We start from the raw sequence: 1,090,557 nt of genomic DNA, 5'->3' as shown, positions 1-1,090,557 counted from the left end.
ATTTTATTTTTGTCGACTTTTTTTGAGTTTTTAAAGTCGGAATTTAAAAATTAGCTGCCATTTAACCAGAGACCAAATCCTTCGGCTTTCACCGTATGTCAGACATTCCTCAGCCTGCTTAGGGCCGGCTCCGACAACGGCAATGGATGGTCATTTATTTCCCAACTTACCTGTACTTACCTTTACACACACGTTTCATTTTCCTTTTCCATTTGTAGGCAATTTTTCAAACAGACAGACAGAGAGACAAAAATCCGTACGTTTCCAGACGCACAGTGGGCCCCAGTCGGCCATTTCAGTTTGCTAAATTAAAAACTTGTGCAAACAGAGACCAAAACATAATGATACGATATATTTCCCAAAATAAAAATCTGATTGTCCCCCGTTTCCATATTTGAAATCTTCGTAAAGTACTCTCAACCAGATGCGTATTCACTCAAAACATTTGCCACCTCTTTTTTGCTGAAACCCCACTGTGCGACGCAAACTCTCTCACGGCTCTCTCACTCAACGCAAAAATGAGTTCAAGGCGGCGACAGCGCTGCTTTTGCGCTGCTTCTGTCGCACGGCGAGAAATGGTCTCACAAATTTTTCGGCCGCGGACAATGAAACAACAAAGTAGTGACGAATTTTGTTCGAATTTTCGAATTCAAAACGTCCATTGATAAACAAACAGTAAAAAATAATCTAATAAATTAAAATCCACAACAAAATTGCTAATACTGTTAACCAAATTTACGGTCTAATTCAAGTTAAATATCTTATATCTGTTTCCGATGAGATGACTTAAAACTTACAAAAAATAGAGACGAATTCTATTCATGATCTGTGTTTTTGTGTCAGTTCGCCAGTTCGTGTGCAGCTAACGGTACGCTTGCTCTCTCAATCTTTCCGTTTGATCAGCATGAATAAACGTGTTGAAAAATAACGGCATCTCTGTGGCTGTGCGTGTGTGCGAAAGTGTGACCAAAACAAAAGACGGCAAAAGAAGAGCCTCAATAAAAAGCCAGCTCAGAAAGGAATGCAAAAACAAAAGTGCAACAAAGTGCAAGAAAAGTAAAAAGATAAAAGAAAAGAGAGGAACAAAAATGTAAAACTTGGACATGTGGAAACGTGTGGAAAACGCTGAGTCTGATTTACTTTTGTTGTCTTTTTCTAATGGCTTTCAATGCCACAAATGCAAGACAAGAGAATGCCACCTTTTGTGTTGTGTGGTGCTTTGGTGCAATTCCTTTTGTATTTTTCGTTTTGGGCTGCAGTTAACGCCGCTTGTATGGCTTCAAAAATAACCATAATTTGTCCTCGGGCCAACGGGCGACTATTTTTAAATTTCTGTTTTGTTTGCCCGCCAAAAGGTTTCGACCCACAGACAGACATATTCGTATAAATGTTGAATGAAAAATAATATATATTTAATTGAATTGAACAACAAATGCGAGACAGAGAGTGCGTCTCTCTGATTGACACACCTACAGAGGGGCATCCGAGGGGGTGCTGTGCCCCAGGCGCCGCAAGTGTCCTGGACTCTGATGGATGGATGGGCCCTCGTGTGATTTGTGTTTACTCTTGACATTTTCTTTGCACTCATTTTTCCCTATTTTCCTATTGTTTTTCTACAATGTGTCACAACACAATCCACAGCATGGTGGTGGCAGGCGGCAGAGCTAATTTTCAACGGAGGCAGAGCCACCCTGTCAACGTCACGACGTCACCAAAGCTGACGATCCGTTGACGGATTTGTTTTTCATTAGCGTTCCGGCGTACAATTTACAATGAAATTTCCAACGCTCTCAATAATTGATGTGGAAATTCGAAATTGTCGCTCCGACTGATTGTAATTGTTCTGTAATTTATTTATGACAGATTTGCGCAATAGGAATGATATAGAATAGCTAAAGGCAAGAGAAAAACAATTCCATTACTTTAAGGAACCTTATATATTTGGCGAATTCTAATGGCATGTATTCAAGGGAAAAGTTACTCATTTTACTTGGAAAACCACAGTCGCATGAAAATTACAATCGTTTGTTCATATTTTTGAACTGATTGATAAGTTTAATGCCTCGAAAAAAGTACAGTACATCCTGTAGGTCGTAGCAAAAAGAAAACACCCATTCAGAGACATTCGACACAAAATTCTTGGGTTGACTTAACGAACTGTTTTATTATCCCCACTAGAAAATGTGCATTAAAAATGAGAGTGGAAAAACCTCCTTTACACAAGGAAGTAATGCAAATTTATAGACATGTGTGGTTAATGTAACCACACACCTACACGCAAACCTACGCCACGATGCAAAACAAGCAGCAGTCATTACGCATACGCCATCGAAAACCCTAGAACCCGAGCCTATGTTAGGGAATCGCCTACACGGAGGGACGACACGTGCTCAATAATTTGCTCACGTATGCGGGCCCCAGCTTCGACTGTAATTAATTTATGCAATAATTTTTCATTGCTGCCATAACCTGGCACATTTTTCTACAGGAAAATGTTTTAATTTTAGAATGAGTTTTGTTTTAGTTGCCTTAACCTTTGGTGACGTTTTCTTATTGCCACTAAATTTTTGCGTAGGCCAATTGAAACGTTATACGTAGCGGCAGGAGGGAGTAAACGGCAGTCTCAAAAGTTATGATAAATGACTAAAGACAAGTAAAACATAAAAGGTAGAATCGAGATAGGGAGCTCCAAAAACGTCACGAGAGGCGCCATGGCCATGAATGCCGGTCATTAGGTTAACTGTTCGGAAGGACAGGAAGTCGCACCACTATTCCTCTACTCCTACTCCACACTCTATTCATTCTAATCCGCTTCACTTTGGTCATTGTGCTTGGCACTTTTTTTTTGGACACTTCACTTTCGATGATTGGCAGCGGCACTCGTAGCAGCACTCTTCCGACAAAAAATATCATGAGAAATAGTGGAAGGAGTAGCAGTTGAACCAGCGACAGCTGCGCTTTTCTTTATTATGGAGAGAGAGAGCGCGAAGTGGCGGGCAGGGGTCGTACTTGACAATTGCCATCAAGGACAAGGAAATGCCAAGTTCCCTTTGTATTTTTTGATGTCCAAACACGCAATGCCACACACAGGGGAGTGGAGCGCGTAATCGTTTGAGTTCTTAACCAAATTTATTGGAGCACTGGGAATACATTCTGGGCAAGCATTGATTGATTGATTGATTGAGAATCAAGTGTAACAATATAATTATAAATTCAATATTTCTATGCTCTAGTCAGGATTTGCCTTTTGCTAAGGTATAATTTTTTCGCCTTCCATTTCACCCCAAGCGCCGGCATTCGATTGCCGTCTGCTTTCAATTTTTATGAATTTTTTTGGGTACTTCGGCCGCAAAACCCCTACCACCACTGTGGCCTACTGCGCACACCCTCGCTGTGTGCCGTTTTGTTTAGGGGGCGGGGGTATCGGATGGGGACACTAAATGTCAAGTGCACGTGCTGCTACAAAGGCAGCCAGCCCATTCCGCCTGACCGTTGTGTTGTCTCTTTTTCTCCCTCACTCGCAAAACTGAATGAGGAACGTGACGTATGAGTGATACGTACTGATATTAACTGTTTTTTCCTGTAGTGGGTATGGGTGCGGGTGCGGCATCTGTCCATATATTTGTGTGTGTGTGGGGAGAGTGCTTATTAAATATTGCGCATACGCCACATGTGTCAAGTCAAGTCGAAATTTTACGAGGCATTGCAAATTGATTTCGCGATACGGCAGCTACCAGACGAACACACAAAAACAAACAAAAAAGAACTGCAATCAATCGAAATCTAAGCAAAAACCGTGTTTTACAGCCACATAGCCTCCACCTTACAGCCTCCAGCAACCAGAAGCAAAACAAGCCACAATAATTTACAAAGTCAAAGTAGCTCTACGACAGCAAAAAACGGGAGCAAAATAAATAAACGAAAAGGCACACACAGAAAAAAAGCTAATTAAATTTTGAGGCACAATTGGAGGAAAGGAAAGCCTGAGAAAAGCTGAGTAAGTAAAACCATGCCATGACCTTCCCCTACGCGTAGTTTCTCAATCCGAATCTGGCACAAAAAACCCAAAAACAGAGCATGGAAACCCAAGAAAATGCATGCATAATGAAAATTCAAGTCAAGGATAGTTTTTGGCAGTATTCAAGCAAACAGTAGGAAGGGTCTGGCGTCAGCTTGGCCCAGCACTTCTGGCCCTGTTCTAATGCACTTACAATGAGCGAGGGGTGGAGCTTATTCGAATGGGAGCCAGGAGCCAGCTGTTTGAGTTTCGGACTCTTTTGTCTGCCGAAAGTTTCATTTTGTTTCTGGCAACAAGAATATAATATTTAATTAGTTACAAATGGGGGTTACATTAGTCTTGAAATGTGATTACAAATGTTTATATTTCTAAGAGAATTTGCTTTTAAAACATCAGCTTTGAATAAAATATATTTAAGCTAAGAACTTCTATAAAAATATAACGAAAAATTTAGTACAATATATTTAACAAATTCATGAGTAATATGTAGTTTAGAATGGATCTGTAGATGATCTAAATATCAGCAGAAGTCCCAATAGCAAAGAAATAATATTCAGGGTTACCAATTAAAAAAAAAAAGGTAAACATATGCTTTATAACAAACCAAAAGATTTATTTCTCTCGTTTGTTGTTTAAAGGCACTAAAAAGCTAGAAAAATCCATTTAAATTTATAATGCAATTAACAAGTTTTCACAAAAAACAAACAATCAATATACAGCATGCTGAAAGATATTGATTCCGTAATAGAACGGAGTCGTTTGCCAAAAACTTTGAAGGTAACATTTATAATTATAATTATTTCTTTTTTTTCTACAATATTTGTAGAAATGTATGAGCTGGCAGACTAAATATTTATTCAGCGTAAAGATGGAAGTAGCTAATATTTTTCGTTCTTATTTCTAGGAAGAGTATTGCAACTTCTCTATGAGACTTGCCAAACAATTTTCACTCGCTTTACTCGTATTCTTTTCTGCGTTTGTAAAGTGTGTTTTTATTTGCTATTTGCCTTTTTGATTTGCTTTTTGCGCAGTATGCAAAATAGCAAAAAACGCAGAACTATATTTAAGGAAAACAAATTCTTGCCTTGCAATACCCTAAAAATAAAAGGGTCTGATCTACACAAAGCTGTGTTCACAGAAGTATTAGTTCTTCAGCTTGGAAACATTTAAAACTCTAAGCATTAGAAAACCGAAAATTTTTGTTAATTCTTCTCGTTTTTATGACCCAATAAATATGTTGTTTACTTACACCCCATTTGATCTTCTTGCAGAGATGAGTAAATACGCCAAAAAAAAATAGTTGGCTTTGGTTGGACACATTTATGAGACCACAGGGTATAACACAGTCGATTCTCAGCTTCATTATATCGTTTGTTTTTCTGCGGTTCAATGGCGCTTTCTGTTTATTTTTGCGCAAAGCTCCAATTAGAAATTTTGTGCATCTCTGTAAGGAATGAACCCCGCCCACCCTGACACTTAGCGTCTGCGTTCGCCATTCCATTCATTTCTCGATTCTCAAAACTAATTAGGAATAGACTGAATCGGAATCATTTTTCAAAATTAATGAATACACGTATTTTTTGCCACTGTTAATCACCTGCAAACTGAAGCTGAAAATGAAAATGAAACTGAGGCAAAAGATTCAGATGGTCCTTTTGTGCTTCTGGTTGGTGATCCTTTGAACTTTTGCACTCTTGAACAAAAGCGCAGAAAAGTTTGTGCCAACCTGCCGCCAAGTATTTTCCATTTTCCTTCAGCCATTTTCCATTATGCATGTGAGTGTGGGAGTGGGCCTCCTTTTGATTTATTGTCAGGCCTGTGCCTCGTCCTGCTGCTGGCAGAGAAACTTTTGATATTTCATTGTGATTATTTGATGATAGTTTAAGCACTGACTTTCCCAGAACCCATAACTTTTCCACACACACACACACGCCCAGACACACACACACATTTTGCAGTGAAAAATCCGTAGCTACAAAATGAAATCGGTATGCTGAATGTCTGGCAGGCTGCATGCTGAATGGAAAATGCATTGAAATTTGTAAAGCTGTCAGTACAAGAATGAGTACAGACATTCATATTACCATTCTATCTGAAGGAAAGAGCGAAAGTTGTGGAAAATGTTTTCCTTGCCCAACGAAACATACGAATATTTCCCATTGATAAATCGTTTTCCTTTGCTGTGGCATCATTCTTTTCTCTTTGTGGCAGCCCCCAAATTCCGAGAATATTATTATTTATGTGGAACAGCAAGCCAGCAATTCAATGAACTGCAGTTTCCTTACAATTTGAGTGGCCGTGGTGTTTGCAGTGTTTTCCTTCCCTCAATATTACGTATACGCAAATTTTGTGCTGATGCTGTTGATGAGATGATAATGAGAGCACGTGTTCTGCATCTCACTCGCTCTCGCACTCTGTCGCTGTCGTAATTACACATTTAAGCCATGTGTCATGCATATTGAGAGGCTCATTAAAATATAGTGGGAACGTAGGTCGGTGCGTGGGTGCTTCACAAATAATTTTGAATGAATCTATTTATATGGAAACTAATGTCTCTTTTTCCCAGTTCAAGAGTTGAACACATAACTTATAACTTTCTTTGCTTTCTTAAGAATTTCCTTGCTCTTCTCTCGTTCAGGTGATTAAATTGTTGCCCCAGGGGGGGGACATGGGCATCGTTAGGGTTTTTGTGTGAAAAACACTTGAGTCTAAGAACCAGAACGAGACAGAGAGAGAGAGAGAGAGAGAGAGAGAGAGAGATCCATAAAACAATAGGGCATGGGCCATGGCATAGCATACATTTCAGGGCATATTTCATGAGCTGTTAATTTCGTTCATGTGTGAATGCAAAACGAGGGAAAGCGCTTTTAATTGAAAATTCACACACGAGCAAAAAGCGGGGCAGCGTGGCAGCTGGGCCAGCGGTGGGAGCGGGGGGAAGGAAACTGTGGGGAATGTGCCGCTTAAATATTTTGTTTTCATTCTTCCTTCCGTTTTTGGTAAAGCGGCCAACGGTGGAGGTGCCGCTTAAGTGGGCGTAAGGACCGACAGTCAAGAAAGCAATAGAGAAAGGGAGAAAGTCAAAGGGAGTGAGAGAGAGAGAGCAAGAAAGTGAAAGCGAGAGTGAAAGCGCACAAAAGGAGGTTAACAAGTTGAAGCTGTTTGCTCTGACATCTCGAAATTCTCGTCTATTTCCTAGCTTCTCGCCTGGAAATTATGTGTGAGAAATATTTTTGCAGCAGAATGAAGAGAAGGATTACAGGGCTACGCCCTGCCAGCCCCACAAACCCACCATCAAGTAGGCCAAAGTGAGCTTAACACACGGGCCGCCGCCGCCACGCCACTCGAGCAGGCAACAAGGCAAGGCAAAATTAGACGACTCTGGGAAACGGGAAAGCCTCTCGCAGCTCGCATCTCGCACATTTGCCCACGGTAAACATATACGAGTATGTGTATCTGCCGAGTGGAAACTGTTTCCACATTCAGTGTTACACCATCTGGATCATGCCACCACATTTTGCTGCCTGCCCCATGCTGCAGGCTACTCACGTGAAAAGGCCTGCAGCCTAAATGGGCCACTTGCAATGCCTGTGCCACCAAAAGGCGCGCTCATGTTGGAGGTGTGCAGCAAGCGGGATTGAGATGGCTGAAGCCTTGAAGCTATGGGAAGTTCCAACTCAAATTTAAAATGCGTTTTGGTTGTGTAAGCAATGGGAAAACGGAAAGCTTTAAACACATAAAGGAAGCCATTAATTTCTATATACAAAATTACATATACGTACGTAATATAATATGAATAATTATATTTGTATATTTTTAGTTCTCTTGAACTCATATTATTCTCTGTTATTTATCTATTTCTCATTGAATCATTGGCCAAAAAGATGCAACTTACCCGTTTAGGGACGGGTCATTATTTGTAATGATATTATCTACTAGATTTCCAAAAATCATTCTAATAGTTTCATTATTATCATGGGAATAGAGAAAATAAGTTTTCCCAAAGGGGCTGCCCTCTCTCTCTCGCTGTCTCTCTCTCCCAGAGTGGCTTTATTCCAACCAAAAATATTTAATTTTTGATAAAAATCCACTAAGGCAAGGCACATGGTTAGGTTAGGTTTGGTTACGGCTAGACCAACTTGAATTTGTATATTCTAGTTCAAACATGTGGAAATAATCATAAGCACTTTCCCTCTAGCCATAACAATGTTTTTGTTTTCTCTAAATTGATTTTGCACTTGTTTTTTAATTACTTTTCGCACGAACGAAGCCAAATAAACGGAAATTGTAGCAATTACCATCGCAAATGAAACAATTTGATTTCGATTTCAATTTCTCATTTGATTTCAATTTATTTAATCATTTTTCGCACAGCTAATTCAATGATATCTGAAATGATTTTGGATTTAATTTAAATATTTACATATGCTCAAATGTGGCATCCAAAATATGCTCGGTTTTGCTTAATTGTTTCAAAATTTTGGAATTTAATTTTAGCAAAAAAAAAAAAAAAACTATAATATGTTGTTTCAGAAAGGGTGATTGCTATCATGAGAATTTTTAGCTTCTAACCAAATGCTAGCCAGACTTGGTAATGATTTAATTTATGAAACTTCAGTTATTTATGTTATTTTATTTTTAAGATTGTGAAATTCCAGCTAAAATGATACATATCACGCTCGCAAACACTTTTCACTAGCAACTATTTTTTTAACAGTTTTCTTTCTACATTTTCCAAATGATTTATGTGAATTTCAAGATCCATATGTTCTACAGCATAGCTCCCATAAGCAACAATACACATATCATTCTTACCTAACTACCGAATTTTCTTCATGTAGTCCTTGCTTGGAGTCAAATGTCAACGGTTTGTGGAGCATTTCTTTACGGTCTCTAGCTCCGGTGGTGCAAACACCTTGTCACTCTGCTCTGGCCCGTGTCCAAGGTCGAAGTCGATGTCGTTTACCGAGCAAGCGAGTCTTTGGTTTGGGAAGTGCCATTAATTGCCTGTCGGCCATTTTGGCTGTCAGGAGAGTATCTGTTGCCGAGCAACCGGACAACCATTGCAGGGCAGCCTCAACCCGTAGCTTTAACCCGCAGCCTGCACCGGTAGTCTCAACCCGTAACCGTATCCGTATCCGTATCTGTGGCGTCTCCAGGCCTCGTCGCTGGTTAAACAAATCAACGCTTTCATGGCCACTAATGCAATCAGGCCGCAATAATTTTAACGCTCAGCGTACTAGCAATTTGTCATTTTCTATTGCACTGCCGGCTGCTGTAGACAATAGGGGTGACTGGGAGGATGGGATGAAAAGCTTTGGCATTTTCATTTCCATTTTTATGCGCTTGTCATCGTTGTGAGATTCAATGGGGTGGCAGGGGGCAGGGGACATGGGCTCCGATGGAATGGCGATGGGATTGGAAGAAATGGTTTGGGAGATGGGGCTTAAGTGCTGCCATTTGCAGCTAGAAAGCGCCTTAGTTGCCTTAGTCTCATTTGAGATACTACGCACACAGAAACACACACATGGATATACCCATTTATGTACAGAAAGTGTGTGTGTGTGTGTGGACACACGTTGAGATGCTTTTTAGTTGATGGGATTGCTTAAGTTTTCTACTTTGCTTTGGCTCCTTCGTTGGTTGGTCTTCTGTCTTTTTTTTTGTATGCCCGGTAATTGGAGAGTATTAGCAGGGTATGCTGTAGTTGTCAAAAAGAAGGATGCGTTAGAGTATCTATTGAGAAAAGGTTCTCTTATAATCTTCTAATCTAACAAGTAATCGCGGGCGCTTACAGTGGGGGTCCGAGCCTTGTGGATCGTAAGAGCGAACGCGATCCCTCTCAGAGCGCTGTTAGAGAGCGCTAACAGAAATCTGCAAACTGGATCGACAACAGACTGTTAGCAGAGAGTGGGGTGGTAACAGTCTGTTATTCTTAGGTGTTAACAGCACTGTTGCCCCGTTAGAGCTGCTTCCCAGAATAGGGTATCATCCAGTTGTCCATATATTGACGAACGTTTTTCCTAGTTAGTTGTTTTTAGCTGTCGCAGCACTTAAATGTCACACAGAAGGTTCCACTGTCCAGCAGCAGGCAAGGAGAATATAATACATACATACATATATACTGTCAACAAAGTAAATTTTAGACAAAAATACCCTCCAACCAAAAGCAAACCCATTTGTGTACTGTCCAGTGTGATTGCACACCGCCCGATTGGATCGATTGGTTCTATTAGATTGATGCAAATGAATCACTCTTCCTCGAGAGCTGAACTTCTGCGGCGTACGCGTGTGTTTGATTTTGTGGTGGCCCAAGTCAATTGGAATACAATTATGTCCCAAGCGTAGAGGAAACACATAAAAAATCCATTTAATTTCCCCCCCCAAAAGGCAAAACCAGAGCAAAGTCAAAGTTGTTCTCACTGGAATGTTGTCCGGGTGTTCTGATTCTGCTTCTGGTTATGTGGTTAGCCAAGCGTTCAATAGATAACACACACACACACACACAGATACATATGTATATGTATTTGTGGGAAACACTCATACCATAACCACATCTATCACACACACATACGCAGACACACACTCACTTAACATCCATTAAACACTTCATAAAATGGTCATTTCTTGTTCTTGTTCTTGTTCTTTTCTTCGGTCTTCTTGATTATTCCTCCCCTCCCCTTCTTTGCATCGTTTTTCTCTGCCACTCTCTCTCTCTCTCTTGGTGTCTTTTGTTTTTGTCATTTTATTGCGGCATACTTTCGGGCTGGCTGCGGCGTTGGCGTCCTTTTTGTTTTTTTTTTTTTGGGAGTTCTGTCTGGTTTTACCCTTCTCCTGCGTCACTCATTGAGTTGGAAAATTTTTTTTGTAAGTCAATAAATCGATTTCTCTGCATTATTTATAATCACTCTGTCACGCAGGACGCAGGAGGCCTACTAGCAGCAGACAAAAAGCAAAAGTTAGTTACCAAAAAAACCCCTTTGGGAGTATTTTCCCCTGACTTTTATTTTCTCTCTCGCTGTCTCTTTTTCATTTGTATCTGTCCATCTGAACAATCAGTGATTTTTTTTTGGTTGCTTTCTTTGTGGATGTTTGTTAATTGTTTTGTGGGTTGACTGATTACATTTATTGATTTCGACGGGAAACGACCAACAAATCACAAAAAGGGAACATAAGAATTAGCGTTTATTTTGTGACTTGTGCGGATTGCCTTCATCAAAAAGCAGTTTAAATTAATGGACGATTAAAGCATGGTCCTATCTATAAAGACATTAGAATATTATGAGTGAATGTTGAATGAAAACTAAACAAAATAAAACAGAGACATAAAATATATCGTAAGGAATGGGAAGATAAAGTATGCCCAGAATTGGGCTGTTGTCTGGAACGAATTTCACTCGAAGTTTGTGCGGAACGGAAACTAAATTCTCTCTAAAATAAAGTCTGGCATAATTGTGCACATTCTCTGTCCCTTTATAAATTTCTCTATCTGTAATCAGGCATAGCAAAAGCGTAAACTCTCAACAACTTAAACTATATGCAGAGCTAAAGAGAAATTTATGAAATTATTACAAACATAATTTTAACCTGCCGCAGAGTGGGGGTACTTAGCCGAAATCACGTGGCAAACAGAGCTATTGAACTGCAGAAAAGCAAACGAAATTTGGAAACTGAGCGCCTGAAAGTAATTGAGTTATGAAGAAGAATATATTTATCAGTTACACACAGATCGCCCCCAGTCACAAAACAACAATAAGTGCTAGAACATTGCTGTGAAGAATTAGCAAAAAAGAATTGCGATAAATCTGCTTTGCATAAAAGTCTCTCATCTTGAACATTCCAACAGTCAAAAATGTATAAAAATATACTCAATCTTTAAAAATTCTTTGGCTAACATTTCCTTATGTCCAGGTTAGAATTCATTTGAATATATTTTACAAAGAAAGTTTGCCTCTTTGCTTTTTTATTTGTAACATCTGCTGCTCGAGCAATTCTATTTTATCTAAAAACATTTTCCGTCCATAGCTGCCCCCTTTTTGTTTTTCTACCATTTTGAAGCGTTTTAACTTGGCCAAAACTCAATTAGAGTTTTGTTGTGATTCCATTTGAACAGCAGACTACATACAAAAATTTTCATATAGAACATTTCAGGCTGTTTCGGTCGCTTGAACTTGGGCTTGGGTTTCGGTTTTTGGGTTTTTGGCTTTTCGATTTCAAGGCTCTTGACGCTGGCTCTTTGCGCAGCAGTACTTTGGCAGTTTTCCTTGGTAATGGGAAAAGTTTCGCTTTTCGTTTTTTGCCCACAAGTTTTTTTTGGACATGCTAGTTTCGGTTTTCAAGCGTGCTAAATTTTTGTAATTGGCTACGAGCGAATAGTAGATGGGACCTGTTGGCTAGAAGCAGCGTTTTGCGGGCAGACAATTTTGCAAAAGCATTGAAATTGCTTCTTCATCGGTTCTTCATGAGGAGGAGCCGCAGAAGTGCGGCTGAATCATACATTATGTATGACATGATTGGCGTATTTGTGGCGGCATCAAATGGGATTATGGCCTTGAACTTTTTCCACCCATCCCCCCACCCACAACCATCCGCACACTCAACGTAGGGCTGTTCTCCCCTTGTGGGGCGCCTTCCACTGGCTTTGTCATTGATTTATTGGCTTTCAGCTCTCCGTCTCTGTCCTCTAAATCATGCACAAGTGTGCGTGTGTGCGTGTGTCTGTGGTGGAAGAAAATTCATTTAAACTTGTTCTCAACATATATTACTTTTATCTAGCAGCTATTCCCCACACGGGGAACATTGTTTTAAAAGCTCAAGAAAAGTTGTCGCTTTTTCTTACCTGAAACACCTACACCGCCTACTTTTGCATAATTAAACAACCAAAAGACAGGTGCGAATGGGAATGAGAGCAAAGTTTTGGTGTGCCCGTGACACAGTTTTTTGTAGGCGCCACTAAGCGCATTTTCGGTCCTTTAATTATGCAGTTTGACAGGCAGTTTCCTGTCCCTACAAATCCTACGCTTCACCCCAATATTCTCACCCATTTAATGCCCCAACAAATTGCCAGCGATTGACATAATTTATGTCAAACACAAGTCGTGTTAGGTGTGTGTGTGTGCCCGTTGTCTCTGGCTCCCGAGGGATCAATAAAAATGCCCCCAAAAGGGATGACAACTCTCAGAGAATATAATCCCACCCACACACATACACACACACACACAGACAGAGACACTTTGGCAGGCAAAATCCTTATTCGCTTTAACAATAAAAGGACAAAAAAAAACAAATTTCTCTGTGCCCAATCATCTATGTAAAGTTGTCCCAAAAAAAATGCATGGGTCCAGAGATTGTCCTTGGGGGTTCGCTCAAAATTGATCGATTTGTTGGACAAAATACTCGCAGTAGGGAAAATGTATGGAAGAAGTATATAAATGTTTGGGTCAAGTGCCTGACAATCAATTTCTATACGATTTCCACAATTGATGCAAGTCGCTTCATCAATTTGCTTTGATTTCAAGAAAATCTACGCTGCAGATTGATGGATGTATCGAGAAGGAGCACAGATTTTTTAACAGTTTATTGGATTTTGATTTGGAAGTATAGAAATTGTGAAATGTGAATGGGAAACCTCTTCATTTAATGTAAGAAGTTGCCAGAAAGTACACTAGAGGCTGGGATGAACACACTGGCAAATATATTCTCGTTGAGTGAATAAAAAAAAACAAAGTTCACATTGAAAAATGTCTATTCATATCACTGTATTCTATTCATAAAAATATGAGCACAAGTCTACAAGTAAGCGACCAGATTATCTGCTCAAATTTATCATAAAATTCAAGTGAAAATCAATTACAAAAATGCATCGCATTACATCGAAATGTAAATGGAGCTGCATCTTCATAATTTTGATGGCTTCCATTGCCCTTTACTATGACACTGCGCTCAATGGCCATGGAATATTTGCGGAATCGGCCACAGGAAAAGTTCTGACCAACGCTGGACTACTGCCACATCTGCAGAAGGGCTGCAATGTGGCCGTGGTTGCAAGCGCTCGTGGCATCAAATGCTATGAGAAATATGTGGATCCCTATGTCGTGATATTAACTCAAATGATTGAGGATCTCTTGCGGCAGCTGATGAGCGATGCATCGAACATCTTTGAATGGGCAAACGGATACTTCAACGGCAGTTGGGCATTACAAATCGAAGTCATGGAACAGTATGCCCCAAATGTGTCGAAAAAATTGAAGGCTTTTGCTCTGGATGCCATGAAAAGCTACAACCAAACTGCAACAATAATGGAGGATAACTTGAACCAAGTGATTATCTTTGCCTGGCAGTGCAACAAGAAGTTTCACCAGAAAGTTGATGAATATGCCCAGCGGCAATTGTTCTAAGCAACAAAACATTTAAGCAACAAAACGTAATATTTCTTAAATATGATAAATTTGAACACCGATTTGGCATTGATTAGGACTTAAAAAAAATCTGTTGAAAATTGTCTATTGGTCTGCTCCCATCAACACTGAAATAGTCATACAAAAACATGTACTAAGATGACACCGAAGAAATCTTGCATTAATTTTTAGACGTTGCATATAAAATAAATATTAAATTTCCGAAATTATACATCTAATATTATCTATGTATATAATGTTTAATTTTCCACAAACAAATTGTGTTTATTGTACAATTTCCGTACTGGCCATCATTTAAGATAAACAAAAATGTCTCTTAAACGTTAACCATTAAGTTGAATGTCCGTGAACCAAAAGGTATGCTGATTAGATCTGCTGCCGCAGAACAATCCACGGTAGTTGAGAGTTCTGCAGGACAGGAGGCAGACAAGAATGAAATGAAAGCAGGCAAGGCACCGTTGGGCCGTCGACGTCATCGTCCATCACCCATCAGCATCCAACGGCATCATTCTCCTGGCCATCAAATCCCGTCACAGTCCAACCCCCTGCCTCCTGCAGCATCACCACACAATGTCCAGTATCCAGCATCCAGCATCCAACATCCGCCCCATCGCTTAAAGCAATGAACTTTAAGTAATTTGCTTTTACTGCCTGACAAGTGACGAGTAAAACAAAATGTGACGCTTACTTTTCTACTTTTTATTTCAGTTTATGCCAGGGATAGTGCAAGGGGTATGCGCTATTCCTGCGGTTGTTTGTGACATTCACATAAAAGAATTTATCCCTTCAATTTCTATGCGGAAATGCCTGGGGTATGGCTTCTAAAATTGTTAAGATAGAGCGCTTATATTTGGCAGGGCCTTAGTTACCAAACCTTAGTTCAAATCCAAAATGGTAAGTGGGTATTCCACAGTCGTAGCCATTTAGCCATAGAATTTGTATTTGCTGCAAGATTCTCCGGGCAAGCAGAATGGAGGATAGGGATGGGATGAGAGGAGCATGGTGGCATGTTATCAAAATCAATTTGCGGGAGAAGTTCCGAGAGACTGTAGCAGGGGGCAGGAAGCGCCAGAGCATCAAGCTCAGTTTGTCGCCTATTTTGGTGCTCTATTTTTGAGTTTGCAACTTGTTGTTGCCGGCGCTGCTGCTGCTGCTGCTGCCATTTTATTGTGCAATGTTCCGGAAGGCTGCTTTGTTTCAGCAAAATGCGCTATAAACAAGAGCCAGCGTATAAAAAGCCAAACACAAGTGTGTGTGTGTGTGTGTGTGTTTGTTTTTGAACCATTTACTAGATACGTATCTCAGTCAGCAAGCAGTCCTTGGGAGTACTATGTATGTACTACTACAATGTTTGTCGGATGATTGAGTTGGTCGCAGCTGCAATTTATGCCCTAGCTTCACGAGAGTCTGTGGCTGTGGCCCCTGCCTGCCACTGATTGCCTGTTGGGATATTTTTCTTACTTTTGCAGCTTTGTCGCTTGTAAGTGCGCGATTAGCCTGGGATTGGGGGTTGGGTAAATTAAGGCTTTAAACCACTGAAACATCTAACTTGTGGGATGAGAAGTATACATATATCTTTGCTCCATCAAATTTTGTCTTTAATATATTAGCTTAAAATATTTAAGGTACTTGGGACCTTCAACTGAACTACAGATGTTTCATTTTATTGTTGCCCAACGATGCCGAAAATCCTTGGAATTCCATTAACTTAAGCTAACCATGAAATTGCCAATTTATTATACATACATATGAATATGTACGAGTATGTGCATGTATGCCTATAAATATCATGCATATATTAATAGCTTCCCGTCTAATGTAGCATCTCCTTTCATATCCGCCCACTCATACGAGTATTTTCCACTTCAAGCATAATATATGTATATACAGCTGATTAAATGACCGCAAAAAATAAAAGCTCAACAAGAAAATACCTCATCACATTAACAATCCCCTCCCATCCCATCCAAAAGAAAATATAAGACCACAAGGCATTATGTTCCTTTTCCCAATTTATAACAACCGACTCGGTTGGCAGGAGGATGCCGACTTTGTATCTTAGGGATTGTGCCTTGGAGATTGTTTTTTTTGTAAGCTGCTTATTACAGCTCAAAAAATTTCACCTCGCCCGGGCCTGCAATCTTCGCAAAAGTCGACAAAAATTGTCAAATATTTTGTAGGAAAAACAAAATGAAATAGAGTTCACCTAGAGTTGTGTCCCAGAATTCTCAATGGAATGGAACACAGTGAGGGCCAGAGGTCCCACCAAAGCTGGACCGGACTCCTTGTAACATTGTTTTAAAATGGCAAATGTCTTGCCCCCTATTTGGGTCGGGGCGAAAAGCACTCAGGCGGGGGCCAACAAAATTACACAGAAATGGAGAGAGTGAGTGAGTGAGCGCAAGGAAAGGAATTCCACACATCCACACTATGATATAGGTATTGCTGTAACTGTGTGTGTGTGTTTGTGTGTTAGTCAGGTGACAGAGTAAGCGCCTTAAGCTGGTTGAGAGCGCACACCTAGACGACACCAACACCAACCCCAAACCGGACAGTGCGCCATATGGCAGCAGGGGGGGGGACAGCAACATACGGCACAGTTCCGGGTTCCACTTTCACTGGAATTTCATTGGAATTTCAACGAAGAAGGTGGTTTAGAAATCCCATAAATTTATGTGCTACTGTAAGACTCGTTCACACATAATTTAAACAAAGAGTCACGAATATGAGTCAGAGGGAATGAATAAATATTCGATTCGTTCGAACTAAATGATGTTTCATTCCATTCATAGAACTTTCGTCGTGTGCATTTCATTGATTGGACTTTATTCAAAAGCAAATCTTATACACAATATTTTTTGGACTGTTGGAACCGCTGAAAAATTATTCTAAATTAATTCTTATATATTTTTATAGAATATATATGAATATATTGATTTGTACATGTACATAGTATATACACATATTCTCTTACTCTTATAAAATATTTCTGCATTCGGAGTCTGTGGCCCCCCACACATTTATTCGTTCACTCTTGACATACTTGCCTGTATGGCTAACCTAAATTTAAAACTTTTCTCTACGTATGAGAGAGGGGCGAAAACTTTCCACTAAATTGAATTTGCTGAGGGGGCCCTGAAAGGGCGCTGGGGTTAAACTATCGCCAGCATGCTGGCCTCCTAGCATCCTAGCATCCTAGCATCTGTAGTTAATTTCCACTTCCGAGGCAGATTGTCTGGCAAATTGAGTAATTTAAATAAAGCGTTGCACAAATGCGCCTGACAGTTTTCTTCCTGCTTGGCATTTGGCTCCATGCTGCTGCCATGAGTGTGTATGGTTATGCCCCGAACAATGTTGCAGACACAGACAGATAGGAGTCGATGCTGTAACAGATAGAGACACAGATACATTCCGTAGCATCCATATGCCCGTTGCACTTGTGCTGACGTTTGGTTATTTGATACAATTTGCCAGCCCGGAGCAGCGGGAGCTCCCGGACGTTGCTCAATTTTTGAGGCAGTCAACTGTGCAACGTGTCATTGGCAAGCCGCAGAGTGAAACACAGCGAGGGATAGCGATAGAAGGGGGCGGGGCCAACAAAGTATAACCCACAGTTGTGTACGAGTACGAGTATCTGCATCTGAAAGTCTCTTTTGCGGCTGCTTTCACGCGACCAGCAATAAATTTGCATATTTCCTTTTGCTTCTCCTGCTCCTGCTCCTGCTCCTGCTGCGGAAGCAGCATGCTGATGCTGCAGGAAAATTTACAAGTGAAAAACAACGACAAAAACAAATTGTTTTAAAACGAAAATAGCTAAATAATAAAAAAAGGCCCTGAAAGCGGCACAAGTAAATTGAAGGCTCTGGGCTCTGCTCTGTTTTCTTGTGCCACTCATCAAATTTTCATGTGTTACGAAAATTGAGCCATTTGCCATTCTCCATTCACCATTCTTGAAAATGTGTATTTTTGTTTATTGCTTGGCCGTGCCGTGTCCGTTTATGCGCATAATTTATGCATAAATTTCAATTACCTTGCGCCCCAAAGTATGCCATGGCAAATTTACACACAGCTTGTGACTCGCTTTAATTCACTTACACTCGAGAGTCGTGGGAAAGAGCAAGGAAATCGTAGGGAGAGCGCAGGGGAAAGCAGCAGCAGCATCAGAATTATGTCATAGTCATGCTGGAGGCGAACCCTCTCCCCTCCAGTAGGTACTTTTGTTTGATTTATAATCTGAGGTGTTCATAGCGAATGTAACCGTAAATTGAGATCTTTCGACAGACACGAGGGGCGTAAAGGAAGAACTTTGGGCAATAGAAGATGTGGACTGGCAGAAAACCATTAAGATACAGATTTTGATTTATAATCGTTGAGAGGAAAGCAGAAATATCGAAAGAATTCAGTTTGCAATTGATACTTTGCTACGGATAAAAAATGATCGTTTAAGTGATTTAAATCGTAACAGATAAAGAAATTCTAGTACCTATATTTTCCATAAAATACTCTAAAATATTTTCTCGACTGCGTTCAATTTGGGTCATTAGTTATGAAGTTTACAAACTGCATTAAGCACTGATTAAAAATATTTTGGTAATAATAATAGCCTAAATATTCCACTCAGGGCATTTAATTGTATCAATTTTGTGCGTTCTTTTGTCTAACATTTTGCATAGCTTTTGTTGCAGTATTCAATTTACATTGTAATTAGAACGAAAATTGTTTTAGATAAACTTTCAGTGCTGCTGGCAATAATCTGATTTAAGCTACCTTTTTGGCAGCAAATACTCCTAATGCTCGTATTCATGTTATTTTACGCTCACTAATGAATTTTACATTTTAATTCTTCATCAAAGCGTTCCACTCATTTTTCATACATATATCCATGGAGAAAAAGTCAAATTCCAGCTGCATATTTGCTTGCCCTCTCCACTGACCCAGCATATTCTTTTTTGGTTTTGGTTGAAACAAACAGAAACGATGGGGAGAAATTGAATGAAATTTGAAATTCAAAGCACGCGTCGACACGCTGCCACACAAATACGAGTGGTGTACCAAGAGCTCGCAATCGCTCTCGCAATCGCTCTCGTACTCGCACTCGCTCGCATGTCTGTAATTTATATGGGCAAATATTTGCGTGCCCCCAAAGGATGGGAGGCGGAGTACAAGTCAGAGTGTTGCAGAACCCTTGACTCATTACAACTTCATTAAAATGTTGGAGGAGCCCTGCCCCCAGGACACACAAATGTGTTGCACACTCAGCAGATTTGGCCCTCCAGGGAGAGAAAGGACCGGAACCAACACGAAAACTTAATCGAATTGCAGAACCAACCAGCCATAGGATATGTACATATGTACGTGTTTGTGTGGGTGGGTGGGTGTTTGGACGACAGCAGCTGCAGCTTAACGCAGTCATTAAATTTTTATTGATGATCAGAGAGGCAGCTCCACAGAATCCCCAAAAAAAAAAGAAAACTTTACTTAATGGAAATCCAACCAAAAGGCGAATGGCCAACTGGGCAACTGGCGTGAAAAATATGCAAAGTGACAAAAGAGAAGGCCGGCCGGAATACGGCGCTAATTCTGATGGATAATTAATTTTGTCGGGCCCCGATGTCCTGCAGTCTGTCCGACCTGTCCGATGTCTGTCTGTTCGCTCGTTGTTGCCTCTCACTTTGGCATTAATGAATTTTCACAGCCCCATAATTAGATTGCTCTAAGGGGAAAATGACCAAGAAAACAGCGACAAACGAAAAAAAAGAAAGAGAAAAGCTTGCGCTAAAAATAAAATGGGCAGGCACAAATATATATACGAAAAATGCATAAAATATGGCAACGAAGATTGGCTGCTCTTTGTTCTAGAACATTAGAATTAGACATATTTTGAAGGATATATTTTACCGCTTGAAGGCCCAAGAACCTTTAATCCAATGCACTTAAACCTATTGAAACATAAGGATCAGGGCTTTGAATATATAACTATAATATTAAGGGTGAAAAATACTCTTACGTCTCTGCCTTGAAAACTTCTTAGCACACTCATAATACCCTCTCGTACTCGTACTCGTTAGGGTAGTCGAACTTTGTCTGTTCGGGCACTATGCAAACGTTGCAAAAGGCCAAGACGATTAGCAAGCAGCAAATGGAACCATGGGACTAGGATCTGATTGAGGATAAAGAGAACCTCACAGGACTCCACTCCTCCCCTTCTGGGTCTGTACTTTGAGCAGCGTTAATGAGTGTCATTACCACGCTGGCCAGACCTCAGCGGGGCGCCTAACCGCCCCCCACCCGCCTCATTAGCCATCTCAGCGCTGGTTTGGGTCCAAGTTTTGCGAGTCTTACAAGGATACATCTTGGTCCAATGCTCAGCCGAAAGTTGCTAAAGACCCATTAAGAGCAGGCATCTAAGCGACGGATTCTAAGGCCACGGCATATGTGTGTGGCAATCCATCAGTGACCACTCGAGTCACACTCCCTCAAAGGACAAGTGGGAGTAGGAGCATAACTAAATCAGGGGACACAATCACGATGCATGCTAATGACTAATGGGTGACAATCAGAGCCCAGTTGTTGGCTGAGAAGGTCTTTGAGTGCTAAGCTTATTGAGCCGTAACATAATATTTATAAGCTGGAATTTATACGGCAAAATATGCACGCAGAAGACGACACTCCAAGTCAAGAGGGGCTCCGGACCCTGACCAATGGCCAAGGAATCGGCTTAAATAGCCTCATATCCCATAACCCATATCACTTGTGTGTGTGTGTGTACAGGCTCATCACTTGAGCCAGTTCCCTCCCGAAATCCCTCTCTAAGTAGCAGCAGCAACAGTCTCAGTTTCTGTTTTTCTTCTCTGTTTGTGTTTGCGTCTAAGCTTTTAGTTTTTCCATAACTTGATATTCATGCGTGTCATGTGCCATCAATGTGGATTTCTCTGTGTTTATGTTGCATTTAAATCACTGCTCTCTCTCTCCCTCTCTCTCTCTCTCTCTCTCTCTCTGGTCACCTCCTAATCGAATTGCTATCCTTTTTATCCTTTACAGGCGACGACGACGAGCAACAACAACACAAAAAGGCGCAAAAAAAAAGGTAAGTCTTTTGGCCATTTGATGTCTATTGTAATCAGGCAAGGGTCCTGTTTTTCGGGGTCAACAAGCTCCGACACAAATAATTTGCATATTTATCATCCTTGGCAAAATGTTTCATTTGGCAACCCAAAAAGAAAAAAAAAAGAATAAAAATAAAATGCACAGAATAAATCCATTTTTCACTGTCAATCTGAATTTGGCATATGGCCATGGAGTTTGGCCTAAAAGTTGTACCCCACTTTGCGCTCTCTCTTGCTATGGCAATGCCCTGAAATTGTGTTAACTGGCAGTCATTTCAATTTATTTTAAGAATACTTTAAGTCGATTTTGGGCAGATTTGTTTAGCTTAAATTTTTTTTAAATGAGTTATCATTAATGTTGATGCGCCTAGAAAAACCTAGAAAGCTACTTTGAGAGTCATCGGAATAGCCGCAATAATCTCAGCAAATTCAACTAAAAATATGCAACACATAATTAGTTATATATTTATTTCACTTACCCATGCCACTGCTGCTTCATTAAAAGCGGCTCGTTTTAAATGCGTTAATGGAAAATCAATGCTCTCATTTCGCTGGCATAATAATTGTGATTCATGGCACCACCCGCAAGAACACACCTACATATGTATACCTCCTGATCGCATATTTCTGTGTGTGTGTTTGGGCATGTTTGCGCTTGATAATTGTATACAAAAAAAAAACATTGAGCATATTAACATTGCTGCGTGCGTGATTAATTGCCTGCTGTGTCAATATTTATTAAGCACCCCCCCCCCTACGAGCCATCAATTATGATTTATGGATAATGGCAGGTGGATCAGCCCCTTTAAAGCCGCTTTCCGCAATGCTTCGGCAAACAGGCAACGCATAATTAACAAAGATTTGGCGACTGGTCAAACAAGAGTGCAACAATGGACCCCCCTTCCAATACACCTACTCTGGCGAGTATTATTTACACAATCATTTCCTGATATCCCGGTTAAAGCTCTGCCGCCGCAAGGGCTTTAAATAATTTGCTTGTGCTTCTCTTCATTATCGGCTGTCATTATTGACAGCTTTATTGGTGTGGGTGTAATTGTGTGTGTGTGTGTGGGCATATCCTGCCAATGAATATTATTATTAATTATTATTGCAAACATTTAAGGAAGGATTTGGGGGAGCACTAAGTACCGGACAATGGCGGATTTTAATATGTATGTATATTGATGTTTTCCTGTTCGAAAACTGCTTCTATTCGAACTCCTCTTATCTCTGACTTCTGCTGCTTAACCCACTGAGCTACACTGAATCATGAATAAAGGAAAGTAATCTTCAAGTGAAGCATATTAAAGCTAATATTATCATTTTGTTTATTGCTGGAAGTTTCATTGCTTGATCCCAAATAAATCTCATAGGTGTGAAATTTTAATTTAAATTTAGCTTTAGAGAAAATTAAAATCCGTTAAATTGGCAGAGTAGGAATAGGGAATAGGAGAAGGAGCAAACATTAAAATAGAGTTTGCTAGCATCAGCAAAAGTTCTGCATTTTGCCCTCCTCCTTTTTCTTCTCCTGGTTCTGCTCTGCCCACTCGCCACAAATGATTAAAGCTGTCGCATTAAATGAAACAATTATTTGTGCATTAAAATTCCAGTGGCTTTCAGTGGGGGATTTAACGACACATTTTTCAGATTTTAAAGCTGGCATTAAAAAAGGCGAAACCCGGAAAGCAGGCGAAGGCGTGGCCATAAAACGACAGCCAAGGAGGTCGACTTGGCGTTGAGTGTCGACTTCTGGTTTTCTCGGGGGAGTAAGCGGGAAGTAATCGGGGTATCCTGCTCCTAACTCCAACTCGCAACTGCTTCTCCTTCTGTTAATTTTCCGCGGCACCAGCTAAATAAGTTATGTCATTTTGGGGCGCATTTCATTTTACTCGGTTGCCATAGAAATTTAATAAAGCAGCGTCGTGGAATTATTAGCATATTTAAGGGGGGGACGGGACCAAATGCTCCAACATAAACATTAAGCCGGCATTAAAGTGCCAAGAGCCAAGAAAGCCAAGAAGCAGGGAGCAGGCAGCAGGCAGCTATCTGATTGCAGCGCTCATGTGGTGGCTCTCCACAGCTCAAGAAGCAGTTAATAAAATGGGGCGACAGAGAATTGTCTTAAATTATGCAGAACCCGCCACACGATACGGGCAGAACAAACACACACAGAGACAGAGACAGGGAGAGAGACAGAGAGAGACATGGTTACCTGCTTGATTGCCAAGGCTTTTGACTGCTGACCAGAGAGCTCGTACCTTATGCATCCATCGGCCTCTGTTTGCCATTGGCTCTTCCATGCTGCCCTGCCATGGCATAGTGGAGCGGATTAGCAATGGAAATGTGCACAAATTGAATAGATGAATGGCAAAGTGTTTTCATTTCATTTGATGATTTTATTGTATATTTTTTGTTGGTTGCTTTCTGCCATTAAGAATTCACTTTTAAAATTATTATAATTCTCTCATATTTTCTGTATTGTTTATTACACAAAATGCACCAATGTAGCCCATAGTTTATTGCCTTGCCACTGTCGTTGTGTGCCATTTGCTTGTGCCCTTAGCTTTGCCCTGACCTGCAGGTACAATAAATACAAATACAGTTTAATTGCATCAATTGCAAAATGCTGGGAAATCTCATTTCCTTAAGCATTCCACCCACATCCTTTACTTAGCTACGAGAAGGATTCGCATGCCAAGATAAGGGGGGAGAGCTAGGGCGATTTGTAGTCATGGCTTGGCATATTGACCAAATCCGAAATCCATTAGCCAAACCGATTATTTATGAGGGCTTTGGTTTAGAAACTACGCTTCTCATTTGCTTGGCTCCAACTACTGCGCCCAGATATTGTGAAGAGTTTTCCATGTACTATTCGTATTCGTATTGTGCGTGGGCGGGGATGGGAATTGAGATACAGATTGAGTTTGGGTACAGCAGATACAGCAGATACAGCGTACAACAGATGTTAATGCCTCAGTAGGCAAAGTGCGTTTTGCTGTTGGCCTTTTGTGTGCCTCCTTCCACCCTCCCCCGCCCAATTGTTATCCTGATGATGATGTTGTTGATGGTATTGTTTGCTGGTCAGTATGCGGTTTGCCCTTGCCTACTACCCTACCTCCGCAGTTTTTATGTTCGGGTAGAAGCATGGGAATGGGAAGGGCACTGCCGCTAGGGGCATTATATCGAATTATGTTATAAATATGAAATATATTTCGGACATTCCTGGCAATACGTGTGAGCATGCTCCATGGCTCCATGGCGGCCCCATGCCATGCCATGAAAAGTGCTGTCAATGGCATTTTTGCCTGGGCTTTTATGGTATTTTATGTGAGGTTCGTGGCAGGCAAAGAGCGAATCCTTGTTGAATAATTAAGGCATTATCATTGGGCCCTATGTCATGTCCCATCCAGCGGCACGGGACAACAGCATGACACTCATTTAAGCCAGAGCATTCATGAATATTGAAAACTGGCGACTGAGCAATAAAAGAATATTTGAATGCTGTTGATAAATACGTAAATTTCGGGACTAAATGGCACAATTTATAATTGTCGTAGTAGTGGTGGCTGATACGTGTAAGCCTATCTTATATTTGTGTCACGCACTGTATCAAAGAGCATGACATTCCACCTCGTATCGTATGTTATTTCTATGCAAATTTTGGGTTCTGTTTTCCTGTGTTGCACTATGGAAATTTTTAGCTCATGACATGTGTACACTGCACATAATTTAGACTTTAAAAGTGACAAGTTTTAGCATATCAAATAACAATATTGAAGTGAATTGCTCCCGTCAGAAGGCCTGTGTTTATTTAATAGTTACGTCAGAATATCACAATATAAACATAATAGAGGCCAGCATGAACACAACCGAAAATGTATGTATATGTATGTATATGTATACTCTCAGTGGCGCTCTTCACTCAGTGGCTTCGAGCCTCTCATTCATACAAAACCCACAAGGCAGAACAGAGCTCTAGGAGCTGAAACGGGCTGCCGTATGTTAATGTTAGAAGAAGAATTTTAACATTTAAAACTGAGTGTTGTGGTGGATTAGATTAGAATTCCAACATAAGTGGAAATAAAGATGAAGAGTCGTAGATGATTTTTGTGTATATGTACATATATGTATTTATTTTGTATATTTATCATTGAACAATCGTGGCAGTTTACAGCGGCTGGCTGAACGTAATTAAAGGAACATAACATATGTAAGTGCTAGCTTACATGCTCGAGAGCCGAGTGGATCGTAAGAGCGACAGCAAGAGCGAGGCTAACAGTTCGCTGTTAACAACATCGGTACTGTTACCTAACAGCGCTGCTGCCATGAATATGGGGTTTTAATTTACTTTCAACACATTCAACAAACAGCAAACTTATCGTCTTGGGTACTTCCTGTGTCCAAAATTAAATCTAATTAATTATTTATTGCTCGGACGGTTGAGATTACCCTGCTGAACCATTAAACCTTTTTGTTTTGTGTGTAAGCCTTTGTTTTAGCCTCTCAAAATATATGGGGGCAAATCCTCTTATGCATGCAAATCAGTTATCAGGAAAATTTCCAAATAAAACTCCTCACACACCTATATAAATACGTAAATACAATTACTCCACACACACACACACACACATACACACACTACCATTGGGACACACCTCTCAACCTACTTCTAGTTCCCCAGAAAATGTTATGCAATTTGTGGTAAAATTAACTACAAACCGCAGAGTGGCCTGGCTGGGGCGGGTAGGAGCAAGGAATCCATAAAATTGCCTTGCCAATCGTTATACAACATTGCATCGTTGCATAATTTCCGCTAATTTGTGCAACCAATAACCCCAAAAACAGGGACAAATGTGGGCCAACAGAATGCAGTCAGTCACCCCACCACGCACACCCACCGATCCGACCTCCAGGATGTGGGGGTGTGGTTATGGCAAAGAGTCAATGCCACCACCGGCTGTGCGGGTCATTTGCTGGTTAGCGGTCACCCATCGGCCTGGCCCTTTACATAATGAGGGCACAATAAGTGACTCATAAATGTAATATTAATTTTGTGCGGCACAATGGATAGCCAAGGGATTGCACACAGACATTGCCCGCCCACACCCAATGCAGTGGGTGGGGAATTGTCGCATTAATCGACTCGAAGAACAACAATTACAGCAAATCAATATTTGGCTTGCAATTTATTACATGAAAATCCCAGAATACCATTTTAAGGTCCTGGCCAGCAGGGAGCGGAACGATGGAGGCATGGCCATGCGGCCATGCTGGTGCCCCGAGTCCACTCAACCGAGCCTCGAGGTTGATAAAAGAGGATACTCGAGAAACGAGGCTGTCGCAGACTCGATACCCAGCCCCCAGTCTCAGTCACCACCCAGACCCACCCCCAGTTGCAGTCCCATCCAAAGAGTCGTCTTACAGCCTCGAGAACATTTTATGCTATGCCATGCCTTTAGTTTTATTGATTTATTCCTTTTGCCTTGATTCAAATACACATTACAAGTGCCTGTTGCGGTTTATATTTTTTTCGGTTTTTTTTCTTTTGCATTTTCTATTTCTGGGAAAAACTATTTTGATGAGGTGTGGGGAAAACGAAGGCATCTCAATAGCTCTTTTCGATGGCTGGAAATTTGGGCTCTTTTGTGTATATTTATTTCATCAGCAGCAACATTTTCCAGACTTTTGTTCCCTATTGAACTGCAGCAGTCATTTAATTAAGAAATATGCCGAATTGAAATTATAATTTCAATGGTTTAATGGTTTAATGTTTTACATGTGTAAGCAATCAATCAGTAATTGCTCCCTTTCCGGGTACAATAACATTGTAGAACATTGAAGATCATTCCTCAAATCAATGGTGCTGGTCCCCAACTTTTCTCCATTTATGCTACATTCGTTCTTCATTTATTCTATTCTTTCTCCCCCTTCACTCTATTCCATTTTGTAAGTCAGAACGAAACGTTTTCCCTTAGCATGTTGCCCCCCCCATTCACAGCTGCTTTGTTCTGTTTCTAGCATTGCTGCCACTTGTTATGTTGCATGTTGTCTTTTATTTTCTTTCACTTTATTTTTGGGATGGTTGAAGCTCTGGCATGGCAATTTGTCATCCAGCACACTTTTTTTTTTGTGTTTTTTTTTGTGTGTTTTTAGTTTGTATTCTTGGTTTTTTTTTTGGCTGTTTCTGTTTTGTTTTCCACTGGCAGAGGGCTCTAATTGCTGTGGCTGTGGCTGTCGCTGTTGGGGCGCCGCCATTGTGGCACGAACAAATTATAAAAACACGAGAAGCAGGAACCAGCGGCTGTGTGCCACTACACGTAAAAGTGAGTAAAGGGCAGTGGTACAGCAACAACAGCAGCAACAATTGTGTGTCGTCCTTGCTTGACCTTGCATCCAAAAAAAAATGCTCATTATGCTGTGCTTTCGGCGGGAACTACAACACAACACAACACAACCAACCGTCAAAACCGTCAAGTTCCTCGGTGCTCTGTGCGCTCTGTGCGCTCTGTGCGCTCTGAGCTCTGAGCTTGCATTTTAATGGTTGCAATCAAAATTTCAATGCATTGTTAAGGCGAAAAAGTAGTCTCGCTATAATAATAACAGGAACCCCCCCCGCCCCCACCAAACAACACCCTCGAGTAGCGAAAGCTGAAAGCCAAAAGAAAATATATAACTCTCCAGAACTCTGAGGCCTCTGAGAGAATGGCCTATGCTGCCGCATCTACTTAACCTTCTAATTGGAAAGTTTACCGAAAATTATTGCCCCCTAAAAAACAGACACAAAAATGTTCTTGCAAGTTCTCTGCTCGCTGCTCGCTTTTATGAGAAGCAACAATGAAAAAGTTTTTCCTCAAGCTGTAATTAGACCACGCCCCAGCGCCCTTTAGCCTCCGCCTTCCTCTTGCTGGGCGTGAGACGTGTGGGGAAGGGTAGGGAGGGAAGGAAAACGATGAGACAAATGAATGAGGGAATATAATAGTAAAGGCAAATAAAAGGAAAGCAAGTCAAGAGCAAGAGCCAAGAGCCAAGATCCAAGAGCTCTAGGACGAGGCAGGGCTGGCGGCGAGAACCAATTGCTTTAGAACGAGCGACGCAGGACCAAGGACCATTCGCTAGTAGGTTCGCTGCCAGAGACCAAAAGCAGTTTAATTTCATCAGAAGATGATGCTTCTTTTGTTGGCAAAAATGATGGGGCAGCAGGAGCAGGATGTGTAAGCACATCAGCAAAATGCCTGATGATAAAATAAAATGCCAAATGTGCTCACATTATTCAAATGTCATGATAGTCTAGTGGAATATACTCACAGGAACATACAAAACAGACAGAGACAGTGCGGAAAAAAAAGAGAGAGAGAGAAAAGACAGTGCATTACCCAGAGACAGTTCCCTGCCAAGGGAAAGACAGTGCCGGTACCAAGGGAAAGACAAAAACAGTTTGACTCATACCGAAAGAGACAGGCAGAGGCACACATCAACAGCACGGCACGCACAACACAGCTTGAGTGCTGAGCGAAGTTCTGTTCTGACTTGTGCGGGTTGGGGGCGGGGACATGCGGGACACCCAGGATCTATGGCCAGACGAAACCACAATATATTTAACACAGTGGAGGGAATTTGTTTGCAGGGGATATGGGGGGGATTTGAGTTTGAGTTTGAGCGCTACAGAAATTTGAACTATTGTTTAATTTACCGTGAAATTTGCAATTTAAAACGACTTGATGACTTGAGAGAAAATTGCGCTCGTTGCTGCATAAAAATGTAATAAATGCTAGGATAAAGCAGCATAATTTATAAACATGAGCGGAAGTTTGAAAGCTACGCAGATTGAAGGCATGGCTTGGATTTCATTTTTTTTTATTAATTTCTTAAAGAAAAGAAATAGAAATTAGGTAAGTCTAGAAATATAAAGAGTAGGAGGAGTTCTTGAATTAAATTATTTATATCAAAACTATGAGAAGAAATGAATTTACTTTACCAAAAAAAAGTATGCCAAAATATGCCGCAAGATAACAGATGCTTAAAAGCTTACAAAAACCGAATTTAAGTATGTCGACTCCTGGTGTGGGCAACATGCCAAACATTTCCTTTTTTTTTTACGTTTTTTCTCAACACCTCAACACGTTGTTTAACAAGTGGTTGAATTTACAGCCTCCAGCCGCATGTGAATACATTCTGCTGGATGTTTTTGAGCCAGAAAAAGGCATCAATTAAATGATGATTAAAACTTGAAAGATGTAACTATGTTTTAAGCACATAAATAGTAACAAATTTCACACAAAATAATTCTATATAGTATATATAATTCCCAAGTTTGTGAAGCTTTCATCTCCATTATTACTGGCTTTCTTGCAGGCAATTTAATTTTCATTTTCGCTACATATGTATCCTTGACAATTTGCTTGTGCTTACACAAGTAGAGATGATGTTGATTCCGATCTAGATGCAAATGCAGACTGCATAAATATGCAAAGCCAAAGGATTTAATTGGGGCAACAAGTTCCTCCTCCTTCAAGTTTTTCAATTAGAGTTCTCTCGTTTTACGACGGATCTTCCCCCCGCCAAATGCATACATTATTTTTCTCTGACAGGATACTTAAATCCTACCCACAATAAATGTTTTTACTTGAGCTTTTTCAGCATTTTTTTTTTTTGGTGGCAGCAGTTTAAACGCGAAAAGTGCCACCCAAAGGTAGGAGCATGAGGAGGAGCAGGAGTAGGAGGATTGGGTCAAATCCTTTATGGCTGTGTGCCGTGCCGCATCCTCATGATGTCTACAAGCACTCAGCAGGATACTCGTACATTTGTTCCGTGCCGACTACGACGTGTGACAAGGCATAAATAACTAAACACCTGCAGAACGCCTTCCTCCCGCTGCTTTCTCTTTTTACAATACCCCCCAACACCCAACACCCACACTCCACTCCACTCCACAGCGGAGTGTATTTTGTATCTTCGGTCTTTTGTCTGATGTCTGCAGTGGCGTCATAAATTACACAAGACTCTGCTCTGTTCCCCCGTCAATATATATATATGTATCCTTGGGAGACAACAGCCAAAACGATGCGTTGATTTTTAACCGCCAAAATTCCATTGCCTGCGGCTCTTGTTGCTTCTTGTCTGATTTCGTGCGCCATCTGGCGTCCAGCGGCAGGAAACTTCGATGGAGAGAAAGTGGTGAAAGTATAGAGAGCGTGGGGAAAAGCTTTGGGGCCTTAAGAGAAAAATGTAGCTAGCGAGAGAGATGGACTGGACAGAGTGTCGTGTGTCCTTGCAATCAGCTGTTTGCTTGGATAAAAAATAATATCAGAATGGCAGAGAAGGTAAATCAATAGCAAAAAAACGCATTCTCAAGGTGAATGCTTGTGATAACAAAAACCCATCTGACGATTAAAAACTAAACAATATATAACAAATAAATAAATAAAAGAAAAATAAGAAAAGGAAAACCTTTATTTTTCATACATTTTTTTGGTATAATTATAGACTGATAAAAACTGATAAGCAAACAGTTCGAGTAACTCCTATGGCCTTCCCTTACTCCTCTGCTTCTTGCTCTCTTTTATCGCCTTTCTCTTTGGCTTCGTGGGCAAAGCTTACTGATTTGCTGCTCTTTGTTGGCATCAGAGCTTCCGCTCTTCATTTGCCTGCTGCTGCTGCTGCTCTTTGCATTCCGCAGGGACAGGACATGATTTGCTGGTTTCGTCAGTTGATTGGCAACACGTTTGCCGGAAGGTAATACCCCGTAGCATTGCAGCGGAACAGCAACAGGAAGCCAGCTCCGTGTCCGTGTCCCAGTCCGAGTCGCGTTCGTAGTTTCTCGTTCTCGGTAATCTCGGGTACTCGCACCCAACAATCGTGTGTATGCGTAGTTCTCTGCTACGCCAAATTCGCAAGAACTTTCCTGCCGAGTTGTGATTCGAGTGGCAATATTAATTACTTAAAATTTATCTACAAACAAAAAAAGAAAAAGAATAAACATGCAGAGATAAGAAACGTTTGCTTTGGCAAATGGAGTGGATTGGCCTTAGAGTCAACTTGTTGCTGGCAGAACCTGTTGCCCCCTTTGGGACCCAGCAAATCGCTGGCTTACTGCAAATATTTGCTTAGCAATTTGTCTGTCTGCCCTGCCACATGGCCTTGCCTCGCTTCCCTTTCACAAATTAAGAGCTTAAGGTGCGAATGGACCGAAGGACCAGAACTAGCACTAGGCGACGTAGCAATTAGGAGCTCAGAGGCAGAGGGACAACTGAATTTGCATTAAACACATTTTAAATTAACAATTATGTAACCCAGCATAACAACTCGGAGGGGCGGGCGAAAAAAAAACCTCAACAGCTCTCAGCTTCGGTGGCAGCAGCAGACACACCGCCTAACACCTGACCGTAAGGACCAGCCATCCCTGCAGAAGGACGGATCCAGCCTTTCTCCTGTTCCTTCTGGCAAGCTGTGTGCCAAACAATAACAAAAGCGGATTAACACTTAACTCAACGGCGATGATATGACCGACAAACAGACAGCCGACAACCGACTGAAACAGAGCTGCTGTCGCTCCCCCACCCTGTGGCGCCCACCCCTCCTCTCTGGCATGGCGATGACCCAACCCATGACCCTTTTGCTCAGTCAATCTAAAAGTTTGGCAGGGGGCAGGGGGGTTGGGCCGGCACCCTTTTCAGGTAGAGTTTTTGCCAGGGGTTGCTGGCCCAAATAAAAACCTCCAAAAATTACACTAAGCAACAAACAACAGGAAAGAAAAAACAGCAAAAAAGGGAAAAGCATTTTGCCTAACGCTCTTTGATCGTATTAGGGGCAAAAGAATTTTTTAAATTAATTTTCATTAGTTATTCAAAAGCTATTAAGTTTTTTGTTGCCCAGTGTTTTGAGTTTTTTGTTGTTGTGATGCTGTGGCAACATCAAGAAGTGAGCAGCGCAGCCAATTGTTGTCCTTAAGCCGCAAAAATATACCCAAAGTTTATATTTGCTGGCCCTTTATTTTTATTTATGGCCGCACATATATTTCTGGACATACGAACCGAGCAGACAAGTGGCCGTAGGATCAGAGGTTTCGAGCCCCAAAAAGCAGTTCGTGGCCATTGTTGGTCCACCTCCACTTTTCCGGGTATATCTCCTGCCCAGTTTGCTGTCGGTTTCGCTTTCAGTTTTGCAGCGCGAAATGTTTCCAACTGAGTTGATTACTCGCCATCGCGCGCGCTCAAATCAAAGGCAACAGCAGGCAGCCCCATGCCCCCATGCCCCCATGCCACATGCCCCTGGCCCCTGTTATCCGATGAGTATCCTTAAATTTTCAACATTCTCTTTGGGGTTTGGTTTTGGTTTTGGTTCATCCTACACTTCTTTTTTATGGCAGAACAAAAGGCATATGAATCTTGTGAGGATAAATGTAACAAGGGAAGAAAAGAAAATATGTTCGGTGTTTTCTCCTAGCCAAATCTTCTATGTAGACCTCAACCATCCCTGTGCTAATCCTTCTGCTATTCCTATCTAACAATCCACACAGAATAAGTAGCATTTAAGAAAAAGGATAGCCACGACAAGCCACTAAGAAAACCATTTATACCATTCAGACTTATTGCCATCAGGATTCCTCATATATTTCCTGTGAATAATTTACAAATATTTCAATTTAATCATTCCAAATATCGTGTATATCCAAAGTCGACTTTTTTATGCTTCCTTTTTGTTCGATATTTGTAGGTATATATACATATATGGCTCAGTCTTTTATCTGTTGTCGAGGCGTCCCCTTATGGCGTGACCTTGTCGGTGGGGGCTGGCTGGTATTGGGTGTGGGAACTCATGAGGGTTTTTAGGATATTTGCGACCTAAATATTTCAGAATTAATTTACCAAATTAAAGCCGGTCGTTCGTCTGCTTATCCAAGCCACTGAGCATCGCAATTTATCTGCAAACATGGACGCACACTCCACACAGATACACCCATAGATACACACACAGACACACACACAGACACATCTATTAAATGATGAGAGAACGCCCCAAAGGTATTAATTATTATGGAACAGCGAACAGCTAAAAAAAAAGAAAAATAGAAGCAAATAGAAGAACTTTGTATGTGGAACTCGTTATAAAGTAATAAAGCATAAAGCACACCCATAGATAGCACAGCGGGAAATCCATAGATCCATAAATCCATCTATCCAACAATCAGGTCTCAGATTTTGTTTCATTCAATGGAATCCTAGAGACATTGTGTCTAGCTGTTGGGCTAGGTGTAGGTGTTGGTAGGTAGGTGTTGACATGCCACACAAAAACACACAAAGACAGCCACATACTCGCAGTAGAATGCATGAGCCATGAGCCATGAGGCATGATAATAAAGCAGTGGCGGAAGACAAGAGATAGTTGTGGGGAAAGGAAGCGCAAAGTGTAGAGGGAAACCGCGGAAAGTAGTGGCAGCAAAATCAGCATAGAATAGCTGGAAAAGTTCTAAAGGTGGAACAACGGTAGATAAAAGCGTGGGAAAAGCAGCAGCAGAGAGAGAGAGAGGGGATAGAAAAAAGCAGATACTCGTAGTAGAGGTAGAAAAAATAAAAATTCTCGTAGCAGAGATAGAAAAAAAGAGAAGCTGAGCGTGAGCGAAAAATTACAATATTTCTCATATTTTTATTTACACAACAATATTTTAGCAGCAAACTGATTGAATGGCAGACACAAAAGACAGAAGCAATCGGAACACAAAAAGAAAGTTGTGTGGCGCTTGCTTGTGTGTGTGTGTGGATTATGAAATGGAATTTCCTTATGGAATATTAAACCACAATTTGTGAATGGAAATCCGTTTGAAATTTGTACGTTTAATTGTATGGCGGGGGAACTTTGGAGGTCGAGTTATCATCTGTTTTTTTCACGCCCCAAACCGCAAAAGAGAACCTTTATGCTTTATACTTTATATTTTTTTATTTTTATTGTTTGTCTCATTTGATGTGGCAATTCCCGACGCCTTTTCGCTAAGCGCTTATCGCTTGGCACAGTAGACTAGGAAAAAGAGAAACGAGTAACCCAACCAAACAAAAACTCTAATGTATACATTTGAATGCCATTATCACAATACCAGCGAACCGTCAGATGATAGGCAGCCGGAACTGGCGGCAATTTAGCCACAAAAAGCCAGCAGCCCAGCCACTCATTGTCTGTACGGTTATGCCCTGCGTATCTGTCTATCTGTGTATCTATGTGTTTTGTGGGGTGTATCTGTAGCTTTATATCTCTCGCTCTCTCTCTATCTATCTGTGCATGTGATTATTTCCAAGCAATTTACTTTAATTCGTCGCATTTTAGAGAGAGAGCGAGAGAGAGAGAGAGAGATCCCAGAAATATGCCAGCGACAGAAAGTGCCACAGACATAGGCTGCTTTTGGGGGCACAGAAGCTTCTGGTTTAACCTCTGCCACAGGGCATAAATGCTGGGTTCGGCTTTGTGTAATTCCGTTTTTATTGACTGCAATCATCATGGCACTCAGGTTTATTTCGGGGTTACAGGTTTCGAGTTACCCACACACATATGTACACCCCCTCCTATGTGTGTGTGTGTGTGTGCTTTAATTTCCCACTGAAATTCTATACTTTTTGCCTCTGTTTCGGTAGCATGCTGTAATTGCAATTTTGTAAAATATTTTGTTGGTCAAATGTAAATTGAAACTACGCTTGAATTACATGCAAAGAGGGTCGACAGATAAATTAATAAAGATAAACTGTTTGGCAAAGGGATAACCGACCTACCCACACACAGACGGGATTGTGGTGGTTTCACAACGAAAATGCTTTCGGGTATTTCAATTAACTTTGGTAAATGACATATCTGGACATTTTTATTGCTTAATTTCATGTTTCAACAGTGCAATCGAGTCTGAAATTCCCCTCTCTGTATTATGCGAATTAGCAGAGCAAAAGAAATGGAAATTTGATAAATAAAAACTAGTTTCAATTAAAGTAAATTATTTTACATTGGAAGACTTAGGCCAAAGTGGCACCCCGCCTTGAGGGATTTATTTTACGAAACCCCCTTAATATTTCAAGCAACTTCTACACTCTACTCTCGCCCCAAAGCAAATATTCAATCTCCATAGACTAATTGGAATAAATTGGCTTGGCTTTCGGCCCTGTTTTGGGTGCAGCAGGTGTCCAGTGTCCAGCAGTGTCCAGTGTTTGCAGTCGTTTTTCCACTGCCAAAATGTGTGTTATCAAGTGACTCGACCGAGTGCCAAATCTATAGAACCCCGAGGCTCTCTCACTCTCTTGTGTGCAAAATGTCAAATTTGAATCTGTCGAATGCGCCACGTCGCCTGGCTCCCGGCACGGCCACACCGGTGACCAGCAGCAGTCGAGGACCCGGCACAGCGGTGCTGACGGCACGCCTGACCTCGGCCAATACGGTGACCAGCAGTGTGGAGTCCTCCCTGGGGCAACACCATCACCGGGAGCAGGAGCCAGAACCAGAACAGCAGCAGCTGCTGCTGCCACAGCAGGAACAGCAGCCGACACAGACCCAGGAGCATCATCATCGGCCAGCGATGGCGGCCACATCCTGTCCGGACTCGCCCATACGACGTGTGTCGTCGAGTTTGAAAAATTCCGCTTTAGATTTCGCCTCACGTTTTTTCAACAAATGCAAAGCGGCCACATTTACGGTGGATGGTGCCACCTACACAATCGGTGAGTGAAACTAAAAAAAAAAGAGGGGTAGCCGGAATCGGGGATGCTTAGTGCATAGATTAGGAATATATATAGACACAGAGGAATACATATGTATATGTATGTATGTACCTACTGTGGCAGTCATTAACCCACTAATTAGTTGAATATTCGTTCGAAGAAAATAATGGAAGAATTCCGAATTTATTACTCCCCTAAATTATTGAATTTCTTTAGTTTTTCTATACCCAACTATATTGGAATATTGATGGCATTATATTCTCCACTTTCCGTACATCCCACGAAAAATCAAGATACCCTTTCTCTGTCCATGCATACCCTGTAAATGGGACGTGAGGCCAACAAGTGTCTGTGGACACAGCGGTAGAGAAACATAATAAAATGGGCAGTAAATTGTGAGCATTGAAAATTTGTTATTTTGGCATTTGCTTTTCTCTTTTGTTTTATCAGCTCTCGCTGGCCCCAACTACACGGCGTGTAGGTGTGCCCCACCCACATTTCACACGCTGTGTGGCATTGATGGGCAAGGTCATCGATTGACATTGGCCAGGTGTTTTCTTTCCCTTTCATTTTCGATTTTTGTTTTCGTTTTCGTTTCTTTATCGATTCGGTTTACCTATCCGTTCCGTGTGCAGCAACATTTTGTTGTAATTCAATGTGGTTCCACGACGACGACATGTCTACGTCACATGACAGAAATGTCCCGGTGTCCCTCTGTCCCCCTGTCCCTGTGTCGTGTGGCGTGTGTGGAACTGATGGATGAAAGATTGATTGCAATTTAATAAGCTGTTTATGTAGGCTGGCTGGCCGCAAAAGAAACGCCATGAATGGAGGCCAAGAACAAGGCAAAACGAAGTACAGAATATTAAAGCAGGGCGAAATCTATACTATATTTATTTTTAGACCATTTTTCATGTGAATATTAAACAGATGTTTTTGCTATAGAGTTCCATTTGGAACTTTTAGCTACTGAATTTTATCTTGAAACATTCTAATAATCGATTTTCTTTTGATTGATTTTGCTGCCGAAAAATAAATAAGGCAAGTTCCAGGGTAGTTGCTTTCGTTTGATTAACGTTGAATTGTGTTTTTTGCTTGCCACACTTTATGTGCCACATGCTGATTGAACAAAGCATTTTTGGCCATTTCTTATTCAATTAAATTCGAACCGAACCGCACAGAGAGACGAGACGTGCTCCGTGTGTTGGCATAGCAATTGTCGCTGAAATTGGAAACTCACATGCCATGGCGTTAAGTGTATCTCAGGTGTCCGTACTGTACTCTTTTGCTTCTTCGCATTCCCCCCGAAAACCAAATCCATATCCGAAATGCTTGCCAAAAAGATAACTTGGAATCTTGCCCGAATCTCTTACCCAGCACCCCAATGCCAATTCCAGGAGGCGTATTGGTAAACAGATTTAGCTGACTGAAGAGGATTTCTCTCTCGCTCTCTCTCTCTCTCTGTGATGTCTGTGACTGTACGAGGCGAATGTGCGTGCGTTTATGTGCCGAAAATCTGCGTGAAATCATCGCCAGGCAATATGTAAATTATTTGATATCGATGCTGTCAATGTAGATTGAAAGCAGATGCAAATTCCTTTTTAATTGCTGAATGGCACACGTTAATGATATGTATCTGTAGCTGTATCTGTAGCTGTATCTGTATCGATGGGTCAATATCTCCCAGTGATTTACCCGGCACTCTAAGGGTTCTTTTCCCGGTATACAGAGTTTTGGTTCCAACGGGCCGCCACGATTGGAGTAGGGACGCCTTAGACAGGGCTGGTGGTTGTTGATTCAACGTGACGCTGTCTCTAAGCACATTTGACGTAAGGCACCCGCGACGTTCAGCAATACTATACACCTGAGTAACCGGTTGACAGAGATGAAGGTAAGAGCGTAACCCTAATAAAACATAAATTTTTATTATTATTTAATTTCTTTACTAAAAAGAAAAAAAATAAAAAACGAAATAAAAGAAAGATAAAAGAAAGAAAAATAATAAAAAAATATATAATAATAATAAATAAAAAAAATAAATAACTATGATGAAACCTTGTGTGGTTGTAGTGTTTTTCTGGGAGTTGTTGGCGTCCGTGGTGTCTGAAGTTTTGGAGGAGCCGATAAGACTCTGGGCTAAAGAGTTATGTTTTATTAATGATATTAATTAATAAATTTATTTTGCCACCTAACGTCATAAAAACCAACGCCACCTAAATATACTGCATGACACGTGAACATTGAACACCACTTGTATCACATATGTACTTACACCACTATTAATACTTACAGGGTTTAGTCTCCTAGTTTGGATAACGACCAGTTGTTATCAGTGAGTACAGTTAGATATATCATTATTTATTGTTTTTATTTTTAGGTGGACTGCCACACAACTGCCAACTTACGTGGTAAAAAGTTTTGGCACTTAAGTTCACTTTTCACAATTTGGGCAGATAACACATTCACGCTACGCGTGATGAAATAAAAGCGAGAAAAACCGCGCGCGTCCCTTTTGTTATTTTTTTGGTCTCCCTAGGAGATTTTGACTAGTCCTATGCGAGACGCACGAAACGTCGCGACAGACGATTTTATACATGAATCTTCTTAGGCATAGAGCTGAACTCTTCTATTGAGGCATAAAGAGTTTTGATGGACGCGAGGGGGGGGATGAGTGTTTTACGAAGGCTATGCTGCTTCATGAAGCAAGAACAGTATAAAAACGCGGGCGAACGTCGAGCGTGAACCGCTTAGAGGGGCGGGACGCGGACTTGTGGAAGGTCACTAGCCTGCGGGAGGTGGAACCCTATGTTACCACTCAGGCCGACTGGGCTGTATCTGTGGAGGGCACACACACACACACACACACAGATCCTCTTAACGTACTTTTAATGATGTCAGTGGAAGTTTATTTATGGCTCTGCGCTCCCCGATGCAAACAAAGCAAAGGCAAAGGCAAAGGATGGAAAATGCTGCTAGGAAAATTGCATAGAAGAAATCCTTTACCCAAAGGAGTGCATGGCTGCTGCTGCTGCAGCTGTGCGTGTGTGTGTGTGTGTGTGTGTGTGTGTGCCATCAATTAAAAGTTGTTCAGGCAAAGGCAACAGCAGGGCAGAGCAGCGCAGCGCAGCGCACGGCAGCGTCTTCGTAATGCAATTAAAACTGCCACCAAATGGGGGAACTAAAGAAAATTCCAAGCAATTCCCAAGTCCAGTGACGAGCATGTGCGTCACTCTCTCTCCCACTCTCTCTCTCTCTCTCTCTGAGTGGTTTCCCCCTTTTTATTAATAAGCCCCACTACATGGCTGGCGGGCCAACTTTGTCTGTGGCATTTTAATCTTTAATTGTTGATTATGTATGCACAAGTGGCAGGCAGCGGAAGCTGCCACAGAACTGAGCAGCCATGCAACCAACCAACAGGAAACACGGCCCCAAGTGCAGTTGGCTGTGTCATCGCCCATCACCCAACCACTTCATACAACCCTCCCACCCATCACCCATCGCCCATCCAGCCTGTATCCTCTATTCTCTATGCGTTTTCCAGCCTTCTTCGTAGTTTCATTTCACTTCGTAGTCGTAGTCGTCTTCTTCGTGGTTCTTGTGTACTTTGCTGTTGGCGGAAATTGCATTGTCAACGCTGGCAGTGGCAATGCCAGTGTGAAACGTAGACCAAGTAGGCAGCAGGACAACCCAGGGCCCAGGCTTGTCCCGGGATTCATGTCCAGCAGTACTCGCACCTTCTGCCACAACTGATGTCATGGATGTACAAATTAAAAATAATGACAAAGCGAATTGACCAACTAAACCACCGACTTTAGCTGTGCTCTTTAATGAATAAAAGAACGATTACATTTTCGGACTAAATGCAGGACTAAGAGCCAGACTAAATGGACTGCTAAGCCACCATTCAAATCGATATTTGTGCCAAGCAAATCCTGCCGTAAAGAGTATCCCACAATCAACTGCTAGCAGTGGGTAGAAATCAACTGCCTTGAGGACACACCCGTTGCACCTTGATTGCAGCGGCAACAAATCAGAAATAGGAAAACGAGCAGGAATCCAATCCCGATCCCAGGGCGCATTCCGCAGTTCCCCATTGCCAATCCCGATACCGAACCCCACATTAATCAAGGCAGTAAACGATTGCAATGCCATTTGGGCGCGAGCCATTACCATGACAGAGTCGTTGATTTAGTTGCCGTTGCCTTTTTCCCCACTTATTCCAATCGTTCTACCTGTTGCAATCGAGAATTTATCGATTGGCCAGCAGCCAACAGGCGCGCGTTGGTGGACGCTGGCCGGGAGGTCCAAGCAACAAGCGACAGGTCGAGAACCCACATGAAAATCGATTTCACGCTCAAATTGATTTGGTTTTTATTGCTCGGGCATTTAATTTATGTGCCAGCAGCGCAGGAAGTGTCGCACGAAAGCCCGATCGCTATAAAAGAATGTACCGATGTCGATGCCAAGGGACAACAATGCCATGGCGGCAAGAGGCAAGAGGCCAGAGGCAGTAGACAGACGAACATGAACGAGGAGGAGCAACACGAAATTCTTTGTTGCGATACGCTTTGACAATATTAGCGCTTATAAATTTAAATTGCTTGTACGGTCCGGGGATTGTCCCCTGTTCTGTTCTGCTCTGCTCTGTTCTGTTCTGTTCCGACATGTTAGGAAAACAAGGAAACAACTCCGGTCTGTGTGCGGGAAAACACATTCCTTAGGCATTGGGATTGGGAGTAGGTGACATGGCCCCCGACAAGATGTCGTTGTTGCTGGGTAACATTGATTTTCTGCTTTGCCACCGAATGCCAACAGCAGACGAAACCCATGCGAAACCAACCAAACCAAACCATATCATACCCAAGCTCCCACTGCTCCTCTTGGCCATGCTCCCCACACGTAAACACACACACACACACACACACACAATCCATTATTTTGTTGGGCGGATTGCCACTAACTCGACCTACCACCTCCCTCTTTTTCGCTCTCACTCTAAATATTCAGTTGAGGTTTGCGGGCATATTTTGGCAGAAATGTTTGTGTACCGAAGTCAAAACCAAGCCCTTTAGAGGGTATATCAGAGCTTAATGGAAAAGAGAGGAGGTGCAGCAGAGAGTTTAAATATACTTTTAGTGTAATGTATACGAAATGCTCATTAATTGGGATAAGAAACATAAAATAACCCAAAATTCGATTTATTTGAAGAATAATCTACTTTCTTCGATAACCAGTCAATGATTATCATCGATAAGAGTATAATCGATAATTCATCAATTATATATTTCGCTTAATTTATTTCTCCAGTTCTAACTAACTTTAAAAAGTTTCCCTTGACTTTTTAGGGTATGCGCCGCATCCATCATTAGTATTTCCCCTAAAGCAGTGCACTACGTACGCCTGTCGCCATCCTTTACTTCCTGTCCTACCCGTCAGCCCGGCTGGCTGGCTGTTGTTGTCATTTTGAACACTCTGCCAGCGCCTTTTGCAATTTGTTTCGAATTTGGCATTAATTTTTCACACGGGACACAGGAAATTGAAATGTTGCCATAACGGTGGGTCGTTATATTGCGCTGCGAAGATAGCAGGCGGCAGGGGGCAGGTCTTCAAGACAATTTTACAGGTTTTCTAGTTTCCAGTGATGGTTCAGAAAATTCAATTAAAAGTTTATTAGTCAAGCTCCCCACACAGTATGAAGATGAAGTTAACTCTGTGGCTAAAACTGTGTTAATCGTGTTAAACTACTTAGGGGCAAAAGTTTTCGAAGCTTAAACAATATCTGACAGGACAGGACAGGAGCTCCACAGCAGCATTTCAAGGGCTCATAAAACTGTCAGCTTAGCCGAGGGGATAAACGGTTCTTGTTCTTGTTCTTTTTGCCCCAAAGAATATTCAGTGGCCGAAACGAAACAACAAGTTTCCATCTCCATCATCTTGCCTTGCCTTCTTTAATGGCGTTTGGCATTCAATTTAATTGCCATCGTTTCCGTTGCTGATTGCTCTCAATTTCCCGACCAAGGACTAGGCAATACTCGGGTAGTGGTCGGTGGGTCTTTGGCCAGGTGTTTGGCAAGTCATTTGGTAGCTTCAATCAACGGAAATTGAAACGCAAACGTTGAGAGGCCCATCAGTGCGTAGCCCACAGCCCACACACCGAAAAAACGTGCGAGTGATGAAAGTGAAAGCACTGTTTGCTCTATAGTAGAGATACACTCTATCCAGCCACATTCCAACTGTGGCAATCTTGTTGCTACTTCTGCTCGCAATCCATCCCCATCCGCTGGCATCATATTTATTTTATTGCCACCCCGCCGCATACTGAACGAAAACCAGACCAAGTCCCCACTCGCATCACATCACCCACATGAATTTTCAAGTGAGTATAACGAACATTTTTCCACAGAAAGAAGTGAAAAGTGTAATTTTAAAAATAGCAACGAACTCGATTGGCGTGTGAATCGGTAGCCGAAAAAAAAAAACAAAACAATATAAAAGAAGAGTAAATAACAATAAAATTAAATTGTTTGCATTTCGCCAGGGTCCAAAGCTAAAGCCTCACTTGCCATGTCCATGTCCACTCTCCTCTTCAGTCGTTGTGCGGATGACATTTTTTTTTGTCGCCAGAGCTTGAAAAAAAAGAAACACTATTTTAAATGCACACCGCTGGCATCTGGGATTCTATTTTTTTAGCATATAAGGGGACTTGCGAATGTTTTAATTCTGTCAGGATTTAATTAAGAGACAAAATTGTTGCATGTGAAGTGCTGTAAAGCGCTTAGTAGAAGCGCTTGAGTTGAGATTCGTTTATTATAAATTGTGTAAAAGCTGATGGCAAAATAAAGAGTTAAGCAGGGGCTTTATTGAACGTCAAATGTCCCTCATACTAGTGCTCAACTTCAATGGAAAAAATAGGAAAAAAGAACGAGGCTATGGTAATATTTTCACCTCTGCAATTCCACATTTCTAATCCCAAGATTATCCATTACCTCACAGAATTTTATTCTATACTCCCCACATCAATAAGTGAATAAAAATACCATTTATAGTGAAAGTTCATCTTGCCAGACAGGCAGGCAGGCTGGCAGAGGGGCAGGGCAGGGCCAGCAGTCCTCCAACCTAATTGAAATTGTAGTCGCATCATCAATCATATCGCACATAACGTATGCGCACTTCAGTGAGAAATATTCCACGCATCCATTCAGCGTACACATTCTCCATAGCATCCGCATCCACATCCACATCCACAACCGCAGCCTATGCCCGATATAAATTATTATGGCAATCATCGGTGACTTTCATTCAGCAGTCTGAAGGCAGCGCACGAACGAAAAATTGGGATGAAAATGTGCGCCACAACTGAAAAACAATAACACAGCAGGTGATATTTTTTATGGCCATCGCTTCTGGTGCTTTCTCTTTGGCCTTTTTTTGTTTGTTGGTTTTTTGTTTCTTTTTATGGCTTTCTTTCTTGTGGAAAGGCCTCTGAATGAAAGAATGAAACGTGCCAAAGATGTTGCTACTGTTCGGTGGGGTTCTGGGCATTCATTAGGGATACGGCAACAGCTACTGCCACAGCTCCTTCCGCTGCCCCTTACAGTGTTCCTTTTCCTGCTCTGCTTTAAATGTGTCCGCGTCAAATTTAATTTAAAGTAAAATCCCCGCCGGAAATGCACTACAGAGAAATCTTTGGGGGGTGCGCAGCTGCTGCACTGGTAAGTGGGGAGCCTGTCCATGTCCTGCTTCAAGCACTTAGCGCGCAAGTGCTTATTGAATTTGCCACCTGGACCTTCCTTCCTTCCTTCGGGGCAATACAAAACATCAGTATCGGCGACTGAATAAACGAGTTTATCCTCAGAGCTTATCACTCTGCCACGCGACCTCACGGTTTTTGCATAATTTGTAGCTGCGGGGCAACATTTGACTCCACTCCACTCCGCCGTCTCCTCAGGTGCCTCTGCTTATCAGGCTTTAGTTTAATAATGTCCCAAAGACAGATTTCCTTTTCTCTAGAAATCTATGCGCGAACTTTCAGCTCTAGGAATATTCCTCTTTTTCTTGTTTTTTTTTTTAGTTAACCAACTTGTTGTGGCTGAGCGGGAAAAAATGACTCCTGAATGGATCCTGACACTGGGCTTTCCATGGGTGTGTCGCCCCAATGGAGAACGTCATTGCCATCGTACACGCTAGAGTGTGTTGGGTTTTGTTTTTTGGTTTTTTTTTTTGTTTTTTGCAGGGGCGTGCCAGCCAAGTTAGTGTGTGTTTTTGGCCTGGGCTTTAGTTTGTTTATTGCCCTACCCGCAGTTTTGTTCAACACAGTTGTTTTTTTTCGCTGTTCTTTCTTTCTTGTGTGGCAGATAAAAATCTACTAAACTTGGCGCCGCGTAATTGAAAGGGCGAATAGTTGGAAGGAAGATGGCTGGAGCGTTTTTTTGTTTGGTTTGGCTATTGTTTTTTTTTTTTTGGTAAGTAATTTGGGTGGGATTTGGGGATTGCCTGAAAATATTTACATTGAAGAGGGAATCCATGTGATGAATGTTGTAAAGCAGAAGTCGTACATCACATACACAGTTTAGTGTAAGGAGAAATCGATTAAAATGTAAATTCAATAGTTTTTTAGAATAATTTGTACTCAAGTGAAAAAGAATTACTTTTATCCATGGGAATTTAGAAACTTTTACTTGTTTCTTCTAGCATAAAATTCAATATTCTTATAAGTCTTGAATTAATTAATTAAATAATTTTCTTGCACATCTTCACCTAAAGTTCTCATTTTCCCATAGATTTTTATACAAATTAATTACAAAGCAGAAAATGTATATAAAAGAGAACGAAAGAAAGAAAGAAGAACCATAAAAAGCTATAAAGACAGCTAAGACTTGTCTCAACTTTCACGCGCTCTCTTTCTCTCTCTCCTTTTTTTCTGCATCTCTTTCTCTCACGCTCATTCTCTCTTCAGTGTGCCCATCTTTATTTTGTTGTCACACGCTGCGTGTACGTAACATTTTTTCTCTGTTGTCTTTTATTTTTTATGGAACACAAATCAAATTTATGCGCTGGTCAACGATTTTGATGGCCCTTAGACTCAAACACCCTCCCCCCATAATTCCTCCTCTAAGCCCCAGCTCGTCTCTACTCTCACTCCCTGGCACTTGCTACGTGTTTGGAAAATTGATTTGACTGCTGTGGCTGCTGTATGTTGCTGTATGTTGCTGTGTGCTGCTGCTATTACAAGTATTATTACTATTTCTGCGATATTTGCACATATATTTGTATAGATTTATATATGACGATGGTTCCTATTCCTATTCCCATTTCCGTTAGAGCTGTGGCTCTGTTGCTGTAACTGCTGCCTGATGCACAAATTGAAATTGAATTGCGAACTTTAAAAAAGTTTATGGCCAAAACGAGACGAGGCGTGGCGAGGTGAGGTGAGGTCCTGCAGCGAAAGCTACAGCTACAGCGCACTTAACCGGATCTAAAAAGGGGAGAGACCCGACGAGACGAGACGAGACGAGCGACTGTGTGTGCGAGATTCCTGTTGAGCTACAAAGTTGTGACTGGTGCCCTGCCCTGTGCCCTGCCCTGTGCCTGTGTGAGTTCCTCCACACTCTCTGGGAAGTTTTATGTGGCTCCAGGGCACTTCTAGTTTTGGCTTTGGCCCATGTCTAACCTTCCATAGCTCTCTCCATACCTCTCCTCTTTGCTTTATATAGCACTTACAGCATCTATATTTGTTTCTGTTTCCACCGACACAAAATTTTCATTTTTATTGTTGACTGCACACTCAATTACTTATTTATTTACTTCCTCTCCTGCTACATTTTCACTATTTCCCTTAGCTCACAGCTAGACAAATGTCCGGCAATGATTCTGATTTGATTTGTTTTGTTTTGTAAACTCAAAGAAATGAGCGAAAAGGCTGGAAAGAGGCTGGAGAATGAGGGAATGGTTGGCTGATGTACGGCGATTGAGCTTCTCTAATGATATGTGGGTTATTAGGCAGATCGAAGCACTACAGACCACTGAAGCGATTAAGGGAAAACGTTGCCCCAAAAAATGCCACAGCACAGCCTTCTTCTTTGAGTTATCTGGCAGCTAAAACAGGGTGTGCCATTGGGTAGGAATTGAACTTAAATCGCCATGCAAAGATGAGCCAAAATTCGATTTTACTTTGAGTAAAATTTTCACTATTCTACTCCAGAAATACTTCCCACTGAATAGTCACCCTGTAGCACAGTAGCCCCAGCTTTTGGGTAGTAAATCATGCATGAAGAGAAAGACTCACTCACTTTTTTCCCTCTACTGCCAGTCCCCGTGGGCAAAGGCTTGCAAAGGGCCTTCCTTTGCCTTACTTCCAAGAGAAAGGATACACATTTATCCCCCCTTTCGGCAACCTTTCCTCTTTCCCTCTGTCATTGATTTGTGCTGTGTCCAAAGTGCATGGGAATTCTGTTTGCCTTTAAGCAGGCAGCAACTTGACCAAGGGAATGCCTCAACGAATCCATGATTACATCGGGGCCGCTCAGTACGGATCAGAAGCGGCCTGTCTCTGCCTGTCCCATCGATGAGCATACGCATAAATAATCAAAAGGATGCGATGAATCCGCCCCTCCTCCATGCGCATCAAGCCAATAAATGAATGCTGAAATGTTAAACAAATCAACGTATCATTTGCAATGCAAGCGAATTAAATTTCCGTTCAATAATTCAGCAGCAAAATGTATGGAACTTTGTGCAAAAATTAACTCAATAATTCCATGCAAAAAAAAGGGGCACCTCTGTTCATATTTCATATGCACAAAATATTATACGTGAAAATATGTACGAAGGTAAAATGTAAAGTTTGTCGCTTCCTGGTAAATATTTAATTTTGTTTCCAAATAACAGAAAAGGGAGAAGCTGCCGCTCTGCAGGTCGATTCTGGGGCAAGGCACTTGAGGCAAACTAATTAGAAGTAAAAGTAAACCAGAGCACTCTTCAGTTTCGTTACTGAATGAAATGCTCACCTGGTTGCTGCATCCCTTTGGTTGCTCTCTGGAATTAAGTCCAATAAAGCTTAAAGGGCAGGCCAGGTGGCAAGTCATGTGTATGTATTTTTGGGCGGGATGGGGAGTGGGGGAAGACCTTTAGCTCGTCAGGTGAATTGCTGGCAAGTGTCTGGCAGCTCTTTAACACCCACTTAACATAGGTCCCAGGCAGCACAGGCAGCCCACGCAGCACAGGCAGCCCAGGCTTCTCCTTCCTGCTGCCCAGGACTTTTAAGTGCATTAATACATAAAGTTTCCCTGTTCCTACCCTGATGTACTGCTATGTTCTACGCTCACGCCCCATAAAGTCAAGTGCGACACCCGACTGAGATTTAAAAGATGAGTGCGGGCGAGTACTCGGCATTCCTCACGTAGAAACATCAACATCAGCCTCGCCTTCGCCTTCGCCTCTGAAAGAGCTGTCACAGGATCTGAGGGTCTGCAGTGCCATGGCATGGCACTCGGATTCAGATTGGATTGCAGCTGGCAGTTTTACAGGCCATGGTCCTTAATAAAAGTTTTATATTGCATGCCAATTCAGCAACAGAGCAGTGAAAAAAGAAACAGAAAAAAAGGAGCGTGGAGCGTGGAGCGTGGAGCGTGGAAGGAACAAGAGCAGCAAAGTTCTGTTTAAGCGAAAATGAAATACTCTTTTGTTGCAAGTTGGCAAGAAGTTGGAAGAAAGCATTTCGATTAATGAAATGGGTACACTACATACATATACATACATACACATATATATGTACGTTATGTATATCCCTTCATAACTCATCTTTTAAGTGCTTTGTTTGCAAATCCCTTCTTTTTTTGACAGCGTTAAAAGTCTCGATAAAATTAATTCAAATTCTTTTCCGACAGCGAAATCGATTGAGAGAGGCAGCATGGAGGCCTCCTATTTTTTTTTGCTTGCTTCCTTTCGGCTATCAGCATATCCTCTCGCAGTAAATTCAATTTAGACCATTTCCATGTTATAGCCTCCAATGGGAGGAAGTGCAACAAAGTGGCAAAGTGTTTGGCCAATTGCCTTTAAATATTCCCCCGGCAAATATTGATTTATGCTGTCTCCAGTATTTGCCCGTGTGTCTGTCTGTCTGTACAAAATCGAAATATGAGATCCCAAATCCAGCAGAGAATCTTCTGCTCGCTCGCTCACCTTTTTGTGCCACGGCGCTTAAATCCCTTGGGGGCTTGGGTGAAGTGAAGTGAAGTGAAGTGAAGTAAGGTGAAGTGAAGGGAGCCTCGCTGGTGTGCTGCAACGGGATTAACATTTGTGATTGGAAAAGAGAAGAACAGGAAACAGTCACGGACGGCTACAGGATAACGCAGCAGTCTCAGGCTCCTCTTGCTCTCTCTGTCTCTATCTCTCTCTCTGTGTGTGTGTGTATTGTGTCCTCAACACTGACAACGAAGCCATACAATTGGCTAGCAATTGTTGCTGCTTAGATTGTCATTGTGGCGGCCATTGTTGTTGCTGCTTCTGTGCCTGTGCCTGTTGTTGCCACCAATCGAAAGTGGGCATGCCACGGGGCTATGCCATTGCCATTGCCATTGCCACTGCCACTGCCACGGACATGGACATGCGGTTTCCTGTGCCATTGGCAAGCGCTTGGCTGGCAAATGAGACTGCCATTGGGGAACACTACTGGGGCTAAAGAAGTTTGCCATTGACTTGTGGTGACAGTTTTGGTCATTTCAACTTCTCGACGGGTTCTGGGGAAATGGCATGCTTAATTGTTTGTCTGTCAGTATAGTTCGTTGAGGACAACAGGCTGCCCGAAATGTGTTATGGTTACTTAAAGCAGGTTGCTGACTTGTCCAACTGGTACTAGTAGAGTAGAGTGGAGTAGAGTAGAAAGAATAAGGTATACCTGAGGATAGTTGCATTAACTAGAGACACGACACAGTGTCCTTAATACATACATATATGTTTATGTATTTGCTCTGTCCCTCGGTAGGCAGCTGCCTCAATCACTTAACCAACGCCTCTCAATTTTTAGATGGCTTCAGAACGGACATAAACGAACACCAAATTTCGTACGTCTTTCTCGCTTACTTGATCTTTAGATAAAGGAAATAAGAGAGTAGCTATGTTAATTGCAAGGACAGTTATGAATTCTTTGCTCTCTTTCTCACCTCTTCGAGCTTGAGCGCAAGAACAACATTTGCTCCCACATGCTTGTGAGAGGAGGACAGCGGTGATTGCCAGGTGCTCAAGTAATTTACGGGCATGCTATACAGATTTACATGTAAGTTGGAGCAGCGGTTAACGGGCAGAAACAGCATCTGAACAGCAGCTGAACAGCAGCTGAACAGCAGCAGAACAGCAGAAAAGCAGAGCAGCACTAACAGACAAACAGCATAGAAGCAGTAACAGACTGTTACTAACAGCAGCAAAACAATAACATGAACAGAAGACAAACAGCCTGCCGAGATCGAGCCATGGCCGCTTAAGGAAATTATTCTTAGACTTTGGCAGTCAACTGCGATTTCAGATAGTCCATGAATATTCAATTAAATAATAACATAGTTAAATATACATATACATACACATACATACATATGGATGTATATGAACGCATACATGCATATACACAAGAAGATTTCAACCTGCCATTAGAACGTTGAGTGTTTTCTTCAGCGAATTGCAAATGAATTTGGCTGATTTTAATCTTTCTGCGTACTTCCACATATGTATATACGTATGTATGTGCTTCCAAAAGGAAAGTGTGTTCCAAAGAAATATAACAATCTGAATATGAGCTTATATTATACGTACATATGTATGCCAACAACTCGGTGCACAGTTTTCTTGTACTTTTCCTTTCACTTACGCATATCGCATGTCTGGCTGCACTATTTGTGCACTCTTTTGGCTCATGCCCATTGCCCGCCTGATTTATGCCCTTGGATTTGGATAAGCATGCAAATGACCCAACTTTGGCATAAATTGTCGCTACAATTTTTAATTATTAAACAACGTCGCGGTCTGGCAAGTTATGAGCCGCCGCCGTTGCCGCCGCCAGCCGCGCCCCTCCCAGGATGTCAACGAACTTGCTCATTACGGTGGTCGGCCTGTGCCTGTCCATAGAATGAAAGCAATCAAAACTTTTCTTTATATACATATATTTTTGGGGGTAAAAAAGTTTTACTCCGCCCCCCGTCAATTACTGGACTTTGGGCGAGGCTTAAGTTTTGCTGCTGCTGCTGCTGCTGCCCCTCCTGCTCCGGTTGTTGCTGCTTTATTTGTCAATGACTTTTACTCTTTAACTGTCGACTGCTGTCCAGCAATTCCCTGGGGCGCCGTGCCACCCGGAGACATCGCCTTAATGTGGCACGCCTTAAGCTTTGGGATCGTCCTTGACATAATTTACAATTTCAATAACATTTCTTGTACCGTGTGCGTGTCCCAGCAGCTAGGACGATGTTGGGCAATTTATTTAAGCATTATCCTTTTGGCACAACCCGAGCAACCCGTCGTAAGGCGCCATCATCATTGTGATGATGGTGTGATGGCAGGGAGGAGCTGGAAATGGAGATGGAGATGTAGATGCTTCTAAAGCAGCTGACAGACACGCGCATTTGTCATCATTAAGAATGGTTTGCCAGGCTCAAAATTAGTCCTGCCAGCGGTCCTGCAGGATACGATTTATGCGTGTGCAGTAGTTTTCTCCTCAAGAGTCACGCCCCGTCGTTTGTCCGCTCCTTATTGTTGTTGTTGTTGTTGTTGTTTGCTGGTGCTGCTGCTCCTCATTATGGCTTAAAAAATGTTGAGCACGTCGACGCTTGTTTGCATGGAAATCGTCCTCGTTCTTGTCATCTCGTCCTCGCTCCCATTCTAGTCCTCGGACAGCACTTGAAACAGGTCGCTTGGGTCCAAGCCACCATCCTAACCGAGCGCCACCACCAAAGCCACCAAGCAACAGCCACCACCACCACCACCGCCACCACCTAAGCCACTTGATAGTCAGGCGCTGACATCTCATTATGGTTGTCTACCCGTCAACAGTGCGTATGCGTGATGTCTTTTTCCTTTTGGTCTCCCAAAATCCCCTCCTCTTCAGTGTGGCTGAGGGTGGGGTGTGGGGTTGGGGTGGGGTGGGGCAGGCGTTCATGTGTAAGCAAACTGTCTACAACGCGAATTATTTTTATGTGCCATTGAGGACCAATTTCTGTGTGTGTGCCACACAAGCACACAAAACATTTACGGGATCTTGGGTGAAATTTAAATCTCTATAAATTTCTCGTCGGAGCAAGCGGAGTAGAAAGGCTTGTTCTCGCTCGGTACTTTTTGATGCTTCCTTTTATGTTAAATATTTATAAATTTATAAATGGTAGATATTTCCTTTGCCTATTGCCGGATAAAGTGCTTACTCTCAAAGTCTTTCGCATTTATTCTCCTTGTGGTAGACCATAGCATTTACTTTTTCTTAGCTCGATTCAATTGTTATGGCAAACAATTCTGCACATAATTGAATTTTCCTGTCTGCCTGTATTTATTGTGGACTTTGAAGAGGCAAAAGCAAACTACAGCCAGTTAAAACATATTTAAATTTTCGTAAACTGTCAAAATGCTGGTTAAAATTGAAATCAATTTGAATTTCTTTTGTGTTTTTTTGAAAATAAATGCCAATATTCATGAGGATATTTTGATTAAGGGTTTAGTTTACATTACATGTAAATAAATTACTCAGAAATCTGAATCCAACATTAAATACGATTTAAGAAGTTTCCGAAAGTGAAAGGAACCTGTTTCAGGTTTGGATATCGCTCGACAGTTTGGCTCCACAGTTCTCGCGAGTCAGGGTCCAATCCACCAATATTCCTGTCTGCTTAGCTCTTCTGCTGCCCCCACATGCGTTCTCTGTTTCATTTGGCTCTGAGTGCAGTGAAGTCAATCATGGCCCACTTGACCACAAAGCACTAAATCACTCTCAATGAGCTTTGAGCCTCGATTCTGGCTCTGGGGCCGAGCCCACTTATCAGATGTTTATCTTGGCAGGGAATACCAGAGAGTGAGAGAGTGAGAGGTAGTAACGTTCTCTGTCCTGCATGTTGACAGCGACATTTACATAGCAGGCAGACGATGACGAGGAGTCCTCCTGGAGATAGCATTCAAAAATCAATTGCATTGTTACCCAGCCCAAAGAGCAGCAGCAGTAGCAGCAGCAGCTGTGGAGGAGGCCACTGACAGCACATTAACCCACAGACAGACAGACAGACAGACAGACACAAAATACACAACAAAGACGCATGCATTATTTATTAGCATTTTCCGCTCCAAAGACAAAGCAAACGAAAAATGTGCTCCGAAGAAAAGAAAAGCCTCGCAACAACAATGAATCCAAGAGCTGCCGCTCTCTTGAGGAGGAGTTGCCGAAAAAGTGCTCAATCAGCAGGTCGAATGAATCGCTGACTGACTTCGTTCCTACGCACGAATTGACACTTGAGATGGATTAGCATGACGCCTGAATGGCCTGTGCTGTGTGTGTGCCTAAGACCCTAAGAGACATACTACAGACTACAGACAGAGAGAGATATACTGATAAACTGATGGAAAGAGACAGAATTAATGCGGCCCTAAATCAAAATGTACTCTCGAGACGAGCGTAAGTGAAATATAATTCCCATTTTCCAAGAAAAAACCCCTCTAAAATGTATTGTTCGTCTTAAAGTATTCCCATGAAATAAAAAAGAGACAAATCAGCTTGCAGAAGATTTGTTATTGTTTTTTTTTGTCTTAAAAATTGTATCTGCCTATAAAAATTAAAATTGTCTTGCCTGAAAATTTGCTCCTAAGCTTTTCAATAATTTAATTTAAATATGAATTATGCTGAAAAGTTTCCGCTCTTTCGCCTCTCATTAAGATGAATTAACTACAATTTGTGCTGTCCAGCCGTATCTGAAGGAGTCCTAAAAACCATTTCGCTCCTTACAATTATCTTTTTCGCGAAAAACCTTTGTTATCCTTCATTGCTCGAAAAACAAGACCAGAAAACCAGAAACCATTATATCAAAGTGCTTGAAACAATTTGTGTCTGTCTGTCTTGTGGCCGCAGTTGGGGCGTAAAATTAGAACAGCTGTTTTGCAGATGTTCCACACCGTGAAATATCTTTCGGTCGGCTCCTTGGCTTTGGCTCATTTAGGCGAGAGCTGCGGCCCTTGAAAACTAACCACTCTCGTTGTCATCCTTCTCCTTACCAGCCCCCAAATCTGGCGAGTCTCCTGCCCCCTTTTCAAGCGCTTTTCATTCGCCTTTCATTCAAGCTATTTCCCGTTTCCGGCAGTTCCGCTTTTTGCTCGCTAATATCACAGCCTCACAGCAAGAACAACAATTACGCAGCATTTTCCCCCTGCCATTATTCTGTAAATTATGAATTAGCTGGAAGAGTGGCATCCTTTCAACTGTTGTCTGTCCTTAACTCCAAGTCCCCCCAACTGCGGCCAATGCTTAATCCGAAGTGAGTTTTCCAAGTGAGCTCGTTCATAATTCATTTTCACTGTCAGCGTTGATTTTAAATTAACGAAAATCTAACCCATAAGTAGATACATATATACCTACGAGTATATGGTGTATATATCTTTTGATTTGGATTTTCTCAGCACTTGTCACTTCACAGGTTCATACTGTGTGCTTTCTCTCTCTCTCCCTGTGCGTGTGTGTGGGCCCATGTTAAATGCTTTGTCATACATCAAAATTATGTCGGCATTTATTAATGAACTGTAAATGTGATTGATGCTACGGCTGCTGATGCTGCTGCTGATGCTGCTGATGCTGCTGCTGGCGCTTGTTCATCATTTCGTGCTCGTCTTTCACTCGACATTAATATATATAGAACACTTTAAATTATATTGCATGCAATTCATTTAAGATAAAGTGAAGCAGAACGCAACGTGAAATTAACTCTGGGAACTTGCCTGCGCTTCTCCCATTTGTCTGTCTGAGTGGGCTGTCAAGGCAGCTTCCTTAAATAGGGTCTTGTTTTGGGAGTACCCTGGAAAGATTTAAGGCAATGCACTTTCATTTACCCAAGTCCCGCAGGAACATATGTATGGTTAGCTAGCACTCGGTAGTGGGTTCCTTTGATCACTTAAGCACAGCTCCTCACGCAGAATGCACAACACGAACATCAGCTGTTGTGAGAACGAGAGAGTAATGCAAAAAAAAACCGGTTTCTCTTTGTAAATAACAATCCCTTTCGCTTTCTCTTTTTTTTATTTTACATGGCCATACAGCTACACGAAGAATATTTCTCACTTGTATTTGTGTCTTTTGCTTTGTTTTAAAAGCAATTTCTTACCTTAAAATATGCACTCATGCCACAGTCTTAATATTCACTCAATTATTGACCTTAAGGTTGAATTCTCGTGAGCTAGTCGACCCTCTTTTAATAGCCAAAGGTCATGTGCATTGGAGTACAGTCCACTGATTGCGGTTTGCGACTCAGCAGTCAATTAGTCAGTCGGCAATTATTTTGTGCTTAGCGCTGGTCACCCATAAGGTGTCCCCTTTAATAATTAATTCATATTAAATGGTTGCCCATTTTGTTGAGCAATAAAGTTGTAGTAGACATCCTGCTAAAGGATTCAAAATTTCAAATATTCATCAAGTTGTACCAGCCACCTATTTGCCACCTATTCGCCACCTGTACGCTCCAGGGTAAAACAAAATTCATAATTCTCTGCAAATATAGTTCATACATATCTGCCACTCTCTGTGCTCTAACTATATTCTTTACGGCAGCTACTATTTCATTTCTTGTCTCCCATTTGCATTCCGATGGAACGAAAGCTTCGCAAAGGAATAAATACATACATCCAGTGTGCAGTGCCATAAATAAGCACAGGCAGAGCTCAGGCAACACGGACTGTAGGAGTGGAATCACAAAATCAACATAAAACCTGACACGAATTGCATTTGTGGCTTGCAACACTCTGCAGCTGAAGCTGAAGCTGCAGCTGCAACAATGTCACTGCCAATGCTCTGAACAATGCAGTTCATTTGGCTTAAAAACTTCCCCTCCTGTCTGTCTGTCTGCCTGACTGTCTGTGTGCAGGGTCTGTAATTTTTTGTGTGGCAGTGTAATTAAAGCCAATTAGGCAAATCATTAGAGCGCAAACAGAAACAACAATGAACAACAAACAAAAGGATGGTCGAGTCGGAGATCTGTCCTGTGGTGGTAGATAAAATCTGGCCAGAGAACTTTCATTAACCTGCAGCTGAGAATACGGTAGTCACCGGCTCACCGGCTGAGTCTCCTGTCTCTGGCTGAGACAGGGTTTAGGGGCAAAGGCTTTGGTTTGAATTTTTGGGGTGTGCCAGGGAAACTGCACAAGGAAAAGCTGGAAAAACAACAGACAACAAACTAAGTGGAACAGATTGCAGCTGAAGCAACTGAAGGACCTTTCCATTGCTCTCACTCACCCCAACACCCTCACCCTCTTGTGGCACACACAATTTAAATTAATTAAGTTGCCGCCAGTGAAGGGGGAAGGGGGAGAGAACAGAAAAGCGAGAGAGAGAGATATCCGCCAGAGACTAAAGACAGTTCGCCCAAGGAGACCAGACCAGGCCAGACCGACCCCGCCTGCTTTAAATGCAGTCAATGTATTCGTTAAGCATACGCACTGTGGGACGGCATTGTGTGTTTTGTCGGTAAGGGAGGAAGACGCAACGATAATGGCTGCTTTAGCACCTGACATAATTAAACAATCAGCATCCCGTACCCCACCCCGTCTGAAAGGATTGGATGTCAGCTTCATAGTGCGCGCCGCTTGACCTTCGCCAATGCGGGGGCGTGAGGTGAATCCAAGAATCCAGCAAGACGGATATATACACAGCGGGAGAATTGTGTGTTTGCAAGGACTTGGGATATACAAACACGGACACAACACTGCACTGAAAAGATAATCAATGTACACATTGTACATAGAAGGGGCGCTGGCGCTGAACAATCCGTATAATAAGTCTCTAATTAAATTATTTTTGGTGTGGAAATATTATCCATAAAAGCTGCAAGCACTAAGAAGGGTTTTCCTTACAATTAAAACTCAAAGAAGAAAGGTTAAAGTAGCCTTCAGACTAGTCACGATATTAGTAATAAACTAAGGCTATATTCTACCCAAATTAGTTGTCTTTCTTGCTGATCGTTTCTTGCAGTGTTCACACACACTCCCACACTAATGGCACACGTACAGTCAGACATGTGCATGTGTGTGCGTTCGTGGAGGGCACTAAAATGCGCTTATGAGTTTTTGTGGCTTGTGCAACAACAGCAAGAACACCAACACCAGCAACAACTTAAATATGCAAATATTTGCACAATGGCAATGCAAAGACGAGATACGAGAAACTACAACAAGGATGAGCCAGAGAGAGTGATAGAGGGGGGGGGGGGGAAGAAAGGACCCTGTGTGATGATGACACACGACCACAAACTCTCGTCGTCGTGTGGCATGTGGCTGGGACGGCACTTGGGCAGCGTCAAAAGCTCAAATCCATCCAACCGTTTATGATTTACTATATACTTATTATCCCTAAGCCGCCATTACGCACCCACTCCACCCATCACTCTAGGGTGTCCCCAGCTATCCATGGCTCTAGCCCTTCGCTCTCCATAGCTATAGCCCTTCGCTATCCATGGCTCTAACGCCTTCCTATCCCTGGCTATCTAACCCCTCATTTTGTGGCTTCATTTTGGTCAGAAGGGAAATGAAATTGAAACATTTTTATGAACATTAGAATATCAATTTGGACGGGGGAACACACACACACACACACATAATGACTGCAATTAAGACGGATTAGATGATGAGATTTTCCCCCGGGAAAGGAAGGTGGTGGTGGGGGAATGAGTCCTTATCTTATCTTCTTATCAATGCTGCCTCTTAAGAGAGTGGCTGGGAATACAAAGAGAGTGAATGCTTGAAAAGAGAGCGAACCAATGTGACGAAAAGAGAACATTGCAAGGAAAAGAGACAAAAAGGAAAAAGAGAGTGAACTTTTTTGGAACTTTTTCGAACTTTAATTTTACATTACATTTACATTTTACATGGCACATGACATGTGTTCTACAGGCTTAGCGACTTATCTTCTCACCGCTCGTTAAACATGTTAAGGCCCATACATTTTTCAATCGGAAATATAGGGGCATTAAGTTAGGCGCAGATATATGTCATTTCTTGACAATTCTCCACGAAAATATTTGCGGCATATCTGCCATCGAACTTAAGCGTTATATTTCGCCGTTCCTCTTTCTCGACATGTCGTGAATGTAAAATTTAGCAACTACATGTAAAGTAAAAATGGAAAAGAGCTTTTTGAATCTGCTGTTTGCATTAACAGCCAGCAGATGGCGCTAGTAAAGTGTACTGCAAAATTGTAATATTTTCTGTTTTTCCTTAGGGTGAAGTTGATAACATTAAAGGTTTATTTTATTCGAATATAAAATGTTTTTACTGACAAGGAAACATCTCAGTCGACGTCTCTTCACCATAGCAATCTCTAAAATCTTTAAATGGTCATTTAACCTCCGCCTACAGCCAAACACTTAGTGCTCTTAAAGCCCAGCCACTCCCGCAGCTATAAACTTCCACAGCTAAGACGGCGGCACACCTATTTGAACTGCTTTTAGCTCCCCGTTGACAATCGCAGCGATAACAAAAACCAGAATACCGCTAACCCCACTGTCAGATGGGGCTGTCAAACGTTTAGTCATGATGGCCAAATGGCGATATGGCAACGCTGCCATGCAGCAGTCAGGTCGGCGATGTCACCCCTGGGTGCTTGGGCTCTCATTAGGCAAAACATTGAAAGTTGTTAGGCGTCGATGGCGGTGTTGGTCGATCGGCACAATTTGTATCGCCCGCTGATCGGTTGGCTTATTGAATTAAATTTAATTGGCGCCCAGGTAAACAGTCACTCAGTCAGTCAGTCAGTCAGACAGTCGGTCGGGTAAGGCTTCTCCCGATCCGCAAAACACGCGTTACATTGCCTTATAGATCGGCAATTTCTGATCGAAGGCACTCCTCTCCTGCCTGCCGCTCTCTCTCTCGCTCTTTCTCACTCACTCCATTCCATTCCATTCCACCCCATGTCGATCTGCGCATGCGTGGCGCGCATATTTCATGGCAAGGCGATAATTAATGCAACCAAAAACTGAAATACAAAGTGTCTCTTGTTGTTGCTAGCTGTCCAAGCTAGCGACAAAAAAAACAAACACACACACACACGCACAAACGAAACAACAACAAAAGCACAGCATTTATTAAATTTGTACGTTTATGGATACACTACATAAAATTGATTGATGTGGCATTTCAGCAATGTGGAGGCATAAAGTTTGTAGAAATTTTCATAGCAATTTTCCATTACAAAGAAATATTTTTGCAACAATTTGAATGCAACTTTTGGGTATTTCTATTTTTAAATATTTTTGGGGGCATGCATATTTGTATAATACTCAATGTATTCGGTACTAATGCAGTTAGCTGGAAAAAACAAATTTAAATTTTATTTTATTTTCATGAATCTAAGACCATTAAACGTTGCTATTTGTCATTAGTTCACTTTACCATCAATTTTATGCATGCTTCAGTTACAAAAAGTATTCACTTTTATTCATGTTTTCAAATGATGCATCCATTTTAATCCACAAAAACTGTAGGGCAGTCCATGTATCAGGCAATTGCAACCAGAAATTGCTTTCATGTCTGTCAACAGGTTTTTTCGGTTGACGTTTTGACTCTCCAGCGGGGACTCCAACAGCCAACAGCCAACAGCTAACAGCTAACAGCCAACATCCATGCATGATGATTTATTGCCGGTGGCCCGCTTTTGGCATTTGACGCATTTGTGCAACATGCGTTTTGACATTTAAAGCTGATTTGTGTGAAATTTGAACTGAAAATCGAAACAAACAACAGGAACAACAAGAGAATTACTTTGGCACCTCGCATTTGTCGCCGCTTGTTGCTTTTCTAATTTTAATTTTAATTAGAATTTGCTATTTGTTATTGATTTAGTTGTTGATTTATTAAAAGCTTTGATTAAGTGCACAGGCTTAGACTTGAGTTTGGCGCCTGCAGCTTATTTGCCTGACACGCAATGCCAGGCCAGGCCAGGCCAGGCCAGGTCAGTCCAGTCGGGCCCCAGAACCGACAGCGCGGCGATCCAGTGTCCAGTTTTGGATAGGCCACAAACCAGCTCTAGCAGGTAATATGCAACACACGTTGAGTTGCACGCAGCTGCAGAAGTCAAGCGTCGCTTAAGCTGAGCACAAGGCTCCGCATCGTGTCTCGCATCTAACCTGAAATCTTAATAAAGTTGAACCAGAGCACGGACGACAGATCACTATCATAATTGATCAGGAAATCAGCTGAAAGTATAAATGGGACTTAAGCTCAAAGATCTTCAATTTGTAAATGTGAACAAAACAAACGGAATAATCTCAAGAATCTGAACAACATAATTAGGAGTAGGTTGGAGCTTTTTGTTCGTCAGCGGTGAGATATAATTGTGCTCCTACAAATAAGTCACAAAAATCATAAGTTGAATTTTATTTAAAAATTAAAAATTAAATTTTATTGAAATTGTGCAATAAGATCTAAACGGTTCCCTCAAGCATGCAGGCACCAGCTCAAGTGCATGTGTTGGCCTGCAACTCAGGCGAGCCTGCACGTTTATTCCTGCTGCCCGTGCAAACATAACTTTGCCTAATTAACATTGTCTTGGCATTTGGCAATTAGCATTTGGATAATTGTTCCGAAACCTGTGATGCTGCTGTGCAATGGCTGTGGTATTTCTAATTGATAATGTGCTGTAGACCACTCACTCCCTCTCTCTCTCTCTCTCTCTCCCGGGCAGCTCGTCTGCAGTGGCAAATTGGCATTCCTGCCGCTCAACGTGGCGTATGGGCAATATTTACATATCTGCAGCTGTAAATTGCATTTGTGCTCTGTGCTCTGAATACGAGCAGTATGTACATTGTACATATGTACATATGTATATTTAAAATTTAATTATCCCCAAAAGTAATAAACCTCGTGCTAGCCAAGCAGCCCAAAATATTAAATGGATGAAATCATGCACTTAAATTCAATTTTCGAATGCCATCGCACACTCGCATGGCGACGACTACAAATCTAATTTATGGCCAAAGAGATTTTGACAGCCTTTCTGGATGATGTGTGCAATTCAATTTGTCAGGCAAATGAAATGTATGGGTGTTCAGTTGCCGTAATGAAAAGGGGCACACGGGGACTGGGGCAACTTTAGTTGCATGGAAAAACTCATTAAAATAATAGTTTAAAAGGGAAAATAAAAAGAGAAAGGAAATAGCTATTAATACCAGAGAATTCTCTTCATGCGTGTCAATGGTTTAGTTTATTTGAACTATTCTCAAACGCAACTCAAGGCCAAATGCGAATTGTTTCCATTATTTTTGGTCTTTCTTGAAAAGGAGCGAACAATTTGCTGCCTGCTGACAGTATAGCCGTACACATAATTCACATAAAGTGTGTAAAAGATTTGGCATACTATAAGAATTTCGTTTGCATTTGCCGGCAACAACAAAGGCAAATAAAACTCATATATTTTCTGTGATTCGTGATGTAATTTGTAACAGCGAACGGCATGAGATTTGCTAGATTGGTGTGTATGTTGTGCTGCGATGTATATATACCAAATATGGCTTACAGGTTATTAGAGCTCTAAAGTAAATTAAAGTGCAAATAGTTTAACATTTTCTGCGAATTTATGCGTCTACATTTATTCCAAATTTATTCATACCGCATATTGACATTGTATTTCCTCTTAGATTAATGGTTTCAATGACCACAAAGGAAGCACAACGCACACTATTCGCCACATTTTCCTATTGTTTGGTTTGATATTGTTTCGTCCTGTGTCTGTGTTTCCTTTACATCTGTGCTCATCTTTAATTATATGATAGGCGCAGCCCACCTGGTTTATATCCCACACAGTAGCCTGCTCCTATCTCATGTTTGGTCCAATTAAAGCTGATGGCATGAACTCTGCTCAGTGCCTAGCAGAGCGAGAGAGAGACCAAGCAAGAGAGAGATGCCTCATCAGTTTTGTTTGACCCTAATGAGGGTGTGTTTCCCATTGCCCTGCCTTCCCCTTGCAGGGATATTCCATTACAACTCCCTGTTGCCATATAATTATTGCTTGTATTATGTGTATTATATCTGTTTTTCTTACTGATTTTCTCTTGATTCCAGGTAAGTCCCTGCTGTGATATTCGGCTCCTTTTTGCTACTTAAAATCTTCGACAAGCTGCTCTGTTTAATTTTTTTCGATGCCCCGGTAAGTCAGCCCTGGTAAGCAAATAATATGCTAAACAAAAGTGAAAAGGGAGAATAAATTGAAAGGAAGCAGGGAAGTTAGAAACACTTGTACAACTTTCGGGGAAACAAGAAATTTCGTGAATAATTTTATATTCTTTTTCTGACCCGCCCTCCCACAGAGGCGCTTTCTAAAAATCTTTTGTGTGCGCCTGTGTGTGTGTGTGTGTGTGTGGCCCTCAGGGTCGAGCTGTTGAAAATGCTTTTCATTTTGTTTTGGCTCCCGTGCAGGAAAGGCACCACCACCGCCACCACCAAACCACACTCATTGTGGCAGGGTGGCAACCTGTTGACGGTGCCTGCCGCCCCCATCCAGAGTAAACAACAAAAAAGGCAGCCAAAAATAAAGCGGGACAAGAAGCACAATACGCTCCAGAAATACGCTGAGAGAGCAAAAGCCAAGCAGAAATATTGGCAGCGGTATGAGAACAATGGGAAATCGTATAGCTGCATGAGACTTACTTAGCAAAAAGCTCGCTAGAAATTTCCCTAAACAACTGAACATTATTATTAAGACACTTAAAGCTCGATGTCTCCTTTGGATAGCATCCAAGAAGTTGCACCTTAGTTCATTTATTTTAAGTAAGTTTCATACGGCTTTTATTAACCGCTATTTCCCAAAGCTTTCGAAGCCAAACCAAAGTTTTCTTACCAGTAAAATAGCGGGAAATTCGCTCGCTTCGTATCACAAATTTTCATGCGCAGATTTCTTTCGGGGGGCCAAAAGCTTTTGGCCAACTGAATGCCGCTGTTGTTGCTGCTGCTGAGGACGGGTTAGGCATGTGTGTGTGTGTCTCTGTTTTGGATCTCGGTGTCTCTGTGTGTCTCTGGTCGGTGTCTCAGTGATTCTCGCTATCAACTCCGAAAAATCCAGTTAGTTTATCCCCAACACGCAGCATGTGCGGACGTTATTGCTGCTTCTGCCGCCGCGGTTCTTCTCCTTAGTTTTTGTCTCTCCCAACACGTACGCGTACGCGTCTCCGAGCATCTGAACCGTTAGTTGCTTATCATCGGTCTTATCGGGAGCTTAAACAATCGTTGATCGTTGCAAAATTGCGATATTAATTGCTGTTTTTATGTGAAATTTAAATCGAAATAAAATTAAAATTGTAATGAAAAAATTTCAGTGTATAAAAGCACAGAAGTGTCTTTCGAAGCAAAACAAACTTATGTTAGAAATTTGTGCATTACTTTTCGTTTATCACACTCGAACATTGTTTATGGATTCCCCCATTCCCCCCCCCCCCTATGTGGCCCCAAACAGCATTTTGTTTATCATTATCAAAAGAGTCCACACCCAGTGCCTATACATATATAATTTTTATCTCTCAGTTTTATTACGCCCCCACACCCATCGAATAGTAACCACAGAAATAGAATAATAATTCTATAAAAATATCTCCATGCAATGCACACATATATTTTGTGTTATTCTCAATATGATTTATGCGCCGTGCAATTAGTAAATGCATCAATTTGTCAGTGAGACAACAACAAATTGCCCAACATTTCTATACCAATAATAATAATGGTCTTAATATAAAAATATATATATATATTTGTACAAATGTATGTATATGCATGTATGAATAATCCTCCAAAATTAAGTGTGAAATATAACACAGCGAGAAAAAAAAATGTGATGCTAATTTGATTTGAATTTGACTTTGCCTCAAAATCTATTCGACTTAACGTTATTTTATTTGCATAAACAAATATAACAAATTCATTTCATGTCCATTAAAAAATACTTTAAAAAATCAACATAAATTGATGCGAATGATTAACGCAAATCTAAATATGCTGCTCGGCTCAGTCTCTCTCGTTTATGGTATCATAAAAAAAATCTTGTAAATCCAATAATACTCGCACTCGTATCATATACGCATTTGAGGGCTTCCACGACCACTCACAAATTTATGTTTATTTTATCGCATAATTTGTACGGGGCGGAACAGAATGGAACGGAAGCTTGACTTCCTTTCACGGGGCATCAAATAAAATCTGTGGCCAATAACCAAACATTTTGTTTATAGGGAAAAGTGATTTTCATAAAAAAATGATGTAGTTAAAATGCTATAATTCATATTTATACAATGGTAATAGTCGATTCGGTATTTATTATTGTACACACTCGAAAGTATTGTTATTAGTGCACTTAATATATTTAGTATAATTGAATCCATCTCTTGGGTACTTAATGGGTTATTTAGTTGTTTTATCTTATGGTGGCTGCAATATTTTAATCGAATTATTCAGCTGATTTTATTTTAAATAATATTCAAGCTCTAAGGAAATAATGCGTTCATAGGTACAGACGATCTGACAATCACACATATATTTAATTATACTCAAACAATCTTTTAATCATTAAATTCGAATATGGTTCATTAATCCGTAACCATTTCGATTCACATTCCCTACAAGCCTTCATTAAAAACCTTTCACATACAGCTAACACAACTTCATTACCAATTTCCCGCCTGATAGGCAGCCTGTCTATAGATATCATCAAAAATCAAATCTAAATGTTGCAAAATGCGCAAATTGTTTACACAAATCTCAAAAATTGTGGCCACATCATGTTGCCGCTTTTATATGTGTATCTACGCGTGTATGTGTGTATGTGTATTTACTTGAATGCAAACAAAGTTGAAAAACATTTTGGCCAGCACTACGCCCCCTCTGGCCTGGCCTTTCCCCTCTCCTTCGCATGTTGATCAAAGCCAACTGCGCACCGGACGCACGCGTCGACGCTGACGTCGTCGTCGTCGAATAGTTGGCCGAAAATTCACATCGTTTGCATTCAGACAAACACACACCTAACGGATGCAGCAGCAGCGGCAACAGCAGCACACAGCACACGCACGCGGCCATAAAGATACAAAGATACAAAAACTATCTAGCACGTTTTTAGCGATTTTTTTTTTCTCCTACGTCACGCTGCCCAAAACCAGACGAAATATTTAAATAAAATATATAAAAAATACGAGTGTATATAAATATATATCTGTGTATCTGTTTATCCATGTGTATTGTTAATTGCCCGCAGCAGTGGCAGCAATTGTCGCCTCCGAAAGCGGTACGGCACAGTGGTCAAGCGAAGGCTATCGATTCCACTGTGCGGCGATGATCAAATCGAATCCATGATGTAATTGAAGGAGCTACTTGAGACGATAAGTGAGATACTCTTATGGAGAGGTTTTCTTATGGAATATGTTAATGCAAATTTATAAAGTGCCTGTACACGTTTGAGACTAGAAACTGCTTAGGTTTTTTGAGGCTACAAAAGAGTATCGTATTGTTTCGAATCTGATCACAATACTCTGCAGAAATTGCCCCAAAGAAAATATAAAATATCCATTTTAGAAGAGTGTCAAAAGTCTGTCTCCAATTGAATCTTTTCAACCCCCATTAATCCACCTTTTTGCTGCCCAAAAAGTGTATCAAAATGTGTGTTGCAGCCATTGAAAATGCAAAAATTTGCAATGAGACAACGCTCTCCGCATCGAACTCTGTCACACGCGTTGCTTGGACTGCGGCCACTTGCTGTCGTTGTCTGATTTGGACTATTGTTAGACATGGCCAAGATGCCGGCCGTGTTCGACCAGACTCTGGGCTCTAGTTGGCTTTAGAAGCCTCAACTGTCGCTCTGAGTTTTCAAAGTATCTTGAAGTGGTGTGCTGCGTCGAGTGTTTGCCAGTTGACCAGCTAATTGAGCCCATGCCCAGGGGATCAATTAGAGAGCCACTACAAGGTACAACGACAACAAGGCGTAGTGCAATCAAGATTCGTCTAGGCCTAGTTTGCCTCGCAACAAAAAAAAAAAAGCAAGAGAAATAAGTTGAATATTTTTGGTATTCGAATGCAATCCGAACAACGCGTGTACATTGCCCGATTTTGGTTACCCTTTTATGCGGCGGGGCGACAGGCACGGCACTCGAGAAATGCCAAAAATGTTTGACCTACATACAACAAAAAAAAATACAGCAAAAAATTATGATATACAAAGAAAAAAGAAAAAAAAGCCAAGCAAGACAAAAATCTCATTAAATTTCATGCAGCATTCGGACGCAGATACAAAAGATGCTTACAACAAAACGTTACAAGACAGCCGAAAATATATTGAAGCGGCCCATCAATTTTCACTGCCCATCAGAGGCTCGAACTCGTTTTCGGGCTTACACGCAACGTTGCCAAAAAAAAAAATATATTACTTGGTCAGCAGCAACAGCAGCAGGAGGAGGAGGCGTCCAGACAGGCCACAGGACAGCGGGAGAGGCAATTTAATTAAAGGCATTTATGTTTTTTACTGCCTTTAATTTCTGTTTTTTTTTTTTGTTTGTGGTTTGGAAAGAGTACATCGCATGTGAGAGCATGTGCCTCTCTATCCAACTTGTTAAAAGCAATATAAATTATTCTCGATTCTCTAGAGACGATGTATTTCATTCGCTTGCGTTTATCATTAATCAATGTACCAGCCCTTTTACGGATATTTCAGATTAAAGATTAAAGCTAAAGGCTTGCTTTAATATTTCTGTTATCAAGCTACTACTTTTCATGGTGCAATCTTGCTTGAAAGGTCCGCTAAAATATACTATACCTAGATCTATAGATAGAGTATCATTCTATCTTTGATATTTCAGCAGACTCTGCATAAATCTTACTCAAAGCAATGTACTTTACATCTTCATCCTTCCTTTTTCGTACCCAAATCAAAGCGTATTCCCCTGTCGATTTGGCATGCCCTCCCATTTTCGAGTTGGCCAAACAGCACCTCGTGCTCCAATTGCTTTTTGTCATCATATCTGCATTGGCATCCACTTGGCATCTACACATTCCGCGCGATGTGTACAAGTGCAGTCAAAAAACGGGTTTCCATTGCCTCTGGTTGAGTAGGGTCTCCGGTATGAAGGTATCGACGACCCCTCGCTGTGCGCCTTTTCTGTATCTGTCTTAAATGATGTTAACGATGCCCTTTGGGTGTTAATTACGAATACGATTTAATCTGGACAATCGAGTGACAATTAAGTGTAGCGCAAATGATCCACAGATACGAGTACGAGCATGTGCTAATTAAACCACAAGACCACATAGAAATAAACGGAAAATTTATGTTTAAACACAAAGGGAAACAAGAAAACATTTTGGCTGAAGATGCGCAGCAAAAATACCCATTCATTCCATCAATTAGCCAGTCTGTCATAGTGTTTTTGTTTTTAAACCAAACAAAACAATGTTAAATACGCATTGGAGAAAATAGATTACTATACTTATATCTGAGGCAGGGTATGCATGACGTATTCGTTTAAATCTGTGGAATGGGGAAATCCATCCGAGATATTTTACCAATTCTCTGCATAAATGTAAGAGCTTGAATGTTTTTTTAAGAGTTAGAAAATACAGAAAAGTTTAAAGGGTCGGGCAAATTATTTATTTTAATTTTTTTACATATGTATTATTTCATTAAAATATGTATTAAACTATTGTTTGTTGAGTTTTGATGTGTGCCAAACTCGTGTGACAAATATTTGCATTGCATCCCAAAAATCGATCAAAAGCTGACCTCTATAGTGCTCCTCTTTACCATTTTTCTATACCGAATTCTAATCATATTTTCTCGATGTAGAAATACAGTTCCCTATGCAAATCAATGCACAAATAATAAAAGTGTTTAAAGGGTAAACTTCTGTCGTTATATTGTCTATGAATTTCACACTTGTTTGTTCTTGTTTATAGATAAATTTAGATGTCAGCGAGCGACCTCACAGAAGTTCACACACACAGAAAGTCAAAGCCAACAAAAATATTTTCTACTTTTTCGTTTCAAGAGTGCGGGGGGGCTGGGGAACTTTACTCAAAAAATGAATGCGTGGATTTTCCTTCTTGTTTTCTTTCCTTTTCTCTCGAAACTTTTTTGAAATTTTTGTTGTGTTTTGTGTTTTGCTTCACGGCGTGGAAATGCTGCCGCCTTTGCATTACTTTTGTTATTGTTTTCGCCCGCCCCATTGTTTGGCATTGTTTTTTGGCTGCTCTTCTTTTGTCGGTTTTGTCGTTTTGTTTTCTGTTGAGAAGTGAGGCGGATAACCGTCTGCAATAAAAATTAAATGCCATTTGGAGCATTTTGATTGACTGACAGAAAGTTTGGAAAGTGTCGGGCAGGTGTCAGGCGGCAAATCAGACATCAGGCGGGACATTTATTCGTCCTAAGTCGTAACCCGCCGCGCAGTGACAATCAAATTTTATTATTTCAGTGCGTGCATGTTAGGGGACAACGACCAACGGAAGGAAAGGCAGCTTTAAGAAGGGGACTTAGAGCTAAGTAAGCATTGATTGGCTTACAATTGATTGGATAGAAATACAAGTTGGTTTTATTTACTTATTCTGCTTGCCGTTTGAATTGAATCAATGAGCAAACCGACTAAACCTCACACATGCATTAGTCATTCTCCAATCATTATATTTATTCTGTCTTCATAAGTAAGAGTGCGCTCTGCATTCTACCAGTCAGTCTTCACTCACCCACGTTTAAGCACTCTGCCCTCTACAACTCCTTTGAAACCCTCTCCGTGTTGTTTCTTTTTCGCTTCATTTATGGCTAAATTGCGTATTTGTCATAAATTCATTATGCCATTAAGTGCAAGCCGTCAAACGGTCACAAAAGTGTGAGAGTGGAACTTGTGGTTGTGTGTACATACTGCGGGGGGACAAGCTGATGTCTGATGTACCGAAAAATCGTTGCATATCGTTAGGCGCAGGCACGTGTCCATCCGTCCGTCCGCCCGTCCGTGTGTGAGTGCCCCAGCGACGCCATAACCATTAAGCCAACCAACGCCTCTGTTGCGAGGACGCGGACCCAGACCCGGTATACGGGCATCCTACGCCGCGGCGGATCACATTTCAGTGCAAGACAGCGTCCCGCAAAAGTATGCTACGGCAAAATAACTTCATCAATGCCGTCGATATTCCATTATCGTTTATGCCACACGCAAAGTGTACAAGTATCTGTGTGTGTGTTCATCTGTAGCTGTGTGTGAACACATGAGTGTATCCATGAGTGTTCCGCTGTGTGTCTCCATGCTCGTTCTGCCAATGTGTGCGTGTCCATGAGTGCTGCTGATGTGCGACGCTATGTGCATTTTTTTGTGTGGCTGTGTGTAGGGTCATTGGTTGCTTATGTATGGGTGGGTGTGTATCTGTGTGCTGATTTTATTAGGCCGTCGAGTGCCGCCACCGCCGCCCGACAATTGTTTGCTTAAAAGTTTTTCACACACCGAAAGTCAACGCTGTCTGCTCTTTGGCCTTAGCTTTTGATTTTCCTCCAGAGTTTTTCATCGCCGAGCCAGAGCAAGCGTGGAGCACGTCCTTGCCCTGGCCCTAGCCCTAGACTTGGTCCTGGTCCTGGCTTTGTCCCCAAAGATTTTGCACGTTTGATATTTGGACATTTCCCTGCGATTATTGATTAGATAAAAGCACACAGAAGAAACAAAAGAAGCGTAAAGCCGTCGCCAAAAACGAAGCAAACTTTGACAGGCACTTAAGTCACTTAACATGGCCAATGGGATCGACTTTGTTGCCGGCTTTTATCTACACGCTCGGGTCGGGAATTAAACAATGTTCGAGTATACAGAGAGAGAGAGAGTGAGAGAGACTTAGTCATTCACTGTGATTAGCTGATAAGCTTTAAGAGAGTGCAAGACTCTTGTTAATATCTGAAGGAGGAGGATGAGTGCTGATTCAATGAAGCCAAAACAAATCATCATCAATATTAATTTGAACCTTGTTATATTGGAAGAATATGCTTTTTCTTTTTGGGATAGTTTGTGGCGTACTTCGGGGACTTTTCCCATCTTTAAAAGGTGTGAAGTGGGAAAAGTGCCAACACTTTTCTAACAAAAAAAAAAATACATTAAATTCCAAAGAAAACCCAAGTAAAACTAATGAAAATGAAAGACTCAGCAACCACAAATATCTAGAGACTTTTGGCAGACAAACTGCCCTGAAAACTTGCAAAGTAATTAAACTGAAATATTATTCTTTCATTAGTTGGCACACATCTCTCGTATAAATTATTTTCCATCAACTTTGATGATATATGTATGCAGGCATATTTCAAAGCCAATCTTCATTCATCTCCAATTAACCAACAGACCGGCACACATGACGTATGCTTAATTCTATGTGGAATTTGCATTTAGATGATGTATTTTGCTCGCCCACGAATTAAGTAAACTTTTGTGCTGCCTTTAGTTCGTTAGCTGCTGCCTCAAAAAGAGATATCGCAACTCTAAAATGCAAAACAAATGGCAGCTGTAAATGCGGATGTGGCGTATGCTTTTGGGGATTCGAAAAGTTTTCACTCACAAATTGAAACATTCATTGCCAATTGGGTTCCGTTGTGTTGGGGGAACACAGAAAAATGGTTTCACATTTCAGCGCGCCTAGAACTAAACCACATTGTGTGTCACTGAGTGCACAAGTGTTTGTCTGTGTGTGTGTGTGTCTGTGTGAATTGGTTGCCTGCCAGTCGCAGTACCCACAAAATACAGAACGGCATCGAAACAGAAAGGGTATCTGTGGGACACACTTAAAAATTGATTCGTTCTGCTAGTCCGTAGATGTCTCAATAAGATTGGGTATTGATTAATACAGAAATGGAATGAACAGAGAGGATTTACACAAAATTAAAGATGTTCCAACTTTTTTTGTACTCTTTAAATCTCGAAAATCGCAGCTGCCTATCGATCACATCACATACCATAGATAACCCATTTGCGGACGGAAACCGAATGATTCGTATTTGATCAATTATTGATAAATTATCTTTATAATGTCTGCATATATTTTTCTTAAAAACACCTGATATACAATGGATGTTTAAAATGATAGTCATAATATTTTCGATAATATTGAAAAAAATTTTAAGCAAATGAACAAATTTCCAGGGATTATTTAAAAAAAAAAAAAGGGTTTTTGCACAAGTAAAAACTTTCCCAAAGCTGGTTCCATTGCCAACTGTAAGATATAAGAATGCAACTTATCTAGAGCCTGCAGAAAATGTATCTCTTTAAAAAAAAGTACATCCATAGAAACAAACGAACATGGCTTTATCGAGTGTTCCTTTGATGATTTATGAAACATCTGATCAAAACCATATTACCCTCTCTTAAAGCGTATAAAAAAGAGGGACTGCGGGACCCTTTTGCTTGTCGGTTAAATATATTTAAATTTTTGTTTTGGTCTGATGGGCGCGACCCGCCTGCCAAACACACACAAAACTGATGGGCAGCGGCGCGTCCTCTGCTGCTCGTATCTCTCTCTCTCTCTTTCTCTCTGTGCTTGGCCCTGCCTCTGGTTTTTGTTTTCCGTTTCCATTGACAATTTTCGGACAGTTTTTGGCCAGCATTTTTTGTGTGTTCTGATTTTCGGTTTGCGGTTTATTGTTGGGAAGCCACTTTAATTAGGAAAACTTTTGGAAAAGCAAGCGGACCCAGCTGTCGTCCTGGGAGCGCGCGCAGGTGACTGATGCGAATGCGAATGCGAATGGAGGGGAAAAAGCGAACGCATTTGAATTGCTAATCAAGTTGTTGATTCATGAAATGTGACGCAACCTACGAGTAAAAAAGAAACCAACAGTCTTAAGAAGTTTTTAATGATGCTGCAGTGAAAGTTTCGGTTCAGCATTTTGCAGCAAAACAAAAAACAAAAAACAAAAAGCAAAAAGAAGCCAAGTGTAATTTGCTTTTAATTAATGCTGACAAAGCCGTGGAAAGTGAAGGAAGGGAAGCTTAGTAAAACTTGGCTTTGGGCAAGGACTTGGCTAATGGCCAATTGGGCCATACGGTTCGACTTGGCCAGAATGAGCGGGCGATAAACATGCCAAAGCGTCAAAAGCTGGCCCTGCAAAACTTACTCAGGAAGTTAGTCAGGGAAGTCTGGCAGCAGGGAGGAGGTGCTGCACCGAAAGGATTGCATTGCAGCTCCTTGCCTCCTGGCATTTCGTACCCACGAAAGCCAAAGCCAAAAAGCCTTGCGGAAAATGTTGCATATTTTCGCGGCCTTAGCTAAAAGTTTGTTGCACTATGCAAATAACAAGAATGTCGGAAAGTTTGTGGCAAAAGACAGTAGACGGGAACTTTGGCCAGGATATGCATAATCACAAAATGATTGCAACAACATCTTTTGGGGGGCTATGGAAAATGTACAGGTTGTGGCATGGTAATTGTTTTAACTACAATTTAACGAGCATACTCAAAATAATAATTCTGCAGCTCAGTCTTAAGTTCTATACGCAGCTCGTGCTCATTTTTCCCTGCTTTAAAACAGAGCACGCAGAATAAATGTTCTTAAGAACAGAGCAGAAGTGCTATAAGTGGTGCCTGTTTGACTTATAATCGCCACATGGCATACTCGTAATCACGAGTGGAAAGCCACTTGGACTGCCATTCAGTTTTGCGCATAAATGGCACTTGTTCGGATCCCCTTTCTGCGGAGCTTTCTCGCATTTATGTGGGGATTCGCTGGGAAGCCATAGAGATCAACAGAGTCTGTAGCGTTAACTAACAAGGTGAAGAGAATAAAAGTAGCCGTTGATTGTAACAAAGAGAAGAGCGCACCAAGCCTCAACGATCAATGCCATTTAATACGGAGCCAAAGTCTCTTTTCCTTATACATAATAATAATATTCCAAAAAAAAAAAGAATAAATATAACAATAAACCTGTCGTCCTGGATTAATGTATATCTACGGAAAAACAAATGATTAACAGAGTGACTCTGCTCCTGATGCTTATAAATTTAGCTGAAAGAGCGCTCAATTGAGAATTTTTCTCCCTACACAGCGTCTAGTATTGCATCATCCCACACCATACACCAGAGGACAGATTTATGGCGCCACCTTGAGTGTGCATTTGATGATGTCACTAATGTTCTTATTTTTTTGGGTATGGTATGGATCGGTGGAGTACATCGTGCACGTACAACCTCATAAATCGCATTTAATTGCTCGAATACCTTAATAAATGAATAGGCATTCTCATTCTCATTCGCATTCACATTTTTTGGGGCCCCCGCTAATAAACTTGATAAATGACAATGGGCCAAAGGCACAAGAACCCAGGCCCCCCCATGAAGCCATTTTGAATTTCACACCATTACAAGTGCGAACACAACGGGGGTTTCCGGGTGGAAGTGGAAGTGGAAGTGTTGGCTCCAAAAGATTTTGAGAAATGGCGCATCATTTTGAAGTGGCAGAAGGAGCAGAAGCAGCAGGCCAAGTGGTGGGTGTGTCAAGTGGAGACTTCTCCAAGTGATTTGCCAAATCATCAACACAGATGCAAGAAAGGAGTGGGAGTGTATGTGTGTCTGTGTAGGGTAGAGACTGGGCATGTTGATTCACCCAAAAAGTCACAACTTTTGTGTGTTTGCCAAATACAAATAAGCAAACATCAAAAATACGAAAATTGCACAAATACATACGATGGGATGGGATGTTATGGGCTGGCAAAAAGGACAGACACCAGGCATACGTTTGTTGATTTTCGCTGTATTTTTCGGGTATTGGCTTATTCTTTAAGGCTTATTTTCTGGTTAACTCCATCACAAGGAGAATATTTTGTGTGCTTTGGTCGGGCATAAAATTGTAGTTGCATTTCCAATTCAAGGAAAATGCATTTCTTGTGCGCAATTTTCCGCTTCAATGCAACAAACGTACGACTTGCGCACTCAAAGAAAATATAAAATACATGAATAATGATAAAAGTACCTACCAACGATAATCTTTAATCTTTCTTTTCATGCGACAGTTCAGAGGTATATTTTTTATGCGGAAAATATATTTATTTTATATATTTTTACTTCGGTTCAGCATCGAATTTTGAGCATTTTCCAACGAATTTTTAGTACGAAAAGCAATAATAAATCATGGAACATACATGGACGTACTCGTACATCCTATAACTAGGGGGTTTTGCTGCAAGTATACGATTTTTCTTCTATTTTCTAAAGAAAAGTAAAATCGCTTTCTGCTCAGTGCACACTTTTGACCAAGAAACACAATCAGACACACAAAACAGCACCAGTTTTATGGCCAAAACAGTTAACTGACTTTGTTCGGTTGGCCAGGGCCCCCCCAGGAAAAGTTGGTCTCCCATTCTGTGAGGACTTTGTACTGTGTGTCGCTGTGTGCGTGTGTGTGTGTGTGTGCCTGCCACTAATCGAAAGTTCCGTTCTTTTTGGATAGCCAAATGAAGTGTTTGCAGCCAGTCAGGCATTGTGGGTGGCACGGGGCTCTTATGCAAAACAGTTGCAAAAGCGAGAACGTGCCACACAAAAGCAGCAGCAGAAGCAGCAGCAGCAACAACAATGTTGTCGTCGCCTTGATTTGTTTGCTTCCTCCCCACTGGCATTCAATGAGTTGCACAAGAAGTTCAACTTCGAAAAGAACTTTCAGACAATCAACTGTGCCGCTTGGATTGGGGTAGGTGTAGGAACGTTGAAACGTTTGGACCTGCTGCAACAGCTGCAAGTGCAAACAGAATGAGGTCAGTGCTGGTGTTGCATGTTGCTGGGGCATTAGGGTAAACTGTTGATAGACATTGGACGACGGGCACAACTGACTAATCACCAACTGCATCGGAGAAGCGCCAGCAGCGAGGGAGATTCCTAGGGAGATAGCAAGGGGCCATGGGCCATGGGCCATATGCAAATGAAGCCGCATTAATGACTTTAAAAGCAGTGTCCCTTGGGTGTTTTTCTCCAGAACATCCTCAGGAATATTAATAAAAGCTAAAGAATATTATCTATGCAGAAGCAGGAGCTAATTTTTGCTTGTTTTCTGCACTAAATATTATTGAGAGCTATACAGATACAGAGACGTTTCAAGCTATAGATAAAATATCGAATATAATCTCACTATAGAACTTATCGATTTAGATTGATTTACCAACTCATCGATTATTCTTTTATCCCCTTTGTGCGCTGCTTGTGGGAAACACCGCCACTTGCAGGACACAGCATTTACTTATGGCTTTATCCTTCCAACTAAACTCTTTGCCTGCGGTCAACCCCCAACTATTCTCCCCTATTCCTTGGCTTTTGTGCACTGCGTATGTCATAAATAATAAATGTATAGCCATGGGCCCCACAGAATTTTCTGCATTGCGTTTTTGTGGTTCCCACTGGTGCAGGGGGAGAAATTGCTGCCCCGAGGCGCAACCGTTTCTCGACCTTTCATTTAATTGACAATTGTCTGCAGCTGAAACAGAAATACTCGCAAAACCCATAAAACATTGACAAAGTCAACAGTGTGAAAAAATAAACAAGAAACGGGACAGAATCTTTGCGAGGGATGCCTCGAGACAATAAGTTCTGCCCAACCAAAGAACCTTTCTATTTGTCGCCTGGTACACAGTACACAGAGTACATAAAGCAGGGCTAAAATGTAAGCATCCGACACTCACTCTTCCCCCTTGTCAGATTCTTCTGTCCTCGGTTTTGTACATATTTTTTGACAATTTATTTATGCGTTTAATAACGACATCATCAGCATGTAAGCGTGCACACATATTACATCCCGCATTCCCATATACTCGTACATATTCACATTTACATATATGATTTAAGGAGGGGGGTAGGGTTGACGCTGAGGTGGTGCTTCCCATCTAATGGAAGCCGCCACCTACCCACGGGGTAGCAATAAAAATGTCGCTGATTTGACAATGTGCTTTATGTTCAAGGAAGTTCAGTTCTCCCCCTAAAAGCTTTCAACACACACACCCCACATGCACACAGTACACTCAACAAATTTCCACCACCCACCCGTACACTTTTCCGACAGCGCGGGAGGGTCTCAACTCATTATGCAGTAATGTTAAATGACTTAAAGCTGTTGAAAAAAAACTTAGAAAGCAAAGGGGTAGCTGCGCTGCCTTGAAGGGCAAGGGGGCAGGGGTTTTTTCAGAGTACAGTCTTCGAAAGTTTGTTAAAATGGTTGAAATATGCTACACCGATAGAAAAAAGCCCTGAAATTTTAATATTTTCACTTAGATTTTAATATTTATGCCATTGATTTTCATCCAAGAGTGGTTGTATTAAAATTGAACATTTTTCACTTAAATTTTAATATTAATATAGAAATATTAAAATTTAATATATTCATATTTAAATTTAATATGTTTCATATTTAATGTTAATATGCTTCATATTTAAATTTAATATGTTTCATATTTAAATCTAATATGTTTCATATTCAAATTTAATATGTTTAATATTTAAATCTAATATGTTTCATATTTATATTTATATTCATTTTTAACTAATTGGTTACTATTTTGCGTACGCAAATTACATTTCAAGTCCTCATGGTGTGAATTGGCTTAAGTTTTCAACTAGAAATAATCGCAACATGAGTAGGACTACATTGGTTGTGATTATGCCCCTGTGCTAAGATAATTTTACTGTGCGGCAGCAGCTGGAACCAGTTGGGAATTCGAGGGACATAAAAAAAATATAAACATAGTTAAATAAATACAAAAAATATTTGATTTCATTTAATATGGAATATTAAAAATAAAAAGTTTTTCCTTTGATTTTAAAAGAAAATTTTGAATCAAGCATAATAATATTCAATTTAAATATGAAACATATTAAACTACAAGTTTTTTGTATTTAGATTAAATATGACCGTATTAAACATTTTTAATACATTTATATTTGAATCAAGGGATTCTATTAAATTTTACTATGCTTGTATTTAAAAATGGCATTTTAAATTCAAATATGATTGTAGTTATTTTTAATATGCCTTTTTTCTATCAGTGTATCACCTCTTCCGCCGCAGAGAAAGACATAAATAACTCTTTTGTCATGCTCAATTTTTAATATAAAAGTATCCCATAAACGATTGCAATATTATTATAGTCATAAATATCCATAAATGCAGACTCGCTTACTTTTCCACTTAAAGCTGCAAATTCAAATTTATTGAGTTGATTAATTCTTTTGATATTTTTCCTTGCATGCCTCAAAGTTTAAACACTCTTCAACATTGATGTAACCCCAAAAAAAGCCCCATGGGCGAACAACTGTTGCACGGACCAATGAACCCCTAGTCGATTGACAATCTTGAGCAATTATTTTCGCTTTTAGGAGGGTCCTTAGGGGAAGCACCGCTCCACCAATCGTTTTCGCATTGTTTATGTTGGTTGAATGGGAAAACGAGTAAACAAACATGGCTATAAATAAGCTGCTAATAAGGATAATTGCCTGCTTTACAAATTGTCGCTGGAACAAGTCAAATGCATAGACAGCACCCAATGAGGGCAGGGAAGGGACTTAATGTCTTGGGTACACAGGATACAGCATACAAAAGCAGGCACAGGCACAGACACAGGCACAGACACACACAGAGAAACCAACATATCTACAAGTCAAAATAGTAATAAATTGCTAAAGAAAATTGCGTGGTGCTGTGTTGAGAGACAAAACGAAAGGGAACCGGAGCTGGAGCCAGGGCCCCCAGTCAAGTTGAGCCGCAAAAACAGAACATATGGACAAGGCTGTGTGTAGGAGGTCCTTTGAATTTTATATGTATGTGCAAAAAGTGCTATTGGTGCTATGGGTATGGGTATAGCCAAAAGAGGGGGGGGTGTATGGGGTACGGGGTATGGGGGCCAGAGTCCAAAGACAGACATCCTTATTTATGGTCGTGCGGTGCGGCAAATTAATAATGCGACTTTTCTCATTTGTTTGCTCCGTCGTCGTCGTCGTAGTCGTCGTCGTAGTCGTCGTCGTAGCCGTCGTCGGCTGTTGGCCTTCTATGTAAATGGGTATTTGTGGTAGGAACTGCATTTAACACACAGCTGGGTGTCCTGTATATACACAAGGAAATGAGTTGAAAGCAACTTTAGATTGTATTTTGACTAAGGTATAGCGAATACTTGGATTTATTTGAAGAGAACGCTTAGCACAGCACTAAAAACAATTAAAAAACTCAACGAAATATATTAAAAGTAGAGCAACGAAAATTGGATTAACTTTCCATAGAAAATGTATATTTTTAGCTGCAATAATTAACTGATAATAATGATTTTTGGTACATATATTGTAAGCTACAAATACATAAAATATACAGAATATGGAGCACTAAAAAAGATTCATCCGCAGATTCAGACAAGTAAACAGAACTCTTTGCTGTATTCCTGTACCAATTATAATTCTACACAAAGTCATCTGAACATACATCTTCACATAGTCAATATGCCCTTAATGCTGCCCCAAATACTCTGTATCAAACAAAAAATAGAACCAACAACAATTTGCAATTGAAATGCGAAGAAGTCCTGCTCAGAATGATGATGTGGTTCCCCATAGCCGATGATCATGATGGGAAGTCACAGGCTGGCTGGCTGACGCAGACTGGCTTTCGTTGCCTTTTTTTTTGCACACATCCTGATGTTTCCTTTGGCCCAAAATGCTAATGAGCCGCGTCATGGAACATTTGCTCTCTCTCTCTGGCTCTGCCTCTGTCTCTCTGTCTCCAACTTTTTACTTGTCCTTCTGCCTGACTCTTTCTCCTCGAGGAGTGTCGCACTCGGCGGCAGTGGGCAAAATTTATAGCACTTCCTGTTGGCGAGGGTCTGGAAAGTTCTCCTTTCAATTATATGCAATTTCTTCTGCTTTTTTATTGCATCCCATCGATCCGAAGTGGAATGCAGTGTGTGATTAACGGTGTACGAGTCCTTGGCGCTGGTGTCGTGTATGCCACGTCCTCTCCTGTCATGTCCTGTGCTCTGCTGTGCTGTGCTGTTTGCTGGCTGTCCTGCGCAACATTCTTCGCACAAACTATCGCACTTTAATTCATCTTTTATTTACACAAGAGACGAGACGAGACGACAAACCCGGCAATGGCGTCACACTGGCGCCCATCAAACAACAACGCGGAAATTACAGCAACAACCGCAACAAAAACCAACCAACCAACCCAACCAACATCCATGGGGCCAAGAGGCGCATGTCAAGTGTCGGTGGCAGCAGCAGCAGCAGCAACAGCAACAGCAACAACCACGACAAAATTACAACAATTAAAATAAAGGGGGGCTATACGAGTACTCGTATTCATGTTACTGAGGGGAAACCCTAGAGGAGGCTGATGAAGATACGTATGTATGTGGGTGTGTCTGTGTGTGTGCGTAGGGAGAGAGGCAGGTCGGGAAATGCAGCTCTATTACGTAGAATACACTGTGCAAAATAGGAGGGCTATCAGTTAAGAATTTAATAGTAAATGTGCCTTTGAAACCCTTTATCGGTGGAACATTCATAAGCTTTTTGAAGAGTTTTTTAGGTACTTGTTGTACCCATTGCATCTATCCATTGTATCTATCGATTCTCTTCAAATTTAAAATATTTGTTTCCCTTGCCTAAGCTTGTCTTCGATTGCTGTCGATTACTGTCGACTCTTATTCTTTTTCTTTTTGCTCATACATCTGTCTAAATGTCTGAAGAAATTGGACAAAAGAATTCTTTTTAGTCAAAATTTATGTCTATATTTCTTATACAATTTCAGACAGTATTTAAATAGAGGTCTCTTTAAAAAATGTTCCTAATTTAGTTGAATAAACTTGGCTGTTTTTATTCATACTTAGTACTTCCAGGAAAATTACTCGAAAATTAATCAAGATGGCTTCAATAATTATTTCCTAGAAATGCATATTCCGAATTCGAAAAATTATTTCTTTTAAAAATAGAAAAATTCGCCAATTAAAATTTCTCTCAAATATTCCAAGCATAAAAAATTGCAGTCCAATTTGTTGTGTGCTATCTCGAATGTATATCACAAAATGTGCATGCAATTATTTGTACCTCCAGCTGTAATTTAAAAGCCCTGTTTCTACCCATTTTGTATGTACAGTGAAGCCTGCCTAACTAGCAGCTTAGGAGATTTCTTAAATTTTATTAGCAACTTCTTCTTAAAGTCCTTCCCTGTATTGGAATGCCGCATTAATTAAAAGAAATTCAATACATCAAATTGCTTCTGTATTTAACGTATTTCTGTGTGTGTTTTTCCTGTGCGGAATTTTACCCTCTTTCCGACGGAAAAACAAACCTCACTTGTGTGTATGCGCTTTTAATTATTGTCGTGTGATGTTGCTGTTACACTTTTATTATTCCAATGTTGTATTTGCCAAAGGTTCCAACAGCAGCTCCACTACCCATGTATGCTTCTGGGCTTAGCACTCACATTAACAGCCACATTGAGCAGAAGCAAGTGACAGCTTTTAATTAAATAATTGACTTGTGTTTGTGCCTGTGCCTGTGCCTGACTCTGACTGACTGTCTCTGTGGGCTCTGTTTTCGCTTCATCCTGCCTTTCATCTGTCAATCCAATGGGACAACAGACACAAGATACAAGACACAAGAGGCTGCCTGGATAGGAGATAAGGAGTGGGAGATGGAGTGGGAGATGGAGTGGGAGATGGAGGGATTGTTGGATCAACAGTATCTAGATAGACACGTTTAATAGATGCTGGCTAAATGTCTGTCAGACAGATTGAGTTCATTGAAACTTTGCGACTTTTCTGACTCTTGTCAGAGCAACAATCGTATTATAGAAACAAAACAACTGCGGGAAAAAAAACTATCATAAGCTGCATAATTTATGGGGGTCGCCAAACTTTCGCTTCCATAGCCAATAAGGAATGGCTATAGTTGGCTGAGTGAAATGCTAAGCTCATACAAATTTAAAAATTTCCACCATACATGGAGTTCCCTGAACTGCCGACAAGGGTTGTCCACCCTGCACAAAGATAACGTGAATTTGTTGTACGATTTATGATGCCACCACAGACAAATGTTCCTTTGTATGGCACGGAGGGGGTACGGAATTGATTCTCGGCCAAATATCTTTGCGTTAATTGAGTCATAAAGGCAGCGGTTATTGATACCTCATTAGGCAATGCCGATTAACACTGCGTATGCGCAATATTGTCTTCCAAAACGCCACTTAAAGCAGCAGCTTGAGACCCGAAAAGCGAGTGCGTGCTGTGGGATTATTTAAGTCTCTGCCAGCTGCTACTGACATGTTCTACACAATTTTTAACGCTCAACGGTAGCAGCAGCTCCAGCTCAAGTGGACAAAACGAACTACACAAAAGGCCAATGGGCAGGCAGGCGGGCCATTGGGGTGGCTATGTCGGCTGTGCTGTGTCTGATGCGGGCCTTGCAACAACAGAAAGAATTATATATACACATAAAGGGTTAATTAAAATTGTATGATTATCATCTGAAATTCATTTGGTTGGGAGCAGGAGCAGCAAAGCCAACAACAAAAGCAATTACATTTTTTTTCAACATATCATTTTATTAGCCATCATTTTTTATGTTTTAACTATAATCAGATTATTAGCAGAATGTAAATTAACATGTGGTTTTTTAATGATCCTTATTTGATTAAAGTTTGTAATTCAGATTACAAATAAAATAGGAAAAAAAGGATATATGTATAAAAGTACCTACAAAAAATATTGAATTTTAAACACTAGAAAAGTGATAGGAATATTAAATGCGTAGCTTTGGTTGCTTTTCTTTCATCCAAGAAACAAGATATATAAGCGGGCTGAAAATGTCTGCTCATATTTTACTTACTGCTTGAAGTTTTTAGTAGTTTGTGCCAAAGTTCAAATTTATTGGATTGCCATTTAAATTAAGAGAAACCTTTAAGAGCAAGCAAGAGAATAAATCATTTTTATTATTATATTCTGCATATGTGGAGAATAACAGCTCTCAAGAAGAGCTTATTTATTTGGAATCCTGCCACAAGTATTTAAAAATTGTTGTCTTTAATGTTCATAAAAACCCAAGAATTTCTCCATTTAAAAGGAAGTTTGAGGTGCGCTTCTACTTCTTGAACAACATACTCCTTTTTCATTATTAATAAAAATGCTTCTCATTTAATTGACGCCAGACAAAGTTATATAAATTTCACTAATTTCAAAGTTCTTTGCAGATCAAAACTCTTCTTGAGTTTCATGGTCTGAATATTTCAAAGCTCTCACCTAATTAAAGTTCCCAGATGTGCAGTTTGTTTGCCTCTTAATTAAGTGGCTAATGATGATTGAGGCGCCTTTTTGGCATTAAAATAATAATAGTTTTCAGCAGAAAGACGACTTGCACTATTCCCCAAAAGGCGGGCACGTAGTGCAACTGTCTTTTTAACCAAATTTCGAGTAAAGTGAAGTCTCAAAGGCATGGAGAAAGTGAAATGCTTAAGGCCATTCTGCAAAAATAAAGATAGGAGGGGTTTCTACTCGAGACACGTGACGTCTTAAAAGTGTCGCCATTTTGCTTCATTCGAGGAACGTGACAACCCAAAAGGGTTGCCAAAAAATAGATATATATAATATACTATATACTTATTTGGGCAGGCCACACATACGCGACAAAGGTTGGCCAAAATATCATACAAATTTTGCTGAAAGTGTTGCAACTTTTGGCCGGTTGAAGAGACATTTGAAAAGGGGGATAGCCATTGTGGCATTGATGGATTTGTGATAAATGGACTGCCATTATGACCAATATGCAAAAATCCATCCAAACGTCAGAACGAGTGCCGATAAAATCTGAAACAAATAAAGCCAAACTATGCCAGTCAAAACAAGTGGAAGGAACAGCAGCAGGGGGCTGTGGGGGGGTGGTACAGCAGCAGACAGGCGAAGCAAATAATTGACAACAGCATGGGACAAAAAACTGCAATTAGAGTTGGGGCTACGACAGGCAGCACTGTGTATCTACACTGCAACACCATGGAAAAAACAATATTTTCCCATACAAGAAATCTGTCAATCGCAAAAAGCCATTTATCCTTCATAAATACGAGTATGGATTGTCCCAAAACAATCAGAAGGAAGCCACAGAAATCACTGAAAAAAAATGCATTTTTTTGATGGAAACTGTCATCAGCGAAAGTACACATGTACATACATTTATTTAACATACAAATGCACGTCGGTATATCGCGGCTAGGGGGAAACTACAAAATTCGATTCGTTTAACTCAATTTTTGTTGGGTTATCAATTTCTATTAAAATATAAAAAATATATATGTATGAAGATATATGTGTTGATGGATTTCGCTACTTTTTTTTTGTATATATTTTGGAGTGTTACAACGTTGCGTATGCGTTATATTCGCATTGGTTTAGAGCCATTTGTATTCCACTTTAATTGAATTTTATTTTTCGTTCGTTTTGCAAGAAAGACACCACTAAAAAAAAGCTAAAGGAAAGTGTAATTTAAAGCTAATTTTAATTGTTCAAATATAAATTAAATTCGACGAATATTTGGCGTACATCGACAAGGCAAAAAAAAAAAAAGGTTTCCCCACGGTTCGCGTAACAATGCATTTCCTCATATAATTCGGAATATTTATCAAATATATATTAAAATGGGTGACACTATCGATGAGGCGCCCACACCGACGCGACGCGATAAGCCGCAAAGTTTGAACATTAGCCAGGAGGAGGCGGCATCCTCATCGGAGGCGGCGGCGGCGGCATCCTCCTCGACCATTCTCATTCCCGCCTCACGCAGTCCGCGCACCAAAATTCGACTCGCGGAACGCGAACAAAAACGCGATCACTCGGCGGATGGACTGGGCACCACGGCCAGCTGTCGGGAGGAATTCGTTGGGCTCGAGGCCGCGCCGCGTCGCGAGAGTCTGAACAGCTGCGAGGCGAGCAGTCCCGGCACTCTATCCACCAGTCTGGGCAAGACGAGCCGGCTGAACTCCACCAGGTACTCGTCCGGCGTTACGGGCAGCGTCAGTGGCAGCATATTGGGTGGCCTCATGGGCGGCACCGGCACCACCACCCGCAAGTGCGTCCTGACGCTGGACGGGTACTCCTACGTAATAGGTAAGTGGGGCGGAGCACGTACAAAGAAAAGATTTAACAAAGGAGATGCAGAGGGGCAGTGAAGGGAGTACAGTGGGTGTCGTAAGTGATAAATGTGGGACACCATTAGGAGTTAGCACATATTTTCCAGCCACAGCCACTGTGCAGCAGAAGTCACCTTGGCGCCGGGCTGCCCTTTGTTCGTGCAGAACTCTGCCCTGCCCTGCACAGAACACAGAACTTGTCGAACAATAAGAAAATATAAAAGCCAAAAGCAGTCTTAAGCTCAAGTTTTAATTTCATTCAACTTTTCTTAGCTCTTCGATGGGGCATTAAATAATACGTACACTTGGCTATATCTATGCACATATGTCTATAACTTACGAATATTTTTCTATCGTTTCATTGCAGGTAAGTCAACAGAAAAGAGAAACCCAAAGTAAAAGTAAAAGCAAAAGCAAAAGAATAAGAAACAGATTGAAGAGCAATATAGCTCCTGCTTTGTGGCAGGCAGACAGGTAGGTTCCTGGCTCGTTGCAGCATAAATTGAAAATGAAATTGAATTTCCAACGAGTTGGACTATTATAAAAGTTAACTCTCCAGCGCTGGCTGCCCTTAGCCCTGCTGGACCACCACCTGCCCAGATCATTCGAGCCAAACGGATGGATAACAGCAATTCATTTAGGGGCGTTTTGCCTCTGGGTTTGAAGTATACAAATTTATGAGTAACTTTTTTATGATTCTTGCATATGCCACGCAGCAGCAGCAACAACAATAGCTTAGGAAAAAAAAAATGGAAATGGAAATTCCATTCAAATAAGCAAAACGGGTAAAAGTCTCTCTCTCTCTCTCTCTCTGCTGGGGTTCGGTTTTGAGTGGCAGCCTTTGTGACCCAAGTCTGATAGCACATGATAGCCTTCTGTTTCCTTCATGTATTTATGGTTGTGGTATGTGCACAGGTATTTACCCCATGCACACACATACACACTCGTATATGTATTACCCTTTTCTGTTGCGTATACGTGCCTCACTTTTGACCATAGTTTACAGTGCTGCCGGCCACTGGCAGTCTGTGTTCTTGGCTAATAAACTGCCAGCAAACCACAATGTAGGCACACTGTGTGTCCACTCTAGATTAAAATTCATGAATTGAATTTTCGTAGGAAGTAAATTTGCCAGCACTGATGAAATCCATTAGATATTAGTCAACAAACTCATGCAATTTCGGTTGGGACTTTGAGTGCTTCCAAAGGAAGTATAACTGAGGAGAAGCGATATTAAATGACTTTCGATGCACATTTATTTAAAGTCCAACGAGATTGATTGAACTAAACATTTCAGAATGTTGTGGTGAGCAACATAATTTCCAGTTTTATTTTTAGGATGATAGTGGGGGCGGCTCGGTCGTAAAATAATATCCTCCCTTGTCCTCCAAACATGAAGCTTAATTCAGGACAGGAATCGCACATAAACACATAGTGAGAAGGTAACTTTATTGAGTCTTGTTTTTCGCAAATGCTGTGCTGAATATGACCCTTGTTCTCTTATGCTTACCCTTAAGTTCGAATATTTTATTGATTTTACTTTCAATCGCTTTACACACTTGAATGCTTTGCAGCTTTTCCTTGCTATATTCATGTTATATCTCTCATAATTAATCTCGAAAAATAATCCTAATCGTTTTCCATGTTTCAAGCCTTAACATAATTATTTCATCTGAAAATAAGATTTGCTCTTAATTTCTTTATTAATTCATTCAATCCTTTCATGCACAACAAAAACTTCAACATTTGGTAAGAATTCAATTCGATTTGGCCAATTCCTTTAAGCCAAGGTCATGTACTGTGCCCCCCGCCCAGGCTCTCGTGCTGTGGCCTGTACGGTGTACGGTGGTGGCTCGTTTACTCGGTCACGTAGCGGCCACAAATCGTGCGGCGATTTTGAGACAAAGCCAAGAGCCAAGTCGAACCGCCCAAGTCCCTAAGCCACACACCCCTCGTTTGCAATTTTTGTTGTATACCGAATACCCAATGTCGCAGATTTAAAGGGTTTATTGGAATTTTTTGTGACGATGTAACAATGAAAATTTCGCTGAATGAATGTCTCTATGAGAATAAAGTTTTTTTATTGTGAGAACTAGGCCCAGTTGCAAATCATTTACTACACATAACTCCCTAAGCTTACATTCGATTACCAGGTATCGCCCAGTCGATATAATATATCTGTGAAATATCCTTTACGCTTGTTTCTTGTTTTGCCGAGGCTGTTGTCGTCGGGGCTGTCCCCATCCTGTTGGCTTTCAATTTATGGGCGCTGCAATATTTTGCAAATATCCTTAGCATATCCTGCGGCGACAGCGCAGACAGCATTGCAATAAATAGTCAAGTGTTTGACTCGGCCACGGGGCATATCCTTTTGTGTGTGTGTGTTCTTGTAGTGCCTGTAAGTGTGGTGTCTGTGCGTGTGTGTGTGTTTGTTTCGATGGAAGTGTGTCCTTCAATTGACATATTACACTTGTTGTTGGCCTGCCGTTCGCGGCTGTTTTGTCTTTCGCCCTTTTACTGGTTATGGCGCTCGATTTGTCTTGTCCGTCATGGGGTCGGGTCCGGGTCCGGGTCCGGGATTGCCTGCTATATATGTTTGAGATACACAGCTCTGCTCTCTTGTCTGGCCTCGAGCGCCGCATGGCTGATCAAGCGTGGGACCGACAAGTTGAACGCATTGACAGGGACATGGACATGGACAGTAAAACTACCGCCCTCCCCCCCCCCCCCCTGGGCAGTTTAATTGATGTTCTGCCTGGCAGACGGCAGCTGGTGCTTCTTGCTCACCCCTCCCTCTGATTTGCTGGAAACCCAAAAGCAAACGGGTTAAGTGGCTCATTTAGTTTGTGGTTCAATGGGTTTTCGTTTTGGGCATTTGACTAATTAGATTTAGATATAATGAAAAGTCCAGAAAAGGATAAAAACATAAATCTACGAATAATAATAAGAACATACGTATGTATATTTTTGGAAAGATTTTCTTAATTTAAATCTGTGTTCGGAGCAATAAAACTCAAAACTGGTGGCTAATTTCGTTACTTTAATACATCAAAAATAAAATTCATTATAAAATAAAATCCATGTAAATTATAAAATAAAATATATAACTCATTTCGATAAATAATCGATAACCAAAATTATCAACAACCACGTAGAATCTTAAGCGATATGTTATAGACTTTTGCAGCCACCTGGAGCCAACACAGATCCAAACTGAAGTCAAATAAAATGGCAGACCAATATTCATTCCTCTAATCCAACCACCAATAATAATTTAATATTCATTAATATTAAAACTCAGACAGGAAGGAAGTTGAAGTTGGACTAGAGTTCTTCTTAACCGCTTCGCTGGAAAGCAAAAGCAATCAGAAAATGACTGAAATACATTGCATACCCTCAGGCGCGGCTGCGACCGCATTACTCACATGCCTTGACCTTACCCAGCGCTTTGTTCTTTCTGGCCAAAAGCGACAAGGAAATTTCATCAAATTTGCATAAATTCCGCTCAGACACACAGAAAACGTACAGACATTTTTTCGAATGCTAAAGTATGCGACAAAAGGCAGCAGCACACACACACACACACAGATACAGACCACGCATAAAATTTTATAGGTGTTTGGGAGAAGGGAAAAAGTTAGCAGCTTTATTGAATTTTCCAGCGAGGCCCGAACAGGACTTTAAGGGATAATATATGCAACTTTTTTTCCCGCTCTCTCTCTCTCTCTCTCTCTGTGTCGCTCTTTTATGGCAATGGCCTCTCAATTGGCTATCAATTTGGCTTAGTCTCTGCGGACCAACTTCTTCTTTCAAGTGTCAGCGACAGCCATAATAATAAAAGGAACCAAAAAAAAAAAAAGGCTTAAAATCAATTTTCGTTAAACCCTTTTGAGAGAACACACACTCACACAGACACTCGCATGGACATAAAACTGATTACCAATGGCCCGAACGTTGGGAAATTTTTTAATTAAAAACAGTTAAAACTGGCGCCATCGCTGCTGCTGCGACTGTCTGCCAAATTTATGTACCCGGCAGCACAGCGAAAGAAGAACAAAGCCAGTGAAGTAATTCGACTATGGTATACCCCTTTGAATTGATGTGTTAAAAGTGCTTCTGTCTGCCTGTTGGCCCCACAAATATACCCCAACTTTTGTTAGAGTATCCTGGGGGGGTATACAAAAAGTGGCTGCTGCCAGTAACAGAAAAACACGCGCCGCACAGACCAGAGGCACAGACACAGTGGCTGTGGCAGGCTGGCAGGTTGAAAGGCTGCCAGAAAGGATGCCCCCGCACCTACAGTGCTGCTGTTTCTGCTGCTGCTGTGGCATTAAGGTGCACAGCCTCGAGCGGTACGGCACGTCTGCCTATTCTGTCAGAGATTTTCCAACATGTTTGCTACAATTTGGCTAACTAGCCCAAAGGCTTAAACACACATTTAAGCCCACCCACCCATCTTCTTGTTTGTCTGCGCTCAGATGTCGATGTCAGTGAACAGAGGCCCAGACAGTGCGACGACAACGATGCGTCGTTGTCCTGGCAATTTCGAGAGGTGTTCTTGCCATAATTTTGCAACTCAATTTTGCCTACTTGCAGCAAAAATCTGGCAAGTTTGCTTAACGAAAATGTATCTCCCGCAGAACTTAAATGTAATTTAAACTTTTTAAGTGCTGCGAACAAAACAAAGTCATGTAAATTACCAGGAAAGCAAGATTTACTTAACATTTGGTGGAGAACTTTGCTTGGCATTTTCTGGATTCATATTTCAAAGATTTTTTCACAGCTACTTAAATTAAGATATTTCAAGTAGAGCTACAGAGTTATTTCAAACGAATATCTGAGACCCAAACTCTGTCCTTTTGGTATTCTTTTTTTCCCATGAGTACTCGTATTTTCTGCTTGTTGGTAACCCTTATTTTTTCTTCAGTGTAACTTTGCTGTCTGTTGTCTTTGACTGTTTGCGCTCGGGTTGATTTCCAAGCACTTTGCCTGTAATTTCCACTGGCATATCCGTTTGCCTTTCCTTTCCCTCTGCTGCTGCTGCTGCTGCTGCTGCTGCTCCTGATGCTGTCTGCTGTCGTTGTCCCTGGCAATACCATCAACTGGCAATCATTGGCCCAACTATTCAGACACCATTCAAGGCCTGTCGCGTCTCTCTTATGCTCAGGCATCAATGCGTTAAATTTAGACCGACAGATGGCAGACGAAACTACTCGTATTTGAATGCGGCAAACAAATTGAATGAGAACGATGATTGTTGACACTTTTTGCCCGTTTCGTAGTGAATGGGAAAATGGGCTGCCCCTCCTCCATCCTTTTGCTGCACACTCTCTCTGTGTGTGCGGGGGTATCTGCTACTTTTTGTTGCACTCTCAGCAATCCGAAGGCGCTTTCAGCACTTTCCAGCGCGCTCTCCCTCTCTCTCTCTATCTCCAGCGGAGATAATTTATCAAGTTGGTTCACGTTCAAGTGCAGTGCAGTCTGCAAAGTTGCTGACAAAGCGGTTCGGTTCAAGCACGGATTTGTAAAACGATACGGAGGAATGCGAATGCGAATGCGAATGCGAATGCGGATGCAGTCGTTGTCACAGCGGGATAATACTTACATTTATCTGCCATAACAGAGTGTCAAAACGAGGACTGCTGCTGTTTTTACACACTTGGAATAGTTGAACAGCATGTGGGGGGGGAGTCGAAACGAATAAAAACTTGGACATTTGATAGTGGAAGAGAAGGGGCATGAGGACTAGCTAAGATATAGATTGATGGTGATGGCTTAAAAATAATTTGTACATTTTTAGATTGATGATTATAGCTTCAAACTAATTTGTACAACTTATTTTTAAGACCATAATGATAAATTAAACGAATGTTTGCCATATTTCAGCATTAATAATTTAAAAAGATTCATTGATTGCTTACGTGAAGAGACTAAAAGAGATTTCCGACTATCTGCTATTAATCTATAAATTAATTCATGTTTTTACAAACTTATTAATGCAAACAATAGCTAAATAAAATTAAAGGGAAGCCCTCCGTTCCATGCCTAGCGCGGAAACTCTTGACAAAAATCATCTGTCAGCGCCCCCACATTTCCACTTGACGGATCTACTGCTGGAGGAAATTAAATTTGCAAATCCCATTGGCCACATTCAACCGTTACCAGCCCGCCAACTGTTAATGACATTTAATCTGATGTTCGTTTTATTAATTAATTAATCAATCAATCAATCAATCAGCAAACAAGCAGCCAGTCAAACACTGGGAACTGGAGAGAGCTGGAGAAATCAGTCAAAAGCGATGCTGATTGATATTCACTTTGGTCCATTTGTGACGCCACAAATTGTAGAACAGCAACGCCACTAGAATCACTTGGAACGACTTAATGAGCTGTTTAACCAAAGTGCGTCGCTGTGCGCTGCAAATATTGACAAAAAAGGATAATGGATGGAGTGGCTAAAATAAAGAGTTGTCCAAAGCAGGCAGACACAGACACATAGACAGAGACTCACCTCATTACCGTTGAGCAGCGTTCGCTTAACACAAGACCCTCGCCCGGTGGCAGATTAAGCTCGAAGGCCACCGCCAGAAGGCTGTCGCTGAATTATTCAAATAGTTTATATTTAATACTTCCACTCAATACCAGAGACCAGTGGGATATACGAGACAGATAGAGTGAGTGAAAAGCAGCGGGGGCAGACAGCAATATATCTTTTAATCCGTTGCACGCCTCAGGCTCTGGCATCCTCCTGTGCGACGTGGCGCATGGCCAATGAAATGTTTAATGCCTTAAGCCCTGTTCAATGTGCTGTGTTTTAATTGCGGAAATTATGAAAATGGAAAGTGCAAATAACTATTAAACTCCATTTAAAGCTTACAAATTTATTTTTGTATATAATTTTGCCAACTCTTGATTGTGGGCAGAAAATTAATTATTTGACTACCAAAAGGATAACTATGTCAAGCTGAAAGTTTTGCCCAGAACAGAAAAATATTAAATGGCTTCGGGGATTTTTGAGAATATTTAAAAAAACTGATAGAACATTTTATTCCATTTTTGATTGAATATAAAAGTATGATATTTAATTTAAACCAGTTTTAAATTAATTTCAAACAAAATTTTAAGCCCCTTTCGTAGTTCCTATCCTTGCTTTCAAGTGCACGATTATAATTTATTTTTTCCGCTCCTTTGCACCTTTTAAAACATCAAAAAATATATCCTTCTGAAGAGGATATAAATAGAAAACCTAAATACCTAAATATGTTCTGTCAAAAAACCTGCATAAAGTAAAGGAACTCTGTATAAAAAAAAAGATCTTAAGCTACCATCAATTTTCGAACAATTTGCAACTATTAGACAGACTCTTATCTAAACAACTTGTTGTGGAAATTTTCTAGGAGGCAATCAAAACTTTCCAACAAGCTATTGAACGTACACTCGGGATAAAAAGTTTACGATAGTTGCACCAATTCACAAACATTTAATTCAGTTATTAAGCGACATTTACAACAACAACAAAAAAAAGAAAACTTTTTGCATCCCAAAGAGAAATGGGAAGTGGGAAATGGGAAGTGAAATGTGCTACATAAATCTTTTTGCTGGCTGCCATGGCTCTGCATCTTTGTCCACATACATGAAAAATTACATTGGTCAAGCGAGCAGCAAAATTGGCAAAGTCCTGGGCAAAATGCCAGGCCACCGGCGACGATGTGTGGCCACTAGTTCCGGTTGGGGTCCCCGGCCCTTCATTAGCTTTGAATTCAATTCCTTTTTGGTACTGACCGCCCCGAATGGAAACTCGCTGTAAAGTCATTAATTGTCCACACATTTTGTATTCAATCGCGTGACATTTTGAACTGGAAATGCAATTAAAGAGGAACAGCAGCAGCAGCGGCAGCGGCGGAGTCGACTCCTAGACGAGTCGGCAGACGAGACCCTCGTGAGCAGCCAGGGACAAGGCACTTGCGGCCAGGAATTGACTGAGAAAGCGGGGAAATGCATGAGGGTAGGCATGAAGGGAATCCATCCAAAGTTGTTCATTGAACTTACCCGGGCTGATATGCGGACGCCACGCCAGCTACTTCCACAACCAGTTTCTTGGGCTGATTAAGAAACTCTGAGAGATTGACCAGCTGCTCCTTGTCACTCACATTCACAATGGTAATTATCGAATCAAAATTGGCAAACGATCTGCATGGATTATCTGCTGTTAGTATCTTGGATTTTGGGTTCAATATTTTCACATACCTCTTCGAGGCAAACACCCAGCGGGAGATGGGCTCTATGGTGAAACGTCCCAGTCGCATTATCGCTGATTTCCGCAGCTCAATGAGCGCTTTATAGACCTTGTAGTGACTCTTGGGGGCTTCTTTCTGTGCCGCCAAATTCAGTTCCAGATAATTGGGATGCACAGGCAGCCAGGTTTTGGCAGCTTCGGAGAAACCTGGTGGAAAGTTAATGAAAATAAATTTGTTCCATGTTTTCTACCACCTACCGCCATTGCTGCCGTTATTCCATTGGAATGGTGTTCGCTCTGGATCCCTGGATACGTCCTTATAGAGCTTCTCGCCCACATTTCGTGCAGGCGGATCCACAGTGTCCTCCCAGCTAATATCGCGATAGTCCTGCATGCCCAGCTCCTCGCCCTAAAATACGACCAAAAACAGATAGCCCCACAAGTGACCTTTGCGGAGTGCATCACAACTCACATTGTAGGTGACCGCAACGCCGGGCAGTGTCATCAGCAGCATGTTCATGGCATCCACCGAGGATGGGCCGAAACGGGAGGCGACACGGGGATTGTCATGGTTGCCCATGACCCAGTTGGCCGCGTGCCCACGTGGCATGTAGATCAGCCACTTCTCCACATTGTAGACAAAGTCACGCGCATCCGAGTCGCCAGTCACATCCGTGATGAAGTGAAAGTTGAAGGGCAGATGCGAGCCCCGCACCCCATGCCGGTCCTCGTAGTAGTCCGCCAGTGTCGTGAGTTCCGCATACGCCTCCGTCATCATGATCCGAGTGGGACCGTTGGGATTTTTGGAGCTAAAATCATCGAGCAGCTGGCGCCAGTGCTGCACCATGTCGAGCACCTCCGGCAGATCCTTGGTGTAGATGTGTCTGGTATAGTCATACGACTGCGAATCATTGGTCTTGCCACTGAGCGGCTCATCGTCCAGCGACTCCTTCTCGAACATATGATTGACCGCATCGATGCGGAAGCCGGCCACGCCCTTGTTCAACCAAAAGAGAATGACATCGTCCATGGCCTGGACCACAGCGGGATTGCGATAATTGAGATCCGGCTGCTCCTTGGTGAACTGATGCAGGTAGTACTGCTGCCGTTTCTCGTGCCACTCCCAGGCCGAGCCATAGAACACCGATTGCCAATTGTTTGGCGGCTGTCGCTCCCCGTTCGCGTCGATCTTTGGATCCACCCAGACATAGTAGTCCTCGTAGCCCGGCTCCTTGGCCGCCGACTTCTTGAACCACTCATGCTCATCCGAACTGTGATTGGGCACCAAGTCGAGTATTATCTTGATGCCCAGCTCATAGGCCCTGTCTATCAGCGCATCGAAGTCCTCCATGCTGCCGTATTCCGGCTGTATCTGCCTGTAGTCGGATATGTCGTAGCCAAAGTCCACCATCGGTGACTGGAAAATGGGACTCAGCCAGGTGGCTGTGATGCCCGTCTCTGCGAGATATTGCAGCTTCGATGTGATGCCCGGTAGATCGCCAATGCCATCGCCATTGCTGTCCTTGAAGGATCTCGGATAGATCTGATAGAAGACTGTGTGCTGCCACCAGTCTATAAAGTCCTCCGTATCGCTCTTTACCAGGCTGGCCATACTGCAGCTCGGAAACAGCAGCAACGCCAGCAGCAGACTGAAAAGAGGAATCCGGAGTCGGATAAGTGGAACGTACCGCATTTTGTTTTGTTCTGTGGTGCGCAGCCGCTTTCGCCGTCACTTTTAAACCGATTTCTAAACCAGTAATTAAAATAATTCTCGTATTGTTAAACTAAAATAAAAGGCACTTTTTTTTTGTGCACTGATCATAATCAATTGGCGACGCTTTAATGGAGTGCCAGTGCCAGTGGCACTGCCGCCAATCTGCTTATCAACTGAACTTCTAACAAAAACAAATTGCGAAACAAATTAAATGAGTAAACAAAATTCACGTTTCGATGCACATTTGGCCAGCGAATACTCGTATATTATTGTCGTACCGCTACTCATGCCGGGCTGAGCGGCAGAGCTTTGGCTTTTTATAGAAATTGTCATCGTATCATTCCCGACGATCTTTTCTCTTTTTGCTCACTCACTCACCTCCCTCAAAAAACACACACAAATTATATTACAATTAAGCAAGTTCTTGCGTCGAGCAGCTGCCGGCAGCGAGTCACCGAATGCTTTCAATGGATCGGATCCAATCATCTGCTCTGCTCTGCCCCGCTGTTCTGTGCTGCTCTGTCAGCTGATCGCGAGCTTTCAGTCCACAACTAGAGCAGCGCAAGGCAAAGCATGGCCAGGGGTTGGCCGATCGTTAAGGTGACGCAGACTTAAAGGTTTTACTCTGCTGTTCAGCAGTGAAGTTATTAATATTTTAGGTTTAACTTGTTACTTGTTGCACTAGAAATAAATCGATACGAAATACAATTATCTCTCAGTATTTTAACCCATCAGATATATTGTTAAACTCACAGGCAATTCGAATATTCTGATGTCACTCAGGCGTTCGCTTGTTCTGACTACCCTTCCGTTTATAGTACCTGATTAGGAGCATACAATCCACAAACAATTGACACAAGAACCACAAATATTTAAGCGAGAACCAAAACGCGTCTGCAATCACGAAAGGGGAATTTTAATTAAAATCAGCGACAATTAATCAACAGTGTATGCCGTTGACATTTATGGGTTATTCGAGCTCAAATCGTAGAGCAAAAGAGTAAATTTTCGGTGAAAGTGCTGGCAGAACGTAGCACGTAGTGCCCAAAAGGGCACAGATAAAGGTCTTGGCTCTGGCAATTGCTTTGCTTTACTCTCTCTCTCTCTGTTCCTGTCTCTAACTCAATTAAAATGGTTTCTAAAGCGTTGAAATGCAAATGCAAATTGGTTTTTGCTTTTTGTTTTTTGCTGTTGCTGTCATGGAATGGAATGGAATGGAAACTCAAATTAGATTGGCTGCTCGAGATACATTTTAAAACGAAAATAGAAAAGCTGCATTATAATTTATGTAAAATACAACAAACAAACAAAAATTGTATGCTAATTATTTTCGCTTGGCCAACTGAATGACCAGACCCTCATAGGGTGCCAGAGCGATGGCCTGCGGATTGAGCCGTTCGCCCACACGATGCTCCGAATCGACACCAGCGACAAGGACATTCAACCGATTGGGCAAATCAATAAAATCACTTATGTCCACCTGTTCCGTTTGGTTCTTCACATTGAGGATGGTCAGTAGTGTGTTTTGGCCCTTGATTTCACTGAAAAATAAATGAAAAGATTTATAGAAGAGTGTAATCTGTTGGGAGTTCTATCTCTACGTACCGCTTGAAACCGAAGACCCTGCGATTCACCACACCTGGCAGGAATGCACCATTCTTCAGTGCTGGCAGCTGTCGCAGTTTCAGCAGCGACTGATAGACCTTGTAGTGACTGCGCTGGGCCTGCTGCTGATTGCGCAGATTGAGTTCCTTATAGTTGGGATTGACGGGCAGCCAAGTGGCGTTGGCAGTGGAGAAGCCAGCATTCTCCCCATCGCTCCACTGCATGGGTGTGCGCTCGGGGTCGCGAGAGATCCACTTGTAGTTGTCAATGCCAGCCTCACAGGCAGGCTGATCCACAGTCTGCTCCCAGCTAATGTCACGGTAATCGGTCATGCCCAGTTCTTCGCCCTAAAAAAAAAAAAGAGAGTTGAATCTATCAGATAGATCCACTCAGATCGATATCCATGTACCCACATTATAAGTGACACCAATGCCAGGCAGCGTCAACATCAGCATGTTCATGGCATCCACGGTCTTGACACCGAAACGCGAGGCCACACGCGGATTATCGTGATTGCCCATCACCCAATTGGCCACATGACCACGGGGCATATAAGTCAGCCATCTCTGGATGTAAAAGACGAAATCCGCTGCCGAGGAGTTGGCATTCAGTTCGGTAATGAAATCAAAATTAAAGGGAAACTCTGGCCCCTTTATGCCCTGCGCATCCTCGTAGTAGTCCATCAGCTGCGCCAATGGGGCATAGCCCTCGGTCATCATTATCCTGAGTGGACCCGCATGGCTGCTCGAGTAGTTGTCGAGGAGCTGTCGCCAGTGCTGCAGCAGGCCGTAGCCATCCTTCTGGTTCTTCGTGTAGATGTGATCGAGATAGTCATACGAATTGGGATCGCTGGTGGTGCCGCTCAGCGGCTCATCCCTCTGCTGTATATCCTCGTAGATGTAGATGATCGCATCGATGCGGAACCCAGCGACTCCCTTGTTCAGCCAATACAGCAAAGTGTCGTCCATGGCCTGCACCACGGCCGGATTGCGATAGTTCAGATCCGGCTGGGCGTAGGTGAACTGCCGCAGATAGTACTGTCCCCTCTCCTCGTTCCACTCCCACGCCGAACCGGAGAAAACGGATCGCCAGTTGTTGGGCGGCACACGAGTGCCATTCTCCAGCAGTGTACCGTTCTCCCAGACGTAGAAATCCTCGTAGCCAGCCTCCCGGGCAATGGACTTGAGGAACCACGGATGCTTATTGGAGCTGTGATTGGGCACAAAGTCGAGTATGACCTTGATGCCCAACTGATTGGCCTTCGCTATCAGTGCATCAAAATCCTCCAGGCTGCCGTACTCCGGCTGAATGTTTGTGTAGTTGGAAATGTCGTAGCCGAAGTCCACCATGGGCGACTCAAAGATGGGACTCATCCAGACGGCCGTAATGCCCGTCTCCTTGAAGTACTGCAGCTTGGAGGTGATGCCTGGCAGATCGCCAATGCCATCGCCATCGTTGTCCTGGAAGGATCTCGGATAGATCTGATAGAAGACCTCGTGCTGCCACCAATTGTTCTTGGCATCCAGCGCCTGTTGCTCCTTCTTCGATGGCCCGGCCTCAGCCAAACCCACAACTAGGCCCACACTCACCGCTAGGGCAATTACTTTCCCAAAACCCATCATTGTCACTGGACAACTGAGTTCTCTCCCGTACCCTCGCACTTTACAGCCCTTTTATACCTTTGGCCGGCCGCTCAATTCCGGTTTTATTTATTTGCTCAAGCATGGCGATCGCCACTCAAATATTGAAACAACTGTCGGGCATTGTCAAGTATTTGTTCCGTTCGTGAAGGGAATACTCGGACGACTCCACTTACCATGTAACAAACTTGAACTTGTTTGCTAATGGAAACTTCTCTCCAAAGCACGAGAAAATGTGTCACCTTCAAAATGATTGAATAAAGGGAACGCAAATTTAAAGGAAATATTTATACTGGTATATTTATTTTATACCATTACTGGACGTAGTTTAGGTATAAAAGTTCATTTTGGGTTTCACTTAGGGGTAGAAAATAATATAATTTGAGATAGAAGTAGAGGTAGAGCATCGCCCAAGCGACACCAAACGGAAGCTTCTGAAGCGGGAATCCCAGGCAGAAGCCCATAACCACCGAGGAGCGGTGCTACATGACGCATGACGCGTTTAACCAAATTAATCACGTTGAAGTAAAATAAAAGAAAAGGTTTTGGCTCGAAATTCGGTTATAAATGGCAACATAAATATATATAATAATAAAATAAAATAAATAAATAAAATATATATAAATAATTTAATATATAAAATATATAAAAAGCGGGAAGGTGTCTCTAGGTAGAAATAGTAATCCAGATGAAGGGAAATATAATTGAAAATTGTACATATAAATACAAATTACAATTTTTAAGAGATAGAAGTTATAATTATTGTATGAAGATTTTTGTACACTGCACCTTTGTCTATTGAGAACTAGTTCAGGACATGAACACCTGCCCTAAGAAAAATTGGTAGGTAATTATGTTAATTAAAAAGAGTTCACTAACAGCCTGCTACCCCTACCCCTAGCCCTACCCCCTTGGCACACACACATTACTCGTAAATTTGCCCATAAGTTATTACCTTCGTTGCCATAATATCAAAACCGCTTTTCAGAACAAAATGCCAAAGCTTGGATTTTCACCGCAACCCAACTCCAACCTTCAGCTCATTTATCACGCTGCAATTTCGTTTTGCCAAACCGCGAACTTCCGTTGCGTGACCAGGATGTGTCCAACTGGTACCGTTTCCCCCCCCTGCATACCCCCCACCCACATATTTCGAGTGGAAGCTGAAGCCAAAGGCTGCTGCTGGCAGCTTAATTAAAACATGTTGCCAGCATCAAAAACAACACGAACAGAAATGCTTGTCTGATGGCCATTGTTAGCCATTTCACGTGCTGAAATGTTTCCCCCTAGATCCTTTTGCTGGCGCGTCTTTAGACTTTCCTTTGCTGTAATATTGGTACACGATAATGGCGCACAAATATGTGCAGAAATCTTCACATGAGCCGCGGAAAACTCTTCGCATATTTCAGCTACTTTCTACGCTCGACATGAAAAGGGTTTGACATGGGCGTGTCTCCAGTGTTTTTTATATATTGGCATTCCTTTGGCGCAGCCAAATCAAAGCCAAGAATATTTGCTATAATTTCGAGGGGCCCAACCCACACCGTCGCTGGGGAAAACTTAAAGGAAAATTGTGTTGGGTGGGGGAGAAAACACCGACTAATCCTGCTTCTGTCGACCGCCTGTCTCACAGAACTGTGCCAACTCACTCACCTGTCCCGGCACGGGCCAAAGTCATGATTCCACCTGCAGTTCTGTTTCGGGTCGTAGCTCCCTTTTTTGGGAGCTCCTGTCTGTCCCTGTCCCTGTCTCTGTCTGTCTGTCTGGGGGTTTGTCGGTCGGGACAACAGGGTTTACCTTTCATGTCGCGACTCTGATTGAATTGCTTTCGCTTTCGCGTTTCCTTCTTCAGCCTTTTGTGTCAGAATTTTTGGAATGGGGGCAAATTCTTTTCGGAGCACTTTTCAATTTGGCTTTTGGCTTCCTACCGAGCACGAATAAATAAATACACACAGCCTACATTTTTTATTATGTAAATATTTAATCATATCAAAGTTTTTCCAGGGGAGGGGGGGGCGAAGCGAACAGCCTGGCATATTAAAAGTCAGTCTCCGACTAATCCGGTAGTCCCCAGATATTTACGAATTTAACACACGCGCCTAAACATATGCTACGGGTTTTTTGAGTCCCTCCCCCTTCCCATTTCAACATTTATGTTCACCCATATTTTTACTCTTTTTTTTTGGGAGGAGGTTTCGTCTGTCCCTTGACAACCCTTGAGCTTCAACAAATTTGAATTGGGCGGCGTGTTTACTTTAGTCTGTTTTGGGGTTTTTTTTTTTTGGGGACTTGCTGTTTGATGTTGTCAATACGTTTACGCTTATCAAATACTTGTTATCACAAATCGATTACAACAACAACAAAAACAACATCAGCAGCAACAACAACAACAGCAGCAGCAGCTATGCTGTACCCGTAGAGATAATCGTTTATTACAAGTACGCAAATTTCCATATATGTATCTGTTTGAATATATAGCCTAATGTATTTGCACTGCCATTCAACCTTTACTATCGCTTTTATTATTATGTGGTTTTGGGGGCAGATCGCATAGGAAACATTATCTGCTTACTATCTGATGGGTAGGCACAAAATTCTAGTTGTACAACCAAACAAAAATGTTTTTTCGACTGCGGTTCAGATGCAAGAACAAACAGAAACTCTGCAGCAACACGCGACACACATATAGCGCCTCTTACGTCTGGCTTAAAATTGTCTGGATTTTCTGGGGATGTACCAAATAAACGCTTTGGTAAAGGGTATCAGAGATGTGGATATGCGCTGCGCCACGACATTGGGATGATCATAGTAATATGGAATAAGTCGCATCAAAACTTCGAGAGGCAGGCAGCAGCTGCAATATGAGTGACCGATGCCAGACTTCCAGCGCTTTCAACATGTTCATTAATTCTAAGGCATAGTGGAGAAAAAAAGGAATACATTCAAAAATAGAAGAGTAATCGCATGTCACTGATATTTCTGGGGTGGTTCGCACACAAATTAACGTGGACCAACAATGCACAGAAATTTCTTTGCTCTGGTTGTAAATTTTTGGCGCACATGGATTCCATGTGTTTGCAATTACATCCACACATAACAGAGTATGCGGCCTGGCCGTATTCTGAATCCTCTGGCTGCTGCTGACCATGGATGCACAATTATGAAAAAAACAAAAAAAATAATACTGATGCTAGCCTTTCGCATGCAAAAAGTTCTCAGTTTTCCAATACCTTTTGTACCTTTCTTGCTCGTTTGTCACCCTGTCGTTACTCTCCTTAAAACAATGCCCCGGCATAGACACTTTCATTAGTAAGATGACACCTCAGCTGTTTGACAAATTATGATAAAATCCCCAATTTTGGTTAATTCTCTGTGACTGCTGTCTGCTGTCTGGTGCTCTCTCTGCTGCCAGATAAGGCCCCATCCCCCCGATTTATTGTCATGATTCAACCCGTTTTTTGGCATTATCTTTTTAATAACATTCCGGCTAGCCAAATTCCGTGCAGCTGACAGCAGCTTCCCGTCATAAAGCAAACGGTAGCTTGCCTCATAAAGTTACCCTGTTATTATGTTTATTAGATTCGTTGTGGGTCTTGTTATTGTTCTTGTTTGTGGTTTGTGGCTTCCGTGTGGTTGGGTTGCAGGCGGCATTGTTTGCACCCGATTTTGGATGTTTGTGTGTGTTGGGGCACGTATTGAAATTCAATTAGTCAAGCCCCTCCGCACCACTGAGTTAATAAATCACATCACAGGCAATCAGAAAATCAGAGGCAAATGGCTGCTGGCAAACGATTAATTATGCATAAATTTGATTGATGTGCGTGCGTCGAATGCCTAAACGACAGAGCTTCAGTCAGAGAGAAGCAGTAGAGAGAGAGTCAGAGCGTTCCTGTTAGACTCTTCCTCTCGGAGTCTCAGTCAGCGAGTGTCAATGAAAACGAACTGAGGCCAGATCCGATTGATTGACTGACTGTGAGGTGATGACGCACACGTCAGAGTGGCATTTAATTAGCATTGAATGGCGTTATTTGCATATGTACTTATGTAATACATTTCAGTCGGATGTGAACCGATGATGAGAAAATCAACAAACAGAAATGAGAGCTTCAATGTGCTACGACTATGCGGGTATATGCGCTGTTAGAAATATCCGAGGCAAACAGAATCATTTTTGTTGCGATTATCATTTAATCTTGACTTAAAAAAGCTATTAAAAGTTATGGATAGATGCAGCCATAGAGTTTTAAAGGAAAGAATATTGTACAGTTGCCAAACACATTTTATTTTTTTTTTTTTTTTATTTTATATAAAAAACAGTGACTTTATTGCAAACATCAACAAAACCAAAATACATTTACTCAAGACATATTTGTCTTAATTTAGCAATAACAATAATATACATATATGTATATATATTATTTCAAGGTTCCATTATCTCACAGCACTTATTTAAATTGGGAGCTTATCTCCCTTTACATTTGAGTAAATCTCTTTTTGGATTCTCCTTTAACAAGGCCCCGAATTTCTGATATTCAAAACGCGGCCCAGCTTCTTGTAGTCGCGTTGTGTGCACTCGAATTCGCAGCGATTCTTGTAGGTGACCCCATTGGAGCCGCACACCTCCGTCTTCTCCGTCTTGAGATTGCACGGACAAAAGCTGGCCTCCGCCGGAGCCAGACACATGGAAGCCAGCACCAGTGCCAGGATTGATATCAAAGCAAAGCACTTCATCGTGTAGGTTGTCGCCTTCGTGGTTAAATGGTACAGAATTTCTGAGAAGCAGCCTGCCGTATAGCCGTGTCGAGCGTTCAACTGAGACTGACTCTCCTTGGTTTTGGGTTTTGAGTAATGCAGCAATGTTGTTGGTTTGCTTTTGTCTATCTGTACGCCCGAGTGTATGCGTAAGTTTTTGCTAATTAGTCAAACAAGCTGCTGATTATTTTGCTCACACACACAGAACCTCTTATCGTTCTGCTGCTCACACCTTGGGGTTGAGAGCAAACAGCAGTTTCTCATAGTAGGTACATCCACTGTAGCGTTGTGTCAAAGAAGAGCGATTTATGTGCGGGTTGGGTTGAGAGGTTAAACCCTTAAACTTTAGCCACTGCACACTGAGACTACAAGTGTATAAATGTAGCATATCTTAACAAATAGAATATAGCTTAAGCGGAAGTTCTAATTAGAGGAAAACACCTCATTTCACATGGTTTCGGTGCTTGTTTATGCCACCAACCATATGCACATGTGTATGTACATTTGTATGTAATTCTAAGGAAAACATTTCAAAGGAAATGGAATACAAAATGTGTTTATTCGAATGAAATCAAGCATTCGATTACACCGTATGCACACTGGGCAAAAATTGCAATATAGCGGCAGCGAAAAGGAACAAATTTAATTTTGAACTTGTTTATTTAAATTAAGTATTTTAAATTTTAATTTCTTTATTTTATTTTTAATTTTAAAGTTTATTAAAAGTTTATTAAATTATGAAAAAATAAAAAAACAATATTATTTTTTTTGTTATGACTTTTGTTACTCTATGTTTTGCCCACTGTATTTGTTGTATTATTTGCTAAATATATATATTTAGATATATGAATGTACATATGTATGTTTACAGCATTCCTATTCATTTTCAGTGTACATTTCAATTGTTTAATTAATTTTTCAGTTCAGCGATCAATCGTTGAAAAAATTTCCAAATGCATTACTTTCTTTTCTGTTTGTATTTGGGATGCTTTTCACTAGAATTTGGTCAGAAATCGATTGGTGTTTTCCTGTAGCAAGGTCCCATATGAAAGCAATAACAAGGGTTATTAGAGACAAGCAATTATTTTTTAAGTTGTGTTAATTGCGTAGTCTATGCCAATTATTTTGCACACACACATAAAAGTTCCTTTAATTTCTTATCCCCTGGGCTGAGTTTGTGTTTCATTTGCATGGGTCCTACGCGCCTCTAGCAATTTACAGGGTTGACAATTCAGGGCGCAAGCCGCCAGGACTTGCAGCAGTAACAGACCCAGAATTATACCTCTCATCGTGGCACCAAATCGACAACTATATAAGCCACCAGAGCAGCTCTTTGGGGAATTTCCCCAGGGGCGTACATTTATCGTCTCTTGGTCTCTGACTTGCAGCTACTCGTAAATTAATTGAAATTGAAATTAAATGGAAATTGAAATTCCAATTCAAAAGGCAGACGGCAGACATAAGCTTGACAATACGAGTCGAGTGTGCGTAGGAGCGTGTAAATTGCCTGACAAAAAATGTGTGGTTGTCCATTAATTAAATTAGGGGCTCCATAAAAAACGTGGAAAAATGTAGTACGACAAATATTACGAAAGGGGAATTGGGATTCCTTTAATTGCATTTTTCCACCATTCAAGGGTTAAGCTTTGATCGTTGATAAAATAGAGAGAGAGAGAAAGAAAGCTATAGAGACCAAGAGAGAAAGCTATGGAAAGAGATGTAGAGAGAGCAATAGGAAAATAGAGAGTCACAGCAAAGATAGTGGGAGGCAGAAAAAGAGAGCCACAAAGAAAGAGAGAGACCCAAAGCTATCAGAGAGCGTAAGTAAAATGCTTTTAGTGTGGTGAACAAAAGCTCCCGGCAAGCTCTTTTCGACTTACACGAAATGCGCCTTTTAGTTCTCTGATAAAACAAATAATTATATACAAAATATAAACAAACAAGAGCGCCCATAAATTATTCAACTCAATCGAAATGAATACATTAAGGCACCAAAGTACTCAGTGCTCAGTACTCAGTCTTATTTGCTCCGAGATATTCCAGAAAAAAAATGAGTTTTTCTGGCACACACCACACCACACCAATTCCAAACAAACCCAACAGAACAGAGCCGATAAGATAAGCAACAAATGGAAATCGAACCAAAGCAGAACCAGAATCAAAACGAAAACCCAAAGCTCTCGTATGAACGCATTTCCAGCAGGCAGTATCGAACGAGTGAAGCAAGTGGATTAACCTCAACGAAAGGCAACACAAATACTTACTATAATGAAATTCCTGAGCATTCTGGTGGCCCTGTGCCTCTTGCTGGCCCTGGCCATAGCACCAACTCGGGCCAACGATGACATATCCGCCGAAAAGGATGCCAAAACACTGACCAAGTTCTGTCCGTGTCCCCGGAACTATGATCCGGTGTGTGCCTCCAATATGGTCACATATGCCAATCGTTGCGAATACGATTGTGTGCGTCGTGAGGCAGAGCGTCGTGGACGCAATCTGGGATTCCTACGCACTGGCACATGCTAAGCCATGCTAAGGGGAGACCTTGTAAAATATAAAACAAAAGAAAAATAAAGGATGTTCTTACGTGTACCAAGTACCAAGTGTTTTGTGTATTAATCATCAATGTGAAATATATTACATATATAGAAATATAGAAATCAGCTTATCAGCTAGAGCATTTGGCATTGCAATTGATAAGCAGTCGTCTGGCTTTATCGCACAAATGAATCGTAAATAACAGCACACAAAAATCAGGCGGAGGGGGTGCAACCCAAACTGCGGTTCGCTTCAGAGATATTTGCGAATCATTAGTTCCGAGGATCAAGTGGATCAACGCTATAGTTAGCTATGTACTATATAGTAGATACTCGTGGCTGTTTCCTCTTCAAAACTAATCTATGGCTATGATGATTCACACAAAATATTTGATTAAATTAGATTGGTCTGGAATAAAATTGGCACTATCAACTCGTAAGATAGCGTTTGTTTTGGGTGACATTTGAAAGCGCAAAAAAGATTTGCAAAGCTTGCAAAATAAATTTAAAAAAAAAAAAGAATATTTATTTATTATGAAATGTTATATTATTTTGCTAAAATTTAAGGAAACCTGGGCAGGAAATCTTTCCAGCACAATCTCGATGAACTGCTGGATTTGTAGTCTATATTGATGGACGTAAATTACGTATGTACGTCAATTCCCCTAAGGCAGGCAGATCCAATGATTGTCGTCATTCTAGAGGTGCCTCCAAAGAGAGCTTAAACCACAACAAAATAATAGCTCAACTATTCTATTTTTATAATACAAAAAAAATATCCCTACTCCATTCTCTCTCATTATTTTCTTGCAATATACATCCCGCCATTTCAGCTGAAACAACTGTGACCCATTTTCGTCCACTTTCCTTTTCCGTTCATCAGTTTGTTTGTAGTCTGCCAACCCTGGTCTAACTTTTTAGTTACTGTTGAGACTTAGTTGTGCCAACATTTGTCCAAATAGAGGTGGAATCCAAATCCAAACACAGCAACGGTGCTAACCAATTGGGTCAACAACAGAAGTCACAAGGAAAACAGCTCTCAAACTAATACACATACGAGAGTACTCCATAGAAAGGTCACATTGGACACGTATTTATTTTCAGCATAAATCGGCTTTAGTTATTTATATTATGCTCAGCAGCGGCCCTCTTTGATGAATGTAAGGCTGCGGCCCTCTCGGGAGGCCTTTGTGGCCTGGCAGTCCAGGTCGCACTTGTTGCTGTAGGTCTTGGAGTCCGAGCCGCAGACGGGCGCCAAGTTGCGCGGACACGGGCAGAATTCCTCCTGGGCCACGGTGAGCGACAGCAGGGCGAACAGGCAGAGGGCGATCAAGGCAAAGAAACGCATGGCTGATTGAGTGATTTGTTTTGTGTTTTGTGTTTGGAACGCTTCGACTGGTTAGACAAGACTGGGGCTTTGCCCACCGATTGGCATACATTTATAGATAACCCGAAACCGAACCCCACAGAACTTCACAATATTGTATTTTCCCTTCCCTCTCTCATAGAGAGAGAGAGAGACAAAGAGAGAGATAGAGAAACCTCGTCGCTGTGCTAGTGTCAATAATTTATTCTAGGCATTCGAACCTCAGCCAAAGTCGTGAGAATTTACTCTTTGCGCATGTACTTGTTAAAGTTGTGGAGAAAAGCATCTAGTTAAATATTTTCCATGGAAAACTGATTGAACAAGCTCTGCTTTTGTTTATAAGCGGGGATTTTGTTCTGTAACACGTGGCATTTGCGTATTATGATAAATAAATATGAAAATGTATTTGTTTTTCCTCCGATTTAATTGTAGCTTGGCAGCTGTTGGCCTTGGAAAATGGCAGAAAGACAGAACAAAAAAAAAATATTCCTAGCTTGTCCTCATAAAAGCCTTTCAACGCACAAAATAGGCACCAGGAAAACAGCTCTCAAACTTTTATATATAATTACGAGCACTCCATAAAAAGGTCACATTGAACACGTATTTATTTTCAGCATAATTCGGTTTTTTTGGTTTTAGTTATTGTATTATCAGCATTTGCCTTCTTTGATGAGTATAAGGCTGCGGCACTCCAGACTGCACTTGTTGCTGTAGGTCCTGCCGTCTGAGCCGCAGACGGGTTCCCAGTTGGCCGGACAAAAGCAGCCTTTTTTCTGGGCCACGGTGAGCGACAGCACGGCGAACAGGCAGAGGGCGATCCAGGCAAAGAAACGCATGGCTGATCGGTTGGACAGAACTGGGGCTTTGCCCAACCCATTGGCAGGCATTTATAGATAACCCCTTTTCCAATCTTTCTCACAGAGAGGGAGAGAGACTTCGTCGCTGTTTTACTGTCAATAATTTATTATATGCATTAAAACCTCAATCAAAGTATATTTAATTGTTAAAGTTGTTGAGAAAAGCATCTAGTTAATTAAATGTACAGTAAATTTTCCATGGAAAACTGATTGAGCAACCTCTACTTTTCTTTATAAGCGGGGATTTTGTTCTGTAACACGTGGCGTTTGCGTATTATGATAAATAAATAAAATAAATATGAAAATGTATTTGATTTTCCGCCGATGCTATTTCAGCTTGGCAGCTGTTGGCCTTGGCAGAGGGATCCCTGAAGGAGGGATAGAAAAAAAAAGAACCCCAGCCTCAGCTTGTCCTAATAAAAACCTTTCAACGCATAAAAAGCAAAATTTAATCTAATCTTCTAGTGCGCGCACAGGCTCCATCAAAGTAGAGGATAAAACGCGTACAAGTTAAGGCATTCAAAGAGCTTTAAGGAAAAAGGAAATATATTTTGTGTTTCTTAGTTTAATTTGGGATTCTGGATGCTGTTTGCTTTGGAAGATTTTTTTTCAGAATTCAAAATAAATTATTTCCTATATTTTTATCCCCAAAAGTTTCCTTTAAAAAAGTTCCTTTCTCTCATTAATGCAAATGAAACACATAAATATCTGTATTTGTATGCGTTCTTAAATACTTTAAGGCATAAAAATTTAAATATAATTTGACTGTAATATCAACTGAATTTTATCCCTATTTTGAATGTGAATCAAGCTCAGGTTAAACCTATAATTCGGGCACTATTTATATCCAAAGAGTGTATAAAGCTACTTAGCAAAATGAATTTTTTTTTTGTTGAAGAAATTACATTATCCCAAGCGCTCGTTTTGATTCATGTACGGAAAAGGTTGTAGTTAAAGCTATTAAATATTCAATACACTTCTCTCCAAAGCCACACACGAAAATTCGCTCACCCTTTCGGCCTGCAACAACAAAACACACACAAAAATACACTTTGGCTAAGCCGAACAGCAGCAGAAAAGAAGGGATTGCCACAGCAAGTGAAACACACAACAAAGGGATTTGGTCTGGGGCTCACATGGATACATATGTATATATTTGTGATTGCTGTTCAGAGACCAGACCTGTTGTTGTTAGAGCAGACAACACATCAACAAAATCCCTCGTACTAAAGTCGTCTTTTTTTTTGCATATAATTTTACAGTTGCCAGCACGCCGGAGAGTTTGCCCAGCAAGCGAGACGAGGCCAGTAGTGCCACCGGCAGCAGCAGCAACAGCAGCGTTGGTGGTGCGGCGTCAGGTGGTGCCGTTAGTGGAGCAGCGAGCGGTGCAGCCAGTGGTGGAGCTGGAGCTGGTGCAGGTGCAGGTGCAGGAACATCAACGCCGGGCCACGAAGCTGCCGGCAGTCCCACAGTCTCCGAGCTCGTTGGAATTGGCCCAAATGCGACAATAAATGGTCAAGTGGCAAGTAAGTAGAGCTACTGGAATTTTCTATTTTTCTGTTTTGGTTGCATATTTCAGCAGGTCCGAGACTCCGGGAGGATGGTTGATCCGCTTGGTCGCATCATAATTTCTATTTCATGCAACTGGCAGGCGACCGCAGTGCTTGCATAATCCATCTTGCACCAGCTGTCGAGCTGTAGTTTGGGGCTTAGACTATGAAAATCTCAGGATTATAAATGGAATTCTTTTGGCCACAAGAGTGGCTTAGATTTTGATTATAGAATTTTGCAGAGAAACTAGAAAACTTTATAATTAAATACGGAGTCGGCAATTATTGATAAAGTGCTTGGGGCAGGGACGTTTAGGCAGCAGGAACTAAATTTCTTAGGAATAAATTTCATTAGCTACAAAATTAAATATTGAATAAAATAAAAATAAAAATTAAAATTAAAACCAATGACGCTAACACTAATTAACACTAAACTATTGGCCGATGAAGCTCGATAATCATAGCATAAATAGCTCTATGACTTATCGATGGATACCTGTTAAAATATGTTCACTGATAACTGAAGTAGCGATAGCGAAATAATATTACAATTACAACTCCGTAATTACGTTGATAAAAAGCTGAGAAATTCATGCAGCTTGTGTAGACTGATAAGTAGATAAATGATGTTGAGTCGATGACGCATAAATAGACAGCAGATCAACTGACAATAGACATAATCGTTTTGTTTGATAGCTCAATTCAGATACGGAAACATATCTATCATATCTAAACTATGACTTGATAAATTACTAAACTTTGAGATAATACTTAAGCCTCAATTGATAGTTGACGTAATGCAATAAATGATTTGATTCTCCAATTGAGATCAATCGATATTCGAATGCCAAACGTACAAGAGTGTACCCCGACAGTCGACTAAAGTGAACGAACAATTTCCAAAAGATAAGCAAACATAGAGCATCTAAATTCGCAGCACTTTAACTTAAAGATAAAAACAAAGAGCACTCTTTAAATGAAAACAAAACCACATTTTAATGGCCGACAGTTTCCATTACGCCGTTCACATGGATTAAACTTAAGCCACCTGGCGTGTGTCTGGTGTGTGTTTTCCTTTGGCCTGCGTGTAAGGTGCAGCCGCCCCAGTTATTTTGCCTCAACATTGTGCGGTAAAGTGGAGCGTTGAAACGCCATTAAAGCCGCGAAGAGTAGCCAGTAAAAGCAGCACATAAAACATTTCATCCCAAAACTTGAGTCGATAAAGAGCCAGCGGTATCTAGCAGTTAAGGAAAAGGAATCTCGGGTGTAACATAAATTTAAGTGCAGCATAAAGCGAATTTTATGGCCGTGCCCCTTCAACTCGAGGAGTCGAGCAAGCGACCTGCACTGTCAAAATAAATGGAATGCAGTTAACGTACCCCCAAAGCCAAGACACTCGCTGCCGTCTCTCGTGTAGGGTAAAGAATTGCTGGATTGCAGGAGACTAGGGACCGCCACACACAGATAGATTGCCAGAGAAGCTGGCGAATCACTCGAGCTTTGTGTGTGCTCCTCAACACTTGACAAACACACACACACAAAGAGAGAGACAGAGAGAAAGGGAGGGAGACACACATCCAGCGATAAATCCTTTGCAATTTTTCGACACACTCCTGGGTGCAGGCCCCTAAAGTTAAGGGAAAAGTAGAAGATGATGCCACTCTGAAGGCACATAGGGAAGTAGAGGAATGGGCAGAAGAAACTTCTGTTAGGGGTTTTTGTTCGCTGCTCGTTAAGCATTTTTCCTCTCACTTGGGACTTCCAAATAAATAAGCAACTGAATGCTACAATGCCCCTTAAATGATGGAAATAAATTATTGATTTCTTGTCGATTGCATGCCAATGATTTTCCGAGCCCAAAAGCAAAAAGGATTGAGGTCTGTGCATGGGCACAGTGGGAAATCAGAACCAACCCTAGTATATTTCCACTATAAAATATTCTTTTAACCACTGTGCCTATGCCTCCTGTGCCTTTCTTTGCTTGAGTCTGCTGTATGCTTCGTTAGATCAACGTAGCAGCCTGTGCCTTAATCAATGTGTCTATAGGGAGAACAAAAAAATATATAACTAAAGTAAACGGCAGGCAACTAACGTCAGTAACAACTTTTTCTTTCGTTTTTTTTGCAGGACACGGCTCATTGACCATTATTCGACGCACGAATAGCCGAAATTTCACACAGATTGACGCTGCACAGCTCACCTCGCCCTCGACAACAGCCTCCGGCAGCGTCAGCTTCGCCCAGGCACCGCTCAGTGAACCACTTGCCGAGCGTCTGAGCACCTCCAGGCACCTGTCCGGTGCCAACGGATCAGCCCGCACCGCCATTGAGCAGCAGGGCAGCAGCAGCAGCAACAGCAACAGCAACAGCAGCAGCAGTCAATTGCATTCAGTCGCCGCAGCCCACAGCAAAATGCAGCCCTCGTCGCCGAACGCGTCAAACTATTTGCCCGAGAATACGCAGATCTCGTCGGCTAATCCGTCAACAACCGATATAAATGTGGGTCGCGATTCCTTGGAATATTTCACTAATCAATCGCTTAATCCCACCGCCCATCCCTCGATGTCACGGGAAAATGACAATCCGCAGTCGCATCATTCGTTCGAGACCACTTCGAATTTATCGTTCGGTGCGATACAATGGGAAACCGAAAGCCTTCCGCCAGTCGATACGCCAGATGCCCTTAACAAAGCGGCTGGGAGGTAAGTTTAAGACGATATTTAAAGTTTATTTTTATCAATTCTAATTCGTTGTGTTCTCGTTCCCCGAAAACAGAATACGTAGTCTTCTCCGCCGCATGGATCACGAGACCGTCGCCTATGAGGACATGCAGCGCAATCTGCATTATGCGGCTCGTGTACTCGAAGCTGTCTTCATAGACGAATCAAGGTAGGTAAAATCCACCCATGCACCCACACCATGCACATCCCATAAATACCCTAAACAAATTTCTTGGCGGGCATTTTGTCATCAGGATAATTGATTCACTGAACAACCGGAACTTTTTGCTTCAGCTTCCAACAACGGCTTCCTACGGGGCTCAACAAATTGGTTTAGGCTTTGTACTGTACTTTGATTAGGTTCTAGTTTCAAAATTAACGGAATTGCACTCAAGGCAAGCTTACCTCTAGCCCTCCCCTCCCCTCCCCTCCATCCACCTGCCAAATAAGCATCCCATCCATCTATCATATATTCATTTCTAACTCAAATAAAGTTTCCCAAATTATGATTAATTTAAATTTAAATTTAAATACTAAGAGTTAATTTGTTTCTATATGCATACATATATCTGAATACTTTTTCTTTTTATATCCGTTTCCGTTTCGATAACTGTTCGATCTATATACATATGTGTGTGTGTATGTCATATACTTTATTGAGCAGAAGCCCCACAACAGGTAAAACAAAATTGGGGCAGATTGCGTCTTCATCCGTTGAGAGCGAAGAGTAAGTTTCCCCACACAAGACACAATCTTGTCGCTTTGGTTTTTTTTTTGTCGTTAACTTTGTTGATTTTTAACTCTAACATCTCTCTTCTACAAACTCGTAATAAATAATAAAAAAAAAAAGAAAAATACCCAAATCGCGTGCCACACATTAAACATCAACCAACGAGAATCAACCAGAATTCACAATATCTCTACTACTACTACTACTACTACTACTACTACTACTCACATAACTTTCTTCATTACTTTTTCCAAACTCTATTAACTCTATTTCTATGCTCATACTTTGTAGTGCTCTCTTCTGTTCATGTGTCTCGAGATGCCTTGCCTCTGCCAGTAATCAAAAACAAAAGTCTAGCCCCATTATCATCCATCATTCTTTATTCTATATCGATATTCTGTCTAATTGTCATTCCACTCTCATTCACATACGTTTTACGGAGAGAATCCTTAGCCTAGCCTTCTAGCCTTACGTAACGTTAAAACTCTGTCTGTATTTATCTGGTATGAGGATATTCCCGATCACACATATCCCCTAATGAAACGCAGCACCGTATTATTGAAGAACTACTGTCTATAGCCTCACATCCTACTGTCTGCTCTCTGAATATTCTCTCTCTCTCTCTCTCGATGTCCTTTTTATTGTGCTCGCCTTTTCAGTGTCGGTGTATCTTACATTTATTTACTCGGTTCGTTCGTTCGTTCGTTGGTTCGTTCACCAGATGGAACTCTGTGTGTGTGTTTTTTGGATCGTCTTCTTCTATTTCTGCTCTAACTTCGCCTCTCAAAAGCTTCATCTGCTGGGTGTTGTTGGATATTTTTGAAGGATGTTTTTTGATTTTTGAAGGAAGGGATTTGGCAAAGTTTCCCAATAGCTTTACCCATTCCAAAGTCTAGCCCAAAACCGCAACACATTCCCTGTACCAAGCATATACAATAAGTGCATTTTTATTATTTACCACACATTCAATTAAATCCCCCGAACCTCTACAGACCCCAAAATGTCATCTGCATATGTATGGAATACGCGAGGGTATCCATTGTATCCGGTTGATGTTCTACATGAATTATTTACATTTTTTTCACCCCGAACTCCCTACCCCTGCCACATTACACGATTCTTTGATTTACATAGCCAAGTGAGCTATGTGTGTGTTCGCCTGGGAGGAAAGTTGTGCTCCGCCCTTCAACCTCCCTTCAATTGTTGCCCCCTTTTTAAGTTTTTTTTATATTGTTTTTCGGCAACTACTAGAGATGGACATGGGCCCAGGGCATGCATACCGAAAAACACTGCTAGAGAATGAACAAACAAATTTAGTCTGTATAAATTCTTTAACTTTGAATATGTAAAACATTCGAAACTTTTCAAAATTCACGCTACTTGACGGGATTCTTCTGCTGCCCAGCACACCCGCCCCACGCACATCTCTAGTAGGAGTAACGAGAGACAAAGTTTCGACGAGTTGAAAAGTCTGATTAGCTTTATATTTTGTTATATAGTTATATAGTTCGACCTGTGGCTTCTTCTACAGCTTCTGTTTTTGGGGGAATGGGCATTAATCCAAATAATCCAAAAAAGAAAAACAAAACAAAACAAAACTAAAATCTTTACCAAAAACTCTCAACTGATGTACTATTTATATTTTTTCTTTCTATTGCCAAACATATAAAAAAAAATATATATGATCATGAAAACTAAACACATACCCACACATATCTGAAAACAAAACAAAACAAAACAAAAATTTCTATGCCAATGCAACAACAACGACAACGTGTCTCTCGTTTCTAACATTATTGTCGCCTGTACCAATTCGCTATTTACTCACTGCCAACTGCTGTGCGAAAAACACTCGACCGCCCCGCACTTGACTCGCTGTCACCCACTCGCTGAACCAGCAGCGAGTCGGCCGCCCGGCAGCGTTGCAACGGTAACTGCAAGAATCTCAACTGCAGCCAACACAGCCACAGCCACAGCCGCGACCAGACGCACACGACAGTAACCGGCGGCGGAGAGCTGCAGCAGCAGCAGCAGCAGCAGGATAACAACAATTCCAACAGCAGCTGCTGCCTGCAGAAGAGGTCAGTGGAGGAGGAGCAAGAGCAGGAGGCACAGCCGGCTGGAACAACAACTGACAATCAGGCGAGCATAGAGAGTCGCACCAAAGGCGTCTCTATGGCACCACAAACGCACAGCGGGCCAACGGGTCCGCCACCGACAGCGCCTGGCAGCGGCGCCGAAGAGGTGACAAAAACAGTGCCAGCACTCGAAACCGTGACAGAATCAGCTCTGGAAGAGCACCACTCCATGGAAACGATGACAAAGCCTGCAGCGACAGATACAAGTGCTGCTATACCTGCTCCTCCGGCTGTACCCACCAGCAGCGCGACGGCGACGGCAACGACAACCAGTGGCAGCAGCTCCACTGGAGAGGCGGTTGCGGCTGAAAGTGTTTCCAGCAGTAGCAGTTGCAGTAATAAAGCGACCGTGCACCGACAAAGACGCCTGCGTACACCGGTCTGGGCGAGATCTATGTCGACGAATAAAACGTACTTGAACAATGGTTTCTTTCTACCTAATCTAACAACAAAAATTAGCCTCTTACCGTTACAATTTTTTATGCTTTTTCCGTTTAACCGTTATGCGTTTCGTTGTCAATTTTGTTATATGATTTGACTTGCGTTAACCAACACTGCTCCAAAATGAACTTATCCTCTCTCTCTCTCTCTCTATCTCTCTCTCTACTCTGTCTCTATCTCTTTTTCTGTCTACTGACCTTTGTCGCGTCTTTCTACTATAAAACAAAAACTATAAATAAATGCTGTAATCTTCTGTCTAGCCTCTGTCCAGCCTCTGTCCCCTCCCCAAAATCTTTTGCTCGCTTCTACTCTGTAAATATGTTTATATTTTTAAACCCCAAAATCCAAAAACCCTGAACTCTCTACGTAATTGTATATGTATTCCCCATTCCCGCCGTGACTTTTCTACAAAAGTAAAAGGCTATAGATAAATTATTCTATGTACATAAATGTAAATGTTTTTTTATTCCACACATGAATTCATGGCATGTTATTGTCCGTCATGTTTGTTTACTTCTTACAATTGCTTGCGCATGTGTTATGTCATGTAAGCGTTTAAATTTTCAAATCTGCCCGCCAGTCGCGCCTATCGATTAAGGCATGGTCTATCGATACCTCGTATTATTCGTAGTTATTTTCGCGATCACCAGCTGCGGTCACATTGTTGCCGCCAAAAGTGCCCGTGCAGATCTTTTTTTGCATTTGTTTAAAAAAAAACAACATTTAAACTAAAATCAATTGTTAAGCTGAATTTGCCGGCTTGCCCGCACAACCGACAACTGTGCGTACGTGTCGTGTATACGAAAATGAGCAGTGATAAAGTGAAAAACGGCAACGAGCATGACTCCGAAGACTCGTGTGGCGTAAGTACGAAAAAAAACACACATAAAAGATTAATGGATCTTGCAAAAGTGAAAATGAGAATTAATAGTTTGTGGCTGGCAGGATGAGTCGGCCAGTTTTACCACAAATAGCACCACATCGCACAGCAAATCGCCAACGTCGAGCACGAGGAGCAAACGCCGGGGGCGACGCTCCACCAAATCAAAGCCAAAAACCGTAGCCGCCTACAAATACGAGTAAGTTAAGTGGGGGGGAGCACACGCCAAAGCAGGAATCGTTTCAAAACCATTCCAGTCTACTTGTCTACTTCAAGCACACACGCAAAGGAGAACCATGGAGCCAGCATTTTCGGCGTGGCATTCAACACGCTGCTGGGCAAAGACGAGCCCCAGGTGTTTGCCACAGCGGGCAGCAATCGGTGCACAGTGTACGAGTGCCCCAGAAAGGGCGGACTGCAGCTGCTGCACTGCTATGCGGATCCAGATGTGAGTTTTGGGCAGACAGCAGATGGATGCATTTGTATACCACTTACTGATTATTGATTCTGCAGCCCGATGAAGTATTCTACACATGCGCCTGGTCCTACGATCTAAAGAGCTCCGCTCCACTGCTGGCTGCTGCCGGCTATCGGGGCGTCGTACGCGTCATAGACATTGAGCAGAACGAGGCTGTGGGCAACTACGTTGGCCACGGCCAGGCCATCAATGAGCTGAAGTTCCATCCGCATAAGCTGCAACTGTTGCTCTCGGGCAGCAAGGATCATGCCATACGGCTGTGGAACATACAAACGCACGTCTGCATTGCCATCTTCGGTGGCGTCGAGGCGCATCGCGATGAAGTGCTCTCCATAGACTTCAATATGAAAGGCGATCGCATCGTTTCCAGTGGCATGGATCACTCCCTGAAGCTGTGGTGCCTCGACAGCAAGGACTTTCAGCACAAAGTCGAACTATCGAACACATTCAGCCAGGAGAAGTCAACGGTGCCGTTTCCGACAGTGACCAGGCATTTCCCCGACTTTTCCACGCGCGACATCCATCGAAACTACGTGGACTGTGTCCAGTGGTTCGGCAACTTTGTGCTGTCCAAGTCCTGCGAGAATGCCATCATCTGCTGGAAGCCAGGACAGCTGCATCAATCGTTTGAGCAGGTCAAGCCCAACGATTCATCGTGCACCCTCATCGCCACGTTCAGCTATGACGAGTGTGAGATTTGGTTTGTGCGCTTCGGCTTCAATCCCTGGCACAAAGTCATCGCCCTGGGCAATCAGCATGGAAAGGTTTATGTCTGGGAACTGGATCCCAGCGATCCGGAAGGCGCACACATGACGACGCTGCACAATCAGCGAAGCGTGTCCACGGTGCGGCAGATAGCCTTCTCCAGAGACGCCAGCATCCTGGTCTATGTGTGCGATGATGCCACTGTGTGGCGCTGGAATCGACCTCAGGCTGCTGCCATTTGATTAAAATTAAACCAACAACCAACAAAAAAAAAAAAAAACAACAACCACAACAACCAAATCTCACGTGGCCAAAACTCACTTACAACATTTCCTCTTGTCTAGTTCCTAGATTGTTACAATTAAATCAAATCGTATGTAAAGGCCGCCTCTCTTGCATTTTCCCTGAATATTCAAGCATCTTTAAGTACAACCCGCCGTTCAAGTGATGAGTCCCCAGTTGGCCATTTCTAATTGTGGCTGCAAAGCAAAGCAAAGCAAAGCTCCTCCGCAAAACAAATCGCTTTCAATTTCTACGTCATTTATATGCATTGCTGCAGCAGGAGGAGCGCCTGGCCATGCCTTGCCATGCCATGCCATGGTTGAAATAAATGCGACGAAATTGAAACTGCCAACGGGAGTGAGTGTGCAGGGCAACGTATCCCAGCATCCCAACATGAGCCAGCAATCCCAGCAGCCATAACAGCTCCCAGCAGACTGATTAAGCGAACAAAGTCCCCCCACGATTTTGTATACACTTGCAAAAAGGATACTTTGACTTTGGATTGGAGTGTAGTACGAAGCAGATGGATAATAATACTTGTATAAGAGCTCTGGTAGCTCCAACTTAATATAAATGTTTATATATATAGTGCCCAAGAGAAAAGTGAGAAAATTCTCGCCTAAATATCAGTTTTCTCTTCTCCTGCAGAGCTGCCTGCTGTAATAATTTCTAATAATACCAAAATCTCACACAAATATCCATTCCAAATGAGGGGCATTTTTTTGCAAGGGTATACGACGCTTCGTTTAGTGAAATATTTTCCACTATTCGTAACCAATGTGCCTGGCTGATTGGGTTGTGCATCTTCTTTGTTCGACGTTCGTTGACCGCACCGCACCGCACCGCCGCGCTCTCTTGCTGACAACTCCGTTCTGTTCCACTCCATTTGCCTGTGCTATGAGTAATTAGCTAAAGTTGGCTTGGGGCTTGCCAGGGGCATTAAGTTGTCAATAGAAGATTCCGAGAACTGCAGGCAACAGCCGTCTTGGATGGATGGCTGTGTGGGGGTTGACACGCAAAGTCGAACGACTGTCACCGAGCACCGGGCTCCAGGCCAATCCGAAAGCCGTTCTTACTACTTGGACGAATGTTTTCCTTTTAAGTTTTTCGGTTGCCATGTCTCAATGCTTGTCCTTGGCCATAAATTGCTGGCTTGAAATTGAAGCTGTCTGAAGAAGTACATGCCCATCCCGTATAAGTATTGTCTGCTGCTGCAACTTGTTTGTCAATTTGTTTGTTTTGCTTGCATGTACGCGTATAACAGATGCAACTCCGCCAGTACCAACAATACCAACAACACCACCAATACCACCGCATCGTCCTCCTCCACGGTCTGTCCCAGCTCCACGCATGTCCTCAGCTATGCTCGTCGCCACAGTCACATCCATGAGAATGACTACAGCGACTGCAATAAACGACGAATCATTCGCTTGCGGTTTGTCCCTTCCTTACCAAACTACCACCTAAGCATCCTAGCATCCTAGTTGTCATGTTTCACGTTTCATGTTTGTCTCGCACGGTGTCGTCTGTGGGATTGTGATTGCTTGTGTTGCTGCTCTATTATACCTGGTACTTCTGGGAGAGATATGTATCAAGGGGTATATTATTTCTGTGTAGATGTGCCGTGAGTCTATTTATTGGCTATAATGGCTATGGTGGCTATAACTACTAAAATTAACTATGCTTTAAATGCCAAAATTTTCCAATATTTTTCATAGGATACTTTCGATAATTTACTCAATTATTCAGATAAAATTCCCAGTACCGGGTAGTCCTCTAGTGGGAATATCGTCTATGCCATTTTGCACTGGTTTTGTGTTTTGTGTAGCTTTAAGCATTGTTGTAGCTGGTTCATGCTCTTGATGTTTCACTGTCAAAATACGCAATTACCCGCACCGCACCCAGGCACCACACAAAAACCTCACCACCCCACACACGGTGGGGTAGCTGATGATGATTTGCGTCTTCCACTTGTCGGTTCTGTTCTAAAAATTAATCAAACCAAAATGCTGCGGGCAAAACGGGAAAGTCTCCTCCTTCTGGATGTCACTGTAATTCGGTTTTACATGTGCCGCTGACACCGAAATTAGTTTGGCTTGTCATTTGTTGGCAAAGGCAGCTCACAAGTCAAGTTAGAGTCAGTCGAATGGGTCGCGTGGCGCTGACTAAAAGCCACCTAATCGGGGCTGCGAAAATCCTTCGACTTCGACTTTAAGCTCTTAAAAGGTTGGTGGGCGTATGGCATACGCCCACCTTCGATTTATGAAGACAAATGAAGTCAAAGCAGGCCCTGTGCCTGCTAAGATTTTTACCAAATGAAAGTCTTGGGGCTTTCCAGCAAATGACTTTTGATCCCAGAGACACTTTTTACTCGTACAATGGCGGTCTGGAAATAATGCGTGGGCGTAAAACGACAATGACTTCGGTAATAGTCGGAGGCAGATTACATTTAAATTGTATTTTACTTAAAGAAATAAATATGATAATGCTACGTACTAGAAGTAGCAAACAATTTTTAATATAAATAGAAGAATTTTTATTAAAGAATTTCATGTAATTATGTGCTTCTTTTTTGTGGGAGTATTTGTAGCTAAATAATCTCAAGCTTTAGCTTGACTAAAACTTGATTATATTAATTCTTTGAGCAGTAAATTGTATCATTAAATTGTGGATAATCTATTTCATTTAATTCACAAGAAAAATGCAGAAATAATTTAAGGTTTTATTCATTTATTAATATAATATAATTCACATAATACTTTGAAGTGATCTCTTTTAAGTATTAAAATATGTACATATCTACATATATGTATATATTCCAATTTACATATCGCACGTCATACACACTCGTCCCATAAAAATCTGTCTGCCAATACGCAAAGCTTTCTTATCATAGGACCCATCGCTGACGCAATTTTTGGCTTTGTTTAATTATGATAAAAAAACAAATAATAATAAAACTTAAAAAAAAAACAAAACGAAAGAAACGTTTCACATTTTCTGTAAAATTTCAGTTAGATATACGTATTCCACCTGCATATCTATCCATAAGGCATATATGTACATATATATGATATGAGGAGGTGTGAGTGTCGTCGTCGTAATCATGAGCCCAGATATCTTTAGTTGAAAATTTCACAAATTAAATGCCATTTGCGGCTTCATTCATGCCGATAAGGTTGAAATAAATTTAATGTGTTTCGGTTTTCAAACCCATCACACACTCCGCGCTAATGATCGGGCCGGGCCACAAGAAAATATGTGAAAAGTGCAAAAAAAAAAAAATCTAAAACAAAATACGACAAATTATTCAATAAATCACAATTACTCGTATTAAAAAAGGGAAATTCTGCAATTATGATGCAGCGGCAACGGCAGACGCGAGGCAAACCCGTGCCAGGGCTAGGCCGAGTGACAGACAAGTAATTGGCGGGGAGCGTGGGGGAGCTGTATCATTAATAGTAATTAACGCTGATTGAACAAACTGTGTGGATTGTGTCAGTTCTCATTAAGTGATGTATGTGCATTATAATTAATGGTTAAACGTGCAGGATGCCTACCTGCAGATGAACCTGCAAACCGAAAACCAATTAAAGCTGCCAACTATATTCAAATGAGTCAGACATAAAACCCCCCATCGACTGACTGTCTCTCTGACTCTACAGAAATTATGTAGGTCAACAGTACAAAATTCTACCCGAATGTCCCACACTCTGGGCGACAAGTTGAAGGTTATTATATAGAGTTAACAGTGGCCACTCATCAATCATCTTTCGCCAAGCAGCACAATGGGAGTGACCCAAAAAGCAACTGAAAGTAAATAGCCCCAGCCAAGGGCCAGGCCACTCCGCTGTACGGAATGACCCCCAATATCGACGACGTACAGCAGCTGATATTACCCAATGCGAAAATCAATAACAAATGATGTTAACTGCCAATTTTTGCCACATAGGCAACGGGCAACTGGGTCCGTGCGAGCAGGGGTGACACTTGGGTAAATGTATCCAAAATAGGCGCATCAAATGAAAGGACCTTCGGGCTGGCTGTTGTTCTGCTACTATTAGGTCTTTGCTCTGCGTATACAAAAAGAGAATACGCACTTTAATCGCACAAAGCCGTGGGCGAACATGGGCGAGGGTTGCTTCAGGTCCTTGGGTGAATTTTTAGAGATTTTTAAAGCAAGGAAATTCAGAATTTTACATGCAAAATTAGTTAGTAAAGTTTTATCTTTATTTCCGATTTTAGATACATGTTCTCTGTGCTTAGTTCTCTGATTTTTGTGTAACCCATAGCATGCCTCTACCTTCAAGCTTTGTGGTTAAGAAAACTCTTTCCTTTCTTCCTTTCCCCCTATGCTGAAAAACTCCACACTACCCGGCTTGGCTGTTGTTCAAGCATACAGATTAACTAAACATAACTTCTATTTTCATGCTGGGATTATGTGGCATTCGCTTTGCTATGTGGAAATTCCATTTACTTTTCATTAGCCGCAATTACCTCCGGCAGCCCTCGCAGAAGTGGCATTCCCACAGCACAGCATTCCCAACATTCTCGCTTTTCTCTTGGCTTTTGTGTTATATTACACGTCTGTGTCCTTGTGCCACAGTCACAGTCCTACCCTGCCAACGATCCCATAGCTTTGAACATGGGAACCGGAACGGGAGCGGTAGCTAATGGGACATTTGAGCCGATTTTGTGTGTGAGTTTTTGAAAAAGCCGCCGCCGACAACACACAAAATCATTGGCACAAAACAAAGCTGTCAATTTGCCAGCAATTTCCCGTGTGTGTGTGTCGGTGACAATGGCAGCCGACAGGGTGGCGGTGGGGGGGTAAAAATTGAACAACGACGACAAAAACGCTTTGGGGCACAAGCACAGGAAATTGCAGGCATAACTATTAAGTGGCATGCTTCCAAGGAGAGGAAATGAACAGACCAAGGGGAGTCGAGTCCTGTACAACGCATTATCATTGGCCCCTTTTTTATAGGTGGGCGATAGTGGGGATCATTTTTGACTTCTGGCCATTAAATGACCCTTAAAATCAGCCACAACACCCACAAAAAGATCAAGGAAAAACCATGTGTCATTAAAATTGCGAGATGAAAGTTTAGGGTTTAAGAAAACTTGAAATTATTTCTATAAATTTTTAAGAACGCTGATAAATGTTTCGCACAGTAAATCTTTGATAAATGAAGTACGAGAGGGCGGAAATCTATTAACTCAGATACGCGCTAAATAGTTATTACACATTTATATGGCTAGGGAAAATGTCTTATCAACGAAATGAATTTTTTCTTTAAGAACCTTTCCCTCAGAACCTCAGGCTTGAAGGTTCGCCCTTCGCTGCTGCAATAAATATAAATCTATATTAAGAAAAGCAATTCCACTTTTGTGTCCAATATTTCAACATCAATTTCTAATTTAAAAATTTACAAAGCGCTGCCCTTAAGCTGCAACCTGTTGCATCCCTTTTTAAACACTTTTTTGTCAAGATTAGAGTTCGCGTGATATCCGACTGCATATCGTGGGTTAAATGAGTGGAAAACTTCATGGAATTCGTATAGGAAAATCATGCAAATGTGCCAATAACTGATGCAATTTATTTAACAAACGCCACAACACGCAACACGCTGCACGCTCGCTCCGCCAGCGAAGAAATGAAATGAAAATTGAATGCAAAGAAAATAAAGGAGAAAACAAATGAGAATGAAATAAAAGAGGAAGAAAAATAACTAAAAAAAGAGAGCAGAAAATGATATAAATGAAAATGAAACAGAAACAGAAGAAAAACAAGAGCTCAAGTGAAATGCAATTGTTGAAGAAAATAAGGAATGGTTTCCATTGGTCTGGAATTTTCTGTTGGCTTTAGTTTTATGATAGCCACCTTAAACCCTTGCTTAAGATCTAGCGGCAAAGTTGTGTGGGTAAGGGGCATTGGCAGGGGAGCATGCAAAGTCATTAAACAAAAGGCAAACCGCCAAGGCCTCAGAAAGGAAGTCGTCTGCGGCTTACGAGCCCAGCTCCGTTCTTAGCCAAATTCGTGACGTTCTCGTGTTTATCAGGCTTCAGCAATTCCCTGTTCCCTGTTCACTGTTCTTTGTATTATTACAGTTTGTGCTCTGCTGTGCTGTGCTGTGCTGGTTCCTCTTCTTTATTTGCCTCTTTTTTTTATTCTTATGGTATTGCTGGTGATGCCTTTTAGCATTTTGTGTAATTGCTTTGTGGGAAATGGTAAAAATATATATGTATATGTATGTATATGTTCTATATGGCTGTATGGCTGTCTTTGTATGTAAGTGGGCGGGGCTCCAGCTTGGGAATACACTGCCAGAAAATATTCTGCAGCTTGTTTAAAAGAGAATTATAAAGGTTTCTTATAATAAAATGAAAACGAAATTGCCGAATGTTTGATTAAAATTTTTAGTTAATGTAGAAATCCGTTGAAACTTTGTTTTTAAAATATAGTAAAGATTACATTGCTCCATAGCATGTTTTAAAATAATTTTTTACAATTTTTACGCATCTTATCGAACTATTAGGAAGGTATCTTCTGAAGAACATTGCAAGCTTCCCACCGTGAGGGAAATATCTCACGGAAAGACAATTTCCGTACACGAATGCCTTTTAGAGATCAGCAAGCGCAAGCCAATTTTCTTGTGGGAAATGTCTAATTACACTAAGCAAAAAACTCGAATTCTTTTTATACAACAAACCAAACCGATTTTATATTTAATTTATCTCCATACATTTTTCTGTACACATTATTATCCTACTCAATAAATAACTGAAACAGGTTATGGGCCCAGGCCCAGATAACTAAAACAGTGAGAACAAAACATTGTTTGTGTTAGTGAGCGGTCGAAAAAACGACTTAACCATTGGTGTGTGGGTGTACGGTAGAGAAAGTGGACATTTAAACAGACGTCGTAGGGTTTTTGATCAGAATTCGCGAGCCGGACCGTTGCCGTGGTTAAAGTCCAAATAAAGAGTCCAACAGATCAGAACACAAAGCGAACGGGACTCTAGGGATACCGGACGGGGGACAACCGGCAGGGGGCGGGGGCGATTTCCCGTAGTGTTGGCATGCCGACTATACATAGACAGCGCACATAGGGGAGTAATAGGCGGCGAACAAGGGGGGGGCCATACATGTTGTGGCGTAGTGGGTGGGGTGGCCTAAGGCGCGCAGCTTTGCTGGATCAAGGCGTTGGCGTCAAATTACTTTGTGTTATGACCCAACTGACAGTTAAAATTGTGTATCACTTCGGCCTGGCGTTAAATGCAATTCACGACCAAGCGGACCAGCAGGGTACTGTAACAAACAGTTGTTGTCGCTAGTCGGGCTGAGTGCACGGTTGCACAATTCCAGGTGGTACATGGGTTTAGAGGGTCAGCATAAAGGTTGATGAAAAGCTTTTACTGTTGTTTTGCTAAATGGCTGCCAAATCGTATGAAGTTTTGTTGTTGCGATTGAGACGCGGGATGATTACCGGCTTAGGTGTATAATTCTGGAGCGATAGGAGGGATACGTTTACGGAAATAACAAGCAGCGCAGAAAAGTAGGGCGGCACGGTATATAGGCACACGACACGCACGTAGCCCGCACAGGTACATGCGCAGGTGTGGCGATAACATATACGGGCGGCACTTGACAATTTATATAGGTAATTTAATCAGGCGTCTTTTATAAAAATAAAAATATATTTGGCCAAGCTGCAGCCGTTGCATCAAACCTCCTAAAATTGCATATCGGTATGTTGCCGGCCCCAACTGGCAAAAGCTCCCAGGCTCTAAATTTGTCTCCCAGTGTTGGCTCTTTTGGTACATAATAGTTCTGTGGGCTTGGCATGACTCGGCGATGTCTTAGTGCTGACATAATTGATATGGGCACCTAGCACAGTTTTACCCCCAAGTTTTCCATTCTGTTGTTTCATTTTTTTTTTTTTGGTTTTGCAGTTGGCGTGCGCCCGGCCATGTACACGCAATCGAGAGCTGTGTGTGGGCTGGGCATGGGGGGAAGAACTCTCTCCGGGGAGACTCTGGGCACGCAAATGGAGGAGCTGAAATGTGGCTTCTTCTGGCAAAACCATTTTTGCTAACCATTTACTGGCGCTACGAGCAATTCAGTTTAAATTTAACTCGCAACGGGCCAAGTACACCAAAAAAACAAAACGTCGTGCGACGAACCACCGCGCGGGAAAAGAATAAAGAAAAAAAACGGAACACAAATTTTTCGGCTGAGAAAAGTGCTGCACAAATATTTGACTGTTGTCTCATCATTAAAAGCGCATTTTGCCAGCTAATTACCGGGAGGTGGCAGAAGGTGTGTGTGGGTGGATCCGACACCCAGCCAAGTGGCTCGAGTGATGTATTAATTTCAAGTGAAAAATGTTAATATTAATCAACCGGGCACGACATTGCCACAAAGTCAATTTCCGTTGGATTCCATGTTGAGGCCGGGGGCAGTGAAAGGGGCGGCCAGCAGCGGTGTTGTAACGGTGTTTTGTTGTTGTTGCTATATCTGTGGCAGATATCGAAAGGGACTGCGACGAGCCATCAAAGACGCGTCTCAGCAGGTGGCAAACCGTCATTACCATCGCGGTCGTCGTTGCCGTGCGCGCCATGAGTCGTCTGCGGCGTGAGAGTAGCCGACAAAGCGTCATCACCGTCGAGCTGATACAGTTCATAATTCAGTATCGTGCCCAGGAGACGCAGGATAAGAAGAAAAGGTTCGATCCAGCTAAATTCTAAAATCAAAAATCAAAAATTTAAGAATAAATCAAAAAGCATACAAAGAACTTTCCCATTATGTTGTCTGTCTCTGAAGCGGAGCATGCCATGCTAAATGAATGGTACACGTATTAAATACAATTTAATTCTACAATACAAAATACCGTAAATCCAAAACAATTAATCAACGGTCTCGTGTAGAGTAGAACAAAGCAAAAAAAACTCTAACGCTGTGAAATATTCAACCAACGACGAAAGTCCTGGCCCTTTGGCAGGAAATGCACACAAATAAATTCACTTGAAAAATTGTGTTGGTGTTATGCAAGAATGATGTGTTGTGTGTGGAAAATGGCTGCCAGATAGGGTTAATGGTTCAAGGAAGTTATTGGTTTAGGAAGTGCAAAAGGAAAGTGCCAAAAAAATAAAAAAAAATATTTTTTAGTTGAAATACGAGGACTGACTTTTAAATCCGTAGCTGAATAGTGATGGACCAACCAAAGAACATTGAAAATGTTTTTATTGCTCATAAAAATATTCTGAGGGAAGCTGAAACCCCATTTGGAAGAGTTTTTAATCTATTTTCGCAGTTTTTTCGGCACTCAGAACGAGCTTTTTTTAAAGCGAATGTCGAGTTATGGTATATGCACGAGGAAAATTTTGTTTGACTGCCAACGGTTTATGCCATATTAAATTATCTTAGCCCCACTGATGTCCAAAAATGCCTCTATCTCATGGTATGTCATATGGAGATATTTCAATTTAAATTTCCTCAGAGCATTCATTTTTTCTGGTACAACAACAGTTTGGGATGACCCTCACGGGACTTGTTCTGCAGCGACAGACGTACACTACTGAATTCGTTTTGCCAAATTATCGTAGTGGCAATAAATGGTGCTTCATAGCCTAAAGTTGAACTAAGTTGATCGAAGAAATCGTAGAAAATTATGACACGAAAATATTCTTTTACTAATTCCATTTTGCCCCGACCGTAGAAGAAAAAGTTCTAAGCATGATTTCGCCAAAAGAAATGACAAACTTTTTAATTGAATTGGAAATTTTGACCTGGACATACTTTAAATTTCCAAGGCTACGAACTTAAAAGGCAGCATACGTTATGTTCGCCACAATTCCTGTAACAGAATACTCCCTGAATTCGTTGCAATATAATCTTTGGAGTACCAGAAAAAAACCAAAAGAATCCCACCAAAATATTGCAAATGTATTTAATTAAAACATTAAAATGGTAAACGAAGAAGCCATATAATTATTAGACCTCTAAAAAGCCACAATATTGGCTGCGATGGCTACACTTCAAACCACTTGATGTGCCTTTGTGGTTCAACACCAAATTAATCGCTGCGGCAGTGCTAGTACTCATATAATCTCGTGTCAATGCGTAATCCTGCCAAAATCAAACAAGCTTTTAGCTGAAACAATACTCTTAGTGGCCCTAGATCCTGCCAGAACGCTAAAGTTTTATCTAATTAGCCATAATTGAATTTTTCGCTAATTTACTCAAGTCAAAAGCGCTTCAGACCGTCCGTCGACGCTACCCCCTCACTGCCATACTCGCACTGCCACTACTTGGCCCTGTTTTTCAGTTTCTATAGAGCGCTTAAGTGCTTTACAGCTCTGTGGATACGCGGATAAAAAATAACATGTAATGGAAGAGAGAAAGATGTTTTTCCAAGAATCATGCTCGTATCTACTACGCAGGCAAATTCAATGGAAATGGCTGGGAGCGAGTGAGTTCTGGACTAGAGAATGCCCTGGAATGGGTTACAGTGATTCGTTACTTAAAATTTTATGCATATTACCACGAGTATTAGAACCTAGAAAACGCTACAAAAGTTAAGCTGTAAGTTATGTTAGGATGTAATACTTATGGGCAATGAATGGGTTCAGGGAAATGGTAACTTGAGAGAGATACTTTAACTGTAGATATTATATTATAGCCGGTACGCCATAACTGCTAATGTCTGATAGACAATCTAGCAACAAAGTGACATGTCATAACTTATTTTCCAGAATACCTGTAATTCCGTACAATGCCAATTAGTGGCACTAAAAGATTTACCCTTGCACAGGCACTCATTTTTCTGCAAATGGAATTATATTTATATAAAAATATACACATAAATCCCCTAACATCCCCACGCTCTTTTCCAGGGTATAATGTAATACTTAAAAAGAAAGAAAAAAATATGTGTACACGAGTCTGAAACTTAAGAGGGAGTGGGAATACAAATCTGCTCACGGCGTTGCCATAGAAATGCATTGATTGGGGTACCAGAAGGACACTGCACCTAATGGACCAATTAGTGAAGGGATTTCACTATGCGTATGGGCGGGGGGTTGTATGTATACTTGTATGAGGGACTGTTGCCAATGCCAATTAGGATGGCTTGGGCATGGAAAATTCACAGAATAAAGTTGACGACTTTGCAAGTAGAAGTCAGTCATCGCCGTCGCCGTCGTCGTCGTCTCCTGGCACGTTTTGTTCTCAATGTTGTTGCTGTTCACGTGTCGTAGATGTTTGCACCCATACGTATGCAGAATAGTGTACTTGCCATGGCATGCAATTAAGAAAATCCTACAAGTCACCATGCCCATAAAAACCCACCGCTACACTCTGCCTGCTTTTGTCTGCTTTTTGCTAAGTAGCAAGTTTTACTGTACCACAATCCGCCTACCACTTTCCCCCACCTCTCCACCCCAACTAACTTGTTTAGCTGTTAACTAACTTTAGTATGTGTAACTGTATCTAAAACTATTTCTTTAACCCCAAAAAACAAACTTTATTTTGCGCACACTAAAATTCTCTTCTACCCCCAAAATAAAAATAAAACAAATAACTTTTCCTTTCTTCCGTACCAATTTTTAAACCACACAACAAAAAATGTACTTTAAATTAAATTTATTTTAATGTTTAATTTATTATATTGAAAACTTAGCTTTAAAGTATTTTTAATTAATGAAAGAAATTCAATAGAAATTCTTTTGTTTTATTTTTTGTACATTTCTTGGATATTGTTTCTGGTAATTTCGTTTAACAATTAATCTAGCGAAAGCATCTGTTTAATGCAGCCAAACTAATAGATTGTTTTCTCTTCCCATTCCCCGCCCCCTAACCTAATGAATCCCCCCAACTACCTGCAGGCGCCTGGCCGACGAGGATGATGAACTATCGGAGGTGCAACCGGATGCAGTGCCACCGGAGGTACGCGAGTGGTTGGCCTCCACATTTACGCGCCAGATGGCCACCAGCCGCCGCAAGAGCGACGAGAAGCCCAAGTTCCGTTCGGTGGCCCATGCCATACGGGCTGGCATATTTGTGGACCGCATTTATAGACGCGTATCCAGCTCGGCACTGATGCAATTTCCGCCCGATGTGGTCAAGCTGCTTAAGGTGAGTTGGGCTTTTATTATAATGGCGGAGATTTCTAAACAATAAGTGCAACGAGACAACAAGAGATATTTCTTAAGCTTAATTATTCTATAAACATAAGTGGCCTCAAAGAGAGCCTCTGAAAAGTGAATTTTTGCTTATTTTTCACAACAAAATAAATTAAATTATGTTTTAATGATTTAAATTAGTTAAATCTCAATAAATTTGGAAAATAATATCGACCATATATGCATATGACCATATGTATATACCTTCCGTTCTCTATTACTCTGAATATATATATTAAAATATTTAATTGTATTTTATTGGCGTTGCCAACAGAACCTAGACGACTGGACATTCGATGTATTTGCGCTGACGGAGGCGGCCAGCGGCCAGGTTGTCAAATATGTGGCCTACGACCTGTTGAATCGCTACGGAGTGATACACAAATTTAAGATAGCGCCCGGTGTGCTGGAGGCCTTTCTGCATCGCGTGGAGGAGGGCTACTGCCGCTACCGCAATCCCTATCACAACAATTTGCACGCCGTGGATGTGATGCAGACGATCCACTATTGTCTGTGCAACACGGGCCTGATGAACTGGCTGACGGATCTGGAGATATTCGCCTCGCTGCTGGCCGCCCTGCTGCACGACTACGAGCACACGGGCACCACCAACAACTTTCACGTGATGTCCGGCTCGGAGACGGCGCTGATGTACAATGACCGAGCGGTGCTGGAGAATCATCATGTGAGCGCCAGCTTCCGGCTGTTGCGGGAGGACGAGTACAACATTTTGTCGCATTTGTCGCGCGAGGAGTATCGCGAGATGCGCACCTTGGTGATTGATATGGTGCTGGGCACCGACATGACCAATCACTTCCAGCAGATGAAGACAATGCGCAATCTGCTGACGCTGCAGGAGGCGACCATTGACAAGTCGAAGGTGCTGTCCCTGGTGCTGCACTGCTGTGATATCTCCCACCCGGCCAAACAGTGGGGCGTCCATCAGCGCTGGACAATGCTGCTGCTGGAGGAATTCTTTCGCCAGGGTGATCTCGAGAAGGAGCTCGGTCTGCCCTTCAGTCCGCTCTGCGATCGCAACAATACGCTCGTCGCCGAGTCGCAAATCTGTTTCATTGACTTTATTGTGGAGCCCAGCATGGGCGTCATGTCCGATATGCTCGAGTATATACTGGCGCCGATTGCGCCCGTTCTCAAGACGAAGCCATTACCTTTGCTGGAGCAAGAGCCCAGCCTGCTGGGCTCCCGGCCCTCCGACCGTCGCAACGATGAGAAGTCCTCCGATTGCAGTGCCCCGCCCATGGCACGTAAGAGCCTGACCGGCGGCACTGTTTCCAAGTTTGTAATACCCAAGCCCTGGCTTCTATGTCTCGCCGAAAACAAAAAGATCTGGAAGGAGCAGGCCATCAAAGGTGAGTCCCAGTACCCTGTCCCTGCTTCAGCCTAATGCTTTATTAATTATCATATTAATTGGCTGCCTGGTCGCCCCCCCGCATTGGCCCTATACCTACCCTACCACTTTCTGTAGTCTGTGTTCTGTAGTCATAGTCGTACTCGTACTCGTATTAGGCTGCGTTAATTGAGTTTGAATGGCCTTCGCTTTGATCTCGGCCAGCCATTTGTTATTAATGCTAAAACCTTCTTACGCAGAGCTCTTGGATCGGCGCCAAAAGAGCGGCCATCAAGTCTAGTTTGGCATCCAGAAACAGCCCCAAGCCAAAACGAAAATCTCATTTAAAACTGTCCACAAAACAAGGCAAAATATGTGAAAGCAGCAAATGAAAAAATTCAAGGAAAAAAAAACAACAGAAGAGGGGAAAGAAAAATAAGCAGAAATGCATCATGGAAATAATTTTTGGACGTAAAAAGAAGCTCAATTAGAAATTTAGCTGTCGCCAAAAAATTAAATTAACCTTGAAAAATAAATATTTAAATAAAATACCCAAATAGATATTTAAATAAATGGCCAAAAAAAATGCCCAAACAAATTCTATATTGTTTAAGTATAGCCCCTTCAGCATACATACATATACATACATACAAATATATTAAAGAAATCACACGATTAACGATTTATGCTTTTTCTGCAGATGCCGAGAGTCGTGCTTTAGCCACCGCTGCAGAGGAAGCCGCTGCAAATGCCGCGGAAGATGGGGACAAGCCTGCAGCGGAAACGGAAGCTGGCGGCGAGGAAACAGCAACAGAGGCGGTGGCAGAGACGGCGGCGACAGCGGCAGATGGTGCTGCAGACACCTAAGCGCCACACACACATAGCACATAAGAAAAATAAATAAATAAATACAACAAAAAAAAATAAAAATTAGCAAGCACACAACAGAAAAGAAAGAAAAAAACAAAACCACAATTCCAAAAGAACAAAATAAAATGGTAAAATGTTAAATACGCTTAGAAGCAACTTAGAAAATATGATTAATACAAAACAAAACAAAACAAAAAACGCTTCAGATGCGCCTCTCTATGTGAATGTTGGTTAGAATTTAGACTTGCATCATTTACGTGTTTAGGACCCAAACAAGATAAATACTTACTTAAATATTAAACGTATAGTATATAGAATTTGTTGTTGCAAGAATTAAGAAATTATTAAGGACAGGCACAAAGCATTATATAATACGAATAAAATGTTCCAATTCGAGTAGAATGTATATAGAAGGTTAAATTTCAAGTGAAATTTGATGGAAGGGGGAAATTCGAAATTTGTTGATTCGTTTTGAGCATTTATAGTTAGACGATTTGAGTTATAGGACACACTCCTAATACAACCTGTATTTGCATTAGTTTTGTTTAGTGACATGTGGAATTTATTTGATATGATTTCTATAAGTTTCGATGTATGAATATATTTGGTTCTTATTAAAGTACATTTATTTTTGTAACCATTACCATGGATTTATTTTTTGTTATTTCATTGCGTTTCTCTCTTTTGTTTTGTTTTGGTGTCTCTTTGCATTTACGAAGCATTGGAAGTTGCTCAATTTGAAGTGTTGTTTTCTCGATGGGAACGAGCGCTGTTTAGATCTTAAGTACCTTAACCTAACCTTAACAACAACAACAAAAACTAACCGACAAAATACCTGAGTAGCTAGCTATACGACTTTGTATATACTCTACCCTTAAACCACTAACAGACTTTACTCCAAAGCAAAAAGGATTTCTAACCATTTTCCACTCTACAAATGCACATAGCTACCTATACGAAAGAATATATTACTACTATATATACATACATATATGATTAAGTATATAATAGTCACGATTTCTACAAAACAAAAAGCATATTTATTTTTATACAAGAGCGAGGGAGAGATAGACAGAGATACGAGGGAGTGAGAGAGAAGACGTGTGCGAGACGGTGAGAAGGATTTAAATCGCAAAACAGAATTTGATTTACTTTCGTTTGGGTTTTTCTTTTCTTTAACCAACTTGAAATGTTTTCAAACGTTTTTCAAAATGTCTGATAGCGGGACCATTCTTTTAAGATTTACCACTGTTCTTTACAACCAAAAGGAGGCAGCAGAAATGGGGTTCGAAAATTGAGAAGACAGAAAAAACCGTGAAGCGAAACCGGGGCAGTGCTAGTGTCAAAGAGCAGTGGTAAATGTGCTTAGCAGTAAGGTACCAAATTATCAGCTGAAATTGGGATCATAGCTTTATTAAGGTAGTCAATAAATGTACGAACAGACGTGGCAGGCCCATACATAGGAGGATGTGGAGGTGCATGCCATGTTGTCTACTGGTAGCCACAACACAACAACAAAACACAACACAATACAATACACACACACAGCAAAATAATCTACTCCTAAAACCATTAAAACAAGTAATATCTATTACATATAAATATATATATACATATATATAACAACTAAATATAGTAAATATAATTGTATATCAAACTTGAACGCTCAAAGCGATACGCATATATATACATACATATATATATATATATATAGAAACTCTCTCATAAAACTGTACAAATAAAATTCGTATATAAATTAGAACTTTAGTCGTAGAGGAAAATATGTTGTGCAAAAATTCAAGCGAACAAATGTTGTTATTAATCTCAATGTTGAAACAAACTACAGATACAAAATGTTTAACAAACTATTCAAACATACATACATACATATGTGGAGATATACATACAGTACATACATATATGAGATATGAGATTTATGATTCGATGTTATTAGCAAAATGTAGCTTAGTGGTATGTAATTCCAGCCAATGCAAAACACTTTTCTGACAAATGAAAATCCTAGCCATCTATCCTTTAGCTGGTGCAAGAATATAACATACTTACATACAAGCATACATACATACATATATAAAAACTATATAAGTTGAAAGCAATCATTACATTTAAATATGATATATAAAATAAATACAATACACAGGCAGGCAACCGGTTTTTAACCAAAACGCTTACTTTTCGTTTGTGTGTGCTCCGGTTTTCGCAAATTTGTGTCCTGTTGGGAGCACAATTAGTACTGCTCCCACGAAAAACATCTGTTATGCGTGACCAATTATTTTAGAGCCAGTTCGGAGATTGGGTTGAGAAAAACCATTATTTCTTAAAGAGGCACAAGCTGAATTGCTCCGGTAATGCATCAATAAGTCATTCAGATTTGTTTTGTTGTATAAAAAGCCGCTTTTAGTTTCGGCAAGGAAAATGTTTCCGTTTTGCGAAAACGGGAGCACCAAACCTATTTCGCTTTTCAAACGTAAATCGGAATGTTTTTGGCGAAAGTGAAAACCGGAGCTTGCCTGATAGACAATGTGTAACACTAACAAGAATAATATTTTGTGTAAATAAAAATGTGGCACAGGATGCAATATTTGATTTAGAATATTTAGCCAAGCACAGTAACTAAAATCAAAGCAAAGAACCACAAGAACGTAGTCCCAGTCCCATCCTATGCTGTCCTATCCTACAGTTTCAGCCCACATAATGCTACTATACATATATACTGTAAATAACTTTGTTTCATCTTTTTCATTTATAAGCTAACTAATGTGTACTTTCAAAGTTTTCGCAACAACAAACAAACAAAAATCAAAAAAAGATTAAACCAGAAGAAAAGCCTACTAATGAAATCTTTTTAATTTTCCTACTATGTTTAACTCAAACATTTAATAATGCATATATTCAAATGTATGTATGTTATTGTGGGCCTGGTAACCCATTTTGAGATAAATTGAATATGGCTGAGATGTATGCTTATTACGAAATACTTTCAAGTAAATTATAATAACACCATATGACTTTTAATATACTAATAAAAATTCTTATTAAACCTAATCAAACTAATTGAAGTTTATTTCAATATAATTTCCAAAATAATATCGGTAGAAAAACGGAATTTAATTTTTGCTAGAAATATGGTCATCATCAAGTGCAGACAGTAGAGCTATATATTTAGAGAAGCCTACGATATCAAGGATATATGAACCAGTTCTGCTATTTAATCCGGATCTGAAGTCATTACTGCCTTTAGTGACAAAGATTTTGAATTTCCCGCGATTTGCCGTCATTTCGATAATCAATATATCGATAGGTGGTAATACACCGAATTGATGTTTTCTTTGAAAAACAATCGATACTATCGTAATAGTATCGGGCTCAAAAAACCATTAAAAAACCATTGAAACCATTTAGGAACTTGTCCGTTGTACAAATTAGATGCCACCTGTCGATTTGCTTACAAATTTGTCTTCGTATTTTAGAGCAGCCAATCCAAACATATCAAAAGAGCAACAACTGTAGCTCGATACTATCATGACTGTCGCAAGACCGTCGATAGTAGCGGATAGCAGCAAAACATCGATACTATCGATAGTGCCCTCTTTGGTTTGACACCTCTACTAGGCTACAAAACGCAAGAAAAAAACAATTAAAAAATGTGTCAAAAGTGTTTAAATAATTAAGTGTCAATCAAGTAAGCATCACAACACTTGTTAGGGATATCATTTCGATTCGCCTGGCTGCAAAAATGAAGGGGATAAGCTGTGGGTGCTTTGTGAGTGTGAGGAGAGGCGCCCCCCGACCGCCAGTGCCGACGACGAAGCTAGCGATTCCATTCATTCATTCATGCATTTTGGGGAGCGTGATTAATATGGAGCCCACCGTTTGACTGTGTGACAAATTAATCTAAATCTGGGCCATCAGTTTTTGGTGACAATCACTCATCAGTCGGCCAAACAACACCCAAGCCACAAGCCACCCAGCCCCGCCCCAAGAAAGAAAAAACGCGAAAATCAAAAAACTGAGAGAAAAAAACCAAACCAACAAAGACCTCGCCTTGCCTCGCCAAATTAGGCAACCTGCAATCCACCTACGGACGGGTGTCGCGACTCGCGACCGGCCTGCTCTGCTCTGCTGTTTGTCGTGCCTGGGGTTAATTAATTTCATTTTTTGCACAATAATCCGGCTGGCCTTTAAGCTGGCAGCGATATTCCGCGTTTGGGCAAACAGAATCGAATCTTATCTACAAATAAAAAGAATAATAATGAGTGTAGTAGAGCCACGCTAGATAAGAGCACATGAATCCCTTTTTCTAATTGCTATCTTCTTTTGCAGTGCATATGCGGTAGATACGGGATGAGCAGCGTTCAGTAGCAGCGGCAGGGATTATTGTGGAACGATATAAACGCCAGCGCCATGCTGATAGACAACACAGCGGATCACCCAAGACGACCAAGTGCCAAAAACGAGATTCGAGCGTGAACGAAACGAGAGCAGAGAGCCCACAGCCACAGCCAGAGCCAAAGCGAGGAATAGTGACGGGAAGAGCGACAGGAAATTGCATTTAAACTGCCAATTCACTCCAAAGCACTCCAAGTCATCCATCAAGCCATCATCAATCATGGGTAACAAGAACTCGTGCTGTGCGTACTCCAGTCCGCAGTCGGATCGCAAGTCCAAGGATATGCCGCCAGTGTTTGAGGAGCGCCATCAGCTGAATCATCCGCCACACACCTCACAGCATCAGCTGGATGGACATCATGGCTCCACGGCGGCGGTGCATCATCATCATCATCATAATCACCATCAGCAGGGCAGCAGCGACAATTTTGAGAATCAACAGAATCTGCAGCACATCTCGGAACGGGAGCCAGTGGAGGGCGATGAGGACCCATCGGTGGATCCAACGGCAGCCACCATGTTTCTCGAACGCTCCAAGGTGGAGAATGGCGGCATGACGCGTAAACGCTCACAGCAGCAGATCGCGCAGCAGGCGGGCAGCATTGGCGGCGGTGGCAGCACACCCGGTGGCAATAGCTGTGGCGGCGGTGGTGGCGTTGGCGGTGGCATGAAGAAGAGCTCTTCCTGCTCCACCATCTATCTGGACGATAGCACTGTGTCGCAGCCAAATCTCAAGAACACCGTCAAGTGTGTCTCGCTGGCGATTTACTATCACATCAAGAACCGTCAGTCGGATCGCCGTCTGGACATATTCGATGAGAAGGCGCATCCACTGACGCATGACCCAGTGCCCGAAAACTATGATACCCACAATCCCGAGCACCGACAGATCTACAAGTTTGTGCGGACGCTCTTCAATGCCGCCCAACTGACGGCAGAGTGTGCAATCATCACGCTAGTCTACCTAGAGCGACTCCTCACCTATGCGGAAATGGATGTGGGCCCATCCAACTGGAAGCGCATGGTGTTGGGTAAGTAAAGTAGCGACCAAGCCATTGACAGAGGTTAATAATCGTTGCATCTTTCTCTCTGCCAGGTGCCATATTGCTCGCCTCCAAGGTGTGGGACGATCAGGCTGTGTGGAATGTGGACTACTGCCAGATACTCAAAGACATTACGGTGGAGGATATGAACGAGCTGGAGCGACAGTTCCTGGAGCTGCTGCAGTTCAACATTAATGTGCCCTCCTCTGTGTATGCCAAATACTATTTCGATTTGCGAACACTGGCCGAGGCAAATGAGCTCAATTTCCCCACAGAGCCGCTGTCCAAGGAGCGCGCCCAAAAGCTGGAGGCCATGTCCCGTGTTATGCAGGACAAAGTCACAGCCGAGGCGCTCAAGAATGGCATCAAGAAATGGTCCTCCATGGACAACATCAGTCAGGGCGGTCCGCGTCGCAGCGTGGCCATATTATCGTGATTTATATTAGCTTACTAAAAACTATAAAACGAAAACAACCAGAAGAGATCTGTATTCTGTAGAGTCTCCTCCGTAGTGTGTCCGATTGAGCAGAATTTCGTGTTCTTTTTTTTCATACTTTCATTTCGTTTGAAATAGCACCCAGCAAAAAAGAAAACAAAATATATATATGCATATATATATATATGTATACATAAACAAACGTTTTAGCCACACGTCTCGAATTAAGGACCACTTTTTATATATACATTCAGAGAGCAGTGTATATTCTTGTGTAAGCTACCGTGAAAAACAAAAAAAAAACTACCGATTGCAGTCAAGGATTTGGATGAATTTTAACAGAATAAATATATAACCGACTAGGGAAACTACAGCAAAACTTTGAGAAGCGCGTAACCAATTGCCAAAACGAAAAAAGAAATACACAGAAAACTAAACAAGAAATAGAAAATTCTTTAAAAAAACAAACAAACAAAAAAGGAAGCTTAAATATTGTAATTCAGACATCTCTCAAGATTAGGGCGCTGAGAAATTGTAAACTATATTTTTTTACTTGCATTATTTGCCTGTACATTTGTTACGAATTTAATTTGTTTTTTTCCGCATTTTGTGTGATTTTTTATTTAGATTTCCATTTAGATTTATGCGATGCGAGAATATATAGCTTCCCCCGATCAGGCTTAAGGCACAAATCGATATGTTTTTTAATGGTTTATAGCATTAGAAAACAACAGCACAGCGCAATATTAATCCAAAAAAGATTTGTGAGTAAATTTATGTACTAGACTAGACATTTAAGGATACGAATTATATGTTTATTTTACGATAAAGCTAAATAAAAGCAATCAAAGAATAGAACACATTTTGAATTCAAATCCGGCGTTTAGCGGATAACGATAGATAGCCATGCCATCGTTTCTTGGTATATTTACGGCATATTTTGAAAATGACGTTTCTGAGGTTCCAGTCACACTCGACAAAACAAATCAAGTGAAATATTTATTTTTCCATATATTAATATACTTTTGAAAATGACCGCCAAAATCATTTAGCGCACCAAAAATACTGACATTTTTCGCTCTCAATTCGTGGTTCGTGGTGGTTTTTCAAAATTTGCTCTCTTTTCCGAGGTGAAGAGAGCGTTTTCGTGGTGACTTTCCCCTCCTTTTCGCGCTGTGAGCCACATGCATCTTACGGGAACGTTCCCGTTCCCGTATCAGAACCGGGATAAATTTATTTACAGATAACAAATCGTATGCATAAATAGGTAACAAACATGTAATTCTAATACAAATTCATTATTCATGTTTCATAGCTGCTTGGAACAAAACATTTATCATCAATTAAAAGAAAAAAGGTATATAAAAGTCCATACGCATAGAAGAAACACGGTTGATCAGCAACATTGACGTCACAGTTAGGTCAACATTTACGTTTTATGCTTTGGCCGTTTTTGTTTGAACCTTTTTATGTAAACAATGCAATAAAAAGGACTTCTGAAAACTTGCAAATCTTGTAGAAAATGTATGTATCTATCGGATAAAATTATTAGTTTAGGGTTGAGAGCGCCAACTAGCTAGTAATATTAAACGGAATACCAAAATCAGGGAATATCAACGTTGAATGTTTTGAAAAAAAAACAATCGATACTATCGTAATAGTATCGGGCTCAAATAATTATTAAAAACCATTGAAATCTTTTAGGAATTTGTCCATTGTAAAAATTAGATGCCAGCTGTCGATTTGTTTACAAATTTGTCTTCGTATTTTAAGCAGCCAATCCAAACATATCAACAGCGCAACGACTGTAGCTCGATACTATCATGATAGTCTCAAAACCATCGATAGCAGAGGCTAGCAGCAAAATATCAGTACTATCGATAGTGCCCTCTTTGGTTTGACACCTCTAATAAACTAAACCGGACTTTTTTTATAATTATAAATTATATTTTATAATTTTATTAACTATAACAAATCAAACTTCTTTGCGGGTCGTGTAATAGTGCTGTTAGTGTTCAAGTTAAACGGAAGCAAAGTAATCCGCGGCTGCAATTAAGTAACTTTGTGGCAAGCGTCTGCGTGCGTCGTGGAACGGAGAAAGGTGACGAGGGACGCTGAAACAAAAAAAGGAGTGGTAGCGTGGATTCAAATTGAAGTCAAAATTAAAGCCGGGTACGTATAATCTAAAATGGAGTGGTGGCATTCAGAATTCAGATTGGATTCCTTGTTGTTCTGGCATATTTGTGTGTAATAATTTTGCCGCCTTTTTATGTTTCGGCCCCAAAAAAGCATTGGTGGGGGGCGGTAGGTAGTCAGCGAGTCGGTTAATAAGAACAACGCAATCGCATACACACACACATGCACGCATTGTATCTGTATCTCTCGTTCACCATCTCTCCCTCTTTCTCTCTCGTTGCCTCCACACCTCTTAACGGAGGTGCCCACCGCAGAATAAAAATAGCTAGATTCAAAAAAGAAAAACCATTAAAAATAAATGTTTGTAAATTAATTCATATTTTTTATTTGAATATTTTCAACTTAAAATGAATCCAAAAAGCTAAAAGCTTAAAAATTAATTTTAAAAGTAAAACCAGCTAGATTCCAATTAGTCTCGACTGTGCTAGCAACATGCTGCCAGCGACATGCACAATACGATTTGAACAAAACGAGGTAGAAAAAAAAATGTTTTATTTCGCTTGTCCTATTTATTATCATACAAATTTTATTAAAATTCAACTGAGCAGCTCATCCAAAAAAACGGGATATTGTACCGAAATAAGTTATTTTAGATTTTTGCGAACACATGTTTCCAGCAACATAAAACTAGAACCAATAGGCTATGAAAAGGTATGGAAAGCTGCCAAAAATGACCCCAGCAACATTTCCAGGCTCCCATAAACCCCACCTCACCGTCTCTGATTAACAATATGCTATGAAAATCACAGTATGTTAACTATTGGGGTGGCTTTTACCTTGCATGCGCTGAATTTTCTGTTCCGTTTCGCCTGCGGACCTTACCCGTCTTTTCCCTCAGCAACACACGTTTGTTGCCGAGCAACATTTTTAGCCACCAGCAACATCCGAAGGCGGGCGGATTTGAAAGAACGGCCCGGCCCGCCCGAAAGTATCTCAAAACCGCCGAAACCACCGCCACCGTCTCTCACCCGCGCGCGGCGTTTTTCGATTCTGATTTTTCTACACACACGCACGCATACATACAGACAGATGTATGTAGATGTGTATGTGAGAGTGCCTGCCAGCCACCACCAACACCATTGCAATCAAGTAATTTTCGTTATACTGGCGTCATAAGAACATACTTAAGAGAATATACGTGTGCATATATGTAAAAACTGCAACTAAATTTCGGATTGGCGGGCGGGGGCGTAGGTGCCGCCACAATTGTGTTTATTTGTGAAATTCGTATGCCGAAAAAAAGAATACCAAAAATTATTAATCAAATGACTTTGCGGTCGACTTTACAATGTGTGTGTGTGTGCGAGAGTGATTGCGCTAGTGTGAGATATGTGAGCAGCGCGTCTAATCGGTGTTGGTGTATGTGTGTGTGTGTGTGCACCATACATCTACAGAGTTCCCATTAACGTCATCATCGTGTCATTCTTGTTTGCCTGTAGCGGGCAGGGAGAGACGCAGGGTTGCATTTTTCAGAAATTTATTAATATTACTAGAAAGAAAGATGAGAAAAAGTGCAATGCAGAGAGTGAGTGGCCCCAGCTCTGCTCCGGTGTAAACATAATTTTTACTTCCAGATTTCTGCCCCTTTTTCAGCTGCCATATGGTTGCTTGGTGCGGCAGCCCTCTCCTATTAGAACAGTAATTTAGTCGAATTGGACTTTCCACTTCTGGTCATCTTTCCCTCTCTCTCTCGCTCTCTGATTTTTCTTATTTGTATTTTTTTAAACAATTATGAAATGCACACTAATTGGCTGTAATGAAAATGTGCCTCAGTCGAGATCTTTCCCTCCTCTCCGCCATCATTCGCTCAAAATTTGAGAATTAAAAATAAAGAAAAAGCCAGCAGCCAGCGCCAATAATTATAACTATAACTCAGTTTCGGATCTCGGGGGCTACAGCTACATAGAATGTGAGCCAAAAGGCTAAAAACTTGTATGGGACGCGTCGTGTGCCGCCTGTACTCGCTTCATTCCTCTCGCTTCTTGTGCTCTCTATCCCTGTCCGCTTCTGCCCCGTTCATCCGCTCTCTCAGCTTTCATTTTTTGTCTCGTTTCGCTTTATTTTGTACTTACGCTTTGCGATTCAATTCGTTTTTATTGGTTTTCCGCTTTAGGCGGCTGGGAATTGTACGTAGCGTCGTTCGTGCAAAACGTTGGAAAGGGAACGGTGGGGGGGGTTAACAACAGCAGGGGAGGAACACCGTCGTTGTCGTTCAATGAATAATGAGAGACAATGTAAGGCAAAAAGAGCGTGAGCGTAAGTTTCTGTGTGTGTGTGTGTGTGTTAGTGAGCGAGAGAGAGAGAGGAAAAACGAGAACAACAAAATAAAGCAAAACCCATACAAAAGTGCACGAAAAGCAGAAGGATGGTTGTAGAGTGAGAGGGGAAGAGTGGGAAAAGATACAACTTTTTTTCTCTTTCCTCTTCTGCTGGCAGCCAAAAGCGGATTGAAGAGGGAGAGCGAGAGATGAGAGGAGAGCTCCCCCATCTAGAATCTAGAAGACGGAACGATGCACGCACATACAGGCTACACAGGCCTCTTCTAGATATAGATACAATTAATTTGATTTGTTAGCACCACATCTCTGATCCGATTTGAGAGGGGGAGATGGATGTAGTATGTGCTTGAAAATGTAAAATTTTGCATGACATTCCCCCACCACTCGCGCACACCTTCCAATTGGAGTTAGAATATTTCGTCTTCTTTCCTCGTTTTGCGCTGCCTCTGCCAGCAGCATTGTGACGCAGACTCGGCGCAGCTTTCACGTGTGTGTGTGTGTGTTTGTGTGTGTGTGGCTTTTGCATATATTGGCTGCAAATAAATTTTCGCTTGATTTGCTTTCGTCCCGCGTCCGTGCCCGCATCCGCATCCATTGGTTCTATCGCCCCGTCCGTTCCCATTGGCAAAGGGGGAAAACTGTACCGCGGGCCGTTTGTACATATCGCGCAAACATAAACACCAACAACAAACTGTTGCTCCCTTTGATTGTTATTATTACGGTTATTGTTATTTCGATGTCTCCATTTCTTCTCGTTGCAGGTGGTGCCCTCAACACCGCAGAAAAAAAGGAGTATATAAATATATTTTTTAAGTCGGCTCCTGGAGAGCCACGCAATATTTTGGCCGATATTAAGGCCAACAAGAGGAACTATACGTAAATGAGCGGTAAGTGAGGCCGAGTTGGCCAATTTATTCAATCCATCATTTAAGATATACAGGGTCAACATTATATAATTTTAGTTTATTTTATTTTGGCAGTAGATGAATGCAATTTTTCACTAGGAATTTATTTCGTTTTGAACGAACGTCTTTTGATCAAGCCGGTCCAGATATTTGTATAAACGATCCCACGGGTCTCATGCAGTGCTGCCAGTTTAGCCTATTTCAGGCTAGATCTACCATATTTAAAAGTAGGCTAGCTTAGAAAATTTGCAAATAGCTTATATAAACTTATATAAGAAATATTTTAGCTTTAAAGTAAAATTACAATTTTATTGACTTTTTGTTGCATAAAAGATATCGGAACTGGTTTATTGTGCTTACCATTGAATGGTTTAAACAATGTATGGTATATTTTGAATATGAGAGTTCTGTGGGTCAGGGGGTGAATTTAGGGAGTGGTTGCGAAAAGTTACCGCAGACACAACCAAAGGCCATTGAACATTTACATTTTTTAGCTTATTTATTTTAGATTTTGGCCACTTTTAGCATATTTTTTTTTTTCGAATCTAGCTTATATTTACTCTGGCAGCACTGGTCTCATGTCCGCTATGCGGCTTTATTTTTTGTGTTTGTATAAACAATTTTTTTTTGCAATCGAGTTATTGTAGATATGTAGTATTATGTTCGTGTGGGTTCGTGGAAATAATAGCGTACACAGAACTGATTATAAAGTCGATTGAATGGATAAAAAGTATTGCTTACCATTGAAACTTTGAGCCTCTATAAAAGTGTTTTGTTTTAGCATTAGCTGGATATTACTTTGGCATGAAAACGCTCTTGGGCGGAGGTCAAGATTAAAGAAATATACAGATGTAGAATGATAGATAGTTCCTTAAATCTGAATGCGCATTGAGGGAACTAAACGAGATACGATTTGGCAAGATGACGTTAACGTTTGAGGGTACCGCGCAAAATAGTTTAGGTGCTCTGTTGGCAAAGCGAGATCTTTCCGTATTACGAGCACATTAGTACGTAGAATCTCAAATTTCTTGGAACCTGTTTAATATGTAATAAAAATAATATGAGCATCTATAGACAGTGGCGCAGAAAAGTCTACAAAAGTTCTGTAAAGTCTAAAGAAAGCGCTACGGATAAGGCGCCAAACATGTTTTTATGAAATTTATAGATTAGTGCTGTAAGCTTTTGCGCTCTTTTTTTTCTTGATATTTTCTAAATTGAGGATGGTACGTAGATTTTTGTGCGCCACTATGCAAGTATAGCAGTCAACTTATTATTTTGTTTTATAACGCAACTTGAATTGCAGTTACTTGATACGATGACACCCTGTGTCGTTACTGTTAGATTGAGCCATTTGTCTTATAGTTTTTTTTTTTTGTGTGCCTCGCTTCATCAGCACTTTACATGCCCGCCCGAACACCGCCCCCTTTTTCTCGTTTTGTTGGTGGCCCGGGAAATATCTTGCATACATGTGTAACGTTACTTATGCATGTGCATCTGTGTGTAAAATACACACACACACACATTCCTACCTCACCACAGTTAAAAGTGGCGCCCTTTTCAGTGTCCTTCTCTCCACCCAGCTCTCTCTTCCTCTCTTTTTCTGTCTCTGCAGTTCGTTCCCGCCTTTCAAGCTTAGTTCGTTCCCGCCCTCTCCCTGTTGGCTCTGAATTGTGTTTGCTGAATTATTTGCTCCAAAAAAACAATCAAACAGTGAAGGAGAGTGTGAGAGAGAGAGAGAGGAGCACAGTAATAGCTGCGGGAGGGGCAACATCTACTCTCCACTCTCTCCCGCCTGCTTAGCCCATAAACTGTAACTGTAAAGCGCTTAGCAAAAAAGGGACAACCAGGACCTATGCAAACAGCCCCCGTTCCCCGCTCATGCGCGAGCGCTCTCTCTTCTGTTTGCTAATGTCGTCCCCTTCCCCCATCCCTCACCATTCTCTCTTATTCTCTTCCTGACCATCTTTAATTCGCAGCTCACTTTTTCTTGCACACACATACAAATACACACGCACACACACACACGCACTTACACTCTGAAGCGTTGTTGTCTTTAATCGATTTGTACGTTTTGATATTTACATCACCACCCCCCTCGACTGTCCTTCACTTCTACAATCTTCCACATGACTCTCAGCCCTTTGACTTTCCTCCGCTGCACACTCTCACATGACTCGGGCACTTCGATTCCCGCCTCTCTTCTTATACCCATAAGCTGAGCCTATTGAGTCGCCTCCACTCCCTCACGGAACCACGTTCTTCACTTCACACATGATTCCCCTCCACTCCTCCACACTCCCACATTACTTTCGCAGCCCTTCGCATTCTCTCTCTCCTCGCCTATCTGTTTAAGTGTGTGTGTGTGTGTGTGTGTGTAAGTTCTCTCTCTCTCTCCAAAAATGTCTATCAAATGCTTGCATACTCTGATTGGATATCTAAATCCTGAATCCATGCCCTCAGCCCCAAAAGCTAAGGCGAGGCTTGCTCGAGTCCCAGCCCTGCTCCACTCCCTTTTTTGTGTCCCTTGTGTCATTCGGTTTTGCTGCTTTTTGCCATTTACAATTTATATAAAGTTATTTCTTCTGCTGCTGCTGCGTCCTGCCTTCATGCTGGCTCCTCTCCTGCTGCCTGCTGCCTGCTCCTGCGCCCTTCTCTTCCGCTGCTGTGGAGCAAAACATAGCGGTTTAGATCCAGCTGAGAGTGAGTATGTATGTGTGTGTGTGTGTGTGTATGAGGGGGAGTATGGGTAGTGTGTGTGTGTGTGTGTGGAGGGAGTGACAGAGTATTTGTGTAGAGGGGAGTTGAAGTGTGCGGGCTGCGGTTCGCTAATGGGCAATTTATATCACTTTTAATGCCCAGCAGCAAAATCAATAAAATGCCCAACATCTTTTTACATAAATTAGTCCTGGGCTCCAGAATACATACATACATATGTATGTATGTATGTACATATGTTTGTATGACCATTGTTTGTTTGTTTGTGTGCGTTTAAAGCTCAACTGTACTTGCATAACTCACACGAAACAGCCCCACACCCCCACCCCCACCCACCCACACACAGACAGAGAGACAGAACAAACCTATTCTACTTGTTCTCGGGATTTATATTTGTGCTGAAGTTTGTGTTACATTCAAGGGTTAATGCTCTGCTCGCTCGCTTGCCTGCCCTGCTCTTTCATGCTGCTTCTGCTGCTTCTGCTGCTGCTGCTGCTCATCTCTGCAGAAATTTTGTTTTGTCCCGTTACAACAACAATAACAGAAAAGTGTTTACTTTGCGACACTGTTACATTGATAAGAGCGCACTGTTAGGGTTCTGTTAAACTAACAGCAGCATCAGCAGCACCATTGCGGTTTGCCCGGGAATCTCCCTCTTGCCAAGGCCTTGGCCCAGGCAGTGAGTTTTCCTTGCTCCACTTTTCAGTGATCCCCAGAGATGCAGTAGACAATAGAATACTTACAGTTACAATAAGAGCTACCTTTAAAGAACTTCTCATTTAATTTGCATATATATTTCCTGCACTTTCAGGTGAACGATAATAAACCATTGAATGCGCGGCAACACCTGAAGACGATCCAGAACAGAAGGAAGGAAACCACATGGTAATTGCCCCACCAAATCCCAACAGCCAGCCAGCTCTCGGCAAAAGCAACTCGATTAAGTGACACCTCCACTTCCACTTGCCTTTTTTGTTTGTTGTAGCCACGCTCAGTGAAAGCAGTCGACAGCAGCAACAACAATATGTAGGCGGCACACAACAGCAGCACCAGCAACACCACAACAACATCAACAGAACCAATTCAAGACAGATTCAGCAACCACCAGATTCTCCCATCCACAACTATAAGAACAATCAAAAAAATCTTTAATAAAATATACACAGCAAGGAGGAGGAGCAACAACGAGGAGGAGGATTTTATACATCGGCGTTCCGGACAAGCATGCAGCACGTGAGCGCTGCGAGCTCGGTGCCATCAGTTGTAGCCCCGGTCGTGACCACTGGTGGAACCACCATCACCCTCGGCGGACCGCCGCCATTGCCTAAATCAGAGAACAAAGAGGATGGCAAACCGCCGCACGGCATAGAAATGTACAAGGTGAACATTGAGGATATCTCCCAGCTGTTTACATACCACGAGGTCTTTGGAAAGATCCATGGCGATGTGGTGAATCATCAGCTGGCGGCGGCGCATGGCGGACAATTGCCGCCACCACCACCCCTGCCACCGCAGACGCATGCCGTGAGTGCAGCGGCAGCAGCGGCTGCAGCATCCACTAATAATGCCGCTGTAGCGGCTGTAATGGCCTCAGCGAATGCTGCTGCAGCGGCAGCGGCGGCCGCATCGGCGGCGGGAGGCAACGGCCTGCCGGTGGCGACAAGCTCCGGCGGCCAGCAGGGCAGCGCAACGGTGACCACGACCAGTTCGACGGCGAGCAGTGGCAGCGGCGGCAGCGGTAGCGGGGGCACCACAACCACGGCGGGTGAGTTGCTTATGCCTAAAATGGAGGGCGGCATTCATGGCGTGGACGGGCAGTCGACCGTGGCGCTGGCCCCAGACGGGACGCCCATTGCGACGGGGACCCATGTGTGCGACATTTGTGGCAAGATGTTCCAGTTTCGGTATCAGCTGATCGTGCACCGTCGCTACCACAGCGAACGCAAGCCGTTCATGTGTCAGGTGTGCGGACAGGGTTTCACCACGTCGCAGGACCTGACACGCCATGGCAAAATCCACATCGGTGGCCCCATGTTCACCTGCATCGTGTGCTTCAATGTGTTTGCCAACAACACCAGTCTGGAGCGGCATATGAAACGTCATTCCACGGACAAGCCATTCGCCTGCACCATTTGCCAAAAGACCTTTGCCCGCAAAGAGCATCTGGACAATCACTTTCGTTCGCATACGGGCGAAACGCCCTTCCGTTGCCAGTACTGCGCCAAGACGTTTACGCGCAAGGAGCATATGGTTAACCATGTGCGCAAACACACGGGTGAGACGCCACATCGTTGCGATATTTGTAAGAAGTCCTTTACGCGCAAGGAACACTATGTTAACCACTACATGTGGCACACTGGTGAGTGTGATTGATTGGTGGGGGCGGACAATGCGAGCGGCGAGCGCCAAAACAAAAACAAGACCAAAAACAGAACCAAATACCATTAAAAACAAACCAAATACCGAATACCAAACCAAATACCGAATACCCAACAGAAATCATATACCAAATCAAATCAAATCAAATCAAATCAAATCATATCGAATTCAGATTCAAAGTCAAATCCAGTTCAAATTATATCCAATCCATATATATATGTATAAATAGAGTACAAGAATGAAAACAACAGCCATCACCACATCACACCAACCAAGAACCAATATTAATATATATCAATCAATCAATTAATCAATCGATCAACCTATCAAGCAAACAAATGTTGAAACAAGCACCGTCAAAATTCAAAAATTTTAACAATCAATCTCAATAGCTTCATCGTGCGTCCTCCGTCTGTCGTCCTACTTTGACTGTCGCTCTCTCTCTCTAATATCTCCTTTTCCCATTGCTTGTGCTTTGTCCTCCTGTTGAGCCCAGCCTCCCCAGCTTCCCACTCTAATCCTTATCACAGTCCTTCACTGTTTTGTACTCTCACTAACGCTTCAGCCTAGATGCACGAACGGTACTGTACCCTGTCCCAGGGGGGCAGGATCGTGCGTACATTATCCTGCAACCAAAAAATATATACACACATAATATATAAACCACACGCTCACTCGCTCATACCGCTCATAACATTATCCTTAAACCCCCACCAAATCATATCTGCATCACACATCCCCCAAAACACCAACAAAAAACAACCAAGAACCAAAAAAAACACCAATCACCAAACAACCCACATTCCTGTGCTCTGTTTCTCCAAACTCCAATCTCCAATCCACACACACTCCACTGATCTACATTTTATGACCGCTCTCCACTGTTTCCATTGATTATGCACTTCCACTCCTGATCTCCACTCTCTCCACTTTACATTGATCCACAATCCCGATCTCCACTCCACTCCATTGATTCACTCCTTATCTCCACTCCACTCCATTGATTCACTCCCGATCTCCACTCCATTGATTGTCCACTTTACTGATTCTCCACTTCTCCATTGAATCTCTCCACTCCTGTTCGCCTGATTGATGCTCTCTCTCTCTATCTCTCTCTGCTGTCAAACAGGGTGCCCAAAGTAAATGAATAAAAAAAAAAGAAAAAAAAAGTTCGTTGTTGCTGCTTGTCGATTGCCAACGTCTCTGTGTAGCTGCGACATTGCCATACACAAACACACACACACATGAACACAACGCTTTTATACATACAAATGACATTATAGTTCAGGCTTTTCTACTTTAAGTACCAACTCTAGCAAAGAGAAAGAACTTCACGTTCCACAACTAAAAGCATCCTGAAGATCAGCATAGAGTAGAAACAGAGTTGACAGGCACACATCCCACACATACACACATACACATCCACACCACATACCACACTCCACACACCACATACACATATTGCCATATCCACAAAAGACCACCACGCCCACGTCCATATGCCCGAATCGCCAGCAGAGCCCCAGAGCCTCCGTTCGCTTCGTTCGAACCCAACGAAAGCCACGGCGCCAGTTTCACACACCACCACACATTTAGTAGTAGCGGTGCGGGGCGGGGGGGTATATCAAAATTTTTGTTTTTTCTATGATTATTAAAAGTTGTTTTAAAAAAAAGTAAACAAAAAAAAATTATTAAGAATTGAAAACTTAAGACTAATAAATGCCACTGTTCCATTAGACACACATTCACATGCGCAGCTTCCACAGTGACGCATAATTCCAGTCCCCCACGTTCAAAAAGTGAATAACAAAATATTTCTCGTTTAGTTCAGCTGTTTTTCCTTCAATATTCCATCAAAAAATCATATTACAACTGTTACTTGTTGTATTGTATCCTATAATATTGTAATTTTTTAATCTAAAAATATTTTCGTATTTATATCGATGTAAATTTTGAATTGCTAGTCTTTCTAGCATCCCATCGCTTGTGGGTAAATTGTACAGCTTCAGAATGTGCCTAGTGGAACAGGGGTATACATACAATGTAAATTAGATGAAAAACAATATCGAGAAAAAAGAAAATGCTTGCGCTAGCCAAAAAGAGAAAAGTAAAGAAAACGAATGAAAATTGTGAAACAGCAAAGTGCTTTGCTGCTTGAACGAAAAGAAAAGAAAAAAAAAAACATAAAACCCAATGCCCTATACAATTTCTATTCTGTTACCCCCATATAACCACAGGTCAAACACCGCATCAGTGTGATGTATGCGGCAAGAAATACACGCGCAAGGAGCATCTAGCAAATCATATGCGATCGCACACCAACGAGACGCCGTTCCGTTGCGAGATCTGTGGCAAGAGCTTTAGCCGCAAGGAGCACTTCACCAATCACATACTCTGGCATACAGGTAAAGAGACAAACCAAAGAACCGAAACACACAGACCATAGACCACACCACACCACACACCCATATGCTAGATCCTAGATTCCTGATAATCCCCCATATAGCAGCTAGCTGCTAAAGGTTCAAAACTCTTTCCAATACACGCTTTGACACGCATTAAACACACACAAGTCGACGGCGCACGATTGGTGCACGAGCAGCAGCGATAACGAACTCTCCAATTAGGGATGGGGTGCAAAGAAATCGATCGAACGATTCACAAGAGTGGAAAAGCAAACACTGCCTTACACCACATACATATATCGAGCAGAATCCTTGATCATATTTACAGGATGTTTAAGAAAAAAGAGTATATTGATGTATTTGTATCTTGTCATGCCACATGCCACAACCACACATATTCCCCCCCATCGCCAAGGGTAGAGAGACGTATCCTGCATTGCACTGCACTGCACCCGTCTGTGCCAATGCCAAACCAGCCCTGAATCCGCCCTGACTTGAATGATGAATGATGAACGATGAATCGATGATGATCGATGATGATCGATGAATCGATGATCGATGATCAATGATCAATGATGAATGATTACTAATCTCTAAACATTTTCTTGATATCTCCTCACACTTTTGCCACGCAAGCAGGCGAGACGCCGCATCGGTGCGACTTCTGCTCCAAGACGTTTACGCGCAAGGAGCATTTGTTAAATCACGTGCGCCAGCATACGGGAGAATCGCCCCATCGCTGCTCCTACTGCATGAAGACGTTCACGCGCAAGGAGCATCTGGTCAATCACATACGCCAGCACACGGGTGAGACACCGTTCAAGTGCACGTACTGCACGAAAGCGTTCACGCGCAAAGATCACATGGTTAATCATGTACGGCAACATACAGGCGAATCGCCGCACAAGTGCACATACTGCACAAAGACGTTCACGCGCAAGGAGCACCTAACGAACCATGTGCGCCAGCATACGGGCGACTCACCGCACCGTTGCTCCTACTGCAAGAAGACCTTCACGCGCAAGGAGCACCTGACGAATCATGTGCGACTGCATACGGGCGACTCGCCGCACAAGTGCGAGTACTGCCAGAAGACGTTCACGCGGAAGGAGCACCTGAACAACCATATGCGCCAGCATTCTAGCGACAATCCGCATTGCTGCAACGTTTGCAACAAGCCGTTCACCCGCAAGGAGCATCTGATCAATCACATGTCGCGCTGTCACACCGGCGATCGACCCTTCACCTGCGAGACATGCGGCAAGTCGTTCCCCCTCAAGGGCAACCTGCTCTTCCATCAGCGCAGCCACACCAAGGGCCAGGAGATGGAGCGTCCGTTCTCCTGCGAGAAGTGCCCCAAGAACTTTATCTGCAAAGGTGAGTGTGGTGCGCACAACACAACGTGTGTGTGTGTGTGTGTGTGTGTGAGCACGCGAGACGTGGCGTCAGCATAGTGTCCCAGCCCTCAACCCACCCCACCCCACCCCCTCCAGCCGTACAGGCCACAGCCCTGCCCAAGTCCCGTGTCCCCCCACCTACCACATATCCCCCGTCACAAAAAAAAAAAAAGAAAACAATAAAAAAGAAACCAAACCAAGGCAGTGGCCAGTGGCCAGTGGTGGGGATCGTTTCCACAGTTCCGAAGGGTTGAGATCGAGACCGACGACGACGACGTGCATCTCCATCTCCCCCTGTTGCAGCGCTGTGGAGGCGATCCCCCGGCTGCAGTAATCATAACACAGAAAACAGTAAACCAAAAATGAAAAAAAGAAAAATGAAAAAATGAATAAAACGAGAGCCCAATAGCCGTTTTCGAAATTCATGATCCTCGCAGATCACAGATCTTCATGTCGCTTCCATTGTCCGTTTCGCAGGTCACTTGGTCTCGCACATGCGCTCCCATTCGGGCGAGAAACCGCACGCGTGCACTCTGTGCAGCAAGGCTTTCGTCGAGCGCGGCAATTTGAAGCGCCACATGAAGATGAATCACCCGGATGCTATGATGCCGCCACCACCCGTGCATCCGCATCCGCAAATACCGGCTGGTGTGCTGACGCAAGTCAAGCAGGAAGTGAAACCGATCATAAGTGAGTCGGCATACACGACTGCGCTAGCGCAAGGTCCCAATGTGCCCAACTTATTCGGTTTTCCTACCGTTTCAGTTCCCCACCACTCGGCCACCACCACGATGCACACCATCCAGCAGATAACGGCCGGTGCTGCCGGCGGAGCGGGTGCGGTCCAACTGACGCCGGGTCTGGTGCCGTTGGTCACATCGACGCTGATTTCGCATAACGCTGCCGCCCAGCAGCAATCGCAAAAGCAGCAGGCCGCTCAACAGCAAGCTGCAGCGGCAGCGGCTGCCCAACAGCAGCAGGCAGCCCAGCAGCAGGCGGCAGCGGCGGCACACCAGCAGCATCAGCAACAGGTGGCGGCACAGCATCAGCAGCAGGCGGTGGCCGCCCATCAGCAACAGCAGCAGCAGCTGCAACAGCAGCAGCAATTGCTGCAGCTATCAATTCAGCAGGCTGCCCATCACCATCAGCAGCAGGAGCAGCATCGTCAGCAGCATCAACAGCAGCAGCAGCAACACCATCAGCAGCAGCAGCAGGGACACCCGCAGGCGCCCCCACCGCCGCAACAGCAGCAACAGCCACCGCCACAGGTGCCCATCGCATTGATCAGCGATCCCAGTGCCCTGGCACGTGCTGCCATGCAGCTGCAGCATTTGCCGGCCAATGTCGAACAGCATCCGGTGGTTTACTAACAGTAGCCCCCCCTCCTGCACGGCTATGCACCCACCACAGCCCACAGTAGTACCCACAGTACCAGCAGCAGCAGCACCACCACCTCCACACTAACCACAACGTCGACGGCGGCGTGGTGAGAGCGCTGAAGCAAGCAAACACGACCCCCCACATCTCCCCCATATAAGCAGCTAGTTATACAATAGTTTTTAATAGCGCGCTGGTTACGCGTACGCGAGGATAACAGAGCAACAGGTTGCTGTACTCTGTATTCCCGCAGGCAGTCTTCCATCTCACTTCCGTCTCTAACTTTACCTCCCGAAAATCCCATTTTAAATACGTCCGTCCGTCCTCAGCTCCGTCTGCATCCGCCGCCAGCTTTAACGTGCAATACGAATCATCTCATAGTTTGTTCTCGCCACTCGGTCTCTCTCTCTCACTGTGTATCTTTAATGCTTTTGGGCGCTTAGCGTCCATTTAATTCCACGTGTTTTCAACATTTCTGAAATGTGTGCAAGGCGGCGGAATTGCTGGATATGGGGATCAGGATGGATGGTGGTATTTGGTATTGGGAGAGGGATTTCTTTCCATTTAGCTGTGCTAAATCTAACGATCGAACTTCACTTCTTTTTCCACAATTTGTGAAACCCTTTTCACCTGGAGATTGTGTGTGTGTAACCAGCGAGCAGCAGCAGGAGCGAGCGCGCGCGCGCCTCATCGTGTATTTTATATTGTGTTTCGACTAAGTTATGATTATATTCATATATAGAGAGCGACATTCATAGAAGCATCCTCATCAAACGTAACCCCCATATGGCAGATACACACACATACTATACATAGAATTATCATATGTATAAATTATAGTTTGTAAATAACACCACGACACGCAACAGAAAGAAAGAGTCCTTGGAAATCTATCGAAAAATCTACAATCACACATGTATTAGTTTTGCATTTTCCAAGGCGAACAGACAGAATCATATTATGGAAACATACATACTTTCATCGTATATATACATATATACACATACACATATATATTATTAACACACACACACACACACCCCGCAGTGGATGTGCGGTGGGTGGCCCTAAAACCCAGTTTTTAATATCATCTGCTGATAAGCTTCTGCTGATGATTTGTATGATGATGATGACGCATATTGAGCGTACGATAATACACATATATACAGAAAATATGATGGAAGAAAAGTCTAGGTATAAGTCAAAAGCAACAAAAACTAACGAGAGAATGAGAAAAGAATAAGGAAATCAACAAATTATTATATTTAATGTTAGTTGAACTACTAAAAGTAATAATTGAACGAGGAGGCGGTAGGATGAATAAATGATAAGATTGATTACGATGACAGCGCGGATGATCGGAGGATCGAAGGATCTGGAGATCGGAATAGATTTTAGTTGGGCGTGTGCCGCCCGCTATCATTATGATTAAAATTACGATTACAATTACGATTATGATATATGAATACTAAAACCTATAACAACAACAAGTTATTACCCCACTATTAAAGTTAACAAACAAAAAAAAAACCACAGCCACAAGCCCCGAAAGAAAAAAAAACCCCAAACCAACCCCCCCATACATACATATATATATATAGGTATATATGGACGACTAGGCACAACTCTAAAATTTATAATTAATTATAATCCCCCCCTATAAACTGTGCTTATGTTGAAAAACAGTTGAAAAACAACAACAAACCACACAACAAGAACAATTTGAAACGATAATGGAGAAACGCCCCAAGCGCCACAAGCAAAACAACATATCTGCTTTAAATTTTACAAAAACTAAACAAACAAAAAAAAAACAACCATATGAAAAAACTAAAAAAAAAAAATATACAAATACAAAAACTATTATTAAAGATGAGTCAACATTTTAATTATTTAAAGAAGAAACAACCGACACACACACACATTATGCTTCCTTTTAAATGCAACATTTTATACATTTAATTTTTTATAATGGATTAAATGCTTGAAATACAATTATAATATAATTTAACAAAATCTGTAATTGTACCACAAATAAACGGCAAATCTAAAACTGTTTGTTTGACGACATTTAAAGACACAAGTTCGTTTTATTTAATTCATTTATTTTATTTAATAATAATTTAAAATACCGAATATCGACAGACAGCAAAGTGAGAGTTTTTTAAATACACTAAGAATGCAGGGAACAATTGAAAATTGTAATTAACAAACAAAATTAAGAAATCATTTCATCGTATGCAAAAAATTGTTTTAAGCTAAGTTTCTAGTGCGAGACTTCTTATTTGAATTGATTTAAATTTGTCAATTTTGGAATATCATGATTTTGGCTATAGTATAAAACCACCCCACACACACAGCATACACAGCCACACAGCAACACTCGTACATACATATATTTATGTAGTCGTTTATGCGTGTTAGTTTTTGGTGTTTTTTGAATTTCTGGTGATGTGTATAGAGCGCAGTATATAGAATGCATATAGAGTATATATATATACATTAATATATATATATATATTGTACGATTATTAACTAATGATATAACGTGTAGGCATGCGAAGGCAATTTTAATTTTAACCAGAAGAAATTCGATTGTGTGGCAATATTTAAAACGAATCAAATGGAAAACATTAACATTTATTTGTAAGTTGCGTAGTGAATAAACGTGAGAATAGTAATAAACAGTATGCCTCTCTATCCCCAATCAAACGCCCAAAAACCCACACACTCACACATTAACAAACACTCGAACATATTGATTATTAACAATTAACCGAAAGAAAAGTGCTGTACTTGTTTCCTAAACGCAGCAGCGGGAGTCGTGAGACTGGGGAAGAAGATTTGAGAAGAGAGAGAAAAAGCATACGCTTGGAAATGACCCGACCCCCATAAATTAACATACAATTTAGAAGCAACAAACAAACCAGTAACAATACTAAATAGAAACAATAATGTACTATAAATCAGATACAATACAACACTATATATACCTAACAACATATGCCTATACGACAGAAATTGGATAACAAATGAAATGCATATATATTATATATAGAATATATATTGTACAAGTTACGAGTAAAATGTAATTAAAATTGATGACGTAGTAAGCACTAAACAAAAACAAATAAAAAAAGCAGCAAACAACGCGCAGCATAAGCATACAAAAAAAAAAAACGACAACAAAAGCAACAAAAAAATTATTAAAAATAAAGAAATTTAAATTTTCAGCATCCGTTTCGAGAGGAGGGCCGACAGTAGTCATGGTTGAACTGGAAGTGGCCCTTTTATGGGACAATCAGCCTACGGTGATCCAGTGCACGGGGTATTCAAATTTTGCAGTCCAATTTCTATTCCTCATCATCAACAGCAGCCGATTAATTGAGTTTTGAAAGATATACATATAAAATCTTTCAGTCAATTCAGAATATATACACGTGTAAATAGTAAATATAACTGCCATGGAAATGCATTCAATCATAGAATACAGGGTTCTCATATTTTCTTATTTACATTTACATCGCATATTGAGAAGGCAGGAAAAGGCAACTCAACTGCAAAGACCATCGACCGACCACCTGTTGTTTATTATTGCCGCAATAAAACCCTTACACGGCTTGGAATGCCTGCGATAGAAATCCTGGGTACTTAAGCAATATATTTTGGAGATTATCTTTATTTATGGTGTTCAAAGTTAATGCAACCAAACTTTACAGATTTAATGTTGCTTAAGCCAGCTGACAGCTGCCGTAGGAACAATCGGTTTGCATTTTATGGGAATATATAATCTGCAAGTGTTTCGTATCTTTATGGAAATATATTCATAGCATTAGAGTTTTTAATGTTAGCATAGAACTATTGCACTGCATAAATTCACAGAAAATTCACAGAAATCCTCCTTCGGAATTCGCTTTCTTACGGAATTCGAAACATTTAATTGAAGGAATAATATTTTTGCAGTTTGTGCTGCATTTCCATACACGTATAAAGCTTAAATGAGTCAAACCTAAATAGAAGACAGTTTCTTTTATATAAAATGCATTTTATACCATTTTTGTAGCACAGATTTCAGCGCAAGTCGAAAATTAACACCAATTTAATTACACACCCAATCCATTCAGTAGGTGCCGCAGCTGTGGCGATATTCGTGCAACTATCGCATGGGTTTGCCATCTCCCAAAAAGGCAAAAAGTAATTTATGTAGGTAGGTAGCGAATTCTCCGCCCGTTTGGTAAACCACCCCTAAACGGATTTTCGGACCGTGCCTGCTGTTTTTGGGTAGAGCAGAGCGCAGGCGATCATCTGGCCATGGCAACGTCGTAATTTCAGTTTTGAAAATGCCCTGAGCCCGTGCAGAAGAGCGCAACAATGACGACGACAACAGCAACGGAAACAGGTAAGCAACAGCAGCAGCGCAGTAGCAGCAGCAGTTGCAAAAACCAAATAAAATCAAATAACCTTGAAAGGATATAAAACAGCCATTAACCCCCACACTGCCCTCCCCCCATGTATCCCCTGCAGCAGCAACCACACCCACACCCACACCTGGCTCTGCCTCCCTGATGCAGCTGAACGATGATGTCCTGGCCCTAATCATATGGCACCTGAATGTCTACCAACAATACGAGCTGGGTAGGCTGCATCGTCGCCTGGAGAACATCGTGCAAATGCTGTGGCGGACACGAGTGAGGAATGTGGCGCTGCACGATGATATGTTCAAGCCCTCCAGCCCCAATGCGCGTCAGTTCCTGTCGTTTGTGCTGAAGCTGGCACCGCATATGCAGCGTTTGAGCTGCCAGCAGCTGGATGTGAGGCGACTTCGCCTGTTGAGCAGCCACACACTGTCCGGGGTGACCAGCCTGGAGTGGCTGGGCGATGGCCATCGCCGTGGTCGCGCCCGCTTTGTGGACGAGGATGTGCGCCTGTTGCGGCGTGTGTTCCCCTCGCTGCGAAAACTCAAACTTCGTGGATGCCAAATAACTGGAAAGTATCTGTGCGACTTGGAGCTGCTCAATGAGCTGTGCCTGGACGACTGCCAGTACCTGGAGTCGCAGCACTTTCGGGATCTCTTTCGACAGCTGAAATTACGCAAATTTGACATTATGGAGGACTGCGATGAGGTCAACTGCTGCGATCTGGTCGATCTGCAGCTGTGCCCCACGCTGGAGCACATCAAAATTGCCGACTACCACCTGTGCATGGAGTCGGACATTACGCAGCAGCTGTTGCAGCTGCCATGCCTCAACAAGCTCTCCATCTACTCCAAGAACTTTGTCTTCGATGTGCTGTCGCGCATAGCGCGTCCCAGCTATCCCACGGGCGGATCCCGGCTAATCGAGGGCTTCCGCTTCAGCGGCATACTGCACGACTACGAGCGCTTCTTCAGGGAGCTCGCCAATCTGCGCAATCTAAGGAGATTGGAGCTGCACGGCCACGGTGGAGAAGAGGAGGGCCAGCTGCAGTGCCTCGGCGACCAAATGCTGCGTCAGCTCTCCACCACACTACCAGAGCTCACAGAACTGCACCTGTGCGGCTACCAGCTGGAGAGTCCCTTGGCTCTGCTTGGATTTGTCACCCACTGTCGCCAGCTGCGTATCCTGGACATCACCCGCACGCGCTGCCATGGCGATGCGTTTGTCTGGAGCTGTCTGGCCATTGTCAGCAAACAGCGTTGGCGCGCCCAGCCCCTGGAGCTGTGGATACGCAAGAGTGATATTAAAACCGAAATTATGGAGAGTCCCCGTCTACTGGACAATGAGAAACACATCAAAATCGATTGCAAACAGCTACCAAATAGCCTGGATCACACTGCTGGGGTGCTCAAGTTCAGCTTTGCGAGATGATCCCCACCAACCCCAACCCCATCAACCCCAACCATTAGCGGCGATCATTCATTGTTGTGCCTAACCCTGTGCCCAAGGTGTGTGTGTGTGTGTGTGCGTGTGTGTGTGTTGATAAGGCGACAATTGATTCAAGACTGAAATAATTGCGAAATGTGTAACGTATGTGTTTGCCTGATACCCTGCAAGAGTCAGGTATTAGTCCCAGAGATCGATTAAGACGTTTTAAACTGAACTTTAATCATGCTTGTCTTTTGTGTTTGTCATCCATAAATATTCCATATATACAATAAATAAATAAATAAACTACTCTAACAACTACATCAGGGTTCGGCACAGCCCTATCTATTGGGTATAGGAAAAGAGGCTGCTGTGTATTATAGGCTGTTTACACTGGGGCTGCGTCATGCTTCTGTGCGTCTTGCCGGAGACGCTCTCTGATGCTTGTCTCTACAATGAGGTGTCTGAAAATAATAAATAAATATGAGAATCAATTCTCTTTCGTCCATTCACTTGTCGTCTTGCATAATTCTGTTGATTTCCCAAAATTTGTTTACTTTCCTTGTCACCCAAGCACCCAAATCAAAATTCAGGACGCACTTCTGCCAATGTGAACGCCTTTTCTGCTTCAATGCATCTATTCCTATATCGATAGGAAACGCGACCAGTGTGAAAAGCCTATTGCAGTGGTTGCCAGCAATACAATGTTCCATTTAGCCTGCAAAACATGTAAATGTGTGCGTGCCGACCGCTGAACTACAACTATGAACGATCCCCTGGGAGCTGCACAATACAATCTCCACTGAACTTGTCATAAATGTGACATTGATTTATGACTAATATATGCTTGTTATGACTTTTAATAGGTATACAATCTTCGAATGATCTTGAAACGATTGAACCGCTTTTTCCTTTATCGTCAGCACTTTCTTTGCGCTGTCAAAATTCTCAAGCTGGCAAACAGATCGCTCTCTGGTGGCCCTTTACGAATGCATTGCTACACATAACTTGTAATCGCAACGCGCCATCTACAATTGGGAGCAGAAGCGATTAGGAATTGGGGTCTGGTCAGGGCTTATCAATGGGTGAGCAACGCAACCCAAAACCCATTCAACAAACAAGTCGCCAGAAATCGAGATTGGAGATTTCGATCCCAAATCGAAGAGCGGGCTCTGGCTGGCCGCTGGCCAGGTTAGAGTTTAATTGATAATGCCACTCGGCTGGAGGCAATGTGGCTGCCAGCTCAGTGCTCAGCTCCAGTTTCGGGGAGAGGCAGAGAACGTATCGTTAAAAGATAACCTCCAGAATATGGGGCCTAATTGCGACTAAAGCTACTCACTACATGAAGTTCTAAGTTCAAACCGATTAAAAGAAGTCGTACGCAGTACACTGTGAGAAATTAATGTGAAAATTTGTATTTTAATTAGAACATTGACGTGCCCCCCATGTGACACCGCGAGCGGCGGCTGTCTAGAGTCTAGACCTTAACTAAACTATTAACTTCAGACGATCTGTGGGAAGCCTACAAGTTTGATTTCTTTCGGTGCCAGTGTTTAATGTTTTCTGTGTTTTAGGCACAGTACAAGTATCATTTATGTTTATTTTTCCCGCCGTTCCTTATGTGTATAGTACTTACATGTCTGGATTCTCGTTTTAAAATTATTTTCCAACCGCCAGACTCAGTCGTTATCAAGTCGTCGCTCGAGGCGGTTCGATTGCAACCTTTTTAAGAGCCGAAGAAAAATCATAAAACACTCCACAACATTCCAGCACTCAAGCAAAGAATTATTGGTATATATAAATACAGATCTGCAGACATATAGGAAATCAGAGTCTGCTCTGGCTACTACAATTTGCATTATCAACGCTGGATGATAACCTCCACCTCTGGAGGTGTGGACTTGGACTCGGCCTCAGCCTCAGGCAAACAGACAGTAGTAGGAAGTTGAACCCATCAGCCAGGCCAGCCCCACATCGGGAACCACAAACATCATCATTGGCTGATTCATCTGCCTGAGCATCGCTGGCATCGCTGGCACTGTAGTGCAAAGACCGCGAGTGACCGTTAAGTGAGTTTAAAAAATTATTATAAAAGAAAAGTCATATACAAAAATCAAAGGATATGAAACGTAGCCGAATAAGAGCTTGAAAATGTTGGTTTTGCTTGAGCAAATGAGTGTGTAGTAAAAACTGGAAATACAAACAAAGATCTGCAGAAATATTGATCATTTAACGATTAAATATAAATGAGTTGTTAACTTGAAGTAAATTAGAAAGAAAATTGATTTTGTTTTCAAACAATTCATTTTGTATCAAAGATTATCCACTTCTACAATTTTTTAATTTTCCTGTATGGTATATAGAGTTATAAAAAATTAACCAGAGCAAATAATTTTTTCCCGCACATAAATTATGCTTTATAGTCGTTAGGTCCTTCAATTAATATTTTAATACTACAGCTAAAATATACAATTAAAATTGTTTTAATAATGTGAAAGCAACGTGGACTATTTTCTTTAGAAATAGATAAGAAACATCTCTTGGAAATTCTTTAAAGCCAAAATGGTAGGATTGTAAATCAAAGTACGCGTATGGAAATTGGTTGTTTTCATTAAAGTATATATTTTGTTTTGTTATTAGAAAATATCTCTTATATTGAAAGCTAATCAAGTTTTTTGCTATAAATCAATAAGCAAATTAAAGGCAAATTAGAATTTTAATAACTAATAACCAAAACGCAATGTGATCACTTGGAAAAGCGTTTCGTAGGTGCAAACAGAGCCATTAGTATGCATAATCAGAGGTCGCTCGTGTGTCGATATAAACGATTGAACACGGAATAATCCACAGAGGAGGGGGAAACTAGTTAAGCGTAGCATTTGTCTTGGCTATAACTTTAATAAATCTAGAACTTGTCTAACATTTCAGAGCAATATCCGTTACGACAAGGCATCATCATCATGATCGGAAAACGGCGCGTTCTGAGAACGAGTGTCGTGGGTCTGCTGCTGTTTAGCTTCAGCCTGTTCTCGGTTCTGCATCTGGAGCGTATAGAGCGTTGGGTCTTGGAGCGGTTCATGGTCTTGAGGCCAAATGCCCTGATCACGAATCTGTGGGAGTCTCCCTCGATGGACCTCAATGTGGATCTGTATATGTTCAATTGGACCAACTCGGAGCATATCAATGATCCAAAAGTGAAGCCCCGATTCGAAGAGTTCGGCCCGTACAGGTTCAAGGAAACGATGCAAAAACTGAATGTGGTCTGGCACGAGGAGAACTCTACGGTTTCGTACATGCGACGCAGTCGCTTCGATTTCGATGAGGCGGCCAGTGCCGGACGCCTCACGGATCCCATGGTGGCTCCCAATTTGCTGATTGTTGGCATTTACCAAAAAATGCTGAGCTGGAGCCCCATGCTGCGGACAGTCATGCTGATGATGCTGAATCTGTACGGCAAGGAGACGACCATGGTGCGTCCGGCAGGTGACTGGATGTTCGATGGCTTTGACACGGCGCTGCTCAAGATGAGCAAAATGGTGCCCACCAATTTGATGCCGGAATTGAATTTTCCCTACGAGAAGATTGGCTATGCCTATCCGGTAGGATGGAATCACATTTCTTTACTGGGTTTTATATAACTTATTTCCCGCATTTCCTTGCAGCGCAATGGCAGCATGGAGATCTATGGCCATCACAATGTCCACACGGGACGCCAGGACTTTGATAAATTGGGTCAGATCGCCCGTTGGCGATACAACAATGTCACTGCCTCTAGTCCCAGATGCCGACTGAAAGGCAGTGCTGGGGAGTTCCATCCGATACCGTTAGTGAAAGGCAGAAATATCTCCTATTTCCTGCCCGACCTTTGCCGCGAACTGGAGGTGGACTACGCTGGCACCACAGTCTTCGAGGGCGTACAAGCATATGTCTACAGGGGCAGTGCCCGGAACATGGCCAATGGTAAACAAAAATAAATACTCAATCGAAATCGGAACGAATTGGCTGATTGATGCTGTTTCCAGGCACTGATAATCCTCAAAATAGTTGCTACTGCCAGGAGAACTGTCGTGAGGTGAGATCAGGCTTGTTGAACATCTCCTCCTGCTGGTACGGAGCGCCCGTCTTTGCCTCCTATCCGCATTTCTATCAGGCCGATCCGTACTATGTAGATCAAGTGGATGGCATGAAACCAGACAAGGATCGCCATGAATTGGTTGTCATTCTGGAGCCGAAGACGGGCATGACTCTGGAGATAAAGGCACGCATAATGGCCAGTCTCCTTGTAGACCCACAACCCTCAGGGTAAGTAAATGGAATTCCATTGAACTGTTGGGTGAATAACACTGATTATATTTTCAGAATCTATCGCAAATCGCGTCGTACATTTTTTCCCCTCATCTGGGCGGACTATCATGTGCGCATCACACCCGATCTGTTGAGCTACGTCAAGCTAATGCCAATCATGGAGATTGTGGGAAAGGTAGGCGGCTGCGTGGGCGTGGCACTGGGGCTGCTAATGCTATTGTGGTATCCGCGACAGATGCTCTGGAAGAAGCATCTCATGCAGAAGATCGAAATCAATACAATGGACACTCGCACCGCCCCAGAACAGATGAAGGGGTTGGAAGAGTCACCGCTGCTGATCGGTCTCCAATATGTGCCCGCCGCCATCAAGGAGGGAGCGAGGACGAGTCCAAGCTGAATGGAGGTCCTCCAACTCTATCTGTTAACACTAGGTGTACGAGTATGTCATGTGATAGGGATACGGTTTTCGGGTCTGTCTTGCCTAGTCTACAGTCTAAGTTAATAAATGTTAAAGGGTCTTCAATGAATCGATGCTTTAAAGGTATCGTATTGGATGGATTGGCCACTGCGGTGGATGGATGGATGGAGCTGTGGATTGCCAAAGTATTTGTAGCAGCAAGAAAAACGCCCGCCCTACGTACAATATCATTCCTTGTCATACTGAATCATGCAATAAAACAACAGTAAAAGCAACCAACTCATTACTGATAAAAAGTGTGGAAATGATATTTATAACACCTTCTTTTCGGCTTTAAATTTCAATTTGAACACTGAACCGGTTCATAACCGTTTCGGTACCACAAAATAGAGAGTCGCTGCATAATATCATATACATATGTATGTGTCTTCATATAAGTAGTGGTAGTATGCAGAGCATAAGTATTTATACTCTCTCTCTCTCTCGCGCGCCATTTAGAGTCAGAGAGTGAGAGCACGTTGTGTGGACACCCTACAGTGTGAGCACATTGGTTTTAGGCAATCAACAAGAGTTTCAACACGGAGTGTCTTTATTAATATAAATTGAAATTTAAAAAAAATAAAATATACCTATTGTTTCATTTCAACGTTTTGCCGACAGGTGCCGCTTCGAAACGAAATAGAGCATACAAAAGTCAGGCCAGCCGACTCGCCATAGGTTTTTAATGAAGAATAAATAATTGCTGGTTGCTTGGCGACTTTTGAACAATACTTAATTTAGTCGCAGAGCAGGCGCAGCGCCGCACAGAACACAGACAAATACACACCGGTCGAGACGTGTTCGTTCAAGATCAGAGCGTTGACTTAACGGTGCGTTGCTGATTAAATACATATGTACACATGTATGTGCAAGTGCAAGTGAGATGGCAACTAGCAAGACCAGAGAGAAATAAGAAGAAGAAAATAAATCCCAAAGACCGCGAGCAAATATAGCGTTTTTAGACAACTCGCGTCGCCTGCATATTTACACAACAATTGCAATTAGAAATTCATATCAATTAAAAAGTATTAAAACCAAAGAAAAATCTGTCATCGAAGTGAAGCAAAATAAAACAAGTGATTGGAATAAATTTGCAAATAAAGTGGAATTGTAAAAAAAAGACAGCGCAGCGCATAGGAAGAACGCCAAGTGTTAGAGGAGCAACGAAGATCTACAAACAACAGAAAATGTAAGATAAATATGAAAAATTCCCAACGCATTTTATGGAAGAGAGAGTGAGACGCAGACGCAAGAGAGTTAAACGTGCCGCGCTTTTGTTGACTGTCGTTACTCTGCTTCATTTTCAGATAAAAATTATTAAATAAACATAATTGTTGTTGTATTTTGTGGAGTTTTTGCCTTCTGGCCCAGCATTCCATTATTCTGACGCATCGCGCGGCACCGAGTGAGTTAACAGAATGTAAATTACCCAAGCAGCATACAGTTTGGGACATTTTTGGTTGTTTTTGTTTTTTTTCGCTTCTTTTTGGCACATAGCTGTGTCTATTTTTAGGCCACAAGAGCAAAGAGTGCAGCGCAAATAGGCAAAAATTGTCAACAGGTTGCGGAAGTGACGGGTATGGTTCAAGGATATTGCTAATGTTCTCAAATAATTGTGATGAGTGTAACAATTGCCCAGACCCAGACCACGACACGCCAGTGCTAATTCGTGTGATTAATGTTTGGCCAAATAAATTGGCACTATGTGAAATGAGTCGGAGCGAGAAATGTCCATAATCTCCATCGCTGGAGTTAAAAGAGCGCAAGTGCAGAGACTGTGAGGCGTGGCGTGTGTGTGTGTATGTGTGTTTTGGGAGATAACAAAAAAAACAGGGCGTAGGTGAGGGAAAACCGCGTAAACGTAAACGAGTTTCCCCCCAACGCTTTTTGTTGTTCGACAATGTTCAACCTCGCTACGTGTGCATTAATAACAAAATAATTCGTATCGTATGTACGTGCCAGGGTGTGAGTGGTTTTGCATTGAAACTGTTAAAATATTACCAATGGAAGTAATAATACATTGCTAAGGCCTAAGTCAACTCAATAGCGTGGGCTCAGTCATAACCAGGTGCAAGGTATATTAATTGAAAGGCTGGCGCAACAGCGTCAACATAATGAAGCATATACATACATATGTACATATGTACATAAATATGCATGCACGTGTGTGCTTTCACATAAAGATAATCCAGATGTTTTGGAAATCTACGTATGTATAAATCAGCATCCATACATCCGAAAGATGCAGAGTTTGGCCTGGACTGCCTCACCTTCTACATAATATACCTCGTGCTAATCGCTTCCATCGACGGTTGCCATGGACAACCAGCAGCTCCAAGAAGTGTAAACAGTTCCCCCAACCACAGACCCGACCCTTGCGCAGTAATCACGCAACATTCATTTATGGTTGTGCCAGGGTATGGAAAAGGTGACGGGCAGACAGTCGCAGTCGCGGTGGTAACTGGAGTTTTAGCAAACTCGAGAAATTTATAAAAATTGGAGTCACAAAACGGGAACTCATCAAACGGCAAAAGTTTTCAAGGCGCGCTGTATCTAATGTGTCGTCGGTATCTAGAACAACATTTACATCAGTGGCATAGTGGTACATAGCAGGGTCGTCATGTGCGCGTCTCACAATTCTAACAGACGAATGTTAACGATGAGTGATTATGCTGAGCTAATTGTCTTTGCATGTATGTAACATACGTTTAGCCATTTATATGTGTGTATGTGTGTAGCTTTAAAAATTAAGAATAGATAAGCATAAATGGCAGCAGAAAATGATATCAAGTTGATTCATGAAACGGTACACACTACTCCTGTTAATGCAGTGGTATGTACTTAACAGTGACATAGCAGGGCTCATGTTGGATAAAATACCAATGCTATGGATGAGTACTACTAGTTATATGCGGGTATATTTCTATATGTAGTCGATTAACTTTCCAAAGAATGGTTGCCTTGATAATCTGGAGTTGATTCATTTTTTTTATTTGATGAATGGGAGTCATCAAACAGGAAACAGAATAATACTAATACTTGAAAAAAAAATGGCACACCGCGGAGTCATGTTAGCAAGTCATCAATTCGAAATACCCAAAAATAGGTAAAGTTTCTGTAGTACCAGAATTTTTAGGGATGTATTTTGTTTGTGAAAATTCTAAGGCATTCTCTTTTACACTTTTCGCTTGTGCACCTCTATTGGAGTATCTACATACATATGTGCCGCGTCATGTGTTTTGACTCACTTTCAGTTGGTGTAGGTGGATCACTTGATTCATATTATGGAGTAAAGTGAGTGAGTCTTGATATTGCTATATGGGGTGCTCCATTAAAAACCAACTGACGGAACACTTCAGAGTGAAGCCTTTGAACCGGTTCCAAAACTGTAAAGCAACCCCCCTTAGACCGCAGTTTATATTTTCCCTCGTATCAGATTTCTACAAATTCATTATGTACATATGTATATATTTGTACATAAGTATGTATGTACATATGTATGTACTTTTGAGGTTTGACTTGACCACAAAAACGTACCCCAGTGCCGCCTGCCAAGTGAACATTTTATTACAATTAGACACACACAAAATGTACATAATTACGCAGCAGTACTACAAAGTTGTAGACGATCGCAGTACAGCGCGTGATTAACATTTCTTTACTGTTTGGAGTGCTCTCTCTCTCTCTCTTTCTCTGCGCCCGCTCTCTCTCCACTCCCTGCGATCGGGGGGCGAGCCTGCTGCCGCCCCTGTATGGTGCATATGGGTGTGTGTGCGTGTGCTGATAAGGCCAATAGATATAGATAAGCCCCGCATGTACTAACAAATATTCTCTTTTCATATTTTCGCCCTCTCTCTCTCTCTCTCTCTCTGTTAATTGCAACGACGGACGCCACACAGAGGAAGGGAAGGTAGGCTCCCCACTTGGACTCAGTGCCGCGTAAGAGATTGTTCGGAGCAGGCTTCGTTCGGAGTAAGAGTGGAGAACAATAATAATAATAATACACCATAACGTATCGGAATTGGAGTTGGAATTGGAGCAATAAGAACACAATATGACATCACATCTGCGTCACTGTGCCCGTCTGGGCATCATCGTGCTGGGGCTCTGTTCCATTGCCGGCGGCATTTATCTATTCCGCAATTGGATCGAGATGTTTACACGCATGCGCGGCAAGGTGAGTGTTTGCCTTCTACATATCTATCTTATCAACATCCACTGCCATTTCCATTCTCATGCCCACTCCCAATTCTCATCATTTTATTCCCTTCGAGCGAGTCAAGTTTTGCGAACTGGCAAATTGGCAAACCGCTCAAAGGTCAGGCCCCCCGTTCAACCTTGTAGAACTTTTCTTCATTTACATACAAATCGGAACGTTTCAACAGAAAGAACTTTGTCATTTGATTGAAACCAATTAAGGCCTTTGTCGAAGACAGCCCCAAAATTGATCATCAAGCAGGTGTTCTGTTCGTTCAAAAATAAAAATCAATCCGCAGATAAGATACGGCTTACACATTCGATCATTTGCAAAAACTTCGTTTGCGAACCCATTAGGTGTACATATGTATACACATGTACATATGTATATATGTACATATGCATGTAAATTTCTTATATATATTTTATATACCGATGTAGAGTATACCCATATTTGTGTATACATTTCTGATTAGCGTATGACTGCGACTGTTGAGTCATTAGCTGTGAGAGAGAGGCTCTTATATTGATCTTCCCTTCGATCACTTACAGGCTTTTGATTTATTTTAAAAAAACTTGAAAACTTCGGAGGCAGGTCTTTGTACATTCAAAGGTACTAATATTTTTTAACAGAATTAACAGAATTCAACTTTTAACAGAATTAGCGCTTAAACTGACAGATAGAATCTGTCATATTAGGTTGGATGACATTTGACATATTCAGGGAATATCACATGTGCTTTTACGTTTATGTTTTTTCTTTATTAAGGCAAATGGGAACTTTACTAAGTTAAATGAAAAGCGCGTAGTAGCCCCTTTAAGAGCATTCCAAGTAATTTTTATTTGATAAGAAACTTGAAATCCTGTAAGCTCTACACGCACCTTTGAGCATCTATTAATAAAAGCAATAAAATGGTTTAAAAAGCGCCTCATGCTGTATTTTTAGCTCTCTCGTTCTCGCCTCTCCGTTAACTTCTTTCTTCTTTTGATTTTAATATTACTCATTTTGGGAACAAACACTGACTAATAATAGTCACGGACTGATTGATTGTGGGGCCTTATCGAACTTTCTCCTGGAATCTGAAATTATGAATCACAACAATGGGGCAGCTGCGAGGTCAATAATCTATAGTTCTCCATTATGTTGCCGATCTGTGGAGCAGCCGGAAATTGTTGCCATTTGCCATGAAAATACATTCGCGGTTCTTAGTCGCGGAATTGCAATGCGAATGGGAATGGATGGTGGCGGCGGACTAGTGATATCTTATCTAGCGGGAAAAAACCAAAAAAAAATAACTCATTCAGCGATAGCCATGGGGCTATCGATTAGACAACGTTCTTCGCCCTCCCCGAAACATTCATAAACGGGGCCGGGGGGGGGGGGGGGGCTGGAGAATCGGACGGGGGGGGGGGGGGGGGGGGGCCCCGGGTATAAAAGCCTTAAACCCAGCAAAGTGCCAGACCTAAACATGTAACCCACATTGTTGGGTGGGGGAGTGTTGGTGGCCCAGCAGGTGTGCTGCCCTTAACCGAACACCTGTTTGGCGATGATAGTACCGCCACTTCGAGACACCTAGATAGATAGATAGATGTACATGGACATGTAATCTCTCTCTTTGGGGAAATAGAAACCACAATACGAATTTATTTTTTTATCAGTTAGTCATTTCCTGTAGGCCAATCCTCTCCATTTCAGCCGTCCAGTAGTTTCAGTCGCATTTCCAATTATATACTCGTAGATTATAAAGTTCTGGACATAGCTGAAAATGGCGACCGTAGCGATTTTTATGTCTGGGGGCTTACAATGATTGATGGCTGATAAGAAGAGCTGGCTGAAGCACCCATCGACCCGACCCGATGCAACCACCTGCCTTTTGTATGATCTGAGCAGTTTGCAAATTAAGCGAGATCATTCGAATGCATTCTTCGAATAATGTAGTTGATTCGTTATACAAAATGAACGAATACATTTGCTGGAAATAAAACGAGCAAAAGCGATTTTTCGTTGTAATGAAATTCGAATGAAAATGATGACAAGTTCCTATAGCGATGTAGTATGTTTGCCGGGATCATATACATATATCATCATAACTATCATAGATCTTCCCTTGATTTACAAAAGATTCCCCAAGAGTATACATATATATATATCAAGGACAAAGTCTCAGGGTTATTTATTTATTTATTTGAAGAGTTAAGCCAACAGTCTACTAATGCCTTCGACTAGCGATTAAATTATATTTAATTATTTCCTCATAATCCGTATTCATTCCACCAATCGATCGAACAAGTACTCGGGCTAGTCATAATCGCTCCGATTATTATATGAAGTGATACTAGGAAAGATGTACATAAACAAAAATGCTATCAAATCTTGAGCGGAAATATAACTAGGAATAAATGTATTGGAATTAAGAGTTTTAGGAATTTGGTTATACAGGGACTGTACGAGCACTGATTGATTCTCATTTTTTGTTATGATTTTTCTCGATGAATTACGAGTTTTCTCGATTACTTGCGATTTTTCTCGATTACCTACGAACTATTAGCTATTCTTACCGTCTAATTGTTGTTATTATCAAAGCCAAAAGACAGAGTTAATTAGTTTTGTACACCTTTCGCAGCAGCTTCATATCTTGAGTGTATAGTTATGAAACGGACTGTGCCAGAAACGACGAAACCTTTCAGTGTTTGAATGTGTGTTCCGTTCCCTTGGCAATGTTCGATGCCAATTATGGGAGGCCGTGAGAGGAGACCAATTGCCCAGATCTATGATGAACTTTGATCGAACTTTTTGAATTTCGATTGAATCAAAAATCAAACCACGAGAATTGAATGAATTGAATCTAAGATGTACATATCTCGTAATTGCAATGCCCAGTACTCAATTATAGCAAATAAATTATGTAAATCTACTATATGAATAACCAATAACCAATAACCATCGATCCCATCCCCTTGTGATCTTAAAGGAAATGGCTCTCAGTCCCACATCACGTTCTTTCGAGGGCTGGAAGATCTCACCACTGCCACTGAATTTTGATGTATACATTTTCAATTGGACAAATCCGGAGGACTTTTATGTGGGCTCTGGCAAAAAGCCGCACTTCCAGCAGCTGGGACCCTATCGGTTTCGGGAGAGCCCCGACAAAGTGAACATTGAATGGCACAATCAAAACGCTTCCGTGTCTTTCCGCAAGAAATCTGTCTTCTACTTTGATGCAGCTGGCAGCAATGGCAGCCTCACGGATGTTGTGACCCAAGTGAATTCCGTAGCCCATGTGAGTAATCCATTGAAGAATTTGAGCACCCAAACTAATGCCTAATGCCTCCTCCTCCTTCAGTCAGCAGCTAAACGAGCCGCCGACTCTATGATGGGCAGATTCAGTGTCAATATGGGCATCAAAGTGTATGACCAGCGACTCAGCATCACGCGATCCGCCGATGAGTGGCTCTTCAGGGGCTTCGAGCATCCGTTCATCCGTTTGGGCAAGATAATTCGACCGGGAGATGTGCCATATGACCGCATTGGCTATCAGTATCCAAGGAATGGCAGCTCCGAGTTCGATGGCGATATAAACATGTTCACGGGTGCCGATGACATCGCGAAGATGGGACAAATCTACACGTGGAATAGTCTAACGCATACGGGCGCATTTCCGGGCGTCTGTGGTCAGGTCAGGGGCTCAATGGGCGAGTTCTTTCCACCCAATTTGAGCACCAACGACAGCGTGTACATGTACATGCCGAAAATGTGTCGTGCCGTGCCCTTGGACTACACGGAAACGGTGACTGTGCATGGCATAACCGCCTACAAATACAGTGGCACCGAGCATGCCGTGGACAATGGCACCCTCTATCCGGACACCAGCTGCTATTGCGTCGGCGGCAAGTGCCGGCCCGTTGGCGTCATCGATATTGGACCCTGCTCCTTCAATGCCTCGGTGTTTATGTCGTTTCCACATTTCTACAAGGGCGATCCCAGCTATTTGGAAGCGGTGGAGGGCCTAAAGCCAGAGAAGGAGAAGCATGAGTTCTACATGACGCTGGAGCCGAATGCCGGTGTGCCCATGGATGTGGGCGGCGGTTTCCAGGCCAACTACTTAATGGAGCCCGTCAAGGGCATCAGGTATGAATCAATTAAAACTTATCTATGGCCGATGATTATCTCAACTAATTGCATTACATTTTGACAGTATCTACGATAATGTACCGAGCGTAATGCTGCCCATGATGTGGTGCGAGGAGAGGGTACGCGTTACGGAGGAGATTGCCGCCGATATAGCGCTGGTGCCGCTCATTGTGCTGCTCGGACAGATTGTCACTGGTATACTGCTGGCGGGCGGTCTCATCTGCACCTGCTGGTACCCCACGCGGCAGGTGACACAGTTCTGCCAGGGTGATCCCAAGGCCAAGGCGAATGTCCTGCGGCCGCTCACCACCTTTGGCGTGAATACGGGGGCAGCTACAGTGCCCGTGTCCCAGTTGTTCCGCCACAACACGAACGCGGGCGGCAACGAACGGGTCGGAGTCCGTCTGCTGGACTACAGGCGTGACTCTGGCATGCAGGAGCAACAGGATGGCAGTAGCGAGGAGCGACTGATCAGTGAAACGTCGCCCGATGTGATAGTTAGATAATACAACGATTCGGCTCGCGCATTCCCGGCGATGGCCCCGCCGCCGCCACCATTAACCATCAAGCATGATTCAAGACTCATTTTCATTATTTTATCGTAGCCTAGAAGAGTATAAAACTGATGATAAAGCCATTTTTGCCTTAGCCAAGCCCCACGTGCTGGCCCCTTCCTTCACATTGCATCACATGCGCTGCATAAACACACATACACATACACTTACACATCCCATCCGCATTAGGAGTTCCCTCAACATATCTAAACGTGCATACGGCTGGACAGCACGCGCGCGCGACAGAGAGACAGAGAGAGATTAATAAGATTATTTATTTTAGTGCCAAAAAGAAAAGAGAAAAGAGAAGAGAGAAGCAGAGAACCCAAACAAAAGTCATTAACTATTTTAGTAGGTTAAACTAAACTAAATTAAATTGTAAATAAAATGAGAGCACTAGCACCCCCCCCGCCCCATGATCATCACACATGCCCCCAAAAATTTGTTGAAGTTGAAACACTGCGCAATCCCAAAGTATTTATATATTGTATATACATATACCTACCGATAATAACGTTAATTCTTTTTTTCTAATTTTTAAAACGATATTCTAGTTTTTTATAAAACTTGAGAGATGGTGTGATATCAATGATTGATTGATGTTTGATGATCAATCAATTGCAACAGAAATACTACGAGCTTGGTAACTTTTATCACTGCACGGCGATCCCCAAGACATATTTCAATCAATTTTGATCCCTCTAGATAGAAAGTCTTTTTTTTTTAATTTTTATCTTGTACACACACACACACACACACATACACATACATATCCTAATAGCTGAAAGATTTCGGATATATCCACACCATATGTGTAAATATGTAAATCAGTGTAAAGTCGGACATAAGTTAGCCTATAGCTCAGCTGTGAAACCCCAGGAAATATTTCCAAAAAATTCCTTAAGATACATTTTTGAATTTAAAGAAAAGAATAAAACAAAAAGAAAACGCTTAAATGTAGTTTACATTTTCTATGCTACGCTTTAACGCTTGCGCCGCTTGCAACTGGTGACGCAGCTCAAGCAGACGACACTAAGCTACCAAGAATCCAATAAAAAAATATGTGTAGAAGCAGCTCAGTTCTGTGATCGCTACTCGGGCATGAGAATGCCAAAAATGGACGCAATGTGCGATGATTGCTGCTTGACTCGAGTCACGCTGATAAGGGATATTGTTAGACCAATTGAAGATATGAAGAAGTACCCTCCGTTCGCATAAAGCATATACACAAAATATTAATATTGTTTACTCCTTAGCTTCCTTTGTGGTTTTCATTTAATTGACACGTTTTATTTTATTAATTGCTTGTGACAGAAATCTAAAAATCTATATGTAATCTAATCTATTAGGCCCACTTGTTAGCCGCGATGTAACCAACTGGAAAAGGCATAAAAGCAGAGGCTGATGAAGCTGAAGCTAACCAGAGAATTGAAGGTGCCCGCACCGTTGCCAGCATTGCCCAGATCCAGCCTGGCGGCCAACTCTTCGGGCACATCCAAGTAGACACGCTCCACGCCAAAGCCGAATATCAGTTTGCGCAGCTTGGCCACATCCACGTAATCACCGTCGGAGGACCAAATGGTCAGTGTGCTGTCATTGGTCTCGTTGACAGCGCTGACCAGTTTGTGGAGTTGCTCCTCGCTGTTGGCCGCAATGCCCGCACGGACCGGAAACGTGATGCCCTGGCCCGTGGACAGCACATTGTTGAAGTTGAGCGACTCGACCATGGCGTCGCACTGATCTTGAGTGTATTCGCCCTCACGGAAGTCGGCACCCCAGTTGGTGGTCCAGCCGATGGAGAGCACTGCCTGCTTGTAGCGCATGCAGCCGGCAAAGAACCGATCCGGATCCACGGGCACGCTCTTGTTCTGGTCCACAGGGCCACTGATAATGTCAGCATTGATCCAAATGGGATAGGACATCTGCACAAGAAGAGTTCATTTGATTGCCCCTGAATATTGTTCCCTGAGCTTAGCTTACACTTGGTATGGTCGCGTCCAAAATGCCCAGGGAGCCCTCGAACACCTCTATGGACTTGAAATCCAGCTTGACTCCCTTCTCGTTGCCCACGTGCAGGTCGTTAAAGTCTTTGATCTGATTCAGGAATCCCTGCAGCGTCAAGTCGGAGACATTTGCCGGCGGATGTGCCATCACGGGCATATCGTCGCCCTCGCCATTCACCTTGCCCAGCACAATGTCCGCCTCAATGAACTCAATGTCACCTTTGGAGAGTGGCTAATGTCATGATAAAAATAAAAACACTGCCGCAGTGTGGAGTCTCACCTGCCAAGGCCTCGTCGAGCAACTGCTGGCTGTTCACCGCATGCGCCCATCGGATGGCGGTCAGATTGGCCGCCCTGATTATAGACTTGCCCCGCCCCATGTCCTGATCCTGCAGCAGCACTATGCCAGGGGAAACTTGTGTTCCCTCCAATTCCTCCGCACGGTAGTACTGATAATGGCTGGCATTCAGAGTCGCACCATTGATTTTGGACACGAGCGCTTCAGGTGTTCCATGGAAGCAAAACAACGGCAAGCGATTGGAATTAAATATTCAATAATTGCAGAACAATGGAAAAGGGGAAACGCGCCCAAAGCGGTGTACAGATAAGCATGCGTTTCCCTCGTACCTTTTATTTTCTTCGATTCAACAATCACACACGCAGACAGAGACAAGACACAAATGGCAGCGCTTCAATGGATGGGTGAATGTGTATTTGTGGGAAAATTATATTTAATTGTTTAATGGAATGTATGCAATCACTTTCGCCGATTGCTGCTGCTGTAACTGAACTGCACGACAAACAGAAATGTATTTATTTCAATCTGATTCTGATGGCAGAAGCAAAGCGCAGACGCCACAAACAATGAAAATCGACTATATGAATGGGCGGGCGAATGAGTGGAATTCAAAATGCGAATTGCATTACCAAGCAGCAGGCATAATATCGACAATGACCTCTGGTCGAGAGCCGGAGCTGTGGACTTGAATAACATTTTCGCTTTTAATCAGCTGCCGAAGAGTATGTATAATAGCACTAGCCTCGGCAATCAAAGAAGAACTAACTAACAAGGCGATTAAGTTAAAGTAATTGAGTTTGCAGCTTATCTTGGAATCACTTGATTCCATTGATTATGGAATTGTAAATTATGCCTGATAATTATTCCACAAGTGCCATAAACTAATCCACCTATTGCCATTGAAGGGGATAAACCTTTATTGTAGATAAATGAAGCGGTAAATGTTTGCATATTCTATTATTGTTATAAATATGTATTATAAATCGCCCCGATCGGTTTTAAATTATTTAATGGCTTCGCAACTCTAAATTGTAGTATTTTAGGGTTTGGTGGGTTAAGTTCGTTTTTTCCTTCGGTATATTTTGAAAATGAGATGGTATATTTCGGTATATTTCTGAGGGTCCGACCGTCAGACTCTGACGGTATATTTTGTCGATGCATCCGCGGTCACACTGCGGCATCGTTTGTTGTGCTGGGGTAAATTTTTTTTCTTAATTTTTTTAGAAGTGATATATTGCAAAATGACTTAATTCTAAGAACATATAAACATAAACCTTTTTTTTTTTTTTTTTGGCACGTGAATTAGTTTTAAGCATATACGGCAGCAGCCAAGTGAAACAACGAGCAACGGAAAATCGAATAGAAAATTTGTGTGAAAGAAAATTAGAGGATTACGCGAAACGTGAGAGCATGTGTTGTTGGAGGCAACATCAGCAAATTGCTGGGCAATTGACGGTCCATTATTAGTATTAAGGGAACAGGCAGGCAACAGGAGGAGCAGGAAACGGATGGTGGCAGGAGTCGCAGGAGAAACCTGAGCGGACGCTGGCCCAGCGGAGTCTCAGTTGGTTGCTGGTGGTGGTGGTAAACAAATATTCCCGGCGTTTGTACAGTCCCACACACACACACACACACACACTCGAACATACAGACGGATTATAAACAATGACGGCCCAAACGTCGGTAAATGTCGTTTACCAGAAGGTCGTCCGGCTGTCCCTTCGCTCGGCCTCAAATCTATCCAAGCGGCGCGTGGATGAGCTGAGCTCTGGCATCGGAGAGCTGCGCCAGCTGCTGTCGTGTGTGGTGTGCTGCCAACTGCTGGTGGATCCATACGCGCCGAAGGGCAAGCGCTGCCACCACTATGTGTGCCGGCTGTGCATCAGAGGATGCAAGCGGCTCATGTCGCGTTGCAGGCAGTGCGAGGATTGCTCTGACTTCAAGACGTACGAGGAGAATCGTCTGATGGCCATACAGTTGCTCTGCTACAAGACGCTCTGTGTGCGTCTGCTGCAGTCGTCGATGTTCACCCAGCTGGCTGGACTGTTTCCCGACTTGAGTCATGTGGAGCAGTTTCCGCGCATCCGGCTGCCGGCCATGACCACGCAGGAGTTCATCAGGGAGGGCACCAACTACGATGATATACGGGACACATTTCTGCCACAGCCAGATCTGCCCTTCCTCAAGTCTCCCCTTCCCCTGTCGCTGCCCGCAGAGACGCCGCCCACGACGGCGGCCACAACGCCCGAGCTGCCGTACGAGCAGAATCTGCCCGAGCAGCTGTCCATCACGGACATTGAGCTGGAGGCAGCGGCCACCGCAGAGCAGTCACATTTCTCACATCCGCTGCCCCTGATGCCGACAGGGTCGCGCATGGGTCTGATGGCCGCCCAGCCGGCGTTTATTCTGAACGAAGGCTCCGGCTCCCTGGGCACCGAAGCCGGCTACACGGAGCACAGCTGGAACGAGCAGGTGGATCTCTCCGATGCCGTCTCCATGTCCAGCTTCCCCAACAACACACCGGGCTATGCCATGACCTATGTCATGCAGCCCACGGCTGCATCCACACCATTTGAGGCGCATGCCGCGCAAGAGCTCCAAATTGGTCAAGTGGTGCGAATAGAAGAGTCCACACAGCCAGCTCTGTTGGCCATAACGACAGCCGAGGTGGAGCTCTACCACTCCCAAAAGCGAAAGATGGCCCAGCTGGAAATGGAGGAGCAGGAGGATGAGCTTGAGCCTCAGCCAGAGCAGGCGGCAGCCCCGGAGAGTGACTGCCAGGAGGAGCCATATCTCGAGGATGTGAGCCACGAGGAGGCATATCTGGAGAATGTGAGCCAGGAACCATTGATGGAGAATGTCAGCCAGAAGGAGGCATCGCCGGAGATTGTTGGCCAGGTGGTAAGTCAGAAGAATGCCCGCCAGGAGGAGTCATCAAACCAGGAGACTGTTAGCCAGGAGGAAAGAGAAGAGATCGTCCACCCAGAGAAATCGCAAGAGACTGTCAGCCAGGATGCATTCGAGGAGAGTGCCAGCCAGGACACATCGCGAGAGAGCGTCACCGAGGAGATATACAAAGAGATTGTCAGCGAGGAGCTGTACCAAGAGAGTTCCAGCCAGGAGGCCTCGCAGCAGGAGAGTGCCAGCCACGAGAATGCCAGCCAGGGGGATGCCCCACAAGAGAATGCCAGCCAGGAGGCGGCATATGAAGAGACGGTCTCCATCTCCTCAGAGGAAGAACAACAGAGTTGCAGCCAGGGGAATACATCCTGCAGCACCGAGGAGGACAGGGACAAAGACACGGAAGTGAATACCGCCATCATGTCATCCGTGGAGCTGGAACCGGCAAAACCCATCAAAAAGAAAGCCACTAAAGCACCGTCCCCTGCTCCCGTTGCAGTTCCAGAACCTGCTCCTGTGCCTGCTCCTCTGCCTGAACCTGTTCCCGCAACTGCCAAAGCAACCAGCAAAACGTCTGCCAAATCCTCCGCCAAGACAGGCAGCAATAGCGCGACGGGCGCATCACGTAGGAATGTGGCAAAGACGAAGGATAAGCCACCCAAGCCCATATGCCGCTGCGGCACCTCTGGTGTGTCGGTTAATCCGAAAACGACCTGTCGCAACACCCGCTGCCCCTGCTACAAGTCGGGCAACAGCTGTACAAATTGTCACTGCGTTGGCTGCCACAATCCCCATAAGATGGACTATCTCGATTCCGATGACGAATTGGAGGAGGACTTGCCGACACTCAGCAATCCTCAGAGCGAAAAGGAGCCGCCAACAGCAACAGCAACACGGGAGGTGAATGCCGAAACAGCTGCAGGCAGGTGCAACAGCAACAGCAACCGCGTCGGATGGCGCCCAGGGCGGTATAAGTTTAGTGCCCCTTAGCAATCTGCAACAGTCCCAACATCCATTGGTCTTAGTTCAGAACGAGAACGGGGAGTATCAAGGTGAGCTTATGTTCGTTTTTGGTTTGTGGATTGAGGTACGAGTGCGAACAGCTTTTAATCCTCCCATTCGCTGTGTCTTTCAGGTTTCAACATCTTTCAAGGCAGCGTACCGATCGATCCCGCCACAGTTGGCTTTTTGCGTGTCCAACTGCAGAACAATGACTCCAATAGCACGATTCCTCAGTATGCGTATGTGATGCCACCTCCAGTGCCAGTGGTGGCTGCTGCGGCTACTCCTCCACCTCCGCCAGCACCAGCGACAGCTCCAGCAACAGCGCCAGCAGCAACGGCGCCAGCAGCTGGGCCGAAGACTGCTCCCTCCCCCGTTTCCGATATGGAGGAGCAACAGCCAGCAAAGAAATTCAAGCCAGCCATCAAAAGGAGCGCGCGTCTGCGTGGCTTTCCGCCACGCAATACCATTGACGAGCTGGTCAGTGGTGGCTCCTCTGCCATTGGCAATTCTGCCGCTGGCGACAGATTGTCGGCCACTGACAATGCGCACTCACTGTTCGAGGAGATCATGTCGGGTTCTGATGATTTGTAAGAAAAAACGGGAAACGGGATTCACTTTTTTTTTTATTTTTTTGTATTTGTATGTTGCATACCCCGTTGCGAGGGGTATGCTGTGTGAAGTCTAGTTTTGATACCCCCAAAGGGGCATATTGTATGTGTATCACATGTCCTGATAGTCCTGATTATATGTCTTTTTATGTATCCTGTCCCAATCACGTTCTGTCTCACATGTCCTGATATTTTTAAAATGTTTTAAATTGCCGTCTCTTAATTATTTAATTTTACATTTTTTAATGTATTTATTCTCAGAATCGTCCCCTCAGTTTGTTTCGTGTCTGCTAAAATTTGTGAATGTTTTTCAATTGTATGCAAAGAGTAAAATAGTTGACCCTCCCCTGCCATACTATTCAAAATTGTCCTCTAACATTAAGCGATGAAAATGTACATACAAAACATAACTGTCTATGTACGCCCCTAGGGAGCTCTCATTATATCTCTCTTTGAGGCTGCCAGCTCGCAATTTGCATAATGTATGTACAGCAATCTTTTGGCAGCCGCTACCGCTGGCAAAAGCAATATCCACAAATCTAATATATCCCTTAACCCTTCGAGTGTCGATCATGAAAATGTTCTTTTTCGTTTAACGAACAACGAATGGTAAAAACATTGCAATGCTTTGGCGCCAAGTGCGGCTGCTCTTAGCCTAAAAACCAAACAAACAAAAACAATTTTTTTTCATAGCTTAAGTACATTTTTTTTCATAGTGTAAGTACATTTTTTTTTTCATAGTGTAAGTACATTTTTTTTCATAGCTTAAGACAATTTTTTTTATAGATTAAGAAACTTTTTTTGAGCATGAATTTTTTTTGAGCACGTGAAACTAACTATTTAATAAAAAATAAGCCATACAATACATACATAATATATGTACGTACATAAATATATGTATATAAAATATTTATGAAAGCAAAACTTGTGTCTTTGGCATGGAACTGGGAACAGTTTTGGAGTGAAGTGGAGTGGAGTGGAGTCCACTGCGGTACGATGAACCTCTCTGTCAGGGGCAGCAGCTGTCAAAGTGCCAGACCAGACCGTTTCCGGACGGCTCTCTGTGCTCGTTTGAGCTCACTCAGTCTCAATTCAGAGTTTAATCAGCGCCGCTCCGAGCGTGGCGTGGCCCTTAGATAAGCTAAGCGGGGATGCTGCTGCTGTCTGTCTGCCTGCCTGCCTGCCTGCTACTGGGGCTCATCATTATCTGTTGATTAACACTCAGTGCGTGTTGGTGTCGAGTCGAGTCGAGTACTGACTGCCGAGTGAACGAATGCTGGCGCGTTTCAGCTTTATTTTTTCCTGCTACTGATAAGCAAAAAGTTCAAGCAAATCAAAAAAAGATGAAGCCACTGATAGGATTTATGCTCGTGGGATTGGTGCTGATGTGCCAGCCCCAGGCCCAGGCCCAGTCGCAGTCCCAGGATGTCGATGGTGAGTGGATGGATGCGGTGTGTCCCCCATTCATCCAACAATTGTGACCTTTGTTCATGCCGTTTGCAGCTAACGTCGAGCAGGAGGCAGGCGAATCGGATGAAGAGCACAACATTGAGGCGACCCAAAATCGCATGGCTGCGCAGGTGGAGGCTGTACTCGAACACTTCAAGCAAACCGATCCGCTGGGCCTGCCCGGCGTGCCCATACCCGATCCCATAGATGTGCCCGATGTCAAGAAGAACATGGGCTTTGGCAATCTGGACATGAAGGAGGTGAAGGCCTACGGCCTGTCCAAGTTTCGCATAGACACTGTCGATGCGGACCTAAAGTCAATGAAGGTGAGTGAGCGCCAGTCGAAGGACTGCCAGTGAGGGAAATGCCTAAAACAAATGAAAACTTTTACAGCTGAAGGGTGGCGTGCAATTGGACGAGATGTTGGTCAAGGGCAAGTACAATTTGGCCAGCTGGATCTCACGCGCCCAGGGACCCTTCACGGTGATTCTCAAGAATGTGTACGCCGAGGCGACGGCCTATTTGGCGGTGGAACGCGATGGCCATCTAACCACAGATCGCATCAAAATTGACATTACCTTCAGGGACATGGCCATGGATTTCCAGAATCTCGGCTTTATGGGCTCCCTGTTCCAGGGCATGGTCAACTCGGCGCCCAATCTCGTCTTTGATGCCATGAAGCCATTCATGCTGCAGGAGGCCGACAAGCAGCTGCGCAGCGAGATCGACAAGATGATCAAAACGAGCATGGGCGATCGCCGACTGCCGAACTCCATCACGCCCCTGGACAGTGCCATTGCGGAGGGCCGTAAGGCGGTGCGCCAGATGGGCTACGATCCGTATCATTTGCCGGACATGAATCGCACCATGGGCGTGTTCAGTGTGCAGCTATCGCACACCTGGATCCACGGCATCTCCAGCTTCTATCGTGTGGGCAACATAACGGCTGCCATGGCCAACAAGACGGTGTCGCTGGTCTTCCAGGTGGGCACACAGCAGGTGACTGGCGCCGGCCAATGGGAGATGGGACTGGGCATGATGACTCGCGTCGGCCACGTGCAGTTTACGGTGCAGCATATACGCGCCACTGTGGGCGTTAGCCAGTCGCTGGACACCCGCCAGCGGCCGCAGATCGTCGATCTGCAGTTTGACATGGGCAACATTCAAGTGAGATGCGATGGCGCCGGCACCTTGGACTATGTGATGGAGTTTGCCGTGAATGTGGTGCCCAATTTGCTGCGCTATCAGATCATGGATGCCATCGAGAATCCCATTAAGCAGCGCGTCCAGGAGAAATTCAATACCATCGATGTGGAGCAGGCCGTCAAGCAGCTGACCCACAAGTACGAAACGGAAGGCAGCAATTTTACATTCGATTTTAAGTTGTAAAAAGCGAAATGGATGCAGACTTTCCTCTAGAAAATAATCAAATTAATTGAATAAAGATTTTATATCCCATTTCAACTGAACAATCGGGGGGGAATCACAAGTCTATCTACATTGAATGCTGATTGCGGAGTGCTGCGTGTAGGAATCCTGCCTCCTGCCTAGGGCTCCTTGATGCTGAAGCAAAGCAACTGCAGCCGCATATTCCGCTTTACCCGCTCGAGTATCTCGTCTGCCTTGCGCTTCTGTTCGCCATTCAGCGGCGGATTGATCGCCTCCAGGGCCTCCATAAAGTAGTTTCTGCAGCAGGTTAAAAATAAATTAAATGGCAGGTAAAAATGTGAACCAGAACCAGGGCGACTCCCACTCACTTGGCTGTCTCATTCGCATAGCCCTCGAGGGCATCCCGCAGCAGGCGTATGTCCACGTGTGCCTGTATCGCACCCGTAAAACTGAAGCGCTGCACGCAGCTCATCAGACGGGCCAACTCCTCGGATATGGTCTGAACAATGGACTCCAGAATGGGACGCAGCAGGGCTGGCGAGATGCTGTAGATCTCCGAGTAGACACCCACCAGATTATCGCAGCATTCGTGGGCGTACGGGCGCAGCTGGCCAATCTCCATCTCGTGGTCCCATTGAAAGCGACCCAGGTACATGGACGGCTCAATGGTGCCCACCAGCGGATCGCCCTTGTGCTCCACATACTCCTCCAGCAGGTTGGTGAACAGCTGATTCACCGTGTAGCGCGACGTCTCAATGGCCAGCGTGGGCAGCGGATAGCCGTAGCGCACGAAGACGTCGCCGATGTGCGGAAAGAAGCTCTTGTTGCAGTAGGCATAGTTGGCCAGGCAACAGAGCATACGCTGCTCCCAGGTGACCGCCGCACCACCACTGGCCACCGAGTCCAGCTGCTGGGAGTTGGGGAAGCCCAACAGCTGCGAGACATTGTGCGTGGGCGTCTCCTCGTCGTGCGACTGAAACGCGAGCTCCTCAATCACCGCACTGAAGGTGGAGAGGAACTCTTGCAGGCGCTGCGACACTTCCCGCTGTCCATCAGACTGCGGCTCGAGCAGATTGCCCTCCCGCGTCTCTGGCTGCATGCAAACTGTCTGCACCTCATCCAGGGTATCCACGAGCAGCGCCTCCAGGGCAGCGGGCAGAATCGTTGCGCCTGGGTAATCTTCGACACCCAATTCCCACGTCTCCTGGCTACCCAGCTTCTTGCAGCGATCGGTGGAGCGCTTGAAGATGATCGAGAAGCAGAAGAGGCGCACCTCGTCGATGAGTTTCTGAATGATATCCAGCGCATCGGAGGGCAGATCCAGGCCGATTAGGGTGGCGTACGCAATCCTCGTGTAGAGCAGACACTGAGGGATCCATGGGAGGAACTGGTGTGTGGCCGAGGCGGTGCCGATGGACCAGCTGAGGCCGCTGGACTGGCGCAATGCACGCTGATCGCCGGCTATGAGGATGGCCAGTCGCAGGTACACGCAGAATTTCTCAATTGCAGTGAGAATCATTTTCTTGAAATCTCCAGGCTTTGGATCGTGCGGACCACGCAGCTCGCCCGTGAAGTACAGCTGGCCGAGACGCCACAGATCCGGCAACTGGGAGGCGGCAATGTCGCAGAGCTCCTCGCAAAAGTTGACACGACTCGGCGCTTGGCTGGGATCTGACCGACTCTTGGACTTCTCGGGCGTGCCGACGCCGCCGCCGCCAGCATCTTTGTTGGCATGCTGCTCGAATGTCTGCCGGAAAGTGGCCTCCAGATACTTGGCCCGCGCCTCAATGGCATCCCAGGCGGGATCTATGTTACGCAGCTTATCCCCGATGGGTGTGCCACTCTGCTGCAGCTCCAGGCTGGTCAGGGCTTTGATTAACTTCTTCTGCTGGTCCACACTCTGGGGCATCTTGACCACCTTCTCGTGGAGCTGCTTTCGTATGGAAAGAATGCGTTGATCGACCTCCTCCAGCACCTTGCGGAATATGGGAATCTCCGTCTTGCCAAAGAGGTTCTTGGCGCGTGAGTAATCATTCACCACAATGTCATATTCGCCCGCTTTGGCACGCCGATCCACCGCATTGGGCAGGCAGAACAGAAACTTGTGCCTGGACAGAGCGAACAAAACGGACCGGGTGGAGTCTGCCTTCTCCTTGCGCACCAGGACATCTGTGAAGATCTTCTGCGACTCGCTAATTGAATCTGCAAGGAGAACGAATCAGAATCCAGCCGGAAGGACTTCTCTTTCCCCACTCACTCTCTATGGACGCCTCCAGAATGTTTAGCGGTTCGGTGCCATGCAGCTTGACATCCTCCTGCAGCTTATCCCGTATGTTCATCAGCGTGTCCAGCTGGTCGATGACAGAGCCCGCATTGGATTTGAGGAATGACAACTGTCCCTCCTTCTGGCTCTCCACTTTGCGCTTCAGATATGCCAGGCCCGCCTTCAGATCTTCAAAGGATGTGGCCAAGTGGTTTTCGAGCAGGAACCACGATGGCGAAAAGTGCTCCTGCGACAGATCGCCACAGGCCTCGGGAAACAAGTCGCGCAGATCTTCTGGTATCTTCTGTTCATTGCCCTCGATGGACAGCCCCAGTGGGTCCTCCTGCGTCAGCCCCGACTGTGTAAGTGTTCGTCGCCCCCAGGCAAAGTTTTGCGAGGGCGACTCTTCGATCCACACAGCAGACTCCTTCAGCGGTCCGATGGTTTCGTGATAGGCACGAAACTGAACCGTCGACGTTCCCACTCCACCGCTCAGGGTGGTCACTATGATGTCACCCTTTCCCTTGGCCGGGCCAGTGCGTGCTATAATTTTGTTGGGCGACTTCCATTCCGCAGATAGCAGGCAGTCGGAGCCGCAAATCTTGAGACCTGCAAAGTGAGACGAAAGTTACGATAAAGCCCAGCTGCTACTGCTGCCCGTCTACGCCTACCAATTAGATCTTGCACTCGGGTGCCCAGGAATTCGCCTCGAATGATGACACGAGTACCAGGAGGACCCTCTTTGGGAGACAATCCCGTTACCACCGGCTGTGGAGCCATGGCTATGCTATATGACCAGCGAAAGTGGCTAAAAATGCAACAAAAACCGCAAAGAAAATAAATTTCCCAGTAAATGTTTCAGCGCAGTGTTGACAATACCCAAAGACAGTGCTGCACAGCTACAATTTGTTTGTTTATATTTGTTTCGATGAATCATCGATGCTGAACATCGATATTTGGGAAAATAACATCGATGTTGGCAGCCAGCTGAAACAGCTGAAGGAGTCCGCCGACGAAGAAAAATGGATGACGTCGCCACAGCACAAAGCGAGAATGAGAATTTACGGAAAATTCGCAATCGCCTGATGCAATGGGAGTCCAAGACCGATCCCCTGGCGGCGCTCAGTGTCCAGCAAGAGGAGCATTTGGATGTCTTGGCAAATCTGTGGCGAGATGCCGGACCATCGGTGAGGTTCTTGTCGCTGGTGCCAACAAATTGATAAAAAACATCACTTGATATTTGTTTATAGTTGCCGGCAGTGGTGACCACACCTACGATAGCAGAGCCATCAGATGAGGCGAGCGTGGCTGCCACACAGAGTACGGGCGATATAGAACTGCCTGCTGAGGGCCTTCAGAACACCAACGATTTCCTGCTCTGGTTCGTGGACGTCAACGCTGAGATCGAGCAACGTGGCGATGCGGTCTATCACAAATATCTGCAGCAGTTGGAGCAGCGCAAAGCGGAATGCTCCCACATGCTTGGCCAAATCTCGGTGGCCATGGATCGCTTGGGCGCCCTGTCCGATGAGTACGAGTTTGTGTCGCAAAAGACGAGCGCCCTGAACACGGCCAGCGAACAGTTGATCGACGAGCAGGAGAAGCTGCAGGATCTGAGCAACGAAATCCAACGACGTTTGCATTATTTCAGCCAAGTTGAGCTGCTCAATCAGCGACTGCAAAGTCCAACGCTATCTGTGGCCAGCGAAGCGTTCCGGGAATGCCTTAATAAAATTGACGAATGCTTGAACTACATAGAGGAGAATGTAAGTCTTAAGCCCCCATCTTTAATCAGTTTATCTTTATCTTATATTGCACCCCCTTTTAGCCCAAATTTAAAGATGCTGCCACCTACAATGTCAAGTACAGACAATGCTTGGCAAAGGCCTCTGGCCTGGTGCGAAACTATGTCACCGGCGTCATCAATCAGGCCACGGAGGCTACACTGCGTCCCAAGAATAGCGCAGCTGATGCATCCCACGCACTGCAAGCCCCCGATGCTGCCTTCGCCTTGTACTATGGGAAATATCAAACGGCAGCAGCGAAAGTTAAACGCGTGGTCCAGTTAATTGAGACGCGTCTGGAGCATAGCAACGACTATGTCCAGCTAATGACCGATCTGCAGCAGCACTACTTGGCTCAGCGTGCCAGTGTGATGTCGCCGGCGGTGAACCTTTCGATACAGAATGTTAAAACGGCCCACAAAGGAGACCATTGCTCGTTGACACGAAGTGCATGCGGATTTCTGGTGCATGTGTGCCAGGACGAGCAGCGTTTGTTTTACCAGTTCTTCAGCACAGGCGCGCCACATCTTACGTGAGTATTTTTGTAAATTTAAATTGATTCTGGATTAATGATGTTGTTTTACTTGCTTGCAGCGTTTATCTGGACGGCTTGTGTACGATTCTTTATGATACATTGCGGCCCTTCATCATACACATCAATCATCTGGAAACGCTGGCCGAGATCTGCTCCATATTGCGCATTGAAATGCTTGAAGAGCATGTGCAGCAGAATCGTATGTTAATACGGAAATTATTTTTTAATATTTACTGATGTTTCAGCAATTTGATTTTTCTCATTAAGCATCCGCCCTGGAAGCCTTTGCCGCCATTGCTCATCAATTGCTGCAGGATGTGCAAGAGCGTTTGGTATTCCGAGCACATTTGTATCTGCAATCGGATATTCAGAACTTTAATCCTTCATCCGGTGACCTGGCCTATCCCGAGAAGCTGGAAATGATGGAGGTATAATATAATAATAATATATATATTATAATATATTTAATCAATTAATAAGTAAATATCAAAAATAATAATATATATATTATAATATATTTCACCATATAATAATTAAATATCTAACATCTTCAGAGCATTGCGTTATCCCTACAAGAGCCTACACCTTTGCGGCGTTCCGATTCTCGCGTCTCTGTTATCTCCAGTGCATCGAGTGTGGCCGAAAGCGTCGATACTTCCTACAGAATCAAGCAAATGAGTATGCATCACGGGAAGAGACCACAAAAGCAGCGCAAGTTAAACAAATCACAATAATTCTTACAGATTCCCCTGCGGATTTGCATGGCATGTGGTACCCGACTGTTCGCCGCACTTTAGTCTGCCTCTCCCGTTTGTATCGCTGCGTCGATCGACCCATATTCCAAGGCCTTTCCCAGGAGGCCCTCAAGCTGTGCATCCAAAGTGTCTCGTATGCGGGCGGCAAAATTGCAGCTGCCAAGACGCCCATCGATGGAGAACTCTTTGAAATCAAACATCTGCTGATCCTCAGGGAACAGATTGCGCCATTCCGTGTCGATTTCACTGTAAAGGAAACATCTTTGGACTTTAGTAAGGTCAAGACGGCTGCCTTTGGACTGCTGCAGAAGCGGAAACAGCTCTTTTCCATGGGCAGCAACAATGCGTTGCTTGAATTCCTGCTCGAGGGCACACCACAGATAAAAGAGCATTTGCTTGACTCGCGCAAGGAAGTGGACCGTCAGCTGAAGACTGTTTGCGAGAAGTACATCAGAGATGCTGTGAATATGCTGATCGGCCCCTTAATCACATTCCTGGACAAGGCACAGAGTCTGGTGGCACAAGCGGCCGCAACAACAGCCTCAGCGCCAGAGTCCACATCGCCAAAGGCCAGCTATGTTCTGCGGCAAAGCCCCTGGGCGAGTCCACAGCAGATAAGCAGCATCATTCAGGAGACGCAGCGGATGATCAAGGCCAAGCTGGCTGTGCTCCAGCGAGCGATGCAACTCTATCTAAGCAATCGTGACACGGAATTTATAATCTTTCGTCCCATACGCGTAAGTCACGACACATGGAGCACAAGAAACACATTTACTTAATATCTTATTATTCCTCAGAACAATATCATACAATCGTTTGTCAAGCTGGAGCAATTGCTGACCACAAACGGCTACTCTACAGATGATATGATCATCACGAGCTGCCCGTCTGCGGAACAGGTATCAATCTTGCTTTCCAGTGCTAGTATTTTGGCTGCAGAGGGAGTGGCTAGTTTTGCAGCGGCAGCAGCACGAAAAATCAGCACCTCGTCCTCAGTGGAAGGTGCCACAGCAGGTGGCCGAAAACTGAGCACAATGTCCAGCAGAGACGAGCTGCTGGAAGAGCCCAAGGCAGAGGAACAAGAGGCGGCTCAATCAGAATTGAAAGCAGGGCCAGTGGAGAGTGCGCCCGCAGAGATTGTATCCGCGCAGGCCAGCACCGAATAGTTTGCAATGTATCTATCCCCCTATGTAACTTATATGTATATCTATTTATCTAGCTAAGCCATGTAATATATATATATTGTATGTATGTATGTTTAGAAGCTGCCTCCTGTATCCAGTTGTGGTTTATCCTTTCCGAAAAACAAAATGTAGAATTAACATTGATTTATTTTTGCTAAAACCACGTAGAATGTGACGAAGTCGAAGTAAATTATCAAACAAACATTACAATAACAATATGCAAATAGTTTGAAATATTTTCTAATATTAGGTAATTGTGTGGGCAGCATCCTTGCTGCTGGTCAAGTGATAGATATGTCGGCGAGTTTTGTAGACGGCAGTAACTAGGAGAGCGAACATTTGTCCTTGGCATTTGATTGCTGACCGCCCACAGTCACAGCCGGTGCATTATTCTGCGCTGGTGCCTGGCGGTTACGTTCCTGTTCCGCAGCATCATCCTGCTCCATTATTGATAAGGATAGCGCACGTGCCAAAGCCTCGTCTTCAGTCTGGAATAGAAATTGGTTAGTCTGAAGACAGCCATGGTTCCATTATAATGATTAACTTACCATATTCCCCTGTATATTTTGAACTTGTGTGGCCTGCACTGGTCTTGGTCTGGGATTTGAGTTAAACAGATTGTTTGCTGGCTTATTCTGACGACGACTTTCCGCCGCTTTGGCCGCCATCGAACGCGTGTCAGTGGATGGCCTGAATATTGATTGGAAAACGCTGGACCCACTGGGCGCTGCTGGCGTGGGCTCGTTCGGCCTGCATTCGTGGTCGCTGGTATGGCGGTGACGTAGACAGAAATTCAAGTGGCACTGTGTGCACTTCACAGGAATGAGTTCCTTGCGCTTACAACCTTTGGCATGGCAGCGATTTGTATAGATTTTCTTGCTCTCCGATTTGCATTGCTTGTCAATGTGCTGGCCAACTGTTAGGTCGGGCTCCACGCCAGGCGCCGTGGGCACTGGCTCATGACACAGCGGACAGATGGGTACCTGGACATTTTTCTTGTATGCTCCGGGACAATTGTGACGATTGTAGTTGTAGTGGGAGGCGCAAAATACTTTGTCGCATGAGTCACACTTAACAGGTAGGAAATCTATAAATATATTCCCGAAATTAATTGAATTAGTATTCCGTCTGGTCTGACAATTACTTCCTGGTTAAAGGTTTGGTTGCAGCTCACCCAATCTGTTGCATGTTTGCTCGCTGCAATGCTGGCCCAAATGTGGAAACTCCATGGTGTTCTTGTGGTTCCGTTGTTGAATTGAAAATATGCCGTCTCACCGAATGCGGCTGCTTTTATTGCTCTCGCCTATCCCAGAAAACTTCCAGAAAAGTTTCGAATTTTGTCAATAATGACTAAACATAAAATATAAATTGATATATCGATATTTTAGTTTCGTTTTGTGATATATTCGTGGGTAATGTTCTTTTAAACTAATATGGATTATTCTGTGGGTTAAATCATCAACGGAACTGCATTTTCTAAATTTTTGAGTAAATTTACCATATTTTTATGTTATTCTACGACGTTCAATCAGATATTTCGACTCTTGATTATATTTATCGATGCACAGGGTAGATTTAGAAAGAAGTATCGGTACTTTTGTGCGATAAGCGGAGCGAATTTGGCGGTCATGTTTTTTTTTTTTTGAAAATTACAATACATTGTTGACATATTCTTCCGATTTTGTGAGTGAATTTTGCCCTTTAATTCAGTGTAATATCTCACAGGAGTCTAGAGCATGTTACTCTAGCTCTTATAGTCTCTGAGAACGAAATACAACTAATATTTACATCTATACATATTTACAAATTTATTTGCTTGAAATGCTCTCTTTGTCATGATACAAAATGTTTTAATAGGAATATATATATATATAAATACATAAATATACCAACAACAATTAAGGAAAAATATTTTCCTAATAATAATGGTATACATTTCAATTTGGAAATCGCCAATAAAGTCTTCTGCTTCACTTTTATCAAATTTCTGGATTCACGTTGCCTTTTGTTTTTGTTGTTGTTAAATAATACCGAATATGTGTGAATAATGAGAATACGCAGCTTAATAACTGCAATTACCATTTTGCTTTGTTATAACAATATAAAAGCATAATTACTGTGTATATAAAGAATAAAGAGATAACGTTGGTGCGAATGCATCGGTAGCTAAAGTTTAACTTTCTGAAAGGAATTGAAAACATTTGCTTGGAAATATACAAACAGCCGCGGCAGATTGCTATTGCTAGATTAATGCTGAAGGCGACATATAGCTCCAAATCTTTAGATCAAGAAAAAATTTGGTCCCGCTGAACAAAATATTCTTAGCGCGCTTTAGCTGTTGGCTCTTGGACAGCTCTTGGAAATGCATTGAGAAAAGGTTGTGAATCTAAGTTAAACGATTTCACGGGCAAAGGGGGCAAAGGCCTCCCAGTAGCTGACGATCTAGAATGCAAAAAAGAGTTCGTTTGTGCATGAACGTATAGTCAAATAATTATATGCATATTCACCTGTTGCTGATGTGCCATTTGGTCTTCTATATATTTGATAATATTTGCTTTAAAGTCTTTCACTCTGGTCAATTCGAAGCGCTCCATTTCACGCTTTATTTCCGCCGATATGTCATCAAAGTGCTGCTGACAGCGTTGTACCTTTCCCTGCCACTGAAAGACACAAAAATACAATTTCAATAACAGTGAAGAAGAAAACTTCTTTGGCAGACCCACCTCATCCACTTCTAACTGGGCCTGATCCAACTTATCCGCACGATTGGCCAGCTCGAAGCGGCCACGATTCTCCCGTCGCTTGGACAACTGCATTTGTGCATATTGCCAGTTCTGAAAAGACTTGACGCGCTCGTGAAAAATGCACTTAATGGCCCCAAACAAGCCCAAGTAATCCTTGATAAACTCGGCGAGAATAAAGAAGTCCGAGTTTGCCTGCTCAGAGCGTAGTAGTTCCATTTTCTCCTCCACATCCGCCAGATTGGACAGGGCTCGCGACAGTCCAGTGTGTTCCTCGCATGTGCTAAGCATTGCAGCGGATTTGGCCACCAAGCCCGTCAGTGCAGAAAGTTCCCGCCGTGAGGTGACCAAAGACTTCATGGCATTATGCAGTTTCTGAAGGTTCGCATCCAGATTCTCCACCTCAGTGATCTTGTCGTCAAACCAGGGATCATTCTCATCCATTTTATAGGTAATTTTGTTCACAGTTTCGCCCACTTTGTTAAACAAGCGAATCACACCGGCGCCACTCAGCGCAGAGGTGTTGACGGCACGCGGCAGCTCCTGATCGCTTTCCAGGAAATTCATGAAATCCAAATCCACACGCAATATAGGGTGCTGGGCGGTGCGATGGACAAAGCGTTCCAGCGCTGCACGTCGAATTTCCACCCATTCCTGGTTCATTGGAGTGCCCGGTTCGCTCTGCTGCGGACTAATCTTCACCTTGGTGCTGCCTATTATGTTCTTCGATGGGGCTGGGGGTATAATCCGTCCCACCCGCATGTACTTTCCGACCAGCAGATCATGTATGCCAAGAAAATCACTGAAGCGCCGCATAGTGCTGAAGTCTGTTCGCTTAAACTTGGGAATGTTGGTTTTGGTCGTCACTCTATTGGGAAGGGAAAACCGCCGATAAGTAACATAAACCAAAGTCAATAGCATGCAATTCAATTATAAGCCAGTGGGGCCGCGTGACTCACTTGTAGGCCAAATATGAGCCCATGCCATCGCCAATTTTCTGGGGGTCAGATACAACAATTTTAATGTAGAAGTCGCCATCGTCCGTCAACACTTCTTGCAGTGGCTGTAATTCAGAGAGAGAGAAGAGACGATTCAATTGATGATAAGCACCCCAATAACATGAATGATGGTTGTGTGTTGGTGGGCGGCACTAATGACGTTGTCAGCGCCAAACAAAGCAAAGCAACAGCCTCTGTTCCCTGGGTTGATAAAGCAGAGCAATCGCAGAGCGCCGCCCCACAAAGTAAACCTAATTTAATAGGCATCCTGTTGTGCGTATGCTGATTTAACTTACATGCACGTCCCCGATGCTACTGGGACTCATTGCTGATACAAATAAATCATTTTCGTTATCCAAAGTAACGCTGCCGGGCGCTGGTACTTCTTCCTCCTCATCGGATGCAGAGTCAGCACCATTATTGATGTCCACTTCAGCGAATTCTCTATTGTGTTCGGGACTTTCCACTTCCATGCTAATACGTTCAGTGCAGTGTTTTCGTGTGTTTGTTAATTGTAATTATCAGAAAACCCTCCTTTCCGTTCTTGCTTTTTCGACCTGCTAGGAAGCTTTTCTGCCTTCTGGCGTTGCCACCGTGGTCCAAAGAGAAAATCCCGCAATACTTTAATAAGTTTTCTTTTAGTATTCGGGGGCAAAAGTCGTTTTTTTTTCCAATTATGTAAGTGGTTTAAAAAAAAATTAGTAGGATTATTTAATAGTCATCCTGCTAATCAGATTAATTGCAATTGTACATTTAACCGCCGGGCCGAGGCCAAAGAGATTAAAAAATAAAATGTCAATAAAAACACATTTCCATATAACTCTGTTGCGATATTATTATCTAAATTTACCCAATTGACACATAATTTCATTAACTTTAATGCAAAAACATATAAATTAAACTATCTAAAAAAAATACGAGAAAAATGGTTCAATCTCGGCTAACCTATATATTTTTAACTGTTGTTAACATACGAATTTTTTTCACGTGCGACAGACGCTTACATATAACTTTAGAAAACTAAAAATCATATTTGCGTAAAATTATAACCATTTTCAAGAAACATCAATGCACAATATTTATCATAAATTCGCATCAATATATAGGCTCAACTTTCGCAGAAATTTAAGTTGGAATTGATCGCGGCGAAAACCACTTATATATTTTTGTCCCGTGCAAATGCCTTGGTTTTTTGCAAAAATCTCGAAAACGAATTGTTTACCTTAGCACCAGCTATAGGGCTAAAAATAGAGCTACGTTATAATGGCAAAATAATTTTGAAAATTCGTCTTATTTTTATATGTAGGACGTTCACATTCGACATCACAGAAATTACCATGTAAAGATTGCCATCAACCTCTTTATAATGGGGTCACAGATTTGAAAGGATTGATTTATAATATGTTGGAGCTCCATTAATGGAGCTATCAAATATAGATTAAATAACATAGAAGAAATGCTTTATTGCTCTGATTTTATTGATATGAAAACTCTTGCCAAGACTTTTAGCTGGGCGCCACCTGATTGGACGATATCCAGGTTATAAACGAAGAGACCTGCACATAAACGGAAGGAGAGTTGGCCTGGCCGCAGGGCAGCTTGCCCCAGGACACTATGCCAATAAGGACATTGCCTTGGACCAAAGGACCACCAGAGTCCGAGGTGCAGATGCTGACGCCGCCGGTGAGGGGACCAGTGCACAAATTCGTCGAATGAACATCGCTTCCCTTCGCGCCCAAAGCAGCTTCACACGAGCTCAAACTGATGATTGGCAGATTATTGGCTACTTGGAGGGTTGTGGGATATGTGGCCGAATTGGTTGTGCTGGTGCTTCCCCAACCATACAGGCTGGCCGTGCCCGTTGGCACCTTTCCAGATGCCGGAAGGCTAACAGGAGCCACTGCCGCCGACCACGTAAACGCTGTGGGTGTGTAAATCAAGCCAATGTCATAGGGCACCGTCCCTCCGGTATACAAATCGTTGACCACAAAGTAGGTAATGCTTCGCTTTTGGGTTGTGCTAGCCGTTCCCGCCACTGCAATGCTTCCTGCGACCAGTGTACTGCCCAGAACTTGAGCGCTATTCGTTAGGCAATGGGCAGCCGTAACCAGCCAGTTCGCATTCAGGATGCTGGCGGCACAATAGTGAGTGCCTGTGTACTGCATAGACACGGCGTAGGGAGCGCTGTTTGCGGCTGCAGCGCCTCCTCCCACAACTCGTCCGTTTGGATCAGCTGCTATCGCAGAAGTCTGGCAAAGGGCCAGGAGTAGCGAGCACGCGACAAGACAAGAGCGCGCCATTGTTTGCGGTCCGTTTGCAATCATAGTTTTCGCGGAACTGTTTACATCTACCTTTATCGTGGTCCGTTTAAATTAATTCGCGGTACGGAATTTGAGACTGCTGCCGTTGGAAAAGATAAGGCTTTCAATTAACTTTCATGTTTTGCAGATAAGCGTTTATTATAATTTAGATTAAGTGACTCCCCAAGCAGTGACACTTGTCGGAGTATACTATGCATGAATTGCATCTAGCCACTCAGCGAAACAATTGCGTTCAAGTGTATATTTGTCTCAAGACGTTTAATTTCATTCCCTTAAAAGTTTCGAAATTGGCAAACATTTGCAAAACCCTTTTTGAATTTTAATACTGCAACTAATATTGGAAAGCACTGTGGTATTTTCGGTATTTTGCTGCGGATGGTCACACAGCAACTGACTCAGAGTGGAAGAAGAAGAAGACGATTGCTGGCTATATTTTTTCCACGACGAAACGAATTAATTTATAAAGTAATCGGCCCTTGCTGCTGCCCGAAAAGCAATTAGAACGTGTGTGCAACGACCAATATTTGTTTAGTATCGACAACGCAGGGCTACGCCTGCAATAGGAGCCACTAAAACCCCTGGCCCATCCCAGTATCAACAAAAGAGGGGAGAGAGTGCGCAAGAGAGAGAGAGAGAGGTCAGCAAACTCGCAATTAAAAAAAAGTAGACACGTACGAGAGTTGCACAGGCGGCGTACGTAGGGCGAGCAACGTAGATCGAAGAAAGCAGGGCAGAGCAGAGCAGAGACGCAGACGACATCGCAAGAACCATGTCATCCGGCGACTTTGGCAATCCGCTGAGGAAATTCAAGTTGGTTTTCCTGGGCGAACAGAGTGTGGGCAAGACGTCGTTGATTACACGCTTCATGTATGACAGCTTCGACAACACCTACCAGGCGACCATCGGTATTGATTTTCTATCCAAGACCATGTACCTTGAGGATCGGACAGTGCGCCTCCAGCTGTGGGATACTGCGGGCCAGGAGCGCTTCCGTTCGCTGATACCCTCCTACATACGCGACTCCACGGTGGCTGTGGTCGTCTACGACATCACCAATACGAACTCATTCCACCAGACCTCCAAATGGATAGATGACGTTCGCACAGAGCGCGGCAGTGATGTCATCATTATGCTTGTGGGCAACAAGACGGATCTGTCCGACAAGCGGCAAGTCTCCACCGAGGAGGGGGAGCGCAAGGCGAAAGAGCTGAATGTGATGTTCATTGAGACCAGCGCCAAAGCCGGTTACAATGTGAAGCAACTGTTTAGACGCGTGGCGGCAGCGCTGCCCGGTATGGACTCCACTGAGAACAAACCCTCCGAGGACATGCAAGAGGTTGTGCTTAAGGACTCGCCCAATGAGACAAAAGATCCCGAAGGCGGTTGTGCATGCTAGAACTTAGTGTTCTAGACACCACCCCAACCCAAGTCTCATCCTCCGCTACGACAACAACAACAACAACAACAGCAGCAGCAGCACACACACACACACAGACGCTGGCAACGGGTGTGCGTGGGTAGTAGGGTGTTTGTGTGGCTGGATCAGCAGCAGTGTAGTGGACAGAGGATGCGAAACCTCCAAGTAAACATCTAAACACACACACACATACACAATTTTATGTTTAAGTTTATTTATAAAGTAAAAAATGATAGCAAAAAGCAGAAAAAATAGACTAAACCAACAAACAAAAGAAAAAGAAAAACAAAAACAATTAACGAAATCGGCTAACTAATTAATGTTAATTAAATAATGCAATGCAATATTAAGCGAGCTAATCCTGAGGCAGGCCTGAGATGCATAGGGCAAACCTACCCCCACTCCCACTCCCACTCGTTGAAATGAGAGAGATCAGTTATCAAGAGAACGAAACGAACACTTTCCATACACATTCACATCTCACCCGTTTCCCTGCAAAGACAGACAGACAGACGCACGCCTCCCCTATTCAATTAAACGACAAGCAAATGCTGAGATGCCTTAGAAGAACTTGCACGCTTTTATGTACTTAAATCAGGCCAAGCGGTAGACAAAGAAAGATCCAAACGGTTACCGATCCAACATTCCATTTGGCATCTCCATACGAAAAAGCAAAGCGCATTAGATACCACTGAGAGCCAGCCCTGTGTTCAAAATGATTCCACGGCTAAGCAAATAGTTTTTTTTTTTTTTTTCCATTTATAGCCCCCCTTCTGTTTGCGGCTTTTGTTTTGCGCGTTTTTGACTTGGTTTTTGTGTTTATAGCTCGTCGTCAACTGCAAACGAAACAAAAATAAAAAACAACTGGAAACCATTGATGGCATAGGACTTGGCCACGTGCATCTTATGAATAAATATATAAAGATATATATATAATAAATATTTATTATGTATTTTTATGACAAAAATAATGAAACAGACAGACAGATAGACAAGGCGGGCCAAGGCAGAGGGCTGAGTAAAACATTTAATAATATTATTAACGATTTTTTGCTTCGATTAGCGAGAGAAAATTTGTGCATTTTTTACGCGAAAAGCATACAAATGGCTTACAAAATTTGATAATTGAATAAAAGAAAGAAAAAAAACACAAAACATAAAAAACCTATGAATGCAATTTTTAATAAAAATCAAAATTATGAAAATGAAAAAATATACACGATATTAGTAATAAATTAAAAACAAAACAAAAACAACTTAAAACCCCTAATAAGAGTGACTCATAAAATCAGTAGGGTTCGTGCTTCGGTACGCTGCAATTTGGGGCGCCATATCTTATCGGGCGTGAATGTTGTTAACTGATTCAGGCAGGGGACTGGAAGTGGAACTGGGACATGTGGTTGGGGTGACATGAAATTCCATAAATACGAGGCATAGTACTTTCTTTTATTGTTTGTTTTTATTTCTGAATTCCGGTTTCATAAGCGTAGATTACACATTGAGAAAGAATAAAAATGCCAACTAGTTTGCTTTGCAAAATATTAAGTATACGATATATAAATAGAGTTAAAGATGTGGCTGCGGCCGCTGCATTTAGAAGTTATCCTCGTTTGTGATGAACTCATCGCGTATCTTCTGCAGCTTGGTAATCAACTCCGAGACGGAGACCTCGCCATGCACCTTGTTGTCGCGCGTGCGCACATTGACGGTGTTCGATGAGCGCTCCTTGTCGCCGACCACCAGAATAAAGTTGAACTGTGCCAATTGAGCATTTCGGATCTTCTTGTTCATCGTATCGCCGGCATCGCAGTCGGCCTCGCTCATGAAGCCAGCGGCATGCAGCTGCTCCTTGACCGTCTGTGCATATTGATCGTAGGCCGGACCCACGGGGACGACCATCACTTGACGTGGAGATATCCAGAAGGGCCATTTGCCGGCATAGTTCTCCGTGAGAATGGCAATCATACGCTCCACAGAGCCCAGGATGGCGCGATGAATGATGACGGGACGCTTCTTCTCGCCATCGTCGGCAATGTAGTTGAGATTAAAGCGAATGGGCAGCTGGAAGTCCAGCTGTATGGTGGCGCACTGATGTGCCCGCTTCAATGCATCCATAATGGTAATATCAATCTTGGGTCCGTAGAAGGCGCCATCGCCGGGATTCTCCTTCCAGGGCATGCCGAACTCATTGAGCGACTCCTCCAGGGCCTTCTCAGCATCATTCCACTGCTCCAGCTCGCCCAGATACTTCTCTGGCCGCGTGGACAACACCAGCTGGAAGGTGAACCCAAAGATGGTATAGACATGCTTCAGGAACTCCAAACAGCCCTTCATCTCGCTCTTGATCTGCTCGGGGGCACAGAAGATGTGGGCATCGTCCTGCTGGAAGCGACGCACACGCGTCAAACCAGTCAACGCGCCCGACAGCTCATTGCGATGCAGGACACCAAAGTCGGCCATGCGGAGTGGCAGCTCCCTCCAGGATCGGTTGCGAGTATCAAAGATGAGACAGTGGCCCGGGCAATTCATGGGCTTTAGGGCGAACTTCTCCTTCTCCGCCTCGAAGGAGAACATGTTCTCGGCGTAGTGCTGCCAGTGTCCGGATGTCATCCACAGCTTGGCATTATAGATGTTGGGCGAGATGACCTCCTGGAAGCCCCGCTTCCTGTATTCCGACTTGATGAAGCCCATCAGCGTGTTGTAGATGTGGGCACCGCGTGGCTGGAAGAAGCAGGAGCCGGGCGACAACTCGTGGAAGAAGAACAGCTCCTGCTCACGTCCAATCTTGCGATGATCCCGCTTGGCGGCCTCCTCCTGCAGCTTCTCCCATTCCTTGAGCTGCTTGGGATCCGGAAACGAGATGCCATAGACCCTCTGCAATGTCTCGGCATCGGCCTTGCCCTCCCAATATGTGGACGAATTCTTGGTTATCTTCAGAGCCTTCACCTTGCCTGTGTGCCGGACATGGGGACCGCGACACAGGTCGATGAGGGAGCCGCACTTGTACACAGTGGTGCGATCCGTGGTCACCTTCTCGTTCAGGATGCGCAACTTGAACTCGTTGTACTTGAACATCTCCAGCAGATCGGCCTTCTTCATCTCCAGACGCTCAAAGTTTTGCTTCTCTTTGACAATTTGCTTGACCAGCGACTCCATGGTTCCATAGTCATTGGTGGAGATCTACAGGAAGAGCTGCGTTAGTCCCAGGGAACGTTTGATGGGAACAGAAACCACTTACGCCTTCCCCATCCAGATGCATGTCGTAGTAGAAGCCACTCTCAATGGGCGGACCATAGCACAGATGTCCACCGTAGATGCGCTCCATGGCCTCACCCATTATGTGCGCGGAGCTGTGCCAAAAGACGGCCTGCGCCTCGGGATCGTCGAACTTGAGCAGCTGCAGGGAGCAGCTCTCCTCTAGCACACGATCCAAGTCCCACACCTGTCCATTCACCTTGGATATAATTGTGTTGTCGGCCAGTCCTTGGCTGATGCCACGTGCCACATCGTAGGGCGTAGTGTCCCAGGAGATGGCATCCACTTGCTTGCCATCGGGCAAGGTGACTTTGATGGTCTCGCGTGGCTTGGCAGCCAATTCAGCGAGATACTCGGCCTTGCATTTCTCCCAAAGGATATTACGTTCCTCAATGTACTGCGGCAAGGGGTTCAGTTCTAAAACGAAAGGAAAGTCTCTTGAGTGAATTCCTTTTTTTGCTGAGAAAAATAAAAATCTCGACTGCTTACCCTTGCGACTGTCTCCCGCAGCACCGGCCGGCTTCTCCTTTTTCTCCTTCTTCATTTTGCCAGCCTGCGAATTAGGAGGAAAAATCAATAAGGTAAAAATCAATCGAGTATACGCAGGCTTTTTTTTTTTTTTGGCTACGTATGCAGCCGAAAAGCAATTAGTTGAATGATTTTTCGGTGTCTGCTATCGTGACTGTTTGCTGGCACTCTGGCTTTCTGGTTATTTGAACAATTGTAAGCGAGGCAATGGCACTGACAAATATCTTTCGGCTCTTCTTGTACTGCCTAGCGGACCTATCTATCTGTGAACGTTTTTCTGCGGAACTTTAAAACTGATGCAATAGGGGAGATACGTTGAGTCAGAGGTGTAAAAGAATGGAGCTAGCCGGCTGGCAGTGATTCAACTCAAGCAACCAATGGAACACATTTGTACATAGCACATGCATACATACATAGTACAGACATACATATGTAGGAACACTTAGAACAGAACAGTTAGGACAAGGCTTAAAGACACCAACCAAAGTTGCGTAGCAGCGATAGCTTCTTGGTTTCTTTTGCTGCTGCTGTTGTAGTAGTAGATGCTGCGACTGATATTTGGACTTGGCTGTGACTGTGGCTCGCAGGCAAGTGCTGCTTATTGCTTTACAAGATCTGCCGGCCACGCCAAGGGGCACGAGTTTCAACATAACTCGATGACTGATTACTGCTCAAACACTGCAATGCAATACGTTAAGAGTTTAACATGCCTTTTGCTTGTTTAAATCCAAATTACTTAATTCCGGCACCACGTTGTCACCCATTTTGCGAAACAAAATTATCCAAAGAGAGCAAGAGAGAGAGAGAGGGAGGGAGAGACATAGCGAGTGTGACCAGAGATGCGCATAGAAAACTTAAATACCGTAATGTCAGCTGTTTTAGCTTTGGCGCCAAATCGATTTCGAACTGTGGCGGGCCGCAATGCGTGACCGTGTCCTGTTTTCGGACTAGTTATTGATTTTCTAATTGTGCTGACATAATTTCTTCGCCATCGTGTTTACTTTTGTGTGCTTCGGCTGTTTGGCACATATAAAAAGTGAAAGCTTGAATTATTGTCGCGCGCGGAGTTTAAAAAGCCAACAAAATTGCACATCTATTGGAAAATCCCCTTCATCATCAACCACCGCTCTCTGGTGGCGCTGAACGTCTTGGGGTAGATTTCGATTTCTACAACGTGGCTTCCAGCAAGATTCATCCCAGCCCGGGGGCGGCGCGGAGTGTGTGGGCGCTTCCCCTGACGGCCTCCTCGTCATGCAACATGGTTGTGGCGGAGGAGCATGCCCATGCCGAGGACATCGATATCGACCATCGACCGCACTCGCCACCACTGACGGGCCGCGGCGCTGGCCACGGTAACCATGGGCCCAGCAATGAGGATCACGACAGCGTCCTGCTGTTCGAGGGATTGGATGGGGCCACAACGGTCAATCTGGACGACATCTTTGACATCATCAAGAATGGGGAGGTCAGCGAGGTGGAGAATCTGGTGGATAAGTTTGGCATGGAGTGCCTGTCGGCCAGGGACCGCCACGGCTACACGCCGGCCCATTGGATCGCGCTGAATGGCAATGTCCAGCTGATGCGATACCTGATCGAGCGCACAGCTCCGATTGATCTGCCCTGCCTGGGGACCCAGGGACCGCGACCCATCCACTGGGCCTGTCGCAAAGGCCACGCCTCGGTGGTGCAGGTGCTGCTGCAGGCGGGTGTCGCCGTCAATGCTGCCGACTTCAAGGGCCTGACGCCGCTCCACTTGGCGTGCATGTATGGACGCACAGCGACGGCTGCTTATCTCCTGGGCATGGGTGCACTCAACAATCTGACGGATATCAACGGCGACACGGCACTCCATTGGGCGGCCTACAAGGGACACGCGGATCTGATGCGCCTCCTCATGTACTCCGGCGTGGAGCTGCAGAAGACGGATAACTTTGGATCGACGCCGCTGCATTTGGCGTGTCTATCGGGGAATATGACCTGCGTGCGTCTGCTCTGCGAGAAGTCGCAGCTGGATCTGGAGCCGCGGGATAAGAATGGCAAGACACCCATAATGCTGGCACAGGCGCATCAGCACCAGGATGTGGTGCGCCTCCTCTATGGCGAGGTGAAGAAGAAGTCACGTTGGATTCCATCCGTCTCGGAGAGCTGGGGCTGGCTCTTTGGCGGTGCCGGCGACTCCAAGGGGCCGCTCTTTCTCTTCCTATTCTCCGTGCTGCTGTGGGGCTATCCCATGTACATGATACGCGCCATACCGATCACCTGGAACATACTGCGTCGCTCGCACTACTGCTTCATCTACTGGAACGCCGTCATGTGGATTAGCTGGGCGATTGCCAATCGGCGCGATCCCGGCTACATTCCACTCAGCTCCGATGCCTACTATCGGGCCATCAAGCAGATTCCCTACTTCGATAAGCTGAAGAAGCGCAACGTGATGCTCACCCGGCTCTGCCACAGCTGCCGCTGCCTGCGTCCGCTGCGGGCCAAGCATTGCCGCGTGTGCAATCGCTGCGTCTCCTACTTTGACCACCACTGTCCGTTCATCTACAATTGTGTGGGTCTACGGAATCGCATGTGGTTCTTCCTATTTGTCTTGTCGGTGGCGGTGAATTGCTCATTTACCATTTACTTTGCCTGCTACTGTGTGATGATCGAGGGATTCACCCTGCTCTATGTGCTGGGACTCATCGAGGCGGTGGTGTTCTGCGGCTTGGGCTGGATTCTTACCTGCACTTCGGTTGGTTCAGCTTCACTCTCTTCTTTTTATACCCGTACTCGGAGAGTTAAGGGGTATATTCGATATTAGATTTGTGGTAAAAGGGATTGATCAGCATCAATAGCCTCGTCGATATAGCTATGCCTGTCTGTCCGTCCGTCTTGATGAGCGCCTAATTCTCAGAGACTATAAGAGCTAGAGTGCAGCTGCTACAAGTGTATTTCAAAATTTCGCCCCGCCCACTTCCATAAGCTCACAAATTTATATACTGACTGAGTACGGGTATAAAAGTTGAGTCGCGTCCACAGAAGCGACTCGCACGTTCCTTCTCGTTATACTTCTAATCCTTTCCTCCTAATCTTCCATAGATTCTCCATGCCTGTATGAATTTAACTACGAACGAAATGTTTAATTACAAAAGATATCCATATCTGCGGGATAAGCGTGGTCGCTATCAGAATCCATTTTCGCGCGGCCCCATACTCAATCTGCTGGAGTTTTTCGTGTGCCTGCCGGATCGAGGAGATGACACCGATCTGCTGTTGGAGGATAACATTTGATTAAGGATATAGGATCGAGCGCCGGCACGTCGCCGCAAGGTGCCCGTGCGTGGATAATGAAAAGAGACGGCAGCCCAACACAACCCAGTCGGGTAGGCTGTCTGTCTTTTGTGTGTGTGTTTGCTCCAAAAAGCTTTTGCCGCGTTTTTTTATCATCCTACAATTGCAAACTGGAAGAAGGAAAGATGGTGAGGCTACCTAGCTACCTAGCACATTGCTAGCCAGGGCCTCCATCTTCCAGCTTCGGCTTGCCGATCAACGCTTTTCCAACTCATAAACCTTTAGCCTTTGATAAAGAATACGCTTCTCTTGTTATTAATTTTTGTACAAAAATGTTTATACGGATACGTATATAAAATGTGTTATTTAATGAATCTCCTCTATATTATATAATACTAAATATAATTAATAAATGGTATGGTATGGTGTACGTGTAAAATGTTCACTAAACGGAACTGCATTTCGATATAGGTAATTGAATTGCACAAACAAACAAAAATACTACGAATAAAAAAATATCAAATCGGAGAATATTGTAATGGGGTACACTTTGGCATGTATCTTGTGGTGAAGGGAATCTAAAGTATGAATGATATTATCGTTGACTGCCTCGCTTAGCTCTCGAAACAGAAATCGTAATTCTCGGGATCCTCGGGTATCGGTGGTGGATCCTTGCTGATGTCAACACCCTCTGTATCGAGCAGACGCAGCTTTATCTCCATTGACAGCAGTGTATCAAAATCTTCGTTCTTCTGCTTGCTGACCATCGGCTGGCCGAGCAGCGCATTAATGCCATCCGTCCAATAATTAAATATGCTCTCATCGGGCGCCACAAAGTCCAGCGTCGAGTGATCCATGCTCTCAAACGTAATGGAAAAGGCCAAATTCACTGCCGACTTGCGTATGCGTGTCTCCTTCATGTGCGGACACTCCTTGCCCTCCAGCAGCTGCTTAATCTCACTGATGGGCAGCTTCTTGGGCAGCTCCTCCAGTGTCGGTATGTTCTTCTCATCGCAGTCCCCGTAATGAATGACTTTGTGGTTCGGCGAGAGGCGGGCATACCAGAACTTGTCTTTGGTTCGTGTGCCACGTAAATACTTGGAGAAGCGAGTGCCTGCCAAACCATTGGGAAGCAATTAAATATATAGAAAAAAGCCTAGAGTGAATTTCTTACCTTCTACCAAAAACGAGAGACGCTGTTGCTTAATTAGCTCCAGAATGTGCGGCGATATCTTCTCCTTCAGTTTGACAATCGCCGAGGCTGTGGAATCGCACTCCTCCTTCGATGTGCGCTCCTGCTGACGCAGAGTTGTAATCTGCTGATAGGTGAGCAGAGCAATCTTATTGCGAAAGTCCTCCAGGTTCTCTGGCCTGCATTTAAGTGTGCGCTGAATCTGCTCACGCACCACACTGAAGGTGGTGCTGAAGTCTTCCGCTGTGGCACGCATGTCCTTCCACGTGCGATTCAACGTTATGACGCAAATGCAAAAGAACTCCTCGAACGGCGAGTCGTGGGTGAAGAACATGGGCTGAAAGTCGCCGGATTGCTCGGCTGGCGGCTCACCAATGCGCAGAATGTCGCACAGAACCTTCACCAGTTCAATGGAGGTGCGTCCAAAGGGACACTCGTGCTCATCCGCACGGCACGAGTTCTCTCGCACAATCTTTGCGTATTGCTGGGTGTAGTTGCGGGCAAAGTACACCATGCAGTCGAGGGCCAGAATTCCTGAAATTAAGTTCATTATGGACTATCCTTTAATTGGCAGTTTGCAGCCCTTACCTGGTGGCGTTTCTATAAAATCCTGAGCGGGATTGATGTCACATTTGAAGCCCAACTTTTTGTAGTACTGGGAAAAGTTGATATTCCCAGCGCCCGATCCACCGCCGCGACGAATGTGATCGTCACTCTGACTCAGTGCTGTGGTGTGATCGTCAAAGGCAATGCGACGCAGCTCCTTGATTTTCTCGTGTGCATCCTGATCTTGGGCATTCATCTTCATGCGCATACGCTTCTCCAAGAGGCCCAGAGTCAGCGTTTGCAGCACATACAGCTGGTGGGTCATTTCCGTGCCGAGACCGTTGCCAATCAGGGCCAGGCGGAACTGTTTGGCGCTAATCGTGTTGGCAATCGTTCGCCTGCGCGCCTCATCCGCCTTCACGAACAGAGCATTCAGCAGAGCAATGGCATTCTGGCGCATCACCGGCGAGTTGACCTCCTGCAGCAGGCGCAGAATATCCTGCAACTTGATGTCCTCGGCCACCAGCACGTGCTTGCTGCTACACTGCACGATATTCTCCAGATTGGAGAGCGCGCTCTCGCCACAGTTTGTCGGATACTTTTGGAAATTTCGCACAATCTCAATATTTCGGGCGACAAATGAGTTCTCGGGCACCTCCCAGGACACCGTGCCGTGCTCCATCAGCTCAACGAAGCTGCCCAAGCTGTACTTCAGGATGTCTTCGTTATTCTGGCCGACATCTTCAATCATCTTGATGAGTATGTCCAGACCCTTCTCCTTGATGAACTCCAAGGCAAATGTGTGATCGGTGCTCAGCGATGTGAGATCCTGCAGTCGCTGGACCTTCTCCTGAGGGCTGCCATTGAGCAGCGTTTCCATGGCATCGCTGGCCGTCTTCGACGGCGAATACTGCAGACGGAGTACAGAGCCATTCTTGATCTCGTTTCGATTCTTTTCCGTCACATATTTCTGGTTGTTCGAATCGCAGAACTGCAGGGCGTAGTTCTGATGGTCGCTGATGGACCAACCATTGCATATATCCTGGATTTTACCTGCAAGCCAACAGACCATGAGACACAATGATAATAAACCTTACTTCCTGTCGCGGCTAATGCGGTGCATTTTAATGAGCGGCCTGCGCTGACATCACGATAAGACTGCCGCACTAGAAAGGGCGTTGGTTTAAGATTTTTAAGATCTTGCCACAAGCCACAACAAAACCACACACAGCATTTGGCTGATTCATGGGACCTTACACGTACAGGATGTGCCCTAGCCTTGGTTTTGATCCTAAAACAATAGCAATCGCTTTTAATTGTTCACTTTCATTGACATACTTGCTAGCGGATGTCTCTGATCCAGATTTATCAACTGTGCCATATGATTCTCGCGCTCCACGGCTATCTTCACTATGTGCGAGTCCTTCACCGTCGTTTTCTTCGGTATCATTTTGATTAAATTAATTTAAAAATTATTTTTAATTATTATTGTTTTTTTGGTAGGGCTGGTATCAGTGTGACCCCGGACTTGTTGATCAAATATACTCTCTGACCCTCAGAAATATACCGAAATATACCTTGCCAATATCAAAATATACGGTAAATATACCGAGGAAAACAACGAATTCAGCCCACTTAATAGTGCTATGACATTAGACTTTGCTAACTGACTAGCTGGAAAAATAGAAATAACCTGACTGCGAAAGTCCGATTGAGCTGGAAGCAGCGTGTTGCAAAATGTTGCATTTTGTCTCTCGTTCCAGGCTCATGTGATATCACACTGCTACAAGTTATTTCAAAATTTCGCCCCGCCCCCTTCCGTCAAGAAAAGGGATACCAAAAAAGTAAAAGCGTATTATCGAATAGAATGACCATATCTACAAGATGGCCGAATCTGAATCAGATTGGATTATAATTATAGCCAGAATGAAGAAATTCATTTTCAGTTGCTTCCCCCGCCACCTTCATCAAGAGACCTGGTTCTGGTTCAGCAGAAGGTCGCTGCTTTTTTTCTTGTTTCTCTTTGTACTTCGTTGCTCTCCTTTTTCGCTCTAATTTGTCTCATTTTCTGCCTCCACTTTCCACCGCTCAAATGGCATAAGACCGTTAAATTCAAATCTGAGATACCAGGCGCACAGAAATCAGCAGAAGGTCGCTGCTTTTTTTTAATTGTCTTTTTTTCTTGTTTCTCTTTGTATTTCGTTGATCTCTTTTTTCGCTCTCATTTGTCTCATTTTCTGCCTCCACTTTCCACCGCTCAAATGGCAGAAAACCGTTAAATTCAAATCTGAGATACCAGGCGCACAGAAATCAGCAGAAGGTCGCTGCTTTTTTAAAATTCTCTTTTTTTTCTTGTTTCTCTTTGTACTTCGTTGCTCTCCTTTTTCGCTCTAATTTGTCTTATTTTCTGCCTCCACTTTCCACCGCTCAAATGGCAGAAAACCGTTAAATTCAAATCTGAGATACCAGGTGCACAGAAATCAGCAGAAGGTCGCTGCTTTTTTAAAATTCTCTTTTTTTTCTTGTTTCTCTTTGTACTTCGTTGCTCTCCTTTTTCGCTCTAATTTGTCTCATTTTCTGCCTCCACTTTCCACCGCTCAAATGGCAGAAAACCGTTAAATTCAAATCTGAGATATCAGGCGCACAGAAATCAGCAGAAGGTTGCTTCTTTTTTAAAATTCTCTTTTTTCTTGTTTCTCTTTGTACTTCGTTGCTCTCCTTTTTCGCTCTAATTTTTCTCATTTTCTGCCTCCACTTTCCACCGCTCAAATGGCAGAAAACCGTTAAATTCAAATCTGAGATATCAGGCGCACAGAAATCAGCAGAAGGTCGCTGCTTTTTTAAAATTCTCTTTTTTTTCTTGTTTCTCTTTGTACTTCGTTGCTCTCCTTTTCGCTTTAATTTTTCTCTTTTTCTGTCTCCACTTTCCACCGCTCAAATGGCAGAAAACCGTTAAATTCAAATCTGAGATACCAGGCGCACAGAAATCAGCAGAAGGTCGCTGCTTTTTTTAAATTCTCTTTTTTTTTCTTGTTTCTCTTTGTATTTCGTTGATCTCTTTTTTCGCTCTCATTTTTCCCATTTTCTGCCTCCACTTTCCACCGCTCAAATGGCAGAAAACCGTTAAATTCAAATCTGAGATACCAGGCGCACAGAAATCAGCAGAAGGTCGCTGCTTTTTTTAAATTCTCTTTTTTTTCTTGTTTCTCTTTGTATTTCGTTGATCTCTTTTTTCGCTCTCATTTTTCCCATTTTCTGCCTCCACTTTCCACCGCTCAAATGGCAGAAAACCGTTAAATTCAAATCTGAGATACCAGGCGCACAGAAATCAGCAGAAGGTCGCTGCTTTTTTTAAATTCTCTTTTTTTCTTGTTTCTCTTTGTATTTCGTTGATCTCTTCTTTCGCTCTCATTTTTCCCATTTTCTGCCTCCGCTTTCCACCGCTCGAATGGCAGAAAACCGTTAAATTCAAATCTGAGATACCAGGCGCACAGAAATCAGCAGAAGGTCGCTGCTTTTTTTAAATTCTCTTTTTTTTCTTGTTTCTCTTGGTATTTCGTTGATCTCTTTTTTCGCTCTCATTTTTCCCATTTTCTGCCTCCACTTTCCACCGCTCAAATGGCAGAAAACCGTTAAATTCAAATCTGAGATACCAGGCGCACAGAAATCAGCAGAAGGTCGCTGCTTTTTTTAAATTCTCTTTTTTTCTTGTTTCTCTTTGTATTTCGTTGATCTCTTCTTTCGCTCTCATTTTTCCCATTTTCTGCCTCCGCTTTCCACCGCTCAAATGGCAGAAAACCGTTGAATTCAAATCTGAGATACCAGGCGCACAGAAATCAGCAGAAGGTCGCTGCTTTTTTTAAATTCTCTTTTTTTTTGTTTCTCTTGGTATTTCGTTGATCTCTTTTTTCGCTCTCATTTTTCCCATTTTCTGCCTCACTTTCCACCGCTCAAATGGCAGAAAACCGTTGAATTCAAATCTGAGATACCAGGCGCACAGAAATCAGCAGAAGGTCGCTGCTTTTTTTAAATTCTCTTTTTTTTCTTGTTTCTCTTTGCATTTCGTTGATTCCTTTTTTCGCTCTCATTTTTCCCATTTTCTGCCTCCGCTTTCCACCGCTCAAATGGCAGAAAACCGTTAAATTCAAATCTGAGATACCAGGCGCACAGAAATCAGCAGAAGGTCGCTGCTTTTTTTAAATTCTCTTTTTTTTCTTGTTTCTCTTTGTATTTCGTTGATCTCTTTTTTCGCTCTCATTTTTCCCATTTTCTGCCTCCGCTTTCCACCGCTCAAATGGCAGAAAACCGTTAAATTCAAATCTGAGATACCAGGCGCACAGAAATCAGCAGAAGGTCGCTGCTTTTTTTAAATTCTCTTTTTTTTCTTGTTTCTCTTTGTATTTCGTTGATCTCTTTTTTCGCTCTCATTTTTCCCATTTTCTGCCTCCGCTTTCCACCGCTCAAATGGCAGAAAACCATTAAATTCAAATCTGAGATACCAGGCGCACAGAAATCAGCAGAAGGTCGCTGCTTTTTTTAAATTCTCTTTTTTTTCTTGTTTCTCTTTGTATTTCGTTGATCTCTTTTTTCGCTCTCATTTTTCCCATTTTCTGCCTCCGCTTTCCACCGCTCAAATGGCAGAAAACCGTTAAATTCAAATCTGAGATACCAGGCGCACAGAAATCAGCAGAACGTCGCTGCTTTTTTTAAATTGTGTTTTTTTTCTTGTTTCTCTTTGTATTTCGTTGATCTCTTTTTTCGCTCTCATTTTTCCCCATTTTCTGCCTCCGCTTTCCACCGCTCAAATGGCAGAAAACCGTTAAATTCAAATCTGAGATACCAGGCGCACAGAAATCAGCAGAAGGTCGCTGCTTTTTTAAATTCTCTTTTTTTTCTTGTTTCTCTTTGTATTTCGTTGATCTCTTTTTTCGCTCTAATTTTTCCCATTTTCTGCCTCCACTTTCCACCGCTCAAATGGCAGAAAAAATTAAAATCTGAGATACCAGGCGCACAGAAATCAGCAGAAGGTCGCTGCTTTTTTTAAATTCTCTTTTTTTTCTTGTTTCTCTTTGTATTTCGTTGATCTCTTTTTTCGCTCTCATTTTTCCCATTTTCTGCCTCCGCTTTCCACCGCTCAAATGGCAGAAAACCGTTAAATTCAAATCTCAGATGCAGGCGCACAGAAATCAGCAGAAGGTCGCTGCTATTTTTAAATTCTGTTTTTTTTCTTGTTTCTCTTTGTATTTCGTTGATCTCTTTTTTCGCTCTCATTTTTCCCATTTTCTGCCTCCGCTTTCCACCGCTCAAATGGCAGAAAACCGTTAAATTCAAATCTGAGATGCCAGGCGCACAGAAATCAGCAGAAGGTCGCTGCTTTTTTTAAATTCTCTTTTTTTCTTGTTTCTCTTTGTATTTCGTTGATCTCTTTTTTCGCTCTCATTTTTCCCATTTTCTGCCACGACTTTCCACCGCCACCGCTGCCATTTGAGAAAATGGGAAAAAGAAATAAAAAGAGAAACAAGAAAAAAAAGAGATTTAGCAGCGACCTCTGTGTTTCGTGGTGGTATTCAGATTGTTACGGTTTTCGCCATTTGAGCGGTGGAAGCGGAGGCAGAAAATGGGAATGAGAGCGAAAGATATCAACGAAATACAAAGAGAAACAAGAAAAAAAGAGAATTTAAAGAAAGCAGCGACCTTCTGCTGATTTCTGTGCGCCTGTATCTCAGATTTGAATTTAACGGTTTTCTGCCATTTAGCGGTGGAAAGCGGAGGCAGAAAATGGGGAAAAATTAGAGCGAAAAAGAGACAACGAAGTACAAAGAGAAACAAGAAAAAAGAGTTTAGGGCTGGATTCTGTGCGCCTGTATTTTTGAATTTAACGGTTTTCTGCCATTTGAGCGGTGGAAAGTGGAGGCAGAAAATGGGATGAGAGCGAAAAAGAGATCAACGAAATACAGAGAAACAAGAAAAAAAGAGAATTTAAAAAAGCAGCGACCTTCTGCTGATTTCTGTGCGCCTGGTATCTCAGATTTGAATTTAACGGTTTTCTGCCATTTGAGCGGTGGAAAGCGGAGGCAGAAAATGGGAAAATGAGAGCGAAAAAAGGAATCAACGAAATGCAAAGAGAAACAAGAAAAAATAGAGAATTTAAAAAAGCAGCGACCTTCTGCTGATTTCTGTGCGCCTGGTATCTCAGATTTGAATTTAACGGTTTTCTGCCATTTGAGCGGTGGAAAGCGGAGGCAGAAAATGGGAAAATGAGAGCGAAAAAAGAGATCAACGAAATACAAAGAGAAACAAGAAAAAAAGAGAATTTAAAAAAAGCAGCGACCTTCTGCTGATTTCTGTGCGCCTGGTATCTAGATTTGAATTTAACGGTTTTCTGCCATTTGAGCGGTGGAAAGTGGAGGCAGAAAATGGGAAAAATGAGAGCGAAAAAAGAGATCAACGAAATACAAAGAGAAACAAGAAAAAAAGAGAATTTAAAAAAAGCAGCGACGTTCTGCTGATTTCTGTGCGCCTGGTATCTCAGATTTGAATTTAACGGTTTTCTGCCATTTGAGCGGTGGAAAGTGGAGGCAGAAAATGGGAAAAATGAGAGCGAAAAAAGAGATCAACGAAATACAAAGAGAAACAAGAAAAAAAGAGAATTTAAAAAAAGCAGCGACCTTCTGCTGATTTCTGTGCGCCTGGTATCTCAGATTTGAATTTAACGGTTTTCTGCCATTTGAGCGGTGGAAAGCGGAGGCAGAAAATGGGAAAAATGAGAGCGAAAAAAGAGATCAACGAAATACCAAGAGAAACAAGAAAAAAAAGAGAATTTAAAAAAAGCAGCGACCTTCTGCTGATTTCTGTGCGCCTGGTATCTTAGATTTGAATTTAACGGTTTTCTGCCATTTGAGCGGTGGAAAGCGGAGGCAGAAAATGGGAAAAATGAGAGCGAAAAAAGAGATCAACGAAATACAAAGAGAAACAAGAAAAAAAGAGAATTTAAAAAAAGCAGCGACCTTCTGCTGATTTCTGTGCGCCTGGTATCTCAGATTTGAATTTAACGGTTTTCTGCCATTTGAGCGGTGGAAAGTGGAGGCAGAAAATGGGAAAATGAGAGCGAAAAAAGAGATCAACGAAATACAAAGAGAAACAAGAAAAAAAAAGAATTTAAAAAAAGCAGCGACCTTCTGCTGATTTCTGTGCGCCTGGTATCTCAGATTTGAATTTAACGGTTTTCTGCCATTTGAGCGGTGGAAAGTGGAGGCAGAAAATGGGAAAAATGAGAGCGAAAAAAGAGATCAACGAAATACAAAGAGAAACAAGAAAAAAAGAGAATTTAAAAAAAGCAGCGACCTTCTGCTGATTTCTGTGCGCCTGGTATCTCAGATTTGAATTTAACGGTTTTCTGCCATTTGAGCGGTGGAAAGTGGAGGCAGAAAATGGGAAAAATGAGAGCGAAAAAAGAGATCAACGAAATACAAAAAGAAACAAGAAAAAAAGAGAATTTAAAAAAAGCAGCGACCTTCTGCTGATTTCTGTGCGCCTGGTATCTCAGATTTGAATTTAACGGTTTTCTGCCATTTGAGCGGTGGAAAGCGGAGGCAGAAAATGGGAAAAATGAGAGCGAAAAAAGAGATCAACGAAATACAAAGAGAAACAAGAAAAAAAGAGAATTTAAAAAAGCAGCGACCTTCTGCTGATTTCTGTGCCTGGTATCTCAGATTTGAATTTAACGGTTTTCTGCCATTTGAGCGGTGGAAAGTGGAGGCAGAAAATGGGAAAAATGAGAGCGAAAAAAGAGATCAACGAAATACAAAGAGAAACAAGAAAAAAGAGAATTTAAAAAAAGCAGCGACCTTCTGCTGATTTCTGTGCGCTGGTATCTCAGATTTGAATTTAACGGTTTTCTGCCATTTGAGCGGTGGAAAGCGGAGGCAGAAAATGGGAAAAATGAAAGCGAAAAAAGAGATCAACGAAATACATAGAGAAACAAGAAAAAAAGAGAATTTAAAAAAAGCAGCGACCTTCTGCTGATTTCTGTGCGCCTGGTATCTCAGATTTGAATTTAACGGGTTTCTGCCATTTGAGCGGTGGAAAGTGGAGGCAGAAAATGGGAAAAATGAGAGCGAAAAAAGAGATCAACGAAATACAAAGAGAAACAAGAAAAAAAGAGAATTTAAAAAAAGCAGCGACCTTCTGCTGATTTCTGTGCGCCTGGTATCTCAGATTTGAATTTAACGGTTTTCTGCCATTCGAACGGTGGCAAGCGGAGGCAGAAAATGGGAAAAATGAGAGCGAAAAAAGAGATCAACGAAATACAAAGAGAAACAAGAAAAAAAGAGAATTTAAAAAAAGCAGCGACCTTCTGCTGATTTCTGTGCGCCTGGTATCTCAGATTTGAATTTAACGGTTTTCTGCCATTCGAACGGTGGCAAGCGGAGGCAGAAAATGGGAAAATGAGAGCGAAAAAAGAGATCAACGAAATACAAAGAGAAACAAGAAAAAAAGGAATTTAAAAAAGCAGCGACCTTCTGCTGATTTCTGTGCGCCTGGTATCTCAGATTTGAATTTAACGGTTTTCTGCCATTCGAACGGTGGCAAGCGGAGGCAGAAAATGGGAAAAATGAGAGCGAAAAAAGAGATCAACGAAATACAAAGAGAAACAAGAAAAAAAAGAGAATTTAAAAAAAGCAGCTACCTTCTGCTGATTTCTGTGCGGCTGGTATCTCAGATTTGAATTTAACGGTTTTCTGCCATTTGAGCGTTGGAAGCGGAGGCAGAAAATGGGAAAATGAGAGCGAAAAAAGATTCAACGAAATACAAAGAGAACAAGAAAAAAGGTTTAAAGAAAGCAGCGACCTTCTGCTGATTTCTGTGCGCCTGGATCTCAGATTTGAATTCAACGGTTTCTGCCATTTGAGCGGCGGAAAGTGGAGGCAGAAAATGGGAAAATGAGAGCGAAAAAAGAGATCAACGAAATACAAAGAGAAACAAGAAAAAAAGTTTAAAAAAAGCAGCTACCTTCTGCTGATTTCTGTGCGGCTGGTATCTCAGATTTGAATTTAACGGTTTTCTGCCATTTGAGCGGTGGAAAGCGGAGGCAGAAAATGGGAAATGAGAGCGAAAAAAGATTCAACGAAATACAAAGAGACAAGAAAGAATTTAAGAAAGCAGCGACCTTCTGCTGATTTCTGGCGCCTGGATCTCAGATTTGATTCAACGGTTTCTGCCATTTGAGCGGCGGAAGTGGAGGCAGAAAATGGGAAAATGAGAGCGAAAAAAGAGATCAACGAAATACAAAGAGAAACAAGAAAAAAAGGAATTTAAAAAAAGCAGCTACCTTCTGCTGATTTCTGTGCGGCTGGTATCTCAGATTTGAATTTAACGGTTTTCTGCCATTTGAGCGGTGGAAAGTGGAGGCAGAAAATGGGAAAAATGAGAGCGAAAGAAGAGATCAACGAAATACAAAGAGAAACAAGAAGAAAAGAGAATTTAAAAAAAGCAGCGACTTTCTGCTGATTTCTGTGCGCCTGGTATCTCAGATTTGAATTCAACGGTTTTCTGCCATTTGAGCGGTGGAAAGTGGAGGCAGAAAATGGGAAAAATGAGAGCGAAAAAAGAGATCAACGAAATACAAAGAGAAACAAGAAAAAAAAGAAAATTTAAAAAAAGCAGCGACCTTCTGCTGATTTCTGGGCGCCTGGTATTTCAGATTTGAATTTAACGGTTTTCTGCCATTTGAGCGGTGGAAAGCGGAGGCAGAAAATGGGAAAAATGAAAGCGAAAAAAGAGATCAACGAAATACATAGAGAAACAAGAAAAAAAGAGAATTTAAAAAAAGCAGTGACCTTCTGCTGATTTCTGTGCGCCTGGTATCTCAGATTTGAATTTAACGGTTTTCTGCCATTCGAACGGTGGCAAGCGGAGGCAGAAAATGGGAAAAATGAGAGCGAAAAAAGAGATCAACGAAATACAAAGAGAAACAAGAAAAAAAGAGAATTTAAAAAAAGCAGCGACCTTCTGCTGATTTCTGTGCGCCTGGTATCTCAGATTTGAATTAAATTATTTAATTTAAAATTTTTTGCTACATCTGTTAGCAACATCTACAATGTACATATATTCTACATCTAACATATATATTCTGCATGGACAATTTAGATTATACATTTCCTCTGTTAGAGGCCGCTCGCGTACATAAGGAGGCGCGCGAGAAAGAGAATGAGTACCAGGTCTCTTGCTGAAGGAGGAAAATTAATTTAATTAATTTAAATTAATTTCTTTATTTTGGCTATAATTATAATCCGATCTGATTCAGATTCGGCAATCTGGTAGATATGGTCATTCTCTACGATAATACGCTTTTACTTTTTTGGTATATTTAATATTGTGGCTGCCACAGATTTTCATCCTTTTTGGAGACGGAAGGGGGCGCGGCGAAATTTTGAAATACACTTGTAGCAGTGTGATATCACATGAGTCAGGAAACAAAATTAGGTTGCTCTATCGTTAATAGTCTCTGAAATCTAGACGCTCATCAAGGCGGACAGACAGACATGGCTATATCGACTCGGCTATTGATGCTGATCATGAATATATATGTATACTTTATGGGGTCGGAAACGTTTCCTTATCTGCGTTACACACATCCACTTTTACCACAAATACAATATACCCCTTAACTCGTTTTGAATACGGGAATAAAAACCAATTTCGGTTCAAGCGGCAAAAAATTGTAGAACCTGGGTTCGGCAGCTCTATAGAGTGTTATAGAGTCTTTGCTCCTACGCAGCAAAATTCTCTAGCCTAATGTCATAACACTATAACCCCCTCTCAGCGAAAAAAAAAAATATCGTTACTTCCCACAGTCATCGATAGCTCAGCGAAATATTTCAGTCGAGTTTGAATTTAAATAGACATGTTTTGGTGGTTGGTGGTTTTTTTTTTTTTATCATATAATTCATGTTTATTTTGTCTGAGAAATGTCTAGTACACCAATAAAGTAAATTCTTTAGCGCTCATGACGCATTTTAGTTTTAAACAAGTATGATTATTATCGAAATTCAACTTGTTGTATGCATTTTATTGCTTTTCATGGATTTGACTTAGGAATATGTTTTATATATCTGTGTAATATTTATATGTTTGTATGTATGTATGTATATATGTATATATGTAATAATTGGGTTTTCAGCTATGAAATGCATCGTATAACAGTTTTCCTTATTGATTATGAGTATTTCTGTTATCATTTTTGTAAATTTTTTTTTTTCAGTTGAATAAGTAACTCGTTACAATTGGAGTGGAAATTGTTGGATATTTTGCTCCACAAAGAATAAAATACTGCGCTGCTGCAACACATTGATTATATAGTATATCCCTAGCATTATATAACCCATACAGACTAGGCAAACAATCAAAAATGGCCGCTACGCACTAATCAACAAATGTTCAATTGCCTTAATTGATATTTTTTTAAATTTATTTTGTTTTTTGTTTTTAAATATTTCTTAAATATTCTCAAGCACTTTGAATACAGTTTAAGGAGGCTTACGAAATAAATTTGATTTCATATTTAAATTGTGTGTTACGTTTTCAACGGAATCTCAATATTGCAAGGAAGATATTTGGCTGCGTTTACGTCGTCTCTTCTCTTTGTATTAATAGCATAAATAACTCTATAAACATTAAATGGTAGCTAAGTGGGGCATACATACATAGGCTGCTGCTGATACATACTTATATTTTTAAGTTCAACCAAAAAGAGTAACAAATAAAAAAGAAATCATAATTTTGTGTGTGTTGTTTTTGGTGTTTGTTTCGTTTTATTTTCGTTTCAGGGTATCTTAGCTAATAAATTCTGCTAGGAAATAATAAAACTAAAGTTCTTTAATGTATAAAATATCGAGATTTAAAGTTGATACGTTAAGTTTATACAAATTCTAGAAATCGTACAATCTTACGTGTCTATGAAATGAATTGACTATCAAATGATGATTTAAACAAGGTACGAGAGGCCCCAGCTGGCTGGCTGGGGGGGGTGGGAAGAAGCGCAGTAGATTGGCAAGGCCCGAAAGTCGGTCAATGAGTGTCAATGAGGATATGTTGGATATTTTTGTCCTGTGAACTTGTTGGTCCCTCCCCTCCCTTTCCCACCAGCTGAAACCTATTAAATTCACATAGAAAACTATAATTTATGTCTAGGCTAAAACAATTTTCTCTTTCTCTGATGCTAACAAAAAAAGATAATGTACATTGGATACTTAATGAAATAATTTAATTGTAAATTGATTTTTGCATCAGTGTTGGGGCACCCCCGAAATAACAACAAATTGTACAGCATTTTGGGAACGAATATATCCACGAAATTGGTTTTGTTTGTTTTTTGCACATGAATCCCTAGTAAATGATTTGCCCTGACCTGGACCCTGACCGCCCACATCTAACTGTTATACAGCGGTACTGTGCTGTAGAACAGTTTTGTAGCATACAGGGGGAGGGAGGTGTTTAGAGGTATGTATGAGTTATAAGATGATTTCGGTCGAGCTCCGCTGCAGGGGATCGCACTGGAAGGCATCTGTGACCGGCACTGGAGAGTACTTGCGCTTGGAGGAGCCACCGCCCGCCGAAATGGTGGTGTAGGTGGTCGTGCTGCACCCATTGCTGCCACAAATGCTGGTCACCAGTCCCGATGCGGATCCCTGTCCCGATCCGGAATACTTTGACTGAATTGTAATGATGCTGGGCGTCAGCGTGGCTGTGGAGCTGTCATTGCTGCCAGGGGCTATGGCTATCGCTGCCAGTGGCAGCTGCTTCCCCTGGACAGTGGCTGTGGGCGGCTTCCTTCGAACGGGCGTCTCCTGCAGCACGGCGGACTTGCGTATCGTCTGCTGTAGCAACGCATTCACATCGATGGCTGGCCAGGCGACCAGCGAAACACTTCGTCATAAATGGCTGTCCAGCGGCGAGGAGCTGCGTTTCTGGCGGCCTCGACTATGCTTTCGCGAGTGCTTGCACCCTGACGGCGGTGGCGGTGGCTGCAGCTGCGGCTGCGGCTGCGGCTCTGGTGACTCCTGCTGCACCTTCTCGTCCGCCTCCTTGGACAGACTTTGGAGTGGACCCGCATTGGAGGAAAGGGAGAAGTATTCGGCCGACTGGCTGAGCGAGGAGGCATCCGCATCTGTCTGTGTACCGGGCGCACCATCACTGCGCATCGTGTGCTCGGCCAGATCCAGCAGGGAGGATCTTTGCGTGCTCAGCGGCGTTAGGGTGCTGCTGTGCGGCTCCTCGCCATCGTGGGTGGGAGTGCTCATAATGGTGTGATCCGCAGCCGTGCAGAAGCTCTCCCTCTGGCCAGTGGTCTCGTCATCGTCGTCATCATCATCGTCATCGCCGGCATAGACCTCCTCCTCCTCCTGGGAGCAGGAGCCGCAGCAGCAGCTGGTAGTGTGGCAAGAGCAGAAGCTGCAACGCCTGCTTGCGACTACCTGCGACTGCTGGTTGCACTGATGGCACTCCACGGCGACGGTCAGCTCGTGGGCATTCATATCGTCCTCAAGACTGCTGCAGGAGCTCGACTGTCCGCGATTGCAGCTACAGCTGGAGCAGCTGCTGCAGCAATCCGCTCCAGCGTCGGGAATAAAGCGTTTCCTCTTGATTCGCACACACTCGTTGCGGGCGGGCGCCGAAACAGCAGCCGCTCTGGTGGTGCTGCTGGAGCTGGCCGTGTTTACTGCTGGCTGCATCGGTGCCTCATCTTCGGGCAGCTGCTCTTGACCTATCCTAACATCATCATCATCGTCGTCATCGTCGTCGTCATCATTCTCATCGTGGGAGAGTTCATCGGTCTCGATGGTGGTATTGGAGTTCAGAGACCCTCGACGACGGCGCGTCTGCTCTCGCAGCGGAGCCATTATAATGGGAATCACACCCTCGCTGGCTACCTTGTAGGGGAAATTAGAGGTGGCTGTGCTGCTGTTGTTCTCCTCCTCATCCTCATCGCCTTCGGTCATGGTGGCGGCATCAATCTCAATGGCAATTTCCTGATGATGCAACACCTCCTCGCTGGAGTCCAGGGAAGACTTGTTATTGTGTGGAAGCTTGGATTGATTCCCTAAGCGCGGACTGTGCTTACTGGCGGACTGTCGATGATTCTGCAGCTGCTGCTGCTGCTGCTGGTTCTGCTGGTGCTGCTGATGATGGTGACGGTGTCGTGGCTGACGGAGCAGTGCCCGTCGCTTTGATGCGTGATTGTGATGATGATGCGAGTGATGATGTGGCTGACAATGATGGCTACGATGGCTGTGGCTGTGGCTATGGCTGTTGTGATGATGATGATTCCGGTGACGATGGCTGCTGCAGTGGCAGTGGTGATGGTGCGTGGTAATGACACAACAACAGCTGCCATCCAGCTGCCCGGCCTGCGCTGTGCTGGTGGTCGTTGCTTCGGCAGTGCCGGTCGTCTGTGTGGCATTGTGACGCTTCCTGGCCGCATGGCCGTGACGACAACAGCTGCTGTGCAGACTCGGCTCGTGGCCGCCAATCACACGGACATCCTTGCCGGCATTGGGTGAATGCACAATGACCACCTCCAGTGCGGCGGCCATGCTGCTTTCGTCCTTGCTCTTGCCACTGCCGCCGGGTCGTGGCAGCAGCTTGTTGTTGTTGTGGTGATATTGGAAGGCACGATTATCGTGACACTGGCCAAAGTCGAGCACCTTGAAGTGCTCGTCATCGGCCCGGGCGGTGAGTAGGTGATCGTCACCGCTGCTACTGAGGGTGACGGGCAGGGAGAGCTGATGCTCCTCCGATTGGGATATGTGCAGGTCGTGGTGCTGTGGTTGTTCTTCGGGGGCAAACTGCTAATCGCCGCGTCGCAAGTCGCGCGGCTTGGAATTGTTGCGATAGAACCAGACCTGTGACAATATGGCTATATCCAAGCTGACCTGCAAACGATACAAAACGACCAGAGTCCAATTATAAATGGAAGTAAGTTAAAAGAAACTTCGTTTAGGATTTACCTGCAGCATGCCACAGATCCAGAATTGCGATGGTGCTTTCCTAACAATAAAATAACCAGTCTTAAACATATCACCGAGCGTCCACATGATCACCATGTGTATGCTCATTCCATATGTTGATTTATTCTTAAAGTTGCGCAGAAATTGCGGCGCTCCTACACACAAAAATCACAACAAAAATTAGTAAAAGAATTGCGGCTAAGAGAGTCTGTCTGTGAACTTACCCAACATGGCCTCTGTAAAGACGGCCACAAAGCCCATGGACTCCATAAACCAGTGCACGGAGAGCATTACAAATGTAACGAGGGCGCCCACAGCCCACACGAACAGCATAAAGTCCAGATACGATTGAAAGTCTGTCCAGTTCCAAAAGAATTTCAAATCTAAATCTGTAATTGAAAGTTTAATTTAATTAAATAGATTTCATTTTATAGATTTATTTATTAAGATAGTCTCTAGATCAATTGAAATATTTTCTCTACAAAATACTGAAACTGTTATACCGCATTAAATTTGACGGGTTAAAAAACTGTATCAATAGAAATTTTACAAAAAAAAACACGAATTAAACAAATTTATGAAACTGTTATACCAGCTGTTATACGTCTTAAAATTCTACCCGAATGTTACAGAATATGTTTTAAGACTTAAGAAAACCTTTTATATGTTTGTTATACTGTTATACCAGCTGTTATACAGCACTTAACTGTGCCTAAAAGCCACAAACAACCCTTTGATGGCTCTAAAGAACCGAAACACACACAACTCAAAACAGTTATATGTTTTTCCTTTTATACAGATTGATTTTAGATGGAAAAGGTCATGACCCAACCAGTAGTTAACAGCTCTATAAATCACTCAATGTCAAACGATGGCCAGCTGCGTTGCGTTGCGTTTGCGCTGCGCGGATGGTAACAATTACAGTTGGAAATCAATTTTCATTATCTTGGCTTGCTTTTAGGCGCTGGCACAATCAACGACAGCGTAGAACAGAAACGGAACGGAACGGAATGTACAAAACATACAACAAAGGAAGAGAAGAAGCCCAAGGCGTGCCAATATAATTAGCTCGAGTCTATAGATGCATGTAAGGGTGTGGTGTGTGGTGTGTGGGTGTGTGGGTGGATGGGTGTGTGTGGGTTTGTCCATTGATCAATTTACCCCCAGACCTCCAACAGTGCTTCCCTTTAACCCAGTTTTCTTGTGCTTATTTTTCATTTACAGATAAGAAGCAAAAAGTAATGAAGGAGAGAAAACGTAAAGTAAAAAGGCGCATAAAGATAAATTATGATAAAAATAGACACAAGGTTGGGCTTTCTCTGCAGTGTTTCTTCCTTTAGTGGTAATGGAAAAGGCATTTGCAACGCAGCCCCTGCCCAGATACTGCTCTGTGCCCCCCGGCATGATGGGACATCATCATTTAAGACAGCCGGAAATTGCCGTCAATTGTGTGAAAAACTTTTCAATCGCTGCTGCAGTTGACTCACCGTTGAAATAATGCCTGGAACGGGCTCGCTTGAGGCCGCCACCCGCACTGGTCGATGCACTGACGCTGGCATCCGCATCTGTCATCACTTTGGGCAAATGCAGTTCATCACCTGCAAAGGGGGAGGAGAGGGGATGGGGTAAAGGTTATTGCTTGGTTTTTCAATCTATGGACTGGAGGGACGGTACCCACCTCGCAGTGCATGCTCCCGGTTATTGGCACCGACTCGCTTCACCTTCACGCACAGATGGATCATTAGGAACATGGTGACATTCATGACAACGCTCTGCACCAGCAATGGAATCTCGTAGCGGCTGGAGAACCTGTAAAATAAAAATGCCAAAGGTTAATATGGTATGGCAATATAATTAAAATTGATTGCACATTAATGCATGATTGGTTGCTGGGGGGTTGCTGCTAGATTGCAACTGGAGATTGCATCTGTGGGGAGTTCAGGTTACACAAGACTTCATTGCGGGAGTCTTTTGAATAGTTTTAGGTATTCAAAGTCCTATTTTTAGCCTCTTAAAGCTCACATCCTCATTTGCAAAAACCTTTCTAGAGGTTCGACAACATTTGTCTAAGCGAAGTAAAAGATGTCCCTGCTTCCAACTGCTCCAGCTGTATTCTGTGCAAAGCCTTGTAGAAAAAAATAAAAAAAAAACCAAATACATGTCGTGTGCATGACGTCTGCTGTTCGATTCAAGTCTCGCTGCTTACGGTTTTTGCTGTTGTTAGACTCTGTCATGCCCTAAGTGCTAATTGACAGGTGCTTTAGGTGGGGAGGCATGGGGGCCAGGCCCAGCCGACCCAACAAGTGATTGATGTACCCTGAAACCAGAGCAACATAATCTACTCATGAACGAAATCGATTACAAGCTCTAAGCGAACATTAAAGTGTAGCTATATTTAACTCAGCAGAGTGGGGATTGGGGGGGGATTCCAAGGCATTTGTGTCAAGCGAGCCTGTCATAAATCGGACAGATGGCAAGCGGTCACAAAAAGGGTCCAGAGTTCGGACATAAGTGAGCCACGGCCAACCATTCTGCAACAACAAAAAAAAAAAAAACGTAGCACGTGTTGAGCATTTGGCAACGGACCAAACAAAAGCCAAACGAACACAACACAAACAAAGCCTACAGATTTGTTGGGATTTGTTTGGTTGTTGTTTGGTTGGGAAGCGTCGTTTATTGTAGGGTCCCGTGAATGACCAGAGAGAAAAAGTTATTAAAAGTAAATGCGACAATTTGTTGGATTTGTGTGCGGGGGGGTTATACGCGTTTATTGTGTTATATGGACTGAAAGCAGCCAGCCACAGCTGTCACTGTCACTGGCAATCGCATTCACCAGATAGCATACATTTCCGCGTTGCTTCCGATTGCCAGATAGCGAAAGCAAATGAAAAGGACGGACGGACAGCCCTCCATGGGGGGCGGGGGGTTCGCTCATGTTTACGCCTTTGGCATTTCGCTTGGCATGGAAATTGAATTACAAGCTGTGCCACAGACAAAGCCATTCCCCCACACATTCCATGACGCTACAACTGAATCATCATCATCATCATCATCAAAAGCACAAAATGTCTTTAAATGACATGCAAAATGATTAAATTGGCTTCACAATTGAATAAACATAAAAGCATAGCTAGAGTATCAGTAGATTAGAGCCATTTACACGCATCAGTTCTGAGTAAGGTTTATGGGATATACGCGCATATTTCCTGGCTTTCCATTCGATTAAATAAGTTATACTGCAAGCATAATCGATTTTAATCATCCTAAAAATGGTCTGACACCACAGTTAAAACAGTTTTATATGCTAATATTTATTGGTTTAATATTTATTTCTGGTTTTCAATAGATAGTCCGTCATGCCTCCACAGTTTTTAGCATTTGTAGTGCCAGTTAGCAGCTAAAGTGTAGCTAAAAATGCAATACACAGCGTTAATAATGCAGAGCTAGCTTTTTTGAGAGTAAAAACTGATTTTGCAAAGACGTTTCGTGCACATATAACAGCTTGTGAATTATATTTGACGATAACAAGTTGTAATATTACAAAAAAAAAAGCTCAAGTAACTGAAAGCAAAACATTTAACAAAGCAAAAAAAAACTTCTAAATTCCTAACATAATTGTGGAAACATTTTTCAGCATGCCCTGCATTTTTCAGCACACTCTCTCTCTCTTTTTCCCCTCTTTTGCTCCATCATGTGAAAGTATGTATTTTGTTTTGTGTTTGTATGTATAATAACTGCAATTTGCTGCAATGTTAACATTCTCTGTGCATACATTTCAATTTGTACTCGGTCGTCGGTCGGCACTTGACTTTAGCTGCAGGACCATGGTCCAAAGCATACATCACCCACAAACCCCCCATTCGGTGCTCTCCATGAAGGGGGAGGGACATGTTTGGCTTTTGCCTTTTAAATGTGCGACCGACCCTGCGTTTCCGTACCTTCGCGCTTAACATTTTGCACGCTTCAACGTGTAAAATATGTCGTAAAAAATCGATAAAATTGTATACGTGCACGAGCTGCGAGCACCATAATGCAAACAATTTTCCCACCTACTTTACTCGTACTTTTTCCAGCGCCACCTGGCTGGCATTCAGGCTCAATTTCAATGGCAATTTGTTCAAATAGCAGCAACGATTTAACTAAATAGAAAATTTGCAGGGAGGGAGGGCTTTTCCCCCAAAATGTCACTTAAGCTTGATGAAAGTTTTATTGATAGAATTAGGCTCGGGGCACAACCAATTTGTTAACTGCTGCACACATTTGTTGGCTTTATTCCGAGTACACTCCCCTCCTGAGTGTGTGTGGGTGTGTGTCTCTGTAGACATAATTAAAATTTTGTGTCGCCTTCAATGCAATGTTTAACCAAGTGTGTGGGGGGTTTTTGTCTGAGGCAGAGAATGAATCGTGTATGGGGTAGAGTACAGGTTTCTCTTGGTTAGCACATGTGTGTTGTATGCCATTCTCAGGGTTAGGAGTAAGTCCGTGTGTTTACACCATGTTGTGCTAGCCAAGGTTAACACATTTTGCGCTCAACACAAATTTCATTTTGGATTTTAACTGCCGCGCCAGGGCTCGTAAGTACACTCTACTACTCGTACACCCTTGCTGTGGACACAAGACCCTCCTCATCGCTGTTTCACTCGCTCAAGTGCTCGTACGATAAGTCCCCTGTACTCAAGTCCTCTATGTTCCGCCTATTTCGGAACTACTCGGCACAGTGTCTACATACTACTATATATGATGTATGTCTGTTTGTAGTCCTCGCATGTGGATTGTGTGCATCGAGAATTGTGCAAACAAGTCGCCTCCTGATGAGCTGCCGGCTGTAAGTAACCGTCATAAAGGAAACACACAACCATAGCATAATTTTCCATTGCCCATTGAGGAGCCAACGACGGAATGAATGAATAAATGGACTGCTATGCCCCGCTACTGATGATGGGGCGGCCGGCTTTTTTGCCCCACCATAAACTGGGTCGATCTTGATGGATTTAGTTGTTCTCGCTGTTCGCTAAGCCGCTCGAGTGGCCTTCCACAGGATAAAACGATGACGAACTGGCGCACAGTTGGGGCTGACAATCGCCAATGAACTGTGAATCGAAACTGTGTTAAGTTTTAGCACGGATTTTGCTTAAATTAGCGCTTACTTTTGTAGCTACTGTTAGAAGCAACGTTGTGGGCACACTTTTAATCGATAATACAACTTGTTATACCATTCTGAATGTTATACCCATCTGTTATAAACATATTCGTTCTGCTCCAGACAAACAACAGTTCGCCAATCCTAAGTTATCTAAAATGTTATACACTGACATACATATTTATATAAGAGTGTAATAAATCGTAATCTTATCAAGGCAAATTAACTGTGATACGCAGCTAATGCTAAAGTAATATTGACACAGCTATACAAACTGTTATACAGAATACATATTTATAAATGAAACAAAATACTTCGTGATCTATACAGTTAACATATAAAGAGAAATTTAAAACTGTTATACAAGTATGCAACTGTTATACAGTCTGTTATACATTAAATATTTCAATACATTTATCTAAATGATTGTTGAATCTGCTTTAAAAAAACTGTTATACTACAAGAAAAAGAGCCACCTCAGCATAATAATAAAATCAACATTTTATTGCATCATTTGATTTGCTCAATGAAAATTAATACGACAAGAACGGTATCCATCCATACACACCCACATGGCGCTAAGTCCATTCCATAAAAACCACAACCAAAAAGCAAACAATAGATGTGCGACCCCCACAGCCCCCGCTATAAATGCGTGGCATCGCAACAACAGACCAACACCATGAATATGTGAGTGTGTGTGAGTGTCGTGTCTGTGGAGACACTTCAATCTAGTACGCCTCCACAAAAAGAGAACCCAAAAGCCAGAAGCGATAGCGGAAGAGAGCAAACAAAGTCATATAAGAGTAGCAAAAAGAGGAAAATTAAGGGGGGCCCACAATTGTGGCACAAATACACATAGAAGGGAAGACAATACAAATTTGCATATGAGCAGGAAATTCGTTACCAACTCGATGCTAGATATGAACGTGTAATATCGGAATATTTATGCCCATGCAGATGGAAGGAATTCGGAGAGTTCAGTAAGATTAAGTTGGTCGTTTCCTGATTTGAATTTCCGCTCTGTTCCTTTTCGTTTCGCCTAGCAGACCTACCGCAATGACATACAAAGTAGGTTGCAATTTTGGGTATTCCATTTTATTCCATTCTCTCTCTTCCAATTTCAAGTCATGCCTCCTCCTTTTAAAGGCTTGCCGAAATATGTACGTAGTATGTATGTATGTATGTATGTATGTTTGTATATTGTCTGGCAATGCCGTTAGGGCGGGCACAGCTGCTGTAGCACGCGGGAGGTACTCAAGCATGATAATGCGCTTTCAACTTTTTATTGAGAGTTTTTCTTACATTGGAGGAATTGTTGGAGATTGAACGCTTTTCAAAGCCAGGTTTTTGTGTGGTGAAAAGTAATCACAGCTGTGGGTATTGAGGTGAGGGACAAGCTGTTCACAGATTCACAGTACCTATTTAAAGTATTTAAAGAGCCAGTATTTGTTGGTTCATTTCATGAATTCTTTGAACATTTTTAAAGGATAGCATTAAAGCTGAGTAAATAGATGCAAGGTTACAGTGCTTTAGAAGGCGAAAATCAAGGCGTTCTACAATAAAACAAATATTTATATGTTCAGGTACATATATTTTCTGTTATACCTGTTACATGTGTACATTCAAACAAAATGTGGTACTTAACAAAAAAAAAAGTTGATAAAATATTTTTTTTTCTGTAAAAACTAGCAAACTAGGTTAAAACGTTTATACTCAGATCATTTGTATACGTTTTTTATAAAACCAAGCACACTACTTTAAAGCTGTTATACAAACTGGCATACCTACTGTTATACTGTTATACAAAATTCTGTTTAAAATTCTGTTTTTAAACATTCTCGTTGTCAAGTTATAACTTGGTACAACAGTTTGTCCAAGTATTTAAGTATTTATTTAACATCTCAATAGCATATGACAAAATACGTGACAAGTATTTGGACATTATTTTTATAAGAAATCGTTTTCCATTTCCCCCCCACACATAGGAGTATTATGAGCTCATCCAAATCTACAGCCTACAAAACTCTCTATTTAATTGAGCCAATTATCAGTTTCCGTTTGCCTCTGGTTGTCCCGAGCGACTGATGTGTGACCCTTGGGGTTATCTTCGACATTACACAGATACTTTTTCGAGCAGCCATTATACGCGAGTATTACTTGTGGACAAGCTCTCGTTCTGTGCCATAAGCCGATTGGCATTATCTCAATCGCCTTTCATTGGAAGCCAAGCTAAGTTTTTGCTTTTAATGCGACTGATAGCCAGGGTGCGGCGGTCGGTCGTTGGAGGTCAATTTGGGGAGCACTTCTTATCTCCCACTTCTCCCAGTAATCTCTCTTTCTCACTCTTTGAAGATTTTTGCGTAATTAAAAATGAAAAAGCAGTGGGAAAAGACGCAATGGAAACCTGCCTTCACGCCATATTTCGTGCTGTGTGTGTGGGACAATCCCCTAAAATTGTGTCACAGGTGTGGAAAGGACAGCCAACAAATTAAAATCGAGAGAGAGAGAGAGAGAGAAGAGAGATGGGGCAAAAAACACTCTGCCATTTTAATCTGCCCGCTTTTGTGTGGTTCTTTATGCCCGAGACATTGTCCTAATTGAATTTTAATGCCAAACCAAATCCAGGTACCTTGGGGTAACCCCTTTCGCCATTACACCCCGTGACCCGTTGTGGCATTGCTCTTGTGTTTACCGATGTGAAGGTCTTAACAAAATTTGTAATTTGCCAGCCATTGCAGTAAGCAAGAAACAGAAACAGAAACAACGAGACTAATCGAAAAGTCTAAACAGCGCAGAGCAAAGCAAATGCCGTCAATCCATCGACACTGGGTGGGCAGTGTTTACGGCCAGGTCAGGTCTGATGGTGAATGAACCAATCACTGTGGTTGGCTGGCTGGCTGGTCTAGCTCCACTGCCATGTGGCATGTGGTGGCTTCTTTGAATGCGAAATGTGTACATTGACGTTGACTGACGCAAATGTTTGCACGAAGACAACAGACAACAGACAAAGATTTCAATTTCTCAATTAGAATAGATTTTTGTCCCACAAAGTAGTGCCGGGGACCTGGACTGAAAGATTATCATCTTTGTGTTCGTCGGCGTCGGCAAACGTAGAGAATATTAAATTTCATCTCAGAGTGAGAGCTTTATTTAAGCATCTAGCAACAATGTTTAGCAAACAGAGCAAACTCATCGATTTTTGTGCTTGGTGCTGACCTCTTGTTTTTATAAATAAATCAGGCTTAGTTTTCCTATAGTTTATCGAATAGAAATGCAACACATTTTAGCAGTATAACAGTATTGTAGAACAGTATACCAGTATAAACGTGTGTAGAGCAGTATAACAGTTTTGAGAGCAGCATTAACTGTTTTAGAACAGCATAAATATTTTAGAAACAGTAAATCTCTATTTATTTTAATTTTCGAACAATCGAATTATATTGTTGTTGCAGAAAAACAAAACGATAGAATTATAACAGTTTGTAGAAGGGCATCAGGACTGCATTTGTCTAAATGGCATAATCTATGTGTTATGTAATCTCTGATTTTATCGATTTAAAATCGTTTTACTTCCAAACAAATGCTCTCTAAATCTAACAAAATGTACAACTAAAAATCATCCATAACAAAACTATAAATCTTTCCCTGTATAAATCTTCAATCGTATAAATCTTTCCCTGTTTAAATCTTCATTCGGATAAATCTTCAACTTTAAACTTAATTCATTTTGCAAGCATTTAAACAACATTCAAACCGCTTCATCGACAAAGTCAAGTGCAATGTCGTTAAACAAGGGATAAAATATACTAAATAAATAGCGAAAACCAGAACCCCCCATCATCGACTGGAACCGGTTCCTGAAATTTCTAAAAGGCTAATTTACATGCGATGCGAAAATAAGCAACAAAAACAACAACATCATCATCATCAGAGAGACCAAAACCCGTAAACATTTATGGGCCATACACACAAGGTCGGTTGGTGGTCTGTTGGTCAGCAAAATTTTCGAGAGGAATGAAAATAGCCTGTACCGCCGACAAAAAAAATACTTAATTGGAATAAGCCTCTCCATCTCATGCATATAAACATACATACACTCCCACCCACCCCAACAGCCTTGACCTTCAACCAAAAAGAATGACAAACAAAGTTGTTAGCTTTTGGAAATGGGGTTTGGGTTTCGCTTTGGTCGGTGCCGGTAAGTGTACATTTTAATAATAAATAAATCCCGAATGAAAGTAGGCCAGAGTTTATATAAATAATTGTGAATGAATGAAATCAGGGAATTTCAGATAAGATTGAAGCCCAAAACATAACGAAATTCATTCAAAGACATTCAAAGATATTCAATCATATCATATCGTATCATACAGGGGGGGTCTATTAAAACTCTATTATATTTGCAGGCCTGTCACTGTATTACGGAGGATTCGAGACTTTTTTGTTTGTTTTGATAAGTTTTTACGTAAATAAATTAATTGACTTTGGAGTAGACATCGTCTAAGCGATACTGACTTGCCCGACTTGTGGGTTATCTTTCCCCCCAGACATACACACACACACACCTCTCAATTGTTCTATGGGGGAACTGTACAGCCGATAAGAAGAAGCTCTTCCACAAACACAAACATCATAAAATGGAATGAGAATGTGGGGCGATATCAGCAACTAGATTGCTTGGGGAGATGTCATTACACTGATATGGAGACGGGGAGTGCAAAAGACCCTACAATCATCACAGTGATGTACTTATAGAGGTACATACCTTATCATTAGAGGAAATACATACGAGTATATGTACAAAAGAATACTCCATCCATTTCCAAACAATTAATGAACAACAATCATGTGTTTCCTTTACGAAATATTTAACAGATTTGATAAGCAGCTGAGTATTGAACGAAGTGTGTGCCAAAAAGTGCGTTGTGTAATGCTTTAGGAATACTTGAGGTAAAAATTCGTCAACTCTTACATATAGGACAGGCTCTCAAACATTCTCTTTGGCATCATTCGTTTGTGCCTGTCGAGTCGAGCATCATGTGGGAGCGATGGGAGGAATGATTAATTTTAAATGAATGTGAGTGAAAGACAGAGGCATGCTTCAGAATGTTTCACACATGAGAACATAAATTCAGTTGAAAGGAGTTGCTTAAGTGAAAAGTTCTGTAATGTTTCATTATTACTTTATTACTTATAGCTGATGCACTCCTTCCGTGACTTTCCATCGCTGGCTCTCTAATAACCCATTATTTTTCACCTAAAAACTTCCTAGCCTGTTTCATTTTAAAGATTTATCCTCCTTAAAAATACATCCCACAGATGCATTAAATGTCATAAATAAGGCAAAACTTTGATAATTATAACTTGTGAAAACTTCAGCGTTTCCCACAAAACTTGAAGACTCCAGAATCCCATTAGCGGAAGCCCGGGTTGCTACTTGGCTATTACGTTTCCTACGGATGATTGCTTCAACTTTTTGTAAGCCTGAAAATATTGGGTTCAATGAACCGCCGCCGCTTTAACCCAAAGTTCTCTTCTCTGGCCTGAGCCCTTCACTTTTTCCGCAAAAGCAAAAGCGAAATGTATACTCGAAATGAAGTTGTAAAATGAAAAGTTGGCAAAATACGAAAATATTTAATATGCCTGGCGCACAACATTTTGTAACAATTTACACTTAACGAGCAGTCGTACAATTATAATTACAGTCAACGGGTGAGTGCTTTAATTTTTGTGGATAATTTGTTAAGTGTGAAGTGCCAGTGCCAGTGCCAGTACAACTCTCTCCCTTGCACTGCTGACAAATTGTGTAAATATTTGAGCAAATGTTGCAATGTAAAGTTACAAATATAGAAATGACTGACAATCCAAACAGATATGCATACGAGTATGCCTATAAATCTAGTATATATATTTCATATTCGTATGTGTAAATTATAATTCAGTTTTCTGTATTGTCTCTGTCACGCCCCAATGGCCGGACCGACCGCCCGATCCAATGCGAATTGAGTCATCCGTTTTTTGGAAACCTTTTTGGAAATTTGATTCTGCTTGTGTTGAATGTTGAATTTATATACACTATATATAGTATATACGACCCTATATGAATGGGTCAGCATTTGTGATGGTGTGACCAAAACAACCAGAAACAACGCCCTTTTTTTGCGTTGTTTTATTATTAACTCTTAATGAAAATTCTGGGCATTTGGGTTATGTGACGAAAGGTGCAAAGATCTATAAAAATATGCAAATATAGCATAAGATATTCCTTGACGCCATTACCAACACTGATTCTACCCAATTATGCAACACTGATTCCAACCATTGATAAAACCTTCACTTCACTTTTCTTGTGAATAATTCAATCAAAGTTATGAGCAGAGTTATCTTCATTTATCACTTGAGACCTTCAGGCGAGACTACTCTTCCGTTCTCCGAAGCTTATCTGAAGAGTATGCAGGAATTCACTGACATACAAATATTCCCATATTCCCTCAATATAGCACTCCGGCACTCAAAATGATTAATAAGTGTTTGTAAGTATTCAGGCAATGAGCTCATCTAGCCACCCGTTGAAATACTAGATTCCGTAGAATTATTGATGGATAAAAAATATGGGTTGTAGCTACATTAATAAACACTCGTATCAACCACAGAAATGTTCAATGTTAAATATGCAAAAAAAAAAAACAAAAAAAAGGCAAAATCTACAACAAAAGCAGAAAGAAATGACAGACTTTGGGATGTGTCATACTCTTACGATTTTCTGAGAGTTACTTTGTTCCAATCTGTATCTTTGTCTGTACATGTATCTTATTTGTGTTAAGTAATAATAACTGTCGCCCCTGTAATAACCTCGTATTTATCATACAATTGCTTTATAATTTATACATATTATTTTGCACATTTATTAATTAATTGCAATTGCTATTCGAGGCGAATAGTCAGTAGTTCTGGCAATTTGTTGTGGCTGAAAATAGTTAAAGTGTTTCGTGTTTTGTTTGTATTTTCAATAAACTGCCAGTTAAATTTTAGCAGCTAGGGGCATAATCTATCTGTCTGTCTGTGTGGGTAGAAATAATGATAATTATTTCTTGTCAGTAAGAAAACAATAGGGAAAAATGTAGGAAATGCTTAATTGCTTAAAGCACTTCCCCCATATACTCATGCGAGCAGTAATATCAACGGGTGTATCTATTTTTTTATATACTATTATTCCAGCGAGGAAAGCGAACTTTAAAAAGTTACTTGGCCCCCCCACAATATCCATCGAATCCCCTCCACCCCATAGAAACTCAAAGTAATTCATGTCGCTCTGGGCGTCTAATGCAATCGCGTGACAAAAAAAAACCACCTCCCTTCAACGTATCCCACATAAACGTATATATATATATATCCCATATAGAAACGTCTCACTCTATATATATATGTATAGTGCATAAAAACGCTGTAAATGTAGGCTATATATCGAGTATGGAAATACCCTGTAATAAGAATTGATGAGCAGCAAATGTTAAAAAAATGAATTAAAAACCAAGCAAATACTCAAGAGGTACTCCAATAATTAGTTTTAAAGCTGTGGATTTTCCTTTACCTACAGTTCTACGCATACAACATGCCCGCTCAGCGATTACAGGGTACAAATATGTACACAATAAACGTACAACAAAACATTGTTCGCTGCGCCTTGGGGGGCTTTGGTGGCATTGGTGCGTTGCAGAATGTCGAACAGCTGATCCATTTAAAGTACTTGCTGGGGGCAACAGTTTTCTAGCTTAATAATTAATTTATTGATTGCCACAAGAGGCAGACAAATTGACGTCGTCGTCGTAGTCTACGACGATGGACACCAGTTGCTTGTACAATAAAATTTTTACTTTTCTTTTTAATAATTTATAGATTGTTGTGTCGTGAGTGACGTGAGGAAGTGGCCAGAGCAGGCCTTAGACAACTACGACTACTCATAATTGATGCGGTTTTCGCAAAGGGGAGGTAGAAACAGAAGCAGCAAACAGCAACAGAAATCACAAATCAGCTAAGCAAAAGTGGTTGACCCTGGTCGTAGTCGTAGGCGAAGGCCTTAAAAAACGTGAAAACGAGTGCAGCCGCCAAGCAATAGTATAACAAGATTTAATAAAAGTTTAAGAATATATAAAATTCAATCAAAATTAAATAATTATTCGTTCACCAAAAGAGCAGTTTTTACTGGTTTCAATGGGGACCAAAAGATGTTTGGTTCATTCGAGGGGCATTGCGAAATTTGGATGCTGTTTTGCACACTTATTCAAATTGAATTAAAAATTTCTGTTATGAATTTTGATTTATTTCTTGCTTTTGTGTACCCGAGCGATGAATCAACACTTAAGCCACATAAATATGTACATTGTTGGGGTATTTCCCTTTGGTGTTTTTTTTTAGAAAATTGAAAATATTTTCTGCAATCAGAGATGATTTGGGGTAAAGGTATAGCCTATAAGAAAATTTAATATAAATATTGATTATTCATGAAGCATAAAGATGAATGTTTCATTAATGAAACATTTATGATATAAGAAAAAAAAGGCTAAGGAGCTTCTGTAATTATATTTTTACCACTCTCTAAGGACCTTTGGATTAAGTCCACAAGGGCGAATTAAATGCCAATATATTAAATCTGAAATATTATAGATATATGTACGACCGTATTTGTACTAGTTACACATCCCATTACCATCTATTCTCTGGTATTTTTAGGTTCCATTCGAAAGTATTTAAAATCATAATTCGCCTTATCTAATGCCATTCGATTTGGCTATAAATATTTTGTGACGTTAGTAGATATTATATATCTCCAAATCACAAGATTTTTCCCTACTAAATAACACACCATTCGTAATCATTTCACCCACCCATCATGATCTCGCTGGTAAATGGACAAATAATTGTAATAAAAGCAAGCCAAAATGGAGCTAATCAATATGGTATTATGCGGGAGCGGACGTATAGTATAGCTCTCGAATGTTGTATCATATCGCAGACTCAATAAAGATAAATGGTGGGAGTCCAAAAGCCTTGGACAATGTGGAAGCAATCTAATGTGCCTATGAAATCGACCAGAAATCATGACACAGCCAGATATAGTAGGGGTTTGTGAGGAGCTCTGCTCTGGTTATAAAATGTCAGTTATGGAACAAAAACCATGAAGAGCATTCCAGACGATAAGCGAAGCGTTTTATATTGCTCCTGCCCGAGATAAGACGCCACAGATATGGGGGGGGATTAGTCATACAACCTTTTGGAATACAAACATGCAAATGTAGGTGCAAATGCAAGAGAGTTTAGTTGTACTGAACAAAAGGCTATGAAGAATACTTTTATAGGGAGGATGTGAGCAGATAAAAGTAGGTCTATTCTCAGCGAAATATGCTGTACCTGCACTAAGGGTAACTCAACTCTCCATTGAGATGTTTAATGAAAGATCCGTTGATGAATTTCGTTTAATTTACACTCACCAAAATAGTATTCTCAGAGAATTGGCTATCAGCAGGGCCAGGCAGACGTACAATGAGAAGCCCTCCGCGTCCTGTGTCTTCTTGATCTCTATGTACTGCGGAACATACGGTATAACGCCGCCAATGACCATCGCTGATGCGGCAGCCCAGCCCACCACATGACCGACCGTAAGGCCCATTTCATCGTTGATTATCCAATCCATTTTTTAATTGATTTTACTTAAAATGAAGTTGGATTTCTTTCTATTTTACTTAGAATTTAGTTGTTTTTTTTTGTGTGTTTTTGACGGATATGTTTTTCTCTTTTTTGTGGTCGAGTTGTTTGGTGTTATTTTATGTTGACTAGTGTTGGTTTTTATATTTGTTGCTTAAAAGCCGGCCTTTGGAAGTAGTCGTTTTCGTTTGTAGGGATGCTGTTGTACGCATTATAATGCTTGTCGGCAGGGGATCCTCGCAGGAAGAAAAGAGTCCACACTCTATCACACTAGCAGTGTCGGCAGGCAGAGAGGATCCTCGAAGGAGGGAAAGAGAGGAAGTCAGGAGGTCCTCGAAGAAGGGACAAACAGTGAAGAGATGGAGAGGCTGCAGCCTCCTATTGTTGTAGCTTTGCTGCTGCGGTGCTCTTCTGTTGTTTCTCTCAATTTCACTTTGATCTTCTGCTCTCACACACACACGAAGACGAACATGCACGCACACACATGAACTGTTTACAGGTAAACGAAGCACAGCTGTCTTTGCTTTCTTTCGACAGATATTTCTTGGCCCTCTCTCTGTCTCTCGCTCTCTGTGTGTCACTACTTTTTCTTTATATTTTTGCAGTTTTTGTTTTTCTTTTGCTTTCCGCGTTTTTGTATTGAATTTTCCCGAAACGAACGCCTCCGCACCGCACGCTACCTCTTACGAATTTTTTTGGTTTTAGTGAATTGTCAGCAATTTTCCTGCGCACACTTTTCACTAGACAGGAAAAACGGAAGGCCTAGCAGAAATCGCTCCATTTCCATGACATCTTTGAGCTATCGCATGCCCTATAACCCAGCAGATTTATGTTGCTTTCTCTTTCCCTTTCGCTTGATTGCATTTTCCAGGTTAATTTAATCAACTTAAATCTTGTTGTGGTTGCTGCGGCTGTGGTTTGGATCCGGAAAACTATTAAAAGTTATAGTTTTGCTGCACGGTCCACGTATAATTGTTGCCTTGTCGCATTTTCGCCTTTGCCACCTCCACCGGGCCACAACTGTTTCCGCTCGATTATATGTTTTCCTTTATTTCGCCTCTTTTCTGATTTTTCTGCATTTTCTTCTGTCAACCATCCGCGAACCGAACCGAGTCGCGAGCCGAATTTTTGTTTATTTGTCGGTCGGTCTTGCAATGGACTTATCGATAAAAAAAAACTAACTTAACCCCCTATATTTAAACATATGAACATCTTTTTTAAAGGTGATATGACATTAGACTTTGCTAATAGTGTTCTGACATTAGACTTAGACCAAATTTGGTGCGTAAGGGGGGTAGCAGGAGAGACAAAATGAAAAAATTATTGTTCATAGTCGTCTCTAAACACGTCTAATGGCTTTCAGTTGAATAACTGACACAAAATGATGTTTTCCAAGCCAGCAAAATTGTATCTTCTTACAAAAGAAAAATGACCAATATGACATCACCTGAAATGCGTAAAATATGTTCAAGTTTCATAATGCCCACTGGTCGACAAGGGGTTAATCGTTCACTGTCCATGATCGGAAATCATATTTCTTGATTTTGATATTCTGTTTAATATTGCCAGCTTGTTAGGACTTTCTTCATTGAACATATAATTTTATCCGATTGATGAATCAATTTTTCAAGGGATTGGTTAATTTGAAAGACTGCTTTTTATTGGATTGATTGCAAAATAAGGTTCAAGCCAAAAAGGTGAAATCATAAAGCATAAGTGTGTCCGGAGTGTGACGTCATCGTTACTGGTCATCACGGTAAAAGCTATGAGTATCGACATTTGTATGCCCTATTACCGTTACTTGATCCTAAAATTATTTTTTAAAGCTAACTTGAAAACTTTTTAATGAATTTTCTTAGATTGATATGTTTTTAACTATTCATGCATTTGATTTGATTTCTGTATCTTTATCTCGGTCTCGACACCTATTGTTGGCACCATTAACTACAAAGTTTAGTTGAGACTAATTGTTGCATTGATTAGAGTCTAAGATTTCAAACATTTCGTCAACTCTATCATATCCTTTTCCCCAAGGGTAGCATGTTGCTCATATCATGCCCATGTTGCGAAACAATGTTGCAAGTTTCTCACTGCTCAAGACAAAAAAGCACCTTGAGATATATGTATGGTACAGAATGGTATTTTTATGGAGTTGGTGGACAGCAGATAAGTTCATACTCTAAAATTATAATTTGCGGTATATGAGTTAAGTGTATCGTTGTGTTTTCATACCATATCGGTATGGAAGTGTAGTGTAATACGACCATAACATAACCGCCGATTTCGTTCAGCCTATCGCACAACAACACCGATATCTTTTATGCTGTAGATGGTTAGGTAAAATCAAAAGTCGTGGTTGTACTGATATAATTAAACAACAAATAATTAAACAGAACTCAGAAAAATAGCATTATTCCACACAAAAATACATGTTCAAATATTATCCAGTCAAGCTAAATATCACCTACAAATATGCTATCATCGCAATATAAATCGATAGATTGTTAACATCACAACTCACATCGCTAACCTACACAAGTCGGCCTAGACTTTTCGCATAAAATTTTTCTAATACGAAACGAAAAATGTCGTCCCACAGCGGGGGAACGGATTGGAATTCCGTATTAAAAGCATTGCTTTTGAGCCGCACGGGCGCTTTGAACAAAAACGAAGTGGTTAATCTGCTAAAAGCAATAACCAGATGGTGAGTACTCAACAGTTCAAAGACACAAAAAGAACTTTTTTTTCTTGCTGAATGGCGCAGCAAAGAAAATGAGACTTCTGCAAGTGCAAAAAAAAGTGACTTGCAAAATTAAATATGGCCGCCGCCGCAAAACTTAATACAATGTAAACAGTTTAACACAATATTTTGGGTCTCTTTTTAATGCAGCGAACATGAATTCTTCGACGATGAAAGTAGCTTCGTACCATTTTACACGGCCTTTGCGGCACTGGCGGCCGACAAACTTATGCAAATCAAATCAAGTAAGTTTTGCCATTTCCCACCGCCCCTTACCCCGAATTTTAATGATTTTTCACCAAACAAAAAACAAAAGAACAACAAAACAGAATTGGAATCTTTTATTTTCGCAATGAAATGCAATTCTTTGAGGGGTGCTTACACACACACGGGCTCACACATACCAGAACACATGCATACATACGTGTATATTTTATTTATACTCTTTGAGGAATAGGGTATATCAGCATTGGGGCGAGTCCATTCGTCTGTTCGTCTGTTTTTATGCCAACTAAAAATATGTATTAAATTCGAATGAGATATAAATATGGCAAGGGGTAGACTCTTGCTTTAAAAGGGTATCAAGTCGTCTTAAGCTTACTTTATAAACATACATTTGAAAATATATCTAAAATATTTGTGTATTTTCTTTTAGTTTGCCAGACACAGATCTGCCAGCTTCACGATGCCACGGCCGTGCTCATACGCTTCATACTCTTCCGTCTGCCCAAAGTGACGGTCTATGAATCGAAATGGCTATTGGCCGCCCTCAAAATGCTCTGCGAGGGCAGGGAGAATGCTTCTACGGCTCTTGCACAATTCGATTACAGTGCCGTGGCCGGGGTGGTGAAGAGCTCGAAACATCCGGAATCATCCAATAAGACTATTATGTCAATTGGAGGTAGCACCACAGGAGCTACTGCTGCTGGCAGTAGCAACGACAAAGATTCACCCAAATTAGAGATCAAACGCTCGCGCTCGGACCTCTCATCGGTGATCCTACAGCAGCTGTTGGCGCCACTTGAGCCGGGCAAGATGACCTGGGTGCCCCTCAGCGAGGAGATCACCGATTGCACTGTACGAAATTTCTTAACTTAAATTAATTTCCATTTAAATTGTCTTTCCTTTGGTAGGAGCAACTTTTGGCTGCCAATGTGGAGGTATTCCAGGAGGCAAATGGCGTCGATACGCTGCTGGATATCTGCGTGGGTCTGCCCATACTCAGTCGCTATCGCATGAAGTACATGGAGACGATAAATGCTGGGAAACCCCTCTACCTGCCACTCACACAGGCGGAGGCCACCACAGTGAAATCATCGATGAATCACATGCTCACAGATCTGTCGATTGTGGGCCAGGCGTATGCCTTGATTGTCATGCAGCCACTGACACCGAGCCGCATCGAAAAGCTATCCATGTGCGGCATCTCGGCACTGTACAATGCGGTGCTCACCTCGATAGCCACCAGTGTCCTGAGCATGGGACAGGCAAGCAGTTCACAGAAGCAGCAGCAGCAACAACAGCAGACGGCTGCTGCTGCAGCAGCATCAACCAGTCAGGGCAGCGGCGGTGGCTTGTCCAGCGTGCAGAACAGCAAGGATCACGACGAATTTGAAGAACAGGCCAGCGGCATTGTAAACAAAGCTCTGGAAATCTATTCCAGCATTGGCGAGATGTTCAAATCTTCTGCTCGAATGTATATCTATCAGAATCATTTGTGCTATGGCAGCTGGCTGCTCATCAGCGGCATCCAGGGAGCAATGGGCGCCAGTGGCAGTGCCTCGGCAGAGACGGCAGCTAAAGCAGCAGCAGCAGCAGCCGCAGCCGCCGCCACAAAAGTGGCAGCCAAAGCAGAGTCTGTAACGGCGCCCAGCACCCCCATAGCCAGAGTCAATCTATTCAAGGTGCAACAGGGCTTTGGGGAGCTGAATGCTGCCATAGCCAATCACAGCATTAAGCTGCTGTCGGAACTGATTGAGGATCTAAAGATTGAATCCGCCTGCGGACAGAGCAGTGTCACCGATCCCGAAACGCTGCCAGAGCCAGCGCAATTTGATATCCTGCAGAACTACACATCGCTGGAGCGGATTGTGCGTGTCCTGAACACGGCCACGTTGCATCAGCTGTTCACATTTCTGGCCACCGTGGCCTACCGCAAGGCATGCACACTGAAGCGTGCCTCCACCAAAGACCGCACCGAATGCGATCCCATTAGCTACTCGGACTCAACGACCTGCCTGAATGAGTCCATGTCCTATTCGGACAACTCGGAGGAGGATGACAGCGAAAGTTATCTGGGGCATTGGTTCAAGGAGACCCTCTCGCCCGAAACGCACGACGACAATGCAAATACCTCGTCGCAGGAGCGCAGCGGGGAGCAGAAGAGCGCACTGGTGCCCAAGCTAGATGAGCCACACGAGTATCTGGAGCTATCGGCGGATATCTTTTGCTTTCTGGATCAATTTCTGGCCAATCGTCATGCCTACATGCAGCGCTATGTGAAGGCGGGTGTCAGCGATCAGCAGATGCTGCTGATGGCCAACATAATCAAGGACTTTGATCGCGATGTGATGCGCAGCGACAGCGAACAGCAGTCGCCACCAAGTACAGCAGGCGTGGCTGTGGCGGCAGGAGGTGCGGGAGGAGCATCTGGCTGCTCGGCCAAGTGGCAGGCATCGATGATACGTTTCTCGGGCGCAGCTGGCCGTTACATACACAATCTGATCTCGACGGGCCTGCTGTCCGAGCAGCTGCAATCGAATCTGTTGCAACATTTGGCCATCTCACCATGGTCCACGGACACGAATACATGGCCACTGCAGGTCTATCCCAGCACATTGTCGGTGCTCGTGCAGATCCTGCTGCTGAAGCCCATACAGGAGAAGGAGGCCGCCTGTCTCTCAGTGTGGCATCGCCTAATCAACACCCTGGTTGATGGCGTGTGCTCGTCCACCTCTGGCGGTGACTCGGACTACGAGGATATCAACATTGAGCATGCCCAACTGCTGCTCTTTCTGTTCCATTCGCTCAATCTCATGCAAAAGAAATCCATCCTACTGCTCACTGCTGGTGGGGTGATACGCTGTGCCGAGGTCTGTCGTGGCATCAGTGCGGAGCGCATTGTCCGGAATAGCCAAATGATGCTGCTGTCGCGTTTGCTCGTATTTCTGGAGTATCTGATGAAGCATCTGTACCATGCACCGCCCGAACTGTTGGATCAGGTGCGCTGGATATTGTTTAGCGTGAGCAGCATGCCCGAGACGCAAAAGGTCTCCGATTTGATTAATAGTCGCACCAAACTGAACTCCTATTGCCGTCAGGATATTGAGGAGAAGTTCCGCAAGTCTTCGGGGGAATATGGATCAAGTAAGTGATCCAACGCTAGTCGAATATGATTGTAATATCAATTTTAATATCAATTGACTGTCCCCTTTGCAGATATTCGTCCCACATTTTACAGTCTGGTGCTGAAGGAGCCCGAGAAAGCCTATTGGGTGAGCGATTTCAAATTGGATGGCCTCGCCTGGAATTTTATACTCTGCACACCGGACAAACTCAAGTATCCGCTTCTGGTGGATGCCCTTGTGGATATCCTGAACATCGCTGACATGTCCTCGTTTGCCAAAAAGGACAGCGGCGAGAGCAGCAGCATGCACAATCTGTGTGCCATGCAGTATTGCTTTACGAACACCTGGAAGCTGCTGCTGGGCCTGCCCCCCTCCACCTCACACGTGGAGGCGCTGCGCATTGAGCGGGCACCCAATCTGCATTCGCTGGTGTGGAGCACCCGCCTGCCGCTGGGCACATCCCATTATTTGATTGTCAACAGCCTGATAAAGCAGGGCATGTACACCCAATTCGCGGAGTCGCTGTACACTCAAGTGGGCGATACCACGGCCGATATACGATACAACTTGAAGCAGACCATACTCGGCGTAGAGGCCTTCAATCAGCAGATGAGCAATAAGGGTAAGTGTGGATGGGAATTAATGGCGAAAAGCCAAGAGTATAAAATACCAAGATGGGGAATAAATTCCATTTAAATTTTCGTATTACTTCGCCTCTGACCGTGGCTGCACTTCCCACTTGGCTGTGTCGGTTCGTTAATGCTCAGGGCAGCCAAGTCGGTCCGAGGAATCCGATAAGAAAATACTCAGTCTTCGCGTGGGAAGTAAGCGAAAACAAAATACATTGCTTGGGCATGACAGAGCTAATGAATGCTGGAATTCGAAATCGGGATTCTTGGACCCGATTCTCGGTCGCAGTCTCAAAGAAAATATTCCATCGTCATGCTCAAGACATATAATTTGTATTCGGGCACTCCATTTTGAACCATGCAAAGGAATCTGTTATTATTATTTCCCTTTTTCTTTTTACTAGGTATTCCACGCCTCTCGGAACTCATTCTGTTTGATGCTTTGGTGGCCCACATGCAGGCCGTGGCCTGGGCAGAAAAGGAGGGCTTCAAGCTGCTGCGCAAGGACTGTGAGGATAGCAGCGCTGGCGAGCGATCATGCAACAGTGCGGCATCCAGTAGTGGTGGCGGCGTCGGCAGCGGCAATGCCGCTGATCACGATCATCCCGAGGTCTACTCCTCCAATGAGTCGATCGATGAAGAGCAATCCAAGCAGGAGGATGAGCCGGGCCTGCCCACGGAAACAGTGGAACGCAATCAAATGATCAACGAGCTGCTGATCAAGCTAATGGACTCGTATCGCTACCTATCGGACATTGTGCGTGAGCAAATGCTCAAGCAGCTGTCGAGCACCACACCGGAGCATGTCCTCAATCTGATAGTGCCCATTGTGAGCGATAAGCCAGCCATAATGCTGGAGCTGCATGCGGCATTCCTCAAGCTGCTGCCCAATGAGGATAAGCAGCTGATTGCGAACGAATGGCCCAAGTGTTTGATGGTCAATGATGCGGCCTTTGATGGGAAACAGCATCCCGTGGAGCCGTACACCCTCAATGTGATTGATGCACACATTACAGAGCTGACCCGAGGCAGCGGCGGTGTGGCATATTCCACGCTGCATACGCTCAAACATTGCCTGAAGACGATACTCCATTTGATGGAGTTGCTGCTGCCCTACGCCTCGAATTGCTGCGAAATGGATACGCAACTGAAGCCGCTGCTAATTGCCTCCATGCTGGACATGCGCACCGACTATCTGCAGGGCCAGAGCGAACAGTGTCTGAGGGAGATCCTGAGTGGTTTGACCCTGGAGGCGCAGAAGCTGTTGCTGTATGAGCACATGATTGGCTACTGCTATCGCATGCTGATTGAATTTGCCGCAGAGCTGCGACAGCCAGCGGCCAGAGGCCCTCCCCTGGATCAGGAGCGAGCTTTGTTCAATGAATCGATGCTGTTTGCGGTGCTCAAGACATTCATCAAGATGCTGGAGAAACCCACAGCTGTGCAGGCCATGCGGCAGTTCTTCCATGATCAGCGCACGGGCAGTCTGACCACGTTGCTGCTGTCCTTTACTGGCACCACTCTACCCTTGAGTTATGCACGCAAAATGTTGCAGTTTGTGGAACGTTTGTTTGAGCAATCGACGCGGGCGGACTCGCAGTTCCAGCACGAGGATTTGGTGGATTGTTTTGGCGATTTATCCAGCGTGGATGTGGCACGCTTAAAGCTGTGGCTGGCCCACATTATCTATGGCCCAAATGTGACGGCCGGAGATGTCAGCAGCAGCGAGACAATGGATCCCACCTGCAGACTGCTCACGAGCATCATGCAGCCATCGAGCAGTTCCAGCAGCAATGCCCAGACACCCACCAACATGGCCACTGTGTCGGCTATGCCGAGCATCTCCGATCAGCTGGATGCCATGGACATAGACTATGATTGTGGGGCAGCAGCAACAGCAGCAGGAGGAGCTGCGCCCAACACGTCACAAATTCTGAGCCTGTGGCAGGCAGCGCAGCCGAATCCCTCAGAGGAATCCTCGCAAGCCTGCGATCACAGCGAAGGCGGCGAGCAACGTCAAAGCGAACGCAATGGAGGCCTGCTGCTGTCCATCGTCAAATATCTCGTACGCGATCAGAGCAAGGCGGGACCCATAGCGGCGCCTCTGTTCCAGGCGCTGCTGCAGCTCGGACAGACTTTGATCAGTCCACCCCACGATGGCTGCGACTTTGCGGATGTGCTGCAGATAATGATCACCCTGGCAGATGCCTCTCCCGCACGCGGACACGTGGCGCTGTTCAATACGACGCTGCTGTGGCTGGAACTAGCCAAGTTGCAGCTGCCCGACAAGCATCTGCGGCATGCGGAGAATGTGAGCGCTCTGCTGAGATATCTCAGCGAACTCCTGCAGAGCATTGGGTATCGTGGCAGTCGCCTGCATATGCCCCCGTGGGATGATGAACTGCAAACGGACATTGACGATCTGTACGATGAGTTGGGCGAGGAAGAGCAGGACTCGCTGCTGGATGACTCCGATGAGGATACGCTGAACAACAAGCTGTGCACATTCTCGCAGACCCAAAAGGAGTTCATGAACCAGCACTGGTATCACTGTCACACCTGCAACATGATCAATACGGTGGGTGTGTGCTCCGTGTGTGTGCGCGTGTGCCACAAGGGGCACGATGTCAGCTATGCCAAGTACGGCAACTTCTTCTGCGATTGCGGTGCCAAAGAGGATGGCTCCTGTCAGGCGTTGAGTCGCCGCTTGGGCTCCGGAGAGGCGCGTGACACGGTGGGTCCGGGCGGCAGCAGCAGCTGCAGCTATTTGCCCTCGCACATGAGTCTGCTGGCGGGCAAGAAGAGAGGCAACAATGCAGCAACAGGAGCAGCTGGCCAGCAGCAGCAGCTGGGAGGAGCGCCTGCCCGCAAGGATTCCATCAGCAGTGAGCGAATCCTGCTGCTGGGCAAACTGCTCGAACCCTACCGTGAGACATTGCAGCATCAGGAGCAATGGATGCTCGTGGTACGCTGCATACTGGAGTACTTCGATGTGCTGCTGCCATCCATAAGGGAGAACTGCACGCTCTATTCGATTGTGGGCTGCCACAGGCGTGCCACTGCCGCGCTGGAGCGACTGCATCAGCTGGAGCAGAGTTTCCAGATCACGGACCAGCTGATGTTTGCCACACTGGGCTCCCAGGAGGGTGCCTTTGAGAATGTGCGCATGAACTACTCGGGCGATCAGGGGCAGACCATCAAGCACTTGCTCACCTCTGGCACGATACGTCGCGTGGCCTTCTGTTGCCTCTCGTCGCCGCATGGACGCCGCCAGCAGCTGGCCGTGTCGCATGAGAAGGGAAAGGTCACCATATTGCAGCTATCGGCGCTGCTCAAGCAGGCCGATGCCTCCAAGCGGAAATTGACTCTGACGCAGCTCAGTTCGGCGCCCATTGCCTGCACTGTGCTCTCGCTGGCCGCCAATCCCTGCAACGAGGATTGCCTGGCTGTCTGTGGGCTCAAGGAGTGCCACGTGCTGACCTTTTCGAGCAGCGGCAGCACCAACGAGCACATTGTCATCACACCGCAGCTCGAGAATGGCAACTTCCTGAAGAAGGCCATGTGGCTGCCTGGATCACAGACACTCCTGGCCATTGTCACCACGGATTATGTGAAGATCTATGATCTGTCGGTGGATACAATCAGCCCGAAATACTACTATCTAGTGGCTGTGGGCAAGATCAAGGACTGCACCTTTATGTACCATCAGCAGGATGGCATTGGCAGCTACTTTATGCTGAGCTTCACGAGCTCTGGCTACATCTACACGCAGCAGCTGGACCAGCAGAGTCTGGCCGTGCATGGGGACTTTTATGTGACAAATACACTGGAGTTGAGCCATCAGCATATCAAGGATATCAATGGACAGGTGTGCGGCGGCGGTGTGTCCATTTACTACTCGCACACGCTGCAGCTGCTCTTCTACAGCTACACCTCTGGCCGGAGCTTCTGTTCGCCGCTGACGAACGTAAATGAGGGTGTCAAGGGCATTTATCACTTGGACATTAACAACACAGCGGCCACGGTGGCCAGCAAATCATCATCGGCCTCGAAGGTGCCGCTACAATCGCTGGTGGGTTGGACAGAGGTGGCAGGACATCCGGGACTGATATATGCCAGCATGAATACGTCCAATAATCCGGTGATACTGATGATCACACCCGAACGCATCTACATGCAGGAGATCAAGGCACAGTCCGCGAAATCGAGGATAATGGATGTGGTTGGCATACGGCATAGTGTGGCGGGCACCGAGAAGACCACCCTGCTGCTGCTCTGCGAGGACGGCAGCCTGAGAATCTTCTCGGCACAGCCAGAGCACACGAGCTTCTGGCTGTCGCCGCAGGTACAGCCATTTGGCAATCAGCTGTACAGCTCCACGCTGCTGGCAAAGAGCAACAACAGTGGCACAAGCAGCAGCAGCAGCAGCACACAGACCAGCAAAAGCAAGGCAGGCAGCTCTGCAGCGGCTGGCAAGCTGCTGCCGCACCATCGCAGCAAGTCGATGGGAGGCAGCCATCAGCAGCAGCAGAAACAACTGACAGCCGGCGGGCAGCCCATTTTCCCGATTGATTTCTTTGAGCATTGCAATCTGCTGGCCGATGTGGAGTTTGGGGGCAATGACCTGCTGCAGATCTACAACAAACAGAAGCTGAAGACGCGTCTCTTTACCACAGGGACGTTTGTGGCGAGCACCAAGCCCACCGGATTCACGCTGGAGGTGATCAACAACGATCCAAATGTGGTGATGGTTGGATTCCGTGTGATGCTTGGCACACAGGACATACAAAGGGCACCCGTATCGGTGACCATACTGGGACGCACCATACCCACAACGGTGAGGAAGTCGCGCTGGTTTGATATACCCCTGACGCGTGAGGAGATGTTCCAATCGGACAAAATGCTCAAGGTGATGTTTGCCAAGTCGCAGGACCCCGAACATGTCACTGTGCTCGACTCCATCGAGGTCTATGGCAAGTCCAAGGAACTGGTCGGCTGGCCCGACGACAGCGACGATGTGCAGGCACCCAGCTCCGGTCCCACACCGGTGACGGCCACCCAACAGAGTGCCGCGGCCAACTTTGGCGAGGGCTTCAATTGCATCACTCAGCTGGATCGCATGGTCAATCATCTGCTGGAGGTGCTCGACTGTGCCCTGCATCTGCTCGGCGGCAGCGCTGTGGCTGCCCCGCTGCGCTCGAAGGTCGTGAAGACGGCCAGTGGACTGCTGCTGCTGCCCACCCCGAATCCCGTGCAGACCCAAGCCCGCTATGTGCTGGCCACGCTCTATGGCAGTCGGGCGAGCTATCACAGCTTCAAGGATGGTGTCATCCTGCATTTCGTACACGGCGAACTGCAGGCCATGCAACCGAAGCTGCAACAGCTGGAATCCCTGCAAGAAATCGATCCGGAGGCATTCTATCGACTGATATTGCTGGTGCGCGGCGTGGCCAACTCTCGGCCGCAGTCGCTGGCCAAGATCTGCCAGGAGAACAGCTACGATTTGGTGCCAGCTTTGATGGGCATTGTCCTGGAGCTGCACAAGATCACCCCGGACCTAGATGAGCCCACAAATATTGTGCGACGCGGGCTGTGCCAGCCGGAAACGATTGTCCATTGCCTGGTGGAGATTATGTATGGCTTTGCGCTTGCGGATCCCGGCCAGGTGGGTCGCATGACCCAGTACTTTATTGATCTGCTGAAGCACGATGCCACCGTCATCAGTCACAGTGCCAAGGAGGCACTGATACTCCTCCTGAGTCCGCGCATGAAGCGACGCAAGGCAGCGGCCGTAGCCGTCATAACGCCCCCGACCTGCTCCACGCCCACGCCTCAAATGCAGGCCCTGCAGGCGGTGGCTGCATCGGCGGCCAATGACATCATCGAGGAGGCAGCAGCAGCAGGCGCAGCGGCTGCCGGTCAGGATCCAGACAATGCAGCAGCCGCGCTGCTCGAGGCAGTGGAGGGAGGCGTGGCAGGACAGCATGCGAATCAGCAGCTGCTCAATCTGGAGGCCTTCATGGGCGGCGGCTTCCCCCGGCTGCTGGGTCTGCCCGAGGATGCCGACGACGAGGCCATCATGGACATAGCCATCGCATTGAGTCTGCAACAGCATGGCGGCGCCGATGCCAATGCGCTGCAGTCGCTGCAGCAGGGATTGGCCAATATCCAGGGCATCAGACAGGCGGCAGCCAATGCGGCAGCGGCCAGTGTCTCGGTCTCTGTCTCGGCGGGCGGATCCGATGACGAGGGCTCCAATGTGGCCACCGATGGCTCCACGCTGCGCACCTCACCCGCCGAGCCGGCGGGCAGTGGCGGCTCCGAGAGCGGTGGCAGTGGTGTGGAGAGCATTGGCGGCACATCGGCGCGCAGCAGCAACTTTGGCGATCATCCGAACACAACGCCACCGCGACAGAGCTGCAGTTCCGTCAAGGATGGCGAGCAGGGGGGCGAGGAACAGCAGCAGCAGCAGCCAGGACCCAGTGGCTCCGCCTCGGGTGGAGTGCCAGGTGGCAGTGGCCTGAGTGCCATGAGCAGCACCGAAGACAACAATGAAATCAACGAAGATGAAAAGCTGCAAAAACTGCATGACCTCAGGTGAGTGGGCGACCCAAGGGAAGGGAATGAGTCTGTAATGCATCTAGTCCCTCCTGCAGGATTGCCGTGCTGGAGAGCATTATCCAGCATTTGGACACATTCGATCTGTGCAATGGGCTGCAGGCCATACCCCTCATCCAGGTGATACACATGCTGACCACAGACCTCAATGGCAACAATGAGCGCGATCAGCAGGTGCTGCAGGAGCTGCTGCAGGCGCTGGTGGAGTATGTGGAAATAGGCAAACGTGGAGCAGCCTCAAGGGTAAGAAATGGAGCGCAGCACACACACGAAAGGGGCCCTTTTGTGAGCCGCTTAATTCTGTTTTGCAGATGGAGACGAAATGCCCCTTGAATGAAGTTCGACTCGCTTTGCTCGCACTCTTTGGCGTGATGATGGGCAAGACCAAGTCCAAGCAGACGGGCACCACCTCGCCACCGCATCAGTTCAAGGATAACAGCTCCTTTGTGGCCAGCACCACAGCGAATGTGCTGAGCAAGAGCGGTGCCTTTATCTATGCCCTAGAGGCACTCAATACGCTGCTCGTGCACTGGAAAACGGTGCTGGGGGATCCCTATGCGGCCGGGCAAGCGGCAGCACCAACTGCCAGCAGCGGCGGCGGCGCCACCTCTGGCCCGGGAGTGCAGCTACTGAAGCCCATTAAACATGGCCCCAAGCCCGATATATCCATACTGATACCGCAGAATTATCTGAAGAATTATCCCGACATCTTTGAGTCGTACGATGGCCTGCTGACGGAGATTATTGTGCGGCTGCCGTATCAGATTCTGCGGCTAAGCAGCGCCCATCCGGACAATTATGACAGCAGCTTCTGTGAGGCGATGACCTTTACGCTGTGCGAGTATATGATGCTCAATCTGAATACACTGCTGCGGCGGCAAGTGCGCAAGCTGCTGATGTACATCTGTGGCAGCAAGGAGAAGTTCCGCATGTATCGGGATGGACACTCGTTGGATGCCCATTTCCGTGTGGTGAAGCGAGTGTGCAACATTGTGAGCAGCAAGGTAAGTAGAAAAGAGAGAGAGAGAGAACACTCCCACAGGCACTTCCACTCCCACTTCAACTTCTACTTTCTCCCCCACAGACTGGTGCCCCCTACAATGCCAATCCTCCGCTGCTCAGCTATGACTCGTTGGTGGATCTGACAGAGCATCTGCGCACCTGCCAGGAGATCAGTCAAATGCGCACTGGCAACTGGCAGAAGTTCTGTGTGGTGCATGAGGATGCCTTGGCCATGCTCATGGAGATTGCCTGCTACCAACTGGATGACGGTGTGTCGCCTATAATTATACAGCTGCTGCAGGCGGCCGTTTGTAATATGCCAGCCAACAAGCAGCAACCACAGCAGCCACCGCCAGCAGCCGCTGTGTCAACGTCCTCGAAGCTGCGCAGTGAGCGCGAGAAAAGCGAGGATACGGATGCCTACTACTCGAAATTCGATCCAGCACAGTGCGGCACATTTGTCCATCAGATATTCCGCTATGCCTGCGATGCATTGATCATTCGATTCGTGCGGATCTTTCTGCTGGAGAATAACATAAGTCAGCTGCGCTGGCAGGCGCACTCCTTTATGACGGGCCTCTTTGAGCATGCCAATGAGCGGCAGCGTGAGAAGCTGTTGACCATCTTTTGGAATTTGTGGCCCCTGGTGCCAACGTACGGCCGCCGGACAGCACAATTTGTGGATCTATTGGGCTACCTGACGCTGACAACGCGCAGCATAACCGACCGCCTGCCAGAGTTTGTGTCGCGTGCGGTGGAAGTGCTGCGGACACAGAACGAGCTGCTGTGCAAGCACCCGAATGCGCCCATCTACACCACCTTGGAGTCGATACTGCAGATGAACGGTTACTATCTGGAATCGGAGCCCTGTTTGGTGTGCAACAACCCAGAGGTGCCGATGGCCAACATCAAGCTGCCGTCGGTCAAGTCCGATTCGAAATATACCACCACAACGATGATCTACAAGCTGGTGCAGTGCCACACCATCTCGAAGCTGATCGTACGGATTGCGGATCTGAAGCGCACCAAGATGGTGCGCACCATCAATGTGTACTACAACAATCGCAGTGTCCAGGCGGTCGTTGAGCTGAAGAATCGGCCAGCGCTGTGGCACAAGGCGCGCTCCGTTTCGCTGCAATCGGGCCAGACAGAGCTGAAGATCGATTTCCCATTGCCCATTACGGCCTGCAATCTGATGATTGAGTTCGCCGACTTCTTTGAGACTGTCAGCGGTTCGAGCGAGAATCTGCAGTGTCCGCGCTGCAGTGCCGCTGTGCCCGCGTATCCGGGAGTGTGCGGCAACTGTGGCGAGAATGTGTTCCAGTGCCACAAGTGTCGAGCGATCAACTATGACGAAAAGGATCCGTTCCTGTGCCACTCGTGTGGCTTCTGCAAGTATGCCAAATTCGATTTCAGCATGTATGCACGCGTCTGCTGTGCCGTCGATCCCATTGAGTCCGCCGAGGATCGGGCCAAGACTGTGTCGATGATACACAGCTCATTGGAGCGTGCAGATCGCATCTACCATCAGCTGCTGGCCAACAAACAGCTGCTCGAGCTACTCATCCAAAAGGTGGCCGAACATCGGATCAACGATCGTCTGGTCGAGGACAACATGGCCAGTGTGCATAGCACGTCGCAGGTGAACAAGATCATCCAGCTGCTGGCACAGAAATACTGCGTGGAGTCACGCGCCAGCTTCGAGGAACTAAGCAAGATTGTCCAGAAAGTGAAGGCATGTCGCAGGTGAGTTCACAGAAGATATACACATATACACAAAGTGTATACCCCCCTAACGCCTACCCGCATGGATGGTTCGATTCGAGTCGATCTAATAGCCATAAGGATGTCGTTCTCGATTAGCAGCCACAGCCGATTCCATAAAGACATGTCTGTCTGTGCCTCTTGTTTAACGCGTAGTTCTTGGATACTATATAAGCTGGAGCCGCACAATTTTAAGCGGAGACTCCTGGTATCCATCAACCTGACGCAAGTTTGTTTCCCTACCCACCAAAGGATTGGCTAATTGCAGAAAACGCAGATCTATCTATGATATATTAGAGTACAGAGTTTTGATTAGATTGGATCATTATTAGCCAGTGTATCTCTCTCTCTCTCCCTACCCTGGCGGCTGGATGAGAGAAAAAGATTGAATTAGGTATTGAATTAGATTGTTAGGGGGAATGCGCATAGACCGAGTGCAAGTGCCCGAGCGCTCGCTCGCTCCATGTTTCCCCCATCTGCGTTGTATTATTTTCTCATGATAAATACTGCTCCTCGCAAGGCTTCGGCTGGTTAATAATACTTTTCCGTACAAACACAAACAGTTTGTGCGCGAATTTCTTATCGGTTTCATACGAATATTAAACCTGACTTTGTTTGCGAGTAGATTTGCGGATCTGAGTAGGCTTAAATGCATACATTAATACATCAATTCCTTGCGATTCTATTCCATTTCCCTTCCCCTGTAGCGAACTGGTGGCCTACGATCGCCAGCAACAGGATCTGCCGCCCAGCAATCTGTCGCTGGTCATGGGGGCCGAGAATCCAACAACAAACCGCTGCTATGGCTGCGCCTTGGCCTCCACCGAGCAGTGCCTCACCCTGCTGCGGGCCATGGCCTACAATTATGACTGTCGCATGGGTCTCTATAGCCAGGGACTGGTCAGCGAACTGGCGGAACACAATCTACGGCGTGGCACACCGCAGATCCAGAACGAGGTTCGCAATCTGCTGGTGGTGGTGACCAAGGACAATGCCGAGGCGTGCATGCACTTGCTGCAGCTGGTCACGTCCCGTGTGAAGAGCGCCCTGATGGGCGCCATTCCCCTGATTAGTCTGGAGGCAGCCGTGCATCAGGAGATGACGCTGCTGGAGGTGCTCCTCGGACAGGATGATTTCTGCTGGGAATACAAGCTGAAGGTGATCTTTGAGCTGTTTATCAGCAATTGCAAGTGAGTGGAAAACAGAACAAAAAAAACCCCTAAAGCTGTGCTTGAAGCTAACTCCGAGTATTTTTTCCGCCTGTTAGATTGCCGCGTGGACCTGTGGCCTCTGTGCTGCATCCCTGCCTGCGCATTCTGCAGAGTCTGATCAATCCCACGATCGCTGGCAGCGGCAGCGGCAGCGGCAGCGGTGGCAGTGGCAAGACAGTGTCTGTCATTGATTTGTGCAGCATTAAACTGCCCGAAGGCAACACCATCGACTATCGGGCGTGGCTTAACTCGGATCGCAATCACGAGTACTTGGCCTGGAGCAGTCGCATGCCCATCAGCCAACACCATCAGGAGGCAGCAGCCACAACCACTGCCGCCAAGCCAAAGAGCAGCAAACAGCAGCAGCAGCAGCAGCAATCGGCGGGCGGCACTGAGACACCACCAAAGATCAAGGAAGCCACAAGGGCGGCCTATCTGAGCGAGAAGTATGCCAAACGCTGGCGCACGAATGTGCTGGACAAGCAGCGGCTGACCAAGCCGCTGGTATTCAATGCCGAGTGGATACAGCCGCTGCTCTTCAACGAAAACTCACGCTTTGGCCGCCAATTGGCGTGCACGCTGCTGGGCGGACTGGCACGCACGCACGAGCGCAAGCAGCAGGCTCTCAATTTGCTCACCTCCTTCCTGTATCATGTGGGGGAGGCGGGTGAGGCGAGCACCGAGTATTTGGCGCTCTATCGGAGCATTGCCACAGAGTCGCCCTGGCTGCAGTATCTGGTGCTGCGGGGAGTGCTGTGCAAGATCTCCGCACTGCTGGCCACGGAGATAGCCAAAGTGCACTGCATGGAGGAGCATTCGCTGTCCTCGGACCTTACGCTGGGCTATGCCCTGCGCCGCTATGTGGAGCTGCTGTGGCTCTTCCTCGAGTGCCCCAACATACGGCGAACCTACAAGACCCGCCTGCTGGGCCCCGTGCTCGAGAGCTACTTGGCCCTGAGGAGCCTGGTGGTTCAGCGCACGCGACACATTGATGAGGCGCAGGAGAAGATGCTCGAAATGCTGGAGGAGATGACCAGCGGCACCGAGGAGGAGACGCGTGCCTTTATGGAGATACTCATCGATACGGTGGACAAGACGCGCATGAATGACATCAAGACGCCGGTGTTTATCTTTGAGCGTCTGTACTCCATCATCCACCCGGAGGAGCACGACGAGAGCGAGTTCTACATGACGCTGGAGAAGGATCCGCAGCAGGAGGACTTCCTGCAGGGTCGCATGCTCGGCAATCCCTATCCCTCCGGCGAAATGGGACTGGGTCCCCTCATGCGCGATGTGAAGAACAAAATCTGCACGGACTGTGAACTGATTGCCCTGCTGGAGGATGACAACGGCATGGAGCTGCTGGTGAACAACAAAATCATTAGCCTGGATCTGCCCGTCAAGGATGTGTACAAGAAGGTGTGGCTGGCCGAGGGCGGGGACCGCGATGCCATGCGTATTGTCTATCGCATGCGCGGACTGCTGGGCGATGCCACCGAGGAGTTTGTCGAGACGCTGAACAACAAGAGTCAGGAGGCCGTCGACACGGAGCAGCTGTACCGCATGGCCAATGTTCTAGCCGACTGCAATGGGCTGCGTGTGATGCTGGACCGGATTGGCAGTCTGCAGCGAATCTCACGACAGCGCGAGCTCATCCAGGTGCTGCTCAAACTCTTCCTGATCTGCGTGAAAGTGCGCCGCTGCCAGGAGGTGCTGTGCCAGCCCGAGATTGGGGCCATTAACACGCTGCTCAAGGTGCTGCAGATGTGTCTGCAATCGGAGAATGATTCCATACAGTCGGCAGTCACCGAGCAGCTGCTGGAGATTATGGAAACGTTGCTCTCAAAGGCGGCCAGTGATACGCTCGACTCGTTCCTGCAGTTCTCCCTGACTTTCGGCGGGCCCGAGTATGTGTCGGCACTGATCTCCTGCACGGATTGCCCGAATGTACGCAACAATCCTTCGGTGCTGCGTCATCTGATACGTGTGCTGGCTGCGCTGGTCTATGGCAATGAGGTGAAGATGGCCCTGCTCTGTGAGCATTTCAAGGTAAGTTTCAGGCAGAGAGTGAGAGATCTTTGTGGCGAACCCTTTCTTAATCGTCCTATTAATTTCCAGGACACACTGAACTTCAAACGCTTCGACAACGAACGCACACCCGAGGAGGAGTTCAAGCTGGAGCTCTTCTGTGTCCTAACCAATCAGATCGAACACAATTGCATTGGCGGCACCCTCAAGGATTATATAGTCAGTCTGGGCATTGTCGAACGCTCGCTGGCCTACATCACCGAGCATGCGCCGTGTGTGAAGCCCACACTGCTGCGCACCGACTCCGACGAGCTGAAGGAGTTCATTTCGCGCCCTAGTCTCAAGTATATACTGCGCTTCCTCACCGGTCTCTCCAATCATCATGAGGCCACACAGGTGGCCATCAGCAAGGACATTATACCGATTATACATCGCCTGGAGCAAGTGTCCAGCGATGAGCATGTCGGCAGTCTGGCCGAGAATCTGCTGGAGGCCTTGTCAACCGATGCCGCCACCGCTGCGAGAGTCCAGCAAGTGCGCGACTTTACGCGCGCCGAAAAGAAACGTCTGGCCATGGCCACGCGCGAGAAGCAACTGGATGCCTTGGGCATGCGCACAAATGAGAAGGGTCAGGTGACGGCCAAGGGCTCGATACTGCAAAAGATCGAGAAGCTGCGCGACGAGACGGGGCTGACGTGCTTCATCTGCCGCGAGGGCTATGCCTGCCAGCCCGAAAAGGTGCTGGGCATCTACACGTTCACCAAGCGCTGCAATGTGGAGGAGTTTGAGCTAAAGTCACGCAAGACCATTGGCTATACGACAGTAACACATTTCAATGTGGTCCATGTGGACTGTCACACCTCAGCGATACGTTTGACGCGCGGCCGCGATGAATGGGAGCGCGCTAGTCTGCAGAATGCCAACACCCGTTGCAATGGCCTGCTGCCGCTCTGGGGTCCCTCCGTGCTGGAAACGGCCTTCTCCGCTTCGATGACACGTCACAGCAGCTACATGCAGGAGAGCACACAGCGCTGCGACATCTCCTATACGAGCAGCATACACGATCTGAAGCTGCTGCTGGTGCGCTTCGCCTGGGAGCGTAGCTTCCACGATGATGCCGGCGGCGGTGGCCCCCAGTCCAATATGCACTTTGTGCCCTACCTCCTGTTCTACTCGATCTACATGCTGCTGTCGTCGCGCTCCGCGGCCAGAGATAGCAAGACCCTGGTCACCTATCTGACCGCACCGCCCAGCGAGAAGTGGCTCGAGTGTGGCTATGAGGTGGATGGGCCGCTGTACATGGCCACCATTGGATTGACCCTACACAGTCGCGAGCTGTGGAACAAGCATAAGGTGGCGCATCTCAAGCGTATGCTGGCCGTGGCCCAGGCCCGTCACATCTCACCATCGGTGCTGTGCAAGGCGCTGCTCGCGCCATCCGATCGCCAGGTGAAGGGCTACAGTGCGTACAAGCCGTACCTGATGATGTGGGCCCTCATCGATATGATTTACAACAGCCTGTTCAAGTCGGTGACCATGCCCAAGGAGGAGGCCTGGCCGGTTTCCCTATTCGATTACATACGCAAAAATGACGAGGGTATGCTCAAGTCAACAGACGGCATCCTACATATCCTGACTGAGGAGCTATTGCCGTGCACTTCGTTTGGCGAGTTCTGCGATGTGGCAGGTAAGTCTTGCGATGGTTGCCTGCCTGCCCCTCTGCCCCCCTCTGTTGCTCTGTTGCCTTTCTTAACCACTCTTAACCATCTCTCGTTGCAGGACTTCTCACACTGATCGAACAGCCGGACAGCTTCATTGCAGACCTGCTCGCCTCCCTGCCTTCTACCACAAGCTCTAGTTAAATAAATTCGATTCGTTAATAATATTAAACACTCACACACACACATACACACACAGAAATACAAAAGCGAAGCATTGGCTCTCGCTTACAATCTTAATATATAATACTATAACGTATCACATACAAATATATGTAACTATTTAATCAATAAAAATTATTCGTTTGCACAATTACTAAGATGAATTACGAAATGGAAACTAGTTGTAGAGATGCGACTACTGGTAGATACTGTAAAATGGAGCAGAAAACATTGGAACACATCATATCCCACCGCCAGATATCCCAGATATTACAGAACGCATCATTGAGTTTAAATTGGAAGCAATTCTAATAATGAGTAGCCTGCCAGCTGGTTCAGTCGCGTGCGGGACCATCCTTTCATATTTTTGCCATATATCACATTTCGAATACAGTTGCCAAATACATTTTGGCCTCGGCCTGTATTCGTGCTGATGATATTCGTCGAATAATGCTTGAAAGTATTTTCCTTGATCTGGCCATGGCCACTGGCGGACACTCTTTCGCATCATGCCTGCCAAATCAGAGAATATATGTACATATGTACATACATAGGGAAAATATTAAGTATTGTCCAAAATTGACTTGAATTGGCTTTTACAGTAGTCTCTGCTGTGATTTGTTAATATCAACAATATAAAATACCAATACCATTTACGGAACAGAAAATGAAATGGTCGCTCGGTTTAATTTTATTGTCGCCTAAGCCCTAGAGTCTAAACCCTATTCATAGCAAAAACCCAGAATTCTTTCAAATCTAGTTACGTTAAATATTTTACTTCGTTTATCCAATGTAATGTTAGAGTGGTAGTGGTAGAGTGGTAGTCCCCCTGTAGTTGGTAAAGGATTACAGTGCAGTACCTGATGATGTGGGCTCTGATCGATATGATATACAACAGCCTGTGCAAGTCGGTGATCCTGCCCAAGGAGGAAAGAAGGTCTAGCCGGATTTTCTATTCGAAAACATTGCAACACATCATAGTGCATCCCACTGAATCCTATGAATGCCCAGCACTATGGCAGCCCACGCAGCCCTATATTAGCTATCAAATCATAGCCTGTGGCGCTGACCAATATATTAGCTCGAAGTGAGGTCTTGTCTAATGGTTTCCAAACCTCAGAATAATTCTTACAACTACAATGTTTATTTATTGAATTTTTTATCATATTTATGTATTTCCTTTATTGGCAAAACACAATTCAAAAATAATGATTAAAAAACATATAATTATTAATAATATAAATACACATACATACTACATACATATACATACATATATATTGCAGAATGGGACGCATTTGTAGTATAATTTCTAAATGTACATCAGTTCTATAAATTTTGCTAAAACAAAACAAAAAAAAAAGGGATACCTAATGGAGGGAGAAAGGGTTTGTGTTTCTTCTTAAATTAAAGTGATATAGTGAGAGTTTTTTGTGTTTTTGTTTTTGTTTGATACAACCTTCTGGTTACTGTTACTGAGATTTCATAGTTAGGAAGAATTCAGTTTGAAATTTGTTCGTCTGCGATTTGATGTGATGTAGTTAGGCGGCTGAAAAGATTATTCATCCTTTTGTAAATTCCATGATTTGTTCGCATTTGTGTGCTGTGTGTGTGTGTGTTTTGTGTAAACATAACAAGTGTGTGTGTGTTGGTGTGTGTTGGGGGTACATAAATATAGTTGTGGGTTGTTCTTAAAATATAGTAGGTACATAGCTGCGTGACGAGTGCGCATTTTCCATAGAGATACAGAGATAGACAGAGAGAGAGAGAGCTAACAAACTAATTGAGCAGTTGCTTAGCTAAAAACCCACCAACAGAGAAGGAAATATTCTAATACTTTATACAAAATACAAATACAATTAAGGAGATATGCACTTAAATACTTAGGTACGCGTAAATCCAAATACATAAATCATATTCCATCGAGCAGGGGGACAGACACGAGACAAAACACTGGGCTTAAGACATTAACAACACATCGTTCCGACTGCCTAATGCTATGACACATTCAGTAAACTATTATATTATATCATATTTGTATATATAATACGTATTTCTTGATTTCTTTGTTTCCTTTTTTTTTTTTCGTATGGCTTTCTTGCTATCAAATTGACATGCATACACATATACATATATATCATATAGGTACAATATCAAATTCCTATTGCCTGGCGAGTTCTTTCCATTGGATTACATTTCCGTTCCGTTCCGTTTCGTTTTGCTTTTCCGTTTATGTTTGTTCTTATTCTAAACACTGGTTTAAATTCACAATTATTACCGATTATACACATACACATATTTGAGCTATTTCCCAGCCAATAGGGTTACATGGAGATTATGTTTTAATTTAAACAATACCAAAATGGAATACAGTTCTTTTTAAATCAGTCGAAATAGTTCAATTTTTTTGTTCTGTAAATGATTTTTTTTAAGGTTTTTTTTAACCGATTTACCAGTTTAGTTTTTTTTGTTTTTTTTTTGTAAAGTCGAGACCCAGTTTTGTTGGAGTATTCCTATATCCTAGTTTATCCAATATTTATCCGTTTTCCTGTATGTTTATCATTTAATATAGATATAGTATATTATTTAATAGATTATTTTAGATATTCGATTATTGTGTGCATTTTTCACAACTTGTGAGCAGCGTTTTGCATCTTTTATATCAGCGGGTGGACAGTGTCGAGACTTTCGAACATCCTACGGTATTTTGCAGCATTCCCTTGTGCGTCTTGAGTCTAGCATCATTTTGCAGCATTTATTCTCTGTATTCTTCATTCCCTTTAGCCGCATTCGCTTGTGCGTGTCGAGCATCAATGTGCACTGCCCACAGCTGTTCTATATCGTACATATTGTATGTACCGAGTATGTACATGGGATTAGTCATTCATTTCGTTATCTAAACGTTATGTACAGGTATTTTCCTAAGCTATATCCAGATATATGTACATATATCCTTCTGCACACAAGCACGCAAATATTTCACTAGGTTCGAGGCTTATACAACTATTTTGTTCATGCTAACCACAGAGATTCCAAATTGCTGTATCCAGCAGTCTATGCCGGATGGTGGGCCACATGGTGTGCCCTCTGGGCGCGCATAAATTGCCGCGCATTGAGTGGATATTGCCGCGAATAGGTGATCAGTGTGGAGCCAAGAGCAATGCTCAGCGGAGCTCTGGATCGTCCGGGCAGGCTAATAAAGACAGTGCCAACAGCAGCCTGATTATCGGACGTGGGCTCGATGGCCACCATCATGATGTCCCTGGCATGGCGGTGGCGTGTGTGTAGCCTTGGCGGTATGGGATCTCCCGTGGACGCCTGCTCCTGCAAGAGCAGGGCTTGACGTGCACGCTGGCGCATGGCTCGCGTGGAGGTGGACGCACGCGGACTCTCCGTGTCCAAGCTGTTGGAGGCCAAGAAGATTTGCGCAAAGGGCCGTTTGGCCAGATGCAGCATCTCCACCACATGCTGTCGCCTGGCACGTCGCAGGTCCGCCGTCTGCTTCACCTTCCACACAATCACACAGACGGCCAGGAAGAGGAAAAAGCAGGAGAAGAACACCGAGAAGAACACAAACAGATCGATGTGCAGCTGATCCTGGCGAAAGACCACAGATCCATAGCTGGGCTCTGGTCCGGAGTTGGCACGCAGCGCAATAAAGAAGCGCGTGGCACTCAGATTGTGTGCATGCTGTGGCAGTGTCAAGACCAATCGATTTCTCAGCCCAAACAGCCGCAGCAGCGTGTTGCAATGGTTGAGGGTGACATGTGTGCTCAGATCCTTGGCATGCTGATCCTTCACTATGAAATTGTGTCCCCCATGGCTCTTGCAGTCGTGCAGCTGCGGCACATAGTAGCTGTTGATGTTCATGCCGCCGCCACCGCCACCGCCACCATCCTTATCGCCATAGATACGCCGTTCGGGCGTAAAGAGTTTCTGGATGGTGACATTATCATGCCTGGGCAGGGCGACATTCAGGGGACGATCCCGCGGCTGCTTGGGTCCCCAATTGTAGCGATTGTCGAGGAATATCTCATGGTAGCCCGTTGTCTCGTTCGTTTCCACAATGAAGGAATCGTCCTGCGGCGACATAAACACATCCAACTCACCCTGTGTCACATCGATGATGATGCGTATGTCCACGTTCATGAACCTCGGCTGGATGACAAAGAACACCGTCTGGCCGGGCTTCAGGGCGGCGGGCTTCGATTTGCATTCCTCTGCGTAAGCGAAGCGAAGCGAAGGTTAGAAGAGCAAAGCAAAGGACATTCGATAATGGGCACTCACCTATCGGCTTGGCATCGAAGCACATGCGCGACTCCACTGTGATCTGCTTGTAGCACTGATGTCCATCGATGGGATTGCCCGCGTACGAGTCGCGGCACTTGGAGCATTGCACGCTCCAGCAGAGCTGTGCGGAATTCTTGCCGCCACCGGCGGTGCAGGTGGCGTCGCTCTCCGTGTTGTTGGCACAATTGCACTTCTCGCCCGTGACCGGGTCACAGATGCTGCCATGGCCATGGCACTGGCACGGGCGGCACTCCTTGTGCAGATCCTCGCTGCCGCGAAAGTAGCCCGTGAGGCAGCTGTCACAGCGATCGCCGGCCGTGTGATTGGCGCATCTCAGACACGTGGCATTGTGGGCCGGGCCCTCGAGCAGTATGCGATCCAAATCGGAGCGTGACATATTGAAGACAGCCGGATCCGAGTCGTAGGCCACACAGACATCGCTGTGGTCGTGACAGTACTCCAGACAGGGCTGGCAGGCATGGCCCTCGCGCGGATTGCCCACAAACAGTGGCTGGCACTTCTCGCACTGCTCCCCCATCGTGTTGTTGTGGCACTTGAGGCAGATGTCCAGCAGGCTGCTCGACTCGCAGTTCGAGTGGCCGTTGCACAGGCACTGGATGCTGCAGTTGGCACCCACATACCCAAAGTCGCACTGGCACTCGTCCGGCCGGATGCACTTGCCGCGCACACAGCCCTGGCTGCAGACGGGCAGGCAGGTGCCCTGCTCCTCGCGATAACCCAGCGCACAGACGCACTTGTAGCCCAGCGGCGTATCAAGATCGATGCACTGCTCCGAGATGGCATGGCAGTTGTGGTGCCCGTTGGTGCACTCGTTCTCCGCCGGACAGTGGATGTAGTGCCAGGAAACAACATCCGCATGGGTGAGATGGGAGTCGTTGCGCCACGTCGTGTAGATTAGATCGCAGGTGGAGCCCGATGGATGCTCCTGTTTGCTCTCCAGCGCACCCTCCGTGCAGATGCCATCGCCGTTGAGGCCCTCGCGCGCACACCAGCCACAGTGGGCATGCTCCAGACAGCTGGAGCATTGCTGGTACACATGACACGGCTCCGGGCAGCGATCCAGCTCCGCAGACTCCAGCACCAGGCCGCACACGCCGCCGGCACAGAGCAGCGGCTGTGCGCTTGGCGACAGGCACTGACCGAGCATGGTGGACCATTTGCAGTCCTTTTGATCCTGATCCGTGTTGCTCAGACAGCTGGTGCAGTTCTCATGGCTGTGACAGGGCGGCGCACAGCGATCGATGACGCGGTATTGGTTCTTCTCCACCAGCTCCTTGGATATGCACTCGACGCTGCCCAGTTCGTTCCTCGCCCACTGGCACTGCGGCTGCAGCAGGCAGGACTCACAGTTGAGCCAATAGCACTGGGGCAGCGGGCACAGACCCAGCACCGCGACACTCTGATCATTGCCACACCAGGCACTGCGCCAGCAATCCACGCCCGCGGGCACGCATCGGCCCTGAATGCCACACTGATCGCACCACTGACAGACGGGCGTCGCCTCGTGATGGGTGGGCCAGGCGGCCAGGCAGGCGTTGCAGCTGCCGAAGCTCGAGCAATTGCGGCTGGCCATCCAGGCATCCGTGCAGGCGGCTCCGTTGTTCACCACCAGCGTGCCATTGTGATTGGCGCAGGGTGTGCGGCCCTGGCTGAAGCAGTGGCTGCTGAAGCTGTACGTATTCTGGACGGTGCAGTAGCTGCAGCCCATGTAGTGGCGGCACAAATACTTGCCGCTGCTCCACAGCTGGCAAATGTCGTCGGGCAGAGCGATTCGCGTGACGTGGCTGTGCGTGGCACTGCCATCCCAGCCGCCAATCACAAAGATGACACCCGTGTCCGGATCGATGGCCATATCCTCGGCGTAGTTGGAGGCTGGCACCCGTCCTATGAGCTCCACATCCTCGGTCAGTCGCACCCACTGGTTGCACGAGTAAACGTACGCAATGAGCACATCTGTGGCATTGTAGGGTATGGTTCTGCCCCCATAGACGATCATGTAGTGTTCGGTGCTCACCGCCGAATGGAAGTAGCGTGCCCTGGGCAGATTTGTGGCCGGGGCATTCAGTTCCTTGAAGCTGGGCAGCTCTGTCCAGCTGAGTTTCAGCAGATCCAGTGCGTACAGATTGCTCTGCGGCTGCGAGCCATAGCCACCAAAGAGATATAAGCTCTGCGTCTCCGCATGGTACACAGCACTGTGGCCATATAGCACGGGCATGCGTGCGCCCAATGCCTCCAGCTTCTGCCAGCGTCCCGTGTCCAAGCTGTACTCCCAGAGCTCCAGCGGGCGCGACTTGTTGAGGGTGAGGCCGCCCACCAGCAGCAGTGATTCGTGCTCCTGAAAGCGCACATGGGTCAGGGTATGCCCGGCCAAACGAGGCGGCGGCTGCTGCTGCTGCTGCTGCTGCTGTTGCTCCTCCTTTGAGTCCAACTCCACTTTGATCTGACTCCAGCGCTGATTTTGTATCGAAAACATCCAAAAGTCATCCAGCAGTCGCGTATTCACACCGATGCCACCATAGATGTAGATGATCTGACGCTTCACATAGATCTCAGAGGCATGAAAATAGCGTCCCAGTGGCATGCTATCCTCTGGGGTAGATGACTCCACGGTGACCTGCAGCCAGGTGCCATTTTTGATGTCAAACTGTCGGAAATCGTTGAGGGGTCCGTGATTGGGCGAATAGCCGCCAAACATCCAGAGGGAGCCCCGACGATCTGCATTCACCGAGTGCCCAAAGCGGGGTATTGTCTTCCGCAAGTGCTCCTGGCTCTCGCTCAGCAACTGTGTGTTGAACAGCTCCGTCAGCACCAGATGATGGGGTTGTACGAGCGTGGAGCAGTCTGCGCCCGCATAGTTGACATTGCTGCAAATGCAGCGGCCGTATTCCGTGTCGCAGTAGCCCTGTCCACGCTTCGCATTGCAATTGCTGGGACACACCTCGATCTCGCAGCGAGCGCCCACATATCCGGCGGGGCAGACACAGCGCATCTGGGCGTCGCATATGTGCGGCGGCAGGCAGCTCCCGGCCACACAGTTCTTCACGGAATACAGCGCATTGAAGCCAAAGTGACGATGATCCCCCGCCTGTTTGTAGTGCACCGTCACATGACTGGAACGCGCCTCGATGATGCGCGCCGAACTGTAGGGGGCACAGACCACGGCCAGCAGTTGATTCTGTTGTGTGGCGCCTGTGAGATCCGGCAGACTGTCGTAGATGTACACCGCATTCTCGTCACAGTCCATGGCCAGGCTCTGCCACTGAAACTCCAGCTGAAGCAGCGACTTTTCCGCCTGCAGTGTCTTCGGCTGCAGGATCCACAGGCATTCCTTCACCTCCAGACTGGCGCCCCACGGCGAGCGATAAGCCTGATACGAACCAATGGCACTGCGGCCAATGTTCGAGAGTATTCCACGGGACTCGCATTGGTAGTAGCACTGTCCGCCGTCGCGTGGATCGCCATAGTAGCCGGGCGCACAGGCATCGCACTTGAGGCCCTGCGTGTTGTCCTTGCAGTAGCACTCGCCGTTGCTTACGTTGCAAATGCCCAGATCCTGATTGCCATGCCCGTTGCACTCGCACGGATGACAGCCCTGCGGTGCGGTGGCATTGCCGTGACTCCCCTGGCGACATCTCTCGCAGCGATCGCCCTCAGTCCAGGCCTGGCACTGGTCGCACTTGCCCAGTCGCTCCGCACACGTCGAATGGTTGTTGCAGCCACAACTCAAGCCGCAATCGCTGCCCGTCCAGCCCAGGTCACAGCGGCAGCTGTAGTCGGGCGGACCCGAGCAGAAGCCATTCTGGCAGAGCTCAAAGCAGGTGCGCACGCAACTGAAACGACCGTCGCCCACGTAGCCGCGACGGCAGTGGCAGTTGTAGCTGCCCTGGGTGTTGGTGCATTTGGCCTCCTTGTGGCAATCGTGCAGTCCCAGGCCGCACTCGTCCACGTCCGGACACTGCGCGTAGGCCCACTCGGCGTCGTGATGCGAGGAGCTGTTGAGGGCCAGCGAGCAGTTGCCAGCGCTGTAGCTAAAGTCGCCCTGCATGCAGATGCCCTCGATGGGATTGTCGCGATCGAAGCACCAGCCGCAGCTGAGAGTGCGCAGACAGGCGGAGCAATTGCGATGCTGTTCACAGGATTTGCACTGCTGCTGAAGGGCAGGCGGAGACGGAGGCTGCTGCAGCTGCTCATCTGTTGCCGCTTTGTCCTGTTGTCGTGGCACCACCTGATCCATCCACTCGCGACACATGCCAAACTGATATTCGCTGGTGTAGACCGCAAAACTGAAGCACTGGGCACTCGCCTCGCACCACACACAGCGTCCACGCTCGCCCAGGCACTCCTGACAGCCCTGCCGCTCCCTGCAGGATCGTGGACATTGCTCTACGGCACGCACGCTGCTATTGGATTTGCCTATGCGGCCGCAACGCGCATCTTCGGTCCACCATTCGCACAGACCACTGGCAGCACATGCCTCACAGCTCACGTAGTTGGTGCAATTGGAGCATTGCGTGGGCTTACTGATCAGATACGACCAGTGGCTGATGTCCGTGGGCTCTGTGCACACCGCCGACTCGTTGACAGATCTCAAATGGCATTTGGCCGTCAGCGGACACCACGAACAGGAGGCATCGGTGAGACAGTACAGGCAGTTCTCGTACTTGGTGCAGTGTCCCGAGTAGTACGGCTCCAGATACTCAAACGTAAACGCATTCAGCTGGCCCCCCATCAGATGCTGCAGCTCCATTTTGGTCTTCTGATACGTATTGTAGATGCTGTTCAAGCCGATGCGACGTCGCGCCTGAAAGTCGATGAGGAACGGCATCTCTGTGGTGGGCAGCGGCACATTGCTGCAGTACGACTGATTGGAGCTGTGCGAGGTGACGTTCACCAGCTCGTCGAGATTCAGGCCAAGGCCCAGTCGCAGCAGCGACGAGGAGTAGCTGCTGCACACCTGTATGGCCGAGTTATTCCACTGCTGTTTGGGTCGCACATATCCCACGAGGCGAGCGAGCATTTCGCCCTCCAGTTTCTGCTCAAAGTGGGTCGTGAATGGCGGCGAGGAGAAGTCCACCATGGTGGCATTCACAATGCCCACATAATCGGGCATCGTAAAGTTGATGGGATAATGGTATTTGATGTACGTGAGTCCCGGCCGGCGATCGTTGATGGTGCAGAGCGTGGGCGTGCGTATTTCTGTGCCCTGTTCGCCCCACCAGCCCGTGGATTCGCCACAGATGCCATAGTTGTCGTCACGATGATGGCACTTGGCATTCTGCACACACCACGTGCACTCGTTCAGTCCCAGCTTGCTCGTCACCGAGAAGGACTTGCCGCCGCCTGAGCTCCGCCGCTTGCCCCACTTGCTGCCATGCACCAGACACGAGTGGCAATCGCCCAGCGAGGGGCATATGCCCGGACATCGCGTCGTCTGCAGATTTGTCGTACAATTGGCGCCAATGGTGCGGCCGTAGCAGCTGCTGTCTGCCGAGCACCAGCCGCACTCTGGATTCGATAGGCAGGCCGTGTGCGAGGGATGCAAACGGCAGGAGACCTCCGGATTGTACAGCATATTCTCCACTCGCAGCACCTGCGGCAGCTCGTAGGCAAACAGATCGGCATTCACATTCCCATGATAGCCGCCGACAATCAGCAGCGTGTGATTGCGACGCAATGCCGCCGCCTGGGCAAACACACCCTGCACCTTGGGGTACAGACTATCCTCGGCGGAGACCACCTGATTGATCCATATGTGGCAGCTCAAGTGGTACCAGTACATCTGATTGTCGTAGCAGATCTCGTCCTTGTTATGGCGATGCGTGTAGCCGCCAAAGACGACCATATAGTTACCCGATATGGTGGCCGTATGGAAGGCCCTCTCTCTGGGTATATTCGTGTCACGCAGCGCCGTCCGCGGGTAGAGTATCTCCGTCCAGTGCATTTGATCCAATTGAAAGGCAAATATGCGATCCGAGAGCTTGGAGAAGCGTGCCAGGCTGGTCATGATGCCACCAAAAACAATCAGCGAATGCGTGGCCCTGTAGTAGACCGTCGTGTGTGCCGCCAGACGCACATCCAACGTTTTGCCGCCCCTCGGCTTGACCAGCTCCCACTGTGAGTCCTCCGACAGGGGCAGGGCAATGCGATAGACGCTCGAGGAGAACTCGCCCGTCTCCAGGCTGCCACCAAACAGATACAAGTGATCCCGGGCCGTGTTCAGAGTGTGCCTGGCCACGGCAGGAGGCTTCAGCTGCGACCTAATGGCCATTTGTTTCCACTTGCCGCCACTTTCCGTATTATTGTACTGCCAGAGATCGCTGTAGAAGCTGCCGTTGGCATGTTTGCCACCAAAGATGACGAAACCGCCCGGCACACGATCCGCTGCATGGCCATAGCGGCCGTGCGGCTTGTGATCGGTGACCTCCTCGAGTATATCCTCCAGATATTCGTTGAGTTCCTCGTCGGTGGAATTGGCATTGACTATGGTGAGCGGCAGGGAGGAGCGTGTGCGTCGCTGATGCAGATTCGATTCGGCCAGCGTGTACAGAATATTGCGAAAGAAACTAACATCGCTATTGAGGCCCCACAGCTTGGCCTCGTCCTCGTTCTTGTGCTGCAGCACAGCCTTCAGCAGGGTATGATCGATCTTTTGCGGATGATAAAAGTGTCGCCGACTCTGCAGGGCAATGCCCCACTCATCCTCCCACTGACTAGTGCTAAAGCGATAGATCTGAGGGTAAAGAAAATTCTAAATTTAGTTTACAATTTAAGACTTTTACCGGCCTTTGCTTTACCTGCAATGTGCTTATCACATTATTCAGATCATAGCCACCAAACACAAACAGTGCATCCTCCTCTTCTATGTAAACGGCGGTGTGTGCTGCACGCGGTGTCATGCCCTCGGCATCGGTGGCCAGCCAGCGCCAGCTATTGCCATGCGGATCATCGCTGAGATCACACAGACGGCCGCTGTAGCCGGGCGAGCAATGGCATATGCTCTTCTGGCACTTGCCACGACCCTGACTCTCGCCACACTTCTGGGGACACGCCTCATCCTCACAGTCGGGCCCCACCCACTCGCCATGGCACACACACTGATGACCAATGCATTTGCCATGATTGTGGCAGTTATTCAAGCAATTTGATATGTAATAAGAAGCGCGAAAGCCATCCAGCACATAGTTGGTATCGCTGTACATCAGTATCAACATCTAAGTGGTGGTGGGGTGAGAAATAATCAATATTTACTTATTTATGTACTCTGATCTGTGCATCACTTACACTGCCACTACGGGCCACCAGTCGCTGGGGCTGTGTACGACCGCTGAAGCTGCCCAGCAGCGTGGAATTGAAGGAGTCGCCATCGTACACATAAATATAATCGTAGGAACACTCGGTGCCCATGCTGTGGAATGTCAACGTTATATACTGACTATCGTTCTTCGCCTTGATCAGCCATTCGCAATGCGAGTCCTGGGTATAGTTGAAGCCGGATGGGCCATCGCTGATCTCGCCGTAGGGTTCGGTGAATACTTTTCGGCTACGATCGCATGGCGCTGGCGGCGGTATGTGCAGTTGTTGTGATTGTAGCGGCGATCGCAGGGTGATTATCCAGAATGTCAAGGTTGCCAACAGCGCGTACATTTTTTGCATTTTAATTGCTGCTTTCACAGCAGCAGCAGCAGCTCAGCTACACTTTTTTTTATGCAAATTTTCAACAGCAGCGCTTACTGGCAGGGAGGCCAATGGTACTATTTACATCCGGATTTTGCCAGCTTTGCTTTGCTCCTGCGTGGTCTTACATTGCATTGAACTAGGCGCCTGGGGGCCTAGGTCACTGGCGTGACCGAATTTAACAGTGAACAATTTTATTTTACTGGCAATTTTTATTTTTCGCTAAAAATTGGTCGAAAATATTCCGATTTATTTAGAGTGCGGGGGGGAAAGTGGTCGCTGGTCTTTAAATACCACAGTGTGGCCGTACACTGAGAATAAAAAATATCAAATACTAAACTTTTCGGATATTTTTTAGGTACAAATCTGTTGGTATAATAACATGGGTGGACCAATTCAATTTACGTCAATTACGTCTCCATCTGTTGCTGCTGATAGTAAGACACATTTGCTTGGCAATAAAATATTAGAGAGCCCAGGATATGCCCGGGGAAGAGCGACACCAACCGAAGAAGTGCATTTTTATTAACTTTGTTTAGTTTAAACACAACCAAACGGCTGTCTGAGCAGCAACCGAACGGAATGCAGTGCACACCTTTGGTCACACTATTGGCCGCTGCTAGAATATATGACATATTTTTGCTAGCAAACAGTTTTTGGATCTGGTACTGAGCTTAAAGAAAAGTCTTTAAAAATAAGTAATTAAGTAGGTAAGTCGAAAATTTATTCATCTATTGGGTAAAATAATTTTTTCAGGAATCACAGTCCTAACTAGCTAGTGATATTAAATCGAATATCAAAATTGAGGAAATTAAGTCGTCGCGTCCATCGGTATATATAAGGTATTTTGTATATTAGGGTATATTTTTTAGTGTCAGACGGTATATTTTGTCGTTAAATCCGCTACTGATTCCTTCTAGAGCTGTCAAACGAATGATGGTTGCGCCATCAATAGTTTTTAATGTTTTGAAAGATATCGTGATAGTATCGAGCTCAAATAATTATTAATTTTTAATTTTTTTGTAGTCGATATTTACTGGTTACTAACCTGATTAAATAGAGCGGGGCTAAGCTATTTTTTTTCTCGGTTTCCGAGGTTCCAGTCCCACTCGACAAAACAAATCAAGTGAAATATTTATTTTTCCATATATTTACATTTGAAAATGACCGCCAATCTCATTTAGCGCACAAAAATATCGATATTATTCGCTCCCAAATCGTGGTGGTTTTTAAAATTCGCTCTCAATTCGTGGTGGGTTTTTAAAATTGGCTCTCTTTTCAGTGGTGAAGAGAGCATTTTTTTTGACTTTCCCCTCATTTTCGTGGTGTGAGAAACATGTTCTTAACGGGAACGCGTATGGAATGAAGATTCATTGTTGCGTCATTCCCGTAAGATACATTTGATTTGTATGGGAAAAATTTCAGCAACATGGGGAAATGAAGTAGCAGTATTGTTGTGCAACTTTGGCACGGAATGAGCAACAAGTCTGAATACCTTGGGAAAATAGATATTATAGAATAGAGATATTGTTTGTAATTTCAGGCTCCAATTAATGCCAAAACTAGCCAGTCTCTTTTGTAAAGACATAAACGAAATTTTTTAGCTCACAGGTACCAATAATAGGTATCAGAACCGGGATAAATGTATATATATAAAACAAAACATATGCATTAATAGGTAAAAAACATGTCAATCTAGTATAAAATCATAAATAATGTTTCAAAATTAGCATCAATTAAAAGAAATAAGGTATACAAAAAGTACATACGCATAAAAGAAACTAGGTTGACCAGCAACACTGACGTCACATTTAGTCAACATTTACGTTTTATGCTTTGGCCGCTTTTGTTTGAACCTTTTTATGTAAACAATCCAATGAAACAGAGTTCTGAAAACTAGCCAATCCTAAACAAAATTCATTAAGGAATTGGATAAAATTATTTTTTTAGGGCTTTTTAGGGCTTTCAAATCACAAAATATCATGGTGTGGCAGCCTGCAGCAACTACGAATTGCACGAGTCTGGCAGCGCCACAAAACGCCGACACATTAGTTTTATGTTGTTTTTGTTTGAACCCTAATATGTAAATAATCCAATAAAAAGGACTTCTAAAAACATGCCAATCTTGTAGAAAATTTATGTATCTATCGGATAAAATTATTTGTTTAGGGCTGAGAGTCCCAGCTAGCTAGTAATATTAGACGGGATATCAAAATCGAGAAATATCAACGTTGAATGTTTTGAAAAAATAATCGATACTATCGTGATAGCTCTAATAATTATTAAAAAACCATTGAAACCTTTTAGGAACTTGTCCATTGTAAAAATTAGATGCCACCTGTCGATTTTTTTACAAATGTGTCTTCGTATCTTATAGCAGACAATCCAAACATATTAAAAGCGCAACGACTGTAGCTCGATACTATCATGATAGTCTCAAAACCATCGATAGTAGAGGCTAGCAGCAACATATCGATACTATCGATAGTGCCCTCGATGGTTTGACACCTCTAATTCCTTCTTTTGGCCTTTCGTATATGTCAAGATGGTATGTGTTTAATTTTGCTTTCAAAAATCGTGATACATCCGCGTTAATTATTGTGGAAATCATGTAGAAGTATTGAAATCTAACAAAGTGCAATGTTTATTGCTCTTTGATGATAATATTGTGTTTTATGTTGTGCGTTGAGTGCGTTCTATTTGATTTCGAAAAATATGTATTTGGTTTGCTTGCATTGCCGGAAATCTAATCTGCTATGTTCTTGTGTCCCCCCACCCCAGGTGAATGTACCAAAACAACGCCGCACTTTCTGCAAAAAGTGCAAGGTCCACAAGCTGCACAAAGTGACGCAGTACAAGAAGTCCAAGGAGCGCAAGGGTGCTCAGGGCCGAAGGCGTTACGACAGGAAACAGCAGGGTTTCGGTGGCCAGACCAAGCCCATCTTCAGGAAGAAGGTAAGAGCCACCTCGCCAATAGAAAATCGAAATTAGTTTGCACTTCCAGTAGACCTAAATCGCTGCGCTCATGGAGCATTCGGCTTTTTGGTGGGACATATGGTGCAACAGTAAAATTTGGCGGCTGCATCGAGTGCGGCCTTAAAGGCAGCGTTATGTCGTCCTCTATATGACCATAATCGCCCCACCTGCAGCTCCAGACAATCTTAATTAGCTACAACTCTGAACGTTTCCATTGCTAACGTGTTTTTATTGTTTCTCATTTGCAGGCTAAGACTACCAAGAAGATTGTGCTGCGTATGGAATGCACTGAGTGCAAGTACCGCAAGCAGACTCCTCTGAAGCGTTGCAAGCACTTCGAGTTGGGAGGTGACAAGAAGCGCAAGGGACAGATGATCCAGTTCTAGACAGCCACCCACAACGTTCTTTTATATCGAAGTGTTTTAAGTTGTTTTCTGCACCGCGCTTATGTAGCGGCAAATAAAACAAATTAAATTGTAGACGTAAGCTTTAGAAAAATGTTTAATTTACAAATGTAGCAATAATTGCTATATCACAATACCGCCTGTGTGCTGCTGGTCCTACAGTTTTTGCATCTACTCACGGACGCCATCTTCCAGGATTCGATTGGGCGTACTGCAATGGATGAAAACGATAAGGATCAATATGAGCTACCAAGGCCAATTCATACGCACTCCAGGAGCTGTGAATCCAAGCCCTCGGTATTCATTTTCTGCTTAACGGCCGGTGCTGGTACTCCAACATGGAGCATTTTGAAGAACTTCATATAGCGAACATCCTCGCATGCTCGCACCCCCACCAGCTCCGGCTCTTGCTCAGTCTCAGGTGGTTCTTCGACTGTGGGCGTTGGGGCTTCATCAATCTCTGGAGTGGCCGGCAGTGGGTTCGCTGGACTGCTTGTGACGCTATCCGTGTCGTTGTCAGTGGGTATGGATGCCAGCTTTGCTTCCAAAATGACCAAAGAAGCCTCCGTCTTTTGTAATTGCCGCTCCATTTCCACGAACTTCGTTTCACAGCCCAAAGCAAATTCATTGAGGAAAGTGCAGGTACTTATTAGGAAATGGTTGACAAAAGCCAGTATCCGCTTTTGGTTAAGAGGCGGTATCTGCAATAAATCAAGTGTTAGATGGATGCCAGCCGTCAGAATGTGTCCTGTTACCTGTGTTTTATCGACATCGCCTGTAATTGTTGCATTTGCATCCATTTTTTAGATATTTTTTTATTTTATAGACTAGAGATGGCAAGCTACCGATGAAAATATCGATAATTGTAATCGATGGTTGGAATATTTAACTGAAATCTAATTTTTATTTAATTATTTTAATTTTAATTAAATAAATTATCAGTGTGAAATAAAAATCCATCTGAGCAGCACACTATTGTGTGCATTCGACGCATCTCGAAAGCATTGCTGTTTTAAATGTTTATAATCAATTGGTTTTAAATATTTTATTTATTCGCTTTATTATATCTTAACATGAAATGTGTGAATCTGTTTATGGTATTTCATTGATTATTATGTACGTTTTTTGTTCGATTTATTATAAAAGTATTTTTATGTTATATTCCATTCCATTCCTTATTATTCTTGGTTTTCTGTTTTGTTTTTTTTTTAACTTTATATGTCTGTATAAACTTATGTGCTGGGATTATATTATTCCTTTTGGGACCTGCAAATCTACAATGAACTCTTTTATTACGACTTAGTTAGGTTTAATGCTACTCATCATGTTCTCCTCCTCGGTTTTTACCCCATCCACAGGCTCCTTAATCATTAGTCGGAATTCTTAATTTCTTTTGTTACAACTTTCTTGCGTCTCTGTCATGCAAACGAATTACAATATGTGGTGTACATAATTATAGTAGAATATCTCCCCGATCTTTATTTTAAAAATTTTTCGTTTTCTTACTCTCTGTAGAACGAAACTCATGCGTGTTGCTGGTGTTTATTTTGTTTTGTTTTTGTCTTTTTTACGGCAGTGGATTTGTAAACGGTTGTTCGAAATAAAAGAGATATATGTATATATTTGCCTTATTTGTTGTTGCACACAAATTCAAATCAAATCAATTATTTGCTGCCAGCAGCGAAGTCACTCTTTCAAACAAAAATAAAACGGCAAAAACATAGTCTTGAGTGTACGAATACGAATAATTTGGTGTTTTGTTTTTAACTTCTGTTCGGTTCTTCTAATTTTGGGTTTCTGAAATTTCAGACATTGCAAAACGAGAGCCAGCTGGTTCTACAACATTCCGATAAGGGATATTTTGGGTTGGGATCGTGGATATCAAAAGGCAAGTGCACGACTCGGCACACACGGTTTTCATTTTGTAAAACTTTATTTTAAAATAAAAATACATGGTAATAAAAAAATCAAAAATTTACAATTAAAATTAGAAATCAATAGATTTATGTATATGTAAATGTATATATCTGCTATATAACTGTGTGTGGGTGTGGTTTGTGGGTGTCATAATCATAATCGAATCATATCTCATCCCTTTGGATCGCTCTATGGATATCCAAATCGGTGCTGCTGATACGAGGGTGTGTTAGGGCGGGGGTTAGCAATTGTAGCAACTAAGGTGTAAAATTAAAAAATACATAAACTAAAGTAGTAGAGGATTTTGCTTGGTTACCATCGCATTTCGAATATCAACTTGTATTTTAGGGGGGCGTGTGTGTGTGTATATTTTGGTGTGTTGTGTGATGGAGTGATGTGAAAGGCTTCGCATGATAATAAATTGTAATACTAAAACTAATATTGAGTTGCTCGGCTTTCACGTTCATGTCACACATCATATATCATATCATATTCATCATCTCTGCATTCAAACGTAGAGTTGCTCTTGATTAAAATTACGAGTACGGTACGCATTCCATCGATAAGCGATTTCTAATTTATATTTCAACTACGAAATCAGGCGACACGATGTTGTTTTTTTTGTTTTGTTTTGTTTTGTTTGTTTGTTTACTTTAATACTAGGCATAAATTAAATAAATAGCTTAGCGTACACAGTTTATAGCTTGCCTGCAATTATTTTGTATATCAATTATATATCATCATCTTTTCCCCCATACTCAATCAAGCATTGCATCCCATCGTTTAATGACAAAACGGAAATCATATAGAATATATAAGCAGTTTTTGTTTTTTGTTTGTTTTATGTTGCACTTAGTAATTAATAAAGTTTTGTATTGTTTGTTTTCTTGCGTGGTTTTTGAAATAAATATCCGCCTCTATCCCTCATCTCTTGGTTGTCCCCTCTAATTAATGTTAATTTACAAATTTCTTTCGCTCTCCAGCTAATATGGGTTTTAAGGTTTTACGGGTGTTATAGTATGGTTTGTGGGTCATAATGCAATATGCTTATTTTAATACTACAAAATTTGATCGTCTACATTTTTTGCGTTATGTTTTTCCACTCTACAGGGGTGAGGGTGAGTTCCAGTGGCACTTGCACAGCGACCGTGCGTGGCCTATATTTAAGAAAAGGCTTAGCCATCTCAAACTATCCACTATCGAACGGTTTTTGCCATGGGCATACAATAATAAATATATAATTTATACATATATATATTTATGTATATATAAAATGTACAGGAAGTTGAAGCAGGCAGGGCCGCTCTCTCTCAATTAGCTTTCAAACAATCGCTGTGCAAGTGCCCACCAATTATACGACTAAAACTAAAACCCTAGAAAGGAAATCAATATTGCAGAGTTTATCTCAAACAGCATCAAATTCCTTTTGGCGTTTACATACGACTATTCTCTATAATGCATCATTTTGTTGTGTCTGTGTGTGTGTGTGTTATTAACAAATACATAATGTTCAATGATGTTTGTTGTTTTGTTGCACTTATACTGTCTATGGGGGGAGGGGGAAGGGTTAGGGTTATATCTATGCCAATTTGTTTGCATTGCTTTAGAATTACTTTCCTAGATTACACACAATTCATGGTCGTACTTGACTTTTGCTTTGCTCTTCTGCTACTTTGAAATGCCGTTTATTATATTGAATTTATAGCAATTTGTTTGTTTTGTTAGTTAATGTATATGCATAATTTTGTTTTTTGTTGTTGTTGTTGGTTGTTCTTTTCGTGTGGTATAATTAGATTTAAATGTATAAGTATATATATATATATAATGTATGTATAATTATTTAACTCGAACTCGTAATCGCTTTGCTTGTGGAGCTGCTTTCTGGCTGTGGATTCTGGATTCTGCATTCTCTGAGGGCGGGGCGGGGCGGGGCCGGGCCGGCTGTGTGGTCTCTTAGACAAACACCTTGGCCAGGCCATCGGCCCCGGCACTGGCTATATACGGTTTGGTGGCATGGAATGCCACATCGAATATACTCTCATCGAACTTTTTGCGATGCGCTGTAATCTCCTGTACGCACGTCTTATTGTCCAGATTCCACAGCCGTATCGAGCAATCATGCGAGCCGGATAGCAAGTACAGACCATGTGCATCCACGGCCAGCGATGTGACCGGCTCCAGATGCGCCACCATTGAGTGCACCAGAGTGCCTGAGTTGTTGTCCCAGAAGCGAATATGCCGGTCCTCGTGCGCCGTAATTGTGATGGGCAGTGTGGGATGCGAAACCACCTTGTTGATGAATTTCCCCGTATTGCCCGACATCTCCTGTGCCGCCTCCAGCTTGATCACCTGCTTGCCCGTCTCCGTGTCGTAGATGATGCAATGCGCACTGTTGTACGCCACCACAATGTGATCCACCTCATTTCGCACAAAGTCCACGGACGATGGTACACCCTCCGCCTCGGCAGCCGTGTAGGTACGCAGCATTGGATCCTTATTGAAGGGCGACCACAATTTCACAGTGCCATCGGCCGAGCACGATACAATATTATTCTGCATTGTCGTTAGCCCCCAGACGGCGTCCGTGTGACCCTCGAGGGTGCCCGAATGTACATTCGGATCGTAGCAGTCGTAGGGATCGATATTGGGCGATGGCAGCTGCCAGCACTCGATGTTGCCATCGAGGCCGCCCGAATAGCATGTCTCGCCGCTGGTTGACATGCCCAGGCACAAGACAGGACCCGTATGGGCGCGGAACGTATACAATGGCTCCACATCGAGACTAGCTGACTTTTTGGCTTGCACCGTCTTCTGTAGGTTCCACAGCTTGAGCGTGTGATCCTCGGAGGCGGTGATCAGCACTGGCTCCTCCGGATGGAAAATGAGCGAACGAACGCCATCAAAATGGGAGCGTAGCGTATACTTGGCATTCCAGGTCTTGCGGTAACCAGCACCGCCGGCACTGCCGCCAGTACCATCCTTGGCATTCGAATCGTACGCTCCATCCGATTCATTATTCACCGTCAGTTGGGCCAACTCACCCAGTCCCAATGAGCCGTCCACTTCTGTGAATAAAATATGGTTTTAATATGGGGTCAGTAATTAAACGAGTCTCTGAGTCAGTGTGTTCCATGAAAGGAATACCAAATGGTCGATGTACGGCTTGGCGACTTCATTTTGGTATACTTTTCGATGGTTTTACACTTAGCAGCGCTTGGGAGGCTAGGCAAAAGCGCTAGTTGGATGGATGTTGGATTCTTTTTTTTTTGATCTGTTGAAAAGCACCTTCGTTTATAAGATTCATATCGTTCAAGAGCTGCTCTCCCACCTCGGCCTCAAGATCTACGTGAGCGTAGAAGAATGGAGCGTCAGCCAAAGAAACAGAAGCAGAAAACAAAACAAAAATACAAATATGACAATAATGCAGCCAGACTAAGCTAGACTTTTGATTGTTTGTTTGATTGATTGGATTGATTGCTACTACAGTGGAAGGTTACACAGTGGAAGGAGTTTTGGAATCTCTAGGGGTAAACAACTATGTTATATACGAGGCGGTGGGCCCATGCAGCGGAGGTAGGGCAGCGGAACTGGGTGGCTTCTAGCAGCAGTCTGTGTGCTTCGGGGATTTGGATCAAATTCGTACCTTCAGTCAGCATTTCCTTGCCAGATTTGGCCCGTTTGGCCAGCTTCACGTCCGTGTCATCACTGTCGGTGGCCACCATTTCCAGATCATCGGATATCTCATCATCGTCGGACATCTCTGTGGGGCCAAGGAACTCAAAGTTCGCCATTACCGCCGCCTCGGTGTCAATGATGATGCCATCGGACGCTTGTTGCACTTGTTTTTTAGCGGGAGTATGACGGCCTAATGTGAGCAAATTATTCAAATCTCCAACAGGGGGTAAATGCACAATTCGCCTACCTTCCGTGTCCGAGGCCCGCTTGTTGCTCTCGTTGCCATTTATGTTGGGACTGAGATTCTCGCCGCCGGTGCCAAGACCACCGCCACTGCCATCGTGCTCCGCATTGTTGTTCAGGCCCAGGATCGAGCGTACTCTGTTTGAGCGCACATCGATGATGTTGTCTGTGTAGCCGATCTCGGCCAAATATTGGCGCAACATTTGCCTGCCCTGCCGCCACGTGGTGTTCGACACAGAGCTGTAGGGCACTTCGGAATCGGTGGCCACGTCACCGGTTAGGCCAGAATCCTCGTTTGTCGGCTTAAACTCGTTCAGTTGCGGCGGATCGGTGCCGTACTTTAATCGATAGAATTTTGCCCGTTCCTGGCGCAGGGCATACTCCAGCATCTTGATGCGCCTCGTCAGATCCGATTTGAGACTTTCCAAACATTTGCGCTCTCCCAAAAGCATTGCAATTCGTGCCTACAAAATTTAATTCAAAGATTCGATTAGATAAGCGCTTAGAGTTATCGAGGGGTAACAAAAAAAATGCCCAATAAATTTCCCAAATACATGTAAATTTCTATCATTTTTGCTTCTATATCTATATCGATTGAGTGAAATCATAAAAAACATAAATGTTTTATAGAAGTGTTTTTCTATAATTTATTAAGCGCTCCTTTAACTTTCGCACATGGTTGCTGTCCCCCTTTTTGTTATTTTTTTCTACAGTTTCTCTACGATTGCGTCGTCTCTCGTTGCAATCCAATTGCGTTTGTTTGCGTTGCGTTGTTGTTGCTGGTTGCGGCGCATAATTGACGCTCCGCTGCGTCAAGCCAACGAAAAACAATTAAATTCAATTAATTGCTATAAAAAAAAACAAACAACAATAGACAACTGGCATAATTAATTGATGTTGTGGGTAAGTGGGTAAGCGAGATATGGGAGGGGGGTATTTAAGCCTCAGAGCCAGAGCGAGTAAGTCACTGTCTGTCTGTTTGTCTGTCTGACGGGGTTCAATTAAACGAAATGCGTAAAAACTGCAATCTAGCCGTGTCCCGCTCTATCTATCATTCTGTCTCTGTCCCTCCCATCTTGTGTTCATTCAGCAACAATGTGCAGTTATGACTGCGCAATTTGCTGTACATTTTTTTTGGGTGAAGCATGAAGGGGAGCAACGGGGGTAGGACTGCACCTGACATAGTTGCTGCAAACGCCCCTTCCCCCCTTTGCTGTGCGTAAAGGAAAGAAACTTTTGCTTTTGCTGCGCTTACTGTTAGTCACAGCGACGCCCCCTAAAAACACACACACACACACAAGAGTTAGGAGGGGCAATAAGGGAGAACGCTGTTCAATGAGGTTCGGAGAGAGGAACATTGCCAGAACTAACAACAGTAACGGTTTCGTTTCTCCCTGCTAATAGTAACAGCAAAAGTGTGTGCGTTGGTGAGAGCGGAAAGAAAGAAAGAGAGACTTATGCTGCTTTTGCATGCTTTATATACCCTTCCCTTGCTGAGAGTACTACTACTACTACAGCAGAGAAAATATACGTTTCCAGATTACAGATAAGAAATATACCATAAATATATATTCTTGATTATCGGTCGAGCTAATCGGTTTTGGTTGCCCGCAGTTTATAATTAATATCAAAGGAATGTTTAATATATGCAGCTGCCATAGAAAGGGCACTAAAAGCGTCTGCAGCCGAAGCTCCAAGCCTCTCTTTCTTTCTTGCTGCTGGGCTCCGCTGTTAATGCAAACATGTTGTGCATTTAAATGAACGCTCAATGGCATTTCGCTTGGCTCTCTTTGAGCTTTGCTAATTAAAACTAACCAGCGGATGAAGATTATGATGCAGGAGAATAGGGCAGGGCAACTTAGTACCACAAACGGGGCAGGCAGGCACGAAAACGCCACCTTAGGCCACGGCCACCTGGGCTATGCACCCAGCAACACTCACTCACGCTCACAAATTGTTCGGTAACATGCAACTGGCTTTTGTTTGCGATTTACAATTAGAAATTACAGAATTCCATGACAAATGCGCATTTGGTAACGTAATTACCAAGAAGCCTCCAAGTTTCAATTGTTCCATTAATAAAGTTTTCAGACGCATTGGCAAATGTTTTCGTTAGGATATTTCATTGCATAACGCGTGGGGGAGGGATTTTACAGTGAGGTGATTCTGGTCTGCCATAAGTATTTCCTGCTTGCGTAAATAGTCCCTAAAAACAATATTTTTTATCTTTAAAATATCTCTTGAATGAAACTGCAGAGGATATGCTCTCATGGTAAGTTTCACTGTAGCCAACAAATCAAATTAATAATAAAATGAGAATTATGACAAATTCAAGAGATGTTGGTTTTCTCTAATCTATAAATGACATCGCCACACCGCACACACACACACACACACACACACACACACACACACACAACCACAAGAAAATTTGTAAAATAATTGAAAATATATTAACAGCTGCTGCTAAGGCAGCGTCGTGTCGCCATTTCTTTTATGAGTGTTTTGTGTTTGCTTGTCAGAAGTGCTTATTGAATTCGGACAGTTATAATATAAGTTAATTGACTGACAGCCGCAGTCGGAAGCACATGTATTGGGGGGTATGTGCAGATATATATACATACATACACATGCATAGATGTATGTTTGTATGTATGTATGTACAAGGACGCTGTCCCCATCATTGCACTAGACACTGACACACAAAGCTATGTGATGCAAAGGCTTTTGCCGGCCGCCGCATGGACAGAAATAGATGCGACGACAAATGCAAAAAAAAAAAATAACAACAAAAACTAAAACGAAACCAACTAAAATGGCGTCCCGTCCCCCATTTGGAAGGTGGGTGAATGTGAATGTCGCCCAACCAGCAGCGGTCAGTGTGGTTGTCTAGTTTTCTGCCTCCAGCCCACTCGAACTTCTTTTCCTTCGTTTTGGGCAATAAAAAAAAAACCACCAAACAAGGCGAACAGGTTCATACATTTTTAGCGACAAATATGCGTTGTTAACTTGTTTCAGATCCCAGAGAAGATGCAAATCCCAGTGAGAGAGATTGGGAGAGAGAGGAGGAGGAGAGATTTGAATGTCACGTTGCATTCAGAGCGTGACGGCAAATACAGCATCGCATCCGCAGGGCACGAGCGTAAAGTGTGTGATCGATATCGATAACACGCGTCTAGCTGCTTGACAGGTGAAAGCGATAAGGCGTGTGGGCGGGGAGGGGCTATTGACAGTGATTTTACGTCTCTTGTAAATCCTGCAAGTGCACATCTATGTGAATAAAGTGAATGCAAACTCTCTGGAGAAACTCTCTCGGCTGGAAATCTCCTCCATCAAATCGAATGACTAATACAGGACTCACAGTCCTGTGACTTGCAGGATCTCTCTGCTCTATTATATCCATTCAGCTTTTGCCTTTGTGTCATTGTATATGCAACTTCCTCTCTTGGTTGACGCTTATATCCCTGAAGCGGAAAAAAACTACTGGAACCGTTGTACATACAGAGTCAGGGCAGAGCCTTCCCACTGTGTGTGCGGATTCTCTTTGTGTCTGGGGGCTTGCACCATGTGTCGTGTAGCGTCGCGTCGCGGCTTGCAAATTGGGGGTTAAAGGTTTTTCGGGAATCGATAAGGCAACCGGCCCTGCCTGCCCGGCCTGCCCCTTGGGCAGATGATGTTCTAAAGGAAACAGAGCAAAAATTCGATTACGGCAATTGCTCAGCTCGATTCGCTTGCATGCGGACGAGAACCCTCTTCCAGCTTCATCTCCCTCCTCCTCCTCGTCCAATGACATGTTCATGCATTAGCGCCTCGATTCGAAAAAATCATTGAAATGGAAAGTGAGGCTCCCACGAGTATGTAAGTATGTGTATCGTAACGTCCACGTTATGCCAAAAGGACGACTCGTCTCATTCGTTTGAGAATGACTCACCTGCAGCTCGGCCCTGTCCACATCCCACTGTGAGCGCTCCAGCTCGAAGCGAGACCACTCGTGCTGTATGAAATGCAAGATGCCTGGTATTGTGTATTGGGGCGTGGTGGCCTGCTGATTATTTGGTCCACCGCCGGACATGCCGTTGCCGCCATCGTCGTTCATGTTGTTGCCACTGCCCATGCCGGTGACCAAGCTACCAACATTCGCGTTCTGTCCACCAGAGTTGAGGCCACTGATGCTTAGACCGCCACCGCCACCCAAGCTGTTGGAGAGGACGCCGCCAATTGAGGAATTGGCACCGCCGCCGACACCGCCGAGAACGCCGGCACCCGCACCGCCAACCGGCTTATTGTTGATGCCAGCGGTGGCTCCCGAATTGGTTCCCATTTGTTGACCTAACACTGTGTTTGTGTCGCTTCCTGGTTGATGATTCCTGGTCGTCTCTTGCTGCTTGCTCGTCTCCTTCTTCTTCTTCGCTTGCCAGCTGTTCGCGCCGTTTTCCGCTCGCTCTCTCCACTGGGTGGTTTGCTCTCAATTTCTTCGTTGACGTTTTATTGCTTTTTGATTGAAATTAAAATTGTTGAAATTATTTTCTGTAGCTAAAATTTTTCTCTTTTTTTTGTTTGTTTAGCTGCTGCTGCTTCTCTGATGTTGCTTAGCCTTGTTACTGTTGTTGGTCCTGGAGAAAAGCAAAGTCCTTATATGAGACAAATGAGGTCATTGAATTTTCCACAAAGCAAAAAGGAGCTGGAGAGAGCAGTAGTGGGAGGGGGCAACGGCAACGGCCGCTCACATAAGGACACTATTGTGGCTCCCATTCTATCTCTTGCTCTCTCGCACTCGCTTATGTTCTCCCTATGTATTACACTCTCTCTGACACCGGAACCGCCCCCGCCCTTGCCCCACGCGACCATTCACTATGAATTCACTCGTTTCTCTCTCTCTCTCTCGCTCTCACTCCGTTTTACGATACAACAACGTCACACGCGACCCGTACTCCAGTGATGTCCATACTTTGGTTTCCGAAAATGGCTAACATTTTAATATCATCGGATGTATTGCAATATTTTTCAGCGTAAGATCCGTTCAGATTTAATTGAATGCACTATGCTCTCATGTGAAACGGTACTTTGGAAAAACAGCTAGACATTTTGGATAACAGCACTTGACAGCACTAGCAACCATTCGCTTAGAAATTTGAATGGGAAAGAGATTACAAGACGCACACACACACACACACACACACACACACACTCACGAGAGCACGGGAACGCACGGGAAAATAGAGTATGGATTTCTGGTTTAATATTAAGTACTGCTGGAATTCAGCAGCTCGTTCAATTATTTCCTTTTGCATTGGCTTGTCATCTCCGGCTTTTCCTGGCACACACACTTTCGACGCACCGTTCGACCAATTTTTCACGTCTACTTCACAATTTTGTTTACTATTTACAGATTTTTCCTAGGAAACGTTGTTGCTACCTTTTTTTGCCCCCGTACGCATTTATGTTAAAATCAAAACGAGCGACTTAATGCGGAGAGAAGAGCGTAAATTGTAAATGGGAGACGCGAAGCAGACGACAACTTTGCTGCTGATGATGATGGGCAGGGCGCTTGCGGTCTATACGCCGCTTGCAGCTCATCTCATGCTTTTGTTCACGATTGCGCCCATTTACAATTGTGCACTAATATAATTAAATCACGAAACGAAACGAAATGTTGTGCAGCAGCAGCGCACACACAAAAAGTCGATTCAGACCCGACCCCGCACATAAGAATGTTTGGCCTGGAACTCTGAAATAACAGAGTTGCAGCGTAACAATATTTCTCTCGCTTGCACTCGCGCACCTGCAGGCCCGTCCGCATTTTTATATGGCCATCTCCCTCTACGAGTCTATATACAAAGAAAAACACACACACACTCGCGAACGAACGCATACGCAGGCCAAAGCCGAAGTATTTTCACTTTGTTAAAATTTATGCGAGTGCGGCTATTACGTTTTAGCCACATGTGGACATGTCGCACGGTTACGCTTTGCTTACTTTGCACTTTAATGCACCGCTTGGCTGTATTTAGCAATTTTTCGCTTGATTTTCATTGGTGTATTCACGCGTAATTCTTGTCTGCATCGGATATCGATAAAATATACCGAAATATACCTTCTCATTTTCATAATATACCGTGAATATACCGATATCGACTACCGATATATAATAATTTTTCGTTTTGCAACACTGAATGCGATGTTTTTTTTTTAGCATTTACGAAAAATCACTAATGCGTCAGGCGTTCCAGGACATGTTGCCGCAATATCCTCTCCCCAACTTTTTGTATCAACATGAAAGAGAAATATGTTGATTATACTTGGTTGGGGTGGGGGTATCGGCGGGGCGGTGACCCTTGGGGCAATCGAGGAAGGGGATTCACAGGGACACAACAGTTTTCCCAATGGTTGGTCCCCCCCAGAGGAACGTTCGGTGTGGGTCTCCGGCATACGCCGGACATGATCCCTACTAGGGATAAACTGGCCCACATCTAGAATATATACGTGTATATATATAAAGTTGCAGATTCCGATGTGGGCAGTCTTGTCCCACCTTTCTCTGCCATTAGTCCTGCAAGAGTTTCTGTAAATTCTAAAAAAAATTAGTTCCTAGCTGTACATACTGTACCAGCAAATCGTCAACAGACCCGACTCGGGGTCAATACATCCTTTCGACTGTACATTTATTTTGCGTTATTGCTTTAGAGATATGTTACTTACATTCTAACATCGATATGAACATGAAAAGAACAGATTCTTACTTTTTACTTATTGCGCCATATTAGATGCTGCATTTAGGAATTTTTACTGCGTAAGCATTTATTTGTTGACGTTCCCATAGATTTTCGCGCGTCCAGCAGATTCTTTTGATCGGAGCATACGTGTGTGTGTGTGCGTGTGTGTGACTGTCCCTTACAAGAACTCCTCGCACCAATCGTTGAGGCAATTGTAGCAGTCGGAGGCCTGCTTGGAACTGGCGTGGCACACGTCCTTCATCCAGTCCTTAAACAGCTCTTCATCTTTCTTCAAAACCAAGTATTGGCCCAGCACGGTGTATGCCTGCATTAAAAAGGGTTTATTATTAAAACGGAAACCTTTGTTTATTTGCGCACATGGCGTCATCAGATGTACACGCACACCAACACAAAAACATGCATCATACGCACCTTGTCGAATCCAGCTTCGGTCAAGCGGCCACCCAGCGTCTCTCCAATTCCGGCCAACTCTGTGACAGACTTGTTGCCCATGGGCTCGGCCACAAAGTTCCTGTATTTTTGCGTTGTTCCCGCCATTTCAAGTTGGTTGTTGTGTTTTTTAAAGCAGGAAAATTACAATCAACGCAAATTACAAGCAAATTTGTTCGCGGTAGAGGTGTCAAACCATCGAGAGCACTATCGAGAGTATCGATATTTTGCTGCTAGCCTCTACTATCGATGGTTTTGAGACTATTATGATAGTATCGAGCTACAGTCGTTTCGCTTTTGATATGTTTTTGGATTTGCTGCTCCAAAACACGAAGACAAATTTGTAAACAAATCGACAGATGGCATCTAATTTTTACAATGGACAAGTTCCTAAAAGGTTTCAATGGTTTTTTAATAATTATTTGAGCCCGATACTATTACGATAGTATCTATTGTTTTTTTTTAAACATTCAATGTTGATATTCCTTGATTTTGATATTCCGTTTAATATTACTAGCTAGTTGGCCCTCTCAGCCCTAAACAAATAATTTTATGCGATAGATACATAAATTTTCTACAAGATTGGCCTGTTTTCAGAAGTCCTTTTTATTGGATTATTTACATATTAAGGTTCAAACAAAAACAACAAAACGAATGTGACGTCGTTTTTGTGGCGGTGCCAGACTGGAGCAATTCGTAGTTGCTGCGGGCTGCCATACCATAGTATTTTGTGATATGAAATTCGTCAATTTTGATATTAAGTATAATATTACTAGATAGTTGGCTCTCTCAGCCCTAAAAAAAATAGTTTTATCCAACTCTTCAATCAATTTTGTTTAAGGATTGGCAAGCTTTCAGAAGTCCTTTTTATTGGATTGTTTACATAAAAAGGTTCAAGCAAAAACGGCCAAAGCATAAAACGTAAATGTTGACTAAATGTGACGTCAGTGTTGCTGGTCAACCAAGTTTCTTCTATGCGTATGTACGTTTTGTATACCTTATTTCTTTTAATTGATGTTAAATGTTTATTTTCCAAGCTCCACTGAAACATTATTTATGATTTTATCCTAGATTGAAATTTGTTTACCTATTAATGCATATGTTTTGTTATATATATATACATTTATCCCGGTTCCCATACCTATTATTGGAACCCAACATGCAAAAGTCCATAATATCCATTTACAACAGAGACTGGTAGCCCTGCAGTAATTGCGAGCCTAAATTACACAACAATGTCTGCTATTCAATAATATCCATTTTCCCAAGGTATGCAGACTGTTGCTCATTCCGTGCCAAAGTTGCACAACAATGCTGCTACTTCCTTTCCCCATGTTGCTGAAGTTTTTCCCATACAAATCGAATGTGGCTTACACCACGAAAATGAGGGGAAAGTCACCACGAAAACCTTGAAAAACCACCACGAATTGAGAGCGAAAAATGTCAGTTTTTGTTGTGCGCTAAATGAGTTTGGCGGTCATTTTCATTTTCAAAAGTATATTATTTCACTTATTTCACTTGATTTGTTTTGTCGAGTGTGACTGGAACCATATGCCGTAGATATACCGAGAAAAAAAAATAGCTTAACCCCGCTCTATTTAATTAGGCTAGTAACCAGTACATATCAACAAAAAAAAAACAATTTGAACAATCTTTGTATTATTTCGCTTAAAAAAAAGCATTTAATAGCATTTTTTAAAATATACCACAAATATATTATATCGATATTCTTGTGCGATAAGTGGCGTTTTATTTCAAAAATCGCAACAGTTAAATAAATCGGTCTCATTTAGTTGAAAGCACTGAGTTACACAAATTTAAGACGGTTGAGATGAATATCTTAATCGTAAAAACTGCCATTATAGTAGTCCGAAGGAAATTCCGTCGTCAGGCGGACAAAAAATATCAAAATTTACATAATTCGGTTTTTAGTATTAAAAACATCGATGTTACCATCGATTGGTTTCCAGCTCAGCTCTAACGACAAAATACCAATCGAGTAGCTTTCGAATGCGGACGTCCGGCCCGGCCATTTCTCCAAATTTTCTTTTTGGCTTTTACCTCTCGAGTGAAAGGTTGCTCCTGCTTTTAACCAAGGAACGTATTGGCTGCAACATTTAACGCATTCCAAGTGTGAGTTTAAACATTAAATTTGACCAAAAAATGGAAATGGAAGTGAAATTTATAGCTGCACATGTCGTGCACCAGTTTTGTGAGCAATTGGAGTATTCTTTGTGCCTGCTGGGCGTAAATTATTATATTTTTCGATTCTTGTGTGGTTTCTGCATGGTTTTCGTGTTGTTTTACGGATTTCGCACATCTTTAACGCGTCTTTAAATTGTTTTTCTCAAAAAAAAACAAAAACTACGCGTCTTTAAATTGTTTTTCTAAAAAAAAACAAGAACTTGCGACCATGACATTTTGTTTTTTGCAAGCCGCCATGTTGATTTTTTTTCGTGCCGTCACGTTTTATTGTTGTAAACTTTTCGCATGCTTATTCTTGTGGTATTTACGATGCTGCGCATCTTTTTTGATAACTAATTTGATTTCCAGAATTTGTATGTTCCCTATTAATCGCCATAAACGAAAGCTTAAAATTGCTGCATAATTTTATATATTTTTTTTTTGTTGCCAGCGCCGCCATCTTGTATTTTTCGCCGACTATCTACTGCTATCTAATCCTTTCCGATTTTGTGAATCTTTTTGTTTGATTTTCTTGCCATATTTCGGGATTTTCTAGATCTGAACGAGTATCAAATATGAACACCGTTTATGTACGCTGCCCAACAATGACCACACAGTCGCTGCACCAGCAGTCCCTGTACCAACAGACCTACGTGGATCACCATCGCAATGTGACCGACGTTTTTGTGCAGGAGCAATACTCGCAGAGGGAATTTTACACCCAACATGTGCAGCCAACAGTGTACGTGAATAATCCGTGCCCCTATGTGCCGCCCTATGTTCCGCCTGCGACACGCCCACCGATGGCATATGATCCGTACGCGAGTCAGTTTGCCTATAGGCCAACAACGGTTAGGGCACCACCCACGGCAGTTGGTTATTATTGTGTCAATTCGGGTATGTCTGCTGTACTTTGTGCCATATAAAGCTGTAATAATTTACGGATACTTCCCTGATGCAGCCACGGCAGCCTCTTCGAATGGCCGTTACATTTATCAGCCAGAGCCACGAACCTGTCCCCATCCAACGGCAAACCGGGCCTCATCCACCCCACAAGAGAGCTATGGGGCATATTCGTCCGATTCCAGTGCGTCGCTATCGCCGACATATTACATAACCAGTCAGACGCAAACGACGCCCATAAAGTGCGCAGATGCAGCCACACAGTCCAACATGGACTTGGAGGAGCTTGCAGGCGCCAAGGATCCAGAGAAGTGCGTAGAGTGGCAGGGTTCATTTCCTGTTCATTGTTGTGTATTTTCCTCCCTGTGTTTTTTTTTTTTTTTTAGTTCTGAAGCTTTCAACTTTTTGGCCATGGAACGTTGGGCCACGGACTTTTTGCGCAAACTGGCTGAGGTGCAGGGCGATCGTCGCAATTCGGAGATGAAACTACCCGAGCAGCATATGCAAGACATCATTCGATTGGCTCTACATGGCAGCGACATAGCCGAACGCGTGGCCAATACGCACTGCAATCGTCCGTGCTTCAAGAAGATCGACACATTGTGCGCCCGCCTCAAGCAGGACTTGTGCCGTGTGGATGGTGTGCTGGCCAATATTAATTCGCAGGGCATTGCCTGGGCTGTCAAGGATTTTATCTTCCTGTTCACGCGCATCATGAGCGCTTGGACCATACTGAAGAGTTACCTGTACAATCATACGGAGGGCATTAAGAAAATCATTGACTTATTGCCAGCGGGATTTATGCAGGTGTTTAATAACTGGCAGCTGGCCACCATACCCATGATTGACATGGTCATTCAGTCCATTGTCAATCTCGATGCCGGTGCGCGTCCACAGAAGACTTATGCCGGTAATGGCGGAGGCGGTGGCGGTGGCGATAATAGTCCTGGTGGAAATCGTCACAGTCATTGTCATAACTCCCCTGATGCTGGCAGCCGTCATAGCCCACCAAATGGCAATCGTAGTCCAGCTGGCAATCACTTTCGTACCATGAAGAGGCAAGAGGCAGGCAACAATCAAGACTCGCCGCCATACTATGGCAGTGCCAATAGTACGCCTCGCATGGATGAACATAAACCGTCCATGGATCAGCAGGGAGGAGCAGGAGGAGACTATCTGCAGGCAGAAGCTGCAGCAGCAGCAGAATCAATGTGCAAACCCAAAAGCTGTCAGAATCTCATTGATATGTACACGATGATCGAGAACTCCGAGGAGACACAGCGGCATGTGGATGCAAGTGGCACTTACCTGAAGACGGGCACCTACCAGCCGCTGCAGAAGGAACAAAAGTCGGAAATTATCCCAACCCGCGCAGCATTTGTGATGAGTGTGCCGCCAGGATTTACAGCATTGCCGAATCTGCATGACAAGGCCAATGAAATTGTGACACCAAAGCACAAACCCCAAGCCAAACCCAAGCCCATGCCGGATGCAGCTGCCGAATATAAATGCAAGGCAAAGCCCATGCCCGAATACGATCCTTACTTCCATGGCTGTGACTTGACGCCAATCAAGCGCCAGTCCCATGCCACAGCTGGCGCCCTACGCCGAAAATGCTGATGATCCGTCCAAGTTTATGCCAGATCTACGTTCCTATGTGCAGCCAGAGAATGCTGATGAGCCAGCCAAGCTGAGGCCGGAGCTGCGTGACAATGCCAAGCCGCCACAACCCAAGCTGGAAATCGATCCCTATGTGCCCTGCTTTGGTCTCAATCCTACGAAGACACAACCCACACCAGAACTAGAGACTTTTGCGATAGGCGACGCCATGGACGCGTACGAGACACTGTGGAAGGGAAATGCTATGCAGGAATTTTATCCCACACCGTCAGACACTATGACGCCGCCCGATATCATGACTCCGCCCGAAGAGGAAGCGACGCCACCAATGACCGATCCAGAGACCATTAAGATAAGCCTCGAAAAAGTTCAAGCTGAAATGGCAGAAGACGTCGAGCCAAAGTGCTTTGAGCAGAACACCAAAGCACACAAACAGCTGCTGGAGGATCTTGAGCCATTTGCCTCAATGCTGGGACCCTGCTACGCCTGTGTGCCGCCAATAGACAGCATGCAGAATATTAGGCAATTTATGAATCCCTACAGTCCCATCAATACCGAGGTGGCACGTGATCTAATCGAGCTTAAGGAACGTGTGCTGGAGCTGCAGAATGTGGCGCATTTCTTTCAAAAACAATTTACGCTGAATTATGTGAGTGTTTTCTTTAATAACCAAAAATGTTTAATAATATGTAAAATATTCTTTTATAGTATCCCGATTTCTTTCAACGCTGTCATCAGGATTTTATTGATCTGAGAGCCATTATACTCAAGTGCGAGAGTGGAATGTATCATCATGTCTATCAGGCTGTGCATGACCTGCGACGCATTGTCTTTGTGGCACGTTGCTATCTGAAGGTACTACTACTAATTAGCTGCCATAACCAAAGGAATACTCTGACACTTATACCACAATTGTATTTTCCATTTGAGTGTTTTTTTCTGCTGCTACTTTTGTACATTTGCTACTGGCCCCAAGGAAAACGATATACCCAGGTATCAGTATGGAGTGTGTTCGGCCTTATATATGGACTAATGTACTAATCACTGGTCTCATGCGCAGGCACTATATTCCCATATAACACACTAATCAGCCTCTGAATCTCCACCATTTCAGCCTCCACAGCACATTTTTAACATTTCATTCAATATTCAATATACCCTAACAATTCGGAAACTCTTTTGCCAAACCTTTTGCTAATAAATTCTGTATTTTTAATAGGTATATTTCAACAAAAAGCTCAGCAACTATATCGACTCGTACGAGTTTTCATTGGGCGAAATGTTGTCCAAGCCTCCGCATCAGCCGCATGAGCATGATCACATTAATGGCATACCCGGAGAGAAGGTCTTCAACTATGACATATTGTGAGTCGGTTCAAGGATAACCGCGGCCGTGACTCTTGGCGGCAGCTCAAACGTTAAACGTTAAAAGTTTTAGTCTAGTTTTGTTTATTTTTAATGTTTTTATTGGCTGACACCATTTGCCGGTTGAAATCTATGCCTTGTTCACACTTAAGTGGTTTTTCTTGTTGGACAAACAAATTTATAAAAAGCAGGAGCAGAGCCTAAAGTTAATTCAAATTAATAGTTCATTTAGTTAATTAATTCAATCATAATTTACCAGGGTTCTTTAAATTTGAATATTTTGTATTGTGTATTCAAAGTTAAAGTATTCAAAACATAAAAACAAACACTCACACAAAAGTCAAACAAATACTTGAATGACAAAACAAATCCGTACAATTTACATACGCAACAATTTACCTCATTTACAATTTTATATACATGATTTAATGCTTTACAAAAAAGAGTTAACAAAAAGTTGGTTCAAAGGAACATTTATAAAAAAAAAAGATGAATTATGCTAAAATTTTAAATTATAAATAGTTAAAAAATTATAAAATTGCGAGTAATCCCAAGACTGTTCCCATCCCTCCGTGTATCGGGATATCTTTTGCATCTTGATCCAAATTGGTTTTGCTAGAATATTTTAGAGAACTTTGAAAATTCAAATTAAATCAAAGATTTTATTCTGTGTGTTGTTTGATCGGAAACTGTTGGGTAACTCAATATAAGGGACTGATCAAACAACACAAATACAAAGTTACAAGTCCGTAACCCCTCATTCGTCACGATTGTTGTAGCCTGCCGCAGATCTTGCACAACCACATAAACATAAACTAAAACTCATAGAATACATGCTCATAGAAACCACATTTATATTTAGATATAATAATTTTTTTCAACACTTCAACTTTAACTTTGAATCTCAGAGACAATTTTCACTGTCTTTTTAGGCTATTCAGTACAAAAAAATATATTTTTCGAATTAAAATTAACATTTTTTGTTAGTGGCTTTTTGGCTTTAATAAAAGAATAAATACAACGAACACAAATATATTTATTTTTAATGGGAAATGGTTTGGGTAATGGACGCATAAGGAATACTTTACAAAAATTAAAACAAATTGCTACACTTATTTTTTGATCAAATAAATGTACAAATAAAACTAAAAACAAAATGCATTTTTTTTTATTGTTAATGGGAATTCTTTTACTAATAAAATTGACACTTCTTGTGGCTCCAAAAAAAAATATTATAAATCAAATAAAATTAATAATCGTTTTTAATTTATATTTGGCTTAAATAAATTTAAATGTAAAACTAAAAACTAATACAATTTCGTTATTTGTAAAGGGAACTTGTTGGATATAGGATTGATGAGGATTCTTTTGAGAAGACGATCATTTTTTAAAATAGTATTCAGATTAAATAAATGTAAATATAGAACTAAAACAAAAAATACAATTGTTATATTTGTAATCGGAACTCGTTGGATAGTGGGGACTCTTAAGGAGTCCCTTTCAGAACACAAAACTAAATATTAACTAAAACAATAAATAAAATTATACAATTGAAAATTGTACAACTGGTATCGACATATTTACAAGGATAAGAACATTAATTGATATCCTCAAAATCGTTTTTTTTTTTGTTTTTCGTGTGTCTCCTAATCTAGTCTAGCAAAGTCCTCGGGACTTATGTCCTGGGCCAATAGCATGCCATGGAAAATGGTCGTTGTATTCTCGGCCAGCTCCTGCGGCTTGCCCTCCTCACAGATTCGACCATCGTCTAGGACTATAATGCGATCCATGGCCTGCAGGCCACGCAACCGATGGGCTATAAACAGCAGGGTGCAGCTCTTGAAGGCGTTGCGCAGGGCCTGCTGCATGCACAGATCGGATTCATCGTCCAAGTTGGAGGTGCCCTCATCGATGCACACCACCTTGGCTTTCTTGAGCAGGGCTCGAGCGAGGCACAGCAACTGCCGCTGGCCAGCGGATAAATTATTGCCGCACTGCTCCACACGACCATCCAGACCGCCCAGCTGTTGCACCAACAGCGTGGCCGCCGCAGAGTTTTTGATGGCATGCCAGATCTCCGAGTCGTAGAAGCCATGACGAGGGTCCAGATTTTCACGCAGAGTGCCTGAAAATTCGCAGGAGTTCGCATAACAAATCAAATCAAATCAAATAAAATAAAATTTTGGCTCACCTTCAAACAGGAATGGCTCCTGGGTGATGACTCCTATCCGCTCCCTCAGCACGCTCAGCGGCAAAGTCTTCAGATTCACCTGATCCAGTCGTATCTCGCCCTGAGAGAGCGGGGCCACACGCAGAAGAGCCGCCAGAACAGAACTCTTGCCGGCACCCGTGCGGCCCACAATGCCAATGCGCTCGAAGGCCTCCGTATCGAAGCTGATGCCACGCAGAGCCGGCGTCAGATGCTCCCTGTAGCTCAGTTGAACCTCCTGGAAGCGGAGTACGCCCTGTGTGGGCCAGCCAAAGGGAGGATCGGCACTGCCCGCCGCATTCTGTTCGCCCTCCAGCTGCAGATATTGATCGACACGTTCGACGGCAACCAGTTCCTGCTCCGTTTCGGCCACGGCATGCAGCAGATCGCCCAGCTGTCCCGTTATCGAGAGCGCATAGGAGATGCACAGCCCCACCAGACCGGGATTCGTGGTATGCGAGGCTGTGATGGCGGCCAATAGACCTGCGCCACCCACCAGCAACGTGCCCAGCAACTGCATGCGCAGCGCCAGCCACTGCTGAGCCGCCGACTGTGTCAACTGCGCCTTGATGCTCTCCTCCAGCTTCACCTGGAAGTCCCGCTGAAAGCGTGGACTTGCCCGCATGCTTCGGATCGTTGTCAGACCCTGCAGCGTCTCCGTAAAGTGTGTGTACAGCGGCGACATGGCATTGCTCGACAAACGCTTGATATCCCGCGAGGCATGGCGATAGCGCTGCTGCAGATTCAGATAGATGGGCACCATGGGTATGATGACCAGACCCAGCCAGGGCATGGCATACAGACTGACACAGAGTGCGCCCACCAGCCCGGCCAACTGGGCCAACAGAATGTTGAGTATAAAAGGCAGCGAATCGTCCACAGTGTTCGTATCGGAGGAGAAGCGATTGAGGATGCGTCCCACGGAGGTGATGTCGAAAAAGTTGAACTTGGCCTGCGGCAGAAGAGCAATGGGATTACTATAAAGATTGCCAGCACATTCGATAGGAGATACTCACAAACATGACCCTCTTGAGCAGCTGTTCGTGCATGAAAATAGCCGCCTTAATGCCAGCATAGGCAAAGATGAAGGCCCGGGCCAGCGTTGCCAACGAATTGGTCACCGCAATGGCCGTAAAGATGCCCAAATAAAAGCCAGTGGTGTGACCCGTAGCCGAGTCGTTGCCCAACTGATGCGCCAGCGATGTGTCATTCGTGTGTGGATCCAGTGTCGTTGCTGTAACCCAATGCGCCAGCCAGGCATCGCTCATATTCCTGGTCATCTGCATGAGCAGCACAAAGAACAGAACGCCAAAGGCCAAGGGCGAGGTGATGGCACGCCAGTAGCAGGCAAAAACATTGCTCGAAAGATGCCCAAATTCGCGATATTCCTCGAGCAGCAGACTGTCTACGCTGCGATTGTCATCCTGATTGGATATTTCCACGGAACGGCGACGCACTGGTTGCTCCGATTCGTCTGCGTCCACATCCTCTTCGCTGAGATCAATGCTTTGGGTCATGTACTCGCTGGGTCCCAGCTGGCCATCCTTGACCTGCAGTATCTGATTGGCATGGAAGTAGAGCGGAACACTGCGCGTGACCACAATGCGGGTTTTGTGCTTCAGCAAACGGAGTATACAATGCTTGATAATATGCCTGGCCACATGGGCGTCCAGCGAGGAGAGTACATCATCCAGCAGGTAGACTAGAAACACACACAAAAATGATAAGCAAACGAAGCAGAAAACGATTCTCCTCCCACTCACCCTTCTTATCCTGATAGACAGCTCTGGCTAGAGCCACTCGCGCACGCTGGCCTCCGGACAAGGTTCGCCCATTCTCACCCACGCCAATGAGATCGCCGCCTAATATCTGCAGATCATCCTCCAGGGCGCACGCATAGATCACGCTCTTGTACCATTGCTCGTCGAAATGCGCGCCCCACACAATGTTGTCGCGTATGGTGCCACGCTGCAGCCACGGCGACTGTGGCACATAGCCAAAGCCAGTGGTTAGCTCCTGGACACAAACCTCGCCATCGGTGCACTGCAGCCCGGCCACAATGGCCGAGAGAAAGGTGCTCTTGCCGCCACCAATGGGCCCCTCGATGCAAATGAGTTGGCCCGCCTTGAAGTCCACATTGATGTCCTTGAGACGAAAGGGTGTGGCCACCTACAGAGGCAGCAGCCTCGCCGTCCTGGCTGTCGTGGCTGAATGTGGCGCCCTTCATCTGCAGCACACTGGCCTTGGGTGCATCCAGAGAACTCTCCTCCCCCGCTGAGTGGCTGCCACGCATTATGGGATTGTAGTAGCTGGAATAATCCAAATTTGGCACATCCATCAGCTGTTGCACACGGCGTATAGATACCCAAGCCTCGATCAGGCCATTGAGCACCCAGGGAAAGGCATTCAGTGGTCCAATGAGCATGTACAGCAATGCAACACTCGTGTAGGTCGTCGAGGCCACCAGCTTGTTGCCCAACAACACAGAGCCGCCAAAGGTGAGCAGGCACATCAGCACGGGTGTCGTGGCCCAGAAGTAAACGCACATGGCATCGAGATATTTACGTTTCGAAAGGAATCTCAGCTCCTCCTGCCTGAGGCCACGTATCTTTGTGATGAATATATCCTCCCAAGCATTAATCTTAATCTGTTTGGCTCCTTGCATGGCCTCCGTGGTGGCTGCAAGCCTCGCATCCTTGGCCGTCATCAGACCACTCGAATAGATGCCAATGCGTTTGGCCAGCCAACGATTGATGGGTATGAGCAGTGCGGCAAAGAGCACGCCCGCCAGGAAGGCGGCACCCAGCTGCAGATACAGCAGATACAGCGTCGTAAACAGCTTGAAGGGTATGCTCCAGAAGAAATGAAAGCTAATGCAAGAGTTGACAATCCGATCTGTGTCCGTGGACATGAGATTCAGCATATCCGGTTTGCTCTCCTTGATGCCGCGTGCCTCCAGCGCCTTGCGGTAGATGCTGTTCACCACGCCCACCCGCATCTTCATGCTCACCATGGCCATGCGCCAATCAAAGTGTGTGGAGCACAACGCAGACAGCAGCGTGCTGCCAAACAATCCCAGAGCATAGTAGTAGGCCTGCGACGAATCCGAGTCTGTGTCCTGGCCCTGACGCAGCAGTCCGCCCAGCAGCAGCGGACCCGCAAAGCCACTCAAATCGGCCACAAGTCGCAGCACTCCAATGAGGTAGAACTCCACGCCAAAGCACTTGTGCAGGGCACGCCACAGGCTCTGCGATTGCGACAGTGCCAGATGCAGGCGTTCGCTGAGTCGTGTGATATTCAGGGCATCCGGCAGATCAAACAGATCCTCGATCTTGCGCAGTTTGCCTGCCACTCCCTTGTCAATCAGCGGCTGCACCCAATAGAAGAGGAAGCGTGAGGCCCAATTGGCCTCATCCTGGGCATGACCCAAGTGGGCCTCATTCATGTCGAAACGGAAGTACGTATAGCGCGGGGAGAGCAGCGCCTCATCCTCCCTGCTGGCACCGCCACGCGTCTGACTGGCATATACGGCCGAGCCCTTGGGCAGCAGCGTAGCGCCATACAGCAGATCGCACAGCAACGTAATCAGGCTCCAGGGCCACCAGTCGTAATGCCGGCTAGTACGCAGCCAGACGCCATCTAAAACGACAATCGTCAGCCAGACGACATTCGTGAGGAGCGTGCCGCGATGACTAATCTCGCCACAGTGTCGCGCCGTCAACAGGAAACCTACAGAAGTTAAAAACAATATTGAATATAAGTAAAATCTGTTTAAAGAGAAAAACCACAGCACAGCCCCTCCTTTGTCGCACTTACCGCTGTGCACCACCCACATAATGCACTCGGCGGCCACCACCAGCATGTCGGCCGCATAGAGTGTAATGCCCTCGCGATGGAATGCAAATATCTTGGCCACGGGCAGCAGGGCCAGCACAAAGCTTATTATTGTGCGGCATGACAATAGCCGCAGTTGCGTCTTGTTGCGCACAATTTGTGCCGTCTGATTGCCGAAATTGTAGGCGGATATGGCCGCAAATATCGTATAGACGGGCAGCTGGAGCAATATCTTCTGGAAGCAGGGCAGCAGATCGTTTGTATCATTGGCAAACGGCTTCAAGCCCGTGGGACAGAATTGTGTCCAATTCCAGGAGAAACTTTTCCAATCAATATCCGACATTGTGGATCGGTTCGAACGGAGGGGGATTTCCGTTTAGTTGTTTTCCTTGGCGCCGTTGTGATAATTAGTCATCACCACCCAATTGTATTGCACATTTGTACCACTAAAACGTTTTTAAACAAAGCGCGGGGCGGACCTGATAAGGGGGTAAACCGCGGTCCCGTCTGATAATGTTCGTAGTAAAAATATTTAGCCGCTATATTCGTATTAGTGTTGCCAAATCAGCGTTTTTCCCGTCAGCTCTAGCTTTTTTAAAGCAGATGACCGAAACATATTGAAAACAGCTTGCAGCGGAATATATCTTATAATAGTGCGAATAAATAGGTGGAAAAATTTGGTGAAGTGTGGTTTGAAAGCCCGAAATTCAAAGACGGACTCTGCAAAGATGCGTGATGAATAAATCTCGCGTGTTTTGGAACTATTGCAAAAAACTTCTGAACAAGAAGTATTTATTTGCCAATTTCTTGGTCAACATACTGCTGCAGAATCTGCAGATCATTTCAGTAATATGTATGAAATTGTTGATGCTAAACATGTTTTTAAGCTGTTATACCCTGAATAGATTAGAGAGATAAGGTATTAAACATATTACAGTAAGACCAAAGCAATAAAAACATCATCAATCCGTTTTAGGTTATTTTCTAACTCTAGCCACTAACCATACAGTACTGTATGGTTAGTGCTCTAGCCACTAACCATACAGTACTGTATGGTTAGTGCTCTAGCTTTTGTTTGGATTCCAGCTTTATTTTACTCAACACTGATTCTTATGGCATGCGGGCCCAAACTCTGGCTTGCGCGTCCCTGGCAATGGAAAGAAGCAGCATTTGTTTACATTTATTTGTGCAATAAATATGACCACAGGCGATGGAGACGACGATTCGGCGGCACAGGGAGGTGGCAGTGGCGCCCAGTTAGCCCACTTGCCCACCCAATTAATGGACATATTCAAGGCACTGGCTGAAAATGACAAGATCATCTTCAAATCCCAGCAAATCGATGATCCAGAACTGCCCTTTGCCGAGAAGCAGCAAATCGCACAAGAATCCTTCGAAAAGAATCGCGAAAACTTTCTCATACGATTTGGCAGCTACTTAAATGCCAGTCAATTGAGCTGCTTCCAGTCGCTGGCCATACAGGAGCCCATCAAACCGGAGGAAAGCCTAGAGGAGATGTGCCTGCTGCTGGAAGACTTCAAGCGAAAGCTCAACACTCGCACAGTCTGTGTGAAGAATCGACGCTATCAGGCGCTGCAGCAGCTCTTGCACAAAGGGGAATACTTTAGCGAGCACGAGATGATGCAGCGGGCACCGGATCTGTATCAGGAATTGGTGGGTCAATATATGACCGAACAGGAGAAGAAGGCAAGGGACAGCTACGATGTGAGAAACACCAGCTTCTCGGGCATACTAATGCATACGCTGGAGAAGAAGCAACGCGATGAGTTGCTGGAGGGTAAACAGCAGCCACAGCAGGACGAAGAGGACTCCATGTCCGCTTGTTCCAGTCGAGCTGCACCTCAGTTATCCGCTGCTTCAGCTGCTCTGCAATCAGCCAACGAAGCCGAGGAGGAGGAAGACGGACTCCCACCTGTTGTTGCTGAGGACTTTTGAGGTGCCTGCCGCTTGCCGCCGTCAATGGGGTGAATTCGAAGAAGATGCACCCATAGCCTGTTCTACCAGTCGCCTGCTGCAGCCTCCAGCTGCGGTACAAGTCACAAAAATCTCCACTGCCGAGTACTACAATCCGGGGGAGCGTGAACTGTTGCGCAATGAATTTCTCAGCATGATGAAGGAACGTTTTCTGAGCGGTGAAGATCACGACTTTGATTACACAGCCGTAGATGATGATGCCACGTTGGATGATCTGAAACTCATCGAACAAGACGAAGAGGATGCCTATTTTGAGACCAGCGATGAGGAGGATGAGCAGCCAGAGGCAGAGCCAGAGCCAGCCGCATCCTCCAGCGAAGACGAATTGGATGTTTATATGAGGCATCTGAACAACCACCACAGTCTGCAGCAGCCTTAGTCTTTAATTTTAGTACTTAGCAAACTAGAAATACATGAAAATTTGAGTAGTAAATGTAGTCAACGATCGTTCGTTTGCTTTGCTACTATCTTGGTCTACCACGGCCACGTGGAAAACCGCGTCCACGACCCCGCAGCACCTTGCTATTCGGTGGCGGACTTTTGGGTCTTAGCAGCTCAATGCGACTGGTGCAACCGGTGGCTGGGGCCTCCGCGAAATACGTTTGATACGTTTCCGCATTAAAATTAGAGTTTGTTAGCTCCGGTCCCACCGTCAGCCAGCCCGGCCTGATGCTTGAATCGCGACCAAACACATGCAAACGTCTGCGGCCCAGACAAAAGTGTTCAATGATGTGAAAGATCTCGATGGGCTTCTCAAAGCTGCCGAATTCCTCCTCCTCGGATATAATCAAATCAATGTCAACATTCGCGTGTATAAAGTCGCCATCGGTGGAGCGTCTGACAGTGCCCTTGATGCCCATCAGGCAGTGTTCCTTGGTGCGTTGAAATACGGCCTTGGGTTCCAGTTGCTTGGAATGGCCCGGCTTGCTGATGTTTGTGCGTATCCAGCAGATGTCCTCGCAACGGCGAAAGCCCCATTTCTTTAGGCAATTACGACCCATGTCCAGACCCTCGGAAGAGCCACACCACAGAAAGACAAACGAACGATGGGCGGCAATTTCACCCACATCCAGATCTGCAAGGAAAGGAAATCATTCACTTGTGGGTTCTCCTGAGGTGTGAGGTCCTTTACTCACTGAGTATTTCATCCCAATTCCAGAAGACACGCGGTGCACCGCCCACTGTGGCCACAGCTGGCGCTGCCCGTGCATATTCCTCTAGCGGCGGCTCAATCAGAATAACATCAAATTTGGCACCCAATGTCTTGACATCCAGTGTCTTGAGATCCGCCTTCAAGTACATGGGAGCCGATGCCGTGTCCTGGATAAGCTTGTCCTTGAGTTTAATCAATTCCCTCAGCTTGGGATACTCCTCAAAACGATCGGCCAGACCCACGTCCCGTATAAAGTTCTGCGGCCTTTGGCCCGTGTCCACAAAGTGCTGGCAGTAGTCATTGTGCGGATTGGAGGATTGTGTGCCCTTTAGAAATGTCGAAGAGTCCCTGTAAATGTTTTCGCTGGGCGCATTTTTGGACGAGGAGGCGCCCCCATCCTCCTCATCACGTTGTCCGCCGGCACTGAGCTGCCGGCTGCTGTTGGTGTCCTCCGAGTTGCCCAGGACCTTCTTCAGCTCATCCACACTGCTCAAACCAAGCTGGGGTTTGGTTGGGCACATACATACAAAAAATTATAAATTTTAAGTGCACTTTTTTTCAAGTTATTTTTTTGCTTACAGTTTGGGCCAAAAGTAGCCGGCGTTTGCGGGAGCGCTCTTGGGAGCTCTTCAGTACATCGCTCATGTTTTTAAATACGATTAACTAGCTTAATATACACGGTATTTTAGACGTAAAACTTAAAAAATAAAACAAATACAAATTTTCCGACCAGTGTGACCGCGGATTTGTCAATAAAATATATCGCCTGACACTCAGAAATATACCAAAATATACCGAACAGAACCGCGACTAGTGATGGACAATGACTGATAGTTCTCATGGGGCTATCGATAAGTGCGACAGTCATCATCAGCTGCATGCCCCGCCGGAAAAAAATATTTTTATTAAAACGTTTTTTCTGTGATTTTATTGCTGTAATTAGTGCAAATTGTTAACTAATTTACTGGCAAAATGAGGCTGGTGCGCAACACGCTGCTGGGCGCGCTACTGGTGCTCGCCGTCTGCCTGATCTATGCAGCCGCACAGGCAAAACCAAAGGTTTGTTTTTGGCCACGGCCACGTCACTTTGGGCCCGCAAAGAATCCAGGAGCTGGGGGCCGGCAAAGCAATTATCCAAAAGGAAGTTAAACAATGTGGCTTCTTTCTACTTGCAGACGGGTCTCTCTTTATCGGAAAAAGTACAAAATCTGGTGGAAATGAACGCCAAGAAGCCGCTGCTGCGTTTCAATGGGCCGAAATTCCGGGAATATGTGAAAAATACACCACGCAACTATTCAATGATTGTGATGCTCACGGCGCTGGCGCCGTCACGACAATGCCAGATATGTCGTCATGCCCACGACGAGTTTGCAATTGTGGCCAACTCGTACAGGTTCTCCTCGGTCTATTCCAACAAACTGTTCTTTGCCATGGTCGACTTTGATGAAGGCTCCGAGGTGTTCCAGCTGCTGCGGCTGAATACTGCCCCCGTATTCATGCATTTCCCGGCTAAGGGCAAGCCCAAGGGCGCCGACACCATGGATATACATCGTGTGGGCTTTGCTGCTGATTCCATAGCCAAATTTGTGGCCGAACGTGTGGATGTTACCATACGAATTTTCCGTCCACCCAACTATTCGGGCACTGTGGCCATGATCACACTGGTGGCCCTGGTGGGCAGCTTCTTGTACATCAGACGCAATAATTTGGAGTTTCTGTACAACAAGAATCTGTGGGGTGCCATTGCGGTGTTCTTTTGCTTTGCCATGATATCGGGCCAAATGTGGAATCACATTCGTGGCCCTCCATTGGTGCACAAGTCACAGAATGGCGGCGTGGCCTACATACACGGCTCATCGCAGGGACAACTGGTGGTGGAGACATATATTGTCATGTTTTTGAGTGAGTTTTACAGACCCAGAGCCCCTAAAATGATGTGTGTTAATGTGTTTTAATGTTTTATTGTATTTGCAGATGCCATGATTGTCTTGGGCATGATATTGCTGATCGAATCGGGCACATCAAAGGGCCATAATAAGAACAGAATAATGGCCATGGTTGGTTTAGTGCTTGTGACAGTATTCTTTTCATTTTTACTGTCTGTGTTCCGCTCCAAGGCGCAGGGTTATCCCTATAGGTAAGTAACTCCTTGCCAGAACGATATTCCATTATTATAAGTTATATATTTTCCCCTCTTCTTCGTTGCAGTTTCTTGTTCAAATAGAATCGACTGCGCAGTGTGCCCCCCCTTACATCGTTTTGTAGTTAAAAATCTGATTAAACGAAGCACCGATTTTTTGCGTGTGTGTAAAAAAACGACTTTAATAAAATTCCACTACTAAATTATTTGTACAATAGAAAAAGCAAGTCTCGCTCTCTCTCTCACAGCAGATATGGCAGTATGGCACGACGACGCTTGGGATAGTCCTTGAAGGTCTCCTTGTACCATTGATGGCTGAGCAAGGCATTGATAGTTTGATTGCTGACCACCCACAGGAACACCAGCTTCCAGGTGCGCACTGGCGTGAACAGATCCGCCAGGCAGAAATATATAACCACCTCGAAGAACATGTGTGGCGAGGATAGCAGAGTGAACCAACCGCCCTTGGGCAGCAAATGTTGCTCCGTCTTCACGGCACCCGTTTTGGCATCCTTGCGCAGATTTACCAATATCATGTTGCTCGCGTACTGCTGATGCCAGGCAAACAGAAAGACCAGCAGGTAGATGACATGCAACTGGGAGAAACTCTTGCGCGTAACCTCCGTGGGCTGGGAGCCGCGCACAAATCCCGCCGTATTGGACAGCAGCGAGACAATGACACCAAAGTAGTGCACAAAGCCCACGGCATAGTGCGACAGATTCATTTTGCTCTGCTTCGAAAAGATTTGCACAAAGTTCGTCTCGTAGAAGCGCCGAATGCACTGCAACGTGAGCATCACTGTGCCCAGCAGAGCCGTCGTAGAGTCCACTTGCACTTTGCGATTGCTGGGACCGCCGCACACCAGATCCAGAAAGCGCAAGGCATATTCCGGCGCTGCAGTTTGGTTTGCAATGGAGGTGGCCAGCAGATACAGCGCCAGCAGGGACCAGCCAAAGGCAAAGATGTAGAAATGCTTGAACCAGGCTTTGGGCACTTCCAAGTAGCTAATTAGCGCATCGGCCTCACCCTTGTGGCTATGCTTTCCATAGCGAAACGATTGCCGTATGCTGTTCGGCAGATGGGACTCCAAAAAGGTCATCAAACTGCCAAAGAACACGATGGTTGCGATGAAGATGCAGAACGCCAGTTGTGTGAGGTTTATGTTGTAACGATCGATGAGCTCCTCCACGGAGCTGATTACGGCGAGCGCCATGACGAAATTTCAGACTGTTCTTATGCAAAAAAAATAAATTTAAATGGCTGCAAACTTTCTCCCGGTTTATCTTTTGCGGTACTTCCTAGAGGTGACACCGATGGAAACATCGATGCAGTCCCAGCAAAAGCTTTTATCAGCTAGACTTTAAACTTTTCGGAAACATCGATGTTCTATGGCGACTATCGATGTTACTAAAACAACAGAAACGCAGGAAGGTATGTGGGTAAATACCATGTTAAATTTATTATATTAAATTCTAGTACAGTGGAAGTTCGGAAATTAGAAAATTAGAATTTGTTCCTGGGGTTGTTCTAATTTCTGAAAAGTTATAATTTCTGTTAAATTTTACCATCAACGATCACCATGTTACGATAACTTTTACGAGCGAGCTTTTTTTTAAAAATCAATCATTTATTTATTGCCACTATTCAAAACTGTTCAAAACTACTTTCGATTATACATACATGCGTGTATATGCTATGCTATATGCTGTACTACAAATGTATATAAATTGATTAATACGATATGGTTCATGTGTGTGTGTGTTTTTTTTTTGTCCGGTAGGTAGTATTTGGTGTATCCATAAGATAAGTATGTTAAGCGATTGATTAGCCTGCAATATTGCTTTTGTTGTATTTTGAGGGTTTGTTTTGCTATCAGAGTATCTGTGGAATAAAGCGCTTTTCTTTTTGGTTAACAATACAGCACTCTCGGCGACATTTGTCATATGTCCACGCCATTGCGGCCCAGTGTGCCGCCAGTATAAGGCGGCGGCTTGGGACGTGGATAAATGCTAGAGGTGCCACAATCCAGCTGATAAAAGCTATTGCTGGGACTGCAAATGCAAACAAATTATTAATAATAAATAAATAGGATTTTTTGTGGATTTTTGCATACCTCTGAGAACGCATGCTGATATTGTCCAATAGATAATTGGGATCTTTAAGGCTTTTCAAGGTGTTTAGAGGCTGATCCGCACACTTGACCATCTGCACAGTGGAGGATATGGGCGATTCAAAGAAAACAGAGCTGCAAAAAAAGTCAAAGGAGTGGCTTAAATAATGGGACCAAAATGGTTTTAGTTGGGAAAAATGGAAACCAAATAAATTTGAATATCACCTTTCGGATTGATTATCCGCCTCAGAATCGCTTGGCGCTTGCGCACAAGACTCTTCGCAGATGTGAAAAATGTTTGCAAAGAAAAACTCCGAGTGCGGATCGGAACTAAAGAAACAACAAAATAATAATAATAATAATAAAAATCCAATACATTTTGTTTGATGACTCTCTGTGTGCCAACTCACAATTTTTCATGCTGAAAGCACAACACCGCCGAGAGCATGCCCATTAGGATGGCAAATATCATGCCGGGTATGGCAAAGGCAAAGGCAAACTCATCGATGTAGTTGCGCCGCGGCACATCCTCGCGTGTGATGCCCATCCAGCGATCGTTGTGCAGCTGCTCATCGCCGCTTGGCTGCTGTTCGTTCTGCTGCTTGCCGCTGTGGTAGAGTATTTCCGTGGGCGATTCCAGGCCCACCATCTTAAAGGCACACCAATCCAGCTTGAAGCCCACATTCTCAAAGATCTTTTGCACCGAAGTGCGCTTGTATGTGCAGGAGGGCAGCTTATACAGCGGACGCACTTCCTCCTGGAGCTCCTTGAGGCGTGGCGAGAACTGCGCCACGCTGCCCACATGGACAATGACGCTGGAACGAAAAAAGAAAAAATATAAATCCAATTTCTTGGCTGGATACTCTTTGAGTGCACCACTCACCCCTCACGCTGCTGTGGACGCAGCGGTAGGCGTCCGCCCATGTTGACAGCCGACTCCATAAAGACCACACTGAGATCCTCCTTGCTGCTGGGCCACAGATCCTTGCGAAAGATATTGCGCAAGTTTTCCACGCGCCCCGGATCCATCAGATGCACCCAATTGAGATTATCAATCTTCATTTGGACCACATTCGGTGTGTGAGACTTCTGGCACACAGACATGGCCAAGGCCGTGATGCGTGTCTCAAAATTCTGACGATTCAAGGCAATCACCTCGATGCTGATGGCCTTGCCCGCCTCCATCTCCGGCGGAGTGCCGTAGAGGAATCCCGCATGATATTCGTGGCTGTACTCGTAACGCATCCAAGTGGGCAGATCCGGATAGTCACGCATTGTGGGACGATAGCTGAACTGCTCGCTGATTACCTGGTGCGTCCAATTGAACAAATGCGGTTCGATTTTGTACGTAAAAAGTTCACCCACATTTGCCTGCAATGTGCCGGCTGCGCCATTGCATAGCAGCACCAATGCAACAACGATTAGGAGTAATAACTGCATTTTAGGGGCTGTCACCGATTCACATTGACATTTTAATTGACCATAAACAAAATTGCGAAAAGGCAATGAAAAATTCCCATGGTGTGTATCTGGCCGGGAGAGGCCCAGAGGAGTCTCTGCTCTCTTGGAAAAGAGAGCGCAGGCGCACTTTGTGTTTGCTGGGATGGCTACCAAACCACCTGTTGAGTTGCTGCCTCTTATAGGAATCATATAACTCTGTTCATAGTTATTTATATTGCTTTAAATTGTGGCACATTTAAATTTCAAAAACGGTTTCTGGCCTGGCAGTGTTATTCCTTTACATTTCAGTATTTCTCGTATATGTTTCTTAAGGTGCAGCCACACTTAGAGATGTGCAGTGTGAGCGATAGATGAGAATTAAATTTGATGTGGTAAAAATATAAGAAAAACAATATAAAATTAAACAAATATGAGGCGACAGAAATTAATAGTTGTTTAAGACCTTAAAGAAAGTCTCTTGAAATAAAAATAAGCAGCTTAAAAATGTTGAGCGATAGTTCTTATCTCTTATTTTCACATCTCTAAATTGTTTTATCAGCTGCAAAATTCGGCAATAAGAAATTCCCAGAAAAAATACGTGGCTTGCGCGTTTTTTTATCTCGCACAAATTGGAGAAGTAATGTCTGCCAACAGGTAGCCCAATCACACCCACAATGTGTCCCTGTTTGCTCCAGTTATTATTTTATCTGCTTGCGGCAGCAATCGCAGTGGTTTTTGTGGTATGCAAAGCGAAACAAACACACACCCCTGAGAAAAAGTCTTGTTAATTCTTTAATTTTGTACAGATTGTGACTGTGTTGCTGTATAAAACAAAACCCTATCCGAATATAGTGAGACACGCGGATGAAAAATCGTTCTTGGATCCACAGAGCATACAAACGATCGCCTTTCCCAGCATTGAGGATGCCCCAACCTTGGAGCTGAGCGTGATTGTGCCGGCATACAATGAGGAGAAGCGTTGTATGTTGCTTGTTGCCTTTTATGGAGCAGTCACCTGTGCATGAGTAATCCATCACATGATTTTTTGTACATTTTGCAGTGCCTTCCATGTTGGACGAGTGCCTGGCCTTCCTGGAGGACAAATCAAAGGGGAAATCTAATTTCAATTACGAGGTGATTGTCGTCAGTGATGGCAGTGCCGATGCCACGGTTTCCACCGCACTGCGCTACTCCAAAAAGCTCGGAGCTGAGAAGGTGCGTGTCCTGGAGCTTGTGGAGAATCGCGGCAAGGGTGGAGCCGTCCGCATGGGCGTGCTGAGTGCCCGCGGGCGTCAGTTGCTCTTTGCCGATGCGGATGGTGCCACCAAATTCGCAGACTATGACAAATTGGAGGAATCTTTGTCCAGCCTGGCGTCAGAGTGGCGACAGGATGGCATAGCCATTGGTTCGAGGGCACATCTAGAGGATGATGCTATTGCCAGTCGCAGTTTTTTCCGGTGAGCAGGGAAATAATCAGAAAACGAATTTCTTAATAAGAACTTTTTTTTCAACCAGCACCATTCTGATGCATGGCTTCCACACACTCGTCTGGCTCTTTGCCGTGCGCTCTGTACGCGACACCCAGTGCGGCTTTAAGTTGTTTACACGATCCACGGCCCGTAAACTATTCACCAGCCTTCATGTGCAACGCTGGGCCTTTGACGTGGAGCTGCTGTATCTTGCCGAGCGCCTGAAACTGCCCATGTCCGAGGTGGCTGTGCGCTGGACAGAGATTGATGGCTCCAAGCTGACACCATTCTGGTCGTGGCTGCAGATGGGCAGCGATCTGGTCATGATCTGGCTGCGGTATACGGTGGGCGCCTGGCGTATTGCTGCCATCGAGAAGAAGGAAAACTGAATTCCATTCTCCCACTAGCATTTTGAATCGAAATTTCTGCTATTTTCCGCTTTTAAATCTATTTTTGTAGGCCCCGTAAAAAAAAGAATACTAAGTATATAAGCACACAGTATTTTTGTGAAAATATAAAAAATATAACTCAAACGCATTTTGTTTGGCGCCTTCATTTCGATAGTAGTCATCGTTGCGCAGTAATGTCAGTATGTTTTGGTATATTTTATTAAAAAATACCGAATTATGGTATATCGATCAGCGGCTACAAGAATCAACCTTGCTGCAAAGGCTGCGTCGGCGCGTTTTGTACGGTTTTGATAGCGACATATGGTTTTAAATTCAAAACAGTCAAGTGGTTGCACGAAATACACTATTCGAGGATTAAGTTAATCCGCTAGAGAAGCAGCAGCTCTCATACATATATCCTCCGTCGCCGCCTGTTGCTCATTGCCTGCGTGTGTGTGTGTTTGTTTGTGATGGTGTCTGTGTGCGTGTCACAGCTGTGCCTGCGATATTGTTTATAATTTTTTTGCCTCCATGTCCCACAGGCGGTAAGTATGCAAATGCATGCTGAACAATCCGGTCGGTTGCCGTTTCCACTAGTCGTCGTAGTCGTCGTCGTCTCGCGCGTTTTGTTCGCCGCGTAAACGAAAGTGATTTGTGCCGGCTGTTCCGGGGGCCAGATCCATAAGATCGCCGCTGCCACCGTCGCGCTTTTCGGTCGGGTCATTGCTTCAAATTGCTCAATCAACGGCACTTGTGGTAAGTTGGTGTTGGCACAGTTATCACTAGTTGTTCCCGCTCCTCCATTCTCACTCTCTTTCTCCCTCTCTCTCTCTATCTCTGTTCTGTAATATCAAATTTCGTCTTTTGTTCTTTGTTTTATCAGCACAAATTGTTTTCATAGTCGGGCCAGAGCTGCGCTTTAAAATTTTCGAATACATTTGCCGATAAGCCTCTGACTCGAACATGATAATTTTCTAATCCGATTGGGTTTCCGTTTCAAGTTGGAATTTCTCCTTGCTCTTGCCCACGCCAGCTGCTGCAGATTTGTCAATTCCATATTTTAGAATAATAAACAGTATGAAAATTATTCGCAAAAAGATTCGCCACCATTTGCGTGGCGAAATTCAAAGTCACAAAAAAAAAGACAAAAACGAGTTGCCAGCCACGCCCGCTATAGCCCCAAACATGTCTGCGTATGTGTGTGTGTGTGTGCGTGTCCAGTCAGCTCGCTCTCCAGCTCTGGTCTGTTGTCTCCTGTCCCTGTCTACCTCCCCCCTCCCCGGGAAGATTTATGTACATTTTGTGCAAAGGATGCTCCACCGCTCTCTTTGCAGCGGCTCTGTCTGATTAAAGCGCTTGAGGATGAGTGTGTGTGTGTGTGTCTGGAGGGTGAGCAGATCTACAACAACAGTTGCGGGCGTCCCCTTTGTGTTTGTTGTTGTTGCTAGTGAATTTTTCGCTTTTGTTTTGTTGCATTCGCTGCTTGCAGACTTGGACGTGTCTGTTCTTGTTCTGTTGTGTGATCAGTGATTTGCCCTGGAGGCGACTCCACTCCGCCAGCTGCCTTGCTGGCTTTTTGTTGAAGTGTGATAATTCCAGAGAGTGGCGCGCATTGCTGTTCTTTCCTCTCCGTTTGTTTGCTTGCACGCTTCGTTTCCCCCACAAGGAAGAGAGACGCTTCAGGGTAATCCTTTAATCTGTTTTGTACAACTGGTTCGGCTCAAGGTCATCCACTGCGATGATCATTGTCCGCTTGGAGGCTAATTAATTGTGCATTTAATCGCTCGATTTAATGCCCGACTTGTAGAGGAAGTCTCTCTCCTCTCTTCCATACTGATTCTCCCATGTAGTTTTGTCTCTTCTTCCATTCTGATTGATGTCAGCCGTAACGCCCACGGCAATTAGTCAGCAGCGGAGGTAACTCCCAATGTTCCACGGTCAATGGCTTAGGGGGCACCGCCGCCACACACAACATTCGCACGCCCACGCCCACTTGGAACAGATTTATGGCCTTGTCCCCCTGGTGTTGTAACCAATTTTTATTTTTGTCTACTTCTAAAACTTAACAAAAATAAAACACTTTTCATTAACATGAAATTTTGGTTGTTCTTTTCCAGACCATCATCATCATCATCGTCATCGTCAGCATCATCATTGCCTGATGATGAGCACCAAGATGCAGAGGAATGCCCATAACCATGGCAGCATCAAATCTTCAGCTTCCCTCCGCTCCAGCAGCAAATCCTTTCAGGCCAAAATGGATAAAATGTCGGAGCATCTGTACGATGTTGTCAAGAGTGGTTCCATGGTGAAGCGTGCCCAGAACAAGAAGCGTTTCACACCGGTCAACTATAAGCATCGTTGGTTTGAGCTTACCAAGCGCACACTCTGCTATTTCGATGTGGAGAATGTGGAGGTAAGTGTTTTAAGGCAAACCAAGTAAGATATCGACTGAAAAATCGATCATTTTATTTATTAACTGCTCAATGAAGTGTCATTGATATTTATTTGGGTACCTATGGATATCTTTCAAAGCTTAATAGCATATAGGAATCGTTATTTATCTTAAAATTTGAGTGTTTTGATTAAATATTCGATAAGCTACAATCGTGAATCGATAATCCTAATTCATGTTTCGATCGTAGGCAGGATTATAGGCTCGTCCTTATTTTTATCGATAAATAATAATCGCAAACTAATCGCTATCATAAACCATCTCCCGATCAAAAATCGCTTCCTAATGGATGATATCAGTTATGAGTGCCACATACTTCTCCTCTTCCATACATATATCATTATAGGAAAAGTTACTCCCGTTAGCCAGTTGTCAGGCTCCCCGACAATGACACGTCTTTGTGGTCTTTGAAGGAGGCAGGAGGAGGCAGAAGGCAGAAAAGGCAAAACAGAACAAAACAGAAGAGAAATTAAAGGAGAGCCGTGTCCGTGTGCTTTCATTATTCATGTTCAAGTGTGCGTCTCATCTTGTCGTCATGGTTTCGTCATTTATTGCGTCGTTATTACGGCACCTACGCCGGCTACCAACCAATCTACGAACCATCTGGAAGGAGCGGGGCAACAGGGATGGATGTGGGTGTTAGGAAAAGAGAATGAAATGAGAGAGGAGAGAAGAGAAGAGGAGAGTGTAAAAGGTTACTCTACCACACGCAGCCGGCTGCTTTCGTTTCAAAACAAATGTCGGTATTTTTGTTGGGACACCCCCCATTCTGTACCCCTCTACCCGCTACTCTCCAACTTTCCCACACATCCTCCCTTCCAGTCTCCAGTGTACGAGTATATTGAATGGAAATGCAAAGCAACCTTTGTGGTTGGTCTACACTGTAGAGACTCTACACACACACAAAAGCAGCTGTTTCCCAACCCAAAAAAGCCGGCGAAAAACTCACCCCCAGGAAAGAGTCAGTGTCAGTCCTGTGCCAGAGTCGTATCCCTATCCCTGTCCCTGTCCCGTTTTTCGCTTCCAATTGGAAAGTAAAGTTTGGAATATCCTGGATGAACACGAACGCTTAACGTGGCTCTTGGTCGGGTGGAACGACGACAGGAGACGAATGGTTCATCGGCCTGGTGCCGGGAGTTTCTAGCGGTACTTGGTCGAGTTCGGACGTGCGTTAGATGGCACTCTCCGCGTTTTGTTTCTCTCCATTTACTCGATCTGTCTCACATTTAATTGTTAATAAATTCTTAAACAAGTAAATACATTTATTTGGAACTTTATCTGTGGTGCATCCTTTGAGACTTATTTGTGGTGCTGTTGTTTTGATGGCAAAAGGAAAAGCGTTTCCGGCTGCGCTACCCTTGAAAATTTGATTGGTTTTCAACTATTCCCCTCTGCTCTCGGGCCGCAAGCACCCACCCGAATCCACCCTTATTTCGTATATGTGTTTTTTTTATTTAGAAATTATTTTGCCGCATTTTCCATTGAAATATCGAAAATCAAACTGAAATTATGCTATAGAGTGGGTTTAATCATGAACATCCTTTTATAAGCTATAAATACTAACCGAAAGAAAGTCGTAGTTTGAAATACTTTTGCGTATATAAAAAACATACCCAAAAAACGGTGAAAAGAAAAAAACCACAAGAAAACGAGAAGAGAGAAGAGAAACCAACGCCCCACCCAAGGCACAAAGTTTTTCAAGTGTATCCTTCTGCCGCTGTATTGGTGTATCTTCGTGTGTTTGTGTGTGTGTGTGTGCGTGTTGTTGTTGCCGCACCCCGAATATCCTGTGTGCCTGTGCCTAAATTAAAAGGATTATCCACTGGACGCGTACGCCTCTGGCTGCAAAATATATCTACATAACATTGTAGCTTCTGGGGGTAAGCATTCTCTCTATGGTTTGGGATTGGCATGGCAAAGCCTTGGGGATTTTCTATAGTTTTTCCATTTATGTAGAAAGTTTTTGCATTTTCTAATTGAATTACATGATATTCTGTGTTAAGGGAGACGCCTAAAATGATGCAACAAAATTTGTTTATGGAAGGGAAATAAGAACCCTAAATGGGACATTTATTATGCGAGAATGATTAAGTTAACTCTGTTTTAGATTTTAATTAATTTTAGAAAATAATAATATGGTCTGCCTGTGTTTTATTTTAAGAAAAAAATCCATAGGCAATGGCTTACAAAAGTTTATTGATAGGAAAATGAATCGAAAACTAAAGTTAATTGTGTTTTAGATGTTATTAAATAATTCCTTAAAACTGGAAAGAGAACAGACCGAAATTTGGGACTAAAGAATGAGACTTTAAGGAGAGCAAAACAACGAAAATACAAATTAAAAATTAAGATAGACTAAAAAAGGGCAGCAAAAAATTCTCCTCCAAGATCCTCTAAAGATGGAATACCTCTCGTGACAACTACCAACGGTAGTCGCACCAGTAGCACCCCCACAACAACATGAAGTGTCAATCACTTTATTATCCTATAATATTTCCATCCATTCATTTCATTTTTTCTACCCCTGCTGCTGCTGCTGTTCGATGGGTCGGTGGGGGGGATGAGGTTCGATGAACTCATGTAGAAAATGTTTCGTTTAATTGATTGATTCACGCGGCCACCCCTTTTGTGGAACAGTGTGCAGAGGATGTGCTTCCATCTCCAGCTGCTTGCGATGGCTCTTCTTTCTTCCTTGTAATTCCATGTCCGAGCGGTCCTGTCATGTTTATTGGGGTCATAGCCTGGACATAGAGAGCGGGGCCTGATTAATGGGCCAGCCAAGTCAGCCAGCCAGTCAGCCAGTCAGCGAGTGCAACCGAGTAGCCACCAACCGGACCATCCACGTAGTCAACCTAGTCATTGCACTCCACTCCCGCCTCCTGGACTTCATCATCATCGCCGTCGTAGTCATCGTTGTTGGAGTTGGCGGAGTCGTTTGCGGACATCGTCGACGGTTGTGTCATTAACCTGTCATAAAAATCGCAGCTTGGGCTCCAATCGTAGTCCCCAGTCCCACGAGTAGAGTGTAGAATACTCCCCTCCTCCTTCTCCTTCTCCGCCCTTCCTTATTTTCTATGCCTCACCGCGGTGGTATGCTAATTGAACCTGGGACTCTTTTTGTTTGCAAACACTTTGCAGGTTCTCTACGGTCTCTCTCTACGTCTCTCCTTCTCCTCCCCTTTCGACTGGGTTCGTTCTGCTCTCTAATACATTTCGCGCAGATTAAGGCTGTAAATAACAATTTTCCTTTGAAAGGAGGCGGTTACGAATGGAGCTAATGCGTGTTAAATAGAGAAATGAAGATGGATATACTTGAAAGTGGTAGAGAGACGAAGGTGGAAATACCCTTCCTTTAGGATTATATTAAGGATTATAACTAAAATAATTTGGGATTAAAATGCATGGAAAAATATATTTTCCTGCTATATAAAAGTAGAAAAGTTTTGAGGGAAATGATAGAATTCAGAGCAGAAAAATATTAACAAAATTTTAAATATTTATGGGATCCTTAAGTGGAAATTAAAAATTGCATTTTAGTTGGAAATGTACGAATTTTATTGCTTTAAAATAACTTTGTGTAGAGTTTAATATGCTATGAACATCAGGGTTTCCTGGAAACATCAATTTATATCCAATCAAGGTGATAAATAATAAAGCGCTGCCTTTCCAAGCTCTATTTTCACTTGCCAAAAAAAGAAAATTTATAGTCGAATATTTATTTGACGATCACTCAAACGATCTCCCATATAAATTTATATTTATAGAAGAGAGATCTCTGAACTCTCTTCGTCTACAACATTCCCACATGACCCATTCGTAATTTGATCAACCTACCGTGTCGTTGTTCGATACTTGAAAGATAATTACTTTAGGTACGCATACGCATGGATGGGCAATGTTTTATGGGTTTCCCCTTGGCCGTCGTCGTCATAAAATATATATCGGCAAAAAGGGTTCGAAGAATATCTATTTCCAATGCCCAATGCCCCCATTGCCCTCTGGGCTAATGGAGGTGCCATCTGCATTTACATACTATATAACCCATTCCTCTGTTCGCTCGTAAAGTGCCTGCCCCACGACATGTGAGTGTGTGTGTGTGTGTGTGTGTGTGTCTCCTAATCCTTGCCACCACCGGTAGCCACTTTTCAAAATGAAGGCGCAAAAAGCAATATTTTTTATGACTTTTTCGGGGAGGTTTTACGACGGAACCAAAAGTGTTTCGGTGTCTGCGCTCATCAATCTGCCATAATTGTTGAGAATTTTCAATTAGACATTCAAATTTATCACCAGAAATGGACTTGGACTTGAACTAAGGGGTTCTCTCCTTCTCCTTTACCTTAAGAGGAAATAAGAGAAATTGTGTGTGTGTCCGTCTGTCTGTCTCACTGTCTCTGGGGATTATTACTCATCGTCTTGCATTTTAAAATTCTTCACGAATTGACACCTTTAGGGCCTCCATCCACCCCACCCCACCTTCTGCGCCACCGCCAGCTCCATCATCGAAATGGCTTAAAGCCGATTTCGTAGAATTACAAAAAGCCAACCCGCAGCAGCAGCTCCACCGCTGGTCACTGGTCGGATGGTTGATTCTCTTTTTTTGATTTTTTGTTGTTGTCTGACAAATTAGCAGAGTCTTTGGGCTGTCTTTGGTGTCTCGCTGTTTCGTGTGTTCAAGGTGGTCTGGTCCCGTTTCCCCAATCCACAATCCACAATCGGTTCGGTTTGTTGTCTTTATGCCTTTTATAAATCTTCTGTCTCTGCTGTGCATTTTGTTGTTGTTGCATTAAACTCGAAATTGGCGCCAAAGTCAAAATGTTTTTGATAAGCTTTAAGGGGTCCCGCCCGTCCTTCATCCTCAATGTCTCTACAGATGTCACCTCTGTCCGGGCCAGCACCACAAATGTGTGTATGGCATGTCTGCATGTCCTAAATATCATTGCCATCAGTTGCCTCCGACCACTTTCGGGGCAACCTGATGTTGCGGTTGCCCCCAGAGGAAGAAGGCCAGGAAGGCCAGGTTGCAGTTGCAACCGCAAGGCGGCTGTAAGACTTAATAAAGCCTGATTACAGTTACTTTTTTGTTCGATACCCTTTGAAAAGGAGTGGGGTATATGGGAATTGAAGTGCAATAACAAATATATTAATAGAAGAAAACATTTGACTTGATTTCAGCCGGAACTGTCTTGGAATAATAATAATAATAATAATAATAATAATAATAATAATAATAATAATAATAATAATAATAATAATAATATATATATATATATATAATTAATAATAATAATAATAATACACTTATATGACACAAAATAATCAGTAAGTGGAAAGGGCACCAGAAGAAAATTTAGAGAATTTGATTCTTAAACGAAAACTTTTATAAATATCCATAAATGGTATAGGGTATCAATTCTTCTAAACTCCTTGCCCCCCAGTCCCTATTCATGCAACATCCAAAACGTGACAGCTGTCTTATATGCTGACTAATTACCGCCACTTTTTGAGAGCATTTACATATGAATATGCATAATACGCGCATGATTATATGCCCCCAACACGAACCACCGCATATCAATTGTGCAGAGACCAAGCCAAGCCAAGCCAAGCCCTTTTTGTAAACACTTGTAAGCAATTATGAATCATAATCAAAAAGGTAACACTCGAAACAGCGCTCCAAAGCTGCGGATCGAAATGGAAATCGAAGTACATATCATGCCAGTCACAAGAGTCACAAAAATAAAAGTAAAGCCCGAAAGAAGTAACAATAAATGGAATTATATGGGAAAACCTGTTGGTCTCCTCTCACCCTCTCTTCAGTACATGATTTGCCTATTAACGTGGCCCCCCCCAAGAGATGGTGCTGATGATTCACTCAATGAACGGCAAAGGTGAATGCAGAATGGGAGTACTTATGGCTGGTACGATATATCTTTCGTGACGGGCATGCCAAATGAAGTTACATCTCCTCTAATGAGTTGAGTTAATCCCTAGGAATCGAAATGTGATATATAACCAGGGGCAGAGGAGCGGAGGCAGTCGAAGATATTCCCTGCTGAATCCTTTTGTTTGTGGCAGCCTAGACGAATGCTTTGTTCACAAGGAGACCACCCCCTCTCCTCCTCTGTCTTTCGGCATTCTGTGTTCATCGCATGGCTAAGCTTTTCATGCTTCATTATGCTGCAGCTCCCTGGAAATGAATGAATTCTGCCTCATATTTATGCTGTCTCGTCTCCGTCTTCGTCTACGGCACCTTCTTCTTTTGTCTTTTGTCGCCCACGGAACCTGGGACATTGAGTTATTACGCAGACAGGGTCGTCCGTCCCTGTCCCTTGCCGTTGCTATTAAAAACTCTACTTGGAAAACTCAACGCCCATTCCCTCCAGTCCGATTCCCATAGCAAGTGAGAGACTAAGCCTAAACACCTTTTACGCCTCATTATCATTGGGTTGGTTATACGGTTGGCAGGGGGGATGGGATGCTATCGTATAGGGGCTCCCAATAAACAAACGTTTAATTGGAATTATGTTTAAAAATAAAACGCCTTTCTATTGAAAAAAAAAATCAAAAACGAAAAGTTTGAAGCTTTTTTATTGGCATTATCGCCTCAGCTATTTCCGCTGTTAATTTGAGGCTCACGAGACAGCAACACCGATCAAACCAAAAAAATAATACCCAAAAAAAAAAGAAAAACAAAAAAAAAGCATAAACCGATTCCCAATAATTAGAAATCCAAGCCGGTTTCATATAAAGACCTGTGTGTGTGCGTGCGCGCATGGATGGGTACAGTGTATATAAAAAATATATGGCTAAAAGATCAGATATTTTGAAATCGAATTTTGATTTGCTTAAAATAATACAAATTTGAAGTAAAGTAATTTTTAATAACAATTTAATATTTGTATTTAGTATTTTTTTGTGTAATTTGAGCACCTTTTAGGTTTATTTATTTTTGTAAATTTTTAGCCCCTTATTCTTTTATTTCCATGTAATTTTGGTTGAACATTACGAATATCATTTCCATTCCATACATTTCGCCAATTCCATTATGTCCCTTAAGGGAAACGGACACAATTCGTTCATTCCCAACGATCCACTACGATCGCTTCGGATGATTTACCGAAGAAATCCCAAAGATCTTTTTCAAAATTTCGTTTCAAATATAATTGAAACGCATAGAATTTGGAACATTTTTTAAGTCTTTGTCTGCTCAATGAATATTTACATTTACATGAAAAGCTCCTACATCAATGTAACGCACTGTAATTTCTCATACGATTACGATGCCGAAACTTGTCTACTTTCGTATTCAATAGTGTTATCATGAGAGATGGCTTGAATGGTCAGATAGCGTCTTCGACTGGTGGCTTTAACCGCAAATGTTGCCTCGCGCGTCCAAGATCGTTGAGAGCTCGTTGTGGCCCCCTCCAAACCCCTCTGTGGTTTGATGATTGATCTTATCGCAAGACGCGCCGCTCCGTGAGTCATCATAAAAAACACACATCATTTTCTTCCTCCTCAGCAGCAGCAGCAGAAGCAGCCACAGCAGCAGCACCAGCAGCAGCAGCCGGCCATAAGTTGTTAGCTGTTTTGTACTTTATGGCCAAGAGGAGGAATAGAGAGAGAGGAACAGGGAACAGGGAGCGGTGTGCGGTTCGGGTTCATAACTCAATGTGGGATATGTCTTCGCGGTTCTGTTTAAGCCGCGTGCGAGATTTACTTTCCTCATTTCATGGCCCACACAAAGGCCGTTTGGTAAGAGTACTCTTCACCATGGGATGAAATCAGTTTTAAATGGCTTGAAAATACTCCTTTATGTTATGGGAAAATAAGTTTCGAATATTTGAAAGTCATTTAGCAAAGTTCTCATAAATAAATGTTATGGTAGGTTTTAATATCCTCTTTAACTATGGGGACAGCGAAAGAAAATAAAGGTTACTTTATTTCAGAAGGATAATACTGCAATATAATCCGCTGAAATGGCTACATATTCGTATACATGATATACCAATTAAATCCTCTAAGCAGTGCTCTAAAGTCTTATCGTACCTCATCATAAGATATGATTCTCATTCCCTGATTTATCTGAACTCCTAATGATTTGTATAATTTTTATTATTCTTCTTTCCAAGAACTTCTACTGTTCCACTGTTTCATTCAACCCGTTTGTTCCCGTTAAATGCGTAACTGTAAAATCATCCAGCAATTGTTTCCAAAATATAATGCGAAAAAGAAACGACACACAAATAAAATATGTCCAAAATGATAAATGACTTTCAGCCGGTATCAACTTTTGACTTCGACTAATTTCCGTTTTTTGGATGCAATTTTCGCCAAATCAAAATTCCCCTGAATGTGTCATGTAAAGATACTACCCAGCGGATACCAGATATAAATTGCAGCGACTTGTCCACACGACGGACCGTGCCGGATCGTGCCCGTATGGCCCCATCCATAGGCCTGGTCTGGCCTGGCCAATGATTCAATCTGTTTGGCATCCACCCCGTTTCCGGCTTCCATTACAGTCCCACACTCTCTTTCTCTGCATAACTCTCTTACCCCTCCCTCTGGGGGATAGTGGACTGGTCTTCTCTCTCTCTCTCCGGTCATCACTTTTCTTTTGGCAGAGGAATTATAAAGGGGTATTAGAAAGGGGTATATTGCCTTGGAAGAGATGTTGGCAAAGCAGTGGGTATAAATATGCGAGCATCACAATAACAATGGACACTCTAGGGTATCAAAGGCTACGCCACACAAAGCTATTCCTTTTTGCTGGCTTTTATTTTATGTAGTTTGGGGGCGTTACGGAGTCATCGCTCAGGAATTGGCGCAGACACTGCGCTTCTGTCATGGGAGGTGGAGGAGGAGGACCTCAGACATCAGAGAGCTTTGGGTCCCAGAGCCAATGCCCCCTTCCATACAACGCCATGCAGACAAATTGCCCAGCGGGCGTTGCTTGTGTGCTCTACTCGCTGACCGACCGCCCTCTTCCTGTCCTAATTATGTTGTTGCACCTCGCACCATATTTTCATTTTCATGAATGAAGCCCAGCCTCCAGGCTCTTTCCCACACTCTAAAAAATATGAGAAGAATGTATGGAAAAATAATTATTAAAATATTTTAAAACATAAAACAAAAATGAAAGAAAAAAGAAGAAAAAAATTGGATCGCCCGAGCAGGGACTTGAACCCTGGACCCTTGGATTAAAAGTCCAATGCTCTACCGACTGAGCTACCCGGGCACTTGCCAACGAAGGCGCCTAAGCGATACAAGAGCACACGAGCCGAAGCGAAGCAGAGCGAAGTGCAGCGAAAGCAAAGAGAGCGTAAATGATGTGAGAGTGTGTTTGTTTGCGGTAAATGCTTAGGTGTGTTTCCAATTTATGTGTGACTTTGGCAAGCAAAGCGCAGCAAAAGCTAAGAGAGTGGGTGGGCGAGTGGAAGAGGAGGGAGAGTGCGTGCTGTTTGCTGTGAGAGAGTGTTTAGCGCAAATGATGCTTGCTTTAGGTGTGTTTCCCATTTATGGGTGACTTTTCCTTGTATTGTAGTTAATTAATTGATTAATATTGGAAATTTGTAGATTCCTTGAGGAATTTCTGACTTGGTTGCATATTAATCAAAATTAACTGAGCGTATCTTTAGGGAGTTATATTTTCATTTGTGTTGTGTTTATTATTCGATGTTTTATTCTGCAGCGCACCTTAGCGTAGCCTTAGCTTTTGCGCACATGTTTATTCGCGTTTTATGTATTGTTTTACAGACAAAAGGCAGTACATATGTACATAAATATGTATGAAATATATTTATAGAATATACCATACAGTGTTAATATTTCTTTGGTATATTTTTGATTAATATTGCCACTATTACTAAAAATAAAATATCATGCATATCATTGCATTAAGAACCCAAGCGGAACTTATGTCCCAGCGCTAAACCATTTATTGATATACCAATTAGAGTTTCCATTCAATGGAGAACCGAGAACTTAACAGTGAACGACCTCCTCAACGTTTTTCTTTGGATGTGTGGTGCATGTTTTTCCCTCGATGCCTGCAGGAAAATGCATTTATCAAAACATAAAAATAAACACAAATTGCTTCAAAAATAGACAAAAGGCGGGGCCTTGAGTGAAGCAGGGGAAGAGTATTTGAACAGCTAACCAAGCAATATCCAACGAGAGATGCAGAGATCCCGAGTGTGCGTAGGGGTATTCCCTCCACCTCCTTCTGTTTCTGTTCTTTTCGTTCGTTTTTCCTTTACACATCTATCAAATGGTTGCGGTGCGAGGCGGGGGAAAAACTCTTTTGCGCTCGCATGTAATTATTTGATACTAGAGATAGATCTTTCCATATGGGATATCGGTGGGGGGATAGGAATTTCGGGATGACCTTATGACTGACAATTTCCTCTGGCACATTTATCTCTTCTCCCTCTTTTCAATTATTCCTCTTCGTTTTCTTTATTGTAGACAAGTTTTCCATATGAATGTGTGCCTGTGTGTTTGCTTAATACGTTTTAAGCGCTTTTTAAGCGTTCAAGTCACGATTTTCATATTTATGGGGCGAATGGATAGATGGTGAGAATGGAGGGGTAGGGACTCCACAGAGATACATATACTAGTATTGTGTGCTCACCTTTCTGATTGATCAGATGGTGTGCGCCTGCTTGTGCTTTGTTCGAGTGTGTGTGTGGTGTCTCTCTACAAGCTCTTCTTGATCTTTATCTGACTTCGATTTTCCTTTTAAATGCCCTACAAGAGGGTATTAGAGGGTATGTGAGAAGTTTGGTAACTCTTGAAAGTAGTTTTTAATATCATAAAAATATGGTATTCTCGTTATTGAGCTTAACGGTTTTATTTTATTATTTATTTATTTTAAATTAAGAACAGTCTTTATATACAATCTTTATATTAATCAAACCCTATGGGCTCTTCATGAATTCTGTAAGGTTGTTTAGGTATTAAAAGGTATTTTGTAGGAACTAATTTTAAAGTTAGATTTAGAAAGGATCGTAATAATCCGCGCCATTAACTCTTAAGTAATACTCTGAAATTTCAGCTCAATCGGAATATTATACCACATCCTGTAAAGAAAAATATCATGGCATTTGGTATTATTTTTGTAAAAAAAATCTTACTGGTTTCCCCTAAATATTCCCCAAACTAAAAAGAGTATCACAAAATTCATCAAAGCTTTAGTTTTCCATATCTTCTGTTTTCTTATGTGGGGGTTTGTTTTTGTCTTTTCTATAAATTTAATTATTGAGGTTTTCTTCGAAGTAAACTTTGAACTTTTGTGGGTCTGCTTATCGTTAATTACATCGCCAACGCTCGGTTCCCAAAGATTTCCTTTTGTATCTCTCTCTGTTCCTCTGTGGAGTGTCTCTATCTTTGCCAGTCTATGTGATCCATCACATACGAGTATGTAGATGGATCGGATCTGTTGTTTGTGTATGTTTTTTTTTTTTTTTTTTTTGTCTAAAGAATGAAATTCCAATGAAATCGCAGTTCATGGTTTGATGGTCTTTTCTCAGGATATATAATGCAAATTTTCATGAAAAGAGAGGAAGTCATTCTTGTACGCGTTGACAGGAAGAAGGCGGCGGCGTCGGCGGCAGGCAGATGGACATGCCACATGATTTAGCACAAAATTACAGAGCAGAAAGGGAAATTAATTACTAGAACAACTAAAAACTTGTAGGATCACCGAAGCATGTCCTTTTCTGCAAGAGGAGGAGGAGGCGGGGGCTTTGGGAACCCCTCAAAAAAAATCCAACAGAAAGAAAAGGAAGTTTTCATTTTCATTGGAAAAATGCATAAATTTGTGGAACTGGAAGATCGGTTGCTCCCTCTTTTCCTGTGTTTTTTTTATTGTCTTGGGAGTGGGAGTGGATGTGGGTTGTAAAATTGAAAACCCATTACGAAATGTTTGTTTTGTTTTGCCGCTCTTTATTACAGTTATAATTTATATGAAACGATTTTTCAATCGCACTCCACATGCGGTCGTCCGATCAATCATTGGCGATTGTCAGAAGAGGGGTCTCCGGTCCGGTCGCCGAGTCTGCCTGCCCCCTCTCTGTGATCAATCGCAACGGGAATGCGATGATTCGTTATGCAGCTCAAAATATGTGGCACTTGGAACATGCCACATGAAGACGCAACAGCAGACAGTCCGGGGGGGAGTTTTTTTTTTTTATTTTTTCATTAATCAACATTCAAAAAAAAGGTTCCACTTTGATGTTTTTTCACGGAGTGAAAGATGCACTTGAAGAGTGGGAGGATTGATTGTTGCTTCAATTGGAGAGCATTTTGATCGTTTCTCTAATCGTCATTTTGTTCTAATTGTGGGAATACCATTTACAATTAATGTTTGTATGAAGAGAGTGGGTAGAATTTCTGTCTTTTGTAGATCGAATCTTTTTGATCTTGAACGGCAACTGGCATCAAATCATTTACAAGCAGTTTTTAGCATTTTGCTATCTTAAAAGAAAGATCTTTGAATATGGATCGAAATGTTAAGTGAAATGAAACTTTGAACTCAATCAACGAATTGTAATCAGATAACATACGACTTCTTAGAGTTTGAATATCTTTCTCTGATGTTCGTATATTCGTTTAATAAAATGCGAGCATGAGCCGTCAATTCCTTTTATTATTTATCATTTAAGTTAATTTAATTTTTCACATTTTTCTTATACTTTACATTCCATTTTTCTGTGTAACACTTCTCTAGTATTTTTTGCTAGAACCTCTCTTTCTTTGTAAAACTTTTCTTTCGGAAAATTCTTTTCTCTTTTTTTTATTACTTGTAAATTTAATCAATTATTTCTTTCTAATTTGTTTCCATTTCCTTTCCCATTGCATTTTCTTCACTCATTCTTTATTCATTTCACAATAATAGTTTTCAATTTCCACGCTCTCTCTACATCTTTCTTTCTAGACCTCCTTTTCCCTTCTCTTTCTCTCTCTCTCTCTATCTCTCTGTGACCCCACTCCACTTTGACCCTCTGCGATGGCAATTTTCACGTTAATCGTTTCCCTCTTTGGCTGCTCGCTTTTCCTTCTACATTTTCCAAGAGCTCCCTTTGAGCTGCTGCTGCTGTTGCTGCTGTAGGCCCTTTTTCTTCTCTAATTTTGTGCGCCTACCTGAGAAGTGCAGTGGATTCGTCTCTGCTTTGACAGTTCTCTCAATTATGCACAGGTGATTGTCCCTGTAGTCCCATTATTAAGGGTCTCCTTCTCGGCTTTCGTCCTTGCTAACAATGGGATTAAAGAAGGATATACATGGTATGTGCACCCCCGGACACAGGTGCAACCATCGTTTCATGTTTCAACCTGTTGTCGTTCCTTCTTCTTTTTTCTTTGGGGAAATTCCATGACAACTTCACAGCTCAAGAACTTACAATAGAAGACCAATTTTCTGACTGTCAAATTATGCAAAAGAATACTTGTTCTTAGAGCAGGGAAAATTGAAGGAAAAACTTGAAGAAAAAACTGAAGAAAAACCCGTAGAAAAAGAACTGTGGCAGAAGAACCACTTTTCAATAAAACTTTCCCACTGCTGCTGTTGACAGCAGCAACATCCCATCTCCCAGGCCATCCTTCGGTTGGCCTGTCCAAACGAATTAGCCTCAAGAAATGCTCCAACCATCTTTCAACACTCGATTCTGTTCGAGTTTCAAACTAATATCATTCTCAATCGGGTGTTCAGTTCCTAACTCCATTATCGTTCTGTGGGGTTTGCCCCTCGAGGCAAAAAAAAAAAAAACCAACTGCATTTCGTTAATCAATTTGATTAATTAATGCCCGTTTCTTAATTGACTTTCACTTGGGCGGAGTCTCATTTTCTCGCTAACTGGTTTTACATTTCACTTAATGAATATCAAGGGGATATAATTATGAGAGGTATTTTGTGGAAGTAAAAGGATGTAATGCATTCGCGTAGTAGGATCTATGGCTAAGGTTTCATAGAAATGGATCAATAAAAATCAAGTAAAAATTCTTGCTAAATTTCTGTTGCCTTAGACCTATTTAAAAAAAGGTATTCCAAGTCTCTAGATTCGATTGATAGTTTTCTTTTCTTTCTATCCTTGTTTTGTTTCTTGTTTTAGTTGATGGAAAATTTCCATTCCAGTTTGTTTGCCATTGCGATCTTTGCCGTTTAATTGCCTGGCAATTTTTAGCTTCAGTTTTTCCCTCAGTAAATCAGAAGCAGCTGCAACTTCATTTCGCTTATTGATGCCACATGTCGCACTGTTATGGCATGCCCTGCCACTGCCCCAGCCCCAGCCCTAGCCCCAGTCCTGCCCCAAACATATGTTCAGCATTCCCATTCGCAAACGCGCAACCTTTGAGCTGCACAGAGAGACAGAGTTCATTGACCCACAGCCAAAGGCCCAGAAGGCACAAGTTTTGTGCAATTTTTCGTAGTTCTGATTCTACTTTTTCAATTTTTCCCTTCCCCAGCCCGTTTTCCATTTCCATTTCCATTTCAGTTGGAAACGGAGTTCCGTTTAGTTATGTTTTTTTGTTCTTTGGATTCAGAATTACCCAGCTAGTACTGCTATTCACGAGAAAGTGGCACGACATATATCTACTTCTTTCTCTGTGCCTGCCCCTCTGCCTCTCTCTGTGTGGCAGTGGCATGTTCAGGAAGCATCGTCTGGCGAACTGGGTTGGTTAGTTGCTGCCACCCCATGACAGACGCCGGATGCCATCTAGCTCTGTTGGACTATTTTTCTATACCTCCCGCTGTTGCTGTTGCTGCTGCTGCTGCTGCTGTGACTCCTCTTTTATTATTTTTCGTTCTATTGCCACTTTTGCTACTGTTTGATGCCTTCCTCCCACTTTCTCCCACTTAATTTTAGATGATGTTTTTCAATTTAGTAGCTGCTTAGCTGCTTAGTCGGGGACTGAGGCATTGGCTAATAGTAATACTAGGAATTAGCTAGGGGAATGCCAGAGGAGATGCTAGAGGGATAATTTCAGCTCATCTTATAGAATGGCTGACTGACTATTGAGCTGCTTAAAGATACATATTCTCGTTCTTGGCATTAAAATTTGATACTGTAAGTCGCGTGTTTGCGTGACAGAAAATCATCATCATCTTGGAAAAAAAAATAAAAAATAACAAAATAATAAAAAATTGTTTCAAGATGTAAAAAAGTTAAAAACTTAATTGTTATACTGTTCAAAATCAGATTAAGAATAAATTTTAATTGAATAGAATATATCGAAACTTTAAGGCAGTGTCTCTCAAAAACATTTCTATTAATTTTTAAAATTTTCATTATGATTTTTATATGATTCCGGCAAGGTGACAGAAATATAAAATTATTTTCGAAAAGCTTTCTTGTAAGAACTGCCAAAAATAATTGTCAGCAAAGCCTCCCCTTGTAGGATCTGCCACATAAATCTTTTCTTGTTCCTTCTTTTCCTACAAGCAACTGGTTGTAGCCACATCCCTTGCTTATTGCTGTTAACATACCCGTCTGGAGATTCTTAATAAACTTAAACTTAACTGCCGCCGAAAAAATGTGCGCCATTTAAATTTGTATTCCCCTTTTTTTTTTCGCCGTCGCCATCGTCCTGGCATTCCACTTGATGGCACTTGACGGAGCTCCTCAGCGTTGGCATCGTCATCCTTTTTTTGCGAGGGTAATTTTTGCACGTGTGCCGACACTTGACGGATATGCGACATGGTGGGGTAAGGAGGCATGCCTGCAGGAAGAGGGAGGTTGAGAGAGCGAAGGTTGGAGTGGCTGCAACAATCGGGAAGACCCAAAAGAGCGCGCTGTGCTGCCTTAAAGCTCAATTAAGCCAAGTTAATTGGCCTAATTGACTTTGACGGCGAACAAAGAAAGACCTGGCTGGCTGGTGGATGGCATCTAAGATGGCCCATAACTTTTCTGGATGGGAGAATGGGGATATCTTTTTAGGTTACGGCGGGAAGCGTTTGGGGAGATATCTTGAGGAACAGTTGGGGGGTTCTCTCTGCACTCTGCAGGTCTCCAGTGAAATTTTAAGACCAAAGCGATAAGCACGTTGTTTGTGTCTTGGTTTTAGCCTCTCGCAGGGAGGGCTTCCTTCTCTTCTTATTGACTTATCGCTGGAACCTATCCGAAGAAAACATCTATCCAAACAAAAGAGTGAGGCAACAGCAACATAAAAACCTCATCAACAAGAACCCAGCCCCAGCCAGCTAGCCAGCCAGCCAGCAGTTGACACAAAGACCTCAAATAAATAAGCAGCAATTTGAACAAAATAAGTAAACAAACACAAAAGCTTTACACGCAGCAATAACCTACATGTAAGAATGGGTAATTGGGATATGGTTGGGGGATATGGCGACCCATAGGATACCCTAAAGAATACTAAATACTGAATACTAAAGAATAAATTCAAACAGGAATGATCATTCAAATTTAAATACATGAACTGTGGGGAAAAATAGAAAATTAAGTTAACGGATTAAGAAAAAATCTTTATATTATTTTACTTTAAATTAAAATATTAAAACAATTTAATTTAATTTAAAAATTAAACTAAAAAAGTTAAAAAATTGAAAATTGTAATTAACAAAAATTTAAATTAAATATAGATGGAAACTGAACTATTAAAGCTTACATTTAAAGAATGACATACTAAAATAAATAAATAAAATGTAATCCGTATATAGTTTCTTTTTAGTTTCTAGTTTTCTTTCAATGTTGGCCGTAATAACGATACCCATTCGAATATGCTTTCGTTTTCTCATAGTCTTTGCCTCTTCTCGGATACAAAATACCCTCTTTGTAGCACGACAATAACAGGGTAAAAATAAATAAAAACAAAGCATCAAAACCGAAAGAGACTGTGTGGGAGGAAGGGCAGAGCCAGCGACTGGGAAAATCAAAAGGGTAGAAGGGAGTTCCTCTCGTATTTTTCATGAAAAGAAATTGAACTTCCTTTTCAATCTCTTCCGCGGCAGACTCTGACACAAAGTGAAGTTTGATAAAGCGAACAAACAAAATGTACATAAAACTTCAGCATAAAACGTCAAAAACTTATTCTGGGTTAAGCCAAAGGCTAAGTGGGGGTACAAAGCGGCATAAAGAGAGGGTTGCGGAGGCGCCTCAAGTACATGTTGAAGGCGGGAAACCATGAGGCAGCACAAAAACAAGACAGCCAAAAGAAATGAAATTCAAATTTAAAATGAAATGAAAATTGTTTCAAATGCTGTGCGGCACGGAAAAGCCAATTGAAACTTGCACTCGAGAAGGAAAAACCCCCATACCATTTCATTCCATTTCATCCGTTAAATTGGCGCTGCTAATGTGTGAGATATGGTCTTGTATGTGGGATATAATGAGATGGTATTGGGGGTATTGGGGGATGGCATGCATGCCCTCGTACGGGTTGCAGTAGATGACTTGGAAACATGATAATTGTAATGATAATGATGCTGCTAATGGAGCTAAAGATATGATGATTATGATTGAAAATGATTGAAGAAGCAAAGAGAAGAAAGGGAATACTTGTACGATGCAATGGAAAGTGTGATGCTGTAAAGTGGATGCTTCGATGGATAAGAAAAATTATGTCCCGCAGAGGGAGGGCTTTGGATGGGAAGTTAATTAATGGGAATCGTAAATTATGGATAAATCTTGTGGGAATTAATTAAAATTAAAAATAAATAAATTAATAGTTTAATTATTCTTGGAGAATCTTAAAAATTCTTCTTAGAAATGAAGGCAAAAGAGAGTACTTGTTCGAAGAAATTGAAAAAGGGCATTGAATATTAAGTAAATTAATGGATATTTTGTAGGAGAAAATCGAACCATAATTAAAGAGAATCTCATAGCTTCTCTTGTGATCAGAAATTGTACCCTTTAACGTTTGGCATCAACTTTTCTATTGCCTAAACTTTTTTTATTTATTTATAAATCGCTACCAAAACCCGTAATCATTTACCTTAATGGAAATCCCAACTAAATCCGTTTTAAACCAATTTATAAACCCCTCGAAAATTGTAAATTAGTTTTTATAAAAGTTAATTAACACTTTCTAACCTACTTTGTTTCTTTTTGGCTTTGTGCTGTATCTTTTGCAGCGGAGACGCGAACGCGGTCGAATACAGTTGAAGGGCGTACGCCTTGTGGAGGAGGCGACCGTTAACGGAGAGGGCGGCGATCCCTTTGCACCGGATGTGAGTAGCCACGAAAAGATTTTGTTGAGAAAATCCATTCATTCATTCATACCATCCATAGGGTTATCCATTCCAAGTGGGCTACTGTGAGATCTCCTCAACGCAACAGAAGCAGCAGCAGCAGCAGCAGCAGCAACAGCAGACGGAGCTGCAAGATCGATCTGGTGTCGAGGGTGGACAGCAGCAGAACGGTGGACGAGCAGTGCCACAGTACACACTCTACGTGATAGCCAACAGCGAAAAGGAGCGCAACGAGTGGATCCGTGCCATACGACAAGGTTTGGATCTCCCCAAAAAAAAAAAAAAAGAAACGACTCTCGCAGCTGCCTGATCGATCAAAGGCGATAGCCACACATCTTTATTTATTTTTTGGGTTAATCTTTTTTTACCTTGCCTTGTTTTTTTTTTTTTTTTTGCAGTTTGCGAGGACAGCAATACCCCCAAGTCATATCGATATCATCCGGGTTTGTGGTCTGGCAAAAAGTGGAGCTGCTGCAAGGGTCTCTCACGGTCAACATTCGGATGTCGAGCGGCTGCCCATTGGCGTGAGGCGAATAATAATCCAAGTAAGTGGAATAGTACTTATTGTATGGCAAGCATAGATCCTCTTTAATACAGAGAAAGTGAGTTCGTCGGACTTTTGTGTCCTTCTCGCTTTTATTTATAGTTTTTCTTTAATTTGGAATGGGGGAAAATACGCGTGCCAGATGGAAATGGGGAAAACATATGGTGGCGAATGGGCGTTGAAGTATTTAAAGGAATGCGAATGGATCGCCGGAACTACCCCCACAAAAAGAACTGAACTGCTCAGTATTTTGGGGATGAATTGTAGCGTAAAATATACGAAGAATAACTCTATTTTTCCACTTAATATACATTGTTCCTTATACAAAAATGGATGTATTGAATATTATGGATTAATATTTGCGATCAAAAGTTGTTTATTACGAAACACAAAATTTATTTCGGACTTCGATTATTTTTATAAAAAATAAAAAAATTAAAAATATTAATCATTTGAAATTAAAATAAAAATAAAATAATAATTACAAAAATTATAATATTACGAGGAAAATTTTGACATTCAGTTGAAATATTATATTATATTATTATATTATTCAAATTAAAATAATTTAAAACTATTTTGAAATATTTTCCCATTAAATGAGCTGTTCTCCCTTGTCAATCAGCTGTTATTAGTGATGGCAGCTGTAATTCGCATGCCAAATTGAGAACTTTCTAGTATTTTTTCGAAAGAATCCCAAGCAAAATCAGGGAATAATTTAATTTGATTGGGAAATAGCATAAAGTTCACAGCCTCTACTTTTAGTTGTCTAGGAATGGATTAGGCATATGTGGAAGAATCTCTTTATACATACAGGGTTTTCCATTCAAATTAAAACTCGTAAAACTTTAAGAGATATTCTGCCATTGTAGATGTGCCAGCATGCATTTCCCCATCATCTACATACGAGTTGAAGAACCTCTTGAAGGCCTAGCCTTGACTTGGACTTGAGGCCATGCCATGCCATGTTCCTGCTGCTTCCAGTGTCGTCTCGGGCGAATGTCATTGTCAATGGGGAGTGGGAGTGAGAAGTGTTCCCCGACAAATCCTCTCCTTTGTATCTCTCGTGTCTTTTCTTTTGCTCACACGCTTTTCCTTTTTCCTGTTGTCAAGCCTTATTTGACACATTGTCTGTGCAACGTGTGCAACACCCTCTTGTACCCCATTTGGTTCTTTATTTCTTTTTTTTTTTTTGTCGCCTGTGAGACATCCGTGTGCGTGTCTGAAGTGCGGCTGCCGCTGGTACCCTAAGCTGTTAATGAGCAGACGACGACTACTCGAAGGCATCCCAAAAGCACCTCAGAATTACGCAGATACTTGGCACCAGCAGCCCCAGAAGCAGCAGCAGCAGCAGCAGCAGCAGCAGCACCCTTCACCTTCTGCCTCTACGCTGCCCGCGGCTGTTTGGCCGGAACAAATAGGAATAGTACACGTAAGTAAGTACGTGGCTGTGGCTGTCGCCCTCTAATGCAACTTTCGCACCTGATGGATCTTTGGGGGGTCTGGGTCCGTCCTCTATTGACTGGGTGCGAATTCCGTATAATGGAGGAGGTATCTCTCTCTCTCTCTCTCTCTATCTGGTCAGCAAACAGTTGCTAAAAACGTTTGTCTTGCCAAAGAGAACCATCAACTATGGATGGAGACTGATAGCTAAAAGGAAAACGCTTTGGCAGTATAAAGAGCTAAAGAAAACTCCTTCTGCAGTCTGAAAATGAATGGAAATCCCAATTAAATCGTATGTTTTATGGTTCTACGAGTAAAATCCCATTCTTATCTGCCTCACGCGACTTTCTGTTTGATTGCGCAAGATATTGTATCTGGGAGATTGTGTCTGTTGAGATTCCATCCGTAAGATTCTGAATCATCAAAGTAAATGTTTGTTTTTCCGTAGAAAAAAATACACAGGAAAGGGAAAGAGTTTTTTTTAATTTATCAGAAACTTGGGGTTAATCTTTTATGGGAAAAGTGTTTTAAAACTATAAATTTACAGGCTGTAACAGGGTTTCCATCCTCGCAAACGCCTTTAATTGAATATAAGCAGTAGGACGTCATACCTCTAAGGAGTACCAAGACCAGGAGTCCACTAGTGAACGTCATTATTCGATTCCTATGAGATGATGTTGGTTGGTTGGTAGGGGGGGGGGGTCACGATACTATTTCCGCAAACCGTTGTACAATAGTACAATCAATCCAGCTACTGGGGGATTTGTTATGCAATGCTTTTAATGTGGCATGTCCGAGAAATTGATTTCCTGGAACAAAAATAAACTATAAATTCGAAAAACTTTGTTCTGTTGAGGAAGAAGCTTTGCTCAAGCTGCAGGTTTCTGTTTCTTCTGAAAGCGTAGGATACTTTATTTTCTACACCCGCCGTCACAGTTACATCCGAAAATATTGCACTTTCCATAAGCGCAACTTGGAACCTCTAACACGTGATCCATCTCTGCAAACCCCTTTGCCTTGAGGACTTCAGCAGTCGGACGTCTCACCGCCAACGAGAACTAAGCCCAGAAGTGCACTAATGAAATTCATAGCACGATTTGTGCGATTTGTGAAATTATATTATCGGGTAATAATGTAATTTCCCAAATCGCATAGATCTATGAATTTTGCTAGTGCACGATGGTTGGACTGTGGGGCTGGACTACATATAATATAAGTTTCCAAAACTGTTAATAAACCAATAAAATCAACAACTTGATGTGGTTATTATCTTAATTATTATGCTATGCTTCTAATGTGGAAATTTGATTTTTTTATTTTGGAACAAAAAAACAAAAAAGAAATTTAAAAAACTTTTTTTTTTTTAAAAAAGCTTTGCCCAAGCTGAGAGTTTATATTTTATTTGCGCTGATGATGATCGTCTGAAGATAAAAAGACAACATCTTTGGAAAGTATAGGATCCGATCCTTTATTTCCTTCACCGGCCGTCGCAGTTACATCCGAAGATACTGCACTTGCCATAAGCGCAATTAGGATCCTTTAGCACGTTATCCATCCTCCCAAACCCTTTTGCCATGGGAACGTCAGCAGTAGGATGTCTCGCCGCTAAGGAGAACTAAGACCAGGAGTGCACTAGTAAAATTCATAGCTCAATCGACATATGCGATTTGTGAAATTATGCTATCGGGTAATAATATAATTTCCCAAATCGCACAGATCATTCTATGAATTTTGCTAGTGCACGATGGTTGGTCTGTGGGGTTAGACTACATCTAATATAATTTGCCAAACTGTTTATAAACCAGTGCACTGGTTCAACTACTTGATGTGGATATTATCTAATTTGTTATGCTACGCTTCCAATTTGTTGTGTCCTTGAAACTGTACGACTCTTACACGTGCATATGCCGGGTTGGTGTTGTAGTGTTGGCAGAAAATAAACTAATTAAGCCATAAAAAAACACCTGCAGCCCAGAAATACTTTTGCATCCCGGTAACGGCATGCCCCCCTTGTCAGAGCGACCTTTCAATGCCACATATTTATAGATATATCGGGGGAAAGCGTTTGAAACCTTCCCCTTTATCACCTGTCATTTATTTATTTATTTATGACAAAATTTCCACATTAAGGAGATCTTTTAGTTAAGATTGTGAATAAAAGGAATTTCTGTTTTTACTGAAGATCAAATCAGAATGAAATGTAAACAAATACCTTCTATAGTTGCCATTATATCTCAATCTTCGCTTCCTTTGAGATCCGATTTCAAAGAGGAGAATCGATGTGTTCCATGAGAGAAAAATGTGGTCTTCCTTTATTGTAGTAGATCCCCAGAGATTGGAATGAACATAAACACCTTCTATAGTTCCCATTATATCGAAGTTCTTTTGCTTGTCAACAATTGCTCTCTTTTCCCCCTTTTAATAAACTGTCATAAATATTTTGATGTGGATGTGTCTGCCCCCGCTCTGCTCTGCTTGAACCTTGACCCTTTCGGCAGCTGTCAGTTCTATGGGAGAAGTTTTCCCATTTCGAAACGATTGTGTCAGTCAGGCCCTGGCCCAGCACAGCCCGCAGATGTCGCACGAGTAATACAAATGTCTGGCCTGATATTCTGATTGCTCATTTGTGTCATCAGATTAGATCCAAACCACCCTCCCAGGGTGCCCCAGGGTCATGTGTGTGCGTGTGACCCACACCATTCTGTGGCACGAACATTTAGGGCTCCTACAAACTTTACGCTGCTCTCCTCCCTCTCTGAAAAAAGCGTCGCCGCGACTTCCTTTGGGACATCAATTAGAGGCGTCACTTTAAATTGCCGTTAAGTCTGCCAAATTCGGCAAGTCATGCGCTGCTTCATGAAGGAGTCCCCTGGAGGAGCGGAGCGGAGCAGGAGGAGAGATACGATACCAGCAAGATCTCTGGAATGAAACGGAAATAACAATAAAAATCAGGTCGCCTTCATCTTCATTTATCAGGCGATGGAAGACAATGAAAGTGGCCTGATGCAGGCCCCCTGGATGCAGAGGCTGGTAGGATGAGGCAGGCCAGCGGCTGTGGATGAGGCACACAGATTGCGGGAGCTTGTCAGTTGCCGTTACAATAAATTAGCCTGTCAATTTTCTCTCTCGCTTTCGGCTATCATGCCACATCCCTTCTCCACCGCCACACGCCCCCGTGCTTGCACTCGCGAATGGGCCATCGAAATATTTCGGAAATTAATTATGCGCTTCTTCGGAGGAATGGAATCCTTTCCTTCTCGGCAGTTTGACTTTCGCCGCGTGCCATCGAAGCGAACAAGGCAACTTCAAAATTACTCGAAAATTACTCAGTAAACTCCGAATGACATCAAAATTATCTCAAGGTACTCCTAATTACTCCGAAGATGGAGTGGGCGATGCGTTTTAATGCCAAACAAGTTAATTAAATAATCTTTTATTGGCAAAGTCATATTTTATGGTTAATAATTCACACTCCGAATTACTCCGAAAAATATATTTACGCAGAAATTTAAACTTATGGTCAGAAACAGAAAAACATTGTTTTAAAATATTACCCTTCTTATATATGCTGCCAAAAACAATCAGAAATACTCCGAAAAATATATTTAGTCAGAAGTCGGGTTTTATGACCCACTGTTAATAGCCCCCACAAAAAATTCGAAAACAAAATGTCAACTAAAAGTATACTCCAAAATATTCCATAAAATATATTTTCTAAATCAAGAGAAATATTATCACTGGAAATGAAAGATTCTTTAAAACTGAGCTCTGTTATTATTAAAACCACAAAACATGCATCAAAAATTTGAAAGAATCAAATACATCGACTGTAATCTGTAATTCAGTCGAAATGTAGAAATAAATATAGCAATGAACCCGAACAATACACACAGAAAACTGCGCAGCGCAGCACTCGAAAAAATAATCATCCAAGACACACCACAAATAAAAAAGAAAGAAAAAGTGCTTCGAATAGCTGCAATTTAACGATGTCGTTGCTCTTTCTCTCTCCAGACTCCTCCACTCCGCCGTTGTTCTCCGCGTTTCGTTTCGTTTCGTTTCGATTCGGTTCAGTTTTAGGTTTTTGGGGTTTGTTCTACTATTCCCGAAAAAAAAAAAAAAAGATTTATGGGTCTCTCGTTTTAAGTGCTTCAAAAATAGTTTCATGTTGTGATTATTATCTGAGACTGCGAGCTGGAAATGGGTTGAAAAAAAAGTGAACTCCAAATCGAAAAAGAAATGAAATTTTCTATTAACTTTAAACTTGAGTTTGGAGTTTTTGTTTTTGGTTTTTTTTTTTGGGTTGCACTTTACACCCCCCCAATTGAAGAGTGTGGGGAGGGACAGAGACTTCCTTTTGAGCACAAAAAAAAAAACTGGTTTCGTCTCCTCCGAATGTATCCGAAAAAGAAGCCAGTTCGATATTTAAGAGCGAAAACCACCAAAGAGAAGCTGAAAACTGAAACTGGTTTTAATTTTGGCTTGCGTCTTGGGCTTGCGTTTGGGCCAATTGTTTGAAGACTAGAGAAAACTACCATAGGTAGGAGGCAGGCACAGGCACACGTGCAATGAACTTGCGCGCCTATAAAAAAAAAATAGGATGAATAGAAAGAAGTTGTTCCAGCTTCAGCTTCAGCTCCAGCTCCAGCCGCACCAAGACATTAAGGAGTCCTGTGAGTCTTTTTCTTTTGATGATTTGATTAATTTCGCTATTAGAAGTGGAATGTTTTCTTCTATATAATTAGATGGTGTGTGTGTGTGTGTCGCTACTTGCAACCAAAAATGTGCGTTCCACACACGGGTGATTGACCATGAAAACAGATACCCGATACCCAACCCGACTCCAATTTGGACACAGAGTCGCGGAGTTTGGAATCGGAGTTGGAGTCTCTGAATCTCGTTCCCGTTCTTAAAAACGAAGACCTGAAAACGCGCCTTTGTGTCCAGGTTTGTTCTTGTTTTCTGTATTTTTGTTGTTGTTGTTGTTTTTGTTATGTGTTGCCTGCATCTTCGGTGGCAACTTCTGCCGCGATTGCTGCTGTGTGGCTGCTGTGTGTTGGGATCTGCTTTTGGCGGCTGGTTTCTCTGGTTAAAAAAAAAAAAGTAAGTTTTAGGCCGCCTCGCGTTGGTTTTTGTACCCCCCGCTCGGTCAACCCCAAGCATCCATCCATCCTGCTGCTGCTGCCGCTGCCCTGTTGCCATGATTAATGATGCGTTCTGTTGTGATTCGTTCTAAACGTGGGAAATCGGAGGCAAGCAGCAGCAAGCTTTTTCGAAAGGTTTGAACCCTGTCTTCTACCTTCTACCTTCTTTCTTTTTTTTGTTTTTGTGGTTTCTTTCGTTCACTCAGAGAACCACGCAATAATTATTTTTGGCTATATATAGTTATGGGTATCCCAAAAAAAAAAAAAATTCTGTAGCCAATTAATTTTGTTTGACAAGTGTTTGAGTTTCAAATAATCGGAATAGAACAAAAAAAGTAGAAGAGTTTGTTATGTTAATCTTTGGATCTATAAAAGCAAAGGAAATTATTAAAGAATTTCTATGAATGCTGGACAGGCTTGGTTTTCTTTTGGCAATTGATTAAAGGCTTTGAAAAAGTTTTGGTAACAGGTTTTGGATCCTGTTTAATGAGTGTTGATTGATTGGGTAAAAAAAAAGATCTTTTATAATATCTTACCACAGAAAGTGCTCGTCAAAAGATCTTTTACTGTCCGAAAAAGGAACAGTTCTAACGCCTACGGATCAGATATTTTACAGCTTAATACTGCTGTATTATTATTCCTTAACTAAGAAAAAGGATAGCAAGGGAAGATCTTTTGCCTATGAATCCATCCTCTGTTTGATTTCGCCTATAATTCTTTAATTTCTGTTTAATTCTTACGGATCTATTACCATAAGAGCCCTTCTGGCAACCTGCCCACCACAGGAAGGAATACTTTTCTGTATTTGTTTTTTTTTCCTTTTTATATGGATTTACTTTTGCCTTCTTCTTTTTTGAAAATATTTTGTTTGTGTTTTGGGTTGTTTTTTTTTCTTTGTTGCTCCCAAAATGTTTTCCTAATTTGTGTCTTATAATTGATATTAGCCGTCGCTGCCTGTCGTCGTCTACGTACTCTCCAGCTCTCGATTCCTTACGCCCTCTCTCTGTCTCGCTCCCTGTCTGTTTTTGTCTGCATTGCAACTCCATTTTGGCCGGCAGCCAAAAGATGCAGCCAGCCGTCTTGCCACATCTCTGCTTGCCTCATGCCCCAATCTTTGCTCCCAGTGCTGCCGCCGCTTCATCTCCATCTCCATCACCATGCCCATCTCTTTCTTCCAACTTACACTCTCTCCTGCTAGCCATCTCCCTTGCACTCCCATGCATTCTCCCAATGTATTCTCTGTTCCCTCCTCACTCTTCTTCATCTCTTTTCATGTGTGTTGCCTTGCCTTGTCAAAAAAAAAACACAACAACAACAAAAATCTTGCTTCGCTGAGCGCACTTCCTCCTGCTTTAGGCTTTAGAACTTTATTTGACGAAATGGCAAACAGAAAAAAACTTATTAACTAGCCCGCGCTCTTTACCTCTGCCCCCTCACCCTCTTACTCATTCCACCACTCTGCTTTCCGTAACTAATTTTCAAGCGATTCTAACTGTAATTGTGCGAGAGAGGGGTGGGTAGAGGGAGAGAGGCAAAAGTGCACAAGTGCTCACTGATTTTGCTTAGGCTGCAGTCAACACAACACCAACACCACAAACATGCACTTGGTTATTCTTCTGCACTTTGCTGCTGCTCTCCTCTCTGGTGCTCTCTATGCCTCTCTTTTCTTTTTCTTGTGCTGTTTTATTACTCCACTCCCCACAGACGGCATGCAGCTGTTGTTGTTGTTGGTGGGGGCTCTCTCTCTCACTGAAGACAGACATATGCTGCCTGCTCTCTCCCCCATGTACGTCTCTCCAGCCCCTCCCCCCACAAAACGAGCTCAAGTCAACAGCAAAGGTAAATGAATAAAAGGTGAGGGGCGTAAAAAGACCACTCGGAGCATAAATGGTTTCACACAGACCCAAAGTGAGTGTGGGAGGAGTGCATTCTGAAAGGGATTTTAAATTGTTTTAGATTTTTACACTTCAATAGCTTCAATAAAATGATTAAATACACACTCATTGTATGTTTTATTGTGATTTCATTATGGGAAACACGGTATGTTTGCCTGTGGTTTATTGAGATTTTCTGAGGTTAGTATTAGTTAGTAGTATTTTTTTAACCGAATCCATAGGTGGATTATTTTCTGCTATGTTTAAGGAGAGTCATCTCTACAGTACATATCCTATAATTAGATTCCATCAAATACCATTACAGGCCGCAAAGGAGTCAAGCTTACCTTTTGTTACACAACTTGACCAGCTGCTCTCTCTCTCTCTCTCTCGACTTGTTTGTCTCTCTTCCCCGATCGTGTGCCATGCCTGCTCTTTCGCTCGCAGCAGAGCAACAACTTCTTGAGCCAGCGCTGATCGCTCGGACGCCTGCGTCGTACTCCGATATTTTAGTTTTTAGTTATGTTCAGTTTTAAGAGTTTTCAGTTGCTTCAGAGTCGTTTTCGAGTGTGCAACAAGGAACCCGGATCGGTGGGCCCATATTCCCGATACGATACGATCCGTTTTTCGATGCGATTCGATTCCATTTGTTGTTCTGTTCCGTCGTCTGTGTGTCGCGTGTGCCATCATTCAACACAAAACTCGCAAAATAATCTCCGAAATGTTTAGATGATTATTCTCTACAACGATTTGACACATGACAAAATCCTCAAGTCATTTAAGTGGAAATAATATATTTAAATAATTATCGTTAAAGCGAAAATAAGCTAAAAAAAAATAAAAATTGTGTTTATGAGCAAAACGTGCGGCGGCAACAAAATGTAAATGTTCAAAGCAAAGTGAAGTTTCAATAAGTGGCAGAAGGGCTATATAACCCCCTCCTAAAAATATCAAGTGTAAACCAACGAATAAACAAAACTAAAAATAAAAATGTAAATATATAGAAAGAGGAGGTGCATTTTATTTGCAAGCAGTTTCAAGTTGCGCTGAAGCGAGAGGAAAATATAGGAAGAAGAGCGCAGAAGCTCATCCAAAAAAGATTCATTTCTAACAGTAAAAGTTGCTTATGTCACGACTTAAAGAGCGAGACGAGACAGACACACACACAAAGAGAGAGATATGCCCACCATCCCATCCCATCCAGCCCATATATCATTTACTCGAAACGATCTGGCAACTCTCGCGTCTATCTGTCAGCCGTTAAGTAAAGTTGTTTAACTTGTTTCTTTTTTTTTCTGTTTTATTTTTTCGGCCATGCCACAGCAGTTTTTCTGCTTTTTTCTGCTGATGCTGCTGCTGCTGCTTATCTTTTGCGCATTTTCTAACAGGCAACCCTTTACGTCTCTCCTCTCAAAAAGTATTCATTATATTTCTTAGTTAATTAACTTGTCGAAACTAAAAACAAAAATTTACTTTCCATGAGAACTTTTCTATGGTGAGAGGCGACTTTCAAATGGTCTTTTGTGGTTTATGTATGATTCTCCATTGTGTTTGAAATGTTGGAATAAATCAATGGAATGAATAAATTTTGACTTTTGATGGAAACGTTGGGTTAGGCACGTGTATAGCGATTGATATCTAGACGTTATGGTTGCTTTCCTCTCATAAAAATATATACAAAAAAATGAATGTTGAAAGAATCAATGAAATGAATGAAAGTTTGGAACTTTTACTTGAAGATTTTGGGCACAGAATTAATATAAAATCAGAAGGGAACTAAGAGAAGTGATAAAAGATGTCGACAATGGTGAAATATAATATGACCGAAAATTAAATTATTTTATAAATTTTATCAAGTTATAATAGAATTTAAAATTTTGATATATCTAAAAAATATCGTGAATATTGTTTCCAGATCAGAAAGTCACTCTCTATAAGATAAATAAAAAAACTTGATCGATCAACTTGAGGAAATTAAGCAAAACTAAACATAATGGAGTACCGATTGAATTTGAATAACAGTTAAGTCAAGATCTTCCGAAGAACAATGATGAAAACTCATAGAAAACTGAGACTAAATATAGAATGAAACATGAATTGTAATTTTCGGATGGCATCATTGTATTAGGGCACGTGTATAGTAATAGATTTTCCTAGACATTATCATTGCCTTCTATCCCGCTCTAACTCTATTTGTATTTACCTTTGGCATCTTCTCGCTCACACGAAACCAATTAGCGAACCCTTGAGGGCGCCTCTCCTGCGACTCTTAACGAACCTTCAATTTCAAAGTCGTTTTATGGTCTAAGAACCAAACCAAAGGAAGGTTCTACTACGAGTATAGCAGGTAGCAGAGATCCTCAAAACGGATCTGTTTTTCGATTTCTCTCTCTCTGTTTTCGTTGTGTAATTCAATATTATTCTTCTTGTGGATAGACCGATGCGATCCTTAGAAGATATCTTTGTCTGGGTCTGCGACTGCCTCTGCATTTGGGTTTCTGTTTTATGTTTTGGGTTATTTGCTTTACGAATTTCATTTGATTACGAATTGAGTATACGAGTATGTACATATGTATTTTTCGTCGGGTTTAGGTCACTTTGCTTTAGCCAGAATTTCATTTGTCGGTTTGCTGTTTGGCTTTATGTTTGGTTTTCTTTGTCATTTGTTTCTTTGGCTCTCTGTGGAAAGGGGCAGCCAGCAGCACGTTCATGGCAAATGCTTAAGCCTGCTTATCACGTAACCCACCGACCAAACCAGCCAAACAGCTCTGAAAAACCTATGGAATAACATGCTGTTGGCAGAGGCTTATGTGGGTGTGGTAGCCATAAAGGAAGTACATATCAATCTTCATTCAGTTTTAGGTGATTTTTCACTGTTCATCGAATGAGTGAAGTGTTTCCTTTATTTTGCTGATGAATATCCATTGGTATGCATGGTTTTCTTAGTCCAAAGTTCTTTAAAAAGAACCATAAATTACAAATTTATTTAAGCTTTCATTGCTAAGAGAAAACACGTAAAAGAATGTTGCAGCATTTTTAAATTTTTTTTTTAGAGATATTTTAGAATTTTTGTTCTGTACATTTTTTGGAACATTTTTACAAATAAAGTACCCTTTCAAAATGTTATGCAGACATGTACTTTTGGTTCGCTATATCTCTGAAGTCAATTATGATCTAGACGGATTCCACAATTATAATGCCTTTATCCACTCTGTTTTTTCTATGTCGCAATATTTTTGTTGATAGAAAACAATGAGAGTGGGTTCTGTACAAGTTACAAATTTTCTAGAAGTTGCCTTCTAGTAATCGGGGGCATATGTACATACATATGTGTCACCGTCATCGCGGTCAACCCCATTTACAATATTTCTCAACATTGCACTCTACTTTTCCCCTTTCCTTCACACATTTCTCCTTCTTATCAGGCGGCCTCTTATCGCTGTCGTTTTGTGGCTTTTGTGTGGCTCCCAGGGCCATTAAAAAGTTCCGTTTCAAATTTCAATAGAAATCAATTCAAGAGCTGCTCCACTCATGTTCGCTCGACCTCTCAGGCTTGCCGTAAAGCTGTTTAAATCTTTTGTTTATATAGACACAAGCATTATTTTCTCCCGGGAGGGATCCGACCCCCATAAAAACTAATAAAAATAACAAACCAAAAACCCATTAAATGGTAGCTTGAAATTGTCATTAAAAAAAAAAAAAAAACTGAGAAATAACTGAGTAGTAACCGAAGAAGAACAAAAGAGTAAGAAATGAGCGGGAAGAGATAGAGAAAGATGGTCATAAAAATCTCACATATGGTGAGAGAGAGAGAGAGAGGAGGCACATTAAATTTGGTAATTCTGAAAAATGTACGAAGCAGTAACTACCGGCTGTGTGGAGTCATAAATGTTTTTGGATTACAAATATTTTGATGGCAGACGATTAAAGCAGTTAATTTTTTGTGTGTTGTACCCCACCAGTGTTTCATTCCTGGAATACGATTGGGATCCGTAAACTTATTAAAACTGATGTTACACTGGGAAAAACATGTAACTTAAACTGCGAGGGGCTTGAGATGTCACTGTAAGTTGGGTAATTACAGAAGAATACCTTGGGGATGAAATGTGTGTTTTAAGTTAATTTTTTATTTTAAAATTTTTATAAAAAAATTAGGATTTTTTAGTTTTAGAAAATGTTTTAAAAATAGGAAGGGTTTTACTAGGAACTTGGTTTTTAAGAAAACTATTTTTCTCAGTGCAGAAGAAAACTCCCCATAAAAAATACAACAAAAAGATCCTAACAAATGAGCAAACAGTAAAATTGTGCACAAAATGAGTACTTAAGAGAGCCAGAGGTAGGTGTGTGGCTGAATGTGTGTGTGGCAGGTACCTAAGAGCGTGTTATCCATTATCCATGTTAATTATCGGTAGAGGAGAAGGAGAACTCTCCACTACTCTGAACAGGCCAAACCACTTGTGTGGTTCGACAGAATCGATCCATAGGATCCTGTGTGCCTAACGGTTGTTAGGTTGTTGCAACCAACAAAAACGACAAAAAAGGTTGCCTCTTCGAAGGTTGCAAATTTGAAACAAGTTTTACCGATCGCTCTCTCTCTCCCTCTCTTTTTCTCTATTTCTTGTTGCTGTTTTTTTTTCAAACTGGTTGGCAGCCAGCGCACTCTTTTGCGTATTGCAAAAGTCCCTCCATTCCCATCTGCCCCCTCCCTTTGCACTTGGCTTTTCGGTACCGTTAGCAATTTGCCAAAAAGTAAATTGACTCGGGGGAAAAAAAGATTCAATTGCGGCTGCAGCGGCGGCGGTGGCGGCGGCGGCTCTCGTGTTGTTGTTCATAAAAATTGCATTTTTATGGTTGTTGTTTGGGGCACACCGCACCGCACACCGCACAGAGAGCGGGTCAAGGTCAGCTACGTGCCATTTCATTTCTCGAAAGATTTCTTAACCCAAAAAACCTAACCGAAAAGAAGAAGCAAAACATGAGAGAAAAAGAAAAAACATGACAAGCGAAAGCTCTTATCTTTCTCTTACCTTTATGCACTGCTTTCTTGCTGTTCCTTTGTTCCTTTAAGCTTAACTCTACTGCTTTGAACGATGATTTTTCTGTCACTTCTGTACCGCTGCTGCTGAAGCTTAAGCACTGCTTCACCGCGGCTGCTACTTCTCTTTCCCCCTTCACCTCTCTCCGCTCTCCGCTCTTCTTCCATTGCAGCAATTCTTCTGCTTTTGCTGCTTCTGCTGCTTGACCGCTTTAATTTATTTGGCGGATTTGCTTTGTTCACGCTTCTCCCAATTCTCCCGCTGCCGCTCCCGCTGTTGACTCTTTTGCGCTGGGCCTTACATTTACCTCTTTCGGAATCAGGTCAAAGCGGTTGCGCTTTCTTTCACTTTGCCACCGCCACGCCCTGAACGGGGCTTGACTTCTTTTTCATTTTTGTTATTTTTGGCAGCTTTCCTTTCGATCCCCTCGAGGCGATGGATCGCTCTCGCATCATCTTTCATCTCCCGTTGAAGGGTCAGGCAAGGTCATATGCAATTTATTCAGATGTTTTACGGCCCATAAAAAAACTTTAAAGACAGAATTGTTGAAGCTTTCCAGTAAAAGTTGAACTGCTTTTTTGTGGTTTGATTTTTTTGCGTTGTCGTACAAACTGCACTTTAGACTTTTAACACTTTTAAAGTATTATTAAAGTATTAAAAAATATTATAAAAATATGGAAAATACTTAAATATTAAAAGTATGTACATACTAGCAAATTTCTGAACTACTTAAAAATAATAATAATTTTCTATGAGCAACAAATACTGCAGAATACCAAGAATGGGAATTTTTCTGAAGTTCGTTTAAGACTTAGGGAAAAAATGTGGTTACATATTTGGTCATTTGGATATCGAGTGTTATACCTTTTTTGCCTAAAACTTTCATTAGAGCGAACAAATAGTTTCCCCCATCAATGAAATAAACCACAAGAAAACCCCCAACTTTAATCTTCCACAAAAATCTATTCACATTTTTCTTCCCCCGACAATTCACACCTGATCTTTCCGATATCACCGACTGTTGCTCCCAATTTGGATTGTAAATAAAAAAAATCCACATGCCACGCCTATTTTTGCGTAATTCCAAGCAATAGCCAGATTGTCGTTAATCATTTTGAAAGTTTATTAGATTTTCGTCTTTGGAATTGATGTTAATTATTGTAAGCGCTGACTGGCTCTGCCAACAGTTGCTACCAAAATGAGACGAACGCCCCTGTACAGTGGGGCGGCTCAATGAACTGCGAAGTTGCCTAGAGGTCTCTTCTCACTGCCCACGGGGGTTTGCCATAGAGATTGTTGACTGTTTGTTTGGGTTTTTTCTAAGGTGCGTTTCAAGGTTTGTACGCAGCTGGAGCTGCGGCGGAATAAATGTACTTCCACAAACTCATGAATAATCGTGCGATTCCACTTCTAATTATATTTGAAAAAGCAAATGAAAATGAATGAAAATTTTGTTCTATTTAGTTCAAAGTCTTCTCTTCATCATAAATCAATTTCTGGGCTATATCCATTGGATCCAACCCATTAGCTTCTTTGAACAATTACATTGAGCAAACAAAAAAAAGAAATCAATGAAGCTGATGATTGCAGATAATGATTGAGGGGGTTAACGTTAACCTCAACCGACTTTAGTTGCTGCTTCATCATCGATTAGCATTTTTGTTGCAACAGCAGCAGCCGCCGCTCATCAATGCTGCTGCAATCGAACCTCATTTTTGCAAGCAGTTTTTTTTTTTTTTCTATGGCAAAACTTTATTTAAAAGGGAATTATTCTGCGAATTATTCCACAAACAAGACACGTTTTTTATGCGGCAAAAAAGGCATTAATATTCTTTTGATTTATGACAGAGTAAACATCTATGCAAACAGTGCGTTTCGTTAGCATCAAAGCACTTGATATTCTCGGATCAAAACAGGAATCAAATTTTAGGTTTTTTTTTTGCGCTTGATTGATTGTTTTTTTTTTCGTGGGGGCAATTAAATCTATGATGGGCTCTTAAATAAGTTTTTAGCCTCGTGCTTCCGCAAAAGCAAATGTACTTGAGAAGAAGCAGCTCATTAAGTCTCAAAGTTAATGTATCTTACGGATACGTATCTCTCTCTCTCAGTGTGTGACTCGAATCAGTGCAAAAAAACAAACAAACATATCTAAGAAAACTACAAAAACCTCGCTACGAATGACTTCAAACTGATCTTGCAACAATCCAACAAATCACGACTCGGTCAATCACTAAACAAATTTGTTTCTTCCCTCCCCCCTCCTTCAAATTGAAGTTCGAATTGAAATAGAAAAAAGTTGAAGCCCGAAAAAAGACAGATCACTGGTCAAAAAGTAGCGTGAAAAGCGCTAGCTGTGTTTTTTCTTGTGTTCTGTTGGATACCACAAATGATTCCCTGCGTGAGTCTGGCCGAAACGAGCGTGATTGGCAACATGAAGGAGCGCGTCAAGGAAATGAAGGTGTTCGGGTGCCGCCTCAACTTTTGGAATCACATCGGTCACAGTTTGACCAGTTCCAAGGCCAAAGAAGGTAATTATCTAACAAGAAATATTATACATGGAATGCCACATGGGGGAGCCAAGTGGGTTACCCCATGGATAGTACAAAAAAAAGAGGGTATCAATGGATCATACACATAAAAGAGGGTAGTGGAATGGATTGTGCCACTAAAATGGATATTTTATAGAATCGAAAAAGTGCAAGCACAGAAACTTCCTGGGGCATTTGTTTATGCATTGCATTCCGTAAACTTTACTGAAAATAAACATAAACATTCAATGTTCCTGGGAGTGTAAATGAAAACCAAAATTCCCAGTGAAACTGGAGTGGAAAAGTGTGTCAGTACTTGTATAAACAGATTTTGAGGCGATTGCATTCCAAAAATGCCTGAACGTATGGCGCGTCATACAGCAGTGGCCCTCAGTCTTTGGGCTACGCCAGTTCTGGACTCATCAAATATCTCTGATTAATAGATTGATTCTAGCTTTCTGTAGTGCATGCTAAATGTAAGCTCATTGCGTATATAGATCTCGATAAAAGCCAAATCATCTTTAAGAAGAGGCGTCTCCGCCGATGGATGATGATGGCAGACAGACTTCGTAGCGAAGGCAGCATTTAGCGACAGTCGTCTGCAGTCTCCGCTTCGTCTCCGTCTGCTTTTCTGACAATTATCATGATTATATGGCCAGAAGAAAAGAGATGGCAGGCGGTTATTAGATGATCGTCAGGCAGGCACAGCAACAGACATACTCGTAAGAGTTGGAGCAAAAGCAAGACTATGACAGCAGACAGCAGCAGGAGGAGCATCGGACAGCAGTAGGCACTACCATCTGCTGCTGCTGCTGTTGCTGCTGGAAGCTTGAGACGATGCCAGGCACACGATAAAAGCCAGAAAACAGAAAGGAAAGACAGCAATTGCATAATTGAAATCAATTAGCAGGCGGCAGCCAAGCCCCAAAGAACAAAACAAAATGAAAAACTTGCCCCAAGAGATCCACACAGAGATGCAGCAGGCGGCGGCTTTATCCACAATAAAAACTGAAAGTGCCAGGCGAAGGCAGCAAATTATTCTCATTCTCGTTCTGGTTATCTCTCTCGTTTTCTCTTCAGGCAAATGCATCAGTGCCAATTCTGAAAAGAGGCAAAACTCCATGACAGATGGGTTTTGAATTATCGAATATTGTATGCGCTTCATGTGTTGGGATGTTTAAGAAAATTTCATGAAATAGAATTCGTAGTAAAAATATGTAAGAATATTTACTCAGGGGCAGGCAGGGTTGTACGAAAAAAATAAAAGCGTAAGCTCTTTGGGAGGTAAAACCTGGCATACAAAAGGTACTATGTGTACCTCAAATTTATTAATTAATTAATTAATAATAAATTAATGTTTTTAATAATTTAATCTACAATAATTTAATTCTATGCCATGGATCCATTTTTCTATTGTTCCTATTCCAGCCCTTGTTCTATTACTTCGAAAGTGCAAATGGAAAAGAGAATGAACAAGAATAAAAAAACAAAATACATGCCATGTGCATGATCATGTCTATAAGTTGATTGACTCGAGTCTCTTTATTCTGAAAGAGTATAAAAAAAAGAGGAAAAGTTTTCTGCATAGCAATTTCATATGCAACGAATGACAGCAAGAAAACGAAGATTGAAAGCTGCTCAATCATGCTGTATCATTCCTCACTCGTCTCTTGATCTTTTGCTCTATCTTTTTCGACCCCTCTCTCGCGCTCTCTTCACTTCACTACACTTCACTATTTTTTTTACTCTTCTTTTTCTGTCTCTATTTAGACGCCCATTTTCAAGCGTTTTGTGCGCGTTTTCAAGCGCTTGACTTTCGGTTTTACGCTGTTTTTTCTTTGGTCTGTGGCTTTGTTTTGCTTTTGGCTGATTTTGTTTTTGTTTTGTTGTGCGTTTTAGCTGATTTTGCATGCCAAAAGTTGACAACAACTTGTGGCTTTTGTTGCTGTCGTTGTTGTAGCCGTGTGCCTATTTATGGCCTTAACTTAACAATGACCACAAAAATTTGCAATTTGCATTTGCAATTTGAGCCCAAGAGGTCGCTCTATCTATGCCCATCCCTCTCACACTCATTTAGCCCCATTCACTGGCTCTCGCTGTCTCATGCGGCCCCATGCCACATGCCACTTGTTGATTGTCGGCTACGAGCGGAGCGGCTTTGTGCACATAGTTTTAAAGTTGACCAAAATCAATTGACCAGAAACATTCAATTTATTTTGTTCGGATTTTTGTATATTTTTTTGCTTTTGTTGCTGTTGAATTTTCTGTGCATGTCAAGCTGCGTTTTAAACGCTTTTACAGGGAGTGTTAAACAGATACCCTGTACATGGCTGGGAATATGTAGAGAGGTAAGGGGTTTTTTTGGGGAATTTTCGGTAATAAAAAAGTGTAGACACTCATAGGTTAGATATAAGTAGTTCCTTTAGAAAAGAGGAGAAGAATTGATTGATTACCGTCAGATCTATGAGAGTCCCATGACACTACTTAAACTCCTTCTGAAATAACAGGGTATAAACCTAGTGTAATAACCGTAATTAATTCAATAGAATTCCGTGTGTTTCGTGCATGTAGAATCGACTGAGATTGCCAGTCCAATGACGTCACAGTACCACAGATCGTGCCGCAATGCGAATTCACAGAAGCAATGGAGCGCGCGCTTGACGCAGTTGTTAATTATTATAAGTAGGAGATGGAGACGGAGCACCTGCTGGCACCAATCACCAAGAGGGGACTTAATTTGAGAGAGGGAGACTGACGTTGACTCGTTGTAAAAATGTTCCTATAAGAGATTGGCTGCATTCTTTACGAATGAGACAAACGGGGAGCAATCGACTATGGGCGCTGCAAAAAAATATCGATGTTGTTTAGAAGTTAGAACAAAAATATGACAAATGTGACATTCGTAAAAAAAACTAAATTTAAATTTAAAAAAATTAATAGTTATGAAACTTCTTCAGTATTTGCCAGGTACAAGTGAACGCGGGCTAGAAACACTTTCATTCGCACATGTGAATGTACTGTTAATGAAAATGTGCTTTAAGCTGAAATTTCATTTACAATTTGATGGGATTTTCATTTCCAATCTACTTGAAACAGCCTTCGCATTAAATTTTTAACCAAAAAAATGTCTTAAAATTGGTAGCTAAAGTCCGCAAAAGTGGGAAGGCAAAGCCAATCGCACGGCACGGCACGTTCACGTTTCTGAGTTGAGTAGCTGGTAGCTGCTGGTACGGAGGGGATTTTGTGGCAGTCAGTCGCCAAACCAGTTAAGCAGTTAAAAGCAGTTGCAAAAAGCATATTTAAATAATGTGTATGGATATTGTAAATTGTCTTTTAAAACGAAAGACAAGACCCAACGCAATCGACGGATGGTTTTCTGAGCCAGAGTCCGGATCATGGGCACTGCACTGCACCTGGGGACAGACTGTAGATCTCTTTCTTGGATCTGTTCTGTTCTGTTGTGATCTGTATCGCTTGTATCTGCATCTTATGTCAGGCGACCTAAAGATCTTTCAAATCCATCCGGTTCGAATATTTACATACGTCTTGCCATATTTAACGAGTATTTTTATTGTAAATTTGCATCGAGAGACATGAAAATTATTGACAGTCTGTTTCTGGCTTGAAAATGGGGAAACCCGAAAAAAAAGTGAACCATAAAAACAAAACAGAAAATATTCATACATCAAGGTCAACATCACATCACAGAAGAGTATCATCAGAAAAAAAAACCAAAAGTTGCTTATCAAGTTTATGATGTTATATATACAATACATGTGCATATAGGAGGGCAGTCTCGTATATATGTACATATGTATAATATAATCGTCTTTTTTTTTTAGATATTTTTATGTATATTTGTGGCTCTCATATGTGGATAGTTTTTTTGTTTTTTTGCTTATCTTTCATGCTTCTCTTTTAAATGATTTCATTATAAAGACTACTCCAAAAACAAAACAAAAATGCAAGCTGCGAGCAAAATATATATACAAAATTGATCAACCATTCCAACGCCCGCTTTATACATACTCGCATACATACGTTTTTTTAACATCATTTCTCATATGCAAATTTATTTCTAGTTTTTTGTAGTTGATTGATTTTTTCTTTTTTTCGTAGAGATCTGCCCTTTTGTTGTGTGTTTGTTTTATTTTGTGTTAATTGGGGGGACATAAAACTCCACGGGGTAGGCGTGACAATTGTTTGAAATCATCAAAAAATGCAAAGCTCAACCTAAGCTTTGTCTCTGCATTTTTTTTTTGGTGGAAGATTTAAGAGACTTCGGGGCGTTAATTTGTTGATGTTGTTGTATAATTTCTGTGGAAATTTATCTTGCAATCTTTTGAGATTTTTGGAGAGTTGCAAAATGTAGTTTTTAAATTTGTTTTTGATTTTTGATTAATTTTAGGACCAACATATTTTTTCTTAACCAAAGTAGATGGTTGCCTATGGAATTTCTTTGTGTCAGTAATATTCATAGATGTACGAGATGCCACCTTCAATCACATCACCCATTACATACTGTAAACGCACTGTACTTGAGCATGAGGTACATTTTGTTGTTGTTTGCATCAAAAATTAAGGTTAAATGTTTACATCCGAAGCTCATAAAAAAGCGTGTGAAAATTGTTAACTAATTTGCAAGTTGCATGCCGCATGCGGCGGCAACAAACACACAAACAAATTGCAAATAAATTGTTTGTTGGGGGAAAAATGTGCAGTCAAGTCAGCAGCAAGCAAACAGCAAACAATAATCAAACAGGAAACGTGGAGACAACAAAACAACAAATAATTGTAATTGTTGGTGCGAATATTTTGCTGCTGTTGTTTTTGTTATGCAAATGTAGGTTAATAACACTCGATAGAATGCTCGATGAATACACAAAATTATAGACAACTTTATTAGAAAAAGAGGAACAAAAATAATAGTTCAACAACATCAATAAATTCTCAGCAAGCGCGAAAAAAACTGTTTGGAATTCTAATTAATTTTTTCTTTTTTTTTTTTGCTGAGAGAACAAAAGTTTGTCGGAATGACGTGTACTTGCCACTTGATTGAATTGTCTCGAATATCGCCACCTCCCCATCTCCATTTCCATTTCCATCTCAAGTATCTGTGTCTAGTTAAGGTGGGTGTTCCTTTCCCCAATTAATCGTACTTTTACACGACTTGCCAGTTGATTAATTACCTGCCCCGAACGGTAATTTGCGCTCGGCCAATTTATGGCACGGAATGCAGGGAATTATGCACTCGTCGACAAGTCGTCGTCGGTTTAGCATTTTAAGCATTCGTCGTTTGGGTGCCCCTCCAGACGGAAGTGTTTGAAGTGGGAAGTGGTGGGTAGAAAATCACAAATAAGGTTATATTATATTTGATTATATTATAGATGGATGGGATGGGAACGTCAGGCAAAAGTCATCAATCAGTCGGAGAATTAGTGAAGGGAACTGACTACTGGTATTCGCAATTATAAGATTTATGAATGAATGGGAATCTTATTTGATTTGAATATTGAATTACCTGCAACAGAGTTCTCATGGCCGAAATGTTACCAGAAACGATATTTCGCCTTTATTTGAAAAGAAGAATTAGTTGCTGATGATAGTAAAAACTGAAACTAAACTATAAATATTTTACTAAAACATTCGCATGCCTTAGAGATCCCCTCCACATATATCTATAGATAAAATTCATGCAGTGGAGCTCTTTCCTTTTTTGTTCCAACCTTTCATGTTTTTCCTAGATTTGTTCCCCATTCCCCCATGCCGTGTCCCGCATAAACTTTTCATAGAAACTTTTCTCATTCTTTTCCACTCATTTGTTAAAGGCGCTAAATGGTCTTTGGGGAGAAAAAAAAACTAATGCTTAGACTTGTGGCAGCTGCTTCTCCTTTTTTTTTTTTCTGTGGCATGATCATCATCATCGTCATCTTTGTGCCGCCTCTTCTCTTGTTTCCCTCTGCACGTACCAACAATTTTCATGTTAACAAAATGCAATTGCATTGTTGGTGTTGCTGTTGGCAGATGATGGTGTTGCTGCACGCGCTGCCATGCCCCCTGCCCTGCCCTGCCCCCCGCACCTACAGTGGTTGTTGCAACAACAAAAGAGGCGCAAATTAGCAAAGCAAACGCTGGCTCTTGGCTTTTGGGGTCTTGTCTTGTGGTGTGTGGCAGCTTCAGTTCAGTTCAGTCAGCCAGCAGCTGTTGCAGCAGAAGATGCAGAAATGATGATGAGGCAAAAGGCGTCATCATCTAAAAGTGGCAACAGCAAGTCAGGGGAGTGCCAGTGCACTGCAGTGCTGCAAGAGTCGTAAGAGATGCCGAAAGAGAAAATGAAAAAACGGTAGCGGTTTTCTGTTGCCTACTTTCAGGCGGCAGATGAAAAATTTAATGGAAATAAAAGGAGTGGTTGAATGATGTCCCTGTTCGGATCATAGATACACAGTAATGATTTTTTTTGGCTATGGGAAACTTATCACCTATAGAAAATCAACCTTATTCAAAGCCCTTTAACGTCTGTTAACTTCTGTACTTCGTTTAGTTATCCTTGGGAGGCATTTTCCCTTATATATAATAATATTCTAAAATTTCCTATTGTTTTGATAGAAGTTTCATCAGAATTTACCCGAAAGGGAACAAAACTTTGAATTTCAACGTAAATTAAATTTAAAAATATTGAATGTTTTTAATTTAATTTAAATTAAATCACCATTTTATTTTAAAATTTCTCAACATTTCAATAGAAGTTTTTTTTTAAATATAAAGAAACTTAAAGCTTAAAAGAAAGCTAGGTAACAAATTAATTCTTTGGATTTAATTGATTGCTAACAAATTCCACTTAATAAAATGTGCATTATTAGCCACATGTTGCTGGCTTCATTTGTTGCCATATATTTTTACGTTACCGGCACACACATACACACACACACGCACCTCCATGGTCTTCACATCAGCTCCCTGTCTCTTTCGCTCGTTTACACACAGTTTTGCCTGTTGCTTCATCTTCGTCTTTGGCTTTGGTAACACTTACACACAGAAAAACCCAATCAAAGAAACAGAAAACAAAATAAAAGAAAAACAGCAATAAAAACCACAAGAAGCAAAGCTTAACTTTTTTCTTCGTTCATTTTTGCCTTTTTTTTGCGGCTTTTTCCATCCACTTTTCCGCGTATTATACAAGCAGGAGGAGAGCTTTTTATTTGTATTTTTCTCTTCATTTTCATTATTTAATTTTTTTTTATTCTCCCCCAAAAAGTTGATAAACTTTTGTTTCCCTTTGTTTGTGGAACTTTACCGTTCAACAGTCAACGGGAAAATTCAACAGAAAAATGCATTTTATAGTTGAGCAAAAGAGCTTGTTGTGCGTGTGGCAAGAGCACAGAGGCATGTTGCAGCTTCCACTAGTCCTCTCTGATCCAACTCCTCCTCTGCTTAATGTCGTCCTTTACCCCACTGCTTCAACTAGTTCTCTCCCCCACCGGCTCTCCTTCTCCTTTAGCTCCTTTCTGGCTGAAAGCAAAAGAAGAGGCAACACTACACTCCGAACTCTGCCCCTTGGGCGATCATTCAACACAGAGATCTCTGTCTCTGTCTTTGTATCTCTGTCCATTTGTCTGTCTCTGTCTCTCCCTGTCTGTTGCTCAAGTGTGTTGCCGTTTCGCTTGGCGGCTTCTGCTTTGTGAAGCCTGCTCTGCTCTCAATACTCTCCGCTCTCCTCTCTCCACTTTACTCTTTGCTCCACTCTACACTTCACTCCACTCCACTGCTTGCCTCTGCCCGGGTCTATGCCACTGCCTCCGCTTGTGTATGTCTTGCTACAATTAAGTTTTACTTTATAGTTATGGCCTCCTCCCTCTCCTCCTTCCTCTCTTTTGTATGTGTTGAGGTCTTTTTTTTTCTCAGCCATTTGGATACTCTTTCAAAGGTGTACTTTCTAACTTTCGCGTAAAACTTGTCTCAAATGAAATATTCCATAAGCTTTGCCTTGGTGTCGCTTGTGCCGGTGCACATGGGGAAGTGTATCCAAAGTTTCGACCTCTGTGGAGCCGCTAGTCTTTCTTTCTTGTTGCTGCTGCTGCTACTGGCTGTTCCGCTGCTCTCCACTTGCCAACAATCAACTGCTTGTCGTTGCTCACCTTCGCTGTTGCCGCTGCCGCTGCCGCTGTTGTTGCTATCCATCTACTTCGTAGCTTAAAAATTTCATTTGCCATTTCAGTCAGTTGGCTTTTAAACATTTACTGAAACAGATCGGCGTCGCGCAAAATACAAAAAAAAAAAAGTTGTTTATATTTTTAAGACAAAATAAGAATCAAAAGAAATAATATTTATTCATCAAGTTAGGCTGTTTGTTGTGGTGTTTTTTGTGCCAGGATTGTGTCTTGATTCAATGAAGCAAAATATTGTATTGTATCATTTTGTTTAATTAAAGAAAACAAGCATATAATTGTTTTCTTCAGCATGGAAAACGCTTTCAAGATGGCGTCGTCTGCGAAAATCGTAAAAGCCTAAAAAGAAGAAGTGGCAAAAAAGAGTGGAAATATTGTGAGCAAATATTGGATGATTCAATGTAATGCCAATGGAAAGAAATGGCATTTTATGATGATAATATTTAATATATATTGAAGGAAATATTACTGGAAATATAGGGAAATACTACAGAAAATATGACGACAATGTCTAATAAAATATTCATAGAAATATGTTAATTATATTTAGAATGAATTAGTATGGTAAATTGATAATATATTAAATAAAATATTACGCAAATATATACGAAAAAATGTTGAAAGAAATTAAGGAAATATTGAAAGAAATATGAGAAACCTAATTTTGAATATTCCAAGGATTAATATTATGAAAAAAGTGAAATAATAATATGATCATATATAGAAATATTCAATGAGGTATTTTAAAAATATAAAGAATTATTAAATGAAATCTTATTTTACTGATATTCTGAAATATTGTAATAAATACTGCAATATTCTAAAGAGTTATTCAAGAAACGATAATAATATATACAAATATTATGAATAAATATTGAAAACTGCTTTGCCGAAAGCGCACTGCTTTGTGGAAGCACAGGAAGCACCTCTCTCGTCTCGATACTTTTTTTGAGGGCCACTCCATTCCGCTCGAGAGCCGCTTAACGGTAAAAGCCGCCGCTTGTAGACGGACGCTTAAAGGTCAACAACAAACCGATAGCTAGCATGAAAATGCCAGTGCAACAACAACAACAACAAAAACAACAACAGCACAAACAACTGAAGCAACAATTGCGACGACTACGACAACAAATTGCAAAAAGGAAGCAACCATAAAACCAGTTATCCAACATCAGAAACAGCAACAACCTGAAACTGTAGTTGAAAGAATTGCAAATAAAATAAAACAAAAAATTAAAACAGAAAAAAAAATACTGTATAGACTGAATAAACGATTTATGTGAAAGTGAATTGACACAATTACGGAAAAGAGGAGCCGAGTCGACTGCTATATATAGATTATTCGTAGAGTTGGAGAGTGAGTGGAGTCTTCTCGAAGCCAACGCGAAGAAGTCTCTTCTCTATCAGCAGAGGAATATCGAGGAAGGCAACAACTATGATGCTTTTATCGGCATTGAAGCTGGGTAAGATGATCGTCATCATGTGGGAATGAGTTGTTCTTTAAGCTTAAAAACTAGATTTAAAATTAGCTATGAAAGGGTTTGGAGATGTTGGTGATTTTTAAATTGCTTGTAAAACTTTAGGAACACATCAAACCTAGTGTAAAGCTCACATGTTGTCTTGCCTTTTATTATAAGCCAGTAGACCAGTATCTGGGGCTTTGAATTGTGGTGGTGGCCCCTGATCTTGTCGCAGTATTACTTTTGTGGGCGTTTTCTCTCCACTTTGTCGGTTGCTTGAGTCATCGTCCAATCCATGTGGTGGATTGTGGTTTCACCTGCTCGAATACCGAATACTAATACGAAAACGAATACAAATACTCCCCCAGCAAACACGTGTTTGAAAGTCTCAATTGGAAACTGTTTGGATTTCACTGTGAGATATTCTCGAGGTCTGATGCAGCTGCAACAACAATAAAAACAAGAATTCCAATTTGCATAACAATTTGAAATGGGAGGGATGGGACGGTACGGCAGGGGAGGGGTATAGTAAAAAAAAAAACTGCATCAAAGACAATGAACAATTACACAATTAGCTATAAATACTTTTTGTACAGCGATAATGACAAAATGTTGTGTGTTGCAAGTGGCCCCGCATCTGGACAGATAGAGATATGAAAGTGGTGCATGCCACCGCATAATAGTACTCTCCTCTCTCTCCTCTAACCATTTATGAGGCAATTTATGAGAAGCATCGCGTTCATAAATGAAAAATGTACTTCCGTTGTGGCCAATTTTCAAGTGTGTGTGGAAAATTGATTAAAGAAAAATCAACCTGCTTTGCAAAATGAGGAGAAAACTGAAAATCGAGCTGAAAACTCCAAATACTCTTTAAGTTGGGGAAATAATGGGGAACTTAAAGAAATTTACTCTAAATGGTGTTGCTTAAAGATTATTTTTATTGTATTTTTTGTGTAAGCTCTTTCTTTAAAGATAATTAAAATCGTAAGAGGAATTTCTGAATATTCATTTAAATATTCCACGATATTCCTTTCTTAAGAAGACCCCCCCTCCCCAATAATATTTATTTGTTATATTTAATATTTATTTTAAATTTGTATTATTTTTTTTTTGAATTTATAAGTATGGGGCCTGGCCCACACTCTCTCAAAACGAGTCGCCAAAAACATTCATAAATCACAACAACCTCTTGTTGGATGGAAACATTGCAATTTTCCTATGATTATACAGTGTATACGAGAGAGTGAAAATGCCTCAAGTGCTTTTCATTTGCATGGTGGCTGGAAAATCGTTAAACAAAAGCCTGAAAACAACAACCGGCAAGTGTACGGAAAGTATCTGAGAGTGTGTGTACAATATCAGTATCTACGAGTGTGTGTGTGTGTGAGTGCTTGTGTTGTGTCTCTAGCTTTTGCTATGGGAAAGAAAAACTTTCTATTTTAGTTTCAATCTCTGTAGGAGTAGGCGGGGTACGAGGGTACGATACAAGTATTGTATGAATAGTTGGAGTGCTGCTGCTGCTGCTGCCTCGAAGGCTTATGGCTTTTGTTGTCATCTTTTGCCGGCGCACGTTTTGCTGCTGCCGTTGTTTGTTGAAGCTAAAAGATGGTGGGATGTGGTGGATGGTGGAGGGATTTTCACATGAAAAATGTGTGTTTGTCTGTTTGTCTCCGAGGAGGAGGTGAAGTCGAAGAAAATTGGCTTATCAATTGAAAGTTGGTGGCACAAACTGCAGGGCAATTTTAGCACTTGATTATACATACATACATATATGATTCATTATACATACATATGTATGAATGTACAACTGTATATGGTATATTGAGAAATCGCTAACTGCTTGCCACTTTCGCTTTACGATTTAACCTTCACTTTTAATTTTTTTTTGCTTCAATTTCGATCGCTCGATCGCAATTCTCGCCAGGCAGAGGCGCCACCCACTTGAGGAACACACACACAACATACTCCTCCTCCTCCTCCACCTCCTCCTCCTCCTCAAAAAATCATCCACTCCGAACGGATCGGAACGGTTTGGGTTGACTCATGATGGACTCATGGATTGGGGATTGGGGCACCACCATCGCCACCAGATTGCATAAGCGAACGCCCACTCAACGTCTCTTGACTCTGGCATTTAAGTTTCGTTTTTTATCTTTATTTGTTTTTATTTGTTTCTTGAACTGAAGCACTTTAATTGGGGTTACACTTTTGAGTTCACTTTTGACGTGCCACATTATTATTATTATTATTATAACACAAAAAATCGTTTTAGTTTTTAAGTTTTTACTTAGACCAAAGTCCACGAACGCGGAGAGCTGCAGCTCATCCAATCATCATCAGAGTTTTGTGGGCGAACGAATGCCTTGAACCATTGAAAATCGCTGTCAAATGTATTCAGTGTCGTTCGGTTAGCCCCCCAAATTAATTATTACCTTGACAAGAATTTGGCAAAAAACTACAAACAAATTTTTAAGGCGATTTGGCGATATTTTTGTCGATGGCTAATTAATTGGCTGGACAGCCCTGGGCATACACTCGTACGTTGCTCTTTTTCAAAATGAAAATGAAACAAAAGACTTGGAAAACGAACTTTGTATACGTTCGTACTGCGCACGAAATTCGGTCCACATTTGAGTGGAATATATTGCAATGAAATAGTTCTTGAATTAATTAAATATAATTATTGTAAATGCGGGAAAAAAATTAGTGTTTAAATAAATGTTTTGTATGACAGAATTCATTTCAATCGACCACTGACTAGCCTAACAATAACCGATTTATTCGGTAGATTAGAATTTCAGAGCAAAAAAAAAAACAAAAATAAATAACAACAACAAAAATACACCATTTTCAGCAAATCTGGAATCAAGCAACAATGTGCCGTGTCATGTGCACGCAATGTATGTTGTTTATGCAATTCTCGAGCGTTTTCTTGCAGCATTTGCTTGTGCATGTCGAGCATGGGAGTAGTTGGAAGCATAGTTCGGGTATTATAGACGTAGATGATGCTCTATATGATGGTTAATGCTCATTCACTATGATACCCATTCGTGGCTCTTCGTTCAAATGTTGTGCTAGTGAGCAGACAACATCAGTGGAATTTATTCTAGCCTGCACTTTAATTCCCTCATTCATTTACTTCTTGTGTGAAAACTTCTTTTATTTATTTCTTAAAATAAATTAATTTATTTCGTTCTATAATTTCTAATTTCTTGAATTTTATTATATTTTCCAGGCAACGGCAGTTCTCCAGCCCAGAATTCAACGCGCAGCATCAGTCCGAACAGTTCCACGACCAACAGTCAATTCAGTTTGCAGCACAACAGCTCCGGGAGCCTCTCGGGCGTCGGTGTGGGCAACGGCAACGGCGTCGTTGTCGGCGGAGGCATTGGCCTGGGAGTAGGCGGAGGAGGCGGCAGTTGCACGCCCACATCGCTGCAGCCACAGGTGAGTTTTTGGCGCCAGAGGGGCTGCTAATTACTCACGAAAGACAAATGTTATAACAACTTTCTTGTCTCTTAGTCCTCGCTGACAACTTTCAAGCAATCGCCAACTTTATTGAACGGCAACGGAACTCTATTGGATGCCAATATGCCTGGGGGTATACCAACGCCTGGAACTCCAAATTCCAAAGCCAAGGTAAGGATTTACCCAATTCCATAAGCTGAATATATAAACGGGAATTTTATAGCCGTGTTAGGCTATATTCTCAGGGATATAACGCTCTTAAAAGTATCTCTAATAATTGTTTTCTCGTATCGTTTCAGGACAATTCACATTTTGTCAAATTGGTGGTGGCTCTGTATCCCTTTAAGGCCATCGAAGGTGGAGATTTATCTCTAGAAAAGGTAAGCAATGAAATTAAAACCTTTCAAAATAGACACATATAAATATAATGGGATTATATTTTATCCTTTTTAGAATGCCGAATACGAGGTCATTGATGATTCACAAGAGCATTGGTGGAAGGTCAAGGATACTATAGGAAATGTCGGCTATATACCCAGCAACTATGTCAAACCCAAGGCTCTATTGGGCCTCGAACGTTACGAGTGAGTAAAGAATAAAAAACCCCTTCAACTTTAGGGTCTGTATAATCCCAATTTATGTGTATTCTTTTCTAGATGGTATGTGAGCGACATGTCACGACAACGTGCCGAATCTCTGCTAAAACAGGGCGACAAGGAGGGCTGCTTTGTGGTGCGCAAGTCATCGACCAAGGGTCTCTATACACTATCGCTGCATACCAAAGTGTAAGCTGGGAACAACTGAGAACCGTTTAGCAGAGATTCATCATTCAAATTCTTCTCTATTTGTAGTCCACAATCCCATGTTAAACACTATCACATCAAACAGAATGCCCGCTGTGAGTATTATCTGAGCGAGAAGCATTGCTGCGAGACCATACCGGATTTGATCAACTATCATCGCCACAATTCTGGTGGATTGGCCTGCCGCTTGAAGTCCTCGCCCTGCGATCGTCCTGTGCCACCAACAGCGGGCTTGTCGCACGACAAATGGGAGATCCATCCCATGGAACTGATGCTGATGGAGGAGCTGGGATCGGGCCAGTTTGGTGTAGTGCGACGTGGCAAATGGCGTGGATCGATAGACACCGCCGTCAAGATGATGAAAGAGGGCACCATGTCCGAGGATGATTTCATTGAGGAAGCCAAGGTCATGACCAAGCTGCAGCATCCGAATCTGGTGCAGCTATACGGTGTGTGCTCGAAGCATCGACCCATCTACATTGTCACCGAGTACATGAAGCATGGCTCGCTGTTGAATTACTTGCGGCGGCACGAGAAGACGCTCATTGGCAATATGGGACTGCTGCTCGACATGTGCATACAGGTCAGCAAGGGCATGACCTATCTGGAGCGTCACAACTACATCCATCGAGATTTGGCGGCCCGTAACTGTCTGGTGGGCTCTGAGAATGTTGTGAAAGTGGCAGACTTTGGCCTGGCCCGGTATGTGCTCGATGATCAGTATACCAGCTCTGGCGGCACCAAATTTCCCATCAAATGGGCACCGCCCGAGGTCCTCAACTACACGCGTTTCTCATCGAAAAGTGATGTGTGGGCTTATGGTGAGTGGCACTATCTTTGCCTCTAATAATTCTGTTAGTAATGTGCGATATTTGTAGGTGTTTTAATGTGGGAGATATTCAACTGTGGCAAGATGCCTTATGGTCGGCTAAAGAACACTGAGGTTGTGGAGCGTGTGCAACGTGGAATTATCCTAGAGAAACCAAAGTCGTGTGCCAAGGAGATCTATGATGTGAGTAAAGAATAATGCGTTCTGCTTTTAGTTGTTTCCTCTAATAATATATGTATCTCTCTGCCCTTTCAGGTCATGAAGTTGTGCTGGTCACATGGTCCCGAAGAGCGTCCCGCGTTCCGTGTGCTCATGGATCAGCTGGCACTTGTGGCCCAGACGCTAACCGACTAATCAGATCATGCACTGAACTTAAATTACAGAAAGGCATTAAGCATAAGGAAAATATATATTATACATATATAGAGATTTATATATAAGTTTTTAGTTAAGCGAAAGCCAGTTTATGATTATTATCCGCAAACACCACTGACATATATGGATTATTTGGATAAAAAAAGAGCCAACAGACAGAGAGAGACAGAGCTCTGATGAGCGAAGCGAAGCGGCGAATGATATCATTATGTTAACTGTTAGTTATAGTGGAAGACGCAAAAACGCAAATGCAAATGCAAAACTAACAGTCACATAAAGTACATATAGTAAACTGTAGTTAATAGTCCAATTTTTGATACATATTTCCACACACGAAAAACATAACGATAGAGGATGATGATTGAAACAGATTAAGATATATACGATATATATATACATACATATACCATACCATACCATAAATGATAAATGATATGTAATTGTGCTTTTTTAAAAATAGCTAGCGAGAGAGAGAGAGAGAAGCGCATCCATGTGCTAATTAAAATAATTATGAGTATCTCTTAAAAAAAGGAAAACAAAAGAAACAAGAAAACTGATTAAGCATTAAAAAAAAAACTAAAATATAAGCCTCAAGTCGAAAGCGAAATGTTTTGCACACACACACACACACAAACGAACACAACTGAATGGATGTATGATCCAGGATCCCCGAAGGATGGATGGATGGACAAGTTTTATAGTTTAGATTTTTATGTGTGCGCCTTAGCCTAAGTTTTGTGATTTATTGTTTAATTTTTTTGCATCAGATTTTTATTACATTTACGATGATGATAATTTCTCTCCCCACGCTCAAAGTATGAATCAAAAAGTACGCGACACGAGACATTTATATGCTTTATATTTTAACTGAATTCTTATGTAATTTTTTTTAAATCAAATCGCTCAAATCATGCCTACAAATGATTTATATCTTTATACATATTTTACTTGTACTTTTATGAAGAGTTTTACTTAATTAATTTTATCATTTTGTATAAGCAAAAATACACACACACACACACACATACAGAAACAAAACAGAACGAGAGAGAAAACAAAAAACAAACACAAAAAAAAATTCGAAATAAAAATGTATGATGAACATTTAATATTTTACTTTATTTTATTTATTTTTTATGCGAGAATTTTGCGACTGCATTGCACAGAATTCGGTTTCACGAACAAAAATATTTGCGAGCCAAGAATCCGAAATACCAGAGAACAGAACAGAACCAAACATGGAAATGCAACAGACACATAGACTTATGCCACAGACTATATACAATATATTTAGAGTACAACCAAAATCAAAATCAAAAACCAGCAAAACATCAAGTAAGCCAACAAAAAATAACACCAAAATAACCAAAAGAGAAAAACCAAAACATTTTCTACAACTTTTGATACAAGATTTTGATACAGAAATATATATATATGTATAAACTATGTGGTAGCCAGTAAGCATCCTTTGCATGACTATATATATATATACATATGTTTATGTATCGGCAATCGGTAACAGATAACAGTTAACGAGTATATATGTTGTCTGTATGTTGTGTAGAGCCAGATGATTCCTTATGCCATTCCGCCGTATTCTTGGAGTAGTTATCTCGCAATCTATCCAGACTAAAAAACACACCAAAAATCAACATATGCAATCTACAAATTACTCTACTATAACGATACGATAAAAATACGCTGCTTAGTTGATTTCTTCCGCCTATGCATATAGAAAACTATACATATATGTAGTATATGATATGACATACAGAATACAGTATACAAAAGCCCCTTCCCGAAGAAACAAACACCAAATCATCAACGTGATATTGCTAATAAAACAACCGAAATCAATGGTAGTAGCTGTGGTCTTTTACGATATGGTTGTTGGGGAAAGGATAAAGGATCCTTTCGGTTAATAATCCTCTACGAATGAGAATTCTGCGACACTCTTTAAAGTGGCGGTGATGTGTTGATAACAATATTCATATCACAGCCAGCTTTGAGGAGCGTTGCTGACTTTCCAAACATATGCGCCTGGATTCTACCTATGTATATAAAAGGAGATAAGGAGAAGTAAAGGAGATCTATTGGGCAATACTTGATCGATCTCTATATTTTCTTTCTTTCAAATGAATGAGATGTAACAGCGCACAACAATTTTAATAAATATACGAACCGTATTCTCAAGTCTCCCAAAGACGCCTCAAAGTATGCAATAGTTCGGTTTTGAAATTGCGAAAATACAAACATTTTTGTGTAACACATTTTTAGAGCTTTCCAAAAATATTATTTCTAAATTTTCACCGCATACTCTAAGGAATACTTTGAACGATTTTGGGTAAGCGAAATATTTATTAGATGTGAATTTATGGATATATTTCTCGTATTACAGTGCTTTCCATGGAGAACAAACAGAAGCCACATAAACCCTTTTTTATAGATTTGCAAATCTCATAGAATTCTTTCGTGTATATTGATATATTATTCCAAATTTATTGTTCATTAAAAAAAATATATATATCTGTACTTGGAAAATTTTTTCCATTACCAAGTTCTTAAAAATAAATACAAAATAATCAATAGTTGCTGTGCAAAACCGTTTTTCATGCCCCACTAGTCACGTGTGTGGGTGAAGGTTGAAACAAAATATATCTGGGAGGCAGGGGAAAGATCAGCCAGAGGCAAGATCTCGATCTCGAATTACATAACCACAATCGAGCGGCATTGTTTGTGTACCCACCGCCATAAATAGGCCTACAAACCCAAACGAATAATCGCAAATCAATGAGCCATAAAGATACAATTGAACTGTGGGCAGATGGCAAGACGGCGATGACGACGACCTTATCCCCAAGATGAGAAGTTCACAAAACAAATTAATAGTATGAACTTCAAGTCTTTAATACTTAATTTAATACTATAAACAAATTCGTCGTATTTAATTCAAAGTATAAATCAAACTGTATGAAAATACTAAAATAATAATATTTATTATTATTAGACTCCGAAATTCGCTTAAGAATAAACATTGCCGGTTAACAGGCTGCCCACTGTTAAATCGCTTACAGCTGACTGTTAAGCGCTCTCTTACTAACGCTCTCTCTCTCCCTGGTCTGTGTTTTGAGCGTGACTGTTAAAGCGACTGTTAAAAATTTGAAACGAAATGCAAACGTTGACGACAGCTGGCTCAAGTTTTTGTTCGACAGTTCGACAGTGCGGTTCAGCGCATAAATCCACCTACCAATCTATCTATAAAAATCAAGCGAATTGTAATTATAATACCTCGTAGTATTCCGACCGTCACTCCAAGCAGTCTGTCACTTGAACTCAATCAACGAAACAAACGAATCAACGAAATAATAAATCAAAAAAATAATATAAATAATAATAAATAATATAAAATATCTTCGAGTGTGTGTGTGTTGCTGTGTTATTGTCTTCCGCAACGAACAGATGGTTGCAAAATCCTAACAAATCAACGACTTATCCTCGCAAGGACTGTCTGCCACAAGAGCTGCTAGCCGCGGGCTAACGTGAAGTTTTTTATTGTGCAAAAGAAAGTTGGAAAAAGGCTACAGGAGTACGTACTCCACGGCAGTCAGACAGACAGACCGACGACTCTACTATTTTGTGGTAAGGATAATACAAAAAGTAGGCGTTAGCCAGACCCTCAGTCGCAACCTCAGCCCATAACCATTGCGTGTTGACCTGAAAGTTCAATGACTGACGCAAATGCAGGGCCAGGTTGTCTAACTATTGGCATTTCCTGGTTCAGACAGACAGACAGACCAGACAACAAGTCAGCTGTGCCTGTGCTCCTCCTCCTCCACCCTGCCATTGTTTTGTCAATGTTGGTGACCTCCCCCATATCGATGTCACTTGTTGGCATAGAATAAATGTAACCTCCTGTTCCGCAGGTTCTTTTTAGTACCCTGTAGTAGAGCTGTTCGAGCCATGACATCAGCTCTAATAACCGGTCGACGAGTCGACCCAACTCAAACTCATTTTTCAAAGTCAGTGATTATGAGAATCGCCAAACCAACAAAAAAAAATACTGTAAACAGAAATGTTGGCAAAGAAAAAGATTAAATAAAAACAAAAAACGAAATATCTCCACTGAAGCTCGCAGAAGAGTGAGAAAAGTGCAAAAAATAAATAAAATAAAGAGTAACCACAGAATAAATATTTGTAAAATGATATAACACGTATTTATTGTATGTGCTGTATGTTTCATATGCAAATTTTTAGCCGTGGTGATCTCAAGTGGATGGATGGATGGATGGATACTCCCTGCCCTGCCATATGATATCGTACTTTGCTCATAAATCATTGAAGCGGAAACAGCTGTCCCATAAACTTTACAAAATACAATAATTATTACATTACCATTTTGAGATTTAACGATTAATAGGGCTTGGCGGCTGACGGGCTTTCTAGCATCGAATTCTAGCTGAGAGTTTGCCAAAAATGTTGCCCCTCAACAATTTCCCAGCTTTCTCTTTGGGCTGGCTTGTGGTCTGATCAGTTGTTGTTGTTGTTGTTGTGTGGTGTGGCAATTGGAGAACCAAAACACGTTTGGAGGTAACTTAATTAGATTTGGAGATCACAAACTAGTTCATTCTGCCGCCACACCACAGCTGACGTCAGATTTCGTGTGTGCGCTTTTTATCAGCCATTCGGAGTTTCGGTTGTGTTTCTTCTGTTTTGGCTCTGAATCTGATTGGGTTGTTTTCCTCTCTTCTATTTGGCCTTTTGCCGGCTGTTCACTTGCTTTCTGTTGTCTGTTTTTGGCTAGGGAATTGCTCAACTTGTTGTTCGCCTTTTAATTAAACTTATATTGTTTAAGGCGAAAAAAAACAACAGCAACAACAAGAAACTGTTAACGTAATAGAGACAAAATGCGAATTATGTTCAAATGGCGGAGTCATGGAGTTGTTGGATGGATGGATGGATGGATGGATGGATGGTGTGTGGGTTGGGCTGCTGTCTGGAAACCCAATTCCGAACTGGCTTTTTTCGGACAACTCAATGTGGGCTAAAGGAAACGACAGTCACCCAGCAGCAGCAGCAGCAGCCGCCGTATTTGGGCGTAAAAGTCTCTGGGATAGACGTACGTCCGTTCGAAAATGTCTAAATTTTGGGAAATGAGCTCATGTTTAATTCGCCATTTGGAGAGCAGCGCGAAATGAAGCCCGAAATGAACATTAGTAGTAGTATATAAGAGTGATTGTTGATGATGTTGGATACCCGACAGAAGGTGGGTTTGCAAGGGTATATACGGATTGCCGATTATACGATTTGATGGACCATGAAATGGTCCATCCATTTTAATAGTAGTTTCCAGATGAAAGTCACACTTTCATGTAGAAGCAAATCGATCATTATGTGAACATATTTTTCATATTGAATAAAACTAAAGAGAATTTGTTGAAAATATATTAAGCACAGCATGTAAATCAATTCAATTCTATGAATTTCTCTTACATCTGATGAGTGTTTAAATTATTCATTAATATCTAATATTAATTAATGTAAGTGTTAATTAGCATTTCCTATAAGGAAAAAACCATAAAAGGTAACCCAGCTGTTAATTAGACTTTATCAAGAGGATAACCCTAACAGGGTGTAACCCCGATAGATAATATATTTTATATATATTTTATTAACTATTTAAGGGTATGAAAAATCATCAAATATGCCGCAAAATGCATGTACTCCCACTTTACTACCGTTACACTTAAGGTGTTTATCAGCACTGATGAAGTTCAGCTTAGCCAACACTACTTTGTTCAACACTAAAGAAATTTGAGCCAATTTTCTACACGAAGAAAATATCTGTTTCATCTTTTCAACATCCATAATATGAGAGCTTTCTATCATAAATTTGAAGATTCTTTTGCAGGTGAAAAACGGGGTATTAGAGAGTCGATTTATAGCCAAAGCTTGCGTGTCTATTCATATTTTAGATGTTGATATCATAAATTAAGGCTGACGTGTGCTAAATCTATTTGATATGATCGTTGGGTTGGTGCTTTTGTTATCGTTACGGGTCCACGGCTGGGGTCAATTTTGTGTGGAACATCAATTTAAATCAAATAAAATGTAAACGTCCAATGAAAATAAACAAAATCAGTGAAGGTCATCCACATGGCAGATAACAAAATAGGCGAGCAATTGAATGAGTACTAGGTACATATCTCGTCTGACAAGATTCGATTTGAAATAACTGTGACACAGTCTGCGACTGAGAGAGCGAGAGAGAGTCCCCCTCTCTGTGTGTCAGTGGGGGCGTCAGTGTTTCTCCTTGCCAGCCGGTTTTATTTAATATACATATGCATACAGATGACCCCCTGGCCGTAGAGCAGCGTAAATTATCGAGCATCACCATCTATAATTTGATTACTGGAAATCTGATCGCTGGCATGCAAATTTATTGCATGCGCCAAACGCTCTATTAACTTGATTAAATGCGACCCTCTTTGGCCTGGCCTGGCTTGGCTCTGGCCACGAAATTCGAGACTAACAAGCCGTAGGCAGGCAATGCAAAAATGTCTGACAGATGTCTGACTTCTGTTGGGCTCTATGTCTGGCGTCTGATTCATTCATGAGAGATTTTTCTCTGCCGTTTTTCTCGACTGATCTTGGCCCCGAAACCAGCAACAGCAATTGAATAAACAGTTTTCGTGTGTGGGTTCCACTCCATGATGTAAGAGTTCGCCTTATAAGCCATGAGCCCCGTCCGACTGATGATTGCTTTAAGAACACTGAACAATGCTTTTTGCTTTTTGTTTTTCCTCTGTGGCAGTTGCATGCACGAGGTCGGGGCCGAGAGTAACAAGTGCAGGACGTACCTTTTTCCCTTTTCTCGACAGCTCCAGTCGACGGCTTTATTGGCCCTGTTAAGAGCTACGACACGCCCCCTCTCTAACACACATAGTCTGTAATTATTTACGTAGCAAAAGAAAACACATTTCACGGTCATCCCCACTCGCGCAAGCTGCACGCTTTTCTTTGTGGGAGTTTTTGGGGCTTTAGGTTTTTAGTTTTTGTTTAGTTGCTGCCGTCCCGTCCCGTCCGTCATGCAATTGTCGGCCATAAGTCATTAAAAGTAATCGTTTTGTTGGCTTACATGCCCCACAAAATGGCCAACATTAGCACTTGGCATAGTTTTTAGCCCCAAAACGAATAGTGGAGTGGAGTGGAGGAATAGTCCCAAAACCTTGTTGACCAGAAATCACATGAATTGGTAGGTAATCCCACTGCCAAACAAAGTATCGATTACACTCCCCCACCCCACCCGATGGATGGATGGATAAACTGGAGCGGACCAGCTCCTGATACCAAGAGGCACCAAGTCGCTGGCTGGCTGGCTGGCTGGCTGGCTGTCGATTGGCAACACTTTTGGGTGCGCTGTGAAAAAGAAGGTCGTCACCCAGGGTAGCGCGGCAGCCAACGCTATGCGACGACGACGACGACGATGAGCCTACCGCACAGTTATTGCTATTGTTTGTCTTTCGCGTAGGCCAACAAATCCGTTACGTTTCGAACAACAACAGCAAAGTGACAGCCGCCACACGCCACACGCCACACACAGGCAGTGCAGGCCCTTACCCAAACGCCTTGTCATTAGCCACCAAACAGCGCCGTCTCGTACCTCGTACTCCTCCGTGGCGCTGGAATTGGCCCAGAAAATTCGAAACAAAACGAAGCCTAAAAAGGGGTATGGCCGATTGATTTTTGTGTCATCAGCTGATGGGCCTGGGGTGGGGTTGCAGCTGGCGTGGAGTGTAGGAATCTGGTTTATTAGGTTACTCGAAAATTTAGGGGTCGTATTGTACATATCACATGTGAAAGTTAGCTCCGCAACTTAAGTCAAATTTGAGTATAGTCCTTACAAAACAATTTCCACAAAACTTTGAAATTCTTTGAATTCCTAAGCAGCAGCAGCAGGCAGCAGACAGCACCATGACCAAAGAGGTTCTGCCACCCGCCCCACGAATTACAATTAAATGTGATTTAAACGATGGATTTTTGCCCTTTCTTTCCGCAGAAGGTATACTTCACCAAGAGGCAGCAGGTCGATCCGGGACCCTGTGCCCCACTGCGCAACATACGAACACTGAATATGGGCGGCAACATTGAGCAACGTCCCTGGACGCCAACGGTGCGTACGGGCAGGATTGCCGCAGAGACGGCCACACCGGGACCAGCCATTGTGCAGCTACCCACACTGATTGGTGAGTCTCAGTGTGAAGGTGGAAGTAATCCAAGGAAGATCAGCTAAAGGGGTTTACCTTTCCCCTTTGCAGGCAGCAAAGTTCCGGACTCCAAGAAGAAGGGCGCTCCCTCGTACTCATTTGGCCATAAGTTGGGCAGTAAGTACGAGACCTTTGGCCCCGGACCGGCGCAATATAATGTGACGGGCTTGCGGGCCAAAGGCAAGGATTATCCACGTGCAGCCACCCTGCAGAGTCGTCCCAAGGAGCTGTCACGCTTCTCGAATCCCGGACCCGGTGAATACAACGTACAGCCAGCTGCCAAGGCAGTGATCGATGCCACGCCCATGTACACGTTTGGCCAGAAGCCGCCCGATGCCAAATTTAGCCTGATTCCAGGTAAGTCTCGGTCTGCCTCTTCCGTGGCATATCCGCGCCATATCCGCGTGCTGGTGGTTTCGGTGTTCTCTTTGTTTTGAATGGTGTTTTTGGACATATGGATTATCGGTGTACTATAACGGGTTGTTGTTGTTGTTGCATGCGGAGAGATCATCAATCAATCAATCAATCAATCAATCAATCATGGAGCGAACTGCATTATTGTATATACTAATGAACATATTAGGAATGACTGATTTATATCAAGCAAAACTTTCATCTTCATTCAATTCAAGCAGTGCGTAAGTTGCTTTCTCTCTCTCTCTTGTCTACCTACCTACCTTCCTCCCTACCATGCTCTGCATTGCTGTCTCTTTCTAGCCACCCACTCAGTAGTTAAAGTACAGTAGTCTTAGCTGCTCTCTCTCTCTCTCTTGCGCTCTCTTGCGCTCTCTTACTCTCACTCTCTCTCTCTCTCTATTAGTACTCTCTGGTTCCGTTGATATGTAGTTGTTCTATAGCTCGTTGCTACGACACTCTCCTGTACCGTTTGTCGCATTTTCTGTTGTGTGTTTTTTTTTTATTTCCGTGTTTTTTGTTTTGTGTGTGTTTTTGTTTAATTTGATTTTAATTTGAAACGTTTTTCTCTTTCAAACGAATGATGATTGCCATCGACAAATAAACGACCACAAATACTCGTATATACCATATACCATATATATGATTTATGATATATATGTATGGTAGGTCCCAACCATTATCAAGTGGTGCCGCTTGATGTGACCAAGCGGCGTGCACCGCGCTATTCCTTTCGCATTAAGGTTAACGTTTACATTGTTAACAATCCAGGTAACCACAACTAATCGACCAACCACCCAACCACCCCATACTATCCCTTTCTCTCTCTCTGTGGTGCTGTTAACCCGCCCGTTAATTATTAACCCAACCCCCCCTTCGATCTATAATCTGTACTCACCCCTAGTGCGTAGTTACTCTCTCACCTTTAGTTACTACTAGTTTGATTTGAGTATGTTTGATTTATGTTTTATTAACACCTAACAGCTCCGAATAGTTATTGCCCTGAAAGGGTCACGCAATCAAAAAAGAATGCGCCACGCTACACATTCGGTAGACGAACTAAAATCCAACACGATCAGTCTACACCAGGTAATGCTCCCCGTCCAGCCAGCACCCAACCCTCTACCTAACCCCCCCACCCACCGGAGATTCGAATTGGAAAATGTATCAGTACTACCCCCCCGCAGTATCTAGTATACCGTTTCTCTCTTTTGGCACTCCACCCCCCTTTTTGTTAATTAGCGTAATTGTTGAATGTATGACATGTGTGTCTATCCCACCCCCACAGCTCCTGGCGCCTATTGCCCCGAAAAAGTTAATCCCAGCAGGACGCCAGAGTTTAGTTTCGGCATCAAGCACCACGAACAGAAGCCCGACTATACGCCAGGTACGCCCCCATATCCCATACACCAATTGCCCCTACACCTACAGTTAGCTTTCGAATTGCACCGATTATAGCGCCAGGCAGCTACAAGCCCGAACATTTTGGCCAAGAGCACATGCCCTCGTACAGTTTTGGCCTGAAGACCAAGCACACTCTGGTCAGTGATACACCAGGTAAGGCTTCAGGGTTTCTGGCTTTCTGTAGATATCAGAAATTTGATTTATATTGTTGAACCCAGCACCCGGTGCGTACAGTCCCGAAAAGTCAAAGCTGCACAGTACACCCGCTTACACGATCACTGGCAAGGCCACGCACGACGTAGTCGATGCCACACCCGGTGAGTAGAGCCTCGGCCCTTGAAACAGTCTACGCCCTTGCACCTTGACTGCTTTCCACAACCCGAACTCACACCAGAACTCACACGAAACCCCATTTGTTGTCTCTGTTCTTTCTTGCAGCACCCGGCGCATACGAACCCGAGAAGTGCGTGCTGAACAAGACGCCAGCCTACACCTTTGGGCATCGCGTGAATCTGGCCAAGGTCAGCGATACACCAGCACCGGGCACCTATCAGCCGGAGAAGGTGCGTCTGGATCACACGCCCTCATACACGCTGTCGGGGCGACATGAGCTCAAGTGTACGAGCGAGACCCCAGCGCCCGGTTCGTATGCACCGGAGAAATATCGCGGCGATCGTACGCCGGCCTTCACCTTCGGCGGTAAGCACGAACAGAAGCTCGACAGCTCCACGCCGGCACCAGGCGACTATTGTCCCGAAAAAGTACGGCACGATCACAATCCAGCTTACTCATTCGCCGGTCGCCACGACCCACACAAGACAAGCGACACACCCGCCCCGGGGGCCTACGAAACGGAAAAGGTTAGGCAGGATCACAATCCCTCGTTTTCTTTTGCCGGTCGCCATCATCTACATAAACCAAGTGATACACCTGCTCCTGGGGCTTACTCTCCGGAAAAAAATAGGCAAGATCACAACCCCTCCTTTTCGATGGCAGGAAAACACATTCAAAAGATTTCCAATGGTACACCAGCTCCTGGTGATTACTGTCCTGAGAAGTGTCTTACTGACAACGCTCCTTCGTATAGTTTTGGAGGCAGAAATGATCCTAAGGTAGAGAATAACACCCCTGCGCCTGGTGACTACCATCCCGAAAACTGTAGACAAGATCATAATCCTTCCTACTCCTTTTCTGGTCGTCACGATCTAAATAAAGCAAGTGATACACCTGCTCCCGGAGCTTACTCTCCGGAAAAAAATAGGCAAGATCACAACCCCTCCTTTTCGATGGCAGGAAAACACATTCAAAAGATTGCCAACGGTACACCAGCTCCTGGTGATTACTGTCCTGAGAAGTGTCTTACTGACAACGCTCCTTCGTACAGTTTTGGAAGCAGAAATGATCCCAAAGTGGAAATTAATACCCCTGCGCCTGGTGACTACCATCCCGAAAACTGTAGACAAGATCATAATCCTTCCTACTCCTTTTCTGGTCGTCACGATCTACCCAAAAAAAACCCCCAAAAAAAAAAACCCGAATAAAGCAAGGTGATCTGATACACCTGCCCCTCCCGTCGTGAGCTTAGCCTCTCCGGAAAAAAATAGGCAAGATCACAACCCCTCCTTTTCGATGGCAGGAAAACACATTCAAAAGATTGCCAACGGTACACCAGCTCCTGGTGATTACTGTCCTGAGAAGTGTCTTACTGACAACGCTCCTTCGTATAGTTTTGGAGGCAGAAATGATCCTAAGGTAGAGAATAACACCCCTGCGCCTGGTGACTACCATCCCGAAAACTGTAGACAAGATCATAATCCTTCCTACTCCTTTGCTGGTCGTCACGATCATTCCAAGCCCAGTGATACACCCGCCCCTGGAGCTTACTCTCCGGAAAAAAATAGGCAAGATCACAACCCCTCCTATTCGATGGCAGGAAAACATATCCAAAAGATCTCCAGCGACACCCCAGCTCCTGGTGACTATTGTCCTGAGAAGTGTCTTACTGACAACGCTCCTTCGTACAGTTTTGGGGGAAGGAATGATCCTAAAGTAGAGAATAACACTCCAGCCCCTGGCGACTACCATCCCGAAAACTGTAGACAAGATCATAATCCTTCCTACTCCTTTTCTGGTCGTCACGATCTAAATAAAGCAAGTGATACACCCGCCCCTGGAGCTTACTCTCCGGAAAAAAATAGGCAAGATCACAACCCCTCCTTTTCTATGGCAGGAAAACACATTCAAAAGATTGCCAACGGTACACCAGCTCCTGGTGATTACTGTCCTGAGAAGTGTCTTACTGACAACGCTCCTTCGTATAGTTTTGGAGGCAGAAATGATCCTAAGGTAGAGAATAACACCCCTGCGCCTGGTGACTACCATCCCGAAAACTGTAGACAAGATCATAATCCTTCCTACTCCTTTGCTGGTCGTCACGATCATTCCAAGCCCAGTGATACACCCGCCCCTGGAGCTTACTCTCCGGAAAAAAATAGGCAAGATCACAACCCCTCCTATTCGATGGCAGGAAAACATATCCAAAAGATCTCCAGCGACACCCCAGCTCCTGGTGACTATTGTCCTGAGAAGTGTCTTACTGACAACGCTCCTTCGTACAGTTTTGGGGGAAGGAATGATCCTAAAGTAGAGAATAACACTCCAGCCCCTGGCGACTACCATCCCGAAAACTGTAGACAAGATCACAATCCTGCCTTCTCCTTCGCTGGTCGTCACGATCTTCTGAAGGCCAGCGAAACACCCGCTCCTGGAGCCTACTATCCGGAGAGGGTGCGGCTAGATCACAATCCATCGTACACGTTTGATGGCAAACACGAGCCGCATGCCACGTCCGAGACCCCGGCTCCCGGCGACTACAGCCCTGAAAAGGTACGATTGGACCACACACCTGCTTACAGCTTTGGCGGCAAATACGACCCCAAGGCGGCGAATCATCATCCTGCGCCATGCGACTACGCCCCCGAGAGAGTACGCCTCGACCATACACCCGCCTACACAATTGCAGGTCGTCCGACCCAAGAGCATGTGACACACACGCCGGCGCCGTGCGACTACTTTCCGGAACACTGTCAGCCGTACAGCACGCCGGCCTTTACCTTTGGCATGAAGCTGACACAGGAGCGCATCAGCGATACACCAGGCAAGTGGCCCAAATCGTTCAAGTACTCTATACTCTGTTGCTCCGTTGCTCGAGCGCCAACACATAATTTATGCCCCGGCCCTTACAGCACCCTCTGCCTACGAGCCGGAGAAGCACAACACACAGCACGCACCAGCGTACACCTTTGGCTCGAGGTCCGAGACCAAGGTATCCAGCGATGCACCAGGTAAACCCCACTAGGGTGATACACCAGTAGTCCCAAGTTTCCATGTTGCATGTTTGTTGCCTGCTTTCTATTCCGCTCTCTAGCCCCGGGCACCTATCACCCCGAGCACGACCGATTCGACAGTTCGCCTTCGTATAGCTTTGGCCAGAAGACGCTGGTCATGCCATCCCTGCCAGGTAGGTGTCTCCGTTACCCGCTTTCGCTTGGATTGGTTGAGGATCCGGTACAATGCTATTTTTGTGTGTATTTTCTTCTGTTTCATGTTTTGCCTCACACACATTTCTGCGTTACTCTCGGTTCTGGCCCCATGCTCCTACTCTATCATCTGTATCCACTGCACATGTATCTCTGTATCTCTGTAAATATTCACCAAACAAACCACACACTAGAACATAGAGGCCCCTACATTGAAGATCGCATTCTGCAAAGACGCGAACGACGCTTGGCAAGTCCCGGTAAGATAAGTCTAAGGTTTAAGCCACATCCATATTCACGTCCATATATCCATATCAAACATCAAAATATGGCAAGGAATGCGTCTGATTTCACGCTCTAACCAGATCTAATGGGGCGTGCAATCCACTTGGAAATGGATTGTATTAACTCCAACAGGTCTTAGTATCGCAAGGTTTTCGCAATGAGGCTGTTGCTGCTCTGCGTAGTCCTTTGCTGGCTCTTTGCCCACACCGAACACAAAAGGAACTGTAAGAGCAATACCCCAATTTCAGTGGCAATCGTATGCTTGATACGTCTACTTAATTTATGCAGATGGTCGGAATCTTGCCTGCTTGACAAACAACAGATACAAGCACGAGAGTTCTTGTCCCGGACCACGTCGCATCTTCTATGCCTTCCATCGCATCATCTTCAATTGCACGAAAGTGTTTACGAAATGCCCAAAGATTCACAGGCACAACGAGTACCCAACCAAGAAGTTGTGCCAGGATGATTGCTACCATCACATGAAAATACCTACGACAAAGAAACCAGCCAATAGCACGGGCAATAGCACAACTACCAAAGCACCAGATGGTGACAAAAAGGGTGGTAAAGGTGACAAAGATGGTAAAACTAAATCGGGAGGTGATGATCTTGGCAGTGGTGAGCAATTTAGGCGTGCGAATCCCTACATATTTGTGGGTCGCCGAGGTGCTGGCACAAATCACAACCGACAGTCGGTACGTGCCCTAAGTAACATAACTCAAAGGCGTGGAAGGAGATCTAAACGGTTTCATTAGTTTGATGTATGAAATGAAATGTTTGCAATGGAAAAAGAAATTTAATAGAATGGAAATTCAGATGGAATTAGCTAAGGATTTCCAAGCAGCCTAGAATTAAACTAGAGACACTTTTCTTCTAGAGTTTCTACCCAAACCTAATTGCAAATAAATTTGTCGTAGCCAATCGAATTACATGCCAACTCCCAGTACCCCACGGAAAAGCCACAGTTTGCCATAGTTCATGCTCGTAGCAGCAAAGATGTGGGCCCCTCAAATTCTCGTGTGTCTGCTTCTCTTGTGGGTGAACACCGCTCCTGGGCGCTCCTCCGATCGCTGCATGAAAGCGAATCAGGGCAAGCGACTGACCTGCAAGGGTAGACCTCAACTCACCTTCTATTACGATGCGGTGGGCAAGAAGTGCGCCTCCAAGAGAAGCAAATGCCTTTCCAGCCCAGTGGCCAATATGTTTGCCACTAGGCAGTTGTGTCTGGCCGAGTGCCAGCATCATATTCTGCGAGATTGAGACGCATTCGCTGCACTAGGGACACCACCTCATTCACTTCACTAGAATTAAAGCACACGATTTGTTTGTAGAGAATTTTGGTTTTGAATTTTATTTTGTAATTATCCTCGGCACAGTGCGCAACAATGGGGAGTGCAGCAGCAACACGAACACAGGCAACACGAACACCACCAGCACCAAAACAACAACCACCACAACCACAAAGACATTTGTCAATGGGGTGGAACAGCCAGAGGTGATCACAAAGGTGAATGGACACTCAGAGCTGCTTGCACTTGCACCCAACACACTGAGCAATGGCAATCATCAGAGCAGCACAAAGGTAGTCACTACGACCACACAAAAGCAATTGGTCCATGGCCAGGCAGAGCGTGGCAATGTGAAGGTGGTGGCCAGCGGTAAGTCGGATGCCAGTGCCATGAAAGCGGCCAGCGCCAGTACCAGTACAGTGGTGCAGTCGGACGGAGCCATTGTGACCAGTGGCAGATCCTCGCGGATCAGCACAGTCAAGTACGCTGTCGAGGCGAGCAGCGTGCAGGAGAAGATCATCAGGTAAAAAACAGCCCCCAAAGCAACTTACTTACTGTTCTGTTCTGTGTGTGTGTGTGTATGTTCCTTTGCAGGCACATCATCAACTCAAGCTCATGCAACAACTAACCCCAAGCCATCCAAAAAAAAAAGAAAAAACACCAGTCAAAAAATGAGCCCAGCCATTAAACTGCGGAGTGTCCGTTACTCTGTTCTCTGTGCTCATCCCTACTCATCCCGATCTCTTATTTTGCCTCCCGACAGCTCCTAATGTCTACAAAATACCTACCATCTTGGGCAGCAGCAAGGAGGGTAAAATACGCTCCGCGCCGGCCTATACAATGGCTGGACGCGAGAAGCCGCCACTAATACCGGCGCTAGTCATGCCCGGGCCCGGCTACTACGACGGAGAGTTTACGGCCATTAAGCCCAAGCCGCCCATATATACAATGCGCGGCAAATACAAGTTTGGAGTCGACGATGCCAAGCCCGGTCCTGGTGCGCACTGTCCGGAGAAGGTATGCCAAATATAGGGCTACAATTTAATTATAATTAAGTACAAACACCGACCTGCCCACAGTACTGGGAGAAGCGTTCCACTCCAGCCATATCCTTTGGCATTATGCACTCGCCTTTTGCTGGCAAGCCGACAATGCACATGATACCCGAACGCTATATACAATGTATGCTGGCCAAAAGACCCGACAAGGGTTATCCCTAGATTGCACCTCTTAGCTTGATAAAATTTCCAATAAATACTTGATTAACTCATGATGCCATGCCCTTTCTGGTTTGGTTTTCTATATCCCATTCCGCAGATAAATCTCTCCCATGTGCCTGCCTACAGTTTTGGCATCAAACACTCGCAGTATTTGGGCCGTTTGAACGAGAAGAACACCGACTATGACTACAGCTTCTCGGGCATCTGCTAGAGCGTGCTCCAGCCTATCCTCGCTATGCTCAAGATGGTCTTCGACAACAACAGAATAGACAGAATAAACAGCTTCCCTATCATACCTAATACCTTATGCTACTCGTATCACAGACTAACAACTAAGTTTTATCATGTTACTGAAACCTAATTGTAAGTCGAAAGTGTTGTGCAATGTTACAATTGTATTTTAAGTATATAAAGGAATATTACTAATAGCTCTGCACTGCTGTTTCCACTTGTGTTTTCACGCTCCAAGTAGAGCTAATGGTGCGTGTAATTACCAAAGGTTTTTCACTATTCACAAACAGTTCAAAACTTTGTTCCGAATGGGGCGGCTTTGGCTGCTCGCTGTAATCCTCTGCTGGATCATGGCCCAAACAGAGAACAAAAAACATTGTAAGCTGTTACCATTTCCCGGTATCAATTCATATAATTGATTCAACCTCCATTCAGTTGGCTTGTATGATGGCTGTGTGAAAAAGAATCTGTACATGCACGAGAGTGTCTGCCCGGGTCCATATCGCTTCTACTTTACCTTCCATCGCGTACTCTTCGACTGCATTAGGGTGCGCACAAAGTGTCCACGTATCCACAAATACAACGAGTACGATACCCTCAAGGAGTGTCAAAGCGATTGCGCCGAGCTTATGGTTGTGCCAGAGGAAACCAAAGATAATGGCAATGAAACAACTACATAGGGAGAAGGAGGAAAATCAAAATGACAGCACCACCACATTGGCACCAACACGACGGTGATTTTGATGCAACTTTTTTTTTACTTTAATAAATACATATATGAATCTCCTCGAAGATACATACATACATGCTAATATTTTAATTATAATTAATTGTGTCCACTAATTACACTGTCCACGTTTTCCCGGCCGCTGGGGGTTAGAAAGGTTTGGTATTTTTTTTTGGTTTTTGTGGGGGGGGGCCCGGCGGGGGGGACCGCCCGGTGCTGCGGGGGGCCCGGGCCTTGGTTGGTTGTTTAGCCCGGCCGGCGTCCGGCCGCCCCGGGCGTTTTCTTTGTGCCGCACCTTCGTCCCGGTGGCACAGGTGGGCCTACGTTTATCTTCCGCGTTCACCGCGTGTCGGGTGCGGTCCCCGGCCACGGCGGTGGCCGGGGCGTGGTTATTGGCAAAAGCCAAAAGTTCGTTTGGGGCATCTAAATTACGTATACGCATCTCATTACAGAATTTGCCTTTGGTGGATTGTTGGTGACACAGGCCCCCTTAAAGTTGTGTCATCTGCATGTGCATATCAATGAAAATTAAAAATTTTAAAAACCATACAATCTAAATTATTTTTTAGTTCATTTAAACGAATTTGTCAGCGGGAGAAGTCAAATGAAGTTCTTTGCCGCAAACTACTTTTTACCTGGAAGACTCGGAACTTCGTAAAATATTATAATTATAATAATATACACGAATATACGAAACATTACACTTTTTCGCAATCGAAAACTAGAGAAACATGATGTTTGGACGCTGCTAACAGCCTGAAAAGAAGTTCGAATGTGAGTTTGGTCAGGCCAAAGGAAAGCAAAAAGGGGTACAATCATTTTTGTTACTCTGGAATGGCTTGCAACGAATCTATAGTACGAGTATAGGAACGAAAGTAAAGGAATAGAAAGGAAATTCAACCATAATGCGAGTACAATCATCGATAAGTACTATTATCTGTGTGTGTGTTTAGTGCACCTCAATACCAATTTTATTGCTTTTTTGCTTTTGTATTTAGAACTAAACAATTTGCAAGACTCATATTATAAATATAATTCCAAAGAGCTGGCGTTGGGCTCACGCTTTAGTTTTTGGTCAGCTCGATCTCAGCATGGAAGCAGGACTTGCCCTGGAAGGGAACAGAAACAAAAACAAACAATTAGCATAGAGTAATATCATCCACAACTCATTGGAAACTCACTGTGTCGTGCTTGATCTCTGAATCGATGATCAGGTGGCCACGTGCCATGCTCAGCATGGCCTTGTACTTGGACAGATCCACTGTATGCTCGTTGGCGCAGACCTTCTCCTCGGCCACGGGACAGGAGGATGGGGCACCGAACAGCTTCAGCATGTCCTTGGCCTCCGATGGGGCCTGATCCATGGCGGCGCACAGATCCATCTTGCCCTCCTTCATCACAATGCCGTCCTTCTGCACCTTAAACTTGGCCACGGCCGTGCCGAAGGGCTTGTTGATGATGCAGCCCGAGGGCACCAGTTCGCATTTCTTGTTCAGCTTGATGTTGAAATCGCTGGCCACCGTCATGATGGCATCATCGCCGGCACAGTTCTCCATCTTGACCAGCTTGGCCTTGTAGCCATTCTGCAAGGATACAAAGGAAGTCAATGACTGAATGACCTTGCCAAAATGAAGCTACTTACACAGGCCAAGGCCGCCTCAAAGGCCACGCAGCAGAGCAGAAGGAGTAGGGAAAACTTACGCAGCATTCTGGATTTGTTCGAGTTTCCAACGATTTTGGGGCAACACAGGATGGCCGTACGGGTATTTATATGCAGATTTGTGTAATTATTTGCGCATTAATCGGTGCTTGGCTATGGCGAAGCGATCGCTGATCGTTCGGCTCAATTGATCGCTGTCCGCCCACTGAGCAGCCAGACAGTCAGCCAATACAAATTAGACTGCTCTAAATACCAGTGCCATAATGGCCCCCAGCCCAGCCATTTTTAATTGCCACACGGAATGTCAGAACAGAACCCCAGCTTACCATGTAGATGGATCTCTCGATAACAGCTCAAATATGTTTGCACCCAAACTGTATTTATAAAAGACGAGTCATCATGAAGTTCATCTCTTTAATTGATAAGCCTTCCATTCACGTGTATTTTTTGGTCGCTTGTGCAGCAACCGATTTGTATGCAATTTAATTAGTTTCATAGTTAGAGATACAAATGATTTATGGCCTCCAATTTCGGAATGACAATTAACCTCTTTGATGGCATGCAATCGCCTACAACGCTAAAACTCAGTTAAAGTATTTAAATTATAAATTCAAATTTGTAACCCACCATACCTTGTGCACTCTCTACCAAGCTGATTGCTATAAAACGCCACAGTGGCGTTCTTAAGTATTAGCACAGCAAAATAATTACAGCTGACTGCTTTTCCATCGCGATTTTTATAAGAAAAATAACTTTATCACATAAATTAACCAATTTTCTATAAAATTGGGTAATTTATTTCAAAAAATTGTTGCCCAAAATAAATCCTACAACACATTTACAATGTTTATAGCCAGACCATCAAGCTCTTCAGTCTGGTTTTTTGATTGCTAAAGTCTTATATTTCACTTAGATATACTTATGTTTTGTGATGTATGTTTTTGGTATAGAAATTGGTCTAAGATAGGGGAGCAATAGTATTTATTTTCAATGAGTTACATACATATGTTCTCTATATTCGACCTTAGTTCTAGTTCCGTACAATATTCAATTTCAAAATTCCTTTAATGGTCGGCAAATCGCTCAAATTTAGAAAAATGAGAGAAACAAGTAAAACATAGTAAAATCATTCTACATTTTCTCAACGAAGGAAAACAGTTATCTGAATGTAAAATTTACACGAGGCAAATTGTAGGTAATATGCCGGGATAAGTAGATCATGTCGCTTATTTGATTTCATCTGATATCTGATAAAAGTCATCAATAACTTTTAAAAATTTTCAATTCTTTTTCTAAATTAACGAATTTATTTCCTAATTTAAAAAATTCCATTGTTATGACTACAATTTCCAGCGATATGGCAGCCCTAGTTAGAAAGCTAAAAACTCCAGCAATATAAATGTAAGCCGCACCTCACTAAAGGTACATACATATATGACATGAGTAAACATTAATGGTATATTAACATTTAAGGTGGATTTTACCTAGCATGCGCTGAATCATATTTTAAATTTTCTCCTGTTGTTCATACCTTCTTTTGGCTTGCCAGCAACATGTTTTCTAGCCACATGAGGCAGCAACATTTGGTTGCTGCCTTACCGCCCTCCCAAAGTATCTCACAAATAGCAAATGTATCGCGCAAGAAACAACAGCAAAAAAGTGCCGAATTTTTAACTGAATTCCGAAGAGTCCGTTAATAAGAAATATATAATTTTAAAATATAATTTACTAAAATTACGAAATTAAATTCTCAAGTAGATATGTAAATTAATATTGGAATTATCAATATATATATAATTATACAAAAACAAGTTGCGCCGCTGTCAAAGTCGATCGTCGGGGAATTAACGCGCGCTCTCAACGTTTTCGGTACGACATTTATATGGTGATCTGAGCCAGAACAGACTGTTCAAATTTGTCGACGACGCAGTTAACTTAATAATTATCTGTTATTGAAACTCTTCTCCCCCACGCAAGAAGGTTTTATTTAACACGAAAAATTTGAAAACGTAAGCGGTAATGGTAATATAATATAAGCAAAGTTTAAGCTAAAAAATGTGGTTGGTGCCCGCAGAGTTTTGGGCTGGCCACGGAGAAAACAAGTGATGCATCAAAAGGTGCTAAATAAATGAGCCGCCTTTCAAAAATAATAATAATAAAAAAATAAGCAAGATATCGATGCCAGTGCGAAAGAGTGAGAGCGATTGAGTGAACAGAACAGAACAGAACAGCTATACAAATGCAAAGACAAATACAAATACAAAGTCAAATACAAAACAAATACGTATCAATGTATCTACAGGTGTGTTGGGTGTGTTGAGTGTGTTGGGTGTGTGGTGGGTGACAAAGCACCAAGAGAGCAAAGCAAATGTGCTATGATATTGAAATCTGAAATTCGAGAATGCTGTTCAATCGCAAATAGTAGTATCTGAGTATCTGAGTATCTGAGTATCTGTGTTGTATCTGTGTGTGAGCCTGTTTTGTGGTTGCGTTGTTGCTCAATGCAACATTCAAAACCATCAAAAAACTTCGTTTAAATCGGTTTATGGCTATTGTTGTGTGTGCGCATTATCAGTGACTTTTTTGGGTGTGTCTGTGTGTGTATTATCAAAGCCCCAGTATTCCATTGATAAGTGAGCAGAGTTCTTGGCTGTATTGATGCGTGGCATACGTCAACGGCATTCCGTTTCTGTCGAGAGAGCAAACACGGTCACCACAACCCCAGCTCCAAAGCTCCAAAGCAGCCCCCAGGTATCCCCCCTCTATATTCATACGCCTCTGCCACGGCTCTTCGATTATGATTCATCGCTTGGCCGTGACTACCGGTGAATACTCGTGGTGTGGTGGTTGTTGCTATTGCTGTGTCTGTGTCTGTTGCTGTTGCTGTGGTTAACTGTAGACTGCGTAAGATTGTGAATATCTTCTACAATTTATTACACTATTAATCATCAGCCGGATATTTGGATAACTTCTTCTAGCATCTTCCGCAACTCTCCAATGTGTGTGTTTCCTGTTGGAGTTTTGCAACCAACAAAAGTTCACATTTCTTTTGTTTTCTTCAGGCCAAACACTTGTGATACCCTATAAAGTGGGGTATGATGGTTTCTTAGCAGATATTGGAGCAAAGATCAGCAGCATGATCCTCTTTTTTCATGCCAAATGCCAATTAGTCCATAAGTCTTTAATTTATTCGGCTGCAACTTTGAACAGATCTTTGTTTTTGGTGGATTTAGTGATCACACAATATCGTAATAGTATTTTATATAGCTGTCATAGTGCAAATCAGTCAAAAAACAAGTCCTAATGAAAAAAACTTCTTTCGTTTTAAAGATAATTCAACATTAAGGGTTCCTTAATATTCCAATCAAAAATGTTTAAAAATAGAATATCTATATATTACATAGTTGTACTACTATATTTAGTAGCTGCCATTCAAAATATTAGATCCCCCCGCCCCCACACAGAGAGTATCAAATGCTTCGTTAATCAAAAGCCCGCCCTCCTTCTCCTTTCTTGTTTCGGCTGAAACAACTTTCTTAAACCGGTTCTTCTTCAGTTTCTTGACCAACAAAATGTTGTGTGATAAACAACAAAGCAAAACAAAGCCCAAAAAAATGTATATGTATATGCTGGCTGCAAGAATCGAGCAGAGCAAATTAATTTCCATTACAAAACGTGACTCAGGATTGCCTCTCTCCATCTGCATTTCCATTTGTGTCTCTGGCCAACAAAAGTTCTGATCTGATGTGATCGAATCAGAGGCACATAACTCTTTTGCTCTCCAATTTGGGTCACCGCTGCAATTGCTGGCTGGGACCCAATTTGTTTATTGAATACAGAACAGACCTCCTACAGCCGTGCCCCCACAACACGCCACCCCACCCCATCCCATCACAATCCATTCCGCTGCAGTTCAATCTGCAGACACTTGAGATCGGTTGCTCCATTTGGACTTCAAACGGCTGGCGGGCTGCTAATTGTAGCTGCTGCTGCTGCTGCCGTCAATCACTGCTGGAAAATGCGAAAAAGTGAGTGGAAAATTGAGAATGGCAGGAGTCATATCAAGTCATAAAGTTGCCTCTCAAATGGGCGGGGGGAAAGCGTCCAGGAAGTGCATTTCATTTCTGGCCAATGGGCTGCATAAACATTTACTGGGAACTCCAATTCCCCCCACCCCACCAATTCGCCATGCAAAAAACATTCCATTCCGAACAACTGTTGTGTTGTGATAGCGCAAGGAAAATCAATAGGAAAAGCCAACGATTCTTGGAAATTTTGCCCCGTTGCCCATTGGACAACTCTTTTTCACACCTTTCCCATTTTGCACAACATGGCACATTAATCAGGCACGGTTTATGGCTCGACCATCCATGGATACGACGGCACTGCACTTGCAACATGGTCATGCCAGGGACTGCAACAGAACACCGGACTCCAGCTACGTGTCAAATTTAAGCCAGAGCTGAGCAGGAGTTGGGGGAGTACTCGTAGCTGCAGCTCCATTACGAATAAATTACCTTGTCTACTAGGATGACTAAAAAGACTTTAGATACGAGCTTAGCACGAGATCCAGCCTTGTGCCCTGGATGTGCTCTGACTGCTGCATAAAGTGGATAAACGCAGGGCCATAAATTTGATATCCACAAGATATCATCTACACGGGAGAAAAGATACTAAAAGGGCTTCAAATTATGAGCATATTTATTTTGGGGAAAATTTCTCATAATTTCCACTATTTATTTACCTTATGTAGCATTTATAATGAAGCACGATCTCCAGCTTGCTGGTACATTTTTTTTGCAGTGCACATAATTGAATTTAGCAATTACCTTTAGCCATACATAATTCAGATCTACCCCAACGAAAATCTTCACGAGTCTAGTCTGGCTTTAAGTTCCAAACGTTGCCATTGTGTTTGTTTGTTTGTTTGCTTGTTTGTTGTTGCGGTCGGCGACGGAACATTCTATGAATGGATGGACACGAGTGTGGGGGCTGGTCTGGGGTCTCTATATCCGCTGGTGCTGTCTGCTGCTGTCAGTGCTGTGCAGTGTCCCTGTCCCCCACACCGAAACAACATAAATAATAAATGGACAACGACAACAAATATTTTTGGCCAGGCCATTGGAGCTGGCTGTCTGGAATGGGGCGTAAGCGTTTAACCATTCACCGGGCCATAAATCTTAACAAAAGGCAGAACAAGCACTCCAGCTTTCACCTGATGCCTGATGCCTGGGGAGAGAGAGAGAGAACCCTAGAAGAGGAGCCTCATTTGCAGCAATCCATTCATTATACTATGCATAATGTTTTTGTTTGTTTCCTAGTTGGGGGGAAAGTCAGTTAACCGGATTTGCAGAAAGTTTTGCCGGCCGTTATAAAGTACTTTCAAGTCCAATAAGAAGCAAAGTGCAGTGCAGTTCTGAGACTCGCATCAAAATGAGCAATGAAACAATTTAATCTCGCTTCCGTTGGGAATAAAGCAAGATTGGGGGGGGCTGTGGCAGCCTCTCTACACGTCCATATCGATTCAGCCAATTCCAGCGAATAATTCCACAAGAAAGGCAGCAAACATAATATTGAGTAATACTCGTACTCGTATTTATTTTGCCCATCCATTGAGTGCACTGGAATTTTTGGGTCAAGGCAACGCTTTCGCATCGAATTGAGTTATTTATTTATTAATCAGTCGAAAACACAAACAAAACAAACAAATTAAACACTTGTCGGCTATTAAATCTATATCACATTTTCCACTATATTTCAATAAGTTTGCGTTTAGTGGCAGCTGCCGCTGCCCCCCAAAACAACTTGTTGTCGTTGCGGTGGGCAGGGTGCCAACAATTCAATTTCCCTGCCCAACAAGCGTGTGTTTTCATTGGATTTGCTTGGCAAAAGCGAGACAAATACTACACATGGATAACAAGGCAGGGAAAACTTTTATCATACTCGTATATATTTATTTGAAAGAAAGTAAACTAATAAATATGCATAGCTTTAAGTGGGCGCAGGGTTGTATGTAGAAGATATAATTAAAGAGAGGGAACTATAAATATAAAATGGTACCAATAAAAACATATTTATATGATATATATATAATATCTATATAGTATTCCCTTATGGATCAGAATTATTTACATCTGCTTAAACTCGGGTAATATTATTACTGCTTGGAATATTTATTTATCTTCAAAATCATAATTTAAAGTAATTCGACACAACTTCTATGTCCCTAGTCACTTATAGTCTAGTATTTTATTGTTGCATTCGTAGGACCGACCTTGACTTAGAGCAATGCAAGTAGATAGATGCAAAAGTTGGAAATGTAATGGCTCACTCACTGCCTTTTCCACGGAGCTGAAAATACTAGCTTTCCCTGCAATATTTCTGCTTTAAAGCAGGAAAAGCAATTGCTTAAATATGTAAAAAAAAATTAGACTATCATGAAATATAGAAACAAAGCTCAGGCTAATCCAGAAAGTAGCCTTAACGCTTCAGCTGTCTAACATTTCGTATACCTAGTATTAGCAGTATTATATTTCAGCCAAGGTTTCGCTTTACACTTTGGGTTTTCTTAGAGGCTGACTTACACAACCTCCGCCGACACTATAAAACTATCAAAGTTTCCCAAATGACTCATCCAAAAGATACATTTCCGTTAAGCGTTTTGTCTTGGACGTTATTATTGCTGCTGCTGATGCTGCTGAAGCATTTACTCTCGTAATTTCACTTTTATTTCCCCTGAAATTGGCGACTTTCTTTGCGGGTTACGTAAATGCCAACGCTGCCAGAAAGAAACACACATTTTAATTATAATTTGTACCGCTTCTGCTGGGGATTTGTATTCAGTGTTACCTTAGGTTGATATCTATTTCCTAGCCAATGGGGTTTAAGCCGCTGTGAAGATAAGAAATTGCAAAACACATGGCTAAACAGCCTGATAAGGTGGCTGCCTGGTTGCCTGGTGACTGCTGGCTGCTGCCTGTATGTATCTTTTAGATACAGATACCCGCATTTGAACAACATCTTGCATACGATTATATGGGCGGCCTTTATCTTACAACGTCTTGGGGATTTCTCTCTGTGGCAGCCACAGCCACAGCCGCCCTCCCTGCTGCGTTTTCGTTGCCAATTTATCAGCGAGTCAAAAGTTTATTTGTCTTTTAGCTGTTGCTTGTGCATCTGTCTTTCCAGATTAGAGCTGCCCCCGTCTCATGCCTCCGTCATGCCTCGTGCCTCATGGCCCATGCTAACATTTCAAAAATGCATTAGACCCGTATTCGAATCCAGCTGGGGAATGGGGCATGGCATGGGGCATGGGGCATGGCAGGGAACATGGTACGCGCTACATGGGCGTGGATGTTAGCGTGGGCGAAGGCGTGGCGGTACGACAGTAAAAAGAATCAACACATAAATTGCACAACTTGCCATGGCACAACTACTAGTGGGAGGTGTCCACAGCAGGAGCTGCACTTGCCCCAAAAAAAAAATTGTCAATTTATCCCCTAAGCACACGGAGGGACAGAGGGAATAGTGGAGCTGAGAGGGGGAGCTAGAACTAGGGAAGTGGCCATACCACGGACCATTAATCAATTAATTAGAACTCGACAGAGAGCCACATAAAACAAGATGTTGGTGAAATGTACCCGCTGATACGAGCAGGAATATCCCCCAACCCCTCCGAACGCCTGACCCCGAAATGTCTGCTTAATTAATTAAATCCCCCCGATCTGTTGGAGAGCCACTATAAATTTCACTGGCAATAGATAATACGAGTACATAATAAATTGTCCATTGGAAGTGTCATCGAAAAGTTATGGTCTTTAATAGAAGTGCTTGGAGAGCATAAAAGACAGAGGTCGCATTTAATCATTAATATTTGTTGTTTAAACACTTCAATAAAATACCACAGCACTCGCTTCTTGAATCGACATTATGTGACTTAGATCATTTTCGTAGGTTTATTCTTCAGAATAAATATTTTCGTTTTTCTTAGATCTTTAAAACTGAAATCTGTGAACTAGAAGAATTGGTTGGAAAGAGCATTTCATATAATGTTTCAGTTTCCATTAATTTGACAAAACGGGAAAGAAACGAGAAGGAACAAATTTAATTACTCTTCCGTTTAGTGATGCCTGCATAATAAATGTACAAATTCCCATATAAACAATAGACAGAGACAATAAACAATATAAGGAGTGTCTGCACGAGCACAGTCTTACAGATTAGCTTTCCTATGAAGAGACAAAAAAACAGAAAATGGGCAGTAGAACTTGGCAGATTTAATTGATTTAACTGCAAACTTCAATGAACATATTAAACTGTTTTCAACCCTGCTTTAAGATTTAATAAGAAATACAAAGACAGAAACACAAAGCTAGTTTTTTCCGATTTGGTCGATGAAGCTACAAGTTGCAGTTGCAGTGCCCCAATATAGTTTATTTATGACATTGGAAAAATTAAATAATGTAAAATACAGCTTCCCATCCATATATCTACCCGAGTATAACTAAGCAATTGGTATTCATACATTTAATCAAACGGACAGAAAAACAAAGCTTTTTATGTTGATATTTGTTTTGATAATTTATTTTGTTCCTCAGAAACCTCCGATCAAAGTTTAAATACCTTCTGTAAGCGTTCAATAACATCAACTGACAACTGAGAAAAACAAACATTTTGTGGCAGCGATGAAATGATATGAAAGATCGCATTTAAATTGATAATAAGCTTACAAAAAATTCCATAAATTAAAAACAGAACAAATGCGTGCATGGAATATGAAGAAAACAAATTGAATTGGAGGTGTGATGAAAATATAAGATAGATGCCATACCTCATTGCTCGTGAACACGGAATCAAAGAAATAAATTTCAAGTAAACGAAATATTTGTTTCGGCAAAATTAATTATAATTCATTTCATTTCATTGTTCATTTATTCTTGAAAATTCCAAAATACTCTACCATTTGCTAATAAGTACGAAAATTTCAACGAAAACTACATTATGTTTCCGCCTACTTATGACAATTTTGCTGGCCAGCAGCTGCCTCCAAGGAAGGGCCTGCGCCTGCACATGCCACTTGGTTAATGAAATTAGTTGGCTCTTACCTTGCCCCTTCTTACCTAATGAAACATTACCATGTCACCTACTCCTTCATCATGAGGTGGCACGCAACTCGCGTCATGGCCCAAAACGATGATTAGATGTTTGATTAGGCCCAGAGAAAAACATAAAAAAAGAGACCGAGAGAGTTGGCCAACATTTTGAGCGGGTCTTGAAAGCCCACACGCAATTTTTGGTGGCTTGGGTGTCCCGCCCATGGGCCATTCCTTCATGGATTGGGGGCTACTTATACGAGTGTGGGGCCTCCATGGATTGGATTGGGCCAATACCTCCACAGATTTGGCTTAAGATTTCGATACTGTTGTTTGCCGATTGCCGTTTTTTTTTAATGATTTATGTGAATTGTCAAGCACTGAAGGCAGCAGCAAATCTTTGCTTGCCCCAAATTGCAACCAACAAAATTTCCATTTTCCGTGCATTGCGTGGCGCTTTTTGAATTTGTAATGAACCGATTGCTGGTGCTGCACCACCCCCCGTGGAGCGGCCGCCCCTCCTTCCTGCCAGCGGCTGATCACTCCAGGCATTTGCAGAGATGCATAAAAATATTTCCAGATATTATTTCGGTTTGTTTTTCGGTCTGGCTTCCACTCATTATTTTGGCCAAGAGCCAGCCGCATGTTTTTGTGCAAATTTCTGCTGCGGGGCGCGGCATTTGTGTAAACTTTCCTTTAAATTTGTTGCTGGGGCCAACAATTATAATTACAATGCACAAAGAAAATAAAGAAGAAGGAAAAACTGCTGCCACTTGAGCTGCACACGCACACGCACACACAGGCCAAAGGTCAAACGGGGAAAAAAAAATCAAATCAAGGCAAAGTCCCAGCAAAAGAGTCGTAAATTGTGCTAGGTGGAAAAGACACTTTCCCCTTGGCTTTCGCTTGTACTCGGTAATTGCAGAAATAAACTGTGAAATGTGGCTCAATATAAAATTCATTTCGAAGGCCAGCAGGAGACTCAAATTAGAATGTACAGCAAGCAGCAGGGAAAAACTCAGGGAAATTTTCCGCACTGACAAGGCGAGGGTTTTGGTTCAGGTCGTTCGGTCAGTAAATGAATGCCAGGCACGTAGCCTGGAAAAGTGGCGGAGGGGGGGCTGCAACACGTGACAGAAACCACAAAAAAAAAAAACCAACAACAGGCACACGGAAACAGAAAGAGAGGCAACCACGAAAAACTGAATCTGAATCTGAATCTGTTGCACATGCAGAGCAACTGCATAAAATGCCACGGTATGAGGCAACTTTTTCATTTATTGCCCATAAAAAGTTGTAAAAACATGTTGAAAAGATTCTCGCGTCGCGTCCAGCGTTAAACTGTCAAAAGTTTTTTTGGGTCGTAAATAAAAGAAAGGAGAAGAGTTTTTCCTGGAGAAAATCCAGGCGAACTATAAAGAAAAGTTTGTTTGGTGATGGTGACGGGTGCAAAGTCTTTTCTTTATGGGTCTGACCGGAGGTGTTTGGTAGACAATAAAAGTATCAATAGATCATGTACTGATTCAGCTGCAGAGGATGCAGCAATGGATGCATAAAAGAAAGTCTTAGAAGATCTACTTTCTATCTTAAGAACTTATGAAATTATGTTTTTTTTTTCTGGCTGCGTTTATAGCTGAAAATATATGTCTATAATAATTATTGACCATCAAGAAATCAATTAAAATTAATTTTAATTAATTTGTACATTCATGACGTATGGATCCATAATGAATCGAACCAGATATGGTATTGTTCTCTAGCACTGATATCAATTATTAAGTGTAAACTTTGAATCTACTGACTCACGGGCTTCTTTCTGGTTTTATTCGCATTTATATCCAGCAAGAAACCTTAAAAGATTTATTTTAATACATATTCAACTTCTTGAATCATGAATCACCTTTAAATCCACCAAAATATGGAATCATTCTCGAGCTCTGATTGGAAGATTTAGGTTTTGAGCTACTCATAGCTTAAGTCGTAACTTAATTGTAGAAAATGAGGAATTCTGGGTAAATATTGACACTGAGACTGTCAACAACAATGTACGTCATTCTAGATCAGTGATCGACACGGCCCTATCTCTGCCCTGCCCTTCCCTGCCGATACTGCTGTAAATCTCTAGATTTAATTGCAAATCCCCTCAAAATGGGCCAATAAATGCATTCCTTTTCAGAGTATTCTCTGAGCCCCAAAGCAGCACTTTGTTCCTTTTATAGCAGCTTTCCTTAAGCGTCAAAATATCTTTTCTTTAGTATAAAGAACAGCTGTACTTGATCGAACCCATAGACAGTTGCTCAAAGGCCCCTACCCTCACCTTCAACCGCACATATCGCCCCTTACTAAAATGCATTCATTAAAACAGTTTGAATACTAAGTACATATTCGATTACATATATGTACATACATGCTCTCTCGCTTATAGTATTTATATGTACATATATATGCACGATTATATCTCAATTTTATTTGCCGCTTGAGTGCGGCGCGTCGCCGTTTAATTAATACGCAAATATTGTCACTTATGTGAACAGATTTACATGGGGAGTAATGCAAACGTGAGTGAATACGTCATACATGAGTGGAAGTAGGAGGTGGAGCAGGAGCTGGGTGGGTTGGACATTGGCGAGCGAGTGAGGGAGTGAGGGAATGAATGAATTCAGGCCGCAGGCACTCGACCATGGAATGACGTCATTCCGCTCATGCCATACTTTATACGATTCGACACGATGGGGCCATAAACAATTCTGTGATAAACATATGTTAAATATCGATATATGTCGAGACCATGGATCGACCTAAATAGTACTCTCTCTCCTCTCTCTCGTTCCGAGTTGGTAGATACTTGAAGAAATGATTCTACATCACTCTGTGAAAGACTTGGATAAATTACCTCAATCGGTTATCGGCTAAACATCTAAGAAACCAAACCCAGAGGCCCAGAGAGAGTGTGAAAGTCCCACTTTCCCACTTTTCGTGGCAGAAAAGTTAAGTGGAATCTTCTGGCGCTTATTCAAACATGTGGACGAAAGATAGCTCTAGAAATTCTTTATAATTTTTTGTGCATTCAATAAACAAACGAAAGCGTTGACTCAGAATATTTTGAGTGGTAAATCGCCGCTGACTAAGTGCAGAAATATGTTCTTAAAGATAGCTCAACAACCCACAGCACTGTTTCTCATTAAGAGTCCCGTCCCCGGGATGATTGCACGACCCAGTAGGTAAAAAACAATCAGAAATAATATCTGCGCTGAAAGGGGCCTGGGGGCAGGCAGCAGCTGGGCCTGCAATTAGGGGTCTCCTGTAATTTGCGTCACGCGGGGCACGTGAGAGAGAGAGAGAGATAGGGGGAGAAAGAGAAGAGGAGCTGCAACCAAGCCACAAAAGCAAACTGTTGCAAAGATATAAATAGCCTACAATCGCAGGAGCAACGAAAAGAAAGAAAAAACTGAGCTATGCGATTCGCCCTTGAGAGGAGGCACTGTGGGCGTGTCGCCATGACAACAAACATTCGTGCGACAACAGAAACTCGAAGGCAAGAGTGACGTGACGGTCCCAGCTCCAGCTCCAGCTCTCCCCCCACCTCTTGGGATTGGGGGTTGGGGCCTGTCTGGTTTGTGCAACATGTTGCCAGACACATTTGATCGGTTGTCCGCTACTGGGCATTGGAGTGAGTGGGGGGCTCCGATGTGAAGCTGGGTAATGGTAATGGAAGCAAGCAAACTTTACGAGCATTTATGTGCCTTCGATGCATACTCTATGATGTCTGTCTGGGGGAACATTTTCATCAAAAGCTTTTACCCAATTGAACTTTAAAATACATAAAAACTGTTTGGTATGTGAGTTGAAGAGATTAGAATCTGTGATAGTGACCAAAGGGAACGGCAGGTATCGGCTATGATATCTCGGGGATTGCACGATGGAAACATTTCAGCGAAAGCTTTTATCCAAATGAATTTCAAACATGCCAAAGCTCTTAGCGATTCGACTATAATTGAAAAGAATTTACTAACTGATTAAGTCGATCAAATACGTGTACATAAATTAATAACTAAACTAGGAATTTCCATAAATAAGAGCAACAATTAACATTGATACGAGACAGTGGCCGGGCTGCAGTGAATTTTTCACAAAAAAGGGAACTTTCAAACGCCGCCCTGAAAAATTTGGCTATTCATCTTACTATTTATATTTCCATTAGGAAAGTTATATTCCAAAAGCTAGTATACATTTCCTCAACAATATGATTTAGGCGGCCATTTTAGTACCCTTAGAAACCATAAAATAAATATTTTAAAGATTCTTTATTGATTTTCCCCAAGATATATATATCAACCAGTGGCTGTCATAATAATAGTTCTAGAAATAATAAATAAAAAAGAAAGAAATAAATCAAGTATACGTACTTAGAGCTCTCAAACTAAGCTATCATCTCCTCTGAAAGTGTATCCCATCAACGTGTATCCCATTGTGCCACAGTTAAAGTTTCTCCCCATCCAACAGAATTTTTGTCTGCCTTTTCATCGTGTGTTTATTGCAGCTCTCCTCAGGTGATTAGTGGCTCCAACCTTCCTCCCTGCCAGGCCTGTCAATATTTGCCAGCTGATTGGCTTCTTCGAGAGCGTCGATGCCTAAGCCCCAGTGCCCAAGGATTAGACATGGGCTGGGGGGACGCGGACAGGCGAAACCAAAGTAATTTCAATTAGCCGATAAACGCCTCAACGACCAGAGAAAGACGTTGTTGTGCCTGGGATGGACTCGTGTTTGTTGCACTGACCCCCAGTCCAGTCAACGACAGCAGATCCATGCCAGTGGCTACTGCGAGTATGACTGACAAAGATAAATGTTTTTATTTGCTGGCCAAATGGCAATTAGCCACAATATGCCTCGTCTGTATGTTTGGCCACTGTCAGTGGGTGTTAGCTAGGCTTGAATGTCATCAAGATGGTAAGATGGGGGAGGTGTTCGGGTTGGCACTTTTGAGGTGCGCCCTGAAATTAAATTCCTGTTTATTGATGTCAAAAGTCCAGATGGGGACTAAGGACACTTGTTGTCTTGCTGCGCTGCGCAGTGCTGTGTTGTGTTGTGGCAGTAGGAGGATTATATTTTAACGACATGGCCACAGGAAGTTGCCCATCAGCAGAGAGACGACACAGGCGACACAGCAGTCCAGTTCAATCCAGTCCAGCCAGCCATGGGGCATGCTCTAATTGCGGGGCAAACGATGGCTGGCGACGGTTAGTCAACTTGTTTAATTGTGCATGTCTCGCTGTCATTTAGTTGCTCCGAGTAGCTACCCCCTGCCACCATGTGTGGCCACTTTTGACACTGAGCTATGGCCTGAGCTATGGCCTGACCTGTTGCCAGAGGACCAGCTCCCAGCTCTCTTATAGGTGTGGCTTTTGCCTCCCCCCAACTTTGCTCCGGATGCTCGGTGCTCGATGCTCTTCCCCAATGCGGAAGTGACACAGAAATATTGTATTTCGAGTGGAAGATCTCCCCAACCGTTTCCCAATCCAACTTCTTGCCACACTCTTCGTATGCGTAATATCCAATGCGAAGCGAAGCGAAGCTCTTCTCCAGCCCAGAGCCCAGATCTCGAGCTCTTGCTCTTGTCTCTCCCGATCTCTGTTTTTGTTTATGCGCTTAAGTACTCGCATGTATGTATTTTTCTTCTCTTGATAGCCCCAGCTACGAATTTGATAACTGGCGACCGATGCTTCTGCTTGGCAGATTACGCGTACTCCCGCCGAGTAACCGACCGGGTTCAGTTCCAGCAATGGGCATTTTCTTTGGCTGCTCGTACCGAGAATCGTTTTGTTTTGTTTTTGTTTTCTCTTCATTCTGATTTCTGTGCTTTTTGTTTTTGTTTTTCTGGATGGTCTTTATCAAGCATTTCACACTGTAACGGACATCTGAATGAATGCAAAGGCATAAACAAGCACAGAAACAGCGTGCAAGGGAGGGGACAGGGCGCGTCTTATCGAGCTCGAGACTCCGTTCGGGATATGGATCGACCGTCCAGCGCCAAGTTTCAGTCCGTTCTGGTTGATTATGCAGTTGGTGTGTGCCTAAAAAGCGGATAAATCCAAGCGGAAAGACTGTTTTCATGTAGAAAAATTAATTAATTCATTTGAAGGAAAAAAGCAAGAAAAAAATGAAAACATGAAAATGAAATCGGAAAAAAAATGTACAGAAATGCTATTACAAATTTCAATTTGGTTAAGAATACTGATTGTTTGATTAAAAAGTAATTAAAATAAATAAAAATGAATAAGAAATAAATCATTTGGAATGAAAACTAAAACAAATGGATCTCTATTACTAATTAATAAATAATAATAAATTATATATAAATCAATCAATTTAAAATGAGAACTATAACAAATCTCAACCAACTTTCTCTTTTTAATCCTCTCCTAGTGCGTGTCTAAAATCTAAAACGTAAAAGAAACTCTCAAAATTAAATCCTTAAAGTGACAAAATTTCGGGCAAAGAAACTCAATATTTAATTTACATAACCTTTTCATTTAGATATATAATATTATAGCGTGAAAAGAACCACAAAAATGTTTAATTAAAAATATTCTTATATTTTTGTTATCCAACTCTAAGAAAATGTCATCCACCGTTTGATTTCTTTCAGTGCATCGCTAAGTGAGCAAAGTGACCGAACACCAGGCGTGACCATGGCATTACTGGGCCAAATGTGTTAACGTATATCTCGTATATATACTAAATATAGTCGTATCAAATTAGCTTAATATTTAAAAACACAAAAACCCCAAATAACAAACAAATTAAGCAAAAAGTGCAAATATGCGATTGGCCCACAATTTGGTGGTCTGCTGCTGGCTTCCCTTACTCATTTGGATATCGTGGAGTGATGCATGTAAGTACGATTTGCATTTACATACGGGTGGGGGGCTTATCCCCCTCCATTCAAGAAATTCCCAGATTATCGCAGCAACATTTCACTGGAATTGATAAGTGAAAGGGTCGTTAAAATATTAAAAAACAAAATAAAAACAGTGTACGCTAACGATTTCAATTTGCACAATTAAAAGTATTATACATTCGTGTGGGATTACGAGTATATACGTAAACATTCGTATACATATCAAGTGACTATATGTACAAGTGTCGGCACACGATTCGCTTCCTGTCAAATGGCCAGACATTCTGTATAATTTATGTGGACTGTGCGGCTCTCTCTCCAATCTCTCCATCGCTCTGGCAGACAGAAGCCGCAGGCTCCACATCTGAAATACTAGACACAATTGTGAACCTTGAACCCGCGCTTGATAAAGAACCAAATTTCATTTGAAAGACACTCATAAAAGTGTCACAAATAAGTCCAGAAATATATTAGATACTATTAAATGATCATATGATCTACTCCCCCTTCCCCATTTATACATAGTATATGTTTGTGTACCCTCCACTCGAATTACAATTGTCGTCGTCTTGAGGCTGAGAACGTACATACATACTCGTACATACATATGTACATATGCATGTACATAATTCCAGCCAGTATCAGAGGCAGCAAAAGGGAAGGCAAAGGCAAGGCAAGGCTCAATTGTTATCGCCAGTAAACAAATAATTGATTCTGGAGCAAAAAACAAAACAAAAATGAAAATGAAAAAGAAATAAAGCAGTAGCAGGCAGCTATAGCGGGAAACAGGGGTGTAGCCAAAGGGATTTAGTTTACAAAATGAGAGAAAACCCATATATTTGCTATTATATTTTTTTGTAAGTTTATTCGATCGTGAGGAGTTACATAAATTAAGTCTAATAAATTTGGGATATTTAAAGATCAGAAATAACATGTCATACCACATAAAAGTACTAGAATTCTCCCCTTACAAATGATGGGTAAAGGAACACTCTTCTACGTAGATACATATGTACATAGGCATATGTATGTATATGTAGGTATATAGTATAGTATATTTTCATTATTTATTGCTCTAAGAAATTTGAGATATTAAAAGATAAGAGAATAAAATAGAAGGTTCTTAAAAGAAGGGATTTTCTTCTAAAAATAGGCAAATAAAAAATAAATAAATATCGTCTATCTATAATAGATATATAATCAATTAATCAATTCTGAGATATTTAAAGACCCCAACTGAATCCCCTTTAAAAGTCTTCAATGCAAACCCGAACCCCTCTTCCACGCCCCTGCTCTCTCTCACGCTCTTTCTGCATACAGATGCAGCTCAAGAGCGTCGCCGCTCAATCGCAAATCACTTAAGTTCATTACAATAGCGCCACTGGGCAGAGGAAGGGAGCCATGGAGGGGGAGCGGACGGGAAGAATGTACCCGGCAAACGATAAAGAAAATACGAAAAAAACATTTGAACAATGTTTTTGTTACGATGCAGAGAGATCTTTACAGTTAGTTGTACAAGAAATCGTCTAATGTGACTCTCTTTTTTTGTGTGTTCTAGTGCCTCGCCCGCAATACGAGCTGGAGGATAACGAGGTATCCACCAATTGTGGAGGTGATAATGGCGCTCCACTGATAACGCCCTGCAAGGAATCCATCAAGCTGGAATACAGTACCAACTACACGCTGCGCTGTGAGGGCAGTGAGCCGATCATTTGGTGGGCGAGTCACGAAAGGCCGCTGGTCAGTAGCTTCGACAATACGGAGGAGGATCCCCAGCGTCCGTATGGCCTGCAGTTGCACCTGATCGAGGTGTCGGCGGAAAATGTGGGTGCATATTATTGCATCAAGGAGTCGGAGGCGGGGCGCCTCAAAAGCAGCACCGACGAGAAGCTGGGCGAGATGCTCGGCGAAATGGTGAACGACGATCTTGGCAGCACCATATATGTGTTTGTCAACGATCCCAATACCCTGCTGGTGCCAACGGGACCCATTGTACATGCCCGCCAGTACACGGATGTGGTGATACCCTGCAAGCCCTCGATGCCCGAAACGGAAGTGCTGCTGACATTCAATGGAGATGTGAGTGTGGGAGTTTCCCCTTTTCATGCAGCACCCCCTCCCATCCACAAAAGTAGTGGCTTAGAGAGCAGTCCTCTGGACCTTTGCCTTGCCTTTGGACCAACACTGATCTTTCCTTACTCTTTCTCTCTGATGCACACAGAATAATACGAAGGAGCAGATCAGCTCACTACGTCCCGCTCTGTTGGGGTTGCCAAGCTTCTATCATAATTCAAGTTATGATGCCCGTTGGGGCTTCACATTGCATATCATTGCGAAGCCACCGCCGAGCATCTACTGTCACGGCGATATGTTCGACATACACTACTCAAGTATGTGCCACACACACACAGTCTGTTCTACTCCGTAGTTTTGCCAACAATTGTATATACAAAATACATACTATATATATATATATCCAACAGTATCTTAAATATATTACATAATAATCCAAGTATTAGAGTCCAAAAAACACCGCGAAACATTAGAAGGGGGGGAAGATATACAGACCAAGTTGTTGCTTCTTGAGTTCTCTCTCTCTTTTGAGTTAAATCTAATATTCTGACGCATTTTTGAAAATCCCTGTGTAGATATTTTACAGCAAGACCTCTGGTCGTTACGATCCCAAGCGTGGCTTCACCATCGAAATACGCAGCATCATCGATGGTGGGGAGTATTATTGTGAGCCGGAGCACCCTGCCGCTGAGAATGAAGAGGAGAACACGGTCATAGTTGTGCGCTTTATCGGTAACGGTCACATTGATAGTGAGTTTTTGCACCCCAAAGTTTCGTGATTTGTGATTTCTGTCTCCCCTATATACGTATATACTACATGTCGTAAATATTGCTTTCAATCTATTGCCTCTTTATTTTTTTTTTACTTTTTTGATTTGATAATTATCGATTATACCTTTGGAAAGGTGGTTTCGGTTAACGATTATCGGTTATTGGTGGTTTTACCTGTGGCTATATGGTTCAAGGACGTCATCTAATGGCGAAACCATTCAAAATTATATCCATATCAATGCACTATCACAATATCATAGAAACAAACACAAACACACACGCACACAAGTCACTGTATCTTTTGCCATAGTTCCATTAGCAGGACATTCGCGGAGTGACTGCAAAGACTATAAAATAACCACAACATGTTGCATGTGGCACCAAAATTCTATGTTCTATGGCGATTCTAGGGAGTCGATGGCTAAGCCCAAGAGAGCATTGAAGCACCTTCCAGGAAACTTGGAATAAAATTTTAAATGGAATTTCTGCCCGCTGCAATTAATTGGTATTTTATAGTCCTTGTTATGGGCCAATCACTTCACTGGTGGATGCTTTTCAATCACAACAAATGTGTCCTTTTGCTTATGTAAACTTTGAGCAGCACTGCCATGAATGCTGCCCGTGTGGAACTCTGGTACAGTTGAGACAAAACACACACATGAACACCGAAACACTGCATCTACGATTGCATTTCTTTGTGCTAACAAAATGGTCTTTCTTTCTCTACTATTCTCTCACTATATCTTTCTCTTTTGATTATTTCCCCCCCCCAAAAACTTTCCCCACTGTGTGTCATTTAATCTGCTAACTCCTCCCAAGCATCTGGATTGGATACCACCATTCTGCCGCCTAACACAGAGTACGTTGTCGATGAGTACAACGTTGTTGCGACGGAGGTTACTGCAGATAATGATATTGTAGAGAATGATGATGATTTCCTCACTACACTAACTAACACAACACAAATGGGTAATGTGGCTCTAAACTCTGGTGCTGGGCTTGGTCGTAATCAATCTGAGACTGAAACTCAATCCGATGATCGCTCAAAATTAAATGCATTGCGTCATAAGCGTAGTCCAGTGCGTCTGCTGGCATCGATGAGTCCATCGCCCTCGCCAAATCTAGGGCGTAAGTGTTGCTATGCTTTGTTGGATGTCCTTGCTGTTGTACGATCCCTTTGCACTTTATGTTCCGAGGAATTGCTCGTTGTTGGTTTATGGACTGTATTATTTGTTGACTAAACCAACCAGCTAATTTATACCTATAAGCCATGTACAGAGTAACACAAACTAACTGCTTGACGATGTTTCTAATCCCAATCCTAATGTAGTTTTGTGTGTCCATGTCTATAACTAATCCCATTCCATAAATGCATGAATATCGCGCTGTAGAAATGCTTGCAAGACCCCCAAAGAGTAACCCAAGTGCCATGTAATAACATAAAACTCTCTACTATATGATGATACAGAAGCGAATGATCGCTTGAATAAGCCCTCGATCAGCTCCACTGCACGGAATCATGTCTATGCGAATGGCACATTCACCCTGGTCTGTGAGCTGTCTGCGCCGCAGGGCGTGAACTATGACATGACCTGGAGCACGCCCAACAACAGGGAGAAGTGGACACTGCACGAGGATTCCTACCATCTGGATGCTGCCGGTCGGATTACCTATACAAAGCCGCGCTTCGACAACACCATGAAGAACAACACCCATGTGGTGGGGAGCAGCAAGTTGACGGTGACCCAAGTCCAACGAACCGATGAGGGTCCCTACAAATGCATTGTCACCGATAGCTTTGATCGGCCCCAGTTCATCACCTACAAGATCAAAGTTATGCGTAAGTTGGGCGCCATTTTTTAGTAGCAGCTTAAATTAAATTCAATTTTTGATTTACAGAACCGAACTCAAGCTATTTGGATGTGCGAGAGCCCGCTGGCCACTACAATGTGAATGAGTTTGCCAATCGTACGATCACAATGACCGCGGAATTCGGTGGCTATCCCCAGCCCAGCTTCAAGTGGTACAAGCCCGATGGCAGTGAAATTTGGGAGGCGGAGCACAACTTCAACATTGTATCGGAGGAGTCGAGCACCACGCTGCGGCTGCACAACGCCCAGCTAAAGGACAGCGGCACGTATGTCCTCAAGGGCACCAATGGCAATGTCACCCGGTCGCTGGAGTACAATGTGAGCGTGATGTCCTCGCCAGAGCTCAGCATGGAGGATGTCTATGTACAGGCGGGCAATGAGGCGCATTTGGATTGCCTTGTGCGATCCTTTCCCCCAGCGGTGGTTACCTTTCTCTTCAGGCCCTGCACTCTCGTGCCGCGTTGGCCCACCTGTGCCACACTCAATCAGAATTTCAGTGTAAGTATCTGAGATCTGGTGGGCGGAGTACCTTTGGTGTTTTGCTTCGAATATTAACTGTCACATTTGTGTGTGTGTTGTCTTGTGTCGTTGTCTCTCATGCATGTAGTCACCCGATGTCCAAAAGGCATTTAAGGTATACAATTAATGCCACCTAACGCTGCTTAGTATGGTTCTTAAACTCCTTCTGCTTATCCACAGTTCAATGTGCAGCCACGGCCGGGCAAACTCACTGTGGAACGCATCTATGCCGTGTCCTTTACACCCACAGAGCCGGGCATACTCTCCTGCGTGGCGCAGAATCTGGTGGACGGTGTGCCGCGCATGGCCATTACCAAGTCCCATGTGCTGATGGGTAACATAGCGGAGAACATGACCATCTACGGCCTGGATGAGCATCGAAAAATTGCCAAAGGGGATGAGGAGAGTTTCACTTGCGAGGCCTTGGCCTACCATTTCGATGGCAATCTGCAGTGGTATCACAATGGAGAGGAGGTGGAGCCATCAGAGGGTATGCCGGCACTCATTCTTAACTCTCAGCCAATGCCTGATCTCTTCTGGTTTGTTCACAGCTCTTCTGATACAAACGAGCCACAGTAATTACTCCTACAAGAGCACGTTGAAGTTCCCATCGATGGGCGACGGAGATCGTGGCACCTACGAGTGCCGCGCCCATCACATACTCCACCCCAGAGAGTACGACAGTCGGGAGATTGATGTCTATGTTCACGATCCCAAGGCACCGCAGTGGGTGCACACCAATCTGAATGCCAATTCGAAGATGGAAAAGAAACTGGGTGAATCTTTGGCCTTGGAGTGCCGCTCCATGGCCGTGCCGCAGGCGAATGTGCGCTGGTTCAAGGATGGCAAGGAGCTGCGGGAAACAAATCTCACGCACATCATTGACGACCAGGAGAAGCTGCTCATCACCCATTTGTATCCCTATGACGATGGCATCTACAGGTGTCTGGTGGAGAATCGTTTGGGCAGCATTGAGAACTCCATCACGGTGGTCATTGCTGGTGGGTGTTTCCCCTCTTTTCCTTACTCTTGTGAATGATTCTCACTCCCTAATTGATTCTCACAGATATGCCTGGAATTAACAAAGCCTGGATTTGGTTTGGTGTCCTGCTCTTCCTCATCCTCATCAGCTTGTGCGCCTTTCTGGCGGTGCGCTACCACAAGGAACACAAACGACACTTGGCCTTGAAGTTGGCCGGTTTGGCCAACTTCGAGGAGGGTGCTGTGGATCACATAAATCCCGCCCTCTCGCTCGACGAGCAGGCGGATCTGTTGCCCTACAATCGCGAATTTGAGTTCCCGCGCGACAGCTTGAAGCTGGGCAAACAGCTGGGCGCCGGCGCCTTTGGTGTGGTGCTCAAGGGCGAGGCCAAGGGCATACGCGCCGATGAACCCACCTCTACGGTGGCCGTCAAAATGGTCAAACGCACCGCCGACAATGAGGTGGTGCGTGCCCTGGTCTCCGAGCTAAAGATCATGGTGCATTTGGGCCAGCACTTGAATGTGGTTAATCTGCTGGGTGCAGTGACCAAAAATATAGCAAAGCGTGAGTGCACCAGAAAGAAGCCTCAACCATCCTCCCCACTTCAATTATATTTCTACTTTGAGCAGGTGAACTGATGGTCATTGTGGAATATTGTCGCTTTGGCAATGTGCAAAACTTTTTGCTTCGTAATCGCAAGTGTTTTATCAATCAAATAAGTCTCGTGAACGATAGAATCGATCCGGCAATTATGATTCAACGGGTGTCGGAAAACTTTGAGCTAAATCGGTGAGTTATATTTATATTTTGATTACAACTAAACTAGAACTATGTTTATGTGGAATGATTAACACCCCAGTACTATGTTGTACTTATATGAGATGCTTACTAACGGCTGCTCTCTGTTCTCTTTCTCTCTCTCTCTCTGTTTTGTTTCTAATAACATACCAAACAACAACAAAATTCCAAACTAACCAACAAATAATTGTACACCGAAACACAATCTAATACAACATTTTACCCCCCACACACACACACACTCCCTACACACCCTGATTGTGCCTGTTCTTGTGATCATCCTCCCTGGTTGTGGCATCCTAACTCACTGCTCCATGGCTCCATGTCTCCATGGCTCTATGCTCTTTATGTGTCTCACTCTGTGTGTGTGTGTCTCTCTGTTGTGGATGCATAATTAAATAGCGATATAAATGGTGGCGGTGGCGGTGGTGCTGGTGGCTTGAAATATGCTAACGTCGGTTTCCCCAACCATCCGTATACCAATCACATGAACTCCGTAAACAACAATTATACGCAAAATCATCGCAGAAATTCGGACAACGATCCACGTTCGGGCACGCGTGCGGGTCGGCCGGGCTCCGCTGGTTACAGCTACGATCGTCAGACGGACACCTGTGCCACAGAAGCCACTGTGATGACAACAGTGCCAGAGGGTAAGAGCCACACCTCACACCTCACACAGCAAAAAGAACCAACCTTGAGTGATCTATGATTTATTTCGCAGATGAACATGTAATGTCCAACAATTCGATACAGCCCGCCTGGCGTTCCAATTACAAGACAGACTCCACGGAGGCCATGACGGTGACAACAACGGATCTCGTTAGCTGGGCCTTTCAGGTGGCACGTGGCATGGACTATTTGTCCTCCAAGAAGGTGCTGCATGGCGATCTGGCAGCACGCAACATACTCCTGTGCGAGGATAATGTGGTGAAGATCTGTGACTTTGGTCTGGCACGTTCCATGTATCGCGGCGATAACTACAAGAAATCAGGTGGGTGGCAACTATTTCGATATACCTGGCAGTTATTTAATCTATATAAATTTTGTTTACAGAGAGCGGCAAGCTGCCCATCAAATGGCTAGCGCTGGAATCTCTCAGTGATCATGTGTTCAGTACTTACAGCGATGTGTGGTCCTTTGGCATTGTGCTGTGGGAGCTGTTCTCGCTGGCCAAGGTGCCATATCCGGGCATAGATCCCAATCAGGAGCTGTTCAACAAGCTCAATGATGGCTATCGCATGGAAAAGCCGCCATATGCCAATCAAGAGCTCTACGAGATCATGCTCGAGTGCTGGCGGAAGAAGTAAGCGCCGAAAGCAAACCCCAAATGGGGCATACTGTATTCATATTTATTTGTGCTTGCAGTCCTGAGAGCAGACCCCTGTTCGCTGAGCTGGAGAAGCGTTTTGCCACCATGCTGGGCGAGGATGTGGCCAATGTAGGCAACGAAAAATAAACCCAAACTAAATACAAGAAATTCTAATAAGAAATCTCTCTCTTTGCAGCACTATTTGGACCTTAACAATCCGTATATGCAAACGAACATGGAGTACATGAAGAATCAGTCCACAGACTACTTGGCCCTCATGGGCTCCCCCGATGAACTGGCGCCGGCGGCACCGCGTTACGTGAATGGCCATATAGTGCCCGATATACGTGAGTATTGATGCCTGGCTGGGGGCTGGGGGCTGGGGGCTGGGGGTGTAGCTGACTAACCTCCATTTGCACACGATACACACACTCATTTTGCGCACACACTAAACACTGAACTAACCCCGCACAGGAATCGAGGAGCTGCCCGATGACTATCAGGCGATGAGCAGCAGCAGCCCACCCGATACCAGCACCGCCATCTATTCACCCACACGCCTCGATGGCGATGATATGGCACCAACAGCCAATTTCACAGAGTTTGCTGACTTCTCACCGCTACAAACAACCGACACCTCTTTCACCTTCTCAGATGCCACACCAGCCCAAGGACAACGCCCCGGACAGGTCGGCCAGGTGGGACAGCACTCGCCGACGCTTAGCAACAATATGAACAGCAGTCTACACAAGCCGCTGCGCAAGAAGAACGGCCTGCCGACGGTGGATGCCGCCGATCAGGCGCCCGAGGAGATACCCATGCTCCATCGCACATCAACATCGGATGGGGAGCCGAGTCCGGAGCAGGGGCGACGCTTCAATCAGGCGCTAAAGCAGCAATATGTGACGCCCAAGCCATCGCCACGGCACCACGTGGAGACGAAACTTAATGGCGATGCCGAGAACTATGTGAATGTGAAGCCGCCGCGTAAAAATCTCGTCAGTAAGCCCACAACTGGCGGTGGTGGGGGCAGCAGCAGCAGCAGCAGCAACACAGAAGCGTTCTCCAATCCCAGCTATCAGCCGCTTTCCGCATTGAATGAGAAGGAGGAGGAGCGACGATATTAGACGGGCGAGAGATGCAGAACGGAGCAGCCAGATTAGCTTAAGTTAGACAAAACAATACTACTTAGTGGCATTGTGATCCATCTGATATAGCCTTAAGACGACACTCACTCCATGTTATATATACCTGCATATATGTATACTTGATTAATGCCATTTCATGTTTAATTTTAGCTGTTACTTTTAAGTCGAATTATCGTTTATGTTTATGTATGTCTCCAAATGTGTATGCATGTACCTACCTACCTTTAATTACTCAAATAGAATGGGTATCAAATTAACATATCGATATCTGATCTTTATTTGCCTTGGAGTTGTTTTTCCAAGCTTTGATACTTCCCTCGAAATTTAAACGAATGCCCAATGTAACCCTACAAATCTTACCCTAAAAGTATGCAGAGAGCATACAGTATATTCCATCATGGAAGGCTGAGGCTCCGGCTCCAATTACACTACTCGACAAAATTGAACTTTTGATTTAGGCTGTGAACCAAAATGACTTTGTCTGATAGATTTCGGGATTTACAAATTTTTGTAGTACTTTATTTTTTTTTTTATGGTGCTCTTTTTTTAAAGAATTTTTAAAATCTGGTATTTTTTTTCTTGGTTTTTTCAGAGGTAGTGCTTCTATTTTTCACATAACTTTAGTATCTTATATCTTGTTGCATAGAACTTTGCAGCTCTGAAAAGCTGACAAACGCAGCTATAAATCCGACCTAGACTTTTCGTATCTGCAGCTTAACGCCTGGAAGATATTCAGCTTTCAAATTCAAATTTCATAATTTTTTTGCGGTATTTTTCCCAAAATTTTTACTTTAAAAACTCGAGAAAAGTCGAAAGAAAAATAATTCTTGGCATGCATTTTTAGTTTTAGAGCCGAGGTGAGCCCGTAGGCAAGTGAATATCCGGCCCTAGACCTCTTCCCTTTGTCAGACTTCATATTTTGTTGTCGCTCGACTCGACCGAGGTGACGAAGCCGAAACCAAACGATAAATAATGATTTTCTATCGCACACGGACTAAAAAGTGAGTACAAACTGGTCATGTCATGAGGGGGACAGATACATACATATACATACATATGTCGCTTTTGTTCCCTAAAGGCTTTTATCCGAGTCCGTTTACGAACATTTAGCAACAAAAAAGTAGCGAAATCTCGCTAACCCATCTGTTCGGTCTCCCAGCCGAGCATTATTCAGTATTTTTAGTCAGTGGTGCAGCTTTAAAGTAAATCCTGTTATTTTTTCGTTATTTGCGCTGCCCACTGTACCTTATTGTAATCGACATGTATCTACACCCGCCCCCTCACTTTAATAGCCGTTTCAACCGTTCTTTCGTCTCTTCGTCTTGCACCTTCTTTCTATCGCCCTTCGAAATCACTCTCTCGATCTATCAGCTCTCTCGTTCTCTCGAACACTCCCTCGCTCTCATTTCGTAGCATCGCGTAGGGCACGGGCAATTCGGTCCGTCTGCCCTAACATGCCTTCGCAATGGTCATGATCTGCTCTAGCACTTGCATGCCTTTGCAATCTCTCGCACTTTTCTTTCCTCGCATATATAAACACGAATCGCGGTTTATATATGCATCTAGCTCAGCGATGCCCAAAGCAAGCTGACGGCTGGGCACTCACCAATACTCCCAAACAAAAACACAAATACCAATAAGGGAACAGTGCAAACTCGAAGAAAAGACAACAACAAAAACACATTGAAATCGTGTGCGGCAAAAAAAATTACCGTAATTTTTGCTTGCGAGCGAATCAGAGAAGAGACAAAACCGGTTTTTGCTGGACGGATCGCATACACACAGTGATGTTTGCTTGTGTTGGGCTTTCGGTATGTTGGTACACAGCACAAACTGTGTATGCATAAAAGAATTGTTTGCCTATGCTGAGGGCAATTACAAAAACAAATGGGCTCCGTGGGCAATGGGCCTGGGCCTGGGCATCGCTGATCTAGCTTTCGTCTTTCTTTCGTCTTCGCTATCGCTCTCTTCATCTATCTTTCTCTCGCTTGCATTAGGGCACGGGCAATTCGGTCCGCCTGCCCTTACGAGAGTCTTGACGTAGCACTCGCACCTGACACATCGTCGCCTAATCGATCGGGCATATTAGCAATAAAAAAACATATATGTACATTGATCTGTTCGTGACGTTTCATTGTAAATAAAGGTGATACATTTGGTATCCAGTGAACAAAGACTTCATAAGCGATATCGCTAATGAGAGCTACGGAACACTCAAGCATGTAAAACTATTGTTTTAAGATCCAAAACGATCAAAATAAATCACTGATCGCTTAGTTTGTGTCAGTAAAATTATTTTCGATAGTTCGAAAACGAATCGTTTGGTGGCCTTTTATGATATCATTTGCGAGACGATTTAAATGTCATTAAAGGCCATAAGTAATAAAGTACGAAATTACAAATTTTTGTTTATCTTGGGGTTGAAATAGCGACGAACCGAACTGAGAATCTAAGAAATCAGAGCGTTGAAAAATAAGAAATACATCCTAATATGATTAAACGATAGACAACGACTAGCCCACCCCTAGCAATAAGTGCCATCACCAAAATGTGGTAACGCTCACACGCAAGGCAGCCATTTGCAAAACGAAGCCGATTCAGCGGCTATAAAAGGAAGCACCCCACAACCGATTGATCATTTGTCCTCCACCATTTGAACATTGAACATCGAATTCTGTATGTCTTGTTTGCTTTTTTACATTTTATTTACATTTATATTTTATTCTCCGGTCACGGCAAAACTCTCCACTCTGCCTCTGCATCCAAGTAGTTGGCAAAATATTATAAATATTAGTTCCCCGCTTTGGCCCCCGAGGCCTGCCGTCCGCTGTATGAAATCGCCGCGGGAAGCCCCCGGAGGAGGTGCCAGTGGGGGTTGTGGGGATTATTATTATTATTCTGTGCGTGTCTTTGTAAAGTGCAGTCAGGACAGTATCGACATGCTGTTTCGGGGCCTTTGCTTTCGCAAAATGCGTAATGTCCCATACAAACGGATATTTCTGTAAACCATAATTCACCGCCTTTCCATTTGCAGGGCATCCATCGGCAACACAGCTGTATCACAGCCGATCTTCTGCCAAAGCAGGTTATTACGCGCCTAGCTTCTGAATATATAATTTCAATCCCCAACCACTTTAAAGTGGATCGTCTTGTACTTCTTCCCGTCAACCGATTGTGCCGCAAACACTAGAAATTTCCAGTTTGCGAAAAAACATTCGGCCGGGGCGTACTCAGAGCTGTACCACTCGTCCATTAAAATATAGAACGGTCCGAACTCCTCCAATCCTGAGAAGTCCTCTATAAATTGGTCTCTGCTTATGTGCCTATGTTCGCTATTCACGAATGTGATCGCATCTGCTATTTCAGCAGTATGGCGCACATAACGAGAATTCAAGCGGAAAAAATTTTCTATGGCATCCATTTTCGGTATGTTTACTGTTAATATTCACTATTCACTATGCGAACTATTTTTCAATTGCGATCACGCTCACACAACACACACTTGCTGCAAGTACACACCTGCTTTAGCAATATGACATTGGGCTTTGGCACTTTTCTAGCACTAGAGACAACATTATACTTCTCTATTAGGAGTTGGTTGCGAAAGCATATATTATATTATATACATACAATAGTTTTTCTACATACGATCATCAGCACTGCGACGAAAAAGTAAGTACATCGCAAAACTATTTAAATATTTCTCCCTGCGGAAGGGTACATGCCGGGGGAATTGAGGCTCAGGCAATCTCGAATTTGTCCCTTTCAGACTGCCTTAGAGGTGAGCGGCCGGGCGAGGGATATCGTATGAGTAGAATCCTACGCACTGAGAACACTGGGCCAAGTGAAGGAAGAAGTTAAGTAAATGAATTTGCTGGGGAAATTAGAGCAAAAAGCATGCATCAAGTATCAGTATCATCCCGAATTTTTCCACCCGCTATTTTTCGGAGAATTAAGCAAATCAGTGCCGGAATATTAAGTGCAATATTCACACGCTCATATTGAAATTTGCAATCGCAAAGTTACATCTTCCACTCGTTGCCATTCTGCATACGAATAGAAGAAGAAATAGTCAATTTTTAGCGTTTAAACTGAAAATAACAACCACCACCACGACTACCAGGGAGCTGGTAGTGCCGGGACTACGCGCTGGAGCACGCGCTGATGCGCATACTTTTGAGCTCAGCCAACTTTGGAAGTGGACGTGGACATGGTGGACGTGGACGCGTCTCTGCCGCTCCTATCGTCCATGCCGCTCCTGTCGTCCATGCCGCTCCTGCCGATGATGAGCCAGTGGTGTCTCATGAGCGTTGGGCTGTTCAGGTGGCCCGCGCTGAGGCCGAGGAGTAATCATTAAAAATCATTAATTATCATTAATGATCAATAACGAATACAAAAAAATAGGTATATCAATTTTTTAGTTCATTTATTTCCATTAATACTACCTAACTACTAACTAATACTACCTAACTACCTTCCAGCTTCATATACGCTCCTACAAATTTAGCAAGAAATATTGGAGCTGTCTCTCCGTTCTTAAGCTCCGGTACGTGCCCGGCTGCTAACAAGCTGATCTCGCCCTGCAGTCATGTCTGGAACACCTCCAACTCATCAGTGTTAACATTGTGCAAGCTGATTTGGTCAGACGAGCACAGTCCGAAAAACTTTTCTAGTACCAATCGTAAGTTGGCAAGCTGCCTCTCCTTGTACTCCCGGTGAGGAGGCAGCGCTGCAGCTGTATCTGCCTGCTCCAACACCGATTGCCAAGTATCCTTTTTCAAAATGCTCCTCATGTATACCCTTCGCAATACTCGGTCTTTGTAGAGGTACCGCTCTGCCAAATTATTTTCAAATGTATGTAGTCCCGCAGCACCGGCAAATGCGCGTAGTGGTAGCAATACAATTCCGCTTTTCCATTTGCATTGCAAAACCCCAAAATTTTTTTTAAAAAAAAAATTTTTTTTTTTCTTCCCCCCTTGGGGGGGGCCCCAAAAAGGGGGAAGGGGGCTTTTTTTTTTCCCCGCCCATGGTGATGTCTTCTGTGACTGCCTGTTAAATACAAATATTTTCATATACTCTTTCAGATATGATATTGCTTTGACTTACCACCGCAATGTGGAGTACTGCAAGTCGGCTGTCCAGCTCAGCAGTATAGGCCACAATTACCAGCATTTTTATTCTGGATGGAATGCCATGCTATTTTGGATAACAAATATTGAGCAAATTGCAACAGCCATGCTTAAATAACATCATACTTACACCTGTTTCAAACTGTCTCACGTGCAGTTCGTCGTAAGTGATGAAGAACAGTGAGAACGTACGCAATATCTCTACGCTTTCCACAAAAAAAACGGCGTATGTGCCCGTTATTCTCTTCAGCATTAACAAATTGTATTGAGGATTCTATATCAGCAGGACGGTGCCGAAAATTTTCACTATTTAGGAAATAATCTCTGATTGTATCCATTGATTTGATTTTTGATGATTTGCTTTGATTGCGAATAGATCCAAATCACTGTTCTATTCTAATATTTGATCTTTTTGAAAGTATCTGACAACTTCATGTATTTTTATACCCGTACTCAAAAAAGAGTTAAAGGGTATATTAGATTTGTGGTAAAAGTGGAGAGAGAGAACGAAACTCTTCCGACCCCATAAAGTATCAATAGCCGAGTCGATATAGCCATGTCTGTCTGTCTGTCCGTCTTGATGAGCGCCTAGATCTCAGAGACTAGAAGAGCTAGAGAAACCAAATCTGGTTTCCAGACTCATGTGATATCACACTGCTACAAGTGTATTTCAAAATTTCGACCCGCCCCCACAAAAGACGAAAATCTGTGGCAGGCACAATTTTAAAGATACAATAAAACTGAAAACGCTGTATCGTAGATACAGATTCTAAAAAATCATAAGCTCAAAAATGTATATACTGACTGTGAACGGGTATAAGTAGAGTCGCGTCCCCAGAGCTTTAGCAAATCTAATTTTCACTCTGCCCATTCCTCATTTATGTTGCGGCAGGTCAGCTCTTGGCGAAGTCACAGTTTTTTTTACATAGGTTAAGCCACTAACCATACAGTATATAGATGTGCCAGTTCATACAACAAAAGGGGCACAAGCTGAGTGTTCTGTCCCGGCTCCCAGCGCTTCGGCTCTGTGAGGCTGAGACACTCTGGTCGGGAGCCAGGCCATTCGGGTCGGGAGCTGGGACGTTCGGGTCGGGAGCTGGGCCGTTCGGCATGTATGACTCATGTCGGGAAGCGAAAGCAAGCTGAGAATTGCAAATGTATGTGTGTAAACAGACACGACAAAATTTTGTATCAATTCTTATTTTCCGAAACCGTTTTGAGTTTGTTTTGAGTTTCGTTTCCAGGTTACGTAAATGTGTGTGTGCCATGTATTCACACATACTGTGCTTGTGTGTGGGCTCTACAATTGTTGGCCGCTTGAATTGGTTTTTCGTTTTGTTTTGAGGGCTGATGTGATGTAGCGACCTATTCAGGGCCGGATCAACCCTCAACCGGGCCCTGGGCAACCATCAATCTGGGGCCCTCCTTTATTTTGTATTTTTCTCAGTGGCTATTATATTTTGTATTCATTATTTGGAGTTTTGTTTTTTCAACAAAATTTTTCTGCTATTTCTAGGAGGGCCCTAGGCAACTGCTAATCCGGTCCTGGACCTATTCCCGTCGTAAGACTTCATATTTTCTTGGTGTGTTCTGTCGCTCGACTCGACTCGACTCGACGCGGGTCTAGGCATTGACGAAGCAGGCGAATATTTGAATTTTATCGACCATCCGGTCGTTTAAATTCATGAATTGAATTCAAGAATTTTTACATTTTATCGACCATCCCGGTCGTTTAAATTCATGAATTTCTTCAAGAATTTTTACATATTGATATTTTTAAAACTATTCAGTCTTGTCCAAACAGCCTATCCATTTCCATTTCAATCTCAAGATCTTCTTGAGAAGTTTCGGGAGGCTCTGGTGGTTCTTCGGGAGGCTCTGGTGGTTCCACCTCAAAAGGTGCTTCCTCACCCTCCGGTGGTGGTTCATCGAGCATTTGCATTTGCTCTATAATGCATGCCAATTGAAATGGGACTATTTCAATTAGTCCCATCGGATTGCCATCTAGGAACTGCATTTTTCTTTGACGCATCAAAGCCTTATTGCACTTGTGATGTCTCCTGAATTGTCCACAATAGCCACATTGCAGGCAAATGTATTTTTTCGGAGTGACAATGCACACTTTAATGAGCTGTTTTCGCATCTCCGTGGAAACCTTGTGGCTTACTCCACAAATAATACATGCATGCCGTAAGCTCTGCGCCATTTTAAATCCTGGAGGTGCCCAACAGCCTCTGGGCACTCTCCACCAGGGGATGCCGTCTATCGCATTCCCCCGGCATACGATTATCGGGCTGCAGGGGTGGACTATTGTGGTCGAAATAGCGCATTGGTGGGTAACAAATTTGCTCGTACCTTTTAGGTCGCGATTGCTTCAACTTTAATGGGGGAAGCCCCGGAAGTGAACTGGAGTTCACTTCGAATGAGAAATTAATCTCGTGCTTCCCTTTCATGGGTTTAAATGTGGTTTTAACCCGGGGAGTTTTCACTGCACCCGGCTTAAACTGAACAGTGAGCAGAGTGGAGTTGGAACATGGAGCTAAAAACTCAACGCCCTCGCCCACTCCCCGTTCCAGCCCAGAACGTATTCCAGTGCTGGTGCTGGGAATATCGTCGCTGGGAATTTCAGCAGCGCATTTTTGTTGGTATTCGTACCTAGTCTCAGCTGAGGCACTTGTGCTACACTCGAACGGCGTGCCTCCTGATCCATCAAAATGGACAGGTGGAGGCTCGCTTCGTCGCGAACGACTAAAAGAGCTGCGAGCTCTTCGTCGGGTGCTCCACGTACAGTAGCGGCCACCAGCTGTTGGTGCGCACGTGAGCGAGCTACGCGAGCTTGAGCCACCGGAATTGATTCCGTTGGCTCGAACATATTTTGAGTTTTCTTCATACTTACTCAGTATATTTTACGTCTATCGACGTAATTTCACATTTGTCTGGCAGACAACACGTACACTTGTACACACACGTACACTTGTACAATTCTGCACTTGAAAATATACTGAAAAATGAAGAACACAGAATACGGGAAATATTATTATTATACAATTATTATTATTATTATTCAATTATTATTAATTCATTTCTAGCAATTTCATAAAAACTCCTGCAAATTGCAACAAAAATCTTGGAGCTCTTGTTATGTTATTCAGTTCCGGTACGTGGCCGGCTGCTAATGAAACAATTTCGCTCTGGAGGCATCGAAGGAACGTCTCCAGGTCATCATTGTTTGTATTGTGCAGACTGAGATCGTCTGACGGGCATAAATCGAAAAATTTCCCTAACATTAATCTTAAATTCCTAAGCTCCCGCTCCTTATACTCCCAATGGGGCGACAACGCTGCAGCTGCATCTGCAGCGTCCATCTCCGACTGCCACGAACTTTTCTTGTATATTGTTTGCCTGTATACCCTACGTAATATTTTGTTCGCGCACTTGTAATTGGTCGACAACGTTATATCCAAGTGCGTGTAATCGGTAAGTACAGGAATGTGGGCGTAATGGTATGCGTACTGAACCGCCACTTCATTAGCTGGACAGCCGTCGCATATTACCGCCAATATTTTTTTTTGGATACTCTCTCCATTCACTCGTATGCCACCAATGCGGATCAGCACACGTTGAACATGATCCTTAATTTTATTGCTGCCCATGATGACTTCTTCTGTGACTGCCTGTTAATTAAAAATATTCTTTTTAAAGGAGCTATTATCACTTTTTATTATTTATCACTTACCACCGCAATGTGAAGCACCGCAAACCTGCTGTTCAGCTCAGCAGTTTGGGCCGCAATCACCAACATTTTTATTTTTGAAGATATTCCGTCCTGTTTTGAGTTAACAAATTCTCAGAAATTTATTTTAAATAATTTAAATAAATACTTACATTTGGTGCGAACTGTCTGAGGTGCATTTCGTTAAATGTGAGGAAGAATGGTGTGAAAGACCGTAATACATCTACGCTTTCCACAAATAAACGTTCATTAATATGCCCCTGCTCGGAATTGGCAAAGTTAATGGCAGAATCTATATTTTGCAGCTCGAACCGTTCACTGGCTTTAAAATAATTCCGGATAGTTTCCATGCTTGTTGCGTTTCGTTTTCAATGTTTACTTTTGAGCAAGTAACTAACTGTGAATTTGTCTTTTTTTTTTAAATCTGGCAATACCAATAATGCAGTATATACAACATAAAGTATTTACCATACCGAATTTTCGGTATATTTTCCGAAATCTACCAGGGACCGGGAAGGGCATCGAGGGATCGGCGTGCCTTCAATCGGGCCCTGCAGGCCGTCGTCCGAGGCACGTCTGCGAACGCGTCGCAGTCGGAATACAACCGAATTCAGCAATTGAACATGCTGAACGTATTAGCGAACTTCGGCCATGGTGGACGTCGACATGGTGGACGTGGACGTGACCGCGTCCATGCCGCTCCTGTCGTCCCTGCCGCTCCTGTCGTCCATGCCGCTCCTGTCGTCCATGCCGCTCTTATCGTCCATGCCGCTCCTGCCGATGATGCCGCTCCTATCGTCCATGCCGATGATGCCGCTCCTGCCGATGATGAGCCAGTGGTGTCTCATGAGCGTTGGGCTGTGCAGGTGGCCCACGCTGAGGCCGAGGAGTAATCATTAAAAATCATTAATAACACTACTCGACAAAATCGAACTTTTTTTTTCCTCAAGGATCCAAACCGACTTTTTCTGATAGATATGGGGCTTTACAATTTTTTAAAGAATTATGGTTTTTTTTCTATGGCAGAACTTTTTTTTGAAGAATTTTTGAAGTCTGGTATTTTTTTTTTAAGCTTTTTTCAGAGGTAGCGCTTGTTTTTTTCATATAACTCTAGTATCTTACGTCTGGTTGTAAAGAACTTTGCTATTTTGAAAAGATAATTGAAACAGCTAGAAGTTGAGCCCAAACACTTTGTGATTACAGCTTACCGTCTGGGAAATATAAAGCATTGAAATGCAAAAATGATGATTTTTGTGCGGTATTTTTTACGAAATTTTGACTTTGAAAACTCAGGAAAAGTCGAAAAAAAAAGAGAGGCGTGCGAGCGCCGGGGCGCGACCACAACCCGACCAGTCAGTATATACATTTGGCTATAATTTTTATTTATTTACATTTACATTTTTTTGCTACATAGGCACACACAAACAGTATACTACACTACAGTAGATTGTACATGTTCATTTAGATTCTAATCCCCCGCAGGCGTTGCCGCGCACCAACGCGGCAGGGGGAGCGAGATGGAATGAGTTGAGTTGTCGATGGGTGGGGGGGGGGGGAAAGCAACAGAATTAATTCTCATTCTGGCTATAATTATGATCCGACTGATTCAGATTGGCCTGGAGTAGGGCCACGAACTGGTTGTTTACGACTTTAGGCCGCCACGTCGCCTGTGGGGGGGGGGCGGGGGTGTCACGACGGTGATACACATGAGCTGGCAAATTTGGTTACCCTACCTATAGCTGAGATCAGGCGCTCACAAGACGGACGGGACGGACGGACGGACGGACAGACAGACATGGCTATACGACCGGCTATGATGCGACAGAATATATATACTTATGGGGTCGGAATTTCCCTCTGCGTTACACACACCACTTTACCACAACAATAACCCTACTTTTTGAGCGGGTATAATTATATCTTGTGTCCTCTATTTTTTTGTGTATAGGTGCGTTAATTTGGCGTCGTTTAAGGTATCGCTCATTAAAATCTATGGAGAGACTTTGGAGCTAAAATTCGTTAACCAAACCTAAAATATGGAAAAAAAGAACAAAAAATACCTTTTGGAAGGTTGCGGGCCAAACTGCCCATTGGGAACAAAGGAGCGCGATCAGGTACCAAATGTACAACCCTTGTTCGTTTGCTTTGTTCCCAATTGGCAGTTGGGCCCGCCGCCTTCAAAAAGGTATTTTTTGTTCGACTTTTCCTGAGTTTTCAAAGTCAAAATTTCGTAAAAAATACCGCACAAAAATCATCATTTTTGCATTTCAATGCTTTATATTTCCCAGACGGTAAGCTGTAATCACAAAGTGTTTGGGCTCAACTTCTAGCTGTTTTAATTATCTTTTAAAAATAGCAAAGTTCTTTACAACCAGACGTAAGATACTAGAGTTATGTGAAAAAAACAAGCGCTACCTCTGAAAAAAGCTTAAAAAAAAAATACCAGTTTTCAAAAATTCTATAAAAAAAAGTTCTGCCATAGAAAAAAAAAAAATATCATCAAACCATTTCTAAGCCCCAAATCTTTCGTTTTGTTCCTTGAGGAAAAATCGTGTTGACTAGTGTAATCAATAACTAATAAAAAAACTTATGTATATCTATTTTTGAGTTCATTTATTTGTATGAGATACTACCTAACGTCTTCCAGCTTCATGAACACTCCTGCAAATTTTGCTAAAAATATTGGAGTTTCCTCTTCGTTGTTTAGCTCCGGTACGTGCCCGGCTGCTAACAAACTGATCTCGCTCTGCAGACATGTCTGGATCTCCAGGTCGTCAGTATTGAGATTGGGTAGACTTATTTCGTCAGACGGGCACAGTCCGAAAAACTTTTCCAACAGCAGTCTCAAGCTCCTAAGTATGCGTGCTCCCCTGCATTTCCATTTGCTGCATTGCCGTCGCCTATCACGGCCAATACGTTTTTGGACAAACCTTTTCCGTGCACCATGAACTAAAATGTTTTTTTTTTTAGTGGCCTTTCTGGTTTTTCAAAGAAATCAGTCATTTTAGATTGTTTAGTGGCTTTTAAAGCTTCTTTGTAACGCTCTTTATGAGGTAAAAGTATTTTTTCCAACTCCCTTAAATCGTCTTTTGATGAGCGGATCAGAATTTTTAAAGCACTAAAACTATTCGGTAAAACCAAAATTACAATTCCCTTTCGTTTGTATTTGCATTTATATATTTTTTGGCCTAGTGCTACAAGTAAAACTTATTTTTAATGCACTAGTCACAGAAGAGTTATAGTTACAATTACAATATTTAATCTTATTTATCTTATCCTTTTCTTATTTGTAAGGCCCCAAATCTGTTAGAACAATTTTTGTTTTATTCACTGCGTACAAAAACACACTAAGGCATAATTGACAAAAAAAATGAACTTCGATATTTTGCAATCGTGTAAGAAAGAGGTCTTGAGCGTGCTAAAAAGGAAAAGGCAGCAAATTTATAGCCGTGTAAGACCGAGTTGTATTAAAAGAGTTCGTGTTAAGCGAGGGCCAGGACCTTCCTTCGAAAATAACTTCCGACATTGTGTTCTGGTAATAACAGTCATCATGCAATATTGTCATACCATTATGACAAAAAAAATGTTTGACGATATGTTTGATATATCGTAAGAAATATCGGAAAATATCGCTTTAAATTTTTATATCATTATCAACTTAAGTATCGCATTCCAGTATCGATATACTATAAATATTAGCATATCGATATCGATACTGCCGAGTAATTTATAAAAATAATTATTGTTTTTAGCCCCAATTAAATTGTTATAATTCACATTTACAAAATGATGGTAAGCTGCTGCCCCAGTAAGATATTCATCCTTGTGTTAATCCAAAAAAAAGCGATAAAAAGTGCTGAGAATGCATTCTGAACTAAATTCAAATGACGCCTCACACGCACACAAAGAAAATGCTTATCAACAAAAATATGGGCGTATGTAATTGGAATTTGTGTGTATTTGTTGTTTATTGCACTTGTAGGACGGCACGGATGAGTCAAATATACTAAACAGTCCCTCCTCGACCAACAATGGGGCAACCCTGGAGATAGCCTCGCCCACAAATCCACTGGCAGGACCCCCGCCGCCAGCAACAGGAACAGCAACAAATGGCAGCGGCTCGGCCACATCGCCGGACAGCTCGGCCTCCTCGGCCCCAGTGACACCCGCCGCGCTGGGTGAGAATGCCCTGCATGTGGAGATCTCTGATGCGCTGAGCGAGAAGGAGAAAGTAAAGTTCACGGTGCATACGCGTACAACGCTGCCAGGATTCACGAAAAAGGACAACAATGTGGTGCGGCAGCACGAGGAATTTGTGTGGCTGCACGATCGCATCGAGGAGAACGAAGACTATGCGGGCTACATTGTGAGTTCACTTATAGAAAACGAGAGACGCTGAACAAAACACTAATTGATGGCATTTTAGATTCCCCCCTGTCCACCACGTCCGGACTTTGATGCCTCGCGTGAGAAACTACAGCGGCTGGGCGAGGGTGAGGGCAATATGACCAAAGAGGAGTTTAAGAAAATGAAATCCGAACTGGAGGCGTAAGTGTAATCAACATTTTCCTATTAAAACTAAACTCATTCCTGTTGTTTATTTTGTCTACAGCGAGTACTTGGCCACCTTTAAGAAGACGGTGGCCATGCACGAGGTGTTTCTGCGTCGCCTGGCCAGTCATCCCGTCTTTCGTGTGGATCAGCATTTGAAAGTCTTTCTCGAATACGATCAGGATCTGTGTGCCAAGCCGCGCAAGAAGATGGCCATCTTTGGTGGCTTTGTCAAGTCTCTGGGCAAGACCACAGATGAAATTCTGTTAAGCGCCACAGTGCGCGATGTGAATGACTTTTTTGAGAATGAATTGCAGTTCCTCACCGAATACCATGGGCATTTGCGTGAGGCTGCGCTACGCACCGAGAAGATGACACAGCGCCACAAGGATGTGGGCGATTCGCATCAGAAAATCTCGAATGCTCTCACCCAATTGTCCACCACAGAGAAGGGAAACGTGGAGACATTTGTGGCCAAGACAGCAGAGATATTTGAACGCGTCAAGGTAATTGTCTATTATCTCTAAATCCTTTTATTTCCCATTTAAACCCTACCTTTATTTTAGAATCTGGAAACCCGTGTGGCCAGTGATCAGGACCTGAAGCTGGGCGACACTTTGCGCTACTATCAACGGGACAGTGATGCGGCCAAGGCACTGCTTATACGACGCCTGCGGTGCCTGGCCGCCTACGAGACGGCCAATCGCAATCTGGAGAAGGCACGCTCCAAGAACAAGGATGTTCATGCGGTAAGCATTTTGGGGAGGGTAGTGGCATAATCTCTCTATACACTTACAAGTGCAATTGTTTTGCCCTAACAAAAAGTTTTGCAGCGGGTCAAATAATTCACACGCTTCACTAATTATATAAAACAAAAAAACAAATTGTATTTTCCCTTTCACAAAAATATTACACATTCTGCTCTGACTCTCCGCCTCTCTGCCTCTGCTGTCTTCCCTCCTCCTCTGTCACTCTTTGTGCGTGTGTTTATTGTGGTTCATTGTGTCGTTCTGCAGCCTTTGGAGGTGCAAGAGGTATTTGGCATTTAACGTTTTTATATCGTGTACTCTTCAACCAATTAGTAGATGTGTATGCCGACCCCCACTTAAACGCTGCATGTCCTTACACCTTTATGGCACCCTATAGCATGTCTTGTTGTGGCGCAAACTTGCCTTTGATTAGAAATCCCATTAATTCTTTTAATTTGCTTAACATTTAGGCTGAAACTGCTCAGGCGGAGGCTTGTGAGAAATTTGAATCGATGTCTGCCTGCGGCAAGGAAGAGTTGATTGGCTTTCGCAATCGTCGTGTGGCAGCCATCAAAAAGAGGTAACTACATTATAGTTTTCCGTAAAGTTTCCTTATGACAATTCACTCTTATTTGCAGTCTCGTGGAGCTCTCTGAACTGGAGATCAAGCATGCCAAAACCCAATATGAATATCTGCGTCAATCGCTTATCTCCATCAAGGAGATTGCCTGAGGCACTGGCTAAGAGTCATTCGCACATTGTTTTTCACATTGCCACGCAACCGCTCCCCCCCCCCCACCCTTACATGAAGATGAAGTAAATCAATTGTTTAATTGCTAAGCAAACAGTTTATTATTACACGGGCAGCAGTAACGGTATAGCTGTCGAGCGCCCTTTTATTTGTATTTTGTATTAACGAATATTCAATTTGTTTTGTGAAACAGAGCGCTTTTATATTTGTCTACCGAGCATTCCTCTCCATAAACTACAACACACATAAATCTACGGTATAATCTCTATTGTATTTTAAAACTGAATTATATAAAACGTGAATTATTATTGTACAGAAAAACGCAACCAGCTGTTTGTTAGCTGTCAATAGGTTGTATTTATTTTATATTGCTTGGAACCGGTAGCCCCTGGCAACACAGCAGAAAAGAAACGTTCCAAAATTTAGCTTAACAAGAAGAACACTCCAAATTGTTTTCCACGCTTTATTCAGTTTAGTTTTTTTTCGGTTAGGCATATCCTCTTTAGCCATGGATGATTTTGGTTGTTACGATTATAAGCAGCCGGCCAGCACCAATGTGGCGGATATGCGCACCTCCACTTATCGCGGCCATCGCCTTATCACAGATCTACGCATGGGCAACAAACTGAATGCCAAGATCTGTAGCCACAGCAATTATGTGCGGGATCCGCTGATGCATGACAAGCAGTATACCGAATATGGAGCCAACTATGAGTGGCAGGTAAGTTTCAGGTGACCAGAAGCTTATTTTCCATAGTTAATGAACCCCCCCCACCCCTCCTTAATTCTCTTTTTAGTATGGCGATCCAAATATTTTGCGCAATCCATCGCTCAACATGAAATCACAGTACATGAAACCGTTCGAGCAGGGACATTTGCGTTTTATTAAACGCAAAATAAAACCCATTAGCAGCGTTACTCAGGACACCTTTGTGGAGAAAACATTGCCAGTGGATGTGGTTCCCATACGCAATGCCATGCCAACGCCTGTGGAGGCCACCAAACTGATTATCGATCGCTCCAAGATTGGGTTTAGCAAGTACACAGATCCCTCGGCCACCACCTACAATCTGTCGTACGTTCGATATCCACCCAATGAGCTAATGGGTGGCATAGCTGCCAACGATAATGTGACATTCTGGAACTGGTCGGAAAAGTTTACGCCCGCGAAGAAGGTCGCCCGCTATCCGGATGCCACAATGTGCGATGACTTCCCGGCCAAGGACTGTCCCAAGCGTCGCTGCGAGTTCCAGAATACAACCAAATCGGTGCCACATACGGGCATGAGCACAGAAGTGCGCGAAAACTACACCGATCCTCAGTTCCGCGCCATGAAATTCAATGTGGAAGTGAAGCCCCTGATGGTGTACGAGGCCATTACACCGTTTGCCAAGAAGAGCGAGTATGCCATCTACGGTTCGGGCGAACCCGTGGTGAAATATGTTTAAGGCTCGAGACACTTAAATTTATGTTGACGATTAAAGTTATTGCTTTATTCGAATGTACTGAAGCTGTAGGGCAACAGGCGATACACAGAGGTGACCAGCACCTCATCTTCGTCCTCAATGGCTGGAATGGCATCGGCCCTCTCCGGTCCCGGCGCCTTGGCTATGTAGATGGGGAAATCTTTGCAGGCAAACTCGCGTATAAACTGACGGCACACGCCGCATGGCATGGTGAAACCCTTGGGATGATAGGCCACCACTGCACCCGCTGTGTACGTCATTTGACCCTCGCTCACACCTTTGGCCAGGGCCGTGCGTTCGGCACAGCAGCCCGGCGTAAAGGCCACATTCTCAATGTTACAGCCGGAATAGACGTAGCCGCACTTGGAACGAAAGGAGGCGCCCACCGGAAACTTGCTATATGGCACATAGGCATCCTTGCGCGCGGCCAGAGCAGACTCTAGCAGCTCTCTGGCATCTTCAGCTGTGTTAATGCGAGACATTATTTTTTCTATAGAGGGTTCACTGCTCTCCTCTTTACTCACTTAAACGACAGAATGGTATGGTGTATTCCTCCAGAATCTTTTGATGTGGCAGATTCGTCGAATCACACACCCGTCCACGTTTTCCCATCTCAGCTTGTTTGCCCTCTCGTCGGCTTATCTCGCATTCCAATTCATTCAGAGTCTTCATGTGGGTCTTGAGAGTCTTCTTTAGCTGTCGCCGCTTCAGCTCGTTCTTCATCTCGTCCAGACATTTCATGTATTTCTTCAGCAATTTGCGTTTATCAGACATGATTTAAAATTTTAAAATTTAACTTTTGTTTTTTTCTATAAAGCCTAAAAGGGAATACTGGAATTTGTGGAGAAAGTAAAAAATGATAGACAAGGGAAAGAGCAAGCAGATTGCTATGATTAGAAAGCCTTCGAAAACGGTTATTCCCCTAGATTTAGCTTCGTTTTTTTTTATAAATATTTCTGTGCACCTTTAGGATTCATTTAATACGGCTATTACATATTTATTTTAACGGGCATTCCCGTAGTTTCAGCTTAGTGTTTTTTCTAAGAATTCTTTTGTTTTGCTTTGTTTTTATCTAGGAATTTTGATGCACTTTTTGGATCGATTTATGGCGGGTCTTATATACATATATTTTTTAACGGGTATTCCCCTAGATTAAGCTTTGTTTTTATCTGGTTATTTCTATGCACTTTTTGGATTGATTTATTACGAGTATAACATTTTTTTTGGGAAGGTTTTGTTATCAGTTTAATCAACAAATATATGGCCCATTCAAAGTATTATCTTCAATCTGTTATTCCAGTCCACACTCATGTTGAATAGTGTAATTTTCTTTATTTCAAATGATTAGATTGTAAAGATATAGATTAATTTTGATTATGGGGGGGCAGCTTCGAAGCTCTTCGCTTGTACCACGGGTTCTCCTCTCTCCGACGACTAACGACTACTTTCTATACGTGCGAAAACTGCTCGGCAACAGATTAAAAATTGATGTGCACAGCACGGGATCATCACTGCGCATGGGTTCCTCTTTATTTGCAATCCTCTCATCAATGGCCTGGGCTATGTAGATGGGTATATCGCTGGTGGCAAACTCCCGTATAAACTGCCGACACACGCCGCAGGGTGTGGTAAATACATCCTGTTCATAAGCCAAGACAGCACCCATCGAGAACTCGGTGGCACCCTCGCTCACGGCCTTTGTGAGGGCTGTGCGTTCGGCGCAGGAACACGGCGTAAATGCAGCATTCTCCACATTGCAGCCGGTGAAGATTTGATTGCTGACGGTGGCCCGAAATGCTGCACCCACCTTGAACCCACTGTATGGAGCATAGGCACGCTGACGCACTGCAGAGGCGGCCAGCAGTAGCTCTTGTACGGCGGAATCTGCAAGCCAAAATTTCACTGAAAATACACCACAGTTTTGCGGGAAGGAAGGGAATTCTTACCAAGACTGCCATATGTAACCACCTCTTCGGTTTTTTCGGGGCGGGCAAAGTTCTCCAACAGATGCGACATGATTATTATTTAATATTTTTTTTGGAGGAGTCTGGCTGGTCGTCAAAATGATATTAATAGCAAAATTGGCTGCGCGCGGTTCCGTGTTTCTCCTTCGAATGTCCGCTGGCAAATGGACGGTTTGTGGTGACGCTGCCGCCCAACGTTAACAATGGTTATGGCTGATTATTCTGTGCGTTTTGTTTTTATGGTGGTGGCAAAAATAAACACTTTGCCAGCATAGAGGGAGAGTCTCCGAGAGAGGGAGAGCGCTTCTTGATAAGAGCCGCAAGAGCGCCACACCAAAACGATCGATCGATCGATCGCTGGGAAAAGTGAAAACAACAAACAGATGCGATGCCACTCTTTTCAGCAGTAGTTCAATCAACAAGAGGGTAGGGGGGTGGATTTACACATAACAAAGTGGGAATTACACATAAAAGTATTGCACTTAAAACCGATGATGCCTCTGGCTTTCAGTTCATCCCCGTTGCCTGTCCATTATTTGCCATTGAGAAAGCGGAAACCGTTGGGCAGCAATTGGAGCACACTGGTGCAGAGGACACGCAACGGCAAATTGGTTGGCTGCGCAGCGTACAATGGGATGTCCTTGCCATTGACAAACTCCGACAAAAATTGGCGGCAAACGCCGCAGGGCGTGGTAAAGCCATTGTCCTGTTGGGCCACCACAGCACAGGCCACAAAGTCGCGCTTGCCCTCGCTGCAAAGATTCGAGAAATAACATATATGTACTTGTTGTTCCATTGCTCCATTGACATAAATATAATCACCTAATGGCCTTGACGGCAGCTGTGCGTTCGGCACAAATGCTAGCTGCGTAGGCGCCGTTTTCTATGTTGCAGCCCGTGTAGATGGAGCCATCACTGGTGCGTAGAGCAGCACCCACAGCAAAGTTGCTATACGGACAATATGCCTGTTTCCTGGCCTCCGCTGCGGCACGAATTAGCTCCTGCACCGATGGATCTGCAAAAGGAAACCATTTAGTGCGTGCCCTGCTACGTTTGTCGCAATCTTACCTAAGCTATCATGCTCTTGCACATTGAGCTCGTCTCTTGCGCCATTTATGAACACCTGTGTCATTGCTAAGACCTTTCAATTTCAATTACAAGTTGTCCAACCAGAAACGAAACCTCCTCCCCACGGCCACAGTATCAACAACAGCTGTTCGCTGTATAGCATTTTCCAACACTGTCAAAGTAAATATCAATGTGTGTGTTTTGTTTGTACATCAATTAACACACGCACACTCCTCGCAAGCGTATGTGTGTTAGCGCTTGTACTGCTTTATTTTCATCTTATCATAAAAGTTTACTCACAATCGGGAAATTTCGATCAATAAGTAGCATTCCGGCCTCAAATTAATTAGTGAGCGTGAGTGACTGTAGTTGGTGGTTTGTTGTTCATACTTTAGTTTAAATAATGCCGTCGCCGTCAGAGTCCAGCCCCACAAATCACGAGCACCAGAGACAGACGTCGGAGGACATCACGGTGACCATGGGTGGAGTAGCAGAACGATTGCCGCCCGTCAACAAGGATGATAATCGCTATCCCTACTGCATTGTGTGGACCCCCATTCCAGTGTTGACATGGATCCTTCCCATGATCGGTCACATGGGCATTTGCACCTCCAACGGTGTGATACGCGACTTTGCTGGAGCCTATTTTGTTTCCGAGGACCAGATGGCCTTTGGAAATCCAACGCGCTACTTGCGCCTGCATCCGAAATACGCCCAGGGCGGCACCAATGCCTGGGACGAAGCCGTGTCCAAAGCCTCCGTTTTGTACGGCACGAGGATACACAACATTTTCTGCGACAACTGCCACTCGCATGTGGCAACGGCTCTCAACAATATGCGCTACAAAAACAGCAGCAGCTGGAACATGATCATTCTCAGTATGTGGCTCTTTGTCTGCGGGCGTTACACTAGCATCTGGGGCATACTCAAGACGTGGCTGCCGTTTGCCATCCTCGTCACCATTATTGTTCTGCTGGCGGTTTACTTTTAGTGTGAGTGCTGCGGGCGGAATGGGGCGTCTTTCCAATGGTTATTCTAATTGTTATTGCTATGTCTAAGATATCTTTTATTTGTATTTCTTCGTAGTTACAAAATAAATGTATGTACTTTAACGTTAGTTAAACAAAACTCTATCTGCTATGACTCAGCGCTATCATTTTTTCGGGTACGCGCACGCACGTACGGTATATTAGTTTTCGACAGCTTTTGTGATTTCGTCGGCGTGCTCAAGCAGTTTTTTCCACTGCAGTATCGACAGGCAGATGCCTTTCTTGCCCGGCAACGTTTCACCGTTCTTCTCGTAGAACTCACGGATGTCGACCATTTTGCGGCCACGGAACTCGTTGATGCGTACCTGACGCATTCTCTCCAGCGTCCAGGTGGTGGTCTCCCCATCTCCGCCACCACCAGAGACAGGCTTTTTGGCCGCGGCTGCGGGTGCTGCAGATTCCTTGGCTTTCTTGCTTGCCGGCTGGTTGCGCTGTGTGGCAAACAAGTGTTTAGAAGAATATTTATGAATAGATTAATGGTTAACATACGTCTTCGGGGCCGCTGTCACTGCCGGACGACGAGGATTGTTGCTTCTTCTTTATTTTCGGCATTATTAGTTGATTTTATTCAGAGATTTGCAATAAAATGAAAAATTCGCGCTAATTTGACAGTAAGTGTTGCGAAGCACCGCTGGGTGCAGTAGTGGTGTGGTAGTAGTAACGAAAACAGCAGTATTGCCAAATCTGATTTTTTCCAGCCGGATCTAGCTGTTTTTAAAGCAATATTAAATCAGTGAAATCGTCGATATGCGTGGAAGAACAGGACTTCTGACTATTTCGTACATCCAGACGAATTTAGTATAGCCCTAAGCTTTTCGAATACCGTATATTACAATACAAATTTGTTTAATATGTTATATTTTAGCCTTTTTTAATCTAGCCATTTTACTAAAAAGTGTTGGCCACACTGGAAATCAGTTCTGTTAAACGCATCGCAGGACCGGCGTCACTTCAGAAGGCGCATTTTTGTGGGACATTTTTTTCATTCTGCAATATTTCGGCGAGGACGTTATAACCAGTATACCAAGCTGCTGCTTCTTCCTGTTTATTTAACCCAGCCAAGTGGTGAGTGTAGAAATCACTGGAATCCAAACAATTCGCCGCTAAAAGAGTTTTTTCCCCCCTTTTTTTTTGCGCCCGCATTTTTGCACTGGCGTGCCTGTGCGTGTATGTGTGTGCGTGCTCTCACATTTTCTTTTTCCATTAAACAAAAGTTCGCTTAATATACAAAAAAAAATGGGCAAAAAGACTGAAAATCCCGAAAATGCCGATGGCACACAGTCCGACGAGGAGGAGGAGGAGGAGTATGCCGTCGAGAAGATTTTGGATCGTCGTGTGCGCAAGGGAAAGGTGAGTTGCCGCCTCCGATAGTCCCCGTCTACCATGCTGCCCAGCCCCCTTAGACGCTGTGCTGCTGTTGTCTTCAACGGAGTTGTTTCAATTCGTTTTCCAAAGGTTGAATACTATCTGAAGTGGAAGGGCTATGCCGAGACCGAGAACACATGGGAGCCGGAAAGCAATCTCGATTGTCAAGATCTTATTCAGCAGTACGAGCTGAGTCGCAAGGATGAGGTATGTATGCGTGGCCTGGCGGGGTACAGTTGCTTTCGCAGACTCTAAAGTGGAATTCGTTTCTTGTTCGTTTTCGTTTCATCAGGAGAAGGCGGGTGGCGGCAAGAAGGATCGTCCCGGCAGCAGTGCCAAAGTGAAGGAAACGGGACGCAGCTCCACTGGCACCGGTGTGCCAGCCAGCAAACGCAAATCAGAGGAGCCGTCGGCAGGTGAGTGACCCCCCCAACCACAGAAATCCAAATTGGATTTTTCATGTAATTGTTGTTTTTTTTTCTAGCAGCACCAAATGGCAAATCAAAACGCTCAGAGCCTGACCAGGATAGCAGCGACTCGAATGGTTCGACCACAACAGGCTTTGATCGCGGCCAGGAGGCCGAAAAAATACTGGGGGCCTCCGACAACAATGGCCGCCTCACATTCCTGATTCAGTTCAAAGGTGTGGACCAAGCCGAGATGGTGCCATCGTCAATAGCCAATCTAAAGATACCACAAATGGTGATTGCCTTCTACGAGGAGCGCCTCTCCTGGTACTCCGATAACGAGGACTAGCATCTCCCTCCTCGGTTGCCCCAAGCGTGTGACCCATGAGTAGAAGTTTTTCCCCAGAAAAGCCCCGAGTACATAATATTAAACCCATATATAATTAGTTACCTAGTTTAATCTCAAGGACACACCCTTTTAATTTGAGATATATCCCGAACCGCGAGACATGCGCTTCGATCACAACAAAAGCACCCTAACTATATATTTTTTACGTCTCTTCATCTCCAACCCCAACAACAATTAACATGTATTTCCATGCAATTTAAAATGAATAAAATGGGAACTTGAGTTCTAAAAGATCAGGAAAAAGTACATAACATAGTATCTGTGTGTGCATCAGGGTTTGGTTTTTGCCATGTGATAACCATATGGAAGGCTGACTTTCTACCTGATATATTTATTTCTTCTACCATGTAGAGTGAGCGATGAAAAAAACCGAAATTTTCGGATTTAACGTAGTAAAAATGTCTGATACCTGCTGCGTTTCATTCCGTTTAGGGGAGTGACTTTTGATGGAATGCGAAAACTGAGACGCTGATTCTCACTGACCATACAATGCCAATTCCGAAGCGACTGCGTTGCATGTACATGCAGGACGCTAATAAATATTGCATATATTTTTATATATTTAAAACTTTGTTTTTTTATGCCCGTACTTGAAGAGTTAGGTGGTATACTAAATTTGTTAAAAAAGTGGATGTGTGCAACACAGAGAAGGAAACTTTGAAAATTTTGTTTCCAGACTCATGTGATATCACACTGCTACAAGTGTGTTTCAAAATTTCGCCCCACCCCCTTCCTTCCCCACAAAGGACGATAATCTGTGGCAGCCACAATTTTGAAGATACGATACAACTAAAAACGCAGTATCGTAGATAATATCCATATATACCAGGTTGCCGAATCTGAATCAGATCGGATCATAATTATAGCCAGAATGAAGTAATTAATTGAGTTGCTTCCCCCCCTTCTACAGCAATAATCCCGATATTCATTCTCTTTCTGACTCGCACACTCTGCCTCGTTAGGTACGCGAGCGCCCTCTAGCGGAGGAGATGTAGAATCTAAATGGTACATGTAGAATCTGCATGTTAGATGTATAATATACATTGTGTATGTAGATAAAAGATGTAGCAAAAAAAATGTAAAATGTTTTAAAATTCTACATAGATCATAACCTCACAAATTTATATACTGACCGAGTACGGGTATAAAAGTAGAGTCGCGTCCACAGAAGCGACTCACACGTTCCTTCTCGTTTTTTTTTATATTTTAAAAATTTTGCTAATCAAATCAGAAATGAAGCTTATTTATACCCAAGATTGATATCTATTTGGTATCCCAAGCCACGTGGCCCAGTGGAACAGGCTAAGCATTCAGCAACTTGTTGGCCACATTACATTCCGAGTTCTCTAGGACATTGCCACAACAGGACCAGTGACGACGTCCCGGATGCCCCGCATGACCATGCCCACAGCCACTGTAGCCCGGCATACGTCCCTCGCAGCTGCACTTGACACTCCGGCTGCCCTTGCCGGAACAGAAGGAACAGCAGTGATAAATGCCCGTGTGTGGACGAACTTGCCTGGCCTGGAACGTGAAGGGGCTGCTCTTGATGGGCCGCTCATTGATGGTGATCGTGAGGATCAGTGTGCCCTGAGAGTCGGGCGTGAAGGAGATGTTATAGCTGCCATCACGATTGTCCGCCACATCGATGGGCAGAAACTTTGAAGTGGAGTCCTTGTACTTGATCATGCAGTTGATATGCAGCCCACCATGACAGAGGGAAACGCCATCCGCATCGCGCGAGTGCAGCAGTAGATCGGCCTTCTTGTGGAGTCGCAGCTGGGAGAAGCCCTCCCACTCGAGAGTGCACAGCGATGGCTCCACCACCTGCATGGTAATGATGCCATACAGCGGTATATCCCGCTGATCCTTGGTGGCCGGTGCCCGTATCTTGGGCAGAAAGTGCAGCGAATCGGAGATCTTGGGATCCACTGGCGGCTTGAATTGCTGGCAAAACTCAAAACGTTTGAGAAGAATGCCCACAAAACTGAGTATCTCTGCATCGGCACCAATTTCGCACAGCTCCTGGCTAAAGCGTATAGCATCCATGGCCTCCTGAGTGCGTTTTTCTAAAGGATAAACTTGGTTAGAGCTACTAGAATAATTATTTTGAAGATAGTTCCTACCCAAATCCAACTGCTGCTTGAGTATAATCTCCACTTTGGACTCCCTAGCGCGACTTATCTGCTGCAGCAGCGTCCTTCGATGCACTTCGACTGCCTCGAAGTAACCCTGCATATGGCGCTCCACCTGGCTGTGTATATCATCGCATCTGGCATTGATGCCCCTGGCTATCTCGTTCAGCCTTTCGATCGAATGCTCGGCATATTGGCACAGCGGACGCGTCTGATCGGTGGCTTCTCTGAGGAGTTTTCCCTGCTGTCCAATGGCCCGGGCTATGTTCTCGTGCCGATGTCCCTTGTGCAGCAGCACCAGGCAATCCGTGCAGGCCAACTGTCGACACACCACACAAAAGGCCTTCAGCTCAAAGTTCGTGTGGAGGCCACACTTTAGCACCAGCTTGCTGCTATCTCCGAGTCCCAGCTGCTGCTGCTTTTGCTTGCGTGCGCGCCTGAGCTCCAGTATGCCTCTCATGCGATGATTGGCTGTCGAACGCTGCCGCTCGTGCGCCTCTTTGCACAGGGAGCACAGATTGAGGGTGCAGCTGATGCAGTGATAGGTGGCCTGGAAAAGCAGAAAGTCAAGACAGGCTCCTCCCAGGGAAGAACTCCTTTTGCTTACACTAATCTCATCGCTGCAGAGCGAACACCACACCCTCGAAATGACATCTTCGCCTGCCTGTAGGCGCAGCACTTCAATGCGCCTCACCAGCAAGTAGTTTTGTGGCAGCAGACGCACACCACCCAGTGGCACATCCGTTGGATACTGGCAGACATGGCAGCGTATGCAGCGTGGGGCAATGTCGCTGACAAAGCTGCCCGTGAAGCGAGTGCTAAAGGAACTAGTGGAGCGCTTGCCATCGCTCTTTGACTAAGTAAAAGAGAGCAGTCAAATTAGAGTAGAGCAAGTAGCAGTGCTGTCAATGACGTACCCTAACCACCAGTCGATCCATGGACTTCTTGCGCCTCAAACTGAAGCTGGCACCACGCTGCCTGGCTGGGGAAACCGTCGCCAGCTCTGCACTCGAACCGCCCATCTCTGAGCGCAGGCTGTAGTTGGAGGGCACCTCGCTCTGTGACTGATCCTGATCCCATGTGGCGCAGGCCTCCTCCTTGAAATTCTCATTGACCAGACACTGCAGGCAAAACGAGTGCAGGCAGTGCAGGGTGCGCGGATCCGTGTACACATCCATGCAGATGGCGCACTTGAGATCATCTGTGAAGGTGACCAAAGATGTCTCCGGTGGGGTGCTGGGTCTCAGCGTGATGCTGGGTGAGGGCGAGGGCGTGATGGCTGGCGAATTGGAGCGACTTCGGATCTGGGGACTGTGTGCATTGTAGATCTCCAGTGTGGGTGGCCGCTCCACGGAATGTAGGAGCAATCGCGGCAGCAACTCCTGCCTGGGCTGTGCGGTGTCCGGCGTGGGTGGCGACACCCTCAGCTCTGGGGAGGCCTTCAGACTCAGCAATCGCTTGGGATGCAGCTGCTCGGCCTTGGCTCTGATCTGTGGCTGAGCCACCGTCACATTGCTGGCCTGGCTGCTGCTGCTGCTGCTCTGCACGGACACCGACGAGGCACCGCTCAAGATGTTGTCCAGCAGCGACTCCGGGGAGGTGGAACTGCCACCCCCTCCAGCCAGGCTGCTGCTGGGCTCGCTGCCGCTGTCCTGGACTTGGGCTTCCTCCAGGGGTATCTCCGTCAGAGTGGGTTGGATGGGCCCAGGCAATCCCAGTGTCCGCGAGCGTCGGATGATGCAGTTGCTCAGCTCCAGTTTGGGCACGGTGGGCGTGTCCGCGGAGCTGCCCTCCACTTTCGGTGAAATGGTGAAGGTGAACAGCTGTGGCGCCGACTTGCGACGCACTGCCTCGGCAATGGGCAGGGTCTGTAGCTGCTGTCGCTGTTCCTGGGGCGGATTCTTACGCAGTGAAATCTTTGAGGAGGTCAGCTTGAGCAGCAGCTTGCCATGTCCTCCAGTGGGTGGTGCTGGCGCAGCTGCTGGAAGCATAGCCTTGGCTCCATTCTCCCCCTCCATGCGCTCATAGTCAATGATTAAGGGGCTGCTTGCGCTGGCGCTGGGGTTCTTCGTGGAGGCGCTCGTCCTTCGCTTGAAGATGGGTTTTATGTGGCGCTCGCTCATGGCTGTGGTTTATATGTAATCCTATTCTTGGTGGCATTTCCAGCTCTAGTTGTGGATCCGCCATGCCATCAGGCCTGCTGCGTGTTCCCCTTGTGACTGCTGCTGGCTGGGCCCCTGGGTCTTGGCCGGGCGGCGTGAGGTTTTTTTCCCTAATCCAATTAGATTTGGCCCGCAACGCAATGCAAATGGTAAATACGTTGGCCAATGGTGGAAATGGGAAAAACATTGCCACTGACAATTGTGCAATCGTTTGTTGTGGTTGCTCCCCGTTCGAAATACTCGTAGTACTTGTCGCAATTTATTCATGCCCTCAACTAGCGCTATCGATTGGAGTTTTTCAATACATATTTTAATACGGAAAACGACAAACAAAAAAAAAATTTTTTTTAAATTAATAAAATAAATTAAATAAAAAATAAAATATCTGAAAATGAATAAATAAAATAAGCACTGAATTGATTAGATTAATAAATATCAAATATGGTTTAGTTTTAAGTTGAAAAAAGCATTCCAGAATATATGTTACATATGGTTACTCTTGACTGACTTGTTGGGGCCCCTTTCTTGTGGAGGCCTCGGGGCAGAAGCCCCAAATCCAGCACTGACTTTAAATCATATTTATTGAGCTTTAAGTATCAAAGATAGGATGCTCGACAGACAGCAGACAGACCAAAAAGAACTTTCAAGAATGTCATTTGAAAGCTTTTACAGCAACTAGGAAATGGCAGGCAAAATCCCTTTACAACCCGAACTAAACCGATACGTTACGCAGCTTTAAATAACTCAAAATATATCTTAAAGCAAAGCTCACATGCAGCAGAGATGTTGGTTGTAAATGAAACAAAGGAAAGTTTATGATTACACAGTACCATATCATCCCATATCCGTTCAATCCCCGCCTAACAGCCCCCTTGAGCATAATATTACTGTTATCATACGCTGATCATACAGACTTGCAGGGCCATTAATAGAGAGCAAGAGAGAGGAGAGTGGATAGAGAGCTGATTAAAAACCCACAAGAAGCTTTCTCTCAGCCCACTCACACACTCTCTCTCTCTCTCTCTCTCTCTGGGTGTTGGGTGGGAGAGAGGTAGAGCTTTGGTGTGTATATTTGCTGTTGTATTTAACAGCTAGCCCCACCAGCCATCGGGTGCAGTTTCGATTCGGTTTGTGGGGTTTTGGTTGTCGTTGGCTTGGCGCTTCTCTGTTTTGCTCGTTCTCAATGTGTGTGGAATATTTCATTTATTTTTGGCCTGGCTTCCAAAGAAACGTATAGAATGTGTGCCGCATGAACTTTCATTTTCACTTTCAATTTCCTCGTCGTGTGTTCCATTTCTGTATGATTTATTATTACGTTCAAAGTGCTGTGCTGTGCTGTAATGAGTGTTTTCGAAACGCTGCCAAAATAGAGACATTCCGAACGACCCTTTTTTTTCTGCGTGTGTTGGTGTTTTAGCGTGTATTGCTTTTGTTGTTGACATTCGTGAGCAACGCACAATTCTGTTGCTGCTGTAGCGGCGTTTCTTTGCTCCAGTTCCAGTGCACAAGCAATCACTTACCGTTACCGGTACGAGCATGAGCGCCATGGAAGCGGTACGTACCTATCTCCCTAGCTCACACCACAAACACCTTTAATCAAAGCCCGCAATACGAAATATGGAATAAATTTGGAAATATGCAAAACAAAATCCGTGTGTGTTGTTTTTGCCTGTCTGTCCGTTGTGTATCAGTCAAAAAGGGAGAGAGAGAGACGGAGACGAGTGAAACGGAGTCGGGGGCATCTGTTACAAAGTCCAGAAGCGATAATGCTGTGCGGAGGCATTGCGTAAAAGGTTAAAGTCTCTGAGATTGGGCTCCAACCGTGTGTGGGCCATTACAGCCGTGATACGGAATGGTATTGTTAGGATTTAAAGAGTAAAGATCTTAACTCTGAGTATCTTGGCAGTGGAATGAATGACACAAATATAGCCCAGGATCTGTGATAAGGTTTAATTTGGGGTAATATTGCATGGGTTAACGAACCCAAATAGAGATTTTGGGAATGCAGAAGAAGGGTTTTTAAATTTATTGATTTATGGGACATCTCCTTTGACTTAGAAAAGCCGTAATTATCCCCCATAGGAAAATATGAATTATTTTTCATAGTATTATATATAGGTCTGTAAATGATCGTATTTATCCATAAAATATATAATAAATATCTACATAGTACTATTGTGCATATCTAAAGATATGTTTTATCTTCTCAGCGACATTGAAATTATGTTGAAATTGGGAATTATTCCATAATAAAGTAAGGCAAGTCTATGAACAATTTATCATATTATAAGAGTAGAAAATAACACCTTTCGTGCGTAATGCAGCAGCACCTCTCGGTCCGTAGTCAGTGTTTCTGGAAGGAATAAGCTTCAGCTGGCTAATAATAATCGCATTCTCCCCTACGTATAGAAGAACATCCTCTAAATTCGAAATTTTTACATTATGTCGGACATATAGACAGGGTATTACTTATTCTGCCAGTCCCACAACAACTCTCTAGATAGCCCCCCGTAAGGCTATAGCAACATAAGCCATAGGGCACTCAGTTAGCGTATAATCGTTTGTCTGGAAAGTTTTATCTGCATTTCGCGCACTTGTACACACAGAAGAAATAAAGCAAAGATTTCGAATCTCAGATTAGCAGTTGTAATTGCACCCCCATATCAAATATCAAATAACAAATAACAATACTTTTATTTCAGGTGGAGATTAACAATGAAAATACCTACAGATTTGGCACCATTGACTATATAGTATTTCTGGGCATGATTGTGCTCTCGACAACCACTGGCATATATTTTGGATGCATGAAGTGAGTAATGGGCCCATAGATTTTCGTAAATTGGTTAACCGGAATGACTCGTTATAGAAAGAGTAAGCCAAAGCTGGCGGAGACGGAACCCACATTGCCTACAACAACGCCAGTGGAGCGAAGGAAACATGATTTTGGTTCGGAAAAGATGAGTGAATATCTGCTGGGATCCAGAAATCTCAAAGTATTCCCCGTTGCCATGAGTCTAATAGCCAGGTGAGACGAGACACCTACCTTAATGATTATTTCCCTACATCTATTATCTATCTAATCACTGCGAATTTATTTCCAGCTATATATCTGGGGTTACGATACTTGGCACCACGTCGGAAATCTACAATTATGGCACACAATACTGGTTTATTGCCATCGCAATTGTTCTGCAGGGTATTGCTGTGTCCTATATCTATATACCGGTATTTTGTGCTCTACAAGTTGGCTCTTCCTATGAGGTACAATATCCATAAATAATTTGATTTACGGTCACAGATTTAAGCGCTGACAAGCAAGAGAGAATACTTATTATTTGTGTGTCATAGGTTTTTCGTACTCTGTGTGCTGTTTCCCATATGTTTTTTTTTTTCCTACAATCAATGGGAGAAACGGAATTTTCATTAATTGTTGCAGGCTTCTTTTTGGACTTTGGTCTCGGCCACTTGTTGCGTTCGTATAGCGTCCGGTCGTCTCAATGGGTCTACGATATGATTAATTACAAACTTGCTTTTGCAGCCACTTGACAACTGTCCGAAACACTATTGTTTATTTGTTTATTTGTGTCCCTTGCCTGTGCAGTCACAGAGCAATTATTTCCTTAAGAACAGTAAACAACAAAACCTCATGTGTGGAGAATGTTCACTGTTCTTTGGGAGGTAATTGCTCTGTGACTGGGCTTGCATGTCAGTCAATAGAACTGAACTGAATACTGAACTCTAAACACTGGCTTATGGTTGGCTTTGATTGCCAGCCTTTCAGACTTAACTATTTCGCTGCGCCCATTGTAATATATCTAATGATACTCGTATACATATAATACTCTCTGATGTGAAAGTTTGTATAATTCATTTGATTAAAACTCGCAAAATGTATTCCATTTTTGTAAAAAAATTTATATTATATTTTCTTCATATAAATTCCCACGATTTCTTTATGCGAGTATGGCGTTCATAACTTCTTAAATAACTATAATAATATCTTGTATTTCTCACAAAATATTTAAAATTAAAATAAAACTGCTTAGTCTTCCGGGAAATTTGTTAGAGTCTGGTATATAATTTTCTTCCTAAGAATTCCCACAATTTCCTTGCAAGTGTACGTTTTTTATAACTTATAAAATAACTATAATATTCTGCTCCATTTTTTCCCACAAAATTCTCACAAAATATTAAATTTCTTAGCCTACTGGGAAATTATTTTAATCGATGTATATAATTTATATACAATTTTCTTTATTAAAATTCTGACAACTTCTTTAAATTTGTTATAATCTGTTGCATTTTCTACACTGAAACTCTCTTTCCCTCTTAATTAAATCATAAATTTCTCTCTTCAATTTGCAGTACCTGGAGATGCGTTTCCATTCGGTTATACGAAGCATAGCATCTTTTATGTTCATTCTGGATGAGGTACGTACATGCTGATTCCTTCAATTATATTTTAATTAATATTTAAACCACTTCAGATACTATTTTTGCCTTTTATTGTCTATGTGCCAGCGTTGGCTCTAAATCAGGGTAAGATATATCTGTAAAATCTTCGGAAATACTTACCTCTCTAATCTTTAATTACTCTTACCTTTACAGTCTCTGGCATCAATCTGCATGTTATAGCAGTGGTCATCGTAGTTGTTTGCGTTTTCTATACGTTTGTGGTAAGAAATCTTGTTTTATTTTATTTTTGATTTTATTTTTTAATACTTTAAATTCTTATTCCCAGGGCGGCATCAAGGCTGTCGTCCATACAGATGCCTGGCAGGTGCTGGTCATGTTCCTCTCCGTTCTGGCTGTGGCTGTTTTGGCCACCTATTATGCCAATGGTTGGGATGCCCTGTTCGATGATGCCTCAAAGGGCGGACGTCTGATCTTTACCAACACGGATCCCTCGCCCTATGTGCGTCACACTGTCTGGAGCGTGCTCATCGGGGGCTTCTCCTATTGGACCTCCTTCAATGCGGTGAATCAGACAATGGTGCAGCGCTACATGTCATTGCCATCGCTGAAAAAGGCTCGTGCTTCAATGGCCATTTTTACCATTGGAGTGGCTGCCTTTGTCTCTGTATGCTGCTATGTGGGTCTGCTGATCTTTGAGCGGTACAAGGATTGCGATCCATTGAGTTCTGGTTTGATAACGGTAAGGGATTCGATTCAATCGGGAAAGGTTATAAATTCTATGCTTATCTGACTCTGACTCTCTTCTCCCTTAGCACGACGATCAACTGTTGCCCCTCTTTGTCGTCCAAAGTGTGGGTCATATCTATGGTATGCCAGGACTCTTTATTGCTGGCATTTTTGGCGCTGCTTTGAGCTCGCTTTCGGTGGTGCTTAACTCCACTTCGCTGGTCATCCTGGAGGACATTGTGCGAGGCTGCTTCAAGATGAAGCCCAGCGAAAGAGCCTCCACCATACTGGTCAAATCCACCATCATAGTCCTGGGATTTGTGGCACTTTCCCTGGTGTTTGTCCTCGAACAACTGAGTGGAATTCTCAGCATTTGCACCTCGATGACGGCCATTGCAGCGGGCACAACCTTTGGTCTGTTTACACTGGGAATGCTCGTGCCCTGGGCCAACACAGTGGGCACTGCTGTTGGTGGTGTCGCCAGTGCGCTGCTCGCTGGCTGGATATCCTTTGGCACACAGTTTACCATTGCAGCGGGTGGACTCAATTCTCAGAAGCTGCCCATTTCCGTGGATGGGTGTGTGGGCAATGTCACCCAGCCAGAGAACATTTGGGTGGATGAGGAGCAAGTGTTTCCCCTGTATCGATTGTCCTACCACTGGATAAATCCCATTGGTGTGGCCACAGCGATACTGGTGGGTGCACTCGTCTCGCTGGTGACCAAACCAACGGACATAAAGAGTCTAGATCCAGATGTCATATCGCCAGTGATTCATAGGTAGCTATAATGAAAAAGGGACAATATTTAATGGGATTAAATGTTTTTTCTTTTTATTTTCCATTGCCAGATTCCTGCCAAAAGAATGCTTTGAGGGACGCAATCTCCATGCGCAGGCGCACAAGAACCTCCTGAATAGCAGCACATGAGTGCCAAAAACCACTAGTTGGAAATCCTGAAACCCTTTTTGGCAGCATTGTATTCCAAAACAATCTAGTTTGTAGCTTATACCTTTAGTAAATAGTCTAGTACAAACCGAAGTACAGGAACCAATGAATCTGCATGGAATCGGAGGGCGTATCGCCCACTAGATAACAACATTCTAAATGCATAATCGTTTAGTGTAATTATTATTTGTATTATTAATTTAGCTTTATTGAAATGGTTCTTTTTTTTGTCTGTTTATTCCAGTTTCCAGTTTTTGTTAAGCATTATTTTTATTTTTGGCATATTTTTTTTTCTATTTGATTGAGCTGCAGCAGACCTGTGTCCTCATATGTATTCCGTGTGACTTTACAAGCATATAATGTCTGTGATAAAAATTCAATAAATACAATCACCACAATACACACGATTTTATAAGCAGCAGCTGGATGGGGGGAGAGGGGGAAGAATAAGATATGAAAATTATCTTCTTTGTCTGTTAATTTCCAACAAAAATTTCTAATTACTAAAAACTAAGCCCCAATTAGGCATTAAATCACAAAAGAGACAATTGACTCTTGTACTTTGCTCCGAAATACATTCAATTTATATAATTACTAATACAACTAGTTATGCTTTGGATGATGCTGCTGATCTGTGGCCAGATCGAGTTTGCTGCTGCGCAATGATTTCATAAGCTGCCAGGCAATGACCATAAGGCAGATTAAGCCGGCACACAAGTAACTATTATAGACAAATTGCTGTGGCAGCATTTTGCATTTGGAAACCACATAGTCATCGGGTGTTAAAGTGGCCTGAAAGAGCAGAATAAAATATTATCAGATTGCACATTTAAGGTGTATATGAGTGTTTACGCACCAGCATAAAGCTAGGATTTATCTTATTCCGCCAGCTAAACGAAGCCACGGTGTACTCATCAATGCCCAGCCGATTGACGCTGTGACAAAAGTGATGCGAATGCCCCGCAAAGGCCAGGCGTGGCTTCAGCAGCTCACCCAGCATATCTGTGGACTCCTTGGAAATCACATGAAAGCGCTCGCGATAGGCCTCAATGAAGGGGGCATCGTGCTCCTGGCACATTGTGTCCGAGATGCGGTATGTAGGAAAATGCTGCAGCAATATGGGCTGACTATACGGATGGCGACGTGTGCGGGCACACTCTGCCTCCTCGGGATACTTCATGCAGTGCAGGATGCGTGAAATATTCTTGAGAGCAGACTCGGCCTCGTTGCAGAACATACAGCCATCGGCCTCCATGGCCATGGAGTTGATAATCACAAAGTGAATCTGTTTAATGGTATACAAATGCACCAGCGAATAGTTTAGATCATTCTGAAAGCGCGACATGAAAAATGGATGCATTCTACAAGATAGAAACATGGCAATTAGTGCATAATACATATGTGCTAAATAATAGATTTATAACCTACTTGTAGTGGAAGCCCACGTCATGGTTGCCCACAATACTAATTAGCGGTATGCCAGGCGGTAAGCGAAACATTTGCAAATACCTCCAAACGTATTCTTTAAATTGCTTATCACTGACCATATCGCCCTCATCGAACAGATCGCCCAACACAAACACAACGTCCGGCTGGAAGAGACGTGAGGCCGCCTGGAAGGCTCGCGTCATGTGCCATTCCCTGTAGAACTGGTCCAGCCAGTGGCCGCGATGTGGACCCAGCAAATGGGGATCGGCTATGATCATGGCACGCAGAGGATCATCCACATACTTCTTGCGCTTTATCTCTGGCCATTGACACTTTTGCAGGACCACGAAATCGGCCACATATTCGCAGAATATGAGGGCACACAGTATAATGACGAAGCAGGCATAAAGCCAGCGCATTTTAGTTGCTTAAGACACTAAATTTAGCATAAACTACCGGCGAATTTAACAAAAATAAATAAATGTGACCGCGGACCGTGTGACCATAAGATATACCGAAATATACTTTGTCATTATCAAAATATACCGTAAATATACTAAACGACAGGACAATATGTGCGTTGATTTTGATATTCGGTTTAATATTACTAGCAAGCTAAGATTCTCAGCGCTGAAAAAATATTTTTCTACGATTAATTAATCAATTTCCTTAAAGATTTGCCAATCCAAAGTACTCATTTCTTGTTGGATATAGAATTGGGACCACTCCTGGAGAGTGCCAATCATAGATTATGCTAAAAACATAACATCAAGTATAACGAATTATCTGATAAAACTGTATTATCCTTTGTGATTTATTTCTAATTTCGACGTAATAAAACGTTTTTGAATGTTTCAGGCCTTGAACTTGAGCTTTCAGTTGCGCCGCAAGGAAAAGGTATAAGGTATAACGTCACAAAATTCAAAGCTTTCAAGGATAAAACCACCCCCCACCACCACATACCTTACCAAGGGGGGCCGCCAAATTTGAAAACAATCAAACCTATTTAGAGTTTCAAGCTAATATAGCAAAGATTTTATTTGGAATGGCATTGCATTTTTTAAATGCTTGCAATATGCTATTGATATTCTAAAAGAGATCGTAAAAGTAATTAAGTCCCTGTCCCAGCTCCCAAATGGATATCCCTGTGCCCAACTCCTGTGCCAACTTCACCCGCTCATTGATGGAATATAGAGTAGGATAAAACACAATGTGACGACCATTTTCGTTTCTAAAAGTAATCAAATTACAAGATGTTCCTCAAAGGTTAATTACTCACTTGATTTCGAAGAAATTTTCCACATCTCGCTCGTCGTAGGTTAAGTGTTTTTTCACATTTTTCACCAAATCCAAATACTGCGAAAAGGTAATGGGTCCACCGCCATCGGGTGTATAGTCATTGCCGTACATATTCAGACCCAAAAGAATCTTGGAACGCTTGGCCTCCATATCAGGACAGCCCTTGGGGGCGATTGTCTCCACAGCCTGACGCACAAAATACAGCGGAGCATTGGCGCCCGGTCGCTGTACACTGGAAAAGTCATATGTCATGAGGGAGAAGGCGTAGATGTGTTTGTACAGCGTATCCATGTGCTTCTCCCCAAACAGAATTCCCGTGTCCTTGCGATAGGGAGGAATGACCAGGATAAGACGCAGCTGCTGCTTTTGCAGTTCCTTGGCTGAAGAAAGACATGAACTTAGTTCAATTCCAAAGAAATATGTGCGAAAAACCAACCCATTTGCAGCACCAAGCTGAAGAGAATCTTATCGTCTATGCGTCCTGCCAGCTGTGACCATACCTCCAGCACCAGACCATCGAAATGATTGTCCTTGCAGCATTTAATCAGAACCTCATTGACTTTGGTGCGCTCCTTGGCATTGCTGAGGAGCAATTTGATGTCACGATCGGTGAAATGATCAAATATAAATCGAGGAAAGACTGAAGAATCATTAGTAAAGGCAGGAAACGGAGATTCTTCACAGAACTACCTTTGACGGTACGCTGAAGCTGCTGCTGTTGCACCTTTCCCTTGCGGCGGACATCGCTCACCCATCCTGCATCGATGTCGTGCATTCCCGCCACCGCATAGGCATCTCCTTGCTTAACAATTTGCAACCAAACGGGCGAGATGATGTCGAACTTCTTTGCAAATATCTTTGCCACATCATAGCCATGAGAATTCCACTGAAACGAGAACGAGAATGCATAAGCAGAGACATAACCATTTCCTCTTCCCCCACTTACGGGTGTCACATATCCAAGGGTGGTGCCATTGAACCGTCTCGCTGCCGTCTCCTTGTGGTAGGCTCTGTGATGTGCTAGAATGTCCTTGGCCAGGGGCTCTGGCGACACCAAACCAAGACCGAAGACATCTTCGTCTTGCGGACCACGCAGCACTTCTTTCTGTTGTTTGCTTTTCGGCTTGTCGTTGGGCGACAGCGTGCCCTGGACGCTGGACACCAGGCCGCTCAGCAGGACAGGTAGGAGCAACACGAGCGCATCGGACGGACGCATTTTTGTGAGCAAAAAAATGTCAACAATCCGGCGATCAAACGACACTTAACCCTCTTAACCCCCTTCTATTTAATAAGTTGAGCACCCTTTGTTAAACCGCGGAGAATAATACTGTTTGTTAAGGCTCCTTGTAGCTCCATCCTCCTCTATAATTACAAAACAAAAATGACCACCGACATCTTTCATATGTAATGCGTAAAATATGTTAAAGTTACATAAATTTCCAGGAAATATTAAATACCCCCTTGGTCGACAATGGGATAACGTTATATTTTATTGATTGAAATCGTATTCCATAATTTTGATATTCAGTTTAATATTAATAGCTAGTTGGCCCTCTCAGCCCTAAAAAAATAATTTTTATCCGATAGATACATCAATTTTCTACAAGATTGGCTAGTTTTAAGAGGTCCTTTTCTTGCATTGTTTACATAAAATGGTAAAAAAAAAAACAACATAAAACGAATGTGACGTCGTTGCTTGTGGCGCTGCCAGATTCTGCAATTCGTAGTTGCTGCGGGCTGCCACACCATGATATTTTGTGACCCGTTTCATTAACAATTCGCTTTGAACTGATCTGGCAGCACTAAAAACAAAAATCCGCAAAAAAGAAAAGGAAACATTTTCCGCAAATAGGAAGAAGAAAAACCTCTGGTGAAAATTTTTCAGCAGTATTTTTTGTGCTGCACTTTCCAACACTACGATGAGGGCGCTTGATTTGAAACATAGGGCATGCTCTTGTATTTTTATAAAGTTACAGGCGTTATACATAATTTACTTAGTTTTAATTTGCTTAGCCACGAAAAGTATTTAAATAAATCTTAAAGCATAGTTCTAAACAGAGTACTACATACAATCATATAATATATAAACTAAATGGTAACTAATTATCACTTTTAAAAAATGAAATTGAATTGATTTAAAAAATTGTGTAAAAATAACTTAGGGTTTTGTTTTGTTTTAGAAGAGGAGGGTGGCGGGGCGCTGCACATAATTGTATAAACATAGATACGTACATATATGTAGATATATATATACATATATCATATTTATATGTATATATTTCTCAGACAAAAACACGCATCAGATCGCTGCTGCTTGGCGTGGAGCCCCCACCGGGCGTTGAGCTTTGGCTCTTCCAAGGATTACTATTGGCATTAGGAGTGCTGCTGCTGCTGTTGCTGTTGCCGCTGTTGTTGGCAATGGCCAGTATATTGCTGCTGCTGTCGGACAGCGTGCGCAGCAATTGCTTCTTAAGCAGCGGCTGCGAATTCTGTCCAACATTTGAGTTGTTTTGTAGTGGAAGAGAAAAGTTTGGTGAACGTTGCCGCAGCACTTGCTCTTGTTGCTGCTGCTGCTGCTGTTGCTGGAGGTATTGTGGCTGCTGCTGCTGTTGCTGCTGTGGCTGACGTTTGGGAGACTGCTGTTGCTGCTGACTTTTGGCCAGTAGCTTTCGTCGCTTCTCATAGAAACTGTGTGTAAGCTTGTGGTCCGGCTGTTGCTGTTGCTGCTGCTGCTCCAATTCCTCCTTTTGCGGCTGCTGCTGCTCTGGCTCTTCGTTGTCCATTAGCTTTTCCTTTTTCACAGCCTTGCCCAACAGCAATTCATTCAAACGCTTGGCTGTCATCAAACCATTTCCATTACCCTTGCCCGCCTCCAGACGCGGCGGCACCAACGCCCGCTTGTTGCATCTCAGTCGATCCTGCGCTATAACACTCGACTTCTGTGCATAGATGGTCTTGCCAGCGGCAGCGGCTGCATTTTTCACCAATATACCCCCCGTGCCATTGCTGAGCGCCGTGTAGTTATTTGCCTGCGGTGCGGGCGGTGGTGGGCGAGCGAGCTGACCGACAACGCCCAAAGTGCCGCCATTCAGCGACAGCAAACTGTTGTTCGCCTTGCGTGTGGTCAGCAGATTCTTGCGCAATGTGGCGCCCAGACCGTTGGGCAGCTTCACCAAACCGAAAGTGTTCATGGCCAGGGGTCGGGGCTGGCCCGAATAGTGCATCACATTGAAATAGCTCTCCTCGTGGCATTTGGCATGGATCAAAGATGGTTGCTTAATGTGAATGTTAGTGGTGGTGGCGGAGGATTGTGTCTGGCTGTTGGTGGCTTCCAGTTTAACAGTCTTTGTTGTTGTTGTTGTTGTTGTGTCGCTAACAGTCTCCAGTTTTGTGAAATCAAAATCATTTAAGTCATCATTGAATTGACTGACATCCATTGTGGTGGTGCCTGCTGCTGTTGCGCCGCCCGTGGCTGCTTGCAGCACATTCACATCGACATTCTCATAGCCCGCTTGTGTGAGGAACTCTGCTATAACCTTTTGTTGCTCCAGCACCGACACTGGATTCGTGTCTGTAATCTCATATATAATACTTGGCAGTATCATATGCTCATCGAGCTGTTGCTGCTGCACCTGCACCTGCTGCTGCTGCTGCTGCTGCTCCTGTTGCTGCTGCTGCTGTTGCACCTCCGCATCGTCAGTCAGCGACTGCACATTGTACACACTGAACTGTTGTTGCTGTTGCTGCTGCTGCTGTCCATTTGCATTTGCCTGCAGCTCCTCAGGCAAATCCTGCTTGTGCTGCTGTTGTTGTTCTGCCTGCTCGAGCATTTGCTGCTGCTGATAAATGAGCTGCTGCAGCTGCATGGCATCGATGGTGGTCAATTGACTCTGGTTATCCTCGCCATAGACCTGTTGCTGCTGCTGGTTCGCCTGCTGCTGCTGCTGCGTCTGCTGCTGGTAGATGTATTCCTCACCCATTTCGCCAGCCACATCGTCATAGCGCAGTCTTTTTGTGGCTTGTGGCGCATGCTGAGTCGTGCCATTTGGCTGTTGTTGCTGCTGCTGCTGCTGCTGCTGCTGTTGCTGTTGCTGCTGGGCGGTGTCCAGCGCACTTTCATCAAAGTTTTTCAGAATCTCATTAATCAATTTGCTGTCCAGCATTTCGTCCAGTGTGAGCGAAATGGAATTCTCATCGGTTGTGCTAGGCAGCGGCAGTTCTTCCTCTTCGGTTGGCGGCGCCTCCTGTGAAGCCACCTGGCCGGTTATGGAGGACACAGCCTGATCGAGTTCACTCATCAATCCCACCTGCTGCTGCTGCTGCTGTTGTTCGTACTGGCTGCCGATCTGCACGACTGGCTTATCCTTGGACGCTTTTGTTCGATGATCGCTGGATACCTTCGGCTAAAACACGAATTTGATTAGAAAACGTTTGTCTTGGCCAAGCACACAGACGGAGCACACTACCTTCTTCTTTGGCTGGATTTCAGGCTGCTTCTCATCCACCACAGCAACACCCTGTTGATGATTGGCAGGAGAGTAATTCACGCTTAGACCCACGCCCACACCCACACCCACACCCACACCACCCACCAGCTCGCTCGGTGGCAGGGAGCAGGATGAATTCGAGGATGAGGAGAACACGGTTATGGGCGCCGGTACAAACTCTTCTTTAATGCTGCCAGCCATCGCTACTGCTGCTGCTGTTGCTGCTGGGGGCGCGGCTATGGCACTGCTGCTGCTGCTGCTACTCTTTTTGGAGGAGCCGCCACCGCCACACGTCTTGTCCTTCAACTCTGGCGCAGGTGCTGGCGATGAATGGTGGCGATTTTTCGATGATTTTGAACGGGAGCGACTGCTGGTCCCACTGCTGCCCTTGGAGGAGGAACTGCTACTCTTGCTGCTGCTGCTGCTGCTTTTGTGACGCGACGACGAGGAGGACGAGGAGCTGCTCGTTGCATTGGCCGCGGTGTGCTGGGATGCTGAGCTGCTCGAACCATTCGAGCAGCTGGACAGTGTGGAGGCGGACAGAGTTTCCGTGGGCGAGCCCCCAGCCAGATTGTCGCCCCCTGCTGCTGCTGCTGTCTCTTGTTGGCTGCTGCTGGTGGTGGTGTCGCCTGTGGCAGTGAGCGGATTAACTTTGTTCGATGTGGCCTCCCAAATGGCCGGATGCTGCAGCGCTATGTGGTTTTGGAATCCCGCCTTGGTGTAGCTACCGTTGCAGGTGTTGCACACGACCAGATCCCGGGTGGCCAGCTTTGGCACGATGTCGTAGTACGCCATGTCGGCAGCATTCAGACGCTGGACATGGAGCTTGGCCTGGTCACTGCCCGTGGCCTTGCTACCGCCGCCGCCGCCTCCCCTAAGATATGCCTTCTCCGCTGTGCGCAGTTGTTTGATCATCTTATCCATATCAAAGACCTGCGTCCATTTCTGGCCATGCAGGCTGGCCAGGGATACCCCACTGCCGCCAATAAGTGCTCCGCCGCTGCCGCCGCCGCCACCACTGCCACTGCCACCACCTCCTCCTCCTGTCATCAGATCTGCTTTGGATGAGTTGGTCATGGTTTTGTGCTTGGTGCCGTTCTCTGCATAGATTATGCCCGCCGCTCCAGTGGCCGCCAGTGCATCATTCAGGGGCATGGTGTGGAGTACAAAACTCAAGCTGCGGCTCCTGCTGCTGCTGCTCGTTGATGAGAGAGAGAGACAGAGGGTGGGTAGGTAGTAGACAAGCGAGAGAGTTGCCTTAGTGAGGCGCCTCGAGCGCAACTGCAAAAAGAAAACCAAGGGATATTTTTGTTAGGGAAAAGCTTACAGGTGAGTGTTGACCCCCCACCCCACCCCGCCACAAACAACCTCCTACGCACACCCACACATACGCACCCACACACATGCGCCCCCCTCCCCTATCACACACGCACACGAGAAACTCTTTGGACAATCGATCAGCTGTTTTTGACAACCGCTTCTAGTTTATTGCTATCTCATTCGCGCTCACACATGCGCACGCACTCACGGACGCACATCTGCACACACAACACTTACACTTTCCCACACAAACGCACGGCATACAAACAAAGCACAATTGAAAGAAAAAAAAATCGCACCAAATATCGAAAGAGATTTTACTGGTTTTGAATGATGACTGATTTCTACTTACATTCGCGTTAACACACTTCCATTTTGTTAGGGTGGCTTGTTTTGTTTTTGTTCAGGCTTTTTATCAAAATAAATTTTTCCTCTCGCGTAGAGGTGTCAAACCATCGATGGCACTATCGATAGTATCGATATTTTACTGCTAGCCTCTACTATCGACGGTTTTGCAACTATCATGATAGTATCGAGCTACAGTCGTTGCGCTTTTGATATGTTTGGATTGGCTGCTATAAAATACGAAGGCACATTTGTAAACAAATCGACAGGTGGCATCTAATTTTTATAAGGGAGAAGTTCCTGAAAGGTTTCAATGGTTTTTTAATAATTATTTGAGCCCGATACTATTACGATAGGATCGATTGTTTTTTTCAAAACATTCAACGTTGATATTCCTCGAATTTGATATTCCGTTTAATATTACTAGCTAGTTTGCCCTCTCAGCCCTAAAAAAATGATTTTTTCCGATAGATACCTTAATTTTCTACAAGATTGGCAAGCTTTCAGAAGTCCTTTTTATTGCATTGTTTACATAAAAAGGTTCAAACAAAAACGGCCAAAGCATAAAACGTAAATGTTGACAAAATGTGACGTCGGTGTTGCTGGTCAACCAAGTTTCTTCTATGCGTATGTACTTTTGTATACCTTATTTCTTTTAATTGATGTTAAATGTTTTGTTCCAAGCTCCATTGAAACATTATTTATGATTTTATCCTAGATTGACATGTTTTTTTACCTATAGATGCACATATTTGTGTTTTATAAATACATTTATCCCGATTCTGATACGTATTATTGGAACCCGTGAGCTGCAAAATTTCGTTAATATCTTTCAAAACAGAGACTGAGTAGTTTCTGGAGCCTGAAATTACAAACAGTATCTCAAGTCCATAATATCCATTTTCCCTAGGTATGATGATTGTTGCTCATCCCGTGCCAAAGTTGCACAACAATGCTGCCTTTTCATTTCCACATGTTGCTGAATTTTTTTCCCATACAAATTAAATGAATCTTACGGCGTTCCCGTTAAGAACATGTGGCTCACAACACGAAAACGCTCTCTTCACCTCTTAAAAAAAAGCAAATTTTGAAAAATCACCACGAATTGAGAGCGAAAAATGTCAGTATTTTTTGTGCGGTAAATGAGTTTGGCGGTCATTTTCAAATGTATATATATGGAAAAATAAATAGTTCACTTGATTTGTTTTGTCGAGTGTGACTGTCAGAAACCGAGAAAAAAATAGCTTAAGCCCGCTCTTTTTAATCAGATTAGTAACCAGTAAATATCAACAAAAAAAAATTTAATAATTAATAATTATTTGAGCCCGATACTATCACGATTGTATCGATAGTTTTTTCAAAACATTCAAAACTATCGATGGCACAACTATCAATCGCTTGACAGCTCTACTCTCGCGTACAGTGTGACGACCGCGGATCTATCGGTAAAATATACCGTCTGCCTTTCGGAAATATACCGTAATATACCAAACAATTTCTAACATATACTATACCATAGATCATGAACTAGTGAACGAACTTAACCGCCCTCAATTTAAGCAGGTGAACAACTTGAGGTAAGCCGCGGAAAAACATGGTGTTTGTAAATATATCCTTATCCTGTGTACTTGCAACAAAAAATGACCATATTGACTTTATTGGATTGTTTATAAAATAAGTTTGAAACATTGAAGGTCAACAAAAATGTTCCTTATTTTACATGCTAATTACAACACGGTAACTACACATTTGCTACATATCAAGAAGCCAGACGAATTTGGCGGATTGACTTTGAAAATCTTTAATATTGCGAATACCCAAAGGGGGGTTATTTCTTATAGCCTATTCCTCCTCATCACTGAAATCCTCTTCTTCCCTGCGTTTCCTTGTCTTCCGTTCGATTTCGCGGGCATGCAGGTCCTTGAAGGCCTCGTATTCGGGCAGTGTGACATGGCAGATCTTTGTGGCGAACGTCTTCTCGGATGTGTCCGTAATCTGGTACAATCTGTGGTTGGTGGTGGGCTCATCGGGATCTGCTTTCGGAGCACGCGGCTTAAACAAGCCCAAGCGCACGAGGAACTCGTGCCGGCAGCGCAGCTCCTCAAAGGCCATCGACAGCCCGGCGGACTTGACCAATTCTGGCACTTCTATGCGCATTACATCCATGATGTAGTCTAGTTTCTCCGCTATAGTTTTCTCTGGTTGTGCCAGCAAGTCGGGGCTGTTCATCAGCAGTTTCCACACATTTTTGTTGGTCGAGACGCGACTCTTCAGGAAGCCCACGTGCGAGAGCAACTGATGGGAATCGCTGACATCCAACAGCTCTGGATATTTGGTCAGTAGTAGGTGCAGCAGAGTCTCCCCAAACTGGCAGGCGCGCCAGATCTCCAGACTGCCGATGATGCGCTCTGGCGTGCGTCTCAGCACAGCCGGATTGGCGGTAACAATGCGCAGAAAGTTCACAGTTTCCAGGCCATGATTTACGAATGTTTCATGGGCTCGCCGCCACACCTCGGGCGTGTAGATGGATAGTGTGGGCTCCAATTTAATGGCCTCCTCGATGTGCACCGGCTGCAGTTCCAATATTTTTGGGGCAGCGGCTTTCATGGCCAGGTAGCGCGTGCATTGTAACTGAAATATTCAATTTTTAAACTGTGCTTTTGTTGATCTGCTGTATATTTACCTTTTGCTGTTGCCTTAATGCAATTTGCGTGTTTAATAATAGTTTTCTCAGCATTCTGCGAACAAATAAATGTGCGGGCGATGTAACAACAAAATCAAAACAAGAAACAGCTGATGCGGCCGCTATTCTTCTTTGAAGTAACAGCTGTTTCAGCTTTTATACATTTCTATGTAAACTTAAATGTAAACTTTAATTTTACTTACTACTACATTTCAAATTCCATAATTTCAAGCTCGATCTCAGAGAACAAAATTCGGTGGGTGCCATCCATATTATGCCGAAAAACTAGCCGAAGTTTTTAGCTATTAACGGAACAGAACAATCTCTGAAATTTTGTATAATTTCTTACAGGGCTGCACCACTAACCAAACAGTATATGGTATAAAGTATATACACAAATAGTGCTTCCAGTATCAACAGTGAAGTCTTTTAAAGTCGGACACCTCAGCCGTAGATTGTGTATAAATAGAACTGAATTCAGTGGAAAGTTTTATCATAGTTCTGCTTCAAGTTCAGGGTAAGAGCGCAATTTAATTAGGTTTGTGGGTGGTTGGATAGGAGTGTAATTATAAAAAAGAACATTTGCCGGTTGACATGTGTTCAAGGTTGTGCCGCATTTAATTATGCAAAGCGCTTTGTGATATATGTATGTATATATATATAAATATATATATATATTATATATTCATCGAACAAAACATTTTTTTAAATCGTTCAAACACCTGTTGCCAAAGCCAATCCAAGCAAATACGTTTCCAGGGAAACTGTAAAGGGGCGGCTTAAATATTAGAAGAGTATGTGAAGTGAGCCATCTTAAAAATCTTCCACACTTGGGGAAAAATGATGAAGCTATCATATTATCTGTGGGACAGTTTCGTCCAGAAAAACTGCAACTACAAGCTACGTATGAGCTTCGAACTCTGTTGGAACAGGAGGCAATCCTCTGGAACAAAATACGACTCGTCATACGTGGGCTCCTGCCGAAATAAAGATGACTACGAAAGGCTGAAAAACATGGAAGATTTGTGAAAGCAATTGCCTGTGGAAAACTGTGTTCAATTTTATGTGAATGTAAGGACGCTATCCATAAAATACCCCCACTGTTGCCAGAAGCCAAAAAGAAACTTGACTGTCAGAGCGGCTTGGAAATTGAGCCAATTTCGTACATTGGCATCTGGTATATTAGAACCGACCATTTGTTGATCACTAATCACGAAACACAAAACCAAACAGAACTCAGTTATTCCAGGTAATAGTGTTCCCAGTTTTCAGGTTTCCGAAACACTGGCATCTGATTAGAACCCCTTCCGAACGTCGCTGTGTTCGAATGAATAGCGCAATAAATTGCTTTCAGAGGGCTCGTTCATCGTCACTTGATGACAATCGCACACCTCAAAAATATGTCAAGTAATGGTTGGGCGTACACCCCCCGGCAAGGTCAAACTCAATAACATTGTGAAATAGGCGCGAGCTCCTTCTGTAAATTAAGATTCAAAACAATTGCCAGCCAAAAGATAAACCACACAAGTGTTTCAGGAGAGGATCTCTCTCTCTCTCTCTTAACTGATAAGAGCACACCGCACACACTCACATATTTTTTTCGCTATTTAATAAACGCCGCACACTGCCGGCCACAACACTCCTCATTCACAGATCACTCGACAGACATGGCACAAATCATACGTTGGGGCATCGCTTCGGCTGGAAAGATCAGCGAGGATTTTGTCATCGCACTGAGCACACTGCCCGCCAGCGAGCACAAGGTGCAGGCAATTGCTGCCCGCGCGCTGGATCGTGCCCAGGAGTTTGCCAAGAAACACGAGATTCCTACCGCATACGGCAGCTACGATGAGCTGGCCAAGAGCAAAGATGTGGGTGAGTACCGGGTGGCATTCATAACCCCTCCAAGAGCAGTATTAATGTGTCGCCTATTTCCCATAGATGTCGTCTATATTGGCGTCCTGAATCCCCAGCACTATGAGGTCTCCCTGCTAATGTTGAACAATGGCAAGCATGTGCTCTGCGAAAAGCCTCTGGCCATGAACAAGAAGCAAGTGGAGGGTATCCTTAGCGCCGCCAAGGCAAACAAACGCTTTTTCATGGAGGCTGTGTGGTCGCGCTTCTTGCCCGCCTACCAGCGTGTCCGTGAGCTGACCGCCGGCGGACAATTGGGCGAGATCAAAGAGGTGGTGGTCAACTTTGGTTTCCCCCTGGCCAATGTGGATCGCTTGCAGTGAGTCGGAGACGAAACCCTCCTTTAACCCTGATAGTTCCCATGTAAAAACTATTCTCTGTTATGCTTTAAAGGAAACGCGAGCTGGGTGGAGGTGTGGTCTACGATTTGGGCGTGTACACCATTCAGGTGTCGCAGTGGGCCTTCCAGGAGAAGCCACAGAAAATCGAATCGACTGGCACCACCAATGCCGAGGGCATTGACGATGATGTGAGTGCCACATTGACCTACAGCGGTGGACGCACGGCACGCATGCGTTTCTCCTCGAAGGAAAAGCTGGACAATACCGCAGTCATAAAGGGCTCCAAGGGACAAGTGACGGTAGGCATTTGAGGCGCCTTCGATTGTTGGAGTATAGTTTTTAATGTGAATTGTTCCAATTCACAGCTGATTGACTTTTGGACACCCAACAAACTGATTGACATTGATGGCAAGGAGAAGGAGTGGGTGCCGCCCAAGGGCAAATATGCCACAAATTATGGCAACTCCGAGGCCATGCGCTACGAGGCGGAGGCAGTGCGTCAATCCATAGTAGCCGGCGATGTTGAGAACAAAACTGTCAGCTATGCGGACAGTCTGCTCTTTGCCGAAATTCAGGATACCATCCGCAAACAGATCGGTGTGCTGAACAAATACGATGAGGAATAAATTTATAGATTGTATTAGCCCCACACCCAACCCATTAAATATATTAAATATTGTCTTATACACTTAAACACTGTGGCAGCCTCTTGGCCATGTTGGCACTTGCTCATTTCGATTGAACAAACACTGCGATAAGATGCGCGGCATATTGATTGTTAAATGACATTCATTCCCCTAGGTCGAAGTTCTCCCTATCTTTTGGATTGGAATAACATGATTGAGCACAAAATTTCCACTTATATACATATGTATGTGTGCTATAGATCACGTTTTCAATGCGTGCCGGAATTTATTCTTCGTGTACAAATGAGGGGGGGCAGTGGCTGGGGTTCCTCTTATCTTACGGTCTGGCGGGGTGTGCTATATCTTATCATGGTTAGGCGTCTGTTCGAGCTAGAAGTTCTGCAATGGCGGACTTCTTAGGGGGGAAAATATTAAAGGTTATACAAAAAACCCATCATAAATCAATTTTACACCCTAAAGTTCTATTAATTCTTTTAATTTTAAACTTCTTCCACATTTATTTGACACATTTCTGGGGGCTATCAAACCTTTTACACAACTGTACTTTTTGCCATTGACGTGTTGACGTTGGTGGCTTATCTTTTGATAGTCAGGAATGGAAAAAGGGGCTCGTCCTCTGAGTGATAAGCAGCAATTACGCCAATGCCCCATTGTTTCGTTTGCGTAGAACACTTGAAAGCTATAGAGTGTGCCCCTACAGAGATCCGTAACAGACCTTGAGATGCCTTCGAGAATTGAGAAATGATTGCGGAAATGGAAAATATTTACAGAGAATTGTTTCAGGTGAGTCTCTAAATGGTTTCAGTTTGATTTAACTATGAATAGAGGTTAAAGAAAAGAGAACGGAATGGGAGAATATTTAAGGAAACCTACAGGGAATCTTTCGGCATCTTTTTTGATACTTTTAGCTCTAAGAAAAGGATAAAGAGAAGAAAATATAATGAGAATTGGTTCCTAAAACTCTTTAGAGCTGTTTATCTTTCCAAAGAACCTTTTGGAATACATTCTAACGCTTAAAGTATAATAAAATTTAAATAGTTTTCCCATTCGCTTTAGCATCATCGGCATTTAGAGGCTTGGTGCTTGTGGGGCTGCTCTCCATGCTGAATGTCTCGTTATCAGTCGGAATGCAATGCAAAAGTGCAATGAATGCAGATGCCGTGGACTGATAGTACTCGGGACTCTACTCGGCACTACGTATCATTATCATATGGCGTCAGTAGCAGCCCGGACACGAGCCAGAGAGACAGAAGACGCCAAAGCCGCGGAACAATGCAGAGTCAAGCAACCACTTTGAACTGGGGCATAGCAGCCGCTGGTAGGATTACCCAGGACTTTGTCACGGCTCTCGGCACCATTGAGAAGTCCCGTCATGTGGTGGTGGCTGTGGCCGATGTAGATGGCCCGAGGGCGCAGGAGTTTGCCCAAAGAAATCAAATACCACGACACTATAATGGTTTCGATGACTTGGCTTTGGATCGAGAGGTGGATGTGGTGTATGTGGGCACGCTGAATCCCTTTCACTATGCTGTCGTGCATCTGCTTGTGTCCAGGGGCAAGCATGTGCTCTGCGAGACACCCATGTGTCTGGGTGTGGATCAGGCCAAGGAGCTGTATGCGTTGGCAGAGCAGCGTGGCGTTTTCCTGATGGAAGGTGAGACTGGGTGAAGAGAGATTTAAGTCATATTTTAATGGAGATTTCTTCTGCTCGCTTTAGGCATGTGGTCACGCTTCTTTCCCAGCTACGAACGTCTCCGGGAACTGCTACAGAGCGATGCCATTGGCGAGGTGACCCTCGTGAAGGTGCAGCATGGCTTTCGCTTGGCGCATGTCGAACGTGTCAGCAATCGAGAGCTAGGTGGTTCCATTATCCTAGATCTGGGCGTTTATGCTTTGCAACTAGGACAATTTGTGTTTGGTAGCTCGCCCGTCAAGATCCTTCCAAGTGGCACGCAGCTGAATAAAGATCGCGTGGATGTTCAAACCGAATTCATACTCGACTATGGCGATGGGCGTCGATTGGTGGCTTTGGTCACTGGCCTGGAGAATCTGGAGAACGATGCTGTTATTGTGGGCACCAAAGGCGAGATTAAGGTGAGGCATTATCTCTCTCTCTGACCTACAGATCAATGGGATTATCAGTGACAACATTGCATACTTTTTCTTTGTTTTTTCTTCCTTCTTTTGACAGCTCTCCAACTATTGGTGCTGCACACAGCTGGCCCGCTCCAATGGTCCACCCGAATTGTGGCCTTTGCCCAAAGCTAAATTTGATTTTCATTATACAAACACCTGTGGGCTGCGCTACGAGGCGGAGGAGGTGCGTCGCTGCATCGAAAAGCGGCTGCTGGAGAGTCCAAAGTTTCCACATGCCGCCAGTCTGGAGATTATAGCCATTAGCGAGCAGATGAGGCGACAAATTGGTGTTACTTTTGATGAGTTTTAGGTGTAGGAATATATAGAACATCTTGGGTGTACTTATGGATAAGTATTTTCACTCAATTAAACTTTAGCAAAATATTCATTGGAATTTGAGTGGACTTTACAATGAATTTGTTAGAGTCCCGTCCCCCAAAGTTTAGTCTATTAAAATCTGATACAAAATCTATTGAAAATCTTTTTAAATTTTGTGAAAATTAAATTCAAAACAAAATTTACATTATCGCAATTAAAATCGAATAGAACTTGCCTTAATTTTCCAGCTTAAGCTAATAGCAAATAAAATTAAGAACAAGTTTTTTTTAATACAAATCCTGCATCAAAGAATCTAAATTTGTGGCAATATTTCTTGCAATCTAATTCTATTTTATATCAAAAGAATTTTTCCTGAGATTTGACAATAGGAGGGGCTGCATGCCACAGAGCCTGTAAGAATAAAGAAAACATTTAAATAAGTATATGGAGTTTAAAATAGGAAATTTCAAATAATTTTAGAGATTTCAGATTAGTGGATCAACTTGCAGGAGACACAACAAAGATGTTCTATGCAGGGATTTCTCCTAATGCCGTGGAGATAGAAACTTAAATTATCTTCGTCTTATTGTCAGTGCCCCAGAATTTAATCATTAAATACACTTTCACATATAGCACGTTTTTTTAAAGATGTTCAGAGTGAACTCGTTCATTGTGATGGTCTTGAGGACAGCCCTTGTTAGCGTCTATGTATTCTGTTGGTACGTCACTATGACCGACAGACCATTCTTTCTTTTTCCCCCAAGGGTTTGGAACTGTAAGAATACAAATATTTTGCTTATTTTCAAACTAATAATTTGTAAAGAACATTAGGCAAAATTTTGATATGTAGAAAACCTTTTACCCTGAATCGGTTCCTAAATTCTTGTAGTATTCATTGAACTCTGGTTCTATTATTTTTGTATTTAATATTGTGATTCAAATAATTTGCAATGATTTTTTTCCTTTCTTTATTTTTATTTTTATTATTTTGTTCACTTTCATGTTGCATTCGTATCGTTTTTTCTGCTCTCTGTTTATAATCAATATACTTTATCGAGCATATACAATATTAATAAATCAATGCTCTAATGGTTATTGTTGCTGCCATTTGTGGTTTTTTGTGTTTAATTAGGAATAAAATATTTAATTAAAGGTCGGAAATTAGTGGAACTTAACAACTAAATGAATACTTAAACGCAGCTTAAAACCAGAGGAAAATTAGAACAAAATTCATTAATTAGTTTTGTGTTTTGTAACTAAATGCAAGAATACAAAAAAATAGAATATATATTAATATTATATTAGAAATTATTAAATGTTAATTTGCAATTGTTAAATCATATTTAGCGACACTATTAGTTTTTTTTGTTTTTTTTTGGAAATTCGTTGGAACTAAAAATAAATAAGATAAGGAATTTTAAACATTTCTTGCCTTAGATTTTTAGTTAACACAAAAAAAAATTAATTGAGAAACCATTTTCTTAAGTGGCTAACAAAACATTATACATTATATAATGGTAGAAAAACGTATTCATTTTCGCCGGAAGCAACGAAAAAAAACTTAAGCAAATTTTGCAAATTTTTTTAAATTACATTTTTCGCACTTACGAGACTAACTAGAATTTTGTTTTTTAACAATAAAAAGATGATTTTTACAAGGGTGTGAGTGTGTATGTGTGTGTGTGTGTGTGTGTGGAAGGCTTGCCACTGCCACTGCCACTGCCATGTCGCTGTCGCCGTTGCCATTGCCTTAAACGTAATGAAGTCTTTTGCTGTGTACAATTGCTATAAAAACTATTCCCAGCTCTCTCTCTCTCTCTCTGTCTCTTGGTTGTTCCCATACGTCTGTTTTATGCGTTTTCTGTCAGGGATTGCACATCGAGCGGCTGGCGTGGCTGTGGCGCTAAGGGCGGCGTTGGTTGCACGCCCGCTATCGTTGGCATTTTGCTCTCCACCACTGCCACAATGGGCGTGGGATTGACAAGTGGCGGCGGCAACGCCTCAAAGGTCATGCAGCTGCGCTGCGCATCCTCAACAATGGGCGGCGTATCAATGGAGTCGATCGTAGATGATGAAGAGCTGGTTCTGACGCCGCCACTGTAACCCTCGGAGACGGCCACCAAGGCGGCGGTGGTATTACGATTGTGCTGCAGCAGATCATTGATCTGGGAGAGGCGCGAGGAACTGGCTAGCGGTGAGTTTAGGCTAATGAAATCATTGGTCGTGGCGGAGGCGGCAGCGGCAGCGGCGGCGGTGGAGGCGGTGGTGGTACCACTGAGACGATTGCAACTGCTAATGCTGCTGCTGCTGCCACTGATCGATGAGGCAGCAGTCATGGAGGCGGCGGTGGTTTGATATTGGGCATTGCTCGACGCTGTCGTTGTGGCATTACCGAAGGGCGGCGCCGATGGCACCGAACAGGAGCTAAAACCGCCACTGGGTGCCACGGCAACGGGCGATGCGGAGAGCGGCTGATAGGCGGACTGGTAGGAAGTGAGCTGCAAAAAAAAAAAAAAGGTTTACAATCAAGGCACAATCCTTTAGTCTGGATTCTGGTAGCCACTAACCTGGGCACTGCCGTAGCTCAGCGATTGATAGAGTTCCCCGTAGGAAGGTGTGGCATTGCTTCCCGTGGCGAACAGACCCGAATCCAGGCCATCCAACTGGGCATAGGCCGTCGCATAGCTGCTCTGTGTCTGCTGCTGGACAGTGGTCGGTATGGGAGGAGACACCACCACCACAGATTGCTGCTGCTGCTGCTGGTAGTAGCTGACACTGCTCTCGGGCGTGTACGCGGGCGAAGCATAGCCCGAGCTATAGTTCGATTGCGTTTGCATGAAGTAACAGTGAGAGGCGGCGGCCGTGGGGGAAGCCACAGCGCCACTGGGCACACCTGCGCCCACGGAAGAGTACGTCAGGGAGCTGCTCTGCGGAGGCTGTTGCTGTATGTGGCCCTGGGCGCCCTGCCGCTGCTCCAGATCCAGCCGCATCACCGTATGAATGTAGTGGGTGCGCACACGCGTTGGATTGAACTCGACGCGGCCGACGGTGTTGCCGCAGGCCTCACGCGAGCAACCGCAGGGGAACATGGAGCGATCCACCTGGCATTTGATGCCCGCCTGGCTGCAGGCGCAGGTCTCCGGGTCGCAGAACTCGCGGCACGAACAGCCGCACACTTCGCGCGAGTTCCGGATGTCGCGGCATTCGATCTTCTCGCTGGCATCGATCTTGCGCACGCCCGCCGCCTTGAGCAGCGCACGACGCTGCTTGGGCGACATTGTCGTGAGGAAACCATTGGAGCCATCGTCCGCATCCGAGCCGCTGCCCTCGCTGAGGAAATCCTCCTCCGATTCCTCGGTATCGTCGCTGCTCGAGCCACGCGGCTGCACATCCTGATTCTGGCTGCGATGCGCACGCCTCAGCTCCGCTGCATGCTCCGCCAGGGTCATCGTCTTGAAGGCAATGTGGCGCGCACCCATACCAAGCGTACAGCCGCCGAGGGTGGGCACACAGCTGAATCCCTGCTGCCGGGGGAAATAGTAGATTTTGACATTGTCAAAGTTGATGCTGCGCTTCGGTCGCTTCTGTGCGGCCACGGTGCTGGTTGTCGAGAGTGCAGCGCCGGACATATCGGGCACCAGATCGATGGCATCGCTCTCGTTATCCTCCAGCCGGCGCTTCAGATTCGAACGCTTTGGCTCGGGCACAGCTGATGACTGCTGCTTGAGCGTAATTCTGGTCGTTTCGCTGCCCAAACCCGAGTCGGAGCCACCGTCACGCATCTCATCTTCTTTGGTCTTGGCCGCCTGCTGCTGCTGTTTCGCCTGGGGCACCACGACGCTGCTGCTGCTGCCACCACCTGAGCTCCCATTAAGCGGCTCCGATTCCGTGTTGAGCTTCAGCCAAAGCAAATCACCGCTGGTGTCCACCTCCTCGTTGGTGGTCACCGAAGACGAGTCCAGAATATTGTCTATGGCCAGGGGGTCCTCGGAAATGTTGTCCGCGGCCAGGGAAGTGTTGAGCAGATCTGTGCCGCCCAGGACGATAATTTCATTGTTGGGAAAATTATCCAGTTCCAGGAACTGTTCGTCGAGTTCGCCATCGTTGGGCGTCACCGGTTCGTTGGCAAAGTCTGCCAGCTCATCATCCATTTGAAGATTGGTCGGCAGCGGCAGCGTCATAGCCATGGCCTTGGCCTTGGCAGCATGCACTTTAGTGGCATCGATTATGGATGTCTTGATTTGACGCTCAATGTCATCCTCCATAATGAACTCCTCCTCCTCCTCGTCCTCCTCCAGCAAGAGCCCACTGTCCTGTGCCTCCTCCTCATACTCGATGCGTCGCCGCGTGGCAGCGCCATCCTCATGGGCATTCAATGGTGCCACTGCCACTGTTGCTTCTGCTGCTGCTGTGGCTGTGGGTGTCGTTGTTGGGCTGAACATGTTGGAGCTGCTGGCATTTTTTTGTATGTACGTGAAGATCTTCTTAAACATGCTCCTCGTGTGTCAGGCCCCCCGAAAACGGGTGGTGGGGAGGGGGGGGAGGCCTAGAAAACTGGGTTTCACTGTCGCAGGGCCCGCAACATCTGTGGAGGAAAAAACGTCTGGAATTAGCAAATAAAAAATAAAAAACTTTCCTATGGTTTATATAATGAAAATCAGAAGGGGAAGGCGGATATACGCAAATCCCAAATAGGCAGGCAAGGCACCGACCGAACCCCTCCGATCGGGTGTGTATATATAAACGTTATTTGAGACTTCCTGCGACTGGGTGGGCCACCGCCCCGAGGCCATGAGGCCAGGTGGGCACCCATCCGATCGCAGGCTTAGAACTTTGTTTTACTTGGAATTTGTTGTTTTCTTCTGCAAAATTTCCACTCGAACAAAAACCTAAAATCAATAATGTTTAGGTGCAGCGTGGGGGGCGAAGAGGGGAAGGAGCTTCTAAGGAAGGACTTACACACCTTTGCAAGCAGTATGCTGTGATTTCACGCAACGCAAGGATTCTGTGATTTGTTGGTTTTTTTGTGGCTCCTTTCTGGAATTTGCGACGTTGCGACGATGTGAGAGACAGAGAGAGAGAGATGACGAAAGGCGCAACTGTGTGTCTGTGTGTGTGCGTGGAAGGAGGCGCAGCAGCGATTGGCAATCGTACGAGTTGTGTGTTGGTGTGTGTGAGAGTGCGATCTCAGATTTTTATAGGACGCGGCAGTGTTTATAATTTATAATTTCACATTGTAACTAACTTTTTTCACTTTTTATGTTTTATGCGAGCAGAAAGATGTTCTGCTCTTGCAGTTTTTCTCACTTTTTTCTTACGTTTTCACTTGTTATTGCTGCGAACCAGTGTTACCGCGCATTTATCGGTCAAATATACCGTCGAAAATATACCGAAATGTACCTTCTTATTTTCATGATATACCGTAAATATACCAATGAAGATCATATTCCTTAACTTTGATATTCGGGTATCCGGTTTAATATTTAAAGGAGTTTCACCATAGAACAAATAATTTTATCCGATTGATAAATCAATTCTCTACAACCAACCCTATTTTAAGGACTACCATTGAATGAATTGTTCATAAAATAAGGCTTAATAAAAAAAGCTCAACAAAAATGTGTCTCTTTGTACATGCTAACTAACTACACATTTGTTACATATCAACTACTTTTCTGTGGAGTATGACACTGTATAGTAAAATTCCTTAAATTAATGTTAAATTTAGGGATTACGTTATATATATATATCTTGCTTCTGATTCATATTCTTGATACATTCTGTTCTAAAATCACGGTATTGGCACATCTCTAAAATCAAAATCCATATGTTATGTCGCCCGATATTTCACATCATCGATAGTTGTCCGTCAGTGTTGTCCGATGTTCATGGATAAAAAGTTGTATGGAAAAAATGTTTACAACATTAATCCAACACTTGCAACATTTCCCGCAACAATTTGGACTAATAAAATACCCTTGGGAAAATGGACATAATAGAGTTGAGGAGATGTTTGTCATCCCAGGCTCCAAAAATGCGGAAACAACTCAGTCTCTGTTTTGAAGTTATCTTAACCACAATTTTTCAGATTACAGGTACGGAGAATATGTATCGAGAATATATACAGAAAACATATGTATAATAGAAACATGTCAATCTAAGAAATGTCATTATAAATGCTTAAAAGCAGCTTGGAAAACTGAATTTTAACATTAATTAAATGAAATAGGGTATACAAATGTCCGTACTACCGGTTGACATGCAACAAGTGTTCAAGTGACGTAACGGTTTTTTCCTACTTGCGTTTCATTTCTATGCTATATATATTTAATCTCTTCTGTTTAATCCTTATTTTCTAAAAAATCAAATAAAAAAGGGGATTCCTTAAAATAGATCAATCTTGCATACAATTTATTTATCAATCGGAAAAAACTATATATTTAGCGCTAAGGGCCAAAGCTAAATAGTAATGTTAAATCTAATTTCAAAATCAAGGAATATGATTTCGAAAGGACCGTTGGCCCATAGTCGACCCATGAGGTCTCCAGAAAATTATGAAACTTGAACATTTTTACCGCATTCCAGGTGGTGGTAAAATCGTGTTAATTTTGTGTGCACGTAAAGAGGAAGAATGGATCTAAAAGAAGAATTTAAAAACAGCTTTATTTTCCGCGGTTATACACAAGTCGTTCACCTTTTTTAATAGAGGGGGGATTCAGTGGGCTTAGTTCGTTTCCTTAGTATATTTACGGCATATTTTGAAAATTACGTTTCTGAGGTTCCTGTCACTCTCGACAAAACAAATCAAGTGAAATATTTATTTATCCATATATTTACTTTTCAAAATGACCGCCAAACTCATTTCAAAATTTGCTCTCTTTTTCGTGGTGTGAGCCACATGTTCTTAACGGGAACGCCGTAAGATACATTTGATTTGTATGGGAAAATTTTCAGCAACATTGGGAAATGAAGTAGCAGCATTGTTGTGCGACAATCTGCATACCTTGGGAAAATTGATGTTATAGAATAGAGATATTGTTTGTAATTTCAGGCTCCAATTAATGCAGAAACTACTCAGACTCTGTTTTAAAGATATAAACGAAATTTTGCAGCTCACGGGTACCAATAATAGGTATCAGAACCGGGATATATGTATTTATAAAACACAAATATGTGCATCTATAGGTAAAAAAACATGTCAATCTAGGATAAAATCATAAATAATGTTTCAATGGAGCTTGGAACAAAACATTTAACATCAATTAAAAGAAATAAGGTATACAAAAGTACATACGCATAGAAGAAACTTGGTTGACCAGCAACACCGACGTCACATTTTGTCAACATTTACGTTTTATGCTTTGGCCGTTTTTGTTTGAACCTTTTTATGTAAACAATGCAATAAAAAGGACTTCTGAAAGCTTGCCAATCTTGTAGAAAATTAAGGTATCTATCGGAAAAAATCATTTTTTTAGGGCTGAGAGGGCAAACTAGCTAGTAATATTAAACGGAATATCAAATTCGAGGAATATCAACGTTGAATGTTTTGAAAAAAACAATCGATCCTATCGTAATAGTATCGGGCTCAAATAATTATTAAAAAACCATTGAAACCTTTCAGGAACTTCTCCCTTATAAAAATTAGATGCCACCTGTCGATTTGTTTACAAATGTGCCTTCCGTATTTTATAGCAGCCAATCCAAACATATCAAAAGCGCAACGACTGTAGCTCGATACTATCATGATAGTTGCAAAACCGTCGATAGTAGAGGCTAGCAGTAAAATATCGATACTATCGATAGTGCCCTCTTTGGTTTGATACCTCTATGTTCGATGTTCGTGGATAAAAAATAGATAGAAAGTTGTAAGTTTTAGCAATAACCTGGGCCAACTAATTGCAAACACAGTGAAAAACGCAACGAAAACCACAAGCTGCACTTGGGATACACGAAAAGTGCAAGTAACGCTGGACATTCGTGACGTCGCCTGCGAAATTGTCAAAAACAAGAACTCAAAAGTCAATCGTTTTCCGTCTCTGTCTGCGTGTGTTTGTTGGGGACTGGGTGGAGAAAGAGAGGATTTCGTTTCGGAGAAACGCAAATTATCTGTCTAAAAACAAAGTGGCTGCTGAAAAGAGCAGGAATAAGTGTGCAAAAATCGATTCTCGCAAAATCAATGTGCGTAACAATATGAGAATCAAGTGTTGGAGCCCAATATTGCGTTGTTGTTTTGCCATTAATTAAGAAAGTTGTGTAAAAATTTTTTCCACCATTATTATCGTCATCGATAGCATAGCCGAGCTGAGAGACTGTGTCCGCTGAAAGCAATGAGAGCGAGCGAGGGAGATAGATGGCCATGAATTTTTGGGTGCGTTTTATTCGAGCGTGTGTGGCGAAGCGAGATGGCACTATAGGCGGCTGCTGCTCCAACTGCAGCGTGCACAGTGGTTGACAATAGCGCAATAAATCAGGTTTCCTATTTTCGCAACATTAAAGCCAGTGCAGCCCAGGTGCAGGAGACGCATTAAGCTGAACCGGGGTCTCATTATCTATCGAATAATATGTACTCTTTCCCTCTCCAGGCAATGAAAATTGCTTGTTGCTTGTTCTTTGTTCAGCTTGGTTTTGCGTCTTAATTACGGTGCATGTGTGTGTGTGCTTGTGTGTATTTATCTGCAATCCGTTTCTTATCGTGCCAGTCACCGACCCCCCCCCCCACTCGTTCCCTGAGGCTGGATGGCTTTCTTCACACAATATTTTCCTTGGAGCCGAAATGTAAACAAAATCGCATCCACATTTTTTCTCAATTTCTATTTTGTTTATATTTGTGTCTTATTTCGCTTAATTAGCATTTTGTGTAATTGAGAATGCTGCCGGGGGACAAAGAGAGAATTGATTTATCATACTCTCCCCATCACCTACAGTGTATACATATATACCGTATGTTTGTTGTGTGTTGGCTGCCAAGTGTATTCCTATTCTCCTTTTCATGGAGGTCCGTTATGCTTACTGTGAGAAAATTGCACTTGTTGACTTTAAACTGAGACAATCCAACAGCCAAGGGCACACAATTAGGTCTCTGATTTTAATCAATTTTCCAGAAAATTTCCAAACCAATAATTTAGTTTTATTTGCTGACATACAATTCTGTGTGTGAGTATAGAATATGTTATTTGACCAATCATTTTAGTAAACCAACAGAATCATTAATAAATGATAAAGTACTACACTGAATTCGGATAATCATATTGGTGGTACGTGCTGACCTAAGATTAGGCATATGAATTCTTCTTGGCAACTCGTGACTCTGATCCTAGTTAATTGACCATGGCTGTGTTGCAAGTGCGTGTTTATGGCGCTCTCTACACTTTACCTCTGTTTCTTTCGCTCTTCTGGGTCCCATGTGGATGATTGTGTGGGTACTTGTCTGAATGACGCATCGTCAGCTGTTTCAAGACCAAAGCAGCGCCAGCGGCAGCAGTGTGGGTACCGTAATTTCCTGAAACCAAGCTGGAACGTTGTTTTATATTTTATTGAATTTTCCGCGGACGGGTCGAAGGCCGACGTTTAGTTTTAAAGTTCTATACATATTTAATATTTGCTAGCAATTTCCGTATGTGGGTGAGTTTTGCCGCCTTGCCAGCTGCTGTTGCTGCTATTGCGTTTGAACTCTTCGATATGGAAGTTTTCGCTTTGAAACAGCCCAAGCGAATTTGTCTATAATTTAATTTATAGCTTCTAAATTGTTTCGAAAAGTGTCTTTCTTGTGTGGTACTGTTATAAAATTGTCATAAAATGCTAAAATACGTCATTCACGAACAAACAAAAAAGCAATTGTCAGTGAAATTTATCGCAATTGAAAGAGTGAGAGAGTGAGAGCTAGGTAGACAAAAGAGTAAATTAGCCGCATACCAAGTGCTGGAGTGAGAGAGAGTGAGAGTGTGGCTTGACAACCTAACTGTGCACTTTGCTCCGTAAGTCTCTCTACAAAAACAATGGAAGCGAAAAAAAAGAGGTCTTCTGTCTCTCTCTTCCCCTTGCTTAACTTAATAATGCTCAGCAACAAATATGCCATGCTTTTACTTTCTCTCTACCCGCTTCTGCTGGTGTTGCTTATAATTCCAGCCAGCAACAGCCGCCCTCTGCCGCCCCTCACGCTGACTGTTTAATTTATTTTGCATTGATTTTTATCAGAGAATCTTGACAGCATCCGCCAGCGCAACGCCCCCACTTTCAGCTGCCTGCCCTTACATTCCCACTCTCCATTCATTTACACTCTTCTCTGCTCACTGTACGCCCTGTTCCACTCTTTCCCACTTGCACTCTCCGCTATGCGCTCGATTTCTCTACAAATAAGAATCCCGCATGATTTGTATACCCTTTTGTCGGAAGGTATAATGATTAACAACAAATGCTTGCAACGCAGAGATGCAATGATAGTCGAACATATGAACCATACATGCATTAATATGTATTATAAATCAACATCAATAGAAGAAAAGATTTAGTCAGTTTTAAAGCAAAACATTTTCTAACCATCACAGCAGCGATGGATCTGCTAGGGTATCAAACACTCGACTACCGGAGCTAGACATCATTGTTTTCTATACAACGATCCCGCATGATATTTGTAGAGTCTGATCCCTTGCTTGTGTAGATTTCTCTGTACTTTTTAGCATTAATGTGATAATTAATTTGTGGAGATTGAAATTGACGAGGACGTAAGGTAACACTCCTACTTGAGAGGAAATTTTTGTTTTAGATTCGATAACAGAAGGCAAATGGTGGCGATATGATTCACAAAAGTGCCACTGATAACAGATAGTGAGAGTCGCACAAACATACATATTTGCCAGCCGTGAATAATACGAGGCGTCCCCTTTTATATTCGTATGTATGTACATATGTATTATTAATGTCTGTTGTATTACGTACCGCCCTCGAAATAAATTATCAGGAAAATCCTTATGTACGAGTATTATCAACGTAGCAAAGTAGCTGACATTTGGTAGAGTAACAGAGAGATAACAGAACCCTAGACAGATAGGAATTCATTTTTATTTCTTTTAGGCCTTTATATTTGTGTTTAAAGACAAAACGCGCACAAGAAACAAAAAAAAAACAATAATTGCGCTTAAACAACATTTTTAAGGTTTCCCGGCAAGTATTTTTAGTTGTTTGCTAATTGTTTGTTTATCCGTTTTTGTCGTTTTGCTTCGGTTTGTTGCAATAATCTGAAACAGCGACACGCAAACAATCTTTAAACACATTCTTGACAGTGAACATTTTCTTTTTTGTCGTTTTATCTTTGCTGGTTCTTGGGATTTTTAGATTATCTTAACACGGGGTGGGTTATCATGTGAGATGATAGGGCAGTAATAATACTAATGATAATGCTGGGAAAATTCTATATAAAGAGATTTATGCTAATTTAAGCACGTTTTAAGACTGTATTAGCACTTGAATATGCCGACAGAATTTGGATATCGTGATTTAAATAAATTTATTATATTAGATTATTTTATTATTATTTTATAGCAATCTATTGGTCAGCTCGTGTCATTAGATACTTAATTGAGTGTCATACAGGCTTAATGATGATAATTGAATTCAATTTGTGCTTTCAATGCAACCTTAAGGGCGTTTCGCTTTCTATTTCCATGAGATTTATTGATTGCTATGCGCTCTCTCATTCTCTCTGTACGTTCTCTGTCACTGCCTGCTGATGCATATGGTATGGGGGAACATACATATCGAATTAAATTTGTGTTTAGTCTTGTCCGGTCATTAAGTAAACGAAAGGCGCCACTCTGCTTACATGACTATTCATATTTCCACGACACAAATAATCCATAATGTGGCCTGCTCTCTTTTCAGATAACATACACCACATAGCAACACACACACTCTGAGAGGGAGTACGTCATACCACACAGAATACAGGAACCGTCCGATAAAACCGATACACCCCGCATCAACAGTTTTGCATTGCATCCCAAAACAACACAAAAAAGAGGAGCCCGACAAGCGACACGGATTGATCATGGCCACAACACCACGCAGCGGCGGTGCCGGCTCTGGAACGGCACAGCGACCGAATGGAACCTCTCAGAACAAAAGTTGCCAATTTAAGCTGGTGCTTCTGGGCGAATCAGCTGTCGGCAAATCGTCGCTTGTGCTGCGCTTTGTCAAGGGACAATTCCATGAATATCAGGAGAGTACGATAGGTGCGGCTTTTCTAACACAAACCATTTGCATAGAGGATACTGTGGTGAAGTTTGAAATTTGGGATACAGCCGGCCAGGAGCGGTAACTATTAAATAAATATCAAATTATATTTATTTCAATTAAATCCTAATGCCTTACCTCTTTCTGTCTGCAGATATCACAGCTTAGCTCCCATGTATTATAGAGGTGCGCAGGCCGCCATTGTTGTCTATGATATACAGAATCAGGATAGTTTTCAGCGTGCAAAGACCTGGGTCAAGGAACTGCATAAACAAGTGAGTGTGCCAGGAATCGAGAGAGTGTCTCTGTGGGCAAGGTCAATGCAATCTCGTGCAAAAGAATGTTTTATATACATATGTTTATTTACGAGAATTATTGCCATTTATGATTGTTAATTCTCTTTGTCGTTGTGAATTGCGGCCCCCAGTTGGAAGGGGCATTGAACTTATTTTGTGGCATCCGTGCATTCATTCACGCCTCATTGCTTTCATACACTTGACTGGGGTTTCATTTTGGGGAGTGAGAAGGTTCTTTTTTTGTGAAGGTAGAAGTCGCGTAAACCTTGGACCATAATAACTAAAAGAAACTAAATTTTCATGGATATTTGAAAACCGCATTCTCGAACCGCATAGAAAAAGGCTAATCTACTAGAACCGTATACAAAAAGACAGAATGGAAATAATCTTAATTTTCGAAGACCTTAAACGATTAATGAATATAAGGAGCGATACCACACCTAATATTAAAAGAAATACTTATAAAATACTAACGTTTTCCCATGTTTCGTTGCTTAGGCCTCACCAAACATTGTCATTGCGCTGGCCGGCAATAAGGCGGATCTGTCAAACATTCGCGTCGTGGAGTTTGATGAAGCGAAGCAATATGCCGAGGAGAATGGTTTGCTGTTCATGGAAACGTCTGCGAAGACGGGCATGAATGTCAACGATATCTTTTTGGCCATTGGTAAGCCATTAAAACTGCTGAATAATCTCAACTTAATGACTAATTTAATTATAATATTTATAGCCAAGAAACTACCTAAGAACGATGGCGCCAACAATCAGGGAAGCAGCATAAGGCCGAACGGGAACGAAACAAATCGACCGACGAACAACTGCTGCAAGTGATGTCCCTTTGTAGGTGAGTGTCTAAAAGATCTATAGGATGGATGGATAGTTTCATAAGCAGTACATTCGCGGATACATATGAATTTCAAGAAGTGCGGTATACTTCTTCTAATGTCTCCTATAATATTGGAAATTACTATCTATATTTATCTGAAACGCAAAAATGTGTTCAAAATCAAGCAAATGTCTATGAAATCGGTCGATATCTTTATCGTATTTAGTTATAGAAAGTATCCAATTGCTCGTAGAGAATTTTCTTATTTCGGGTCATTCGTATCAAATGTTTCCGTTCGCTTACTAGAACTTTGTATTAAATTTGTGATGCCACGAATGTGCTCTAGTTTTAAGGGGCTATTAACTACTGATAATGCAACTAATTATTATCCTTTTTATCCTTCCAGAAAATGAAATTTCCAACGAGAGATTTGAAAAGTTTATGCTGATAATTATAAATAAAAAAATTATTTAAAAATTTAACAAAAAAAAAAAAACAGAAAAGAGAACACACATACCTAAAAAAAAAGAACCTGCTCTCATAGGGGCACGAAAATAAATTTTCATAATTGATAATTGATTGGTGATGAGATAAGAACCGAAAGAAAGATTATAATAAAAAACAAAACCATATAATATTAATTATAAATTAAATATAAAACAGAAAAAAAGGAACAAGCCTCCCCAAGCTCCGCTTCACTATCCATTCATTTAGAAACGAAGCGAAAGCGATTTCCATATCTGACACGCTTAGAGAGCCCCCACAACAGACCCCCCCAGAAAATGTGCTAATCAGAATTCCACACACAAACACACCATAAAACATTTCAAATAATAATAATTATAATACAAAAAAAAAAACAATACGAAATTCAATTTGATGGAAAAAACAGCGCGGAAAGGTTTTTGCATAGTTTGCATAGTAAAGTTTAAAAATGTATTGTATAAAAAAAGATACCGAAAACAACAAAAGAATATTTGTAAAATTTACATTTTCGTGTAAGTTTCTCAAGTAAAAAAAAGAAATTCCAGTTGCAGTTGTTTTCAGCAGCGTTCCAAAAAATAAGAGAAAAAAAATGTTCAGATCCAGCGGCCGATGAAGACGAAGATCCTCTTGCGCTCGTCCGCAACGGATCTGTGGCAATGTGTGTGTCTGTCCGGCTCTGGAGTGCGGAGAATCGCCTCCCGCCCCGCCTCCCAGCTGCGACGGACACGTGTGATAGTTGCAATTTATATAAATTATATATACACATATGAAACAAAAAAAACGAAACCAACAAAAACAAATTATTTCATAATTTTTAACTTTTTTTAAATGTATTTTCTTTTTGCATTGAGTTTAATTTTTTTCCACATTCTAGCAACAATCGAAGATTTAATGCTATTTATCTTTAAACAAAAACAAACAAAACTATCGTAAAACCATAAAAAATAAAATATAAAAAAAAACTTACATCTAGTATGAAATTAAGCGAATGATGGAAAACGGGAGAAAACGTGTAAAGTGAAGTCTTTAAAAATAAACCTTGAAATACTTTACCTAAATAAAAACAAAACGAACCACACTCAATATACCACAACAAAAATTCTTGTTTGAATCATCGTGCCACCCAATAATCTATTCTGTTAATTTTCTATCCATAATTATTTTGTAATTTGCAATCACAAACCAATCGGGTAAATGTCCAACAGAACAGCCAGCCCAGCCCACTCGTATTGGTTTCAAATCTATAATTTCTATGTTGTCTGTATGTATTTAAATTTAACATTTATAATAAAACGAATGCATCGTATATACTCATATATATATACATCTATATATGTATAATAAGTCATTCGATTTGAATCGAGAATGAAACGACATAGTACGAGTACACTTAATCTTTTGTGGTTTTCTCGCTCTGTGGCAGCATCTCTTCTCATCGGAAATTTTAGACCAAAGTTTTTCTTAGAACTCAGATGATCCTTTTGCTTTTTATAGAATCTGTTTGTATATGTTTTTTACTTTTGAAGATAGGAATTGGTTTGAGTATGTAGAATATAGTGGGAGTACATAAACAATTAGACTCTGTTTAAGCAAACTATAGAAGTTCTAACAAGATTAAAGGAGCATTGTAGCATAGGTATCCATTTGAGTTCATATCATTTAACATCATTTTGGATTGAGTTTTCTCAAAATCAGCGGTGGCAATGTGCTTCGTCATGCACACGAGCTTATGACTTTATAGAATTAAAAAAAAAAAAAAATTTTACATTTTACATTTTTTTGCTACACGAATCTCACTACATATACGCTACACACTAACAGTAGATTGTACAGTTCCCATATCACCCCCGCGGGGCCCTGAACGCGGCGGGGGGGGGGGGGGGGGGGGGGGGGGGGGCTGGCAAATAGACCGACGATTCAGGGCCTGGGGCCCGCGGTTTTCGACTTTAACGGCCGCCCGCGGGGGGGGGGGGGGCGATTTGAAATACACTTGTAGCAGTGTGATATCACATGAGTCTGGAAACCAAATTTGGTTTCTAGCCCTACCGGCCGACGGCAGCGGCGCGGCGGCGGGCGCGCGGCGCGGCAGGGCATCGGGGCGCGTTCCCCGCGACCCACTACCACAAAACCCAGCGGGATAACAAGAAATTTGGAATACAATACAATCCAATCGTATAATGACTGTCTCTAATGGTGGAAGATCGACCGAGTAGTGGAATTTAGTATAAAAATTGTTTAGGGGTATCTAGAGCATTGGGACTCCCCTGGAATAAGCAGACAAAAAGTAGACCTTCCTCGATAGCAACAAGTGCTCTGCCTATATATATTTTGCGCTCTGGAGAGAACATATTAAATTATTCTGTGGTGCTCACACTACTGCTCCACTAGTTAATCATTAAAGGATGTGATTCACTGCCGCAAACCTTTAACAGTGAGAAATCAAAGATCTCACTGGAGGTCTTTATTAGTCAGTGTAATGAGTACAGAACTGAACCTCTCAGAAGCGCAATGCAGCCGACAGACTACGAAGTTGTCCTCTTGGGTGCCTCCAATGTGGGCAAGACTGCCCTGATTTCGCGCTACGTAAAGGACGAAACGCCAGAGCGTGGACAGCCCACAGAGGGAGCTGAGTTTCTGGTAAAGACTATCTGGGAGCCCCATCTAAATGCGAAGCTAAAAATCTGGGATACAGCAGGTCAAAATCGGTGAGTGGGTAACCAATAGGCATCCAGATCGTCTTAAATTTTAACAGATTGATTTAGTTTCAAGGACATTTTACTAAGACATCATACAAACGTTCAAGGCGCTTTGCTTGTGTACGACATACACAATCGAAAGAGCTATGAGGCTGCGAAAGAGTGGGCTGTCGAACTCAAAGCAAAGGTAAAATACAATCCTAACTCTAAAGATGAATAATTCTCTAAATAATGAGAACTTTCAGCACTGTAAGCCCAGAATAGTCATAGCTTTAGTAGGACATAAAGCTGACATTACGGATCAGCGAGTTGTAACCACCATTGAATCTTTTGGGAGACTTCATCTGTTACAAATCTGAACATAAGCAAATGTTTTCTAGACGTGGGTTAGTTTTTATCGGTATATATCATTCGGGATTACACATAATACTAATATTTTGATCCCTCTAATGTTTTGCTGTTCAGCTTTGGATATGAAAAAAGCAGAAATCTGTAGCTGTTTCGAAGGGATAAACCGATCTTCTTGGTATTTGTAACAGAAAAATCTTGGAAAATAAAGCTGAAATATTTATAAGAATTTTTTTAATTATTTATAATTTTATTTTATTTTATTAATATTTAGTATATTATTTGATCTTAGGTATTAGTTTAGTTTTTCTTTTTTATTTAGAGAAATCCCACCAATAAAAAAATGTTCTCAAATCTTTTTGTGGTTTATTAACTTTTTCTATTTCCGTTTTTCTTGTTTTTATTTTTAATTTAAAATTATAACTGGTTAAGTTGTCTCTCGAAATAAATACATACTTAATGTACTGCGTTTTTTGGTTACAATTTACCAATATATTTTTTCATGTATTGTATATCGTATTGTATATATTTATATATGTATAAGGGTTTTTTTTGGTTTCTTGCTACTTGGTTTTTCCATATATAAGAATAATTATATTGTATGACTTTTCATAACTATAGACTTAGCCGTTATGGGCTTCTTTTTTTTTGTTTGTTTTGAGTTAGTTCTTTACGATAAATCATAGTTTATAGAGAGACAGAGATTATACACTAACTTACTACAAGGCAACTAAATGGCTTCAATCGGGAGAGAGCTTTATGCTATATAACGTATACAGATAACAGGGAAAACAATAATATTGTATTAATATTAGATAAAATTCATTTTAAAATTGAACAAATGAAAAATGGTAGAAAAATAGGGCAGTTTTCGTAGATAGTGTTTTGAGTGTATCGAATGGAAAGAAGAACACATAATCTGGATAGTCTATATATATATAGAATTTATAGTTACAACAGCATAACACAAATCCTCAATCAACAAACAAAAACGAATATGCATTCAGTTAAATAAATATTATATTGGTTTTTTTGGGTGTTTTTTTTATCCATTATTCCATTTGAAATATCACTTACGTAAGAGAAGTTCTATATCTGTATCTGGTAATCGGTATTCACTAGAGTTAGTTTTTAGTTCCTAAACTGTATAATTTTGTCTCGAGAGTTAAGTGTTTTTTGTTTTCTTTCCTTTCAATTATTTTTCAATTTTCATGATTTTTTTAAGTCTAAACTTTTTGTCTTTTTTTCAGTTTTTTCAGTTTTTATTTCTATAAAATTTACAAAATTACGTTCCTTTGCTTGTCTTTTTTATTAATCGATCTTTAATCGATTATTGCCCCAAAAACTGATGCCGGGAAATATGTCGTCGCCATTATCGTCCATTTCCTATTTATTCTTGCCTTAAATCTTAACTTAAAAGTAGTTATCTTCTCTTCATTCATAATTCGTCTTCAGTTTTGCTCATTTCCCCCTATTTTGGAATCTTCTTTGTTTTTTGATTATTTTGTTACTCGTTTTTTTTTTTTATACAACAATCGGCTCATCACCGTGAAGATCACAAGAGCCAATATTCTCGCCCTGATACGCCGAGAAATCGCTAATAATGGCCTGTGGTTCGGATCCAAACTGTATATCCTGCAGGCAGCCCTTGAAGGGCTCAAAGTAGCGGCCCAGCGTGCGTTTGCTCACCGAATCCAGATTGGGAAATCCGCCTGTAACGGAAAATATAAGATACATTTAGCATATGTTTTTAATTTGAATTTAGCGGTTAGCAGTTAACATAATTCATAGTGGGACTAACATCACTCTGTTAACGATTACAGCCACCTGTTGCGCCCAAGTTGGCAGCTTGGTATTTTTCGACTTGTTCGTGGTGGTTTTTCAAAAGTCACATTTCGTTTTTGTTTGAACCTTATTATGTAAACAATCCAAAAAAAAAAGAGTTCTGAAAACTAGCCAATCCTGAACAAAATTTATTGAGGAATTGGATAAAATTATTTGTTTAGGGCTGAGAGGGCCAACTAGCTAGTAATATTGAACGGAATATCAAAATCGAGGAATATCAACGTTGAATGTTTCGAAGAAAACAATCGATACTATCGTAATAGTATCGGGCTCAAATAATTATTAAAAAACCATTGAAACCTTTCAGGAACTTGCCCCTTGTACAAATTAGATGCCATCTGTCGTTTACAAATTTGTCTTCGTATTTTATAGCAGCCAATCCAAACATATCAAAAGCGCAACGATTGTAGCTCGATACTATCATGATAGTCTCAAAACCGTCGATAGTAGAGGCTAGTCGGTTTGTTTATGTTTTTCGCTGTGATATAAAGCAGAGCTAACAAACAATCAGTTGCCGAGTGTATGGAGCCTCAAGCACGCTCAAAAATACAAAACAACAACTCAACAAGTGGATTTAAGCCATTCGTCGGTTTTTAATGCGTTTGTTTGTGTTTTTCGGTGTGAACTAAGTCAAAGCTAACGAGCAAACAATTGCCAAGTGCATCAAGTGCCGGTGAGTGTTAAATTCTATTCAAATTATGGTTTCCAATGGCTGGAACTTACCCAAATAAAAGACATCCTCATAGCTAATGGTCGGCTCTTTGCCCGCTGCTCTCCGCCTGCTGGACAAAGCTGTGGCCTGCGTTGTTGTTGAATCATCTCGCCGGTTGGGGCCCTCCGGCAAACGTTCCGTAAAGATCACCTCTCCATCCAGCTGCAGCTCCAGTCGAGTGCGATCCAAGAGCACACTCGTCCAGTGCCAGGCGCCATCGGCTATGAAGCCACTGGCTGGGGCCTGGACCGTGTCATTGTTGCTGCCTAAGAGATTGCTGGCCAGCTTTAGGTGGCCGTTCTCCAGGCCCAGGCCCAAGAATTTGCGGCGATCGTGTTCGCTCCAGAGCAGCAGACCGTCCGGCTCGATGGTGGAGAAATTGAGGCTGATTTGAATGGCTTCGCGGGGGCGCACATAGAGCGAGGGTCCGCGTCGCTTGTCTTTCATGGGTATGCGGGGTGGCGGCAAGATCAGGTAACTGTTGCCACGGAAGCTTGGTGTTGTTGGTTTACTCATGGCTGAGAGAGGAAGACAGGAGGGGGTGGGGGGGAAATTGCATTAAACATATTGCATGCGATACATAATTAAATTACAGCATCAGTTGCAGTCTCTCAGTATCTGTAATAGACTCCGACTCCGACTGCGGATTCAATTTTCAGTCTTTGCTTTAGTCGAGAGTCTTTGCTGCAGCCTCGCCTCAGCTTTAGCTTCAACTGCATTGTTTAATCTACACCATCTTCGTCTTCATCCACATCTTCATCTCCCATCCCTATAGCCATCTTTTGTTTCTCATAATGAGTTAGCTCTTTACGAGACCTCGTAGACCATGATCTCGTTTGTTTCTAATTTTACCATCGCCATCTTCTACACAAAAAAAAACTGCAAAATCTTTTAGATACAAATCTTCGAAATATGTCATGTTTTTATAAAGTTTAAGAAACACCAGATTACTTATTTTTATATCAATATTACCCAAATATTGTAAATGTTTTCTTAAAGTCATATTAATAATAATATTAAAGGGCTTCAAGAAATGCGACTCGTAGGATCTAGTGTACCCCCTTCTAAGAAAAGAGATCTCTCGCCAGATCAATTTCTGGCAGAAAGTCAAGAATTTTTAATGGGTTGTCTTGTCCCCAAAATGGAGAGTGCCTTGATCTGTATTTATCTCTCCTAATGCAACAAGAATTTCCTTAAATCTCGACAAGAGTATGATTATGTGCCTAGCAATTGTCATTCAAAATAATATTAACATATTAGTGGCACAAAAAGGCTGTCTTTTGGTTGCAATGTCTTCCAGTAAAGTAAATCGTAAAACAATTAAAAAGTACCTACAAGGTTAATGATTTTCTTCACTTTTTCGTTCCATTTTTTTATGCTATTTTGTATAATTGCAAAATCATTTTTCTAAGATCTTCAACTATCCCTCAGATTTCCTCAGTGTACCGAAGACTTGCCTAATCTTTTGGTCTCATCTTGTCTAGAGTTCTGATTTTCCACTTCGCTTTCTGCCACACCGCTTCAACGGCTCTGCCCCTCTCGTACTTTCTTCTGTAGTACTTGTTCGTTTTGTTTTATATTATTTTCCTCAACTTCAACTTCAATTTCAACTTGTTTCTCTGTGGCATGTTAATTCACAATTTGCTAATAAGTGAAAGGCCGACCGACAGCCAACAGACAGCTGTGTGGAATATCTACACTGGAAATGGAGATGCAGACAGGCAGCCGTATGGGATTTCCCATCGTCAAAAAAGCTGGATTCGTAGATTGTTTGATTGATGTTTTGCTTGGGAATGATTATGATTTTCAGAGATCATCAAAAAGGTTGAATTATTGAGAGGTTTGGTAGGGGGAAAACAGGTGGAGCTACTGATTGGAAAATTTCAGCTGTGACATGTACTTGATTGATATTGGACTGGAAAGTGTGCGAGAAATTCATTAAAAACTCTGTTGATGATTTGTGTGGAATTTTAAGGAAGGAAATTCAGGGAAAAGTCATGGAGAATATTTTGTTTGTCTATCAAAGTTATTAAAAAGCTTTGTAAATCAAATGTAGAATTAGGATTTAGGCAAACCTACTATATATGGATGGATCTTTCAAAGTAATTATATACTGTTATATCAGTATACCTGCCGAATATTATTACTTTTTTTGTAGCAATCAAGAGAATGTAGTTTTGAATAATGTTTTATGGATATCGCCCTACTATGGATATGCTAATCTACCCAAATCAAATTCGAGGAGCATTCAACTTTGAGTCATGACTCATGACTGATTTTTAATTATTTTCCAACTCTATTATCATACGAAATTGTAGTGTTATTTTTTGTTGTTTGACTGCGAATCAGATTGCTAATTTCTGTGCCACTTCCTGACCCCGCTGTGCACTGAACCATCCCCAGACATCAAACCAAATGCTGCTGCTGTTAATGGTTATATTCTGTTGTTGTAGATCTCTAATTATAATAATAATATTGTTCTACTCTCGCTGCGGCTGAGTCCAAAAAAAACTTGTTTCCTCTCATAAAAAACTCCAAAAACAAAAAAAGAGATCAACAAATGAAATAAAATCGTTTTTTGTTTTCGGCTTCTGTACTTTTACTCGTGACACATTTACGAGAATTTTAAAGATTTATGAAACTTGTTTGCGTTTCCCCTGATTTAATGATGATTTATTGCTATTAATGTCACGGTTATTGAGCTGTAACTAAAATATATATATGTGTACCCCCGTCTCAATTGATTATGAATCATTAATATGTAAACCCAGAGAAAAAATATTCAAAATATTTTCATATATAAATTAAATAACTTCATATTTAAAAGAAAGTTGTTCAGTATGTAGATTAAATATTTTCATATTTAAAATAAAAATATTAAACATTAAAATGAAATATTTCTCATACTAAAAATATATATTTAATTTCCTATCTAAATTAAATATTTTTCATATTTCGATCAAATATATTTCATATATAAATTGACTAATTTTTATTAATATTTTTCATTTATAAAAGAAAAACATTTCGAATTTATTTTGAATATTTTCATATTTTAATTAAATAAATTTTGCAGTTTTTTTTCTAGATTTTTTCTCTGAGTGTACTCAATGATCATGTTTCGTGTGTAATATTTGGGGTTTCAATGACCCGCCATTGGAAAGTACTTACCAATTTCACAGTAGAAACCGCCCCAACCATTGGGACACGAACAGCGACCACTGCGCAGGCAACGTCCATTGTTTTTGCAGGGTATCAGCTTGCAGGATTCGGAATATTCACAACGATCGCCCTTGGCATACTCTGGACAAATGCAATGGGGCTGTAGTTTCTCATCCAGCCAGCAGTGTCCACCAGATTCGCAGGAATCACCGCCACAAGCAGTGCCATCGCAGTCACGAATATTACGAGATTCTGTAGGAGCACAAAATAAAGAAATTATGGATCGAAACAAAAGGGCGGGGAGGGCCGAGGGCCCCTGCCAATACTCACCCACAATATTGGTTTCATTCAGAACAATTCTTGTGCCGCTGACAACCAAACCGCGAACACAGCCACGGAAGGGTATGGGGAAGCCCGAGATGGCATTATGCGGCAGCTTGGACACATCCTTGAGGCCACCTACATACAGGAGGGAATCAGGTTCGACCAGAACCTCTGCGGATGGAGCCAATGCCGAGGAGGCACTGCCCTCCACCCAGAGTGTGAGCCAGCGACCCCTTTGGGCCATTTTGATCTTGTGCCACTCGCCAATGGCCAACATGCGGACACTGCGCACCACTGTCACATGAGTGCTGGGTCCCGAAATGCGGAATTCCACCACCCCGCCCTGCAGTGAGAGCGAAACGAAGCCAATTTTCTTGTCCTGGTTGTTGTTTAGTGTACCAAAATACAAGAGCAATCCGCGCTCCGAAAGCGGACGCAGCTGGAACTCAATGAAGAAGAACTGCACGCGATGAATCTCCTCGAAGGTCTTGGAACCCATCAGGGGCACGGGCGAGAAGCTGCGCTGCTTCTCCACTTCGTTGAGCAGCTTCATCACAAAGTGTGTGCTGGGCGTCGAGATGGGTTTGGGGGGCATCAATTTCTTGGTGAAATTTCGATAGCTAACCATTTGGGAACGCTTGGCGCCCAGTTTGTCGCCGCCATCGTACAGATAGGGCCAGCGAACGGCCAAGTAAGAGCGTCTGCCGGTGAGTGAGACATCGCTGAGGGAGCGTATAACTGAGAGGAAGAAATGGGATTATATACCGATACCGATTGTTGCATTGTGTAAAGACTCCCTTTCCTTACCCTCTTCACAATTCTTGCCCGTGCGACCCACAGGACAATCGCATTCGTAGCCATTCACCAGAGGCACACAAGTGGCATCCTCGTAGCATTTATTGTTGAACGAATCACAGGGATTCGTGGGCTGTGCACACAATGGACCATACCAGCCCTCCTGGCAGATGCAACTACAAAAAAATAAAATTGGCGATTCAAGCTCCATTTGGGGTACAATTCTTGCCGCGTTAAACTCACGTAAAGGTTGCTCCATGCTGCAAACAGGCGCCATCATGCTGGCAGGCATGTCGATGGCACTCCCTGGTGCCACATTGTCCGACTCCACGACCACGAACGCCACGTGTCTCCTGCAGGGGCACTGTCACAGCGCCAGCCTTCAGCTGGACATCGTAGATGCAGCCCTGGAAGCCCGAATGCAGCGGCAGATCGTGTGGCAGGGTATTAAAGTTGGCAATTTCATGACCACCCAAATAGAGTATGGGCAGCACCTCCATGCGACTAACGCTGCCCGGTGAACGTCCTGTAATGTTGAACTTTCCATCGACCGAAAGCCACGCCTGCCGCCCAATGCGACCCACTTTTATTTCGTAGGGCACTCGCGGAGCATCCAGCCGAAAATCGATGGGTTTCTGGGTGAAAATGCGACGTGGTCCGGCGCCCAGATTCCAGGTCAACATAATGTAACCCTGTATGAAGCTCACGGCCAGATGATCGCTCTTCTCATCGTGATAGCCCGATTGGCCGAGGAATGCCAGCAGCGAGATCTGTGACATGGTCTGGGGCAAAATCTTGAAGCTCAGCTCTAGGGAATACTCCAAGGGAATGGGCACGGTGTAGGCCACAAAAGAGGACAAACCATTAACGCTGCCAGAGAATGAGGGTAGCGCCACTTCGAGATCTGCAAACACGAGGAGCAAGCGTGGGATTAAGGGTATTTCTAGGCAGGAAGAAAGGCAACCGCGTTTTACTTACTATGCTCGCAGTAGTGTCCATGTTTGCCCAAAGGACACAGACACAGATACCCACTGCCCGGAAACTGTACACACGTGCCACCATATTGGCAGGGATTATCCTCGCACACGGATATCTCACAGGTGGGTCCCATATAGCCTGTCGGACATTTACATTTCCATTTCTCTGCCTTCTCGCCATTCTCGTCCAGATCATTCGTTTCGATCTTAATGCAGGCGGCACCATTGCGACAGGGACTCGATAGGCAGGCCAAAGAGCCGCATTCCGTAATGCCAAAGCCATCAAGGGCATCGCTATTGAGAGTGGGACAAAAAAGAAACAAAAAAAATGCTTTTACAGGTGTCGTGCGCTAATTTCATCAAGTCTAATTCGATGTGTCAATATTATGGGACGCGTCGTGTGTCGTCGTCCTTGTTGGTGCCAATTGACAAACAGCCCCACAGCTGTCAGCACATTGAACAAGGACACTATGACACTAGCAGAAAGTGTGACCCCCCCCATTTGGGGTGCCCATCTGTTTGCATTCGCGCTTTTATGAACGTTGAATGCTGACGAATGGCTTCCGCATTCGTCCCCCCCCTACTCGCTGCAGCTCTCAGCGCCTGTCCTTTTCATCAAGTTTTTGCTGCATTTTCATTTTCACTGACAGGCACAACTCTTTTCAGTGCAAAACTTGCCAAAGGAGTACGAGTACATAATGTATAAGCTTTTAGCATTGGCCATTTCGTTGGTGATTCAGGAATTTCTTTAAGAAAAAAGTTGAACCATGAAATAAATGGGACAATTAAGAGATGTTAGGAGAGGCTAACTTGATGTTGCGACTTTAATAGTTTGATAATTTGAAGTGATAAAGATTTAGGGACTTTTTCATTGAATCAATTTAACATATGATACGTATTTATACTCATTCATTTACATAGATCTTTGAATGTTCATTTCTTTGGGTCTTATTTAATGCAAGAGTTTATTCTTAGACTTATCAAAGATCAAAAGCATTATCTACAGTACAATTTTGCAGAGAAGGCCCTCTGTGTATTTTGTTTTTGCATTCTCGGACACTTTGCTCTTGTGCACCTTGAATTACTACTAAAAAATTCTACATAAATAAATTACATTCCTTCTACTCTGAAACATATCCTAATGCATACATATAAGTCTTTTGCTCAAGCTCTCTTCCCCGCAACCATATCAACTTTATTAATGCCTATCGCATATATGACTCGTGCTACCATTCTCAGCTTTATCCCTTCACGCAAGTCGAGCTAATTTTTTCATGGATATAGTACCACACAAAAAAGTTCTTTGCGTTCAGTGGCCATATAATCTGGGTCTTTTACTGCAACGCTACCATGAAAGCAACGGCTTTCAGCACCTGGCAACTTTGTATGTGTGTGTGTTTTTGGCCATCAAATGGTTTCATTTTATTCCCAACAGCTCTGCTTTTTCATACTGCCTTCAGGCACTGGCACGGGGGTACGGCCAGTGTAAGCGGCATAAACATTTAAGAGAGATGCCTCACAGCCTCACATCAGTGCCGCCCGTATCGGCCATCCGCCACAGAAAAGTCGTAACTTTTTTGGGCAGAGATGTTCATTAGCCGTAGTCCAGCATTCAAAGTGCCCAAAGGGCAATACACAAACCAAGCACAGAGAATATCGTGATTAATGGTTCAGACTATGGAATACCTGGCAATGGGGCTATATTTTGTTTTGTCAATGAGTGGCAAAATTGTTGAAATTTTGTCTAAAAATTCTGAAATTATCTAATCAACGTTCTCCAATTAATAGGAAAAGTGTTAGCAATGTCGCTGAAGAGAATTTAATTTATGACAATAAAATATATCATACATATTTTCGTGTCTTTGGCTGTTAGAGTTACACGATCGTAATGATTTTGTGTATATAGCTAGATAATAGCTTCATATACAACTCTGTGAAAAATAAACTCTCCAACTTAGAAATTGTGGAAACCACAACTAATTTCTTTTTCATTTTATTGAGAAAAAAATTCGAACCTCAAGAAGAAAAGTCTTAAATTGAATGCTGAAATCAAAGAATTTAGAAGGAAAAGGAAATTTGTTCACCTGCAACATATCTCCACACAAAATCAATACACCCTCGCTTACACTCCTCTGCTTAACAGGGTATGGCAAAAAGCGGCAGCTAAAGCGATATGTATCGATGGAGTACGAGTACTTACCCGAATATTTCGCGCCCTTGTCCGTTAATGCGCAACGTGTGGAGACACCCGGTGAAGCCGGTGCCGCTTTGTGCTGGCGGCAACTCGATAATCAGGCCAATCGGCGCTTGGGGTGCCCCGCCCAAGTGCAGCCATGTGTTCAGTATCGCCTCCGGTGTATGCAGTCGCTGGGGCAGTAGTTTCAGCCACGTCGGCTGATCCCCGGACATGGCCAATGTGTCGTTCACCAGCAGCGAGGCATTGCAGTGTGTGTAATTCCGGCTAAAGTCCAATCTGTAAAGAGGTATTCGGAAAAGTTCTTTTTAGTTCTTTTAGTTCTCATTTTCTTTTTTTGTTTTTTTTTTTGTGTGCCCCTTGGTGTTGCATCAAATATTTAATATGCCGCACGGTACGCCCTCATTCTCTCTGTGTGTGACTTTTCTCTGGATTCTGGATTCTCTGTGGCTGTGTGTGAGAGAGTGTGGGTGGGTTTGGCTTTTCACTGGATTCTGTTTGAGGATGGAACGGTAGACTTTTAAAGCAAAATTCCCAACATGCCGATGCGTGCAAATATTTATGACACCACAATATCCCAGGACCCCCACACCCAACCCAACCCATGGCTAAAAGGGTTCCATTCCCCGCTTTCAGTTATCCACCCGGCTGTTGTTTGGTTACCTTTTGCCTGTTGACCTTTCGCGCTGGAAACTTCATCGAAGGTACTACAGTGGTTTAAGATTTGGCAGGAAATTGTGTCAGTAAGAGGGGCGTAAGGTGCAAGGTGCAAGGTGGCTCCCTTTGTGGCTGGTTCTTTAACTATTTCAATAATGTCACATGCATATTTTGGTAAATATTTTTTACATTTTTTTGGTTGGTTTCAGGTAGTTTTTATAAAGGTTTTGTGATCATTTCAGACCGTTTTATTTTTCTACGAATTTTACTTAAATTATTTTGAGTCGCTTTATTTTAAAGTTAAAAATGTGAATAAGTTGAAGGTTTTTATTCTTAAGGAGAACCAAGGGGAGACGAATTTTTCCGAACAAAATGTATTCCAATAGAACTATTAGCTATGCATTAAGTCTGGATAAAAATTATCTAAGCCTGTAGGAACGTTTTAACACTTGTTAAATTAATTTAAATTTATTAAATTAAATTTTGTTTTACTGAGAAATCAAATAATTATCCATACATACACACATATCTTCCAATTCCTAGCTGGACTTTTTTTTTATAATTTTCCATCAGCCCCATTGTACTGTCCCTTGTCCAATAACAATTCCCTATAATGTCAATCGACTGTCAAATTTAACCAGCGCCTTCTTGTATTTTTTTTTGGTACGGCATTTTTTGTCCCTCAAACCTTTGATGTGACATCGAGGTGGAATACCAGAGGGTCCCTTGGTTTTTATTGCACCTCATGGCCGAGTGTCACCTGCTTTTATTTGAATGTCCTTTATTGTGAGGACATACATACGCCTTTATCAAAGTGTGTCTGATTTTTTTTGTTGTCAGGCGGATTTTTTTAAATCTTTTTTTTTTTTTGGGGATGTTTGGTTTGGAGATGGACGAACTGGGATCCATATCTTGGCGTTTATTGCATTTGAATGAAGATATTTTAACACAGCAAAAAGCCAGTGCAATAAATGCGTGAAAAAAGGACACCGATTTTTATTGTTATTTTATAGCAGGCGGACAAATGCTGTAAAAAAGTTACCATACGTGCATGAAAAAAGTTTTCCCTGATTGCATTTAGTTTTTATAACATATTGGATTGTTTGGAGTACTCTCCGTACTCGTACTCGTGCTCGTATGTTTTGTTGATTTCTTTTACCTTTTCCAACGAAATAATCGGATGGAATGATATTGTTTCTGGGAAATTTGTTGAAATTTGTTTGTTTTCGTTTTGATAGACGGGCACCGGATTGGGTTTGTTTTAAAGATTGGAAAAGTTCGGTTTCGAATTCAGTTTTATACTGATTAAAGTATCACTTGATGTGTATTCTGCAATGACACTTTTTTTACTCAGTTGTATAAATAATATAGTATGCGTAATATTTTGAGAAGAACACTTTCCATTGGTGTGATTTGTTTTATATAAAATATGTAAAATAAATAGATTCTTGTCATGCACTGAATGATGTCTGGCTTAATAATTGTATTACACTTTAAATTTAATTCTGAATGTGAAATTTATAATGAAACATTTTTTTGTCACGTTTAGATCGTTGCTTAAAGGCGTAATGTTTTAATGGAATTAGTCTGAATATACCATGCCTAATGCATATCCAAAAAACATCAATAATTTAATGCACTTCCATAACCCAGTTTGAAATCCATTTAAAATGCCTCATCCATTAAATCATTGATTTATGCAAAGTAATTAGCAATTTGCTGCACTCATTTTATAGTTTCGTTAACGATCCGAATGAACAAAACCCAAACAGCCGAACTTCCTTCACAATGTTATTTAAAGTTCAATTAGCTGCATTTGACTGAGCAACAAATTAAATTAGCATTGTTTACAAATTTCGGAGAGCCATTCCCACTCTTCGCCCGCTTGGAGTCCTTGGACATAAATAATTGACACGCTCAATTGAATGTTGTGGGATAAAGTTTTTAGTTGTTAAACTTCTCCAAAAAGAAAACACAAATCATTTTCGTTAATGAACTTAACTTTCGGGAATTGAATTAGGCAAATTTGTAATAATTAAAAGGAAATTCCTGTTTCTTCAAAAGCTCATGGGGATGGGAATGGATGGTGAATGGGGTGGGGTGGGGGCATCCTGAGCCGCAATTAGGCTCGACGAACGGTAATTGTTATTGCTTTCTAATTACACTAATTGTGCGCAACACCAGTTCGATGAAGGGCCTTAAGTAAAAATGTCAATTGTATAGGGCATTAGCCTCATTAGAGGCCTAGAGTGGGCATGGACCAGCAGGCGCCTCCCAAAGGATACATCCACAGAGCAGAGAGAGAGCGCGCAAGAACTATGGTTCATCGATGGCCACACAAAGCTTCCATTCCATTGCCTTGTCCGCCAAAACCATCACCATCACCATCACATCGTCATCATCATCATCATCGAGTGGCCCAGGGCGACTCAGGGAGTCCCTTGTGCTGCTACCCGATGCTCGGGCGATTAAGCACGCAAGGCAAATAAAAATAGGCAACGTACATAAATTTGTTGCTCGTAAATTCACTTGCCCAGACCCAAAAAAAAAAAAAAACAGAACACCAAAACAAGAGCCGAAAACAGGCAAGAAAGTTGAGATTTAGGAGTCGAAATACGTGATACTCTTAAGAATATATAGTTCTTATCAGAGCTCCGCAGGAATTAAAATTAAGCGAATCGTTTAAGCGAAATTCAATCAAAATCCGCTGAATATTCAGTAAAGTATTTAATTTTGAATCCATTTTTAAACACTTACGGGAAAAGAATTCATTTGATAAATTAAATATACAAGTTTCATTTATTATTATCAAATCCGAACAAAGACGACTTGTCTTATGCCACAAACTGAACGTCATACGAATCATATTTCTATGTTTTTTATCCGTTCTCTAGAGAACGTTATCTAGAGAATATGGTTTGAGGATATTACTAGTTTACCCAGGAATAGCTTAGCGAGCCACTGAATCAAGAGGATGATACAAAATATAAAAAAGGTACATTGTAGGGTGTACAATTCTCCAATTTCTCCACATTTCATTCATTTACCTTAAGTTAGAATACCCTTCTCCTACGGTATTAAACGTAAGGAATGAAATATATATGCCTACAACATGTACATATATATATATAGTATATGCATGTATATATATACGAAGCTCGCACCATTGGACATTGGATAGCCCCGAGCTGGGGACCAAGTGCTAAAAAGTAAATTTGTGGTCGATTCGATAGTCGTAAAACTGTGAACGGCAATGGAATACCGCTTGCTCTTTTCCCTCTTTTCTCTTTTGGTAAATTATTTATATTGGTTTCTCTTTCACTCTGTCTACCACTCTCCCACTCTCTTTCTACTGTTTTGTCCTACATTTTGATATATTTGATGCCCTTAATGTCCTGTTTATGCCAATGTTTTTCGACTATACTTGATTCGTTGTGGGATTTCATTTGCCTGATTCGCTTCGGTTGGCTTCATTTCTGTTTTCCATTGGGGCCGGGCCCTCTGTTCAATTTTATTTGTCTAAAACGATTATTTGGTCATTTTCCATATGCGTTTGTCCATCGTTGTGATGGCCATTCCATTTTTAAGTAATTGCCACACAGTTGAATTGCTAACAAGGTCGATGCAACAGCATTGAGTGTTTGATTAGCTGATAATTTGATGAGCACTGTAAGTGCTAGGAACGTTTGAATATTTAAAGAGTATTGAAAGAACTATTAAATCAACAGGTTGTGGAGGGGGACATAATGGGTAATTTATGAAAATTGGTTGGGCATTACATGGAAGAATTTTTTATTGGTGCAGGCCCAGAGGCAGTACAAAAGGTGGTAGAGGAAAGTGAACCTGCTATCTGCTAATCTGTTATTCATTTAAATTGTAAAAATATATATGAATCCTGCTGTTCTGTACAAAATATCAATAACAATAGTAATAAAGTAATAATATTATAACAAGATTCTAACTGCAATTTTTCACTAACATTTTTTATAGACAAAACATTCCCACATTTATTTGTAAGGCTTCAAATTAGCTTATACTCTACTCCAAACATAACCATGCCCTTCCAAATCCATTGCTAATTTCATTTTAAAAGTTTGCCCAAAAAGTTTATTTTTCCATTACGAATGCCATGGGGAAAATATTAGTACAACTTTTAAACCTAAAATTAGCCAAAGTGTTGGCTTTGGTCGATGGAAATTGTTAGTTCAACGATTAATTACGCACGAGTCCCGGCAGAGTGCCTGCCCAGAGGTCTGGAATTTTCCTAGTGGGCAGAAAATTTAATTTTTAACCAACGTATAATACAAAAAAAATAACGAAGGAAGGGCGGGGCCAAGAGGATGGAAAATCTACAAACTAATTACGCATGGATGGCAAGTGGAAGCCCCGCAGGATTTAATGTTCAAGGAAATGGGTGACCGGAAATGGTAGGATGGAGAGAGAAAGAGAAGAAAACCTAAAAAAAAACTGCAATTTATTCTACACTTGAAGCATTATAATTTGTGGCCTCGACCAAATGGCGAATGGAATTCGACACGGGCCAAGTTTAATGGCCGACGGGCAGTCCCACGTTTTGCCTCCACTGACAGTGACCCATATGCTGACCTCCTGGGCTCTGGGGTCGCAGTTTAAAAAGTTAATTAACATGCCAACAGTCGTGTGTCCGTGCTCCCACCACCCACCACCCACACCCATTCCCCTATCCATGCACCAATCACCCCGTCAAGTGGAGGGCGTGACCCGAGAGGAGGGGCCACACATAATTGCATTCCGTGGTACCCTTCGTCCATTTTGCACTTACTCAGCTCGAATGGTAATTTCGTGGCCCGTATTCACCGGCGTTTCCAGCTCACTCAGCAGCATCGTCTGCAATCCGCACGAGAACTGAAACTGCATCAGTCCCTTTTGGAGGAACAACGCCATGTAGTGTCCACCCTTTGTGCCCTGGGCGGCGGCCAGCATGATCAGTCCATTAGTGGCTCTTGTTCGCACCTTCAGCTGGATGTGCATGGGCAGCACGGCATCCAGAGCCTCGTGCTGTCCAATGTCCTTGTAGATGCGATGCGACACATACGAGTCGCCGGAAAATGCTGCATTCCGTATGACGATGGGCAGCTCACAGAGCGGGCCCTGGCGATCAAATCGACAAACGCACTGCAAAGAGATTGAAACGGATTATAAGATTGGATCACAAATTAGGTACACAAATTGGTATATATTTTGTACTAAAGAAAATAAACTTCAAGGGATTTACGATTGCCAGAAGCTTTTTTCATATTCTGGAATAGCTTAAGAATATTTTGAAGCTCCTTCTATTTGTCTGCCAATATGGTAAGAAAATGACAGAAAGGTTCTAAAATTTCTTAAATATTAATAAAAAAGCTTTCGAAAAAAAATGTTTAATATACGAGTAAAAGATTCTATAACTTCTAATAAATTTGGAATATTTTTACGTTTTTTTCAGATTGTAAATGGGTATCTATTTTTTAAATATGCTGAAATGATAAATAAACAGATTATTTATATATATAAATAATCTCTTGACTATTTTAGAATAAACTTAATCTTTCAAAAGTTTAAAAGTATTTCCTTTGTTCAGTGTTTTTGTTAAAAAATCAACTAATACATCATGTAGAAATAAATGACCGAAACAATTGCAGGAATTCATATATATTCCACCTCCAAACCTGCCATTTTTCTTCCCTAAACATATATCTTCAAAATCCTCTGAAAACTCCAACAAATTACCTTCTCCCCTCCTTGGTAGTCAATAGCTGAAACAAAACTTGAACAATTTTAATTTAATTTTTGCAACTCCTTCTTCGCTTCGTTCGATCGCCTTCTGGTGTCCTTTCAATAAGGAGACCGTTCCGAAAAATGCCAATAAATTGAAAAGTAATATGAATTAACTTTCTGACTCTCCGTCTTCCCTTTCCTTCCTTTTGTCCTGGTTTTAATAATTTATGCCGCCGCCAAGGGATACTTAAAGTGCAGCCAGCCAGGACGCTGGTGGAAGGAACAACTGCAACAGCGGACAGGCAGGACAATGGAAAGGAAAAGGAGCCACGCACTTGGCTGGGACGCGGCTGTCCCGAAAAACTTTTGTTGTAATTTTCTTTAGCGTGTGTCCTTTTGCTCCTTGGGGGTACCGGCATCCCCACTCCACTCCCCATCAAATTGAGCAAATGAAGTGCAAGGCGAGTGGGAATCCGGCGAAGTGTAGGTAGCAACGCAACAGTCACGCAGATTACATGCCCAGGAGTCTCCTCCCACTTGTGGGTCCCTGCCCCTCTAAAAGACATCCTCTTAATGTGAACTTGGCCATATGTTGGGGGTTGCTCAAGGGGTCTTGGTTGGTCTTGCTTGCAAGAGGTTCTTGAACAGGTGAAGAAAATGTTGCAAAGTTTTCGCTGGTCTTTGTCTTCGGGCGGGTCTCTGTTTTTCTTGAGCGAGAATCAGTTTCAGGCTGTTTTTGCGGGTTATTTGTGTTGTTTAACTTAAACGAGCAATCAGTTCAAGAAAGGTAATGTTTTGGAACGATTATCGATAATACTTTTATGATTTTTGCTTCTCTCTTTGATAATATTTTTACCAAGGAAATTCTGTTAATTTTCATTCCAAATTTCCTTCCAAAATAAGGAAAAGTTTTAAAAAATATAAAAAGTGCTGGTTTAAGAACGTTTCATTAAGTACAGGATACAAAATATGTATACAAATTTAATCAAATTTAAATCTAAGAAACTGATATTAATTTAATATTTAAACACCACTAAAAGCGTTTATTTTCCTTATTTTTGCATGACCCCACGCCACGTACAACTAAAATGTATACAATATAATTATAAAAACAATTTCTCAACCTGCTGTGAAAACATTATTCATATTTTTTTATATTTTCAACCCGACACGCATTACTAATGACCTTCTCCACTCCCCCCCTAAGGAGTACAACGGAAATTCCCAACCAGCGTTAAAGGATTCATCGCATAATATTACTTAACTGCTTAGACACCGCATCCTCATCATCCTCCTCTCTCTCTCTCTCTCTCTCTCTTTCTTAACCCTATCACGGCAACAAATTTCCGCAGCTCAGACGGCTTTTGTTTGGCTTGCTTTGGTTTTGTTGTTGTTGTTGTGTAGCTATGTTTTTCCCGGAAAAACATTAAAACCAGCGCCTGCTGAGACGAGTAGGATGTTGTACATCAGCATCATCATCAGCAAGCAGGTCATGATTTGAACTACATTGTACGATGGAAAACAATCATTGTACCCTGCGAGAGGGTATTATAATTTTGAAAAAATTTCAGCAATGCAAAGAAGGCAGAAGAAGGTACTTAAAACTAAATATGCCGATATATTTTGGATCAACATTAAACTTGGAATATGCATGGACCAGAGATAAAATTCTGATTAAACCATATGGCTTTTATTTTCATTAAAATCATACTACTGGCAGAGTATTTGAACCTTCGCTTTCCTTAGTTTTCCCTTCTTTCTTGTATTTTCGTAGCATACTTTTGGGAGTGCTTTTTGTTTTTCGTTATTTTAGCTGCATCCCTTGCTCCCAAACCTTTTTCTTCATAATATTTTTGTCCTTGAAAATATATATAGAAAGCGTTTTTTTTTTTGTACATTTTTTTAGCCGCTCAGCGCTGCTTCATAACAATTATTTGAAGTGTTTGCTGGAAGTTTGTTCCCATTTTTTTGTTGAGCCTTTTCTACGAAAATTCGCACTCTTGTTAGCCAAATGAAGCTGTGTTCGTGTGGGCTAACCAAAAGGAAAGAGAAAGGCTGAGAGGAGTGCGTATCGAGGGCTCCCCGCCGGGGCTGCATTTAGTTTTCACACAACATTTTTTTGTCGGCACTTTTCAGTGTTGTTTTTGTGTGTTGGCTCTCTGCACTGATGTGCGTGGGAATACTATTACGTACTCTGGCGAGCGCATGTGCCCTGCTAACAGGAAACATTTTAATTAAAGCTTTTGACCTTGCGGCATTCGCTTGGCGCATAATGAATGTTGGCCCAAACACCAAAACCAAACTGAACCAGCAAAAATTTATAAAAATAACAGAAATGAAAATGGGTAGTCAGGGGCAAACATGTGGCAGACTTTAGATTTAAATGCTGATGAGGAAGGGGTGTGGAAAAAATAGAATCGGAGGCTGAGGCAAACGGAAATGATGTGCCGGGGCTTTGTTTTTTTTTGGGTCCTTAAACATATGGAAATTTCTGAGAATTTATTTAAAATGTAATCAGGGGAATGTATGAATATAAAACGTTTAGCTATTCAATGCATTTTTTTTTAAAATTAAACTGAAAGTGAATGAAAGAAGTTAAAATTTGTGAAGTGTATAAAAGGAAACATTTTCGTATTTTCTTTTAATTAATTTTTTTATTTTTGTTGCATTTATTTTTATTAATATTAAGTGCAGAATTCCAAGACTCAGATCTGACTTGTGTTTGCAGCATTAATTTATTATTAAACGTTCTTTAAGTAGCTGGGTTTTTTTATTTTAAGTTTTCGAGTGTACGTATCTTAGCTGCTGGCTTTAATTTAAAGTTAAATTCAGTCAGTGTTGATTCAGAGCCAGAAAAAACCTATATTATTCTCAGAGATTCCCTTCAACCCCATCAATTTCATGGCATAATCCTACTCAAATATTCTCACTGCCCAGTATGACCCTCTGTTTGTGTGTGTTTCCTGTTGATTCGGTTTCATTGCGTTTCGGCCAGATGGAAATTAATTGTAACACGCTTTTTGAAATGTCAACGGGCAAATGCCTGGAATGGTCTGAATGTGAGTGAAGTGCACTCTTCATAAAGGCCATTGCAGGAGCTGAAAGAGGATGTAGAGGCCTGATACTGACAAGCTCAGGACGCATTAAGGACGGGGAGATATGTGGCAGCAGCGGCAGTGGCAGAGGCGCCTAAAAGGGCTCAACAAAATTTTCATTAGTGGCATTGGCGGTGTGCGGCAAAAGCAAACGCAATGCAGACAGTAGACACAGAGCAGCGGTATGAAAGAGCAGAAGGAGAAAGGGGAGGCGGAGGATTGGTTGGGAAAAGCCAGGAAAAACATTTTCCGAAAACCAAAAACTCGGCGGGGTAGCACTTGAAATGTGCTTAATGCCACTTTACGAGTGACTTTCGCCGAGTGCCAGTGCGAGTGCCACTTTGCCTGCACTTCTCCGTGTGCCACACGCAGCATAGCCTCACCCCTGTGTACCCCGTTGCCCTCTCTCTCGCTATCTCTCTCCTCCTTGGCTTATTTCCTCTCCCTCGCTCTTTTGGAGAATGCCTCCCCCCCACACTCATAACGCACACTTGCTTAACCAATATGACAGCTGACATATGTAAGTGTCTGTCTTTCCTGCCCGGTCTGTCTCTCTTTTCTCTTTTTTTTGTCTCTTTATACAAATGAAAAGAGTGGGGAGTGCTAGGTGGTGTGTAGAAAAAACGAGAGAATCTCTCAAAATTAACAAAAGCTTTGTCTTCTGTGTGTGTGTGTGCTCTTATGACTTTGTGTATGTGTGTGTTTGAGCAGTTAGTTAAATTACTTGGCAACAATAAAGTGGCATATGCTCTATGAAATAATTTTCGCCCACTTGCAGCAGACTCTTATGTCCCTAGCTCACTCACGCTCTGTCTCTTTCTCTGTGTCACTTTTACTTTATTGTACCCTAAAAGCGGGTACTACAATTTTGATAGGATGTTTGAAACGCTAAGAATAAAGTGTTCAATGATCCTCCTACTTCAGGTTTACAGATTTCTATTTATCACCCATCTTTTTGCTCAGTCTTTTAGGAGCCCTTCTGCTTTCTCAGGATAAAGTTAGGAAAATAAAGATAGCCCTGCAAATTGTAGTCTAATATGTTTTCACATTTCTCTGTTAATAATTCTCTGTCATTTCTTTGTTAACAATTAGATGATTATATCCCTATATAACTCTGGCTAAGTAACGGTTTTGTCTTCATTATAATTCGAAGACTGGGGTGTATAAAGTTGCGATCTGTAAGCTATACCCACAAGAGTACGCAGTAGCGTGGCTCTTATTTTTTAAAAACAAAATTTAAAGTCTCTATTCTTTTTAAATTTTATATCTTAATAACTGAAATTATATTAATTATTTTTTAATTATATTAGGTCATGTCGAAGCGTGTTAAAAGTTAAGTTGAGTATACAGAAAAATAGGAGGACTTCTCCTGCATCCTGTTTGGTTCTAAGCCTGCTTGTGGGCGTCCTGTCATGCCCTAACAAAGTCATCCTGCGGTGCTGTGTCACTCACTCAAGCCTTAAATTTATTATGAAAATTTAATTTTTTTCTTGTTAGCATGTGGCCAAACGACTCTCTCTCTCTCGCAGGCTCTCTCCGTGTATGAGTCTATGTGCATGGGTGTGCGTGGCTGGGTTTTATCTGTGTTAGTTGCTGTGTGGTGCATGATTCATAGGTACACTTTGGAGATCTACGCGTGTTGGCAACAACTTTCGAAATAAATTGCCAGTTGGCTTTGTTAACTCATTAACTGGGAGGGGGTGGGAACAGCGGGTACTCTCTGCCATAAATAAGTTGGCATTAGTGTTGGTTAAGTGTCTGGAGTGTTGGTAAAAAGTTGCAACAGCTGTCTTGTAGAAATACAAAGAAAGGAGATGTAATTTATAAAGTTTTAAAATAACATGCGTTATGTGGCAAGCACACGCTGTTTGAGTGCAATTTCCGCTGTTTTGATAGTGTTGGGTAAGTTTGAAGAGTGCTGGCAAGCGACTGTAAGTAACAGTAACTGTAACAGTGCTGCCAGACCCTTCGAATGCCCCACGGAAATTTAAAGAAATTTTCTGTACAAAGGCAGCTTTTACCTCGCACAAAATAAATCCTTATACAAATTTCCATCCATCCTATGGCCATCATCAAGTGTGAAAGTGTGACTGCACCTATGCCACCTATCGCTGTCCCTCGAGGGCGACCCCAATTCGTCATGCTGCTGCCTGCCCCTCAGCCCTTCTCTCTTTCGAGTGAATTGTACGTATAAATTAGCCCTGCGTCGGCGACTCTCCTATCGGCAGGGCTCACGTTTCGGTCGTAAAAAACTGGAATTGCATGCGGTGCTGTTGCTAATTTGGCTAACGGTTGGGGAGCCCTCTTTGGCTCTCTGACATATGTGCGGCCATATGCGTGGGGTGGCTCTAATAGACTACGCTGGTCGCTTGTGGTCATCCAGATACTGCAATATCCGTTGACCTTCATGGTCATGAAATGGTTTATGAATGAGGTGTAGCGTGCTGGGCTACAATTATCGGTATATGGGTGTTAAGTTATTTAATGGCAGGGAACAGCGTTGGGGATGGTCTCAATTTTTGTATATAAATATTAGAGTAAGGAGTAACCTTGAACGAGTGCTGTTTAATGCCAGAAAATGGTTTAATATGGCTTGAACTTTATGTAGAAGAAGATACTTTTAATGAATGTAACCTGAACTTCATATCTGGAAACTACAATTAAAACTGATTTAAAATATTGAAAAATAATTTTTTATTATTTATTATTTTAAAAAATCGCTGATCTGCAGAACAGTCTTGTGTAACACATAAAAAAAGGTTAAATTTCATTTAAAATCAATTTAGAATCCTTTTTTTAGTACACGCAAACCCTCTTGCAATTAATATTTCTGGTAGTTAAGCAAAACTGTCAGCCGGCTGCCTGCCATGCACAAACAATGTATTCCAATCCGCGTATGTACACTTTCCTTTAGTCAGTGTTCGACTAGGGTGAAATTGCTGTACAGCAGAAAATTTCAGGAAATATGAAACCGAAAACAATAGCAAATTACCACCCCCCCATGGCCCACTATACATATACCCCTATGGGAATCATGCATGCCATTGCTTTGTGCACAATTTTCCGATTTACCAGTTATTAGTAGTCATTCGAAATTTTGTTGCGTGTTACGCTGGGGACTGTCCATATTTTGGGTCTGCCTGCCTGCCTGCCACATTTAATGGCCCCAGAGTTGGCCAGGAAAATTCGATACTCCTCCCCCTCGCTCTCATCAGGTCATATTTTGTGTCTCTTTTTTTGGGGGTAAAATTACCGCAAGTATTTTCATAAATAGTTGAATAGGCATACTTTGGCATACAGAACCTGGCCTGCTGGCTGCCTGGCTTCTATTGTTTGGAGCGCAACTCTGGGGAACGCTTTTTGTGGTTTCGAAGTGAACATTTTGTTGCTATTTTGTGTCTGATTTTCTACCTGATATTTTGTGTCTGTTGTTAATGCTACTGTTACGTGTGCGAATACGAGTACGAGTACGAGAACGAGTATTTCCAAAAAGTTTTTAACTATTCATTTATAAGAGCAATTGGCATTTTCTGAGAATTCACATGCCGTGAAGGGGTACAGGGAATTGCCTGAAAATACGAGCAAGAGCAGACAGATTGGGCTGCTGTTGAATGGGGGGCGGGAGGGCGCAGAAGTTTTCCCCGGAAATGTGCCAGAAATACTTGTTTCAAAGTGATTTTTGATTCAAGTTCTGAGAAATGCAATTGTTCGGGAAACTAATGCATGAAAGGTATAGGGTTTTGTGTGTTTCTATGAATTTTGATTGCCAGTTGAATTTGATATTTATGAATATGTAGAGGGCTTAACTATTTTAAGAGCAGTATGATGGATGGGATGGAGTTTAGAGGGTTGGCTATTGATTTAAGACTGCTGATATAAAATGAAATGCTATCAGAGTGATTTTATGGGTAAGATTTATATAAATTGGTATTGAAATTCATTTGATAAAAATAAATTATGATGGGTTAAAGTGCTTTTTAATGATTTGAAACGTTTTCGTAAATATACGAAGTGTTGTGTAATTTTATAAAAAGGTTTAATATATTTATGCTGTTTAATTTATTTAAAAGGTTTCAGAAGCACAAAAGGATAACCAAAATGTACTCTTTCGTAAAATATTAAACATTTCTGATTGGTTAAGTTTTATGTAAGGCGTCTGTACTGGTTTTAATGGTTAAATGGCTCCCAAAATAGTGTTGCAAAGCATTGAATTATTTTCAGAATATTTAAAAATGTTTCCCAACTTAGTTTCTTTAGTTCTTCGTGAATCTTTTATAATTACAAAATTGCTTTGAACTTTTCTTGACACAAAACTTTCTAAAGAGTTTGAGCTCCAGAAGTGGTCCATAGGTTCTAGTGTTGCATAATGCATTAATGACAAAACTCTCAACAATAAGTTGTATTATTAACTGCCCTAATAACTTTACAAATTACAAAACTAAAGCACATCTAACAAGAATGGCTAGTAAATTTTCATTGTTTGAGCATTGGGCCCAAACTACATACTGGGAAGGTCCTGCTGCAAATCAGTGTATATCAGACCCCCACCGTGCCGTGCCCACGTTTCCCATCCACATGACTGATTATTTATGTATGAATGACCCGGCCACATCTGTGCACTACGCTCTATACGTATCCTCTACCTGCTGTATCTCTCTGGATCTGAAGTCGTGTGCACCTGGGCATCTGTGGGGCCATTTCAAGTTGTCAATTTGCAAATTTAGTTGCTGCTCGTGCAGCTTCTGCTTGTGGTGGGTGTGAGTGCTGCTGCTTCTAATTTATCCCATTAAAGGGTTTTGATTAAAGTTCCTCAATTTGCATAGACTCGGAATTGTAGCCAGAAATGCACCAGAGATTGAGCATAGCAACTGACTTGTTGTCGTTGTTAAGGATTTAAAGGTAGAAGGAGGGTATAGATCAGCTAGATACCCCTTTAGTTTGCTGGGATATATATTTAGATTGTCTATGATTGATGTTTCTGTTTTGTCAATTATAGGGGGTTCTCTTTTAAACCATTCGCTTGTGCGTCTCGAGCTAATCATTATCGAGCCATCATCTATGGGAGTAGTTGATCTATAGACATATAAATTTCCGTATATCCCCATTAAAATGATCAATGAATTCGCTAACTTTTTAGGGTACTCCTTTAATCGACTCCCCGTTGATTCCCTTGCTTGTCCCCTGCCTGCCCTGTTTACCTATTGCCTGGGCAATTCGGGCAGCCCTAGACTGGCATATTTAATGAGTTATTAATAGACAGAGGTGGGGCCTGGCAAACGGTGTAGCCTCCAAACTCCAAAGCTCCAAACTCCATGGCCAATTAGCAACTCAATGGGGCTGAAAATTGTGAAGTTGACTGCTCCTTCGATACGTACGCCCCTTTTTGGGTGTTTGTTTGTTTGTGTGTTTCTCCGCATCGAACAAACAAATCGAACGACTCCGTTGGAGGCGCCAAGTGTTGCTATCGATTGACCTACTCCCAAGTCGAAGTCAGAGTCGGAGTCGGGCGGAGGTCTAAGTGGATTCAATTGGTTTTACTTACCCTGGAACCCTCCGACGTGGTTACGCAGGTGCCGCCATTGTAGCAGCCCAACTTGATGCAGTCCACATCTCCGGCCTTCTCCTCGGGCACACCACTGGCACCCGGTCGTCCTCCACTGGCCACTGTGTTCGAGCCCTCGACCTCCTCGCTGCTCTCTGTGACGACGGGCTGCCTCGTCTGTGCCGGCGGCCCTTCGGGCGTGCTGTAGACTGCGTGCTGCGTGGGTGGCGGCAGTGTTTGTGCGGATTGTGTGGATGGCGGCGTAGGTGGAATCGTAGGGGGTGGCAGCGTAGCAGGCGGCAGAGTGGGAGCTGCAGTGGGAGGCATTGTGGGAGCCGCAGTGGTTGGTTCCGTTGGTGTAGGTCTCAGCGTGGGCAGAGGCAAAGGTCTTAGCGTAGTGAGCGGCACAGATGGCACAGGCGGCGGCATTGTTGTCTCTGGCGGTATGTACGGCTCCACTGTAGTCTCTGGTGCAGGCTGTTGCACTCCAATCAGATCCTCTGTCTGCATGGCCACTCCCGTGGTAATCTCCACCGGCATGGGCGTGGTAACAACCACATGCGGCGTGTGCTGGGGATGATAATGATGGTGATGCTGGTGCTCATCCTCCTCGATGGATGTGGGCAGCGTGCTGACGGTCTCGCCCGGCTCAACTGTCGTCTCGTGCTCGTGATGATGATGGTGATGATGCGTGGTGGGCGGCACTGCCGTTGTTGTAATCAGCTGTGGAATGCTGGCATTGCTGTCCAGAATGGTCACCACTATGTGGGGCGTGTGCACCGTGGATAGCTCTATGGACGATGTTTCGTATTCCTCTGGGGAGCCGGAGATTGTCGTGCCACGTGGTGGTGGTTGGACTGTTGTGAATCTGCCTGCGCTCGTCCTGTGGGTGGTTATCAGCACCTCGGCTGGATATTCCGTGAAGAACGGAGCCGCTGTGGTGGGCACCTCTGTCCAGAGGTGATGCGTAGAGGTGGTCTCCTCCAGCTCCAGTGGTGGCTCTGTGGCAAAGGTGGGCCTGGGCACAGGCACCACTCGCGTTGTAGTTGTCTCCAACTGTGGATAGTAGGGCGTTGGTGTGGGCGTGGCACTGCCATAATCCACAGAGATGCTCGTCTCGATGGTCGTCACACGCTGCACGAAGATCGACGCCGGGGTGGTGGCCATGGGCTGCTGTTCGGCAGACTCCGAGCTCGAAGAGGAGGAGGAGGAGACGGAGGAGGATGTGGCATAGTCCACAGCCTGGGTGATGCTGGGTGGTGCAGTGGGACGCAATGTGGTGGCTTCTTCGCTGCCACTGCCACTCACCTCGAAGCGGGGTACCGTGGTGAACTCTTCGGATGTGACAACCTCGCCAGAGGCTTCTGCCGAGGCAGATGTGGTGCGTGGCAGCGGTGGCAGAGTGGTGTAGATGCTGGGTGTTTCCTCCGAGGAAGAACCCGAAGAGCCAGCAGCACTGACCCCAGGAGCTGCGGTAGTGCCTGGTTGGGGGGGTTCTGGCTGTGGTTCGGGCACCTCTGGACCCACTGTGGTTTGCTCCACAGACACACTGTGACTGCCGCTCTCGGGTGGTGCCATTGTCAGTGGTTTAATCTCCACTGAAACCTCCTCGGAAGAGGCGGCCGCCGCTTCGGTGGTTGCGCCCACAGGCGGCTCCACGGGCTCTTCGGGCAGTTGCGGGGCAAGGGTCGTCTCCGGCGGCGTGACAGGCCGCACCGTGGGCGGTGCCAGCGTGGATGTTGTGGTCGTGGCACGTGTGGGTGTGGCCTGGGTGGCTGGTGCAGTGTAATTGCAGTCCAAGGACTCCTCACCCACCATCAGACACTCGCAGAGCATGCCCGTCAGCAGTGGGGGGCAGGAGCAGGAGAAGGTATCTACGCCATCGATGCAGACGCCACCGTTCATGCAGCGCGGCCCCAGCTGGCACTCATCGTACTGATACTCGCACTTCTCGCCATGATAGTCGGGCACACAGTAGCAGGTCGGGATGCCCTCCTCCATGAGGCAGAGGGCATTGTTCTGGCAGGGATTGTCCGCACAGATGAGTATCTCCTCCTCGCAGTTGATGCCCGTATAGCCCATGGGACAGGCACAGGCATAGGCCGCCAATTTGTCGACACAAACGCCGCCATTCTGGCACGGCGACGATTCACATTCGTTGATCTCCTCCTGACAGATGCGTCCATGCCAGCCAGCAGGACATTCGCAGGTGAACTCGAGGCCAGGTCCTTCAATGCATTCGCCACCATGCTGGCAACGTGCACCAGTTCCTGGAACATGAAAGAAAAGAAAAATGTTGAAAGAGTCGAGTCGTCCCCTCTTCGGCATATTTTCCTATAGACATTCGAGGCTTTTGTGACGACTTACCCGTATCGCAGACGGCCACATCCAGTTCACAATGATCCCCCAGATAGCCAGGCTGGCAGGTGCATATATAGCCATTAGTCCGGTCCCGACATTGTCCGCCATTCTGGCACGGATTCGACATGCATTCATCGACATTCTCCTCGCACTGGGTTCCTGTGTACGAAGGAAACAAACACAAATTGAAAGCATGTATAAATTTCGCTCACACCATTTTAATTATGGAAATAAATACGAGTACATGCCATTATTCTATTGTATAAACTGAAATGGAATTAATTTATTTATGGCCTCAATTTATTTGATATTTTGTTTTGAGGTTTAATTATTTTTGACCGGCTCCGACCTGCCCTGCCCGCAAGAATAATTGTTATTATTTTGTGGTTTATTTATGGCATTTAATTGCTTTACTTTTTTGTTTCTATTTCAATGCTGAATGTTGACTATTTTTTTTTCTGCGAAGAAATTTCTGTTTGTGGCTTAAGAAAAAATTGAAAGAAAAACTGGTTTCCATTCAACACACACACACACACACAAACTATTTTAATTAATAACCAAAAGGGAATGAAGTTTGTTTACATTTTCGAATTTTCGTTGCAATAAATTCTCTTTCAAATCCCCGGATAACCCTTTTGGACTCTCCTTTCGTTTGCAGTTCTGTGGGTATCCTTCAGCAGATTTTGCATGCAACTGAATGACCTTTCATTATGCATTTACCAATGGAAATTTCGCTATTTTACTCTTCAACCAATCCATCAATCCATCTATCTATCTATCTATCTGTCTATGTTCTATCCCCCCCCTCGATATTGGTTTTATTCCCTCAAAAAAAAAAAGCATCAATGGCAATCAAAACGCAACCTACAAGTGCTGATTTGGTTGTAAGCAATCTAAACAATTCAAAAGGATATCCACAAATACAAATACACATTGCAGATTCTGTTTGGAGTGTGTGCGCGAGTGTCTGTGTGTGTGTGTGTCCTTGTGTGTGGCACATGGCTAAAATTTGTTGCTGTCTTTCAAAACTCTCCGTATATAAAGTGAAACAGAGTAAAAGCGAAAACAAGTGCGGAATATAAATGGGAGAAATAGCTGCAATTGCATGCTCTTTCTTTATGAGATTATTGGCTCAGGGCTTAGGAATAAGAAAGGCTTTCCAGCGATGCCTTTAGTAATTATTTACAGAAGAAGAATAAATATTTTTCGATCAGCTGGCAGTTTAGTGCCATTCAAAAAAGAATAGAGACCTTACTGATCAGTCCTAAATAACGATAATTACAATGCTAGAACTTATATCATAAATTCCCATATATCAGAATTTCATTGATTTATATTTAAGGAAGAGAAAACCGCACACTCTTCGTATAACTAACGTGTCATTAGGCTACTGTAAAGTGGCATTAGTGGCATTATTTTATTAGTTTCATTTAATGAAAAATTTGCCTATCTATTGTCTTAACTTCCATACTTCCAAACCATACCAATAATATTCTCATTGTTTATCTTGCTGTGACTTCAACCAATCCCAAGCATAATTTTCCATAACTTCTCGGTAAAATGAAAGCCAGATTCTGTTCTGATTTTAGCCACCGTTCATGTTGGTTATGCCCAATATTGAATAGAGTAATCTGCACAGCTGGAGGATATCTAGTTTGACAGGCCAACAATGGCAACAAATGCTTGAAAATACTTTTCAATTTTCTGCTCAACAACTTGCAGAGACGTTGACTTGGTCTCCGCCGCTTCAGTTGCAGTCGCAGTCACAGTCACAGTTCCATTTCCAAAACTCCGAGTCAGAGTCAGTGTTTTGCCAAAAGGCAAAGCAACTGACAAGCGGACAGACAGCCAGCCAAACGACGACAAGTATCTGCTCTTTTGTATGTTTGTGTGTGTGTGTGTTTGTGGGGGAGAGAGGCACACAGACGCCCCATGGTGAATGTTTTAGTTGCTCATCCCAAAACTGCAACTGCAACTGCAACTGCAATGCGCTGCGTATGATATCATTCACGTATGTGTCTCCCTCTTCCGCTCTCTCTCCCTCTCGTCTTTTGTGTTCTTTGCAAATTTATTGCCAGCGAAATATTTTGTTTGGCCGAACTTTGGGTAAAATTTATTTGCCCCGGCATTGCCCCGCCTTTTAGTTTGCTTTCTGGCATCTTCCATCCACCTTCTTGGGGGGGGGAGAAAACTCTTTTGGCAACAAGTTGGCGAGAAATATGCTTAAAGTTTGTTCCCTCTCCATCGCCCTCCTGTTCTGGGCAAAAGTTTCCTCGTTTCGCCTATCTCTCTGAAGTGTCTGTGTCTGGGTCTGTAGCAAGTTTCTTCCTGAGTAGAAGAAAAAGGCAAAACACTTCAAAGTGTCGAAACAAAAGTGTCAAAAAAAAAAACGTCGGCGTGGAAATGTCTTTGCTCTCTGCCCAAAATTAATGCCCCACCAAAAAACAAAAGAGAAGCTCCTTAATTTAATGCGCAAAATTGCATCAACAGGGATGCCAGACAGGGTGGATGCCATTGAGAGGGCCAACTATTTATCACTCGAGCACATAAATTATAGAAATACTTAGTGCTCGTGTATACACAGACGGACATCCAGCCATAAAACTAATAAGAAGAGAAGGCATTGCGACTTGGGGATACCTGCTATGGGGGAAGTATCTCTGATAATGAGCTAAAAAAGATATCAAAGTTTTAAGATACACACATAATAATAATAGTTGAGCCAGACATATATTTCCAAAGAAAACCTGTTTATGTTTTACTCTATTATCTTCGTTCTGACTGTGATAATTATCCAAACGTAATGAACTCTGTTAATTTCTTAGATAATATTCTTTTTAGTTCAAACGTTCTAAGGACATCATCTATAGCATATCTACTGAAGGAAAGTTACTTCAGAGTTTTCTCTGAGTACTGGAGATAGCACAGATTTTTGGCATTAAATTCGGGCATGAAATTTGGTTGCTGGGAAGATAAAAGCCCTGTCTGCATTATTCCAATTGTAGATACAACAAGATTTGGAAGTCAATTTAATTCAAGGAATTCAATACAATTTTGTTACTTCAGAATTGTGTTCAAATATCAATATCAACTTTAGTGCCGGTGATGGTAAATATTTTAGAAATTAAATTCGCTGCTACACACACATTTACAACTATCCCATCAACTCTTCGAATACCGTGTAAAAAAGAAGAACAACTAAAACTGCAGCTGGCGAGCGGTCATAAAAGATAAATATGTGTATGTGTGCGTGTGTCTGTGGCTCTATATCTATGGTGTTGGAAGGGAGGAGCCTTGTCTGGCTTATAATGCAACAATAATGTAAGTCTATGCAAATGATATGAGGGAACTGGTAGACAGGGTAGCAACCATAGTTCCGAACACATATTAAATTTGCATAAGCACTAAATCAACACAAAAACGGGCGAACGGCAACCAAAAGCAAAGAAGCCAACGGACACTGAGAGATACCTAAATCCTGAGGAGTCCTCAAGAGCATAGGATGTCTGTCCAAGTCATTTGTTTGTCTTTGCATTTGTATCTGCATTCGAGAAATATCTAATCAAGCAATGTCTTTGGTTTGCTGTTGAAAATTTCAATTGCATATTTTCTCAGTCCAAATGATGATTGCATTTGCTTTGTCGTCCTGCTGCTGTAGATGATAATTTAAATGATAATTTTCATCTGACTAACAAATCATTAATTTATGTTGCAACACTTCTGGCAGCGTGTTTCCATTTCAGGCTACAAATTAGTTCAATTATAGTGCCTCCAAATGTGCTAGTGCCACCCAAGGATTGACATTTCCAATTTGCAAATGTGGCTTTGCTTGAATAATTATTTTGCCAGGAGTGTCAGGGTCTTTAAGGTTTATTTTCTAGCAATTTTAATGGGATGTGTTTATTAGTGAACGAATGGAAAATTATCACAGTGAAAACTAAACTTTTGAGGCCAAAAAGCTGTGCAGATATGCAGCTCAAAAATAAGCTTCTCTAGGAGCATTTGCTACCCTCTAACCTAATAGAGAATACCATTTTTTTTAGGGCGCGTAAAAAGAACACTCTCAATCATCATCTGAAAACATTTTATGCCATCATCAAGCAGTTTCAATATTTAGCATATCATTTCTTGGGTGAATTATTTCTTTGAAATACACACCATAAAAAAAGAAGAATCGTATACAAATTTATGGGTGCAAAGACACCCCAGGACTGTCCTGTTTTCTGGCTTTCATTTCGATTGAGTAATGGATATGGCAGGACAGTCAGCCAGCCAGCCAGCCTAGGACTGCGCTGCGGCACATTCTCATATTTCATGACAAGCAACAGTTTCCATTTCCCCTGCCATTCCTGGCCGTAAACTCACATCAAGTCGGACGCTGGGAATCTCTGGATGGACATTGCAATGCACATTTCAATTTGTTTATGGCCGGTATGGCAAAAGCAAGGCAATCGCATTTTGTTTTATGATATTTTACTGGTCTTTAAAGTTGTTTCGAATATATCAATTATCTTTATGGTTGGCCGTATAATTTAAAAACTGTACCCGATCTGGGTCTTCAATTACGGATCTCTACATTTGCTCATCTGCAGTGGCATAATTCACTTTATTGCGCATACGAAATGTTGCACAAGAGTCAACAATTTCTTCTGCTGTGGACTGCTACTGCTACTGCTGCTGCTGGTAAAAACAAAAATGGTTTTTTCTATTTTTTTTTTCTTCTGTTTTTGCGCCCCAAAGCAGACACATGAAATGTCACATTACGCTCCAATTCATGCACAAATACAGGAAGTGGTCAAGCACACACACACATACAAAACGGCAAAAGGCGTCCAGAGCAGACCCGAGTAGTACGTAGAAGGCACACCATACAGGCACAGTTCTTAACCCACCTACCCCCTTCTATATATGTGTGGTATGGTATGGTCTGGCGTCTGGGGTTACCTTTTCCTATTGCATTGACGATGATTTCTGGTTTTTCTTGTTCATTGTTTTGGCTCCGTTTGTGGTTTCATCGAGGCCTTTGCAATACTTTTTCTTACCAACTTCTCTCCCTCCAACGGCCCCCTCTCTCTCTCTCTCTCTCTCTCTCTGTTATGTGTGAAGTCGTTAAAGTGAAAATCGATTTTCATTTTATTTCACCATGTGCGTGGGTCTGTAAGAGGGTTGGCGTTAGGGATGGGCATTGGGGGGTAGGGTGTGCTCTCTGGTCATTTCTGTGGGCACGGAAAAATGCCGTGCTACACCCACTGCGCCGCAATCTACGGGCCATGTTTTATGAATGAATTTTTTCGAATTGAACGCACAATGTTCACTCTTTTTCCCCACTTGCATCGGTCTCTCTGTTTTTGTGCGCTTAATGGACGGAGCTCTGGTTGTTCGTGTTCCCTCTTCGGTTTTGGTTTTGGCTTTCCATTTGTGGATTTTCGACAGAAAAAATAAAAACAGAACGTGGTAGGCAATGCTTTATTTCGATTGTCGGAATATTTAAAACAAAACAAAAACCATTAATCAAATTTTAAGTGTTGCTCAAATATTGATAACGATTCGGGTTTGGTTTCACTCCGAGATTGATAAATGTTTCTCTGTAGAATGAATGGAATGCATTGAATGCATAAGTATTCGGGTAATAAGTTAAGCTTAAAATGGAAATTGACTCAAAGAATATTATGATCTAAGCCCTGATTTTCTTGGAATTTACATACCATTAAGGTATATTTTTTCATGGCTTAAGTGAAATGAATACAAATAATTTTTTGCCGATCATTTTGTTGAAATTTCTGTGTTTTTTCTCGTAACTGCTGTTTATTATTTGTGATTGTTCTATGGCTAATTTAACGAATTTTTATTGATTTTCGTGAGCCCGAAAAATCCCTATTTCCCATATAATTTGAATTCTTTCCATACGTTTCGGGTTACAAAATAGGAAAATCTTTTTCTTCTAGGACCATTCTGTTGTTGAATTTCTAAACCTACTTTAACCTTCTTTTTATTTTCTGTTTTGTGGTGATTTACCTTAGGATTGGTTATGTTGATCTGGACTCCGTTTAATTTCCTATTAAAACTTTTCTTTCCTCATAACTTGTATTGGTTTGTTGTGATCCCTTTTCTTGTTTCCATGACTAATGTTTAGTTGTAACTTTCTTTGTACTCGTAACATTTGATTGATTTTGTTGACCCCGATCTCACTCTCTCTCTCGAGCATCGCATCCCAGGGATTTCCTCAGAAGTTTCCAATCTCCACTCGTACTATTCCCCATAACTTTTCTCCATTCATCTCGACGCTTGTCGTTTGCCATTTTTCTTTATAGTTAAGTTTTGCCTGTCATGGTACTCGTACTTTTGCTCCTTCATCGTTTTCTTGTTATATTTTCTTATTGTGTTTGGATTCTTTTTTTTGTTTACTGTGCTGCAGGTTGTTGTGGCTGCTGGCAGCGAACTGTAAACATTTGTGCAACAAGGTACGAACATTTGTTTTGGCTTCGAGTCACAATAAACATGGCCATAGCACCCCCACAACCTTCTGTCCCTATCCCTTGTTCCGCCCCCCGGGGAAACCATCTACGCTCTCGTTTTTTCCCACCTCTTCCCAGTCCGTTTGCAGTCGATGCACAAATTGAAATTTGAATTTTATCTGCACACATTTTGTGCTTCTTATTTGCTTGTTACTTTTTCCCCCAAGAAATATACAATATCTATATGTTCAGTGAAAAAGAGAAGGAGGGAGAGTGGAATGTGTGTGTGTGTGTGTGTGCATTCGAAATCTGGCATCGTTTATACTCGTAAAGGTGCATGAGTTGAAAATATTGCACATTTCGTTGCCATTTTATGCTTCCATATTCTGTTGCTTTTGCTGCTTGCACATTTTTCCTGCATTTTTTCCTTCCTTTCTTCCGATGAAAGCAACTTTGAATGAATGCATAAATGAACGAATGAGTGCACTGCAAACTGCAAACTGCATCATGTGCCAAACAAAGATCAGGATCCATTCTTAAATCATAATTACGTGCAGGGGGGATTTCACTACAAAGGGGCATACGTGTTCGGTTATTGTGTGATTTGCTTAATCAACAATTTTACTTTGAAATGGAAAATGGAAAATCCTTTGAGTACGGTGAATCGAAGAGGAACATGTTGCACGGGATTATAGAGGATATAAGGTATGGTTTTAAGAGAATTTCAAGGAGGTAGCTAAGCTTGATTGGTTTTGTGATTCCCTAATGTTGGTTATTTTTGTAAACTTATTTTTTTTCCTCTTTTATGAATGCTTTCAACACCTCTGACTTCAATAGTCATAAGCGCATAATCTGGCATTCAATAATTAAATCTAGTCGATGTAGCGACCCCGATGCGAGCCCCCTGATATATTAGAAACATTTGTTTACGAGTGCATATAAGACTGAGCATAAATTCAGTATTTTCAATAGCTTTAATCCCCTACCCATTTTAGCGACATTTAAAATCCCCAACGAATTCCCATTTGCTGCAACTTTTGTTACCTTTCGCCAAAATAAGCACAATGGATATTGGTTTATTCATTTCGAAATCTTCAATTATACAGCACTAAGAATACCATTTAGCTTGTTGGAATTTGAGCCACGTCCCTTCGGCAATTTGTATGCGAAACTAATCTCAGCCAGTGCCTGGGCCAATCTATTATCATTGAATTGGGGGGGTTTTGGATTGGACAGCTATTCCTTTTGGGAATCCATTGCCGTAAATCGCTGCTTGGGACCTGCGACAGTGAGCAATGAAATGCACTTTGGGTTCATCTCCTGCTGATGCTGCAGCATGCCTCATGCTGCCTCGTGCTGCGTTCAAATGCGACGGAGAAACTAATCACGGTATTCATTCACTCAGCTATCCACACAGCCCGCAGTCGAGAATCTTGTGCCATTCATGTCACTCCGCTAGTGCACAGACGGGAGCGGCGATCCAGTCACCAATTCGAATTCGCATATCTAAGGTGGGTGTGAATGGTGGTTCGCATTGGATTGGTGGGTCTCAGCTCTGCACTTGAATGTCTTGTGGTGCGCATTGTTGCTCTTTCAATTGCCACGTTTCCATTTTGTATACCCTACAAGGGGGTTTGATTATTTTGGTGGGAAGTATATACTCAAAAGACGTATCATTAGAGCAAAACTAGTTCCTTAGTATCGAACTTAGCTTATATTTTTCTATATTTTCCCTAAAATATCAAATGACTAAATTATACACCTTTTATAAGAACAATTGATCTAGGGTATCTTATGTTTCGGCACTCGATAACAACCTTCGCTTCTTGTGTTTTCTATTTTTTTTTGCTACTGCCAAAGAGAAAACCTTGCCACTGGCAGAGGACAATAAGAACGAAGGCAAGGGAAGGGGCAGCTAGGGCACCTAGAAGAGAAGCTCATTTTCACGGCAATTTTAAGGCTAGGAGCTGCATAACCTCACACGTACATCTGCTCATGTATTAGCGCGTTTAATTAATTGCATTTTGTACAACATTTCCCCAGCACTGATTTCCAGTTTTTCCCCATTCGTTTTGCAGCCCAACCCCCAAAGCCGAATTCTATTGAATTTTTCACCTTGCAGAGAAATTTCTTTGGCTTTTACATTGAATGTGGGCGGAGGGCTGGGTGGGATACGTGGGATAAAGGAGCCTCTCTTCTGGCAATTTTCTATGGTCTGGCTCCGGCAACGTTGCGTAAAATTAGAAAGTATTGTGTGTTGAAAATTCAATGGGCAAATTTATGAGTGCGAAAATCGCATTTTCAGATTGCACAAAATCGAAGGATGAAGATATATGTACATACATATGTATGTATGTATGTTTGTATACATGTACATATGTACCATGTGCGCCTTATTTGCTATAAGTATGTGGGGGCTTTTCCTTTTTGGTGCTTTGAACCAATTAATTAACGAACTTCTGGCACATTGGTTGATAACCAAAGATCGATAAAAGGCGCTAGAAAAATAAAGTGTAGTGGCAATGCTTTGAGCTCTTTGGTTGGTTGTCTTTGACCTTAATCGGAAAATATTGTCAGGGATACAGAAAGCTTGTTTGCTTAGAAGGTGGGTAGAACGGGGTTGAAGGTAATTAAATGTATGAGTGGGGTAACTAATATGTAGGCTAAGGTTGGTAAACTTAATATTTTTTGAGGGCAGCAGCTCTCACAGCGCAACAGCGCAGTTGACACCAAATGCTAACAGTCTGTTAAAGATCTCTGTTACCGCTCTACATTAACAGCTTGTGTGCGCTCCCGGACACAGCTCACTGTTATCGCTCACTGTTATTGATCTTACGATCCACACGGCTCGTAATCGATCTTAGCATGTAAGCTTGAATTAATTACTCTCCATTTTAGAACCGAAATTATAGCTATTAAATTACAACGAAGAAAATCACCTCCAAATTTTCTATTTCATCGTTTTTACTTCGTTTAAGTATACTAACATCTTTTGAAAATAAGCCACCGCTACAGACCATATTAAATCTGACTTGCAACTTCTTTAACATTAAATACGTGATTTTTGTGCTATTTTGTATATTGTAACTGAATGAAAAAGATTATATTAACAGCTTACAGCAGATCTCTTAATTGAGGAATGTACTCATGTTTTTTTGTGAATTTAAACCAATTGAACTTATTTTTTTATGCCCAAACAATTTGCCATTCAACATTTTAATCACAGCTGCTGCACAGAAAAAATAAAAAGAAACCTAATAGCATTTGATTACACGACTAATCCCAGGACCCATAATAAACCATTTAAAAATATCTCACCCACGCCCACCCAAGTGTGTGTGTGTGTGTGTGTGTGGTTACGCTCTTAAAAGTTCATCAAACTCTGTTGCTGTTAACTGCCATTATAAAATCAATAATATCATGAATATTTTAAGCTGTTGTTGCAAACAAATACACACAGGGAAACAAACAACAAAAATGAGAACCAAAACTAATTCCCAAAGGGCCATTGATTAGCTCTCTGTTCGCGGCACTCTAGAATGAGGACAATACGGATTGGAAAATGGAAAATGCGGATTCTATATATAGAATACACTCGTGTATAAATGGTTCGTGATTTCAATTGGGGGTAATTGAAATAAAAAATGTATGCAAATCGTTGAGTCATGTGATTGAATGTTCGGCGATTTGTTGTGCTTCAACTAAAATTGGGGAATTATTCAAGTGAATAAATCAGGTAGATCCTATCAAAACTAACCCTTTGGGGAAGTTCTATAATTTTACACATTGCTTTAATTTGGAATAAAATGAAAGCAACCTCTACAAAGGCATAAGAGCAAGAGCATATAATATTTAAGTTTCATATGCTGATTAAAGAAGCTGCCATAAATCAATGAATGAATCAGCGAATGTGCAACCTGATGCTTGATTGAATGTACGCGTATCTCCCTGACTACATGAAAATGTGCACAAAATTTCGAATTGGCGGTGGCAAAAGTGCAATCAAATGTGGAGGAACACACACACACAGCCGACGCCTTCTGAACCGGTGAAATTTTATGCACACACACGCACACCGCTCAAAAGCCGCTGATGAAGCAAGGCTACTAAAAAAAAAAGTGTACTATAGTGCCCAGGAAAATTACGATAAAATATCAAGTGAGTGCGGAAAAAACAGAGCAAAAATTGCAAAGAAAAAAATGAGAGAAAAAGCGAAACGCGGCACAAACTGCATTTTGCTGCAATTTGAATGCATTTCCATATTATTACTCTATACTCAAAGGTTATTAAAACTTTGGGAGGATGTTTGCTGGGCAAGAAATGTATACAGTATTTCGAAATTGAATGGGGAAATTATAATGATCCCTCAAAAGAATGTGTGGTACAGATTTCTGGGATAGCTTATACATATATAACTTCCAATCCATATATCCTAATATCTTTTCAAAACCCTCTCAAACTCATAGTTTTATATCAGCACTTCTCTGCACTTCTGGCAGAGTATTCCCCTCTTCGCTTTGTATAAAAACTTACAGCCATTCCTTTATTCATTTTTTTATTGTTGATTTGCTGCATTTGCGTGAATGTGAAATGCGAAATTTCAATGGAGAATAGGCGCAGGAAGGACCTTCCTCCATTGCATTGTTTTCACGTTGCAGTCTCTCGTTCTCTCTCTATCCCTACAGTTTCCCTTCGCCTCTCAATGGCGGCTGCTATGATTGCATAAAGGCCAGCATCCAAGGAGCCATAGGACAAAGGCATGCCCATGCTTTGTTATTGGATTGCACAGGGAGTGTTGCGTATGTAGAGCATGGAGAGCAAGGTTAAGCTGTTGGGGATTGCAGGCTTACATGGAGAGAAGATTGCGAATGCCTTGGTGGAGGGAGCCTGTACAATTGTTAATGTCTTCATTGCAATGTGGTATCTTGAATACCATAACTGAAGGGAACATCACAAGCGGCAGCATTCAAGCAGATGCAGACAGATTCTCGGGTATTAGCTAGCGGATTAGCGTGGATTTCTGTACGATTAGTCAGTTGTTTTCGCAAATAAGGAGACTTAAACCAATGCTGGTGGGAGTAAATATGTATGCAGTCTAGACAAAAAAATTATTTCTTTCCATGGAATTTTTCAGCGTATGAAATTTTGGCATAGTACATTTTTAAGCTGTGAAAAAACGAGCACATAGGAGTATTTAAATTGGTTGATCCATCTGAATTCTGATTCTGTAAAGTAAATATGATCATAGTTTACCGCGACAAATAAAAAATATCGATATTTTAATATCGAAGCGTAGCTAGAAATTATATATTTATTATTATTTATTTTATTTCCTTCATTCTAATATCCTTTTATCTGTCGTATAATTTTTAAATTTTAATCCCTCTAATTTCGTATCCATTTCAGCTTCTCAATCAGCCTAATTAACTGGGCCAAAGCCCAGTCATAGCTGCCAAAAGGAGATACACCAAAACCAAATCAAAGGATCTACTTTTACCTTTAAAGAGGAAATCGTAGAAAAGCAACACAAAGAATTGGTAAGTGGAACAGTGAAAAATCATGATCCACATTTCTCTATATATCCTGCAGCCCAGCTGCAACCACTTCAAAAGGCATAAAACGTTGAGCCTCCACCCTTAAAAAAAAAGCCCGAAAAAAGGGAAAGGCCTGCCAAAAATATGCGCAATGCAATGCAGAGGTTAGAGCCATAGCCAGAGGGGTGGGGTGTGGCTCATAAAATTAATTAGAATACCGCTGTCTCTTTCTCTCCCCAGCATTAACTGGCGGTCTCTTTCATTTGCATTTGGAACATTTTTTTGTTAATGCCCACGAAAAGGGGATTGGACCGGAAGAAGAGATGGAATAAGTGAGGTTTTTGCCAAGGTGAAAGCTTTCCAAAACTCAATGAGCGGTTAAATAATGCCCCGAGGCGTCTGTCCATCCTCTCGCCCAGAGTTCCCCTATAAAACCCCGTGCCATTTTCCCACCCACTTTTCCTCTTTAGAACTCTTTGCATCCGTTACTTTCGCTTTGTTTTCTTTTCGGAAAACCTACGCCCCTCCAACAACTCCTTACCTACCATTGATGCAGTGCATTTCATTTCAAAATTTGTGCTGAATTTGTGTTCTTTTTAACTAAATTCTTTGTACCCTAGTAGAGGGTATAGCTGTTTTGAGAAGGCTGGGAAAAAAACACACCTACAAAAATCGAGAGCTAATAAAAGTTTGTCCTGTTCCAGAATACTTGTTCCCCTTGAACCCTATGAATCAATTCTTTCGATTAAGATTTTCCATAGACTAAACTGCCACATAAACGATAAAAATAGATCGGTAAAAAATTATATCTCTTCAGTAAAAATTTGTTTAGTTCTACAAATCAAAGTGTAGTGGCTGATGTTTTTATACATTCCTGAGCAACTTGTTCCATGAAATCCATGAGATTCTCATAGATCTCCAAGGGTATCTAAAGTTTTAACCGCCCAAGGCTGCTGTACTTCCTCTCTGGTTTCATGGCATTTTATTTTTCCGTGAACTTTTTGCATAGTTTATGGCTTCATTTCCGACGATTTCGCGTGCCTTTGGTAAAAAATCTATTTATTTTATATGTGTTTTGTATATACGTATATATATATATATAATTTTTTGTGCGGCCATTCTTGCCAAAAGCATATTTCTTTTTCCTCTCTTTTTTGTGGCTCTGAATTTGTTATGCAATTTTTTGTGCTTTATTTACATTTGAATTTGTCTTTTTTCCGTGCTTTTTTGGAGAGCAATTTGCAATGGAATCGCTTAGTTTCCTCTGTGAAAATCGGTGGAGAGTTGTATGGCTATGGGGGGAGATCAGGGGCCTGGACTCCACAGAGAGATTGCAGTGCATAATTTTATTTGTTTTTGTGTTGATTTCATTTGCAGTGCTTATGCTTTTGTGGGCCTTTGTTTTCCGTGCGTTCTGCTCGGCTCTGCTCTGCTCTCTATTCTACTGTATTTATGCTAAATTAATGCAATTGTTTCTGATTCTCTGAACTGTTTTTGGGGGGGAACGAGAAAACTTTGCTAAACGGTCGCATGAGTGATGTCATATTTGGGAATAATATTTTTGGATTTAAATGGGATTTTTGGCATGTGGAATATTTGATAATAATTAAATAATAATAAATAATGACATTATTAGTGTTCATAATGGTGAAAAATGATCAGAAAGAATATGTTAAACGGGTCGTATGCGTAATTTGGGTAATCTGATATCAATAGATATCTATCTTGTGTTCATTGCTCATTTTAAACATGGCCTCCCGTAAAATGGTTGCCTTTGTATCCATCTTAGCTTTCATTTCATTAAATAAATCTTCAATATTCGTTTCGTTCAACCAAAATAATTTGATTTAATTGATATTCATATTTCTCAAAAGCTGCAAAAAAAATACAAATTCCAAATTCAGACTTTTAATTTGAAAACTGCTTTTAATTAAAAATGGCATTTTAAATAACTTGGGCATTCCTTTCACATTATTTCCATTTGAAATGTATGCAACCAATCGACCGGAAAACACATGTATCTCATGTTGAGGGCTAAGCTTACATTTATTCGTTGATATTTAATTTATTCCCAAGACTCTTTGGGTCCAAACGAGTCAGTCAATGACTTTTCTCGCCCCATGCTGTCTGTTTTTATCTTTTAGACACTGTCCCTGTCTGTTTTTACCTCTTTTAGCCTGATTGTTCAGCTGGTTTTCCCCCGTTGAACTCATCAGGAAAAGTTCTGAGAACAAATTTGCTGCAATTTGTATTTCGGTTTTAGTTTGGCGTTGATGCGACTACAGATACAGATACATATCACACCTATACGCTGGCTATAAATTTCACTAAATTTTATAAAGTCAACTTTGTGGCCAACACACACACACACACACTGAGATGCCAAAGAGGAGCGAAGAGAGAAAAAAGGAAACTAAAAGAGAGACACGAACGGACACTAAGTGCTTCTCACACGTAGCATAAGTAAATGTGTTTATGTGTACGCGGGTTGGGTGGCAGGGGAGGGAAGGAAAGTACGAGTACACGAAGCCAAAAGGATGAACATTAGATACATTCATGGTTAGACTTCCGTACTTGGCCAACACTCACACACGGAGCACGGAGCTCGGAGCTCGGAGCAGTGGCTGTGCCAGCAGTGGCAAGTGGCAAGTTAAGCACCCAACATTGACTACCACAATAGACCACATTAAAGTTGGTTTGCCAGCCATGGGATCTCCTGCTCTCGTGCTTCTCCCATTTCTTCGTTTTGACGCCTCTGCAGATCTACTCTCACTGAGTAGATTGTTTTCTTTTCTACTTTTTCCCATTTACGGATACCCTCTAACGGATATTGATATTTTTGGGAAATGGATTTTAGGGGTAAATATTTGATTGACATTTCTGACAGGCAAAATAGAAGCCCGAAGTGGAATAGAAATTATAGTTTTGTGGGGGAAATGCTTAAGCATGATGACTAGATTACATTTAAGACGTCTGTCTTAACATTTTGCATGAAATCGAGTACTTTGCAACAGCTCAGTTGTTACATACAAATTTAAAAATAATCCCTACCTATTTCTCCTTTATAAATAAGATTTTTAAGACAAGATTCTAAAATTGATAAATGTATATTAAAGTGAATAATATGTAAATGTTTCCAGAAGTTTCAGATTAATTATTTCAAATATTAAATATTAAGTTATATATTTAATATACAATTTCTGTCTTATTTAAAGATTTAAAGACAAAGCTGCCTTTCCCATTCACATATCTCATCATTAAACCGTTTTAAGCTGTTAAATAATAGTAATAGTAATTATAATGAAAGTAAACATGCAAAACATAATCGAGTTCTGTAATTGTATTTTTGTAAAAGAATAAAAACAATATTATATGTATCTTACCTAAGCTATTGAAAACTACTTAATTTTTTGCATCTATTTTATTTATTATTTTGCTCTTGTCTTATTGCTCAAAACTTTCGCTCAAATCGTCTAGACCCCTTTCGATTCACTGGTCAATCGCTTAGGTTAGGGTATTAAAAGCATCTCCACTTCAATGAGTGCACCATTTTCTTTTCGTTTGCTTTCCGTACTTTTGGATGTTCTCCTTTTTTGACCCCGTTCCCCCTCTCTTTCAGTCTACACCCCCGCTTTTGGAGCACGCCTTAAAAAAGAAAAAAACAGATAGACATGTGTGAGCAAGTCCTGGAGAAATAAGTAAAAACTCGCCATTGTATGTTATATTTTTATTTTACACTACATTTTCCTTTTCTCGTACCCCACCGCGTAAATTTTACAAATACGTTTGCGGGCAGGATGTAGAGGTCCTAGCAGGAATTTCGCTCTATTTGCTGGAGTACGCGTATCCCCCATCTATCTGTCTGTCTGTCGGTGTGTCTGTGTGTGTGTCTCGGATCCAGAGAGACTCCTCCTGGGTTTGTTTTTTATGTTGGCTTAATAAAAATACATTTTGCACGTGGAAAAGTGGAACTGCAGGAGGAGAAAAAAACTTCAGCACTCCCACTTCAATCCGTATACCTTGCCCGTGCCCTCGTAACCCTCTATCACAGAGCTTTGCAGCGTTTTAGTTCTGTTGGGTTTCCCACCATATTCCATGGTGATGCTGCTGTTGCTGCTGCTCCCAAAAATAAACCTCATGTACCACACCCCGCATATGTATGTATTTAGTATATATATATATATATAGTACACTTACCAGAAAATCCTTCCGGACACGTACAATTGTAGTAGGCCACACCGTCCACACATGTCCCGCCATTTTGACAGGGCCCCGACCAGCATTCATCCCAATTCGTTTGGCACTGGATCCCTGTATAGCCATCAATGCAGTAGCACGAGTACGAGCTGTTGTTATCGTTGTTGTTATCGGAACACGTTAGTTTTTTTTTGTTCCCCCATTTTTTTGTTCCATGTTTTTGTGTTGTTTTTTGTTGTTGTTGTTGTTTTTGTAGGTGGAACGGAACGGTGTGTCAATGATGCATCAAACGTTGGGGAAAAAAGCACCCGCACATAAAAGACATGGAAAAATATAGAAAGGGGAGAGAGAGAGAGGATGAGTGAGCAAGAGAGTCAGAGGTAAAAAAGTAAAGCAACAAAAAATTTGCTTTAGATAAAAATATTTTCAGCAAATGGCACAATATGGGGAGTACACAGAACAGGAACGATATACGATATATATGGAAGTAAGTACTCGTATCCGTATGTACGCGTATTACGGTATACAACACGCCCAGACAATAACGGCAGTTTGTAGTAATTGAAGTGAAGGCACTGTCCAGGCTAGAGATGGCAGCGTGAGCTTAAAGGTCTATCGGCGAGGATTACGATCACGGAATCCAGCGAATGTTTCTTACATTTTATATTTAGATATTGCATACTCTTGGGAGCTATTTAAGGCTTCAGGCTAGATATGTATGGTACTGTGCGCAAAAGATGAAGTAAATATTAAGTAAATATGAAGTAAAATTATGCAGAACTATCGCTTGATTTTGTGATTTTAGTCACGCTGCCATCTCCACTTGCAGGAAAGAGTACCAATAATCAAAACTAAGAGCCATTGTTGAATGTCATTCATAGAGGAAATATATTGTGTATACTCAATGGATATTCCTTCCATTTCAATTTCCATGTACTTGTTTCTCTGCTTTTTTTTTCTTTATAAATAGATCCACCAATAACCCGAATTGCACACAGTACATACTCCTATCTATCCATATCCTTTAGCCTTTTGAGTGCAATAAACTTTGAGAGGCAGCGCCACATTACACTTGAGTAGTGGAAATAAATATTTGGTAGACATGGGGGATTGGTTTGTTTTTTTTTTGTTGTTGTTGTTTTGTTTGTGCTACTTCATTGCCTAACCCACTGGCAAAACCGATTCGAAATGGAAATGCAAAGAGCACAGAAAAAAAGAGAATGTGTCAGGGGAACACTGTGGCCGAGAGACTAGGGCCAAAACAAGCAAAACATGGCAGGATGCTGCCAGAGGAGCAGGAGGAGGAGCACAAGGAGCAGCATCAACAGCAGCTTAATTAAAGAAGTTTCCCCACCTGTGAGCAGGGCACAGGTGGGGATTGAACAAAATGGGTTGGAGAGATCTCTGCTGTTGTCCTTTATAATGGATTACATTAGGATGCAGAAGGCAACCGGGCTGCCAGTGCAGTTGTCTCTGGCTGTGGCTGTGTGTGTGTTTTTGGGGCTAAGTATGGAGATAAGCACCTAGGCACATACATACTCCTACTCGTATGTTGTTCTCTCTGGCTGACTGGCTGGAGAGCCCCAGGGATACAGCCTGATTACCGCCTTCGGCTCGACATTTTCACCCTGGAGACCATTTGATTTGTTGCCTTGGCAGGAACAATTGGGGAAATGACTATATAATGGCATTCGACTTGTACTTGGATCACTCTCTGGCATTTTGGCAAGAAAGGGAATAATCAGAATTTAAGCGTGGACCTTAGGGATTCCCTGTGCCGAATGTGATTCTTAATCTGAATGTCTGAATGATGCATCTACTCGTGGATCCTTGCTGAAGGTGGTACATAATTTTTGAGAGTTGCAACCACTAGAAAACTTATCTCAGCTAACTTTCACATTAAAGAAACTTCTTTAATTAGTGTTTTCAACTTGCTAAAACATCCCCTAAACCGTTGCCAATCTGTACCCTTAATGGCTGGAGCAATTTGCTAAACAAATCTTAAAGCTTGTCTCAACTTTTATTGGACTTTTTGGACTCGCTACAGTTTTAAGAGCCAGCTCATAAAACAGTTGAAAGCGAGGCTTATCGTGCACATAAACCAAGATAAACCAATAAAATATCAATGTTCTCAGATACGGAATGGCTGGGAAGCTGCTCCTCTGCGATTCTAGTCTTTCCCCCCGAGGAGGAAGGCAGTCTGGAAACTTGGAAGGAAGTTGGTCGAAAACTATTCAGTTAATCCGTTTAAATCTCATGGTATCATGTTAAATTTAATTGCAGCTATAAATTCCACTTGCCAGCACATAAACTTTCCCATCCATTCGCTGCCCCCCACCCAGCCAACGTCTTGGGAAGAAATGCAGGCAAACGCCCCGGCAAACAGTTTTCCCCCCCAGCTTCTTTCTGCTCTTCGCATTTCGCATTTGACTTGCAGCTTTTGCGTTGGAAAAGAAAAAACAACATACATATCTTAACCACTTTTCCTTTAGTGGGTGGGTGGCTGCAGGATTAGCGGTCGCATATATCGCGAAGTGAGCATAGAAAAATAAAATGCCAGTTACTTAGTCGTATAAATGGCGTCAAGAAGAGCGATGGCAGTCCATGAGGAAGGATGGGTCCAAACAGATGGAGAAGGGCGCTGAACAGATGCGGAACTACTTGGCTTCATCTCCCATTCCATCTCTTCTGCTTTCCAACTTGTTTGTGCAATTGGCTTTAGTAGGTGGTGGTTGCTGGTGGCAAGGATGTGTCAGTAGCTGCGGCGGAGGTGTGTGGCAGCTAAGCCTCAAAGTCTCATCCCATCCCCGTCGAATGGCTAAAGTGCAGCAATTTGAAATGTTTCTCCTGATTTGAATTTGAAGTAAAATGAAGATTTGAGTGTTATTTCGAATAGATTTGTGTGGATTACCTTTGCCTGAAGGATTTGCTTGGTGGATGAAAAACCGGAAGAAGTTTGAACAGTGGAAAGTGCAAAGTGGAAGGAGTGCAATTTGCACACAAATTGCGTCTCTCTTCTAGCATGACAATTTTTTGTTGATGGTTCTTTGAGGCATTGTTTTTGTAAAAATATATTTCTTATTTTTTTGAAATTTTCCTAACTCTTCATAGACAATTTAAAGATACATTTATTAATGTTTTGAACACTCAAACTTTATGGACTTTATAGGTAATACAATAATGAAATATTTGGAAATATATATATAAATTTTTGAAGATAATACCTCAAATATACAGATCATAGCTCTTATATTTATTCCTTTATCTGCCTGACTTAATTTACTTTTTTCTCAACTTGAAAAGAGAAAGTCCAATAATGAAAACTTGGCTGAATCCAACTTTATGGAATCTATAAGTAATATTATGGAATATTTGGAAATATATATTCCTCATGATGATAATACCCCAAATATACAGTTCAATAGCGCTCATATTCATTCCTTTATCTCCCTGACTTCGTTTACTTTTTTCTCAACTTGAAAAGAGAAAATCCAATAATGAAAACTTGGGTGAATCAAACTTTATGGAATCTATAGGTAATATTATGGAATGTTTAGAAATATATATTCCTCGTGAAGATAATACCCCAAATATACAGATCATAGCTCTTATATTCATTCCTTTATCTCCCTGACTTCGTTTACTTTTTTCGCAACTTGAAAAGAGAAAATCCAATAATGAAAACTTGGCTGAATCGCTTGGCATATATCTTGGCAGTAAATTTACCGCATTAAGAATGCACTTTGGCTCAGTCCAGCCCAGTTAATAATTTTCCAGTTCCGTGCAATTGAAACCCACTCAACACACTCGGCTGCTACGTCCTGCTGTCCTACCCTCGCTGTGCCCCATGCCACACACTGCGGCAGTGGCCGCAACTTAACCCCATTTAAACGGGCATGCATTAAAAAAGTGTGAAGGATGGGAGGGAGGAGCGAGTGGGCAGCACCCTGGGGCTGCACAGCAGATGGGCATGGGTTGGGGATATCTGCGGGAAATTCATTTGCCTGCAAAGTGGCGGCATCAACATGTTGGTCCAGCCATCGAGGGATGGTACGAGTAGGCTATGGCAAAATGGGATACACCACCGGAAGGCTTGGGATGCCAGGGACTGGGAATTGAAACTGGAACCGTACCCCTTCTGGATGTTCAAGTGGCGCAAGTTTATTGCCACTCGAAATGTGTTGGACGGGGTCTGTCCTGGCGATAATAAGCACAAAATGTGCACAGAGCCCCAACCCCCAAATCAAATGCAATTTTAAGCATATGCCAAGAGATGACCACCTGCCCTGCCCAAGAGGTATGGCAGCGTGATCTATCGCAAACGTAATCTGGAATATATAATCAGTGCTGAAAGGTTTCATTCGACTTATGCTAATAGGAGTGGCATCGATGGAAAGGATCACAGATTACTCCATTGGGTAGAAGCGTGTCTCCTCAAGTATTTTTAACTAGTTTAAATATATTTGTTTATTAGTTTATGGTAACTTTTTTTTAAGTTAAGGATTTATCATTTGTTTTTTTTTTTTAGCATTTTATAAAGTTTTTCTAGTTGTGAACAGAAAATAGTTACCCCCTTTGCTCAGTACATGTACTAAAACAACTTTAAATGAATATTTAATCATTAATAGTCTCTAGTTTTCAATTGTTATTATTAATTGAAAAATTATCTACCAAAAAAAATTATTATAGAGCGACTCCTTGTACCTATAGGTGGATTGCTAGCTATTTTATGTTGTGAATGTCAAGCAGAACTATAATATATTTTTCCAATATAGACACAATCATCATCTCTATACCCGGAAGTCACGACGCTACCTTTCGATTTACCATCTCTATACCCCAGAGGTCTTTGGCTTAGAAGTTCAGGGTGCAAGTGAGGGTGAACTCACCTGTTCAGGCCATCGATGCATACGCCAAACACACAGGGATTGCTGAGGCAGGCAAATCCTGCCTGGCCGCCACCCACCAGGAAGCCCAGGCATAAGCCGAGAAGCAGCAGCAGCCTGGAGTGGAAGCTGCCGCCGCACTTAGCTAATATCCTTAATGTCCAGGCAGAGTTTAATCTTGAAGTTGGTGCTGTTTCCGGGCAGCAGGATGCTGCTGGAGTTGGAGTTTTTGTGATGGTTGTTATCGTTGGTTTTTCTATTGTTGCTCTTGCTGTGGTTCTTGTCGTTGGCATCTTTTGCAGGTGGTTTCGTTGCATATCCGTTGATGGTTGTTGCTTCTGGTTGGTGGTAGCAGTCAGGCCCGTGGTGGTGCAACCGTTTGCTGTCAGCGGTGTGGCAGCTCGTGCATCATCCTCTTCAAGGATTCTCGCCTGCTGCTGCTCCTCCTCGTGCTGCTGCTGCTGCAGCAGCAGCTGCAAGGGACGTCTTCGACCAATTTCGCGTCTCATTTGAGGCGATTCCTCCATTGTCTGTTTATCAATCTGAATCACGTTGATCATACGCCCAGTGGGTCTTGAAAACTGCTTTTGATTGATGCTGCTGTTGCTCCGTGAGCTGCCTTCCACTTGAGTGTCCTTTTGCTTGTCCTTGTTGCTGCTCGTCTATCCGCTTAAGTGCTTTATTAGTTCTCATTGTTTGCCCCCACATCCACATCCACCTCTCTCCCTTGTTATCCTAGTGCGGCGCTCCTTGAATGCAATCTGCGTCGCCTTCGCATCTTCAGAAATCTTGTTTATGATTTTTCCCCCTCTTCCTTGCTACTTTCTCCTATCTTCTTCTTTGTTTTATTTTATATATTTCGCCTCGTTGTTGCTGCTCTTCTGCTCGTTCACATTTTTGCAGCCATTGCAGTCTGCAAAAAAAAGAAGCAAAAGAAAAAACTTCATGAATATTCAAGCAAATTATTTGCTCAACAATTTGGTTAGATATTGTGCATTCTGATTAAGATTTTAGTTGTGGCACTTAAATGTTTTAAATGTTGCACAAGTTTTTGGGGAATACTTAAAGGAGAGGTTAGCAGACGGTTTTCTTTCTTTATTCATTCGATGAAATATATATGTATGAACCTGAACTACAAATATATATTTATGTATATCGTATATACTATAAACTAGAATTTTATTCACACAAAGACTACATTTTCGACCGATTTCAACCGATAGCAGAAATATGATATTGTCAGAAAATGGAAATTTCTAATTAAATAAAGCAGAAATAAAGAAATAGATATTCACAAAAAGACTTGTTTTTCGACCCATTCTCCTGTGCTTTCTATATGATATATTTATCGAATCATAAGCATTATTTTTATTATATTTATTAACTTTATTTATACGCTTAATCAACTGAAATTGTATACATTTAGTTAGTGTATCTGTACAAATAAAAGAGCTATTCACAGAAAAGTTTGATTTGTGACAATTTCGACTATAGAAGCTATACGTTATAGTCAGCGGATATCAATACATTATGGTAGAACTCTTTAAGGACATGTATCAATTTGATATCTAATGATTGGTTAGTTTAACTTCAGAACCAGAAAAGCTAAGGATCGTTTTTCTTCGAATGATTTGCTTATCATGGATCCTATTAAATCTTAATACAAATTAACTGAGCTATGAATAAATATATTACACCTATATTTCCTAGATTTATATAATTTATAAATAGTTAAATATATGCTTAGATCTATCATCAGTATAAAAAATACTCGTATCATTTCCCATTTAATTTTTTTCTTTTTATTTAAAAATGTGATGAAATGCAGACCCAAACGTTTCATTATTTCAATTTCAAAAACCCAAAAAAGTGCTGTTCCAAAATGTAGCCACAATAATCTCTCGAAAAAGGGTTATGGCTTTGGTATCCCTTGAATAAACAATACCCTTGAATTCCCCAAAGCTTTTCCATCCTTTTCAGACAGTTGAAAATCGTTTTGTCCTATCCCCCTGTCCCCCTGCTGAAATGTGAATCTGCACAACTTATCCATAATGCCGCCATGTGGCTGTGGCTGGCTTTCCATTTCATTTCATTTCATTTTATTCTGCTGGATGGCACCCAGATGTACTCGCTGCTGCCCATCACATCACACATGTGTCAAAATAAACCCCAAAACTTGTACACACACACATCACACATACCCATGCGAACATATGTTGGATGGTTTTCGGACTCGGTTTGGGTACTTGGGTGTTTAGCTATTAAAACGCTGGACAGAGCTCATGGGAGAGAGAGAGATTTGGTGCAGAGAAATCGCAGTCACATGTGCAGTAAGCTGCAGAAAAGTTAACAAACATTTTTGGAACTCTGCTTTTTTTTTTGGCTGGGACTTTATTCTGTTCCTGTCAGCCTCTCTCTCTCTCTCTGTCTTTTTTGAATGCTACTTTTTTGTTATGTCTTTTTTGGGATTGTGACTAGAGAATAAATATATATTTTTTATGGTAGCCGCAGAAAATGCAGAGACAGCTCTCGTGACAAGTTCAAAATTGAAACCAGCTACGGACTCTGCACGTCAATTAAGGACCGAAGCACCAAAGCACCCAAGCACCGGACATGTGCCATGGCAACTGCAAAACTGAGAGAAAAAAAAAGTAGGATCAGAACTAGAAGGACCAGCCAGCCAACGCCAGACAACGCCCCATAACTTGGCTGCATCATCAACATAAATCCGACTTAACTCCGAGCCGAGCAATGGTCAGCAGTTGCAGTCTCGCTTATTGCACGAACGCTGGCGTCTGGAGTGGCTGTCTGTAATGTGTAGCCGTATTGTTTGAAAGACTGAAATGGCTGAAAACGATATGGCCAACGTCAGTCATAATGTTTTGGGATTATATCCTTAGTGCAGGCTTCCGTCCAGCTTCCAGCTTCCATCTTCAAGTGGAAATTAGTGTCGTTCTCTTGAATCGAAAGATGCAACGTTGACTGACTCTGCACTAAAGCTAAAACTAAAACACATACCACTAGCCCGTATCGTATCGTATCGTTAGAATAACTAGGACACACACACGCACACAGTAGTACCAATGTTAGGCAATAGATCCTGATGATGCTGATGAGGCTCTCGTTGTCCCATCAGTAACTGCATTGTCAAGGGGCCCAACAACAAAGGAAACAAAAACACACACACACTCACACACAACAGCAAAATCTGATATGGCCATGGCAGCAAAGGTAGCAAAGGTAGGGGTGGCGTGTCCCGTGTTTGGAGGTATCATCACATGGCCCGCTGACGACAGGAGTAGACGTCCGTCTGCTGTGCGGCCTCGGAGAATGAATGAATTTAGCCTGTAAACACAGGGACACAGCATGAAATGCACACGAACGGAAAGGTAAGGCTCCTCGCTCTCAGAACTGGCCAAGAGCCAAGTGGAGCAGGCAGCAGCCAGTGTGCAGCATGCAGCATGCAGCGGGGAGCTGCAAGCATGAAGAGGCAATCTCCAATTGCCGGCTGAAGCCTGAAAGTTGTTCAAGTTACAGAGAGAGAGGACATTGTCGAGTGTTTGGTTCTCCTCCTCCTCCTCCTCCTCCCACGTTGAGGATGATGATGACGACGATGATGGTGTTGAGTGGCGCCTCGAAAGCAGCCACCACCAACCATCCCACCGCTGCCGTTAGGGGAAGGCCATTCAACACTGAACAAACAAAATGTTGTCCACTTTCGTGCCACAACCCATTGGGAATTGTATGCATTACCAGTGAAAAAATTGCCCTGGAGTTTCGTATGTAGTTTTCCAAACAACGATTGGTATTGCACATTTCGATCTTTGAGCTAAAGTTAGAGGCGAGATAAATGTTTGAAAATATGTTCCATTTTCTTTTATTTTCATTGATTAACCTTTTCATACATTTTCCTCACAGTATTTTTTTCGGGAGAGGGTAAGAAAATGTTAACTGGCCAATGTCATCAAATTGCTTGCACCTGCAGCACACATTTTTCGGTGGAGAAAATTTTAACTAGCGCATAAAACCCAAAACCCCACAAAACCCCATACAATCCAAGCCAGGAGCCAGGCGCCAGACGCCAGCAATCAAACCGAAGAGAACCCGTGGACATACCGGCTTCTAGATGTTTCTGTTTTTATTGTTCCGGCTGCTGCTGTTGCTGCTTCTGTTTCTGTTTGGTTTTTATGGCATTTGCAGCAACTGCAACTTTGTGGATGGACCGAATTGGTGTTGTAGCTGGATAAGGTGGCAGAAGGCCTGGGGGGAGTCTGCGAAGCCTGGGGATTTGTCATTAACGTTGAGCCATTTTCCATTTGCCGACTCTGTGTCGACATAATGTTGCAGATTTTCAAACAGAAATGAAAGACGTTGTTGCTGCTGCTGCTGTCTGTTCTCCTTCATTACCATTTTCCCGCACCCGTACCCATCAAGAATTTGATGACATTAATGAATGGGCCTTGTTAGGCAATGTGTAATCTGGTGGGGTAATTATAAGCAGGTTTTCTCGATGATGATGGGGAGCCAGAGTGGCTGCAGCAAGGATTTGCCGTAAGATACACACAGATACACGAGTTTGAAAGATAAATGGCCAAATAATGATTGTGATGGATTGTTGTGTGAATTACAGTGTAGTCTAGTCGAGAGCAGACATCGAAAAGAGGTAATTTGCCGGGCTGTTAATGGCCAAAAAGGTAATCGAAATATTTAAATAAAGGAAGGAACTTTGTTGGTAATTGATTCCAAGGTAATTATCTGCGCCTTCAATCTATTGTATAAGGAAGTACTTTGTACTCAAGAGGATATTTAGGAAGGATACATATACATACATATATAAAGATATATTCAATGGATTTTTGTGTGTTCAGTAACAGTTTATTACGGTATATTTTTTCAACAATATTTATTACTTCTCTTCCTTTGCTTTACCCTAAAAAGTGTTTCGTATTTTTAAGACTTATGTTCTTGTTTATTTGTCAGAGAAATTTGCTTGCATAAATTTTAATTAAATTGTCAAGATTTGTTCTTGTCGGTTTGTTGTATTTAAAGCGAATTTATGCAAAGCGATGGCAAGTAAACAAGTGCTTCTCGACTGAAATAAAAAGTTTACTTGAAATATGCTGCTGAGACAAACAAAAACTGAAAGAGAGAGCTAGAGGAATGTGGGAAAAGCTTTTCCACACACAGTCTTCCGCTCCCTCTCTGTCCGACAGTTCCTCCCTTATATTGTTAATTAATTCTGACAAATATTGTGCAAATATTTATCAAAACTCAAAAGCCAACAACAGGCAAGTGCCATTGTCTTAGGGTGCTGTTCTGCTTTGCATATTCACTTAATTTTGTTGGAATTTTGAAGTGGTTTTGGAAGAAGGTAGGTGTTAGATAAATGGGTTAAAAAATAACTCGCATTACTCTTATTTATTAAATGCATTTAATAAATTAAGTTAAGCTCTTGAGCACGTGGCTATTTCAAATATTTTAGAAATTAATTAAAAATTTCGTGTCTTTTCGTTTGTTGAATTTTCATTTTTCAAAAAGCAAAACTCTAATAGAAACCGCTTGACTTTGCTTCGAATTAAAATTGTAAAATCATGCCCAAATTGGAGTACGTCTCGCTTGTGCAGCCGAAAAGTAGGCAGCACATAATGAAGCCACGAATATGCCAAGCAAGTCTTTTAAGCACTCAGGATCTTTCATTATGCAGATTATGTCTCCGCATGCGACTGAGTGTGTGTGAGTGTATCTATGTGCCAGTGGGTGTGCTGTAATGTAGAGCGCGTGAAAATCGATGGACAAAAATAAACAAAAGGCATGGCACACATACACACACACACACACATGTTAAAATAATTAACTTGTCTTTGACAGGACATATGAGTAAACACATTCCACTTTCTCTCAGCCACTCTCTCTCTCTCTCTTTCTCTTTGACACTCTCTCTAGCACCATTTCTGGCTCTCCTGCTCTCCCTCTCTGTCTGTTTGTTAATAAAACACGCCATGTTTGCAGTGCACAAATACAATTACCTTTAAGTACGAGTACCCCCAACGTACTGTCGTACCGTACCGTACCCCTTCCACTGGTCAAACACGTGCCAGTCCATGGCACCAGTTCCGTTTGCTTAATACGATTACATGGCCTTACCCCATACCCAGCAGCATTCATGCTTTTCCAGCACCCCCAACTGGCACCAACATCACAGCCCCATTCTACCAAAAACGTAGACTATAAGATGTAGGTAAGCTTTGGTCATGATTTCGACTACAGAATACTGGCTACTTGGGAAATTCCTATGGAAATCTCTTTTAATGAGTCTAAGAGAAGTTTCAATAGTACCAAAGAGAAGTGCGTTTGTGTTCTCTATTATGAAGAATATACCAAATTGAAGCGAAGTTTTAAGAACATACTCTCCAGAGTTTCATATATCGCTCACTTCACACCAACGAAGTTATATCCTAGCATTATATCTCCCTTTCTCCGTCAGAGTGAGCTACATTGGATTAAATTGGGAAATTGCTTTCTAAATTTTGTCTATGTATAATAATCTGACCAAAAGTCTGCCATTTGTTAGATACCATAATTTATGGGGATTCTGCATTTTCGGATCTCTCATAACTTCATTGAATAAAAACATAGAAGTAAAAGCAAGCATTTTAAACTGAAGCTTAAGATACTTTTGCATCTATCAACTATCTATTTATCACAGATATCTTACGCTGACCTTTCAGGCATTTACACTTTATGATAAACAAGTTTACTCCTTTTGTGCACTGCAAACATCTGATCAAACTCCTAGATACCCTCTTCAAAGGGTGCAAACAGTAGCTAACACAAAGCAGCTGGCCAACTGCTGCTACTCGTACTGCTGCCACTTCTGCCACAAACGTGGCGTTGTCCGAGGGATGGACGTAACGAGTTGGGGGCAGCAGTTATCAAGTTGCTTAGAGGACGTAGTCCCCCCCACCCCCATTCTTCCCGTACTTCTTGTTTGCTGCTGCTTTTATGGCTCGTTATAATTAATTGACTTAAATCAATTTCTGACTTTGAAGCATATTCGTGAGCACTTCTCTGTCACAGTTGCTGCTGATGATGTTGAAAATGTATTTCATAACTCATACGCAGCGTTGCCAATGATTCAGATATATTTGGAAGGTTCAGCTACAACGTTAGATCTAAAAAAATATTACTCTAACAAATGGCATCATTTGGTAGAAGAATAATTTACTTAGAATTAGGGTTTGTAAGAATCATTCATTGGATTATGAGTACAGTGAAAGCTCTCATTGGAAGACTGCTTCCTATTTCTGGCAGAAGAGCTGCAGGTAGCAGGTATCTACAGTACCCCTCCATCACTGATGCTCCTTTCACTTAGATAGCTCCTCTCCTGGCCATATCCTTGATTCAATCTTCACTTTAACATTCCATTTCCCATTCAATATCCCCGTTTTGCATTTAGTTTTTTGGCCTCCACAAGCTAAAACCCCTTTGCCACTGCATGACACTAGTACTCTTTGCTCTGGCTTTCATTTTTTTCATTTTGCTCTTGGTTGAGAGCCCCGTGGAAGAAGGATAACAGGCGACATCCGTTGCCTAGGAAGTTCAAAGCTGGCTGGATATATGACTGCCATATCCTGAGCTGCATCTGCGTCAGCTGGAAGATTAAGTGTCAGCACGCGCTATCCACAGAAGCACTTACACAGAAAGGAAGGACCAACGGAGCACACTCAGCAGCAAAACGAAACACAGACATACACACAGGACGATACAAGCCGAAGATTGCGCATACGCCACATGGCCGCATGGTCTTGACTTTGGCTTTTTTTTTATACCACGGTATTTGCAGAAGACAAGAACGGGTATATTCTATTCAGAGAAAATTATGGGAGGAGCAAAATGTCATTAAAAGCGCTGCATGATTTGTATTAGCTTATCTGTAATAGCTAGTAAGAGATCTTCCTTTATCGAATATTCCTGTTGCTAGTTAAATAAAATTAAAACTACCTTCCCCAAAAGGTCTCGCAGATATTTCCCAGGTATCTTTAAGTCGAAATATCTTTCATTTTTCGCTTTCTTTAAGCTCCTCATTGGCTTGCCTTCGTGGTGCTGCTGCTCCTCCTCCTTTTTCTGACCCAGCGCTTGCCTTTCCCCTATTAACATTGTTTGGCTGCCATTCTTTGTTTTCTAAATGTGTTTTAAAAATGTTTCGAAAATTGTCGTTGATTTTCCTTGGGCCTTCCTTTTTTTCTGCTGTTTGCCTTTTTCCTCTTCACCGCTCGTTGGGGGTCTGGGTGGTCTGGGTGGTCTGGGTCTGTGTAAACACATTTATGTTGGGTACGATATGGTATGGTGTGTGGCATCGTTCCGAATATTTATTAAAGCAATCTGTGCTGCCTGCAGATTTATTTAACCGTATTTGTCTTGCAATTTATACAATTCGCGTTGCATTGCGGGGGATACGATACTCGTATATATAGTTTGTTTTTGGGAGCTTCATTTTTGTGTGTGCCATATGGCCATATGGCAACCGATGCAATAAACGTAAATTGAAAGAAAATTGGTTATTGAAACATTTATCTAAGAGGAAAGTTCCTGGTTTTTGAGGGTGCCAGTGCAGAGTGGAGAGTGGGTTGTCCTGCTATGTGGGTGTCCGTGTGCTTTGAGGTGCAGATGGGGTGTCCTTTGTTTTCTTAAGCTTTAGTGGCTGCACCATTGCTTTGATTGGCTTAGTCGCTTCGATAACCCCCCAAACTTATGGGTTTGATCAATTAACTATTCAATTTGCTGTGATTATTGTTGTGGGCTTAAGACATTACCGTTTGATGGCACCAAACAGATTTGTGGTTATTGTGCGCCAACTATTAATTTCGATTGAGTGGTTCTTCGGTTCTTAGAATTGAAATTCTCGTGAATTTATTTAATCAAATGGTTTCAACCTAGATTTTTATTTAAGTAGAATTTTATTGCATTTGTAAGAAAAATTTTATTCTGAGTATTTTTTATTAAATAAAGTTCTTATAAACCTGTTCAAAAAATCTTTATTGATGTATTAAATAGTCTTTTTATTTCTCAGATACATTTCCAAACTTGTAATTGGTTTGATCTTTCGTAAACAATTTTTCTTATTTTTAATCAACTTTTTCTATATTTGCTCAATATTCTCAATTGGCATTTATTTTTCAATTTGAAGAAAACTAAAACATTATTTACAGACACGTTTTGTGGCAAGTGCAATTGCATGACTCTTCTGATTTATATTTTCTTTTTTTCTGTTTACTTTTGCCTATCAGAAATCAATATTAGAATGAAATATGGTTGGCAAATGCTACTAAGCTTAAATGTGCGCCATGCCTCTCTGCTTACTAATCCTCATGGACTACTTTTCCAGCAACAGAAAGTAGTCTACTTTGAGGTGGTGGTATCTCGTATCGCCACCCTCCTGGAACTATCATTCCCACAGAAAGTTTCTCCTTCCTTCACTCGCTTTTCGTGCGGCTGTCTCTTCCTCCTGCACTTGCCTTATCCTTGTTGCCACACCACAACAGAAAATCACACCGCAACATCGCAAATGCAATAAATGGAGCCAAACACACAAATGTGGCATAAACAACACAAAGAAGCCGGTGGAGGGGTATGGATGGGCAGCCACTGCTGGATGGTTCTGGGGGCATGGGTCTTGGTAGGACATGGGGCAAGTGGGCGGTTACTTTTGTGGGATATGCAGAGGGCATCGGCATGGATACATCGATTATACAAGTGGCCGGGAAAGCGAGCCAAACTGTGGGCGGAGATAACTCGGCTCCACTTTCTTCTTCCTCTTCATCTGCTGCTTCTTCTTTCTCTCTATATGTGTGTGCGTGTCCGTGTATTTGTGGCACTATGTAAAAATGTTGCATGCTTTCAGGCGGCCAAAAACATTTTCCACATTTTTCGGTAGTGGTAATAAAAGTTTTTATCGCTTTAAATGAAAATTGTTCGCTTCCGCAATGTGGATTTTTGTTCTCTCTCTCTCTCTTTATCTCTCTCTATCGCATTCTTGTTGCTGCAGTTGTCGTTGTATTAATTATACCCTCTCAGAGTGCGAGAGAAATGAAAGAATATCTGTCGTTTATATCTATAGGAGTATAGTGGGTATAGCAACAATTCTGTGAAAATAGTTTGAACCTATCTTGCTGAAACTTTCTAGAGACACTTCTTTTTTTTGTTTTGCGTCCAGTATATATGTACATATGTAAGCTGGAACAGTCAAGATCAGATCGCTATTTATATAGCAACATAGCAACATAGGAAAAATCTTTCGAAAATGTAGTCTTAGCTAAAAATACTTTCTTATATCTTAAGATGCAGTCAAACGTTAAATATGGGAAAAATTTATCAAATTTATTTATCATTCATCTTCCAAAGCTAAAATCTAACAAGAAAGGGTATTCAAAATCTCCTTCCCTGAAATCAACAGTGTCTATCATGTTTTTATTGTCTTTGCTGCCTTGTTTTTGTTTTTTAGCTGCCATTCCCCTCCTTTGACGCCCTCGAATTTGTACAGTAGGCGTGGCTCGTTGCTGTCTGTATTTTGTTGCCATTTGTGTTGTGCGTGTGCGTGTGTATTTTCTTGTTGTTGACGCTTGCAATTGTAATTAAAATTGTGCAACTTAAGTAAATGCCTGGGCGCCATATTTATGTGGGTGACTGTAATTGCATGCGAGTCGCATCCCATACCCAAAGTGTAAGGAGAGAAACAGACACTGTTTGTGCTTGCAAATGAGTAGAAAATTGAGTTAATTTAAATGCAGTGAAAATTGGTTCGTTTTTCGGGAAAAACTTTTGCAAGTGACATGTAATGTTTGTTTTTGGCAGAAAACAAGAAAATTCCCAAAAAAGAAAATGGAGTTTTTTTTTTCTGGGAATATTTGAAGAAGATTTGGCGAGGAGGGGTGGAAATTAAGTGGGGAAGAAAAGTTATTTAAGATGTTTTGGTGAATTTGCTCTAAATTCAAAGCGAAAATTCATTTTGGTTGGGTTAGACAAAATTCAAATTATGTAGCAGATACATAAATATGTACATTATAATGGTATACTGTTAATCGAATATGTATATATTATATATTATAATCATGCATGACAACTATGAAAAAACTGCTGGAAAAATTTCTAAAATCTTTGATTTTTAAATACATTTTTCGACCAAAATTACGGTCTATAAAAGGATTTTTAAAACATTATCCATATAATTTAAACATTATCATAAATTTAACCGTAAATACTCTTTTCATGGCAAAGAGACAAAAATCAGAAAGAAATATCGTAAAAACTCCTGATCAACAATAAAAATGCAGCTAATTTCCTTTTTTGCTTTACAATTCAAAGACTTTTACTTGAAATTCAATCCGTGTAGTCGCACCCAAATGATTTCCAATTAGTTCTTATCCGCTTAAACCTTCTGTTCCCTTTGCGCCCCTTCCGCCCTTTGATTTAAGCGTCAATATCACGTCGGGGCAATTAAATTAGTAGAAAATTTGATGGAAACCCTTTTGGCAAGCATTTAACTTTGTTGCAGTCAGGGCAGAGGATGGCTGCTGCTTAAAAATGAAATTCGCTCAAAGGAATTTTCGCAGGCAGCGTGTAGCGCGTTTGCGATCCGAGGCAAGAGTTAATTAACCATGGAGTGGCTGTGAAAGGGAAATGCCAAATGGAAAATGGCACAAGGGAAAACAAGGAGGCACAACCACCAAACAGTGTTTTTTTTGTTGCTGCTGCTGCTGTTGCTGGTGGCGGCGGTGCTGCTGTTGTTGTTGTTGGTGGTTTGCTGTCAGCAGTTGACCAAATGAAGAGCTGACCAAGTCCGGGGACGTCTTTTGTGTGGCTTGTTAGGGGGAAAGAGGCAAGCTCTGGCGACAGCCATCAAGGCAGGTTGGGGCATGTTCCTATGCTGAGGTGGGGCCACGGTCAAAATGCGGCGGGGCGGTAGAATTGAACAATGTTCAGGACAACCGTTTGCGGTTTGAATGTCATGTCATTGGCTGTTTTCCCTTCTTGTGGAGCTGCGGCGGCTATCCTTTCCCATTGCCTTTGATTGTTGCTTCCTCTGGGGAGCCATTGGAGTGCGTAATAATTCAATGCAGTACTTTGAGGTGGCTGTGCGTAAATATATACTTTTTTGCATGATGTTGGCTATTGAGCGCAGTTTTAAATATTTAATAAGGGAAATAAATATGAAAGGCCTGAGAATCGAATAGTTACATGTAGATCCAAAAATGTATATAACTTTTATATTTTTTAAAGAGTCAGAGACTCCAGAGGCCCGATAGTTGATACGTCCTGAACTCATCCTTGTTCAGAACTCTACACAACCTCACAAAAGGTATAAAAATCATCTAAAGACATACAATTTCCAGTTAATGAGGAATGTCAACAAATGGGTAAATGGATGTCTGTCCCCAATAAACCTGCAAAAGATGTTTGTTTTCTTTCTTTAAATCCCCTCTCATTTTCCCTGGGCCAACGCGTGAGTGAGTGGAAGGAAATGCATCTTGAGGCTTAGCAAATCGTCTCACACCTCTCACACTTGTAATCCCTGACAGTGCTTTTGTCTATGCATTCCCTTGCACCCCACAAAAAATCAAACCGGAAAATCTTGTCATTTGGGTTCCGCAGATTTCCTTGACTTATGGCCATTTGCAGCAAAAAAAAAACCACCAGCTGCGGACAGAATACGCCAGTGAAATGGCACCTTCCGCAACAATGAGCTGGCGAAGATGTCAAGAGAACCCAAGAACACCGAAACCCCCACACACACACACACACAAGGGTAGCCCTAGGGCTTACACACACTTTCAGACGGGCCAACAGCTGTGGCAGGGCTTCTCAGCCATTGACTCACACACAAACACTCATACCTGTATTCTGGCAATAGAGAGATAGAGAGAGAGAGAGAGAGAGGGGCAGAGAGTGGAATGTCCCTCGTGTAACTTTTTTCATTTCGCCGAGTTCTTAATTAAATTATGAATTATGCACAGTTAGTTAAATAGAGGAACCATCCTCGAACGTTCGCTCGTTCGTACTCTCGGTTGGTCGTTGAGATTTTCTTTTGTGTTCTATTTTGTAGTTTCGACAAGGGTATTGTGATTATTAGCAGATGTTTGTTATGCTAAAATGGAAGAATTTGATAGACTTTGATATTGTAGACTGAGCATATGTATACGCTCATATCTTACTATCTTTCTATATGTTTGTATAAAAAATGTATAGATAAGTGGTTTAAACTTAAGAAATTCGGTTGGGTTACTCGAATTACTATATTCAATTCAATTTTTCAATTAATAAATAAAAAAAAAAAATAATAAATTAAATTAAATAAAAAAGAAATAAAAAATAGTAATACTAAAAAAAATAATATTAAAAATAAATAAAAATAAATACTTAATTTTTCCATAGAATATGCAAAAAAATTAAATGAAAAATCCGAGCTTTATGTCTACATAAATAGCTGAACTCATAAAAATCAGGGTACTATACATATCTTATAACTGCCATGGAAACGGATCGCTCAAAGCAAGTATTTTTCAACTAATCAGCACGGTTGAAAGTAACTTAATATAAAAAAGGAGTGTTTTTGGAAAAATCCCAAATCTAAAGATTTGTGTTTGTATTTAATTTTGACTTTATATATATAACTTTCTATTTCAAAATTGGCTCCAAATCGAATAATTATGCTCATCATATAACACGCATAAAAAGTTCAGATCTTCTAAGGTATCTTCTGCTTCGGCTTTCTTTGTTTTATCTTTGTTGTTTTAAAGATATGCCAGGGCTTACATTGAAGACGGATTTACCGGCATAAACATAAACGTAAAGAGAGCTCATTGTTGTGGCTCTTTCTTCTTTACATTTTTACATTTTTGTTTTATGTTTGTTTTGCCTCGTAAATGGTATTACTAACCCAAATACACTTGCTTTTGCTAAATATATGTGTGGGTGGGTGTGAGAGTGTAGGTGTATTTGTGTGTGAAGGGCATAAATAAGTCGCTTATTTATTGCACGTACCACACACACACACACAGGAAAATTCCATGCACGACCTTAAATGGGCACAAAGTGAAAGTGTTTGCTTTGCCTTAGCTTTCCTCTCTTTTCATTTTCACTCGCATTCATATCGAGTTTCCCTTAACTTAAAGAACAAAACTCCATGCCCGCACTCACATTTTTATTCACACTCTTGTGCGAGTATATATTATTTTGGTTCGTATTTGCTCATAAAATGTGTGTAATAAAATTGCATGAATCTGTCGTTATTTATGACCGCAACGTGAACAAATCCTTATAACAAATACATTTCATGTAGAGGTCACTCAAGATTGTAGGTTGGTAAAGATTGTAGCCAATTTTGGGAGAGTTCTTGAATGTCGTATTGATTGTGTGGTTTGTTTGATATTTATTTGTTTTTAACTTCCTTTTCCCTTAGTGTAAAATATTTTAAATATTTACTTAAGATTGTATTGTTTGTTTGTATATAATAAATAACACAAATCATACAACGTTCTGCCAACTTTCATGAACCTCAATCCACATAACCTCCATAACCAAAACCTCAACCGACATAATTTCCTTAAACAATCTTCACTCCTCTTGTCATTGAAATAATCAACCCACAAATTGTCCCCACAAAAGCGGAGAGGAGACCATTTCCACGTAAATTACTCAACCCACGTGACATACCCTTGAGTTGTGCAAACAATCCACAAACTTAATTAGATCTTCAGGCAGGGGCGAGGGCAGAAAGAACGCAACTTTCGAATTTAAATTTTCACCGGATTCAGACAACAGATGTGACAACCGACAACAACAATCTCAACAACAATCACAACAACTTCAACAGCAATTACAACAACAACAATAGTCGTACGTGAAAAAGGTGAACCACAATGCAGCCCAGGAAAAGAAAACTCTCCAAAACGCTCAACATTGGCATCCTTTTTCCCCGAGTGTGTTGACTGGAGGATGGTGAATGTGGATGGTTGTGGGGTATGTGGGGTTGAACGGATGTGCCACCAACTTCAAAATAAGTATGTTTTATGCTGTGCCGCAATGGCAGCAACACCAACAACATTTCGTTGTTCACTGCGGAAGCGGAAACTTCAAAGCGCAAACACTTGGCTTTATGAAGCTGTTAAGGGGAAGAAAAGTGGGAAAAACCAGCTGGAAAAGCTGGGTGGCAGTCTATAAGGCAGTGTAGTGGGGAAAGCGAAGCTGAGTGAGGCAACAGCGACAGCATGCGACACAAGTGTAGCACACTTTGTGGCACCGAAAAAAGGGGGAGCCACAACAGACAAAACAGGGTGAGAAGTATCTTTTTGACAAGTGTGTGGTGGAGTGACACTGCGAGAAACAAAGGAACGTGAAATAAAGCTAATAGCAATGAACCTAATATTTATTGGAGTGATCAATCTTTAATGAGTTTTATTTCTGGAAATGGTTTTCGACTTGGTTTTTATTATAGAATTTTTACACTCCATATATTTCCCATGCTCCCAACATCTTTACTCAATCAATATCTGCCTTAGTCTCCACTACTCTTTGGGACTCACTAAATATCGAATCAATCCCCAATCACAGGATCCCATCCCTTTCAACCCTGTTTTCTTATGGGCACGCACCTGCTCCTCTGCATTGCGTGTGTGTTCTCCTGTCGTCTCGTGTCTTCTGAATTAATTTACGCATTGCGGAGAATTTTGAGTTTTACTTTTGGGAACACGCCGAGCCGCTTTCAAAGTTGTCAACTCGGCTTATTTCATTTGCAGCAATCCCCGTATTCCCCCCTGTTCAGGCTGGCTGTTATTGTCACCGTTTTGTTATTAATTCACAGAGAGCACTTGTTGTTGCCACTCGTATTGTTGCCACTGTAATTTATAACCTGCGTCACCAGCTGCGCGACAAAAGAACAAAAAATAAAGAAGATGGAAAAAAGGGACAAGGAACAATAAAATTTTGAGCAATTTTTGCTGTCAGTTGGTGCCGTAAAATTTACTTACTGGCAGGTTCTGGCCGCTCTTGGCAGCTTTCTTGTTCACTCTTTTTGTTCTTCATTATTTTTAGTTGTTCTTGGAATACCCTAACTGAGGAGAGTATGGTTTAGCTTTTAAACTACGGTTGAAAGTATTCTCAGAAAAGTGATTTAAAAGTGCCAGAAAAATTCCCAGAAAACCTAAGCATCTTATTTCTTTCCTGAAAATCTCTCTGGGCAGTTAATCTAAAAAAAAAACCCTAATAATCTTTAAGCCGTAAACCATTTTTTTGGGTTCTCTTTTCATTCAAGAGTGTTTTGATTTCGTTGTGCCTTGATGAGTTCTTTTCACCTGATTTTATTTTGTCTTGTCTTGTCGTCTCCCTTGTACAGGTTTGTCTTTGGCTTGTACATTTTTTATGTGCCTCCTTCTGCCATGTACATATTTTATCCTTTATTTTTTTGGAGCTGCACCATGCCACGCCACGTTCCCTGTCCTGTTTCTGCTTTTGGTCCTGTTCCAAGTGCACTAAAAATGCGTAAACTTAACTTGATTTCACAGACATTTTTTCGTCCTTTTCTGTGTTTGCTTTGGCCAAACAATTCCTTTTGAAGGTCCCTGGCCAAGTGCCTGTCCGGGGCCAAAAAAAGAAGAATACAGAAAGCCAAAAAGAGGATGCAAGTTGTAATTTCATTTCTCACAACTCTTTGGGACTTCACCCCTGTCGTACCGTGCCTCCCCTTCCACCGTAACATACTTTCTTGGCCATATGGGTGGTGGGGCGTATGTACATGGGGGCGTGTTTAATTCAAGTTGGCAAACAACATAGAGATAAAGTTTGTTTGGATTTCACCAAAGCCCGCTGCTGAAATTGTTGCCGTTTCTGCCTGTGCCGTTCCCTACTCTCTTTTCGGCGCACTCTCTCTCAGGGCCTGTTGTCATATCCTTTATTGCATTTGTTTTCCTGCCTTGCTGCCTGCCGCGTTTTCTTTTCCGCGTCGTCATCGGGAAAATGCCAACTTGGGCTTTAAGACAAATTCCCGCAATTTATTTTTAGCATTTCCACTTGGTATTTGCCTTGGCTTCCGTATTCATGGCCCAAAAGGAAAATCAATTCAAGTTTTTTACTCAAAAAAAAAAAAAATGTAATTTTTTATAAAAAACTCTCTCCTAACGTTTAACTCTTGCCAAATGTTTGCATTGGTTTTCATTGCTGGCTATCGAATTTTCATTATCGGAAGGCACACCAAATATGTAGTTTGTGAAAGCAATTAAATTTGCATGGAAATGGCATTTACCTAACACCATTTTGCTTTATATTTAGCATCAGTTCAGGCACATATAAGGGCTTGTAGGTATTTTATAATAATTATATGAATTAAAAAAAATGTTTCATCTACCATAATATTTGACAAAAAATATTTTATGAGCAATTTTAAGCCTCAAAGTTAGAACTAGTGTGACATTTTACTTTTAATCTCTTCTGTTAAAGCTTTGTAGATTAAGCCAAAAATAGTTGTCATTTATTGTGATTAAAAGTTACAAAAACATTTATAGAATGAACATTTACAGCAGCTCGAATCAATCTATAGATAAAGAGACTCCTGAAAGGTTATCCTTGAGTGAAAGGTTATCCTTCTGAGTGAAATATTACCCATGTCTTGCGAAAACTTATTTTACCTTCATGAAAAATTTAATTTAATTTAAGGATCCGTTCCTGCTTCATTTAAGATTCTTTGTTGTATAATAATAAATTTAAATAATTTAATAATTTCTGAATAATCATTTTCACCATATGTTTAAAGGTCCTGACTTAATAAAGAAAGCATTCCAAAGTCTATTCAATATCTGGAAATTTAGTTTTTTCAAGATTGCATTTTATAAACTTAAGCTGCATGTTTGGCAAAAGTTTGTTTGCTTCCGTTTTTGTTTTTCTTCCATAATGGATTTAAAAATATCCCAACTTTGTTTAAGCCGAAATATTGCAAGAAAACTTTAGTTAATCTCACAAGGAAACAACTTCTCAAAGGCCCGTCATATTGTTTTGGCTTGAAAAATAACTAACTCAGAAGCATAAAATAAAATACAAAATATTGCAATAGAAATTTTCTTTAAATAAAATAAAAACTTTAAATATTTTGTAGCCAAAATTCCTTCAGAATCCATCAAAATGTCCCAATTTTGTTTGCGCCAAATACTTTCCTCACTCCATTTCCATCCTTAACTACCCTTTTCAAAGAAAACTATCCACTTAATCTGTCACAGAATATCGCTTGTGAATAGTTCTTCAGTTTTTGGCAACTTGGCCAAGTAAATATTTTAATTTTGCATAAAAGTCATGCCCACTAATTGGGTTAAGAGAGGACTTCACAGACAGAAAGCCCAAAGAAAGACTACTGCACGAAAAGTGTGCCTTCCCTTTGACAATTTTCTTCATTCAAGTTGTGTTCAAAGTTCCCTTGCAGCTTGTTTGTGGAATGTCAACTTTTGCCTTTGGCATCGCAGCATCTCTTATCTCTTTCGATCTTGAAACGTCTGCCAGCCGAGACTTCAGACTGCGTTCAGACCACAAAAGGGAACCACAGAACTTGCTTTGCTTTTACTTTTGGGTGAAAACAGTTAAGAAGCTTAATGCTTCACCATTTCTGGGCTATCAAAAATGAATTTCGTTGACCGCAACACTTATCAGTTGGGAGGCATTTTTCTTTTCAGTTGTTGTTTTGCTTTGTTTGTTCTGTAAATGTGTTGATTGCCACATGCTCATGGAAAATTAGTTAATGGTCATTATCCCTGACACATTCACATTCCAAGATAAATAGATAGGGGAGGATGTCTAAAACTTTAAGGGGATTCTTTTGGCCATGCTGACTCATAAGTATAAAGATAGTCGGGCTTGAATAATTAAAACAACTTCAATAAAGAACTTACATCGTAAAGCAAAGGATATACATATGTATATGTATATGTATATGTATATGTATGTATATCTAGAACACCAGGGTAGACTATAAGACCCAGAGCAGGAGTAGCCGGAATGCCTTATCAAAAAAAAAAACTTTTAATCGAAATGTTGCATGTTTTATTTTATTTGCAAATATATTAATTCCAATATATCCTTTGTCATTTTAGCACCTGTTTGATGCATATGCACTCCAGAATTCAATTTTTACAATTTTAAAGATACTTAGAATCATAGTCTTAAGGCTCATAAATGATGAGATGATAATATATACTGATATTTCGAAATATTTTTTTTTAGGTGTTTGCCTATTATTATTTCGGCTATCATAAACTAATTTTCTTCAGCCGCTACAATTATCACATAGCTTAGGGTAATTTTTCCCATTTTAGTTTTTGTTTGTTCTATAAATATGTTGGATTTGCCACATACCCAAAATCAGTTGATGGTCATTATCCGAGTGTTATCCCAAAATGTGAAGAGTGTTTTCGGTGTTGTTTGCCGACAGTTATTTTGTTGGTTGGTTGTTGGAGTGGTTTTTTTTTTGTGGTCACGTCATCGATTAGCAATGTGTTGCCATGGCATCGTCCACTTTACAGCAGCAGAACACAAACACAAAGCACGGCGGTTAAGGACAGGACTAGGGGTGGGTGGTAAAACCACACACAAACTAACACGGTGACCACGAAAGACACGGGGGACACCCTCCACCGAGTCCTAGACCCACAAAAATTCAAAGTCCTGACCGCGAGTTGTAAACAAAAATAAAGGACAATGTCTCACTGTTCTTTTGGGGAGGTCTATGGGTCTATGTCTCCTCAGGATAATGCGGCGGTGTATCCTTCGTACTCGCGTCCCTTGATTGCAGTTTTATCTTGGAATGCACTGCACTCCGCAGTGCTAATTCCACACTCGGAACACACCGTAACTATGATGATAGTGATGGGCTTTTTGTTTGGGCTTCGGTTTGGTGTTTTTTTGTTGTTTTTGGGGGGCCACTTTCCTTCTAGCAATTGCGACTACAACACGACCGTCTGCTCGCACGGCTCGCCGTCAACTGGTTTCGCCTCGCGACTCCAAGCCGTTGTCGTGGACGTGGCGACTCGTGCCCCCGTGCAACCGAAGTCTCGTGCCGCCACGAGATCCAAAACACGAGCTGGGGATATTTCCTAGTGAATTATGCATTTTCACCTCTTTTTGGGGGGCATGCAACGAGCTGGGAATTTTCCCTGGCTCTCTCTCGTCTCTCATAGACTGTGTTTTGGGCAATTTAAGGCATTTTATTCAGATGTCATGGTGAATTTCCATTTGGTGACAGTGGTTGGTGAAGGTGGAATCGGATTTAGCCGGTTTGTTTACGTTTTTGGTCTGCTTTCTTTTTGGAGCCGGCTTTCACCGCTATATGGCCACCATATGATTGCCACAAGGGTTGCTGCCACTTTTCTATGAAGTGCTTTTAATTGATTGAACAAAAGGGTTCTTTTTATTAGGGCGGAAATGGAGGAGTTTATTTTCAATGAATTTTTTGTCCTTTTTAGCTGAAATGGATTCACTGTTTTTTTATATATAATTATCAAAAATATAGTACCTAGCCCAAGAGTATACCCTAGGAATCATAAATAGAAAATTCTGAAATCTGATATCCGTTTGGGAGCCTTCAGATATATTTTATGATTTATCGAATCGTACGATTGAATTAAATAATTGGGGAAATTGGTGAGACTTCAATTTATCATGATAATCAAAATCGATATATTGTAACTCCAACATACCTTATATGTATTAAAAATATTGAGCAATCCACAAATTTATTTTCAAATCAAAAATCGAATTTTAAACGTATTTTAGTACCTGTTTTTGTAATTGAATAGATTTTCATGTCTGGTCCTGATACAAGGTTTCGTTCATACGTTCCTATAGCTTATTTAAGCCCTATATTTCAAATAATGATGACAAATGTCACATTTACCAGGAAACTTTTTGGTCGAAGTCCGTGTAAAGCACCCTGCTCTTCCCCCTGTGTGTCCCTCCCTTGTCTTTCATCTAACTGTCGTGTGACCACAGAAAACTGCAGGCCGCCTGAATGTTCCGGGCAAACCGCTTTACGGTCGCAACTTTTCCTGGTTTCGGCTTATTTACAAGAATTTTTCGTTTTATTTTCAGGCCCAGGGGCCAGGCACTAAGCCACAAGCAGCAAAAAGGAGACAGGACACTGCCGAAAGGGGGAGGGAGTGCCACAATAGACAAAGTGTATCAATTATAATACGGGTACGGAAGCAGAAGCAGGACCCCAACAGAAAGAGGTACCAGAGCCCAGAGAGGAGGAGGAACAAGGTGAAGCAACCAGGAGGAGGATCAAGAGGAACATCCAGGAGACCCCACACACACACACAAACAGATACACACAGATATGTCGGCAACGACAAGTACAACCACAATTACCTCAGATCCGGGCATCCTCTGTTTTCATCATTGCAACGCAAAAGTTTTCTGCTTCACTTTGCCCCACACTTGTCCCCATTGCAATGCGCCACTGGATGCGGATGCAGATGTGGATGCAGATGTGGATGCGGATGCGGATGCCCAGTCCACAATGGACATGGGTGCGACAGCTGCCGCCAGTGCCGCCGCCCGCCTACTGCCATTCCGTCTGCCGTATCCCTTTGTGCGGGCCACACAGCATCCGTGCGCCATTGTCCTGCGGCCCTCCACCGGCGATTTTCTCAAGTGAGTATCACAGGATGGGTTTAGTGGAGGGAAAAGGGTATGTCCACTAAAACATTTTTACCCGCTTTTGACTTTAAAATCCACGAATATATCAGCTTACAAAATTTGTATAGTAGTTTGGACAGCCGTTTAAAATAAGACATTCTGTATCAACAAATTTTCTGATTCAAATTTCCATAAAATAAAAGATTTTGAAACATTTTTACCACAGAAAAATGTTTGTTGAATGCTATTCGATTCATATTACTCAACTCAAAAAGTATATTTTGAAACACCTGATGGTAGAACACGATTCAAAGAAGATTCATAGTCGCTAAGTAAAGAATTTTCATCCTTTTTATTTGGATATTTATCCAGTCAATCAGTTCCCAGTGAAACATCCTAAAACAACAAAAAATGAGCAACAATTTCCATCTGCTCTCTTTCTTTTCTACTACAAGGTCTTAAAGTAGTTTTTTTATTTTCATTTTTTGGTAGAAAGGATGCTCTGTGGTGGCTCTCCCTCTGTAATTTTAAATATTCCTGCAGATCTTAAAAGCCAGACCAATTCAGACTCCCTAAAATCCACTGCCATAGCGCTACCAAACAAAAATCTTTGTGCAAATTTCTACCATTTTTTGCTCTCACACTTTTTTGGTTTTTTGTATCTTTCATGGCTGAAATACATATATATTTTTGATGCGATGCGTTGTGTGTTTCCGCAGCGATTACAGCAACGCAACCGATTTGCATATCGCAGTGACCACATCCGGCGGCGACATCGTGGAGTTCGATCGGGACGGACTGCGGCGGCATCGGCGGGACGATAATCCGCGCGAATGGTGGCAGAGTCTCCTGGTGGGCGATGTGCCCGAGCCCTGGCATGACTACTGGGACGAGATGCTGCAGCAGGTGAGTGGAGTGTCGGCTCCCTTCTTTGATATTCATGCAAATCCCTAAGCTCACTCGGACCACGGTACCCACTGGGTTCCCAATTTGTATCCCCTACCATTTGCATTAATAGATTTGCGCCCAATCTATGCGGTGGTCCGTTGCCAGCTACGTGGAGACCAGCCACAACTGCTATGCCTTTGTCCTGGCCTTCCTCCAAGCCCTGGGCCATGGCCAGTTGAGTGAAGCGGCCCGCAGTAAAACTGCCTTCTGTGAGAAATACATTGTGCCCCGTACGACGACGGCGGGCAAGTACATCTCACTCTATCGCAGGCTGCGTCGCAACGGAGTCCATGTGCATCGACAGCAGCCCAAGCTTAGGACTAAGCTGAAGTCATCCACCGCCTCCTCATCCGCAGATGTCTGTGATGGTGCCAGGAGCACCAGCAAAACCTCAGCAAATGGCTTCGCCAGCAACAGTATTGGCATCATTGGTTCACGGCCCCGTCCAAAGCTTTGCACTATTGAAGAGTGATCGATGAAACGGACTATCAAATGGCAGTTGAGAGTGGGATGGATTCAGGTAAATTATGTGGATATTATTGAAGTAATTACTATGGAAAATGGGTGTGCAAATTGTAGGAAACAATGTAAAGTTACAATGAAAGACACTTAAAATGAGGTCTGAAAGAAATTATACATTTTGATCTTCCTGGGAGTCGAAGTAAGAACCTTTTAAGAATGTTTCACCCTTTACGAAGCGCATTAGATTAATTTAATTATCTTTTTGTCTATATACCCTGTCAGAGTTTGTTGAATAGATACTTCCTGTGAAGCTATAAATTATTAACATCGTATTTTTCCATCACTATCCCCAGAGATTCGATAAGACACCCATAACTATACCTAGTAATAGACTCTCAGCTACAACAAGATAGAATATTTATATATTTAAAAGTATTGTGTATATTTATGTTTTGGGTATGTTTGGGAGTTTTATACTTATAATATGTATATTTGTTCACAATATAAATTCGGTAATGGTTGCTTTGGTTTCAATGGAATGTTTCAAAGGAATGATATACCCTTTTACAAAGGTTATATATGTATATATCATATGTTTCATAAATATCTTTGGAATGCCTTAAGTTTCCTTTAGCTTTTAGCGACCTTTGGGCAATACATTTTCCCGGAACATATTGGTGTAGTTACCAGGGGGATTGTAATTGCACACAACATAGATGACGTTTCCCCTAAAAAAGAGATAATCAAATATATATGTATATTCAACTGTATATAGCTTTGCTGAAAAGATGACCAACCTTTTGGCAAATCCCACACCCAACTCAGTGGAGTTTTTCCACACCACTTGGGTGAAGTGTCCCGTGCCCATTCTGAAAGCGGGACTGTGCCAATTGTATTGATTGATCTCGTTGTACCAGGAATCCACAGCATTGGCAGCAGGCATCTGGCCACCCATGGCCATATAAATGTTCTCGCCATATCCGCTATTCTGACGATGCTCCATGCGATTGTTGGCCAACAAATGCTGAAACGATAAGTTGGATGGGTATAAAGAGTGCTTTTTGGAAATATATTGTGTATATGGATCCTACCTGAGCCCAATTGGTGGCCAATGCATTCAGCTTGGGACTCAGACTCAGCGGTGGGGCATGGTGCAGTGCGCGATATTTATTGTGGGCACTGAGGCATTCCTGGGCAAACTATAATAATGAGATTTACAATGATTAGTTAGCTATACATTTGTTCTTCATAATATTAGCTTCAGATTGGGTTCAGATTTGTTCGTTTTCACTGTTTTACTCTGTTGCTATGAATCTAGTTTCTAGCAAACTCCCTAATGACTTAAAAATATCTCATTATAATTTACCAACAAAGATTATATCTTAAAGCAGGTTAAGATATCTTTTTAGAGCTTTAAATTTATATTTGCAGAAATTTCTTATCTTCTAAAGATATCCTTATAAAGCTTTAAAGATATCTTATAAATTCAAGAAAGATTTGGGAAGATCTTCAAAATATTATTTTACTAGATCTCAAAAAAAATCTCTTCATATATCATTAAACGGATTTTAGTGCATTCATGCAGTGTGTTTTGGCCTAATACATTTTAGCACCACTCTAAAGATCAATTGCAATATTTTGCAATCCAGCGGCGGTCACCGGCACTGTCCGAAATCTGGTGATTCTGACCCAGAGCGATAATCGTGCTGTGAGCTACTTCCGCCGCTGACCGTAATGTGACGCATCAGCAAATTAACCGGGAGAACAAAAAGAGGGCTTTTCGGGCCAACGCCAATAAGAAAAAATTAGAAATGTGACATGTAATATGTTTCCTGTACTTTTCTCATTTAACTTTATGGCAATGTCATTGATTTGCAAAGGAACTATTTTCTTCTATCTCATTATTGTACCACTCGTCAGTAGGTCATGCAACAAATTGTTCTCTAAAGATTTTCCATTTCATTGCCCTCTTACTTGTTCCACACTCATTTTCGTTTCGTTTAACTCGTTAACACTTGGTTGAATTTCACTTATTTTTCACTCGTTAAATTGTTGTTGTATTTAAATCAAATTAAAATTTTCGCACAGTTGTTGTGTTTTTTTGTCTCGACAGTTGTCAAGTTATGCTGATACTGCCTCTGGCAGCGGCTCAGAGGTGGCTTTTATGGGGCCTGTCCGGATTTTCTTATCAGTTGACTTTCCTACAGACCCCCGCACTACACATCGCTATGGGTATTATGAACTGTGCTCCATTGTTAGTCATCTGATCTGCCCCACTTTGGTATATCCCAAGATATATTGTATGATATGAGCTGCATTGGAAGTTCTTGCAAAACTGTTGCGAGGGTCTTTTTTTAGAACTTATCTAAATTATCATTTCGATAGGAAAACAATTTGATGAGCATTTAGTTATTAAACTAGAAGGGTATCTTGTATTTGAGGAAATGTTACACGAATAGTTACACTTAAAAAATGTATATCATTATATAATTGTCAAACAGTTTTCACTTACATTTCATATTTCAATAAAATATTTGTATTTTTAGATTGAATATATTTCCTACAATTTCAACATATTATATTTAATTTACAGTGATTTATCATTTGATTTTCAATATCGCCAGAATGATGAAACTAATTCCCAAATTCCCAGCTGTGCGTTTCTTTCGACTCATTTATATCCTCGTTGAAAGATTAACCATAGCTTTTCCACTTATTCAAAGCTCCTAGTTAATTTAATATTAAAAACTCTATAGTGGAATTTGCTCCCATGATGTGCAAAAAAAAATCAATTTTGTTCGCCTGCGGAGAGTGGATTCCTTGTGATTTACACACACAAGTCAAGTCGGGGTAAAAGGTGTTTGTGGCCAGGTTTTACATCCTGTGGCTGTCACTCGCGCCTGCCTCATTAATGAACGCAATAACCCAGACGCTGAGATGAGGATAAAACACGAGAATGGCGATAAGGAGGGGCACGGTAATGGGAACAGGAACAGCAACGGGCTTTTGGTTATGCAAAACTGTCATGAATCGGGAAAATGTAATTACATTCTCGTTGATGATGCTGATGAGCAACCATCTCGCCCATCCAGCCCACAGTCTTCCTGCCAGCAAGAGCCATGGCCGACAACGATACCGACGACGACGGCGACATTTCATCTTGGATAGAACGCAATACGTGCATATAAATTGTATAATGTCGCCTCAGCCAACGCCAACATCAACGACACGTAATTTCGAAGTAAATAAGTTTTCCCCAGACTTCGAGCTAAAGTTTTGCTTATGAGTTTTAGCCTCGTCTCTCTGTTTTACCAGCTGCACCCCACCTACCTATCTGACTACCACCATCAGTCCTTCCCATACTCGAAATATATCTAAATGTTCCTGTTTTGTAGATTGTTTTTGTTTCGGCGACAGTGTGGATCTGGTATTGGTATTAGTATTGAAATCAACAGTTGCTGAAGCTTCTATTGGGCGGCATTGACGTTAGAAACGTGAAATTGAAAACGCTGAGGTTTAACGTAAGAGCAGAAGCGCGGGGAATTGAACGTGCCAGTGGGATAGGTAAACATGGGAATAGTTTAAGGTACAAAATACTAGCAAATTGTGGCCAATTACTCCTGTATTTCCTGTAAGATACTCACAAGGAAGACTCATGAAAAACATTCGAATCTAAGGTAAAAACTACTCAGGAATAAAGGAATATATGCATGTATAGAATACCTTCTTCTTCGCACCTGAAGTAAGATGTTGCCTAATTTGTGTTCTTCCCCAACAAATCGTAAAAGTTCTTTACGATTATAGCACTCATATCACTCAAATGTTGTTATTTATCATTAATTATTTAATTGCTGATATAATAAAAGGTTCCATTCATTAGGCAAACAAATTTGCACACGTTCTTGGGTTTCAATGCAGAATTTTTTGTGTGTATAGACCTTGGTAGATAAATAGTAATGACAATCGTAGCTTTGAGTCACGATTGCGCTTTAAAGTAGGGCAGTGCCGGGGGTCTATAACTTTACGACATTGAAGTGGGTGTGGGTGTGGGTGTGACTGGGGTTGGGATTGCGTTAATGTAGTATTTGTACGGGTATTTCAAAATTTCTCATGAGTCAAACAAAACCTTGCCAAATCGATTTTAAACCTGGCGCCAACAAAACATTAGCCTCAGCTGTTCTTCGTTCCCGGCCTCTCGTCTTCCGCTGTTATCTAATTAAAATATATAAATAGACTTTTAGCATAAATGCGTAACACAAGAAAACAGGCCAGTGGGTAAGGGGAAAATCAAGTCGAAAGAAAGCCCCGACAAACAGACCTTGAGCGTCATTTAAAAAAACGATTCGCAATATTCCATTTTCTTTCTATTTTGCCTGCATTCTTTCTGCAGCTCGCTTTGCATTTGGCCAAATGGCGGGGCGAACTTTGTACCCAAAAAATAGTTGACCCAAGTCCCAAGCTGCAAGCTGCAAGCAGAAAGAACACTGTTTAGACCCCGCCGGCGTCATGGTAATGATGTAGATGCCTTTCTATGGCTGCATGGCACGGAACCAATCTGCTGAGGCTCTCGTTCTCCTTCTCCCTCCCTCGCTACGATTTGACACGTTTTCAACGCTGTTGCAAGTTGTAGGGTGGGGGAGGAAGGTCTCCAGTGTGGAAAGCATTGAAAATCTCAACTAATGTCAAATGCTTTGTTGTCGCCGTCGTCGTCGTAGTCGTTGTCGAATATTTTCACCCGAAAAGGGAACAAAGAATGCCAACAGGGTGGCATGGGAATTGGACACTGTTCTGGTGACACTTTTAATTTAGTAGTGGAATATTTATCAATCGGATGTATTAATAACAGGCAATGCATCAGGGTCCACAAGATGAATGCATTTTCCTGGATGATTTATGCAGCAGCTGCCTTTACTTGGGATTCCCCTGTAACTAGTAGGTACAGCATCTTGGGATATTAGTCATCCGGCTTATAAAATATGCAAACATATAATAAAGGCTTTTGCTTTGAAAAAGCCAAACACTTGTCGCCAAGTGTGCCGGGGCAAATATTGACACACTGTCGACGCCTTTATTCACGCTAAATTGATTCCGATAAGGTGAACAACGCAAAGCTCTGCTCTGATAACAACTGATTTCATTCACAAAAGCAAATAGTAAATAGTAAATAGAGTAGTACTGCATTGGATAATTGTGTGTGAAACTACATACATACACATATAATTGCACGTAAGCAATGAGTTGAACCTTATCTGGTAACCTGCTGTTCACTCTATCTTTCTATAATACATACTTCTCCTCTTAAGAATTCGTATCTCATCAGCAAACTCAACTAATACTCAGCTTACAGTAGTCGTCTGATAATAGCAAAGAAGTGTTATCTAGTTAGCAGATTACTTTGATAATATTATCCCAATCCTTAGAATGGCACTTTAATTTTTGTATGACCCGGCGAAATTTATTCATTATGTCATTAATGTATTATGATTATGGAATTCGTTATCACTAGTAATTTAAACAAACAAAGTTGGCATAACTTTTTATCAAAAAGTTGGAGAATAATTTTTTGGCTGTGACTATGACTATGAATTGAATTACGAATATCTTTGTTGGGTTTTTTCAATGTTGTGCTTCTTAGATATAAGAAACCCAGAGGCTTCCGCACAGGAATGATTATTAATCAGTCAATAATTTCATCTACAATATTAATCAATTATATACATTTTTTAATGAGTGTACTCTCACTCCATGTAAAAAAAATAATTTGCAATCAAATATACATAAAGTATTTTGCTTCCTGGAATTGTGATTCATTTAGCTATGAATATACATAAAAACCTCTCAGATTTCTGATTAAAGCTCACTTTAATCTTGCAGCAAATATTGCATATAAAAATATATGCAACGAAAATTACGAAGATTATACAAAGTCAACAATAAATGCAACATGCCCTTTCCCAGCATAGCCACCACTTGAGTGTCATGAGTCGCATCCTCGGAGCTCGCTATCTTACCCTCTATATATATTCCCCACTCTCTTTGTCCTATCTCGGTTTTTGAAGAGTCCTGTTCAGATCCTTCTCCAGAGGAGGCGCATAAAAAATGTATTCACACAAATTTCTTGTGTCAACTGTGAAGTTTTTAGCGAATTAGCAATTTGTGCAGCGGTCGCAGTGAAAATTTTATACCAAATTGCAAATTCGTGTTGACTTTGTTTCAGTAAATTTTCCACCTTCTTTTTTTTGGCTGTGTTGTCTGCTGAAGAAGGACTTTTCTTTTCTCTTTTTCTTTGCTGCTTGGTGTGCTTTTTCGGTGGCGCTCCGTGTTGACTTAATGGAAATGTAAATAAAAAGTGAAGTTGATGCGCTCTCTCCTCTCTGGCCGTTGCTGTTTTTCACTGATAAGTTTTATTACACCCGTAAATATATATTTTTAATAGTATGCATATAGTTCATACATACATATATTGTGCATATATTGTAGTTGTGCTTTGGGGAAACATTTCACGCTCGATTGGTGGTTTAATTGTCATCTCATCTGTCTTCATTTCTCAGTTTCGTTTCAGTGTGATAATCTGTTGCATTGTCATGCATATTAAGTGGATAAATTTATGAAAATATGCATATTTATCACAGCGTATAATATGCGCTATTTAATTGTCACAGCTGTTTTGGTTTTTGATTTTTCACGTTTTCACAGCGAATATATATCACGTATACGCAGAGTTGTGCACTAGCTATCAAAACATTCCCACTGCATTGCATTTTCTTTAAGAATCAGTCGAAATGGCATTTGGGAATTTTCTTAGAATGCGTTTCATTGCGTATACGCAACGTTTGACGTGCCTTAAACCCCATCTCTGTGGTTTTCCTTGCCATTGCAAACCCTCAACTAAAATGTTCTTTGCGCAAACCAATATTGCATTCCCATCGATATGATGTGTACTCTGGCCGTATTATGTTCCAGCCACATAACCGGATACCCGAAGCTATAACCTCACAAACTGCTGCACAGCTTTCGATTGTTCACTAGATACATCTCAAGCAACTACTCAAACATACATATATATAGAAATATATATATAAGCATGACCAATAGGAGTGTTTCTTAGTGGCTGTTGCTGCTGCTACTGCTGATGAAAAGTCTTCTTTGGGTAAAATGTCTAGATGAAGTGCAATAAAACTAAATCGAATTCAAACACAAAGTTCATTTACAGTTCATCAACTCTGGCCAAAAGTAAACAAAATGTGGCCCAAAACTATGAGGGTTCGTACTCCTCTCACTCTCTCTCACTCGCTTTGGAAACTTCTAAACTTGGCTTTTATGCTAAATTAAATGTGCTATAAAGTGTGCTTGTTGCTTGGCTGCTGGTCCAACGAGTAAGCCAAAAAGTGGTGGACCTGCTGCTGCTAGGCGTTTATGCGGCAATGTTAAATGATTTTGCAATTTAAGTTGCTTAGGTGACTGGTGATTTCAGCGGTTCGTTTGGCTGGGGGCTGTAAAGAGTTTACCCCGCTTTGGTTTATTTTTGAATTCAGTGAAATTTGCCATTAGCCTGATAATGGCCATCGACTAAAACACATTTATTGTCGACCCGCTAAATGCTGAAAGCATCTGCGGTTATAGCATTGTCCGCGTCAATTTTCGGTTATCGTGGTGACACACAAAAGTTTTCACAGAAAAATCAACCGACAATACCACCGGATATTCCCATTGATTTCGTTTAATTTTCCATGGCTTTTCTGGTCAATTTTTGTGTGTCCGAAAAAATGGTTTCCCCGCTAATTGTGTGTGTAAAGCGTTTGTATATGTTTTTCCACATATTCCTGATTCTATGCATTTAATAAATTTGCTGATAATTTGATTTTCCACAAAGCACAAACACGACGAGTCTGGCCCCCCGTGTTTTGCATACTTTTGTGGGTAAAATTTTTAGAATTTTGTGGCTGCCATTATTTTCCATGGACTGCTGAGGGTGCACAATGGCGCAAAAAGGGTTTATGGGGTTCTTGGCCATTGTGCCATTATGCGATTTATTCAAGTTCAGTCGAAAGGTCGCTTCGCTCGACTTATTCGCGCTCGACCGGACACTGAAAAACGTTTCCAAGTGAAAATGCCAAGGAATTTTTCTGCGAAAAGGCGCCGAGGCGTGAAAAGCTGAGACTCTAAAAAGCTGAGTAACTGAATTTTCTTACATTTGAGGAATTGCCAAATTATCAAGGGGCACGGGGAACATACCAATGGGGAAAATAATGTAATCAATTTAAGGAAAAACACTTAGGAATCAATTTTCAAATATTTTGCTATATTTTGGGAATTAATGTTTTTCTCTGTAAAAGAAATCAATGTTTTCTATAATTCATTTCGACGGTTGTAATGGTATCACACTGTACTGAAATCGTTTCAAGTTCGTTAGAATCTCACTAGGTTTTGTACAAAAATATGGGAATACTCGAACCAAGGTTTCCTACACCCAATAACACACAGTTTCCAGATCATTTTACACCAAACACAAGTATACTCGTAGCTGGCAACTCTTCTGCTTTCCTTTCAAATTTTCACACATTTACCATTAGGATAAATAAATATTTTAAAGGCACATTCCCTAGACGCCATTTGACTTCAGTTTTGTTGTAATTTGTGTGCTAATTTCCTGCCACAGAGTTCTTCAGAGGGAAGGAGCCAAACATTTGAGCAAGACATTCCGTCAACAGCCACCAAACGGGGAAAAGATTTGCATATCTTTTGAGCCTCTCAGACTCAGCCTGTGAAATGCAAGCTCTACCCCCTTAACCTCTGCAAGGGTTCGGGAACCCAGCCCACTCCCAAGCCCAATCCGCAGCTCCATGGCGCCGCCTTTAGTGGTTCCTAGAGCCCAAACCCACTCTATTTATTCGTGTTGCTGCTGCTCATCCTTGTGGCACTGTGATGTGGCAGCGCCCACATTCTCCATACGTTTTGACAGCTGCTTGGCTGCTGCTGCTGCTGGTGCTGCTCCTTCTGCGGTTGCCAACTTTGGCTTTTGACTGGAGCAGACATCTTGCCTGGCAAATTACCACAGCCAGAACAGAGAGAGAGAGAGAGAGGCAGAAAGGGATGGAATAGCGGGATGGAGGGAGCTTGGAATTTTCATCACTTAATTGACATGTCTGGGATTTGTGCGTAACCTTTGCTTGGATAGTGATTAGTCGCCGTCTAACCGAAGAATATCCATTAACTGAAATAAGGCAAGACAGCAGCAGCAGAGCTGAAATTATAGCTCGATAAACAAGACTCCATGTTGGAGTTTCGGGTTGGAAGTGGATGTCTCGTCTGTACCGCAAAATGCAAATATCTTTTGCACAGAAGCGGGTCCTTGCTGACTATGATGACTGACAATGGTCATGGTTTTGTCCGGGTGCTCATGGTTTCTACATGAGTCTGTTCTGAAAATTGCAAAACGGGTTCAAATATGCAAAAGCCGAGGACCGAGGCCAAGGGTTTCCCCAGACACTTTTACCAGGTAAAAACCACAAAGCGTAAAAATGGTATATGAAGCCTGTCAGGTCGTGTCCTTCCCTTACATCTCCAGCTATAGCTACAGCTCCCAGCCACCCAACCACCCAGTCGCCCAATTGTTTCGTGTGCATCTGCCAATTAAACCCGAGCCGGAGAACGATCTGTCGTTGCCCGGAGTTTGAGGCCCGCCACAAGAAAAGTGAAACCCGTTTGTCATTGACGCAAAATGTCACTTGTCGTTGTCAGGCTTCCAGAAAGACCTCCTCTTTACCGCTCCATCCTTCGTCCTTCATCCTCCATCCTTCCTCCTCCTCCTGCATTGAACCACTCTACAGTGCGTCATAAGCGGGTTATGGCATTTTCCTTTTGGTTCGAGAAAACGAGCTGAAAACTGGTAGCTGCAGGACAAGCAGGAGATGGAAGTGTAGACGGAGATTGGGAGCTTCATCTGGATGTAACTACGCACAGATGGCAGTTAGAGATATCTATGTGACTCACTTGCTATTGGAGTGAAGTTTAAATCTAGTTTGGAAATCCATTTGGATGTGGTTCGAAGGCAAAAATGTATTTGGCAACCATTTGAAGCTGTTGTCACAATCTTTGTCTCTAAGCTGAGTGCCTGATATTATATTTACACTATTTTTCCAATGGAGTCTACTCAGTTTTAACAGCTGTTTGCTAAACAGCAAGAATGGAAAGGGAGATCACAAAGTACCAGCTTAACAGGCCAGGCTATATAGTTGTTCGTTAACAGTCTGTTAACGCTCTCGGTTACAGCTCACTGTTAGCGGGCAATGTTACCGCTCTTACGATCCACACACCTCTCGAGTGGCTAAGCTTGTAAGCTAGATATACAACAACAACTTTCAGCTCTTTTCAAATAAGTAGCCCATAAGAAAGAGTATCTCCCGTGCATGCCTAACTTACAGTATTCTCCCCAAATTGACCTTGATTGGGAAAGTTGCAAATCCAAATCCAAATCGCAAGTCAATTTAATTGAAGGCGAGTACGAGCAGCAGCTGTTTGCTTGCCGTTACCCTTTTGACATTTAATTAATATGCAAATGACGCCAAGGATCCCAGGCAACCCGGCAGCAGCAGCAGCAGCAGCAGCCTTCCAACATCCGCTTTATGTCCCTCCATGCCAACTGGCACTCCGTGTGGCACCTCCGTGTGGCCCGCCGCAGCACATGCGATGGCCACTTCTTTCGGTATCCTCTCACAGCATCTCCCTGGCAGGGCGAACAAACAAAGACGAGGAATTAGAAAGCCAGCTTAGTCATTCCGCTGGCGTCGCAGGATTCGTGCATAGTTTCAATTGCCACCGCAGCAGTGCGAATGGGATGGGGATTGGGGTATAGGGAATGGCTGAGGGAATCGCTGGATATCCTTGGGTGTCCCACAGGAATGCCCCGCTCGGAATTTACGAGCCGCTTGAGATTAGTTTCTCCCCTCTGGTTGTTTGCTTTAATTGCGACCATGGACACGGGGCGTGGCAATGTCGTCGAGTCAGCAGCCAGAGGACAACAGCAACAAAATAAGCAAACAGCATAAGTCGCGAGCCCAAAGGCACATCTCCATCCTACATCCTTCTGCCACATTCCACATACGCCGTGTGGGGCATGGCAATGGAGCCTGTGCCTGTGCCTGTCTGGTCTGCCCCCAAAGATGGGTGTCGCTGCATTGTAAATATTGCATTGGACAAGCTCAAATAAACACACTTATCGCAACGAATGGGTCGCATGGGGGATCGTAAACCTATATGTTTTGTATATGTGTTTCGTATCGTATCTCTGATGCATAAATTGTTGTCCCTCTCTCTCTCTCTTTCTGTTTCTCTGCGTGTGTGTGTGTGTGTGTGTGTATTTGTGCCACAATTTTATATCTTATTTATTTCAATTTTTTGCCCATTCGTTGTCGCGACGTGTTCTGTTTTATTCGAATGCTTTCATTCTTTCATTCTCTCTCTCGCCTTTTTTTTCTGTACCATCCTTTGGGATGCAATTTTAAAATATTGCACAGACGACTACGAGCACCATTTATTTTATACTTTTTTATTGTCGCCATTGACGGGGCCGTTGAGTTGAGTGATTGCAATAAATTATTACCGAAACCCATGGAGCAGGCAGAGCTTGGAGTGTATTTTCTTAAGCGTTTCTTAAACGAAGATTCTTGAATGGAATTGACAACTGAAGAGGATTGAAAATATGTACTTTCAACTCCAATAATTTATGCTGGACCTGCTGGATGTTAAAAAAAAAACAACTTTGAAGTTTTGAATTTTTCTAATGTTTCCTATGTTGAAATATATTTCGTAATAATTTTGATACACTTAAAGGCTGCATTTGAAGAATAGAAGCTTCCATATCAGCACAGAGGTGCTGTCACCCCCGTCTATCTACTTGCCCTGGACTTTGAACGCGGTCCGCGGCGATTTACTGATCTCCTTGCTGGCTGTCGGGAATATCCTCTGTCCCGCTGCCTGGCCAGGCGCTGCTCCCTCCTTTCGTTTTTGGCCTCCTGCTCGGCCACTATTGACAGCACACTCTCTGACGGGAGATCATCTATGACACCGAAGTACAACTGCAGTCCATCCATCTGGATGGTCTCGAACACGAAAGCCATTTCCACCGTTAGCATACAGATGGTCCATGCGAATGGCTGCACTGTGTTCAGTTTGTCAACGTGTTTGTCACTCAACAAACTGCGTGCACTATTGAAGAGAGCCTCCACTATGGCCTGCAGCGAACAGTAGGCGACATACCACACGGTCACCAAAAGCACCTGCATCGTCAGGCAGATGAAAATTATCTCCGCCGTTGTCTCCCAAAGGGTTTTGTATGATTTCCGGTAGCCCTGCAGTTTGTTTAGTGCCACAATGGAAATCAGTATGAAGAGCGTCGACTCCAGTCCCACATAGCCGGCGGGATCGTAGCAGAGCTCCATTTGTTGGCAGAAGATTGCTATGATCGTGGCAATAACGAAGCTCGGTTCCATTTTGATTAAAAATATTATTTAAAAATATAATATAATTTTTAAATTTACGGTAGAGTATTTCTACTCCCTAAACTATACTGACATTAAAGCCAAACCAAAGCTACTGCTTAACATACATTTTTTGTTTATTTTGCCTTTTCAGGTTCCTTTGATAATAGTTTTGAAGTATCAAATATTTAAAACCCAATAAATGCCGGGTCTGGACGTTATTTTATAATATTTTTATTATATTGCTTAAGTTTTGTAAATAAATGAATTAAGATTAAAGAAATATTTTCTTTTTTTCCAATCTGGCAGCGTCGCATCTGCAAATCGAAACAAAGTTCAGGTTCCCCTTGCGGTTCCACTGAACTAGTTTAGTCTGTGGTTCATTGTAGCGTCCACTGCATATGTTTATACAAATATACTCAATAACAAGTAGTATGTGTTAAATAAAGAATATTCCACAGATTTTTATTATATAATATACAAATTTGTTTCAGTAAAATAAACGCGAAAGCTGATTGTTAAAGCTTACTTTTATTAGTTATCGATAGTCGTTGGTGAACTAGTTCCGAGGACTGTTTGAAGCGTCTCATCGCTTCATTGCCACCTTGCACCTTTTTTGTGATCCACATTCAAATAAGTTTACTTCGTTTTTATTTATGTACATAGTAGGCCAAGATATGTATCTTTGTTTTATTGCCACATGGCAACCTTTTTGATGAATTCATCAGTTTTAATTGTGCTTCAGTCCCGAGCGGATCTAACTTCGTAAAAAACGGAATAAATTGTTCCAAAAGAATTGTGTTTTGTTTAATTTGCTTGTGCTTAAATTGTTTATTGAAAAATGCAGTACCTGTCCGATGCAAACTATCGTCAAAATGTGAATCTTCGCGTAAGTTTCAGTGGAGTCCAGTGGGATAGGGCCGTAAGCATGTATTATAATTCGAGTGTTTGCAGATGCCTGGGCAGAGTCCGCCCTATTATCCGGACAGATTGACTGACCGCTCTGTCCCGAACGTGGATGAGATTCTTAGGCGTGGCGAACCCATGCCCGACCGCTACGGGGATGTTCGACGGGCCACCAATTGTCCGCCGCCACCGATGCCACCAGCGGCGCCGCAGAGTGTTGGTTGGCTCTGGAGTCCACGTCGCAACGCATTGCCTTTGGATCCTCACTTCAATGCTCGGCGCAATGAGCTGCCTGCTGATCCCCAGCACGAGGATTTCTCAAAGCATGATGGAAACTATACGTACGCATTCAATTCAATGCGGCCAGGAGGCCGTGCCGATTACGGCTTTCCTATTGACACACGTCGCAGTGTTTCCCCCATTGCCACACGCCGCAATGGATCCCCAATTCATACACGTCGCAATGAACCGCCTACTGATCTGGCAAACTATATGAACATATTCAGTGAAAACCTTCCAGAAGGTCGTGCCAACGAATCTCCTACTGATCCACGACTAAATGTATCCTATATTGGTCAGCGTCGCACAGGATCTCCTATCGGTCGCGGTCGCAGTGTATCCCCTATTGATACACAACGTGACTATGCCAACAGCTTTAGTCAAAACCTTCCAGGCGGGCCAGCAATGTTCAATGCCATGAGTGCCCTACCCGTGGTCCGCAACATGGACTCCATCAATCCATCTGGTAAATATTGCCGGCATGCTTTGGCTGGTTGCTGTTCGCTTATTGTGGGCTTTTGCAAATACCTTTTCAGATCCACACTTTCATACCCAAACTTCGCATCAAGAACGTCACCCTACACACTTCAATGCAGAACGCTGGTCCAACTACGATGATGGCAGCTCTGAAAATTACAATGGCAATCGCAGCTTTCAGGATTTCGAGGCCAATCGCAGCTCTCTAAATGTTGATGGCTACGGTGGCTTCCAGAATTTTAATATCAGTCGCATCATCCCTAATATGGATGCAAATAGCCGCTTCCAGAATTTCAATGTCAGCTTCCAAAGTAGCGATGGCAATCGCAGCTCCTTATACTTTAATGACTACCATAGTGGCAACGATTCCGGATTTGTAAACGATCGTCCCAGCTATGGGTCGGAACGTCGTAACTTTGCCAACTTTGGCAACTTTGGCGGCTCATACGATACGAAGAATTATAGTCTGATTGATCAGGGCTTCAATCGTCAGGGAATCAATTCGCTGCTCCATTTGAATACATCTTACCCTCCGGCAAAGGAACGCAAACGCAAGGCAGAGAAACTTGATGATTCCTTGACAGAGAAGCGCGCATGTCCGGAACGTATAGAGAAAGTCTTTCGCATTGGTGGCTTCAGACTGGAGTACGCCACTCATAATACGTTACTCGAGCTGCCCCAGCCGGAAAAGAGATCTCACGCGGTGCGTTTCTTCAAGAAGTATCCCGCCTATCGTATTGGTATCAAGAAATCCAATCCGCCAGCTGCAATCGAAGTCGAATGCAGCTTAATTGAAAGTGATGATATGGAAGACGCGATCATTCGTCACACCATAGCCGAGGAGTGGAAGAAGGTGTATCGCGAGAAGAACTATCGCTCGTGGGGCAGTTGGTGGAACGACTACAAGGATTGCGGAGATGACATATGCAAGGAGCTGCACCAATTCGATAACTACAATGTGCAGAAGAGCTTTCGGCCGCTCGAGGGCCCCATCGATTCAGAGGAATATATCCGCTTGGCTATCGCTGCGCTGAAGGAGAACAACATCACGTATCTGAAGAATATGCAAGATATTTACCGTCTGGTGGACTTTACTGTCCTGGAGAATCTGACCGCTGACGCGTCGGGGCATCTGCAGGACATCATACGCTCCATACCAAATCATTTGTGGCGCTACAAGATGCGCTCCATGATTTTCACGTGGACCTGGTACCAGAAGCTGGCCAACTGCGAGAACCCCGTCGATGAGACGCGCCAGAGCATAATGCCTTTGTGGAACAATCCGATCTTGCACTGGCTGGCCAAGCAGGCCTTCGATGAGTTGATTCTCCTCAGCAAGGTCGAGAGCAGCAATTTGAAGGAGGCTCACCCCCAGGGTCCACCCAAGCAAAGCAGCGATCCCGACCAAGAGAAAGAGTCTTGAATTTCCTATTGTACTTTTGTATAATCCAAATTGATCGAATAATATAATTTAGCCAATCAATGAAGCTTTATCCCTTTAGCACTGGTACGAGCCCAGCCATATTTTTAGCTCAATTTATTCCAGCTGCTTCAGCTAGCTGCATAAAGTTGTTTAATTTGTTATCCCCAAAGTGCACCTGAGTCTGAGTCTGCAGAAAAGATATACACACACAAAAAAAATATAAATAAAGAAAGAAAACCAAAGGCAAAGGCAAATGAATAAACCAACAGCCACGGAAAATGACGATACAAACCAAAGAGAAGAAGGAAGGGAAACCAACAAAAAAAAAATGCAAAACGCTACTGCATATTAATCCGACAGAGTATTTCACTCAGAAGAGCCCTGGACCTGGACCTGGATCCCGTACAGGGTGCTCTGCACAACGGTGGATGGCGGGACATATCGGGACACGCTGCCTGAGAGATGGGCGACCGCGAAAGACATTTATTGTATCCTTAGCGCGGTTGACAGACGCGTGCTGAGACGATGATGAATTTGCTGCCGCCAATGCCGCACGCCGCACCACCATTTCGGCCTGCCTCCAACTCCATCCGCAGATGACGATGACGGGAGCGTTGAGTGTACAAAGTGAAAAAGGAGGCTGGTGGCGCCCCCGACTGTTGGCCCAACCAAGCGGCAGAAATGGCGACAGACAGCCCTGGAGACAGACTGGGGCTGAGGCTGGGGCAACAGCAGCCCGAACAAGTGACGAAAAAAAAAATGCAAATAAAATGCCGGCTTATTGAGTCAGTGGTGGTGGGTGCTGGTTGCTGGTTGTTGGTTGCGGGTGCCACAGAAAAAGACACTCGTGTGTCTTGGCTGTGTGGTGCCTGGCAGTTGGGGCCAAAGAAGACACTTTTTAGTTGATTGAAAAAGGTGATGTCAAGGCTCATTTTTTTTTTTATCCTTTCTGCTATTTTATGCTTTGTTGACCTTTTTTTTCTCAGTTAAATATTATACAAGTTTTTCACTTTGATAGGCAAATGCTTTAGCTATTCCAAGTATTAAAGTGGAACCAGTACAAATATTCAAGAAAATTCTGGTAGGTTGATAAATATTCCATTTGTGGTAGGGAATCATAGAAAGTGGCTGATACATGGTGAACAATATATTTTGTGATAATTATATACCTATTTAGTGGTATTTTATTCATATTCATTCTTTGTGCTCGTTTATTCTTTTAGTTCTTATTTATTGTTGTTGAGTCTCTGCATTTGGTTGCCTCTTATGAGATTCTCGTGTTCTTGTGGTGATATTCTGCACAAGTTTCACCAAGGATTATATTAATGATACAAACTAATAGAAAACTTTTCCATAACTTCTTCAGGGTGGAAAAAACACACAAAAATAAAGGTATTCCTATACTAAGGACTATAACTCTTAGAGGAAGTACTCAGCTTGAGGATTCATCCGGGGTGGGCCGCCGCGAGTCGCCTCTTTAGCTGGATGAAAGATGGAAAAGCTAAGCTGCAGGTTCTCGTTCAATTTCAGAAAAGCGGCCACATTGCCGCAACGATAGCAATAGTTGGGTGCCGACCAGACGGTCAGTACGGTCTGCTCAAAATGCCATTTGTATCCCTCCATGACCAGCTGGTGGGCCCGACAGATGACATCAAGATCGTTGACTCTGTTAAATTCAGCAACAACGTCGTAGCCGAAGAGATAGCCGGCTCCACGTGGAGAAATACTCCAGCCAATTTGATCTTCTGGATCGCTCCACATTAGGTCACACATGCTGCCATCGTGGGGCGTCTCCATCTTGCGATCGATGACGCGGATCTGGTCCAGGCGCGTTATTGACGGCGATAGGCCACCGTGGACACAGAATATCTTGCCATCGATGATGGCCGAAAGACTCAGATAGTCAAAGACTTCCGTGAAGTAGCGCCAGACGGCCGAGGTTCCATACTTGAGCAGGCACTCATCATAGAACCCATAGACCTGGGTGATCTGGCGACACTCGTGATTGCCGCGTATCAAAGTAATGCGATCCGGATAGCGCACCTTCAGGGCCAGCAGCAGCTGGATTGTCTCCACGCTGTAGAATCCACGATCCACAAAGTCACCTAGAAAGAGATAATTGTTGGCGGGCACATCGCCGCCAATGCGGAACAGCTCCATGACATCGTAGAACTGTCCGTGCACGTCACCGACAACAATCACGGGTGTGTCCACACGCTGTACATTCGCCTCTTCAACGAGAATCTCACGGGCTTTGTGGCACAAGACTCGCACCTCGTTCTCCCCGAGGGCTACGCACCGCTTCAGCTGCTCGATCTGGCGATCTAAGTCGAAAGATTGGGACATGTTGTCTGCAGGAAGAAATGGTGGCTAAATGTAGAATAAATGGGGCTACATGTTGCTTGATTCTTACTTAAAATTTAGGTACAATTCTTTCAACAATATTTTTATTTGTGGTTAGCAACGTGCACGCTCGTTTCTCGTTTTTGTTTTTGCTTCTCGTCACTTTTTAGTAGCAGCCAAAGTTGTAGCCCGGCTGTAAACTTTTTCAAGGAGTTGTTTAAACTATTTACCAACACAATTTGATTGATTACTTGAATTATTTTACACTCGAAGCAGCAAATAAACAAATTTTCAATGCAGTGTTGTTGTTGATGTTGTTGAAGCCGCTGCCTCGTGGGTTGTGCAATGCAAAACAAAAACATGTGACGAGTGTGGAGTAAAGAAAATTGTTGAAGACTGGTGGGAGTTTAACTAATGCAACTACAAGGAGTATTCTTTGGACTATTTACCTGAACAATAAGATGAAATATTGTATTTATATTAATCTGCGTCAAATTCCTTGTAATGTCAGCCACCAAGTCCTATCGAGTACGTGCTTTGTCTGTCGATGGCACACGCAATTTGATCGATGTATCGATCAAGCTAATTGCATACCAGAAACACTCTGAAAGATCAAACTGATTGATTCTCGTATTTAATTTACAATATTTACAATAATGCAAAAATGCATAATAAAAATGCAACATTTTCTATATAATTTCTGCGTAATATATTAGCTATATGCTATCGATATGTCATTTAAGTTTAGTCGAACAATCGAGCAGAAGTAAAAGCAGGAAAAGTTCTGCTTGTCCCATCAAGGTAGTATCCTTTAGAGGTTTCCTTGTACTAGTTTTGCATTGCAACTAATTAATTTTATTTATCATTTATATATGTGCCATCACCACATCTCTGCCTATCGAGTCAGCTGTTTGCCGTTGATAGGACTTGGAGTCCTATCGAAGCAACTCGAATTCAAGTTTCAAACGAATCGAATTCCATTCGCTGCAGGAATCAATAGGAATGCATTTCCTTCACAGATATTTTGATAGCGAACGCACATAATTTGCGTCAGTCGCTCAATGACGTCGAGTGCAAAAGGAAAATCAGCGCGAGACATGTAGGTGGAAAAGCAGAAACACAAAGGTTATATGCTAGCAGAAAATTGTAATAAAATGGTGAACAAGACGAACAAGTACTATACGTGTCGAGTGCAGATACAAGCAATGCCGCACGGCAGAGTCAGATAACCCGCCTCCTCGAGCACAGTTGGATATCGCATGCTTACGCATTTATCAGGGCCGGGACAGAGCCAGAGGCTGCCTACACATGAGGCCAGGTCAACGCTATAATATTTAATTTAAAATTGTATCCCCAGGCATTTGCTTTTCCTTATGACTTTGCGAAGGCAAGCGAGCGGCAAATGAAAAAGTGTCACACTTTACCAGCTCCTCGCCAGAGAGCCACTGGCAGTGGCTTATAAAAGGAAACTGACTGTCTCCCAAAAAAAACTCTCCCTAAGTCGCTCTAAATCAAATTGCAGATGGGGGCAGGGAAACGATTTTTGTGGATTTGTGTGCCAAGTTGAACGATGTTTTATCCGCAGGGAAGGGGATACACTCTGTCAGATTGTAGGTGCAAATGTGTACCAGGCATCGGGCTATATGGTCATGGAAATATTACACTTTATTTTGTGACATGTATCGTTAACCCTTTACAAGACAAATTTTGAGGCTTCTTTCGAAGCCGCACACACACTGCCCTGCATTGTAATTAATTAAATTCAATTAGGAACAAAGTACGCACGTACAGAGCCACAGCTACAGGCAGCAGCGCTGCTCAATCATCATTTAAATTTTGGCCAAAACGAAATTAACCAAAATAGCGGGAAAGGAGAAGATAAAGGGGAACTGGCAGGACAATGCATGACAATGTAATTGGTAATCTGCGTACAAAGTGAGTGTGCTCCAATGCTAATTGAAAATTAAATCAGATTCTCATAATTCACTTACACGAAATTTCCACCTTAAATTGGAAGCTGAAGAGCGAAAGCCTGGCGCCTGGCGCCTGAAGCTGGTCGGGTCGGGTCGGGTCGAGTCTGCATTCCCCCGTTGATATATCATTATCGCCTTATGCAATTGATGAAATATTTGCAGATATTTTCAGATATTTGCAAATATGGCCAATGATTTCACTGATTAATAAATTATTCTTTATTAAACATCGTTATGCAAATTTGGATGCAGTGAGGAAATCAGAGGTGACAAAGCAGCGGAAATACGACACATGAATAAATATTTATACCAAAAAAAAATATCAATTAATTTGCAATTAATCACAGATTCATTACAACGTTCAGGAGTCAAAAACAATTTAAATCAATGCACTGCAGAGTTGATTAAATTAAATAAAAATAGCTTTAAATATGAAGTAATCAAGTTAAATATTTTCTATGGGTCGCCTATGCAAATACTGTCCCACAGCATGCTCAGAATATGTCAGTTCTCTGGTAGAACAAAACAAGTCAATAATAAATTTGATCATATTTTTTATATACAGTAAACAGAGAGAGAAAGAGCAGCGAAACGACATGGCATCGGTTAGCAACCCACAAAGTCTGATATTTAGTGCTCCATACAATCGCGTCCAGAGGCAAGTGCTTACATTGATCAATCCCACGAAGTGGGTGCTGCTCTTTAAGCTGAAAACAAACGCGGTGCAACACTACAGCGTCCGTCCCCCCTCCGGGCAGGTGCAACCCTTAAGCACCGCTACGGTCATCATTACCCTGAGCTACTTTCAGTTCCAGTCGAATATTTGCTATCGCCATCGTTTCAGCGTTCAGTCCATCTATCGTCCAGTCAATGGACTGCGCCAGGGTGAGTCCGCTCTAAGTATCTTTCAGCGGACTCCACGCTCAGATATATGGGTGGCGAGCATTCCCGTGCGCCTGGAACCCCCTCCACTGACACCATCCCAGTTGAATCTGGTCTTGAATGTGAACCATGGCGACAAAGAGATCGGGAATGTGTTCAAGCTCTCAGATATCTTATCCAAAAGCGGGGATGAGGTGGAAGAGGAGCCGCTGCTAAAGAAGATGCCGCAGCGGAAGGAGCTGGGCCTGCAGAAACAGACAGCGAAGCAGCAGGAGAAGAAGCAGTTTGATCCGGAGGTTTTACAGCAGAGGCTACAGAAGTCAAACCACAAGCAACGTATCTGGTTGCTCTTGTTTATTTGTTTAATCCTTGGATTCCATGTGGCAGGTAAGCAGTGGAGAGGGAGGGTCATTTATCCTGAACAGTTTACATGGGCTTGATCGTTTTATTCAGTTATATTTGCAGGCTGTCTGATAATTTCGATTATTGTCAAGTGCATCCAGTACACCTTTAAGTTCTCGAACTATGAGCAATTCTTGAATTATCTAAACATATTAAACTTTGAGAAATTTTGGAACTATTGCGAAAACTCAATTGGGAGTCTCTTGAAATATGAGAAGCTCTTGGATGGTAAGAATATCTTGACTGTGGATCTCTTGAATTATCTGAAGTCTTGCTGTTATGAAAATGTTTTAAAATATATGGATTTGAGTAATTTGCTCACCCTTGGAGCACCACACAAACAAACGTTTCCTGACAACTACGAGTCCATGCTAAATTTTTCTTATGTTGGTAAAGTTTAATTAATAAATAATGATTGTGAAAACGATAAAATATATTTTAAAGGTGCAAAAACATATTAAATTGCAATTCGTAACAAAATTAAATGATTCAAAGAATTGTGTATCAACTTATTGTTACTTTGGTAGCTAAATAAAAATAGAGATATACATTTTATGGAGTGGGATATACTTATGCATATGTGTTATGTTTTGATCAAGACATAGGGCATACAGGAAATGGTATATCGGGTGAGGTTTTGATGAAGATCAGGGAATATATGTACAAATATAGAATAAGGAAAAGGCCTATTAAAGTCAGAAATTATACCTCTAATCGATATGTCTTGGGCAAGGATTAAAAAAATAAAACCCTTTCGATAAATCCAATAGTATCTTCCTCCCACGTTCCACAATATCCACCAGCTCCGCTCCACAAAGGTGGACAGCACATGCCAATCAACGCAATGCATCAATAATTTGTGTATTGCTTTTTAGCTTTTGCATTAAAATAACCACTAGAAGCCAGGAATTTTTTCCATAAATATTAAAATGACATTGTTACAACATTCCACTTAAAGCAAATAGTCAAATGCAAGCATAAATCACCAACAAAACAGAACCGAACAAAGTGGCAAAAAGTGAAACCTGAAATTATTATTTTTATTCTTCTTTACTTTATAACTAATAAAATGCGAGACGAGTGTTTGCAGACTGCATAAATTGCCAGAGCATTTGTAAATATTTTAGTTTCGTGTGCAATGCTGCACAAATAACATCGGAGTCAGCAGCCAGGGGAATGGGAATGGGACTGAGGAGTCCTCTTATATTTTTTATGACAGTGCAACGAGTAAAACTAAATATTTATTCAACAAATATGCAATAGAATTTATGACAGCATATTGCCAACTATTTTGGTTGCATTTCTACCCATTTCAAACGTCCACTTTGTACCCCCTTAACAAGCATTTCTACAACATTTCCACCTATAACACCCATTTAATAACAAAGTTAGAGATCATTTTGCACATTTTGACTTTTCGAGCATTGCATGACAAATTGCATTTGAGGTTTTTCACCTGAACATTGATTTAATTATCAAATGAATTTCCTTTTTCCTCTTTTGACCAAAAATGCCAGAAAGAACTCCCAAAAAAGGTGGTTTAATTTTGCCCAATTTTCACCAAGCCAATACATACAGAGGCACAGCACACACAGAGGCACGGCATGGCACACACACAAATGCATATGGAATTTGAGAGCTGAGTTTCCATATTGACTCCACTCCTTGCTTCCTGTGCGATGTCCTTCTGTTGTCTGGCGGCTGTCTGCTCGTTTGAGTAATTTCATTATGAGTTTTAAGACTTTTAATTAATTTAAAAGTGAACAATTTTACACTCTTTTCATAACAACTTCCAATGGGTCTGCCACTGCCACTGGCACTGGCTCTTGCTCTGGCACTGACTCTGACTCTGTCCCGCCAGTCCATTCGTCTGAGTGTCTGCCTCTCTCCAGATGGTCTGCCTTTGTCCGGCGTCTGAGTCTGGGCGTCTGGGGTCCAGCTTCGGGTCCGGAAGAGTGGCATAATTTCCGCACAAAACTTGATGCAAGCATTTCATCTGCAATTCGAGTGCAAGGACCAGACTCAACAAGGAGCAACTGGCATCAACAGCATTCAATTAATTTCCCAAACGAAACGAAACTTCTGCCCCGTCCAGCATCCGGCATTGTTACGAACTTTAATGCTTATTTGCGGCAACAAAAGTGCGGATTATGCGGCAACATCATGGAACTTGTATCGACTCGTTAAGTTTGTTAACTTGCAAATGAAATCAAAGTGAGCCATGAAATGTCAATAACATTCCCAAAACCAATCCGTAGTGCTTCATGGAATCAGTATAATTCTGACATTGAAACTATACACAACAAACGAAAAATTCTCTCATACAAATACTCGACAAAAACTTACTAGAGAAAACACAGCAAGCATGTCGGCCGAAGTGGAGGAGATGCTGAAGCGTTTCCAGTCCTTGAAGAACGTTGTGGGCATCATGGTGATTGACAACGACGGCATACCGATCAAGACCACCCTGGACAACACCCTGACTGTGCACTATGCGGCCACGATGCAGACCCTGCGGGAGAAGGCACGCCAAGTGGTCTTCGACTTGGATGCCACCAACGAGTTCTTGTTCCTGCGTATGCGTACGCTGAACCATGAGGTTATGCTGTGCCCGAAGGACGATTACTTTTTGGTGGTCATACAGAAGCCATCCGAATAGGCAACAACAACCAAAAATTACGTTACTGAATAAAACTTAAAAATTGAATTGCAGTCATTAAAGTATTTATCATATCGGACATGTGTGGCTTTACCACACACTGTTGAGCCTCCTCCACATCTCATTTGCTATAAAAGTCAATTATATTGAATTAAAGAAATGTTCGGTAAATGAAATGTTATTAACATATTCACCAATACGCACAGGCAGACAGGCCCATGCCAATGGTTGGGGGGGATTGGGCTCCTAAAGGGCTGGGCTTTAGGCATTCGTCATTGAACATTTCAGCAGCACCATTAATGGTATTCGGCTGCGCTGCAAATTATTTGCATTGGGAATTGGAATTGAATTGAAATGCCATTTGTGCGTGGTGAGTCTTATTCAATATGTATCCGTATACCCACACATTGCTGCACAGTTCTCGCGACTCCACGCTCTTCTCCACCATTGGGCCACAGCCTGATCCTGTGCCGGCAAACTCATTTACAATAAATGAAGACTGACTGAGGCAGCAACCGCCACGAAACAAATGAACTTTTTTTTATATTTTGTGGCCCTTGACAGGATGCAGGAGCACATGCGAGGCTGGTGGTGGTGCTGCTGCTGCTGAGGGTTTTGCTATTTTTCATTTAATTAAATATTTAACATGCAAAGTGCATTATGAGCCACCAGGCAGAATGAAGGAGGCACGAGCACATGAGCACACGAGCTCTCATCCATACACCGCAGACGATAACTAAGTAAAGTCTGTCGGTGGGAATGGCACACAGGATGGATGCTGGCTGGGAGGACATCGACGGTTATCCATCTGTCTCTGTCCCTGTTCCTGTCCCTGTCTCGTTTTGTCGAGGGCAAAGCTGTTGGCTTGTGATAATTCCATAAACATCAAATTGCATGAAGTGCGTTCAAGCGAAGTGCAAAATGGTTGCAAAATCGGTTAAGTGTGTCACAGGAGCAGCACCAGAACGAGGACAGGACCAGCACCAAGACCACCAGGACCAGCACCAGGCACTGGAAAGGACAGGACATCTCCTGCGGTCACTTGCAGGTGCTCTCAATGATGCAGATATACAGATATAAGGGTCGTTGATTTGTTAGTCCTGGCTGAGTGAATCTTGAAGCCATTGCAGGCAAACATTAGCTATGGATAATAGATGAAACTATGGATTAGTAATAAGTCGTGCCATAAACATTAAAAATGCTTGATAACTTTAAATTTATCTCTGAACATCTTCAGGAATAACCATTGTTTCGACTCGAATAAACCAACCCTATGCAAGGTAGTACAATTTTCTTTTTAACCAATCAATTGTTTTGGGTATCGGCCCTGCAAATGTCGTGTCAAAATTATGCTCAATGTTCACTTCTAACAGGGCAATAACGCTGTTAACACCCCAGTTACAGCTCACTGTTAGCGCGCTCTGACAGCGCCCTGCTCGACTCTCGAGCGGATTATCGTTTTCGAGCTCATCGTTAGAGAACTCCTCCTTCATCTACAACTTTATTCACCCTTTTACAAACACCATCGATTTATACTTAAGGAATGTCAGTGGTAAACGTTACTGTCAGCAGCTCAAAGAATATACAAATTTTCGTATCACTCATCATAACAGTTTAGAATCAGCCTACAAATATTCTTTTTTTACCTCAGTTAACTTTATGCCTCTTCCAAATCATTTATAAATTAGATGTAGGTCCCACAACAACCGATATTTATCTGTCAGCATGTCCAGTTCAATTGAATTTTTGTGTATCACAACCATCCAAGTAATAGATAAGTAAAACAATAGCCGAAAAACTGTTTCCTGCATCTGCCGTTTATCAGACCCGTTCCTGTGTAACCAACCAGTCAATTGAAGCTTCAATTGGCGAAGCAACAGGAAGCCGCGTGTAGCGCCATGTCATCATCGAAACAGGCTCCGCGCACAATGCCAAAACCCAAAAGTTGCGGCCACCTACCGTGGCTGCGAGAAGCCTTCAAGCAGCACGAACATCGCGGGGATGGGAAGATATCCGTGTCCCATCTGGGGGATTGCCTGCGCGTGATGGGCGCCAATCCGATGGAGTCTGTGTTGCAGCACCACGTCCACCAGCTGCAGGCAGCGGATCTGCAACGCATCTCCTTCGAGGAGGTCCTGGGCATCTACTCCAACCTGGGCAAGGACTCGGGTGTGCTGTATGGCAACATGGGCCAGCAGAAGGCTGAAGAGTTCATCTCCAGCTTGCGCTTGCTGGATGACCAGGGCACTGGCTACCTGCCCGCCGCCAGATTGCGACACGTGCTAACCAAATGCAGCGAACGCCTCAGCGAGGCGGAGATGGATGACCTGCTGGAGGAGCGTGTCAACGATCAGGGCCTGGTCAACTATGCGGAGCTGGTGCATGCCATTTTGGATGGTTAGAAAAATAGAGTTTGAGTTGACTTACAATAAATGTGTGTGGGACCATAATGTTCTTTCTATAGCCAATCATTTCGCAACTCTAGGCCGCCAGGCAATTCCATTCTGCACTGGCCACGACCCAGAAATGCAACTCGCGGCATCAATTGACAGTTGAGTTCATCATCATTTCGGTTTTGTGGGTATGACTGGACTAAAGTGGAATTGATGGCAAAAGCCCCCACCATTTGGCAGCGCAACGGCATGGTTATGCGTGAGAATGCCACCACCAGCAGCTTTGGTCAGCGATTCAGTCAGCAGTTGGTTTGGGCACTGGGCCAAACACGGCCTGGCCTTTTCTGGATAGTTGGAATGGACGAGTAGACGAGTATGCAAATGCTGTCAAAAACATTTGTAGCTCAAAATTGCCGACACGATTCCCAACAAAATTCAGTTCTCATGGACGACAACAACGGCAAAAGTAGCAGCAAACACGAGGGCAATCATCGCTCGAAAGATACACACGGGAAGGAATGTGATGGCTGCGACCTTCTGTGCACCAGTCCAAAAAACATTATATTCTACGCTCCGTACGATCGGATCCAGAGGCGTATACTGACCCTTACGAATCTCTATCCACATCCAGTGCTCTTCAAAGTGAAGTCAAATGCTGGGCAAACCTACCACGTCAGTCGAGCCACCGGTCTGGTCGAACCCTACAGCTCCCTGGAGGTCAACATCTCTCTGAATCACTTTGACTTCCGAGCCGAATGCCAGTATCGCCATCACTTCTGCGTTCAGTCGATCGTGTGCCCGTCTACTGGTGTCAAAAAGGACAGCGACTCCACTTCCATTCTAGCCATCTTTAAGAAGATACCCGAAACAGAGCTTTGCATTAGGCGCATCAACGTTGACCTGCAGACCGCTCCCGTGGCGCCCCCATCTAGGTCGCTGCTGGACTCTGCGGCTTTGACAATCCGTAGGGCCTCACAGCGCGTGATTATCAACCAGGTCGTAGCGCTGGCAGCTCACAGCCAAAATGAGCCTGCCAACGAGTTCAATGAAACTCGTGCCAATCCGACCGCTGAGTGCAATGATGCCATTACCATCAGTAACGACTCGGAGGTGAATGATTTGAATATCCGAGCGAATATTCGCATATCCTTGAACGAGTTTCCAGAGACGTATCAGATAATCTTACTGGGCGGAGCCGTTGTGGGAGGTAAGCAGAGGCTTCTCTTCCGTAACAATTAACATGGCTTTGATCCTGCTTTTCTTCCTTGTAGTTATACTTATAGTTATAATGAATCCTGACGAGATAGATACGCTTTTAAACATGCTCATGGGCTTCGTCAGCTCCAGAGTACTAAACACTTCAGCGGGCTCAGAGTCGAATAGCTACGACACAAAGACTGCTCCTCCCACCAGCTGCCAGAATATGCCAGATGGTGCTCCGTGTCATCAAGAATAATGTTTCAATTTATATATTGGTTAATTAAATTCCAGATTTAAGCTGTGCACAATAATTCAATGTATTATTTTCCCTCCATCACTCCCAGGACTGGCGGAAACTGTGGGTCTGTTTTAGGTTCAGGTCATCTCTGCATCTCCTCCGGCTAATCAGTTTGAAAGCGGAGGCCATGGCCATTGGCTAATTGGCGGCCATAGTTCATTAGCGTGTGAATCCCACGCTGATTAGGCGATTGCACTCGCATTAGGTGTCGTTCCCATAAACACAATCAGCACCACCCAGCCAGCGCCCACCCAGCCCCAAACAACCACAGCAACAATAATAGGGATGACCTGCGGTGAGGTGTGCATGGGAGTGCGCTCTGATTGTTGTGACCTAATTGGAATTTACCTGATATAATGCTTTATGGCTAAACACGAGCATTTTATGAGCTTCTCGAATGTTTTCAGTGAATACCAATACCGATATGACCACATCATAAATCGCTAAATCCGCAGCCTAAGCTATAATTAGTATGCGTGCTGGATAACGGTTTATTTATTATTTGATGTCTTTATTTATGTATATTATAACACACAGCATTGCAAATAAGTGCGGTCTTTAAAAGCGTGTCGATCGCTTGGCTCTCTCTCCTCTCTTAGCTAAAATCGCAGACCGCTTTAAGTCTCTCTCTCGGTGTTACTTGCGCTGTTAGCTCTACAGCCTATGTTACTCTCTGTTAGCTCTACAGACTCTGTTACTTTCTGTTAGCTCTACAGATTCTGTTACTTTCTGTTAGCTCTACAGACTCTGTTACTCTCTGTTAGCTCTACAGACTCTGTTACTTTCTGTGACTCCCACACTCTTTTATGATCGGTGGGCTACACACAAAATCCCACATATTACGTATACCATTTAATGTTTGTCATATAATAAACGTAATATATGTACATGTTTTCGGCTTGTTGAATTGAAAAGTGAACAGCAAGAACAAGAACTCAACAATGTCAACGGCATACCATTACCAGACAAGTCTGGTAACAATTCCAACTAATCTCAGCTTATAAAGTTTTGCCGAAAACTCCTGGTGGCAATGCCAGGCCAGCCAGATAAACCGAGCAGCAAATGAGCAAAGTCATGCCAACGTCCTTGTCCACGGCCCTGTTGTCCCCTGTATCGGATTCCCTTGGGGGAAAAATGACCCATCCCATTCATCGGAGATGGGCAAAACGAACAAGAAATGCCAGGGCCATAAATTAGCATCACTTAAGTGGGCAGACGTTGGGTGGATGGGAGCATCGGATACCATTGAGGGCTGAGGACCACTGAGGGGGCGTGTAATCCTTTCAGCGATTAATTGCAGAACCTGCAGGCATTGCACGGGGGACGGGACTGTGAGGGAATGTGAATATAAATAGCTAATCAGACAGAGTCTCTGACAAATGTCATATGGGACTGCAAATGATATCGCTAAATCCCCAAACTCAATCAATTGGCCAATTGGACAGCAGGCAGAACCACAATCAAGAGCATTTGATTAGAACTATTTGGACTGTAAGATGTAAGCCCATAATGGCATACAACATGTTGTTGAGCCAAGGAACCAACAATTAAAGACAGAGAACTCAGGTTGAAGTTCTCAGCAGTCACTTATGGGGTGTAACCTTGCGCACCCATTTACCCTCCAACGCTCACGCTCTCTGTCTCTCCCTCTGTGACTCTTTGGCTCATTCTTTCTGTGGTGACTGTGGCTGGGACACACTTTTGATACCATAAATCGTTTTTATGGCTTTCCATTACGTTGGGCAGCGGTAGCACTGTTGCCGTTGCCGTTGGCGTTGCCTGTGGCAGCCTTGCACTCGTAACCCATATTCCATATTCCATTTTACAGTACGCACCGCTTTTTTCGCACTAGGCCACACATTTGTGCAGCCTGTCACCAATCGGTGACTTATGGCATTTTCCATGGTGGGAGTGGTAGTGGGCGTGGGCTGCCCCACCATCTACCACCACCCATCCAATGCAGTGCAGTCAACTGAAAATGCACCGAGCAAATAAACAAAGGAAAAGGTTAAGGAAAAGTCTAAGGGAAATGCATTCAGCAAGGCCGATGCGTGTGGAGGGACTTCTTGGGGTCTTCTCCCGGACTCTGGGGCTTCATTTGCCTGCCAGCAGGGATCTTTTGCCCAAAGAGGGACAGAGAGAGAGAATGTGCAGCACTCTGTTCACCTTGACTCGTTCGTGGATTTTCCTCCTTCATCTGCATCCTTTTCTCGCTCCCTCTCCATTTGCACTGCCCCTTTTTCCGTTGGCATTTCCCGTTTGTTTGGCTTTGTTGTTGGCCTGCCGCTTTAACATTTTTAATGAGTTGCGAGCCAAAGACGAGGGGTGCCGCAGCTGCAGCCGCTGCTGCACCTCTCAAAGCGGTCAAAGTGCAGCAGGGGGCACGCAAATATATGCAACATTCGGGGGGATCAAAGCTTTGAGCGTTTCCTTTAGCTATCTTTAGGGTAACTTTTGTGCTGTTTATAAGAATAATATTAAAACAACATTTAATGTATTTAGCAATATTTCCACCAATTGAGTTACTCTTATAGATGTGTATGTTTCCTTTCCTTTCGTTTAGTTTTTCTTTGTTGTACCATTACAGTTGTTTTTTCATCTTTTAAAATATATCCAATATTTGACTCTGTGTTTTAGCTCTCAATCCATTTCAGTTGATGTGGTAGACAGATAGATACATATTTAAACAGCTCTTAAATTGCTCCCCTAGGCTGATTTCCATACAAACAATCAAAAACTCTGTAAAAAATGCAGAAAAGTTAATTTACCCTTTTCGCATTTTATTTACCCTTCAGTGGGGGTGGGGCAAACAATCTATTTGTTAAGCAGCTACACAGGAAACTCTCATTAATATCACCCACGATTGGACAGCCCTTCGATTTTACTATATAACCGTTAATTATTCGTTGCAAAATCGATAAAAAAAATAAAAAATATAGAGTGTTTCACATAAATACACACACTTTAAAGTTTAAACCAATAATTCATTGGTATTCCACATTATATACATGGATACATAAGATTAATTCCTCAAAGAGATTATGCATTCATCATGCTCATATTCCTATTTAACTTTGCTTATTCCATACTTATATTTATTATTAAATTATAAATTGGTATTCTTAAGTGTTATTTGATATGCTTTAGTACCTCGAATCAGTCTATTAAATAGGTTTCATCTTAATTCAAGATTGATAAGATTGATCGTCTGACTGTCAGGCTCTAGGTTGATTCATTAAAAGAACCATTCTGAAAGGGCATACAAAATATACAAATTATGGTGTGCACTTAAGGCAAGGGAAGGGAAGTGTTCATTTAAATAGCACTCCGGCCATTTAAATTTTTTCCATAACGCGAATTGCAGTTTTTGTTTCGTCAATTCGCTTTGAGTTGATTCCACGCCACTCTGCATATCAAAATGATATTATGTCAGAATGCAATGCAAATTATTGCACTTAAAACAGACATACAGAGGCCTGGAAAATGGCAAACAAAAAAAGGTTAAAAGATATGTACGCATGTAGGAGAGCAGGAGGAAAAAATCACTTCACTGTGAAATGACTGGCTTACGCATCGCATCGCTAAATATTAAAGTGGCAATGAATACAAATTGTCTCGTCAGAAGCCTGACAATCGCTTCTGCCGCATCGTAGTCCTCCAGAAGTACATTCAGTGTAACCGCAGGACAATGGAGTGGCAGGACACACACACGAACACATGGCATGGCATGTCCATCAAAGCCCATAGACCAGGGACCAGGGACCAGTGACCCAATTGAAGAATTGATTGGGTAAGCATTTAAAGAGGCGCCTCCCGTGTGAGCCAGACCCTCAAAGTGTTGTCCAACTGGCAGTAAACTTTCGACCTAAGTGATTCTTAGTTAGTTAATTGGATCAACTATGTTTGTGCCTCCGTTTCGAGCAGTTTCCTGCTCTGCTAATATGGAAATTTATGTGTATAAAAGTTGTGCGCAAGTGGGCGGAGGAGAAAAGAAAAAGTTTTTGCCCAGCACCAGCAGCTGGTGCCGCCAGCAATAAGTTGGATCAACTCCAAGTTCAATGGCTGCCAGGCACCGAGTTGGGGCTTTAATAAGCTGGCCAATTAGTCGAGTCCATTAGGATACACGAGGCTGGGTAATCTTTAAGTTTCTCAAATGCCTCGGATAGATCCGTGTCAAGTGGCATTCCACTCGGCACAAAAACTGAAAATTATAGAGACAGACTGAAGCATGGAATGGCCTCCAAAAAAAAAAGAGAAATAAGAACATTCCTCCAGTTCGTGGGGCCAAGGCCAAATCAAATATTTGACAGCCAAAGAGGGAGAAGCTGTCGAAAAAAGTGATGGAAATGACGGCCGGCCTCCGAGGAGCAGTGCAGCCAGCGCCAGGCCGTGTCCATCCATCCATTATTCAAAATGCTCAACAGACTCCACGAAAATTAAACGACAATCCATTTAATATACAAATTCAATTGATGAAATAAAATGAAAATTTAATTTCGCTCCCTGCTTCCTCTCGCTTCTCTGGTGCTGATTGAAATGAGTTATGCAGCAAATTCGGCTGTAATATTTTGATGGCTAAGAAAACCAATCCAGAAGTCGTTGTTAATGGCATTTGCACAGAGCTTGAGTACAGGGTTTTTGGCTGGCTCAATTATAAAAATGAGTTGGCTAAATTGTTGTACAGCTTGTGGCTGGCAGCCGCACACCAAAGCAGCCCCAAGAAATTGCAGAAAGTGGAGGGAGACTGAGGGTGAGAGAGAGAAAGCTGTGAAAATTGTGGCAAGAACAGAACTTAATGACATTTTAATTTATGCTTTTCTGTAGTTAATATCGCAAGTGTGTGAGAGCATTACGTATACAAATTATTAGTACAGAAACGATTCAAGTTGTGGAAAGTGCAGAGGAAAGTAAGTTGAAGTTATGGGAAATTCGAATGTTTCCTCAGAGTATACCAACCAATGGGGCTAATGCCACCCCGCAAACGACTTCATTTGGAAATCAAGTGCTTAACATTTAAGCAGCTTACAAGGTGCCCTAAGCCTTATGACCAAGGTGTCTGACAGCAGATCAAATTGAGCCGAGACACCACCGCAGCACAACACATCAACAATTGGACTTGTAAGTCGGTTAAGAACTAACAAGAAAGTAAATCCAGCCCAAGGGTAAGTCGAGGCTTTAGATACACTCGCGGAGAGAGTCTGCCTTTTTTGTACTGCCTACAGAGAATGATTATAAGGTATTATTATATTAATATTATAATTATTATTAGTAAGTAAATTACATCTAGCTAACAAACTAAAGCCGCTTGAGAGCCGTGCGGATCCTAAGAGCAGTAACAGTGAGCTGTAACAGTGAGCGGGGTAACATTATGTTAACCTGGGGTACTAACAGCGCTGTTGCTCTGTTAAAGCTGCTGCCCTGAACATTAGCTTAACAAAGAAGCGGATTATAAATATATTCCTATCAATTTCTGCCTTCCAAATCACTGCTAAAAATCATCGTACCTTCTGATAGAGTAAAACGAAAGTAAGATGTCACAGCTACTACTACGAGTTACATCGATGTAACCATGTCAAGAGCTAATAAGCAAGGGATACGCCCATGCCCATGCCCATTCCCATGCCACCTCTTTGGACTGGATCGGATTGGGCTCTGGAAAGTTCATTAAGCTTATGTAAGTTAATTAAAACGCAAACAGGCAAATGGCAAATGATCAAAGTGCCAAAGACAGCGGCGGCAAACTGGGGTACGGAGACAGCAGCAAGGAAAGGTGGGTCACTGGGTGGCAGGGTTGGCAGGCAGGAAGGAAGGCAGTGTGGCATAATGGCAAATCACTTTGCACCGCAAACAGAGTCCACTTGCCACTCCATGGCATTGGAAGCGAAGAGACGGAGACGGACACCCCACCACATCCACTTGGCCATGTTAGCTGCAACATGTGTCAACTGGTTTTTGAGGTGCGGGGGTGGATGTTTCCCACCCCGTGCGGTTTTGGGATGCGTGGATTGTAATGGACACGAGTGGGGGTGGCTGGGTGGCGGCTGCGGACTGGGGACACCATGTTCACATTTTGTTGCTGGTCAATTTATTGAGGCACATCAATTCGAAAGTCCCCGCAGAATTTGGCAAACGCGAGTGGCAAAGGTCAACACCAAGTGGATGTCAGGGTCCGCTGGTAGGCGTCAGGGCTATCCGTTGGATGATAATTACAGCGACTCTTCATTGCAGCGCAGGGAAATTAATCTTTGTGTAGTAACTGGAATGCAATTGCCACGCCCACTTGTCCAGGCATACCCCAGGAGGGTAATTGACAAGGCTCCAACACCATCCAACATCGTGCTGCTGCTGCTGCTGCTGCTACTCCTACTCCTCTGGGTGTGCTCCCCTTTAGTTACGCATTTGGCTGTAATTAAAAAAGCAAACTATGTAAATTACGTTTTTGGCTAAAGTTTATTGTGTCCCTGACAGGCAAGTCAGTGGCAGTGGCAGGGGCAGGGGCAGAGGCAGGACACGTCTCCTGCCAAGTGCTGCACTGCACCTCCATCAGAGGTGCACCTTTTGTGTGGCATGGTTTTGGGCGCCCACAATTGTTGACTCTTGCATAAATTATAATTATTAAGTGCAGCCGCAACGCCAGCACGAAAACACACACAATTTAGTTTTGCTTTACTTTTCTTCGTTTCGGTGTGTTTTTCTTTTGGTTTTTCTTTTCTTTTTTTTTTTTGGCTCCCCCCCTATAGAACACATTTTCTACACCCACCGTCTTTGGTGCCCCATTTGGGCTAAGCAACATTTTAATGCAGTTTGTTTTACTTTCTCCAACAACAACTTGCAACGATGCGTTCAAGTACAATTACAAACACAGGTATGTACAAACCAACCTTGTTCCCAATTCTATTTCCGTAAAATTGTTGTTTGAAAGGGAAATTGCGAAAAAGGGGGAACTACACCATCCAATATTTGTACTCACAACTTTCAACAGCGAACAAACACCTCCATAAATTGGAGAATTTACTGCATTCTTTAGTTCTTTTTATCGGAAGAAGCAATACTCCTTTCAACGTAGAATCTTTATTTAAAAATGATTGATTGGCTTTGCTATAAGCCAAGACCCTTTAAAAGAGTTGCATTCTTCCATTCAAGACAGAACGAAGCCCACAAAATGCTAATCCAAGTCTCTTTTCTACTCGCGGCAGCCACCCTGCTGTGTGCTGGACGTGTGCCGAGAACGGAAAAGCGCATTATTGGCGGAGAGGATACACCCATTGAGAATGAACCTTGGGTGGTGGCTCTCCTCGTGAATGGTAAACATATTTGCGGTGGTTCCATCTACACGAAAGATTTTATTATAACTGCTGCCCATTGTGTTAATACGATAAATCGTGAGGAGCTGCAAGTTCGAGCGGGCTCATCAAACCAAAATCATGGCGGAACAGTCCACAATGTGGCAGCGATTAAATATCACACTGGATCTCCCGGTTTTTCATTGGTGAAGAACGACATTGCAGTCTTACGATTAAGTGAACCACTCATATTTAATGATCGAGTGCAGAGTATCCCCTTGGCGGAAGAAGAGCCCGAGGCTAGGAGCGTGGCAAGGTCTACCGGTTGGGGTTGCAAGGATTCTGAAATTCTTTTCCCTGAAATCCTTCAGAGCGTTGAGACTCCTATCTTAAGCAAAGAAAAGTGTCAGACGTATCGCCAAATGGTGGGACTAAGAGAAGATATCATTTGTGCCGGAGCATGTCGAAAATCGGTCTGTTCGGGCGATTCTGGCGGCCCATTGACGCTTGATAATAAACTTGTGGGAGTCACGGTATTTGGTATAAAAAATAGGGTGGGCTTCTATTCAAATGTTGTGTATTTCAAGGATTGGATTCAAGATGCAATTGAATCGCTTTCATGAATGTATTTGAAAATGTTTAAATTTAAAATAAATTATAAAGAGAAATGCCTATTTTTGTTATTTGTTATTAATATTATTTGAAGCTCCAGAATATCCCAACCACCTGCCCTATTTATGCAGAAGCTCTTGGGGATATCCTCAAATGATGAACAAATGATGTATCTTCGGAAAACCTGATGAAAGTTGTAAAATTAATTTAGAATGTAGCGCCAAACTCAATGGATTGCACCACGTCTTTGGTAATTCGTTAGTTACTCAACTGTAGAATGTTTGAATATATAATACATATAAAAAATATATTTTTAAAATCTTGGGTGACGGCTTTAAGGTATATCCATGACCCGAAGCGTATGGAACACACTCAACGTAATAAGTAACTCTAACGAACCGTTAATATAAATCATTGAGCAAAAAACCAACTTTTATACCTAAACAGATTTTATTTTTCAGGATCAATCAAAATAAAATTGTTTTTAATTACCTAATTATTTAGCTATTGAATTAATTAAATAATAATTCGAGCTGTTTCTATTTAATGTGCATATGCATTATTTATAGCTATGTATACATATGTAAAGCGATAGGGAAATAGGCGTAAATATCACATATTTGTGTATGCAAAAATTAACGATATGACCGATTTGTATAGAACAATAAGATTCCGATGGTGATGTGATGAAGATCAGCTCAAGAGTAACTGCAAAGAGAGTGAGACAAAGCGATAAAAGGAAAGCCTAAGAGCAGCTCGAGGCTGCCAAGGCTAAGCCGAGCACATGCGATAGACAGAGAGATAGACCGCGAGAGAACATCTTAGATGCTGTATTGTGATATGAAGCCAGAAGCGAAGCCCGACACATTCCAAGGTCATACAAACCTTTATATGAAACAAACTCGTGTGACCTATTACTTTCAAAAGCACTTCATAAATCAGAGAATTTATTGCATTCTTCAGTGCTTCTTATCGGATGAAGCACTACTCCTTTCAAAGCAAAAGCTTTATTTAGAAATGATTGATTGGCTTTACTGGAAGCCAAGACCCTACAAAAGGGCTGCGTTCCCTCCATTGAAGACAAAACGAAACCCACAGAATGTTGATCAAAGTCTCCCTTGTACTTGCGGCAGCCACCCTGCTGTCTGCTGGACGTGTGCCCCATTTGGAAAAACGCATTATTCTCGGAGAGGATACAACCATCGAGGAGAATCCCTGGCAAGTGTCTCTTCTCAAGAATGGTGTCCATGGATGCGGTGGTTCCATCTACAGCAGTGATATTATCATTACTGCTGCCCATTGTGTGGACCAGAAAAAAGCTAGCGACCTGCAAGTTCGAGTGGGCTCATCAGATAAAAACCATGGCGGAACAGTCCACCAAGTGGCAGCGATTAAATATCACGAGGGATTTTCCCGTTATACTAAGGCGGCAAATGACATTGCCGTCATTCGATTATGTAAATCACTCATATTTAATGATCGCGTACAGAGTATCCCTTTGGCCGCAGAAGAACCCGAGGCTGGCACCATAGCAAAGGTTACTGGTTGGGGTCGGAACTTGAAGGGATCTGGACACGGCCCTCTTCAAGGCATAGAGGTTTCCATAATAAGCAAGTGGCTTTGTAAACTGGATTATCTTGACTTGAGCATCACAGATGATGTCATTTGTGCCGGAACCTGGGGTAAATCGATAGCAAGTGGAGACTCCGGGAGCCCTTTGACTGTTAATAGGAAACTTGTGGGAGTCGTCTCTGCTCGTAGCAGCTCCGCTATTTCAGGACAGTATGTCAGTGTGGTTTATTTTAAAGATTGGATTCAAAATGCAATTGAATCGCTTTCATGTATGTAATTGAAGAATTGTAATTGAAAATATATTGAAGCGAGCATTCCATATTATTGTTCGATTTTTTAAACTATTCGTAGACTAAGTATTACAGGAAAGTTAATATATATGTACTGTTGCTATGACTCATTGTAAAGTGTAAAAAAGGGTAATTTGACAGCAAAACATATTTTTTCCCTCAATTTCCTTAGGTGTCCCTGTCCAGATCTTTGATCCGCTAATCCTCCAACCAAACCTTTACGAATCTTCACACAAAATGGAATAGTTTAGACCAAATTCCAAAAAATTCCCTCTTCAAATTTCCCTGTGGGCTCTTTGAGGGAAATTCTTATAGGGAATTTTGGTGAGTTTGCGTTGCGCATTAAAAACTCTCTTCTCTTCTCTGGGATTCAGTATTTTCTCTTTCACTCTGCTTCTCTTGCAATATTAGTGTATCTCTGTGTGTGTCCGTGTTCACGCTTTGCTTTTCTGTCTATGTATGGGTGAATCTTTTTGCCGGTTTGTTTATCTTATATTTGAAATTTTTTTTATGCGCTTCTTAGCCGGCATTTATGGGCCCATTCAACAGCGAAACAAAAGTGCGTACCGCAATATCTGTCTGTGTGGATGGGCTTATATATGTATCTGTGTGTTTGTGTTTTTATGAGATTTCAGCTGCCAATTGATTGTTCGTGTGTGTGTGTGTGTGGGGCGGTGGATATCGGTCTACGACAGCAGACTACAAATATTTACAAGAGCTTTCATTTGTCTGATAGATTTATTTAAATATTTATGCAATTGGAAATTGTTGTCTTGTTTTCTCAGAGATAGGATTAAAGAGGGGGGATTTTTTTCTGCAATTAATTAGTTAATTAATAGAGAATTTTCAACACAGATATTTGAAGAACCTAAGATATCCATTGAGATAAATATATAGCGCCTTTTACTTCAATTCTCCTGCTCTCAGCATGTTGAATTAATATTTTGAAGGAATTAAAGAGCAAAACCTTCAATAGAAAATTTAACTTTGAGTGCTTTCCACTTATTCAACTAAATAAAACAAAGCCCCAAATAAAAAGAGCGATATTTCAGAGAATGCATCTGCAATTAATGTTAAACTTTATTGACAATAATTTACGCTTACGACTTGTCCATTTTATGAGCCATAATTCAATTTATGCCCCGCCAGCAACAGCCCCATAACCCACTTTAGAGCCCAGTGGTACCGCACCAAAGATACACTTGGACAACAACAAATATAAATATAAATCAACATTCTGCGGGAGAAGTCTGTCCGTTCAACTGGTGTGGCTTTTGGGAGGGTGGATGAGGGAGAAATGATGGGGATGAGACTGGGGTCTGGGGTCTGGCCGGGGCAATGGTCAATGCGATAATATCCAGTGGAAACTTTGCCCCCAAAGAGCTCAAAGAGTCATCGAAATGTGGGACACCTGTGGTAATGTCTGCAGCCATAGAAATGAGACCCACTGGAACCAAAACCCCAACAAATGCGGCTGCGGGCCAAAAGATATTTAGTTATTTAGAAAACCCCAGAGTGCAATGCGAATGTGCCAATTTTCTGCCTCCATTTTCCACCCCACTCTCGCTCTCTCTCTCTCTCTCTCTCTTTATCGCTGTGTATCTCTCTGTGGAGGAAACAATTAAAAATTCGTGTCAAAATACAAACGCAAAGAGGTGGCAAGAATTTTAAATGCATTTCAAGGTTCCAACAGTGCAACACGCAAAGTGGCACAGCGATTGCATGGGTGCCACATCATGGGTGGAGTGCACAGACCCCGTTTAGTGTAAATTAATTTTAAATTACATACGCGGCTTGTCCAATGGATCCATCGCCTAGTGGAGGCCTTTAATTAATTGCATTTGCCGCATGAATATATGTTTCAAATTTGTATGCGCCCTGAAATGTAATTTACATTTACATTTTTGGCGCCTCTTTTCGGTTATGGTTCATTAATTCAGTTGGATCATAAATAAAACAGAGTCAGAGTCACGGTCACAGTCACCATCACCATCACGTTCTTGGTGTCAAAGGACACAGACAAATAACAGAGTTCGAATTTGTGTTACGTATACGCAGTGTTATTTTTAAAATTTATTGATGGCAGCAAGCTCAATGGAAATAAATTATTTTACGTAACATTTTCGGCTCTGAACACACTGAGAAATGATTTTAAATATAATTTTTCGACTATAGAATTCTTTTTATTTTTATTATTTAGGAAAAGTCTTGAAAGAGCTATACAAATTATTACTGGAGAACAAACCCCTCACAAAATTTACAAATTTTAAAGCAAGAGAATATCTTAAATATTTAAGCAACTTCCAGTAAAAGTACCTATCAGCATTCAGACAGACATCGCGACTTTCCTAATAGAATCCTTTAAGCTATTTCTTTACATCTTGATTAAATGAAATTTTGAATTTAGTTTAATCTTTACAAAGGCTTCAAACTCCTTGACTATTTTCACATCCTCCAATCCAATCCCCCATTCAATGTCGATTGCCTGGCATTTTTGAGTTAGCTTTTTTGCAATTTTGCGGCACTTGACTCAGTCGGTTTATTGACACGCCCCGCACATGTCAATCACTCGATTGATAGACAGCCAAACACTTGACTTGGAGAGCAGACCTAACAGACAGACAGGCAGACACGCGGACGAACGGACGGATGGAGGGACGGGGCTGAGATGAGATTCTATGCGATGAGCAAGGGGTCTGTTCTGCTATTTTGTTGGATGCCCCTTCAAGCCTTTCGCCAGACATGCACTGCTATCCCATCACGAGTGCAGCTCAACCTCCGAACTGAAGCCCCAACCGATTCTCCCCCAACTGCTGTTGTCTACAAATATTTTGTATTCAATCTAAACATTTGTGAAGCCATTCAGCCAGACATCTTGTGTCGCTGCTGGTAACTGATTTTCGATTTGCGCAAAAATTTATTTGATTTCATTTTGTGATGTGACTTTGATGATTGTCCATATGCTATCCCCCATAATTCAGTGACCCATAAAGAATCCCCTACATAATTCATGAAGATTCTGTATTAAAGCTCATTAATTATTTTATTGTTGCGCAATTAGTTTTTAATGAAAAATACCAAATATTTGCATTCATTTCCGGTTTTTAAATCAACGCATTAAAAGCGACCAAACAGAAAAAAGTCAGTTGTATACAGAATTAATTTAAGTTAGTTTTGATATAATAAATTTATGTAAATATTTAATATTTCTGTATTTCTGGAGTTATTAAAAAAAACCCAGAGGAAAGCCTACCCAGTTTATAACTTTTAATGAGTGCATCAAGATGGACGACAGGGTGTTGCATGATTCGAGTCTTGCCTTCGTCTAAAGACCTCCATTTCTGATATAAAATCAGTTAATTGAGTTAACACATTTGGAAGAATTTTTTTTGCAGAAGATAATTACGAAGCAAAGAATTTTAAGGATTTTAATGAACATTATTTTGTATATAGTTTAAGGGGTACTCTGGAAGCAATCTTCGTTAAAGTTAAAGTCATCAAATTCCCAATAAATGCTTCATCATTCCAAAAACTCCAAAGAATAGTAGTTATGTTTTGTGGAAACAATTAAATAATTGCTTTGGCTGGCATCAAGTGCGCTTTGTTGACCATTTATCAAATTAAGTATACGCCACAGAGTGCCAGCAGCAAACAGCAAATGCTTGTTCGCCTTTTAATTAAGCACATTAAAAGTATCTCTGGCCAAGAACATTTTCAGAATATTAAGCGCACTAAAGTATCCCCCCAATCGGCCATTTTCCATGGCTTTTCCTCTTCGCTGCTGATTGATTGCCGGCAATTACGTTGTTGTTGTCACATTTATCCCTTCGTTTAGCTCTCCTTGTTTGCCTAAGTCCACACACATGTTTGTTCATTTGTTGGCTCGGACGCACAGGACGCCAAACACCCAACAAATATGAAGAACAAACAAACTTCGAGGCCGACGAGAATTCAATTAACAGAAAATTAAAATATTCCAATTTTATTCGAATATTTACTAAATTGCAAGATTGGCAAATATTTGCAGGGTTTTTCATTAGGGTTTCCATTAAAATGGATTTTGCAATAAACCGCAAGCAGCAGTAAGCAGCTACTGGAGCAGGACCTCGAATGTTGCCACTCACTTAGGAATAAATTTTGGTATTAATTCAAGGTACTCCACGTATTTACTTTGCAATTTCATAGCCATTTAATTAAGTTGCTGGAAAGAGTTAAGATTTTAAACATTCAAACACTTTTGATTAGTAATATGTGGGAAGCATGTTTAAAAGTTTGATGAAAAGTTGCTCAAAAGTACTCCAAAAAGTAGGTAAATAATATGACAGTGGGTTCAAAATACAACAGAACTATAAAGCAAATATATCATTACAAAAAATACCTAATGTAAGGAATGCGCTTGAATTATACCCCATGATTTGTAGCGCTAAATAATTATGCAATTTTTAATATTAATACAATCGATTATTTAATACAAAATACAAACACTTTTAAAATGCATATGATGGCTTAAGTATTGTTCAGGGCAGCTGCTTTAACCTGGAAACAGCGCTGTTTACACCCCAGGTTAACAGCCTGTTACTGCTCTTCAGTAACAGCTGACTGTTAGTACCCTCCAGCAGCGCTCTCATGATCCACACATGCTTATCTTTTGATTATTCCTTCTTCTACAAAAAATGCACCAATGTACCAATAAGAATATGTGATCCAATAACTCACAGCAATACTTTTCTCAATAAAACTTTTCTCAATTTAAAGTTCTGTCTCCACTAATCCACATAAATCAACTCACTATAACCAACGCTTAAATGCATGGTTAACTTTCTAAATTATTTAACAATTTTAATTATTACCCCAAAATTGAATTTCTTCCACAAACTTACAGATTTCTGTGAATAAACTACATGGATATACCCCCGAAAGTGGAACCATTAATCATGAAAGTTAAAACGGAATTGCCTAGAATCGCTTTCCAAGCCAGAAACCAAAGCGAAACTCTTTACATAAATCTTAACAAACTTTGCTTTGGTTTGCTAAAAACACAAGAAAAAATGTGAAATTATATTCCACACTTCCTTGTTATTTGGCTTATTATGTCATAGCTGAGAGAGAGAGAGAGAGAGAGAGAACACAAGCAACAACTAACTCAATAGAAACAATAACTGTGTCCCAGCATGTAGGCCAGGCCAACACTATTTTCATTTGGCCAAAAAGTGGGAGGAGGAAGACAGAGTCAACCGCCATCCGGTTATGGCTCTGGCTCTGACTCCAGCTCTGACAACGTTTTCCGTGCTTCATTCTACGGCTCCAGCCAAGCCAGTTAACCGCAATAATTTATGCCTTTGAGCCGTGTTTGAGTCAAAGTCTTTTGTGTGTGTGGGTGTGTGTCTGTGTGAGCTTTTTTGTTTGTGTGTGTTCGTTCGCTCTCTTGTTTGCTGTGTAGTGTGTGTGTGTGTGTGTGTGAGGCAACATAATTTTGCCTATTAAAGTAAAACACTAACAGCGCTTATCATTACAGGCCCGGCCCAGGCCCAGGACACAGAAGCACCAGGACCAACACCAAACAGCAGTAACAACAACGAGGGACGGCTACTTATGGTCGAAGTTTTGTATACCCTTTACTGGTTGACAGCTTTAAGGATAAGTGCCATCGATTTTTATACACTTTGGCTTATCGTTAAAAGATTGCTTGGCTTATCTTTAGAAACAAAAATTTGAATGCAGCAATGGAGTTCCTTTGTTCCAACTGTTTAATATAAAGGAGTTATCAAAACGTTTCCATATGCTTTGGAAATCTGTGAAAATTTTATAAATTTTAATTCCCCAAACATTGGATTGCTTTCTTTGCAGCACATTCCTCCAACATCTATACCCTCTGCAAGGGTATAACAAACTGCTGCCTGGTGTGAGCATCTCAGTTACGTAGCGCATCCTTTCGTCGACGCCATTTTGTTTAGTTTATGCTGTGTTAGTGTGTGCGTGCGTGCGTGTGTGTGTGTGTTTGTTTGTGTGCTGTATACCGGAGGGGTAGTCTCTGCCTCGCACTTCCTAATGCAAAAAAGCGACTTTTCAGCACAAATTTTTAGCAAAATTAAAATATTTATGTTGCCGACGTGCTTAATGCTCGGTACTGGTGTTTCGCTGAGTCCCAACCACACCTCACCCAACCCCCCTTGTGTTTAGTTTTTAGAGTGTGTGGGTTTCCGGTTCCCGGCTGCCGGTTGCCGGCTACGTGCGTGGTCTCGTTGATGCTGACGATGAGCGGTTGGTGCACCCTACCTAACGGAGACAAGAGCTTGGGATGCGGTGGAAACATTTTTGTACAGCTGGAATTTTTTATAGATTTTCTATAGATCTGCTAAGCATCTTTAAACTAAGCTAAGGGTATTCCCTATTCGATCTGAGCGGTTAAATTAAGTATTCCCTTCCTGTTTTAATGTTTCTATATACCCACAGTCTCCCACAAAGGCATTGCCCTGGATTGACTTCCTTCCTGTCCCACTTTATGCGCCAACCAAAGACGACAACGCCGTGCAACGCTGCCACTTAATGTTCGCGCTTTAGCAATATGAGATGCAAGGCATCCCCATTCCCCCTTGCCGGAGTGCAGCCGCAGACAGCCATATTAAAAACAATATATTTTGCCCAACTTTGGTACACTGACGCGCTGTACCCTTATGGCCTTTCAATGGCCATTAACTATTCACATTTCGGGCTGCACTTTTGGACTCGAAAATGATTTACATTCCAAGCAAATTGGATGCACTTTTCGGACTGGCGCGCCATCCTTAAAGTGTCATTAGTGGAAGATGTCGAAGGAGGAACCAGAGAACAGAAGAAAAAGTAAATTAAAGCAAACTCCTTGGGCGTCTTTTTCGTGCCTCGCTTTAATCTACGGGTATTCTCCAGATATTTCTTTTCTTTTTGCTTCTACATTTTTTCTGTGCCTTTTGCCTTTGCTTTTTACTATTTCTCATTTTCCATTTTCCATCTGTTTCTTGTTAAAAACGCTAGAAATTTATGACTATTTTGGGACTTGCCGCAGCTTGCGGCTGAAATGCTCTCAGATTTTTCAGCTCTGCCTTTTGCGGTTTGTGCTGTGCCTTTTTCCCTGGGTTCCGTGTTCCTTGTTCCGTTCCGGCCCATCCATTGTCAGGGCTTGTGGTCACGGGGTTTAAAGTTTAAACAATTGCAGATTTGCCTTTTAATTGTCGCCAGAGTGTTGCCGTTTGTTTCCATGAAAAGTTATTTGCTAAAAGAGGGTTGCACTTTTTCTTTTGGATGTATATTTGTTCTGTTCAAAGAAGAAGAACTTAAGGTCTCACTTCCATATCTTCCATATGCTATTGTAGAATCAAATCAAATTTAAATAAACTTGAATTGAATGCCCAAAATAATGCTCTTTCTTGCAGCGCATTCTAACAACGATTTTTCTTTCTCTTGGGAACTCCTTTTACTACCTGCTGAACTTTTGACTTCTTCTTAGGGGTGGGTAAGATTCCTAGTATTTCCAACATCTCAGCAGCACTCAGTGTGCTCGTTGGCAGCTCCTCCTGCTGCATCAGAAGCTGTAAATGGAAAATACTTTGGTATTCCGTAGCTTACCAATAGATTTAGTGCCTACCTTTTGTTGCAGATATTCGCTTCTTATGCCTGCGTAGACTACAGATTTGATCATAATGTTGCGCATCGATGTGGCGCATTTTAACTTGGAGGCCCGTCGTCTCGTCACAGAGTCCTCGATGGCCACAGGATTGGCGCGCAGTATCAGCGCGGAATAAGCCGCTGCAACATTGCATTGGAAATTGCGTAAACCAAATATATGTGAGCTCGAATATGCATGGAACGCATTGCGTGGGACTTACGCTCAAGGTGTTTGTCAAGATCAATGTTCTCCTCGAAGACTGCCTTGAAATTCTTGGCAGCTTTGCGCAATGCCCCGTCGGATTTGCACACTGCAGCTAAGGAGTTCATTAGAGATGGTAGTAAGTTCTGTGCCGTGGTTAAAAGATGCTTCTGAAACACATACATAAATGCATCAAATAAACTAAGGAATATTAATATCATTTTTTGGCTTACCTGCTTCGCTAGCAGACTGGCCAATTCCTTGGTCATTTCCGCCACTGACTCTTGGCCACATTCCACGTCCTGTTTTTGAGCATTAGAGTCGAGTGGATTTTTATAACCATCAACGTAGGTACCCATTTTAGCGTTTTGAATTCACAGAATTCTTTCTACCCGAAAGCCACGTGCAACTTCTCGAATTCTATTAGCCAGTGCTGGCAGACGCGTGCCTCTGCGATCTATCGATACTAGGGCTGCAAAGCTGCTGTGACGACAACTTTTATTAATGTACCAGAAAATTACTTAATGAGACTGAGGCGACACAAACTGTAGTCCCTCAGATTGAAAAACAACTGAAGACAAAATCTTGCACTTATTCTGCTATTCGATACTATCAAGCATTTTGAGCTTGACTTGGTTGTAGGGCTGCAGAATCATCCAGAGATGCATTTTGCTGCTCCAATTGCTCTTCGTAACTATTCGATCGACTTATTGTTATGACTGGTTTAAACAATCGTACAATTAATTATCTGATTGGCTTTTCAAATGCTTTTTAAGTGCGCTTAATTAATAGTCTAGACTTCTAGACTCCCAGCTATTGCAAAATTCAAAAACCATCGATATTACCTATCGTTCCAGTTCGATAATTCTTGCAGCCCTACTTTCAATATGGCGTTCATTTCACATTTTCTTCTCTGCTGACTATTTAATTTAAACGAAACTTGGAGCAGCCGCTCGATTTGGTTGTTTGTGAATTGTTTCCAAGTGCGTGTGTTCCCATAGTTGTATTCCTTACATTAAATCTTATTCATTTACAGAACAATGGAGGAAACATGTAGAGTTTGCATGGCAAAGTCCGGAGCATTCACAAACACATTCGACGAGGGGCAGAACAGGGAAACTTGCAGTGCTGACATGATAGCTCAGGCTATCGGGTACGTGTTGGGGCGAGGCGATTCACTGCCAGAACACATCTGCCCACCTTGCCTGGAGGATGCAGTGAGTGCATTCAACCTGTTGGAGGAGGAGGCGGATAAAGAGGAAGACCTCCGTCGTAATCTCGTACACGAGCAGATCCGTACGCAGACAGGAGAGCGGCCATTCCAATGCACTCAGTGCTCGAAGTCTTTCGCTCGCAGCAAGTCTCTCGAGCGTCACATCGGGACGCACTCGGGGGAGCGACCCTACGCATGCTTCCAGTGCTCGTCTTCGTTTTACCGAAAATCCGATCTCAAGATGCACACTCGTGTACACACTGGCGAGCGCCCATACAAGTGCGAGCACTGCCTGAGGTGCTTTGCCCGACCCTGTGTTCTCCGGGAGCACATCCGCACGCACACGGGAGAACGACCATACAAGTGCACTCGCTGCCCGAAGTCTTTCTCTCACCGCGGATCGTTCCGGCTGCACAACAGGAGGCACCACACACAGGCGACCAGCCATGCCCCGGCTAGCCCTTCTGCTTCGTAGTGTTTGTCAATTATTGTCAACATAACTACTTATGAAAATATACTCGCCACACCAGAAGTATTTAACAAATACTATTTATTCAGTTGTTTTTTTTTATGTGGCTTGAACTTGATAGAATGGGGAAAAAAGACAGGAGGGCGACGGAAGATGTACAGACTCCTGGGCAAATACTGCCACTGTCTTTCATAGGTTTGGCTCTGATTCTGTCCTGTTTTTTGAAGATTATTCAGTCTAAACTTTGACACAAAGATGCCGCAGCCTGGCCTGCATTGAAGCCATCAACTCCTCGTCGACTGTCAATGGCCGTGGGTTCATTTCCTTATTGTGAGCTTTTTGAACTTGGCTTTGCTCAATTGCTGGCTATCCTCACTCAGAGGAGGTATGAGGAGCTGTGTTGGCCACGGCGAAATAACCGGAGGGGCGGTGGTCTTTCGACGGATTTATTGACTGCAATACGGAAAAATATGCAGAAAAATAAAATATTTTAATTTATTTAAGGGGGCTTTTACCACAGGCTGATTGGTTTGGTAACAGCAGTCATGCCGCAGAGGCCAGTAGTTCTAATATTTAAATTCATTGCAAAAAGGAAAACAGCTGTTTTTATCCATTGAAATATCGCAAAACAATTGGAGGAAGGGAAGTAATAAAAACTATCGATAGCAAAAAGCTGCAAAAGCCGTAATGTTTTCCGTCGTGCTTGTGTGTGTGTACTGTTTCGAAAATCAACCCATAAATCGCGTGCTGACTGTTTCTACAACTGTAACTGTACCGACTGTGTCCACGTGCCGCTCCAAGACCAAAATGGACAACTATAAGGTGCTGAGCCTGCATTGTAGAGCTGGAAAAAACATCGATGTAACATCGATAGTATCGATGTTACTCAAAAATGTTCAGCATCGATGTTTTTTCTGCAAACATCGATTATCGTCACTTACAACCGAAAGACAAAACTCGTTATAAGGTAAGAGAATATTTTATGCGAATTTGCTTACAAAAATTAATCTATTCTACTTACTTTAATAGATAACATTTTTTGTGGTGTTGGCGTGGATCGTAGTAGCGCCATGGACAAGTTTGTAAAAAGTAAGTATAATGAAATACAGTTAATTTTGTACAATGTGCACACATATGTATTATGTATGCGAATAAATTTGTATACATGCATATACATCTATGTATGTATTCTCACTTTTTCGCATACTTTTTTACATACATAATTATGTATGTATTTAAATGTGTAAAAAAGTATCAAATTAACTATTTTAAACTAATTTCTTTAAAACAGTAACGGCAACTGCATTGGACGACGTTGGAAATAACGAAGAAGACATCATATCTAGTCCCAAGCGACCCAAAAAGGACCTCGCTAAAACCTAAAATCAACAAAAACAGCTTCCTATCAGATCTCAATTAAAAATTTAAGCCGCAAACAAATTTTTGTATTTTTTATGTCGATAATCGATTATAATCGATGTCTTCGCCCTAAAACATCGAAAACATCGATGGTGGCAAACATCGATGTTTTTCCAGCTCTACTGCATTGGGACTATCACCAGAGAACGCTGATCAGCGCATTCGCGACGCTACGGGAGACCGAGACGCTAGTCGACTGCACGCTCTGCGCCGAGGGCAAGTTCCTGAAGTTCCCACAAGATGGTTCTGTCCGCCTGCAGTCCTTACTTTGCCGCCTTATTCAAAGCGCATTACGACAGGAATACGATCATCCTACTGAAGGATGTCACGTACCAGGAACTCCGCGTCCTGATGGAGAACATGTTCCGCGGCGAGATCAACATCTCGCAGGACCAGCTGGAGGCGCTTCTCAAGGTGGCAGAATCGCTGAAATCAAGGGCCTGTGCGCAGTCGCAGAGAATGGTGAGTTTTGTAAAAGGTTTCCCCCCCTAAGTAGCAGTTTGATCTCACCAATCGTTTTCCCTCCCCCTCGACAGAGGCCCACGAAAGCGCAAACTCTTCTGTTCTGCAGGCCGCCGCCTCGAAACGAAAAAGTGCAGGTCTCGCCGCCGCGAAACGGAAAAGTGCAGTCCTCGCCGCCGCCGCCGTGATCAGCAAAAAGCTTTCCGGTGGCGGCAGCAAGTTGCCGACCCAGCAGCAGCCATGGATCATTTGGAGGATAAACAAAATCACGAATAAGCCGCAGCTGCAGACCAGCGATGCCAATAACACCGAGAACGTATTACCACAAGGCCAAGGCGCAGCTTTCGGTGGAGTCACTCTGGCGACTCTAGGTGCTGGTGCGTGCGCTGGAGCCGTGCGCACCATGGTCGTGGGGAAGCAACTGACAGCCGACGTTGGTAAATCATCATCCAATCGCAAGCAGAAGGACAAGAACAACGATAGACAGACGAATGCACACAGAGGCTCCACAAACTCCACACTGCGGGTTCAGGCCAGTAGCAGCAGCGGCAACAGGACCTTCAAGAGGCGCAATGAGATCGGCATGAAAGGCAAACCAGTCTACGAGTGCCAACAATGTGGCAGGCAATATACCTGGAAGGAATGTCTGCGTCGCCACGACAAATTCGAGTGCGGTGACAAGGAGCCAAGGCATCTGTGTCCCTATTGTCCATATAAGTCAAAGCAGAGCGGAAACCTTGGCACCCACATGCGGAGGATCCACGCCGATCGCCCAGCAATCATTAAGAAGAGGGGCAGAGTTCCCTTGCACCAGCTGAATCTTCCATTTAATTTGTAACCCTGTCCAACTTTCGCATACCCATGCAAGCTATTTGTATAGAAGCTGTCTCAATGAAACACACCCACACAACCTTAGTTTTTATTTTATATATATTCATGCAAAAGATCTCTTATCGGAATTGACTTAGCAGCCAGAAATGGTTAAGAAAAAGGAAACTAATGTTTATACGAATGAATTAAATGAATAATGAATAATAATCATTCATAGTCACTCCTCCACCTAATCTTTATTCCAAAACCGTTTTTAAAATTATGCTAAAGCTCTCCGGACCAACAGACCGAACGACCACTTTACACCTCCCCGAAGATTCGATGTTCGACTTGTCTCCATTAAAAAGTTTGCTGCTCCATAAATGGTCACAGAGAGAGAGAGAGAGAGAGCGAGAGAGAGGGTGGAACTTATTCCGCAACTATTCTTCTCAATTTCTCGCTCGACTGCATTTGATTTCATTTCATTTCTCAGGCCAGCCATGACAGATGGCAAATAAGTTGCTCATACGCCGCGTTGTGCACCAGACACACAAATGGCAGAAGATGGGTACAAAAAACCAACCCCCCCCACCCCAAGAAATTCAATTCCATGACAAATGAACTGCAAAACAGATGTCCATCTGTTGGCGAACGAAAACCACTTCGAGTGCGGTACGGGAACGGAAATTAAGTCCGACTGAAGCTTTAGAAAAATAGTTAAAATATTCAAACGCTGGCAAAAAAAGGGTAACAACTGAATTCGGATGTGACTTTTAGTCCTTTCTCTCTATAGAACTTGAATTTAAACAACTAAAAGCATACACATACGCTCTCCCTATCTCTCTGTGTGTGTGTGTGTGTGTGTGGGAGAAAAAGTTTGGAAAAAGTGCAGAGGAATTTCGGTAAAGCGAAACGGAAACAAAACAAACTAAAATCCCACAAAAACCGAAACCGAATGTGGATTGGGATTGGGATGTGGATGTGGATGATGGAGAGTGTTTGTGTCGACGAGACTGCGGCCGCATTTCGCACAAATATTGACACATGTGTGCGATGGTAGATGGTAGGCAGGAGGTGGGCGGACGGATGTTGGATGCATCGCCACACCTCCCCCATACCAAATCGAAACCCAAACCTGTCCTGTCCATTAGATGATTTATAGGTCAGAGATGCCGAGCGAACCACTGCCGGAGTACCAAAACGGAAAACAAAAGCTGAATTGAAACCGAATCCAAAATCGCCATCGCCATCGCCATCGCAATCGAAGACCAGCAACAGCGATTGACAGGGAAACAGTCTCGCCCAACCCACCACCGACCAACAAAAAAAAACCCAAGAAAAACGAATTGAAATGGACACTTTATGGACATGTAGCAGCTCCCTGCGCGATTGCCACATGCCGCCTTCGTCTCATGTAATTAACGAAAATTGCTCTAATGAAAAATACTCTCCCACATGTGGATCTGGATTGTATTGACAGGAGTCCAGGTACTCTCCGGTGCTGTATGCCAGTAGTACAAGCGAATGGCCTGTGGGTAATACTTTCCCACTCGTATGTCAGGGCTGGGCTGTGCTGGGCTGTGGAAAAGTGTTTGGTTCCACTTGCATTGTTGTGCTGTGCGCTTTTCCATTGTTGATTAATAATGCATTCGATGCTGGGACAATGGAGTGAATCGATTGGGGTCATGGCCTGATCTCTGCTCTGGTCCATTGAAGCTGCCGCAGGACCTGAACAGCAGGACATCCAAATGTATGGAATTTGACATGCGATATGCAGAGAGCATCGCTTTGTTGTTCAACTAAAAGCTGTTGGCATTGTTTTTGTGTTCTAGTGTTTGGCTTTTAATAACTTTGATTTGCCCTGAAAGGATTTTGGAATATTAATAAATTAAAACAAGTACTGCGAAAGGTAAATTCCTTTTTCGTTTCTTCACTTTAGTAATTTGTTTTATTAAATTTACACAATTTTACTTAACAACAAATTCCCATTTAAAGATTAAACTATGTCACAAAATATTCCCGCGCAAAAGTTTACCTCATCCTCCTCCCTCCCACACTCCCTTTTGCTTCCTACGCATAACGTATCCTATTCCCATCTCGTATCCCACCTCCCTCCCACACATATTAACTATTCATAACTTTGTGAATTCAATTTTAGCAACATTTTGCCACTCCCCCTCTCCCATATCATCCAATCAGCCAATTCCCCCGGCAACAGCCAGCGACCAGCTCCCAGTCTGGCCAACACTTTAAAATGTCATATGTAGCTAATGCTCTACAATCTCGTTGCGAAACTTTAGACAACGATCGACGCTTTGGGGGACTTGGGGAGCGAGCACAGGAGTTGTTACTGAAAAGGGAACACCACACAAAACAGGGGCTGACCACAGCAGCAGCAGCAGAATATTGCAGGTGTTGGCAGGACATAAATTCAAATTTGTTACACAACTTGTTTCAGTCGGCAACCGAAAAATACCCCTGCTCGTATATACTCGTAAAAAAATAAAAGTAGAATTGAAATTAAAAAATTGTTGCTGTTCGCTGGATATATAAAAGGGGGTGGGCATAACAAGGGGGTGGGGCAACCCACCCACACATCAGGCATTTGTCGTGTCCTGTTCTGGCATTTGCCTTTCACTCCATCTCCATCTGCATCTGCACTCACAGCTACATTCACATCCACATCTGTGTTTGGCCATGTCCTTGGTGGGTGCTGGCTGCCTGCGTCTCCTCTCCTCATTCAGCTGCTGTTTGTTCCATTGTTGTATGAATATTCGTGTGTTGGACTCGCTCGTTTATTTGCTCGCATTACAATTACCAAAGGACCAAAAGGACCTCGTCGTACCCGTACACGTACGCAATTTGTTTGCACACCTCCTGCTTCCCATCCAGCATCCAGCACCACCCCACCCCTTGTGCCCATTGTGGATCTGGACTGAGGACTGAGAAATGAGGAATAGTAGTGTTAGTTTGCCCGGTTACACAAACAAATTAATTTCCAGCCAGACACTCGAAATGTTTAGGAAGAACATTCAGCAATGTTTGTAATTGAATATTGTTGGGGGACCCATGGACCCCATCGACGGGCACGCACTGGAATGCCATAGTCAGCAGAAACACTGGTGGGTCAAATTATGCAAAACTAATTATGATTATAGCATCGCATTATACATAGATACGAGAATGCCCAGGTCCAGACCAACAAGAATCGAGGCCACAATGTCACAATAATGTGTGAAATGACGCGTTGCGTCCAGTCCGCTGGGGAATTAACTAACATTTTGTTTAATTTTCGACATTTTAGTTCTACGAAAGTTACAAAATATGTAAATATTTGTTTGGTGATTGTTAATTGATAGAGTCATATGATTGATGACAATGAGACAGGTGATTGGGTGATTTTTAATGATATATTAGTAAATTAGTTTTAAGGTAGTTGATATAATCCAATTTGCGATACTCGTCCATCATAAGTTATGCCCAAATTTCATCTAGATATTTTCTGTCAAGTATTTTTAATTAATTTTTAACAATTTTACTGCTAACTTAAACAAGAAAATTTCATTTAAATAATTTATGTAGCATTAAATGTTTGTTAAATTTTAAAATACTATTTAAACTGTTTCCCGGATAATGGAGGTTTTTCTATTCAATTTAAATTTCCATTTTTGTGAAACACTTGAAATCCAGCACAAAGAAAAGAAACAAACACAAGTGCACTCAAAACATATCCAATTAGTCATATTAAATTTCAATAGTTAAACAATTGAAACAATTGTACAATGAACTAAACAAAAAATCCAACAAATTATGGTTTGTTATGCGTATTAAAAATACACAAAAACTTCCACAAACATGTTTGTATTACCACATAAATATATATTTCATGTGGTGCACGAGTGTGAGTGCGAGTACATATATTTCGTGACATTTTTATTTATTTGCCAGCGGAAGTTTTGAAGCGCCGCCAGTTTCAGGATATTAAAAGGACACGTAGTCATGCATGTAAAGTGCCAGCGGCACCATCGCCTCCACAGGACTGGCCTGGCGGTCACATATGGAGGCTGTCGTCGTGGGTTTCTCTCTTATTGTGTGCACTTCCAGAAGTTATAATTTTGGTGTATGTTTGCCAACGTTGGAATCATATTTATACTCGCAAAAAAATATTTACAGTGAGCTGTAACCAGGAGCTGTCACTGGCTGTTAACGGATACCGCTAACAGGCTGTTAACCTAGGGTTCCAACAGCGCTGCTACCTGGATCATTTCAATAACTTCTACTTCAATTCGGTTGAAAATATTCTCCATATTGTAGATCTATCATAACAAAGATGAGCACTGAAAGGGCATATAAATTTTCGGTCACTTAAATTATCATTTAATTTCATTTCTTTTCTCCTTTTTCTTTATGTTCCCTGTTTTTCTTTTGGCTATTAGAATTATGAGTCGGAAAAGGGCAATGCCTCACCGAAAAAAACTTCTGTGCACAAAGGCAGTCTCCTTTGTTTTTTTTTAGTTTATTTTTCTGCAGAAACTTCTTTTGTGAGACATTGGCGATGTGAGCGAACGCTAAGTGTTGAAATGGCGCCTTTGTCGGTGCACAGAGGGAATTTTAATTAAAAACTCCTAATGAATTTTTAACAGGAACTTAAAGAGCAAACAAAAAGCACAGAGATAGTCCCTGGAGGAGTGGAGTCATGGCGTTGCATATCTGCGAGCAGCACTCGCAGTTTCCTTGAATTGCCTTCTTCCGTTTGGGTTCGTGCTATTCCTCTTTTTGTGGCTGTGAAATTATGACCACAAGAGCAGCGCCAAAAAGTCATCACGTGACCACACAATTGTGTGGTCAACACGATGACCATTCTGCTCTCTCTCTCTCTCTTCCGCTCTTCGTTTCCCCGGATGATCCTTTGGCCCAGTGCCTGCTGCTCCTACGGCCCTTTGGTGCTAATGACATTTCAACTATTTTAATCTTTCGCTGCCTTTTTCGCTCACTCGTCCAACCCACTCCACACTGCCCTATCCCCACTCACCACTCCAGCATTAATTAAATTGCCATTTCTTTTGGCCAAATTTTCACTGCGGTTTTCTCTTTGGCTTCATACGAGTATATGGATTACGTTACACAAACTTCTCCTTATTCCAGAGGATGGGACTTAGCGGCCCCAAACAACTTTCCGTTGAAATTGACAACCCAATTAGCTAAGGACCCTCGGGGGCCAACCATAAATACTTCGAATATCCGGCAGACAAACAACAGCAGAGCAGAGCTGGGCAGGGCAGGGCAGGGAGATTGCATAAATCTCAATCTAGGGTAAAAGGGAAACCCAAGCGATTGCCAAGCTCCACTCCAAGGATAACAAAAGGAGAATTGGATGCTGCTGCTGCCTGCATTAACCCGAGGGCTCCTGCCCGCTGCTGCTGCCGCTTGGCATTATTTAAAATCACAGAGCCTTCAAATTGCATTTTAATAGAATTTATTGCGCCGAAGCCAAGAGGGGGGGGGAACAAAAAAATACCCGCAGTAGCCCCGAAGCAGCAGAAGCAGCAGATCAGATCGGAGGCCAGAATAATTGCGCTAGACTGCAACACTTGACTTTCCATGTTGTTTGAAGCAATAAAATGCTATTCTCAAGGAGTCGCATTGATATGCCACCAAATGGAAAATAAAAAAAGCGAAAATAGATGGAAAAAAATTGAAAATGGAAAACGAAAACGAAAAAAAGGAGAAGGAAAAGAAACCGGATACGATAACAATGCCAGGGCTTTGGCTTCTGCCACGGTTCGTTTGTGCCCTTGCCAGTGCTGCTCCCCCTTCGCTTGTCCTGCCGGATGAGCCCTAGTCCCAGGGCTCAGTGCAGTCGAGCGCATCAATTCCGCCATTTCACAATTCAAAATACGGAATACGGGATACGGAATCCGTTACCACGGACAAGATGCAGCCGTAGAAGCGCAGCCATGGCACAAATTATTACTTGGCTGCGCTCCAAAATGTTTTAAATTACAATTTGCAATATATATTTATATGTCTTGCACAGCAGGTCCCGAAACGGTGGGTGTAGACTGCTGAGGCGGATGCGGAGCCGCTGCACCCACAGGAAGCCATTTAGTTGGACTCTCCCACCACCCGCGGCGTGGGCAATAATTCTTCTATGAAAAATCAACAACCAAATGGAAACTGAAGATAAACTTTTCGTGGCTACTTTTGTGAATAATTTATTTGGCCTTTTATGGTGGCTTGGCCTTCACTGCGTATGCGTGATATTCATAATTACTGTGGTGGCTTCCAGGGAGGGACCCTTAAGTAATTATGACGGTGAATGATGTACGCGACTCGACTCGACTGTCTTTGTTTTTTTATGGAGGAGATTCTGAGCATGGAATTCCTCTCAAGATGCAAGACACTGTGACTCAATGTACTTACCCAAAAGGAAGGCGAGTAAAAAGTTAAAAGAATACTCGTAATAGTTAACTTTAAGGCCGATAAGTCGGCCTTTAAGTAACAAATTTTAAAACATCCCATTATTCTCAAAGCTATGTGCCAGAGAAGCACAAAAACATTCACATTTAGCATGTAAATAAGTTGAAAACTTTCACAGTTAAAATAGTAACACACAACAAATCAATCGGTATGCTCATCTGCAAATATTTTCCACTCCAGGCGGCTACTTCGTCGGCTTTTGGTTTGTTTTCGGAGCTGGTTGATCTCATTGCGGACAGTCTTACAATATGCCCTATCAAGCCTCCGTTCAGGTTAATGGAAAATACTGTTGCCATCTATAGCCAGGAGATCATTCTGACTGCCGCTAATCCTATGCTTAAGAATCTTTCCGTAAGAGTGGGATCTGTGGTGAAAAACAATGGCAAGTACACAGATTTCGGCTGAACGCTTTAAGATTTCGCCCTCATACTGCTGAGCTCTTCTCTCTCGGCTGGGAGCACTGTGAGGAAACTGTCTGAGGAAACCCCTGCCTCAGTTATTGGCTGGAGAAAACTGAAAGTGCTACTTTCTGTATCGGATAAAAGGACATTCTGGTGCGTAAAACGTGCAGCTACTCCAGACATCGGTCCGTATACCTCTCGGGGGATCCCTTGTTGTCTAGCGGCTAAATTGTGGGAATTGTGGCCTCGGGCAATGTAGTCAATATTCCTGAAATCTATGTTAATGTAAATGTGCTCAAGCATGGATTACCTTAACGCTCTGCTAAATTTAATTTTTGTTTTTATTTATTTAACTGCACTTAAATAAACAAAGACCCAAAAAAGATCCCACTTCAACAGTGCCCGCCAAACAACATTTGTACCATAAATCCAAAGGCAATTAACTTCTCAAAAAATTGGTGACATATATTGGCCACTTGACCCCACAAAAAACTACAACAAATATGTATACAAATTGTTTCGTTAACCTATAAATGTTTATATTTTTTCGCTCCTCCCGCCTTGTTTTGTAAAATTGAAATTTAATTCATTTGCATTTTATTCTAGGATCTGGGGAGCGCGTGCCGAGCCACACAGAATGAATATTATTAATACGACCCATAAGCCCAATAAATGCTCATGATTCCACATCGTCTCATCCCCTCCCCTCCCCACCGGCGTTGTGTTGGCTCCCCTCTCCCTGTTGGCGCCTCGCCTACGCGCCATTATTCGCGTTTTCGATGTCACTGGGCGCTTGTGCATTTTTTTTATGGTTATGAGCTTTATTGTAATGACCATTAAAATTGGCATTGTTATGGCCGCTGTCTGCCGCATGGAGGGGGGGTTTGACCCACACAAAATGACAGTGCAAATGACTGGAAAGCCAGGGATGGGCTGGCATTCAATAATTAAGCGGCAGAAGGTACAAAATCAGCTTTTGTTGTGTTTATTCAAAGTGAAAGTATTTTCTTTAAAGTGTGGAAAATATTATAGTTTTATGAAATCCAAAGGAAAACAAAAATCTACTTATGTAGCTGTCGAAACTAATTTTCTGCAGAAGCTTATTTAGCGGTTTTTGTTACATGAAATTTCTCTTGTAAATTAAAAAATATTTCATGGTTTAACATCATGGGGCTAAGCTTATTCATTTCACTTTTTTACAACCGTAGTACCGTTTCTTAATCGGTTATGCATCCCTGCGCAAAATCAACGGGACTATCAGCCGCGCAGCGGTAGCCGAGAAGCAGAGCAGCAGCTGCAATGTCAGCTTAATAATTACAACGCATACACGCACAAAAAACACACACACACAAACACAGATACAGGACACACGCAGACACTCATACACAGCTACAGAACACACGCAGCTACAGACAAACAATTGCAGTTGCATCTGCAAGCAATTTGAACATGGTGGAAAGCCCGCTATGAAAACTGAAGGGAGAACTGAAGGGAAAACCTGCTGCTGCGAAAGCTGGCAGACATTTGCACGTCGTCAGCGTCGACACATTAAAATAAATGAGACTTTTGCCTTAAAGCATCTGCCAAGCAACGTTGTTGGTGTTTGTTGTGGCCCCCTTGCAGAGGGTATGATGATTTTTGAACATAGAAAGGATGTTGCGAGCAAAATGAGAAAAGGTAGCAATTTGCAGTTCAGTAAAGTATCCATGTATCCACATATGAGCATCAGACACCTAGGCAATAGTCGAATTTCCAGCTCAAAAGTATACAAATATCTTTCTGTAAGAGTCGTAACCCTAAAGATCATATCCCTACTATATTATGTACCTGCCATGTTTGCTACACATTTCAGGGCAATTTTAACAAATACATCCTTCAGCTATCCTGGCAGCTCTGTATGCCCAAGAGTATCTCCAGCTTCGGTGGCTTCCCTACCCATTTATTTTTGTTGTTGCAGTTGCAATTATTACTCTTGTTGTTGCTGCTGCTGCTGCTGCTCTCATGATGCAGAAGCATTTTCACGTTTTTCCCAACGCCTTCAAAATTACACGCAAATTACAATGCATAACGAAGAAAGCTTTCATTGAGGAAAAAAAACAAAAGCGAGCGAGCGGGAAAAATTCCTTTCCGTTTCCTTCTGCCATTCGACTTTTTGGCTTCCTCCTGCCTGCCCGCCCTTTACGCACTTTGGCCCGCCCACTGGCTGGTGACCTCGTTGGCCCCTGCAAAGGAATGCAAAAAAAATAAAAGTTTTCAGTCAGCTTAATTACATTGTAAAACTCATTGGCAGTCGGGGACGATTCATTGGAGTTGGAACCTGTAGTTGGAGTCGAAGCTGGAGAGTTCTGTGTGGCATGGCATTGCATCTTTCTGATGCTTGCCACGCTGTCTTTGTGGTAATTAAATTGAACTTTTGTATGCGGTTTTTGACAGCTGAATGCATTTAACCGTTCCGTTCAACAAGGTGCAAAGTGGAACAATGAACGCTGTCACAGCAGGCAGCAAGCAGAAGCAGCAGCCGGCAGCAGGCAGCAGCGGAAACAAAGAAGTCTTCAATGGAACATCCATTCGTTTGAGGTTTATAAATGCATTGAATTTATTTCCCAATTATCCCATTTTGCATACAGAAACTTTACAATTTAAAATGCTCAGAATGGTGGCTTATCTTTCAGCTAGCATAAGATGAAATCTTGACTGGTCATAAAAAACTGTGCAGCATATAAAGTTTATGTCATATTGATATCTTACTTCCATAAGCATTATATTTCTATACAAATGTCACTTAAATCATTGCAAAAGGTTAGTCCAGTTTGATATTCTGCTCTGCTCCAAAAAAGTTTTCTTTCTTGATTCTAACAACGAAAATACCAACTCATTTATAGAACAAATATAGACCCATTTATTATTCGTCTAAAAATATCTGTATTCGACCTTTCGTAATACCTTTGGGACACACTGTTCGCCGCCACTTTATGAAATTAATTTCTGTTTGGCCATGTCCCAGGGAGTATACAAGAGGGACTCGCTTCATGGGCAGCTGTGAGTGTCAAGGTTGCGTTCATCGCCAAAAATCTGACCCGAGCAACCCAACTTGCGCGTTATTTAACTTGAAGAAAAATCCGTGAAAATTCTCTTTAAAAATTCATTGTCTACGTTTTGTTGTCGCGACCCTTTTGATCACTTCTTGGTGTTGTTTTTGCTGCCTTAACTATATGTTTATTCATATTTTTTCACGCTTATTTTTGTCTGTTTTTTGTTTTGTTTGCTGACGGTCTGAGCTTTTCGCACGCTGGCATTTTTCACTCCTTGAATGTTTTCACATGCTTTTGTTGTTGTGTGTGCGAAGGTGATGTAGCCAACAGAAATTCCAGTGGCCTGATGCCAGCCAACTTTGACCAGGCACCAACATTGCGAGTGTGTGCGAGAGTATTAGTGAGTGTGCGAGTGTATGCATCCATGGGTATTTGCGCTGGTTTTCCAGTCACTTGTTGACGGTGTGAAACTGAAGCCAATGGGAACGGGGAACAGTCGTTTACCCTTCCGCTGTCGCTCCTAAAAGTGGTTTATTGGGTTAACGGTTACGGCTACGACTACGGCAACGGCGGCTTAAAGTTATCGCTTACTGCCAGGCTGGGCTGGGGTGTCTGATGCCAATGCGAAAACTTTAATATGGTGCGAATCAGGGTACGGGAATTAACCAGATTAAGCGGAGATTTTCACAGTCAAAGTTACGGATGCATCAGAAGTTGCCTGAAGTTTTAATGGGAATTGTCAAGGGGCACAGGGACAGCGCACAGCTGAAGGGAGAGAGATCAATTCAATGCTTTTTCCATCGCGAATAACCAATTGATTTAAATTGTAGATGAAGAAGTTTTCTTTGAAGCAGATACAAACAATATATACACTTGATTTAATATTTATTTCTATCCATAAACGAACAGAGTAATCTGTGTCTTTGCACGGTACTTAGCTGCTAGTTTAACAAATCAAAAACTAATAAATACCAAAATAAAAATGGCAATTAAATAGCAAATTTAAATCACCATCAATAAAATCCGCTTCCCCTTAATGGAGCATTGCGAATGGGAAAAAAATGTGTTGCCTTTTAATTTCCATGCACAGCTGACAGACAGTCCATCAACGGTTGAGATGTCAGTGGGTGGGTGGGGTGTTCGAACCTGCTGTTACCATAATTTTTAGCCTTGACACCGCCGTGTACCAACAACAACCGCTGCCAGTGCCATGTTCGCTGTCCGCCTCGCAGGATATTTATGACAAAAATTTCAAATTAATGATGTGTGACATGAAATTCTCAACAAAAAACGAAGGAAAAGAATAGCGCAAAAATTACAAAATAACAGAGCAGAGTGAAATAAATACGCGTAGACAGGAATGTAAAAGAGAGTGAAGAGGGGGAAATTTTATAAAATTGTGCCGCAGCTGACATGAAAATTCCTAGAAAAAATTCTAAAAAATATACTATATAAAATAAAATGGAGAATGAAACTAAATCCGGGCATTGTCCACAGCAGCAGCAACTATCACAAGAGATCGGAGGTAAGTGCCGCTACCCAAGAAGATATACATCACAGTTCTAGAAATTAAGTGGGCATCACATCTGCGTAGGTTGAGCTCTGAATAAAAAGCAGTCTGTGGTCCAAAAGTGCCAGCAGCTCTTACTGGTGTACCTTTTCCCTGAGAAGAGAATATTCTGAATGTTCTCAGTACTCGAATAAATCCACAACACAAAAACCATTGCTCTGGTCAATTTTATAGTGTCCTGGATTTATATTTCTTAATTTCTTTACCATTTACAACCAAAGTTTAACTCCGCTTTATTCCTTTTGCTTTCTGGGCACATTATCCCTGAATTGACCCACAACATTGCCAGGTGGATTGTAATTGCAAACCACCCAAGTCCTGTCCGCTCTGGGGAAGGAAACAACATTTAAGTCAGAGGGAAAAAGGCCACTTCATCGACTGCAACTCACTTGCGGGCCACACCCGAGCCCATCTCCTTGCAGCTCTTCCAAATGAGCTGCGTGAAATGGCCCGAGGTGGGCGTAAACTCTGCCTTATCAAAGTTATAGGCATTGATCTCCCGATACCACATATCCACGGGCAGATCACCCGTCACATCCATGCCGCCCGAAAGGAATATGTTTTCCCCATACTTGGGATTGGGTCGATGTTCCATGACATTCTTGTCGCGCAGGTGCTGGGTGCGAAGAGAATTAGGAGTGCACTTCTGACAGGACTGTAGTACACTGTACATACATTGGCCCACTCCTGGGCAATTTTGTTGAGATCATTGTTGATCGTCAGCGCCGGGCAGCCGTGCAGGCCCCGACATTTGTTTGTGGCAGTGAAGACCTCCTTCAGGAATAGATCATTGTTGGCCTTCGTATCCTGTCCGCGGGGACCCGGTGCACGCGGCTGCGTTTTTGGTATGGGCGCTGGTTTCTTGGACATGGAGTTTAAATTTTGATGTTTTTTGTGTGGGGGGAGCACCCAGGACAAAATCAACTACAATTCAGTGACATTTAACGCAATTTTCTCTGATGTTTCTCTGATGTTTCTCTGTTGGAAAATTAGGTTGTACTTTGCCTAGACTTTTTCTATTCATTACCGAAATTAATGGGATATTTCTTGGCTATGCCAGTGTGCAAAAGGGTAACATATCCATTCCTTAACTCCCTGATACTTACTCGGATTTCGCTACTAAATACTTGGGCTATCAGTCAGACGGATGGGGGATGGTGTGTGGGTGGTAAGTGTCTATGTCTGAACCCTTTCAATCCCACCCACCTAATTCCACATAACATCCAGATTAACATTGTGATTGATACCGCAAACAAGGGAGCGACTTGGTAGGGGAATGTGGATGGATGTACCCGCCCATAGACATAGATTAGACAGGCTGTCAGTAGGGCCGCCGTCACACACACAGGGCGCGCGGCTCCAAAAGACAAGACATTCGGTTCGTTTGTCTTTGATGAATGGCTGAGCCAACATGACGTATGAGTGATGTATGAACGATTGGCCTGATTATTAATGAGCGAGCGATTCTTTGCCATATGTTGCCATATCTTAAATCATGAAAGCCCACGCCTAGACACATCTGAGTGGCATTAATTGCCGATTGAGTCAAGTAGAATTTGTCAGACAGGAGCCGAAGCAGAAGCAGAATCAGCAGCAGCAGCAGCAGCACCAGCAGGAACAGGAACAGACATGGCGGCTGCTTGTCTTCCGTCCGCAGCCTTTCGCTTATCGATGTCGAAACACACCGAACATTCGATTATTGATGTACGTATGTGTTTGTGTGTGTGTGTGTGTTGGGTGTATGGGTGTGTGGTGTGTCGTGAGTGTGTACTCAGTGGGTGGGCGTGGGGGCAAGTGTGAATCCTTAATGAGTTGTGCAAATGCAAATCAATGGCACTGATGTCCTGCCAGGGATTAAGCCAACTCGACTCGACTCTTTGAAATTATCAGCACTGTGCATAAAGGCCAAGGCCCATATACTCGTATCTACTAACTAGCAGATACTAAGCAGATACTAAATTAAACGATATACATGGACTATGTATTCAGCTCCGACTAACTGATTTAAATAAGCTTCCGTGTGTACGGGAACTTCATTGAACTTTATTTCATATTGAAAAATTTCATTCGTTGGATCATTCTTCCGCGTGAGCACGGAATTTGTGTCTCCGAAGATTTCCGGATTGACTAAACTTCATTTCACACTGATCGCATTTAAACGGTCGCTCTCCCGTGTGTACACGAGTGTGCACCTTGAGATCGGAATTTCGGTAAAACGAAGACGAGCACTGGGTGCATGGGTAGGGTCGCTCCCCTGTGTGCGTCCGGAAGTGACGCCCGAGAGATCTTCTATGGGAAAAAGACTTCGAGCAGCCAGAACACTTGTACGGTCGTTCGTGTTCGAGACTACGAACATTCGCTGGATCTTCCTCTTTATCCGCCTCCTCCTCCATCAGGTTGAACGCACTCTCTGCATCCTCCAGGCAAGGTGGGCAGATGTGTTCTGGCAGCGAATCGCCTCGCCCCACCACGTACCCGATAACCTGAGCTATCATGTCAGCACTGCAAGTTTCCCTGTTCTGCCCCTCGTCGAATGTGTTTGTGAATGCTCCGGACTTTGCCATGCAAACTCTGCATGTTTCCTCCATTGTTCTGTAAATGAATAAGATTTAATGTAAGGAATACAACTATGGAAACACACGCACTTGGAAACAATTCACAAACAACCAAATCGAGCGGCGGCTCCAAGTTTCGTTTAAATTAAATATTCAGCAGAGAACAAAATGTGAAATGAACGCCATATTGAAAGTAGGGCTGCAAGACCGTCGCTGGAACGATAGGTAATATCGATGGTTTTTGAATTTTGCAATAGTTTGGAGTCTAGAAGTCTAGACAATTAATAAAGCGCACTTAAAAAGCATTTAAAAAAGCCTATTAGATAATTAATTGTACAATTTCGTGGTGGAAAAGATACTGTTTAAACAAGTGGAATAGTTACGATGAGCAATTGAAACAGCAAAATGCATCACTGTGTGATTTTGCAGCCCTAGTTGAAAGCCACAAAATGCTTGATAGTACCGATAAGCTTGATGGTCACATTTGAAAAATAATTGCAAGCTTTGTTATTAATTCGATAGTTCTAGAATTCGAGAAGTTCCACGTGGCTTTTGAGTAAACAAAATTCTGTGACTGGAAAACGCTTAAATGAACACTTCCGATGATGATCCACTCGACTCCAATGCTCAACAGCTGGCGGAAATGAGCAAGGAATTGCAGCCCAGAGCTGATCGACATCCAATAAGGTACTATGAATTGAAAAATCTGTCATAACATCGTGCGGAAGGAGGACAACGGCATTGGAGGGTGACGAGTATAAAGTAAGACTTTTTAACAGAATTAATTTGTGAACAAAAACCCGCTGACTAGCAAATCTCACTCTGCCACTCTTTTAATTTATAAGTACTGTGTCTCACGTTCAGAGTCAGAGTCCAGAGTCAACGGCTTTAAACCTGCTAACATTTGTCGTTTCCATGGTGCTGCCTCGATTGTGATTCACAGTCCCATTAAACTATCCGCACAATGCACATTTGCGGTGCCCCAGGAGTGTAGTGAAGTGAAGTGTGTGATGCGCGTGTGGTACGGTGCAGTTCCGAGTGGCAGGCATCCATGGTGTATTATTTGGATTGTAAAACTGGCCGCAGTCAAAGCGTTAAACCAAAGCGCACACGTTACATTGCTGTCGATTTAATTAATTTCGCAAATTTGGTTTTCGTTTATTTATGCATTGTTTGGGCGTGTGACGGGTCCATGGCGATCCGCTGCAATGTATGCGGGCATTATCCATTGCAACATACATATACCATACACCAACGAACACACACTGGACAAACATTTCCATGCGCTTGTTGCAGTGACACAACCGCACAACATCTGCTGCCGGATGCGCTCGATTGCACAGGCAATCCATGTTCCGGATTGGCATACGGATTCACATTCAGCTTCAGCTGCGTGGATTCATATTCGGGATACACCGAGTGCCACTGAAATGGTATTGGCCGTGTTCTGGCATTAATCGAGAGCACCTCAATTAAAGCAAACCGAATGGAAAAAGTGCACAAAAAATTGTGTGCATGGAGAGAGGGAAAGAGCGCTGTTGGTTTGCATGGAAGAAAATAAAATATTATTTATTATTTATTTTTGTTTACAAAATTGTAGCCTAAGATAACTCCTACAGTACAATTAAGAACATAAAAGAGAAGATAAGGTAAATTATTATTTATTTTGTTCAGGAATCTATGCTTTTAAAATATTTTATAAACAATTACGTTAAAGCTCTCTCTATCGGAAAATAGCCATCCCCAACAAGGGTACTTCCGAGTGAGTATGAACCAAGAATGAGATTAAATTAATGGTGCTCAAAGAACACAGTGCTATACGTGTAATACAAATTAGATAGCCCAAAGATAGATCCTGTAAAATTCCTCTTTCTTCATGTTTATTCGATAAAAAATTCTCCCTATTCCAGCTGCTAATGGACATATCTGAATAGCCTGAAATAGATATCTCTACCCCTGTGCAGCTACTCGCATATCACTTCCAATTAAAACCGCACTGCCCACTCCCAAATGAAAAGCTTTTTCCGCTTTTCCGGAATTCAATTAGCCGTTGCTCGTTTGCTTGCCTCCCACCCAACCATTTGACCCTCTCTATAATGTCATTTAACTGTAAACTACAGTAATGGAAATAAGTCACCCGCGAATACCCCAAAAAAAAAAAAAAAACAACAGCAACATGCACATGCACTCCTCTCTCACTCGAAAGCTCCTTGAATCGCTGATCCGTTTGCAGCCAGCGGCACAGAGGCAGCCGATTGGAAATTTTTCCACCTAAGCGACATAAAATTTGCTACCAAATCGGTTTATGGCCAAACGAAAAGTTTGTATTTTTTCTGTGAATATTTTCTGGTGTGGGGGGGGGCCCTAGGAGGAACATTCTCGTTACGTTACTTTTTGTCCCCCCCCCAGCGAGCGACTTGAAAAAATTGTTGTTCGTATGCGTATGCCTGAATGCCACAGACGTAGACTTTTTGGCGTAGAAATTTTTGGAAATTGCATATTCCACGTACCGACATGTGTGTGTTTGTGTGTGTGTGTGTGTGTGAGTGCGGAGGGGAATCACACATTCTACCCCCCCTTACGGCCATAAAAGCTAAAATGTTTGCGGCTCAAACGAAATGCAGAAAGAAGCGTAGGACGCAAAAGTGGATTACGAATGGTGGCCGCCAATGCCTCTCAATGCCGCCCCCCCCCCCACGTACTCCTGTCATTCCATGCTGCACGTAGCACCAAAAAATCGCTGTTGCATGTGCCGCCTGTCGATTCCTGTGCGCCTGTTCCGAATGCCACCTCCCCAGATGGGCGGCGCGCGGTGTACACTGTACACAGGAACGTGTCTGCGAGTCGACTCCTTTTTGTCTTTTCAATTGAGCGGGTTATGGGCAGAGAGTCATGCCACACTGCCCCCGCCACGGGCTAAATGGCCGGGTCCGGGCTCTGGCTTTGGCTCCGTTGCCCCGTTTTTATTGGCTTCGAGCACTGATGCAATAAACTTGGCTAAAAGTTCTCGCGTCAATCGGTCGCTAGATTTTACCACCAACCCATCCGCGGGATGTGTGTGTGTGTGTGTGGATGTGAAAAGTGCGTGTGTGCCGTGCCGCTGCCTGATGCCTCTCTGAAAGCTTCGTGATGAGGCAAGAAATCTGCAGAATTGCGCCAGTTTGAAATACATAAAGTTGCAGCTTAGCTCCAAGGAACATTGCAAAAGATTGGATTTTATTTATGCAGAGCAAGAAGGCAAGCAAAACAAGGCATAAAAATATAGCTATAGTTATAGCAGCTATAACATAGCTATTAGCTATTCATAGTTATAGTAGCTATAGGTTTAACGTTTAATAGCAAATGGAACTGCATTGGTTTTTGCCCATAAAAATAAATCCGTAAATATGCGCTGTTAAGTGAATAACTTGGCAGTTCATTGCCTCTAAATATTCACCCTAAAATACCAACAATAAAGTACATTATTGTGCGTATAGTTAGAGTATCTATTTAAGAACGTAATTAGCATTAAACAGTTAATATCAATTACATTTTAATACCCCTGTTGAAAAGTTGTGTAACCAGATATAACCAGCTCAAGCTGTATATTTAAATGTAACCTAACCAACTTCATCAGAATTGTTTTAAATTAAGTTTTACATTGTTTTCAATTCACTTTCATGGCACAGGAATAAATCAATTCCGTGGCAATAACTGCACCGAAAAATTGTACAACTTTTTTGTTGCTGCTACAGCCACTGCCACAACCAGACCGAAACGAAACGAAACAATTTGGAATGCATTTATTGGCACAGGCAGCTGCCAGTTTTTATTATGCTCATCAAATGTGTATAATTCAATTTTTCCAATCGAAGAAATCGCAGCACGATTCGCTTTTCGCATACGTTAAAATAAATGGCGATAGGGTCACGCCCCCTGCCCCCCTGGCCCAACACTTTCAGCTTTCCATACCATTTTGCTGCACTTTACACCCCTCCAAAATTGGGTTGGAAACAATCGTCGTACATTTTCCATTTTCAAGTTGCAGCCATAAATCATCCGGGGCCTTGCATTTGCTTGCATTGAAAGTTTTCATTTTCCTTTTTGCAGCTGCCATTTAGTTTGGTTTTAGGGGTTTTTTTTTTTTTTTGTTTAAACAGTTGGCATCGGTGCATTAATCATGCGACAGTGCTGGAGTGTCTGCAACATGTGTGCAACTTCTTTGCTTGCCGAATGTTTCTTTAATTGCTAAACCCAAGAAATCTTTGACATTTATTAAAACAATAAACAAATCATGATGTGAGTGCCCAAACGGGGAAAGAGTGAGTCGCAAATGCACTGAGGGAGCTTAAGCATGTGGCTCACGTACAGTCCATAAATATTTTAATTCTTGACAAAAATTTGTTGATAGTTTTATGGGCGACATGTCTTCAGCTTAAGTATCCTTTTAGCCCGAAAACAATTTCGCATTTCAATTTACGCTTAGATAAAAAAAATAAAAGTTTTGCTCAAGAAAACTTGCATATAATAATATAAAGTTTATCATGTGATTATTTGATGGATTTATTTTTGTTTCTGACGATTTAAGTGGAGACTAATGGGTTTGCTAGGACAGGAATAAAATTAATATGATGCGTGCGAGGGGAAGTGCCAAATTGAATAAGCGAATAGAAATTGGAAGCTTACTAGCTTTCTTTATGTTTTTCCTCTCTCATTTCCTCCCAATTAGAGTGCCATAAATCATTTCAAAAATTCGCTAATCTTTTGTAAAAAACTGCAGCGATATTTGACTTGCAACCAAAGAGAAAAATATTCTTTCCCCAAGGAAGTTGACTTCCCCTCAACTAATTTGTCAAAAAAGAAAGTCACTTCCTTGGCATAAAAATCATACAAAGAAACTGTCAAAGGGGGGAGGAGGCGAAGGGGAAACGAAGCCCAGCGGTGCATAAAACTTGAACAAACATATGTAAATATTTGTTTACTCTGGGCAACGCTTTCCCCTCCCGAAGATGCAACTCTGTCTGCAGCGCAACTTTGTAAAAAAAAAAAAAGTAAAAAACGAACAACCATTTCGATTACCTCTCCGTACATTTCCGTAGCGCATCCCAGGGTCGTCCCTTTGAGGCAGCCAACTTTTGCTCATGTTTCCTCTGCTGCCGTTGCTGCTGCTGCTGTTGCTGTCCCAGCTGCCCCAGCTGCTTGCTGTTTACGGCTTCTCGTGTTGCACTCTGCCAAGTACGAGAAGCGTACTCTCCATTGGGATGCAATTAAATACTCCGCCCGAGCGGACAAATAACAGTAGCTATGAACCTTCCTTCATCTGGCCCTCTCCCTTCCTGCCTCTCGTTGGTGTAACGAGAGGAAAACAATATTTGCCTTTGGTTGCTTCACTTTGTAAGTTCCTTCATTTTGCTTGTCATTTTTGTGCTCTGTGCTTCTCGCATTTTTTTTTTCTGCTCTGTGAATTTAATGCTTTGGATTGCGATGGTTTGCATTTAATTAAAATGCCAAAGGTTGAACCACAGCAATATTTAGTTCATGCCATTGACTATTTGTTTTCGTTCATTCTGTTATATTCTGTTCATACCTTAGAGTATTCCCGCTTGGTTTTTTTATGTATTTCTTTATTTTTTTCACAACAAATATTTAAATTAAATTGGCCTGCACTTTGGTTGTTTTGCAGATATTCTCGCAGTGCTGGTAGCAGCTGATGATTCGTTGCGTTTACTTATTTTAATTTATAATGCAATTGTTGGCTCGAATCGGTTCGTTTCAAGCAGCAGGCGACTTGCTCCTCCCTCCCCCCAGACACAGTGGAAATGGATATGGCTAAGCACGCGTGTTGTGTCGCCGTCTGTCGCATTGTCTTTCCCCGTGTTTGCTCTCCGGAGATTTACAACGTGACAGCGCACAAGTCCAAAAGTGCCGTAGCGATGAGGCAAAGGAGCAGCAGACAACGGCGGAGCGCCTTTGGGTGCAGAGGAGACACCTCTAGGTGGGGAAGTGCGCATGGCGGAGGCCCCTACGAGTGGTGAGGTGCGGGCAGTCATGCCGTTGGAGACCCTTTGGGTTGACCCCAGGAGCGCGCACCTGGGGGACACAACTCGAAAGCCTTCGACGACAGCGACACGTGCCAAGGACACTGATTTATATGTTTTCCATTTTTGTTTTATTAGCGGCCTCTCGTATCTCCCCCATTCCGTCTGCCCTCTCTTCTTCTCTTTGAGAGCACGGAATCGTGCGTGGAATTAATGAGCCTTTCCCGTCCCCTTCCCTGCCATTTAATTTCTGAAAACTATTTCCCATTTTCCGACGCGCCGCGCCACACCGCACCCCACCGTCTTTAAAGTGGTCTGCTGAATGCGCAAATTAAAACGAGCATGAAATAATCATAAATTGCGCATTGGCGCATTAAAATTTCCATCGCTTAAAGTCAAGTTTCCATTTGAAAGGGCGCCCACAGAGCCAGACACAAACGGGGCAGCGGGCAGGCAGCAGGGAGCAGCAACTGAAGCTGGGTAATGATGGAGCTGGAGCATCCCAGACAGACGCACACAGTGGACGCCTCTCTCGCCTCCACCAATCCTCGTCAAAGTGCGAGGTGGCACGGACGGAAGCTGGCCTGGCCTGGCAGCAACAGCAGCAACGGAAATGGCTGCGTATATCCGGAATGGCAGGGGCGGAGCCCCAACTCTTTGCCCCCCCCATCGTTGGCAATAGTTTTGCGGTGCTTTGAATGCAGTTGCATTTGAATGTTTTACGATATGAATAGATTGTGGATTGTGGATTGCTGCGGGGAGGCCACCAACCTATGGGGTGTTCCGGCTTGGCATTTCCACTGGATTTTAGCAGGGTTGATATGGAAATGAACCGCTACACAGGTATCGTTGGTAATCGTGCAGCTAACGATGTGATTGTTGGTGTTGTCTCATCTGCAATCACTTCAAAAGAAAGCCTGCAAAAAGTGTGCAAATTTTTATTAATTTTGTGACAAATTTCAGTCGAATCCCTTTGCCACACGAATCCAACCACGTGCCTGTACTTCCGACCATCTCTCTTTATCAGCATGCAACCAGCCGGGCCATCGTCCTCTCTGGCCAACAAAACCATCGAACAAAGCCAGAAAACCGCGGCGAGCTTTTCGTTTCAATTTGCTGCCAAAAATGCCCACAGATGTGGCACTAAAGGAGGAGCAGGCAGAGCCACTGAAGTACCATTGCTGGTGGGTGTGGGCAGGGTGGGGCACAGCAGACACGCAGCCGTTTGGTCGCTCGTTGGCCAATTTAGTTTTAACGTTGCAGCTGGTGCTGGCTGCTTGCTGCTTGCTGGTGGCTGCTTCTGTTATCATTCAATTGCCGCCATCCCTGCGATTGCAATTTTGAATGCCACCTTCGCCCACCCTGCAATTTTGAATGCCAAGTGCATGGCAGTGGAGGTGAGGTGAGAGCGTGCCATGTGGCCACGTCATCGTTTGGCGATGGGGAACGCTGGTAGGCATCGGTAGGATTATAAAATATATATTTACATATAATGGATAATAACTTTTATTATTTGCAGGCTTCTCACAGCACGCTGGCAGTCTAATCAGAGTACTGGTAAATCCACGCGATCGTTAATGTTTTTTTTATAACATTTTTAAACATTGGAAAGCTTTGCCACATAGCCATAACTGATTTTAATATAAATATCTTCCAGATGCTCCATAATCTGATCGCTAGCAATAGTTGTAGCAAAGATAATTCAATCAAAATGGCAGGAATTGATTAACTTGATATTCATGGCCAAGCTGAAACTAAAATTAATCTCGTCTAGACACTATTAAGATCTCTATTCATGCCCTGAATAGTTATCCTAACAATAACTAATCCAAAGGCTTATTGGAAGGATATTTATGCTTGATATTTATATTTTTATTTGAAACTTTGTTTCATTTCTTGCAGGCGCTCATAGTATGTATTTCTATTCCAATTGGATTGCTCCAAGCTTCGTTTTGGACCATCCATTGCTGTAAGAATCATTAATCCTACATGCTCCTTGCCATAGCCATTTACTGACATTCGTCATTTCCAGTGGACTGGAATGGACTCTATGCCATTCGTGTGCATCTTTACCGGATTTTGCCATGGGTTTAATTGGGCGAGTGCAATCCCCCCCTCCCACTTTGAGAAAGCCACTTGACTTGGCCTTTGACTCCCCTTTGACTGCTGGACAAGCAGCCAGCAAGTTGACTCCAACACTCCCGCCTCGCCCCTGGGACACATTGTCACCTAGAACAGCTGGCGACGAGGCAATGGCGATGGCGATGGCGTTGGCTGTTGACAACGACAACAGCCCCTTGGGCATTCATTCCGTCCGAGCGTCAAGTGCATGACTATCTGATTGCATTTTGTGTGTGAATTGTGGATAGGAAAAGCGTTTAAACACATTAAACTGCGTCCGGTTACGTGACTGGAATTCAAGTTCTGAATAGAAAACAGAATGGAACAGGAAGAGGAGCAGGAGTATCAGCTGACTGAAATGGGTAAGCCTAATCCCAACAAAGCAGTGGGTGGGTGCTGCTGCTGCTGCTGCTCCACATGCATACCAAATTGGTTTAATTCAATAAAATTTTCAAAACAAACTTGTTTCAGTGGTGGTGGGGGCCACATCGGTTATGAGTCAGCGTTTGAAATTGCTTTTGTTGTAGAAGCTAGCACCCAACAGCCAACACCCACACCCATGAGCCATGATCCATGCTCTGCACGCAGACAGCCAGCCATATAGCCATATAGCCACGGGCCATTTTCAGTTATGTTGCTCAAAAGTCTGGAAAGTAATTCTATTAAAAGAGAAAGGAAAATAACTGCGCTCTCGACTAAAAAGAACTAACTACATCAACGGCCACGGGAAGGAGCTGGGGGTCGGTTCTGAACGTGAGCTCGATAACATTTTAGCGATGGATAAACAAATTTCTTTGGTGGGTGAACAAGAGCAAAGCAAATATGAAATTCCATTAATTTGATGGATGCTTCAGGCAGCCGGCAACGGGCAGGGTAGTAACGGGGGGCTGACTGGAAGTACGAGTGATAGGAATTCAAGTACAACATGCACCACGGGACGTATGATTAATGAAATTTCTACCGCACTGCCGGAGAGTCGAATCAGTGGCTAGCACAACAAATGAATTTATTAATGAAGTGCACATTCCCCTTCTAGGATTTCCCTTTGTTGCATCTACAATATGTACATATGCACTGCACTAAGTGCTGACAACTTTGCAAAATTAAAGCATTATCCTATCCTATTATATTTCCTAGCAGTTCGAGAACTTTTTATTTGCATATAACTATAACAGAGTAACTATATTTTTAATTCATGCTTCAGGTGGTCAATAAGCCTCTGCCCCATGATGGATGATGTATGCCAATTGCTGGCCCTAAAAATGTCTTGAATTCTCATCTGTGCAGCCATTGAGTACTTAACTCGAGGCAAAACAGATGTCTCAGTCTGCTATATGCTGGTCAGTTGTCACATCAGATTGTATTTATCATTGGCGAACAGGAGACATCCATGAAGTATTTTCTTTGGCAAGTTTCCCCTGCCATCTGGGGGTCATCATAGAGGCTGTCAATATGTATTAATGCGCTGACAGAATTTCCTACAATTTAAGGGCAGACATGTTTGCAGTGTTACCATCTAATGCAATGATTTCGTTTTGGCTTTCGATCCGTTCTCTAATTGAAAATTTAAGACACCTTCTAATAATGCATTATTTCCATATAGATTTCAATATGCAGCCCATGGACTTGGCCCAAAAAACACCCAAAACTGGAGCTTAAACTGGCTGGAGACTGCGACGTTTCTGTGCCCAAAACGTATGCTTTGTAGAGCCAGCCAAGTGTCGTCAGTCCTATGAAAGTTTTACCTTTACTCAGGAAATTATACATGTCGAGGCGACTCTGGTGGTCCCATTGTCTTCAAAGGCGAGCTCTTGTCAACGTTTCGTGGGGCAACAAGTGTGCCCTATGCTCAAGCTATGAATCGTTGAAACTGGTGAGAGAATCTCACCTCAAATAAATGTTAAATAAAAGCTTTTTTGATGTAAAGAATTCCCAAGACAAATGTCTTTGCAGGTTTTCGTCTAGGAAAATATTCTTTCGAAGCCCAGACAACTTTCAGATACTAAAGAATACACATTTAAACCCTCAAAATTAATTACACACAATCTTCCTTACGCATTTTCTGATTTCCATGAAATTCCATAATCCATTCATACATTGGCTCCAGCGTGCAAAAACTTATTTCGCGACGTCTGGAACTATTTGAATGCCTTACCACACGCCACCTACTGCTGCTCCTCGACCGCCAACTACTGCTGCTCCTCGACCGCCTCCAAGTGGCAAAAAGTGTCTGCAACTTAATCTGTCTGTTGGGGCAGGGCGAGTAGGAGCGTTTTCCAAGTCATTGGGCAACGCAAACTATGCCATATAATCGCATGATATATGCCTAATCTCTGCTGGCAACTTCTCTCTCAATGTGGCAGCAGGGCAATGTGCTAAGCCTGTGCAAGTTCTCGCTGGTGGAGAGTCAATTTCAGCGATTAAATTAAGAATGCATAACTTGCAGGCTTAACAGTGCTACGGGGAGATGGGCGGGGGGAAAGTGAAGGGCAGTTGCCATGACAGCAGGAGAAGGTTGAGGTTGAGGAGGAGGTCAGTCTCCTGCAGCCCGAGCACGAACGGGGGCTCTGACTTTTATTTGCCATTCTCTTTGCTTCACATTTCCCTTTCGTGGGAGAGTACGAAGCTCATGCTACTTAACTACTCTTTTTTTTGTTTTTCAATTTGCGATTTGTTTGCCGCTCTCCTGACTCAACCCAATACCCCACCATCTGGGTAGATCCGTGTCAGCGGGCAGGCTTCCTGTTCTTATTTCCTTGTTGGTTTGCTGTGATATCTTTCCTCTTTTTTAGAACACACTTGCAGCGTATACTTTCCCTGCAAGGCAGAGAAGAATCAACACGCACCTCAGCCACAGATTTCAAGCTATACGACCATCCACACGGCTCTCAAAGCGTTTTGCATGTAAGCTAAAATGACTTAAGCATAAAGCACTAGCTGGAGTAAAAATACATACATACACGGTGAGGGTTTATAACTTAAATTTATCGCACCCATACTTTTCCTTCAGGCTGATGGCTGTGGCACTCCTACTACTCTCATCTCCGACTCTATCCACCCTCGTACCAACAAGGGTATCAAAGTCGCCGGCCCCCATCCCGTTTGCTTTGTTTTCCGGTTCTTCTTGTTTCCTCTGGCTGCTTGGACATGGTACGTGCCTGGTCGGACCTTCTATGAACATCTTGCACAATAACTAGCCTGGCGCACTGTATTTGTTTTTAATGCAATTCCCTTTTTTCCCTGTACTTTGCTCGGCCTTCTGCAAATAGTTTTCAGAAAAGGTTTTTTTCGCCCAGTTGCGGATGGGCTTTAATGGGTAGCGGGTGTTGTATGATCTGCACGAGGCAAGTCCTATTAAAATTAAATTTTTTTTGTATATTAGTTTTGTGGTCTATGTGCATGAAATATTCTGTTCCAGCAACTAGATCCACTTGGCAGATACAGAGCAGAATAATGATAAGGATGCAACTGCAGGTAATTAATTTGATATACCAGTGATTTTATATTCCACAGGTTAGAGCAGCCTTCTGCCCAAGCAGTCATTGAATTAAGCTAATGATTTATGATTGGTACGCAACTGAGTTTACAAATATAATAAAGATGTGTATAATATTGATGTTGCCTTTATTTATATTTGAGAGCAAAGCTAATCTCCGTTTGGGTGGGTGTAGTATGTGTCTCTATGGGATATTACTTATGCAGAATTGTGCGTATACAAACGGAAAATATCGTTGGCCACAAAGAAAGAGTTGCCGCTGGCCCTCAGTAAAAAGGCCTGCGTGAAGGAAATCGGGGGATCATCATCGCTCTGCAAAAATGTAGAAAGCCAACAAGTATTAATCAATAAAGTACAAATAAATTCAAAGGCGAAAAAGCTATTCTTTGTTCCATTAATTAAATTTAAATGTGAAGGGTTTATATAGATATTCATGTTCAGGATACTTCCTTCGATTGCCTCCTGGGCGCGATCTTCAACGCTTACCTTAAGATGTCCGATGACATTGACCAAAACTCCTCCCGCCAGAGTGGGCTGCGTGTCCACAGCGCTTAACACTCGTACAATCTTTTTGAAACTCAGATCCTGTAAGCAAATGGCATTACTAGAGAGTTCTTAAAGATGTATTGCACATGTGACGCTTACCTGAATTTTCTCTAATATCTTTTGAGCTCCCTGTATCTGATGGCCCTCGAAGGTCATGTACGAGTCTGTGGCCTGAAAAAGATAATTGTTGCATGAAAAATCATGTCTCATTCACGCTGCACACATGCATACATATATTTATATGTATGTATAGGCGCGCGTGTATTGGGAGTATGCAACACGGACCAAAACTTCGAGAAGATGCAACAGTTACTCATACAAATATAATTTTGCATTTGCATTTTCGCATTTGCGCGCCCTTTTTATGCCTGCTTCAGCGGAGGCTGCACATGAGGAGGCGGCGCCCTTTTTCAAGGTCGCAAATCACCTATGCCCCAAGAGGAGGCACCACTTCAGCAGCAGCAGCCACAAAAGCGATCAGAGATACAAACTTACGCTGTAGAAATATGCGACGCTTGCTCGGGTTTCCGGATAGTCGAATATGGCATAGTACTGCTCGACAAAACGATTTCCAATACTTTCGTACTGTGGATTTACAGACGACATCGTGTTCAATTTACTTTAAAGTCTGCAAATAATAATGAACCAAAACTATGGGCAAAGTTCTTCACACGCGAACACACGAACGTTGGCCAAGCGACGCTTTCAGAGAGGAGATAGTGATCGGTAAAACATCGATAGGCCACCATCGATGTATTGAAATACAGCTGTGCATGGTGGGATAGAAAAACAAGACGCTTCCACTACCATTTATAGCTACATGACATTAGACTTTAGGCAATTTTTCTTAGGAAAAAGGCACAAAATGCAAAATTGTTGTTTCGTTAGATTATCTTTAGGATACAGACGGAACTATATTATATCTTCTCTCTATAGGGCTATACATTTTGCGGCCGATGTCGTTGTCTTTACTGATGGCTTTTAAGTGTTAACATACTGCGTGCTTTGTCCTGAGCTTAACAGACATTAAGAGCGACAGCCAGGACGTAAGCAGCAGAGCACATTAAACGCAAAACATGAACTTTGCCTTTTAATAACGAGAGGGGAGGGTCAACAAATTCGAAAGTAAAGTTTGAAGAATTTTAGTATGCATTTTAAAATGCATTATGAATTACAAATACATTAAATTACATTAAATGTTGTGTCAACTTTAAATTTAAGATTTAATTTTAATAATTTTAAAGCAAAGAATGAGCGGTGAATTTTAGCAAAAACTGTACCAACGTACATATGTACATACATACATATGTGCATATGTATATCTTTTATTTTTGGTTTCTTGGGACTGACTTGTTGGATTCTGGTCACCGACTCAGCTGCCCAAGGCATTGCCCAACAGTCAAAGCAGAGTTGGCAGAAGGCCGCGGTCAGAGGCGACCATAATTGAAAAGAGAATTGAATTGGGACATACCATGCAAACCATGCAACATAATGCCAACTGTATAGTCTTTAGTGTTAGCCAGACATCAATTAAACGATAGAAAAACATACAGACAGATGTGTGTGCATACCAGTGGCTTCTGAAATGCCTTCTTCTCGGGGAATGCAAACATCTGGTCAAAGTCAGTATGTACATATGTGGAACAATTTTGTTGGCTAAACTGTATTTTAATAAACAATATTGCTTTTGCCAGAATAATTAAAGTCAAATTTATAAAAATAAACATTGTGCAAAGTAAAACCGAAACCGACACCGAAACGAAATCTGTCTGGCACATTCATGTTCTCTTTTTTCGGTAGAGAGAAAACCACACGACACACTCGACCTGTCAACACATGACCGACCGACCGACCGACCGACCAGCCGCCTTGCTTTGCCGTCAAGACTTCACACTCTCCTCGAACAGCTTTGTGTGTGTGTGTGTGGCTGTGACCACACTACTCGAAGGATTCGCCTCTGACAGGGGGCTGGGGGTGGGGCCATATATCGTATATTATGCATGCAGTGCAAGGCAATGGCCAGAAGAATATTCAAAGCATTTAGCAACTCATTGTCCCTTTCAGCAGGCCGCACAGCTACAGCCACAGCTCCAGCTCCAGTGCCAGCTTCAGGCCCAACAACAGCAACAAGCAACAAGACGTTGACGACAACGAAAAATGTATTCATGGCCCCCCCAAAATTGTATAATTTAAGTTTTGCACATAAAATCACACCGCAAACTTGGGAAAGGCCCGAAAAAGCGAGCGGCAACAAACACTCAAGTGAACTGACATACATACATACATACATGTGTGGGTGTTTATGGAAATGTGTGCGTGTGTGTCTGTGTGTGGCGGAACTTACGAGTAGCTTGGGCCTGAAATGTAGAAATTCTTTTCAGTCCAGGGATGGAGATGCCAAGAAAGTAGCCAGAAGTGAACAGAAGACCCTTAAAACTAAGAGCTAAATGTAGGTCCTCCTACAATATATTTTGTCTGCTAAATGTCCATGGTGTCTTATCAACACTCTTGATGACTGACCTTTTAAACTCTTAAACTTCTTTGTTTCACAAAATTAAACTCTACAATTTCCAAGCCCTGAATCTCCGACTATTCCCATTTTCTGCAGTGCTTTCCCTTTAGCACTCCCTTTCCATTACTTCGAGACGGCCGCCTCTATTACACAGTTGAGCACACAACGAAACCGAACCCTACCCATACACATATCAAATTTAAATATTTTAAAGAGGAAACCGGACGCAGGACACCCACTCCCACTCCCGCTCCCGCTCACGTTCCAGGCAGGCACAAAGTACAAAACTTGTGTGCCATAAAAATGCTATAAAATTGCACAAATAGCATTGGATACGATACGTAGATACAGGAGTACGAGCCGTAGTCGTACATATACATATGAGAGTGATGGAAGATTCTCACTTGCCCGATATGTTCGAGGCGAATCTGCTGGCTGACCTAAGTGCGTGTGCACATGAGCTTTAACGAGTGTCAATGGGTGTAACGTGTGTGAGAGTATGTCGTGTCCTGCTGCATGTCCTTTGACGAGTTGTTTGTAAGTCATTGTCATCGGCTTCCATATCGTTGTCCTTTGCAGGGAGACTCATTTGTTGGAATATCTCTGGGGCTGCTGCCTTTGTAACCCTTTTTTCCTCACAAACAGCAAAGAAACTTGATTTCATTTTGATTTTTCCCGTTCTTTTCTTTGGCTGCTTGAGGCGACAATCTCAACACCGAAACACACATCAAGTAAGTTATGACACGGTCCAATTTCTACCGAAAAAGGGTTGACCAAGTTCTTAGGCAAGGTTTGTAGTCACAGAGTGGGAAGCAGATGGAGGAGCTGGTCTAATGACCATTTTAAGATGCACCACTGCTCGGAGAGTAGTGCCAAAGTTCTGTGATCATCTAGGGAGACATTTTGTGGCATGATGTCCTAATTAGAATGCCATAATGGTGTGTGTGCCAAGAGCTCATGCATACTCGTACCACGCCTCATAAATAATGCATATGCCAATGAAAATGAATGTGAAATTTAAATAATAAAATTCAGTGGGCAAGAAAACCTCCTGGGGCATCACACACACAAACAGACACACACACACAATCATCAATCGACATTGTAGTCGGAGCCCACTTAATCGAATTCCAACCCAACTATTTTCGGTAAAAGGTTTTCCCATTGCTTCTGGGGGGGCGGGCATCATCCTCAAGAAAAGGTTAAATGATTTTGCATAAAATTTAAGTGAAGCCATTCTACACCTGAGATTTAAACCCTGAATGCAGATGTGTGTAAAGTGTAAAACCTCAAGGATTATTCTCCTTGTGGCTGGTGACTGGCTGGTGGCTGGCTGGTGTCTTGGCTTTCATTTGGAATGTGCTCATCAATCTGTCAATTTAGTACAACAATTACGTTAAGTGCGTTCAGACGTTTATTAAGCCAATCAAAGGCTTGTGTCGGAGCTTCAATTGTCTTTCAGCTTGTCAACTTTCTGTGATGTGAAACTTGATATTTTCCTTTAAATATTACGTTGCCTTTTTTGGCAGTTGAATAATGAGTTCCCATTGCATTATTGTCAGCTGTCTATTGTATGTTTAATGTGCTGCTGAAATCATATTTTGAGGCATTAACTTTTATATTCTCTACATAATGGCTTATTGAAACCTAATTGGGGATGGTCTCATGTCAGTTCTTGTATTTGGATCGTTTTGTGTGCGCAAATGGATGTTACATTCATTTCCTCTTCTACTCCAGATATGTCCGAAGCCAATTCCTGCAGAATTATTCCTATTCTGAGCCCCTTTTTGTGTCACACACAAAGTCCCCCACTGACTCCGGTGAATACTCTCGCACTTCTCGCCTTCCAAAAATCATCTCCACATGCCTGGCGTGGGCCATCCTGGACTAACCTCTAGCACAGCACCCACAAAAGCGACAACTTTAATTAAGTGAAAATTATGATGTTCGCTGGAGGGGAGAGAGGGCAGGAACAAAAGGTTAAGCACACTTGGTGGTCACACGTGGCTATGAATAATGTAAAATCTCAACTAATTAAGCCGAGTAAATGTATTAACAACAAACTTTACCCAGGTCCAGGGGGTTTCGCTACGAAAACTGCAATATTCTGCAGCTACGGAAACCCTACCAGTCCAGCAACAATTTAGGTAACATATTGTTTGTTTTAATTACATTTTTTTTTTGTTTAAAATTTTGTGTGCATCGTAGAGGAAGAGCAGCAGCAGTGGCATTGTCGAGGGCAGCAGCAGCCGTGGCATCATCAGAGCAGACCTTAATATTCTGAAAGTAAAACATGCAATTATTTTAATTAGTTGCAAAAAAAAAAAAACATTTACTAAATTGGCCATTGATATGCTTCCAAATCCTGGTAGTCGTCATCCGGATCGTCTGCATATGGATCAACATCGGTCACGGCTGTGATCATCAGCAAAAAGCTTAGAAAACCCAAAACACATACTAATGATTTCATTTGTTTGTACATTATTATTTCAGTAAAGATTTGAGCTTAGTTGCAAGTCTACGTAGATGTTAGATAAAATAAGTAAGGCTCAGAGTCGGTTTAAGCACAGGAAACAAGTCAAAATTTGATGTTTTTATTGATAACTATCAAATCAGACGGGTCAGGGTTGAGATAAGCAAGGGAAACAGCAGTCTTGAGGAGCACCATAGCTACCACCATATAGGCCATAGCTATATATAATTACGAGGTGAGCCAGGGCACTGCCTCATCACATCCCCCCACGAACCAGGGAAGGAAACAGTAGCAGATCAGGCTCCTAAATTCCATAAAATCAAACCTGTAATTATTGCCATTGGCCAGGGAAAACCCTCTACTTACTGGCACCCAAAAATAGGTTCATATCGGGTATAGCTGTGTTGGATGTTCTTCCATTTGGTGTCTGTTTGGTTACGCAGCCAAATAATCCGTAGATCATAGTCAGTGGTGCAGCAGTAGAGTAAATATCTATTATTGTTCGTCATTTATGCTGTATTAGGGCACGGGCAATTCTGCCTGCCTGCCCTTGAAGTCAGTCTGCACCTAGCACTCACTTCTCGCATATCGTAGACCTGATGTTTAGTCTTGAAGCGGCCCCGCGTCTTCAATCGACCCCGTCTTCGAATCGAGCAATCGATCATCGTGAACTCTCTATCAAATCTATCACCTTGCGCTATTTTTGGATACTACATACGAGTATATAATGATTGAACTACAATAAACTGTGAATATATTGACTGAATAATCATCGTCTCTTTAATAACCTCCCAAAATAACGCTACTGAAAACAGTGTCCTCCGTATAAATCTCATGAAAATATTTAGGCAACCAGGTTGTTAGCTACCTTCAGCTTCGGGCCTTCGCCTAGGGTTCTTTGCCATGGCAGAAAATATTAATTTTATTGTGAAGTCGTTGGACGGGTTACATATTAAATTCACATAATTTTAATGCTTTTGGCACCTCTCAAGAATTCAATTTTAAAGTATAGCAATGTGTCAAAAGATTTGTTTTTTATATCTATGTAGTTGGGGCTTTTTGCGCAATTAAAATGCTGAAAATGCAATTTCTAAGTATCACAATTAACTGGTAAAACGCATCTACTTACTGCTCCATTCATTCACATCTTCATAGTCCGTATCTGGTTGGAGTAAGAACGGATCCATAACGGGTACAGCAATGGCTCCGGTCAGCAGCAAAACAGACAGAAATACGAAAACACACAGAAATGATTTCATTTTAAAGCAATTTATTGTTAGTTTAAAAATTTCAAACATATTTTGAGCTTAACTTCAAACAAACAAATAAAATGTTACTATAAATTGGAAAAATAAATAAGCAGAAGATACTACTGGAATGTAGTCAGAACCAGCATAACGCCCCAAAGAACCACTCACAAATGTCTTCTCCATATGTCTCCTCGTTTGATTCTTCTTCATTGGGCCAATCCTCAATTGTTGGTTCCTCTGTCATCTCAGTCGTTTGCCCGCTGGGTTTTGCAGTCGTTTGCCCGCTGGGTTTTGCAGTCGTTGGCCCGCTGGGATTTGCAGTTGTTTGATCGCTGGTTTTCGCAGTTGTTTGATCGCTGGGATTTGCAGTTTGATCGCTGGGATTTTCAGTTGTTGGATCGCTGGGTTGCGCATTTGCTCCTTGACTCGCGCCATTGCTTGTTGCTGTTGTTGTGCCGGATCCCACAATTCCCTGCCTATATTTTTTTAATTTTAGCTTCTTAAATGATCCCTCGCCTGTGTCCTTGTTGAGTCCAAGTGGCTGAAGGAACACCTTGAAAGATTCTCCAAGCAGTTCATTCAATACTTCAGATGATTCTTCATTTTCCAAATATTCATCACTTTCATCTTCAAAAGATTCTTCGAGTTGCTTTTCTATAACTTCTGGATAAGAGTCTTTTCTGAAATTCTCAGAAAAGTCTTTCTTGGGTTTCTCCGTTTGTTCTTTAATTTTATATCCAGCGGCGCCCTCGTCAGCAGGCTGATCTCGTTGAGGCCTCGCCACAACAATGGCAAGTAGCACCAAGAAAATCGCGCAAAACCTTGCAACTTGTAACATTTTCTACTTGTTAATGGAACAATTATGGAATGCTCTACCACTATATATACTCCATTCCATGCTCGTAGAATAGTTACCAACTGGGTTACGTCAAAAATCTACTGTGATTTATTCCAAACAAATTCTTTGCGTAACGTTTTGTCGTAAATTTAAAATTACTTTAGAGATAAGATGTTTTAGCACAAACGAAAGGTAGAAATACATAAGTAATACACTGACAAAAATGTTATAGTAATAAGAAATATAGTTATATTTAATCTAAATATTAAATTACAAACATAGTGAAATTAAATATATTTAATTCAAATTTTAAATGCGTCCGATATTTAACGGAATATGTACGTATAACACTTTAACATCACAACTATATTAAATTTGTGGGAAATATATTTAATTTTATATTATATAATAAATTATAATATAATATAATTATAATATAATTATATATATTAAATATATTTGTATCTTTTTAAATTAAATATATTTAAATGAAATATTTTCATATTAATGGTGAAAACCCTTCCATTTTAACAGTTCCACTCTCGGTGGAAATATGTTTTGTATAAATATTTAAATCGAAGTGCAACTTTTCGATTTTCAGTGCTTTTTTCTCTGAGTGTACATACATATGTTCAGGCAATTTTCTTGGAGTTTTTTATGAGGTGTTACTTTTACTTTCGGAGGTACAAACAACCCATTTAAATAACACACAGTCCAACCAAAGAAAAACCCCCAACAACTTCGTTTATATTCCTACAATATTTTATTCACAGTTCTGCCAAGATTATATCTCCCATCTGCTCCATGCGGCTATTCATCTGTTGCGTTCTCATCGTCATCTTCTTCGGGGTCTGGCTCCATCTGCCATCTGTGGCCCATGGCGTATGGTGGCTTGGCATAGGTCTTCACATAGAAAGTGCCATTCTTGGGTATCGATGGCTCGCCGCCCATGCGGAACTCCCCCTCGCTGAGCAAGAGGATCCATGTCCCATCCGCATGACGTTCGGCACGTGGACCCCAGAAGCCAGCGGGACTGATCAGCGACTCCATAAAGTAGTCGTGGGACCGCTTATGTGAACAGCCATAGACATAGCATTTCTTCTGGTTCTTGCCGTAGTTCGGATAGAAGGTGGCATGCCCCACGGGCTGCTCGAAGCCCAGGCTGACGCTCGTCTGGATGGACTCCACATAGGTGGCATCACTCGCATCGATGCGGTACTCATCTGTTTGATCACGGAACTTGGGACCCGCCGGATCCAGCGCGTAGATCGTGTTGAACCGGAATGGCTGTATCTGCTTGCCCGCACTGCCCGCGATCTGTGCCCCCAGCGAATGTCCGATCACATAGACATCGTCGTAGTGCAGATCGGCATTCAGGTGCAGATAGCGCACTAGATCGGCCAGCAGGAAGCCCATACTCTCTACCGTGTTGGCCACTTCAAAGTAATTCACATTCGTTGAGATCTTGCTCCAATCGCAGACGATGACATTAAAGTCCTCGTAACGCGCGGGCTCTCCATTCGGTCCCGGATGGGTCAGACTCAGATAGGCATTCTTCACTTTCCTTATATGCGAACCCTTGCTCTGACTCATCCAGCCGTGTATGACGATTCTGTAAAGAGGGAATACAAATTTAACAAAAAAAACAATGAGAAACCTTTGTTAAAACTCCACAAAATCGAACATCTGCTTCACGTGTCAAAAACTTATCTTATCTTTATTTTGTATGTTTTTGTTATGCCAAATCTGCTGTCACTACTCTATTTCCCACATTTCATGGCTCCACATATTTACGTTTATTTTAATTGCTAATTAAAAACGTTTCAAGAGCAAAAAAAAATGCCAAATGGCAATGACTCAATGCGATAAGCGGGAGTAAAAATCCAAAAATAAAACAAAAACCTGTTTTCGTCTGTACGCTCGAAAAAAATTAATAATATTTGGTGATAGAAATTAGCAAATGTTTGCCGTATATTATAGATCTAATACACTCTATGACGTTTGTTTGTGCCTCAATTTGAACAGCTTTCAAGCAATTATTCCACCAAAACGAATTTCGAGAGTACAAAAGGTATACCCCCCCATTCATTAGCCGTAATGCAAACAACAAATACAAACAAATTCCCCGCCCTACAACTGAAAACAATCACAAACATTAATCTTTTGAGGAAATCCCCCTTGCCCGCCGCTTACCTTGTCGGATGACGTGCATCGAAGCCAGAGTTTTTCAGATTTTCCTTATTGTCGATTAACATTTCCCTTCCGCAATCGGCAAAGTCCCGCTTAAAGAGTATAAATTGCATTTTGCTCCGTGAGCTACCCACAAAGGGTATCAAATGTGTGAAGAACTTCTTCCAGAATGAGGGATCTACGCCAAGGGTCTTCGTTTTGATTAGCGTGTAATTGCATTGTGGAGATAGCTCCATGGATAGCTCTGTGGGCGATGCCTCTGTGCTGGGACTGCTGGTGGTGCTGCTGGTGGTTGTAGGTGCTGCTAATTAATGAGAGTAAACACTTGTTTAGATCATTCAATTATGGAGTTACATGTACTCGTAAGTACTATGAACTCACCCACTGCTAGAGCACTCAGTGCCATCGCACCAACGATGGTGATCAGATTCAGTTGCGAGATCATGGCTGGCTTGTAGTTCGCCCCGGGGGCGCCTGAGAGCTCGTGTGCGTGCGTTGCTCTGATCTACCGATCTTACCCGTACACTCTCCCCACCAATTCGATGTTCTCCGCCGACCAGCTCCGACGCGAGCTCTGACCTGCTCAATGGTGCGTGCACAACTGACAAAATGCTCTAGGTCTGAGCTCTGAGCTCTGGGCTCTGGCTGTGAGCTCTGAACGATCGCCGAACGGCCGAATGGAGAGAGATAAAGCGTGGCACCGTCATGTCTACCCTCGCTCCCTACCTCTCTCCAATTTTCACTGCCTCTCCTTCGTTCTTTCTCTGTCTGTCTCTTTTCATGCTAATTGTTTTGGGAGCGTTTTCGTTATAAGTTATAGGCTATAGGCGTTAATTGCTAATGACAACGATCAGCGACAAAAGTAGGTATCTCTGTCTAATGATGGGTGATCTTTGCGAAAATACAAAAAAACATGGGAAGTAGAGATTAAAATCACCTTGAGAACCTTTTTGGCAAGGGAAAAATACAAGTATATGGAAATATGGGTAAATATGGGAAAATATGTTTGAAATGACAATATACATTTTACGAACTTTCATTATAAAGAAAAGACAAGAAGTAAAAGGCAAATTGATACGGGAATCCTATAATGGAAAGTCAAAATCAGTTTTTCTAAACTTCTCTTATAATTTCCATAAAAAACTATTTGAAAAGATTAAAGATCACTTATTGAGATTACCTAATGAAAACATAAAACGAAATCGTTTATCCAGCCTGAAAGCCTGGCCTAATATTAGGCATTAAATTAAATACGGGTTTATTTTTTTGTGGTTTTTATAAGTATTACAGATATAATTTTTGGGGATGATTACATTACATTAAATTACAGATAATTAATTAATTATTTAGTAATGATTTTTATGCCCATTTCAAGTCAACATAATTATGGCTAAAATGTTTCAAAATGTTCCACAAGAAACGTAAAAACTAAACACTAATCCAGAAAATCAAAGCAAACCCCAATTAACAGATCACTTACATTTAAGTGCATCCCATTTTTAAACACTCCCTTCAGGCAATATACAACACCCCCAAAAACATGTTTCACTTATTAACCAAGTCAAAAAACAAATATAAAATGTTCTACCTACCAATCCTTCCCCACACCATCCGCATCCACTAAGTTAATTACCCCATTAAGTGGGCCCGCAATAAATTCAACGAAATTAAAAAAGAAAACGAGTAAAACGCCCCGAAGCATTAATGAGTTTGGTTTTCCAATCCTCGGGCAACATTTTTATGGTTGTCAGTCAGCAAATAATTATCGCATATCCACCGAAACAATATATATCCCAGCCACACGGCGGGTAAAGAATTTTCCGACTCTATCGTCTAATTGCCTGGCCCCTAATCACATTTGAAGCTCGTTTAATTATTCCGCCCCCCGAGTACATAATTCATTAACTCCAAACTCAAATGGGGCGACAAATTTTCAGTCACTTAGCCCAGTCGCCCAATCCTCCTTGAAAGGCAGAAGGGCTCGCTCTCTTGCTTTTGCCTCATTTCGTGGCACACCTGAACAGCATTTTAATTATGCAAATTTTCGGCGAGGAGCCTTGTTGATTAGAAAATCCGCAAAAGGAAAAACGTCAAACCCTTGACACCAGGACCACCAGCCAGGCTGAGGTGCATCTAAGGGACTTCGCCCCCTTCAGGCACATCAAATCAATCAATATGCAGGAGCTGGAGAAGCGCAGGGCAAAGCCAAAGGGCAGAACAAACACACATCCTCGTTCCCTAATGAATTTTGGCAAACCACCAATTAGATGTTGAAAATTAATTGGCAATGCCTCGGGGCCAGCCTCAAATTGCAAATGGATTTTGAGGGGAGAGTTCAAGGAGCAGAAATCTGAGCTCTCCCAATTTGGCTTTGACAATGATGCCTATCTGAGACGGCTTCAGGACATTCTCTAAAATTCGCTCTTTGCGTCTACAAAATTTACTGCACTTCTGCGTTATTTTCTGGGATTTTTCTTCTTTTTTTTTTCTATTTTCCGGAACCTTTGTCAAGTGTCGCAAAAGTTTTTCCCTTTTTTGCCAAGGCTAAATTTTTGCTTACAAACTGTTGGCCCAAAACGGATCCATTGCCCGGGGGTTTTTTTGTTTTCCACCCCAAAATGGTCGTTTGTCATTAAAGGTTTTTGCTATAAATTGTGTTTGAGGAATTGAAGTGTTTAATCTGGGGAAAGGATTGAAAGATAGGGATTGCGGGAACATGCAAATGGCTGCCAAATTGCTGCTGAAGATACTTTTAACGAATTATATATAGTAGATACAATTTTGTGCCAGTCTCTTAACTAAACATTAAACTTTTATCTGTATTATTTCACTCACTAATAAGTTGTACAACTTACTTTGATAATTTGTAGATGATTCCTTTCAAAGTTTACAATTTTCTGGCCAAAACATTATTCAAAACCCTCCACCGCTACCAGTCCACTACAGTCCACCACTTCACCTTTGCCAACTTTCTGCCCAAAACTTTCTGACCAAAAACCGAAAAACTCTAAATCCTCAACTAACATTTTTAAGCATAACAAAGTACGACGAGATTTGGCATATAAATCTTAACGCCGTTTTTGGTTTAGTCAGGCATTGCCATTGCCTTTGCCCCTTCCCCCAAAAACGCTTATTATGTAGTTCAAAAAGGGGGGGAAGCACCCAACCCAACCCAGGAGAGGTTTTTGGTAGGGACTTTTGACTGTGACTGAAGCTGAGGCTGGGGGTGTGCCATGGGTTGGCTTTGTCCCAAGGGCTTTCTAGTTTTTGGGGACTCTGCGACGATGACTGCAACTTTTTCTATTGACTTAATGCAGTTGGAAAGTGCAACGAAGTGTTGGCTGTAGATTTTCGACAAAAGGCAACCGGCAACTCTTTGAACTTGGCACCCAGCAAACTTTAAAGCAGGGAAGAACACAGCCAGAGAACAGGCAACATTTTGAAACAAGGGAAATAAGACAAATGTACAAGCATGGGATTTTTTTCTTAAATTCCTAAAAAAAATTCTTAGTTTATAGATAAGATATGTTAAGGTACAGTACACCTAGAAATTAATAAAATGATTAAAGATAGAAATATGCATGAGTCTCAGGGGTATATGGTGTCATTTCGGAGAAAAGGTTGTCTAAATGAATGAATTTAAATGCGTTTCCACATAATTTTAGGAATTCAAACTAATGCAGAACCCTCGAGATTTTAAACGAAGAAATCACCACTAAAAATCAATTTATTTCGAAACTTTTTAATTAATTTACGGACAACTTTAGCAATATTTACCTTATGGTTTATGAAGCCCAACCGGGATATCAGTTACCCAAGGAAAATCATTTAATTTACCCAAAATATCAAAATGTAACTTCGGCATCTTCCTGTTTATCCGGTACCCCCTCCAATGCAGCAAAAATGGCAACTACTGGATCTAAGTCTTGTCCTGAGCCTGACCACCGTCTGTGCCTCCTTTGTGGCAGGTTTTTACACTCATCACGAGATGGCCAGTAGACGATTGAAACAGTTAATACAGGGAGATCCATATGCCTACTATATTAGTCAAAAAATCTAGGTTTATTGTAAACAATTATCACAGACAATAAAGTACAATTACTTAACGTACTGTTACTGTTTATTAGCAACTTTTGTTAAGGGTCAAGGACAATTTCTGTTTACTATTTACTATTTTAAGCTAAATGCGGGGGAGCAGAATTTCTCCATCAATCCTTATCAGTTATCATTATCCCCCAATTGAAGTAGTTTTCTTTTTTTCTTCATCTAAAGATGCAGCTGATCATCGCCTGAGGCAGATCATGAAGTATGGTTTTCCTGGTCTGGATGATTTACTGCCGTACAGTGACTTTGTGCTGTCCTACGATCGACGGAATCGTGTGGCCTATTGGGTGTGCGAACATCTGCAGGTGGACACACTGCACTCCAGCCAAGTGAGAGGTGCCCGTGCCTCGTATCGACCGGATCTGAGTGTGCTCTCGAATTCCCAATCTACTCTTGCGGACTATCGACGCTCTGGCTTCGATCGTGGTCATCTGGCGGCAGCTGAAAGCTAAAAAGCGTAAAGTACTCCAGAGCCACTGCAACGAGACCTTCTTCTTGAAAATTATGGCAGTGCCAACGCACTTCTTCAAGGTCATCATGGTGGGAGTCGAAACTGCCACAGGGTAAACCCTAAATGATGGGTTACGTTCTGCCTAATACTGCCCTTCCAGATGGCCTCAATTTGAGCTCTTTCCTCTGCGACATTCGCGAGGTTGAACACTATGCGGGACAAATGTTTAAAAAATACAAGCAATCCAATTAAATTGGATTGGCCCAGCATTAACAAACTTAAATATTTAGGCGAAAAGGCCAACATTGAATGGCAAAAATGAGCAAATCATGCTTCAGAAAAAAAATTTTTGGTTGTGGTGGGGATCATTTCGCAATTTCATTGCTATCATTATCATACTTGTGTTTTTTACTTTTTGTTTATGTAGTGCAAGCTTAAATCAACTAATAAAAATTAAGATCACCTTAAAATTCCAGAAAAAAGTCATTTTATAGAGCATTATTAATCAAATGACATGAACACATAAAGGTATAAACGGTCACCAATAACACGATCCATGCATGTATTATACGGTAGGGTGACGCGTAATATTATAGAAATTTTACCCCATAAAATTTTTATTGTTTAATCAGACTTGACAAAATCTAGTGTGCAAAACAAAAAATTTGAATCTTTCACATTTGCCATTAATGTATATAATTAATGGCCACATGACGTCACAAATAAACTTTTACATTACACGCACCACCTCGAAATGCTATAACAGTGCGCTAACAGCACGCATTGTCAGTTAACAGCGAACACGAACAGCTGTTGAGCAGTGTGACCGCGGATTTATCCATCAAATATACCCCGCACAGGCGACAACTTTACGTGGCAAACAACTGTCAAATGGCTGCAACCAAATGAGCAGCAAAAAAAATCGAATTAGGGAACTGACGTGGAAGTTTGTTTTTGCTTGAAACTAATTTGCGCTTTTAATTGCCATTCCGTGCCGTGGCCAAGGAAAGTTCCCGTGGAACGATTCAAGCGCAACCAGCAGCGGCAGTCAGTGGACAGAAATTGGCCCAAAGAAGCCAGGAAATTGTGTTTTTGCCTTGGCGAACTTTGAGCTGCTGCCAATTTCTTCTCCTGCCTCTCTCTCTCTCTGTGTGTGAAAGTTGTTGTCTGTCTTAATTGTTGGCTGAAAGAATGAATCCGAATATGTACGGGCCGCCGCCTACGCAATTCCAGCCACAACCGCTGCAGCCGCAGCAGCAACAATATGCAGCACCACCGCCAGTGGCTGCACCTGGTGGTTGGCCACCTCAACAGCAGCAGCAGTCGCAGCCGCCGCAGCAGCAACAACAACAACAACAACCACAGTATGGAGCTCCACCCACATCGTCGGCGCCACAAACGTACCTTAATGGCAACTATCAGCAGCAGGTAAAATATAAAATCATCTTCCGTTGGCCTCTTGGATTGGAGTCCGTTAAATCCCTCGCCCCTGATAAGCTTTCCATTCATTAAAAAGAGGTCAAACCCAACCGATTTCGTAATGCGTGGAAGAGTTTAGAAGCTGTGCTTGGGAGATAAGGAAATTCTAATTGAAATTGCTTTAACATGTTCTCCGTTCTCCCATCTAGCTGGCCACGTCGATGGGCGGCCTAAATATGGGTGGTGGTGGTGGTGGTGGGGTGCCGGCATTGAAGATTGCCCAGCAGCAGCCACCGTTGGGACAGGCACCACCACCCACCGCCGGTCAGGGTGCACCGCCCACGGGTTTCAATCAATTCAATTCGAATTCTGCGCCTCTGCCTCCGACCAACAATAATAATGCTTTTGCTGCACCGCCGCCGTCTGCCAGGGAAGCAGCAGGCGGCTATGCCAATGGACCGACACCAGTGGGAGCCCCGGCCGGTGCTCCGCCACCGCCTACCAGTACACCGCAGAGCGTCGCCAGTGGAATCAATCAGATGAGCCTGAACAGCGGACATTTGGCGGGATTGCCGCATATGCCGCCGCCCAAGTCTGCTACGCCCCAGAACGCAGCAGGAGCTGTGCCGCCACCACCCCTGGGTGCACCAGGAGCTCAACCAGCTGCAGGACCCTTTGGTGTGAGCACCTCAAGACCCGGCCAGCCGCTGTTGCCCCCCGGAGCAGGTGCGCCACCAACATTTACGCAAGCAGGACTGCCGCCACAGTCGCAGCCGGGATTGCCACCCATGCAGCAGGCCGGTTTGCCACAGCAGTCGGGTCTGCCGTCCATGCAACAGCCGGGACTGCCGCCGCAGTCCCAGGCAGGTCTGCCGCCCCCACTGCAGCAATCAGCTAATTCATTTGGTGCACCACAGCAGCAGCAGCAACCAGGAGCGCAGTTTGGAGCACCACAGCAGCAGCAGCAGCAATCGGCAGCGTCCTTTGGTGCACCACAGCCAGGCGGCTTCCCAGGCAGCTATCCAGGCGGTCCACCGCCACTTCCCGGCCAACAATCGGCGGCACCACCACCACAATTTGGAGCGCCACAGACTGCAGGGTATCCTGGTCAGCAGCAGCCCGCAGCGCCAGGATACCCACCACAGCCCGGACAGCAGCCTGGAGCGCCAGGCTATCCCCCACAACCCGGCGGCTATCCAGGGCAGCCAGGACAGCAGCAACGTCCTGGCTTTAATGTTAGTAAAAAGCGCCTTTCCTTGTTGATTTCTTAATCACCTACCCCATTCTCCGCTCGCAGCAGCAACCTCCGATGCCTGGCGCTGGCAACATGTACCAGCAGGCACCGCAGCAGCGACGCCTGGATCCCGACCAAATGCCGAATCCCATCCAAGTGATGATTGAGAACCAGAGGCTAGCCGGCGGCCCGTTCGTGACCAATCAGCCGGGTCTGTTGCCGCCGCTGGTGACGACCAAATTTGTGGTGCACGATCAGGGCAACTCGTCGCCGCGATTCTTGCGCTCCTCGCTGTACTGCATACCCAACACAGGGGATCTGCTGAAGACCACAGCGCTGCCATTGACGCTGAACATCTCGCCGCTGGCACGCACCGCCGAGGGAGAGCTGGAGCCGCCCATAGTGAACTTTGGGGACATGGGTCCGATACGCTGCAATCGCTGCAAGGCCTACATGTCGCCCAATATGCAGTTTGTGGATGCGGGACGCCGTTTCCAGTGTCTGATGTGCAAGGTGTCGTCAGAGGGTGAGCGCTAGAGGAGCTTCAAAGATTTCCTTATGTATGCTAATGGTTTGTTTCGCTTCCCTTGACAGTTCATCCCGATTACTATCAGCATTTGGATCACACAGGACAGCGTGTGGACAAGCATGAAAGACCTGAATTGCTGCTGGGTACCTACGAATTTCTAGCCACCAAGGATTACTGTCGTGTAAGCAAAAGAAAACACCCAGCAAAATGCAATCCCTTCCTCATGATTTGTATCTCTCTCTCTCTCCCCTGCAACAGAACAATGTCCAGCCAGAGGTGCCTGCATTTATCTTCATCATTGATGTGTCCTACAATACGGTCAAATCGGGTTTGGTCCATCTACTGTGCGCCCAAATCAAGAACATACTCAAGCATTTGCCGGTGGACCAGGGCCAGGATAAGTCCAAGGTGCGCGTCGGTTTCATCACCTACAACAGCACCGTGCACTTTTACAACATCAAGAGTAATCTGGCCCAGCCCCAGATGATGGTGGTGGGCGATGTTCAGGAGATGTTTATGCCCCTGCTCGATGGTTTCCTCTGTGATCCGGAGGAATCGGCAGCTGTCATTGATGCTCTGATGGAGGAGATACCGCGCATGTTTGCAGACACCAAGGAAACGGAAACGATTCTGTATCCGGCCATACAGGCCGGTCTGGAGGCACTCAAAGCCTCCAATGCATCGGGCAAGCTGCTGGTGTTCAACTCCACGCTGCCCATAGCTGAGGCGCCGGGCAAACTGAAGAATCGCGATGATCGTAAGCTGCTGGGCACCGACAAGGAGAAGACTGTGCTGACACCACAGACCACAGCGTACAATACGCTCGGACAGGAGTGCGTGCAGCAGGGCTGCTCGGTGGATTTCTTTGTGTTCAATAATGCGTACATCGACATTGCCACCATTGGACAGGTGGCCCGTTTGACTGGTGGAGAGGTGTACAAGTACACCTACTTCCAGGCGGACGTGGATGGACAGCGGCTGATCGAGGACATAATCAAGAATGTCTCACGACCGATTGCCTTTGATGCGGTGATGCGTGTGCGCACATCGGCGGGCATACGACCCACGGAGTTCTTTGGACACTTCTTCATGTCCAATACAACGGATGTGGAACTGGCCAGTATTGGTGGGTGCACAGTCCATGAGATAATCCCTTTCATAGCTTTACTTATGTCTGTTTTTGAAACCCTTTTAGATGCCACCAAATCTATCAGCATTGAGATCAAACACGATGACAAACTGCCGCCCGAGGAGAATGTCTATGTGCAGGTGGCTTTGCTGTATACCTCCTGCAGTGGCCAGCGTCGCTTGCGTGTCCTCAATCTCGCTTTGCGCGTAACCACCACCATTGCGGATGTATTCAAGAGCTGCGATCTGGATGCCATTATGCTGTTCTTTGCCAAACAGGCCTGCTTCAAGCTAATGGAGCATTCACCCAAACAGGTCAAGGATAATCTAATTCATCGTTCGGCACAGATATTGGCCTGCTATCGCAAGCATTGCACTTCGCCCACATCCGCGGGACAGTTGATACTGCCCGAGTGCCTCAAGCTGTTGCCGCTGTATGCCTCGTGCCTGCTCAAGAACGATGCGATATCGGGTGGCTCCGATATGACGCTGGACGATCGCTCCTTTGTCATACAGTTTGTGCTGTCCATGGATCTGAATATGTCTGTGAACTATCTGTATCCCAGATTCATACCCATACACAATGTCAGCCCCGAGGAGACGGAGCTGCCGACACCAGTGCGCTGCACGCACGAGAAGATCACAGAGGATGGCGCCTATATACTGGAGAACGGTGTGCATTTGTTCATTTGGCTGGGTCAGTCGCTGTCCCAGAACTTTGTGCAGTCCGTGTTCGGTGTCCAGGGACTGCAGCAGTTGGCACTCGAAAGGTTTAACATTACAGCGGAGACGCCACTGGCGCGACGCATCACTGATATTCTGGAGCAGATTATGCATGAGCGCACGCGCTATATGAGGGTAAGTGAAAACACTCTCTTAATGTTACCCTAAGCGAAAGGATACATTTTTCTTTTTGTCTCTTGACAGATCACTTGGCTGCGACAGAACGACAAACTGGAGAGCGTGTTCCGGCATTTCCTTATCGAGGATCGGGGCACCGATGGCTCTGCCAGCTATGTGGATTTCCTCTGTCACATGCACAAGGAGATCAAGGATCTGTTAAGTTAGCACGTAGGCTACACGTACAAGCTGCCCACATCAGCAGCGGCAGCAGCTGCCTCCGCCTCCAGCGCTGGTGGACGCGACTGGTGCGATAGCTATTCCCAGAATCGGGCACGTATGCGACGGCTATCATCGATGCGCAGTCGCTTTGGCAAGTGAGGCAAGCAGTGGAGTGTTGTATGTCATCGTGTGGAGTGAAGCAGGCGCTGGAACTTCAATTATATCTACATATAAATACATACACATCTATATACTATATATATCTAATTATTAATTGCTATCATTTCGTGCGTATCAAATCTTCCATTAATTTTATTAAAGTTTTCACATTTTCCGCATTGTTTCCAACAAATTTCCACCCCTTTTCGATCTAAATAATTCTTGAGCGCCCAGGGCCTTCAAAAGAAATGAAACATTTTGTTAAACGAGGCCAACAACTAGCTAAAATTTTACTCTCTTATCAAATTCCATAAATATTTAAACAAGAAAAAAAAATGTAATTAAAAATTACTTGCAAATTTCCTCTCTCACACTTGAGATCTTTTAGGATGAGGTTTGATGATGATGTTAGATCATGATTAGTTTTTAGAGTGTTTTCTTCTACCATGTATTTTTTTCATATTTGTTGCAATCATTTTGTGTGCACTGCGCCCTGCTTTTTATTCCCTTTACTTAATGTAACTGAAACGATTATTATTATTATAACAACATAAATGTTTTAATGTGAGAATTATTCTAATTCTTTGGTATATTGCCCCCTCCCACACTACTTCTCGTCCTTCCCATCTGCTCCTCGTTGTCCACATTATCGATAGAAAAACAAAAATTAAAAACTGTGTGTGCAACTAAAAACAAAAGATATATTACAGATAAATGAAGAAAAGGAATAAAAACTCTTTAATAAAAACACAAATTCTCTCGAAAGTATTTTTTTGTGTTTCAGAGAAGATTGAGTGGGGGATTTTGAATGAAGGCAAATATTTATAAATATTAACTTCGTGTTAAATTTGAAGAAAATTAATGGGAGTAAGAAAATTATGGAAATGATATGTTGCACAGAAATTACGATTCAGATTTTGTATAAAGGACATTTATCCGACGGTTTCTGTAAAATAAATGATCGAAGAACCATCGCTCGGTAGATTGTAAAATATATTAAAGATCCTAGAAATAAGGTATAAGAACTTGATAGTAAAAATATAAAATCTTCAAAATTGTTTTGAACACAAGATCGTCGATATGAGGGCTGGTTGATATATTGGCCTGTTTAAATACAGAAAGTTCATGGATAATTTTAATGCATAAATTCTCTGAATTTTAACTTACATACAGCTGTGTTCATAGAAATGTTCACTCTTTCAATTTCAACTTTTCTATACATTTTGCTTAAAATGGAACTTAAACATTAGAAAATAGAAAAATTCCGCTGCCTTTGCACTCCTTCTTCCTTTGTTTTACGACCTTCTACATGGTATTCCTTGAAATATATTTAGATATAGTAAAACCGTTGGATTTCAATCTTGATATATCCCAATTTCGCATAAAACATTAGAATTTTGCACTGTTGAATATATAAGTTATATATGTAGGTATGTATGTATATATATATTGTATTATATTTTATTAGGCCTTTAAATATCTAAGAATTATTATTATTTGACGTGCACATTTTACATTTACATAGATTGGGTTTGTTTCGTACTCCTTTTTGTGTTGTCCTTTCTAATTTTATTTTTGTTTTCTTTATATATTTTTTGTTTGTTTTTTAACATTTAGAAAAGGTTTTCTTTTAGCTTTTAGAAAAGTTTTTCCTCTTTAGCTTTTAGAAAATGTTTTCCTTTTTAGCATTTAGAAAAGGTTTTCTTTAGCATTTAGAAAAGAATATTCTTTTTCTTTCATAAATTTCAATGTTCCCGAAATTCAATAACAATTTAAAATAAAATAAAAAACATTTCCTAAGATGAATGTCTCTGCGAGTGTTTCTGTCTGTCTGTCTGCCTTTGTGTGTGTATCTCTGGGAGAGGTGCACATATACTTATGTGTGTAGCTGTACGCAAATTTAAATACAAAGTGAATGTGCGGAATTTGATAAACGTTTTGAACTAATATTCCGCCTGGCAATCACAAAATAAATATATCATAAAAAACACAATTTGGGGGGTGGGGGATTACATTTAAATATATATGGTATGTGTAATAAAGTAGGATCATCAGACAAAAAATAGATTTGCACGGCACTTACAATTAGGTGTTACAGTTTATAATTACAAAAACATTGCCATAGCTCCTATCTCCTTCTCTCTCTCTCACACTCCCGAGCTACACCCTCAAAAGTTAACTGATTTTTATTTTTAGCTGTTTAAATTTATTCTCAAGTCAAATACTCTGGAACACAAGTTATTCTTTATTTTGTTTAGAAAAGAACTTCAACTATTGGCTAGCATTTCGTTTTGTTTTTATTCGGAATAATTGTTGAATACGTAAAAGAAAAGAAATAATTAACCGAAAGGTGAACGGAGCAGTTGGATTTTCGATACTATTTTGCATTTTGCAGCTTCTCTTTATATCGTGTATATATATATATATATATATATAGATTGTATATCTTTTATGGCTGCTCTTCTCATCTCTCTGTGGGGTTTCTTAAAGTATATATATATATATATTTGATTGAAACTGAAAGGAGTCCCAGTCACAGCAAAAAGTTTCGTTTCTTAAACACAAAAAGCAGCAAAAATATGTATTCCAGAATCTGTGTGTGTGTTTTGTTGTGTGTATTTTTTTTTTTTTGGGGGGTCTCTGTTTCTTGTGTATGTTTTTTGTGTGTGTATGTGTGTGCTGTTGAGAGGATCTAAGGTATCCCATTCTATTTCGTAAACGCCATAAAGACCGCCCAAAGTATCTCGTTCGCATTCGGCTTGGCCGCCTCCGTTTCAAAATCAAGATCCAACAGCTCTCGCACACGCTTCATGGCCACCTCGTAGTCATCATCGTTTAGCGGTGCAAAGGCATTCTCAATGACATCGCTGGCATGCGCCAGAAAGATTAACGCCAACATACGCTTGTCCATGCGCTGTGGATCATTCACCCATTTGGACAACACCGAATCTTGTATCTACAAAACAGACAGAGAAGACGACTCTTTAGAAAGTTTTCTTTTGGGTGCTAGGATTATGGCCATATTCCTACCTTCTTAACCAGACGACATTTAACAACATTATCGTTGAGCGGATGTGTCGTCATATCGAAGAGCAGAAAATTTTGCTTTTCCGTTGTTAGCACACCCTTCTCCACCAGATTCTTGGCCAGACGTTCGCGTACATTTTTTAGCTGGTAGCGTAATTTCAATGGATTCCAAGTTTCACCTGAAAAAAAAGCCAAGCAAAATTAAGTAAATATAATCAAGTTTAATTATTATCTAATAATAAATACCACTAAGATATTCAATCCAACTCTGGACCGTCTCTGGTGGATCTGTTTCCTTAATGTGTTTCAACGCCTCATCCAAAAGAACATCACCCGTCGCCTGATCAGATTTCAATATCAATTTTCTAAGAAAGAGAAAATAGAGGTAAGTATTATTTAAAGGGCAGCACATATACATATTTCTTTATGAACCCACCTTGTACATAATCCACGTCGTCGCATGCCAGACTTTTCAATCATTACACGTCCACGGATGCCAAGTTCTATGAGAATGCAGCCACGCAATCCGCTTGATATGCAGTCATTCCAGAACGATGTGTAACCCTGCAACAAAAAGGTTAAGAAATTAGAGAGTTATAGTCAATTAATGAGTGCCTTTAGAGGTTTATGCTGGAGTTAATTCCCACTAGTATATAATTAGTTCAAGTTCAGTAACTCTAAAGTTATTGGGGAAGTAAGTGGGGAAGTGCCCCCAGGGCTCATAGATGTATTTCAGGAAAATGCACAAGCGAATAGTTAAAAAGATAATGTCCGAGAATGCAAGAACAAAATACATGCCATGCCATGGACGAACTGTTTGATCGCTCCAAGTTCAGAAAATGCTATAAAAAGGGGATAAATGCTACAAAATTTGAAAAAGCTTACTAAAAAAACACATCAACATTGTTTCGCTTAACCTTTTTCTAAATATTACACTTTGCTTAAATATTTTGAATATTTTCACTGTCATTTTATAGATTTTATTTTAAATTCCGATAGTTCATGAATAGACTTTTATACACCCCACTTAATATAAACGATGCAGAAGATCTGTTTACCAGTTTTAAGATCCATTGACACAGCAACCTTGTCTGGCTTTCCATTGATGGAACATTTCCGAGATCAGACTACAGCCCGAAAAGTTGGATTGTGCTCGGTTCTCGTTTATAAAGCCAAAACAAATTCAACTGTTCAAAAGTTTAAACAGCTGTTTGATTCCCGTTCAAAAAAAAGCCTCTTTGGCCCTGGCAACATTATAATTTATTAATATTGCCTTTCCAGCTTTTTTTCCCCTCGTGCAATATGTGAAAATTTCATTTTTCTTGGTAAAAAAAAAAAGGCGATTGCATATTAGCGTATTTTGTTCGGTATATAATAGACTTTAACTGTAGATTCCATCCAGAAATTTATCGACTGTTTCCAAAGAAACCAAAAAGCTACAACAAATGCTACAGATCTTTTCTTCTATCAATCAAGCCATCGATTATTATGAATAGCACCGGTAAAAGGCAGCCATAACTTTTATTTTTCTTCAAGTGATTACCAGACTCTAATCACGCATGAATCATTCGTACTTTCACGTACTATAAAGCCTTATCATTAAGGCTCATTCTTTAATGTATATCTTTTCAAATATTGAGTGGCGTTCCATAGGGCTGATAAGAAACGATGAAAACGGATGAGTAGCAATCATGTGCGGTGGAACATTTTCTGTAGAACTTCCTCAAACAATTAACCAAATGGTGAAAAAATGTCTCTGATAAGGGACTACTACACAGAAGAACTTTGAAGCGAAACAATGGAGACGCGACACGTTCACGTCCACGTCCGTTCGCTGGTTCCTCCCGCATACTGCAGGCATAATATACTACTAATAAAAACAAATAGACGTCGTATCACTCATTCACAGAGGCATATATACCGAGATACATACATATGTATATATATACGAGTGTACATACATACTTACATCACTGAGTACGACAATTGAGCGATAAAGCAACCGAGCGAGTAGTCGGAGCCCACCAAATGAAATACAATACAAAAAAAAATGTATACCCTCCAATGGGGCACGTATTTTAATGGCAAACATACCAAAAATTATGCAAAATGATTTACTGAATATCTCAATAATATGCAAATTAAGCAACAAACACTTGAACGAATGCCGTAGACAAAAAGAGAGTGAGAGAAGGGAAAAAGAAAAACTCGTTTGATGGCGGAATGCCCCAAGCCGGAGGCTGTCTTTGATTTTAAGTTTAAAGAAGAGCTGAAGCGTGGAGCACGCGTTGTAACAGGAAGATAAGAAGTGTTTCTAATGGAATAATTCTAAAACAATTGTAGAATGTAGGCTCCAGTTGTACTTCCAAGGTATTCAATAGCTTTTTCGCTGTGGCATTGACAAATTTCATGACATGAGGCTACCATTTCGTAGATAAGAGCAACAAAATCATTAAAATTGGAGAACAGTTAAAAACAAAATAACGATTGACATAAGTTTGATTTTACACATATTGAGCACATTGAATCCTAGCAAAGATCTGTTTCTGTTTAGCTTTACCCAAAATACATCCAATTACCAACCAAGTAGTCTGTCCATCTCTTGGGGGATGTATTTATAGAAAACTGAGTAATTTAATCGAGTTTATGCTGCCCCAACAGCCTGTGGATTGGATAATTTAAACGTAGTCAATGCAGACCCCAAGCGAAACAAACACTGATAAAACGAGTGACGGAAAGTGAAGAGATAGTGGCAGAATACCTTTAGATAAAAGCCAAAATAGAATTTAAACAAATTAAAAGCTATAGGCATTAGCTCTGCATGAAGTATTAGCCAGCAGTTAAGCAAAACGTCAGAGAATACAGATTTATGGCCACAACAAATGTCGGGAGGGGGAGGCAAAGTGGACACTCGCTTGTAAAGCAAGTGTAACTTACATACATGGAAAAAACATTTAAAGTTTATTGCACAACAGACCTCAGCAAATGGGAGACGAACGAACTAGTATGGGGGCCACGACAAGCCAAAAATGCAACAAAGGGTAAAGAGCAAGAGATCACAGTCGAACTTGCTAAACATCTTCAGCGAAGCAATTAATTAGCGCTCGAGCACGAGAGATAAGGCGGGAACGTACTCCACTACCCTCCTCTCTCGACGAGTGTTTTTTTTTTTTTTGGGGTAACGCACCTCTTTGTCCTTGAGGCCCAGCAGCAGGACCTCCTCCATAAGCGTTAGCCGTGTCTCCTTGGAGTCACCATCATCGATGTTGTCCTCCTGATCCTTGTTGCTATCATTTGCATCTTGATTGTCGTCTGGGGTATTGGCGTTCAAGCCACCAGCAGCACCCTCGGCACCGTTCTCGCGATACTTCACGGTGCGCCTGACCAAGCCATCCGAGCGATTCATTTTCTGATGGAAGCTACAAATGCGATGATGATGATGATGTTGTTGTTGCTGTTAACGCTGGCTGGCGCTTTGCCCTGCCTGCCTGCCTGGTTGCTGCTGTTGGCTGGTTCTTTTTGTGTGTGTGGCACAAATTGCTAACCTGACTCGTCGGCTGCTGCGGTTTGCTGGTGGTTGCCTGTTTTGCTGTACGCGCGCGGGGTCTCTGTATATATTTTGTGTGTTGTTATTTCTGCTTCTTTGTTTGCACCCCCGAACTTTTCTCTGTTTCTTTTTGCACACACGCACTTTTCACTTCTCTTCTTGCACTAGAATGCACTCTAAACTACGTCGTCGTTGGGTCTCTCGTTGCTTGTTTACCGTTTACTTTGGCTATATAACTCTGTAATTTAATATAATTTAGCTACACATCCTAAATATTTAGTCGCAAATCGGTGCGTTTACTTTAAATATATGAAATCTTGCACGAAATAAGCTTTTTTTGTATTATTTGTCGTCGCTTCTGTTTCTTCGACGTGACATTTTCTTGCCTAGTGTTGCAAAGCGCATCAACCATTGGGCTGGGAAACTGGCTTAAACACGGATTCACACTCTATATAAATGAAAACTAACAAGTCACTTGACTATTTTGTATTAAATTGGTAATTGAAACACACAAAAATATACAATTTAATGCATTTTTGTGTACACCCAACAGCTGTTTGGGCAGTGTTGTAGGCTGGTTACACGATATTTCACCTGCTATCGATAGTGGTGCAATCGTTGTGTGCTGCCAGCACTAGTAAAAAAAAACATTGGACAGCAGGATTTTCCTAAAATTTTCTATTGTTTATCAGTGCCACGCCCACGTGACTCCGTAACCATGTCGTATTTAGCCAACTTCAACAACGAGAATGCCAAGCAAATCCTAATGGACATCATCCGGTGTGTGAATCAGCCGGACAACTCGAAAAAGCTGTCGGAGGCCAAAGCCTCCGCTGGCAAGGAGATGGTGCTAATGTTGCAGCACGTATTTCCGCTCGTGATGAACCTGCAGCTGGAGGTGCTCAAAAGCCATGGCTTTCCCGGAAACCGAGAGGGCCTCGTGCAGTTCTCACAGCTCATACGGGAAATGGAACGCGAGGATATGGAAATTGCACGCCTGCGCAGTCAGATTCGTGCCATCTATTTGCCGCCCATAGCTATAAATACCACAAATGATATTCTCATTTAATAGGCAGTGTATTAGACCGCCCCGCTGCACCCAAGACTGTATCTAGGCTTAAGTTATCTTTCCACACATAAAAGAGGAAATTCTTGTTATACATTTTTTGTGTCTTTCTGTATTTTTACAAGTTTTGTTCGTCTATTGCTAAAAACAATAAGTAACATGGCATATGGTTTCATATCTATAAACAATTAAGGATTTGTGCCAGTCCACGACATACATACATACATATATACTCGTATTTATACATATAAATTATCGTCAGTTCCGAGTTTAGGATATGCAGGCCCCGCATTTGGGACCAATTTGTTGTTAACTATAAGTAAAGGGTTGCCTTAAAAACTAAGCATTTATGTACACGTCAAGTAGTGAGAGCTGCCCTCGAAATAATTAAGCGAGCATAACTAGTGGTTAGCATGCCCATTTGTGGTTGGTGAATTATTGTTATTGCCATTCTGATAGTCTGTCGCCGTCAATTTAATTGGATCTATGCTGGCCATGTCATTGCCATTCAGTTTATGCTGCAACTGCTCTAGCTGCTGGACAAAATGTGCATCCTCCGCTGCTGTTGAGCTGCTATCGGCATCGTTTGTTAGGGACATCGACATGGGGGAGTGCGGTGTTACAGGCGTTGTGCTGGCACACAGCTCCTCAATCGTTGAATCGCTTTGATTCGAGGGCGTGCTGGAACGTGAACGCACCGGATATGCATCATCTATGGGCAGGGCAAAGCCCTGTGTAATCATCAAATCGCCAATATTCAAATCAGCTCCTTCGGCGGGATCAAACAGCTCCATGCCTGGCAATGGTGTGCCCTCGCGGGTGGCTGCATTCACGCCAGCCGTCACCTTGGGACGCTCCTTGTAGGTGACAACGCGTGCGATAAGCTTACGCCAGTGGGCCACTAAATATAGACAATTTTTATACCCAATTATTTTCATTTCAAAAAGGGGTCTAAGGCGCCTTAACTCACCCTCTGTCATCTCTTCAAACTTTGCTATGGATGATTTTTGCCATGTATTTGGCTCATTGTTAATGGTGGACTTGACATTGGCCAAAAAGCATTCAACCGCTTGGAATCTGAGGGGAAATATCAGCAGAAATTATAGCAATAGCCACGCCTAAAGCTATGCGACTCACCTGAGTGTTAGGAAATCGGTGCGCAGCTCACAAATATCCGCTGGGGAAATATACTCGCTGTCGCCATAATCCACAAAATAAAGATCAATCACCAGCTCCTGGGGATTGTATTGATTGGGCATAATGTCCACAATCTCGGCACGATACCATTTCTCATCAAATTTAAACACAGCGGCCACTATCTGACCCACATAGGGTGCTGTCAGGATATGTTTGGCTCGGTTTTCGGCACTGCTATAGTAGTTGGTCATCTCCTTGACCATATCATCGAGTTTCTTTGACTGCGGACCCACCAGCTGCACCCAAAACTTTGTGGGCGAGGCCACAGCGGAGACATACACCTCCATGGGCTTATCATCGCCACGGGCAGCCATCAGTTTGTCGCGCGGCTGCATAGAGCTGAGCGATGTCTGCGACGAGTACAGGCTGGAGGAGGCCACGCTATTGGTGGGCGAACGGCGTGGCTCACGGCGCTGTTCCACCTCCTCTACGGAACGCAGCAGCTCTTCATCCTCCTCGATCTGATCGTCCAGCAGTTTGCGTGCAATATTCACCTGCTTCTGATTGCCCACCAATGTGATCTTGGCCTTGCCATTCCGTCCATTCGTATCGATTGTGAGCTTGGCCAACGAATTGCGACCAATGTCTTGAATGATTTCGCCGCCCCGTCCATTCAGTTTGCTCACCAGCCGCTGTGGCACTTGCAGCTCCACTTTGACAATGGGCGCACGCTCGATTTCACGTATGAGCAGCACACGGGCTGCCTTCACGGCCTCGGGTATGCCGCTAATGTCACAATATTTGTGTTGGCTGTCCTTGTCGCTGAAAAAGGGAAGATGGCAACCCAGGAGGGAGTGTTAGCGACGGCTTTTTCGGCAATTTATGATCAAAAATGTAAGTCCAATTACCGTAATCTTATCTTGGCCGTGGTTCGTTCCTCAATCAACTTGATATTGGCACCTCCGCGTCCCATAATCAGCGGCACATGCTCATTATCCACCACAATTTTAAGTACAATTTCCTTTGGCCTCTGCTGCTGTTGCTGATGTTCCAGTTCTGTTTGATTTCTGGTCTCTTCTCGGTCCTCCTCATCGCTGCGATTCTTAAAGTACGCATACAGCATGGCACCGCCCAGGGAGCATAGACCCAGGCCCAATATCAATTTATATGTGGGCGTGCCACCAAAAGGAGTATTGCGCAACATTTTTGTGGGTTTTTATTTATATTTAATAATTTTAAGTCTCAAAACTTGATTATTCCTTGGAGTTTGCTGTCAACCTGCAACACAAAACAGATCAAAGGAATGTTAATGGAAATAAGTTAAGACTCTTGTCAAGGTCGCGCTCGGTCGTGTATATTTATTGCGTGTGGTACCCGGTACGATACTTGTACCTAAAATAGAATATAATACGACTTTGGTTAGGCATTAAATGTGTAAGGGAATCGATAGAAGACGAGGGTTAGGGGGTCTCCCTCCCCTCTGCTTACATAAACACTTATCAACTGGACATTCAATTTGACAAATTTCCGACATATTGCAGGCCGCAAATACACAAATGAAAATTTTGGCACACAATCCCCACAAAAAGTGACTTCATAATTGAAATTACCAGAGAGAGAGAAAGAGCGTGCCCGCTGCACAGAAAATAGATGTGTGACGTTACCTGGTGGCGACAACACTATGCAACAAATTTTTGAGTTGAAGCAATTGCAGCAAGGGATTTTCCTTGTAATACTTATGGTATGGGTTCACCTTCAATTAAAGCAAATCAATTCTAAACATAGCTTCCATATCATGGTGTTTGTGATAGAGAACCCAAGAGATCAGGCTTTGTTTTGGCAATTCAAGTGCATTCTCTTTTGCATAATTCGCCTGGGCATCACGAGTCGATGCGAGCAGCAGTAGTTTTTATCTATCTTTGTTTTTTCTACTGCAAATTTGTGACTTGACTTGTGTGTCGGATAGTGCCATGAAAAGCCATAAAGTTTAGCCATTACTTTACAAATTAAACACTTGGGGAATGCAATAATTAACCAAAAATAGAAACCGAAAAAGTAGTTTCAAAAAGTTCTCCCTTAGCCAGTGTCCACTGTCTTTCGTTTTGTTAAATCTCAATAAATCACAATATTGTCGAAGCTTTTGCACTGGTTCTTTGGACAAGTTAAACGTGTTTATGCGCTCATGTGTGTTATCAGACCGGTTTAACATTTATTTCCTTCAACTGCACTATAGAAAAACTAAGCCTCTGTTTATCTATTTACGTTACTGATAAAAAACGAATTAATTTTGGGGAATACATGGCAAACAACACCAAAAATAACTCATATATAGCACATTTAATTGACTCTTTTTGTTTTGTTTTTGTGGCGCTGACCTTGATCGTAATTTTCTGTCGACTGTTTATTTTTGCATTAAAGCTTTTCCTTTGTTTTTCTTTTTGCTATTAAAACAAATGCTTAAACTCAATGAAGCGTCTTATTTGAGTCGACAATCGTTGCGTTGTTTAGTTCTTCCATTTTCACGTCGTCTAGTTCGTTCGAAAGTCGTTAAATTATTAGAAAATTATTAATTCTCGCGAGAGATAGAAGGCTAGGCTTGCCGTCGTCTCCACATTTCAGTATAAACTGTTGAAAAGAAGGCAATTTGAATATTTGGACCCACAACGGTCGCACGGAGCAGTTCATATTGAGAGGGAGAGAGCCGCCATCAGCTGTTCTTACTCTCCCACCAACACACGCACACGAGACAGAGAGCGTCTGGCTGGGTTCTTATTGTTTACTTTGCCGGTTCATTTTGCACGGTATGGGTGGTATAGGAAGGGTATATTATTTCGGTGTACATGAATATAACAGGTGGTAGACAGCGTTGGCCAGTCCATAACGTATACGTATATTATAGATGCATTCTTAAACGCTAATATGTAAAACTATATATTAAAACCGGTTGCATACCAATTGGATGCTTTTTCTTTGTGTACATCAGCACACAAGCCCGATTACAGGGTATCCCATAGTCAGGTGAGTAACATCAACTTTAATTTTTTTAAATTGAATAGAGCTGCATAAGCACATGTCCGTGTATGACTCTGGTAACACTACCGCAAAACGAATTTTTCCCAAGGTCCAAACCGACTTCTGATAGATATGGGTTTAAATTTTTTAAGGTTTTTTTTATGGCAGACTTTTTTGATTTAGCTGGATTTTTTTTTTTCAGGGTTTTTATACGTTGAGACTTGTTTGAAGTAATTAACCGCAGAGAAAGATTTGGTGGGGGGAAGAGGGGGTTAGGGGGGGGGCCGGACAAGGGCGGCGGGCCAACGCGGGACAAAGAAGCGGCCATGTACAACCCTTGTTCGTTTGCTTTGTTCCCATGGGGGCCCGCGCCTCGGTTGCATTCCGGGGTAGGGCCTGCGATACTTGCAATACGCCCATACACAAAAGGTTCCGGGTGGTCACTTTTGTTCGCCCGATACGGTTTGGATCACTTCTAGCGTCATTACTTTCAAAGCTGTCTGGTACTGGTTAGTGGGTGGCTTATACCGTTTATCTTTAGTCTGCCTTATCATCAAACCTTTCTAAGCCCCAACTTTGAAAAAGTCGTTTTGTCCTTGAGGAAAAACGTGTTGACTAGTGTAATTAACAGCAATACGACTATTGGCAGAAAGTCAAATAATGAAAAGCAAACAAAGCGTAAATTAGCTAGCGGCAGCCTGTCTGATGCAGAGCGGGAGAAGAGACAGAGTGAGAGAGCGTGTGAGCACTAGAAAAGCTTAAACAGAACAGTGAGAGAGTGTGCAGAGTGCTAAATTTAGTGAAATGACATAATAAACCGTTCGCTTGGCTTAAGTTGTGGTTGTGACGCGTAAGGACGCCTAACTGTACTCTCGAACAGAGTTGATTTATGAATGATTTCTGAGTGGATTACAGCTAGTTTAAATAGATCCACCAACAAGTGTCGCCATTAGCTTTTACCTAGGGGACGGTCTCAATTCCCTCGCAAGGAATATTTTCTATGCCATGCCAACAATTGTGCGTTTCGTTTGCGAAGAGGTCACGCGGTGAAAATGCTTAGGATGAGTCGAATTTTCTATTGGCAAAGTTTCAAATTTTATTTCGCATGTACATACGTACATACATACGTATGTATTTATTGTCTCCGCCTGCCTGTTGCTAAATAAAGCCGCATCTACAACACAACAAATATCGACGTCATTTTAAGGTATTTAATAATCCGCGAGGCTATTTGGAGAAACGTTTTCAAGCAAGAATAAAATCTATAATTCAATGGAGTATATTATTTGCATTTTAAATTGGTATGCGCTGCAGGCTTGAAGCTTTGTGGAGTTCTTAATGGAAAACCAGTTTGTTGAGGAGAATAGGCAGTCAAAGATGCTGGAGATGCTACTCGTAAAAGGTAAAAAGGTCAATTAAGAGGTTTTTAAATGACTTAAAACTTGAATAGTTATGTACGTACACTACACACATATGTATGTATGCATATATTCGCGTCTGTGCGTACAACTGATAGTAAAAGTGCTGCGCTGCGAATTCCGTAGAACGGTGGGCATGTGTGTGTGTGTGTCCATTCAATGCGCAAACTTACCCTCTGCAGGCTATCCTTGATGCCCGTCTTTATGTTTTATCAATTTCCTGTATGTGTTTGTTCTATATCTAAATTATTTACGGTTGCACTTGTAACTATATTTGTAAGTCTTTGCCTGGAAGCACGATTTGTTATTGCAATTTTGACAAAAAAAAGCCGATTCCGCTTAAAAACGTGCGAAGCAGTGTGACCGCGGCCTTTTGGACGAAATATACCGTCTGGCCCTCAGAAATATACCGAAATATACCTTTTTATTATCAAAATATACCGTAAATGGACCGTACATATACTGACGGATGCGTTAATATTCCTCGATTTTGATATTCGGTTTAATATTAAAAGCTAGTTAGCCCTGTCAGCCCTAAGCAAATAATTTTGTCCAATTCATGAATCAATTTTCTACAAGATTGGCTGGTTTTTCAGATTTAGTTTTTATTGGATAATAAGGTTCAAACAAAAACGGCCAAAACATAAAACGTAAATGTTGACTAAATGTGACGTCATTGTTTCTGGTCAACCAAATTTCTTCTATGCGTATGGACTTGTGTATACCATATTTCCTTTAATTGGTGTTAAATTTGTTAAAACATTAATAATGATTTTATCCTAGATTGACGTGTTTTTTACCTGATATGCATATGTTTTGTGTTTTATAAATACATTTATCCAGAACAGTGCTGCTAATACATTTCCCAATGTTGCTGAAATTTTTCCCATACAAATCAAATGTATCTTACGGCGTTCCCGTTAAGAACATGTGGCTCACACCACGAAAAGGAGAGCAAATTTTGAAATGAGTTTGACGGTCATTTTAAAAAGTATCTTAATATATTGAAAAATAAATTGGAACTTGATTAAATATACTTATACTGATATACCGTAATATACCTTCTCATTTTCAAAATATACCGTCAATATACCGAGCAGCGCAGTACAGAGAACATTGATTCCAAAAGGGGACTTTCCACATTATTTCCTTTCGGTTTCTAGAGCTTGGTGCGAACAGTCGATGTGACTTTTTCTTGCTTATTTTCTTCGACGTTTTATTTAAAATTAATCATGAGGTTTGAACAAGAACTGCAAGGAATTTTGCAAAAATTGCGTGATACCGACAGTGCACGCTTCAAGTACCTTGGAGATGCTTTCGAAATCGTAGAATATGCACATAATAGGGCATCTTCCTCCGGGGATTCATTTGGCTTTATTCAATCAGGTAAGTTATTGGACCTCCGGAAACTCCAATCAAATGGGTAATTCTGTTTTCCTTGCAGGAAGCTACTTGGATAGAACGAAGTTGAAGACTCATGATGAATTTGATTTTCATATGAAGGTAAAGTTACCATTCCCACTCATCCTGAAGAAAGACGAGAAGGGATTCGTGTTCTTGTATGCAGATATCTACAAGCATCCTATGGTAGTCAATAATTACGTAAATAGAAAGAAACTTCATGATTGGTTCGGCAGTAAAGTCAAGAGTGTGGGCCAATGTCAATTTAAATGCAATTCTGGAGAATGCTATGATTTGAAAGCCAAAGACAACGGATGCGCCCTGACCATTGAAGCTGAGGGAAAACATATTGCATTATCGGTCGATTTAGTGCCAGCATTTGAGTTTACTTTTGATAAGTGGCCGTTGGACATGCCACCAATTTTTGCTGAAGTGAACTCCAAATGGTACGCTGTACCGCACTCCAAATGGTACGCTGTACCGCACTCCAAGCGGGGATCCAGCGGGGACGAGCGCACTTTTATGGTGTGTTCCCCGCACTGGGAACGTGAAGCAACAAAGGATTTGAAAAATTTCGACAATGTGTTACGCCTAATGAAGGGAGTGAGGGACGCTAACGTGCATGATTTGCCCCATCTATCAAGTTACATGTTGAAAACTGTCTTGCTCCATCAACTGGGACGCGTTGATTGGAAAAAAGATTTGGGCACTCTTTTTCTAGAGATGTGGTCCTGTTTGGTAGATCACCTTAATTCTGGAAACTTGGACTTCTTTTTGTGCAAGGGAAATAACATTTTTGATGATATGCCATATGGGGCATTACTGGATTGTCGCATTTCAGCTGAACGCCTACTGGCTGACTTCAAAAAAGCTGAGAATAATTCTCTAGAATCTCTATGTCTAGACCCTATGTTTAACGTTTAAATAAGAGCCATCTATTATATGCACTTAACGTTTTGTATTGGAAAACTGTAAAACGAAAATTACATTTTTTATTTCTTTCAAATAAATTCATATCTTTACTCACCGAAAGTCATTGGGTTCATAATTAAACCGAATAAACCTATAATTCACTAAAAAAAATCTGATTATTGATTTAATGAAAATGTTTTGTTTTTCTCTTATTGTTCAAATAAAGAGTGTTTTCGGGATAACGTGCATTGAAAGCCACTGCATTACAATTCCCAGAAAACGACGAATAAAAAAAAACATTTAATTATCTAGCAGAATTTGGATCAGATCGAAATTTAATTATGGCCACAATGTTTATCCACGGCATCATCGATTTCTTTAATATGCATAGAAACAGACAATGATGGGCGAACGCTTTGGCTATCTATTAAGATTGATGGACCTCTATGGCCACAGAGCTGCTGATGACCAATATCAAACGGCACCCCAAACGGAATTCATGCATCTGCTCGCTCACAGTGATTTGAATGGAAACTCCTCCTGCTTACCCAATTCTGTTCTCTTATTTAAACAGAAGGTTTGAATTAATACGCTAGCGGGCTGGAAAACCTTTAAATGCTCAGTGAACGGTCAAATTGAAAGCGCGCACTCTTCCCTATATTGTCATTTATTTGAAATGTAAGTATAAAATGCATTTGAGCAGCTAAAAGCTGTTAGGTCATAATCACTAACTCTACGGGCACACATTTACCCGTTTATGTCTAAGTACAATGAACACTTTCTGAGTTGCAAGGCGAGCGCGTGCGCACACACACATTTTGGAAGAAAAATCAACAACTTAAGGCATTATGGCATGGGCTGGCGTGTCTAGTGGGTTGGCTGTGGCCGTAGCATCTGCCCACACACCTGGACAGCTAGGAAATGTCTCTTAACGTATTTGGCTTGCTGCCATCCATATCAAAGCAGCGACAATTGCACGAAGAGACAGGACATTCCGAATTTTGTCTGCAAATAAAGGAAATTAAATTCAATTAAAAATATTTCTGGTGTTTTTTAGGACTCACTTGAACCACTGCATAATGTGCTCGGTGTGTCCGCCATGTCGACATGTCTGACACCAGGAGAACCACTTGGAAAATGGCTTCGTTTGCCAGCCCTGCACCTCGGGCGTGGTGCTGGGCGTCTCGCCGTTACTCATATTAATCATCGTACCCATATGCATCAGACAAAGCGAGCAGCGTGGCAGTGGCTTGCGGCAGCTGGGACAGGACGACAGTCGATTTGTGCTGGTCGTGGTGCTGCGTGGCCGTGGCTCATCCAGCAGGGCATTGGAGACGGCTTTGCCACAGAAATTGCACGACAAATAGACGGTACGCGAGCTGCGCGCCGACGAGCGTATGCCCTCGATTTTGATGTCCAATTCGGCACGCTTCTCCCACAGGCCCCAGCTGTTGAGGTAGTCCAAATAGCTGGCGATCCAGTACTGTATGCGCTTGTCCGTGAAATGCTCCTGCCGGAAGTAATTGATGGCCACCAGGGCCACAGTTTGCACATCAAAACTGGTATCCATATACGACTGCAGTATGCTTATGCCATCGAGCGATTCGCCGGTGAGCAGCAGTCCATTGAGATCGCCACACTCGATGGCCGCTTGTATCTGTTGCTTTACATAGTCCGTCAGCTTCGTCTCCGACAGATATTTACAGGCAAATGCCATGCGATCGGACAGCGATACGCCGTCCTCCTTCAGCACAGCCTCAAAGTTATCCTTCTCCATGGTGAGAAATGAGAAAATGGCTCTAAGATGTGGATCCTGGATCTGCATATTCGCACTGGAGCGTTGATTACGCGACGTTGAGCTACAGCGATCCGCATTGAAGCTGGACAGCGCAATCACCGTGATCCTGTACATGCTGGGATCCCGCATGTTATCCGCCGCCGAGGACAGTATATTGCAGGCATGCATAATCTTCAAATGGAACACACAGATCATGGCCGCACGGCTGTACTCCTTGCTGGCATACAACTGATCGATAAAGCGCTCCAATTCATGCTCAAATGTCCAGCCACACAGCTGCAGGGCATGGTCACGCTGTTCGCTTTTGTAGCACAAAAGTTTGTTGGAATTATTGATGCCATCTGGCCACTGCAGCTGCTGAGATTCGATGCGTGAGCTGGCCATCAATGCCTCCGATGTGTGGCCCAAATTGATGCCCAAAGCGGACTTCAAACCGGACAACTGATCATCGCAGTAGACATTGTTGAGCGTTGCCCAAACATTCCGTAGATACGGAGTGAGATGCAGCTCTGCAAATCGCTTGTTATCCGGCTTGATGCCATAATCCTCGAGCGCACGCTGCCGCGTCTCATCCACCAGATCGAGCTCAAAGAGTTCCGGCACCAGAAAATCCACATTCAAGGCGGAATGTGAGCCGGGTCCACTGTAATCCAGCGAACTGCCAGCACTGTTCAGACTGCAGCTGCTCGTCGGCTGCTGTGTGGGCGTAGCTGTCGTGGATGTGGGCGAAGCGGGCGCGTACAGCTGACGCTGCATGAGCAGCGGTAACTTCCTCCGATTGCTATGCGCCGTGTGCAGCGTGGCAGGCAGTCGGAAATCCAAAATATTCACAGCATCCGCCAGCAGCAGAGCGCGCTCAAAGTCACGCGAATGCCAGGACAGACAATTGACGGACGCAAACTTGCCACTGTGATGATATTTGGCCGGAAACGGACTTATCTGTCGCTTCACATGATAAATCTCCCGGGAGTTCTCGTTCTCCACGGTGCGAATGTCGTAGAGCGTAATGTAGGAGGAGTCACGCTGCAGCGACGATAGCAGGCTGTTTCTGGTGGGACACCAGGCAATCTGCAGATGATTTCTGGAGGATTGTATCTGCCGCAGTGGCTGCTTAATGGAGCGCACATCCCACAGCATAATGATGGAGTCCACATAGCTGCACAGATCATTGCCATTGGGCGCCACCGACAGACCCTGGACAGTCTTTGTTTGTATGCTCTGGCAGGTGGCATTGTTCTCTAGGGAATTACAGGATGCAGGATGCAGGATTAGTGTGTGGGTTTGTAGAGGGTGCCCCTGGGCCACTCACGTCTCAGATCAAACAGCTTGATCATCTTCTGGCTCATGCCTGCTATTAGCATGCGATGATTGCGATCCCAGCAAAGCGAATTCGCAGACTCGGCCTGGCCAAAAAAGTTGGCCGTCTCCTTGGGCACACCCCGTTCCGTGTCCCAAATGGTTATGCAGGAGTCCGAGCGATGGCGATCGTGGCCAATGGCCAAAATGTTGGCATCCAACTCATTCCACGCGAGGCAAGTGCACATACGCTGCTGACGCGGCGCTGCAAAACGAATTCAAGTGTTAGCCGGAACCACAGCGAAATGTAAACTCTACCCACTGTACTCCCAGCTGCTGTCGTATGTGTCTCGAAAGTTGCATATGCCAATTTTGCCATCTGCCAGGCCCACGGCTATGATGGGCTGATGGCTGTGGTAGGAGGCGGCCACACATCGCGCATACTGATACCGCGACTCGTTGGCCAGATAATTAACCGAGATATAAGGCAGGCGACCTGGTGATAGATGAGAGTAATGTAAAAGTGTCTCAAAAATCACCAATATGCTACACTCACTTTTCTGTGGGGCATCATCCTTGCTGCGCACCTCATACAAATTGATTTCCTGGCCCCACGAGACGAATTTGTCGGGAAAGTTGGGAAACCAGCTGAGCCCGTGTATGTTGCCACTCATCATAAGCTGTTTTCCATTCGTTTAGCAGTGTTTTTAAACAGATTTTCACAGATCTGCAGCCTAATTGCGTCGCGTTATCAGTTGCAAAAACAAAAAACGTGAGATAAACACACACACACACCCAAGAGAAATTGTACTCACACACATGCAAGGCCGGTCAATCAGCTGTTTGTGCCGCTGGCCATTCTTCAGCATTGTTAACACTAACATCGTTACGGCGTATGCAACAGTGCTGCCAACTTGTTATCAGGAAAAAAGCGGTTTCTGACTTTGACAAGAGACAAAAATAGCTGAAAAATTCCAGAAAAAAGCCCTTTTTAAGTTTAATTTATGGGTTATGTGTTTAATTTTGTATTTTTACAGTATTAGCCTCATTAGCTCATCATATCTTAATTCCTTAATTTCGACTACACCAGATTAAACCCTCTTCCCGCAGTTCCCAAATTTTTTACGCAGTTCTTCAAAAAGAAGTAGCCGAATCGGCAGCACTAGTAAGCAATTCATTGTTTTTATTTCCGTGACGATTTGTTTTAATTTACAACGTGTCCTATTCCTTTCAATTCTTGTAATGTTACCAAAAACACCCAAGCCTGCAATTTGGAGATTCATCAAGGGTAGCGCCAAGACTCTGTTTGTAGTGGAGGCTGTCTGTTTTGCGGCCAGCTACGGAGTCTATTACCGCATGAACACGAATCGAGGCAAGTCCAGTGGCCGGGCTTTTATATAAGTTTTCGAATAATAAATATTTCCTAATTCACAGAGTTCCGTCAGCATATACACGAGAACTATCCCTTTGTGCTTGATTACTATTACAAAATCGGCGAGATAGTCGGCGATAACAAGGCTCGTCAGACGGACGCCAATTATTGGGGCACCCTGAAGAAAAGCGACTAAATCATGTTTGGCAATCCGTATCTAAAGTCCCTGTTGTGGCTTGTATCCTTCGGTGGCATTGGCTATGGCCTGATGCTGCTGACCGAACCAAATGCCGAGAAAATTGAACGTATAAAGGCCTCGTCCCGCGGTCATCCCAACCAAACCGACGATGAGAAAAGGAAGGCACTGTTTATGAAGCGTTTGCAGGAGGCGGCCAACACCAGTACACCACTGTACAGGACACCAACAGGGGACAAAAAAGATTAGTTAAGAGCTTCTTTTCATTTAAATTGTACGTAAATTGTTAAACAAATTCGAAAAAAAAAAATATAAATGTTGAGCATTTAATTCATTCGCGCCTTGTGCACACACTGATGGGTAGTGCTGCAAAACGCTACTATTCGCGCCTTTCAAGCCAAAGCAGATGTTGCTTTTGCCGCAATTTGCGTTTAAATTAGTTAAATACTTGCATTTAGGTGCACGCAGAACGTAAATAGCAACGTCAACATGATTCCGGAACACGTGCCATTGGCATCCATGGCGAATATGCCATCAGTTGTTCAGTTTGGCGCCAACAAGGATTTCCAAACGCGAACCCATCAACAGGAGCTGGACAAATCATTTCTGGGCTTTCAGAAGCGTAACTGGATGCACTCCAACGGCAAGTTAGATACAGCGCGTGAGCGGGAGATACTCAAGTCGCTGCTGGCCACCACCATAGATACGGATCACTCCGGCCGCAGTTTGGACGACCTCATACCCAATGGCATCTGCTATCGCGACTTGGCCACGCTGACCGACGAGGATCTGCAGCTGTTTGGTTTCACCTCGGCTCTGCATCGCAAGGAAATGCTCAACACATTTGCCCAAATGCCCAACCAGGATCCCAGCTACGATTACCTCTGCAATACAGAATTGGCCAAGCAATACAACTCTCAGATTCTGGGCAAAACCACAAATCATGCCATGTCGCTGCGCGCCTCCTTTGCGGCCACCAACTACAAGATGCAAGTGATGCCTGTGGAAGATCTTGTGGTGGGCGATAAGCGCTATGCCAGTCGCTTTGCTCTGGAAACTTTGGAACAGATGTCCAGGGACTTGAAGAAGATTGAGAAAACAGTCAATGAGCTGCAGAAAATTGATGATAACCAGGCCAAAGGAGGCAGCAAGAAGGTGAAGGAAAATATTCATACTTATTGTGGTGTGGTTTTATATGTACTTTGTTTTGCTTTCAGAAGAAGTTAAATTTCGTTACTTGCGCTTACTACGCAGCCATGGCTTTGGGTTTGTCCTGTGCCTGGTTTTGGTGGTGGTCCAAGCATAGTGCACCCGCACGTCTGGACCGCATCTCGGTGGCAACTTGAGCGTAGAGAAAAAGACAAAGCTAAGCATTCAATCGATGCATTCCCCCGTGGAAACAGTTTGCTTTCCAAGCTCTCAATTGATTTTAAGATATACGAAGGTTTCGATTCTATTTAAGTTGAAAACGTGAAACATGAACATCATTTAGAAAGTGTATTATTTCGGACAAAGAAAAGCCATAACTTAGCATGTAGCCCACACATATATATAATCGCTGCATTCCCCCTTGGAAACATTATTAATTTCCAAAATTCTCTCATAGATTCATAAGATTTTGTAATTAAGAAGAAAACTCTGAACATTAATTATATAAAAGTGTATGGAAAGTCTTTATAATTAATTATTTTAAACTTAGTTCCTCGGCCAGCAGCAGAAATCCCAATTTAACATAGATATCGACTTGCTCGGGATACTCCCAGAGGGATGTGTGCGCTATCAGTTCGGTTCTCCTGGTGCAGTGAGCAATATTCTCTACAAATAAATAGAAACGTAAATATATAATCTCCCAGTGGCATCCCTTACACTGCTCACCTGCAACCTGTGTCTTGACCAGCGCCTCCTGTTCGTAGCGATCCGCCAGTTCCATGGCAAACGCCACAAACTGCGCCAGCCGCCAGGAGCGAAAGAATATCGTGTCGGCCGCCGCGCCAGGCAGTTTTGTTAGCGCACGCAGCTGCCTCAGCGTTTCCCGCGTGTTGTTGGTAATGTCCCCAAAGATTGAAGCAATAATGGCCAACTTTTTACAGGGCAGCAGAAGATCATCTGGATAGGCAGTGCTTCTGCTGCTGCTGTCATCATCCTCGCTTTTCTCCAGGCACTTGGTCTTCTTGGCCTCAATGGCATAGCATATGGCGGTGCCGCGCTGCTGGGCTAGCTGCCATTTGGCATAGTTATCCTGCAGTTGTTTTACCAGCGTTTCCAGGCGCGTCTTGCATGTGGCCAAAGTGGCATCGTGACTGGTCGGAGATTGCAGGCAAGGGCTGTCCAGATCTACAAGCGCTCCAAGCTATTATAGATACAGACGAAATGATTAAGCCAACTCACATCGCACTGGAGTTAAAGATGTATTTTGTATATCTGTTTCGCTTTGTTTTTGCGGCGTTTTGTTTGTTTTGGTCATTTTTTCAGGTTACATGAGAATGATTAACCCATTGTCCACCAGGCGTTATTTAAATACTCCCACGAAAATGATGAAATTTTAGCACAGTCCAGGTGAAAGGTATCATGGTCATTTTGTTTTGTAAGTAAAGATATCGGTGGATCTACAAGGAGAATTAAAAAACTTTATACTTTTCCGCGGTTTAACTCTAGGTAATTATGCATGGGTGTTAAAGGTGTTAAGGGGTGTTAAGAGGGTTAAGTTCGCTTATTAAGCTTAACAACACTTTGACACCACAAAAGTGCCGGTAATTCTCTGTCAAGTCAAAGCCATTTTGCTTTAAAATTTGTATTCAGAACCGTAATTAAACCGGAAATTCTAGAAAAATGTCGACCTGGACGCCACTCGAATCGAACCCAGAGGTATGTACTATAACTATGAAGAGTTGCGGCTGTTTTTTCAACTTTTGCCACTGCGATATTGGCTGATTGCGGGCATTGCAAAAAGGGCTCCTTTGCAAATTGGCAATTTTAAGACGCCATTGATATTATACCCATTCCTAGGTGCTGACCAAGTACATACACAAGCTAGGCGTGTCGCCGGCCTGGGGGGTGATTGACGTCATTGGTCTGGACGAAGATTTGCTCGGGTTTCTTCCCCGTCCAGTAAAGGCTTTCATCTTGCTCTTTCCATGCAGTGAGGCTGTAAGTGCCGCCGCTCAGCACAACAAAATTCCTTAGATATTAACTTAGATTCTTGCAGTATGAGAAACACCGTGCTGAGGAGCATGAGCGCATTAAGGATGTGAAGGAGCAGCATCCCGATGATCTGTTCTATATGCGCCAGTTCACTCACAATGCCTGCGGCACTGTGGCCCTCATCCATAGCGTGGCCAATAACAAGGAGTATGTTGCCATTTATTAGCATAACCAAAGATCTATTCTTATCCTGTGTTTTTCCCTGCAGGGTGGATGTAACTGGTGGAGTTCTTAAAAAGTTCCTGGAGAAAACCGCCGCCTTGTCGCCAGAGGAGCGTGGCAATGCCTTGGAGCACGATACCGAGTTCACAGCCGATCATCAGGCTTTGGCCCAGGAGGGTCAGACCAATGCCGAAGAGCATGAGACTGTGATCCATCATTTCATTGCTTTGGTGAACAAAGAGGGCACCCTCTATGAGCTGGATGGACGCAAATCGTTTCCCATTAAGCATGGCAAGACCAGCGAGGAGACCTTTGTCAACGATGCGGCCAAGGTGTGCAAAGAGTTTATGGCCCGTGATCCCACCGAAGTACGTTTCACCGTTTTGGCCTTGACTGGTGCGCAGGATTAGGCGGGCCGGCTGCCTGCCAAAAGAAGAATACGATGATCTCTGATCTGCCAGATACAACCACAAACATATACCACATACATTATTATAGCCCGGCTTAAAGGCGCTTGCGGGCACGCCTTGAAGCCAGTTGAAACACATAATTATGCATACATAATATTTAATTAGCTTGGAGCCAAAAAAAAAGAAACGCCACACTGTATGGGAAGCATTTAAAATTTGTAATTAAAGAGTTAACACTCAAAGCTTGAAGCTAATCATAAAAGAAAGCCTTCCCATATGTATTTGTATATATTTTTAGAGATTTTTGCTTGTTTAAATTTCCCCCCCCATTTGGCACAGCTGATAACGCTGTGACCTCCAGTGCGCATGCCTTGACAATTGGACATGCTCCACGTCGTCGCTTGACAGTTCTACATTCCACCCCCTCTCGCTCTCTCTGCAATTAAACCAGGTTTTTCTTGCAGGCCAGCTGTCAAAACGGTCCCCAAAACGAAGTGGAAAAGGATTTTTTTGGGCCAGAAAACTTTCAACTTTAAGCCAGCGAACCCTCTGAGAGTGCCGCCATCGAGCATATGCCCTGGGACAGTCGCTGCGTGAAGGGTAAGGGCAGAGCGAGGCGGAGCAACGTCGTTTTAGCATGTTGCTGCTGAAGGAACTGATGCGTCTGGCCACGCAGCATCGCACCTTCTACTGCTATGTGCTGCTCAGCATTTGGATCTTCCTACTCATAGCGGGTGAGTCCACACGGCACTCTGAATCTATCATTTATCTAATCCATGGAAATCCTCCCTCCATCACAGGCATGTATCGCTATATGGGCAATGTGGAGAGCAGCTCTGGTGCTGGCGCTGGCTTTGGCCCCAGCTCGGGCACAATCAGTTCCTTGGGCGACTCCTCCGCCTCCTCCTCCTCCTCCTCCTATGCACAGCGCTTTGCCAAGTATCGGGAGCGTTGTGCGCCGCTGGCACAGCTGCAGCGTCTGGACGATGGCGGCATCTTGGAGGGTTGGAAGTTGCAGGGCGTGCTGCTGGTCATTCGGCACGGGGACCGTGGACCCATGTCGCATGTGCGCACCACTGGCATCAATTGTGGCGTTGCTGGGGGCACTGAAAACCTGGTCAACAGGTGGGTTTGGCTACTACACCACCCATCCCAGTTGGGTAATCTTATGCTCTCGCTCCCCCCGCAGATATCGCAGTTTTCTGCACAATTCGAGCAGCTCGTCCTCGGGCTCGAATCACATGTACTGGAACAAGGTGGGACCCTTTCATGGCTTTCCTTTGCTGCCAGCCACAGAGCGTGGCTGTCCATTGGGGCAGCTTACCTACAAGTAAGTGCTGGCATACACAAAGGAACGCATTTCATATTCGTTCTCCTCAGGGGCATCTCCCAATTGCTGCATGTGGGCGACATTATGCATCAGGTGTATGCCCATCCATTGGGTCTGCTACTCAAGCCGCCACTCAGTCGCGGGGGAGCCATGGAGACGACACCGCACACGCTGCTCAATTCGGATGAGGTGGTGGTCTACACCACGCGCTATCGTCGCACCTTTCAGTCCGCGCTGGCCATGCTGTTCACCCTGCTGCCGGCGGACAAGTGGCTGGGCCTGAACGTGCGCGAGTCCCACAGCATGGCTTTTTGCTTTGGCGAGTGCTCCTGTGGCCAGTCGGCGCTGCTGCGGAAACGACTGCAGGCCATGGGCGACAGGCAGCTGCTGAGGCGATCCGATGTGCTGGAGACAATGCAATGGATTGGCGGCACCTTGTTGCAGCACACGCCAAATGGCATCACCAATCCCTTTGAAGTTGTGGACGCAATGCTGACGGTGCTGTGCCACGAGGCGGCACTGCCCTGTCGCCGCAAGAAACGCAGTCCGACGGAGAGGCCGGCGAGGAAGAATCCCAACCAGGAGCTGGTGGATGTGATCAACATTGATCAGGATGAGACGGCGACGAATCTGCAGCAAGAGGCAAACAATGGCAACCTGGAGCCAGAGTCGAATGAGGCGGACAATGGCAATCCCGCCCTGCCACAGGGTGAGGGGGAGCATCCAGAGGGTTGCGTGGAGGCGACACATGTGGACGCCCTGATGTCCTTTGCCGATGATCTGTCCAAGCGTTCCGCCAATCATGCGTACTACAAGCTGTCCGGCCTGCTCAGATCCTATGGAATGATTCGGCACATCGTCAGCTATATGCTGAAGATGATATCCGGTGATCGCACCAAGTTCGTCCTATACTCCGGCCACGACTGCACCATGCAGTATCTGACAGCGGCGCTTGGAATCGCCAATAGCCAGGGCCAGACAATTGCGTATGCCTCGCGGCTGGCCTTCGAGGTGTACCGCAGCGAGGCGCACACAGACTACTATTTCCGGGTCGTCTACAATGGACGGGATGTCACGCAGCAGATTGACTTTTGCGAGGGTGGCAAGAGTCTGCGTGTCACCCGTGACTCGAGGGGCAACAAGGCGGATCTGTGTCCCATCGAGAACATTATTCGCTTTCTGCACGAGGATTACTTTGCCCCGCTGAATGCCACCAATTTTAAGGAGGCCTGTGGCACCACCAATCCACCAAAGGCAAACGAGTTCTAGGCCCATCGAGGAGTCTCCCACGCACTTCTGAAACTGTGATACGTAGTTAAGATGCCCCCGGCATAAGCCCAAAGCCAGCAGCAGCTCCACAGTCCCCAGTCCAATGCCAGCTATCCAGGCACATCTACGAAACGACCGCACCCTTGCGATGTTATCTATCTAAAGTTAGACGAATTTTTAGTTACTGAAAGATAATTGTTGATCCTGAAAGTCGAAATCGATACATATCAAATCGTGAATTCGAAGCTCTTACTTTGCTATATCCGATGCATATCAGTGTGTGAACGTTCGTTTGCCTAGACCTAAGTCCAAATCGTAAGCATATCAAAGCGAAACTTATAAATTAATTATACAACAAAAGTGGAAGCAGAAGAAAAGCCTTCCTGATTTTAGTATGTACTTAAATAAATGTTCCCGAATTTTAAAGAGTATAAATAAAGCTGTTGGATCCTATTTCACTGCAGTTCGAAGGAAATATTCCATCGATAGATGTGATTTAGATTTATACACATGGTAATTAGGTGTGTGTGAGAGAAGACATTCGGACCAGCTCACTTGGGCGTCTTAAAGGTCCATTGTGATCCTGCTCGGGCCTGGAGCCCTTTGAGTCTGCCTTCTATGGTTGCACATGTACGGAGAAGAAGTATATCTAGCTCCGTCTGCTGGGGGGAATGCATCACAGGCGCATACAAGATAGTTTGTCCTCGTGAACGCAACCTTTAATTTGTTTTACTTTTTCTCCACTTTTTTTTTTTTAATTTTAACTTTATTTTACTAAAAAATATTAACAATATTATGTATTCTATTTGCTTAAATTTTAAACAACTATTTCTATTTAAAAGTCCTAGTTTCGTCATTGTTATCCCTCGGTTTGTTTGTAGATGCAGAGCCAAATGCAATGGCCAACTTGTTGTGAGGCATTTTGGCACATGAAAAAGAGCTGGAAGCCCAAAGCGGGTAGCTCCATTGGCGATAGATCCTGCAGAGTCTCGGAGAATTTATTTAACACTGTCAACATTTCTCCGTTGCTGAGCTCTAAAGCCCAAAAAAAAATGGAAATTTGAGTAATTTTTAAGCATTTTATGGTCGCAACTTACTCGAACATGTCAGCAATGGGGGTGAGGATTGAAGATGGCCTCATACCTCTATACTCGGTTCCATCCGAGGCAACCCCATTGAGTATAAAACGTGGAGTTGCCGAAATCAGAGAAAGCGAATCTGGCAACAAATCCTTCCAACCAACACCTTGGCGTCTCCCTGTCGCATGCCATCCAAACAGTGATCGATAATCGCGGCCCGTTCATCAGCAGAGAGAGAGAAGGTGTGCAGGTCCCGGGTCAATCGTGTGATCAAATCGAACGATTGTTTATAGTTTAATTCTACACTACGCAAAACGTTTCTGCGTAGACTCTTCTGCCTCAGTGTCGCAAGCCAGTAGAAATTCCAGGAATTTATGCCTTCACTTCGGGATATCGTGGCATTCAGAATGTCTGTTAACTGTTCGAACAACAAACAATATTAATTTGTGTGGACACACACAAAAGTTTTATATGCATGCAAGAGAGAGATATCGGTACGAAGTAGCTGATTGCTTCGCTTTGGCTTTGGCTTTGACGGTTAGATGCCCCAGCGTCGCTTTTTGATCGATCGTTCGGCTCGTAAGTAAAAATATTATTGCACTCTCGCGGACACCCTGTCCCTTGCCACGGTCCCTAGTGGGTCAAAAACACAACCAGGTCTGCGCCTCACACCGCGAGTCTGGTTGCTGGGAAATTTTGTGATTTTACAAAACGATTGACTGGAAAAACCACTGAAGTATGCACCTCAAAAAGTAAATGAAGGTTTGTGCAGATTTCAATGGGAACGTGGGGATTTACACGGCTAAGGAACCATCACCGATTTCATAGGAAATCATAGGATTGTTAGCAATCCAGCTACGCTAGCTGTTGCTTATGAGCGTTTTTCCCCCAGTAACGCGCTCTCGAGCGCTATGACTCACCACGCTTACGCTTACGCTCCCGCTCTCGCTACCGACAGCCACCGGCAGTGGCTGAGCGCAACCCCCCCCGGTCACTGAATGCTCCTCTACGCCGATCTCCCTGTAATATACCGAATATAACCCTTATTTGACGAACTTGGACTTGCCCTGTCTTTTCTTGGGAAGTGATTGTTGGATTGAGACGCCTCTTCGCTCAAACAATGTTCATATATAGTCCATATATAGTGCTGACTGAGTACCCGATATAAAAGCGGATGCTTGGCTCGGCTCCGCTTTCAGTTCCGCTTACAAGTCCGAACGCGAGTAGTACAAAAAGTTTTTATGCGCCCAGCGTGCTAGAAAGACGTGTAGATTTTCCGTATATTTTAAAGTGCAACTATAAGGTATTTTTTTCATTAATATAGCCTGCACTTGATGCCATATTAACTACAAAATTTTAATTTTTAATAATAACATTACAAATTATGTTAAAAGAAAACTTATATAAAACGTGCATATGTATGTGTGAGTGACTCACTAGACAAGCAAAAGCTTTCCAGCGAAACAATAAAGTTAATTAAAAACATTAAATATCGATAACCAACTAAATAAAAAAAACATTTCGCAATTGTAACAAATCAAACACTGTGAGAAAATTAAAATGAGTCAAGTGAGCATTTTCAATTTGCCACCTGAGATCATCTTTAAAATATTTAAGTACGTAAAAGAGAACTGCGAGAGAGAGAATCCTTATGAGCGCGACGAAATCAAGTATGGAGATTTCATTAGTTTGGCCACTTGCAGCGTGTGGTTCGGCCATATTGCTGTTGAATGGGATAAGGGTCTATATAACAGGCTTATAATGTTAAAGTTTAGCAATGACCCCATTCACTCCATCGATCTTGGACATGTGCATACCTTCTTAAAGAATATGTCAGCAAAGTACAGGGAAAACTACTGGAGGCAGCACAGCCAGGCCATCAGGAAATCACCATATATAGATGTCGATTTGTTTTGCGCTCCCGAATCATTCCACAGTGATCACATGGAAGCATTTCACACCGTGATAGCTCAACTCCAAAACAAGCCAAATCTGAAAGAGTTACGCATTGATGTGCGGGGTGAGAGCATTATATGCCTAGGTCTAGGGGCATACATATTTAACATGGAACATTTGTTTATTTCAGGCTACACCCTAGAGGGTCTGGGAGCACTTAGAAGCCTCGAGGAACTTACATTGAATGTGCGGATGGATATTGATGATTTGATTGAAATCTGCCGCCTGAACAAAAACTTGCGAGTTTTGAAATACATGAATAATGAAACGGGAGGAAAGAGGCTGGCCGAGATCGCCCCACATTGCAGACAGTTGGAAGAACTCACCTTCAAAATGAGAACCGACTGCGATGCAAGCGAATACAGGCCTTTGGCTAAGATTCCCAGACTGAAATACTTACAAATCGCAGGCGTCCACGAGAAGGGCACTCTTCAGCCCCTGCTGGAGGCATTGGCCTGCAAAGACCTCTACACATTGTCCATAGTCGATGCAACATTGGACCACAATGAAACGCAGGAAATGGCCCAGATCGATACATTAATGCGAGTGGAGTGTGGATTTGACGATCCCCAGAGCATTGGGCTCTTGTCCCAACTGACCCAACTCTACAACTTGAAGATACTGTCCAAACACGACTTTGGCGCGATATCGGAGCCAGTTCGGAAGATTTTAGTGGAGTCAGACGGGAAAACGAATATTGAGCTGGTCAATTTGATAATAAATTACTCATTAGGGCTTGCGCTTTATTTCAGCGAAGAGAATGCGGATGCCTCGGACTACAGTCCACTTTTTACGCTGCCAGGTTTGGCTGGCCAGGATAGCACTTTGAGAATTCAAAAATCGCCCCAAGTTGCTTTACTTAAGTCGATTCTCAATGGATTCAGAAACGCACCTACAATGCCGAAATTGTGGTTGGAAAATATCACGGCAGAGGAATTCGCAGCTGTATCTGAAATCGTATCCCTGAAGAGGTTGACGTGTGGATTTGCCGAAACACAAAACGCTGAGCTCCTATCGGAGCTACCGGAGCTCGAAGAATTGACTATTACATCTGAGCCATTATCTCCAGGATCCCTCCAGGGCCTCCTGGCTGCTCTGGCCTCGAAGGAGCCGCAGACACTACAAAAGTTGTGTTTGGAAAAGATCTATACCGTGGAGGCAACGGAACTGGCCCGCCTGAGATCTTTGCGAGCTTTGGAATGTCAGTTCGCTGATCCTCTGGACATTCAGCTTCTGTCTGAACTAATCGAACTCGAAGAGCTGAAGCTGATTGGCGATGAAAAGTTAGACAATATGTTGCCTGGTGTCCTTGCAGTTACAAAGTCCTGCAAGAAGTTGGCTAGAATTGAGATAGACTGTTCTTCATACCTGTCCCCTCGTGCCAACTTGGAATTGGGTGAGATCCTCGTCGAAATTTTGAAGGACTGTCAAGATAAAATTGATTTACGGATCCACTTCGATATTGTGACATATGCGATATTCTTCAATCGGGAAACAAATAAATTGTACCTTGACATGGATTTTTTTGGACACGAAAGTCTCGCGATAGAATCCTTAGCCCGCCTTGAATCTGTAACCCATATGGATCTAGTAAATCGTAGTGGTGGCTCCCTGAGAGAACTCTTTGCCGCCCTTGCAATGAAAAATAATTCCAATCTACAGAGTCTGAACATACCAGACCAACTTCTCAAGTTTGATGACACGGTGGAATTGGCCAAGATTCCTTCGTTGACAAAATTTAGAGTCAGGATATCTGAAGCAAGTTTTCAGCATTTACTCCATTTAAGCAATTTCGTAGTAGAATATCCGGGAGCCGATGCCAGGTTTGTAATCTCAATTCTATGGCAAAAATTTTAATTGTTTTTCTATCCATTTATCCCCTAGAGAAATAACGTTCGATCAGTCCACTGGGAAATTGTCTGTTTCTCTATTACATTTCTCAATGAAGGACATAAATCCCCTAGCTAGCCTGCAGAATTTGCGACACGTTACTTTTTCTAATGTGCGCATACGTGGATCCATGCTTAATTTCTTGGGCCAGCTGGCCGCGTGTCAAGGCGAGACTCTGCAGGAACTGAGAGTGGACAGGCGTTATGAAATGAGCAATGAAGAGCTGAGGGAAGTGAGTCGAATGAAGTCTCTCCGAACCCTCGTCTGCAGTGTATCCCATGCTAAGAACATAGAAATAGAACAGCTGGCTCAACTTCCCCAGCTAGCAGTGCTGGATGTTGGTTCCCACCGAGCGGGCTCCCTGAAGAACCTTCTTGGGATTCTTGCCGCCAGCAAGGGCCCCACACTGGTACATCTGGCTGTAAGGGGCGCAAGTCTCACCCCCCAAGAGGTGACCGAAGTGTCAGCTATAGGTTCCTTGAAGGGACTCGAGTGCGCGTTCTGCAGCACAGAGGGTCTCGAAGTATTGTCACAGCGAAACTGCATCGAGCATCTGGGCATAACAACTAGGGAAGGTGAAGCCTCTCTGGTAGATCTGCTCTCTGCTTTTGCATCTTCTGGCGAATCAAATATCCAGAAATTAACTATCGATGGTCTGGCAGTCGGTCAGGAATCAATTACCGTATTAAACCTTCTTCTTCGAAATCCGAAACTGAAGTCGTTGAAGCTCCTAATCAAAGATACCCAGGGCATTGAGGGTTTGGCCGAGTCTATGCACCTCGAAGATCTGACAATATCCTGTTTCCCCAAAAGGGGTTCTCTAGCAGGTCTCTTCCGCGCTTTTTCACTGAACGACTCAACCAAATTAAATAACTTGGTTATAGAGCGCACTTTTATCGACCTTGAGGAGACTCGCCAGCTCGCGCAGGTTGGTTCAATCACAAGACTAAAGTGTGGCTTCAGAGACGGAGAAAGCTTCTCCCTCTTGGCTAAAATGACTAATCTTGAGAATCTGGAAGTCACTTCGAATAATAGTTATGGAGATATTTGTGACGGTCTCCTTGACATATTTCAAGAATGTCGAAAGCTTAAGAGTATTTTTGTGGGAAAAGCATTGTACTCCATCGAACAAATCTTCCTAAAAAAAGCACTGGACATTCTGAAATCAGTGAGAGATCCCTCAACTCAAGGTCCATTGGAGATACGGGTTTCGTCGTCTTCATATGATTATGTAGATGGCCTGGTAAGCGAAACGTATATCCCGCAGGATAGGATAGGCATACACAAAGTCTCAATTTATGTTTTCGTACTTTCAGACCTCTAGGATGACTGCCTTTAACAAAACTTATTTGATTGTCACCAACAACTGGAAAGATTCCAAGGACGAGCCTGAGAGCGATGAAGAGAGAGATAAAGAGAGCGCTGAAGAGAGTGAGAAAGAGAGCGAGGAAGAGAGCGAGGAAGGGAGCGAGGAAGAGAGCGATGAAGACGCGTATCCACTGTGCATAGGACAAAATTTCGGGCAGTGCAGTCGGCACACGTACCCCGTAAATTCAATTCAATAGAGCGATGAAGACAGCGATGAAGAGATCTACAAAGAGAGCGAATCTGAGAGCGATTAAGGGAGGACTTATCATCAATATTCAATGCACATAACAAATAAATGCAGGCTTGCGGAGCCGATACACTCGGGAATAGGCAGAGCCGCAGCTCGTTGCAGAGGGCGGCCAGTGGGTAGAAGTCCAGAAGAGTCTCTGGTGGCGCAAAGGCGGGATCCACCTGCTTGCGGGAGTGCAGCGTCACCTTGTTGATCAGCGTGAACCTCTCCAACTCCTGCTCAATGCTGGCCTCGAATTTGCGCTGCACCACGCCCATAAAGATGGGCGCCATGAGGGCCCGAAAGTCGGCACCGACGCGGCTGAAGGAGAGCCCGAAGTATATGCACTGTCCCAAGACCGTCTCAATAGATCCAACGTCGCGTTGCAGATCCTTTTCGAGGGTCTCCAAGAACGCATTGATCTGAGAAGAGCGAGACATTAAAATCAACAGGAGGGCGTACATTTTTTTATTTTTATATATTGTATTTAGTTCCCACCCCCACCCCCACCCACTCTGGCCATTCCTCATTTATGTTGCGGCAGATCAGCTCAGATCGCTACATCAGCCCTTCAAAACAAAACAAAAAACCGAAATTCAGTTCAAGCGGCCAACAATTGTAGAGCCCACACACAAGCACAGTATATGTGAATACATGGCACACACACATTTACGTAACCTGGAAACGAAACTCAAAACGCTTTCGGAAAATAAGAATTGATATTTTGTCGTGCCTGTGTACACACATACATTTGCAATTCTCTGCTTGCTTTCGCATCTCGTCATGAATCGAACATGTCGAAAAAATGTGGAACGTCCCAGGTCCACCAGCCGAAGACCTGGGGACCTGGGACAGAAAACTCAGCTGCGACACGGTCGGTGTGTGAACTGGCACATCTATATACTGTATGGTTAGTGGTACTAGGCTTTAACGAAACACTAAAACTTGACCGACTTGCTAAAAGCCACGGTAAATCTGTGTGACTTTATCGATAAAATATACCCGTCTGACCCTCAGCAATATACCGAAATATACCTTATTGCAAATGGCTGCCAATGCGTCAGTATTTAAATTTTGTTTCAGCCAACTTCACGTTGTAGAGTTGCATACAACGTGAAGTTGGACGAGGACGAGGTGTAGCGATGTAGCGGCGGAAAATGCTCGTGGTAATGCCCGGGAGCAGAGGCAGGACCTCATAAATGGGGTCGAGCCCATCCTCGCCGACATTCCCGAGGGGTAACAGAAGGTGCAGCAGCCAAAAATTGCTATTACCCCTGGGAATTTTGGGGATGCACTTTATTTTAATAAGCGCCAGACACGAGCTTAGAATCTGTGGCTTTGGTATATATTTATTATTATTGTTGAAGTATTGAACTATCCATACACATAATTAAGTGCTCAGATATCTTCAACTAATCTAGTGTGGATCATTTTTTGTTTGATTCAAAAAACTGCCGCGGAAGAAAGAGAAATTCACTTAGACTTGTGCATTGTTCTCATAAAAAAATACATTTGTCTGCAATGTGGCTTTTGTGCAGATAAAAAGAAACGGCACGTGTCCCTGCAAAGCCAGCCAAAAATTCGCATTTTGGATGGCAACCCGACGGGAATAATTGATTTAGTCCAAACTCAAAATGCCAAGCGAAGATTAGTTGCAATCCAATAACAAAGTGCAAATGCACTGAGTACTTTGGCTAGCTCAACCGTGTCATTGGGAAAGAGTAAGGTGGCTCCGCAGCAGCAAGAGTGTGCATTCGGTTCTTGGTAATACTAACGTCAATTTTATCTGAAAGATTTAAACAGCATTGACACAAAGTATCAGTGTATTGAAATGTCAATGGACTTTGATGGCAGCCCAGCTACGCGCACCCGTGCAAAAAGCCGTGGACGCAGCTGCAGCTTGGCTCCAGCCACCAAATCCCGGACAACCTGTCGTTCCAGACCCGCGCACTTCGCTGCTTACTAAATGCATTTTTTTGATTAATTTCTAATTTTGTGGAACCTATTTATAGAAAAGTAAAAACTTTTGTGTAGAAACAATGCCACATACTCTGGCTGTCATTTAAAATGCAATTTGGTGCACGCGTTTCGGAGAAATAAAATAAAATATGCGTTCAAACACACAGTAACTAAAATATTCAAATACATAGTACATTCAAATAGCAAAAGCGACCTAGCTAATATCAACTAATGCTCGAGATAGAAAGGTCAAAAATTGTGATCGCAAGTGCAGGGTGCGCAACCAGCCTTGGAGTCACCGTCTGCTCAACTGTCCCCAGAACTCCGAAAACTGTTCATATCCAAAATAGAAGAACCCAAATACATCAATATTGAAGATTTCGCCATCACTATTCTAGAAGACTAAACACGAACAAGACCATGACAACGTCACATTAATACAAGGCTTTGAAAAAGTACAGAAAGTACAAAGAAAAATCAATGAGACGCACACGAGGAAGTCTTTAAAGTGACTCAAATACGTGTCAGTGGAAAAAGCATGTGGAAGATGTAGATGTCTTCAAATAGCTATGAAAAGCCTTAAAAATATTAAAATATCAGCAATGGCTGAAAGAATTTCCATGATAGCAACTGTCTGATCTACCAGCTTTTGTTTTTGAGGATAAGAAAAGATCGCTGATGAGGAAAAGTGATTTCTTCCGAATGATTGACATTTATATATAGCTCCTATATTCCAAACAGCTTTGCCACATGCTATTTACAGCAAAGAGCCGAGAGCACAAACACATCAATCAGAGTTAGATGTTAACTGTTCAAAATTTTATTTCAAATGACGCTTCGTTTCAGCTGCGCTCCCCTTTTTATAAGTAATCGGCAACGCCACCATTTGCAAAAATGCGCAGTAGTGCTGCCATTTTAGCTTATTTCACGCTAGGTTTTTTTTTTTTAATTTTAAAAAGTGGATTAGTTTAAAAAATTTGCAAGTATCAGTTTAGCTTTTTTGTTTTAATAAAATCATTTTTTTTTTTTGATTTTATTGTTGTGTAAAAAGTATGGTATATATTTTTTGTGCAGGAAAATTTGTTCTAAGACTTCATGTGCTGTGCGGTAGGGCTGTTATCGTGTGGATGTGAGAAATACCTAAAATAAGTTATGAGCAACTTTTTCGAGATGATTGAATGGTTGTAACAGCTACGAATTACCGTCAAAATCTTTGAATTTTTTTCAAAAAGTAGAAATTTGATAAAAAAAATCCATAAAACTTTATATTTTTTGAGTTTAATTAGTCTAGCTTAATTTTGAGCTTCTTTATTCTGTTTTTTTCAATCTAGCTTATTGACTCTCTGATTCTGGCAGCACTGGTCGCCGCGTGTGTGCTTGCACGGTGCTGCTCGCCCCGGAAAAAACAGCTAGTTACGGGCGAAATCTCGCTAAGCCATCTCAAACGGACTTAAAAACGAGAAACGATGCGCCTAAGAAAAAACTCAGTGGGCAAAAACTTCCTGAGCGATATCGCTAATGAGAGCTACGGGAAACTCAAGCGTGTAAAACTATTGTTTTGAGCTCCAAAACGATCAAAATAAATCAGTTGTCGCTTAGTAAAATTTAATTTTCGATAGTTCGAAAACGGATCGTTTGGGGACCTTTTATGATATCTTTTGCGAATCAATTTTAATGTCATTAAAGAGCCGAAAGAAGAAAGAAATTTTTTACGGCAAAAACTGTTTTCTAGGCTCTGTACGGAAGGCAGTACTCAACAAAAAAAAGGTCGGTATATACTGGAAAAGTATCCGAAGTATTTGCTTGTTTTTTTGGTATGTTTAAACCCACCTCGAAAATTATATCAATTTGATATATTTTGCCAGCAAACACGAAGCAAACATTGCAATATGATAACAAAAAACCAAATAAAATATTTAAATAATGAAGACAATTAGAACGCAGTATTATATGAATAACAAGGTCGGCACGGGAGGCGTCGCCACCTGCTGCTGCTGATAGTCAGACACATTACCTTGCCAATAAAATATTGGGGAGCCCAGGATATGCTTGGGGACGAGCGACGCCAGCCGAAGAAGTGCATTTTATTAACTTTAATTAAAACCAAGCAGCTGTCTGAGCAGTGTAACCGTACGGAATGCAGTGCAAACCTCTGGTCACACAGAATAATATATATGGAAGAATATATGACATTTGTTTGCTGGCAAACAGTTTTTGGATCTGAGTACTAGGCTGAAATGTCTACATCTTCTCCGCAAATGTCGCGCATTGCACAGGGCAGTGTGTGCGAGCGAGAAAGAGATTGAGTGTCGTGGTCTCTTGCTGTAGGAGGTGTACGAAGCAATTTCTTTATTCTGGCTATAATAATGTTCCGATCTGATTCAGATTCGGCAATCTGGTACATATTGGTATTCTCTACGATACTGCGTTTTTAGTTTTATCGTATCTCTAAAATTGTGGCTGCCACAGATTTTGATCCTTTGTGGGGGTGGGGCGAAATATACTTGTAGTAGATTGATATCACATGAGTCTGGAAACATTTTTTAATTGCTTTAGCTCTTATAGTCCCTGAGATCTAGAGTGCCTAGATGATCGCCATCAAGACGGACGGACAGACCGACATGGCTATATCGACTCGGCTATTGATGCTGATCAAGAATATATATACTTAATGGGGTCGGCAACGATTCCTTCTCTGCGTTACAACATCAACTTTTACCACAAATACAAAATACCACATTTTTTTATGTTAGTGTTGACATAGCGACGAACCGATCTGAAAATCTAAGAAATCAGAGCGTTGAAAAATAAGAAATACTACAAGAATTATTTGTTGCTTATATCCTAATATGATTAAACGATAGTCACCGACTAGCCCACCCCTAGCAATAAATGTCATCCCCAAAATGTGGTAACGCACACACACAAGGCAGCCATTTGCAAAACGAAGCCGATTCAGCGGCTATAAAAAGGGAAGCACCTCACAACCGATGCCTCATTTGTCCTCGACCATTTGAACACTGAACATTGAATTCTGTGTATCTTATTTGCTCCATTGCCAACATTTACATTTTATTCTCCTTGATGGTGGTCACGGCAAAACCTCTGCATCCAAGTAATTGGCAGAATATTATAAATATGTATAAAAATATCACATATTAAGTTTGGGCGTTGGATGGTTGACTGGATTCAACTGCACAGGCTACGGCGGATATATGGAAATAATAAAATAATTCAGTACGTCCTTTTTCTCGTCCTCCTCCTCGCTTTCCTCATCGTTTTCCTTGCCTTGCGTTCCGTCTCATTGCCACCGACTTGCCCTACTTCCGCATATTGGACGGAGAGAATATTACTAAGTCTAATATTTTGGAAAATCATCGTTGTTTTCTACTGCAGTTTGACGAGTCAAAAAATATTTAGTAGCAAATGACTTAATTGATTATTATTTTTAAGGATTGTATGTAAATATCTTATACCTTTTCGGACCCTATGATTATCTTGTTGATTATCCCTATTGGATAATCAACATCCCAATTGTGCTTTAGTCAAAATATGGTCATATGGATATGGTCAAAATCACCAATCCTCGCACCTCGTCAATTGCTCGAGCCGGCCCTGCCCCCTTCAACTTCAACTTCGAATTTTCTTTGAAAATGTTCCTTTCCTCATCAGTGCAGTTGGCGCAATTTGTCGGGTACTCTTCGCAGGCCTGTGGGCACCCTTATCTTAAGTCATGTCTCAAATAATCTTTAATCTGTGGCTTTTAATTCTAAGATTTTTGATTTCTTAATTATAATTAATTACACTAATCAACACGATTTTTCCTCAAGGAACAAAACGAACTTTTTCTTAAAGATTTGGGGCTTAGAAATGGTTTGATGATATTTTTTTTTTTCTATGGCAGAACTTTTTTTTGAAGTATTTTTGAAAACTGGTATTTTTTTTAAAGCTTTTTTCAGAGGTAGCGCTTGTTTTTTTCACATAGCTCTAGTATCTTACGTCTGGTTGTAAAGAACTTTGCTATTTTGAAAAGATAATTTAAACAGCTAGAAGTTAAGCCCAAACACTTTGTGATTACAGCTTACCGTCTGGGAAATATAAAGCATTGAAATGCAAAAATGATGACTTCGAAAAGGTATTTTTTGTTCATTTTTTCCATATTTTAGGTTTGGTTAACGAATTTTAGCTCCAAAGTCTCTCCATAGATTTTAATGAGCGATACCTGGAACGACGCCAAATTAATGCACCTATACACAAAAAAATAGAGGACACAAGATATAATTTTTTTTCGACTTTTCCTGAGTTTTTAAAGTCAAAATTTCGTAAAAAACCATATCTATCAGAAAAAGTCGGTTTAGATCCTTGAGGAAAAAAAAAGTTCGATTTTGTCGAGTAGTGTTATCAATCCACCAGGCCAATAAAAACAGATTTCCAAATACTTTTGTACCGCTATTATTTTCTATATTTTTCCCAACACGGATTGTACTTTAATACCACAATACCACAACAAAATTGTTGAGCACCCAAAATATCGAATCAATGGGTTATCTTCCCTTCAGAAATGTCTTCACATCTAGATGGATATTTTTTGTTCCTATCTAAAAAAAAAATCGAATGATCAACGTTTTTTAAGCATTGTTCCAGAGATACTTTCTTCTGAGTGCCAAAAGTGTTTTATTTAAGTTAAAATGTTTCAAAATGGAGTTTCAGCTTCCTAGAGAATATTGTAAAAACACAATAAATCTCTTTTCAACCACCAAAGTTGGTTTGTTCATAGTTGGGACAGAAACTTAACTAGCAGTCTACGTAATTAAAGTATTTGTGAGATTGTAAGGCTCTTAACGTTAGCATGCAGGCGATTAGCAATATTGTTAAAATAATAGCTAGAAAGCACAAATAATCTTTGTGATAAAATCCTTGATATATGTATACGTTTGCTCCAAATGTTGACAAACCCAATTCCAATATCCCCCATGAGCCTCGATTTCTATTTCAGCAGAATCCCCCAAAGAAGTTATCTCTTTGCCAGCCGAACGTCGAATGAATGGGCTCCCCAAAAATGCATTTGCAGTGTTTTTTGCGCTGCAACGCGCTGCTCTTTCTCTCTCTTTTAGGCCGTCTTTCTCTCACACACACACACACACACACAGAAAGCGCATCAGAAAAAAGGCAAGACAAGACGAGAATGATAAAGCAAAACGAGAGCAAAGACCCCGCCAAAGGCAAAGGCATACAAACACAAAAACAAAACACGTCAACAGGGGAGTGGAGCCACAGATAATACTCGTACTGGGTTGGGGAGAGGGCGGATTGAAAGGGGAGCAGCCGCGCAAGTATAGCGCACACATACACAGTACAGACACACGCACACGGCGAGTACACACAAAGTAAGAGAGGAGAGTGGTTGTGGATGAATGAGAGGGGGGAATATCGCGCAATGAGCGTGTACCGTACTGAGAGCCCCCCACAAAGTCCGACGACAGCGAACAGCGTAATGTAAAATCGTTGCTCTACAGAAAACTGAGAGCCTGATGACATTCAGTACATTTTGTTACTTTTGTGCACGCAGCCGGCGGACCCCAGAGTGTTCCGAGTTGGCCGCCAGCTGGAGGAGGAGCCGTAGCCGTACACCAGGAGGAGAACCTACGGCACCACTGGCGGGAATGGAGACCGCAGCCCCCAATGGAGAGGGATTACATGTAATGGCAATGAACACTGAAAATGGTCCCTAACCATAATCCTGTTCCCCATCTCCGAGAGAAATCCTACATCCATCTCAATCCAGGTTGGAAGAGCTGTAAAAACCACGTCCACGTCCACACCATTTTTGTCGTAACGGGTCCCCTAGGGGCCATCCGCACTCGCATGGTGCATGGTTGTGTTACATTGGGAAAAGGAGCCCAGATTTCGTAGCGACGCGATGCACTTTTTTGCAAAAAACAAAAAAAATACAGCAAATGCAAAAATGTCTGTGTGTGTGTGTGTGTGTGAGAGCGAGCGAGAATGGGGCGGAGCAGGTGCGCGCCTTGCTTCGCGTGGAGGAGATTTGCAGTCAAAGGCCTTTCCCCCATACACAAATCTCGATACAAGTTAATATATGTCCAAGTGTCAGGTTTGCATGCGTGTGTGTGTGTGTGTGAGAGACGAGCAAACGTCATTGCTCTCCGTTTGCTGTACGCCGCTGTGTCTGCCTTCGTCTCTTGGGGTGTTTTGGTGTGTGGGGGCTGCTGGGAGCTGATGCTGCTGCAGCAGCGCTGCGACTGAGATGCACTTGCATTGCCTCTTTTGCTCTTTGCATGGCTTCGACTTTTTTCAAATCATCGCTCTCTTGCTCCCTCTCTCACTCAGCTGCAGTTACACATGCAAGCAGCGCAGCGGTGTGTGTTTGCCTGCGAGTGTGAGGGAGAATGCACCTGCACAGTGGGCTCATATCGGTGGATGGTTGAGTGAAAATTGGTTGGGTAAAGTTGTACAACATTTTTAGGAAGCTTTGCTCAGTTTAATGTGTAATTTAAAGATCGACTAAAAGTATATTTTCCGCATAAGATATAGTCTAGGAATTGAATTTGTGCAATTATTTAATACACCATAATATTAAATATATTTCGAACTTTATTTTTAGTCAAATTAACTGTTTTGGTTGTAGTAAATTTGTTTTTAAAATGTACTATTATTTTGGACATCTTCCAAATGATTTGAGCCCACTGTACCCAGCAAAAGTTCAATTGCATTGCTCTTTTGCTCTTTCTTTCGTACCGCTTATGTCTGGCTCGCTTGCTCTCATTGAACAAAAACGTTCAAAGCAGGAGAACACACACAGAAAGAGAGACAGCAAACAGACTCACACACATGCATACAGGTACATAGAACTGGGGCAATCGACTACTGCATTTGGAGGGGAAGTAGAAAAGAGTAACCGATGTGGAGGTGACGTGAAATGACTGTTCCCTCTCGCAGTCAGTCTCTATCGCTCTATCTCGCTCACACCCGGGCCGTGTGTGCATTTTTATTGTTACACAAGTCGTCGTCGGATCCGGGGAATCCGCTTCTGCATCGGTGCTGCGTCTCTGTTACAAAATATTGACGAAGAAAAATCATACAACGTTTTTTTCAAACTTTTTTTTCAACCATTTTTCATTGGTACGCGTGCAACGTAGGTTGGGGTAGAAGTATCCCCAAAGCAGCGTCCGCTAGGAGCATTTGGCCACCATTTGCAGGGAGGGGAGTCTTCTATGGAGCCGATAGACACACATTCGTGTGGTTTTCATTTTGGGGAAAAACTGAGGCCAGGATTTTTCCTAGTCATAGCCAAACGGCGGGGCAATAGATGCAACCAGTTGCAGTTGCATGTGCCCCCAATAGGTGCATTGGTTGCATTGGATTGGTCTGGCGCTGCTGCTGCTGCTGCTGCTGTCGCTTCGTTGGTTCGTTCATGGATCGTTGGTCTATGCCGTCTGGGCTCTGTCTAACAGAAAACTCAAAGAGTTTTTCCAAGCAGACGACGCGTCGGACTCTAGGCTCGACTAGGCCTCGGTCTGGGGCTGCGCTTCGGCAGATGCAGGGCGACAGCGGGTGGAGCGGGTGTCGGGTGCATCGTGCATGGGGAGATGCACTTTTCAAACAGTTTTCCATCAGCAGCCGCTCTCTGGCTGCACTGGGCTGGAGGGGGCGGCAATAGGAGCCGGCTCGAGACTCACACTCACACCCATAGACCAAAGAGAGCTATGGAGAGGGAGCGAGAGCGCGAGGGCTAGCTCTGGAGAGGGAGATAGAGATAACTGCAGCTACGTGCATTTTACGAGCAGAGGAAGAAATTGCACACTGTACGTAGACGCGATGACGTTGTCGTAATTGCAACATACTCGTAGTGCAGCCACAGTGCATGGGGCGGAGGGCAGTGCAATGTCGTTCTGCTCTATGAGTTCTCAGTGCATCTTTTAGTGCACTTGGCAACCAGGTAGGAAGTAGAAGTTAACAGGTCAGCTATGGAGTACTGGTACTAATGGATTATCAAGGTACAGAGTGCATAGTAGGTAAAGGTAGAGAACAGTGGTAAATATTTCATATAATAATTGGACAGCTTAACAGAATGATGTAATGCACTAAAGAAATATAACCATTTATCAGTGATTACTTTTATTATGCTTGAAGAATATGACACTGTACATATGTATATTTCTAAATGGAACTAACTCAAGGGCTTTCTAATGAATATTGCATTTGCAATTAATCGTTTATTTTTTTTTAAGCCACTTGTTACGGTAATGCAAATCAAGAACAAGACTGACGGACTCATTATTTATGATTATTATCATCATTCAAAGGAGTGCCCAAAAAAGAGTAATATAAAAAGGCAGTTTGGTCTGTTGATTCAAAGAGCTTTAGAATAAGAGTGCCTGCTAGTAGATTATTCCATATAATTATTCTCTCTTTGACATGCACTTACGTAGTGATCTCTGTACTCAATTAACATACATACAGATTAATATATGTATCTAGATCAATTGATCTTCTCCTTCATGTGGGAGAACTCTCATCAAACGCTTGAGCTGATCTACCCTATACCAAAGAGCGTCTCTTTTGTCTTTGCTCTTTTCGTCCGATCCTCAAACTGAGAGCGAGATACAGAACAGCGCGAAGAGGCATAACAAAGAGGATTGGTGTGAGTGAGTGAGAGTGCAATGCACCGACCGAGTACATTGGCCCCACTCAGTCAGACACACAGATACGAAACACACACATGCTATCTCTGGCGCACAAACACACACACACACACACACACACACACAGTGAACAAGTTGTGCGACCTTCTGTTGTCTGTCCTCTCCTCTCCATATATAGCCATCTCTTTCGCTTCGTTGCGCCGTTTGCCGTTACGTCTTACGGTATCCATCGTCTGGTCTCTGTTCGCCTGTTCCCTTAACATCGAATGACGCAAACTCCACCAAGAACGTACATTTCTCAAACGCGCCACGAAACGCCACACCGCACACACCAGACAGAAGAGAAGACACGGCACATTCAACAGATTGTTGCCAGGCGGCAGGCCCATACACACTACACCGTCCCCACAGTGTGGATCCGCGCAGTGCGGCGGTTGCCGCCGCTGGGGGGGCTTTTTAACAGCGGTGGGCATAGAAAATCATTAGAAGCAACCCAAGAGCTACCAAGTTTTCATAGAAATGGCAAAAATCTGGCCGCAACTTTGCCAGGAACACTGGGGAATCGTCGCTTGGAGTTGGGTGCCAGAAGCTGGAAATGGGCGGTGGAGCTGCAGCTGGAGCTCGGTGACTGGAGGTGGAGATGGTGCTGGAGTTGGGGATGGTGACTGAAGCTTGGAAAGCGGTTTGAGTAGGGCTTGGAAGTGGTGTCTGGAGTGCGCTCTACAGCTGTGGACTTGGGCGACTGGCGTTCAGGTTTCAGTCTACATACTAACATCGAATGGCTGGCGTTGGCTGTAAAATTAACATAACAAAAAGATAGATAGATAGATAGATGGATGGGGGGGCATTTCCCATTTTCGAATTATAATTTTCAACGTTTTCTTTTTTATTTTTTATGGCGTGGCATTACTTTTGCCGAGCTTAACATTTCTTAGAGCCTGTTCGTTTATGTTTAAAACACACAAACGAAGCGATGCCCACAAGAGATGGCCCCCAGGTGGTGTCCGACTCCCCCTCCCCACGAAGATGGGGCCCCAATTCGTATGCCAGGGGAAGACTATTTTGCGTATGGGGCACCGCCTTCTAAAATTATAATTTATTATTATTATATTTCGTTTGCTTAATTACACCAGGAAAACAGAAGTCGTGCACCACCTCAAAAAATGGTAACCGTACAATCGAATCCCCAATGCCGAAAATCAGGGGAAGAACTGGGCCAGAACGGAACGGAACCACACGCCTAGACATGCATACAATCCGCAACGCGAACAACAGGCCACCATCCTCAAAGAGACCGTGGTTCCGTTCCGTTCAGTTCAGTTTAGTTCCGTTGATGCGAGAGCCGATGTGGATTTTTGTCTTGTTGGGCAAAAAATCGAAAAAGATGGCTACTAGCAAAGCGGGCTAACAGAAAGCATAGCATAGTGAATGTTGCGGATTGTATTCGTATTCGTATTCGCAGAGTGTTCCCCAACGCCAATCGGTTGGGGAACGTACGAGTAATGTAATCGTGAGTATTCTTCGTATTCGGTTGTTGGGGGGGGGGAGCAGAGCCTAGCAGAGCAGAGACTGAGCCAGAGAGAGATGGCGTTATTTAAGGGGCACGCACACCACCATTACACGAGACCTTCTCAAGGCTGTTACGGCCTACGACTGGGAGGCTCCACTTGCGGGGAGACTACCTTTGGGACAGCTCCACTTTTTAGTCGCAGTTGAGGCGCGCGCACACACGCCGACATGGGGAAGTCTTGACTATCGTAGCAGGCGATCAGAAGGCGGCAGCACACGGGCCACGTGGCGCTCTCTCTCTCGCTCTGGAAGGTGGGGCAATGGTGGGTTGCTTTTTTTGTTTGTTGTGCGAGTAGGCGTTTGGGAGGGGGTGGTAGGCAGTGTAGTCAGGGGAAAATGCGATTACCCGACACTCCACTCGGCATTGCACGAGTACTCGTGTCTGCCTCGCGTATCAGTAAAATGAGTTCCGTTCCGTGCCCCTCCACTGTCTGTCTTTACGCCTTTTTTGTGTGTCCGCTCGACTGTTGTGTTACGTCGACATTATGAACGTTGTGGTGATTTTTTGTTAGCCCACCTAGAAGGGCAATGCATGTGGCATACTGGGGAAGGTTTTTGTGATTACTTGGGGAAGGTACGAAGGAAGCTAGAACTCTGAATGCGCATGGCATACATTTAGAAGTATGTACGCATATTGTACCCCTATTTGAAAAGGCTTGAATAAATCTGAAAGTGCTTTTTGTTGATTGTATAAGAGTTTGGTGGGCTAGGAAATTTACTTATAGAGGAAAAGAAGGTTCATAATTGATTTATCCAAAATTTAATGCAATATATTCTTAAAAAATTATAAAAAGAAAGCCCTTTGCACTAAAAATTCTGTATAATTAAACTGCTACGCTTCAACTGTATTTTTTAATTTAATACCGATTCCAATTACTTTTAAAAATATTTAAATCGATTCAAGACAAGGATAGAAAATTGTGGAACGCCAAATTTTCAAGAAATCTGCCATCATTACATAAGGAAATTAATGAAAGGAAGCATCTAATATGGATGGAATACAAACGAAATATTAAAATAATTGGAAATAACAAGTATACGCGTTGCATGTTTAAGGGACATCATGAGCTGTGCCCTTTGTAAGGACTTATAAAATCCTTAGATAACTGAAAGTGACTTTAGATTTCCCCCCATATCCTGTATAACCCATTTCTCGCATTTCCCCCTTTTACATTTCCAAAAAAACCCCCTTTAGACAACGTCACTGTCCTTTCCACCCTACCAAAAATAATGGCATGCCCGACCCACATATCAAATGAATTCTCCAACTTGGAGCCAAAGTTGACACAACCCACCTGGCCAACAGAACCCACCACCTGAAACAGAACGACAATATTGCCCAAAAAACCACTGAAATTTGTGTACCCCTTTGTTTGGGGCTGTGCCGCGGCATCTGAATGTTTGCTGGGGGGTGCGCCAAAAGGATACTTTCATTTCATGCCAAACGAGAGAGTGCAAACAATTTTTAGTGAAATTTTCGAATAGGCGAACAGCAAATTCGTAGGGCTGTAGCCCAGGTTTTGGTTCTGTTCGGGTTCTGTTCCGTTCTGGTGCTGCTTCTGCTTCTGCTTCTGCCGACGACACTTTGATGATGATGATACTCATATGTATATTCGCATGTGCGCTGCGGCGGGGTGCTCAGAGCCCGCCCCATTTACTTTTTTTGTTTTGTTTTGTTCTCATGCGCAGGCCGGGCCGAACAGAACGGTTCTAAATGATGACGGGAGCACTGGCGCAGGAGAGCAGTTACACAAACAACAGCCACTTAGAAAGATAAAACAAACCCCAACCACACCGTGGGAGTAAGAGGGAGAGGGAAAGACAAAGAGCGAGCGAGTTCACGGAAAGCGCACACGCAAAAAGGGGGGAAAAGGGCCCACATACGCTATGTTTGCTCACTCGCACACACGACATTGACTTTGAAACACATTTGACAGGCGCAAAAGCTCATGATCACGACGGAAGCAGCATGGCTAGCGGTGAGGACCAAATCTTTTGATACCCTTGCAGCGGAACAGGCGACCAAAGCTGTGCCCTTCAATAAAGGATATTTGCTTTCCCATCCATTGTTATATTTGTATGTCTCGCACATGCAGCAAGCAGCATCTACCATAAAGGACGGATCGACGATTCGGATACGCAGCAAAATAAACAGTATGGTCAAAATCATCATCCCCTCTGTGAGGGCATAAGCATAGCAAACCTCAACCAACAACATGTTGAATGAGCAAACATTTGAGTTCTCATACTCATACTCGACTCCTCTCTCAATAATTAGCATTTTAAGCTAAAAGCCTACAATATTGCTGGCTCGCTCTCACGCGCAAGGCAACAACAGCAAAAGCAAAGGCATCTAATTCTCCAGAAAAAATTGAGGTAAATGAACTGCTCGTGTGTGTGTGTGTGTGTGTGAGTGAGCATGAGCGTATTTTCATTGTCAAGGTGTCACTCGTCTGCTCTCGCTCGCTCACTGTTGCTCTCTCAGTCACTCGCAATGCCACTCAGAGGTCGCGTTTAAGAGTGAAGCAGCCTGCTGTCCGTTTCTGCGTCACTGTTACCGTTAAAACTTAAACTTAAAACAGTTCAAACATTTTTTACAACATTAATCGAAAACAAAATCATCAGCCAAGTGGAGAGCCAACCCGAACCTATTCACCGTTCTTGAATCACTCACAATTCCGAACCCACTCCGAGTGCGAGTGCGAGTCCGATTCCGATTCCGAGTGTTGTACTTCAAATTCAAAACGATTTGCAGTGGCAATCCAAGTCACAGTAGTGTAGTACTCCCCAGTCCAGTCCAGTCCCCAAAAGCCCCACTGTACTCAGATGTCTAGGGCTGGCGGACTGCTTGCTCTCAAACGAGTACGAGTATGACACAGAGGCGAGTGAGTGAATACTGTGAATGCCTTATATTCGTAGCGGTTTTGTGAATTTTGTAACAGGTTCGCAGCACTCAAATGTAGGGGGCGTGCACATGTTGGCCCCTGGTTGGGTGTGCTTTTTGGTCAAGCAGTGCGGCCGAGCGAGAGAGATGAATATACGACATGTTTGCTCAGTGTTCGATGGTTCGTCCCGCTCTCTGCTGTTCTCTCTGCGCGCCTGATAACTGTTTTAGTTAAAGAGCAATCCATTTTGTTTTGCGAAAAGGAAAAGGAGTAGCGCCAATGTTCTGGCCCCCATTTCTGTTATTGCTGTCTCGCACCTCTGCTACTATTGCCGTCTCGCCGATTCGTCATGGGGCAAAGCTGCGAGACAGAAACGGACGTGACGCAAAGCTGAGCGAAAAAGGTAGCAGATGCTGTGGGTGCTCTTTTGTTGGAGCGTCGAGTCGTCCCTCCCGAAAAGGGTAGTACGACTATGAGGGTTTATATTTAATCAATAATTAAGTTGAATTTCTTAAGTTTCAGTGCAGCAACAAAGCTTGTCTGCCTTTGCAACGATTAATTGTTATTGAGGTCTTAAGCTTTAAGCGCATTGAGATTGAGTGACACAAAAGCTAAGTGAGCATTTTGTCTACGCTATCTACAATAAACACAATTTAGCATATTTACAAAGCTCACTAAACATAACATTTTCAATTAAAATGAAATTAATATAGAATTTTTTTTTTATTTCAATCTTGTTTAGAGATTTTCCTTCACAAGTTCCACTGACTTTAGGGCTCTCTAGGTCTGCTGCCGTAAAGAACTTTTGTTTTGAAAATAAGCTTATCTCTCAGGCCGAGATTTAGGCTTCCAGTCAGTTTGTAGACGGGAGGGCACCACCCCGCATTTTGGCTTTCTGATAATGCTTTTTTTGTGCTTTGCGGATTGAAAGTTTTAACAGCGCTTTTCATGTATGTGGGATTTCTGCTTTTGTCCCGCTTTTCATCTGCTTTTAACTAGCCTCGTGATCATTTTGTCTTTTTACCGCATCTTCTTCCGTCTCCTAAATCAGCGCTTCAGATTTCGGGACTTTTTCGTTGATTTTCCTGCTGCTGCTGCTGGGGCTGTTGTTGGTAGCCACCAGCAACGCCACCAGTCTGCAGACGAGTCCAGAGCTTGCTCAGATCCTTCTTTATCTTTCCCAGTTCACCCAACTGTGAGGGATGCTTTAGACAGCCATGGATAGCGGATGCGGCCTTTGTACATAAGTATGTTAGTGTGTGTCTATTGGACGGATGTGAGAATTCAGGTGCTTTTTGATTTCTATTTCTAATTAGAAATATAATGGGGCTCTAAACCAAAGATATGTATGTATGTTTTGCGGAGCCAATTCTAATTACTTTTTTTTAAGGAAGACCGAGGAAAATATTCAAAGTATTGTATCTTTCTTTTCTGATATTTTTATATACCAAGATGCTGCATGAGCGACCAAAAAGCTGTTCTATGCCGAGGCTTACCGGTGCGCCCCATGGACAGAGGGAGGGCCCAGCTTGTTAAATTATAAAGTGAAAAAGGGTTCAATACATTATTGTACATTTAATTTTCATATCATATGTATCTCTGATCATATCTCCTAAACTAAAATTATCTTGAAACTTAGATTCGCTAAAGCTCTGGAAATTTATTTTATACAAAGCGTTCATAAAATATTTTTTAATTTTGCCACCTCTTTTCGGCGAGTCCCCATTGTAAATATGTATGTACACACAATAAAAACAAATAACAACTTTAAAACCAAACTTGACCTATTCAGGACCGGATCAACCCACAACCGGCCCTGTGCAACCCGCAAAAATGGCATCAAAAAGTTAAATGTTATAGCCGAGGTGAGCCCGTAGGCAACTGAATATCCGGCCCTAGACCTATTCCCTTAGTCAGACGAAGCCGAAACGGTAAATAATGATTTTCTATCGCAAACGGACTAAAAAGTTTGTACAAACTGGTCATGAAGGGGGACATATATGTCGCTCGATTTTTGTTCCCTAAATGCTTTTATCCGAGTCCGTTTACGAACATTTAGCGAGGATGGCAACAAAAAAATAACGGAAAAAGCAGCTAGATACGGGCGAACATTGCGACATTGCGACTAACCGAACTGAAAATCTAAGAAATCAGAGCGTTGAAAAATAAGAAATACTACAAGAATTATTTGTTGCTTATAGTATTATATCCTAATATGATTAAACGATAGACACCGACTAGCCCACCCCTAGCAATAAGTGTCATCACCAAAATGTGGTAACGCACACACACAAGGCAGCCATTTGCAAAACGAAGCCGATTCAGCGGCTATAAAAGGAAGCACCTCACAACCGATGCCTCATTTGTCCTCGACCATTTGAACACTGAACATTGAATTCTGTGTATCTTATTTGCTCCATTGCCAACATTTACATTATATTCTCCTTGATGGTGGTCACGGCAAAACCCTCCACTATGCTTCTGCATCCAAGTAGTTGGCAAAATATTATATATATTAAAATATTACATATTGAGGTTGAGCGTTGGATGGTTCACTGGATCCAGCTGCACAGGCCACGGCGGATATATTAAAATAATAAAATAATTCAGTACGTCCTTTTCCTCGTCCTCGTCCTCGCTTTCCTCTTTCTCCTTTTCCTTGTCCTTACGTTCCGTCTCTCTAAACCTACTTTCGATAGTTTTAGGGAGTGGTCCAAGTTGTTGTCCCAATAGTATTTGACAACAACTTGGACAATCTCTCCCCTCTCGTCGTTTTTTAAACGTGTACCGTGAGGTTTATCGAGAAATCCAGCATTACTTCCATGGATGGAGGTGTTGTCGGGCGTGGTGGGAGCTCCAATTGAGTGCTACTCTCGGCGGCTCCACTCGACTCTGCCGTGGTGTAGGATAATATGTAGGATAAAAGGAAATAATAAAATAATTCAGTATGTCTCTATTTTAGTCTGCGATTTCCTCATTTTCCTCGTCTTCCTCATCGTTCTCGTCGTCTTCTTCACCATTATCCTCGATAAATGGAAATAATAAAATAATTCAGTATGTCTATATTTTAGTCTGCGCTTTCCTCTTTGTCCTCGTCCTCGTTATCCTCATCGTTCTCCTCGTCTTCGTCTTCCTGTTCCTTATCCTCGATAAATGGAAATAATAAAATAATTCAGTATGTCTCTATTTTAGTCTGCGCTTTCCTCTTTGTCCTCGTCCTCGTTATCCTCATCGTTCTCCTCGTCTTCGTCTTCCTGTTCCTTATCCTCGATAAATGGAAATAATAAAATAATTCAGTATGTCTCTATTTTAGTCTGCGCTTTCCTCTTTGTCCTCGTCCTCGTTATCCTCATCGTTCTCCTCGTCTTCCTCTTCCTTATCCTCGATAAATGGAAATAATAAAATAATTCAGTATGTCTATATTTTAGTCTGCGCTTTCCTCTTTGTCCTCGTCCTCGTTATCCTCATCGTTCTCCTCGTCTTCGTCTTCCTGTTCCTTATCCTCGATAAATGGAAATAATAAAATAATTCAGTATGTCTCTATTCAGTAATTTCCCCGCTTTGGCCCCCGAGGCCAGCCGTCAGAACTGTGAGTGGCCGACCTTTCTGCTCTTTTGATACATTTTTGACATTATCTACAAAACAAATCAAATATGATAAAATTATTTTAATTAGAGATTTTTTTTTTATTCATATAATTTAAAAAAACAGAATGCAATTCGGGTTTCTCGTTCAAAAACTCACTCGCATTTTAGTTCCTTTTTGTAGCCAACTTTGACAAAGTTTTCTATTTTGTACGTGTTGAATTGAACAGCAACCCGCCCGAAGCGTCACGCCAGTCAGCAAGGTCTTCTCCTGTGAAGAGCTCGATTAACTCTCTGTTCATTACTTTCGATAGTTTCAGGGAGAGGTCCAAGTTGTTGTCCCAATAGTATTTCACAACTACTTGAACAATCTCTCCCCTCTCTTTGTTTTGCAACCGTATACCGTGAGGTTTTTCCCAAAAAGCCAGAGGATCTCAGAATGCCTTCCATTTATGAAGGTGTTGTCGGGCGTGGTGGGAGCTCTCCCCCCCCCCTCCATCATCTTTTTGGATTTCTGATAAAAGTTTCAGTCCGCAAAGGAAAGCACAAAAAAGCATTAACAGCGCTTTTCAATGGATTTATAAGTGTGTGTGTTGCTTTTGTGTGGGATGGATGTGTGAAAATTAAGATGATTTTTAATACAGAGATTATACCACTTTGTGGTAGAAGCGCAGATTGCATTTTCGAATCACTTAAGTCTTCAGAGTCCTGTTCGCAAAGTATCTGCGTCTTTAGCGATCTTGGCTGATATCTTGCATGTAGTTTTACTCTTCTTCAAAAAGTGATCATTTTTTAACGGCTTACTAGCGCTTTCTAAAAATACATTTCCCTACGAATACATGTCATATGTTTGAAATATAACGCTTTCGGATTTAGTTCTTAGAGGCATTTCCTCAGAACTTTTACACACTCAGAGAGGCGACGGAACACAGAGAGCAAGACATGGTCAGACGATGCAGCTTGCAAAACAAGTTCAGAACTTGAATTATTTAGCTTGGAACTTTTCGAGAGCGAGGAGAGAGAGAGAAAGAACCCAGCCGCAGCCCTACCAACCGAACACTCGTGAATACACTTCCCCCCCCTTCAATCGTCCCCCTGCCGTCATAGGGAATGTATAATAATAAAAGCACTCGGAGGTGAACTTGACAGATTTAACTTTTTTCAAGTTTCGTTTCGGAATACCAAAAAGCAGCCGCATCGCAACTTTGGCAAGTTAATTTCTGATGGAAGCTACAGTTTTTGAAAGTTCTTGTGCTGGGCGCTGAAAATCGTCGAAGGCTTTAGCAGGGCGATATGTATTTGTTTTAAAACAGGTCGATGGTCGTCGCAAAGGGGGGAACAAAGCGACCGATCCGAGCGTAAGCGTTTTCTTTTTGTTTTGTTTTTTGGCGAGAGCTTAAACAGCTTTTTACCCAAAGAAATTATATTATTTGTTTGCTGCTACAGTACTTGGCGGCTGTCTGTCGGTCTAAAATTAAGTTCCATTTTTTGCTTGTGTAAATAAAAGAAATCGTCGAGTAGAAAACCATATTTTTCAACACCCAACACCACCCCCACACACACGACGAGAAATGGAGAAATACGAATCGAATCTAACGGAATCTTTGCCGCCTTTCGTTGTGTCTACAAATTTGATGAAGCCCGGCCGCTTGGAGCCCGACCGCCAAATTGCACAACATTCGGTGTAGAATTATTGTAATCCCCACTAGGAGCACATAAACGCCCAGCAAACGGATATCGCCAAATGTCTTCGGAGTGCTTTTTAGCCTCGCGTCGCCATCCGCCATGTGTGTGGGAGCGGGACAACGGCTGTGCGTAGCTTTTTGCCGCGCCCCAAAAGAGCGAACGAGCATACATATGTATGTATATGCCGTCCCGCTCTCGACCAGTGTTGCATTCACATGCGGCCGTAAAATCGAATAGTGCAGAAATGACGCAATCTGCGTGCCTTTTCCGCTGTGCGCCTGCTGAAAAATTCACAAAAAGCCAAAATAGCGCGGAACGTATAAATCGGGTACACTGGACGTTCCGCGGCATGGCAATTGTAAGGGAACTAAACAAAATACTAGCCGATTTAGCTCTTTTTTCTGTGTTAAAATTTTCGTATTTCCATACTTTTGAGTTTTGTTAGTTCTTTATGCCTTGACAGCCTGTACCTTATTGTTTTAAAGCGTTTAATGTTATTAAATGGTTAAATAAAGTGATTATATATTTTTCCGTTGGAATGTTCTTTGTTCTACGTCGCACTTTTTGAATTTTTAACGTTTGGCGGAGCCCGCGGTTATTCAAATTCTGGCAGTATATTTTCGCTGCAGCCTCTGACAACTCTTGAATGCAGTTTTCGTGTCAAAGACATCTGTGTTTGAGTCTATTTTTAGAATTTACAAAGCAATTACAGCAAGTATATTGCGATTCGTAAGTTGTCACAGAAGTTGCTTAAGGTGAGAGATTATTTATAGTGGAATAAAACGAAATTAAATCAAGGAATAAATATTGCTTTAAATTCGTTCAAAAGTAACAATATTTTGAGCTTCTTATATTTGCTTTTATATTGCTTTTATTGCAAATTTTTCAGCAATTACATAACTGATCAAAGAGACCATGGCGCTGCCCGAGGGATTGTCTAGCAAAATGAAGGTTTTCCAGGTGAGCTATTAACTCGTAATCCAAGTAAATCATATTTAATAACTCAGTTTTCATCAGGCTGTCAGCGATGTGCCTGTTTTCCTGAAAGGTGGACCCATTGACAAGGCCTTGTTTGGCATTACGGCGGGTCTGTGCGGACTCGGACTGGTCAGCATTGTCCATATGATCTACACAATGGGCTTTACCAAGAAGAAGGCCTAATTTAAGCGCTTACATGTCATTTTTTGTCTATTAAAGCAAAGGAAACTTAAAATGATTATATTATTAAATGCATGAGATTTCTACATTTTGAATACCCGCCCATTGAAATTTTCCAAAAAAATCCAGCAGAGCAACACTGTTTTTAAAACGCAACTATGAGTTTTTGCTATTTTTCACATTCTAATTTTTGAACTTTGTTCAAATTTTGTTTGTTAATTTGCTGCTGTCCAGCTGACGCTTCGATTTGGTTTATTTGGACTATATTATTATTAATCACTTCTTCGGTATTTTCTATTCTGTTATTATTAGCGCTCGCAACAAAAAAAATTGAATTTGTTACTAAATATTCCACAAAACCTGGTCCGAACGCTCCCAGAGGCGGTTCTTTTATTTTTACAATAAATTTTGGCCTAGCATCTTGTTGGAGATATAATTGGGACCACTCCTGGAGAGTACCAGTCATAAATTAAGGTAAGTTGAAAGTTTCAAGCTTTGAACTTGAAGTTGAACTTTTAATTGCGCCGCAAGGATAAGGTATGAGCAACGACAATATATTAGAAAAGACTATCTCCAAAGAGCAGTTATTTAATTGCTATTTTTATTTGACATACATTTTATTTAAGCATATGGGTTGTACGCCATAAAAATTGTTCAACCCTAAATATAAAGCAAAATTTTGTATGGCTTTGCTGCAAAGTTTATTTTGTTTTCTTATTCCCACAAAACCAGCTATTTTTACAGCCAGGCAACACTGATTTGGACAATATTAGATTTACGAAGCGATCTGGCAGCTCTGGCAATATTACCAACGTATATCGATATTCGATTGGCGATTGATTCGATATAAAAAATAAAATTGTTTAATTTAGCAAAACAAAAGGAAAATGGAGCCTAATGACGAAGTGGTAGAACGCCAGAAACTCGTGCCAAACGATGTGGAAACAGAGGAAGAAGCTCAAAGCCAAAGCGCACCGAAATCAGCTCAAACCCCTGCCTCGCCCGCGGTGCCAAATGTAAAGATTCCCACTCCCCACCAAACAAAAGAATTCACACCCAAACCCCGTCTAAATCCTACGCCCTGAACAAATTCCTCGTCATATATTCATTATATATCTATATTCCAGATCAAAATCAAAGGCATATCCAGTGGGGACACCACACGTAGCCGGAACTCTGCCTCCTGCTCCATAGAGCGTACCATATCCGAAAAGGACAAGGAGAAGGGACAACAGCCCACTGCCACCAAGGTGACCTATGTAAATGAGAGACGAGCACGCCCCCAGGCCCAGGGCGGCAGCGGTGGTGCTGGCGATGAACGTTTCGAGTTCAAAACGAGGCCACGCAAATTGCTCAAAGGTAGGTGCTAGCCGTTGCAAACAGATTTGCTCATGGATTTCTCCTTATCTTCCAGTTGCCATGGACGCACGGTATTTGGTATTTGGTGTGTCAGCTGTCTCTGCTTTCGTTTTATTGATAAGAAATAGCTTGTCTCGCGGATGGATGGGTGTCCATCCAGCCACAGACCGCACCTCTTTTTAGCTATGAGTCACTCGTCGTCACCCCCATATGGTGGAACTACATTAACGCTGAATTATTCACAGCCCATCTAGACACGCGCCCAGTCCACCCACATGCTTCGATAACTCGTTATTATTTTAATAATTGAAATTACACTGCTTTTGTCTAGCCCCAGCCCCTCCCTAGCACCTGTAGTGTGTCTCTTCTGTACTCCTGTGCCTCTCCTATAGGTTCTCTCTGTGCCTCTTCTTTAGGTTCTTAATGGCGCTGTGCCCCTCCTTTTAGTTCCGTGCGGCCTCTTCCTTTCGATTCTGTCAGGCGCTAGGCCTCTCCTATTACTTATGCGTAGACGACCTATGGCTCTCCTTTGGCGCCTAGCCCTCTCTCTGTAACTATGTGCCCGGTTGTGTCGCTCCTTTAGGCTCTGTGTGCCAGCACAAGTCGATTCATTCGCACGTCCTTTCGTTGATATTTATAAAAATTTATATTTGGACCCTTATTTATTCATATATACCTGTAATTAGTGTAATTCTTAGATTTGTATGATTATTTTGTTCTTGGTTTATTAATTTTGTATGTTTATGCTTTTTCTTTTCTTATATTTTTGTATGTAATACCACTCCCACCCGTATGATTTGGCATGAAGATGGCGATGCATTGGAGCCCACACACAGCAGTGCAAATAGTTTGAATGCCATTACATTGGTGAGCAGCGAGTGGCTATCACCAGATCCAACTGTCACAGCCAACAACAACCCCGCCACCAGCACCACCACCACGAATAACAACAATGACAGCACAAAACCCAACCACAATGACACCAGCAATACGTGTAGCAATAATAATAATAATAATAATAATAGCAATACAAATACACCGCGATCGCAGCGTCGCAAAGTACCGCCAACGGCAACGGCAACAGCAACAGCAGCCGCGCCAGCAGCAGCAGCAGCATCGATGCCAAATGCCAGCGTACATAGCGACAAATTTGATGATCGTCCAATAAAACATCATTCCTTTGTCTCCGAAGTGCCCGATGTGAAGCATATGGAACGCGCACTCCTCGGCCTGCTGGATGACTTTCATTCGGGCAAGCTGAAGGCATTCGGTGAGGCTTCAATCGAAACGAAACTGAAATGATAATAGTGCCCACTAATTAAATAATATTTCTTTCATCCCCCCAAACAAGCAGGCTCTGGCTGCACCATGGACCAGATGACCAAGATACGGGAGCAGCAGGAGAGTCTGGCCAAATTGCATTTCGAACTGGCTGCCGCCGAGGAGGATTCCCTGGAGCATGGCAACGAGTTCAACACGAACAAGGCGCAGGAGAATATGCTGCAGCTGATGCAGCGCCTTGAACAATTGTCCATCTCCATTGAGCAGCTGCAGACGAGTCACACGGGTCTCTGAGACTTGGCCCAGCCCCAAAGGGGGGACACACGCCTGCTCTGGCTCTGAACACGAACATGAACACACACACACACACATACACGCAATGGGATTCAAACATGTTTTTACACAGGAGATTAGCAAAAAAAAACAAAAAACAAAAAACAATAAAAAAGTTTTCAATATTTGTAGGATTTGTGTAAATATCTAAGTTGTATGCTTAAGTAATAGGACTCGGATAAGCTTCTTATGCTAACTAAGACTTGGCACACTCGCAGTGATTGTGAATTAATTTAAATTTAGGTTTCTTTCGCCCAGCAAAGACAGTGCCAAGTTGTAATGTGCTAAAAACAAAAAACAAACAAAAAACCATTGTATTTCCATTAATTGGAAAGATTTTTATGCCTTTCGTTTGAGTGCTACAGATTGGAATTTGTTATTCAGGCTTTTGCTTTGTTCTAGTTATTTGCAATATACATACATACATACACACATGCATACATAAACCTACCTATATACATACATCGGAACCTATTAAAGTTATCATTTTTATAACAATTAAAATATTCAGCAAATGGTTTCATAGAATTATTACTAATCGAATTTATTTGTGTGGCGCCAAAGGAACCTTTTCCCCCGAAACGGAATTCCCCATAATTGTGGAGGTTGGGCCACAGGTTCCTCCGCCCTAAAGAATGTCCCCATTCCAATGCCCAAGCGCACTGCATGTTCCGTTCTGCATGCACAATCCGTATTCCGTATGAATCGCCCCCGACTCTGGATGGGCATATTCAATGGTGATGTGAACCTTTGGACAAGTGCATTCGTACATAGGAAATTTTAATTCCACATTGATTTAATTTATGGATTTGTATTCAGTTGGTGTAATCCCTCCAATGGCTCCTCCACCTCCACCTCCACCTCCTCCTGCTGCTGCTGCTGCTCCTACTCCACTCCAAGCGGCGAGTCTCTGGGCTGTCATTGCGCAGTCGCAGCCGGGTTTTGTTCTTCTTCTTGGTTTATTTCTCCTTTTTTTTCTTCTTCTGTTGTTTTGTGTTTTGTGATCGGTAAAAGTAATTTGTTGTTCGTTGTTCTTCTTTCTTTTTAATGGTGGTGTAAATCCGGGTTTCAAATAACAAGAACTCTACACTGCGAGAAATGGTAGGGGAATATTGGGGGATTAGTTATATGTTGGAAAATGAAATGGATTAGGAAAAATGTGCATATAAATAACATATCGGAAGACATATTAATAGATATTGGAATTTATCATAAATATATATGAGATTTTAGTATTAACATGGATTAAAGAAATTTGCTCGTTTTCTTTGCAAGATATTATTTCGAAGGCCTCTAAAGAGCATCTTCTGGCTAATATCAGGAGTGGCTATCAGTTTCAATATTTTTGCAAATGGGTAGACAAAGGTATTAGCGATATGAATAATTTTAGAGCATATTAAAATTAGTTTTTTGGAACATGTGCCTCGATAGAAATGCTCCAATTGATAAAAATACCTATGTACTACATATCTATTATTTTATTAGGGTTGTTCAATGATATATCTCTGAGAACTATTGCTCCCCCCTCTTCTGATCATGTTTCACTTTTCTAAGATACTAAAAATAATAAAATAATTAAAAAATGAATGTTGTTTCTTGTGTTTCGTGTAGAGAAATCTACAATCTAAATTATGTTTATTTTGTTTACAAAAAATGTCTTAAATATTCCTTAATTTTCGTGTACCTCAACAGAAGTAAAAAAACTTAGCCGAATTCCAAAATCCATTAAGCATCAACTTACCCTAATTATCAGTAACTTCATTAATTTTGCCCCCAATTTATGTGCCTTAAACTAGTTTTAATTTCCATTAAATTTCGTATAATTTTCCCTGTAATTCCTGTAATCTTTTCTCGAGTGTACTCCCACTTGTTGTATGCCACCGATCCACCGTTCGCCTTGTTGCTTCTCCTGCTCCGTAACTCTCGGGTTCTTTTGGGGTTTCGTTGCTTAGCTAGCGGTTTTAGTGCATTCCATCCAGCCTTGTGTCGGCCTCTGGTGGGGGTTTTGGAACATCATTTGCCTCAAGAAATGAAGAAATAAACGCTTGGACCGTCGCATCCGCTGCGCTGCATACAAATGCAGTGTTTTGGGATCGGATCGGATCGGATCGGACAGGGCGTGGCAGGCAACAAACAAAAACACGCAACATCTATCCCAAAAACAACAAAAAAGAATTGCTACCACAAAGTGCCACTGCTGCTGCTCCACCTCTCTCTTCCTCTCTCTCAGACAACAACCTTCCTTATGCCACATGCATCTTTTTGCTGCCACATCCCATCCCATTCCCCATTTCCCACTTTGTCCGGCGTTCCATCACGTGCAGAGGTCGCCGCTGTTGATCGAGGCTTGGACATGGAAATGGGGAATATCCGCGGCATTTGTCTGTTGCTTGGCTTGCCCAACCCTAGAATGTGTGCGCGACAAGTGCCGCCTTGTGTGCTGTGCTGGCTGGCTGGCTGGCTGGCTGGTGGGTGCAACAGGGGATCCGAAACGAAACGGATTGGGATCGTTGGCAGTTCATCGAATCTCTCCCGCCCCCCCACCGAAAAAAGACAGGGAGGGAGAAAGAAGAAGTCATTAAATATGTGTAGCGCATATCAAATTTCGAATGAATTGAACTTACTTGGCTTTTGGTCACATGAGAATTTGATGAACTGCCAAGAGTCGTTGATACCTGTGTGCAGCCATAAGGGGAGTTGGAGGTGAAGTCGAAGGTGGAGTCGAAGGTGGAGTCATGGTTCTGGGCAAGGGTTGACACTTGTTGCACACACACACACACACACACACACAAAGCAATCTGATACTTGATTAACCTGAACTCTGACTTTCAGTGGCGAGCATTTCAGGCATTTGGCTTAAATAAACACACAGAGAGAGAGAGAGAGAGAGAGAGAGAGAGGAGTGAGTGAGAGAGGTCCTCTGTCTGGACTTAATCCTGCCCACCCAAGAACAGACAGACAGACAGAGGGACAGACAGAGGAGACACACAGAGGGGGAGACAGGGCAGAGCAGTGGCAGTGGCAGTGGCAGTGGCTGTTGGAGACCTTTTGCGGAAATTACGTTGCTGATGAGCAGCTGAAGGAAAAGCGGAAGACGCACGAAGCTTTTCCTACCTACAGGAAGTGCGACAAAATTCAAACAGACTCGCAGGCAACACAGCGAGGGAGGCAGCTGGAGAGTCCTTCTTCTTGCTGGTGCGGTGCATCCTGCTGCCACTGCGGAAGCAAAATAAGAGAGAGAACACAGGGGGGTGTGGGTTGTGGGGTGTGAGTGCTGCTGCTGCTGCTGGTGTGGCTGAGTGGGTGGCTGTGCCACATTGAGTTTTGGGCTGGCATAAATGCGCACACGGCAAAAAGGCAAAAAAGGCAAAAAGTTTCCTGCCCGAAAGCCAGGAGGACTCTCTCCCAAAGAGGAAGTGACTAGTGGTGGGTGGCAGCAGGCTGAGTGCGGGGGGGCTGGTGGCTGGTTTGCTCTCTTTTTGTGTGTGTGTGTGTGTGTGTGTGTGTGTGTGTTATCGTTATCCCCGAGCGAATGGTGGCGGCGGGGGGGATGCAGAGCAGAGGGCGACGTACTTTATTTCCTGAAAATGTCCTCGAAAATATGAACATTATATCCCGGAAACGGAAGCTGCAGCATTTGCAAGGAAGTGACGGGGCAGGAAGCAGCAGCAGAAGCAGGACGAGCAGGACGAGGAGGAGGAGGATGATGATGGCAGGCTGGCAGGCAGGCAGCCAGGGGGGGTGGGTGGCAGGGAGCACAAAACATGGACATGAATGTGGATTTGGATGGTTTGATTAAAGCGGGTAAACAGCGACGACTGACAGGCAGGCACGAGGCACGAGCACCCGGCAGTCAGGCAGGCAGGCAGGCAGGCAGGCAGTCAGGCAGGACCCCGGACGAGCACCAGCAACAGAACAACACAAGTGGAACAGGACACGGGAGGATAAACGGAAGAGCAGAGATGGGGGCGGGTGGGTAGGAGTGATGGTGCAGCAGCAACCGAGAGTTGGACATCTCTACGTTGTCGCATCCTGCAGGAAGCGTGACGGTTGCCGCCGGCCAACCTCCACTCCCGCCGCCTCTCGCCACCCGCCTTCGCCTCCACAAAATGGCAAACGGAATCCGAGAGGCAAAAGCCTTTACATCAAGGAAATGACGGAAGCAGCTTCAGCTCTAGCTACTGGGAGAGAGAGAGAGATGTGGGGCACACACACACAGAGAGGACACCGGAGCACTGGCAGGAAATCATCGTCCCAGCGACGTAAATTAAATTCCATGCAAAGTTAATTTTTGTCACCCCACCCAAGGAGATCCAAGAGCAGCGACAGCGGAGAGAAATGCTTAGGAGCGAAGGGGTCTGCGGGTGCAACTATTTCCTCATGGCAGGGCAGGAGATGGATGCCTCAGTGGAAAGCAAAGGAGATGGAGATGCCCCATGGAAAGCCAAAGGAGCTGCAGATGCCGCCATGGAAAACCAAAGGAGATTCACTGTGTGGTTGCGGGATTTATGGGTGAATGATATGCTAAAAGTTTATAAATCATGAAGCCGAAAGGGAAACAGCCAGGGAAACTTTTCCAAATGGAACTGAATGTGTGTGTGTGTGTGTGTGTGTGTGTGTGTGTGTGTGTGATGGATAAATATCAAATTGAATTGAGTTTATGGAAAAGAATGGGAAATCTACTTATGCTTTAGATGGCTATGACAAGGAAGGATACTCCTGGAGGATGTACATATTTCCATTGAAGGCAAATGTCGAGTGTAAAATAGCTTCAGCTGTGGCTTTAAAGGGGAAGGCCTTGCAGTACTAAATACAATTATTATACCCGTACTGAAAAAAGAGTTAAGGGGTATATTAGATTTGTGGTAAAAGTGGATGTGTGTAACGCAGAGAAGGAAACTGACTGAGTACGGGTATGAGTAGAGTCGCGTCCCCAGAAGCGACTCACACGTTCCTTCTCGTTTTTTATTGCATTAAAACATATTTTATTAACTTACAAATTGACATTCTGGCAGCCGGACACTGCCAGAATCTGTCCCAGAATCTTGTGCAGAAAATGTATCCAAGATCTTTCTTATGCAAATCATCAGCAGATGATCTGATGAGGAAATCCGTGTCAAGAACTTCTTGAGTAATGATCCAACCAAATAGACTTTCTAGCCGTGAAATATTTTTCTGTTTTGTGGCTTAAAAAACTTTCATTAAAATATCCACACTTGAGTGCCACTGCGTTTATTCTTCATCAAGCATTTTGCCCTATTTTCCCGCCCAGTTTTCGTCGTGTAGATCCCAGCTCAAAGCTGCAATCCAATGGGCTGCTGAATCTCAAGGCTTGCGCTACATTTGGGATATCCTAAACATGACTTCCCCCTTTCAAGAGATTCGATTCGATTCGATTAGATTAAATACAAGCAGCACACTTTAAAAGCCAAAGCACCTGCGAACATGCCACACTGTTACCAGATGCCGTTGCCTCTGCCGCTGCCTCTCCTAATGGCCAACTTCCTTGAGATGCCATTTAGAAAGAAATGTTCACATCCTGCCGCTCAGCAAGCCAAGCCAGGCCAAGCCCGTTAGCCAAATCAGGAACCAGCACGAGCACGAGAGAATCTTCTTCGGCGCGAGAAATGTGGGGATATGGGGTATGTAATTTACCTCAATGATTGCCTCTATTCCCCGTAGCCGTAGCCGTACCCTTTCCCGTGCCGCTGCCGGTGCCCCTGCTTTGGGGCAATCTTCAATCTATGGCGAATGTACCGCTAGATGCCGATGGATGCCTGCTCCATAAACAGATAGAGAGAGAGAGAGAGAGAGAGAGGGAACAGATCCCCAAGCCAATGCGAGTGCGGCGCTGTAATTGAGTTCCTCCATCTGGAAATGGTCAATTGGCAAATAGCAGAGACAATAAATGAATCTTCATCGAAGAAAGCCAGAGCCTGGGCCAAAACCGAGAGATTTGTACAGACCAGAGAGAATGAGCCTCAGCCACAGCCAAAGCTCCTCAACTGCAGTCTGCAGGCCACTCTCTGGTTGGACATTGGGATTACGTGAAAGGTGAAAGTTGTTGAGAACCGCAAAAGAGGCAAAAGAGGCAAAAGGCGAGCATCAAAGGGGAGGTAGCCTACCATAGCGGGTCAGGCTAAGAAACGGTGAGAAAACCGATCGAAAAACCCGAACCAAAGACACCGCAGAAAACGACAAACCGAACCGAACCGAACCGAACCGGACCCCACCTGTCGGCGACCTGTTGTCGTTGTTGGCTGCCTACTTGCAGATATTTCCGTAATCCGAATGTGGAACAGTGGCACAGTAGTCGCTTGTCGGCTGTCAGTTGTGTAGTCGTCTCCTCCAGTTTTCTCTCCACTGCATCCTCTCCTTCTCCTTCTCCTTCACCATCATCATTTTCATTGCGAGCTTCTTCTTGTTGGATCTTTCTCTTCCCATTTATGGCGCATGCGCGCAGTGCAGAAGTCACACTGGAGCTAAAGCTAAAGCTGTAGCTGCAGATGGATATGGAGATGGAGATGGAGCTGTTGATGACGCCGTCGACCCACTGGCTGACTGTTGCTGTTCCAACTACCAGACCCCCAAGACCCCATACCCATACCGGAGGCCGGGCTCGTTGCAATCTTTAGGCGCTTCTTCGTCGCTTTGGATGGTGCATTACCTCATTGCAAACCTGAATTCTTCGGTGCTGTCTTTTCAAAATAATACTCTTTCCGGTGAGAGAGGCGTGAACATATTTGGTGTGGAAGATCGGTTGGGATATACCTATAGAGATGGAAATAGATGGATAGATCGAGGGATTACTATTTGAAGAAGTTTTCAAACGAAACATTGGGAATTGATTCGTAAATGGGATTGCAGTGGGATCGATTCTATACGATTATACGATCATTCTATTGCTGCTAAAAACAGACTTTGATTTGATGAAATTACCAGGAAAGGATACCAGAGGATACTATCCATCGATCGCTGTATCCACGATCTTCTTTTAATGTTCATGTCTTAGCCCTTTCCTTAAGATATTTTAGCTACTCAGATATGCTGGAAAATATATCTGCAATATCCATCGAATCTGCCAGCAGGGATCATTATATATATTCACCCAATTATCCACTGAAAGATAACACATGATCGTATGATCTTTTATCTGCATAAAATCTAAATGCTTAGCCAACGGAGAATTCTCCCACCGTCAGGCAACGATCTCTCTACGCTTCTCTGCAAGCCACAAGAGTATCCACAGATCGCTGTAGCCCAAAGCCCACTCTTTCGTATGTCTCGTGTTTCTTTCTTTCTTTACTTTATTTTGGCATAACGATTCCGGATGCTGTCTCCCTCTGACACCCTCTCTCCATCCATCCATCCATCTTTCTTTCTTTCTTGCTCTGTGGGGCTTGAGCGAAGTTTTTTGTGTGCAACGGGTGGTGGCAAAATAGATTATGAATGTAAGGCAGTGGGTGTCTGAGTCGGAGTCCAAGTTGGAGCGGGAGCGGGAACGGCAGCTGTGTGGCTGGTGGCTATGGCCAGTGCTGGTGCTGGTGCCGGTGTTGGGGTCTGGTGTGTGGTATCGGGAGTATCGTTAGACGGTAGCGTGTCTGTAACACTTTTTCTTCCACTGGTGGAGTTTCGGGGGGGCGCTCAGCTTAGTGTCTGGTTGTCTGCGGGTCTCGCGTCTTGCGTCTTGCGTCTGGTTCGAGGAAGTTATATAATCGAGACAACATCGCGATATGTCGGCAATATGCCTCAATCAATTTAACATTTATGAGCCCACCGCTCTCCCCAGCCCCTGCCCCAGCGCCAGTCCCAGCCTGAAAGTTAATAACCAACAACAACAACAAAAAATGCGAAACTCTGGCTTCAGACGGGAGGGGAAGCCGCTCGTCGTCATTGGGGATTATGTGGGTGGGCAATCAGGTTGGGACGATCGACTGAAAGAGTGGCACAACAGAGCCAGAGCCAGAGCCAGAGAGTGGGAGAGGGAGGTAGTGGAGGGTAACTGATCCGTTTGAGTGCCCACCGAAATGCTGTTATGTGAGGTGCTTCCTCATTAAGCCTCGGAGACTGCGGTGACTGCCTTTTGCCGTCTGGTGTGTCTGGTGTGCTACTCCTGAGATTCCCATTAGCCGATCGATACGAGGATCAAATGATCGTTTAGCATTTAAGGCGGGATCGATCAACCTGAACACTTTCCTGGGAATGTTTTTTATTTTTTTTTCCGGGATTTTGCTGGGGTTTTATAGTTGCTGCTTCGATTGGAATTGAAGTCTCTACTGATCGATCCATTAGAGCGTTTTTTATTGGATTGGATTGGTATGGCTGGGCCATAAAAATATGAAACTTGTTTGCTGTTATTTCGTCCCGTTAAATGAAGAATAATGATGCTAAGCCAGCAATCGTGCAGGCTCGAACATTTCTGAATTATACATATCATAGTTGGACAGGGTTTCAATTTAATGTGGGATTCGTGGATGGATTGGTCTGCACAGATATTAAGTGAGACAAATAATTAGAGATTCGAGGGGTTTATATCAGGTGCTATATGCACAGAGTTATACTTACAATTATTCCATTATTACACTTTATTTGATGACTATATGGCTTGACTTTATTGGCTCAAGAAATTTACTTAGCTTGCTGTTGGAAACTAGCTATTAAATCATCTTTTAAAATGGAGATACACATTATGGAGATATGATTTCTCTTGTTTTATAAGAGTAGAAAATAGTTAGTTCTTGCAAATTTTTCTTCTATAATTTCATCTTTATATTTTCTGTTACAATTTAATTTATTTATTTAAATTATTAATATAATTTACTAATTTTAATTATTAATTTAATTTACTAATTTAAAGTATTAATTTAATTTAATAATTGAAATTATTACTTGAATTATTATTATTTTACTAATTTAAATTATTAATTTAATTTAAATAATTAATTTAAATTATCAATTTAATTAATGGAATTCAATCTGTGGCTCCCCCGCCTAAGAACTTATGTGCGATGTCTTCTTACCTATACATATATTCCTGTATATACCGATTTTAAAGGTTACAGAAATACTTTATTTTCATGGATTGCTATAGTTAAATCATCAATTAATTTCCATTCTTTGCTTTTACATACGCCTACTGAAATCAATCAACAATCAAATCCAATCCTCTTTTAATTAAGATTCTCATATATCCTTAACCCTTACCCAAGCCATATCCATCATCTACTCCACTCAAGTGTTTCCTTTAGCCTTATCTTTATGAACTTCCTTCAATAAAAAAATGGCACTTACATATTCCCTATCTCTCGGTGCATATAAAAAAAACCCCTTCTGGTGCTGGTGTGACTATCTAATTGTAGAAAGAGCTACAAGCAACACGCTTGATCGCATCAAACAACGAAAAATGGGCAACAGGATTTTCAATTAGAGGCCAAACAACACTCTACAATAACACAGCACTAGGAGTACTCTCTGGAGCCTCATAAAAATGGGAAATTTATGTATTTTTTACCAAATGATTTTCATGTGTAATTTCCCTTTGTCGCTCCGCTCCGCCCGCCCCATATACACAGAGGGGCATAAAAGTCGATAAGCCATGTGCTAACCCAAGGATAACTTCACTTCCTTTTGCTGTATGGAACCGAAAAAAGGTTCTCATGCCACTCGATATGGAGGGTTTACAACCTGCCGCATGGCTGCTGGCTGCTGCTGCCAGTCTTTGTTCCCTCTATCTCCTATCCAGCAGACTCTGCTCTGTAATTAATTACACAGCGTTTTCATTTGGAAAGAGAAGAAGAGATCTTCCTGCCTGCTGCCCGCTTCCCCGCTGCCTGCTTCTTATTTGCTGCCATTTCCACGCTTCGAAACGTTCAATCTTCCAGCATTTGGTTGTTTGGTTGTTCTGGTTTTAAACGATTTCCAAGAAACGCTCGAAGAGATCGAAGACAGCGGCTGAGCTGAGCTGCTGAGCCTCAGCATACGAGCGGATGTTGGGCACATTTTCCAGCACTCAATGCCGCCTCATGTGTGCGTGCAGCCAGCAGCAGCAGCAGCAATTCAATCCACTTCTGTGTCTATCCATCTCTAAATATTCTTCCTATCCATACATTCTATAGATGCCTTCAGTGCCTCCAGGCCTGATGCCTCTGCTGATGCTCTGATGCCTCTGCTGATGCTCTGCTGCTGCTGCTGCTCTGCTGATGCTCTGCTGCTGATGATGATGATGAGGCCCCTTTCTACAGCGATTATTTAATTGATAAAGATTTCCACATTCCACAGTCGATGAAGCTGAAGAAGCCTGAAAGAAGCCAAAGAAGCAGCGAAGGGGCAGGAGCAGCAGCAGCAGTAGGGGCGAGCAGACGACACTCTCTGTTTATCCTGTCCTGGCAGGGGCGAGGATCGTATCTCAGTTGCACAATGCACTCGAATATGGCATTCCAACCCCCGAACAAACTTCCCCCCATCGCTATTCCTATAGCCCCCGACCACCGACTACATCTACCAGATGAAATCTGAAACCTTTCACCGTCATTTGGCTCTGGCGTTTCGTTCTTGCGGTAAGGTGCCTCTCAACACGCACACACCAATACACACACACACACACACACACACACTCATAACAGGTCATACACTGTTACGGCAGAGCGGGGGGTGGGGGGTATGGGGTATAACCTGCCAACACTTGTGGATCGATCTGTGATCACTTTTTTTTTTCATCCCTTAAGTGCACTCTTGGGTTTTCGATACCCATTGAATGGACATGGTGTGAGCAGGGGGGTACATTAGGCAGGGCAATGGGTGGGTAACAGGTGTGAAGGGAAGTTGATGAGTAAAGAAATTATGCAAAGAAAAGTTTTACGTTTTGAATATTATTTCTGTTTTTTGCAGATTTAGGCAACATATCAACATATTTGACCCACAACTGACTTGAAGAATACTTGAATTTAATTCGTATCTGATTTCTGGGCAGTAAAAGCTAAAACTTATTTGTTTTGGCTTAGAGAACAATTAATCCGCGTATAGGGAGCTTTCAATCTCCAAGGGATATCCAATATATCCCAATATATCCCAATATATATCCCATATTTGCCCAATGAATGCCCATAATTATTACAACATTTTTTTATTGTTCCCAGGTTGATCCTCACTAAACATTAATCTCTATTTAAATAGCAACTAAACTTTATGGAAGAACTTTTAAATGTGCATTTAATGTAAAGAATAAATGTTATATATCAAAATTTCTTCCAGTTCTACATAAAGCATACAATATAAATCTCTTAATTCCATGGAAAAAAATTATGGTGTAGCCTGCTCTTCAGACAGGTCATCATTCTATTCGATCATCTCTTTTCCTGATATATTTTCTTCCTCCTGGCAGAGTCGTTCGTTCCGTTCTGCTTGGCTGCACTTCGTTTGGGCGCTAAATTGGAACGTTTCTCTGTAGGGCTGCCATAATCCTGACCAACAACGTCGCCAGCAACGACGATGACGCCGACGACGATGGCATCGAAGATTTGTAGCCAAAGATCGAAACGATATTTGAGCGTTGGGTTGTTGTTCGATCAGTTTTCCGTTTTCGGCTTTTGTTCGGGTGGCCCAGACAGGCGGGCAGGTTTCCCACGGTTTCTTCTTTCCCTTTTTGCAGGGTGCACATTTCATATCCTGCACACAGTGTGCTGGCAGTGGCTGTGATTTGTCGGGATACCAACTGTCAAAGGACCAAAGCAACCTTAGATCCCTAATGTGCCCAATGGCGGCAAAAATCTGACAATTACCCATTGTTGCACAAGGGGAATGTGTAACAATTAGGCCAGTACGAGGGCGAGAGAGAGTCTCGGGATCTTCACGTAATATCCTTTACAACACACACACACACACACAAAAAAATCAAGAGTGGAATTCAATGCAATTCAATTATGTTTTTGTTTGGGCAGGAAAAAGTGTAACGAAAAGGATAAGAGAGATCCGATGCGATCCGATCCACAGATCCAAAGATCCCTTCCTAAACCTAAAAAATGATGTCATGTTATGTGGGTGGGTGTACGTAGGCGATCCTGCAGCAGCAGCCTGCATTAGTTGCGCTTCTGTGATGGGATGGGAGGGTGGAAACATTTGTGTGTTCCGCCACTCCTTCTGGGAAATGATCCGATCCGATCCGGTTATAGTTAATTGTGGCAGAATTATTACTACAATGGATGTGTTCCTTAAATATAAATGAGTTTTTCTTTTCGAATGAAGATTGGCAGGCGCATTAATTGACAATTATCTAAGGAAAAAGGTATTGCTTGATCTTAATATGGGGCGATATTTTAAGTTAAAATAGGAAAACCATTAAATTAGAAACTAGAACTAGAAGAGAATGAAACAATGAAGTTAATAATGGAGAACTTTTAATCATATAAGCATATAGCATAGAACCTTGGAGAATATAATAATGGAATCACTTAAATATTTAATATGAAAACTAATTCATTAATTGTACATTAATACATTATATGTTAATTAGATATTTCAAGATCTAAAGCTGTTTTCTTGCAATAAATTATCTCACTTTTGAAACACATATTGTGGTGCCTGGATACGCCCTTGTATGAACCTAAAGACTTCTGTTGGAAAATTTCCATAAAACACACAGTTTTACCGAAAGGAAAGACTTTTTGAAGGGATCTTAATAGGAAATTGATCATTCCTTGACATTTATTACAGACTTAGCAAATATTTTAATCAAAGTGCACTGAACCTACTTACTTAAATAACCTCAATCTATCGATCTTTCTCCGGCATACATCTCTGTTTTAGTGTAACAAAAACACTAGCATTCCCTGTTAGGGTAAATCTTTCCTATAAATTGTATATCCGCTCCAGACATTGCATTTGTTCCTACGTATAGCATCCAGTCAGACACACACCTTCCGTCGAGACACTCCTTCCAAGTCCACTAGCCAACCCTCTGCCATCTCCTCAGTGTTTTTAGTAATTGGCAAATGACCAACAAGAGAAATGGGCGAGAAGTAAGAAGAGCACGCGAATGAAAATTCGCGTCTGGAAATACTTCCGCATCGGGAGGAGACTTTGTCGGGCTACGGACTACGGACTACGTGGACTATTTATAGAGGGGCCTCTACTCTAGACTACTGCTCGTATATAGTGCAGGGCATATATCAAATCGCTGGCTGACTGTCTGCTCTTGTCTATATGCATATTTATACTACACATAAAATGAATCTTGTGTTGTGTTTTGCTGTGTGTGCTCGTGTATGAGGAGCGGAGGCTCTGGCATCAAGTGGATGCCACTTGGCTGCCTCTGGACATTGGCATATTCTATTTTAATGAATTATCTGCACTTAGGCATCGAACTAAAATATAAGAACTATGACTATGATGACGACTGGGTGGAGAAAGGCAAAAACGCGTGAGGTTTAACTCGGAATGTATGGAGTTCTAGGGAGAGATACGAATAGGGAATTACACTTATACTAGCAGTAATATGATTTGCATTGCAATGATAAAATAGGTCTACCAATTTATAGAATTACGATATAAAAAATACCCAATATTTGGGTTTCTTTTGTGTACTTTTACTCTCATAAATTAAGGAAATATGGTTACTATATAAATCACACTTCTAAGGTGTTATGTTAAAGAAAAGAGCACCGTTATCTTTATATGAGAATTTGGACATATGAAAACTTTTTACGAGCTCTGAAGGAGGTTGAATATATCTTATCCTTTTCTGATGACACCTGTAGGATCTATGGATGGTAATAGCCTATAGTACATAGTAATAATTCTAATGAACAATGGGAAGAGGGGTTTTAAGAAACTGCAAAAAAGTCTATTAAATACAATTACGTATTACGTGATTCTGCCTTTAAATACCATTAAATTGTAATGAGCTTATCCAGATTTAGATAATGGCTGCATAATAATTTTCACTGAATATGATACTCAGATTTTTGGATTGAAATATGATTGCTACAAAGAGAGGTACAAGGAAAATGTAATAGTTTTTTCTAGATTTGTAGATGATAATTCTATAAATAATTCTAACAAAAAACATTTCAAATATCTTCAAAATTGAAAGCCCCACAGTTTTAATCTTTCTTCCCGAAGTTCTGTGGGGGTTACCGAGTAATCTTTATAGCAGTTTTGATTCCTCAAGCTTTGAAAGTCGCCTAAAAATCGGCATACCCTGGTAATCCCCTGGTAACCAGCATAAATATTCGTACTAACGGACACACAAACGTATATATGTTGATTGGCTCAATTGGACGACTATTTGAACTCTGAACCCCGACCATGCACATCGGCAGCTCTCGTCTTCCTCTTCTGCCCAAGAGCCCTCCTATTCCCTTGTACACCGTCCCCTCTACCCCCCCGCTGGGCGACGCACCATGACCAAAGCTACTAATTTGGGCCAGTGAAGTGATCGTCGTCGTCGTAGTCGTCGTCGTCGTCGTGCTGTTGATCACTTGAAACCCCGTCGATGTCGTTGTCGTAGAGCAATCGATGGGGAAGACACCACTAGGGAGGGAGGGGAAGGAGAGCGAACGGAATCTGGGGCGTGGGCGGGTACCCGGGGGCAGGGTCGCCACGATTGTTGGCCGTTTATGGGCATTTGACTGGAAATGTCAACCGTTTGCTTAGGGGGAAAAACTGGTTAACCAACCACACAGTGAGAGAGAGAGCGAGAGAGAGACTCCCCGACCCACAAAGCGGATGCAGTGCAACTGAGCGCATCTTTGGGTCGCCATCAACCTGATGAGAGTTCCCATTTCCCATCTGTAGCCCCCCTCCACGCGCCCCAGCCAAATACTTAAAGACTAAAGACCGAAGAGATCTTTCGGTTAGCAGCGAAGCGGAAACGCCAGAAACAATTTATAATTAAAGATTGCCAACTGGTTTTTATGGGTTCACAATTTATGGGATCGCAAAACAGATATCTGCTAGCACCTCCTCACCTCTGAAATCTTTATGAATTACACAAAAAGGCCTGTAAGCAGGTGCGGGGCTTCAATTGATTTTGGAAGGGATGAATATTTAAAATATTCAACAAATTATGGGTACTGAACGTCCTAGGTATATTTCTTATCAGCTTGTGCTAACATATCATCAACAGTTCCCACAAAAACAACAATATATTTGCAAACTCTTGAGTTAAAGAGAAGACACGGGTACTTGTGCCGATAGGAAGAGCTCAAGTCGAATACTTAGGAGCTTCAATCTCTGTATACAGGTTGTCAAGCACAAATGGAATCTACAAATGCTGTAAAGTGGTTGTGTTTTTATTTTATTTTTTTATTTTTTATTTTTATTATTGCCTGGAGTATATCTCGAAAAAGGTGCTGCAACTTTTATAAAACACTTTGTGTCCTGAGTTTGTATACTCTATGAACAATCACCTTTAAATTCCCAATTTTTTTTTAATTTACGTATGTATCTGTATAGCTTTTAAACCTATGAAAGTCTTTGTGATTTTATGTGAATATTAGCCAAAAATTTCACACCAAGTAATCTATTATATATCCTCTATATAAACCTTTCAAATTTTACCCCATGAAACGCACGAACCGAATTCCTACATATACCATTTTACCATTTTAACTTTCTTTGGAATATTAAGCCAAACTTTACATGACATCATTATAATATATCTCTACTAAAACCCGCCAATTTTCTATCAAATCGAAGTCCCTACATATGTATATCACCCATCCTAAACAAATTATATTCTCCAATGGCTACTGCTAACCCCCTTTGCCCTCAGCGCCCCTGCTCCATCCTATCAGTTTGATGAAGCAACATTTGTTTAAACTTTATCTTCTATTGATTAACAACTATATGTGGCGCCCCCCACGCGATAGCCGCCGCCCACCAGCTGCTAAAACGAACTGTGCTCTGGCGGTGCGTATTGAGATGTTCCATAGTAAACATTTTAAAATATTTAAATTATTACCATTAATTGTTGTTGCTGCTGCTGCTATTGTTGTAGTTGTTGCCAAGGAAGTGAACGAAAGGAAAATCTGTTGATGTTTACACATAAAATGATTTGTTGTTGGCTGTGTAGATTCCGTAATAACATAATTGAGATTATTATCGCAATTTACATTTCTGGAGAACTCATGAAAACAGAGAAACGGCTTGGCTTCTCTTTTCATATTGTTTTATGAACATTTTTTAAAAATAATTATAAGCATTTTTTTGTTTAATGATTGAGTAAGATATATTGTTCTTTGCTGATATTCCTGGATCATCATATTCCTTAACGATTCCTTAGTTCCCAAGGCAACCCGCAAAACGATTACATAATTTACGAATTTTATACCATCGATTAAACGTTATAGAATTTTCATCTGAAGATCCAGACTCATAGATAATATACAATCTGCGGTCTTAATATATTTATATTTTCAACTAATAATGCTATTATTTTGACCACATCTGTGGATATCGTAGATTTATCATCGTTTGTTATAGCCACGTTCCACTGTACTCTAAATATGGCTTCGATTTATATTTGTATCATCATTTGCGGCCAGTTAAACGGATTCGATGCAAGCTCGACTTCCTTAAATAATTTTCTTAATTTTGTATTCTTCTCAGATGGCGCCAGATGGAGCGGCTCCAGCGTTACTTACGCTCCCCGACTTAGGCTCGTCCAAAGGGGTATTAATATAGGGTGAGCTGTTGCAAAGGTGTGCTCTAAATAAATCGAAACCATGATTTAGTTGTGAAGTAAATTAATAGGAATTTTAAGCAAACCCACTCTCTGGTCTTACTAGTTTTCACTAGCGTTCCATTTGCATATATCATAACTACATATTTATTTAATTTTCCTCACACAGATGCACATTTCAAAGAACGAGTTATTCCACACCCATCCATTCAAATATACCTTGCTCTGGCTCTCTTCCGTCTGTTCTCTCTGTGTCTCTGCGCATGCACTCTCACGTTGTTCGGCTTCCCGTTTTCGCTTTGTTTATTTCTTGCGCTGCTTCACGTCAAAACGTAAGAAACTGTCGTGGCGAACGGACGTGTGTGGTTTCTTGTTCGTTGTTCGTGCAGCGCTTGGGAGGAAATAGTACACACAAGCAGAAAACAGAGCAAGACATTTTGTTGTTCACAAAGAATTTGTGCAAAGATAAATACAAAAAAATATACGATTTAAATTGATTAATGCACAATTAATAGAATTTAAATGACGGCATAACGGTTCCACTTACGTGCGTGCGTGTGTGTTTGTGTACGCGAAACGGAAATAAAGAAATAAACAAGAAACAACCGACCGACACCAAGAAGTGTATGTGAAAAGGAAGACACAAAAATTCACTGTTCTATTCCGCGCGGCGCCCGCTCTTTTCCTTGCTCTTCCTCCGCAAAAAGAGTAGGAAATGCTAACACAAACAAAATACAAGTGCAAGTGCATCGCGTGAGAGATCTGTGTGTGAGTGTGTGCGTGTGTTTGTGTCTGTGTGTGTGTGTGCGAAAGCGAGTGCAAGGAACACAGACGGAAGTACCTTTGACTTGTTCTTCTGCTCCTCCTACACACGCTCTCTTTTGTTTGCTCTGCTTTGGCGCTGACATTCGCAAAGACAACAACAATAACGGCTTTCGAGTAACGGTCAAATGCAAGCAGTGTGAGACAGGATTAGCCCCAAAAACACAGCACCACCCACCAGACAGCACCCCACTCTACGACAATGGCCCCATGGCGCAGCAGATAGCAACAGCAGCGATAGAAACAGCGCTGCAGCACAACCAGGAAATCATCAATGTATCAGTAGCAGCAGCAGAGAACTGCAGCTAGAAAGCAACAGCAAGCAAGCGAGCAAGCAGTGCATTAGCAAAGTGCATGCATTACCTTACGTCGCACACCGATACGTAGCCATTAAGCGCGACACGTAGTGCAGCAGTTGTAGGCAAACCACAAAGCAACAAGAACACAACGCCTGTCGATTGTGTCAGCCATTCTGGGATCTGGACATATCCGCTTCCGCATTGCTCAAGAATCGAAGCCCAGAGCCCCCCGCAAAAAACGCCCGCGCCAGAACGTCACAGTGGAGCAAACAGGTAAGCAATCGCAACCACAGTGTTAACACAAATTGAGAGATTATCATCTCTCGCTGAAAAAACATGATATAGTACTACGTCACAGTGGTCATGAAATATCAGTACACGACGATTGTCTCAGAACAACTGATAAATGCGCCCCCCACCACACACACACACACACCTTAATCTTTATGGTTTATCTCTCTGCTAAATATGATTTTGTTCCCTCTGTCTCTGGTCCGCCAAGACGAACGAGTCTTACAATGTTTAAGTTTCTTGGGTTCAACCATTCGTGGGATCTACACACGTGTAAAAAGATAAAATAGCCTCAGATATAATTAGGGTAAAATTAGATAGGGTAACAGACCCAGTAACAACGGGTTTATCTAGGGTTGTTGGTTGATTTATTAACTTGGATTTAGTGGGGATTTGATTGTGGCATCTTCATAAGACTGTTGTAAATTTGTAAAGAAGATAAATACTCTCTTAAACCAGGGATTCGTCATGATATTTCTCGGGAATAAATTCCTCACTCTATTGATCATCGTTCACACACATATGTAGAACTATTTCACTAATTTCACTTTATTATTCCAGTGCTAAAAGTCATTCGCATTTTATTGTTTCGATGGGTAAAAAAGGTTAAGAGGTCTATGAATATTGCTATGGTGGAAATGGGAAATATAACAGAGGTTAGAGGTTGTAAGAATCTATAGGAAAGGAATCTTATAGGCAGCATTTTTGAAGAAATGATTTAATGCTTTTAGAATATTCTTTCGATTACTTAAAGAAGTTCCTTGTGTAATTTCGAAGAGTTAAAACGTTAGAACTGTTTTTTATCATGGAGTAAAGTTTACGCTCTACTGCTCTTGCAGACCCAGAAAGCTCCCACCTTCTATATTACATTAAACATCATTTGAGGGTTCCTTCTAACAGAACATTGCAATTCGAGATATTGCTGTTTTATCGAGTGTGCACGAGTTCTGCCTGTTGCATCATGCTGGTTGGTTGGTTGGTTGGTTGGTTGGAAACCGTAATTATCCAGTGTCCAGTGCATGTCTTGGACTGTATCGACTGGGCTGCTTGGTATGCCATAGAGTGGGGTTTACGGTTGGTATATGGTATGGCATGGAACGGTTCACTTAAGTTCGGTTCGGTTCACGGGTCTCTTGTTGCATGCACTTTTCTATGGAAGTGAAACAAAAGCGGAGTGGAGCGGAGCGTTGAGCTCCAATTAGGGTGCCGCGCGACTCTCTGTGGCTCACGTCAGCGAAATCTTATCGCTGGGGCGCTATGGCAAAAAGAAGAAGAACAAAAATGTAAAAAATACATAACTGCGGGGCAACGAAGATTAAATGCTCTTCACCTTTGTAGGATCAGAAGAGGCTCCAGATCTCATAGAAAAATATTTTCCATAGAATATAGTGATTTTAATATCTTCAATTCTAATCGGAAACATCTAAAAAATCATACAGATATCTTATGACGTTCGGAACTGCTTCCTTCTTTGCGTCTCACTAAACCTCCCTCCAGAATCATAGCACCCCATCCTCCATCCTAGGGTATAGAAAAAAAGAAACGTAAAAAATGCCAGCAGAATTCTGTTTATTTATTTGCCTGCGCCGCCGACGACGACGCCAACGTCGAACAAATCAGCCAAACAGTTCCTGCTTCTGCTTCTGCCGCAGCCCCAGCTACATTCTCCCTGTCCCCCTCACTTAATGTGGTAGTGTGTGTGTTTGTGTGAGGGGGGTGTAAACTACCGCACACCTGATCGTGTGATGAGATGAGAGCACAAATCTCGCCCATACACGTGTGCAAATGTGTGAGTATTGTGCTTTATTGAGATTTGAATTGCTTCTCTCCCTCTCTCTCTCTTTTGCACTCGCTTCAATTAACGGAAAACGTAACAACAACTTGTAGAAGCTGCGTTTTAAGCTCAATTTTGTTGCTTTTACAATTTTATTTTCCTTTCCTGGTTTTCGGTTCTCTCCCGTCTCTGCTCTGCTCTGCTGTTAGGTGGCCTGGTGACCAGAGTTGGCAGCAAAAAAAGCAGCAAAGCATCAGCGCGACGGCAGCGCAGCGTAAATACAATAAATTAAATTCACTTCCGCATTGCTCCCCTCCCCAACGAAAAAGCAAAAAAAAAAAAAGACAACGTAATGGGTGAGTGTGTGAGGCGAAAAGACAAACGACGTAAGAGCATGGTAAGTGCGCGGAAGCAAGAGAGCGGGTCAAAAGCGGTAAAAGAGGGGGCAGCGACGCGATCGCTTGGGAATTGTTGGTACTGGCAGCTCAGCTAGAAAGAGGAAGAAAAGAAGTGCGCAGAGGGGAGTGAGGTGGGTGAGGCAAAAGCAAACAGGTATAAAAACTGTTGATCGCAGCCAAGCGAAAGACAGAGAGAGGAAGAGGGAGAGAGAGAGCGCGCGCCAAGAAAACATCGACCTATTCCCTCACACTCGCACACACACACATGCAAACCACTCCCGAGAGTCGTGTGAAACTGGCTGACTCACTCACACACACGTGCGATCGCAGCCAGCGGCGACGTCAACGTCGACGCCGAATCACTGCCAAGAAAAGGAAAAAAAAATATAAGCAGCGGCGGCAAAATAATGAAAGAAAGAGGAAGAAAACGCCAAGCAGCAAAAAGCAACAAAAAACGCCTTTAAGCGGCAGAGATATTAACACAAAATGCCGAACCAGCAAAGCACTGCATGTGTGTGTGTGTGTGTGGGCAAGAGTGTGACGCTACGCTGCTCTCTGGCTGGTGCTTCGCTCTCTTTTTCTCAAGAGTGTTATAAAAACAAGTAGGAACAGTGCGAGACATAACGCAGTTAAATATATACATATGATGGCGGGGGGGAGGGAGGTTCAACTATGGAATAAATGATGTAAAAGTTAAGAATAAAATCTTACACAGCTTGGTTGATATTCTTGAGTTGGAATAACATGTGTTCTCCATATTAACGCACAGTGGCGGGAAAAAGTACTACACATTGCAGGTTGCAAGTAGTAGTACCCCCGCTTGGGTCAATTATGGCCCATCTAAGGGTTAAACCAAGGGCCCAAACGCATTTGTTGTGGCTTTTCTTGTTGTTGGAGCCGCCCCGTTTCTTTCTATTTGTGCTTCCTTTTCTATTCGCTGACGCCTCTCTTTTGATGCACAATGCAAGAGAGAGAGTCTCGAGACATTTGCTGTTGATGACTCTTTTGTTGTTTTTATTTCCACATTGCATGCGGAAGCGGCTGTACAGTGCAGTGTATATGTAAATGCAAAAGTACATATGTATATGTGTGTAAAAAACATATTTATATATTGTATTTCTTGTTGTTATCGCAGCAGCAGATGTTGCTATTGTTGTTGCTGCTGCTTCTGATGCGCTTGCATGCACTGCTTGTGCCATATTGATGTTTTGCAATATGAACGCATACACTTGCACAAATAAATATACGCACAGCACACATTGACACCAATATAAGTATACGCACACACTTTACCGCACACTTTCACTCTAATAAGTATATGCACACACTCACTCCAATAAGCATATGCACACACTCACTGAAATAAGTAAACCCCCAGCCCTATATAGAAATGTAGATGATATGGAACGCACATTCATTGCAAACCACTTGTGTGCGGCATTTCCCATTGTAACCCATTTTTATAGTACAGCAAAAATCACACTAACCTGGTTTATGCCACCAAATGCTTGAGACGGCGAGACTTTGGCAGTGTGGCAGTGCAGCCTCCATTATGTCGTATCAAATTCGTTGAAGAAAGTACATACATATGTACATCTGTATGTGGCAAGAAAACGGGGTGGCCTATCTTTCATCTTTGTATGAACGTCAAACGATCGTGCGAATTTTCCATTAAAAGCGGTAAACCCATCACCAAAAGCTCGCTCTGTGTCACTCCATCTCTCTCTCTCTCTCTCTCTTTCTGTCTGTCTCTATCCGCCGCCACACAGCTAGTGGCATGGCAACCACCTGGCTGCTGAGGTCTGTCGATTGCTCACACAATACAATACACTGGTCGTGCGGTTTTGGGGATCAAGGATGTTTGGGCACTTGCTCAGAGGCAATTCCCGACCATTGCAATTCAATGAGATCATAGAATGATATAAACTCGATTCCTGGGGCTTACTTCATGCGATGATTTCATCCAGGAAATCCATTCAATTGCAATTCTTTATCAATTTCCTTGATACAAAATGATTCAACTTCCTTCTTATATTCTCATGATTATTCTTGTGGCATGTGTTATATAAAGTAATTACTTTCTATAGGTCTACCATATATACATAAAACATATAAGATCTGTTGTCATTTGTCTAAGATCCCACCCAGAGCAATCTTTTCTCACGATCATCATTTCCCTATATTTCCCAATCTATTCCCGCGCATACAAATTCCACTGTAAAAAGACTGCACTGCACTGCACTGCTTGCTTGAGTCTCTGCAAAAAGTCAACTCCAGTGACTTGTTGTTGCTTATCGCTAGTTGTTGCTCTTACCTATGCCTGCGTCTGTCTCCCTCTCTCTCTCTCTCTCTGTCACTCTGTTTCTGTGTCTGGCTTTGGGGTAACCTGTTGTGTGAATTATGTTACGAACGTAACGTGTTTCAAAATATAGGAAGTCTTGCTTGAGCTATAACGCAGCACCGCCGACGCCGTCACTGGCGATATCAACAGCGAGGTGCTTTGCTCCCATCTCTGCTTTGCGCTCCTCTCCACTGCCTAGGCCAAACTTTGATCCTAATGCTGCTGCTGCTGCTGCTGCTGTTCACACTGTACGTTTTCCAGCGATGGTTTTTTTCTTTTTGGTAACAAATGAAATATTTATCCAAAGATTTTTAATCTTATTTAATCTGTTTTATTCATGGCAATGTTTCCATCGATGCATCTCTAAGAGTAAAAATATTTCTCGCAGCACTGGTGCATCGGTAAAAACCGATCGTGTATGAGCGCAGCAGCAAGCGCAGCTTTGCCTCTGCTTTCAAATCCTAAGCCAGCGTTTGGGTGCACTGCTTTTACAACTGTTTGTTTGCAAGAGCTTTAACGGTGTCTTGATATGTAGTTGTTGTTGCTATTATCTAACTGCAAAGAAAGAGAAAGAGTGGGGAAGAGGGAGATAGAGTGTCGAAAGAGAGTGGGAGAGACGGCGAAAGAAAGAAGCAAAAAGGCAACAAACAACGAAACAAAAAAATATGCACCGCATTTTGCAGGTTTGTGGCACATTTTATAGTTGCTGTTGTTGTTGGTGCTTGTGGCACACATACGGGTTATGGGTGAAGAGGGGAAGGCAAAAGGCGATAGCATAGTTTCAGAGGGTGGCTTAACGTGGGGGGGGGGCAAAAGTACATCAAGCAAGAAGTGGAGTAATGTTGTGGAAAGTCGAATCGCTTTGGTCTCAGTGGCTTGCTTGCTGCTGCTGCTGCTTCTGCTGTTGCCTCTGCTGCTGTCGATGCAACACAATTAGGTAATTTTCTTTCTTCTTATTGAACTTCCAGGAGGCGTGGAGAGCAAGAGGGGTAGAGTAGAGTAGAGTAGAGAGACAGAGAAAGAGAGTAGGGTATTGCGTGGTTAGACGTAACACTTTTTGGGTGCACCACAGAGCAGCTCCCCATTCCGTGGATAATGATGGCGTAACGCCAAAAAAGGAAGTATCTGTAACGCGATAAAAGAGAGCTGAAGTTAGAGAGCAAAGAGGAGAAAACAAATTTTTGTTAGCCCGAACCACACCCACATACCCGCCCACGCGGCATGGGTAACAAGGGACGCTTCCAGTGGGACAGGAGAGGGCCTTAGGACCACCGTTACCATTGATTACAGATCCATTATATTGTTGTAACTGCAACTGTAACTGTATCTATGGGAAAACTGATAAAAGAAGCAAAGAACTATCCATACTACCTGAATGGAAACCCCAGGAATCGATAGGAACCCTCGAATGAATCGATCTACCTGTTGACCAACAATGAATGATGAATGCAAAAGCGGAACAGGTCTTTGCCACTTTCTATGGATGTATAGATGGGTGGGTGGTCCCTGCACAACACTAATTGTCACTCTTGAGAGTGGACCGGGACCACCGCTGTGGTTGCAACCCCTGATTCGATACGACTTGACCCCGACCCGGGAGTAGAGCCCAGGACCGACCTCTTAACAATGAAGTTTTTGGCATTTGGCACTTCAACGGAAATTGCATTCAAAACGCGCGGAAGAAGGAAGAGGGAAGAGGATGGGCCCAGCCAGCAGAGAGGAGAGGCCACTCGAATGGAGAACAATGCAGTGGCAGTAGTTGTCCTTGTTCCTGTTCCTTTTTCGCTAAGTCCTCTCGTTTTTTTCTACTTGAAAACTCTGCGGGATGTTAAGTGTATACATATGCATCTAGTACCTAAATGTGTATGTATTTATGTATGACATTGCAGTGTAAATTATATAATTTTGTGGGTATGTAACTGGAATACTTCAGAAGAATGGAAAAGCTATAGCTGGAAGTATATCTGTAAACACTACAGAAGAAAAACTCAATGTTTAGAGCACTTTACAAAAATCTTCAAAAATCAAATCCAAACCAAACGAAACGAAACGCACAAATTGCTCACAAATCTCATTAAACCCCAAAAAATACCGTTTTTCGTACGATCAACCTTTGATCGTGTAGCCGAAATACGCTTTATCTATTTTGAATAGATTTCAAGTGTTCATAACTTCTCAACTTCTCTATAATTTAAACAAAAATAAAAATACAATTGAAAATAGAATCTTGATTGACGCACACGATAGATACGCTGCGGATTCCCATCGTTTGCCATAAATAATAGCCTATCTTTTGTGCGAGTTTTTGCATATTATATCGTTAGTATTCTGACTTGTGAGCGTGTTCCAAATGAGAATAATAATAGTGCTTGCAAGGCAAGGGGTAGGGGTACTGCAAAAAGCCCATTAGATGTACAACTTCCGACAATAAGGAAACACCCAATAAAATATTTTTAAAATAGTTGAAGTTTTAAGATATCAAAGGAATCTATTTATGTAAATTTAGATAGTTATTAGATCGACGTTTATGGAAATTCTATTTGATTATTTCCATTAACTCTACAAATTTAGTTTCCCAGAATTCCTAGAATTTTATTCCACTTTGTTTGGGTACTATAGAACGAAATATTATATATTATATTTATTTATTTATTATTCTATTATATATTATAATTAATAATAATAATTAATATAATTAATAATTAATTTGATTATAATTATAAATATATAAATTTATGTAAATATAAATTATAAATTATAATTTAATATCTTTGATTTTGTCGTACTTGAAGATCTCTTAAAGTTGTAGATTATATCCCTTCGTTGAATAGAAACTCTACACTAATATTTTTTACTCGTAATGCTCGCTCACTTTCCATTTCATTTCGTTTATACTAGACATATGTATATGTACATGAATTTTTGTGCGTGTAGGTTTGAAATCGCATTTTGGCAAATCTTTAATAAATCAATTTGATTTCAGTGTCGATAGGGCGATTGATAAGGTGGCCGAAATAAACAAAATTCCAACTACATAGGTGGGAATCAAGTATAGGTGTATCTGAGTGTGAGTGTGTGGGGTGCTTCTGTATCTGTATCTGTGTGTAATCAGTGGCTGATAAGCGACACGGAACGAAAGTCATGTGGGTGTGTGGGGAAGTGCTAGAAGGGGAAAGGGAAACGAAAGCAAAGGAAGCTATAGGGAGAGGGTAGGTGCTGAAAGGTGCTTACGATACGACGCAACGAGTGAGTGCGGCCGGTAGGGGGGGCGGGTATGGCCGATAGGGAACCGGAAATGACGCCAGTCGACAAAATTTACGCTTTCGTTTTGGAGTAGTACTCGTACCAGATGGGGGTTTTATTTGGGGTGGGGTTCTTAAAGGGGGTTCTGCCTTTCGTGCGTCGAGTGCCGCATTGTTTCTTCCTCTTTTTCCCAGTTTTTTTTTTTTTTTTTCTGTGCAGGGAGTGGGGGTCGGGGGTCTTAATTGATAGAATAATCAGTAAATTATTATACATATATATTTTTGTTGTATTTATTATCATTTATATACCTTCTCTTCTTGAAGAAGCAGCAGAATATAAACGTAAAAAATAGAAAAGTGGCATTTATGGCATTTCATTTTTGTTCGTTGTTTTTTTTTCTTAATCATATCGGCTAGTGGCCATTCCACAAGTGTTATTATAATGATTGCAGTTGTTCCTATCGGTTGTACCCACGGAATTGGAATATTGGGCTGTTCAGTTATTTACACCTTGATACGAACGGACCCGAGGATCGAGGTGTTTTTTTTTGCCCGATTACTTTATGACCCGGTACTCACGGGCTGTGCGCTCCTTTTTTTCTGATGGTCAAACACTTTGGGAACTAAGGCTATGCTTAGGAAGTGTGTTAAATGGATGGGATTATCGCTATCAAATGTTTATTTGGCACTCAAGTTCGGTGCAACAAAAAAAACAATACAACAGCGACTATTATTATATATTATTTTTGCGTTCTCATGTCCTAGAATTTCTACATCAGGCTTAGTAGCGCTAATTATAACATTATCATTATGCACACGAAATGCATGTTTTTTTTTTTTGCCATTCACGAGCATTCTCTTTTGCACTTTTCGCTTGTGCGACGTTTGTATTTTAAAATTATCCTTTTGCAATTTTTTTCATATTTCATGGAAAGAAATCTCGGCCGAAAAGACTTGTTCATGGAAATAAACTTCCCTTTAGGTTAATTTCCAACGAAATTCAGTTTACATCAAAGTTCTATGCACTCGAAACTCTTGGGGAAGTCAATGGATGGATGAATGTCTCCTCTGCTCTCAGTCTCTGTATGTAGCTTCCACCTAACACGAAAATTGTTTCATTACAAGTTGGGAGAAGATGCTGAGAAATATTTTCAAGAGAATGCCGCCTTCGCCCTGTTGTCTGAATGGACGCAAGTGTCAAATGTGGCAACAACAACAACAAGAAGACACAACGCCTGAGGGCAGAGAGGAACACACAGCAGCAGCAGCAGCACCAGCAGAAGATTATATTATAATTTCCAAGTAAAGCAACAAAACAACAACAAGCAGACACAAATTAAAACAAACAACAAAATTGACACGAACATCACGTAGCAAAATGATGTTGAAGGAGAGCAGAGCAGAGAAACATATTCTGAGATTTACACAAGATGAAGATGGGGAAGACAGGCAACCGGCAACCGTCAACCGTCAACCGTCACCCACTTGTGTCCAAGAGTTGGGTTTCGTTTCCTTTTCGCCAAATTCATAATTAGCAAAAGACTCGACTCAAATGAGTTGTTTAATGCCAGAGGCAATGCAGCAAGGCAGTAGCAAAAAACCTCAAGAGCAAGAAGGATATGATACCAACCAACCAACCAAAGAGGTTGACTGACAACATGTCATCCATCGTTTGTCTGTCTATCACAATTGTTAGTTCTGGTTGGATTGTTCTTCGCTGCGTGTGTCTCTCCCACTTGTCTTTTTATCTCATTAGGTCGCTTTGCCACGTTTTAGTGGCTACTTAAGTGCAACTTTTTGCGGCATTCAGCTACACAGCTACACAATTGTTTATTGTTTGTAGGAGCCTGCTGCTGCTGCTGCTGCTGCTACATGGCATTGTCCGTGCTTATCATGAAGCTTTTGCCTACCCCTACTCCCTCTCCCACTCGCTCTTAGGAACTTGTAATAATTATCATCATTATTTGTTGGATTGTTGAGGCGACTTGTGGCTACAATTATATACAATATACTCGTATGTGCACAAGTATTCCCGCAGTCAAATCTCTCTGGAGAAGCCTATTCAAAATGCGCCCGCTATCAGGTCCGCCTACTCGCTCGCTCTCTCTCACTCTCTATCAAAGTACTCTTGTTTGTGAAATTCCGCCTGGAAACAGAGAACTCAAGAGGCGGCGTCGGCGTCAGCGTCAGCGGCTGAAAATGCATCCGCAACTCATGAAATTGATTGATTCACTTTATACTAGAGACATTTATTTCCCTAATGATAATCGTTAGATCTATCTCGGTGTCGGAATAGTTAGGAACTGGTTTCAAAACATTTCCCTAATCTGAATCGTCAGATCTTGTCAGAGTTCAAACAGATAGAAAAGTGCTTTAGGAAGAGATTGTTGTGAATTCCGTTTGAGTCAGGGCTTTTTCTACGAATGATGACGAGTGAAGAGAACTTTCTTTTTAAATGGATTTCCTAATAGTCATAAGATTAAGCCTTTATTTCCCTATACCCTGCGTATAACGCACCATGCGGCAGTGCACCTCTGCTGTAGGTGTATGGGAATATGCATGAAATATGTTTTAAAGGAAGACGAGCAATGGAAAGACTTCCTGCTTCTATATGATGAACAAGGGGCACAGAACTTCCTGTGATCGATCGTTCAACCAAACTCAAAGTCAGATCTCAAGCAGAAGAGACGAAAAAAAAAGCCGAACCAACCAACCAAGCGATCGTTTCGTTTCACTTCTGTGTTCTGTTCGCTGTTCTGTACGTTGTATCTGGTCGAGAGCATCTAAACCGGTAGTTAGTATTTGCACTAGTAATCAAGCATCGTACAGACAGGCAGACGGACAGACAGACAGACAGCCCACATAGCTAACATCTAGGCATGCATGGAGCCAAGCCAATCCGACCGATCCGCAAAGAACTTCCAGCGATCGCGCGCTTCGCATCTTAATTACAGAGAGCCAGCCCAAGCAGCAAAAAACTAGTGAAACAAAGCCCCAACAGACCAGACCAGACCATACCAGACCCGAGACTGAACAAAAACAAAACCTGAATTGTAAAAACGTTCTAAACGAACGAATCCAAGCTTGAACTGAACTCAAACGAACCGCGAACCGAACAGAAAATCGGAGGAACGACGTCCGTCGTCCGTCGTCGTCGTCCGTCGTCTCGTGGAAAAGACACTTAATAAATGCGGAAGCGGATGTTCAGAGACGGAGAGAGACCAGAGACGATGACGCTTGTCTATAATCACAAATCAAGTTCCCAACAGGGAAAAGCTGCAAAAAGAAAAAAAGGGGAAAAAAAAGAGTACAGAATATCTTTTGTGAAAAGAGGAATCGTGAAAGGAGGCAGCGTAAGGTGTAAACACCACGCACAAAAAGATCTACAAAGAATCTTCAGTGGTGTGCAGATGTGTTATACACGGACATAAATATTTTATAACATGTTCAGGAAATTGGCTCATATCTTTTCGAGTGTATTGTCGAACCACGAAATTATTGATTAAACGAAGAGCATTACAAACATTGTAAAAAAGCGGAACCGGATTACAGATAAGTTGTTTAGGGGCAAAGCCAGAGTGAGGCAAGGGTAAAGCAAGGGCAATTGGGGTTTCAAGATATGACAAGTAACTTCATAAAATAAATGTACAAGAAAGTTGTATACTTACAGAGAGGAAACCTCTGATAAACAGCCAAACAAATAGAAAATCTACAAAGAATTGGTACAAATTAAGCATTGATCCTCATGGAATAAAGAAAGAATTCAAGTGCTTTCTAATAGGTGTAGGATTCCTATTCCACTGTTCCAGTTCCGCATTCCAAGGCTGTTGACTTGCTGTACAAGTTATCCATAAGTGAAAGGACACTATCTTTTCGTATGCCATTTAACTCCGTCTCCAAGACCAACTGGAAGCTCAACTCTTCATCCGTTGACGGAGCTGGAAGTCAAGAATGAAGAGAGATTGCTGTCTTCATTTTTTTTTTTTTAATTTTTTGTTCCTTGCAGTATCTATTGGTGTTATCTTATCGGTATACATATTTGTTGTCAACTTACTGAAAAACCTCAAGCAAATCGTAAACATTTCATAATACACTTAAACATTATTATGGTCGGTCGGCATGGGGTGGAAGTGGTGCTGGTCTGGGGCTGGGGCTGGTGCTGGGGTTCCAACGGAACATGTTGTATCTTTTACGAGTATATGCTCTGGGGCTCTGGGCTCTTGTCTATATCTATCTGTCGTCTCTTTATCACAAAAAGCAAAACGCAGCCCGCGACACCAAAGACAACAAGTAATCCTAGTTCACAGATATCTCTGTACATCACATGTGTGTGGCGCTGCCACCAAAAAGGCCTCCAAACGGCACACAGGTGTTGTGTGGCAGAAGAGCCACCACTGGAGAACTGGTACTCTGTGGATTCTTATCGCGGATTCAGTTGGCTTGATGGACAAGGTTCCTCCTACTTCTACTTCAAGAGGTGGGCACCAATCGAGGAGTGGGAGAGGAGTGGACTGTCCACTGTTGGGGTAACTGTTCTGTTCAAATGCGGAAGTGCTAGCTGTGTAAATTGTTTACAGGAAAGCGGAATTATCTTTGATCATTGCTTTAGATCAGCGGTGGGCAAATTTGGAACAACAACAAGTGAGAATCCTTCTCAGCGATGTGCCAATGTATATTTTTGTTGCATTCCCGTGCATTCTCTTTAGGACTTTTCGCTTGTGCATCTCGGGTCGAGCATTAATCTTTGGAATTCTTAGTGGGAAGTGGATTTTTCAGGGGGTTTCCATTTCCAAGGGGGTTCCTATAAGAAGTACGTTTGCTTTAATCATTTTTCAAAGCTTTCCCTTTCCACCAACTGTAATACTTTCACATATTAAATGAATTTGTGTGACTATTGATTTGCTTTTAGTTTCCATCATGCTCCATACACCCTCTCCTCTTTGGGGCCTACTAGCGAACCTCCTGCCTTCTCCCCCGCTTGGTGGCAAGCTAACCCACTGCCGCCTGGGCATCCATCCACTCATTTGTGGTCTTCAAACACGGAAGCATCTCATGTCAACCAATTGAACCCGCACTGACCCCGACCCCAAGAGAGACAGAGAGTGAGACATGTGTGACTGTATGTGTGTGTGTGTGCGTGTCCACCCTCTACCCTTCTACATCCCAAGCCCCCCACATGCCTCCTCTTTCTACGTATCAAGAGGCAAAACATTAAATTCTTGCTGCAGGCAGCAGTCCAGTCCAGTACCAATCATCATGTTGATGATGATGATGCCTTATTAAGTTAGGAGATGCGGCAGAGGGGGTCTTTGTGATGTGGCAGCGACTATCGCAGAGGAGTGGCTGCCACAGCTGCCACAGAGATGGGTTGCAAGTGCGAGAAAATCGCAAAGAGTTGAAACAAAATGTAAAAAAAAGAAAAAAAACAGCAGTTGCGACTAATTGAATGTAATGGGCACAAATGATGCGGTTGATGCGGTCTAGGTCTACGTTCAACAATTCCCCACATGCCACATGCTCGATGCTCCATGCCCCATGCCCCAATGCTTCTTCGGAGGAGGAATGAAATGATTTTGAACTCTTGTCTGGCGTTTGATGAACTCATCCATCGTATGGAAATGAAGTATCTGCTTGGAAGAGATCTCTCGGTTCTGGTTCGGGTCTGGGTCTGGGTTCGCTCTCTCCTCACATTTCTAGGTAGTAGCTCCTTTCCGATGATAATGATTCCCATCATAATGCTACCGATAATGATCATAATGATGATGCTGTGCTTTTTTTTGTCTTTATTATTATTGTTCTTTGAGAGAGACCCCCTCCATTATGATGGTGGAATCTACTACCCATGATGATCCGAAAAAAGAACCGAAGCAGTATGTTATCTTTTGTTGTCTTCTCTTCTCTCTACTCCGTTTTTTTTTTTCTATTCAAAAACAACAGAACAGAAGACTCTCTTTCGTGTTTGCATATTAAAATACCAAAAGGTTATCGAACGTTTGATATCATTAAGTTTTTTTTGTTGCTATTGTTCGCCCCTCTTTTCCGATATGTGTGCGAAGCATACACAACATACGATATAATAAAGATGGAACAATGAGGCAGCAAAAACACAAAATACTTTCGAGTTAAAGCCAAAAGTTTTGAGATACATTAGAACCAAAAACAAGTCACGTAACGCCTACAGGCGTCCAAAAAAAATGTGTTATTTCTTCTCTCTCTCTCCCTTGGCACATCAAAACAAAATAACTTGAAAGATCTTCGAGGTGAAAAAAGAGGTGGAGATCTTGTCGCCTGATCAAATGGGAAGAGAAAACTAAATTAATAACAGACTAGAAATACTAAAGGAAGAAGAAGCAAGAAAAGAGGCAACATGTAAGCCCTCTGGGTGCGCTTTCTTTTGGATACACCTCCACTTAATCTACGATCTGTTGCGATTGGTGCGACTGTTGTATTATTTTTTAAATATTTTTCAATGGTAACCATCTCTAGTCCAGGGTACCTTCAGCTTCGACTCTGCCCTTTCTTTCCTTTGCTTTAGTTTCTTCTTTTTTACAGCTACCGCAAAAGGCCTCCCTCTCCCACCACCTGATGATCACAGCTTCAGGTCGGCTGATCCCCCTTCCCCCCTCCCGTCTACCAAGTGCGTAACGATGATTGATTTGCTTGGGCTTGAGCTTTGCGCTTTCATTGTTGTTATTGTTTGAGGGCTTCAAGACAAAAAAAAAACTGAAGAAACAAAAGAAAATTGCCCACGGCGCTTGAGGAGTAGGGGGGAGAGCTGGCTTTAAGCTTAAGGTCTCTGTCTCTGAGCGGGGGCATAAACTGACGAGCTAGACATAAAACTGAACCGCAGACATTTGGTTTTTGGTTTTTTTTTTGTTTTGTGCTTCTTTTTTTATCTGCTTTTGCTTCTTTCATTGTTTGTGCTTCTTTTTTATATCTGTATAAATTCTATTTTGTGTACCCTTATCAGAAGGGGATACAATAAGGATTTTACAGGGAAATAAAGACCTTAAAATAAACCGCACAAGCTTAAATAGATCTATAGATCTACATCTAAATCCCAAATTTGATAAAAATCGAAGAACTCCTCCAAATATGGTAACTGTCATAGGAAGAGTATCAAAAGCTTCGTCTCCCTTCCGAAGCTAGTCTTTCCTTTTGCTGCTGTTGTTGTCGCCGATCGCGCGAAGAAGAACCCGGAATTGGCGTCGTTTTTGTAGTTGTTACCTGTGTGTGTGTGTGTGTATTTGTGAGGTGGGTACCAATACGAATGCCAATACAAATAGCAAACACGATACGCTCACGCGCTTGTTATGCACGCTCAGCGCAGCAGCAGCGTCTATTTGAGAGGGGGAGAAGAGAGAGAGAGCAGCGCTAGTGTGCAAAGGTGTAGAGGGGGAGCGAGAAAGAGCAGTTACCAGAGAGGTGTATCCGGAGGTAAGGGTAAATCATGTGTGATCAAGATCGAGAGGGGGGTCGCCTCTATAAGCGGGGGCTTGCTTGCTGCTGGCTGTTGTTGTTTCTCTTAAATAAACGAGACGCTCGAAGACGCGAGTGTGCCTGTGTGTGTGTGTGAGAGAAGTTATAAAAGCAAAGCAGGTCGTTGACTCGACTATTTTGGATTTCGGATTTTTGAATACATCGTATATCGTTTTTTTTATGCTTATTAATTGAGTATTTGATATGTATGTATTGTATGGCATGGGGAAGAAGGTGATCGATCTAAAAAAAAAAACAGCTGGCATACACGTGCAAAAAAAAAAAACTAGCAATACAGTGAAAGCCCTCTAGGGAGGATAGCCCATAGAGACTCACTCAGTCTGTTCCTGAAGCACATTTTTGCGTCTGATTTCTTCAACTCTGAAAGCCATCAATGTCCCCGCTCCTAAATAAGCTTTCATTATAGAGTTTACTCTAGGGCGATTTTACTGTACCATATCGAATTTGAACCCTGAGCAAACTCATTGAATTACAAGCAACATTTTTGTGGTATAGTAGGGTCAAACCCCTCGCCTTTTAATAAGGGTTGATTTAGGGCAAATAAAAAAAAAAAAAAACAAAAAGGAAGAATGGGAAAAAGACAGAGAAACAAACAAAAAGAAAAGGAAAACGAAGCTGCAATATCAGAGGGCATACACAGCAAAGCACTTGAGCCTCAAATCCAAGGAAAGACCTCATAAAAGAGATCAAATGTCAACGACAGTGAGGAGACGACACCGCACCACTATCCATGCCATGCCACACCACACAGCATGCCTCGTCATTCCATTCCATTCCTTCCCTTCCCTGATATTCACATATCTGATAGTTGTTTTTCGGTTCGGGATTCCAAGAAGTCCTACAAGATGTAAAGTGCATCATATGCCCGTAGACAGAATAAGATGGCAAAGGGGATGGGATGGGACGCATTTCCTCATTCTCTTCCTTCTCTACCTGACACGAGAGTGGGAGAGAAAGAGAGTGAGAGAGCAGATAGCATCCATCAGCATCTTAGTTGTAGCCATCTCCCTCTGGCACCTTACCGCGATCGACTGCTGTTGAGCCGTTAATCTTAATGCGCCATGGCGGCTGTCGCTTCTGTCTCTCTTCTCTCCCTCTCTCTCTCTCTGTGTGTTTGTTTGCTATCAGATTTTTCTCCTTTGCTCATCATTCTTACTGCGCAGCACTTGATGCACCGTCACCAGAGTGCAGTGCCATCGTCAGAGGGGGGTCCCAAAGAAGGATGCGCCTGCGGAAATTACTCATTAACTCCCGGGGCCCTGTCCCTGTACTGTCACTCTCTCTCTCTCTCACTCTTCCTTGCACATTTAGTGAATCATTCCAGGCCGTCGCTGTTGGAACTGGAATTCCAGCTGGGTCTAGGAGTGGATGATCAAGTGTCATCTTGAGGGAAGAGAGGCACAGATAAGGCATCCGATTCTTTTTCCTCCAGCTTATCTGATTTCTTCATCATTTTAGTATTGCTTTTCATTTAATCCTTCCCTCTCCCTGTAGTGCTGCTGCTGCTGACTTTTTTTTCTACGACTTCCTTATCCACTGGGGGCATCTCTATCTTTCTCTCTCAATCGGGTCGTGTCCCATTTTCTCTTTGTGGATTTCCGATCCCACGGCCAACATCATCAACTTGTCACCCACACGCCCCCTCACATTGCGATGCTGCTTCGCTCGCTCGCTCTCTCTTCTCGTTCTGTCCAAAAGCGGAAATATTGCAAATAAAAGAGAGAGTGCGGGGAGCAGAAGACGTTCCTTAACCCATTTGTGTGCAGTGATGTAGTTTTTCACCTTTCTTGGTTTTATGCCTCCCTGTCTGCTTCTCTGCTCCTGCTCCTGCTCCTGCTCCCCCCACTCCTTTTCCTGCCTCTCATCTGCTTTTTCACCTCCCTCTCCTGCCGTTCATCTACCCCCTTGCTGGTATTTATTCTCTCCCTCTCCACTCGACTCGTTTTTTTTGTCTTTTTCTAAACTGATCGTTTTATAATTTTCGTTTGTAATTTCCGTTGAAACCGGTTCGACATCGTCCGCATACCTTTCGAACTACCTGTGTGCCCGAGAGTCGTTTTTACGTTACGGAGAGGTGTGCTGGTGCGGTGCAGTGGGGTGGGGGTGAATGCTGCTGCTGCTGCGCTTCCAATTTCTTCTTTCATGCCGCGCCTCCTTCGCTGCTGCTGCTGCTGAGATTTAGAAATATTCTTTATACTCTCTTATTGCGTGTTGCTATACCCTTTGCAGCAAAGGTATGATGATTTTACGAGTAGTTTGGAAACGAAGATTATAAATCACTAAAGCAAAGATCGGTACACTCGACATAGGAACAAAGTCTCTCAATTGGATCTACTTTTGAGCCAAATCGGAATACCATATCTTAATTTATGTAATTAGCAAGGGCATCAAAGCTTTCGCATCTGAAGCTAGTGTTCCTTGCTTGTCTTTCGGCTTCTGCTTTAGCCTGTTCCTCTGTCTGCCTCGGCTGCTGCTGCTGCCCCTTCTCTGCCTTTTTATGCCCGTTGCCCCTGCCTCTGCCTCTGGCCTCTGATGATGAGCATTCATTTGTCATTTTACTACGTGCCACCGACTCCAACTCTGGTCCGAATGTTTATTTGTTGTTCCCCGAAACATGTGTGTGCTGCCACTAGAGGAATATATGATTTGAGTTTTATTTTAGTGAAAATTCTGCCATGTGTTATGGTTAGGTTCGCTGTGTGTTTTGTGGCAACCAAAATAACACGTAGGATCGTGTACATATATGTATATCTCCCCCATCTCCCACCATATGTGCGCGAGTGCTAGTGTATGTGTGTGGAGCACAATCAGCAGCGGGGCATCTCCTTCGCTCTCTCTCTTCGAAAACAAATAGATCGGATCCGACCCCCTCTAAGAGACATGTATGTACATGCATAATAAAATATTCAAGATGATCATGATCATTGGGGAACATCATCATTGCATAGTCGATCCCCCCCCTCCAACACTCATTCTTTTCAGCCACTTGCCTTGCCTGCTGCCTGCCTGCCTGCCAGCCCATTCTAGCGCTGCTCTCTTCTCACTTATTGAAAGCGCTTCCCGGAGAATGAGGAAGTTTCTTGTGTGCGAGCAGAGCAGAAGCAGAGCAGAGACGTCAGCAGAGATGTGAGATAAATTTTAACATGCCAGCAGCAGCATATGGATGTGTGTCTGCCCGTGTGTGTGTGTGTGTGTGTGAGTGCACAGGCACTTTGTCTGGGAATAAACAGGGTGCCTGAACAAGTTGCTCCTCCTTGGCCTGTTGCTGTTACTAGTACTGCTTCTTCTTCTACATTTACTCATGGCTTGCTGCTCTCTTTACCCACTGGCGGATTTATTAGTTGCCCCCCATCCATCGTCGCCAGCACCGTCTTTCTCCAACGTGGTTGCTGCTACGCTGTTGCCTTTGGAAACGGGTTTTGTTGTGTGGAATGTGCACTTCCGTTTGCTGCCTGCTGCTGCTGCTGCTGCAAGATATGGCCCGAGAGTGGGCAATGGGCACGGCTTTCAAGTTTTCGAGAGACGTTCGTTCGTTTATTCCACGATCCCTAGCTCCCTCCCGCCAACTACCCTGCACCGCACTTGTGCCCATCAATACATTCGTTTATGTTGAAATCTTTACAGCAAAAATGATCACCGCCAAAGATACACACACACACGAACATGTATGTACATGCACATCTCCCTGTATTTGTTTGTGTGTACACATCCGGAATATGACTGTGGGGCGGGACGCCCATGCACACACAAACACATGCACATCCAGAGATCACACATTTTTTATGGAAATTACCATATTGAGAAATTTACAATTAAAATGTTAAATGAGTCTGACTAGGCGACTACCGAAGGCGCTACGTTTGCACTGCTCACTTTCCTATGCGCATTTGATAGGGACGCTGATCTAATCTAACGAAACATTCCACTCATTCTGTAGCTGTAGCGCATTCTTGTGTTCCGTTATGCCGAACCATTTTTTTGTTGTTCTCCCGAAGATCTTCCTCTTTGCTCCACACAGCAGACAACGTCCGTCGCTGCGGGGGTGTGTGTGCCGAAGAAGATGCGATCGAGAGAGAGAGAGAGAGGGAGAGAGCTAAGAAGAGAGCAAGCATCAGCAGCAGCACAGCCTCAGCTTCGCTGCCTTCTTCTGCTTCTGCCTTGCTGCGTCTCTTCCAGTGAGTCACACTATCTTTTTGGCTCTCCTCCGATATTGAGGTCCGGTCCGGTCTGCCAGTTTGTTCGGATGCGCTTGCCTGCTATACAAATATTTGTTGTATTTCTTGGATAGTAGCGTCTGCGTCCGCGTTCGCGTCCGCATCGTTGGAGATATTTGTATATTATTTGTTTATTTCAACCAAACCCCCATCCATTGGATACTTTGCGCGGCGGCGGCGACGATTATGAAGAAATTTGATTTTGTTGGAATGCGAATGTCGGCGGCGGCTGTCTGACTCTCTCGCTCTCTTCGAATTGGATCGCGGTATGTGTGGTGTTGTTGTTGTTGTGTCTGGAAAGAGAACACATGCCGATGCTCTCCGATTCCTAGTGTTGCTCTTCTTTGGAATTTTGTGCTAACGGAAGTGTGTACATCCTCTGCACTTTGAACCGTTAGAATAGACATATAATAGACATACATATAAGAGTTTCCGACTTTAAACTAACTTGTGAAATTTCCCTTTTGTGTCATTTGCAGATCACAAATCAAATCCCCCCACCACGGATACCCATCTAGTGGCTGCCACTAGTCGCGCGTGCAGGATTCATTTATTTTAAAGGTGGCTGCATGTCCAAAATGAAAATGCTCCCAGTACAGTTATCATTGAATTCGCTCAATCCCGGCATCTGGAGCGATGTGCTGTGGCGCTGCCCACCGGCACCGTCCAGCCAGCTGGCGGAGCTGAAAACCCAGTTACCCCCATCGTTACCCTCCGATCCGCGTCTGTGGAGTCGCGAGGATGTGCTCGTCTTCCTGCGCTTCTGCGTGCGCGAATTTGATCTACCGAAGCTCGACTTTGATCTCTTCCAGATGAACGGCAAGGCGCTGTGTCTGCTGACGCGTGCCGATTTTGGACACAGATGCCCCGGCGCCGGGGACGTGCTGCACAATGTGCTGCAGATGCTCATCATTGAGTCGCACATGATGCAGTGGCATTTGCCCAATAGCCCGGTGACGCCAACCAGCCGGTACCCACTGTCGCCGCAAAGCCACCCGCCGACAATGACATGGCCGCCATTGAATGCCCCGCCCGAGAGCAATAATCCCTTCCACAATACGGCGCACCACCTGGCGGCGCATCATTTTATGGCGCCCAATTCGGTGACGCTCAGTCCCCCGCCGTCGGTTGATTCGCAGGCCAGCAGTCCGCCTCAGGCACCGTACCAGAACCAGAACGGAGGCGCTCCAGGCTCGGTACACACCACCAACGGAGGATCCAACAGTGTGGCAACTTCAAACAGCGGACCATCGGCGCCGCCCTCCTCCAGCTCTGGCAGCAGCACGAACAGCAATGGCTCGGCCATGCCCATGAAGGGGATCAGCAGTGCCAGCAGCAATCACAGCGACTCCGAGGAGGAGTACTCCGCGTCAGAGCCAAAGATGGCAACCGGCGGAATGCCACCAGCGCCGCTCTCCTACAGCACGGCCAGCCCACCGGGCACGCCCATACTGAAGGATATTAAACCCAATTGGACGCAGCAGCTGACGAATAGCTTTGTCAATTCGTGGTCCCAACAGCAACAACAACAACAACAGCAGCAGATGCAGGCGGTGCAACAACAGCAACAACAACAACAACAGCAGCAGCAGCAGCCACAGAAGCTGACGCTGGATAACACAGCTGGACCAGTGGTGACACCCGCTGGGGGCTCCATTTCGGCCCCGACCACGCCCAGTTATATGTACAAAGCCAAAAGGGAATTCTTTCCAGAGAACTCCGAGCCCAATACAAGTAAGTGCAGCATTTAAAAAGCTATCCAAAATCTATTGCTAACACATTTTGCTCTCCCTTCTAGATGGTCGCCTTTTGTGGGACTTTCTGCAGCAGCTGCTGAACGATCGCAACCAGAAGTACAGCGATCTGATTGCCTGGAAGTGCCGCGATACGGGCGTCTTTAAGATTGTGGATCCCGCCGGGCTGGCCAAGCTGTGGGGCATCCAGAAGAACCATTTGTCCATGAACTACGACAAGATGTCGCGTGCCCTGCGGTACTATTATCGCGTTAATATCCTGCGCAAAGTGCAGGGCGAACGGCATTGCTATCAGTTCCTGAGGAATCCCACGGAGCTGAAGAACATTAAGAATATATCGCTGTTGCGGCAGTCCACACCTGCAGCGAGTGCTGGCAATGGCGGAGCCCAGGGGATGACGCAAGGCAATGGCCAACCAGCGCCCAGCAGCCCAGCAGCGGTCCAGAACTGGAGCCAACAACAGCAGCAGCAGCAACAACAGCAGCAACAGCAACAACAGCAGCAACAGCAATCCCCCCAGCGTCCTGCCTCCCGTAATGGTCCCATGAGTCTGCCCGCTGTGGCAGCAGTGGCTGCAGCAGCAGCTGCCGCTTATGGTCCGCCACCCACATCGCCGCTCTTCATGCACGCCATCAACGGAGCCTTCCACTATCTGTCCGCGACGGCGGCCGCTGCCGGAGCGCCACCCAATTCCCCAGCGCTGCAAACGCCCGGAGCCGTAGGGCCGGACAAATTTCAATTCCATCCACTGAAGCTGGAGAATGGTGGTGGGAGCTCGGGATCGGACAGCGCCGGCGAGGACCTGAAGCCCACGGATCTGAGTGTCAGCGGCAAGAGTGCCGCCGCCGCAGCTGCCAGCAACGAGGACTGCTATCCGTAAGTGGCCTCCCCGCCTACGCGCTTCTGTTGCCTCCTAATACCAAGCATCATCATCTCCATCCTGCAGGCTCATACGCAATGCCGATGGATTGACGACCATTAAGCTGATACGCTACAACGATCATCAGTCGGCGCCCTCGCCCGCAGAACAGTCGCCCAAGCCGGAGGAGCAGCAGCAACAGTTGTCCGCTGGCTCCAATTCGCCAAAGCCCATGGAGGCGAGCGATCAGCAGGCCCAGCCTGTGCCCATGGACAGCAGTGATTGCAATGGCAGTGTTGAGGTGTCGGAGGAGGCGTTAGCTGCGTTCCGGCATATGCGGCAGTAGAAGCACCCCCTTCCACCCCACAAAAATTACCTGAGCTAAAAATGGGACCAGCACACACACACACACCCCCTATGCCCGCCCCCTAGCTGGATGTGGTTGCCTTTTGTACATAGAAAAAACATTTGCATCAATATATATATATATATTTTATACATCAAATTATTTATTAAGCTAAGCTAACGTGAGAGAGAGAGAGAGGAGATACCGAGCGAGCATGTAATTTCGATTTTGTTGTAAGTAGATTTCTTGAAAAAAAAAAAATACGGCGCAGCGCAGCCTTTGATTATGTGCCAATTTTTACATTAAAACAGAATTAAATTATAAGTTTTCACACCTCCCTCCCCCCACACATCAACAACAATCATACGAGTAGCGAGTAACGAAGTAGATTCTAGCGAGCGCCCCCCCTTAGCGAGTAAGTGTTGCCACCTTTGAGCTTTACAAATGTTGCCTCAACAAAATGGTTTCAAATTTATGAAAACGAAAAACAAAACAAACAAAAAACATAAAAAAACAATTGTTAAAAATACGATGCGAAATATGAAAGAAAGAAAAGAAAATTGTTAATTGATATACAACAAAATAATCAGCGAGAAGAGAAGATAGAGAGAGATTGATTTCTTGTGATAACAGATTCATTGGCTGGAGAAGAGGTGAGCGAGTGCACAGAGGAGGAGTAACGACGGCCACAGAAAAGCAAAACAGTTATGGGAAGCCATGGAGTGTGGAAACTGAAACAGTATCCTCCATACTGTTGCTCTCTGGCGGCCTACTGCTGCTGCCTGCCTGCTGCCTCTCACGACAGCCGCAACCAGAGAGCTTTCAAAATTCAATTTCAATTGGAGAAACCCCCTTAGCCCTTAGATACAAGAACATGAAGAAAATAAAACATTGGCTTCCATTTTTATAGCAATGATTATGAGCATTATAATATATATACACATTTAGTTTTCAATTAAAAACAATATGCATAGGATTATTATTATTATTATTATATATTTGTATGTTAGTTTTCTAAGCGGCTGCGCCCCCACCCCACCCCCAAGGAAGATCTGTGGAACCGCAGCAAAAAAAGCAAAAAGTGTTCATTTAAGCATTAACAATTTTAGTTTGTAAAACAATTGCACCACGCCCCTCCCACCCCACCACCAACCGCCCATACAACCCATAAACACACAATAGAAATTTTGTACATTTTTGAAGCACACTTTATTAATTATATTAAAAAGAAAGCAAAAAAACATAAATGGAATGAAATGGAAATGGAATGGAGATCCACACGCACGCTCATCCAACTTAGCTTTTAGTGCCTGTAATTATTATTAATTATTGCATAGATCTTATAGTAAATACATCTAATTTTTCGTACATACACATACATATACATATATATTTTGTATCTGTTTTTTTCGCTTACGCATTAAGTTTAAACACACCGCCAATAGCTAATAATTAGCACTCTAGTGTCGCCACAATACCTGTTCTTCCATTTGCAAACAACAAACAAAACAAAAAGAAACCTTTACCGATTATATCTTTCGATCAATACATATGCATACATAGTTTATGTGTATAGAAAAAAATATTAAAGAAAAACGGAAACAAATTTATATGCAATAAATAAATGAAAAAAAATGATACACACTGGATACATCCTATGGATCCATCTATGCATTTCCTTTCACTTCTTCACACTTAGATGAGTTCCTGATTGTCCAGAAACTCTCGTATCATATTGCGGCAGGACTTGAGCAGCACCTTGTTGCAGTCGTTGTCATTGCGGCGTGGCACAGGCGTCAAACGCGACTTGGCCTTCACAATCGATGAGGATCCTCCTCCTTTGGTGGCGGATTTGGCTGGCGTTAGGGAGCGTCTCAGCAGATGCGTGGGTATGGAACGCTTCTTCAGCGGCTGAGCAGAGTCCGGAGTGCGCACTGCCTGATCCTTGGGCGTGCGTTTGTCGGCGAGACGATGCGGCGGTGTGGGTGAACGTGTCATCGCAGTGGAGTGCACTGGCATCGCCTGTCTGTCATACTGATAGCGTAGCATGAGCAGTGCGGCGGCAGCCTCCATTTCCAAGGCACCATACGACATGGTTCCGAAATCCTCGGAGCTGGCGGCGGCGACTGATGATTCCCTGGCTGGCGAGGGAGTCTGGCTGCTGGTCTTCCGTTTGTTCATCACGCGGTTGTACTTCATGGTTGAATTGTTGGCAAGGAACTGATGGTCCATTGGCATTTATCGCAAGGTTTTATAGGACAAAAAGGAGTTACCTGATGGATACAAAATCTACCTACCAATTGGGTAAATCCGCGAGACCGCTGCTTATTAGGGATCCCTCGGGATATTCTACCTACACGTTTGCTTAATCCCCGCTAGAGATATCCCTAATAAGTTGAGGGCCGCGCGGCTTTAGGTACAAATCCTCTGCCGTTCTGGAACAGCTGCCCGCCCAAGTTCCTATTACCCAAAACAGGTACAGGTATATAACATTTTAAAGGATAATTTATTATGGAAAAACACACACGAAAATTCAACACATGTCCTCGTCACATCACTTTACATATCATATCATACCTTTGGTATGGATCTATCTATGTGGGCATGGAGTGATTGGACTAAAGGGTGGGGGAAACGAAAAACTAGAACTAAAATTTCTGTTCGATTGCGGCAAATCGCATATGTACATATAGTTTTTTTTTGTGGGGAGTTGACGGGAGGTGGTTAGGGTGGTGGGTGGGGGGGGGCAAGAACCACTACTAAGAGTGAATCTCAAACAACTTGGCAACCTCATTGAGGTCATCGTACTTCTTATTCTGATTAATAATTGTCCTAGCTAAGCCTACGCGATTAAACAGGTTCCACAAAAGAACGCCCACGATCTTTTCGTTCTTCAAATAGAAGATCACACCACGGCCATAGTTGGGCTGCTCCTCGTTGGCATCATCATCACAGGTCACCGCCTCTGCATTGGTTTTGTCATCAACTATTATTGTGTGCTTGCTGCCATCGTCTTCCTCGCGATTTTCGGTCAAGTTATCTGTGCTCGAGCGTCCGCCGGTGGCCGATGGCAGTGCAAAGATGCCCACAGTGGGCAGTGAAGAGTCCGCCAAGCCAATGCCCTCGTAGCCAATTTCAGGGCCCAAATCTGACCAGAACATGCTCTGATGCACATAGGGTTTCTCTGTGAATGGGGGGGAAATACACAATGGAAATCTTGTTGAGAACTCCTTTGAAAGGGGAAACTCACTTGCTCCCGTCATATTCTCGCCGGCCAGTTTGCCGGAGACCACCGAATGATCATGATGCTCCACACGTCGCCGGCCCAACAAAGGATCGTAGAAGCATGAGGCATCGCCAGCCACATACAGATTACGGCGTGCCTCCAGCTCTGCATTGACCACGAAACCGCCCAGGCTGCGATCCACCTCCAGTTTGCTGGGCGATGCCAGATTCGTGTTGGGCGAACAGCCCACACATATCACCACAATATCGGAGAGCAGGGTCATGCCATTGTTCAGTTCCAATTTGAGTGAGTCCTCGTCTCTGGTGGCAGACTTGATGCTGGCATTGGGTATGACACACACACCCTGATTCTTCATCTTGGCCATGGTCCAGCGGCTCAGATAGTTGGGCAGGACTTTGGACATGTTGCCGTTCTCCTGGAAGATCTGATAGACCTTGCCACCGCCATTCTCCTTTGAGTAGTGGGCCAGGGAGCAGGCCAGTTCGCTGCCAATGAAGCCATTGCCCACAATCGTAATTGAACGCTTCTCGGTGGCATAGCGTCGCAGGCGATCAAAGTCATCGGGTGTGCGATAGACCATCACCTTCTCGCGGACATTGGGCGCTGCATCACGGAACATGGGCAGATTTTTGGGGGCACAGCCTGTGGCAATGAGGCACTCATTGTAAGTGATCTTACAGCCGTCGTTCAATGTCACAGTGCGATTTTGGGCATCCACCTTCTTCACTGAGAATCCTTGGGCGACGGCTATACCACCATTTACACTGTCCTCCAGCTTTTCGGGATCCACGAAAAACTCATCCGGTTCAAAGAACAAGCTAAAAGGGTGCCACAAAAACCTTAGAGAATGTGCTGAGAAATGTGGAAATGCTGAATAACAGACCTTCGTTCGGAGCCAGTCCATTGCTTAAAGCGATAATCCTTGATGGGATCTTCGTTGGCATTGGGCGTGTACCACAGCTCCTTGGATAGGGGCGGACGCATATAGGGTTTGCGGTATTCATTGCTAACAATCAGCACCTTGGCCTTGGCATCGTTCGACTTGATGGAACGGAATGCAGAGAAGGCGGCCGTGCCACCGCCAATGATCAAGTAAGGCACATGTTTGGGCAGCTTCTCAGAGCTGTCAGGACCTGAAAGCGAACGAGCGTTTTGCTTTAGAATAATGCATCAAAGCGGAAAAGTTTTGTCCCCCTTCTCACTTGTTAAAAGTCCTGCCAACTGGGCGCGTTTCCTAGCCTCTGCTGAATTAAGTCCAGCGCCGGCGCCACTGCCATCGCCGCTGCCTGACCCTCCTGACTTATCATCTTTTTTTGTACTCGCCAGAAACCAGGCAATCTACAGCAAGGGAAAGAAATCAATACAGGGATATTTCTCATAACATTAAGACATACCAATCCACCAGCCACCAGTGCGGCCAGGGCACCCATAAGGCATTTCAATTTCAGCGATTTGTTTGGGTCTTCACAATCCTTGCCGCCGTCTCCAGCGCCTCCACCGCCGCCGCCGCCGCCACCGCCAGCTCCTCCACCCGGCGGACATTGTACCTGTTCAGTTTCCAAACGCATTTGCTTAAACTGATCACAAGGATCCTTGGTTGTTTGTTTTTTGTTGCAATCCATCAAGGGGCCTGTAACTTCTGAAGACTTGAGCACCTCCTTGGCGGTGGACATGTACTTGCTGCTGGTCGCATAGGCCTGCAAGCAGAGGCGAGAGAGATAAAGCTTTTAAATGAGTATCTCGGGGGTAAAGTGGGTAGATTGGATTGTTAAGCGACTCGATGTGGGAGTGTGGTGGAATGACAGATGACAGATTGGTACCCCTGGGAACTTTGACTTATGGTCAGCCGCCTGGCTATTGTACTCTTGATATTTTGCTTGAAAATGAGGCGGAGGCAGTGGTTGTTGTTGTTGTTGTGAACAAGAAGGAGGAGACTCTGCAACATCGGTATCGTACTCCACCTCCTCCTCCTCCCTGTATCTTTTCACACAAACATTTTGGTTCGGGTATTTCTGAGCCTGAGATTTAGTGCGTGCCTCAAGCGTACGCTTTTTTACCATTTCATATAGTTTTCCATGAGACGAACGTCGGCGATCTGCAAAACCGAAAAAAACATGAACATTCGAGGCAAGACCTGCTAGACATAACCTCACAGCACACTCACCATATACCGGCGCGGCATGTTGTTGCGACGGCAGCACTTTGATTCTGTTTCTGGCCAATATATGGGCCTGCCGGATCAAGCAGTGCATTACCGATCGGGCAGTCCAAAGATTCATCTTTGATATTCCACAGAAGCGAAGGCCAGGCCACAGATTTCCACCGATTATAAGAGGCCAGGCCACACCGCTGATTTCACAGTAGGATTTAAAAATTGTGTAACTGTGTAATACTAATACTCTGTTGTGACAGAATACAAAACTAATTCAATGACAAATGTACCCGGTGTGAAATCAGCGTTACTTTTATTGATATTCCTTGGAAATTTGTACTTTGTTTGCTATGTTTTATTATTTCAAATCGTCATTATATTTAGTTTTAGTGTGTGGTTTCAGTGTGACCGACCATCAGACATATACCGTAATATACCAAAGAAATGATGAAATATACCGTAATGTACCAAAGATATGATGAAATATACCATTATATACCGAGACATGAGTGAACGAATTCAGCCCACTTAAGCTCCCTGTAATTAAACCATAAGTTTATCAACTAAAGTAAGAGTTCTATAACCGTTATTAACATAGAACAAATTGCACGAAAAGAGCACCGCGTGGGTGTGGTATCAACTGAAGACAACGGAAACGGTAACGGAATATTGGGTACTTTATACCCTCCAATTATTGCTGCGACAGCACCCAAAGAAGTCTTCGGCTATGGGAGCTCTGAAGATAGTTTTTATGGGAAGATACTTTCTGCCATAATTAATCAATTTAAACCAACTATGTTTCCTTAAATCAAGGTAAAGACACTCCTCTGGCTAAGCTTTAAGCGACCAAAATGTATATTAGTAAAAGCATTTAATACACAGTGATAATAAATAAGCTAAACTTTTGTAGAAATTCATTTATCTGCTGCTTCTGATGCTGCTGCACCACTAACTGGTGGCTTAATGCCCATCAATTGGCAGAGCTGATTCCGCAACGGACGCACCTCCACCAGGGGCATGGTCCAGTCTGTCTCCGAGAGGAGTGTCAGGATTTCATCCATATTATCCTCGGGTATATCGGTAACATCGCCATGCAGGGCCAATGCCTCGTACAGCTTTGTGGCAGCCGTTTTGCGGACATGGACATGCTGCAGGCCCAGGAATACTGACAGTTTGGAGAGCACACGCCTGCTGAGTCGCGGCACTTGGATGAGCTGGCAAAAGGCGCTGATGCTGGTGGCCGTTTTGTACAATTTCTTGTAGCCCTTGACCTCCAGATTGAGCAGACGATAGATGTCCTCGACAAAGGTATTGGACTCGTCGTGCAGTACCATGTCGGTGGTGCCCGAACCAATGAGTATGTCCAGGAAACTCAATATGGGATAGGTCACGCGCTCGTTCAGCAGATTCTCCTGAAAGATCTCCACAATTTCCGTGCACAGGCGCGGCACCATCGTCGGATTGGAACGTAAAAATTGGAATAAAGCCGTCGAAGCATATTTGATCTGTGCCCCCAAAAGAAACAGCTATTAGTAGGCATCCTACCCAAATGCAGTGCCCGCACTCACCAGAGATTCAGTCAGTTGGCCAATGCTGGCGGTTAGACCCAGCAGCACGCGCTTGGAGTAATCCGGCAGGCCCAGCAGCTGGCAGAACAAGGGGAATGTATGATCGGCAAATAGCCAGAGAACAGAATTCACATCCGCTGGGAATATCTCAATGAGTTTCGCATGCTCCCGTATGTGCGGTATGGGGGGATCAGCATGGATCAGCTGGCAGCAAAGACGTCCGGCCAGGCCGCGCGTACGATCGATTTTCTCCACCGCTTGCTGCATGAAGCCGACAACAATCTCATGGACATGCGTGGCCGAGAGCATAGCCGGTGGACACTGAGTGACTATCTGGTAGAGCGATGACATGGCTGCCTCACGAACCCAGGCGCCAATATCGCCGCGATTGTCCAACGTATACTCCTCCAGGGCACTCAGCAGGCAGACGATGACTTTGTTGAAATTTGCCTGCTCCGAGAAGGTATCTAAAGGGTAGCCAACGGGATCATTAGCTGCAGATTATAATGCTGCTATAATGCTAGACTCTTACCAATCGATCCCTCGTAGCCCACAGAATGGACCACCTTTGTCAAGGCTTTGATGCTCTCCATGCGCGCCTCGCTCCAGCGGTAGGTCTGGATATTCTCATGCTCCTGGTGGACCATATCGCCGGCCAGTACCGCCTGCAGCGGCGTGAGCGAATGCTTCACTAGACTCTCCAGCACAGCCGACAAATGGGGGCGTAGCATAAACGAGGGCACGACACCCAAGGCGGCTATGTAGCCCATGCGTATGTGCTCGTCCAGATCGTTTTCGGAGCCCTTCAGATACGACCTGATGATGGTCTCGTTCTGGTCGCTGCGTGTATCCACACAGTAGTAGGCCCGACACAGCTCGGCAAAGGCCTCCACACCGGACTCACGTATGGCAGGGTTTTTGGTGACCAAACACAAGTCAATGACCGATTGCCACGACACTGAAAGGGAAATTATTTTTATATGGGGATAGTTTTAAAGATTTTAATGGACTCACGCAGACAATCGGGCGTCACCTGCAGCTTGGCCAGACTGCAGTTGCGTATGAAATCGGCTGTGCTGGATTTCAGCAGCTCCCCACTCATGCCACGGTAGTAGTTCTTCATCTGGAAGTTCCGTAGCAGCTCATTTAGCTCCACAATCCGCTGATTGGAGAGATACACAATGGCCGGCTCACTAGCCATTTCCTGTTTGCGCAGAGCTAGGGTGACTTCGCCCATGGCCAGGACACAGCCATGCCGACTGTTGATGTCAATGGTGTCCGTTTTGGCCAGCAGCTGTGGCAGCACCACAGCTGCCATGTATTCTGGCTCCCACAGCGTGAGCTTGTGCAGCGCCTTGGCTGTTAGCTCGCGTATGGTCGTATCCCAGTGGCCCACTTTGTGCTGCACCAGGTGACTGATCAATGGCTCGCGATATACCTCATATTGTGCTATAAAATCGCTGATATTCAGATACGAATTCTGTCGTATGCCCACAGAGAAAAAGTCCGTGGTGACGGAGATCTCAATGCCAAAGGGAAAGTTGCCCAAACGGCCAACGCTCTCCTGGAAAGCAGCCGATGCTGCACGCCGGCAGTTCACTTCGCGATCAAACACCGCCACCGTGAGCAGGCCAGAGGAGATCTTCTGGACGAACGGCTTGACATCATCGGGATTGTAGGCCCGGGCAAAGGCCCAGCACATGTAGCAGGCGGCATCGCGTATATGCTGACCCACGGACATGTAGCCCTTCATCTCATCGTAGAACAAGGCCTGCATGAGCAGCGGCACCAGCTCCTCGAGGCGATGTGGCAGCAGCAGACCACGCTTGGCCAGCTCGGCCAAAGCCAAACAGCCGCCATGCCAGGCCTCGTGCGGCTCCAACGGATTCAGTATATCAATCACAGAGCCAATTACCTCGTCGGCCAGCTCTTTGGGCAGACGATTGGTCACCCTGCCCAGACCCTTGGCGGCATTCCATCGGATGTCATTGCCGCCACTTCGCAGCGCCTGCAGCAGCTCCTCGATCACCTCCTCAATGGAATCGGGCACGATAATCTCCTCGCCCGCATCCCCATCGGCGCCATCGACAGCAGCTCCAGACTGCGCACCACCGGCGCCCGGATGCTGATTGAGATTTGTGGCCAATGAGCGTGTGCCTGAAAAAGAGCAGCTTTCGGGAAACGAATCTTTGTTGTGCGCCTGCTCCACTCACCCCGCTTGTAGCGCCAGCTGGCAATGCGTGGCTTCAGGTGCACCAAGCCCAATCGCTGGACAATTTTCACATAGTACTTGTACTTGAGAAAATCATTGCCATCCTTGTACTGGCAGGAGGTTATCCAGTGCAGCAGTTTGTCCGCATAGGGCAGCAAATCCTCACGCTTGCCATGCTTCAGAATGGCCGCCACAGCAGCCAGTTGGCCAAATTTCACATTCACAGTGTCCGCCTGATGCTGGCCAATGATCCAGTCGAGAAAACGCTCCAAATACAGATCCTTAATGTCGATGCGTACGAAAAACTTGGCAGCCAGATAGGCGGCCATGCTGCTGCACGTATCATTGGTGGAGACATACAGCTTGCAGAGCTCAAAGATGCGCTCCATTTTGGTGGATTTATTGGACTGCACGTTGTTGGTCAGCACACAGTTGACAGCCGGGACACTGGGCGAGGTTTCGTATGCATCCAAACGTGACATATGAAACGGGTTCAGCACAACAATGGACATCCAGAGGAGCAGTATGTAGCGTGTCTCCCATTTCTCGAATGCATTGGGATCCTGTTGGCCCAACAGATCCAGCACAAACTCCAGATCGCTCAGCTCGTGGGGCATAAATTTGACCAATACTTTGTATGTGCGTACCTTGCATATGATATACAAATACTTGAAGGCTGCATCACGTTCACCCACCGGCGACTCCTCCACCCTAATCTTGGCCAGCAGGCGACCCAGCAGCAGCTCCAGATGGGGATCCAGCAAGTGGGGCTGCTCTTGGTAGAGCGACAGCACTTGGGAGTAGTTTTGAAATTCCCTTTCGAAAGAGGCGTCATCGATTGATTTGATATTTTCGATCATCTGCAGCACCTGGTCCAGTTCTGTGAATAGTTCCAGGGTATTTGCCGGCAGTTCATCGTCCTTAGACTCCACCCCGTGGTTGGACATCATAGGTGAATTTAATTTAAATGTTTATTCAAACAGCCGGCTGTAACAAATTTGTTTTCTCTCTTTCTTTCCTCAGTGTTGTTTCGTTTGGTTTCCACTGTTCCAATCCACACATCTGATTCACGCCAGCTGTTCAGGCCAGAGTTGCCAGAGTGTTTGTTGTGCAGCAAAAAAAAAGTGAAGCGCGATGAAAATATTCTTGCGAAAATTGTGACAAATTAAAGAAATTAAATTAGATCCTCGACATTAAATAAATGTTTGAGCGTTGTCACAAAGTGCTGTCACACACATACGCCTGCCCGCATTTGTTGTAAGTTGGTCGCTGGCTGGGCAGCAGGCCATTTCATTTGTTTACACGCCACGACTTTTTGTTTTGTGGTGTGCGATAAAAGTTTTCTTAGCAACGCCAAGCTGTATATTCCCATGAAAAGAGACGTACTTCGCCTCATTGCGGAGGTACGGCCGCGGCGTGCACTATGGGACACCAGCATCCGCTTGTCCAACCGCAAGGACGAATGGGCGACGCAGTGGTTGGATGTGTCTGCAAAATTGCAGCTGGACGGTAAGTGTCGCGCTGGTGGTGTGGTGGTGGCGCGTCACCTTTTTCGCTGCGCTTCTATTAATACCCATTGCCCATGGCTCTCGCATCGTTCTAGTTATTTCATGCAAGAAGCGCTTCAAAGGTCTGAGGGACAGCTACCGCTCCGAGATCCGAAAGATACAGCAGGGTCGCATCGAAATGTCCAACTGGACGTACTTTCGACCCTTGGAGTTCCTGCGCATCATTTTTGATCCCACCGGCCTCGTGGGATTCGAGCCAGAGGATTACGAATTCGATTTCGAGTCGGCCGAGTGCTCCAATGACTATGACCAAACACATATGGATGACTTTATCATCGATCTGGACAATGATGATTCGGTGGACTTTGAAATTATGGGCGACATCTTCAAGCGTGACTCGCCCGAGCAACAGGACTCGGGCTCCGATATGTCGCTCATGAAGCCGCTGGACTCTGGCTCAGATATGTCGCTGATGAAGCGCCTGGACATGTCCATGGCCAACAGATCCGATATGGAACTGTCGCCGCGACTGCTGTCGCCATTGCATCAGCCAGTTAATCATTCAATGCTGCCCAGGCCGCCGCCAACGAAACGCAATCGTCGGCGAAAGACATCGTCCTCGTATGACGGCCCCATATCCAATGGCTACTGCCACAACAACAGCAACAACAACAACAACAGCCAGACAACACACGTGGCGGAGACACCGCCGCCAGCAGCCAGCAGTCAGTCAACAGTGGCGTCCAAAGACGATGCTGACTACAATTTTCTGGTTAGCCTAATGCCGCACATGAAGTCCCTCTCGGACATGGGCAATCTCAAATTTCGCATGGAAATCAGCCGCATACTAGTGGAACTGAAAAAGGAGGAGACGACGCCAGCACGCAACGATGCGGCGGTTAGGCCGCAATATTCGCCAGCAACAATGCCAAAGCTAACACCAGCTCCGGCCGCACAGCGATCTTCGCTGCAGCAGCATCAGCGCCAGCAGCAGCAGCAGCAGCAGCAACAGCAGCAGCATCAGCATCAGCATTCGGATCCAGAGAAATATTTTATACCCAACAGCTACCTGAACGGCTACGTGGACAGCTCAATGGTCGAGTGCGATGTTAAGATAGAAAACGAACCTTTGCTTTAAGGTTTGCGATGATGTGGAATTTTTAGTCGTTATTACAAGCACGCGTACATGAGGAACTATAATGCCGCGAGAGATAAGCTGAGAAGAGAACTTTAGGAGGAGAACCTTATATAGAGCATAGACAAAATGCGCTTAATCCAAATTTAATTTACGATTTTTACATTCATAATGGTATCCATAAGAGATTAGAGTTGAGCATTTCTACATCGATTCATAGAAACCCGCAACTCTACTGCACACACATACATTCTTGTAATTATTATGCCCTTAATGAATATGTTTTTCCAAAATATACGTAAAGGTTGCAGAGGTCATAGCCCACCCCCCAAAAACAATCGTGTTGTTTCGATAGGGCATCCTACTAACTATCCATCAATATTCAACAAGAAAATGGGTGTACTTAATTCTGATAAAGTTTATTTAAATAGTTAAGCAATAAATTCATTTGATCATTTTCACAATAGCCAACCAGCAGTTTTTGCTCTTATTAATATAACAATGGGCTTGAATACGATATGGGGGTTTCCTTTGTGCAATAAAAACTATTTTTTGTCGAGGCACATGGGTCTCGACATTAAGATACCCTGGTAAATACATGTACATACGTGTACATACTTATGTAAGTACTTGTGAAAAACACGCTAATCCCAGGTGTGTAGACGAGAAAGGGAAGGGAGTAGTTCTGCGAGAACGTGTTTCACGTCGAGAGAGCTAGCGGTGGAGAGAGATGGAGCGAGAGAGAGAGAAAGATGGAAGTGGTTTGCATGAAAAGTCACCCTTTACGGCCACATAAAATCAGTCAAAAAATGGGGAAAACGCCACAAATATTATCTTTATTATTATCTATGTAGTAGAATACGAAAAAAGGGCAAAACTATACCCAATTTCAATCAAAAATGAGAGTCATCAAGAAAAAACAATTTTGCCGAAAAATTGCCGAATGTGGCGAGCTGCAAAGACACACTGGAATAGAGAGTGAGAGGAAGTTGCGCTCGAGTGCCAACCTTTTACTGCTAAGACACCCTGGAAGAGAGACAGAGATATAAAGTCAGCAACGTGTGGAATCGGAAACGCTTCTTTATGGTTCTGTACATACATATGTACATACCTACATATATACATATGTTCATAGTGAGATTTGCGATTACTTGATATTCCTCTATACTCACATTCGGTATAAAAAAAGTAAACTTCCGCGAGAGTAATTTGATCATTTTTCAGATCAAATGACTAGCTCCATTTCTTTATATCGATCTAAAAATGTGTTAACGAAGGCTAAACAGAAATGTCGATTACGAAAAATGCAAATTTTGCATTTTTCGTGCATGGTACTCAGAGCATATAGGGGTATATTAGACTGGACACTCGGATGGAAGCATTTCCAACGCCATAATTATATTTATACTTTGTCAGCAGATGTGCATCTACGAAAATCTGTGGCACCAATAAATGAAGATTCAATAAAACCGAAAATGCAGAATTACATAAAAATTATATCTACCAGACTACAGAATTTCAGATCATAGCTATGCTCTCACCCACTCTCTTTTCCACGCCCAGTGTGCGCTCCCTGGTGGAGTGAGCGTGATGATGATTCGTTGGTGCGGAAAGAGAGAGAGAGAGAGACAGGTGTAGTGGAATAAGTGGTATGGAAACATACAATTTTTAAATGCGAATGAAATATTTTCTTAGGCAGAAAGAGGATAAATGAAGGGAAAGGCCGGGGCCTGCCAGATTAAGCTGCGCGGCCTGCTTTGCCTGTACTACCTCAACCCCCCTTCGGTTATAAACCAACCCAATTAATCAGTGAGACTCCGGCTTTCACTTAATTTTGCGTTTAACGTTTTCAGCCAAGAGGTGAGGTCACACTTTTAATTTCATGTCCCTCCGACATTCGCAAACGTGTGGTTTATTTCCTGCTGTATTGTTAAGCGCAAAATGTACTGCTGTTATACACACGCGCTAGTGGCAGCTCATACAAAAAGCCCTCTATTATGTTTAACAGAGATTTATCGATAACCAAATCGGGCTGCCACAGCTGTTCGGAGGAATTCAGTGTTTGTTGTTGCCCTGACCAATTTTTTCAGATTTAATTCTGAGGTTGGTTTAAATAAAAAGGGCACAAGCTTTATTGCACTGGTAATGTTTTCACATTCATGTTAATGCATCAATAAGTCATCTATTTTTATCTTTTTGCATCATTTTTGGTTTTTTTTGTTTCGTTTTCAAAACGGCAACGAAAACGATTTTCGTTTGAGAATGCGGGTGCGCCTAACTTTCCGTTTTTAAAGTAAATCGGAAATATTTTGAGAATGGTAAAGCCAGAGTCTGTTTGAAGATGTTTTCCAGCTAACGCAGCCAGCAAAACTGTCTCTGAAAAGTACAAAAATCGATAGCTTTTGCCGCAGCGCTGCTTCCAGCTCAACTGGAAGCCCAACTCCGCCGACTACAGGCATTTCCCTTAAAGCTATCTCTATATTTCCAACTGCAGTTAAGCCAGTTAAGCAGTTGCACACTGGCGGAACTGGCTTTATGGCAAATGTCTGCAGTCAGAGCGAGAGAACTATATGCGTCCAGCTGGCTGTCCAGTTGAGCTGGGAGCAGCGATGCGGCAGAATTGATCGAAAAAGCCATTAGACGTGTCTAGAGACGGCTACGAACAATAATGTCTCTAGTGATATCCATCTCTACGCAGCAAAATTGTCTAAGTCCTATGTCATGTGCCTATTAGCAAAGTCTAAAGTCATAACACCATTAATACCGCGACTCACAATATTTTAGTTACGCATTTTTGGATTTGGTTTTTTATGATGGCAACTTCTCATGGCAAATATGTATTTGAAGCCGAGCAGCACTGTCTGCCACGATAACCATTTTTTTAATAAATAAATAATTTTATTTATGATTTAAATAATCAATTATTAAGAAAAGCAAATAGAAAATACTGGAAATTATAGAGTTTCTCCGTAAACCCGAAGTGCATAACGGCCCTAAAAACTGGAATGTTTATTGCTGTTCTGTTTCATTTCCAGAACGTTCCAGTTCGAACTGCACATAGTAGGCCATGCGACTAACGTACATATCGATAGCTGACAATCGATGATCACACACACATCACTAGCGACGGTGAATGAAAAGTGTGAAAATTTATAAAAATATCAAAAGTAAAACGAAATAATTGTGTAAAAAGCCCCGAGCAGCACATTGACTGCGTGTAACAAAAAACAGTTTTTATGCGGCGCCTGAAGAAATTGTCGAAGAGTCACAGCGTGACGGAGAACGATGGCAGCAGTGCGACGACGACGGCAATGGAGGTAGCGGCGGCTGCACCAACGACGGCGTCCGATACAAATGGAGGGTCCGGCACAGGCAATGTCCTGAATCCAGATATATTTAAGCATTTCGACAAGGCCGGCAGAAGTGAATTGTACGTGTTTAAAGCCAACTCCTCTCCCACGATAGATAGATACATCCATGCAGGGCAGCACACATAATCCACGCGCGCGTTTTTAATGCAATTGCTGTTGGGTCGGCTGCTGAATGATGATGATGATGAAGTGTCTTCGCCGTTTTACTGTAGCCTGCATATTGAACATTTCGTTTTAGTTTGAAATACCTCAAACAACAGCTGCAGGAAAGTGCCGACAGTCCCGTCTACGATCGGAATGGCGTCTTCAAGCAGGGCGTCTCGAATGCCATATACGAGCTGCTTTGGCAGGCACTACGCTTCACCCACAAGAAGGATCTTGTTCTGCATCTGCTCATAGAAGTTGTGGTAAGCTAAACCATGAATGCATGTATAAGGAATCAGCAATTACATTTTAATCATCTTCCAGGCCATACATAAGGATTTCCCTAGTCTCATTGTGGATGTGGTTAATATTTTGGACAGCGAAACGTCCCTTATGACGGAGGGCCTGCACGAGGAGCGTCATGGCTTTGTGCAGCTCGTCAAGGATATGGACAAGGTGGTGCCAGAGAGTTTGCTCAAAGAGCGCCTGGAGATTGACACGCTGCAGGAGGTGGGAATTGTGAAGAACAAGAGTTTCTACTCCAAGTTCATCAAGGTCAAAACCAAGTTGTAGTAAGTAAACAGCAAAAGGTGTTTAATCGGAGATAAAAGTACTTTACTTTATATTTTTCTGTGTGCCACAGCTATAAGCAGCGTCGCTTTAATCTATTCCGCGAGGAAAGCGAAGGCTTTGCCAAGCTTATAACCGAGCTGAATCAGGACTTTGAGGAGAGCACCACACCCGAGAGCATCATGGACATTATGAAGTCGCTGATAGGTAGGTGTAGACATCCATTTGTTTGTGCAAATTGTGCTAGAAATCTTTGTCATCCAATCCAAAGGTTGCTTTAATCTGGATCCCAATCGCGTGCTGGACATCATAATTGAATCGTTTGAAACACGACCGGATCGCTGGCATCTGTTTATACCCCTGCTGCGCAGCTATATGCCCACGGGTGCCATTATTTGTGAGGTGCTGGGCTACAAGTTCTGCCACTTTAAGGACTCGCGCACGCCACGATCTCTGTACCATGTGTGCGCCCTGCTGCTGAAGCACGAGGTCATTGAACTGAACGATGTGTACGTTTGGCTGACCCCCAACGATGGTTCGATCAAAGCCAATTGGGAGCACGAGCTCGCCGATGCCCGTGAAATGGTGCGCAAACTGAATCTGATCTCCACCAACAAAAAGGAAGACGATAAAGAGCCACCACCGCCGCCGCCAGCCGTCAAGCGGTTCGATGAGGAAAAGTACAACGTAAACCAAAAGTTTGGCCTCTGCGAGGCTCTTCTCAAGGTGGGAGACTGGGAGAATGCCCACAGAATCATACAAAAACTGCCAGAACAATCGGTGGTCATTCAGGAGCCCATTGCCCGTGCCATTGTCGAGCTGATTCACTTGTCGGTGGAGCATGTCTACTATAAGAAATGCTTTAAGGCCCCAGCCGGACGCAAACAGAGTCGCAGTCGTTTGTACGATGATGCCAAGCTGGTGGCCAAGATGCAGGCTCGCGAATTTGTTGATCTGCGCAAGTATACGTGGCCCATGGCCAATGTGTTGGGCCCTGCCATGCACTGTGACACGGTGCTGATGTACAAACTGATTCGAATCATGAGCAAACTCATTGTGGAGATGGGTGTGGACAGCATGAATGGACCGCCGCCTAATTCAGATGCGGAGAAACACTACTACGACATTATGTCCTGCATGGACGCCTGCATACTGCCATCGCTGTTGTATTTGGACAATAATTGTTCCATGTCCGAGGAGATTTGGGCTGTGCTCAAGTATTTCCCGTATCATTTTCGCTACAGTTTGTATGCTCGCTGGAAGAACGATAGCTATCAGCTGCATCCGAATCTGATACGACGCAGCGGCTTGGCCATGCGCGACATCAAGGGACTGATGAAGCGCGTCAGCAAGGAAAATGTCAAGCAATTGGGTCGATTGGTGGGCAAGTACTGTCACTGTGCTCCGGGACTGCTGTTTGATTATGTAAGTACAAGCAAAAGACTATAAAACACCAAGCATAATGCATCAGCAACAACGATTTTTTTGTGCCTCATGCATGGTGCCTTTGGTTTAAGTTTTATCTTTAAAATTTACATATTTTAAACCCTTTTTTGTTTTGTTTTGTTTCTTTAATAGGTTCTCCTGCAAATTCAAATGTACGACAACCTCATTGCGCCTGTCTGTGACATGCTGAAGTTCCTGACATCCCTCTCCTTTGATTGCCTGGGCTATTGCATCATTGAATCGCTGACGCTGACGGGTCGTGGCCGGTTTAAGGACGATGGCACTTCGCTCTCCCTGTGGCTGCAAAGTCTGGCCTCGTTTTGTGGCACCATCTACAAGAAATACAGCATTGAGCTGAGCGGCCTGCTGCAGTATGTGGCAAATCAATTGAAGTCACAGAAGAGCTTGGATCTTCTGATACTACGCGAAATTGTGCACAAAATGGCTGGCGTGGAGTCCTGCGAGGAGATGACCAACGAACAGCTGCAGGCCATGTGCGGGGGCGAACAGCTGCGCGGCGAGGCCGGCTACTTCAGTCAAGTGAGGAATACGAAAAAGTCATCGAATCGTTTGAAGGAGGCGCTGGCCAACAATGATCTGGCCGTGGCCATTTGTCTGCTGATGGCACAGCAAAAGCATTGTGTGATCTATCGTGAAACGGCGGCGCATAGCCATCTGAAGCTGGTGGGGAATCTATACGATCAGTGCCAGGATACCTTGGTGCAATTTGGCACCTTTCTGGGCTCCACCTATTCGGTGGATGAGTACGTGGAACGACTGCCATCGATTATAACGATGCTGAGGGAGTATCACATCAACACGGATGTGGCATTCTTTCTGGCTAGACCCATGTTCACGCATCAGATTAATGTAAGTGCAGCAATAGACTCGTTTAAGGTGTACCCCCCTAATCCCCTCTCTCTCTTTTGTTTGCCCTTAGCAAAAGTACGATCAATTGCGCAAATCCGATCCCAATGCCAAAAAGCTGACCACCACACAAAAGCTGCAAAAATATCTGGAGGCGACAACACTGATCATGAATCCCATTGTGGAATCGGTGCGACCGCTGCACAGTGCCAAGGTCTGGGAGGACATAAGTCCACAGTTTTTGGTGACCTTCTGGAGCCTGAGCATGTACGATCTGCATGTGCCAAATGACAGCTATCAGCGTGAGATTGGCAAACTCAAGCAATTGGCGCAACAAGCAGCCGACGGCAAGGACTCCAATCAGTCGAAGAACAAGAAAGAACAAGAGCGTTACATAGCTCTGATGGAGAAGCTAAATGATGAGCGCAAGAAACAGCACGAGCATGTCGATAAGATACAGCAGCGTTTGCAGGAGCAAAGGGACAGCTGGTTCCTGCTGCGTTCGGCCAAGTCGGCCAAGAACGATACCATAACACAGTTTCTGCAGCTGTGCCTGTTTCCGCGCTGCACTTTCACTGCCCTCGATGCGCTCTATTGCGCCAAGTTTGTGCACACCATACACAATCTAAAGACGGCGAATTTTTCCACCTTACTCTGCTACGATCGGGTAAGTTTTAGGGCTGCCTGCCAGCAGTATACAGCTTTGATTTTTGCTTTGTTTTTCTGGTTAGATCTTCTGTGACATTACCTACTCGGTGACCTCTTGCACGGAGGGTGAGGCCACACGCTATGGCCGCTTTCTGTGCGCCATGCTGGAGACTGTGATGCGCTGGCATGCCGATCAGGCCGTCTTCAACAAGGAGTGTGCCAACTATCCAGGCTTTGTCACCAAATTTCGTGTCAGCAATCAATTCTCAGAGGCCAACGATCATGTGGGCTATGAGAACTACAGACATGTGTGCCACAAGTGGCACTATAAGATCACCAAGGCCATTGTCTTTTGTCTAGACTCGAAGGACTTTATGCAGATACGCAATGCATTGATCATACTCATGCGTATACTGCCACACTATCCCGTGCTGGCCAAACTGGCGCAGATTATCGAACGCAAGGTGGACAAAGTGCGCGAGGAGGAGAAGACCAAACGGCCCGATCTGTATGTCATAGCCTCCAGTTACATAGGCAAACTGAAGCTCAAGACACCGAATATGTTCAAGGAGAGCGACTTTCATCAGTTGCCCGAACGGTTGCCCACTAAAGAGTCGCAGGAACCGGAGGCGCCGGGCACTGGTGCTGGTCCCAGCATCAAAGTGTTGGCCACGGATAAGGTGGTAGCTCAAAGTCCTGCCTCGCCCTCGATCATCAAGGCAGTGGGTAGTGCTGCATCCTTCTACAGCGAGCAAAATGCAACCTCCAGCAAAGAACGTGACGGAAAACCATGTAATAATATAGCCAGGAATGTCTACAGTAAGAAAAATAACCAATTAATTATTGCTTTGCAGCTTCTAACACGCGCAACGACTCGAAACCCACCGATCCGAGGGCGCCATCATCGGGCACCACCAACTCAGCGCCGTCTACAAATGAACGTGAGAGCAAACAGCGAGAGCTGCCAGCACCCAGAGAGTCACACTCCCGCAGCATCAAGGACGAACTGCAGCAGGAGCAGCAGCAGCAGTTCCAGGCTGCCAGCAATGGCAGCAGCCTAAGCGATCGACGCAGTCGTGAAGTGGAACGTGAACGCGAACACGAGCAACGGCACAGCAGCCTCACCAGCAGCCATCGCAGCTCCCGGGAGAACAACAGTCGCACCAAGGAGCGCACCGAAGCAGAGCTGAATCAGCGTGCCCGAGAGCGTGCCCAGCGTCAGGAAGAACTGGAGGCGGCTGCCGCCCAACGCAATCAGAAGCGTGAGAAGACATCGCGACGTGAAGAGCGCCATCGACACGAGGGCCTGGAGACGGTGGATCTGGTGGCCAGCACCAATGAGCATCGGCAGTTTGACGAGTACGAGGGGCGACATCGAGATCGTGATTTGAGCTCTGTTTCCAATGAGAGCAATGGATCCATGCAACACAGACGCAGCCTGGAGGCCATTGATTACGAAAAAGGTAAGACGAACCAAAGACTATAAGGAGGGACCTAAAGCATCGAACGAAAATTTAATTTAAATTTGTTCCTAGTGCAATATCCTTGTAATCAGATATGAAATAATTTCTTATTTGCTGTAATTTTTCACCATGCAGATTCAAAGCGTCGTAAATTGGAATCATCGTCGAGCAGTTCAAAGGTTAGTACCATATGGTTGCAGACATAAGTACGATAAGACAACAACAACAACAACAAAAAATACAACAAAAAATCTACGATGACGACCAATATCTGGAGCAGACTGCGCACGAGAGAGATTTTTTGGGGGGCAGGCCATCCATCAACCAACCAAAAAACATCATCTCTCTCGAACACCTACCCAATCTCGCGGAAGTTGAGGAACACAAACAAAAAATAACCCACAAAAAAAAAAAAAAAAATCACTTCTGGACTCTCAAATGGAGGATATATCATGCTGATCAATGCAAGCCCTTGAAAGAATTTCATTGAATGAAATTTGATAGTATTTTGTATAGCTCATTTTATAGTTGTATTGTATAGTTGTTAAATAGTTTTAGTAGTTTACGATTTAAGACTGTAAATCTGTAAATCCCATGGACCACTGGAAGTTTCTAAGGCGCCTGTCGATAACACACCGACGACGACACAATTGGGACCACAAAAGATGACAAAATTTGAGGCCAGAGGAAGTGCAACTTTAGGAAGATGATTAAAAATCATAAGGAAAGCAAACTTTTACTGCCAAAAATAACACAAACAACAACAAACAAACAAAAAAACAACGAAATCATCAAAAAAAATCAACAAAATCATCAGAAACGAAATCTGCTACAACGAACGAAACCAACGAATCGCAAACCAAGCCACAATCCAAGAAACGCTGTAAAAAGAAGCCCAGAAGAAGTCTTTAATCAAGCGAAAATCATCCAGCCATCGTCTTCAACCAGACACAAACAAAATCAAACCCATTAAGACATTCAGGGAGATGGAAAAATGAATATTAAATCTGGAACAATTCTGGATAAAACTACAAAATGCGCTACAACACAACCACCGATGTCACTGCTAGCGAAAGCCCAAACCTAAATTTACAATTTTAATTGGAGAAATTCCAAATTTATTACTTCAATCATTCCAAAAAAAAAAATACTACAAATACTGTTTGGAATTGAATGCAAACATCGTGATCTGCGATCCCATCATCAAAGACGTTCAATGGAAATGAAGCTGTGAAGGACAACGCTACACAAGAAGGAAGAACCTCGGAGAAACTGTCGTCAAAGAAGTGAATTCCATCTGCAGGGAAAAAACGCAAAGCTTTTAATATGCGTTTCCAATCTACATTTCAAACGGAGCTAAGGAGTACCCATAGAAGCCGAAGACGAGCGAACGAAATGGATACGAGCTGCACACTGAATTAATCGGATTCGTTACAAAGTACCAAAAGTAACAACTGGACTTCCTGCAAAGAGAAGAGAAAGCTGCATTATCTTCCTCCTCATCCGTGCCAATCAGAAGATCAACTGGAATCAGGTCCCATCTTCTGGAACAACTGCAAAATCGAACAGAAATAAATTCTGAGCTGAATCCTGCTGAGCGGAAACACAACTGGAACCTGAAAGCTGGAAAATGAGTTGTCCGATCGAGTTAAAATATCTGGATTCGTCGTGCGCAGAGAGGAACCACTGCTCTCTAAAATGGCGGTCACATATTCCGCTTCACAACCTAAAGCTGAATCTGAAACGCAATCCAATCATTCATTGGAGGTGCCATTTATTTACCTCTTCAATGGCTTCCATTGTGCCTGCATCTGGACTATATCTACTTGAAGCTTCGTAGCATCTGTCAACTCGCTCTTTCTCTTCGTGGACCTAGTGAGTCATAGCATCTATTGACACACTCTTCGGGGATCCGGAGGCTGGTAGCTTCTGTCAACTCTAGAGTCATAGCACATCTGTTGACTCTGTTTTTCGGGAGGCACGTTTAACAATCGTCTGACCCAATTTGCTGTTAAAACAAATTCGTGGGAACACGAACCTCTCCATCCTCGTGGATACTGATTCGGCCTTGCATTGCAATTGTTCTGACACTGCTAGCCTGTGCCTAGCGATACCTGTACCTGTGTACCTGCACCTGACTGCAGTTTAGTTGTTAATTCATTCGATGTTGCGACCGTGCCACGGGTAAGTGATGATCGCGAGATGAGGGCGGCGGACAATGATACTTGTACACCCATGTATATATAACCATACCTATCGTAGGAATCCAAATCCAGACCAAGACACGACCACACACAAGAGACTTTCTGTCACTGCAGAGAGAGACACACACACACACACATACTTAGTTACACAGACACACACTCATATATCTCGTGGATGCGTTGTGGATGCCTATTCTTATTAATCATATGGCCATTGCAGAAGGTTGAGGAGCTCGTCGACAGCGTGAAGAAGGCGCGTGGTCTCAAAACCAAAGAGCGCAACAAGGACAAGCTATCTGATGAGGAACGGGATGCGCGCAAGGATCGCAAGCTGGGACGCAAGCGGGACCGCGTTGAGGAGTCCAACAGTGCCGATCACAAGCGACGGCGCGAAGGTGAGGACTATACCCAATCAAGATTTCAAGACATACGATTTTCAATCAACGATTTTAGCACAAAATGGCGATGATGATTTGCGTGAGCGCGAACGACACAGAGTGAGTTCTTTTAACTAATCCTCTAAATAATAGATTAACTAATGTTTCCTATTTTTTTCAGGAAAAATCGCCACGAGAGCGTTCACATGAGAAGTTTGACAGAGAACGAGGCGGGGGTGGAGGGAGTAGCTCGCGAGGCGACGATCGTCAGTACTCCATCAAGTCAACACGCTCCTCGAGGGTCAACTACTAATCTACCCCATTATCGGATCAATCGGATCTTCTGATGCATTTTGTTAAATTTTAAAACTATTTCTGAATTGTCTATTCAACCAACAATCACCAACACCCACTTATTATAAAATGATTTACAATTTTCTTAGGCGACTATTTTAAAACAAAATCTAATATACTGTACAAAAAAAAATTTAAAGGGGAAGCTTTTATTTAACGAAATCTGGCAATCGGAGGCATAGCCCATAGCTTTAATCAGCACTTTCGGATGAGCGGAATATTCAATATCTGGCTCGTACTCGAATGCGAGACGGAGGAACGAAGCGGTTGTAAATTCTCGATGTAGTTGTTGGCGTTGTCGTTTCTCTGCGAGTGTCAAAATATGTCATCGAAAATTGGTCGAGCTGTTTGGGGGGAGTTCAAACAATCACCGTGACACCAGATTTGTATATGCTAGAGAATATTTAAACATTGGCTAAAAAGTGATACCTACATACATGGATCCCACATTTCCTTTCCATTTTCAAATCAAAAAACAAAACCAGCTCCGAAAAGCAGTCGTGCACTTAAACTTCTACAGCTTCAGAGCACATGCCAGAAACAGTTAGTCAATACAAAACAAGTTGGAGTTGTAGAAACATCTCCAAAAAAAACAAAATAAACAACTTCAGGTGACTAAAGGTATGTCGTAAAGAAATAAAAATAGAAATTTAAAATTAAATCAAATATTCCAGATGATTAATAAATTGAGTTCAATGCTTACTGGGGGCAAGTCAAACCCCGAGCCAGCACCGGAAATGACGCTGTGGACACAGGCTATGGGTATGGCACAGGAGCACCGCAACGATATGGCACTGGGAGCAATTGTGCTGTTATCGATCCATATTTTGATTAAGGTGTTCATGACCAGGAAAGCTCAACGTGCTCCTGCTCCTCCCGATGAACCATCAGAGCCTCCTCAACAGAACATAAAGAAACGTCGAGCCCGCGGAGCCCGCGGAGCCCGTTTAGCCCGTTTGCCCAATAAGCAAATCCAAAATTTGAACTGTCATATATTTTAATATTTAAATTAAATATTTGATTTAAACTATATTTAATAGATTTTCGTAGATAGTGGCAATTGTGCGAAAAAAATGTTTGCATTTAAATTTAAACATATTTCAGATTTAAATGAAATATTTGTGTATTCAAATTAAATGAGAGATTCAAATTAAATGACATTCATATTCTAAATATTAAATTCATTTCCAACAAATTATATATATTTTATTTCTTTTAAATTGTCTTATATATAAGATGCCCAGATAGTCTTTAAGCCAATATTTTATGCTGATTTTCACTTGTTTTCAAAGATGGAGGGACTGCAGAATACTTTCATACATTTTTGTATTTAAATATTGTATCCCACATTTTGTTTCCATTTTCAAATCAAAAAACAAAACCAGCTCCGAAAAGCAGTCGTGCACTAAAACTTCTACAGCTTCAGAACACAAACCAAAAACATTTATTCAATACAAAACAAGTTGGTGTTGTAGAAACATCTCCAAAAAAAACAAAATAAACAACTTCAGGTGACTAAAGGTATGTCGTAAAGAAATAAAAATAGAAATTTAAAATTAAATCAAATATTCCAGATGATTAATAAATTGAGTTCAATGCTTACTGGGGGCAAGTCAAACCCCGAGCCAGCACCGGAAATGACGCTGTGGAACTACGCCGAAATGGTCGTAACTATGGCACAGGAGCACCGCACCACTCTAGAGCTGGGAGCAACTCTTCTGTTTTCGATGATGTTGCTCCTTATTTAATTAAGGTGTTTATGCCCAGGCGAGCTCAACGTGCTCCTGCTCTTCCTGCTGTGCCGGAAGTCAACCATCGACTGTTGACTGATAAGCCACCAGAGCCTCCTTCACAGATCGTAGCTCCCTATCATCGATACAACTTGAGAAGCACCGTAAAACGTCGAGCCCGTTTAATTGAACAATAGGAAAATCCAAAATTTGAATTGTAATAATATTTTTTATATGGGTACCAAGACGCGAGCGACACAGAGTGAGTTCTTTCAAGTAAAATTCTACCTGTGGAATTTACATATGTTAACTTTTTTATTTCAGTATGAATCCCAACGAGACCATTGACATGATCCCGTTCCTACGCTTGCCTGGAATCGGTAGTATCATTTTCCGTTAACTTTTGAAAGCGATTTCTAAATTGTCCGAAAAGCGTCCCATTATATTTTGGTATATACACACATTCACCTATTGAAATTAACTGTAGCTTGGATTATCACAGCATTGGATGAGGCTCATTCCTTGAAGTCCTTCAGTTGCAGTAGCTACACCCCAAACCCCACTAAAATCTGGAAATATTCAACTTCGTCAGCTGTGTCCTTTGTATCGAATCAAATTTTATTAATTAAATTTAAATTAGTTTTTACATTTAACATTTTTGAGTTTTGGTCTCATTTTTAAAATACGCAAATCGCTGAAATGGTCGTGGCTATGGCACAGGAGCACCGTACCACTCTAGAGCTGGGAGCAATTGTTCTGTTCTCGATGATGGTGCTCCTTATTTTAATTAAGGAGGCGTGGAGGCGTGGAGGATCTGATGGTTCATCAGCCATCGGTCCGTGGTTGACTTCAGGCGAAGCAGGAGGAGCGGCACCTCCACAGTCCACAGCGAAGTTTCCGGTTCTGGCTCAGGGTTTGACTTGCCCCAAGTAAACATTGCACTAATTTTATTAATCTGGAATTTTGAATTTTGATTTAGATTTAATTTTAAATTTTTATTTTTTTACGACATACCATTTTTTTTCACTTGAGGTACTTTATTTTGTGTTTTTGGGAGATGTTTCTACTTGGAGTTGTGTTGTTTGAATGAATGTTTTTGTGGTTTGTGCGCTGAAGCTGTAGAAGTTTAAGTGCACGACTGCTTTTCGGAGCTGGTTTTGTTTTTTGATTTGAAAATGGAAACGAAATGTGGGATACAATATTTAAATAAAAAAGTATGAAATGGCCAATCTTTGAAAACAAGTGAAAATAAGAATACAAAATTGGCTTAAAGACTATGAAATTGGTATTAAATAATGCTAATGCCTGTAAACGTATTTTATAAATATTTTCCCCAGTCCCAATTTATTTAATAATCCCTTCAATCCGCTTGTTAATTTCTTTCAGCGTGTGTACTACCTCTCGCTGGAGTACTACATGGGTCGCTCCCTCACCAACACCATGATCAATCTGGGCATCCAGAGCGAGTGCGAGGAGGCCATGTACCAGATTGGACTGGACATTGAGAATCTCGAGGAGATGGAGGAGGATGCCGGTCTGGGCAATGGTGGTCTTGGTCGTTTGGCCGCCTGCTTCCTCGACTCGATGGCTACTCTGGGCCTGGCCGCTTATGGCTATGGCATCCGTTATGAGTACGGTATCTTTGCCCAAAAGATCCAGAACGGTGAGCAGGTGGAGACGCCCGACGATTGGCTGCGTTATGGCAACCCATGGGAGAAGGCACGTCCCGAATTCATGCTGCCGGTTCATTTTTATGGCCGTGTGATCGATACGCCCGAGGGCAAGAAGTGGGTGGATACCCAGAAGGTGTATGCCATGCCCTATGACAATCCCATTCCCGGCTATGCCAACAATCATGTGAACACGCTGCGTCTGTGGTCGGCCAAGGCCCCAATTGACTTCAACCTGAAGTTCTGTAAGTATCAAATACTGATATTCCCTCCCACCCATACTCCTATTGAGTGATCTCTCATCTCTCGGATTACAGTCAACGATGGTGACTACATTCAGGCCGTGCTGGATCGTAATTTGGCCGAGAATATCTCGCGTGTGCTGTACCCCAACGACAACTTCTTTGAGGGCAAGGAGCTGCGTCTGAAGCAGGAGTACTTCATGTGCGCCGCCACTCTCCAGGACATCATTCGTCGCTACAAGGCCTCGAAGTTTGGTTCCCGGGAGGCGGTGCGCAACTCCTTTGATCACTTCCCCGATAAGGTGGCAGTCCAGCTGAACGATACCCATCCATCGTTGGCCATACCCGAGCTGATGCGCATCCTCATCGATGAGGAGCATCTGACCTGGGAGAAGGCATGGGATATTACCACCCGCACCTGTGCCTACACCAATCACACGGTGCTGCCCGAGGCTTTGGAGCGCTGGCCCGTGTCCCTGCTGGAGTCGATTCTGCCCCGTCATCTGCAGATCATCTATCACATTAATTTCCTGCATATGGAGAATGTGAAGAAGAAGTTCCCCACCGATCTGGATCGCATGCGTCGCATGTCGCTCGTGGAGGAGGATGGCGATAAGCGCGTCAATATGGCCCATCTGTCTTTGCCCATGCTGTCAACGGTGTGGCTGCCATTCACTCGCAGATCCTGAAGGATTCGCTCTTCCATGACTTTTACGAAATGGATCCCAGCAAGTTCCAGAACAAGACCAATGGCATCACGCCACGCCGCTGGCTGTTGCTGTGCAATCCGGGTCTGTCCGATCTGATTGCCGAGAAGATCGGTGACGAGTGGCCCGTGCATCTGGATCAGTTGGTGGCCCTGAAGAAGTGGGCCAAGGATCCCAACTTCCAGCGTAATATCGCACGCGTGAAGCAGGAGAACAAGCTGAAGCTAGCCACCTTACTGGAGGCTGACTATGGCGTAAAGATCAATCCCTCTTCGATGTTCGATATCCAGGTGAAGCGCATCCACGAGTACAAGCGCCAGCTGCTCAACTGCCTGCACATCATTACCCTGTACAATCGCATCAAGAAGGATCCCACAGCCAGTTTCACGCCGAGGACCATCATGATCGGTGGCAAGGCCGCACCCGGCTACTATGTGGCCAAGCAGATCATCAAACTGATCTGTTCCGTGGGCAATGTTGTGAACAACGATCCCATTGTCGGAGACAAGCTGAAGGTCATCTATTTGGAGAACTATCGCGTGACGCTCGCCGAGAAGATCATGCCCGCTGCGGATCTGTCCGAGCAGATCTCTACCGCCGGCACAGAGGCCTCCGGCACTGGCAACATGAAGTTCCAGCTGAACGGCGCCCTCACCATCGGCACGCTGGACGGTGCCAATGTGGAGATGGCCGAGGAGATGGGAATGGATAACATTTTCATTTTTGGCATGACCGTCGAGGGGGTGGAGGCCCTCAAGAAGAAGGGCTACAATGCCTACGACTATTACAATGCCAATGCTGAGCTCAAGCAGGTGATCGATCAGATCCAGGGCGGTTTCTTCAGCCCCGGCAATCCCAATGAGTTCAAGAACATTGCCGATATTCTGCTCAAATACGATCACTACTACTCGCTGGCCGATTTCGATGCGTACCTGAAGGCACAGGATCTGGTGTCCAAGACCTACCAGGTAAATATTCATAGCTAATAATTTGCCTGTAACTCTCTTTCTAAACTCTATTTGTCTCTCTGTGCGTGTGCAGAACCAAGCTAAATGGCTGGAGATGGCTATCCATAATATTGCGTCCAGTGGCAAATTCTCATCGGATCGTACCATCGCCGAGTATGCACGCGAGATTTGGGGCGTGGAGCCCACCTGGGAGAAGCTGCCGGCTCCCGAGGATCAGTAAAATAAATCAATTAACATTTTGCATATTATGTTAATATTGATTAACTTTACTTTTTGTTAAAGTCAAAGTCTAAAAATTTTAGGAGCCAAAAAGCAACACCAACTAAAGCTAACCCTTGGGCCGCTCAGTGCCCACAAAACCCCGAATTGTTAATATTTTATTTAATAAAAATCCAATATAAACTATTAAAAAAACGCTCTCTAATCTAAATGGAAGTAAAGCCGCTTTACTATGGAAACGAATCACAGGAGCAGCGACTGGCCCTGGCCTCAAACCAAATAAAACACCTCAGGAAAACTTTCAAAGTTAAAAAATTATTAAAGAAAATAAATAGCAAAAGAAATACCAAAACAAAGAAGTTGAATAACCCAACAAAATATAGTCGAACGCTTTCGTCTAGTAATGGGATATGCGTGTTTTAAAAATGAGATCAAAACTCAAAAATGTTAAATGTAAAAACTAATTTAAATTTAATAAAATTTGATTCGATACAAAGGACACAGCTGACCATGTTGAATATTTCCAGATTTTAGTGGGGTTTGGGGTGTAGCTACTGCAACTGAAGGACCTCAAGGAATGAGCCTCATCCAATGCTGTGATAATCCAAGCTACAGTTAATTTCAATAGGTACATATGTGTGTATATACCAAAATATAATGGGACGCTTTTCGGACAATTTAGAAATCGCTTTCAAAAGTTAACGGAAAATGATACTACCGATTCCAGGCAAGCGTAGGAACGGGATCATGTCAATGGTCTCGTTGGGATTCATGCTGAAATAATAAAGTTAGCATAAGTAAATTCCACAGGTAGAATTTTACTTGAAAGAACTCACTCTGTGTCGCTCGCGTCTTGGTACCCATATAAAAAATATTATTACAATTCAAATTTTGGGTTTTCCTATTGTTCAATTAAACGGGCTCGACGTTTTACGGTGCTTCTCAAGTTGTATCGATGGTAGGGAGCTACGATCTGTGAAGGAGGCTCTGGTGGCTTATCAGTCAACAGTCGATGGTTGACTTCCGGCACAGCAGGAAGAGCAGGAGCACGTTGAGCTCGCCTGGGCATAAACACCTTAATTAAAATAAGGAGCAACATCATCGAAAACAGAAGAGTTGCTCCCAGCTCTAGAGTGGTGCGGTGCTCCTGTGCCATAGTTACGACCATTTCGGCGTAGTTCCACAGCGTCATTTCCGGTGCTGGCTCGGGTTTTGACTTGCGCCAAGTAAACATTGACCTCAATTTCTTAGTCATCTGGAATATTTGATTTAATTTTAAATTTCTATTTTTATTTCTTTACGACATACCTTTAGTCACCTGAAGTTGTTTATTTTGTTTTTTTTTGGAGATGTTTCTACAACTCCAACTTGTTTTGTATTGAATAAATGTTTTTGGTTTGTGTTCTGAAGCTGTAGAAGTTTTAGTGCACGACTGCTTTTCGGACCTGGTTTTGTTGTTTGATTTGAAAATGGAAACGAAATGTGGGATACAATATTTAAATACAAAAATGTATGAAAGTATTCTGCAGTCCCTCCATCTTTGAAAACAAGTGAAAATCAGCATAAAATATTGGCTTAAAGACTATCTGGGCATCTTATATATAAGACAATTTAAAAGAAATAAAATATATATAATTTGTTGGAAATGAATTTAATATTTAGAATATGAATGTCATTTAATTTGAATCTCTCATTTAATTTGAATACACAAATATTTCATTTAAATCTGAAATATGTTTAAATTTAAATGCAAACATTTTTTTCGCACAATTGCCACTATCTACGAAAATCTATTAAATATAGTTTAAATCAAATATTTAATTTAAATATTAAAATATATGACAGTTCAAATTTTGGATTTTCTTATTGGGCAAACGGGCTAAACGGGGTCCGCGGGCTCCGCGGGCTCGACGTTTCTTTATGTTCTGTTGAGGAGGCTCTGATGGTTCATCGGGAGGAGCAGGAGCACGTTGAGCTTTCCTGGTCATGAACACCTTAATCAAAATAAAGATCGATAACATCACAATTGCTCCCAGTGCCATATCGTTGCGGTGCTCCTGTGCCATACCCATAGCCTGTGTCCACAGCGTCATTTCCGGTGCTGGCTCGGGTTTTGACTTGCCCCAAGTAAACATTGAACTCAATTTATTAATCATCTGGAATATTTGATTTAATTTTAAATTTCTATTTTTATTTCTTTACGACATACCTTTAGTCACCTGAAGTAGTTATTTTATTTTATTTTTTTTTGGGAGATGTTTCTACAACTCCACCTTGTCTCGATTGACTAACTGTTTTTGGCATGTGCTCTGAAGCTGTAGAAGTTTAAGTGCACGACTGCTTTTCGGAGCTGGTTTTGTTTTTTGATTTGAAAATGGAAAGGATATGTGGGATCCATGTATGTAGGTATCACTTTTTAGCCAATGTTTAAATATTCTCTAGCATATACAAATCTGGTGTCACGGTGATTGTTTGAACTCCCCCCAAACAGCTCGACCAATTTTCGATGACATATTTTGACACTCGCAGAGAAACGACAACGCCAACAACTACATCGAGAATTCACAACAGCTTCGTTCCTCCGTCTCGCATTCGAGTACGAGCCAGATTGTAAATATTACGCTCATCCGAAAGTACTGTTCCAGATGTAATATTCATTTTTCCCTCTTCCTGAATGTCTGGTTGAAGACGATGGCTGGATGATTTTCTCTTGATTAAAGACTTCTTCTGGGCTTCTTCTTCGGCGTTTCTTGGATTGTGGCTTGGTTTGCGATTCGTTGGTTTCGTTCGTTGTAGCAGATTTCGTTTCTGATGATTTTGTTGATTATTTTTGATGATTTCGTTGTTTTTTTGTTTGTTTGTTGTTGTTTGTGTTATTTTTGGCAGTAAAAGTTTGCTTTCCTTATGATTTTTAATCATCTTCCTAAAGTTGCACTTCCTCTGGCCTTAAATTTTGTCATCTTTTGTGGTCCCAATTGTGTCGTCGTCGGTGTGTTATCGACGGGCGCCTTAGAAACTTCCATTGGTCCATGGGATTTACAGATTTACAGTCTTAAATCGTAAACTACTAAAACTATTTAACAACTATACAATACAACTACATATAAAATAAGCATCAAAGTACCAAAAGTAACAATTGGACTGCCTGCAAAGAGAAGAGAAAGCTGCATTATCTTCCTCCTCATCTGTGCCAATCAGAAGATCAACTGGAATCAGGTCCCATCTTCTGGAACAACTGCAAAATCGAACACAAATAAATTCTGAGCTGAATCCTGCTGAGCGGAAACACAACTGGAAGCTGAAAGCTGGAAAATGAGTTGGAAAAAAACAAAACTAGCTCCGAAAAGCAGTCGTGCACTTAAACTTCTACAGCTTCAGAGCACAAACCAAAAACATTTATTCAATACAAAACAAGTTGGAGTTGTAGAAACATCTCCCAAAAAAAACAAAATAAACAACTTCAGGTGACTAAAGGTATGTCGTAAAGAAATAAAAATAGAAATTTAAAATTAAATCAAATATTCCAGATGATTAATAAATTGAGTTCAATGTTTACTTGGGGCAAGTCAAAACCCGAGCCAGCACCGGAAATGACGCTGTGGACACAGGCTATGGGTATGGCACAGGAGCACCGCGCCGATCTGGCACTGGGAGCATTTGTGCTTATATCGATCCTTATTTGTATTTGTATTATTTGTATTATTGCTTCTGCTCCTCCCGATGAACCATCAGAGCCTCCTCAACAGAACATAAAGAAACGTCGAGCCCGCGGAGCCCGCGGACCCCGTTTAGCCCGTTTGCCCAATAAGCAAATCCAAAATTTGAACTGTCATATATTTTAATATTTAAATTAAATATTTGATTTAAACTATATTTATTAGATTTTCGTAGATAGTGGCAATTGTGCGAAAAAAATGTTTGCATTTAAATTTAAACATATTTCAGATTTAAATGAAATATTTGTGTATTCAAATTAAATGAGAGATTCAAATTAAATGACATTCATATTCTAAATATTAAATTCATTTCCAACAAATTATATATATTTTATTTCTTTTAAATTGTCTTATATATAAGATGCCCAGATAGTCTTTAAGCCAATATTTTATGCTGATTTTCACTTGTTTTCAAAGATGGAGGGACTGCAGAATACTTTCATACATTTTTTTATTTAAATATTGTATCCCACATTTTGTTTCCATTTTCAAATCAAAAAACAAAACCAGCTCCGAAAAGCAGTCGTGCACTAAAACTTCTACAGCTTCAGAACACAAACCAAAAACATTTATTCAATACAAAACAAGTTGGAGTTGTAGAAACATCTCCCAAAAAAAACAAAATAAACAACTTCAGGTGACTAAAGGTATGTCGTAAAGAAATAAAAATAGAAATTTAAAATTAAATCAAATATTCCAGATGATTAATAAATTGAGTTCAATGCTTACTGGGGGCAAGTCAAACCCCGAGCCAGCACCGGAAATGACGCTGTGGAACTACGCCGAAATGGTCGTAACTATGGCACAGGAGCACCGCACCACTCTAGAGCTGGGAGCAACTCTTCTGTTTTCGATGATGTTGCTCCTTATTTTAATTAAGGTGTTTATGCCCAGGCGAGCTCAACGTGCTCCTGCTCTTCCTGCTGTGCCGGAAGTCAACCATCGACTGTTGACTGATAAGCCACCAGAGCCTCCTTCACAGATCGTAGCTCCCTACCATCGATACAACTTGAGAAGCACCGTAAAACGTCGAGCCCGTTTAATTGAACAATAGGAAAATCCAAAATTTGAATTGTAATAATATTTTTTATATGGGTACCAAGACGCGAGCGACACAGAGTGAGTTCTTTCAAGTAAAATTCTACCTGTGGAATTTACATATGTTAACTTTTTTATTTCAGTATGAATCCCAACGAGACCATTGACATGATCCCGTTCCTACGCTTGCCTGGAATCGGTAGTATCATTTTCCGTTAACTTTTGAAAGCGATTTCTAAATTGTCCGAAAAGCGTCCCATTATATTTTGGTATATACACACATATTCACCTATTGAAATTAACTGTAGCTTGGATTATCACAGCATTGGATGAGGCTCATTCCTTGAAGTCCTTCAGTTGCAGTAGCTACACCCCAAACCCCACTAAAATCTGGAAATATTCAACATGGTCAGCTGTGTCCTTTGTATCGAATCAAATTTTATTAATTAAATTTAAATTAGTTTTTACATTTAACATTTTTGAGTTTTGGTCTCATTTTTAAAATACGCAAATCGCTGAAATGGTCGTGGCTATGGCACAGGAGCACCGTACCACTCTAGAGCTGGGAGCAATTGTTCTGTTCTCGATGATGGTGCTCCTTATTTAATTAAGGAGGCGTGGAGGCGTGGAGGATCTGATGGTTCATCAGCCATCGGTCCGTGGTTGACTTCAGGCGAAGCAGGAGGAGCGGCACCTCCACAGTCCACAGCGAAGTTTCCGGTTCTGGCTCAGGGTTTGACTTGCCCCAAGTAAACATTGCACTAATTTTATTAATCTGGAATTTTGAATTTTGATTTAGATTTAATTTTAAATTTTTATTTTTTTACGACATACCATTTTTTTCACTTGAGGTACTTTATTTTGTGTTTTTGGGAGATGTTTCTACTTGGAGTTGTGTTGTTTGAATGAATGTTTTTTGGTTTGTGCTCTGAAGCTGTAGAAGTTTAAGTGCACGACTGCTTTTCGGAGCTGGTTTTGTTTTTTGATTTGAAAATGGAAACGAAATGTGGGATACAATATTTAAATAAAAAAATGTATGAAAGTAATTTGCAGTTCCTCAATCTTTGAAAACAAGTGAAAATAAGAATACAAAATTGGCTTAAAGACTATGAAATTGGTATTAAATAATGCTAATGCCTGTAAACGTATTTTATAAATATTTTCCCCAGTCCCAATTTATTTAATAATAATCCCTTCAATCCGCTTGTTAATTTCTTTCAGCGTGTGTACTACCTCTCGCTGGAGTACTACATGGGTCGCTCCCTCACCAACACCATGATCAATCTGGGCATCCAGAGCGAGTGCGAGGAGGCCATGTACCAGATTGGACTGGACATTGAGAATCTCGAGGAGATGGAGGAGGATGCCGGTCTGGGCAATGGTGGTCTTGGTCGTTTGGCCGCCTGCTTCCTCGACTCGATGGCTACTCTGGGCCTGGCCGCTTATGGCTATGGCATCCGTTATGAGTACGGTATCTTTGCCCAAAAGATCCAGAACGGTGAGCAGGTGGAGACGCCCGACGATTGGCTGCGTTATGGCAACCCATGGGAGAAGGCACGTCCCGAATTCATGCTGCCGGTTCATTTTTATGGCCGTGTGATCGATACGCCCGAGGGCAAGAAGTGGGTGGATACCCAGAAGGTGTATGCCATGCCCTATGACAATCCCATTCCCGGCTATGCCAACAATCATGTGAACACGCTGCGTCTGTGGTCGGCCAAGGCCCCAATTGACTTCAACCTGAAGTTCTGTAAGTATCAAATACTGATATTCCCTCCCACCCATACTCCTATTGAGTGATCTCTCATCTCTCGGATTACAGTCAACGATGGTGACTACATTCAGGCCGTGCTGGATCGTAATTTGGCCGAGAATATCTCGCGTGTGCTGTACCCCAACGACAACTTCTTTGAGGGCAAGGAGCTGCGTCTGAAGCAGGAGTACTTCATGTGCGCCGCCACTCTCCAGGACATCATTCGTCGCTACAAGGCCTCGAAGTTTGGTTCCCGGGAGGCGGTGCGCAACTCCTTTGATCACTTCCCCGATAAGGTGGCAGTCCAGCTGAACGATACCCATCCATCGTTGGCCATACCCGAGCTGATGCGCATCCTCATCGATGAGGAGCATCTGACCTGGGAGAAGGCATGGGATATTACCACCCGCACCTGTGCCTACACCAATCACACGGTGCTGCCCGAGGCTTTGGAGCGCTGGCCCGTGTCCCTGCTGGAGTCGATTCTGCCCCGTCATCTGCAGATCATCTATCACATTAATTTCCTGCATATGGAGAATGTGAAGAAGAAGTTCCCCACCGATCTGGATCGCATGCGTCGCATGTCGCTCGTGGAGGAGGATGGCGATAAGCGCGTCAATATGGCCCATCTGTCGATTGTGGGCTGTCATGCTGTCAACGGTGTGGCTGCCATTCACTCGCAGATCCTGAAGGATTCGCTCTTCCATGACTTTTACGAAATGGATCCCAGCAAGTTCCAGAACAAGACCAATGGCATCACGCCACGCCGCTGGCTGTTGCTGTGCAATCCGGGTCTGTCCGATCTGATTGCCGAGAAGATCGGTGACGAGTGGCCCGTGCATCTGGATCAGTTGGTGGCCCTGAAGAAGTGGGCCAAGGATCCCAACTTCCAGCGTAATATCGCACGCGTGAAGCAGGAGAACAAGCTGAAGCTAGCCACCTTACTGGAGGCTGACTATGGCGTAAAGATCAATCCCTCTTCGATGTTCGATATCCAGGTGAAGCGCATCCACGAGTACAAGCGCCAGCTGCTCAACTGCCTGCACATCATTACCCTGTACAATCGCATCAAGAAGGATCCCACAGCCAGTTTCACGCCGAGGACCATCATGATCGGTGGCAAGGCCGCACCCGGCTACTATGTGGCCAAGCAGATCATCAAACTGATCTGTTCCGTGGGCAATGTTGTGAACAACGATCCCATTGTCGGAGACAAGCTGAAGGTCATCTATTTGGAGAACTATCGCGTGACGCTCGCCGAGAAGATCATGCCCGCTGCGGATCTGTCCGAGCAGATCTCTACCGCCGGCACAGAGGCCTCCGGCACTGGCAACATGAAGTTCCAGCTGAACGGCGCCCTCACCATCGGCACGCTGGACGGTGCCAATGTGGAGATGGCCGAGGAGATGGGAATGGATAACATTTTCATTTTTGGCATGACCGTCGAGGGGGTGGAGGCCCTCAAGAAGAAGGGCTACAATGCCTACGACTATTACAATGCCAATGCTGAGCTCAAGCAGGTGATCGATCAGATCCAGGGCGGTTTCTTCAGCCCCGGCAATCCCAATGAGTTCAAGAACATTGCCGATATTCTGCTCAAATACGATCACTACTACTCGCTGGCCGATTTCGATGCGTACCTGAAGGCACAGGATCTGGTGTCCAAGACCTACCAGGTAAATATTCATAGCTAATAATTTGCCTGTAACTCTCTTTCTAAACTCTATTTGTCTCTCTGTGCGTGTGCAGAACCAAGCTAAATGGCTGGAGATGGCTATCCATAATATTGCGTCCAGTGGCAAATTCTCATCGGATCGTACCATCGCCGAGTATGCACGCGAGATTTGGGGCGTGGAGCCCACCTGGGAGAAGCTGCCGGCTCCCGAGGATCAGTAAAATAAATCAATTAACATTTTGCATATTATGTTAATATTGATTAACTTTACTTTTTGTTAAAGTCAAAGTCTAAAAATTTTAGGAGCCAAAAAGCAACACCAACTAAAGCTAACCCTTGGGCCGCTCAGTGCCCACAAAACCCCGAATTGTTAATATTTTATTTAATAAAAATCCAATATAAACTATTAAAAAAACGCTCTCTAATCTAAATGGAAGTAAAGCCGCTTTACTATGGAAACGAATCACAGGAGCAGCGACTGGCCCTGGCCTCAAACCAAATAAAACACCTCAGGAAAACTTTCAAAGTTAAAAAATTATTAAAGAAAATAAATAGCAAAAGAAATACCAAAACAAAGAAGTTGAATAACCCAACAAAATATAGTCGAACGCTTTCGTCTAGTAATCGGATATGCGTGTTTTAAAAATGAGATCAAAACTCAAAAATGTTAAATGTAAAAACTAATTTAAATTTAATAAAATTTGATTCGATACAAAGGACACAGCTGACCATGTTGAATATTTCCAGATTTTAGTGGGGTTTGGGGTGTAGCTACTGCAACTGAAGGACCTCAAGGAATGAGCCTCATCCAATGCTGTGATAATCCAAGCTACAGTTAATTTCAATAGGTACATATGTGTGTATATACCAAAATATAATGGGACGCTTTTCGGACAATTTAGAAATCGCTTTCAAAAGTTAACGGAAAATGATACTACCGATTCCAGGCAAGCGTAGGAACGGGATCATGTCAATGGTCTCGTTGGGATTCATGCTGAAATAATAAAGTTAGCATAAGTAAATTCCACAGGTAGAATTTTACTTGAAAGAACTCACTCTGTGTCGCTCGCGTCTTGGTACCCATATAAAAAATATTATTACAATTCAAATTTTGGGTTTTCCTATTGTTCAATTAAACGGGCTCGACGTTTTACGGTGCTTCTCAAGTTGTATCGATGGTAGGGAGCTACGATCTGTGAAGGAGGCTCTGGTGGCTTATCAGTCAACAGTCGATGGTTGACTTCCGGCACAGCAGGAAGAGCAGGAGCACGTTGAGCTCGCCTGGGCATAAACACCTTAATTAAATAAGGAGCAACATCATCGAAAACAGAAGAGTTGCTCCCAGCTCTAGAGTGGTGCGGTGCTCCTGTGCCATAGTTACGACCATTTCGGCGTAGTTCCACAGCGTCATTTCCGGTGCTGGCTCGGGGTTTGACTTGCCCCCAGTAAGCATTGAACTCAATTTATTAATCATCTGGAATATTTGATTTAATTTTAAATTTCTATTTTTATTTCTTTACGACATACCTTTAGTCACCTGAAGTTGTTTATTTTGTTTTTTTTGGAGATGTTTCTACAACACCAACTTGTTTTGTATTGAATAAATGTTTTTGGTTTGTGTTCTGAAGCTGTAGAAGTTTTAGTGCACGACTGCTTTTCGGAGCTGGTTTTGTTTTTTGATTTGAAAATGGAAAGGAAATGTGGGATACAATATTTAAATAAAAAAATGTATGAAAGTATTCTGCAGTCCCTCCATCTTTGAAAACAAGTGAAAATCAGCATAAAATATTGGCTTAAAGACTATCTGGGCATCTTATATATAAGACAATTTAAAAGAAATAAAATATATATAATTTGTTGGAAATGAATTTAATATTTAGAATATGAATGTCATTTAATTTGAATCTGTCATTTAATTTGAATACACAAATATTTCATTTAAATCTGAAATATGTTTAAATTTAAATGCAAACATTTTTTTCCCACAATTGCCGCATCTACGAAAATCTATTAAATATAGTTTAAATCAAATATTTAATTTAAATATTAAAATATATGACAGTTCAAATTTTGGATTTTCTTATTGGGCAAACGGGCTAAACGGGGTCCGCGGGCTCCGCGGGCTCGACGTTTCTTTATGTTCTGTTGAGGAGGCTCTGATGGTTCATCGGGAGGAGCAGGAGCACGTTGAGCTTTCCTGGGCATAAACACCTTAATACAAATAAGGATCGATATCAGCATAAATGCTCCCAGTGCCAGATCGGTGCGGTGCTCCTGTGCCATACCCATAGCCTGTGTCCACAGCGTCATTTCCGGTGCTGGCTCGGGTTTTGACTTGCCCCAAGTAAACATTGAACTCAATTTATTAATCATCTGGAATATTTGATTTAATTTTAAATTTCTATTTTTATTTCTTTACGACATACCTTTAGTCACCTGAAGTAGTTATTTTATTTTATTTTTTTTGGGAGATGTTTCTACAACTCCACCTTGTCTCGATTGACTAACTGTTTTTGGCATGTGTTCTGAAGCTGTAGAAGTTTAAGTGCACGACTGCTTTTCGGAGCTGGTTTTGTTTTTTGATTTGAAAATGGAAAGGAAATGTGGGATCCATGTATGTAGGTATCACTTTTTAGCCAATGTTTAAATATTCTCTAGCATATACAAATCTGGTGTCACGGTGATTGTTTGAACTCCCCCCAAACAGCTCGACCAATTTTCGATGACATATTTTGACACTCGCAGAGAAACGACAACGCCAACAACTACATCGAGAATTCACAACAGCTTCGTTCCTCCGTCTCGCATTCGAGTACGAGCCAGATTGTAAATATTACGCTCATCCGAAAGTACTGTTCCAGATGTAATATTCATTTTTCCCTCTTCCTGAATGTCTGGTTGAAGACGATGGCTGGATGATTTTCTCTTGATTAAAGACTTCTTCTGGGCTTCTTCTTCGGCGTTTCTTGGATTGTGGCTTGGTTTGCGATTCGTTGGTTTCGTTCGTTGTAGCAGATTTCGTTTCTGATGATTTTGTTGATTTTTTTTGATGATTTCGTTGTTTTTTTGTTTGTTTGCTGATGTTTGTGTTATATTTGGCAGTAAAAGTTTGCTTTCCTTATGATTTTTAATCATCTTCCTAAAGTTGCACTTCCTCTGGCCTTAAATTTTGTCATCTTTTGTGGTCCCAATTGTGTCGTCGTCGGTGTGTTATCGACGGGCGCCTTAGAAACTTCCATTGGTCCATGGGATTTACAGATTTACAGTCTTAAATCGTAAACTACTAAAACTATTTAACAACTATACAATACAACTACATATAAAATAAGCATCAAAGTACCAAAAGTAACAATTGGACTGCCTGCAAAGAGAAGAGAAAGCTGCATTATCTTCCTCCTCATCTGTGCCAATCAGAAGATCAACTGGAATCAGGTCCCATCTTCTGGAACAACTGCAAAATCGAACACAAATAAATTCTGAGCTGAATCCTGCTGAGCGGAAACACAACTGGAAGCTGAAAGCTGGAAAATGAGTTGGAAAAAAACAAAACTAGCTCCGAAAAGCAGTCGTGCACTTAAACTTCTACAGCTTCAGAGCACATGCCAAAAACATTTATTCAATACAAAACAAGTTGGAGTTGTAGAAACATCTCCAAAAAAAAATAAAATAAACAACTTCAGGTGACTAAAGGTATGTCGTAAAGAAATAAAAATAGAAATTTAAAATTAAATCAAATATTCCAGATGATTAATAAATTGAGTTCAATGTTTACTTGGGGCAAGTCAAAACCCGAGCCAGCACCGGAAATGACGCTGTGGACACAGGCTATGGGTATGGCACAGGAGCACCGCAACGATATGGCACTGGGAGCAATTGTGCTCTTATCGATCCTTATTTTGATTAAGGTGTTCATGACCAGGAAAGCTCAACGTGCTCCTGCTCCTCCCGATGAACCATCAGAGCCTCCTCAACAGAACATAAAGAAACGTCGAGCCCGCGGACCCCGTTTAGCCCGTTTGCCCAATAAGAAAATCCAAAATTTGAACTGTCATATATTTTAATATTTAAATTAAATATTTGATTTAAACTATATTTATTAGATTTTCGTAGATAGTGGCAATTGTGCGAAAAAAATGTTTGCATTTAAATTTAAACATATTTCAGATTTAAATGAAATATTTGTGTATTCAAATTAAATGAGAGATTCAAATTAAATGACATTCATATTCTAAATATTAAATTCATTTCCAACAAATTATATATATTTTATTTCTTTTAAATTGTCTTATATATAAGATGCCCAGATAGTCTTTAAGCCAATATTTTATGCTGATTTTCACTTGTTTTCAAAGATGGAGGGACTGCAGAATACTTTCATACATTTTTGTATTTAAATATTGTATCCCACATTTTGTTTCCATTTTCAAATCAAAAAACAAAACCAGCTCCGAAAAGCAGTCGTGCACTAAAACTTCTACAGCTTCAGAACACAAACCAAAAACATTTATTCAATACAAAACAAGTTGGAGTTGTAGAAACATCTCCAAAAAAAACAAAATAAACAACTTCAGGTGACTAAAGGTATGTCGTAAAGAAATAAAAATATAAATTTAAAATTAAATCAAATATTCCAGATGATTAATAAATTGAGTTCAATGTTTACTTGGGGCAAGTCAAAACCCGAGCCAGCACCGGAAATGACGCTGTGGACACAGGCTATGGGTATGGCACAGGAGCACCGCAACGATATGGCACTGGGAGCAATTGTGCTCTTATCGATCCTTATTTTGATTAAGGTGTTCATGACCAGGAAAGCTCAACGTGCTCCTGCTCCTCCCGATGAACCATCAGAGCCTCCTCAACAGAACATAAAGAAACGTCGAGCCCGCGGACCCCGTTTAGCCCGTTTGCCCAATAAGAAAATCCAAAATTTGAACTGTCATATATTTTAATATTTAAATTAAATATTTGATTTAAACTATATTTATTAGATTTTCGTAGATAGTGGCAATTGTGCGAAAAAAATGTTTGCATTTAAATTTAAACATATTTCAGATTTAAATGAAATATTTGTGTATTCAAATTAAATGAGAGATTCAAATTAAATGACATTCATATTCTAAATATTAAATTCATTTCCAACAAATTATATATATTTTATTTCTTTTAAATTGTCTTATATATAAGATGCCCAGATAGTCTTTAAGCCAATATTTTATGCTGATTTTCACTTGTTTTCAAAGATGGAGGAACTGCAGAATACTTTCATACATTTTTGTATTTAAATATTGTATCCCACATTTCGTTTCCATTTTCAAATCAAACAACAAAACCAGCTCCGAAAAGCAGTCGTGCACTAAAACTTCTACAGCTTCAGAACACAAACCAAAAACATTTATTCAATACAAAACAAGTTGGAGTTGTAGAAACATCTCCAAAAAAAACAAAATAAACAACTTCAGGTGACTAAAGGTATGTCGTAAAGAAATAAAAATATAAATTTAAAATTAAATCAAATATTCCAGATGATTAATAAATTGAGTTCAATGTTTACTTGGGGCAAGTCAAAACCCGAGCCAGCACCGGAAATGACGCTGTGGACACAGGCTATGGGTATGGCACAGGAGCACCGCGCCGATCTGGGACTGGGAGCATTTGTGCTTATATCGATCCTTATTTGTATTTGTATTATTTGTATTATTGCTCCTGCTCCTCCCGATGAACCATCAGAGCCTCCTCAACAGAACATAAAGAAACGTCGAGCCCGCGGAGCCCGCGGACCCCGTTTAGCCCGTTTGCCCAATAAGAAAATCCAAAATTTGAACTGTCATATATTTTAATATTTAAATTAAATATTTGATTTAAACTATATTTAATAGATTTTCGTAGATGCGGCAATTGTGGGAAAAAAATGTTTGCATTTAAATTTAAACATATTTCAGATTTAAATGAAATATTTGTGTATTCAAATTAAATGACAGATTCAAATTAAATGACATTCATATTCTAAATATTAAATTCATTTCCAACAAATTATATATATTTTATTTCTTTTAAATTGTCTTATATATAAGATGCCCAGATAGTCTTTAAGCCAATATTTTATGCTGATTTTCACTTGTTTTCAAAGATGGAGGAACTGCAGAATACTTTCATACATTTTTGTATTTAAATATTGTATCCCACATTTCGTTTCCATTTTCAAATCAAACAACAAAACCAGCTCCAAAAGCAGTCGTGCACTAAAACTTCTACAGCTTCAGAACACAAACCAAAAACATTTATTCAATACAAAACAAGTTGGAGTTGTAGAAACATCTCCAAAAAAAACAAAATAAACAACTTCAGGTGACTAAAGGTATGTCGTAAAGAAATAAAAATATAAATTTAAAATTAAATCAAATATTCCAGATGACTAAGAAATTGAGGTCAATGTTTACTTGGCGCAAGTCAAAACCCGAGCCAGCACCGGAAATGACGCTGTGGAACTACGCCGAAATGGTCGTAACTATGGCACAGGAGCACCGCACCACTCTAGAGCTGGGAGCAACTCTTCTGTTTTCGATGATGTTGCTCCTTATTTTAATTAAGGTGTTTATGCCCAGGCGAGCTCAACGTGCTCCTGCTCTTCCTGCTGTGCCGGAAGTCAACCATCGACTGTTGACTGATAAGCCACCAGAGCCTCCTTCACAGATCGTAGCTCCCTACCATCGATACAACTTGAGAAGCACCGTAAAACGTCGAGCCCGTTTAATTGAACAATAGGAAAACCCAAAATTTGAATTGTAATAATATTTTTTATATGGGTACCAAGACGCGAGCGACACAGAGTGAGTTCTTTCAAGTAAAATTCTACCTGTGGAATTTACTTATGCTAACTTTATTATTTCAGCATGAATCCCAACGAGACCATTGACATGATCCCGTTCCTACGCTTGCCTGGAATCGGTAGTATCATTTTCCGTTAACTTTTGAAAGCGATTTCTAAATTGTCCGAAAAGCGTCCCATTATATTTTGGTATATACACACATATTCACCTATTGAAATTAACTGTAGCTTGGATTATCACAGCATTGGATGAGGCTCATTCCTTGAGGTCCTTCAGTTGCAGTAGCTACACCCCAAACCCCACTAAAATCTGGAAATATTCAACATGGTCAGCTGTGTCCTTTGTATCGAATCAAATTTTATTAAATTTAAATTAGTTTTTACATTTAACATTTTTGAGTTTTGATCTCATTTTTAAAACACGCATATCCGATTACTAGACGAAAGCGTTCGACTATATTTTGTTGGGTTATTCAACTTCTTTGTTTTGGTATTTCTTTTGCTATTTATTTTCTTTAATAATTTTTTAACTTTGAAAGTTTTCCTGAGGTGTTTTATTTGGTTTGAGGCCAGGGCCAGTCGCTGCTCCTGTGATTCGTTTCCATAGTAAAGCGGCTTTACTTCCATTTAGATTAGAGAGCGTTTTTTTAATAGTTTATATTGGATTTTTATTAAATAAAATATTAACAATTCGGCGTTTTGTGGGCACTGAGCGGCCCAAGGGTTAGCTTTAGTTGGTGTTGCTTTTTGGCTCCTAAAATTTTTAGACTTTGACTTTAACAAAAAGTAAAGTTAATCAATATTAACATAATATGCAAAATGTTAATTGATTTATTTTACTGATCCTCGGGAGCCGGCAGCTTCTCCCAGGTGGGCTCCACGCCCCAAATCTCGCGTGCATACTCGGCGATGGTACGATCCGATGAGAATTTGCCACTGGACGCAATATTATGGATAGCCATCTCCAGCCATTTAGCTTGGTTCTGCACACGCACAGAGAGACAAATAGAGTTTAGAAAGAGAGTTTCAGGGAAAAAAATTAGCTATGAATATTTACCTGGTAGGTCTTGGACACCAGATCCTGTGCCTTCAGGTACGCATCGAAATCGGCCAGCGAGTAGTAGTGATCGTATTTGAGCAGAATATCGGCAATGTTCTTGAACTCATTGGGATTGCCGGGGCTGAAGAAACCGCCCTGGATCTGATCGATCACCTGCTTGAGCTCAGCATTGGCATTGTAATAGTCGTAGGCATTGTAGCCCTTCTTCTTGAGGGCCTCCACCCCCTCGACGGTCATGCCAAAAATGAAAATGTTATCCATTCCCATCTCCTCGGCCATCTCCACATTGGCACCGTCCAGCGTGCCGATGGTGAGGGCGCCGTTCAGCTGGAACTTCATGTTGCCAGTGCCGGAGGCCTCTGTGCCGGCGGTAGAGGTCTGCTCGGACAGATCCGCAGCGGGCATGATCTTCTCGGCGAGCGTCACGCGATAGTTCTCCAAGATAGATGACCTTCAGCTTGTCTCCGACAATGGGATCGTTGTTCACAACATTGCCCACGGAACAGATCAGTTTGATGATCTGCTTGGCCACATAGTAGCCGGGTGCGGCCTTGCCACCGATCATGATGGTCCTCGGCGTGAAACTGGCTGTGGGATCCTTCTTGATGCGATTGTACAGGGTAATGATGTGCAGGCAGTTGAGCAGCTGGCGCTTGTACTCGTGGATGCGCTTCACCTGGATATCGAACATCGAAGAGGGATTGATCTTTACGCCATAGTCAGCCTCCAGTAAGGTGGCTAGCTTCAGCTTGTTCTCCTGCTTCACGCGTGCGATATTACGCTGGAAGTTGGGATCCTTGGCCCACTTCTTCAGGGCCACCAACTGATCCAGATGCACGGGCCACTCGTCACCGATCTTCTCGGCAATCAGATCGGACAGACCCGGATTGCACAGCAACAGCCAGCGGCGTGGCGTGATGCCATTGGTCTTGTTCTGGAACTTGCTGGGATCCATTTCGTAAAAGTCATGGAAGAGCGAATCCTTCAGGATCTGCGAGTGAATGGCAGCCACACCGTTGACAGCATGACAGCCCACAATCGACAGATGGGCCATATTGACGCGCTTATCGCCATCCTCCTCCACGAGCGACATGCGACGCATGCGATCCAGATCGGTGGGGAACTTCTTCTTCACATTCTCCATATGCAGGAAATTAATGTGATAGATGATCTGCAGATGACGGGGCAGAATCGACTCCAGCAGGGACACGGGCCAGCGCTCCAAAGCCTCGGGCAGCACCGTGTGATTGGTGTAGGCACAGGTGCGGGTGGTAATATCCCATGCCTTCTCCCAGGTCAGATGCTCCTCATCGATGAGGATGCGCATCAGCTCAGGTATGGCCAACGATGGATGGGTATCGTTCAGCTGGACTGCCACCTTATCGGGGAAGTGATCAAAGGAGTTGCGCACCGCCTCCCGGGAACCAAACTTCGAGGCCTTGTAGCGACGAATGATGTCCTGGAGAGTGGCGGCGCACATGAAGTACTCCTGCTTCAGACGCAGCTCCTTGCCCTCAAAGAAGTTGTCGTTGGGGTACAGCACACGCGAGATATTCTCGGCCAAATTACGATCCAGCACGGCCTGAATGTAGTCACCATCGTTGACTGTAATCCGAGAGATGAGAGATCACTCAATAGGAGTATGGGTGGGAGGGAATATCAGTATTTGATACTTACAGAACTTCAGGTTGAAGTCAATTGGGGCCTTGGCCGACCACAGACGCAGCGTGTTCACATGATTGTTGGCATAGCCGGGAATGGGATTGTCATAGGGCATGGCATACACCTTCTGGGTATCCACCCACTTCTTGCCCTCGGGCGTATCGATCACACGGCCATAAAAATGAACCGGCAGCATGAATTCGGGACGTGCCTTCTCCCATGGGTTGCCATAACGCAGCCAATCGTCGGGCGTCTCCACCTGCTCACCGTTCTGGATCTTTTGGGCAAAGATACCGTACTCATAACGGATGCCATAGCCATAAGCGGCCAGGCCCAGAGTAGCCATCGAGTCGAGGAAGCAGGCGGCCAAACGACCAAGACCACCATTGCCCAGACCGGCATCCTCCTCCATCTCCTCGAGATTCTCAATGTCCAGTCCAATCTGGTACATGGCCTCCTCGCACTCGCTCTGGATGCCCAGATTGATCATGGTGTTGGTGAGGGAGCGACCCATGTAGTACTCCAGCGAGAGGTAGTACACACGCTGAAAGAAATTAACAACCATATTCAAGGGATTATTATTAAATAAATTGGGACTGGGGAAAATAATTCTATAATACGGTTACAGGATTGAAAAAATCCTCATGGATTATTAGCATTATTTAATACTAATTTAATAGTCTTTAAGTCAATATTTTATGATAATTTTCACTTGTTTTCAAAGATTGAGGGACTGCAGAATACTTTGATACATTTTTTTAAATATTTTATTCCACATTTCGTTTCCATTTTTTTAAACCAAAAAAAAAAAAAACAAAACCAGCTCCGAAAAGCAGTCGTGCACTTAAACTTCTACAGCTTCAGAGCACCTGCCAAAAACATTTATTCAATCAAGAAAAGTTGGAGTTGTAGAAACATCTCCCAAAAAAAAAAAATAAAATAACTACTTCAGTCACCTGAAGGTATGTCGTAAAGAAATAAAAATATAAATTTAAAATTAAATCAAATATTCCAGATGACTAATAAATTGAAATCAATGTTTTCTTGGCGCAAGTCAAAACCCGAGGCAGCACCGGAAATGACGCTGTGGACACAGGCTATGGGTATGGCACAGGAGCACCGCAACGATATGGCACTGGGAGCAATTGTGCTGTTATCGATCTTTATTTTGATTAAGGTGTTCATGACCAGGAAAGCTCAACGTGCTCCTGCTCCTCCCGATGAACCATCAGAGCCTCCTCAACAGAACATAAAGAAACGTCGAGCCCGCGGAGCCCGCGGAGCCCGTTTGAGTGCCCAATAAGCAAATCCAAAATTTGAACTGTCATATATTTTAATATTTAAATTAAATATTTGATTTAAACTATATTTAATAGATTTTCGTAGATAGCGGCAATTGTGCGAAAAAAATATTTGCATTTAAATTTAAACATATTTCAGATTTAAATGAAATATTTGTGTAATCAAATTAAATGACAGATTCAAATTAAATGACATTCATATTCTAAATATTAAATTCATTTCCAACAAATTATATATATTTTATTTATTTTAAATTGTCTTATATATAGATTCAATTTTAAATAAAATGATTTTAACATGCCCTTTTCTTTCGCGAGTATAATTCTAGCAATCATAAACCTGAAACACTTCGATAAACACTCAAAAATAAACCCAACCATAAATTATGTACCCTCTTTAGTGAATTAAAGAGCGTATCTTTAAAGAATTTAAGAGAAAAGTTTAAAGAGTTTAAACGAGAAAGGGAGAGAGAGAGAGAGATAGTTGGCTTTAGATGATCATTCCAAACAAAGCAGAAACCGGTTTTGTTTTGCCCGTGAATTATTATTCGCCAAGTGCAAGGTTCCATTACGCCTTAGCCCAGGCTCAACTGTACAGCATGCACCCGTACAGCTATATGCACATTGCCACCTGATAAGGAATCGTATCGATCGATCGATCGGAGACTCAGTTGGTGTGGGTGCCGGTGCCGGTATGCCAGATGTTTACCCCACAAGGTCACCCAGTGCTCTCCAAACGAACATTGCCATTATCAATAACTGGAATCGTTTGCTAATTTCAGGGCAGCCTTAGTGGAAACTATTAATAGAGGTTATATTCCATTGGGTTAGCGATTCGATCCGATTCTTATCGGTTGCCCGCTGATTGCCGTAATGTTACAAGGGCATTGGATTGTTTGTAGCAACAGTTATCAGGGGGAAGTGCACTTTGTATGATTGAATGCACAGCATGAATCAAATGAATCGGAATGGAATGTGAATCTATCTGCTGCACCCATCTCTGGTCAATGCTAGGGTTATGATGATCAGCTTCATCATCGTTGGCAGTGTCGCCACTTAAAGGCACTAATCCCCAAGCTCCAAGGTATGCGACTATGCGGCGAACATTCCCTTATCAGCGGCTAATATGTAAACTATGCCCTAAAAAAGCGCATACCCCAGGCGCATGCTGGCCTGTTGCTGCCTGCCCCACATCTAATTAGTCTGAGATTTGTTTGAGGGATCTTGTTTGTGCATAATACTCGTAGCACGTCTAGGTGAAACGGAGGTTAAAGGGTTGAGATTTATGATAAGAAAACATTTCGCAAAACATTTAGACAAGTTACCTATAGATTTTGGGGTGTGGGGTACAAGGTACAAAGAAGTAATGGACATTGAAATGTAATTAGTTGTGGGATGAAATTAGTAGAATATTTGCTATATATTTTTATAGACTTTTGACAGTAATATGCTTGAATACTATTGGTTCGATTTGGTTCCCAAAGTATCATTAGTTGGACGTGGGAATACAAAGGTTGTATGATGAAAAGTTAAAAAAATGTAGAAGAAAAGTTAGTTATAGAGTTTCAGACATTGAGAATGGGATATAATGTTTCAAAGCGGCGAGGAAGGTACACCCCAGTCATTAAATATATTATTAAATATAAATATATTAAATATATTTGCTATTGCAAAGTTCGTAAGCTAAGGTTTTCCCCCTCGCTTAGATAAAAGTTGAGCAGTAGATTTTATTTAGATCACCTAAAAATTCCCCTCATTATGAGCAGCACGTCTAAGCATGACCCTACCTCACTCTCAAAATCTGTATAAGCTTTCTTCGCTTATCTTATCAAAAGCCGGTCGAAACGTAAATTTTTGGGTCAATATACTTCGTAAAAGCTCTTCAAGTCATTCAACTTTACATGTTCCCTACCATTTCACATAGCTGCAGATAGCTGTAGGGCCTTTGGCAAACGTTCTGGCCCAAACCGAAAGCAAATTATAGCCAGACATCTGTTTATTTGTTGTTGTTGTTGTTGTTTGCTGCGGCTTTTGATAACAACAAATGATATTTGTTAGCTTTTGTTTTTCCTATATGTATATCATGTATAGATTGGCTGCATTATAACCACAATATACGTATATGTTAAAGTTTAGCAGATGTGCATGAGGAAGCGCCATAGGGGTAATTTAATAGTTTTGCTGTTTCGGCATTAAACAATCATTGATGCCTGATAGCCAAAGGGGTATTAGTTTAATTGACTTTCCATTAGGTGATAAGTCGTGGAAACATATGGAGGAGATTCAGTGGCACAAAGTTTCCACTTAGGAAACTTACAGAGATCTCTTCCATTCTTTTCACAGCCAGCGGAGGTTATCAAACCCAATGAACTTTCTTCAATTTACATAGCAGTAAATTACCGCAGATTGGAATAGATAGATACAATGAAAGTGGACGTACTCGTAAAGTGCTTTTTCAATTAGATCCAACTCTGGACACAAGCACAACAGCTGTTCAAGTATCCATGAGATAACATCAACCCCATGCGTGCTCCCTCTCCCACTCTATGTCTCTCTCTCTCTGCTCTGATGGTTGCGTGACTTAATTGCATTGTATGTAACTGCCCAAAAACTAAACAAAAACATCGAATCTATTAATGGGTAACATAAAAATTCCATAAAACTGAACGTAAGGGAAAAATTGAACTCAACCAAATGATAAACGACCAGCCAGCGCATACAATCCCATCCCATTCCCCAAAAAGTGTACCCGAAATAAAAATAAAAGAAAAACCTGCAAAGAAATATACATATACATATATACCCAGAAATTTTCCTTGATATTTTTGTCAGGCGGCGTCCGACAAGGGGGGCAAAAACGCTTTCGTTTTGTTGTTAATAACCTTTGATTGACCTTGAAAATATGTGTGTCGGTCGGTTGTTGTCTATATTAATGCCAACTATACCTAGCTTGTTGTTGCCACACATAGAAGCAACAACAACAGCAGCAAGTTCTCCTCGAAATTAGTTAAATTGAAAGAGTCCAAAAAATATATATGTATGCACTACACCCGGAAAGTTTTTTCTTTTGGGTGTCGAAATTGGTGTGGCGCACCAAATATTTGTGCTCAATGAATAATTAATAGATTGGTGAAGTTCTGGTTGTATCTGTGAGATATTAAGGGGGGGTTGGGCACCAAATTGAAAGAGATTTAAGCTGACATTCAGACAAGGACAAAAAGTTGTCATGCTGCAAAAAATATTTGCTAATGAAAAGCTCTCACGCTTTGGGCACGTGTTGAGTAACTTGTGTATCTGATGGATACGGTTGGTGGAGCCGGTAATAAAATATACGTGTATGTATGTATGTAAAAGTGGCAGAATAAAATAGAGCTAAGCTTGGGCGTATTTTCTACGAATTTAGCTACAAAATGTATCAATATTTCTAGTGCGGATATCTTCCATTAGCCCTAGAAATGTTGAAAGAAAAGAAATTGAGATGTACACTCAAGCAAATTGTATGCCAATTAAGTTGGAAACATTTGTCAATGAGAGACGACACTGGACTTAGCTTTTCTCAAGTAAAACTAAAAAACATACAAAAGGAAGCCTCTTTCAGCGACAAAGCTAATATACTTAATAGATATTCACTTATAGATATAGTGTGTATATGTAGTTATAGATTCTATAAGCAGCACGGCGACAGCTGAGAAGCTATTTATAAGCTGTTTAGCCCACAAATCAGCTGCTAGAGCAGAACACTCTCAGTAACCGGCATTTCATCTTGCTGTGCCTTTTGGTTACACCTCCCCCCAGCACCAAAAAAAAAAAAACAACAACCAATTTTGTGTGCAGTGAAAGTATTGCAATGGGAATTTTGGGCATTCTCTCGTCACACATCATTCTCACGTTTTTGGCATTGATCCCAATTGCAGCAAACAGATCTCTATGGGACATGTTGCCAGAAGAAATTGGTGTGCAATTAGGCAAGAGGCGAGAGATAATTGCGAACGGGTAGGAAAACAAAAGCGAAGGAAGTGCAGCAAGCGAACAGATGTGAAAAATAAATTTGGCCACCGAAGCGGACAGCGCAATAAATTGGCGGATAACAGGCCGCACCAAAAAAAAAAATGTCGTAATAGCCAAATAAAAATGAAATATAAAGTAAATTGGATCGAATTTCTGAGGCGCCCTTTAGCCTGGAGCCCACAAATTCCGGCGCCAAAGTTAGGTTAGGGGAGTTTCTCTATGTTTTGTTTGTTTTTTTTTTTTGGAAATTTCCATGAAGGTGGGCCCCGTAAAATCAATAGTCCGCCCTGGAGTGCGTGCGGTGGGCGGTGGGACGGAGGTAATAAATGTCATCCGCAATCTCACCTTGGGATCCTTCTCGTAGTAGTGCTGCTGTGTGCGTATCCAGCGTCCCACCATGTTGTCCTTGACGGTGTTCGCCAGGGCAAAGTAATAATCGCGCAGCGTGGCCACATTGCGATCCTTCACCAGGGTGTAGTGGAGATGGCGATTGAAGTTCTTCTTCACTTCGGTCACATTTCCCACCTCGGCTATGCCGCGCACTGAGATTTGCTTGCGTCGATCCGCGTCCGATTGGGGCTTCGACATGGTTGTCCTAGTTATATACGGTATATGACTCTTTTTTTACAATTTATATATATACTATATATATTTAGGCAGATTCTGTTCCGATGCGTGGGTGCGCGTGTGTGGAAAACGGAAAAGCGAATGCGACAAGAATCGAACAAGAAACCAAGAGGACCGTTCGCTGCCAATTCCGGAGCACTTCTCAGACGACGCTGTGACATTAGCTTTTGTTTTTTTTCATCAAAAGCTTTCTCGCGCTCTCTTGTAAAAATATACATACCACACAGTGACACACACGCGCACACACAGTGGTTCTTATCAGCTCTCCCAGAGCGTAGCAGAGCAGAGCGTCACTTGCATTCCGTCATTATGCACTCTCTGGCACACAATCTTCATTATGTTGCTCACTCTCCCACCCTCGCTCGCTCGCGTGCTCTTCGGAGTTATTCTCTCTTTGCCCCAGTCACCTTGTACGAAGGTCATACATGCGTATTTTATTTTTTGTTTGTGTGTTTCAGCGCGAGCATAGTCATGCTTTTTGTTCTTGTTTGGGCGGTAGGGCTGCAAAAACATCGATGTTAACATCGATTCCGTCGATGTTTTTATAATTGTGCGATGCATCGATGGTTTTTTTTGTATCATCTACGTTTCACTGCATTCACTGACATGAGGCATTTGTTTTGTTTTGTTTATCTCAATTTGGTTGGTGGTTCCTTCGGTTAAAATGGACAAGTTTTTGCGCATATCAAGTTAGTAATGAAACACAATTTGGTTCTCTTGCGCAATGCTCAAATAAATATTTATCAGTTCCAGCAACCGTTTTTATCAACGAACCAATGGCTAAATGACGAATAGATCTCAAACAAAAATTAATAGTTTTAAGAAATGAGTCAGTATTATTGTTTTTTTTTTAAGAAATTGATTTTTTGTTTTTGCTAATTATTTTAAGCAATGAAGCTGAATTTATGTAATTGTGTGTTTGCTGTTGTTTTTACAAATTTCTAGGAAATTTTTTTATTTTTTAACAATTTTCGATGTTGAAAACATCGATGTTTCCACCATCGATGATTTTGCAGCTCTGTTGGGCAGCAGCAGCTGGTGTGTGGTGGTGCCCTCTACGACTGCCTGTCAAATGGAAAGCTTTGGAACCAGCTGTTTAAACGCGCTCTGTTTAGGGTTGACAGCCTAACTAAATTCTGGAAGGCGCCAATTATTTAAATCTTTGATTTGAGGCTACATTTTTAGTTACGAATTTTAGTTCGTAACTCTATATATTTAATGCTATATTCTTTATTCTTGAATATCCTAAAAAATAGACAAACGGGCCCATGTCCGTCCAAAAAATACTTTTTGGAAAGTTGCGGGCCCAACTGCCAATTGGAAACAAAGCAAACGAAAAGGGGTTGAATTTTTCACTTTTGAGGTTTGGTTAACGAATCATAGCTCCACCGTTTCTCCATAGATTTTAATGAACAATACCTTAAACGACGACTAATTAATGCGTCTATCTAAAACTAAAAATGCATGCCAAGAATAATTTTTTTTTCGACTTTTCCCGAGTTTTTAAAGTATAAATTTCGAATAAAAATACCGAAAAAAATGATGAAATTCGAATTTGAAAGCTTAATTTCTTTCAGGCGTTAAGCTGCAGGTACAAAGTGTCTGCGTACGATTTATAGCTGCACATGTCAGCTTTTGAGATCTGCTAAGTTCTATGCAACCAGTAGTAAGATACTTAAGTTATGTGAAAAAAAGCATTAATTTCAGGTAAAATTATTTATGACTTTTTTTGGTTAAACGGCTCCAAATTGACCGTTTATCCATAGATTTTAATGAGTAATACCTCAAACGACGCCCAATTAATGCGTCTATTTAAAACCAAAAATGTTGGCCAAGAACTATTTTTTTTTCGACTTTTCACGAGTTTTTAAAATCAACATTTCGAAAAAAAATACCGAAAAAAATGATGAAATTTGAATTTGGAAGCTTAATATCTTCCAGGCGTTAAGCTGCAGGTACAAAATTTCTGAGTTACAAAGGTACGATTTATAGCTGCATTTTTCAGCTTTTCCGAAATATACAGTTCTATGCAACCAGTGATAAGCTACTCAAGTTATGTGAAAAAAAGAAGCACTACCTCTGAAAAAAAACAAAAAAAAGTACCAGATTTTAAAAAATTCTTTAAAAAAAACTACACCATAAAAAAAAACCATAGTTCGTTAAAAATTTTTAAACCCCGAAATCTATAAGAATTTAAATTTTGGTCCACAGCCTAATTCTAGTGTTGACTAGTGTTATTTAAATCTCTGATTTGAGGCTACATTTTTAGTTACGAATTTTAGTTCGTAACTCTATATATTTAAATCTATATTCTTTATTGTTGAAGATACTAAATCTGCCATGGAAAAATATGCATTATTTATTTAATCATTATGTTATTCTTTTATTTAGCTATTGCAATGTTCATGCCTTCGATTCGTGCTTGACTTCTTATCTGTTAGACAGCCTAACCTGATCGATTATTATCTTCGGATCTAGTTGATACTAGAAGTACTGGCATTATTGTCGATGCATTCGCTTGAAAAGTGATGTCACTCCACTACTCAGCATTTCACAATGTATTATTTTAGTTTTTTGCATTCCGTTTATTTATAGTTTTGTTTACAAATCTCTGCCCTCTGCCACCTGCTTGTTGCGTGTTGCCCGAGCAAGATATGCTAATCCCAGAGACCGGCAAAGGGCATCTAGTATTCAGTCTGAAAGCAATTTAGCTATTCCATTTTCTTGTTTATTACTTTCCATAATGGCACTCCCATGTTCCACTACTTGGGAATGCATGCGGAAAGAGTCCTTGAAAGGTGCGGTAGCACAGAGGGCAGCAGGCAGAAGGATAGTAGGACGAGTACGAGTGCGAGGGCGAGTCCGGGTTCCGGGGGCCAAGCAACATCTTGTATTCTTGTATTCTTTTCTTTTCATTCTCCTCCACACACTTTTTCCCCTTGTGTTCATTGCAAAATGAAAATGATTAGCACATTTGCCAGGGCGGCAGGGTGAGGGTTGGGTGAGCAAGAGGGGATTTCCTGGCACGTCCTGCCAACCAAAATGAACGTCATCATTCATATGTATGCTTCTGTCTGTGTAAAAATTTAAAAACTTAATTGGAATCTGAAATCCGCTGAATCTCGGGCAGCGTACCGCTCGCTACATAACCCTCTCACGCTTGTTGACTCCGATTCCGATCCCGACCATATGTACAACACAGCCCCCGTTTTTGTTTTGTGCCACTATTATGCAAAAGTTATACCCCCACACACACACACACACATCCAAATTTACACTCACAAAAAAATAGTGAGAGGGCAGTGCAAAAAAAAAACACAAAAAATAATCTCGGCTTAAAAAACGCATTTGAAACGAGAAGGAACGTGTGAGTCGCTTCTGGGGACGCGACTCTACTTATACCCGTACTCAGTCTGTATATACATTTTTGAGCTAATGATTTTTTAGAATTAAAAAAAAAAAAAAAATTTTACATTTTACATTTTTTTGCTACATCTGTTATCTACATCTACATCTACAATGTATATTCCACATCTAACATGTAGATTGTACATGTACCATTTATATTCTACATCTCCTCCGCTAGGGGTTGCTCGCGCACTGAACGCGGCAGAGTGTGCGAGCGAGAAAGAGAATCAGTAGCGTCAGCAGCGCTGGAGAAGGAGAGGGAACCAACAGAAAATTCATTTCTTCATTCTGGCTATAATTATGATCCGATCTGATTCAGATCGGCAATCTGGTAGATATTTGCACTCTACGATACTGCGTTTTAGTTTTATCGTATCTTTAAAAAGTGCCTGCCACAGATTTTCGTTCTTTGTGGAGGCGGAGGGGGCGGGGCGAATTTTGAATACACTTGTAGCAGTGGGATATCACATGAGTCTGGAAACCAAATTTGGTTGCCCTAGCTCTTATAGTCTCTGAGATCTAGGCGCTCATCGAGACAGACAGACAGACAGACAGACAGACAGACAGACAGACAGACAGACAGACGGACAGACAGACATAGCTATATCGACTCGGCTATTGATGCTGATCAAGAATATATATACTTTATGGGGTCGGAAAATTTTCCTTCTCTGCGTTACACACATCCACTTTTACCACAAATCTAATATACCCCTTAACTCTTTTTTGAGTACGGGTATAAAAAAGGACAGGTAGGGCAGGGTAAGGTAGGGTGCGGTGCGGTGCGGTGCGGTGCGGTGGGGTGCCGTTCAAAAGTTAAAGTGTTGCCATTTTTCATTTGTACATACATTCATGGGTATCCATACCCTTGCCGAGCAGAGCAGAGCAGAGCATGTCGGAACGTATCTGGGAGCAACATGAGCAACCGAATCCATATTTTGGAGCTACAACATTAAACAGATCCTTCTTCATTCTTGTACGCGATATATGTACATACTTATGTACCATGAATGTATCATTATATCGTCCAAAACTGACATAGGAAAGATAGTTAGAAAGAGTAGTCTCTGTGGGTCTTTTAAAGACAATGCATCCCAAAGTTCCATGCAACAAAATATTGCTCCTTTAAGCCTATGTAAGCTTTAGTTTTATAGTTTAATAATCTCCATGAAAAGAACTGTATTTCTTGCGTAATAAAATCCAATAAAACTCAACAAGCTGTAATCATATTTTATTCTGATGTAGATTGATTCTTCTGATTCTGCCATTAGAATGTTAGATCAGATCTGGCAGGGTATCAAAAAACTTCAGCACTCGAAACTACTCTTCCTTTCATCTATTTTCCCTCTTCGCTCTCCTCTCACACTGTTTGTTGTTGTTTGTGGGTTTGCTGCTGCTGCTGCTGCTGCTCCTTCGACTGCACAAAAGCTCGAGTGTGGGTGTGGGTGTGTGTGTGTGTGTTCCGTGCCCTGTGCATCTGTGTGTAGTAGGTACGCACACACCAGCAAACATGATGAAACATATGTGAGCTACGTTTTTCGTGTGAAAAAAAAGAGCGATTCGAGTGCTTGTTAGACGCAGAAGGAGTGGGGCTGGGCTGGAGCTGGCTGTAAGTGGAAGAGTGGAAGGAAGGAAGGGATAGAAAAACACGTGAGAGCCAGAAACTCGTTTTGCCGCTAATTGGATGCTAAAGGTGTCTGTGTCTGCGCCAGGGCCGTATCAGTGTGTTAGTGCAGGGGATTGTGGCGGGCCTGGAGTTTAAGTTACCAAACATCATTAACAGCAGCACGACATGCCCAACGCCCCACAAAACACCTACCTGCCGCGCCCCCCAAAGCCCGAAAAAATGGGCATTCCAATAATTACAGTTTTTTTTTTGTTTCTTGTAATTCTCTACAGCCTCCTGACGAGATTAAAGTTTTGGCATAATGATGTCTCATTAAATTAAATGGCAGCATTTGCCCATACAAAACTGATGTAATTTGCCTGCCAGAACAGCCTCCTTCAGGACGCTGTAGCAGGCCTGATTAATGTGCCCCATCCAGGGGCAGGCACTCGGACTGGAAAGTGACTGGAAATGAATTTAGAACAGACAGAGAGAGAGAGAGAGAGAGAGAGAGCGTTTCTAATTTGAGAACTCATTCATTCCCCTCTGTGTAAAGTCCCCCCCCGCCTTTATGGTTAGCCATATCTTATTAACTGGTTCCTACGTCAGTCATCCACTTTTTCTTTCTTCAATGAAAGCTGCCTGTCCATCATTCAACGCTAACATGTGACGGGCATTTTGACAATTGGTGTAAGTGCAACAGCAGATTTTCTGTGCCAAGGCAATATGCAATTTTCCTTCCCTCCCCTCCCCACATGGCACTACATTAAATCGGCTTTGAATTAAAACTCCTCAAATTTAAATTCAAATTCCGGATGAACTATTCAACAATGTCCTGTATAAGGGATGCAATAATTACCCAACACTCGTTTCCTTTTATTCAAATTAGATTAGTATCTGCTCATATTTAAACTAAATCGCATCACTCCCCCCGTGTCATTCACTGAGTGAATTCTAATGGCAGTTGTCGGGGCGGGACTGGGGGTTGGCCATTAAATTGTTTGGTATATTCCAATTTCCGTGCATGTTTCGATTTCCGTTTTAAGCCCTTTATTTTTGCAGTTTAAATGTTGGCCATAAAAATGCAATATCAATATCAATATCGGGAAGGAGACTTCGATTGCCCAGGCCCCACCTTTCCCTTGCCACACAAATTGATATCGAATTACAATAAAATCTGCATTTATCAAAGTTCAAATAACGCACACAGGGACACACACATGGACACACACGAAAGCAGACTCTCGCACACGCACACGTACGAACACGGACACGAACACTAATACACATGCAACAGTTGCATGGCGGCGGCATTTCTGTGCGAGTACTTGCGTGCCATTTTGTAACCTTTAACCTTTTTTATGGCCCCCGGCCATCAAGCAAAATACTCAAATGCAACTAAAGTGGAGAACCAGTGTGGGGAAAACTTTTTTCTTTGCTTTCCTTTTGAAGTCGGAATACCCTGGAAAGGGCTTTAGGAGTATTTAGAGGAACTTTGCAATATGCAGAGTTGTGTCCGGTCCTCTTGCTGCATAGATCTTTGATGGTTCGAGCTCTTAGAAGTTCTAGTTAAGATGCAACAAAGGGTTGCAACTGGCAAGGTATTTAGTTGAAGTGCAAAGTGAACATTAAAATTTTTAATGTAATTTAATTTTAAGTTCATGAATGAACAGTACACGGGGAATATCCTTAGTTTCACCTTTGAAGATATCAGAGTTATGTCTTTAGTGGCCATTTAATAGTTCCCTTTTAAGGCTATAAGATATACATTATAGACTTACAGAGAATTAATATACATATATGTATATGGAGATATTTTCTGATTTTTCTTGGCTTTCCAAAGGTCTAAGTAAAAATACCTGCAAGACGCTGATCTGTTTAATAGCTTTTCAATGCCGGAAAAAAATATACTTAGAGGAATGTCATCAGTGGGTCGCACACCTAGGGGTCAAAATGCACATTTCTCCACGGTAATCCCTTTACGAGTATATTATACACTTTCCCGTGGCAAGCAATTGCTGGCTCAGACGAGACGGTCAAACACTTTAAAGGGGTACCTGGTACTGGTACTGGTACTGCGATGGTGCCATAAGAACAAAATCCCAATGGGAACATTTGGAAGCCAGCGAGCGCGGCGGCGGCCATTATGAGCTACTTAGCAACCGATTTGTGCAGCATTTGCCACCTCCAACGCCCCACACGGATATATATACGTAAGCACTCTGCTTTGGCATTAGTGTGCGTGTTGAGGGAAGCAAAATAATAGTAGAAGGCAAATTGTTGAGGATTTGAGACGGGTATCAGGTTTCTGAGGGTGTGTGGAATCATTGGATTTGTTTTTCTTTCGCTTCTCGTTTGGGTTTTTGTTGCGTTTCGTTTGTTGAATTGAAATTGCTTAATTTAGCAGATAATTTAGCCAAACAAATTGTTTTCTGTGTGTGTCCACCCCACACACACACACACGCACACACACGCGCACCCGAAAGTCGTACAAACACACGGACACGAATGTAATTAGCCCGCTTTTCGGCGTATTTGTTTGGCAATTGCTTTTGTGGCTTTTATGCTCCAATATCCACCCAATAAGGGACTCTCCCTCCATTCGATACGGCTGCTACGATATGAACACTCCCATGTGGCTATTTGTATGCGATTTATGGAGCCAACTTGGCTTTTCTGTCCTAGTCGGCACTATTGTTGCGACAACTATTCAATTACCTCTTACAAGCCTCCCTCTCTCTCTCGGCGCCACTTTCTTGCTGCCTCGTACTCGTACTCGTACTTTCACTTGTGTTGCCAAAAGTCAATGTTTAATCTGGTTACTGTTTTTGTGTCTGAGGGGAGTTTTGCTGGCCAAAAACAATGCCGTGGCATTTGAATGCAAGCTGCAAAGTGCAAGCTGCTACCGGCAACGTGTAACGTGCAACGTGCAATGTACAAAAATACCTACCTGTGTGTATGCCCTGGAGAAACATTCTTCAATGAAAAACCAAACTACAAGCTCCTGCAACATATACGTAACACAATTTGTTGTGGGGCACAACAACACACCAACATGATTTAATAGAATTATGGCCTGCAGGGATTTCACAATAAATACGAGTACTGTGCGTTTCGTCGCTGTAAGACAATGGACAGAGAGACAGAGAGAGACACAGAGAGACACAAAGAGAGAGACGACTTACATTTCCAGTAAATAGAATAATAATGATGGTAATTGTGATTGTAATTGTATGCGTATGGGGTGTAATTATGATAATCAAAGCCCATTAGGCAATCATCAAAATTAATGGATTAAATTAGCTAACACATTTGCTTTAATTGTACACCGACTTCAATTTATGAATTATGAATTATAAATATGATTTTTAGTTTGAATTTGATTTATTTCTGTTAGCTTTTGTAAGCTTTTCGCATGCAAATATTCAAAACAAAACTACTATTTGGCTCAAAGGAACAAATGACCCCCCACCCCCCCCCCCACAAACAATGTTATAAATTATGTACATACATATGTATGCATGTAAACATGTATGTATGCTTAATAATATTACAAAAATCATTCAAGTGAATAGATTTGTGGCGAAAGGCTTGGTAAAAATTATATAAAAGCTTTAAAAGCTGGCTGCTATGCCATTATTTTATTTACTATTTTTCAGAGCATAAAATATGCATTTTATTTTTAATAATGTCAAAGAAATCATACAGATATTCTTCTTCGTTATAAAAGTGCATGCAAACGTAAGCACTTTTGTTGGGATTAAATACTTTTTCAACGCTCTCAAACAAAAAAAAAAACAAAACCAAAATGTTGCGCAAAAATCCTTTTTAATTAAGAAAAAAGAAAAAAAAAACAAAGCATTTTTGTATGGCTTAAGTTTTGCAGAAAATAAATCAAACAGTATCTAAATTTATGCAACATAAAACCATCAACGACTTGAACACAAAATGTTCATAAAGAATTAACGAGCTCTCGCACTTGTTCATTTAATTGCACTAAACTAGCAAACAGTTGCACAATTGCCAATTAACAATTTATTAGAACCACTTTCTAGTCGAAGAATATACGTAAATGCAATTTCCTTATCGAATTTATTTTTATTGATTCAATTTGTGTTGAAAAATGAAACCAATCTGCCATTGAGTGTTTTATAGGAAATACAACACACCACATTTACACAATGGTCACACACAGGCAGACAGATAGACAGATAGACAGACAGTCAGACAGATAGAAAAACATTCATAGGATACATGGGAATGCATTTATAATATTTTATAGTTTTTATGTGATTTTTATGTACTGGGTTCGAGGGGCATAAGCGGTTGAATCCCTTGGGTTGTTCACTTTTGTGGAGGGTCATGAATGTATGTAATAAATATATAATATAATAAATATAAGAACCATTCCTATACTGTTTTGTTGCAAGATTTGCCAGCACTTTTGTCTCCTTTCAGTTGTAAGTAGAAACAACTTTCAGCTTAAAGGTAAAGGGTATGCAACATTCCATGGCTTCACCCTTTGCATTATTTCTTTTGTTTTTTTATTTGAATATTTAATATGATTTACGAGCATCATTGTGAAGCAGATAAATCAATTTACAGGCCATATATGATTTATTGTTATCCCGAATGTTCTCACTCTGTAAAGCCTTCCGCTTCCACCTTTCAGCTTCCACCGCCAAAGACCTTGGCTCTTCGCTCTCGCAGTTGTTGCACAAAGTTCGTTTATCATCTGGCAGGGTCTTGTCAAATGCCTGTTATAATTTCGCAGCGAGTGCATTCAATTTTGTGATGAGAGCAGAATGAGATGCTAAGCGGCTTTGCGAGGTGAGGCGGCAGAAAAATAATAATAGAAATCAATTTCCATAACATTATTACGGCCATGATTGTTCTCACTCTCTGATGGAATTATGCCGCCGGGCGGGGAAAATTGCTCTGTTGGCCCCAAAACGGGGGAGGAGGAAACACTTGAGTGGTTCGGTAATAAATTTGAAACTTGTCAAGTGAGCAGCAAAGTCGAAAATTCCCCAAGGATAGCCGTAGACAAAAGGAGTTGAATTTATTTGCTCTGGGCTTTAAATTATTTCTCGTTTATTTACTTAAAGTCGGTTTTTCCAGGCGGGGGCGGGGCGGGGTGGAAGCAATGGACAATGGTCGCTGGACTTGGCTACGACTTTGACTTCATTCAACTGGAAGTATTTTCAGGAGGAGGATTTCGTGTCCGGCTTGTCCTTGGCCACATCAATAATTCATTGACCTTCTGTGGCCGACAATGCAGCACTTTTATTTGTGTTTTATTTTGTTACGTTCTATTCTATTTCTCACTTCAACTTTCAGTGAGAGTTTTATGGCTGTGTGCCAGGGACACCAGAAATTCCCGAATTAAATGCATTTTCTAGTGAAAAATTCAACGGATTTGGCGCTGGTTTTGGTTTAAGCGGATTGCGGGTTTTCCTTAAGCTGTCATCAAATGCACAACAATGATTTATGTTTGCAGAGCCAGAAAGCAAGCCAAAAGGTTCATTAGAACCCGGTCACCCGTCCCCGCCCACTCTTTCGCTCTGCAGCTCTAATTCGCTTCTCAGTGTGTCAACACTGCGTATGCGCAATATCAAAAGTCTCATCAATAATTGCGGGTTCCCAAAAATTGATTGCTGTGTGATAATTGTGAGCTAATTGCAAATATTTGCATATCCATGCCCATACAATATGCACAATTTGAATGCTGCCTCCCATGCCACCCAAATGCGAGTTGCATGTCGCGTGTTGCATTCTACTTAATCTCAATGCCTGTGGGGCTCAACTCTTCGGCGCCTTTTGTTCAGTGTGTGTGTGCGTGTGCTGCTAATTGTTTGTTTACTTGCTTTGTTGCCTTGTTGCATGCATAATATATAGGGCGGGGGGTGTGGAGTGTGGTGGTGGTGGGGGCTCTTCTGCTGGCTAAAAGAAAACCATGCAAATCAAATGAAATTGAGCGCAAATAATAAGACATTGACTCGGTCGATAGCGGAGATTAGCCAGCTGAAAGGCAACTCAATTTATGCCATGAGGAGCAGCAGCAGCAAGCAGCAAGAGGCAGAAGGAGATGGAGATGCAGAGAGGATTGTGCCAAACAATTATCCTGATAAACGTGATTGATTATGCAGCAGCAGCAGGGGAGGAGCACAGTTTTTCCGTTTTCCTCTTCCGCTTGCCTCTGCCTCTTTCTCTTTCTGAGCTAACTGGCGAATTTTCAATCAATGAAATAATTATGTGTCGTCCTTCCCAATGTCGTGCCCAATGGCGTGTGCCAAATTTTCAATCAACGAATGAGGAGGAGTACGAGGAGTACCCCTAGCTACGACAACGACTGGGGCTGTGACTGTGACTGTGACTGCGACAACGAAGGACATCAATTGAGGGGAAATCTACTTAACCAAATTGATGACAATGCGATAAGTCAGAGACGGGCGAGTTAAGCCGCTTAAATGCTTATAAACTGGCAGTGCCCCTAGCTCCTGCACTGCTGCCTGCTGCCCGGGGTACCCACAAAATTCAGAAATATATGTATGTGATCCGCCGCTCCACCTTCACCTCCACCACGCATACTATTAAGCCAAGTCAATGCCAATTGCTTGAGAGGGCAACGTTTATTTTTATTTTTTTTTTGGCCAGCTATGCGAATTATTTGCAATGCATATGCTGGCTGGCATGCCCGAGGCTCGGGGTTCGATCTAGCATAAATTCCGCATTAAATTCAGCCCTGGCACGTACAACAATTTGCGAGGGCGATGGCGAGGGCGAGGGCAAAGAGGAGGATGGGATGCCTTGGGTTCCTTGGGTGCCTTTGCCACCCCTTTTTTGCTGGCCAGGTTGTTTCGCTTGTTTTGCTGTTTGGAGCACAAAAAAATATTGTCGTAAATATATCAAATATTCGTATCGTGCCATAAATAAGCAGAATGCGACTACTCCTCTCTCATAATTGGCAATTTGCGTTTGCCACTCGTTAGTGTTGTGTGGACCCAACTCAATGCCACGGCTACGATCCCCTTCCCCCCCTCTCTCTCTCTCTCTCTCTATCTCTGTGGCAAGGAGCAGCTTATTAGGCCCTGACAAGTGTCAACACATGCAACACATACGTGTATCCTGCTCCTCCTTACGCATACCAAATATACGGCCTGTCATATTGCAGTTTGTTCGTGGGGCAGGTCTATGGATACGAGTCTTAATGGCCCAAGCTGAACGCTTTTAAGTGGCTTAAATATAAATTATAATGTTAATATTGCATTAGTTTGAATGATGTTAATTAGGCGCAGAGTCGAGTGCAGTTTTTGGATAGAATTAGTATGAAAAATTTAGATATAAATTTCTGTAACTCCTGCTCCCCCTTCTGGTTGGATTTGAGGTTGAAATGTGACCACAAATTTATAGATGAGTAAAGAGCAGAAATTGAGCAGGCAAGAGGTGAAGTTACACTACGCCAAGCATTCCACATACGCCACGTGGTACCGAGCACATTTTCTGCTTTGCGGCTGGCCAAACAACTTTCCAGCCACTTCCAGCCTTCCCAAAAGGCCAAGTCAAAGCGAGCGTTAAAGGCAAGGTAAAACTTTCCTGCAGAAGTTGCCGGGGAGGGGAGGGGGGGGGGGTGGTTATTCTTGTGAATTGGCACTCGACTGTTGACCCATTAAGTGACCACAGCCGAGCGGCGACTTGCGGGGTAAAGGAAAGGGAGAGGGAAAGGAAAGGGGCAGCTGAAGCTCATCTTGCTCTCAATTGCACCAACACCTTCTGACAGCAGCAGCAGCAGCAGCAGCACCCCGTCCACTCCAGCTACCCCCCCTTCTAAACTGCTAAACAACTCTTGACTGCCAAACAGGATACTTGAGTCCTTTAGCCTGGTCCCATAAGAAGCAGCAGAGTGCCGAGTGTAGAGCGCAGAGGGGCGGGTCTTTGAGGGGCTGGCGTACAGCAGGGGCAGAGCTGAAGTCAAAGTGAAATTACAGTATAAAAAACTGCTACCGTACCGGCACGTGAGACTGTCCCGCACCGCTTGGGGGCACGGGCATGGGCACGGGTACGGGGCACCGGCACGGGAAGTCGAGTTCATGGCGGAAGTGATGATGATGCTGATGATTTCCGCAAACAAATATTTCGTTTGTTCTGCCAACAATCCACGGGGTGGTGGACAAAGGCAGTGAGAGAAAGAGAGAGAGAGAGAGAATGGGATGTACGTACGTATGAGCAGCGGGGGATTCCCCGGTTGTTCAGCATTAGGACAACATTAGGCCAAACAATCTTTTTGGGTCGTCCTGTTGCCGACGGCAGGTGTAAAGTTGTTTGGCTCTTTTTTTATGCTGCTTACCTTTCAGCATTCAAAAGGTGTGCCCCCATGTGTTTAAGCCAGGATAACCCTCATTCTATGGACTACACACCCACCCCCCTCACCGCCACACATACGCATACACACACACACACACACACACACATATCTCATCTCACCTGTGCTCCCCTGTACATTGTTTTACTTCCGGTTTTTGTGGTTTTGTTGTTTTTGGCATTTGGCTGGGATGGAAACGAGCTCAGTGGGTTAAATGGAAACATCTCCGCAGCTCCACAGCTCCGCAGCTCTCCATCGCCATTCTCCATCCCTCAACTATGCAAATGGGCTATGCCCATCCCTCTCACCATGCGTCCCTTTGTCCATGTGTCCGTCCGCAACAAAATGCGGCACATTGCTGTCCAAACAAAGCAAAATACAACACAAAAAAATTAAGCACACACAACAAACAAAAAGAGGAAAGGAAACGGAACTAACCGAGCAGAGTCGAGGCATTGGATACGCTCACAAAATGTACGCTATATAGAATTATATAATTAAAATATAGAATAAAATTATAGAATTTTAGGCAATTAAGAATTCAATTTCCTTTGCAATAATTCAACCCAAGAAAAACCTACTCAAAGTTGTAGTATAAAGAGTTCTTCCTTTTATTTAAATATCAAATTAGATTATATTAAAAATATACAGAAATTGTATAGGTTTAATGGATGACAACATAAACATTTTATAAATGGAGAGGCATCTTCCCCATGTCATATATAGAGCTGAGATATGCTTAAAGATATGCACCTGTATTATTTCAATTATGTTACAATAACGCGTGGAGTTCTATATTATAATTTCGCAGTGTTACGAGCGTGCGGAGACATATTCGACTAGATAATTTAAATACAGATTTTAGACAGAGGATAATGGCTAAATGAAATGGTCTGTGGCTTCGCATAAAGTATACATTTATGGTCCGTGCAGTCTCCAAAGTGGATTCTCGCTTCTCGCTTGACAAACTTTGGCAAAAAATGTACAATACCCCCAGAGAGTGCATGGGAAAAGCGACTGTAATAAAATGGATACAAAAAGATAAAAAGAGTATTCTCTTTTGGGTTGAATGCCGCTGTGGCTGCTGTTGTTGTTGTTGTTGCTGCTGCTGCCGCTGCCGTTGTTGTTCTCTGATGCTGCTCCTGCTGCTGCTGCTGTTGCTGTTGCAGCTCCTGTGCTTGACACTTGCAGATTTAGCGCTTCATTTGCAGCAGCAACAGCAGCAGCAGCTGAAAGAGAGATGGGCCATGAAGGGTGTCATGGAATGGAGAGCAGGGTGGTGGGATGGTTGATATGCTTGATGGGACAGAATATCCTTATCCTCATACAAATTTGATGTCAAGTTTTTGGTGGATTGTTTAACATAAGCAAGTGCCTGCCTCTGCCGGTGGCTGTAGAGTGTGGCGGCAAACTGAATGCTGGGATTTTGGTGGATTGCTTCGCTTAGATTTTCATTTTCTATTTTCCCTGCCTGAGGAGAATTATTTTGTTTAAAGTTTTGATTGCTATGAAATGGCAAGAAATTTAAAAGGAACAGTTTAGATTGATTTGTGTTGATACATAGTGAATTCTACTTTGTCTGAGGAATACCATTCAGTTGGTTGATTTTTAAATTCTTTTAAATCAATTAAAAGTTTTTTCAAATGAATAAAGTTTTATTTCCTTTAAATCTGTAAATAAACTCGCTGAAATCATATAATTGTATGGCTTTATATAGAAGAGGAGGTACTAGAAAATCAATGCATATATCAGAGTATTTAGCTACCTGCAAAGATGTCCGTATCATATGAACTCCTTTCAAAGAGAAAAATTTTTAATTATTTGTGGAACTAAAACTTTGAGAATTTACCAAAAATATTTCTCTCTATTTCTCTATTCCTCAGTTTATTGAGCGTACTCCAAATTATGCATATGAGTCATGAAAATGTATGCAAATTACAGAATCATGAATAAATTGTTGTAAAACCTGTTAAGTGTAATAATTTGTTGATAATTTAATATGAGTAATTTATTCATAATTAGCAGCCACAGCAAGTATCCACATATGTAGATTTATTTATGGACTTAGATTAATAAATGTGTCGTCCTGGCTGAAGCAGCACACAACAGAACAGAACAAGAAATATGAGCCCTAAAGAGGCTGTCACTATAAATCATTAAGCTCGAACTTCATTGTTAAGTACAAACATTATTTAATTTAATGAGCTAAGGATATTTGTAATCTTTCAAAATATTCTAAGCAAACTCTTGGCCTTTTAGCTGCCCCACCACCACTTTCAAATTCGCCTTTTCACAGTAGCCAGTGGAGCAGTGTTCTCCCAACAAATTGCCTAAATAAACAGAATTTTCTGCTTTAACGCATACCCTGGTTTTTTGGGCTGTGGGGAACTAGAACCCCTCTCCCACTCTCTGGTTTTCTGGTTTGGTCTGGGCTTGGTCTGATTCTTTGGTTTGGTTCAGCTTCTGCTTCTGGGGAGTTTTTTGGCTTTTTTTTTTTGCTGGTTGCTGTTTCTGGTCGTCCAAATCGTTTGTCGTTTAAGCTGCTCGCGCAATTCAAATTGATTTATAACGAAGAAAATGTTTTATAAAGTCGATGGGGGAAATGGTTTTTCCTTCACGTTCCTTCGCTCCACTTTTTCTCTCTCTCTCTGTCTCGCCACCCGCTTAAGGAATGTTTTTGTGTATGTGCTCTGGCAAAGATTTCTCCTGACATTTGGCTCCAACGATTTCGAAAATATTTTCCTTTGCTACGGCTCCTGCTCCTGCTCCTGCCCCTCCTGCTTCCCTGCTCCTCTGTTCCCCCCACTCGTCTGTGCTCATCCTGTGCTCCTGCTGCACAAATATGCCAGGGCCATGGCAACATCTACGTAGTTGAATCGTGCCCAAGCTGCAGTTTGTTGTACGTGCAATGGCAGCCAATAGTCAAAGTTGTCATTTATATGCCCCGCTCGCTGTATTCCCCATCTTACACCCCACCCCCATCCACTGCCACCCCACCTCTCGCTATGCCCACTTCCGTGGGTGGTTTTTAGTGGGTGGGTTCAGCTGCTGGGAGTACCACTGATTTATGACACTCAAATGAACTTCGACGCTGACTGAATAAATTTTTGAAGGCGACTTCTGTGTTGGGTTTCCACTGCTACGATTTGTTTGGCATTTTTCCTCGCGCTTTCTTTTGGCTGGCTCTCGCTTTCGCGCGTTCTCTCGTTCTACTGTCTCTTTCTCTGTTAGTTTTTGGCGCCAAAAATTTTACTTTTTTATGACATATTATTCTTTCCTTAGATACACTTTGAAAATGATATTATAATTATATAAACGTATTTTTGTGAGAAAGATTATAACTCGGAAAGAGAGTGACTCAACGTTAAAAAATATATGTACTAGACATATATTGATTTTTAGTATTGCGTAACAAAAATAGATGTGGCTTTCTGCTTGTCAGCTAAATATTTTTGTGTAAACTGAATACATTAAATAATCATAAAATATGATTGGTTTTCTAAATAATCCAAGCAAATGATTGTATGGAAGCTCTAAAAGTTCTATATCTGAATATTAACATCAAGCTATCATATGAAAAAAATCCTGATTTTGTATACTAAACTAAGCGTTCTCTTTATTTATTTATTTAATTATTTTTGTTATTCAGAATAGTAATAGTCTAAGTCTAATAGTGTTCTCTTTAAGTTTAGAAAATGTATGACAATTATTTGACATAATCAAAAACTTTCAAACTATTCAGATGCATTATCTTTTTTTTTATTTCGAAATAAAATTCGTTATTTCTTTTGCTTCGATCTGAAAGTGTATGCAAGTTTTTGCTTTAGCCATCATCTGCAGTTTTCTTTCTAACTTTTTTTTAGTCATGCGATTGTTTGGCTACTTTTTTGTTTTGTTTTGTTTTTTGTTTTGTATGATTTTTTAATGCATTTTCTTGTTGTTGTTTGCTTGTTCGCTATGGCGATGCTTCTTGCTCCTGCTAGTTGCTGGTCTCGTGGATTTATGAACCTGCCACAAATTCGTCAGCGAAAATCTCTGGAAAATTTGCTGTTGTTCTTGGTTTAATGTTCTTGTTTTGGGTTTCGCTTGGTGTTGAGTTTGTCAAATTTTTGACATTGAATCTGTTATGCAGTAGAGTGCATGGCAATGGTGTGCCAGCGCCAGGTTGAAGTGTGGGACGAAGATGGAGCAGGTGAGGCAATGTAGAGGGAGTTGCATCCAGAGATGTGGCAGTGGCATGACTAGGAGATGGGGTCCATGATCATCAGCAGAAGGATGAGCATGGATATGTCTGCAGGCTGCATCCAGGAGCCACTGAAGTGTTTGGCTCACTGATTTCCACCGACGGCAACGTCAGGATTTATTTCACTTTTTTTCACCCCCCTTTTTTTTTGAGCAGTTTTTTCAGTGCAATTTTTTTCTATGTTCCGCATTGGCGCCATAAAAAAAGCTCACTTGTGAAATAATTGATGTGCAAATGTTGAGAATTCAATTGAGTTCACCTTGAGGGAGAGCGAGATAGAGAGTGAAAGTGGGTAGTGGTGGCGGCAGCGGCAGCGGCAGGAGTGTGAGTGTGAGTGTGAGTGGTGGTGCTGGGAAGGTACATGACAGTAGCATCAACCGCGGAACGAGCGAGGAGATAGCGGGACTTTCACTCTGACGAATGGCAAATGTCAATGGAATGATGGGAGATGGATAGGAGTACGTGTAGAAAGGGATGCGAGGGAATGGAAGTGTAGAAAGTGGGTGGGGTGGAATATTTATGGAGGTAGTAGTACATATGTACATATGTTAGTTATCTACATATCTTTATATGTATGTGCCTGTGAATGTATGTATATGTATGCATGAACACCTCAACGCAAATTGGTGGTTTAAATTGATTAAGCTCTAAATGCAATCAATTATCAAATATTTAGTGCATAAGCATTTTGATTTTGTCACACAAAAATACATAACAAGTTCATGGACATTTTGGGGCACACCTCAATTATTCAGCTACTCCCAATGCACGTTTATTAAACGACAGAATTATTATTCACAACAAAATGCTAATTAAATTAGCGGAAATGTTTTCTTTAATTGAATAATCATAATGAACCATAAAGTGATATTTATGTTGATTTTATTATTATATTTTTTTTATACATATACAAATGTATAAGTTTAAGCTTTTAAACATATTAAATTTTAAAATGTATCGTAAAACATTTTTTAAGAATTATTTACTCCGAATGCCAAAATTTGAAGGGGAAATAATACCCCAACCAAAAGCTCATAATATTACATATTACATACATATATGGAAAATGTTAGGTGCAGCCTTAACAGTCGATTCTTACAGTCTGTTAACAAAATCAGCATAACATTATACAGCATACCATCAAGGGATATTATCTGGCGGGCAATATATACATATAAGGGATGTTTTGGCACTAAAAGCAAGCAGTGAACGTTGGGCAAAATCAAGCAGTTTTGATACTAAAATGCACCATAGAAAACATCGAAAAAGGGACATATGAAATTAAAGGGAAATTCAAGCTGCCATTTAGTTCGTAAGTTCAAGCAGTTGAATCAGGGAATATAAACTTTTGAAATATCCCCAAAAGGAAATTCAAGAAGGGTAGTTTTTTTAGACTATATTGCAACAGTTTAAGGTATTTTAAATATTTAAATATTAAGTCCAGTGTCACCTAACGAGAAAGCATTAACAGCTCAAAATAGTGATTTCTTATTGGTTTTATGCCAAAATTATCTCCTGTCTTAAACTATGCTAAACGTATATCGTCTGAGTACTGGGATATAAAAATACTATTATGTGTATCGCATGCTTCCATCTATACAATATGGCGTTTAATATAGGGATACAATAATCTCTTGACCAACACTACGTTCCCCTGTCAACTATCAGACGGCAATAGGAAAGAAAACTAAGCTAGAAAAACTCTTGACAAAGCAGCGGAAAAGCAAAAAAAGCGACAAAAATGTCTCCTAAAAAAACGGAAAAACCCAAGAGGAAAATTGCCAAAGAGTAAGTAGAAAATTGTGCAGGATGATCCGATATATAATCTATGCTTATCTACGCTTATCTGCATTAGGAATCATTTCATCTCTACGGCGGTGTACCGAGTCAGTTTGCCAGATCCCGACGAGGGCCTTAAGTTTCTGCCTTGCGGCAAAGCCCTCGAAGAGTACGCCAAGGAAATTGTCACCTTCCCGGAGGTGGAGGCCCAGTACGACCACCACTTCGAGGGGCTGGAGGATATCCTGGATGTGGATCTGATCACTCGCAAGTTCGGCAGACGGCGCTTGAAGAAGAAGCAACTGAATCCCGAGGAGGCTGATCTGCTGGCGGACATCGGGGCCACGCCCAGCCGCGACAGGGAGTGTGCCCAAATGTTCGCCAAGGAACGAGACCCGGTGCCACGCCCACGCGCGCCCCTAAAAACTCGACCAGCGGAGGGGCAGGAGTCCAAGGAGTTGGAGGCTCTCAGCCAGGAGGAGCAGACACGGCTGATCAACCAGACCTTTGAGGACGTTCAGGTGGCGCCCAAACCAAAGAAAAATGTCCATCTGGTGGCGGAGTTTGACCTGCTCCCAGACGAGGAGCAGACCGGAAATAATTTTGTGGATATTCACTTCGATGTGGCCCCAAGGGCAGTTTCCACGCAGACAGTCATGCGCGATTGTGGCGCCTCCATAGTGAACTTTGTGGCCGACCCAAGTCGAGCTCTGAGTCCCTTCGGAGGGTCGCGTACCTTTGTCTCGGATCAGCGCTTCACGGTGGACCACACTGCGGAGAGCAATGAGCGCGGGGAGCTACTGGCGGTGACCAGATTCACGGACGCCTACTACTACGTGCCCCTGGAGCGGACCATCAAGTTGAAGCGGCAGCGCCCCAGCTCCAAGGATCAGGCTGACAACTTTGAGCTGGTAAGTGGAGCCAAAAGAGGGAATTTAAATTATTTTTAATGAGTCATTAAACGCCCCTAGCTGGTCAGGGAGCAGTAGACGGGTACACGCCCGAAATGAGCTACTCAGTTCCCGGTGGACCCATGTTTGATTTCGGATATAAAAAATAATAAATCGGTATTATTATTTATATATTATATATATATTATATATATTATATAATAAAATAAAATAATAATAAATAAAAATAATAAATAAATAATAAAATAAAATAAAAAATTCACATTAATGTGCATTAAAGTTAAGAGCGACTAAACAAAGAAAGAATCAAGCAGTAATGCGTGTAAGCATCATATGTAAATAGTAGAACGCTTTAACATTATAAAATAAATTGCAGAACTAATGAAAAGCCAAAAGAAAATGTTTACCTTACCCCTGAAAGTGTCAGCAGTTGAATGTTAAATATATTCAACCCCCCTAAAGCTCCACCCACATCAGGGGAATGTTTTTATTTCCCCTGTCGTCTCTTGGCGCAGCTTTCACTCACATTCGGAGTGCGGCGAAAAAGTCTCGTCTCCGCACAAAAGCTCAGACATGACTTCGGCTCTGTTGCTTGGTGTGCGAGTCCTCGTTGGGGGTCCGGTGCGGTGTTCGTGCCGCCTCGTACAATGTAGCGTGCCTCGAAGAAGGGAGACTTCGCGATCTCCGACCATAACCTCGTGCAAGCAGTATTGTAACGGCATTCAGGGGCTGCGGAAGTGCGACACGTGCCAAGAGAACGAACGGTAAATGGCGAGACCAGACCCCAAAAATAAACGCGAGTTTTCCATCAGCAGAACGTAATTTAACAGCCGAGCCGTCCCAGCAGCACAGAAGGAAAACCAACGGCAAACGCGTTAACGAAATAAACGAAGAGCCGGGGCCGGGACCGTGGCCGGGGCCGGGTTAGTGGTTAGCAGTGGAGTAGAGCGGAGGAGAAGTTTTTTTTGGCAATAAGAGCAAAAGGGTTTTCGCAGTGCGGGTAACCAACCGCAGCCTAAACAACAATAGGAATTTAAATATTCATGAACAATGTCGATTGTCATCAATTGTGTTGTGTCTCTCCTTCCCTTCCCTTCCCTTCCATCAGTGTTTTTTGTGTCGTGTAGCTGTTTGCACGAGTGCGTGTGGGTGTAAGGGTGTGTGTGTAAGGGTGCCACAAAACATGGCCAACAACATTTCCCCCCCTTCCACTCCCTTTGCTTCCGCCTCAATCATCAACTGGCGCCGCTGTCATTGTCAATCAACAAACATACAACAATAACGAACTGTGTCAAATGTCAGCCGCATAGAATACCAATTCCAATTGTCAATTGTCAATTGACAAATTTACGCCTGGATTTCTGCATATTTAAGATACAACAGACATGCAACTGCAATTAGCGGCTTACAGTGGATTGCTGTGGGGTGTGTGCTATAGTCAATAGAGTGTGTGCTTGTGTGTGTGTGTGGGTATTACTCTAAGCCATTGTATATTGTATATTGTTTGTATTTATATCGCATTGACAGATGACATTTGTAGCGGATTAACCATGAAATTAAGCACCCTAATCGGTGATTCGTTCGTGCGTGTCCATAAAACTGTCAAAATGAATAAATAAACTGTCGATTGCAAGGCACCCAAAAAAAACCCCCCCAAACCAATCACAAACAACACCTCTGTCCCGCTCTCAACCCTAGTTATGGTTAGAAGTATGCGGAGCATAGCATGCAACTAAAAATGTGGTAAATCCCCATTCAAACAAACATTGAACATTTATTCCTACTTTGGTGTGATTTATGCCCAGCCAACCGTGCAGACAGCATGCGGTGTGCAAGTGCTGGGGTTATGCCCCAGCGGAGGCCAGAAAAATGACGCGAAAATCGTCAAGCAATTTACTTTTGGCCCCTTTGCCATACGTGTGAGTGTAATGGAGAGTAAGTGTGTGTGTGTGTGTGTGTGCGCTCTAGGCCTAGGCCAAAATGTGGCCCAAACATGCAATGAAGCTTCCACGTTGATGGCATGGCTTTAATGCCGCCGCTTTGGGCCGTAAACAAGTGCAGAAAAGTGTTCTGGCTCTGGCTTTGGTTCCGGTTTGTTTGGTTTGCTGAGCGGTTAGGGTGCGGGGCGGAGCGGGGCGAAGCAGGGAGCAGGGAGAGAGGACAGACCATGGATTAGCTTGCTGGCAAAGTGCTACACCAAACTGTAGCTGCAGTCTGTGTTTGAGCACCGCAAATGTTGGTTGGTTTCAAACACTTTCAGGACTCAAAGTGAAACATAATTAAATTTTTCATAGCACACTTTTAAGCTGAGCCAACAAAAAGAGTTGCAACTATTCAAAAACTTGCAATATGGCCATGAAAGATAGGGCCTTCGAAGGTTTTTCTCTGCTCTATAATGGCTTCAATTTAATGTTGATTAGAGACAGCTTTTTAGGCACAGTAAACGCAGCTTTTGGGCACTTTTTAAATCAAAAATACACCAATAAAACTTTTAAGCTGAACAAAATGTAAATTCAACAATTCCACCTGACATATGCCAATGAAAGAGAAACCTTTCAGCACAGCACATTCCATTAAATGTGACTGCGAATATTCCTCAATTTTAAATTAAATTTGAAGCACTTTTAAGTCACTCAAACAGCACAATCCTAATTAAATATTTCGCCGTAAAACATTCCGGAATGAAAACAAAAATGAACTTAAGGAATTTTTCCAAACAATTTTAAATATGTCAATGAAATTACAAACGAAACCCTTCAGAAGTTTCCAATGAAATGAGCTTAAAAAGAGAAATTACAACATTTCCAGGGAACTCTTTTCTGATGTACTTTTCATGAAAATCTCTGGTTTAATTAGGCAAACAGAATTTAAGCATTTTTAAACACACTTTGGCAATTACCCAAACAACGAATTGTTTGCTGGTCGCCTGTCGCCTGTCGCCCGCCCTCCGCGGCTTGGCAATAATTCCATTTTACGGCTCTTGACTTATAAGCCAATTAAAAATGGCAGGCAATACGTACGCTGGTAGCAGTACCAGTGCCAGCAGCCAGTAGCCAGCAGCCAGCAGTACCAGGCTGACAACAATCTCATTTACATGGCCATGCATCTTGAAAATGTCACGGAAAAGCCTTTGTTCTGCTTTTGTTTTTCGGCAGAAGACCCTTCGAAAGCGGCTTACGATTGACACCTGACTATTCACCTGACTTTTGGGCGGTTGCTGGTTGGCTGGCTTGCTGGTTGTTTTCTCTGGCTCCTTGTCCTGCCACCAATCAATCAAACTTGCCACTGACACAAAGCTCTCCTCGAAGGTTAGCCCAAGCCCATGCTGAGGGCCAGGTCGGTCTCTTCTTGCCGCTTCCTTTTTACAGCGAAGTTTTCTCGTTGAAAATTAAAATGCTTCAGCACGAAGATGAAAATGTAAAATACAAAAAAAAAAGAGTATGAAATATATATGAAAAGGCTGTCAAGGGTCGAATAAATAATGTAAAAAAAGGGAAATGCTTTTTTTCTTTGCATCGTTGATGCTCCTTCTACCCTCAAGGGTAAAAGTTGCTTTCCATCTCAAGGGGGCAGGAATAACCGCACGCAAAATTTAAGCCAAAGAATTTAAGCACCCAAAATGCTGCATGAATTTTACGCCACGTAGTTCGATCACTAATGGAGTGTGAACACACATAATATGAGCAGGGCTGAGCCCATTGAAGGCTTAGCGCAGAGAGGACAAGCCAGGGATATGGTTCTGAATAATGGACATAATTGTTGGTGGCCAGTTTTCGGCTACTTTCTGGCTAATGAGCCAGTCCCAGTCCCAGCCCGGCTCCGCTCGGCTCAGCTCGGCCCATTAATAATTCAATCGAAACTGTGAATGCGCTTTGAGCGCATTACATTTAATCAAAATTTGTACAGTGCCCCCCCCCACATGCTGCTATGTGGGCCGTCTGTCTGTGAGTGTTTGTGAGCATCTGTGTGATTGTTTATGCTAATAATTCATAAACACGCGCCTGTGAAAAGCTTTGGCAAGCACAAAAGCACACGCAACCTCACCATCAGCCTAAAGAGGGGGAACAACGACAAGGACAAGGACATATACCACACATTCTCATACGGGTATGAGAGATGAAATCTTGTAGAATAAGGCTTATTGACAGACAGTCCTGGGTGCTGCTGGCTCCTTGTTGGTGTGCCTTGGTTCCCCTTGGTTCCTTCATCTGGGGAAATCCGCTTACCCATAGACTCCCGACTCCCTGACTCCCTGACTCTGACTTGGAATATGCTAGGGCTCCGCACATAGGTATCCTGCATAAGGCTTCCCCCAAGCTGTTGCCCGCACACTTTGTGGTCTGTGTGCCTCGGCATCCAAGGATAATAAAATGTTGCCAGGCTGAGCACGGCCGCTCTGCTCTGTGGAAAATTCCTGCTACTGCTGCTGCTGCTGCATCTGCCACAGGGACAAGACGCACACGCACATACGAAAAAGAAGCTGGTTTTAATCTTTATGAAGAATATATTTCATATCGTTTTTGGAACGTTTTTTACGACTGCCTGGGCAGGTACTATTAAAGGGAACTTTATTGATTGACTCTCGGGAGTCTCCCCATGGGGAATACGACTGGGCGGGCAGGTGAAAATGCTTGGCCAAAGTAAGTTTTATTTTTGGCAGTGGTCTTCATAACTTATCCAACGAAGAGCGACTGAAGTTTCCCCACCTGAAACTATCTTTCATTTTTGGTTAAAGGTTCAACGCTTAAATTGAAGCTGTTTCCATTGCTTTCTATTCCATTCCAAACAATTCAATTTTATAAACTGTTTTCCACAAAAAGGTTGTTATTTTTATGAATCATTATTCGTATCGTTTTTGGAGCTCATTTTTTATGACTGCCCGAACAGGTGCTTGTGCGTTTTTTTTCTTCTTCAATATTAAAAGGAATTTTATTGATTGACTCCCTGCGGTCTGTGCATTGAACATAAAAGCTGTGGGAAATCATGGGAAATTTTTCGTTTCCTTGGCTGCGGATTTTTCGCCATCTAAAAATAGTTTATGTAGAGTAAAGTTTTCGCTGCTCTTTAAGAAACATTAAATACACAAACTAATTTTATATTTTGCTGGATTTTTTGACATTAGGTTTCGATATTCTATTTTAATATTCAAAGAAAATAAAGCAGCGTATTTTCATTTTTATTTTATTTTAAAACTATCTTTGAGCACTTTTTGCTCTCCTTGGTATGATATCCTTATTCCAGAAAAATATTACACTGCTAACAACTTTTTTTAGCCAAAAAGTTTTAATTGTTTTGAACATTTTTGGATGATTCCCTATTAATGCAGCGAACGATACCAGCAAACTTAATCCTTTAATGTAAATAATATTGTATGCTTAAAGAGAGTATAATAACGAGCAGCGAGTAAAGGCTTTCTTTTTGTTAGCAAATGTTTTAAATGAAAAATAGTTCAGGGTTAAGCTTCCGCTCTTCATTCAGAAAAAAACTTTCCATTATCTCCTTTGCGTTTTATGTATTTCATTCTTCTTTCTGCTCTTTGCTTTTCTCCTTTGCTTAACTCTTTTTTTTCCAAGCAATTTCATGAACTTTGTGCAACCGAAAAAAGTTGTCATCCTTTTGAGGCACATTACAGCGAGTCTTTTGAATGCCTTTTCACTTTGAGCGTGGTCTTTCACCCACATTGTAGGGTATAACAGGAGATAAGAACTTTTCGCATATCATGTCAATTTAGTTTCGTAATTAATGATAGTTGGTATAATTAATATTTGGCTATAGAATTTGATATCAGATATTTTCGTGGGTCTTTTTTTGTTAAAATTTGAGTTTGAGAGCATATAACCGCGCTATTAAATCGCTTGATTAATGTTCAAAATATTTGAGAAGAGTTTTTTTTAATAATTCTTGAGATTCAGCAAAAGGGAATCCATTTCTGGCATTTGAATAAAGTAATTCTGTGGGATGTAATCTCTTCTGCTTTGCAAACTATTACCTTTAATCTCTTGTGGCTTAAGTTTTGCCTTTTGTAAATAGTTACCACATACCTTGGTTCTATCCCTATCTCCTGACTCCTTGGGAGGAGTAAGTGCTATGACCAACAATTCAATTGGATAAGCCCACTCCGCAGCAATTACAATTACCTGGAGGAAAACCAACACGCTCTCGGCTAATCAGGAGCAGCCTGAGACCCATTTTCAGGCACCATTTATTTATGGCTGGCTCGGTTCAAGTGCAAGGCAATAAATCTATGGCAAAGTTTTTCCGAGTGTGTTGAATTTCATTTTCTGTATCATTAATTACAACAGTTTGTTTAAAGAGCGAACGAGAGGGCGCTAGCAAAGACAGAGAGAGAGCGTAAACCACAGACCGCCACCATTCGATAAATCGTTCACCTTGCTGTTGCTGTTGCGAATAAAACTAAAAGTAAAAGTGTGGCCCACACAAAACAGGGTCAGCAAAAACGCTCAGCTATGCCATGTTTGATTTTAATACCCTTGAAGAGGGTATTGCGATTTTTCTCGTTTGATTTTTGTTTTTAATACAGTGCAAAAAGCAGCGCTCCACAAAGTACTTTATATCAGTGAATTGCAATTTCTCTTGGTTTGTTTTTGCGTGAAAAATAGTCCCTGAGAACTACCAAAATCTGCAAATATATCCACAGATTTTGTTTTCATTGAAGCGAACATAAAAAATACAAATTTCAATCAGAAAAGTTCGTATTTCGAGAGGATATCTGAACTAGATCAAAAAAAAATCGTATAAATAAATCTCAGCGACTCTCAACGTACGGAATTTTTGCCAGGGTATCAAGAGCTTCGGTAGTTTTAGTTAGTTTTGAAATATTTTTTTGTTGTTCTTTTTTCAGGTTTTTGTCGAATTTTTTCTTTTTTCTTTTTGTTGGTTTTGTTGTTTTTGTTGTTTATTCTGTTTCACTGGAATTGCAACTGATAAGGATTAAGAGGATAACAAAACAATGCATAACAAGGACAAAGGGCAGGTCAGGGTGCACAAAAAAAAAACGAAACGTTGCACACCCCAATGGAATCTCACTCGAAAGCTCTCCATTCTCTGCCTCCTGTTGCCTCCTACTACTATGTATACGTAACGTGGCAACAATGAGCAACAGAACGAGCCACGAATGCAATTAAATTAGACTAACAGCAAATGGACAGGATGGTATGGGGATGGGGATGGGGCTGGGGCTGGGCATGGGCATGGGTGCCTGCAGGCGGCAGTACTGCAGGAGCAGTACGATGGAAAAATAGCTACGTAAACTGACGGCCAAAAGGGAAACTAAGAAAGAGACACAAACAGAGAAATGGACTCTCCTGCCATTTCTGGCTGTCGAAGTGTGGGCTGAGGGGGGGGGGCTGAGCGCGGTATGTTGCAGTAAAACAGAGTGAGGTGCAGGGAAAGTGGCAGCTAAAATGGCAAAACTGAAAGGTTGAAACTTTGGCATTCAGTGCCAGGCGAAAGCAAAAGTGTTGATGCAACAGCAGCAGCAACAGGCAAAGGCAACGACAACGACAACAGCAGCAGCAGCAGCAGCAGCAGAAGGAGGCAGCAGCAAAAGCATTCCCAAGCAGCAACTAAGCCATACCCAGCAGGCATAAAAAGCATATTAGACTGAGAATTAGTATGCCATGCATAAAGCCGGAGCGTGAACTTTTTAAAGCTTTAATCTCTGACAGATTTTGGTTGTTGTCGAAGCTTTTATTAGCAATGTTGCTGCAGGCGGCAACAAACAGCAACAAAAGTCCCGCAGCGACTGCTAAGCCATATACAGCAGTGGGCAAAAGCATATTATGGTAATTCTTCCTCTAGGATACTTCGGGCTAGAGCTACTGCTTGTGGCCGACCCATATTCATTGGGTATATTGTGCTCCTTTTTGCTACAGAAGTTTTAAAAGCAGCTTAAAGAAAATATGTGACATGTTTTTCCATGGAAAGTCTCCCGTCTCCCAATTAAGACATTTTCCTGATGTATTTAGGTGTATGCTTACCATGGCTACAGTACGGTTTGTCTCTCCCCTTAAATCTTCATTATTTTCACCAACTTTCTTAAGATTTTCCTCACTTTCCCATCAGCAATGTTGCTGTTGGGTATAGGCCATTCCGTAGCCGAAAGCGATGGCTTAATGCATTTTTTTTTGCTCTGTGCCGGTAACTGGTAAAAGATAAAGTTTAAGTGAACTGTTACATACAAAAAAACAACAAGAAAAAAAAGAGAAAGTAAAATGGCAGCAAAGCCATTATAGGACACAATAACTACAACAACAGCAGCAGCAGCAACAACAGCAACAGCAGCTAAGAGTATTGCTTACAGCAACAGTCTTTAGTGGGTTGCCATGGGGACCCTACCCTTAACGGACTCGTATTTCATTGACGGCTCAAAAGCACAGTTACGTAAGAGCCAAAGCTAAAGTAAGCGCCACATTAAAACCAGAAGAGCAAAATAAACATAGGAAAAAAAACTAAACAAAACTAAAAACAAATAGAAACCAAGAACATTTGTCCTTGTTCTGATTTTAGATTTCGAATCGAAGGAAAATCGAGGCATTTCTGACAATCAGATATGGGATTTTGAATTGTAAATCTACTGTAATTGTAAGCGAGTACCAAACACACATACGAGTGCGTATGTGTGTGTACAACACTCAATCCTAAGAGCTTTACTTGTTAGAGCCTGGCCAATCCATTTACCCCCTTTCATTCGATTTTATTCTTTCGCTCCCCAGCCACTCAATTAAGCATCGAATTAGCCCTTACATATTATCTCTTTTTTTTTTGGATCAGTGTACCCTTGGTTTCTGCAGCTTTAAGCATCGTGATTTGAATTAAAGAACATTTCCGTGTGGCACAATTCCTGACAATCAAATTGAAAATCCATTGAAAGAATTTAAGTGAAAGTGAAAACGGGAACAAGGCCGAAAGCTAAAGAACCAACAAATGGCGCATTATGCTGCTAAAGTCGCCCACGACTGCGGCAGCAGCAACATTAGCAGCAGTGCCAACCACACTAGCCACAGCAGCAGCAGCAGCAGCATCAGCATCAGCGAGGCAAACAGCAATAGCAGCGGGCAGCACTTAAATGCAGCAGCAGGGAAAATCATCTGAAAACTGGCGAATAAAACTCAACGACAGGCGAAAACTATTAAATCTCGCTGGATGCCTGCGGCAATAGTTATTGTTAAACAACAGGAGAAGCAGCAGCGGCATCAGGAGGGGCAGCAGCAGCAGGGGCGGGGGCAACAACAGGAGCAGCACCAGGAACACCAGCAACAAGAAAGGAAACAAATTTGCAATATAAATTTATGCGAATTTTTGCGTCGCTGCGGCGCCGACAACGACGTCGACGTCGACGTCCAGGCCGAGCGTAACCCAGGCCAAGCTGCGGGCGTCGACGTCGCACCAAGAGCAGCAATACCAGCACCAAAAACAGCAGAGAGAGCAACAGCGAAAACACTAGCAGTAGCAGCGGGCGTAAGCAGGAAGAGAACAACAGAAAGAGCTGCCATCAACGGCAGCGTAGCAGAGGAAAGCGTAGGAGCTGCAGTGGAGGTGGCAGAGGGAGCGGCAGTGGGAGCGGGAGCACCAGGCACCAAGAGGAGAGCCGCAGCAAGAGCAACGCGTACAGTTATTATAATAATGGCGTTAGTTGTTAGCATAATGCAGCAACAACTACAACAACAGGGGCATCAAGAGCAACAGGAACAACAGCAGCAACAACAGCAGCAACAACAGCAGCAGCAGCAGCAGCCGCTACTCTGGCCATTCTATAACGGTAAGTGCTCTGGCTCTTTCACTCACACAACCAGTCATCCATTCAATCGCTCTCTCGCTTACTCATTCTCTCTCACTCCTGTGTAGAGGCTACTTGAACCTTTTTGATACCCTATAGAAAAGTTGCCATGAATATTATTACTCGTTTGCTATGCAGAGAAAACAAATTTACATATTTGTGTATGTAAATTCCTTGAAGTTTTTTCCTGATACATCTCACACAGCTTTCGTTCAGGCTGAAGGCGGTATATAGTATGTATATTGAATGGAAACCACATACATACATAAAGCGCATCACATAGCTATCATGGGACCTCTATTAATGTAAATTAGATCATCCAGGGTATCAAGAGCTTCGCAACCAATAGCTAACCGTTTTTATGTTTTATGTTTTATGTTTAAAGAGCACGGAGAAATATATGAGTGGGGGCAAAAATTTGTATTGCATACTTTAGCTGTTTCCGGAATATTTCACAGCAATGCAAATTATGTTAACGTGCGTGGAAAATAGCTAAAATGGCCGCCGTCCGTCCGTTATGTCCGACATGCGAATGGCGCTGAAAGTATGCTTTTAATAGTTCAAATTGCATTTAATGTATTATACACAAATTGCACACAACGGGCCACAGCAGAAGCATCAGCATCAGCAGCAGCACCAGCAACAATATTAACATCAAGAGCAGCAACAGCGGGCAGGCAGGCAGGCAACATCATCTGAAACATGAGAAATTCATTTTTGTTCCCCTCAACAATTTGTTAATAATTAATTTTGTGCATAAAAACATAGCCTGACGAGCGAAGGGCTTTTTGTTTTATATTTATGAGGATGCAGTTCGATGGACAACGTATAATATGGATCGTTTAAAGTTTAACATAAATTGTAAAAACAGTTTTATGATAATTAATTGTTGAGCCAAGTGTTTCATAAATATTTCACATTTTTCATTAGTACGCAACAAAATATTTATAGCTGAATGGGAATATTTATTAAACAGGATGTACACATCCACACATACATATGTACGTACATAAGTGAATGTTTATTTTGATGGATGATTGCAATATTGCAAAATCAACACATTGTTGATGTATTTCCAACTAGTTTGGATTTAAGTTGGTGTAAGTGAATCCCAGATGGATTGATTTTATATCTATTTATATTTATATTTTTTTGTGAAAAAGTGAAACAATTTTAAATCGATAATTTACATGAAATACAACACATGCACATCCATTTATATTTGTATATTTTGTATCATATATATGTGTGATTGTATATCTGAGAAACTAATCAAAAAGTCAGCAAACTCGTATACTACAACCACTAGTCACACATCAAAGTTGAATCAATCAAAGAAGATTGATTGCATTCATATCTCAGAGTTTCTTTTTATATATTTTAAAATAAGAAAGTTTTCCACATTTTCTTTGACTGATGGCCTGACTTCTGCCGCATGATGCAAAGTAAAAGGGAATGGTAGTGACCTTGAGCTACAAGCTATCTGCATCAAAAAGAACTGAGATATCATATATATATATCTCACTTAATTAAAGTTAAATGAAATTCGTTGCATTCACTCATAGAATACTCTTCCTATCTATTGCAATGTGAGATTTTTATACATTCACATTTTTTCACATCAATAGCTGCAACTTTAAGCTAATTGTTAGCGTTGTGTCCCAGCAAGCCTGACAAGCCAACGCCCAGAGGAAAATGAAATTATTGACGTTTTTAATTAAATTATTGACTCTTCTATTAAATGATTGTCTGTTCTATTGAATTATTGACTTCTCTATTGCTGCCTGCGCGTATCAATAATATTTGCACTTTATTTATTGAGTGGCATAGACTTTGTTCTATGATTTGAAGAGCTGCTTAAATTGAGTTGATATTTTCAATAACAAAAATTAACGCCCCATTAAAGCAACTATTCAATTGAAAATTATAGATACATTTACAAATTGAATATTCACTAAAATAAATTATTGAATATTTGAAATTAACTTTGAATTTTTAAGTCTCGCTCGAATAAGTTCCTGGCACATATTACCTCTTAATTTGAGTTGAACATTTGGCGAAATTATACGGAATTTCACACAATTTATGGTCGGACAATATTTGCCAATTCTCTCTCTCTCTCCCTCTGTATTCCCCCGTATCTGCCTACCTCGTCGCTTTCGATATCTGCTGTCTCGTGCTATCCCCACTGACCATCTCTCTCTCTCTCTCTCTATCTATCAGAGTGATTCGAAGTGATTGCCTTTAGCTCTTGTGGAAGCTCCTCTGCATTTGCCTGAACGTGTCAAACGAAATTGAATTCCAATTCTCGATGCGGAATGCATCTCTCCAGCAGCAGCTCGACCATTCCGAGCTGGTCAATATTTAATATTTACACGAACATTTTCCAGTGCTGCTGCCAGAGCGAGAGAGAGATCCACATTGTTCCTGTCCATCCGGCAGGCTGTCTGCCAGGCAGAAGCCTGTCGTCTGTCTGTCTGTTTGTCTGTCTACGCTTCCAGCTGGATAGTTCTGGCCATATTGGCGTAATTATCTTGCACATCATCATCATACTCGTTTCTCGTGATTGGGAAACTGCTTAAATGCGTGCGAGTTGGCTTTTGGGATGGAGTCTGGCCCCAACCATTTCCCACAATTTCCATTCCACATTCCCTTGCCCCCCAAAAACTGTATGCAGTTGCCTCTGTCTGGCCACTGCGTTCCACTGATTTATGGCTGGCTCATTGTCTAGCTCTGGGCTTCCCCCGAACACCCCAGCTGCCATTCTCTCTCTCTCTCACTCTTTCTCACTCTCTCTCACTCTCTCTGCCTCCCCTTTTCCCACCAACTGTCTGCGGTTATACCGCAATAATCTTGTTTTATTAGTCTCTAGCGTAATTTTTCTACAGTTATTTCTTTTTGGGCTCTCTGGCTTTAGCTTTGGCTATAGCTTTTCCTTCTTTATTTTACTCTGTGGTTATTTCCTCTTGCGGCTTGGGGGGTATTCCCCATGGGTGTTTTTTTCGGTTTTTCTGGTTTTTCTGGTTTTTCCTTTTTCTTGTTTTATTTGAGAAGAGCTCCCAGACCCGAGCCGGTCCTGTCTTAGCTCATAAATAATTCATTAATATTTTTCAATTGATTTATCCCCCCATTCGCCAATCCTCCGGTGGCTCGTTGCTCGTCGCCCCGAATTTGTCAATCGCCGTAACGGAGTTTCCTTCCCGAAATTTGCTATACTATATCCGGTATATCCTTGAGGAAAGTGGCAAGCGGGGAAATAAAGCAGGAAAGTGGAATATTAGACAAGTTTGTTTGTTTATCGTAGCCTAGCGCCTGTCCAGTCCTGTCTGGGGAGACGGGCGGACGGGGGGGGCTTAAAGATGATGGCTGCTTAAAGTTGGCCAAGTTTCTTTCGCCTGCAACTTGAGTCCACACAGTCTACGATCCGGGTGGCAGGCAGCAGCCACAGCAAAGGGTCTCGAGGTCGAGGCAACTCGGAGCAGCATCAAATATTGGTTGCAAGTGGGTTAAACTTGTGGCCACAGCATAACAGAGGGATTTACAGCAACAGGACGACTTTTCATATTTGACCACAAAACTCTGGTTGATCTTCTTTCGGATAAATTCCCTCAATAAGTGCTCATTATTCGGACTTCAGGCAGGCGCAGTGGCAGGAGCAGGGGCAGCAGCAAGCGCTGTGGCAGTGGCAGTGGCAGTGGCACGACTCTTGGCTCTCATATCATGCATCCATAAACCCATTTGGTTAATGACCGCAGAGGGCCGTAGCAAATGGCCCCAGTGGCATTAGCAAATCTTCAAAAATTGTTGCTCCCACTAAGGTTGTGGGCCGGAGCAAATTTTCAACTAATTAATGAAATTTATGTCGGTCAACTTTTCGTCGCAGTCGTTGCCGTTGCCGTTGTCGTCTTCTTCGGGGATGGCAGCGAAGACCCTTGGACTCTCACGGGGACATCAACAATGGGGGGGACGTGGCCCAGGGAAATGGGGCCAACTTTGCAAGTGAGAAGAGACGCAGAGGACGAACAGCTAATTAAATGCAATTAGAGCGGCCTTGGAATGGTGGGGTGGGGTGGGTGGTCTGGCAATGGCTTTGGCTCTGCTTCTGTCCGTTGCTCCAAGCGTTCTTAGATAGTTAGTTGTAGGCTGCAAAATTATGTGCGAGAGGCATAAAAGTTTGCCTCATAAGAAGTTCGTTCGTGTTTGCTGCTGATTCGTGCGGAATTTGCGAAAATTTATAAATCAATATAATATGCTCCAGTTATGCGGGTCTCTGCACATTTCTCATAAAGCGGCTGGTCGACAGGGCCAAAGGGGGGCGGTTAGGGTAAGGGGGTAAGGGGGTAAGGGTAATGGCCCAAGTTGTTAAACTTGATTAGAACATTAATTCAGTTTTAGTTTTAGTTTCAGTTCTGGTTTCCGTTTTGGTTTAATGTTCAATTCAGGTTATGGCTACGCGTATATTTATACTTAAATTTAAGTTCTGATTATAGATTTGGTTTGATGCCATTTATGGCTGAGGGCTCTGTAATGGGTTTCGGTAATTGGCTGAAACTTAAGTGGCTGCTGCTCAAGTTATGTTCAATTTATAGTTTTCCCTTGCAACAGTAAGATTTTAGTTTAACTCTTTATATAAGTCAGAATTTATCGTTTGGTTTGGTTTCCCTCGTAATCACAGAGATTATTACTCACTGTTAAGGGCAGCACGAGCAGAGTAACAGCGCTGTTAACAACCCAGATTAACAGCCTGTTACCGCTACCGCTTACAGCTCACTGTTAGCTGTTATCTCTCTGAGATGGATCGCGTTCGCTCTCACGATCCTTGCGCCTCTCGTGAATTACAGTGAATTAAATATTGAAACAAGTATATACCGCACCTCCACATTTTCTTCGTACTCATCGCTTGAGCACTCCCACATCTGCAACTCTATCCATCCTCCTACAAACACTCACCTTGCTGAACTTAGCAGGCATTAAATATCACCAGAGCTGTGGTATGCAGCAGTTGCAGTTGTAATTGGAGTCACGTTCGGAGTCGGACATCCGGGCATGGGGGATCCTTTTCATTCCATCTCCTTTACCAAGTTCAAAAGATTAATTGCCAGAAATTCAATTCAATTCTCGCACACACATGCCTCAAATCTGCATAATATTTCTGCCCTATTGGGGCTTTAATCAACGTGTAGTATTGCGGTGTGGGAGGATACAAATTCGGGCATATTTTAGGTTGAAAATTGGTTTTCAATTTACTAAGTCTACCAGTTAATCTTCCCATATCGCGCAGCTATGTACTTATAATTTCTTCCCTACTCAGAATGCAGTTTATATTTGACTTATTCTGCCACTTTCAGTGCCCGACCTTGCTCCACTTTCTCCCCCTGGTTCAAGGTTCACTTCTCGTTCAAGTTCCCCCCAGCAGCAGCATTGCTACAGCCACTTCATCATCAGGAAAGCCCAATCCCATCCAGTCCCATCCATTCCATTCTCGTATGCTGTTCATTTTGCGAGTTAAGAGCTGCAAAATCCATCCAGGCAATGCACCTAATTAACACATTCTAGAAACATTCTTTCAACTCGCAACAAACTGGAGTGTGTGTGACTGTGTGTGTGTGTGTGTTCGTGTGTGTTGTCCTCGTCGTGGCGGCTGTGTGCTCTCCGGGTGTGGGGTGTTGCCATGAAATTAATTTTGAGCCATGTGCAACATTTCCAGCCAGCCAAAAGTTGTACTTACCAACATGTGTATGTCAAAAATGTTCACATCGACATGAACTTAATTATGGAAAGCATAAAATGCTAAACAAACCAGAAATGCAGGCACACGGGGATTTGGCTTTTTACGTACCAGAGAGAGAGGTTTGGGGATTTTTCGTGGAGCTACGAAAGCCTCAATCCCTCGGCTTTCGTGTGTGGGCCAAAGGGGATGAGTATTTGGTAAGGCAAATGGATGGTGTTACGGCACAGGTAAAGCATTTACTTTTTGGAAGAGCTAAAGGATTTGTTTTTTGGCAGAGTGGCGAGTGCACCTCCCCTCCATGGCATCTCCCCGATGGTTTGAATTTTTCGAAACAAACACATGGGAAAAATGAAAAAAATGAAAAAAATATATAAGCTGGAAATACAATATTGGGTAAAGTGCATCCTGCGAGGCGGCAAGCTGCACATCCTGCAGTACGTACGTATCCTGACCGCTGGCATCCTGGCGGCAAACCAGAACCAAAGCTAAACGGCGACCATTACCGCGACGTCGAGAAGGAAACAACTCGCTGGGGAGGAGTGCACATCGCTGGCTACTGGACGGGGGTGTGGGGGGAAATTAGGTCAATTGCGTGTAGGACGCGTTGCGAATCGAGCATCCTGTCTGGCTGCGGTTCTGGATGGGAGGGCACACACATTCCAAAGTGTTTCGTGGTGTGCAGCTCCTGTGACCAGGATGGCGTTGTGTTGTTCATTTTCCCCCCCATTTTTTGGCGCTGACCTTTGGCAGTTCCTTCCTTCCTTCCAAGGGTTGACAAACGCATATAAGTTTAGATATACATATACATTTCCTTCTATATATGTATATATGTATGTTGAAAAATTATTCAACTACAAAAGAAGCAGGGCGATAAATTAAAGCGAAACTCGCTCCAGTCGCCCCAAAAAAGTTGCCGGGCCAAAGTTGTGCTTATAATTTGAATGAACACACACACTCAGAGACAGGGAGACAGGGAGAGAGAGAAAGAGACACAGAGGGACAGAGAGAGAGAAAGAGACGGAGAGAGTGCTCCATTTGGGCAACTTACTTAAGGAAAAAGCCCAGAAACACGCACAATGTGACTGCTCCTGTGGCGATCTTCGGACTTAAGGGTTACCTGCTAGTTAGATTTACCTCAGAGAATGAAGTATAAGTGCATTGATATTACTTAAAAAAAAACTATTAAAAACAAAGAGAATGTTTTGAACTTTTTTTTAATTTATCTAGTATTAGTATATATTAACACAAAAATAACAATATTATTTCCATAAACTTCAAGAATAACTAAATATTAAATGAATAATTTTCCATCATATGTGCATTCTAAATGAAAATTAAAAATATTAATGAAATAATTTTATTTTTTTATTTTTTTTGTTTGCTCTTTAATAGTTTATATGCTTATATTATATATATATATATATTATATACACTAAAAAAAGAGCCCAGACCAAGAAATGATAACGGATAAATTTTTAAATTTATTTTCAATTAAATATGAAAGAAAAAAGTAAAAGAAAAGAAATATATAAATATGACAGCCTCCTACATTTGAGAGAAGAATAACCAGAATGGAGGTGAACAATTCAACGGATGTGACTATCAGTACATATAATTGACATACTACATCTACATAGTTTTATGCATAGTTTTTCGACACCTTCTCTATTACATTGGTGCTGTTTCCTTTCCTCTAACATTTCTAGTCTCTGTGAGCCAGGGCTGCTTCTATAAATCTTCACTGCTAAGCTTGAGACAAGTTCTATGCTTGGTCATTTAGTTATCATGCAGACCCTTGATCGGCACAGAAAGAAGAACTTGCTCATCTCAGCTCGAATCCATCTGAAAGTCTATGCTTATGTCATATTCTCGGCGTGGAAGTCTCGTGCTTGCGTGTAATTCAATCCATTATATACCTTATCCCAGGGGTATGCCAGGGTATACAGTGTAAACTTTTGGCTGCTTAAAACTACAAGAAAAATTAAATTTTCCCAGAAAGAAACTAAAGGAAAGAAAAGGGCAGAGCACCCCGAATGGGGTGAGTCAGACACAACTGGCGAATGCCGAAGCAGCAGTAGCAGCAACAGCAGCAGCAGGCAGCCTCATTCGAAGGACAAGAAGAAGACGACGAAGCCCGGCAAAAACTGCGCTAATAATGTGAAACTTTATTAATTTGCTTTAGACTCCAGCTGTTGGCCAGGGCTGGGCTGGGCTGGGCACGACTCTGCTCTGGCCAGGGCTGTGGTACAGAAGGGGGAACTGAACACTGAATTTACAGCTTGCTAATTTGGTTAATTTGGTTTTGCAGTAATTTTCTTCCATTGGTGGTGGCGCGCGTGGCTGCATTGCAATTTTCACTTATTTCTCTTCATTTTTATTTTTCGTGTTTTTTTTTTTGCCTAAAAAACTCTACCAATTTTGCGGCAATTTTGCATTTGCTTTACCCCCCCTTCTTCATGCACTCGAATCCCCGCCCATGCATATTTTGGCCCGTCTGCGATGCATTTCATTAATTAAATTGCAATTTCTAGCTGAATTTTTTTCAGCTTTCGCTTGTTAATTTTACACTCTGTAAAGCAATTTTTTGTTCACACTCTTCCCCTTCCGGACGGAGCAGAGATTTTTATTTCCTTTATTTTTCATAATTTTTTATCCCCAGAACTGTGTGGGTTTTTTTTTTTTTTTTTTAGCTGGTGGTTCTTTCGCTTTGGCGTTTCGTGTTATTTTAGGGAAAATTGTTTTAAAAGAAGTTTTATTGCAATTTCCCTTTTGATGAGCTTGATTTTGGTTTCGGAAGAGTAGAGGACACACACACACACACACACACACACACTGACTATGGCGAGGGTAGAAAATATTCACAGAAAAAAACTGTGATTTTGCATTAAAATTGCATTCATTTTGTCGGTCAGTGGGAAGGGCGAGAATGAATGAGAGAGCAGCCGAGGATGAGGGCAAATGTAAGCTTCTTAACTGTGTGTGTGTGGAGAGAGTGCGGTTTATGTACGCTCCCATCCAGCCAATTATACATATATAGATATATTCCCTTGCTTTGCACGCAACACTGAAGAATCAATCCCTCAATCGATGGAAAATATTTTCATTGAATCAAAAGCCAGCGAGAAATCAAAGCAACTTCCACTTGGCAACAGTCTGCATGAGAGTTAGTGATGGACGTGCACGGTGGCACGGAGCGGCGTGGTTACTCAATTGGAATGCTCCATCCGATATCTGGAGGGTATATATTTTGATGGGTTCATTGAGTGGATGCAACAGCTTCATTTACATATACAAACATGTACATATGTATGTGTAGACTTACTGTTCATTAACTTTTGCTTTCGCTTGAAACTCGTGTGTTGCTTCATGTCCATCTCTAGTGCTTCGCTTTGCCTCTCTCTCTACCGCTATCACGGACTGGCTGGTTGACTGACTGGTTGTCTCCACACTCCGTTCGACCCCTTCGGCCATAGTCATACAGTTGTTTAAATTGTTCGACAGTCATCATCATCATCCATGGCAGCATACGAGCGACATGGAGCGACAAAGAGAGATACATGGTGAGTGGGGTGTGGGGGGTGCACCCCAAAATACATGACAGCCAATTAGCAAACGATTTGTTTGACTTACGGGATACGTTTTTTGGGGTGGGGAGCAAAAGCTTTTAACCAAACGAAGAAAAACCTTTCAGGCCCAAAATGCCACATTTCCGCCATCGATTTCGCCATCTTCCTCCCCGCCCCGCCGCCTTACGCTTTTTGTGTATGCGGATGGGCTTTGGCTTTGACTTGAAGAAAGCGGAACTGTTGCAAAGACGCACAGGGATTGAGTGTGAGTGGCCTTAATGTCTTGGTTGGGGAGGGGTAGGGTGAGGGACCTTGTAACCGTAACATAAATATTCAGCTAAGAGAAACAAAAGGCCCAAAACCGGAACACGTGCGTATGTGTGTCTGTGTCTGTGTGTGTGCGTGTACTTAACATGCCACAAAAGTCATTCAACCGCAAAAGTTTTTGGCAGCAGCAGCCGTGCGCCAGCGCCAGCGCCACCAACTACCGACCCAACTACGAAATTAGTTGTGCAAGTATTAAAAAGTCTCACATCAGCTGCAGTGCATAAGCAGAAAATAAAACAAAACAGAAAAAATATTAAAGGAAAATATATAGCTGTGGACTTGGACTAGAGAGTGCCCTGTACGCGGATAAGCTTCTCTTCGAGGCAGGAAATGGAATGGAATGGAAGTGTAAGAGACTCTTAATATTCAATGGTTACCATTCTGATAGTTGTAAATTGAATATAACAATCTCTAACATACAAATGAGAGATCGGTAGTTTACTTATACATATGTAGATATACCAAATGGCTTATGATTTATGTACATGCATTTATGATAAGTAATATTTAAGAGTATCTTGGCTGCCTATAGATCTACATACTAGTACGTACCCCTTAGGGCTTAAACCAGCGGATAAGCCCGTCTGCTGATTCCGTACAAGAAAACGTACGACTCTATATGTATGAGCTATTTTTGTGTCGGGAAATGCTTTCTCCTTGCTTGCTCCACATAAAACACAATATGCCCGCGCGTAGCGGATGTGAAAACAGCAAAAGAATAATAATAATTTGCATTTTTTTTTTTTTTTTGCAACTGCCGTTTGTTGTTGTTATGTGGCTTGCCTCAATGCCTCCACAGATTCAGGTGTGAGTGCAGCAGCACAAGAGGCAGTGGCAGTGGCAAAGAGAGGCCAGGACAGCAGCAACAGCAGCAGATGCCGCATTAATTGCGCCCGGCCAGGCACAGACAGCACATCATTTGTGTCAGCATTTTGTTGCTGTGTGCGTGGGTCGTCTCTGTGGAGGCAACATCCATGGGGGCACCAACAAACATGCCACAGTCAAGATATGTTCAAGAGCGGGTAAGGCAGCAGAGCTGTCCCGCTGTCCGTTACTCCTTTCGCTTGTGCATAAATTTGCTTGCAAATTCTTCGAGAAAGAACTTTCTATGGGGAAGAAAGGTCACTAGCTGGAATAGCCACACCTTCTGTGTCATACACCTTGGCCAGAGACAGAGCCAGAAGGCACATTGCTAAACAGGCTAAATACAAATGTTGCACATACACACACACACAGATGCAAAAACAGCAAAGGAAATACAGACACAAACATAAACACACATGAGCATTTTGCATTGCGGCAATAAAATAAATTGCAGACAAAAAATAGAGCAAAAAGGGAAACACGAAAAGCCCAGGAAAATAAGGAATGAAAACATATGTAGCCCGTGCCACATATGAAAAAGCCAAAACTATTTGCTTGCGTGGGTGTCTGTGTGGGGTGTGGGGGGGAATGCTGTGCTGCAAACGGAAATACTCTTTTGCAGTAAAGGTTAGAAAAATTATGTCCAAGTGTGTGGGTACAGGAGGAGGTGGATGAGCAGGGGTAGGCATTTTGGTTGGGGCAGAGTGTTGTTGTTGATTTGATATTTATCTGGGGTTTTAGTGTGCGAAACAAAGTCATATTCTGGATTGGTTAGAGAGTTGAGGTGGGTGGCAAGGGGGAATGTGAATGGGGGTGTGCGGCTTGAGTAGGATGGATAATAGTTTGGATTACAAGATAGCAAACCAGGAATGACAGAGGTCTAAGGGCAAGTGAATGGCATTTATCGTAAAGATTATATTCGAGTTTAATTTTTTGTATTTCTCTATTTTATTTTCAATTTTTGTTTGAACTTTTATTGGAATATTTTTGGTTAGCAATTTCATGTACGAATTTTATGCATGAGAACGTATATTGAAATATAATTGTTTGTTGGTTGGGCCATAAATAGCTGGCAATCTAAAGGTACATTTTATTCAAATGGAAATATTGTGTGGCAGACTTTGTTAGGAACTTTCATTATTTGTGGAAAATTCTCGTGTAAATGGGAAAAGAAGGAGACAAATCCATGCAACCGTATAAATGAGTGGCTTGGGTTGTGGTCTTAAACGACAGTTGCCTGTGCGTAGATTTCGCTCAACTTTTGATTTCTATAAAATGTCATTTATTTGTATCTTTTGGTAGATAAATAAAAAAATGTCTGGAGCAGGCAGAAATTTCTTAAATTCTGTTTGTTTACTTCCAAGCACATTCCAAGCACATATTCATTTATGCATCCTATGGATCCATGAACAACTAAAAACTATTTTGCTGGCACAAAGACTGACCCCATCTGGCCTAAACAGTCTTTCAATAATAAAGGAGAATGCAATCAAAACCGAAAACCATTTTATTCCATTCATTCGATAATGTATTCCACATATACAAACAAACAAACAAAAGAAAAACAAAAAAACATCATAAACCACATAATTTCCTTTTATTCGCCTTTATCCATGACATTTCTTTCAATTTGTAGACTGAATACCGAGCCAAAGTGTTTATCTCGGGAATGGGATGGGGATGGGGATGGCATGGAATGGGATGCTTACGAGTATGCTAAAACCAGATGATAGCATCTCTATGTGGAGTCATCTCGTTATGCTGATTAAGAATCAACAACTCTGTTGGCTCCGCTCCTAGAGGATGTCCTTTATGAGCAACTTTTCTCCCTCTCTCTCTCTCTCTCTCTCTATCTCTACATTGCAGTTACAATATCATATTACTGTCTCCTTCTAAGGATATAAAGAGCAATGCACATACACCAATACACATGCAAACAAATGCAGCTGCCGCCTGAGCCTTTTCCTTCGCCTTCGCCTGTACCACCCCCCGCTCTACCACCGTTGCTTCTTTTTACTGTTACTTTTTCTATTTATTTTTAGCTCCTGCTCTGCGCTTAATATAAATAAAAATAAATGTAATACGCGTACAACTGAAAACCGTTATAGTCGTGCCCCTGCTGCTCCTACACTGCTCTTGCCTCACTCTTCTCTCCTATATCCGCCTTACACTTTTTTATACCCTTCCGCCTGCAGGCGCTTTGCTTTTGCCCTCTCTCACTGCCTGCTCTTCCTCTCACTCTCCTCATCATCTTGTCATCGTTTTTCGTACATTTTAAGGCAAACAAGATGGGGGGGAAGACTAGTAGTGTAGTAGTGTCTGCGGGTACCAGAGCTTACGATACCCTAACAGATTTTTAGTTTCAATGGCAGATGCACTGGCGGTATACATATTGTACATGCCACTTTCAATCATATTTATCATACAGAACTGAAATCTAAAACGTTTTAGGAGTGGTTGTTGGAATATTCTTGCCCATAGCAATAATATTTCCATGCAAATTCGCTAAATATAATTTAAATAATAAATAAATAAATAGATGAATAATAATAGTAAAATAAATAATTATAAATAATTTAAATATATAAATTAAATTTAATTTTTTTGAAATAATTGCAGAAACAAGTGAGTTTTCTCATTCACTGCACATAATGACGTCTCATAATGTGGGACCTATGGGAGCTACATGGGCTTGTGTACTCTCTGTAATAGGGAATTTCACTGTATTGGGTGCAGCAGAATATGGCTAGTGACTATCAAATAGCTAAGTTCATAATATGCTGCTAATTGAATATTTAAATCCCTTCCAAGCTTGGCAATGCTTCCTGTTTCTTGGGGTTAAAGTTTACATCACAGTACCTGTACCCTCTGAAAGTGTATATTGTAAAAATGGAATTGCTTTTGGCTGTCTGCGTATGTGCTCTCTCTTTCCCTCTATTTACGGCTAAAGACTAGAGTGTGTGTGTGTGTGCGAAGAAGAAGACTTTTGTGGTTAGCCAAAAAAGAATTTTGCTTGCGTTTGCTTTTGCTTAACCCAAAAGTGCAATGTTTGCAAGGATTCCCACCCCCCCATCACTCTGCTGCCCATCAGTCCCAGGGCTAGGATGCAACACCCTGCACCCAGCACCCTGCCTGCCACTCCGCCTGCCCTGCCCTGTCCTGCCCAGCGTTCCATGTGTGTCAGTCAAACAGACATTGTAGCTCTCCTACTACTACTTCTTGCTGCATTTCTGTTTTTTGTGGCGCAAGGACATTCGGCTGCCTGCGGCTGTCTGCTGCATGCTGCAACATAAATTTGCTTAAAGATTGACCAGAAACCCCACAAAAAAATGATGTAAAATGCAAGCAAATACGAGAAAACAAATAAATAGACAGAGACAGACAATAAACAAACAGAGAAAGGGGCAAAGAACAGACAGAGACAGGGACAGGGACAGACAGAGAGACACAGGGGCAGCGATAGCGACAGAGACAGACAGACAGACAGAGTGAGAGAAAGACATAAAGGTCAGACAGAAGAGAGAGTCGGATAATTTGGGTACAATGAGAGTATGAAAAATCCATGGCATACTACATACACTTTGGGGGGCAGGCAGACTGTCTGGGGCATGGACATGGACACGACCACGGGACGCACTCTCTCCTCCACTTGTCTAAGTCCGTCTGGGCCGGATTCTGTTTGTAAATGAACTTTAAGCCACTCGTTTGGGGCCTCACCATCCATGCCACGCCTCATCGCTATTCATTTCAATTTTCTAAGTCGTTGTTTGCCTCTCTGCTCTGCTCTGCTCAGCTCTCGTTTCCGTTTCCTTTTTTCAACTTCATACCCTTCGTTGCCCTTTCGCTTGCCATGGAAATCTTTGTGCTTTTATTAACACATTTTGTTCGGAATTGCCGTAGTTTTTTCTCGTCTTTTTTTTTAAACCTCTCCAAAAGGGTTCCATGGGGCCACACAGCACCGAAGGTATAACATCTGATTAGATGGCATTGCATGTGCCGGGCGACTGCTGTCCAATTTGTCCCACACAAATTGTTTGCTGGGGATGCGAACATTCCGCTAATCCTCGCTCTCACTTTCCGCTCCCTCCGTTTACTCACTCACGACCCGACGCATCACATTGCTTTGATGAGTAGTGACGAAGAGAGGGAGAGACAGAGAGAGAGAGAGCGCTTTAATAAGCTCGCTCTATCTTGCCTTCACTGCAGACGACACTTGTGCGTGGGCGGGGAACACTCTTATCAGCTGCACAATTTTGCGGTTCCTTCTGTGTCACGCTCCTTCGCTAATTGTTGTCGTCTTATGAGTAGAGAGCGTGTGTGTGTGTGTGGTTCTGTCTCGCTTGCACTTGAATTATATTCAAGCACTCTCTCCTCTCATTTATTGCGTTCTGTAAGCACTGGCTAAATGAGGCCGCTGCTGCACTGCAACGCTCGTGTTGGTGTTTCACGATAAGGCTGCTGGGGAATCATAGGAGCAGAAGCCATTGTGATATTTGAAGGATGCTTAGGGTACAAATACCGTAGGATAGTGAACAGCAAGAGTGCGAGCGTGAAGTCACATATTGAACGTACTGATATATATTTTCAAGACTTAACCCATTAATAGTCTGAGGAGAGCTAGCAAAAGATAACAGTATATAAAAATAAAACAAAGAAAAACATTTTATTGCGTAGTTTCCATTGGATTCCGTGGTAGTTCTTCATAGCAATCCATAATTGGCTTACAGATTCTACCTTCATAATATCTTTAACTTCCCTGACTTTAAATTTCCAATTTAAATGCATCATTTAAGTGTTTTAGAATGCCACACAAATATGTTATACTATAATTTACTTTGTCAAGCATATAATTTTTATATATAATACAAAAAAAACCTTACCCTACAGGGCCTACCACCCATAACTTATCCCTAAAGCCACATCTTTGCACAAGCTCCAACGACTCAAGGCAGAAATATTTCATTTCTAGCTACAAATTGAAAAATACATACACTTTGAGACTTTTCAAGCAATTTGAGTTATGGCCTAAGAAAAAAAAACATTTAGTACGTGTTTTCAAAGTTTGTGCTGGACTTCTGCTGCCTGCACCTTACCTTCCTCCAGTCGACCAATATCATGCTCCGTTTTAGCCATAGAAAATTCCTGCCGAGTGGCTGGCCATCTGTTTGCATTTGTATCTAAATAGTTTTGGCTAAAAGTTTTAATTTGTTTGATACAAAATGTTTGGGCAAAGCATACAAAAAAAAAAAAAAAATAAAAAAAAAAAAAACGTAGCATTCGTTGTTGCTGCGATGGTTTAATGATTCATGATTGGAAAGTTAAGTTTATGCAGCTCATGATTTGCGCTACGAGTTTTCCCTATAATTTATTCGCTCTCTCAAAGAGCGCAAGAGGAGGAGCTGCACATAAAGTTGGGGCAGAAAGTTGTTCACAGAAAAGAGCAAAGTAAAGAGTAAAAATGGTTATATTCGATAATTAATAAAAGTGGAAACTAGAAAAGTTCTTGGATAAATCTATAAATTATTACCCGGAATAAATCTCTGAAGCAGATAGAAAAATATTTTCTCAATGTTTTTCTGTGCTGTGCTGCCACCCCACCCCCAATGGGGGTAATCACATTTCAATACATCTTTTCTTGTATTATTTTTGCATACGCTGGCAAAATGAAATGAATAAAATCTTTAAGGAAAAATAAATATCCAGCGACGTTTCGAATTCGTTGCTCAAGTTACGCCGGAGTCGGAGTCTGGAGTCCGGAGTCTGAAGGTCCTTTATCCTTAGTCTCGAGGCGAATCCTTGCCTGGCCATTGATTACCTGGAAAGTACCTGGCCACATCAATCAATCGAGGCGGCAAAGTTTTATGCAACTTTCTGGTCCGTTGCGGTGTCTAACCAAGCCAATTAATTTGTGGTTTACATGCCGTTCCGTCCATCCATCCATCCATCCACTCACCAATAAATAAATAACCTCCTCACCCTCGCCACACAGCCCAGGGCATTTGAATAGCAACCGGTACATGAATAATGGAAGTCGTCGCCATTGTGCCAAATGGCTTGGAACTTCTCCGTGTGAATAAATGTGAGAGTATTCTTCATCATCAGTCTTTACGCTAGCTGTATCCCTAATCGAGTGGGCCACATCGTTTATTGAATCAAATTCTTTTTGCTGACTTTGTGGTAACACAAAATGGCCCAGAACTTTTGATTAAGGCATTTTTGTCGATTTAATTAACTGTTTTGTCTCTGTTTGAGTGTGTGTGTATGCCTCTGTGTGTGTGTGGGGTAAATAGGGGTTGTCTGGCAACAATGGAATAAATTTCAATATTGTGCGAGAGCACACGGCATTTATTTGCACTTCTTTGGCCCGTAATTGATTCAATTTCCCCTATTTGACCAGACCAGAACCGAATTGTAATTAAAATCAGACGATTTTAAACTTCTCTGTCAAAGTAAATTCTTTCCTTCCACACTCTCTGCCATTACCGAAAGTTAAATGCCTCAAAATACTTAAAATAAATCCCCAGTACTTTGGCCTTCTCGGAAAACTCGTTCGCATTTAATGATTTCTGTCAAAAACAAAGATTTCTGCCTCAATCGATAACGAGCCCTCTGTGGTGGGATGGAGTATATTTTCAAAAATAATAAACATAAAATCCTTGGCAAATATGAACGATGGGATGAACGGTTGCCATGGGGGAGGGGCGGCTCGTTCGAGTGCATTTTTGTGCTGATTATGAGTTTTCGTTTGGGCCCCAAGAGGCTCATTAGGGCGACTGCACATGGTGTGGCATGCCACAGTTTAATGTTTTTTTGGGCTAATCTGCCACTGCATTTAGCACTCAGCAGTGGCCATCATCCAGCTCCTCCTTCGCCGTTTAATGCAGTTCAGAGAGCACTCGAGTGAGAGAGACAGACGGAGACACACTGCCAAGGGGGAAGAGAAGGGTCTCTGGTCAAGAGGGAGACAGCTGAAGGCCTGGTCAAGAGGTATAGCGAACGAGAGAGAGAGAGAGAGCGAGGAGAAGCTGCCTATGAGTAGGAAAAGTTGCAGTTGACACCATCTTATGAAATTAGTTTCTTTCTTTTCTTCTCTTCTCCTTTTCTGACTTGACATCGTTTTTGGCCATTGCTGGCACTTGAGGCACTCTCTCCTCATCCTCATCTTCGTCTTCGTCTTTGTCTCCCTTTACATCTTCTTGCTGCTGCTGTTCTATCCTCTCCTCTCCTCTCCAGTGTCGTGTCTCATTTTTTCATCTTGCAGTGTAATGTGAATATTCCGTGCGTTTCCTATGCTTCCTTGCTGCCTTCCGCAGACGGGCGCACAGCGTTGCCAACGCCAACAAAAGGCAATGTCGCAGCATAAATCCGCTCTTCTACACTCTCCTTCACTGTCTCAGCCCCTCTCACCCTGCACCAGCATTGTGCCTGGCTTTGTGTGCGCGCTAAGCGTTTTTGTTTAACTTTACACTTGACCTATGGCTTGGCAAACTTCAGCCAAGGATTTATTCTTGGGGATTTTGGCTTATTTTTGGCCATAACTATATGTAAACGGGGCTAAGCGACGGCTCTGCAGGTACTCCTCATCTCGTATGTCTCTCTCACAGCTTACGCTCGCTCCACTTCAGCAATAAACTCCGAAGCAGAGAGCCAGCCAGCCAGCCAGCCCAGCCAGTGAAGTGCCAGTGAGAGTGGAGAGTGAGAGTGGAGAGAGAGAGACGTTGACATTGTATTTTAATGGATCGCAACTGGGTTTTATTGGGAAAAGAAGATTACCGGCATGAGGGAGGGGATGAGCTGCAAAAGCTAGGCTACACTGACAAAAATTGCATAGCTATTATTTGTGAATAAAGTAGTGCCAGAAAATGAATGCTACATTTCGTTGGGGGCAAATTTTAAATATTTATCTTGCAACAATTATTATATTTGACTTACAACAATTTCGACTTGATTTTAATTTTATTTTGCTGTGTAGCTACTATAAAATAGCATGAACCTCCGCACTACAACGTTTCGCTTGTGATTTTTATTGCAAATGAGAGATTAGCCTCTCCTGCAAAGGACAGAGAGAGAGAGAGAGACAACTCGTTGAAATTTATGTTATGTTTTGCGTAAGCTTAGAAGCAATAAGTATTGAAAAGTAAGAACCAATTTGACCTTTTTGTGTGGCCATAATTCCTGATGGGGGGCTCTTTGTTTAACAGGGCAAACACTGAACACTGAACCAAAACAGAGTGCCGACAAACAAATCTGTTTAATTAAGGCAAGAGTCCACTCAGGCCCAAAGACTTTGCTGCTCTGCCTCCGCCTCCGCCCCCATCAGCTCTTTCGATAGCTCTTTGGGCACCCTTAGCCTTAGTGAGTGATGAGGTGTTGGTTGGCCTTTAGGGCCCGGCAAATTGCTTGGTCAGTTCTTTGAGGCCAGTAAACACACACACACACAGACACACAGCCAGGATACCGAAGAAGAGTTCAGAGTTAGCCAAGCCAAGGGATGTGGTAGGGAACAGGAACAGGAACAGGCAATGGTGGGGCGATGGAGGGGCAATGGCTAGGTGCCAGAGCGATAATTTGTAGCCAGCCAGTCGCAACCTCTCGTAACTTAGATGCTGCCAAAAAAAGAGAAGCTCAATTTATAAATGAAATCGTTCCGTTTCCTTTACTTACTTACCTACCTCTCATCTCTCTCCACCCTCCCCCCCCCTCCACTCCAGCATGCATCCGCTTGCTCCGTTCTCTTGCCATTCTCTGCCCCATTTTGAGTGAGATTTGAATTTCTTTCTTTTTTCTTTCTTTTTTCTTTTTTCTTGTTTTTTTTTTTTTTTGTTCCGTTACTTATCGCCCGCCTTGATAGATACACTTGGGTCCATTTGATTGCTTTGATGTATGGCGTAGTGAGATTGCTGAAAGATGGGTTCGTTTCTCTTCGTCTCTCTCTCTTTGTCTCTCTATCTCATTTTGATTTGTTGCGGACTCAATGCACTTGAATTTGTTTGCCTTTGATCTGGGCAGAGGCACATTAGTTTCTGGCTGATTTGAAAGCCATCGCCTTTTGTCCCAAAATGAACTCTTTTGGTAACCAATACAAATGAAAAGCTAGAAAGGGGTGCTACATATAAAAGTAATCGGTTGAGTGGAATGGGAAGAGATGAATAAAAAAAAAGTGGTTCTATATTGAAAAGGTAATTTCTTTGTGTCGATTTGAGGAACTGAATCTTGAACGCTGTTTGTACTCTTTCGTCTGGATATTCGCTATAAAATTCTTACAGCCCGCCACTTAAGCATCTCTTCAGCTAAATTGCCCGCTATGCAACAGCTTTTTTTTTTTTACTTTTCCGGCATAGGATTCGGTATAGGGATGTGGCAGATGACACAGAACCAACCGCAGGAAATGCATGGGCTAATCTATTTAAGCCATCGTGCATCCAGAACCCGAACCCGAACCAGAGCCATCCCATGTACGTGTATGTGTGCTGGCCAACAAATATGTGGCAGGTTAGCATTGCATTCCCCAAAGCGACAGCTGCTGCATGCGACATCATACAGAAAGAACAGAGGGAGAGCGAGAGAGAGAGGTCAACAGGGTGGACTGTGTTGCCTGCCAAATCGCTGCCACAACAAATTCCAAGAGTCTGGGCGAAATGAAATAGGATTCCGCAGTGGCACTGCCATCCCCATCCCGTCCAGAGACTGTGAGTGGGAAATACAAAAAGTAAAATAAAATGGTGGCTCAGAGGAAACGTCATAAAAATTGTCTATTTCTCGCTTAGATTTTTATATTTCCCACAAACAGACATCCACATCCACAGACACAGAGACGGAGACACACCGATAAATATGCTTCCAAATATATGGAGCACATATACTATACACACACATATACATATGTATATATATATATATATGATGGGGCTATTGAAATACTTTGAAATCGTCATGGTGGCTTTTGGCCAGGACTGGCTGCCAGGAAGTTGCCTGCTGCTGCCGCTTCATCAACCCACATGTTGGCGCATGGCGTGGAGTGGCGTGGCATGGCGTGGCATGATGGTCTGTAGCAGGTTGAGAGCCTGTTGCCTGGCAGCGGCTGTCCGGCATCGGAACAGAATCCAAACCATAAGCAAACATTGGCATTTAAGCTTAACTTTTAAATTGGGACTTGCATTTCAGTAGAGCAAACGACTTGGGGTACACTTTCATTTTTTGAGAGATTTGGACAGACATTTGAGGGGATCCAAACAGGTTCATACTAAAGTAGATAGATGATTTCGATCGCTTTATCGAATGGATTTAGAGGAATATTATTTATCAAATAAGACTTGTAATAAAGACTTTTATCTGGGTATATATGGAAATATTATGAGTTAATCTAAACAATTTTTGTAGGCCTAGAAAACCACACAGCCGAAGACCCTGAAGCTAAAGCTCCACATATTTAATTTAAATAATATTTTCCAATGAGTTAAAGTTAATTTTAATAATATTAATATTTTATTATTGATTGGTCTTAAAAGTGTATACAAGAACCGACTTTCTTTAGCGATAATTGATTTATTTTCAATGATTTCCTATTGAAGTGCATTGCTTCGAGGTCGATTTTCTTTTCTGTTTGTTTCTGTTGCCTTTTTGGGCTATTTTTAGAGCGTTTCCTTTTACAAATAAAAATTAATTGAGGCGAATGTGGGTTTTAATTCAAATCAATCAATAAACGGGATCGAGTGTTGCGAAATAGTTTCGGGCGTTGAGCTACCAGTTCCCACCCGGCTGCTGCTCCCTGACCAGCTATGGGCGTTTAATGACTCATTAAAAATAATTTAAATTCCCTCTTTTGGCTCCACTTACCAGCTCGAAGTTGTCAGCCTGATCCTTGGAGCTTGGACGCTGCCGCTTCAGCTTGATGGTCCGCTCCAGGGGCACGTAGTAGTAGGCATCCGTGAATCTGGTCACCGCCAGTAGCTCCCCGCGCTCATTGCTCTCCGCGGTGTGGTCCACCGTGAAGCGCTGATCCGAGACAAAGGTACGCGAACCTCCGAAGGGACTCAGAGCTCGACTTGGGTCGGCCACAAAGTTCACTATGGAGGCGCCACAATCACGCAGAACTGTCTGCGTGGAAACCGCCCTTGGGGCCACATCGAAGTGAATATCCACAAAAGTATTTCCGGTCTGCTCCTCGTCTGGGAGCAGGTCAAACTCCGCCACCAGATGGACATTTTTCTTTGGTTTGGGCGCCACCTGAACGTCCTCAAAGGTCTGGTTGATCAGCCGTGTCTGCTCCTCCTGGCTGAGAGCCTCCAGTTCCTTGGACTCCTGCCCCTCCGCTGGTCGAGTTTTTAGGGGCGCGCGTGGGCGTGGCACCGGGTCTCGTTCCTTGGCGAACATTTGGGCACACTCCCTGTCGCGGCTGGGCGTGGCCCCGATGTCCGCCAGCAGATCGGCCTCCTCGGGATTCAGTTGCTTCTTCTTCAAGCGCCGTCTGCCGAACTTGCGAGTGATCAGATCCACATCCAGGATATCCTCCAGCCCCTCGAAGTGGTGCTCGTACTGGGCCTCCACCTCCGGGAAGGTGACAATTTCATTGGCGTACTCTTCGAGGGCTTTGCCGCAAGGCAGAAACTTAAGGCCCTCGTCGGGATCGGGCAAACTGACTCGGTACACCGCCGTAGAGATGAAATGATTCCTAATGCAGATAAGCGTAGATAAGCATAGATTATACCGGATCATCCTCCACAATTTTCTACTTACTCCTTGGCAATTTTTCTCTTGGGTTTTTCCGTTTTTTTATGAGACATTTTTGTCGCTTGTTTCTGCTGCTTTGTCAAGTGTTTTTCTGGCTTAGTTTTCTTTCCGACTTCCTTCTGATAGATGACAGGGGAACGTAGTGTTGGTCAAGCGATTATTTTGTATTCCAATTGTCGATTTATATTCGATATTCCAAATCTTACGGACCATCCCAGAAATGGCAGTCTGTGGAAATGAGCTATACAAAATATAGTACTCTGGCGAAATACATTTTTAAGCCTCCAAAACAGGGATGATATTCGTGTGGAACCCATGGAAAATCATCCCTGTTTTGAGTAGTTTCGAAGTATCGAGCAGGCTCTGTCTGATTCGTTCCAAATGGAAGATCCAACTTTAGTGCTAGACTTAAAGCATTTCATTTTACACTCGAATTAAAAGACTCGACATTGTAGTAATTTTAATTCGCAAAAGTTCAAGGCAGAATGTTTCGTCGCATAAATAGTATGTGGATGGTGACACGTTCCTTGACGCGCGGTGAGTATTTCCATGCAACTGCGGCGAGATCTGGCCATTATGTCGATGGGTTTTTTAAAGCTTCAGGTGCGCAGCGGCACTTGTCTGTGGGGACTCTGCGCCGAAGCAAACCCAGTGCCCAAAAGGATCTTCAGCCCAGTGCCGTACTGCAGCAGAAGGAGAAGGAGAAGCAGACCGTCACAGCAAAAGAAGGGTCAGCCATCGTGGTGGCGCTCAAGTCCGAAAATGGCTGTGCCTCCGATAGCCAGCCGCAACAATTGGAAAACGTCTACAAGCTGAACCGCCGCGATGCCCTGAAGCGAATGTTGAAGGAAAAGAGCAACAAAGAGGGCAACGAGCAGAAGCCTGGCGAACAGAAGACGAGCTCTGATCATGGCCAGTCGCCACTGGGGCGTCAACCTATGCCTTGGGTGCCCCAGCCCAGCTACCGGGGTCCCGAAGTCAAGAAGAAGGCCACCGCAGCGGACGAGGCCCCCAAGGATGAGCAGAAGAAATCGAAACTGAATCGCCGCGACTATTTGAGACAGATGTGCAAGCAGAGCCTGCTGAATCCCCAGGAGAAGAAGCCCGGCGACGATTTGCAAATGGAATCAGTAAAACTCAAGAAGGAGTCGCTGGATCCGGCACGGGTGGAAAATCTCAATCTGAAGTGGAAACAGCACCAGCAGGAGATTGCCAAGCGAATGCAGAACGCTGACAAGAAGAAGTTCGTCTCCCGATTCGAGATGAATGCGGGGCGGAAGGAGAAGATAAAATAAATGATCATTCCCCGATCTCTGACACTCCCATTACACACATACACACACACACATACAAGCACGTTGATTCGCAGGCATCCTTAACGTGTAATTGTTAATTGTTAAAATTCTTGTTATAAACCAGCATAGAGCCAGCCAGCAGTAACTATACGTACAGAGATATATATATACAAAGCTTCAATCATCAGTGGACGATTGTGGGAGGGAGGGTGGATTCCGTGAGTTTTTCCCGTGGACGTCGTTAATCCCAAGTCACTGGCTCCCAATAAATAGTCGTGGGAGGGGGTACTTCTAATATACATATGCGTATAGTTGTGGAAGGATGTAGGAAGAAAGTTCGGTGTGGAACGAAAATAGTTCTAGAATCTAGATGTTCGGCGAAGCTTAAGGCTAGCCGCCAGTCTGTAGAGCCGAGTGGATCGTGACTGAGCAGCGCGAGTGAGAGAGAGCCAGCTAACAGTCCGCTGTTAGCAACACCGTCAACCAACTGTTAACTCTGGCATGCTAACAGCGCTGCGGCCCTGAACAGTGGATATAATTAAAAATCATAATTAAATAAAAACACAAAAGCAAATAATTATTAAGTGATTGATTAGAGGCAACTTTGATGCAAAGCAAATGACAAAGCAAGAATGAAAGTAAATAGTTTAAATAATTTAAAATAAATTGTAGCCTGGAGAAAACCTTTTAAAAATCTTCTTTAGAATAGAGCTTTCACTTTCTGTCCGCCTCTGCCTTAGTAAATGTCTCTTATCCTACCGCATCATGATTAGAAAAGATTGTGAGTAGTTTGCTGGGGGGATGTGGGATGCAGAGCTGGCTTTTATGTTCCCTTCCTGTTTCAAAGTGTTGAACACAGCTACCGGGAGCTGTGCCACACAACTTTTCAAAGGGCCCGGAGGCCGCGTGGCTTTTTAATCAGTTTTTGTTCGCAAAGATCTCGCCCACCTACAGTCCACCCACGCGACTTAGCCTAATCACCCAACTTTAAAATCCCTTCCAGCGTGCCGTGGCATCCTGGACGTCGCGCGCTGACAGCAACAAGATGTCCGCCCCGCAGCGTTCCAGCCAGCACTCCACTCCACTCCACTCAGCCGTAATGGACAGTGACTTGGCTGGCCACCTTAGGTTTCCGCCATCAGCCGAACGCTAAGCTCATTACGTGGCACGCCGCATACAATTGCAAGCACTGTTGTTGTGGCAAGGGGGCTGGACTGATGGGTGATAGGAGAATGGGGCTCCTGATGATGAGTGAGATGTGGGCATGGAAGAAGGCGGTCTGGTCTCGTGGCTCGTGGCTCGTGCGGAAATTAATTGATGCGACAATGGCTGAGCAACGACTAACTTAGGCCTCCTCGAACTCAATTCAGGCCGCCGCCACATCATGAGCTCATCATCATTGCAGGGGGTCTGAAACTGGAACTGTGGCTGAGGCTGAGGCTTGCCCCGTGGGCGCCACTAGGCGGATAGAAGATGCCCCCGCCCACCCATTCCGGCGGCTGTGCAATTTGGCGTGCGCAATTTCATTAGAGGAGTCCGGAGTCCAGACTCCACCGGAGCCCACCCAGTTGCCGTAGAAGCGAAATCAAAATTTAATTTATGCTGACATTGAAGTGTCTGTGGGGCAATTAAATCGACAGCCCCCCCGCCGCCACGGAGGGCGTGTGCCACAAAATGAAGTAGGAGAGCGACCTCCCTGAATGGGGGGACGCGCTGCAGAGCTGCAAAAAGGCCTTTGTGCTGATTAAGTACCGCCAAGCAATATTTTAGCATAATGGTGTCCTGGCACGCAGTTTCCTTCTCCCTTTGAATTGAGTTTATTCCTTTTTTTATGTTATTCAGTTCAAGCCTTTTACTCCGGGACTCGGACGGCGCCTTTGATGGTTTGATGGCTGCGCCTGATTAGCTGCGCCTGATTAGCTGCGCGCGATTAGCCTTTGTAGCCGAGAATTTACGACAGCTAGGCAAATTTTTATTCGAGTTTCTGCTAGTAATTTGTTGATGGCCCACTTGATGAACCGTCAACCATTTGGTATGTGCATAATCCAGTTAACGTGGCAGATCATCTGGGCAGGCAGCAGCAACTCAAACGCTTAGTTCTAATGGCTGGAAATATGTCAGGACTTAGGGACATGCTGTGTGCTTCCGGTGGCTACTATTTCGGCCGGCTACTCCTTTGGTGCTTCGGTGCTTCGGTGCTAAAGTGTGTTATTAAGTAGCTGCAGATACATTTCATTGGCCTGAGAAACTTTGCTGTAACTAGATATTCCTCCAAGCAGCAGGAGCAGGAGCATGGCGGGGAAACTCTTTGCTAGTTAAGGGTGCCATTCCGTAGTTAAAGATACTCTGGCTGTAGATACTTTTCCAAGGTTAAAGATAGTTTTTTCGTGGCTCAACATTTTCCAAAAAGTTAAAAACACTTTTGAGTGCTTAAGCACATTTTTTGGTAGGTAATATGTGAGAGTTTTGCCTGGCTTAAGATAGCTTTTCGGTAGCTTAAGATAGTTTTGCGTGGTCGCAGATACTTTTTGTTAATTTAAGATGCTTGCTTGTGGTAGATAACGGCACCTGCACGCAGCATGTGTTGACAATAAATACTTGCAGATTCTTTTAGGTAGCATTAAGCTGAAGATACTTTCCGATAGCTGGAAATAAATCTTAGGGAACTTCCCATACAGCAAAACTTAATCTCCTAATGGAGTATTTGTGTATGCATTTCTAAAAGTTATTTTCCATTATATAACTGACGATACTTTGCAGCAAAAAGTATATACTATTTTTTTTGCATATTTTCGTACCTAAAAAAAAATGTTGAGTAAAGTTTCGTTTTGGCAGCTTAAATGACTTTTCAATTGCCAGATACTTTTCTGTGTCTTAATACAGGAGTACTTTTTGGGTAACTAAATGTAGTTAAAATAAGTTTGAGGCAGTTAAAGTAACTTTTTAGTTGATTAAAATTACTTTTGCTCGTAATTAACTAATCACATCTGCATAACCTTTTTCCATAATTAAGACACATCGCTTTTGCTTTTGCTTTTCACTTCTCACTTCTCACTTTTCTCATTCACTTCCCTTCCTGCAAAAAGTATCCCTCCACTTATTCACACAGCCACCAATCAATGGCTAAGCATCGTGCCTATTTTCCTTTCATGCAGAATTGTTTCTCCTGCGTTTCCACAATCATTCGATGGCCCACAAGAGCCCGCAGCCATTCTCGAGTCGTTCGTTGCCAAGTAATTAAGCGCTACAGCTGTTTGGGCGTACACGCCCACTTTTAAAATCGGGGACATTCTACTAATTAAGTGCGAAGCATCTCCCCCTCCCCCATTCTCTCTGGCCGCCAGCGTTCCCCAAGGACATGCCACGTTGACAATGCGGCGGCATTGATTACTGATTTTTCAATTGTTCGGCCGGAGTGTGTCCATCCTTTGTGGCCTATGAATGTGGGTGGATATCCATCCAGCCCTGAAAGCCTTCACTTTCATTAACATTATGCCAGAGATCAGGGCCACACAATGCCATTCCTGGAATCCTTTTCAGCCAGGTCAATGTGCGCCCTGATCCCCCTTGGCCCTGGCCGCTGGCCCGCTGGTCAGCTTGAATTATTTTAATGATTGCCAACCAGACTCCAAAGAAGTGGCACAGCACGGTGTGTGTGTGTGTGTGTGTGTGGGGGGAGGGAGAATGTGGCATTAGCATGCATTACATCATGACACATTTTGCACGCCTCTGGACCCCCCTCCCCCCCTCGTAGGTCTTGGCGTGTTCGCTTACCAGAGCCACAGCCCGAGCCAGAGCCAGAGCCAGCATCCTGTAATTACTTTATCTGACAGTCGTGTTGGATTTCCACTATTTTCGGTCGGCTTGACATAATGGGCGACAGACAGACAGGGCTGGGCAGGGCTGGGCAGGGGCAGCTTGGAATGGAATGGAATGCTTGCCTCATGGTGGGAGCTACTAAATAGAGGTAGAGGTGTGCGGCCGGAGGGTGGGAGCACATAATTGTAGCCATAGCACGCCCACACAATTAGACGCCTTGCACATTCTCCAAAGCGACATAAATCATAATTACTTGCTCGACCTTTCCTCTATATATCCCTGTCTCTCCCTCTCTCCCTGCCTCCTGCACCGTTTTTGGGTGTTGTTTGTGGGTGGCAGATTTTTGGTGGTTGGGTGGTTGGGTTGGGGGTTGTCGAAGCGTTCGATCGCTGGTTGTGCTGGGTGGAGCCGAGCGCACTCAAGTGAAGACGTTTATTAGGCGCCATTACCTCGGCATATAAAGTGCTTTTTGGAGGCACACTGTGTGTCCTCTCCTCATAGTCTCTCTGTGGCACACACCACACCACACACTCTTTCTCTTTCCTCCCCGCTCTTTCTCTTTTTAGCACCTCTCTCTCTTTGCTCTTTCTCTGCGTTTCCTCTCCCTCTCTCTCACCGTCTGACTGTGCTTTCTGGACCACTACAATTGATTGCACTGTGGTTACGGGTCGAGTAATTTGTTGTTGCCATTTTGGCTTGCTTCCTGTCAGCGATTCCCCCAGCTGGCGCTCTGGCTCTCTGGCTCTCTTTCTGCTTCCCTTTCGCTCGCATTCAATGGGTTTTCAGTTTGGTTTTCCTTTGGTTTTCCACTGCAGCTGGTAAAGGTAATTTTGACTGCGCGTTTGCTTTAGTCAACAGGAAGCAATTCCGGCTCCATGTGTGGTTCTGCATCCACAGCCATTGATACGAATATATCTATGTACACAGTACACTGATTAGAGAGTATCTTTGAATGGTTCAGAGTATCGTAAGTTGTGCAGGATTAATCTGTAGCTGTAATTGAATGACTGCAGAGGCAGAAAGGTCACTTAATTGAGTTAAATATATCTGCAGTTAGTTGATTAGCTGCCCATCCAGCTAATTAAATGCAAAACTACAACTAAAGCAGCTATTTAAATAATGCAAATAATTGTTGGCTCTTTTCCTTTCAGAACTTTATTTTAATGCTTCCCTTTAGCTGAAAATTCAGCTCACAAAAGCAATCTCGACGGAATCCAATCTGAGTAGATCCCATTAAGCACCAAAAAACGTCTTCCAATTCCAGCATTTTCTTATACATTTTTCAATTCAATTCACTTACTCTCTGATTACTTTTCCAAAATGTTAAATGAACAATTTGCTGCAAAATCCCAAAAGCTGCAGGGGCGGAAAAAATGTTTTATAAATTGTTTAAATTCGTAAAATATTAGTAGACTTTAAGAAAGAATTTCAATAAAATCGATGGCTGGCTCTCTGCACGCCTGCTCTCGCTCTTTTTCGGACTCCTTTGTCTCAGATCCCAGACACTCTCCTGGCCCAGATACAGGTACTAAAGGTACTCAAATATTCGGTGTCCCTTGGGCCACTTGTCTCCCATTATTCCATTCCTTTCTGTTTGCTTTTGCCTTTGCTTTGGGACGATGCTGCCACTGTCCTTTGCCACTTTTTCTTCTTGCTGTTCGTTTTCGGCCAAGCACCAAATGAAAATTTAAGAGGCCTTCATTATTTATTTAGCACAGTGCCGTAGCATTATTATTTTCTCCTCTTATTTTTTTTCCTCTCTACTGTCATCGATTTACTGCCCTGTCACCTGAGCACTTTCCCAGTCCCCCCCACACAGTTTTTGTTTTGTTTTGCGAGGCGCATAATTAATAGATATTAATTTTGTGTTTATGAAATATTCGCGGTTTTGCCTGTTTTGTGTCTGTCACAGAGGGAGAGAGAGAGACAGAGTTTTGTGGCTTCTCGTGGGCTGTGCCTGTTGCTGATTTTAGGTACAGAATTAGCTGGGAAAATAGCTGAAAATCCTGTTTGGCATTGTTGCTGGATTATTTTAAACTAACCAAAATCCAATTAAATGCATGAATTATGTTAAAATGTTTCCATGTAAAATGTTGAGGTATGCCAAGAGCTGATTGGGTTGATTATCATAGTAAATTAGCATAACAAAGGGCCATCGAACATCGTACATTCTATAGTACTTGCTGATTTCCGGCAGTATGCTTTTTCCATGCCTTACTGGATTTTCCCCAGCAACAAAGTGTGCAGTTTTCCGTGTGGTATGAAGTTTATGAAGTGTTTCGTTTGCTCCTTCTGCTGCTGCTGCTGCTGCTGGCCTCAAGCGGAAGTCGTGTAGCATTATGCTGGAATTATTTAATTAATTCCAAGCACCGTTTCAATGCCCGGAAGTGTTTGTAGTTTTCCTCAATTACAGGAACTTCTTCTTTTTTTTCTTGAGATAATTTGCATTTCAAAGCAGACAACAAAGCTCGCTTAATGGTTGCTACGGATAAATAAAAACAAACATATCAAGTGGCACACGGCCCGAAGCGGTTGGAGACTTTTGACGCAGGTGTAGGCCATAATTAATTTCCAATTAACGACCGCCAACGCTCAAACAAACCCTGCAAGCAACTCATATTTCGGTTTGTGTAATGGGCGCTTAAAACTAGGAACTTTATGGGTGGGTTAGCTGCCGCAGAGGGTGAGGGTGCCTGCGGCTGCCTGCCACTTGTTGTACGAGTATTTATGTTTATCTTGCGACACAGTAAAAAACCGCAAAGTTGACTTATGTTTTGTGTTTAGGCCACCAAAAATACCAAACACAAAACTGGGGCCAGGGCCAGTGCCAGTGCCAGTGCCCTGAGGCCAGTCTCGGGCAGGGCAATAACTCTTTAAAAGAAAAGGAGAAAGAAAAGTTAGCAAACGCTTCTGCCATTCAAATTGAACCCTTGATCGTGCATAATGCACAGCCACAAAACATCTACACCGGGTCCCTCAAGTCTCCATTCCATTTTGTGCCGTTCTCTCTCTCGTGTTTACATCATTTGCAATTCCCATTCGGTCGCCCGGCATGCCAATGGGGGGCTGGTGGGAGGTACAACTTGAAGTAGTCGTCTGGAACTGGCTCTGGCTCTGGCTCTGGCTGTTGGAGCAAAAACTAGGTTTCAGGTTAATTAAATTTTATTTTAGTTGCAGAAAAGCCGCAGTGGCTGGAACGGATGGAGCCACAAATCCCACACAGAATGGCCCCTTTCAACTGGCCAAGAGCAACCACAACAAACGTTTGCCTCTCAGGTACCAGGACCTGGACTAGAACCAGAACCAGGACCAGGACTCGTCCATGCCAGGAAGGCGTGTATTCGTGATGCAGATGAGGCAGACCAGACCAACCTTTCAACCACTCGCCCCCCGTCTGCTTACTCTTTTGCTCTTTCACTCCCCCCCACGCACTCTTCCACTTCATGTTAGCTCCCCCCGTTCACTCGCTCTCTCCATTGTGTGTGTGGTTTATATTACTTTCTCAATTCATTCTAAAATTCATGATGAGCTCCTTATTATTGCTTTGTACTCGAACTTTTTCCTCAAGCGCAAAAGTTTTCTATTTGTACCCTGTACTTAAATCGGTGGCGGTTCGAGGGTATGTCATGCACGGCTGCTTAAGAGACAGTAATAATAGTTTCTAAATGCAGCAATATTTATTAATTGGGTTTTTGCCGTCAGGCTTGGCGCGCTCTTGAATGAAATGTTCTAAAATTGTGTCAAAGATCAGGTTCTCGTCAATTGATTTCTCGCTTTCCATCTCAAAAAAAAAACACACACAAAAAAGGAACAGAAAAAGTCCTACAAAATTGTGTCTAACAATTTATTTAATATATTATTATTATTTATTTATTTAATTTTAATTTTGCACCCACATCGCTTCACAATTCAAGGACTTTCCTTTTTGCGGTTAAACTTTTTAGGCATCTAAAATGTTTGTATTTCGGTTTAAATATCATCACATATTTGCTGCACAATGAATACAAAATTAATTATTCAATTGTACCAATACACAGTTTATTTTTACAAACTATTTCTAACAAAAGAGCTGACTGCGCCTTGATTCCAGTGAGTAGGAGCAGTAAGAACCCTTGGCAGCACAGAAAGCTATGAAAAGCCTCTGAAATATTCCGAAAATCGTAATCGGGGGATAAATCTATTAAATGCCATGGCTACAGTGGATAATCTATGGATGGCAATCCTGCCTATCTTATCCGATGATTATGACACACAGAAAAAGCAATTTGCTGGTATGGCAAGCAGTGTAAATAAAACTCTTTTTGCCTGCAATGCCATACTCGATTGCCATTCGTATAATAATTGTATTGTGATTGCTGTTTCGGCAGTTGAATCCTCATGTTAAATCATGGGCTATACGGAGTGCAAAAAAATATGACTTCCGTGTAGCGGGTATCACATTGTCGAAATACTCACTTTTCACTGGAGATTCTTTCTTTCTACCTGTATTTTTTTTTGTCCGCTGCCGTTGTTGTTTGTTTTGCATTGTTTCAGGCCAGACCAAAAAAGGTGAGGGCAGCAATTGAGTGGGTATTCTTTTCTATCCAGTGTGTACTGTGCGAAAAGTTTTGCATTGAACCATCGAGCCGAGTGGCAAAAAGGTGGGGGAAGAGAGCAGAACCACTTGAACAAAGGAAATTAACCTCATCCAAGCTTGGATCCGAATGCGAATCCAGACGCAGATCCAGATCGTTGCCTGCCACTTTAAGTCTTGACAAAGGAGTGCGCAAATCCTGTGAGCTGAATTTATTCACTTGGCTAACATATCTAATATTCAATTACTCCCTGACAAAACACTTCACGGCCAAGATGCAGCTGGAATTTGTAGCACTTGCCAAATTACATGACATTTCCAGTGTGTCGCTGTGATGGTGAAAAAGGAGATGCAGTTCAAGCAGCAAATGCCGGGTGTGAGGGAGGACCTGTAGTTAGGTGGGCAAATTCGGCAGGAGCTGTGGACAGTAGTGAAAAGAGCAATCAGCAAGAGGAAGTAGCAGGCGGCAGGGGGCGGGACATGTATGTAGATAGCTATGGCAGCAGGAGTCACAGGAGGGACGGGACGGGACGGGACTCTGTCAGGGAATGTGCTCTGCAGTCAAGGGGAGCAATCATGGAGAAGCTGTAGAGTCCTGTAGGATGCCTGGCAACGCTGGCCATCATCCATCAGCGGACGCAGGATAATGCAATTGAGCAGCAGCTGTCTGCTCGGACACGCCCGCTCATCCACTCCACCCCACTCCAACCCACTCAACCCTCCTTCGTCCACCCATTCATGCCAATTCCTTGTGCCTCGGCTTTGGGGCAGCAGCTTCAAGAGCTGAGCAAAGCAGAACGGAGACGAGAATGATGAAAGTGCGACAATGTAAATAGTTGCACACACACACACACTAGAACTCCCATATGTGTAGAAATGGAGAAAGGCAGATAAAGATGTGTAGAACAAGAGGCAAGGGGCTGGGGGAAGTTAAGACGTGCTTGGCTTAGCACAACATTTCCGCTTTCGTTTTCCATCTGTTGGCATCAAATTCTTGGCTTCAATTTTTTTTTTTTGTTCCCTCGCTCAATTCCTTTCACATTTTTTCTTTCTCTTCTCTTTTCTCTTTTCTCCTTTGGTGTGCAATTTTCTATTGGCAAACGAAGAAAGCACTTGATGCATGTCTCTCCCACCTCCCTCCCTTTCCCACCTTCTTTCTCTGTCTCTGTCTCTGCCTGTTCCTATGTGTGGCTGAAATTGAAGCATTACATTGTCGAGTGATGATGCCATGCTCGTTGTGCCCCCCACCCCCACCCCAGTGCTCCTTATGTGCTGTGCTGCGCTGTCCTTTGCTGTCCTGCCGCTGCTGCTGCTGTTGACGCACCTTTCCTTGTTTTTTTGCCGCTCCCCACATCGAACCTGAACCTAATCCTGGCTTCCAGCTTGGTTGTAGATGCCTAGTCGTAGTCCTGTTGCCGGGTCCAGGCTCCCAGGGTCCTTGGTCCTTGGTCCTGGCCTCATTTGCAGCTTTCAAGTTGCCGCCTCGTTACACGTTAGCTTGTTATGCTTTTATGCGGCCCTTGTACTTTTTCCATTATGCTTTGGCGAGTGGTTGTCACTGGTGGTGGTGGTGCACCCCACGTCCCCCCCACCCACAGCACTCTGCTGTCCCACTGGCCCTTTTTTGTGCTGCACCTTTCTTGCTTGCCCCGTTTGGTGCTGTTGTCCTTGGGCTTTTATTGCATGTTTTATGGAAATTTTCAAACATTAGACGCACTCTGCACATCAAACGCATTTAACGCATTTCACTCTCCCACTCTGCCACTCTCCTGTCTTACTCTTACTCTTACTCTGTCTCTGTCTCTGTATTGCTACATCTCACTCCTGCTGGCATATCCTCTACCGATTTCTGCTTAATGTTTGTATGTCCGTCGTGTATGCTGTCAGCCAATTTGGCCGGGCCACAACGCACCTGAGCATGACCATGGCCATGTGCATGGGCCTCTAGTTTCAACTCAATCTCCTAGCAACCAGCTCCTGCTACCCCCACCCCCACCCCCCAATGGGGGTTACTCCCACATGCTGGGCCAGTCTGTGCATTTTGGCTTTTCCGAACATGGAACACAAACTGCTAATTTGGTTTGATGTATTGCTCCAGAGACATCCATCAGCAGCTGAAGCCTGGGCCTGGGCGTGGGCCTGCATCTCGCATCTCTCATCTCTCCCTCTCTCTCTCCATCGAACAATGAATGCCTCAGGCCTAAAACCAAAATTGATTATGTGAAATTTGTCTGTCTCTGCCTATCAGTGTCTCTCTCCATCTCCATCTCTGTCTGTCTGTCTCGCACTTTCCCTCTCGATCTCTTTCTTTCTCTGTATGAACACTTTTTGGGGCTATCGATTCTTTTGCAGCTATTTGCCAGCATTTGTTTCGATTTGCGTTTGCATAAGGAATGGGCAGGAATGGGCAGGCAAGGAATGAGCTCGCAATGATATGTGGCTGAGTTCATTGAGCAAACGGAAGTGGTTCGATTCGGTGCCTAGGGAATCGAATCGATGCTGGGTCTCAACTAAATTGGAATTCGGTTGTGAATAGACATAGACCCAGACCAGTTCTGATTAATCAACTCGAAACATCTTTTCCCAAAAAAGGGGAAATATTCCGATGAATTATTGTGATTTCTTCGGTTTGCACAGAACAAAAGAGTTTTGATTGAAAGTGTTTAACAGGTGAGGGTGTGGCTGGGGGTGTGGCTGGGGGTGTGGCTGGGGGTGTGGCTAGAACTTTATTGTGGTGGCTCAAATATGCAGGAATATTCGAAGTGAAGTGGTTATCCCAGTGTGTGTGTTCTTGTACCCTGTGTTTGTGTTTGTTTGTTTAAAGTTTTAGATTTAGGAAGATATTTTCATTTAATGGAAGGAGCATGTCGCCTTATTTGTAACTTGTTTCAGTAGTGGCAGTGGCAGCGCCAGTTTGATATATTGCAGCACTGCATTTGCATCGTTAAAGCAACGTATTAATAATCATTAATAGTTTGTGCTTGTGCTCCACCCTCCTGGACAAAGCAGTAGATGTAGGAGGAATAATCCAATAATGAGCATACAGAATGAAAGCCTTTGTATGCTATATGTATGTGTGTATATTCGTTGCAAGTGTATCAGTGTATTATTTTACGTTTGTTCATCCCACACTAGCTAACAAGCTAAGGCTGCTCGACAGCCGTGTGGATCGTGAGAGCGAGCCTCAGAGAGCGCTAACAGTGCGCTGTAATTGGGAGCGCCCACATGCTGGGCTGTTAACGAAGAGCGGTAACAGGCTGTTTACGTGGGAGCGTTAGCAGTCTGTTAATATGGGGGGTACTAACAGCGCTGTTGCTGTGTTTGAGCTGCTGCCTTGCACAGGTGGAATTATGAGCTGCAATTAATATGTATTAAAGAGAGATATTACCAACTGAGTTGTATATATTTATATGACATTTTAGTAACTTGTTGCTCTTTTTATGAGCCATTTAATCCAATTTAATGTCAATGTCCGTTCGCTGTTCGTACGTTTATTAGCACTAATGAATGTCACAGACTCTAAAAGCTCTAAAGCAATCAAAATTGATGCACAAACCCATTCAGAAGTAAATCAAATTAATAACAGAAGTCAATCACGTCCACTAATGCCAACACACAAGTCTATTAAATTGCAGACTTTTTGTTTGATTTTTTATATGGATTCCAGCCCATTGATTTTTGTAGTCCGCTTATCTGTTAAAGCCATGGAATCTGCCCAGGATCTGCTATAAAAACTAGAGGGTCGTGTATGTAAACTTTTCACACAGAAGTAAATCAAATTGTCATCAGAACACCCACTAACACCCCACTAACACCCCACCACACCCCACCAAATACATTAAATATGTACGAGTGAAGTGAAGTTAATCGACTTGTCGTTTTTCTGGTACCTTTTAACCGTCAAATTGCATCAATTAAATGGCATTTCACTACACCACTCAATGTGTATGTACATATGTATGTATGTGCGGGTATTATTTATTTTGTTCAAGGTTCACCCTTTCAGATTGATGTATTATTGTTGGGTATTGGCTGCAGTGTGGGTACGTCACACATACATATGTCGTTAATCCAATCAACTCAGTGGCAGTGGCAGTGCCATGCCATAGCACACAAATGCTATTAATTTTGCGCCCAATACAAACATAGAGAGCCTCGCCGACAGGCGGGGGAGGGCGGGGCTATAAATTCATTTATAACTTTGATGCAGCAGATCCAAATGGACACCACACACGACACGACACCGACAAACACACGAGCACACACACAACACAACAGCAGTGTTTGTCCGAGTCAAATCCACTTTCACTTGACACATAAATTGAGTTAAAAGGAAAATGCCAAATTGAATTTTATTTACGTTGAACATTCACGCTCGATTTCACACTCCCCCCCACCACCGCAAGTTCAAAGCCGAAAAATAAATCCAACAGGCAGCAGCAGCAGCAGCCCCTCCAAAAAAATAATATATATATTATATGAAATGAAAAGAAAAGAAAAGAAAAGAGAAGGAAAACTGAGGAAAACTGAATCTGCTAGGCCGGAAAATAGAAGCCTCACACGTGTGATTGCGGGTGTGGGAGAGGCAGCGCCAAGAGCTCCTTAAAGTCAAGCCAAATGCAATTTACATGAGACGTAGAGCTACCCCAGAAGGCCCCGGTCCCCGGTCCCTCATCTGCCAACATTTCAATCCAAATCCCATCCAGATCCCTGCTTTGTTATGCCAAGACATTGTCGTCATCAAATTATGGGGCATGTAAAAATAGTTGCCATCCTCGGCCATATTGTTCGGCATTATGTAAATCCGTCCGTCGCGTCGCCTCGTTCGCTCACCCAGCTACCAGCTACCAGTCAGCAGCAAGCAGCAACCAGCAACCAGACGACACTCATTTAATTGCTGGCAGGCGAGAAGAGAGAGGGGTAGAGAGAGGGAAGAGAGAGGGGGAAGGAGAGGTTAGAGCTATGGCAGGAACAGGTTGCAAGAAGAGTTTACGACTGGCATTACACGACTGGTGTTAACGATGACAATGAGCGTGGCAGATTGGAGGTGCCCGACAACGTGAGCATTTCCGAACGTGAGCTCAACCAAACTCATTATAATTCGTCTGGTGTTTTCCTATTTTTATAGACACTTTGCCAGCGCATAGTGTGCTTGGCTGGGACCCCCCCCATGGGAGGGCAGACGCCACGGCACTCGGCACTCGGCACTTCATAAATAATCAGATTTCTGCGAAGATGAACCCCTGACTGGGGACGTTTATTGAACTCAATCTCTCTTGACATTTACCCAAAAACTTAAAGCAAAAGTTTCCATTTAATAGCTTTGCCTTGCTTTGCTTTGCTCTCGTCCTTTGCCCTTCCCTTATGGCTACCATTTTTGGTACCCAAACTTTTATGTACTTGTGTTTATATTTACTGGTATATGTATATGTTTGTATCCTTGTAAGGCGGAGCCAAAACCAGACAAATCCGTGGGTAGTTTTCAATTGCCTGCCATTTCAATTTATCTTCATGTTTTTCCATAGATGAAGGAGCTTTTCCCCGGGCATGACCCCACACACACACACACACACACACACACACACACACACACACTCATGACATTAGACGGGATTTTTGTTGGCTCGTGGCGCGACTCGACGAGTCTTTAAATAGAACAGACTGTCAGCACAGTATGCCCTGCAGATGCAGATGGAAGGGGGTGTTCTTGAAAGGGTTAACCTTAGCAGGAGAATTAAAGGGTGAACAGAAACTTATCTATCAAAATCGAAGTGGAATTATATTTTAATATATAATCAAAATTAATAAAATATTTACATGTTAGCTATTCTTTAAGATTAAACCCAAAAATATACTTCAAAGCTAAAGCTACATTTTAAATGAATTTATCTCAGTCTTAACTGTCTTCTTGAAGTCTATGAGAATGTCTGCGGTTGTTCCGGTTGTTGGTGCTTGTTGTTGTGGTTATAATAGGGGCTTAGCTTTATTGCTTAATGTTGCCATTACACAGAATACCTTTAAGCGGCTTCTGACCATTGGCTTGGGTCTTATCCTTGGGCTGTCTTGACCTTTGCCTCTCAGTATTTAAGTGTCTGACTTCAGACAGGAGTCAGGGGCTCCGCTCCCCTTGTTTAAAGCTAAATGCGAGCATAACTGCTGCCTGCCTTTGTTAAACTGTTTTCGCCACATTTGTTATTTAAATAATGTAATATGAGATTTATTACGAATTTTGAATGGCTTCTGCAACGCTGTGTTTGTGTTTACTGATGAAAACAAAGCAAGGGCATCGCCCTCATCATTGTTGTATGAACGATATGTCTGTAAATATTAATTTCACAGCATTTATTTGATTTGCTTTTTGAGCTATTATATTTTTATGTATTTTTATTGTGTTATTAAATTCAACTTCAACCAGATAGCTGCCGAAACCAAGTCATCGATCTAAGGCTTTGCATCCCGCAGGCCGTTTCCTTTCTTGTGGCTTTCCCTGCCTCCATTTCAAACTTAAATTGAACGAAACTTGTTTCTCTTGCAATCAAAAGTTGCGCAACATTTTCTTTAATTTCCTTAACAAGCCCCATCGCATCCATCAATTTGCATCTTATCCATGACAACAAAAGCAGAAGAGCCACCCCACACACAGAAGCTCTGGCCCTGGCTCCAGAAATCTCTTTCTGTTCAAATGGTTTTCAGGAACATCTCTGCCACAGATCTCTTTCGGTGTTGGGCCGTGTCTGGCCTGCATTCCCTCACTCTCTGCTGGTGTACTCGGAGGCACCTCTCTCTCATCGCTCTTTTGTTTGTTTCGTTGTCTATTTTGTTGTTATTTTTGTCATTTTAAGTGCTTTGCCAAATGCACACGATTCGCTGCAGGCGCAGCACGAATGCCATACAAAGATACACTCGCTCACACACACACATACACACACACACACACCACTTGAGTGTGTCACACAGCTGTGTGCATGTCCCATGGCTGCTCCATGCTCCGCCAGGCCGGAAGCTGTTGAGCGCGTGAAGTGGCGCGTAGGGGGGCTACGGGACCGGCAATGGGGAATGGGGCTCCAACCGGCGACCTACAGCAAACATTGGCCAAAAACACAAAAAGCCGCGACCAACTTTGGCCGCCTTTGGCTTTGGCATTGCGAAATCAGTTAGAGGCTGTCCGTGGGACGGGACGGGATGGGTAGGGGTAACGCGGTAACGCGGCAAGGTTCCAGGGACTTAACACACAAAAAATAGGCACGAAAAATGCCGCAAAACTTATATCAATGCGGTGAAATTTTGGATACCCTTGGAGTGGCGGAAAACTGTGTGAGATTCTCTATGGAAAATATAAATTTTAAATTTTGCTGGAAAATTGTGGCAAATCTGAATCTGAATATTTTATATAGCAGAGTGCAATCTCCGGACATCCATTAATTCTTTGAACAGATTGGCTAAGTCTACACAGATTTGTGTGTTATTTTTGTATACTAGAACGGAACGAGGAGCATCCACAATTTCTTTACCATTAAAGCTTGAAAAGTAACCAAATATTGTTCAAAATGTGCCTAAAAGGCACAGGCGTATGCCTGTCTATATAAGAACTGTCAACTCTGTCACAAGTATCCTTCAGCAATGCTCTTGGGCTGACAAAATAAATCTGAGCGAATCAAATAGACATTCTGCCACTCGGCCATTGAGTGCTAATCAATAAAGAACACAAAAACTTTCTACGATTCCTTCCATGTGTCACAAACACCACAAATGGCTGTACCCCTCAGCAAGTGTATGAAAAAGAATATATTTGTTTTTTTTATTTGGTTTTTTGGAAAAAGGAAATACTCAAAAAAGCATTGCGGCTCAGTCGCCGAACGAGTCGCGCACAAGCACACAGAATTTTTACTGCTTTTTCATTTGCTTAAATTTGTTTAGCAAGTTTCGCCGTTTTGCAGGCTTTTTTTCTTTGCTGCTGCTTCTTCTGCTTCTATTGAATTGTAGGGAAAAACTTTTTGAAGTTGTTTTGGCGACTGGCGATGATGAAATTATTGATGATGATGAGGGAAAATCGTTTTCGTAGCTGCCGCTGCTGCTGCTGTTGCTGCTGATGTTTTTTTGCTATGAAAACTGTCTGTGAATGTCCCTGCAGCATTTTGTTTCTGCTTTGGCTTCGCCTTTGAGCAGCTGTGTGGAAAATGGCATGCTTTTCCAGCAGGGTGGGGAAATCACTCATTCGCAGTGTTGCCAGACGCAGATATTGTTATTCTTGTTGCCTTTGCTGTTTTGCTGTGTGTTGCACGCCCTCGCCCTCTCGTTCCCCCTTTATGTTTTTTTTTTTTCGCCTTTCCAATGGCAAGCGACAAACAATAAAATACAAATTTGCTACTTTATTTTACAGCAGCGCATAAAGAAAAAACAACAAACGGAAAACATTTCCATGACCTCATGTGGTGAACCCCAGACGAGTCACAGCCAGCCATCTAGGGGGTGTGGGGTGGTGGGGTAGGGATGGAGGCGCCACCACCATCTGTAGGATGATGGTATGATGCCATGATGGAATGGGAAATCAGCAGAGGCGGCGAGTGCCGAAGCGGAACCCTTAAGTAGGTCGCAACAAAATAAAAACTTTGTTTGCCAGCTCGCAGCTCCCCCAAACAAGCATAAAACAAGGGAGCACAAGAGGCCTATATAGAAGTTGGGTATACCCTGGAAGAGCGAGGGATATGCATGTGGATCTGTCGACCTCAATGAACCCCTGGAATTGACTGAAAGATTTGTGGGTACAGGCAGGAAATGTTGAGAAAAGTAAACTTTACTCCCACAGAGATATGCATAATTTATGGGAATATGTCAGTATATTCAGGGCCGTCTCAGGAGGGATGTAAGCTGTGGCAGAGCCCCCACAAAAGATTTAAATAATTTATATAAAGTCGAGGTGAGAGTACGCAAATTTCTGGGAAAAATCCTCGGGCTTACAGTCACACCTCCAAAAAAAATAATTAAATCATTTCTAGGGTTGCAATCGAATGGTAATATTTGACTAACAATGAAAACTCTTTGTCAAGATTGCTCTAGAATATTCATGCACAAGCGAACTTCTATGAAAAAAACAAAACAAAACCAAATACTGATGAGAAGTTTTTCTTTGTAGAAATCCAAGCAGCTTGACAGGCTGTGCTGATGAGGGTTTAAACTCATCAAATGAAAGACCTTAAATTCTTTTCTAATGAATTGGTAGAGTTTGAAAGAGGTGCTGATGGAGAAGGTTCAGATCAGAATACTTTTTAAGGCAAGCATAGGGAATATACTGAAAGAAGTGTTGATGTGGAAAGTAACGCTTTGTTTTCGGTGTATATTTTTGAAATTATGGGAATCTTTGAAGACTTAAAATGTCCAAAAATAATTGACATATAGATGTAAAAGATTTATGGAATTTTTGCTAAATAAAATATGGCCTCGAATGCAATATTTTCATAAATTCTAAAGCTATTCGGAATTTCTCTTCTAACAACGCTCTAAGTTTTCTTTTTTGAGTGTAGATCCATTGAAATCATGAAGTATGCCATACAAAATTCCAATCTAAATTCCTGTCAAGAAAACCTCGAAGCACCTCGATAGCTGCCAAATTCATTTCGATACCAATACACCCCGTACCTTTCCCCAGCGTGCACATTTCTCCACCCCCCTCGCGTTGCGGCACCCGCTCGTCAACATCAAATTCCCTGTTGATTTGAATTTAAAAGTAATTCTTTCGTTTTTTTTTTCGCTCCGCTTTATATTTAGTTGGCATATTTGCAAATATTTGTTGTCGTTGCTGTCGTGACAACATGCCGTATGCTTAATATTTCTTTTTATTTATTTCAGTATTTTCACCATTTTTTCCGCCCTTTTCTTTTATTTTTACGCTGTTGCACATTACATTTTTTATACATTTTTTTGGTGTGCACTCTTTGCAGTGCACAAATTGAATTTGTCACTTTGCGTTGAAATTGGGGTTTGGATTGGGAATTAAACTGGAACTGGGACTGGAGTTTGGGGGCTTGGGGTTTCGGGGTTTCGGGCTTTTCGGGCTTTTGGTTCTCACTTAAATTGACAGCGTAGAATTGATATGCAAAAAATATTTGCACATATGCAGCGTCAGATAAAACTGGCGAATCGCTAATAAATTAAATGCAAATGGCCGGTTGGGTCGACGAGGCTTTAAGCCACAGCACAATTTATATGGTTACATTTAGCTGTGTAAAGAGCCAAACAGAATCGAGTGGAAGTTACTTTGCGGAGTGGAAAGTTGTGGCCAAAGTGGAAACAAATCAAATCAAAATGCCCAACAAGATGAATGGCACGGCCCAAAGACAAGAGGGGGAGCGGGGACACGGCTGACGGGGAAGCCAAGTTATAAATTCATTTGCAAAACATGAAGCAGGAGCCAAGGGCTCTTCTTTTACCCCCCGCCCGCACACACTCACCGTTTGGCTGATGTCTCTGCCATTCTCCATTCTCCCTTTCGTTTTCCTCTATTTGCCTCTGGTGTCTCTGTGTTCCTTTTCTCACTCTGATTTCCCTTCTTCTTTCACAGGCCTCTTGTTTGCCGCTGCGGCCACAGCTCCTTACAACAGCTCCTCGGATGACTTCAGTCTCGGCGGCTCCGTGGATGGGCTTGGGCCCATGCCCCCCACCCTGGCCACATTTCTATCAGCCCCATCATCACTGGGCTCATCATCGTCTGCGGCGGAGGTGCCACCGCAAACGGATGCCACGAATCACACTTTCAAGAGTTTAGCCTTCCTGGCCGACGACGGCGTCGAGCAGCGCAGCGGCCCCGTGTCCTTTGGCTCAGATCTCTTTGCGCTCGGAACGGAAACGGAGATGGACAGAGACAGAGACGGGGACCGGGACCGCGACCGGGACCGCGACCGGGATACGGACTTGTACTCGGACCTTTCCCAGTCCCTGCCAATTTTCGACTTTGGCATGCCGCGCAACATCACCGGACGCACAGGCCACACCGAGGCCATAATTAAATGCCGCGTGGACAGTCTCCATGATAAATCGGTGAGTGCGAGAGCGAGAGCGAGAACGATAGCGAGTGGTCGGGCACTCCTCCAAGGGCCCTGCGGTCCCAGGAGGCGGGCGATGGTAAATAACCCGATGAAGATGCGTGCCAAGGACATCGTCGAGTATATCATGTGAATGTGCACTCGTTAATCAAATTTCTTTCACCCATCTGCTTGTGCCAACAGGTATCCTGGATACGGAAACGTGATCTGCATATCCTCACTGTCGGCACAGCCACCTACACCTCGGACAAGCGTTTCCAGGTTTGTCCTGTATTCACTTACTAATTGAATGCGATGGGTTAAGCGAGGTCTGTCCTCGAAAGACACTGCCACTGACAGAGGGCAGAATGCAGGACATACTGGCACATTATTGGTAGCTGTATTTCATTCCAGAATGCTTACGAAATCTCTCATCACAGGTTCAGCGAGAGAGTCACAGTTTGGGAGGCGGCAAATTCGATTAGTTATTGATTTCTGTAGCTGTCGATTTCTGATGATTGGACACAGATTAGCTACAGAGTGCTGTTTGGCATTAACCTCAGATGTTTAGTTCCTGATTCTGTATTGATTTTTGGCTACAGCTTTTGGCTAATTACTTTTTTTAAGGGGGTCTGGAAAGAGCTAGCCTTGATATCTCATTAATGTTAATCAAGTTGATTGGCTTGCAGCTTCAACTAAGTTGATTAGCTACTAAATCCTAATAGACATAGTTCGTTAAACTACTGGAAATATCATCAACTTAGCTGATTTTGGAGGGCTTTCTGTTAGAGTTGCCGTAGAGCTTCCCTGCTTTGATTTAAGATTTATATAAGCAATTAGTTTGAGGCTAAATTGAGAAAATTAATCAATATATACGCTTTGGTATCATTTTAGTTGATTCTTGATAGATAATTTCATTGCTGCACCTCCGGTTATTCCTTTCTCAGTCTTTGGTCACAGAATTTCTTTGAATTTCTATAAATTATGAGAGAAATTCATTCGTGATTCTTCAAACACATTAACCTTTCATTCATGACTAATATTAATTGAATTTAAATTCTTGGATAGGATATTCTACCTTTTGAATGTGCCTGAAGCATAAAAGGTGTACCCAAACATGAATAAAGTCAAGTATCCAAAAGGCAAGAGGGTTGAATAGCCAAAATGATGGAGTCCGAAGTTCATTGATTAAGTGCGAGAATTAGTTAGAAGACAGACAGCAGCCTTACCCTTGTCGTTGTATTTCAGGCAGTGTGCGACGTCATTGAGGACTATAATAAGAAATACATTTCTTTATCAAGTCACCTTCAAAATAAATTCAAGAGAGGAAATTCCTCCTCATCTTAAAATGAAAAATTTGATTAGTGTAAAGCTCTTTTATTTTGCCCAGCCCATTTTGCATTTGAATCCAACGGAAATCCACCTCAAGTATGCTTTACGTGAAATCCCTAGAAAACCCAACAATCTATTAGTACAGTGAAACCACCCCACCAGCCTCACCCCACACACCCAACGCAAATCCATACACACAGAGCCCCCCTCCCCATTCCAGCACCCAGATCAACTTCTAGATTAGATACCTGAAACACGGCAAATCCCGATAAACTTTCAATGTGGAATGTGGAAGCCCAACAACAGCCACAGCCACAGTCACAGCCACAGCCACAGCGGCATGTAAAAGTTAACTCCGGCTCTCGGGGGTTATTATGGACATAAAGCCACTTTCATTATGCATGCATAAACGATATTTCAACGGCTAATCCGAGTCATAACTCAGGACAAATCTGCACCCGTGCACCACTCCCCCCACCAGTCAATACATATCCAACCGCTGTGCAGCAGTTGCACAACCAAACAAACAAGTGGCAACAACAACAGCAAGCTAGCAAGCAAGCAACCAACAAACAAACAAACAAACAATTGCATAATTGCTTAATTTCCATGAAAAAATAAAAAATAAAAATCGAATACAAAAAAAAAAAAAAACAATTTGCTGCATTGCAAATTGTTGCCTTAAAAGCGAATAATTATTCCAGCGAGACATGACAGAATGAATGCAAAATTGAAAACTGAAATCGAACAACTGAAAAAAAAGAACATTTATGGATGGCATGGCAGCTCGTATATTTCCATGTTACTGCTGTAAGGTTACCCTCTACTACAGATTTATTGAATGCAAATTGGAGCCAAACAGATGCCAACTATGCCAATTAAACTTAAACAATGAGCAAAGGAGACAGAGTGTGCATAACCTTTATAGAGAATTTGATTGGGTTTCCGATATGTGCTACTTTTTACCATCATTTTGGCTGTGGATTCTGAAAATTTAAGGCTCGTTTTTATTAAATGCCACAGCTTTCTTTCAATTTAAATAATAAATAATAACAATAATAATATTAATAATAAATAATAATAATAATAAATAATAAAATAAACTACACAATCTGTGGCCTCCCTGGCTCTAATAATGCGAATATCTAGCTCGAAAGATTCATATGTGATTCATATACTGCGGATAAATAATAAACCTAGGAATTTCCCCATCATTTGTAAAGTCAAAAAAACAAATCTCTTGTAGATCTAACAGATATCTGAGTAGCAAATGTGGTTCCCCTATTTTTTCTATTTTAAAAACAATTCATAAAATGTAAGTGCTTAGATGGTCCCTGCAAGATATGATACGTATAAATTGCCAACTTCATTTAGTTTATGGTTTAGGGAACACTTTAAATGTGAAAGTCACATATTTAAATCCACAAACACATACACACACAGAACATACCCCATGCACACACCACTTACCACGTACTATTAAAAACTGCAAAAACACTGAAATTGTATCTCTGTACATTTTTTGTTTGTGTGTGTGTGTGTCCTTGTCAGGTAACCGAATCGAAGGATGCCAGGGAATGGACGCTGCATGTGAAGTCGCCGCAGGCACGGGACAGCGGCATCTACGAGTGCCAGGTCAACACGGAGCCCAAAATGTCCATGGCATTCCAGCTGAATATCATCGGTGAGTAGACCAATTGTGATAGATGATACACATACACATACATCGTACATACATCGTACATATGCGTGCGAATTTGTGTTAGAAAAATTCCGATTAGCTGCCACTGATAGCTGACTGATAGCTGCTGACACATTTCAATCAGCCGATCGAATGGCAGTGGATTGCGGACAGTGGAACTTCTCTCTGCATTTTCAGTTTAAATTAATTTCATTATTATTTTGATAATCGCATTTATTTCGGTCTTATTTATTTCTGTTGTTGTTTCTGATGCTCCGAGTGATGTTTACCTGCCGAGCCTGGGAGCTGCTGCTTATTAAAAATGTTAATACAGTTTCAGACCCGCCAGCAGCAATAGCAATTATGATTATTTCCATCGTGCCCCAACGTGCAACATCCCCTATCCCTATCCTATCCCAATACCCGACTGGGGTTTCAGTTTTCGGTGCGGAGCGGTGCGGTGCGGTACGGCCCCGCTACGCCTCTAGGCATACATTTTTAATTTCGCATTTCGGCCCATAAATAAATAAATAAATACAAAAAAAAAAAAGAAATCAGCAAAGGAGCGAGCTTCACAGCTGCAGGCGGGTGCGCCTCCGGTTTCCAGGGTCTCTCTCTCTCACTCTCTCTGTCTCTCTCTTCGTGCCAACAGATGGAGCGGAGCTTACATGTCGCTTGCTGTTTTGGAGCCGGATCCAGAGCCGCTGAGTTAATTAGCATGTCAACCCGGCGGGATTACGAGCCGGGGTCCGATTGGATCCGATGTATTCAACGCTTTAATGAGCCATGAATAATGCCTGTGTCCGCATATAATTAGCTCTCAGTGTGACGTCCCTACTCCGGCCTGTGCTCTGTGTCCTGTATCCAAAACAATGTCTTGTCCATCGGTAATGATTAATTGATGATGGGGCCTGATTACAAAATGGAATACTGAATCCCATGGCAGGCTGGCAGCCCGGCAGCCTGGCAGGTGCCACCTAGTGATGTGGCTCTGTTAAAATAGAAAATTGCATTTGGGAGGGAAACTCTAGAAGCGCTATGAGAACAGAAATTTACAGCTCTCTCTGTTCTCTGTCCCCTGGGGAAACTTACTTGGGGGATGCCATAATTTTTCTTACGGAAGCCACATTTGAGTTGAGTTCAGTTCAGTTGAGACTTTTTGCTCTTCATTTGCATCGGCTTTTAGCTGTGCTTCCCTTTTTCATTATCCTCGGTTTTCATTTGGCTAAACCTTCGCTGATTGAGGGTTTTCCTTGGCTAAAAAATGGGCTTTATAATTGAAGGACTCTTTTGGTTGCTAATTCGAAAAGGAATACACACAAAAATCGTCACTATTTTTCCTCTCATTCTTTGAGATGGAAAAACGGCATATACTCGTACTCGTGTGTAGATTTATACGAAAGACAACAATCATTATCTGCTTAATAAAGAGATTTCTTACGGCACACAAGACATAGAATAATTTTCCGCACGACAAAGTTTTCTTACTTATGGTAATTGCACTCCTCTGAGCCTTCGTTAGAGCCTCCTTCTGCTAAAGAACAAACACGTATCTCATTTGAATCTTGATTCCTGCATGGCTTACTCTTCATTAATTTCACTCACTCCTCCTACGGAATCTCTCAATCACCTTTAATGAAATTCCTTCAATCCATCGACAGCACAGCACAGCACAGCCTCATTTGCCTTTCAGTTAATTCCTCAATGTAAACCGTTTAAAAAACAATCAATTTGAATATTCGATTTAATGGATTTTTAAAGAACTTTGTGCAAAATTTAAGGCTTTTCCATTGAGAGTGGCAATTTTGTTGGGTGCTTTAAACAACAGGCTCGATAAGGGGCCAAGTGCTGTCAAGTGGGGAAAGGGACTCAGAGATTGAGGGACTGAGTGGGAACTGAGTGCGGACTGAGGGGACTGAGCGATTGAAGAAGCAAGAAACCGAACGACTGAGAGCTGTTGACAGGCACTGTTGGCATCTGCTGTCAGCCACTTATGCAAATCAGTTTGCAATGCCTTTTTAAGTTTCCGATTATGCACTTGGGCGCGATGCATTTTTTTTTGTCGCAGTCCGTGTCCGTAGCTGTGTCCGTGCCTGTGCCCAATTCTCGTATTCATCCTCCGTCATGTTGCCCTTCCACTGGCCGCTCTGACGCTTACAAACGCATTTCCGATTACATTTTCTTCACGGCCGTATGCATTTTAATTTACGTTAATGAAACAATTTCAAAAGAAGTCGCAGCCTACGAATGGAGTGGACTCTGGTATGGATAGGATAGGAGTCGAGTCGAGTGGAGTGGAGTGGAGTGGTGTGGAGTGGAGGGAAGTGGAGTGGACACGACAGCACAGAGCAGGCGTCTACTCGACTGGACAACAGTGCTGCTGACAGGCATGGCAAACTGGCTGCGTCCTTAATAACATTATCGGCATACGTGTCGTATGAGTGACTTTCGCAAGGCGCTTAACTGTTCACTCTGCCTCCGGGCTCCGTTCTCCGTTCACCGTTCTCCTGGCTCCGGTTCCAGCACCGGACGCGGCTCTCCGGTTTCTACAGCTGCCCCTTTTCTGTTGCCTCGTATTGCATTTAATTAATGTCATTATGCAAATTTATGCGACCAACCCCAAACGATTTTATTTTTCCCTCGCCTTTTGCTGTTTTTTTTCTTTTTGTTTTTTTTTTTGTTTTTCGAAGAAGGAAAAGAGATTTATTTCTGTTATAAATTAAGGTTGGACGGGGGGGTGGCTCCAGAATAAATCCAAATAAATATGCATGGAAAGTATGCCCTAAGATGATAATTTAAAAGGTCGTATAAATATGGAGGCATAATTCTTGAAAAATATTTCATCGCAATTAGTGGCGTAATTGATTGTTAAATCTTGTGGGAAATTATGCTGGAAAAGTCTGGTGTACAACAATGCGTGCGTAATGCGCGGGGATTTTTATGAACATTTTTTTAATCAGTTTTCCAATTCATTTGCCGTAATCTTGCGTGCAATATTTTCACCCGTTTAAATGGATTTGCATACATACATACTTACATATATTAATGTATTTGTTAATTGTTGTATTTGCAAATATTATTAACCTCCAATTACATGATTATTAATTGTTTAATTATTTGTGGAAATTAACGGGGATTTTTCTGCAATATTTTTTCAATGACAGTTCATCAGTTTTTAAACATTTTAACATTACGCATATTTTTGTAAGTAGTTCATATTTATGGCATTCATTACACTTGAAAAAATATTATCTCATTGCAATTAGCTGCGTAATTAATGGTTAAGTCTGGCGGGGAAAATTAAACAATAACAATGAAATCACAATGAAAGAATCACAATTCACATTAATGAGGGTACACATCTGTACATACTGTATGTAGTATGTACATGAAACCCCTTGGCAATACCCAAGCCTTTTTCGAGCTGCTCCTTTAGACGCCAGGGCAAGGCAAGAGAAAAATAAATGTATTTTTAACCTTTCTCGGAAAGGGATAGACAGCAGAGGAGGCTGAAAGCAAAGGATGAAAGCATTAGAAATCCGAGCTGGAAGGTGATCTAATGATGGTTTCATTTTCAAGAGTCCCACAATTGTATACCCTTAAATTTGCCAAGAATCTTTAAGCTTTGCGTAATTATCAATAATTTCTATGAAATTTCCACTGAATATTACAGAATTCTATGGAGAAGGAAAACAATGAAATCACAGCGGGAGATGTTGTTTTATATTTATGTGGTTTTTTCCTGCAATCGTTATTGGAATGCTTATGTGTTTTTTCGCGATAGCCTCAAATATTTTCAATCTGTAAAAAATGACACAATTAAATATTTTTTCAATGCATTTTTTGCTAGTTGTATTTTATTTTCATATGAATAAATTTAGAGGGAAAAAATGCATCTAAGGAATGTTTTTATGATAATAATTTATGCATTTTCCAATGCATTTCCTTGAGAATCTTTAGCACTTTTTCATAGCATACTTTTCCGCACTTGTGCTGAACATTTATTCAGCCTCATTAGGATTTGTTGCTGCATTTAATTTTGGTATATTTTGGTATTGTTTCACTTTTTTTTTTTAGCTGTAATTGCATCCAATTGTTGCTGTTTTGTACGCCGCATTGCATTTTATTTTCATGAAATATTTAAATTAAAAAACTTCATGGGCGGCCACACAAAATGCACGCAGAACTTTAGCGACAGCTGGCTGAAAAATGAAAAATCTGAAATGAAATGAAAATAGTGAGGAAAAATGCCTGTGTCTCGCTGCTTTTCCTTCCTCTCTCTCTCTCTCCGCTCTCACTCTTTGCTGTCCCTCTATCCAGTTTTACCCCTCTGCCGCTTCTGGGTGTTAATTGCCTTTAACGCAGTGACACTGCACAAACGCACTCGCAAAAGAGGAAGAGACGGCGAGGGGATGGGCTTTAGGGCTGTAGGGGCAGGCGGAGACACACATACATACGCACTTAATGGCGCAGTGGGATTTTTTAACACACACACACACACAAACATGCCCATGCCCATGCCCACACATGGACTCGCTCACACAAACTCAACATATGCCAGAGATACAAACAAACAGACGAAAAAAAGCACACCCGAGCGCGATTTTTGGGGAGTGGCAGCAGGCGCAAGCGGGACAGCTATAGGTGAGGGGAAAGACAGAAACCGCCACTCGGCAAGATCTCCTGCCGAAGCCCCATGCAAGCCCCCCACCCTTGGCAGAGGCGTCCGTCCTGCGACCCATGTAATCATCATCATATGCACTTTTATGAGCTGCGTCGCACATCTGGCCAAACAGCCAGAGCGCGGGGCACAGTGGGTCAGAGACTCCATGTTGGCTGCCAAAAATTTGCTAATCGTAACGGAATGCCCTGCAATCAGAGTGGGAGAGCTTAAAGGCTTAACCCCGCTAAGCTACATTTGGTAAATGATTGAACCCTAATGGGGCTACAAGAGACTGCTGCAAAAACAGCGAAAAATAATAGCAATTAAATTTTGTGTGAGTCTTTTGGGTTCCCTAATAGCTAGCAGCATCCGCTCGCGTAGCGGATTGTCTCTTATGGAGATGTTCGCTATGAAGCGTATTTCCCACTGGACAGCAAATGCTGTTAAGCTGCAAAGCTCCCTAAAATGTTTGAAAATTGTCTCATTGTCTGTGAAGCGGTGAATGGAGAGTCTGCTAATATTTCTGCTTGCTGGAGGGACCTCTGCTCTGGAGATGGAATATTGTGACGGTGAACATGAATATGCTGCTGTAAATATCCCATAGGTTAATTGAATTTCTTTTCGCTGTTGCCTTGAATATTTATTTGGGGTTATTGATGCTTGCTACAAGCCCCACAATTCGCCTTAGACTGATATCCAGCTGCTTAAGCCTTCCTTTAGAGTTCCACAGTGCACCACATGAACTTTTATTTCAGTTTACCTCGTCGTGTCTCCGCTTTTTGGGTATATTTTTTAATTATTATTATTTGCACAGTCCAATGCATAATAAATATTATTATTAACCCAGTTTTTCAGCCGGGCGAGTGTGAGAGAGTTGCCATATGGAGTGTACGCGTACAAACATATATTTGCATACACATGTACATACACTATATGTGTGAGTGTGTGTTTGTTATGGTTACATGCAGCTGTGTGTGTGTGTCTGGTGTGATTTTCTCACTTTTATCTGCCGCGCCCTCTTCTTCCTTCTTTTTTTCCACGAATTTACTTAAATTTAGTGCAATTGAAAAGTTATTCCATAAAGTTTTATGATTAAAAGTTTTTATGTGCATTCAGAGTTGGCTGGGAATTCGTTTTACAAGCGATTGCCCCAAATTGATTTCGCTTTTTTCACACCTCCCCTCCACCGCTCCCGCCCCCTACACCACCCACACTGATGATTGCTTCTTGTTTTCGGTTTTGGTTCGTTGCAGAAATCTCACCTGACGCCAAGGCCGTTATCAGTGGGCCACCGGATCTGCACTTTAAGGCGGGCAGCGCCATAATCCTTAATTGTGTGGTGCAGCAGCCCTCCGTGAAGGACATCGGACCGATATACTGGTATCGCGGCGAGCACATGATCACTCCCTTTGATGCGGACGATGGCGAGGCATCCGCCCCGTCATCCAACTCCAACTCCAGAGAGGAACAACAACAACAGCGACGGAATCCCTCAGAGAGGGACTCCTCACCGAACGATGTGCTCAGCGAGGTGGACCTGCAGCGGGAGTTTGCCACACGCATCGCCATGGAGTCACAGCTGGGCGACACCCTCAAGTCCAGGTGGGTTTTGGGTTTTGGGGTATATGGGGGGTGGGGTGCAGCATAATTGAGTTGTACTCAGTGTCTCCTTCTTAATCCCGACAGGCTGCGCATCGCCAATGCCCAGACGACGGACACCGGCAACTACACGTGTCAGCCCACAACGGCCAGCAGCGCCAGTGTCCTGGTCCATGTGATTAATGGTGAGTCCCTGGGAGTCATTCAGTAAGTGAGTGAGTGAGTGCGTCCCGGCTCAGGACTCAGGCTCAGGCCCAGGTCCGTGCCTGGGCCCCTGGGTCGCTACTCTCTTCCGGCTCAGGTGGTGCCAGGCGAGGCATAAGCCTATTATTTACAGTGCCAGCACGTTGTTAGTGTACCGCATACATACATATGTGAAGAGAGACAGAGAGAGAGAGGCAGAGAGAGAGGAGTTCTTGCCTAAAAGGAGACGACTCTTAAAGCTTAGCCATGGTCCAGTGAGCACTGACCTGACTGCTCTAAAGACTTGCAAGATGTAGCTTGGACTTTTGTTTGAAATGTAAAGAAATATTACATGGTCTCCGCCAGCTGTTCTTGGCCAGAGACACAAAGTCAGAGTCCCTTAGTGCCTTTGTAAAGGCACCTAAAATTAAATTCTATCATTTAATTGTAATACGAGAAAGCAAATTGAATAATAGTACTTACCATTCCTTTTACTTCTACTTTTGAATGATTCCAGTTTACGCTTTGCATATTTTAGTATTTATTCGAGTGCTTGCAGGCAACTTTATTGCACACACTGTGCACAGCGCCCTCGCTCTCTGTCTCTGTCTCTCTCTCTGTCTCTCTTTTCTATTCATTCCCAGACACGCCCTTTCGGGGCTACGAATAGAGACATACGAATAGAGGCCTAAAAACTAAAAGTTTCGCCACACTTTCCCCACCTCCCACCTCCCGCGCCGGCAACGTTGGGTTTTCTTTTGGGCTGCTTTTTTGTTTGTTTTGGGACACGCTCGCGGGACGAGGGACGCGGGACCCCTTGGCGTATGAGTAATGTGGACGAGGAGCGAACAGTCGGCGGAGACTTTGGCGTAGTCGCCATTTTGGCTTTGCATATTTTACACATAAATTAGACAGGAATTAAGACATTTTAAGCTGCGAAATGAGGGGCATAAACTTGACGCCTCTTTTGTCCTCCAATTTCGAGTGCTGCTTTTTATGCTCCTTTATGGCAGGACATTCGCAGCAAATTGAAGTCCTACGACTCCACCACCACGTCCATGACTCCGTGTCCGTGTCCGTGTCCTGTCCGTGACTCCGTGTCCGAAGTGCTAGTTTTTTTCTTCTTTATTTTTTATGCGATATCAAATGTTAAGCGAAATGGCCAGCACTTAAGTTGTTAAGTTGTTTATTCAAATGAATTTGTTGTACGTACAGGAATTTGCATTTTAAAGAGCAACTGTCTTTGGGCGGGCTCCTCTTCTGTATCGTCGTCCTGCTCTAGTGGAAAGCCATAATAAATATGATTAAATGTCAGAAGTAACTTGCAAAAAGGCACTTAATCATGCCCCACATGTGTGCCCCAAGAGTCGACCAGCGCGTGGTGAAGGGTGTGGATAGCAGACAGCACCCGCCCGTAAATGGAGGAGTCTGTGACTCTGACTGGTACTGGTACTGCGACTGAAAGTGGTACTGTGCCTGCTGCTGGGACTGAGACTGGGACTGGTACTGGGACTTCCATAAATACAGATAATAAATCAAAGGCAATAAAATTTTAAGAAAAATGATAAGCACCGAGTGCTATCTATAGCTAAAGCTAGAGCGACTGGGTTATACTCTATGACTGAATTGAATTATTACAAGTCGTTATATATCGGTGGGAGTGTCTGTTTTTGATTGAGAATCAATTGGCAGTCGTACAGGAAGCAAAGGTGCTATATTTCAAGCAACTGTTTGACATCCACGAAGACAGATATATACCCGACTACTGTAGTTATTTTCCCTTAGTCTATATCTTGGCTAACCAGAGTCGGAAGCTCTGTCCCTGCCCTTGCTTTCCCGCTTGACTCTAAATTCAAAGAACTTATGTGGTACCCCAGTATACCCTTCCTTCTATGGCATATTCCAGCCATTACTCATCTGACATGGGCTTTAAAAATCAGTGGCTGTGCGAACCGAGATGGGTATCCCTTTGTGATGAGTCAAAAGAAAGCATTGACAAATGATGCGCCTGGAATAACATTTGCTCCTAAGGAGCCGCGACTGCAGGCGGGCAGGAGGCCGCAGATATATAGCGTACACGCTGAAACACATATGTCATTTATCTAGTCTGCGTGGACGGGGGACTTGGGACCCGCACACCACACCCTTGTCACACAGCCAGCCAGCCAGCCAACCGGCCAGCCTGCCACCCACTCATAAGTCAGTTTCAGAGTCCCCTACAATTAAATTAAGTTATTTACCATGGCATAGTTAATGGGGCGGGCGTTGCCACAGATTTGCATACATATGTTACGTAATTATATTCCACTGTTTGTCCAATCCCTAACGTTCTCCCCTTCTCTCTCTCTCTCACCCTCTTGCAGATGAGAATCCCGCAGCGATGCAGAAGAGCGAGGCATTTGCGCTGCCCGGACTGGGCCTTCGCCTGGAGCTTTGTTGGATGTTCCTCTTGGTATTAGCTCTCAGTCGTTGAAAGCGAAAGTTGTACCCCAGCAGCACCATGATCCTCATCATCAACGTTGTCTTTAGTCTCATTATCATCATCAACGTTAACTTTGTTATTGCCAGCAGGAAACGGGACAAAGAGAGATATATAGAGAGAGAGAGAGCGACAGGGATGGAGAGAGTGTTGTAACAAATGGAAAGACACGAGCAAAAATTATATGTGTGTGTGTTTTTTTTTTGTCGCAGTTCGCTCTTCGAGAGATGTTTTTTTAGAAATGCTGGCTAAAAGGAAAGGCAAACACGCGCATGGTGGCATGGCCCCGCTTTCCCTTTCAGGCATAATGTGTTTCCTTTTTAATATTTACATTTCATTGTGCAAAATGAGACACTGAGCCCCGGAAAATGCAATGGGAAATGCAAAAGACCAGCAGACGCGCAACCACAGAAGGACAGAAGGCTGACACTCTCTGTAAATACCACAAAGATGCAGCACAGCAGCTCTGATAGAAGAGAAATACATACATATATATGTGGCTTACGTATATGTAGGTATAGTGCCGTGTAAAAGTCTATGTACGAGCGTAGATTCATTTCAGATGCCAAATGAAAAGTAATCGCTTAGTAATATTATTAAGAACGGACATTAAAATATCTATTAGGGACTACCTATTTTTATAATATTTTAGTTCTGTTGCTTTATTAAATATATAAATAAACAAATTTTTATTTTCCTTTTTCGTTAAGTTTTATCATTAAGTTTCCTCAACTTCAGTTATAACTCTCTCCCTTAGATAGCCACAAATGCTTGTCAAACGCAGACTTTCATTCGCCACTGTACGTATAGTATTGTCGTTACTCTGCCCCCAGCTCCCTATCCCTCTCTCTTTATCTCTCTTGCCATTCTCATCGGGAAGACAAAGGAACGTAACACGCATCGCATCGACTTGATAAACATTTCATGCTGTCTTAACAGAGAGAGCAAAGCTAACCCAAAAGAAAAAAAGAATATACAGAAAAGAAAAGGAGAAAAAAACCCAAACACACAGTCTGTGGCACAAGTATGCAGCCATACCCCACACTACTACTACCCGAAAATTGTAATATATATATAAAACGACAAAAAAAAAACTCTCAGCAAATAACTAAAAAAGAATAAAAAAAAAACCACACAGAGAAAGAAAGAAAGAAAAACTGTCATCAAATAACAAAATAAAATAAAACACAAAACAAAACAAAACAAACAGAACGAAGAACGAAAGTAAAACTTAATTATAAAACTAAATTGCATGGAATATATTTATGGGCAAAATGAAATTTAGTCAGGCGGCGAGTCCCATATTCAAATGTAAAATTGGGAAATGTAGAATGGCAATCGAAATGGAAATGCGAAATGCGACCCCAAGCGGAATTCGTTAATGAAAAGCGAAATCAATTGCGGCAAGCTTGACTAAATTTGATGTTGCACATGGATTGTGGATTGTCGATTGTCGATTGTGTGTGTGTAGCAAATACATATATTACGAGTACTCGCATGGGTACTATCCAATGGTAGGCATGAATTTACTACACGTAAGCCAGTAAGCAGATTTTAGATAATTTATGTGATGACGAAACCAAATGATAAATAAATAAACAATTCAATGGAATGAATTCTTTCAAAAACAATAAAATGAAATGAAACTAAACATAAACATAGATGAACCCCCCAAAACATTATTTTATTTTGGGCATCAAACTTTCTGCTTTTTCGCTGGTAAGTATTTTGCAAAATGTTCCAATTAAGTGAATTCCAAACTCAATTACTGGGAAAAATGCTGTCAAATATGTTTCAGCTTTGAGCTGGTCCCCAGTCCTTGTACATTTATGTGCCAGTGTGCCCGCAATAAAACTGTAAAAATAATCATCAAAGCGAAACCCGCAAAAGCATATTTGCTTCCAATCAGAATTCTAGTTGGGGGGGGGGGGCATGGATGGCGATGGCGTTTTCAATTCAGTCTACAGCCGCCTCCGCGCTGCCTCTCTGGTTCTTTTTCTGCTTTTTAATGCATTGCTCCATGCAAGCTGCACATAGAAAGATTGATCTAATCAGTGCTATCAAAGCTCTCCCTCTCTCTCTCTCTCTCTGTCTCTCTCTCTGTGTCCCTCGTTTGTAGCACTATTGAAGGGTAGTGCTCTTTTGACCAACAGTTTGGTGCGTAGCAATGGAAGGAAGAATTTGCTACCCCATATAGAAATTGTAAGTCTGTTTCTATATATAAATAGTCGCTCAGTTTGTCAGCTATTTGTATGAGACATTACACAGGATCTATATATACTATATATACATAAGTCGAACTATATAACAGCTCCCCTATGAACAATGAGGGGCAAAATGAGACGCCATGCATCAGCATCAGGGTATCAGCAGCTTCCACCTCAAAGCCAGATTTTATTCATGATTTTTTTCAGACAGTAAGCAAGACAAATAGAGATCAAAAGAGTAACATCATTCTTAAAATCAGTTGAGTAATGCAGTGTCGGATTTAAGCTGCTGCAAATAAATAATTCCCAATGCAACGAATACTTCAGGAATTGGTTTAGATCTTTCTCCATCCTCTATCTAATAAAAATAAGCTCTCAACAATAATTATATCAACAGCTTATATCCCAGCTTTCAGCGCGTTCGCTTTAATGTGAAACTTGAAGAAAATTCTGCACTAATTCAACGTAAATGCCGGTCCAATCATTTGCGCCAGCTTCTACCATCGTTTGGAGGCTCAAATTTCTGAAATTATAATTGATATTTGCAGCGGCATCAAACAGAAACGGCAAAAGAAAAATATTATTACAACAAGACAGCTCGGCAAAAGTTCGGTTCAGCGTGCCGCAAGATGGCGCCCATAAAAACGCCATTAATGTCTGTACCACACACACAGAGAGTGAGAGAGAGGAGCTACTACCCCACACTCATTCTCATTCTGCAGGGACCGTCATCGTCACTGGCACCATCGAAACACCAAAACCCACCCCACCCCACCCCACCCAACTGACCCAATTAATGTGCCCATAGCCGCAAGTGTTTTTCATTAGTTTGAATCCGCACGAAGAGATCATCGCCGGTATTTAAATGAAACAATTACGGGCTCCGGACAGCCGCCACTTGTTGCGCTTCACAAGAACCAAAAGGACCAACCCCCAAGGATCCCCCACCACAAGACAAGGCCATTTAATGTCCGTTCGGATGGAGGTTTTTATTTTAATTTAAACAAACAGAGAAGGACAAATTTGTTGGGCTGCAAACCAGCATCCGAGCATCCGAGCATCCCAGCATCCATGCAGCCCCTCGTCATCCGTTGGCGTGGCAAATCCAATTCTGGATATCAATCATACGCCGCATAGGCTTACAGAAATGTCTTCAACAGTGTGATATATGAGCCGGTTGTGCTGAGTATCTGTGGGGGAGGTAGATGGTATATGGTAGATGGGGAAAAAGGCGGTTAAAACAAGAGAAATATAAACATTTATTATCATAATCAACGGGCAAGAGAGACACATCCATGCCGAACCATACCGAACCGAAGGCCGTGAGGGAGGGCGTAAAAAACGGAACCGCAATTGTTTTTGCCCGCTGCGAACGCCGCAATATCATTAAAATCATTTTTCTAGTCCTCGCATCGCATTTGTACCACTCAATGTCGTACAGCACGTCCGCCACAGCAGCGCTCTGCAAAAGAAAAAAAAAGAGGAGCAGAAGAGTACGGTTGAAAAAAGAAACCTCCAACTGAAACTGGATCAGGGAACTGGAACTGAAACTGATGTGGCAGGATGATGATGATGCCACGCGGAGGGGTGCGTGCGCCTGCCTCATGATGGGTGCTCTTCCCCTCCAAGTGCTCGGTGGGGCGGTGGGGCGGTGGGTTCCCCACTTTGTTGTGTAATTAAAATTTTATCACAAGTGCAATTTGTGTATGGCACATCATTTTTTATGTCGGGTGCCTGGCTGCTTAATGTTGGGCGTCAAATTGAAATTACAGAAATTGAAAAAAACCAGAACCGAAAAAAAAAATAAACAGCCACCACTGGAAATGATTGAGAGACGAATGCGCAGATACTCTTATTGGAATGAAAAAGAAGCTTGCGGTAAGAGCTGCGTACTTATTAACAGATGGTAGATGAGATTGTATCCCGGAAGAGTCGCTTAAGCGTAGGATAGATTTATGACTGATTTACGGAAATGAGCGGAGGAGAGTGGCACGGAGAGATTACAGCTGGGCAGCCATGTTTCACATGCTTACCAGATCTATGAACATTTTTATATATAGTTAGAGCACAACCCATGTATAGCTAGAGAAATACACAGTCATATCTACAGACAGAAGGATTCAACAGACTTCCATGGAGTTTATAGAAAATCCAAGGACAGTCCATGGAGAAAAGCTCGAAAAGGTCTTGTAACACCTTTCCATACAGCACAGAGCTATACAGAGGCCACAAAGCCTTCCATAAATGCACAGACAGACACTCCAAACACTTCGCAAAGATAGTCTAACAAACATTGTATATAGACCAAAGAATATATCCAGTACACTCGCCAGAAAAGACTCGCATCAGACTAACGATAGACTAGACCTGAAGAGCTATACAAATGTACTCGCGGACAATGGACTAAAGAGCTCATCTCTTGAGGCGCTCCTGGAATGCAAACTGGCAACCGAACCAACGATAACCCTTTTGCGAGTGTATAGAAGCTGTAGCTGAATGAATGATGGAAATGGCTGTGCTGGAGTGGTAATGGAAATGGGAATGCGACTAGGAATGGGCATGGGCATGGGAATGGGAATGGGAGTGGAGAATGTGAGGAGTAGTAGAAGTGGACAAAAGTCTTACTAACACTCTCGCTGACGTGATTGCCGCCGTAGCTGTAGAGGAAGAGCTGCGTTAGGGCCGCGACTGTATAGCAGATGTAGGTTAAGCCGCTCAGCGACGACGTGTTCTGCCCGGCGATGCCCGTCGAAGAGCAGGGAGTATAGCATGGAAGAAGAACAAGAACAAGAAATAAAAGAGACTGAGATAAGAGCCGCCATTAATTGGAGAGAAATTGCTTGTAGTGAGAGAAATAAAAAATGGTAAGAGATTATTTAATATATGTATAATCGCGAGAGTTTTGAAGTAGTTGCCGAGAATGCGGGACGAAGGAAAGTGAAAATATAAAAAAAAAAACTAAAAAAAACATCAAAGAAATTCCCTCGAATGGTCTTGGGCTACTTGCGGGCTGGCTGAAAGTCTGATTGCTTTTCCGTTCCCATTCCCCATTTCCATTCCCAGTGACATTTTCAGTTGGGGCAAAATAGGGATGGAGAGGGATGCAGAGGGATGGTGAGGGATGGGGAGGGGGTACTTATAATACGATTTCTGCATGTAGTAGAATGCATAAAGCCGTAAGCATGCTCGATTGTACGAGAGTGTAATAGGATTTGCCATAAATAAACTAGTTTTATGTTTTCAGTCTCCCCCTCTGCCTCTCTCCCCCTCTCGTTGCTTTTTGTTGCCCCTCTAAACTTTGTTTTTGTTTTGCTGCTCACAACGTTGGGCAGGGGCAGGTCGGAGTCGAAGTGCTGTGCCAGCTGGCGAGGGAGCACTCCAAGGGTATACCGCAAGCAAACCAATGGCATTGTTGCAATGACCAAAAACTTGCAGAGAGAAATAAAAATAATAAAAACGTTGGATTGTCAGCACCGAAGAAGAAGCCGATGGACTGCAGCAGGGCTCTTAATTTTTGGTTGACCGATGCCCCGAGTGTGCTCTTTGTGCCAGTTTTCATTCAAATGCAATAAAATAATCGCAGCAATTTTTCAGTAATTATGCTGAAAGCTATAGGGCTAAATATCTCCCGATATTTTGGGAACGAAAGCATCTGCCTCTCATTTCCATGCAACTAACCTAACACTCAATGTGGCAACTGCCGATTAAAGTGATTTTATAACTATGCGACAGACAAAAGAGCAATCAAACAGGTAAATAGCAATTGAAGCATAAATAAACACAATAAAACACCCAAAGGCTGACCGAAACAAGCAGCTTTCTCGCTCAGATCTTTTGCCTAAACAAACAAACATAAACCCTAAGGAAAAAATACAAAAATCAGACAAAATCTTTCAATTATCTCGCTCTCCAAGCGAATCAATATCAGTCGCATACTTTCACTGCTCCCCAAACAGGAGGAGATATGAGCAAGTTTTCCGAAATAGATTTTCGCAAATACCTTAAACAGCGAGCAGCAGCGCCCTGCCTCCCGGAAGAAAAGCGGAGCGCTAAAGTGTCGCCTGCATTTATCCCATTTGGGGAGAGGAGTCTCGAAAACATTTTCCAAACATTTTGCAGCGGGTTTTGGCCCGAGCAGTCCGCAGCCAACGGCTTATGGGTCTCACGGGCCATGCCGGGGACACCGGAAAACGTGTGAAAGTCGCATTAAAAACTTTTTTCGTAGCAGTAACAATTCATGCGCTTATAAATTGCCACCGGAGAGACAGAGAGAGAGCGAGAGAGAGCGAGCGAGTCACACGGCATGGCACGGCAGCCACAAAACAAACAAAAACGAATACGAAAACGAATCTGAGCTGTACGACAAAATACGGCTGGTAAAAGCAGGCAAAAAGCGAACGAAAAACAGGGAAAAACTTTTAAAACGGCCGCCAAATTCGATTCGACTGTGGCAGGGTCGGTGGGGAGAGTGCTGGGTGCGGGATGCGGGGTGCGGTAAGGCTTACCAACATGATGTCCAGGATGGTCGAGCACAGGACGAAAGCGGCGGACAGGAAATGCATTAAAACGATAACGGTAAACTGGCGTGTTAGGTCCGTGCACAAATCGATAATCGCATTGTGCCGCTCGACGATAGCGGCCAGCCTCTGCCGAATGTCCACATTCATCGACTCGGTAAAGACCTCCACGGTGTCTGCAAGAAGTCAACAAAAGTCAGAGCAGAGCACAGCTAAAGCCCCAGCCAAAGCCATTACGCCATCTTGCAGGACATCGAGGGCATCCAGGACTCACCGCCATGCAAATCGGCAAATACTCGTCGAATGTCCTGCTGCACCAGGCGGAAGCCACCACAGATGTACATGCAGCAGCAGAGAAAGAAACCATCCACGAAGCTGAAGGCAAACACTGTGCATGCCCCGGAAGCGGTCAGCAGCACGTAGGTGAGCGGAAACAGCGGCTGCTGCACGGCAAACGTGGGCAGACTGCAACCAGAGAGAGAGAGAGAAGGGGAGGCAAAAGACAGTAGACAGTAGACAGCGAGAGATGGTGATGATGATGATGGAACGCTTTTTCCATCTGAGATTCAATTTTAGCGGCATCTACCGAGTGTGTTTTGTTGACATAAGACAGGTGGGAAGTCCCTGGAGCAGAGCTATGCAAATTATCTTTGGCTTACAGATGGCTTAGTGAATCGACTGCACGAGGGTGTCCTTTAATCGAGTTATTTTAATGAATTAAATAGGTTTAAGCGGAACTTTGATTGACTCTTTCCCTTCTGCAGACATGAGTGTGCCATGTGCCAGCAATGGGTCGCCAAAGGCCGTGCGCTTGTGGTAGACTTGTTGGATTTTTCAGCCCAAGAAGAAAGTATTTTGTAGGCCTCGACAAAGACAAAGACATTGCCCAAGTATTGACGAACAGCGGAGTCGAGAGCCAGAGGCAAAGAATAGCCCAAAACAAAATTTAAGTCGCGAAATTTGTTCCTTTGACTGTGCCGTGTACACTCCTCTCACAGAGAGTGATCACTGCTCTTGACACTCACCACATGCACTGCCTCACCGCCCACACTTAGCCCTGCTCTTACTCACATGATGTTGAAGGGCAATTCAATTTGGCCCGGCAGCTGGCGCATCCAGCGATACAGACCCATAATCAGGGGCTGCAAATTGAATGCGGTATTCGTCAGGGTGCCCGAACTGAGCAGCAACAGGCTGAGTCGATTGGCTATGGTCGAGAGTTCCACCAACGTCTGTTGGCCCTCTGGCTGCCGGTGGGCCCAGAGCATGCCGCGCAACCGCTGGACCCAGTCATGCCACCTTCTGTGGCTGCCAAAGAAGACGCACAGCTTTAGCACACAGACGGCCTTGGTGGTGCCGGGGCAGAAGGCCTCCAGTGCTGTTACTAGGTTATCCAGGTGCACACAGCCGTACAGAATCTCACCCACAGCCCCCATCAGCACCACCGCGAGGGCGAAGATGAAAAGGATCTGGGCGTGGCAGGGGCGTGGATGCTGCGGCCAAATGCCCACAATCAGGCCGGAAATGCGTGGTATGCGATAGAAGTGTGCCGCAATGGCGGGCTCTCTGCCGTCAATCATTTTCCAGAGAGTGAAGATTGTAGTGGAGATGTCGAGTGGATAGTGGATACTGGAGAGGGTTGTGAAGTGGCGTGGAGACTTGCGAATGGAGATAGGTGACGTGAAGTATCACGAGTATCGATGGAGCGCGTTTTCCTTATAGTCGAGTGGTCACCCGTCTCCAGGCGAGTGTCAAGAGCAACGTTTCGATTTTTCCTTTTTATATGCTTCCAATTAAGTGAACAGTGTGTGGGGGGGGAGGAGCTGTGATACGGGGAGGGTGGGGGTGTGGCGGAATGGAATGGACAAGGAATGGAGGAGGTAACTTTTGGTAAGTTTTTTGCCTTTGACTTTGGCAAAAGTTTTAATTGTTTTTGTGCTTACGTCTGCACTTACACTTCCCTTCCACTACCAAAAAGTTGGCTCCTTCCACTGCGAGAGAGCGCTCTCTGCTGCTCCATTTTACCTGGATCTATACCTGTCACGCCCCTTAATTATGGCTCTCAGTTACAGTTGGAATATTTTAGTTTGTTTATTTAACATTCCCGCCATTGTTTGACATTCAATATTTTGTGTGTGTGTGTTAGTCTGTGTGTGTGTGTGTGTGGCATAACAAAGAGAAAGCAAAGGACGAATTCCGCGTACGAAATGGAGACTAATTTAATTAATTGTTATGCAGCCAAACTTTCACTCAAACCTCACCACTCCACTTGCTCTATTTCCTCTTTCCTCTCTGCTTTCTCTGTCGTTTGTTTTGATTTTAATTGGTGTGACCACGCCCCCCATCAAACCCCCCAAAACCCTCAACCTCCTGTTTGCCGAAAAGTTCTTAATTGTGGGATTTTTTTTTTGAACCAATAGAGAAAAAATAAAACGTAAAGTTTGCTGGGAAAAAAGTCAACTAAAACCTTCCTTTAATGAGCTCTCCGAAAATCACTTTCACTTTGAGCGAAAAATTGAGGAACAAATTGTTTTATATTTGCCTTTGGTAGAGTTTATTTTTGTCTCCATTTTGTGCAGAATATTTGTCTCTCTATTTTTGGTAGAATCTATAATAGAATGAAAGTCATTTTGGCCAGATTTAGTCGAGTCGGGTTCAGGATAATCTAAACCAATGAAAGGCTCAATAATGAGAGAATTTCCATTTGCATGCCTAACCAGCTGAAGGGTCTGGGGTGTGTGGGTCAATTACAGTCACTGCCAATAGTTAACAGACAGGCCAAAGCCAAACCAATTAAACACAGGCCACACAAACGTACAATGCACTGACAGAAAAAGGAACGAACATATTTAGTATAGAGGAAAATAAATCTTGAAATTTCAAACTAGTTTTGAAAAATGTCTTATATATTTCGAAATTTATTGCTATTCATGATACTAGTAGATGATCGTCTCATAGTAGTAGTAGAGTAGATTGTGATCTGTGCTTTAAGTGAGTCTTAACTAAAAATTCTTGGCGAATTATTTATTGCTGCGCTTCTTCCATTTAAAATTATACTGTAAGCCCTGTAAGCTCTAACAGATCAACAGCGCTGTTAACGGAGAGGTTACAGCTGTGGTGTTAAAAGCGCAGCTCTAACAGATCAACAGCGCTGTTAATGGAGAGCGGTTACAGACTGTAGTGTGAACAGCGCTGTTGATCTGTTAGAGCTGCGCTGTTAACACCACAGCCGTAACCGCTGTCCATTAACAGCGCCCACTGTTACCGATCTCTGACGTGCTCGCGCTCGCTCTCACGATCCACACGGTTCGCCAGCGGAATTTGCTTATAAGCTAGACCTAGTCACCTACAAAACAGACTACAGAATAGACCGTAAATATATAACGTACCCCGATTTCTCTTCCATTCTATCCACCCTGCCTGAAACACCTTCCCAATTCAGAGTATATTCAGCAAATGTTTTTCCCAGTGTATAATAGCACTCCGATGGCTGGGGCAATAATTGCATTTTATTTTTAGGGCCAACTACGAATAATATTTGACTGCAGCATTGCTTTGGGCATCGGGTGGCAGCCAGAACGGACCTAGAAATGTGTATGTGGACACGGAGCGTGGGAAGCCAATGCAGTTGAGGTATTTCATTGAGGTCGATCCATTAACTTGCCGCTCTCCCGTTTCAGAGTTGTCTTGCATATGGCTGGAGGACAGACATTGCAATGCCATTGCAATGCCATTTCCACACCCACACCCACTGCCAGTCCCAGTCCCAGGCCCAGGCCCATTCGAACCCATTCGTCACTTGGATGGCAAACACAGAGTAAAGCAAAAGCTAATCCTGTTACAGCAACTGTATCAACGCCTCGCTCTAGGAAGGACGAGTACGAGAGTACGATGACGAGGACGAGGACGAGTACACTGCTATCAATGATGGCCAGTAAGTGGGGCAGACCACACCCACAGAGACAGAGCAGGCCACCCACTTTTGCTGCAGTTTATTTTGCAAGTCTGTGTGACATATATCAACATGCGGAGCGGCTGCACCTGCAGACTGACATTGGCATCGGCATATTCAATAAGCGGCATAACCAAAGAGCAGCCAGCCATTCAAACCGACCGAAGAGCTCTGGCCCTCGTCCCTGGCCCTGGCCCCGGCCCCGGCCCACACGGCGTATGCGCAACTTGCTGCCGCATAAGCGCACGTCAAGTGTTTGCCTGCGGCCACCTCTGCCCCTGCCCCTGTGGTGCTCTGCCCTCCATCACTCTCAGACCCTCAGACCCTCATAGCCCCTGCCAGTGCGTGCTGCAATAAAGTGACCATAAAGCATTGCCTTGATGGGTGCCTGCCTGGATGTGTCTTCTATAGCTGCTCTGGCCTACTGCTCCTGATACTGGCACACCTTGGGCCTGGCTGGTTCCACTCAACCACTCAGGCAATTATGTAATATGCAAATTGAAAGATTAAGCGCGCATAGAGCAGGGCCCAGGGCCCACAACTGCAACAACGAAGTGGGGGTGCTCTAGGTGATCAGAAATAACACGGGAAACGCTCGATAGGAACTCAGCAAAGTGAAGAGTGTGCTTCAGCTGTCGCTAGAGGGACAGATACTCCTGTAGATCCATCGATGCAAAGTGCAAGCCAGACTTGTGGCAGCATTTCCGAACGCACTGCATCTGTCATGATACCCTCTGCAAGCGTATGACAGCACCTGAACCCTGTACTAAACTTTTCAAGTATTAACTTCAGGGTTTTCAATGTAAGACATTGTGCGGTTCACCCTTCCCAAAGCAACATCTAATCGAGACTTTCCTCCTGCGAGTGTGCACTGACTGTTCCATTGAATGTTGGGCAACAGCAAAGTTATTTTGCCCTACCATGTCTCACTCACACCCGAAGGAAGTTCTCCCAGGAAATTGATTGCACTACCTTGGATTCCTTGGGCCACTAGGCTCGGATTGAGACCTCCTTGTACCCCCTACATGGTCTGTGGCTCTTGCCTGTTAGTTGTACTCGTCACTCAGCTGTCTGACGTCAGTGGCAGAGGAGAGCAAAATGAATACTGGGCAGAGGGCTGTGAGGGTGCGGGTTCGGGTTCGGGTACGGGTACGGGCTCGGGTACCCCTTGTCCAGCCCATTCAGTGTTTGGGTCCTGTTGTCTATTCGCTTGTTGGCTGTCAGCTGTGGTGGAGGGGGGGGAAACGATGGCTTCCCCCTGTGGAAATGTGCGGACTGCGGGAGCAATGGGGCCACAGCGCCAGAGCTGGGCCCTTTTATTAGCCAAGAACGTATAGAAATGGAAGCTTCATTTATTGCCACGACGAGTACACCAATTTTCCATTAAAATTTCACCCCATTTCGGGGTGAATATTTGTGTGTGTGTGTCTGACAATTGCATTTGCGCATTTCCGTTTCCGCTGTCGTTGTCGTTGTCGTAGTCGTTTTCTTTTTCCACTGCTGCCACTGCTGCTGCTGCTGCTGGCTCCTGCTTTTGGCAGCCACGAAACCGTCCTTGGCCGTAGCGACACCAACCACCCACCCACCCATCGACCGACCAACCCCCTCCCTTCTTAGCCACTCATAAATTGCCAGCTGCATTCATTCATATCTTGGTCGGCTTCCTACCCCGCCATGCATCATCGTCAGCGGCATCATCTACCCATTGAATTATGCGCCAATAAATTTGTTTGTTAAATTTCCCCTTGCCACGAATAGGAACCCCCCTCCCCATCGCCAGCCAGCCATGCCACTCCCCTATGTCTGTGTCGTCTGACTCTCTCTCGCCATAGTGAAATTATATATTTAATTATTCATTATTTTGGGGAATTATGTGCCAGTAAATTTGTGAAAATATTTGTTGAAATTCCTACTTCAGCAATTGCGTCATTTTGTCGCCTCTTTGGTGGCACACTCTCCCGCTCTCTCTGTCTGCCTCTTACTCCTTCCGCCTCCTCGGTCGGCTGGTTCTTTTGTGTGTGTTCATTTGTGCATTGATTATGCAACAACAGGATGCAACTGGCATGCAACAGTGCGTATGATTAACACTAAATGCGTTCCCTGTCAAAGTGCATAATTCCAACTGCCAATTGGCCAAAAAGAGATAAAGCTACAAAACAGTGAAAGAGCGGAGGTTAGGCGAGAGAGGGACAGGGACAGGGGCACAAGGATATGGTTGCAGAGTGCTCGCCCATCCATTTGCAGGCTGAGCACATAATTTTGCTTATTTTTGCAATTAGCCGGAAAATTGATGCTGCCAAATCAGAGCTAATTTTTGCCAGCGAGGGTGGTTCCAATAGAACCAAAAATAATTAAGGCCAATTAAGCTAACTTTAAGCATTTTTAGAATTTTTACTTGGTATTTTCAGCACCGAGATCCTTAAGCAATTAATGGGTTGAACAGAAAATCAAATGAACTTTCATACGATTTTTTATTCGTATCGATACTATTTCTTTAGCTGAATATATTTATATCAAGACAAAGTTGAATTTTTGCTACAAATTTTAATGATTGTTAGACATGACCATTTTTTAGATATTTTTGTTTTATGTTATGATTCTTAGTTTAGATATTATCTTCGGTCGAAGTACTATGAACAGGATTTCTTAGCCCACACCTGTGGCCAGCTCACAGCCAATCTTAGTCGTAGGCTTAGCAGCCAGCTAAGCAGCTCTGCTGTAAACTGTAAACTATAAACCCCACGATTATAACATACCGTTCCGTAATCCAATTCAGATTTAATGCTGATTTGAGCCTGTGCGTAATTTACGCTTGGATATTAATCAAGATTTTTAACACCACATAACCCATAAGCCCTGAGAGGGGGGGATATAAATTACGCTGTATATGACATGTCCTCCGGATAAACTGCCCTGAAATTATGTTTATTAAGGAATGAAGATTGGAGAAATGCATCACACATGGCGAATCTTCTATGCATAAGTGACACTTTCGCCCGTCCTTTAGCCTCATTTCTCTCGCTCTCTCCCTCTTTCTCTGTCTTTGGGTGGGCGAAAGTTTTTTATGGCGCCACGTAACTCAAGCAGGAAGAAAGGGGGAGTGAATGGGATGCCTGTGTGCCTGTGTGTGAGTGTGTAAAAAACTACTAAAGCAACCCACGTGAAAGTTATAACTTGGCATTAAATGCGGAAAACGGAACGTGGATAGCAGGGTGCAAGCACACACGCACACTAGCACACACACACACACACACGCTCCCCCGCCCATAGATACACACATTTGCAGCAATAAAATGCAGTTGACTGCAACGAAAGGAGGGCCGCACTGAGTGGGCTGAGTGTGGGCGTGTGAAGATGCTATCCCTCTGCAGTAACAACAATGATGATGATGATGACGATGATGATCAGGGGCAATGTGTTGCACATTTTGGTGGCAAAGTTGCGCAAATGTGTGAAAATTGTACAACGTACAAACAAACACACACACGCACACACACACACTGTTGCACAAACAAGAAGCGGTGCGGAGCGGTGCGGAGCGGAGCGGAGAAAATGGAAACATGGGAAACCGGAGGAAGCCGGAATCCGGAACCCGGAGGAACCTTACAGGACGAGTGTAAAATGCAATTGAAAAATGCCACAGTTTTGCATAAATCAGCAGGAAAGCGCCGAAAATGGCGCACAAACAAGCAACAGCAGCAGCAGGAGCAGCGGCAGCGGCAGCGGCAGCAACCGGATCCGGATCCGGGCCAGGGCACAGGGCACCAATAACAACATGCAGGAAGACGAGCAGCAGGAGGAGCAGCAGCAGCAGGAGGCCAGGAGGCAAGGAGCAAACAAACAGGACCGCAGGCAACCCGTAAACATGGCCCACATATCTGAGGGGCATGCCAAAAGAGAGAGAGAAAGAGAGAGAGAGAGTGAAGCAAAGAGCGTGCCATGCAGCCGCAGATATAATTTACTGATAATGCAATTGCCGTTTGTGCAGCGCCGCCACCGCCACCTGCTGCAATCCCTGTGCCGTCCCACTGTCCCACTGTCCTTCTGTCCAGCTGCTGTTGATGTTACTGCTGCCTGCTGCCATTGCTGTTGATGTTGCATTCCAGGCTAAGCCAACAACAACAGCAGCAGCAGCAGCAGCAGCAGCAACAGCAGCAACAGCAACAGCAGCAACAGCTACTTCCTGGAGTCCGGAAAAGCGCTGAAATGTGCAGAAAAAAATTGAGCAATAACGATTACGAGTATGCACTCAGCAGAACGAAGGTGGAATGCCCTTTTCCAAGGGGAGGGAAAGCTCACGAGGAAGGAAACCACATTAGCCTTGATTTTATATGGGAAGCAGAGACAGAAACTGGAGCGGATAGCGCTTATTGCTTCAAATTATGCGTAGCAGTTCCCCCAGTTCCTTCCATTAAATTGTTCCTTTTAGCTTTAATTCTTACTGAGTTCTTTTAGCCTCACGAACGAGCTTACAGGCTCTTTAGTCCTGGGTGTAAAAATATGCAAAAAACCCTTTCTAGCAATTGCTTTTTGTGGAGAAAGCTAATCGGAAAAAATCAGAGAGTCTTAATTAAAGATTAAGTTCTACTTAAGCACTCAGACTTTCCGCAGAGGTAAACTACCCTCACGATCGTGGAAGAGATTCCACCATTAGCCGCCAGCCATTCATTACAGTGATGTCTGGTTAAATGAAACGAGCTAGTTATTGCCCGGCGAAGGGCAGCCTGTCAAATATAGCGAACGTGGCGCAAACTGCATAAATATTGCAATGCCATGACTCGACGATGTCAGCGATGCCAGCGATGCCAGCGATGCCTTGGTCATGCTGCAGTTGACATTTTCGTCGCTTTTTTTTTTTTGCTGTTGCACTCTCCAGCCGCTCCCCTGCTTTGCGCACTTTCGACAACCATGAAACTAGAAGTAAAGTAAAGTGAAGTGAAGTGGTGCGGAGTGGAGTGGAGTGAAGTGGTGTGTATAGAAAACAGTTCAGTCAGCGAGTCGAGTCGAGTCTGACCGTGGTTGGGCTTTGCAACGCATACAAATTGCATTTGCTTCCGTTGCGGGATTCCAAATTAAAGCTCTCTCCCTCTCTCTCTCTCTCTTACCCTCGGAATTAAACTTAAAGCAGAGTTTGTACGATTGCCCCAGAGGAATGAGCGAAAAAAGAGCAATCGCTGAACTTTGAAATTAAGGGAAAAAAAATAACAAGAAGAAAAAAAAACCACAAGAACAACAAAAGGCATGACTTTCCATTAGAGTGAAGTGAAGCAAACGAAGCCAGAGAAAAAGTGTCGTTTGATTTTCAGCGATTCCCTCTTCATACGAAGGAAATTGGCAAAACAAAGCGCGTTTCGTCTGTTATTTTTTGTCTGCGCCAATTGTTTTTTTTATACCCTTTAGCAGTGGTGGAGAGAGATAGAGAGTATAGGACAATTAGTTCAATGAGAGGCACAGAAGAAGGCAAGTAAGCTGAAAGCATTCAACAGCCGAGAATACGAGAATATCATATCCAACTAGAAGCTTCTTGTATGCTGTGGAAAACCCAGAAATTTTCACACTATTCTGTACGAATTTTCTAGCAACCATCTGTCGAAATTTAGGCCTTGTCAGTGTGCCTATCCTCATGTAAATACGGCAGCAGCTTTATCTTATTAAAATCACAATTTTACAGGATATCCAACCCCTCGACTCTCAATGAAGTTCCCTAATTCTGGTTGTTTTCGCGTATTGTTTTTGTTTGTTTAACAATTGAATGACTCTGAAAGTTTCTATACGCGACCATGTACCATGTATAGTATAGGTCGTTACGCGTACTATTCCCTACTATTGTATATCATGTCATGTTGCCTTCAACTTTAAGCCCTACTCGTGCCTAATTAACTCAATTCCAGCTTCCCAGCTTCCCAGCTTCCCAGCTTTGGAAATTCTTCATTAGCTGGAAGTCAAACTTTACGATATGCGATTATTTCAGTCCAGTGCCTTGGCTGCTGTGCTGCCACCGCCTGCCTTTTGGCCTTTCAGCCTTTCAGCCTGCCAGCCAGTCGGATGCCTTTATGAAAGCAGGCTGGCCTGCCGCTGCCTGACGAGGTGAGTGTTTGTTTTATGAGAGAAAATAATGGGTACTGTACTCCCCCATGCGGCACATAGCGCCACCACTTCAGCTGCCCCCTCCCCACACACACCAGCACCACTGAGCATAATTGTTTTAGCCCGAGTTGGCAGCAAGTTTTAAAGGTGTGGTTGGCATTCATACAGCTACCATGCAAAAATGTAGACCAGTGGGGTATACTGTCTAAGGTACAAAGAAGAAAGAACCACGTATTTAGCTACTATAATATTACTGTTCAGATTTGATTGATAGTATATCCACGAACAGGAATATTCATTGCATATAATGAGAAGAAAAAAAAAATTTGAATTTTGGAACCAGATCGAGGGAGATTTAAGCTCGCGAAGGTATGATATTTGTCTATCTAGGCAATCTTATTTATCACTGATATATTTTAGCTATAAAAAGTTTCGGCTTTGAAAATCCTTTTTATTCAATCCTTTTGGTATTACGCCTACAATTATCATACTCCATTACGATTTGTAATTCATTTTGTAAATATTTCATTCAAAATTGAATCATTGGAGTTTTTATGTTTTTCTTATAGCGTGTACAAACTTTTAGGTCTCTATTTCTGGGGATTACTATTACTATTTCATAAAAAAAATAAGTTTCTTTACCTATATATATTTTAAAAATGTATTCAGACATCAATTAGAGGTCCCAGTTGTTAGAACTCATTAAAATCATATTAATTTGAGTATTAATTAATAAAAAAAAAAATTATTAATTAATTTAATAAATAAAATATGTACAATTAATCGGATTAGTGGGAATCCTCACAGTCTAACATATAGATAGAGGAATATGCTTTCAACCTATTTTGGATACCGCCCAAAGATGCCATGCACACGCACACCTTGCTTCACCTGTCCTGTGTAACATACACCCCCCCTCCGCCACTCATACTCAATGCATAGTCAGGGGCAGGGCGAGTTATGACACTCTACATAGTTCGGAACAGATAACTATTTCCCAGAGTCTGGAGAGACTCGGAACTAACTATAATCTTGGCATTTCCACTACAAATACACAAACAAACAAACAAACACACACAGACACACGGACACAAAACATTTTCTTTAGCTTTCGCACGGAAAATGCATACTTTTGTGGCTGTACAAGGGTATACACATACATACACATACATATATAGTATATTTTTGCTTCAGTTGTTGTTATTGTTTAATTTGCGCAAAATGTTGTCTGTTTTCTTGGGCGGTGCTCCTGGGGGTGGGGTGTTGGTTGTGTGGTGTGGGCCATTGTTGTTTTTGGACGGGAATTTGCATTCAAAATTTTGCATTGTACTAATGTTTGTTGTGTTGGCTTTCACATTTCCATTACACTAATTCATGTATTTTATTACACTTCCTTGCTTGCTTGGTTGCCTGCTTGAATTTGCTTTTGCCTTGCTTTGCCTTGCCTTGCCTTGCCTTGCCTTGGATTTGCAAAAGGCTTTAAAACATTTTGTGGCAATGGAAATAATTTATGCAGGCAGCCTCACTGTTTAATTGCCACACAATATGCATACATACATACATATATATCTATGTATATATATGAGAGCTGCAACAGTTGCAAAGTCGTCGCTGGGGCTTGCATATCTTCCAGCTGAGTAATATGATTATTAGTTCCACTCTAAGGCACAAACACAGACGCATTATAAATCTCACCCCCTAGCTAAATCCAACTCTCTGCCACCCACCCACTCTCCCTCCATCATCATCATCAGTCCTTGCAGTTCTGAGACCTGACTCACCGACCACTAAATTAATGCCAATCCACAAGCAGCTCGTCTTCTTCCACACCAACCAACCAGCCAACCAACCAACCGCCTGACTGACAATAATTATGAAGCGGAAAAATATAATTTTTATGAGGGTTCCCCTTAAAATACACTTACGTCATTAGCCGTATAATAAATCCCTAATTATATTGCATATTTTGTAGCATTTAATGGCTTGGGGGAAAACTTTATACAATGTGGATTTGTTCTGCTCAACTTTTGACTCGAATAAGGTACGAAATTAAATATAATTGCAGCTAATTAAGTGAAGTTTTTCTGTATGTAAGAGATCGTTCAACTTAAGTTGAATTTTTTGTTTAAATTCAGTTTAAAATTTACAAAAAATATATAGCCTGTAGATCCTTTTGCTTATACAAAGAGCTATTCTCTTTGGGAGAGAGTAGAACTGCTGCCAATGATTCATTCAAATGTCAATTACATGAACTTAAATCCAGGCCACGGGATCAAGGCAGTGGCAGTGGCAGTAGCAGTAGCAGCAGCCAACACAGAGGGAAGGAGGCACGAGCCTATTGTGGCATACAGTTGACAAATTCAATTAAATAAATCTGTGAAATTCAAGGAGGAATTACTAAGCTCCCAGCTTGATATTTGGCTCAAAGTGAAAATTACGAAACACGCAAATATTTGCTTAAATTAAACTCGTGCCAGATTCTGTTGAATGTTGTTGATGTGTATGCGGATGTGTACAGATAAATGTATGTATGTGCTGCTGCGTTTGTTTAACTAACATTGTATCTCGCCGAGAGCCTTCCTGCAGCTGCCTGCCTTGGCTACTGTTTTATCCATAAGGTGACGCAATTGCCTCAGCTTCTCCTGGCGCTCTTGTATCTCCACCATGGAAGGATACAGAGGCAACTGCAGGGACCTGGGGTAGCTGCCTTTGAACACCAGCGAGTACTCAAAGTTCCGCATGTGCACGTTGTAGGCTTCGATGCTGTCCATTAGGTGCTTGCGCGTACGCTGCCATCGCAGCTTGGCTATGCTCAGACGCTCGGCAATATCCTGTTGCCGACGTCGGTACACCTGCAGTTCGTCGCAGCGTTCGACTTGCAGGTCAAGCAATCTCGCATACTTCTGGTAGCTGCACCTTTGGCTCCTCACACGCTGCTGCAGTGAGTGCAGCATTTGCTTCTTTCGCCAGGTGTCAGTGCACAAATGACTGAACCTGCGCTCATAGTCCGAGGACTCGTCCAATAATGACTTCAGCTTATCCTGGCAGTTGGTTAGCTCCTGCTGAAGGCTGTGCCTTTGTTCCAACTGCTGCTGTTGCTGCTGCTCCTTAACATTGCTCAACTCCAGCTGCTTGGGCTCCAGTTGCAGGGCTTCCAACTCCTGCTGCAGTGCCACGATATCATCGGAATTGCAGCATTCCTTTAGTAGTTCATTACGCTTTTGTTGCTCTAATTGAAGACTTTTTTCCGCTCCTTGCCACAGTTGGTAATCCCTTGCCATCAGCACAAAGGTTTTCTCATCCAGTGACGAGTCCCCCACAAAGGGAAAATCACAAATCGATACGCCCCGTTTTGTGGCGACGACTGCAAAATCCAGTAGAAAGTCCAGCAAGTCCAGTACATGAGCGATGACATGCTGTGTTCCCGGCATCAACAGCCAGCTCCTGTTCACCTTCTTGGGATACTTGAGCTGCTGCAGAGCATCCATCAGCGGCTCCGCATAGCAGACGTTGCTCATCGACCCCGCCGCTACCCCAGAGTGGGGCAACAAATGCCTCACAATGCTCACAAAGTCCGCAATAGTCATCTGGCGCAGCCGTTGCTTCGTGCTGCTGCCCCAACCCTCTAGCTCCTGCTGTAGATAGGCTGCGAGCCTTTCCAATTTCGGCCCCATCGACTCCTTGCCCTGCACGTGCCGGAACTCCAGCCGTCGCTTTGTTATGCCTAACTTGGTTATGTGGGGTGTTTCCCTCTCTGCTCTCGATGCAGATGCGGATGTGTGGGGGAACAGCTGCTGCTGCTGTTGCTGTTTGGGATACGAGAAACCAATGGAGGGCACCAACAGCCTGTTTGTGTTGATGCCTGGTATTGGGGATTTGTGATTTTGGCGACCTATTCTCGTTGCGGAAGCTGGCCGACGACTGCTCCTGCTCTCCCTCTCATCCATCCTTCGCCATCGCTCCAGCAGCTCCTTGGTGCGCACTGGCTCTGAGCAGGGTATGAATGCGATTCTGGGACAGCTATGGGTGTAAACCATTTTTGGGCATCAAACTTTTGCTTTGTCTTTCCCACATTGTTGAAACATTTTACATACCGCATCTCTGGTGTTTTGGTCGTGTCTTCACTGTCTGTCATGTTTCCGCATGCGGGGGCCGATGGTGTACGGACTGCTCTGGATGCAGATCCAGATGCAGATGAGACCTGACGCTGTCTCTCCAGCAATTCCTTGGTGCGCAGCGGAAGCGGTTCCAAAAATATGGCAGTGCTGGTGCTGAAATTTCGAATCCACAAAATGTTACATTGATCTTCACGTACGCGAAGTATTTACGAACCGCATCTCGGGAGTTTTTTGTTGGTCCGCTTTGGATGCGGATTCTGTGCGGCTCCCCTGACGCTGTCTTTCCAGTAGTTCCTTGGTACGCAGCGGACGCGGTTCGGAAGTCAGTGCAAACCTGCCAAACCTGTAATCTCGCAAATAATACATTTATTTCCATGTAATCCAACTGTTACCCACCGCTTATCTGGTGTTCTGGGTATATCCAACAAATCTGGAGTTCTTTTGGGCATCTCCATCCTGATTTTGGGTGTTTTTTTTCTCTTATTTTCAGTGTTTTTTCTATATTTTCAATCTGTAGCGCACAAACGATCAACAGCTAGAGATGGAGCAACCGCGATGGAAATATCGAAAACACCTATGTCCGAAAATATCGATACAAACAATGGCAAAATACTATATTACCTACTATCGAATGATCTCGATAACAATACACATACTCGACGTTAAATTCAAATGTTGGACTTAAATAGATGCACACACACACATGATGAGAGGCATTTAAACAAAGAGAGCCATCACTCCACACACAAAACGAAATAAAATATGCGCTGCCATGCTATGCAGGCAATCAAACAATGGCACATCCATGGAATTTGGGGTCTGGTTAACTGCATTTTCAACCAATTATGTGCCGCCGCCACTTCGCTTAACTTTTATGAACCTTTAAAAATTGTATCCGTTGGCAAAGGCAACGCGAAACGCCAGGCAGCCAGGACAGGACAGGCCACACTACAAATGCATAAATCATGAATGAAAGTGAAAATTGGTTGCACCTACCAGGTGCTCCCAGGTGTAAAGGCCACACACCTACACCTACACCTACACACACACACTGTCCTCGCACGCTGAGAGGTGCCACCATGCTGGCACCATGGATGGCATGGCTCTTGCGCTTTTTGGGGGGCATAATTACAAAACAATACAAGCGACGGGGGTGCCCAGGCGGTGAGAGAGCCCTGCAGCATCCATCCTGGAGCCGCACACCCACCCCCACCCCATGCCTGCCGTGCCCAGCGGCAAGCAACAAGCAACATCAACAACAAAAACAGGAGGCAGAAGGCAGAAGGTGTTCCCGTGTTGGTTTGGGGCGTGGTTGACTTTTTATCTGTTTGTGTTTGTTGTTGTTTTGACTGCTGCGTTTTTGCAATTTAACCGCAATAAATAATGGAGAAGCTTGTTAAATTTCGCCGCCGCCGCCCCCCACACACACAAAACTCGGTGGGAAAAATGTAGGTTAGGCCACGCCCATTTGTAACTATAACGATGATGTTATCACTGGCTCGGGTCTCCATCGCCTCTCCACTCCACTTCATTTGTGGTCGGATGCTGCAACCGATTTGGTGGCTGGGCTGGTCTGCTGCTCTCTGGCATGGAAATTCCAGTGTTTTTCCGCGCATATTTAGTTATACAAAAATGCAATGCAATGCAACCAAAAATGCGCTAAAAATAATTACATTTATTTGCCGCATCAGCAGATTTGAGAGGCCTGACTAAGCATACAAATGTCGATGGCTGGGACATACATCCCTCCCAGGAGGCAGGACATTGCAACACCTTCTCTTCCGTCTCGTATATCACTAAATAATTTTGCATTTATTTTATATAATACAGTACACATTGCATTAAACTAAATAAAATCTATTTAATATATAATATATATCATATATATTATTATATATATATCTATATATAATATGTAATCCGTACCACAATTAACTCTTTTACAACACATTTCCATTCGCTTCCACTACCGATTGCTCACGCTCACATATACGACGAGTATAATCATAATCAGTAACCCCTTCCAAGAGGATATTCTCTATATATATACTATTATTATTATTATATATACGTGTACGCATCATCGCCTGCCATTTGATCCGTTTCGCGTCCTCTCCTCTCCTCCTTTTCTTTCACTACTTTATTAGCTTTTTGTTAACAACAATTATTGCTATTTGAATTTATTATTATTGATTTGTTAAGTGTATTTTGTTTGCCTGTGTGTTAAAAATCCTAAACATATTTGTTTGCGGTGTGTTTCTTCTTCGGTGTTCCTCTCTCTCTGTCTGTTTATTTGTTTGTTTGTTTGTGTGGGTGATATATATATTTAAAATATAGTTCTATATATATTTATATAGTATTTGTGGTGTGGTTAAACATTTGAACATGTTAAAAACAGTTTTGCCTTGGCGGCTAGTAAACCCAAAGAATTTCCCCCGCATCCTCTAACAATTGTTGCCATTTTTTTCTCGTGTCAAACTATTTACATTAAAATTATGGGGACGGGGCAGCAGTAAGGGCGGGGCAAGGGGACCAGGGCTCGTTGTACAATTGAACTAGAAGCAAGGTGGTGGCGAGGGGGATCAGTAGCAAGTGTGATAAGGGGGGGCTTGGGTTGTTGCAATCTTATGGCAAAATACTCAACACTTTCGGGGGTGCGATTGCAGGCGGTGTGGGCGGGTGTAAACAATTATAGATTATAGATTACAGATCTTTTTAGGTGGTAGGCGAACATAGGAATTATATAGACACGACACCACACGACACGACATACATACATAAATACTTCTGCTGCTGTGTGTGTGTGTGTGTGTGTGTGTAATACATATACATATACATTCATACATACGTAAACGTAAACGTAATAATAATAACAGTAACTATATCAACGCAACATTTGGACGTTCGTTCGGTTCACAAGGATATAGGGTGAGGGGGGGTGTGTGCATGTATGTATGTATGGGGGGATGGTGGTGGGGATGGATGGATGGGACAGGCGCTCAATTGGAATTAAACATTAATCAACAAACCGACCACAAATCAACTGCCACTCATTCCTGGCAGAAGCCCTCAGTCTCCTCAATGGCAAAGGTCAACTTCTCCACCAGCTGGTCATAGCTTTTGTACGGCGGCAAATCCAATCGATTGAAGCACGTATGCGAGCGCGGCAGCCACGTCTCCTTGCCCACCTTCTCAATGCAGAAGCGTTGCGGCCCATTGGAGCCCATCAGCTCGGCAAAGCCACCCACGGGGACACGACACGTCCCCGTCACAAACTGCAGCAGACGGGCGCGCTTCTCGTTGTCCGTTTCACGTACAAACTACATATATGGATAGGGATAGGGGATTGGATTAATGGGGAGTAGAATGAGTAACCTTTTGAGCACTCCACTCACCTGCCAGAACCAGACGACCTGCTTGGAGTTGCGATTGTAGTGCCTGTAGATGGTATTGCGCTGCCAGTCCTCCACATCCACATCCTGCATGCCGCACAAGATCAGCTCCAGTTCGCGCTCATCAAAGTACTTGAGCCACTCCAAGGGCACAACCTCATTGAAGCCCTCCAAGAAGGTTTTAGTCTGCTGCTCAATGCCACTGCGGAGGGAGCAGAAATAAAACACAATTAAAATAAGCATAAAGATGAATCGTTTTCGGCTGTTTTCTTACCGTGTCATTCGCCATTCCGTCATAAGCGTTATGTACTCCTCCTTGTTCTCCTCGTTCACGCGCTCCTTTTCGCCATTCTCCTTGAGCTCGTGATGGATTATCTGGCCCAGGACTTCGAAGTCCACGCTGAACCACAGCTCCAGGCCACACTCATCGATATTGTTGTCCTTGACCCAGATGAGCGAATTGTAGAACTCCGGATCGATCGTCTCGATGTCCTTGATGGTCAGCTTCTTGTTGAGCATCCGCTTGTAGAAGGGCATCGTGAAGCCGCTGTAGATGAAGCGCCCGTGGTACAGGGCCATGGCAATGAAGCGTCCAATGAACTTGAAGTACTGCAGATGGTCGGGATTCACATAGGAGGCGGGATTGATCTGCAGACTGTAGTTATTCTTGTTGGCATACTCGAACAGGCAATACATGGGATTGAGCACCTCGTGCGACAGCAGGAAGAACCACTCCCTGGAGACGCCGCCATAGTCGAGTCCCTCCTCGCCCCGGAAGATTATGTACAGGCGGCGGCGCAGCTCGTAGGCGGGCAGACGCATTATCTGATGGTACGAATCCTCGAAGAGCGTCTGTCGGGTCACAGTTATCTTGATATGCGACGGCAGGGCGTTGCTCTGGCACAGGTATCGAAATTGCGACAACTTCCAGCGGAAGCTGCGCTCATAGGCACGCGGAACGCCATACACGCCCTTTGCGCCCTTGGGCGCACCCGGACGCGGATCCTCGAAGGTGGTTCGCCTCGTATTGTGATCCACAAAGAAGCGCTCGCCCGCCGCCGTGTAGCGTATCTCCCAGCCGGGCGGCAGGGGGCCCTCGTTGATGAGGCTCACCTCCTGGCCCTGGGTGCGTGGATCCTCCCACTGGGTGGTGCGATTCTTGTGGTTCACAAAGTACACACGATTGTCCGATTGCACCTTCTTCTCCCAGCCATCGGGCAGCACACCCAACGCATCCTCATCGTCCTGCGTCACCGTGGCGGTCACCGCCGTCGGCTGCTGCTGCTGCGAGTACAGATACCGCTGATTGCCCTGCGACACCACGTGGGCCCGCTGTCCCTGCCAGTGCTGGAAGTGCATCAGTCGCTCGCTGTTCGGCCGCTGCCAGGTGGTCTTCCTTGTGTTGTGATCCACATAGTAGACGCGTCCCCGTCCATCCTTGCGTATCTCCCAGCCGGGCGGCAGCGGTGTGGGCTTCTCCCAGTATGTAGAGCGCGTATTGTGATCCACGTAGTAGCGACGCCCGTACTGATCCAAGCGTATCTCCCAGCCAGCGGGCAGCGGTTCATCGTCCGCCGGCTGTGGCTGCAGCTGCGGATCTGTGCTCTGGCTGACGGGAAGTCCAATGCCCGCCTGCTGCTGTTGCTGTGTATCCATGGGTACTCCCGGGCCCGCTGGCATGTACACACCAGCTGGCTGTGGCTGTGGTGGATTCTCTGGCATCACTCCATTGGCATAGACCTGCGTCATGGGCCGTGGTGGCGGCGCCACAACGGGTGCTGGCGGCTGTTGTGGATACGGTGCTGTTTGCGGCACAGCCGCTGCTCCTCCTCCGCCGCCACCATTGACCATCCTCAGGGGTTGTGGTTGCTGCTGCTGCTGCTGTTGTGGCGCCTGTTGCTCCCACACGGGTGGCCCTAGTATGGCCGCTCTAGTATCCACACCATTCGGACCCGGACCCAGGGAACGATTGGCCAGTGGCTCCGGATTGCTATTGCTATTGCTCGAACGCAGCCGCATTCGGGCCCTCACTCCGCCGTAGATCATGCAGCTACGGCCAGCGGCGGCTGGATCGCTTAGGGCTGGATTCACCGCCTGGACGGCATTGCCATTCTGTTGCAACTGCAGCTTGCTCATGTCCAGCTTCAGGCCGTTCAGTATGGCCACAAGTTCGCCGCTTTTGGTCTGTCGATTGTCCGACTTGGAGGTGACAAACAGATCGATGGTCAGCTCCAGGAACTCGCAGCGTCCGTTGTAGTGCTGCAGTATGTGGGCCAGATTGATGATGCGCTCCCCCAGCATGGCATCCTTGCGGAAACTCGAATGATCCAGCACCTTAAAGTGCAGCGTGGAATTGGGCGTAATCTGCCAAAGGGGGGAGGGAGGGAGTGAAAGTGGTTAAGAGTGTTGCCCCAAAGGAGTTTAATTTCTGTTTTGACTCACCAGCACTGTAAACTCTTCGTTCCATTTGGGCAGATAGCTATTCTTGACTTGGTCCGTCTTGCGCTTACTTTTGCTATCGATCAGCAGCTCCACATAGGGATTTGGCTTGAGGAAGCCATTGTTGCGCAGTGATGCCTCCTCGACTGCAAAGAAATTTTGGGGGTTTAATTGGGGGTTTTCCGATTGAACTGTTTCCTTGGGCCACTCACTTGTCACGCTTAATTGATGATATCCTTGATTGACAGCACTAAGGCCGCCACTGCCATTGCCACCACCGCCACTGCTGCTGCTTAAGCTGCTGTTGCTGGCACTGCTGTTGCCACTGCCACTTGCCACACCCACACCTGCACCCTGCACACCTACACCCACTGGATTGCCCACATTGGCTGTGGCCACGCCGCCGCAATTCAATGTTTGTCCGCCCTCAATGATGCCACCTGCACCGGAAGCTGCACCTGCTGGCAGCCCATTTCCATCGGCCATTTGTGTTGCTTTTTATGCGTGTGTGTGTTTTGTCGTCTCCTTCCGACTGGACGCTCCTTCTGGGCGCTGCAAAAACAGAAAGAAACACGCAGAAGATGTGAATTTCGTACATGGAAAAAAAAGCACCCAAATTGATAAGAACTGATAAGATTGTGGGGTGAGGTGAATGGTTGGTGTGCCGCCACAATGGAAGTTCAAGGTGCTAAATATATGTATAATTAAATAGTGAATTTCCAGGAACCAAACTGACTTCCGTTGCAACAAAGTTTCCACGCCGATTCCACAGAGGATTATTTTGTGGCTGATTTACTCTTTAGATCACGTAAAGGCTTTAATCTTTTTGGCAGCTTTCGCGATAATTAAAGCTCTCCACTGTATATCATTACGAAAGCGAATACCGATAAGATAACGCTGTTTAACTATAGTACATATATATGTATATTACTCGCAGATGTCAAGCAGTATCGCCCCCACAAAACAAACAATAAAAATAGCCTACACTTTTTGCAATGATTCCTCGAACTGCTTTGGGTAGAAGAAAATTCCCCTGGTTTGGGTTTTCTTCGATTATAAGTTAGCTTATTAAATATTACCACTGCACATGCCACACATCACGGGGTACAAACAGTGCGTATCATGCATGTATGCACAGCACCAGGGGAAACAAATGTTGAATGCCTTTCTCGATGGATTTCCATCCATAAAAAGCTAAGCCCAAAACCTTGCACAGACTTTTAGTTCTGACACGGACTGCCCATTAACTAACGATAAAATCGAAATGTGTTCCACATCGATCTATGGAAAGTGAAACCTTAAGCTTACTCCCTCCCTCCCCAGCCCCCCGCCGACCCAGCACATCTGCAGTTCTGTGAAGCACCCGCACCGCGTGTTATTAATTTTTCGCCTTTAATTTGCGGCTGTCATGGCATAGTCGTACAATGTATGTACATTTTCCCCACCAATGGGCTGGACTGGTCATCCATAATTTCGATAGCAAACACCCAGACACACAAGCCGTAAGCAGTGCACACACATCAGCAGCACATCAGAGGCAGACAATGGACATGTACATACAATAGAGATTGTATAATAATAATACTCCGTGTATGCGGTGTGGGGAGGGGTGGGGGGGAGTGTTGTGACTCATCAACAACGGTAAATCGTATACAGTTTCGATTGTTGAATGGACATGGAATGCATATTGCATATTGATTTGATTGGTGTTTCATTTGCTTTTGCTGGGTGGTGCGGGCTGCTGGCTGCGGGCTGCTGCTGCTGCTTCTCTTGTTTATTGAATGCACAATTTTGTTGGCGATATCGCCACCTCAAAAGCATTTCGGAGAACACGTGAAACAACCGTAGACAGGCGTACACGTACATACACGTTACACTTTTGTGGGAGACGACGACTACGACGACAGTTTGTTCAATTATTAAAAACGATCAACTGTGGGGAGGCTCTAGAGACAGCCTGTGATTACATGGAAGTGTGGTGCATAAAACACGACTCGAACAAAGTCTGTTTGCTGATATTTAATGCAAACAATCAGCCTGCTGGGGCACATCATTTAGAATGCAATTAGCACTGGCTTTCCCCCATGCATTGACAGCTTTATCTTGCGTAAATATTATGTGCAGAAGAATAAATCTTATCAACAAAAATGTCGAAAGTTCATATATAAAAAAAAAGAGTTCATATAATAAAAACAACAAAAAGTCCAGCTCCGAGTATTTCTGAGTATTTTGAATGAAAGATTCATCCGCTAATTAGAATTATTTATTGTATTTTTTATTTGCCAATTTAATGAGCAAATGTTTTAAGTATTAATTTCAAAATCGGAAAATTAAAAACAAAAATACCAGAAAATTAGAGAAAATAAAGAATATAAATCTTGCACAAGGCACGTGCATGATATTCATTTCTGGTTGCATGTATTATATATCGGATTGTTATGATTTCGGCTAGATAGGTAGATTTTCGCTTTGTGTATACCTTGATCAAATATCAGCTTTATATAAGGAAAATTGTGGGTTCTACAGCATTTGGGCGCAGTGTAAAAAAGCTTGAGAAGATTGCGTGATTTATCTGGGATTGATGCTAATTCATGCTTTGATTTTCTATAATTTATAGTCTCCCATCAGTAGACTGACAGTCTGTGTACCAGTTTGTAGTATCTGTATAATTTTTGTGATCGGTGGCACTTCCTCTCGATTGTCAGATACACTCAGATACACCCATAAATGATGATTCATGGGTGCCACAGCTAGAATGTTTATTCGTGCAGAATATTCTAGAACTTAGATCTAGCATGAAATATTGCATATCTTGACCATTAAAACAATATACCCCCACTAATACCACTTACTCCGTAATGACGATAATAAATACTTGAAACAAAGAATCGAAGAGTCGCCTGATAGGGGAGGACTTATCTGTGAGGGAAGGAACAGGCTGCGTAGCGGCAGCGGCCATTATGGGCAGATTGAGTGCAGTGCAGCAGGAAAAGCAAAAATGTGTAATCAGCGAGGCGAGACGCGAAGAGAGAGAGAGCGACAGAGACAGACACAAAAACAGTTGCAACAGCTGGCCCGGGTTCCGCAGCGAGAGAGGGGGCTGAGAGGGGCTGAAGTTGTCAATAAATCAAGCGACCAAATGCATTTTTAGCTGCTGGCGGGTGGGGTGGTGTGTGTGTGGGGGTGGTATCGGCGTTAGTGCACCTGAACTACACACACACACACACACACACTATCAACTTGAACTTCCATGACGCTGGCTGGCCGCGGTCGCTTCTTTATAGAAATAGAGTATCGACCGATTGGTACACGCACTAGCGCACCCACACACATACGCCGCCACTTACAATTACAGTTACAAATATTCGTGGTCATGTAACGCACGCCAAAAAAAAAGCTGCTCCCTCGCACACACACACACATGTGCAGGGGTGTGGGTTGGTGTGTGTCACTTTTTGTTTGTAATTGAGGCAAAGGTCGCGGCAGTGTATGTACCGCCCGATGCGGCCCTAGCCAGAAACACCTCTTAGAATGTTAGCCACAGGGAAATTCCAATGCACAAAGGTGTTTGTTTTGCATGCCCGCAAACAATTTCCATTTTCATGTGTACTAACTGGGGGCACTGGCGTTTTTTTCTTCTTTCTTCTACCTGCGCCTTCTTTGCCGTCGTCTTACCTTCTTCTGGCGCTCTGCTGCTGCTCCTCGTTCGTTCGTGTGTGTGTGTGTGTGTTCGTGTGTATTGCTGGTTTGGTTGTTGGTGGGTTCTGGGCCTGGTTTTCTTGGCTGCTTCACAATTGCTCGCGTTGCGAATTTGTTGCACTTATATCCGCCAAGCAGAGGGTTTTCCACTGCGTACTTGCTGGTAATTGATATTTTAAAACTAATAGTTTATTTGAAATAACATTGTATTGTTTTTTTGGCTTTGCAGGCAAGCAACAGTGTGACCGTGACGATAACAATAAAAAATACCATCCGGCCAAAAAACAAATACCATTAAATACCAATTCAGATTCGAGAAATACCACTTAAATACCTCACCATAAAAACGAGACTTAACCCACTTAGCACCCCTCTATTTAAATAATAATAATTTTATCCAATTCATCAATAATTTTTTTCAGGATTGGCTAGTTTTCAGAACTCTTTTTCATTGGATTGTTTGCATAATAAGGTTAAACATAATAAACAAAAACGGCCAAGGCATAAAACGTAAGTGTGTACGAAATGTGTTGTTGCTTGTCAAGCAACTTTTTAAATTAATTAATTAATTATTAATAAAGCTTCCATTATTTTTCCCGTTAGATACATGCGGCTCACACCACGAAAAAGAGGGGAAAATCATCACGAAAAAGAGAACAAATTTTGAAAAACCAAGTCGAAAAATACCAGTCTAACGTTAGAGATGGGTAACTGAGGAAGTGGGATAGATATTAACTGATATATCGATACATGTTTTTGTTCGATATTGATATGAAAAACAGCTTCTAGGGAAGTGGATGGAAGATTAGAAGCACTATTTCACGGATTGAGGAGCGGAATCAGAATCATAACAGACTAGACCGTTGGATAATTTCCACAGTCGATGGATATATGTCGATGACATTATCGGTGGGAAGTCGGTAGGTGTGAAATATAGCCACACTTAGAGATGGAACTAGTTCAAAAGAGTTGCCACAAAGTTGGAAATTGAAGCGCTGAATTTGAATATTTAAATAATTGCTGGACAAATTTAAACATGAAAGAAATTTTGCTTTTTGCTTTGTTTTATGATAATAAAAGTTGAAAATATTTTTGTAAGCCCCTTATTTTTAAGAGGCTCTATATTTCCCTTCTGTAATTCATTTGGTGTTGAATAATAGTTCAATTTACAACTTTTTGTGGCTTGAAAAATTTCCATGGGAATTCGAATATGTTTATGACACAGATGTTACTTAATAGTCTGCATTTGATACGTTTCAGGTTTTTATTACATGTTATATAGTTTAAATAAATACGTTACTGCAGACCAACAACGCACTAAAAGTGAAATTTCTTGAATTTACTCAAAATTTCGAATGGAAATATTTCAGTTATTTGTTTGAACAATTAATAGCAACTACCCGAAATGCGAGAGACAAGTAACATTCGACGCCACACAGAGTGAGAGAGAGAGAGAAACGGAAATGCTCCAACTTAAAGTCTGCTCGCATTTTGTTGCTGTTTGCTTTGGCTGCTGCTCTTTTTCACACTTTTTCCACCGAGAACGACGCGACGACTCCGCCGTCTTGGGGGCCGCGACAAAGTGAAAATGATCAAAATTTAATGTCAAACCCCCAGCGGATGGGAGTCATTCGTGTCGAGAGCTCTGAACGCAGCGGAAGTCGCGTGGGATTACGGGTGAACCCAAAGGATTACGGGGATTAATCGCACAGGATACGTAGAGGGAAAACTCAAGATGAGAGGCCTGGTGATCTACGCGTGGTTGCTAACGGGTTTATTTTACTTTTCCGAAGGTAAAACTCAACAGAAAAGTGCAGTGGAAAAGTTCTATAAGAAATAAAAGTGAATTTAATTATATATCCTCAATATCCTCATTTATTTTCCATTTTCTGGCCACTTTTCAATAGGCAAGCCCTGCCCTGAAAAGACACGCCCCCACAAGACACGCTGCGACGCCTACTACAAGTGTCGGGCATTGGCCAGCAACTCGCATGTGTGGGTGCCGGTGAAGTGCCACGAGGGTCTGGTGTACGAGACGAGTCTGGGCGGCTGTGTGCTGCCCGGCGATGACTGGGAGTGCATCACACCCAGTGAGCTGAACAGCTCGACGCCTGCCAGCAGTCACAGTCAGCAGCAGGATGCGGATATACTAATTGTAAACGACATGGATGAGGCGGGTCTGCTGCTGCGGGAGCCATCGCCTCATCACGGCCAGCACCATGATGATGGCACTGTGGAAATAGTCCTGGACTCAACGCTCAGCAGTGAGGAGCATGAGGAGCAGGAGCAGCAGGAGGAGGAGGGCCACGACCAGCAGAGTTCCATACAAAGTGACGAGGGGGAGAGCTCATCGCTGCACCACTTCGACTCCAGCGGCGATGGCGAGCTCATGGAAGTGGACAGCCCACCACCACCGCCGCCCGAGATTGAAAATCGCGAGGACGAATTGGAATTAAAGCACGAGCATCGCACGCCGGATAACCAGGATATGGAGCAGCTGGGGGATGTGCAGCACCGACCGGCTGTGGAGCAGCTGGAGGCGGAGATAAAGCAGGCGGCGGGTGTGAGTGAACTGGCCAAGCCGGGCTCCCACATCCATCCCCAGCTGACGGCCCATCTGCAGCGGCTCTCCCAACTGATCGATGGCCTGCAGCAGAAGTACCAGAAGACGGACAAGCCGCAGGCGGATATGCGACCGGATCAGCTGAATGCCTTTCTGGCGCACTTTGACATCAAGAACCGATACGAGATGATGAACCCCATGGAGGCCACCACCGCCACAGCCACCAGCACAACGACCCCAGAGCCATCCACATACAGCAGCAGCAGCAGCACCACGAAGCTGCCACCCCAAGCGAATACGAACAAGACGCGCCTGCAGGAGCATCTGTCCAAGCATCGCCTGGAGCCGGAGACAAAGCTTATACTCAGCAATGCGCTGCCCTTCTCGGGGGGCACGGGTCAGGGGTATGCCAACTCGCAGATTGTGGTCAATCGTCCGGAGGGTTCGGTGATGTTTGCCCTGCCGCCGCCCCAGTATGGCATGAGCCAGGAGCAGATGGGCCCCGCCTATAGCCCACAGCAGGGTCACTCGCCGGGTCACTCCCAGAGTCACGAATATGGCGATCATGAGCCGAAAATATCCGAGGATACGCTCAAGACAGTGCTGGAGCTATCCAAGCAAATGATTGCCGCTCAGAATGTGCCCAAGGTGCTGCCGAATCCGGGATTCAATGGCTACTATGCTCAGCCCATACTGCAGCCGGTGTACCTGTCGGCACACGGCAATCCCTTCCAGCAGTACTATGCCCCGCAGCCGATGATGCCCAGCCACTATATGCACCACAAGAAGCACTCGTCGGGCGGCAGTTCCAGCGGAAATGGCGGCTACAACAAGCCCAGCACCACCATCATACACAACAATGTGATTCCCGTGCATCTGTCCAGCACCAGCTCCGGCGAGAAGGAAGTTCTGGACACGTACGGCCACAGCTTGGGTGTGTACCCCAGTTTGGATCAGTCCAAGCATCAATCCAATGACTACATGACCACAGCCAGGCCCACGCCCACTCTGTCCAGCCAATATCCCTCGCCCTTTGCCGCGGAGTACACGCTGACGACGCCGCGACCCTTCCAGGAGCAGCCCTCGGCCGCCACAGTGTCCACCTACTACACGCCCAGTCCACATCTCAGCGAACAGAATGTGCATCGCATCTTCCAGGCCACCGAATCGTATCCCACAGTGAATATGCCGCGACCCATGGACATGTCCATGTTCCCGAGCGGCCATTTGGAGCCGGGACAGGTGGGCATACGACCCAATTCGCAGAAAATCGAAAGCATGGAGATGGATGGGCCCATGGCTGACGAGATGATTAAGGCCAGCAGTTATGGGAATGTGAATGGGAATGGGAATGGGAACAGCTCCCCGCACGTACTGACCTACAGCAGCGATGGAGGAGGCAGCTCTGGAGGCGGCGGCGGCGGCGGCAGCGGCGGCTACGGTGGCATGAGCCATCAATTAGCACCTACGGGCGCATATCTAGATCAGAGCTACAATCAGCAGCAACAGCAGCAACAGCAGCAGCAGCATCATCATCATCCGTACATGCCCCGACCGACAATGAGCAGCAGCATGTACAGCGATGCCGATGGCAATATGGAGCTCAGTATGTTCAGCAATCTGAGTCCGTATACGCCCGAAAAGATCAAATATGGTGCTGGATCCTCCGGATCCCCCTCGCCCAACGGGCAGCTGGTCAACTTCAATGGGAACTTCATTAGCTTGGATGTCTTTCAAAAGTCCATACTGCCACTGATGACCAAAAACCCAGCGGCAATGTCGGATCTGAGCAATGTGGAGGTAATCACCTGCCAGACGGGTGTGCGGCAGCCCAATCAAACGGATTGCACGCGCTACTTTGTGTGCAGCAAGAAGGATGGCAAAGTGCTGTCCTACTCGTGTCCACCCTACACGGGCTTCAACAAGCAAACGCGCATCTGCGATGCCCAGACCTATGCCCAGTGTGGCAGTGTGATGCCTGCTTTCAATGGCTATACCATAGACAACAACAGACGCCTGCAGATGGAGGCCATCAAGATGTTGAGCGAAGCTAAGAGGCGACAGGAGGCGGCACTCAAGGCCCAGAACATTGCCAGTCTGCTGCAGCAATACGGAAACACCCAGCAGGGTGGACTTTCAGCGGGGATCTCCGCCAACATTGAACAGGACTCCATGGACAGTGCTTACATGGTAAACCTGCCCGATATGAGTCCTGCCACAACCACAGCCAGACCCATTATCATTCAGGCCAGCAGCAGCAATTCCATTGGATCCTCGGTGGCTGGCTCGGTGTCTGCCAAAAAGCGAAAGTACTACTGCAAGGAGGGCGACAAGATACCCGATCAGACATCGATCAGCAGCTACTTTGTGTGCTACAAGAACGCCCAGGGCCAGATGAAGGGCCACAAGATGACCTGCTCCACGAGCCTGCTCTTCTGCCCCAGGACGCTCATGTGCACGCTGGCCTCCAAGTGCCAGGACTAGACCCCACTCGGAATTTGGACAATGAGAATTTTTCCACATTTGCCACCTAAGTTATTATTTGCCTAGTTGTCTAAGTAATTTATTCTAATTTAAGTCAGACGCCCATTAAACTTCTAAAAACCCAAAAAACAAAAAAAATACTGCAGATTTTTGTTCTTTTACTTCTTTGTCGTGTGGATCGTCGTTTTTCTTTTCTTTTGTTGAGGTCGCGTGAAAGTTTCTTGGCTTGGGCCTGTTCTAGACGGGAGAAGACCTTGCCCTTCCAGTTTTTTTTTGGGTAGATGTGTAGCTGGAAAAAAACTGACCTTCTTAAATGAATCCAAAATGTGATATATGCCAGGCGGTCACTAACATACAGGAGCGGATTGGGGTAGGCCAGGGGACCAGGAAAGGCTTAATGAGTAATTAAAAAATTTATAGGAACAAGAGCAGATAAATTCTCTAATTTATATTTTAATAACAAATTAATTGGCAAAGAAAATTATGATTTTATGATTTCTTAGTCGTGGGCTTTCTTTCATAGATTTTAAATGTTTTGGACATGTCACCGGGAGAATTAATCTTCTAATAAAATCTCATTCATTGTTAGACTCATAAATTCCAATAAAATTTCTGTGGGTAATGCAAGAATCTGCAGAAATGTTTTCAATAGAAATGCCATAGGTTAGTTATCTTTAAATCAAGTTCTGTAAAATTATCATATTAATACATATTCCTGTTGAATGTTGTTGAATATTAATACACGCGAATAAATTATATAAACTGACATAAACCCAAACCACTTATGAGTAATAAAATAACAAATAATATTTTGTTCCCACAATATCTCCACCAAAAACAAGTGCCCCCACTTCAAGGTAATTCCGCACCTGTACTTTGGCAAGATTTTCACTTTTTTAATGTCGCCATGAAGTCTCTTACTTGCTAGTGTTTTCTTTGGTTTTTTTTTGCTCAAAGTTAATATTACATGCAGCAGTTGACATTTATGCTCCAGCACTCAAGATCTAGTTCAATTACAAACCCATTCCATTAATGTGCGCATAAAAGCAGAGTGCAAGTACATATACCGAAAATATGAATGTACATAAAGCTGTGAACAGGTTTGGACAAACTTATGGCTCACACACTCGTAGTAGAATATGGCTTGGGTTAAGATGGAGTGATTGGGATGGGGATGAATGAAAGTTCATTAAAAGTTAAGCAGGTGACTGAATGAATATTATATTCCATATTCATTTATCCATCCATAATATAAGCTATCGGCCACATTCCCTTTGCTACACAGAAAATTCTTCTCATATTCCCCATATCATAATATCTAAAAACAGAACTTGAATTTCAGCAGATGGAAACAGATGGAAAAGTGCCTTTTTCTTCAACTCAATACCGAAAAACAAATAGTTTCAACATATATTAATAAATTAATATTCTTCTGAATATTTTTTATTAATTACTAAATCTGATAATTTATTGCCAATAATTTTTTAAATAATTTTTTTATTTTTATTTTTAAATTACTAAATTAATTAGTTCCCCTAAGTTAATAAATTTCCGTAACAAATAAAAATAATGTAAACAAAATTGTGTTAAACTTAGTTTAAACTTTTATTTTGGTTGTGGAGCAATGAAGCGTAATCACGTGATCAAGTTACAGCAGAGATCGAACCATCATCTGGACGGTCTTGTAGCTATAGTAGGATCCCCGCCATCGATCCCAAGAGATGCCCTTGCCATACAGATCCAGAGCCTTAGTAACGTCGCAGAGCACCTCAAATACCTGTCCACAGACCTTTATCTCTTGGATGTTGCTCGTTTGGGGATTGGCAGCCTTGCAGGACGATGGGAAATCTATGTTAATCGGACCGACTATGGCACATTGAGCGTTGGCCAGCGCCACAAGGCAGGGCACAGGGAGCACGAAGCAGGCAACTTTCATTATTGGTTTGCTTAGAAAATACACGAGCCAACGGCAAAAATGCGCCTGATTTTGTGGGAAGAGTAATTATTCGGTTCTGGATAGATAAAAGCACTGAAATTTTAATATATTCACTTTAATTTACAGATTTTTCACTTACATTTTTAGAATTAATATGAAAATATTTATTTTCAATATATTTAAATATATTTCCACGCTTCTTCTCATCCAGTATGCTGATTCGGCAATGTTCCTAATTCCCAAAGATTAAATCTGCTTGCAGTTTCTGAGAACATGTCAAACTGCCCAAGACTTTCGCTTAACCTTCCTCTGGGTTGGCTGGCCTTTAAGCTCTTTATTCGTATTCTTAGATTTTACTGGCGGCTCTTCCATCAACGAAATGCCTCCATTGCAGAGAGATCTTGATCTCCGGTTGGCGCGTGGCGCGTGGCGCGTCTGCGTGTGCCCGTCGTCTAGAAAGTGACAGTTTTTCGATGAACTGAACACTTCTGGCTTGAGATCCACTTTCTCCCTTGGTCGCACTCAGGCGTCAGGCGTCAGGCGCCAAAGGCCTCAGGCCCTTTCGTGCTGTCTGCTCGTAGTAGATTCATACTCTAATTAGTTGCTAATAATTGTTTAAATGCATACGCACACACACAGATACTCCATATGTGAGTGAGTGTGTGTGTGTGTGGCGCACGCGTTTGCTAGAAATTGTTGATTTACCTTAGCCATTTGTAATTTGTCACTCACGTTCCCTCAACTCTCACTGGGGGCCTCCGCCCCAAGACATCGCATGGCTGAAGACCTCAAAATACAATAAAGTACAGTTCACAGATGCGATATCTTTTAGTTGGTTACTGGTGGTTTGCTATGGTTAAGTCAGGCCTGGCTTGCGTAACCCCCCCTAGCGCGGGTTCATTGACAGCGCTCGGCCCAAAGCGAACCCCCATCGTGTGACCTCTGGGACCTTGGGCCAACAAGCGAGTACGCTCGAAGAAAGTTGTGCGACACTGAGGCTACCGGTTTTCTGCTGCAAATAAGTGTCAGTGGGTACTAGAGCATATTAAATGTTTTGGCTTAGCGTTCAGTTGGGGCATGGAATTGTATGGCTAGTCAGTGGATTTTTATGCATTTATTTTGTAGTCACCAATGCTTACTTTACTTGAGTAAAGTTACATATATCTTTGGGATAAATTAATGGAAATTATAGGCAATGTAATTCCTTTGTAAGAATTTCTGTGATGAATATTCCACAAGATAATTCCTTAGGCACTCCTCCCGCATTTAGGACATTCCATAAAGCCTATTCGGCTTTCATAATTTTTATGAGATTTTCCCCTTGAGATAACTCACATGACTCACTCCTTTCCCACAATAAATAATGCTAAATACTATGGTCCATATTCACTACAATATTCACTTATTACTGGTCCTAAGCTTAACCATTCCATCTTCAGTTAGATAGAATCCCAAGCTAAAATGCTATACAAGTTCTATCTCTTTTGTTAGATAAGATCATGTACTTAATACATACATGGCTTCATCTAAATCTAAAAATATAAAATATGAAATATATTATAAATATATTTATATATTTATATTTATATATATTTTTTATATTTATATATATTTATATATTTATATATAAATATAAAACTGTTTACTTTCTTTATTTAGCCGTGTTCAATTTTTAAGATCTTTTTTTTATGAGTGTTAAAAGAGAAGCACAAAAATCCTGCAACAATCCACCTAAATGGAACCGCATAAATACAGCTCCGACATAAATATCCGAAAATCCCCATAAAATTCAAATAAATTATCCAACAAATATTTTCCGTTCTAAACTGTAGATTTTTATTTACCTTGAACCTTGAACCGTTTTTAAACCGCTTTTTTCTCCATTCTTCGTGATATATACTCGTATCGTAAGCTTTTCGTTTTCGTTTTGTTTTTTTTTTTTCTTTTTAGAGTTCCTTCAACAACTACAATTCCATTACAATTTCTATATATATTTGTTTTTAAGTATATGATTTGTTTGATTTTTGCTTTGCTTTTTCAACAACATTTAAAAACTACAATTAAACATTTTTGCTTCCGTATTGCTTATAGAAGGGGAAGGGTATAGCAGGGGGCAGGGGCACAGAGGGAGGGGCGGATTTCCATTTGAAGTTTTTTTTGTGCCAGAATTTGGCAACATTTATATTTTGTTTTGTTTTTTATTCAATATTTACTTTTTTTGTGTCGTATTTTTGCTGTTGTATATTTTGTTAGAGGAAATGCATATTAACATTGCTTTTTAGTGTATGTTTTTTGCGTTTGACTATGGATATTGATTCGTATTTAAATTTTACAAATATTCTGTGTGTTTTTTGTTTGTTTGTTTGTTTATTTTTACGTACAATATGCTACAAAGTTTTAGTGTTTCCGTTTTAGCTTTGGTTTTCAGTTGTTGAGTTTTACACACAGCGCCAGCTAACAATTAAAAACTAAATTAGTTTTTGGTTTTAGTTGGTACACCCGAGAGAGGGGGGTTGGCTTAAAAGTTGTTTGGTTTCCCTTTACGCTTAGGTTGCATTACTTTATAATACAATTATCACATTCTTTTTGATGATGATATATATTCAGTTTTAATTTGCATTTGTTTTGACTCGACTCGACTCAAAAACTACTTCAATACATCTTCGGGCTAATCCGTAACTAATCCGTAACTAATTATTGCTCACCCACGCACATAAAATATCGCATATCGAATATCGAGTTTTCAACGGGGGGCCGGGGGCGGGGAAAAGCAAATCAAAATTTCGTTCAATTCTAATCCCTAGGCAGACTTACAGACTAGTTATAGTTTAACTCTTAGCATCTACCATGACATACATATAAAGCGCTCAAAGAGAGGGAGAGAGAGGAACACAGTCGCAGCAGACACAGCAAATGAACTTAAAACTAAAACTTTAAAATGCGTGAAATTACATTTCCATCCTTCCATTTTCCATTTTGCTTCGATTTTCCTTCCTTTCTGCCATTTTTAGACCATGCCAAAGCCCTCGCTGCCCTCGCTGATGGCCAACAGCAGCGACTTCTCGAACTGCTCGTAGCTCTCGTAGTCCGGCAGGCACAGCTGATTGAAGCTGCAACACACCAAGAAAAAAATGTAATGGAAAAAGTTTCAAATTAATCAACAACAAAAAACAAAAACAAAAAAAAGCTACAACTTTTCAGCCCAATCACCCACCAAGTGTGCGCCGTGGGCAGATTGCCAAATGTGGGTGCAGCCGTGATCTGAAACTGTGGATTCAGCTCCTGGAATCCGCCGGGCGGCAGCTGTGAACAGCCCGTGGTGAACTGCAGCAGGCGGGCCATCTCCGTCTGGCTGAAGTTGCTCACTCCGGCCCAGAACCAGGCCAGCACACGCCGGAACTCCGACGAATTGCCATTGGCAATGTGATGGGACTTGAAGTCGCTGATGGAGTACTCCCCAGTGCCGCACATGAGCAGCTGCAAACGGTGGAAAAATTATTTATAAATTTAATTAGGCTACAAGTAAGTTTAAGTTAAAAGATTTTCGATTTTAAGACGAGCAATAATTTAGTTTATAAGTCGAAAATAATTATTTGTTGAGGGCAGAATGTTGAGAAGAATTCTATTTCTTTTTTTTGCTATTTTTTACTGCAGAACAAATACAATTATGAGCAAGTAACTCTTACTTACTTATTATATTATATTATTGTTATCTTTATCTATGGAAATGGGAAATGGAAATGGGAAGAAACAAACGACTTTGGAGCAATTAGTCTAGAGACCAAAATCTATGACTGAAGCTGTGGTGTGAGTCCCTAACACCGATAGAAAAAAGCCCTGAAATTTTAATATTTTCACTTAGATTTTAATATTTATGCCATTGATTTTCATCCAAGAGTGGTTGTATTAAAATTGATTATTTTTCACTTAAATTTTGATATTAATATAGAAATATTTAAATTTAATATATTTCATATTTAAATTTAATATGTTTCATATTTAATGTTAATATGCTTCATATTTAAATTGAATATGTTTAATATTTAAATCTAATATGTTTCATATTTATATTTATATTCATTTTTAGCTAATTGGTTATTATTTTGCGTGCGCAAATTACATTTCAAGTCCTCATGGTGTGAATTGGTTAAAGTTTTCAACTAGAAATAATCGCAACATGAGTAGGACTGCATTGGTTGTGATTATGCCCCTGCGCTAAGATAATTTTACTGTGCATTCAAGGCAGCAGCAGCTGGAACTAGTTGGGAATTCGAGGGACATAAAAAAATAGTATAAACATAGTTAAAATAAATACAAAAAATATTTGATTTCATTTAATATGGAATATTTAAAATAAAAAGTTTTTCCTTTGGATTTTAAAAGGAAAATTTTAAAATTAAGTCATAATAATATTCAATTTAAATATGAAACATATTAAACTACAAATTTAATATATTATAGTTATTTTGAAGTGTTTTGTATTTAGATTAAATATGACCGTATTAAAAAAGAATTTTTAATACATTTATACTTGAATCAAAGTGAATTCTATTAAATTTTACTATGTTTGTATTTAAAAATGGCATTTTAAATTCAAATATGATTGTAGTTATTAAAAAAAAAAAAAAAAGGGGGGAGGGAAAAGAGAAAAAGGAGAGAAAAAAAGAAGGAGAAAAAAAAAAAAAAAAAAAAAAAAAAAAAAAAAAAAAAAAAAGAAAAAAGGAGGGGGGGGGGGGGGGGGGGGGTGGGGGGGGGGGGGGGGGGGGAGAAAAAAAAAGAGAGAGGGAAAGAGGGGGAGAAAGAAAAGGGGAAAAAAAAAAAGAAAAGAAAAAAAGAAAAAAGAAAAACAAAACCCCGCCCCCCCCCCCCCAAAAAAAAAAAAAAGAGGAAAAAAAAAAAAAAAAAAAAAAAAAAAAAAAAAAAAAAAAAAAAAAAAAAAGAAAAAAAAGCCGCAAAAAAAAAAAGAAAGAAAAAAAAAAAAAAAAAAAAAAAAAAAAAAAAAAAAAAAAAAAAAATTTTTCCCCGGCCCCCCCCCCCCCCCCCAAAAAAAACCCCCCGCCCCCCTTTTCCCTCCCCCCCGGCCGCGGGGGGGGGGGGGGGGGGGGGGGGGGAGAAAGGAAAAAAAAAAGAAAAAAAAAAAAAAAAAAAAAAAAAAAAAAAAAAAAGAAAAAAAAAAAAAAAAAAAAAAAAAAAAAAAAAAAAAAAAAAAAAAAAAATATTTTTTTTTTTTAAAAAAAAAAAAAAAAAAAAGGAGTATACCGGCCGGGGGGGGGGAGAAAGGGAGGTGTGGCCCCTGAAAAACCCCCACCTTTTCCTCTCTTTTACTATGCCTTTTTTCTATCAGTGAAATTATATGTTTAAACATAAAATAACATCTTGACGCATAATAAAAGGTGGTTAAAGCTTTTAGAAACCCTCTACCCCATCCACTTTAAGTACGCCGCATAAATATACACAAATAAAATATAAATAATAATTATTATAATCACCTCTAGTTCATTCTCATCGAAAATGCTCAAAAGATTATCGGGAATTATAGAGTTGAGGCCCTTCAGAAAGCTGTCCACCTCGTCCTTGACACTGTTGCACAATCGCTGCTGTGCCAGGGAATCCAAGTACTGGTTCTTGCTGGCATTGGTGACCCGCGTTTTGGCGCCATTCGGAATGAGCTCAATGGTCTTGCTCAGCTGTCCATTGCTGGCATCGTACAGCTCCTCCACGAAATACAGCTCCAACGTGTCTGTGGCATCGAGATCAGTGTCCAAAATGTACTTGATTTTCGACAGATACAAGTCCGGATCGTCCTGCTCAAAGTACTAAAAGAAAGGGGGAGATTATAAGTAAATATCATCATTGGGGGGGTGGATGGGATTGTAATGCACCCACCTTGTAGTGCACCCTCAGACCTATGAGCTGGGCCAGAAACGAACGGCTGAAGCGGGCGCGGACCAACTGGCGATAGCTGCCGCCCAGGGCGCTCTCGAAGAGGCACTTGCCCACCATCTTGCCGGCAAACTCAAAGTGCTTCAGCTTCAGGTGTGCGGCGCGTGTGGGATTCGGATGGACGAGCGCCTGATGCTTGTCATGGAATGTGCAGAAGAGGCCGCCGCGAGCGTCGAAGAGCGAACTGCAGACGAGCTCAAACCACTCGCGACGCAGCCCGCCCCAATCGATGCCCTGCTCGCCCTGGAATGTCACCTCAAAGTTGCCACACCAATCGGACACGGAGAAGCCCTTGGTGGCCTTCATGCTGCTCTCGAGTATCTTTTCGCGCTGCACCTTGAGCGCCATCTTCTCGTGGTAGTAGCTGGCATGGAACTTGCGCACCTCGTGATAGAAGAAGTCCTGCTTGTCCTTGAACGTCTCCGAGCCGCCAATGTTCTTCAGCAGAAAGTGCGTGAATGTGGCCGCTATGATATTGCGATCCTTCGAGGCCAATTCAATCCTTGGCTGTGCCCCATCGTCAATGATGAAGACGGGCCCGTGCAGCTGCGAGACCAGCTGCGGCAGAAAGTGAAACTTGGTGGAGGGACACAGCCGAAAGGTGGCAATCCGCTTGGGTATAAACTTCAGTATCATCTCCTTGATGGTCACCTGAAAGATCAGCGAGTTCTGAGCCTTAACATTTCACTAGTTCCCCACCAGCAGAACGCCCGGGGCCGTGGCCACTCACCTGCTTGGGTCCCACATAGCAGAGCACCTTGCGCGGCTTGCTCTTCGAGGAGCCGAACACACTCAGCAGCTTGGCCTCATAGCAAATGTTGTGCTTGCGCGAGGCAATGTTCTTGTGCACCAGCGTGGTGTCGCTGCCTACAGGGGGACTCAATAGTTTACAGCTTATCCTTTGCATTCAGTTTTCTACTACTTACTGCTCAGCACAATGATGTCGAAGTCTCCGTTTGGCAGCTGTTGATCCTTGTAGCTGATCACAGCCCTGAGGCATGTGGGCTCGGGAAAGAGCGCTGTGACCGAGACCCGGGAGTTGACTCTGTCATAGTTGAAGGCAATGGCATGGTGCAGCTTCTCCACGGCCACGCCATGCAGATCATAAACAGCCACCTGATAGCCCTAGAACAAAAAAAAGAAGAAGATATATTTAGAGTAAGAAATTAAATGCAGGCCCATAGCCTTGCTGCACTCACCTGCAGCGCGTCATCCGACTGGGACTGATCGAAGAGGCAGGCATTGCCGAACTCATCCCTGGGCTCGATGTGCATCAGGGTGGGTGATCCGGCACAGCAAATGACGGTGCTGGCGGGACGGATGAAGCGCGACCGGCGGGCATCGATGCAGCCCGGCAGGAAGTTGCGCAAGAAGGGCGACCCAGCTATGTGGCTGGCCCCAATGAGCACAGAGATCTTGTACTGGCCGGCGGTGCGGACGGTGAACTTGACCTTGGCGATATTGGCATTGTTGGGATCGGTGGAGGAGCCCAGCTCGCTGATGGTCACCACCTTGCGTGTGCCCTCGGTGACCTCCACGAAGAACTGGTCCGTATCACAGATGGGATAGGGCTGGCCGTTGCGCTGAAAGAAGCGCACCACAAAGCACATGGTGCCGCCGACACGGGCCGGATCCTTCCAGTCCCACTGCACCTTGCAGTTGGCGGGCAGCAGATACTTTCCCGTGACGTACTGCAGCAGCGAGTGGCGGGCCTCGGGGGCCAGCGAGGGCTGGGTCATGGCTGCGAGGGTAACCAGGCCGGCAACGGAAACGGACACCACCAGCATGCCACCCCATGTCCAGGCGTCCTGGTGCTGGCTCGACTTGACCACCGTCGACCAGAGCTGCGCCTTGAGTGCGTCCAGCTGCGACTTGGATGTGGGCAGATTCTGTCGCGCCGAGGACCACAGGTGCCAGTCCTTGCCCAAAATGCTGCTCGCCCGCGAATCCTCCAGCCAGTAGACGTCCTCCAGGGAGGCCACCTCAACGCCCAGCAGCCGCTGGTAATGATGCTGCATGCGATGGTCCCTCAGCCATTCGCGCAGTATCAGCTTCTGCTGCAGATGCAGAGCCGCTCGCTGCAGTCGCTGCTCGTCCAACGGCGGCAGTTCCGGCAAACGTTCCGGGTCCCCGCAGCTCGACAGCGAGGAGATCCCTGCAAGGACAGAGAGGTGAGGTCCCTGGTTAGGGCAGTAGGCAGTAGGCAAACTTTTGCTGGTAATTGAGTTTAATGGTTAAAGTTTTGCCCGAGTCGAAACTTCTGTTTCTGCCGCTGTCCTCATCAACGTTCCATCCATCAGCGGGGCACAAAGCCAACTTGATGGCGTCTAAAATTACAAGCCAACTAATTTGGCCAGGCGACTGCGTCAATGCCAGCCACGAGGCAGTGGGTTGCTTGGGGGTTCGCTTTGGATTACGGCTTCCGGTTTCCGGTACCTCCTCCCACACACACACACACACACACACACACACACGACAAAACTTTCAGCGGACACTGCCAATCAATTATATTTCAATTTTTTATGACTTAACCATTGCCAAATGTCGAGTCGGGTCGGCTTGGGGGGGGCGACAAGACAACGGGGGGCACGGCACCCGCAAGAAATAGCCAAAGTTATCCAAAAGAAAGAATCCAAGAACGACATTTAATGCGTCGTTGTGTCGCTTATCGCGCTCTGACATCAGCTAAATAAGTTGAGTATTTCCTTCGACACACTGCGAGAAAAGGCTCGGCGATATTTACTGCACTGTCCAAAATCGCAAAGGGAGCATCTATAATATTCTAATTTGATATGCAAATAGTTCTGTATTTTTGTTGCTGCAGAAAACACTCTCCTTAAGGAGAATATCTCCTTGGTATATCTCTAGCGCACCGAAATTCGAAAAATATTAATCCAAAAATATTATAAGAGTTTTTCCTTTAGTGTACAAATAGCCCCTGTACCCTCAGTCCCCTTAAAGGCTTAACCCACACGACTAGCAGCGAATCTCCTTCTCCCCCCTCCATTTCGCCTTTGACTGCAAACTTTCATTTGCCATTATTGTATTTCTGTAGCTATTTTATCATTGGCTCGTAGTCAAAGTCAAGTGGGTGACAAGGAGCGACTTCACAGAGAGGCAGAGGTAGAAGCAGGGGGAGAGAGAAAAGTGAGGAAATAGAGGAAGCAAAGAGCCAGAAAGAAACAGCAAGCAATCTAGTGAGGAATTTTGTGCAGACTTTCCGTGATGAAGTTGGTTCCATGAAAAACACTTGACGCCATAATACGTATACGAAGCAATTTCCAGGAGAAAACAAATTGAACGAAAGAAAGAAAGGAAAATATGAAATTATAGTTTATGTATTCATGGAAGGGATATTTAATAATGTCTGGGAAAAACGAAAGATAAGCTAGGAAAATGTAACAGCTACTGAAGCAAATTTTAAAGTTTCAATTTAGTCTTAAATATAACAAAAGAGAAAAGATGTACAAAATATGGGGCTAAATTAAATGGGAAATAAAAGTTTCTGAAAGGCAAAAGTGCAAAAGTTAAGCCACAGATTAATTCATCAAAGTAGCTTTAGAAATCCCAGAGACTGGAATTTAATGTACCAGTAATATTTCGTGGCAAAAATGGATCCAACAGGAAATATAAATTGTTCAAACATTACAGAAAAATCGTTAGGATAGATGGAAGTTAAATAAGATAATCTTAGCCAGTTAATATTCAAGCAAATCTTTTATTATAAGAACCCATAAATATCCCACGAAAATACACACAAAACCAATCAACTAATAAACCCCAGAAAAGTAACATAAATATCCCCAGAAAAAGGAAAAGCCTCAGGATTAATAACAAAACAAAAATAAGCCAGAAACTAAAGAACAAAATCTCAAGAAACAACTCTAGGGAAATAACTAGAGATTTAAACTAAGAGTGGAAGAAAACTCAATCATATTAGAGTGGAATCAATGCAAGTACAACTAAATTCCATGCCAAAATCCTAGCTATATCAACACCAGATTAGCACAATGAAAAATGCCACAGCCAGTGATACCCAATCCCAGATGTCAATCCCCGAGCTCCCATAGAAAATCCAGCTAAGCTAGAAAAACTCAACTGAGTCTGGGGTGCTGCTGCTGGGGGACCACAACAACCAACAAAAAAAAACAAGCCACAAAACAAGTAACGTGCCAACCAGCCAAAACCCCAAAACTAATTGTGGTCTCTGGCAGAGGGTGTTGGGTGAGGTGAGGGGGTGAAAGTGAAGTAACAAACAAAAAAAAAAAGAGAAAATACAAATAAGGGAATGTTCATGCGATGTGGAGGAGGTCGATGATGGTTTAGTTGGCGGAGCTGAAATGTACAGGTAGCGAGCGTTTGGTAACACGTTTGCGTGCACGACATTCGAAAACGAATTCATTTCGTTACCAATTTCTTACCCATTTCTAGCGCCACATAGCCGAACCCCACCCCGTCCTTTAGCCCCTGCAAAGCCCCGTATTACCTCCAACTAAAGCCCTGTTAGAGTCCCCCCCATTTGGCTCTGCCACAACCCAAGCCAACCCAATCCAACTCCAACGTGTGTTCATATTTCGCGCGAAACGAACAACTTCCGTTTGATTTGGATTTTGATGTTACCAAAGCGATAGCTTTATATGGGTATTTTTGGTTTCCCTTCCGTAGCCAGAAAAATGCCTGAAAATGTCCAAAGTGCCAACAATGAAAAGTCAATTTTTATGTGACCTTTGCACCTACAAATACATACATATGCCTGTGCCAGTGTCTATCTATGTATATAATCCCCTGTTATTTGTATAATTAAAGTATTTCCATTGCATATTTAATGGCGCCACTGCACCCGAACGACCTTTGGGCCGATGTCTGAACAGGAATTGCTAATCGTTTTTAATTAAGGGTTAAAGAGAGCAAACTGAAAAAAAGATGGCTGGAAAAACAAGCAGGGGAAAAGTCACAAAAGTGGCAGTCAACAAAGCAGCAGGGAAAGCAGCGTGGGGGGGCAATGGAAAAGCCAAAGGGAAGGGCAGGAGAACAGGCAGTGGGAAAGCCAGTGGAAAAGAAAGAGAGAGAGAGAGAGAGAGACAGTGAGAGCCGCTTAATGAAAATGCCTTTTGAAGGTTAAAGCGCGACGTGCAAGGATGATGAGGATGGGCCTGGGAATGGCTGTAGGGAATGGGCCTGAGGATGATGATCATCATCATCATCATCATCATGATAAATGTCAAGTGAGCGCTTCTGTGTGGGCTGATTGGTGGATTGGTGGATTGGAGGATTGGTGGATTGACGGCGCGCGGGTGATTGTTGGCTTGTGGGCGCAGAGGTAATGAATGATGAGGCCGACTTTTGACAGCTGATGCAGAAAAAGTGTGGGCGAGCAGCAGGTAAATACGACTACGATTATGGTTGACTGAGTCCGTCAGAGCCAGAGGCCGCCGCGTCTGAACTCAAAGCCCATAAAGAAGTCAAAAAGGGAGAACCACAAAAAAAAGATAGTTGAAGGAATGTTTAAAAATAAAGGTAAAAATAATTTGGACTGCATTACACGAGTATTAAATTATTGTGCTGTAAGCTATATAAATCTATAGAACGGGAAAAGTCATTAAAAAAGATTGGCATGCGAATTTGGGAGAAAAAAAACTACGCCCCGAGACTTTGGCAGCAATAATAGCCATATGAGAGTAGACTTGGACAATTTTGCTGCGTAGAGAGGGATAGCATGAGAGACAGAATGCAACAATCACGTCTAATGGCTTTCGGGCGAACAACTAAGGCACTACTTGATACAAATAATGATGTTTTCCAGCTAAACATAGCCACCAAGCCAGCGAAATTGTATCCGCAGAGTAAAATATTCGATCAATTCTGCCGCAACGCTGCTCCCAGCTCAACTGGACAGCCAGCTTGACGCATACAGTTCTCTCGCTCTGACTGCAGGCATTTCCCATAAGGCCATCTTTATTTTTTTGCAGCTAGTCACTTAGCAAAGTCTAATATTATGTGGCTATAAAGGGTGCCGCAAGCGGAATGTGTTTTGTTTTTGTATTCACTGTCCCAGTCTCACCCAGCGTAAAAATACTTAAAAAAACACCTGAACTAGTGCTTAAAATTAAATTAAAGAGAGAAAATCTCGAAAGTTCAAAGACCAGCAACCGCAAAGAGTCACAAGAACTCATATCACTAGAATTATTCAAGAATAATTACTATCCAGCACTACCAAATGAAAACACCAGAGAATCATGGGCTTATAAGTGCCACACCCATTCTCTACGACTTACCCGCAGCACTGCCAAAGCACAACTTAAGTGCAACATTCGGGAAGATTTTCCTCTGCATGCATCTGGGCGTCCAAGCCACTTGGATGTTGCTGAATATCAAAGCCACTTCGCAGTTGTTCAGAGTCTGCTGGAAACCCCTATAGGAGGCGCTGGTACGAATCTGAATCAACTTGCGACTGAAAGCCACGTCTGGGCAATCCTCGACTGTGCTCTGCAGCTGTCCCATGGTTTTCGCATGAATTTCCTTTCTTATAACAATTTTTTGATGCTGATATTGTTAATTTTGACAAACAAATCGAAGGGCTACTTGCTACAGATTCGAAACGGAGCCTACTCACACACACACACACACACACAGACACATTTGCCCTGGTTGTGGGGGTGGGGTCGAGTTTACTCTTTGTTCGCTCATTAGCCCGAGTGGCAGAGCAGCCGAGCAGCCAAAGCCTGGCCCAAAGTGCTGGGCAAATGTTTGCAGAGCGAGCACAAAAGTTGGCCTATTAGCCCTGGGGCTGCCTTAGGCCTGAAATACGAGAGTACTGTGTCCCAACTCTGCCCAGGAGACTCGTACAGTGGGGTATATCAAGCAGAAAGCCCTCTGAATAAAGCCAATTCTGTATCATGTTACCACAAGCAGATATCAGCGTATTTTGTTAACGAGCAAACACAAATTAATAATAATAAATACCATAATAACGAGAAGGAACGTGCGAGTCGCTGGGGCGCGACCCTATACCCGACCGCAGCATACATTTGTGAGCAGATTTTAGTTAGATTAAAAAAATTGTTTGTACCGTTATCTACACTCATTATGTATACACACTTACATGTAGATTATACATGTACCATTCGTTCTTTTTACTTCTTGGGATTTTCTTTACAGTGTCTCTGCAGAAGTTGCAGTTCCCTTTACTGTAAATGCTTTATATGTACATTCAGGGAGAGCTATAGTTATCTACTGAAGATCTTTTTGGCTGCACTCACAGCTGCACCCCAAAATTAAATTAACTCGAATTTAAGCTTATGAGACTCTTCATTTAAATGTTGTGCATCCGCGTCTTTCGTGAGCGCTTTTATTCACTTAAACTCCATTGGCGTAGCAGTGGAATTCACTCAATTTATTTTTATAATTGGATTATGAACAAAGCTCCGTGCACTAGACTTTGTGAGGAAAATCTTTTAAAATAGTTTCAATAGAAACATCTTTTCTTTGCCAGACATAACCGAAACGCACTGTATTGATATACACATATGTACATACAAGTAGTGGAGTGCAAGTACCCAAAGCAGAAGGAGCTTCACAGGGGAAGGGGCCAACAGAATGATTTCGCTGTTTATTGTTTGCTTTTAACTGTCTGCTCTCTCTCTCTCTCTGTCGTTCTCCTGCTCCCTCCTCCTGCTTCTATCATCTCTTTTGTGTGCGCTTTTCCGACCATTGTTATCCTGGGCACATTGTTGTGCTGTTTTTCCATTTTATCCTTTTCCATCGATTGTTCTCGAGCAGAGATGATGTTGCAGGGTAAAAAGAGGCAACAAAAATTACAATTTGAATGACATTCGATCGTTGTGGCATGGTGGCAGCATAGCTATAGAGTGAGGCTCGGCGCGGGGGGTGGAATGGGATGGTAGGGATGGGTGTCTGGTGTGTGGTGTGTGGCAGCGGTGTAGCTGGCAAGCGATTAAGGTTGGCCCCACAACAATAGCCGCAATATTTCCTTCATGTCTGTCTACCCTTTCCACACCCCACCCCGTTCACTGTTTTCACAGCATCTCCCCTTCGCCTTGTCCGCTCTTTGGGTGGATTTTCTTCCTTTGTGTTTGTTTACCAAAGTGAAAAATGATAAAATTGCCAGCATTCGTTTTTCCACCCGAGGACATCCTGTCTTGGGGAAATGCTGCACTACATCTTCCCATATCTTTTGCCATATAACTCTGTCTCGCTCTCTCTCTCTCTCTTTCTTTCTATAGGGCTTTCGTTATTTTTAGATACCCTTTAGACGGAGAGTGCAGAAGGAGTCTCCGTTGGCAGGTTTCAGCTGAAGAATTACAGCTAGAATAATGGTTGAAGTGTCGGTATTCAATATAAAACGTAGTAAAATTTATTGCAATGACGACCAGCTTATAGTTTCGATATGAAATTCCCCTCTTAACACGACTACTTATAGACATATTATCTAACAATATCTAACAAGATTCGTTGCAATCGGAAGATTAGTCCAGCCAGAAAAATATGCTCTCAGTTTTTCTTTCATTTTCCAAGCATACCCCTTAGGTTTCTCCTTGTTTGCCCCTCTTTTTTCTCCCCATTTTCCCCATCTTGTTCTCTGCACTACTTTCCCTTCTCTCCGTTTGGCTGTGCATTTTTCCGCCCTGGCAATATTTTGCAGCAAACAATAGCAGCGCCCCAATGACTGCACTTGCCAGGCAGCTTGTAACAAATTCATCCACAAATATTTCATCTGCTTGCAATAATTTATGTTTTCCTGTCTGCAGCAGGACCTCCTCCACAAGAGGGAGGGGGACAAATGGAGAACAAGTGGCAGAAGGCAAAACGTGGCACAAGATGGAGGGGGCGGGGCGAAGCAGAAAGGAACCAAAACTTGAAGAATATTTGCATATTTAATTTAAAATAAAGCGCACTCTTTGCTCTACAGCCCACACAAGCAACCCCCCCACACACACACACACAGACACACACAGACGCACAGCACACAATTACACTTACACCCACATCGTGACACACTTACACTTGCCTCAAGTGGCGGCATAAATTCAAATGCCACTTTGGCAACAGTCTCTGCAAATTACGTATACGCAATGTGGGCCCCACAAACGACAAAAGTCAGCGTACGGCTCCTGCCTCTCCTTCGCATGCCTCGCTACCCGTGCGGTGGGTCCCAAGTGTGCTTAGGGCCTGCCCCAAGCCTTCACTCTCGCTCTCTCTCTCTCTCTCTGCCCGCTTTACTTCTGCAGCAGGCAGGGACCTTTGCCAGACGCTGCCTTCAATACAAAATTTTTGCGAATTAAGAGGAAATCTGTTGCCAAAAATCCAATATGCAATTCCACTGCAGTTGCTGTTGCATATGAATAAATATTTATATCCAAAGTGCTGACTAGGTACAGTGGGCAAACACTTAGAGTACAGAGTCCCTTAGGTGGACATTTCTACTCACAGGACAATGGTTTTCGTTCACATTCTGCCACTTTTCCACCTCTCTATTGAACGAATATCTCACATTGGATGGAGATACTTGAAACGGGAATATACGCCCAGGAGAGCAATCACTGTGCGAGCCTCTATCGTAGCCTTGAGTGTATGAAGATATGAACAATATTTGCCAGCTCTAAATGGACATTTAGTGGCTGTGTTTCCATGGACTAGAGCATGCTCTAGGGACTATTTATAAGTAGGAAAATATACCAAATTAAAAAGCCTTCTGCATGTACTTGCATATACCAGACAAGTTCCCATTGTCAAAGATACCTTTGACGGTATATCTTATGCTGATATATGCATTCCAGAGACAATTCCACAGGGCTCGTACAGACAAAAAACCCACGACAAAGCAGACAAACATCAAGACTGTTCTCTGACTTGCTGAATAAACTTTTAGAGTCGACGAAATCCCCATAAAATCTGGTTCCAAATCTAACTCGACTCCGATCAACATAATCCTTAGCTTTCTCTTATTTGCAAAACATTTCGCTGGCCATTATCCAACTGCTCAGTGCACAGAACGAGGAGCCGCCAGGAGAGCCTTGGCCTATAGGGGAGAGCCATGGAAGCCAGAGAAAGCCATCATCAAATAGGCTTCCCGGCTTCCCGCCTTCCCGCTGCACGGGGCTCGACCAGAGATGCCTGCAGCTTACCCAAGACTTTGGGCGTACAAAATGAGTGGGGCAATACAGTTTTAAACACTCTCACTTTGGGGTCGACTTTAGAGCAGGGGAAAGCGGGGGGACAGTGGCAGAGGCAAAGTGTGGCCATAGAAATTGCCTGCAAATGATGCCACAGCTGAGGCTGCCACTGTGTGCCTGTAGATGACATCCTAGTTTACAGGCTGTAGCCAAGAACAAAAAAAAAGGGGGGAAAAGAAGGAAAAGTGTAGGAAAAAGGCAAGAAGAAAAACTGTCAGGAAAGCAAGCAGCGAGAGGTGTTAGGAGAAGACACTGAGGGGAGGCCAGCTCCATGGCTGGCACCATCTCTGCCTTGGAGATGCCTTTAAGGCTTTCCTCAAAAACCAGCCCGCAGCTGTTGCACCTGTCTGCACCCCACGCTCTCTCTTTGCCTCTCTATCGTTTCCCTGCTTTACATTTTTGTGGCATCCCCCGCGCGCGCTTCGTGTGTGTGTGTGTGTGTGTGTGTGTGTGTGTGTGTGTGTGTGTGTGGGCATGCGGGTTGCCCGCATAAGCCGCACGAGGCAACTTTGAAGGCAAACAGATGTTTGCCTCTCACTTGCAACACTCTCAAACCCTCCCTACACCCCTCCTGAATGACATTAAATGTCGCTTAATTTGAGTGCCCGTTTTGGCTGTTGCAAGCTCCAGCTGTTCGGATGTGTTCGGATTCCCCCTTCTGGCGTTAGTCGACCACAAAACACGAGCTTGAACGAGTGGCAAATGCATCAGGAATGTCAGGCGGGAGTGGGGAGTGGGGAGTAGAGCGGTAAATGTGGTTTGGGTGCAACTCGAAAAGTATTTCACAAAAATGTTTGAAATTTCGCCTCCACATAGCGGGAGGCAGGCAGGCAGGCAGGCAGGCAGATGGCCAAAAAATAGTTGCCACATTTCTGTGATATATCGATTTATAATTGACTCAAAGTTTTCCGCTGGCAAAGAGCAGCAGAGATCCCCAAACTCTTTCTTTAGTTAATAATTCGCATGGAATTTCCAAAGAATTTGCACATTTTGCATAAGGTTAGTTTATGGTTTACTGTATTTATGGTAGAAGTAAGAAATATGCAGCAAACTTTTAGCTTGGATTAGAGATTTAATAATACGATTAACATCGCATTTCCTGGTTAATTCATTCATAGAACATTTGTACACACCATAACCTTTTTTTCTGGCTAAAGGCTAGTAGCTAAGGCTACGCAGAAAAGTGTTTTCAAAATATGAATACTTAAAATTCGTCAAAAGGCGAACCAAACTATTTTGTGCAGCTCACTAGCTTAAAATAAATAAAATAAAAATAATAGAAAATAAAATAAAATAAAAATAAAACATAAATAAAATAAATAACCATTATTTATGCATCGATTGCTTTAAAATCCATTAATTTCCTTTAAAAGTATTCAACTTGGTTTTTTGTTAAGCGCAAAATTCCTATTTTGTATCAAACATTTAAATGGCGAACGACAAAAAAAAATGCAAAATTAAAATGCAATTCCAGTTCTTCAATTAAAAAAACATTTGTGCCAGCGAACACATTTAAATGATAGCGTAAATATGCATTCTGCAGAGGCGGAATTGTTATGCAAACAGCTGCAGGGCCAACCACTCAAGCACCTCATCAGGCTGCACCGCCACCACCATACTGCCATACAGCCATACTGCCAGCACCCACTTAACCCATTTAAACCACTTCCTGTATTCCGAGTGAGCGGCAGCGGCAGCGGCAGCGGCGAGGCAGCATAAATCCCATTATTTATTCATTAAATTAAGGCCCATTCTCGGGGTCTCTACTCTCCTCTCCTCCCCTCCCCTTTTAGCCCATGCTCATCCCACGTCCTTAATCACAATTCGCACTCGGTAGTCTGTTGGGCGAGTCCTTTGTTTTCTCTCGTATTTTCGCTCCGAGTTTTCCTATTTGATTTCTGGTCTGTTTCGGGCAATTTAATTAAGCGCTTCGTTTATTCTTTTCTAGCTGGGAAATGTGCTTATACGGTGAAAATGAAAAATCCACAAAAACCAATTTGCAACTTTAATACAGACAGACACACACACACAAGCCACGCCCACATAGCGCATCCACTGACATTAGGCGGAAACTTCTACCTTTGGGTTTTCCACTATTTTTCATCTGTTTTCTAACACTGCAAAGAGTGGGCCAAATTGGGTTAAAGCCATAATGCCAAAGTATTAATGTTGCACTCACGTGCTGGGTGGAAGGGGGCCATGCAGCTTGGGCAGCAAAACCAAAAACCGCAGACATGAGCCGGTTGAGGTTGCACATTCACACAGATACATTCTGTGAGCATTTGTATACCCGTACACGTACACGTACCCGTACCCGTATGTGTGTTGGCCCTCTCCTCTCTGGCAAACATGGCAGAAAACATTTGCCAAATGCCAGCAGCAGCAGCCAGCAGCCAGCACTGGCATTGGAGAGGCTCCTGGCAACGGCCAACGGCAATTAATGGCATCGAAAGCAAAATTCGAATGAAAGGATTGTTCAATCGGAGATTTCAATACCCTGGAAAATATATATTTTCATATTCTTAGCACTTTTATTCCCAATCCACATAGCCTTCGTTGTGAAACATTAGGCACGGAATTTTTTAAGCTCGAGTGCACAGCCCATAAATATTAATGTAGTGTAATGAATTGTAATGTAACTGAATGTAGTGTCATGTAGTGCCAGGTAGTGTATGGCTTTGTAATGTAGAAACGTAAGTAATTTAATATTCCAACTGAGTTGGAATGGCAATTTCTGTCACCCACGATTATGGGTATTTTCGTATTGAACTACATTATTTTTTACATAGGCCAGTGAGCGGTGTGTTCCATCGATCTCTACTGTAAACTCAATTGAAAGGCCTCTAAGCTTGCAAACAAAAACAGGCTAGAAAACCAACATAAGGAAAGCGATGGCCACAGCTCCCCCTTCTCACTCTCTTATGAGTTTTTTTTTTTTGGGTATAGAAGTGCACTTGTGAATAAAGGTTCCATTCAGTATCAGGAATTATATATATACACGATATAGGGCATTTCATTTTGAATTCCTCAAAACAATCTATAGCTGTTGCCAAATATATTGTTAATATTCTATTTTGAATATTCTTTGAGCTTTGAGATGCGAATCATATTGCTTCAACACAGTATAAAAGTGATACTGAAATATTAATATGTACTATGTATGTTGTGATCTCACATCGTATGATACAATTACAATCCAACAAAAATAAAATTGTATATGGTTCTGGTATTACCATATTTCGATACGATATTGTTCATTTATGTTAAAAATCCAAACATATATATAGTATATAGTGGGTATTATCATACTAATAATAATAATAATAATAGTATATTTATGTATATTCAGCATAACATTCAATTTACCTTCTATTAAAATAAAGCGCGTTCATTTGTGCGAAAATTCCCATTTTCCAATAAATCGGAGAGGTATCAAAAATACAGCAAACGTAGGTTGAACATGGAATATTTTCCCTGCCTACACACATTTACCCTCTCCTCTCTCTCTCTCTCTCTCTCTTTTCTCTTCCCTTTCCTTCGCACATTGTATTGCCCGCTCGCTTTATGGCAGAGTGTGCTGGCAACATGGAAATTCGCATAAACAAATTTGCACGAACGAAGCTGCAACACTTTGGCATTTTCCAATTGGAGTTACGTATTTGTGCTCACATGTGAGTGTGTGTATAGCTGTGTATAGGTGTAGCTGTGTGCGCGAGAAATGGGCAGGTGTACCTTTAAATGTTTATGTGCGTGATTGAAGGTCTTGTGAGGGGCCTGAGGCTCGGGCCCGTACACTCAACGAAGGGACACACACGCTTAAGGTTTATGGAAATGTTTATGGTGGAATTTATTTACTTATTGCACATATCTTACTCGTACGATATACACACATATATATATATTTCACTTTTAACGGCATTTGTGTGTGTTTAAATCAGAGTGGATCAAGTTATAAATTGCATTTTGGATTGCAATACAGATCAAACAGATACAAAATAGTTTGCCAAGTGAAAAGGAGCAAAATGTATTCGACTGGAATTTCGTATGCAAAATTAATACATAGAAGTCCCGAAAGGAGAAAATCTTAAGGGTTCGGTGGGGGAGCAATGCTGAGGGTTCAGTTGATGCGCCAAAAGATTGTCTAAGCTCAAAAAAACGAAAACTCGGTAACAAAAAGATTGACCAAAAGAGTTGTCCCTCGTGAGTAACTTGAAAATAAACGCCATATTTATTGGTAATCTTCGTTTTGGTTTACAATATCAAAGGATTTCTCGCAGATGAAGTTCATTGGGTACTTGCATTCCCTGCGTTCCATGTCCACTGTTCCAGTGTTCTCTCCATATCTTGTATATTTCGCTTCTAAACAAACGCAATGCCGTGACCCTGACGTGTCGCGTAAATTTTTAAGGTAAGTTCCGCGTAGCCCTGTAGTGGACGAAATAAACTCTCCCTCTTTTATTTCATCGGTCAGATCTATCCAATATCCATCTCCAAGCATCAGCATCCTGTTGAGTGCCTCGAGCTCCTCATCGCTCTGCAGACTCACTAGATGAGCCCCCATCTGATGGCATTTATCCAATGCACGGTACCAGGACAGCTTTTCCTTCTCGTTAATGTAGTAATATTTTGAACCAATTTTTCGAAAATTTTTTCTATCTGTAAGGTTTTCTCTTCTGTCGTATATTGCAGTCAGCCAGGATGACAGTTTTGTCAACTGCTCTGCTATAACCTCCAATTTGTCGTTCATTTGGGCAAGTTTTGAGAGAGTATCTTCTGGGTGGGGTCTTCTTTCCGCCTCTAGAGCCATTAACTTTTCATCTATTAGTTTTGAGAGAGCGTCTGCTGTCAGCATTTTCACAGCTAGTCCGCACTGAGAATCCTCGTTTTGAGATGCCGCCACCCGAACAACATTCATTGGTGCTGATTCATTCTTCAGTGGAAGAACGTTTTAATGGTTTTTTATACTGAATAAACTGAAAAACTGAGCGATGCACTCACCTTCCCTGACTGTGACTGGGACCTTCCGGAGGTTATCGCCAATAATAGAAATATAATCGAACAGCGCATTGCTAGTGCTACTTGTCTGAATGCAATCCAAAATGAGACTGAACTCTAAATGGAAAACATTCTGAATCTTTGGGCTCAAATGACTGATTAACTGATTACAGCTGAGAGGGGCTGCCGCATGACCCGGCACACGTGCAATCAAACCGACGCCATATAAGCAGGAAAACAAAGACACAGATTAAACTAATTACAATTATCGAGGAAAAAAAATATATGTATTTATTAATTAGTATGTTTATTATATTCATAATGTAAAGGAACGATTTAAGCTGCCTATTCGTCGTTCTTCTTCTTGATTGTCGTATTTGAATAATTTGTGCTCATCGTTGTCTAGGCATTATTGTTGCCTATCGTTATTGTAATTTATGTACGAGCTAATGTGTTATGTTAAATATTTAGTAGCTTATCTTAAAGATTATTACACCTTTGTGATGCCATTAAGCACACAACCTTCTAAAGTTATACCCGAACTCGATGAATTGCAAAAAACTTTATTGCCGATTTATTCGTGTATATAATGAGACAAGCAATTAATGCCAGCATTTTAAGCCCACCGAATGACACTTATTGACAGTGGGATAATTGGATGAGAGAATGTTAACAACTGAACTGCATTAAGGCTGTGAAATCAATTCGTGTCAGTAGTCGGTGAAGTGCCATTTAAAAAAGTAAACCAAATTAATCCTTTCAGCCGTCAAGCTGCACAAACATTAAGTCTACATTTAAAATGGAAAGCTGTCAATAATGTGCATCAAATTGTTATCACAATTTTCGTTCGTCACTCAAAGAGAAAGAGAAAAAATTAAAATACAATTTAAAAAATAAAAAAAAAAACCTTTTTCTACACCAAAGAAAGTATTTTTTGAAGTAATAAATGTTCATGTAGTTTTTTTTTGCAAATATTTTTATATAATTAAAGTAAATTTGTTCATGCCAAAAAGTACCACTTTTTGTTGCAGTCTGTCGCATGTTGCATCATTATGGCTCTTGCTCTTTGCTCTTTGCCATTTCTATTTCCTTGACCGCAACTGTGGGTAGACCTATGCAGCTGCCCACCCACTGCGCTTCGCCCACTTTCATGAGTCGTTTACACATTACGTGCATGAGAGCACTTTGCCGGCCACATTCGGCAGTCATCTGCCCCGCCCCACCCATTCCACCCACAGTATTTTTTTATATTTTTGAGGTTGTGGTTGGGGTTATGTCATTGGCATGCAAACGGCATCGAAGAAACGGCACAAAAACCTGCTCGAGCCGCACTCTCGACTTTCGCTTTAATTAAGGATACATAAAGGAGGCGAAGGCGCACAGCAAACCGATTGCACATGTCAGGAGAACTCAATGCGAAGGTTAGTCAGGGTTTAGGGCAAAGGCAATTTGCATGATGGTTCAAGGCAAAAGTACAGCCACACGAAAAGGGGTGGAAAGAGGTACGGTACACGAGTACAGTCACAGCAAAAGGCGCGATGCGGAAGTGGAAATGGAAACGGAAACACTTGAGTATGAGCGCCATATTGCGCATACGCTGCATTAGCCGTCAGTCAAATAAAGAAGCCAAAAATTTGAATTTAATTCACACACGTTACCCCTCCCGCCGCAAAACCTTAGCCCCAGACTTCAGAGGAGGCCTTAACCCTTGTTCAAGCCACAAAAACTTAATAAAAAAAAAATACTCACCTGAGGACGAGGACTGCGAATGCCGCATGGTGGTGGCCATGGCAATGGAATTTATTTCCGATTCCGGCGACCACATTCTGTTCACACGAAAACTCTTCACTCTCCTTATGGAAATTGTTACACCTTATATATACGTATATTTATCGTTCACAAAACTTAATGGCTAAATCATGTTTTTCACTGCCTTTTATAATTAGTTTTTCGCTTTTTCTTTACCTTCCTTTTTTTTAACTTATTTTGTGTGTGTTATTTTGTAATTTTTAATTTATTAAAAAAGTTTCTCTCATAAAGTTTTGACATATTTCATGCATAGCTGCGGATTACTAAAGAGGGTGGCTGCCAGAGCACGGTTAGGGGGGGATTGGATATATATTATATATATATATATATATATACATATATATACACACTTTTCATACAAGTTGGGTAAAAGTTTTTGCACGGAAAAAAAACACATAAAAATAGAGAGAAAAAGTTGAAAATGTATAATAGAATGAAATGGATAGGCCAATGCCTGAGGAAGCAGCGTGGATTAAGGCCTGTCAAAAAGTGGAATTACACAACGACAGTGCGTTTCAGTAGTGTAAGACACACACACACACACACACACACACACACACACACACACAGGGGGAAGTATGCAACTCTCTTGGTAGATTATTGGAATAAAGGAAGGGAATAGGGAAATAAGACCCCAAACGGCTCATGTCAGAAATAATTAGATCTATCAACCGGAAGGAAAAATGGTTTAAAGTTTCTAGTGAAAACTGCACAATGGAACACGAACAGTGAAGTTTATTTTATATTTCTTAAGTAATATCCCCTAAAAGGATGCATAGTTTGAGAATTATATAGCTTATGAATTACTGATTAAGTAACGAATTTCATTGTAAATTTGAGTCCCTTCAAGCCTATAATTTTCTGCATCATTCATCTGATTTTTATTTTATTTTTAAATTTATTGCTTATATACTCTTTAATATAATTTTTTAAATATCATCTGTTTTATAGTCTTGAAATGCACTTTAAGGACTTAAATCTTCCTTCTTTCTCTATTCTCCATTCTGCCCTTTTATTTTCTCAACATCTCCCTTTTTTGCTTATTTCCATGTAATTTTTCTCTTTGGCTGGCAAGAAATTATGTACGACGCTTGCCAAAAGCTTACTTCGAATAAAAGTTTATGTCTTATATATCCATTCACTGGTTTTTACGCTCCTTTATCTTTCCTTATCTCTTTCTTTCTCTCTTACTGGAAAATTATATCCCTGCCATGTCCCATCTATAGCTCCATTTTAAACACACTTTCGAGTGGCAAGTGCAGCAGAGGCAACAACTTCATTGATCTACAGCGTGGAAGAGGGAAAAGTTGAGGGAAAACCCTAGAGGGCAAGCCCGAAGGGAATGCCAGGCAGGCACACCAAGGAGCAGCATTTGATGGCATTGTAAACAAGTGGCACCCTCTATTACACTCTGCCACCCAGCAGCCCGCAGCAGCGCCGTTCTGCACTCGCCTCAAATTGCTGTCATTAACTGGAAAGTGCAGGGAAGCTACAACGAAATTACAGCAACAAACGGAAAAGACAAAGAGCTCTCCTTCTTGTTGACCTGACAAGGACAACTATTCCAGATATATATACTATAAGGACATGGCGTGTGTCACTCCTCCCCCCCCGCGTGTCTTGTCCCGCCCTTCTGACTGTCTGTCAGGGTGTTTTTATATAGTGCCCTGATGTTTATTTACACAGCTGAAACAATTACATTCAAGTGTGTGTGGAAAAAGCTGAGAATGTGGAAAGTGGCGTGGTGTGGAGTGGAACCCTCCTCTGTAAAGACACAGAAAACAAGCTGAGAAATTGCTGAGAGCAGCCCAATAAAAACTACAAACGATTTGCGCGTGCCATGCCCGACAAGGATAATAAACAAGGCAGCTCTCTCCAGCTCTCCCTCTCTCTCTTCGAGACAAAAGAAACGAATCAAAGGAAGAACTTATCTGGACCGAAGGAAACTGGGGAAGGAAGCTGGGGCTGCCCAGCTGAAGAGTAAAGAATGTATTATCCAATGAAATACATGGCACAAAAAAGTGTGCATGAAAAAGTCAAGAACAAAATAGAAATATTATTTCATTTGCTTAGTTCGTTTGTTAGTTTTATTTCTCTGAACTATTTCTCAGTTTATGTGGCAGACAATATCATCTTTCACTTTAGTTTCTATTACAAAATAATACCCACATCAAGCTTCATTTTGCACCAATCATAAACTTGAGCCCACTGCTGCTGTAAAATACAAACAACCCTGTCCACATTTCCTATGCATATCCAACCATATCTCTAGCTAAATCTTAACTATCTCCGGCTCCATTCAAGGCCATTTCCGCAGTCTGTCAGTGGCTGCCAGTTCGAATTGCAGGCGTCACCAATCTTTCTGGCAGCGCAAAAACCCATACCATAAGAGTGCCATGCCCATCGAAAGACATTGGCAAATATTTATTGATAGCACTCTGTGACTGTGTGGGCACAGTGGCAGGGGGCAGACGTGTGCGAAAATTATGCGCCAACCCACACACACACACACACACTATCACCTTTTCCCCCTCTAAACCCCCCCACACAGAAGTCAATAATTTCGTAACAGCCAGCGAAATGGAGGTAGCAGCAGCAGCAGCAGCAGCCTCCTTCTGAACCTGATTATCATCATCATCATCGAGCAAGGAACGTGGCCATTGATGGCGCCATTTTTGTTTTTGTTTGCTCAACCAAACATCAGTGTGTGTGTGTGTGTGTGTGTGTGTCACTGCTCCTGTGTGTGTGTGGTGTCTAGTAATGGGAGCGGACAAAACTTTCTCCGTGTTTGGTGTACCAGTATCTGTATGTCTGGTCTGGGCATTTGTTTGTGTGTTTACTGTCGGAATTTGTAATGAAAGTGAGCTGTTCATTTGCTTTAGGGTCGCCAAGTGGCCCACACACACACACATGGTCTGTCTCCATGTCCCCACCCCTTCGCTTGCGTGTAAAATAAATGTTTGCCATATTTTGTTGTTTTACGAGGTTCGTTTTTCGCAAGTAAAAAAATAGAAAAATAACTTAAAAATAAAAAAAAAGTAGGCCTAGTCCCAGCCATAACTTGTCATAAGTCGGACGGGGTCTTTTCTGGGCTAGGGTCCTTAACTTTTGTGTTCCTGTGTGTGTGTGCGGGTCGAAGATAGAGCCAAAATATAGGCATGATACTGAAACTTTTATGACTACAAATTTCTTTAGTGCAAAGCCAGGACGAAATGTTTGCTTTATGTTAATGCCCAAGCCAAAAAGGAGGGATCGAGTTCTGTGGCAGCCCCACAGCTGGAGAACGACTAAGCCTATGCAGGGTTAGTGGGGGGAATGCAGGAGATTGAGAGCCTGCGGCAAAAGTTTTTATCCGGGTGTACCGGGACTTTTGAGAATTTTAGCTGGATTTTTTAGCAAATTGTTTTGCAGGCATAGTTAAAGATTGAAAAAGGTGAAAAGAACTACAACTAACCAGCTTACAGTTGTCTTTTTGTGTAAGCTGTCAACATTTGTGGATTATGTTACAAGCAGTTCTTCACCCTAAATTATATTATAAATTATTATAATTATATCTTAAAAATTTAAAGTTTATAGATCTATAAGGAAACATCGCAAATCTGTGTTATTTTAATATGTTACTGAGAGAGCAAAGAGAGCCTTCAGAAATCTCTGAAAGTTAAGCTGCGTCCCATTATTTATGTATGTAAATCGGATAAGCAACAACGTTCAGTTTATTCCAACACCATCACATCATATCCAAACCATTAAGCTACGTTTTGCCCCCATTTTCATATTCATTCTTTGGTAATACAACACCAAAAATCCCTTTAATTAAATTCAGTTCCGCGCTGTTTTTCATTACCATTTTCAGGTTTTGCTCGTTTGCTCGTGTTGTTCTGTTCATTCCAGAGTATCCTTTCGCCGTATCCCTCTTCAAACAGGAATTTAAACTGCTTTCGCCTTTTTCTGGCTGCTCTGCTCACGTTCCTTTATGTTTTTTGCCTATTGTTGTTATGCAAAAAGTTGAAAATAATCTTTTGCGTTGAAATGCGCAAATGTTTCTTTTCCCCCATACGCTTTGTTTGTCCATTCAAGGACGCCACAAAAGGCACCAACAATATGATAATTTCCAAAAGAAAGAGAGCACAATTGAGAGGAGTGGAAAGAGGGAGAGAATGAGAGAGTGAGTGAGCAAGGGGGAGGGCGAGGAAAACTTGGCTGCTGCATTATAATAATTGTGGCTGACAAATGCGACAGAAACAGCGACGCGAGGAACAGGGACAGCGAATAGAGAACCAAATGCCGTCGAGGGGGATGGCAATAATGATAACTAACCGCAAAAGAGCGCCGCCAGGCGTCAAAGCAGCACGCATAACGGATGAAGGAGGGAGGGAGGGAGGTAGGAGCAGCTGCAGCGAAGAGCAGCGGCTGCCCAGGATGAGGATGTGTGTGTGTGTGTGTGAGTGAGACAGCAGCCAGATTCAGTCAAGCTTCCGTTCTCTGACATCTTTGGCCTACATAACAAAAACAGTTGCAACTGTTACAGCACAGCGAGTGAGTGGGACAGAGGAACAGAGAGAGAGCGGGAGAGAACGCGGTGAGCGGTAGGCAGAGTGTGGAGAGCGGGCATATAACTGAATCAGAATGTGAGGGGGTGGTGGATGGGAGGTGGGTAGGGAAGACACACAATGAGGCCTCTTGTTATTTGCACATGTGTAACTGTTGTAGTTGCTGCTGTCTGCTGATGTCTCTGCTTGTGGGGGATGCCCTCCGTAGCCAGGGCATAACGATTCCCATCAGAAGTTTGCAAGGTTGATGGGAGAGAGTATCAGCAGATCCGTCGTAAGACAAAACTTTGTCAGAAGTTCAAAAGTTTCGAGTGTAATATTATTACAAATATTTATTTTAGTCATGGCTAAGACAAATGAAACTACAGGGTATCCAAAGCCTCGTACTTTGCACCCTGTCCTGTCCTTTCCTTTCCGTTTCTGTTGTTTCAGCCAGTTAGCAGCTACTGGCGTTTCATGTCCCTGTCTCTCTCGGCACTTGTGTCGTTTTTAACTGCTTTTGAGTCTTCCGCCACAGACTCTCCAAGTTGGGGATAAAAACCTTTTAATTTGCTTCGCCGCATACTACTCGTGCTCCTAAACCACCCACCCTCCGCTCTGTAGCCCACTCCCACCACACTTGTACAAAACAAGGCGCAATTTCCTTTTAATTTCCTTGCAGGCATCGAAGGAAAAAGTGGCGGGGAAAGCGGCGCCCACAGAAGGAAAAGGCTGGAAATATTTTCTGTTTTCCCTCTGCCGGCCTGCTTTTGGTGCTGTTTCTTGTGTCGGACATTGGTCAATGTTTACCAAACAATTATTTTCTCTTTTTGTCGCACAAACTAAATGCTTCCGACCAGGATGGGGCGTAGCTTCCTCTCTTTCGCTCTGGCCATAAAGGCGGTCGCTCTGCGCTCTCTTTCCACCTTTATTGCTAGCTACATTCCCCCTCCCTTTTTTGTTTTTGCCTTCTTTGCAGCCGTACCACCTCTGATTTCTCGAGCGATTTAGTCGGCTCTGCAAAAATGTTCAACTTGTATTTCTGGTCTTTATGGAAATATTTATTCAAATGTTTGCTTTGCTTTACATTGTTTTCTTCTGTCTCTTTGCGGCTTCTTCTGTTTGGTTGCTTCTTTCTTGTTGTGGCATCTCTTTTCTTCGCCTTGTTTCGCTATAGCTATGATCTCTGCTAAGACCGCTTTCGGGGCTATTTTTGCAAATCGAACAAAGCTCTTTGACGGCCGTGGTTCAGTGGGGTTCCATGGTGTAATGGTTAGCACTCAGGACTCTGAATCCTGCGATCCGAGTTCAAATCTCGGTGGAACCTAAAGGATGTGCGCGCCACCCACCTCATCATAATAAGGGGGGGGGTTGGGGTGTTTATTTTGAAGTTAATATTTTAAATCGGATATTTTCTAAGGGATTCTACTTTTATTTATAGAATCTTTAATTCTTTCCACATGTGGCTGATCTCTTACATATATGCTCATGACACTAGAAGTGGGTTGGTTAAGGTGAAGGTAAATTCTGATTTCTTATCATCAAAATTGTCAAAGTTCGTATGGAATTTAGCATATCTAATGCATTGTTGATTTGATATATTAAAATACACTTCTACATTCAACAAAAATATATAAGTTTCATTGGGATTTTCCATGGCAAAGAGCCTATTTTAGTTCAGGTTATGCAAGAATTAAAGCTACATATGTATGTATGTGGATATTTGTTCTTCCTCTCATACGTAAATGGGAAAGAAATCGGAGAAGAATAATCAAAGTAACTTGAACAGATATCAGTAGTGGTTTTATGAAGTATTTTAAAAACTTTCACAAAATCAAGGTAAATGTTTCGCCTACTCCAAAGCGTACAGCAAACTACATAAAATGGGGAGACGACTGTCGCCTATTGTTTCTTCTACAATATTATGTAAGAACGGGGCAAAACAACGGTTTTCTCGAGCTGTTACAGGCTACCCTTTTGTATAAATGTACATGCATATATTATACAATTACAATTCATTCCCCAAAATGCCACTTAATGCATAATTGACCGCACCAAGACCCTTTCTTTTTTTTGCGGCCTGTCGTGCTCTTAACCCATTAATTAATATGCAGGTCAAAAGTAAATGCGATTTAAAGGTTAAGGGCGTATGAGTGTGTGTGGGTGGGCGGCTCGGGAAAGGAGTAAAAAAACCAGAATTCAAGTGGACATGGACCTGGACACGGTCAAGTGCGAAAGTGGAGTGAAGCGAAGAGAAAAGTGTCATCAAAATTAATTGGCAATTAATTCTTTATGAGCGGACACCGATGCGACCAGGCCAAAACCCCAACATCGAGTGACATTAACCATTATAACAGCAAAACAAACATGTAGAATCACACACCACACAGATACTCGCACACACACAAGCACACACTGCGAATGAGTCAGTTTATTTAGATAGGATAATGGAACACACGAGCCGAACGAACAGAACAGAACAGATGGGTGTCTACAGGGGGGGGTCTTTGGGAGTGAGGTGGAGTGCTCAGGCCTATAAAATAACTGCGCATTGAAGTGTGAACACCCCAATGGGGTAGACGCCGCCGTCGTACTTCTCTCCGCGCCCACAAACAATAAAAAATTAATATGCCAAAATGTGGAAAATTGTACGGCGCGAAATTTGCTTTCTTCCAGCATTAATTTTCTCCTAACGCGTATTATAGGGATTAGCCATGCATCATTAGCTTTGAGTGGAACCGGCTGTGATATCGCTGTATTATATTGTATGATGGGGGAGTATGAGGGTCTGGGAACACGTGCTAACCGAAATATGTAGGTTAGGGCTAACCCAAAAATATTGTTTTCTTCTTTTTGCTTTTTCGTATGTCTCTTTGGGTTAATGTCTCTTGGCTTTATTGTCCTCGGTGTCACGAAAATGTTTTGACAACGTTTATGTGGATAAACACAAAAGTCGAACTTAGAAAACGCGATGGAAACTAACACACAAAAATTAGAACTTTCAACTTCAGTTACAGTTTTTTTTTGGTTTTTGATTTGGGCTATTTTTGTTATTTTAAATATAATTTTTGTTGTAAGATTTATTGTTTGCTTGGTACCAAAGAAAAACGGGGGAAAAACGCGAACAAGTTGGAGTGTGAAACCAGCGCGCCTCAAAGTAAAACCAAAACTGAGCATTTAAGGACATTTACGATTGATTTTATACCGAAACCCTAGTCAGGCCCGAGTCCGAAAAGGACGCCGCGACTGGCTCCTGGGCCTCTGACACAGAAAACGTTCGGGGAATCAGAAGCCGAAGACGAAGACCCGATTCGGAGTAAAAAAGCTTTTGCTGCATCCTGGGGCCCTCTCTCTCTCGTTCTCACGGAGTGTATATTCCAGCAGGTTGTTTTTTTGTTTGGCGCCCTTTATTAAAAATTACATTACAATTATTCAGGGCACCATGTGCTTAATTAGCTTATTTCATTGTTACGAAAAGTTCAACACGTAATCAAGCCAGTTAAATCTCATTAAATTTTTGGAATACGTATTCATTTCTGCAGCCCCAGCAATACAGTTTCGCATCTCTATCTCTTGGCGACCAGCCATTGAACCAAACAGAAACGATTTCATTAACAATAGATCAGGTTTCTATAAATAGCCCTCAAATCTTTGATCAACTTTCTCTTTACGATCTGTGGCGGCAGAGTGGTCTCTGCTTGACTAGAAAACTGCCTCTAAGCGATGAGCGTTCAAAGCGGTTCTATGGTGTAATGGTTAGCACTCAGGACTCTGAATCCTGCGATCCGAGTTCAAATCTCGGTAGAACCTGAAGTTAAATTTTCTTTTTTTCTATTGTTTTTGTATTTTTCTATAAAATAAATGTATATAGGTAAGCATATATATCTTTTTATAAATAACTTCAGTTTTTTTAAGAAAAACGAGATGGAAGATCATCTTTGTGCGGCTTTTACCACTAATTGTCTTTCATGGCGTTCAGAGAGGTTCTATGGTGTAATGGTTAGCACTCAGGACTCTGAATCCTGCGATCCGAGTTCAAATCTCGGTAGAACCTTAATTAATTATTCTTTTTTCTTCGTTTTTTCCCTTTTGCAACTCAATAATATTCTATTTTATTAGATTTGTATATTAAGTTGAAATTTCGTGGCTCTGACTTTATTTTTCGTACAGATTACTCACTTCAACACGTGTTGAAAGCCCATTCAAAAAATATAGCTTTTGGGAGCTTACAAACTACCAAAAACTTGTTCACACAAACATACACACTTGACACGTGAGAGAGCGAACACTTGCTGAGTGTAAGAGTAAGAGTGAGAGAGAGAAAGAGAGAGAGAGATAGGTTGATACAAACAAATAATAAATATCAACAAAAGAAACCCGAATCGCAAAAATTCACAGCTGAACCTGCGATAAGGCGAAATATGGCAATGCCCCGGACATCTGTAACCATAAACTCTATAGATTGCATTACAAGACTCACCTTTATCGCGAAATAACTGTTTGTAGCCGGACAATTGCTCGGAATCCAGCCATTCGTCAACGGTGGGCAGGGGGCGCTCGGCGTCGGTGTAGCGTTGCAGCCAGGCGGGGGGATACGAGGTCCAGATCAATAGAACAATCTTCACTAGGGAGAGGGTGAACATCAAGCTCAAGATGAGGGCTACTAGTACTTTGAGCGAGCGTTTCCACATAATCAAAGTTCTCGGCAGGTAGACATAGGACCCGATAAATGCATGGGAGAGCTACGCAGCTGTCTCTTTCTAAATATTTAATGCGCGCACTTTGACGTCGCTGCCCGCTGCGTTGCAGGCGGAAGCAACAGCACAGCAAACAGCAGCAGAGGACGTTGCAGCAACAGTGGCGGCCACACAACACACAACAGCGCGAGCATTATTTCCAGTGTATTAAGTCGTATTTAAGTTTCTTACAGTGTATATTTTATTAATAATTTTTTGCACGAAATAAGCAGCACAAAGGTGGCAAAAGCACAGCCAGCGGAGAGCAAAAACAAATGCTGCTGCTGCATTGCTCTGCTTTGGGGCTCTTTTGTCATTCGCTTTGGGGGTGGATGGATGGGTGGCATGCTTTTGGCGTTCTCAGTGGGGCGCTCACAGAACAGCTGTCAGCAGAGACACGAACCATTTAGTCGGCTTGTAAACCAAGAAGATAAGTCCGAGCCTTTGTGGATTTGTTTTAATTTAATTTAACTTAATTTATGTAAAGATATTTTAAACTGTATTTAAGAGCAAAGTGTTATTTCAAAATAGGGAAAAATACAAATTCGTTTAAAAAAAGCCAATCGTAGATTTGAAAATACTAAGGTTCCACCGAGATTTGAACTCGGATCGCAGGATTCAGAGTCCTGAGTGCTAACCATTACACCATGGAACCGCTTGACAGCTGTCGGACAAAACTCATCAAGATACATCATAGAGGAAAAAAACTGCTGAGTTACCAATTTACAGGCATTGATTTGTTGTATTATTTCATTAAATATGGAAATCAGACTAAAATGTACAGTTACGTTTAATAATATAAGATGAAAAGTAATTTATTTATGTATATAAAACTAATGAAACCTACCTTCAAACACAAAAATAAATGATTTGGTATATACCATATTATACTAGGTTTACAAAATAAGATTGAATTTATATTAACAAGATAATCGAAAAAAAACATAAAAATACTTTAAAAAAATCCCTTTACAAGGTTCCACCGAGATTTGAACTCGGATCGCAGGATTCAGAGTCCTGAGTGCTAACCATTACACCATGGAACCGTTTGCGATGCTGTCGTCCAAACTGATTGACAGTTTCCACTGGGCCGTACTTTTGTTTACTTCTGGCAACAGACAAAAGAAGAAGACAGACGATTCCACCAAAAACTAAATTGTCATCAAAAATCAATATTTCCTTACTTTTGCAACATTTTTATTTGTTCATCATTTTTTTTTGTGCGCTTGTTAAAGAAGCTTTTATGACTATACATAGAGAAAAACTTAATTAGCTCAAATTCCAAAGTCCATTATCATGTCCATTTATACGTCCATTTGTGCGGGTGTTTGTTAGCCATCCAATTCACGGGTTAAGCCACAGCACTTAGCCATAGTACGAGTAGGGAGAGGCAGCATAATAGCCGCCGGAATAGGCGTAGGGGCTGGCGCCGTAGTAGAACTGGGGTGCGGGCTCCGGGCTGGCAACGGGAATGGGTGCTGGTGCGGCGCGTGGCAGTGGTGCAGGAGCAGGCACGGCCAGGGCAAAAGCAAAGAGGGCGGCGAAGACAACGACCAACTGGGAAGTGCAATGGTGGATTAAAAATTGGATGAGAATTAGGATTCAGGAATTAGGAATCAGTGAGATTTTATGGTGTTAAACGGAGTTTAAATTTTGAGGGTCCGAGAAGGACACTGAATTTAAACGGAAGCCATAAGTAAGAATTTGAATTCTTTGAATAAATATGCCTTAGATTCCATAAGGAATAAGCTTATAGCTCTGAAGTCCTTTCCTGAGTGTAGGTCCTTATCTGCTCTATAACTTACCAGCTTGAACATTTTGCTTGGATTGATTGTTTGCTGGTTTCTGATGCTACTGAAGCGATTGCAATTTGTGGTTTGATGCTGTTGAAGCTCACTCCGGGTTCTTATATACTCGTAGCTCTCTTCCAATCCGAATTTGTCACACTCATGACTTATTTATGATGTCGCACTTCTGAAAGCACTGTGATAGGATTTATGGCCATTTCTGTTTTGCTCACATCATTCCGCAATAGTTTTCGTTTTCGTTATCGTTTTTTATTTGTATTTTGATTATATTTTGATAGTTTTTGACAATTTCCCTTCGCATTCTAATGACTTCTTATTCTTTGTCGATCTGCGTTGATGGATCGTCACTCTCGATTATAGAACTGGCCTTCAATGTGACGCTCATTTCAGCACAGTGAGACAGTAGAATTTTGCGAGCTACGCTCAGTGCATTTTAATTGGGGATTTCTTGTCGCCACTTTTGGCTTCCATTCAGGTGATTAATGATCTCCAGACAGTCGGGTGTACTCGTATTGGTTCTTAACCAAAAATTTCAAGTATTTGGCGACTTAGATCAATTGCGCAGAAATGTTGTGGGTGAAATTTAAAATCATCAAAACTACAAAACTTTAATTGATTAAGTATGGAATTATATTTATGGAGATTTAAGCTTAAACAATTGTTAGATAGCCAACATCTAATGTTTATAAGTATTTATTTATCTTCCAAAAAATTTGTTAAATAGTGGAATTGATATCACTGTACTTTGGTGGCTCGAGTGTACTCTGTACTCTTACACGAGAGTAAATTTTATTCCAGGTTGTGTAGCTCTTTTTCGAAAATCTTTAGAGTCTAGACTCTAGAATATATGAAATAAATTTTAAAAGTTAAAAAACTGTTCTTAGCTAGCTTTGTGTATTTTCTAGTTGGAAAAAAAAATTGCCTTTTTATTGGATTCCATAGAATGGCTATATCTGAAGATATATCAAGCCAACGTTGAAAGTAGTTTACTACCATTTTTAAGGTTTTTAAATTTTGTCATGTAGTAACAATATTTTATTATTTTAATACATTTTGTGTAATAATTAAAAACGAGTCTTTTGGCTCGAAGAGTATAATATGCAAAAATTGTAGAAATAAATATAAATGGAATCAAGGGTATATAATGAGGTTGAGGCATGAATAATTTCTGATTTAAGAAGCTTAGACTTTTCTGCTTAAATATTTACGGAAATATGTGTAAGCTAATGTCCAAAAACTTGCATAGTCTTTAATAATTCTGACACCAAGTCTGCCAGAAAATTTAGGATAGGACTAAGATTAAGGATTAAGGTAGAGAAATTTTTCATTATTATTTTATTATTATGATGTTTTTATTCTTTAACTTAAAAGATTGATACTCCTTTGGTACACATTAAACTCTCTGCTACTCCACATTTTAGTTATTATTTCACATTTAATTCCTTAGAATAATTCTCTCAAGTTCTGTGCCATTTTTGTTGCCAAAAACAAATCCTCTTATATCATCCGCCTTCATGCCGCCAAAGTGTATCACATAAAAACTGGCAACTCATGTATTTTTCAGCTCCCAAATCGATCGAATTCAACCAAAACAAAGCCAAATGTTTGCCCAAGGCAAAATGCGAAAGAAACCAAAAAATCCAGAAAAAAGAGAGTCAAAAATAGAGAGTGAATTGACAAAAAGAGCGACAATCTTTGGAGGATAGCGGATGGTGAATGGTGAATGGGAGGAAGTGAGGAGGATGTTAGCTGCTGCTGCTGCTGCTGCTGATGATGATGGTGACGATGTCGTCAGTGGCATATAGTAGTAGTGGGCAAACAGATTAAGAAACAATAATGTTCTTTGTGTTCGCATTTGGCGGGCATTAGGAAGCCCGAACGCGTTAAACCCGATAATGAGCCATAAACTTGGCCAGCGGAATGCAAATGGAATATCAAAATGCGGCAACGAGTCTCTCCCCGGGTCTCCCTATGCAGTCAGCACTGATGACAGCAGAGCAATACAATTAAGCTGCTTAGACCCGCCTCCTCCCACCCCCTATGACCCGCTTCTCCTTGTTCTTTCCGAAATGTTTGTTATTCGAATATAAATAGCTGCAATCGAGCAAACATGGAGTGCAGTTCGATTCTGTTTGTCAAGTCGTAGCATTAACTGCTTTCATCATGCTGAAGCTGGTGAGTGTTTGCCACAGGCCTCTTTCCCAACCCTTTGATCACCCGAGTGTTTCCTCATATGTTCCGCAGGTATTCCTGTTGCTCGCCGCCCTGCTGGCTGTTGTCCTGGCCGTGCCTGCCCCTGCTCCAGGCCCCAATCCGGCACCGGTGCCCCAGTTTGTCTACTCCGCCGGCTATCCCGCTGTGGGCTATGCCTCGCCCTATGTCTACTACGGCTGATGTCAATGATTCCCGATTGTATGAATAAAAAACTTTTGCATCAGAATTTATAAGTGTTTTTTTTTTAATTATGGAGAAGCAGCATTTTCTTTTGAGGGTTTGCTGGGAAAGAGTTATCCCAAAAAGTATACAGGAAAATGTGAATTTTAAGAGGTATATCCCAACATTTTCCCAGAAAGTTCCAACAATGTTTGCTGAGTTATTTTGAAAGGATTTTGGGTTGTAAAGGGAAAACTGAAGCTGAAATTAACTTTCGCTTTTAGTAATTTTAATTTTTTGATAACACTAGTCAACACGATTTTTCCTCAAGGACAAAACGAACTTTCTAAGATTGGGGCTTAGAAATGGTTGATGAATTTTTTTTTTTGGACTTTTTGAGATTTTGCGGATTTTTTTAAGTTTTTTCAGGGTAGCGCTGTTTTCACAGCTCTAGTAGCTTACGTCTGGTTGTAAGAACTTTAATATTTTGAGATAATTAAAACAGCTAGAAGTTAAGCCCAACACTTTGTGATTACAGCTTACCGCTGGGAATTAAAGCATTGTGCAGAGGATTTTTGGGGTATTTTTTGCTTTAAAACTCGGGCGATATACTGGTTTTATTTTTTTGTGTTAGGTGTTAATTTGGGTCGTTTGGTACGCCATTAAAATCTAGGGATACTTTGGGCTAAAATTCGTTAACCAAACCTAAAAATGGACAATACCTTTTGATGGTTGCGGGCCCAACTGCCAATTATAATATAATAATTATAATACATTTTTGCTGAGTGTTATAGAACCTCTGTTCAAAGTGCTATAAATATTCATACATTTTATATTTCTACTTTATGGATGCTCAAACTTGGTTTTGGTTCTCTTTATAAAAAATGTTGCCCATAAAACAGAACTCTTTTATAAAAGTAGAACTCTGTTGCACCCACGTAGGACACCAATTTATATCCAATAAAGCTCTTCTTTAACTTGTATAGCAAATAAATATAATTTATTTGAGACTCGATTCTACTCTCCAGAGCTTACACCACTAAAAGTTCCACTAAAAATTCCACTTAAAGTTCCACTAAAAGTTCCACAAATGTTACCCCTAACTCAAGGGGATGCTTTCCACCCCACAAATCCTTACCCCTGAGTTATCCTCTCGCAACATTTCGAACTACAAATATGTCCCTAAACAGCCTGCACTCTGGCAACAATGTTTCCGGGCACGAAGGATATGTGTGTCAACATTGCGATTCCCACGAAGTTGCGTGCTGGAAGAAGAGTTTTCCCTTTTCGGCCGACTTCCTGGCGTTACGCCAAAAAGGATGCCACAGGACACACGATGACTTCAGTGTATTTTCTGATTTCGCAACGATTCGAACGTGAACGCGGCTGAAACAGAGGAAATTGAAAGGCCAGAAAAGGAGTCGGTCGTCTAGCGCTCGCGTGAACTTCGTTGAGAGCCGCCGAGTCCTGTGTGCTGTCCTGTCCTGTCGTGGAGTATCCTCCGTGCGAGAATGCACTTTCAGTCGATTACCGTCGCTCGCCTGCAATGGATCGCCTGAATCCCCAAGCGACAAGGCCACAGCCTTGAACGACGGCCGTTGGCCAAGTAGAGCGCGAGAATTTGAACGTGGCAAAGAGTCGCTCGCAGCTAGCAGGATATGTTGGCGGAAATGTTAACCACCGGCCCCTCACCGCTGGCTCTGCCCATCTCTCACTGAATCCAAGTGTTTCCCCAAGTGCCAGTGCCTAAGAAAAAGATATAAAAACGGAAGCAAAAAAAAAAAAGAACCACAAAAAAAAAACAACAACCGAAAAGCGAAGGATGATGATGTTGGCCAATGGCCATGCCCATGCCCGTGCCCATGCCCATGCCCATGAGGCTGATGATGTCATGCCATTGCCTTGGCTATTGTCCTGGCCAAAGTGAAAGTGTTGTTGCTGCCGCTTTTCCGGCCACGGTTGACACATGAGAGTCGCCACGGCAGGCATGTGCCATTATCCCTCAAGTGAACAGCCACGTAATTAACTGCCAAGGTTCTCCCAAAGAAGGCATAACACGAATGAAAAGAATCGCCACGAAAATCCAAGTGAAATAAACTCAGAAAAATCTACAGTAGAAAGCAATTTCAGTGAAATTAACCATTTACCATTAACCATTAAGGATTATAACGAAATAAAGGATAACCCACTGCTGGCAGCCATGGATACTTTGTTTGCCGTCTGCTCGCTGCTGCTGCTGCTCCTCTCACAGAATGGTAGGATAATCTCAGATCATCTTCAGCTGGTCCCCATCCTACATCCTCCATCCTCCATCCACAATCCTTAAAAGAAAAGGCTTCTATACTGTGGTTTTCCCCTCGAAAAGTACTCGCAACTCTTGCTTTTGTGTGGCAGAAAGTTCCTCTTTTCACAATATTTTTTCGTTTCTTATTCTGTTTCCATAAATGAAATGAATGCCAAATGAGTTCATTTGTTTTTGGCATAACTTTTGCTTTTGGCCATGTTAATTTTGGCCCCACTTTCGGGCCCAAGTGGGCTGCTGCTGGTGGGTGGCTTGGGGTGTGTTTGGGTGGATTCGTTTGATGAGGCTTTAATGTTATCGGATACAAGCTTAACAGATGCCAGAAATGGGCGATAATAAGTAGGCCAGCAAGCTGATAAAATGATTATCATAATGATTACAATTATATTTGTAATTTAAATAAATCGAAGATATAAAATTATTAAAATACTTAAAAAATTCAAGATACATTTTAGACAAAAATAAATCCATTTGAATTTTTATTTCACTGATTTGTTGCTATTCTCTTGCATTTTTGTTGATGTTGTATACTTTTTAGTGTGAAATGTTCAACCAACTAAAAGAAATGTTTGCTTTGTTTCGCTTGTTCTCTGTCGCTTCTCAAATCTCTCTTCTCGTGTTCAAATCTAGTGGAATTAAGCACTCGGAGAGAGAGAGAGGGATTTTTTGTTTTGTTGTGTGAAAAACTTCTGTTGTCTCTGCAGCAAAACATCCAAAAAGGAATATTTTGTTTGTTGTTTGCGGACTAACGCAAATGTGGCAAGAAAATATTACACATACGCACCATGCACCGCCTAAAAGTATGGAATGAAACATTTTAGACATGGTAAAGAACGTGAGTTATACTAAGCAAACCCCATGTGTGTGCGGCAAGATGGGGCGTGTTGGGGCAACCTTAACCCAAATTAGCCCATGGCCATGAGGCCCCTTGAAGATGAAACGCAAAAAGATGGCAAAGATGTGGGAATTCATTAGACCAAAGGGAACACAGCGAATTGAGGGGATGGGCAAATATAAAAAAGAATGTGGAAAGGGTAGGTGGTAGGTGGTAGGAGATGGGGTCAAGTAGGGGTAAGTAGATGTAGGAGATGTAAGTACCCATCTCAAGTCACTTGACAAGCTTTGAAATGCTGTAAGAAAAGGAGAACAAGTGACTCAAAGTAAAGACATTTTATGTAGAACAAAACATTCGATAGAAGTGTAAGATAAAAAAAGGGTAGGATTGCGAAACAAATATCTTGATATATTTCAATAAATAAGAAAAGAAAATGAAAGCTTTCAGAAAGGTTAAAATCTATATTTAAATGTAGGATATATCCTGCTGAGATTTTTTAGGCATAAAAAAAAACACGAAATACCTGAGCAAAAATTCCAAAAATGTCTGAAAAATTCGCGATCCTTTTTTTTAATCTTTGCAAAAATTCAAGCCTTTTTTCAGTATTCTGCGTTAATTTTTCCATAAATTGTATAGATGGTAGTTTTCTTACAGATAGATGAACATGGATAGCAAATAGCTGGAAAATACTAGATTATAATGAATATTAAACACACCCTAAAAGTAGTGTCAATGCAATGCTTGCTGCTACATTTTACTTACATTTACAACAACAAAAAATTACACAAAATGTAACAATATTGGATTCGATATAAAATCGCATAAAAAATATGCTGATGCAGAACAAATTGAGTTGCCATTGTAAGGATATTACCTCTGAGTAACCTACTTCTGCTGCTCAACCTCTCCTGCGTCTACCAGCGACTTCCACGTTGATTGATATGCAGCACACAAAGGAGCCCAAGCCTTAACAATCCAATTGCAGAAATTGTACCTACGTTTAAACTCGTATGTGCAAGTGTGGATATATGTATGTACATACGAACATAAATATCAAAGTGTATATATTATATGTTACGTGTGCGTATTGCTTACTAAATTTGAAAAAGGCGAATTTGAATTTTTATTGGATTTAGTCGAACATTTTCCGCACACATACGTACCTACATAGTACTTTGCCACTCAAATAAAATATTATTAAATTCAATTTGATGGATTTGTTGCTCTGCTCTCTCTCTCTCTCTACCTCTCTTTCTGGCTGGGATGGCAGGGCTTGGACCAGGCTTATCGATTGAAATGGCAAAAGCGCAAATGATATTAGATAAAATGTTCAAAAACAATTGGCTAAAGTCTCTGATGAAGCATCGTTTAAATATATTTGGAAAATTAATTTTATTTCGCTATGCAATTGAGGCCTGCCTCAGTTGTGTTTTGCCTTCAATAAAATTCCTAAAAAATCATAAAACTACTGTGTGAATATTTCAATAATCAAATGGGCATATTTTAATTATTAAAATGTCTAACTGTTCTATCGATTCCCTTTTTATTTTATTAAAAATTCAACCAGAATTTCGTGAAAAACTTTTAGCTTGAATAAAACATTGACTTACCTAACCTGCAGATTGAATAACAAATAAATTGTGTGCTCTGCTACCAAAAGATTCAATTACCAATAATTATTTTAGCCAGCTATCAGAAACAGCAACGAACTAATAAAATATACAAAAAATCAAAGCAAACAAAGGAACAACTTTTTCTTATCCCTTTTTGCAAATAGTTTTGGATATTTATTTTCAATTTCGTCTGCACCAAAAACCTCTCAAATTGTTTGTCGGAAATTTTAGTCAGTCCCGGAAGAGGTGGGGAATAAGGTATAAAGGTTAGGCGAATGGATAGGGGGGTGGGTGGCCATAAAAAAAGGAAAAAACCACGCGTGCTGGGTAATTCAGGAATGCGTTCCTTTGGGGCTAACAAAATAAAAGAAAGATGACGAATGCTCTACTAAAAAAATTAGCTAGAAATGTGAACAATAAATGTTCAGCTACAACAAATTAATCAGAAAATGAGTGGTACTGTTTTACTGGCTACTCTTTATGTATATTTTATAATTAATAATTAAATTAATAGCAAAGGTTCCCTAATCATAATCATTGCCTTTAGCAACTATGTTCCCAAGTCAAATGATTTCTCTTGGGTTTTTAAAATGATATAATTATAAATATAATTTCCAAGTTTTAAAAACTTAAGAAGAAAATTTTCAAAAGAATTTAAAATGAGCTTTTGCGGATTGTGAATAGAAAAAAATGTCTGATCAATAGGAATTCTTTATACTCTTTACGAAAGCAGATATTTCGTTCTCTCCGTTGGCAAGCATCTATTAAAAATCGTAGCACCCTTTGCCAGGGCATGTAGCATACAAATAGGCAACAAACAACATTGAATCAATGCAAATGGAATACAAATTTAAGCATGTTCTTTTTTGCACATTTTCATTTCTATGGCATGCATTTTTTTGACTAAATTTACTGTTCATGTAAATCTTCCATTCAATTTGCAAATTGAATTGAATTAATTTTTCTGTGAATGGGTAAACAATATTTATATATTTTTAATAAACTATACATTCACATATTCTACCATAGTTTTTTTTACTTTTGTTTATTCACATTATAATTTAGGTAAATCTGTATTTCTTTCGTTGCTATAAATTGGATCAACTGAAAAGATTTTTTCTTAAAAAAGCAGAACAAGAAATGAAAGCTGCAGCAAAGGAATTTCTATTAAAAATTCAGCACAAAGTTGAGAGGGGTAGTACTCCGGGGTTAATCAGATGCCTTGAATATTAAACAAAGGAATATACTCGTAGATCTCTATTTAGAGATTCATGCATTCAATGGAGACGGAGGCGCATGCAAAGCTAATTAAATTTCAGTCAAATAAAATAAAAGAAATAACGATAAAGAACTGTGAAAAATGAAATAAAAAAGTTACTGCCTGCCCATATAAATTATGATTATTTTTTATGAGCAGTCGGTGAAGTTGGGGTACCACCATCTAGGTCCATGCCTTTGACCTCAGCTACCATCAAACCTCTGGCTGACAGACTTTTCCCCTTAGCCGCATGCCATCCAAACTTTTAGCTCATGGAAAAAGTGATAAATTGAATGCAAAAATGTTCTCTCTTTTTGTGCGCTACTGCAACTGCAGCTGCAATCCTTGGACAGCTGGAAGGCAACACATCTCCCGCCTCGTCTTTGCCACCGTTAAGGCTGCAGCCATCGACGCCATCAATAACGCATTTTGTAAATGACTCCTTCATCATATTCTGCCAGACAGTACAAAAGGATATCGACACCAAGTGGCGTGATCCCCGCGGCCAGACCCGTGAGAACACCAAGGGTCGAGTGCACATCGAAAAGAAGACGGGTAAGACGGGTCCAGTCCAGTCCAGCCCAGTCCAGTCCATCCTCTCCTCTCATCCACTCAGTGGATACTGTAGCCACGGGATGTCAGTGCGGTTCATAATGCCTGCGATATGCGTATCCTCTTCTATCTCTTTGCAGGTCTTCTGGCTCTGGTCTTTGAGCACATCTCGCTGGACGACAGGGGCAACTGGACCTGCGAGGTGAATGGACAACAGAATCGGAATGTGAATAACGAGCGAGAGTTCTATTCCTCCTTTGAACTTCTCGTTAATCGTAAGTTGGCTTCAGATTTGTGTGCAAAAAAGAAAGAGACGATAAAAAGAGAGTCATAAAAACAGCTGCAGGACCTGTTTACATGGAAAGTCTTTGAGTTGAATTTTTGTTACAAAAAATAAACATGAAAGTCAAGTTCCGAAAACAGATAAAACACATCTCTGTGAAGGTTCTGGACCCATAAATATAAGGTTTTTTTTCGGCTTAATTAGGAGTGGAATTAAATAGCTCAAACTTCCAGCATTTGTTTTTTTTTTTCAGCCATTTTTGGTACATGTTTAATGAGTGTTAATATTTTATTTAGATCGGGAAAAGCTTCTTATTAATTATTGAATATCAAACCTTACTTAATCTGATAGAAGTAAATGTCCTCTGTCCACGCTCTATTCTAAATTTCCTCCCGGCTGAATGAACCCGTAAAAATGTTTGTAAGCTTGCCAATCAAAATAGCTTCCATGTGAACAGCACAGAAATCAAAGAATCCCATACACACAGATGTACATATGTAAGGGATACTTTCGAACAGGATATCATGACCATTGTACAATATTTACTCAGTAATTTGACCAATGTATTTCCTTCTTGTTCGTTGCCATAGAGAAAATCTCATTTGGCAAAACGGAACAAGTGCAGTCGGTGCGCGAGGGACGCGATGCGATGGTCAATTGCTTTGTGGAGGGTATGCCAGCACCGGAAGTCTCCTGGCTCTACAATGGCGAATACATAAACAGTTAGTATGCCCTCGAGTATAACCTCCCCCCACACTCGCCACGTGGCATGGCAAACTTGTTAACTATGCAACTATTTCTCTCCCATGCGAACTTTGTGTTTCGTTTTTTTTTTTTTTTCATAGCAGCTGTAAACTCGTCGAAGCATAATCGCCTGTCGAACGGTCTGTACATCAGGAATGTCAGCCAGGCGGATGCCGGCGAGTATACGTGTCGTGCCATGCGTATAACACCAACATTTTCGGATTCCGATCAAATAACGATATTGCTAAGGATACAACGTAAGTACAATGAGCGAAGGCGATACGCTCCCATGTCCCTGCTTCGGTTTTTCTTTTTCTTTTTTTTTTGTTTGGCAAGCTCAGATTGCAGCACACACACACACACACACTTGCATCTTTTGCTCCTTCTAGCATGCCCCCCAGCATACTTGCTACGTGCCACACTTGATAATATTTAATCTAGAATTTATTCTGTACCCCCCACTTGTTGGCAATTGCATTTCCCAGCTAACCAGCCACCCCACTGCGTGGACTCTCTCTCTCTCTCTCTCTCTCTCTGTGTGTGCGTCTGCCCTTTGAAAGCTGAAAATTGAGCTTAGACTTTGCAACAAAATCTTTTGCTGATAGCAGCTTAAAGTTATTTAAGCAGTTTCCACCCCCCCATCACCCCGTGGCATTCTGGCCCTGGGGAGTGGACCATGCTTCGTTGGCTCTAATGAGATTTCAAGCTGCTGCTGCTGCTGCTGCTGCTACTGAGACCCTACACACTTCTTAGGGAGAGAAGGCAAAGCAAAGACAGGCAGCTCCTTCCGGCTGTCAGGGTCAAGTAGCAGGAAAATGCAAATTATTGATGCAAATTTTCTAATGAACATATTACTTGGCTGCTGTCCATAATTGGCTTTGGGGAGAATGACTTTTGGAACACAGCTACTCGTAAGTGTGAAATTGGGAGTATGTAATGAAGGAAAACAGTAGTTAAGGGAATGGATTGACTGGCAAGGGGATATATACATATGGACGATAAAGCTGAGCATCGAGTTTAAAAAGGAAAAGTAAATCCTCGTGTTTTTTTCGAACATTTTCGCATTAATCAATGGAACATAAACCAAGTCAAAGGGGTACAGCGATTACTCAAACATGGCCAAAACATAGTTTGTGCATTCGTATCCCATAAATTTGTAGAGCAACAAAAAAAAACAATCTCTTGAGACTCATTAATATTGCTGACATAGCCAGGGAGCAAGCAGCAGCAGCAGCAGCCCAATCCAAAGTACCCCCCATCAATATCGAAACATATGTATGACTTCATAAACAAACCAACACCAGGCAAACCAAATAGAAGCTCCACACCACACTCCCAATGCGTTTTGGGGGGGGGGTTGAGTTAACACTCTCCAGTGCCCTTGATGCTGCCCAACAGTTCCCCCCTCTCCAATTGAGCTGCCGTCACAATTTTACTAATGACTGCAGAACGAAGGTTTGCACAAGCCAGCAGCAGCAGCACCACCACCACCCAAATAGGACCAAAAGGGGGGCCAGCAGTATCCCAAAATGGTGGGTTGCCCCCTGAATCGGTGCAGTGTGGCCAGCTGGCACTGAAAAGCAAACACCAAAAGGGAATGGAAACCGAAACTAATTTGCAGCCCACTAGCTACAGGAATGGGAATGTATGGAGGAGGACCCCAAAGCAGAAGTGGGTGGGTGTGGGTGCAGTAGAGGAGATGGAGCGGGAGGGGGTAACAGTTACAGATGAAATGCGGCAATATATAGGTTTGCATTTCCTCAGCAATAAACTTCAATGAGCCGCAGTGGCGACGACAACGACAACGAAGCGACAAGGACGAAAAGGACGACGACGAAATGCTAAAATGTGCTATTAGTTTACGCTTCAATGGAGCATCGTGCTCAGGGTGAAGGCGGTGTCCCCAGAGGTGGCAAGGGTATCGAAATGTGTACTTAGGTATGTACAGTGGTGTAAATATTGAAAGGGCGCGCTCAATAGATGCATGGGTAGGTCAATGCACAGGGGGTCTTGTTAGCGTTGAAGGACTGGTCTTAAGTTTGCCCACTGAATTGCATCGAATTTAATTTCGTTTAAAGCGACACGGAATACTCCGCTAAGGCAATATTCTCAAGCCTCCCTAATTTCTTGACCACCACTGTCACTGTCGCTTTCTTCAATTGCGTCTTTTGCCATTTACAAAGTACCGCTTATCCTTATCTGCAAAATGTAACGCCAGCCTCTGCCAGCCGGACGCTTACCCATGCAATGTCAGCGAGCAGCGACGCCGACTGCAACGGGAGAGACAGAGCGTGTCAGTGGGAGTAACAGAAAGAGAGAGCGTGAGCGTAAGCGTGAGAGATGCAAATGCTGCTGCTCTGCTGCTTAGCATCGATTCTTGATGTTTCTCTTGCTCTTTCTAGGGCTCAAGGTCGAGCATGTCGTCGCTTGTTTGTTATTGTTTTTTTGTAAGTAGCAGTTTAAAGAGAGTAAGAGGCAATAAGTGTTATTGTTAGCAGATTAATTATTGCAAGGTGCATTTTGCGATGCTGAGGCCTCCTGCTTGCATATTCCTCCCTCGCTTTTTTTTTGCTCACACAGTCAATACGCAATTGAAACAAAATCTGCGAATATCACGAGAGCGCTCTCAGACAATGTCCCGCCATGTGGCTTGGCTTCTTGCATTTTTACATATTTAAAATTAATTTAATTAGTTTATTTATAAATCTAGCCCAGTATAAATTGCACATTTTTTACAACGTCCCACGCCACTGTACTTCATAGGTTAACGGTTAACTAGATGCAGAGCACAAGTAAAATAAGAGCTAACAAAAAAGAAAAAAAAACTATAACTGATGTGCCATGTGCGGTGTCAGTGGGGTCTCATTGGGGGATTTGAGCAGAGACAACGACAAAGTGCACCAGCTCTGCACCTAGTATCCCTATCTATTCCGCTTTACCCCCTCCCTTTGTGTGTGCATGAATGAGCAAACGAAACCAGGCCGAAGCACCACCCCATCCCCCATCGCACTCTATCTGTGAAGCTTAGGACTTACAGCAGCTGTGACTGCATCTCTCTTTGGCTCTCTTTACAGATAAGCCCCACTGGTTCTATAACGAGACGCTGAACATGCAGTACGCGTATGTGGGCGGCGCTGTCAATCTGAGCTGCGACGCCATGGGCGAGCCGCCGCCATCATTCACCTGGTTGCACAACGGCAAGGGCATCCTGGGCTTCAATCATCGCATATTCGTCGCCGACTATGGGGCCACGTTGCAGCTGAACGTCCGGAATGAGAGTCAGTTCGGGGACTACAAGTGCAAGGTGGCCAATCCGCTGGGCAGCCTCGAGCGCCTGATCAAACTGCGGCCGGGCGCCAAGCCCATGGGGCCCACACGCTTCCAGCTGAAGCGTCTCTATACGGATGCCTTCGAGCTGGATCTGCGCACGCCCCGCATGACCAATGTCTCCGATGAGATGCAGATCTTTGGCTACCGGGTGGCCTACATGAGCGAGAATGAGTTCAAGTTCAGTGCTGGCAACTGGAGCCATGCCAAACAGCGGGATTTCTCGTTTCATCGAGGTAAGTCAAGCGCAGGATGTGGGGAAATTCCTTCTCGTTGCCTGATTCGTGTAGCATACATAATTTTTGCTGAATATTCTACCAATCAGTAATATCTCTTTTCTCTTTAAATTCAATCCGTTTTGGCAGGCCAGCGTTTCATTATTTCGCATCTGGTGGGAAACACAACGTATCTGATGCGCGCTGCCTCCCGAAATCTGGCCGGACTCAGTGACTGGAGTGGCGTGAAGATCTTTGCCACTGCCGGCTGCCGCAGCTGGTATCCGTCTCCGTATCCGGTCTACGCACTCATCCTTGCTTTGATTTATGCATAGAGCTTGTACCACCAGTCCCCAGTTACCAGTTTCCAGTACCAACTCCCATTCCCAGAACCCAACCCCAACCCCTTGTTATTGTTGCTGCTGAGTTCTCTATAATTTCTTTGTATCTTCTGTGATAGAACTTTGTGTGTGCAATTCACTTAAACCTAAACCTAAACCTAAAATCCGAAAATTGAGAGAAATACGTGGAATTATTATTAAAGAAAAAAAATGCTTTTTGTGCTATATAAATATATATATAGAGAATATGTTACGCCTATTGCCAATTTTTCGCTGCCAACTTTCCATTCATCAAACACACATTTTTTGTACGTTTTTTAAACTAAAAAATCGATTATATTAACGATAGAGCAGGGGGAGAGGCAGAAAACGATGTTTATGGAGAGGCGAATCCTTACGATACATACAATACATATGCATTGTCAACTCTACCTTCTAGTTAAATATGAAAATGCCCAACTCTACATAAATGTTGTTCAAGCTAAAACTAAACCGATAAAACTATGTAAACCGAAACAAAACAAAACAAAAAAAAACAAAAAACCACTACAACTTTGATGAATTTTACAAAAACAAACAAAAGAATGAATGTCCAAATTATTGATGAAAACAAAAGAGGAAAGAACATAAGAAAACTAAAAGCAAATCAATAATAGTAAATGGATTCAAATTAGCTTAATTGAAATGCAAACAAAAAAAAAACGAGAAAGAGTTGCGAAAAAATGAGGAAGAAAAGAATCCCGAAATGAAATGTTTAGCTGGTAAGCAGTGCGTATGAGTATATGAGAATAAATTCAACTGAATGTGTATAAAAATGACTTTGATGGGGTGCTTGCAAAAGCCGAAAAGGGATACTATAGAGATGGTTATCTTTGCTGGTCTTTGGAAAACATAAAAGTTCCCATATAAAAGCCTTTTTTATCCCACTGTAGAGCATCAGTGATTGCTAAGACAATACGAATTTGTCAAAGAAGTGGAAAGAAATTAGTGCAGATAAAACCGCAGGGGTTTAAGTGTCTTAGTTAAAATTGTATCAAAATTATTTACAGAAAAACACAATATATAAATACAAATATTGATGACTATTTATCTTCTATAGTTGCTTAACTTGCCAAAACTTTTCACCAATACTCCTTGATTAATTGAAACAAGCAAACAAAACTTCTACCCCACCGTCTTATAAATTTCACTTAACAACACAAAACTGTCAACACATTTCAAGAATAATTTCCTGACTTTCCTTTTCCCCAAGGTGTCCCCAGATGATTATCTAGTGTGCCCCCTCCCTTTTAACAGCCATTTGTTTATCATATTCATTAGCGCAAATCTCGTAGCATTTTCAGGCCATAAACATTAAGGAAAAGTCCTTGCGCCCTAAGAACCTTGAACATTATGGCAGGCTCATTGCTTATGCGAGGCACGCAGCCAATTACACGGAAGTTCCTGGGGAAGCCTCCCCTTGGGCTTACCCCCTTTTTGGCAATAAAAAAAACATGGGAGAGCGCATAATAAACTAACTCATAAAAGTCAATAAACTGTCAAATGGCAAGGCATTTACATTACTTAAGCATAAATCTCTGCCACGGATGACTCCCCAACAGCAACTCACATGACTGGGCATTCCAGGCTGCAGGATGCCGGCCACGGCGGCTCGCCAGCCATTTACATAAGCCCACAGCTTCAGCCCGGCTATAAATGATCATTAACGCAATCGGCCGCAATAACTTATTGTATTTTATTTAACTTTTATTTCAGCATGAGTTTTTTTTTCCCGCTCTCCCCTCTCTCGCTGTCTCTTTCGCCGTTGTAAAAGCACAAAAGATGGAAAATGGTTACGCGTCAATGCGAATCCGGCCGCAGACGTGACAACGTGAAACAAAAATAAGCAAATTATGGCACACAAATAAATACAATTCATTCGGTGTGCACACAAGTACATATTGCGCTTTCTTTGTGTTGGTGTGAACTCATTGCGTAACTGCGTATAATCGGGCCACGCCCACACTGCACCGAAACAGATTATTATTATTATAAAATTGGTAATTTTCCGGTCTGCCTTTGGCCTGCTTTAAGATTGATTAGCTTATGAATCAAAAAAGGTTTTTGTGGCAGGTTTCATTTTAGAGAATTTTTGTTGCATAGTTAAAGGGGTATCTAAGGAGTTCGAGGCACATTTTATTTTATTTTTTACTCCTTTTAATCATGCAGAAAGAATTGTCCAAGAACTACCCAGAAGGGTTTGGAATAATTAATGTAATAAAATGGAATATTTTATTGCTTCTTTTTTATTATTTTCTCTCTCAAAGGTAATTGGGAGAGGCAATTACCCTTCTTTCACCTTTACCCAGGCAGGACTTCAGAACATGTCATTTTCAGCTTGTGCAACATTTTCACCCACCATAAAATTATATATGAAATTAATCTGCTGCCGCAACAATCACTTAAATGCTGATATTTACACCTTTCCCACAATCTGCCACCTGCCGCTGCTGTGTGCAGCGCCACCACCACCGCCCACCCATTAAGCAAATAAGTTAACCCACTGATCAAAGTCAGCATCGAATGGCCAAAGATGTCAGCCTCTGTTTCCGTTTCCGCTTCGTGTTGCAGTTGCAATTTTAACTGCAGTTGCAGTGGCAGTTCCAGTTGCAGTTCCAGTTGCCGTGGCAATCTTTCATTATTTATGATTATTTTTACTTCCACAAGCACGTCTTTTCCTGTGGCAATTAATGGGGATTTTTTGTGGGTATATACATATCTGGCATGAAATATATATATATATATACATATATATATGCGTGCAAAATGGGGGTGGTGCCTTATTGGTTTGTATGGGTATAAAATCAGTAAACATTATTACCTGGCCATCAGTGGCAGAGAGTTTTTGCCTGGGACCAAACCGACCCCATTTCCACCCTTTATATGTCTCTCTGTGCTGTGTCCGTAATCGTTTCGGTTTATTTTAATTAAAATTTACAATTAATACTTAATGAGTCGGGCGAGTGACATCAGCAACAGCAACAGCAGCAGCAGCAGAAACTGCACCATGAGCATCAGCATCAGCATGCATCAGCAGCATCGCTGGCACGGGCAGCGTGTGGCAGTGGCAGCATCAGGTTGATGTGCATCAAATTGAATTTCCCCATATAAGATAGTCATCCTCACTCACTCGCTCGCTTGCTCGTGTGTGTGTGTGTGTGTGTCCTCTGTGAATGATAATTTTCTGAAAAGTAATTTCTACCCGCACAAACACACAACCGTTAAAACAGGCATAACACACACAGATTGAATACAGTGAATCCTTTGGGTCGGCAACCACAGCCACTGGACAGGAGTATGAAGATCCTAGATGCCAGTAAAAGCCCCATTTGCGGATAGATCTATATGGAATGATGAAAGCGAACAAAAATATCTATAGCTTGGCATGTCTGCCATAGAGTAGATTTACTTGAAGATCTATTTCGATTGGACTCTTATCTGAGTTCCTGTCTACAATGTATTTACTCCTTTAACTATCTCTTATGCAAGAATGTACCCGAGGGGCGATCAAACAACTAGAACGATGTACCTTTCTGTAACAATTCCTGCTACTTTTACCAGACAGACTTCTGATACTCAATATAGATTGAGTATTCATGCCTTTACCATCTACAATAGCCAGAGAACCTACTGGAAACATGCTGTGGATACCAAATTCGTTGCTCAAAATTCCCCCTTGAATGTCCCAATTAATGCACGTATCCATTTTCTTTATAGCACTTAATTGGACAGTCTGTTTTATAAGAACTTCACTGTACCACACATACATATAGAAAGATTTTCTCACCATTGTTTTATTATTTTGACTTTCTTTTTCACATATGTATCTTCCACACCGTTCGAAGTCTTTGCATTGTTCCATTGTTTCTTCTTTATTAATAATTGAAGGCTGTCAGCATATTTAATTGACGGAATGGCAAATTGATGTTGCTCTGCCACTGCACTGGCCAGAGAGCTCTTAGTTCTTGGCATTGAAATGCCATGAGGTGAGAGTGTGAAATTCGTTGACATAACTAGGCCCCGCTTCCCCGCTCACACATTATATAATATTTAAGTCAATGGCAGTCAAACAAAATGTCCGATTGGCATCCTAAATTATATAATTGCGAGAGAAAACTTGACTTAAATATGCATGTGATTGAAGCTTTGGTCAATTGGGGCTGTTGTTATGGCAATAAATAGACAGGGGTGGCTATGGGCAGGGGTAGATTTGTGTGCTTGTGTTTGACAGCTTTGATTGGACACTGACATCGAGAGGTTTATGCGGTGAAGGAATAATTATTTAATATGAGAATGAAAAATGACTGGAGGTATTTTGAAGTAAGTTTAATAGCTTTTTTTTTTTTTTTATCTGACTATAGTCAGATAAAGATATTTCTTTAAAGTTTAAACAGTTTCTAATAAACTTTCTCACCAGCGTGAAATATTTTAGATATTTTCTGTGATATTTTAAGACTGAAATAACTTTCAGTTCTGCTCAAAATTGAGCAGTTCTGTTTGGTTTACATAACTTTATTTGCCAACATGTATCCGTTACCGAATCAAAGCCATGCTTGCCACATAATTTGTCCAAATAACTCTGCTTGCCACCAAATAATCCAATTCCACACAGAGCTCTGGGCAGAACTTTTCTAATTACCATTAGTGGGTGGGTTGCTTTGCGAGAGGTTGGGAAATAGCTCGAACATTAATTAAAGGGCCATTGGCAGAGTTATGAACAAATCATTAAGCTGTCAATTTTGTAAAGTTTTGCCGATAGGTGTAATAAATGAATGCCTGGCCTGCCTCATAACATTATTTATGAGTGAGGGCACGGACACGGACACGGACACGGCACGGCAGTGTGTGTGTGTCTGTCTCTTGTGGCTGTGTGGCAGGCGGGCAGCAGGCAAATGAGATAAATTTCAAATTGATTGCAATCCACGCCTCAATGTCTTAAGCTGTCATTGTGTGTGTGTGTGTGTGTGTGGAGTATCCATGTGTGTGTGTTTCCCTAGTTATTTGTATTGATGTGAGACAACTCGCTTCCAATGATCCTTTGCGCCGAGTTAACTCAATTTCGGGCCATGCTAAAGTTTTCGTATTTTGTGCCAAAGTTTCTAGGCAAATATTTGATTGAATTAAAACCAAATCTGTCCATAATGTTTCCCCAAGAAGAGCACCCAAAAAACTTTGAAAGCGTGTGACAGGGAGACCATTTTTGGGGGGCAATTAAAAAGAATTTTTTGGTTTTTCAGTTTTCCTGCTCAAATTGATGATGGGAAATGCCTCTTGCCATTGCTCGCCCAATGCTCAAGTGGGTCGAAAGTGTAGTCTAGCACCACCCACCTCCCCAGGCTCTATTGACATATGCAGGCTGTCTATATAGTACCTCTCTCCCCCCCTCTCTCTCTCTCTCTCTATATGTGGGCCATGCACTTCATTGTCATTGTCTCTGCCTGGCTCCACGTTTTGACATAGAAAAACTTTTGCACCTTGTAACGACTTTTTAAGTGCCCCCCCAGTACACTCTCTCTTTACAAAAAAAAAAAAAGGAAGATATATATATATACGTATAGCACTAAAATGTAGAGCAAAATGCAGAGCCTCCTCACACCCCTCTTGCAACGAAATGAAACAAAAATAGCAGGTAGGAAAAACGCGTTGAAAATGAAAATAAATGTGAATATTTATGTGATTTATATATGGGGTGGGGTGGGATGCTGCTACTGCAAATGATGGTGTGTTAGAGGCTGACAAAGAGGGGCGGAACGGGGGGAGGGGCGAATGGAAACGTAGGTGAGTTAGGTGTTAGTGGTTTTGGGGTACGACATTTGCATATGTATGTCATAGAGTCTGGCAGTCATTCATAGCCTTTTGTCCGTCTAGACAAATGGGGGAATACTCAACACCCCTCTTTATCTAACTAACACCACACTCTCCCGCTCTCTCTCTCTCTTTTCATTAGAAAAATAACTCTTTAAATTTGTGTATTTGCTGGGTAGCATTTTAATTGCGTTCGTTTGTGACTGTATCCAAAAATGGTTGCCAAAAATAATCAACAAATTGTGGCAATAAATGGAATATTTTAAACCTCCAACAAAAGTCCACATTAGACATATAATACTGCAAAGCTTTATGCGCTTATTTACTGGCAACCAGTCATTGTGCATTCATTTCACCTTATTTGGCAGTTTTGGCATTACGCATACGCCGCATGGACCAGGGCATATTAATTGAACAACTCTTCAGGCGAAAGCAGCACCACAACAACCCCCTACCCCTTCGTTGTTGTATTTTGTTTATGGCTATTTGTTGTGCAGCGGATACACTGGGTTTTTCGTATCATTCGTCGCTCATTATGCAAATGGTTTGCTCTTAAAGTGCACCAAATATCGCTCGTATGCCGCATGTGTACCAGTCGGCGAATAAACCCATTCGATTTCTATTCAAACTATAACCAGCTGTAATTTGCTTTCCCTCTGCGGCAGAGCCCAGCCCCCCTGGGTGCCCTAATTCAATCATTTTAGTTCGCTACAAAGTTCAAATGTAGTTTGCATTTTGCAACCAAATGTGCGGCCATTCCACGTGTGCGTGTGTGTGGGGGAAAATATTTGGAAAAATATTTCCAATGTTAATGAGCAGGCAAAATGGTTGCCGTTTCGAACTACATTCAAGACATTAAGATTCAGTATTGGATAATTATGGAGAGTAATGCTAGATATCAGCATTATTAGCGGATGGGAAGTCTGTGGGCTGTGGAATCTGTACACTGTACAGTAAATGCCAGGTGCCAGGTGAAGCTACATCTAGATAGTTCTTAAATATACCACAACATAATCATATTTTATATTAATTACAAAAATTATTTTTGGTTTTCTACGTTTCACACTATGCTACGTGGCAGGGGTGTTGGTGAATTGTTTATGGGTTTCCTATGATTCCTACAAAAATTCTCAAATTGGAGGCACTGAATTTTTGTTGTTCCAAAACTTTGTTTCATTGCATTATTTTATTCGACAATTCACAAATAAAATGGAAACTATTAAAGAATTTCGATAAGATATTTGTTAAAAACCCAAATAAAAATAAAGAATAAATGTGTAAAATGTCCTGAATTAATAGATGTTTCCACAGGAGAGCATTCCATGCAGTTTCTTACGATTTTACCTCGGAAAACATAAATGTTTAATGTAAAAAACGAATTGATTTTTGAAGCTGGTTTGCAGTGCTTTTTTTTCTGTTGCATAAGCTGGCAAATTGAATTTCCAATTACTCTATCGAATACGCCTGTGCGAGTACTACGAGTATCATGGCTTAATCTGTGGCGCTTCCGTTCCGTCAATATCCCATGAACTTCTTGCATGGGAAACCTCTTAAAAGCTGACGGAAATTACACGTAATTGACAAATAACAGAAAGATATAAAAAGTAGATATATCAATAAAAATACGGCCTGTTTGTCTTTCCAATTTTTGTATTGTTGTTGTTGTTGTTGTTGTTGCTCATTGCAGGAGAATTAATTTAAAATTAATTTGTTTTTAATCACGCACATTATGGCAAAGCGAAAGGCAGCCAAGTGAAGGACACTGGCGGATAATTTGCACATGTGGGCAAACAAATGAAAGCACATTAAAAATGTAGAGGTAATCAGGATGCTAATGGCCAGTGCACTGGCCAGCAAACCGAGGACAGAGGAGACACATCGTATATCGGATGCGGCGGCGACTCCGTTTGACTGCTGTCCAGGGGGGTTGGTGGCATCCATTGCAGAAAGCCAAACAAAATGTAAACGAATTAAGCTATCTGTTTCGCCATTTGATTAATTGCTATGAAATGCAATTTCAATTTTTTTTACTCCCTCACTTCGCTGGTTGTCTGTCGTGTACCTCCCTGCCATATCATAACTGTCAGCATCAGCACTGCAGATTGTTCCTGTTGCTACTCTTTTTTTTTTTTGCTCTTCCCCGCCGTGTCTGTTCTGACAAAAAAAAACTGTTCAAGAATTGACAGCTGAAGGTTGGGGGTGGGTGGGGGCCAGTGAAGGGCGTGACACTTTTTGGTCCCTATGAAAAACTCGCTTATATGTAGTTATGGCTTTCAATGAATTTCCATGTTGTTAACAACGGACTGTCCAAAGGCCACATGCAAATAATTAAGATAACTGCAAGCCAAAACTGACAGTGAATGCGATTTATTTAAATATTCCAAACCGCAGCAGACTCCTGCAACCAAACAAAAACCAAAGCCAACAAAAAAATCACCCCCTACACCCCCTCTGTTGCAGTAAAAACTGCCATGAAGCAGGCAAAAAAAAAAACCATTAAAATGTACGCAGATGAATGCAATTTTGATCAGCCAGTACTTAAGAGTGTCTGTCTATCTACTATGAATAATATTCGGGCATATATGGGACATTTGAAATCTGAGAGATGTACAAAAAATCTTTTCTTAATGTGCGCCTAAATGCAGAAACAAAGTTTTGAAATTTTTGTACAGTACAGAAATGGAATGATTTATCGGCTTATTCCTTGCGATTATAATATGATATTAAAATATATAATATAATTATAATATATGTATAATATAATAATATGCTATAAATGATCGTTGAAAGCGTTGAGACCAGCGTTGCTGAGACTCACATCAAGCTGTCATGAATAGCCAAAAATAATCAAATATTCAAATTAATTACTGGGAATCTGTTGGAAAATATGTGCAATAAATGCCATATCTATTGTCTGCATATCTGCTGAATATTACAGCGATGAAATATTTGTTATATAGTTCCTTCTCCAAACCCTGATCGTAATAACTTTAATCAGAAAAAAAACTTTAATCAGTAAACTCTTGTCCCCATCAAAACCATCAAAGCATCTCCAAAAAAAAAGTAGTTCAAACTTCTAACAGAACTTCTGCTATAATTATTTTAAAAAAAAATCCTCTAACGACATGTGCCACAAACAAATTTCCAACTTTAACAATTAATCAAACAAATTGTGTCCCGCACAAACCCAAACATATCTCTAAACAGACAAAAAAAAACTCTAAAGTTTCGACCACTAAAAGCCCTTCCAAAACAAAACAAAAAGTTGTCATTTAGATGGGTCAAAATTATTATTAAAAAATGGATATAAACCAGGAACAAAAAAAAAACGCAAACAAAAGTTAAGCAGACTGTCAGCGGCAGAGCAACTGCCTTCTTGCTTGGAGTGCCCTGAGTAGCCTGAGAGGTCCGCAAAGTGGAAAACTGGCAATTAACGGAACTTAAAAACAAGAAAACTCGCTCTGTGGTAAAGGCCAAAAAAGGGACATGGCCAGCGCCGCTGCAGCTCGAATTTATTTACGCTGGCAAACCGCACGGAAACGAAAATTGTTCATATAACATTAACATTCGATTCCTGGCCAAAAGTGTGCGGTTTTTTTTTTGTGGGTGAGGCTGAGGGTAGGTCAGCAGTGGCTTGGGCTTGGGCCTGCATGTTGCATTTAACTCTTAAATGCAGCAAAAGAGACACGAAATGGCTGATACCTGGCACTTGTGGTGTCTGAAGGGTATGTTGAAATAAAGCAGAAGTGGGCTTAAAGTGGACTCAGGTGATTCTGATTTCACAAAAGACATTTATTTATGTCGATTAATCGAGTACACAATCTCCATAAGACGTAGAAAAATTGACAAAATAAAGACGTTCAATGAACTTTGGACAAGGGATCGCATAAAAAAGGGAACCACGCCCATACATTTCCTGGGTAAGCGAATTTTTTTCAGCTTGGCTCTTAAACGGGACCTCAGGCTCTATAAAAAGATTGTTTAAAAGCCACAAGACAGCGCTTAAAAGGCACTCTAAGCTCGGCCGCCTTCCCGTATGAATCTTAAGGCAGCCGACAACTGAAATTTCACTTTGTTGCATTCAATTTTGTTCACGCATTTTATTTGTGTTGGTTTGAGGAATCGAAAATTCTCGCTTTGTCTTTGAGGTGTATTGGGTATCCAACAGTGCGAGTGTTGACTGTGTGTAGACTTTTTACTTGGCTATTTTCATTTTCAAAACGGGATCTCTGCACATGCTGCTATTTATGCAAGAAATTCTGTGCAGACACAGCGGCTTACAAGGGGGTGTGACAGCAAAGCAAGTTGTGGGCGCATGGGTGGGGTGGGGTTGGGGTTGGTGTTGGTGGTTCTACTGATGCACGGGTTGACTCCTCATATGATATGCAGCCAGAGATGGAGGCAGTGCCACCATCAGAAGCAGCAGCAACAGCAGCAGCAGCAGCAGCACGAGACATGGCTATATCCGCCTACATATACTTTTTCTTTTCATTTTTCCATTTTATTTTTTCTGTGTATTTTCCCTCCACTTTCTACTCCACCTCCTCATCCTCATCTTTTCCTGTATTCTTTCCCCGCCGCGTTGTGTCAAGTTTTTAAACGTCAGCTGTGTCTACAGAGGGAGTGTGTGGGGGCTGGGACTGGTGCCTCGAGGGGCAGATTGGGGGCTTGGCCCACATTTCTTTGGAGTTTCGGACTGTCGTATGCTTTATGCGGATTCATATGTAAATCAAGTGAAAACATCAGGGGTACTGGCGTAGAAGATTCCCACAAATAGGAAGTGGACTTCTGAAGGCCCTAACCGGAAGAGCAAAAATAAAATTGAAGTCTTAGCAAAGAAAATGCCGCAGTTGTGTTACATATAATTTAAGACTATATTTTTTAAAGCTAAAGTTAAACGTTGTTTATTACTTGAGTTGTTTAATAACTAAACTAGTTTTAGCCAGCAGTGAGAGATTTATTAATACCAAAACTTCTTCGTGTATTAATTAATTTAATTAATATTAAGTCTAACCCTCTAATCCTCTTATCGTATATAAATAATAACTAATAATTCTGTCTTGTTTTCTTGCCACCTTCTTATGTTCTTCCAATCCGTTTTCTTTCCTAAATTCTTCTTACAAGTCAAAATACACCGCCACACACACCGATCACAGTTCAAATCTCAATCAATCCCAAACCCAAATAAAAATAAAGCATTCAAGTCAACCTTAAGCTGTTCAGAATGTATCTGGGGGAGTGCAACAACTGATTAACTGAATAGACCCGTGGCAGGGGCATGGGAATCAGAATCTGCATTGCATTTCATGCAATTCGTGGGGCAAAGTGAATGTAATAAACCGATTTCTTTTGCTTAAATATCCTACTCGTCCGCCGCCGCCTTCGCTTTTGCCTGGCGCACTGCGGATAATTCTATCTGCACCGAGGGCCCCGCCCCCCCTACGTCCACCCATAGCCCTACCCTTATTCCCATACGTCATCCGGTTCGCTCAGCCTTTGCATTATTTGCATTTTGCCATATGGTATATGCACGAATGTGTGTGTGGGTGTGTGTGGGTGTGCTTTGGCGGAAAAAGGAATGGAAATTGAGAAAACGAAATGGAAAGCGCTGCTGCTGCTGCTGCTTCTGGGTGCTGCTGCTGCTTCTGCTTCTGGCTGCTTCTGCAGTTGATTTGTGTTTTTACTTGGTTGCAGCTGCTATCCCCAAAGACCCCCTTCAGGTTGCCTCGCTTCACTATCTACTCCTCCTATGATTTTGCAGTTGTTTTCTTTCCGCGTCTTATCAGCTCCCCAGTTCCATTCTTTGTGCCGAAGAACGGAATACGTAAGCGAAACCGAAAGCCGAGAGCCAGGCCACCGATGAGTATTTTTTTCAAAGCTCTTACTCATTATCTCTGACACACAGGGGGGACTGAGGAGAACTGTGAAAACAATGCTAGTGATTCGTAATCGGACAACGATACGTGTGCCAAAAGTCAATTCAAAATTGCCCTAGTCTTATTTATCAGTAATAAATAAAGAACAGAATACGTAAGGGATACCGAAACCGTAAGCCAAACCACTGATGAGCAATGTTTTTGATACGGTAGCACTTCTGTTGGCTGTACGGCGTACTCTTTCCCAAACAACCAGACACAAATGTCTGGTTTCCAACGATATATCCAGCAAAGGAACCAATCCAATTGCTGATCAGTACAGCAGCACTTCTAATACTTCCATATAAAGCCATTCATACCCCTAGCAGTTGCCTGTTTTCTGCCCCAACAGTTGTCGGTTTTCTGCCCCACCAGTTGTCTGTTTTCCATCAATGAATCAACATATCCAGTTGACAACGAGGAATGACTTTGAAACTCTAATTGATGCAGTGGAACTTCTAGGTGTACGCGTACTCGTTCATAAACAATCTGTTCTGTGTGTTGTTCAGCGTTGTACCCAATTACTGCTGAAGGTGAGGAAAGAAATGATTATCCAGATCGGTACAGTAGCACTTCCATTAGGTGTACCCGAACTCGATCATAAACCATATGTTGCCCATCAGCAATTGTCTGTTTTGCATCCAAGTATGCAGTCAGTCGAAAATTAATAAGGAGCAAAGGCTCTCAAAAATTATTAATTTGAGTAAATTTAAAGTGATTTCAATTTTTGTAAATTTCATTTTTCTTACAATCCTTAAAGTAAAAAACCAAGCGTAATAGTAAATAAAATATATACCATACGATTTTACATACACACATAAAGCACTATTTTTCCGAGCTTCGAAATTAATCAACTTTTTTGCATAGAAATATAAGCTCATACAATTTAGAAGAACGAAAAACCTACCCTTTCTGCGTCGCCAGCTTCTGATCCAAATAATGGGACCCTTCTCAACCCTAGGGTAGACATACTGGTCAGCTTTTGCAACGGTGAAGATTGTAGCAGCCGTCCAACCGTCACAGTTAACATGCCATTAACATTCCTCTGTTAATGTAACATTTGACTTTTGCTCGAATCTCACTATCTGTAGCGTGCCTGCCCTCCCCCGCTCGACTGATGGATGACCGGAGGCAGCAGAAAGCGGAAGATGCAATCAGAAGCGAACAAAGGAAATAATAATAAAAGGCCTAGCCCGAGAACATACTCACACTGGCACACACGGATATATATAGACACAGGCACAGGGCCTGTGTGACTCACACACACAAAAGTTAGTTAATTTGTTGTTGTGTTTTTTGTATTTTTCTTTATTTTAAATTAGATTACAATAAGGAAGAGGGGAGAGAGAGAGACTACAGACAGGCTGAACTTGGGGGGCGGCTTCCGCTCGCGCTCGCGCTCGCCGCTCTTCATGTTCCAATAATTGCAGAGCGACGATCCCGTGGATCAGCGAGATGGATCTACTGGATCTTGGCGGGTATCTCCACACAAATGATGTCTTCGCTGTTCTGATCCTGCAGCTCCCACTTGACCAGCACGGAGACCTTCGGATAGGTCCTGAGCACGGGCAGGGTGGCCGTGTAGCGATACGATGCCCCCTTCTCCAGGGGGCACTTGAGGCCGCTGTTCACACAGGCATTGGGATTGGCCAGCGGGAAGGGCATCTCAATGCCCAGTACCTTGCCATGGACGACAGTCTTGACGGCGGTGGCCTCCTCCGCCAGGGTAATGTCTATCGAGAAGGACACCGTGGTGTTGCGCTTGAGGATGCATTCCGATTTGGTTGTGTCACAGCCCTCGATGACAACACGGGTGAACTTGCCCGTCTTCGAGCCGCAATCGCTGAACTCCAGGCCCTGGACGAAGGCCACCAGCAGACAGGCAATTACAGCAAATCTCAGCATTTTTTCAATTTTCGCTTTATGCTTTTTTTCCTCTGCTTTATTCAATTACAAGGTAAATCCACGTTTATCGAGCGCAAGACTTTTTCTGTTTGGCTTTTTATTTTTTTCGTTTTTCAACCCCGCGGACGGCTACGAATCTACTGAAATCGCTAAGCTCGACAAATCTTACAAGAAACCAAAAGCGAAAGAATATCAATAACGAAAACAGCACAGACAAAGCTCCAAGAATACGCGAACCGAACAGCTGTGCGAAGAAAGCTTTCACCGGGAGCGAGATGGACTTGTGGCGATAGGAGGGAAGATTATACGAGTAGTACTAGAGTCTTTTAAGCACAGTCACAGTTATTTTTTGATGTGATCTTAAACTTTGTAAGATAAGATTCCAAAACTATGGAACAGAGTCTATTTCAATTTATTTTGATTTGAATTTAAAAATACAGAATTTCTATTTACAAAAAGATATACAAAGTTTCGCTATTATTTGATCGTTCGAACAAGGGTACCCAGAAATTTGACTAGAAAACTATAGGTAATTTCCAAGAGAATATTTATTCCAAGCATGCTACTGCCCAAGGAATTTAATTTATTTAATTGGGTAAACTCTAAAGCCCAAATAAGGAAGAATTGAAACTTGGAATAATTTTTTGATTCTTTGAATTGATTTATGTATTTATTTAAATATGGTTCCAAGAACCCAAATGATGGTTCTAAGCAGTAAACAGATAGGATTATAGATTATAGAAACATTCAAGGCGCTAATGGCATATATATCTTGATCATATAGAATGAAATTGGATTCAAGCCGCTTTTCAAACCGACTCAGTTCCTAAATGGTGGCAAGAGTTCTTCAACACCGAGCGGCCAATGATTCCAGCTATGTTCAAAGACATGCCCGTGGGTCTCTAGCCCGCTTCTTATTTTATAAAGTGGTTTCTCTCAACTCAATAGGAACCATAAGCGAATTTTAGTAGTAAAACTCTAGCAGATTATTTAAAGAACGACTGAAATTCAAAGCTTTTGGTGAAGCTGCCAGATGCGTAAACAATCAACTTTGTGTCGCGAATATACGAGTATTTTGTGTGTCATTGGTAAGCTTTTTATATTTAAGCTTTTAGAGCTATCTTGTCGTTCCCCATGCGGTCACATTTCACGTAGCTTCTGCGACTAGTTTAGTATTCACCTGAAATCCATCGGTCGCTCTACCGTTTGCCGGCATTTTCCGCTCATAATTATTACGAGGAAATACAGTACATTTATTTTGTGCATTTAAAGCAAACATGTCGCAGATCTGTAAGCACAGTTTGCTGTTGAGCAACCGTGTGGCACCCTCGGCGGCTGCTGCCTTGCGTTGCAAGTAAGTAAAAGAGATAAGGGAGCGAGAGAGAGAGAAAAGGGATTGTTGTTGTTGTTTTTGCAGTAATAGCACAACCACGTTGCAGATTGCAGCGGCGCAGTGTCATCTGTCAAGGTCATTCATTGCAGTTGCCGGTCGGTCGGTCGGTCGGTCGGTCGGTCGGTCGGTGGGTCTCCAGTGATGTTTTTTGTGTTCAATTACTGCTGCAATTTGTGTGGAAATGCGAATTCTGAGTGTGTTTTTTTGAGGCTGATTTCATTATGTCAGCCATGAGGGACGGAGAAACTGGAAATGGGCCTGTCTGCGTGTGCGAGAGCAAGGGGCTTGAATTTCATCATTTCATGCTGATTTATGGCAGACTGTCTCAGCTGTTCTTATCGCGTTGTGGCAATTTCTTGCTAATATTTGCATATGTTTGGGATCTACTGAGGTAGATGGTACAGTAGCAGCTCTGTAGAGAGAACTGTGATTATTTATAGCAGAGATTTCTGACGAAATCGATGGCACTTTTACATCCATGGGTTGCCGAAAAGTTTCAAACTTTTCGAAAGTAATTTCAAAGAGTTAAAAGTACGTGCAGCTGTTCCTCTATAGAGCTTTCTCTACATAATACTATAAGTGTCTAAAATATATATTTTTTATGTGTGAATTTATCATAATGAACGGATGGATATGTATTTAATTTTAAAGCTAATTTCATGACGTTCAATGGGTTCCTTTTTTTGTTGTATTTCTATTTTTTCTTCCCGCTTGAAAGAACATTCCAAAAGCAAATGTTTGAATAGCATGAAACCCAACGACTTGTAGATGCCCTAAATAATATTCAGAAACTGTTTGCACGAATAAGAAAATCAAAAAAGGAATTTTTATAGGCTTTTCGTTTATATTTCTGTATTACAAAAATACAAACTAAATATATATTTTGTTTTTAATTTAAACATTCAAAATATCTTTTAACTTGTAATTTTTCGGATAAACTATTTTTATTTTTTTAAATTTTAATTTTGTTAGTTTTCTGAATAATTAAAAAAAAAAATTAATATCTTCTTAATCGAAAGATATTCCCATTTATTTGTTTGTGATTTGTATGAAGTTCTATGGCAACCATACCTTTAGTTTTTTACGTCACACTTAAGTTATATATTTTATACTAAAATTGCTTGTATCATAATGCAAAATTCATTGCTTCTATTGAGACGGCTGTGCTCCAGCGACTGTAAAGTGGGGTAAGCCAATGCCAAGCCTCCACTGGCACTGATATGCCGCACACACACAAGTTTCGCAGGGTGGTCTGTGGACATATCACGCTTTGGTCGCGTGCTTTGATTTTTATGGTACCGTACCTGCCTCTTGGGCTTTTATGAGAAAAGTTTGTTTTATCGAACTGCAGCCGGAAACTTCCTTCTGTGTATTTATCAACACAATCGAAAGCGAGTGATAGGGCAGGCGGCTTCCATAATTGAAAGAATTTTAATTAACTTTGAGAACTTCCTGGCATTCTGCATAAAATGTGACAAAAGCGAATACGTCAGCAGAGGGACCTGACCTTATCACTGACGCAGGCAACGTGAGATCTATGCATCTGTTCGTGCTCGCATTTGGGTGGGGCTCGGTTGGAGCTTGTTTACAGCGGCGCCAATGTGATAAGAGAACTGTTACCCGACCCCCCATTAGGTGTGCGAAGAGCGGGTGCTAGATCCAAGTAAACCTTTAGATGACTTTCAAACTTTAGTCATGAAACCCAAATGATAAATTCAAGTGGCAGATAGCCCACCAAGCAGAGTTCGCTAATCTCTTCAATTAACTCTTGGGGAAAGATAAGAACACATTAGGGGGGGCTAAAGGTTAATGGAACACAAACGAAAGCAAAGCAAAGATATTGGAAAGATCTTTGAGCAACTCCTTTCATTTCTACACACTCTTTTGCTCTCCTGCAGATCATCATGGTTCACGGAAGTGAAAATGGGTCCACCCGATGCCATTTTGGGCGTAACAGAGGCCTTCAAGCGGGATCAGAATCCCAAGAAGATGAATGTGGGCGTTGGTGCCTATCGCGATGACAACACCAAGCCATTCGTGCTGCCCAGTGTGCGGGAGGTGAGTCCAGACAATAACCAAGAGAACCACTCAACCAATACCAATACCTTTTCCATATATAATTTGATAGGCCGAAAAGCGTGTGGTCGAACGCGGCTTGGACAAGGAATATGCTCCGATCATTGGCTTTCCCGAGTTCTACAACAAAGCCATCGAGCTGGCCTTGGGCAAGGACTCGAAGCGGCTGCAGGCCAAGCATAATGTCACCACCCAGACAATCAGTGGCACGGGCGCTCTGCGTGTGGGTGCCGCCTTCCTGAGCCGCTTCTGGACGGGCTGCCGCGATGTGTACATGCCCAATCCCACCTGGGGCAACCATGTGCCCATTTTCGAGCACAGCGGACTGTCCGTGAAGCGTTACCGCTACTACAATCCCGCCAGCTGCGATCTGGACTTCAGTGGCATGATCGAGGATCTGAAGGTGAGTCGCAGCGAAGCCGGAACCCCATAGAGATGCTCTATATTTGATGTGTGTTATTCCAGAAAATACCCGAGGGAGCCATTGTGCTGCTGCATGCCTGCGCCCACAATCCCACTGGCGTGGATCCCTCGGCAGAGCAGTGGCGCGAGATCTCCAAGGTGGTGAAGGAGCGCAAGCTCTATCCGTTCATTGACTTTGCCTATCAGGGCTTTGCCTCCGGCGATGTGGATCGTGATGCGCAGGCGGTGCGCATCTTCGAAGCCGATGGTCATGACTTCTGCCTGGCGCAGAGCTTTGCCAAGAACATGGGTCTGTATGGCGAGCGTGCGGGCGCCTTCTCCGTTATCTGCACCGATGAGGAGGAGGCGGCACGTGTCATGTCGCAGGTGAAGATTATCATTCGTGGCTTGTACTCGAGCCCGCCCATCCACGGGGCACGCATCGCGGCCGAAATTCTGAACAACGATGATCTGCGCAAACAGTGGCTGGTGGATGTCAAGCAGATGGCCGATCGCATCATTGATGCGCGCTGCGCGCTGCGGGAGAACCTCAAGAAGCTCGGCTCCAGCCGCAGCTGGGAGCACATTGTCAATCAGATTGGCATGTTCTGCTACACGGGACTGAAGCCCGAACAGGTCACCAAGCTGGCCAAGGAGTACAGCGTCTATATGACCCAGGATGGTCGCATTTCGATGGCGGGTGTGTCCAGCAAGAATGTGGATTATCTGGCCGAGAGCATACACAAGGTAACCAAGTAGATATGCGCACCTAAGCTGGGGAGTGGGGAGTTTTCAATGGAGCTACTTATCGATCGGCACCTGTACGCGGCGGCACCAAACAAAACGAAATTTAAATTGTGAATTTTTTTAGTCAAACTAATTGCATTTTCTCACACACACACACACACACACACTCTCGCTCTCTCTCTATAGATAACTCTTTGTAAATAAGCTAAAAGATCTGCCTTTTGGATTAAAGTAAAGCATTTTAAATGTTAATGGAAATAACGAGATTTGTGTGTTCTGTTCTTTAATTTCGTACTCGAATGGGGATTTTATGGTATTTTGATTTTGATTTGTATTTGTTACTAGCATATGCCACACACTGTCCCAAAAAATATATACCTATATATATATATATATATATATATACAACTAGGATCACGGTTTGTTATAACGATACCTTAACTTATCGCTTGGTTCGCAATACTCCTTGATTATAAGCTTACACAGGAATATATGAAATACTATAATTATTGCACACACCGATACCCAGAAGAGCGTCGGCAGTCCACCCAATTGATGGCCATGCTTGTGCAAAGCAATCAAATGCTGTTCATGGGCGGGAGCTATAAATGGAATACAGAATACAGGTATAATGATTTTCCCCTACCATAAAGCATAGCTGGGGGGGGGGAGCTTACCCTCAACCACTTCCTTGACATGTATGGCATGATGCAGCTCCTCCATGTGCTGTTTGTCCTCGGTTATGTATAGTATTGCTGTTAGGGGTTCAGTCAGTTTAACTGGGAAGTGTCGACGGCTTTGGCTGCAACAGAAAACACACAGTTAAGCAATCAATAGGGTCAAAGGTTGAAAGATATTTACGTGAGCAGCACGGGCTCATCCAGACAGCCGCCATCGCAGGCATAGTAACTGCGATCGGAGCGATCCAAGGCCACGTTAATGATCGCTTTATTGTCGTCCTTCACAATGATGGTGACATTTACATGCGTCTTGTTGCCATAGTTGAGGCGTCGAAAGTGGAAGTCTCTGTGCAGGAACTTGGGATGTATGTTGCACTCCAGGTGCTGATTGCTAAAGCGAAAGCTGCCAAAGCTCAAGACCATGGCCTGTATGACACCGGAGGCGCCCGCACGTATGAGATTGTGGCAGCCCTGCTTCTCGAGCGTCAGCATCCAGGAAGACACCAGCGAGTTGAGCTGCTGCAGGCTGGACATTTCGCGCCACAGATTCTCCGCCTGCAGCGTGTGATAGGAATCGTAGCAGCCCTCCGCATAGGTTAGGGCCTTGGCTATGTCCTCCTTTTTGGCCGTGGTGACGGCAGTGCCCATTTCCTCGAACTCGAAGCAGCGCACCTGCGAAAGCACCGCGTACATGGTGGCATTGATGCGATCGCCGTTCAGGCTGTGCTCCGCCTTGGATGTGCTTATCGTGAAGCCGGTGGCCCAGAGATCCGCCCACACGTCGATATGCTCCTGGCGATAGGTATTGATGCTGTACGCCGAGCCCGTATTGGTCGCCTTTGAGCCCAGTTTCTGCAGGAGTTTTATCATGGCCTGCGTGGCCTGCTGCTCGTTGGCCTCGATGGTGGCCTTCAGCTGCGCCTCGGCCACTGTCTTGGAGTAGTGGATCGCAATGGGATACACAATGCGGACTGTGCCCCGCTTGCGCACCTGCAACTTGGCATCCAGCTGGGGCTTCACAATGCTCACGACAATCAATTTACTGGGATCCTCTGGCACCGGTTGCACAACGCCCGTCAGCACCTCCAGCTCGTTGTAGGCCACCATGCCCGCGGATGCTGGCTCACTGCAAAAGAGGAACAACACAACACACAAGTCAGAGAAATGCGAGCGGCCAATCGAAGACAGACGGTAACCTCAGCTTCAGGGTGCGCTGCGATAGCCTGGGCAGGCTAACGCGCGGCATTATCAGCTCCACGTCCTCGATCATGTTGCGGGTGTTGGTGATTTGCAGCTCCTGCACGAGGATATTGGGCTGCGTGCGATGTGCATAGTAGGTGTAGGACGCAAAGTAGCCCGCGAAGCACTGAAACCGATGCACCATGCCCGTCAGATACTCGACAACGGTGGACTCCTTCTCGACGCCCACACCCGGCTGTGCCACGGACACAATCGGCTGGAAGCGGATGGGCAGCTGCATGGCACGTCCGTGCTTGATGTTCAGCGACGCATCGTGGGCTATCTCCAGTCCGATGTAGCCGTTGCCAATGTAGGGCGTGAAATCGCGTTCGCCCGGCAGCTTCGATGGCGACACGTGACGAATGTTGGCATCGAACTCATAGTTCTGCAGTATGTACGGTGTCAGACGGTCGTCCATGCACATGCTATGGGGATCTGTCAAAGACAAATGCTGGTTAGCTATTGGCACTCAAGGAACGGCCCAAGTGGATTGCGATTACCCTTCTGCTCCGGTGCACTTAGAAATATATAACGAAAGATCGGCGGCAGCATATAGAACACTGTGCACACGCAGAGGAGCAGCAGAAACAAACGGCGATACGAGGAGAGGGTGCCTTCGGCCAGACGCTTCAGCCGGCGCATCACATCCACAGTCTCGAATTTGTTTTTGGCTGAGCGGAACAACATCGTTATTGTTTGTTGATTGAGTGTTCATTGGGAAATTAGTTGTTTAATGTTAACCAAATGTTGATTATACATTGTGCGTGCTAGCAACTGTGAATGGCACAAATTGACAGCTGTTACGGCCCACGAGCAGTGAAACCAGACTTTAAAGAACCAGAAATCCGAAAATTCCAGCTATATTTTCTACGACACCATGCAGGGAGACGGCCTGAGCCTGTTTAAACGCAAGAAAACAATCTTTGCCGCGCTCGCAGGACTGGGCCTGCTCGGCCTAATCGCAGTCTACAATTGCGGAAAAAATAGCCCAACCGCAGCAGCCGGGTCTCAGGAGCAATGTTTATTTTGTGATTTTGCCAACGGAAGACAAGGCCCGCCGCCCGTGCTGGAGGTTCAAACCGACGAATACGTCATATTCAAGGATAAGAGTCCTGCGGCAACGTTCCACTATCTGGCCATACCCAAGCAGCACTTTGATAGCTTCAATGTTCTGAACAGATCCCACATTGGACTTGGTAAGTCAGCCACGTCCCAGCCAATATCTTGTTTGAAGCATATACATACAGACATGTATTGTATGCTTATAATGTATTCATGTGCGTATGTATGTGTTTGTTGATATCCATCAGTGCTGCGGATGGAATCGGGCATGGTCGAGCTGCTCAAGTCGAAGAATGTGGACCCTTCGCAGGCGATTATTGGATTTCACATCCCGCCATTCATCTCGGTGAAGCATCTGCATTTGCATGGCATATATCCGCCCTCGGAGATGAGTTTGTGGAATCGTATCAACTTTATGTCGTCGATTTGGTTCAAAACGGTGAGCGAGTCCGAAACACACACCTGTGTGCATTTCTCACTTTTAACTTATTGTTGTTGCCTCCCACCATGCAGGCCAAGGACGCCAACGAAGCTCTGGAATTGAGAGAGCTGTAACAATGGAACGTTTAAATATACGAAAGCTGTGTTTTTCTTTGTGTGCTAGAGTCTTGCATTTCCAATTTGTAAATAAGTAAATCTGTTGCTGTTACTTAGAATTAAGTGAAACCAGCTACCTGTGCATGTAAACTATCGTATCGAATGAAGATATCAGTATCAGTGATAATAAGTCTTAGCCAACGACACTAGTTAAACTCAACTCAGACCCAAACCATTAAATAAATAAAATTCTACAATATATATATATATGTTCAGGTCCGATTTACTTTTGAAAACGAAAAGTTACGCGCGCTACCGCAAAAATTTTCCGTTTTCAAAACGGCAGGCAATTCCTCGCCGAAAAGAAAAGTAATTATTTATTTTATAATTATTGATGCATGGACATAAATGTGACTACCATTGCAATTAAGCTTGAACCCTTTTTATAAATAATTTTTATTTAAAACTTGGTCTATGCAACAAAAAAAAAAAGTGATTTTGTTCGAACAGCTGTGGCAGCCCGATTTGGCTATCGATAAAACTCTGTTAAATATAATAGAGGCCTTTTTGTATGAGCTGGCACTAATACGATTTTTACACTGCCGCATCATTGTCGTAGGTGCCGAAAAATTATGCGAGCCGTTTACACCAAAGCCGCATTATTTTTTTTGCATAATTTTCCAGCTATGTGATTATTGTTTGATGCGACAAAAGCAGCTGTTTGCTATCGATATCCCGAATAATTGCAGTATTTTGTAAAAATACTAGACAGAATACGGCAATACTTGCCGATGATTTAATAACCTGTTTACACTACGGTTGAGTTCTTACACTGCTTACACTGGCGCTGCGAAGTGCTTCTTTGCGTCTTGCCGGAGACGCAGTTTTTTTTTTTACATAGGTGAGGCATAGGGCCTTTTTGCCTTATTGGCTTCTGCGCTTAACAGCACATTTTTGCACTTTTCCAACTATCAGCGAAACTATCACCACCAAAAACAACAATAACTTGTAGGTTAAATATCAAATTTTGGCGCTAAAGATGTATGGTTGTGCAAAAGGTAAAACTATACCTAAAATCATTAAATAAAATACTTCAAACAGATTGTACCCCCTGATCCATTAAGACACTGCTGGAGACGACTAAATTTGATGTTAAAAACTCAGGAAAAGTCTAAAAAAAAAAATGTCCTGTGTCCTACGCCACTGATAGCTACGCCATCTACCGCAAATGTTTTTAACACATTTAATGGTCACACCACATGGACTGCCGATTAGTATCGTCAGAGTTCAGTGTTAGCGAACCAATCACGGCTGCTCTCACGCTCTCAATTCGTGGTGGTTTTTCATAATGTCCTCTCTTTTTCGCGGGGAAGAGAGCATTTTTGTGGTGACTTTCCCCTCTTTTTCGTGGTGTGAACCACATGTAACTTACGGGAAATAATAATCATTTTTTAAATTTCGACGATAATAATTTGTATCAGCTCGCCGTGTCTTACCCTGCCACTGTCTTCAAAACAGATTTCTACAGCATGGTGGCCGAGCAACATAAAAATGTCCTAGCAACATTTTGAATTTAAACGTATGGAACGTAGATTCATTGTTGCGACGTTCCTACGCATTCCCGAAAGATACATTTGATATGTATGGGAAAAATTTCAGCAGCATGGGGAAATGAATAGGCAGCATTGTTCTGAAAGGTTGAGAAGGCCAGCTATCTAGTAATATTAAACTGAATATCAAAATTGACGAATTTCATATCACAAAATATCATGGCATGGCATGGTAGCCCGCAGTAACTACGAATTGCACGAGTCTGGCAGCGCCACAAAAACGACGTCACATTCGTTTTATGTTGTTTTTGTTTGAACCTTAATATGTAAATAATCCAATTAAAAAGACTTCTGAAAACTTACCAATCTTGTAGAAAATTTATGTATCTATCGGATAAAATTATTTTTTTACGACTGAGAGGGCCAACTATCTAGTAATATTAAACGGAATATCAAAATCGAGGAATATCAACGTTGAATGTTTTGAAAAAAACAATCGATACTATCGTAATAGTATTGGGCTCAAATAATAATTAAAAAACCATTGAAACCTTTTAGGAACTTGTCCGTTGTAAAAACTAGATGCCACCTGTCGATTTGTTTACAAATTTGTCTTCGTATTTTATAGCAGCCAATCCAAACATATCAAAAGCGCAACGACTGTAGCTCGATACTATCATGATAGTCTCAAAACCATCGATAGTAGAGGCTAGCAGCAAAATATCGATACTATCGATAGTGCCCTCTTTGGTTTGACAACTGCCTGAAGAGTTTGTTTTAATTCGCGAAAACCCTTTGATTTAAGCTAATAACCACGGATTCACACTGATATCCAACGGCTTGGAGTGCATTTAGCATACGGTGTGCAAAACAACGTGCACAATGTGGCCACAAACGTTGGAAATGTCGCGGGACGAATGCCGAGGCATGCTGCGTCGACTTGGTAAGTGTGGAAGGCAGCAGAGGCTCATCGCCACAACCAGGAGCAAGCGGCGCTCGCATCATGGCTAGTTATCTAGCCAGACGCCCAGTGAATCTACTCTAATGTGTTCTCTTGCCTTTCATTCGCTTAGAGCTTGAATCCTACTCGCATATAATAAGCGTTTTTCGCGCGCAAGGCTCGCTGAGCGAACCGAAGGGCAAAATGCTGGAGGAACTGCGCCAACTTTTTCACATAACTCCGGAGCGTCATCGGGCGGAAGTGCGGCGTGCCGTCAACGATGAACAACTCTGCACCATAGCCGAAAAGTAAGTGGCAGTGGAGCAACAAAACCCAGTGCAAAAATAATGCCAATTTTTTAATCCCAACCTCGTTTCGTTTCGTGTCACTCCCGTGCGTGTGTGTATCTCGCAGTGTCTGCGGTCCGAACACCTGGCAGGAATGGTCTCGCGAGGGCCGTCGTCCGTATCCGCTGCTGCCGCGCATCAGTCCCCAAACGGCGCTCAGCATTGTGGCCAACGATCTGGCGGCGAAGGCGTGTCTGGAGAACGCGAAACTATTGCCGCCCGCTGAAACGGGTGCCCACTATGCCGATGCCCTCATCGACCAGGCCAACCTGATGGCCCTGAAGCATGGCCGGAACAGGGCCCAGGAGCCGACGCTAGTGATCATGGATGAACCGGTGAGAGAGAGAGAGAGAGCATTATATAATCCCCCTAGCCACCGATGTGGCGATTTGCCTCTGCTTCTGCATGCTGCTTGTGTGCGCGCGCGGGGGCAGTGAAAGTACAGTCTGCCTGGGCCGCAGCCGCTGGCATTTGTCGTCGTTTAATCCGCGTCTTGGTTGCTGGGCGCTGGGTGCACGTGTGGAGTCTTCCTTAGCAGCATTATCATTGGAATTATCTCCTGGTTTCATTTAATTGTCTAGCATGATGGGGAGTCGGGTTTTAAGTGGAGATATCTTCCAGGTCCAATTGGACATGTTACAAGTTAACATGACACTGTTAGCAGTCAGCCGTTTTGTTATGTTATGTTATGCCTGGAACTGTTAAAACAGTTTTTTAGATTTAAATCGATTTTTGAATGAATTAATAAGATTTTTAGAGCTGCTATAGGTCGATTTTGGGCATTAAATGCAATATTTGTTTTTTGTGGTTTATTTTGTTGGTAAATTTGACATTTTTCATGAAATTATACGACAGCTGTTGTAAAAGTTATTGCTGGAGATTTAACAGTTGGCTGGATGTAATTAAATTTGTAATCTATAAGAAATTTAGGATTTTAATAATATTTTATTTTAATATTAATCTATGTCCTTTATCCCCCTCCCGCAGTTCAAAGTACCCGATGTGCCCAACGAGGTGAAGAAGGCCATACAGAAGCGCAAGGAGAACGAGGGCATCGATGCCAAGCCCAACAAGAAGCGACACATGCAACAGCAGCAGCAGCAGCAGCACGACAAGCTGGAGCAACATCATCTGCACCAGCAGCACCAGCAGCAGCAGCAACATATGCAGCTGCTGGGCCAGCTACCCGTACAGCTGAGTGGCCCAGAGGACGGTGAAATGGTGCCAGTGGAACCGCGACCCAGTCCAAGGACGCAGCAGCAGCGCTTCTTCTACCAGCAGCAACAGAAGCACAAGCAGCGGCTGGCCAGCAAGCGGAATTTGGCCAACAGCTTGGGGCCCTATCCCGGTGCCATAGCGGCGGGTAGAGCGGCAGCAGCGGCAGCCTCCTCAGACTCTGCGAAGCGAGTGGCAGCACCGGCCAAAAGCGGACGACGGGCACAGAAGCAATTGCAGCAGCAGCAACAACAGAAGATCCAGCAACACCAGCAACAGCAGCAGCAGCAACTAAAAGTATTATTGCCCGTACCGGAGGCGATGGGCAATCATTTGGTGGTGCAACCCCACGTGGAATACATCCTGGACGAGGCACTCAAGTCGCTGGGTGCCGCCACAGCGACACCAACGTCCACGCCCATAGCAACGCCATCGCCCACAATGACGGTGTCGCCACCCACGGGCTTCCTGAACAAACTGAAGCCGCTGCCAGCCACCAGAGTCGTCTATGGCCCGACATCAGAGATGGGTTCACCCACAACGCCCGGTGCGACCAGTCGGGGCTTTGCCAACTCGCCAATTGTCTTTAAAGAGAAACTGCAGCCGAGTGTGATGCCCGTACAGGTGCAGGTGCAGAGCCACAGCAGCTCCGGACAGCTGTCCACGCCCGTCAAGAAGTTCATTTTGGAGGAAACAGCAGCGGGGCCCCCATTACCCTTGACGCCCACATTACCCATGCCCATCTCGACGGCCAATCTCCCGTTGGCGCCGCAAATCATCAGCGTCCAGCAGATACCGGCACCGCCCATGGGCGCCAAGCTGCGACCTGCCCTGGGACCTGCTCTGAGCAGCAGCAGCAGCAGCACCACCACCACCCTACTCCCACCCGGCACCAAGCTGACGCCGAAGAAGATTAATTTCCTGGACGGCACACAGCTTGAGGCCAAGCCCAAGAGCCTGCCCAGTTCGGCAGTGCGGCTGCTGCCCTACACGACGGATGCGACGGGAGCCACTCCGTCCTCGCCGCAGGCCATGTCCAGCAATCTCAAGGAGCAGCCGCGGGGGACAGTGACGCCCCTGAGCAGCGCCTCCACGGTGAATATTATCAAGAATATACCGGCCAGCAGCTTGAACAATACGCTGATCACACCACTGGCAACGCCCACGGCAACGGGCACGCCCATCTTTCGGGCCAAGGCCACATCTCAGCCGCAACAGCTGCCGCCGGGCAGTGTGACCCTCAAGGCGGCGGGCACGGTCACGGGCACTGCCAGCTCCGCCACAGGCGGCCCACAGATACTGGGAAACATCAAACTGACGAGCGGCACAGGGACGGGCAGTGCCCTCAACATCAAGCAGGTGCACAGCAGCGCGTTGCGCAACATCAAGATCTGTTCGCCCAATGGCAAGGTGTTCCTGCAGCCCGGCAAACTGCCCGCGGGCAGCATCATCCACAAGCTGAACAATGTGACGGGTGGCGGCGGTACGACAACGACAGTGGCCACGGCCTCACTCTCGCCAACGGGAGCGCCCAGCTCACCGCATCAGAGGATCAGCATACAGAAGATGCAGATACTGCCAGCGCCCACGCAAGTGATGTCCAGTGCGGCGATCAGCAGCAGCACCAACACGTTAACTGTGAGCAGCGGCAGCGGAACATCCTCGAGCAGTGCCAAGCTGACGACAAAGCCCACCACACTGACATTTTCCACTGGCGCTGGGGGCAAAAACAATTTGGTATTCCTGCCGGCCAGTGCGGCGAGCGGGATGCGTGCCGTGACGCTGAGTACCAAGCCCAAGCCGAGTGTGCTGGTGATTGGTGCCTCCACCTCGGCCTCAATCGTCTCGCCAACGGCAGCCTCAGGCTCGCCCAATCTTCTCACCGGCAGCAGCAGCAGCAGCAGCAGCAGTGGCAGCAGCTCCGCGAAGCCCAAACCGAATCAACTGATTACAGAGGACACGCCCATCGACATCATCAATATGCCCATCATTGTGGCTGATAATGGAACGTCGACGACGACGGAGACGAAGGTGAAATCCGGGCCACTGGTGGTGCTGAATGCCACCGACTGGGAAATGGAGCTGGACCAAGCGGCCACCAAGACGGTGAACACAACGGGTTCTTCCAAGCAGAGTCTCGATGATGATGTCATTATCGAGGATCTCGATGTGGATGATGATGATGATATGGTGGCTGTGGAAGTGGAAACGGAACAGGAACACGACACGCTGGAGCTCAACAATCGCAGTGAGTTGGGAGTAACGAATGAAATCCCTATTCCTTGGGTGCTCTCCCCCCTAAAGCCCAGACATGTGCTTATCCTTTTTTGTATGTTTACTTTTTTGAAGTCATTGAACTGCATCCAGAGGATGACAGCGCCATCGAGTATGTGGACATGGATCTAGAGCAGCCCATTGAGATTGAGAGCACCAGCAACATATCCCCAGAGACGTCCCTGAAGGCAGCCATCGTTTCGCAGGGGGGACATCCACAGCAGCTAAAGACGAAGCAGCAGCAGCAACAGCAAATGGAGCAACAGCCACTGGCCAGCACACTGTAGAGGCGCAGCCTAGCCTGCCTGTCAAATCATTATTAAACGGAGTTGGAGAGGAACGCACAGCAGCAGTCGGAATCGGAATCGGTTTGAATTAGGTTTAGTTTTTTTTCAGTCCTTAGTCTCAATGTCGAGATGTGTCTCTTAGATTATCTCGTGTCTTTTGGGGCAAAGTGCAAGATTACCGTATACACAATTTTCTTAACTTGAATGGAAAGCAAAGAGAAAAGCAAAACAAACGTTTTAAATGGCCAAAATCATTTTTAGAAATATCCCCAAAACCCAATTCGTTCTAAACATTATCTATCGTATATAGTTAAAGGAAGGTTTTCTTTTTACGTTTATAAATATATTTTAAACCTCTCCCTCCCCCCCTTTCTTACTCTCTCTCTCTATCCTGTACATAGGGCCCCATTGCCATTGACGTCTAAAATCCTTTTTTGCCGGGTATTCCTACTCCCTGCAGAACAGAACAGAACAGAACCCTTAACTTGTATTTTGTATAGATTGTACATAGAGTCTACGATTCATTCAACCCTCACCTCACCCATCATCAACCAACCACACACAGTCCCAGCAAGCCCCCCACCCCCTAAAACATCTTTTTTGCCTAGCATAATTTCATTTTAGTTTAGTTCTTTAAGTTTACTATCGAAAATACACGCTAAATAACAACAACAACAAACAACAACAGCAGCAGCCGCAGCCAGTAAGAATGGAAAGTAAAAATTGTTTCAATGTTCAGAAGGAAAAAGAAAGAATTAATTCTTAATTTGTTGTATGAGATTATAGAGCCTAGACGACCCCTCTCCCTGCTTCCCCACACACGAAATGTAAATAAAAAAAAATATGAGTAGATCATTCGAATGTCGAAAATGCAAACAATGCCCCTGCCCTGTATAATGCATAAATATAAATATATACAAATGTATAGATTGTCCCCCCACAGACCCGTAGTTCCATTTAGAAGTGGTTGGGACACAGCTTTTTGAAGGAATTCAAGCCCCAAACACACAACAACAACAACAAAACAACATCAAGAAATGCTAGATATTAAGTATTTTATGGGTCGATCTTTTGTCATAAGAAAATGTTGTAACTTTTAGACCAAAACGAAAAATGGAGATAAAACCCCTAAGAAAACCAACCCGCAACAAAAAAAAAGAGAAAAAATATAAACTTAAGAACAAAAAAAAAAAAAAGGAAAAAAACTCTTCTCTCCCTCCACACAGAGCAAAAGAGTAATAAGTAAATTAATATTAAAAATAAAAAGAAAAAAAATTATATTGTTGAACAATTTGCGTGTCGCTGTACAATTTTTAGCATAGAAATTTTAAACCGAAATAAATTTAAATGTAACAAAAAAAAAAACAACAAACTATTGATTGCTTTTTTTTTGTAATGGATATATTTAAATATATCTACATATATATAATTTCATTTTTTATGCACAATAATAATCCTCCCCACTTAACAATATTTTTACTTATTGCTGCTGCTGCTGCGGCTGTAGAATCGAGCGATGATTGGAAAAAGATCAGGTTTTTGGACTTAGTTTGTTACAAAAAATGCTAACCAAAAATTGGGATCTATATGGTGGATGTGTCTGTGTACCTAGTTGCGACCCAAAGTCATGCCCCTGCCCCAGGGATTTTCGGGTGCACGCGGTGGCGCTCTGCTCTCCGGTGGCACGCCAAAGCCACCAAACCCGCCAGAAGTGTCGGGCACCAGGCGTTTCCTGCAAGAAAAATCAAAATTAATCTTGTTGCTGGTGAGTTTCCCCACTTATAACTTACAGGAACTGCGGCGTCTCCAGCAGCGCATTGCCGCCCAGCTCCTGGGAATATTGGAATTTGAGGAAAAAGTAGACATGGCCATTGAAAATGCCCAATAACGAGGCAAGAGAGCTGCAAGTAAATAGGTTATAGAGCGCCCCCACTGCAGATATAGTCTGTAGATAACTTACAACTTGAATATAAACTCAAATGCAGCCAGCACCCAGGGCAAATAGATGGCTTTAAAGCGACTGCCAAACCAAAAGCTGACTGTCACATCTTTGTTTAGCTGGCACCAAATGTACGTCACCGCCATCACCATCATGTCCATGAGGAAGCTGACCTTAAACAGCAGCCCACCTACGTTGGCCAGCACTGCTGTCACGATGAGCAGATACAGGTAGTCGGAGGGACTGCGCGAGTACTGATCCTTCTCCAGCCTGGTGCTGTACTGCACAATGAAGTAGCAGTTGATGAGAAAATGGAAGGCCGTGTTCGGTGTGATGGGGAACACAAACAGCGAGGTGACACATCGCCATAGCTGCAGGCTGCCAAAGACCTTCGATCGGTCCAGATGCAGAGCCGAGAGCGATAGCAGGTCAAAGCGGCAGAGCAGGCTGAGCACCACCGTTGCCGTCAGCCAGTAGCGGGTGAAGCGCGGCAGCGACCGGTACCATTGGCCAGCGTCCATTATGATGTGATTTTGATTTTAGTTAATTTATTACAATGTTTTTCATATGATTTTGCATTTATTTCGAAAGATTTGCTGTTGCTTTACGTGGTGTTTGTTCCGATAACGATAAAAATACCATCCGGCCAAAAAATAAATACCATTAAATACCATAAAAAAAACAGGGCAATCCGGCGATCAAACGAGTCTTAACCCACTTAGCACCCCTCTATTTAAAAAGTTGAGCACCCTTTTTTAAGCCGCGGAAAATAAAACTGTTTGTAAGGGCTCCTTGTAGCTCCATTCTACTCTTTACTTACAAAACAAAAATGACCACCGACATCTTTCACCTGTAATGTGTGAAATAAGTTAAAGTTACATAAATTTAGTGGAAATATTAAATACCCCCCTGGTCGACAAAGGGTTAACGTACAATAGATTTATTGATTGAAATCGTATTCCATGATTTTGATATTCAGTTTAATATTACTAGCTAGTTGTCCCTCAAAGCCCTAAAAAAGAAATTTTGTCCAATTGCTGAATAAATTCAGTTCAGGATTGGCTAGTTTTCAGAACTCTTTTACTTTGCATTGTTTACATAAAATGGTTCAAACAAAAACGGCCAAAGCATAAAACGTTGACCCAATGTGACGTCATTGTTGCTGGTCAAGTTATTGGTACTTAACCCACTTAACACCCCTCTATTTAAAAAGTTGTGCACCCTTTGCCAAACCGCGGAAAATAGTACTGTTTGTAAAGGCTCCTTGTAGATCGATCCTCCTCTTTACTTACAATATAATATTTATGAGCTTGTGCCCTTTTTATAAATAATTTTTATTTAAACCAACCTTGGCCTATGCAACAAAAAAAAATGATTTCGTTCGAACAGCTGTCTAAATTTGGCTATCGATAAATCACTGTTAAACTTAACAGAGGCGTTTTGCATGAGCTGGGGGAAATAAACGACACTTTTGCGAATGACGGAGCGCCTTTTGGCTGAAAACGTGAAACGCAAAAGTAAAAGCCGGAGCCTGCCTGTAGTCCCCTTTATTCCCAGAATACATGTATTTTTAAAATAACATCAATAGTTGCATACATCGATATTACGAAATATTTCATGGTGTATGCCAAATATCGCGAGTATGAAGTGTGACCGTGTATCACGAAAATACCAACTGTAATGAAGTTACAATGAATAATGGCCATAAATGCATACAATCATTGGGAACAAGAATACGGTGGTGATGAATACGAAGTTGGTGGCGGGGATGGATACGATGGTGGTGGCGGCGATGGATACGATGCTGGTGGCGGCGATGGGGAAATGGTGATGGAACATTCGGGGGAACGCCAAATTCATATAAGCCTATTGGACTGCTTTTGTAGTGGAGCAAACGTTCCCTGAAAGCACAGAGTATTGTTAGGAAAAGCCATAAGAAAGTCTGGAAAACTTACAGGATTTGAGGTGTTTTCAGCAATTCCATTCCGCCAAGCTCTACAGGGTATTGATATTTGAGAAAATAGTAGACATGGGCAATGACATAAGCAATTAAATTGTCTCGGGAACTGCATAAAGAAGAGGGAATATAAATTGTGCCTGCATATGTTAGGATTATCCACCACTTACTATAGAAATGTAATCCACAGACCCCAAGTCGATTTCTTGCGCACAATATTCGAGATTAAGCCAATGGATACAATCATTATGTCCGTTAGGTACTTGACACGAAACAGCAACCCAGCGACATTTGTGAAAATGGCTGTAATGATTAGTAGATACAGATATTCGGCTGGTCTGTGTCTGTAGCAATATCTCTCCATTATGCCGCTGTAATAATGCAAAAGGCCAATGTTGACGAGGAACAGTCTGTTGATGGGGTACACAAACAGCGCGGTGACACATCGCCACAACTGTCCACCGCTGAGCACTTCCTTGCTGTTGAATTCCAATTTTTCGATGCGCAAAACTCCAAAGCGGCAGAGCATAGAGCCCAGAATGAGAGTAGCTGACCAGATGCGTCTGATGCTGATCTTCGATGGCTTGTACTGCCAGACATCCATTATTCTGCTTCAGAAATTTCTTTAAAAAAAAAGTATTTTTCTCCCTCTTGAAGTTACTAATACCAGAAATGAATGACTTCTGGACTGACAATTTTGTGCAGTTTAAGGAGAACTTGTAAAATTCTCCAGGCCTACTGGACCATAGTCGTCGGAGAAAGCTCAGAATTGATTCAAAAAAATAATTAGATGCTTTAATTAGTTAAACTCTAGTAAATAAAATTGATAATTAGAATTAATTATGATACATTTCCTGTAATTAAAAGATTTATATTCGTGCTCTTTTAATAGTGATGTGAGATTTGAAAAGGTCAAGCGAATGTTAAATATCGCAAAAGCTTAGTGTGACCAAAGGCCACAAAAACGTCAAGCTCTGAGTTGCATGCCTCTTCTTCTTCATGGCTGGACATCTTTGGCGCCCTTATTTCGAATTTAACAAAGAAAATGTGATTATTTTTCATCAGTTTTTCGTTTCAATAAAAATGGACAGCAAGCACACCTTTATCCGCTATCCCCCATATTGTTTGTTTCCATTTTTGGCTATTTTAATTTTGTTTTCCCGCTCAAAAGCGAACCCCCACAAAGGGATTCGCAACTACAAAAGAGAATGCACGATGCATACGATGCATTGTGTGTGTGGTTGCAGGAGGAGGACACTTAATTCATAACGGGCGAAGGAACACAAATAAATAGCGGAAATTTTCATTTCATTTTTTGGCAAACGTTTTTCATAAGGTTATATCTTTGAGGCCTTTGTGCAAACTTTTTGACAGCAGAGCAGAGCAGATCAGGGCAGAGCAGACAGGTAATGGAAGCGTGTGCCACAGCAGTACACGTACACCGCCAGAAAATCCACGAACAATTGCAGTGCAGTCGTGCGAAATTAATGAAACACTTGGAAACTGTGCGCTTTTCCAATATTCTGAACACTCAAGAGTTCCGATGTACTCGACTGAGTGGTGTGGCGTGGTGTGGCGTGGCGTGGCCATGGCGAATTAATTTGACAGTACACACGGAAATTTCCACAGAATTTATATGTAGCTGTCACAAAAACCGTTTACGTTTCCTTTACGTAGATTAGCGCAAATTGTTGCTAATTGTTGTTGTTTTTTTTTGTTTTTCCTGCGAAACAAAAGCAAAAGCCGGTTTATGGGCTCTGGCTCTAATGTAAAGTTCATATTTCGAGTGGTATGGAAATTCCGATGCATAACCTTACGGTATTTTGCTCTCCCATTGCAACTCTACAAGTGCGAGCGAGGCGGCAGCTGTGCGGGTGGTTTTGCCTGTTGCGTTTCAGCGCAAGAGAGAGCAGGGCCAAAGAGAGACAGAGAGAGAGAGAGAGAGAGCGCGTAACAGTTACAAAATGTCGGGGCTAATCAAGTGACTTGCGTGACCGGACCGGTTCAGTGTGTGTGGCCACACCCACCCGGATTGGCCGCACATGGAAAATATGGCTGCTAGAGCAGCGCAGACGCATTTCCCCTGCCTGTTTGATACGCCCACTAACGGTACTCGTTTTGCTCATCATGAAGTTCCAGGCACACGCACACACACACACCCACATACAGTGGGATTTACATAGCATTCAGTTGGTTGGTAGCGGGTGGGGGTGGGGGGGTCTTCGTTTTTATTTACTTATTCGTTGAGCATTTTGCCTTGGATCCTGGGCCTGTGCCTGGGCCTGGGCCTGAGCCTCACCTGGCACTCACCTGGCCGGCCGTCATTTTGTTGTTGCTGCTCGCTCATTTCGTTGCGTTCTATTTAGAGAGAGAGAGAGAGAGAGAGAGTGTGAGAGAGAAGGAGCAGAAGAGTCGTTACCTCGCACTGCTATATCCTCCCTGCAGTGTACACTCCTTCATTGCGTCTTTTATTTAATATTTTATATGCAAACATTTTATTATACCTTTTTCAACTTTCTCTACTGCTTGCACAATCCGTTGTCATCGTCATCATCACCATCGTCTTTTCAGCCCTGCCTGGAATTTTTGGCTTTTGTCCATTTCAATTGCTGTAATGAATGCCTTACCTCCGTACCTCCTTCTCTACTTCTCTACTTCTCTCATTCTCTAGCCTCCAGTCTTACCTCCCACACCTTGCCGCACCTCCCCACCACCTAACTTTACCTGTTCTTTAGCCTTCATCTCTCTTTTTCCCTTTTTATATTTCTCGGTTTCTCTCCTCTGCCTTATTGTTGCAGACACTTGAGGTGTGTAAAATGCAAAAAGTTGATTTCTTGAGCTCTTTATGGAAAAATCTGTGGCAAAAGTTGTCATTATTAAATGGAATCCTCTGGCTGAAGAAGTCTTAAAAGTTTTGGCAGAGATGGGTTTTTATATAGAATTTTTATAGGATTTGCTACATGCTGATGCTGTTATGGTTTCAACACAATGATAAGCATGAAGATATCGGAACTTACAGAAGAAACAAAACTTACAGAACGTTACTCTTTAACTTTAAAAACTATTTTCTTGTTATTTATAGAACTTTTTAAGAGAACTTATGTATCTGTATTTGAATGGGCTTTATATTATCCGAGAGAGAGGATATTCTAAAGAAAGACTTCTGGAAGTAACAATTTTTTGAATACGGAAATGGAAATAATAGGCCAGCAAAGATCGCAAAAATAGCCAAAAAGGGGAAAGGCAAAGATCCAAAATCATCTAAAGTTATTGGAATTTAATTAACTATTAGAGATATTAAATACGAACTCCTTTTAGCTTTAAACCTCCATAAAGGATCATAGAATCTTCATAATAAAAGCTAATAAAAAAGAGTAAATCCATGAATACGATTAAATTGCAGGCACCTCATCATATTACATATATTTTAAGCCATATCTTCGATTGTGGTATTGCAGATTTAATTAAATCAGCATCAGACGCGTAATGATGTTATTTCTGGACGTTTCCAAAGTGAAACCATGCCAGTTTCTGCTCCATACAACACTTGAACGTACAGCCAACTCTTACAAAATGAACATAAAACATTCTCTTGGATTGTTCCACATCGAGTACTCGTCGTAGTCCCTTTGCTGAATTGTAAATTCTCAGCGCGTAGTCCTAGTCCTGCCTTCCCTTACCGCCTGGGAATTTTTGTGTGCAATTCTTTTTTGACATTTTGCCTTGCATCTAATTACAGTAATTATTTGATTAAAAAATCTCCCAGGGTGCTCAATCGTTTCACCTTTTTGCCACACATTCTCCCGCTCTCTCTCTTCCTCCCCTATTTTCTCCTGCTCGCTCCCTACGTGCTCTCTCTCTCTTTCCCACAGCATCTCCATTACAAAATAACAAAGACCCATCCATCCATCCATCCATCTCATATGTGTGTTTTGGTTGTCATGGAATCCAGAAGGAGGAAAATTTCATTGCGTAGCATATTTCACAGGACCCCGTACCGATGAAAACTACACAAAAATGCGATTCCATAGAGCATTTCTGCTCCGATAATGGCCCAGCGGGTGAGCGAGACGGAGCGAGCGCACCATATAGGGGGGGCACCCAAAAAAAAATAATAAAAACATAAATGAAACCAGAGAAATACTGGCAAAAAGTAGGAAAATACTCACCTGTGTAAATGAGAGCGCAAAAAGAGGCAAATCACAGAAGCATTGGCAGCGCAGTCAACGGCAGAGCGGGGCGACGCGACGCAGCCAAATTGCAGTACAAATATGTACTCTGCTCTTCAGGGGGGTGACAGGGCAGGGCAGGGCATGGGTGATGACTCCAGGGGGCGTTAGGAGGAGATGAGGTTATGTAGGGGCAAATGCTTAGTAAAAGGACAGTCAGCATTGAGGGTATGCCGGCAAGAGAGATTTGATTTAGAATATACAAATTAAATATGGTTACGAATTAATGATTCATTAATTAATGTCTAATCTATAAATTCAGATATTTCCAAATATATCTGTAAATGTAAAGGAAACATATAGATTCCAAGCTATCTCAATTGATTGGAATTTAGATTAGTTATTATAATATCATAGTTACATACATACATATGTATGTGTTTTTGATTAGACTTTGATTTTTCTTCTCTGGATATTTAATTTTATTGTTGTTGAAATATTATTTAATTTTCCTATACATAATTTTATTATCACACTCTGCGTATTAAATGGAATACAAATTAAATTCAGTGTCGTATATCTCTCAGGAATACCCTTAGTATCAATGATAAAGTTATGCAAATTAGACTTCGATTTCCTTTCGTTGCGCATTTAATTTTCTCATGGTTAAACTATCACACTCTGCTTGTTCCATATATGTATGGAATATAACTACAAAGCAATCCCGCATATCTTTCAGGAATACCATTACTATGAACAGCGACAGCAGCTGCTGCATCTAGGCCCCGAACCCCGCGCGTAGCAGATGATGACGATGATGAGCATGATGGCGTTAAAATCACGCACACTCTGACACACACACACACACACACACAGTGTGCCTCCCGCTCACACACATTTGACACCACCGAAAAATCCGTAAGCCATGGGTGCGAATGGGACAGGAACAGTGGCGGGGCAGGGGTGGGGAGGGGATCAAATGATAATGATGTTTCGTGTGTGCTACGAGCAGGCAGGCAGGCAGGCAGGGCAGAGGCAGCGGCAGCCAGCTCGTCGCCCTGAAACATAACGGCAGTTAGTTTGGCGGCGGGAGAGCGACAGAGAGAGAGAGCGCGCGCATCAAATCGCGTTATGTGCTTTTTATTGCTTTGACTTTGCCGTCGGCAGGACGACACCACACCAACACCAAACGAGAGGAGAGAGTGGGCGAGCGAGACAGAGACAGAATCAGAGTCAGAGCTAGAGCGAGGACAAGAGAGCAGGCGCGCTCTTGTTGGATAAAATTACCGTTGGCCGTTTGTCGTCTGCCGTTTGTCGTTTGCCGTTATCGTGCTTAGCGTCGCCATATTTGACTCTGGCACGCGGGCCACAGGACTCGTCCGTCATACATCCTGCCGTCTCCCACATCACTCTCTCTGGCTGTTGCTGTTGCTGCTGATGCTTTTTGTTTTCGCCTTAATTTACTTTGAATTCATAAATCAAATATTTGCATTACGAAATTGACGTCTTGAACGCGCGGTCGCAAAAAGTATATTCTCGCTGCTGGCTGGCTGCAGCACTACCATTACCAGCTCCTTGAAGGACTCCTCCTCCGTGCACGGAAGCGAGCGTCTCTGTGTGGCAGTAGTGTGAGCGAGCGTCTCACAAACACACACACCCACAGTGTGGCACAGTGTGTTCGAGTGTGGGAGATAATCCCTAAAACAAACAAGAATCTGACCTGTAGCCGATACGCTGGCTGGGTGATACGTAGAGCAACGTTGCCCCTAAAAAACAGACTCTTTGAAGTGCCAAAGAAATTCTCAAATCCCATTTCAATATTAACACAAGCTCAAGACATCAAAAAAGGGATATTAATTGCTTCGGGTAAACATTTCGAGGAGCATCAGCATCTGGCAAATAAAACGAACATCTTTCCGTCCGCCGATTGGCGAAAGTTCATCCTTGTTCTGAGGTAAGTCTGAATATATTTACACACCTTTCATCTTTGTATGTTAATTGTTGTTTGTGCAAAATGCAACGGTTTGGCAGTTTTGTTAGATTTTCAATATTGAAATTGATTTTGTGTGTGTTTGGGAAATTATGAAAAGTTTTAGCAAGGATTATATGTACATATAAGCCAAATGGAATTTATGTAGATTTTTAGCGAGTTTGAATTGGGACTGGTCATAATCAGGAATAGTTTTTAACTAGGAAGATACACACACTTTTTATAATTTTATATATACATTTTTTTTTTAATTTTATATAAATTTCCATCGAAATACTAAAATAATCTAGGTTTTTGCTAGACGAATACGATCATGGTTGCTATAATATGGATAACGTTGCCGAAAATTAATTTGGTGAGGAAAATCTGAAGATATAAGCGCCAATAAATATATAAAATAATGCCAGTTATGTAGCTCAGTTATCAGTTATAAAGAACCGATTGGGCTCACAATTTTCAGCTTATAATCGTTTCGTAGATTCACTATTTTACTATCAATAAATGCGCTCAATACCTTCCAAAAATGGGGCAAACTCCCATATTCGAAAAATAAAACAAAAGTAATAAATTCGTTCCATCATTCTAGAAACACAAGTCAATCAGTTGTGCAAATAGAGAGACGAAAAGAAAGCCCAAAATATATATTTAGCACATAATATTAATCTGCCATAACTAAACGCGCGAAACCGACTTGAATTGAGGCAACTTACACCACTAAACCCTTGGCTAGTTTTCCAACCTTACTCAATACAATTACATTGAGATGTATTTCACGCCCGTACTGCGAAGGCAACTGTCTGTCTCTCCCTTCAGACGCCTCTAGCCGAAAAAAGCCACTAGTCCCCCTGGGGAACTTGCCCAGAAACCCACAGAACTGAATTATTTAAGCCAGCGACTGTTAAATGCCAACTAGCGGCTAAGCCAGGCACTCGACTGCTTGCTTGCCACTTGCCCCAGTGGCGCAGACGGACACACAGCAGCCCGAAAAAAGGGAGCCACTCGAGCGAGGAGGGGCACGGTACGACACGGCACGGCACGGCCCATGACTGGGCTCGGGATTTGTTGGCCCCGGAGGCAAACTTCACTAAGGATCAGACGTGTGTGTGTGAAATGAAATGGAAAGTGTCCTTAGAAGCTGCCAACGGAGCGCGACAGTCTGTCAAATGTTCAGTTGTTGTCGCCTGTTGGCGGGTGTCGTCTGTCGTCTATCAATTGTTAATGTCACAGACGCCCAGCAGGATGGAAGGAAGCAAGCAAGGAAGGATTCTCCTCAAAAGGATGGGAAACTCGGGAAGCTTCACTTCACTTAACATGAGGTTTTTGGCCTGTTTAACTTTCGTTTTGCCTTGCTGGCTTTCTTTATTTTTAATTGGGATTTCTGCGGCTGGTTAGAGACCCAACGCCTTGACAGGACTCGCTCTCGCCCTCGCCCTCGCCTTTGTGGTTTCTACGCCTGAGTGAGCACCGTCCACAGTCGTCTGCTGATCCTTGCTGGGGGGTAAATCTTACTTCAGTCTTACAGCAACAGCCACCAGCCACGTGGTTGCTGCTTCTCACTCCCTTGGTACCTCGGAGTGAATTCTCCCACCCCCCTGTAAAATGCGCTTTTGAATCAAACACAATATTCAGAAGTCCTTCCAAGGGTTTGAGGAGCCCTCTACTGGTTTGGGGGTTTCCACAGAAGCGTTTACCAATTTCTTTCTTCTATTTTGTGGTTTTTTTTTTGGTTGTATTTTTTGGTTTTTTGATTTCCTGACACGGGTAAGCCGGCAATCATTGTGACATTTTAATTGTTTATTTGCACAGAGCTCTTTGCGGCTGCTGCCCTCGCTATATCCTGCTGTACGCGGAAGCGTAGCAGGAGCTGAAGCCTGGAGTCCTGCAGCAGCGGCAGCAGCAGCAGCCCACTAAAGTGCTTGAGTCGCGTTGCCAACTTGCATATATTTTCATAAAAGATTTAGCGGGTGAGAGGAGTTTTTTTTGTGTGTGTGTGCCCTCTGAGGAATTGCGTTCTCTGGTCCGTTGTGGTGGTCCTGCGGTGGAGAGTCCTTCGCTCTCCACTCTCCTGGTTAATGTACATTGGTTAATGTAAATATTTGCCTTTTGTTGTCACTTGAAGAGCTCTTCACTGCTGTTTATTATTAGTTCCCTTTTTTTTTTTGTTTACTGTTTTTCTACTTTATTTTATTTGGTTTAGTTGGGGGGTTTGCGAGTGCGAGCTGCAGCGGGACAAGCATAAAATAAAATACCTACCAAATAAAATGCATGCAAATTATTCATAGGGCAAAGTAATGTGGTACATAAAATGCACAGACATCATTTATGATTTTTGCATGCTTTAAATAAAGTTAGATAGATTTGGGTAGTGCAAAAACTTATTTAAATTCAGGAAAATTTATATACGTATGTATATTGTACAGGGTACTGTTCAGGAACTGTTGTTCTTATGTTTGCTTTTCATAGAAGAACAAAGTTTCTTTGGCTGTACAAATTTTCTATTATTATTAAGTAATAATGTAAATTCATAGAAAGATTTTTATTTTGGCAGACTAAATTCTACAAGGCGAAAATGCCGGGACACCTGATATACCTTCAGATTTAATGCTAGAGTCCAAGCTACTACTTTTGACCTGTAAAAGGAAAAATCGTTTGACATTGATGCTACATAATAACAATATTTTTGTTTTGTTGATAAGACAAACTCTCAGGCACTTTTATTGGTAGTTTTATATCACTAAATATGTAATTTTTTTAGGCATATTCGGTAACAAAGTAGATATGGATTCCTAGAATTATTATTAGTTGGTTTTTAATTTTTGTGGATTTTTTTAGCTCTTCTCTAATTGTACATGATAGATGTACAATACCTTTTTCTACCCATTTATATTAACTCTATCATAAAGATGAAAAAAGAACAATTAATTTTTGTATTACTAATTGACCGAAAACATTATACTTCCCTTTATTTTCTAACAACAAAGGCGCAAAGTGGCAACATCTGCTGCCTAATAAAATTATATTCAAGCATTAAAAAAGGCATTTCAAAAATGTAAACCTCATATGCCCATCTTTTGCAGCACTTCTATCAAAAATGGTTGCCATAGCACCCCGAAACGTTTCTTAATTAAGTCAGCTTATCTGATGTATCTTTTACATATCTCTGACTTTATATCATATCAATATTTAATAATAAAAAGTACCCCCTCCCACCCCAAGCCTCAACCAAATCACTCAACGCGTTGGGCAGCACTTGAACAGTCCGTCAGTCAGCTGGAAAAAAAAGAATGGTTAAAAAATCAACATAATCAACTTGTAAGTGCAACAGTGGCAGAGCGTACCAGCGAACCACCACCGAAAATCCAGCAATAAACTGCCATAGCTCTGGGCACCCTCATATGTCTGGTTTGAACTCAATCAAACAGTTCAGGCCCAATAAACTCAGCTACGGAATGGATGGCTGGCTGGCTGGCTGGCTGGCTGGCTGGCTGGCTGCATGCTTGCATATGGAAGTTTATTAGATACAAATTCTGGGGATTTCTGTTGGGCTGCTGTTAAATGGCTGCCCACTCCCCTGCCCTGCCCTGACTTTCAGCTATAACAACACAAGAAAAAAAAACAAAAAAACATAGACGACAACCATTTTGCTGTTCAGATAGTTGCTCTATTTTTTGCTGTCCGCTTTTTGGGTGCGCCTTGACAAGGGGGTAGGAAAAGGCAGAGGCAGGAGGCAGAAGCAGGAGGCAGGAGGCTGGTAGAGGCCATGTGTAGCCATTTTTTTGTAACAACTGGTGATCCAGCAACAGAAGTAACCCCTATAGTATATAGTAGAGCTGCGATTCAAGTGCGCAAAAAAGGAACTCGCTACAGAGTTCAGGCCGGGGTTCGTTCGTTTGAAAAACCCGCAATTAAGTCTGCGTTTATGTAGTTTTAATGTAACCCCCCCCACCCCACCAAACACCATTCAGCAGCACACTCTCCCTCTCACCCCGCACACCCTCTCCGTTTCGATGCCTGTAACTTTTTGTTTATTATGCCTAATTGCAGTTACTCCATCATCATTCGCATAGTCCTATCCTTGTGCGCTTTTGTCTGCGCTCCTTTTGCAGCTGCTTTCATTCTGTTCGGTTCGGTTCGGTTCTGTTCGCTTCTTTGTTCTTTTTTTTCTTTTTCTTTTTTATTCTCTCTTTTTGGCTGTACCACATGGCGCATGCTTAATATCGCACTGAAGTCAAAGTTTGTTGAGGCGTTTCCCCGAGCCACTTGCATGCTTAGATATTTGCATTATTTGCCACTTTTTTTTTGTCGTCTTCTTTATCCGCACAGCTCTAAAAATAGCTTTGGACCTCGTTAGGGGTTTTTTTTCTTCTTACGCTTTGGATTCCACTTTTTTCCTGTGGCGAAAATTGTTAGTTGTGTGGAAGAGTGGAACTTTCCGTCGACTGTGCACAGTGGGTCACAATTTTAGCTCACAGTCGATAGTGGACAAAAAAGGGTTACACAAATTCCTCATGGGGGGTTGGCTTCTTATGTAGATCTCCTGTGTGCGCAGAATGGGAATACTTGTACTGCATTGAACTTGTTTCTCAATTGGTTAATACATGTTTTCTCTTTCCATTTTTCGTAGTGCGAATGATGCTGTAGAGGAGCCAACAAATAAGATCTAAATGGGGTTGCAGCATAGCTTGTTCAGAGATAGAGAAGAGGTTCTATAAATGAACAAAAAAAAGAAAGGTGCACACGGGTTGCACTGAAGCAGAGATTGATGTAACAAGGGAACTGGAAAGATGCGATCAGAGATCAAATAGGGATAAACTATACAGGGCATATTGGAAGCATCTGCTGCTGAAAGTAACTGAAAGAGAGGACTAGATATGCAATAACTGACTGTGTCTCTGCAAATTAAGTAAAGATTGATTAAGAGTAGATAATATGTACCAGGCTAGTGGCTCTGTTCCATGTGTGCTCGTATTTTAAATAGAGATAGAATATTTACAGAAAACATAGACCCTACATTAAGTGGAGCTCAAATATGAACTGAGTAAAAATTAACTAAATTGAAAGGAGCGAAGAAATGAACCAAGAAGCCTTCTTTAGATCGATTTTAACCATCAGGATTTCTGCTTGAATGCATCTGTCATACATATCTCTGCGAGATCCTGCCTTGATCCTTCCTCTGACTTAATTTATAAGTGCAAGATTATTTCAAACAAATTTTCCACTTTCATTTCTTTGACCTGGAAAAGAGCTTTCAGCACTAAAAAATGCTCCACTTAGTACAACAATCAGAGTTCCATGGGGAAGCAGGTCTTTGGCGCAAGAAAATCCACCATGGAAATCATTTAAAAAGAGATTACCAACATGCAAAAGTCAGTCAGTCAGTCAGAGAGCCCCAGCAGACAGCAACAGAGGTCGATGAAAGCTAAATTATAGTGCCAGCCAGAGATATGTAGATAGAAGGGGGGCTGGAACCCAGACTGTCGGCAAATTACCCACCAGTAAATGGGGAATTTATTTATATGCGCGTGTAAAATGTGCGCCAAGAAGAACATCGTTTTTGGTTTAGGGGTCTGTGTCGGGGTCGCGGTCTCCCACTGACTCGAATGATTGCACATTTGAAGGCGTACCAGTACCAGGAAACAAAATGGCGGAATTGCATTTGATTTGGATGTATGTATGCCTCTGTGTGTGTGTGTGTATCTATGGGTGTCTGTGTGTTTGTGGATAATTTGCGTGTGCGGCGCTGATCATTTGACAAGCGACAACAAATTGCCGCGCTTCTATTATAGGAAAGGTACGTGTACCTCATGGATAAATCAACCAACCCCTCTATAAAGATAGATTCGTAGTAGAAGGGAGAACAGAGAGAGAGAGAGAGAGAGAGAGAGAGAGAGGATGAGCGGTGGAGAGGTAGAGCGAAGCCCTGCATCATTCTGTCAATATTTGCATTGGTCGTGTAAACAGTTTTAATAGGCTGTTTATCAGCTAGTTTGCCATTGCGCTGCGAAATGTATCTACCAGATACCCAGATACTCGCACTCGTACTTGACAGCTGTTGCAATTTACGCTTGAACTGCGCGATTCAAAAAATTTCCGCCTTATTTGCGTTTGGGCTTGCGGCAGTCGAGATTTCTCCACTCCACTCCACTCCACTTCAATCTCACTCCAGTCTCTTTCTCTCTCTCTTTCTCTGTAGCATTTTGGCTTTGGTTTGCTTAATGTATCTTGTAGATACTTATGGATGGTGTTTGCCCCGTGCAAATAGTTCTGAAGAGGGCGCCAATTTGTTTGCCGTTTGTCAGTTTATTTTTAATTGAAAATTACACTTTTTCCAAAAACACAAATTTCTCATACCCCACACCCCGTCCCCGTTGAGGTTTTTGAGTAACACACAAAGAGTGACAGGGAGAATGAGAATGGGAGATATTTGCTCTGCTTAATGAGGTTGAAAGTGGGCGGTGAGAGAACACGGCCAATTCCCTACCCCTATATCATTTTTAATACTAAATGAAAACATTTGTAACAACTCAAAAGCAAACTGACAGAGTACCAAAAATAAACACAAGATTGTTTTCATTATTATGTGAAAATATTTCATTGGAACTATTCAGCTATAAAGTTGTCTCAAAATTATGTTTAAAACTAACCCAATAAATATATACATATGTAGGTATGTATCTATGTGCATCTCCCAGTGCTTAGCTTTATTATCATTTGATGTTCTCTAATTTCCATAACAAAAGAAATAAATAAATTGAAACTAAAAAAAAAAAAATAAATAAACAAACTCTTTTGAGGCATGGTTTTCAATTTAATGAAATTTATTTATTTAAAACCATAATAAGTATCCATAAATGTAGCAAAATTTGCTCCGAGATTTATTGTTCGAAAAACCACGCCAGCCAGACGCACAACCGAAAAGTGCCAAAGAGAATACCAGAGAATGCAAAAGCAAAATACACTTCTCAATGCCTCAAATACTAAAAATATAGAATATCTGAGACCATAATCGGAACACGTTTGAAGTTCGATGAGCAGCAAAATTGGATTGGATTTTATTCTTAAGAAATTGGCATGGAAAATTAAAATTAGATTCTTACCTACGATACACCAAGCTCCGAGCTCCATGTATAATCTTCAGCAACATTAAACAACAACTCTGTGTCTCCCACTTGAACTGTGTTTCAATCCTCTGGAAGCTAGATGACAGTTATATATTGGAATACAACTGATTGGCGTGCATAGAATCACCTTGGGTAACTAACGATCGTTCCCTGGGATGCTGCATGATTTAGTCGGTAGCCATAATTATACGAGTATTTGATCATAACAAAAAAAGAATATAAAGAATTTTGATTGCATACAACCCTTGCGGGGATCGAACCCGCGACCTTTGGATTAGAAGTCCAACGCGCTATCCGCTGCGCCAAAGGGTCTAACAGACAACGGGCGGCATTTTACGCACGAAAAAGACAAATTCAATCCGAAAAATTCAATCCAATGGAGTAGCCTAGGATCCGAAATACAGAAATATTAAACAGAGAAATGCTAGGAAACAATTGTGTAAATATACCCGTGCTTATGAGAGCAGCATATAGAGCTATCCGAGAGCTATCCGAGAGGCTTCTCTCTATAAAGCAGCTATTTAAATAAACAAATTTTGTATGCGTGTCATTTGCTTTTGGGTTCTACTCCGCTGATGTCTGTGGTGCGTGCCTAATTATTTATAGAACAATGCGCACAATATTCAGGTATACGTATGTACATACAAAAGTATCTGCATAATGTGTCGCTGGCTGGAACTTGTTGTCGTCTGCTTAATGTCTTTTGGGGTTAATCAATAGATCCCCCGATTGAGATAATGCTAAGGAACCCCTAAGGAACTCTACCCCCCCGTAACCCCGCCAGTTGGAAGGGCATTCAAGTGCTCAATTTTGTGCCTTTCATTTGGTTTGGGTACGGTCTTCGGTTCGTTGCTTGTACGTTGCTTTCCTGCCTATCAGCCCGTTGAGATCTTCATGCGCTTTTAGCTAATATAGGGGTGAGAGAAAGAGATAGAGAGAGAGAGGGAGAGAGAGAGTTTCGAGTAGGGGTTGTGTCCTGGAAGGTTTCATTCTCTATCGTGACTCTCGGCAATTACTCAACGCATTCGCCGCTTGGCTGTTGCTACTTTCAGTTTGTTAACAAATTAATCAAATTGAACCAGACACTGGACCTGCCACCCACTCAACCCCTTGTTCCCTGACCCTACTATCACTGACTACCCTGGCTGAAATTCCTTAAATAGAGTAATCGTCGAAATGTGAAAATTTACCCATTTGAAGTGCACAGCTTTTTTTTATCTGTCGCTTATCTTTCCGCGCTTTCGTTTTCGACTTCATTGAAAGTGTCCTCCATGGGGGAGTTTTCTCACTTGTTTTCCATTGTCCTGCTACGTGATTTATCTACACCTTCCGACGGTTTTATTTCTGGCTATATACGTGTCTCGTCTACCGTGCACTGTGTGTCCTGAGGGCAGATTATGCAAAACATTTTTGTGCTTTGGCACTCGAGGCGGATATTAAATTTTATTGCTCATGTTGCCATGGACTCTGGTGCCACGGGGGAGTCCTTTGGAGTCGGGAGGAGTAGCTGATTTCATTGTTGCGCTCATTGAGCACTGAAGTGGCCGTTTGGTCAATTAGCCTGGACAACTCGTAAAAGGAATGTGGAGAGCGTGTGTGCAGTGCAGTTTTTGTATGGGGAAGGAAAAGGCGAAAGGACACACAGCAGGAGAGCAGGTTCCATTTGGTAGGAAGCAAGAAGGAGTTCAGGGATTAAAAGTTGCTTTAAAGACACTCTGAAATTTGTTATTCGAGATCGTTTTTGTTGGCAAAATGTCAGGAATCGATGGATACAAAATTTAAACTGGTAAATGGTAAAAAAAAACTTAAAGAAAATATTTGGAATAAATTTGAGGCATTCTAACAGAGATTAAGGATTTCTTGAGTTGAAATAATTGATGAAACTTTTGCTAAATTACGCTAACACAAGCGCAATTAAAGGTTTACAGATCACAAAACCAGCCCGAAGGATTTGAAGTTTTATTCAAGTCATAATGATTCCGAAAGATCTACAAAATGATCCTCCCTCCATGCTTAACTCTCTTCCCCACTTAAGAACTTCATTCAAGAATTTTACACATGATCATTGCAAAACCCGACAGACTTCCAGCTGCATAGAAATATTCTTAAAGGTGGTACAGTTCCTCTTGGAAGAAAAATCGTATATTCTGCCGTTGTGCCTAAACACTTTCGGAGATTGCACCTTGTCCTTGATTGCTGTACCTTCAATTGCCCTACTGCATAGTCCCCCTTATAAGAAGTTCATTAAATAGAGGGAGAGGGAGCGGCAGCTGCTGCTTCGCTTCTCAATCTTAGCTCAATCAGAATAATACCCTCAAAAATAAGATCGGATGACGTTCTGCAGCAGGCGCTACACGCCCCATAGATGACGCCTCCAAGAACCACACGGCACGCGCTAGCCCGCCAAGGACAAGGATAAGGACAAGGACAAGGACGTACGGGTCCTTTTATCGTGAAGTTATTTGCACATGTTCGGATGAGAAGAGCGGGGCATGTTAATTGCTACATATGCGACACACACCAAGGTATACGCCTCCAAAAGGATGCTTCGCCTACTCAGCGAGATGTGGGGGACGGAGAAGTGTGCTGCTAGGAGCTGTGCCTGTGCCTGTGCCTGCGCCTGTCCCTGCCCGAGCAACCCTCTGATAGAGACGGCGCTGATCCTTCCGGTGCCTCGACTCGAAGACAGGAAGCAATGTGCCGGAGCTCTGTGCGAACAATTGTATTTATGCTGCGGCTGCCACCGAGATTCCTTTTCACTCTGGTGGTGCAGCTGTCTCGTCTTGCCTTGCTCCTTGAAGTGGGCAAAAAAAAAGGATAATCGGGCGACTTGTTTGCCCTTACACAACGATCAACGATCAACATCATCATCATCATCATCATCGTTATGTTCCGTTTCGTAGCGATCATCATCGTTCCATGATTATCCTGGCGAAAACCGGTTGCCTCTTCTCTTGTGGGGCGTTCACCAGCCATCGTCCTGGCCTGACATTTGATTTCGCTTTCGGCGGAAATGCTTTTTCTTTCTACGGTTGTTGACACGCGATCCGATCCTTTGGTTCCTACTGTGGAATGTCCTCTCGCCTCCTCGGAGCGTCTTCGGGGGTAGCGTCGGCGTGCGGCCTTCTACTTCTACACTCATCCTGTTCGCGTCCTGCTGGCGCGTGTGCCGCGCTTCCGGTTAATTATATTCGAAATGTGCAAAGCAGTCCGGCGAATGAAAGCGAAATTTTATGCTTTCAATTCTAGAATTAAATGCATATGTTCTCGCTCTCTGATTTCTCTGGTTCTCTGTTTCTCTGTTTCGTTCCCCCCGTGCTCCCTATTCTGGCATGTCCTTTTGTGTAGGCTGTCAGTGGCAGTGGCAGTCGCAGTCCCAGCTCCTGGCATTGTCCTTTGAGTGCTTTGCTAACTAAACAACTGCTCATTAATTGCTGGTTCTGTGCGCTTTTCTTTCATGCTCCAGCCAACGAAGACTACGACTACGACGATGACGATGACGAGATGTTTGGCATTATAATTTGGCTCGTGCCAGCTTGCTGTAATGCGAGTAGGCGACAGGATGTCGTTCGCTGTGTGCTCTCTCCTCTGTGTGGGCTCTAGGGAAGATTCCCTTCCTATTCCTTCGTTCAAGGTGACGCTGCCGGCCTGACTCTAAGATTGCGTTGTGGCAAGGGGGAATTTAATGCCAAAAATCTATAATTAAATGCTGTATATTATTTGTATTGCTAACTCTTGGGGAGATTTTGTCAACATTTATTCAAATTACACAAGAAATCAGATTGTAGAAGTATTTGTTGGCCTTTAAGCAGCTGTTCCTTCACTTTAAATATGAGCAGAACATTCAGACCCCGCAAAGTCAGATCAAATCGAGATTGTATCTAAGTAACGAATACTTGAAGGCGGTTCAGTAATAAGCGCTAAAGCTTTCCAGGCGATCGTTTGCCAAGAGCATTCATTATACCAAAGGCAATAAAAAGAGCGCATATTCGATAGCCGATCTTTGCTTGTATGCCCTGAAAATTATCTCAATACAATTTGCATCTGTGGGATACACAAATTAGATGGAAATCTCAGAAGTGTCTGCTGTCAGGGAGCAGTATTAGTAGTAGTAGTAGTAGCAGTAGTAGAAGTCTCTCACAACTTAGTGGGATTCTTAATTAAGCCAGACCACATCCAACAAATATTTCCATATTTATTATAATCCCTTAATTCATTCAACATGCTGTCCAAGTCCCTCGTAAAAACATATTCCCATCAATTTAACTGTCATAACCATTCCATTCCCATACCATTTTCCGTTAAAGCTAATTACCTTGTTACACTTTAAACCCCTTTTTGGAAGCCGCTTGCCACTTCCAACACCGCCCTCCACTGGCATGCCAAGCCCTAACAAAATATTTAACTATCATGTCAAAACAGGAACAGAAACAGGAACAGAAACAGGGAGAGGAACAGGGACAGGCGACAGGAACACGGCATTCTCCCACGCTGCAGCAGCAACAGAAATCATAATAGCAAATAAAACACTTCCCAAATGATTAGCATAAGGATATGAAATGTTATGTTGTTCGGTGGAAAAGCGGTGCCGTGTGCCGTCGACTCGCTTCCTGTCATAAAAAAAAAAGCAACAACATAACGCGGAGTGTCGCCCACTTTGCCGGCACAAGCGCCGTACAAGGGTTGAGTTCCAGGCAGGCGACTGACAACCTGCCAGGACCAACCAACAAAAAAAAAGGAACTCAAACCCAAACCCGAAGCCGAATTGGTAGGCCTGGATCCAAGTCAAACTTGGCTTGTCCGAGTCCCAAGGAAAATGTTAAATTTTCAACGCGTGTCAACGTTTTTGGGCTGGCAGTGGTGCCACTCCCTCTGCGCCTCCCCCACTCTGCCAGTGCGGTTAAGCGGGTTATGCAACATTATGACATCTCTGTTGTGCCGGACACGCGACCCAGGGCCAATACAATTATAATTGCAACAAATTGAACGCCGCCACGCGGGCAAGCGGGCACGCGTCTCTATTAGCTCATCTTCCGGTAGATCAGTGGGTGGAATGGGTGTGTGCCGAGTGGAGAGTGGGGTTTACTTTGTTTTTCCTTCAGTTCGATTTTTCCCATTCGTTGTGTGGCTTTTTCTCTCTTTTTGTGTGTGCGTCCTCTCTCATTGGTTGTTTGCCTGACTTCCTCTTTGGCTGATTTATTGGCTTTTACTTATTTCCGGTCATGTCCGCATAGCTCCCCGGGCTGTCCGCTTGGGCGGAGTGGCGTGGAGTGGAGTGTTGTGTCGTGTCCGGCGACACTTTAAGGGCAATTTCCCCACAAGTACTTATTATTGGCTTTCTTTTGAGACATTTCTTTTATGTGTTGATGGAAAAAAATTGGGCTTGGTTTTGGGGGGTAAGGATTTCATGCTGATTTGCAGGATATTAATTATTATTCATGCATAGAAATGTTTTTCTTGGTTCAATACTAAATGGAATTGGCATGACATTTTATTTCCGATACATCCATTCAAAGTAAGAAATATTTAATTTAAATATTTAAAATATTAAATATTAATATTAAAATATTTAATTTAATTATTTAATTATTTTATAGTTTGTTTAAATATTAATATTAAAATATTTAATTTAATTATTTTATAATTTGTTTAAATATTATTATTAAAATATTTAATTTAATTATTTAATTATTTTATAATATATAATTTTTATCTTTATATATCTCAACTGTATCACTTACTTTAATTTATATAAATTTTTTACATTTCTTTACTCCAAAAATAACTCTTCATTTTTATTTGCACTCCCATAAAGTTCATCTTTTACCACTTTAACCTCAGGCTGCATACTTTAACTGTTTCCCAGCCTATGCACTGATGCACACATTTTGTCTGTGGTCTCAGGCATATCCTTTCCCTAGGACTGACAAACAGCGTAGTGTTTTGTTGTACCCTTTCTTGATTTAACCAAAATATTTAAGGCAAATATTTTATAAGCTATGCATACATTTAAGCACAATTAAACGACTAAGCAGTCCAAATTGCAGGCCTAATCCGAGCAGAGGTTCGCTAGGCCTGGCCCAGAGCCATTCCGCGATAGGGGCACAATAGGGGCACCCACACACACACACACACACACACAAGCACCGCGTTCCATAATGGTAGAAAGATCTAGGGGTTTTAGGTAGCCGAACGGAATTGTCGGCCCTTTTCAAAGCTGGGAAACCTTTCCCAATGCCGTGTCCCTCTCCAGAGAACAATTGTGCACAAGTGCAGAGAGAACTACAGAGATTTGGGATACGTATTGACAGTATTTTGACATGTTTCGACTATATTTTGATGGGTTATTAGACAGCGGCAAACATAAATCCTTTGCTACTGCTCAGCGGTGCTCCCTATTGTTGTCTTCTCTCTCTCTCTCTCTCTCTGCCTCTTTCATGGGTCTGTAGTCCCGGCCATCTAATGGACCCAAATTAGCACAAATTACTGCCAAAATCCTTTGAGCGTTTCCACTCTGCACAACTCAATGGGCATTTATTTTTTGTGGAACATTTTTCAGCTGGCAAAGTGTTTCCTCTGCTTGTTCAATATTGATCAATGATCTGATAAACGTAATTTCCTAATTGTGGTTAATTTCTGCGGCTGACCTACTGAGCCACTGACCAGAGAAATTTCCTTCAGCTGCAGCTGCGGTTTGCGCTTGAGCGGAGCCAAATTATGTAAAATATTTGTGGGCATATGCAAAAATTATTGAAAAAGACCACCATGAGTAGGGGGGGAGATTGCCATGGTGGATAAGAGATTGTGCAGGATTTTCGAATATTTTTGGATTTAAAATTACAGCTGTAAATGCAACAGTGGCAGTGGCAGGCTTAAGAGAGTGGAGAGTTGGAACAGTTGAACTAAAAACCTTTCTCAATTCCGTATCCCTCTACAGAGAACAGGGAACTCTCTATATTTTAGTAAAAATATTAAAATAAAGAGATTATTTGGGAACAAAAATTATATTTAAAGTACCAACTAGTATTAGAAGGTATTATTTCTATTGGAAGTGTTTTAAAGGGTTTTCTTTCATATGTTCAAATATGATCCCTAATCAAACCAGAGTTCTCTGTGCTCTTGGTTAACCCTGTTTCTATTCCCCATATAATCCCCCAAAAATCTGTTTTCTCCCGTACAAATTATCCTCTTAAACATAATATTTGTACGCATTAAACTTGCTGGTGCCCCGAAAACACTTCATATATTTCCCATTAATAGGCCACACATCCCAAACAATCCACTTAAGCAGCTCCCAAGCCAAAGCGCAAGCCGGAGATAAATCCCCCAGAATAATATCTCCAGCTCCAGATAAATGACTTGCCTTCACACTCAATTTCGCTAATAAATATGTTTTGCCAATGTGGGCGAAAAATAATTCCCCAACCACCTCGAACATGCCATAACCCACCCCCAATGTCCCCCCCACCCTTCTGATATTTAATTTCCCTTAGCTAAGCCACAATTTCCGGTGACACCTACTGCCGGGAATATAAAGAGTAACGCCCCCAACAGACATCAAATCAGGAATTTTTCGTTTGCTGTCAAAATGCGAAAAGAAATTATGACAGAAGGGAGTGGAGAGAGGGTGGGCATGGGCATGGGTGGGGAAAATGCCAGCATACGCATCGAAAGCCAATTAGGGAAAAAAAATAAATCACGCGTCACATGCGAAAATCTTTCATTCATTGTGGCTGAAAAGGGGAGAGAGTGGGAGGACATATCCCAACCACTTCAAACGACCTCAAAACAGACAAAGAAATTCACCAACCAACCACACACACACACACACATAGATACAGCACACACATTAATATGTACAGTAGTCAAGGCCCCCCACCCAACCCTTGGCGTAGGAAGCCGAGCAAGTGCCAAAAGCTGATTTCCACTGTAATTACAATTCACACTCGGCTCTCCTGCTCAGTGGCAGGGGGACGTTATGGGGTGTGGGCAAGGCCTTATAGCCGGCAAAGGGGAAGAAATAAAAACCATCCTGTAAATGTGTTCTTTTTGTTTGGCAGCACTTAAGCGATGGCCTCTCCCCACCACCCGCACACCAGCCATAGCAGAAAACCCGAAGGAACATCCAATTCGACTCAAAGATACCTACTACTTCGTTTTATTTTTTAAGGTGAATCAAAAGAACTTTTCCGTACTATAAGATGTTATAATTTTTTTGTTTGTATTATGTATGCCATTATAATGTATTTTTGTGAATTGGTTAAATCTTTATAATTTATTAATTTAATAAATTAATAAATAAATTTATAAATATTAATAATAATTAATCAATTAAATTAATTAATTAATAAATAATCAATTCAACGCTGAAATTAATACCTGTAAATTGTAGAGTTTTGGAATTCGGAAAGAATTGAAAATATTGATCATCGAAAATATTACAAATAGTTGAAACAAATTTTGACTACTCTGTTTGTCTGTTGCTTTGGTTTCCAAGCTCTAAGAATTCATAGATTCATAGATGACGAAGTGGCTTTCGTTTCGTTTACTTTATTTCTTTTGCAACGATTTTTGACAATTAAGAAAGGAATATCGTAACTGAGGAGTCAGCAAAGGATCACCACAGGTTTTTATAGAATTGCACAAAAAATGTATAGTCTCTGATGATATAACTACATAATGGGTTCTAAAAAGCTGTCAGCAATATAACATAAATTTAATATACCCTTCTACTTGGCGGAATACCTCGCATAAACAGATTCTGAGAATGATGAGGAGGCTGAGCATGATGGGAAAGGAGTCTGCGTCTGAGGATGAGGATGATGATGATGAGTTGTCGTGTAACCCACAAAACAGACACACCCACTCGGCTTAGAATGGTGTGGAGATGGTGTGGGTGCGGTGGGTGTGTCTGGTGTTGCTCTGTGGTGGTGGTGGTGCAAACTCTTTCAGCATTACGACTCTCTGTGCTGGGTGGTTTTTCGGGCTTCTGTGTGGGCGTCAAACGCGTGTCAGGCCTACCACTAAATAAACAAAGAGCCAGCCTTGAGGGGGAGGCAATAGAAATGTCACAAACAAACCGATTAAACAAGTACTTTTCAAACAAACACCCACAGAAAAAAACAAGGAGCGAGGACCGAATCAAAGACCAAATCCGAACCCAAAAACAGACCCAGAAAAAAAATCAAACAATAACCAAAAAGTTTCCAAGGGTGACCCAAGCCCAAATCCAAACCTTAACCCAACAACAACCCTTTGCAAAGTTCATCCAAAAACATTTCCCATTTCCCCAGGAGCTTCCGATGATGAAGTTGTACCGGAGGATGACATCGGTTTGTGGGTCACGCGCCGCAAATCATTTGGGTTCTCATCTTTTTGGCATTAGCAATCTGATAAATATGTTAATGCCTGCTTAAGCCTATTACTGTCCATTAAAAATTATTTCTACTCTACAAGAAAGGGATTTGATTTTTTAGAGATTTGTGCAAAATTCATGTTTACAGTTTAGTTTAGCGGGAGTAAACCGCAACGGAAGGAAAGTGTGCCGGAAAATGTCAAATGCATGTTGGAAATTTAAATTACCGCTGATGCGATTAGTCGGTCAACGGGTCTGGGCCCATAATTGGCATGGTCAATGCATATTCGGTGGGAAAATAATAATAATTGGCTTGAAGGTGTGATATAAATAAATTGTAAAAGGGTGTTTGGGTTGGGTTGTCAGCGGCAGAAGGAGTTAAACCTTTCGGAAAAGCTGTCTGTAATGAATGTGGGGATTTCTTAAGCGGGTTAATGTTTTCTTGGCTTAATTTACAGGGGAAGATAGAGAATAGACAGTACTCAGAAAATAATGTAAATAGAGATTTTTTAAAATGGAATAGGATTTTTAACTGAAGCTACTTCTACAGCGACCCAAATGATTCATAAATTCCTATCTGATTAATAGAAATTTCTTTTGGAATCCATTCTATAGTCCAAAGAAACATTTGACTGGATATCTATTTATGTATTTTTATCAACATATAGATTTTTTTATGGTTTCTACACTCAAAAGAATCTCTATAAAACAATCAAACTATTCCCTCATCCAACCGTACACATATGTATATTCATTTAAGAAACAGAAGAGCTCTTACACTCAGGACATGGACACATTATCTCCGTTTGCTTTGGTCTAATTTGTGGGTGTTATGGGGAATTAACCTCTTAATGAACTAATTTACTCAAGATTAAGATGGCAAACAAAGGAGGCGGCCGCAGCTAATTGTAAAAAAAGAGAAAGAGAGAGAGCTACTGAGGTGTACTGCAATGGGAAGAGGAATCGGTAGAAGCGGTACGTGGTAGGGCATGAATGTCCCCGATGGTATGTAGGTAAAAGATCGCAGATAGAAACCGAGCAAATTGCCAGGCGGTTAATCTATTTAAACGCGCCAAATACGCGCGACACAAAAGCAGAGGCCGGTCGGTTCGGTCGAAGATAGATCATGGTCGAGTGCACAGATTTAGGGATATAGCGGATCAAAGGAGGAACCAGCCACACGAAATCTGTGTCTATGGCCAGCACCCAGCCAGACAATGGCCTAAACTCGTCTAATTGCGCGCCTATGAATTGGTCAGGAGCACAGCCCAGCCCAGCCAGGAGGAGAATGGAGAGAAGAGAAACCTGCCAAGCCGATTGTTCAGATTTGTTTCCCGCTCCCGCTCCCGCTCCCTTTCCCACTCCAGCGAACATCCCTTAATCTGTGTGTTGGTAATCGGTAATCGGTGTAGCAGGAGCGGGAGCGGGAGCAGGAGCAGGAGCGGGAGGTAGCACAATACAGCGGCCGAAATCTTTTTGAACTTTTACTTGAGCGCAAAAGAAGGTTAGCAAAATATTATTATAAACCTACGGAACCCATAGCCCCAGTCCTGTGTCTGTGCGTGTGTGTGTTTACTCTTGAATGAACCGAAAACATTTCAATTTGACAATCGTAATGGAGGCAAGGAGGAAGCGGCTCAGCGCTAATATAGGCAGGATTTGTAGGATTACATCAATTGTAAAATTGGTCAAACACCGCAATTGTTTCATTTCGCAAATCGGATATTCCGTTGCCCCAGGGGACACGGACACACACATAACCATAGCAGAATATCACAGATACAAGCGCAATGGCAGCTGTTGAGTTTCCCTTTGGTACGGCAGGAGAGGCTCTCATCACTGGCCATTGTCCAGCGGCTCGGCTCGTCCTAGTTACACATACGCATAGACGACATAGACCATAGCTTAAGTAACCAAATGTATCTCATGGATACAGCCAGCACTCACTCACTCACTCAATCTGGAACTCGGTTGCGGGCACGGGAATGGAAATGGGAACGGCAACGGCAACGGGAACAGGACCTCTTGTATAATGCCTTGTAATCGCCCATGGCTTACCGCACAGATTATGCAAGCCACTGGGAACACGCTCATTGATTGGGTTCATTGGAAAAACTCTCTCTTATGGTCTGTGTCTCTTATGCATTTTCCGTCCCATCAAAGTCCCAGCTTTCCGCTCTCGAAGGTGTAAATCTTCAATTTTAAGGTTAATTCAATGTGGCACGAAATGTGAGTTGTGCAAATGTTTTATTGGTTTAGTAGAGCAGTCAGAGGGCGTACCGGTAGTGGGTGCGATAACTAAAAGGCTGGCATAGAAAGGGGATTGGAAAACGAACGATTTTTGATTTGAGTTGGAAAGACTTGACACCGATTTTCTGAAGCAGGAAACTTTTGGTTATTATCTCATTTTCTAGTAGAAACTTTCTACTCCAAATATCATAATATCATGCATCTATATATCTACCAAAAATATATAGCCATGACCAGGATAAGTGGCTGCTTCCCTATCACATCCTTTGAAAGTATAATTCAATAGGAAGCTACGTACTAAAGAAATAATAAATTTAAATAAACAATAATACTGGGCTGGAATATCAATCTTTCTCTCAATAAATTAATCTAACTTTAATTTTTTAATTATTTTTTTCCATTTTTCCATCCATCCAAAATTATGTAAATTGAAATTCCTGGACCCTCCCTACCCACATTGCTACCCCCATACCATTATAAACCCTTCTAATGTGCATTGCACACCCCTGCTCCCACAAATATCCCTATCCCTACTTCTAGACGCTTTGAAATACCCGTTCATAATTTATGTTTGCCCAAAATGAAATCCAGGCACTCGAAATTATACAAAAAAGCCTAAAAATAAAAATAAAAGCGAAATCCAAGAGCACCACAACCATTTTGCAAACTCATTAAAAATTAAATAAAAAAGCACAGGCCAGGGCAAGGATGCAAAAAAAAAAGGACATGAAGCCTGATGAAACAAACAACAACAAAAAAAGAGCTTGCACTCTTGCCCTCTCCCTCTTTCGCTCGATGCCTCGGTCCCACTCTAGTACTCTGTGTTTTACCTTTGCACTCTACGCTATTTGCATCTCTGTCCGTCTCCCTCTTTTGCACTTTTGCAGGCTCTTTTTTTCCCCCAGTAGTTGTTGTTGTTGTTGTCGTTGCTCTGATATTTTATTTTTGCACATTTTGCGGGATTTTCAAGCTTTTCGTTGTTGTTGTTGTTGTAGTTTGCTGCTGCTGCGCTGCTCTGCATTTACAGTTAGTCCACTCTGCCAGACCATTGCACTCACTGCCCTCCCCCCTCCCTGCTTTAATGCGCCACTCTGGTCAGGCTCTCTTCTCCGCTGGCTTACTGTTCTCCTCCTGCCATCGGTTCGGTTCGCCTCCTTCTGTCACCTCTTTTTGCGGCCTCTCGCTTTCTGAGTGTGCGTGTGTGTGTGTGCATGTTTGTGTACGCAAGCAGAGCAACGTGTTTGATCATGCTTGCATGGCCTTTGAATCGCAATGAATGAGAGAGAGAGCAGATGGAGCGCAGGAGATGAATTACCAGCTCGTTGTGGGAGAGAGCATGAGTGGGAGTAGGGCAGCGAAACAGAAGCTGAGAGCGTGGAGCAGAGCAAGAACATGAGTGGAAGGGAGTAGCAGATGGACTAGCAGCCACAAGGTAGATTTCAAAGAGGTGAGGTTCTTCCCTGCTTCCTTGTAGCTTCTGTCTTATTTTGCTGCGCTCTTTCTTGGCCCGCGTACTGACTATTCCGAGAGCTTTGTTTTGGTGTGGCATCACCTTGTTTGTTTTTTCAAACTTGAATCAAAAGAGGAAGCTGAATAGTTCGAATTAGAAGGAGTTCTTGCCGGATGAGACAAGAGTGTGAGCAAGAAGCCGTGTAGTGGGAGTGGGAGCAGCATAGGCTGCGGCAGATGAACCAAGAGACTGGACACATACCCCTAGGAAATGGACGTTGTCGTTTTGGTTGGTGAATCTCAATGACAGTGTGAGCAAAGAGAGAGGCAGCAGTGAGAGCAGCAGCTTCAGCTGGATTATGAATGGGAACTTCAGAGGGGAGCACAAAAGAATGGACTGCCCCAAGCGAACCGGAAATGGTAGCGTGTGAGTTTAAGGTGGATCCACACAGGCCGTTGTCGTTTTGGCTGTTGAATATCTAGTTTTTTTTTTTTTTCCTGTTTATGTTTTTTTTTGCTTTTATTATTTTTTTTTTTAGCCCTTTTATTTATTCAACTAAATGCAGATTGCACATTTCTACATCAGACAGTCATTTTGCAACTACAAATTGTACATATGTACATATGCATGTAAATATGTACATATGTAAGTATGTACATATGTAAGTATGTAAATAATCATCATGATGTTCTGGACGACGATGATGATACAGACATATGTATGTAGTTCGCATCGCACTGTTTTATGATGAGTGACAAGCGAGTTTGTTGATTCAGCACTCGGACACAAGTTGCAGGCAAACAAGTCCAGTCCACATGGAGGTTGCACATACGCCAGTGCCAGCCAGAGTGACCCCGAAATCTGGCAGGGAGGCCAATGCCAATGTGCGTGGGGGGATACGAGTAGGTATGACCTTTTTTGGTTGTCATGGGCGCATCTTTTGTGTGGGTTAATATGGGGGCAACACTTAAGAATATTTAACTACACATTTTATACGATTCAAAGCAAGAGAAACTCTTTATTTGGATAACACAACATTATTCCAAAAATTCTGATTTAAATTTTAACTTTCATTTCCACTCTGCTGCTGCTCCACGCTTTATCTTTGTTCGACTCTCCATCACTTATCTCACTACAATTGCAAGTAACTTTCTTCGCTTTGCCAAGCGCTGAACTACCATTTCAATGGGGGATATCTAATCAACAAAGGACTGATATTTGCATATCGATTTCCCCACACACACACACACACAAGCGTCGAGTCGCCACAATGAGCCAAAGTCGAGGATGTTTTCGTTTACATAAAAATGCAATGAAAATGGCGGCGGCTACTACTGGTATGTCCTTGGCGGCTGCTCACTCCTGCCGCGCCGCACAGCGCAGCTCTGTCCCCTAAAGAGTTGTGCTTTTGTGTGTCCCGTTAGCTGCAACTGCACAACTCCAGGATGCGCATTGCCAGGCCTCACGGATAGGACGCAGCCAGGAGCAAACAAACTTGAAGAAAGTCGCGTGGGAGAGAGCAGGAGGAGGAGGAGGAGGAGGAGGAGGCGAGATATCATCAAAATGAATATGAGATTATATTTGCCTAGTGCACGGGGGGTGATTCTTGAGGCACACAACTTAAAGGAAACGAAAGATGCATATATATATAGAAAGGGAGAGGGAGAGTGAGAGAGTGCCGAAGTATCCTTGCCCGCTGGCTGGGCGAAAGGTGAGCAAACAAAGACGCTGATAAAACGAAATGCCAAAACGACAATTGAAAGGCACAACAAAAGACAAGAGCGCGCCCCCCGCCCCCCTAAAAGGGGGTTAGATAGGGAGTGGAGAGGGTAGGTGGAGGTGGAGGGTTTGGACTGTTGTTGGACTAGTGGGAAAAAGTCAACTCGAGAGAGGGAGTCTACTCTGGTTAGAGGGGTCCTCTCTGCTCTCTGGACTGCCATTTTTTGGTGTCTGCGACTCATCCAAAATCAAGTGTGAAAGGAATACGGCCAAAGGTTGCCATATAGCCTTCTCTTTCGCACTCTATGTCCTTACCCCTTCTCCTTCCCCTGCTGTTTCACCCCCTCTATGTATCTTCTTTTTGCTCTTCCCTCACTGCTCTATCGCGCATAAATATTTTAGGGGCGGTCTCAGCCACTGCCTCCCTTTCCCTCTACCACTCTCACTCACTCTCTCTCTCTCTCTCTCTCGCTTGCTCTCTCTCTTTTGCTCTGCCTTTCCTCTATAATATTCCAATTCGACATTTTGTCTTTTCATTAATAATGCAGTCGACGTTCGCAGTCGCTGTCGACGGCAGCGTCAGGACGACCCATCCAATCTGAACATCATAATGAAGTTCTCTTTTCGCAGGACTCGAGCAGGCCATCCCGCTCTGTCCATTGGCGGCTCTGCCTCTCTCTCTCTCTCTCTCTCTGAACAGCTGCCTTTCTCTTTCGCTCAGAATATGTCGGGGGTTGTTTTTGCCATCCATCGCGCAACCCTCGGCCGAAGCATGCCGTGTGTTTGCCATCATTCCGCTCCGGTCGCTGATCCTGTGCTGAACACAGCGCTTCCCCTTCTGTCGCGTTACGCATACGTACTCCAGCCGAGCAAATAACTTTTTACGAGAGCGAACAACAAAAAACAAGTGAAAAAGAAAAAGAACAAACTTTAAAACAAGTTGAAAAAAAAGACAAGTTGCTGTGTGTTTTAATAATTGTGTGGGAGTTGTCCATCGTCGAGTGTGTTTGAAGAGTGGCTGCCGAGGGTCACGCATTGGATACCCACATAGGCAGCGCCTAAATATGGTTTACTTTGTACGTATCCACATGCTACATAGAGTGTATATCTGCAGTACTATATATTATGCTTAAGTTGGTGGGGTTTCCACGTGGGCTGGTGCACTTTTCCCCGACGGGAAGTTGATCATTTTATGCGTAGAAATTTGTGTGCAGACCTGTCAGTGGGTCAGTGGCAGTTCTTTAACAAAACAGATTTAAAGCAGATTAATTAAATAATTCTTATAATTGAATAATAGTCAAAAGTTGTACATTAAAAAATTAAATTAAATTAAATACGTGAATATTTATATGTGGTGCAAATTGTTTGTTTTATTTAAATATTTCATATTTTTCTGTATCAACGAATTTTTTTATAACAAATCAAAATCATTTTTAAGCTTTATAATTTAATTTTAAGAAATGTATTTTAAATTCAATTTTATTTGATTTAATTGGAATAATTTGGATTAGCGATTGATTTATTTTGTTGAAGCTTGAAGCTTGAATCTTGAATCTGATGGTCATCTAATTTCTTAATGACCGAAGAAATTTTTAGTACATTTTTGGTAGCTAGCTTCATAATTTCGTAGGCAAACATTTAAACCAAAATTATGACTTATAGTCTCTTATATTATATTATCTTATATTACACAAATCGTGTGACTTATTTTGCTATTGAATTAAATTATATCAAGTCCACATCTTAATATTAATATACTATACTTCCCCTAGAGAAAAGTCTCCCTCATTTTTTGCTCCACATATTAACAATGTTTAATAAGCTTCATTCCGCACTCGCACTCTTCAAGAGTGTTGCCCCCAAAGGAAGAGCGGAACTCTCAAGAGGCCACTAGAACACCAACATAATTCGGGGCACTCAACCAAAAACAGAACTATGCGCACAAGTACGATTACGATTTAATGGGTCTCAAACCAGAGAGAGGGAAAAGTGCCAAAGTTTCAATTGAAAGTTGTCCGTCTCCGTCTCCGCCTGTGGGTTCGGGGTCAGCGTGTGAAATATGACCAGCCCCCTTTTTTAATCATATTAAGCTAAGGCAACACTTAGAGAGAGAAACTACGCGGTGGGTAAGGGGAAGAGGGAAAGTCAGCCTCAGACTCAGACTCAGAGTTAGGTTAGCCTTGGATATGTGCCCTCCAGAGCTACTTACTGAGGCGTCAAATCAAGTTAATTAAAAACGAAATAACCTCGAGCAGGAGGGTTAAGTTAAGCTAAGCTAAGTGAAGTGAAGCTAGGGAAAGGAAAGAAAAGGAAAGCAGCGCGGTAATCGCACCGGATGTCGCACATTAGGAACACTCGAGGGCACATGTGGAAGATGTGGAAGATGGAGCTGCAGACCGGCAGAGACGGTCTTACACTTGCAGCCAAGTGTAAACGATTTAATGATGTGCAAATAAAGCCAAGACCCGCGCCAAAAAAAAAACAAAAACAACAACAAAAACAACCTTCGATTGGGAATAGGAAGCGTATTCCCTGGATTGTGTTATGATTGATGGCAATATGCTAAAAAGAAAAGCGAAAGAGTTGAAACCCCTTTTCGGGGGGGCATTGTTTGGGTTAAGTGAACTGTGAGCCGGGCAGCGCGCACGGGTTAAAAAATATGCAAAAATTTGGAATCGAAATTGAAAAAATCGGGGGGTATATACAATATATATGTATGGTATATATTAAACGCAAAATGCGGTTTTGTTTTAATTGCAACCCGCTGACTGGCCACGAATAATCCCAGGGATATGCAAAAATGTCCTGCCGCTGGGAGCACGCCCTCTCGTAGGCTCTCCCTGGCGTTTGTTTTGCAACGCATTAGTTGCACTTGACTGGGTCCCGCAGGACAATAACAATGGAGGCGTATGCTTAATATTAATTGATAGCCCGCTGCTTAGTTGTGCACACACACACCACACACACACCACACACACACCGACCAGATCGTGCGGAGAACTCTTGACTCATTTGTGTTCTCTCTTTTATTTAATTGCAGAGTCCGCGTGGCATGCAACCGTGTAGTCCAGCGGGTGTTATTGCAATGATGCCGCCATCGAAGAGTCCCGTCATGGAGAGCGCCGCCTCGGAACAATCCACCGCCGGCGGTGGCAGCCACAGCCACAGCAACAGCAACAGCAACACAAATAATGGCAGCAGCAGCAGCGAGGCCAAGCGATCGTGTCCGCTGAAGTTCTCCATTGCCAAGATCATGGAGCCCGATCACAAGCCACACCAAGCGGTGGCTGTGCCACCATCCATGCAGCCATCCATGCAGCCGTCATCCATCCAGGTCGATGAGGAGGAGGAGGATGCCGACATTGATGCCGATTCGGAGCGATCCTGCAGCCCCATTGAGGTGATCAGCCTGGAGCAGACACCGCACGCGGCGGCGGCAGCTGCCATCAACTATGACTCCGCCTTCAAGAAGTACGTGCCCGGCTCGGCGGGCGCCATCTCCTCCTCGGTATCGCCCTCCGCCTCGGCGGTGCAGCAGTTCGTCAGCTCCCGCCACCAGGAGCTGCTCTCCCAGTATCCCCTGCTCTACTACGCCCCCAATCAGCTGATGTGCGCCGCTGCAGCGGCCCAGTACGCGGCCCTCACGGCCCAGCAGCAGACGCTGGCCAGTGCCGCTCACCTGAGCAGCTTCACCGCCTCCCTGAACGCCAGCCTGCATCACTCGCAGTCGCTGCGCCGCAATCTGGGGCATCCACTGGCCGCAGCGGCGGCTGTGGCCGCAGCAGCCCAGTCCCAGCAGGTGCCCACGATGCAGCAGACCCTGGAGAAGTCCCCGGTGGGGCACAGAACGCCCCATGCCAGCGGCTTGGCTGCACCCTCCCTGAAGAGGAAGCGCTCCCAGCCCGAGCAGGGCGAGACAACGCCACCACCAGCAGCAGCAGCAGCCGCAGGAGCAACCACACCCACGGCAGGAACCTCCTCCAGTGCAGGTGCACGCTCCAGATCCGCCTCCCCACACGGCTCCATCGAGGACAGCAGTCCGGGATCGGCGAATGGCGGCAAGCCGAAGACCTTCTCCTGCTTGGAGTGCGGCAAGGTGTTCAACGCCCACTACAATCTGACGCGGCACATGCCCGTGCACACGGGGGCACGCCCCTTTGTGTGCAAGGTGTGCGGCAAGGGATTCCGGCAGGCGTCCACGCTGTGCCGCCACAAGATCATACACACGTCGGAGAAGCCGCACAAGTGCCAGACGTGCGGCAAGGCCTTCAATCGCTCCTCCACGCTGAACACCCACGCGAGGATCCACGCGGGCTACAAGCCCTTCGTGTGCGAGTACTGCGGCAAGGGGTTCCACCAGAAGGGCAACTACAAGAACCACAAGCTCACGCACAGCGGCGAGAAGGCGTACAAGTGCAGCATCTGCAACAAGGCCTTCCACCAGATCTACAACCTCACCTTCCACATGCACACGCACAACGACAAGAAGCCCTACACGTGCCGCGTCTGCGCCAAGGGCTTCTGCCGCAACTTTGACCTGAAGAAGCACATGCGCAAGCTGCACGAGATCGGCGGGGATCTGCTGGACGATGATCTGCCGCCGGCGTACGAGCGCCGCCGGGAGTACACACGCCGCGAGCCGCTCTCCAGCTACAGTCAGGCCAGTCAGCTGACGCCGGACTCCTCCGAGGGCAGCATGTCGCCGCCCATCAATGTGACAACTCCACCGCTGTCCAGCGGAGAGACGAGCAATCCCGCCTGGCCACGCTCCCAGTACCAGTCGCCAGTTGCGGGCTTCCATCCGCTGGCCGTGCCGCCCTCCAGTTTGCATGGCGATTATTCCGGGGGATCGGCCTTTCTGCAGCTCGCACATCCCGCAGCCCAGCAACAGCAGCACCAGCACCAGCAGCCGCCACATCCACAGCACCAGCAGCAGCAGCAGCAGCATCAGCAGCAAAGGCTGTCGGCCGCCGCACTGGAGAATGTGCCCTTCATAGCGAAAGTATTCTGACAGCGATACTATGCGGACAGTCTGAATTCGGCCTCAGCCACGGCTTCGAGCTGCACGAGCAGCTCCACGGCCACCACGAGTACGGCCACATCGGCCACGTCGACGGCCAGGAGCGATTTGCTCATCGATTGACTGCAGTTTGTGGCAGCGGCAGCGGCAGCCGCCACAGCAACAAACGCTGCAAGCACCACCACCCAGGAAGCAGGCGAATCTACGCCCGGGGCTACGACATCCCCCGGGCTAAGCTGCACGGCACTGAGCAGCGCTGTACAAGCCCTGAACGGACTCTTCTAGGATGCAGATCCAGATCCAGACCCACCAGAGCGCCCCCCAAAAAGAACACAGCCAACGAATGGTTTCAACTTGTGCAATACTTGTCCCCCAATCCCCCACTGTACCGCTCAGCACGCCCTCTATGATAACTTCTTCATATGTGTCCAAGTGTCTGTGTGTCTGTGTGCGTGATTCTTAGTGTATATAGAGCCATATATGTATAGCCATATAAGAATTGTTCCCCTTAATACGAGATAGATGTTGCATTCCCCTTAGATTTACTCACCTTACACCTAAGCATCGCTCTCTCTTAATGTGTAGATATATACATATATATATATATACGATTTAGATAGTTCTGAATGTCTCCCACTACCACTACCAAACACCACCCCACCACGCACTGAGTTCTGTGTAGATCGGCTACACAGATCCTCTGGAGTGCGCCAATTGATAGATGTAGGAAATGTTTTCGGAATTGCGAGAGCATCTGTTCTGGGGGATCTATCAACCGATTTACATCATTGAAAATGTATCTTAGAGTTGTACTAGATATAGCCCTCGATCTGTGTGTCTGTGTGTTTAATCCATGGCAAAAAACAATTTAAGGAACATTTTAACAATCGAATCGATGGATGTGGATGGATGCTTTGAAATTGTTTAGAACTTAAGTGATATTATTGATAATGTTTAAGCAATAAATCAATTCTTCAAATATTAATCTGGAGTACGGTTTTACTCTGGGAATGGTTGGGGGTTTTAGAGTTTTAATATGAAATTGGAAGTTAATGATAATTTTGATAATGGGGATATAATGGGGTTAGGGTACCCTGGTTTTATGGTACAAAAGAAGGCGAGTGCTCGCTGATAGACTATGCAATAAATGCATTCATATATGAGCTAGAAATTTGAAAGGTAAAGGACTAAGGTTTGATCATTGATTAGAATTCGTAGGGCATGTGCAAAATGTAAGTACTGGAATGGATGCTGAAAACATTGTCGAAAATGGCTAAGAGCAAAAACGAACCTTTGAACTCTTTTTTCTTGCTCAATAAAATAATCTTCAAAATTCAAAAGATGCTGGGAATTTAGTGTACATCAGAGCTGATTATAATATGAAATCTCTGTGAGCTTGCTGCAGTTTTCATGAATACAATTTTAATTTGATAAAATATATAGCTAAAAGTATAAAAAATCCTTTTGGTTCATATTTAATGTGAGCAGAAGGAACTTGTTTTAACTGGGTAAAGTTTTATGTATTAAAACCAATTTAAGGCCTTCCTTTAAATAATCTGGAAGCATGGATATCATGCCCTGGAGCCATCTTCCTCAGCCCCATTGCCCCTTTAATATCCTCCCGACACATATGCAAATAACTGAGCAACTGAATGAGGCAACCCCTTGAGATTGTCGCCGGCGATCCTACGCGTAAATAATGCAAATGGATGCGCAGCCAGCGCCTAATGAAAACAATTATTGCTGCATTACGCGACAGGACAGGAGGTGAGTCGCGTTTAATGGGCTCTAAACTGTCCCCACCGACTGCCGCATGACATTTGCAACTTAATTAGTGGCGAGCTGCCTGCCTGTACCTGTTCCTGTTCCTGTCCCTGTCCCTGCCCCCACTCGACACTCAACGAAGCCCAGTTCCACGCGGCTGGAACTCCGCAGGTGGCAAGCACTAAGGGCACCAGCGGCAGGACCTGGCACACGCCAAAATCATTTGCATAACGCTTTGATCTGCTGCTAAGGAAAAGGCGGGCACAGCATCCGACTTGGTCTCGGTCTCGGTCTGCTACTGAAACTGAAACTGAAAGATGGAAGTCAGAAGTCGGTGACTCTTGAGGCTGCTCATAAAAATGCAACACAAAGCTGCGTTCCACCTCTCTCGGCGTGTCTGGGCGGGACTTCTGCCTGCCCCTGGCTGAAGAGGATGTGTCACAAATGACAGTCAGAATATGTTGGGCCAGAGCGCAATTAATCAAATCGAGCTGAGGTTAAATATACACATGTTGGGCATCAACGAATGGGGAATACTTTTATTGAAAGAATTCTATTTTTTAAAGATTTGAAAATATTTTGTATAGATTTTTCCGGGAACAGCTCTGTGCATTAATCCTCCATAAAATGATCGTTGATTAATGCAAACTGAGTAAAGAATTTTACTAAAATAAGCTGTGCATTTTCTTATGCATAAAATCTTAATTTTTGACTGGCGAAATATTTCGTGAGTATCCAAATATGCATCCATATCACGCACTTAGAGAGGAGATAAAAGTCATGCATACTTCATTCAGTATTAATTATAATGCACTTAAAAAATGGGAATATCTATTCAGAAATATTTATATTCATTGTCCAGCCACTGACTTTGATTTGTTGACAGCAGCAGGCTGGCACAAAGCTCGTAATATGCGTACCCCTCCCTGTTGCAGATGTCGCATGTGACGACCCACTTGAGTTGACATTTCTCGATGCTCACCCTCAACCGGATCCGTCCCCCCTCGTTTCTGTGGCGTGGTGGGGGTGTTGCAGGGTATATGAATAATTCAAATGGAAATGGAATCGAATCGCATAGGAAATGGGAACGAAAAGCGAAATCAAGCGATGCAATGCGTTCTTTTTTATGCAAATAATCAAAGATCCTTTTTGGGTTGGAACCCCCCATCATTGTGACTTACAGTGGGCCCTCAGCATATGCTCAAGCACACCGCCCACTGACAGGCTGTGTCCACCCTCACCTCCACCTACTTCAGGGCCATTCAGTTGACAGTCCGTACGCACACACAAAAGGAAGCTTGTGCCCAATTTTTGGATGACTTTTGACACCGCCTCGCGGCGTTCTTTTGAACCTCAGTGAGAGAGAGAGAGCTCGGAGCTTGAAGCTTGAAGCTCGTAGCTCGTAGCTGTGATGCGCTCGATGATTGCTATCATAATGTCCATCATCATCATCATCATCATCGTCGTTCGTTTTGTCAGAGTGCAAGTGTGAGAGGAAGTCGAAGGACAACCCCCAATTGTGGAATGAATGTGAATGGTCCTTCACTTGTTGTCATGCTGTCCGCTCTCTCTCTCACTCTCTCTCGTCGTTGGCTCCTGATTTCCTTTTGATGTTTGCCTTATGCACGCCCAAGCGACCATTCGAGTATCCATCTACCATCCATCCATAAGCACCCATCCACCTCCTTTATCCTTCCCATCGACAATCGCATTGACACAAAACTGACTTATTTGGCTAATTGAACGACACGGTTGGCTGATAGCTGGTTCAGCCCCCTCTACGCCAGCCGCAGCATGCAGATCTATTCCGGGGATAGCTCCGACTCCGCACTTTTCCCACTTTTCAGCTCGGTTATGCATGACGCCTTGGCACTTCATTGCGTCCATCCAATCTGCCCAGCCCAATGACATTAATTAAGCTAATTAATATCTATTGATAGCCAGCACTGCTAATGAGTGGTTTTCAGAATAAAGGTGGCAAATGCTGGAGGGGTTTTTGGTAGGGCGTGAAAGGAGGTTCAAGACGTGGGAATCACTTTTAATAAAATTATTGCCTACATTTTGAGGATTAAACTATTTAAATATTTAGATAATGAAGTTTAACCAGAAACATATCCGCTCCATCAGCTAATTCTAGCTTTAAGCTGAGTTGTAATTGGGAATTTTTCCCTCCGATTATTCAAAGTAAATTAAAGTAAAGTAAAGTACCCACAATATTTCCAGAATATAATAGCCCTTATTTGGGAGCATAAATATCTTATTGGGTAAGTTCTCTGTTGCCCAAAATAATTCATTTAACTACCACAATTTCAAGTACTTCAATTACTCATCCCCCAAAATATAATTCCTGCCCGAGGTACCGCCTCCAACAACCCCATTTGTGTAGCCCATAAATATGATTACTTCCACCATATTTATGACAGTTTTTTTTCGATCTAATAAAATCTGTTTACCCGCCATAAACAATTTCTGTAGGCGCCATTTGAAATCAGACCCATCATAAATATTTTGAACTATTGTAATTTTTATTGTGTGTGTTTTTGCATATAAATAATTTGTATCGCTCTAATGGTGGCGGCCACGCCCTCAACAACTGAAGCACGCAACAAGGAATCAGAAATTGAGGAATCAGGAAAAATATAAAATCAAAATCAAAATAGAGCAAAGGAAGATGTGTCTGAACGAAGCACTCGAGCGAGCACCTCGCCCACAGCGAAAAAAAAAAATAGAAAAAAATTATAATCCAATTCCATTGTTTAGCAGCAACCGCAGCAGCAGCAGAAATGCGAGGGGAGAAATGAAAATTGCAGACAACGACTGCGCTTATCACCTACAAAAGCGGAGAACAATGGCTCTAGATGGATGCAGAGAAGGATGGATGGCTGGATGGATGGCTGGATGGATGGCTGGATGGATGACTGGAGGGGTCTCATTCCCCGCTAAGCATCGACACAGCCCAGCAGTGGAGCGTGAATTGCAGCGTAATCTCTTCCGGTTATGATTACGCCCTTAAGTGAGGGTATCTTCCCGCGAACGGACAGGACGATGATGTGCTGCCAGGCAGGGGCATTGTCTGGCTTAATGCTGTGACCTATCAGCTTTGTATCTTGTATCTCTCGGCTCTCGTCTCTGCACTGTGCGCTGTGCTATGTGCTCTGTGCTCTGTTCATCTCCTTTTGAGCGCAATCTGCTGTGATTATAATTTCTTAAAAAGCTAAAGCTGCATTTTCCTTTCAATTACAAGGCATCACCATCTTAATGGCCATGTAAGTGTATCCACTCTCTGCTGCTGCTGCTGGCTCCTGCCGCCTGACAATGTGCTGGCAAAAACACTTAACCCACGCCGAGCCCGAGCCCGAGCCTGTGGCCCGAGCTGTTGACAACCTACGAGGAGGAGGAGGAGGAGGAGGATAGAACCTTCGCTGTTCGGTAATTGTGTCGTTAATTGTCGAGGTGTCGACCCCGCGCTCTCGCTCGCGCTCTCTGAACTATGACACGACGTTATCCTCCTACGCTTCGAATGAGACCCATATCATCCATGTACCATGTCCCCTCATGTCCCTCATGTCAATGGCTGGCTGCCATTAAAAAAAGGAAGCCACGGGTGCTGAAGATGCGAGCATTATGGCATTCTATATATCAGCATGAGTATGAGTACTTATAGTTTGGTTTCTGTTTCTTTTGTGTGTGAAGGATGGGTTGCAGGATGTGCAAACTACACTGCAAGAAATAGAAGTACACACCAAAAACTACAGCTGAGTTCTTGAAGAAAGATTTCCCTGAGTTTGCCAAAACTCTGTGTTATTCGTGAGCTGTGGCCGTAAAAGTTATCTTTCATCAATACATATTTTTATTTCTACGGAAAATAAAAGTTAAGCTAAGTATTGCAGAAGTTTTAATGGGAAGAAAGGTATGTTTGCATAAGGGTTTGTGGGGGGAGATTTTTATGGTTAGTTTTAGGGCTAGTTTTTTTACATTTTAAAGTCCCCTAATTTTGGCATCCATTGCAACGCATCGAAACATCCAAAAATTACTTTTTAAAAATCATTCCCCCTTCCATAATAAAAGATACTTTACTTTCTGTAGAAAATAAATATTCTAAATTAATTTCCTCTATTTTAAAGTGATTTTAATTTGTGGTTAGCATTTATAGAACTGATCAAAATATATATATCACTACTGGAGTCTCATAGAAGGAAACCTACCAATAAAACATCAGCCCACATTAGAGTCGAAGAGACCTTTTCCTCGTGTCCACCTAATTATTGTTGAACATAAGCACTTACAATATATATATGTAATAGCAATAGCAATACAAATCGAAATGTAGCAAGTGCAGCTGATGGGGGTCTCAGGTTTTGGGTCAGTTCGATTGTGTCAGAAGCAGTTGCTTGATTTCCCAGAGCCCCGGTGCCCTCGGGCACATTATGGACCGAGGTGAGAAGATACAAAATGATGACAATATATGATGGGATCTGCATGATGCTTGGCAACACATTGAAATGCATTCAACTCAACGTAACGCGGCTCAATTAGTGCGGTTCAGCGGCTTCCAATGCAGCTTCAGAGCGCTCTCCTCCTTCCTGTTTGCTGCCATTGTCGCGTCGCTTGTCGTCTGTCGCTTGTATACGTCCTGGGCCGCCAGTCGTCAGTCGTCAGTCGCCCGTTGCCGGCTTTATGTCAACTTCTTACACGCTTATTCACACCTGAGTACAAAAAAAGAGCGCCCGCCCCGCTGCCAGTTTGTGCTGCCTGACAAGTTATGAATATCCTATGCTGAATATCCGAGTGGTTTTGCATGGCCTTTATCTAGCCCACAAGGCATCGAGCTCTGTCTTCCTTCCTTCCTGCCACACCCCCTTAAGCACCTTCTCAGCGGCCCAAAGCGGCATATTGCCGGGCATTGAGGCGTCTCTCATTACGTGGCAGAAATCCGCAACACCGACATTCCATTAATTAGTTTCATGTGCTGTCAAGTTGTGACTGTTGTGGCTGTGGATATGTACTTATTCCAGGCCAGGCAGTTGCTGTCTTTCAGTTAGAAAACACTGAGAAAAAAGGCGTAGATGGGCTTTGATTGTGCAAACGAAATACTCCTATACTTAGAGTAGTTTGTGCAGCTTAGCTTTGGATTCTCTTACATAGCTATTGGTACTTCCTAAGGAAGAGTTATGATTGGACCATACGATTTTTATTAAGAAGAAATATGAAGGAGACACGCCAGAGATATAAAGAAAACTAAAGCTCTTTGACTCTCTAACGATTAATTATTATATTATTATAATAATAATTATTTATAATAATTATAATAATAATTATATACAAACGAATGATAGCAACACACTCATAATATTGCCGGATAATAAGCCGGATATATTTTGGCATGGGTTTCATACTTATGTAGCTATAACTTTGGAAATAAAACAATTTATTTACACACATTTTTTTAAGCTATTGTTCTTATTAAATTAATATTAAATCAAAAGTGATATTTTCCGTGCACTTAAACCCCTTGAAGTATAAAGAAGAATTTTTAGTTTTGGTTTCCAGCCACATCATACTAAAGACTGAAAGTTGCTGATGTTTATGTTATATAAAAGTGGACGGATAATGACAACATAACTACGACCACTACAAGATGCTTCCTTGTACAAACTTGTGTATGAAATCCTACGATCTTTTGCACTGGAAAATACAATAATCCAATCGGCTACAAATATTACTCATTCCTTGATCTCTGATAGCGTTTACTAGTAGATCATTCCCCTGTTGCTTCGTTGTCTGTGGCAATCCAAATAAGTTGACTATTTTTTTGCCGTCACACAAAAACAAACAGAAAAAAATACGAAAATTATTAGAAAAGTAAATAGAAATAGAAGGGGCAGCATTCACGGTATCCAGCAGCAAAGATGGTTTGTTGTGCACGGGGCAGTCAGCAGGACTTGACATACAACAATGCGTTCGAGGATAAGTCAACTAGGCGCAGCTTCATAATGAAAGTCTGCACAATAACGGCAGTAAGTTATAGTTCAAATTGGATGGATCCCGGTATGGATAACTTCCGTTTCGCTGTGTGCACCCACAGTTTATGCTGCTGGCGACGACAGGAGTCATGGCCATCTTTGTGACGAACGATGATGCCAAAGATTGGCTGCTCAAACATTTGTGGCTTGTCATTATAGCCGTGTGCGTGCAGATGGTAATTCTGATAATGGTCTGCTATTGCCCATTTTTATTCCGCAAGAAGCCAATCAATTATGTACTCCTCTCGATATTTGTCGCTGCGGAGAGCATAACATTATCCTTTATAACAATGCGATATTTGCCCGCTCAGGTGAGTCACAAAATGCACTAAAATTGCAACTATGTTGCCACCTTCTACTATTTTTTTAGGTGCTAATGGCCATTGGTTATACGGGTCTCCTGGTGACGGCTCTGGCCCTGTTCGCACGGTTCGCTCCCTGCGACTTTACCGGCTGTGGTCCATATTTGCTGGTCCTGTTCCTTGTGATGTTGATAATGGGCATTGTGATGATCTTCTACCGGTCGTATTGGCTGCTCTGTGTATACTGCAGCCTGGGCATATTGGTGTACTCGTTATATCTGGTTGTGGACATACAGATGATGATTGGCGGCACACATAAGAACCAGTACAGTGAGGAGGACTACGTACTGGCCGCCCTCTCCATCTACATTGACATTGTTCATCTGTTTATATACATACTCATGTTGATTGGCCTACTTGATGAGTAGTTTGAGTTTCGACTGTTTATTTGCTGCTAATACAAAATTTGTAAATGTATTTTAATTAAATATAAATTATAAGTATTGTCCAAACACCTATGAGCCTATTAAGTAACCTAGAAATATGATGTGAGGCACAGCAAGCGGAATTAGATACGACTCCCAGTATTTGGATTACAATTCCACATCTCAGAACTCTTTTCAGTACATCAGTTCAGTTTCTGTACAGCACTTTTTGTCAATCAATTTATTTGTTTGTGTAGCATTGCGTTTCCATTCAGTTGCCTTGAATCCTCGCAGCTGTGTGAACACATTTCGGAAAATTCCAAGATATATTTATACAAAAAAAATAAAATTAAAAAAACTTTAAAAAAAAAGCTACAATCATGTGTGAGCTACAGAAGCTATTGGATGGACTGAGCCTGACCTTCAACAAGTACAAGGAGCTGCGACGCCTCGAAATGATTGATATAATCAACAAACTGCGCTGCTGTCAGTGCGGCCACAGGATGCGAATGGCAGCTATTGGAATGGTTAATGGAAAAACGGAGGGGGAGGGGGAGGGGAACGCCAACAAATGTCCGGAGTCCCAAGTGTCCAATAAACGGAAGCTGCTCATCGGCTTGGGATTTGTGCTGTCAATGATACCCGTCGCCACAATTATTCTGGCCAGACGCTATAACCATTATCAGTCGCATGGCAGCGGCGCTTGTGTGTCGTCATTTCTATATACCTTTACGGATGACTGCGAAGTGATCTTTTGAGAGTGGATCCCCTGCCTTCCTGCCTTCCTGCGTTCCTGCGTTGCTGCATTTTTGTTGCTGTTTTATATTTTATATGTTCACTTTGTTAATCAGTTGGAATTGATTTTTGAATGTTTTTTCTGATTAACTCTGTTAATGTTTTGCAGAGTTTTTCATCTGTAATTTGTATTTCGAAATAAATTTGATCTAAATTGAATATATCTTATTTGAGAAAATATTATTAGAAACTGTCGCTTAAGAGTAACAGTTCCATACACTTATATTTGTATAAATATAAGTCTCTGTAAATGCACGCTTACATTGAAAGAAAGTCCCTTCTGTTGCGAAACATCATCTACTTTAAATTAATCATTTACTCCCACGGCCATTCCGGTTAAGCGGACTACAAAACAAGTACCTTGGGTGGTGTCCTTTCAACAGGGTTTTGCTCTGTAAATAGAGGGAGTGGAAGTCGTTGTTGGCAAGGGCGTGTCTGTCTGGCATTTATCGAAAACATTTCGTTTAAAAGTTTTTCCCTCGCCTCATGATTGGGCGCTGCCATAAATTATTCATAAACATAAATGCCAGAAAGAGACCAAAACTGATTGGGAAGAGTGAGAGGGAGAAAGAGAGTGAGGAGCGCAGAGATGGCTACGGAGAGAGAGTGTGCAGACGAAACTCAGCAATGTGGGGGTTGGGAGCTGACAGTCATCGACCCATCACTGAACATGGGCCATACATTCTGATTGAGTTATCAAGTAGAGCATGTAGCAGAGTTTACCCATATTGCTTCACCGCTCTTCTCCCACTCCCTTCCCACCTCGACATATTGGCCAAGTTGTTGGCTTGGCTCAATATTGACACAAGTTAATTGAAGCCCAACGGCTGGCAAAAGTATCAATGGCAAATGGCGGATGCCCGGTCCGGGTTCAACGCTGAACTGAACAACCACGCAGGGCACTTTTGCCTGCTCACATTGTAACCCACACCTACACACCCACACACCCTACCACCCATCCATCAAAAGGGTGGTTGTGCACACAATGCCCACCCATACTGTGGGTGTGGGTGTGGGGACGTACGACCCAATCCGCCCGTGAAAAGTTTAGAGCGTGCAGAGGCCGGCCAGTCGATTGAGTCGCACATGTGGAGCGTGTCGATTTCATCACCTGCTGTGCCGGTCATCTCCTGGACGGCTTTAATGGGCTCTGATTGCCCGGGACCCAGGCGTTTGGTAAAGGTAAAGGTAATTTTAAATCGAATATAATTGGGTCTATCAAAAGGTGTGCACATATGGGTACCATGCCGTTGAAGACAGGTTTGCCTTTTGATTGGGAGCTTCTAAGACTTCTGTAGATATAACAGCCAGAAAGCAGCTTTTCTGGGCAAAGTAATTGGGATCTATGGAGATGAAATTTTCCCGTAAGCGCTTGGATCTTGTTGTTGATTTCTTTTTCATTTCCTAATTAGTTTTGACGACATTTTCAACGAGATCTATAAAATCGAATAAATATACAGATATGATCTGTACATATTCCACTCTTGCATAAATTATTTCTGGATAATTCGCAGCATTTTCTCTCAGAAAGTTTTCGCTTGTTTTTGGTTTTTTTTTTCTTCCGGTAAACGTTGAATTATGTTTTATTATTATTCGGATTTCAATGCTCTTAAACGTAAAAACAATACACGATTCTTGGCAGTTAGTTGTATTAATCAAATGTGTACTTTGATATTATTTGGTGTTGGCCGCTACCCATCCTATGCTATGAATTTATACTATATACACGCTACTTGTCGATCCAGTGGCCATATGCCGTTTGCATATGGCCAGGTCTAGCCGGGGTTAAGTCACCTTTCAGTCCCAAACAACTTGGTTGCTAAATCGAGAATTAGATTTAGCGCAAAATCGAAATGGGCTTAAAGGTTTAGTAGTTAACAAGAGAGTGAGAGAGAGAGAGAGAGAGCAAGAGGGGGAAGGAGGTTGTGTTGTTGAAGAAAAAAAGCAATTTTTAATGTTTTCAAAAATTATGCATTATGTATTATTTTTCGTTTTTCTGAATTAGTTGGTTGTTGATTTTTTTGTTTTGGTTTTTTTTATTTTGTTTTGTTTTGTTTGTTTGTTTTTAGGTTTAGTTTTTTGAGTTTAGCAGATAGCATAATTAATCGTAAGTGTCGGTTTGTTCTAATTTAAGTTAATTTTAATACATTTCGTTTAGTTGTAAATTATTGTAATGTAAACTTTAGGACTAATACAAATTCATATCGTATGCATGTATATGTATGCATATAATTATAGGTAGTGTTATAATTGTTGTAAATACAATCGATTAATTAACTATTACAGCATAATTACAGAACAAAGTGCTTGGAAATCGCTCAATGGAAATTGTTTTGCTTAAATGTTTTTTTTTTTTTTTTCTATCTGCTGTGCCGCATAAAGCATCGGCTCATCGGGTTTCTTTCACATACGTAAGCATTATTACTCTGATAATCGTGTGGCATAAGTATAATGTTCTGGAGTACAATACATACATAGTATATTTATGGATAATTGAAATTTTGGAATATTTAAAATTTGACACAAAATTCTTCGCCATCATGGTAGTGTTTTCTTTTTTGTCGTCTTGCACATTTTGACTAATCCACACAAAAACAAAGAACACAATATGTAAAGGTAAACAACAGAACGAAAAAAAATGGAATACAAAATACACAAAATCATATACAAAAGAAGGCATAAATGTAAGCGCACTTTCTAACAATTCGGTTGTTCATCATCATAATCATCATCATTATCATTCTTGCCTTAAACTCAAATAACACTTAACACATACGAAAAACTGTTTGCTTATTAAACTTAACATTTATAGAATTGAATTCAAAGCTAAACGGACTTTTATTGCCATATAAATTAGTGTTTAAAAATTGAAATGCACACACAGAAACAGATTTCTTATCGGATCTAATAACTAAGCAAAAGTTTACATTAATTAATTGTTAATTCGAATTAATTACAAATTAGTTGATTGGTTGGTTTTGCTGTTGCTCTTGCTTGTGTGTGTGTGTGTTGGTTTATTGTTTGTTTGCCTTCTGCCAGAGTGTTTTTTTTATGTTTAGTTAAATAAATATCCTTTTTAGTTAGTTTTATCCCCTGCGCAGTTTTTCTTGTTTTTTCTTTTTTGGGTACTGCCTTCGATTAGTCTAGCCTAAGCTCTACACACTAGGAGTTATTCTCACAGTCATCGGGTTTGTGCTTCGTGCGTAAATTGCTCAATAGATCGGCACAGTTATTGACCATCATCAGATAGTCTCCATTCTCAGCTGTCAGCTGCTCATAATTGGTTCCGCCACCAACTCCTCCTCCTAATCCCACTCCTCCACCATTATTTGTCTTTTCCGTTTGTCTGCAAATAGAACAGTCAAATGACACACTATAGCATCTGCTTGCAGATGATTAATATTCATTGCCAAACTCTACCTATTTGTGGGGATGCTGCTGAGCATATTCCTGGACATGATCAATGCATTCTCCAGTTCCTTCAGCAGCAGAGAATTCTTCAAGTTGGCATGCAGCTGCATGGCTGCCTGCGTTGTCGTATAAAGTTTATTGATCACATTGTGCACCTGGGCTTCAGCTACAAGAAACAAGTATTTATTTGTTATATCTCCCACTTTTATCTCACATTTAAATGTGGTTCTACTTACGATCTGCTCCTTCATAATCTTCTGCGTTCGCCGCTCCGCTTCTTTGCTTGTTGGCATTGGCGCTGGGACTGCTGTTGTTGATCAATTTGCTCTTGTGATCAAAGGCCAAGTTACGCGGTCGGGGCGGCACTATGGGCTTGTTGTTCACGGTGCTATTTGGCGTCTCCTCGGAGCTGGAATCGTCTTGCATGGGTGTGGCTGAAAGGGTTATTGAGTACGATTAGTTTGGGGTATTTGACTATTTAAAAGTCAAGCAAATAGTTACAAATTATTGTATAAAAATAAATTAGAATATGGTTAATTCTTCCAAAAAGAAAAAACTAATTTCAGGCACCGTTTACAACATTTCATTATATTTATCCTCACACCGGCTTCTTTTTATACCCGTACCCAACTCTCACTCTGCCTCGTTCAGTGCGCGAGTGCCCTCTAGCGGAGAAGATGTAGATAAAAGATTTAGCAGAAAAAATCATAAGCTCAAAAATTTATATACTGACTGAGTACGGGTATAAAAGTAGAGTCGCGTCCCTAGAAGCGACTCACACGTTCCTTCTCGTTACATTTACATCCAAAGAACAATTCATCCTTAGTTAGAATTTTCTTTAAATTAAAATACCTAAATACGCAAAAATCCAATTATTTTGATAATCTTTGCTCTGCTCTCTGCTCGCAGGTAACTTTTAAACATTGTCTCTACCGATATTAAAGTCCAAGCTCAGTCCTAACTATTCGAGTCGGGATCGGGGATTTAAGGATTTTGTGTGCCAATTACAAGGCTCAGCAGCATCTTCTAAATGTTCCTTGTTCCATAAATAATGTTCATTCTAAAATGCAAACGCCGCGCTGCTGTGTGTAGAGGCGTATGGCCAAAAAGTTGTCCCGATGGGCGTGTGAACATGCAGCCCATTGCGTTTGAAATTATATAATTAGGCAACAATTTATGAAAATATTCTACCCTAGTGAAATGAATTTCCAAAATTCGAATATAGCGGCGGCTGTCTGATTATGTGGGAAGCTGTCGCTCTGTAGCAACACTGTATAGTTCTATCTTTCTCCATTGTGGCACTTGGCGTCAACATTTATCTTATATGGATGCTCTTATACAGTTTTTCGATCCCTTTCGGTCCTATGGTGGATATATCTGAAGGGTGTACCTAGGGTGTTGTATCCTTTTCTAAGGCAGGTACGTTAAATTAGTTCCTTAAAAACTTTTACTACTAACAAAATATTGCATTTTTTATGGTATTGCTTCAATTTCTATAAGCTTATTCCCAAGTTTGCGCTTAAATTTAGTTTTCATATGAACCCAAGTCTGTGTCTTTGTTTTTGTGCACAACTGTACTAACCACTGCTAAAGTTTGGCGTCTTGCGACGATTATTGTTGACATTGTTGATCTTGTTGCTGTACTGTCGATTGGCAGCTGCAAAACGAAAGAAAATATATAGTATTAGATTTGTCTGTTGATGTGTTGGATATATGTATGTCAAGAATTACCAATGGGTCCATTGCTGCGCCCCTGACCATTGCTGGCACTGCGCAACCGATTGCTGTCTTCGGGCTCCGAGTCGCTCTGTAAAGCAACCAAACAAAGTCAAAATTATTATTATATTATATTTTATATTTAATCCCCAACTTACACCCTGATTGAGCACATTCATGGAGTTGCTTGAGGCACCCAGTCCAGTTTTTCCCTGCAGACTGTTGCGTTTGCTGGCCGATCTGTTAACATTGCCATTGCGATGCTGCACCTGAGGCTTTTGCGGTGTTCCATTTGATTTGCTTGCTGTTATATATAGGAAGGGGAAGAATATATCACAGATTAGTTTGGCATATATTAATGGTAATATTTGGAGTCTTCTTACGCTTGCCAAAGTTGCCCATGTGCAGGTCACTCAGCGAGCAGGCTCGCCGTATGGATGACTCCTCGATGGGCATGGGATTGAGCGTTTTGGGATTACCTGAAAATGGTTTTTGTTTTGTAGACAAGCGATTAGTGGTTGGATAACACATGCTAAAGGGATTACGATTATCTGTTATCTGTCAGTGCTCGATCATCGATCATCGAATGGCGAGTGGGGTGGGTGGGTTGGTTGGGTCAAAAAGGAACACAAAACTAGGCATAAACGGGTGCAAAGAGGGGTACAATATGAAAGTGGAGTGTGTATCTGTGTGGGGGTGTGGAAACTCAAGAGGCACAACAACCAAGACGGTATTGGGGGGCTCAAACCTTGCTCCGTCATAAAAACACCCGCAGCAGGATGATCATCATCATCCGCATCATCCTCATCATCGATGCCCATGGGATTGTTGTCTGGTTCATCATCGGCAATGACCTCTTTGGCCAGTTCCACTTCATTGCCATTCCCATTGCCACCCAAATGGTAGGCAAAATCCGCACTCTCCAGCACATCCGGCAGGCTGCAATTCCTGCGCATATTTCTCGCATAGGCACACAAATCGGCATCTCTGGTGGCCTGATCCTCCAACAGATCCTCGTCGGGGGGCTCGCCCCTGGCCAACATATCAAAGTTCATGGTGAGACTCTTCACGTAGCCTTTTTCCTTGGAATTGCAATTGAAGGGACGCAGCCGCGACTCGGTGGCCAGGCGTATCTGCTCCATTTTGCGCTCCTCCATGGCAATCAGCTTCTCAATGATGTCAATTTTCTTGGCTATATTCTGGCACTGATGGCTGGTCGAATTGCCGCCGCCACTCTCGCCGCTGCGCTCCGCATTGTCCATGTTCTTGCGATACTTTTCACGCTCCTGCTGAATCTCATCGACCACGGCCTGCAGCTGTGGCTTCGTGTACAGCTTGAGGCTCTGCATATGCTCCAGGTTCTCGGGTGCATTGCCATTCTCCGCAAAGTACATCTCAAAGCTACGCTCACCATAGTCACTGGGCAGGCTGCCCACCTCCAGTTCGGGCACATACTCATCCTCCTGGTGGCTCTTGGCATTCCGCTTGGCACTGGGCGTATACTTGATCTGGGAGACAGTGTTGAAGCGCACGCTGATCTTGGGCCTGCCCATGCGCTGCTTCATGCTGGTGGCCCTGCGGCTGCTTTCGCTCGTATCGAAGCGTGAGACCTTCTTCAGGCAGCTCTGTGTGCCGGCCAGGGCGCCGCTGCTCACCGAACTGCGCATGGCCGGTCGCCGCTGCTGATGCTCGCGCTGCTTCTCCCGCTCGAATTTCTGCAGATTGTGCTCGAACTGCTGCACCACACTGGCCGTCCTGGACTGCGCTTTCTTTTTCTGTGCCTGCTGCTGCTGCTGTTGCTTCTCCAAGCAGGTCAATGTGCTCATCAGATTCTGTGGCTTGGCCGGCACCGGGGGCTTGGGCTTCAGTGGTTTCCGCACAAAGAGCGGCTCTCTGGTCTGCATGGGATTCGAGTTGCGCTGCTGCCGCTGCTGGGCAAAGTCTGTGCTGAGCGATTTGTTCACACCCGAGTTGTATTGCTTGTTCTTGGAGCGCATTGTGGGTATGTTGTCCATGGTGGGGCCCTGCGCCAGCCGTGGATATGTCTTGGAGCTGGGCAGCGGCTTCAGCGGCTCCAGATTGTAGCCCGTCACATCGAAGCTGTCGTAGGTGGCCGTTGTCGTTGTGGTTCGGGCCGCTGCCGCCTGCCGCATGTAGTAGTCAAAGCTGCCATAGGCATTGGGACTGTTCCCGTACGACTTGGACACGGGTCCGTGGATGATGAAGTTCCGTATGCCCGCGTGGCGCTGCATGGCCGCCGCCTGCAGTGGCCGCTGCTCGAGCAGGGCCTGCTCCAGCGGCGCACTCTTGCAGTCGCTCTCGTCGGACAGGACGCTCTCCAGGCTGTTGCAGTAGCTGCCGCCATCGGACAGCAGCGACTCCTGGCTCTGCTCGTGCGGCATCTGTCCGCAGCTGCTGAGGAAAAAGCTGGCGCTCGAATGACGCTGCGTCTCCAGGAAGCGCGCCTCCTCCAGCCGCTGCTCGCGCGCCGCAAACTGCTCCGGCTGCAGTATGTCCGAGAGGGAGACCTTCCGCTCGCACTGATAGATCTCCCGATACACGTACGTACACTGCTGGGTGCGTGTGGGCGTCGACTCCCCCGTGGAGCCCAGTCCCCGCAGATTGGCCGGCATCGAATAGGAGACGGGCAGACCACCTCCACCTCCACCGCCGCCCATTGGCATCTCATCCAGATCGCCGTACTTTCGCGTTATCTCATCGATCATCTTCTCGGTGTCCGCATGGATCATGTCCAGTATTGTCCTGGCATCGTCGGCGTACACCGAATGCCGCTTGGGCTCTGCGGTCATCATTCCGCCCCGCTCTGCCTCTGCGGACCACTCCACTTCCTCGTGCACCGGCGACACGGGACACGATTTGTAGTGCTTCAGTATGCTGGGCGTGCGTCGATTATTCCCGGCCGGATTCCGCTTGACACCCGGCCGCGCAGGCGCTGTCTGCGTCTGCATGCGCATCGCATGGGCGCTGCCACCGCCCCCAAAGGGCACTCCCGGCGGCGGATGAATCTGATGCACGCCCACATGATGCGGATATGGCGGATAGTGCTGTTGCACTTGCCGCATGGTCTGGAAGTTCTGCTGCAACTTGGATTTGGGTGCTGCACAATTGAAGAATTGCTGCTGCGAGCTGCTGCCAAAATTTGTTTGCTGTTGGTACGACTGTTGTTGTTGTTGAGTTCGTTGAGGTTGAGGTTGTTGTTGTTTCTGCTGTTGCTGTGGTGGAATATTGCTGGGTGGTGGTGTGGCATTTGTTGGTGGTGAATCGGAGGAGCTAATATACTGCGAAGTTTCATGGGAAGCAACTAATTGGGTTAGTCAACGTTTTAAAAATATATTTTAAGGGCAGGCATTCGGTTTAATATTTCAACAATTTTTACCACATTGGGAGAGCACAACAAGGAGAGCAAGAGAGCGATTAAGAGAGAGAGAGAGATATAAGGAGAGAGAGCAAACAACGGGAGAGAGTTTATTGGTTACAATTAGCCTTCTTTCTACATTCCAACAACAGGTTTTCGGGGGTATTTAAATTCGGTTCCTAACTTTTGGCTTTGCTCTCTAATCGCTTACCTGGCTTCGTATAACGTCCTGGACCACCGCCCGCTGTCCTTGAACCATCCAAATTACCAGCCAGACTCAGATCCGATATGCTATGGCTACCCCTCAGGGGTCTATGGCCGACCTGTTTAATTGGAGCAAAATTAAGGCAAGATTTTTATTAGTTATGCAACATCTAGTTTGGTTTTGTGGATTAGTCTTCTTTGGGTAAGCAAAATATACAACATTAAATAATATATTAAAAGAAATATTTGAAACAAAACATGGAATACATTTTTGTTAGTACTTTCTCCTAAGTTTTAGTTAGTTGATTATTTTGAGTGGGTTTGGTCAGTTCATGTTTAATTTTGTGAGTGATTTTGTGGCTGCTGTGTCAGCTATTGAGCGGAGTGAATGGTTCGATGGGTGAGTGGTTCGATGGGTGGCTTATCTGACTAAGCAACTTTCTTAGTTGTTATTTTTTCATTTCTTGTTCGGCTATTTTTAGACGCAGCAACTATTTGCCTAGCTAGTCTTACGTGTGTGCTCTCTGCCAAGATTGGTGTAAAGTTTGGAAAGCTTTCAACAAGCATCGGTGGTTCAGTGGTAGAATGCTCGCCTGCCACGCGGGCGGCCCGGGTTCGATTCCCGGCCGATGCATAAATATCTTTTTTGTTTATTGTTTCTCTTTTTTAGTGGAATAATTAAATGGTTGAACATCTATTAATTATTATTTTGTTATATAGAGAACTCCGTATATTTAGTGTTCCAGTTAGTACCAGATTACTAGGGTGGTCTGTCCTCTAATCTGTCCGACTGCCAAGTGATTTTTTCTATAGAATCTTTGCTCCAGACATAAGCTGTGTGTTTTATCTTTTAGTTTTTGGGAATTAAAATATAATATACTCTTTCTAAAAATGTATGGAATAAATGGGGCTTTTTTTTCTATATATTCATTTGCCAATTTCGTTTCTTTTTTTTATAGGAACTAAAATATCAAGTGAAATAGTATTTGTCACACAGAATAGGAAATATCACAAATATATCCCCCATTGATTATATTGAATATTTCAACGTTTTAAGCTGTTATTATCGCATGCGATCTATACATTAGTTCACTACAATAAGAGGAACTTTTTTCGAATAATTTAAGTGTATATCCACCATCGATTCCACCTTTAAACGAGGTCTATTATTTTTCCATGATTGACTGACTATCACCAAGTCTGCATCAGAGATATTTATTGCGTCTGGCTATAAAGCAAGCATTATTTAAATTCAGATTGCTTTTAGCTGCAGCACATACTAGGGCGAGGATCATCTTGCCAAATAATTCTAGTATGAAGCATTTCTTTTTACACTATTCTCATCAAAAAATCGTTTACACTGCTCCTCAAAATAAAGCAAAATTTTCTAAATGCCATAAAGCAGCTAAAGCGAACAAATATATACGAGTATATGAGATTCCCTTAATTATTATAAAACAAAGCAGCATATTCCCCAAGCAGAGAATTTCCCTTCACTTCTTCGCTCCTTTAATGTCATGTTGGCTGTGGATTTGATTAGTCTGTAAGCATTGGTGAGAGTGTCAAAGTGTGGCAGAAGCATCAGTAGGTAACGCAGAACAAGTGTATCGTCTACGACGGAAAATGGAACTCATTTGGGGGGGGGGGCACCTCGGCTATAACATTTAACTTTTTGATGCCGTTTTTGCGGGTACCCTAAACACACACATAGGATACGGGTGCAGAGGGGGTTGTGTTGTTGTATTATGTGGGGGGTATATAGTAGATTGTTGGAAGACAGACACCGAAAAAAAAACAAAACAAGACACACATAAAATATAAAAGAGTAAACGGAAAAGAAAACAGATACATAAATTAAATGGGAAATAAACGAAAAAGAAATGCCCCATGGAGCAGCACTAAAATAAAACACAGATACAGATACTAGAACAAATACAGATGCAGCAGGCAGCAGGCACACCCTGAGGCGGCCTCTGCATCGTCCCTGCTCCCGTTCCCATTCCCCGTGCTGTACTCACATTCTCCAGCTGCTGTTTGACCTTGTTGATGACCTGCAGCAGCTCCTCCTTCTTGGTGCTGGTATATGACTTGGTAATGGTGGGCGTTGCCGCCACACCCCCCTTGCCCGACTCCGTATTGTGCTTGGCACTGATGCTGCGACGACCTGCAGCGAGAAATCGAAATGAGAAATGTGAAATGGACTCGACGGGATTTTGGGGCTGGGCCTTTGCGCTTACTGGTGGTGCCACGCTCCAGGGGCCCCGCCAGACCACCGGGTCCCTCGGGCAGGGCTGCATGAAGGAAACTATTACTGCTCTGCGGCAGATTCTCGTTGCTGCCGCCCAAAGTGGAGGCCAGCGAACGTTCCGCATTCTCGGCACTGGGCGTGGAGCCCTCGTCCTCGGTGTCGGAGGTGCCAGTGCCTGTGCCCGTGCTGGCGGTATGCGAGCTGCCATTGCCACTAGCCGTCGGCAGCTGCAGGCCGGACTTTTCAAACTTCTGTCGTCGCACGGACTTCCGCAGCTCATCCTCGTTCATGGCCGTCACTTTGAAGTCACTTTTTGGGTGGGGGGGGCAGGCAGAGAAATCCATTAAATTCATGAACATAATTTAATCGGGGATAGACTTACGTGGGCGTACTGGGCGCCAGATTGTTGTAGAACATTCCATGATCGGAGCTGGTTCGCTCGCCATCCGATATGTCCTCCACATCGCCATCGTGATCGTGGGTGTGCGGCGTATCGAAGCGCAGTCCGGGCTTCCGTTTGTCGGGCAGCTGCAGCCGCTGCTGCTGCTGCTGCTGCTGCTGGCCCGCGCCGACAGCTGCCATGGCACCGTTGCTGTTGCCGTTGCCGTTGCTGGCCGTCGCCAGGGTCAGGGCGGCGGCGGAGGAGGAGGATGATGATGACACGGAGACGGTCACGGTGCCATTGTTGCTGCTGCCAATGAACTTGAGTTCGCCGCGACGCGTCTCCATGCCCGAATCGATGGACGAGTCCTCGCTGAGATATGTCTGATTGTACATGATGTCCTTGGACGAGGCACTATTATAGTCGGACGTCTGCACATTCACCCCGCTGTGGCCGCCCACGGAGGACACTGTGCCCAGGGGGCTCTCCGAATTGGAGCGCAGATCATCCGCCTCCAGCTGGCTGCTGCGCTGCGCCCAGCGTCCGCGTGCCCGCGGCGCCACCATGCCCAGCTGCTGGCTGGGCGACGAGCTGAGATTGCCCATCGAGGAGGCCGCATGCATGGCCGGTATGGACGACGAGCCTCCACCCTGAGCACTGGGCGTGGGTATGGACAGCGCCCCGCTGTCGGAGTCGCCGCCCGCCGCTGCCGCCTTTCGCATGGCCCACTGCGGCAGCTGTCCCACATCCGATAGCCTGTCGGCCACGGCGAATTTCGGCACCATTTGCGGCTGTTCGATTTCGCTGGTGGGCGACTCCAGCACAATGCCCTCGGGCGGCGATATCGAGGCCAGGGGACGCGGCAGCGGGCCATAGCCCGAACGCAGACGCTGCTGCGACATTCTGGCCTGCATGGTCACAATCATGTCGTGCGGCACCTGCCAAATGAAGATGCAGCCATCGCCGCTGGCCGATATCAAGTGGCGGCAATCGTTGGTGAACTTCAGGCCGGTGACCAGCTCACTGTGGCCATACATGCGGGCCATGCACTCGCTGGAGTAGTAGTCGTAGACGGCCAGCGTTTTGTCCGTGCAGGAGGTGGCCACATAGATGCCGCTGGGATCGAGGCTGAGCTTGATGAGGCTGCCCTCATCCGAATGGGAGCCCTTGAAGGTCTTCGTTTGCTTGGCATTCTGTGTGCCATACACCCGGACATTGCGATCCTGGCAGGCGGTGAGGATATGCTTGGAATTCGAGTCCACCTCCATGTCGTAGAGCGTGGTCTTGCCCGAGGTATTGGTGCCACGCATAAAGATGTTGCCCTGCAGCAAAGAATTCACATGCTAAGTAACATAATTCGGCGTGGGTATTCTGGCCAAGACTCACCTGAAAGCTACGGAACATTATGGACTTATCGGCGCCACAGCTGATCATTTGGAAGTTCAGTCCGGCGCCCACAAACTTGATCGATGTGATCGCAGCGCTGTGATCGTCGAGCGTCTGCAGCAGCAGATAGTTCTGGGCCACATCAAAGACGTGTATGAGCCGATCCCGACTGGCACTGGCCAGCAGTTTGCGCTCGATCTTATCGTTGGAGTACTCCAGGCACAGCACCTCCGATTCGTGCGCCTCGATGGTGTTCACCAGCTTCAGATTGACCAGATTGTAGACGCGTATGTTGCCGCTGCGATCGCCGCTGGCCAGATGCTGCAGCTCGGGGCTGATCTTGATGCAGCGCACACCGTTGCGGCCGTCATAGGAGGCGTTGGCCGTCTTGTCGGACAGCGAGGAGCTGCCCTGATCCTTGATGAACTGCAGCTCGTCGTCGCTGTAGACGATCTTCAGCAGATCCTTGGAGTAGATGTTCTTGCGATAGATCTCATTGTTGGCACATCCATCGATGCCCCAGACGCGTATCGTGTCGTCCGAGGAGCAGGTCACAAAGCAATCCTCCGGCAGCGTTTGCGATGGCTCTCGCTCCAGATTATATGGCACTGTCTCCACGCCCCAAATGCACGTGGAGTGATACAGGAACGAGTGCGATTTGCCCACCCTCGAGATATCGCGCAGATCCCAAATGTACAGCGAATGATCGTTGTAGACGCAGCTCACCTTCGATCGCTGCTCATCGAACACCATGGCAATGCAATCGGGAAACTTGGCCTGCTGCGGCACCGACATTATGTGATTGATCTGTATGCCCTGGGCGACATCCACGCCCAGGTAATGGGTGCGCGGCAGCGTCGTCACATACTCCAGTGTGGCCGCATTGAAAATGCGTATGATGGACTCGGCACAGCCCACGAGTATGAAGCGCTCGTTGACGCAAATGCAATTGGCATTTGTGGTGCGGCACTGCACCCATTTGTCCAGCAGCCGCCGCGAACTAAACTCCACCAGATGGCCCTGCCGGGTAATGGCATACGTGCTCTCCGCACAGATCCCCTTGCCGCAGGCCACCGCACAGAAATCATTGTCACGCAAATCACCCAAAATAGCGCTGCGTCCCATCAGTGGTATGGGATCTTTGTACTGTTTATAAAGAAACAAAATATAGAACTTTAATCATGGATTCTTTGGGTATATTTAATGCTGAGCTTTTACCTTGCGCACACCTTCCAAGTACCAGTATTTGACATGACGATTGCCCACGGTGACAAAGTAGTTGCCATCCTCGGCAAAGCAAACGGCAGCCACCTTGGAGCTAATCTTATTCGAGGCCATCTTTAGGCTGGCCCGCCAGTCGAACACATTTACGATCATGTCGTGCTGTGAGCCAACTGAAACCAGGTACTTTCCCGTGGGCGAGAAGGCCTTAAAAAAAAGAGAGAGAGAATGTCATTAATTAATTAATTAATCGTTTAATGAATGCATATCGAATGATAATAAAGTCTTCGATGGATTAGTATCATCTAGTATATGAAATCATATTAAAACTCTCAAGAATCGCAATGAAAATGCATTCATAAGAGATAATTCTTATTTTTTTTTCGATAAAATATCGATTTTAATATCGATAAATCGATTATTTAACTATTTTAAGACAAATATTCCCTCTTTGACTATATTTCTTGGTTAAATCTTTGAACGACAACGGAAATTTATTGACTTATCGATTTTAGATATTTTCGATATTTATCGATTGACATTTTTTCGCTGATTCTTATCTGTCTACTTACCACACAGGTGACGGCATATTTGTGATCCACAAACTCGGCAATCACACTGCCGCCGGTGCAGTGCTCCAGATTGCCATTGGGCGTTTCCAGCTCCCAGACTTTAATGGCCGGATTGATGCCACATTCGCCGGTGGCCACGTAGCGGCCGCAGCGCGAAAAGGCGACGGATGTGAATGCTTTGCGGGAGGTATTGACCAGATAGGCCTGTGTCTGACGTTTGGCATTGAACAGCACCACAGTGCAGCTGTAAACAAGCGAAAGAAAAAAAAAACACAGAATATTCAATCAGTTGGCGGATTCATTAAATATAAAATGGCAATTTCTCTTTCTCTTCACAATCATTTTGGCGGTGACCCTTTAAGGACGTCCTTGACCAAGGCACAGGGTAAATGTTGGTTACACATTTAACATGCCCAAGGATAGCCCCGACCCCCGACCACGTTGCTTCCTTTCTCCGTCCTCCGTTTTGCCTTGCGAGGCGACGAGGCGAAAGAGTCATGCCCGCCCATGTCCTGCCCTTCAACCAGTTCCTGCCTGCGTTTAACCCTCTTATGACTGAGCTTAACTGCCTGGCATCCTGCCTGCCTGCCATCCAGCCTCCCTGCCTGGCTGCCTGCCTGCCTTGTTATTAAGCTGCTCTTTGGGTTTTATTTCAGCCAGCATTATTTCTGTTGTTGCTCAACGTTAATGAGAACATCACGCCCACATCTTTCACTTGTGTATATGTAGTTTTATACCCTCAGCGAAAAGGATGCCCCCTAAACATGCTTGTGTCATCAGCTGCTGGGAAACACAAATTGGGTTCTACATTTAATTGTAAACTAAAAATATATTGAAATTAGCTATAGCTATATTTTTTTCCTCAGTGCTCCCTTAATCCTCTTTTCTAGAGCATTCCCCATTCGCTGTTAAAGCTGCCAACATTTCTGCTCTCCACATTTTCTATTTATTTTCCTCCAACAAATTGTGTGCTGAGACACACAGACTTGGGGGGCCGCTGAGAGGGGCTCTACTGTGCTCTGCATACATTTTTTTTTAATGCACATAATTGGTATAATTCCTGAGCTTAATTTACTGTCATAGAAATGTGGCAACAGATGCAAAAAAAAAAAAAGGAAAAAGAGAAATTGAAAGCAGCTGAAAAGCCAAATCAAAAGGATCAGCGTATAACACCTAATTAATTGAGGGCAACTGTTGACATTACGCATACGCACTGGTGTGCTAAGATAACTAATTGAGGGACTTTCCAAGCTCTCTGCAAGCTCCATTTAATTCCCCTTTGCAGCTGTCACTCCCCGGACATTTCCTGCCGCATTCTCCAGCTGTGTAGCTCCGTTTAACCAATCAGTCAATGATAATGATTATTATTAGTATTATGCAGATTACGTATACGCAGCGTAATTGCCAATTGTGAGCAAATGTTCAGTGACATATGCAAATCCTCACGGCAGGGTACTCTCTGTGGAATCGCATTGACATTAAATGTGTAACCAGCTGACGTTATGTCACCTCCTAGCCTGTCGCTCCTATTACCTCGTGCCCCTCGTCTGCCCCCTCTGTGCATGTCACAGAAATTTCACTAACTGAAATTTCCCCCCCGTCCCCCCGTATGTGAAATGGCAGCCATGTATGACAGTCGTGGAGAGATTAAATCAACAATTTTCATTGCAGATTTTCATTTCGGTGCCAAATGCAACCTTCTGCCTGACGGAACTCGATTTTTCTTTCGAGGCCAAAGAAAAAAGGAAATGAGGGATCCACGGATGCGTATGTATGTATGTGTGTTTCCTTTAATTTAAAGTTTTTTTCTTACCCCGCTGGATAGGCCAGGAGGCCGCTGACTGGTGAAACATCCAACGCCGCATTGCTGCACACAGTCAGACCCAAGACTTTTTTTAGTTTTATCTGCAAAGACAGAGAGAGAACATGAGAAATCATTAGATATTGCATCACTATCTTTTATGTCCCTACTTCTTATGTGGTAAGATATTTGTTTTTTTTATTTTTGGCTCAGACAAGGTCGCTCTGTAGATTGTGGAACATTGAACCATTCGTAATATTTGCCCAACATTCAGTTGAAAAAAAAAACAAACTACAACTTGTTGTGTGAATTGCTAACGCACACAATTCGCACATTTATCTTGTTGTTATTTATTTTTTTTTTGGGTTGTTTGCATATCCCAAACCCCCACAGCCTTATACGACTTACATAAACCCCAAGATTAACATGAGAAAAACGAAACAGAAATGCCTCAGCACTCACTACACACACATGTTAACATGATTTTCCAATCATATTTTTACCATAATAATCAATTGGCTTGTGAATAAACTTGGGTTAACTTTTGACTTGATTTGGGGAGAAAGTTTGAGGTTGAATTAATCAAAAGGCAATCAATGAGCAGCCACAGCGGAAATGCAAAGAAATCTTGGATTTTTTCACTGCTATGATTATGGTTTTCGGGCGCGGCACTTAAGAAGGGACTTAGGAATATTCCCTAATTAAGGAAAAAAGATCAAAGCTATGTTCTATGGAAAATTCGTATGCTAATGAATGCATCGAATATAGTCAATTTTCAATTTATAATTAAGATTTTTCAAGAAATTTTATGCTATTAAACAAAATATATAGTTTTTCCCAAAAATTTAATTTAAATTTGATTCATTAATTATTCAGAATAAATTACTGAAATGTTATTTCTGTCTCATTTAAAAATCTTTCTTTAAACTTTTATTGTGTTTTATTTCTTTATAGAAAAACGACTTTTACTCTGCCTCTTTTTTACCCCAACAATTCTCTAACTACCTTATAATTTTGCACAGTTCTAACTTTGGAAACGTAAGACCCTGCTAATGATTTCATTCATTAAAAACAAAACAACTATTGCTCTTTGTATTTTGTTCGTATTTATGTTCATAAATGCCGCCAGCGTCGAGCAGCGGAGCAGCTGTTACGCCTCACTTGAGAGCCTCACCTTGATCTTGCCCAAGCATTTAAGTTATGGGTTATTAGAAAACACAGAGCAGCAACAACAACAACAAAAAAAAAAGGCACGAAATAACCATAACAATTAAGGGGCGTACAGCACTATAGAACTGAACACAACGGAACGGCACGGCAAGCGAACGAACGAACGAACAGGTTGTATGTATATTTTGAAAAGGAAGTGCAAGAGTCAGGTTGAAGTACGCTGCTCCACTGACTACCGCATTCATTGAATATATACAGAAAATACTTATGGTACATATAGACATTGATTAGTACACCCAATTGAGTGGGCGATCTCACTTGGCTTCAAGGCACTCCATAAAAAAAAAACACTTCCATCAATGCGGGCGCATTTGCACAGAGAGCATCCGAAAGATACTTGAATGATCTGCGTCGCAGAACCCCACCAGATACAAACTAACGAATACATTCAGGCTGAGATCATCTCGAGTGAGAGAGAGAGAGGGAGAGAGAGAGGGAGAGGGCGAGTGTATTTTGTCTACTACGAGAATATTTTTTGTTGTGGTTTGTTTCACTTAAGCAAATAACAGCCACACCAACGCATACGCAGCCTTTAAAATCTATATCTTAATGCATAAGGTCGATCTATTCCAACCGGTTTCACACTTCTCTCTTTCTCGCTCGCTCCCTCTCAGTATTTCCCAGTATTTCTCAGTATTTGTATCTCTCTCTCTCATTCGAATATTTGCATCTTTAATGACAATAATATGCCGTGAAATTGTAAACAAATTTCGGAGCATGACTAAAATACGGCAACAATGAACAAATCTGCTAACCATGGCTGAATAATGATAGTGATAAAAGCTACGAATAGTATTGTATGCTAACCCCCAGAAATCATGACCGAGTGGCATCGATTTCATTTAAGTGGCAGAGAAGGAGTGAGTAAGAGAGGTAGTGATCGAGAGGGCGAGTGCACGGGGGAGTTATGGAAATAGAAATGTAGCAAACAATTACGGGGCGTATGCGCAACCTAATCCATGCGCTTTGATTGCAATGGTGAGGCAGGGGGCGTGCTTTAATTTGATTTCGAAATGATAATTAAGCAAAAGCAGATGCCGCCACAAAGCACATGGAAATAACTAACTGGGGATTTCTCGGGGATTTCAACAGATTTATGTGTATATTTCTATGCAATTTTAAAGGTTTAATTAAAGCTTTTATTTAACGGATATATTTTTTAATTTCCATATTGCACTGCTTTATATTTTTAATCAAATTTCTGGTCGAATTTCCACTTGTTTATTCTTCTTTTTGGGTAGTTTTTTTTTCAATCGAAAAATATGACTATATTTCCTTCACAATCAATTAAAATCCTTGCCACTCTTTTTGGTAAGTTACCCTAATCTATTTTCTATGTAGCCACCACAAACAGATGCCACCGGAGTCCAACAGAATTTTAAAAATCATTAATTTTACACATTTTTACTTTGGTTTTTGTTTTGTTTTGGAAACGGAAGTCAACACACGCCATCCATCAAAGCCAAATTTGGGTGTTGCCAAAAAGAACGGCTACGGCTACGGCGCACAGCCGAAAAAACATTCAGCAAACATTCTTTTGTTACAAATTTGGTTTAGTAGCGAAATTTATTGTGAGCCGAGCCGAGAGCTCAAATTTCGATTTTGTGTGACAGATGCGGCAGTCGAATGGTAATTAATTATTATTTAATGTTGACTCGTTTCGGGGCTTGGGGATCGAGATCCAATGGAGTGACGAAATCATGGCCATGACAGCAAAATAGCGTAAATTGGTCAAGAAGCACAGAGAAAAACAGTGGCCCACAGCAAAATCACTTTTCGGTCAAGTGGCCTTTTTGGCTTTTGGCCCAATGCCCGGACTGTGTTAATGAAATGGCCAGTGGTCTGTAGTCTGTGGTGCTGTGGTGTATGATAATCATGAAGTTTGTGCTGTCGCTGCTGCTGGAGCTGTTTACTGTTTCGAGCCAAGTTCAATGCACGCAGCAGTTGCAGCGGATTGTTGGCCAAATTCTATAGCTACCCACATGGGATCCATATGGGATTATATCTGACTCTGCCGCCCACAACTTCTGCTGGCAGAAAGGCCACAAAATAAGCTGAAATATATGTGCCACGGACAGGTGTCAACCAAGAATCCAGCCAACAATCACGCAATGAAAATGTTTACCTTAAAGCCCCCACGAGAGAGGCCATCAAAAAAGATTTATTTATGCAAATGGCTGAGAACCAAACTTGACTGCAAAATGAGGAAGTTTCTCAACCGAATTTGGGTTGCCAATTTGGATGGCTGTAATTGCAGCAAACTTCCAGTTAAAATACATTAATATTTTATAATAAAAACCATGTTCAGTAATAATTATATTTACACATGGCATGCCGCAAATTGTTGGCTCGGTTACACTCCAGCAGCCAATAACAACCATCCACCAACCAACTGATGGCGCCTCCATCAAGTCTTAGCCGCAGATTTGGCCACAAAACGCAAAAGCCCGGTTAATTGCCCGCCCGGTTTTAATCAATAAAAGAGCAGGCGCCGGAGCAGGAAAAGATTTTCATTCTTGAATAATTAATCCATGAATTATTGAAATGCTGATAAGTCAGCGCAAAGGAATATATTCTTCGTTTGCTTTTGGCTTATAAAATGAATATAAATTGCAATTATGTTAACTCGAAGAATGTTGGCATAATTTAAAGTTTGATTTGTGGTTTGGATTTATTTTCGTAGAATTTGTTTTAGACTAAAAAAAACTGAAATATATTCTCCAGCTTAACTTTATTTCTGTTATTTTATTGACATATTTTTGCACTCCTTTTTGTCTGTCACGGAACTTTAAATAATATATTTGTGTGCCTTATTTGATTTATTCTATAGTTTATTTTAATTAAATTAATACATAATTTTTAATAGTTAATAAACTTAATTTTTTCTATCATAATTTTCAGTTAATTTCAAAATAGGTTCCTTTTCAAATTCTATTTCTTTTTCTATATAATTCTTATTTGCAATCTTTTCTTGTGGCCACGCTTTCAGCATTTTCAATTGGCTTTCATCGGCTTATTCGCTCCCCCTCGTACATGGCCCTCATAGCAAAGCAAACAAAAAATGGTACAAAAAAGACCTACATACAAATGGAAGCTCAATAGACGAGGGGCGTACCTGCATAGATACATTTGTATCTACAATGCTATTACGTGAGCAAAATGTTTATGACTATGACAATAAGAGCCAAAAACCAGAGCCAAAGCCAAGACAAACGAATTATAGATGGAACTTTGTTTGCCTTTTGAGAAGCTAAAGGAATCTACCGATAGACTCAGATTCTTTACAGCTTTGCGAAGCTGCTGATATTGAGATTCCTTAGAGTTCTACAAAGGCTACCGATATTGAAATACCTTCAAGCTTTTAGATGCTGCCGACAGCCAACGAGATCCGTAATTGCCTATAATTACCAGAGGCAGGCACAAAACAATTTTAGATCCAACAACAACAACAGAAAAACTATATGCAACGTAGCGGCTAGCGGGAGTAGAAAACCACAAAAATCCATTACAAATGCGGAGACAAAAGTTGTGTGTGCCACATGAATCATGCGGCGGCCAAGACCAGGTCCAGCGGCACCATGTGGGCCGCAACAATGTTTTAACGACAGATAAATATACAGATACAGATACATATACATGTATCTAACATCTAACTGTAGCTCTAGCTATATCTAAACGGATGTTGCTTTGGCAAATATGCAAAAGCGGGCAAAAAAGAAAGAGAAAAGCCCAGTCAGACGGCAGGCAGACAACAGAACTTGCTTTCAAATGAAAGTTGTCGCCAGTCTCCAGTCTCCAGTCCGATTTCATTCCATCTACATACAAGTATCCGTACTCGTACTGGCATCCGTATGTGGAACGACCTTTACCTCATAGGCTGCCACATCCTCCTTGCCGTAGATGGCAACTGGCGACGAGTTTCGTGGGGCAAACATTTCTCAATCCCTTTTTGAACGGCAGCAGGCAAAAACATTCCTTGCACCAAAGATATTTCACTTATTTTTGTTGGTTAATTGTAAAACTTTAACTTCTTTTTTTATGGCACATTTGAGACAGACGCCCACCAAAAAATAAGTTTATTTTTTTTTTTTGGTTTTGGTTTCAGGTGTTTTTGTTGTATTTTGTATATAAATTCGTAATATTTTTTGGGGGCGTTTCGTATAATTAATAATACACTTGAAATAATACTTTATTTGTCGGTTTTTCTGTTATATATTTCCTCTATATATATTTCTGAGTTTAAGGTTTTGTTTTTTTGTTCGTTGCTTTTTCGGATGACTAGTCTTTTATAACATTTGGTTTTTATTTTCTTCTTTTTTTTGCGACTTTGTCAAGGTCGTGTTGGGTGTTCTCTTCGGTGTCTCTCTCTCTTGGAGTTCGTTTCGTTGTATCTTTCAGTTTTATTTGTTGCGGTATCTGGTATCTTTAACTTAATTTTCCACTTCTTTTTCAAACATTTATTTTTTATTTTTCCACTTCTTTTTCTACCATTTATTCATTCATGTTCCCACTACTTTTTCTGTGATTTATATATTATTTTTGCAATACTTTTTAATCATTTATTTTTTCATTAGATTTCTTTTATGAATCTTTTATAAAAATATTCGTTGCACGTTTTTTGCTGCGAGCTTTTGCTAATTTCTTTTTTACAACAAATAAAGCATAGCTTAAATAATTAATTCAGAAAATATTTCTTGTCGTTTTATTGCGGTTATTATCGGCGTGTTTTGTGTGTTTTGTGTTGTTGTTTTTGTGTTGTGTCAGCCGTTGTCGCGTATCGTTTTTTAGCGCGGCTCAAATGAAACTGCCGCGATTCCAACAGGCGGCCAAGGCACACGACGCGTTTGTTGTCGTAGACACATATCGATATTGAGTTAACAGAGAGCTTGAGACGACAAGACAGAGAGACAAGACAAAAGAGCGCGGACTGGGGACTGCGGACTGGGCAGTCGGATTGAGTTTTTGAGAGACACACACACCAACACACACACACAACACATTTGGTAGCACGCACTCGTATCTCTTAGATACTCAATCTTCAAACTGAGTTCGCGCTGGCTTGTCTCAGCGGTCGCGCTCATTAATTTGCATATTTCGTTAAGAAAACCAAAACAAGAATCAATTCTATAGGTAATGTTACGACTAAGGGATACCCAGTAAAGAGATTCTTTATGATAGAAGATTTTTTAGCCGAGAAGTTTCTTTATCACCCAAGCAGAAGTGGAAGATGTAATTTTGGAATGTTATAGTTAACCGATCGTAATGATTTTCAAAATTATGGTAGCTAATATTTATATAAAATTGAAATCCAAATATTAGCTTAGTATCTTAAAAACTGTAATTGCTATGCGCACTTAAACGATTGTAGGAGATAACTAAGTGTAATATATTATTCTTAGATGCCACGACACACATATTCATGTACCCACACAACCTATACACCCTTTTCCACTACGATTACCAGGTAACCCCTCCCCACCTAAAAACACGTTTGGAATACAGTCCAAAATAAAAGGCGATCGGATCGTTGATTCTAACACGCGATTCTCGACACACAAATCTAACACAAAGCGTACTTCAAGTGCAACTTCGAGAGAGCGGAAAGAGAGCGTTTCAGATTTAGAGACTCTTATAATTAATCAAATGTCACTAGTTGTGTCACCCACGATTTGCTTTAATTAGTTAATAATTTACATACATATATATGAATAATCAATAGTGGAAAGTTATCAATACAGATCGGTTCGGTTCATTCGGTGTTCATTGCTGTGTGTGTGTGTGTGTGTCTGTCTGCACTGCCCACCGAATGCAATAAATTCTCGGGCAAACAGATCCATATTCCACATTGGAATTGGAATTGTAGGCGTACAAGTTCCCTACAACTGCCGTATGCCGTATGCTGTAAAATGAAATTAGGCAAATCAACAACAGAAAAACAAGCAGCAGCAACAGCAGCAGCAGATACTCTCGGGTCAGCCAAGTGGAACACAGTTTAGTGGCCATGCAGATAGTTGGATAGATGGCTTTTCCGTGTGTCCGTCCGCCAAAGCCCGTTCCAGATGTGGTCGCTGGCTATGACTAAATAAAGCCCTAGAATTATACGAGATTGTTGCAGAGTATCTGAATATATATGGCGAGCATCTGACCAATCGTTTATGACTTATGGCTGTGCTTCATTTGGGTCCGAGGCTGAGGGCTTTTCTGCGGGTTTACACGTTTGGCAATATTATGTAGTAAATTATTGCGAATTAAGGCACCTCTAAAACTATATTACTCGTACGCTAAAATTGATAGAAGAATAAAGTCTTTTCGTAGAATATTTCCGGATGCTGTGATGTCTTTTTATTTCCCATATGCATAGTTTTCAGACACATTTCCCAACTGCCTAAAGTTAAAAAAAAGTTAACCCCATCCGCTGACATTTCCATGCCCCCTCCCATAAATCTCGCTTTCATTTCAAGATCCCAACATCGTGATTGTGTCAGCACGCATAAACTTGACGCTTTAGGCCTCTCTCGTTCAAGTGCAATCATAAGCCCAACTATTGCACAAAGGCCAATCAAAAAGGTAGCTACCTTTCCATAAACAACTCGCCGCCACACACAACAGACAACAGACAACACACACAAAACACTCGACAAACAACTAGACAACAGCAGAAACGACAGAAAAGAAAATCAATTTGCATAACACAAATCAAGTGAAATAATCAGGCATCATAGAGAGACAGACAGAGAGAGAGAGTGAGAGAGAGAGAGAGGGGGAGAGAGAGGGAGATCGAACGAACCCCAGCCCCGAGACCAAATCCGAACTCTCGAACGCATTGCACCGACAGATTGACAAACAAAGCAAAAGCAAACACATGGTGAAATATGAGAAGGAAATAGAAGACGAAAATAAAGATACTCTTTTTTTTAATTATTAAAATTAACTGTAATACGTTTTAAGGGAAATACGATTAGAATCAATTGATAGCGCTACCCCTTTTAGAAGCTCATAAGCTATACTAATTACTGTTTCAGCAAGTAATCATATGACATACAGACAGACTTACAGACAATACCCTCTGATTAGGATAGTGTATAAAAATGCATAGTTGACATACACCTCTGCCCCTCTTTCACCCTTTCAGCGACACATCCCCTGCTCGCACCCATTCCATGGGGGATCCCAAATTGTGCAGCCAATTTCTTTATCTTGTGCCATGGCCAAAATAAATGTCTCTCGCTCTTCCAGCTCCAGCTGCAGTTGCCGTCGCAGTCGCAGTCTTCGTTGCAGTTGCCTCTTGTTTATGGGGGAAAGTTACCAGCGACTTGCTCTGACAGATGCTAGGCAGATAGATACATAGATTGGAGCTGAAGTTGGGGGGTCGGGCTCGGGTTCGGATCCGGGGGATCTGTGGGTACCGCCTGCATTCGCCGCATATTCAAATGAATGCAGACGCTGGCTGTTGCTGTTGTTTGTTGCTGCTGGTTGTGCCACTTGGCTGCCTTTTTCCTTTGATTTTCGCCGTGAAAAATAGCTGGACTGAATGACGTCTGGTTACTGGGATACTTGGAAGCACTGGTAGACAATTCATCGTCTGTAGAGGGGGGTACAAGGTATGGCACCCTATATAAAGCTATTTATCGCCATTACCATTACCTTTCCACCTTCTTGCAATTTGTAATTAAAATACTTTTTGCCTCATTGTCATTTTTGGATTGCATTTACATTATTGTTGCTGCTGCTGTTGCAATTGTTCAATTTTTAAATAAGTTTTTGTAATGCAAATTGCAAATCGAAACTTTTGTTCGTGGCTAGTCCAATGATGGTGCGGATCTGATATTGTGATTTTGTTCGCCAAAGATCGTCGTGTGGGCATTATAATTAATAATTATTATTTATGATTTATTTGTGTAATGCTCTGGGCGTTGCAGATTAGATACTGAGAATCTGGCATTTGTGGGTCGGTTGCAACAAGGCAGCAGCTTGTTATTTGTTATACCAGTGGGGTGGTGGTTGGTGGCTCTCATAGCACACAATTTGTTCAAGATTTATAGATAGGTCAGTCAGTCAGTTTTGTAGGTTAAAAAATATGAATAAAAGTTGACCTTTTATAAACCTTAATTTTTGAAAATGTATCTTACATTGAACAAAAGATTGATATCTTATATATAATTATCTATCTATTGCAATATTTCTCAACCGTTTGGATCAAAAATACTGAAGATAAATGCTGCAGAAATTACTGAATAACGGGGAAGGCTCCCTCTAATATTTTGATTTATCTTATTTTATATTTTCTTTATACGATTCTTTCAATATTAAATCGAACTCTTCTTAGAATCGAGCCAAATCTCCTCCTCCCCAATCCGCTTGCGTCAATCAAAAGACCACCGACCAGATTCAGTCTCAGCTCAAACCAAAAACACTCAACATTTCAATCGCCCATGTCAATCAATCCCCCACGTCACTCACTCACTCAATACTGATGTGGCGCATGCGCTTTTTGGTCAATCCATCAATATATTGGCGAACGAATTAAAAAAGCTCTCTCTCTCTCTCTGCTGTCGGGGCGATGAGGTAAGCAAATCGCTACGATCTACGATCTTCGAACCAATCATTTACAAGCGACTGAAACGACTGAAACGCTGCCGACAATTTTGATTAATTGCATAAATATCTACAGATGCAATTTAATGTGTTACAGCAAATAACAGGTTGCGCCTGGCCATCAATTAATACGAAATCAATAAACCCATTCAGCAGAAAAAAAGAGCTAAAACTCAGACTTAAATTACACTTTAATGTGAGGATGGGATGTGGTTGTATGTAGTGTTGGGTGGGAAAGCCCCCCCACCTTAGATAGGTAAAATATGAAACATAATTCAATAATAAAGCGTTGCAATTTACTCTCCCAACGCTCTCGACCAACGCTTGAACTACGTGACAAGCGTGATGGCCCTCGGCCGTGGTATGAAAATCTGGGAAACTCTGGCCATAAATTCACAAGCGCAAAAGCGCACCCCACCGAATTGAGAAAGTAGGAAGAGGAAAATGGTTTTTCCAGTGTGCTCGCAGGCCTGCTCTCGAGTGTCAAAGTTGATGAAAGATGCTGGCTATCCCGCTGGACAGGGGATTGGTGCTGTGTTTGCAGCAGCTTCAATCTCTAGCCTGGGCCTGGGCTTTAGTTGATTTGAAAGTTTAATCATGTATTAGTGTTAGTTAAGAGGTTGGTTTTTTTTTTTCGGGGTCTTTTGTTGCTTATTTTATTGGTGGCACGTAGTGCACTCTGTAATGGCCCCGCAATTTGTCTAATGATTGCTATTTGTGCACCAGAGAAGAGTCAAGCGATAGAGAGAGAGAGTGAGAGGTTCATTTTGTTTGAAAGTCTTTTGTATTTTATTTTCGGTCGATTATAAGTGTTAATTATACGGCGTAAACTTGAGAGTGGCGGCTTTTAAAACGCTTTTCGATGTAAGCTTCATTTAATTGACAGACAAATCTCGGGGTTTTGCTTGATTTGGTTAATGTTTTCTTCTTCTTGTGAAAATTGAAAATGATTTGTAGTTGGGTCTTAGCTGGCACTAATGCATTAATGTGTGGGCTTAAGTGAGTGATTACTGTGGGAAAACGGGAAAATAATGGGAAAAACTTTTGCTTGTACGTGTAACGCGTCATGCAGTAGAGCCCATCGGTTGTTACTGTCCTCTGAGAATGGTTTTGTAATAACAATTTACCCATTTTAAATTTAATAATTTCTAATTTGTAATTTTTTGTATTAAAGCTAAGAGAAATCCCTACAAAATCTCTGCTCTTCCTTCATTATCCCATTATGGCCACATCTGCATCTTTATCTGTACTTTAACCCTCATCATTATCGCACTTCATTTGTGGTCGTCGTTGGTCTGTTGCTATGCATATCAATTACTCTTCTTCCCCTCTTGTGATGGCCCCATTCAAGATATTGATTACATAATGCCCAGATGCCCAGCTCCACGGTAAGAGAGGGAGAGAGCGAGAGATAATATCAATTTCGTGTGGTCACAAAATGCATTTAAAGATTTAATTATATGGAGAGTGGAGCATTTTATATTTCCATTTTCATTTTTATGTACTGCTAAATGCTGCAGAGGAGTGGATACGCGTTGTGCGGGGCACTCTTGTGGCAACCACTCGACAGAGTAAAAAAATGCGTTTCAAATTGTACCGACGGGATACGCCCACAGCAGACGAGCCAAGCCAACAATCTGACGGTAATCGGGTGACGGCGGTAGTCAGTTGGGGGAGATGCAGTTCCATATGTTTATCCACATACATAAAAAAACCACAGCAAAATGGTAAAATCTCAGCGGCAGCGGCAGCAGCAGCAGCAGTTGCAACGCACTTAGCCAAATTGCTACAATTTGACAACCAGCAACAGCAGCAAATAACACGAAAGAAAAACACATTTTTGGAGGCGCAGTGGAAGATACTCTGGCAGATGCATTTTTCTTTTGAATTAATGAAAATGGTTTTCACGCAGCTTAAATGATATTTTCTATGATAGCTAAAATAAGATAGATAAGATCAAAGTTTGATTAAATTTTCTAAAATAATTTAAAATCCGTCAGATTATATTCTTGCTTTATCTATTATTCTATCTAACCATCTATCAATCACCAATTTACAATCCACATTATCCATTTATGTATGTACCATATTTATCCCTTTTATTTGTATAGATTTCTCTTTATATATTTTACATGTATGTATGTATATTTTAATACTTTAAAGTCTCGGAAATTCTTTCTCCTGTCCTAACATTACAATCATCTCATAAAAGCTCAAAGTACCCTCTCCAGATAGAGTAAAAAAACAAAAGCAAAAAAAAAAAACTCTGGAGTACACCCAAGCGCAAAAGAAGTGTTGGCTCTAATAACAAGTGTCAGTCGTCTGTCTGTCTGTCAGTGACTGCCAGCCCCCAAAATCTGCCCACAGTTTGGCTTTACCTTACATTGGTTTCAATTTTTCTTGTTTTCCAATGCAGTTTTCCTTCTTTTTTTTGTTTCATGTTTCTGTGTTTTTGTTTGTGTTGTGGTGATAAATTTTAAGTACTTAATTTTGTGGTATTAAAATGTTTCTTATGACATTACTTATAATTTGATTAAAAGTCGGCACCAAAAATCATTGCTAAAAGATGATAAACAATTTCCGGCATTTCATAAATTAGAAACTTTGTTTTATGGCGAAAATTCTACCCACATCTGGTAGCATTTTTGCGTATTGTTTTTTTGTTTTAAATAGAGGGTATATCATATTTGGGGCAAGTACAGAAAAGTAAGGGAAGAGCGGCAAAATATAGGGGATAACTTAATGAAATGATAGGTGAAATATCACCATGCGGAAATCCCATTCTCTATCGCATATTTTTGTCTGAAATAGTTAATTTTTAAGATTTAAGTGGTATTCCTTTGTGGAATGCTTTTAGTTCCATTCTATCGATCCCTGAGCATTCTTTGTATTTTTGAGGATTTAAAAACATTTATTTTGAAGTTATTGCTGATTTATTAACAACACATGAGAATCGGAATAGTTATATCAAAGTTATTTTCCATAAATCGATTTATTTATGGTAGATCGTACCTTTCCTAAACTTAAGTATCTGTCAGATAAATATGTTTAAAGAGAGCTTAACAGAGTACTTGAATCTTCGACTAAACCTTCATTTTCATAGTCCATAATACGTATAATTATAAATTCACACATTCCGCCAACGCCCCAAGCCCCAACTCAAGAGTTTTTTTTTAGTTGCTTCTTTGTTTCGGGTATCAGAAACTATTACAAGAGCCATAAAATATGGTAGAAGCGAGAAACCAAATGGTTTGCCAGTACATTTACGAGTATCTACAATATATTTATATGTATCTCAGCAGGCGGCGGGCATAAAGATTGCTTCGTAATTCATGTTGAAGTATAATTTAGTTTTTTTTTTGTCAGAGATTTTTTGCGTGTTTTGGCCCAAAGTGCTGGCCTGTTTGTTGTTGTTGTTGTTGCTTTCTGTCTCATGGCCAGCCAGAAAGGCGATGTCGGGCGACGATTTCCTGAGCTCATTAAGGCCCCCATTCAAAAATTGGCACCCAGACAACGTTGGTTTGACTGCGTGAACGAGTGACTGAGTGACGGAATAACTGAGACTGACTGAAAGACTTGCTTTAATTAAGATTTAATATATATATTTGTAATGGCAAAAGGAAGTTATTAAAATTCCAAAAAAAAACTAAATTAAAGCGGGTTTTGAAAAAGTGTCAAGAGTTAAGTTCTAATTATCATTTGTGTATTTCACTGTGAACGTTTTATAGAGCTGTTAACTTATCGCAAACCATCGACAGGCCATTGTGGTTATAAGTGATATAATGTCAGGGCAGATATCATTGTAAGAGTAAGACGTATTTACGGGGGAGGTGGGAGGTGCGATGTTATCTTTGTAGTCCCATTGTGCAGATTTTCGACAATATTATTGCTTTACATAGTAAAAATATTAAACATTTATAGACACTATATAAGCTATAATATATTTAATGTTAATAAAAACCTATAATTTAAATCTAGAAAGAAGCGACAGCCTGAGTAAGCCTCAATTGAAACTTTCGGGCGGCAGATCTCTTAAACAGAGAAATCAATTTTAAACCTTTTGATTCCTGTATTTAAAAAATTATATTTCGAAAAATGGAAGACAGTTTTGTTATTATTTGCATTTTTTTCACGGGTTTTGTCGTTTAGAATTTTTTTTAAAGATTTTTTTTAAGCTATCCTAAAAGTATGCAATGTACTTGTAGGCGATTTTTAGGCGTAATAGAAGGCCAGAACACTCTGCACTGTGTAATTCAACCAATTCTCTGTCTGCTTAATGTAAAATGAGCGACTTTTTGTCACACAAGTTCACACTTTAACCCTAATTAAGGCCGCCAGCCAAGCCCTTTATGTGTGGTTTGGTTGCCAAAAACAAGGCCCACAAAAACAAAAACCAAAACCCCATCCCAATCACAGACCACACACAGAGAGTGCCACAACAAATAACTTTCAAACTATGCAAATCAGATACAAAAGCCAAAAACAAAAAAAAACAACAGAAAAAAGAGAAGGTGTTGGGATTAGATAAACACTAAACACATTCTTATACGCTGGAATTACTCATTTGGGTCAGAGATGGCCAAGATTCAGTCAACCAACGGCTCTGCTCTGTCCGATGCATCAGATTAAGTTACCAATTCTTCAATGAGCCATAAACAACAAGATTTAGCAACCTCAATTTGCATATATACCGCGTACTCGTGTGTCTGGTAAAAAGTTGGGTAAACTGCAGTTTCTTTTGGTCTGGTTTCTGCATTGGCCGACATTGTCTGAGTGGGTGGCCAATAACCAATAAAGTCAACAAATTGTTGTGCCTCTCTGGTGATTATTTTTACAGCTTGTTAAACAATCAGATTTCGTTTGGTTGTTGTTTCTTTTTTTGATGTTGTTTTTTGGGTCGTACATGACTACCTACCAAAAAAGTGCAACAAAGTGTGGAAACACCACAAAAGCAAGGGAAAATACTCGTAAAATTGGAAGACGCTTCATCCGCTAATAAAAATGGTAGCCCAAAGTAAAGAATACTCGAAGAAATTTATGTGTATATAACATTTTGATTAATGATCAAACTTTACTCTTTGGACAGTCAACAAAATGGTTAATAGAAAGCTTAGACAGAGGCAGCGAAAATAATGTTTTATTTATGATTTCTAAAGCACGCAATGGAAGCAAAAAAAAAAAGTAAAACAAAACAAAACCTAGTTAAGTAATGCACAGTAACAGGAGACTCAGCCAAAAGCCCTGCCAGGAGAATCAAATTAAGTTGAGAGAAGAACAAAGAAATTCACTTCGAATTCTTTAGAAATAGAATCAAAACGAAAACGAATACTGACATCATCTTTCAAGATCATTTCAGCAGCTTTTTGCGTCTCAAAGCCTGACAAATCTCATTAGAAATGCATTTGCAAAGGCAAACAAAAAACAAGAAAAGAGCACGAAAAAATACAGAAAAATAAAGCCAAATAGATTTTAGGTTCCCTTTAGAAAATCAAACTGTTTGGTTAAACACAATGTAACAGCGGAAAATATGGAAATTCATAATCAAGTGGGCTGCGGATAAATGATTTTTGAAGACTTTTCTTTCACAATTGAGTGGGCGTCAACGGCTAATGGAAAGATAAGCCGATAAACAGTCCATTATCATCCACAGCTTGCGGTACCTAAAAATGCAAATGAACCCGAATCTGAGACATCTTATCGCCACTTAACCTTTTGGGCGGCAGCCCGAGAAAGTCAATCTGTCAAAAAGTTAAATGGGAAAACACAAACATAAACATATAGAAAATCGCTGAGCGTCTGTCTGTCTCTTGGGCTCTGTTTCGGTAGCTACACACACACACACGCAGACACACAAAAGATACAATATCTGAGAGCATGTTGAAGTAGCGCAGAACGTAAAGGCATTTAGGAGTGCCTTGCCCCATACATCAATCAATTTGCTAATCATGTGGGTTGGCTATGAAAAGCAAAAAAACCAAAACAGAGCTCTGAGGAATGAGGAATGAGTAGAGGGGCAACAGACACAACAAACGAAATAAAAAGGTGTTGAAATTGTAGGGGAATTTATAGGTGAAAAATAAAGCACTATTTATGGGTTGCTTTTATGGATTTCTGATATAACTAGATATACTTCGTTTTGATTTTCACGATTTATATAAAATTTAATCATGATTTTAGTTAAATAAATAAAACAATTATAATTTATTTATATTTTATATTTCTTATTCCGCTCGTGTCTTCCCCTATTCCCCCATTTCTAGCAAAAATTTATCATAAATACATATCTCCGCCAAATATTTAAACACATTCCATATACAAGTTTTTAAGTAAATTTGACAACTTTTTTGGCACTTGCCAGCCCCGCCGCCGCACATAACGACAGAACTAGAAATGGAACTTCAAAAGTTTTATGCCGAAACAAAATGCGCATTGACCAAAGCACAAAACAAATCAAGTTTAAGTACAGCAGAAAAAAAAACAAAAAAAAAGAACCATACAAAATTATGTAGAAAAAATAAACAGCAACACTAACGACAAATGTTAGTGTGGGTTGCAACAAATGTAATTGCGCGTGTCGAAATGTGGAACAACAAAACAGAAAAAAAAAGAGAGAAGCTAGAGGTGGAGCAGCTGCAACAGATCTATAGCCAGGGATACACAGATACTCTGCCAGAGAGTAAACTATTAAACAGATACTCAACTGGAGAGCAATAGAAACAAATACTCAAAGAGACAGATACTCCACCAGACAGACAGCCAGACAGACAGACAGCCAGTCGTTCAGTCGTTTGGTCGTCATTCTGCCTACAACTTTTGCGATTATAAACTTTTGATAAATTTATTTGTCTGCCCGGCTGCTCGGAAAAACAATTGAATATTTTTGCCGGCCGGCTTTGACTTCATTTAAAATGCACGAAACGCAACGAAAAAAAAAAGAAAGAAAAAGAGAACACAAAACAGAAAAAACACGGAGAGAAAAAAAGAAACAAAATAAATGTGCTTAGTGCATTTTAAAATTTCTCAATGCGAATGTTGTCGGTGTGAATGAGTGACACGCAGCAGACGAGCAGAGAAAAGAGACAAACAGACAGACAGAGAAAGAGACTGAAAGACAGAAAGCCGGACAGATAGAGCGAGAGAAGATACTGAAGAGAGATAGTAGGTGAAAAGTGTTAACTACGTTTTCATGGTGTGGTTAACGGCGTTCCACGATCGGCCACAGAAAAATGCCAAGACGTGCCAAAAGTCCCCTTGCCACCCCTCTTCTGGTCTCCTGTCAAACGGATTGCATAAACGTTGAAGATTGGTTTCAGCGAAAGAAAGAGAAAGATGTAGGGCAATGCAGAAAGGAATGAAGGGAAATACAGAGAAAGATTTAGGGAAAAGCAGAGACGCGAGCGGTGGTAACAACAGAGAAAAATGTAGACAAAAAATCTAGAGAGAAATGTGGTGTGGTGCAGAGAGTAAACATTTCGTTTGGTAGGGCAAGCGATGCTGTTGCAACATGTTTAAGCCATCAATTTGGTGGCTATAACAAAGTTTAGCGTTGAAGTGTACGTACCCCCCTCTTTCCTTTGGGAGCTCAGTGCTTGTTAAACTGTAAAACTGTCAAAAGAGACAAGTGAATGGAGTGGAGAAAGATTTGTGGTTCCCAGTTGGGGCTTTTGTGATTGATTCTTGGGAGCCACTTTCTTCATGTTGAGCATGAAGACAGTCGCCTAAGGAGATGAAGAATCATAGAAGTTTAACCAACAAAAATGGGGTATGAAAACACCAAATGTTGCTTTTATTTTTACTAAATTATCTTAGGATCAAAGGTAAGAAATATTGAAGATATGCAGACAGATGAAAAAATAAATGTAAGCTTCAAAGTTGCTTAAATTTCGAAACAAATCTGGTACAAATATTTATGATTCCAAAACACTATTATTTAAATTTTATGTTCTACTCCTCTGGTTCCGCTAAGTTGGCATTTTTTGAGAGGTTTTTGAATGCTTAGTTCGTATGGGCTAGAAAATCTTATAAACCAGCTATGAGTGCCTCCATAATGGGTAATCTGGGGAATAATGTTTTCTTTTACCTCTAGATATCAATATCCCCCCCTAGAATCAGTTTCTTGGCACTACTTTCATATCACACAACCGTACAATTAATTCATTTGCAATCACTTAAACCCGACCGCGCACTACGTATACCACCTGTTGACCACTTCATTGATATATAAATATTGCAAAAACAATATAAAAATAAATGCTTAGGTCATTCGCCAACAGGCCAGAACTTTTGCTCATGAAAGCTTATCAAAAACACTGTATAAATATCAAGAGTTTGGAGCTTTTTTTTCTGACCTGCACACCCATGCTCTAGGCCAAGTCCAGTTCCCAGACCAGACCAGACCAGTCCGAAACCGAAACAGAAATCGATTCGGAATCAGCATCGAGTTATTTAAATTTGTAAAGCATAAGAAATCACGCTAGAAGAAATATACACCACGTACATGTCTAAGGAACAATTCTGCAATAACTGGTCACGTTTTTCCGGTGCCTGTAAATTATGCAAATCACAAATCGCTTTGTGGGGGAGGGAGGAATGCCTTAGAAGGGTGCAAAAAAAGGCAATTGATTGATGGATACGATGGTTGGTACGTTGCATGCAACCGTGAGGCGTGAGGTAACTCTAGATTGCAAATATGTGTACATGAACTTCGAGGGAGAACTCCACCCAGCTCTGTTCTATCTATGGTACAGATAAGATTGGAAGGGGGGCCTATTTCTGTAGTGGGGAAACTACCATAACAAAAGATGATTTATGGAGGTGCTCTTTCGGGCACTCTTTCTTTTAGAATATTTGTTAAATCTATCGGTAAAATACGCTTACTGCTGGGACGATTTAGAGGTATCCCAAATTATGCCAAATAAAAGAAACTGATTCGAGCCACAGAAGGAAATATAATAAATTTGATAGAACATTTCTTATGCATTTAGATGCACCCTAGAGATGTCTTTTATGTCTCCCACTGGGGACTAGCTTCTACTGGTATCCTCTTTTACGCTCCCATCTCCTACTGGTCATCTTTTGTACTCTCTGCAGCTCAAGTAATCCTCAAGTAAGTTCATCTTTCATTCTATATATTCAAAAAGGTTCATCGATTATTTTTTCAATGCCCTTTCAGATCAGGTTCGATAATTTCCCTTCCTTTTTTTTGGCAAACATTTTCTTTTGTTTTTCCTTTTGTTTTCCATGCTTGAGAGTGCCATGTGCCATCATCTCTCCTACGAGTGCTCCTCCTCTGTTCGCAGGTCAGCCTGTCAGTCTGTTACGCCTTGCTGCGCCCCGAGAAAAATCCAGATCCAAACTGACACTTGCTCTATGGCTATATACATATATATATATATATCGTGCAACAACAATTGTGTGTGTTGTTTTTTTTTTGGCGCAGTTCATTGACACTTTTTGGAAAAAACTTGTTATAATTTCATGGGGTTACAATCCGCTGCTAGCCTCTCTCTCTGCCCCTCTCTTTGTGGCTCATTTGTGGCTCTAACTGTTTTGCATTGTTTTATGGTCAACTTGATGTTTTTTGTTCACACATGGGAAACAGCGCCATGCCACAAAGCAGCAGCAGCAGCAGCAAACACGACTTGCTGCACAACAGTTTCCATTTAATGAAAGGTGTGTGGGGCCAAAGGGGGCAAGTGGTGGTGGTGGCAAGGGGTCACCCATGTGGGCCAGAAAATAGTACCACACGGTGCTGAGCATTTACCGTTTCGTCTGCTACTATTTTATGTCACAAGTAAAACGGATCTTTCCCACTGTCTGTCTGTCGTTCTCTGTTTTGTAATAAACTTTAGCTCTGCTCTCTCTGCCTCTCTTTTTATGCCATATGCTCTGTCTCTTTCCCTCAGGAGTGCTATGTGCTCTACATAATGTTCTTGTAATTAGCCTTTGGGGCGATTTGTCAGCCTGAAAGTTGTCACGTTCCTGTCTTCGAGTTAGGGAATGGCATGGCATGGCTCAGGCCATGGCATGGAATGATGATGATGTCGTCGTCTCTTGTCTCTCTTTTCTAAGCATGAAATTTCATGGCAATATCGTGAGCTCTTTGACAGGCTATATAAGATATATGGGTCTGGTGATATTACAGCAAGTGGGTGACAATTTACAAGGCGTGGAAAACGTCAAATGTACTTTGTACTCAAGCAACATAAGAAATCTACAAGTCGAGGAAGATTTTGGAACGATAGATTATACCAAAGACTATGGAACTGTTTTATTTTATTTTTTTTTTTAATTTTAAAAATTTTTTTAAGACACTAAATTAATATTGATTAATTAAATCTAATAATTAAATTTTTCCAAGACACTAAAAAAAATACTGAATCTAAATACCTATAAGGATTAATTAAATCTAATAAAAACTGTATACCAAAATTATTTGGGGAATTTTGGATAAAGTCTGATAAAACTGTAGTATTGTAAATTATAGTATACTTCACCTAATAAAAATCTTCTTAAAGCCTAAATCACAAACACAAAATTGGAGTCATACAATCATAATGTGTATGATTCCCCCGCCCATTATTAAACCTGCAATTATTATTTCTATATCTCTAATCTCTCTCACTGTAAGTATCATTAATGCATCCATTTATCCACCCGTCCAACCATATCTTTTTTTTGTATCTTTGTATCTGCTGAACACCTTTTAGCAAGCCTCTTTACCACTTAAGCTTAATTCATATGTATGTACATCATTCATGGGATAAACCGCATATATCCCATAAACAACATATCAAATCTCACTTTCAGCACCACAGATCCATTTAACCAGCACTCAGTCCAACATCATTTTCTATGCACTCTGAAAAACCGGAAACTTCAGCCTTGAAAAGCTCCAGTCACACCCACACCCACAGCAGGGCTGCCACAAGTAAATGCAACTGTAATTGGGCTTAATAGTCGAGTTAATAAGTGAAAGATGGCACACGCCCTAAGGCCCCTAACAAAATGAGGTTCAAACAGAGCACAGCTCCGAAACGAACTCTGGCACTGGGCACCGAGCACTGGACCCAACCCAAAAGTGGCCGAAAAACATTAATCATGCAAATGGCCCGAACACTTTTTCCCCTCCTTAACATCCAGAAAACACAGACAGTAAACAGCAGCAGCAGCCCCGTCTATGGGTGACTGCGCTCCCAGCAGATAAAAAAAAAATACTCTAAGGTCTAAGGAAAAGCGAGAAGAAGGCAGCAAAACTAAAGAAAAAAGGGAAAACAATTTGTGAGGCGTTCGGCCAAGCGGCCAAGAGTTTTCCACATGGCCGCATAGCAAATATAGCAAATACTCCCAGCAGCAGCAGCAGCAAAAATGAGATCAGACCGAGGAAAGGGAATACAGATTGCAATAGATACAAAATAGATACAATAGATGAATGGATGGATGGATGGATGGTATATCAGTTTCAAGATTTTTCCAATAAAAAAAGCTATCTACAACGCAAATTTCATCAAGGAAAAACCCAGAGAGTGAGTAGCAACAGAAGAAGAGGGAGAAGAAAAAAACGCATTGGCGGGGGAAAAGTTGAAAGTAAAAGGAAAGACGGCAACGACGGGAACGACTTTCCCAAAACGGCAGCAAAAGGCTACTCTAGACGGGTCTGCTCTTAAGCCTGCACTTTCCTCCCACCCCCCAACTCTTCTATAGTGCTCTTTGCGTGGGTGTGTCGCTGGCTCCAAAAGCGCATTGGGGATTAGCATAGCATATTAGCGCCCCAAGGGGCATGCAACCAGAGCAGAGCAGCGCAGCACAGCACAGCACCGCGCAGAATGGCGCAGAGAAAACTAAAGGAGATTCAGGCCAAAAAAGCCAAATGGCAATGGAGGGGAAAACAAGTTCAAACTTCTACGAAGATTGGATACGCTGAAACGGAACTGGGAAAACTCTAAAACACATTTGCTGCAAAACTCTCTTTTTCAGAGAGGTCGCCAAAAGGTGGATTTTTGTTAATTAACATTGGGTTTTGTGGCAGCGATATTTTAAACACTAGAAAGGGAAACACAAGAGAGCAAAAAGGTAGAGTTCATTGACTCATAGACTCCTAATCTTCTTCCTAAAAATTGCTTCGTATTTGATTTTTATTTTGAGAGATATTTTTGGGCATCCGAAAGTATTCCAAACCATTTAAAAATATTCTCAAATATATTTACTGTAACAAAATTAGATAATGTAAAAGGAAATGGTTTTAAATCGATATCCACGCTATTCTACAGAATCTCCATGTCAGTAAGTGCTCCTTGAAAGCTCATAAGGGTATCTATCATACAATAAATCACTTCAAGTAAACTTTAATTATAATCATTCATGTTTAATCCTCTTTTCCTTTTCATAAAGGCCAGCAAAACACCCATCAATATTAGAGTACTTAAAAGAAGGCTGCCAGGAGGAGCAGAGGTCGTGTGTTGTGGGGTTGTGGGTGGCTGGCTAGGTGGCTAGTAGGTTTTGCTATGTGAGTGAGTGGTTTCTTATTCCGTTGCCTTTAAAGCTCACTTCATTGTTCGGCTCGGCTCTCAGTGGCTTAGTGGCCAAAGCCAGCCAAAGCCCAAAGCTCTGGCATAAATTAAAAGTCGGATATTGTTTCAATAGACGACGACGTCTCGGTTGCATTGTCTCTAATCTTCAGGTCTGAGATCTGGTGGGGACAGTAGGGGCAGAGCAGACAGCCCGACAGCCCCGAGAGGAGCGGCAGCTTTGACTTTCAATATTCGTCGTGTTTTGTCGCATGCCCAAAAGCCTTTCAATTAAACGAGCCGCACGTTTTTTTGTTCAACCCCAGTCCCACAGTCTCAGCCTCTGAGGAAAATGCATTTTAACGCCAAACGTTCGACACCAAAAAAAAACTGAGTACAAAATAATACAAAAAAAAAAAGGTAAAGCAAAGCAATAAACAACAACAATGTTGAACATTTATATAAATTGGAAGTACAGTGGAGATTCGATACACAAGAGCTGAACAGAAAAAAAAAATTTTTTTTAGGGGGGAATGTTTTAAAGGAAAGAATAAATAAAAGTAAAAAATGCATATTACAATAATTTTAATTTAACACAATTCTAAAACTTAAATGTTTGTAATTTTTTTATTTTATTTTTAATTTTTATTTATTTATTTTTATTTTTATTTATTTATTTTATTTTTAATTTTTATTTATTTTAAACTTATATTTATTTATTTTTTATATGTAAGTTAAATATTTATATTTTTCTTTTGTTTAGTTTTTAACTAATTTCTTCCTACTATATTTTAGACAACATATAGCAGCATAAAAATACAAGAATTTTCAATCTAAAAATATATTCCTCGGCAAAAGGTCCCAGTTTTTTCTCTTCAATCAAGTTAATTTTCTTTAACAATCTCCTGCTTTATTCCTCCCCCTTTTCATCCTACAAAACTCCCAGCATCGATGACACTTTGATAAAATTAATTTCCCCATAAAATCCCAGCACCACCATTAAGATATCATATCTATCGCTCAATAGAGAGTCCCCACTGTATGTGGTAAGCATATTTTGTTACATTTTGAGGCCAAAGTTGGGTTGGGGCTGCTGCTGTCTGGGCTTTGGGCCTCCTGGACCAAGGGGCCTGCCTGACTCATGACATGCCGCATATTGATATAATTTTTCTGTTTTTTCTTTTCTTTTGCTGCTGCACCACAAAAAAGTAAAACAGATACAAAAAGAAAACTGAAATGATATGCCACAAGATATATGCAACTAAATGATGTATGACCGTTGCCGGGGAATGGAATTGGATTGGTTTGGAAATGGTATTGAAAAAGAGGGCTGGGTCTGCGCGGTCTGCACACAGCACAAAGAAATCTCTATTCAGAGCCAATGGACTGCACTTTTCACAAGAATTTCAAAAGTGAAAAGCGGCAATCGAGTGAGAAATTGCATTTAAATATATAAACCAAGTTTTAATTAATCTTTGATTGGCGAGATTCTTGCGAAGGAAAGTGGGAAATGAAGTGGAAAGCGCGCCACCCAGAAAAGCGGATGAAAAGAGAAAGAGATAAAAGTCAAGGCTGGGGAAATGCATATCCGCTTCCTTTCACAAGGCAGTGAACAGTCGACAGGGAAATGGGAAAAACCCAAATGGAGGCAGACCGCTTGGTGCCACCTGCCACATCAGCTGCTGCTGCTGCTGCCACCAGATGCAAGTTGATTGGAAGTTAATTAAATTTGCGGCGCCTCTGATTGCCATGGCTTCCCTTTAATTTGATTTGTTGTTTGCGTTTCGTTGCGCCTAAGCCTCTAATCTTTGATTCAAAGTCCCAGCAGTTTTGTTATCAGGGGAACAGCGGAACAGTTCGCTCCGTGATAAGTTCCACCCCCCCAAACCGATCATTGAATAATCATTAGCCAAAATAATTACATGATGTCAGGCCGACAATGCAAACCGTTTTTCTACGTTTTGGAGGTCTCTTTGGAGATAAGTGTTCTTAACACGCTTTGTGGGAGTTTTAATTGAAGGTTTTAGTCGTAGATTGTCTGAGGATGGAATGAGACAGACATTTGGTGGGTGGAAAATGGCAGGTAAATTATGGGAGCAATATTACAGAGAGTGCATTAAAGAATCATGGAGTACAGATCACCTCTAGAGTGAATTTATTTGAATAAAAAAATTATTTAAGATATAAATTTCATCAACATATTTTTTGCTCATTTTGAGAAATAAATTAAGAAGAATCCACAACTAAAATTGTGCTTTTCATTCTGTAAAGCATCTTTTCAATTATTGCCAAGCTCAGCATTTAATTTCTCTTTCTGCCCGCATCTCCGGACTCTCAATTAATGATTGACAAATCAATTCCCAAAGAAAATTAAATAAAATAAATAGAATGATTAGCACTCGTTCGAGAAGAGTTTTCACTTTGTTCGAACGCCATAAAAAGAGAATCGTTTAGGCCATATTTAGAAGAGAAGGCGCTCCGATCCGATCCGACCCAACTGAGAAAGTCTTTCAAGCACTCTAAGCCTGATGATAAATGCTTACAAAACGACGAACGACACTTTACTTTTTCTGGCCAGGTCTAAACGATGTGTACTCCTTCTACAGGCTGCTGCTACTCCTCCTCCTGCTCATTCATCTCCTCCCTGTCTGCAGTGCAGTGCAGTTAGAAAGTCTCGCGTTGGAGACTAATAGCAAAATATGATAAACGACAGAAGAGGCTTGATGAACGAACACTTTCCCAACAAGACAGAGAGAAGGCAGACAGCAAGAGAGAGAGGAGAGTACAGAGAAGGCTGGTCATTAGAAGAAAACATTGCCATGGGACAGACTTGCAAGGCAACTTTACATTGGTTTTGTTTCTAGCGGACACAAAAGTAGAACAAAACAAAAGAAAAAGTACGCAAGAATAGTCGGCGTGTTTGTTACCCTTTGAGAGCTATTGAACATCGATCGATTTGGTTAAAATTTAAAATTATTAAAGCAGGAAAATATTGCTGTTCCATTGCTAAAGTTTGTTTTTTGTTACTGCACTTTTTTATTCACTAAAAATTTCAATACCCTATCAAAAAGAGGAGCTGAAATGGAAGAGGAAAATCGAGACGACTGCTGCTGCATTTTCCCTCAAACCGCTTTTACGCGAGAGTTGTTGCCAGAGAGCGGGTGAGAGACAGAGAGGAGGGGTTAGGGTGAAGCAGACAACAGAGGGGGGGGATTGCATTTTGCTTTCAATTTGCCAAGTAGCCAACGGAATGGATAACATGGCGTATGAGCAATGTGCAGGCTGCTGCGTGGATGCCAGCAAAAAGGAGAAGCAGCATATGGGCCAAAACAATTACGGCTGAAAATGAAGTTGTTTCTTGTTGTTTCTTGCTGTTGTTGTTTGTTGCTGCGGGTGGTGTGGGCGTGGCCGCAGAGGGGCAATTATGTCCATCATTCGTGTAGAAAGAAAAGTGCGGGGCATCTGCATATGGAAAATGCAGGAAAAAGCCTCAGAGAAGAGCCTCCCCCCACCCTCAGTGCAGCAAAAATGTTTTCTGCTCCAAAAAGCTCAAAGCGGCTGTGAAAATGATTTTCCTTCTGCAAGATCAGATGAAAAAGCAGCATAGAAAATGCATAGGAAAAATAAAATATTTCCATTTGGCAACAAAGTGGCCAAAAAAATGAAAACAAAAGGTAGCAAAATAAAGTTGCTCAGAAATAAAAAAAAATGAAAAAAAAGGAAAAGGAAAATGCAATTTGCGTGTGAAAATGCTGTTTGATTATCGACAACGACCTTGAACTTTGGCTCTAGCCAGTTGGAGGGAGGGGGGCATGAGAGAGATACCTCGTTAAATCAAAATGCTTGCTCAGGTTTTCTGTTGCCCCTCTGTTGCTGCCGTAACTTGATTAATTATTGCCGCATTACGCAAGTCGTTGAAACGTTGAAAAGTTTTTGTTGTTGCCTTTTGCTGTTGTTGATTTTTTTCCCCGCAGTCGGGGAAAACAAATTAGAAAATTGTTTGCCGCAAATTGCGACGCTGACATTTGCAAAAGTTTGCCAGCGTTTTTCTCTCAGGAAAAAAGTTGTCTTGCATGCAGCCCAAAACCAATGAAGGCTTAGCTTGGCTTATAATTAGGAGATCAGTCGATGGATAGATGGCATAATAAAGGTCAAAAGAGTAGAGAGGATAAGGTTGAACATGGAAAAAGCCTGTGAGCGCTTGGGCGTGGGTCTAGCCCGAAAAAACCAATCGCTATTAGCGCAGGGAAAGATTTCTTTAAGAAAAGGTTTGCAGCATTGAGTAGTGCAGAGAAAGGCTCTCTTTATAGGATCTCTGCAGACGGGGGCTTTCTTCTCAATATTTGCCATTAAAAAGCGCAGAGATAGGTTCCATTAAAGAAGGATATTTAGAGCGTAAAAGGGCGCTACTGAACAGAAAGACTGAAACGACACTCTTTCATTCCCATCTTAGAAAATAGTCTTGCCTAAAGAAAAGTTTACTTTCCAAGAATTGCAGCAGAGAAAGGCTTTGACAAAGATGTAGCTTTAAGTGTGAGAAGCCTCAAAAAAAAAGATGTAAAATAAAGGAGAGTTCAAAACTTTAAGAAGTTTGCCTACTAGAAAGGCATTAGGAATATATTGCACATTTCTGAAGCTTATATTTTGTTCTGTATGATTCGTCCTAAAACGTTAAATTAAGTAGAAATGTTACAAAATTCCAAAGCCTAAAAATCGTTACAATAACAAAATAACTTCTAAGATTTTTAACCTCTGGAAATCTGTACAACAAATGACTCAAAAAAATCACAGAAATAATAAAAAATTTCATATGACATTTGTGCTACAAGATGGACAAGACACAAAGCCAAGCCCAAAGAAAAATCAAATATAAATGTCATATGCCCCAAAGTGCGCCAAGAAAATGTGATTTTATTTTTCACATACAGAGGCCAGAGACCTCCTCTTAAATTGTCCCATTTTCATCCAAAACTTGAATGAATGCTATGGCAAATGCATGCAAAAAAGGGCCAAGAAATTAACTTAATTAAAGGAAAATGCAATGCACTCAACTCAACGTGGCTTGTGGATCGTACCCCATTCATGGAACAATATGGAGTAAATTATGATGTGGGGGGTTCAGGTTTTTTTTTCTCTGTTTGTTTTTTTGGCACTCACTTTTTCGCTGCGCTCATAATTCGCTGGGAACTTGGGTGAGGAGCCGCCACCAAAAACCGTTGATGGCGATGGCGTTAGCGGCGTGGATGCCGCTGTGGATGTCGATGTGGATGTCGATCTGGAGGGGGACTGCAGCGACATGCGCTGGTGGTGCAACGTGGATAGCGATGGCGTTGACATCGACAGCGATGTTGGGGTCATGATTAAATGCCGCATGATGGGGCACGGGCACTTTTCACTGACACTCTTGTTGTAGTTGTTGTGTATTTTTGGTTTTTGTATTTGTTTCTATTGTGTGTGCTTTTCTTTTGTGATTTTACATTTCCACAATTACATTGTTTTTTGTGTGTTTGTTTTGGTCAACGATTCGTTACATTCCGTTTTGTGTGCTGCTCTTTTTTTTTGTTTTTGTTTTTGCTTTTGCTTTTATATTTCATTCATTTTCTTTCTCCTTCTTTTTCAGTGTAAATGTCAATTGCTTTTGTGGGGCAAAACATTTTGCTAAAAAACAACACAGCACACAAATTTTAATAAGCTGCGGGCAATGGTGGGTCAAAGTGGGGTGGATAGGGTTCTGGGGGGGAAGTGGCATTCAACAGCTGCCGCTGCTGTGGCTGGCGGCTTCTGTGGCGGATGTTGACAGAACAGTCATCGCAAATAGGTTACGTTCTAAATAACAGAAATAAAATTTACTTTTTTTTCTTTTTTGAACTGTCTCCCATTCTTTTTTTCGATTTTTTTTCTCTCGTTTTTGTAGGTGTTTGAATCCGTTGAAGATTACTCAAATTTTTAAGGGGATTTGCGAAATCTTTAGCCTGAACTACCAACCTGGAAATTAATCTATAGCACTTGGACTTGAACCTCTAAATTGTCAATATAATTTGTATATTTACCAAATTTATTTTCCCCTGTGGGCTTTTCTCTTATCACCTTTTCGTACTCTTTCAATTGTTATTGTTCCTTTTCTTTTGGTTTTCTGCCTTAACTAACATTATTGTTTGTTGTTTTTGCCATTGACGTTTTTGTTGCTGTTCACGCGAGGTGAATCTTATCAGGTGGAAAGGGGAAAACAAAGAGGAAACAACTGCAAACATTTATAGTAATTTTTTATTTCATTTTTATTTGTTTCTCCGTCTCCTTTTTTTTAATTTTTCACACGGAATTAAATTTTAATTGACATTTCCATGCCGTTTCAATGTGCAAAAAAGTTCAATTTCGTTTGGTTTCTTGCTCTTTATCTTTGAAAGTGTTTATTTTTGGGGTTCAGGAGCGGAGCATATCAGAAGACCAGTCCTCTGATAAGCAGTTGCGGAATAATATGGCAGAGTGAACGAGTCGAAACTTAGATAAATAAAGTTTGCACGCGTAGAAGCCACAGGAGGCTTGGAGAATAAGTGGAATATTGGTGCTGTATTTAATATATTGAAAGAATTGGCAAGATTTTAGGGGTAACCAGATGAAGTATATGTGACTTTTTATTTGGATAAAATTAAATTTTAATAATGTTTAAATTTCATAAGAATTGAAATCGTTAAGACGAGCAAAAGTTTTACTTTTACTTGTAATTGCATTTCACTCAATTCATGTGCTCTATTAATTTAAACAATTTTAAAGTACACCCAGTGATTTCGATCGTGTTTCGTTTCTTATCCTCAAAGTTTCTTCAATTTCTGAGCCTAAATTCCCATTAACTTTTCACTCAATTCGGTACTCTACTCTCCTAAGATACCATTTAAATAATTTCCAACACACATTCTACAAACACTTTCAAATGCATTCCACTACCTACCACCCACTCACTCTTTGCCCCTCCCTGTCTGTCTGTTTAATTCAGAACAATGATCTAATCACTTGATTTGATTAACCGCAAGAATCACAAACGGTAAATGAACGCCATCCATCCCATCCCACCCCCTGCACCAACTTTTTCTGTGTGATTTTTACTCTTCTACAGATATTATATAACGTCATTTCGGGGGGGCATTAAAACTAATTATTTTTTGTTGTTGTTCAACCGAAAGCTACGCTGAGGCTGCGCTGTGACGTTGACGCTGGCGTCGCTGTCGACCGAATTACACGCACCAAAAAAACAAGAAAACTCGAACCGAGAGGGGGATGGCAATACATCATTCCGAAGGTCGTTGGCGCAGTTTGTTTTTGGGCAAATTAGAAACAACAAAACAGCAACAAAAGTCACAAGAAACAGCAACAACTGAACGATCAAAGCGGGTCGTGCACCACCCTCCCCTCTCCGCAACAGGAAAATGCAACACAAATTCAATTTGTTAAACATCGAATATTACCACTATTTCTATTAGTATTATTTCTTTTTGTTGCAGGTTGTTTTTATTATTCGTTTTACTGATTAGTTTTTCATAATTTTCAAATTGCAAAATGCAACAGCAGCACCAGCAGCAACAGCAACAATAAAAATGCAACAACAAAATTGCATGCGCACTAATACAAATGCAAAACGCGGGGCGGAGACGCGACGCGACCGCGCAGCACCAAATGGAAACAAACTGTAACGAAAGCACGGCATGGGGACGACCGACGCCAAAACGATTGAAGCCAGAGCCAGCGGCGCAGAGCAGCAGAGTAAAGCTCACGCGAGAGAGCCAGCCAGACAGAGAGAGAGAGAGAGAGCGAGGCAGACGAAGAGCCGACGCCTCTAACAGGTTAAGACAGTAGAAATTGATACTGTAAGGATACCCTCTAGTAGCCAAAGACAAACTCGATGGTTTACAGAACACGGTAAGGATATGACTATGCTGCAGGATATCTTGGCAGATGATTTTGTTCATTTTCTTACACTGACTGTAATAGTAACCCCATTGGAATGACTTTCAGTACATCGATAGAAAACTTTTACATATAAATTTCCATCAACTGTCAATTATATATCTGTAAAATTTATATGCAATGGAAACATCGTGGCCCTAGTAGTTATATTTATTCGTTGACATTTTTCTGTGTTGTTGAGCATACCCTTGTGTCCCATACGATTGTAGGGTATAAAAACAGCAGCAGCTGACAAACAATAACAGAAAACCTTTTAGCCAGAGAGAGAGATCAAGCAAGAGAGAGCTTGTCTGCCGGATCTTGACTCTCAATAACTCCCAACAGCTGATGGGCGATCAGCACTCTCTCTCTCTCTTGCTGTTGTTTTTGTTGCTTGCGAAAGAGGGTCACAATTTACCAGACGGAGAGAGCGAGAGAGCTTTCATTGAGCGTGAAAGTCTTTCGCTTAGTTTATCTCCCGTCTCTTTCTCGCTGCACAATAATAAATGCATTTGTTTTCGATTTGGGTTTATTATTTAATAGGAGAGCGTGGGTGGATGGGGGGTGGGCTTGGGTGCTTTTTGGGTGGCTTGGTTGGGTGTCTATCTCTCCGTCTGCTGCGTGCATTGAACTTGACATCAGACAATGAATGCAATTGTTTTGTTTTGTTTAATAATTGCGTGAAATCCGAGCTTAATTGTGGGTTATGCTACCCTGTGGATCCCAAGTGCTGAAGTGCGAGAATGGCTAATGACCTTCCACTCCACGTGCAACGGGTGGGGTGGATGTGGTGGTGTGGAAACTAGCTAAGCGGGGTGGAATGTGGGTCGAAAAAAGATATGATGGATTGGCGTGTAATTTTTGGATATTTTTGTGTGTTAGAGTCATGTTTGGTGCTACCAAAACTGAACAGTACGTAAAAAAGTATATTTGTATGCAATTTTGGAAAACATTTAGGTGAATGCATCGACTTTTTGACCTATTTTAAGGTATAGAAGACAAGAGAAATCAAGTGAAAAATTATCTTAAATGAAAGCCTTTTCTTCACACAAGTTTTCTTAGCATTTCCCTACAATTTCAATGAAAGGTATTTCATCCAAACCCATCCCAAACGCCTCCTCATAAACAATTTGCATTATAAATCAAATACTTGTGGCTTCATTCAAACAAATTAATCAAAATACAGACAAAAGCGGTACAAATAAATCGATAAAACTATAAAATAAATGACATTTGTGGGCGATGTATGGAATGGATGTAGTGAAACTTTCATTTTTTCCGTTGGGAGACACAGAAAAGAGACAAATAAATAAGACACGCGGAAAACTGGATCACGAGCGCAGCAGGGGGTCGATCGTAGGGTGATGAAATGAGAGTAGAGGAGAGACAAACTCTTATACGATCCACACCGTTGGGGTTCAATGAAACTAGGCTTAAATTTTGGTTCCTGTCAAGGCTAAACTGTGGAACATAAGAGCAAATACAGCTTCCACGATGTGTAAATGCGTTCTTCTCTATAGTATACTGTGTGTAGAAGAGTTTGTCAAAACAGGTTCCATAATATTCCACTTTCAACTTCTCTCTGTGATATCTTATATTTAATTTATATTTTCTAATTTTATAGATTTTAGTGATCAGAAAGATCAAATTTAAGATCCACTTACCCTGTCTATCAATTGTTCATCGTTTCGTTTGCGTCGCGCTGGCGCTCTTATAATGGAGCGTCCACCATCTGGAGCGTCCATGTTGCTGGTGTGGAGTGGATGATGTTGTTGTTCGCCTGCTCTCACGCTCTCGCTCGCTGCCGACGGCTCAGTGGAGACTCGAACCAGCGCGGTTCACTTATACGTCGGTTGTGGACTGTGCTAAGTGGAGCTTTGAGCATTTAAAACTTTGCTCACTTTGACCTTTTGAGCACGAATTAAAGCCGGTTCCGGTTACAAGGGTATTATAATCACAAATATCGGTGCATGCTCTACGGCTGGCGGCATTTATGTTCAAAATTTTGGCATTTTTTTTTATAATTAATTATTTATATGGCAATTCTTTGATTTTTGATAAAAATTTTGTGATGGAAGCAATTGTTGCAGGTTGGCTTTGTGGTTTTTTTAGCGGACAGAAATCTGTAATAAATAAAAGAGAAAAATATTAATTTATTAAAAATAAACTTTAAATTCATTGAAAGGTAAAACTGTTTCTTAGGAAGGTTTCCTAAGAAGACTTAAAACTTATTTCCTTTTATGAAGAAATTGCAAAATTCATTGAAAGGCCCTTTGGCACCTTTTTTTTGCTCCTTCTCTTCGTCTTTCCCACGCTTTTCCACTTGTTAGTTCCTGGCCAATTTCCTCTGCCTCTGTCCTCACCCTGAACCATTTTCTCCCTGTGGCTGCAACAAAGTTTTTTTCCCCCCATTTGCTGAATAAAATATGATTGAGGTTCAAGGCGACGGAAGGCTTTCAACGGCAACAATGTCAAGTTGTTGTTGCTGCTGCCTGAAGAGCTGCGCCTAACGGTTGTTTCAGTGTTGGTAAATTGATTTGAAGTGTGTCGAGTGCAGCTTATTAAATAGTCAAGAGACAAGGGCAGCCGTGGGGCAGGCCATGTCAGGCAGCAAACTTGTAGCAGCCGGTGTAAAGCCAATCAATTTTTAACAGGGTACAAGAGGGTAAGTGTAAAAGGAAAGAAAACTAAAGAAAAGCAAACAGAAGCTTATGTTTACAGCTGAAAAAAGTGCTGTGCAGCATAAAAAAGAAAAATGAGGCTTCTAAGCTGAATAAAACTTAATAGAATCTGCAAAATCTAAAGGATTTTAATTAAAAATCATAGTAAAAAAAATCCTCTTCAAATAGTTTAATTTTCAAAATTCCATATGCAACGCTGGCATTTCCTTATTTGTTTTAGAATCCCACACCGGCAACGACTGTCACATCCTTTAAGCAATTATCAAAACTTTTCTAATCAACTGAATCAATATTTGACAGCTAGAAGATTCTCCAAGTTTTCTCAGGAGTGAAGGCGGCCTGCAATTCCTCTGCCCCAAGGCCCCTAAATGGTTGCCCCATTGTTAGCCAAAGTTGGCTCTGATGGCTGTCGGCCAGGTTCTGATGACGTCTGACCAAATGAATCACTTTTTGCGACTGCAATTTGCACCTATTCATCCCCCTGAGCGGCAGACAATCGCTCCACCAGATTGATAATGTATCGTGCCCTGAAATTTACAAATGATTTCATTCCGGGCTCAAGGCGAATGTGTTTTTTTTTTTATCTTTGTCGGGCAATAAATGTTAGTGGGTCGACTGAACAAAACCAGCACCACTGACGCCACCTATCCACGTTAATTAAACAACAAGAAACAAGGAAATACTCGTAATTAATGCGCAAAAAGTTAGCAAAAACGAAAAAAAAAAACAATGACCAAGTGATTACAGATACAAAGCGAACGTCGCGACGCGACGAACGAAACCCTCAAAACCCTCTGCTTGAATGAATCCAAAAAAGTGTGGCGCGGAAAAGCGTGGAAAAGCAGCGCGGCGCAAAACTGCAGCAAGCAGCCAAACAAAAGAAGCGACGATAGACCACCTCTGGAAAATTCAAGCCATGAAGTTGAAACTTTGCTTCTTCTCCCTGATGCCGCCGCGCCGATTGCTGCATTTTCTTTTTGCATAATTTTCCACGGGGCAGGGCAGGAACGAAGCATCATCAGGTGACTAAAAGTTGCGAAATATCTTCCAAATTGCAGATGAAGTTTTCCCATTTTGGATGGCACGAAGCTCAACGAGGGGTTGGATGGAGATGAAGCAAAGGTAGAGATTATGAGGGTTTTGGTAACTTACTGATTAAGGTACCAAATTATTTCATTTTTCATGCTTTAATAATGAAATATTCGCAACGGGCAGAAGGCAATGGGAAAAAATATATTAAGGGATTAATTATTTGTATTTAATGATTTCAACGGTATGTTTTAATTGAATTAAATGAATAATTTGTCTAAAAAACGGAATTTAATATAATGCAATTTAATCATTTATTATATTTTAATTTTATTTTTATTTTGTTTATAAAATGAGAACTATACAAAAGTACTCGTCGTCAAGTTAACAAAGTTGTTAAAGTTTTACGCTCAGTTTATTTGTACAATTTATGTAAATTGCACCAATCAGATTTTCATAAAAAAAATATATTCAACAAAACAACGACAGATATCATCCGTCAACGAATTTATAATCCCAATCAGCACTAAATTGACAATATTATCATTTTGTTAACTTGTTTAATTACCCCGTTTAGGGTTCGACGCAGAAAAAATAAACAGTCTATAAATAAATGTTGCCCATATTGACGTACCAGCGAATGAGTAATTTATCAACAGAACAGTAGTCGACACTGCGGACTGATTGGAGTTGGAGTGGCAATGCCTATTTATGGGGCATTATCATTCTTTCTTTGACTGTCTAGAATTTGATGTTAACTCTGAAAGTGTTAAGGATTAACTCGGCAGTTTGAACCTTTTAGAACTCTTATTTATTTCTGAATCTACATATCTATATGCACAATGTACATATATCGGAAATATCATTTCAAAGTCTTGTCTGCTGCTGCCGACCATCAGCCACAGAACACGTTGCTGCAGTTCCTACTTGTATTTCAATAATAAATATTCTTTCCCATTATATTATATTTTATCTTTAATTTTCAGTCCACAGTGAGCTCTCAAATCGATTATTACACTGCCTGACATAACCGTATTTCATATGCGGACATTTTTGAGTGATTTATGCGGTAGATTTTCTACATACAATTGGATTTTATTTGGATTTTTATTTGTTTGCCATTTTGTCTATTGATTAGATTGCCAGAGACATGCATACGAGAGCCCTCGTACTAGTGGGGATTTTTATCTCTTGACCATCTCTACCCCTCTCCCTCTCTCTCTCTTTGTCTGTCACATTTTGAGGTTATTATTGTCAGGCTTTGAGAACAAGTTTTATTCCATCTCTTTGTGTTCTCGTGTCTGTGCCTCTCGTGTGAGTCAATTGACCCAAATTGTTGGCTCTGGCTCTTTTGTGCCTGGCCTGGCCTGGCTCTCGGGCAGCATCAGCAGCAGCCTCTCTTGTTTGAGGCAGACGTGTCGATTCTGCTGTTCTCAGCACGGACACCCCATATACCCTGTACTCACAGAGGGTAAAGGGTTGTAGGAAGAGACGAACCCTTAGGCAAAGCGAAAAGGCGCTGTGGGATCATCTTGAACTCAGTGGGGAGTGATTCTATAACACCAAAGCGATGGATTTATCTTAGTATTAGTTGGTTTACATTTTTTCTAAGAATTATTCTAAAAACAAAAAACATATTTAAACTTTTATAAATTAAAGACATATCCTAGACTCATGTAGAGTGGATTTCTGCCAGTTTGCACTATTGTTTGTCATTTTCATTCTATATTTATTTTAATTTATTTCGTATAAATCTTTTTTTGTAGCCATCAACACTTCTTGCCATATTAAAATCACATTTCACTTTAATTTTTAGCACCGAAAAAGTTCCTTTTTTTGCGGAGGGTATTTTGTTTGTCGTTCCACTCACTTGAACACTCACTTTTCTTTTAGTTTCTTGTTCTTTTCTTTTTTAGTGGGTCGTCTTAAAGCGAAAGGCAGTTGAACTCTGTCAAAATGATCATCTGAAAGAGCTGTGGAGCCGTGCAGCCATTGAGCTAATGGTCTGATGGCCTGATGATGTTGCTTCGCACGCGCTTTTTGCAAATCTCTCTCTTATCTGATTTGATCCGATCTGAGAGAGGTTTATCTTAATTTTGAAGACTAATGAATGCTTAATTTAAACTTAACACATCTGTGTAGATCTCTCCCTGTGGTTATACCTCTGTCTTGCACGGCTCAAAGTGTACTAAAAAGTGTCTATACTTTTTTCAAGGTTTGTGTGTCTGGGTTGAGTTATCTTTGTTGAATATTGTGCCTCAAAATGGAACTCTTCGTTTCCTATTCTCATTTCAAATTATATAGATATTTCCCCTAAATTTGGCATATCTTTTACGATTCCAGAGTAAAGACCTTCCCCTCCATGCTCCACTGAATGCTCAGCCAGCGAAGATTCAATATAGATTCTAAGCATTGCTTGGGGGATTGAACCATTAAATACCGTTTATGGCAGCTGGGGGGGGAAAACCATCAAAAATCCTATGCCCCAGACCTCAAGGCCACTCTGTGGCAGCATCTCATTGGACGCAGCATTTGCATCATCGACAAAAATCGAGTGTGTTTGCTGCTCTGAAACATTTTATGGATCATTTAGCAAATGACGAGAGGAAAAGGCAAAAGGAAAAGCCAAGCAAAAATAAAGCAACGTGAAAAATATTGCAAGGTTTAGTTAATTTTTCCAATATAATGTATGTGTATTTTGTTGGGGCCTTTGACTCTTTACGTGCGAAATGAGTTCAATGAATTTCTGTGTCAACAGTTTGCAAAGTTTTTTTCTTTAGGATTTTATTTTTAGTGCTGACTCGATTTAGGGGGCAGACAGGCAGGCAATCAATGAACCCAAAGATGCAACTCAATCAAGTGGAACGTCTTTATCACAACTACACAATTATTTAAGAAGCAACAGTATAGCCACCAAAAATAATATGTAGCTCTTAACGCTCCAAAGCATTGCCTTAATGATTTTTTACTGCAGCAAACAGGCTATTAAAAATCAATGCTTTTGGTGGGTGGGTGGATGTTTGTAATGACACTCTGCTACAGAAAATTGGAAATGGCAAATACTTTTTTGGGTATTTTTTCACATTACTAAAGTGCTTATTAAGGCATATAAATGAAGGTAATATTTGTATGTATTTTGGTTTTATGGTCATGAATGTTTAGGGATATATACTGAAATAAGGGAAACAACGAATATATATATGAAATATAGAAAACAGATGGCTTGATAAAAGTGCATCCCTTTAATGGCAGTCAATGGATAATTTTAAAACCAAAAGAATCCGAGAAGCGAACCAAATTTTGATTTAATTAATTGATTAATTGTTACATCAATTGATTAATTGATTTTTCTTACATTTTTTTAAAAACTTCCCCCTGGACAACAAGGAATTCTATTTTTACTTTTCTACTTTATTTCTACTTTTTAGAAATAACTCCGAATTTATTCTGATAAAAATATTCTATTCGACTAAATTTATAGTACAAATTCCAAGCATTATGCATCATGCATTAACCCTGCTGGACAGTGTGTATAAAATAAAAATCCACCAAAATATACACAGTCGAAAAACGCCCACCAAACAAATAATTTAACAAAGGGGTGGGGGGGATTCCATTAAAGCGGGGAGGGGAGGGGAGGGGACTCACTCCTGCAGAGTGATTTGTAGGGGAGTTTAGATGTAGATAGAAATGGGGGGGCGGGCTTGGGCGGGTGTGTTGTGGCAAATGCAATCAAAAAGTGCCTCAAAAAGGGGGCGTCACACGAAATTTGAAACTCAAGAAAGAGTGGAAAATGAAGCTGAAACGGAGACCGAAATTCAAGCTGCAATCAAGCCAAAACTCAGCTGGAGTCAAGCTAAAGAGCGGCAATGGCTACTGGCTGCACGATGTCTGCTGCCTGGCTGCCTGGCTGCATGTTGCACGTTGCGCGTTTTATCTTTCGCCTTCGACGCCTGCAGCACAAGTGTTAATAAAATGTTACAGTTAAGTTGCCATAACACATGTGGCAGGCCCGCTTTTGGGTGAGGGGACAGCAGGCGGCACTCTGTGCGGCAGAAATATTTTCCCAAATGGAATGCAAAGTGAATTGCAACCAAATGTGGCAAGATGATTGCAATTTCTTTTCCAATGATTGGCACAGCATCCCCTGGAGGGTGGTGGGATGCTCATTGGGCGAAGGGGCGTTCCAGGGGTACGATTGGGGAGGGTTGGGCGGCGGCAACCTGAGTTGCATCTTCGTTGAGGCACAACGCATGCAACAACAGCAAAAGAGACGAGCAGAGAAAATTTGCATGATATGTTTTGCCATATGCAAAATATGTTTTTCTGCACTGGAATGCACGCAGAGAAATTATTGTGGAATTATTATTTAAAATAGAAAATTCGTACTACCTTGGGCTGCCATATTTCTTCTGTTTCTTTAGCTCTTCCTTAAAAATTCTTTCAGTTTAATGCTTAAATTATTCCTTCGCTTCTACCTGCGCTCACTCGCTCAGTGTAATGCCCAAATTATGTGCCTTTTTGCCATTAGGTGTTGCCTCTGTCTGGGGGAAAACCAACGTGCCGAGAGATCTCTTTAAACAACAATAAAAAAAATGCCAAAAAATTTAAATACACATGTGAAAAAAGCGTCAGACGAAGAGTGAAGCAAAGGCAGAGGAGTGAAGTAAAGCCAGCGGAAGAAGTAAATGAGAGAAGAAGATGTAACAGCGCGCCAGAGAAATAATTACACAGCCAAAAGACAAAGACAATGGGAGGCTGCCCAGAAATGAACGCATTGCTGAAATTTACACGGAAGCAAGCCACCGAAAAACAAAACAAAAAAAAACACAAAAAAACAAACAACTGAATACGAAATTTATGCCATGAAAATGCCTTTTCAATTTTCCAAGGAAAGTGCAACAAACAAAAAAAAAAAAAAATGTAATGCTTTGCAATGCAAGTAGGGTGTAAATGAGAAGTTAAATGAGCGTTAAATTGGTTTGGAAATGCAAGCTGCAAATGGAAAATGGCAAAACAATAAAAGAGCTGCGAAATGTGATTCAGTTTAGGGCTTATTAAAAGCAGCAACTACTTAACTACAGGTACTCCCTAGACAAAACACACACACACACAAGAGAAGGTACCGGCATATGGGTTCAATGAACCCCTTCCTCCCATTAGAAGAAAAATCTCTCTGTTGGCCAATTGACGCAACATTTCAACGCAAGCAACAAAAGCAATAAAAAACATAATGAAAACGCAAAACTTAAATCATAAAAAAAAACCCCAACCCAAAAGAAAAGAAAAAGAATGGCCACAGCATGGAGAGGGGGGACGAAAGAAGCAATGAACTGCTTTATAAAGTTTAAAACAAAAGCCAAAAGAAGAACCCAAAAGAAAGAAAGAACGACAAAAGCTAATTCCAACAAAAGAAGTGACGTCATGACAGATCGTTGGGCGATTTTCAGTCATCAAAAGTGTTAATTATATATAGTATAGCATATATCTCACTCTACCAATTAGTTATCAGCCAAGTGACAAAAGTGGGCAAAATAAACCATTTGTTATCAGCGAAAAGAGTCGCCAAAGAGAGTCGAGACATCGAACTGAAATAAAATAAGAGATGTGTCATGGGTCTCAGATGTTTGTGGCGCCGGGGGGCATATATAATCAACAGTTATCGGTGGAGATATACGATTCCCGTTTGATTATGAAACAGATATTAAAGATGATTGATTGATGTTAGGGAATAGATTGAAAGATGAAATCATCAGAGATTATTCGTTAGGCAACTGCTAATCAAACCGATCAAATGAATAATAAATCTATCTTTAAGAAACTTTTTTTATTGTGACAATCCATATTTTTTGTTGAATAGCCCCATGCATCAAATGCTCAAACATTTGAAATCGCACCACATTAATTGCTACGATCTTGACCCAATGTTTTCAGCAAACATTTAAAGCTTAAAAGATCACTGATCACCCCATCATAATAATCATTTTTAATGGCTTATGTGGGGGATCGCCAGTTTGTGACCTTAAAAACGAAACAGTAGCTAATAGAATGAAATAAGCGACAGTTAAAATATAATGATATATTGATATATTGATGATTAAAAATAATGTTTATTAAGATGAGCAGAAGATTTGTGAAGGAATTGAAAAGAAGCTTGAGCTTAAGCTCAGAGGCTTATGCAGCTTCAGACGCTAAAAAGCTTTAAGGAATTATCCATTAATTCCTTCTTGCATCCGAAACTAAAGAATTTTTACTGATAAGCTCGAACTTCAAACTTTGAAGATCAATGAAGGTTTTCCCCACTGGGAAGGTTGACTGATATCAGAGTAAACCAAAAATACACAAATTAAAGATATTTGCTCCCAGACGCACAAGCTGCAAAAGAGAAAAACAAAACAACATGCATGTCGTGTGCATGACCCAGCACATTTATGTTCGCTTTGATTTTCGCTTAGAGATTCAAAAAATTTAAAATTTATTTTTAAAATTAATTATTTTGCACCATCGCTACTCTAAAGATCCATTCGGTAGATCAAATGTTTTATTATCTTTATGAGTATTCCCTCTGTACGACGATCAACAGCCTGACATCTGACTGACCTTGGACTCTGGACAGACACTGCAATATGCATGATCAAAGTGCGTGTTAGCCCCACCTGATCAACTACGAGTATACGTACGTTTGGAAACAAATACGACTATACGACACAGCTAGAAATAAGTGTCATCATAGATTCAGCACACACACACACGATCAATCGATCGTTGATCAACAAGACCTAGAGTCTCAACAAATACAAAACAACCATAAAAGTAAGATAAGAACATAATAGTTATAGAATCATTGATAACATAATCGTAGCTAAGAGAACTTTTAATGGAGAGAGCTAACAGAGCCCAAGCGAACGCTGAACCTGTAGATAAGCAAAAAAAACTGTAGGACACATTCAACCATTGACCCGCTTCAAAGTAGCTTTCACTATCTTTATATTTAAGTAATATTCATGCTAGAAAAACTGCCATTTAGTAGCACTTTCAGCAGATAAGATAAGCCGCTCTCGGCACTTGTATCTTTTCTGCCTTTTGTATCTTTCATTCAACAAAACAAAACAAACTCTCAACTGGATTACCCCCTGACAAAAACTGTCAACTGCATTCAACAAAAATCTGGCAACCGCATTCCTTTAGCATTCAAATATGTAAAATGTAATTAATATGAAGAGCAAACAGAGGCTTCTGGTTCTATTTGTGCTGTTAGATCCGTCAGGTTGCACACACAACACACACGAAACACACGTCAATGGCAGTGCAACAGAATCACATCACAGAATCCCCCCAGAGCCAGTGTGGCAGGGGCTGGCTGGCCTGACAGCTGCCTCATATCAAATAACCTTCATGTTGGACGAACCGGTTGCAAATATCTACTTATATAAAATTATATATATATATATATATATATACTAGATGTAGGGTTATGTATGCGCGTAATAAAATTAGAAAATGCAGGCCCACCGAGTGTGAGACAGAGAGAGGGAGAGGAAGGAAGCATCACTGCCTGCAACCCACCAACAGAGCTGCAACAGAGCGGAAACTGTTGGCCCGTTGGCTGCTGGCTGTTGCTGCTGCTGCTGTTGGCCATGTTCGGGCACTTGGCTGTCGGCCGTTGGCAAATCTGCCCGACTTGTTTGGACCATTTCTTGACACTTGACAAACTTGGCTACAGGGTAGCTTTCGGGCTAGATTGAGTGCGGCGATTGCATTGCCCCCCAAAGATCATCATCAACAAAAGTTTATGTAGAAAACTTTTGCTAGCAGTTGCACCATAAAAAAAAGAGGCAAAGTTTCATTCGGTTGATTGTTTTTTATCACGCTTATTTATGGTTTGGTTTGTTGAGACTTTACACCTTGGGAACATAAAATGTTTGGGGTGTTTAAGGGAGTTTATACTCTTGCTTCCTTTGTATTCTATATATCTATTAACCATAACAAAGATTTTTGTAGACGGATTAAATATTTTCAGCTGAACTATCTCGTATATTCTTCACATA

General features: G+C 42.7%; 133 protein-coding genes, 9 long non-coding RNA genes, 8 other non-coding genes and 1 pseudogene across 239 annotated transcripts; 82 read left to right on the top strand and 69 right to left on the bottom strand.

The window, feature by feature from the left end:
• The first annotated feature begins 13,875 nt into the window (after nt 1–13,875).
• LOC121404420 lies at nt 13,876–14,415 on the top strand. Its single transcript, XM_041593840.1, has one exon. The coding sequence runs from the start codon at nt 13,876–13,878 to the stop codon at nt 14,413–14,415; it is 540 nt and encodes a 179-aa protein (XP_041449774.1).
• Nucleotides 14,416–35,739: 21,324 nt separating this feature from the next.
• On the top strand, nt 35,740–130,789 carry LOC111076366 (calcium/calmodulin-dependent 3',5'-cyclic nucleotide phosphodiesterase 1). Of its 9 annotated transcripts, none has more exons than XM_022370151.2 (9): nt 35,740–36,229; nt 107,518–107,781; nt 109,933–110,506; nt 110,580–110,693; nt 111,189–111,251; nt 113,153–113,803; nt 128,068–128,317; nt 128,639–129,734; nt 130,413–130,789. In XM_022370151.2, the coding sequence occupies exons 1-9, from the start codon at nt 35,824–35,826 to the stop codon at nt 130,577–130,579; spliced, it is 3,585 nt and encodes a 1,194-aa protein (XP_022225843.2). In that variant the 5' UTR covers nt 35,740–35,823; the 3' UTR covers nt 130,580–130,789. The 9 variants fall into 9 exon arrangements, with proteins under 9 accessions (XP_022225843.2, XP_022225880.2, XP_022225854.2 ...); XM_022370162.2 differs by lacking the exons at nt 35,740–36,229; nt 130,413–130,789 and adding exons at nt 82,953–83,525; nt 129,973–130,263; XM_022370127.2 differs by lacking the exon at nt 35,740–36,229 and adding an exon at nt 82,960–83,525 and having other exon boundaries at nt 113,156–113,803.
• LOC111076395 (maltase 2) lies at nt 89,819–93,983 on the bottom strand. 3 transcript variants are annotated; one of them, XM_022370199.2, is made up of 7 exons: nt 93,877–93,983; nt 92,257–93,433; nt 92,043–92,193; nt 91,796–91,991; nt 91,598–91,738; nt 90,060–90,146; nt 89,820–89,965 (listed from the first exon to the last, which is right to left on the bottom strand). In XM_022370199.2, the coding sequence occupies exons 2-7, from the start codon at nt 93,394–93,396 to the stop codon at nt 89,839–89,841; spliced, it is 1,842 nt and encodes a 613-aa protein (XP_022225891.2). In that variant the 5' UTR covers nt 93,397–93,433; nt 93,877–93,983; the 3' UTR covers nt 89,820–89,838. The 3 variants fall into 3 exon arrangements, with proteins under 3 accessions (XP_022225899.2, XP_022225891.2, XP_022225908.2); XM_022370207.2 differs by lacking the exon at nt 93,877–93,983 and having other exon boundaries at nt 89,819–89,965; nt 92,257–93,511; XM_022370216.2 differs by lacking the exons at nt 89,820–89,965; nt 90,060–90,146; nt 93,877–93,983 and adding an exon at nt 91,014–91,527 and having other exon boundaries at nt 92,257–93,507.
• On the bottom strand, nt 94,767–96,752 carry LOC111076416 (maltase 1). Its single transcript, XM_022370225.2, has 3 exons — nt 95,517–96,752; nt 95,104–95,450; nt 94,767–95,039 (listed from the first exon to the last, which is right to left on the bottom strand). The coding sequence occupies exons 1-3, from the start codon at nt 96,723–96,725 to the stop codon at nt 94,823–94,825; spliced, it is 1,773 nt and encodes a 590-aa protein (XP_022225917.2). The 5' UTR covers nt 96,726–96,752; the 3' UTR covers nt 94,767–94,822.
• LOC111076446 (agrin-like) lies at nt 101,075–101,568 on the bottom strand. Its single transcript, XM_022370258.2, has one exon. It carries the CDS (start codon nt 101,472–101,474, stop codon nt 101,250–101,252), a length of 225 nt encoding a protein of 74 aa, XP_022225950.1. The 5' UTR covers nt 101,475–101,568; the 3' UTR covers nt 101,075–101,249.
• On the bottom strand, nt 102,335–102,839 carry LOC121404430. Its single transcript, XM_041593868.1, has one exon. The coding sequence runs from the start codon at nt 102,782–102,784 to the stop codon at nt 102,653–102,655; it is 132 nt and encodes a 43-aa protein (XP_041449802.1). The 5' UTR covers nt 102,785–102,839; the 3' UTR covers nt 102,335–102,652.
• On the top strand, nt 103,630–104,094 carry LOC111076439 (serine protease inhibitor Kazal-type 2). The gene has a single exon (XM_022370245.2). It carries the CDS (start codon nt 103,764–103,766, stop codon nt 104,019–104,021), a length of 258 nt encoding a protein of 85 aa, XP_022225937.1. The 5' UTR covers nt 103,630–103,763; the 3' UTR covers nt 104,022–104,094.
• Nucleotides 105,095–105,447, bottom strand: LOC111076457 (leech-derived tryptase inhibitor C-like). Its single transcript, XM_022370270.2, has one exon. It carries the CDS (start codon nt 105,378–105,380, stop codon nt 105,168–105,170), a length of 213 nt encoding a protein of 70 aa, XP_022225962.2. The 5' UTR covers nt 105,381–105,447; the 3' UTR covers nt 105,095–105,167.
• On the bottom strand, nt 105,986–106,238 carry LOC111076467 (leech-derived tryptase inhibitor C-like). Its single transcript, XM_022370282.2, has one exon. The coding sequence runs from the start codon at nt 106,232–106,234 to the stop codon at nt 106,049–106,051; it is 186 nt and encodes a 61-aa protein (XP_022225974.2). The 5' UTR covers nt 106,235–106,238; the 3' UTR covers nt 105,986–106,048.
• On the top strand, nt 114,474–116,278 carry LOC111076429 (polycomb protein esc). Its single transcript, XM_022370233.2, has 4 exons — nt 114,474–114,696; nt 114,779–114,912; nt 114,990–115,161; nt 115,227–116,278. The coding sequence occupies exons 1-4, from the start codon at nt 114,640–114,642 to the stop codon at nt 116,136–116,138; spliced, it is 1,275 nt and encodes a 424-aa protein (XP_022225925.1). The 5' UTR covers nt 114,474–114,639; the 3' UTR covers nt 116,139–116,278.
• A 3,393-nt stretch (nt 130,790–134,182) lies between the features above and the next one.
• Nucleotides 134,183–137,320, top strand: LOC111075550 (cyclin-Y). 2 transcript variants are annotated; one of them, XM_022368900.2, is made up of 3 exons: nt 134,183–134,282; nt 134,924–136,020; nt 136,086–137,320. In XM_022368900.2, exons 2-3 carry the CDS (start codon nt 135,210–135,212, stop codon nt 136,466–136,468), a joined length of 1,194 nt encoding a protein of 397 aa, XP_022224592.1. In that variant the 5' UTR covers nt 134,183–134,282; nt 134,924–135,209; the 3' UTR covers nt 136,469–137,320. The 2 variants fall into 2 exon arrangements, with proteins under 2 accessions (XP_022224592.1, XP_022224601.1); XM_022368909.2 differs by lacking the exon at nt 134,183–134,282 and adding an exon at nt 134,382–134,858.
• Nucleotides 137,321–138,412: 1,092 nt separating this feature from the next.
• On the top strand, nt 138,413–153,573 carry LOC111078265 (gastrula zinc finger protein XlCGF57.1). Of its 11 annotated transcripts, XM_022372883.2 has the most exons (9): nt 139,586–139,753; nt 141,705–141,830; nt 145,375–145,448; nt 145,549–146,922; nt 149,180–149,347; nt 149,984–150,154; nt 150,239–150,724; nt 151,222–151,434; nt 151,510–153,573. In XM_022372883.2, exons 4-9 carry the CDS (start codon nt 145,788–145,790, stop codon nt 152,112–152,114), a joined length of 2,778 nt encoding a protein of 925 aa, XP_022228575.1. In that variant the 5' UTR covers nt 139,586–139,753; nt 141,705–141,830; nt 145,375–145,448; nt 145,549–145,787; the 3' UTR covers nt 152,115–153,573. The 11 variants fall into 11 exon arrangements, with proteins under 11 accessions (XP_022228560.1, XP_022228575.1, XP_022228619.1 ...); XM_022372868.2 differs by lacking the exon at nt 139,586–139,753 and adding an exon at nt 138,413–138,640 and having other exon boundaries at nt 149,984–150,724; XM_022372927.2 differs by having other exon boundaries at nt 145,549–146,328; nt 149,987–150,724.
• A 2,426-nt stretch (nt 153,574–155,999) lies between these two features.
• Nucleotides 156,000–158,391, top strand: LOC111078349. 2 transcript variants are annotated; one of them, XM_022372985.2, is made up of 2 exons: nt 156,000–156,520; nt 156,649–158,391. In XM_022372985.2, exons 1-2 carry the CDS (start codon nt 156,493–156,495, stop codon nt 157,965–157,967), a joined length of 1,347 nt encoding a protein of 448 aa, XP_022228677.2. In that variant the 5' UTR covers nt 156,000–156,492; the 3' UTR covers nt 157,968–158,391. The 2 variants fall into 2 exon arrangements, with proteins under 2 accessions (XP_022228677.2, XP_022228668.2); XM_022372976.2 differs by having other exon boundaries at nt 156,002–156,520; nt 156,646–158,389.
• Nucleotides 158,392–159,648: 1,257 nt separating this feature from the next.
• LOC111078335 (protein peste) lies at nt 159,649–162,962 on the top strand. Of its 3 annotated transcripts, none has more exons than XM_022372964.2 (6): nt 159,649–160,033; nt 160,893–161,563; nt 161,627–161,924; nt 161,987–162,266; nt 162,324–162,444; nt 162,505–162,962. In XM_022372964.2, exons 2-6 carry the CDS (start codon nt 160,925–160,927, stop codon nt 162,664–162,666), a joined length of 1,500 nt encoding a protein of 499 aa, XP_022228656.2. In that variant the 5' UTR covers nt 159,649–160,033; nt 160,893–160,924; the 3' UTR covers nt 162,667–162,962. The 3 variants fall into 3 exon arrangements, 2 of the variants coding, with proteins under 2 accessions (XP_022228656.2, XP_022228644.2); XR_005967963.1 differs by having other exon boundaries at nt 159,650–160,033; nt 162,324–162,739; nt 162,811–162,962; XM_022372952.2 differs by having other exon boundaries at nt 159,650–160,033; nt 162,324–162,962.
• A 516-nt stretch (nt 162,963–163,478) lies between these two features.
• Nucleotides 163,479–172,565, top strand: LOC111076784 (protein peste). The gene is made up of 5 exons (XM_022370734.2): nt 163,479–163,915; nt 166,626–166,903; nt 169,896–170,204; nt 170,268–171,052; nt 171,120–172,565. The coding sequence occupies exons 2-5, from the start codon at nt 166,781–166,783 to the stop codon at nt 171,559–171,561; spliced, it is 1,659 nt and encodes a 552-aa protein (XP_022226426.1). The 5' UTR covers nt 163,479–163,915; nt 166,626–166,780; the 3' UTR covers nt 171,562–172,565.
• A 323-nt stretch (nt 172,566–172,888) lies between these two features.
• On the bottom strand, nt 172,889–174,658 carry LOC111075969 (protein FAM151B). 2 transcript variants are annotated; one of them, XM_022369521.2, is made up of 4 exons: nt 174,540–174,658; nt 173,893–174,111; nt 173,590–173,831; nt 172,889–173,531 (listed from the first exon to the last, which is right to left on the bottom strand). In XM_022369521.2, the coding sequence occupies exons 1-4, from the start codon at nt 174,604–174,606 to the stop codon at nt 172,968–172,970; spliced, it is 1,092 nt and encodes a 363-aa protein (XP_022225213.1). In that variant the 5' UTR covers nt 174,607–174,658; the 3' UTR covers nt 172,889–172,967. The 2 variants fall into 2 exon arrangements, with proteins under 2 accessions (XP_022225213.1, XP_022225222.1); XM_022369530.2 differs by lacking the exon at nt 174,540–174,658 and adding an exon at nt 174,240–174,423.
• An 886-nt stretch (nt 174,659–175,544) lies between these two features.
• On the top strand, nt 175,545–179,158 carry LOC111077193 (E3 ubiquitin-protein ligase msl-2). The gene is given in 4 exon segments (XM_041593749.1): nt 175,545–177,711; nt 177,753–177,771; nt 177,774–177,863; nt 177,947–179,158. Coding segments are annotated over 4 exon segments (2,706 nt in total). The 5' UTR covers nt 175,545–175,575; the 3' UTR covers nt 178,408–179,158.
• Nucleotides 179,159–179,899: 741 nt separating this feature from the next.
• On the top strand, nt 179,900–181,331 carry LOC111076956. The gene is made up of 2 exons (XM_022371032.2): nt 179,900–180,199; nt 180,267–181,331. The coding sequence occupies exons 1-2, from the start codon at nt 179,915–179,917 to the stop codon at nt 181,260–181,262; spliced, it is 1,281 nt and encodes a 426-aa protein (XP_022226724.2). The 5' UTR covers nt 179,900–179,914; the 3' UTR covers nt 181,263–181,331.
• On the bottom strand, nt 181,305–184,480 carry LOC111076919 (exocyst complex component 2). 2 transcript variants are annotated; one of them, XM_022370990.2, is made up of 5 exons: nt 184,405–184,480; nt 184,197–184,333; nt 183,520–184,134; nt 181,631–183,464; nt 181,305–181,559 (listed from the first exon to the last, which is right to left on the bottom strand). In XM_022370990.2, exons 2-5 carry the CDS (start codon nt 184,303–184,305, stop codon nt 181,421–181,423), a joined length of 2,697 nt encoding a protein of 898 aa, XP_022226682.2. In that variant the 5' UTR covers nt 184,306–184,333; nt 184,405–184,480; the 3' UTR covers nt 181,305–181,420. The 2 variants fall into 2 exon arrangements, with proteins under 2 accessions (XP_022226682.2, XP_022226672.2); XM_022370980.2 differs by lacking the exon at nt 184,405–184,480 and having other exon boundaries at nt 184,197–184,396.
• Nucleotides 184,481–184,503: 23 nt separating this feature from the next.
• On the top strand, nt 184,504–187,999 carry LOC111076911 (conserved oligomeric Golgi complex subunit 3). Its single transcript, XM_022370966.2, has 8 exons — nt 184,504–184,712; nt 184,776–185,291; nt 185,354–185,841; nt 185,904–186,043; nt 186,112–186,272; nt 186,399–186,522; nt 186,588–187,336; nt 187,397–187,999. The coding sequence occupies exons 1-8, from the start codon at nt 184,548–184,550 to the stop codon at nt 187,763–187,765; spliced, it is 2,712 nt and encodes a 903-aa protein (XP_022226658.2). The 5' UTR covers nt 184,504–184,547; the 3' UTR covers nt 187,766–187,999.
• LOC111076970 (AN1-type zinc finger protein 2A) lies at nt 187,913–189,162 on the bottom strand. Its single transcript, XM_022371057.2, has 3 exons — nt 188,958–189,162; nt 188,332–188,870; nt 187,913–188,271 (listed from the first exon to the last, which is right to left on the bottom strand). Exons 1-3 carry the CDS (start codon nt 189,010–189,012, stop codon nt 188,107–188,109), a joined length of 759 nt encoding a protein of 252 aa, XP_022226749.2. The 5' UTR covers nt 189,013–189,162; the 3' UTR covers nt 187,913–188,106.
• Nucleotides 189,163–189,595: 433 nt separating this feature from the next.
• LOC111076945 (sorting nexin-2) lies at nt 189,596–192,114 on the bottom strand. The gene is made up of 5 exons (XM_022371021.2): nt 191,819–192,114; nt 191,484–191,587; nt 190,507–191,392; nt 190,291–190,443; nt 189,596–190,225 (listed from the first exon to the last, which is right to left on the bottom strand). The coding sequence occupies exons 1-5, from the start codon at nt 191,993–191,995 to the stop codon at nt 190,175–190,177; spliced, it is 1,371 nt and encodes a 456-aa protein (XP_022226713.1). The 5' UTR covers nt 191,996–192,114; the 3' UTR covers nt 189,596–190,174.
• An 865-nt stretch (nt 192,115–192,979) lies between these two features.
• On the bottom strand, nt 192,980–193,874 carry LOC111076963 (trypsin delta). The gene has a single exon (XM_022371045.2). The coding sequence runs from the start codon at nt 193,844–193,846 to the stop codon at nt 193,028–193,030; it is 819 nt and encodes a 272-aa protein (XP_022226737.1). The 5' UTR covers nt 193,847–193,874; the 3' UTR covers nt 192,980–193,027.
• Nucleotides 193,875–194,222: 348 nt separating this feature from the next.
• Nucleotides 194,223–196,804, top strand: LOC111076981 (ras-related protein Rab6). The gene has a single exon (XM_022371067.2). The coding sequence runs from the start codon at nt 194,613–194,615 to the stop codon at nt 195,237–195,239; it is 627 nt and encodes a 208-aa protein (XP_022226759.1). The 5' UTR covers nt 194,223–194,612; the 3' UTR covers nt 195,240–196,804.
• On the bottom strand, nt 196,705–199,863 carry LOC111076929 (threonine--tRNA ligase 1, cytoplasmic). Of its 2 annotated transcripts, XM_022371002.2 has the most exons (5): nt 199,780–199,863; nt 199,526–199,721; nt 199,005–199,068; nt 198,499–198,932; nt 196,705–198,440 (listed from the first exon to the last, which is right to left on the bottom strand). In XM_022371002.2, the coding sequence occupies exons 2-5, from the start codon at nt 199,691–199,693 to the stop codon at nt 196,854–196,856; spliced, it is 2,253 nt and encodes a 750-aa protein (XP_022226694.2). In that variant the 5' UTR covers nt 199,694–199,721; nt 199,780–199,863; the 3' UTR covers nt 196,705–196,853. The 2 variants fall into 2 exon arrangements, with proteins under 2 accessions (XP_022226694.2, XP_022226702.2); XM_022371010.2 differs by lacking the exon at nt 199,526–199,721 and having other exon boundaries at nt 199,754–199,852.
• Nucleotides 199,864–200,014: 151 nt separating this feature from the next.
• LOC111075790 (probable protein S-acyltransferase 23) lies at nt 200,015–202,823 on the top strand. The gene is made up of 2 exons (XM_022369282.2): nt 200,015–201,780; nt 202,128–202,823. The coding sequence occupies exons 1-2, from the start codon at nt 200,302–200,304 to the stop codon at nt 202,317–202,319; spliced, it is 1,671 nt and encodes a 556-aa protein (XP_022224974.2). The 5' UTR covers nt 200,015–200,301; the 3' UTR covers nt 202,320–202,823.
• Nucleotides 202,670–205,586, bottom strand: LOC111077267 (engulfment and cell motility protein 1). The gene is made up of 4 exons (XM_022371471.2): nt 205,396–205,586; nt 204,100–205,110; nt 203,494–204,045; nt 202,670–203,433 (listed from the first exon to the last, which is right to left on the bottom strand). Exons 1-4 carry the CDS (start codon nt 205,505–205,507, stop codon nt 202,934–202,936), a joined length of 2,175 nt encoding a protein of 724 aa, XP_022227163.1. The 5' UTR covers nt 205,508–205,586; the 3' UTR covers nt 202,670–202,933.
• A 10,714-nt stretch (nt 205,587–216,300) lies between these two features.
• LOC111076091 lies at nt 216,301–235,063 on the bottom strand. Its single transcript, XM_022369717.2, is given in 6 exon segments — nt 216,301–218,990; nt 219,066–219,220; nt 219,290–219,454; nt 220,553–220,663; nt 220,744–220,874; nt 233,697–235,063. Coding segments are annotated over 6 exon segments (3,186 nt in total). The 5' UTR covers nt 233,900–235,063; the 3' UTR covers nt 216,301–216,569.
• Nucleotides 235,064–236,429: 1,366 nt separating this feature from the next.
• Nucleotides 236,430–255,155, top strand: LOC111077454 (protein purity of essence). The gene is made up of 13 exons (XM_022371739.2): nt 236,430–236,614; nt 236,801–236,895; nt 237,306–237,727; nt 237,784–240,016; nt 240,089–240,619; nt 241,031–247,223; nt 247,283–247,487; nt 247,556–248,248; nt 248,329–249,992; nt 250,718–251,200; nt 251,278–253,270; nt 253,340–254,936; nt 255,029–255,155. The coding sequence occupies exons 1-13, from the start codon at nt 236,496–236,498 to the stop codon at nt 255,109–255,111; spliced, it is 16,311 nt and encodes a 5,436-aa protein (XP_022227431.2). The 5' UTR covers nt 236,430–236,495; the 3' UTR covers nt 255,112–255,155.
• Nucleotides 255,156–256,367: 1,212 nt separating this feature from the next.
• Nucleotides 256,368–267,406, bottom strand: LOC111075194 (multiple epidermal growth factor-like domains protein 8). The gene is made up of 4 exons (XM_022368324.2): nt 266,722–267,406; nt 266,235–266,651; nt 259,417–266,170; nt 256,368–259,349 (listed from the first exon to the last, which is right to left on the bottom strand). Exons 1-4 carry the CDS (start codon nt 267,091–267,093, stop codon nt 258,184–258,186), a joined length of 8,709 nt encoding a protein of 2,902 aa, XP_022224016.2. The 5' UTR covers nt 267,094–267,406; the 3' UTR covers nt 256,368–258,183.
• Nucleotides 267,407–269,625: 2,219 nt separating this feature from the next.
• LOC111075811 (60S ribosomal protein L44) lies at nt 269,626–270,576 on the top strand. The gene is made up of 3 exons (XM_022369304.2): nt 269,626–269,662; nt 269,896–270,069; nt 270,339–270,576. The coding sequence occupies exons 1-3, from the start codon at nt 269,660–269,662 to the stop codon at nt 270,474–270,476; spliced, it is 315 nt and encodes a 104-aa protein (XP_022224996.1). The 5' UTR covers nt 269,626–269,659; the 3' UTR covers nt 270,477–270,576.
• On the bottom strand, nt 270,574–271,343 carry LOC111075800 (WASH complex subunit 3). Its single transcript, XM_041593787.1, has 2 exons — nt 271,250–271,343; nt 270,574–271,195 (listed from the first exon to the last, which is right to left on the bottom strand). Exons 1-2 carry the CDS (start codon nt 271,292–271,294, stop codon nt 270,755–270,757), a joined length of 486 nt encoding a protein of 161 aa, XP_041449721.1. The 5' UTR covers nt 271,295–271,343; the 3' UTR covers nt 270,574–270,754.
• A 1,597-nt stretch (nt 271,344–272,940) lies between these two features.
• LOC111075981 (striatin-3) lies at nt 272,941–282,403 on the bottom strand. 10 transcript variants are annotated; one of them, XM_022369559.2, is made up of 6 exons: nt 282,307–282,403; nt 280,261–280,942; nt 276,334–276,793; nt 276,055–276,276; nt 275,697–275,753; nt 272,941–275,476 (listed from the first exon to the last, which is right to left on the bottom strand). In XM_022369559.2, exons 2-6 carry the CDS (start codon nt 280,648–280,650, stop codon nt 274,365–274,367), a joined length of 2,241 nt encoding a protein of 746 aa, XP_022225251.2. In that variant the 5' UTR covers nt 280,651–280,942; nt 282,307–282,403; the 3' UTR covers nt 272,941–274,364. The 10 variants fall into 10 exon arrangements, with proteins under 10 accessions (XP_022225251.2, XP_022225284.2, XP_022225277.2 ...); XM_022369592.2 differs by having other exon boundaries at nt 280,261–280,820; nt 282,307–282,395; XM_022369585.2 differs by lacking the exon at nt 282,307–282,403 and adding an exon at nt 281,746–281,957.
• Nucleotides 282,404–282,974: 571 nt separating this feature from the next.
• Nucleotides 282,975–283,706, bottom strand: LOC111076725 (barrier-to-autointegration factor). The gene is made up of 2 exons (XM_022370640.2): nt 283,475–283,706; nt 282,975–283,367 (listed from the first exon to the last, which is right to left on the bottom strand). The coding sequence occupies exons 1-2, from the start codon at nt 283,598–283,600 to the stop codon at nt 283,221–283,223; spliced, it is 273 nt and encodes a 90-aa protein (XP_022226332.1). The 5' UTR covers nt 283,601–283,706; the 3' UTR covers nt 282,975–283,220.
• A 1,673-nt stretch (nt 283,707–285,379) lies between these two features.
• On the top strand, nt 285,380–289,800 carry LOC111077834 (protein mitoshell). The gene is given in 7 exon segments (XM_041593839.1): nt 285,380–285,625; nt 286,233–286,573; nt 286,638–286,899; nt 286,966–288,195; nt 288,197–288,848; nt 288,908–289,054; nt 289,419–289,800. Coding segments are annotated over 6 exon segments (2,763 nt in total). The 5' UTR covers nt 285,380–285,625; nt 286,233–286,251; the 3' UTR covers nt 289,569–289,800.
• Nucleotides 289,801–290,808: 1,008 nt separating this feature from the next.
• LOC111076821 (ATP-binding cassette sub-family C member 10) lies at nt 290,809–296,137 on the bottom strand. Its single transcript, XM_022370803.2, is given in 6 exon segments — nt 290,809–291,689; nt 291,756–292,725; nt 292,790–293,475; nt 293,537–293,954; nt 293,956–295,502; nt 295,590–296,137. Coding segments are annotated over 6 exon segments (4,461 nt in total). The 5' UTR covers nt 295,951–296,137; the 3' UTR covers nt 290,809–291,210.
• A 599-nt stretch (nt 296,138–296,736) lies between these two features.
• LOC111076192 (coiled-coil domain-containing protein 97) lies at nt 296,737–298,044 on the top strand. The gene is made up of 2 exons (XM_041593805.1): nt 296,737–297,472; nt 297,555–298,044. Exons 1-2 carry the CDS (start codon nt 296,805–296,807, stop codon nt 297,979–297,981), a joined length of 1,095 nt encoding a protein of 364 aa, XP_041449739.1. The 5' UTR covers nt 296,737–296,804; the 3' UTR covers nt 297,982–298,044.
• On the bottom strand, nt 297,925–299,512 carry LOC111076184 (N6-adenosine-methyltransferase non-catalytic subunit). Its single transcript, XM_022369866.2, has 3 exons — nt 299,335–299,512; nt 298,739–299,255; nt 297,925–298,677 (listed from the first exon to the last, which is right to left on the bottom strand). The coding sequence occupies exons 1-3, from the start codon at nt 299,398–299,400 to the stop codon at nt 298,067–298,069; spliced, it is 1,194 nt and encodes a 397-aa protein (XP_022225558.1). The 5' UTR covers nt 299,401–299,512; the 3' UTR covers nt 297,925–298,066.
• Nucleotides 299,513–299,599: 87 nt separating this feature from the next.
• On the top strand, nt 299,600–301,101 carry LOC111076203 (tumor suppressor candidate 3). Its single transcript, XM_022369887.2, has 4 exons — nt 299,600–299,814; nt 299,931–300,657; nt 300,730–300,892; nt 300,964–301,101. The coding sequence occupies exons 1-4, from the start codon at nt 299,728–299,730 to the stop codon at nt 300,977–300,979; spliced, it is 993 nt and encodes a 330-aa protein (XP_022225579.1). The 5' UTR covers nt 299,600–299,727; the 3' UTR covers nt 300,980–301,101.
• Nucleotides 301,049–302,210, bottom strand: LOC111076209 (polyprenol reductase). Its single transcript, XM_022369898.2, has one exon. It carries the CDS (start codon nt 302,107–302,109, stop codon nt 301,138–301,140), a length of 972 nt encoding a protein of 323 aa, XP_022225590.2. The 5' UTR covers nt 302,110–302,210; the 3' UTR covers nt 301,049–301,137.
• Nucleotides 302,211–302,521: 311 nt separating this feature from the next.
• On the bottom strand, nt 302,522–304,543 carry LOC111078375 (epsilon-sarcoglycan). 2 transcript variants are annotated; one of them, XM_022373029.2, is made up of 5 exons: nt 303,890–304,543; nt 303,417–303,821; nt 303,232–303,336; nt 303,010–303,141; nt 302,522–302,947 (listed from the first exon to the last, which is right to left on the bottom strand). In XM_022373029.2, the coding sequence occupies exons 1-5, from the start codon at nt 304,444–304,446 to the stop codon at nt 302,836–302,838; spliced, it is 1,311 nt and encodes a 436-aa protein (XP_022228721.2). In that variant the 5' UTR covers nt 304,447–304,543; the 3' UTR covers nt 302,522–302,835. The 2 variants fall into 2 exon arrangements, with proteins under 2 accessions (XP_022228721.2, XP_022228729.2); XM_022373037.2 differs by lacking the exon at nt 303,232–303,336.
• A 444-nt stretch (nt 304,544–304,987) lies between these two features.
• On the top strand, nt 304,988–306,452 carry LOC111078390 (dolichyl-phosphate beta-glucosyltransferase). Its single transcript, XM_022373047.2, has 4 exons — nt 304,988–305,186; nt 305,253–305,427; nt 305,507–305,903; nt 305,962–306,452. Exons 1-4 carry the CDS (start codon nt 305,121–305,123, stop codon nt 306,302–306,304), a joined length of 981 nt encoding a protein of 326 aa, XP_022228739.2. The 5' UTR covers nt 304,988–305,120; the 3' UTR covers nt 306,305–306,452.
• Nucleotides 306,453–306,612: 160 nt separating this feature from the next.
• On the top strand, nt 306,613–359,465 carry LOC111078358 (tyrosine-protein kinase Btk29A). 3 transcript variants are annotated; one of them, XM_022372999.2, is made up of 13 exons: nt 306,613–307,060; nt 308,422–308,720; nt 326,848–326,943; nt 327,005–327,221; nt 327,363–327,509; nt 356,394–356,605; nt 356,681–356,797; nt 356,926–357,006; nt 357,080–357,210; nt 357,283–357,411; nt 357,478–358,250; nt 358,308–358,441; nt 358,514–359,465. In XM_022372999.2, exons 2-13 carry the CDS (start codon nt 308,466–308,468, stop codon nt 358,610–358,612), a joined length of 2,391 nt encoding a protein of 796 aa, XP_022228691.2. In that variant the 5' UTR covers nt 306,613–307,060; nt 308,422–308,465; the 3' UTR covers nt 358,613–359,465. The 3 variants fall into 3 exon arrangements, with proteins under 3 accessions (XP_022228691.2, XP_022228700.1, XP_022228708.1); XM_022373008.2 differs by lacking the exons at nt 306,613–307,060; nt 308,422–308,720; nt 326,848–326,943; nt 327,005–327,221; nt 327,363–327,509 and adding an exon at nt 343,283–343,533; XM_022373016.2 differs by lacking the exons at nt 306,613–307,060; nt 308,422–308,720; nt 326,848–326,943; nt 327,005–327,221; nt 327,363–327,509 and adding an exon at nt 352,568–353,161.
• Nucleotides 317,925–317,997, bottom strand: Trnak-uuu. The gene has a single exon. It is a non-coding gene; the product is annotated as a tRNA-Lys (tRNA).
• Nucleotides 359,466–361,858: 2,393 nt separating the features above from the next.
• LOC111076098 (mucin-1) lies at nt 361,859–374,686 on the top strand. Of its 8 annotated transcripts, XM_041593939.1 has the most exons (15): nt 361,859–361,908; nt 366,690–366,876; nt 366,949–367,254; nt 367,981–368,082; nt 368,296–368,400; nt 368,600–368,698; nt 368,770–368,868; nt 368,934–369,032; nt 369,154–370,228; nt 370,266–371,872; nt 371,961–372,059; nt 372,143–372,235; nt 372,449–372,514; nt 373,919–374,354; nt 374,595–374,686. In XM_041593939.1, the coding sequence occupies exons 2-15, from the start codon at nt 366,765–366,767 to the stop codon at nt 374,599–374,601; spliced, it is 4,305 nt and encodes a 1,434-aa protein (XP_041449873.1). In that variant the 5' UTR covers nt 361,859–361,908; nt 366,690–366,764; the 3' UTR covers nt 374,602–374,686. The 8 variants fall into 8 exon arrangements, 6 of the variants coding, with proteins under 6 accessions (XP_041449873.1, XP_041449872.1, XP_041449868.1 ...); XR_005968004.1 differs by lacking the exons at nt 373,919–374,354; nt 374,595–374,686 and adding an exon at nt 372,828–373,872 and having other exon boundaries at nt 361,861–361,908; nt 369,154–369,981; nt 370,325–371,872; nt 372,449–372,763; XM_041593938.1 differs by lacking the exon at nt 372,449–372,514 and having other exon boundaries at nt 361,861–361,908; nt 369,154–369,684; nt 370,325–371,872.
• Nucleotides 374,687–375,548: 862 nt separating this feature from the next.
• LOC111076137 lies at nt 375,549–376,030 on the top strand. The gene is made up of 2 exons (XM_022369807.2): nt 375,549–375,660; nt 375,718–376,030. Exons 1-2 carry the CDS (start codon nt 375,591–375,593, stop codon nt 375,960–375,962), a joined length of 315 nt encoding a protein of 104 aa, XP_022225499.2. The 5' UTR covers nt 375,549–375,590; the 3' UTR covers nt 375,963–376,030.
• Nucleotides 376,031–377,073: 1,043 nt separating this feature from the next.
• LOC111076132 lies at nt 377,074–377,888 on the bottom strand. The gene is made up of 3 exons (XM_022369793.2): nt 377,652–377,888; nt 377,191–377,592; nt 377,074–377,118 (listed from the first exon to the last, which is right to left on the bottom strand). Exons 1-3 carry the CDS (start codon nt 377,715–377,717, stop codon nt 377,074–377,076), a joined length of 513 nt encoding a protein of 170 aa, XP_022225485.1. The 5' UTR covers nt 377,718–377,888.
• Nucleotides 377,889–379,419: 1,531 nt separating this feature from the next.
• On the top strand, nt 379,420–403,391 carry LOC111076644 (platelet-derived growth factor receptor alpha). The gene is made up of 17 exons (XM_041593941.1): nt 379,420–379,678; nt 393,408–393,653; nt 395,218–395,738; nt 396,308–396,482; nt 397,323–397,631; nt 397,972–398,343; nt 398,403–398,872; nt 399,074–399,383; nt 399,445–399,894; nt 399,960–400,439; nt 400,505–400,664; nt 401,076–401,326; nt 401,398–401,667; nt 401,730–401,979; nt 402,042–402,114; nt 402,182–402,332; nt 402,460–403,391. Exons 2-17 carry the CDS (start codon nt 393,581–393,583, stop codon nt 403,110–403,112), a joined length of 4,968 nt encoding a protein of 1,655 aa, XP_041449875.1. The 5' UTR covers nt 379,420–379,678; nt 393,408–393,580; the 3' UTR covers nt 403,113–403,391.
• Nucleotides 403,392–411,336: 7,945 nt separating this feature from the next.
• Nucleotides 411,337–412,376, bottom strand: LOC111075821. The gene is made up of 3 exons (XM_022369315.2): nt 412,148–412,376; nt 411,999–412,088; nt 411,337–411,936 (listed from the first exon to the last, which is right to left on the bottom strand). The coding sequence occupies exons 1-3, from the start codon at nt 412,343–412,345 to the stop codon at nt 411,337–411,339; spliced, it is 888 nt and encodes a 295-aa protein (XP_022225007.2). The 5' UTR covers nt 412,346–412,376.
• A 3,304-nt stretch (nt 412,377–415,680) lies between these two features.
• On the top strand, nt 415,681–418,301 carry LOC111075469 (sorting nexin-32). 2 transcript variants are annotated; one of them, XM_022368778.2, is made up of 8 exons: nt 415,681–415,787; nt 415,978–416,361; nt 416,422–416,543; nt 416,608–417,052; nt 417,113–417,295; nt 417,563–417,580; nt 417,766–417,875; nt 417,934–418,301. In XM_022368778.2, exons 1-8 carry the CDS (start codon nt 415,782–415,784, stop codon nt 418,025–418,027), a joined length of 1,362 nt encoding a protein of 453 aa, XP_022224470.1. In that variant the 5' UTR covers nt 415,681–415,781; the 3' UTR covers nt 418,028–418,301. The 2 variants fall into 2 exon arrangements, with proteins under 2 accessions (XP_022224470.1, XP_022224480.1); XM_022368788.2 differs by lacking the exon at nt 417,563–417,580.
• Nucleotides 418,302–418,405: 104 nt separating this feature from the next.
• On the top strand, nt 418,406–419,541 carry LOC111075478. The gene is made up of 2 exons (XM_022368799.2): nt 418,406–418,767; nt 418,844–419,541. Exons 1-2 carry the CDS (start codon nt 418,555–418,557, stop codon nt 419,492–419,494), a joined length of 864 nt encoding a protein of 287 aa, XP_022224491.1. The 5' UTR covers nt 418,406–418,554; the 3' UTR covers nt 419,495–419,541.
• LOC111075488 (cytidine deaminase) lies at nt 419,512–420,322 on the bottom strand. The gene is made up of 2 exons (XM_022368811.2): nt 420,037–420,322; nt 419,512–419,975 (listed from the first exon to the last, which is right to left on the bottom strand). The coding sequence occupies exons 1-2, from the start codon at nt 420,284–420,286 to the stop codon at nt 419,539–419,541; spliced, it is 687 nt and encodes a 228-aa protein (XP_022224503.1). The 5' UTR covers nt 420,287–420,322; the 3' UTR covers nt 419,512–419,538.
• Nucleotides 420,323–420,836: 514 nt separating this feature from the next.
• Nucleotides 420,837–421,771, bottom strand: LOC111075526 (cytidine deaminase). Its single transcript, XM_022368863.2, has 2 exons — nt 421,459–421,771; nt 420,837–421,396 (listed from the first exon to the last, which is right to left on the bottom strand). Exons 1-2 carry the CDS (start codon nt 421,526–421,528, stop codon nt 420,954–420,956), a joined length of 513 nt encoding a protein of 170 aa, XP_022224555.1. The 5' UTR covers nt 421,529–421,771; the 3' UTR covers nt 420,837–420,953.
• An 89-nt stretch (nt 421,772–421,860) lies between these two features.
• LOC111075534 (cytidine deaminase) lies at nt 421,861–422,693 on the bottom strand. The gene is made up of 3 exons (XM_022368876.2): nt 422,545–422,693; nt 422,299–422,491; nt 421,861–422,228 (listed from the first exon to the last, which is right to left on the bottom strand). The coding sequence occupies exons 1-3, from the start codon at nt 422,606–422,608 to the stop codon at nt 422,009–422,011; spliced, it is 477 nt and encodes a 158-aa protein (XP_022224568.1). The 5' UTR covers nt 422,609–422,693; the 3' UTR covers nt 421,861–422,008.
• A 57-nt stretch (nt 422,694–422,750) lies between these two features.
• Nucleotides 422,751–423,666, top strand: LOC111075514 (transmembrane protein 222). 2 transcript variants are annotated; one of them, XM_022368850.2, is made up of 2 exons: nt 422,752–422,899; nt 422,964–423,664. In XM_022368850.2, the coding sequence occupies exon 2, from the start codon at nt 423,023–423,025 to the stop codon at nt 423,533–423,535; it is 513 nt and encodes a 170-aa protein (XP_022224542.1). In that variant the 5' UTR covers nt 422,752–422,899; nt 422,964–423,022; the 3' UTR covers nt 423,536–423,664. The 2 variants fall into 2 exon arrangements, with proteins under 2 accessions (XP_022224533.1, XP_022224542.1); XM_022368841.2 differs by having other exon boundaries at nt 422,751–423,666.
• Nucleotides 423,590–424,227, bottom strand: LOC111075541 (RNA polymerase II transcriptional coactivator). The gene is made up of 2 exons (XM_022368889.2): nt 424,083–424,227; nt 423,590–424,024 (listed from the first exon to the last, which is right to left on the bottom strand). Exons 1-2 carry the CDS (start codon nt 424,143–424,145, stop codon nt 423,734–423,736), a joined length of 354 nt encoding a protein of 117 aa, XP_022224581.1. The 5' UTR covers nt 424,146–424,227; the 3' UTR covers nt 423,590–423,733.
• Nucleotides 424,228–424,522: 295 nt separating this feature from the next.
• LOC111075499 (heterochromatin protein 1) lies at nt 424,523–426,020 on the top strand. 2 transcript variants are annotated; one of them, XM_022368821.2, is made up of 5 exons: nt 424,523–424,658; nt 424,808–424,943; nt 425,049–425,165; nt 425,251–425,374; nt 425,443–426,020. In XM_022368821.2, exons 2-5 carry the CDS (start codon nt 424,830–424,832, stop codon nt 425,712–425,714), a joined length of 627 nt encoding a protein of 208 aa, XP_022224513.1. In that variant the 5' UTR covers nt 424,523–424,658; nt 424,808–424,829; the 3' UTR covers nt 425,715–426,020. The 2 variants fall into 2 exon arrangements, with proteins under 2 accessions (XP_022224513.1, XP_022224521.1); XM_022368829.2 differs by having other exon boundaries at nt 424,526–424,658; nt 425,446–426,020.
• A 943-nt stretch (nt 426,021–426,963) lies between these two features.
• Nucleotides 426,964–430,361, bottom strand: LOC111076075 (tripartite motif-containing protein 45). The gene is made up of 4 exons (XM_022369680.2): nt 428,827–430,361; nt 428,517–428,765; nt 427,901–428,459; nt 426,964–427,843 (listed from the first exon to the last, which is right to left on the bottom strand). Exons 1-4 carry the CDS (start codon nt 430,030–430,032, stop codon nt 427,077–427,079), a joined length of 2,781 nt encoding a protein of 926 aa, XP_022225372.2. The 5' UTR covers nt 430,033–430,361; the 3' UTR covers nt 426,964–427,076.
• A 2,416-nt stretch (nt 430,362–432,777) lies between these two features.
• On the top strand, nt 432,778–436,375 carry LOC111076766 (sodium-coupled monocarboxylate transporter 2). Its single transcript, XM_022370700.2, has 9 exons — nt 432,778–432,883; nt 432,941–433,099; nt 433,176–433,335; nt 434,440–434,505; nt 434,562–434,613; nt 434,683–434,750; nt 434,816–435,229; nt 435,303–435,994; nt 436,065–436,375. Exons 1-9 carry the CDS (start codon nt 432,837–432,839, stop codon nt 436,141–436,143), a joined length of 1,737 nt encoding a protein of 578 aa, XP_022226392.2. The 5' UTR covers nt 432,778–432,836; the 3' UTR covers nt 436,144–436,375.
• A 347-nt stretch (nt 436,376–436,722) lies between these two features.
• On the bottom strand, nt 436,723–438,099 carry LOC111076777 (metallophosphoesterase 1 homolog). The gene is made up of 3 exons (XM_022370722.2): nt 437,590–438,099; nt 437,018–437,522; nt 436,723–436,953 (listed from the first exon to the last, which is right to left on the bottom strand). The coding sequence occupies exons 1-3, from the start codon at nt 438,006–438,008 to the stop codon at nt 436,765–436,767; spliced, it is 1,113 nt and encodes a 370-aa protein (XP_022226414.1). The 5' UTR covers nt 438,009–438,099; the 3' UTR covers nt 436,723–436,764.
• Nucleotides 438,100–438,606: 507 nt separating this feature from the next.
• On the bottom strand, nt 438,607–440,150 carry LOC111076267 (chitinase domain-containing protein 1). Its single transcript, XM_022369975.2, has 5 exons — nt 439,835–440,150; nt 439,579–439,774; nt 439,325–439,528; nt 438,869–439,268; nt 438,607–438,820 (listed from the first exon to the last, which is right to left on the bottom strand). Exons 1-5 carry the CDS (start codon nt 440,102–440,104, stop codon nt 438,679–438,681), a joined length of 1,212 nt encoding a protein of 403 aa, XP_022225667.2. The 5' UTR covers nt 440,105–440,150; the 3' UTR covers nt 438,607–438,678.
• A 674-nt stretch (nt 440,151–440,824) lies between these two features.
• Nucleotides 440,825–445,150, bottom strand: LOC111077286 (polyglutamine-repeat protein pqn-41). The gene is made up of 4 exons (XM_041593752.1): nt 445,048–445,150; nt 443,355–444,656; nt 441,542–443,291; nt 440,825–441,439 (listed from the first exon to the last, which is right to left on the bottom strand). The coding sequence occupies exons 2-4, from the start codon at nt 444,528–444,530 to the stop codon at nt 441,171–441,173; spliced, it is 3,195 nt and encodes a 1,064-aa protein (XP_041449686.1). The 5' UTR covers nt 444,531–444,656; nt 445,048–445,150; the 3' UTR covers nt 440,825–441,170.
• Nucleotides 445,151–446,692: 1,542 nt separating this feature from the next.
• LOC111076671 lies at nt 446,693–447,827 on the bottom strand. Its single transcript, XM_022370556.2, has 2 exons — nt 447,724–447,827; nt 446,693–447,671 (listed from the first exon to the last, which is right to left on the bottom strand). Exons 1-2 carry the CDS (start codon nt 447,775–447,777, stop codon nt 446,883–446,885), a joined length of 843 nt encoding a protein of 280 aa, XP_022226248.2. The 5' UTR covers nt 447,778–447,827; the 3' UTR covers nt 446,693–446,882.
• Nucleotides 447,828–448,159: 332 nt separating this feature from the next.
• LOC111078223 (trans-1,2-dihydrobenzene-1,2-diol dehydrogenase) lies at nt 448,160–450,672 on the top strand. Its single transcript, XM_022372803.2, has 5 exons — nt 448,160–448,240; nt 449,377–449,598; nt 449,665–449,956; nt 450,031–450,277; nt 450,344–450,672. Exons 2-5 carry the CDS (start codon nt 449,391–449,393, stop codon nt 450,602–450,604), a joined length of 1,008 nt encoding a protein of 335 aa, XP_022228495.1. The 5' UTR covers nt 448,160–448,240; nt 449,377–449,390; the 3' UTR covers nt 450,605–450,672.
• Nucleotides 450,673–451,839: 1,167 nt separating this feature from the next.
• On the top strand, nt 451,840–453,707 carry LOC111078215 (trans-1,2-dihydrobenzene-1,2-diol dehydrogenase). Its single transcript, XM_022372792.2, has 3 exons — nt 451,840–452,279; nt 452,343–452,719; nt 452,817–453,707. The coding sequence occupies exons 1-3, from the start codon at nt 451,898–451,900 to the stop codon at nt 453,069–453,071; spliced, it is 1,014 nt and encodes a 337-aa protein (XP_022228484.1). The 5' UTR covers nt 451,840–451,897; the 3' UTR covers nt 453,072–453,707.
• A 1,086-nt stretch (nt 453,708–454,793) lies between these two features.
• LOC111078206 (cysteine/serine-rich nuclear protein 1) lies at nt 454,794–458,438 on the bottom strand. The gene is made up of 3 exons (XM_022372780.2): nt 458,043–458,438; nt 455,647–457,664; nt 454,794–455,577 (listed from the first exon to the last, which is right to left on the bottom strand). Exons 2-3 carry the CDS (start codon nt 457,570–457,572, stop codon nt 454,930–454,932), a joined length of 2,574 nt encoding a protein of 857 aa, XP_022228472.2. The 5' UTR covers nt 457,573–457,664; nt 458,043–458,438; the 3' UTR covers nt 454,794–454,929.
• Nucleotides 458,439–460,860: 2,422 nt separating this feature from the next.
• LOC111078231 (ras-related protein Rab-5B-like) lies at nt 460,861–466,447 on the top strand. Of its 2 annotated transcripts, none has more exons than XM_041593750.1 (5): nt 460,861–460,944; nt 464,957–465,388; nt 465,462–465,582; nt 466,102–466,270; nt 466,334–466,447. In XM_041593750.1, exons 2-5 carry the CDS (start codon nt 465,123–465,125, stop codon nt 466,432–466,434), a joined length of 657 nt encoding a protein of 218 aa, XP_041449684.1. In that variant the 5' UTR covers nt 460,861–460,944; nt 464,957–465,122; the 3' UTR covers nt 466,435–466,447. The 2 variants fall into 2 exon arrangements, with proteins under 2 accessions (XP_041449684.1, XP_041449685.1); XM_041593751.1 differs by lacking the exon at nt 460,861–460,944 and adding an exon at nt 460,991–461,257.
• Nucleotides 466,448–469,060: 2,613 nt separating this feature from the next.
• LOC111078242 (GTP-binding protein YPT6-like) lies at nt 469,061–469,970 on the top strand. The gene is made up of 3 exons (XM_022372828.2): nt 469,061–469,620; nt 469,678–469,798; nt 469,857–469,970. Exons 1-3 carry the CDS (start codon nt 469,424–469,426, stop codon nt 469,968–469,970), a joined length of 432 nt encoding a protein of 143 aa, XP_022228520.2. The 5' UTR covers nt 469,061–469,423.
• Nucleotides 469,971–470,367: 397 nt separating this feature from the next.
• Nucleotides 470,368–538,446, bottom strand: LOC111077847 (protein eyes shut). Its single transcript, XM_022372301.2, has 14 exons — nt 537,818–538,446; nt 518,435–519,344; nt 513,546–513,694; nt 497,366–497,518; nt 494,999–497,268; nt 485,427–485,779; nt 479,975–480,247; nt 477,776–478,068; nt 477,041–477,701; nt 476,810–476,973; nt 476,009–476,740; nt 475,688–475,930; nt 472,528–473,034; nt 470,368–471,671 (listed from the first exon to the last, which is right to left on the bottom strand). Exons 2-14 carry the CDS (start codon nt 518,989–518,991, stop codon nt 471,484–471,486), a joined length of 6,543 nt encoding a protein of 2,180 aa, XP_022227993.2. The 5' UTR covers nt 518,992–519,344; nt 537,818–538,446; the 3' UTR covers nt 470,368–471,483.
• On the top strand, nt 472,241–541,584 carry LOC111077916 (MKRN2 opposite strand protein). Its single transcript, XM_022372396.2, has 5 exons — nt 472,241–472,477; nt 509,221–509,351; nt 539,549–540,112; nt 540,817–541,003; nt 541,116–541,584. Exons 3-5 carry the CDS (start codon nt 539,796–539,798, stop codon nt 541,515–541,517), a joined length of 906 nt encoding a protein of 301 aa, XP_022228088.2. The 5' UTR covers nt 472,241–472,477; nt 509,221–509,351; nt 539,549–539,795; the 3' UTR covers nt 541,518–541,584.
• A 360-nt stretch (nt 541,585–541,944) lies between these two features.
• LOC111077969 (Golgi-associated plant pathogenesis-related protein 1) lies at nt 541,945–543,630 on the bottom strand. Its single transcript, XM_022372495.2, has 4 exons — nt 543,482–543,630; nt 542,599–542,706; nt 542,305–542,531; nt 541,945–542,235 (listed from the first exon to the last, which is right to left on the bottom strand). Exons 1-4 carry the CDS (start codon nt 543,494–543,496, stop codon nt 542,145–542,147), a joined length of 441 nt encoding a protein of 146 aa, XP_022228187.2. The 5' UTR covers nt 543,497–543,630; the 3' UTR covers nt 541,945–542,144.
• Nucleotides 543,631–553,283: 9,653 nt separating this feature from the next.
• LOC111077941 lies at nt 553,284–554,085 on the bottom strand. The gene has a single exon (XM_022372449.2). It carries the CDS (start codon nt 553,996–553,998, stop codon nt 553,396–553,398), a length of 603 nt encoding a protein of 200 aa, XP_022228141.1. The 5' UTR covers nt 553,999–554,085; the 3' UTR covers nt 553,284–553,395.
• A 564-nt stretch (nt 554,086–554,649) lies between these two features.
• Nucleotides 554,650–557,240, top strand: LOC111077854. Of its 2 annotated transcripts, none has more exons than XM_022372313.2 (3): nt 554,650–554,875; nt 554,932–555,637; nt 555,708–557,240. In XM_022372313.2, exons 1-3 carry the CDS (start codon nt 554,828–554,830, stop codon nt 557,069–557,071), a joined length of 2,118 nt encoding a protein of 705 aa, XP_022228005.2. In that variant the 5' UTR covers nt 554,650–554,827; the 3' UTR covers nt 557,072–557,240. The 2 variants fall into 2 exon arrangements, with proteins under 2 accessions (XP_022228005.2, XP_022228014.2); XM_022372322.2 differs by having other exon boundaries at nt 554,653–554,875; nt 554,941–555,637.
• A 953-nt stretch (nt 557,241–558,193) lies between these two features.
• On the bottom strand, nt 558,194–559,962 carry LOC111077904 (serine/threonine-protein phosphatase 4 catalytic subunit-like). 2 transcript variants are annotated; one of them, XM_022372374.2, is made up of 2 exons: nt 559,864–559,962; nt 558,194–559,422 (listed from the first exon to the last, which is right to left on the bottom strand). In XM_022372374.2, exon 2 carries the CDS (start codon nt 559,415–559,417, stop codon nt 558,491–558,493), a length of 927 nt encoding a protein of 308 aa, XP_022228066.1. In that variant the 5' UTR covers nt 559,418–559,422; nt 559,864–559,962; the 3' UTR covers nt 558,194–558,490. The 2 variants fall into 2 exon arrangements, with proteins under 2 accessions (XP_022228066.1, XP_041449702.1); XM_041593768.1 differs by lacking the exon at nt 559,864–559,962 and adding an exon at nt 559,485–559,839 and having other exon boundaries at nt 558,195–559,422.
• A 1,937-nt stretch (nt 559,963–561,899) lies between these two features.
• LOC111077879 (vesicle-associated membrane protein-associated protein B-like) lies at nt 561,900–563,120 on the top strand. 2 transcript variants are annotated; one of them, XM_022372351.2, is made up of 2 exons: nt 561,900–562,656; nt 562,735–563,120. In XM_022372351.2, the coding sequence occupies exons 1-2, from the start codon at nt 561,984–561,986 to the stop codon at nt 563,070–563,072; spliced, it is 1,011 nt and encodes a 336-aa protein (XP_022228043.2). In that variant the 5' UTR covers nt 561,900–561,983; the 3' UTR covers nt 563,073–563,120. The 2 variants fall into 2 exon arrangements, with proteins under 2 accessions (XP_022228043.2, XP_022228035.2); XM_022372343.2 differs by having other exon boundaries at nt 562,723–563,119.
• Nucleotides 563,121–564,937: 1,817 nt separating this feature from the next.
• LOC111077978 (dynein light chain roadblock-type 2) lies at nt 564,938–565,383 on the top strand. The gene has a single exon (XM_022372507.2). It carries the CDS (start codon nt 565,037–565,039, stop codon nt 565,328–565,330), a length of 294 nt encoding a protein of 97 aa, XP_022228199.1. The 5' UTR covers nt 564,938–565,036; the 3' UTR covers nt 565,331–565,383.
• A 1,845-nt stretch (nt 565,384–567,228) lies between these two features.
• LOC111075830 (myosin-2 essential light chain) lies at nt 567,229–567,732 on the top strand. The gene has a single exon (XM_022369326.2). It carries the CDS (start codon nt 567,229–567,231, stop codon nt 567,730–567,732), a length of 504 nt encoding a protein of 167 aa, XP_022225018.2.
• Nucleotides 567,733–568,091: 359 nt separating this feature from the next.
• LOC111077895 lies at nt 568,092–569,234 on the top strand. The gene is made up of 2 exons (XM_022372362.2): nt 568,092–568,930; nt 568,995–569,234. Exons 1-2 carry the CDS (start codon nt 568,099–568,101, stop codon nt 569,177–569,179), a joined length of 1,017 nt encoding a protein of 338 aa, XP_022228054.2. The 5' UTR covers nt 568,092–568,098; the 3' UTR covers nt 569,180–569,234.
• Nucleotides 569,235–576,383: 7,149 nt separating this feature from the next.
• LOC111077923 (trypsin delta-like) lies at nt 576,384–577,169 on the top strand. The gene has a single exon (XM_022372425.2). It carries the CDS (start codon nt 576,384–576,386, stop codon nt 577,125–577,127), a length of 744 nt encoding a protein of 247 aa, XP_022228117.2. The 3' UTR covers nt 577,128–577,169.
• Nucleotides 577,170–578,207: 1,038 nt separating this feature from the next.
• LOC111077917 (trypsin alpha-like) lies at nt 578,208–579,012 on the top strand. The gene has a single exon (XM_022372412.2). The coding sequence runs from the start codon at nt 578,216–578,218 to the stop codon at nt 578,963–578,965; it is 750 nt and encodes a 249-aa protein (XP_022228104.2). The 5' UTR covers nt 578,208–578,215; the 3' UTR covers nt 578,966–579,012.
• Nucleotides 579,013–586,126: 7,114 nt separating this feature from the next.
• LOC111077949 lies at nt 586,127–587,429 on the bottom strand. 2 transcript variants are annotated; one of them, XM_022372472.2, is made up of 4 exons: nt 587,055–587,429; nt 586,841–586,988; nt 586,600–586,760; nt 586,127–586,543 (listed from the first exon to the last, which is right to left on the bottom strand). In XM_022372472.2, exons 1-4 carry the CDS (start codon nt 587,178–587,180, stop codon nt 586,394–586,396), a joined length of 585 nt encoding a protein of 194 aa, XP_022228164.1. In that variant the 5' UTR covers nt 587,181–587,429; the 3' UTR covers nt 586,127–586,393. The 2 variants fall into 2 exon arrangements, with proteins under 2 accessions (XP_022228164.1, XP_022228155.1); XM_022372463.2 differs by having other exon boundaries at nt 586,136–586,543; nt 586,841–586,991; nt 587,055–587,397.
• A 313-nt stretch (nt 587,430–587,742) lies between these two features.
• Nucleotides 587,743–588,571, top strand: LOC111077930 (oocyte zinc finger protein XlCOF19-like). Its single transcript, XM_022372438.2, has 2 exons — nt 587,743–587,804; nt 587,858–588,571. Exon 2 carries the CDS (start codon nt 587,862–587,864, stop codon nt 588,507–588,509), a length of 648 nt encoding a protein of 215 aa, XP_022228130.2. The 5' UTR covers nt 587,743–587,804; nt 587,858–587,861; the 3' UTR covers nt 588,510–588,571.
• Nucleotides 588,572–589,228: 657 nt separating this feature from the next.
• Nucleotides 589,229–591,600, top strand: LOC111077870 (longitudinals lacking protein-like). The gene is made up of 3 exons (XM_041593767.1): nt 589,229–589,334; nt 590,045–590,384; nt 590,459–591,600. Exons 1-3 carry the CDS (start codon nt 589,311–589,313, stop codon nt 591,220–591,222), a joined length of 1,128 nt encoding a protein of 375 aa, XP_041449701.1. The 5' UTR covers nt 589,229–589,310; the 3' UTR covers nt 591,223–591,600.
• On the top strand, nt 589,458–590,038 carry LOC121404406. Its single transcript, XR_005967960.1, has 3 exons — nt 589,458–589,470; nt 589,533–589,592; nt 589,795–590,038. It is a non-coding gene; the product is annotated as an uncharacterized LOC121404406 (long non-coding RNA).
• An 11,239-nt stretch (nt 591,601–602,839) lies between the features above and the next one.
• On the bottom strand, nt 602,840–603,634 carry LOC111077960 (Golgi-associated plant pathogenesis-related protein 1). Its single transcript, XM_022372484.2, has 3 exons — nt 603,353–603,634; nt 603,067–603,293; nt 602,840–603,004 (listed from the first exon to the last, which is right to left on the bottom strand). The coding sequence occupies exons 1-3, from the start codon at nt 603,545–603,547 to the stop codon at nt 602,911–602,913; spliced, it is 516 nt and encodes a 171-aa protein (XP_022228176.1). The 5' UTR covers nt 603,548–603,634; the 3' UTR covers nt 602,840–602,910.
• Nucleotides 603,635–604,697: 1,063 nt separating this feature from the next.
• LOC111077144 (zinc finger protein 595-like) lies at nt 604,698–605,431 on the bottom strand. The gene is made up of 2 exons (XM_022371303.2): nt 605,323–605,431; nt 604,698–605,269 (listed from the first exon to the last, which is right to left on the bottom strand). Exon 2 carries the CDS (start codon nt 605,263–605,265, stop codon nt 604,753–604,755), a length of 513 nt encoding a protein of 170 aa, XP_022226995.2. The 5' UTR covers nt 605,266–605,269; nt 605,323–605,431; the 3' UTR covers nt 604,698–604,752.
• A 7,086-nt stretch (nt 605,432–612,517) lies between these two features.
• LOC111077116 lies at nt 612,518–613,380 on the top strand. The gene is made up of 4 exons (XR_002608131.2): nt 612,518–612,711; nt 612,769–612,806; nt 612,907–613,218; nt 613,282–613,380. It is a non-coding gene; the product is annotated as an uncharacterized LOC111077116 (long non-coding RNA).
• Nucleotides 613,381–617,064: 3,684 nt separating this feature from the next.
• Nucleotides 617,065–618,117, bottom strand: LOC111077243 (probable nuclear transport factor 2). Its single transcript, XM_022371452.2, has 4 exons — nt 617,908–618,117; nt 617,512–617,583; nt 617,353–617,451; nt 617,065–617,178 (listed from the first exon to the last, which is right to left on the bottom strand). Exons 1-4 carry the CDS (start codon nt 618,016–618,018, stop codon nt 617,065–617,067), a joined length of 396 nt encoding a protein of 131 aa, XP_022227144.2. The 5' UTR covers nt 618,019–618,117.
• A 5,174-nt stretch (nt 618,118–623,291) lies between these two features.
• Nucleotides 623,292–623,686, bottom strand: LOC111076999. The gene is made up of 2 exons (XR_002608099.2): nt 623,527–623,686; nt 623,292–623,472 (listed from the first exon to the last, which is right to left on the bottom strand). It is a non-coding gene; the product is annotated as an uncharacterized LOC111076999 (long non-coding RNA).
• A 1,539-nt stretch (nt 623,687–625,225) lies between these two features.
• LOC111075941 (phospholipase A1 2) lies at nt 625,226–627,292 on the bottom strand. Of its 2 annotated transcripts, none has more exons than XM_022369477.2 (3): nt 627,057–627,292; nt 626,679–626,979; nt 625,226–626,097 (listed from the first exon to the last, which is right to left on the bottom strand). In XM_022369477.2, the coding sequence occupies exons 1-3, from the start codon at nt 627,118–627,120 to the stop codon at nt 625,296–625,298; spliced, it is 1,167 nt and encodes a 388-aa protein (XP_022225169.1). In that variant the 5' UTR covers nt 627,121–627,292; the 3' UTR covers nt 625,226–625,295. The 2 variants fall into 2 exon arrangements, with proteins under 2 accessions (XP_022225169.1, XP_022225177.1); XM_022369485.2 differs by having other exon boundaries at nt 626,679–626,976.
• Nucleotides 627,293–630,567: 3,275 nt separating this feature from the next.
• On the top strand, nt 630,568–631,556 carry LOC111077842 (annotated as a pseudogene).
• Nucleotides 631,557–631,957: 401 nt separating this feature from the next.
• LOC111076081 (protein transport protein Sec24C) lies at nt 631,958–637,512 on the top strand. Of its 2 annotated transcripts, none has more exons than XM_041593809.1 (7): nt 631,958–632,658; nt 632,859–633,884; nt 633,953–634,409; nt 634,478–634,593; nt 634,671–635,538; nt 635,608–636,398; nt 636,468–637,512. In XM_041593809.1, exons 1-7 carry the CDS (start codon nt 632,422–632,424, stop codon nt 636,606–636,608), a joined length of 3,636 nt encoding a protein of 1,211 aa, XP_041449743.1. In that variant the 5' UTR covers nt 631,958–632,421; the 3' UTR covers nt 636,609–637,512. The 2 variants fall into 2 exon arrangements, with proteins under 2 accessions (XP_041449743.1, XP_022225398.2); XM_022369706.2 differs by having other exon boundaries at nt 631,959–632,658; nt 633,950–634,409.
• Nucleotides 637,513–639,042: 1,530 nt separating this feature from the next.
• Nucleotides 639,043–643,737, bottom strand: LOC111075639 (Golgi phosphoprotein 3 homolog sauron). 2 transcript variants are annotated; one of them, XM_022369077.2, is made up of 5 exons: nt 642,976–643,737; nt 640,225–640,352; nt 640,035–640,153; nt 639,792–639,967; nt 639,043–639,717 (listed from the first exon to the last, which is right to left on the bottom strand). In XM_022369077.2, exons 1-5 carry the CDS (start codon nt 643,192–643,194, stop codon nt 639,469–639,471), a joined length of 891 nt encoding a protein of 296 aa, XP_022224769.1. In that variant the 5' UTR covers nt 643,195–643,737; the 3' UTR covers nt 639,043–639,468. The 2 variants fall into 2 exon arrangements, with proteins under 2 accessions (XP_022224769.1, XP_022224777.1); XM_022369085.2 differs by lacking the exon at nt 642,976–643,737 and adding an exon at nt 640,847–640,906.
• Nucleotides 643,738–643,930: 193 nt separating this feature from the next.
• LOC111075655 (protein C10) lies at nt 643,931–644,495 on the top strand. Its single transcript, XM_022369096.2, has one exon. The coding sequence runs from the start codon at nt 644,054–644,056 to the stop codon at nt 644,402–644,404; it is 351 nt and encodes a 116-aa protein (XP_022224788.1). The 5' UTR covers nt 643,931–644,053; the 3' UTR covers nt 644,405–644,495.
• LOC111075615 (tudor and KH domain-containing protein homolog) lies at nt 644,494–650,314 on the bottom strand. Of its 2 annotated transcripts, none has more exons than XM_022369054.2 (5): nt 650,142–650,314; nt 646,447–646,816; nt 645,539–646,360; nt 645,372–645,478; nt 644,494–645,302 (listed from the first exon to the last, which is right to left on the bottom strand). In XM_022369054.2, the coding sequence occupies exons 2-5, from the start codon at nt 646,740–646,742 to the stop codon at nt 644,803–644,805; spliced, it is 1,725 nt and encodes a 574-aa protein (XP_022224746.2). In that variant the 5' UTR covers nt 646,743–646,816; nt 650,142–650,314; the 3' UTR covers nt 644,494–644,802. The 2 variants fall into 2 exon arrangements, with proteins under 2 accessions (XP_022224746.2, XP_022224737.2); XM_022369045.2 differs by lacking the exon at nt 650,142–650,314 and adding an exon at nt 647,914–648,155.
• Nucleotides 650,315–651,632: 1,318 nt separating this feature from the next.
• On the top strand, nt 651,633–652,418 carry LOC111075630. Its single transcript, XM_041593843.1, has one exon. The coding sequence runs from the start codon at nt 651,781–651,783 to the stop codon at nt 652,291–652,293; it is 513 nt and encodes a 170-aa protein (XP_041449777.1). The 5' UTR covers nt 651,633–651,780; the 3' UTR covers nt 652,294–652,418.
• A 514-nt stretch (nt 652,419–652,932) lies between these two features.
• LOC111075374 (GATOR complex protein MIOS) lies at nt 652,933–656,206 on the bottom strand. 2 transcript variants are annotated; one of them, XM_022368614.2, is made up of 6 exons: nt 656,191–656,206; nt 655,932–656,109; nt 655,698–655,871; nt 655,389–655,640; nt 653,346–655,317; nt 652,933–653,286 (listed from the first exon to the last, which is right to left on the bottom strand). In XM_022368614.2, the coding sequence occupies exons 2-6, from the start codon at nt 656,050–656,052 to the stop codon at nt 653,196–653,198; spliced, it is 2,610 nt and encodes an 869-aa protein (XP_022224306.1). In that variant the 5' UTR covers nt 656,053–656,109; nt 656,191–656,206; the 3' UTR covers nt 652,933–653,195. The 2 variants fall into 2 exon arrangements, with proteins under 2 accessions (XP_022224306.1, XP_022224317.1); XM_022368625.2 differs by lacking the exon at nt 656,191–656,206 and having other exon boundaries at nt 655,932–656,162.
• A 340-nt stretch (nt 656,207–656,546) lies between these two features.
• On the top strand, nt 656,547–656,943 carry LOC111075403 (protein CEBPZOS). The gene is made up of 2 exons (XM_022368697.2): nt 656,547–656,747; nt 656,810–656,943. Exons 1-2 carry the CDS (start codon nt 656,618–656,620, stop codon nt 656,941–656,943), a joined length of 264 nt encoding a protein of 87 aa, XP_022224389.1. The 5' UTR covers nt 656,547–656,617.
• Nucleotides 656,944–656,946: 3 nt separating this feature from the next.
• LOC111075410 lies at nt 656,947–657,273 on the top strand. Its single transcript, XM_022368705.2, has one exon. The coding sequence runs from the start codon at nt 656,947–656,949 to the stop codon at nt 657,190–657,192; it is 246 nt and encodes an 81-aa protein (XP_022224397.1). The 3' UTR covers nt 657,193–657,273.
• Nucleotides 657,274–657,306: 33 nt separating this feature from the next.
• On the top strand, nt 657,307–658,613 carry LOC111075385. 2 transcript variants are annotated; one of them, XM_022368663.2, is made up of 2 exons: nt 657,307–658,098; nt 658,164–658,613. In XM_022368663.2, the coding sequence occupies exons 1-2, from the start codon at nt 657,433–657,435 to the stop codon at nt 658,287–658,289; spliced, it is 792 nt and encodes a 263-aa protein (XP_022224355.1). In that variant the 5' UTR covers nt 657,307–657,432; the 3' UTR covers nt 658,290–658,613. The 2 variants fall into 2 exon arrangements, with proteins under 2 accessions (XP_022224355.1, XP_022224344.1); XM_022368652.2 differs by having other exon boundaries at nt 658,161–658,613.
• Nucleotides 658,547–659,441, bottom strand: LOC111075402. Its single transcript, XM_022368683.2, has 3 exons — nt 659,332–659,441; nt 658,819–659,277; nt 658,547–658,758 (listed from the first exon to the last, which is right to left on the bottom strand). Exons 1-3 carry the CDS (start codon nt 659,405–659,407, stop codon nt 658,628–658,630), a joined length of 666 nt encoding a protein of 221 aa, XP_022224375.2. The 5' UTR covers nt 659,408–659,441; the 3' UTR covers nt 658,547–658,627.
• Nucleotides 659,442–659,667: 226 nt separating this feature from the next.
• Nucleotides 659,668–660,978, top strand: LOC111075394 (ubiquitin carboxyl-terminal hydrolase). Its single transcript, XM_022368675.2, has 4 exons — nt 659,668–659,808; nt 659,950–660,090; nt 660,149–660,291; nt 660,353–660,978. Exons 1-4 carry the CDS (start codon nt 659,773–659,775, stop codon nt 660,714–660,716), a joined length of 684 nt encoding a protein of 227 aa, XP_022224367.1. The 5' UTR covers nt 659,668–659,772; the 3' UTR covers nt 660,717–660,978.
• An 89-nt stretch (nt 660,979–661,067) lies between these two features.
• On the top strand, nt 661,068–663,762 carry LOC111075377 (2-phosphoxylose phosphatase 1). Its single transcript, XM_022368638.2, has 4 exons — nt 661,068–661,450; nt 661,517–661,841; nt 661,906–662,046; nt 662,097–663,762. Exons 1-4 carry the CDS (start codon nt 661,354–661,356, stop codon nt 663,313–663,315), a joined length of 1,782 nt encoding a protein of 593 aa, XP_022224330.2. The 5' UTR covers nt 661,068–661,353; the 3' UTR covers nt 663,316–663,762.
• Nucleotides 663,763–666,302: 2,540 nt separating this feature from the next.
• Nucleotides 666,303–670,069, top strand: LOC111076889. Its single transcript, XM_041593837.1, has 5 exons — nt 666,303–666,414; nt 666,481–667,027; nt 667,103–668,173; nt 668,235–669,483; nt 669,557–670,069. Exons 1-5 carry the CDS (start codon nt 666,339–666,341, stop codon nt 669,803–669,805), a joined length of 3,192 nt encoding a protein of 1,063 aa, XP_041449771.1. The 5' UTR covers nt 666,303–666,338; the 3' UTR covers nt 669,806–670,069.
• Nucleotides 669,832–670,840, bottom strand: LOC121404419 (conserved oligomeric Golgi complex subunit 8-like). The gene is made up of 3 exons (XM_041593836.1): nt 670,587–670,840; nt 669,929–670,259; nt 669,832–669,848 (listed from the first exon to the last, which is right to left on the bottom strand). Exons 1-3 carry the CDS (start codon nt 670,620–670,622, stop codon nt 669,832–669,834), a joined length of 384 nt encoding a protein of 127 aa, XP_041449770.1. The 5' UTR covers nt 670,623–670,840.
• A 19,993-nt stretch (nt 670,841–690,833) lies between these two features.
• LOC111077642 (cytochrome c oxidase subunit 7A1, mitochondrial) lies at nt 690,834–691,396 on the top strand. The gene is made up of 3 exons (XM_022371971.2): nt 690,834–690,938; nt 691,073–691,143; nt 691,201–691,396. The coding sequence occupies exons 2-3, from the start codon at nt 691,099–691,101 to the stop codon at nt 691,342–691,344; spliced, it is 189 nt and encodes a 62-aa protein (XP_022227663.1). The 5' UTR covers nt 690,834–690,938; nt 691,073–691,098; the 3' UTR covers nt 691,345–691,396.
• Nucleotides 691,397–692,153: 757 nt separating this feature from the next.
• On the top strand, nt 692,154–694,807 carry LOC111077603 (coiled-coil domain-containing protein 28B). 4 transcript variants are annotated; one of them, XM_022371952.2, is made up of 4 exons: nt 692,154–692,357; nt 692,469–692,700; nt 693,509–693,970; nt 694,052–694,807. In XM_022371952.2, the coding sequence occupies exons 1-4, from the start codon at nt 692,229–692,231 to the stop codon at nt 694,273–694,275; spliced, it is 1,047 nt and encodes a 348-aa protein (XP_022227644.2). In that variant the 5' UTR covers nt 692,154–692,228; the 3' UTR covers nt 694,276–694,807. The 4 variants fall into 4 exon arrangements, with proteins under 4 accessions (XP_022227644.2, XP_022227651.2, XP_022227653.1 ...); XM_022371959.2 differs by having other exon boundaries at nt 692,155–692,357; nt 694,055–694,805; XM_022371961.2 differs by having other exon boundaries at nt 692,156–692,357; nt 693,893–693,970; nt 694,052–694,805.
• A 16,790-nt stretch (nt 694,808–711,597) lies between these two features.
• Nucleotides 711,598–736,438, top strand: LOC111077561 (ets DNA-binding protein pokkuri). Of its 2 annotated transcripts, none has more exons than XM_022371898.2 (4): nt 711,598–712,386; nt 732,353–733,607; nt 733,672–734,503; nt 734,574–736,438. In XM_022371898.2, the coding sequence occupies exons 2-4, from the start codon at nt 732,443–732,445 to the stop codon at nt 734,830–734,832; spliced, it is 2,256 nt and encodes a 751-aa protein (XP_022227590.2). In that variant the 5' UTR covers nt 711,598–712,386; nt 732,353–732,442; the 3' UTR covers nt 734,833–736,438. The 2 variants fall into 2 exon arrangements, with proteins under 2 accessions (XP_022227590.2, XP_041449831.1); XM_041593897.1 differs by lacking the exon at nt 711,598–712,386 and adding an exon at nt 731,894–732,139.
• On the bottom strand, nt 736,263–737,284 carry LOC111077578. Its single transcript, XM_022371923.2, has one exon. It carries the CDS (start codon nt 737,068–737,070, stop codon nt 736,528–736,530), a length of 543 nt encoding a protein of 180 aa, XP_022227615.2. The 5' UTR covers nt 737,071–737,284; the 3' UTR covers nt 736,263–736,527.
• Nucleotides 737,285–737,410: 126 nt separating this feature from the next.
• LOC111077549 (putative apoptosis-inducing factor 1, mitochondrial) lies at nt 737,411–740,635 on the bottom strand. 2 transcript variants are annotated; one of them, XM_022371878.2, is made up of 7 exons: nt 740,244–740,635; nt 739,900–740,174; nt 739,474–739,776; nt 739,282–739,417; nt 738,963–739,212; nt 738,083–738,897; nt 737,411–738,016 (listed from the first exon to the last, which is right to left on the bottom strand). In XM_022371878.2, exons 1-7 carry the CDS (start codon nt 740,356–740,358, stop codon nt 737,592–737,594), a joined length of 2,319 nt encoding a protein of 772 aa, XP_022227570.2. In that variant the 5' UTR covers nt 740,359–740,635; the 3' UTR covers nt 737,411–737,591. The 2 variants fall into 2 exon arrangements, with proteins under 2 accessions (XP_022227570.2, XP_022227577.2); XM_022371885.2 differs by having other exon boundaries at nt 740,137–740,174; nt 740,244–740,633.
• Nucleotides 740,636–741,085: 450 nt separating this feature from the next.
• Nucleotides 741,086–745,183, bottom strand: LOC111077541 (tubulin-specific chaperone D). The gene is made up of 5 exons (XM_022371865.2): nt 744,013–745,183; nt 742,814–743,956; nt 742,332–742,757; nt 741,800–742,266; nt 741,086–741,736 (listed from the first exon to the last, which is right to left on the bottom strand). Exons 1-5 carry the CDS (start codon nt 744,959–744,961, stop codon nt 741,146–741,148), a joined length of 3,576 nt encoding a protein of 1,191 aa, XP_022227557.2. The 5' UTR covers nt 744,962–745,183; the 3' UTR covers nt 741,086–741,145.
• On the top strand, nt 745,105–746,725 carry LOC111077570 (basic-leucine zipper transcription factor A). Its single transcript, XM_022371910.2, has 2 exons — nt 745,105–745,520; nt 745,615–746,725. Exons 1-2 carry the CDS (start codon nt 745,382–745,384, stop codon nt 746,655–746,657), a joined length of 1,182 nt encoding a protein of 393 aa, XP_022227602.2. The 5' UTR covers nt 745,105–745,381; the 3' UTR covers nt 746,658–746,725.
• Nucleotides 746,726–749,769: 3,044 nt separating this feature from the next.
• Nucleotides 749,770–758,224, top strand: LOC111077012 (THO complex subunit 2). Its single transcript, XM_022371115.2, has 13 exons — nt 749,770–750,084; nt 750,264–750,432; nt 750,494–750,741; nt 750,813–750,946; nt 751,011–752,164; nt 752,318–753,055; nt 753,126–753,719; nt 753,784–754,492; nt 754,555–755,163; nt 755,299–755,342; nt 757,588–757,762; nt 757,821–757,864; nt 757,926–758,224. Exons 1-13 carry the CDS (start codon nt 749,891–749,893, stop codon nt 758,055–758,057), a joined length of 4,944 nt encoding a protein of 1,647 aa, XP_022226807.2. The 5' UTR covers nt 749,770–749,890; the 3' UTR covers nt 758,058–758,224.
• Nucleotides 758,225–759,577: 1,353 nt separating this feature from the next.
• On the top strand, nt 759,578–760,402 carry LOC111077042. The gene is made up of 4 exons (XR_005967976.1): nt 759,578–759,619; nt 759,673–760,090; nt 760,153–760,278; nt 760,331–760,402. It is a non-coding gene; the product is annotated as an uncharacterized LOC111077042 (long non-coding RNA).
• A 125-nt stretch (nt 760,403–760,527) lies between these two features.
• On the top strand, nt 760,528–763,829 carry LOC121403807 (glycogen phosphorylase-like). Its single transcript, XM_041593835.1, is given in 5 exon segments — nt 760,528–760,741; nt 761,150–761,743; nt 761,816–762,382; nt 762,385–763,415; nt 763,489–763,829. Coding segments are annotated over 5 exon segments (2,553 nt in total). The 3' UTR covers nt 763,636–763,829.
• A 252-nt stretch (nt 763,830–764,081) lies between these two features.
• LOC121404440 lies at nt 764,082–765,043 on the bottom strand. Its single transcript, XR_005967991.1, has 3 exons — nt 764,943–765,043; nt 764,471–764,889; nt 764,082–764,408 (listed from the first exon to the last, which is right to left on the bottom strand). It is a non-coding gene; the product is annotated as an uncharacterized LOC121404440 (long non-coding RNA).
• Nucleotides 765,044–767,067: 2,024 nt separating this feature from the next.
• Nucleotides 767,068–768,828, top strand: LOC111077032. 2 transcript variants are annotated; one of them, XR_005967992.1, is made up of 4 exons: nt 767,068–767,108; nt 768,051–768,469; nt 768,532–768,657; nt 768,712–768,828. It is a non-coding gene; the product is annotated as an uncharacterized LOC111077032 (long non-coding RNA). The 2 variants fall into 2 exon arrangements; XR_005967993.1 differs by lacking the exon at nt 767,068–767,108 and adding an exon at nt 767,913–767,997.
• A 759-nt stretch (nt 768,829–769,587) lies between these two features.
• Nucleotides 769,588–772,231, top strand: LOC121404437 (glycogen phosphorylase-like). Its single transcript, XM_041593895.1, has 3 exons — nt 769,588–770,138; nt 770,211–771,817; nt 771,891–772,231. Exons 1-3 carry the CDS (start codon nt 769,640–769,642, stop codon nt 772,035–772,037), a joined length of 2,253 nt encoding a protein of 750 aa, XP_041449829.1. The 5' UTR covers nt 769,588–769,639; the 3' UTR covers nt 772,038–772,231.
• Nucleotides 772,232–772,483: 252 nt separating this feature from the next.
• On the bottom strand, nt 772,484–773,385 carry LOC111077035. Its single transcript, XR_002608102.2, has 3 exons — nt 773,344–773,385; nt 772,873–773,290; nt 772,484–772,810 (listed from the first exon to the last, which is right to left on the bottom strand). It is a non-coding gene; the product is annotated as an uncharacterized LOC111077035 (long non-coding RNA).
• Nucleotides 773,386–775,443: 2,058 nt separating this feature from the next.
• Nucleotides 775,444–779,035, top strand: LOC121404439. 3 transcript variants are annotated; one of them, XR_005967988.1, is made up of 4 exons: nt 775,444–775,506; nt 778,228–778,646; nt 778,709–778,834; nt 778,889–779,035. It is a non-coding gene; the product is annotated as an uncharacterized LOC121404439 (long non-coding RNA). The 3 variants fall into 3 exon arrangements; XR_005967989.1 differs by lacking the exon at nt 775,444–775,506 and adding an exon at nt 776,280–776,397; XR_005967990.1 differs by lacking the exon at nt 775,444–775,506 and adding an exon at nt 778,068–778,174.
• Nucleotides 779,036–779,197: 162 nt separating this feature from the next.
• Nucleotides 779,198–787,403, bottom strand: LOC111077020 (glycogen phosphorylase). The gene is given in 5 exon segments (XM_022371128.2): nt 779,198–779,628; nt 779,703–780,146; nt 780,148–781,310; nt 781,383–781,911; nt 787,022–787,403. Coding segments are annotated over 5 exon segments (2,526 nt in total). The 5' UTR covers nt 787,265–787,403; the 3' UTR covers nt 779,198–779,481.
• Nucleotides 787,404–806,663: 19,260 nt separating this feature from the next.
• Nucleotides 806,664–807,690, top strand: LOC111077173. Its single transcript, XM_022371337.2, has 3 exons — nt 806,664–806,710; nt 806,778–807,612; nt 807,673–807,690. Exons 1-3 carry the CDS (start codon nt 806,664–806,666, stop codon nt 807,688–807,690), a joined length of 900 nt encoding a protein of 299 aa, XP_022227029.2.
• Nucleotides 807,691–816,843: 9,153 nt separating this feature from the next.
• LOC111077200 lies at nt 816,844–872,397 on the top strand. Its single transcript, XM_041593890.1, has 7 exons — nt 816,844–817,393; nt 859,875–860,350; nt 860,539–860,616; nt 863,218–863,350; nt 869,264–869,612; nt 869,697–869,794; nt 872,156–872,397. The coding sequence occupies exons 1-7, from the start codon at nt 817,258–817,260 to the stop codon at nt 872,263–872,265; spliced, it is 1,380 nt and encodes a 459-aa protein (XP_041449824.1). The 5' UTR covers nt 816,844–817,257; the 3' UTR covers nt 872,266–872,397.
• Nucleotides 839,997–841,084, top strand: LOC111077230. 2 transcript variants are annotated; one of them, XM_022371433.2, is made up of 2 exons: nt 839,997–840,166; nt 840,233–841,084. In XM_022371433.2, the coding sequence occupies exons 1-2, from the start codon at nt 840,115–840,117 to the stop codon at nt 840,922–840,924; spliced, it is 744 nt and encodes a 247-aa protein (XP_022227125.2). In that variant the 5' UTR covers nt 839,997–840,114; the 3' UTR covers nt 840,925–841,084. The 2 variants fall into 2 exon arrangements, with proteins under 2 accessions (XP_022227125.2, XP_022227117.2); XM_022371425.2 differs by having other exon boundaries at nt 839,998–840,166; nt 840,227–841,084.
• Nucleotides 872,398–875,561: 3,164 nt separating the features above from the next.
• Nucleotides 875,562–880,575, bottom strand: LOC111077698 (odorant receptor 22c). Its single transcript, XM_022372072.2, has 6 exons — nt 880,067–880,575; nt 879,270–879,460; nt 878,984–879,171; nt 877,108–877,209; nt 875,788–875,940; nt 875,562–875,668 (listed from the first exon to the last, which is right to left on the bottom strand). The coding sequence occupies exons 1-6, from the start codon at nt 880,573–880,575 to the stop codon at nt 875,618–875,620; spliced, it is 1,194 nt and encodes a 397-aa protein (XP_022227764.2). The 3' UTR covers nt 875,562–875,617.
• Nucleotides 880,576–890,981: 10,406 nt separating this feature from the next.
• On the bottom strand, nt 890,982–893,750 carry LOC111076039 (kinetochore and Eb1-associated basic protein). Its single transcript, XM_022369629.2, has 4 exons — nt 893,549–893,750; nt 893,367–893,486; nt 893,129–893,305; nt 890,982–893,054 (listed from the first exon to the last, which is right to left on the bottom strand). The coding sequence occupies exons 1-4, from the start codon at nt 893,605–893,607 to the stop codon at nt 891,587–891,589; spliced, it is 1,824 nt and encodes a 607-aa protein (XP_022225321.2). The 5' UTR covers nt 893,608–893,750; the 3' UTR covers nt 890,982–891,586.
• Nucleotides 893,751–895,051: 1,301 nt separating this feature from the next.
• LOC111076702 (E3 ubiquitin-protein ligase Su(dx)) lies at nt 895,052–902,932 on the bottom strand. 2 transcript variants are annotated; one of them, XM_022370596.2, is made up of 6 exons: nt 902,659–902,932; nt 899,196–899,535; nt 898,987–899,129; nt 896,819–898,908; nt 896,548–896,746; nt 895,052–896,472 (listed from the first exon to the last, which is right to left on the bottom strand). In XM_022370596.2, exons 2-6 carry the CDS (start codon nt 899,467–899,469, stop codon nt 896,203–896,205), a joined length of 2,976 nt encoding a protein of 991 aa, XP_022226288.1. In that variant the 5' UTR covers nt 899,470–899,535; nt 902,659–902,932; the 3' UTR covers nt 895,052–896,202. The 2 variants fall into 2 exon arrangements, with proteins under 2 accessions (XP_022226288.1, XP_022226298.1); XM_022370606.2 differs by lacking the exon at nt 902,659–902,932 and adding an exon at nt 899,720–899,810.
• Nucleotides 902,933–904,390: 1,458 nt separating this feature from the next.
• Nucleotides 904,391–907,729, top strand: LOC111078256. The gene is made up of 2 exons (XM_022372848.2): nt 904,391–904,475; nt 904,590–907,729. The coding sequence occupies exons 1-2, from the start codon at nt 904,418–904,420 to the stop codon at nt 907,727–907,729; spliced, it is 3,198 nt and encodes a 1,065-aa protein (XP_022228540.2). The 5' UTR covers nt 904,391–904,417.
• A 3,822-nt stretch (nt 907,730–911,551) lies between these two features.
• LOC111075318 (apoptosis-resistant E3 ubiquitin protein ligase 1) lies at nt 911,552–942,165 on the bottom strand. Of its 8 annotated transcripts, none has more exons than XM_022368535.2 (8): nt 941,615–942,165; nt 916,808–917,763; nt 916,535–916,733; nt 916,339–916,475; nt 915,552–916,283; nt 915,155–915,481; nt 912,880–913,142; nt 911,552–912,775 (listed from the first exon to the last, which is right to left on the bottom strand). In XM_022368535.2, exons 1-8 carry the CDS (start codon nt 941,823–941,825, stop codon nt 912,673–912,675), a joined length of 2,928 nt encoding a protein of 975 aa, XP_022224227.1. In that variant the 5' UTR covers nt 941,826–942,165; the 3' UTR covers nt 911,552–912,672. The 8 variants fall into 8 exon arrangements, with proteins under 8 accessions (XP_022224227.1, XP_022224235.1, XP_022224251.1 ...); XM_022368543.2 differs by having other exon boundaries at nt 915,552–916,277; XM_022368559.2 differs by having other exon boundaries at nt 915,552–916,259; nt 941,615–942,164.
• LOC111075372 lies at nt 931,137–934,640 on the top strand. The gene is made up of 2 exons (XR_002607926.2): nt 931,137–931,235; nt 933,832–934,640. It is a non-coding gene; the product is annotated as an uncharacterized LOC111075372 (long non-coding RNA).
• Nucleotides 938,390–938,461, top strand: Trnaq-cug. The gene has a single exon. It is a non-coding gene; the product is annotated as a tRNA-Gln (tRNA).
• Trnaq-cug lies at nt 940,873–940,944 on the top strand. The gene has a single exon. It is a non-coding gene; the product is annotated as a tRNA-Gln (tRNA).
• On the top strand, nt 941,117–941,188 carry Trnaq-cug. The gene has a single exon. It is a non-coding gene; the product is annotated as a tRNA-Gln (tRNA).
• A 288-nt stretch (nt 942,166–942,453) lies between the features above and the next one.
• Trnaq-cug lies at nt 942,454–942,525 on the bottom strand. The gene has a single exon. It is a non-coding gene; the product is annotated as a tRNA-Gln (tRNA).
• Nucleotides 942,526–942,844: 319 nt separating this feature from the next.
• Trnaq-cug lies at nt 942,845–942,916 on the bottom strand. The gene has a single exon. It is a non-coding gene; the product is annotated as a tRNA-Gln (tRNA).
• Nucleotides 942,917–943,050: 134 nt separating this feature from the next.
• On the bottom strand, nt 943,051–943,785 carry LOC111076758 (neuropeptide-like 4). The gene is made up of 2 exons (XM_022370688.2): nt 943,676–943,785; nt 943,051–943,427 (listed from the first exon to the last, which is right to left on the bottom strand). Exons 1-2 carry the CDS (start codon nt 943,685–943,687, stop codon nt 943,236–943,238), a joined length of 204 nt encoding a protein of 67 aa, XP_022226380.2. The 5' UTR covers nt 943,688–943,785; the 3' UTR covers nt 943,051–943,235.
• A 1,976-nt stretch (nt 943,786–945,761) lies between these two features.
• Nucleotides 945,762–946,118, top strand: LOC111077373 (neuropeptide-like 4). Its single transcript, XM_022371627.2, has 2 exons — nt 945,762–945,853; nt 945,923–946,118. Exons 1-2 carry the CDS (start codon nt 945,842–945,844, stop codon nt 946,070–946,072), a joined length of 162 nt encoding a protein of 53 aa, XP_022227319.1. The 5' UTR covers nt 945,762–945,841; the 3' UTR covers nt 946,073–946,118.
• Nucleotides 946,119–947,395: 1,277 nt separating this feature from the next.
• On the top strand, nt 947,396–958,330 carry LOC111077123 (neural cell adhesion molecule 2). 2 transcript variants are annotated; one of them, XM_022371278.2, is made up of 7 exons: nt 947,396–948,306; nt 952,396–952,614; nt 952,752–952,886; nt 953,485–953,616; nt 953,743–953,895; nt 956,713–957,201; nt 957,331–958,330. In XM_022371278.2, the coding sequence occupies exons 1-7, from the start codon at nt 948,252–948,254 to the stop codon at nt 957,513–957,515; spliced, it is 1,368 nt and encodes a 455-aa protein (XP_022226970.2). In that variant the 5' UTR covers nt 947,396–948,251; the 3' UTR covers nt 957,516–958,330. The 2 variants fall into 2 exon arrangements, with proteins under 2 accessions (XP_022226970.2, XP_022226961.2); XM_022371269.2 differs by having other exon boundaries at nt 953,740–953,895.
• Nucleotides 958,331–970,570: 12,240 nt separating this feature from the next.
• Nucleotides 970,571–971,376, bottom strand: LOC111077137 (NPC intracellular cholesterol transporter 2 homolog a). Its single transcript, XM_022371291.2, has one exon. The coding sequence runs from the start codon at nt 971,183–971,185 to the stop codon at nt 970,742–970,744; it is 444 nt and encodes a 147-aa protein (XP_022226983.1). The 5' UTR covers nt 971,186–971,376; the 3' UTR covers nt 970,571–970,741.
• Nucleotides 971,377–972,347: 971 nt separating this feature from the next.
• On the top strand, nt 972,348–976,061 carry LOC111075872 (aspartate aminotransferase, mitochondrial). 2 transcript variants are annotated; one of them, XM_022369386.2, is made up of 4 exons: nt 972,348–972,539; nt 974,477–974,636; nt 974,707–975,057; nt 975,120–976,061. In XM_022369386.2, exons 1-4 carry the CDS (start codon nt 972,463–972,465, stop codon nt 975,813–975,815), a joined length of 1,284 nt encoding a protein of 427 aa, XP_022225078.2. In that variant the 5' UTR covers nt 972,348–972,462; the 3' UTR covers nt 975,816–976,061. The 2 variants fall into 2 exon arrangements, with proteins under 2 accessions (XP_022225078.2, XP_022225087.2); XM_022369395.2 differs by lacking the exon at nt 972,348–972,539 and adding an exon at nt 973,695–973,765.
• Nucleotides 976,062–976,130: 69 nt separating this feature from the next.
• LOC111075886 (uncharacterized protein KIAA2013 homolog) lies at nt 976,131–978,513 on the bottom strand. The gene is made up of 5 exons (XM_022369416.2): nt 978,223–978,513; nt 977,680–978,157; nt 976,665–977,609; nt 976,481–976,605; nt 976,131–976,405 (listed from the first exon to the last, which is right to left on the bottom strand). Exons 1-5 carry the CDS (start codon nt 978,407–978,409, stop codon nt 976,218–976,220), a joined length of 1,923 nt encoding a protein of 640 aa, XP_022225108.2. The 5' UTR covers nt 978,410–978,513; the 3' UTR covers nt 976,131–976,217.
• LOC111075902 (histidine triad nucleotide-binding protein 3) lies at nt 978,436–979,582 on the top strand. The gene is made up of 3 exons (XM_022369428.2): nt 978,436–978,918; nt 979,033–979,223; nt 979,298–979,582. The coding sequence occupies exons 1-3, from the start codon at nt 978,600–978,602 to the stop codon at nt 979,337–979,339; spliced, it is 552 nt and encodes a 183-aa protein (XP_022225120.1). The 5' UTR covers nt 978,436–978,599; the 3' UTR covers nt 979,340–979,582.
• Nucleotides 979,583–981,622: 2,040 nt separating this feature from the next.
• LOC111076475 (mucin-5AC) lies at nt 981,623–987,265 on the top strand. The gene is made up of 5 exons (XM_022370293.2): nt 981,623–981,814; nt 981,945–982,119; nt 982,226–982,493; nt 983,146–985,621; nt 985,723–987,265. The coding sequence occupies exons 1-5, from the start codon at nt 981,754–981,756 to the stop codon at nt 985,932–985,934; spliced, it is 3,192 nt and encodes a 1,063-aa protein (XP_022225985.2). The 5' UTR covers nt 981,623–981,753; the 3' UTR covers nt 985,935–987,265.
• A 65-nt stretch (nt 987,266–987,330) lies between these two features.
• Nucleotides 987,331–988,496, bottom strand: LOC111076494 (derlin-1-like). Its single transcript, XM_022370312.2, has 3 exons — nt 987,895–988,496; nt 987,725–987,835; nt 987,331–987,666 (listed from the first exon to the last, which is right to left on the bottom strand). The coding sequence occupies exons 1-3, from the start codon at nt 988,392–988,394 to the stop codon at nt 987,543–987,545; spliced, it is 735 nt and encodes a 244-aa protein (XP_022226004.1). The 5' UTR covers nt 988,395–988,496; the 3' UTR covers nt 987,331–987,542.
• A 925-nt stretch (nt 988,497–989,421) lies between these two features.
• Nucleotides 989,422–990,551, bottom strand: LOC111076484 (derlin-1). The gene is made up of 3 exons (XM_022370302.2): nt 990,001–990,551; nt 989,829–989,939; nt 989,422–989,774 (listed from the first exon to the last, which is right to left on the bottom strand). The coding sequence occupies exons 1-3, from the start codon at nt 990,432–990,434 to the stop codon at nt 989,534–989,536; spliced, it is 786 nt and encodes a 261-aa protein (XP_022225994.2). The 5' UTR covers nt 990,435–990,551; the 3' UTR covers nt 989,422–989,533.
• Nucleotides 990,552–995,099: 4,548 nt separating this feature from the next.
• Nucleotides 995,100–1,023,643, top strand: LOC111076147 (fez family zinc finger protein erm). 2 transcript variants are annotated; one of them, XM_022369828.2, is made up of 2 exons: nt 995,100–995,953; nt 1,020,925–1,023,643. In XM_022369828.2, the coding sequence occupies exon 2, from the start codon at nt 1,020,937–1,020,939 to the stop codon at nt 1,022,893–1,022,895; it is 1,959 nt and encodes a 652-aa protein (XP_022225520.2). In that variant the 5' UTR covers nt 995,100–995,953; nt 1,020,925–1,020,936; the 3' UTR covers nt 1,022,896–1,023,643. The 2 variants fall into 2 exon arrangements, with proteins under 2 accessions (XP_022225520.2, XP_022225511.2); XM_022369819.2 differs by lacking the exon at nt 995,100–995,953 and adding an exon at nt 1,018,672–1,018,960.
• Nucleotides 1,003,350–1,003,422, bottom strand: Trnar-ucu. The gene has a single exon. It is a non-coding gene; the product is annotated as a tRNA-Arg (tRNA).
• A 6,818-nt stretch (nt 1,023,644–1,030,461) lies between the features above and the next one.
• On the top strand, nt 1,030,462–1,031,480 carry LOC111076595 (protein lifeguard 1). Its single transcript, XM_022370448.2, has 3 exons — nt 1,030,462–1,030,685; nt 1,030,754–1,031,002; nt 1,031,062–1,031,480. Exons 1-3 carry the CDS (start codon nt 1,030,578–1,030,580, stop codon nt 1,031,419–1,031,421), a joined length of 717 nt encoding a protein of 238 aa, XP_022226140.2. The 5' UTR covers nt 1,030,462–1,030,577; the 3' UTR covers nt 1,031,422–1,031,480.
• A 196-nt stretch (nt 1,031,481–1,031,676) lies between these two features.
• LOC111076603 lies at nt 1,031,677–1,032,370 on the top strand. Its single transcript, XM_022370459.2, has one exon. It carries the CDS (start codon nt 1,031,799–1,031,801, stop codon nt 1,032,174–1,032,176), a length of 378 nt encoding a protein of 125 aa, XP_022226151.1. The 5' UTR covers nt 1,031,677–1,031,798; the 3' UTR covers nt 1,032,177–1,032,370.
• Nucleotides 1,032,371–1,034,550: 2,180 nt separating this feature from the next.
• On the bottom strand, nt 1,034,551–1,080,900 carry LOC111077467 (mitogen-activated protein kinase-binding protein 1). Of its 10 annotated transcripts, none has more exons than XM_041593949.1 (18): nt 1,080,464–1,080,900; nt 1,048,543–1,048,634; nt 1,046,730–1,046,973; nt 1,046,155–1,046,364; nt 1,044,937–1,046,082; nt 1,043,551–1,044,872; nt 1,043,158–1,043,477; nt 1,042,939–1,043,084; nt 1,042,571–1,042,615; nt 1,040,928–1,041,039; nt 1,038,089–1,040,662; nt 1,037,724–1,037,819; nt 1,037,499–1,037,644; nt 1,037,356–1,037,431; nt 1,037,207–1,037,281; nt 1,035,861–1,036,058; nt 1,035,634–1,035,790; nt 1,034,551–1,035,559 (listed from the first exon to the last, which is right to left on the bottom strand). In XM_041593949.1, exons 1-18 carry the CDS (start codon nt 1,080,542–1,080,544, stop codon nt 1,035,376–1,035,378), a joined length of 7,224 nt encoding a protein of 2,407 aa, XP_041449883.1. In that variant the 5' UTR covers nt 1,080,545–1,080,900; the 3' UTR covers nt 1,034,551–1,035,375. The 10 variants fall into 10 exon arrangements, with proteins under 10 accessions (XP_041449883.1, XP_022227451.2, XP_022227472.2 ...); XM_022371759.2 differs by lacking the exon at nt 1,080,464–1,080,900 and adding an exon at nt 1,076,019–1,076,244; XM_022371780.2 differs by lacking the exon at nt 1,080,464–1,080,900 and adding an exon at nt 1,053,630–1,054,234.
• On the top strand, nt 1,041,484–1,041,554 carry Trnag-gcc. The gene has a single exon. It is a non-coding gene; the product is annotated as a tRNA-Gly (tRNA).
• Nucleotides 1,080,901–1,090,557: the final 9,657 nt, after the last annotated feature.

This window comes from Drosophila obscura, unplaced genomic scaffold (assembly GCF_018151105.1).
Source record: "Drosophila obscura isolate BZ-5 IFL unplaced genomic scaffold, ASM1815110v1 contig_200, whole genome shotgun sequence".
NCBI classification, from domain to species: Eukaryota; Metazoa; Arthropoda; class Insecta; order Diptera; family Drosophilidae; genus Drosophila; species Drosophila obscura.
Note: the sequence above shows the minus strand (reverse complement) of the source record. Positions and strands in the feature narration are given on the sequence as shown.

Excerpts from the sequence above, each read along its gene's own strand:
- LOC111077230 (XM_022371425.2), top strand. The coding sequence starts at position 840,115 with ATGTTTCGTCGCATAAATAGTATGTGGATGGTGACACGTTCCTTGACG. Across the intron at positions 840,167-840,226 it reads GACACGTTCCTTGACGCGCG|CTTCAGGTGCGCAGCGGCAC; the intron begins GTGAGTATTTCC and ends GGTTTTTTAAAG.
- LOC111078358 (XM_022372999.2), top strand. The coding sequence starts at position 308,466 with ATGATGAGCACCAAGATGCAGAGGAATGCCCATAACCATGGCAGCATC. Across the intron at positions 327,222-327,362 it reads GATCCGTGCCATACGACAAG|TTTGCGAGGACAGCAATACC; the intron begins GTTTGGATCTCC and ends TTTTTTTTGCAG. Across the intron at positions 358,251-358,307 it reads AAGTGATGTGTGGGCTTATG|GTGTTTTAATGTGGGAGATA; the intron begins GTGAGTGGCACT and ends CGATATTTGTAG.
- LOC111077267 (XM_022371471.2), bottom strand. The coding sequence starts at position 205,507 with ATGATACCGAAGAAAACGACGGTGAAGGACTCGCACATAGTGAAGATA. Across the intron at positions 205,111-205,395 it reads TCAGAGACATCCGCTAGCAA|GTAAAATCCAGGATATATGC; the intron begins GTATGTCAATGA and ends GTTGGCTTGCAG. Across the intron at positions 203,434-203,493 it reads TCTCTCGTTTTTGGTAGAAG|GCACTCGCTTCTCCAAGTAT; the intron begins GTAAGAAATTCA and ends ATGGTTTGGCAG.
- LOC111076889 (XM_041593837.1), top strand. The coding sequence starts at position 666,339 with ATGGAAGCATTTCACACCGTGATAGCTCAACTCCAAAACAAGCCAAAT. Across the intron at positions 666,415-666,480 it reads GTTACGCATTGATGTGCGGG|GCTACACCCTAGAGGGTCTG; the intron begins GTGAGAGCATTA and ends TGTTTATTTCAG. Across the intron at positions 668,174-668,234 it reads TATCCGGGAGCCGATGCCAG|AGAAATAACGTTCGATCAGT; the intron begins GTTTGTAATCTC and ends TTTATCCCCTAG.
- LOC111077603 (XM_022371952.2), top strand. The coding sequence starts at position 692,229 with ATGGAGCCTAATGACGAAGTGGTAGAACGCCAGAAACTCGTGCCAAAC. Across the intron at positions 692,358-692,468 it reads CCTCGCCCGCGGTGCCAAAT|ATCAAAATCAAAGGCATATC; the intron begins GTAAAGATTCCC and ends TCTATATTCCAG. Across the intron at positions 693,971-694,051 it reads GGGCAAGCTGAAGGCATTCG|CAGGCTCTGGCTGCACCATG; the intron begins GTGAGGCTTCAA and ends CCCCCAAACAAG.
- LOC111076702 (XM_022370596.2), bottom strand. The coding sequence starts at position 899,469 with ATGGCCGATGGAAATGGGCTGCCAGCAGGTGCAGCTTCCGGTGCAGGT. Across the intron at positions 899,130-899,195 it reads TCATCAATTAAGCGTGACAA|TCGAGGAGGCATCACTGCGC; the intron begins GTGAGTGGCCCA and ends ATTTCTTTGCAG. Across the intron at positions 896,747-896,818 it reads ACGGAATGGCGAATGACACG|TGGCATTGAGCAGCAGACTA; the intron begins GTAAGAAAACAG and ends CTCCCTCCGCAG.
- LOC111077243 (XM_022371452.2), bottom strand. The coding sequence starts at position 618,018 with ATGTCGTCTGTAAATCCACAGTACGAAAGTATTGGAAATCGTTTTGTC. Across the intron at positions 617,584-617,907 it reads GCGTCGCATATTTCTACAGC|GCCACAGACTCGTACATGAC; the intron begins GTAAGTTTGTAT and ends TATCTTTTTCAG. Across the intron at positions 617,452-617,511 it reads AGATATTAGAGAAAATTCAG|GATCTGAGTTTCAAAAAGAT; the intron begins GTAAGCGTCACA and ends ATTTGCTTACAG.
- LOC111078215 (XM_022372792.2), top strand. The coding sequence starts at position 451,898 with ATGCAGAGTCAAGCAACCACTTTGAACTGGGGCATAGCAGCCGCTGGT. Across the intron at positions 452,280-452,342 it reads TGGCGTTTTCCTGATGGAAG|GCATGTGGTCACGCTTCTTT; the intron begins GTGAGACTGGGT and ends TGCTCGCTTTAG. Across the intron at positions 452,720-452,816 it reads GCACCAAAGGCGAGATTAAG|CTCTCCAACTATTGGTGCTG; the intron begins GTGAGGCATTAT and ends TTCTTTTGACAG.
- LOC121404437 (XM_041593895.1), top strand. The coding sequence starts at position 769,640 with ATGGGTCGCTCCCTCACCAACACCATGATCAATCTGGGCATCCAGAGC. Across the intron at positions 770,139-770,210 it reads TGACTTCAACCTGAAGTTCT|TCAACGATGGTGACTACATT; the intron begins GTAAGTATCAAA and ends CTCGGATTACAG. Across the intron at positions 771,818-771,890 it reads TGGTGTCCAAGACCTACCAG|AACCAAGCTAAATGGCTGGA; the intron begins GTAAATATTCAT and ends GTGCGTGTGCAG.
- LOC111077467 (XM_022371759.2), bottom strand. The coding sequence starts at position 1,076,234 with ATGCGGCATTTAATCATGACCCCAACATCGCTGTCGATGTCAACGCCA. Across the intron at positions 1,046,974-1,048,542 it reads CTCCTGGCCTATCCAGCGGG|CTGCACTGTGGTGCTGTTCA; the intron begins GTAAGAAAAAAA and ends GCTTGTTTACAG. Across the intron at positions 1,035,791-1,035,860 it reads AGATTATGAAGGAGCAGATC|CTGAAGCCCAGGTGCACAAT; the intron begins GTAAGTAGAACC and ends TGTTTCTTGTAG.
- LOC111077454 (XM_022371739.2), top strand. The coding sequence starts at position 236,496 with ATGTCGTCCCACAGCGGGGGAACGGATTGGAATTCCGTATTAAAAGCA. Across the intron at positions 236,615-236,800 it reads CTAAAAGCAATAACCAGATG|CGAACATGAATTCTTCGACG; the intron begins GTGAGTACTCAA and ends TTTTTAATGCAG. Across the intron at positions 240,620-241,030 it reads TCAGCAGATGAGCAATAAGG|GTATTCCACGCCTCTCGGAA; the intron begins GTAAGTGTGGAT and ends TCTTTTTACTAG.
- LOC111076911 (XM_022370966.2), top strand. The coding sequence starts at position 184,548 with ATGGATGACGTCGCCACAGCACAAAGCGAGAATGAGAATTTACGGAAA. Across the intron at positions 185,842-185,903 it reads ACAGGCGCGCCACATCTTAC|CGTTTATCTGGACGGCTTGT; the intron begins GTGAGTATTTTT and ends ACTTGCTTGCAG. Across the intron at positions 186,523-186,587 it reads CTACAGAATCAAGCAAATGA|ATTCCCCTGCGGATTTGCAT; the intron begins GTATGCATCACG and ends TAATTCTTACAG.
- LOC111075478 (XM_022368799.2), top strand. The coding sequence starts at position 418,555 with ATGGATGATTTTGGTTGTTACGATTATAAGCAGCCGGCCAGCACCAAT. Across the intron at positions 418,768-418,843 it reads GAGCCAACTATGAGTGGCAG|TATGGCGATCCAAATATTTT; the intron begins GTAAGTTTCAGG and ends TTCTCTTTTTAG.
- LOC111075969 (XM_022369521.2), bottom strand. The coding sequence starts at position 174,606 with ATGTTATTCAAGTCCACAGCTCCGGCTCTCGACCAGAGGTCATTGTCG. Across the intron at positions 173,832-173,892 it reads GCTCGACGAGGCCTTGGCAG|GTGACATTGAGTTCATTGAG; the intron begins GTGAGACTCCAC and ends CACTCTCCAAAG. Across the intron at positions 173,532-173,589 it reads TGGACGCGACCATACCAAGT|ATGTCCTATCCCATTTGGAT; the intron begins GTAAGCTAAGCT and ends CTTCTTGTGCAG.
- LOC111075514 (XM_022368841.2), top strand. The coding sequence starts at position 422,948 with ATGCCGTCGCCGTCAGAGTCCAGCCCCACAAATCACGAGCACCAGAGA.
- LOC111077541 (XM_022371865.2), bottom strand. The coding sequence starts at position 744,961 with ATGATGTCCAACCACGGGGTGGAGTCTAAGGACGATGAACTGCCGGCA. Across the intron at positions 743,957-744,012 it reads CAGCTGGCGCTACAAGCGGG|GCACACGCTCATTGGCCACA; the intron begins GTGAGTGGAGCA and ends GCTCTTTTTCAG. Across the intron at positions 741,737-741,799 it reads GCCAACTGACTGAATCTCTG|ATCAAATATGCTTCGACGGC; the intron begins GTGAGTGCGGGC and ends TTGGGGGCACAG.
- LOC111077930 (XM_022372438.2), top strand. The coding sequence starts at position 587,862 with ATGGAGGAAACATGTAGAGTTTGCATGGCAAAGTCCGGAGCATTCACA.
- LOC111075541 (XM_022368889.2), bottom strand. The coding sequence starts at position 424,145 with ATGCCGAAAATAAAGAAGAAGCAACAATCCTCGTCGTCCGGCAGTGAC. Across the intron at positions 424,025-424,082 it reads GTGACAGCGGCCCCGAAGAC|CGCAACCAGCCGGCAAGCAA; the intron begins GTATGTTAACCA and ends TTTGCCACACAG.
- LOC111076963 (XM_022371045.2), bottom strand. The coding sequence starts at position 193,846 with ATGATTGCAAACGGACCGCAAACAATGGCGCGCTCTTGTCTTGTCGCG.
- LOC111075655 (XM_022369096.2), top strand. The coding sequence starts at position 644,054 with ATGTCGTATTTAGCCAACTTCAACAACGAGAATGCCAAGCAAATCCTA.
- LOC111075811 (XM_022369304.2), top strand. Across the intron at positions 270,070-270,338 it reads AGCCCATCTTCAGGAAGAAG|GCTAAGACTACCAAGAAGAT; the intron begins GTAAGAGCCACC and ends TCTCATTTGCAG.
- LOC111077978 (XM_022372507.2), top strand. The coding sequence starts at position 565,037 with ATGTCGGCCGAAGTGGAGGAGATGCTGAAGCGTTTCCAGTCCTTGAAG.
- LOC111077895 (XM_022372362.2), top strand. The coding sequence starts at position 568,099 with ATGCAAATGCTGTCAAAAACATTTGTAGCTCAAAATTGCCGACACGAT. Across the intron at positions 568,931-568,994 it reads GGGCGGAGCCGTTGTGGGAG|TTATACTTATAGTTATAATG; the intron begins GTAAGCAGAGGC and ends TCTTCCTTGTAG.
- LOC111077916 (XM_022372396.2), top strand. The coding sequence starts at position 539,796 with ATGTCGGCAACGACAAGTACAACCACAATTACCTCAGATCCGGGCATC. Across the intron at positions 540,113-540,816 it reads TCCACCGGCGATTTTCTCAA|CGATTACAGCAACGCAACCG; the intron begins GTGAGTATCACA and ends GTGTTTCCGCAG. Across the intron at positions 541,004-541,115 it reads GGGACGAGATGCTGCAGCAG|ATTTGCGCCCAATCTATGCG; the intron begins GTGAGTGGAGTG and ends TTGCATTAATAG.
- LOC111077173 (XM_022371337.2), top strand. The coding sequence starts at position 806,664 with ATGTCTCCTAAAAAAACGGAAAAACCCAAGAGGAAAATTGCCAAAGA. Across the intron at positions 806,711-806,777 it reads AAGAGGAAAATTGCCAAAGA|GAATCATTTCATCTCTACGG; the intron begins GTAAGTAGAAAA and ends TATCTGCATTAG.
- LOC111076595 (XM_022370448.2), top strand. The coding sequence starts at position 1,030,578 with ATGGTTTGTTGTGCACGGGGCAGTCAGCAGGACTTGACATACAACAAT. Across the intron at positions 1,030,686-1,030,753 it reads AAGTCTGCACAATAACGGCA|TTTATGCTGCTGGCGACGAC; the intron begins GTAAGTTATAGT and ends GTGCACCCACAG. Across the intron at positions 1,031,003-1,031,061 it reads TGCGATATTTGCCCGCTCAG|GTGCTAATGGCCATTGGTTA; the intron begins GTGAGTCACAAA and ends CTATTTTTTTAG.
- LOC111078206 (XM_022372780.2), bottom strand. The coding sequence starts at position 457,572 with ATGTTTAAGAAGATCTTCACGTACATACAAAAAAATGCCAGCAGCTCC. Across the intron at positions 455,578-455,646 it reads TGAGCTACGGCAGTGCCCAG|CTCACTTCCTACCAGTCCGC; the intron begins GTTAGTGGCTAC and ends TTTTTTTTGCAG.
- LOC111075385 (XM_022368652.2), top strand. The coding sequence starts at position 657,433 with ATGATTCCGGAACACGTGCCATTGGCATCCATGGCGAATATGCCATCA. Across the intron at positions 658,099-658,160 it reads CCAAAGGAGGCAGCAAGAAG|AAGAAGTTAAATTTCGTTAC; the intron begins GTGAAGGAAAAT and ends TTTTGCTTTCAG.
- LOC111076644 (XM_041593941.1), top strand. The coding sequence starts at position 393,581 with ATGCGATTGGCCCACAATTTGGTGGTCTGCTGCTGGCTTCCCTTACTC. Across the intron at positions 393,654-395,217 it reads GATATCGTGGAGTGATGCAT|TGCCTCGCCCGCAATACGAG; the intron begins GTAAGTACGATT and ends TGTGTGTTCTAG. Across the intron at positions 398,344-398,402 it reads CTACAAGATCAAAGTTATGC|AACCGAACTCAAGCTATTTG; the intron begins GTAAGTTGGGCG and ends TTTGATTTACAG.
- LOC111077960 (XM_022372484.2), bottom strand. The coding sequence starts at position 603,547 with ATGTCCAAGAAACCAGCGCCCATACCAAAAACGCAGCCGCGTGCACCG. Across the intron at positions 603,294-603,352 it reads TTGCCCAGGAGTGGGCCAAT|CACCTGCGCGACAAGAATGT; the intron begins GTATGTACAGTG and ends CTTCGCACCCAG. Across the intron at positions 603,005-603,066 it reads GGCTCGGGTGTGGCCCGCAA|AGCGGACAGGACTTGGGTGG; the intron begins GTGAGTTGCAGT and ends TTCCTTCCCCAG.
- LOC111077570 (XM_022371910.2), top strand. The coding sequence starts at position 745,382 with ATGAAAAGAGACGTACTTCGCCTCATTGCGGAGGTACGGCCGCGGCGT. Across the intron at positions 745,521-745,614 it reads TGCAAAATTGCAGCTGGACG|TTATTTCATGCAAGAAGCGC; the intron begins GTAAGTGTCGCG and ends GCATCGTTCTAG.
- LOC111076395 (XM_022370207.2), bottom strand. The coding sequence starts at position 93,477 with ATGCGGTACGTTCCACTTATCCGACTCCGGATTCCTCTTTTCAGTCTG. Across the intron at positions 91,739-91,795 it reads TGGGTGTTTGCCTCGAAGAG|ATCGTTTGCCAATTTTGATT; the intron begins GTATGTGAAAAT and ends TAATCCATGCAG. Across the intron at positions 89,966-90,059 it reads CGCTGCTCAACGGTAATGAG|CGCACAGCGACGCACTTTGG; the intron begins GTGAGTCTCTGT and ends CAATATTTGCAG.
- LOC111078349 (XM_022372976.2), top strand. The coding sequence starts at position 156,493 with ATGACGACGACAACAGCAACGGAAACAG. Across the intron at positions 156,521-156,645 it reads GACAACAGCAACGGAAACAG|CAGCAACCACACCCACACCC; the intron begins GTAAGCAACAGC and ends TATCCCCTGCAG.
- LOC111075902 (XM_022369428.2), top strand. The coding sequence starts at position 978,600 with ATGCAGGGAGACGGCCTGAGCCTGTTTAAACGCAAGAAAACAATCTTT. Across the intron at positions 978,919-979,032 it reads CAGATCCCACATTGGACTTG|TGCTGCGGATGGAATCGGGC; the intron begins GTAAGTCAGCCA and ends GATATCCATCAG. Across the intron at positions 979,224-979,297 it reads CGTCGATTTGGTTCAAAACG|GCCAAGGACGCCAACGAAGC; the intron begins GTGAGCGAGTCC and ends CCCACCATGCAG.
- LOC111076475 (XM_022370293.2), top strand. The coding sequence starts at position 981,754 with ATGTGGCCACAAACGTTGGAAATGTCGCGGGACGAATGCCGAGGCATG. Across the intron at positions 981,815-981,944 it reads AGGCATGCTGCGTCGACTTG|AGCTTGAATCCTACTCGCAT; the intron begins GTAAGTGTGGAA and ends TCATTCGCTTAG. Across the intron at positions 985,622-985,722 it reads GCTGGAGCTCAACAATCGCA|TCATTGAACTGCATCCAGAG; the intron begins GTGAGTTGGGAG and ends ACTTTTTTGAAG.
- LOC111075615 (XM_022369054.2), bottom strand. The coding sequence starts at position 646,742 with ATGTTGCGCAATACTCCTTTTGGTGGCACGCCCACATATAAATTGATA. Across the intron at positions 646,361-646,446 it reads ACGGCCAAGATAAGATTACG|CGACAAGGACAGCCAACACA; the intron begins GTAATTGGACTT and ends TCCCTTTTTCAG. Across the intron at positions 645,479-645,538 it reads ACCGATTTCCTAACACTCAG|ATTCCAAGCGGTTGAATGCT; the intron begins GTGAGTCGCATA and ends ATTTCCCCTCAG.
- LOC111075394 (XM_022368675.2), top strand. The coding sequence starts at position 659,773 with ATGTCGACCTGGACGCCACTCGAATCGAACCCAGAG. Across the intron at positions 659,809-659,949 it reads CACTCGAATCGAACCCAGAG|GTGCTGACCAAGTACATACA; the intron begins GTATGTACTATA and ends ACCCATTCCTAG. Across the intron at positions 660,292-660,352 it reads AGCGTGGCCAATAACAAGGA|GGTGGATGTAACTGGTGGAG; the intron begins GTATGTTGCCAT and ends TTTTCCCTGCAG.
- LOC111077917 (XM_022372412.2), top strand. The coding sequence starts at position 578,216 with ATGTTGATCAAAGTCTCCCTTGTACTTGCGGCAGCCACCCTGCTGTCT.
- LOC111075374 (XM_022368614.2), bottom strand. The coding sequence starts at position 656,052 with ATGATGAGTGGCAACATACACGGGCTCAGCTGGTTTCCCAACTTTCCC. Across the intron at positions 655,641-655,697 it reads CGACAGCAGCTGGGAGTACA|CGCCGCGTCAGCAGCGTATG; the intron begins GTGGGTAGAGTT and ends TTCGTTTTGCAG. Across the intron at positions 655,318-655,388 it reads CAAGCTGTTTGATCTGAGAC|AGAACAATGCCACCTGCCAG; the intron begins GTGAGTGGCCCA and ends GTAATTCCCTAG.
- LOC111075821 (XM_022369315.2), bottom strand. The coding sequence starts at position 412,345 with ATGGAAACTATCCGGAATTATTTTAAAGCCAGTGAACGGTTCGAGCTG. Across the intron at positions 412,089-412,147 it reads TCAGACAGTTCGCACCAAAT|GACGGAATATCTTCAAAAAT; the intron begins GTAAGTATTTAT and ends AACTCAAAACAG. Across the intron at positions 411,937-411,998 it reads CGGTGCTTCACATTGCGGTG|GCAGTCACAGAAGAAGTCAT; the intron begins GTAAGTGATAAA and ends TTTAATTAACAG.
- LOC111075550 (XM_022368900.2), top strand. The coding sequence starts at position 135,210 with ATGGGTAACAAGAACTCGTGCTGTGCGTACTCCAGTCCGCAGTCGGAT. Across the intron at positions 136,021-136,085 it reads CTGGAAGCGCATGGTGTTGG|GTGCCATATTGCTCGCCTCC; the intron begins GTAAGTAAAGTA and ends TCTCTCTGCCAG.
- LOC121404430 (XM_041593868.1), bottom strand. The coding sequence starts at position 102,784 with ATGAGAGGTATAATTCTGGGTCTGTTACTGCTGCAAGTCCTGGCGGCT.
- LOC111078223 (XM_022372803.2), top strand. The coding sequence starts at position 449,391 with ATGGCACAAATCATACGTTGGGGCATCGCTTCGGCTGGAAAGATCAGC. Across the intron at positions 449,957-450,030 it reads GCCAATGTGGATCGCTTGCA|GAAACGCGAGCTGGGTGGAG; the intron begins GTGAGTCGGAGA and ends TATGCTTTAAAG. Across the intron at positions 450,278-450,343 it reads GCTCCAAGGGACAAGTGACG|CTGATTGACTTTTGGACACC; the intron begins GTAGGCATTTGA and ends TCCAATTCACAG.
- LOC111077854 (XM_022372313.2), top strand. The coding sequence starts at position 554,828 with ATGCAGTACCTGTCCGATGCAAACTATCGTCAAAATGTGAATCTTCGC. Across the intron at positions 554,876-554,931 it reads GTCAAAATGTGAATCTTCGC|TGTTTGCAGATGCCTGGGCA; the intron begins GTAAGTTTCAGT and ends TTATAATTCGAG. Across the intron at positions 555,638-555,707 it reads GGACTCCATCAATCCATCTG|ATCCACACTTTCATACCCAA; the intron begins GTAAATATTGCC and ends ATACCTTTTCAG.
- LOC111076945 (XM_022371021.2), bottom strand. The coding sequence starts at position 191,995 with ATGGAAGTGGAAAGTCCCGAACACAATAGAGAATTCGCTGAAGTGGAC. Across the intron at positions 191,588-191,818 it reads GTAGCATCGGGGACGTGCAT|CCACTGCAAGAAGTGTTGAC; the intron begins GTAAGTTAAATC and ends TCTGAATTACAG. Across the intron at positions 190,226-190,290 it reads AAATGGCACATCAGCAACAG|ATCGTCAGCTACTGGGAGGC; the intron begins GTGAATATGCAT and ends TTTGCATTCTAG.
- LOC111075639 (XM_022369077.2), bottom strand. The coding sequence starts at position 643,194 with ATGAATCGCTCGGATGGCTTGGTCAGGCGCACCGTGAAGTATCGCGAG. Across the intron at positions 639,968-640,034 it reads TTGGATTGAATATCTTAGTG|GTGAAACTTGGAATCCATTG; the intron begins GTATTTATTATT and ends CTTTTTTTTCAG. Across the intron at positions 639,718-639,791 it reads AATGTCGTCTGGTTAAGAAG|ATACAAGATTCGGTGTTGTC; the intron begins GTAGGAATATGG and ends TCTGTTTTGTAG.
- LOC111078256 (XM_022372848.2), top strand. The coding sequence starts at position 904,418 with ATGAGAGGCCTGGTGATCTACGCGTGGTTGCTAACGGGTTTATTTTAC. Across the intron at positions 904,476-904,589 it reads TTTATTTTACTTTTCCGAAG|GCAAGCCCTGCCCTGAAAAG; the intron begins GTAAAACTCAAC and ends ACTTTTCAATAG.
- LOC111076725 (XM_022370640.2), bottom strand. The coding sequence starts at position 283,600 with ATGGCGGGAACAACGCAAAAATACAGGAACTTTGTGGCCGAGCCCATG. Across the intron at positions 283,368-283,474 it reads CCGAAGCTGGATTCGACAAG|GCATACACCGTGCTGGGCCA; the intron begins GTGCGTATGATG and ends TTTTTAATGCAG.
- LOC111075194 (XM_022368324.2), bottom strand. The coding sequence starts at position 267,093 with ATGCAAAAAATGTACGCGCTGTTGGCAACCTTGACATTCTGGATAATC. Across the intron at positions 266,652-266,721 it reads TGGTGGCCCGTAGTGGCAGT|ATGTTGATACTGATGTACAG; the intron begins GTAAGTGATGCA and ends ACCACCACTTAG. Across the intron at positions 266,171-266,234 it reads ATGTGATAAGCACATTGCAG|ATCTATCGCTTTAGCACTAG; the intron begins GTAAAGCAAAGG and ends CTTTACCCTCAG.
- LOC111075800 (XM_041593787.1), bottom strand. The coding sequence starts at position 271,294 with ATGGATGCAAATGCAACAATTACAGGCGATGTCGATAAAACACAG. Across the intron at positions 271,196-271,249 it reads GCGATGTCGATAAAACACAG|ATACCGCCTCTTAACCAAAA; the intron begins GTAACAGGACAC and ends GATTTATTGCAG.
- LOC111076766 (XM_022370700.2), top strand. The coding sequence starts at position 432,837 with ATGATTGTGCTCTCGACAACCACTGGCATATATTTTGGATGCATGAA. Across the intron at positions 432,884-432,940 it reads ATATATTTTGGATGCATGAA|AAAGAGTAAGCCAAAGCTGG; the intron begins GTGAGTAATGGG and ends GACTCGTTATAG. Across the intron at positions 434,751-434,815 it reads GCGTTTTCTATACGTTTGTG|GGCGGCATCAAGGCTGTCGT; the intron begins GTAAGAAATCTT and ends TCTTATTCCCAG.
- LOC111078242 (XM_022372828.2), top strand. The coding sequence starts at position 469,424 with ATGCAGCCGACAGACTACGAAGTTGTCCTCTTGGGTGCCTCCAATGTG. Across the intron at positions 469,621-469,677 it reads GATACAGCAGGTCAAAATCG|TTTCAAGGACATTTTACTAA; the intron begins GTGAGTGGGTAA and ends AGATTGATTTAG. Across the intron at positions 469,799-469,856 it reads CTGTCGAACTCAAAGCAAAG|CACTGTAAGCCCAGAATAGT; the intron begins GTAAAATACAAT and ends GAGAACTTTCAG.
- LOC111076039 (XM_022369629.2), bottom strand. The coding sequence starts at position 893,607 with ATGGAGATGCCCAAAAGAACTCCAGATTTGTTGGATATACCCAGAACA. Across the intron at positions 893,487-893,548 it reads CCCAGAACACCAGATAAGCG|GTTTGCACTGACTTCCGAAC; the intron begins GTGGGTAACAGT and ends CAGGTTTGGCAG. Across the intron at positions 893,306-893,366 it reads CAAAAAACTCCCGAGATGCG|CACCAGCACTGCCATATTTT; the intron begins GTTCGTAAATAC and ends TCGAAATTTCAG.
- LOC111076098 (XM_041593939.1), top strand. The coding sequence starts at position 366,765 with ATGGGCGGCAACATTGAGCAACGTCCCTGGACGCCAACGGTGCGTACG. Across the intron at positions 368,083-368,295 it reads TTACATTGTTAACAATCCAG|CTCCGAATAGTTATTGCCCT; the intron begins GTAACCACAACT and ends AACACCTAACAG. Across the intron at positions 370,229-370,265 it reads CGTCACGATCTACCCAAAAA|ATCTGATACACCTGCCCCTC; the intron begins AAACCCCCAAAA and ends TAAAGCAAGGTG.
- LOC111075872 (XM_022369386.2), top strand. The coding sequence starts at position 972,463 with ATGTCGCAGATCTGTAAGCACAGTTTGCTGTTGAGCAACCGTGTGGCA. Across the intron at positions 972,540-974,476 it reads GCTGCTGCCTTGCGTTGCAA|ATCATCATGGTTCACGGAAG; the intron begins GTAAGTAAAAGA and ends GCTCTCCTGCAG. Across the intron at positions 975,058-975,119 it reads GCATGATCGAGGATCTGAAG|AAAATACCCGAGGGAGCCAT; the intron begins GTGAGTCGCAGC and ends GTGTTATTCCAG.
- LOC111076970 (XM_022371057.2), bottom strand. The coding sequence starts at position 189,012 with ATGGAGTTTCCACATTTGGGCCAGCATTGCAGCGAGCAAACATGCAAC. Across the intron at positions 188,871-188,957 it reads GCAAACATGCAACAGATTGG|ATTTCCTACCTGTTAAGTGT; the intron begins GTGAGCTGCAAC and ends ATATATTTATAG. Across the intron at positions 188,272-188,331 it reads AAAATATACAGGGGAATATG|ACTGAAGACGAGGCTTTGGC; the intron begins GTAAGTTAATCA and ends TTTCTATTCCAG.
- LOC111076137 (XM_022369807.2), top strand. The coding sequence starts at position 375,591 with ATGGGGCGGCTTTGGCTGCTCGCTGTAATCCTCTGCTGGATCATGGCC. Across the intron at positions 375,661-375,717 it reads AACAGAGAACAAAAAACATT|TTGGCTTGTATGATGGCTGT; the intron begins GTAAGCTGTTAC and ends ACCTCCATTCAG.
- LOC111076429 (XM_022370233.2), top strand. The coding sequence starts at position 114,640 with ATGAGCAGTGATAAAGTGAAAAACGGCAACGAGCATGACTCCGAAGAC. Across the intron at positions 114,913-114,989 it reads GTAGCCGCCTACAAATACGA|CACACACGCAAAGGAGAACC; the intron begins GTAAGTTAAGTG and ends GTCTACTTCAAG. Across the intron at positions 115,162-115,226 it reads ACTGCTATGCGGATCCAGAT|CCCGATGAAGTATTCTACAC; the intron begins GTGAGTTTTGGG and ends TTGATTCTGCAG.
- LOC111077137 (XM_022371291.2), bottom strand. The coding sequence starts at position 971,185 with ATGCTGAGATTTGCTGTAATTGCCTGTCTGCTGGTGGCCTTCGTCCAG.
- LOC111076603 (XM_022370459.2), top strand. The coding sequence starts at position 1,031,799 with ATGTGTGAGCTACAGAAGCTATTGGATGGACTGAGCCTGACCTTCAAC.
- LOC111076184 (XM_022369866.2), bottom strand. The coding sequence starts at position 299,400 with ATGAGCGATGTACTGAAGAGCTCCCAAGAGCGCTCCCGCAAACGCCGG. Across the intron at positions 299,256-299,334 it reads GGCTACTTTTGGCCCAAACT|CTTGGTTTGAGCAGTGTGGA; the intron begins GTAAGCAAAAAA and ends ACCAAACCCCAG. Across the intron at positions 298,678-298,738 it reads GAATTGGGATGAAATACTCA|ATCTGGATGTGGGTGAAATT; the intron begins GTGAGTAAAGGA and ends CTTTCCTTGCAG.
- LOC111076366 (XM_022370116.2), top strand. The coding sequence starts at position 83,057 with ATGGGTGACACTATCGATGAGGCGCCCACACCGACGCGACGCGATAAG. Across the intron at positions 83,526-107,517 it reads CGGGTACTCCTACGTAATAG|TTGCCAGCACGCCGGAGAGT; the intron begins GTAAGTGGGGCG and ends ATAATTTTACAG. Across the intron at positions 129,735-130,412 it reads GAAGGAGCAGGCCATCAAAG|ATGCCGAGAGTCGTGCTTTA; the intron begins GTGAGTCCCAGT and ends CTTTTTCTGCAG.
- LOC111076671 (XM_022370556.2), bottom strand. The coding sequence starts at position 447,777 with ATGCTGAGAAAACTATTATTAAACACGCAAATTGCATTAAGGCAACAG. Across the intron at positions 447,672-447,723 it reads CATTAAGGCAACAGCAAAAG|TTACAATGCACGCGCTACCT; the intron begins GTAAATATACAG and ends TGAATATTTCAG.
- LOC111077969 (XM_022372495.2), bottom strand. Across the intron at positions 542,532-542,598 it reads TGGCCACCAATTGGGCTCAG|CATTTGTTGGCCAACAATCG; the intron begins GTAGGATCCATA and ends TTATCGTTTCAG. Across the intron at positions 542,236-542,304 it reads GGTGTGGGATTTGCCAAAAG|GGGAAACGTCATCTATGTTG; the intron begins GTTGGTCATCTT and ends TCTCTTTTTTAG.
- LOC111075981 (XM_022369559.2), bottom strand. The coding sequence starts at position 280,650 with ATGGGAACCAATTCGGGAGCCACCGCTGGCATCAACAATAAGCCGGTT. Across the intron at positions 276,794-280,260 it reads TGGACAGGGCCGAGCTGCAG|GCACGAATTGCAATGCTTTT; the intron begins GTGAGTCATTCT and ends TAAATTTTGTAG. Across the intron at positions 275,477-275,696 it reads TATGAATCTTATAAACGAAG|AAGTGGACGGCTCATTGGGA; the intron begins GTGCTTTTCAAC and ends TTTTATTCACAG.
- LOC111075886 (XM_022369416.2), bottom strand. The coding sequence starts at position 978,409 with ATGTTGTTCCGCTCAGCCAAAAACAAATTCGAGACTGTGGATGTGATG. Across the intron at positions 976,606-976,664 it reads GATGAGCCCGTGCTGCTCAC|CCAAAGCCGTCGACACTTCC; the intron begins GTAAATATCTTT and ends TTTCTGTTGCAG. Across the intron at positions 976,406-976,480 it reads TGTCAAGGAAGTGGTTGAGG|CTCCCGCCCATGAACAGCAT; the intron begins GTAAGCTCCCCC and ends TTCCATTTATAG.
- LOC111075526 (XM_022368863.2), bottom strand. The coding sequence starts at position 421,528 with ATGTCGCATCTGTTGGAGAACTTTGCCCGCCCCGAAAAAACCGAAGAG. Across the intron at positions 421,397-421,458 it reads GGTTACATATGGCAGTCTTG|ATTCCGCCGTACAAGAGCTA; the intron begins GTAAGAATTCCC and ends TTTGGCTTGCAG.
- LOC111077870 (XM_041593767.1), top strand. The coding sequence starts at position 589,311 with ATGGACAACTATAAGGTGCTGAGC. Across the intron at positions 589,335-590,044 it reads ACAACTATAAGGTGCTGAGC|CTGCATTGGGACTATCACCA; the intron begins CTGCATTGTAGA and ends TTTCCAGCTCTA. Across the intron at positions 590,385-590,458 it reads GTGCGCAGTCGCAGAGAATG|AGGCCCACGAAAGCGCAAAC; the intron begins GTGAGTTTTGTA and ends CCCCCTCGACAG.
- LOC111076484 (XM_022370302.2), bottom strand. The coding sequence starts at position 990,434 with ATGGATGTCTGGCAGTACAAGCCATCGAAGATCAGCATCAGACGCATC. Across the intron at positions 989,940-990,000 it reads CTGTGGATTACATTTCTATA|TTCCCGAGACAATTTAATTG; the intron begins GTAAGTGGTGGA and ends TTCTTTATGCAG. Across the intron at positions 989,775-989,828 it reads CTGAAAACACCTCAAATCCT|GGAACGTTTGCTCCACTACA; the intron begins GTAAGTTTTCCA and ends CTGTGCTTTCAG.
- LOC111075488 (XM_022368811.2), bottom strand. The coding sequence starts at position 420,286 with ATGTCTGATAAACGCAAATTGCTGAAGAAATACATGAAATGTCTGGAC. Across the intron at positions 419,976-420,036 it reads CATACCATTCTGTCGTTTAA|CTGAAGATGCCAGAGAGCTG; the intron begins GTGAGTAAAGAG and ends GCATTAACACAG.
- LOC111075630 (XM_041593843.1), top strand. The coding sequence starts at position 651,781 with ATGCCACCAATTTTTGCTGAAGTGAACTCCAAATGGTACGCTGTACCG.
- LOC111076457 (XM_022370270.2), bottom strand. The coding sequence starts at position 105,380 with ATGCGTTTCTTTGCCTTGATCGCCCTCTGCCTGTTCGCCCTGCTGTCG.
- LOC121404420 (XM_041593840.1), top strand. The coding sequence starts at position 13,876 with ATGCATCGCATTACATCGAAATGTAAATGGAGCTGCATCTTCATAATT.
- LOC111075469 (XM_022368778.2), top strand. Across the intron at positions 417,053-417,112 it reads AGATATTTGAACGCGTCAAG|AATCTGGAAACCCGTGTGGC; the intron begins GTAATTGTCTAT and ends CCTTTATTTTAG. Across the intron at positions 417,876-417,933 it reads GTGGCAGCCATCAAAAAGAG|TCTCGTGGAGCTCTCTGAAC; the intron begins GTAACTACATTA and ends TCTTATTTGCAG.
- LOC111075410 (XM_022368705.2), top strand. The coding sequence starts at position 656,947 with ATGTTTGGCAATCCGTATCTAAAGTCCCTGTTGTGGCTTGTATCCTTC.
- LOC111076467 (XM_022370282.2), bottom strand. The coding sequence starts at position 106,234 with ATGCGTTTCTTTGCCTGGATCGCCCTCTGCCTGTTCGCCGTGCTGTCG.
- LOC111078231 (XM_041593750.1), top strand. The coding sequence starts at position 465,123 with ATGGCCACAACACCACGCAGCGGCGGTGCCGGCTCTGGAACGGCACAG. Across the intron at positions 465,389-465,461 it reads GATACAGCCGGCCAGGAGCG|ATATCACAGCTTAGCTCCCA; the intron begins GTAACTATTAAA and ends TTCTGTCTGCAG. Across the intron at positions 465,583-466,101 it reads TCAAGGAACTGCATAAACAA|GCCTCACCAAACATTGTCAT; the intron begins GTGAGTGTGCCA and ends TTCGTTGCTTAG.
- LOC111075534 (XM_022368876.2), bottom strand. The coding sequence starts at position 422,608 with ATGACACAGGTGTTCATAAATGGCGCAAGAGACGAGCTCAATGTGCAA. Across the intron at positions 422,492-422,544 it reads GCAAGAGCATGATAGCTTAG|ATCCATCGGTGCAGGAGCTA; the intron begins GTAAGATTGCGA and ends TTCCTTTTGCAG. Across the intron at positions 422,229-422,298 it reads GCTGCCGTCAAGGCCATTAG|CGAGGGCAAGCGCGACTTTG; the intron begins GTGATTATATTT and ends GAATCTTTGCAG.
- LOC111075790 (XM_022369282.2), top strand. The coding sequence starts at position 200,302 with ATGGTTGTGGCGGAGGAGCATGCCCATGCCGAGGACATCGATATCGAC. Across the intron at positions 201,781-202,127 it reads GGATTCTTACCTGCACTTCG|ATTCTCCATGCCTGTATGAA; the intron begins GTTGGTTCAGCT and ends AATCTTCCATAG.
- LOC111077949 (XM_022372463.2), bottom strand. The coding sequence starts at position 587,180 with ATGGGTACCTACGTTGATGGTTATAAAAATCCACTCGACTCTAATGCT. Across the intron at positions 586,992-587,054 it reads CCAGTCTGCTAGCGAAGCAG|AAGCATCTTTTAACCACGGC; the intron begins GTAAGCCAAAAA and ends TATGTGTTTCAG. Across the intron at positions 586,761-586,840 it reads TCTTGACAAACACCTTGAGC|CGGCTTATTCCGCGCTGATA; the intron begins GTAAGTCCCACG and ends GCAATGTTGCAG.
- LOC111078335 (XM_022372952.2), top strand. The coding sequence starts at position 160,925 with ATGATCGGAAAACGGCGCGTTCTGAGAACGAGTGTCGTGGGTCTGCTG. Across the intron at positions 161,564-161,626 it reads AGATTGGCTATGCCTATCCG|CGCAATGGCAGCATGGAGAT; the intron begins GTAGGATGGAAT and ends ATTTCCTTGCAG. Across the intron at positions 162,267-162,323 it reads GTAGACCCACAACCCTCAGG|AATCTATCGCAAATCGCGTC; the intron begins GTAAGTAAATGG and ends TTATATTTTCAG.
- LOC111075318 (XM_022368518.2), bottom strand. The coding sequence starts at position 922,109 with ATGGGACAGCTGCAGAGCACAGTCGAGGATTGCCCAGACGTGGCTTTC. Across the intron at positions 916,284-916,338 it reads GCTATGTGGGACCCAAGCAG|GCTCAGAACTCGCTGATCTT; the intron begins GTGAGTGGCCAC and ends TGAAATGTTAAG. Across the intron at positions 915,482-915,551 it reads GTCTGAGGGTGCACTACAAG|TACTTTGAGCAGGACGATCC; the intron begins GTGGGTGCATTA and ends CCTTTCTTTTAG.
- LOC111078375 (XM_022373029.2), bottom strand. The coding sequence starts at position 304,446 with ATGCAGTTATTACTCCTAATCGTTGTTGCATTGGTGCTGCTATGCAAT. Across the intron at positions 303,337-303,416 it reads TGCTTTCAGCATGAAAAATT|TTCCGATCCGCACTCGGAGT; the intron begins GTGAGTTGGCAC and ends TTGTTTCTTTAG. Across the intron at positions 303,142-303,231 it reads GCGGATAATCAATCCGAAAG|CTCTGTTTTCTTTGAATCGC; the intron begins GTGATATTCAAA and ends CTTTTTTTGCAG.
- LOC111077847 (XM_022372301.2), bottom strand. The coding sequence starts at position 518,991 with ATGATCAACGTGATTCAGATTGATAAACAGACAATGGAGGAATCGCCT. Across the intron at positions 497,269-497,365 it reads TGTGGCCGTCTGCGATACGG|GAACTGGTGCACGTTGCCAG; the intron begins GTAAGTCGTCAC and ends TTCATGTTCCAG. Across the intron at positions 473,035-475,687 it reads CGGTTTCTACTGTGAAATTG|CCATGAGTAAACCAACAACA; the intron begins GTAAGTACTTTC and ends TTCCTCTCTCAG.
- LOC111076267 (XM_022369975.2), bottom strand. The coding sequence starts at position 440,104 with ATGCGTCCGTCCGATGCGCTCGTGTTGCTCCTACCTGTCCTGCTGAGC. Across the intron at positions 439,529-439,578 it reads GCTTCAGCGTACCGTCAAAG|TCTTTCCTCGATTTATATTT; the intron begins GTAGTTCTGTGA and ends ATGATTCTTCAG. Across the intron at positions 438,821-438,868 it reads GAAAATTTCTTCGAAATCAA|AAACGAAAATGGTCGTCACA; the intron begins GTGAGTAATTAA and ends GATTACTTTTAG.
- LOC111076494 (XM_022370312.2), bottom strand. The coding sequence starts at position 988,394 with ATGGACGCTGGCCAATGGTACCGGTCGCTGCCGCGCTTCACCCGCTAC. Across the intron at positions 987,836-987,894 it reads TTTGAGTTTATATTCAAGTT|CTCTCTTGCCTCGTTATTGG; the intron begins GTAAGTTATCTA and ends ATTTACTTGCAG. Across the intron at positions 987,667-987,724 it reads CTGGAGACGCCGCAGTTCCT|GAAACGCCTGGTGCCCGACA; the intron begins GTAAGTTATAAG and ends TTTTTCTTGCAG.
- LOC111076919 (XM_022370990.2), bottom strand. The coding sequence starts at position 184,305 with ATGGCTCCACAGCCGGTGGTAACGGGATTGTCTCCCAAAGAGGGTCCT. Across the intron at positions 184,135-184,196 it reads CCGAGTGCAAGATCTAATTG|GTCTCAAGATTTGCGGCTCC; the intron begins GTAGGCGTAGAC and ends CTCACTTTGCAG. Across the intron at positions 181,560-181,630 it reads TATGCGAATGAGACAGCCAA|AAACTACTTTATGGAGGCCC; the intron begins GTGAGTGGGAGT and ends AACCTGCTGCAG.
- LOC111076209 (XM_022369898.2), bottom strand. The coding sequence starts at position 302,109 with ATGGCGCTCGCCGTAATCAGCTCCGTGGAGGAGCTCATCGATCGTTAC.
- LOC111077642 (XM_022371971.2), top strand. The coding sequence starts at position 691,099 with ATGGCGCTGCCCGAGGGATTGTCTAGCAAAATGAAGGTTTTCCAG. Across the intron at positions 691,144-691,200 it reads GCAAAATGAAGGTTTTCCAG|GCTGTCAGCGATGTGCCTGT; the intron begins GTGAGCTATTAA and ends AGTTTTCATCAG.
- LOC111076929 (XM_022371002.2), bottom strand. The coding sequence starts at position 199,693 with ATGTTGAAACTCGTGCCCCTTGGCGTGGCCGGCAGATCTTGTAAAGCA. Across the intron at positions 198,933-199,004 it reads TGCGGGAGACAGTCGCAAGG|AACTGAACCCCTTGCCGCAG; the intron begins GTAAGCAGTCGA and ends CTTTCGTTTTAG. Across the intron at positions 198,441-198,498 it reads TGCATCTGGATGGGGAAGGC|ATCTCCACCAATGACTATGG; the intron begins GTAAGTGGTTTC and ends CTCTTCCTGTAG.
- LOC111076075 (XM_022369680.2), bottom strand. The coding sequence starts at position 430,032 with ATGAGCGAGCGCCACATAAAACCCATCTTCAAGCGAAGGACGAGCGCC. Across the intron at positions 428,460-428,516 it reads TCTGCAGCGATGAGATTAGT|GCCACCTATCACTGCATCAG; the intron begins GTAAGCAAAAGG and ends CTGCTTTTCCAG. Across the intron at positions 427,844-427,900 it reads CAAGCAGCAGTTGGATTTGG|AAAAACGCACTCAGGAGGCC; the intron begins GTAGGAACTATC and ends TTTATCCTTTAG.
- LOC111077123 (XM_022371269.2), top strand. The coding sequence starts at position 948,252 with ATGGATACTTTGTTTGCCGTCTGCTCGCTGCTGCTGCTGCTCCTCTCA. Across the intron at positions 948,307-952,395 it reads GCTGCTCCTCTCACAGAATG|CTGCAATCCTTGGACAGCTG; the intron begins GTAGGATAATCT and ends CTGCAACTGCAG. Across the intron at positions 953,896-956,712 it reads GATATTGCTAAGGATACAAC|ATAAGCCCCACTGGTTCTAT; the intron begins GTAAGTACAATG and ends CTCTCTTTACAG.
- LOC111078265 (XM_022372868.2), top strand. The coding sequence starts at position 145,788 with ATGCAGCACGTGAGCGCTGCGAGCTCGGTGCCATCAGTTGTAGCCCCG. Across the intron at positions 149,348-149,983 it reads TCACATACTCTGGCATACAG|CAGGCGAGACGCCGCATCGG; the intron begins GTAAAGAGACAA and ends TTGCCACGCAAG. Across the intron at positions 150,725-151,221 it reads CAAGAACTTTATCTGCAAAG|GTCACTTGGTCTCGCACATG; the intron begins GTGAGTGTGGTG and ends TCCGTTTCGCAG.
- LOC111077200 (XM_041593890.1), top strand. The coding sequence starts at position 817,258 with ATGGCGTTAGTTGTTAGCATAATGCAGCAACAACTACAACAACAGGGG. Across the intron at positions 869,613-869,696 it reads GGCGACACCCTCAAGTCCAG|GCTGCGCATCGCCAATGCCC; the intron begins GTGGGTTTTGGG and ends TAATCCCGACAG. Across the intron at positions 869,795-872,155 it reads CCTGGTCCATGTGATTAATG|ATGAGAATCCCGCAGCGATG; the intron begins GTGAGTCCCTGG and ends ACCCTCTTGCAG.
- LOC111075403 (XM_022368697.2), top strand. The coding sequence starts at position 656,618 with ATGTTACCAAAAACACCCAAGCCTGCAATTTGGAGATTCATCAAGGGT. Across the intron at positions 656,748-656,809 it reads CCGCATGAACACGAATCGAG|AGTTCCGTCAGCATATACAC; the intron begins GCAAGTCCAGTG and ends CCTAATTCACAG.
- LOC111075830 (XM_022369326.2), top strand. The coding sequence starts at position 567,229 with ATGTCATCATCGAAACAGGCTCCGCGCACAATGCCAAAACCCAAAAGT.
- LOC111077923 (XM_022372425.2), top strand. The coding sequence starts at position 576,384 with ATGCTAATCCAAGTCTCTTTTCTACTCGCGGCAGCCACCCTGCTGTGT.
- LOC111077561 (XM_022371898.2), top strand. The coding sequence starts at position 732,443 with ATGTCCAAAATGAAAATGCTCCCAGTACAGTTATCATTGAATTCGCTC. Across the intron at positions 733,608-733,671 it reads GAACTCCGAGCCCAATACAA|ATGGTCGCCTTTTGTGGGAC; the intron begins GTAAGTGCAGCA and ends TCTCCCTTCTAG. Across the intron at positions 734,504-734,573 it reads AGCAACGAGGACTGCTATCC|GCTCATACGCAATGCCGATG; the intron begins GTAAGTGGCCTC and ends TCCATCCTGCAG.
- LOC111076416 (XM_022370225.2), bottom strand. The coding sequence starts at position 96,725 with ATGATGGGTTTTGGGAAAGTAATTGCCCTAGCGGTGAGTGTGGGCCTA. Across the intron at positions 95,451-95,516 it reads GCATTGGTGTCACTTATAAT|GGCGAAGAACTGGGCATGAC; the intron begins GTGGGTACATGG and ends TTTTTTTTTTAG. Across the intron at positions 95,040-95,103 it reads AGGGTCTTCGGTTTCAAGCG|TGAAATCAAGGGCCAAAACA; the intron begins GTACGTAGAGAT and ends TTTATTTTTCAG.
- LOC111077144 (XM_022371303.2), bottom strand. The coding sequence starts at position 605,265 with ATGGAGGAAACATGCAGAGTTTGCATGGCAAAGTCCGGAGCATTCACA.
- LOC111076439 (XM_022370245.2), top strand. The coding sequence starts at position 103,764 with ATGAAATTCCTGAGCATTCTGGTGGCCCTGTGCCTCTTGCTGGCCCTG.
- LOC111077698 (XM_022372072.2), bottom strand. The coding sequence starts at position 880,575 with ATGATTGACGGCAGAGAGCCCGCCATTGCGGCACACTTCTATCGCATA. Across the intron at positions 879,172-879,269 it reads ATTTGCCGATTTGCATGGCG|ACACCGTGGAGGTCTTTACC; the intron begins GTGAGTCCTGGA and ends GACTTCTTGCAG. Across the intron at positions 875,669-875,787 it reads CCCTCACGGCCTTCGGTTCG|ATACTCAGCACAACCGGCTC; the intron begins GTATGGTTCGGC and ends CCTCCCCCACAG.
- LOC111076081 (XM_022369706.2), top strand. The coding sequence starts at position 632,422 with ATGAATCCGAATATGTACGGGCCGCCGCCTACGCAATTCCAGCCACAA. Across the intron at positions 633,885-633,949 it reads AGCAACGTCCTGGCTTTAAT|CAACCTCCGATGCCTGGCGC; the intron begins GTTAGTAAAAAG and ends CGCTCGCAGCAG. Across the intron at positions 634,410-634,477 it reads GTGCAAGGTGTCGTCAGAGG|TTCATCCCGATTACTATCAG; the intron begins GTGAGCGCTAGA and ends TTCCCTTGACAG.
- LOC111078390 (XM_022373047.2), top strand. The coding sequence starts at position 305,121 with ATGTGTCCCTGTTTGCTCCAGTTATTATTTTATCTGCTTGCGGCAGCA. Across the intron at positions 305,187-305,252 it reads CAATCGCAGTGGTTTTTGTG|ATTGTGACTGTGTTGCTGTA; the intron begins GTATGCAAAGCG and ends AATTTTGTACAG. Across the intron at positions 305,904-305,961 it reads GCCAGTCGCAGTTTTTTCCG|CACCATTCTGATGCATGGCT; the intron begins GTGAGCAGGGAA and ends TTTTTCAACCAG.
- LOC111077904 (XM_022372374.2), bottom strand. The coding sequence starts at position 559,417 with ATGTCCCAATCTTTCGACTTAGATCGCCAGATCGAGCAGCTGAAGCGG.
- LOC111075941 (XM_022369477.2), bottom strand. The coding sequence starts at position 627,120 with ATGATCTCGCAACTGAATCTGATCACCATCGTTGGTGCGATGGCACTG. Across the intron at positions 626,980-627,056 it reads ACTGAGTGCTCTAGCAGTGG|CAGCACCTACAACCACCAGC; the intron begins GTGAGTTCATAG and ends CTCATTAATTAG. Across the intron at positions 626,098-626,678 it reads GATGCACGTCATCCGACAAG|AATCGTCATACACGGCTGGA; the intron begins GTAAGCGGCGGG and ends CCCTCTTTACAG.
- LOC111076777 (XM_022370722.2), bottom strand. The coding sequence starts at position 438,008 with ATGCGCTGGCTTTATGCCTGCTTCGTCATTATACTGTGTGCCCTCATA. Across the intron at positions 437,523-437,589 it reads GACGTGGGCTTCCACTACAA|AATGCATCCATTTTTCATGT; the intron begins GTAGGTTATAAA and ends TCTATCTTGTAG. Across the intron at positions 436,954-437,017 it reads TAAATCCTAGCTTTATGCTG|GCCACTTTAACACCCGATGA; the intron begins GTGCGTAAACAC and ends CTGCTCTTTCAG.
- LOC111077879 (XM_022372343.2), top strand. The coding sequence starts at position 561,984 with ATGGCATCGGTTAGCAACCCACAAAGTCTGATATTTAGTGCTCCATAC. Across the intron at positions 562,657-562,722 it reads CCTTGGATTCCATGTGGCAG|TTATATTTGCAGGCTGTCTG; the intron begins GTAAGCAGTGGA and ends CGTTTTATTCAG.
- LOC111077578 (XM_022371923.2), bottom strand. The coding sequence starts at position 737,070 with ATGCCAATGGACCATCAGTTCCTTGCCAACAATTCAACCATGAAGTAC.
- LOC111075377 (XM_022368638.2), top strand. The coding sequence starts at position 661,354 with ATGTTGCTGCTGAAGGAACTGATGCGTCTGGCCACGCAGCATCGCACC. Across the intron at positions 661,451-661,516 it reads GATCTTCCTACTCATAGCGG|GCATGTATCGCTATATGGGC; the intron begins GTGAGTCCACAC and ends CCTCCATCACAG. Across the intron at positions 661,842-661,905 it reads ACTGAAAACCTGGTCAACAG|ATATCGCAGTTTTCTGCACA; the intron begins GTGGGTTTGGCT and ends CTCCCCCCGCAG.
- LOC111077941 (XM_022372449.2), bottom strand. The coding sequence starts at position 553,998 with ATGGAACCGAGCTTCGTTATTGCCACGATCATAGCAATCTTCTGCCAA.
- LOC111076446 (XM_022370258.2), bottom strand. The coding sequence starts at position 101,474 with ATGAAGTGCTTTGCTTTGATATCAATCCTGGCACTGGTGCTGGCTTCC.
- LOC111076203 (XM_022369887.2), top strand. The coding sequence starts at position 299,728 with ATGAGGCTGGTGCGCAACACGCTGCTGGGCGCGCTACTGGTGCTCGCC. Across the intron at positions 299,815-299,930 it reads CCGCACAGGCAAAACCAAAG|ACGGGTCTCTCTTTATCGGA; the intron begins GTTTGTTTTTGG and ends TTCTACTTGCAG. Across the intron at positions 300,658-300,729 it reads ATATATTGTCATGTTTTTGA|ATGCCATGATTGTCTTGGGC; the intron begins GTGAGTTTTACA and ends TTGTATTTGCAG.
- LOC111077286 (XM_041593752.1), bottom strand. The coding sequence starts at position 444,530 with ATGCCCCTGAATGATGCACTGGCGGCCACTGGAGCGGCGGGCATAATC. Across the intron at positions 443,292-443,354 it reads AAATCCAGCCAAAGAAGAAG|CCGAAGGTATCCAGCGATCA; the intron begins GTAGTGTGCTCC and ends TTCGTGTTTTAG. Across the intron at positions 441,440-441,541 it reads ACGAAAGCTACTGGCCAAAA|TGCTGCGGCAACGTTCACCA; the intron begins GTCAGCAGCAAC and ends AACAAGAGCAAG.
- LOC111077012 (XM_022371115.2), top strand. The coding sequence starts at position 749,891 with ATGCGGCGCCTGAAGAAATTGTCGAAGAGTCACAGCGTGACGGAGAAC. Across the intron at positions 750,742-750,812 it reads AAGGTCAAAACCAAGTTGTA|CTATAAGCAGCGTCGCTTTA; the intron begins GTAAGTAAACAG and ends TGTGTGCCACAG. Across the intron at positions 753,720-753,783 it reads CCTTACTCTGCTACGATCGG|ATCTTCTGTGACATTACCTA; the intron begins GTAAGTTTTAGG and ends TTTTCTGGTTAG.
- LOC111077549 (XM_022371878.2), bottom strand. The coding sequence starts at position 740,358 with ATGAATCTTTGGACTGCCCGATCGGTAATGCACTGCTTGATCCGGCAG. Across the intron at positions 740,175-740,243 it reads ACATGCCGCGCCGGTATATG|ATCGCCGACGTTCGTCTCAT; the intron begins GTGAGTGTGCTG and ends TCGGTTTTGCAG. Across the intron at positions 739,213-739,281 it reads GTTGGCAGGACTTTTAACAA|GTCCTGACAGCTCTGAGAAG; the intron begins GTGAGAAGGGGG and ends GTTCGCTTTCAG.
- LOC111076192 (XM_041593805.1), top strand. The coding sequence starts at position 296,805 with ATGACCACAGGCGATGGAGACGACGATTCGGCGGCACAGGGAGGTGGC. Across the intron at positions 297,473-297,554 it reads TCCAGTCGAGCTGCACCTCA|GACTTTTGAGGTGCCTGCCG; the intron begins GTTATCCGCTGC and ends GTTGTTGCTGAG.
- LOC111076132 (XM_022369793.2), bottom strand. The coding sequence starts at position 377,717 with ATGCTGCGTAAGTTTTCCCTACTCCTTCTGCTCTGCTGCGTGGCCTTT. Across the intron at positions 377,593-377,651 it reads TTGAGGCGGCCTTGGCCTGT|AATGGCTACAAGGCCAAGCT; the intron begins GTAAGTAGCTTC and ends GTATCCTTGCAG. Across the intron at positions 377,119-377,190 it reads CAGAGATCAAGCACGACACA|GGCAAGTCCTGCTTCCATGC; the intron begins GTGAGTTTCCAA and ends GTTCCCTTCCAG.
- LOC111075499 (XM_022368821.2), top strand. The coding sequence starts at position 424,830 with ATGGGCAAAAAGACTGAAAATCCCGAAAATGCCGATGGCACACAGTCC. Across the intron at positions 425,166-425,250 it reads AGCTGAGTCGCAAGGATGAG|GAGAAGGCGGGTGGCGGCAA; the intron begins GTATGTATGCGT and ends TCGTTTCATCAG. Across the intron at positions 425,375-425,442 it reads ATCAGAGGAGCCGTCGGCAG|CAGCACCAAATGGCAAATCA; the intron begins GTGAGTGACCCC and ends TTTTTTTTCTAG.
- LOC111076956 (XM_022371032.2), top strand. The coding sequence starts at position 179,915 with ATGCCGTTTGCAGCTAACGTCGAGCAGGAGGCAGGCGAATCGGATGAA. Across the intron at positions 180,200-180,266 it reads CGGACCTAAAGTCAATGAAG|CTGAAGGGTGGCGTGCAATT; the intron begins GTGAGTGAGCGC and ends AAACTTTTACAG.
- LOC111075402 (XM_022368683.2), bottom strand. The coding sequence starts at position 659,407 with ATGACCAAAACAAACAAAACGCCGCAAAAACAAAGCGAAACAGATATA. Across the intron at positions 659,278-659,331 it reads ATCTTTAACTCCAGTGCGAT|ATCTGGACAGCCCTTGCCTG; the intron begins GTGAGTTGGCTT and ends GAGCGCTTGTAG. Across the intron at positions 658,759-658,818 it reads GGTCAAGACACAGGTTGCAG|AGAATATTGCTCACTGCACC; the intron begins GTGAGCAGTGTA and ends ATTTATTTGTAG.
- LOC111076784 (XM_022370734.2), top strand. The coding sequence starts at position 166,781 with ATGACATCACATCTGCGTCACTGTGCCCGTCTGGGCATCATCGTGCTG. Across the intron at positions 166,904-169,895 it reads TTACACGCATGCGCGGCAAG|GAAATGGCTCTCAGTCCCAC; the intron begins GTGAGTGTTTGC and ends GTGATCTTAAAG. Across the intron at positions 171,053-171,119 it reads GAGCCCGTCAAGGGCATCAG|TATCTACGATAATGTACCGA; the intron begins GTATGAATCAAT and ends ACATTTTGACAG.
- LOC121404419 (XM_041593836.1), bottom strand. The coding sequence starts at position 670,622 with ATGACGAGATGCGAAAGCAAGCAGAGAATTGCAAAT. Across the intron at positions 670,260-670,586 it reads GCAAGCAGAGAATTGCAAAT|ATCAATGCGTTCTTGGAGAC; the intron begins GTATGTGTGTAC and ends CGCTCTTCTCAG.
- LOC111076981 (XM_022371067.2), top strand. The coding sequence starts at position 194,613 with ATGTCATCCGGCGACTTTGGCAATCCGCTGAGGAAATTCAAGTTGGTT.